The 975,175-nt window shown below is 37.9% G+C and overlaps 6 protein-coding genes, 1 long non-coding RNA gene and 1 other non-coding gene across 8 annotated transcripts in view; 4 read left to right on the top strand and 4 right to left on the bottom strand.

The window, feature by feature from the left end:
* Positions 1-242: 242 nt before the first annotated feature.
* On the top strand, positions 243-117,442 carry LOC150084690 (calmodulin-like; the record flags this gene model as incomplete). Its single annotated transcript, XM_090376323.1, has 6 exons — positions 243-330; positions 42,146-42,252; positions 48,662-48,692; positions 76,929-77,072; positions 87,958-88,200; positions 117,105-117,442. Coding segments are annotated over 6 exons (642 nt in total), but the record flags the coding sequence as incomplete, so codon positions are not given.
* A 20,100-nt stretch (positions 117,443-137,542) lies between these two features.
* LOC150084689 (inactive ribosomal protein S6 kinase delta-1-like) lies at positions 137,543-428,051 on the bottom strand. The gene is made up of 13 exons (XM_090376322.1): positions 428,003-428,051; positions 421,426-421,541; positions 411,784-411,905; positions 385,030-385,817; positions 371,172-371,296; positions 361,351-361,500; positions 346,963-347,970; positions 289,067-289,323; positions 268,953-268,990; positions 224,053-224,142; positions 197,356-197,438; positions 153,374-153,469; positions 137,543-137,943 (listed from the first exon to the last, which is right to left on the bottom strand). Exons 1-13 carry the CDS (start codon positions 428,049-428,051, stop codon positions 137,833-137,835), a joined length of 3,033 nt encoding a protein of 1,010 aa, XP_090232448.1. The 3' UTR covers positions 137,543-137,832.
* Positions 428,052-446,441: 18,390 nt separating this feature from the next.
* Positions 446,442-499,733, bottom strand: LOC150084688 (uncharacterized). Its single transcript, XR_016547090.1, has 3 exons — positions 499,647-499,733; positions 464,661-464,696; positions 446,442-446,554 (listed from the first exon to the last, which is right to left on the bottom strand). It is a non-coding gene; the product is annotated as an uncharacterized LOC150084688 (long non-coding RNA).
* Positions 499,734-561,031: 61,298 nt separating this feature from the next.
* Fancl (E3 ubiquitin-protein ligase Fancl) lies at positions 561,032-763,096 on the top strand. The gene is made up of 12 exons (XM_090375427.1): positions 561,032-561,140; positions 583,330-583,383; positions 595,055-595,158; positions 607,165-607,261; positions 627,526-627,588; positions 664,136-664,289; positions 682,247-682,330; positions 693,200-693,245; positions 709,748-709,829; positions 735,341-735,457; positions 747,087-747,158; positions 763,017-763,096. The coding sequence occupies exons 2-12, from the start codon at positions 583,354-583,356 to the stop codon at positions 763,038-763,040; spliced, it is 873 nt and encodes a 290-aa protein (XP_090231553.1). The 5' UTR covers positions 561,032-561,140; positions 583,330-583,353; the 3' UTR covers positions 763,041-763,096.
* LOC150084687 (protein GVQW3-like) lies at positions 759,395-760,360 on the bottom strand. The gene is made up of 3 exons (XM_090375297.1): positions 760,346-760,360; positions 760,005-760,152; positions 759,395-759,804 (listed from the first exon to the last, which is right to left on the bottom strand). Exons 1-3 carry the CDS (start codon positions 760,358-760,360, stop codon positions 759,395-759,397), a joined length of 573 nt encoding a protein of 190 aa, XP_090231423.1.
* Positions 763,097-820,142: 57,046 nt separating the features above from the next.
* bark (C-type lectin domain-containing protein bark beetle) lies at positions 820,143-946,903 on the top strand. The gene is made up of 13 exons (XM_090376554.1): positions 820,143-820,593; positions 898,785-898,957; positions 900,550-900,740; positions 904,276-904,614; positions 905,523-905,731; positions 908,971-909,235; positions 916,768-919,200; positions 919,954-922,443; positions 925,293-925,983; positions 934,906-935,066; positions 941,116-941,210; positions 944,968-945,175; positions 945,464-946,903. The coding sequence occupies exons 1-13, from the start codon at positions 820,336-820,338 to the stop codon at positions 946,168-946,170; spliced, it is 8,220 nt and encodes a 2,739-aa protein (XP_090232680.1). The 5' UTR covers positions 820,143-820,335; the 3' UTR covers positions 946,171-946,903.
* A 27,180-nt stretch (positions 946,904-974,083) lies between these two features.
* Positions 974,084-974,170, bottom strand: TRNASTOP-UCA (transfer RNA opal suppressor (anticodon UCA)). Its single transcript has one exon. It is a non-coding gene; the product is annotated as a tRNA-Sec (tRNA).
* Positions 974,171-974,625: 455 nt separating this feature from the next.
* Positions 974,626-975,175, top strand: part of LOC150084683 (uncharacterized) — a 169,296-nt gene continuing 168,746 nt past the window's right edge. Inside the window, exon 1 of the mRNA XM_090376321.1 lies at positions 974,626-975,175. This exon is cut by the window's right edge and continues 849 nt beyond it. Within this exon, the coding sequence (XP_090232447.1) occupies positions 974,626-975,175 (550 nt within the window).

Below are 975,175 nucleotides of genomic sequence, written 5' to 3'. Positions count from 1 at the left end.
TCTGTATGGAATCTTTGGAAGGTTACGCAGCAAAACCTAGACCACACATTTTGACTCATATAAATGGTGATTAGAAAATTAACTAATCATCTACACTTATTGTTTTGTAACATTGCTTTCATGTTTATTCAATAAGTAATTCATAAAATCTCTACTTCTTAATCTTTAGAGCTGTGTGTTTATGTGTGTGTATGTACATATTATTTGCAGCGAGGATTAATACACTACAGCACGTTGCATGATTGTCCGCGTTTAGTTCAGTTGCGTCCAAACCGTTGCGGGATCAACTATTTCTAAGTGATTGTCATAATTCTTATTCCATCCACTATGGTATGTAAAAATGAAATTTTCTTTTGTTGATTTATGCTCATACAAGAGAAAGTCTGAATTGTGTTTTATCTTATTTTGCGTTTGCAGCCAATTTACTTTTCAATAGTAATGAAAGTAAAATGTTGGTTGCAAGAAACGTTATTTGAGAACCTACGTATTGTCACGGAGTCGTTTTTCAAAATATTTGCCTAAATGAATCTGTTATCTTTTATCACTTAACTTAATGTCAAGAATAAGGGTATGAAAGTATACACGAGAACCACTGTTGACATCTCTGTGGGAAGTGAACTGACACGTTTAAGTAGCCTATTTACCCTTTCTAATAGGTTCAGAACTGATCTCTTACTTTAGTTATAACACCCAGTAAAACAATTTTATTTTGAAGTGCGTGTTGATAGAGTTGTTCCTTTAAATAATACCCGAAGTTTAAAATTGGGCATTTTTCAAATTAGGATTTGGAAAAATGTGCAGTCAAAAACTTTGCTTTTTTTTTTTTAACTCTAATATTTTTAGAGCATAAGTTTAACCTAGGTTAGGCTTGATTAACGTGTGGCCCACTCCCGACTGACAACGCCTTCATTAATTGATTACAAAAGAATTGCAGATCTTGTTAGAGAATTGTATTAACACCACTTGCTAGAAGTGCGTATTCACATGTATTCAGTTATTAACGAAACACTTTCTAACAGTTCAAATTACTTCCAGCTATACTCCAGTTTAATATTTAAAGGAACGTAAGAAACCTTCCTAAGCCGTTTTTCCTCATTTCTAAAAGCTTTAATATCAATCAGTGCGTACAGTTACAGGTGTGATAGTTTTAAAATGTTCAACTTAACAGGTTTAAAGTTGAAAGAGTAAATATATTTTATTGAGATGTAAGAACTGAAAGCCTGCATTATGCTCGTAATGAAATCAGGGATATTAGTTAACTTACAGTTATTAAAAAAATAAAATAATTATAGAGCAGCCGAAGCCATAAAAATACATCGTTATATTTTTTTGAAAAATGCTGTTTGTCAACTATTCTAAGTTTTTATATTCTTATAAAAAATGGAACTATTGAAGGCTTGTCTTAACCACTTGCATTATGAATGATGGTTTTATGATCAGGCCAATAAAATCTGTTGTTTTGTATCTTTTTAATTCCTAAAAAAATCAATTTTACATTTAAATGCAATTTTGCCTTTCACACTCAGAATAATTAAAGGTCTAAAATATTTGAAGCATTTTTTAAAATTGTTATAAATTGTTGGAGTTTTCTCTGAAAGTAGAAATTTTTTGTGTGTTTTCTGAGAATGAAGTATTAGCAAGCATTAAGTGGTAAGTATTAGTATTTTTATTTTATTTTTTGGCTGATGCTGCCTAAGCTTGCTTTCTTGCATCATATGCCTCTTTGATGCAAGATATGCATCTACTAATGCTAATTAGCATTAGTAGTGGCAAATGATGCAAGAAAGCATGCTTATACATCAACCAAAAAAAACCTTCCCATTTCATCTATTCATTCCCTCCATGTCTAGTTCTTCCTTGAATTTATTTAAGCTATCAACGTGCACAACAACAGATGGAAGTTTGTTCCTGCAATCAATCTCTTACTGGCTAAAAGCAAACTTCCTTACATCAGTTCTACAACTGTCCTTCCTTTTGAATTTGTGCCCCTTCATGTCATATAACATGGAAAAGTGGCACAACTTAAAAAATGCACTTTTTCAGAAAAGCAAAAACAAAGAAATCAGATAAGGTTTCATCTCAATTGGGAGCATTAATTATATATTAGAAAAAATTAGCAGCTTGATAAAGAAAGTGCAATAAACTTTCTAACAGATTTTTCAAATTTGTGTTACCATGACTACCACAGAGGCCATACCACGACTTTGAGTTGTCACTTATTTGTTTTTTCAGTTGTGACCCTTTTAATTTAGGAAAGGTACAGAAAAATTAACATTTTGAAATAGTTTTGGCAAAAATAGCACATTTTATTAATTAAAGAAAATATATTTTGAAATGAACAATGTAACAAACAAACAAAAAATTTAATTTTAATTAAAAAATACAATAATTCTCTTATTAATCAAAATAAGGTTTAAAGTTTGAACACAGAAACAAAATGGTTTGTAGCTTTTAGGAATATGATTTGTTTTAATCAGGTCCAGGATATCTGATTTTTTTTTTTTTTTTTTTTTTAAATCAAACTTGTATCTTCTTGGTGGTGTATGCCGATTTCATTTCGATAGTTTTACCCTGCAACGACTGACATCTGTTGTCAGTCACTTTTTTTTTTTTTTTTTTTTTTACAGTCCTCTTGGTCGTACAAAGTTTTTATGAAGAATGTGCTGGGACTACATTTTTCAACCTTCAGTATCGTGATTTCGCCTAACTTTACATTTTCATTATCTTCTGTCTTTGGTTGTTCCCATAATGCTGACAAATGTTTTTAAATTGAAATTGTCATGAGTCATTTTGGTTACTCTATATATATATATATATATGGGTTCCCTCATTTCTTCGCTACTGCCAAGGAATGTAAAATGGTCCCAATTTTAATGCTTTCTTTACAGATTTTTCTATCGCAGAATGCATGTTATCCCTTTCATTTTGGATATGTCCTGTAATTAATAACTTGTGACTGATGGACTTAATACCCAATGTATATACAGCATACATGTACATGGCAACAGTGAATTTATTTCTCTGTTGTCCATTGCAGTTGTCTGAGTAGAAGGTAATCTCAAGATCAGTACTGTTAGTGGGTCTGGCAGTCGGTCTTGTTTAAATACTTGTAAACACAAGTGTCTATTTCTATGGCCCCCTGGTTACCTTCACCCTTGTGCCAGAAGAAACACCATACTTTATCACTTTTAAGTTCTGAAATTGTCAAGTTATAGCAGTTTAACTTAGATTTGTAATAGAATAAGGAAATATCACCCAGTCAATTAAAAGGTGTCTTTTTACCAGTTCAACAAATACAATCTTATCTGTTATAAGCCTGATGTGTCACATTTCTACTGTGACCAGTGGCAATACCTGCTTAGTAGAAAAGCAACACAACTGCAATCTACTGGGTTAAAATTGGAGTTAGAAATATGTCATTTTTTTCTGGGATGTACAGATCAAGCTTGTGCATTCTCCTATTAACTCGAATTCAACAATTTTTGAGTTGTCACTTTTCCATACGATGTGTGTAGTCTGAGCTAGAGAAGAATCACACCAGCATTGAACTTGCTCAATCCATTCAAAGCTTTAACACTTCAATCAGAATACCTCTCAGGTGGTAGTAGTAAAGTGTAAAGTGTATTGATGTCTAACGGCACCAGGGGTTTCCCCCATCTCCACGTTGCTTTCATTGTAGGTGTACCAGTTCACTGGGAAGGCCAGAGATTTAAAAGTGTGTATTTTGTATGAGTGTAGTGTTGTGTATCGTTGTTCATCTGGCCGTTTAGCCGCTGGACCCCTACTGAGGCCCAACGTTGTCCACACTTGGCCTTGTGGAGCCAGACCAGGTACACAGAATGAAGTTTTACTCTGGCAGGCCCTGCCACCTAGTTTCCTGAGATTTCAGTGACTAGGGCCTAAAAAAAAAAAAAAGACTCTGTAGGGGTGAGCGCTGGAATTAGAAAAGCCAATTGAGGTGTATGCGGTTTAATTTGGACGAAGTTGAGTTTTTGCAGTTTGTGTGGGGTTATACGCTAGCGTATTAGGCAGAGTGGGGGGGAGACTGAAGGCTGGGGGAAAAGACAGAAGTATGGGGACGATAGAGAAGGCGACCAGTTTTCAGTGAGGCAGGCCCAAGCCCCACCAGGAGAAGAATTAGGGTTGGCAGGGGTGGAGAGGAGACAAGACTGTCTCCTCCTCCCCACCAGGGGAAAGGGAGTAAAGGTACCAGACAAGGGAGCCCGGTACAGATTGCCATCAGGCATTGACAGTTGTGAGCACGTGGGGGTCCAAGCGATAAACTGGATCTTCTTTGGTGTTCTGTTTCAATGTAGGAGTCAGATCCCAGTCGCAGGGTCATACATGAATCAAGTCCTGTGTCAGGTTGTCTCTGGTTCAGACGTAGGTCTTCCTGGTTGTCAGTTCCCTCGTGAACAAGGCTAAATGATGGTCATGTTCGTAGTTGTGGGTACAGTTTTCTTGTGTATTCTGGTTTTCTCTAGTCCTGGTTTTGGGATTTATCATCAGCTTCTGGGTGCTGTGCATGGTGGTTTGCTATAAGTGCTCGCCTTCTAGCAAAGAGTTTCTGTGCAAAAATGATAAGGGCTTTGTATGCTTGTTCCGAGTCGAGAAGATGCTGTTCCATGTTCTGCGGGAAGTAGGTGATAGCAGTGATGAGCCTGCATCGCAGGTCCTCATACTGGTCGCAGTCATACATGAGATGTTGCCATGTTTCCTCGTGGCCACAGAGGCAACGGGGATCCTCAATGATTCGGAAGCTACATAGTTTTGCATTAAATGTCCCGTGCCCTGTGAGCAGAAAGGTGACGTGGAGCCCTGGTTGGAACCAACTCGGTTTACGCTAGGGAGAAACTTCTTGGTGATTTCCCCTTTAGTGGATTCTGTCTACCGATCCTGCCATTGGAAGTGGTCGAGCAATCTGGTTTTTTCAAGCTTCCTGTTGTTGGTGAGATCCAACATGAAGTTTAGGATAGTGCACGGTATTTCTTTTGCCGTATTATGTCAGGGCGCATCTGATGATTTCCAAGTCCAGCGGGAGGACTCCGGCCAGAACCTGGAGTGCGTGTGTGCTGACTGTGGAGACAGCTCGTGTGATTGTCAGAATTATTGACCGCTGGATGCTGTCCAAGGTTCTTCTATTTACCACTCTGGTTACCTTTTTGTACCAAACTGGTGAAGCATACGTGATGACCGGGATGAAGGTAGATTTGTAGTAGAGGGACAGGGTCCGCTTGCTTAGCCCACAGTCACTCTTGCGACCAATGCAGAATATTTCTGTATCTTTTGTTTAATGTACTTTAGATGGGGCTGAAAAGACAGATTTTTGTCAATGATGATTCCGAGATATTTTATTTCTGTAGCAAGTTTTATTGTGGTGCCTTGGATTTTCACTTGTGGTGGTCTGGCAAGGTCGAGTCTGCCCTTCAGGAGTACCGAGCAGGTCTTACTTGGAGAAATCTGCAGGCAGTGGATTGTAGCCCAGTTTTGCAAAATTTGTATCGCGTGGTTGGCTTTTTCTTTGATCTGCGCTCGTGAGTCAGAAGCGACAGTTATTATCAAATCATCGGCGAAGGCCTGAGTGCCGACTTCGCCAATATCAAGGGGCAGGAATTCATCTAAAATCATATTCCATAACAGGGGTCCTAGGATAGAGCCCTGCGGGCACCCCCCTGTGGATTTGTCTAGTTAGCTTCCTATACGGTGCATGTACTTCGATCGTTCTCTGTGTTAGGTAACTCCTGATTGTGTTATACAGGTTTAGTGGCACATAATGCAACAAAGCAAGTGTATGAGCTTATGCAGCATCAGCCAAAATTTTTTTGGCTGATGCTGCATAAGCTCATACATGCTGCCATTCGAGAGACGATGTGAAACCAGAGGAACTTAGTGAGGGTGAACTTATTGACATAAATGAGGAAAGTGGTTGTGACAAAAAAGGATGATGTAGTAGTGGCATGTGATGCAAGAAAGCAAGTGTATGATCTTATGCAGCATCAGCCAAAAAAAAAAATCGCACCATTCCCTCCAAATGCCTGGCCAGTTCCTCCTTAAATTTATTCAACCTATCAACTTCCACAACGACAGATGGAAGTTTGTTCCAGCAATTAACCACCCAGTGGGTGGTTAATTGCTGGAACAAAGGCAAATTTCCGCACATCTATTCTATATCTGTCTTTTCTTAATTTGAATTTATGCCCCCTAAGGTTTGTAATATGAACAAGTGGAAGGATCCCATCAGAATTCAGCGTGCTCAAGGCCTTACACACCTCAATCAGATCACCGCGCAGGTGCCTAGTCTCCAGCCACTGCAATTTGCATAACTTAAGCTTCTCTTGGTAAGAGGATCCCAAAATTCCCCTCACCAATCTTGTTGCCCTTTTCTGTACACGCTCAAGTAAATCTACATCCTTTCTAAAATTAGGCCTCCAGACCTGTACGCAGTACTCAAGGCATGGCCTGACCATTGCCTTATACAGAGGGACAATTACCTCCTTCTCCCTGCTAGCAAAATTCCTATATATCATTGACAAAACTACATGACCTGCCCTGGCAGCCTGTCTGCATTGCTCAGAAAACTTCATATCTGACAATTACTCCCAGGTCTTTTTTCATTTTCTACCACCTTAAGTGTAGTACCACACAGTTGGTACGTTTCTCTGGGGTTACTTCTACCCATATGCAGTACTTTGCATTTGTCAAGGTTAAACTTCAGTTGCCACTTCTTAGCCCATCTGCCCAAATTATCTAGATCCTGTTGCAGTAGCACACTGCCATTACTGTCATTAACAACCCTGGCAACCTTTGTATCATCTGCAATCTTCAACATTAAGCCCGACATACCTTCATCAATATCATTGATAAATATACAAAACAACAGTGAACCTAACACCGAACCCTGTGGGAATCCACTAATAACATTAGTCCACGAAGAGCAGCACCTATTGATTACCACCCTCTGTCTTCTCCCACTTAACCATCCTTTTATCCATTGTACCAACTTATACTTAATACCATTCTTCTCCAATTTGTACAAGTCTTCCATGCGCAACAGTGTCAAAAGCTTTCCTGAAATCCGAATATATGATAACAAAATTATTTTTTGCATCCAGTTCCTTTGTAACCACATCATATCCTATCAAATTTGTCAGACAAGACTTTCCCTTAACAAACCCATGCTGTGTCTGAATTATTGCTGCAGTCTAGATGATCCTGCAATGCACCTTTAACCAGTGACTCCATTATTTTACCCGCAACAGAAGTTTAACTAACTGGTCTGTGATTACTCGTGTCACCCTTCGATCCCCCTTTGTGAATTGGGGATACATTTGCACATCTCCATCCGTGGGAACCTCCCCTGAGTCCCAAGGATGCTCTCATAATTATGGCTAAGGGTTTGCTTAGTTGCTTTGCCGCCTCCTTTAATATAACTGGATTGATCCCATCCACCCCAGGTGCTTTTCTTATGCTTAACTTCGACAATTTGTCCTCCACTTTGCTTTCAGGTATTACAAAATCATTAAGTAATCAATAGGTGTTCTTATTGAGGTGTCTTAGTCTCCAGATGCTGCAATTTGTAGAATTGAAGCTTTTCTTAGTAAGAGCATCTCATTGTTCTCCTCACTAATCTCGTTGCCCTTCTTATTACTATTTAGTAATAGAGCCATGTGATGCAAGAAAGCAAGTGTATAAGCTTATGTAGCATCAGCCAAAAAAAAAAATTCACAACCATTCCCTCTAAATGTTTGTCCAGTTCCTCCTTGAATTTATTTACGTTATCAACTTCCACAACAAGAGATGGAAGTTTGTTCCAGCAATTAACCACTTGCTGGCTAAAGGCAAATTTCCGAACATCTATTCTACAACTGTCTTTCCTCAATTAGAATTTTTGCCCCTTAGGTTTGTAATCTGAGCAAGTGGAAGAATCCCATCAGAATTCAGCATGCTCAACCCATTCAAGGCCTTATACACCTCAATCAGATCACCACGCAGGTGCCTAGTCTCCAGCCACTACAATTTGCAGAACTTGTCTCTCTTGGTAAAAGGATCCCTTCATTCTCCTCACCAATCTTGTTGCCCTTCTCTGTACACACTCAAGCAAATCTACATCCTTCCAAAAATGAGGCCTCCAGACCTGTACGCAGTACTCAAGGCGTGGCCTGACCATTGCCTTATACAAAGGAATAATCACCTCTTTTTCCCTGCTAGCAAAATTCTTGTATATCATTGACAAAACCCCATGATCTGCTCTTGCTGCCTGTCTGCATTGCCCAGAAAACTTCATATCTGACTGCAAAATATCCTCCCAGGTCTTTTTCATTTTCTACCACCCTAAGTGGGGTACCACACAGTTGGTATGTTCCTCTGGGGTTACTTCTACCCCATATACAGTACTTTCCAATTGCCAGGTGGGCAGGAGCAGCGGTGCGTAGCACATGCTTCTTGATTAGACCGGGATTCGAGCCCATGACCACAAAATACGGAGGATGCGGAAAGGTCAGGGATTGACCACTGCGTATCCCCGGAGCAATATGGCCTTATTTGCTAATGCTCCAAAAAATAAAAAAATAACTTCGCATTTGTCAATGTTAATTTTCATTTGCCACTTCTCAGCCCGTCTTACCAAATTTTCTAGATCCTGTTTTAGTAGCACACTGCCATTACTGTCATTAACAACCCTGCCAACCTTTGTATCATCTGCAAGCTTTGACACTAAGCCTGATATACCTTCATCAATATCATTGATAAATATACAAAACAACAGTTGGCCCAACACCGAACCCCGTCGAACTCCAATAATAACATTAGTCCATGAAGAGCAGCACCCATTGATTACCACCCTCTGTCTTCTCCCACTCAACCATCCTTTTATCCATTGTAGCAACTTACCCTTAATACCATTCTGCTCCAATTTTTTACAGTCATCTTCCGTGCGCAAAATTGTCAAAACGTTCCTGAAATCAAAGTATATGATATCAAAATTATTTTTGATATTATTTACTTGTTCCAGCAGCTCTACGTTCTTCTTAATATGAAGCCTCCAGATCTGTATGCAGTATTCAAAATGTGGCCTGACCATTGATATCATATGCCTTATACAATGGGATAATCACCTTCTTATACCTGTATGCAGGAGCATAAAATTTTTTGATGATATGCTACATTTGATTAGATGGAGTGAATCATTGGTTATTTTTTGGAGTCTATCATAGATAGGTGGCTGGTTTTTAAGTGAAGCTTGCTTGTTTGAATCCACACCACCTTCCCACTGGCCATCCCTGAGAATAATAAAACAATTATTTAGGACATGAAGTATTTTTACCAAGTACCATTGTTTTTTTTTTATCCCATTACCTTTATCCCATTTAGTGTATACAGTCTCTTTCCAGGAATTGGTCTTTCAAGGACAAGTCCTGTGCTTCTGTTTCCTTCCATTCATAGTTTTCCTTTTTTTTTTTTACCTGATATCCTATATATGCAGTTTTACTTCTTTTTAATGTGTTTATCAGTGTATATTTATTATTTAGAATGAGGGCGCTGACTCTCTTTAAAAATTACAGCTGTGAATTACAGGCTCCGAAAAAGCGATAATTGTTTGCCTTTTTATTTACCTAATTGTTATTTTATATTGTACTTTATACGTAGTCTTATAGTTATAATTACGCTGGTTATTTTTAATTTAGATAAAGAGTTTTTGTAGATTACTACTTAATATACGTAAAACCGTTATTTCGTTCGAATCTTGCAGCCATTGTTTTTTGTATAGGGTAGTAGGGAATTCAAATTTTTAATTGTGGTAACTCTAATGTATAATTATATAGCGTAATACGCATCGCTGCATTTAGGATTCTATTAGATAGCATAGTATTGACAATTAATTAATTAAATTTATTGATCTTACTAATTTAAAATATCATGCCCCAGACTAGAGCAGCAAAGCAACGGGCACAAAGTGGCAGAAGTGCTGTGATACTGGGGAGAACTGAGGGGCCGATTCTCCAATGCATCATAACCTAAAAAAATGTGCAACTTGTGAAATGTTTGCTGAACTCTCTGGAACAGAACATGATCTAGCCAAGGAGTATGTCTTTGTGTGTGCCAGGTGTAGAGTATAGAAATTAGGCACCTACTGGGCGTCTATGACAGCTTGAGGTGTAGGGTAGATGCCCTCGAAGAAATTAATGAGGGGCCCGTCAAGCTCTCAGCTACCCAACTCAACGCCAGAGCTCACTCCTGAGCATCAGGCAATCTCCAAGGCAGAATGCGTTGGTCCCAAAGGAACTAGTTATTGTTGGTAACTCTATTATCAGGGAGACGGGGAATATTTTGTGTAAAAAGGATAGATGGAACAGGACCAGGGTATGACTGCCAAGGACAAAAGTTGATGACGTAAAGCATATATCATCTTTTAAGGGCACAAAAGGTGATATTGTTGTACACATTCGTACCAATGACATTAAGAGTAGGAGATCTGTAGATTTACTTAACAAGTACAGGTCAATGTTGCAAAAAAGTCGTGAGTTAGGGTTAAATTTGAAAGTGCCTGCAATTCTGCCCAGACACAATAGGAGGGAGTACAAGATGAGAACCTTGTCAATCAATTCGGCCCTGGAGGTAATGTGCAAGGCTCAAGGGGTAGAATTTTTTTCAATGTGGTCTGTGCTTGTTAACAGGAGAGACTGCTTCTACAGGGATGGGATACACTTAAATAGAAAGGGTGCAAGAATATTTGCTGATGCTATCAAGGCAGTGTTAGGTGGGTCAGAAAACTGCTAGCTTGGGTGGGATTCACAGACTAAAAGGTTAAAAGTAGCCGCAGGCAGAGGTGAAGGTGATTCTTACACAACTTCTATTAGAATAAGTAGCGACCTGGAGTTGAGGGGTGCTGGGGTTTCATGGACTGTGGTAGTCATAGTGAAACAGGTGGATATATGGGATGTGTTAGGGTGAATAGGAATAGGTGCATGTATGCTTACATGTATACCAATGCTAGAAGCATAGTAAATAAATTTGATGAATTTGAAGTGTTGGTCAAGACATCAAAGGCAGATATTGTTGGGATATCAGAGAAGTGGTGTCACACTGATATTAGGAATTCAGAATTGGAATTTTGGGAGTACAATGTGTACAGAAAGGATAGACAGGATAGGAAGGGAGGAGGTGTTATGCTGTTAATAAAGAAAAACATAAAATCAAAAGAAGTGCATCCAGTTGATATAGATCAGGAGTGGCCAACGAGTCGATCGCAGATTTAATTTCGGTCGATCACGACGAATTTTAAATATACAGTCATCCCTCGATTTGTGCAATGTAATTTTTGAGATGGTAGATCGTGGCACATTTTGAAGGAAAAAAGTAGATCGTATCACAAATTAAGTAGGCCACTCCTGATATAGATGAACAGTGCACTTTTGAGTCAGTTTGGTGTGACATAAGCACTGCTGAAGCAAAAATAAGAGTAGGAGTGTGTTATAGGCCTAATGACTCGAATGAGTACAATGAACAATTGTACAGAGAAAGAGAGTGGGCTAGTAAATCAGAATGTCTTATAATGGGGCATTTTAACTTCCCAGATATTGACTGGAACTTGTGGGTTGGTCACTCACACACTAGTAAGACTTTTGTGGATTTATTGGATGATTGTTTTCTGCAGCAGCACATTAGAGAGGCAACCAGAGAGGGTAATACTCAATCTGGTTATCAGCAGTGATCATTTGTGTATTAAGAATTTGCAGATAAAGAAACCACTAGGTGGCCGTGATCACAGTGTACTGATGTTGGATTTACTTAAAGATATAATTACCATCAGGGATAAAGGAAAGGGTTTGTGCTTCCTTAAAGGTGAGTACGGTGGTCTCAGGCAGTTTTTAAATTCTGTACAGTGGGATCAACTGGCGATGTTACCAACAGTAAATTCTAAGTGGGAAGCATTCAAGGAATTAATCGTGGATGCTACTAAAAGTTTCATACCTATTAAGAAATATTGTTCAAGGTTTAGGCCTAAATGGTTATCATATGAACTAATGAGACTCGGCACCGAGAAGAAAAATGCATGGGATGCATATAAATTATCAAGCGACTCAGAAGCCTATGGCAGATAAGTTAGTCTGTAATCAGGCTACAAAGGAGGTTAGGCAGGCGAAGGCAAATTATGAGAAATCTTTGCAAAGGATGCTAAGAAAAACAGCAAGGATTTCTTTACTTATATAAACTCTAAAAGGTAGGGGATGAATCTGATTGGTCCACTTGATATCGATGGTTTGACTGTTGATGATCCTGCTCAGATAGCAAACAAACTGAATGAGTATTTTGCATCTACATTCACACATGAGTTATTAAGGTTTGAAAATGGCAGAAGGTTATCAAATTTTTGCAGGTGCTTAATGATTTTGTAATAACTGAGAGCAAAGTGGAGGAAAAATTGTTGAAGTTAAACCTAAGAAAGGCACCTGGGGTGGATGGGATCTATCCAGTTATATTGAAGGAGGTGGCAAAACTCTAGCCATAATTATGAGAGCATCCTTGGACTCAGGGGAGGTCCCCACGTATTGGAGATGTGCAAATGTATCCCCAATTCACAAAGGGGGATCGAAGGGTGACACAAGTAAGTACAGACCAGTTAGTTTAACTTCTGTTCCGGGTAAAATAATGGAGTCACTGGTTAAAGCTGTATTGCGGGATCTAGACGATGACTGCAGCAATAATTCAGACATCTAGACAAGACTGCAGCAATAATTCAGACGTTGTCTGAATTATTGTTAAGGGAAAGTCTTGTCTGACAAATTTGATAGGATATTATGATGTGGTTACAAAGGAACTGGATGCAAAAAATAATTTTGATATCATATATTTGGATTTCAGGAAAGTTTTTGATACTGTTGCGCATATAAGACTATTGTACAAATTGGAACAGGATGGTACTAAGGGTTAGTTGCTACAATGGATAAAAGGATGGTTGAGTGGGAGAAGACCGTGTGGTAATCAATGGGTGCTGCTCTTCGTGGACTAATGTTATTAGTAGTGTCCCACAGTACGGTGTTGGGTCCACTGTTGTTTTGTATATTTATCAATGATATTGATGAAGGTACATCAGGCTTAGTGTCGAAGTTTGCAGTGATACAAAGGTTGGCAGGGTTGTTAATGGCAGTGTGCTACTGCAACAGGATCTAGAAAATTTGGGCAGATGGGCTAAGAAGTGGAAACTGAAGTTAACCTTGACAAATTCAAAGTACTGCATATGAGTGGAAGTAATTCCAGAGAAACAGTACCAACTATGTGGTACTACACTTAAGATTGTAGAAAATGAAAAAGACCTGGGAGTAATTGTGCAGCAGATAGGAAGTTTTCTCAGCACTCCTGTCTGCATTGCTCAGAAAACTTCCTGTCTGCTTTGCTCAGATAGGAAGTTTTCTGAGCAATGCAGACAGGAGTGACAAGTCATAGTACATGGTTTACCAGTCTGATGTTTGTTCCTGGGCGTGGCAGATGGAGAAAGCTATCTGCTAGACTTCCTAACAAAGTTTTGTCAGAAGCAGCACAATTGTCTAGGTCTATTTTTCATGGTTTGGCCTGGGACCATTGGTTGTTTTGGTCAAAACAACGAATGCCAAGATCTATCTAGATGTCCTAGATCAGCATTACCAAAACTGGGGTCTGTGGGTCCATAGACCAATGTCAGAGGGTCTCCAAAACATTCAGAAGATATCAAGTAATATGTGTTTATTTTCTTAAAAATATACTGATAGAATCGCAACGAATTTCATTATAGAACATTACTTATTTTCGATAAGATTAGTACTGTATATATAATTGTATACATATTTCAAATTATTTGTTCTATGTATAGCAAATTAATGATAGTTATTATTATATATCTGTATAAAAATAAGAATAAATTTGACTTGTTTTCCACATAAAACTTTGAATTTTATTTTCTGAAAGCCGTGCACGGTTTTCAGAAAACCACACACACACACACGGGTCTGCAAACTTCTTTTGATTATTGAAGGGGATCTGCAAATCTCAGTAGTTTGTAATTTCTGTCCTAGATGATGATATGTTATGGCAGCACATTCAGGATAAAGGTTTGTTTCAGCAAACATTAGTTTTCCTGTAAGTAAAGGTTATGTAGATATTTAGGTGTCCATGGTAGGGCAGTGTATAATGCATGTGTTTCTGAAGTCTGTGCACCCTGACTGTATTGCATTTCGAGGAGAGGCATGAGTACAGTTTATTAGCCCTTTTGATAATTTTCCCGTGTTGTATATTAGATTAAAAATCTTTGTTAGACAATTTCTTTCATCTCTTTAATGGCTTTTATGAAATCCTCTTTTAGGACTTCAGGGCCTCATTTATTTTTGTTTGATAATTTCCTGTGCCATCACATAGTTCCTGTATATGTTCAAATTATCTACTGAATGAAAATATCTTTGCTTTCTGTTTAATATTTCAATACTTGTCTATTTAGCCATGCTAGTTTATATGTATAAGAGCCTGTTGTCTTCATGTCCATCCGTCGGTATGTAAGAGAGGGACTCCCATTGGATGGATTTCATGAAATTTTATATTTGGATATAAACTTCAGTTGTGTGTTTGGGCTACGATGAGCAGTTTGTAGCTTGCAGATGGTAATTGCGGGTTAAGGGAATTATTCTGCATTGTGCAAACATTTTGAATCAGAAGTTAAATATTCCGCATTATTAATCGACTTTTAAATCTGGAATGTCTTAACCATTTAACACTAATGATCGACATCCTGCAGGAGCTCTCTTACCTCTTAGAAGCTTTACAGATTCACTATGGTAAAAGCAGATAAATTAATTATTTGAACTATTAATGCTATTGCTAATTTGAAAAATTTGGTTTTTCAAATTAGTATTTGGTTAGTGGTGTCTATAACACATTTACAACCACATACTGTACTGAAAAGTCGCATTAGTCAACTGGTATCTTGTGTTCCTAGCTAGTAGAAAGGATTAAGGCATATTCCTGACACTCTCTGTGGTCGACCTGTGTTCTACTGTAAGCAACCTATTAGAGAATTAGCGAGAGTGATCAGGGTGTTAAAAAAATTAAATAAACATTGCAATTACAGAGCTCCCCACCTCTATGGTGAGGCATTAGGCTAGTGCTTCATGCCTGTTCATAAGTACGGCCCTGGTAACACACTGCACATTAACTTGCATACAACTGTCTTTTCTTTCATATACTTAAGCAGATTTGTTATGATTGTGCATAATAGGCCATATGTCAGTTTACCAAGAAATAATTTGTGAGATTTAAATCCTGAAATCAATTTCATGCCATATTACTTTATTACTATTATATTTATACACAAAGGGATTATCTTATTAGGTACATATACCCTTTTCATGAAATAGAGCACTGCTTCATAATAGCATCACACTTCTACCATATGATATAAAGCAGATTGGTAGGAATGCTGTATGTGTGCAATTCAGTGTGAGAATGTCCAAAGATTGAAAGATTTAAGCAATTTGGAATGTGGCATGGTAGCCAAAGCTGGTGATTATACTACTTTGCATTTTGAAGAAAATTCACTGACGTTTTCTCAGAAAAGGGTGTTTCAAATTCATTTTCTAATACTGATATCAAAAATGGCTTCATTTTCCATCACTTCAGGTTTCTTAAAAAAATTCTGAAATAAAATTTTTCACAAATGTTTATTAATTTTGACAGAATTTTTTTTTTTTATGTAAACTCCAAACACGAGAGGTATTAGAACCTATAGTACTTAGTACCCCCCCTCGACGTGGGCACCTGTACGTGGTGAGGGGACCTCCCGGTGATGCTGCTGGTTTTCCAGATTAGCATCACTGGGATCTAACACCCATACCTTGGTTCCAGGGTTACATCTGTGGAATCCGGCGTGTGCCACGACCCGCAGATTTCGGAAAGGGGGATCCTGGTGGTTGAGGGGCCCAGCCTTAATACACCACTTTGGCCCCTGCTTCGACAAGACGGGTGGTCCCGGCCCGACTGGGATCAATCGGCGGGTGGTTCTTACTGCTAGGGTCAACTGCGTTCCAATAAGTCTCCCTCCCTTTGGTCCTGGGACGGGATCAAGGCTTATTGGAAACGTGGGTATGGTGCCTCTAAGCTAACTTGGCGTCCCATTCGTGTACGCAGTACCTGCTAGTTCACGAGTGGGCATCCCCTCGTAGGGCTCCGTGGTGGGTGAGGTACTTAGGGCATTGGAAATTTTTACTTTACTCCTATGAGTGATTTAAATCCTATTTCTTCTGGGCCCCCAACTAGGCCCCTACCTAATCGACATCATGACGCAGAAAACACCTCTGCAAAAAGAGCCAGGACTGTGGAAACACAACCACCATCAGTGACACCGCTTTTCCTCATTCTCCATTCCACCAGAGAGCAGTCAATTGGAAAGATGTCACCCTTCTTTATCCAGAAAGGATTAGAGGGGTTGGCAGGTTCACCCAAATCTGTAAAAAGACTGCGTTCTGGCGACCTTTTGGTCGAAGCTACAAATGTTAAACAGGCGGAAAAAATCCTGAACGCCACATCAATAGGGGGAATACCTATCATCGTAACCCCCCACAAAACTTGGAACTCTTCAAGAGGTGTAATTTCAGAGAGGGACCTTCATGTTTCTGAAGAAGAGATCTGCTCTGAATTAAAAGACCAAAGAGTGACAGCTGTTAAGAGAATATCGATACGCAAGGATGGGAATCTCGTCCCTACCTGAGTTCTTATCCTCATGTTTAACACCCCACGGCCTCCAAGTTCCATCAAGGCAGGCTATCTAAACTGCCCAGTGAGGATTTATATCCCAAACCCACTGCAGTGTTTTAGATGCCAAAAATACGACCACTCACAAACATCTTGTCGTGGTAACCCTGCCTGTGCTCGATGTGATGTTAAAGACCACGAGAGCAAGGAATGTTCAGCTCCAAAACCGATCTGTGTCAATTGCCAAGGAGAGCACCCCGCCTACTCTAGAGCATTCCAGCAGTGGAAGGATGAAAGAGAAATACAAAAATTGAAAACAGAGCTGAATATCTCCTACCCAGAGGCCAGAAAACGTATCTAACCAATAAATAGCGGGAAACCTTCATATGCCCAGAAGGTTTCTGCAAAGTGTACTATCGGGACACAAACTGAGATGACTATACCACCAAGAGAGTCATTCACCCCGATTGCACACTATTTATTGAGTTCACAAAAGCCCACCAAAAAAACACAATCAGTTGCCACTCCTATATCCGTACCTCCTAGTGCTCCACCACTACCAAAACCAAGTGGTAAAGAAAAGCCAAAAACTTCAGAAGAGTCATCCGTGATACCAGAAACAATGGATGCAGAGAACAAGGAGGCACCGGATGAATCAGTCTTGGAACTCTTTGCAGAGGAAGAAATGAACACCGGACAGCGTCCTTTCTTCCCCAAAAAAGATAAATCCAAGACTGACAAAATAAAGCCCTCAGCACCTCGGAAGCCGCCTGATGGACCCACCAAGTCAAAATAATGGCTAAATTCCTACAATAGAATTGTTGTGGATTCCGGCGAAATACTGATGACATCAAGCCCTCCTGCAAAAGCACGAGCCAGTTTGCTTTTGTTTCCAGGAGACTTATCTAAAAGCAAATGATGATCCCACCATGCATAACATCACATTTTTTCGAAAGGATAGAATTGCGGATGGTCCTGCTCATGGAGGAGTGGCTATCCTTGTGGGCAACCAGACCCCAGTTCAACCCTTGCTAGTTACAACCAGCATAGAGGCTGTTGCAATTCGTGTTTCAGTGGGATTTTTATTAACTGTGTGCTCTATTTATTTGCCACCTGGGACTGACATCTCCCAGGAAGACCTTGATGATCTTGTAATACAGTTGCCTCCCCCTTTCTTACTACTTCTCGGGGATTTTAATGGACATAACACCCTGTGGGGTAGCGCTAACATCAATGGAAGGGGACAAGTCATAGAGCGTATGCTAAATGACAATGACCTTTCCCTTCTAAATATTGGAACAAACACCTTCTTCCACATGCTTACCTGTACTTTTTCTGCCATTGATCTCTCTATCTGCTCCCCTTCTCTACTCCCTTCACTCACTTGGGAAGTGGAGGAGAATCCATACGGAAGTGATCACTTCCCTGTGATAACTGCATTATACAGTGGGAGACCGTGTCTTCCTTCCAGGTTACCACGGTGGAAGATTGATCAGGCTGACTGGTCTGCCTTCCAACATCAGGCAAATTTTGATCTCAGCACCGTCAGTCAAGAGCCTATCAATGATGCAGTAACGTACATCACAGAAATTATCGTCCAAGCAGCTGCGAATGCTGTTCCAAAAATATCTGCCCAGTTACCACCATTTCCCAAACCTTGATGGAATTCACAATGCACAGCAGCAAAAAAGGCTCAAAACAAAGCGTGGGGGATATTCCGCTGATATCCTACCATGATCAACCTTATAGCCTTTAAATGTGCATGAGCCAAAGCACGCTACATTCGCCGTCAAAGTCAAAAGGAATCGTGGATCCGTTTTACTTCATCAATTACTCAGTCCACTAGTACTAAGTTGGTCTGGGATAAAATCTGGAAAATGAAGGGAAAATATTCATCCCACCCTTCTTCAATCCTAGATTATAATGGATGCACTATTGCAGATCCAACTGCAATAGCCAATTCTCTTGGGGAAACATTCTCTAACATCTTCGTATTCCCCAGAGTTCCTGGTCCTGAAACATAAACTCGAAAACAGGCACTTAATTTTAAGTCTAAGAGCGTCTATCCCTACAACGGAGGCGTTCACTATGCAGGAACTGAAAAGAGCCCTCACTCTTTCCAAAGCAAGTGCTGTTGGACCAGATGGCATCCATTATGAAATGATTAAACATCTTTCACCAAAACCTATGGATTATCTGCTCTTTCTATATAACAGAATCTTTATTGAAGGGCAGTTTCCAGATTTCTGGCGCAAGGCAATCGTTCTTGCCTTTGCTAAGCCAGGAAAGGATCCAAAAGTCACTACCAATTATCGTCCCATTGCTCTGACTAGCTGTTTGTGCAAAATCCTGGAGAGAATGGTTAATTCTCGTTTAATATGGTACTGGGAATCAAATGACCTTCTCTCCAACATCCATTGCGGCTCCCGAAGGAACCGGTCCACTTTGGACCATCTTATTAGACTGGAAACATCCATCCGGGATGCTTTCCTGAAACGCGAACACTTGGTGTCAGTGTTCTTTGACATGGAGAAAGTGTATGATACAACTTGGAGATTTGGCATCTTAAAAGATTTGCATAGCCTAGGCCTTAGAGGGCATCTCCCCTTTTTCATTCAAAACTTTTTAGCCAATCGATCTTTCCAAGTTTGTGTGGAATCCTCACTCTCTCGTGAGGTATCAGTATTAAGTGTCACGCTTTTCCCCATCAAAATAAATTCTACCACAGAACAACTTCCTCCAACTGTAAACAGTGCCCTCTATGTTGATGACTTTAAGCATATTTTGTCAGTCATGCAACATGAGGGTTATTGAAAGACAACTGCAAAAAGCCATTGATTGCCTCAACTCCTGGGCACTTGCTAATGGCTTCAGGTTCTTGCAAAAGACCGTTTGCATACACTTTTGTCGTAAGTGTAATCTTCATCCTGAACCTGAATTAAGACTCGGACAAAATGCTATTCCAGTAGCAGCGCACACAAAATTATTGCGACTCATATTCGATAAAAAAACTGACCTTTCTGGATCACATCTGTCAACTCCGCACAAAGTGCACACGAGGGCTTAATATTCTCCACTCGCTCTCCTCTTGGGGAGCAGACTGATGCACCCTTCTACGGCTTTACCATGCACTTGTGCGATTCAAATTAGATTATGGGTCACAGGTATATGCCTCAGCCAGAGACAGTGTCCTTTTATCGATGGCTGGACCCTGTTCATCATCAGGCCCTCCTTATCGCTACTGGAACATATCGCACATCTCCTGTCCAGAGCCTGTACGTCGAAGCAAACGAACCACCGTTATTGTTCGACGTAAGCAGTTGTCTTTAAAGTACGCTTTAAAACTGAAATCCCTGCCAGACCATCCTACTTGGCTATCCGTTTTTGAGCCACGATGGGAAAATTTGTACAACACCCGTAAGACTGCCAACCGACCTTTTGATATTCATCTCCAAGAGCTACTCAAAGAACTTAATATCAAGGTAGACAAGGTTGCCCAAACACCAAAGCAACCCCTTCCACCCTGGCATGCTCATGTCCTGTGGCACGTATTCTATTCCACGAATCCTCTCAATGGCAGGATTCGTGGAATAGACAGACTACGAATAAATTATATCAAATAAAGCCTATAACTGAACCGTGGCAGTCTAGTCTGCGCAGGAATCGTAAGGATGAAGTTGTTCTTGCCTGGACCCACATATGACATAGTCATTTGACTCATTCGTTTGTTGAGGGCTAATGACCCTCCTTTGTGTGAGTCCTGTGGCACAATTTTAACTATCAGACACATTTTAATTGATTGTCCAGATTTTAGCAATATCCGTTTTACCGCTTTTAATCATCTGACTGAGCCGTATACGCTCAGTCAGATTTTATCCGACAATGACAGTGTCTGCTGTTTTTAGCTTTTTAAAATCAATAAACATTTTTGCTTGTATAAAAAATTTACATTTTTCTTTTATACCTTTTTATACATTTGTTATACATTTTGACATAGTGACCTAACTAATTAGGTCACTGAAAGTTTAAAATTTTTTATATGTGACCTGGTCTTGGCGCATTATAGCCTTAGTAGCTAATGCGCCAATAAAATCAAAACCAAACCAAACTTAGAACCGTGCTTGGGTTGGAGGCTGAGATGGCGAAAGAAGATATTTGTTGACATTGGACTTGAACTTCTGTAGACTGTAATTTTTAGGAAGTACGCATGAAGGAAGGTTGTTCCAGAAAACGGCAGTTAAATGAATAAACGAGGAAGATGAAAATTTGTTCTGTGAGTTTGAAGTTGGACAGTAAATGGATGTTGGCTGGTGGCGACACATTTGAACTGTTTTGAAAGAGAGAGCGGGAATTATAGAAGCCAGTTCAGAAGAACAGTGCCCATGGAAGTATCTGTAGAAGAGGCATGCAGCAGAAACAGTACGTCTATGAGACAGCGAGTAGAGAGACTCTGTTAGAAATGAATCATTAATTAACCTAACTGCCCTCTTCTGAATGGAATCAAGAAGCCTGAGAGAGGTTTTGAGGGTACCACCTGAGATGTGGGAACAATATTCCATGGCAGGGCAGATTTGCAATTTATACAGAGTGAGCAGCTGTTTAGAAGAAAAGTAACGCCAAGAGCAAAAGAGAAAACCAAATTTTTTAGATGCAGAGGAAGCAATATTCATAATGTGCTTGTGCCACGAGAGATTAGAAGTAAGGGTAATCCCCAAAAGAGATATACCATTTTGCCTAGAAATCGGAGTGTCACTAAAGATAAGCCTAGGAGCAGAAGAATCCTTTTTGCGAGATATAAGACAAGACTGAGTTTTAGAAGGATTGAAATCAACTAAGTTGTCTTTGCCCCACTGGAGAATTACCTGATGATCGGCATTTAAGGAATTGGTAGCAGATTTTTGAGAAGTTGAAGCTGATTGAACAGGGCAAGGTTTCTCAAAATGGAAAGTGGAATGTAACGTGCTATCATCGGCAAAACTATGGATAGGATTTCCAGTCAATGGAAGAAGGTCATTAATATACAAGAGGAAAAGAGTGGGGAAAAGAACTGAACCTTGGGTAGCACTGGCATTAGTGGAGAAGTTAGAAGACAGAGTGCCATCTCATCTACCATCACCCTCAGTGAGCGATCTGAGAGAAAACTGGATAACCAGTTACTAAAAACAGTTGGCAAACCATAAGATGGAAGCTTGTATAGAAGACCTTTATGCCAAACACGATCGAAAGCCTTTGAGATGTCAAGAGCAACTACTTGTGTTTCACTGAATCTTTCCATTGAATTAGTCCATAAATGGGAACATAAGCCAGAATATCATCAGTGGATTAACACTGACGGAATCCATACTGGCGATCGCCGATCAGACGGAAAGTTTCTAGGTAGTTTAAGAGTTGGCGGTTAATTGATTTCTCCATTACCTTAGAAAGAGTAGAAGTAATTGCAATGGGATGATAATTGGATGGGAGGGATTTGTCACCCTTTTTCAGGAACTATCTGGATATGGGCAAATTTCCAAGCAGAAGGAAAAACACCTTTGGAATAAGAAAGTGAAAAAAGGCGGCAAAGAATAGGAGTGAGTTCAGGAGCACAGGTTTTGAGAACAAGTGGAGAAATACCATCGGGACCTGGAGCTTTCTTAGCATCAAGATTCGTCAAAATCCTTCTGGCATCCTTTTGACGGAAGACCAGAGGAGGCATTAAATGGAGTGTGTTGGGAATGGTGGGAGGTGTTTTACCAAGACTCATTAATATATGAGTTGGAAGAAAAATGGGATGCTAGCAGGTCAGCTTTATCCTTGGCTGAAATGACAACAGAACCATCTGGTTTGGACAGAGGTGGGAGCAGAGATGGGCAAATGTTGCGGCCAATAGCTTTGGCAAGGGACCAGAATGCTCGACTACCATTAGGGCAAGAAGCAAGTTTTCTACTCTTAGCCTGTTCAAACTCTAGTTTGGACTGATTAATAACTGATTTACAATTGTTGCGAGCTTTGGTGTAGGCAGAAAATGAAACGGAAGAATTATAAACTATTACGATATGCAACATTCTTCTCCTGAACAGTCTTAGCACATTTATTGGAAAACCAAGGTTTAGATAAAGGACGAGATTTTAAAGTGGAGTGTGGGATAAAGGATTCCATTCCTGCAAGAATAATTTCACTGACACAATCTGAGCAAACGTTGACATCAGAAGTTTTGAAACAGTAATCCGACCAAGGAAAAGAAGAAAAGAAATTTTGCAGGTCGTCCCATTTTGCATTCTTGTAATGCCAAACAACACGAAGTTGGGAATAGCCATGAGATAAAGACTCCTTTGGAGAAGGGACAATTACCAAGTTGTGATCTGAAGTGCCTAAAGGACCTTTCACTTCAACTGTGTACTTAGAAGGGTTGTTTGTGAGAAAAAGATCAAGCGTATTGGCTGTATGATTAGGATTGTCCGGTATTCTTGTAGGTAAATGAACAATCTGTGCTAGGTCATTAGTAATTGCAAAAGCCTCAGCATCTCGACCTGCTGGTTCGGTGTGACTAGAAAACGGAAGCCAGCTGGAGTTGTGAACATTAAAATCACCAAGGAAAATTACCTCACTGTTAGGAAAGTTGGACTGGAGAAAGTCAAGTTGCAAAGTGAGGAAGTCAAAGAGTTCCAAGTGATTAGTGGAGTTGGGAGAACGGTAGAGACAACAGATGAATTTTACACAATGAGGTAGAGAGATTTTAAGCCTGAGAAGATCAAAGAGAGTAGATTCCAAATTGCCAAGTCTCTGACAGGGAATATCAGAACAGACATATGCCCAAGTACCACCTTTGAGGCGAAAGGAATCATACAGTGAATAATTTTGGCATCTGAGATGAGCAGTAGTTGAATCAACCAATAACTGAGATTCTGTCAGAAAAAGTTCATGGGGTTTGGCAGACTGCAAGTGGAAATGCACATCGTTAAGATTATAATTGAGACCACGTATATTTGTGAAATGAATTAGGAATTGTACACTGAAATAAAAAAAAAAAAATTCTACTTTTTGTAAAACTTTTATATTTAAATAAATGTTGAAAATATTATTAAAAAGGACAGTGTGGCAAAAAATTAAGTGCTTGCCTCTCATTTTAAAAACTGATCTACAGTGGGTCAAATTTTTGTTTCTTTGATTTTCTTGCAGATCCTTGTACAGTACCTCTTGTGCATCCAGAATAGTCAGCCATCATGTTAACATGCCGACGGGCTAGCCGAGTGGGTAAGGTACCTGCCCGGCAACCCAAAGGTCGCGGGTTCGATTCCCGCCTCGGGCTTGGATCAAAGTACTGCAAAAACCTTGGGAAGTGCAATATGGCCACAGAAGCCGATGCGCCAACAATTACCAAATCAAAAAAAAAAAAAAAAAAATCATGTTAACATTCCACTTCCCCTGGTATCCATAATCTCCATGTCTTTAATATCCTTGTGAAACCTCTCACCTTGTTCTTCACTAACATTTCCTAGATTTTCTGGGAAGTAGTCGATGTGGGAATGTGAAAAATGTACCTTGACACTCATGTTGCAGCATAGTTTCTTGAAGTTTGCAAACATTTTCAGCTATATTCTTGGAGTCTGGATCCTTGTTTCTTAAGTTCTCAACAACAGACTTGAAGCTAAATATGCCTGTTTTTTTCTTTTATTCATAGTTCCCTCAAAATCCTGGTCCCTCATCAGTTTATGAATTTGAGGTCCAACAAAAATATCTTATTTTAGCTTCTCTTCGGTGATCCGGTGGAAATTTAGTACAGACGTTTGAAGTAGATACCTTCCTGAGGTAAAGCTTTCATAACTGATGATCAAACTCAATTTGATGTTCAATGGTGGAAGGAGGACAGTTTTGTGGTCTACCAGTGGTTTATGAATATGTTCTTTGATTCACAACAAACTGCCCGTCTTTGGCCAGACCTTAGCATTCCAATGCTTACTCCTTGCATTGCCAGATTGCTATCCAAGTAACATCTCTATATCACTTTAAAGTCAGCACAGACCAATCATCCTTCCCACCTCTGACAGAACATATTACAATTGTATACATCACTGACAGCACAATTTGCACAGTACACTATTACAATTGTACACATCACTGACAGCATAATACACTCCGGTGTGCACAGATGGATCAAAAAGTGAGTCATGTCAGTGCGGCTGCAAATTTTCTCAATATCACTGTAGCTAAGGAACTTTCAGTTGAATGTAGCAGCTTCACTGCAGAACTATGCAATTATTATAGCTTTAAATTTTGAATGGGCAACAACCATATTGTTTGCTATCATATACATGGATTCAGTCCTACAATTCAAGTTATACAGTGAAAGAAAAAGCACACCAATCCATCACTTACAAATCTGGATATTCTAATCAGATTAAATGGAAATAGTCAGAGCATCACCTTCTGTTGTAGATTTAGCTGCTAGAATGTCAATCAACACTCGATCCTTCCTTCAGTATACCATTCTCAGATTACAAGTCTATCATTAAGCTGTGATGTGCAAGAAATCTGGGAAAGCCAACAAGTTATTCCTTATAAAGAAAGACCAGAAAGCATGATAACCCAGTATCAGAGATAACAGGCAAAAAAGTAATACTCGTTAGACTATAGATAGGACACCCACCTTACACATTTGCATCTGCTTAATGCCACCAATCCTCCAGAAACTATACACAATAGTTCAACATCTCCTTGTAGATTGTCCCTTTAAAGAACAGAGGCAGACAGGCCTTTGGCCTGTGTTCTACCATAAGTACACCTCTTACATTAGTCTCACTGTTAGCAGATACACTATATGTAGTCAAAATTTTTACCTCTCTCAAATGCATTAGATATTATGTACTATAAATATTAAGGGGGGGGGGAAATGCTTTTCAGTAAACTGTATGTCATTTCTCACCTGAGATTAGGTGCATTATGGCCTAACTGCTGTTATGGTCCTTGAGGTTGTCACAGACATTCTCTCAGATATGCCAGACAAGCTGTACTTGCTACCTGGGAGTCTAAAACGCTGATGGAACTGATATTCGGGTGACATTCAAGTCAAGTGGACCCAATTTCGGCGAAGTCCAGATGGTCTGTGACATCCGAATTCTCTGCTTGCACCTTCACATGGTGGAACTGTTAGTAATCGTGGGTATAACCTCCATGCAAAAGCACACGGTGGGTGACCACCCAGGTGTGAACCACTGTAAGCGGAGGTCGAGGTGTGGCGCCCACACCACATGGAGGAATGCCGCCCCTCTGTGTTACCAGGCAATACTAGGTGGTAGATGACTCATCAATCGGTGCAATACCACCGCTTTCTTATTGGAGGCTTGCAGTGGTGGAACCCATGTTTAGTCTCCAGAGCTAAGTTTCGGTCAACCCTTCCCCATCTTTTCCATCATGCAGTATGACTTTTGAGGTTATGATGAACATCGTGGCAAGATCCAATCATCCTTACATTTTGAGGGTACAGCTCTAAAATGATGTATGCAGGCTGGCTGCTAGTTAGTACACCGGACTGAATCTATTGATAACTCTTTAGGAGGCTTCCGGATCAGCTACCTCTACTCTGCCAGACAGTGACTGGAGGTAGTCAGAGTAGTGTGTATTCAGGGAGCATTGTCGAGGCCACGTTATGTCAAGAATCTGGGTATATTCTTACCATGTGTATGCCATGTCCAAAAATTTGATTACTTCACACAGCATGTCCCCCCCCCCCGAACTCTTTCTTACTATTGAATACACCATGAATTGTCAAACTAATAGAGTAAGCTTATCTGCGAAAAGATCTAAACCTCCAACACTTCCTAGTTCATTTCACAAATATAGGTGGTCTCAATTCTAATCTCAACGATGTCCATTTCCACATACAGTCTGCCAAACCCCATGTACTTTTCCTGACAATATCTCAGTCATCAGTTGATTCGACTACTGCTCATCTCGGTTGCCCAAACTATTCACTGATTCACTGTATGATTCCTTTCACCTCAAAGGTTTTTTTTTTTTTTTTTTTTCAGGAGCATTAGCAGCTAAGGCCATATTGCTCCAGGATATGCGGTGGTTATTCCCTGACCTTTCCTCATCCTCCGTATTTGGTGGTGACTGGCTGGAACCCCGGTCTAATCAAGAAGCGTGTGCTATGCACTGCTGCTCCATCCCACCTGGCTACGGAGGCACCTCACCTCAAAGGTGGTACTTGTGCATATGCCCGTTCTGATATTCCCTGTCAGAGACTTGGTAATTTGGAATCTCCTCTTTTCGATGTTCTCTGGCTTAAAATCTCTCTACCTCATTTCATTGTGTCAAATTCATATGTTGTCTCTACCGTTCTTCAAACTCCACTAATCACTTGGAGCTCTTTGACTTCCTCTCTTTGCAACTTGACTTTCTCCAGTCCAACTTTCCTAAAAGTGAGGTAATCTTCCTTGGTGATTTTAACGTTCACAACTCCAGCTGGCTTCCGTTTTATAGTCACACCGACCCAGCTGGTTGAGTTGCTGAGTCTTTTGCAATTACTAATGACCTTGCACAGATTGTTCATTTACCTACAAGAATACTGGACAATCCTAATCATCAGCCAACACGCTTGATCTTTTTCTCACAAACAACCCTTCTAAGTACACAGTAGTAGTGAGTGGTCCTTTAGGCACCTCAGATCAGAACTTGGTGATTGTCTCTTCTCCAATGGAGCCTTTATCTCATTGCTATTCCCAACCTCGTATTGTTTGACATTACAAGAATACAAAATGGGATGACCTGCAAGATTTCTTTTCCTTGGTCTGATTACTTCTGATGTCAATGTTTGCTCATATAGTGTCAGTGAAATTATTCTTGTAGGAATGGAATCTTTTATCCTACACTCCACTTTAAAATCTCGTGCTTTATCTAAACCTTGGTTTTCCAATAAATGTGCTAAGGCTGTTCAAGAGAAGAACGTTGCATATTGTAATTGGCTTGTTTCCAATTCTTTTTTCATTTTCTGCCTACACCAAAGCTCGCAACAATTGTAAAGCAGTTATTAATTAGTCAAAACTAGATTTTGAACAGGCTAAGAGTAGAATATTGCTTCTTGCTCTAATGGCAGCCGAGCATTCTGGTATCTTGCCAAAGCTATTTGGCTGCAACTTTTGCCCATCTCTGCTTCCACCTCTGTCAAAACCAGATGGTTCTGTTGTCACTTCAGCCAAGGATAAAGCTGACCTGCTAGCATCCCATTTTTCTTCCAACTCATGTATTAATGGTCTTGGTAAAACACCTCCCACCATTCCCAACACTTTCCAATCAATGTCTCCTATGGTCTTCCGTCAAAAGGATGTCAGAAAGATTTTGATGAATCTTGATGCTAAGAAAGCTCCAGGTCCCGATGGTATTTCTCCACTTGTTCTGAAAACCTGTGCTCCTGAACTTACTCCTATTCTTTGCTGCCTTTTTTCACTTCCTTATTCCAAAGGTGTTTTTCCTTCTGCTTGGAAATTTGCTCATATCCAGCTAGTTCCTAAAAAGGGTGACAAATCCCTCCCATCCAATTATCATCCCATTGCAATTACTTCTACTCTTTCTAAAGTAATGGAAAAATCAATTAACGGCCAACTCTTAAACTACCTAGAAACCTTCCGTCTGATCAATGATCGCCACTATGAATTCCGTCAGTGTCGATCCACTGGTGATATTCTGGCTTATGTTTCCCATTTATGGACTAATTCAATGGAAAGGTTTGGTGAAACACAAGTAGTTACTCTTGACATCTCAAAGGCTTTCGATCGTGTTTGGCATAAAGATCTTTTAAACAAGCTTCCATCTTATGGTTTGCCAACTGTTTTTAGTAATTGGTTATCCAGTTTTCTCTCTGATAGCTCACTGAGGGTGATGGTAGATGGCTCTCTGTCTTCTAACTTCTCCACTAATGCCGGGGTCCCCCAAGGTTCAGTTCTTTCCCCCACTCTTCCTCTTGTATATTAATTACCTTCATTGACTGGAAATCCTATCCATAGTTTTATCGATGATAGCGCATTGCATTCTACTTTCCATTCTGAGAAACTTTGCCCTGCTTAATCAGCTTCAACTTCTCGAATATCCGCTACCAATTCCTTAAATGATGATCTTCAGGTAATTCTCCAGTGGGGCAAAGACAACTTAGTTGATTTCAATCCTAAAACTCAGTCTTGTCGTATATCTCGCAAAAAGGATTCTTCTGATTCTATGCTTATCTTTGGTAACACTCCGATTTCTAGGCAAGTTGATATATCTCTTTTGGGGATTACCCTGACTTCTAATCTCACAAGCACATTATGAATATTGCTTCCTCTGCATCTAAAAAACTTGATTTTCTCTTTCGCTCTTGGCGTTACTTTTCTTCCAAACAGCTGTTCACTCTGTACAAATTGCAAATCCTCCCTACCATGGAATATTGTTTCCACATCTGTGGTGGCGATACCTCTCTCGGGCTTCTAGATTCCATTCAGAAGGCAGTAAGGTTAATTAATAACTCCTCTCTAACAGAGTCACTCCACTCACTGTCTCATAGACGTACTGTTTCTGCTGCATGCCTCTTCTACAGATGCTTCCATGGGCACTGTTCTGATTTGGCTTCTATAATTCCCGCTCTCTCTTTCAAAACAGTCCGAACACGTTCAGCCAACAGCCAACATCCATTTACTGTCCAACTTCAAACTCACAGAACCAACTTTTCATCTTCGTCGTTTATTCATTTAACCTCCACTTTCTGGAACACTTCCTTCATATGTATTTCCTGAAAATTAAAGCCTACAGAAGTTCAAGTCTAATGTCAACAAATATCTTGTTTCATCTTCTAAACCTCCAACCCAAGCATAGTACTAAGTTCTATAGGTTCTAATACCTCTCGTGTTTGAGGTTTTCATAAAAAAAAACAACAAAGAAACAGTGGCAACCAACCATGTTATTCATACTTCCAAGAGATCTACTCCTTTCTGAAAATAACACTTACAGACCTATATGGAGTACTCAAGATGTTGTGTTATTGCTATTTTATCCAGTATGATAATCACCCTTTTCTTTCTGGCAGAGTTCCTGTATGTTGTTGACAGAACACTTAACTTTTCTAGCAGCTTGTCTGCATTGCTCAGAGAACTTGTCAATTTCCCCGAACACAACTGACTGTACAATTAGGCCTCTTTCATTCACCACAACCACCTGATTGGTATGTTTTTATGGGATTACTGCTGCCCGTACATAGTGCCTTCCATTTATCAATATTAAACATCAGTTACTACTTCTCAGCTGATCTGCCTAATTTATCTAGGACTTGCTGCAGTAATATGCCTTTATTTTTGTCATTAACCATCGTGCCAACTGTAGTATCACCAGCAAACTTTGACAGTAAGCTTGTTATGCTTTCTTCAGTGTTAATAAATACTGTAGACAGTATTCTGCCATTTTTTTGGAAGAATAGTCTTCATTTGCCATTGCTCTGTTAAACTTTCAACAACTGTAAACATTATGGGACTGAGCACTGAACCTTGAGGGACTTTGTCAGTAATGTTAGTCGAAAGCAGTGCCCATTTATAACCCCCCTCTGTCTTCTGCCACTGTACCATCCCTTTATGCAGCAACTTCTAATGCCACACTGCTCCAATTTATACAGCAGTTTTTCTTGTGGGATGTCAAAAGCTTTGCTGAAATCTAAATATGATTGTTAAAATTATTTGCAATCAATTATTGTATTGTAGTAGCAAATCAGGTTGCCTTTCCCCCCGGAATAACAAACCCTTGCTTTGATTTCATTATAATTCCATTCCTGTTAAGAAGATCCTTTCCGTAATTCTTTTTAACCACTGATTTCATTATTTTGCCTGGAACAGAAGTCAGGCTTACAGGTCTATATTTGCTCATGTTTATTCCCTTTGATTAGTTGACACATTGACATACCTCTAATAATTCTGGCTGAGGGTTTGCTTACCTGTTTTTTGCTGCTACTTTTAATATAACTGGATAGATCCCATCTGTTACAGGTGCCTTGTTTACTTTTAGTTTCAGCAATTCCTCTTCTACTTCTCAGTTATTTGTAAAATTATAAGAGAAGTGTACCTCAGTATAGTACGTAGAACACTTCCATATGATACTCTACGTATTATCTTGAGATAAAATTCTTATTATTTTACAAATATTGATATCAATGTAGAACGTATTGAGCGTTACAGCTCTGGTTCATGCTATCTACTTCTCAGTTATAAAAAAAAAATCATTTAGGTTCCAATTATAACGTGGTGTATTGTTTATCTCATCCACAAAAACTCCATATGTGAATGTGTAGATGCAAATACAGTCGGACCTCTCTTTAACAAACTTCTACATAGTGAAGTTTTTTGATTTCTCCTTGGTCATTACATTTAAAATAGCTTCCATATAACAAAGAAAATTTCCATATAGCAAACTAATTTTGAGAGACCTGGGTATGCATTGTTCGCACCTCTGGCCTTTAGGCAATAGAGCTGATTCTGTAAAAAGAACAAATTAAGCGCTTAAAGGATTAAGAATTAATCACTTGAGCTTTTAATGGCTAAAGGGTTTAATTCTTAAAAGCATTCCAAAATTTAGTGTTGTCCGTAAAGCATTTACTATACTGATAAGTCGCGCTGGGAAACTGCTATCTATGTGTCCACAGCCATTGGCAAAGATTAAGGCATATTCCTGACACGGACATTGGCTCTGGACATTGGCCCTGTTTTATTTTGCAATCACCCTATTAGAGAATTAGGAGAGAGAGAGTGATTTTCCTTTATCCCGGAAATTCATCTGTTGTTTTGCAGAAATGAGTTGTCTATACTTTCACTAAATTTCACCAGTCTCTGTATGGTAGGTACAAATGGTCCGTAAATCAGTTTTGTTTGCTGCTGTGCAAGTAACCTTACAATGCCTAAGAGGAAATCCTCGAGTGTAGTGGAAAAAGTGGAAGTGCTTAATAGTGTAGATTGGGGCGTTAAAAAAAAAGAAATCTCTTTAAAATTCGGTATCCCTACAAGTAGTGTGTCAACCATTCTGAAAAACTGTTTTGATTCTCAAACTGTTTGTAGGACCCATTCGGAGGCGTGCAAAATAATGCATGACGGAAGATGTGGATGAAGTAGTTTTTAAGTGGGTGAAGTTGATTTGAGACCAAAACATGCCAATATCAGGGCCATTAATAAAAGAAAAGGCTACGGAGTACGCATCTTTTCTGGGGCATAGAACGTTCCAAGCCAGTTCTGGTTGGCTGGACAAATTTAAAAAGTGCCATGGCTTACTCAAATTATTTCTGGTGAAAGTGAGGTTGTAATTGAAGAAGACTGTACCCATTGGAAAGAAAGTTTTGAAAAAAAAAAAAATATATATATGAAGGATTAAGAGCCCAAAGACACATTCACCGTTGATGAAACAGGTCTATTTTTTAAATGTCTGCTGAACAGGACACTGACTTTTAATGTCAGTGTAGGTGATAAAAATAGTAAAGAAAGAATTAATCTTGTTTGGTGCAAATATGGCTGGTAATGAAAAACTGAAGCTTATGGTAATAAGCAAAAGTAAACAACCTCGATGTTTCAAAGGAGTAAGGTCGTTAGAGTTAGAACTACAACAAAAAATCTGGGATAAAAAGTGGATTTTAAATTTCGATAGAAAGATGATGAAATAAAACAGAAAAATTGCGTTGATTGCCAACAGCTGCCCTGCCCACCTTCACTCGGTAATTTTGAAACTTACAAGTGCTTGTTTTCTTCCTTCCGAATACCTCATCTCAACTGCAGTCAATGGACCAAGGTATCAAGAATTTGAAAATGCACTACTGAAGGCACATACTGAGAATAGAAACCAACCAACCTATAGATTCTGTTATAGATTTGTGGATGTGTATATCAGAGTGGGCAAAAGTGTGGAGTCAAGTGGTTGTTCTCTGAGTCAGTCGTATGAAATGTACTGCTTGTTCGTTTGTAGAGCTGTCTGGAATGGGATGTGATGCCAAGGGTAATGGGTGCTTGAGGTAAAAAGTGTGAGGATATTAGGTGGCAATCCAGCATTGTTTTGGGCCTTTATGAGAGCTTGAAGAACAGGGTGAATGCTATTGAAGGATTTAAATTGGGGACCCATCAAGTTCTCAAATGCTCCCATCACTGCCAGAACTTGCATTTGATCATCCGGCAACAGTGGCGAATTCCAAAGCAGTATGCGCCGATCCCACAGTAAGTAGTTGTTGATGACTGTACTGTCAGAGAAATGCTGGTCAAGTCATCAAATGCGGACATCTTAGGGATATCAGAAATTTAGTGTCACTTCGATATAAGGAATGCAGAATTTGAATATGGGAAGTACAATGTGTACAAAGACAGATAGGATAGGAGGGGGTATTAGAGGTAGTGGGAGTGCTCTAAGAAGCATGTAAAATCTAAGGCAGTGTAGCCAGTTGACATGGGTGGCTAGTGCAGTGTTTGTTTCAGTTTGGGGTGACATAAGCATTGGGAATGCAAAATTGAGAGTAGGAGTGTTATAGGACTGACTGTGATGAGTTCTGTGCATACTCTGTAGGTCAGCTAAACCTTCAGTTGGTATAAAATTATCATTAATTCCAGGTATGAAGATAAGGAGTTGGGCTGTCATTTGCATCAGTATTGTCATCCAGTGCCACATCAAAATATTTCATTCGTTTTTATGATTTCCAAAAATAATTAAATTCATCTGCCGTGCATTGTGTATTCTGTCCTCCAGTCGATTAGCCTATTTTGCTGGATGAGAAACTTTAAAAAAGTTACGGGGGGGGAGACTTTGCTATCTACGCCTGAGTCCGACTAACTCAGCCACGTAGTGAAAGTCGAGCTCGTGCTTGCATCGTTGTACACGCAGTGGGGTGAATCTCTAAAAACACTGTTTTAGTTCTTTCTGCGTGGGCCATATAAAATTAATCGCGGCCCGTAGGTTGGACACCACTGCCCTAGGTAAAGGAATGGTTGAGTGGTAGAAGACAGAGTAGTAATCAGTGGACTCAGCTCTTTGTTGAACTAGTGTTATTAGTAAAGTCCCTCAGAGTGAAGCCCTCCCTCAGCATAAGACCAACTCTTTTGAAGTAAGGTAGGACTGAGTTTTAGGAGTGAAGTTTTCTTTACCCTATTGGAGAGGTACTTCGAGATTGACATTTAAAGAATTGGGTGGTGGATATTTGAGAAGTTGAAGCTGTTTGTGCATAGTAAACTTTCTTTTACGGATTGAAATCTTTTACAGATTGAATTTTTGATGTGTTTACGAAAATGTTTTATCTAATGTAATCGTTAGCATGAGAATGAATAGCAAAACAGCATTAAAACGTTTCCAACGCTGACTTGAGAAATTTTCCCACTCTCAGTAAATTTTCTCCTACGCTAATTTAATTGCAGTCCAGTGACTTATGTAGTTCAGAGATCAACATTTGAAAAAAATAATCAAGTTAAGGAATATGCAGTATCGCTTGTAAATCTGTCTTATTTGCATTTATCCAAAGTCTACTTATTATCAGTACAGTGTTTGACATTGTCCATAACTGACAGTTTACTCGAACGTTATATCATAATTAATTCAATGCATTTACAATTTTGAAGAGTTAATATTGGCAGATAAGAATGAAAAAGCAGCAACAACTGGATGTGTGGTATGAAGACTACAAAGGTAAGAAAAAAGATTGAGTTTGAAAATTAAATTAGATGTTTTGGAGCAAATCGATTCTGGTTAACAACAAGTGGATGTGTGCAATAATTTAGGACTGGTAGGTTCAACTTTAAGAACAATTTTTATGAAAGAAAAAGTGATTAGCCTATATGAAGATCTGAAGAAAGCTCACCTCAGAAAAAATTTGGAACCATTTAACATTAGTAAGGGCTGGTTTGGTAGATTTAAGAAGTGCTATAACCTACATATAGCAATCCAAGGAGAAGCCACAAGTGCAGATCAGGAAGGAACTAAAACTTTCAAAAAAGAACTTGTTAAAATTATTGAAGAGGGGTGTTATACTGCTCAATATGGTTTTAATATAGATGAAACAGGACTTTTTTGGAAATGAATGCCTAAAAGAAATTTCATTTCGAAAAAAGAAAAAAAAAACATGACAGGCTTCAAAGCGGCTAAGCATCGGTTACTTTATTGTTGGGTGGTAATGCTATGGGGGATTTCAAATTAAAACAAACCCCTTTTAGTTTACCATTTGGAAAATCCAAGGGCTTTTAAATGTTTCACTAAATCAAGCCAACCTGTAATTTGGAAGGCTAATAAAAAAGCTTGGATAACCAGGTCTCTTTTCATTGAGTGGTACAGTCAATTCTGCTATAACGTGGTACATGTGTTCCACGTTATAGCAGAACTGACGTTAAAAATCTCTGTGTTATGGTATTTTGTGCATTAAAAACAACAGGGCTTATGGGGAAAAATAGGGATGGGGCAGAGCACTCAAAAAAATTCAGTCTGGTAAGTAAAACAAAAGTTAGAAACCAAATAAAATAGCTAACATGGGTTTAAACATCTTAAATTTTTAATAAATAAATATTACAGTAAATATAGCACTTTACCTTGACAAGATATGAAGCTTGTTTGATTGAAATTTCTTTTCACTAACATTTTTCTTTTTTTTTTGTAAAATTTAAAACAGTAAAAAAGACTTTACTGTTTTAAATTAGTAACGATGAACACAGGATACACAAATTGCACAAGCAAGACAAGTTTACAAAGCTTAAAAAATAGGACTGAAGAGAATATATTGAAAATTTGTTTTTTATATGATTGAGGATTTCATGGAAGGAGAACCACATTTCACCCTAATAATGTAAAAACCCACAGAATTCCAGCTAACAGTTATCACAAATGCAGTAAGATTGAGTTTACTACTTGTTTATAATCTGATTACACTAACTGAAAAGCCCAATAAACTGGAAACTGCAAATTGTTTTTGTTGTTTTATGGTAGAAATGTACTCTGCTCACCCTATCAAACAGAAAAATGTGACTTCTGAAAACATGAGTCGGCCTACAATATCATGTGCTATCTTGTGAATTAAGTGAATGACAATGATGTGTCTCCAACCAATACAACTACAGTAAATGGGAAATATAACTGTCACACATTTGGCCATTGACATTTTTAAAGCTTTGTGAACTTGTATGTATTGCTGTGCAAGTTGCTACGTTCAGCTTGATGCCAAGTTTTGCGTTCATCCGGTGTTACTCGCAGACGAAATTAATTGTGTATGAGCCAAGACGAAAATTGCGTTATACTCACATTGTTCCCTAATATATCAATCATGTTGAAGCAAATTTGTTTCCAAATGTGTGTTATAGCACAACTGACTGTACTCTGAATTCTTCTGTCCTGCAGTGGAAAGATATTGTGCGAAAAATAACCTTGATTACAAAGCAGTTCTGATCATGGACAATATGCGAGGACATTCAAGCAGAGAAAGCTTAGAAGACTTGAACAATCATATAAAAATTTTTTTATATGCCTCCAAACACTACATCTCTGATCCAACCAATGGTCCAAGATGTTATTGACACATTTAAAGCATACTGCATAAGAACACCTTTTCCTAAGCTATTAAAGCCATCAACATTGGTGAAAATGTACTGAGCCTAAAGGAATTTTGGAAATCCTACAACATTAAAACTAACATCTAAAATATTTCAAGTGCTTGGGATGAAGTGACTCAGAAAACCATGAATGGAGTGTGGAGGAAAGTTTAGAAGGATTGCATAAAAGATTCTCAAGAACCTGATGATTCATTTGAGAACATTAAAGCATAAATTGTTGCGCTCAGAAAAGAAGGATTGGACAAAATTATGACATTGTACAAAAGATGATCGACAATGACAGGGATGGCCTCTCTAATGAAGAACTCGTGGAAATGACAAAAGAATAAGAGCATGCAATTGAGGGAGATGAAGATCAAAATAGCCCCGGGGCTCACATCTGGTGAGTATGGGCTTGGAAAACCCAGGGTCCTGATCCTTGTACCATATGGCTAATAATAATTTTAGCATTAAATCAGCTCACACCGACCATAAGAATAAGTATTTACTGTAACTAAAATATTTATTTACATATTAAAATAAAATAAATATTTACAAAAACTGCTATTATATTAAATTAAATTATATACATGCAAAAACATTAAAACTGTGATAAAATCCTTGAGATAAAATACACTAAAATAAACCGGATTAAAAGCGATAAAAACGATAAAAATCTCTGGAGCTTTCGGAAGCTTCTGCTCCCTTCCTCAGCAGTAACAAAACTTCCTGCAGCACATCCATATATGGCTAATAATAATAACTACATATGAAGAACCGATAAAGTCGCTGACTGCAAAAGGGCTTAGTGAAGCTTTCGAACACCGAAAAAATGTGTGATTACAAAGGGTACTAGGAAAGTTTTGCAATACAGCTTTGTTTATTTAATTTTTTCAAAGTAATTTCCTCTACATTCAATACACCTCTCCATCCTCCGAAACCAATCTTTAAACCAGTTCTGCCAAGTTTCACTAGGGAGTAAAGCACACTCGTTGTCCCAAGCCCGTAGAAGGTCCTCATCACTGGAAAACCGCCTCCCTTTTAGCTTCATTTTCACATGCGGGAACAGTGCAAAGTCGCAGGGAGCAAGGTTTGGACTGTAGGGAGGGTGCTCGAGAAGTTTCAGTCCTGTCGTGATCAAATATTTGGTGCAGGCTTTGGCGCAGTGAGCTGCAGCATTATCGTGATGGAGGTACCAGGTGTCCGTTCTTGACTTTGGCCGCAGGTTCTTCATAGATCCAATGACTTTAGGCAGGCATTGTTCAGTATACCACTTAGCTGTGACTGTCTTCTGCGTGTCCAAAACGACACGTTCCACAATTCCACTCGATTTGAAAAATACAGCTATCATTTTCTTCTTTACAGATCGGGATTTTCTGACAATTACGGGTGTGTTGTCATCATCAAAGACCCAAACTTTGTTTTGAGCCTTGGTCAGCAGATCGTAATAGTACAGCCAAGTCTCGTCACCTGTCACGATGTTGTTCACATACCGAGATTGTCCCTTATCAAACTTTTTTAACATCTCCCGGCACCAAGTCACACGTCGTGTCATCTGCTCTTCAGTCAGTTGATGCGGCACCCAGAGAGAACAAAGTTTCTTCACGTGCAAATGATCTTGCAGAATCTAACGAATTGCTGGTGCATTTAGGCCCAAAGTATCCTCTATCTGTTGGTAGGTCACCCGCCTGTTTTCGTCAAGCATTTTCCTCACAGCAGTAACGTTTTCCTCCGTAACTGACGTTCGTGGCCTTCCCGGCCTCTCAGAATCCTCGAGAGTGAAATTTCCCCTTTGGAATTCTCTATACCACCTGAATATCATTGTACGATGTGGACAATCATCATCTAGTGCAAGAGTCATTTCTTCTAAGCACTGGTCTATGGTTAAACCACGCACGAAATTATACCGCAAAACTGTCCTTATCTCATTTCGTGACCACGATGCAATCGCAATCACTTTACACTCTCACTACTAATGAATAACTGAGCCCATCGACTTGGCGCGGCGGCTACTATGCACGTATGAACATGTCTCAACATGCAGCAACAAGCAGCTTCCTGTGATTCATTGTTGCGTCATATTGCAAAACTTTCCTAGCACCCTTTGTATTTCTAGGAGAATGACCCTGACATGGAACGAAGTTCCAAGGTAATAAGAAATTTAAAGAAAGAAATGAATCCCTACATGATTTTGTGCAATGAGAGGAAGAGGGACATAGCACAACCCAAAATCGACACTTTTTTTTTTTCAGTCCAAAAAAACTGATTAATAAATTTATGATTTTAATTGGCATTTGAAGTTTAATTTTGATATATGATGTAGGTAGTTACCACATAATTATATACATATCTAATATAAAATATTTTATATGTAAAAATTTTTGAATATTAAAATATTTTGACCAACACTTGTGTGCCTTTTCACTACTGTTTATTGTTGATTAAGAAATATCATATGGCATAGACTGCAACTGACAAATATATATGTTACCTTATGAGAATACCATGCTTGCTTAGTGCTGATTCACTCAGCGCTTTCGGGAATGAATTATTAGCTTTAAGCTTTGTACTGTATTAAATTTTTATTTATCACACTTCGGCAATAAAAAGTCAATTAGAATATTAATATTTTGTGTATTCATAAAATAATTTACAAATTTGTAGAAAGGTGTTGTGTGGAAACAACTGTTGGCAGGGGCGATAAGAATTAAATCCCTCTCATTCTGCAAAATCAGAAAAAAAAATGCTGCCAAAACTAAAATCAGCATTCATAGTGATGGTTGGACTGTGTCCACCCTCATCTTCATCCTCAGTTTCCAGAGCAAACTTCATGCTCTAAATACACATTATTTTTTCTTAATTGTATATACTGTATTATTTTATATTTTTGCATACCTTGCTTCTTTATATCTTTTTGCTTGGCACATGGTGTAAGTTACCCATGTGACATTTAAATCATATCAAATCTTTATCCATATTTTTAGCCTTATTACCTCAAAGGAGTCTGGATATAAACAATGAAAAATGAAAATGCAGGCATATTTTGTTATGTATGGCCATAAGCTATTTAAAGTCTACAGTAATTTTGAATTTATTGTGATGAATGAAAACCTAAAAAAGTTAGCATGCATTTTTAGCAACTTTTAATGGTATTTTTCTTTATTTTTTGTGTTTATTCAGTTTATAATTCTGACAGTGGTACTATTATGCTATATAATAATAACAATAAAATAAGCAGTAATTTGGAAATTGAAAAAGGATGCCCCCCGCCACTTTTCATGTCTCTCAATTCCATATTGAGCAGCTAAAATAATAGTACTAATAGTACCTTTTTAGGTGCATGTATGCAGTTTATAAAGATAGCAGTAGTAGAGTAGTGTTGTGTGGAATTCAGTTTACAAGATAAAACTACAATGCATAAGTTAGAGGGAAAAAATAAAAAGTTACTTTATGGGTTAATATTTTAAATTTTGTATTATTTAAATGGAACTGCACCCAACCCTTAAAACTGCAACATTACTGAAGACCCAGTGCATGATGTGGGTACATGACCCAGATGCAGGACTAATATTAGCAACACCCCCTTGTGTAGGAATGTGCTGGTCTGTGAAGCTGGTGAAGGTTAAAAGTTAGGAACAGCCTCATGATATTATAGTTTGCATACATTGCAAACTATAAGAGTACAAGACATGCAAGTACCAGTATCTCAACAACATTCAACATGGTTAAGTGCTCCCATTCTGTGGTGTCATGAGTTTTCCATGACTGGCTCAGTAGGCCTGGAACAACCAGCCAAAGTCATACGTAGGACAGCCATATGTATTTGAGCATAGATATAGCAGTGTCCTAGCTAACCACCCAGTATAACAGGAATAGCGAGACCAATATCTGCTTGGTATTGGTCTTGCTATCCCATGCTCACTGTGAGACAAACTGCATCTTGCATGGTCATGTCAGCACCAACACTTGACCACTGACATGTGGAAATCTGTTGCCTGGTATGGTTAATCTTGTTTTCAACTCTATGCTGATGGGCATATCTGCATTTGGAGAAAGCAACGAGACTATGGCACCTGGATGACTGTTGCTGTGTGGCAGGCTGGAGGCAGCGTTATGGTTTGGGAACTTTATGGCATGCCCTGGATCTTCTGTTCATCTTTAATCAGTGGCTTGATGGAAATGCCTACCTTTCTATTGTAACTGATCAAGTACATCCTTTTGTAATGTCATTATATTGAGACAACTCTGGCATCTATCAAAAATAGAACACACTATGCCACGAGGCCCGGCAGGTTGCTGACTTTCCCAACTCACTCAGTCTCAACACAATTTTTGGGACATACTGAAAAAGGATGTTTTGATGTTACAACCATGTACTTGACAATGTATGGGCATTATCTGACACTGTGCAAATGCATGGGTAACACTACCACAGGACACCAGCAACACCTTCTGGAGTCCCTGCCGTATGAGCAAAAAAGGTGCCCCCTCCCTAAGTATTAGGTAAGTGTTGCTAATGCAAAGTCAACTGTGTGTATTTTTACATGACATGTGATGTAAGCAAAATTTGCACAACAGCAACCTAAAAAAAAAATCTACCTCTACAACATTTGGTGAAATTTTATTTGAACAGTTGATTACTCCAACAGTTGAATGCTAATTTTTATATATTTATTTTGCAACCATCCCTTTCTGAGTTACATTACACTGAGTGGACAGAAATCATGGGATACCTACCTAGTAATGGATAGGCCCACCTTTTGTCTGGATACGGGCAGTCACATGGCAAGGCATTGAGTCCAGTAGTTCACAAAAGCATTGCACAGGTATTTCCATCCGTGCTTGCTGTACTGCTGTCCATAATTCCGTCAATTAATGGGTGGAGACTTTCCACAGCATCCCAAAGATTCTCCACAGGGTTCATGTCCAGTGAATGAGGAGCCCATTCCATGGTTGTAAAATCTGTGGAATGCTCTTAGAACCATGTTCTAGTCACTGCGGCTCTGTGGGGAGGTGCATTGTCCTGCTGGAAGAGTCCATTGCTCTGTGGGTGCACCATGACCATGAAGGGATGCAGATGGTCTGCAAGGGTGGATACGTAACCTAGACCATTGTACAATTACTGTACAATGGTCTAGGTTAGTACAATAGGTTAGTATCAGGACCCTGGGTTTGCCAAGCCCATACTCACCAGATGTGAGCCCCGGGGCTATTTTGATCTTCATCTCCCTCAATTGCATGCTCTTATTCTTTTGTAATTTCCACGAGTTCTTCATTAGAGAGGCCATCCCTGTCATTGTCGATCATCTTTTGTGTAGGTTATCCTACAACTAGGATAGTACAATTTCTGTACCAGAGGTCCCAACGTGTGCCAGTTAAACGCACCCCAGACCATTGCCGACTGTCCACCAGCCCGAACAGTTCCTTGTTGACATTACGGTTGCAAAACTTTGTGCGGTTTCTGCTAGATACACACCCTTCCATCCGCTCGAAATAACTGGAAACGGTACTCATCATCCCAGGAGACCCGTCTCTAATCATCCAAGGTCCAGTGCCGATGTTCTTTCACCCAGTTGAGGCATGGTGTTAGCAGTGGAACTCTGGTGGGTTGGCAGCTCCCATAACCTATTGAAGCTAATGATCTCTGTGGTCTTGGTGGAGACGTTTCTGGTACCTCCCTCGTTGAAGTCAGTGGTGGGGGGGGTGACAATATCACGTTGCCCAGGAACCAGGTATCCCATGAATTCCGTCCTTTTGGTTTAGTGTCCCCCACTCCCCTGTGTGTTTCTTATGAGAAAAGGTAAATGTATTCAGTTTGCTTAACCCTTATAAAGTTTTATACACTTAAATTAGGTTACCATTTAGATGCTTTGTTTCTAGAGACTAGTATATGAACCTGCATTCTTTCTTAGGTAGAATATCTTTCTGTGCCTCTGAATCTTGTTTCTTCTCTGCACCCTTTCCACAGATCTACATCCTTCCTAAATTGAGGTTTCCAAACCGGTATTCAGTATTTCAGGTATGGCCTCACCATTGCTGTATATAATGGGATAATTACCTCTGTCTCTGCTGCCAAATTACTTGTGTATATATATATCATTGAAAGAACTGCATGGTCTGTTCTAGCAGATTGTTGCACTGCTTAGAGAATGTCGTGGGGTACACAGTACCTCCAGATTCTTGTTCATGCTCCATTACTTTGAATTTGGTACCATCCAGACAATATATTATTTGCAGAATACTGCTACCCAAATGTAGTCCTTTGCATTTATCATTGTTAAACTTCAATTGCCATTTTCTGAGTTTGTCTAGATCCTACTGAAGTAGCATACTTTACCATCATTTTCCAACACCCCCCCCCCCCCCCATTATCATCAGCAATTCTAGCCCAACTTGAAATACCTGCATAAATTTTCATTAGTAAATATTACACACATGGTCCCCAACATTGAGTGCAGAACCCTTATCAACGTTATATTAGCCAACCAGATTTGAGAGATGATTTCCCTTTAATATATCTGTGCTGTTATTGTCTAATGGTTCCACTTCTATCAATATGCTGCATTACTTTGTTAACTGTTGATTCCATTATTTTCCCTGGCAGACAGATTAAATTGAAGTTTGTATTTGCTCACTTTTCCTTTTGAACCACCCTTGTGAATAGGAGGTACATATGCATATCTCATTCTGCAGGTACATATCTTAAATCTGATGCTCTTATTGTGTGATGGCTAAAGGTTTTAAATGACCTCTGCTGCTGTTTTTAATATAATTAGATAGATTCCAACTGCACAAGGTGTTTTGTTTCCTTAACTGCAACAATTTCTCATTCACCTTTGTTATTATGAAATCATCCACCCCATTGAATATTTAGATAGACCTATGTAACCCATCTCTAAAACTATGAATAATGAAGTACATGTACTGATTATTTTCTCATCCTTTTCATTTACAATAGTCTAATTTTATAGTTTCTTCCACATGGATTGCAGTTGAGTAGTTGCAAGTATAGCGTAAATATGCTGCCTATTTGAATTAACGTGATATCACGAAATATGTTCTTATATTTTTAAAGGTGAGCTTTTCACTGATTCACTTAATCATCCCTACTATACCCATACAGAAATGTGGATATAGTAAATACCAGAAACATTCCAAGTGAAAATAATTCAAAATGCCTGCAGAGACAGTATCTTTATTTTTCCAGCCCAGAATATCAAAAACAGCAGTGACATGTGGTCTTGGGGTAATGTAATTGGACAGTTACATTCCCAAAAAAGAGCCCATACACTGTCAAAAAAAAAAATAAATAAAATAAAATATTGTTCACTGCTGTGCTAGTTAAGATAAAGTTAACTCCTCTGGTCCCTTGTCACTGTTGTTGAATATAAACAAGGTTTTGTATAATTCTAAGCTGGCAGTATAATTCTAAGCTGTATCTTATGGTATAATTCTAATTCTTTTGTATAATTCTAAGCTGTATCTTATGGTATAATTCTAATTCTTTTGTATAATTCTAAGCTGTATCTTATGGTATTTTCACCATGCTCTTCTTTCTATTTTGGTTCAGTAAAAAATATTTTTCAAAGAAAAATATATATTCTAGTCGTCTATATATTCTTGTAATATATTTATAAGTTCCCTAACTATATGTAGCCATCCCTGAATATAAATAAAAAACTTATTTTATGTCTTGAAAATTCAATATTTAACTGTTACACATGTATACTTTATTGATATTTATAGATATACATAAGTTATAATTGGTAGTTGCTTTTATGTGTGCTATAAAAAAATTAAGTTACAAAGTAATTTTGAGTTATCCATGCTGCCTCCCCCTGTATATCATTAGCCATAACTTGGAATTTATTTAAATTAAACTAATTACAGAAAATTAATTTATGAAAAAAAATCAAATGCAAAAAAACCAAAAATAAAATGCATTGTTCATATTACCTAACTTGTTTCTAAATTTCATGAACTTCAGTCAAAGTAACAGACAAAAATAGTCTATACTGTAACACATTTTCAGAGTAGATTCAAATTCAGCTTTTTAATATATATCAGGTGGGAAGGAGCAGCAGTGCGTAGCACACGCTTCTTGATTAGACCGGGGTTCGAGCCCGTCACCACCAAATACGGAGGATGCGGAAAGGTCAGGGAATGACCACTGCACCGGAGCAATATGGCCTTAGTTGCTAATGCTCCTAAAAACCAAAATAACAACAACAACAACATTTTAATATATATATATATATATATATATATATATAATCCAAAGTTTAACAAATTTGAATAAAAGAATAAGAAATAAAAATAAATGTAAAAATAGTAATGCAAACGTCAGAGGCAGCGAACATGCATATTGCATAAATTAAACTAAAATAAAATGTATGCCAGTAGTATGGCAAACCAGTAGAGCAAAATGATAAACTAAACCAATAAAATGATACAAAAAAGAAAGAAAAGGAAGGGGGAGGAAAAATGAAGAGGGTACTGTGGAAGGAACTCAACTAATATAATATAGAATTTGAAAGCTAATTGAAGGGAAATTTAATGGTGCCCCCCTTGATGGCACCAGTGTCCGAATTGTGATATTCGTACATGCATATACATGTATTATACACACACACACACACACACACCACTGTTTATTATATATATACAGGGTGTCTCAAAAATATTGCTACAAATGTTTAGGGGAGGTAGGTAACATCTAAAGGAATGTGAATCGCATAGGAACCCATATCCGGAAACGTCACCGTAAGTCGGTAGACGGCGCTGTTCATCAGTTCGCGAGAGGGAAAATTTTTCGTTTACTCATTCAAGCAGTAGTCGCCGCACGAAGAGCATGCATTGATATACGAACTGTGAGCTGGCAGACATGCACCTAGTGTATGGATTAGCAGAGGGCAATGGACGAGCCACTCAACGAATTTATGGAGAATGCTTCCCAGACAGACATGTACCAGACCACCATTTGTTTGCACGTGTGCATCAAAATTTGTGCGATTATGGGTCATTTAGAGGTAACAGGAGTAGTGCGGGCAGACCACCTTCGACGCGAACTCTCGCCATCGAAGAAAGTGTGTTGAATGCTGTCCAGAATAATCCTACTACCAGCACGCATGCCGTTGCCTCTGCCTTAGGAGTGTCTCGTTGCAGTGTACAGTGTGTCTGGCATGACGATTCCTTACACCTGTTTCATCTCCAAAGGGTTCAGTTACTGCTCCCCCAAGATCCTCCTGCACGTGTGGCTTTTGTGTAGTGGTTTCTCCAAGAAAGTGTTCAAGACTTGAATCTTCCAGCCTCTGTTTTGTTCACAGATGAGGCTTATTTCACTTGGGAAGGCTTATTCAATCAGCACAATGCTCATGTGTGGGCTCTCAACAATCCACACAGTGTGTGTCTCCATGCGGCACAACATCGCTTTGCACTAAATCTGTCGGCAGATATGGTCGGCGACTGCTTAGTCGGCCCATACCTGTTACCATCCCACATGAACTCCGCTAAATATCGGATCTTTCTTGAACAAGTTCTACCAGGGTTACTTGACAATGTTCCAGCAAATGTGAGATGCAACATTTGGTTTCAAACTTGACGGGGTGCCTGCCCATTATGAATGGTTTGTTCGTGACCATTTGAACAGGTGTTTTGGGCATCAATGGATTGGCTTGATGAACCCGTTGCCTGGCCCCCACGCTCAACTGATTTATTGAGTCTTGATTTCTTTCTGTGGGGGCCCTCAAATCCATCGTGTATGAATCGCCTGTGGAGACAGAAATGGATCTTGTGGCGAGACTCGTTTGTGCTGCTGCTACTGTCAAAGAAACTCCAGGTGTGTTCGACCGTGTCCGCCAATCCATGCTGCATCGGTGTCACGCATGCATCACGTCTCATGGTGGAAACTTCGAGCATCTGTTGTAACATCATGAAATGCATCCATCTCGTACTCTATTGTTAATATTATGTCAAATGAATGTTTGCCACTAATTACTGTTTTTTGTCATTTCTGCTTCTTGTGCCTCTGCTACTACTTTCCTGTGACGTTTCCGGTTATGGGTTCCTATGCGATTCACATTCGTTTAGATGTTACTTACCTCCCCTAAACGTTTGTACCAATATTTTTGAGACACCCTGTATAATAAACAGTGGTGAGCTGTGAATATTTTAACAATGGGCTCGCAGTTTTTCTGATTTTCTACTGAGTAAATTTGATCGGTCACGTGTGTGACGTCATCTGTGGCTTCCACCAGAGGCTCTTCCCATGCCTGCCCCTACTAGTAGTTTGATTAGAGCGCATGACGCATTTTTCGTGACTGGTATGAGTTCTTGAGTCCGGGGTGGATTCAGGTGGGGGAGGGGAGGGGTGGACATATACATCATAACAGAAACCTTGCTTATTGCTGTTTCCTTTGGTTTTGGCTGCCCACCCTTCATGACATAGTTAAAATCGTAGGGCCTACAGCATTAAGTACCATTTTATATAATTTCATTTAATTTTATTTAAAATTTTTATGTAAACTGCTTTTATTTTTTACAGGCACTTTTAATTATTTCAAATGTTACTACACCTGATAGGTCAGCACCCCCTACTCATACACTTATATCATTGCCTACACGCGCGCGCGCGCGCGCACACACACACACACACAGTGTCGTCCCAGAGGTAATAGGACAGTTATTTATATTGGTTTTGTTTTTCATTATTCCTTTTCTTTTTTTTTGTCTCTGTTGGGTTATCTGTGATGTATATATCTGCACTTTTTTTTTTTTTTTTTTTTTTTGTCTGCTATGTATACATCATAACAGAAACCTTGCTTATTGCTGTTTCCTTTGGTTTTTGGCTGCTGGCCCTTCATGGCATAGTTAAAATATTAGGGCCTACAGCATTAAGTACCATTTATATAAAAAAAATTTGATTTAATTTTATTTAAAAATTTTGTGTAATCTGCTTCTTTTAATTTTTTTCAATTGTTTCAATGTTCACCTGATAGGTCAGCACCCTTACCCATACACTTTTCTCATCTATTTGCCTACACACACAACTGTGTTGTCCCAGACGTAATAGGACAGTTATTTTAAAATTTACTTTTTTATTATTAGTTGTACTTTCTCATCCTATCCATTTACAATAATCTAATTTTATAGTCAACCAGCAGTTATTACAATTTTTATTTACAAAACTTGGACATAAAACAATTTATTGCAACAGTTCAAAGTGCTGTCCATTCACGTCAATACATTTTTAAACTCTCACAGAATAGCACACTTTCCAACACAAATCTTCACTAATCTCTGTGCAGATATCAGTTTGCTGTTTTAGTTGCTTGGATATTCCTGGGTTTCTGAGCATAAACTGCATTTTTTAGCATGCTCCAGAGGAAGAAATCTGGAGGAGTGAGATCTGGTGATTGGGCAGGTTAATCAATTGGTCCACACCTTTCAATCCACTGCTGAGGAAAATATTCATCTAATAAGTTGTGCACTGTGACACCGTAGCATTCCATCATGCTGCTACCACATTTTGGCAATATTTGGCCAGTTAGCTTTAGTTAGAAAAATTTATTTAGCACGGCTACAACTTTTACTTTTATCTGTCACTGTTCCGTCAAAAAGGAACATACCCATGAGACCTGCAGCACAAATCCCAATCCAAATGATGACACCCAGAATATTGACATCCTTTGTAATTTGATCATGCTGATTTCGCTTGACCAGTAAACACTATTGTGCAAATTGACATGGCCATTCCACTTAAGTTGCTTCATCACTCCAAAAGTTTTTCAAGATAGGTATTATTTTCTGCACATTTCTTCCTAAAAGTTTTGTAAAACTCCACATGTTGATCTGGATCATCCTCAGTCAGTGTGAAGTAAATGTGGGTGTTATGGTTTCAAGTTGAGCTTGTGAAATATCCTCTATATGGATTTTCTTGAAATGTGAAGTTCTTGTTGAACTCACATGACACTTTTTTTGGACTTTGAAGGAAAGAAACTTGAACAACCTACTTGTTTTCTTCTGTGCAGAGAGACCTTGGTCTTTCGGACCAAGTCATTTACCGAACCTGTGGCTTTAAAGTGCTTGATTAAGTTGGTCACTGTCTCATTTTATTGATTGATCAAACTACTCTAGAAAACAGTGGCACATCTCTGTTGTTTTCCATTTTATAAAATGTTTTCTTGACTTGGCGCATTATGGCTTCAGCTGCCAGTGTACCATTACACATCAAACCAACAACATAAAATGTCTTCACAATAAAAACATGTTTTGTATTCATGTACCATTGGTAGTTAACATGCCCCATACTTCTAAAATAAAAATAATTGTAAAATAACTTCCTAGTATTTCTGGGACACCCTAGATATATGTTGTGTATTGATTATCTTTAGCTTACAGATTAAAATGGATGCATTAAATCTTTTCAGGCAGACCAGTTGACTGAAGAACAGATTGCTGGTAAGTGACTTTTCATTTAGTCTTTATCATAGTCAAGCTCTAATGTTGTACATAAAATATTTGCAGTTATGAAGACTGGTACGAAATAATGCCTCTTAATTTTTTGCTTTCAAGTGTGGAGCCGTAGATCATTTCACATCACTGAGTGGTCACCAGAGGTCTCTAGTTTCATCATACTGACTGGTGCTGTGATTGGTCTTGTGAGTGTAGCACACAGATATTTCAAAATGGTGGATGTTACATATATACGTATCAAGCAAAGAGTGGTGATTGAATTTCTCACAAAGGAAGAAGTGATGCCTATCAAAATCCATACTCGTCTCAAAAATGTTTATGGTGACAGTACGGTAGATGTGATTACAGTTAGATGTTGGGTAAGACACTTTAAGTGTGTGTGAAGTGATGCCTATTGAAATCCATGCGGAAAGTGACATTGTCGACAATCCCCGAAGCGACACAACAATAGCTGGATTGACTTGCTGATCAAAGAGGACTGCCGCATCACAACATGCAAATTGTGTGATACAGTGGGTATAGGGAAACCTGCTGTGATAACCATCATAAAGGAACTAGGCTACAACAAGGTTTATGACTGGTGGACCCCCAAAATGCTGACACAGCACAAAGAATCCCTGAAAGTCATCTGTATGGAACTTCTCCAGTGCTACGAGTGTAGATGACATTTTTCTCTCATGCATAGTCACAGATGATGAAACCTGGGTCCACCATTATGACCCTGAAACGAGGAGACAGTCAGTGGAGTGGCACCATCAAAATTCACCGTGTAAGAAGTTCAAAAGACAGCCTTCTGTTGGTAAAGTCATGGTGACAGTGTTTTGGGACAAAGATGGGGTATTGCTTGTGGACTTCTTGGAGTGTGGCACCACAATCAACTCAGATCAGTATGTGTTGAAAAAGTTGAAAGCCAACATTGTGGAGTTTGACCAGACAAAAATCTTAATGAGGTTCTTCTCCATGACAATGCATACCAGTCTGCACACAATGGAGGCAATTGCAAAACTGGGGTGCACTGTTCTTCTTCACCCCTCTCAAAGCCCAGATCTTTCAACTGTCACATTTTCAGCCTGCTGAAGGATGCACTCCATGAAACCCATTTTGCAGATGGCGACCAGCCCAAGCACAGTGTTCATGAAGCCCTCCAGAGAAAGAGTAAGGACTTTTACATGATTTGAATAGTGTCTGACACGGAGATGGTGGAAGTGCATAGATAATGGGACTTGGTGGAAAAATAACAGTGTGTTTATTAATGATTGAGAATCAATTGATGTAAAAGGCATAGTTGTAGGAATTATTCTGAGGAAAAAAATAGGAGACATTACTTTTGTACTGCTCCTCATATATTAATAACTGTTCTTCTCAGAAACCTTTAATTTAGTTCTGAAGTTATTAACCAATCTGATTAATTTTGTGATAAATCCATTACTACAACTTTTAATAGTTGAGTAAAATAAAGTAAGGAAGCAAGCTGATAGTAGCAGCAAAAAAAAAAAAAACCTAACTGGTGTCACCTTCCCCCCCCCTCAATTTATCCCATCTTTCCCTAAATTCTAATATGGAGTCCATATTATAAGTTACATACAGATTTGTTTCATTTTATAATTGCACAGTATCACTTTCATTACCTTCAAGTTGGATGATCATTAGTTATCAAAAGGATGCCAGTGTGACACAAGCCACATGAGTGAAGGAATGTGTCAAACTTCTTTCAGAATCACACTGATTCCAAGTTAGTACTTTTTTTTTTTAGGTAAAATTTTTCTTGCACGTTTTAGTTGTAAATGAGAAGTAATGTTCCATAACCATTGGCAGAGGTGTAGCTAGATTTTTGGTGCCCTTGGCAAATTCGTGGCTACATGCCTTTTTACGACAATTAGTAAAATCATCGTAAAAAGGTACGTAAATAAAATTATCATAATAAATAATAAGTACAGTCTAAGCTTTGTTTAAACGAACTTCTTTATACCAGAGTTTTCTGTTTAACAATTTTTTTTAATTCCTCCATCCCAATTATATTTAAAATAGCGTTTGTAGAACAAAGAATTTTCTATATGAGATTACGTGGTTAATCTCTTTAGCTTAAAAGATTACCATCTGCAACTTAGTTGTACCTGTAAAATCTATCCAACATCCTGATGATGTGGTTACAAAGCAGCCGGATGCAAAAAATAATTTTGATGTGGTATACTTGGATTTCAAGAAAGCTTTTGATACTGTTGCACATGGAAGACTACTGTACAAATACAAATTGGAGCAGTATGGGATTAAGGGCAAGTTGCTACAATGGATAAAAGGGTGGTCTATTAGAGGTGGACTGGGCCATAAATTATTACTGGGGAAAACTTGTAGTGGCCTCATACTTAATAGCCGTATTGTTTATGGCCAAAACAACAGTGGCCTCCATCCGTCACTGGCCCACCCGGGTTTCCCCGGTAAGTCTTATGGCCAGTCAGCCCTAGTTGATCGGGAGACGACAGAGAGTGGTAATCACTGAACGTTGCTCTTTGTGGAATAATATTACAGCAGACTCGATTTACTGGGATCGGATTAACCGGAACACTTCAAGACTCCAAAAAAAAAAAAAAAAAAAAAAAAAAAACCAGAAATCGTAAAATTTAAGTAATAACGAGAATAGGGATAAACAGATATTTTGCAAGTCGTAAACAAGAACCGGCGTTATAAGTCGTCATTGGGAGATTAGTGTACCTATTATCTTGCAATCCCTGCTGTCTTCACACCCACTGCTAAAAAAAAAAAAAAAAAAGCCAACCAACCAAATGTTTAGTTGGATTTAGTGCGTTGCGTCGATTGTTGTGTTCCATCGCACTGCAAAAGGACATTTTGTTTCGTTATTTAAGTCAGAGATGTCGGAATTTTTTTTATATAGTAACTTTTTTTTTTTTTTTGTTTAGAAATCGCGAAAATGATGGGCAAATGCAAGAGTTGTGCTTTCAATTAAACAAAAACTTAATTATTGATTTCGAAAACTGTGCATCCATTAAATCTCTAAAGAACCATCATAATGTTGGCGACCAAACCATATGTGACGTTGTAAAAAATAAAGGGAAGCTATTCGATTTAAAATCGACATCGTAAAACATAAATGCGGTCCAGTACGCACTACTCGCGTATTGGACACGCGAGTAGTGCATGGTAAGTTTTTTTTTTTTTTTTCATTTTTTATCTATAGCCATACATTTTACATAGGTTGCTGAACATTTTTAAATACAGTAAATCCCCGACTTCTATAGATTCGGACTTATATGACTGAAAATTTCAGTGAAGGGGACACACATTTCACCATAATAACCTAAAAGCACACAGAATTCCAGCTATTGGTACTATAGAAAATGCAATAAGATCAAGTTTACTACCCGTTTATAATTGGTTTCACTACAGACACGCCCAATAACCCGGAAAGTGCAAATTGTTTTTGTTTTTTGGCAGTGATCTCAAGAAATGTGCATCCCCTTCAATTTTCACAGAAAATTAAAATAATAACCTTGTGAAGTTCTTTTCAGAAAATTTTATTTTGACCATTATCATGGTGCCGACTAAGAGAATAAGTGACAGCAGTACTAGTAAATTTATCAAGAAAAGGAAAGCAGTCGAGTCGGATCAGAAAATTAAAATAATAACGATGTATGAAAATGGCTAAACATTAACAAAATCGCGCGGAATTCAGATTTGTCAGTGGCAACGGTGAACACAAAGGAGAAAGAGAGAATAAGAGAAGCGGTGAAGCTACTGGCACCAATGAAGGTCAACTATAATAACCAAAACTACGAAATACATATCAGTTTTTACAGTACAATAATATGCGTTTTTTTTTCTTCCTTTTATGTTTTCTTTTCTTATGTGCCACTCTGGCTATTTCATTGCTGTCCCCAGATAGTTTTTAATTGAACTAATTAAAAATATAACTATTTTTCTTCATTCTTCTGAGGACATTGTGGTTTTTGTAATTTTGGCATATTAGGGATACAGCAGCAATATTTTATTAGTCATTCCAGAGTTACGTAAAGCTCGACTTACGTAAGGATTCGTGAAACGTATCTGTTAAGTATGTCGGGGACTTGCTGTATTTTTGGATTAACCGGGAAATCGATTACCCGGGAATTTCTTTATACCATCCATCCCGGAAAATCAAGAGTCTACTGTATTAGTGGAGTCCCCCGGGGTTTAGTATTGGGCCCACTGTTGTTTTGTATATTTATCAATGATATTGATGAAGGTATGTCAGGCTTAATGTCCAAGTATGCAGATAATACAAAGGTTGACAGGGTTGTTGATGACAGTAATGGCAGTGTGCTACTTGCAACAGGATCTAGAAAATTTGGGCAGATGGGCTCAGAAGTGGCAACTGAAGGTTAACATTGACAAATGCAAAGTACTGCATATGAGTAGAAGTAACCATCAGAGAAACTTACCAACTGTGTGGTATGACACTTAAATAAATAAATAAAGTGCAGCCATTATCAACCCACTGCAGGATGGAAGCCTCCTCAACAATTCATGCTGAGGGAAATGGACCATACTCTGCCACGCTGGTCCAGTGCGGGTTGGCAGATCGACCGTATTCAGCAGTCAGGGGCTTGAACCCCGGTCTACTCAAAGAGCGTGTGCTACAACACTCCCGCTCCTGCCCACTCAGCTGCGGTATGACACTTAGGGTGGTAGAAAATGAAAAGACCTGGGAGTAAGTGTGCAGTCAATTATGAAGTTTTCTGAAAAGTGCAGACAGACTGCCAGAGCAGGTCATGGGATCTTGTCAATGATAAACAAGAATTTTGCGAGTCGGGATAAGGAAGTGATTATCTAATTGAATAAGGCAATGGTCAGGCCACACCTTGAATACTATGTAGAGGTCTGGAGACACTGTTTTAGGAAGGATGTAGAGTTGTTGAAGCGAGCACAGAGAAGGGCAACAAAATTGGTGAGGGGAACGAAGGGGTTCACTCTCTCCTACCAAGAAAGGCTCAAGTTCTGCAAATTGCAGTTTCTGGAGACTAGGCACTTGCGAGGTGATCTGATTGAGGTATATAAGGCCTTGAATGGGTTGAGCAGGCTCAATGCTGATTGGATTCTTCCTCTTGCTCAGATTACGAACCTAGGGAGCATAAATTCATATGGAGGAAAGACAGTTATAAAATAAATGTGGGGATATTTGCCTTAGCCAGCGGGTAGTTGATTGCAGGAACAGGCTTTGATCTGTTGTTGTGGAAGTTGATAGCTTAAATAAATTCAAGAAGGAACTCTCAAACTCTTAGAGGGAATGGATGTGTGAAATGGGTTTTCTTTTTTTTTATTTTTGGCTGATGCTACATAAGCTTGCATCACATGCCTCTACTACTACTGTTACATACCGAGAAGTCGAACTGGTTAACTACTTTCTATGTATCCATAGCTAGTGTGGAGATCAAGGGTATTCCACGCTCGGACAATAGGCTCTGGTCAGGCTTCTACTGTAAGTACCCTATTAGAATTTTATTATGTTATGAGAGAGTAGTTTTGAGATAGTAGTTTTCCTGTATCCCCAACAAAGGGTGATCTGCTGTTTCACTAAAGTGAATAATGACACTTTGCAGCAAATTTCCCCATTTCTGTTTATATTGTCACAGTAATTGAATATCCAAGTGTCTCCGACATTTCGTACAGTTAAAAAAAAAAAAAATAATAATAATTATAATAATAATAAATTACAAATTTAAGCCAATTTTGTAAACAAGCGGAATGTTTTTTTTATTTTTTTTAAATTTATTTATTTCCTGTTTACGCAGTCCTACTCGGTCGTGCTTATTTTTTTGGTGGCATGTCTAAAATTGGTCTTTTGTTTTTTTTAGCATTAGCATTAGTAAAAGCATATGATGCAAGAAAGCAAGCTTATACAGCATCAGCTTAAAAAAAAACCCCTTTCCAATCGCTCCAAATATTTGTCTAGTTCTGCCTTGAATTTATTTATTCTACTTCTACAATGATGACTGATGGAAGTTTGTTCCAGCAATGAACCACCCGCTGGCTAAAGGCAAACTTCCGCATATCTATTCTACAACTGCCTTTCCTCAATTTGAATTTGTCCCCTTAGGCAATTAATCTGGTCAAGAGGAGGAATGCCACCAGCATTGAGCTTGCTCAAACCATTGAAGACATTATACACCTCAACGCGATCACCTCACAGATACCTAGTCTAAAGACCCTTTAATTTGGAAAACTCAAGCTTTTCTTCATAAGAGCAACCCCTTGTTCCATTCACCAATCTTGTTGCCCTTCTCTGTACTCATTCCAGCAGCTCTATATCCTTCCTAAAATGAGGCCTCCAGACCTGCATACAATACTCAAGGTGTGGCCTTGACCACCTTGAGTACTGTATACAGGGATCAGGAGTTGATTATCCCTATATACAAGGGATAATCAACTCCTGATAAAAGAGCAACTCTTTGTTCCATTCACCAATCTTGTTGCCCTTCTCTGTACTCATTCCAGCAGCTCTACGTCCTTCCTAAAATGAGGCCTCCAAACCTGCATACAATACTCAAGGTGTGGCCTTGACCACCTTAAGTACTGTATACAGGGATCAGGAGTTGATTATCCCTATATACAAGGGGATGTTCACCTCCTTATCCCCGCTAGAAAAATTCCTGTATATTACTGACAAGACACCATGAGCTACTCTTGCAGACTGTGCACTGCTCAGAAAACTTCATATCTGACTACATAATTACCCCAAGTCCTTTTCATTCTCTGCCACACTGAGTATAGTACCACAGTTGATACATTATTCTGGGATTGCTGCTACCCATATGCAGTACTTCACATTTGTCAATGTGAAACTTCAGTTGACACCTCTCAGCCCATCTGCTCAACTTTTCTAGATGCTATTGCAGTAGCATATTGTCATTAGTTCATTAACAACCCTGCCAACCTTCGTATTGTCTGCAAACTTAGCCATTAAGCCTGATATACCTTCATCAATATCATTAATAAATACAGAAAAAAACAATGGATCCAACACTGGACCCTGGGGAACTCCTCTAATAAAATTAGTCCACGAAGAGCATTGCCCATTGATTACCATTTTGTCTTCTCCCACTCAACCATCCTTTTATCCATTGTAGCAACTTGCCCTCAATGCCATACCTCTCCAATTTGTACAGTAGTCTTCCACGTGCAACAGTACCAAAAGCTTTCGTAAGATCCATATATATGATATCAAAATTATTTTTTGCGTCCAGTTCCTTTGTGGCCACATCATAGTATCCAGTCAGATTGGTCAGACAAGACCTCCTTAACAAACCCATGCTGTGTCTGAATTATAACCGAAGTCTTGTCTAGATGATCCTGTAGTGTTTCTTTAACCAGTGTCTTCATTAATTTCCCTGGAACAGAAGTTAAACTAACAGGTCTGTAATTACTTGTCACCCTTTGATCCTCTGTGAATTTGGGTCACATTTGCACATCTGCAGTCTATGGGTGCCTCCCTTGAGTTCAAGGAAGCTCTCATAATTATGGCTAAGGGTTTGCCTACTTGCTTTGCTGCCTCCTTCAATATAACTGGATAGATCCCATCCACCCCAGGTGTCTTTTTTATGTTTATCTTCAACAATTTCTGCTCCACTTTGCTCTCAGTTATTATGAAATCATTTAGCTCATTGCCAGAGTTTAATACACCTCTGGCATTCCCTTCCCTGAAAAATATAGGGATATACCAGGGAAGGGAATAACTTCTCATGTGTATATGTAGGTGCAAAATACTGATTCAGTTTGTTAGCTACCTGGGCAGGATCATCAACAGTTGAATCATCCACATCAAGTGGACCAATCTGATTCATACCCTTTCTTCTAGGATTTACTTAAGTAAAGAACTCTGTTTTTCTTTACATCCTTTGCCAAAGATTTCTTGTAATCTGCCTCTGCCTGTCTAACCTCCTTTTTGACTTGATTACAGACAAGCTATATCTACCATACGCTTCTGTATCATCTAAATTATAAATAACAATATTCTGTATCTCAGAATGTACACAGTGCTTGAATTGCGAACTGCTGTGCATTCGAGCATGTACTGATGAAGCGGTCACCTGATTGGTCCCTTAAAAGTTGTGTTCTGGACAGCAAATAGGTGTATGCTGCTATGCAGTATTTACTCAGATTTAAGGATGCATGCAGGTGGCCCTCTGATACTAGCACCCTTGGCACCTGCCCCAATGCAAAGGTGTTCCTATGCTACTAACCATTGGGTATAAATATGAAGATGAAAAATGTATATAAAGACACTTTTTACCACATGGATTGGAAAAAGACAAAATAGGTTTTAATGCTATGTCATTACTAGCACAATACTGACAATAAAACGTTGCCAGTTGATATTTCGGGTTTTATTCTGAATCCTGTCATTAGAGTTAAATTGGGCCATAAGTTAAAAGGGAAACAAAATTTACTGAAGAGTAAATTGCAATTAAAACTGATTAAAAAATATGCAGTCAAGCTTCTATAATTTTTTTTTTTTTTTTTTGATGAGACAATAGTCATAAAAAAAAAACATTTAGAGCATGGGATGGATAATTATTTATGCTGATTTTAAATTGATATGTTTCTTACACATTAAGCCAAGTTGTCCAGAGTGAGTGCATTAGCACATGCTCCTTGAATGGCGGAATTCAAGCTCACATGACTACTAAAATTGGTTAATAATGTATTTGTTGTCAAAATAATTCTGGATATTATAAACAAAAACATTTTTAATTATGAAGACTTATGCAGCTAATATTAGAGCAATTCACATTATGACTATTTATTTCAGAAAATTTTATGAAATTTTGTAGCATATATAAACCCATAGAGTACACAATACAGGTGATCCTAGACTCACATTCCAACTACTAACTTTTGAATTTGCGAAAACACTTTCAATTCCGAAATTTAAACCTTTAATAAAATTTTTAAAGTTATAACTTTTCTATATCACGAAACTGCTATCTAATATGACATCACCATTGTGACTATGAAAAGACACTGCGTGCTCATTCTGGGAAATCATGCTGTGTTTATATGTTTTGCATTCAGTCTGAATGAGGAGTGAATGAAAAAATGATTAATTAATTGCAAAAAAAATAGTAAGCATCAAATAGAAGGTGCGAAAATATTTTGATGATATCAAACTTAAAAATAAGGGGATGAAAAATAAGTTAAAATATTTGATGAATGCTGAAAAAGATTGCATAATGCAGGTAGTCCCCCCCAGTGAAATACCTGCATTGTGTTAGCAGTCTTTTTCAAAATGCACCAAAAATTTTAACTCTTATTTTTCTTCCCCTTATTTTTATTTCATCAAAATATTTTCCCACCTTCTATTTGATGCTTGCTATTTCTTTGCAATTAATTAATCATTTTTTCCTTTATAGCTTCTTTCCTTCTAATTGGCTTGTGCCGATTCAGGCATTAATTTCTTATTAGATTTTATCATCTGTTTTTAATATTTTTTTCCCTGTCGTCCACCTTCAATACCTTTCTTTCTCTCCTCTTTCCACTGGTTATGGCACCTTGTGTTCTTTACACTTCCATCTGTTAGCTCTTTTTCACTCATTTTATTACATCAGCCTTATATATTATATACAGTAGAGTATTGATAATCCAAACTGGTTGGGACTGGAGTAGTTCGGACTTCGATTTGTTCGGATTTTCGAAATTATCAAAAATGCTGTTCTAAAAACTTTACTAAAAAAAAAATAAAAGCACTGGCTTTAAAATCTGAGGGACTGCCTAATTTTTTATTAAAATTCAGTGCCTTTTCACACAACAAAGGTTCAGACCTGGGCTTCCCTAAACTCTCTTTGTGAACAACAAATAAATGGCATCTTTGAGGGATGGGTCATTAGCTGTTCTCATAGTTTTTCTCTCTCATTTTTTTTTTGCACCATCTGGATCACATTTCAATGTGAACTTTAAAATGTTTTCCTTGTTGTTTTTAATTTCTGTCATGGTTGACTTTCCAACCTCATAAAGAAACCCACTTTCAATCTGAAAGTCTGTTTAAAATCTCAATCTTCGATTCAATTCTTAAAAATTTCTGGTTCCTTTTAAAAGACAAAAACTACAGTATGGTAAAATTACCGTATTTCCCCATGTATAAGATGCACCCATGTATAAGACACACCTTAATTTTGGGGCCTGAAATTTGAAAAAAAATGTATTACATAAAGTTATTCAACTCAAGTTTTATTCATCATAAAATTCATACAACTCATCATTGTCAAAACTCCCATCAATTAGCTTGTCCTCATCTCTGTCTGATGACGAATCACTGTCTTCATATATTGCCTCGTCCTCAGTTCCATCTATGGCATTTGAAATGCCACACTTCTTAAATGACTTGACAAAGATCTCAATCTTGATATTATCCCAGGATCTTTTCACCCAGGTACAAACTTCTCCTATAGTTGGTTTCTTCACTCTTCCTGCTGGTGTCAAATTGTCCCCAGAAGACTTCATCCATTGGTTCCATTCGTCTCTCGTGGCAGTTTTGAAGTGTTTTTTAATGCTCACATCAAGTAGTTGGAGCTGGGATGTCAAGCCTCCATGTATGATGGCAAGTTTTGTTTTTTTCTCTGCAGCAATCTTCTTTGTGTTTTTTGTTATGTGTGCCCTGAACTGATCAAGCACCAATTGGGCAGGTTTATGTAAGAGCCCATCTGGTCTCCTGCTCCAAACTTTCTCAAACCAGATCTTCATCCCATCCTGATCCATCCAACCCTTATCACGAACGTGGACAATCACTGCTCGAGGAATGTCTTTTTTTGGCATTGTTTTGCGTGTGAAAATCAGCATAGGAACAAGCTTGGTTCCTTCGGCACAACAAGCTAGAACAACTGTATAATGACGCTTTTCATGTCCACTTGTCTTCACAGTTACAGTTTTCACCCTCTTCTTATCAACAGTTCTGTTACTTGGGGGCCGCCTCCGTAGCCAGGCGGGAAGGAGCAGCAGTGCATAGCACACGCTTCTTGATTAGACCGGGGTTCGATCCGTTACCACCAAATACGGAGGATGCGGAAAGGTCAGGGAATGACTACCGCATATCCCGGAGCAATATGGCCTTAGTTGCTAATGCTCCTAAAAACCAAATAACAACAACAAACTGTTACTTGGGGGGCAGGGCAATAATGTAAAATTTAAGCTATAAGGGAGGATAAAGACTGCCAGCATGTAATTTGGTCCATAATTAACTTCCTTTATCATACTCCTTCCATCAATCTTTACAATATAATATTTTATATATATGTACAGGGTGTCTCAAAAATATTGGTATAAATGTTTAGGGGAAGTAGGTAACGTCTAAAGGAATGTGAATCGCATAGGAACCCATAACCAGAAATGTCATGGGAAAGTAGTAGCAGAGGCACAAGAAGCAGAAATGACACAAGACAGTAATTAGTGCCAAACATTTATTTGACATAATATTAACAATGGAGTACGAGATGGATGCATTTCATGATGTTACAACAGATGCTCGAAGGTTCCACCATTGGCAGACAAGGTCGAACACACCTGGAGTTTCTTTGACAATAGCAGCAGCAGCGCAGACGAGTGTCGCCACGAGATCCATTTCTGTCTCCACAGGTGATTCATACACGATAGATTTGAGGCCCCCACAGAAAGAAATCAAGGCTCGATAAATCAGATGGACTTGGGGGGCCAGACAACAGGTCCACCAGGGCCAATCCATCGACGCCCAAAACGCCTGTTCAAATGGTCACGAACACACCTTCCATAATGGGCAGGTGCCCTGTCATGTTGAAACCAAATTTTGCGTCTCACATTTGCTGGAACATCGTCAAGTAACCCTGGTAGAACTTGTTCAAGAAAGATCTGATATTTAGCGGAGTTCATGCGGGATGGTAACAGGTATGGGCCAACCATACCTGCCCCCACATTTATTGTGAAGCGATGTTGTGCCGCATGGGGGTGCACACCGTGTGGGTTGTCGTGGGCCCACACATGAGCATTGTGCTGATTGAATAAGCCTTCCCGAGTGAAATAAGCCTCATCCATTAACAAAACATTGGCTGGAAAATTCAAGTCTTGAACACTTCCTTGGAGAAACCACTGTGCAAAAGCCACACGTGCAGGATGATCTTGGGGGAGCAGCAACTGAACCCTTTGGAGATGAAAGGGGGTGTAAGGAATCGTAGTGCCAGACACTGTACACTGCAACAAGACACTCCTAAGGCAGAGGTAACAGCACATGTGCTGGTAGTAGGATTATTCTGGATGGCATTCAACACACTTTCTCCCATGGCGGGAGTTCTCATCGACCGTGGTCTGCCCGCACTACTCCTGTTACCTCTAAATGACCCAAAATTGCACAAATTTTGATGCACACATGCAAACAAACGGTGGGCCGGTACGTGTCTGTCTGTCTGAGCTGCAGCACTTTCATAAATTCGTTGAGCGGCTTGTCCATTGCCCTCTGCTAATCCATACACTAGGTGCATGTCTGCCAGTTCACAGTTTGTATATCGATGCATGCTCTTCGCGCGGCGACTACTGCTTGAATGAGTAAACCAGAAATTTTCTCTCGCGAACTGATGAACAGCGCCGTCTACCGACTTATGGTGACGATTCCGGTTATGGGTTCCTATGTGATTCACATTCCTTTAGATGTTACCTACCTCCCCTAAACGTTTGTACCAATATTTTTGAGACACCCTGTATATATATACACACACACATACATACAAGATATTATTTTTTATTTCAAACGATATAGCTTAAGATACAGGTGAATAACCATAACCTACAAAGGACCCTAACAGTCTCTATATATAGCGAAGTCTTACCAAATCCAATAATTCAATATTTACAAAATATCAAATTAAAAGTACCATAATGTCATTACTGAATAAGGTTTACATCGAAAGGCACGTCTATTTACATCCAAATGCATGTCTTTGCATTTGGGAGTCTGTTCACGGATCTTTCAGGGGCAGGGTTGAGCTGCAGCACTTTCAAATTCATAGTATTGGTGGCATTTCCATCTCTATCCTAGCCATTGAGGGTGGGTGTGGGTTTGGAAGGCCTGTACATTCTGAGGCAGGGTTTACTTTGTACATGTGGACTGAGCGGCGGGTTTTAAGGACGGTGCTTTGCTGGTGTTGGGCGGGATCGGTGTATATATAGTGCATTCCACTTGGTGGGAGCTGCAGCGGTTGGATGTTGCAGAGGTGGGGCCTTGCATGTTGGTGGTGACAAGGAATTGAGTGGTGTGGATGGGGTTGGCAATTTTTCGGATTTGCTTGAGTTTTGGGATCGGCCTGTCATTGGTGTCAGGTTTTTTGTGGTTTGGCCTTGGGTGCTGGCTGGTTTGAGAGCTTTGCAGAAATTGTGCAGAGATTGTGGATTTGTCAATCCGTACGGTATATTTGGGTTTGGGCTGGGAGGTGTAGAAGTGGTTGCAAGGGTTTTGTGGGTTTTGAGTTTTTGAATGGAGTTTTGGACAGCATGGCCCTGGAGCAGATTTTGGACCACTTTAGCTGTGCATTGCTGTTGTCTGGTTCTGGCATGGGATCTTGATTCAGGTGTATTGGCCTGGAGGTCTGTGGTTGTAAGGTGGGGCAGTGGAGCATGATGTTGCAGAGAATGGAGTGTCTGTCTTGTGTTGATGTGTACCATGGGTGTATATTTGCAGGGGACCTGAGTGTTGTCGGACCGGTGGAGCTTGTTGTTGTCTTGTGGTTTTGAATTTGGGCCCTCTTTTGGGACTGGTGTTGGGCGGATTTGTGAACAAATTCATGTTGATCTGATGCGGTTTGGTCTGGGGTTGGCATATGGATGCAGGGTGTTGATTGGGCGGATTCATTGCGAGTTCAAGTGGTGTGGTGGCGACATGATTTTTTGGTTTGAGGTTGATTGAGCAGCGGTAGTCAGATTTGTGGTCTGGATTTGTCGCCACTGTTAGCAGGGCAGCCAGTGGCTGTGGTATTGTTTGTGAGGGGTTTTGCACTGCTACTTTAGCTGGGTAGCTTGCTGGAGATGTTGCATGCAGGAGGGAGGGTTCTGGCAGTGATGTTGCCAGCTGGGGGCTGGTTGCTGTGAACAGAGGGTTGGAACTTGTCTGCTATAGCACTGAGTTTCCATGCATGCATTGGGTCCCCAAATTTTATGGGTGCCCTGTCACATTTGGGTTTGTGACTTCTTGTGAAGACAGTTGGTGGAGTTGCCGCATAGGAGGCTGGAGTCTTTGTTGTGAGTCGTGTTGGATGGTGTGGGAGATTCTAGGATTATTTTGGGTAATGGAAAGGTAAGGTTTTGCATTGCCTGGGTGCAGGTGTGGCGGATATTGGGCGTATCGGTGCATATGACTTTGGAAATCTTTTTGCTGGTGTGTCATGATGGTTTGGAGATGGTATTGAATGAATGTTTTAATGCGTATAGTGGTGTTGTTTCTTGTGATGGGTGTTGCTGGGACAGTTTGGTGGACTTGTGTTTGTTTAATTGTTGGGTCGTCATTGGTGGTGCAGAGTATGGACAGTGTGTGGGTGTGTGTGGTTTGTGTGTTGTGGCAGATCTGTGTTTGCATCGCTGTGAGGGTGAGTTTGATAATAGCACTGTACTTTGTAGATATATTGATGACATTGCCGCTGTTAATGAGCCAAATTTTTTGAATGATATGGATATTTTTTATCCTGCGGATTTGGAGCTTGAATGTGCAGATAAAGGGTTTTTTGCGGCCACATTTCTGGATATTGATGTTGAAATTGCTGCTGAGAGGGTGGTTACTGAAGTGTGCAACAGCCAGACTGGAGGGAGTCTGAGTAGTGTGTATGTGGGAGGCATTTTAGAGGCCACGTTATGTCAAGGATCTGGATATATTCTTACCATGTGTACACCATATCTCAACACAGAACAGGCGTAAGCTCAGAAGCAGAAATTTTGAAAACAAGTAGAGAAATACCATCGGGTGATGGTATTTCTCCACCTTGATTCCACGCCACTCTTGCATCAAGGCTGTTCAAAATTCTTCTGATGTTCTTTTGACAGAAGACCACTGGAGGATAGAAATCTTGCAGATCATGCCATTTTGTATTCTTGTAATGCCAAACACCACAGGATTGAAAATTGCCACAAGAAAAAGCTCCATTGACCTTCACATTTGATAAAGATTGTCATGGTGCTTTGGGCCATGGAGAGAACTGGGCCTTTGTTACAGAGTCATAGCCATACACCCACATTTCTTCATTGGTAATGATAGAAGAAACCAAGTACACGTCATCAGCAGCTTGTTGAAAAATATCTGACATGCAAGAAATTGCACTCTGATCAGTTGAGGGTGAGGCACAAACTTGACTGATAACAGATATCAAATTTATACACTAGCAAATTGCAGATACAGTAGAGCATCAGTCATTAACATTAGTAGAGGCATATGATGCAAGAAAGCAAGCTAATGCAGCATCAGCCAAAAAAAAAAAAAAAAAAACACACTTCCATTTCACCCCTCCGTTCGTTCGAAATACCTGTCCAGCTCAACTTTAAATTTATTTAGTTTATCAACTTCCACAACAAGGAATGGAAGACTGTTCTACCAACCAGCTACCTGCTGGCTAAAAGCAAATTTTCACACATCTATCCTACATCTGTCTTTCCTCAATCTGAATTTATGCCCGCTCACGTGATTATTCTGAGAAAGAGGAAGAATCCCATCAGCATTGAGCATGCTCAAACCATTCAAGGCTTTATACACCTATCAGATCACCTCGTCGGTGCCTAGTCTACAAACACTATGATTTGTAAAACTTAAGCCTTTCTTCGTAAGAGCAACCCTTTGCTCCATTCACTAATCTTGTTGTCCTTCTCTGTACTCATTCCAGCAGCTCTACATCCTTCTTGAAATGAGGCCTCCAGACCTGTATACAGTACTCAAGGTGTGGCCTGACCATTGCCTTATACAAGGGAATAATCACCTCCTTATCCCTGCTAGAAAAATTCCTGTATATCATTGAGAAGACACCATGAGCTACTCTTGCACCCTGTCTGCACTGCTCAGAGAACTTCATATCTGCCTGCACAATTACCCCCAGGTCCTTTTCATTCTCTACCACTGTTAGTGTAGTACCACAGAGTCGATGTTGTTCTGGGGTTGCTGTTTCCCCATATGTAGTACTTTACATTTGTCAATGTTAAACTTCATTTGCCACCTCTCAGCCCATCTGCTCAACCTTTCCAGATCCTGTTGCAGCAGCAGCACAGCGTCAGTAGTGTCCTTAACAACCCTGCCAACCTTTGTATCGTCTGCAAACTTGGACATTAAGCTTGATATACCATCAATATCATTTATAAATACAGGAAACAATAATGGACCTAACACTGAACCCTGAGGGACTCCACTAATAACAGTCCACGATGAGCAGTGTTAATTGATTACCACTCTCTGTCTTCTCCCCCTCAACCATCCCTTTATCCATAGCAGCAATTTGCCTCCAGTGCCGCACTGCTCCAATTTGTGCAGCAGTCTTCCATGTGCAACAGTATCAAAAGCCTTTCTAAGATCCAAATATATAATATCAAAGTTATTCTCTGCATCCAGTTCTTTTGTGACTGCATCATAGTATCCAATCAAATTGGTCAGGCAAGACTTTCCCTTAACAAAATCATGCCGTGTCCAAGCTATAACTGAAGTCTTGTCTAGACGATCCTGCAGTGCTTCTTTAACCAGTGCCTCCATTAATTTTCCTGGAACATAATTTAAACTTACAGGTCTATAATTACTTGTGTCAGCCTTTGATCCTCCTTTGTGAATTGGGGTCACATTTGCACATCTCCAGTCAATGGGTACCTCCCCTGAGTCCAAGGAAGGTCTCATAATTATGGGTAAGGGTTTGCTTACTTCCTTTGCTGCCTCCTTTATTATAACTAGATAGATGGTGCCTTTCTTGTGTTTATCTTCAACAATTTCTTCTCCACTTTACTCTCAGTTATTACAAGATTATATAGCTTACTGCAAGAGTTGAATACACCTCTGGCATTCCCTCACTGAATAACTACTCATGTGTGAATGTTGATGCAAAATATTAATTTAGTTTGTTAGCTACCTGAGCAGGATCATCAACAGTTGGACCATCGATATCAATAGGACCAATCTGATTCATCCCCTTCCTTCTAGAGTTTACATAAGTAAAGAACTCTTCTGTTTTTCTTTGCATCCTGTGCCAAAGATTTCTCGTAATCTTCCTTTGCCTGCCTTACCTCCTTTGTAACTTGGTTACAGATCAGCTTACATCTATCATAGGCTTCTGTGTCACATGTTAATTTATATGTATCCCATGCATTTTTCTTCTCTACCATATGTCTCATTAGTTCATCTGACATCCATTTAGGCCTAAATCTTGAACAATATTTCTTAGTTGGTATGTAAAGCCCTAGTAGCTTCCAAGATTAATTCTTTGAATGCTTCCCATTTTGAATTTGCTGTTGGTAACATCATCAGTTGGTCCCACCATATAGAATTTAAATACTCTCAGACCACCCTAGTTGCTTTTATGAAAGCAAAAACCCTTCCCTTTACCCCTGATGGTAGTTACCTCTTTGAGTAAATCCCACTTCAGCACACTGTGATCACTGCCACCTAGTGGTTCCTTTATCTGCAGATTCTTAATGTATGAAGAATCACTACTGATAATCAGATCAAGAGTATTACTCCCTCTGGTTGCCTCCTGAACATGCTGATGTAGAAAACAATCATCCAATAAATCCACAAAAGCCTTGCTAGGGTGTAGTGAGTGACCAACCACAAATTCCAGTCAATATCTGAGAAATTAAAATTCCCCATTATAAGATTTACTGGCCCACTCTATTTCCCTGTACAATATCTTATTATGCTCATCAGAGTCATTAGGCCTATAGCACACTCCTAGTCTCAATTTTGATCTCCCGATGCTTATGTCACACCAAACTGACTCGACACTGTACTGTCCAGCGAGACAGTGCAGTGTCGAGTCAGTTTGGTGTGGATTTTGTGTGTTTCTTAACTAATAGCATAACCCCTCCTCCCTTCCTATCGTGCCCATCCTTTCTGTACACATTTTACTCCCCAAATTCCAGTTCTGCATTCCTTATATCTGTGTGACACCATGTCTCTGATATCCCAACAATATCTGCCTTTGATGTTTTGAGCAATACCTCAAATTCATCAAATTTATTTACCAAACTCCTAGCATTGGTGTACCCGCAAGTATACATGCACCTGTTACTATTCTTAGCTTTCCTAACACAACCCATGTGTTTACTTGTACCGCAATGACTACCAGCAGTCTCTGAAATATCCTGCATCTTGTTTTCCAGGCTGCTGCTCATTCCAATAGAAGCAGTGCAAGAATCGCTTTCACCTCTGCCAGTGGCTACTGTTAATCTATTTGTCCTTGTATCCCCCCCAAGCTTGCAGTTTTCCGACCTACCTAACACTGCCTCGATAGCATCAGCAAATATTCTTGCACCTTTTCTATTTTTAAGTGTATCCCATCCCTGTAGAAACAGTCTCTCCTGTTAACAAGTACAGACCAGGCTGAAAAAAATTCTACCTCTTGAGCCTTGCACAATCTTTCCTGGACCGAATTGATCAACAAGGCTCTCATCATATACTCCCTCCTATCGTGTCTGGGCAGAATTGCAGACACTTTCAAATTCAACCCTAATTCACGGCTTTTTTTCAACAGTGACCTGTACTTGTTAAGTAATTCTGCCAGTCTCCTACTCTTAATATCATCAACGTGTACAACTATATCACCTTTTGTGCCCTTAAAAGATGATATCCGCTTGACAATGTCATCAACCTTTGCCCCTGGCAGACATACCCTGGTTCTGTTCCACCTATCCTTTTTACAAAGCATGTTCCCCGTTTTCCTGACAATAGTCACCAACGCATTCTGCCTTATCCGGAATAATTGATGCCAGACCTCTTCTGGTTAGCCAAATTTTCCGGATAATCAAACTGGAAAATTTTTCTGGTAAGACTAAATAAATTTAATCTTACGTTATGATTAAATTAAATAAAAAAAATTATAAACCAATCTCAGAAAACAAATGTCCATCCAAGCATTTTTGCAATTTTTATACAAAACAGGAAAATTAGAAAGATTTTTAAATGCTTTTGGTATTTTCAACTTACCAATAACGAGCATGGACAATCTGTGTGTCCCAGTAGCATTTGCACACATACCAATTGTAACTCGCTCTTTTCTCATCTTAATACTTGGTGCAGGCATTTCTCCTTTAGTGGCTATGGTTTTTCTGTGCTGTGCTTCCATAATAAACCCATCTCATCAACATTATAAATGTTTTCTTTCTCATAATTTATTACAACTGAAGCAAGCACTTTTCAAAGGATGCTGCTGCCGATTCGTCTGCAGAAAGTTTCTTGCTTTGAATATCTAGTTCACCTATACGGTGTCTCAGTTCAAAGTTTTTCAGCCAACCTGTGCTTGCCTTAAAATCTTTATTACCTCTTAATTTTCTATTAAAATCCAATGGTTTTTCACACAACATTAGGCAAACACTGGTTCACCTAAACTTAGTTTTCTGAAGAAACTACAAATAAAGTGCACTCTCTGAAGTGCCATTTTCAGGTTTCGACATAATCTTTTTCTTCTAGATCCTCCTCGACTAATTTGTGTCAAGGATCATTGGGGCATTGTTAAGGATCTGGGTATATTCTTACCATGTGTACGCCTTATCCAAAAATTTCATTACTTCATACAGCATGTCTCCCCCTCCCCCCACTTTTTCTTACTATTGAATACACCATGAATTGTCAAACTAATAGAACAAACTTATCTGCAAAAAGATCTAAACCTCCCAAACATTTCCTAGTTCATTTCACAAATATGTGGTCTCAGTTCTAATCTCAATGATGTCCATTTCCACTTAGTCTGCCAAACCCCCCTGTACTTTTTCTGACAGAATCTCAGTTATCGGTTGATTCAACCACAGCACATCTCAATTGCCCAGATTATTCACTTGTTATGGTTCCTTTCGCCTCAAAGGTAGTATTTGTGCATATGTCTGTTCCAATGGTGCCTCTATAGCCAGGTGGGCAGGAGCAGCAGTGCGTAGCACACGCTTCTTGATTAGACTGGGGTTCAAGCCCATGACCACCAAATACGAAGGATGTGGAAAGGTCGAGAAATGATCACCGCATATCCTCGGAGCAATATGGCCTTAGTTGCTAATGCTCCTAAAAAACCAAGCAACAAACAAACAAACAAACGTCTGTTCCAATATCCCCTTTCAGAGAAGTGGTAATTTGGAATTTCCTCTTTTTTATCTTCCCTGGTTTAAAATCTCTCTGCCTCATTCTTTCAAATTCATCTGTTGTCTCTACCGTTCTCCCAACTCCACTAATCACTTGGAACCCTTTGACTTCCTCTGTTTGCAACTTGACTTTCTCCAGTCCAACTTTCCTAACAGTGATGTAATTTTCCTTTGATGATATTAATGTTCACAACTCCAGTTTGCTTCTGTTTTCTAGTCACACAGACCCAACTGGTCGAGATGCTGAGGCTTTTGCAATTGCTAATGACCTTGCACATTGTTCATTTACCTACCAGAATACCAGACAATCCTAACCAAACAGCTAGTATGCTTGATCTTTTTCTCACAAACAACCCTAAGTACACTGTCGAAGTGAGTGGTCTTTTAGGTACCTCAGCTCACAACTTGGTGATTCTCTTCTCCAATGGAGCCTTTATCTCACATCTGTTCCCAACCTCATGTTGTTGGGCATTACAAGAATGCAAAATTGGATGACTTGCACGATTTCTTTTATTTTTTTCCTTCGTTGGATTACTGTTTCAATACTTGTGATGTCAACATTTGCTCAGATCGTGTCAGTGAAATTATTCTTGTAGGAATGGAATCCTTTATTCCACACTCCACTTTAAAATATCGTCCTTTATCTAAACATTGGTTTTCCAATAAATGTGCTAAGACTATTCAAGAGAAGAATGTTGCATATCGTAACTGGCTTGTTTCAAATTCTTCAGTTTCATTTTCTCCCTACACTAAAGCTATAAACAATTGTAAAGCAGTTATTAATCAGTCCAAACTAGATTTTGAACAGGCCAAGAGTAGAAAACTTGCTTCTTTCCTAATAGTAGCCGAGCATTCTGGTCTGTTGCCAAAGCTACTGGCCGCAAGTTTTGCCTATCTCTGCTCCCACATCTGTCAAAACCAGATGGTTCTCTAGTCACTTCCTGAACTTACTCCTGTTCTTTGTCACCCTTTTTCACTTTCTTATTCCAATGGTGTTTTTACTTCCGCTTGGAAATTTGCTCATATCCAGCCAATTCCTAAAAAAGGGTGACAAATCCCTCCCATCCAATTATCGTTCCATTGCAATTACTTCTACTCTTTCTAAAGTAATGGAGAAATCAATTAACCGTCAACTCTTAAACTACCTAGAAATCTTCCATCTGATCAACGATTGCCATTATGGATTCTGTCAGTGTTGATCTACTGGTGATATTCTCACTTATGTTACCCATTTATGGGCAAATTCAGTGGAAAAGTTTGAAACACAAGCAGTTGCTCTTGACATCTCAAAGGTTTGATCATGTTTGGCATAAAGGTCTTCTAAACAAGCTTCCATCTTATGGTTTGCCAGGTTTTTTTGTAATTGATTATCCAGTTTTCTCTCTGACTGCTCATTGAAGTTGATCGTAGATGGCTCTGTCTTGTGACTTCTTCACTAATGCCGATGTACCCCAAGGTTCAGTTCTTTCCTCCTACTCTTTTCCTCTTGTATATTAATGACCTTCCACTGACTGGAAATCCTATCCATAGTTTTGCTGATGATAGCACATTGCATTCTACCTTCCAGTTTGAGAAACCTCGCCTTGCTCAATCAGCTTCAACTTCTCAAATATCTGCTCAAATATCTGCGGTGGAGCAGTGATAACTTAGTTGGTTTTAATCCTTCTAAAACTCGGTTCTGTCTTATATCTTGCAAAGCGGATTCTTCTGTTCCTACGCTTATCTTTGTTGACACTCCAATTTCTAGGCAAGATGATATATCTCTTGAGGATTACCCTGTCTTCTGGATGTCTCTTGGGACAAGCACATTACAAATATTGTTTCCTCTACATCTAAAAAACTTTGTTTTCTCTTTCGCTCTTGCCGATACCCTTCTCCCAAACAGCTATTCACTGTAAAAATTGCAAATCTGCCCTACCATGGAATATTGTTCTCACATCTGGGGTGGTGCCCCCTTATCCTCTTTGAGGCTTCTAGATTCCATTCAGAAGAGGGCAGTTAGGTTAATTAATGATTCATCTCTAACAGAGTCTCTCCACTCTGTATCATACATGTACTGTTTCTGCTGCATGGCTTTTCTACAGCTACCTCCATGGGTACTGTTCTTCTGAATTGGCTTCTATAATTCTCACTCTTTCAAAACAGTCCAAACACGTGCCGCCACCAGCCAACATCCATTTACTCTCCAATTTCAAACTCACAGAACCAACTTTTCATCTTCCTCGTTTATTCATTCAACTGCCGTTTTCTGGAACAACCTTCTTTCATACGTATTTCCTGAAAATTACAGTCTAACACTGCAGAAGTTCAAGTCTGAGGTCAACAGATATCTTCTTTTGTCTTTTCAACCCCCAACCCATTCATGGTGCTAAGTACTATAGGTTCTAATATCTCTCGTGTTTGGGGTTTTCATAAAAAAAAAAACACACACACCACGCAGATTGAACATTAAAACAATACTAGATACATACAAAAATTCACAACATTGTAATTCTAATATATATTTTAATTTTTCGAAGAATTAGCACTAACTCACCAATTTGGGGGCGGGGGTATTGACCTTAAACCACTACTCACTACTTCTTCCAATCCTCACTGCAGATTTGTAATTTTTATATGAAATTATTACTCCCCTTAAAAGATTACACTTGATGTTATTATTTTTGTAAATTTTGAAAGAACAGATTTGTAGTTATTTTTCATAGAGTTTTTCAAGTTCAGCAAATCCTTAACATAGTTTCTTTTATTTCGATGACATCTATATAATTTTTCTGTTAATTTTTGATATGGTACTCCTGTTTGGTCTTAAATCTGACTAGTCTTCCTGGTTACATTCATTGTACTTCTAACCCCATCTCTAAGACATTTGCCTTGATTTTACTTGATACACAAAAGAGTGAAACTGCTGTGTAATTTCATTCTACTTTCAGCTTTATTTCCTGTTTTATATGCCTTATTCCAATTTTTTGGAACTTGGCCTTTGGAAATTATCTCTGTAACCACCATAATACCATTTTACCCAAAGGTTTCAGATATAATTTCATATACACCTGCTACCCTTCATTACTAGATATTTCACTTGACCTGTTCAACCTCAGTATTAGAGACCATATGCAAAATTTCTTCATTTGTCTTTTCTTCAGTGATGTTTTCTGCTCCTTCATTTAGCAAGTCAAAGTATAATACTACAGTAGAAGCTCTTTATAGTGACCCTCTTTTTAACGTCCCAAGATATTATAATCCCTTATGTGGGTGGTCCTGGCAAATTTCTCATTAAACATAATGCTATTTTATATTCAGTATAACAACATTGAAAATAAAAGGATTTCTCCATAACAACCATAAATTTCTACCTCTTAATCTGAATTTTTACTTTTTTATTATAATATTCATGTTTAAAGTTTTAAAATGACAAAACACTTTGAATATATTGAAGAGTTTGCATCCTGACCGTGAGAAATCATTTTTTAAAGTTTCCCAGGGCCTTTTTTATTCTGCAGTGTGGTAATGAAATGAACATTGGCTAGAAGTTAATTTCATTAGTTAATGTTTATTGATATGGCTCCAAGAAAGTGGATAGCTTTGCTAATTGCAGATGAAATTAGGATTTTGCAAGCTGGGTAATGGTGTGTATTTTAAAACTGACATTGCCAAACAGTTCAGCATTCCTAAGAGTACTCTGTTCACTTTTCTGAAAAATCTGAAAAAGACTGAACGTTTAATTAAGAGGTCTGCTGCACTGGGTAGGATTCGAGCACGAAAGGTGAGGTAGTCAGATCTTGAAAGGGTACTCTCGGAATGGTTAATGATGATGCATGCAAAAAATGTTCCTGTAGATCTTTTAAAAGCTAAGGCTGAATCGTTTGAACATTGAATGGAATTGAAGAATTTAAAAGTTCAGATGGATGGTTCCAGAAATTTAAGACTCTTCATGGTCTGTCTTTCAAAAAAAGTTTATGGTGAAAGTGCAGCTGTGGACATTTATGCTACAAAAGAATGGAAGGAAAATCGTTTATATATCGCTGAAATATGACCAGAGTCCAGTTTCGTTAGCTTTGAAGCATTGACATCTTCAATGCCGATAAAACTGGACTCTTAAATTGCTACTGGATAAAACACTTACATTTAAAGGTGAGAAATGTAGTGGCGGAAGAAAGGCCAAACAGCAGATTACTGTTCTCTTGGCAGCAAACTGCTAGGAGAAGCTTGTGGCACAGAGAAACTTCTTCTTTTAATCATTGGAAAGCCCAGAAGCCTCTGTGCTTTAAAGGTTTGAAGACATTGTATCGAACAAACCAAAAAGCATTGGATGATATCACAAATCTATGAAGGATGGATCAGAGACTTAGATCATAGGATGAGTGAGAAGAATTTTGCTGTTTGTGGATAATAGCACCCTTCATTGTCAAGTAAACGGCTTACATGCAATCACTGTCGAGTACCTACCACCAAATATGATGTCAGTTCTTCAGCCACCTGATCAAGTTGCAATCCAGTGTTTTAAGAAAAACTACTGAAGAATGCTATTAAACATAATTGTGCTGTGTCTTGAAAGCAAATTTCAAATCGAAATCGACATCATGCAGGCAAATGTATTTGTGTTTCAGCATGGAATGAAGTTGATGAAAAAGTGATCGCCAACTGCTTCAAACATGCTGGATTTACTGCTTTGAATAATTGCAATTTGTGAAATTTCTCCTCTATTAATTTAGTCTGATAGTATGGAAGAAATATAGGAGCATGTGCATCATGATCTAAACTTACAGGAATACTCAAGCTTCAAAGATTACGCAGAAGTGGATGCAGATGAACGTTTCAGGATATGCACGAATGAAGAACTCATTGCAGATGTAATGGAATCTAAAATTTGTACTGATGAAGATTGGGAACTTACTGTGGTTGAACAGGAAGTTTCAGTGAAAGATGCTCATTAAGGATTAGAACTTGTACGTGTTTTTTTTTTTTTTTTTTTTTTTCAAGCATAGCCTAACTGCGAAAGCGAAATAACTGCTATCATGCACCTTAATAATTCTCTACCATTGAAACGGTGTTTTGACAAATTATTTTAAAGTACAAAATTTACAATTTAATTGTATCAGGTTACAATGCAAAATTTGCAATCATAATTTTCTTGTTTAGTAGTATATATTATAAATGAGATTATACTATATTGTATTAGTAGAATTACATTAAATGTTCAAGCTTTTATTTGTTTTGTTGCTGATTTTATGAATGATCAACATAACATCCTTCACTCCCCTGCGGGGGTCGTTATATAGACCTTCAACTGTACTATATCTTCCCAGTGTTTTCCTGTACCTCTTTTCACATTTTTTTTTTTTTTTTTTTTTTTTTTTATATTCCAGTAGGATTTACTAAATTTGATAATTTTTCTTTTCCTTAACTGTTACTAACCTCACCTCTTGGTTCATACCATGATGTTCTGAATTTGCTGTCTTTATAAGCCCTTTTCACAATTTAAATGTTTGCCATTCTTCTTCTATTGTCACGTTAGCGTCAAGAATGCCATTTTGTTTATGAGCTAAAAGGGTTTCTATATTTGAAATATCCCATTCCAAAACTTGTTTTATTCACCCCTTAATGAAAATTTAATTATCACTCTGGCCTTATTCAGTGTTTTGAGCAGTACTCAAATTTGAAATTTTAACAGACAAACTTGCTTATTCACTCAGTGTCCTCCATAGCTAACTTGGTTAGCACAATAAATTGCCACCTGCCACTCATTTTGAAGAGGTCTGGCCTCAGTTCCCATCTGTGACTGGAGGAATTTTTTGGGCCTCTTCAATAGGAGCCGGAGTTAATCTTAGTCGGTGTGAGTATGGGTCCCAGCATGAGCTTTCTGGGTTTTTCTGCTTACAGTTCATGCATATCAGCCTGTTAACACTTACACATTCTACAGAAAAAAGGATGCATGGCTCATATTAGGAAATAGTCACTCGATGTGTACTGGGGATGAGGCAAGACATGACTAAGAAAAGCAGAATTGCTTCCTTGCCTACAACTGCAGTTGAGGCAGTCACATACACAAGTGTATCATGTTATGTTACTGTAAACTTCTGTATTTGAAAGATCTCATTCCAAACTTTCCTTATCTAAAATTGTTTAAAAATTCACTAGATCCATCATTTTCCTTTTATCTTAAGTTCCATATGTCATATTAGCACCTTCCCATAATGCTCACGTTAACAGTGAATTTGTTGACATATGTGTTTTCTGGTTTTGGAAAAAAAAAAAGTTATACTGAATAGTGGAAGTGTCACAACTGAATTACATTTAGCTATAATAAGTGCATGATCCATTCTAGGATCATGTTAATTTGGGAAATTTTCTCTCTCTTTTTTAGCTCATTAAGATGGTGAAAATTGATTGATCTTTCATTTGCATATTTCTCTTTTTCCCATCTCTTCACTGATTAAGACCGAATAAGGTCCAAAATAGCCATATGAGCAGTGGCTGCAGGTTTTCCGTGTTTGGGGTCAGCATTTCATAATATGGTTATTTGGTATTCTTGTTAGCAGGTAGCTTCTGAGTACAACAAATATTAGTTGAATATAAAGTTAGATATAACAGTACACTGTGCATTATTAGATGCATATTAAATATATGAAATTGAAATGTTTATTTGCATTTCATGGATCTAACATTTATTTGTAGTGTTTGGTGGTTATTCATGCTTTATTTTCTTTTAAGTAAGTTGTTTGTTGCTTGTCTTCTGTGGTATACAGATTTTGCTTGTTTCATAAATTCACTTGTGATTTAAATGGACTTGCAGTTCACCTAGAGTTGGAAATGGTTGTGCACTGAGTATTTTTAAAGATGTAGAAGAATATTCATTTGGTTGTTACTGCTTTGCCTATTTCTTCACTGATGAGGACCTAATAATGTCCTAAATGGACATGTAAAGAAGTAGCAGCAGGCTTACTGTGCTGATACCGTTTGACAGGTCCACACTAATTTTCCTGAATCAATCTCTCAAAAAACTGAGTAGACTACTGTTTGCATGACAACAGGAGAACACAGTGCATTAACAATACACCAGAAGGCATTTCCTTAGAAACTCAAGGAAACCAAACTGTAATTTGATATTTCTTCCTTGCTGAAATGAAATATGTTTTCCTCATTTTCCTAGGCTGATATTTTACTCCTTCTGGCTCTGTAATGGACAAAGCCTCAGCATTAGCTTCCTTAAAATGTTCACTATTCTTACTCATCTTGCCTTTTGGTAAAGAACTAATTCCCTCTGTATAACCTCAGACCAATGCCTATGGAATTTGCATCCAAAGTACAAGCTGTCCTGCTCCCCACTAGTTAGACTAACCTCCATTTAACATTGGACCAATGCCTTCATCACACTTTTTTTTAACTACCAATATTAATGTCAATCCAGGCTCTCTGTTGGTTTAGGGCTAATCTGCCCTCTATTTTAACCCTGGACTGATTTTTTTTTTATAGGCAGTATTCTGAACATCTAGCAGCAGCTTGTTACCGAGGTATGTATTGTTTTTCCTCTTTTGTTATGCATTGTTGTGTTTTGAAGGAGCAAATCACACAACAGCCAGTCTTCTTGTGTGAGGAAAGTTTTTCCCTAAATTCATAAATTCATTATCTAATTAGTGTTCCCACCTTTTTACTTAGGTATATACTGTTTTCCTCTTATACATTTAACCCAATCTGGGTTAAATGTTTAAAAAATATGTTAGATGCATTATAGAAAGCCTTTTTAAAGTTGTACTGCATAGGAAAATTTTAATGATAGAGATATTTATCATTTATTTTAAATATCTTTGCCATAGAAATATACCCTTTTTGCAGTTTAGTAGAATTTAATAAAAAAATATCAGCATTTCGTTTTCTCAAGCTGACATTCTGTTCATTTAACTTTTGTGTTTTTTTTAACAGAATTTAAGGAGGCATTTTCATTGTTTGACAAAGATGGAGATGGCACAATAACAACAAAAGAATTAGGCACCGTTATGAGGTCTTTGGGTCAGAATCCAACTGAAGCTGAATTACAAGACATGATAAATGAAGTAGATGCAGATGGTAAGTTATGTTGTGATGTTATAGCCCTATTTGCTGATGTGCCATTAAAACCCAAAAAACCAACCAACCAACACATGATCACCATTAGATGGATATTTATTAATTTTTTAAACTTGTTAGGAAACTTAAAAGGGGTAACTTTGATCTGGTATTAGCATTTGTAGAGCTTACCTGGCACATAATCTCCTGTATCTCCGATTGTCCAGAATTGTGTAAGGCATTAAGGCCTATTCCTGCTCACATGTTTCCTAGCCTTAATTTGTCAGTCTTTGCATATTTACTCATTCATTCTCTCCCTATTTTCAGTCGTCACTGTAGTGTGAGAACAGCCTGATCTTGGCATGTCCTCAAACCCACTTGCACCATCACTGATGTAATTCACTTTCTAGCTTTAATCCACATTGACTGTCAAACATTCAAATGTCAGTGAATCTAAATAATCACTATAAAACAGTGTTCTCTTCATTCAGTAACTCGATAACATTCTGCTTCCTAAACAAGATTTTAATAAGAAACTGGCATTTAAAATGTGAGACTTGGTTAAATGACTTTGGAAATGATTAAGGAGATACAAACCATGAAGTTGGAAATAAATCAAATCAGTGCATATACTTACTAGAAGGGTTTCTAATACTTGACAATGGGAGATCACAGATTGTACCACCGAAGTCATCAAACTGCATCACTCCGAGGGGAAATCTGCTTGGATTAATTTCAATACTCTGGAACTTTAATAATATTGACGAGGGAACCTGCTGATGGGAATAAGAGGTAAGGATGATGTCACCGAAATACTCTGAGCTGTGTTGAGATATTTTGAATCCATGTGACTGAAATGCTCCTGACCACTGAAAAACAGAATAGAAATTAGTGGAACTAATATAGACTCCTTTGAAAACAGAATTGAACGTGTTGGGACTGCAAACCTATGACTATAGGTAGAGCTGAAATTAATAAAAACCATACATATTATGCCAAACCTAGGGAAGAATAAAAATCTATAATAAAATTGACATTTTAAAGTTACTAACCTGCTATGAAACACTAATACACTAAGAGAATAGAGTTGACTGGAATTGCAAAACCTGAGACTTTAGTCTGAGCTGAAGTTAAGTATAAACCATATAAAAAGAAACCTAGGGGATGGTAATACAGGTGACCCCTGCTTAGCGCTGATAATGCGTTCTGGAAAAACAGAGCGCTAAGTGAATCCGCACTAAGCGAGCGCCGCATTCCCATAAAGTAACATATGTATTTGTGAGTTGCGGTCGGTGCCATAGGATATTTCCTAATCAATAATAAACGGTAGTGAAAAGATGCACAAATGTCGGTCAAAATATTTAATATTCAAATATTTGTACATATAAAATATTCCGCATTACATACGTATATAATTATTTGGTAACTACTTACGTATCAAAATTAAACTTAAAAAATTCCAATTAAAATCATGAATTTAATTGATCTAATTTAATTGATGAATTTAATTATGAAAAATGTGTCGATTTTGGGTTGAACTTTGGCCCTCTTCCAAATAAACTAAAAGGGGTATTAATTTTAAATCCCCCCGCAATTTAATTACTACCCAACAATAAAGTCAACCGATCCTTCGCCGCTTTGAAACCTGGCATGTTTTTTTCATCTTTCAATATGAAACTTCTTTTAGGCATTCGTTTCCACAGAAGTCCTGCTTCGTCTATGTTATAAACTTGTTGAGAAGTATAACACACAATATCCCTCTTCGATAATTTTAACAAGTTATTTTTTGAAAGTTTCGGCTCTTTGATCTGCACTTGCGGCTTCTCCCTGGATTTTAAATCTATTCAACCAGCCCTTACTAGTTTTAAATGGTTCCAATTTTTTTTTAGGTGAGTTTTCTTCAGATCAGCATATAGGCTAATCTCTCTTTTTTTTATTATTTATAATATTTAACTTAACTGAATTCTGCATTGGATATTATCTTCAATAAAATTAGTTACTTTCCATTTCAATCCTAATAGCCGGCCCTAGCCCTAGTTGCTTGCAGTGGAACAGCTATCTTTCCCGCTGCTAAAATTAATTCTTTATTTATTTATTATTTTTGTTTATAATTGTTCTTACAGTTAAACTTGCAAGTCCTAAATTTTGGCACACATCCGCTTGTCTTTGACCGGATCGATTTGCTTCAAAACGTCTAATTTGATTTTCAAATTCAGTGTTTTTCTTACATTTATAGTCTTCGTATTGCGCTCAGATGTTGTTGCTTTTTCATTCTTATCGGCCATTATTAACTCTTCGAAAATGTAACTGCGTTGGTTGCATTAATTATGATACAATGTTCGAGTAAACTGTCCGTTTCGCACGATGTCTAATACGGTACTGAGTGATCACTAGACTTCGGATAAATGCATATAACGCAAATATTACAAGCAATATACGTGATCATTTATTAAAATGTTGATCTCCGAACTACGTAACAAGTCACTGTACTGCAATTAAATTAACGCGCAAGAGAATTTCACTGAGCGTGGGAATATTTCTCAGGTCGGCATGGGAAACGTTTTAACAGTATTTTTATATTCATTTTCAAGCTATCGACTCCATCAAATGAAACGATTTCGTTAAAATGCCAAAAATGCAATCTGTAAAAGAGCGTTATAGTGATCCATAACAGCGTTATAGTCAGATACGGGTTATAATATAAGAACAACGTTATAGCGAATCAGCGTAAAGCGAACCGCGTTATAACGGGGGCCTGCTGTAATGACTTAAGACTGAATTTGCATTTAAAAAAAAAAAAAAAAAACCATGAATTAAGGAAATAACATGTATATTAACCCGTAAAATAACATATATATTAACCCATTAATGCTTATGAAAAAACTACTTCTCAAAACTCATTTCGCTCAATATTATAGTGAGATTATAAGTAAAGGAAACAAACAATACCAAAATTTCAAAGAAAATATATTTTTTTAGAAAAACAGGTGTTCTCAAATGGTGACGTTAGGCAGATAAGTGATATTTTTCGAAGCAGCCTTTTTTCAATGCACATTGGTTTCTGACAGCTCTTACATGACCACCTAGCTTTCATATGACAAACACAACATTTTAATTATCCATCAGCTTTTTCTGGAAAGTGATGGCCTTCACTAATTTTCGTGGAACTTCCGTCTTTTCGCTTCTTATTGCTTCTTGTTGATGCAGCATCTTTCAAATAACTTCATATGCTGTTTCGATGAAAATCTAATTGATTAATTTTTATCTCTGCTGTCATTTGGTGCAACTTTCAAGCATTACTGATAGTCATATCTAACATGTGTGTAAACAGGATCCATCACCATATCTTGCCTCTTATCACTATCCTTTACAAAGATATACATTGGGTATCTACATCACCCACTATTGTAAGATGCAAATGATGCAGGTTGTTCTACATTGATCTTAGCTTTTGCAGTTTTTGACCAACGTTTTAAGTATTGTAATGGTTCAATAGAATCACATCGTTCCGTTTTTTACATAATATGCTGTTGATGACATCAAACCTATAGTCATAACTAGGGCTTACAATACTGGGATTCCGGTCATTTTTTTACGGTATTGAGGTACCGGTATTGATACAAAAAATACCGGTTTTTCGGTACTAATTTAAAAAAAAATAATTGTTTATAATTTAATCACATAAGGATTTTAAAATCACCTTTATGTGATTATGACATTATTATCTCTACTAGCAAATGTTCGATAATCATCGATAGAACACCATGCAACATTGCAACCTGTCCACAATTCTTGGACAATTTCATGTCTGACCGTATCGTAACTCCCAAGTCCCGTTCCTCCACTACTGACTTTAGTTCAACTCCACCAAGTGTATAAGTTATTTTGGGGTTGATGTTCCCCAGGTGTAAGACCTTGCATTTTGCTGAATTAAAGCATAGCTGCCACTTTTCTGACCATCCCGGAAATCTATCTAGGTCACTCTGAAGAAGCTATGCATGGCGGCGATCATTAACTACTCTACTGATCTTTACATCATCTGCAAGTTTAGACCTCACGCACTCCATCCCTTCATAGATGTCATTTAAGATAATTGTAAACAACAGTGGTCCCAATACTGATCCTTGGGGAACCCCACTACTTACATTAATCCAATCTGAGGAATAACCATTTATCTCAACTCTGCCTTGTGCCCTCAAGCCATAGTGCTATCCATCTAAGGATTTTCCCTATGATTCCAGCCTGCTCCAACTTTTAAAGTAACCACTCATGTGGGACTGAGTCAAATGCTTTGCTGAAATCCAAATAAACAATGTCGAAATTATTCCCTAAATCCAGCTCACGAGTGACCTGTCAAAATGGCTAACCAGATTTGTTGAACATGATTTTCCCTTTACAAAACCATGCTGTGTATCCTACAGAATTCCATTTTCATCTTAGTGATCCTGAATTCCACTTTTGGTCATTGCCTCCATGATTTTCCCTACTACTGAAGTTAGACTGGCCGGTCAGTACACTCCTAGAACCGCCTTTATGTTCCAATTTACACCAATCCAACGGAATCTCTCCTGTGTAATAGTTCAGTGTACTCACTTGTTGCCTCCTTTAAGATTATAGGGTATATGCCATCAATCACAGGAGCCTTACTCGCCTGTAGGCGCAAAAGTTCTCATTAAATAATCATTTGAAATTTCAACATCATTAATTACATTTTTTTTCAACTTCACTTCCATAATATCTCATTGACACAAAGGGTTTTTTAATGTAAATATCGATGCAAAGTAACTGTTGAGTTCATCTGCAACTTCAGCTATGTCATCTAATACTATCCCACGTCCATTACATAAGAGTCTAATCTGTATGTGAAGAATTCCTTAACTGCATTCTTTGCTCTCTTCTTTAATCTTTATCCCCACTCTTTGCTCTCTCCCAGACTCAGTAAAGATACTATAGTGAAAGTACGATTCGCTTAATAAAACGTCTTTCGCCTTCAGAAAGGAATGAACATAATTCAACCATGGAAGACCAACATGGAACAGAACATCAGTGTTCTGCAAATTCTTTCCAAAATAAGAAATTGCCTGATTGCAATGAGATGTTAAAAGATGAACTTGAGTCGGAAATTAATGAAATACTTTTAACTATTTTTGCTAAAAAAGTTCAAAGCCTAGAAAATATGGATTGAGATTGCCTACGATTATCTCAGTACAGTAGTACCAGAACAGAATCCGAAAGGGCGTTTTCTGCCGCTAATCAAATATGTACCAAAATTAGATCCATTTTAAACATTTATACTATTGATTGCTTATGTTTCTTAAGAGCTCACTTTATTCGGACAGTTTTTTTTTTTTTTTTTTTTTGTTAGTTTTTGGCGCATCGGCTTCTGTGGCCATAATGCAAAGTTTTCCCAAAGTTTTTTCCATTTTACTCTGATCCAAGCCTGAGGAGGGATTTGAACCCGCGCCCTTTGGGTTGCCAGACAGGTACTTTACCCACCTGGCTAGCCTGGTTGGCCATTCAGACAGGTAGTGTGAATGCAAAAAAATACATATTGTTACTGCAAAACTTTGCATTAACAATATGTATTTTTTTTGTTTTTAGAATAACTGTTGCAATAAAAGTTTATTTAAACATGAATTCAAGTAATTACAGTACTTGTTTTTTTCCTTACTTTATTGCACCTAATTGTCATCAAAATTTATTGAGAAAAATGTTTGTTTTTGGAATATCGGTAAAATAATTGTTGAAGAAAACTACGTGGTTTGATGGATCCGGTACATGTTCCAATAAATCAATAAATCTGGTGTACTCTTTCACAGTTTTGGTTACTTTAGTTGGTTTTCTGCAATAGACATCAAAAGTGTAGCAATACCCCCCAGAAGAACTATTTACCATCTAAATTTTGTAACCGAACCTCACTGGTTTGCCCTTGATAAATTGTTCAGGTGGATTATGTCCAAAATACTTCACCATTGACTCATCTATTGACAGATCCTTGTGAAAAAAAAAACCACTGGCAAAATTATTTTCTGAGCATGTTCGTTATTGGCCTAACTTTGTACATTCGATCTTGACAATTTCATCATTATTGACCAGATGTACAAATCTCTTTATTATTATTATTAGCCAAAAGGTGCAAGGAAGCCTGAGGCTTATACTGCACCAGCCAAAAAAAAAACATTTGATTTACCCTGTGACAGAGAGAGAGAGAGAGAGAGAGAGAGAGAGAGAGAGAGAGAGAGAGAGAGAGGAGAGAGAGAGAGAGAGGGAGGGAGAATCATCCAGAAAGAGAAGAATGATGATATCCAGCTCAGGACCCTGGGTGTGCCAAGCTCATATTTCTAGATATCGATCTCTTGACATGGCATTATAAATGCACAAGATACCCAAGTTCTTGTCCAGTGACCAATACATTCTTTCTTGAAGAAGGTTTGCGATATCCTGTCAAAAGTAATATTGCAATAAAATTTTGCATTTCTTTTCTTGGCGATTAGTAAATTCATAGCCGACCGGGCTAGCCGAGTGGGTAAAGTACCTGCCCGGCAACCCAAAGGTCGCGGGTTCGATTCCCGCCTCGGGCTTGGATCAAAGTACTGCAAAAACCTTGGGAGGTGCAATATGGCCACAGAAGCCGATGCGCCAACAACTACCAAATAAAAAAAAAAAAAAAAAAAAAAAAAAAGTAAATTCACGATTGTGTGTGTGTTTTTTTTTTTTTTTTTTAAGCATATAATATCATTTATTTGCAAGTATAGCCTATGATTTCATCACTAAAAAGTTTTTTGAATATTCTAGGTGGGGAAAAATCTTTTAAGTCATTTTTCACAGCATCCAACTCACTTGTAAAACAATGTTCATTTGATCCGAAAGGTGCATCTTCAGCCATTTTGCTTTTTCGAAATCAAGATATACCATTGAATCACTACCACTTTTATCTTCTGAACATCATCTTCTTCCAGGGGTAAAACATCTTCATTGGTATTTTCAAATAAAAATTTGATAATACCAATGAACCAGGTATTTCTTTTGGAAATGAGTTAAGGTGCTGTAAAAACATCTTCATAAATTCTTCACATTCTGTCAACCCATCCATATTTGGACGTAAATATGAAAATTTCAAAAACCTCTTCATCATTATAGATTCTTGATTTGTAAAGTCTGGTGTATTTCTTTTTGCCATAAGAAAATTTTTGATTCCATTATCACCCAGTTTATGATTCACTATAAACAAAAATAAAACTTGTGTACAGTAACGCCTAATGTCCCTGTTTGAGGACAGTAAGATAAACAAAAAAAAAAAAAAAAAAAACTAGAAAAATGTAATAAATAAAATATTGTTCATATTTACAGCATATACTGTGTCTCTAAATTTGCTTGTAAAACAGACAATTAAAAAAAAAAATTGATGATACATTTGGTAAGTCACTAGAAAAATAATTCGGGCTCTTGCAACAGTTACAAGATCGGTACTGAAGACATCTGCCGCTGACTGCGTTATATGAATCATTTCCTGATATTTATAGATAAACAATATAGAGAAATATTTCATGGAATTACAACAGTTTCAAAATAACATCTTGAATTCCCATATGTACTCGTATGGGAATTTGCATTCCCATACGAGTACGTCCAGCACTAATGGGTTAATGAATAGCAGGTTAGCTAGTTGAAGGAAGATTTCTGGATCTAGACTTCTCTAACCATGTGGTCTATATTTTAATATTATAGTGTTTAGGGTACTTGCCAATATTTCTCAGCTATAATTATGATTAGGCGCCTCCGTAGCCAGGTGGGAAGGAGCAGCAGTGCGTAGCACACGCTTCTTGATTAGACCGGGGTTCGAGCCTGTCACCACCAAATACGGAGGATGCGGGAAGGTCAGGGAATGGCTACCGCATATTCCCGGAGCAATATGGCCTTAGTTGCTAATGCTCCTAAAAACCAAAAAAAAAAAAAAAAATTGATAATGATTTCTCTTTCAAGAAAGCCATGGTACAGAATTGCTTCTAAGTCAGGACCTTGTTGCTTATGCAAGCTGTGCTTATACAGCAGTAAGGTCCTTTATTTGAAGTATGAGGGGGGGGCTATCAAAAAGTTAGTACCCTTACCTAGAAATAATAGCCCTAGAAAGGTGAAACTTCACAGGAACTTTAATCCTTTTCTATGTACACTCCATGTATAATAACATATTTCTCCTATCTATGGATCAGTCGTTTGATGCTTTGATCATAGAAATCCACACTTTTTGCCTGATACCACAATTACGCTTCATTGATGATTTCCTGAGATGAATCAAAGTGGCGTCCACACAATGGTTTCTTCATTTCTTGAAACAAGAAGTCTGACGGTGCTAGGTTCAGGGAATCGAGTGGATGCCGCGGTAATTTGAAACTGCACTGGGCAACAAAGTTGGTAATGGCCATGTGAGCCGGTGCATTGTCTGACAGAAGATGTCACCTTTGGTTAATGTTCGACACCTTTTCATCTTCAAAGCATTGCGTAACTTTTTCAAAAGATTTCTGTAGTATTCTCCACTAAGTGTAAAACCACGAGGTAGGTAATTTGTCAGGATAACCCCTTTTCTGTCTCAAAACACGGAGAACCTCATCTTCTTTGCAGATGGAGTGGTCTTTGCCTTTTTGGTAGGTGGGGAGGTGGTGTGCTTCCACTGCTTTGACATGTCTTTAGTCTCCGAATCATACTGGTGCACCCAGCATTCATCATTTGTCACCAATTGATCAAAAAAGTTCTCAACATCCGCATTATACAAATCCAACAGTTGGCAAGAACATTGCATTTGACATTGCTTCTGCAAAGGCATCAGCAGTGTTGGAACCCATTGTGTAGAGACCTTAGACAGTCATGTAAAATGCTGTAGGCAGAACCATAACTAATTCCCATTTGCGATGAAATGAATTGTCACATGTCTGTCACTTAGCACCAGCTGCTCAACCTTTGCAACTGTCTCACTGTCTGTGGATGTTGATGACCTTCCTTCTCCTGGCTCCTCAAAGACACTTGTACAATCGTATTGGAACTCCCATTTCCACTTTTTTTTTTTTATAGTGTCATAGGATGGACAATTCTGCCCATACACAGCTTTCATTTCTTCATCAATTTCCTGAGCTTTCCTGCCCTGCAAATGCAAGAACTTGATCACTTCTCAATACACTCTGCTTTGTCAACCATAGTGTCCTTCCTCAGATTCTGGGCTCCACCTCTGGTGTACGATCACCTACAAGAATGAAATTTCACATGTTATTTATTGAATATGTTGACAAGTTATATTAAAAGCGGCATCTTCCTATTGATGTTTTATCTGCATCAGGGTATGAACTTTTTGATACCCCATCGTATAATCACAGCAGTAGTAACTGAAGATTAACTTCTACTACTTACTATGTGTAGAGTGTCTATTTGAAATGAACTTCCTATGCATTTTGAGGTGAGATTGAGTTGCCAAGAAAGTGGGTTGATGCCCTGCAGCAGAATACAACCTTTTAATACAGGTAACCCTCGTATAACACGGTAATTTGGTTCCTAAAAAAATCTGGTGTAATGCAAAATCGTGTTATGCGGGACTAAAACCAGTACAAAGGGGATCCAGAAGTTCCAGAAGCTAACAAAAATACAGTTTTTTTTTTATAACTATCAGAAACTTAATTTTTATGGTAGTAATAATTTAATATTTTAACCTTATTTTTATAATAGTAATAACTGAGCAAACGTCTTACCTTACAAACTGTGATACTTATATATCAGATAATTTACGTTCATTTAATTTTCTTCCTCTTCATTGCTGCTAAGCACAATCTTTTCTGCAGCATCTAGATTTCGCATACTTTCTGCTCTCTTTAAAAGTCACGAACTGCACGCTTTGAAGTCGCAATTTTTTATGGTCTCAAACAAGCACAAGTTCAGTAGCATAGAACCTAACCCAGGGATCTCCCAACAAAATACAGTCGACCCCAGCTTTAAAGATATAAAGCACAAATTTAACTCTATTACCTTACCAATTAACAAAGTAAAATAATACTAGAAAATTGGAAGAATATTTTCTAGTTAGCAAAATAAAAATAAGTTTATGCTTGCATACATAGCTTAATTAATATGTACAGTAATATGTACATACTAACTAATTGATATTTCTGTTCACTGACTTAAATTTTCAACAAAAAAAAAAAAAAAAACAGTAGAAATTGATAAGCAATTAATAACAAAGAACACGATATGCACAAGTGAAATACAGAGTAACGAGTTTCTGAAAATTTATGTTTTTTATATGATTGAATATTTCATGGAAGGGGAAACCCACTTCACCATAATAATGTGAAAACCCACAGAATTCCAGCTATCGGTACTATAGCAAATGCAAGAAGAGAGTTTACTACCTGTTTATAATTGATTACACTAACAGAAAAGACCAATAAACTGGAAACTGCAAATTGTTTTTATTGTTTTATGGTAGTGGCCTCCAGAAATGTGCTTTAGAAAAATATCATGATAGCAAGTCAACAGCAGGATTCACAAAAAGGAATGGAAACATTGAAAATTTCATCTAACATAATAGCAGGGTTTTCCCCAGCACAAAAGCTCAAAAAATACTGTGTTATGCTAGATTTCCCGCAATTCTTAAACTGTGTTAGAGCAAAACCATGTTATATATAAGTACTGTGTTGTGCGAGGATTGCCACAATTTATCAATTGTGTTAGAGTGAAACAGTGTTGTAGAAGTGCTGTGTTATACGGGGGTTTTCACATCACTTGTCAATGATTGAAATGTTGATGGAAAGTTTGTGGTTTTATTATGTCACAGTATTTCAAGCTTATATAGCATGATAATCAAAATTAAATTAGACAAGTAAATAGATATAACACTAATTAACAATCATTTTGTCCATTTCAGGAAATGGTACTATCGATTTTCCCGAGTTCTTGACAATGATGGCGAGGAAAATGAAAGACACAGATAGTGAGGAAGAAATCAGAGAAGCCTTCAGGGTTTTTGATAAAGACGGTAATGGGTTTATCAGTGCAGCTGAATTACGTCATGTAATGACAAATCTTGGAGAAAAGTTGACAGATGAAGAGGTAGATGAAATGATTAGGGAAGCAGATATTGATGGTGATGGACAAGTCAACTATGAAGGTAACTTTTTTTTTAACTATAGTAATTTTAAATTTGAAATGCATTAGCTGTATTTCTGTATTTTAAAGCTACACCGGATATGAATTTTAGACCATTTTATTTTATTTTAGGATTTTATTTTTTTACACAAGTCACTGCTTCATTTTTGATTTGTTAGTTTTTGTGTGTATTTGGCAGTTGCTATTAACCAGGTAGTTATGGTGCTTCAATTTGTAGCAAAAATGGTGGTGGGGAACCTAACAGGTACATATTTCCTTTCAAATTTTTGGAAAATGTTTTATTTTCTAAATTCAGCTTGAACAATGCCACTATTTCATCTTAATGAACTCAACTGCTTATTATATGTAACTCTTTTAAAACAAGCTTGGTGCTTTATGCCTTTTATTTTCAAAAAATTTAAAAAAATTAATTTTACCAAAAATTACAAAAAACATTAGCTATTAAGCATCGGTCTCATCTCTTTCATTTTCAAATTTACAAGGGAAATTTGAAAAGTTTAGGCCTGAGTATGAAGGGCTTATTTGGGGAGTCTGGTAATGTTACTTTTCAGTGTTAGTTCCCTTTGGGGGTCAATACACTTTTACCACCAATGCTGTAATGTGATTCCAGCTGTGAAGAAAGTTTTCTCTTGCCCTCTAGGCATGAATCCACTGCATATTCACCAGATCTAGCACTATTGGACTTTTCACCTATTTCCTAATTTAAAAATAATACCTGGTTGGCGTCACCCTTAGTGGGGTAAATGGATGAAAGGAGGTGGTACTAAGTTATTGCAAAATATCATTGGTAAATGATATTTTACAATAAATTAGTAAAGGCTGCCATCCTTGTTACTTTCATTTTGGATGCCATGTTCATGAACTGTAAATATGCCACGTGTTATGTAAGGACTTCAAAACCATATGCAATTGAATTGCTTGAAAGGTGTCTAAACAGTGATACAGTAATCTTTTGCTGACTGTTGGTGGGGGGGGGTATATATTCCTGAAAAGTACCATGATCGGCAAAACTAAGGTACCTTAGAAAATAGGAGGTTAGGGGATAATACTAAATATACCAATAAAATATATAATAAACCAGAAATATAATTTTCCATTTATATGAAAAAATGATAAGGTTAACATTACAGTATGAAGAAAACAAGATAAGAACAAATGATGGAACAAGATATACATATTCACAAAATGTCAACTATCTTCTGAGGTTGTAGTTTCATTCAGTATAGTGAAACACACTTCACAATTTTAAAATTATTACAAAAAGTCCAAAGTGTGTTTGGGGAAAATGTAAATTTTACTCCAACATAAATCTACTGAGAGGCAGTGATATATCCACTTGCAACACAGTGTGTATGAAGTGTGTCATTGGGAGGGTGGACTGTAGTGGTTCCCAGATTGTATTCCAGTGCTTTGGTATGTTGAGACCCTCATCAAGCTTGGCGAAAAATGTGTAAAAACTCTGAACTCAGTGTCAGTCACTCTTTGTGTGCTGAAAATATAGTATCTTTTAATTTCAAGTGATAAAAGTTTGGTAACCATTGGGAAAGGGTATAAAGAAATCCTCCATCTGAACAACCCACTATATTTTCCTCCATGACTTATGGGAGGTGGAAATAATACTTATTGTATTATTTGGTTTAAGGAGACTGGATTGCATATATGGGGGGGGGAGAATGTGTATATGCTGTTTGTTATTTGTTTTTTTTTTTTTTTTTTTTATTAGGAGCATTAGCAACTAAGGCATATCATATTGCTCCGGGAATATGCGGTGGCAATTCCCTGACCTTTCCGCATCCTCTGTATTTGGTGGTGATGGGATCGAACTCTGGTCTAATCAAAAAACATGTGTTACACACTGCTGCTCCTTCCCACCTGGCTACGGAGGCACCCGAGTATATATGCAGTTGCGGACAGATTAATTACTGTAATAGTACTTGACTGGCAGGATTTAATCCTTTTGAAGAAACAATATGTTGGCAATAACTGCATTTACATTTAGGAATAATTTTGTTTTTATTGTAATATTATGTATTTATTTTTTTCACAAAAAACGTACTGTGGCTTCCATCAGATTTTTATTGAAAATCAGTGTCTAGTACTATGTGGACTAATTTTAAAACATTGTAATTATACTATATTTAATTATAATTTTACTTATATAATTAAATTATAACTATTTATAAATAATATAATTTTATCTGTAATTATACTATATATGAACATGCTGTACTTTACCTTCATGAGCCTTTATTTTATTTTCTCCTAGTCACCATTGTTATAATTGCTAATATAAATTATTTGTAATAATAAGTTATTTTTATTTTTTTAATTTATTTTTTAATAAAGAATCCCTTATATTGTTACTGGTTGATTTTTATATCCCCAATTTTAGGCATTTATGTTGTGGACATCACTAGTTTTATCGCTGAAATCTGGATTTTCAAATAAAATTGTCCCTATCCCCTCACATGCTTCTGTAAATTTGCTTTGGATTGGACTGTAAGATCTAAGTCTCACCTTATTAATTTAAATGCAGCCATCTTGCTTCAAGATTTTAGATCGAAATAAAAATGTTCCCTTAGCTGCCAACTTTCCAGGTTTTACTACAAAGAATCCATTTTTTTTTACTTTATCTTTTCCATCTATCTCTGTAATATAGTTGGGACCATGGAATTTGTTGTTTTGCAAAAAACAGTTTTTCTTAGTTTTTGCTTTTTGAAAAAAAAAAAAAAAAAAAATTGAAACTACATTAAAATCATAACTTTTACAAAAATTCTGTGAATTTCTTCATATTTTTGTTAATGAATATGACCATATTAAACACCTGAGCATAGTTTGCCACAATCAATTGTTCAAGTAGCCATAAAAGTAAAGTGGGGGGGGCACATGCACACACTTTTATCTGCAGGTTTTTTTTTTTTCCCATTTCCAATGCAATGGAAATGAATGTTCCATTCATTTGCATTGCATTGGAAATGCGCACACTTTTATCTGCAGTTTTTTTTTTTTCCCATTTCCAATGCAATGGAAATGAATGTTCCAGCCTAGAAACGATACCCTCTTCACAGCTGCCAGTTCTGTAGAATTATGACAGAGAATTTGCTCAGTTCAACAGACTACCACAGCAAGGTGTGCTGTGGTAGTCTGTTGCAAGCTAGAAAAATGAGATAATACCATTGTTCTCAATTATGTGCAATTATTTCATAATACTTGTGAAAGGTAATTAAGTGTATTTCAGTAAGATGTCCCAGAAATATGATTTAATTTCAGAAGATGTATATGCAAGTATTCTGTGTATTTTAAAATCATGCACACACTTTTATCTGCAGTTTTTTTTTTTTTTTTTCCCCATTTCCAATGCAATGGAAATGAATGTTCCAGCCTAGAAATGATACCCTCTTCACAGCTGCCAGTTCTGTAGAATTATGACAGAGAATTTGCTCAGTTTGAGTCTTTTAGTCATCTTGCAAAAGCTCAGTTCTGACTTTTTCACACAAAAAAAAAAAAAAAAAAAAAAAATTTAATAATAATAAACTTTGTTAAAATTTTGCAAATTTCTGCTTATTTTCTTTAATGACAGACTACCACAGCAAGGTGTGCTGTGGTAGTCTGTTGCAAGCTAGAAAAATGAGATAATACCATTGTTCTCAATTATGTGCAATTATTTCATAATACTTGTGAAAGGTAATTAAGTGTATTTCAGTAAGATGTCCCAGAAATATGATTTAATTTCAGAAGATGTATATGCAAGTACAGGCATACCTCGAATAACGAATAGGATGCGTTCCACGAAATTACTTCGTTAAGCGAAACTTCGTTTTCAGAGGTAAAAATACTATGGCCAGAATAGGGATACGTTCCTACGTAAAGAAAATGAAAAGCTTTTTTTTCGAACAAAGAAAAGTTTTATTAAATAAACATTCAACTTACATACAAAGTGAAATCACATTTTAAAATATGAGTCTAAAGTTGATTGCTTATGCTTTTTTTCTCTTTCATTTAACAATTGCCTATACGGAGTTATTGCATTTAACACTGATCGCTTAACAATAAAACTTCTTCCTAAATCAGGATCATTTTCACTAAAAAAATGTAAACGTTTTCAATGTCATTTAAGCAGCTTTTTAAATCTTTGTTTGTTAACACTTTTTCGGCAGGAACTTCTTTAACTTCGTCTTCATTATCTTTGTCTTCGTTGCTAACAAGGTTTTCTAAATCTTCCACTGAAAAACCATCATGTTCTGCATTCAATAAATTTCTAACATCCTCTTCATCGACATTTTCGAAACCTATTGATTGAGCCATCTGGATAACTTCATTTCTAATTTCTTGGATGCTATTTTCTTCTTCTAGTACAACTTCTGACCATATTTTGCGCCAAACTCCATTTAAGCATTTCTTAGTGACTTCTTTCCAAGAACTATCAATGTTTTCAATTGCCTTTTTAATGGTGTAGTTTTTCCAAAAAGTTTTAACTGTCATTTCCTCTTTATCCTCTAGTTCAGTTAAATTGCTTAATGTTCGACGCAGATAATAAGCTTTAAATGATGCTATCACTCCCTGATCCAATGGTTGAATCAGAGAAGTTGTGTTTGCTGGAAGAAACACAACTTTGACAGGAATGCATGTGTCCAACGTGTTAAGATCAGTAGGATGTCCCGGAGCATTGGCTAACAACAAAAGAGCTTTTTCTTCAAAGTTGTTTTTTTGACAATACCGTTTTACTTCAGGACAAAAGTGGTTAACAAACCAATCAGTAAATAACTCCTTGGTAACCCACGCTTTTCTATTTGCTTTCCATATTACAGGTAAATTCATTTTTATGTTACCTTTTAATGCCCTCGGATTTTCTGAATGGTAAACTAATAACAATTTTAATTTATAATCGCCAGAGGCATTTGATCGAAAGAGTAACATTAAACGGTCTTTAGCTGCTTTGAACCCAGCAGCTAGTTTTTCTTCAATAGAAATGAAACTTTTTGTTGGTAGCCGTTTCCAGAACAAACCGCTTTCGTCAACACTGAACACCAAATTTGGTGGAAAATTTTCACGTTCAATTATTTCCTTTAGTTTTTCTGAAAACTTATTTGCGGCTTCTCCTGTTAATTTTACACCATGAACCCTGGCCCTTTTTTTAAATTTCTCGAACCAACCACGAGAAGCCCAAAAGGTTTCCGTAATTTCGTCAGTTTGTTTAGATTTCAGGTGATTAAACTGGAATATTTTTTTTATGTTAAATGGGGCTTGAAATTGCGGACTTCGTTATATCGAAGCTTCGTTATCAGAGGTAACGTTAACCGAGGTATGCCTGTATTCTGTGTATTTTAAAATCTGAAAGGTAACACATTTGTCTTGTGTACTGCTTGCAGATGGGATTTTTCAATTTCAAGCAGTGGGAAATGCAATGTAATCAGACATTTGCAAGCAAATAAACATAAGTACAGTATACAGAAATATATGAAGTTTTCTGAGCAGTGCAGACACTGTCTGATGAGCTACTTTTTCTAGCAGAGATAAGGATGTAGAGCTGCTGGAACGAGTACAGAGAAGGGCAACAAGATTATAGAATGGAACAAAGGGTTGTTCTAACAAAGAAAGGCTTAAGTTTTGCAAATTACAGTGTCTGGAGATTAGGCACCTGTGAGGTGATCTGATTGAGGTGTATAAGACCTTGAATGGTTTGAGCAAGCAAGCTCAATGCTGATGGGATTCTTCCTCTTGCCCAGATTAATCGCCTGAGGGGACATAAATTCAAATCGAGAAAGACAGTTTTAGAATAGATGTGCAGAAGCTTGCCTTTAGCCAGTGGGTGGCTGATTATTGGAACAAACTTCCATCTGTCATTGTAGAAGTTGATAGCTTAAACAAATTCAAGGCACAACTAGACAAACATTTGCAGTGGGGGATGGGGTGAAATAGGAAGTTTTTTCCCTCCCCCTAATGCTGTATAAGCTTGCTTTCTTACATCATATGCTTCTGCTAATGCTAAATAAACACAAGAACAGCGTACAGTATATAGAAAGAAATACAAAAATAAATCTAGCATTTTGTAGTGGTGATGTCATACATGCTAAATGTTTATTTGCATCTTTTGTCATAGAATAATTTATCTCTTAGTTGTGCTGATCGTGCAGGCTCAGTGGCATTCAGAAATTTTTCCCTAATAGAAAATAAAAATAAACTAGTTGTGAAAGAATGAAAGCAATAAGCATTGTTTAGTGAAATTGCATGGATAGGAAAAGAAGAGGTAATTATGTTTCTGAAAAATGGGCCATTTTCAGTTACTACACATTGCAGTAATCTATGTGGCACATAGTGTTAAACTGGAGTAGCAAGGGTATTTGAATATTTGATAGATATTTACTGCTACACACACACACACACACACACACACACACACACACACACACACACACACACACACACACACACACACACACACACACACACACAAGAGGGGGGGTGCTAAACTGAAAGATTTAAATAGTTTCGACTGATGCATGCCACTGAAGTAGAAAAAAAATATATATATCAGAAGTATGTTTGTACATATACTTCTAAATTTTTTCTGTTTTGGCTGTCTTTGGTTATATGTGTAACTGATAACAAGTCTATTTAAAAAAATGAGGTTAGAAGTGACAAGAAAAGCCAGTGAGCATTTTTCAGAGTTGCCAAGTAGTTCACTAAAGAGTACCACTGACTCATTTACATCCGGCTCATGATCCAAAAGGAGGTTTGAAAGAAGGAAAATTAATGAACTCCTCAAGAACTGAATTGCAAACATCACATGCAATCCTAAGCATTCCTAAATGGACTAAGCAAGCTGATAACTCTAGGAATTTTGTTGTGAAAAAAAAAAAAAAAAAAACTTTCGTGACTACAGGGAGTAAGGCTCCTGTGATTGATGGCATATACCCTATAATCTTAAAGGAGGCAGCAAGTGAGTACATTGAACTATTAAGGCTAGTTATGAGAGCATCACCGGACAGTAGATTTCGTTGGATTGGTGTAAATTGGAACATAAAGGCGGTTCTAGGAGTGTACTGACCGAAAATTCTGATAATTTTCATAATAAATGTGCTACCGTTGACTGATTACAGTGAATCCTTTTAGCTATTTCAAGCGTAGATTCTCTCTCTCTCCATCCAATGCAGCAAAAAACTTTTCCTATGTGGTGTTAATTGTGAAAACTTAGCATTCCAATAGCACAGAATACTGGGCTCGTGGCATATGCTGCACGATACAATATTTTTCTTCTGCAGGAGTGTCCTACAAATGTAGAAAACAACAGTATTTTCTGAAAACTCCCTGTAGAACAGTGAGTAACCAACTGTTCTAAGGACTAAATATAGCCATAGGAGATCTCTATAATTAACTTAGGATCACCAGGCATTCTAAGCAGTCTTGGTACTTTAGTATGAAAGGAGACTACTTTATTATGAAAGACTATGAAAGGAGACTACTTTTATAGCCTTCTTTCTCTGATAATAGCCTTCCTTTTCTAATAGTATGAAGTAAAGGAACTGATGGGAATACGTTTCCATTGTGCAGCAAACCTGCTTTTAAACTTAATTTTGAGGCATCAGTAAATATATCCTCTATTAGGATTGTGTTGAATGCCCTGTTCATTCAGAAGAGTAATATCTTTACAGAAACAATAATATTAACAATATTTTGAGGGTTTAGTGTCAAACAATGTTAGCTACAAAATTGCATTTTCTTTTTGCAATTACTTTACTTTTATTTTATACAAATAACAGTGCATATCATGTCATAGAACTGCATCTCCCTAGTACTTTACAGGTTAGCTTAGGCTGTAAGTACATTCCTGGCAAACCATGAAAATGTCGAACGACTTTTTTTTTGGTTAATTACAAAAGCATCAACTACAAAATGATTTTGTAGTTGATAACGTTGTTTGACACTAAACCCTTGATATATGCTACACTTTTCATAAATTCTTAGGTAGGTGATTTTAATTTGAATTGGGTACCTTAATATACATGTAGTGATATTGCAACCCCTGAGAGCTCATCTTAATTGTAGCATTTTCTTGTTTATTATGAAAGTGTTTCTTTTTATAATAGTTTTGTAGACATACATTTGTCTAATGTGTCAGTGAAGTTTTTTCTAGTGCTGCATAGATTTTAAAAAAAAAAAATCTGCTCTCTCAGATTTTTTTTGCAAAGAACTGTGAAAAAGCAGTTCTTATGATTACCTGATCTTTTCAAGTCAATCTAACAGTTGTATTATTTCCATGTGAATACTCTGGGACACCATGAGTGCTTCATTCAGATTTGGTATGAATAGAGTATGAACACCAGTATTTAGTGGGTGCTTATGACACCAGAAGTCCAATATCCCCCCCCCTTTTCACACACACAAGTATGTACTATGAATTTGGCTGCACATAGCTTGTAAACAATTAAGTGGATGTTGGTGACATTTTGAGTGACCAGCATCTTGTTTCAAAATAGAAGATTGAAATTGAAAATGCAGAGCGTAAGTAGTGTGTATGTAGGGAGCACTGCCAAGGCCCTGTTTTGTTGAGAAGCTGGGTATATTCTTGCTGTGTATATGCCATATCTAAAAATTTCATGGATTCATTAAAGATGCTCATCACTTTCCTAAAGCCATTTATGCCAAGCTACCACACTTGTCATGATGAACCAAAGACGACAAATGAAGAGCAAGAAAAACACTGACAGGGAGAAAATTGAGTATACTGAGTTATGCAAAGCCATTAGAAAGAGACTCAGAGAGGACATAAGAAGATTTAACACAAGAAAAGTAGAACAAGCATTAAGGGAAAACAAAGGATTTAAATCAGCAGCCATGAGCAGTAATACAGAAAGACAAATGATACTGAAACTGAAGAATAGCGATGGTGTATTTATAAACAGCAGAGAAGGGATAATTCCAATAGCAGAAGACTACTATAGAGAATTATACAAGGAGCGAGGGAATGATACCAGCAGTGGGGAAGATGGATTGCAAAGTAGCAACACATACGACATACCCGATATTCTTCCTGATGAGGTAGAACATGCATTGAAGAAAATGAAGAATCGGAAAGCCCCAGGGGAAGATGAAGTTACTGTAGAGTTGTTAAAATTGGGAGGAAGAGACATAACACACAAACTGGCAAGGCTCTTCACAAAGTGCATTAGAAAAGGTGTGATGCCTAAGCAGTGGAATAATGCAATCATAATTTTGCTGCATAAGAAAGGAGATAAATCAGAAATTGGAAATTATAGACCAATTAGCTTGTTATCCCAAATCTACAAGTTATTCACAAGGGTCATTACTAACAGATTAGAAAGAATACTTGTTGAGAATCAACCGAAAGAGCAAGCTGGCTTTAGGACAGGATTCTCAACTATGGATCACCTTCACGTAATATCACAGCTAATGGAGAAAGCAAATGAATATAAAACACCATTATGCCTGGCATTTGTGGATTATGAAAAGGCATTTGACTCCATACAGCATAAGGCAATGTTTCGGGCACTGGAAAGACAAGATATAGATACTCCATATATTATGATTTTGAAGAAAATATATGAGAGTGCTACATCCTTTATTAGACTAGACAAAGACAGTAGCAAATTTAAAATCGAGAAAGGAGTTCGACAAGGAGACACAATATCTCCGAAGCTGTTTACTGCTGCCCTTGAGGAAGCTTTCAGAAGATTAGACTGGTTGCAGAAAGGAGTCAGTGTGAACGGAGAGTACCTAAACCATTTACGATTTGCAGATGACATTGTGGTCATAAGTCACGATCCCAAAGAATTAGAGGAAAATCTTAATCAGTTATGCACAGTTAGTAAGGATTTTGGACTAAAGATGAATATGGCTGAATCAAAAGTAATGATGAACAAGTATGCCACGGAAAGGGAAATAATGATTGAAGGAGCAGTAATTGAAAAGGTGGAGTCATATACTTATCTGGGACAAGTTATTAGCTGTAATAATGATAAATGGCTGGAACTCAAGAGAAGAATAAATTTTGGATGGATAGCATTCAGGAAATATAGTCACATACTGAAGAGCAATATCCCAGTTTGTCTGAAACGTAAAATAATGAATCAATGTATACTCCCCACCATGACTTATGGAAGTGAAACTTGGGCACTCACCAAAAGAATGGAAGAGAAGCTAAGAACCACACAGCGAAGAATGGAACGAATTATATTGGGAATCAGACTGTTAGATAAGAAGAGAAACACATGGATTAGGCAGCAAACTCAAGTAAAGGACATTCTTATCAAAACTAAAGAACTAAAATGGTCTTGGGCAGGACACATAGCTCGAAGACATGATGACAGATGGACTAAGAAAATAACAGAATGGTACCCAAGAGGAGCTAGAAGAAAACCTGGAAGACAAAGGCGGAGATGGATAGATGAAATTCATGAGTTTTTGAGTAGTAAATGGATGGCCAGTGCTCAAAACAGAAGGAACTGGAAAGTTGCTGGAGAGGCCTTCATCCTGCAGTGGATTGAAAATGGCTGATGATGATGATGATGACCACAAATAAAGAAACTTAGCTGTAAAATATTCATCTATAATAAGCCAAGTTGATTTACTTTTTTTTCCACAGAATAACCAGTTATTGGTTGCCCCAGCTGTTACTCATCTCATTTGTCCTAACACTGTTTCTTTTAACTTTAAATATGTGCATTTGTGTGGTCTGATATTTCTTTTCCAGAATCTTCTCCCATTTTAATTTTATCTGGATTAAAATCTCTTAATTGGTTCTTTCAGATTCATTTGTTGCTTTATCATTCTTGCAACTCTACAAGTTAGTCAAATTTATTACTTTTTTTTTTAACTGCTTTCTGCAGTCTAATTTTCCTAATAGTGAAATAATTTTTAAAACTCCAACTGACAGATGCTGAGACTTGCTGTTACTAATGGCCATAACTTGTTTGTATTTTTACATACTAGGATATCAGGCAATTCTAAACTCTTGATATTATTCACGTGCACACGTGCCTATTATCTTTCTTGTCTGTCTGCCTGCCCACATGTAACAGGGAACTGCAGTGGATGGATTTTCATGAAATTTTATATTTGGGACTCTTAAAAGTATTTGTCATCATTCCACATTTCGTTAAAACCAGACCAGTAGAAATCTGCAACTGATATTTCTTTTTTCCATATAAATTGTATAGGAATAAAGATTCATCAATTAAATGTAGTTTTAATGCAGTATTGTTGGCTTTAGATGGTCCATGCAACAGTACAAGCCCTACAAAAGTAAACATAAAATTGTGTGTGTACTGTTGTAGGGCTTGTGAATGTGGTATTTGTGAAGTGACACACACATAAGGAGGGAGAAAATAGACTTAAAAGGACATGGGAGAAGAACAGTAAATATTATACAGTTGTAGTTAAAATTGAATGGCTAAGTTTAGAGAACATAAAACTGTGAAGTTTGTGTTCTATAAAGTTATAACCTTAGTAATTAATTGATATGGAGATAACTATGTTTACTGCTCACTTTTATTAATCACAGAAAAATAAAATTCAGTTACTTTAGGGGGTGGTTGAATGCACTTGAAATGTAATGCACTGTATACATTGTTACTGTATTGTTATCACCATATTACTATTAGTAATAATATAAGGAAGCAAGCTTATATATAGCATCAGCCAAAAAAAAAAAAAAAAAAAAACAGTTTGCCATTCATTCTTTAATTTATCCAGTCCTTTAAATTCAAAAACACTGGCTGGAATCTTATTCCAGAAAATCTGACCTTGTGTATGCTGCTGAGAAAGAGTAATGTTTCTCCGTAGCATATAGTTTATTCAACCCATTTAAATCCATGGACACTTTAGTCAGGTCTCCATGCAGGCATCTAGTTTCCAAAATTCAAGTCCTTTGTAAGAGTATTCTTTTATGCTTCTGACTAATCTTGTTGCTCTTCCCTGCACCATTCCTACAGTGAGCTTTCTAAACTTGAATGCAGTATTCTAGGTGTTCCCTAACCACTGCTTTATAACTACAGGTAATCACCTCTTTCCCCATTGTCAAAGATCCTGAATATTATTCACAGAACCCAGTGGGCTGTCCTAGTAGCCTTTTGCACTGCTTAGAGAACCTACTGCCAGGATGTGCAACTACTTTACTGTAGTACCACTTAAGCCTGATGTTATTTCTACTTGAATGCAGTACCTTCTACCCTTGTATTTATTGATGCCAAACCTCAGTTACCATTTTTCACTTAGCTGTCTGATTTATCCAGGCCTTTTCAGAGTAGCATAACCTGATTATTACTGCCATTAGCCACCTTGACCATCTTTATATCACTGATAAATATTAATAAAAAGTTCAGAAAAATATTTCAAATCGGTAAAAAAAGCCAAATTATAATATGCATTTAGTGCAGATATATTAACCATCTGAAAGATTAAGAAGAGCAGTATTTGGGCTCAACAGAAACCAATCCAAGTTAATCCAGTTGAAAAAATACTGTTCTGTGAAATTTAAATTTCCATCCCATTTCTTTTGTTCCTATAATGCAGTTAACAGACTGGAAAATCCTGTAGAACTGTCTAGACTAGTGGTGTCCAACCTGCGGGCAAGATCTGCCCACGAATAATTTTTATACGGCCCACTCGGAAAGTCAACTAAAAGCATTTTCGAGTCGTGCCACTGCGTATACAGGCATGCAAGTGTCGAGCTGGACTGTATCAAATGTGTACATGTAGTCCAGTGCAGTCATATGTATGCTAAATAGTTATATATGTATCAATCTTTTTATATCGTGAAATTCTACTATTTTGATATAACTTGTTCATTGCATTGAACTGTTATTAATCTGTATTGAAATAAAAAATCATCCTTAATAATGTTCGGGAAGAGGAAAGTCAATTTGGAGTGTCGTGTTTTTAATCAAAGGTGGACTGAAGAAAACAACCAAACACACTGAAAATGTATCAGTCAAGAAGTTTATCTGCTGTTAAGTGCCAGTTATCAAGTTGCACATTTGATCACTTTTGAAAATAAACCGTTCAGTGATGACGAATTTGTTAAACGTTGTTTGTTAAAAGCTGTGGAATAAATTTGTCTGGAGAAACGAATAATGATACAAGACATTAGTTTGTCTCGACAAACAATTAAGCAAAGAGTAGAAGTTATTGGAAAGAATTTGTTTGAACAACTTTTGGAAAGCATAAAACAAATAAAAATTTTTATTATGGCACTGGATGACAGTATTGATGTAAATGAGATAGCCGAAAGAGGAAAGTCGGTTTGGAGTGTCGTGTTTTTAATAAACGAAATTTATCTGCTGTAAGTGCCAGTTATCAAGTTGCACATTTGATCGCTTTTGAAAATAAACCGTTCAATGATGATGAATTTGTTAAAAGCTGTGGAATAAATTTATCCGGAGAAACGAATAATGATACAAGACATCAGTTTGTCTCAACAGACAATTAAGCAAAGAGTAGAAGATATTGGAAAGAATTTGTTTGAACTTTTGGAAAGCATAAAACAAATTAAATTTTTTAATATGGCACTGGATGACAGTATTGATGTAAATGACATAGCCGAACTCCTTTATCTTCATACGTGGAATTAATAATAATTTTGTACCAGTTGAAGATTTAGCTGATCTGCAGAGTATGCATGGAAAAGCTACAGGTGAAAATCGTTTTGAAAATTTTTGCCACTCTATTGAAAGGTTAGGATTAAATATTAAAACCCTGGTAGGAGTCACAACTGAAGATGCAAAAGTATGATTGGTAAAAACATTGGGCGTATGGGTAGAATAACCAAGAAAATGATAGATATTGGAGCTGAAACTCAAGATTGAAATTCATTGCTTTGTGCACTGTACGGGAATATCCTCGTACGTTCCCATACAGTGCAAGAAGCTCTGAATGGGAATGTATGAGAGGTTTCCGAAAAGTAAGGTAACACATTTTTTCTCTCTTGATGTTTAATAATACGAAGCTGAAATTACACACCAAGAAATAAGTGGACATGCACTACTTCTCCACAAAGTCTCCAGTTTTATTGATGCACTTGTCCCAATGATGGATCAGTTTATCAATACCAGTTGAAGTCCATGCCCACACGTAGTAACCAACATCGCACCACCTGATGAACTTTCTCATCTGTGGTGAAATGCTTTCCTGAAAGGTGTTTTTTCAGAGGGCTGAACAAATGGAAGTCTGAAAGTGCTAAGTCTGGGCTGTGGGTGGGGGGGAAGGGAATGTGACAGTTTCCCAACGATTATGGTGCAACCACTCACCAGTGGTGTGGGCAATGTGTAGTGTTGCGTTGTCGTGCAACAAAATCATGCCGCCTGTCAGGAGTCCTGGTCATTTGTGTCAAATGTTGGCTTTCAGTTTTTCCAACATTGCATAGTAAAGCTTTGCATTGATTGTTCCTCCCTTCGGCAAGAAATCCACCAACAGAGAACGCCTTAGCTATCCCAGAACATGGTGGCCATGACTTGTTGGACACTGGGAAGTTTTTTGAATTTTTTGCACACAGGAGATTGTGGATGTTTCCAGGTCATGTCTTGTTTGCTCTGCAGGGTAAAGTGATGAACTCATGTTTCATCTGCTGTGACTATGCGAGCGAGAAAATCCTCTCCTTCGTCGCTGTATCGCAACAGGTTCTTCAGACATATCCCCATGCGTTTTGCTTTGTCCTCCTCTGAAAATTGTCAGGACACCCAGAAGCAGCACACCTTTCAAAAACCAAGGACATCTTGAACAATTTCGTGAACAGTCAACCTACTCATGTTCACTATTTGTGTAATTTCACAGTTTCACTTGCCTGTTTTCAAGAATGATGTCCTTAATGCGCAAAATGTCTTCTGTCTTTTTCGATGAAGGCCTGCCCGCCTGATGTCGATCTTCAATGTCAACACGGCCCACTTTAAATTCATTTCACCAAAAACACATCTGCTTATTTATCATCACCTTTTCGGCATACACAGCAACCAGTTCATAGTGAATGTCACTTGGTGAAGGCCCTTTTGCTTGCAAAAAGCGAATAACTTCACAAACACCTGTTTTGGACTACACTTGCATGGTAGCTGCCATTTTGCAACTGGAATCTGCTTGAGGCAACAGGTCCACAACACTGCACTGGCAGTATTTTTGTCTTCCACCACTTTTCATCTCATTCCCTTTCACCATTATTAAGAAAAAATATTACCTTTTCAGAAATCCCTCGTTAATCGCTTCTCCGCCTTTTGGCCAAGATCAAAGTGTATGGGAATGTATTGGATCTCCAATACGTTATGAAGGTGGTTATTTCAACTGTAAATTTTATAATATCACATGGCCTTAATCACTGTATGTTTCAACAGTTTCTTTAAGAAATTGAAGCTGAATACGAAGATGTAATTTTACCTAGCACTATAAGATGGCTTAGTCGTGGCAAAGTGTTATCGTTTTTTTTAAACTTCATCATGAAATTGATATTTTTATGACAGAAAAAAGGGAAACCAATTTTTCAACTATCAAATATAGAGTGGATGTTTGATCTTGCAATTCTTACAGACATTTCTTTCAAGTAATTTAAATGTTCTTAATTTAAAACTACAAGGGAAAGGAAAATTGGTCTCTGATTTGTATGGTGAAATCAGATCATTTCAGAATAAGTTATTATTTAAATCCCAAATTGAGCGAGATAATTCAGTTCACTTCGAAGGTTGTATCGAGCTAAAAGAGAAAGACATTTCACAAGAATTGTTGTCTCTCGTTATTTCAGTTACTTTTTGATGAGTTTGAAAGTCTATTTGCTGATACAAGATCTCATGGAAAACACAAACTTGTTTGAGACTTCATTTACTTCTATGGCTGAAAACTACAAACCCAGCATGCAACTTGAACTTATTGATCTTCAAGCCAAAGCATAGTTCAAAAATAAGTATATGGATTGCGAAAATAAACTACATGCTTGAATTCTACAAGGCTCTCCCATCATAAGATTTTCCACTAATGAAACAAAATGCCACGAAAATGGCTATTTTATTCGGATCAACGTATGATTGCGAGCAAATTGTTTCACTCATGAAATCAAATACTGTAAATATTTAAAAAGAAACAGAATAACAGATGAGCTTCTTTATTCCGTATTGAGGCATTACAAATTTTCAAAATTTTGAACAGTTATATAAAAATATTTAGCCTCAATCATCTCATTAAATGTTATTGTGTATTGTACTTAATAAAATTTTCTACTATTTTCAATTTTAAGGGCATCATTATATTTATTTATTCACCTTAATATTGAAAGGCTGTGATCCTTTTCAGTAAAATTTCTAAAGGGAGCATTTAAAAAAAAAAAAAAAAAGTAAAGTATTCTTTTAAAACACAAAAGTAAGTCACATTTTTATAATTATAATAATAAAATCTAAAAAATAAATCACTGACATAGATTTGTTGCATGTAAGTGTTGGGAATTTGCATTTTTTTATATATAGCCTGGAAAAAAAAAATGGTAACATGAAAATAGAAACTTTCCTTTTACATGTAACATGCTAATTTTTCTCGAATCACTCAGCCCGCAAAACAAATCTAGCTTTCAATATGGCCCTTGTACTGGAAAAGGTTGGACACCACTGGTCTAGACTATAATTACACTAAACAAATTTTGGGTCATATCTTGTTACAGGCATGAAAGTAAACTTTCATGCATTTAGATTTTGGAGTAGTAATCATGGAAATAGTGCTTAAAATGGCAGATTGGCTCTTGTTTTCGAAAAAAAGTAGTTTTTTTTTATATTTATACAAGGCATTTTTTATTTATATGGCAGTAAGATAGCAGTATTGAACATGGGACTTTTTTTGTCTTTCACTTGTATTCAGCTTCAGGAGTATCCCTTTTCACCATCCAACAATAATTGGCTAACATGGCTGCACTCCATTTGCTTTTGTTTTGTATCTTTGTTCCATCACTGCGATGTCTTGATGGAATTGCTCATCATGTTCGTCGCTGACGGCACCACAATTTGGTGGGAAGAAATTGAGGTGAGCGAAAGAAAAACATCTTTAATGACATATTGCCCGCCAGTTTTTTGTAAGAAGTTGAGATCTTCCACAAACTACCTGTAGTTGCCAGCTTTAAAATTTCTTAGAAAACCAGTCAACATTTTGACTGGTTATCGACGTTTCAAAAGGCTTTCCACGCCGGTTTCTCGCTATCAGTAAGGATACATTTGAACTGTTCGTCTTTGAAAAGTTGCATTATTTGTGGACAAACTAAGTCTTGGGAATTATTCTTGCAAGTAAGTGAATGGAGGATTGTTCACTTCCAAATATATTATAGTCTTTAATTTCGAGTACAAAATGTCACTTTCACAGAATGAACTAGAAGATTCCACTGTTGTTCCTCAAGGCCAAAAGCTCTGCCTTATTCTTCAGCAGGTAGAGGTCCTGATGAGGTCATTAAGCTCACTTTCTGTGATCTTATGTGGTTCAGAGGGATCAAGGTTTGAACAAAATGGTGGATCCCTTGATGTAGATGGCTGCTGTATATATATCAAGTATATTCATGTATATCAAGTTGATGTTCATCAGTATCTTCATCAGTGTACAGAAAAATGGTCAGGTGATTCAGGAATAGGTAGTACTTCACTGTGGGGCATGGGACGAATTGCAGATTGTATATTTGGATACGCCACTGTCCACTTTTTCTTCATTGTCATCCATTTTCTAATAGGAGGCACCATACAGAAATAAGTCTGTGATTTGTTGGCTCCCTCCATATCATGGACACAGTGAAAGGCATAAAACATTCCTTTTGATTCACACATGTATTGAGTTTTGATGAACAGGTAGTGCAGCCTATGTGTGGAGCCCAGTCCCTGTCCTGTTTGCTTACTTTACACCCAAAGTACAAGAAGATGCCTTTTTTATGGCTCGAGTTATGGGATGCTTTCTTGAAGCTAATGTGACTTCTCCACATACATAACAGAAGTAATACAGAATATTCACACAATTACGGGGCACATTAATCTTACACGAGACAGACACTGAAAAATTTAGGAATCCCACAGAGAACAACTGTTAACTAAGAACAAATCACCCAGTACCTAGCCGTATTCGAGAATTACTGCAACAGAACGAGGCAACAGTTGCTGATTACGTGATAAGAGCATGGTGTTACTGAAATTGCAGTGTTGCCATGAGCTTTGCTGAGAGCTATAGTTATAATGTAGAGTAACTCACTAATATGAGTTACTCTACATTATAATTGTAATCCCCCAATTGTAATCCGAAAACAAGAGCCATTAGTTTTTGTTTTCAGCAGCATAAAATTAGTCCAGTTTGGGTATTTTCGTAACATTTTACGTGTTGACCAGTGTTATTACTGCATCTTATAACTTAGTTATATACTTCTGTTAACCCTTTAGCAAGTGGGTTTCTGGTCTGTATGCATGTGAATTTTTTGCTGAATTAAAAATTGAAAAACTCTGTTCTCTGTTTGGTTAAATATTTAATTTTTTTTGCTAAATATTAATTTTTCCTCTTGATTTTATTCTTGAACATTAGAAAAAATTCAGAGAAAAAAAAAACCTATTTACTTTTTTCTTTGATTCAGTTTCATTAACTTCTTTATCCAATTCCAAAAGTTTCAATACTGTCATAAATATAAAAATGGCATTACTTTTAAACACAATGGCTATGCCTTCGTTACTACCTAACGGAACATTAGATAGTAACATGTCTCTGTAGAGTTTTGGAGATTCAGTTTGTATATATAGATGCAAATTTTTTTTGATGGTGCATTGGAAGAACCTTGAAATTATCCATGTGCATACTTGCAAAAAGAATAATGAAATAGTTACTTTTATTGAAGTAACTACAGGTAGTTCTCGACTTTACGAGAACTACCTGTAGTTACTTTACGAGTTAATTCGTTCCTAGCGCGCTCTCGTAAAGCGGGAATTTATTTCCCATAAACATAATGTTAAAAATAGGGGTTATGTTATCAACAATGAAATTAGTTAGCTGATTAGTTTGTTTAAACAATGATTAATTTATCCAAAGAAATTAAAACGTAGCCTGTAAAATCAAGCAAATTATAATAATAGAAATTCTTTGACTTACAAATATTAAAGAATGTTTATTCTTTATCGACTACATGCACACTCGACCACTCATTATTGGCTCGGCACTCGGTTTGTTGCACAAGGAGTCTTCTTCAGAAATGCTTCAAGAGGCGTTTATTTCAAAGATAATCTTTTCGTTTCTTTGTAAATTTCAATAGCATTCATAAGCATTTTTTAACGGAACGTACAAATTGCAACTAACACGATTTGCACAGAGTAACAAGTTTACGAAGCTTTAAAAAAAAGGAACGAAGAGAAGATTCCGAAAATTTGTTTTTTATACGATTGAAGATTTCAGTAAAGGGCAAACACATTTCACTATAATAACGTAAAAACCCACACAATTCCAGCTATTGGTATTTTCACAAATGCAATAACATCGAGTTTACTACCCGTTTATAATTGCCTGCAGTAACAGAAAAGTCCAATAAACCAGAAAGTGCTAATTGTTTTTGTTTTATGGTCATGACCTCCAGAAATGTGCTTTAGAAAAATATCACAAAGGCGTTTAAAATTGATTCTTATAACGGAACATATGATAATGATGAAAGTGTAGTGTTTAATGATTTGAATTGGTAACTAATACAATTTACACTATAAAAATGAACCTTTGGGGAGTTATATAGTGAAAATTTGAACTTTCGAGGTTGTGGAATGAATTACCAAAAAATGCGTTATTGGGTTCACATTACTATATTTTTGCGATACAACGGTAACGGATTAATGTTGTAAAGTGTGGTACACTGTATTGTATAGCTATGCGCGTGGTTTGAAATGCAGTATTTATGAACGTTTTAACATTAATTTTTTTTGCAATTAATGTTCGTATTTTCTATTTTGTTGATACTTAAAAAAAATAAACCTCGCAAAGCGAGAACTGCCTGTATTTCATTTCAGCTGTTCTGTTGAAGTTGTGAAATATTCAGTGGCGGTCAAAAAACTGCAACATCTTAAAAAAAAGTAACATTTGTAGTGAAATGTATAAGATATTGTTTGATTACAGTCATTTTTTTGTCACAAAGCAAAGGTAATGTGTTATATAACACTTCTGTTGCATTGGACGGTAATTGCAAGGTGTTGCATCAGCCGTTTCTACAAACACAGCATTGGAAGGGTATGCATGCTCATTAGTATCCTGTTTTGCGGAGGTGTAAGCATGGCTTACACCTCCATGTTTAGTTGACACCAACAAAAAAAAAAAAAAAAAAAAGTGTAGCTGTTACTCTGTCCCAAAAATTAAAGCGTGAAACCAGTGATGTGAAGAGAAGACCTGGATCAGGCCGTAAGAGAGTGACTACGCCTTCCCAAGATCGATATTTGAAATGACTATGCCTTTGTAATCACCATGCTAATGCTCCTGATCTAAAAGTGGACTTTGAGATGGCCTCTGGGGTGTTGAAACAAGTGCACTAACTATCCAAAGACAGCTTTCAGTATGTGGTCTGCATGCCTATTGCCCCAAGAAGAAACCTTTGTTGACCCAACAAATGAGGAAGAAGCGACTTCCTTGGACTAAAATGCATGTTTCGTGGACAAAAGAGCAATGGGACACAGTCATCTTTTCTGATGAATCAATTCAACCTGCATGGCTCGGATGGGATGTGGCATACCATCCTGACTAAAGTTCCCCGCCAGTCAGATGGACTGGGGATGCATAACAAGCAAAGGGGTGGGGCAAATTAAGTTTATTAATGGAACGGTGAATGCAGAAGCCCACACTGCTATTTTGGAGGAGTGTCCGAAACCCATTATTAGGGATTCCCACAAACTTTCCACAAAAATTTTCGTCCAAAACTGCATTTTTCAGCAGGACTCAGCACCTTGCCACACAGCAAAATTGGTAGGTTTTATGCTATTTAGATTTAATGATGAGTTTGATGAGTTTGTCTCACAAGGCTTACTTACACCAAAGTTTCCCTCGTTTTTCTCCCTTAAGGTGCAGTCATACCTCAAATGCTGGCATTAGTGTTGGACTGGCTCGGATTTGAACCTTATTGAAAATTTCTGATACATAATGTTGTCTATAATTGCTTGGAAGAAGCCAACAAGTAAGATTCAGCTGCAGGAGAGCATTATAAGGGTGTGGTATCATGAAATTGAGCAACCGTATATCCAGAAGTTGATTAATTCTATGCCAGATCAGTGCACGACTGTAAGGAGTAACAATAAAATGTTCAGGACTTATTTTGCTGCTTTACAGTACATAATACTATTACGTTAACTTGTCATTTCAGTTTGTACATGTGAAAACGCAATAAAATGTATGTTTGGTTGTCCTGATTGCCACTTGCATGGTTTCTCATATTTCCATTAATTATGCATTTTACCCTTTGGGAAGATATTTATGGCAATTAGGCATATCAGGTGGAGTCTTTATTGGATTTCATTCACAGAAATATATATCCCATCTAACAAATGCATTTTGAACATTTCTGCAACTCACAATGCAGTGCAAAACACATTATATGCAAAATTCACAAGTGATGCAGTTTTTTTTTTATTGTCTGTCACTGTATTTGCATTCACTGAGAAACCCACCTAAACTCTAGGTGGGTTTTTCTGTGAAGTTAGCATTTTCAACTGAAACATTGTAAATATGGTCAGTCCCATTTGTAAAGTAAGGGAAAAGTTTATTTTGGCAGGTGGAATAGATAATTGTCATAGCACAAAAAGCCTGAATGATGAGTTCTTAGTAGGAAAAAATCAACCAAGGATGAAATTGTAGTTGGCCTTTAATTTTAAAATAAGGCAAAGAATTTTGTCTGGCCAACTTGAATTTTATCAAATTTTAGACCTGCTTAGATTTATTAAGCGTTACAATGCAGTGTTCGTGTGTTTAATCCTCTGGACACTGACTCTAAGACATATATGATCAATTAACATTAACCCTTTGACCCATATGTGGCATCTGACATACTACTTTTTTCCTTCTTTTAATTTTGTGAATAATGAAATCCTCCTACATGCTTTAATAGTTAATGTCTCATAACTTGAGTTATGAGAGTAACTATTTGTTTGGCATCTTACAGGTGTTACACAACTTATTTTTAAATCTGCAGGAGTAGATAGACATCAATCTTGAAGAATGGCATGGAGTATGAATTAATATGTATGGGTGATATATCTAAACAAAATGCATATTATGCAAAAACTGATGATAGTCTTGCCAGATTATTAATTGAAGTCTACTGGTGTTATTTGGAAACAATTTTTAAGATGGCAGCACTCTTACAGTCATGCACCAAGGTTGAGAAGCAATTTGTGATCCTACTTTTGAATGTAGAAGAAATAAAACTGCATTGTGGAATGCTAGCTCAGTATGGTGAAGTATGCATGAGTCAGTGGGAAGTCTACAAGTAGGTGAATAAGTTTAAGAAGGGTATTGAAAGTGTTGAAGGGCTCTTCCTGACCAAGGCATGCACATTGTGTCTAGAAGTTATATCGGCAGTGAAAGAACTTGTACAAGGAAACCATTACATTACGATTTGTTGAAGAAATTGACATGGTATGCAAGATTAGTGTTGGTTCAGCTCATGCTGTCATTAGCAAGGTGTTGCCCTTTTGTAAAATGTGTGCTTGGTGCATTCTTTGGCCTTTAAAACCAGAACTGAAGGAATGATGACAGTGTATGCTTTGTGCTGGGATGGTATGAATCTGAAGGGAATGCCTTCTTAGAACACGTAAACAAATGTAAATTCAGAGTGATGCTGTACAGGCTCACATTGACTGAAGAATGTCCATACCTAAGCATCAACTGGTAAAGTGTTAATCACTGCATTCTGGATCATCAAGGGATGATTGCGGAATGTTATGGGGGGGGAAGAAACTGACTCGTGGAAAAACTGTAGTTCTGAACCAGTTTAAAGTCAGAAATTTTCCAGAAGACTGGTTTTCTTTCTGAAGTGTGTGCCTACAGCATGATAATGCCCATCTGTCACATTCTACAGTCGGCCATATACTGGTGATCAAGTGTGAGGTATTACCCTTTCTCACCATATTTAGCCCAATGTGATTATCACTTCAACCCCCCCCCCCCCACACACACACTAAAATACTCTATAAAAGGAGGCTACCTCTCATCAGGTGAATAGTTTAAAATGGTGCTATATGACTCGCTTTGATACCAGTCATAAATTCTTTGGTGGGTTGCAGTGTTTGGGGTGTCCAGTGTAGACTGAAGATTGACATGCATAACTTCATTGTTTGTGAAATACAGCTTTAACTTTTGTGGTTTTCATTTGTGAATGGCCTTTGTATAATTTGGCTTGTTTACCTGTCATATGTATATTTCTTAAAATTGCTCCCCCCTTCCCCCCCAGACATACAGACAAATTAGCAGATGAGAAGGTAGAAAGTGAAAGAAGGGATATAATAGAAGTTGAGTGAAAAAACTTATACAGGAACTCCCCGACTTATGTAATACTCAACTTACGGAAATTTGATTTTACATAAGTTTTTGCCGGCTGGTGCAAACTTAAAAATTTGTCGAAACGTATTCTGCAACCCATAGGAATAAATGGAGGTATCGTGAACCCAATAGCACTTTTGTTTTTTTTTTTTTTGTAATTCACCCCAAGTCCTTGCAAGTTAAAATTCGCTATATAACTAAGCTATTTATCCCTTTAAAAGGTCCTATTTATAATGGAAATTGCACTACCCTTTTATCATTATCACATGTTCCGTTATAAGAATCAATTTTGAAAGCCTTTGTGATATTTTTCTGGAGGTCATGACCAAAAAACAATTTGCACTTTCCAATTTATTGGGCTTTTCTGTTACTGCAAACAGTTTATAAACGGGTTAGTAAACTCAATCTTATTGCATTTGCAATAATACCGATAACTGCAATTGTGTGGGTTTTTACGCTATTATGGTGAATTGAGTTCCCCTTCACTGAAATCTTCAATCATATAAAAAACAAATTTTCAGAAACTTCTCTTCATTCCTATTTATGTATTACAATGATGAAGGGAAAGGAACCAACAGAAAATGCAAGTGATGGAGAACCAAAGAAAATTGATTTAGAAATGAAGATGAAAGTGAAGTATGAAACAGGACAAAGTTTGTCATTTATTGCAAGGGAATTAGGTCTCTCTGCTTTAACAGTGAATACTATTTTAAAGACAGTGTGCTATACGTGCACTGTCAGTGGATCAATGCACTTAAGATCAGCAGTGACCAAAAAACAGCATTCAGGTGCTATATCGAAGATGGAACAGCTGTTAATAATATGGATGGAAAATCAGATTCAGAAGCAAGTGCCCCTGAGTCCAATGGCCATTCAAGCAAAAGCAATAAGTATTTATAAAGATATTAAGGATAAGTACGGCCAACCCCAACCCACGTTCATGGCAAGTAATGGGTGGTTTAATAGGTTCAAGCATTGCGCTGGTTTCCACAATGTTAAAATATGCGGTGAAGTCGCCAGTGCCAATTCTGCAGCTGCAGAGAAATTTTGTGATGTGTTGGAAAAAATTATCGATGAAGGCGGCTATTGAACGCAACAAATTTTTAACAGTGAAGAGACTGCTCTGTATTGGAAAAAATGCCAGATCGAATATACATTGCCAAGGAGGAAAAGACAGAGCCAGTTTCCAAGGCTTCAAAAGATAGGACCACTCTCTTGCTTGGGGCTAATGTGGCGGGAGATTACAGATTAAAACCACTGTTTGTGTACCATTTTGGAAATCCTTGTAAATTTAAGGGCATCAATAAAGCCACCCTACCTGTGCATTTCCGATTGAACCAGAGAGCACGGATAACAGTATCCCTCTTTGAGGATTGGTTTAAATGCTGCTTCATTCCCGAGGTTGAAAAATATTGTAAAGACAACGTGTCTTTCACAATTTTGCTTCTATTAGATAATGTTCCTGGACATCCTTAGCATCTAGATATTTCAATTCAAATGTAAGAGTCATATTTCCACCGCCAGACACAACTTCACTCATCCAAACCTGTGGATTAGGGTGTTATTTCGAATTTAAAAGCATACTATTTACGCACATTTGCTCAGGCATTGTCTGCAGTAGACGATGAGAAAAATTTTACGTTCAGAGACTTGGAAATATACAATATTTACCCCACCATCTTAAACATTAATAAGGCCTGGATGGAAATTACTAAAAGTTGTTTAAATGGCGCACGGAAGAAAATATGCCCACACCACGTAAAAGGCTACGAAGGATTTGAAAAAGACAAATCATATGAAGAGGTTACAGATAAGATTGTAAAGGTTGCAGAGCTACTTCAATTAGAGGTTGATGCCAAAGACGTGAAGGAGTTAATAGAGGAAGAAGAGATGGAATTATCTAACGAATAACATATTGACTTGCAGGCAGCAATAGTGAAAGAAGAAAATGCTGACAAAACTCAAGATGAACCAAATGAGCAGCCGAGATGCTTCATTGCCAGAGAGATGCTAATGGCATTTCTTGAAATTGTATCCGCAATGGCGAGGTTTGAGAAGATGGATCCTGACAGCGAACAATTCTTAAAAGTTAACAGAGAGGTAAATGATATGCTTGCTTGCTACAAAGAAATCTATGATGAAAAGAAAAAAAGCCACTGTCTAGTCATCCATCTGAGCGGGTAGCACAGTGGTATCGTCACCGTCCTCTCTACACCGGGTGGAAAAGACCCGGGTTTGAATCCCGTCGATGAAGCTAGGAACTTTAATGGGCTTTTTTCATTCCGTGGCTGAGTTAATCGGTCTCAGGCGTAGATAGCAAGGTTTCCCCCCAGAAACTGGGGTTTTTTCGTCCAGCAAACAGGCAAATTGACCAGAAAACACATGCAATTTACAGACAAAATACATATATTGGTATATATTAGAAATAAGGGGTTGTCCTAATATAATAATTTGAATTTGTCCAGTCATCCATTAATATGTTCTATCGTAAGGTTGAGCGGCCGACCCCTTCTAAATCTCCACAGCCCTCTAACTTCCGCAGCTGTGTACTTATCAGCTGAAGACGTTGATTCTGGCAACGATGCTCGAGAGGTAAAATTTACTGTGTTATGCCCGTCTCCTCTTTTTTCGTAATTTTATAATTTTGAAATTGCATGCTTTTGTAATTTTTCCTGCACAGGAGATAAAAAATTTAATAAATACAATAAATAATTCTATTTACATGTTTGTCGAACATTTCTTTTTTGATTCAATCAATTCAGTGAGTACAGTTGAGTGCTGCACAAGCATGGGGGAAATTCCCCAACTTATGTAGGGTTCCGCGGAATGCAACTCTTATGTGAGTCGGAGAGTTCCTGTACAGTACAAAAAATTTCAAAGAATGGAAGTATGGGCCAATTATGTAAACCCTAATTAATGAAACACCATTTTTAAATTCAAAAAAGAAAGATAATTTATAAAAAAATAATACACAATAATAAAAAGAACACACCTCAACACGTGGTATTTACATATTTTTATGTGTAAATACCACGTGTATTCCTTTTAGGAGTGTGAATAATGGAATATTAGGTTATTTTGACTTAAAATAAAGATAAAAGATTTTGATTGACTGTATTATGTGTTTGAAATTCAAAATATGAAGTTTATCTAAATTGTTGCTGCTTTGAATTTAGATGTTCTCACATATTACAATTTGATAACTGATATTTATCTAAATTTATAATATAATGAGGATTCAAAATGTAGTTAGAACTTGGAGAAATATGTGATAATCCTGTCTGTCTTCTATAAGAGAACTTGATTTTACAAAATACCATGAATTGAGAGAGGATGGAAAGGTTGTTGCAAATCATGGGTTTCCAATCTGAAGTGTCAGAATTTTGTTTTTTATTACCCACAGTGAAGCCATTACAATATAACCTCTTGGAGTACCAGTAGTAAATGGTGTTGATGTCATTTTGAAATAATGGTGAAAGAGGGAAGTGCTTCCACAATATATGTACATACACCAGAATATCTAGCAAATGGAATATTACATAGTACCTATAGACAAGTGGAGTAGTTGGGTTATTTTAGTGTTATGCATTTAAGTACATTAAGACCATTTTGTGTTTGCAGGTTTAACTGACTGTATTTGCTTTAAAAAGTCACTGACTCTTTCCTAATGCATAAGGCATTAGGAAAGAGCCACTGACAACAAAGTATTACTGATTTTTACTGAGTATTACTGATTATTTTGGGGAAGGTAATCATGACGATTCCATCTGACTGTGGATCATTTTATTTACTTTAAGGAGACTGGGAATGTGTGTTGGTAGACATACCTGTCATTGCAAAAGTGAACTACTAATTCATGATACTCCATAAAGATTATTGCATATTGGTATTAGCTCTGTCCTCAGGGTACTCCACTGCCAAAAAAAAAAAAAATATATATATACAAAATTCATATTGTGCAGGAGTCATAATGACTGCTAAATAGATGTTTGGATTATTTTGTAAGTGCTTTTAGGAAAAGCAGAACATTCCATATATATATATATATATTTTTTTTTATTTTTTTTTTCTTCCAACATTTAAAACATGCTTTCATTCCATTGATACCATCAGTTGACATAAATTTGCAAGAATCCTTACCACCTGGTCTGTGTGGTGTGGCAGCCTTGGCATTGCTATTGTAGGACCTGTATAACAGCTTAGTAGGAGACCACATTGCAGCCTTTGGTGCACTGGCTCTCATATTATATATATATATATATATATCCATTATTTTAAATTAAACAAAACATAAGCCAGCAGTATATGTTATGTTTTGTTTAATTTAAAATAATGGATGTATTTCAGCTTCATATGGAGGAATTGCATGTCGCTGCCTCTAATGAATGCTTAATCATTTATTTATTTATTTATTATAATTTAATTTTATTTAATATAATTCAATGATAGTATATATATATATATATATATATATATATATATATACACGCCGACCGGGCTAGCCGAGTGGGTAAAAGTACCTGCCCGGCAACCCAAAGGTCGCGGGTTCGATTCCCGCCTCGGGCTTGGATCAAAGTACTACAAAAACCTTGGGAGGTGCAATATGGCCACAGAAGCCGATGCGCCAAACAACTACCAAATCAAATCAAGGCTCTCATATTGTGTCTCCAGGTTTATTTATAGCAGAGTGGAGCACCACCACCACACTTCAACCTTACTGTATACTCGTAGTAGATCACTTTCTTGTTTGGATGTGGATAAATCGAAAGGGATCATCACATTCCCCATACCTGTGTGCCACTTAATCTGTGGTGTACAATAACTGGTGAGACTCAAGTGTAACCATTGCCAAGGGTGATCAGTAAGGTAGACACCAATTTTGACCACTTACTATAGTGAATATACTGTTGTATAAACCCCATGAGGTGTTCCATATGCATATCAAAAACTCTGTCCTCTGGATACTCCACTGCCAAAAATCCAACCCATACAAAATGCACAATGTGCAGGAGTCATATAGTGGCTGCTAAAACATATCCTTATTTTGCTGTAAAAGTGAGTTTGCTGATATACAAGGTGGTGCCATGTGGCTTGCTATAGTTAAAAATGTTAGAGCTTCAGAATTTGCAATAACCTTTCTGTATTTCACTCTGTATTTTGTCAAATAATGCTTCTTCTACACACTATGCTACAGGCCACTTTGTTAAAGCAATTACTATAAGCAATTGTAATTTCTTTAATTGCTTTATTTAATCATTTTGTTCTATGTTAATGTTATCTGTTTATGAGAGATGTTATTCTTGATGCTGTGGTTAAATGTGTTATGTGAAATGTGTGTTTTTATTTATAAGAATACTTTTGTAAAGGAATATTTATTTTCTATAAGAGCTAATAGATTTCATTTTTTTCCAGAATTCGTTACTATGATGACTTCAAAGTGAAGTTCCCACATCTTCTGTAATTAAAAGTTCTTTCCAATTTCATGTTTTGGTGTTTAATATTAGCTTTACAATTGGTCTGTCACCCCTGTAAAGACTTTTGTACCATATTCCAAAAATACAAGCTTGCATGATTGTGAATTGTCCTCCATACTTTGTCAGTGTTGTCACAATAGGGGATTCCTATGCTTTTGTAAATTTTCATTCTTCATTAAACTTTAGTCTCAACTGTCTTGTTTCAAAGTGAAATATTAACAGCATTCAACTCGGTTCTTGTAGATGATAGTTTAGAATAAAGAGTATTTGTCTAAATTCTGAACATAATTTTAATAATTGCACTGCAAACTCATTTTATTTTTTCTCCACACATTAATTGACTGAACTTAATTTTACTTATGCAAGTAATGTATTTTAATATTAGCCAAATTTACATAAATAGTATGCATTTTTGTAATCAGTGTTACTTTATCTGAGATTATTACATTACTTTAAAAAGGTCTCTGGTGGCAGAAGTAACCACTATCTTACATCTTGTCTATTAGTTGTAACACAAGTACAAAGATTTGTTTCCTGAAAATTAAGTTCTTTTTCATTCCAGAACTGCTTACTAATAGTATATTTTATGCAAGTACCTATTGTAATTTTGGGATATATATATATATTTAAAAAAAAAAAAAAAAAAATTGTTTGGAATTAAAAAAATATATTTCACTGTATATTGTATGCTTCAGTAATTGGTTTCTCAAAATGTTTCCATTCTGAATTTTTCCTCTTCACTTCTTAAAATATTAGGTTTGATGAGAACAGTTATTAGCTTCTCATACAGTCAGCAGCAGTATAATTAAGTACCTTTTTCACTGACCTTATCAAAGCATGATGACTGAATTATGTGATGTGACTAGCCTATGAAAGGCAAAGTATAATAGAGAACTTTAATGAAAAGCTGCACAACTAGAAATATTTTGCAGGGACAGGTATTAATGCTTTCATTTTGCATTACGAGAGCATTATGAATGCTTTTATTCTTACACTTATTGTGATATAGCTGCCCTTCAGGTGATATGAGTGACACAAGTGATATGAGATAGTGTCAGTTATTCATATAAATCATAAGTAAAATGAAAACATATCTTCCTTGTCTATTTTTTTAATATCTAACTTAACTAATGGGGAAAAAAAAAAAAAAAAATTCAGGTATATTGCAATTAAATTATGTATGGTCTTAGATAATTAATATACAAAATTTCAGATCTTGTGATTATTCATACATCATATAAAAACAAATAATACTGAAATTATTGCACAGTTAGCTGACTTTACAGATTTTTCTCTTTGACATAAATTACACACAGTTTTCTTAATATAGCCTAAATATTATCATTTCTGTATTCAGTAACCTCTTTAGTTCATATCTGTTTGTAATATTGTACTTATGGATATGAATTTCCAACTGATGTCACAGATTTTCAATCAGATGAGTAGTGTCTCATTAGAGAGAGAGCTGTCTATAGTTTTAGGACAATTATAGAACTGTTCTCTCAGAATATAGCAGGCTTTTGGTGTCTCCAGTCAGAGGAAATTCAAACTGGACCGTCAAACAAATGAACATTGAACTATCTAAATGACAGTTCTTTGTTTCTATTGTTGCATAAAGCAGTTACCCTTGGGCTAGGGTTTTCATTCAGGGAAACTGATCATACAACACATTAAATTTAGACTATAATACACCTCATAGCATTAGTTGCCTTGATGCAAAAAAGTCTCAAGCCTGAAATTTGTGTACAAATGCTTATTTATAAACTGAAATGCCTATTCATTCTTTATTAATTAATAGCATTTTAAATATCCTTGATTAAATGCATTATTGCAGGTGACTTTACCTTATTTAAATACAGATGAATAGCACTTCCATTGATGTATGCATATCCACAAATAAAAGAATATTACTTGATTGTGTGAGCCATTATTTACTCCCTGCAGATATGAGTAGTTGACTCTAGACAAAAAAAATCCACTAATAAAACTCCCACTACAGCTCAGTCAGCTAAAAACCAGTTATTCACTCATTTTAGCATGAATGCTTAATGTGAAAGGATGTTGGCATATTGGTAATGTACAAATATTATTACACTTAAATTGATCTTCATGTAATGTTTCACACTTCGGTAATAAATTAAAGGAAATAACATACAACAGACAAGTATTAAAAGTTGAATTAATTATGTAAGAAAGCTCAGCTTGCTAAACAACACAATATCTAACCATGTTTACAATAGGGATGTATATCTGAGATTAAAAATCCACATAAATTAATCAGACATTCTTTTTATTCTAAGAGTACTGCTGTCAAAGATAACCATATTAAATTGTTTACCAACAAGTCCTTAAACAGGAATTCAGTTCAGATAATTTTGTTTAACCTGGAAGTAGTATTTCCCTGTTTCAGGACGAGTGATTATTGCATTGCCTAACAGGCCCCAGATTTTAAAAAAATATTTGGATTTTAAGAGTGCACTAATGCTTCTATCAGTGGATAGCAATATTTATTAATTTCTTTTCTTTTTTCCTTAAGTTTAAATTTTATAAATCTTGGTTTTTGGCACTAAAATGTTCATTAATTTTAATGGGAAAAAAAGTCAATTATATTTACATTTTGAGAAAAAAGTTGGTAACATAATATAGAAACAAGAGACACTGCCAAATTTCTGTTAGTATTAGTAGTGGCAAATGATGCAGGAAAGCAAGATTTATAAAGCACTGCTGGAAGAAGAGAGAAAAAAAAAAAAAAAAATTTCCCTCATTACTTGTTCATTCCTCTCCAATAGTTTATCTGGTTCTTTCTTGAATTTATTCAACGCACTCACATCCACAACAACAGATGGTAGTTTAAACAATCGGCCACTGAAGAAAAACTTGGATACATTTATCCTGCAACCATTCTTCCTCAATTTGAATTTACCCCTCGTGTGTAGTTTGAGGAAGAATCACATCATCATTGAGCTTGCTCATTCTACTGAAAGCATTAAACCCTCAATCAAATCGGTAATAAGTCTAGGCACCTTGCAGGTGCCTAGACTTGAGACACTACAATTTGCAAAACTGAAGTTGTTTGCTGGTAAGAGTACCATTTTGCTCCCCTCACTAATTTTGTTGCCCTTCCCTGCACCCATTTCAGCAGATCTATATCCTTCCTAAAAAGAGGTGTCCAGACCTGTATGCAGTACTCAAGATGTGGCCAGACAATTGCCTTGTGCAATGGGATAATCAGTTAATATGGGATTATTGCTATCCATATGCAGTACCTTGCATTTGACCGTTAAACTTCAACTGTCATTTCCCAACCTATCTGCCTGATTTTTTTCAAGGTAAGCTAGTAACAAGATTACTGTCATTAACCACCCTGCAATCCTTTGTATCATCTGCAGAGATGGACATTAAGATAACCACTGTCTTCTCCCACTCAACTATCCCTTTATCCATAGTTTTCCTTAATGCAATACTGCTCCAGTTTGTACAGCAGTCATTTTGTGTGACAGCATCAATTTGGTGTAGGCATTAATTATATGAAGCTTCGACATTACTCTTACACAGATTAAGCCTATATTTAAGGGGGAGGATTTTGAAATTAATGTATTTCAATGAAAAAATAAATTTCTGTTAATTCTGCTTGTATATGCAATGGATATTATAAACATGTCTTTATCAATAGGCTTTTTTCCAAGTATTTGACTTTCACTACACGAATATTCAGCATGACTGAAATACATTATCAGTACGTTGCTTCCCTGCCCATCTTTTATTGTGATAATTTTTATTTTTCATGTGAATAGCCTTCTTATATTACCTCCTGCATTGCACTGTTACTAAACAATGTCACTTACAAATTGATGACTGCTAAATAAATTCATTGGGAAGGATAGTTACCACGAACCAGTGTCCTGCTAGTGTTCTACAAAAACATAATGAAAAAAAAAAAAAAAACCATATAAATTCTGTGTAGACATGTTATATAGGCTTCAAATCTTGCTGTGCAAAAAATCAGCTTGCACAATCAATTTGGGTTAAAAAAAATTACTATTTCCAATATAAAAATTATATTTTAATTTTATAATGTATTGTTGATTAGTAAAAAAGTTAATGAGAAGTAAATCTTGCAATTTAAAAATGGTTATTTATATTATGAACAATTTTTTTCCCTTGTGATCTTAAATATTGAGACTGATAAAGTTTGTGAACATAAAATTGTTAACCAGGGATAGGGGAGAAAGGAAGATCTATATATACTGACATGGCTACTTTAAACTAAAATTGTGAAAATTATCCACTGTGACCACTTATATTCATGCTTACGTAACAGAACATAATTGTTACGTGAAAAAACTACCACAGTTATGGACATTTTTTACTTTAAAAAATATAGTTCTGTTAATAAATAAAATTGTATGTTGTCAATGAAATTTGGTTTCAAGTCCAAAGTCTAAGAAAATCAGCTGCTTTCTTCTGATAAAAATGCAAAATCTCCAGCCTTCCAAAATCAGTGGTTGGCAGTTTTGAGCATGTGGTTACTTGCAGAAATATTTTTCATTGTGAAGTTTAATCAATGTTTGAAAATTAGCCTCTTCTTGCTTTACCTGTGTATCCATGGTAGTACAAATGTAGAATGTAGTTTTTCAATTCATTATGAAGACTTAAGTTCTGTGCTAACTTTATGAACTAAAAGTGGGTAATTGTGAACTAATGTGGATGAGTCAGTTTATAACTTTTATGTGCCTGATATGTTTGGGATGTTTGTGCATATAATGAGAAATGACATTTAATTTTGAATATTGTGTGAATTTTAATTTAGTTGTGGTTTCATTTTGTTTTTTTTCTTGTGATTTAAATTATTTGCACAAATCCCCTAACTCACTGTGTAATTAGTATATTAATTGAAAGGAAGTTAGGGATATTCATGCATCTAGTTAGTAGTTTATGCTGAAAAATTCACTTATTAGCCAATTGCATTAAAGAATTGGAGTAAAACATCTTTTAACTTTATAGGCACCAATGACAGTAATGTTTCTGAGAAGCAGTATTTGTTTAAATATTTTTCATGCATTGGAAAAAAGACATCAGTACAGAATATAGCAATAAAGAAAAGGCAGCAATTCACTGTACTATAGAAAAGGTTATTTTGACTACACATTTACCAATCTCTAAGGGTTTTCTTCAGTGGACCTTAAATGAAATTAAAACTGACTGCCCACTTTATGTAAACCTATGAAATGGAGCACTCTTTCAGTAAGAGAATTTCATGTTATTACCACATAAATATAAAGCTGTTGTGTTCATGTTGTATGTGTATGTGTTATATCAGTACAAGACTGTCATTGTACTGATATAACTAAGATTGAGTGAACTTTGAAATGCACCATAGTACCCTGTGGCAGTTGTGCAGGTATGAGTATCTTGAACTAAGATCCTGCTGATTAAGGTTAGACTATGGATCACTAGTTTACAACTCTGCTAGACCTAGCATTTTGAGGTCATTGGACCCTATTCACCACAGTGGCCTACACATTGCTCTTGGAGCCTACCACACATCTCCTGTGCAGAGCCTGTACGCTGAAGCTCACGATCCCCCACTCTCTCTATGAAGACAAATTTTACTGCTAAATTATGCTGTCAAAATAAAAAGCCAACCCCTGCATCCATCGTGGATATTTACACCAGATTGGGAGAACTTGTATGCCATTTATCCAATAAATTTACCTGCTGCCATATGCCTTTGCTCACTACTTGATAATTGGCAGCTTGACCTTTCTAAAAAGCTACCACTAGTTTCACTTCTCTTCCATGGGCCTGCTACCTGTGATCTGTCCCTTCAAGAATGGGAGAAACTACTTTCTCCACAATATAAATTAGCTTCATAAATCTCTATTTGAGAAATATGAATCTTATACCAGGATACTTATCTTATACCAGGATCTTATACATAGGCGGCTCCAAAACTGACCATGTCGGTGCTGCTGCTGCTTCCATCATCCATAATCTCTAGTCAGTTACCTTTAGAATGCAGTATCTTTACTGCTGAACTATGTGCCATACAAATAAACCTAGAAACTTTAAAATTTGCCAGTTTAATCAATAGTATTATTTTTATCGACTCTCGCTTTACAGTAATCAAGAAAGCATCACAACTACCTAACATCATAGTTGACTGCCCTCTCTATAATGGAGTACGGCAAACCACCTTATCAAACCATGCAGCCCAAATCACCTACTTTGCAACATATACGAGACAACAGATCTGATATTGATGCAGTTTTCACTTTCCTAAAAAGGATAAAATGCTATGACAGAATATAATGCTTAAATCTCACTTTTAATAACGCCTGTTATTTCCTACCATTGTTTGGCACATAATGGCCTTTAGCTGCCGTTGCGCTGTAAAACCACCAACAACAAGATCCTGCTGGGGGTTTCACATATGACTGTTTTGAGTGCATTACAATTGGCCCATTAACCAAATAACATCCAGCCAATAGTGATCCTGTGGTTGGAAATGGCTTTAAGCAAGAGGCTGACAAGATGTGTGGAGCAACAGCAAGGTTCAGTCAAATAAGTCATTAGAACAGTGGTAATAGACATTTCAGAATGTCTCTCTCTCTCTCTGATGTCTGTGTGAACAAAGTACAACTTGTACCTTGTTCATACAATGGCATAGAATGAATATTGCAGCTGATAACCAAGCTGTGTCCCACTCCTGTTAGCAGAAAACAATCAGTAAGGTTATACTAGCCAGGTAAGGATTGGAAATACATTGTCTGATCTGATGATTTAATGCAAGTTCCTGCTGTTTCAAGCTAATAGAAGTACCAGAATTTGGCAAAAACAGTCTGTGGACTTCTCCTGTCAAGTATCAATAATGCAGGAGGCTGGTGTCAATGTAATGGAAGGGGGGTGTTGTTATGCATATTAGACTCCTTGATGCCAGCGGAGCAACATCCTAATGTTCCACTGTTATGGGGTGGGATCATGTGTGTAGCTCCCTCTAACATACAAAGGGTACTAGGAAAGTTTTGCAATATGACGCAACAATGAATCACAAGAAGCTGCTTGTTGCTGCATGTTGAGACATGTTCATACGTGCATAGTAGCCGCCGCGCCAAGTCGATGGGCTCAGTTATTCATTAGTAGTGAGAGTGTAAAGTGCTTGCGATGGCATCGTGGTCACGAAATGAGATAAGGACAGTTTTGCGGTATAATTTCGTGCGTGGTTTAACCATAGACCAGTGCTTAGAAGAAATGACTCTTGCACTAGATGATGATTGTCCACATCGTACAACGATATTCAGGTGGTATAGAGAATTCCAAAGGGGAAATTTCACTCTGGAGGATTCTGAGAGGCCGGGAAGGCCACGAACGTCAGTTACGGAGGAAAACGTTACTGCTGTGAGGAAAATGCTTGACGAAAACAGGCGAGTGACCTACCAACAGATAGAGGATACTTTGGGCCTAAATGCACCAGCAATTCGTTCGATTCTGCAAGATCATTTGCACGTGAAGAAACTTTGTTCTCTCTGGGTGCCGCATCAACTGACTGAAGAGCAGATGACACGACGTGTGACTTGGTGCCGGGAGATGTTAAAAAAGTTTGATAAGGGACAATCTCGGTATGTGAACAACATCGTGACAGGTGACGAGACTTGGCTGTACTATTACGATCTGCCGACCAAGGCTCAAAACAAAGTTTGGGTCTTTGATGATGACGACACACCCGTAATTGTCAGAAAATCCCGATCTGTAAAGAAGAAAATGATAGCTGTATTTTTCAAATCGAGTGGAATTGTGGAACGTGTCGTTTTGGACACGCAGAAGACAGTCACAGCTAAGTGGTATACTGAACAATGCCTGCCTAAAGTCATTGGATCTATGAAGAACCTGCGGCCAAAGTCAAGAATTGGACACCTGGTACCTCCATCACGATAATGCTCCAGCTCACCGCGCCAAAGCCTGCACCGAATATTTGACCACGACAGGACTGAAACTTCTCGAGCACCCTCCCTATAGTCCAGACCTTGCTCCCTGCGACTTTGCACTGTTCCCGCATGTGAAAATGAAGCTAAAAGGGAGGCGGTTTTCCAGTGATGAGGACCTTCTACGGGCTTGGGACAACGAATGTGCTTTACTCCCTAGTGAAACTTGGCAGAACTGGTTTAAAGATTGGTTTCGGAGGATGGAGAGGTGTATTGAATGTAGAGGAAATTACTTTGAAAAAATTAAATAAACAAAGCTGTATTGCAAAACTTTCCTAGTACCCTTTGTATCTGTGTGAAACACTTGCACCATTTGCAGGGTCCATAGCTGGGTTTGGTGATTGGATTAATGTTGGGATGACAGGTTATCCCAAAATTGTATCCAGTCATGTGCTTCCAACAATAGTTTTCATTGCAAATGTGTTTTTCCAACAGCATAATGTACTATAACACAAGGCCAAAGTTGGTTTCAGGAACTTGAATTAAGCTTACAGCAGTAGCCTATCTAGTCACCAGATTTTGATCTAGTTGAACACCTGTGGGTTGAGGTCAAAACAGCCTCTTTAGAGTAGATCTGAAAATTGAATTTCCTAAACTGTGGGAAGCAGTTGAGTCAGCAATGACCAGCATCCTTCTGTCTTACTTTCACCATCTTAAATTCATGCTGTGACAATCCAGGGTTCTTGAAGACTAAAGGGGTAACTAGTCACTATTAGATAGGCGAGAGTGGCCACTTTATTATTTAATAAATATTTTTCACATTTTAGTACAGGTAGTCCTCGCTTTGCACGAATTTCAGTTACCATAGTATATTAACTGAGTAACTGCATAAAGTACAGACTTCGTTGCTAGCTCTTCAGTTCACAAATCACTAAATAACAGATGTGCATCTGATCGGTGACCACGTCACTTCTTTCAAAATCTCGGTGATTGGTCACTGCACATCTGTTATTCAGTTCACACACAGATAGTGTGTAGTTGTGTTGACCCCTTGTCTCCACTGATTGATAAACCCAGGCCTGCATAAAGCTGTGGTATGAATATAAACAAAGTCAGATAACTTCAGCATCTTTTAGTTTAAATTGCACGTGGGGGGGGGATCCCAATCAGTTTGGCTAGCATTCAGGCCAAAGCACTGATGTTAGTTGCTGCATTGACAGAAAATGGTAATTACAAGGAGACTGAAGAACCTTTTACTGCCAGTAAAGGCTAGTTTTGTGATTTCAGACAGCATGAATTGATTTAGCTAGCTGATGTAGCTGCTAGTGCAGATTAGGATGCTACTGTGAAATCTGCACCCAAATGAAAAAGATTAGTTAAGGCGTGTGGTTATAGCCAAATATTTAATGTTGATGAGACAGGTCTTTTCTGGAGGCAACCCTGTCAATAACTTATTCAATGAAAGATGTAGGATCGCGAAGTGGCTATAAAGGAGTTAAAGATAGAACTCTCTTATTGGAGTAATGCAGAGGGTGACTTTAAATTAAAACCCATGCTTATCTATCGGCCTGAGAATCCCAGCACATTAAAAAATCATAAAGCATCTCTACCAGTCATTTGGCATGCAAATAAAAGGTCATGGATTACAATAACGTTTCAAGACTGGGTACAATTGTATTTTTGTTCAGCAGTAGATACTGTAGGCAAAATATAACTTTTAAATCATTACTACTGTTGGATAATGCTCCAGGTCACACTGATTCTCTTGTGGACTTGAATGAAATTTGTGAAAATTTGCTTTTTACCACCAAACACAACTTGATTAATCAAGCCACTGGACCAAGCAGTTATTTCAACTTTTAAAGCCTACTGATGCCTCCAACTGGAGCTCATGCAATTTCTTTAGCTGAGTTTTGGAAGAAATATGACATAAATCATGCAATTTAAAACATTCAAGCATCATGGCAGGAAGTAACGGTGAGTAATGTGCTTGCAGTGTGGCAGAAACTTTTACTGCACGGCAAATAACTTTGCAGGATTTGAATTGAACGTAAATGGAGTTAATAGAAGAAATATCTGATAACGGGAATGATGACACTGCTGCCGTTCGATAGACGATGTGAAACCAGAGGAACTTCGGGTGAACTTATCGACATAAATGAGGAAAGTGGTTGTGACAAAAAGGATGATGTAGTAGTGGCATGTGATGCAAGAAAGCAAGTGTATGAGCTTATGCAGCATCAGCCAAAAAAAAAAAAAAAAAAAAAATCACACCATTCCCTCCAAATGCCTGTCCAGTTCCTCCTTAAATTTATTCAACCTATCAACTTCCACAACGACAGATGGAAGTTTGTTCCAGCAATTAACCACCCGCTGGCTAAAGGCAAATTACTGCACATCTATTCTACATCTGTCCTTTCTTAATTTGAATTTATGGCCCCTTAGGTTCGAAATCTGAACAAGTGGAAGGATCCATCAGAATTCAGCGTGCTCAACCCATTCAAGGCCTTACACACCTCAATCAGATCACCGTGCAGGTGTCTAGTCTCCACCCACTGCAATTTGCAGAACTTAAGCCTCTCTTGGTAAGAGGATCCCTTCATTCCCCTCACCAATCTTGTTGCCCTTCTCTGTACACGCTCAAGTAAATCTACATACTTCCTAAAATGAGGCCTCCAGACCTGTATGCAGTACTCAAGGCTTGGCCTGACCATTGCCTTATACAGAGGGATAATCATCCTTTTCTCTGCTAGGAAAATTCCTATATATCATGACAAAACGCCATGACCTGCCCTGGCAGCCTGTCTGCATTGCTCAGAAAACTTCATATCTGCCTGCACAATTCCCCCCCAGGTCTTTTTCATTTTCTACCACCTTAAGTGTAGTACAACACGGTACGTTTTTCTGGGGTTATTTCTACCCATATGCAGTACTTTGCATTTGTCAAGGTTAAACTTTAGTTGCCACTACTTAGCCCATCTGCCCAAATTATCTAGATCCTGTTGCAGTAGCACACTGCCATTACTGTCATTAACAATCCTGCCAACCTTTGTATCATCTGCAAACTTTGATATTAAGCCTTCATCAGTATCATTGATAAATATACAAAACAACAGTGGACCCAACACCGAACCCTGTGGGACTCCACTAATAACATTAGTCCAAGAAGAACAGCACCCATTGATTACCACCCTCTGTCTTCTCCCACTTAACCATCCTTTTATCCATTGTAGCAACTTATCCTTAATACTATTCTGCTCCAATTTGTATAATAGTCTTTCATGCACAACAGTGTCAAAAGCTTTCCTGAAATCCAAATATATGATATCAAAATTATTTTTTGCATCCAGTTCCTTTGTAACCACATCATAATATCCTATCAAATTTGTCAGACAAGACTATCCCTTAACAAACCCATGCTGTGTCTAAATTATTGCTGCAGTCTTGTCTAGATGATCCTGCAATGCATTTTTAACCAGTGACTCCATTATTTTACCCGGAACAGAAGTTAAACTAACTCGTTTGTAAATACTTGTCACCCTTCGATCCCCCTTTGTGAATTGGTGATACATCTGCAGTCTGTGGTAACCTCCCCTGAGTCCAAGGATGCTCTCATAATTATGGCTAAGGGCTTAATTTTTGCTTAGTTGCTTTGCCGCTTCCTTTAATATAACTGGATAGATCCCATCCACCCCAGGTGCTTTTCTTATGTTTAACTTCAACAATTTCTCCTCCACTTTGCTCTCAGTTATTACAAAATCATTAAGTATCCTACTACAATTTTATAACCTGCCATTTTCACACCTTAATAATTCCTTATGTGTGATTGTAGATGCAAAATACTCATTCAGTTTGTTTGCTATCTGAGCAGGATCATCAAACCATCCATTGGTCCACTTGACATCGAACCATCGATGTCAAGTGGACCAATCATATTCATCTCCTTCCTTTTAGAGTTTATATAAGTAAAGAAATCCTTGCTGTTTTTCTTAGCATCTTTTGCCAAGGATTTCTCGTAATCTGCCTTCGCCTGCCTAACCTCCTTTGTGACCTGTTTACAGACTAGCTTATATCTGCCATAGGCTTCTGAGTCTCTTGATAATTTATATGCATCCCATGCATTTTTCTTCCTGTTATGTCTCATTAGTTCATTAGATAACCATTTAGGCCTAAACCTTGAACAATATTTCTTAATAGGTATGAAACTTTTAGTAGCATCCACGATTAATTCCTTGAATGCTTCCCACTTAGAATTTACTGTTGGTAACATCGTCAGTTGATCCCACTGTATAGAATTTAAAAACTTTCTGAGACCACTGTACTCACCTTTATGGAAGCAAAAACCCATTCCTTTACCCCTGATGGTAATTAAATCTTTAAGTAAATCCCACATCAGTACACTGATCACTGCCACCTAGTGGTTCCTTTATCTGCAAATTCTTAATACACGTATGATCACTGCTGATAACCAGATCAAGAGTATTACTCTCTCTGGTTGCCTCTCGAACATGCTGCTGCAGAAAACAATCATCCAATAAATCCACAAAAGTCTGACTAGTGTGTGAGTGACCAAACCACAAGTTCCAGTCAATATCTGGGAAGTTAAAATTCCCCATTATAAGACACTGATTTACTGGCCCACCCTATTTCTGTGTACAATTGTTCATTGGAGTCATTAGGCCTATAACACACTCCTACTCTTATTTCTGTTGAGTCAGTCACACCAAACTGACTCAACAGTGCACTGTTCATCTGTATCAACTGTGTGCACTTCTTTTGATTATGTTGTTCTTAATTAACAGCATAACACCTGCTCCCTTTCTGTATACACATTATACTCCCCAAATTCCAGTTCTGCGTTCCTTATATCTGTGTGACACCACGTCTCTGCTATCCCAACAATATCCGCCTTTGATGTCTTGACCAACACTTCAAATTCATCAAATTTATTTACTATGCTTCTAGCATTGGTATACATGTAAGCATACATGCACCTATTCCTATTCACCCTAACACATCCCATATATCCACCTGTTTCACTATAACTGCCATCCGTCCCTGAAACCCCCAGCACCCCTCGCTCCAGGTTGCTACTTATTCCTTCACCTCTGCCTACGTCTACTGTTAAACTATTAATTTTTGTATCCCCCCCAGGCTATCAGTTTTCCGACCCTCCCAACACTGCCTCGATAGCATCAGCAAATATTCTTGCACCCTCTCTCTATTTAAGTGTATCCCATCCCTGTAGAAGCAGTCTCTCCTGTTAACAAGTACAGACCAGGCTGAAAAAAATTCTACCTCTTGAGCCTTGCACAATCTTTCCAGGGCCGAATTGATCGACAAGGCTCTCATCATATACTCCCTCCTATCGTGTCTGGGCAGAATTGCACACTTTCAAATTCAACCCTAATTCTCGGCTTTTGTTCAACAGTGACATACTTGTTAAGTAATTCTGCTGGTCTCCTACTCTTAATATCATTAGTGCCAACGTGTATAACTATATCACCTTTTGTGCCCTTAAAAGATGATATCCGCTCTACAATGTCATGAACCTTTTCCCCTGGCAGACATACCCTGGTCCTGTTCCACCTATCCTTTTTACAAAGCATGTTCCCCGTTTCCGTGACAATAGAGTTACCAACAACTACTAGTTCCTGTGGGACCAGCACATTCTGCCTTTGGGGTTGCTGCTGTGTTGCGTGATGACCAAGTGAAAGCTGTGGCGTTGATGTGGGCAGCTGAGAGCTTGATGGGCCCCTCAATTTAGATCTTTCGAGGGTATCCACTCTGTCCTTCAAACTCTCATATAGGCCCATAACAACGCTGAGTTGTCGCCTGATTTCCTTACATCGCGCACACACAAAGACATCCCCCACGGCAATATCATGTTCCGTTCCAGAGAGTTCGGCAAACATTTCAGAAGTTGCACATTTTTTTAGGCTGTGATGCGTTGGAGAATCCCCCTCCCTCAGTTCTCCCCCAAGTCACAGCACTCCTGCCACTTTGTGCCCGTTGCTTTGCTTCTCTAGTTTGGGGCATGCTATTTTAAATTAATAAGAGGATGTCCCAGAAGAAGTGACACCAGCAAAAAACTTTACATTAAACGACATCGAAAGTGCAAAGGATAAAATATTGGAAGCTGATCCAAACTTAGAAAGGAGTATGACAATTTTGCCAAGGCATAGAAAAGATGCTCACTCCGTATTGTAAGTTTTACGAAGAGAAAGCAAGCACTGTTCAAATTACTCTTGATAAGGTTTTACAAAGTAATAAAAGACTAATTCTCGCTGTTTCTAGTGTTTTAAATTACAGTGTACTAAATAAATATTAGTTTTACAATTTTTTCATTTCCCTATACATTTATAACCAACAAGAAGAGAGTTTAATCTTTTAACAAAAATTTTTAAAGGTCGCAGAACAATCATAATTTTTCTCATTGATTATTAACATTACTTTGCATGGTCATTTTTATGGTCCCGCACTACCGTGCAAAGTGAGGACTGCCTGTATATCATTGTAAATAAATACAAATGACTTTTATGGATTTACTGGATGATTGTTACAATCAAGTCACAAAGGAGGTTAGGTAAGTTCAGTCCGAGCTGACAAAGACTTCTTTATTTACAATAGAATGAAGGGGATGAATCCCATTGATCCAGTGGATACGAATGGATTAACTGTTGGTGATTCTGCTTAGGTTGCAGACAAACTGAATGGGTATTTTGCATCTATATTCACACATTAGGAGGTTTGTAGGGATGGGGATTCCATAAGTTTATCCAATTCTAAATGATTTTGTGATAATCAAGAAATTGGAAGATAAATTGTTATAGCTTAAAAAAAAAAAAAAAAAAAAAACACAGCTGGTGGGATCTATCCAATTGTATTGAGGGACAGCAAAGTAAGCAAGAAAACCTTTGCCCATAATTACAAGTATGGTTTGAGGAGTCCCCACAGACTAGAAGTGTTAAATGTATCCCCAATTCAAAAAGGCAAGGGGAATCAAAGGATGATGTAATTACAGATGTTAACTTGACTTCTGTTCCAAAGAAAATAATGGAGTTGCTTGTTAAAAAAACAATGCAAGACAATATAGCCAGTAGTGTAGTTATAAAGTGGTCACAGCATAGATTTGTTAAAGGATTGTCTTGTATGATCACTTAGGAATTAGATGCAAAAAAAAAAAAAAAAAATTTGCTGTTATACTCATGGATTTCAGAAAAGCTTTTGATATTTGTTGCACATAAGGCTGCTGTACAAACTGGAGCAGTGTGGCATGAAGGGAAAGTTACTGCTATGGATAAAAGAATGGTTGAATGTGAGAAAACAGTAGCCACCAATTGGTGGCTACTCCTAGCATTAGCAAATGATGCAAGAAAGCTAGTTTACAATAAAGCATCAACAAAAAACATTCCCACATCACCTGTCAATTGCCTTCAATAATTTGTCTAGCTCTTCCTTGAATTTATTCAAATTCGCCACTTCCACAACAACAGGTGGTTGTTATTATTTGGTTTTTAGGAGCATTAGCAACTAAGGCCATATTGTTCCTGGAATATGCGGTGGTGATTACCTGACCTTTCCGCATCCTCCGTATTTGGTGGTGATGGGCTCGAACCCCGGTCTAATCAAGAAGTGTGTGCTACGCACTGCTGCTCCTTCCTACCTGGCTACAGAGGCACCCAACAGGTGGTAGTTTGTTCCCACAATTAACCAGCCAATGTCCAAAGGCCAACTTAGAACATATATTCTGCAATAATATTTCACAGTCATAATTCATGTGTTGTATGAACAATAGGATGAATGCATTCAGCATTGTGCTTACTCATTTCACTCATTTCATTCAAAGCAGTTCATTCAGCTCTACATGCAGGTGACTAGTCTCCAGATACTGCAATTATTTTGGTAAGAGCACCCGTTTCTTCCCTTCACCAATCTCATTGCCCTTCTCTTTACCCGTTCCAGTAGATCTACATCATTCCTAAAATGAGGCCTCTAGACCTGTATGCAGTACTCAAGATGTTGCCTTGTACAGTGAAATAATCATCTCCCTAACTGTTAGCAGAGGTGATGTATATCATGAGCGCCTCCGTAGCCAAGTGGGAAGGAGCAGCAGTGCGTAGCACACGCTTGTTGATTAGACCGGGGTTTGAGGCCGTCACCACCAAATACGAAGGATGCGGAAAGGTCAGGGAATGACCACCACATATCCCGGAGCAATATGGCCTTAGTTGCTAATGCTCCTAAAAACCAAACAACGTATATCACTGACGAAACTCCAGCTGTCCTGGAAGCCCATCTGCACTGCTCAAAAAATTGTCTGTCTGCAGTTATCTTTTCGGTATTTTTCATTTTTGTGAGTGTAGTACCACATATTTTGGTAAATCTGGGATTACTGCTATGCATTTGTTTAATGTTAAACTTCTGCTGCCATTTCTCGGCCCATCTTCCTATTTTTTCTAGGTCTTGTTGCAGTAGTATTCCCTGATTAGTATCATCTGCAGGCTTAGATATTAAGTTTGATATACCTTCATCATTAATAAATATAGAAAACAATTTAGCCCTGTACTGAAAGAAGGGGAACAGGAAAAGTGTTCCAATTATAGAGGCATCACACTGACATCATATGTGAGTGTGTTAGAGTGGAAGATAATTGGAATGATTGAAAATAGGATGGCTGGGGAACAATACGGATTTAGGCCTGGCAGATTGATGGTGGATCTAATTTTCTGCATCAGGAAACTGATGGAAAAAAGTATTATGAACCCAAAGAATTATGGATAGCATTTTTGGATATAAAAAGAGTGTTTAATGCCGTAAAGAGAGAGAAAGTGTGGAAGGTTTTGAGAAACTTGGGGATAGAGGAACATCTTGTGGAGAGAATTGAGAATATGTGCACCAATACAGAGCTGTTATGAATGATGTGCGATGTAGAGTGGTGTAACAACTTAGACAGGACCAGATAAAAGTCATGCTCTTCGCAGATGACCTCTGCATATGGGGAGAGAGCAGGGAACACATGCAACAGTAAGTTTATATATGGGCTAGTATGGCCAATGAATTTGGACTGGTTTTCAGTCAGGAGAAGAGTGAAGTAATGGTTCTAAAGAGGAGTGGCGAGCTTGACGGATACATTACAATGGAAGGGAAACAGTTAAAATGGGTAACAACTTCAATATCTAGGAAGCACCATTACAAAGACTGGAGTAACAGACGAAGAAATAAGTAGATGGATACAAGCGGGTTGGAATTTCTATTGGCAGACAAGAGATCTGATCTGGAATAGGAACATACCACTGAAGTAAGAAGGCTATATATCAGTATTACGTACCAATTCTGACATGCTTCTGAAATTTGGACTATGAGGAAAAAGGACAAAACAATTCAGGTGGCATAAATTAGATTTGTGAGGAGCATAGCCGGAAAGACAATATGCAACAAAATTGGGAATGATGTGATTAGGGAGAGAATTCAGGTTGAAAAACTCCAGAATAGGATTGAAAGGTCCCGTTTGAAATGGTTTGGACTGTCAAGAGAATGAAAGAGAGGCGTTTGCCAAGAAGAATGTTAATTTACAATTAAGGGACAAAAAACCAAGGGGTAGACCAAGAATGAGATGGTAGGACATGATAAAGACTCATTAAGAGAGGAGGAAATTGGAGTGAAATCAACAACGGACAGAAGTACATGGATAGGGCATGATGGGGAGGCTTCATATGTCGACCCATGGAATAGCAGAAGGATGATGACTTTTGTGTGGGGGATTCCATTTATAACCACTGTCCTCTCCTACTCAACCATCCGTTTATAGTAGTTACTTGTTCTTAATGCCACACTGCTCCAGTTTGTACAGCAGTTATGTGCAATAGTATCAAAATTATTTTGAAGTGAAACTTCTTTAGGCATGCTCCAGGCAGTTTCTAGGTGGGAGTAACTTGCATTCGTGGATTGACAAAAAAAACTCTAACGAAGATGCGACCTCTGTCATGAGTAAATGCATTACAGGCACGCTGAACAGCCAACTATCAGGTTAGTAGATGGGAGAGTGTCTGCCTGGGAATAATATCTTTTTGCCTTTTTTTTTTTTTTTTTTTTTGTTAACATGTGAAAAAATTCTTCTGATTTTCACTTAATTTTATTAATTGGTAAGGTAATAAAGTGTAAATCTATAAAAGTAAAGATAGCCTGTGGATAATATTCCTCCTATTATCGCTTATTAGAATCGTTTTTAATAGAATTAAAATTCCTTTCGTATAGTGAATGGTATTTTGTCATGAAATGTCTATTGTAAAGTGATTTGATTGTACAGTGAAACAATCTTAAAGCTGGGAGACTACTGTAGTGAGTGTTGTAAGGTGTAGAGAGCAATGCGTCCATGAATTGACAAAAATTGCCAAGAAAATGTGGCATGAAATGATTCACTCCCCCACCATTGTACCAGGCGTGAGCAATACATGACCCAATCAATACCCCTATTGATTGCGTCATGCTATTTCATTGTCATTCACCACCAAATTTAATAAAAAATCTTGACAGAAAATAATTTTTAATTCAAAATGCTAGACTAATAGTGAGCATTGTAAGGCGTATAGAGCACATGCAATATGACCACCAAAAGCACCTCCATTGAGTACAAAGAAGAAGGTCTAAGCTATTTCGACAGCAGAAGAAATTAGTGTGCGATAAAGTTGAACAAAGAAGCCGGAGAAGGTCCATCTACATCTTCAGAACTTTACATTTCCCCAGAAATGTTATAAGTGAATTTGGAAGGAGTCATGTAAGTTGATACTGCAAATGAAAATGATGGAGAGTACTTGAACCCTAGTCATAAACGAAAAGCGAAGAAACCAAAACCAACTGTCAGGAGTACTCCAAATCATTCAACATGTAGCAGGCATAATACACAGTGGGAGCAGCAACAGGGTTTAAAGAACACTGAAGCATCGATGCAGTTTAAACATACATTCCTGGATAAGGATTTTGGTTCTGCGTGTGATCGGCTTTAGTTCAAGAATGAGGTGAAGATTGTAGCATCATTGTCTTCTTCAAACAGCATTTCCAAATGAGGATGCAAGTTGAATTTCTGCCTGTAACAGCTGTTGTGACCCCTCTCAAGAACAAAGTGATTCTTCTATTGAAGTCAAATCAAATGTGATTCTGGCTATTGAAGTCAATCAAAATTCCCTTAAGAAATCCATGCTGTGACTGCAGTATAATTGCATTTCTGTCTAGATTGTACTGCATAATCAGTGATTAGGTAGTACCATAATGGATTATGGTAGTACATAAATACCTGATGCCGCAGCACTTGCTGAAACTAGATTTGATAATGGAATGGCTCATCTCAGAGGCTCCCATTCATGCAGGTTTGTAGCGGGCTGCCTTCATACGATCAATACAGGATCCTTGGTCAGGTGACAAATGTTCGCCTAAAGAAGTTTCACTTAACTTTTTAGGCATGCTCCAGGCAGTTTTCAGATGGGAGTAACTTGCATTCATGGATTGACAAAAAAGCAACGAAAATGCACCCGCACACAATATATTTTTTTGCATCTGTTACTGTGTCATAGTATCCAATCAAAATTCCCTTAAGAAATCCATGCTGTGACTGCAGTATAATTGCATTTCTGTCTAGATACCTAATCAGTGATTAGGTAGTACCATAATGGATTATGGTAGTACATAATCACGTTCCCAGGAACAGATGTTAATTGAGGTGTGTAATTAGTCTTGTCATCTTTTGATCTAGCTTAGTGAATTGGCTTTAGATTTGCACATCTCCAGTCCACAGGAATCCTCCCGAATCTAAAGATGCTCTCATAATTATGGTTAATATAATTGAATAGACCCTATCCACTCCAAGATTTTTTTTTTTCTAAAGTTTTACTTCCACTTCTAAATTATCACAAATTCATTTAGTTTTTTTCTTCTATTAGAGTTAGAAGAAAAATACTTGAGAAAAAATTGATGTGATATTTTTGGCTGTAACACTTTGCTTATCATGTGGGTGTTAACTTTGGCACCTGACTGCTGCAGCATGCTATTTAAGATTTTAAATAAGTTAATGCAAATTATTGAAACATGACAGTGAATTTCTCTAAGTTCACAGCATGAACTAATATTTGTAGTTTATGATTAAAGATATATTAAAAACAACAGCTCTGGTTAAAGCAAATGCAAGTTGACAAAATGTACGATTGTGTTTTTAAAGGCATACAGTAATCTTCAGCTATGCGTTTAATTTACAAGGGAGAATACAAGAAATTCTGGCTACAACTGTATTGATATACATAAATCACAGGATTAGCACTTATTAATCAGTGGTTCATTAACAAAGAAACATTTCTCAGAATTTTATGATATTAAATTACTTCATTTAATATATAAATACAATCAATCTTTGAATACACTAGTCTACTGGATTTAATGATACATACAGGAGGTAGGGGGAAAATATAATTTTTATACATCGAATAATCTTATGTGCATGTGGAGCAGTATTTCATACACACATCAATTTACATAATATAAATAGTCACTGATGGGTAAAGACATAAAATCCTAACTTATGGTCTTATTTCTGAGCATTGTTTCATATTTGAAAGGCAATTTTTTAGGACTTCAAACAATATTTTAACTCCTGGATAAACGTTTTGTTCTTATTACCAATATGAAATAAAGCTTCTTTCCTGAGTATATACATTTCTGTCAATTATAGTAAAAAATAAATGCCAATCTCCTGATTTACTGCACCATAGCATTCCAGTTTATGCCACTGAAAAAAGGGTGGGACTTAATATCTTCTACTCCATGTAGTCCGGATCCAAGTCTCTCAGAGGGACTGAAATGTAGCAGCTTAAAAAAACAAAACTCATATTATTATAATGGTACAGAAAATCAAGAGATAATGGGTGTAACTAATAAATTGCATCCCCATAAAAACACCATTAGGATTAGCATTAGTAGAGGCATTTGATGCAAGAAAGCAAGCTTATGCAGCATCAGCCAAAAAAAAAAAAAAAAAAACCCACTTCCACTTCACCCCTCTGTTCGTTCAAAATACCTGTCCAGCTGAGCCTTAAACTTATTTAGGCTATCAACCTCCACCACAAGGGATGGCAGTCTGTTCCACCAACCAACCACCCGCTGGCTAAAGGCAAATTTCCGCATGTCTATCCTACATCTGTCTTTCCTCAATTTGAATTTATGCCCTCTCAGGTGATTTTTCTGAGCTAGAGGAAGAATCCCATCAGCATTGAGCATGCTTAAACCATTCAAGGCTTTATACACCTCTATCAGATCACCTCGCTGGTGCCTAGTCTCCAGACACTGTCATTTGCAAAACTTAAGCCTTTCTTCGTAAGAGCACCCCTTTGTTCCATTCACTAATCTTGTTGCCCTTCTCTGTACTCGTTCCAGCAGCTCTACATCCTTCTTGAAATGAGGCCTCCAGACCTGTATACAGTACTCTAGGTGTGGCCTGACCATTGCCTTGTACAATGGAATAATCACCTCCTTATCCCTGCTGGAAAAATTCCTGTATATCATTGACAATACTCCATGAGCTACTCTTGCAGCCCGTCTGCACTGCTCAGAGAACTTCATATCTGCCTGCACAATCACCCCCAAGTCCCTTTCATTCTCTACCACTGTCAGTGTAGTACCACAGAGTTGATACGTTGCTCTGGGGTTGCTGTTTCCCATGTGTAGTACTTTACATTTGTCAATGTTAAACTTCATTTGCCACCTCTCAGCCCATCTGCTCAACCTTTCCAGATCCTGTTGCAGCAGTGTAGTGTCAGTAGTGTCCTTGACAACCCTGCCAACCTTTGTATCATCTGCAAACTTGGACATTAAGCTTGATATACCATCATCAATATCATTTTTAAATACAGAAAACAATAATGGACCCAACACTGAGCCCTGAGGGACTCCACTGATAACATTAGTCCACGATGAGCAGTGTCCATTGATTACCACTCTCTGTCTTCTCCCACTCAACCACCCCTTTATCCATAGCAGCAATTTGCCTCCAATGTCACACTGCTCCAATTTGTGTAGCAGTCTTCCATGTGCAACAGTATCAAAAGCCTTTCTAAGATCCAAGTATATAATATCAAAGTTATTCCCTGCATCCAGTTCTTTTGTGACTGCATCATAGTATCCAATCAAGTTGGTCAGGCAAGACTTCCCCTTAACAAAACCATGCTGTGTCTGAGCTATAACTGAAGTCTTGTCTAAATGATCCTGCAGTGCTTCTTTAACCAGTGCCACCATTAATTTTCCTGGAACAGAAGTTAAGCTCACAAGTCTATAGTTACTTGTGTCAGCCTTTGATCCTCCTTTGTGAATTGGGGTCACATTTGCACATTTCCAGTCTATGGGTACCTCCCCTGAGTCCAAGGAAGCTCTCATAATTATGGCTAAGGGTTTGCTTACTTCCTTTGCTGCCTCCTTTAATATAACTTGATAGATCCCATCCACCCCGGGTGCCTTTCTTGTGTGTATCTTCAACAGTTTCTCCCAGTTATTTCAAGATTCTGTACCTTACTGCTAGAGTTGAATACACCTCTGGCATTCCCCTTGCTGAATAACTCCTCATGTGTGAATGTCGATGCAAAATATTCATATAGTTAGTTAGCTACCTGAGCAGGATCATCAACAGTTGACCCATCAATATCAAGTGGACCAATCTGATTCTTCCCCTTCCTTCTGGAGTTTACATAAGTAAAGAACTCTTTGCTGTTTTTCTTTGCATCCCTTGCCAAGGATTTCTCGTAATCTGCCTTCGCCTGCCTAACCTCCTTTGTAACTTGGTTGCATATCAATTTGTATCTATCATAGGCTTCTGTGTCATGTGTTAATTTGTAAGTATCCCATGCATTTTTCTTCTCTGCCATATGCCTCATTAGTTCATCTGACATCCATTTTGGCCTAAACCTTGAACAATATTTCTTAGTTGGTATGTAAAGCCTAGTAGCTTCCAAGATACGTTCTTTGAATGCTTCCCATTTTGAATTTGCTGTTGGTAACATCATCAGTTGGTCCCACTGTATAGAATTTAAATACTGTCTCAGTCCATCGTAGTCGCCTTTACGGAAGCAATAACCCTTCCCTTTACCCCTAATGGTAGTTACCTCTTTCAGTAAATCCCACTTCAGCACACTGTGATCACTGCCTCCTAGTGGTTCATTTATCTGCAGATTCTTAATGCATGAAGAATCACTGCTGATAATCAAATCAAGAGTATTACTCCCTCTAGTTGCCTCCTGAACATGCTGATGTAGAAAACAATCATCCAATAAATCCACAAAAGCCCTGCTAGTGTGTGAGTAACCAGCCCCCAAATTCCAGTCAATATCTGGGAAATTAAAATCTCCCATTATAAGACTCTCTGATTTACTAGCCCACTCTATTTCCCTGTACAGTTCCTTATTATACTCATCAGAGTCATTAGGCCTATAGCACACTCCTACTCTCAATTTTGATCTCCCAATGCTTATGTCACACCAAACTGACTCAACACTGCACTGTCCAGCGATGTCGACTGGCTTCACTTCCTTGGTTTTTATGTGTTTCTTAACTAATAGCATAACCCCTCCCCCCTTCCTATCCTGTCTATCCTTTCTGTAGACGTTGTACTCCCCAAATTGCAGTTCTGCATCCCTTATATCTGTGTGACACCACGTCTCTGATATCCCAACAATATCTGCCTTTGATGTTTTGAGCAATTCATCAAATTTATTTACTAAACTCCTAGCATTGGTGTACACGCAAGTATACCTGCACCTGTTTCTATTCTTAGCTACCCTAACACAACCCATGTGTTTATTTGTACCGCAATGGCTCCCAGCAGTCTCTGAAATACCATGCATCTTGTTTTTCAGGCTTCTGCTCATTCTAATAGAAGTAGTGCAAGAATCTCTTTCACCTCTGCCAGTGGCTACTGTCAATCTATTGGTCTTTGTCTCCCCCCAAGCTAGCAGTTTTCCGACCCACCTAACACTGCCTCGTAGCATCAGCAAATATTCTTGCACCCTTTCTATTTAAGTGTATCCCATCCCTGTAGAAGCAATCTCTCCTGCCACCAATAGAGTAGATCGTAAATAAATATTTTTTTTATGTTGGTGGTGCCATAAAATAATTGCAGTAAGTGCCAGTTATTAATTAAATGGCAACAGTAATAAGCGAAAATCAGAGGAATATCCACAGGCTGTAAAAATGAAGATATAAAGCACAAATTTATACTTTTATTTTACGAGAGCGTCAAAAATTTAGGTTTAACACTGTAATCTGATAAAGTTTAACACTGGAATCTAAAACAAAAAAATAAGCCTCAATCAATACCAAAGAACACAGCACACCTGCAACTACCACGACAATGCAGGTGAGATACAGAGTAAATGTTTACGAAGTTTCTGAACACTGTTTTATTTTGCTGTACTTAAGTTACGGTCTTCTAAAAGATAGCAGAAAGAAATTAAGAACAAGGAAAAAATTTTAAAGTTTGCATTGAAACTTCATGCAGATGATGGTGCAAAAAAAAAAAAAAAACAGAGAACAGCTAATGACCATTCCTGCAAAGATGGGTTCCGGAAGTATCAGCAACTAAGCCCATTTTGCTCTGTGTAAATTGCGTGTTCTGTGGTTGACTTTCTATTTGCTGGACGAAAAACCATGTTATCCTTACCTGAGACCGACTAACTCAGCCACATTAGGAAAAAGCTCAGACTTATGGCAGCAGACTTAGGCGAGTTTGACAAAGGTCAAATTGTAATGGCCAGATGACTGGGTCAGAGCATATCTGAAATGGCACACTGGTGGGATGCTCATGGTCAGCTGTGTTTACTTACTTAAAGTGGTCCGAGGAGGGGAACCCACAAACCACCTGCTAGGTGTTAGACGACCATGGTTCACCAAGGTGAGTGAAGGCTCTCCCGGATGGTACTTGGCAACAGAAGAATAACTGTGGTGCAACTTGCCGGTAATTAGAATGTTGGTGGCAGGAGTAATGTGTCACACACACAGTAAATTGAACTTAAGAAAATGGGGCTGCATAGCCGCAGGCCACTCCAAGTGCCCATGCTAACCTTGGTTCACTGGCAACAGTGCCTACAATGGGCACGTGACCATCAAAACTGGACTTTGAGTGATTGGAAGAAGGTTGTCTGGTCTGATAACTCACGTTTCCTGTTGCACCATGTGGATGGCCGGGCATGTGTGCGTCGTTTACCTGGGGAAACCTGGATGCACTGTGGGATGAAAACAAGCCTGTGGTGGCATTGTTTTGGGCGATATTCTGCTGGGATACCCTGGGTCCAGTCATCAATGTGCCGGGCACGCTGAAGTCTACTACCTACCTAAACATCCTACTGAAGCAACACCCCACCAACTCGGAAATCCGGACCTACTCGATTATTCGAAATTATCCCAACATGGAGGGAAAAACCAAACCTCACTGCAGCATACCAACAAGGATGACATTACAGTTATCGAGCATGACGAGGGGCAGGTGGATCCCCGTGCCAGAGCCCCCTCTGCTAAAAGGAAAACCCCGCTCACAAACCGACATGAGAGAATCAAGAGATTTATGCCTCCCAACCGAAGAGGAACCACCACTGGATCCAACCTTGCCCAAGGGCACCGTCCCTGAACAGAAACTGATCCTGCGAACCACCCTTGAAAACCTATTCAAGAAGCAGAGCAGCAGTGACTATAGGCTAAGAGCTGAAATAGTTTCCCTGTGGACCAAACTATGAACAATTTTGGACCAAGCGCACTTGGAAAATGAAAAAATAATTGCCAGGCTTGATGCCCATCTTGAAAGTGGGGCGAACAAAGTGCAAAAGCCCCCACTTTTGCTGAAGACACAGCACCCCACCAACCAAACAGCAACTAAGGAACCTACCACTAAACGCAAGACCTCTCTTGCCAACCCCACACCTAGTTATCATAAAACCAACCTCCAAAGACGAAACCCACACCAGCAAAGAGGTAAAGAGCATAGTAGTAAATAACCTTACCGAAGACTTAACACCGACAAAAATCAAATCGGTTCGCAAAACCTAAAATGTGGGTGTTATCATTGAAACCCAAACAAAGGCGGATGCAACTCTGATACTAAACAATCAAAGAATCCAGACACTTGGATTAGAGGCCCTACCACCGAAAAGAAAGGGACCTAGTGTAATTATATATGACCTGGACAAGGACATAACCCCGACTGAGATCCAACCAGAGCTGTACATGAGAAACCTACAGCAAGACCATCCAGGGAAGGCACCATCAACCATATCATTACTCAGATTTCAGACTAAAGCTAGAGCAGGAAATGCCACCAACTGGGTGGTAGAGCTCTCATCAGCGGCCTGGAAGACTATATGCCAGCAAAACAGTCTTTATCAACTGGGGCAGCCACTGCTTCAGGGAAACATATCCGTCCCAAAATGCTTCCGGTGTTGTAAATTCGGGAATACTACCCACACCTGTGCTCAGACTCAGCCCACCTGCGGCCATTGTACAGAGCGGGGACACGAGTTTAAAAACTGTCCAAATAAGGACAAAGACCCTATCTGTGCTAATTGCAAGTTGGTAAAAATGGATTGCACTCGATAAGGGACCCCAACTATCCCTCATACATCAAAGCGAAGAGCATGCACCAAACTAGAACTTATTATGGCGACTACAACTAAGAAATTCAATTCACCACAGAGATGAAAATATTCCAGCATAATGCACAAAGGAAGTCGTAAATAGAAGGAAACAATTCCAAAGAGCCTGCAGGCTGAGGTGGAGGCCTTAAGACAACGCTATAGGGAGGCAAGAAATCTATACACAGACAAAATCCATTTTTGACAGCAAGCTCCCATTCCAACTGCATCTCAGGACCAAGATTAGGAACTACTCGGGCCTGATTGCGCATCTCACGCAGGGACTGGGGGCTGAGTAAACAAACCATGTTGCTGTACTGCAAGACTATTTTTCTCCCGGCGATCACATACGGTGCACCAATATGGTACCATAGAACCAGACTGACCACCAACAAAAGAATACTGGACTTGACACAACGAACAATGTTACTCAAAACCACCCTATCCTACAATACTGTGAGCACGGAGGCGCTCCAGGTTCTTACTGGATCCTTATCACTGGATCTCGAAGTGGTCAGATGCAGACTAGCATACTACGTATCAAAAGGAATCTCTGTGACCTACTCGGGCTTTACGATTGAACCCACAAACAATATAAAAATGGAAAAAGCTCGGCTCTTGACACACTTAAAACAGGAATGGCAAAACAGGTGGATAGACTCAACCAAAGGGGAGGTGACACGACGCTTCATACCTGATGTAGACAGGGTTTTCCCGAAACCACCTGTATGGTTCCACCCAGACCTATATGCCACCTACTTATTGACGGGTCACGGCCCCTTCAACAAGAAACTAACATCTCTGGGCCTCCTCCAAGACCCCAACTGTTCATGTGGCGAACCGGAAAGCTGGACCCACCTCATGCACGAATGTACAAACTATGAGGACCTACGTGGAAATCTAATAAGATTGACCTACATGCCGCGAGGCCAGGAGCATCATCTCTTGGACACAAGCAAAGAATATAAGAACCTCACTAGATTTGCACAGGAACTCTTTGCCAGAAGAACCTGTTCTGCGATCAGGAACAGTATGCCTTGTAGCAGACATTAAACTTCGAAAACACTGGACTATGAGCAAATACACCAGCACTGAAACCCAAATTGTCTGACCCAACCAACCTACTTGAATAGGACGCACACCACAGAAACGATGGGCTCAATGGATGGAAAAGGCACTGGACCACCCTCCCAGATGATGGAAACAGGATCAACGGACCAGACCCATCTGGGATGCAAAAGAGACATTCCACGAGACACTACCCTGGTCGGGTATATAACCCATAGCCCATGAATGACACGAGGCACTGGTTCCGACTGCTTCGTTGGACCCATATCTTTTCCCCACCTTGAACAGCAGATTTGCTGCCAGTGCGCCAATTGGTGACAGAGCTGGGCACTCTTGCCTGGCTTTCTTTCCACTCCACTTCCCTGGCAGGGGGGAGGTGCTATCCTCTTGTCTTCTCCCCTTCCTCGCCACCCCCATTTTTCCTTCTGGTGGTGCATAGACATGCCCCACTGACACCTATTGGGGTCGCCTTCCCTATTGACTCCATATTTGTCTCTTCTCCCAGTCTTTAGTTTCCCTCCCCTACTCTATCTGTACACAAGCGATTGCCCTACACGTCCAAATTTAATCATGTCCAAATTACTGTTTGCCAATAGTTTTGGCCTCTCAAATCCTAGCGTTCTTAACCCCCCCCCACACGCGAAAGATAAAAAAAAAAATTTTGAAGGTCCTAGCCACTGAAATCTCAGGAAATTAGGTGGCAGGACCTGCCAGAGTAAATAATTATAATGCTGGTATACCTAGCCTGCCTCCATGGGGCTGAGTGTGGACAACGTTGGGCCTCAGCAGGGGTTCAGCGGCTAAATGGCCAGAACAACAACGGTACATAACACTATACGCCTACAATATCCACACACTTTTAAATCTCTGACCTTTCCAGTGAACTGGCACACCTACAATGAACGCAACGCGGAGATGGGGGAAACTCCGGGTGCCACTTGACACTAAATACACTTTACACTCTACCTAAACATCATTGCCGACCAGGTACGCCCTTTCACGGCAATGGTCTTCCCCTCTGGAGGTGCCATCTTTAAGCAGGATAATGAGCCATGCAACACCACCCGGATTGTTCGAGACTGGTTCGTGGAACATGAGGAAGACTTCCAGGGATTGCCCTGGCCTCCAAATTCCATAGACATCAATCCCATTGAGCATCTGTGTTTTGTGCTGGAACAGAAACTACGATCTGCGGCATCTCAACAACAGACCTTACGGGAGTTAAAGGATCTGCTGGTTACGTGTTGGTACCAGATACCACAAGACACATTTAGAAATCTTGTAGCATTTATGCCTTGCCGGGTACAAGCTGTTTTGGCTCATCGGTGTTTGTTCCTTCACTCTCAACGGGCTTGACGAAGCTTTTCAACACATAGAAAAAGCAATTGAGATTGTCGAGTTAAAAAATTCAAGATCACTAGAAAAGCTGCTACTGATTTAAAAAAAAAATGTTTATGCATCATGAAGTTTATAAAGAAAAGACTGTCTTGAAAACAAACTCAGAGCATTTACGAAGAAGACCGGCTCCTTACGGTTCCAACAAACCAAGTGTTGAGCTAACAACATCGTGCATCGCATCTCATGGTGGAACCTTCGAGAATCTGTTGTAACATCATGAAATGCATCCATCTCATACTCCATTGTTAATATTATGTCAAATAAATGTTTGCCACTAATTACTGTCTTGTGTCATTTCTGCTTCTTGTGCCTCTGCTACTACTTTCCCATGACGTTTCCGGTTATGGGCTCCTATGCAATTCACATTCTTTAGATGTTACCAACCTCCCCTAAACGTTTGTACCAATATTTTTGGCCCACCCTGTATATTTTTTACCTTGGAGGTGGGAGGGGATTCCCAACAGTTTTGGTCTAATTCCTGCTGCTGTGTTCCTAACTGAATGCACATCTGTTGGTACTACGACAGCAGTGGCTATTATGGTCAAAACAGATCTCAATCAACCATCTGCTGGTGGATTGCAATCTGCCAATTATTGCAAAGAGCACTGTAACCTAGAAAGCAATAAACTTTCAGAATTAAATTAATATCATTTGAGGACTTGATAATTTAATATTATAGGTCAAACACAAATAATTTCCAGGCCAGTTAAAATGTAAAATTTATACAGATAATAAATGATTATTAAGTATACTTTTTTAACACAAAAATTATCAATCTTCATATCTGACTGCACAGTAACGTACCAACTGTGCGGTACTACGCTCGGGGTAGTGGAAAATGTTAAGCGCCTCCGTAGCCAGGTGGGAAGGAGCAGCAGTGTGTAGCACAAGCTTCTTGATTAGACCGGGGGTTCGAGCCCGTCACCACCAAATACGGAGCATGCGGAAAGGTCAGGGAATGACCACCGCACCGGAGCAATATGGCCTTAGTTGCTAATGCTCCTAAAAACCAAAAAAAAAAAAAAAAAAAAAGTGGAGAATGAAAAGTCAGAAATGAAGTTTTATGATCAGTGCTGACAGGCTGCAAGAGTAGCTCATGGGGTGTTGTCAATGATATTCAGGAACTTTGCTAGCAGGGATAGAGAGATTTTATTCCTTTGTATAAGACAATAGTCAGACCACACCTTGAGTACTGCATACAGGTCTGGAGGCCTCATTTTAGGAGGGATATAGAGCTGCTAGAATGAGTAGAGAAGAGCAATGAGATTGGCAAGTGGAACAAAGGGTTGCTCTTACCAAGAAAGGCTTAAATTCTGCAAACTACAGCATCTGGAGACTAGGCACTTGCAAGGCAATCTGATTGAGGTGTTTAAGGCCATGAAAGGTTCGAGTAAGCCCAATGCTGATCTCTTGCTCAGATTATGCACCCGAGGAGGCATAAATTCAAATCGTAGAATAGATGTGTGGAAATTTGCCTTTAGCTAGTGCTGGAAGAAGCTTCCGTGGTCCGAGAGTTAATGACCTCTCTCTCTTCCCTATCCACATCTTATTTGTTAACATGTGTGCAAAGCTATGCCTCTACAATATAAGGATTTGTTATCGTACATCTTGTTTAAGTTGACCAAGAGGCACATCAATCTTGAAAGCTCATTGATATATGTTTTATCACTTTTAGTTTCATGCATGTTGAGTATGGGCTTGGCACACCCAGGGTCCCGAGCTGGTTATCATCATTCTTCTCTTGGTGATTCCATTCTACTTTTGACTCACTCTCTCTCTCTCTCAGGGGAACTCGGGAATTTTTTTTTTTGGCTGGTGCAGCATAAGCCTCAGGCTTCCTTGCACCACATAGCTAATAATAATAATAATCAAAATGTTTACAATTTGTCCTCAACCTGAGCAATAAAGAATTAATTGTGGACCAGCAGAAGTTTTATTTTTGGGTTTGAATTTTGCCTTGCTATCATGGAGGCTGCTGATCATCATCAGGCTCCCCGTGGTGCCGTTTCAGGGCTATTTGGCCCTTCTTCAGTGGGTGGTAGGTACGTACCCGAGTGATGCAATGATGGCAAAACAGTTATGAAGTATAACTCCACAATATGAGAGATGCCTGATGGTGTATCATGTATTTAGACTCTAAAGCATTTAGGGCATAAGCCTCAAGCTATGGAGGAGTCTAGACTACGTATAAATATAGTGCAAGTGCATCAGAAGTACATAGCTATATCTGAATAAATCAGAATATTAGTAAAACGGCGTTTTAAGTTATATCTCGTATTGTGAATACCTTCACGAGTTGTCATGATATTGCACTACTTCGAATAAGTAACGCTTCACCTAAGGAGAAGACTAATGTTACTTATTCTCAGATATAACTTACTTGTTTTTTTAAAATTTACTTTACTTTTGTTTTTTATAAAAATACCTTACCGTTGTTTTTAAATGCTCACTTTAGAAAATTTACAACCTGAAAAGGATCACTGCTTTTAATATAAATAAATACAATTATAGATACACTTAATGTTTTGTATTGTTCATTTTTTTTTTTAACACTTTTCTTTTCGCAACACTCCTTTATATTGATCATAAGATTTGTGCTTGAAATCATGTCTTTTTAAATTATATTCTTTAAAAAGTGACACCGTCTCCTTACACATCAAACACACTGCTTTTTCATCATATTCAATGAATAAACAGTCTTCAGTTCACCCCTTTGATTAAAAACACTACATTCCAAATCAACTTTCCTCTTTTGGTACATTTTTAAGAATGATTTTTTTAATTCAATAGTAATTAATAATTTAATACAACGAACAAGTTATATCAAAATACAGTAAACTCTCGCTAATCCGGTTACAGTTAATCTGGATGTTGGATAATCCGGATTGAAATATGAAAAATTCTGTTCACAGTTGAGTACTTTCAAAGACAGAATTTAGGAAGGCAGATGAGTAACTCCGACTGCATGCTGATTAACTTTGCAGATATAGACAGAACATATATTACTTGTCTTGCGTGTTGTTCAGTATTGTTGACTCTGAGTCGGACATCTGTTTGACTCAGACATATATACATATGTCAAAATATTTTATATAATCATGGGTCCTAAAGAATTAAAAAGTGGAATAAAAAAGAAAACCCGCTACTTTAACTATCATTAAAAAACTTTAACACAAAAAAATTTTTTTGAAGAATTTGGTATTGGCCAACAGGCTGTGTCAGATATTAAAGAAACAAAAAGTATCTATAAAGACATTTGCTTTAAAATTCGATGTGGGGAGTGATAAAAGCAGTGTATCAAATAACCAGACATTAAAAAAGCCAAAAGAAGTGCTGATCAAGCGGCATTGGCGTCACACGCCAACACCACCTGATAAATGTAAAAAGACAATAAAATTTATCTATCGGTGGATAAATGTATTATCTTTTTATAGTTTTTAAATAAAGGCTCTATAGTGTGAGATTTTTTTATTTATTTTTATCAGCACTACCTATATCATTATATTTTCCATTTATTTGTGTTCTAAGTTTTTTTGTCTTTTAGGGTAATCTTTTGCTTCACTAATTCGGATTATCGCTTAATCTGGATAACCTCTCCTCCAATTAATCCATATTAGCGATGGTTTATTGTAGTACAATTTCATAATATGAAAATACTGTGAAATTGTACTACAATTTCACAATATTTTCTAGATAGTATGAACCAGAGCTGTAATGCTCAATACGTTCTACGTTGATATCAATATTTGTAAAATAATAAGAGAAGTTTACCTCAATATACTACTTAGAACACTTCCGTATGATATTGTCCAGAAATTAAAACGAAAATATCGAAAAACTTACATTAGAGTAACAAATAATTTTAAAAATAATTAAAAATCAATTTAACACAATTAAAAATAAATTCGTTAAATTGATTTTTAATTGTATTAAATTGAGCTTTAATTATTTTTTAAACTATTTGTTACTCTAATGTAAGTTTTTCGTTTTTTTTTTAATTTCTGGAGAGTATCATACGGAAGTGTTCTACGTACTATATTGAGGTAAACTTCCCTTATTATTTTACTAGTAAGTACACTGTATTTAGTGTGCATATGACGCACTGGACTACATGTACACATTATGCTTGCATGCCTGTACACACAGTGGTACAACTCTCTAAAACAGCGATTTTCAACTCACGGCACACTGAGCAAGGTTATAAAATTGTAAAGGCACATCATCAGTTTTTTAAGGAGATTTTATCATTAAAAAAATGCGTATTAAGATTGTGTTTAAAAGTCCAATAGCTAAAATTCTAATCATTGTGTTATTTTTTAAAATAATATTGATCTGGATCTCAAGATTTATTTTTAAAATTTATGTTCATATTTGTTATTATTCCAATTATTGAAATAAGACATCCTTGAAAAAGATGCTATTTATAAAAAAAAATGATTAAAATATCATTTATATAAAAGTATCAGTGGGAAACCTGTGCTTGGTGATGTCTCTTGTCCGAGGTCGGATGGTTGATAAGCATACCCTTAAGTCCTCCAACGTTTGAAGCCGCAACCTGTTCTTGCTCTTCATTGTGTTCATAGCAGAAAAGCCAGCCTCACCCAGATATGATGTAGAGAAAGGAAGGAGTGCTTCAATTGCCTTCTTTGTGATAATAGGGTACTCCTGTAGGAGAGTCAACCAGAATGAGGGCAAATCTGTTGATGAATCCTTTAGTTTCAGTCCTCTGTTGTTTCTTATTTCCGCCAGCTCATCATCGTTTGCAACAGTGAACTCTGCTGATTCCAACGCACTTAACAAAAAAGATCTGTTACCCAGTCCAAGGAAATACATCAAGTGACGGGAAATACTTTTCAATGTTTTTACTCAGAAGTGACAAACTTTGTAGAATTAAATCGACAAGATTTTTGTCCAATCTGCAACTTTTTGTCAGCTCAAACATTTCAACTTTGTTCTCTTTTTTGATTCTGGCTCCCCACAATGTTAATTTTTCCTTAAAAGAGTTAATTTTATCAGTAAAAGTAAGAATATTTCATTCTTTCCCTGCATACTCTTGTTAATTGTTCAAGGCTTGGGAAATGTCAGCTAGGAAAGCAACTTTATTGCACCAGGTCTCATCACTAAGCAAGTCAGCTCAGACTCTTCAGATAAAAAACAATAAACTCTTCCCTCAGTTCATAGAATCTTGAAAGTACCCGCCTTCAAGATAGCCACCTCACTTCTGTGTGAGCAGCTTCCATGGCAGGACACAGTGCCGAAAACAACCTCAATTTTAATGGTCTACTCTTGTAGTTAACCATTTTGATCGTCTCATCCAGTACTTTTTGGGGCTCAGGTACTACTGATTTTGAAATGAGGGCCTTTCTGTGCAGGAAACAGTGTGTAAAAACAATGCCAGGGTTCTTTTGCTTGGCCAGTGTGACGAATCCTTTCAGGCTTCCCAACATTGAGAGAGCACCATCGGTGCAGATGCTTGCATGATTTCCATGACAAATCGTGAGAAGTGAAATAACTGCGGACAACACAGTTGTCCGCAGTTATTTCACTTCTCACGAAGTTAGTCCACAGTAGTTTCTGGAAGTGGTTTGCAAAATAAAAATTGTTAAATTTTTATTTTGATGTCTCCAAAATAATGATGTCTCCATTACAAACAAACCTGATGAATGCTAGCAGTTGAGCTTTTCCAGTGATGTCAGTTGACTCGTCCAACTGGATGGCAAAAAAATCGGTTTCTTTAATGTTAGCTATCGTTAGCTTTAATGTTATTGGTATACTGCTCTTCTCCAGATGTGACTTAACGTCTTGAGACATGTCTTGTATACACTGACTAATAGTGTTATCAGACAAGGATTTTCAAAATCTCTTTTTCATATTCCTCGCCAAACATAATATTTATGCATGCTGGTAAAATTACTGACTCAGCAATTGTATGTGATTTCATCTTTTTTTCCACAATTTCAGCAACAGCATAGCTTGCTTCTTGAGCTTTGTCAGAAATAGTTGTGATTTTGGTCCATTGTTCAGCCTGGCATGTTTGATCAGCTATAAGCCTTTAAAAATATTCAATTGGTTTCTTGCATAAATGTGAGTGCTTTTTGTGAAGGTGTCTTTTCAGCTTACATGAAACCATAGCTTGGTTTGCCAGTTTCTCACCACAAACAACACACTTTGGACGTGGCTGCTCTTCTCCAGATGAAAAGAATCCGAAAAAGACAAATAGTCTTCATTATACTGGCACATGACAGTTTTAGAACTAATACTAACTGCACTATGTGTTATACTACCAGAACTAGTGCCAACTACACTTGATTCATTGTCATCATCTAACTTACGTTTTTTAATTAGAAATCTGTCCATATCTAATAAGCCATAAAAAAATAAAAATAAAAATCAACAATTCAGATATAACAAAATAATTAAAATGAAATAGAAACAAACAAAAATGCATTAGTGCAGACTCACACAGAATAACACACCCGATGTGAACAACAGCTGACTGAAGACTGACACCGGTGGGGTGGTAAAAGTATATTGCAGAGTTATTTTGGGACCTGTAGCAACAGGGACGGAAGTTCTTGGAATTTTACTATAATAACTTTTTTTTTAATATTAAACTGTTATTGTTTTCATCCTTATTGGCCTTTCATGAAGAATATACAGTACTTCTAAAATTTACCTCGACGAATTTTTTTCATTCCCCAATTTTTTTCTTGCTTCTTTTCTACCTTCCCCAAAATTCAGCAGCACATCTGTAGACCCTTCGCAGCACACCGGTTGAAAATTGCTGCTTAGTCTTCAAATGCTGCAATTTGCAGAATGAAGCCTTTCTTGGTAAGAGTACCCCTTACCCCTTAAAACAAAACATGGATTATAAAATTTTAGTATACAAATATAAAACAGCATTGCCTCAAATCCACAGCTGATTTGTTCTCTAAGGATTTTACTCTACAGTAAAATCCCTTGTAGAACAAATCTGGCAATAATAATAATATATACTGAAGATGAGCACAGTGAATTAAAAAAAAAAAAAAAAAAAATGAAGAAATTGCACTTTCACTTACTAAAAGGAATGAATTCTAAAATTACTTTGAAACAAAAAAAAAAAAAAATAAATATATATATATATATTTAAATATATAAACAATACTACAGCAGTAACAAAGAGTTACCTTTTTCAGCAAATCTACACTTTCAGCAGAGAGTTTATTTGGAATATTAAGAAGCGTGTGACTTGTTATTCCACTTGGATGGCAAGATTCTAATGACTGTTAGGATTAAATGATTAAGAATCAATTTTTAGAACTTAGTAAAAAAAAAACCACTTTGCCTTTTTAGTTCAAAAACATAATACAAATAATATATATTTAACAATTTAGATTACAGATATAATAAACACATAAAATAAAAACAGATATGATAAATAATAAAATTTTAAAGCAAACTTATAGTTAGCGTTAAAATTCATACTATGGACATGTAACTAGGTGTTGTTTTGTTATTTAATGGCACAAGGGCTGCTAAGACCATATTGTGCCTGTATCTAGGTGTGTAATAGTTTCAAGGCTTCTGCCACTTCTAAAATCAAAAAAACTAAAACTTTTATTCAAATTATAGCAATATATGGAATACATTTCAATTAATTTATTGCATTACAATATTCCATATATTGCTAATAACAAGTATGTTCAAGTGACTATGAATAACACCTTAAAATGAACATCTTGGGACACGAGTTCTTTTCCTTTTGCCCCAACTTGTGAAGTTAAGATAGCAACACAGGGATGTAAAAGCACTATCAAAACATTAAGGGCTCTAGTCACAGCCCTTAATATGTTAAAGTAATATGAGAATAAAAATATATGTTACAGCAGCAGAAGGATAAAAACATTATATTCAAGTAAAAATGATTGCATATGATAAAAAGTGAAACAAAAACAGCTGAAAGAAACAAAAATGATTAAAATTATAACATTTAAAATAAGAATTACAAGGAATCCTACTCTAAGTAATAAGGCTCAATTTAGGTAACTGATATAAAAGAAGGAAGTAGCTAAGCCATTAGCTCCATTTCCAACTGTAATATTCAGAGCAGGAGTTGCGATTTTTATTCTAAATGTATTAGCAAAAAATTTCTAAAAAAAAAAAAAAAACCATCCTTCAAATGCACTAATTATTCTCCCTATCCTCTTTCTTTTTTTCTTTTCTTTTCCAAGATTTTTAATTACTTAAGTGGGGTGAGGTGAAGGCTGCAGTATCATTCTAAAAGAATATAGATGATAAGAGTCAATTTCATCCCCTTTATCTTTGAGGATGAGATATTATTTTATTATTATTAGCCATAAGATGCAAGGAAGCCTGAGGCTTATGCTGCACCAGCCAAAAAAAAAATCCCGAGTTACCCTGAGAGAGAGAGAGTCAAAAGTAGAAAAGAATCACGAAGAAAGAGAATGATGATATCCAGCTCAGGATCCTGGGTTTGCCAAGCCCATACTTACCAGATGTGATCCCCTGGGGTGTCTTTAAATGAAAATGAGAATTATTTTTTTTACTAATAATTGGTACTTTATGATTGTTAGTAAAATACAAATTATTAGTAAAAAATTTATAATTTTTTTGTATTTTTGGATTTAAAAAAAAATAAATAAAAATAAATAAATAAACCTCCATCACATTTTAGGTACTTATCCCATCCACACACCAGAATTTTATACAGCCTGTTTATTCAAGTATTTTGGTTGCTATTGGCACCATTGTTTGACAACTTCCTTTATTTCATTGTTTGTACAGAACTGATATCCTACTGGATGATTTTTCAGTCTCCCAAAAATTTGAAAACTGCAAGGCAACAGATCACTCTGTATATATGTATTATTTTATAATCTGTTTCTTCAAAGCCTGGTTGTAATTATAAAATTCAGTATAACTGATTGGCATTAATCGGTGTCTCTTTTCATCCTTCCCAAAGTAATGGATTTCAAAGAACACAGTATATTTATTTATTTGTTCTTCGCTCTTTTAGATACACTGATGCTTGAACATGGTATAAAATTTATTCTTACATGTATTCAGTGTCTGCAATGATGAAGTACATTATAACTTTTATTAAAAAATTTTTCTTTATTTTTTTTTTAGCTTTGTTTTGAAAATATAAGAATTCCAATATGACTGATTTCCTTTTGAAGCAAAATTAATATACTTTTATCAATGGTACTTTAACATATCTAAGTTTGTGTTACTTGCTACTTTTGCATTATAATTCAAATACAATTTATTTTCTATGAACAGCTACAGGCTCCTCTTCCATTCTCAATACCCTATTTTGTTTATGTTTTGCATATTGCTGGCAAATATTGAGTGGTAAAAACTCATGTTAAAATTATAGTGCTAGTTGGATAGTAGCACTGTAACCTAACTCTTTGTACAGACAATTTGTAACAATATGAGGAAACTGTTTTACTAGTAATAAAAGGAATATGTGTACAGGCAAATCCCCCCCCATATAACACTGTACTTCTACAACATGGTTTCACTCTAACACAACACAGATGATAAATTGCGGCAATCCTCGCACAACAAGGTACTTATATAACATGGTTTCACTCTAACATGGTTAGAGAATTGCGGGAAACCTAGCATAACATGGTATTTTTGAGCTTTTGTGCTGGGAAAATCCTGCTATTATGTTAGATGTAATTTTTCAATGTTTCCATTTCTTTTAGTGAATCCCCGCTGTTGACTCACTAAGTTGTTATCGCTTTCATGATATTTTTCTAAAACACATTTCTGGAGGTCACTACCATAAAACAATAAAAACAATTTGCAGTTTCCAGTTTACTGGGCTCTTCTGTTAGTGCAATCAATTATAATCGGGTAGTAAACTCGATCTTCTTGCATTTGCTAAAGCTAAAGTTCCTATAGCTGGAATTCTGTGGGTTTTCATGTTATTATGGTGAAATGTGTTTCCTCTTTCATGAAATATTCAATCATATAAAAAACATAAATAAATTTTCAGAAACTCATTACTCCGTATCTCACTTGCGCATATCACGTTTGTTGCAACTTGTGCATGCTGTGTTCTTTTTTTATTTATTAAAGCAGAAAAATCTCGATTTCAAACTTGCTCTCAGTACTCAGAGTATTGGCATGGTCACACACATACACACACCACAAAGATGTTTGCAAAATGAGCTTTTAATTCAAATTTACACTAGGCCATTATGAATGCCTTTTGTCAAACCTGGGCATATTTTCTACTAATTTCCTCAATTCCACCCACAAAGCAGCAGCCAGAACTGGTTTTGAAGAAGGCTGTTTTAGCAATAGCCTGATCCAGCCATCCAACTTTTCAATATTACTGTTCAAAATTCTGGAACTTTTGCTATATGACATGGAGCATTGCCCTGTTGATACTGACAGGACATGTTTTTGTTGTACTACTGCATGTTACTGGCATTGTCCAAATTATTTGAGTATATAATGAGCTTCATAGTTTAGGCACTACTGCCAACAGCTGGAGTTTGAACCAGATTAAAATTCTCATATCATCAGACAGTCTCCACCAAACTCATGGTCGAGACAATGCACTCCAACAAGTAATATCTGGACAATCTGGATATTAATATGTCTGAGCTGATATGCATGTGTAGAAAATTTCTGGAACAGTGCAGAATATTCATGAAGGGGTGTCTAAATACTTTTAGTCATATAGCAGATGACTTTCATCAACTGGTGAAATACCACCACTTTGCTTATTGGAGGCTTGAAGTGGTGAAAGCCATGTTTAGTCTCTAGAGCAAAGTTTCCGGCATCCCCCTCCCCCCATACTTCTCCTTCAACCCATGCACGGTACTAAGTACTATAGGTTTTGATTCCTTTCGTGTTTGAGGTTTTCATAAAAAAAAAAAAAAAAAAAAATGCAGTCCACTATTTAAATATTCTCTGACTTTATGTGAGATTGTAATATTAAAAAAAAATCCACCCTGAAAAATAAAATATCTATGAAAGCATTGGCTGTTGTGCAGTGGGTTTGCAGTAGCCACTTTTTTTTCTCACTCACGAGAAAGGGCATTTCTACTCTAGTTTATATGCACAGCTTCCGTAGCAGTGGATTTCACATTTTTGCAGTTTTACCCTTGTAATCTGAAGATTCATCAATATTAAACAAGTTTAATGTTGAAGAAACACTTATTTCATAAAAGAAGGTGTGACCATAGGTACATAGGCTTTAAGGCAACAAAGGGTCACCTTAACTGCTCCTTGGTGATAATCTGCCAGGGATGTCAAGGGAAATCTCTTCTTATGTATAACACAGAAAAATTCAGGGGTAGCAAGAAACTGAAAGACGTGGGTTACAGCTGTCATATTCAAGGCATATTTTGGGCATCATTTTATCAGATGAAAGACCACTGCCAGCATCCTCCCCTTCAAAATCCTGGTAATCCTTGACAATGCCTCTGATCATCCTTCACAGTTGGATGAATTGAATCAAACATCAAAATTGTGTTTCTGCCACCAAACACAACTTCAGTGCTGCAACCAATGGATCAGAGGATTATTGCAACTTTCAAGGCACACAACTTTCAAGCTATCTCAAGGCTCAGATAGCTTGAGCATATGCTCAAGCTATCTGAGATACAGACAGATGGCATGAACTTGAAGAACTTCTGGACAGACTACAATATTCAAATACTGTGCACTACGATAATTTTTGTAATTTTAGTTTAATTTTTAAGGGAGAAATATTCATTGGTGCTTATTTTAATATTCTTATTATTCAAACCTTTACTTAAATATAATTATGGTTTCAAATGGAAAAAAGGTATGCATAACGTGTTACAGGATGGTATGACTGGAGAACTTTCACAATTATGAAATTCAGGCATGTAGGAGGCAAGCCCACCTTGCCTGCAGTTGATGGATGTGTTGGAGGAATGTTTAGCCATTTCCCAGGAAATGAGGCAGTTAGGTGGGTTGCTGAAACTGCTGTTTGATAACCCTCATATTGCATGAGTGTGTAAAAATACTGAAGTCATCAATAAAAGGGTTTATAGTTGGAAGTTGTTCAGTAAGAGAATTAACTTTTATAGCAAAAAGCATTCACTTAAAACTGATCCTTGGGGAACTCTCACCTCTATTAGAAAATTTTTAATAAAAATGCTTGATGACCCAAGATCCAGTTTGTGAATATCTTTTAAAATTCTGAATTCCCAAGCCATGGTATATGTTTTTTGTATATCAAAGAAAACAGACACCAGGTGCCTGCATTTAAGGAAATGTATCTTCAATAACATTACTGGTAAAATTAAATGGTTGTGTTGATCTGTTTCTTTAGCAGCCACACTATGTTCTGGAAAAGAGTTCACAGGCTTCTAAAAACCACATGACATGGACACTGATATTATCCTTTCTGGGATCTTACACAAGCAGCTGGTCAGAGCAATTATGCAATAATTTTTCAGAATTTCTGGATCCTTTCCTGGTTTGGGAAAGGCAACTACAATTGCCTTCCAGGATTCTGGGAACTGATCTTCAAGACATTCTGTTGCAGAGACAGAGCAGGAAATCTATAGATTCTTATTCTGATGAAAGATCTTTAATCATCTTATAATGGACATTGTCTGGCCCAATGGCACTTGGATGGATAGTTTTTTTTTGTTTAAACACAAACAGCAAATACATTTTATAAATATAAATCTATGAGGGTGATCATTTACTTCGGGGACTGGTGCAAGATTTTATGTTTACTGCGCGAACTTTCCATAACTGCCATTACAGGTGCTCTCCCTGACTACTACTGAGCAGACTGTTTGCGCATGCCAGTGGGAAGGATGTTGCCAGTTACCGAGGTGGGAAGGATGTTGCCAGTGTCGAGCTAGTGTTGCATGATGAGAGTTTTTTTTTAGCCGTGTGTCACTGACAATTGTTTTGAAACAAGTATCATGTTGGACATATAGATCAGACAGCAATATGCAATTTGTTATTGTGTCAGATGGGGCTTAAATGCATCGGAAGCAGTTAAAGAGATGAATGAAGCATATGGTAATGTGTGTCTTGTAGGACAGCCATATTCTGGTGTATGTATATATGTATTTAACTGTTGAAGGGTGGCACCCGGACATACATCCATCTCCACCAATTTAGAATATAATACCATGTTCTCATAATGGCCTGTTAGTGTAAGTGTGTGTACACGTGTGTGTAATGTCTTGTAAAGTGAAACAGGTTACTCTGCCACCAGGTCCATTGGGCAATTACCACCTGGTACCCATCCCTGGCACAAGGAGTTAAGCCTGGGTCTACTAACTCTGGCGGTACATATTGCACCTAGATCCCGCACCCACCAGTAAGTGTGCAAGACTGGTGGGTGCCAGCAGTCCCACTCCTGGGCTGCCCACACCCAAGAACCAGCAAAAAATAAAAAATACAACTAGGAGAATACTTCTTACTAGTGAGTGCAACAATCCCACCTCATGGTCATTCCACAAAGCCTGCAAAAAAAAAAAAAAAAAAAAAAAAAGGTTTTCTCCCGCCTCCAGGACAGAATGCCTATCCACCCAGAGAAGAAAAAAAAAAAAAAAAAAAAGGGTACGGGTCTTTAGTCAGTATTAGTAACCACAGGTATACTCCTTTTATTAAATGTAAACCTGCAAAACCATTGAAATTCTACAAAATTCCTTTCATTAGACAGCCAAATTAATTCAGAACCCCTAATAAAATTAGGTACCAAATTAAATAAGTCTAATCTAAATTCATCATACAAATTGCATTCATATAAGATATGATCCCATGTTTCCAACCTTCCACAAACACAGTAAGGATCTTCCACTAAACCAAATTGATGCAACTTACTTTTTAAGGAACCATGCCCCATAATTAAATATGAGCATTCCATACTGGGATAAAACCAGCATTTTGTTATTTTATATGCTTTCCCTTACATATAAAATAACAAAAAGCTCTATACACGACTGCTAAATCCAAAGGCAATACCCCTGCAATCACCTGTAGAGCATTAGTTGAAATGGTCTTACAAACACGCAAAATAGTTAACAACATTATTCTTTGTATTGATAATAGTTTTTGTTTCAATTTTACATTGACAGTACGAACGTAGCCGATTGATGTAGCATATGACACAATTGGAATAAAAATAGCTTTACAATATAGACACAAAATGCGTTTACCTAATCCCCAATCTTTCCTGGTAACCCTAACTATAGAAGCAGGGTAATTTTTTATTTTCCTACTTAAATAATTCAAATGTTGTGAAAACAAATAACTTATCATCTAAGATAACCCCTAAAGATTTTACCTGGGAAACGAGGAATTTGTTTACTGTTTACTAATAATCGAGGTGGTCTGTTGTAGTCTAATTTTCCTTTTAATAACATCATGACAGTTTTAGTAGATGAAATTTTTAATTTGTTTACTGTTTACTAATAATCGAGGTGGTCTGTTGTAGTCTAATTTTCCTTTTAATAACATCATGACAGTTTTAGTAGATGAAATTTTTAGTTTGTTTAATGTAGACCAATTAGTCAAATCCTGAACAATAACCTCTATTCTACTTTCTAAGACTGCTCTAGATCTCCCTGTCACGCACAAAACCAAATCATCAGCATAAGCCACCTTATAACAATTAGGGATTGTTCTACTTAACCACTGGTTTAAGCCCAGATTCCATAAAATAGGACCCAACACAGATGTTAGATGTTGGGATCTTATAATAATCTGCCTATCCATTAAATAACTTTTAATAATTTGGTATAACAAATCAGGACAATTTAATTCTCTTAATGAAAAAAGAACACTTTGATACCATACAGTATCAAATGCTCCTTCGAAATCTATGAATAATGCTAGTACATATTCCTCACCAGAATTTAAGCTAAAATTAATCAAATCGCATAGGGCATCAGCATCCTCTGTTGAGCTATTTCTCTTAAAACTATACTGATATTTAAAATGAAGATTTCCTTCATTGAAAATTTCTCTAGCCTTAACAACAACAACAACCCTTTCCAATATTTTGCCCAAATTTGCTAACAAAGAAATGGGTCTATAATCCCTAGGATCAGTCAACAATTTGCCAGGTTTTTGTAATAATTTTAACAGAGCAATTTTCCAAAATCCTGGAAAAACTCCTTTCAATAAACACTTATTACAGTAAACCCGCAAATAGTGGGGGTTTGCGAATGTCGCGAATACGTGAATACTGAGTTATGGCTCCCATAGTAATAAAGGGGTTCCATTCCAAAGTATGAAATATATAAGAAAAACTAGTCTAAAATTTTGTCTATTTATTGTATTATATGTACCTTCATAATATGACTATGTACATAGTGAAATGCAAGCATATGGCATCGAAATGAAAATAAGAAACAATTTAATATTAAATGTAATATTTATTAGAAATTTCAAACCAGCGCCTTTGCTAGCTAAAAAACTTATCCCACCAGTGTTATCACCAGTTTCGCTAAAGTGTTGATAAAGGAGTTTTGCATTTTCACGAATCATGAGTGAACTTAACAGAATTTTATTTTGAGTTCGGTCTTCTATCTACAGATTTAAAGCGTTTTCCATTTTTTCTAATTTAACATCACGAGTTATAGAGCAAATTTTTGAAGCAATTAGCGCGTTTTCACAGACACTATGGCGAATTTTTTCTTCCGATTTTTTGATCGATCATACCGTTGACTCATTGATTTTATAATGTTTTGTCACTGAGGAGACACTTTCACCATTAGAAATTTTGTCTTAATAACTCAATTTTATTCGCTAATGTCATCACCTTCTTTGATATTTTCACATTTCTCTTGTTATTCGTAGCCATATTTTTGTACGGGTTAGAAAGAACTCGTCCACAATAAAGTCACTTTCGTCCGTTAACACACTCGAAAAAGTCTGTTTTACACTGCAAAACAGTAGATTTATCACTTTTGTAAGCATATCAATTTATAAATTGATAAATTTATTCAATTTATAAGCATATAAATTAAAAGTAAACGACAAAAACTTCCATTACAAGCGCATAACACATGCTGAACAAGGATTAACGAAAAACATCCACGCTCGCGATTTTGTCACTCCTCTCCCCCCCACCCACTGAGCGCTGTTTTGACCGGGAAAGATAATTTTAGCCACGCCTATGTTTTTTTATGGCGGATAATATTCACGGCGCTTTAAAATTCACATTTTTTTTTAGGTTTCATTTTATATTAAATCAGCGATCGCGAATACGTGAAGCCGCGAATAGCGGGGGTTTATTGTATACGCATTAACCATTATTTCTGGACACAACTCAACAAACTTTTTAACACAATTATTTTCAATCAAGTCTAAACCTGGTGTTTTATTATCCCCAACCTTAGAACATACAAATTTCACTTCATCAATATTAAACAATTCCATCTCAGATGATCCAGTATATTGTTCATTCCCCTGTCTAATTTGTTGCTGCTGTACACTATCTTCCCCACAACTGTCATTCAGAAATAAAGTACTAGTAATAGTAGCAATTGTAGAGTACCAATGAATAGACTCAGTATCATTTGAATACACAGTATTAATTAAATTATTAACATTCAACTTGTTTCTGGTTAACTTAAACAACAATCCCCATGGCTCACTATTTCCAGTAGTACAAACCAATTCTTTCCATGCATTAAATTTGTGTTGAGAGATTGCCTTATGATATTCTCTCCTCTTAATTTTATACATTTCTTTATACCTTAATGCTTCATTATTACTTCTACCCCTAACCCTCTGAAAAAGCTTCCTCATTCTAAACACTTCCCTCCTTAATACTGATAACTCCAAAGACCACCAAGGTACTTTATAACCTTTGTTTCCTTCTCTTAGCAGCCAAATTTAAAGCATTAAAAATAGAAGATTGAACAAAAAATGCATATTCAGAAGCAGTTAATGAATTTAAATTGTCCCTAGTATAAACTGAAAAACTATGTAACGCAGCACCTTTAAATTTAATATTAATATTCTTATAATTAAATCTCAAAGTATCATCTGTTGACATATCTGTATTGCTAATTTCTGATAAATTTATAATTATTACAATAGCTCTGTGATCACTGTTAGTAATATTTGTAACAACAACCCAAGAACTGACTCTTATATTTAAATGATTATTTACCAAGGTGATATAAATATTGGAAACACCATGAATGTTATCAAAAGTATACGGTTTAAAAGGTTCATTCAAAACACTTAAATTATGACATAAAATGAATTCCTCTAATTGAACACCTCTATAATCAACCATATCACTATACCACAAATGTGATTTTGCATTAGCATCCATTGCTAAAATAAGATTACTAGAAGCTACAAAATTCATTACATTTTCTAAGTATTGCACTGAAATATCAATTTTAAATGAAGGTGGACAGTATAGAGATACTAAATAGAATGACATCATATTAATTGAAACATGAATCCAAGTAGCATGTTCAGAGCAAAGATTAGATATAACAGTGATATTAAAACTCTTATTAAAAACTACAATAGCAGTTTTAGGTTTAACTACAGTAGTGTGTATAACACGAGCAGATATTGGAAATCCAGTGACCTTAAAAGAGTTTGCAAATGTGCCTACATAAGGTTCTTGGAGAGACAGAATATCATAACCTCCTTCAATCATACCAACTTTAATTTCATCCATGACATTTCTTGATTTTTCCCCATTCAACTGAACAATTCTTAAATAATTTACTCTATGATCATACATACTAGTAATTTCCAATGCCCGGATATATTCAGGGCAGTTAACGTCTCTTATAGAATGATCATGAATCCTTCCCTTCCTTTTACAGTGTCAGACGGGGCTTAAATGCATCGGAAGCAGTTAAAGAGATGAATGAAGCATATGGTAATGAGTGTCTTGGTAGGGCAGCCATATTCCGGTGTGACCGAACTCTCCATCAAGACAATGCCAGGCCCCATACAGCTAATACTGTGCAGGCAGTGATCACTGCCACATCCCCCTTATTCACCAAACTTAGCAACGTGTGATTTATTCCTGTTTCCACATCTGAAGAAAGCTCTGAAAGGCAAGCACTTTGTGTCTGCAACAATGCTCACAGAGCCACAGTGGAAGCAATTCGCAGTCTTTCAAAAAATGACTTGCAAGAAGCATTTAATGCGTGGGTATAATGGTGGAGAAAGTGTGAAAAGTTCAATGGAGAGATATTTCGAGAAGGAGAAATTCACAGAAAATTAAGATCTTTGCACAAGTCTGCGAATTAAATGATCACCTCTCATATTTACACTTGATGTACAATTAAGATAAAATAAAGAGACTTAGGAGAGAAACATTTCCACTTCAGGAACTTAAGACAGTTTCTTAGCATTTCATCAGTCTCTTCTTAAGGGCACACATTGAAGGTAATGGTGAAGAGGTGACCAGCAATGTTCCATTAGCTGTTAAGATGATTGAAAATTTTAGGTCTGTGATGGAGCTTGATAGAATTCTGCTCTGCAAATTTTGCAGTAGGCTCCACTTGAGATATTGTGCTGATGGGTCAACAGGAGGCACATCGTCCCTGTTTCTTATGTATTTCAAGCAAAAGGTGTAAATGATGGCCTTCACAGCAATGAATAAGAAGTTGCACATTGTATATGTCTGCTCAGAGTGAAGCAAGTACTGGAAGTCCTCCCAAGTGTGGGTGTGGTTGTAGGCAAGCCTTGCAGCATCCAATGCATACCCGATCAGTTTGTTGTTCACAAAACTGGCCAGGTACATGTGTTCCACGGGTACCTGGAATGGTGCAGAAGAGGCAATAGTTTGAGGCATGTAATCCGAACCTCTGCAGCTTGACTGAGGTGGGAAGGATGTTGTAAGTCTCCACTGGATGTCGGCATATGATTTCGTACATTTGCCACCAGAGGGAGAAATACTCTTGATCTGATTATCAGCAGTGTTTATTCATGCATTAAGAATCTGCAGATAAAGGAACAACTAGGTGGCAGTGATCCGAGTGTACAGATTTAGGATTTACTTAAAGATGCAACTACCATCAGGGGTAAAGGGAAGGCTGTTTGCTTTCATAAAGGTGACTACAGTGGAATCAGCCAGTTTTTAAATTCTATACAGTGGGACCAACTGATGATGTTACCAACAGCAAATTCTAAATGGGAATATCTAAGGAATTACTTTTGGAAGCTACTAGGCTTTTCATACCAACTAAGATATGCTGTTCAAGGTTTAGGCCTAAATGGATGTCAGATGAACTAATGCGACTCGTGGCAGAGAAGAAAAATAAAATTCATGGGATGAATATAGATAGGCCTAATGACTCGAATGAGTACAACGAACAATTGTACAGAGAAATAGAGTGGGCTAGTAAATCAGAATGTCTTATAATGGGGGATTTTAACTTCCCAGATAATGACCGGAACTTGTGGGTTGGTCACTCGCACACTAGTAAGACGTTTGTGAATTTATTGGATGATTGTTTTCTGCAGAAGTATGTTCGAGAGGCAACAAGAGAGGGTAATACTCTTGATCTGGTTATCAGCAGAGATCATTCGTGTATTAAGAATTTGCAGATAAAGGAACCACTAGGTGGCAGGAATCACAGTGTAGTGATGTGGGATTTACTTAAGGATATAATTACCATCAGGGGTAAAGGAAAGGGTTTTTGCTTCCGTAAAGATGACTACAGTGGTCTCAGACAGTTTTTAAATTCTGTTCAGTGAGACCAACTGATGATGTTACCAACTGCGAATTCTAAGTGGGAAGCATTCGAGGAATTAATTGTGGAAGCTACTAAACGTTTCATACCTATTAAGAAATATTGTTCAAGATTTAGGCCTAAATGGTTGTCAAATGAATTAATCAGACTCGTGGCAGAGAAGAAAAATGCATGGGATGCATATAAATTATCAGGCGACACAGAAGCCAATGGCAGATATAAGCTAGTCTGTAATCAAGTCACAAAGGAGGTTAGGAAGCGAAGGCAGATTATGAGAAATCTTTGGCAAAGGACGCTAAGGAAAAAAGCAAGGATTTATTTACTTATAAAAACTCTAAAAGGAAGGGGATGAATCAGATTGGTCCACTTGCTATCAATGGTTCGACTGTTGATGATACTATTCGGGCAGCTGACAAACTGAATGGGTATTTTGCACCTACATTCATATCTCTGTCACTTGGTGGACAATGTACATTGGATGGGGAAATCTGTTCTGGCTTTCCAATTGCCAGATAGCAAACAAACTGAATGAGTATTTTGCATCTTCATTCACACATGAGGAATTATTAAGGTTTGAAAATGGCAGAAGGTTATCAAATTGTAGCAGGATACTTAATGATTTTGTAATAACTGAGAGCAAAGTGGAGGAGAAATTGTTGAAGTTAAACATAAGAAAAGCACCTGGGGTGGATGGGATCTATCCAGTTATATTAAAGGAGGTGGCAAAGCAACTAAGCAAACCCTTAGCCATAATTATGAGAGCATCCTTGGACTCAGGGGAGGTTTCCGCGGACTGGAGATGTGCAAATGTATCCCCAATTCACAAAGGGGGATTGAAGGGTGACACAAGTAATTACAGACCAGTTAGTTTAACTTCTGTTCCGGGTAAAATTATGGAGTCACTGGTTAAAGATGCATTGCAGGATCATCTAGACAAGACTGCAGCAATAATTCAGACACAGCATGGGTTTGTTAAGGGAAAGTCTTGTCTGACAAATTTGATTGGATATTATGATGTGGTTACAAAGGAACTGGATGCAAAAAATAATTTTGATATCACATACTTGGATTTTAGGAAAGCTTCTGACACTGTTGCACATGTAAGACTACTATACAAATTGGAGCAGAATGGTATTAAGGGTAAGTTGCTACAATGGATAAAAGGATGGTTGAGTGGGAGAAAACAGAGAGCGGTAATCAATGGGTGCTGCTCTTCGTGGACTAATGTTATTAGTGTAGTCCCACAGGGTTAGGCGTTGGATCCACTGTTGTTTTGTATATTTATCAATGATATTGATGAAGGTATGTCATTGATAAATATACAAATTTTGTATATTTATCAATGATATTGATGAAGGTTTGTGTCGAAGTTTGCAGATGATACAAAGGTTGGCAGGGTGCTACTGCAACAGGATCTAGAAAATTTGAGAAGTGGCAACTGATGTTTAACATTGAAAAATGAAAAGTACTGGGTAGAAGTAACCCCCAGAGAAACGTACCAACTGTGCGGTTCTACACTTAAGGTGGTAGAAAATGAAAAAGACCTGTGAGTAATTGTGCCGTCAGATATGAAGTTTTCTGAGCAATGCAGACAGGCTGCCAGGGCAGGTCATGAGGTTTTGTCAATGATATACAGGAATTTTGTTAGCAGGAAAAAGGAGGTGATTGTCCCTCTGTATAAGGCAGCGGTTTTCAAACTTTTTTTAATAACGGCACCCCTAAGTAATTTATTTTATTTTGCGGCACCCCTACTCAATTTTCTGCCTGTTAGATCCGATTCTCTTCCTGTGTGTGTGTGTGTGTGTGTGTGTGTAGATATATATATATATATACTTGTATATATCTAATATTAAAAAAATATATGTTATATGATAGTTATTACAATAATATAGTTAGAAAAATTACATTTCATAATACAAATTATATATATACAGTATATAATAATATTATTCTTTATATAGAGGTACTAAGTAAACATATAAATTTAAAAAAAAAAATAAGTTTAAGTAACTTAAACCCAATTTACATGGCACCCCTGGAATGCTGTTGCGGCACCCCGGTTGAAATCCACTGGTATAAGGCAATGGTCAGGCCACGCCTTGAGTACTATGTACAGGTATGGAGGCCTCATTTTAGGAAGGATGTAGATTTGCTTGAGCATGTATAGAGAAGGGCAACAAGATTGGTGAGGGGAATGAAGGGATCCTCTTACTAGGAGAGGCTTAAGTTCTGCAAATTGCAGCAGCTGGTGACTAGGCACCTGCAAGGTGATCTGATTGAGGTATATAAGGCCTCAAATCGGTTGAGCACACTGAATTCTGATGGGATTCTTCCACTTGTTCAGATTACGAACCAGGGAGCATAAATTCAAATTGAGGAAAGATGGCTGTAGAATAGATGTGCAGAAATTTGCCTTTAGCCAGTGGGTGGTTAATTGCTGGAACAAACTTCCATCTGTCATTGTGGAAGTTGATAGGTTAAATAAATTTAAGGAGTAGCTGGGCAAACATTGTGTGAATTTTTTTTTTTTTTGGCTGATGCTACATAAGCTCATATGCTTGCTTTCTTGCATCACATGCCACAATTACTATTACTGTCCAATGAAGAAGCCTATGGTAGATATAAGATAGTTTGGAATCAAGATAGTTTATACTCTTTACTTACATAAACTCTAGAAGGAAGGAGGATGGATCAAATTGGTTCACTTGATATCGATGGTGCGCCTTTTTTTTTTTTTTTTTTTTGTAGTTGTTGTTATTTGTTGGATTTATTGGTGCAAGGGCTACTAAGGCCATTATGCACCTATTTCAATCTTATTTGGTACATGATTGTTATATTAAATAAAAGGATTCAGATCAGGTGATATTTTTTTATCATTTTGAGGAAGGTAAAAACATCACTAATATATTGTCGGTCTCCGAGAATCTGTTGTAAGGTAAGTTTATTAGAAGAATATAGATGTGAAGAGAAAGCTGTTTTTCGTTCTCTCAGATATAACGGACATTCAATGATCAAGTGGTTTACTGTGAGTTGAGTTTGACAGTTGCTGCATAGTGGAGGGTCATCCTGAGTGAGTAAATAACTATGAGTTAGGTGAGTATGTCCTATTCGAATTCTAGCAAGTACTACTTCTTCCTTTCTATTGCCTCTTAGCCTTGATAGTCACTTCTTGTGATCGTTTTTAATCTGAAAAAGCTTATTGCTTTTTTCTCCCTGCCAAATGGATAGCCATTTTTTTCTAACCTTGCTATGTATGATGCGTTTTAAATCTGTGTAAGGTATCTGCATGTCTGATTTTATGTGACTGGCGTTCTTGGCTGCAAGATCCACTTGTTCGTTTCCTCTGATTCCAGAGTGCCCAGGTATCCAACAGAAAATTAATTTTTGCCTGTTTGCAAGAAGCTGCACTAACTTGGTTTGAATTTGTTGTAGAAACGGATGACTGGAAGGAAATTTACACTGAAGAGCAGATACAGCACTTAAGGAATCGGTGTAGATAATAGTTTGAGGATATAATGACTGTTTTCCATTGTCTACAGCCATCAGGATAGCATACAGTTCTGCGGTGTAAATACTGTACTCTAAAGGGAGCTGCTGGGATATTGTAATGTTTGGTAGAACTGCGGATGCTCCAACTTTACTATCTGTCTTGGAACCATCAGTGTAAATTTGGGTAAAACTAGAGAACTGAAAAGAGTGAGTTGCATGGATCTGCTGAATACTGAAATTTGGAAGTGCATTCTTTCCGCATTGTGGAAATGTTGGTCAACACTGGCCAAGGGTATTTGCCATGGTGGCATAGCCATGCTAATATCTAGAATTATGTCATTCATATTTAGTTCCCAGCACATAGTTATGCTTTGTAATCTAATGCCACATGGTTTATTCTGCAAAGGTTTATTTTGGTACAACTTATGCCATTTTGGGGTGAATAAATACTGCTTTATAGGATGATGTGGGGAAACTTCTGATTTTTGCTGCATAACTTAATAACAGAGCTTGCTGACGAAGAAATAGGGGTCGTTTGTGTGCTTCCGTATAGAGACTCTGAACTGGCGATGTACGAAAAGCTCCCAATGCAATTCGGAGAGCATTGTGATGTACTGGGACCTATGAGAAATCCTTGGCAAAGGATGCAAAGAAAAACAGAAAAGAGTTCTTTACCTATTTAAACTTAAGAAGGAAAGGGATGAATCAGATTGGTCCACTGGATGTTGATGGTTCAACAGTTGAGGATCCAACTCAGGTGGCTAACAATCTAAATGAGTATTTTGATCTACATTCACACATGAGGAGTTAATCAGGAAGGGGAATGTCGTAGGTTAAGTAAACATTGGCAGTGAGCTAGATGATTTTCTAATAACTGAGAGGAAAGTGGAGGAGAAATTGTTGAGGATAAACATAAAAAAGCACCCGGGGTGGATGGGATCTATCCAGTTATATTAAACGAGGCAGCAAAGGAAGTAAGCAAACCCCTAGCCATAATTATGAGAGCTTCTTTGGACTCAGGGGAGGTACCCATGGACTGGAGATGTGCAAATGTAACCCCAATTCACAAAGGAGGATCAAAGGCTGACACAAGTAATTATAGACCTGTTAGTTTAACTTCGGTTCCAGGAAAATTAATGGAGGCACTGGTTAAAGAAGCACTGCAGGATCATCTGGACAAGAATTCAGTTATAGCTCAGACACAGCATGGGTTTGTTAAGGGCAGGTCTTGTCTGACCAATTTAATTGGATACTATGATGTAGTCACAAAAGAACTGGATGCAGGGAATAACTTTGATATTATATATTTGGATCTTAGAAAGGCTTTTGATACTGTTGCGCATGGAAGACTGCTGCACAAATTGGAGCAGTGTGGCATTGGAGGCAAATTGCTGCTATGGATAAAGGGATGGTTGAGTGGCAGAAGGCAGAGAGTGGTAATCAATGGACACTGCTCAACGTGGACTAATGTTATTAGTGGAGTTCCTCAGGGTTCAGTGTTGGGTCCATTGTTGTTTTCTGTATTTATATTGAATTTGATATTGATGATGATGTTGATGATGATACATCATCATCAATATTGATATTGATGATGATGTATCAGGCTTAATGTCCAAGTTTGCAGACGATACAAAGGTTGGCAGGGTTGTCAAGGACACTACTGATACTATGCTGCTGCAACAGGATCTGGAAAGATTGAGCAGATGGGCTGAGAGGTGGCAAATGAAGTTTAACATTGACAAATGTAAAGTACTACATATGGGAAACAGTAACCCCAGATCAACGTATCAACTCTGTGGTACTACGCTGACAGTGGTAGAGAATGAAAAGGACCTGGGGGTAATTGTGCAGGCAGATATGAAGTTCTCTGAGCAGTGCAGACGAGCTGCAAGAGTAGCTCATGGTGTCTTGTCAATGATATACAGGAATTTTTCTAGCAGGGACAGGGATGTGATTATTCCCTTGTATAAGGCATTGGTCAGGCCACACCTTGAGTACTGTATACAGGTCTGGAGGCCTCATTTCAAGACGGATGTAGAGCTGCTGGAACGAGTACAGAGAAAGGCAACAAGATTAGTGAATGGAACAAAGGGTTGCTCTTACGAAGAAAGGCTTAAGTTTTGCAAATTACAGAGCCTGGAGACTAGGCATCGGCGAGGTGATCTGATAGAGGTGTATAAGGCTTTGAATGGCTTGAGCATGCTCAATGCCGATGGGATTCTTCCTCTTGCTCAGAATAATCACCTGAGAGGGCATAAATTCAAATTGAGGAAGGACGGATGTGGATGTCGGATAGATGTGCGGAAATTTGCCTTTAGCCAGCGGGCAGTTGGTTTGTGGAATAGACTTCCATCGCTTGTTGTTGAAGTTGATAGCCTAAACAAATTTAAGGCTCAGCTGGACAGGTATTTCGAACGAATGGAGGGGTGAAATGGGAGTAGTGGTGGTTTTTTTTTTTTTTTTTTTTTTTGGCTGATGCTGAATAAGCTTGCTTTCTTGCATCATATGCCTCTACTAATGCTAATGCTAACAGAGCTTGCCGATGAAGAAATAGGGGTGGTTTGTGTGCTTCCGTATAGAGACTCTGAACTGGCGATGTACGAAAAGCTCCCAGTGCAATTCGGAGAGCATTGTGATGTACTGGGTTGAGCCATTTTAATACACTTTCTCTAGCTGAGGCATATGCAGGTGACCCATAGTCTAGTTTGGATGTTATGAGCGACCGGTATAAGTGCAGCAGCATGTACCGATCTGCACCTCATGACATAGCGGAAATTGCCCTGAGGAGATTCAGCTTCTTTAGACAGGTTGTACGAATATGCTTAATATGCTCTAAGAAACTAAGTTTTTTATCCAGAATTAGTCCAAGAAAGCTAATACTCTGTTGAAAAGAAATTGGATGAGAATCAAGATGTAAATCAGGATCTGGATGTAAATTCCGTTTACGGCAAAAATGAATTGCTGTTGTTTTTTGTTTTGAAAGTCTGTATCCATTATTTTTGGCCCACTGAACAAACTTGTTAATTGTACCTTGAAGCTGCCTTTCAATGAAACGCATGTTTTGTGAGTGGCTTGAGATTGCCAGATCGTCGGCATACAGATAAGTTTCAACTGTGTCGGGAATACATTTGGTAATGGAATTAATCCTGAGAGAGAAGAGCGTGGCACTAAGCACAGAACCCTGAGGGACCCCCCTCTTCTTGCACAAATGTTTGCGAGAGAGCAGAGTGAAATCGTACCTGAAAGGTCCTATTGCTCAAAAAGTTCTGGATAAATTTTGGAAGATGACCACGAATACCGGATTCATAGAGATCATGAAGAATTCCATACCGCCAGGTTGTATCAAAAGCTTTTTCGATGTCAAGACATATCATCACTAGGTGTTCGTTCCTGAGAAATGCATTTCGGATGTTTCCTTCAGCTTTGACCATAAGGTCAAGTGTTGATCTAGTTCTTCGAAATCCATATTGATTTTGACTTAGAATGCATTCAGTCTCTAGGAACCATGTCAATCTGGCATTAATTATTTTTTCTAATGCTTTTCCTATGCAACTAGTTAACGCTATTGGTTGGTAATTTGCTGGATCTGAATGGTCCTTTCCTGGTTTTGGGAAAGCTAATACAATAGAATGACGCCAACTGGTAGGGTAGCAGTCTTCGCCAAAGATTCTATTATACAGTTTTAGCAGAGCAGAAAGGGATTCTTCACTCAAGTGATATATCATGGCATAGTACACTCCATCAGGGCCAGCAGCACTATTTTTGGATCTTGCAAGTGCGCTACATAACTCTGCCATGGTAAGGGGTACATTATATGGATGCTGTCGTGAAGTATTGAAATTGAGATTATATTTTTCTGCTTGTACTTTATGTGCCTGGAAACTTGGCTCAAATGCGGTTACAGTGGAGATTTTTTCAAAGGTTTCACCTAATGTATTAGAAATATCGAGAGGATTGCAGATTTCTTTGCCTTTTAGATATATTATCGGAGTGGTTATAGGTGGATATTTTCCATTAATTCTTCGAACTTTAGTCCAAACAGTTCTGATATTTGTGGTCCTGTTTATAGAGGAGGCCATGTCTCTTTTTGCTAATTCGTTGTATATGACGAGATTTAGCTCTAGCTTTCTTGAACTGTATGAGATTAGCTGTGGTTGGGTATTTACGAAATAAGTTCCAGTATCTATTCTTCTCTTTTTTGGCATTGCTACAGGCTTCATTCCACCATATTTTTGGGTGGGAGCGAGTTTTCATGGATGATCTGGATATACTGGTTTCTGCAGCTGCTATCATTTGCTGAGTTATGTAAGTTACGGCAGAGTCAATGGTGAGGGTCTCAATAGTCTGAATATCTAGATGTGCCAGCTCTTGATATTTCTTCCAGTTAGCTTTGTCGGATTTCCAAACAGTTTTTATCTCAGTTTGAGGAGGAGAGTTAGCCGATAGTGTGCATATTACTGGAAAGTGGTCACTATTTCGCAGGTTATCAGTGACCGTCCAATCAATAAGAGGAAGGAGGTTTGGCGAGCATATTGAAAGATCAATTGCAGAAGTTGACCTTGAGGAAAGATGCACGTACGTGTGAGTCCCATTGTTTAATAATGTTAAGTTGTGCCTTTCAAGAAATTTTTCAATTAACTGACCTCTCTTATCAAGGTGCGAGGAACCCCATAGGGGGTGATGCCCATTCCAGTCACCCAAGATACAGAAAGGTGGTGGCAGCTGGGTAACTAAATCATTCAAATCTGCTAGAGAGTATGAATAGTTTGGCGAAAGGTATATGGAAACAACTGTTACCGCTATCTTAACCATAACTCTAGCAGCAATTGCTTCTAAAATTGTTTGCAGTGGGACTGGTCTGAAAGGAGTTCTGGAGTTTACTAGCAATGCTACACCTTCATGTGCTGTATTAGAGTCGTTCCTATCCTTTCTAAGCATTATATGATGTTTTATGCTCACAGTTATTTTAGGGGTCAGGTTTGTTTCCTGTAGACAAAGAACAGCAGGCTTATATTCGGTAATTAAGTCATAAACATCGTCTAAGTTAGCTCGGAGTCCGCGACAATTCCATTGAATGATTCTATGCATTATTGAGGATTATCGGGTGTGTCTGCTTGCTTACAGGATGTGGTCTGTTTGTGCCTGTCTAGTCTTTTTTCCCTTTTTGGGAAATTTGGTCTAGTGACGTCCATGTCTTCCTCTTCTGCATGAAGTTCAAGAAGTGGATCATCTCGGTGTGAATTTCTATCTATGTCCATGGTATCAGTACTGGGTTTTTGATTATTTCTTTCAGAGCTTGTTTGATTAACTGGCTGTTGTACAGAATTTTTATCTGGCGGTATTGTCAATGGTGTGTTTACCGAATGAATTGATTGCTGTTGGGTAGGCTGTTCTTTTAGTGTAGAGAGGACTGACCTGGCCCAATCAGAAATTGAGATGCTTGGCGGAACTGAACAATCTGTTTGTACTGTTATGGATCGTTGCTTTTTTACAACTGAAGAATAAGATGGCAATTTATTTGAAATTAAACAAAGTCTTTTTGCTTCTTGGTATGGCACCTTGTGTTCTACTTTGTACTTTTGTATATTCTTTTCAGTCTGCCACTGGATGCACTCCTTTGAAAATGCTGAATGATTCCCCTTACAGTTCGGGCAGCTTTGTATTTCAGTGGGGCAGTCTGTGTGAACATGCTCTTTTGAACCACAGGAGGCACAGGTGGTTACACCCCTGCAGACTGTTTGTGAGTGTCCAAATTTTTGGCATTTAAAACACCGGACTGGGTTTGGAATATAAGGTCAAATTTTATACCTTAAATATCCAGCTTTAACAGTTGTTGGTAAAATTGGTGTTTTAAATGTAAGAATGACCGTTCGGGTAGGAGTAAGAACCCCATCTTTCTCAATGACTATCCTTTTGGCATTTATTACATTTTAGCATTAGCATTAGCATTAGTAGAGGCTTATGATGCAAGAAAGCAAGCTTATTCAGCATCAGCCAAAAAAAAAAAAAAAACCACTCCCATTTCACCCCTCCGTTCGTTCGAAATACCTGTCCAGTTGAGCTTTAAATTTGTTTAGGCTATCAACTTCAACAACAAGTGATGGAAGTCGGTTCCACCAACCAACCACCTGCTGGCCAAAGGCAAATTTCCGCACATCTATCCGACATCCGTCCTTCCTCAATTTGAATTTATGCCCTCTGAGGTGATTATTCTGAGCAAGATGAAGAATCTCATTAGCATTGAGCATGCTCAAACCATTCAAAGCCTTATACACCTCTATCAGATCACCTCGCCGGTGTCTAGTCTCCAGACTCTGTAATTTGCAAAACTTAAGCCTTTCTTCGTAAGAGCAACCCTTTGTTCCATTCACTAATCTTGTTGCCCTTCTCTGTACCCGTTCCAGCAGATCTACATCCTTCTTGAAATGAGGCCTCCAGACCTGTATACAGTACTCAAGATGTGGCCTAACCATTGCCTTATACAAGGGAATAATCACCTCCTTATCCCTGCTAGAAAAATTCCTGTATATCATTGACAAGACACCATGAGCTACTCTTGCAGCCCGTCTGCACTGCTCAGAGAACTTCATATCTGCCTGCACAATTACCCCCAGGTCCTTTTCATTCTCCACCACTGTCAGTGTAGTACCGCAGAGTTGATACGTTGCTCTGGGGTTACTGTTTCCCATATGTAGTACTTTACATTTGTCACCTCTCAGCCCATCTGTTCAACCTTTCCAGATCCTGTTGCAGCAGCATAGCGTCAGTAGTGTCCTTAACAACCCTGCCAACCTTTGTATCATCTGCAAACTTGGACATTAAACTTGATATCCCATCATCAATATCATTCGTAAACACTGAAAACAACAACGGACCCAACACTGAACCCTGAGGAACTCCACTAATAACATTAGTCCACGTTGAGCAGTGTCCATTGATTACCACTCTCTGTCTTCTGCCACTCAACCATCCCCTTATCCATAGCAGCAATTTGCCTCCAATGCCACACTTCTCCAATTTGTGCAGCAGTCTTCCATGTGCAACAGTATCAAAAGCCTTTCTAAGATCCAAATATATAATATCAAAGTTATTCCCTACATCCAGTTCTTTTGTGACTACATCATAGTATCCAATCAAATTGGTCAGGCAAGACCTGCCCATAACAAAACCATGCTGCGTCTGAGCTATAACTGAATTCTTGTCTAGATGATCCTGCAATGCTTCTTTAACCAGTGCCTCCATTAACTTACCTGGAACAGAAGTTAAACTAACAGGTCTATAATTACTTGTGTCAGCCTTTGATCCTCCTTTGTGAATTGGGGTTACATTTGCACATCTCCAGTCTATGGGTACCTCCCCTGAGTCCAAAGAAGCTCTCATAATTATGGCTAGGGGTTTGCTTACTTCCTTTGCTGCCTCCTTTAATATAACTGGATAGATCCCATCCACCCCAGGTGCCTTTTTTATGTTTATCCTCAACAATCTCTCCTCCACTTTCCTCTCAGTTATTACAAAATCATCCAGCTCACTGCCAATGTTTACTTTACCTACATCATTCTCCTTCCTGAATAACTCCTCATGCGTGAATGTAGATGCAAAATACTCGTTTAGATTGTTAGCCACCTGAGCAGGATCCTCAACTGTTGAACCATCAATATCCAGTGGACCAATCTGATTCATCCCTTTCCTTCTCGAGTATAAATATGTAAAGAACTCTTTTCTGTTTTTCCTTGCATCCTTTGCCAAGGATTTTTCGTAGTCTGCCTTTGCCTGCCTGATCTTCTTTGTGACTTGGTTACAGACCAACTTATATCTATCATAGGCTTCCATGTCACCCATTAATTTGTATGTATCCCATGCATTTTTCTTCTCTGCCACATGTCTCATTAGTTCATCTGACAACCACTTAGGCCTAAACCTTGAACAATATTTCTTAGTTGGTATGTAAAGCCTGGTAGCCTCCAAGATTAGTTCCTTGAATGCTTCCCATTTTGAGTTCGCTGTTGGTAACATCATCAGTTGGTCCCACTGTATAGAATTTAAATACTGTCTCAGACCATCATAGTCGCCTTTACGAAAACAAAAGCCCTTCCCTTTACCTCTGATGGTAGTTACCTCCTTGAGTAAATCCCACTTCAACACACTGTGATCACTGCCACCTAGTGGTTCATTTATCTGCAGATTCTTAATGCATGAAGAATCACTACTGATAATCAGATCAAGAGTATTGCTCCCTCTTGTTGCCTCACGAACAGGCTGATGTAGAAAACAATCATCCAATAAATCCAAAAAAGCCTTGCTAGTGTGTGAGTGACCAACCCACAAATTCCAGTCAATATCTGGGAAATTAAAATCCCCCATTATAAGACTCTCTGATTTACTGGCCCACTCTATTTCCCTGTACAATATCTTATTATACTCATCAGAGTCATTAGGCCTATAGCACACTCCTACTCTCAATTTTGATTTCCCTATGCTTATGTCACACCAAACTGACTCGACACTGCCCTGGCCATCGATGTCGACTGGCTTCACTTCCTTGGACTTTATGTGTTTCTTAATTAATAGCATAACCCCTCCTCCCCTCCTGTCCTGTCTATCCTTTCTATACACATTGTACTCCCCAAATTCCAGTTCTGCATTCCTTATATCTGTGTGACACCACGTCTCTGAAATCCCAACAATATCTGCCTTTGATGTTTTGAGCAATACCTCAAATTCATCAAATGTATTTACCAAACTCCTATCATTGGTGTACACGCAGGTATACATGCACCTGTTTCTATTCTTAGCTACCCTAACACAACCCATGTGTTTACTTGTACCGCAATGACTCCCAGCAGTCTCTGAAATATCCTGCATCTTGTTTTTCAGGCTTCTGCTCATTTCAATAGAAGCAGCGCAAGAATCACTTCCACCTCTGCCAGTGGCTACTGTTAATCTATTAGTCCTTGTATCCCCCCCAACTAGCAGTTTTCCGACCCACCTAACACTGCCTCGACAGCATCAGCAAAAATTCTTGCACCCTTTCTATTTAAGTGTATCCCATCCCTGTAGAAGCAATCTCTCCTGTTAACAAGTACAGTCCAGGCTGAAAAAAAATCTACCCCTTGAGCCTTGCACAATCCCTCCAGGGCCGAATTGATCGATAAGGCTCTCATCATATACTCCCTCCTATCGTGTCTGGGCAGAATTGCAGACACTTTCAAATTCAACCCTAATTCACGGCTTTTTTTCAACAGTGACCTGTACTTGCTAATTAATTCCGCCGGTCTCCTACTCTTAATATCATTAGTGCCAATGTGTACAACTATATCACCTTTTGTGCCCTTAAAAGATGATATCCGCTCTACAACGTCATCAACCTTTGCCCCTGGCAGACATACCCTGGTCCTATTCCACCTATCCTTTTTACAAAGCATGTTCCCCGTTTCCCTGACAATAGAGTCACCAACAACTACTAGTTCCTGTGGGACCAGAGCATTCTGCCTAGGGGGTTGCCTCTGTGTTGCCTGATGACGAAGTGCAAGCTCTGTCGTTGATGTGGGCAGCTGAGAGCTTGATGGGCCCCTCAATTTATTTCCTTCGAGGGCATCCACCCTGTCCTTCAAGCTCTCATAAAGGCCCATAACAACGCTGAGTTGTCGCCTGATTTCCTTGCACTCCTTACATCGTGCACACACAAAGACATCCCCCTTGGCAGTATCATGTCCCGTACCCGACTGCTCCGCAAACATCAAGAAAACAGTGCATTTTAAAAGACTGTGATTCAGAGGGCAACTGCCCCCCTCAGTTCTCCCCTGAACCACAGCACTCCCATTAGCTTGAGACTTTTGCTTTGCTGCTCTAGTCAGAGTCATGATTCCGATTTAATTCAATAAAATTTCAAAACAAAAATTAAATCCTTAAGTTATATCCCAAAACAGTTATGTTATATATATATTTTTTTTTCGGTATCTAGTGTTTTCTATGAGTTCCCTTTATACAACTTCCGTATCACATGTACCACTATAGTTATGTATTAATTATTTGTTATGATTAAGTCGTTATATATATATATAGAGTTAAAAATACAATTTAATTGACAATAAAGTTTATCAAGATTAATAGATTTACTGATTAATTAACAATATTATATTATGCACTATACTACACTAAGCTTATGCTATCGTGTAAAAATGGTGGGAATTCTCGAACGGTACTTCTACGGACTCGTAAGTATTGATTAGCTTCCAAATCTCGCTATCTCAATTTAGAATAAACTAAGGATCCTGACTAGGTCTATAATCTACTTATAGAAGATAATTTGATATAACAATTGGTTAATAAATCGACTAAATTTGGTTAAAAAAAAAAAAAAGACCTCTCGTTCAATTTGTGACACGTGGATTTGATACCGTTACCGATACTAAGTAATATCTACAAAATCTCTGTCTAAGTTAAACTTTAAACTAAGTATCCTATTTTGATCGCCTAATTCCTGAACGATTTCCTCCTCAGATGCATTAAGGAGATCCCACTCGGCTATTACCCCTTTAGAGGAGTTTAAGGTGGCATGTGGGGTAACCTTTGTGGGAATTCCACCAAAAGTCAATATTTTTAATAGTTTTTCCGAGTGTTTATTCTCGTTCATCTCCACTAGAAGGTCTCTGGATTTTAATCTTCGAACCATTTTTGGTGGGCCCGCCACATTCTCAAGACATTTCTGTATTAAGAATGGGGAGAGCTTACTCAAAGGATTGTCAGTCAAAGAATGCATTATCAAAAAAAGAGGAGCAGGGGTTTCTGTTCCTTCTTTTTTCTGCCGTTTTGCGTTACCTGCATTTAAGTCTTCTCTGTTCGAGAGATCTGGATCATGAGATCCATAAGTGGCATGTCTATTTATGTCCATCTTTGCTCCTTTTTGCCCCGGGAGAGTGTTTTTCTTCTCCCAGGTTACCAGCCCCGCCATGTGGAGGCAGGAGCGGTGCCACCAGTGACCAAGCGGTTTAGAGGTTTAGTTAGGTTAGTAAGGATTATATATATATATACACACAAGGAAAGAAAGGTGTATTTCCTTTCTGGATTCTACTTCAAAGCTTTTAAGTAAAGAACCACTTATGAAAAACAAGAAGAATAGTGACACTGGAAAATAAATATAACTAATCCGCTGAGAAAGAACGCTATGTATAGCACAAAATATCGCTTGGGAACCTATCGCTTGGCACTCGGGGCCTTTTTGGTAGTTGTTGGCACATCGGCTTCTGTGGCCATAATGCACCTCCCAAGGTTTTTGCAGTACTTTGATCCAAGCCCGAGACGGGATTCAAACTCGCGACCTTTGGGTTGCCAGGCAGTCACTTTACCACCCGGCTGGCCCAGTCAGCAATGGTTCAACTGTTGATGATACTATTCAGGTAGCTGACAAACTGAATGGGTATTTTGCACCTACGTTCATATCTCTGTCACTTGGTGGACAATGTACATTGGATGGGGAAGTCTGTTCTGGCTTTCCAACTGCCAGCCTATAGGCCACTGGTCTTACACTGGTTTAGTTTTGCACCTGATGCTTTGGTGTAGATATCATGAGCCTCAAATTCACTCTTGTCACATATAATGATTCTGACGTCATTTTTGTATGCTGAATGGGCTATTTTTAGTGCTGTTGCCAAAGCCTCACTCTGGTAGCAGCATTTAACAGGATTGTAGATGGCTGGCAATTTTTTTCAGGAATGGTTCTGTGGCTAGTGTGTAAAGTTGTCCAGAAAGTGGGCAGCCTTGTTTTATCTCTAGAGTATGGTAAGGTGCAGGTGAGCTGGTTATTCAGGTTCAAGCAGAATTTGGCTTCTTTGTATAGCAGAGGGACAATTTGGATAATGTAGGGTCCATATCTGAACACTTTCAGGATTTCAAAAAGGTGGCTGCTCTACTGTGTTAAAAGTCTTTTTCTGGTCAAGACTAACTAGTGTTAGGTATTCCTCTTGGCTATTTGTAGTGGAGAAGAGGTCATGGATCAGATGAAGCTTGTCGTGTATCGATTTTCCCGGTACTGAGTATGGTTGTTGGTGATCAATGATATTAGGCAAAGTGGATTTCAACTGATCGGTGATGGCTTTGAAAATTATTTTACAATCTATATTCATTAGGGATATTGTATGCCAGTTTTGGAGGTTTGTGCGATCTTCTTTCTTGAGAATTAGTTGTGCAATAGAGGTAGTGACTGAACCTGGTAGTCCATGTGATTGCTGTTCTTCTTCAAGCATTTCAATGTAGCACTCCTGATTCCAAAAAACTTGGAAGAATTCAGGTCAGTCCATCCAGACCCGGAGATTTGTTCCTGGGAAGGGATTTGCATGCTGCTTTCAATTCTTGTAGAGTGATTGGTTTTCCATACTGCATTTAATCGTAGGGGAGATTTTTTTAATTCCTAAAAGGATTTCCTAGGTTGCCTTTGTAGGAGTTTCTTTAGATCTTCAGTGATGTTTCCATATTGCAGCCAAATGGCAGTGATGGTGGTTGCTTTCTGATGTCTGCATTCTAGTAAGAAAAAGTATTTGGTCGGGGCATCAGATAGATTTATGTAGGTGTGTCTTGATCTCAGTAGGGTGCCTTTTGCAGTGTTCTAAGTGAGTTTGTATGGCCTATAATGTTGACTGATGAGTCTGACTATAAGGTGGGAGACACTTCAGTCTCTGCTCAAGTTGAGAGAGGTTAACACACTTTTGTTGACTCTTCTGATGACTGGAGATTTGTGAGTAGGATCTCAATTGACTTAAATCTAGGCCACCACATGTTCATGGGCTCCATTCTTTGTTTGGATTGGTTATTAGGTCGTGCAGAATATCCAATAAGTACTTCCACTTTTGAAGTGATTAGGCAAGGAAAGTTTGCAAATTGACAAAGGAGTAGTCTGAGATCTAAGATGGAACGCGTTTGATGCTTCTGACCAGGGGGATGATGTGTTTTGGGATGTAGTATCTGCCTAGTCAGGCTTGGTAAGAAGTATTCTGGATGTGGTATTTGTTGATCTCTAGGTGTAGGACTTTTTCTCTGGGTGATGGTGTCTAAATGCATCAACTAACTCATTGTTATCTACCATGGCCTGTTGATTAGCATGCAATGCTCAACACATCGTGTCCATTTCTGGGTCAAGGTGCAGTTGAATTGAAGCAGCTAGTATGATGTCTTCCTGATTTTTGTAAAGAGATGGCTGTGTATGAAATTTGTGATTTGAATGGCAAGTGTGTCCTGCTGTGGCAGGTAGATGTTAAAAATATGCAGTTTCCTTCTGGGGGTGTCTCTAAGAGAGCATACATTGTATAGCCAACTATCTCTGCTATCACATTGAGCTTAAAGGGAGACTTATGATTTAGGCTGATACTCCTGCTCCATGATATTGTTGGATTGGAGAATGATGGAATACATCATCACGGGGAATCTAAAGGCTTTTTAGATTCTCCGTGTTTTCCTAATCAAAACAGAGCACTTTGCCACTGCTTTGATGGCCATGGGAAAGTATTTTGTGACTATCAGAAAACTTTCAAGTGTCCTGAAATCAATGCAAAAAAAAAAAAAAAAAAAACACTTTAGAGAAGGAACATTATGACATGTTTTATTAGAGTCTAGGTAATAATCTTTTGGTATGTAATGCAGGTGTCAATTTATTTGGCAAACTTGAGATAGGCAACAAGCCAGGTAAATTTTTAAAGAAAATAAATGCAATGAATGACAACTGCAAATGAAATTGTATTTGTGTTGCCAATAGAGTTGAAATTCAAAAATATGAAACAAAACACTGCCCTCCCTATTAACAATTTAGTAAAGGCTACCTTCTGGGTCAACAATTATTAAAGACTGATGAGAGACAAATACATAGATACATCATGAATGTCACATAGGTTGATAGATGGTGAACTGATTGTATCACAATATTTTATGGCAATTACCAGAAGTTTTTTTACATATGAAGGCATGGTAGCGTTCATAAGTGATTTAAAAAATAAATACCATATTTCTTCGATTCTAAGACGCACTTTTCTCCCGTATAAATTCTAAAAACGGGGTGCGGCTTAGAATCGATGGTGTCTTACAATAATTATTGAATTTTCCCGCGTTTTGCACACAACAGCACACATTTTTTTTACGCAGAAACCCTGCCTCCAAGTTTGATCATTATCGCATTCTCCAATTCCATTGGAGAATAAAGTGGCATGGGTGATTTCACGTGCTTTCAAAATGTGAAGCCACTATTATTTCATTATAGTGGAGCTCACTCAGCGAAAACTAGGAAGTTTTGTTTGTTTCTTCGAAAGTACGTAAGATGTGGAGTTACTGTATTTCATTCATTTTAGTTCCCTTATTGCACATTAAAATGTCAAAAAGATTGCACTACGAAGCTGCATTGAAATGAAAAGTTATTGTGTATGCAAAAGAACATGGAAATAGAACTGCAGGTCGACATTTTGACATTAGTGAAATAAATGTTCGTTGTTGGAGAAATGATCGCAGTTGCATATTTTCATGCAAAGCAACCACCAAGTGCTTCACAGGGCCTAAGAAAGGAAGATTCCACAAGTCGATGAAGCTGTGATACGTTTTGTAACAGAGATACACGCAAAAAGATTACCTATCACTCAACAAGCCATGCAATTGAAAGCTGAAGAAATTGCAAAGTCCCTTGGAATAGATAAAATAATTTTTAAAGGCAGTCACGGCAGACTCATGCATCGTAGCAGATTATTGTTAAAGTGCAAACATCTATCTGTCAAAAAATTCCTGCAAACTTTCAACAGAAGCTGATTAACTTTCAGTGACAGGTGATGAAATTAAGGGAAAAAAAAACAAACTATGAGTTCAGTCAAATTGGAAATGCTGATGAAACCCCGATCTTCTCTGATATGCCTCGAAATTACACTGTCAACGATAAAGGTGCTAAAGAAATCAAGATTACAAGCACGGGCTACAAAAAGTAGCATATCACTGTGATGCTATGCATCACCGCTGATGGTCGAAAGTTGCCATCATATTTAATTTTAAATCGAAAAATCATACCGAAGAATGAAATTTTCCCCAAAGATGATGTTATCATGCGTGCCCAAAAATATGGACGGATGTTGGCGGAGCTTACGGATGACTGGCTAAATGTTGTGTGGAATAGACGTCCTGGAGGTCTTCATAACTTACCTAGCATGCTAGTACTTGATGCATTTTGTGGACATTTGTCCGAACAGGTAAAAAATAAAATCGTGCAAAAACGTGGTGACTTGGTTGTGATTCCTGGTGGCATGACTAGCCAACTGCAGCCACTCAACGTTTCCGTTTCGTTAACAAGCCTTTTAAGGTTTACTTGAGAAAGGAATATGAATCCTGGCTGTTGACTGACAACCTTCTGGGAAAAATTAAGAAAGCACTGGCATCAAAATTGGCAGAACAGGTATCAACAGCTTGGAAGCTGATCCCAGAAAGAATAGTCAAGCACTCATTTAAAAAATGTTGCATCATCAATGCTCTCGACGGCTCAGAAGAATCTGACCCCGAATGTCAAGTAGACTCTGATATTGATTCAGATGCAGATATTGACGGCTCAGAAGATTCAGGAGGAAGTGATGAATAAAAAAACTACTGATAAATACTATTGTTGTTAGTAAATTGAATTCCATTATAATAAAAATATTTGTTATATTTATTTTAGCGTTTTATTTTATTTATTTATTTTTTCTTAGAATCAAAGCTTTTTTTCTGTTGGTGGTACTGAAATTAAGGTGCAGCTTACAATCGATGGCATCTTAGAATCGAAGAAATATGGTAATAAGAAAAGTGCACGATTAGCCCAGTTGTTAGGATGCTGGACTGCGAATATCAGAAACCAGGGTTTGAATTCCACGTAGAAGGTGGAAAAAATCACAAAAGTTGCATCATTGGACTACCTTCCTCTAGATCAAAGTGACGGCTGAGGCAGAGAGTGGCACCATCTGGTGTCACACCCATAACTACCACCCACCACTGGATGTCAAAGCTAAGCAGGTCCATCTCCATGGCTGGATAAAGATTAGAAGTAGAAATATTGAACATACTGCATCAAGTGTGGTGCAGGATAAAGTCTCGTGCTCAGGCCTTAGGTTTGCTCCACTGTTGTTTATGGGTGACAGTCACCTGCAAACAACAGTGGAGCAAATGGTGCTGTCTCCCATATGACTACCACAACTGAAGGGCAAGACCACCCACAAAGGAAGAAGCCAAAGCATGAAGTAACAAAAATAGACACAGACATGACAATGTACAGAGTGAAACTACACACTGAGTAGTTGGAACAGTTCATGACTGTTCAGATCAGGGAATAGCAGGCCAGAGACAGACCATCATTAAAAAGAACCTGATAGCTCCTGCAATCTTGGAAAAAATCAAGCAGGATGTGAGCGACCAACTACAAGCAACAACAACAAATACAGGCACAATGGAACCAGAACTGGAAGAGGAGCAGCAAGTAGATGAACCACAGTCCGGAGCAGCCTAAGTGGAAACCGACAAGATTGCAATATCCAGAATAAAAGAAGAGTGGAAGAAAGCCCTGGCAGAATTCAAGGGAATGGATCCCACAAAGGCCCACACCATACTAAAACAGAGACCCAACCGAATCCTGTGGCAAGTCACAGACCACTTCAATAAGTGAATAATACTGGATTATCTCAACAACAAAGTAACACTAGATACCATCTGCACAGCCATTACCTGTGCTGCTGTAGCAGCCACCAGGATGAATGGAAGGGAAACCAGAGACAAACATAACACCAAGGAACCACCAGCCTGGGAAAGAAGGCTACAGCAGATGCAGAAGAGATGAGTGAATATAGGCCAACTGATCCAGTACCAACGAGTAACAGAAGTAAGAAGTTGATTAGAAAAGTGAAGGCCATCCTCAAGGAGGACAACATCCACAGCAAATCCAAGACCTATAATCAGAGGATCAAAGAATATCTTGACACCCTCAAGCAGAAACACGTGGAACTCAGCAAGAGAATTCACCATCACAAGAAGAGTGCCCAGAGGAAAACAGACAACAGGATATTTGATGAAAACCAGAGAGCCTACTACAGGAAAATCGGACAAGAGGAAAAGGAAGGCAATAGACCCCCCCAACCAGAAGGTACCCTAGGAGTTCAGAGGAAACCTGTGGAGCAGCAATGTTAGCCACAATGGTTGTGCCCACTGGATAGATGTAGAAAATAAGAAAACCGCAAACATACAAGGGATGACAGAATGGGGGATTCGGGAGGAAGATGCAACAGTCAATCTGGAAGACCCACAACTGGCAAACCCCAGGAATAGATAACATCCACTACTACTAGTATAAGAAGTTCAGCTGCACACGCAGGCATATAACAGAACAGTTCACCCAGAATATAATGCACCCTGACAAAATCCCAGAGTTTGACTCAAGGAAACACCCACTTGAAGGCTAAGGACAACACAAACTGAGCCAAGTACAGACCAATCATGTCTCCCAACAACGAATAAAATCCTGACCAACATCAGGGCCGAGCAACAGAAGTGATGCAAGGAGCAACTATCGATTGACACTGCAGTTATGGAGCAGAGCTTGTTTGTTATTTGTTATTTGGTTTTTAGGAGCATTAGCAACTATGGCCATATTGCTATGGGAATATGCGGTGGTCGTTCCCTTGACCTTTCCGCATCCTTCGCATTTGGTGGTGATGGGCTCAAACCCCGGTCTAATCAAGAAGCGTGTGCTATGCACTACTGCTCCTTCCCACCTGGCTACGGAGGTGCCATGGAGCAAAGCCGACAATAAGCACCAAAACCTGTAGACATCCTACATCGACTACCGCAACACCTTCAACTCCTTGCCCCATAACTGGCTGATAGAGATACTGAAGATCTACAAAGTCAATATGACACTAACACAGACTGATACCTATGACCAGACTGATACCTACCAAAAGAAGAAGAATCTTCCAGGGTGAAGCCCTCAGCCCACTATGGTTTTGTCTAACACTCAACCCACTGTCCATCATGCTCAATAACATCAAGCACAGATATACCCTAAAAGATGGGAGAAAGAACCTGTACATACACTCTCTCTCTCTCACCTGACGTATATGGATGATGTTAAACTTTATGCTGCAACCGAGAATCTCAATTCCAACAGCTACTCCGAATCACTGCAGATTTCATCAGCACTGACATCAGGATGCAATTTGGCCTAGACAAATGCAAGACCCATGGATTACATCAAGGCCATCCAGTCAGATGAACCTAACAGCTCAAAACAGGTAAAGAGATCAAAGTCATGACAGAGGGAGAGACTTACAAATATCTGGGGATGATGCAGGTCTACCAGTTAGAACACAGGATCAAGACCTTCTTGACTGAGAAATACTATCAGAGACTGAGAAGCCTACTAAAATCAAAACTGAATGGTGGGAACATGGTCACAACCATAAACACTTATGCAGTCCCAGTACTAATGTACCCCTTTGGGATCACAGATTGGACCAACACCGAAGTGGAGGAGATTATGAGATCGACCAGGATAATGATTATCATCAAGAGGTGCTAACATCACCTAAAGTTGGCCATTGAGAGGCTGACCATAGCCTATAAAGGAGGGAGGGGATTGAATCACTTCATCGATCAAGAGAAGAAGGCGATTAAGAACCTGCAGAATTACTTTCAGGAAAACAGCACCAATCTACCAAGCCAAAAGAAAGACTGACAAACGGCACATAACACTCAACTTTAACAAGGGGACTTCACTCTTATAGACAAAAGAAATAAAGAGAGAAAGATGGGCAAAGAAGACACTCGATGGCAGACACTACAATGATCTCCATCTAGACTACATAGATAAGACTGCTTCCAATGTTTGGCTCATGAATGGAAGACTCTTGCTCACCATCCAAGACCAGATAATCAACACTAGAAACTACAGGAAATACATTGTCAAGGACTTTGGACTAACAGACGATACATGTCGACAGTGCCACATGGCCTCAGAAACAATCCAGCACATCGCTGCAGGATGCAAGGTGATCACTTGGTCATGTCTGTGAGTACACACACGACCAGGTGGCCAGGATAAGACATCAGAAGCTAGTGCAAAAATACCAACTGATCAAAGAAAGTTTACTGTATTATAAATAAAAGCATCAAGCTGTACTACAGACCTCTACTCACAGGCTATACTGGGACCTTGCCATCATAGCAGACAAGATGATCCCACACAACAGACCAGACATAACCCTCAATGACAAGAAGGAAATGGCTACCTATCTGATCAACACAGAAGTGTCCAACACCAGCAACCTCCAGAAAACATACAAGGAAAAAATCAGGAAGTACTCAGACCTAGACAAGAAATTGAAGATATGTAGCATATGGAACAAGTAATGATCATCCCAACCATTGTGTAAACCACCAGAATGGCACCAGAGCCTCCATAAGAACCCAGAGAATGCTTATATGGAATTCCAGAAGGATAATAATAGAGTTCCTCAACTAACAGTAACAATAATAACAATAACAGAAACCAGACACAACCAACCACCCTATGCACTTGGTACTAGTACCTGTCATGGGGCAAAAAAATCCCATAAAAAGGAGGAAATGTTTTAATAATAATAATAAAATAAGAATAAAAATAATCATAAATAAATAAATGTAGTAAACTGTGGACTTTGTTTGGCAGACAGCTTTCTATTGTGAGTAAGACCATTTATTTACAGCAGTTAAACTGATAGTTACTAAATAAATGCACAAAACTACCAATACAGTTTTCAGTTCAATTATATTAAAGCAAAGATTTAACTTTAATATAATCAAATTTAGGTATACCAATTTGCCATTCCCTATTTGGAAAACAAGTTTTGATCAAACTGGAAATGCCTAGATTCATAGGGGGGGGCAAGTCTTAAAAATGTTTATATTTAATGTTATCTCCATTAATCTTGTTCTCATTCCTTGCCTTCAATTATATTATAGTAATTTAAAGTTATTTAAATTACTTTTTTTTTTTACATTTACACACGCGCGCGCATTACATCCATTAACATAGAAGAACTTCATAATTAAAGCGCAATCAGGCAGAGTGGGATGCACTGTTAACAGTAAACTTACAGAATACGCTTGCGATGTGCCTTTATAGCTCTCTGTTGCTGGGAAAATTAAATTAACTCAGATTTATGCAAATTTTCTGCTTTCTTAGGTGTCTTATTTTTTAGTTTGGATTTAAAACTTTAGTACAATTCAGTTTCTTTGTTTTTTTTTTTTTTTGCAAAAAGCAGAAATAAAAATTTATAATTTCATTAAGGTTTGTCTTATTTATTTGTTGGTATTTTGTCATGTCTTTCCTCGTACACTGCCATTTATTCCCTATCGGCAGATTTTGGAACAAATTTTTTTTTTCATGGGATCCTTCTCCCCATACCTTGAATAGTTTACTTACTAATTTTGGTGGCATTCCACTTATTACTTAGAGCTATAGAGTGCTTTGAATAGGGATACTTCACTTATGGCCACCCTTTATATATGCATTCCATGCATTTCTATTCTCTACCACATCTCATCAGTTCATCTGACATCCATTTAAGTGTAAGCCTTGAACAGATTATCTTTGTATAAAAAGCCTAGTAGCCTCTACAATTAAACCCTAAATTCTACAATTACATCCCTAAATGCTACCCATTTAGAATTTCCTGTTTGTAACTTTATCAGTTGATCCCACTACATAGAATTTAAAAACTGTCTGAGACCACTGAAGTTAGCTTTGGGAAAGCAAAAGCCCTTTCCCTTGCCTTCAACAGTTACAATTACTTCTTTAAATAAATCCCACATTGCTGTGATCAGTGCCACCTGGTGGGTCTTTTATCTGCAGATTCTTACTCATGAAGTTTTGCTGCTGATAATCAGATCAAGAATGTTGCTAACATGCTGGTGTAGAAAGCAATACGTAAATATGACATTTGCTTTGTTTATACAGTAATACTGAAGATACATTGACTGTAATTTAATAAAATATATTTTGAAAAATTTTTCAATCTTTTTAAGGGAAAAAAAGGTTGAAGGTGTCAAAAAAGCAAGCATAATACATTATTATGCAGGTTTTCAACTTAATATAAAGCACTACAAAAAAAGCTAAAAAAATTTGTGTTATCTACCAAAATATTGATAAAAAAAAAATGCTTCTGAAAGTTAAGGGAGTGGGGAGATTTCTGCTTACAAGACTGCTACTGCCCCTTTGAAAGTTCTGTAACAGGTGTGTGCGCGCGCACATAAAAATGAGAAAAATATTTTCAAGCCTATATTTATCATCTAAAATTTGGAAAAAAAACTGGCTATACAGCTAAAATAAGAATATTGACACTGAAATATAAGACATGTAATATGGAAATTTATGTGTATGACAGTATTTATAAGTTGCTAACTTTACATATTAATAAATACTGTCACTTTATCACATAACAGGTTTGCATACTGCATGTCATCTTACATTTCAGTGTTGATATTCTTATTTAGGCTATCATTCACATAAACCATACACTGTAGTAATAGCTGGTATTATTCTGATTTGTAGATGGTAAATATAGGATGGATAATGTTATATTTAATTCTATTACAATGGCATTATGCATCATAAATGTAGAATGCCTTCAAATCCCAGCAACAAAATTCTTGACTGCTGCATGATTGGAGTGACAATAGCATTACCACACACTGTCATGATGAAGTAACATCGTTGCTTTGACAGACCTTACTCATCTGAATCTTTATTATTATTATTATTATTTATTATTTATTTTTTTTGGGCTTATTATCTCAGTGAACCAGGCTGACTTTGCTGTGGTCCTTGTTTCCAAAAAAAATCAGCATGGATAACACTCAGGGCATCCCCAAAAACACTCAGCATCACTCTGCTGGCTGATGCTTGGACTTTCAATTTTTTCAGACATGGAGATGTTTTATGGTGAAATTCCTTGAACTACCTCTTGTTTTACAGATCATAATGGTGAACGTATGATTTTGTTTCTGATATAATAATGTTTAAAAATGCATCTTTTTGAATTCAAAGATGCTTCTACAAGTTGAGTATCCTTAATCCGACATGCTTGGGGCCAGAAATGTTTCAGATATTTTCGGATTTGGAATATATGGCATGGTGGAGTTGAAGTAAGGTGGAAAATAAAATTTAAATTTCATGCAAAAAATTCAATTTTATTTACCAAAAAAAAAAAATGATGGTCCCTGCTTCCAAAAGAATATAAATGCAACAAACAAAAAATAAAAACGTAACAAATACTAATTAAAAATTCATATTTCATGCGAAAAAAACCCTTTTGATTTACAATCCTAAGAAGGAACATCACAAGCAGTTGAGGGACCAGGACACTGGGTCCTTCAGGGATGAGGACCCAGTTCCTGGGTATTCCTCCCTGTTGTGCTGAATGGCCTTTTTAAATGTTTCTTCATTTACTTCATTGGCAAAGGCTTTTGTTGTAGAAGTGTCTCTCTTTTATTTTATAAACTGATATTATTTCTTGTTCTGTTATAAAAGCACACTGCTCTAGTCCTTCAATGAGTTCACACTTTTTCACCATGTCATCTATAGGCAATTTTTACTGCTGTGTTAACAATGGCATCTTCATCGTCACTTTTACCAGATCACCTTGATTTAAAACCATTTCAGCTATTTCACCATCAGTCAATGAATGAATAACTGGAGCCAGGGCCATGCAAATTAGGGGTGTAATGGATGCGCTGCACCAATCTAGGGGACCCCCAATCAAGGGAGCGGTCAAAGTCTCAACGTGAGGCTCCTGACTGGAGTCTCATTATCAATGTTAAAGACTTCTTCAATATCCACTTTTCTCCAGCTTACTGGCAGACTCCGAAGGCACTGTTTTCGCGTGTAGGATTTCAGTCATCCTGATCTCAAAATCATTAGTTTCTTCATCATTATCACTGAGCATAGTCACAGGCCAGAGGTTGTGCCAGGCATGCATAACTCTGTCTTTAGTCAATGGGGTCCAAGCGTTTGCAAAAGCATATAGGACATCCCTCAGGTTAAACTCCTTCTGGAAACCTCTCTCACCCACTCCTCTGTTCACTGCTGCCAGTATGCTGTTCAAGGTGTTTTCATATTTACACTTCACTGATCTAAGGATACCCTGGTCACATGGCTGAATTAATGAAGTCATGTTTGGAGGAAAGTACATGGCATAAACATTATTTTTGCTGAGCATATCAGCTGGAGGATAAGCAGAACAGTTGTCAAGAAATCACAAAATCTTGCAGTCATCATCCAGTCCAGCTTCCCTGCAGTGCACAAAAGCTGCTGGTACAAAATGTTTGTGAAACCAATCAGAAAATATTCCTGGTGATACATGCCTTTTTGTTACCATAACAATGGACTGGTAAGAAATTCACTCCTTTAAAATAGTGAGAATGCAAGCTTTGGCCTGTCACAGCAAGTTTACACTTATGCGTGCCTGCTGCATTAGTACATCCGAGCACAGTTAATCCGTCCTTCACATCCTTAATTCCTGTTGGGGCTGTCTCATCAGCTGTAGTTAGTGTCTTCCTGGGGCAATAACACCAAAACAATGAGGTTTCCTCAGCATTATAGGCTTGTTCTGCCGTCAGATTTTCATCAACGAGGACCTTGGCAAATTCGTCAATGAATTTCTCTGCTGCCTTGTGGTCAGCAGATGCTTTATCACCATAAATCTTTCAAAATTTAATGCCGTGTTTTTTCTTGAATTTCTGTAACCAGCCTGTTGAATACTCACAGTTCACTTCAATTTTCAGTTGTTTATGATAGATCTTTGCCTGTTCCATGTTTGTTTGTTTGTTGTTTGTTATTTGGTTTTTAGGAGCATTAGCAGCTAAGGCCATATCGCTCCGGGATATGCGGTGGTCATTCCCTGACCTTTCTGCATCCTCTGTATTTGGTGGTGATGGGCTCGAACCCTGGTCTAATCAAGAAGCGTGTGCTACGCACTGCTGCTCCTTCCCACCTGGCTACGGAGGTGCCTTCCTGTTCCATGATCACCAGGACCTGTAAGTGGCATGTGTTCACTGCGACGCTGACGGATCCACTCTTTCAAAACACAATTGACATTTTTAGTTTTATGCAGTGTTTTTCTATTTTTCTTTAACTTCTGTTCATCACTTTCAGCACTGAACTTGAACAGCTTACCCTATTCTTTCTTCAGGTCGTAAATGGTGGTTGTTACAACAACAAACTTTTCTGTAAGATGTCTCACACTTACACCACTGCCCAGTTTCTTCAACAAATTCACTTTCTGTTCTATAGATAAACTTAAATGCTTCCTCTTCTGCTTATCATTGTTACCTGGGGTATCAGGTTTTTTTGACATTTTCAACAATATCTTTGCACCACAGAGCAGAGAATAAACTAAACAAGTGGATGAGTAATGGACATAGATACCTTGCATTGATGATAATTGGTGCATTACTGACATCAATACACCGCGTCACAGCTCTTTCCAGCCAGGGCTCCCAGTTTCCAGAACTTTCGAGTATTTTTCAAAAGTTTCGATTTTTGGAATTTCGGATTGGGAACACTCAACCTGTATTTAATACGGTATCCATGTAAACAAACAGTCATGCATTAATGCTATTGTGCACACACTACCTAGAAACTATTGGCTACATGGTCTAGCACTGAAGTTATGAACTAAGAGCAGTGCTGTAGTGGAGGGTATACGCCGTATACCCTCTGGATTTTTTTTTAGGTGAATAGTGTATATATATGGGTATAGCCCGTATACCCTCTGGAATTTGATTAATCAGCACAGTATACTCTATGTAACATTAGCATTAGCAGAGGCATATGATGCAAGAAAGCAAGCTTATGCAGCATCAGCCAAAAAAAAAAAAAAAAAAAACCCTTCCACTTCACCCCTCCATTCGTTCGAAATACCTGTCCAGCTGAGCCGTAAATTTATTTAGGCTATCAACTTCCACAACAAGGGATGGAAGTCTATTCCACAAACCAACTACCCGCTGGCTAAAGGAAAATTTCTGCACATCTATCCTACATCTGTCTTTCCTCAATTTGAATTTATGCCCTCTCAAGTGATTATTCTGAGCAAGAGGCAGGTATCCCATCAGCATTTCAAACCATTCACGGCTTTGTACACCTCTATCAGATCACCTCGCTGGTGCCTAGTCTCCAGACACTGTAATTTGCAAAACTTAAGCCTTTCTTCGTAAGAGCAACCCTTCGTTCCGTTCACTAATCTTGTTGCCCTTCTCTGTACTTGTTCCAGCAGCTGTACATCCTTCTTGAAATGAGGCCTCCAGACCAGTATACAGTACTCAAGGTGCAGCCTGACCATTGCCTTATACAAGGGAATAATCACCTCCCTATCCCTGCTAGAAAAATTGCTGTATATCATTGATAAGACACCATGAGTTACTCTTGCAGCCTGTCTGCACTGCTCAGAGAATTTCATATCAGCCTGCACAATTCCCCCAGGTCCTTTTCATTCTCTACCACTGTCAGTGTAGTACCACAGAGTTGATACGTTGCTCTGGGGTTGCTGTTTCCCATATGTAGTACTTTACATTTGTCAATGTTAAACTTCATTTGCCACCTCTCGGCCCATCTGCTCAACCTTTCCAGATCCTGTTGCAGCAGCATAGCATCAGTAGCGTCCTTAACAACCCTACCAACCTTTGTATCGTCTGCAAACTTGGACATTAAGCTTGATATACCATCATCAATATTTTTATAAATACAGAAAACAACAATGGACCCAACACTGAACCCTGAGGGACTCCACTAATAACATTAGTCAACGATGAGCAGTGTCCATTAATTACCACTCTCTGTCTTCTGCCACTCAACCATCCCTTTATCCATAGCAACAATTTGCCACCAATGCCACACTGCTCCAATTTGTGCAGCAGTCTTCCATGTGCAACAGTATCAAAAGCCTTTCTAAGATCCAAATATATAATATCAATGTTATTCCCTGCATCCAATTCTTTTGTGACTACATCATAGTATCCAATCAAATTGGTCACGCAAGACCTTCCCTTAACAAAACCATACTGTGTCTGAGCTATAACTGAATTCTTGTCAAGATGATCCTGCAGTGCATCTTTAACCAGTGCTTCCATTAATTTTCCTGGAACAGAAGTTAAATTCACAGGTGTATAATTACTTGTGTCAGCCTTTGATCCTCCTTTGTGAATTGGGGTTACATTTGCACTTCTCCAGTCTGTGGGCACCTCCCCTGAGTCCAAGGAAGCTCTCATAATTATGGCTAACGGATTGCTTACTTCCTTTGCTGCCTCCTTTAATATAACTGGATAGATCCCATCCACCCCAGGTGCCTTTCTTGTATTTATCTTCAACAATTTCTCCACCACTTTACTCTCAATTATTACAAGATCATCTAGCTCACTGCCAGTGTTTACTTCATCTATGGCATTCCCCTTCCTGAATAACTCCTCGTGTGAATGTAGATGCAAAATATTGATTTAGTTTTGTTAGCTACCTGAGCAGGATCATGAACAGTTGAACCATCGATATCAAGTGGACCAATCTGATTCATCCCCTTCCTTCTAGAGTTTACATAAGTAAAGAATTCCTTGCTGTTTTTCTTTGCATCCTTTGCCAAAGATTTATTGTAATCTGCCTTCGCCTGCCTAACCTCCTTTGTAACTCGGTTACAGACCAGCTTATATCTATCATAGGTTTCTGTGTCACGTGTTAATTTATATGTATCCCATGCATTTTTCTTGTCTGCAACATATTTCGTTAGTTCATCTGACATCCATTTAGGCCTAAGCCTTGAACAATATTTCTTAGTTGGTATGTAAAGCCTAGTAGCTTCCAAGATAAGTTCTTTGAATGCTTCCCATTTTGAGTTTGCTGTTGGTAACATCATTAGTTGGTCCCACTGTATAGAATTTAAATACTGTCTCAGACCATCGTAGTCGCCTTTACGAACGCAATAACCCTTCCCTTTACTCCTGATGGTAGTTACCTCCTTGAGTAAATCCCACTTCAGCACACTGTGATCACTGCCACCTAGTGGTTCCTGTATCTGCAGATTCTTAATGCATGAAGAATCACTACTGATAATCAAATCAAGAGTATTGCTCCCTCTAGTTGCCTCCCGAACATGCTGATTAAGAAAACAATCATCCAATAAATCCAAAAAAGCCTTGCTAGTGTGTGAGTGACCAACCCACAAATTCCAGTCAATATCTGGGAAATTAAAATCCGCCATTATAAGACTCTCTGATTTACTGGCCCACTCTATTTCCCTGTACAGTTTCTTATTATTCTCATCATTAGGCTTATAGCACACTCCTACTCTCAATTTTGATCTCCGAATGCTTATGTCACACCAAACTGACTCGACACTGCACTGTCCAGCGATGTTGACTGGCTTCACTTCCTTCGATTTTATGTGTTTCTTAACTAATAGCATAACCCCCTCCTCCCTTCCTATCCTGTCTATCCTTTCTGTAGTTCTGCATTACTTGTATCTGTGTGACACCACGTCTCTGATATCCCAACAATATCTGCCTTTGATGCTTTGAGCAATACCTCAAATTCATCAAATTTATTTACCAAACTCCTAGCATTGGTGTACACGCAAGTATACTTGCACCTGTTCTTTTTCTTAGCTACCCTAACACAACCCATGTGATTACTTGTACCCCAATGACTCCCAGCAGTCTCGGAAACATCCTGCATCTCACTTTCACAGAGTATACCTTCTGCTAATTTTCGACTACAGCACTGACTAAGAGGCATTCTTTTCAGTACACCCTTGTAATTAAATAATAATCTTTGTAATAAGAAAGTTGAAATCCTTAAGCTTATTTTATTAAATAAAACTAAAAGTGAGAAATCAGCAATTTAAGAATAATAAAAGCTATTAATAATTATTGTGAAAGACACAACAGATACTTACTCTTCCTGTAAATAATTCATATAAAATTGCTCCAAGACTCCACCAATCACATGCACATGTTACTGGAAAAATGCTACCAACCTCTGAGGGATGAAAGAAAATGTATTATCAAGTGAAGTGACAATCTCTAACTGCACTATAATACCAAGAACCCTCTAACTATATTTTACCTGAAATTGAGGTGCACCCCTAACTACTACTGTTTGTTTATTATAAATTATAAAACAAGCAGTCATAATAAGGTCCTGATAATTATATTTAATTCCAGCAATACAAGTTATGAAGGTCAATATGTAGATTAAAGCAGTATTTTTATTTATTTTTTAAATTTATATTAAGAGTGCAATATCAGAATAATTATGATGACATGATCAAATGAACATAGGTAAAAAGGCCTAAGTGCTCTGGATTCATTTACTATTTTCATCGACCAATGCTGAGATGTAATGTTTGTCGATCGGTCCCACCATTACCGGCGGCGCACCTGGTTGGGGTCACTGCACATCACGTGCGCTAATACTTCTGTCAACAGAAACAGAGGATGTCATGTTCATCCTATTATTGAAGCAACCATTCTCATGACTGACAAACGGTGGCAATGTTACCATAGATCACAACCACAGACTTCAACTTCCAACATTTAGTCGTTGCATCACGAGGTTCACTGTGCATAACTGCAATCGCATGCTCAAGTTCTCCGTTCTCAAAACTTTCAATCCAACAGTTAACTGCTGAAGGTTCACATAAAGACCGAAAGCTTTTGTATTACTGGTTACTGTATCTATCTACATATTCTGTTTTTATTGCTTATCGTATGTATTTAACATTAAACATAGTTTAACTACAACTCGTTATTTTACTTTCCATTCCACTGTGTTACATAATGAAAATAGTATGATCAAACGAATTTTAAGTATACTGTATTATGTAAGTTATAAAAATAATACAGATAAGATATTTCAGTTATATAAACACTTTAAAAGCCACATCATCATCCAAATCTATTATACTCGGTAGACATACAGATAAATATGACAGTACAAATAATCCTTTCTGGTCCTTCTGCCCCACCTAAGTTGTTTATTTTTTTATTATTTACTTTAACCCCATAGTATCCAACATGGACGCTACCTGTCCAGCTGAGCCTTAAACTTATTTAGGCTATCAACTTCCACGACAAGGGATGGAAGTCTGTTCCACCAACCAACCGCCCGCTGGCTAAAGGCAAATTTCCGCATGTCTGTCCTACATCTGTCTTTTCTCAATTTGAATTTATGCCCTCTCAGGTGATTATTCTGAGCAATTGGAAGAATCCCATCAGCATCGAGCATGCTCAAACCATTCAAGGCTTTATACACCTTTATCAGATCACCTCGCTGGTGCCTAGTCTCCAGACACTGTAATTTGCAAAACTTAAGCCTTTCTTCGTAAGAGCACCCCTTTGTTCCATTCACTAATCTTGTTGCCCTTCTCTGTACTCGTTCCAGCAGCTCTACATCCTTCTTGAAATGAGGCCTCCAGGCCTGTATACAGTACTCTAGGTGTGGCCTGACCCTTGCCTTATACAAGGGAATAATCACCTCCTTATCCCTGCTAGAAAAATTCCGATATATCATTGACAATACACCATGAGCTACTCTTGCCGCCTATCTGCACTGCTCAGAGAACTTCATATCTGCCTGCACAACCACCCCCGGGTCCCTTTCATTCTCTACCACTGTCAGTGTTGTACCACAGAGTTGATACGTTGCTCTGGGACTGCTGTTTCCCATATGTAGTACTTTACATTTGTCAATGTTAAACTTCATTTTCCACCTCTCAGCCCATCTGCTCAACCTTTCCAGATCCTGTTGCAGCAGCATAGTTTCAGTAGTGTCCTTGAGAACCCTGCCAACCTTCGTATCATCTGCAAACTTGGACATTAAGCTTGATATACCATCATCAATATCATTTATAAATACAGAAAACAATAATGGACACAAAACCTGAGAGACTCCACTAATAACATTAGTCCAAGATGAGCAGTGTCCATTGATTACCACTCTCTGTCTTCTCCCCCTCAACCACTCCTTTATCCATAGCAGCAATTTGCCTCCAATGCCACACTGCTCCAATTTGTGCGGCAGTCTTCCATGTGCAACAGTATCAAAAGCCTTTCTAAGATCCAAGTATATAATATCAAAGTTATTCCCTGCATCCAGTTCTTTTGTGACTGCATCATAGTATCCAATCAAATTCGTCAGGCAAGACTTCCCCTTAACAAAACCATGCTGTGCCTGAGCTATAACTGAAGTCTTGTCTAGATGATCCTGCAGTGCTTCTTTAACCAGTGCCTCCATTAATTTTCCGGGAACAGAAGTTAAACTCACATGTCTATAATTACTTGTGTCAGCCTTTGATCCTCCTTTGTGAATTGGGGTCACATTTGCACATCTCCAGTCCATGGGTACCTTCCCGGAGTCCAAGGAAGCTCTCATAATTATTGCTGCCTCCTGTAATATAACTGGATAGATCCCATCCACCCCAGGTGCCTTTCTTGTGTTTACCTTCAACAATTTCACCTCCACTTTACTCTCAGTTATTACAAGATTCTCTAGCTTACTGCCAGAGTTGAATACACCTCTGGCATTCCCCTTGCTGAATAACTCCTCATGTGTGAATGTCGATGCAAAATATTCATTTAGTTTGTTAGCTACCTGAGCAGAATCATCAACAATTGACCCATCGATATCAAGTGGACCAATCTGATTCATTCCCTTCCTTCTAGAGTTTACATAAGTAAAGAACTCTTTGCTGTTTTTCTTTGCATCCCTTGCCAAAGATTTCTCGTAATCTGCCTTCGCCTGCCTAACCTCCTTTGTAACTTGGTTACAGATCGACTTGTATCTATCATAGGCTTCTGTGCCACGTGTTAATTTATATGTATCCCATGCATTTTTCTTCTCTGCCATATGTCTCATTAGTTCATCTGACATCCATTTAGGCCTAAACCTTGAACAATATTTCTTAGTTGGTATGTAAAGCCTAGTAGCTTCCAAGATAAGTTCTTTGAATGCTTCCCATTTTGAATTTGCTGTTGGTAACATCATCAATTGGTCCCACTGTATAGAATTTAAATACTGTCTCAGTCCGTCGTAGTCGCCTTTACGAAAGCAATAACCCTTCCCTTTATCCCTAATGGTAGTTACCTCTTTGAGTAAATCCCACTTCAGCACACTGTGATCACTGCCACCTAGTGGTTCATTTATCTGCAGATTCTTAATGCATGAAGAATCACTACTGATAATCAAACCAAGAGTATTACTCCCTCTAGTTGCCTCCCGAACATGTTGATGTAGAAAACAATCATCCAATAAATCCACAAAAGCCTAGCTAGTGTGCGAGTGACCAGCCCCCAAATTCCAGTCAATATCTGGAAAATTAAAATCCCCCATTATAAGACTCTCTGATTTACTGGCCCACTCTATTTCCCTGTACAGTTTCTTATTATACTCATCAGTCATTAGGCCTATAGCACACTTATACTCTCAATTTTGATCTCCCAATGCTTATGTCACACCAAACTGACTCGACACTGCACTGTCCAGCGATGTCGACTGGCTTCACTTCCTTGGATTTTGTGTTTTTTAACTAATAGCATAACCCCTCCTCCCTTCCTATCCTGTCTACCCTTTCTGTACACATTGTACTCCCCAAATTCCAGTTCTGCATTCCTTATATCTGTGTGACACCACGTCTCTGAAATCCCAACAATATCTGCCTTTGATGTTTTGAGCAATACCTCAAATTCATCAAATTTATTTACTAAACTCCTAGCATTGGTGTACATGCAAGTATACATGCACCTGTTCTTTTTCTTAGCTACCCTAACACAACCCATGTGTTTACTTGTACCCCAATGATTCCCAGCAGTCTCTGAAATATCCTGCATCTTATTTTCCAGGCTACTGCTCATTCCAATAGAAGCAGTGCAAGAATCACTTTCACCTCTGCCAGTGGCTACTGTTAATCTATTAGTCCTTGTATCCCCCCCCCAATCTAGCTGTTTTCCGACCCACCTTAACACTGCCTCGATAGCATCAGCAAACATTCTTGCACTCTTTCTATTTAAGTGTAGAAACATCCTGTAGAAGCAGTTTCTCCTGTTAACAAGTACAGACCGGCTACTTGCTACATATGGCAAAATGGCTATTGACCTGTGAAAAATTAGTGCTTTACTTCTTCCAGCCTTTTTTTTTTTTTAAATAAAATTTTTAATAAAATTACCAGTTCAAAAGTGTACTTTTCTGTGTGTGTGTTTTCACAATATAAAGTATTGACCCACTGTCTTGATTTAGCACATCTCTGCACTTAACAATTACAACTTTATTCTTGGATCCTATATGCAGATGCTACAAAATGCACTTGCACCTGGGTGAAATCTATACATGGCCATTGTTGTTGAACATCACACTGTGTTTATAGAAGAACCTTAGTCAGCATCAAGTGCATGTAATATACACTGAGTTATGAGCACCTATCTAATACTTCATAGTTCCTCCTTTTGCACTAAGTACAGCAGCTATCCAATGTGGCATTGATTCAGCAAAATATCAGAAGCATTTGGGAGGTATGGCCAACCAAGCTGTGTGTAATGCTGTCAGCAATGCAGGTATGGAAGTGATTGGTGTATCCAGATGCCTGATATGTCTTTCCATAGTGTCCCACAAGTGCTCTATGGGATTGATATCGGGGGGGTTTGGAGGCCAATAGATATGCTGTGTCCCTCAAACCATTCCTGCACGAGTGCCCAATGGCTCAGTGCATTGTCATCTTGGAAGACACCATCGCCATCCGGGAAAAAGTGTAACATAGCAGGTTGTACACAGTCAGCAAGCAGTTGACAATAGTGCAGACCACTGATACGTTGTTCCACGTGCACCAGGGGTCCAAGTTCCTGCCAGTGAAACATGCCCCACACCATACAACCACCTCCACCGGCCTGCACTTTTGATACCATGCATGATGGATCAAAAGCTTCATGTTCTTGACACCAAATCTGTACATAACCATCCATGGTGTGGAGTAAAAAACGTGACTCAACCAACCAGTACACCTTCTTCCAGTCTTCTAACATTCAACTTGCATGCAATTTGCGCCAGGCGAGTCTTTTACGTCGATGAATCTTGGTTAGGAGAGGATGCCATAGGGGTCGCCTGCTGGTCATGCCAGATATTGTTCCGGGTTGGCCCATGTTATATTGGGTAATCAACTCTTCATCAGTGCTGCACCTGTTTGCCTATACGAGTCGTCGGATCCGGCGCTCACCTCTAATATCAACCTTTCGCTGACCTTTCGCCAGTCCTGGTACACTTTAACTATGGTGGCTCTTGAACACCCCACCAGTTCAGCCATTTGGGAAATTGAGGAACCAGCACGTCGAGCACCCACAACCTGTCATTTATCAAAGTCCAATAAATCCTTCCTTTTACCCATCACGCTCGGAATTTTACTACCAACTGAAACACTGATACCTGGTCTATGCTACGTGGGTCGACTAACTCCGCACTTTCATACCTCATGTGGTAAACGAGTCGAATTCAGTTTTCATAGGGGTGGTCATAATTCAGTGATCACTCAGTGTATGTTTCCTGACAGTTTCCAAAAAGCTAACATAGTGAATATTGTATATTTTCACAAGAAAAAATTTGTACTGGTATTTGTATCTATGCTGGTGTTCAAAGAAAGTGCATCACCCTTAAAATTGCAATTGTTGTCCAAATAACAAAGTATATGGCAATATTTCTTACAGATTGCATCAGATAAGATTGACATGTGTAGGTGATGACGTAATATTGCATCAGCTGTTACTTTCAGCTATATAAGCACGCTCTGCAAGAGTTGTAGTCATTCCTTGCTTGTGTCAGGATGGCGAGTTACATGCAGTTGACCCAACAAAGAAAGAGTGCTATCGTTGCTTTACACGAGGAAGGATGTTCTTCCCGTCATATTGCTTATAGAGTGTCTTGTAATCAGTCGACAGTGAGAATATTTCTTTCCAAACTCGAGAATACTGGTTCTGCTGATAGGAAAAATGGAACCGGATGCAAATGGGTCTCTATGCCAAAACAGGACAGTAAAGCTTCTTCGTCTGAGTTGAAAAGAGAATGGGAAGAACAGGAGTGGTAGCAAGTGCAGTAACAGTCAGAAGATGCCTCTTCAAAAATGGACTTGTAGCCTGTCGTCCTAAGAAGAAGCCCATCCTCGCACAAAAAATGAAAAACACCTGATTAATTTGGTCTAAGGAGCATGTCAAATGGACCCTCAGATGAGAAGAAATTCAACCTGCATGGCTCTGATGAGAGACAAACGATTCGCCATAGACATGGTCAAGAATACCATCCAGACTGTATGGTGTCTACAGTGAAATTCCCTACCAGCCAAATGATATGGGGTGCATTTCGTATCACCTGCAGTTTATAAAAGGTTCCGTAATTGCCAATGGATACCTAGCTATATTGAAAGGCAAATTGCTGCCAACCATTAGAGACCATTTCAACCAGGCAAGTAATTGCATCTTTCAGGGTGGCTCTGCTCCTTGTCATCAGGCATAAAGTGTAAGTAGGCACTTCTGTAGTTACTTTAGCTTCATTTCTGCATTAGAGGTTTGACAGTAATGTGTGTTTACATTTGTTACAGGTGAAAAAATGGTTGGAAGAATGGTCCATTACGACTATTAGCTGGCCAGCAAAAACAGCCTGGAGCTCAATCCTATAGAGAACTATTGGCATCGTGTGGAATCTACAGGTGCCAGAAAAAGCCAAAGACCCTTTGTGAACTTCAGGAAGCCATAATTTGTATTTGGAACCAAGAACTATCAGTTGATTATCTTCAGAAATTGATCTTGTCAATGCCTCGACGGTGTGCTGCTGTCATCAGGGCCAGAGGTGGTTCAACTAAATATTAGTTTGCACCTGGTGAACTTTTTATTTTGTTTTCCATTTAAACTGATAAACTGAAGCAAACTGAGGGCTTCTAATAACATGTCAGCCATAATTGTCATGTTTACCAAAACTGTTGTATAAAGTTTGCAAATGCTCATTTTTGAATATTTTGAGAGCACCTGTCAAATATTACTTAACTTTGCCTTAACTATTAATAAATATCTTTTGTTTATATTTCTGTTTGTGATGCTAGTCATTAATGTAACATACCATTGGAAAAAAGGGTTAGAAATGTGAAATTCCTAGGTGATGCACTTTCTTTGAACACTAGTGTATTTGCGTGGTTATCCACATGTTGGACAAGATTTTGCAGATCCAGCAAACACCAATTTTTTATTTATATATAGCCATTTTATCGACTTAATTGTTATATTAAATTATTTTCTATAAGTAGCTTTATAGTCCTAGTCACGCTCCTTGGTTTATTTTGGATTTAGATAGCAATCTTTAAATTTAATACTTAGTGTCCGTAGATTTTACCGTTCATAACTTATTGCCATTGTTATAGTATATTAGATCAATATGGAATAGCATAATGTATATGCCGAACTTGATAGCATAAGGTTTAACGTAAAATTACATAGTGTAATACTTAGCACTGTATTAGAAATCTGTTAGCTTAGTATAGTATTATCAATAAATCAATAAAATTTATTAATCTTGTTAAATTTTATTGTTAATTAAATTGTACTTAAATGGAATCATGACCTAGACTAGAACAGCAATAAGCACCAAGTATCAGGAGTACTGTGGCTCGGGGGAGAGGGGATGATTCTCCAACGCATCAATCTATAAAAATGTGCAAAATGTGAAATGTTTTCAGACCCGTCTAAAACAGGACATGATCTAGCCAAGGAGGATGTCTTTTTGTGTGTGTGTGTGCGCGTGCGCACGCACATACAATAGGTCCAGAGACTGTAAAGAAATTAAGCACCAACTCAGCCTTCTGATGGACGTCTATGAGAGTTTGAGGGGTAGTGTAAATGCCCTTGAAGAAATTAATATGAGCTGCCCAACTCAATACCAGAGCTCACTCCTATGCATTAGGCAGCACAGTGGCAATCTCCAAGGCAGAATGCACTGGTTCCACAGGTGCTAGTTATTGTCTGTGATTCTACTGTCGGAGACAGGTAATATATTATGCAAAAAGGATAGGTGAAACAGGATCAGGGTAGATCTGGCAGGAGCAAAAGTTGATGATGTTGCAGAGCAGATATCTTTTAAGGGCATCAAAGGTGATATTGTTGTACACATTGGCACTTATGACATTAAGAGTAAGAGATCTGCAGATTTACTTAACAAGTACAGGTCAATGTTGAAAAAAAAAAAAAAAAAGTCGCGAGTTAGGGTTAAATTTGAAAGTGTCTGCAATTCTGCCCAGACACGATAAGAGGGAGTATATGATGAGAGCCTTGTCAATCAATTTGGCCCTGGAGAGATTGTGCAGGGTTGTGGGGTAGAATTTTTCTCAGCATGGTCTGTGCTTGCTAATAGGAGAGACTGCTTCTACAGGGATGGGATACATTTAAATAGAAAGGGTTGAAGAATATTTGCTGATGCTATTGGGGCAGTTAACTGTTAAGTGGGTCGAAAAACTGCTAGCTTGGGGGGGGGTGGATTCACAGACTAAAGGATTAACAGTTTCCACAGGCAGAGGCAAAAGTGATTCTTTTACTGCTTCTATTGTAATGGGCAACTGCGTAGAGAGCAAGTTGCTGGGGATTTCAAGAGCTGCTGGGAGTCACCATGGAACAAGTAAATACATGGGCTGTGTTAGGGTAACTAAGAGTAAGAACAGGTGAATGTATACTTGCATGTACACCAATGCTAGAAGTATAGTAAATAAATTTGATGAATTTGAAGTGCTGATCAAGACATCAAAGGCAGATATTGTTGGGATACCAGCAACATGGTGTCACACAGATATAAGCAGTGCTGAATTGGAATTTGGGGAGTATAATGTGTACAGAAAGGATAGACAGGGCAGGAAGAGAGGAGGGGTTATGCTGTTAGTTAAGAAACACATAAAATCTAATCAAGTGCATCCATTTGACATGGGTGGACATTGCAATGTTGAGTCAGTTTGGTGTGACATAAACACTGGGAAAGGGAAAATGAGAGTAGGAATGTGTTATAGGCCTAATGACTATGATGGGTACAACGAACAACTGTGCAGAGAAATACAGTAAATCAAAATGTCTTATAACGAGCGATTTTAACTTTCCAGATATTGACTAGAACTTGTGGATTGATCACTCATACACTAGCAAGACTTCTGTGGATTTATTGGAAGATTGTTTTCTACAGCAACATGTTTGAGGAGCAACCAGAGGGAGTAATACTCTTGATCTGATTATAGCAGTGATTATTCATGCATTAAGAATTTGCAGATAAAGGAACCACTAGGTGGCAGTGATTACAGTGTACTGATGAGGGATTTACTTAAAGATGTAACTACCATCAAGGATAAAGGGAAGTGTTTTTATTTTTGTAAAAGTGACTACAGTGGTCTCAGACAGCTTTTAAATTCAATATAGTGGGATCAACTGATGATGTTAAAAGCAGCGAATTCTAAATGGGAAGCCTTCAAGGAATTTAAAGGCTTTTCATACCAACTAAGAAATACTGTTCAAGATTTAGACCTAAATGGATGTCAGATGAACTAATGAGGCTCGTGGAAGAGAAGAAAAATGCATGGGATGCATATAAATTATCAAGTGACGCACATGCCTATGGCCGATATAAGCTAGTCTGTAATCAAGTCAGAAAGGAGGTTAGGCAAGTGAAGGCTAACGAAAACAACAAAGACTTCTTTACTTATGTAAACTCAAGAAGGAAGGGAATGAATCAGATTGGTCCAGATGATGTCGATGGTTCAACTGATGATGATCCTGCTCAGATAGCTGACAAATTGAATGAGTATTTTGCATCTATACATGATGAATTCTGTAAGGAAGGGGAAAACAGAAGTTTACTAAGTTCTAACAGGGAGCTAAATGATTTTGTAATAACGGAGAGCAAGGCAGAGGAGAAATTACTGAAGTTAAATAAAAAAAAAAGGCACCTGGGGAGGATGGAATCTATCCAGTTATATTGAAGGAGGCAATGAGGGAAGTAAGCAAGCCTTAAGCGATAATTATAAGAGCATCCCTAGATTCAGGGGATGCCTCCATGGATTGGAGATGTGGAAATGTATTCCCAATTCACAAAGGGGGTTCAAAGGTGAACACAAGTAACTATAGACCTGTTAGTTGAACTTCTGTTCCGGAGAAAATAATGGAGCCGCTGGTTAAAGACGGGTTGCACAGATCGCCTAGACAAGACTGCTGTAATAGTTCAGACACATAGTTTGTTAAGTCTTGCCTGACCAATTTGATTGGATACTACGATGTGGACACAAAGGAACTGAATGCCAAAAATAATTTTGATATATACTTGGATTTCAGGAAAGCTTTTGATACTGTTGCACATGGAAGACTGCTGTACAAATTGCAGTGGCATGGCATTAAGGGCAAGTTGCTGTAGTGGATAGAGGGATGGTTGAGTGGGATACGGCAGAGAGTGGTAATAAATGGACACTGCCCTATTTGGACTAATGTTATTAGTGGAGTCCCCCAGCGTTCGGTGCTGGGCCCATTGTTGTTTTGTGTATTTATTAATGATACTGATAAAGGTAGATCAGGCTTAATGTCCAAGTTTGCAGATGATACAAAGGTTTGCCGGGTTGTAAATGATAGTAAAGACAGTAAAAAAGGTAAAGTGCAGCCATTATCAACCCACTGCATGGAAGCCTCCTCAACAATTCATGCTGAGGGAAATGGACCATAATCTGCCATGCTGGTCTAGTGCGGGTTGGCAGATCGACCGTATTCAGCAGTCAGGGGCTTGAACCCCGGTCTACTACAGGAGCATGTGCTATTGCACTCCCGCTCCTGACCACTCGGCTACGGAGGCCATAAAGACAGTATGCTACTGCAACAGGATCTAGAAAAGTTAGGTAGATGAGCTGAGAAGTGGCAATTGAAGTTTAATATTGTCAAATGCAAAGTACTGCATATGAGAAAACCAAGAGAAACATACCAACTGTGTGGTACTACACTCAGGAAGGTGGAGAATGAAAAAAACCTGGGGGTAATTGTGCAGTCAGATATGAAGTTGTCTGTGCAGTGCAGACAGGCTGCCAGAGGATCTCATGGAGTTTTGTCAGTGATGTATAGGAATTTTGCTAGCAGAGGCAAGGAGACGATTATCCTCTTGTATAAGGCAATGGTCAGGCCACACTTTGAGTACTGCATACAGGTCTGGAGGCCTCATTTTAGGAAGGATGTAAAGTTGCTAGAATGAGTACAGAGGAGGAGGGCTCTTACCAAGAGAGGCCTAAGTTCTGCAAGTTGCAGCATGTGGAGACTAGGCACCTGTGAGTTGATCTGATTGCGGTATATAAGGCTTTGAATGGTTTCAGCAGGCTCAATGCTGATTGGATACTTCCGCTTGCTCAGATTAAGAACCTGAGGGGGCATAGATTCAAACTGAGGAAAGACAGTTGTAGAATAGATGGGTGGAAGTTTGCCTTTAGCCAGTGGGTAGTTGATTGGTGGAACAGACTTCCATCTGTTGTTGTGGAAGTTGATAGCTTAAATGAATTTAAAGCTGAACCAAACAAACATCTAGAGTGACTGGATAGGTGAAATGGGAAGGTTTTTTTTTTTTTTTTTTGGCTGATGCTGTATAAGCTGCTTTCTTGCATCATATGCCTCAACGAATGCTAATGCTAATTTATCATATTTATAATTATAATTACTTCTAATTTTTATGTACTTATTAATGAATTATTCATATTTTTTTGTTGTATTCACTCTTGAAACTTTGGTACATAAAAGATTTAATTTATCAAAATACTTTTTACTTATTTCAGACATGAACAAATTTTTGATTAAGAAGTTTTTTAAATTTGTGATCAAGCAGATTGGAAAAAAGTACAAATATTGCCTGATAAAGAAGAATACCTAAGAAAACCAGCACTTCACGAGAAAAAGACAGAATAGTAGTAGTGGCACGTGATGCAAGAAAGCAAGTGAATGAGCTTATGCAGCATCAGCCAAAAAAAAAAAAAAAAAGTCACACCATTCCCTCCAAATGCCTGTCCAGTTCCTCCTTAAATTTATTTAACCTATCAACTTCCACAACGAATGGAAGTTTGTTCCAGCAATTAACCAATCGCTGGCTAAAGGCAAATTTCCACACATCTATTCTACATCTGTCTTTTCTTAATTTGAATTTATGCCCCTTTAGGTTCAGAATCTGAACAAGTGGAAGGATCCCATCAAAATTCAGCGTGCTCAACCCATTCAAGGCCTTATACACCTCAATCAGATCACCGTGCAGGTGCCTAGTCTCCAGCCACTGCAATTTGCAGAACTTAAGCCTCTCTTGGTAAGAGGATCTCTTCATTCCCCTCACCAATCTTGTTGCCCTCTGTACATGCTCAAGCAAATCTACATCCTTCCTAAAATGAGGCCTCCAGACCTGTATGCAGTACTCAAGGCTTGGCCTGACAATTGCCTTATACAGAGGAACAATCACCTCCTTCTCCCTGCTAGCAAAATTCCTATATATCATTGACAAAACCCCATGGCAGCCTGTCTGCATTGTAAGAAAACTTCATATCTAACTGCACAATTACTCCCAGGTCTTTTTCATTTTCTACCACTTTAAGTGTAGTACCACACAGTTGGTACGTTTCTCTGGGGTTACTTCTACCCATATGCAGTACTTTGCATTTGTCAAGGTTAAACTTCAGTTGCCACTTCTTAGCCCATCTGCCCAAATTATCTAGATCCTGTTGCAGTAGCACACTGCCATTACTGTCATTAACAACCCTGCCAACCTTTGTATCATTTGCAAACTTCGACACTAAACCTGATATACTTTCATCAATATCATTGATAAATATACAAAACAACAGTGGAGCCAAAACCGAACCCTGTGGGACTCCAATAATAACATTAGTCCACGAACAGCAGCGCCCATTAATTACCACCCTCTGTCTTCTCCCACTCAACCATTCTTTTATCCATTGTAGCAAGTTACCCTTAATACCATTCTGCTCCAATTTGTACAATAGTCTTCCATGCGCAACATTGTCAAAAGCTTTCCTGAAATCCAAATATATGATATCAAAATTATTTTTTGCATCCAGTTCCTTTGTAACCACATCATAATATCCTATCAAATTTGTCAGACAAGACTATCCCTTAACAAACCCATGCTGTGTCTGAATTATTGCTGCAGTCTTGTCTAGATGATCCTGCAATGCATCTTTAACCAGTGACTCCATTATTTTACCCAGAACAGAAGTTAAACTAACTGGTCTGTAATTACTCGTGTCACCCTTCGATCCCCCTTTGTGAATTGGGGATACATTTGCACATCTCCAGTCCATGTGGACGTCCCCTGAGTCCAAGGATGCTCTCATAATTACACCTAAGGGTTTGCTTAGTTGCTTTGCCGCCTCCTTTAATATAACTGGATAGATCCCATCAGCCCCAGTTGCCTTTCTTATGTTTAACTTCAACAATTTCTCCTCCACTTTGCTCTCAGTTATTACAAAATCATTAAGCACCCTGCTACAATTTGATAACCTTCTACCATTTTCAAACCTTAATAACTCCTCATGTGTGAATGTAGATGCAAAATACTCATTCAGTTTGTTTGATATCTGAGCAGGATCATCAATAGCCGAACCATCGATATCCAGAGGACCAATCAGATTCATCCCCTTCCTTTTAGAGTTGATATAAGTAAATAAATCCTTGCTGTTTTTCTTAGCATCTTTTGCCAAAGATTTCTCATAATCTTCCTAACCTCCTTTGTGACCTGATTACAGACTAGCTTATATCTGCCATGCATCCCATGTATTTCTCTTCTCTTTCATGAGTCTCATTAGTTCATTTGATAACCATTTAGGCCTAAACCTTGAACAATATTTCGTATTAGGTATGAAACGTTTAGTAGCATCCACGATTAATTCTTTGAATGCTTCCCACTTAGAATTTACTGTTGGTAACATCGTCAATTGATCCCACTGTACAGAATTTAAAAACTGTCTGAGACCACTGTACTCACCTTTACGAAAGCAAAAACCCTTTCCTTTACCCCTGATGGTAATTATGTCTTTAAGTACATCCCACATAAGTACACTGTGATCAATGCCACCTAGTGGTTCCTTTATCTGAAAATTCTTAATACACGAATGATCACTGCTGATAACCAGATCAAAAGTATTACCCTCTCTGATTGCCTCTCGAACATGCTGCTGCAGAAAACAATCATCCAATAAATCCACAAAAGTCTTACTAGTGTGTGAGTGACCAACCCACAAGTTCCAGTCAATATCTGGGAAGTTAAAATCTACCAATATAAGACAATCTGATTTACTAGCCCACTCTATTTCTCTGTACAATTGTTCATTGTACTCATTCGAGTCATTAGTCCTATAACACACTCCTACTCTTATTTTTGCTTTTGCAGTGCTTAGGTCAAACCAAACTGACTCAACAGTGCACTGTTCATCTATATCAACTGGATGCACTTCTTTTGATTTTATGTTTTTCTTAATTAACAGCGTAACACCTCCTCCCTTCCTATCCTGTCCTGTCTATCCTTTCTCTACACATTGTACTCCCCAAATTCCAGTTCTGCATTCCTTATATCTGTGTGATACCACGTCTCTGCTATCCCAACAATATCCGCCTTTGATGTCTTGACCAACACTTCAAATTCATCAAATTTATTTACTATACTTCTAGCATTGGTATACATGCAAGTATACATGTTCCTATTCTTAATTATTAGTTACCCTAACACATCCCATATACCCACCTGTTTCACAATGATTGCCATCAGTCCCTGAAACTCCTAGCACCCCTTGCTCCAGGTCGCTACTTATTCTAATAGAAGTTGTGCAAGAATCACCTTCACCTCTGCCTGCGGCTACTTTTAACCTTTTAGTCTGTGAATCCCCCCAAATAGAAGATAATCAGGCACAAATTTCACACTGAATGGGAAATAGAATTTGCCATCATCAAAATTAACAAAAAACTGGAAAATGGATACTCTGTAAAAAAAAAAACACCATTTAACAAAAACAGAGTGAATAACATGAGAAAGCATTTTCAAAGTGCACACAGTAAGTTTAATAATAACATTTCTATAGGACATAAAAATCATGTTTGTAACTGCTCATCGGAAATTGAACTTTAATGAGCAGCAGAAATATAAAACAATTTATTTCATCTTCTGAATTGGTAACTTTGGCTAGGTACAGACCAGTATGAATTATAGCTCACAAAAAGGAAGTTATTTTCAGATGGTGAATTATTCATATAAATTATATGATTCACACTTTGCTAGAAAATTATGAAACAAATGACAAAAAAAGTAGCATAATGTAGCAAGTTCAAAATCTATAGCTAAGTAATTTACTGTTGCTCACTGATTGGAATATATAGTACAAAATATTAAAAACAAACCATATGTTCAATTAAAAATATGTATGTGTTTTGTCATTAATGTAAACTAACATTAATGACAGTGCACAGTAGGATTTTGGATTCATTTTATGTCAAAAGCCCTGACAATTTTTTCTGAAAATTCACAAAACCTGCTTGCAGCTAGAGGGATAAAAACAACAAATTCCATCAACATTCTTGAAGAATTCTATGTTGAGATGATGTCTGAATCAGATTTGAAGAAACTGGTTTCAATCATGACATGTATGCACTGCAATGACAGAGTATAAACCTGGCTTTATCAGTCTGTTAAAGCAGCATCTACAAAAGAATGACCTTGATGGTGGTTGGTTGCAGGGTTTTAGATGCATCAGCAACTTAAGCCATATAATTTAAGGGCACAAAAGGTGATATAGTTGTACACGTTGGCACTAATGACATTAAGAGTAGGAGACCGGCGGAATTACTTGACAAGTACAGGTCACTGATGAAAAAAAGCCGTGAATTAGGGTTGAAATTGAAAGTGTCTGCAATTCTGCCCAGACACGATAGGAGGGAGTATATGATGAGAGCCCTGTCAATCAATTCGGCCCTGGAAAGATTGTGCAGGGCTCAAGGGGTAGAATTTTTTTCAGCCTGGTCTGTACTTGTTAACAGGAGAGACTGCTTCTACAGGGATGGGATACACTTAAATAGAAAGGGTGCAAGAATGTTTGCTGATGCTATCGAGGCAATGTTAGGTGGGTCGGAAAACTGCTAGATTGGGGGGATACAAGGACTAATAGATTAACAGTAGCCACTGGCAGAGGTGAAAGTGATTCTTGCACTGCTTCTATTGGAATGAGCTGCAGCCTGGAAAATAAGATGCAGGATATTTCAGAGACTGCTGGGAATCATTGGGGTACAAGTAAACACATGGGTTGTGTTAGGGTAGCTAAGAAAAAGAACAGGTGCATGTATACTTGTGTGTACACCAATGCTAGGAGTTTAGTAAATAAATTTGATGAATTTGAGGTATTGCTCAAAACATCAAAGGCAGATATTGTGGGGATTTCAGAGACGTGGTGTCACACAGATATAAGAAATGCAGAACTGGAATTTGGGGAGTACAATGTCTACAGAAAGGATAGACAGGATAGGAAGGGAGGAGGGGTTATGCTATTAGTTAAAAAACACAAAATCCAAGGAAGTGAAGCCAGTCGACATCGCTGGACAGTGCAGTGTCGAGTCAGTTTGGTGTGACATAAGCATTGGGAGATCAAAATTGAGAGTAGGAGTGTGCTATAGGCCTAATGACTCTGATGAGTATAATAAGAAACTGTTCGGAGAAATAGAGTGGGCCAGTAAATCAGAGAGTCTTATAATGGGGGATTTTAATTTCCCAGATATTGACTGGAATTTGGGGGCTGGTCACTCACACAGTAGCAAGGCTTTTGTGGATTTATTGGATGATTGTTTTCTACATCAGCATGTTCGGGAGGCAACTAGAGGGAGTAATACTCTTGATTTGATTATCAGTAGTGATTCTTCATGCATTAAGAATCTGCAGATAAATGAACCACTTGGTGGCAGTGATCACAGTGTGCTGAAGTGGCAGTTACTCAAAGAGGTAACTACCATTAGGGGTAAAGGGAAGGGGTATTGCTTTCGTAAAGGCGACTACAATGGACTGAGACAGTATTTAAATTCTATACAGTGGGATCAACTGATGATACTGCCAACAGCAAATTCAAAATGGGAAGCATTCAAAGAACTTATCGTGGAAGCTACTAGGCTTTACATACCAACTAAGAAATATTGTTCAAGGTTTAGGCCTAAATGGTTGTCAGATGAACTAATGAGGCATATGGCAGAGAAGAAAAATGCATGGGATACATACAAATTAACACGTGACACGGACGCCTATGATAGATACAAGTTGATCTGTAACCAAGTTACAAAGGAGGTTAGGCAGGCGAAGGCAGATTACGAGAGATCCTTGGCAAGGGATGCGAAGAAAAACAGCAAAGAGTTCTTTACTTATGTAAACTCTAGAAGGAAGGGGATGAATCAGATTGGTCCACTTGAGATCGATGGGTCAACTGTTGATGACCCTGCTCGGGTAGCTAACAAACTAAATGAATATTTTGCATCGACATTCACACATGAGGAGTTATTCAGCGAGGGGAATGCCAGAGGTGTATTCAATTCTAGCAGTAAGCTAGAGAATCTTGTAATAACTGAGAGCAAAGTGGAGGAGAAATTGTTGAAGATAAACACAAGAAAGGCACCTGGGGTGGATGGGATCTATCCAGTTATATTAAAGGAGGCAGCAAAGGAGGTAAGCAAACCCTTAGCCATAATTATGAGAGCTTCCTTGGACTCAGGGGAGGTACCCATTGACTGGAGATGTGCAAATGTGACCCCAATTCACAAAGGGGGATCAAAGGCTGACACAAGTAATTATAGACCTGTGAGTTTAACTTCTGTTCCCGGAAAATTAATGGAGGCACTGGTGAAAGAAGCACTGCAGGATCATCTAGACAAGACTTCAGTTATAGCTAGGACACAGCATGGTTTTGTTAAGGGGAAGTCTTGCCTGACCAATTTGATTGGATACTACGATGCAGTCACAAAAGAACTGGATGCAGGGAATAACTTTGATATTATATACTTGGATCTTAGAAAGGCTTTTGATACTGTTGCACATGGAAGACTGCTGCACAAATTGGAGCAGTGTGGCATTGGAGGCAAGTTGCTGCTATGGATAAAGGGGTGGTTGAGGGGGAGAAGACAGAGAGTGGTAATCAATGGACACTGCTCATCGTGGACTAATGTTATTAGTGGAGTCCCTCAGGGTTCAGTATTGGGGCCTTTATTGTTTTCTGTATTTATAAATGATATTGATGATGGTATATCAGGCTTAATGTCCAAGTTTGCAGACGATACGAAGGTTGGCAGGGTTGTCAAGGACACTACTGACACTATGCTGCTGCAACAGGATTTGGAAAGGTTGAGCAGATGGGCTTCGAGGTGGCAAATGAAGTTTAACATTGACAAATGTAAAGTACTACATATGGGAAACAGCAACCTCAGAGCAGCGTATCAACTTTGTGGTACTACACTGACAGTGGTAGAGAATGAAAGGGACCTGGGGGTGGTGGTGCAGGCAGATATGAAGTTCTCTGAGCAGTGCAGACGAGCTGCAAGAGTAGCTCATGGTGTATTGTCAATGATATATAGGAATTTTTTTAGCAGGGATAAGGAGGTGATTATTCCCTTGTATAAGGCAATGGTCAGGCCACACCTAGAGTACTGTATACAGGCCTGGAGGCCTCATTTCAGGAAGGATGTAGAGCTGCTGGAACGAGTACAGAGAAGGGCAACTAGATTGGTGAATGGGACAAAGGGGTTCTCTTACGAAGAAAGGCTTAAGTTTTGCAAATTACAGTGTCTGGAAACTAGGCACCAGCGGGGTGATCTGATAGAGGTGTACAAAGCCTTGAATGGTTTGAGCATGCTCAATGCTGATGGGATTCTTCCTCTAGCTCAGAAAAATCACCTGAGAGGGCATAAATTCAAATTGAGGAAAGACAGATGTAGGATAGATGTGCGGAAATTTGCCTTTAGCCAGCGGGTGGTTGGTGGGTGGAACAGACTTCCATCCCTTGTCGTGGAAGTTGATAGCCTAAATAAGTTTAAGGCTCAGCTGGACAGGTATTTCGAACGAACAGAGGGGTGAAGTGGAAGTGGTTATTTTTATTTATTTATGTTACTTTTTTTTTTTTTTTTTTTTTTTGGCTGATGCTGCATAAGCTTGCTTTCTTGCATCAAATGCCTCTACTAATGCTAATGCTAATGCTAATATATCTGTAAATTATGTGTGGTCTGTGGTCGATTTGCTGTTTGCTAGACAAAAAAAAAACAACAAAAGTTTCCAATAGAAAATACCAAGCTACCCCTACCTGAGACCATCTAACTCAGCTACATTGTAAAAAAGACCCATAAAAATTTCTTGCATCATTAGCAAGATTCAGACTCAGGTCTTTTTCACAAAGTGTGGAAGGGCAATGATTATACCAACTGTGCTATCCACGAGGGCACTTTGATACTGATTATTTGGCATTATTCCATTGCATGTTGCACAAAAAATCTCTGTACCCAGATGGCAAAAAGAGACATTTTGAATATTTGATGGATACAGTTATGAAACTGTGAATTTTATTCCTGCTATTGCTCTGAACTGAAAATTTTTAGAGTTATTGAATGAAATAGAAGATGTTGGATTTCATGACATGGTGTATTGTGCAAATATAGGGAATTGCTAAGTCATGGAAAGGGCTTGCAATGTTTTACTGGCTTGCTAACCCCAATCTGAGACACTCTTGTTAAGAAAGAAATGATATCAATTTTTAAGGTACTTGAGAATGAATAGTGGCAAAATGACTTGCATTTTCTGATTGACATTGTTGCTCACATAAATGATCTGAACTAGAACAAAAAACTTCAGGGAAATGATAAACTTATTCATGATTATGTATAATAGGTAGAGGATTTATGATAAAAATGAAACTGTTTGTGGGACATATAACAGTTCAAGGTGTTATGCACTTTCTGAACGTGGAGCACTATAAAGAAAATACTGACTTTGATAAGCACCTCCATGTGGATTTATTGCAGACTTAGCTCCAAAAATCTGAACAGTTCATTTCCAATTTTAAAAAGTAGAGAACTGCTTTTGAATTCATGCAAAATTGATTTTCTCAGCTATCTCAGGAGCTTGTGAGGCTTCTTTCTTTGGACAGGCACCTTCTCAAAATGAACATGATTTTACTTCAAAGCACTCAACATTTCAAATTGGTTTAATTGTCATAATGTGGACTCTTATTTTAAATTGAAATGAGTTTGTGGTTCTAAATACAGTTATTCCAAAACTGTTTTCAATTTTTGGTTCAGTGTAGTTCTGCAAATCAATTTTTTCTGTGTGAAAATGGTGAAATCAAAATATAGGAGAAAGATATTAGAGATATTATTAAAAATTAGGAGGTAGAGTTCAGATGTAGTTTAACTTATTTTATAATTGTCTTCTCTGCCCCAATTAATGAAAAGATATGTCAGATTTCTCATTGATTCTAACAAAAATTAATTCAAAACATTGTGTATTTTTCTATCCTCTATATTCCATAAAAGCACGTTATTAAAATGGTCCCCACAATTTTGGCAAGTAGGAAAAACTTGGACATTGTTGCTTTAATCCTCTTACAAGTGAGTTTGATGAATTTTGGCAAGTGTGCAAAAACTGTTCGACACTGCTGCTTTAATCCTTGGTCCTTGAGGCTGTCGTGAACATTGTCTCACATATGAATAAGCTGGGCTTGCTACCTGGAAGTCTAAAATGCTGATGAAAATGATATTCAGGTGACACGTGTCAAGTGGACCTAATTTCGGTGAAGTCTGGTTGGTCTGTGACAACCAAATCCTCTGCTTGCACCTTCATGATGGTGGGACTTTAATAAGTAACCCTGGATATAACCCCTGTATGTAGTGCCTGAAAAACAGCACCTAGTATACTGGAGGCAACCACCCAGATGAATCAACATAAGAAGGCGTTGAGGTGTGGCAAATACGCCATATAGAGGAATGCCACTGTTCTGTCTTACCAGACAATACTAGATGGTAGATGACTCATATCCACCGTTGCAGTACTTCCACTTAACTTATTGGAGGCTTGAAGTGATGAAACCCATGTTTAGTCATCAGAGAAAAGGTCTGGCACCCCCCCATCTCTTCCATTAACCAGTATGACTGATGCCTTTTGAGGTTATGATGAACATCATGGTGAGATCCAATCTGTTCTCCAGAAAGCATCTGGATCTCACTGCCTCTACTGTACCATACAGTGACCAGAGGGTTTCCAGTAGAGTGTATGTGGAGGGACATTGTCAAGGCCACATTATGTCAAGGAGCTGGATATATTCTTGCCACATATACATCACATCCAAAAATTTCATTACTTCATAGAGCATATCCACTCCACTTTACTTACTACTGAATACATTAAGAATAGTCAAAGTAATAGAACTTATCCACAAAAAGATCTAAACCTCTCAAACACTTTCTCATTCATTTCACCAATATTAGTCTCAGTTCCAATCTCAATGATGTCTATTTCCATTTACAGTCTGCCAAGACGCAAATTATTTTTTTCAACAGTATTCCAATTAGTGGTTGATTCAACCACTGCTCATTTTATTTGTCCTAATTATTTGCTGAACAATTTGTTTTGCTTCAACGTTGGTAATTGTGCATATATCTGCTTTGATGATCCCTGTCAGAGACTTAGTAATTTTGAATCTCCTCTTTTCAATTTTCTCTGGCTGAAAATCTCTCTACCCAATTCTGCCAAATTCATTTGTTGCCTCTATTGTTCTCCCAACGCCACTAATCACTTATATTTAACTCTTTAATTCCTTTCTTCAAAACTTGACTTTCTCCAGTCCAACTTTAATAACTGAGGTAATTTTCCTTTGTAATATTAATATTCACAACTCTAGATGGATTAACAACTCTAGATGCAAGGCTTTTTGCAATTACTAATGACCTTGCTCAGATTGTTCATTTACCTACCAGAATACCAGACAATCCTAACCATACAGCCATAACTCTTGATATTTTTCTCATAAACAACCTTTCCAAGTACATGGTCAAGGTGAGTGGTCGTCTAGGCACCTCAAATCACAACTTTGTGATGGTGTTTTCTGCAATGCAACCTTTCTCTTGTGGCCATTTTCTACCTCGTGTTGTATGGCATTATAAGAATGCAATATGGGATGAACTGCAAGATTACTATTCTTATTTTCCTTGGCTGGATTACCATTTAAATCTTCTGATGCTTGTTCAGATCGTGTCAGTGAAATTATTTTTGTAGGGATGAAATCTTTTATTCGACACTCCACTTTAAATTCGCGCCCTTTATCTAAACTTTGGTTTTCCAATAAATAAGCTGTTTAAGATAAGAATGTTGCATATCACAACTGACTTGCATGCAAATCTCTAGCCACATTTTCTGCCTACACCAAATTTTGCAATGATTGTAAAGCAGGTCCAAACTAGATTTTTAAAAGGCTAAGAGTAGAAAACTTTCTTCTTGTCCAAATGCTAATCAAGCATTCTGGTCACTTCCCAAAGATATTGGCTGCATCTTCTGCCCATCTCTAAACCTGATTGTTCTACTGCCGCCTCAGCTAAAGATAAAGCCAAGTATTAAGCATTTCTCCACTGGTTTTCAAAACCTGTGCTCCTGAGTTTACTCCTGTTCTGTGTCACCTTTTTACACTCTTATTCCACTGGTGTTTTTCTGTCTGCTTGGAAATTTGCTCATATCCAGCTAGTTTCTTAAAAGAGTGACAAAGCCCTCCCATTCAATTATCATCCTACTGCACTTATTTCCACTCTTTCTAGAGTAATGGAGAACTCCATTAACTGCTAACTACTAAAATATCTAGAAACCTTCCATCTGATCAATGATCACCAGTATCCAGTCTGTCAGTATCGATCCACTGATATTCTGGATTATGTTACCCATCTATGGACAAATTCAATGGAAAAGTTTGGTGAAACTAAAACAGTTGCTCCTGACATTTCAAAGGCTTTTAATCCTATATGGCATAAAGGTCTTCTAAATAAGCACCCACCTTATGTTTGCTAAATGTTTTTTTGTAGTTGGGTATCCAGTTTTCTCTCTGACTGCTCACTGCATGTGATGGTTGATGGCTCTCTAACTTCTCCATTAATTCTGGTGTTTCCCAAGGTTCAGTTCTTTGTCCCACTCTTTTCTTCTTGTATATTACTGACCTTCCTCTGACTGGAAATCCTATTCATAGTTTTGCTGATGATAGCACATTGCATTACACCTTACAGTTTGAGAAGCCATGCACAAAAAACTTCAACTTCTTGAATATCAACTACCAATTCCTTAAATGCTGATATCCAGGTAATTCTCCAGTGGGTCAAAGATAACTTAGTTGATTTCAATCCTTCCAAACCTCAATCCTGTCTTATATCTCACAAAAACGATTCTTCTGCTCATCTTTGATGACACTCAAATTTCTAATTTCCCTTGGCATTAGCACATTACAAATATTGTTTCCTCTGCATCTAAAAAACTGGGTGTTCGCTTTTGCTGTTGGCTTTACTTTCTTCCAAAAAAAACTGTTTACTCGGTACAAATTGCAAATCCACTCTACCATGGAATATTGTTCCTACATCTGGGGCAGTACCCCCCTCCCAAACCCTCTCTAAGGCTTTTATATTTCATTCAAAAGAGGGCAGTTAGCTTAATTAATGACTGTTCTATAACTAGGGTTGGCCCAAGGTATACTGGCACCCTGGGCAGGGAGGCATTCCTCACTACCCTCTACCAGATAGAAAAAATTTAAGGTGTTTTTATTGAGTTAATATTTTTATTTTTTCTAGAGGAAAGTTAAAAAAACAAATGTAAACACAAAAAAAGACATCCAGAATAATAATTGTCATATTAAATCATTTTCCCCCTTTCACGAAGCATATGTGCCCTCTCAAAACTTCGACACCCCCAATGTCATGTGCCCCCCAAAGTGTCAGTGCCCCGGGCCATCGCCCAGCCCTGTCTCTAACAGAGTCTCTCCACTCTCTGTCTCATAGATGTTCTGTTCCTGCTGCATGCCTTTTCTATAGATACTTCTATGGGCACTTTTTCTGAATTGGCTTCTATAAATCCCACTCTCTCTTCCAAAGCAGTCAAAATTCTTTTACTGTGCAACTTCAAACTCACAGAATCAACTTTTCTTCTTCCTCATTTATTCATTCAACTTCCGTTTTCTGGAACAACCTTCCTTCATACATATTTTTCTGAACATTAAAAGTTCAAGTCTAATGTCATCAAGTATATTCTTTCATCTTCGCAACCTTCAGCCCATGCATGGTACTAAGTACTATAGATTCCAATATTTCTTGTGTTTGTGGTTTCTATAAAAAAAAAAAAAAAAGAGAGAGAGAGAGAGAGAGAGATGTTCAAGAATATGTTCCAATTCTTGGGTTGTTGTTGTTGTTGGGTTTAAAGACACAAGAGCAACTGAGGCCAAATTGTGTCTATTCATCGTTTAATTGCATGACCCTATCTTTATATTTGTTAAATTATATACTTTTGTATAGGCCAATACATTTTAAATATATTAAAAGTTCTTCAATATTTGCATCATTTCCTAGGATATGAGATAAATCATGTGATATGTTAAGCCTGGAAACTGATTGAAAAGTGTTTGACCAGATGGTTGAATGCAAGGGACAATCAAGCAGAAAATGGCGGACCGTAAGCCGACTGTTACAGGATGAGCACTGAGGTGGACTTTTTCCCAATAGCAAGTAGAGATGGGTATGATGCGTACGTCCAATTCTTAGCCTTGCCAACACCACTTCCTCATGTCTGTTTGGTCTGAAGCAAGAGGGCCACAGCTTTGGTTATTGTTTTATTTGGTAAAGTTTGCTGTTAGTATTCCTTTTCCATATCTGTGACCAGTTGTCATAACATGCTTTACGAACAACAGGCTTATAATCAGTGTATGGAACCTGAGGATGTTGTGAGAGAGTGGGTTGAGGATGTTTAGCGGCAAAGTCTGCACTTTCATTTCCCGGAATGCCAGAATGGCCAGGGATCCAGCAAAAGCTGATTGTCTGATTGGACACGCTACAGGAAAATAGTTGGGAATGAATTTCTTTCAATGTAGGATGAGAAGAGGAGAAATTCTTCCTTATGGCATAGATAGCACTGAGGGAATCCATGTAAATTATTGCAGGTGAAATGCAAAGTTCAATAATCTTACTAAGTGCTAACTTGATGGCATAAAGTTCAGTAGTGAAGACACTGCATGATAAAGGTAGTGTGGTTGAAATTGTACATGAAGGAAAAACAGTTGCAGCACCTACCATACTGTCAGTTTTCGATCCGTCGGTATATATTTTACAGGCATGGGAGTTAAGAGTAGCATGAGCTGAGTGCAACTGTCTCATGTTATTGGGAGGTATGACATTCTTCCCCCAATGGAGAAAATGTGTATCATGGGAGGCACAAACATGGGTTTCAGTCTTGACCCATAAAGGATAAAGAAGGAATTGGACTTTGTTTATCTAAGAGAAATGTTCTTCTAATTAACATATGCAAAACTGAAAAAAGAAATTTTCTTTAGGCCTCAAATAAAGAAACCCTTCGAAGATGGGATGTTTGAAACAAAGCTAAAGGATACATCAGAGATGCCTGATGGTGTGCAATGGTTTAGTCTAAAAGACATTTCTTGGCTAAAGCTTCAGAGTTTAGCAAAGAAATGTCTTTTAGACTAAAGCATTGTGCACTATCAGGCATCTCTTATAATGTGGAGTCATACTTCATAACTGGGTTGTCATTATTGCAACACCAGGGTACCTACCAAAGAGGGGCCAAAAAGCCTTGAAACGGTGCCGTCTGGGTGGTGATATATGCCGAGAATAAGCAATAATAGTCTTCTCCATAGATGAAGCATTACTTATTTGAGGTAACACAATACCATGGCAATTCGTTGTGAAGGTATTCACAATATGAGATATAATTAAAATGATGCATTAAAACTACCTTGTTAGTATATATGATGTGTGTGCATTAACCCATGCATAAGTAAACTTATTAATACCCTGAGGCTTTAGCCAAGAAAAGTCTTTTAGAATTTACAATAATTCGAATATGTTTTATTTTAAAAAAATTACAGGTATGCAAGTTAAAAATAAAATTGAATTATCTGGATTTTGATTACTCATGCTTCTTCCTGCTATTAATGCAGGTAGCTAGAGTTCATTGTACTATTAATTAGGAAAGCAAATGTTATTATAATGTGCTTGTATATATTATTATTATGTAGGTACCAAACTATGACTAAGGAAAACCACTCTCTCTGCATCCAAGGATCCTTGAATATAGAGGGTGTGTTTTCATTAATGATATTTCATTAATGAAATATCATTAATGAAATTAATTTCATAAATAAGTGCTACTTATTTATTCATTTGTCTCTGACTTCCACACACCATTATTACTAACTTTTTTTTCCCCCCTAAATGGTGATTTTTCTCTGTTTATATGTCTGTTGAGCAGGAATACAGATGACAAATAAGGAGAAATATTAAAGTGAATGCATAATATAATACAATTTTTAGTTTACCTGGAGCAGTATACATATACCTCCTAGAATTATTGTTAACAGTTTTATCGATACAATTCCACTGGCTTTGGTATGTTAAGAGAATATGACCTAAGAATAAAAAAAAAAAAATATATATATATATATATATATGTGTGTGTGTGTGTGTGTGTGTGTGTGTGTGTGTGTGTGTGTGTGTGTGTGTGTGTGTGTGCATATATATATATATATATTTGAATAATGTCATAGTTAGGAAAATTATGAATATAAAATAAAATAAATAAAAAAATAAATATAAAGCTATCATTAGAGGCAGCAAAATACACAATCCTCCACATGATGCCCAATGCATAACCAACATTAAGTATAAAATTAAAATTAAAACATATGCCAGTAGTATGGCAAAACTGTTGAGTGAAAATTTAAACATAATAGTCAAATTAACATAAAGGTTAAATCAACAGGGAGGGGAAAGCAAAAGTAACAAGAACTAAAATTGTTGCGAAAGTTTCCGAATAATTTAGAAATTCAATTAAAAACCAATTAAAAATAATTCCATTTAAATTTTTTTAAAAAATTAATTTTTTGAAAATTAAATTTTTTAATTTTAATTTTATACTTAATATTGGTTATATATATATATATATATACAAAGGGTACTAGGAAAGTTTTGCAATACAGCTTTGTTTATTTAATTTTTTCAAAGTAATTTCCTCTACATTCAATACACCTCTCCATCCTCCGAAACCAATCTTTAAACCAGTTCTGCCAAGTTTCACTAGGGAGTACAGCACACTCGTTGTCCCAAGCCCGTAGAAGGTCCTCATCACTGGAAAACCGCCTCCCTTTTAGCTTCATTTTCACATGCGGGAACAGTGCAAAGTCGCAGGGAGCAAGGTCTGGACTGTAGGAAGGGTGCTCGAGAAGTTTCAGTCCTGTCGTGGTCAAATATTCGGTGCAGGCTTTGGCGCGGTGAGCTGCAGCATTATCGTGATGGAGGTACCAGGTGTCCATTCTTGACTTTGGCCGCAGGTTCTTCATAGATCCGATGACTTTAGGCAGGCATTGTTTAGTATACCACTTAGCTGTGACTGTCTTCTGCGTGTCCAAAACGACACGTTCCACAATTCCACTCAATTTGAAAAATACAGCTATCATTTTCTTCTTTACAGATCGGGATTTTCTGACAATTACGGGTGTGTCGTCATCATCAAAGACCCAAACTTTGTTTTGAGCCTTGGTCGGCAGATCGTAATAGTACAGCCAAGTCTCGTCACCTGTCACGATGTTGTTCACATACCGAGATTGTCCATTATCAAACTTTTTTAACATCTCCCGGCACCAAGTCACACGTGTCATCTGCTCTTCAGTCAGTTAATGCGGCACCCGGAGAGAACAAAGTTTCTTCACGTGCAAATGATCTTGCAGAATCGAACAAATTGCTGGTGCATTTAGGCCCAAAGTATCCTCTATCTGTTGGTAGGTCACTCGCCTGTTTTCGTGAAGCATTTTCCTCACAGCAGTAACGTTTTCCTCCGTAACTGACGTTCGTGGCCTTCCCGGCCTCTCAGAATCCTCGAGAGTGAAATTTCCCCTTTGGAATTCTCTATACCACCTGAATATTGTTGTACGATGTGGACAATCATCATCTAGTGCAAGAGTCATTTCTTCTAAGCACTGGTCTATGGTTAAACCACACACGAAATTATACCGCAAAACTGTCCTTATCTCATTTCGTGACCACGATGCCATCGCAAGCACTTTACACTCTCACTACTAATGAATAACTGAGCCCGTCGACTTTGCGCGGCGGCTACTATGCATGTATGAACATTTCTCAACATGCAGCAACAAGCAGCTTCCTGTGATTCATTGTTGCGTCATATTGCAAAACTTTCCTAGTACCCTTTGTGTATATATATATATATATATATACAGACATTTAAATTAATTCATAGCAAAGTAATATTAATGAGCATTTAATTTTATTTATTGTCTTAACATTTTACGTAAGAATATACACAGGGCATCCCAAAGTAGCACACCAAACTACAGGTGAAATGAAATGACATGACTGTTAATGTGCTAGTTCAGTTCATGTTTATAAGTTAAATTACAGCTGATCTTCAAATACTCTACATTTACTTCTGAGCACTTTATGTTCCTAAAGATACTCGATGACTGAATCCCCAGTATAACGTGTCTTGGCTGGTCTTTGCAAATTTACATTTTTTTTTTTTTGGTAGTTGTTGGCACATTGGCTTCTGTGGCTATAATGCACCTCCCAAGGTTTTTTTTTGCAATACTTTGATCCAAGCCCAAGGTGGGAATCGAACCTGCGACCTTTGGGTTGCCAGGCAGGCACTTTACCCATACGGCTAGCCCAGTCGGCTGCAAATTCAGATATAATTTTCTATTATAGTTCTGTAAGATCCTTGGACATCCTCACAACACAACAGTTTCAAATGTTCCCAGAGGAAGAAATTGAATGGTGTCAGAGCCAGAAATTATGCAGCCATTCAACTGTCTCATCTCCCAATCTATTAATTAGGAAATTTAAGGAGCTGTTGGATGCCAGCTGCAAAGTGGACCACCTGAGATAAAATACTAAATGTATGTAGCATCTTATTGTTAAGTGGCTTATAAACACAAGTTTGACTTCACCATGTTATTTTGTGATGTCAGAGGGCTTGGTTTGGGTTTGGTTTTTAATGGCGCATTGGCAGCTAAGGCCATAATGCGCCAAGTCAAATTTAAAATGCTATTAAACATTTTGGTAGCCAAGGCTACCATCAGAGGGTACTGAAAGGGATAGGTATGTGCACATTTATATGGGAGCTGTTGAGTTATACTTGGCCACTTTGCTAACAGGAAGCAGTAATCAGCAGCAAGAGTTGCTCCCTAGTCCAAGTCATGAGGAGGGTGAGGGGCACAGCAAATGTGTACTGGCTGGTCTAAAGACAAGGCAAAAAAACAAAAACAGCCTTTCTTTTTTAGGGGAAGGGGCAACAGCCACTGAATGCCATTTTCAACATAAGCCCAGCAAACAGAGGTCAGTAAATGTCAAACCCCTGGAAGCCAGAAAATACAATGTCAGTCATCAGAAACTAACCAGCAAAACTATTTCTGCTCTGTAAGAGAGAGAGAGAAAAAAATGATAGGAGACAGGACGGAGCGAAAAGGGAACTGTGAAAAGAATAAATAGTTGTGACACAATATAATGAAGGGAAGGAGAAAAAAAAAGGTATTTTTGGGGGGGGGGGGTTCAGGTCAACTGAACTGAATATCTGGAGTCATACTGAAATGATGGGGTGGTTGCCATGGACTGCAGCTGTCCCTGATATGTTTAGCTACTGAAACTTTGGCTAGGTCTTTAAACTGAATGAATATGTCCTTGTATTCTATCAATTTACTTTTTTGTCCTGAACCACAATATGCCAGAGATAAATAAAAAGGACTGTCCTAAGTCATCATAGAGGCTGTGATGATAGAACATTTGCACTCAGTCCAAGTTTTCTCCACAAATACATTCCCCAGTATCGAGATGCTAACCAAGATCAAACAGCTTGACATTTAGGCCAGTCAGGAGGTATGAATGAATATATTAGGATGGAACAATTCTTCTGACAGTTTTGCTAGGGCAAAATAAACTTTTGGGAGATATGCTTTTAGTTATCATTCTCTTAGAATGAGAATGACCAGTTGCTCATGAGCTCATTCCATCATCTGGCTTTTCAGTTTTAGGGCCTGCACTGATGTTGATTGATATGTTTCTTGTGTTCCTATTTTCTTATATAATAGCATACACCTCTGAATATAAGGTTCAGACCAGGGGAAGAGAGCCAGAAAAACTTGTAAAACCAGAGTAGAAACTGTCCTGCAGGTTCTGGAAAACTAGGAAAGGACTAGGAACATAGGAGCATTCTTCACATATCCCTTTGGATTGTTTGCATCTTATTTCGGAACATAATGATGGTGGCCCCATGAAACCATGCCTCTGCATTATAGGTGATTACAGGTACGAGGAGAAGTATGAAAGTAATGCCTCCTATTTTTTATCTCAGAAAATTTAATTCCTACAACTATGCTTTTTACATCAATTAATCCTCAATCATTAATAACCACACTGTTATTTTTCCACAAAGTAACCATTATTTTCTATGCACTTCCGCCATCTCTGAGTCAGATGCTGTAATCCAGTTCCGTAAAAGTCTTTACTCTTGCTCCGCAGGACTTTGCAAACACTGTGCTTGAGCTAGTTGTCTTCTGCAAAATGGGTTCCCCAGAGTGCATCCTTCAGTTGGCCGAAGAGGTGATAGCCAGAAGGTGCAAGATTCGGGCTATGAGAATGGTGAGGAAGAACGGTGCACCTCAGTTTTCCAATGGCTTCCATTGTATGCAGGCTGGTATGGGGTTGTGTGTTGTCATGGAGAAGAACTTCATTAGGTTTTTGTCCGGTTGAACTCTATGGATACAGGCTTTCAACTTTTTCAACATTTCCACATATCGATCTGAGTTGATTGTGGTGCCATGCTCCAAGAAGTCCACAAGTAAGACCCTTATCTTTGTCCCAAAACACTGTCGTCATGACTTTACAGACAGAAGGCTGTCTTCTAAACTTCTTGAGTGGTGAATTTTGATGGTGCTACTCTGACTGTTTCTCTTTGTTTCAGGTTCATGATGGTGGACCCAGTTTTTGTCACCTGTGACTATGCATGAAAGAAAAATCTCTCCTTCACTCTCATAGTGCTGGAGAAATTCCATACATATGACTTTCTGGGCTTCTTTGTACTCATGTGTCAACATTTATAGGACCCACTAGGCACAAACCTTGTTGTAGCCTAGTTCCTTTATGATGGTTATCACAGCCTACTGCATTTGCATGTTGTGTTGCTTTTTTTTTTTTTTTTTTTTTTTTGGTAGTTGTTGGCGCATAGGCTTCTGTGGCCATAATGCTCCTCCCAAGGTTTTTGCAGTACTTTGATCCAAGCCTGAGGCGGGAATCGAACCCGCGACCTTTGGGTTGCCAGGCAGGCACTTTACCCACCCGGCTAGCCCAGTCGGCTGTTGCGTTGCAGCAGTCCTCTTTGATCAGCGTGTCGATCTGGCTGTTGTTGTCTGTTGTCACTGATGTTACTGGCCAGCTGCTTCGGGGCTTGTCAACAATATCACTTTCTCCACTCTTAAATTGGCTTACCCAATGTCTAACTGTACTCACATCTACAGCATTGTCACCATAAACATTTTTGAGATGCCAATGGATTTCGATAGGCATCACTTCTTTGGTAAGAAATTCATTCATCACTCTTTGCTTGATACATATATCTGTAACATCCACCATTTTGAACTATCCAAGTGATACGCAAAATGATCTACAACACCACATTTGAAAGCAAAAGATTAGGAGATATTACTTTCGTACCAGTCCTTGTATAAATTTGCCCTAGTATGTTTGAACATAATTGTTATATAGACCCCAATCTTGCTTGGAAATCCAAATAAGCTTACTTGTGAACAGTTTTATTTTGTTTGCAGCTTCTTTAGATATGGGAAGGTCAGCCTTTTTCTATGCTAATTCCTAGATGTTCACTTTCTGTGACCAGGGAAAGTAAAACTTCACTGATTTTAATAGTTGGGTCTATTAGGGCCAAGTTCGCCTCTGAATAAAACCATATTCATTGTGTGTGTGTGTGTGTGTGTGTGTGTGTGTGTGTGTGTGTGTGTGTGTGTGTGTGTGTGTGTGTGTGTGTGTGTGTGTTGTGTGTGTGTGTGTGTGTGTGTGTGTGAGAGAGAGAGAGAGAGAGAGAGATGGTGAGTTTATTTTTAGATAGTCATGAAGATTATTTCATCAATTTATTTCATCAACAGGAAGCTCACCATTCAGACAATACCAGCAGAGAGGGTCACACAAAAGGCTGACCTCCAAGATCATTTCTTGACCTGGTGACTTGGATCATTGTCCTTGACACACAGATTGAGAAATCATTTCTAGTCAATACTGCATTATCTTATGCTAACAACCAGAAACAGGTAAAGTCCTCTGAGAGCTGGAAGCATGGACTCACATACATAAACTAACAGCCTCAACCACAAAGATGGCAACACTAATGCTCAAAGAAAGGGCAAATGAAAACAGGTCACCAACCATCAGATATCAGAGTAAATCCATCAGATAAAAATATCTGAAGTACCTAGGTATGATACTTGATGATCATCTATCTTTTCTACCACAGGAAAGAGATGATCATCAAGATCATCAAATAAGGCCAAGAAAGATATCCAAATTATTTCCAGGGTCACTCACAACATTGAGGTCTCAAGGAAATTTTTATAAGGGACTATTCATAATGATTGACAGATATGGGGCTCCAGCTTGGTTCCACCAGGTAAACTTCATTATGCACAAAAAACACTTAGAGCAAATGCAGCAACTTATCCTACTGTAGACGTCTCGTGCCTGTAGAACCCCTTCTACTTAGACCATTAAAACTTTACTGGGCAAACTTCCTTTAGGTTTACATATTGCATATTGCGGCCTTTCCCATGCAATAAAGAAAATACCCCCACTGAAGTCTCTGGAGTGACTCGCCAAGTCATATTCGTCACAAGAGAAAAGAAAAGAATTTGGGGTGAAGTGGAATGCATCTGGCAAAACTGGTGGGAGGAAAGTGAAATGGGAAACATTACAATTACAAGAAAGTTCATTCCTCAAGTGAACTTTGTCTCAAAAATCTATGTGAATTGGTTCATCCCCTCATACAAAACATTTCTAATTACCTGTCATGGTACTCTTCATTTTCCTTGAGTTCTTACTGCCTACTTCCATTTCTTTTGCCAACAACTCCTCTAGTTCAATGTAGGATTTGATAGCATGCTCCACAACAATACAGGAACCACAAACAGACTTTCCTGCCTTCACGTATCTTCCTGTTGTCACCATCTGCTGCTAACACCAGTGTTTCCTAACATTCCAGTGTGGGATCTTGTGGACACAGAGTTCGCTTGATCCTTGCAAACTCTCCTGGAGGTTGGGATCTTGTGGTGGTCTGTACTTTTGATGACCTCATAAATACAGCAACAAAGCTGACCCTGTGCTTGCCCAGTGTGGGACCCTGGAGATGCTCCTCCTTCCATCTACAGCTTTTACTCTTTCCCTTTCATATTCTACTCTATCTCTGCTGCTCTGATTTTTTACTCTGTTCCCTTTCTCTCTCTTACTACATCTTCCTATATCCTTCCATTTTCTTTGCTGACCTTTGCTTGTCTACAGGAGCAGGAATACAGGGATGCCCTCTTGTTCCTATCCACATCCTTTATATCATTTCTTGTACCCTTATCTCCTAATTTCCTGTTTTCTCTGGAATGCTCTCCATTTCATATTTATATAGGAATGGAGACAGTCCTGTCAGAGATTCATACTGGTTCCTCATGGCAAGACTGGGAGCCAGGAAACCACCTTCCATCTGATCATAACTTCCTAGTTGTTAAGAGGTTAGTTGTATAACACAGCATGCACTTAAACACATTACAATTCATAACACACATGATTGGTTTAGCAGAGTATGTATTTCTTCTTCACAAAGATTACTGCAAAAATTGGGGGGGGGGGGGAGGAATCTTCAGATCCACCCAGAAAAAGGCCGTATAGTTTCACATGTTTCTGTAGCCATATATTGAGGACAAGGTTCTGGGAAGAATCTAATAGAACCTTGAAGACATCCTCTGGTCCTGGATCTGGTGATGGTTTTTGATGTTTAGATCTAACAGTGGAAAATCTATTAGAGATAACACATTAGATTTGTTTGATAAGATATTGGAGCAGCCTATGCACTGAAGCCTCATAAGGGTGCTTTCCCACCACAGAGAGTCAAAAATATCCTTTAAGTTCATGAAAACAGCTAGTACACGTAAGAGTCAATTGTCTTAACAAAGTCGAGAATGTCCTTGCTGGACTTGCCTAGTTTAAAACAATACTGTCTGTTGGACACAATTGTTTGAGTTTAGGAGATGCGTAATCCTATTTGTAATTAGATATTAGCATTAGTAGAGGCATATGATGCAAGAAAGCAAGCTTATGCAGCATCAGCCAAAAAAAAAAAATAAATAAATAAATAAAAAAAATAAATAATAAAAAATAAAAAAAACCACTCCCATTTCACCCCTCTGTTCGTTCGAAATACCTGTACAGCTGAGCCTTAAATTTATTGAGGCTATCAACTTCCACAACAAGGGATGGAAGTCGGTTCCACCAACAAACTACCTGCTGGCTAAAGGCAAATTTCCGCACATCTATCCTACATCTGTCTTTCCTCAATTTGAATTTATGCCCTCTCAGGTGATTATTCTGAGCAAGAGGAAGAATCCCACTGGCATTGAGCATGCTCAAACCATTCAAGGCTTTATACACCTCTATCAGATCACCTCGCTGGTGCCTAGTCTTCAGACACTGTAATTTGCAAAACTTTCTTTTGCCTTTCTTCATAAGATCAACCCTTTGTTCCATTCATTAATCTTGTTGCCCTTCTCTGTACTTGTTCCAGCAGCTCTACGTCCTTCTTGAAATGAGACCTTCAGACCTGTATACAGTACTCAAGGTGTGGGCTGACCATTGCCTTATACAAGGGAATAATCACCTCCTTATCCCTGCTAGAAAAATTCCTGTATATTATTGATAAGACACCATAAGCTACTCTTGCAGTCCGTCTGCACTGCTCAGAGAACTTCATATCTGCCTGCACAATTAACCCCAGGTCCTTTTCATTCTCTACCACTGTCAGTGCAGTACCACAGAGTTGATACGTTGCTCTGGGGTTACTTCAAATAGTTTGAAGTAAGTACGTTGCTCTGGGGTTATATTCAAATAGTTTGCCAAAGTTGGGTAGAAGGGTTATGGGATGTAAGCTTTGGTGTCTATGGGATTGAATACAATTTTGAGGAGAGCTGTTTTCAAGAAATCTCGGAAGATGCTGTTCATAAGGCACTTATTAAAATAGAAGGAGTAATATATTGAGTGTGATTTCAAAAAATTTCTTCATAAAGAAATTTTATAGCAGATCGGGATGTGGACATTTATTGGTTTATTTTATTTACAGCAGTTGACAGTTCTTCCAGTGTAAAAGGGAGTCCTTTCAGCACTGGAACATTGTTCATTTAATTTTCTTATACTGGAGTGCTCTAGAAGATCCAGAGTAAGATCAATCGTTTGGTAACAGTCTGTTTATAATGGATTTTACAGTATCAGGCCATGTAACCTTGTCAGAGTTGCTAGTGGTCAGAGCATTATATATTTCTGGAGGGTGTGTTTTATTTCTTATTAATTTATATGAAACTTCAGGAATTACTACTGCCAGTTGTTTTTACAAGATCTTGCCATGCTGTGATCTTTCTTGTTATTAATATTACATTTGTTTTTTGTTTTTTTTTGATGTTTCTGTACCTTTTGTCTAAGGAGGTACAGAAACATCTTTATGGGGCTGCCAGGTTCTTCTTTGGAAATTACACCTTGCTGATGCACCTTTTGTCTAGTGGCCATCAGCTCATGAGTCCATCAAGCATTATTTCTGGCAGTTATTTTCTTTTTTTGTTTGTTGATTTATATGTTGTCTTTATGAGCACATCCTGTATGAGTTTGGGAAGTGTCCAAGATTTCAGGGCAGAGTACTGATCAGAGGGAAATTTCATACAATTTATATGGTTTATACAATTTTAGATTAATTCGTATTACATTTCTGATAATCTAGTTAGCTCTTAAAGAGGAGAAATTGAGGCAGGAGAGGGGAAAAGGAGCCTTGAAAGACCAGGGCACAATGGTTTCTTGTGGTCCAGTCAGCTTGATATTCCAATCAATAATCTTAAAGATTAATGACAATGTTTTCTGTGCAGAAGGTGAATGGCTTTTTGGTAAGTTTAGACCGACCAGATTATGGGATAGGATGAAGTCTTTATAAACAAGCCTCTGTGCTCTTTTTGGGCACTATGCCAAAGTGGAGATTTGACATTGGTTTCCACAGCCATAACAATATTTCTGTTTCTTTCCCAGTATGTCAATCACTTTTTCCAAGCACAAGATAGCACCATTTAGATCTGCATCTGGGGGACAGTATAGTAAGATTAGGTAGTAAGAGAATGTAAAAAAAGTTAAAGGATGCAGATGGCATGAGGTTTGAGCCCAAAGAGGGCAGTGACGTTTAAGAATTATCACATGATTATTTTGGATGACAATGTATGTTTTAGGATCTGCATCTTTGGTAAATATCATTCAGGGGATTCCTGAGAAGCCAGTGCCCTTGGACCTTCTCCCAAATTTCCCTCTAGGGAAGTAAGACTCCTGTACGTAAAACAAAAAATGTTTACCTCATTCTCCTCAGTAGCTTTCCTTATTTTATCAGATACTATCTTGGTTTTGTATTCTGGTCGCACTGAATCTCAGAGTATTTGCATTCCTGTTTTCTCCTTTTACAGTTGACACAGATGGAGGTTTCTGACTTATGTAGGAAGTCTGAGAAGGCATTTCTACTCTTGGCACAGTGGCCAAAAGAGGGAGCTTCCAGACTGCAGTTCTCAGACATGTGACTGTAGTCTTGACATGCAATGCATTTAGTTACTATAGTAAAAGCTTAATCCTCTATCAGTCTGAGAGAATCAACGAGACTCAGATCAAATTTCAATGAATGTATGCTACCTACTCATCTGCTCTGTCCACATTACCAGGGGCGGCTCGTCCACAGGCACTGCAGTACCCCCAGCTATTTAAATCTAGATATACAGTGAAAGGAGTTATATGAAATTTTGTGAAGAACAATGCAATGCAATGCAATGAATATTTTTATTAACATGACCCACATACAGAATGCGCATCCTCTATTTCCAGTAATCATTTCAATAATAAACGAATAAAAACACCAAATTGTTTCCAACTTGAAGTTTAATTAACTATAGGCCTCCCTGTGCACCAGGCAGTGACACATTTTGCATTCCAGTGAATATATGGTAGTTGGTTGCCATTGGCAACCAGCATATTGGCAACTTGCCAATATATATTTTTTATAGGTGAAACGAATCAAAGTCACTGTAAAGCACGCAGTGCAGATTTTATTGTTGATCATGATGGGTGTGTAGCCATAATGTCTGTATCTTTTTGTTATTTGCCCGAATTTCCATTAAGTAACTAAATAATATCAGTGTTAAGTCAATACTCAACATTCAACAGTGTTGAATGTTGAGTATTACAGCTTACTGCAAATTGAGCTTGAAATTGGTAAGTTGAAGTTATATTATGAGGTGATGTGTAAGTAGAACATTATTTCCACGCCACACTATTTTGTGAAATTTGATTCGATCATGACCTCCATGCTTCCCTATGAAGTAAATTGCTTGAGAGTGAATAAACTTCAGCAAGTTAGTTTTTCACAATTATCTCTCCAAGAAAAAAATGCAATTAAAAATGAAGGCTGTCCCACACCAAAGATTCAAATTTCTCAGTGGGTAATAAGAAATATATTCGCAGTTTTAAAACTGAATGGTATCAAAGGAAATGTTGGCTTTGTGGTTGTGAAGTTAAAAATGCATTGTTTGGTTTTTTTCCTTGTTTACTGTTCGGAGGTGACTTAACATGGACAAAAATTGGCTTTACAAACATAAACAGAATGAAATAAAAAACTCTAAAACAAGAGAGTTCGAAGAAACATACTGATAATGTGATTTCATTATCGCTTTTAGGAAGCATAAATATTAAAGAACAGCTTAGTGAGGCCTACAGACTTTCAATCTGCAAACATAACAGAAAAGTTACCAAGAATCGTGAGGTATTATCTAAAATAATAGACTGCATTAAATTTTGTGGACAGTTTGAAATTCCTTTACTTGGACATGATGAAAAAGATGATTCTAAACATCCAGGAGTATTCAGAGGACTAATAAATTTCGCCTGTACATTAGATTCCAATTTAAAGAATCATTTGGAAAGTAATGCAGCATTTAATGGCATTTCAAAAACTATTCAGAATGATATTCTTGACTGTTTCCTGGCAAATATGCCGGGATGAAATAAAAAGAAAAATTAAAGCTTCTTTCATAGCTGTCATGGCTGATGACACAACAGATGTTTTCAGAGCATATACAATTGTTCTGAGATATGAACTGAACGGAGACATTTTTGAGCATTTTTGGGGTTTTTCCCCTCCGGAAAACCAAACAGCAGACGGAACGTCGAAGTGCATTCTAGATCAGTTAGACATAATCCTCGAAGGAAATACTCAAAAACTGGTTGCTCAGACATTTGATGGCACAAATGTGATGAAAGGCAAGAAAGGGGGAGTTCAGGCTAAAATAAACGAAGTGTACAAAAATGCATATTTTATTTACTGCTATGCACACCAACTGAATCTGATGATGAGAAATGCAGCAAGTAGTACCCGAGATTCAAGAATATTCTTTTCGAATCTCATGTCGATACCAATATTTTTCTCGAGATCACCACAGCATCTCTCTGTTCTCAGAAAGCATATGGACAGCCGTGTTGCCCGACCTTCCCCTCAAGATGGAACTTCAATATATGCACCGTGAACAGCGTTTATAAAAATTTTGAATACTAAAAAAAGTGCATGGAGGAACTACAAGTGACAGCAAACGCAGATAAGATGATTTTAGAAGCAACTGGAATTTTGCACATCTTGAGTAATGAAAAATTCGAGTTCTGGTTAGATCTTTTCCATCGGATGCCTCACATGGAAGTTATTTATAATCAATGCAATCTTGACAAATTGAAGCAGTTAAAATACATGAATATATAGGAAACTTTAAGAATGCCATTCTAAAAATCAGGAATTGAATGTACTGTGAAAATCCTTCAAAAACACTCGTGATTGAAGCGAAGGAAGTATGCAACTATATAAGTGTTGACATAGGTGAGAGATATTCTTTTACAAAGCAACTGATTGCTGCTAAATTGTTTAACAAGGAGAACTTTGTTATTTTTCATACGAAAATGCCCATGGAAGAGGTACGGAGATTACCGAGGCATATCCCGTGATTGAAAGAGAAAAACTTCTCATGGAATTACAAGTTTTCTATAGCAGACATAATCTACAATTATTGAAAATTAACTGACTTTCTGAAATTTATCTCAGAAAATAATCTAGCTGAAGTTCTTGGTGAACTTACAAAACTCAAAAGTTCTTTTGACCATTCCGATGACTACTTCAGAGCCCGAATGCTGCTGTTCGACATTAAAAAGAATAAAAACATTTTTAAGGAACACTATGAATCAGGAAAGGCTAAATGCTCAAGCAATGCTTTCAACAGAGAATAGCTTGGTCAACAGTGCACCAAACTTGAATGAAAAAGTTATTAATCTATTTTCAACAAATAAAAACCGAAGAATGGATTTTGGTTTTAAATAAAAGTTTGAGTCTGTTAATGGTAAATGTCTAGTTAATGTTTTGTAGTATTTTTAACTTGCTTATTATTATTACTGTGTATGTCTACATGTCTTATAACCAAGGCAATTTAATGTAACTTTAAGACGCAGCACCCCTAAACATAAGAGTCACGAGCCGCCACTGCACACTACTGAAGTTACTATCAGCTGTCAACAGAAGTTTTTTCTTTAAACACAAATGCAGGAAAAGACCAAACAAATGTGATAGCTCTTTAATTAGCAAGGGCATTGTCAATTGTTTTCCCTCAGGAATAATTAAAAAAGGGTATTTCATATATTACATACACAGCAAAAATTTAGGATCACATTATCTTTTGAATTTGAAACTGTTTCTATTATGACTCTTTTGTTTCTGATTGGCCTTATTGATTGTATCTCTTTCAGGTACTGTTTTATTCTCAATGTTACAATTCCTTTAGCCTCCTGAATGGCAAACTTTGCTCTGTGGCTTTAAGAATGATCACATTTTGCTTTCTCATGTTGTTTGTGGTTTCCTGTCTGGGTCATCTTTAGTGTAGCTTGACAGCTTTTTGCACAAGATTGCATAAGATTATGTCTCCTTGATTTTCTTCTTTTTCTTTAAGTTGTTTATTTTCAGTGTGCACCAAGTTTACCAGCAGGGGAAGGCTGCTCCAGTTTTAAGATCAGTTCCATTTCCTGTTTGCTGATATTTTAATTTTTATTTGTAACAAGGTCTTTATCTGTCCTCCAAGTATCACCATCATGCCAAAGGGAGAGGGGTTGAGAATAGTAGTTGAGTGGTCAGACCTAAGGACGCATAAGTGCATGAGGCGCTTCCGTAGCCAGGTGGGAAGGAGCAGCAGTGCATAGCACACGCTTCTTGATTAGACCGGGGTTCGAGCCCGTCACCACCAAATACGGAGGATGCGGAAAGGTCAGGGAATGACCACTGCATATCCCAGAGCAATATGGCCTTAGTTGCTAATGCTCCTAAAAAAAAAAAAAAAAAAAAGCATAAGTGCACATGCTTTATATGACCATGGTTCAAGCCCATGACTACTAAATACAGATATGCTTATTGTATTCTGTCTTTTGAACTTTTCTGACCTTATAAACGGAAAAATTATTTTTTATTAGTTTTATAGTCTGTAAAGTCTTAGGGATAGTTATGTGTTTTAGTTCTTGAATTCAAATTCTGATCCCATTTGTTTTTATCAGATTAGGAATTATATTCAGGCTAACTAACATATAGAATATGTTAGTTGGGGTTAGTGCTACAGATTATATTTCCATTTGCTTGTGTAACTTTAAGATTACTTTGTTGCCTCTACTCTTCCTTAAGTTTTTGCCCTTTTTGATCTTTTTATTTCCTTTTGTTAGGGTGATTATTCTGTTTTTTCCTTCCTGTCCTTTAATATCTTGTTTTAGCTTACCTTGGTTTACATTATTCTTGAATACTTTAGACTCTGGAGTTTTCTTCATCTGATTTGCTGTCAGAAGTTATACCATGTATCAGTGACTGGTTCCCTTCAGTGGCATAAGGGACAGTCTCAGGTACCCTTTGTTTAGTACCCTTTTTTGTTGAGAGATGCTAACCTTCTTTGTCTCTGACCTTCAGTTGGTGACAAGAACCATAAAAGAGCAATCAAGTGGCATGATACGCTTCGCTCTGAATCTATGCAAAGTAACAGAAACCAGAAGTATTAAAGTGGATTCTCAATCAAACTCCATGAAAGTACTACCAAACATTACTCTGTTAATTCTACTCTTCCTTAGTTTTTTCCCCTTTTTTTTGGACTTTTTATCTCCATTTGTCAGAGAATTATTGTGTTTTCTAACAAATGGAGATAAACTCCTGCCCTTTAAAAATTTTTTGGGGAAAAAAGTCTATCTAACTATGGAGAGACAGACTTTTTTTCCACAGAAAATTTTAAGTTTTGTATTGGGAAGATATGATTTTCCAAAATTTCTGAATTTTAAACTTTTCTCACTATGTGTTTTCAGTAGAGACATATACAATACAAATAAATTGGACCTGCAGTGTTTTTATATGAAACAGGGGTGGTATTGCTTTAAAGCATGGCTAAATGAGATTTGTTACAAAGTGGGACATTGCACTAACCTCCAGGAAGAATATTTTAAATAATGCAATATTGTCAAGGAAAGACATAGGATTCCTGTAACAAAGCCAGATATGTATGTCTTACCTATCATATTGTTGAAAAAGCAGATTCCCACTAGCTGCATACACTACTACTCATATATTGTGTGGAAAGTACATTGCTTCACAATCCACAATGGTTGTTCTATGGCTTGGTATCTAAATGTCTGTTAACATGACCATTAAGAAAAAACAAGGCCTCATTAATACTAAATAATACTGAACAGTGTTCTTGCAGAAACCATACTCAGAATGGTCCTACAGTTCATGTCATCGTCATGAAGATCTTGTATGAGGTGAATCTCATATGATGGAATTTGTTACTTGTCAGAATGCAATAGACATTAATGCGATAATAATTCCATATCGTTGTAACATCTTCCGTACAGACTTATTCTGACTTTTGAAATGTGGGATTTATAATATGTCCAAGTGCAGATATTGCATCTTCTTCATTAATAGCACTCTTTGGTCTACTACTGTGGGAGAGAGTCGTGGATATGTCCAGCTCTTTTGGAACAGTCAGCTAAACTCATGACAGTTGTACGATTGATGTGTCTCTGGGTTTGCCAATTAAGTTTATCTGCAAGAGATCATATGAGATGTTGGCCACTTTTCAAAACAAATATGTGTGGTCGTATTACAGTTCCCGAGTATGTGTGTTGTATTACAATTCCCCGAACACAGCAAAATTCGGATGCGAGAGTTACGACAACAAGCACATACTGGTTATGGGGTACTAAGATTTTCAAATAAAAAAGTTTTATGTTAGCTATAACAGCAGCTATTAATCATTTAAAAGAATTACAAAGCAAAAGTGGGACGTATTGGGTATTGATATTGTTTGTTTGGGGATTTTTTTTTTTAAATTTTAAAATCTTAATTTTAAAATTAAACTCAAATAACTAAATTAAAATAATTAAATTAGAATGACCAGAAAGAAATATGATCGAGTACTGTATCTAATGGCATTTTTAATAACTGTTTAATAACACACTTAACATTATATATATATATATATATATATATATATATATATACACAAGATATTTATTTTTATTTCAAACTATAAAAAAGGATTAACCCTAACCTACAAAGGGCCCTAACCATCTCAATAGTCGCCTCCGTAGCCAGGTGGGAAGGAGCAGCAGTGCGTAGCACACGCTTCTTGATTAGACCGGGGTTCGAGCCCGTCACCAAATACGGAGGATGTGGAAAGGTCAGGGAATGACCACCGCATATTCCCGGAGCAATATGGCCTTAGTTGCTAATGCTCCTAAAAAAAAAAATAACAAATAACCGTCTCAATATATAGTTAAGTCATACTAATTCCAATATTAACAAAATAAACAATCAATATTACCATAATGTCGTTACTGAATAAGGCTGACATCAAAAGGCATGTTATTTTCGATGTAAGTCTTATTCAGTATCGACATTATGGTAATATTGATTGTTTATTTTGTTAATATTGGAATTAGTATGACTTAACTATATATTGAGACGGTTAGGGCCCTTTGTAGGTTAGGGTTAAACCTTTTTCTTAAGCTTTATAGTTTGAAATAAAAATTAATATCTCGTATTTTCGCAGGCTTATGTAATGTTCAATCATTTCTGATGGCATTAATCTGTTTTGTCCTGAATATATAAGTTGTTTAAATGATCTAAAATTATCTAAATTATTTGGATATTAGTGTTAATTCTGCTTTTTTATATGTGTGTATATATATATATATATATATTACCGAAATTACGTCTAAAATTTAATATAAAATTACAATCACAATTAATAAATATAAAGATATCAATCAGAGGCAGCAAAAATGCACATCCTCCACATGATGCCCATTACATTACCGAAATTACGTATGAAATTTAATATAAAATTAAAATCCCAATTAAAACATATGCCAGTAGTATGGCAAAACTGTAGAGTGAAAATTTAACTTAAAAATTAAACATTAACAGGGAGGGAAAAGTAAAGGTAACAAGACAGAAACAGTAGCCAAAAGCATCCAAATAATTTAGAAATTCAATTTAAATCCAATTCAAAGTAAATCCATAATAAAATTTAAAATACATAGCCAATTATATAGAAATTTAGCGGCACCCCCCAAGTAAGGTACCAGTTCTGGGAAACGTGAAATATCACCAAGAGAGACTAAACAAACTACTAAAATAAAACAGAGTAACAAAATGATAACAGACTGATCATTATCCCCCATATCAACAGAGGACCATGAGGCCAATAATGGTCATGGAATCGCTACATTTCAATCGCTAGACAAATCGTTGCAAAGTCAAACAGATCAAAGGACCAAACCACCCTTCCATCCTCTGATCGAACCACAAATGCAGAGGATTTGCATAGCGGTGGTCCTTATGCAGCGAAAAATAAACTATAGAACAGACTAGCACTCCAGAGCAGAGTCACACCACTGACATAATGTAAGCTTAACCAGCTTATATAAACAGAAAAATGAAAAAATATATATAATGTGTATATACAGATCTTTGTAGAGCGATCTGATTATTACCCCCGGCCACCCTAATTCCCGGAGGATGGCATTGAATTCTAAGAAATTAGTTTTGTGTAAACAAAAGCAGTTTATGGTCGCTACAACATCAAGTTGTAGCGACCATAAACATCTGAAAAACATCTTTCTAAGGATCAGTTGTTAAATTAACAAAAGAATAAAAAGTTTTTCTAAGTTGTTTACATGCACTCCCTCGCTCTCCATGGGAATAAGGTCAGTTGCAATTGTTACCCCAGTTCAAAGTGACTTTTGCTATTATATACAGCAATCTATTTTTTGTGCCATTTTATCTGAGCCGATGTCTTTTTTGGAACTTGTGTCTTTAAATTAATTTAAAATTTGTTTCTATTAAATCTTATCTAGCAGTGTTATGGCGACAAAACATAGACAGACAGAATTAAGCCTGGAAATTAAACTAAAAATTATACAAGAGGCCGATAGGATGGAAAGAAGCAAAACGGACAGTGCAAAGGAATACCCTTTCCCTTTACCTACTTTATCTACAATACTGAAAAAAACTTGAAGAAGTGTGTAACACTGGAGCAGCGATGAAAAACAGGAAACGAATTCGTGGTGCAAAACACGAGGAGCTTGAATCAAACTTTTCAAGTGGTACCAACAAATGCATGCATTTAATTTGCCAGTATCAGGTCCAATTTTGCAAGAAAAGGCAAATTATCTAGCTCAGCAATATGGGATTAGTAACTTCAAATGCAGCAGTGGCTGGCTCCAAAGATTTAAAAACAGGAATAACTTGGTTTCGCAAAATGTTTGCGGTGAGTCTGGATTAGTCGACAAAGAAAAGGCTACAGACTGGCTGTGTTCTGTATGGTCCATCCTTTAAAAATATGAGGCAAAGGATATTTTCAATCTTGACGAGACAGGTTTATTTTATAATTTGCTGTCAAACAAAACATTTGCTGTTCGAGGAGAGTCTTGTCATGGTGGAAAATTAAGTATACAAAGACTCACTGTTCTGTTATGTTGCAATTCAGATGGCAGTACAAAACTACACCTACTTGTGATTGGTAAGTTTTCCAAGCCAAGATGTTTTAAAGCAGTTAACCAACTTCCCTGTGATTATGAGGCGAATAGAAGTGCTTGGCTTATGGTAAAAATTTTTCAGTCTTGGTCATCAAAATTGGACAGAAGAATGGCTTCAGAAAAAAGGAACATTTTGATGATTCTAGACCGTTGTACAGCACATTCTGCTGAGACACTTAAGTTGACAAATATATGGCTGTTGTTTTTAACCCCCAATACCACCAGCTTAATGCAACCACTGGATCAAGGCATCATTTATAACCTCAAGAGAGCATACAGAGCCCACCTGATAAAGTACTTTTTTTTTTTTTTTTTTTTTTAATGAAAACCCCAAACACGAAAGGTATCAAAACCTATAGTACTTAGTACCGTGCATGGGTTGAAGGAGAAGTATGGGGGGAGGGGGATGCCGGAAACTTTGTTCTAGAGACTAAACATGGGTTTCACCACTTCAAGCCTCCAATAAGCAAAGTGGAGGTATTTCACTGGTTGATGAAATTGATCTGCAACGTAGGAGCGAACATTATTGTTATTTGGTTTTTTTTAGGAGCATTAGCAACTAAGGCCATATTGCTCCGGTCCGGTGGTCATTCCCTGACCTTTCCGCATCTTCCGTATTTGGTGGTGACGGGCTCGAACCCCGGTCTAATCAAGAAGCGTGTGCTACGCACTGCTGCTCCTTCCCACCTGGCTACGGAGGCGCCTAGGAGCGAACAATTTGCAGCCAAATTGGAATGTCTTGGATGCTATCCATAATCATGTTATTGCTTGGGAAAGTATTACATCAAGTGTTATAATCAACTGCTTCAGAAAGAGTGGCTTTGGAGAGAATATCATCGAAAAACATGGTCCAGCAGACAAATGTGATAGCAACAGTGAGGAATGGAGGAATTTGAAGAAACATGTGAATTTTGTTGGCGAATTTGAAGAGTTGGATGATGAAGTTGCAACCACTGCAATGCCAACACCAGAAGAGCTGCTGGGTACCAAACAAAACGATGCTGTTTTTGTTACCAGCGACAACGAAAGTGAAGATGTGCGCACACTGCCATCTAAAAAAGATGCCCAAAATGCACTGAACATAATAGAGAATGTCTTGGCCTGCAGTAACATTGATAAAGAAACAACTATTGCATTTGATAACGTCTGTGCTGTAGTTAAAAATGCATATAGGACAAAAACCTGTGCAAACAACATTGGATTCTTTCTTTAAATTAGATTAATTTATTAAAAAGTTAATGGTTTGTATGTCTCCTTTTATAATTATTGTATTTATTTTTACTAAAAATAAATGTTGTATATAATGATACTAAAATGTTGTATATATAAAAATATATACTGCACAATATTTTCATTTCCATTAATATTGCTGTTGTCTTAATTTATCATACAAATAAAATAAAATCTTTAAAAAAATAAGGAAACTACCTGTGTGTGTATATATATATATACACAGTGGAATCTCGTTAATACAAAGTTCAAGGGACCTAAATTTTCACGTTTTGTAATAACGAGGTAGTAGTAATGAGGTCCCCCAAAAGTGTAAAAATTTTACCGTTATTTTATTTTATTAATTTATTTTTGATATTATAATTATTCTTAGATATACAGTATGTACCAAAAAAAAAATAATAATAATAAATAACGGTAAAATTTTTACACTTTTGGGGGACCTCGTTACTACAAACCTCATTATTACAAAACGTGAAAATTTAGGTCTCTTGAACTTTGTATTAACGAGATTCCACTGTATATACAGTGAAACTTCCCTTTAACGGACAGCCATGGGGAACGAAAATTTGTCCGTTAGAGAGAAGTGTCCGCTAACAAGAAGTCTGAGGGAGAAAAAAAAAAAAAGAAAGAAAGAAACATCGTTAAACGTTTAATGTAAAATTAAATTAAAATATATACAGATTTTGAACAATATTTTTGTAAATAATATACATACAATTGTGCTATGCATATTATGACTTTATCTTAAGAAAAATACATACAGTAATCACTTATTTTCTTCTACACCTTCTTCTGGCTGATAATTTTGTTTCAGCATTTGTTTGGAATGAAGAAACCATCGAAAGTCCTTCAGTATCTTGTTCAGCGGCGAAAAACATTTTTAAACGATTGATTTGTATGAGCGCTTCTTCTATTTTCATCGGTGGTTCGTCGTTAATATGTTCTTCGACAGAATGACCTCCTTCCATTTCTTCATCCTCATGAGGAACTTCTTGAAAAATATCAATGATAATGTCGTTGATATCTAAAGCACCATCTTCTGTAGTGAGGTTCGAGTCTATATCTTTGTAGCCAGGGTCACTTGTAGCTGAACTATCGTACGTTATCAATAGATATTGAAGTTTTTCTTTTTCTTTTCTTCTTGGTGCTCCACATTGCTGTTCACAACTTCAATTTTTGCATTTGAGAAGCCAGACTTTACAAAACAGTTCACGACAGTTTGTTTTCTAATTGCGTTTACTGAAGAGGAAATCTATTGAATCGCATCTAGGATGCTGATTTTCTTTGCAAGGTCACTCGCACATGTTACATCGTTCATGTTTGCAATGAGATGTCTTAAAACACGTTTTCTGTAGTGAAGTTTAAAATTTTTTATTATCCCTTGATCCAAGGGCTGACACTCTGCAGATGTGTTTGGTGGCAGAAAAACAATTTGAATATTGGACAATTCAATGTGCGGGTGAGATGCAGCATTATCCATGAAAAGAATAATTTTTCTGTTTTGACGAATCATGTTTTAGTTAAAGTGACTTATCCATTCGCTCATGATATCTCGTGTCATCCACGCTTTTTTATTAGACTTCCAGTCAACATTCAAAATATTCAACTTTATGCCCTTGAAACAATGAGGATTTTGTGGTTTTCTTATAACAAGAGGTTGTTCAAAGTCTCCCAGCATATTTGTACACAATAGTACAGTCAAGCATTCCTTAGAAATTTTTCCGCCCTGGCACTTTTCGTTTTTTAGACTCATTGTTTTTTCAGGAAGAGCTTTAAAAACAACCCTGTTTCATCACAGTTGCAAATATCCTTAGCTTCAAAATCACGACATAAATCTCTCAATTTGACGGTCCACTCTGTTATAACCCCAGTATCAACAGATCCACCTTCACCACTTACGGTTTTCCAAGAAATTTTATGCCGAGTTTTGAACTTGTCTAGCCATCCCACAGAACTCATTTACTCCCATAGATTTTGCAACCTCCAAAGCCTTTTCCCTAATAATAGGCCCATTAATGGGAATTTTTTTAGCACGTGCGCGACAAAACCACTCATACGTAACATTGTCAATTTGAAGTCCAACAGTTTTCGGGAATGATTTTTGAACCTGATCATTTACGTGTTGCCAAAATTGTTTGAGCAGTTCATTTTTTTCCCTTTAGGATGTCGCTTACCTGCTTCTTCCCGATTTTGAATTTTACAGCGAGATTGCGAACACTATTTTTTGCTGATCATACGCATTAATGAGTTCGACTTTATCTTTTAAAGTTAAATGTTTACGAGAAGACATTGTGCACTTCACACGACACTGAACAAAACTGAAAACTGAAACTCAAAAGACGAAAGGTCGACCAAATCCCCCCCCCCCCCCCCGCACACACCGAATTCATCAGAAGTTTTACACGTGCCTTAAAATTCTTGAAAAAGGGTTTAGAACCGCGACGTAAACCTTGATAAAATTCAGAGAATCGGAAATAGAAAATAAACACACGATTGAGGCAATACGTCGAAGAAAAGTTCCTAGGAAAAGGGCCGTGAGCTCGCCCGCTGTCCGTTATGGGGAGATCAAATTAAGTGCTAATCTAAACGAAACAGTGCAGATTGCCTGTCCACGTCCGTTACAGAGAATGTCCACTAGACAGAAGCTGAAAACGCGTTAAAACCAATAGAGGTGAGTTGGGGAATTTGAAAATGTCCGTTATAGAGAGTTGTCCGTTAACGAGAGGTGTCCATTAGGAGAAGTTTCACTGTGTGTATATATATATATATATATATATACACACACACACACACACAGGTAGTTTCCAACTTTACGAGTTAATTCGTTCCTAGCGTGCGCTTGTAAAGCGGGAATTTATTCCCACAGAAAACGTTAAAAACAGGGGTTACGTTCTCAACAATGAAATTAGTCAGCTAATTAGTTTATATGTAAACAATGATTGATTCATCCAAAGAAATGAAAATATAGCCTGTAAAATCAAGTAAATTATAATTTAAAGAAATTATTTATGACTTAACAAATGTTAAAGAATGTTTATCTTCATCATCGACTAAATGCACACTTGTTGATCACTCATTGTTGAGTCAGCACTCGTTATTGGTTTGTTGCACAAGCAGTTGTCTTCTTCAGAAATCCTTCAAGAGGCATTTGTTTCCAAGATAATCTCTTCTCTTTTCTTTATAAATTTCATGATAGCATGAATAAGCATTTTGGCATGCATGCACAAATTGCAACTAACTAACAAGATACGCACAAGTGAGACTGCAACTAACACAATTCGCGTGGAGTAGCAAGTTTACAAAGCTTAAAAAAAAATAAGGAATGAAGAGAAGATTCTGAAAATTTATTTATGCTTTTTATATAACTGAAGATTTGATAGTATGAATCAGAGCTGTAATACTCAATATGTTCTACGTTGATAATGATATTAGTAAACTCTCTTATTAATTATTAGTAAACTCCTCTTATTAATTTACTAATAACTGAAGATTGCAGTGAAGGTGAAACACATTTCACCATAATAACGCAATAACATCGCGTTTACTACCCATTTATAATTGCTTGCACTAACACAAAAGCACAATAAACCGAAAAGTGCAAATTGTTTTATTTTTTATGGTCGTGACAGAAATGTGCTTTAGAAAAATACACAAAGCCGTTCAAAATTGGTTCTTATAACAGAACATATGATAACGATGAAAGTGTAGTGCGTTTAATGATTTGAATTGGTAACTAATACATTTTACATTATAAAATGACCTTTTTGAAAGATAAATAAATAAAAAAAATTTCTGTTTATACTCTGACCAAACAAGATAGACACAATACAGGAAACAGCACCGTATTTAGCAGTCACACATGGGTCACCCCAGTCACTCAAGGCATGTGTACTTATGCACCCGCGCTTGACCACTCGGCTACGGCTGCCAATAGCTTAGTTACACAGTAAAAATTTCAACTTCCGAGGTCTTGGAACAAATAACTAAAGAACAATATGTTATTGGGTTCACATTATATTTACACGATATGATGGTCTCTATGGAATGGATTAATATTGTAAAGCGAGGTACACTGTATTGTATAGCTACGTGCGTGGTTTGAAATGTGGGATTTATGAATGTTAAACCTTCCTTTTTTTGCAATTAATCTTTATATTTTCAATTTTGTTGATACTTCGAAAAAAAAAAAACTCATAAACCTGGGAACTCAAAGTGGGACCTGCCTGTGTGTGTGTGTGTATGTATGTATGTATGTATGTATGTATATATACAAAGGGTACTAGAAAAGTTTTACAATACAGCTTTGTTTATTTAATTTTTTCAAAGTAATTTCCTCTACATTCAATACACCTCTCCATCCTCTGAAACCAATCTTTAAACCAGTTCTGCCAAGTTTCACTAGGGAGTAAAGCACACTCATTGTCCCAAGCCCGTAGAGGGTCCTCATCACTGGAAAACCGCCTCCCTTTTAGCTTCATTTTCACATGCGGGAACAGTGCAAAATCGCAGGGAGCAAGGTCTGGACTGTAGGGAGGGTGCTCGAGAAGTTTCAGTCCTGTCGTGGTCAAATATTCGGTGCACGCTTTGGCGCGGTGAGCTAGAGCATTATCGTGATGGAGGTACCAGGTGTCCATTCTTGACTTTGGCCGCAGGTTCTTCATAGATCCAATGACTTTAGGCAGGCATTGTTCAGTATACCACTTAGCTGTGACTGTCTTCTGCGTGTCCAAAACGACACGTTCCACAATTCCACTCGATTTGAAAAATACAGCTATCGTTTTCTTCTTTACAGATCGGGATTTTCTGACAATTACGGGTGTGTCGTCATCATCAAAGACTCAAACTTTGTTTTGAGCCTTGGTCGGCAGATCGTAATAGTACAGCCAAGTCTCGTCACCTGTCACGATGTTGTGCAAGAGTCATTTCTTCTAAGCACTGGTCTATGGTTAAACCACACACGAAATTATACCGCAAAACTGTCCTTATCTCATTTCATGACCACGATGCCATCGCAAGCACTTTACACTCTCACTACTAATGAATAACTGAGCCCATCGACTTTGCGCAGCGGCTACTATGCACGTATGAACATTTCTCAACATGCAGCAACAAGCAGCTTCCTGTGATTCATTGTTGCATCATATTGCAAAACTTTCCTAGTACCCTTTATATATATATATACAGGAATGAAATAATGTTAAATTGTAAAAATGTAGAAATGCAGAAGACGTCCTGTAGTTTAAAATACCCGAAGCAATCCAAGAAAACAAACCGGATTCTAGGCAACAATAGTTATACATAAATATTAAATTCAATAAAAAATATACATAATTAGCCAACCATGGGAAAAGATACTTTGCAAGGGACTATGTCGAGGGCTAAACCCCTACAAAATACATAACCCATGGCTGGCAGAGCCATCAGTTTCTGTTGTCATCTGCCTGTATAACTAGGACCGAAAGATGTCGAAAAGGACACAAGTTAGGTATTAAAATAAAATAGTATAATAAAATAGAAATTAAGTAGCTTATTAATAGTAATTTTGCAGAAGACAGGCTGGATGACATTTAGCCCGACTGATAGCTGTAACAAAATAGTAAATAAGCAATGCTGAGAACCAAATAATCTGCTAACCATAATAAGCTAAATTAGCTAACAAAAGGAGAATGGAGAGAAGGCTAGTTAAAGTAATAGTACCTCAATCCTCCTCGAATTGCTCTAATAGTTCATGAGGTATGAAAAATAAGAATAAGATAATTAAAAGTAAAAAGTGAAGGAAAAGTGTTTATACGATTGTACATAGGATGGTACCGGGAGCATAGCTTCCCGACCCTATAAGAAAGGGATCCTGGTATAGTAAGATAATATCAGCAAAGAAGAGCCGATAAAAAATGGTAATATATAATGGAAATATATCGAAAAGTGGAATACCGGAATGGCTAATTCCTAATATATATATTCCTAAATGCTAAATAGGCAATATTCATAGTGAAAATGTTAAGGTCATAGGGAGTAGGATATACCCATGGTGAAAACACTAAGGTAATAACGGCATTAAATATACGTTACCTTACCCTGTTGAAGTGTAGACAAGAAGGACCATAAGTCAAAGCACATGTCATATATTCACCTAGATGAAGACAGTGCCACCTCAGATGTGTCAAGCAGCTACAAAAATGAAATTACAAAATCCAGTTCTCAGTGGTAGAAGAGGAAAGAAATTAATTCCTACTGTAGCAACACATATAGGTACGACTTTTTCAATGAGTGTAAGCTATATATGCCGTGTTACTACAGCAGTATACATATATATATATATATATATATCGAAATGCAGTGATTCCCTGACTATTATTGGTCTCGTGGTCCTCTGTCGAGATGGAGCATAATGGTCGGTCTATTTTATTTCATTTCATTTTATTAATTACTATTTCCAATTTATTTGGTCACGTAATGTTGTTAGTCTACGTTTCCACCTTAGCGAGATTTCACATAATTCGGAAACAGGTGCTTTCGAGGGGACGCCGCTAAATTTTTTTTAATTGGCTCAATTTTCTATATTATTTTAGGAATGTTGCTTCAACACTACCCTCTTCTTCTTTATCCCCCCTATATATTTTTCTGTTATTTTATTTGGTTGAGTTCTTTTTCACTGTACTGGTTTGCCATGCTGCTGGCAAATCTATTCTAGCATATTATAAGCAAAATGTAGTGGATTGTGCTTTTCTGCTGCCACTGATGTTGGTTTTTCTACTATTTTTTCTTATTCATTTTAATATATATATTTTTTTCTTATTTTAATGTTTTGATTACTTTTTATTCTCTCTATTTAATTTTGGATTTTATATATATATATATTATAATTAATAATAATAAGTTGTAGTGAAAAATCAGAAAGGCTAAAACAGGTTGGGAAAAAAATAATAAAAAAATAAAATAATAATATAATGAGCTAATTTATGGATCTGGATCACTGCTAGTAATAGCAGAAATACCCAGCAACTATAATGAAATATAGACAAATAGATTAGATACTGTATGAGTAGGGGTGCTGACCTGTCGGGTATAGTTACAGAAAAAATTAAAAAGTGCCTGAAAAATAAAAGCAGTTTACATAAAATTAAATGAAAATATATAAATGGTACTTAATGCCATAAGATCCTAAGATTTTAACTATGTCATCAAGGGCCGGCAGACAAAACCAAAGGAAATACAGCAAGAAGTAAGACCTCTGTATCTATTATGATATATGCATACTAGCATATATCATAACAGTCGAATTTGAATTTATGCCCCCCTCAGGTGAGTAATCTGAGCAAGAGGAAGAATCCCATTAGCACTGAGCTTGCTCAATCCATTCAAGACCTTATACACTTCAATTAGATAACCTCGCAGATGCCTAGTCTCCAGAAGCTGCAATTTACAGAACATAAACCTTTCTTGGTGACATATATATATATTAATTGCAGTACAGTATGTGGGCTGTTGATACTGATGTCCAAGTCTAAGCAATTAGCTGAATAGTCATTGTTATTTGTTCTCTCCAGAGTAAATTCTGGAGGATAAATACCAGCAAAGTCCGGCAGAAATGTAGGGTAGCTGATTACTAACAAGTCATCAATATATCTGTAAATGTTTATGCCTGGGGGTAGGGAGGTCTCAGACCAGTATAGGTATAGTTTAGTTATGAGACAGCTAGCAGGACTACCCAATGGGGGTACCTTTGATTTGCAAGTATACAGTTTTGCCATCAGATATATAATGATTGGAAATGCAGAGATTTATGAGATTGTTCCAATACACAGAATTACAATTTATAATGTGTTTGTAGTTATTGTAAATTTCATTCATGACTGATTTTAAGTTGGTTAGGTCTATGATAGTAAATAGACTATTAAAGTCAAATGTTTGAACATGAGTGATATTGCCATTATTTAGGGCATTTAATGGGTATATTATTATTAATTATTCTGCTGTCAGGTAGGGTGTCCATAATAGTTTTATAGGGTGTCCATAAGTTTTTAACAGTTCTAAAGCTTTTCAGGGTTTATGAGCATAACTGTACTTATAAGAAGTGAGGATTTGAAACCTGTGCAGTTTTTGTGGAACTTAGGTATGAAGTAAACATATTGAAATTTGTAATTATTAATGCTAATTTTTAAATTTTTGCTGACTTGTAGGTGGCACTGGAAATTAATTCTGCATTTAATGTTTGGAAATAAAAGGCTTTGCAGATAATGGCATAGTTGCATGAGGCTTTATCCACAGGAGTGATGACAAAATGTTTGTGTAGATCTGCCAATTGTTGCCCATGGCATTGATGTTTTATAATTATGTACTATCTTAGCTAGTACTGAATTTATCCATAATTGGAAGCTTCAATGGGGATGTTATGATGGTAAGAAAGCTTACAACAAAAGTTGAGCAAATCTTGATATAACTGTTTTTTGAAAAGTGTAAAGCTGATTTTAAAATATAAGCTGTATTTGAAGCCATAAGACATGATGCTTCTTAGTTCCTGGTTGGGTATAATATTTAAATTGCCAGTTATGATATGACCAAAGTGTGTATCAACAAAAGGTTGGAAGTTAGTCTGATGGCAAAAACATCCATGGGAAACAGGCTCAAGATCAAATTTATCCATGTTAGTGACTAGAGGTTTATAATTACTGGCTATGAGTCCAAATGGTTTAGCATATGTGAATCTGGATATAATGTTCAAATTCTGGCAGCCAGCAGGAAGTAGGTTGGCCAATTTATTTATGCAGCTATTAATGTCGATGCTGTCCAAGCTTGCATTATATTTCAATATGATCTCCATGTCCGGAAAGTCACTGTGCACTTTTCTAATCATATTTTGTTTATATTTCAGATTTTGATCCCAATATGTTCGGAAGGTCACTGTGCACTTTTCTAATCATATTTTGTTTATATTTCAGATTTTGATCCCAATATGGTTTTAACAACTGAAGAACGTGTATGGTTCGTTGAACACGTATTCCGAGAAGGTGGTAGATATACAGATGTGGTGCGACAGCGATTTGCTGACAAATTCCCAGATACACCTGTTCCACATCACAATACAGTTCGTAACCTTGTCGATAAGTTTCGGGAAATAGGAGCAGTGGATGATGTCAAATGCTGTGGAAGGCCAGAAAAGCTATTGGAGGAGAAACTGTTGGATATTTCCAACAGTATGCTGCAGAGTCCATCAAAATCATTACGAAAGTTAGCTCAGCAGCATGATATTGGTCTTGGAACTGTTCATAAAGCCGTCAGAAAGAAATTAAAGCTCTTCCCATACAAAATAATGGCGGCACATGAACTGAAAGCAACTGATCATGAAAAACGAATACGCTATTGCAGATGGTTTAACTGATTTATCGAAGAGAATACAGCTAATGTGTTGGATGTGACTTTTTTCACCGACGAAGCATGGTTCCATCTCTTAGGTTATGTTAATTCGCAAAATTCAAGATTGTAGTCATCCGATAATCCTCACACTTTGCACGAAACACCCCTACATGATTTCAAGGATGGTGTCTGGGTTGCGATTTCCACACGTCGAATTGTTGGCCCTATTTTCTTAATGAACACAATAAACAGCGACCGCTATTGTTTGAAGATTCTTTACACCTTCATCGGTCAGATGATAAGTGATGAAATCAATTACTCATGGTTTCAACAGGATGGTGCTACTGCCCACACATCTCACAGATCTATGCAGTTATTAAAGGAATGTTTTGGAGACCACATTATTTCAACAGACGTGTGACCCCCACGCTCACCAGATCTAAATCCACCAGACTTTTATCTATGGGGAGCAGCAAAATCTGCAGTGTATCGAGCTTGACCATGCACGCTGGATGACTTGAAAGCAGCGATAACAGCATTCAGTCAGTTTATTTCAAGTGAGCAACTGATAGTGGTATTTAGCATTAGCAGAGGCATTTGATGCAAGAAAGCAAGCTTATGCAGCATCAGCCAAAAAAAAAAAAAAAAAAAAAAAAGTAACATAAATAAATAAAAAATAACCACTTCCACTTCACCCCTCTGTTCGTTCGAAATACCTGTCCAGCTGAGCCTTAAACTTATTTAGGCTATCAACTTCCACGACAAGGGATGGAAGTCTGTTCCACCTACCAACCACCCGCTGGCTAAAGGCAAATTTCCGCACATCTATCCTACATCTGTCTTTCCTCAATTTGAATTTATGCCCTCTCAGGTGATTATTCTGAGCAAGAGGAAGAATCCCATCAGCATTGAGCATGCTCAAACCATTCAAGGCTTTGTACACCTCTATCAGATCACCTTGCTGGTGCCTAGTTCCCAGACACTGTAATTCGCAAAACTTAAGCCTTTCTTCGTAAGAGCACCCCTTTGTCCCATTCACCAATCTTGTTGCCCTTCTCTGTACTCGTTCCAGCAGCTCTACATCCTTCTTGAAATGAGGCCTCCAGGCCTGTATACTGTACTCTAGGTGTGGCCTGACCATTGCCTTATACAAGGGAATAATCACCTCCTTATCCCTGCTAGAAAAATTCCTATATATCATTGACAATACACCATGAGCTACTCTTGCAGCCCGTCTGCACTGCTCAGAGAACTTCATATCTGCCTGCACAACCACCCCCAGGTCCCTTTCATTCTCTACCACTGTCAGTGTAGTACCACAGAGTTGATACGTTGCTCTGGGGTTGCTGTTTCCCATATGTAGTACTTTACATTTGTCAATGTTAAACTTCATTTGCCACCTCGAAGCCCATCTGCTCAACCTTTCCAAATCCTGTTGCAGCAGCATAGTGTCAGTAGTGTCCTTGACAACCCTGCCAACCTTCATATCGTCTGAAAACTTGGACATTAAGCCTGATATAACATCATCAATATCATTTATAAATACAGAAAACAATAAAGGACCCAATACTGAACCCTGAGGGACTCCACTAATAACATTAGTCCACAATGAGCAGTGTCCATTGATTACCACTCTCTGTCTTCTCCCCCTCAACCACCCCTTTATCCATAGCAGCAATTTGCCTCCAATGCCACACTGCTCCAATTTGTGCAGCAGTCTTCCATGTGCAACAGTATCAAAAGCCTTTCTAAGATCCAAGTATATAATATCAAAGTTATTCCCTGCATCCAGTTCTTTTGTGACTGCATCATAGTATCCAATCAAATTGGTCAAGCAAGACTTCCCCTTAACAAAACCATGCTGTGTCCTAGCTATAACTGAAGTCTTGTCTAGATGATCCTGCAGTGCTTCTTTAACCAGTGCCTCCATTAATTTTCTGGGAACAGAAGTTAAACTCACAGGTCTATAATTACTTGTGTCAGCCTTTGATCCTCCTTTGTGAATTGGGGTCACATTTGCACATCTCCAGTCCATGGGTACCTCCCCTGAGTCCAAGGAAGCTCTCATAATTATGGCTAAGGGTTTGCTTACTTCCTTTGCTGCCTCCTTTAATATAACTGGATAGATCCCATCCACCCCAGGTGCCTTTCTTGTGTTTATCTTCAACAATTTCTCCTCCACTTTGCTCTCAGTTATTACAAGATTCTCTAGCTTACTGCTAGAGTTGAATACACCTCTGGCATTCCCCTCGCTGAATAACTCCTCATGTGTGAATGTCGATGCAAAATATTCATTTAGTTTGTTAGCTACCTGAGCAGGGTCATCAACAGTTGACCCATCGATCTCAAGTGGACCAATCTGATTCATCCCCTTCCTTCTAGAGTTTACATAAGTAAAGAACTCTTTGCTGTTTTTTTTCGCATCCCTTGCCAAGGATCTCTCGTAATCTGCCTTCGCCTGCCTAACCTCCTTTGTAACTTGGTTACAGATCAACTTGTATCTATCATAGGCATCTGTGTCACGTGTTAATTTGTATGTATCCTATGCATTTTTCTTCTCTGCCATATGCCTCATTAGTTCACATCTGACATCCATTTAGGCCTAAACCTTGAACAATATTTCTTAGTTGGTATGTAAAGCCTAGTAGCTTCCAAGGTAAGTTCTTTGAATGCTTCCCATTTTGAATTTGCTGTTGGCAATATCATCAGTTGATCCCACTGTATAGAATTTAAATACTGTCTCAGTCCATTGTAGGCGCCTTTACGAAAGCAATACCCCTTCCCTTTATCCCTAATGGTAGTTACCTCTTTGAGTAACTCCCACTTCAGAACACTGTGATCACTGCCACCTAGTGGTTCATTTATCTGCAGATTCTTAATGCATGAAGAATCACTACTGATAATCAAATCAAGAGTATTACTCCCTCTAGTTGCCTCCCGAACATGCTGATGTAGAAAACAATCATCCAATAAATCCACAAAAGCCTTGCTACTGTGTGAGTGACCAGCCCCCAAATTCCAGTCAATATCTGGGAAATTAAAATCCTCCATTATAAGACTCTCTGATTTACTGGCCCACTCTATTTCTCCGAACAGTTTCTTATTATACTCATCAGAGTCATTACGGCTATAGCACACTCCTACTCTCAATTTTGACTCACCAAACTGACTCGACACTGCACTGTCCAGCGATGTCGACTGGCTTCACTTCCTTGGATTTTATGTGTTTTTTAACTAATAGCATAACCCCTCCTCCCTTCCTATCCTGTCTATCCTTTCTGTAGACATTGTACTCCCCAAATTCCAGTTCTGCATTCCTTATATCTGTGTGACACCACGTCTCTGAAATCCCCACAATATCGGCCTTTGATGTTTTGAGCAATACCTCAAATTCATCAAATTTATTTACTAAACTCCTAGCATTGGTGTACACGCAAGTATACATGCACCTGTTCTTTTTCTTAGCTACCCTAACACAACCCATGTGTTTACTTGTACCCCAATGATTCCCAGCAGTCTCTGAAATATCCTGCATCTTATTTTCTAGGCTGTGGCTCATTCCAATAGAAGCAGTGCAAGAATCACTTTCATCTCTGCCAGTGGCTACTATTAATCTATTAGTCCTTGTATCGCCCCCCAATCTAGCAGTTTTCTGACCCACCTAACACTGCCTCGATAGCATCAGCAAACATTCTTGCACCCTTTCTATTTAAGTGTATCCCATCCCTGTAGAAGCAGTCTCTCCTGTTAACAAGTACAGACCAGGCTGAAAAAAATTCTACCCCTTGAGCCCTGCACAATCTCTCCAGGGCCGAATTGATCGACAGGGCTCTCATCATATACTCCCTCCTATCGTGTCTGGGCAGAATTGCAGACACTTTCAAATTCAACCCTAATTCACGGCTTTTTTTCATCAGTGACCTGTACTTGTCAAGTAATTCCGCCGGTCTCCTACTCTTAATATCATTAGTGCCAACGTGTACAACTATATCACCTTTTGTGCCCTTAAAAGATGATAACCACTCTACAACGTCATCAACCTTTGTCCCTGGCACACATACCCTGGTCCTGTTCCACCTATCCTTTTTACAAAGCATGTTTCCCGTTTCCCTGACAATAGAGTCACCAACAACTACTAGTTCCTTTGGGACCAGCGCATTCTGTCTTGGGGGTTGCCGCTGTGTTGCGCGATGACCAAGTGCAAGCTCTGGCATTGGTGTGGGCAGCTGAGAGCTTGATGGGCCCCTCACTTGTAATCCTTCGAGGGCATCCACCCTGTCCTTCAAGCTCTCATATAGGCCCATAACAACGCTGAGTTGTCGCCTGATCTCCTTACACTCCTTGCATCACACACATACAAAGACATCCCCCATGGCAGTATCATGTCCCATACCTGACTGCTCCGCAAACATCAAGCAAATAGTGCATCTTAAAAGGCTGTGATTCAGAGGACAACTGCCCCCCCTCAGTTCTCCCCTGGGCCACAGCATTCCCATTAGCTTGAGCCTTTTGCTTTGCTTCTCTGGTTTGAGTCATGATTTAGATTTACTTTCAATAAAATTTCAATTTCAGTATAAAATTAAATCCTAAACTTGTATCCAAACCCAGTTATAACGCTATATTTATGTTTCAGTAACGAATTCTGCGGAATATTTATGTTTCAGTAACGAGTGTTATCTACGAAATCTATGAGTGTTCTCTACGAAATATTTACGTTTCAGTAACGAGTGTTATCTACGAAATATTTATGTTTCAGTAACCAGTGTTATCTACGAAATCCCTTTATATAACTTCCGTATCAAATTATGTATTAATTATTTATTTTTACTAATTATTTATGTTACGTAACCTAAGTGGTTATATGTATAGTTAAAAGTACAATTTAATTGCCAATGAAGTTCGACAATGAAGTTACTGATTAATTTTCCCATAACAATGGCGGATATTTACGAACGGTAAACACATGTATTTGATACCCTTTCCGATACTAAGTAATACCTACAAAATCTCTATCTAAGTTACTTTAAACTTAAGTACCGTAATAGGAATATAAAGCTACTCTAGAAAATAAGTTAATATGTCAATTTAAACTAATAAAGCAGAAAATAAATCAAAAAACTTCTCTGTTCCAAGAGCAGCAGAAAATAAGAAGGATCCAAGCCTGTATTGATGCTAAGGGGTGGGTCACTTTCAACATTGTTTATAATTGTCATTCATATTTACCTCCTGTATTCTATATTGAAACACATCTGTTAATAAATATATAAGTGCACAGTGACTTTCCGAACACCCTGTATTATCTTGGCTATTCTGATTGATGCTGGACTTTAAATTTACAAATGTCTGTTATAAGGTGAAGTAAGTGTTTAGATGTGAAATTAAAGTTGAGGATGAACCCTGTAAAGAGCCTTTAGGATACTATAATTAGTACAAAATAGTAGATCATGAACCTTCTGTACATTAAACTAACTGTTGTCCCATTCAGTGGTCTATTGAAAGTCACCTAGCTTGTATTTATGTGTAGAAATAATGTTACTATTAGGTTTGTGTTCCCTATAAGGTCTGGATTTACCAAAGGCTTTGATGACTTGAAATTTGTCATATATGCAAATTTCTGTAATATTATTTGTGATGATTTTGTGATTAAACTTATTGAGTCCATATGGATAAAGAATTTTTAACTTTAGCATAAATAATTCTTCCTGTCTGTTTCTGGCGCTACGGTCAGGTACTTGTGCTAGGATGGAAATATAAATTTTGGTAAAGCAGTGTGATGGAAATGAATGTATTCAATTTCTCTTGTTCAGAGTTGTTATGGTTATTGTGGTTATTTTTAATTCTTGATATCTGATCTATGTAGGTTAAGCCTGAAGTGAAGTTTATTACCTGTTTGTCCTAAGTATTTCATGTTACAGGTTAGGCAGGTAATAAGGTAAACCACGTTGCTGCATTTGCATAATATAGGTTCATCAGTACTGTTAGAAACATGCTGTGGATGCATATATGGGCATGTAAGACAGAGCTTTTGAACATGTGATAAATTTTAAATAGGAGTGGGGATGACCAGAATTGGAGGCTGTAACCCCAACACAATTCAGGCTAGATGCATTGGATGCTGGTTTGCAATGTGTGGTGTGTGTTTCATGTGAATGTTGTAAGCTTGAGGAATGTGTCAAGCAGCTATACAGAGCATAAGCCCCCAGGGTCAGATTTATGCTACTCTGCCCATGTAGTATGTTATTTGTAAGTTGACAATCCATAAAAAGCATGTAAACATAAAGACGTGAATAATAAAAATCAAAAATAGAAATACAATAAAAAATAAAAATGCAAAAAGAATTATAATAATAATATAATCAATAATATTCTAAAAACAATACCAAAGGCAAGGTGCCAAAAAATGGTGAGTATCGACCTAGGGTAGGAGATAAGGAAAAAACGTTGGTAAAAAATGTGAATAATTTTTATCCAGTCTCCAAAAGTTGAAAAGACAGCAAGGTGAAAACACTGAGTTAGATGAGAATATAAAGAAATTTAAGGAAGCGTGAGCAATGCCAAGACAATGCTTGTGAAATATATTTTATAATTAATAATAATAATAAGTTGTAGTGAAAAATCAGAATGGCTAAAAAAGAACGAAAAAAAAAATAATAAAAATAAATAAATAACAATAATAGTTCATGGCTCCGGATCACTATTAGTAATAGCAAAAATATCCAGAAACCATAATGAAATATAGACAAATAGATTAGATAAGTGTGTGAGTAGAGGTGCTGACCTGTCAGGTGTAGTTACAATGGAAAAAATTAAAAAGTGCCTGAAAAATAAAAGCAGATTACATAAAATTAAATGAAAATATATAAATGGTACTTAATGCTATAGATCCTAAGATTTTAATTACGTCATCAAGGGCTGGCAGCCAAAACCAAAGGAAATACAACAAGAAGCAAGACCTCTGTTTCTGTTATGATATATATATAGCAGACAGAAAAAAGTGAGCAGACGTATACATCATAATCCCTACTCATACACTTATCTACTCTATTTGTCTATATATATACAGTGCATCTCAAAAATACACGGCATAACTTCAGGAATGAGTTTCTCATATGTAGACAATAAAAATATTTTATATCAACATAGTTTGGGATATGCTTGGTTTCCAAGTTTTGAAGGTCTGTCTATGACAGTTAGTTAGTTAGTTAGTTATTTGGTTTTTAGGAGCATTAGCAACTAAGGCCATATTGCTCTGGGATATGCGGTGGTCATTCCCTGACCTTTCTGTATCCTCCGTATTTGGTGGTTATTGTTATTTTGTTATTTTGGTTTTTAGGAGCATTAGCAACTAAGGCCATATTGCTCCGGTGCAGTGGTCATTCCCTGACCTTTCCGCATCCTCCGTATTTGGTGGTGATGGGTTCGAACCCCGGTCTAATCAAGAAGCGTGTGCTACGTACTGCTGCTCCTTCCCACCTGGCTACGGAGGCACCCTGTCTATGACACTTAACTGTTCACATCACCTTATAGTAATTGTTCAAAATGTCCACCTTCTGCCTGAATACAGGCCTCACATTGACGTCTCATGGACTCGTGAAGATGATGCCAAATTCCTGGCATGTTTCGCATTGTCTCACAACCTGCCACAATTCGATTGCGGAGAGTTTCCACATCAGCTACCAGAGTAATGAAAGTTTTGGATTCCATCTCGTGTGAACTGTTCATCTGTGAATATCACTAAGGCAGGAAAGTGAGGAGTTGTACCGCACTGCTGCAAGAACCACTGGCAAAACATTACTCGCACAGGGTAATCTGCTGGTGACAAGGCCTGTACCCGTTGCAGATGGTAAGGATACAGTTGGTGTTCTCGCAACACTCTCCAAATAGTCGAACGTTGAACAGCCAGTTGCATTGCTATTCTGCGTGTGCTGATTCCAGGAGTGGCATGCACAACATCCAAAATCTCCTCCTATACTTCAGGAGTCGTAGATCTTGGTCATCCTCTGTCGGCAGCACGAGGTGTAAAGGTTCCATGTTCACAAAGGTGACGATGGATACCTTCAAACGTTTTCCTGTCTGGACATCTTCGTTCTGGGAACCTTTCGTGGTACAAACGATGAGCCTCTAGAGCATTGCTGTCTGCCAAACCGTACATAAAGTGCATATCCGCTTGCTCCTGATTTGAGTACATGGTCGGAATGGAAAACCACCAGATTCTGTCAGTACCTTGTGATGAAGGAAATCACCTGCAGAAGATAAGATAATCCAGGTAATAACTCGGAAACCAAGCATTTCCGGAACTATGTTGAGAATAAAATATTTTTATTCTCTAGATATGAGGAACTCATTCCTGAAGTTATGCCGTTTATTTTTGAGACACCCTGTATATATAAACAATCGAACTTCCCTATAATGAATTCGATAAATCCAGCAAAAAAATTCGTTATAGAGAAATTTCGTTATACAGAGAATATCTTTTTTATTAGAAATTTTTATCTAATTAGAAAATGAATCTACATTTATTTTTAATGTATTTTATTTCAAAAAGATAGTTATTTAAATTACGTTTAGACAATTTTCACCGGTAAGTATCACAAATTAAAAAAAAATTGGTAATTTTCGTTTGCACAGTACAATTAAAAAATGTCTGATTCTCAAAGAAAACCTCACATTTATTCAGAGCATTAAAAACATTATCAGGAACATTTTCACAAAACTGTAGACCCAGATGAACCATTTTAAAAGTGTGAATAATTTCTTCGTGAGTTGGCTTTTCTACAGGTTGTTCTGATTCGTCTTTAGCGTCATCATTAATTTTTTCGTGATCATGGTCGCATCTAACACTGCTCAGCAGTATTTCATCTTCATTTGGATGTTCTGTTGTAGTCAGATCTTGATCTACATAAACATAACTATCCAGTATTATTTCATTTTTGATGTTTCCGGACGATTCTAATAATGTGCAAAAGTTTTTCAGTTGTGAAAGGGGCAGTTCATCTTGTTTGTCCAGTTGTTGTTTGACTTCTGTATTCAATGCAAATCCCACTTTCGAAAAACAATTTTGAATAGTGTATTCAGTGACATCATTTGCCCAAACTTTTGCCAGTTCAGAGATGCAATCTCTAAGGTTAATTATAACCTCCAAGTTTCTATTTTCTGATAACGCATTGACAATCTTCATTATTATTCTCTTTTGATAATGAAATTTAAAATTTTTAATAATGTCTTGGTCCATTGGCTGGAATTTTGACGTTACGTTTGGTGGTAAAAACAACTTCACACTTTTAAGTTTGGCAGAAATACTGGCAGGATGTGCCGGACAGTAGTCAGTTACCAACATGATTTTCCTTTTTTCTTTTGTTATACGCTTGTCTAGTTTTAATATCCATTCTTCAAAAATATCACTTGTCATCCATGCTTTTTTATTAAAGGTGTAGTCAACTTCCAAAGATTTTGTGGCTCTAAAACATCTTGGGTTTTTTGATTTTCCAATGAAAAAGTCTTAATTTTTTCACTTTTTGCTCCAACTAGCATAGTGATTCTTTCTTTTCAGCCAAAATATTTATCATCCTTAAAAGCAAGTGTTCTATTCAGTAAACATTTAAAGAATAAACCCATTTCGTCAGCATTAAAAACATCCTTACACTCATATTCTTCCAAAACCTTCTTTAAGGTATTGTTCCTCCAACTGTTGCAATCTTCTTCGCTTAAATTAACACTTTCTCCACAAATAACCTTTTCCAAAATTCTGTGGTGCTTCTTAAATTTATCTAACCACCTAGTGCTCACATTAAATTCTGTATGTCCAAGGGACTGTGCAAATTTCAGAGCTTTTTGCTTAATTATTGGACCTGATATTGGTATATTCTTTTCACATATCATTTGCACCCATTTTAGAACAGCTTTATCAATATCTTCGTATATACACAACTTAATTCACTTCTTGTCTGCTCCTCCTTCAATTTACAATTGATTCTCGATTTTTTAAAATCGTAGATAAACTGCTTGCAGGTATGCCATATTTCTCCACAATATCTTTTTTCTTAAAACCCTGGTCAATATCATGAAGAATCTTTACTTTATCATTAATACTTAAACACTTTCTCTTCGACATTGTTTCTGCAACTGTAAAAATTACTCGACTGCAGTTCTTGCGATACATACACTGCAAACTTCGCTGTGCTGGCCATATAGTGAATTGTTAGTACCACCTACTCAATGATGTTCACTTGCCAATTCAACAGTATCACGTGACCTTTCCTATCAATCACTTTGAAGAAATATTCGACTTTGTGAATTTCTTTTTTTCTGCTTTCATTCATATATACATGAAAGAAAATTTATGGTTAATGTACACTGTATGTTACTTTTCAGAAAAAAAAAAAAAAATACAAGAGCATATAGCCTATGTGATTGATGACAAATTGTTCTAAAAGAACGAAATAATAATAAAAAAAAAAATCATGAAAACCATCTTCTGGGAGTCCAGTTAGATGAGAACGGACATATCATATAACGATTGATAGGAGGTTCACATGGTACGGTTGAGGTGAGAAGCGAATGTCACTCAGTAGGCGTTACCAAAAGCCGACTATGGAAGCATTCTATGTATTGCTGACGCAGCATGCTAAAGATTTACTGCAGCAAATTTCGCTTTCCCCTTAGCCAACATCAATTTACAAATCTACCCTATTTATTGTAAAGTCTATGACCACTTTTAAGAAAACCCATTTGGTTTTATAACTCTAAGAAAAATGAAACAAAGACCCTCCTATGGGTGTCAATGGTCACAAGTGTTCACTAAAAGGATGATTAATTCCAGATGCTAATGAGCAATTTTGGAGGGAAGGAGGCCGTATATTTGAGCAGCCGTTTAGCAGTAAATGCTTGAAAATCTTCAAAAATGCTTTTACTAATTTTTTTTTAAAAATTAGTTATAGAGAGACTAACACTTTGCTATATGGGGTTAATTTTACATGTAATTTCGTTTCAAGGTGCAATATTTTGCGAAAAAATTCGTAATATAGAGAAATTCATTAAATAGAAGTTCATAATAGAGAAGTTCCATTGTGCGTGCGTGTGTGTGTGTGTGTGCGCACACACACACACACACACACACGTCTTGTGCGAAACTGTCTTGCACAAAAGTGGACTGGTCTGCATTGCTGATAAAGGCTCAAAGTTATAAATGACTGACTGTATATCATATATGTAGTGATCAGTTTTTGGGTGTCTGTGAGGAAAAATAGGTCAACATCGAGATATTCCTAACCTTGAATGTGGAATGATTATGGGGATAAGACATGCAAGTGTCAGTATCTCAAAAACTGCCAACATGGTTATGTGTTCCTATTCTGTGGTGTCATGAGTCCACCATGACTGGCTCAACAGCAGATGAACAACCAGCCAAAGTTCACACATGGGACAGCCACATGTAGTTGATGTCCATGGTGAACATTGTGTGTCTTGTCTCATAACACATGGGCCATATTGCATTTGCATGTGCAAATGAAATATGACCAATGATATCAGTTGCTCTTGAGTTTCATAATCTCTTAAGCTAGCAGTTTCTCTGAACCCTTAATGCATCCTCAATGGCATTAGCAGAAACCCCATTAGCAGCACCTCCTCAGTTTAATTGAATACCATCTTTACAAAATTATTATTATTATATTTAGCCATATGGTGCAAGGAAGCCTGAAGCCTTTGCTGCACCAGCCAAAAAAAAAAAAAAAAAAATTCTGAGTTACCCTGAGAGAGAGAAAGAGAGAGTAAAAGTAGGAGGGAATCACCAGGAAAGATGATGATATACAGCTCAGGGTCCTGAGCTGGATATCATCAAGCCCATACTCATCACATGTGAGCGCCCCTACCAACTAATCCAGTCATCCTTAGAAAAATCCCCCCCCAAAGGAGCCTGCAGAGTCCAAATTAATCCACAAGGCTTTCATCATAAAATCTCTCTTATCATATGTGCACAGAATTGCAAACCAAAGAACATTTAGTACTATCTCATGACAGCTTTTTTCAACGAGACTTTATATTTCATAAGCAATTATTTGGTTTGTTTAAGCTTTAAATCATTAGTTCCCATATATATTACCATGCACCCACTAGGCCCATTACAAGCTGATAAACTGTTTATTACATCATTCATTTTTGTTCCCAGTAGACTTATTCTGGTTCTATGTCATCTACCTTTTCTTGCATAAAATATTTCCTGTCTTTCTTCCGAATGAGTTCTCAATTAGGATTATCTCCTGTGGAACCAAAGTATATTGTGCTAGTTGGTGCATTTCTGAGGTTGGATTCAAGAGCATGTGGTCCAACATGGCATCAGACATGAATCACGAATATGAGTCTTTGATGAGTCCCCAGAACAAATTTGTTCTGAGGCATCATCTCGGTTACTCAGAGACTCAATCATGCTTGATAGTATGTATAATACTATTGCCTATATAATGAAAACAGAATCTTTACTGTGGAGTTATTATTTTAACAGAATCTTTACTTGCAGTTATTATTTTAACAGAATCTTTACTTGCAGTTATTATTTTTTGTCAAACATTACGGTTCTATCAACCAATATGATTCATATATTCAAAGAGTGACAACAATAATTAAGCATCCTTTTAATATCTTCACATATGAAACATTTCAAAATGTTTCATATGTGAAGACAGAAAAACTTGAGAACACTGCAGAAAATACTAAGTATCATGATAAATATTTTAAGAAACATGGCACCCAAGATATGTTGGGCTTTACTGTATATATCATCAAAAATTGTACGGTTTCTAGAGAGTTTAAAAAGAAATGCAATGGAAGATTTTTAACCAAACCTTAGTAGAATGAATAACAAAGATACTTAAGTGAAATATAAATTTGAAAATTTTTTAAGAAATATCACATGCAATACATTTGAAAATGTACTGAGAAATTTATAGTATAGAATTATATTTTCATAAATTTCTTGTCATATACCTAGTAGAATATCACTAAAACTACATATGTGTAAAATAATCTAAAACTGCAACTAAGAAATACAAAGTAAGGCGATTCTTTAAAATTCATATTACCAAAACATACAAAATATAATACACCCTCACTTTAATAACTGTCAATTTAATGAACATCATCCACTAAACCAAGTTTTTTGTACATACTAGACCTGGTGGTATAACTACCTCAGTATGATGGCATTTATCATCAGTTAAAATATTTCAAAACAAAGAAGAGTACCAGACAGACAGGACTATCCCCATCACTTTCAATCAGCCTGCCACGCATGTCAAACACCAATAAAGAGAACCTTCAGAGAGGGTACATAAAGTATCCAGAGACTGAATTAACTTTAGTCAGAGTTATCACTGCCACTACATGACACAGCAAAAGTTCTTTAACTGTGTCATACAACAGAAGTATTATATTTAATGTTCTTTATTTCATAGTGCAGTACTATTTCCTAACATTCTAACAGTGTTAGTAAATATATACACACTCCCACCTAAAAGTTGGAATCACAGCATGTGTAAGGTTTAATAAAAAAAAAACACACTACAAAGTATTTTAAGATTTTTTATTAAGCACTGAAAAATTTATAGCATAAAAATATTGAAATGATTAATATTAACAACTATACTGATTTTTCATCAAAATATCCTTCACGAGATTTTATCACTGCCTTACACAGAAGTGGCATTCTGGCAATTAATTTTACAATAGTGTCTTTATTAATGTTATTCCAAGCGATCTGCAAGGTTCCCCTGAATTTTGTGAAGATGGGCAGACTTTATAGACTTGACAGTCTAGATGATCCCATAAAAACTCTATTGGGTTAAAGTCAGGTGATGGATGGCCACACGATAATTTGCAATAACCCCTCCTATTGTTTAGTTGTTAGAAAGTCCCTGCGTAGCTTAGAGCTATGCTTCACGTCATTGTCTTGTTGTTATATAAAATTTATTTTACAAAGTCAAAGTCTAGAGGATATTGCATTTACATTCAAGGATGTTTTTATAGCCTACTTTTCTTAAAATTCCTTCAATTCTGATAATGTCACCACTCCAGAAAAACAGAAGCAACAGCAAAATGTGATGGAACCACCAGCATGCTTGACTGTAGGCACTAAACAATGTGGCACCATTTTTTTCTTCAGTTGATTGTCTCACAAACTCTACAGCTGGATCCAAAAATTTCAAATTTGAATTCATCTGTCCACAGTATGCTTTTCCATTCTTCAGTTGCCCAGTTTTGATGGCTCTTAGCCCAAGACAACCATTTTTTTCTATTTTTCCAGTTTTAATAAGGGTTTTTGGACCACTACACAATTATGAAGTCCTGCTTGTTTAAGATGTAGTTTTACAGTGGACGCTGACACGGAAGTTTCTCTGTTCCTACTGAATCAGCTCAGATTTCAGGTGCAGTAAGTCACTGACTGCATTCAGAAATCAGTTATGGTCTTATCTCATGCTTCCATGTTAGGTGTCTTAGTTGTCCCGATCATGGTTTCTTTTAAACTACCATTCTCCTTGAATTGTTGAATGGTAGTTTGTACTCCTTTAAATGAAACATCTAGATTTTTCCAATACTTCTCATGGAATAACTTTCTTTGTACAGAGTTATAATAGCACTTCTTTTTTCAACACACTCTGTTCCTTATTTCTTACCATGTTTATCACAAAACATACAAACTTACACCAAACACTCTTTCTGAATGACAGGTATTCGATTTTATAATTTACAGCTCTTACTCAACAATATATATTATTACAAAGCACACTAGAATCATCTACAATCTTCTATAATATTGAAATTATACTCATACTTTCTAGAAGATTCTATAATCATCTACAACATTCAGGACTCTTCTACTTTTCCAGAAAATTCTAAAAATTTCTTAAATATTATTGAAGTTTTTTCGTGTTTATACATAATAGAAAATATTTTAATAAAAATTGGTAAACAAGTTGGCTCCATTTTAATAAAAACTTTGAAAATAAATAAAAATGGAACGTGATTCCAAACTGGAGTGTATATTTAATTTGAGTTTAAAAGACAATCAGATTTAGAGGACAGGACTTAATTCCATATAATTCATTCATTAAAGAGAGGTTTTATTGTAGTTGAAACCATTCCTACTATGAGTAGTTCAAAGCAAATTGTTATGCAATATAAAAATTCAAATATACCTTACCTTTTTCTCCCAATAAAATATTATCTGGACCAAGGTCTCTTAAAAAAAAAAAAAAAAATGTAATGAAACTAGCTGAATATTTTCTACATAAGCAATGCAATATATATATATGGTCAATGTAAATGCCTGCTCTTACAAAAAATAATATTTTCACAGCAGCTACTAATTACAACTAATACAGTTATGACTACCACTGATACATCATGAAAATATACACTCCATCATGTACATGCCAGTTCCATAATCTCATATATTATTCCAAAAATGTCTGTACTTTGGGAGGATAATAGTAACTGAAAGAAAATGTTAAGGGGCTGTCCATAAATTACATTACCAATTTGCAACTTCTCATACTGTCACAAAATGTCAACCCTTCCTCTACAAAATTACATTGTAAAATTAAAAATCTCTTCCAATTACCATCTCATGAAGGCTTCAAAACAAATCCAAACATGTTCTGTTTTTTTTTTTTTTTTATAAATCGCATAGGCACTGTGAGATAAGACAGCCCTATGCATATGGGCACTGTCCTACAGGAAAAAAGCATTTGGGATGGAGCATAGAAAGGGCAGAGCACTGGTCTTAGAATGGTTTCAACAGAATGCAACATTGCTGCCAATGTGTCATCATTTACAATAATAACTACTGTAAATGATATCAATCAACCAATACCATGATTCCAGCGGTTGGCCTAGTATTCTGCTTCCTGATACAGATGGATTACTTCTGTTTTTAGTATGTCTCCAGATATACATATATAGCTGCCACTAGATCTCAAACAAAAATGTGTTTCACCACTAAGGACACCATGATACAATTACACCTCCAAAAACTCCCACTTTGCACCACTGCAGATGATGACTACAATGGAATGGCATAAGAGGCAGATGTGTGCAGTCCCATTTCTCATTTACAGACAGCCATCTCTGTATTCGGAACAGTACAGGATGGCTGTCTGTTGGGGAAACATAATCTGCTATATTAAAATCTATGAAACTGGGCAGGCTGTGGCAGATTTGCATCTATTAGTGAGCAGATTCCTCAATCTTTCTTTCCATTCTGATTCCACCAGAACCCCAATGATGTTTCTGAATACCTTGCAATATCCACAGTTGTTGACTGCATCCATCTGCTCAGACATCACGACCCACAGAATGACAATTTGCTATGTTGACCCTCCAGCTTTTGACAACCCAAATATCTGACACAACTGTGGTGTCAGATCATTGGGTTGGATCCTCAATCAGCTGTACATAATGTTACTTCAAGTTTGTTAAAGGAATTGCATACTATTCAGTGTTAAAGGAATTGCATGTCAATGATTAATGACAAACTATTCATTGTTGTCAGAATTTGTGAATGCCTGCAGAATATTTTACACACTTACAAGTGACTGATTTAGCCAAGTGATCAAGAGAAAGAGTGCAGTAGCACATGCTCTTTGAGTGGACCGGGTTCAAGCCCATGACCGCTAATTATTATTAATGTTTGTATTGATGATTTATTGTAAACTCCACTGATCTGGTGGTTGTGCCGGAGTATAAACAAGAACTTTTTTCTTTTTTTTTTTAAACAGAGAAACCACTGGTTGGAATGAGAGAGTTGTTCATATTCTTGGAAAATTACACATGACCGCTAATTATTATTAATGTTTGTATTGATGATTTATTGTAAACTCCACTGATCTGGTGGTTGTGCCGGAGTATAAACAAGAACTTTTTTTCTTTTTTTTTTTAAACAGAGAAACCACTGGTTGGAATGAGAGAGTTGTTCATATTCTTGGAAAATTACTTCCACAGGATTATGAGAGAAATGAGAGACACTTGCAGAAAAATATAAGGCAAAAATATTAATCTTTGGTTGTTGAGGAAGAATTTTCAATTCTTGAATTTGAAGCAGCTACAAAGAACGAAATCAAATAAAGTTTCTGGAGGTTGATAAATAAACACCAGAGGCGGTTTAAATATTATAAGTACTTTAATATGAAAAACAACCCAAAACATTTTTGTCTTATACAGATCTAAATGTACTTTTTGAATCTGTATAATGTGTGCTTGAAAGGTGGGGGTCCTTGGAAGTATGGAAATTGCTATTAAAAATGATAATTAAAAATAAAGATAAACCCACATTTGACTCCTTCTTCTTACAGACCCATTACTTTACTTCTGGCACTGGGCATATTATATGAAAGGCTGTTGTTACAATCTTGTGCAAAGTGAACAGAGAGATTTTTAAAAAAAAAATAACATTTATTTCATAATTCAAGTACAAAAACCAAAGAAATACACTTTTTTAATATTCATTATGGCTTCCTTTGGCCTTTATACCCATCTTTACTCATTTTGGCATGGAAGCAATTAGTTTTCTTGCAAGTTTCATTTATTTTTGGATTGTGGAACCACATCTTTATTACAGCACAAATAATGTTCTCTTTCATTATACAGGCCTTTTTTTTCCTTTTTGGCTTTCATTACAGATAGCCAATAGATTTTTAATGGGATTGAGGTCATAGAGAAGTTTCCAAGCCATCCCAAGCACTTTATATTGTTTCCTCTAAAAAATTGCATGACTTTTTTTTTTGGATGAATGGTAAGGAGCCAAATCCTGCTGAAAAATAGCATTCCCAGTCTTCAAATAACATTGAATAGAATCCAACTTATTCAATTTTGACAGCACTTCAATTTTATTGCTAAAATTGGTATGCATTTCTTACTATTCACCATCCATCTATATGCATAATGGATCTTAATATGAAAAACAACCCCCAAACATTTTTTTTAATAGGATGATCAGGTTGTATATGCTTAGCCGATAAACTTTCTCCCTCTGATTTCCTTATATGTTTAGACCTCATTCCCTGCACCTCAAAATTGGATTTCATCACAGTAAAGAGAACTTTTCTCTGATCTTCTTCAGTCCACCTTTATGCCAGTTGGCCCAGTCTTTTTTCTTCATAGTTTGAGTCAACAGTTGCTTTTTGATTGGCTCATGAGCTCTCCAGCCAACCTCTAAAAGTCTATGACAGTCTGTTGAATCATGTACATTGGAAAACGTTTAACATGAAAAATCGGTTAACATGAAAAAATAATTCTGATCCCGACAAAATGCTATGTGATTTCATACATTTATTTTTTGTTTAACATGAAACAAAAAACGCTTAACATGAAAAGATTTCACATCTCAGAAGAACAAAAAAATATACCAGCCGCTGCCCCGTCACTAAATTTTTACTCTTTATGACTTTATGACTCGACTTTCTATGGACTAGGCCGACATCTGATAATAAACAATATGTAGATAGTACAAGGCTGCCGCATACCACCCTTTTCATTTTTAAACAAATGGGATTATCTGTTAGTGGGCAAAACATTTCATTTACAGTCTTGAAGTGAGTGACACGTACTGTACAAAGTAGTGAATTTCGTGTTTAGTAAAAAATCCGTAAATTTATCACACTCAACTGTACAATGAAAAATCAGAGCGTAAACAAAACGCTATTTTGCTTAAAGTTAAAATGGAATTGCTTAAATCAGTAGATGCAGAAGATTCTTCAAAAACAGATGTTTGTAAAAAGTTCAGATTTGTTAACTCTATGTTGTCGGCAATCATAAAGAATAGACAACAACTTACTGCAATCTTTGAGCGCAGTATGTTTGAGCCGGATAGGAAACGGATGAGAACAGCTTACAAAGATTTGGAGGCTGCATTGCTCGTTTGGTTCAAACAAGCTAGGTCTCTAAATGCTCAAATATCGGGACCTCTATTAATGGAAAAAGGGGATGTGTGTTTGCAATTCAAATGGGGACTGAATTCACTGCAAATCCAGGCTGGTTGGAACGTTTCAAGAAAATAAACAGCATTGTTTTTAAAAATGTTTGCGGTGAAGCAAATCAAGTTTTACCGAGTATGACATTGGATTGGCTGAAATCTACACTGCCCACAGTGCTTGAAGAAGATGTTAAAGAGATGTTAAAGCACTGTGGGAGATGTTAAAGACATCTCCCACAGTGCGTGAGAGACCTCTTCAACCATTGCCTGCTAAAGGGATGGTTCCCAACTGATTGGAAAACTGCATCCATTCGGCTCATACTCAAAAATCCAACTAAACCGCATGATCGCCCTGACTCGTACAGGCCTATTGCTCTCCTTTCTGTGCTGAGTAAGGTTTTTGAGCAGCTCCTTAGACGGAGACTGGAAAACCACTACAGTACTGCACAGCTACCAGCACGAAATCAATTTGGATTCAAACCGGGCATGTCTACGGTCGATGCGCTGGAGACCATTACAAATGCTGCCAGGAACTGCACCCAGAAGTACTTCCTTGTCATCTCGATCGACTTTGCTGGGGCATTCGACACCTTATGGTGGCCTAGCGTCCTCGGACGGCTGAGACGCGCTGAGCTCCCAGGAAATCTCTACAACTGCATTGCCAGCTATCTCAGTGACAGGAGCATTGTGGTTCAGGCTCCCTTCTCCAGTGTGAATCGTCGTGTCCACGGAGGTTGCCCTCAGGGCTCTGTCCTGGGCCCCCTTTTCTGGAACTCTGTACTCGACGAGCTTCTCAGTACTGACTTAGGCGATGTCCAGACCTTGGCATATGCTGATGATCTCTCCCTGATCCTGGCAGGGGACTCCAGGGATCAACTTGAAATATCTGCCAACAGAGCCCTTACCACCCTGCAATCGTGGGTCCGGAAAAACCATCTGACCATCTCATCCACAAAAACCCAATCCATTTTCCTGAAGGGCTATCTTGATCTGCGGAGGCCGCCTCAAATCAAGATACATGGCACAACCATCAAGCTTGTTACTCAGCTGAAACTCCTTGGAATTATCATCGACAGCAAACTAACATTTCTCCCACATCTCAACTATCTACAGAAGAAAATTAGAAATTACATTGCACTGATTGCCAGGGTGACCCGCCGAGATTGGGGGCTCAAAAAACGCACTCTAGCTTTACTGTATAAAGCCGTATTCATACCAGCTATCACCTACGGTTCTGGCATATGGTTCAACAAAGCCTCCACTGTGGTAGGACGAAGAAAGCTGAACATCATTGAACGGCCTATTCTCCTTACAATAACCAGAGCATGTTGCACCTCCAGCACGCACGCCCTACAGGTCCTCGCCGGTGTACTGCCCCTAGACCTTGAGGTGGCCCATGTGGGGATGCTGTATCAGCTCAGCAGAGGAAAGTCTACCACCTTTATTGATTTTACCACGGATCATGCTAACACCTATTCCAGCGAAAAAAGCAGACTCCTAACCTACTTACAACAGACCTGGCAAGCCAGATGGTCTGAATCCACCAAAGGGGCCATCACCCGCAAATTTATACCAGACATATGCAAAGTATATCCCAAATCACCATCCTGGTTCTCCCCAGGCCTTCTAACCACGTACCTCCTAACAGGGCATGGTGCCTTTCGCAGTAAACTGAATCTTCTTGGACTTTCCGACAGCCCCCTTTGCACCTGTGGTGCCCAGGAAACCTGGGATCACTTGATGCATGACTGCCTACTATATGATGACCTCAGATCTTCTCTCATCACACAAATTCATTTCATCCCTAGAGATCAGGAGCAACATCTCCTGGAAGACCACCATACCTACACAGCCTTTTCGAACTTTGCTCAGAGCCTCTTCACGAGGCGGAAAACCCTACCACAACCACAGAATCAGACCCAACCAGACAATGAAACGGCCTAATCAGCCATGTGTAAAGACCACTACTTGCTTCAGCATACTGCAATCCCCGTGAAGCCTTTCAACCTGCGCAATAATTGTGCCTTTACAATGCAGTCTCAACATCACCTTCATCTACCATGACTGCCGCTCCGGCTTCGCCTCCCACCAAGTTGACTCACCACTGAAATGACTCCACTATCTGGACGGGACTTCTTTGTCCCAGGATTGACACTACTCGGATTTGATCCTCTTTGATTGACTCTACCAAATATATCTTCATGCAGCTCACTACTGAAATGACTTCACCACCTGGACGGGACCTGTCTGTCCCAGGACTGCACTACTCGAATCTTACCTTCTCGGACTGGACTCTGCCAACTATGACCACGCAGCATTGCTGCCAATGCCACGTGGCGATCCTGAACCCGTGCTCCCTTGCACGGCCCTGTTTCTCCCCTGTCCTGGCCGGGAGGAGGTGAAGGTCCCCTTGTCTCCTCCCCGCCACCCCCTCTTTCCTTCTGGTGTGGCATGGGCCTGCCTCACTGATTTTGGGGTCATCTACTCTATCGACCCTATACTTCTGTCTCTCACCCCCCAGCCTTTAGTCTCCCCTCCCCCTCTAGCTTTCCAACTAGCGTTCATCCCATGTCAAAATTATCCTAGCCCTACACCCAAAATTCTAAATTCCACACTGTATAACTTAAAACTCCTTGGCCTGACCCAACCTCTAGCGCACCCCCCCACCTTTTTTTTTTTTTTTTTTTTTTTTTGGTCCTAGCCACTGAAATCCCAGGAAATTAGGTGGCAGGACCTGCCAGAGTACTTATTTAAAAATACTGGTGTACCTGGCTTGCCTCCACGGGGCTAAGTGTGGGCAACGTTGGGCCTCAGTAGGGGTCCAGCGGCTAAATAGCCAGATGAACAACGGTACACGACACTACATCCAACAATATCCATACACTTTTAAATCTCTGGCCTTTACAGTGTTCTGTAACACGTGACAATGTAGACTACACGGAGATGGGGGTAACCCCTGGTGCCGTTAGACCCTAGACACACTTTACTTTACACTTTACAGTGCGTGAGAGATGTCTTTAACGCCGACGAAACAGGGTTGTTCTATCGCTGTTTACCTGATAAAACTTTATCATTTAAAGGACAGTAGTGTTCTGGTGGCAAAAAGTCCAAAGAGAGGATAACAGTAATGGTGGCTTGCAATTCGGATGGATCTGAAAGCTGCCCTTATTCATTATTGGGAAGAGCACGAATCCGCACTGTCACAGTCATCCACAGGCGTGGATGACTGTGACAAAATTTACTGATTGGCTTTTGAATTTAGATAAGCGTTTTTTACACAAAAAGCGAAAAGTTGCCATGATTGTTGATAATTGTCCAGGTCACTCTGAAGTGAGATTAAAAGCTACAAGGCTTATATTTTTGGCATAATACATAAAACAGAATTTAAAATTTTATTACCGAAAACAATATCTAAGAAATATTTGGCCACAACTGAAGCAAAAGAAGATTTCTCAGTCAACTTATTGGATGCATTGCATATGTTGTGCACTGCTTGGAATCTTGTAACACTAAAGACTATCCAAAATTGTTTTCGTCATATGGGATTTTCGAAAATGATGGATTTAATACCTACTCAAGAGTCTCAAGACAATCAAGAAGCTGAACCGACATTCAGTGAAATGATTGGGCGTGCATGTTTCATCTCTTTTAAAAAGTTCAGTACCTTTGGAAAAATTTGTAGCAGTTAATGATACTAATTTGTGTACAGCGCCAATTTTAACAGATAGTGATATTTTGGACGTCGTACAGTCTACGAAAGTAGATCCCATGGGTGAAGATAGTGATGATAATGTAGACAATGACATCAATTTGTTAGTTCCTGTTCTATTACATCAGAAATGGGAAAATTGATAAAAAGTATGTGCAGATATTTAGATGTACATATGAGTGGTGAAATGAACCAAATGATGGACGATATTGAACAATTTGTAGATAATAAGATGATAAATAACACGGTGCAAAAAAAATAACAGATTTTTTTACAAAAAATAATTAAAATTTTTTTAAAAAATTTTTTACATATTGTATGTGTTTTTTTATCTGATGAAGTCAATGAACATGTTAAGCATTAATAAATTGTGTTTGTGAAATGCCCCTTGTGTAGTGTTATATAGTGCATAAAACGTTAACTTGTTTAAACTTTTTATCTTAACTCTTTTGATTATTACGACATCAAAAACATTGGTGAGTTTTTTTTTTTGTTTACTTCTTTTAACACAAAAAAATATTTCTGTCCCCATGGTTTCATGTTAAATGATTTCCACTGTATTTCCATACTAGTTCCACCCAAATCCTTTCTAAGTCAGAACTAGTCATATAAAGGCTATTTTGCTTCTTCTGATTACACAGGCATCAGTTTCTGGTGTTGTCTCTTCTGTCCACATTTGGCCTCTTCTTTGGGGCAAAAATGAACCTGTCTCATGTTTCAGCATGATTAATTTTGTTAATATCACCTAAACTAACTTACACTGTTTTGCTATTCTCTCTGAGTAAGGGAAGTATGTTCATGTAAGGTTTACATGAACTTATATCCATTTGTGCAACGAAAGATATACAAACACTAAAACTAAAGCACTTCTCAGGATTTCTATTTAAAAACAGTTCTTTGCACAACTCCCAAATTCATAAAGGAAGATCAAAGGGTGACACAAGTAATTACAGACCTGTTAGTTTAACTCAGTGATTTTCAGCCGGGGTGCCACGGCACACTAGAGTGCCGCAACAACATTCTTGGGGTGCCGTGTAATTTCGGTTCAAGTTACTTAAAGTTATTATTATTATTTTATTTTTTCTTGAAATTTATATATTTATTTCATTATAAAAAGGTGTACGGAATCCATTGTACCATATCTTTTTAATTTTGTGGTGTTCTATAATTGATCTTTATTTAGTACCTCTATATAAAGAATAAAATTATTATATAGGTATATATTAAAAGGTTGAAAACCACTGTGTTAGGTATTTCTTTTGACCTAGGGGTGCTGTGAAAAAATTACTGGGACACTAAGGGTGCCGTGAACCGAGAAAGTTTGGGAACTTCTGGTTTAACTTCTGTTCTGAGGAAATTAACAGAGGCACTGATGAAAGAAGCACTTCAGGATCATCTAGACAAGACTTCCATTATAGTTCAGACAGAGCATGGGTTTGTTAAGGGGAAGTCTTGTCTGACCAATTTGACTGGATACTATGATGTGGTCACAAAGGAACTGGATGCAAAGCATAATTTTGATATCATATACTTGGATCTTAGGAATGCTTTTGATTCTGCTGCACATGGAATACTGCTGCACAAATTGGAGCAGTGTGGCAATCGAGGCAAACTGCTGCTAAGGATAAAGGGATGGTTGAGTGGAGGAAGACAGAGAGTGGTAATTAATGGTCACTGCTCTTTGTGGACTAATGTTATTAGTGGAGTCTCCGAGGGTTCAGTGTTGGGTCCACTGTTGTTTTCTGTATGTATTAATGATATTGATGATGGTATATCAAGCTTAATGTCCAAGTTTTCAGACAATACAAAGGTTGTCAGGGTTGTTAATGACAATAATGACAGTATGCTGCAGCAACAGGATCTAGAAAAGTTGAGCAGATGAGTTGAGAAGTGGCAAATGAAGTTTAACATTGACATATGGGTAGCAGAAACCCCAGAGTAACATATCAACTGTGTGGTACTACAGTGAGGGAGGTAGAGGACTTGGGGGTAATTGTGCAGTCAGATATGAAGTTTTCTGAGCAATGCAGACAGTCTGCAAGAGTAGCTCATGGTCCTGCCAATGATATACCTTGAGTCAGGTCACACCTTGAGTACTGTATACAGGTCTGGAGGCCTCATTTTATGAAGGATGTAGAGCTGCTGGAATGAGTACAGAGAATGGCAACAAGATTAGTGAACGGAACAAAGGGTTGCTCTTATGAAGAAAGTCTTAAGTTTTGCAAATTACAGTGTCTGAGGACTAGGCATCTGCGAGGTGATCTGATTGAAGTGTATAAGGCCTCGAATGGTTTGAGCATGCTCAATGCTGATGAGATTCTTCCTCTTGCCCAGATTAATCATCTGAGTGGATATAAATTCAAACTGAGGAAAAGCAGTTGTAGAATAAATGTGCGGGAATTTGCCTTTAGCCAGCGGGTGGTTGATTGGTGGAACAAACTTCCATCTGTTGTTGTAAAAGTTGACAGCTTAAATAAATTCAAGGCAGAACCAGACAAACATTTAGAGAAAATGGATGGGTGAAATGGGAAGGTTTTTTTTTTTTTTTTTTTGGCTGATGCTGTATAAGTTTGCTTTCTTGCATCATAGGCCTCTAGTAATGCTAACTCATTTAATTTTTCGAAAAAACAAACCTGTAATAATGACAAACGATCCTGTAAAGAAACAAAGTAAAATAACTGTTAATAAATTGATAAAAGACTATCTCAAAATTCCCATTTTGTTCATATTAATTTGATTTGAACAAGGTGTAGATTGGTTTCCGTATTATTACATATCAACTAGAGTGATTTCTGATATACAATATGGATTTGAGAACAGGGGCCGTACTGAAACTGTAAACATTTTCAGTACTACCACTACATTCTAGAAATCTGTTGTGATTTCTAGGATGTATTTGATTATATATGGTGGCCTAGTGCATTGCAAAGAGCTAGATTAACTTTTTGAAACATACCAGGCTACTCATTTTGAAATTTACAGCATTTGCCTTGACTATTTTTCTAAACACACTGCTTCCTGGATGAATTTTTAAATCAGCAATTAGATGACAGTTCAGTTGGGATATAATGCAAATTTGGCTATGTTGATAAAGAGAAATTCCAGGAAGTGGTAAGTAAAGAAAGTGGCATGTGATGCAAGAAAGCCAAAAAAAAAAATCACACCATTCCCTCCAAATGCCTGTCTAGTTCCTCCTTAAATTTATTTAACCAATCAACTTCCACAATGACAGATGGAAGTTTGTTCCAGCAATTAACCACCTGCTGGCTAAAGGCATATTTCCGCACATCTATTCTACATCTGTCTTTTCTTAATTTGAATTTATGTCCCTCCCCTTAGGTTCATAATCTGAACAAGTGGAAGGATCCCATCAGAATACAGCGTACTCAATCCATTCAAGGCCTTATACACCTCAATCAGATCACCATGCAGGTGCCTAGTCTCCAGCCACTGCAATTTGCAGAATGTAAGGCTCTCTTGGTAAGAGGATCCCTTCATTCCCCTCACCAATCTTGTTGCCCTTCTCCATACATGCTCAAGCAAATCTACATCCTTCCTAAAATGAGGCAACAGACCTGTACGCAGTACTCAAGGCGTGGCCTGACCATTGCCTTATACAGAGGGACAATCACCTCCTTCTCCTTGCTAGCAAAATTCCTATATATCATTGACAAAACCCCATGACCTGCCCTGGCAGCCTGTCTGCATTGCTCAGAAAACTTCATATGTGACTGCACAATTATTCCCAGGTCTTTTTCATTTTCTACCACCTTAAGTGTAGTACCACACAGTTGGTACGTTTCTCTGGGGTTACTTCTACCCATATGCAGTACTTTGCATTTGTCAGGGTTAAACTTCAGTTGCCACTTCTTAGTCCATCTGCCCAAATTATCTAGATCCTGTTGCAGTAGCACACTGCCATTATTGTCATTAACAACCCTGCCAACCTTTGTATCATCTGCAAACTTCGACCCTAAGCCTGATATACCTTCATCAATATCACTGATAAATATACAAAACAACAGAGGACCCAAGACCGAACCCTGTGGGACTCCACTAATAACATTAGGCCACGAAGAGCAGCACCCATTAATTACCACCCTCTGTCTTCTTCCACTCAACCATCCTTTTATCCATTGTAGCAACTTACCCTTAATACCATTCTGCTCCAATTTCTACAATAGTCGTCCATGCGCAATAGTGTCAAAAGCTTTCCTGAAATCCAAATATATGATATCAAAATTATTTTTTGCATCCAGTTCCTTTGTAACCACATCATAATATCCTATAAAATTTGTCAGACAAGACTTTCCCTTAACAAACCCATGCTATGTCTGAATCATTGCTGCAGTCTTGTCTAGATGATCCTGCAATGCATCTTTAATCAGTGACTCCATTATTTTACCGGGAACAAAAGTTAAACTAACTGGTCTGTAATTACTTGTGTCACCCTTCGATCCCCCTTTGTGAATTGGAGATACATTTGCACATCTCCAGTCCGTGGGAACCTCCCCTGAGTCCAAGGATGCTCTCATAATTATGGCTAAGGGTTTGCTTAGTTGCTTTGCCACCTCCTTTAATATAAGTGGATAGATCCCATCCACCCCAGGTGCCTTTCTTATGTTTAACTTCAACAATTTCTCCTCCACTTTGCTCTCAGTTATTTCAAAATCATTAAGCACCCTGCTACAATTTGATAACCTTCTGCCATTATACCACATTAGGTAACTAATGTGGTATAAATGCTATCAGCTGGTATAAAATAAAATTATAGCAACTGACTGAAAAAAATCAACTATGATGTTAATGAAAGGAAGCTTAAACCATAACTGTCCAGTAATAAAATTATACAACTGATTGGATTTCCTATTTTAGTGAAGTAAAATATTTACTTGTAATTAGTATTAGTATTAGTAACGGCCGTATGGTGCAAGAAAGCCTATGGCTTATGCTGCACCAGCCAAAAAAAAAAAAAATCCGAACAAAACAATGATAAAAACAAAAATTAAATAAATAAATAAATAATAATAATTAATAAATAAATAAAAATAATAAAATGAAATTAAAAATTAAATAAAAAGGAAATTAATCCTATCATCCTATGTGCTTCCCTTACCCAAAAGTACTATCCAGATGACCTTTGAATTTCCCCAAACTGTCGGCCTCTACCACCCATGAAGGCAACTTATTCCAGTAATTTATAACTCGCTAGCTAAAATAAAACTTCCTGCAGTCCAATCTAAACATTTCCCCGCGTAACTTGAATTTATGTCCCCTAGTTCTAGCATCATTTATAATCTTGAAAATTTTGTCCTCATTCATTTTACTGATGACTCTCAGAGCCTTAAACACCTCAATCAAATCTCCCCTAAGGTGTCTAGTTTCCAAACTCTGCAACCCACATATTCGAAGTCTTTCTTCATACGGACGCCCTTTTGCCGATCTCACCAGGCGAGTTACCCTTCTTTGCACCCTTTCAAGAAGCTCGATGTCTTTCTTTAGGTGCGGTCTCCATACTTGAACACAGTATTCCAAGTGTGGTCTAACATAGGCCTTATATAATGGGATTATCACGTCCCTATCTCTACTTGCAAAAGTTCGATAGATCATCGATAGGACACCATGGGCCTTCCTTGCAACCTGTTTACAATGCTCAGAGAATTTCATGTCTGACCGTATCGTAACACCCAAGTCCCTTTCCTCCAGTACTGGGTTTAGTTGAACTCCACCAAGTGAATAAGTTATTTTGGGATTACTGTTTCCCAGGTGTAATACCTTACACTTTGTTGGATTAAAGCACAGCTGCCATTTTTCTGACCATTCTTGAAGTCTATCTAGGTCTCTCTGAAGAAGCTCAGCTTGACAGTGATCATTAACTACTCTACCAATTTTAACATCATCTGCAAATTTAGACATCACGCCCTCTATCCCTTCATCAATGTCGTTTATGAAAATTAAAAACAACAGTGGTCCTAATACTGATCCTTGGGGAACCCCACTTCTTACATCAACCCAATCTGAGGAATAGCCATTTATCACAACCCTCTGCCTCCTGCCCTGAAGCCATCCTTCTATCCATCTAAGGATTTTTCCAGTGATTCCAACCTGTTCCAGCTTATAAAGCAACCGCTCATGTGGGACTGAGTCAAAAGCTTTGCTGAAATCTAAATAAACAATGTCGAAATTATTCCCTAAATCCAGCTCGTGAGTGACCCTTTCGAAATAGCGAACCAGATTTGTTAAACATGATTTTCCCTTTACAAAACCATGCTGAGTATCCTTGAGAATTTCAATTCGATCCAAATGATCCTGAATTCCACCCTTGATCAATGCCTCCATGATTTTCCCTACTACTGAAGTCAGACTGACAGGTCGATAATTTCCCACTTCACTTTTAGAGCCACCCTTATGTATGGGAGATACATTTGCACTTTTCCAATCCAAGGGAATCTCCCCAGAGTCTAGTGATGCTCGCATAACCAGCCTCAGTGGTTCAATGCACTCGCTTGCCGCCTCTCTCAAGATTATAGGGTATATTCCATCAACTCCAGGAGCCTTACTAGTCTGTAGGCTTGAAAGTTTTTTCATTAAATAATCTTGCGAAATTTCAATATCATTAATTACATATTTTTTAACTTCGCTCCCACAATTTCCCATTGCCACAAAAGGCTTTTCATTTGTAAATATCGATGCAAAATAACTGTTGAGTTCATCTGCAACGGCAGCTGGTGTATTTATTACTATCTCCTTTCCCTTACGTAAAGGTCCGATCTGGTTTGTCTTGCTCTTCTTGGCATTTATATATGTGAAGAATTCTTTATCCCCCCTCTTTGCTCTGTTTGCTAGTGATTTCTCATAAACTGCCTTTGCCTGTCGAACCTTTTCTGTGGCTCTATTACACATCTCCTTGTAGCTGTTATAGGCTTCAGTACTTTTTATTGCTCTGTAACGTTTCCATGCCACCTTTTTCTGCTCAAGTAATGTGGCAACTTCACTATTCATCCAACTTGGAACCCTTCTCGTGGAGTATTTTTTTAATGGTATATACGCATTCAAGGCATCTGTGATTAATGTTTTAAAAGCGTACCACAGTTCAATTGTATTCATTCTCTGCGCGATATCTACCCAGTTAATAGAGGCCACGTAGTACCTTAAGGCATCGTAATTTCCTTTTCTGAAATTAAAACCCATTCCTTTGCCTTTTACTTCTGCTACTTCTCTCGTCATCATCCACCGTAGAACTCCGTGATCACTTCCTGCTACTGGTTCCTCTACTGTCAGCCCTGTTATGTCATCTGATTCATGTGTGATGATGAGGTCTAGGATATTCTTTTCTCTAGTACTTTCCCTGACATGCTGATACAAATAACAGTCATCTAGTTGTTTTAAAAATTTTGTTCCCCATGTCGAGTTTCCTTCCCATTTACTCCAATCAATTAGAGGCAAATTGAAATCACCCATAATAAGGCATTGACGCTTACTTGCCCATTCCATTTGCATGTAGAGGCTTTTGTCATAGTCTTCACAATCACCTGGTCTGTAGATTACGCCTACTCGCATTGTACCTTTGTTTCCAACTATCTCACACCATACAGACTCTATACTAGCATGTGAAATGTCTGAATCTGGGAAAGCTATCGTCGCACTCAGGCTGCTTCTGATAAGAAGCATTACCCCACCACCCCTTCTATCTACTCTATCCTTCCTAAATACATTATACAAGCCGTACTGAAACTCATCATCCCCAATTTCCGGGTGGCACCACGTCTCCGTAAGCCCTATTATGTCCGCGTTACTTGTTTTAACCAGCAGTTCGAATTCGCTCATTTTATTGACGACACTTCTAACGTTACTGTATAAACAATTAAGATTTACTGTTCTTGTATATTTAACAACCCTAACATAACCCTTGAAGTTTTTTAGGCTCTCTTCCCTGATATTAGCTACCTGCTCACGTGAAACGTCTTTGCCCCCAGAACATCTAGATAATACGTCCAGTTGGGGTAACAGATAAGAACTCTTAAGGTATGTGCAAGAGTTACATTGACCAATATTATCAGATAAACGCGTGTCAGTATTACCCACATCCCCCCCTAACTAGCAGTTTCCCTGAGCCTTTAAGGTATCCTCAATAATACTGGCAAAAACTTTTGCACCACCTTTGTTTAAGTGTATCCCGTCTCTACAAAACAAATTCCTTCTACCTACAAGTGTGGGCCATGCTGATAGAAATTTACCCCCTAAAGCCTTGCAGATTCCTTCAAGTCTTGAGTTAATCCACAAGGCTCTTAACATATAATCCCTCCTATCATGTCTGGGCAGAATTGCAGACACATAGACATTATGGCCTAGCTCGCGACATTTCCTCAGCATGGTCCTGTATTTTTCCAACAAATCGTCAGATCGTGTACGTTTAATATCGTTTGTCCCCACATGAATAATAATATTTTCTTTACCCCCTTTAAAATCTGACAGTCTGTTGGTGACATCATCAATAGTTGCTCCCGGCAGACATACCCTGGTTCTGCTCCACCTATCTTTATTACAAAAAATATTCCCCGTTTCCCTGACAATGGAGTCTCCTAATAAAACAATGTCCTTTCTAACCAGGGTAGTTTGCACTTGGTTTTTCTGTTTTGAGGCTTGAATCGGGTGTGCATCACTTGGTAGATTGCTGGAGTTTTGAGTCCCTGACGAGCTCCCAGAAGCATTATTTTCGAGGGCAAGCACTCGTTTTTTCAGGGACTCAAATTGTTCCATCAGTGCACCAAATTGTAATTTAAGATCGGTGCACTCCTTACATCGATCACAAAGAAAAGAATCCCCAGGTGAGGTAGGATTAGTCACCAGGTCGACCTTGGAAAACATTCCACAGGTTCCACAACGGATTAAATCATTACTCACCCGTAAATCGCCATCTGCTATTTCCATGTGACTCACGATACCCTGTGACGTGTTTAAGGCAGATCTCGTAACAACCATTATAAAATTAAATAAATATCAATGAAAGTAACTTTAAAAAATTATATCTATAATATTATTAAAATCAAACAGTTACAGGAAAACCTATAACAAAATAATCCAACAATATTTAAATAAATCAAATATTTAAAAGCACTATCCAAAAGTAAACCACTTAACTGAGGAGCCCTGTCTAAGCGCGTCCGCTCACCTCGAATGCCAACGTACTAATTTTTAATTAGAAACTGCTATTCATTGAACATGTTAAGTATTCCTTCCCTCCTTTAATTTTCTTTGAGTATTTTTATTTTCTATCTAAAAGGTGGGTTGCTAGCCTTTCACTTCACAGTAGATTACTCAGTCTCACCCTATCCTTTGATCTCTCTGGCCAGGATTCCCATACTAGGGTAGTTCATAGGTCATTGGGGTTCTCAAACTACCTCATCACAGTTAGCAGGGCCTAATTGAGGATATGCATGTCCTTAGCAAAAGTATTTTTGGGGCCCCTGTAAAAATGTTTATTATGAAATGATATTTAATGTTTTTTGATTAATAATAATAATAATTATAAATGGATAAGTTTTAGTGCCATTCTGTGAAGGCATGGCTCCAATGGTGTATTCACAAAGTCTTGTCAACAATTTTTGCTTGAAACTGCTTTTTAAATTACTGATATTATGCTATTCTGCTCTAAGATGAGGCAGCTGTCTGTTCAATACTAATTTGATACAATTTGATTTTTGTTTGGTGAAATGAATACATTTCACCAAACAAAAATTAACTTGGGGAATATCAAACACAGAAAGATGACTAATTAGGAGAATATATTAGTAATTTAGAGACGCAGTTATATTAACTCAGTTATAAGATGTTTATTCAATTATTTCCAATGATTTGAAACAACTAATACCCTACAAAACAAAATAAAAAGTAAGACATAAATAAAACATAAAAATTCACTACATAAAATGACAAAAATGAAAATATACCATCTATGTAAAACAGAGGTTCCCAACCCCATTGGGAGTCACGAAAGAAGTTTGAGGGGTCGCAAGGAAGTGAGAAATAAGACCTAAACATAATACTTTTATCATATTGCTTGACATTATAGTTACTAAAATTCGACAATGTAATTGGCAACACTTCTTAGAGACTGTTTGTTTGTTTGTTTGTTTGTTTGTATTGAGGTTTAGTGGTGCATGGACTACCCGGGTCATAATGCGCAAGTTCATATGGTGTCTTCTTAGAGACCACATTGTAGCTCCTACAATGGCATGCATTAGAATTTTGGCTGTATCTATTGCCATTTATTGGCCCCTCCCAAAGCATGGGCTCTGGGTATGTGTCTAGTTTGAAAAGATGTTGCATGTTACTGCATTGATGTTAAGTACGTAACATCATCGAAGAGCGACATGAGTAATTACAGACCAGTTAGTTTAACTTCTGCTCCGGGTAAAATAATGGAGTCGCTGGTTAAAGATGCATTGCAGGATCATCTAGACAAGACTGCAGCAATAATTCAGACACAGCATGGGTTTGTTAAGGGGAAGTCTTGTGTGACAAATTTGATTGGATATTATGATGCGGTTACAAGGGAACTGGATGCAAAAAATAATTTTGATATCATATACTTGGATTTCAGGAAAGCTTCTGACACTGTTGCACATGGAAGACTAGTATACAAATTTGATCAGAATGGTATTAAGGGTAAGTTGCTACAATGGATAAAAGGATGGTTGAGTGGAAGAAGACGGAGGGTGGTAATCGATGGGTGCTGCTCTTCGTGGACTAGTGTTATTAGTGGAGTCCCACAGGGTTTGGTGTTGGATCCACTGTTGTTTTGTATATTTATCAATGATATTGATGAAGGTATATCAGGCTTAGTGTCGAAGTTTGTTGTTATTTGGTTTTTAGGAGCATTAGCAACTAAGGCCATATTGCTCCGGGGATATTCGGTGGTCATTTTACTGACCTTTCCGCATCCTCCGTATTTGGTGGTTATGGGCTCGAACCCCGGTCAAATCAAGAAGCGTGTGCACGCACTGCTGCTCCTACCCACCTGGCTATGGAGGCGCCATCGAAGTTTGCAGATGATACAAAGGTTGGCAGGGTTGTTAATGGCAGTAATGGCAGTGTGCTACTGCAACAGGATCTAGAAAATTTGGGAAGATGGGCTGAGAAGTGGCAACTGAAGTTTAAACAATGACAAATGCAAAGTACTGCACATGGGTAGAAGTAACCCCAGAGGTACGTACAACTGTGTGGTACTACACTTAGGGTGGTAGAAAATGAAAAAGACCTGGGAGTAATTGTGCAGTGAGATATGAAGTTTTCTGAGCAATGCAGACAGGCTGCCAGAGCAGGTCATGGGGTTTTGTCAATGATATATAGGAATTTTGCTAGCAGGGAAAAGGAGGTGATTGTCCCTCTGTCTAAGGCAATGGTCAGCCTTGAGTACTGCATACAGGTCTGTTGCCTCATTTTAGGAAGGATGTAGATTTGCTTGAGCATGTACAGAGAAGGGCAACAAGATTGGTGAGGGGAATGAAGGGATCCACTTACCAAGAGAGGCTTAAGTTCTGCAAATTGCAGCGGCTGGAGAGTAGGCACCTGTGAGGTGATCTGATTGAGGTGTATAAGGCCTTGAATGGGTTGAGCAAGCTGAATTCTGATGGGATTCTTACTCTTGCTCAGATTAAGAACCTGAGGGGGCACAGATTAAAATTGAGGAAAGACAATTGTAGAATAAATGTGCGGAAATTTGCCTTTAGCCAGCAGGTGGTTAATTGCTGGAACAAACTTTCATCTGTCGTTGTGGAAGTTGATAGGTTAAATAAATTTAAGGAGGAAGTGGACAAACATTTAGAGGGAATGGGTGTGTGAATTTTTTTTTTTTTTTTGGCTGATTCTACATAAGCTCATACGCTTGCTTTCTTGCATCATAGGTAACTAATGAGAAATTACCCTTCAGGTAATTTCTCATTAGTTACCTATGCACTTAGTGGTGCAAAAGCCTTATATTGTTATGTAAAGAGGAATTTGCATATTTCAATCTTTGGTGTAACATCCTGTCTTCAGATTCATGTGTTTTATGTTACATGTCTGGCTAAGGAAGAAAAGACAAAAATTTGAATTAGAACAAATATGGCTACTGGTGGGCTTATTAGAAGGAACTATAAAATTTAAAAATATATTGTTGCAAACACAAAACTGGAAGAGCAGAAAAGATAAATGAAAGCTAAATTCAGTTCACTGATGAAATGCTATTTCATAAACTTTTCATAAATTTGTGTGGTAAATGAAAATTGAAAGAATTTAAAAAACATGTGATGATAATTAGAAGTTCACCTTATGTTCACTTATCAAAATAGTTGTACTTTTAAATTATTATTTTAAATAAACTAATCACCATGTAACATGCATAATCTATTTCAGCAAAATAATGGCTAGATCATAATTAGGAGCAACTAAGCCTTTGTATTCAGTTTACTCATGCTAAAATTCACTCTAGATTCACAAATGAATATTGATTATCTCAATTTTGATAAACAAATTAATGTTGAATACTTAATCAATGTGAAATATACACATACAAAGTAGTTAAAAAGATAAATAATAAAGCAGAAAACTATTTTTTGATCTGCTCTGGTAAACAAAGAAAAGTTTGCAAACTTACTGCCAAATAATTCCCATTATGTGGAGTTCGGAAAGTGCTAAAACTATTTCAGCAGCCCACACTTTAACACATGACTCAGGTAAAGAAACATGTGTTGCTGTAATCTGAGAGGCAACAAGGTCTAGCTGCTTAAATACTTCAGACAGGTTTCGTACTTTTGATGAGGATGCCATCTCTAGGCTGCCAGTTGAAGCTGACATGCATACCCGGCCATCAGGATGATAAATAGCCTTGGCGTTGTGTGAGCTTTGCTCATCCTATCATACAAAAATATACTAAACTTCAATATATTTTTGAACTAAATTTATTTTTTAAATAGTAAAATAAAGCAGAATAAAGTATAAATTCCCATTATTACACATGAGTTAAAAACAACAGTAGACATTAACTTCATCTCCAAGTATTGCAGCGTAAAGGTCAGTGAGACAAGGAATTATTTAACAAATCAGTAGGCATGCTTATTTTGGTAACACATATGAACATGTGGGGTTGATTCCAACCTTATATATTTATGCTTGTAGCATGGCCATGTATGAATAGTTGTCATAATTTTTTTTTCTCCAGATCAAAAAAAAATATATATATATAGCACTTGTATTATGGCGGTAAGCAAGTGACATACTCTACACACCTGTTTAAATTATTAGCATTAGCATTAGTAGAGGCATATGATGCAAGAAAGCAAACTTATGCAGCATCAGCCAAATAAAAAAATAAAAATAAATAAAACTTCCACTTCACCCCTCCGTTCGTTCGAAATACCTGTCCAGCTGAGCCTTAAATTTATTTAAGCTATCAACTTCCACAACAAGGGATGGAAGTTTGTTCCACCAACCAACTACCCGCTGGCTAAAGGCAAATTTCCGCACATCTATCCTACATCTGTCTTTCCTCAATTTGAATTTATGCCCTCTCAGGTGATTATTCTGAGCAAGAGGCAGAATCCCACCAGCATTGAGCATGCTCAAACCATTCAAGGCTTTATAGACCTCTATCAGATCACCTCGCCGGTGCCTAGTCTCCAGACACTGTAATTTGCAAAACTTAAGCTTTTCTTCGTAAGAGCAACCCTTTGTTCCATTCACTAACCTTGTTGCCCTTCTCTGCACTCGTTCCAGTAGCTCTACATCCTTCTTGAAATGAGGCCTCCAGACCTGTATACAGTACTCTAGGTGTGGCCTGACCATTGCATTATACAAGGGAATAATCACCTCCTTATCCCTGCTAGAAAAATTCCTGTATATCATTGATAAGACACCATGAGCTACTCTTGCAGCCCATCTACACTGCTCAGAGAACTTCATATCTGCCTGCACAATTACCCCCAGGTCCTTTTCATTCTCTACCCCTGTCAGTGTAATACCACAGAGTTGATACGTTCCTCTGGGGTTGCTGTTTCCCATATGTAGTACTTTACATTTGTCAGTGTTAAACTTCATTTGCCACCTCTCAGCCCATCTACTCAACCTTTCCAGATCCTGTTGCAGCAGCACAGCAGTAGTGTCCTTAACAACCTGCCAACCTTTGTATCGTCTGCAAACTTGGACATTAAGCTTGATATACCATCATCAATATTATTTATAAATACAGAAAACAATAATGGACCCAACACTGAACCCTGAGGGACTCCACTAATAGCATTAGTCCACGATGAGCAGTGTCCATTGATATTGACCCAGCAGTGGTTACACTACACCTCATGGGTGTTGCTCTGAAATATCAACTGCACACGAACTGATAATTTTCTCTCCTTAAATTCCCTGTAACTTTCTCTACCTTACTGGGATCATGGAGGTGTATAGTCGGTTGATTTTTGGCTGCTGAAAACAATAAGCAGTTTTGTTTTTTATACCGTATTCTTCATTAATTAACATATAACATTGTGACCTACAAAAATATTAAATAGGCTTGGTAGCATTTATTAGCTTATTTTTTTAAATTTAACTAATGATTTTTGATATTTATGACTCACCGCTCGTACCGATGTTGGTGCCATTATTGTTCAACTTGCCACCATTGTATAGATCGATACAAAATTGCGTAATATATATCTCTGATAGTGTAAGGCATAACGCAAAACTAGATTGCATAATACGTAGCATAGCACTGTATTAGGAATCTGTTAGCTTAGTATAGTATTATCAATTAATCAATAAAATTTATTAATCTTATTAAATTTCATTGTTAATTAAACTGTATTTAAATGGAAATCATGATCCAGACTAGAGCTGCGAAGCAAAAACACAGAGTAACAGAAGTGCGGTGACTTGGGGGGGGGCGATTCTCCAACGCATCAGTCTCAAAAAATGTGCGAAATGTGAAATGTTTTCAGATATTTGGGGAACAGGACATCATCTAGCCAAGTACAATACCTTTATTTGTGCTACGTTCCTAGAGTGCCAAGAAATTAGGCACCAACTCAGCATACTTATGATGGGCATCTATGAGAGTTTGAGGTGTAGGGAAGATGCGCTTGAAGAAATTAACATGAGGTGCCCATCAAGCTCTCAGCTGACCAACTCAACGCCAGAGCTCACTCCTCTGCAACAGCCAACACAGAGGCAATCTCCAAGGCAGGATGCCCTAGTCCCACAGGGACCTGACAATAGAGTTGCCTCCAAGTTATTGTTGGCAACTCTATTGTCAGGGAGATGGGAAATATATTATGCAAAAAGGAAAGGTGGAACAGGACCAGGGTATGTCCGCCAGGAGCAAAAGTTGAAGACATTGTAGAGCAGATATCTTTTAAGGGTACGAAAGGTGATATTATTGTACATGTTGGCACTAAAGAAATGAACTTAAGAATAAGAGATCTCCAGATTTAATTAGCAAGTACAGCTCAATGTTGTAAAAAAGTAACGAGCTAGGGTTGAATTTGAAAGGGTTTGCAATGGTGCCTAGACACGATAGGAGGGAGTATATGATGAGAACCTTGTCAATCAATTTGGCTCTGGAGAGATTGTGCAAGGCTCAAGTGGTAAAATTTTTTTCAGCATGGTCTGTGCTTGTTAAGAGGAGAGACTGCTTCTACAGGGATGGGGTACACTTAAAGAGAAAGGGTGCAAGAATATTTTCTGATGCTATTGAGGCAGTGTTAGGTGGGTCAGAAAACTGTAGCTGGGGGGGGTGATACACAGACTAAAAGTGGCCGCAGGCAGAGGTGAAAGTGATTATTTCATTGCTTCTATTGGAATGAGCAGCAGCCTGGAAAGCAAGTTGCTGGGGATTTCCAGAACTGCTGGGAGTCATAGTGAAACAAGTAAATACAAGAGATGTGTTAAGGTTACTAAGAGTAGGAACAGCTGCATGTATATTTGCATGTACACCAATGCCAGAAGTATAGTTAATAAATTTGATGAGTTTGAAGTGCTGGTCAAGACATCAAATGTGGATATTGTTGGGATATCAGAGCCGTGTCACACAGATATAAGCAGTGCAGAATTGGAATTTAGGGATATTGGCTGGGACTTGTCGGTTGGTCACTCACACACTAGCAAGACTCTTGTGGATTTATTGGATGAATGTTTGCGACAGCAACATGTTCGAGAGGCAACCAGAGGGAGTAATACTCTTGATCTGATTGTCAGCAGTGATTATTTATGCATTAAGAATTTGTAGATAAAGGAACCACTGGGTGACAGTGATCACAGTGTACTGATGCGGGATTTGCTTAAAGATGTAACTACCATCAAAGCTAAAGGGAAGGGCTTTTGCTTTCGTAAAGGTGACTACAGTGGTCTCAAACAGTTTTTAAATTCTGGGATCAACTGATGATGTTACCAATGTGAATTCTAAATAGGAAACCTTCAGGGACTTAATCTTGGAGGCTACTAGGCTTTTCATACCAACTAAGAAATACTGTTCAAGGTTTAGGCTTAATGTATGTCAGATGAATTAATGAGGCTCGTGGCAGAGAAGAAAGTTGCATGGGATGCATATAAATTATCAGGCAACACTGAAGCCTAATGCAGATATAAGCTAGTCTGTAATCAAGTCACAAAGGAGGTTAAAGCAGGCATGCGCAGATTACAAGAAATATTTGCAAAGGATGCAAAGAAAAACAGCAAAGAGTTCTAAACTTACGTAAACTCTAGAAGGAAAGGGATGAATCAGATCGGTCCACTTAACATAGATGGTTTGACTAGTGTTGATCATGCTCAGGTAGCTGATAAACTGAATGAGTATTTTTCATCTACATTCACACAGTTATTCAAGGAGGGGAATGCCAGCTTATCAAACTATAACAGGGAGCTAAGTGGTTTTGTATTAACTGAGAGCAAAGTAGAGGAGAAATTGTTGAAGTGAAATATAAGGAAGGCACCTGGCATGGATGGGAGCTATCCAGTTATATTAAAGGAGGCAGCAAAGGAACTAAGCAAACCCTTAGCCATAATTATGACAACTTCCGTAGACTCAGGGGAAGTCTCCATGGACTGGAGGTGTGTAAATGTATCCCCAATTGACAAAGGGGGATTCAAAAGGTGACAAAAGTAACTATAGACTTGTTAGTTTAACTTGTGTTCCCGGGAAAATAATGGAGTCACTGGTTAAAGAAGCATTGCAGGATCATCTACACAAGACTGTAGTAGTAGTTAAGACAGAGGTTGGATTTGTTAAAAGGAAGTCTTGTCTGACCAATTCGATCTGATACTATGATGTGTATCATAGTATCATAGTAGCAGGTCACACAGCCATGCCAATGATATACAGGAATTTTGCCAGCAGTAACAAGGAGGTGATTATCCCGTTATACAAGGCAATGGTCAGGCCACATCTTGAATACTGTGTACAGTTTAATGGTTTTTTTTACATCTTACAGGTGTCACTTTGTAAAAACTGCATTATTTTGAAATTTTTCCCATTTAAAAGTATGTGTGTGTGTGTGTGTGTGTGTGTGTGTGTGTGTGTGTGTGTGTACAGGGTGCTTCTAAATTACTGATAAAATAATAATGGTAGTTCTATGTATGAAAACATAAAAAAAAAAAAAGTTTATTTATATGTGTCCAATTCTGAACATTTACAGAGCTATGGCTGTTTGAATTTTAAAAAAGATGGTAATGGACTTTTGGCTGGTAAAAAAATTTGAAATTAACAAAATATCAATGAGAATAAAGGGATGTGTACTTAATAAAATGTTTATTCATACTAGGAATGAATTTCCTAGTATGAATAATAATTCTGAAAATTCTTTATTATTATTTTTATTTATTTATTTTTTTACTTTCAATATACAGTAGGCTCTAGATTTCCCGGTTAATCCAAAAATACAGTAAGTCCCCAGCATACATTCCAGCAATTCTTATGTAAGTCGAGTTTTATGTAACTCGGGAATGACTAATAAAAAATTGCTCCTATATCCGCGATATGCCAAAAAATTACAAAAAACCACATAATATCCTCAGAAGAATGAAGAAAAATAGTTATATATATATATATATATATATATAGAGAGAGAGAGAGAAAAATAGTTATATATTTTAACTGATATGTATTTTGTAGCCTTGGTTATCATAGTTGACTTCATTGGTACCAATCACTTCACCGCTTCTTGTATTCTGTCTTTCTCCTTTATTATTGTGTTCACTGTTGACACTGAAAAATCTAAATTCTGTGCGATACTTGTTCATGTTTGACCATTTTTAAACATCCTTATTTTAATTTTCTGATCCGAATTGATCGCATTCCCTTTTTTTTTTTTTTTTTTTTGATAGATTTACTAGTACTGCTGTCACTTATTCTCTTAGCTGGCACCATAATAACGGTCAAAACAAAATTTTCTAAAGAAGTTCACAGGGTTAAGGCGAAAACTCACTATTATCACCCCACGTGAGCTCACATTTTACTAAAGAATATTTCTGGAGGTCACTGCCATAAAACAAAAACAATTTGTACTTTCCGGGTTATTCGGCTTTTCTGTTAGTGCATATAATTATAAACAGGTAGTAAACTCAATCATACTGCATTTGTGATAATACCGATAGTTGGAATTCTGTGGGATTTTACATTATTATGGTGAAATGTGAGTCCCATTCACTGAAATCTTCAGTCATAAAAAACACCTTTAAGAATCTTCTCTTCATTCCTATTTTTAAGCTTGTTACTCTATATCCCGCTTGTGGAATTTGTGGGTGCCGTGATCGTCATTATTGATTGCTTAATATTATTATTATTATTCTGTTTTAAATTTTACAATCCTTATAAAGGAAAAAAAAAAATTGAATGAAAAAAATTAACGTAAGTTCAAAGTTACATAAGTCAGGGACTTACTACAGTATATCCAAAAATGTTAAGTAACCTATGTAAAAAATATGGCGATGGATAAAAAACTTACATTACTCACGTGTCCAATACAATGCTTTCCTTTATTTTTTTCGATGTTGATTTTAAATCTAATAGCTCCCCTTTATTTTTTACAATTTTGTGCATAGTTTGGTCACCAACATTATAATGGTTCTTTAGAGATTTAACGGATGCACTGTTTTCAAACTTTTGAATAATTTCAAGTTTTTGTTTAATTGAAAGTGCAACTCGTTTGCATTTACCCATCATTTTTGCAATTTCTAACAAAAAATTTTTTTATCTCTGATATAGATAACGAAACAAAATTTTTCTCTTTGCAGTGCAACAAAACACAACTGAAGCGACACACTAAAACAAACTAAAAATTTGTTCTCTCTCTCTTTTTTTTTATAGCATCGGTGTGAAGACAGGGGGGGTTGCAAGATAATAATCTCCCAATGACGACTTTATAATGCCCTGCTTGTCGCTTAATTATGAGTTGCTATTAGTTATTTTATTAGTTATTAGTTATAGAGTTATAGAGTTATTAGTTATTTTTTTTATTTGGAGTCTTGAAGTGTCTCGGTTAAACTGATCCCAGTAAATCGAGAGTCTGCTGTACTACCATTTATTTTCAAATTCAAGCAACCAAAACTTCATAACCATCCAGAATTTAACATGTCTGTACATTTTACTTGTTTTGGTATACAGGCAGTTCTCGTTTTACGAGTTCCCAGGGTTTACGAGTTTTTTTTTGTTTTTTTTTTTCAAGTACAGTCAGTCCTCGTATAACGTGTTTACACTACATGAATTCGATCATACACGATTTATAAATAAGGGAATGATATCGTATATAACATGAACCGAATTTGCTTATGCACGATTCGCCTTTGTGTTTACAAGAAATGGCAGTCAAACGCAGAATCATTCCAACTGAACACAACACGATAGCAATGAAGAGAAGATTCTGAAAATGTATCTATATTTTTATATCAGTGAAGTGGATACACATTTCACCATAATAACGTAAAAACCCACACAACTGCAGCTATCGGTATTATTGCAAATGCAATTAGATCGAGTTTACTACCAGTTTATAACAGATTCCTCTAGCAGAAACGCCACTGGAAATTGTTTTTATTGTAGTAACTCCCAGAAATATGCTTTACTAAAATGTGAGGTGGTTAACAGTGTGTCTGTGCCTTTAATGGCAGAGACAGACTATTGTGTTGTTTATTCAGTTGCTACATGCGCACAGCTTTGTTTATGTGTATCAAGCATGTCTCCTCATTTTGTAATTGTGCTTTATTCCCTAAAAATGAGTAAAATACTTCAAAGGTGTGAAAAGGAAGTGTCCTGGTGAAGGCACTACAGGTTCAGAGAGAAAAAGGAAAGCAATATCGATAGACACAGGCAGACTGGGTCAAAAATTCTTACCCGGGAAAATTTGTAGCAGCCTCATACTAGCGTTTATGGCCAAAATCACACTTCTGGCCCACCGAGTTTCCCCAGTAAGGCTTATGGCCAGTCCGCCTCTGTTAGAGAAAAAATATGAAATTGTGAAACACTTTGAGCAAAATGAAAGAACATATGATATTGCATGTGCTACAAGCCTAAATGATGCAACACCGAGAATTAGAAAGAATGCAGATAAAATAAAAACAACTTTCATAGCAGGAACAACTCAAAGTGTAATAAAATCCATTAGATCAAGACACAAGAACTGGAAGAGATGGAACGGCTGTCATCTGTTTGGTTAGAAAATCAAACAAAGAACAAGTTTGCTTACGATAGAAGCAAAAGCGTTAGCAATATTTTATTACGTAATAGTCGTAATAAAATACTTAAGTATTTTATTACGATTATTTATTGTGTTTGGTAATGATTTGGTTACAAATGTGTGCTCAAACTTGGGTGATTGGCACCTAACCCTATTTTTCCCATAGGGCCTGTTATTTATATTGCACAATTTTGCATTGCATGAGGGTTTCTAGGAACACAATTCTTGTGCTATACGAAGACTGACTGACTGTATCAAGTATCAACAAAATCGAAAATTTGAACATTTATTGCAAAAAATGAATGTTAAACATTCATAAATACTGCATTTCAAATCACGTGCATAGCTATACAATACAGTGTACCGCGCTTTACGATATTAATCCAATACCATCGTATCGCGAAAATATCGTAATGTGAATCCAATAGCACATTGTTTTTTTGGTAATTCATTCCATGACCTTGGAAGTCAAATTTTTGCTATATTATTATTATTAATATCAATATATTTCCAAAGAAATGTCCCTTTACAGCTATGCAGCTAGAGGACACGAGTTACATACAGAGATTAAATATAAATGATACACAAATGCATTGTGTACAGAGCCCAGATACAATACACAGCTTTGAACAGCCTCTGGTGAAGATACATAAACATAAAGATACAACATATAAAAGTACATACAGATACAACAGAGCGTGGATAGTGCGGCATCTCAGGGAGTCCACCTAAAGCACGATGAGGGCATACATGTCTGCAAGAACAGAAGATCTGTAGGTTCTGTCCTTGCAGAGCTTCTCAACGTCTATGGCTCATCTATTCAACATTTGGAAGGAGTTATGTGGAAACATGTTGTCCGGGGAGGACATGCTATGCAGCTTTGATCAATATGGGGATGTGTCGGTCTGGCATCTTCTCCTGTCTGACGATGATATCCCATATATCAGGTGAGTTCGGTTTTCTGGATAGAAGCTGAGAGAGAGTAAGAAGGTTCCTAGAGATGATGTGATACCTCCACTTCCTTGGAGGTATTAAGATTGGTGGCCAGAACAGATTTTGAGATTGTAGGTGTTAGCCCGGAAACCCTATTTAGCCATTTCAAAATCCAGTATTCCAGGGAAAGGAACCTGGCTTGGTATGATGAGGGTGCTGAGGACCATATGGTCGAGGCATATAAAGGAATTGCATCTTATCATCAATGTATTTGATGATAAAGTGTGGGTTATGGAAGTTAGAGATCTCCTGTTTTACTGCACATAAAGCCAAATATGTTTTCATTTGAGTGGCATTAAAGTGAGGCAAGGTGAGGTCCTTGTCCCAGGTGACCAAATCTTTATGTTGGGTGAATTTTTTAACTGGGGCGTTCACTATAATGATGTTCACATCATTGGTATTTTTCTTCTTGGTGATAGAGAGTTGTGAAGTTTTCTCTTTGTTAATGGAGAGCCCAATCGCATGAAGGTAATTTTTTAGTCCATGTAGCTGTCGGTTGGAGCTCACAGTAATAGACTGAAGAGACTGGGGGCATCTTGTGATGATGAAGAACTTAATATAGTCTGAGATAGTCTGAGGACGAGGGTTGCCGGTGTGGACGTGCCTTTCTGCCGCTCTTGGAACAGAGAAGTTTTTTCTGATTTATTTTCTGCTTTATTAGTTTAAATTGACATATTAACTTATTTTCTAGAGTAGCTTTATATTCCTAGTTACGGTACTTAAGTTTAAAGTAATTTAGATAGAGATTTTGTAGGTATTACTTAGTATCGGAAAGGGTATCAAATCCACGTGTTTACTGTTCGTAAAGAGCCGCCATTGTTACGGGAAAATTAATCAGTAAAATCTATTAATCTTGTCGAACTTCATTGGCAATTAAATTGTACTTTTAACTATACATATAACCATTTAGGTTACGTAACATAAATAATTAGTAAAAATAAATAATTAATACATAACTTGATACGGAAGTTATATAAAGGGATTTCGTAGATAACACTCATTACTGAAACAAATATTTCGTAGATAACACTCGTTACTGAAACATAAATATTTCGTAGATAACACTCGTTACTGAAACAAATATTTCGTAGATAACACTCGTTACTGAAACATAACTATTTCGTAGATAACACTCGTAGATTTCGTAGATAACACTCGTTACTGAAACATAAATATTTCGTAGATAACACTCGTTACTGAAACATAAATATTTCGTAGATAACACTCGTTACTGAAACATAAATATTTCGTAGATAACACTCGTAGATTTCGTAGATAACACTTGTTACTGAAACAAATATTTCGTAGATAACACTCGTTACTGAAACAAATATTTTGTAGATAACACTCGATACTGAAACATAAATATTTCGTAGATAACACTCGTTACTGAAACATAAATATAGCGTTATAACTGTGTTGAGATACAAGTTTAGGATTTAATTTTATACTGAAATTGAAATTTTATTGAAAGTAAATCGAAATCATGACTCAAACCAGAGCAGCAAAGCAAAAGGCTCAAGCTAATGGGAATACTGTGGCTGAGGGGAGAACTGAGGGGGGCAGTTGTCCTCTGAATCACAGCCTTTTAAGATGCACTATTTGCTTGATGTTTGCGGAGCAGTCAGGTATGGGACATGATACTGCCATGGGGGATGTCTTTGTATGTGCGCGATGCAAGGAGTGTAAGGAAATCAGGCGACAACTGAGCGTTGTTATGGGCCTATATGAGAGCTTGAAGGACAGGGTGCATGCCCTCGAAGGATTACAAGTGAGGGGCCCACAAGCTCTCAGCTGCCCACACCAATGCCAGAGCTTGCACTTGGTCATCGTGCAACACAGCGGCAACCCCCAAGGCAGAATGTGCTGGTCCCAAAGGAACTAGTAGTTGTTGGTGACTCTATTGTCAGGGAAACGGGAAACATGCTTTGTAAAAAGGATAGGTGGAACAGGACCAGGGTATGTCTGCCAGGGGCAAAGGTTGACATTGTAGAGTGGATATCATCTTTTAAGGGCACAAAAGTTGTACACGTTGGCACTAATGATATTAAGAGTAGGAGACCGGTGGAATTACTTAACAAGTACAGGTCACTGATGAAAAAAAGCCGTAAATTAGGGTTGAAAAGTGTCTGCAATTCTGCCCAGACACGATAGGAGGGAGTATATGATGAGAGCCCTATCGATCAATTCGGCCCTGGAAAGATTGTGCAGGGCTCAAGGGGTAGAATTTTTTTCAGCCTGGTCTATACTTGTTAACAGGAGAGACTGCTTCTACAGGGATGGGATACACTTAAATAGAAAGGGTGCAAGAATGTTTGCTGATGCTATCGAGGCAGTGTTAGGTGGGTCGGAAAACTGCTAGATTGGGGGGATACAAGGACTAATGCCGACCGGGCTAGCCGAGTGGGTAAAGTACCTGCCCGGCAACCCAAAGGTCGCGGGTTCGATTCCCGCCTCGGGCTTGGATCAAAGTACTGCAAAAACCTTGGGAGGTGCAATATGGCCACAGAAGCCGATGCGCCAACAACTACCAAATCAAAAAAAAAAAAAAAAAAAAAACAAAGGACTAATAGATTAACAGTAGCCACTGGCAGAGGTGAAAGTGATTCTTGCACTGCTTCTATTGGAATGAGCAGAAGCCTGGAAAATAAGATGCAGCATATTACAGAGACTGCTGGGAATCATGGGGGAACAAGTAAACACATGGGTTGTGTTAGGGTGGCTAAGAGGAAGAGCAGGTGCATGTATACTTGCGTGTACACCAATGCTAGGAGTTTAGTAAATAAATTTGATGAATTTGAGTTATTGCTCAAAACATCAAAGGCAGATATTGTTGGGATTTCAGAGACGTGGTGTCACACAGATATAAGGAATGCAGAACTGGAATTTTGGGAGTACAATGTCTACAGAAAGGATAGACAGGATAGGAAGGGAGGAGGGGTTATGCTACTAGTTAAGAAACACATAAAATCCAAGGAAGTGAAGCCAGTCGACATCGCTGGACACTGCAGTGTCGAGTCAGTTTGGTGTGACATACGCACTGGGAGATCAAAATTGAGAGTAGGAGTGTGCTATAGGCCTAATGACTCTGATGAGTATAATAAGAAACTGTACAGAGAAATAGAGTGGGCCAGTAAATCAGAGAGTCTTATAATGGGGGATTTTAATTTCCCAGATATTGACTGGAATTTGGGGGCTGGTCACTCACACACTAGCAAGGCTTTTGTGGATTTATTGGATGATTGTTTTCTACATCAGCATGTTCGGGAGGCAACTAGAGGGAGTAATACTCTTGATTTGATTATCAGTAGTGATTCTTCATGCATTAAGAATCTACAGATAAATGAACCACTAGGTGGCAGTGATCACAGTTTTCTGAAGTGGGAGTTACTCAAAGAAGTAACTACCATTAGGGGTAAAAGGAAGGGATATTGCTTTCATAAAGGTGACTACGATGGACTGAGACAGTGTTTAAATTCTATACAGTGGGATCAACTGATGATGTTACCAAAAGCAAATTCAAAACGGGAAGCATTCAAAGAACTTATCTTGCAAGCTACTAGGCTTTACATACCAACTAAGAAATATTGTTCAAGGTTTAGGTCTAAATGGATGTCAGATGAACTAATGAGGCATATGGCAGAGAAGAAAAATGCATGGGATACATACAAATTAACAAGTGACACAGAAGCCTATGATAGATACAAGTTGATCTGTAACCAAGTTACAAAGGAGGTTAGGCAGGCGAAGGCAGATTATGAGAGATCCTTGGCAAGGGATGCAAAGAAAAACAGCAAAGAGTTCTTTACTTATGTAAACTCTAGAAGGAAGGGGATGAATCAGATTGGTCCACTTGATATCGATGGGTCAACTGTTGATGACCCTGCTCGGGTAGCTAACAAACTAAATAAATATTTTGCATCGACATTCACACATGAGGAGTTATTCAGCGAGGGGAATGCCAGAGGTGTATTCAACTCTAGCAGTAAGCTAGAGAATCTTGTAATAACTGAGAGTAAAGTGGAGGAAAAATTGTTGAAGATGAACACAAGAAAGACACCTGGGGTGGATGGGATCTATCCAGTTATATTAAAGGAGGCAGCAAAGGAAGTAAGCAAACCCTTAGCCATAATTATGAGACTTGGACTCAGGGGAGACTGGAGATGTGAAATGTGACCCCAATTCACAAGGGAGGATCAAAGGCTGACACAAGTAATTATAGACCTGTGAGTTTAACTTCTGTTCCCGGAAAATTAATGGAGGCACTGGTTAAAGAAGCACTGCAGGATCATCTAGACAAGACTTCAGTTATAGCTCGGACACAGCATGGTTTTGTTAAGGGGAAGTCTTGCCTGACCAATTTGATTGGATACTATGATGCAGTGACAAAAGAACTGGATGCAGGCAATAATTTTGATATTATATACTTGGATCTTAGAAAGGCTTTTGATACTGTTGCACATGGAAGACTGCTGCACAAATTGGAGGCAAATTGCTGCTATGGATAAAGGGGTGGTTGAGGGGGAGAAGACAGAGAGTGGTAATCAATGGACACTGCTCATCTTGGACTAATGTTATTAGTGGTGTCCCTCAGGGTTCAGTATTGGGTCCTTTATTGTTCTCTGTATTTATAAATGATATTGGTGATGGTATACCAAGCTTAATGTCCAAGTTTGCAGACGATACGAAGGTTGGCAGGGTTGTCAAGGACACTACTGACACTATGCTGCTGCAACAGGATCTGGAAAGGTTGAGCAGATGGGCTGAGAGATGGCAAGTGAAGTTTAACATTGACAAATGTAAAGTACTACATATGGGAAACAGCAACCCCAGAGCAACGTATCAACTCTGTGGTACTACACTGACAGTGGTAGAGAATGAAAGGGACCTGGGGATGGTTGTGCAGGCAGATATGAAGTTCTCTGAGCAGTGCAGACGGGCTGCAAGAGTAACTCATGGTGTATTGCCAATGATATATAGGAATTTTTCTAGCAGGGATAAGGAGGTGATTATTCCCTTATATAAGGCAATGGTCAGGCCACACCTAGAGTACTGTATACAGGTCTGGAGGCCTCATTTCAAGAAGGATGTAGAGCTGCTGGAACGAGTACAGAGAAGAGCAACAAGATTAGTGAATGGAACAAAGGGGTGCTCTTACGAAGAAAGGCTTAAGTTTTGCAAATTACAGTGTCTGGAGACTAGGCACCAACGAGATCTGATAGAGGTGTACAAAGCCTTGAATGGTTTGAGCATGCTCAATGCTGATGGGATTCTTCCTCTTGCTCAGAATAATCACCTGAGAGGGCATAAGTTCAAATTGAGGAAAGACAGATGTAGGATAGATGTGCGGAAATTTGCCTTTAGCCAGCGGGTGGTTGGTAGGTGGAACAGACTTCCATCCCTTGCCATGGAAGTTGATAGTCTAAATAAGTTTAAGGCTCAGCTGGACATGTATTTCGAACGAACAGAGGAGTGAAGTGGAAGTGGTTATTTTTTCTTTACTTTATTTTTTTTGGCTGATGCTGCATAAGCTTGCTTTCTTGCATCGGGTTCGATTCCCGCCTCGGGCTTGGATCAAAGTACTGCAAAAACCTTGGGAGGTGCAATATGGCCACAGAAGCCGATGCGCCAACAACTACCAAATCAAAAAAAAAAAAAAAAAAAATCTGTGTAGGTGGTAAAATTAGTATGGTTTTGCTAGGAAGGGTTCTAAAGATGTGGCAAAGAGGGCAGCAGAAGAATGCCCCCTTGGGGGAGCCCTCTGGAGCAGAGAATGCAGTGATTATTTTTCTGATTTCTGATGTATACGGTCCTGGACTGAAGGAGTTTCCTAAGGAGAACTAGAATGTGGCCAGAGATTTTGAAGTAGTTGTACAGTATGACATATAATGCATGGGTGGACAGATTGTAAAAGGCTGCCTTAATGTCAAAGAACACAATATCCAGTTGCTTAAGGTACCATCAATTCTGAACAGTGTGTCCATGAGGTTGTGTCCATGTGTCCATCGTGGATTGGCCGAACATGTGATGGGTGAGAGCAGGGAGTATGGCTTTTTCCAAAATTTTGAAGAACGTGCATCCTACGGAAATTGGTCTGTAGTCCTAAAAGGTCGTTTTTATAGTGTAAATTGTATTAGTTACCAATTCAAATCAATAAACGCACTACACTTTCATCATTATCATATGTTATAAGAACCAATTTTGAACGGCTTTGTGATGTTTTTCTCAAGCACATTTCTGGAGGTCACACCCATAAAACAATAAAAACAATTTACACTTTCCGGTTTATTGAGCTTGTCTGTTACTGCGAGCAATTATAAATGAGTAATAAACTCGATGTTAATGCATTTGTGAAAATACTGATGCATGCTAATGAAATTTATAAAGAAAAGAGATCATCTTGGAAATAAACGACTCTTGAAGCATTTCTGAAGAAGACGACTCTTTGTGCAACAAACCAACGATTGCCAAGCCAATAATTAGTGTGCATTTAGTCGATGATGATGATGAAGAATAAATATTCTTTAACATTTGTAAGTCGTAAATAATTTCTATATTATTATAATTTGCTTGATTTTACAGGCTACGTTTTCATTTTTTTGTAATCAATAAATCAATCATTGTTTAAACATAAACTAATTAGCTAACTAATTTCATTGTTGATAACATAACCACTATTTTTAACATTGTCTATTGGAAATAAATTCCCACTTCACGAGTTTTCGCTTTACGAGTGCGCATTAGGAACGAATTAACTTAAAGTCGAGAACTACCTGTATAGAATTACCACTATAATCTTGTTGGTGTAATTTAGAAACATCCTTTGTGTGTGTGTATGTTTTAAATATTTATATACCTGACATATAAGCAGAAATATGAGAGCAGGTATAATTATGAAATTCTGCATGCCTTAAAAGAGTTTTAACTTCAAAAATATAAGTAAATAACAGAAACTAACAAAAAAAAAAAAAAATCCCACATTACCTGTCCATCCCTAATAACTGTCTAGTTCCATGAATTTATTCAAACTACCCACATCCACAACAACCGGTGGAAGTTTGTTCCAACATTCAACCACCCGCTGGCTGAAGGCAAACATCCATACATCTATTCTGCAACCATCCTTCCTCAATTTGAATTTATGTACCCTCAAGTGTGTAGTCTGAGCAAGAGGAAGAATGCCATCAGCACTGAGCTTGCTCAATCCATTCAAAGCCTTAAACATCTGAATAATATCACCTTAGCTAGTCTGCAGCCACTGCAATTTGCAGAACTGAAGCCTTTCTTGTTTAGATCACACTTCACGAACATCCTTTCTAAGATGAGGCTTTCAGTACTGAATGCAGTACTCAAATGGAGCCACTGTCTTATACAACTGGATAATCATCTTCTTATCCCTGCTGACAAAATTCCTGTATATCAATGACAAAACCCAATGAGCTGTCCTGGCAGCCTGTCTGCACTCAGAAAACTTCATATCTGATTGCATAATTACTCTCAGATCTTTTTCATTTTCAACTACCCGGAGCGTAGTTCCACATACTCGATACATTAATCTAGGATTACTGCTACTCATATGTAGTACCTTATATTTGTCAATGTTAAACTTCAACTCCTATTTCTCAGCCCAATTACTACAGAAGCTTACCCTGATTGATCATTAAGAACCCTGTTAACCTTAATATCACCACCAAACTTAGACACTAAGCTTGATATACCTTCATCAACATCATTAAGAATTATAGAAACAAACAATGAGCCCAACAGCAAACCCTCAACAGTCCCTTAATCCATAATAGAAACTTGTCCATAATGCCACACTACTCTAATTTGTACAGCAGTCTATTATACACTGAGTGATCATTGACTTATGACCACCTTTTTTTTTTTTTTTTATGAGAACCCCAAACACGAGAGGTATTAGAACCTATAGTACTTAGTACCGTGCTTGGGTTGGAGGTTGAGAAGACGAAAGAAGATATTTGTTGATATTGGACTTGAACTTCTGTAGATTGTAATTTTCAGGAAATACGTATGAAGGAAGGTTGTTCCAGAAAACGGCAGTTGAATGAATAAATGAGGAAGATGAAAAGTTGGTTCTGTGGGTTTGAAGTTGGACAGTAAATGGATGTTGGCTGGTGGCGGCACGTGTTCGGACTGTTTTCAAAGAGAGAGCGGGAATTATAGAAGCCAATTCAGAAGAACAGTGCCCATGGAAGTATCTGTAGAAGAGGCATGCAGCAGAAACAGTGTGTCTATGAGAAAGTGAGTGGAGAGACTCTGTTAGAGATGAATCATTAATTAACCTAACTGCCCTCTTCTGAATGGAATCAAGAAGCCTGAGAGAGGTTTTGGGGGCACCACCCCAGATGTGGGAACAATATTCCATGGCAGGGCGGATTTGCGATTTATACAGAGTGAGCAGCTGTTTGGAAGAAAAGTAACGCCGAGAGCGAAAGAGAAAACCAAGTTTTTTAGATGAAGAGGAAGCAATATTTGTAATGTGCTTGTGCCAAGAGAGATTAGAAGTCAGGGTAATCCCCAAAAGAGATATATCATTTTGCCTAGAAACCGGAGTGTCCCTAAAGATAAGCATAGGAGCAGAAGAATCCTTTTTGCGAGATATAAGACAAGACTGAGTTTTAGAAGGGTTGAAATCAACTAAGCTGTCTTTGCCCCACTGGAGAATTACCTGAAGATCGGCATTTAAGGAATTGGCAGCAGATTTTCGAGAACTTGAAGCTGATTGAGCAGGACAAGGTTTCTCAAAATGGAAAGTTGAATGCAATGTGCTATCATCGGCAAAACTATGGATAGGATTTCCAGTCAATGGAAGAAGGTCATTGATATACAAGAGAAAAAGAGTAGGGGAAAGAACTGAACCTTGGGGGACACAGGCATTAATGGAGAAGTTAGAAGACAGAGAGCCATCTACCATCACCCTCAGTGAGCAATCAGAGAGAAAACTGGATAACCAATTACTAAAAACAGTTGGCAAACCATAAGATGGAAGCTTGTTTAGAAGACCTTTATGCCAAACACGATCTAAAGCCTTTGAGATGTCAAGAGCAACTACTTGTGTTTCACCGAACCTTTCCATTGAATTAGTCCATAAATGGGTAGTTTAAGAGTTGGGTGGTTTCTAGGTAGTTTAAGAGTTGGCGGTTAATTGATTTCTCCATTACTTTAGAAAGAGTAGAAGTAATTGCAATGGGACGATAATTGGATGGGAGGGATTTGTCACCCTTTTTAGGAACTGGCTGGATATGAGCAAATTTCCAAGCAGAAGGAAAAACGCCTTTGGAATAAGAAAGTGAAAAAAGGCGGCAAAGAATAGGAGTAAGTTCAGGAGCACAGGTTTTGAGAACAAGTGGAGAAATACCATCAGGACCTGGAGCTTTCTTAGCATCAAGATTCATTAAAATCCTTCTGATATCCTTTTGACGGACGACCACAGGAGGCATTGAATGGAGCGTGTTAGGAATGGTGGGAGGTATTTTACCAAGATCATTAATACATGAGCTGGAAGAAAAATGGGATGCCAGCAGGTCAGCTTTATCCTTGGCTGAAGTGACAACAGAACCATCTGGTTTGGACAGAGGTGGGAAAATCTAGTTTGGACTGATTAATAACTGCTTTACAATTGTTGCGAGCTTTGGTGTAGGCAGAAAATGAAACTGAAGAATTAGAAACAAGCCAATTACGATATGCAACATTCTTCTCTTGGACAGCCTTAGCACATTTATCGGAAAACCAAGGTTTAGATAAAGGACGAGATTTTAAAGTGGAGTGTGGGATAAAGGATTCCATTCCTGCAAGAATAATTTCACTGACACGATCTGAGCAAACGTTGACATCAGATGTTTTGAAATAGTAATCAGACCAAGGAAAAGAAGAAAAGAAGTCGCGCAGGTCATCCCATTTTGCATTCTTGTAATGCCAAACAATACGAGGTTGGAAATAGCCATGAGATAAAGGTTCCATTGGAGAAGAGACAATCACCAAGTTGTGATCTGAAGTGCCTAAAGGACCTCTCACTTCGACCTTGTACTTAGAAGGGTTGTTTGTGAGAAAACGATCAAGCGTATTGGCTGTATGATTAGGATTGTCCAGTATTCTTGTAGGTAAATGAACAATCTATGCTAGGTCATTAGTAATTGCAAAAGCCTCAGCATCTTGACCTGCTGGGTCGGTGTGACTAGAAAACGGAAGCCAGCTGGAGTTGTGAACGTTAAAATCAACAAGGAAAATTACCTCACTGTTAGGAAAGTTGGATTGGAGAAAGTCAAGTTGCAAAGAGAGGAAGTCAAAGAGCTCCAAGTGATTAGTGGAGTTGGGCGAACGGTAGAGACAACAGATGAATTTGAAACAATGAGGTAGAGAGATTTTAAGCCAGAGAAGATCAAAGAGAGGAGATTCCAAATTGACAAGTCTCTGGCAGGGAATATCAGAACGGACATATGCACAAGTACCACCTTTGAGGCTAAAGGAATCATACAGCAAATAATTTGGACATCTGAGATGAGCAGTAGTTGAATCAACTGATAACTGAGATTCAGTCAGAAATAGTACCTGGGGTTTGGAAGACTGCAAGTGGAAATGGACATCGTTGAGATTGGAATTGAGACCACGTATATTTGTAAAATGAATTAGGAAGTCCTTGGGAGGTTTATATCTTTTCGCAGATAAGCTTGCTCTATTATTTTGACAATTCATAGTGTATTCAATAGTAAGAAAAAGTGGGTGGGACATGCTGTATGAAGTAATGAAATTTTTGGATATGGCGTACATGTGGTAAGAATATACCCAGATCCTTGACATAACGTGGCCTCGACAATGCTCCCCGCATACACACTACTCGGACTCCCTCCAGTCACCATCTGGAAGAGTAGAGGTAGCAAGATTATACACTAGCTGATCTGGAAGCTTCCTAGAGAGTTACCAATAGGTTTGGTCCGGTGTACTAACTAGCGGCCGGCCTGCGAACACCGTTTTAGAGCTGTACCCTCGAAATGTAAGGAATATTGGATCTCGCCACGACATTCATCATAACCTCAAAAATCATCAATCATACTGCATGATGGAAGAGATAGGGAGGGGTTGGCCGGAACTTAGCTCTAGAGACTAAACATAGGTTCCACCACTTCAAGCCTCCAATAAGCAAAGTGGTGGTATTTCATCGGTTGATGAGAGTCATCTACCACCTAGTACTGCCTGGTGACATAGAGGGGCGGCGTTCCTCCATGTGGTGTGGGCTCCACACCTCGACCCCTGCTTACGTTGGTTCACGCCTGGGTGGTCACCCACCATGTACTTGTGCATGGAGGTTATACCCACGATTACTAACAGTCCCACCATCGTGAAGGTGCAAGCAGAGGATTTGGCTGTCATAGACCATCCGGACTTCACCGAAATTGGGTCCACTTGACTTGAGTGTCACCCGAATATCAGTTCCATCAGCGTTTTAGACTCCCAGGTAGCAAGAACAGCTTGTCTGGCATATCTGAGAGAATGTCTGTAACAACCTCAAGGACCTACCTAATAATTCATAGGTCCTCCTTTTGCCCTGAGTACAGCAGCGGCTATCCGATGTGGCATTGATTCAACAAGATGTCAGAAGCGTTCAGGAGATATGGCTAATCAAGTTGTGTGTAATGCGGCTAGCAATGCTGGTATGGAGGTGATTGGTGTATCCAGATGCCTGATATGCCTTTCCATAGTGTCCCACAAATGCTCTATGGGATTGATATCGGAGAAGTTCGGAGGCCAATCGATATGCTGGAAGTCAGAACTGTGTTCTGACTTCCAGCATATCGATTGGCCGGAAGTCAGAACTGTGTTCCTCAAACCATTTCTGCACATCAAGTGCCCGATGGCTTGGCGCATTGTCATCTTGGAAGACACCATTGCCATTTGGGAAAAAGTGTAACATGGGGGGGGGGGGTACACAGTCATCAAGCATTTGATGATAGCGGAGACCAGTGATATGTTGTTCCACATGCACTAGGGGTCCAGGTTCCACCCAGTGAACATGCCCCATACAATACAACTGCCTCCACCGCCTGCACTTTTGATAATGGGTCAAGAGCCTCATGTTGTTGATGCCAAACCCATACAAGACTCATCCGACCAGCACACCTTCTTCCAGTCTTCTAACGTCCAACTTGCATGTTCTTTGCACCAGTCTTTAATGACAATAAACCTTGGTTAGGAGAGGATGCTGTAGAGGTCGTCTGCTGGTATAGCCCATACGTGCACGCGTGCAACGCATGGTCATGCCAGATATTGTTCCGGGTTGGTCCATGTTGTATTGGGTAGTCAAATCTTCAACAGTGCTGTGCCTGTTCGCCTGTACAAGTCGTCAGACCCAGCACTCACTCTAACATCAACCTTTTGCTGACCTTTGCAGTTTTACCGTTAGGTCATTGTTTGACCATTTTGACACCAGTCCTGGTACACTTTAACAACAGCAGCTCTCGAACATCCCCACCACTTCGGCTGTTTGGGAAATCATGGCACCAGCTCATCGAGCTCCCACAATTTGTCCTTTTTCAAAGTCTGATAAATCCTTCCTTTTACCCATCATGCTTGAAAATTTAGTACCTACCGAACCACTGACACCTTATCTATGCTACGTAGGCTGACTAACTGCGCACTCTCGTACCTCACATGATTAACGGGTCACCTTCAGTTTTCATAGAGGTCGTCATAATTCAGTGATCACTCAATGAATATCAAAAGCCTTCCTGAAATTCAAGCATCTGACATCAAAATTATTTTTTTCATTCAGTTTCTTGGTCACTGTATCATAATAACATATCAGGTTGGTTAGACAATATTGCCCCTTAACAAATCCATGCTGTGACTACAGTATATTTGCATTCCTGACCAGATGGTCCTGCATTACTTCTTTAACACTTCCACAGTCGTGGAAGTTGATAGCCTAAATAAGTTTAAGGCTCAGCTGGACAGGTATTTCGAACGAACAGAGGGGTGAAGTGGAAGTGGTTATTTTTATTTATTTATGTTACTTTTTTTTTTTTTTTTTTTTTTTTTTGGCTGATGCTGCATAAGCTTGCTTTCTTGCATCAAATGCCTCTACTAATGCTAATGCTAATGCTAACAAGTGACTTCATTATTTTCCTTGGAACAGACATTAAGCTAACAGGTCTGTCATTACTTGTCACCTTTTGATCTTCCTTTGTGAATTGGAGATACATTCACATATTTCCGATCTATAGGCACCTACCATGAATCGAAACATGCTCTCATAATTATGGCTAAAGGTTCGCTTTCCGTTAATATAACTGGATAGATCTCATCCACCCCAGGCACCTTATTTTATTTTAAGCCTCAACAATTTCTCTTTCACTTTCCTGTTAGTTGTCACAAAATCATTTAGCTCCCTGTTAGATTTTGATGAACTTAACTTTTGACATCCTCCTCCCTAAAGAACTCCTAATGCATGAATGTAGATACAAAATACCTATTCAGTTTGTCAACAACCTGTGCAGGATCATCAACAGTTAAACCATCAATATCAAGTGGACCAAAGTGATTCAACAACTTTCTTGTACTGTTAGTATAAGTAAAAAAGTCTTGGCTGCTTTTTGTTGCATTCTTTGCAAGAGACCTCCTGTAATTTGCCTTTGCTTGCCAACCTCCTTCTTCACTTGATTACAGACTAGTTTATATCTGCCATAGGCTTCTTTTCAGATGATAATTTATGTACATCCTATGCACTGTTCTGCTCTGCCACAAGTTTCATGAGTTCATTTGACATCCAATTTAGGTCTAGGCCTGGAATGATATTTCTTAGTTGGTAAGAAAAGCCTAACATCTTCTATGATTACTTCCCTGAATACTTCCAATTTAGAATTTGCTGCTAGTAACATCATGAGATGGTTCCCTGAAGAGAATTTAAAAACCATCTGAGACCATTGTCATCACCATACAAAAGCAAAAGTTCTTCCCTTTACCCTGGCAGTAGTTATGTGTTTAAGTAAATCCCACATCAGTACACTATGATCCCTGCCAACCAGTGGGTCTTTTTACCTGTTGATTCTTAATGTATGAAGAATCACTGCTGATAATCAGTTCAGGAGTATTACTTTCTCTTGTTGCCTCTCAAACATGTTGCTGTAGAAAAAAATCATTCAATAAATCCACAAAAGTCTTGCCAGCGTGTGAGTGACCAACCCACAAATTCCAGCCAATATCTGGAAATTTAATAGCCCATTATATGACATTCTCATTTTCTAGTCCATTCTACTTGCCTGTATAGGTGCCTCCGTAGCCAGGTGGGCAGGAGCAGCTTCTTGATTAGACCGAGGTTCGAGCCCGTGACCATCAAAATATGGAGGGTGCGGAAAGGTCAGGGAATGACTACCGCATATCCCCAGAGCAATATGGCCTTAGTTGCTAATGCTCCTAAAAACCAAATAACAACAACAACTTGTCTGTACAGTTATTCTATATAGTCATCAGGCCTATAACAACACACACTAATCCCAGGGCTCACATCTGCTGAGTATGGAATTGGCACACCCAGGGTCCTGAGCTGGATATCATCATTCTTCTCTTTCTTAGTGATTTCCTTCTACTTCTCTCTCTCTCTCTCTCTCTCTCTCTCTCTCTCTCTCTCTCTCTCTCTCTCTCTCTCTCTCAGGGTAATTTTTTTTTGGCTGGTGCAGCATAAGCCTCAGGCTTCCTTGCACCATATGACTAATAATAATAATAATAATTTTGCAGTGCTTAAGTTGCACCTAAATGAATGAATGAACTTTGCACTGGTGACCCATGTCAATTCGTGCACTGCCTTAGATTGAATATGCTTTTTAACTAAGAGCATAACCCCTCCCTGTACACATTGTACTTCCTATATTTAACTTCTGCATCTCTTATGTCTAAGTGACACTATCTGCAATATCCCCATAATGTCTTCATTTGATGACCCAATCCATCGTTTCCCAAACTGGGATCCATAGACCAGATCCAGGCGGTCTGAGAAACAGACCCCCTCTGGAACTGGTCAAATTATTTATTCTATGTATGCAAATTGATGGTAAATAAAGTTATTATTATATATTTATGTAAAAATAATAATAAAGTTGAGTTGTTTTAAACATAAAACAGAATTTTCTTTTCAGAAAACCTAGTGTTCAAACACACACACACACACACAGAAACATATATATATATATATATATATAGAATATCATTAGAAAAAGTAAATCAATCCAATAATAAGAATACCATCAAGGACTTATGAAAACGCAAAAAAAAAAAAAAAAAAAAAAAATTATTATTATTATTATCGCTTTTTACCGACAATCTAGATGACTACCTGAAACTGAAACTTTTTACCGACAATCTAGATGACTACCTGATGACTACTAGATGACTTACCTGAAATATCACTTCAGGAAAGCAATTAGCATAATTAATTTCAAAAATTTGTTTTCTGAACCTATCGTTTCAATATAATTTTCAATAAAATCGTTATATTTAGTGCCATGTATATATGTAAATAGGATACACTTTGCATTCTTGGTGTCTTACGGCGTAGAAAACTTGTACCCACCGGCTTGCAAATTACAGTGTATCATTTTTTTTTTTTTTTTTTTTTTAATACATATAGTTAAATTCATTTAATTTACTTAAATTCACGCTGAGATAACATGCAAATTCAGCTCAGGGTCCTACTATAGGAACGGGTTTGCGATCCCGGGCATACCCGAGCCACAACTTATATCTTGTAATGCCTTTAAGCTGTCCTACACTCTTTATTTTTATTTCTCCGAAATTATTAGGGCAATCCGAGGACGTAGGAGAAACTATTTCTTATCTATACCACTATTTTTCGCCTTTGTGGAGTTCAGGTTCTATTTTTCCTACTCCTTTAGTTTTTCTTCTTACTATCTGCATGTTTCTCTTTGCGTTAATTTAATTTAATTATTTATTTTTACCGTATCCATCACATAGGGGGCACCACATATTATTTTGACGACTATTACATTATGTCCTAGATACGGTCAAATGTAGTATGTATTATATATTTAATCTTGTTTTAATCCTTAAATTACGTTCTCTGTCGGGTCAACGATGATTAATATATGCTTACATTTTTATATTTTACTTATATTTCTTACCTTTGATTCTAATATTTCAAAAACTTTTCTTAATTAATTATCTTCATTCGATTTATTTATATTCGATTTATGTTCGGCCTATACTGGTTTATATTTGGTTTAGATTTAAATTACTTAGCATATATTGATCATCACAGAAACAGAGAACTTCTTATCGTTTTTTGCCTTCATTCTGGGTGGTTGGCCCCAGTTGAAGTCATCTAGATTGTCGGTAAAAAGCGATAATAATAATAATAATTTTTTTTTTTTTTTTTTTTTTTTTTGCGTTTTCATAAGTCCTTGATGGTATTCTTATTATTGGATTGATTTACTTTTTCTAATGATATTCTGTAGACATTGTGGGTGTATTGCATGATTGCTTGCAACTGCATTAACCCATAAATATTAGTTATTGTCTTTTAACTTTCTTGCTTTGCTTTATTTCTTGCTTTCCTTTTATCACTAATATAACTATTAATATATATATATATATATATATATATAGACAAATGTTTATATTCAGTGTATAGGGAAGGGATGTTGACCTGTCAATTGTAATTACCATCGAAAAATTGAGAAGGCCTGTAAGCTGAAGTAGATAACCTGAAATAAATTGATTAACATAAAAATATAAATAACAATGAAGATAACAATGTTACCAAAGTAGTGGGTCTGAAAGCTTTAACTACTTCATCATAGGGTCAGCAGCCAAAACCATAGGAGCCACAACAATAAGCAGGGTCTTTGTTTCTGTTATGATGTATACATGCGAAATGTATAAATCATAGCCGACCAAACAGAGACCAAAAAGAAAAGAGTAAAATTTTTAAAAAAAAAGTTTTGAAGTCAAAAGGATAGATACATTACAAAAATTACTTCAACTTACTGTGTGTTTGGAACGGAATCTGTGAAAGTTGCCTGTGGTGTTAACAAAGTAACATTGGAGAACCAAGGATAAAGCCGATATAGATTGCTGTCCAGAGTGTCTATATCAGTTGAAGCAACCACGTGTGAGGGAGAGGAAGTGGAGTCGTCAAAGTGAAATGTCCCATGTTACGGGGAAGTAGGCAAATAAACAAATGAGGTACAGTGCCAGCAGAGGGAGATTATTAATGACTGACAATGTAGTGTACAAAGACACAAAACTTTGTATCAGAGGAAAAAAGGAACGAAAGCAGAGTAATAGTATCTCGATATTGCTTTCGGCCAGCCTAATTGCGCACAAGAAATAAAATGTAGTTATTAAGGAAAGTAGAAAATAATTTGAAGAAGAGTAATATAGTTGTGCTCGAGTTGTCCGGGGTTGCTGAACCCGTACCATATTTGGTCCCTGGACAGATGTCTGAATAAATGCCTCATATGTTTAAGTCAGTATTGTTATTGTCATTGGTATTGTTATTATAAAAAAAAAAAGGACATAACAGAACACGATACCCCCATGTATTGCAAATCCATGGGCACAAACTTTCTACACTGTAAGACACGACAGAGGCTAGCGGTATATGACTATACATTATGTACGTATATGACAATACATTATGTACCCAGATCCATAACACAGTTTAATATTTTTGATTTAATACTTTGTTATTCGGTAACTTAATTATTTTTATCAATATTATATATTTTACAAGCTCTGTCTTGGCGTTGCTTACGCTGTCTTGAATATCTTGATATACACATCTTATGCAGCTTTTTTTTTTTTTTTTTTCCCATTGTTCTGACTTTCAATTTTTGATCACTATGGATAAATTTGAATATGGCCTTTTTGCATATTCCATAATCAGTTATTCCTCCTCCTTATCATTGGTGTGTATATATATATTTTTTATGACTTTTCGTCATTTTGTCTTCTTACCCTTTTGATGCTTTTTACCAACTTAATAAGAACATACTACGTGGGCAGAGTAGGTTAAATCTGACCCCGGGGGCTTATGCTCTGTACAGCTCCTCGAAACATTTCCAAACTTTCAACATTCATATTTAACACACACAACACAGAGCAAACCAGCATCTAATGCTTCTAGCCTTAATGGTAAGAGGAAGTGACCTCATTGAGGTCACTTCCTCTAAATGCAATCTAAAATTTAACAAATGCTCCAACAAACTTTGTCTTATATGCCCCTACATGCATCCACAACATATTTCTAACAATTTTGAAGATCCAATATTCTGCAAAAGCAGCAATACAGTTTATCTTTTAACATGCCAAACCTGTAATATCAAATATGTGGGACAAACTGGTAATAAACTCCACCTCAGACTTAACCTGCATAGGTCAGATATCAAGAATTACAATAACCGCAACAGCCATAATTCGGAACAAGAAATAGAATATAATCACTTCCAAACACATTGCTTTACCAACAATCTATAGTTCCATACTAGCACAAGTGTTCGAACCTAATGCCAGAAATCAACAGGAAGAATTATTCATGTTAAAATTAAAAACTCTCTATCCATATGGACTCAACAATAAATTCAATCATAAGATCATCACGAATAATATTACAGATATGTGAATATATGAGAAATTCCAAGTTACTAAAGGCCTAAATCCAGACCTTATAGGGAACACAAACCCAAAAGTACCAACATTACTAGGCATAAATACAAGTTAGGTGACTTTAAACAGACTATCTCTGACTGGGACAATGGTCAGTTCAGTGTACAGAAGATTCATGATTTACTCTTTTATACTAAACATAGCATCTTAAAGGCCCTTTACAGATTTATACTCACCTTCAATTTCACATCTAAACATTTACTTGACCTTATTACAGATATCTGTAAATTTAAATTAAAATCTTACAGCAAGCTGACCAGCCAAAATAATAATATCCCCATCATTTTTAATTATAATACTTGCCTGGACAATTTCAACATTAATGATTGCATCAATAAATCTACTGACCTACTTCCAGATGGCTGCCAAAACTTGAACATTATTTCCAGATTCAGATATGCTAAACCTTTTGGGCTCAAGGTTTTCAATTGCAAACACCTAGCAATTAACTTAGATAAATTTAACCTTGAACCTACTTCTAATGTAGTATTTGCCATCAAGCCAATTTCCAACCGTTTATTGATACACATTTTGGCCATATCTTAACAGGCAACCTACAGGTTATACCTAACAAGGACCTAAGAAGCATCATGTCCTATAGCTTCAAATATACGGCCATACTTTAAAATCAACTTAAAATTTTTCAGAAAATGATTATACCATGATTTACTTAACTTCTGTTTTAAGCTCTCTTACCATCATAATATCCCCATTGAAACCTTATAGATATGGATTAATTCAGTACTTGCTATGATGCTACAGCATTGTAAGCCATCATTGTCACAAGTACAACTCATCAACAGGTCTAAAATTTCATTTTTCCATATTAAAACAACAACTGGAGGACCTACATAAACATTTTATAATCATCCCTGTTGATAAAGTCTCTTGCATTTATGGCATTATCTGTAAAGCCTTTTATTTCCAAACATTAAATACAGAACTAAATTCCAGTGCCACCTATAAGTCCATCACTAACAACAGCAGTATCATCACAAAGATAATTGCTTTCAGAAAGAAACTAAAAATCAACTTCAATAACTACAACTTTCCTTACATTTATTTCATACCTAAGTTCCATAAAAACCCTACAGGATTTAGGTTTATTACATCCTGCAAATACAATTACGCCCATAAACCCAGAAAAACTTTAGAAAAGTTACTTAAACCTATAATGGACATCCTTCCTAATAGTAGAATATTTAATAACAACATTCCAGTTATTAATGCCCTGAGTACTGACAACATTTCTCATATGCAAACTTTTGATTTCAATAGTCTATTCACTAGCATAGACATAACTAACTTAAAATTGGTCCTGAATGAAATTTATAATAAATACAAACATATTATTGGTTGTAATTCAGTTTTCTGGAACAATCTCATTAATTTCTGTCTCCCCAATAACTACATTTTTGATGGCAAATCTGTATACTTGCAACCTAAAGGTACCCCCATGGGTAGCCCCCGCTAGTTGTATCTTAGCTAACCTATATCTATACTGGTCTGAGACCTCTCTACCCTCAGATCTTAAACTTTATAGATATATTGATGACTTATTGGTATTCAACTACCCTACATTTATAAATGACTTTGCTGGTATTTATCCTTCAGAACTACTTTGGGAAAAAACTAATAATAATGATTCTTCAGCCAATTACTCAGACTTAGATATTAATATTAACAGACCTCATACCACAATCAACATATACAATAAAAGAGATGTTTTTAATTTTAATGTAGTCAGTTTTACCCACTGGCACTCTAACATTTCTAAAAAAGTACATGCTAATATAATACTCTCCTAATGCATCAGAATTGCGACAATATGCAGTAGCAACAGTCTCTTTGCTGACAACATTAAACAACTCCATGATAAATTGCAGTGCAATAATTTGCCAACAGAATTCCTTTGTCATCATTTCAAAAAAGTGGTAAATATTATAAAATTCAAAAAACTTATAAACTACAACTTGGATATAAAAAACATATTTACTGTTTGATTACATATTACTTTCAGGCTTGTACATAATGTATAGTCATATACCCCCTAGCCTCTGTCGTGTCTCACGGTGTAGAAAGCTTGTGCCCACAGATTGACAATACATGGGGGTATCGTGTTCTGTTATTTCCTATTTTTTTTATTTTTATTTTTATTATATATTTTTTCATAATAACAATACCAATGGCAATAACAATACTGACTTAAACATATGAGGCATTTATTGAGACATCTGTCCAGGGACCAAATATGGTACGGGTTCAGCAACCCCGGACAACTCGAGCACAATTATATTACTCTTCTTTAAATTACTTCCTGCTTTCCTTAATAACTATATTTTATTTCTCATGCGCAATTAGGCTGGCCGAAAGCAATATCGAGATACTATTACTCTGCTATCGTTCCTTTTTAGCTCTGATACAAAGTTTTGTGTCTTTCTACACTACTTTGTCAGTCAGTAATAATCTCCCTTTGCTGGCACTGTGCCTCATTTGTTTATTTACCTACTTCCCCATAACACAGGACATTTCACTTTGACGACTCCACTTTCTCCCCCTCACATGTGGTTGCTTCAACTGATATAGTCACTCTAGACAGCGATCTATTAGCATTAGCATTAGTAGAGGCATTTGATGCAAGAAAGCAAGCTTATGTAGCATCAGCCAAAAAAAAAAAAAAAAAAAAAAAACACTTCCACTTCACCCCCCTGTTCGTTCAAAATACCTGTCCAGCTGAGCCTTAAACTTATTTAGGCTATCAACCTCCACCACAAGGGATGGAAGTCTGTTCCACCAACCAACCACCCGCTGGCTAAAGGCAAATTTCCGCACGTCTATCCTACATCTGTCTTTCCTCAATTTGAATTTATGCCCTCTCAGGTGATTTTTCTGAGCTAGAGGAAGAATCCCATCAGCATTGAGCATGCTTAAACCATTCAAGGCTTTATAGACCTCTATCAGATCACCTCGCTGGTGCCTAGTCTCCAGACACTGTAATTTGCAAAACTTAAGCCTTTCTTCGTAAGAGCACCCCTTTGTTCCATCCACTAATCTTGTTGCCCTTCTCTGTACTCGTTCCAGCAGCTCTACATCCTTCTTGAAATGAGGCCTCCAGACCTGTATACAGTACTCTAGGTGTGGCCTGACCATCGCTTTATACAATGGAATAATCACCTCCTTATCCCTGCTGGAAAAATTCCTGTATATCATTGACAATACTCCATGAGCTACTCTTGCAGCCCATCTGCACTGCTCAGAGAACTTCATATCTGCCTGCACAACCACCCCCAAGTCCCTTTCATTCTCTACCACTGTCAGTGTTGTACCACAGAGTTGATACGTTACTCTGGGGTTGCTGTTTCCCATGTGTAGTACTTTACATTTGTCAATGTTAAACTTCATTTGCCACCTCTCAGCCCATCTGCTCAACCTTTCCAGATCCTGTTGCAGCAGCATAGTGTCAGTAGTGTCCTTGACAACCCTGCCAACCTTTGTATCGTCTGCAAACCTGGACATTAAGCCCGATATACCATCATCAATATCATTTATAAATACAGAAAACAATAATGGACCCAACACTGAGCCCTGAGGGACTCCACTAATAACATCAGTCCACGATGAGCAGTGTCCATTGATTACCACTCTCTGTCTTCTCCCCCTCAACCACCCCTTTATCCCTAGCAGCAATTTGCCTCCAATGTCACACTGCTCCAATTTGTGTAGCAGTCTTCCATGTGCAACAGTATCAAAAGCCTTTCTAAGATCCAAGTATATAATATCAAAATTATTCCCTGCATCCAGTTCTTTTGTGACTGCATCATAGTATCCAATCAAGTTGGTCAGGCAAGACTTCCCCTTAACAAGCCATGCTGTGTCTGAGCTATAACTGAAGTCTTGTCTAAATGATCCTGCAGTGCTTCTTTAACCAGTGCCTCCATTAATTTTCCTGGAACAGAAGTTAAGCTCACAGGTCTATAATTACTTGTGTCAGCCTTTGATCCTCCTTTGTGAATTGGGGTCACATTTGCACATTTCCAGTCTATGGGTACCTCCCCTGAGTCCAATGAAGCTCTCATAATTATGGCTAAGGGTTTGCTTACTTCCTTTGCTGCCTCCTTTAATATAACTGGATAGATCCCATCCACCCCGGGTGCCTTTCTTGTGTTTATCTTCAACAGTTTCTCCTCCACTTTACTCCCAGTTATTTCAAGATTCTGTAGCTTACTGCTAGAGTTGAATACACCTCTGGCATTCCCCTCGCGGAATACCTCCTCATGTGTGAATGTCCATGCAAAATATTCATTTAGTTTGTTAGCTACCTGAGCAGGATCATCAACACTTGACCCATCAATATCAAGTGGTCCAATCTGATTCATCCCCTTCCTTCTAGAGTTTACATAAGTAAAGAACTCTTTGCTGTTTTTCTTTGCATCCCTTGCCAAGGATTTCTCGTAATCTGCCTTCGCCTGCCTAACCTCCTTTGTAACTTGGTTGCATATCAACTTGTATCTATCATAGGCTTCTGTGTAATGTGTTAATTTGTATGTATCCCATGCATTTTTCTTCTCTGCCATATGCCTCATTAGTTCATCTGACATCCATTTTGGCCTAAACCTTGAACAATATTTCTTAGTTGGTATGTAAAGCCTAGTAGCTTCCAAGATAAGTTCTTTGAATGCTTCCCATTTTGAATTTGCTGTTGGTAACATCATCAGTTGGTCCCACTGTATAGAATTTAAATACTGTCTCAGTCCATCGTAGTCGCCTTTACGGAAGCAATAACCCTTCCCTTTACCCCTAATGGTAGTTACCTCTTTGAGTAAATCCCACTTCAGCACACTGTGATCACTGCCACCTAGTGGTTCATTTATCTGCAGATTCTTAATGCATGAAGAATCACTGCTGATAATCAAATCAAGAGTATTACTCCCTCTAGTTGCCTCCCGAACATGCTGATGTAGAAAACAATCATCCAATAAATCCACAAAAGCCCTGCTAGTGTGTGAGTAACCAGCCCCCAAAATCCAGTCAATATCTGGGAAATTAAAATCTCCGATTATAAGACACTCTGATTTACTGGCCCACTCTATTTCCCTGTACAGTTCCTTATTATACTCATCAGAGTCATTAGGCCTATAGCACACTCCTACTCTCAACTTTGATCTCCCAATGTTTATGTCACACCAAACTGACTCCACACTGCACTGTCCAGCGATGTCGACTGGCTTCATTTCCTTGGTTTTTATGTGTTTCTTAACTAATAGCATAACACCTCCCCCCTTCCTATCCTGTCTATCCTTTCTGTAGACGTTGTACTCCCCAAATTGCAGTTCCGCATCCCTTATATCTGTGTGACACCACGTCTCTGATATCCCAACAATATCTGCCTTCGATGTTTTGAGCAATACCTCAAATTCATCAAATTTGTCAAATCACTCAAAATCACTCAAATCACACAAAATCACTCAAATTTGTATCAGAGCTATCGTTCCTTTTTAGCTCTGATACAAAGTTTTGTGTCTTTCTACACTACTTTGTCAGTCAGTAATAATCTCCCTTTGCTGGCACTGTGCCTCATTTGTTTATTTACCTACTTCCCCATAACACAGGACATTTCACTTTGACGACTCCACTTTCTCCCCCTCACATGTGGTTGCTTCAACTGATATAGTCACTCTAGACAGCGATCTATATCGGCTTTATCCTTGGTTCTCCAAAGTTACTTTGTAAACACCACAGGCAACTATTTCACAGATTCCGTTCCAAACACGCAGTAAGTTGAAGTAATTTTTGTAATGTATCTATCCTTTTGACTTCAAAATTCCCCCCCCCTTAAAGTTTTATTGGCATTTTTTTTTTTTTTTTTTTTTAAATTTTACTCTTTTCTTTTTGGTCTCTGTCAGGTCGGCTATGATTTATACATTTTGCATGTATACATCATAACAGAAACAGAGACCCTGCTTATTGTTGGCTCCTATGGTTTTGGCTGCCAACCCTATGATGAAGCTTTAGGACCCACTACTTTAGGTAACATTGTTATCTTCATTATTATTTCTATTTTTATGTTAATCAATTTATTTTAGGTTATCTCCTTCACCTTACAGGCCTTCTCAAATTTTTCCATGATAATTAGAATTGACAAGTCAACATCCCTTCCCTATACACTGAATATAAACATTTGTCTATATTTCATTATGGTTGCCAGGTTTCTCTACTGTAACTAGTAGTACCTGGATCCATAACACAGTTTAATATTTTTGATTTAATACTTTGTTTGCTTACTTTGTCATTCAGTAACTTAATTATTTTTATCAATATTATATATATATATAAAATAATATATATAATAAGTCCACAAACGTTTTTGATTTTTTAAGGGGTCCGCAAACTTTTTTGATTTTTGAAAGGGTCCATAGATCTCAGTAGTTTGGGAACCACGGACTAAATCAATGCCTTAAATTCACATTTATTTACTATGCCCCTAGTATTAGTGTACATGCGCGCCTGTTCTTACTCTTAGCTACCCTAGCACAGCCCATGTATTTACTGTTCTGTGACGATGCATACTAGGGTCATCATGGTTTTCAATAGAATCAGTGCAAGAATCACTTCCACCTCTGCTGCAGCTCTAGTTAATATATTAGTTTGTGTATCCCCTCAAGCTGTCAAATTTTCAAACCACTGGGGTTATTAATGGTTGAAAGTTGATATATGGAATTCCAATACACACAGAAATGAGAGTGCAAAAAGTCAGTCCCAAATCCTGGCATGAAATGAGAACTGGCACCACTGTGCATGCTAAAATGAAAATCTAAGCTCATTATGTGACTGCAGCTAAACACTTCTAAGATAATTTAAAAATGGGAATGGCTAGTGCAGTCAACAAATCTCAAATTGGTGCTCCAAAAGAAGGTTCATACCTTGATGCTAAAACTGTTTCACCAGAGCAGAGGGCATCCCCACTTGTGACTGCTGTCACCAATATGTAGCACAAAATCAGGATTTGCTCATTAGTCCTAGAGTTCACAGCCTCTGCAGCAGTATAATAGTTTCCTCCCCAACTTTTCACTCATATGGAGAAAACTAGGTTCTATATTTGTCTTATGACAGGAGGAATTTCTAAAGTACTCTGCAATTGAGGTCACATTTGTCCAATCTCAGGCATAGGGAGTCAAGTTTTTCCCCATGAGTTATTCCATAATTTTCAACTCACACAACATGCACATCAGTGCATGAGCACAATGGCATAATATGGTCTAAATCACTGATGCACCAAAAAATCTGAACAACAAAACAACAACTGGCATTTTGTTATGGGACACGATATCAAAGCATGAAATGTTAAGCTATCGTGACACTGCCAGTCATCCAAAAAAGTTCTTGATCTATCATTCATTGGTACTCCTACAAGATTGAGCAATATCAACATTACAACTTTGTTCTGTAGTTTCTGGCAAGGGTGGAGGTCAATGGCAATTGCTGGGGAACATAATATAGACTATCATCTCAAGTTAAGTGGCAGTGTGAATATCTATAATTTTAAAGCATCGAGACCATCACCTCCAGATATTGTCAATAAAGTGACTATTTTCTAAACCAAACATTACTGTTTGGTTTAGGTTCACACAGAATTTGAAAAATTTTCTTCAAGGAGATTTGAGCTTGTAGTCCACAGATATGTACTGTGACAGTTGAACGTTACTGGAAATAATATGCAGGATGGAATTCCTTTGCACATTGGTCAACCAGTAACTTACATTTGAATGACCACATCATTTCTAGTAACTTTGGAAACTTTCGGCTACCCTTTTCTCCGAACCTATCACTGTAACTTTTGTTATGGGACAGAATATATCAAGAACATATCTTAAGGACAGAATGCATCAAGATCCCATCCAATCCCTGGCTAAAATGTTTTAGGCAACAGTTGACTATGCCATACTGTGCTTCCAGCATATAGTGGACATAAATTACCAGTTTCACATAGTGCCAATTGTCTCCAATGACAGTTTTAGGAACAAATTTTTTTTTCAATTTTGATTTCTGCATTATTATGCTGGATTAGGTATTATGCTGGATAGTGCCCATTCCAAATTTCATCTTTTCACCATTTAATAGTTTTCCCCCTATAGCTTGAAGATATTATACACTGTAATTATAACTGCCTTGTAAATAAATAGAAATATGTGTGCATGCATAATTTAAATTGTGCACACTTAAGAGATTCATAAACTTTAAAATGGGAAGGACTAACAATTTCGTGTTCATATCTTATGTTTTTATTTTCTGCAGAATTAATAAAAGTTTTGTTTCACCAAAAAACTGCCTCTCTTTGGCCAGATCGTGACATTCTAGTGCTTACTCCTAGCCCATCTGTTCCACTCACACAAAAGCAAGGCATTTTTGTGTAGCCAGATTGCTTCGAAGTAACATGCCTATCACTTTAAAGCCAGTAGAGACAAAAAAACCATGTTCTTCATACTTAATATTTGTAAAAAATATCTTCAAGTTCTCACATGTTTCTTTCAAATGCACAGAGTGAGCTACTGGAATTGACCCATATTTATTTCCACTGAGGAGCAACATTCTTTTGAGACTCCTCTTTCATGAGTCAATAAAAAGTCTCCACAATGCAAGATTGTAACTAATTCCTAAATAGTTCATTAAGTCATTTATATTACTGCAAAAACCATAGAATTGTTATCAGAAAAGTTGGGGACCAGTTCTTGTTCTCTGTGTCTGTACCATGAGAAAAACATCCCATGTGCTAGAAGATTTTTTGACTTAGGTCTAGAACCAAGGAGTTCTGTAGATTCCTTTGGTAAATTTAAATCTCTTACCAGATCATTGAGTTCATGCTGCAAAAACAGTCGCAGGGTAGACTCAATATCTCCAGGCATGGAATTAGCAGGTTATCATGTGGCACTGGTCTAATGGTAGATGGAATATTAGGACACACAGCCCCCTTAAGCTTTGCATTGTATCCCTTAACATTAATTAAGCAAAATTAATAGTCACAGTGGTTTGTAGGCTCCCGCTAATTCAATGGAATTGCAAATGGCATAGCCTTCTTTTTATCATATTAACACAACCTTAATGCTTCAATACAGGTTCAGCAAACTTTATATGGAGTCCACTGTTTATCTTGGTCACCAAATTTTGCTCCAAAATAAGCACAACACATTTTTTACAAATTCTCTAATATCTTGTCATTGCTTGAGGACTACATAGCTTCCACAAATATGACAAATTAAGTTTGATTTGTTCAAACACTTGTGTGAAGACATTTCACTCACTTTTAAGCACAAGTTTGACATGGTTTGGTTTGCTTTGGTTTGGTTTTTAATGGCGCATTGGCAGCTGTGGCCATATGCGCCAAATCAAAAATAAAACTAACACAAAAATATTGGTCAGCCTTAGAACAGGCTACCGCGTCAAAAAGGTAAAAAATATAAACTTAAATCTTTGTGTATAAATTAATCGAGTGTAAAAAATTAAAAACGTCAGACATGTTGTCTCTGTCACCTAAAATCTGACCGAGTGTAAAGGGTTCAGCCAGATTACTAAAAGTTCTAGAAAAAGATTGTCTAAAAACAGGACATTCAATGAAAACGTGAGAAACAGTTAAAATAACGTTACAAGTCTCACACATAGGTGGGCCATCCGCCCTCAGCAAAAAGAAGTGTGTTAGATGGCTATGACCTATGCGGAGCCGAGCAAGAACAACTTCCTCTCTTCGGACCCTGCGTAGACCGGACTGCCATTGCATGATTACACGCTTAATATGCTGTAGTTTATTCGCGGTCTGTCCGTGCCAAGAGTCTTGCCATTGGGAGTATAATTTACATCGTATTATTTGCCTGTAGTCTGTATAGGGGACTGACAGGCAATGACTATCCAGGGAAATGGCTGATTTGGCAGCGGTATCAGCTAATTCGTTTCCCCGGATCCCAATGTGGCTTGGGATCCAGCAGAAGCGAATGTCAAATTCTGATTCAAAGGCAGAACAAAGCATCTGCCGGATCCGGGACAGGACCGGATGAGAGTTGTACCTCATCGATACTAGAGCCTGTAACACGCTCAATGAATCACAGTAAATCATGTATCTTTGGTAATAGCTATTTATAATGAACTCAAGGGCTATTTCAATTGCATGCAGCTCTGCAGTATAAATGCTAGCTTCTTGTGGGATCTTGAATGATAATGTCTTCTGAGGAAATACAACAGCAGATCCCACATAAGATTCTGACTTTGAGCCATCTGTATAGACTGGCAGAAAGTCAGAATACTGCTCTCTATGTGATGCGAAGAGTTGCAGATAGATGGCCGCCGGTGTATTAGCCTTCTCCATGATCTTGAGAGAGAAGTCACACATTGGCAAATGTGCATACCAGGGTGGAAGGAGCTGCCTTGGTGACTGGGCAACATTGTTTACTGTCATGTTTAGTTCATTTAATAGCCCTTGCATCCGAATACCAAAAGGTCTGTTGGCAGTCCGACGGGTGTTATAGAGATTTTCCCAACGTGGCTCAAAAACTGATGCCCATGTGGGATGATCAGGCAGGGCTTTCAATTTAAAGGTGCAATGTAAAGACAACTGCTTACGACGAAAAGATAGGGATGGTTCATTTGCTTCGACGTAAAGGCTTTGGACTGGAGATGTGCGAAATGCTCCTGTGGCTATCTGAATGGCCTGATGATGAACTGGATCTAACCACCGAAGTACACTATCTCTAGCAGATCCATATACCTGGGACCCATAATCGAGTTTAGAACGGACAAGGGCTCGATAGAGACGAAGAAGAGTAGAGCATCTGCGCCCCATGAAGTTGACAAAAGGGCATGAAGGATGTTAAGCCCTTTAACACACCTTGTCCTAAGCTGACGAATATGTTGAAGAAATGTCAACTTTTTTTCGAAGATAAGTCCAAGGAATTTGACTTCTGCTATGATTGGGATGTTGTTTTGCCCAAGCCTTAAATCCGGTTCAGGATGAAGATTACGTTTGCGACAGAAGTGTACACAAACGGTCTTCTGTGATGAAAATCTGAACCCATTAGCCAATGACCAAGATGTAAGGTGATCAATGGCTTTCTGCAGTTGCCTTTCAATGACCCTCATATTGCATGAGTGACAAAATATAGTAAAGTCGTCAACATAGAGGGCATTGTTTATTGTGGGCGGAAGTTGTTCCGTGATAGAGTTTATTTTGATTGCAAAAAGCGTGACACTTAGAACGGACCCTTGTGGGACTCCCTCTTCCTGACAGAACTCTCTCTCGAGAGTAGATCCTAAACGCACTTGAAAATGACGATTCGAAAGGAAGTTTTTGATAAAGAGAGGAAGGTTACCCCTAAGACCAAAGTTGTAGAGGTCTTTTAATATTCCAAATCGCCAGGCTGTGTCGTACGCTTTTTCAATATCAAAGAAAACTGCTACCAGATGCTCGGATTTAATAAAAGAGTCACGAATGTATGTTTCAAGTCGGATTAAATGATCCAAAGTGGTTCTGTCTCTTCGGAAGCTGCACTGAGTCCTGGAAAGCAGATCATTTGTTTCCAAATACCACACAAGGCGGGCATTAACCATTCTTTCCAGGACCTTGCACAAACAGCTTGTCAGAGCAATAGGACGATAGTTACTTGGATATCTAGGATCCTTTCCTGGTTTTGGGAAGGCAAGAACGATTGCTTTCCGCCAGGAATCCGGAAATTGTTTATCAAGAAAAATTCTGTTAAATAGAATTAATAAGTGATTTTTAGAATGTGGTGACAGATGTTTTATCATTTCGTAGTGGATGTCATCGGGCCCGACAGCACTTGCATGCGTATGAAAGAGTGCTGCATTTAACTCTTCTTGTGTAAAGGGCTTGTTATATGGTTCGAGCCCTTTTGAAGAGAAGTTTAATGGATGTTTCTCACGTTTTTCTTTCAAGGCCAAGAACTCTGGAGGGAATGATGTTGTTGCAGATATTTTCGCAAATGTTTCCCCTAGAGTATTTACAACTGCAGTTCGGTCTGCAATTAGACATCCATTGTGCTCGAGAATCACCGAAGGGCACGGTGGGTATTTGCCCTTCATTTTCCGGATCTTATCCCAGACTACTTTTGAGTTGGCAGTCTGGGTTATGGATGATGTAAAACGGATCCAAGATTTCCTTTGGCTCTGACATTGGATATAACGTGCTTTTGCACGTGCACATTTAAATGATATTAGATTATCGGTCGTGGGATATCGACGGAATATCCTCCAGGCTTTGTTTTGTGCCTTTTTTTGCTGTTGTGCATTCTGAATTCCACCAAGGTTTAGGAAATAGTGGAAACCGGCTGGATGTTTTTGGGATTGCAATTGCAGCTGATTGGACAATACTTTCTGTAACGTATGCGACTGCATCATTGATATGTTCCCGACTGACTGTAGCGATGTCAAGATTTGCCAGATGTTGAAAGGCATTCCAGTCAGCCTGATCAATCTTCCACCGCGGTAAACTAAATGGCTGACACGGTCTACCACTAGTTAAGGTGGTTATCACGGGGAAGTGATCACTTCCATATGGGTTTTCTTCCACCTCCCATATAGCTGAAGGAAGGAGGGAAGGGGAGCAGATAGAAAGATCAATGGCAGAAAAAGTACGGGTAGGCATGTGGAAGAGAGTGTGTGTTCCCACATTGAGAAGGGAGAGGTCATTGTCAGTGAGCATACGCTCTATGACTCGTCCCCTTCCGTTAATGTTAGTACTACCCCACAGAGTGTTATGTCCATTAAAGTCCCCAAGAAATAATAAAGGGGGAGGCAATTGCATGACGGGATCATCAAGGTCTTCCTGGAGGATGTCAATACCAGGTGGTAAATAAAGAGAGCAAACAGTTAATAAGAACCCCACTTTAAGGCGAATTGCTACAGCCTCTACGTTGGTTGTAAATTGCAAAGGCTGAAAGGGAATCTGGTTGCTCACGAGGATTGCAACTCCTCCATGAGCAGGACCGTCCCCAATTCTGTCTTTACAAATGATCGTAATGTTACATATGGTGGGGTCATCATTCGCCTTTAAATAGGTTTCCTGTACACAAAAGCACGATGGCTTGTACTTTTGCAGAAGTGCCTTGATGTCATTAATGTTTCGTCGGAATCCACGACAGTTCCGCTGTAGGATTTTAGCCATTATTTTGGCTTGGTGGGTCCATCAGGCGGCTTCCGAGGTGCTGAGGGCTTACTTTTATCAGTCTTGGATTTGTCTTTTTTGGGGAAGAAAGGGCGCTGTCCTGTGTCCATCTCTTCCTCCGTAAAGAGTTCCAAGACTGAATCGTCATGTACCTCCTTGGTTTCGACATCCATTTTTTCCTGTCCTGGCATGGGCTCTTGATTTTTTTGTGCTGCTACTTTAGTGCTCGCTTTTGATAGTGGTTGAGCACTGGGAGGTACCGATATTGCAGTGGCAGCTGACTGAGATTTCTGTGCTGGTTTTACTGAACTTAATAGATAGCGAGCGATGGGCGTGAATGACTCTTTTGGTGGCACAGTCATATCCATTTGGGTGCCAACCGAGCATTTATTGGATACCTTTTCGCCGTATGTTGCTTTGCCGCTAATTACTGGTTTAACTGCTTTTCTGGCCTCTTGGTATGAGATGTTAAGTTCTACCTTTAGTCGTTGTATTTCCTTTTCTTCCTTCCACCGCTGGCAAGCTCTTGAATATGCAGGGTGTTCTCCATTGCAGTTAATACATGCGGCTTTTGTAGCTGAACATCCATTTATTTCGTGGTCCTTTGCACCACATCGAGCACATGCAAGGGAACCACGGCAGGCCATTTGCAAGTGTCCATATTTCTGGCATTTGAAACACCGTAAAGGGTTTGGAACATATAGACGCACGGGGCAGTTTATGTATCCAGCCTTAATCTCATCAGGACATTTAGGTGAATTGAATGTCAGGATAATATTTCTGGTTTTAACCAGTTTCCCATCCCTACGTGTACTAATTCTTTTGACGGCAATAACTCCCTGGGACTTCAATTCCGAGCAGATTTCCTCCTTGGTAACGTCGAGAAGGTCCCACTCTGAAATTACACCTCTCGATGAATTTAGTGTTTGTGTGGTGTCACGGTTACAGGGATTCCTCCGATTGATGTTACTCAGAGTAGATGTTCCGATTGCCTGTCATTTTTAGTTTCAATCAAGAGATCCCCAGAACGGAGCCTCTTAACTGATTTGGGTGAGCCAGCTAACCCATCTAACCCTTTCTGTATAAAGAAAGGTGACATTTTACCAATCGGTTTTTCATTGGTGGAGTGCATGATTAAAAACCGTGGGATAGGCCCTGATGGTAGCTCAGTCCGCTGCCTCTTTGATGCAATAGTGCTGTCAGTGTCTATATTTTCAGATAGGGACCGGGTTGGGGCCCCTGAAGAAATAAGTTTATCAGGATTCATGGAGATTTTTAAATTGTTCAGTGCCCGGGCTTCCCATCCACCACGGAGCCCAAAGGGACGCCCACTACCCGGCATGCAATAAATGCGCTCGGGAGTGGGACGCCAGGGCTACCCAGACACTATACCCGCACCGCCGCCAGCCTGAATCCTGTCCCTCGGACCATGAGGGTAGGGGCATGGCATTGACACGGTTGACCCTCGCAGGCGAGCCTACTAGCCGATTGATCCTAGCCGGGCCTTCCAGGACCACCCGTCTTGTCGAAGCAGGGGCCAAAGTGGTGTATTGAAGCTGGGCCCCTCAACCACCAGGATCCCCCTTTCCAAATTTCCACGGGTCGCAGCGCACGGCAAACACGCCGGATTCCATTGATGTAAGCCTGGAACCTGGGCTGTGGGCGTTGGATCCCAGTGATGCTAGTCTGGAAGTCCAGCAGCGACAAGTTTGACATGATAACCTCAAAAATAAACTCAGCTCATACTGATAAACACTGCTACATGGAGTGCTCAAGGTCAAGAAACAAATGACTGAAAGCAGTGTTGTCAACATGTGAAGATTTAGTTTACAAATTTCTAGCATTTACTTCTAACTTAATACATTCAATAATACAACTTATGATATCAACCTAAGTGACTTGTGTTTTCTGAAAACAGCTATTAGTTTACAAACATTGAAAATCATGCAAAGTGGTGTAATCTATTAGTATTTAGTATTAATAAACATAGTTTGCATGTTGCTACATATAAAATGAGGTTATGCCCAACTTATACAAATAATGCTTAGGAAATGTTTAGAGTCTCAATGTTTGAAATTATAGAATGGTTTAATGAATATATATAATGTAGAGAAATAAAAGAAATATAGTAAATTACAAGATTAAATTTATTTACTGATATAATAATACCAGATAAGCTGTAGCTTATGACAAGAGTGAATATTTAATTTTTTTAAGTATCCAAGAAGTATAAAAATGCAGTATGTATTTTCCAAAAGCATTCCTAACATATCAAAAATAAAAATTCCTAATGAGAAAAAATTACTTTTTATTCAATTTATTATTAATAGAACTATAATACATTTAGTTGTTATACAGATGCACTACAGTTAATTAAAACATCACCATACATTTCAATATGAATGGCAATAACAAATCTCTTCAGTGGGAATAGAATAAACATTAAGATTGCAGAGATGGATTATTACTTTTCAAATCTCATGAAGTTGACAAAGAGCATAAACAACTATTGACCACTTTTGTAAGCAATGCACATGAGGCACATCATTTCTCACACACATTTTTACAAAGGCATTTTAAAAATTTCTGGCCTACTCACCATAAATTTCATTATTTGAAAATAATATAAACACAGTAATATTAAATTATAAACATTTATATGCATATAACTTTTCATTTTTTTTTAGGTATAAAAAAGTCATATCCACTGAAACTAATAATTTCATAAAAGAAGAGACATGCAGTAAGGAAATATATTTTTCTGAAAGGGCTTGGTAAGGATTTTTTTTTTTTTTTTTTTTTTTTTGATTTGGTAGTTGTTGGCGCATCGGCTTCTGTAGCCATATTGCACCTCCCAAGGTTTTTACAGTACTTTGATCCAAGCCCGAGGTGGGAATCGAACTCGCGACCTTTGTGTTGCCGGGCATGTACTTTACCCACTCGGCTAGCCCGGTCGGCGCTTGGTAAGGAAATCCATGAGGAAAAGATGGAGTCACCAATGATTATCTGTCATAGAGTACTATCAAAAACTGGATTCTAAAAGGGTTGCAGAGTCATCAAAGGCCCCAGGTTTCAATGACCTGTAACTGCATTAACCACAGAAATGTAGCATTAGCATTAGTAGAGGCATTTGATGCAAGAAAGCAAGCTTATGCAGCATCAGTCAAAAAAAAAAAAAAAACCACCTCCATTTTATCCCTCAAAATACCTGTCCAGCTGAGCCTTAAATTTATTTAGGACATCAACTTCCACAACAAGGGATAGAAGTCTGTTCCACCAACCAACTACCCACTGGCTAAAGGCAAATTTCTGCACATCTAACCTACATCTGTCTTTCCTCAACCTGAATTTATGCCCACTCAGGTGATTATTCTGAGCAAGAGGAAGAATCCCATTGGCATTGAGCATGCTCAAACCATTCAAGGCTTTATACACCTCTATCAGATCACCTCGCCAGTGCCTAGTCTCCAGACACTGTAATTTGCAAAACTTAAGCCTTTTTTATAAGAGCAACCCTTTGATCCATTCACTAATCTTGTTGCATTTTTCTGTACTCGTTCCAGCAGCTCTACATCCTTCTTGAAATGGGGCTTCCAGACCTGTATACAGTACTCAAGGTGTGGCCTGACCATTGCCTTCTACAAGGGAATAATCACCTCCTTATCCCTGCTAGAAAAATTCCTGTATATCATTGATAAGACACCATGAACTACTCTTGCAGCCCGTCTGCACTGTTCAAAGAACTTCATATCTGCCTGCACAATTATCCCCAAGTCCTTTTCATTCTCTAGCACTGTCAGTGTAGTACCACAGAGTTGATACATTGCTCAGGGGTTGCTGTTTCCCATGTGTAGTACTTTACATTTGTCAATGTTAAACTTCATTTGCCACCTCTCAGCCCATCTGCTCAACCTTTCCAGATCCTGTTGCAGCAGCATAGTGTCAGTAGTGTCCTTGACAACCCTGCCAACCTTTGTATCATCTGCAAACTTGGACATTAAGCTTGATATACCATCATCAATATCATTTATAAATACAGAAAACAACAATGGACCCAACACTGAGCCCTGAGGGACTCTACTAATAACATCAATCCACGATGAGCAGTGTCCATTGATTACCACTCTCTGTCTTCTCCCCCTCAACCACCCCTTTATCCATAGCAGCAATTTGCCTCCAATGCTACACTGTTCCAATTTGTGCAGCAGTCTTCCATGTGCAACAGTATCAAAAGCCTTTCTAAGATCCAAATATATAATAGTTATTCTCTGCATCCAGTACCTTTGTCACCACATCATAGTATCCAATCAAATTGGTCAGGCAAGACTTTCCCTTAATAAAACCATGTTGTGTCCGACCTATAACTGAAGTCTTGTCTAGATGATCCTGCAGTGCTTCTTTCATCAGTGCCTCCATTAATTTTACTGGAACAGAAGTTAAACTCACATGTCTATAATTACTTGTGTCAGCCTTTGATCCTCCTTTGTGAATTGGGGTCTGTTTGTTTGTTATTTAGGAGCATTAGCAACTAAGGCCATTTTGCTCCAGGATATGCGGTAGTCATTCCCTGACCTTTCCGCATCCTCCGTATTTGGTGGTGACGGGCTCGAACCCCGGTTTAATCAAGAAGCGTGTGCTATGCACTGCTGCTCCTTCCCACCTGGCTACGGAGGCGCCTATGTGAATTGGGGTCACATTTGCACATCTCCAGTCTATGGGTACCTCCACTGAGTCCAAAGAAGCTCTCATAATTGTGGCTAAGGGTTTGCTTACTTCCTTTTCTGCCTCCTTTAATATAACTGGATAGATCCCATCCACCCCAGGTGCCTTTTTTATGTTTATCCTCAACAATTTCTCCTCCACTTTCCTCTCAGTTATTACAAAATCTTCTAGCTCACTGCCAGAGTTTACTTCACCTCTGGCATTCCCCTTCCTGAATAACTCCTCATGTGTGAATGTAGATGCAAAATACTCGTTTAGTTTGTTAGCCACCTGAGCAGGATCCTCAACTGTTGAATCATCAATATCCAGTGGACCAATCTGATTCATCCATTTCCTTCTAGAGTTTACATAGGTAAAGAACTCTTTTCTGTTTTTCTTTGCATCCTTTGCCAAGAATTTCTCATAATCTGCCTTTGCCTGCCTAATCTCCTTTGTGACTTGGTTACAGACCAACTTATATCTATCATAGGCTTCCATGTCACCCATTAATTTGTATGTATCCCATGCATTTTTCTTCTCTGCCATGTCTCATTAGTTCATCTGACATCCATTTAGCCCTAAACCTTGAACAATATTTCTTAGTTGGTATGTAAAGCCTAGTAGCTTCCAAGATAAGTTCTTTGAATGCTTCCCATTTTGAATTTGCTGTTGGTAACATCATCAGTTGGTCCCACTGTATAGAATTTAAATACTGTCTCCGACCATCATAGTCGCCTTTACGAAAGCAAAAACCCTTCCCTTTACCCCTGATGGTAGTTACCTCTTTGAGTAAATCCCACTTCTGCACACTGTGATCACTGCCACCTAGTAGTTCCTTTATCTGCAGATTCTTAATGCATGAAGAATCACTACTGATAATCAGATGAAGAGTATTACTCCCTCTAGTTGCCTCCCGAACATGCTGATGTAGAAAACAATCATCCAATAAATCCACAAAAGCCTTGCTAGTGTGCGAGTGACCAACCCACAAATTCCAGTCAATATCTGGGAAATTAAAATCCCCCGATTATAAGACTCTCTGATTTACTGGCTCATTCTATTTCCATGTACAGTTTCTTATTATACTCAGTCATTAGGCCTATAGCACACTCCTACTCTCAATTTTGATCTCCCAATGCTTATGTCACACCAAACTGACTCGACACTGCACTGTCCATTGATGTCGACTGGCTTCACTTCCTTGGATTTTATGTGTTTCCTCCTATCCTGTCTATCCTTTCTGTACACATTATACTCCCCAAATTCCAGTTCTGCAATCCTTATATCTGTGTGACACCACGTCTCTGATATCCCAACAATATCTGCCTTTGGTGTTTTGAGCAATACCTCAAATTCATCAAATTTATTTACCAAACTCCTAGCATTGGTGTAAACACAAGTATACATGCACCTGTTCCTATTCTTAGCTACCCTAACACAACCCATGTGTTTACTTGTACTGCAATGACTCCTATCAGTCTCTGAAATATTCTGCATCTTGTTTTCCAGGCTGCTGCTGCTGCTGCTCATTACAATACAAGCAGTGCAAGAATCACTTTCACCTCTGCCAGTAGCTACTGTTAATCTATTTGTCCTTGTATCCCCCCCCCAAAACTAGCAGTTTTCCGACCCACCTAACACTGCCTTGATAGCATCAGCAAATATTCTTGCACCCTTTCTATTTAAGTGTATCTTATCCCTGTAGAAGCAGTCTCTCCTGTTAGCAAGCACAGACCAGGCTGAAAAAAATTCTACCCCTTGAGCCCTGCACAATCTTTCCAGGGCCGAATTGATCGACAGGGCTCTCATCATATACTCCCTCCTATCGTGTCTGGGCAGAATTGCAGACACTTTCAAATTCAACCCTAATTCACGGCTTTTTTTCAACAGTGACCTGTACTTGTTAAGTAATTCTGCCGGTCTGTTAGTGGCAACTATATCACCTTTTGTGCCCTTAAAAGATGATATCCGCTCTACAACGTCATCAAGCTTTGCCCCTGGCAGATATACTCTGGTCCTGTTCCACCTATCCTTTTTACAAAGCATGTTCCCCGTTTCTCTGACAATAGAGTCACCAAAAACTACTAGTTCCTGTGGGATCAGTGCATTCTGCCTTGGGGGTTGCCGCTGTGTTGCGTGATGACCAAGTGCAAGCTTTGGCATTGATGTGGGCAGCTGAGAGCTTGATGGGCCCCTCAATTTAGATCCTTTGAGGGCATCCACCCTGTCCTTCAAGTTCTCATATAGGCCCATAACAATGCTGAGTTGTTGCCTGATTTCCTTACACTCCTTACATCGCGCACACACACAAAGACATCCCCCATGGCAATATCATGTCCCATACCTGATTGCTCCACAAACATCATGCAAGCAGTGCATTTTATAAGACTGTGATTCAGAGGGCAACTGCCCCCTCAGTTCTCCCCTGAGCCACAGCACTCCCATTAGCTTGAGCCTTTTGCTTTGCTGCTCTTGTCTGAGTCATGATTTCGATTTAATTTCAATAAAATTTCAATTTCAGTACAAAATTATAACCCTAAACGTGTATCCTAACACAGTTATAACACTATATATATTTTTCAGTATCGAGTATTATCTACGAGTTCCGTATCAAGTTATGTATTAATCAATTATGTTACGTTTGTAATCTAAGTCGTTATATGTATTTACTCAAAAAGTACAATTTAATGGACAATGAAGTTTAACAAGATTAATAGATTTTACTGATTTATTGACAATATTATATTATATACTATAGTATACTAAGCTTACGCTATCTAGTTCAGGATATAACGTATCGTATAATGGCAGCAAGTTACGAACGGTAAATCTACGGACACTTAAGTATTAATTAACTTCCAAATCTCACTGTCTCAATTCAGAATAAACTAAGGATCCTGACGAGGTCTATAAGCTACTTATAGAAAATAATTTGATATAACAATTGGTCAATAAAGCGGCTAAATATGGCTAAAAAACTTCTCGTTCAGCGGAGCTGCAACTTGTTGTTTGTTATTTGGTTTTTAGGAGCATTAGCAACTAAGGCCATATTGCTCCGGGGATATGCATTGGTCATTCCCTGACCTTTCCGCATCCTCCGTATTTGATGGTCACGGGCTCGAACCCCGGTCTAATCAAGAAGCGTGTGCTACGCACTGCCACTCCTGCCCACCTGGCTACGGAGGCGCCTGCTGCAACTTGTAACACATGGATTTGATACCCTTACCAATACTAAGTAATACCTACAAAATCTCTATCTAAGTTAAACTTTAAACTAAGTATCGTAACTAGGAATATAAAGCTACTCTAGAAAATAAGTTAATATGCCAATTTAAGCTAATAAAACAGAAAAAACTTCTCTATTCCAGGAGCAGTAAAAAACTTCACCTGCACAAGGCTACCCTAGTTCTCAAGCAGACTTGTTCCTGTGAACAAATCCATCACTCTGTTTACAGAGAACTGAGCAAGAAAAACAATTCAACAAAGTGGGTACAAAATTATTTGAATGGAGATGGTGAACTGTGCCAATGATTCAATCAAGTTTGCCAGCCAATTTGTGACCATGTATTAAATTTGCATTTATTACTATGATCCAGAGATGAAAAAACAACAGTCAATGGTATGGCCTATTTGAAGAATCTATTTGCATACAAGAAATTTCAAAAGGTAACATCAGCTACCACGGTGATGACACCAATTTGCTGGGACTTATTGATTGAATACCACCAGGGGTGGTATTCAATCATTACCTTCCAAAGGGTAAATGAGTAAATATGCTTCTTTGCTACTGAAATTTCATCAACTGTAGACCAAATGTCATGGGAAACTTTCCATAACAATTCTCCCAGTCAGGACTCAGGTCACCATGAAGATAATCAAATATTTCAATTATGAATATTGTCACATCCAGGGCCAGCTTTAGCTGGCCCTGGATGTGACAGTTACACTTTAGGGTAAGGCCGAGTAGGCACTGGCACCAACGTTTAGGGGGCGGCAAAGCTGCCTCTCCTTCCAAAAACAAAGCCTTCAAGAAAAATTTCCAGAAGCCATCAGTCAATGTGGCCTAGGGGTGCCATATATCCTTGAGCCAATCCTGGTCACATCCATTCTACTCTCTAGATATTCTGCAAATAAATATCTTTGTGCAAGCAGATCAATTGTGTTCCACAAGATATTCTACCTTGTCACCCTTCTTTGATATTACAATTGCTGAAGAATATTCATTTATATAAAATGAATGAACAAAGGAACAAAAATACAACACTTTGGAAGATTAAATCTCATGAAGTTGACCTTTGGGCAGTGCTTTGTTAAGGAGGACAGTCTGATGTGGATAAAAGCAGAACTGGATTATTACATTTTAAATAAGGACCAAGGGATAAGTTATGATTGATTCAGGGTTTTATTATTATTATTATTATCTAAATACTTTGTTAAGAAGTTGGAATATGCTTTAAAATGGTTTTACTTTTTTACCTAAGCCACTGCATAACTTCTCAATAACATGAAGTGCACAATTGCTTAGTTTTGTACATGTCAACTTTGCGTTTTCTTCCTCTCATATCCTATGAATTAAAAAAAATTAATTTATGTTATTATGTATAGCAGCTTTTTACTGGCTGGTGCTTAATATCTATAATAATTCACTGATGTTAAATATAATTTGTATTTGTTTTTATTAATTTTTACTGACTTATCTGTGCTATGCATCTTTACTTTCCATTATAATCTCTCTCTCTCTCTCTCTCTGAGAGATAATAATGGAAAGTAAAGACAGTGAGAGAGAGAGAGATCTCTCACACACGCACATACACACTCACTCATTCACATACACTGGCTCACTCACAAGCTGAGGCGCCTCCGTAGCCAGGTGGGAAGGAGCAGCAGTGCGTAGCACACGCTTCTTGATTAGACCGGGGTTCGAGCCCGTCACCACCAAATACAGAGGATGCAGAAAGGTCAGGGAATGACCACCGCATATCCCGGAGCAATATGGCTTTAGTTGCTAATGCTCCTAAAAACCAAATAACAAACTAACAAACAAACACAAGCTGAAAAACCAACCATGTTGTCTAAAGAAAAATAAAACCATGCGGTCATGGCATCTCCGTAGCCAGGTGGGCAGGAGCAGCAGTGTGTAGCACACACTTCTTGATTAGACCGGGGTTCGAGCCCGTGACCACCAAATACAGAGGATGCGGAAAGGTCAGGAAATGACCACTGCATATCCCCGGAGCAATATGGCCTTAGTTGCTAATGCTCCTAAAAACCAAATAACAACAACAACATGCGGTCATAGTTTGAGACTGATTAACTTAGCCATAACATCAAAAATAACCAAAAACGTTCTTTCTGTTCTGTATAGTAGAATGCATAACAAGCCTTTTTTGGATAGTGTGTCAGCCCACACCATCTTTCCCTGTTCTCTGCAAATCTATCATCACACAATACACTGACAGAATATAGGAATTGAAGGGCAATCTTCTACATATAGATAACATGATTAAGTATAAAAGATAGAACAGGCAGTTCTACCTTTTATACAATCTGCCTATTATACTTACATAAGTATAACACAGATGACATCTTGGTTCTGATCAATCCAGGCCTACTTCCAGTTTTATGGAGAGTTTTACCTCCAAACCAAGAGTCTCAGCATATGTGGCCACTTTCACACTTGCTTGTAGAAGTCTTCATGGTGAACTTTGAATGAACCATCATTTCCACCTTCACATATTTCGCTTAAGCTATGGGCCAAGTTCATCCACAATGCACTCTTAACCTGGAACCATGGCAGAGATAATTTGGCCAAATCCCTATCCTACCTTAACAACATCCAGCTTGACCTGGATTACATAATTTTATGCATGGGATGCATATAAATTATCAAGCGACTAAGAAGCCTATGGCAGATATAAGCTAGTCTGTAATCAGGTCACAAAGGACGTTAGGCAGGCGAAGGCAGATTACAAGAAATCTTTGGCAAAAGATGCTAAGAAAAACAGCAAGGATTTCTTCACTTACATAAACTCTAAAAGGAAGGGGATGAATCTGATTGGTCAATTTGATATCGATGGTTCGACTGTTGATGATCCTGCACAGATAGCAAACAAACTGAATGAGTATTTTGCATCTACATTACACATGAGGAGTTATTAAGGTTTGAAAATGGCAGAAGGTTACCAAATTGTAGCAGGGTGCTTAATGATTTTGTAATAACTGAGTGCAAAGTGGAGGAGAAATTGTTGAAGTTAAACATAAGAAAGGCACCTGGGGTGGATGGGATTTATCCAGTTATATTAAAGGAGGCGGCAAAACAACTAAGCAAACCCTTAGCCATAATTATGAGAGCATCCTTGGACTCAGGGGAGGTAGGTCCCCACAGACTGGAGATGTGCAAATGTATCCCCAATTCACAAAGGGGGATCGAAGGGTGACACGAGTAATTACAGACCAGTTAGTTTAACTTCTGTTCCGGGTAAAATAATGGAGTCACTGGTTAAAGATGCATTGCAGGATCATCTAGACAAGACTGCAGCAATAATTCAGACACAGCATGGGTTTGTTAAGGGAAAGTCTTGTCTGACAAATTTGATAGGATATTATGATGTGGTTACAAAGGAACTGAATGAAAAAATTATTTTGATATCATATATATGGATTTCAGGAAAGCTTTTGACACTGTTGCGCATGGAAGACTATTGTACAAATTGAAGCAGAATGGTATTAAGGGTAAGTTGCTACAATGGATAAAAGGATGGTTCAGTGGGAGAAGACAGAGTGTGGTAATTAATAGGTGCTGCTCTTCGTGGACTAATGTTATTAGTGGAGTACCACAGGGTTTGGTCTTGGGTCCTCTGTTGTTTTGTATATTTATCAATGATATTGATGAAGGTATATCAGGCTTAGTGTCGAAGTTTGCAGATGATACAAAGGTTGGCAGGGTTGTTAATGACAGTAATGGCAGTGTGCTACTGCAACAGGATCTAGAGAATTTGGGCAAATGGGCTAAGAAGTGGCAACTGAAGTTTAACCTTGACAAATGCAAAGTACTGCATATGGGTAGAAGTAACCCCTAGAGAAACGTACCAACTGTGTGGTACTACACTTAAGGTGGTAGAAAATGAAAAAGAACTGGGAGTAACTGTGTAGTCAGATATGAAGTTTTCTGAGCAATGCAGACAAGCTGCCAGGGCAGGTCATGGGGTTTTGTCAATGATATATAGGAATTTTGCTGGCAGGGAGAAAGAGGTGATTGTCCCTCTGTATAAGGCAATGGTCAGGCCATGCCTTGAGTACTGCGTACAGGTCTGGAGGCCTCATTTTAGGAAGGATGTAGATTTGCTTGAGCATGTACAGAGAAGGGCAACAAGATTGGTAAGGGATAATGAAGGGATCCTCTTACCAAGAGAGGCTTAAGTTCTGCAAATTGCAGTGGCTGGAGACTAGGCCCCTGTGCTGTGATCTGATTGAGGTGTATAAGGCCTTGAATGGGTTGAGCATACTGAATTCTGATGGGATCCTTCCACTTGTTCAGATTACGAACCTAAGGGGACATAAATTCAAATTAAGAAAAGACAGATGTAGAACAGATGTGCGGAAATTTGCCTTTAGCCAGTGGGTGGTTAATTGCTGGAACAAACTTCCATCTGTTGTTGTGGAAGTTGATAGGTTAAATAAATTTAAGGAGGAACTGGACAGGCATTTGGAGGGAATGGTGTGATTTTTTTTTTTTTTTTTTGGCTGATGCTGCATAAACTCATACACTTGTTTACTTGCATCACATGCCGCCACTACTACTACTACAGATCAAGAATTACTGTGAAAAGTTGCCTGTACATAATTATTATTGTCTTGAAGCAATTCAAAGGACTGTTGGATAGATACCTATGGAAGGGGGACACCCAGATAGATTTTTTTTTTGCTGGTAAGGCAAAACATTTTTGGGATTATCTCAATTTTTGCATAATGTAATGATGTCCCACTGTCCCAAAAAAATGTTTTAGGGCTGCTGTTTTGCCCTGTTTTTTTCATGCAAAGCTATTTTTTTTTAACTAAATATATATATATATATAGATAAACTATTAATTAATTTTGTTAATTCAGCATGGCAATTAAGATTATCATAACAAATAGCAGCATTTATGTTTTATTTCTGACATTCTCAAATTTCAAGGAGACATTGTAAAAAAACATCGATAAAAACTATGTTCCTCTTGTTTGTGTACTACCTACTGACATAATGATGTGCTCTTTAAATAATCATGGCAAGCTTGTTTGTTGTTTGTTATTTGGTTTTTAGGAGCATTAGCAACTAAGGCCATATTGCTCTGGGATATGCGGTGGTCATTCCCTGACCTTTCCGCATCCTCCGTATTTGGTGGTGACGGGCTCGAACCCCAGTCTAATCATCATGGGAAGCAGAAGCATTTTTAATTAGTGATAAAAGAGAGCACCGAATATTTTATTTTCTTCCCATTGAGTAAAATACCTAAACATAAATGTATTCATAATGAACAAATTTAAGGAATGCATATATTTAACAAAAAAGACTGCATTAGTGACAAGGGTCAATGCATGGCAAGCATGACATTTTCAATTATTGGATGTGGTGGTGGTCACACAGATATAAAAGCTCACTTAAAATAAACAAAACATAAGTTAAGCAAAACTGCTGCTTCAGGCAGGACTGTGTAAAGTTTAAGTGCCAGTAATGCAAAATGTTACCACTCATCATGAAATAGAAAATATGATCAAGACAATACTCAGAAGCCTTGAAGCTGTGCAAACATTTTTTTTTTTTTTTTTAATTCTTTCATGACTGTAATAGTTCAAAATCAGTATATATATTTTTCTTTTTTTACATTTTCCAGGCTCTATTTCAATGTAGTAATAATATTTCCTTGGAACATAAATGGGTCATTCTAGAGCAAAATCTATTAGAAGCTGCTATACTGGAAACAATTCTGCAAGCAGCAAATGACTACAAATTGACTTTCCCCTTTTGTTTTATAACAAAGTTATAGAACTTTGTTATAAAAAAAAAATAATAATAATAAAATCATACAATAAAGGTCTAGTGAAAACGACTGAATTTTCAACCTCCACATTGTCAGAAATGGAATCCTGGGATCAGTCATAATTCCACTACTTTCAACTCAAAACTTACATCAGTGCACTGGAAGCATTCCGGTTCGCCCCAACAATGAAATTTAAAGCTGTAACATCAGTAGGGAAGATAATGATGACTGTTTGCTGGGACTCTCATGATGCTACTCTGTATTTTCAAGAGCCCAAAGATAGTGCCAATGCTGCATCATACTGCACATTTCTGAAAGACTTAGGGATTCAATCTTCAGAAAATAACTGGGCTACTGAGACATGGAATATTGCTACTGCATAAAATTACAAGGCCATAGAATGAGTGCAATCCAAAAGCTCATTTAGGATTTAGTGTGAGAACTTCTTGATCATCCTTCCCACAGCCCTGACCTTGCTCCTAGCATTTCCAATTGTTTGTTTGTTTGTTGCTTCTGCAATCATTACTGGTCACAATGGTGACAGATGTCATTTAACCAAGACAGGCATATCCCTTATGCTTGGTGAGACCCAGGCGGCATTTCATGATTTGTACTCTTTATCTACTCTATCCGCATATCTAAAACTGCTAACAGCTGTTTTTGAAAATGTTTTTTTTTTTTACTTCTCCACTGAAAATTCCATAAATCTCTGTTAATTACTATGGAAGCAGGGAAAATGTGGAAATCAAGTTACACATGATTAACACACATGCTGAGTAGCATCTTTCACATTCAATTATTGTTTATGGACAGTATGCTCCTTTACTAATAGCACATTTTCTTTTGCTCTTGCATTAATAATTCTAATGCTCTCTTCTCTATCTTTGTGACACTGAAGCATAATGATGCATGCTTTACATTTCATGCAGCAGCACGAAATGTAAAGCATGCATGAAATGTAAAGCATGCATCACATTTCACGCAGCAGCACTTTTGTGTTTTGCTCAACAACAGGCCTAAAGGGGGTTTTATTTCCGAAAATTAATTAAAAATATGTTTTTAATATAAAAAATGTATTTTTCGCAATTGTATTCATAGCAAATTGAAAATAAAGATGGGCACCAAAATTTGAATTATTTCTCATATTTTAAAACTGCAGGTGTGTAGGGTTGCTTAGATCTAGCATGTCTGATTACAGGTTAAGCAGAAGGTTCCTAGAATCAGATAAAGTGATGTGGCAAGTGTATAAAGGTTTTTGATGATTATGCTGAAAAATAAATGCTATGTTCCGATCAATTTCCTGCTTGTTTCTCCTCAACTCCCTCCGCCTTATTTTGTGACTTACTGACTTATTCGCTTTCATAAAATGTACATTCTATGAAGGAGAGTCATAAAATATAATTGCTTGGAATTGTACTCTTAAAGTTAATTGACTGATAATTTTACTCGAAGCAAACACAAAATTAAATATCTATTTGTGAAGCATTTTATGTATAACATTGCCATGGAACTAAATATTATATGGGTTGGTTTTTTAAAAGATTGGTCCCAGAAATGTTCTGCTTTGATATTAATAAGGTCAAATGACAAAGTAAGCAACTTTTTTCTGCATCTGCTAAAAAAAAAAAAAAATATATATATATAAGTTATTTGTATTAATAGTATATATATATATATATATATATATATATATCTGATAATTAAAATAAATATAATATTTAAAATAAAATGAAAAACATCAGCCAGTAGTACGGCAAAAATGCAGAGCGAAACGAAACGCAAAATAATATAAAATAAACAAACAGAGAAGGGAAAGTAGAGATAATAAGACAAAAAAGTAGTCGATAATCCCCTGTATAATTTAGTCATTAAACCCAATTAATAAAAACGATGTAAATTTAAAATAATGCCAATTATATATAATTTAGCGGTACCCCCCCCTTGAAGGTACCAGTTCCAAAAGACGTGAAATATCACCAAAAAGGGGTTAAAGAAACTACAAAAACTAAAATATCAAAATGATAGACTGACCATTATGCCCCATATCGACAGAGGACCCCTTTTTGGTGATATTTCACGTCTTTTGGAACTGGTACCTTCAAGGGGGGTACCGCTAAATTATATATAATTGGCATTATTTTAAATTTACATCGTTTTTATTAATTGGGTTTAATGACTAAATTATACAGGGGATTATCGACTACTTTTTTGTCTTATTATCTCTACTTTCCCTTCTCTGTTTGTTTATTTTATATTATTTTGCGTTTCGTTTCGCTCTGCATTTTTGCCATACTACTGGCTGATGTTTTTTAATTTATTTTAAATATTATATTTATTTTAATTATCAGATATAATTAGGCTTCATGTGGAGGATGTGCATTTGCTGCCTCTAATGATAGCTTCATATTCATATTTATTTATTTTTATTACTTTTGTCTAATTTTTACATCACATTATATATATATATATATACACACACATAAAATAAAATAGAATAGAATATTTATACTGTTCCTATTCCCACAAAAGTGGGAATGCCATAAATACAATAGAGTACTCATCTAATTAATTTACTAATTTAGCTAGACTCACTACCTCTGCAACATTTGGAGGCAACTTATTTCAGTGTTCAACAACCTACTGCCCACTAGTAAACTTCATTAGATCCAATCTTCCATTATTTCCTGAGATTTTATATTTGTGCCCTTTAGTTCTTGTCTCACCTATGAGGAAAAGCAGACCTTCCTAATACATTTTACTCAATTCCTTCAGTACTTTATATATCAGTGCTGAAATATTTTTGGTGATTATGCGGAAAAATAAATGCTATGTTCAGATCAGTTTCCTGCCTGTTTCCGACATGCATTTTATGAAAGAGAATCGTATAAAATGTTATAATTGTTTGGAATGGTGCTCTTACAGTCAACTGTCTGATAATTTTACATGAAGCAAAAACTGTCCACTTAGCTGTCTAACTGTCAAAATCTGCAGTCACACCTTCTAACCCATTCTTCATATGCACATCGCAACAATTCAGAATTGGACATATGAATTTAGTTATTTTTTTACTGTTTTCAAGTTCCAAATTGATCCTAAAAATATGGCCTACTTGTTAGGAAACACCCTATACATGCTTACATTAAAAAAAACTTTACAACCAAACAATTCCATGTTATAATTGCTACTGTAATTACACCACATTATTTTAATTTTTTTCACAATTTCTCTTTGACCTTTGGAAATTATATTGATTATAAAAACTTACCTTCAACTGGCAAATGCTAGGGACTACATAGTAATTGTTTCCTGGTAATTTTCCATGAGCGTCCTGGTAATTTTTACTTTCTTTTGAAGGTATCATTGCACTAGACAAAGAGTCCACCATATCAGACTGAAAAAATGATGCACTTTTTTCTTCAGTAGCTTGTAATGTCTGCTCCACATTTTTTAATAAAACTCTAGAATTGCATATTAAATCATCTACACAAGTATTTTCATATAACACTGTTTCCTGCTGAGTAGAATGTAAACAGGTTTCTGAACAAGATGTTTTACTTGGTAAATTTTCAGAATTAACATTTACTTGTGTTTTTGCTAATTGATTATCTTTATTTGAAAGACATGATTTATCAACATGATTTTCATCATGTAGTATAAGCTGCTGAGTAGAATCATAATTTAGATTTTCATGTTTATTATTTTTTTTATACAAGTTTTTATCAGTGCCACATATGGATGCCGCATTCTTTTGCTCGGACAATACATGCGGTGGAATATGATTGTCAAAAGTGAGTGTCCTGTTTGAATTGGTGGGTCGGATGTATTTTGCATATAAGGTTGAACAGTTTGTAGAATGCTTAGGCACAGTTCTAAACTCAAAATCCACAGGATTTTGACTAGAAAAACTTTCATGAGTTGCAGTTTCGTTTGAAGATTCAAGAAATGAAAAGGTACAATTATTTTTCTCCGATGTGTTGATAAGACTATTTAATAATTTTTTCCCACAGCACACTGTAGAAGAGGAAAACTGTTTTCCTTTATAAATTTCCTGATTATCAGATATCAGAAAAGAACAGTCTAAACATGGAGATCGAGGACTCCTTTGTATGTATGAACTCACATAATCCCAAAGTCTTCCACCACTTGCATGCTGGAGAACTAGAAAAATTGCATATTTGGTCTCATATACACGATGCAAGCGAACCATGTAAGGTACCTGAGGCACAATATTGGGCATACTGCTCACTTCTGGATTTGAAGTTTTATACAAAGTCTAAAAAGGGGAATTAAAAAACAGAAAAGCAGCAATATTAGTTCAGAAATCAACAATAACAATGACTACTAGTAACTTTTAACAATTAAATAATAATAACTTTTAAATAATTAAAACTTAATGACCAATTTCAATAAAACTCAGCAAGTAAATAAATCACAGCTGTCAACTATTGACTTTAAAAAAGCTGACAAACAGGTATTTGTAAGGAAGAGGTTCTTGGGCAAAAGCAGGTTTTTTGAAAGGGAAAAAAAAAAAAAAAAAAAACGGGTGTTTTCCAAAAAACAAGAGGAAAACAGGAGCTTTTTTGGAAAAAGCAGGAAATTTTTTAAAAGTTCACTGGCAAAATATGCATTTTATATTTTTCTGATTGTGGATTTCTGTTTCAATTTTAAATATTTGTTCTATGTCATGGTGTGCAGGTATACCAAGAATTGAAAATTGCTGAAAAATGAGCACTTAAACTTGCATGGAGTGTAATGTGCCTTTAATTTCTTAGAGAAGCATAGACTATCATCAGACATTTCATGGTACTTCATGTACCACTTCTTCAGTGAACTCTTGTAATGCTGTCTTTCTGACACCATCAGCCTCTTGTATCCTGAGGGTACGTAAGGCTGACAGTGATGGTGTTATAAAGGCAATATTGCAAGAGTGCACTTACAGGAAGTACCACGAAATGTCTGAGAATAATCTGTAATTTTTTTAAGAAATTAAAGGCAGGTTACACTCCACACAGATTTAAATGTTTCAATTTTCTGTTAGACATCAACTGATTCTAACTGTTTCAAGAGAGATACTCTTGCAGACTTTGTTCTCATCAGAAATGTTGAGTTACTTTAATCAGGTCTCCTAGGAAGTACATAGTTTCTAACTACTTTTAAATATAGACTTGAAAACATTTTGACATTTACATTAAAATATATATATCAATGATGTAACTGTTAATTGTATTCCAATGTCATTATGGACTGCCAACATAGACAGACAAGACAGACACACACGCATCCATATATGTATATAAGGGTTATTCCAAAACTAATGCCTTCAGATCTTTTTCTTCCTACAATATTCTTTGATAGACATTGCAGTATTCCATTTCCTGTAACATCTCCTGTAACAAACGTACAAGGCTTTGAAATTTGATATGATACCCTGGTCCATATCAAATTGGTCATATTTGGCAGCAGATATTTAACCTTTACATCTACAGTCATCCTAATCTCTGCAATGCTTGGTGAATGTCCTGGGCATTGTCCAACAACAGCAGCACCCTCCTTGGATAATTATTTTCTTCCCAGTAGCGATGTACCATTGGAGAAAAATTACCTGTACACAAGTTTCTGAAGACATCTTGTGTTAGTCAAGCCATTCTGTTTGAAATCCAAATCATTGGTAAATTTTCTTTTAATGAGCCCCTTCATCATTTAGATGAAGTGGCTCATTAAAAGCCTTCTTCACCCTCAGTGTTTCAGAGTGAAAGACGAGCAATAGCTTCAGTTCGTTTAAGGTGGTAGAAAATGAAAAAGACCTGGGAGTAATTGTGCAGTCAGATATGAAGTTTTCTGAGCAATGCAGGCAGGCTGCCAGGGCAGGTCATGGGGTTTTGTCAATAATATATAGGAATTTTGCTAGCAGGGAAAAGGAGGTGATTGTCCCTCTGTATAAGGTAATGGTCAGGCCACGCCTTGAGTACTGCGTACAGGTCTGGAGGCCTCATTTCAGGAAGGATGTAGATTTACTTGAGCGTGTGCAGAGAAGGGCAACAAGATTGGTGAGGGGAATGAGGGGATCCTCTTACCAAGAGAGGCTTAAGTTCTGCAAATTGCAGTGGCTGGAGACTAGGCACCTGCGCGGTGATCTGATTGAGGTGTATAAGGCCTTGAATAGGTTGAGCACGCTGAATTCTGATGGGATCGTTCCACTTGTTCAGATTACAAACCTAAGGGGGCATAAATTCAAATTGAGAAAAGACAGATGTAGAATAGATGTGCAGAAATTTGCCTTTAGCCAGCAGGTGGTTAATTGCTGGAACAAACTTCCATTTGTCGTTGTGGAAGTTGATAGGTTGAATAAATTTAAGGAGGAACTGGACAGGCATTTGGAGGGAATGGTAGGAATTTTTTTTTTTGGCTGATGCTGCATAAGCTCATACACTTGCTTTCTTGCATCACATGCCACTACTACTACTACTACTACTACTATTTCCACCAAGAGAATTAAACAGTCCTCAGCAGGTTTAAATCCAGGAGCATGTTTCTCTTCACAAGAGACGAAAGATCTTGAAAGCATCTTCTTCCAATAAAGGTAAGTCTTATCCACATTGAAAACCAGATCAGGTTGATATTCACCTTCCTATATGAGTTGCTTGAAGTTAGCATTAGCATTAGTAGAGGCATTTGATGCAAGAAAGCAAGCTTATGCAGCATCAGCCAAAAAACCTCCCACTTCACCCCTCTGTTCGTTCAAAATACCTGTCCAGCTGAGCCTTAAACTTATTTAGGCTATCAACCTCCACCACAAGGGATGGCAGTCTGTTCCACCAACCAACCACCCGCTGGCTAAAGGCAAATTTCCGCACGTCTATCCTACATCTGTCTTTCCTCAATTTGAATTTATGCCCTCTCAGGTGATTTTTCTGAGCTAGAGGAAGAATCCCATCAGCATTGAGCATGCTTAAACCATTCAAGGCTTTATACACCTCTATCAGATCACCTCGCTGGTGCCTAGTCTCCAGACACTGTAATTTGCAAAACTTAAGCCTTTCTTCGTAAGAGCACCCCTTTGTTCCATTCACTAATCTTGTTGCCCTTCTCTGTACTCGTTCCAGCAGCTCTACATCCTTCTTGAAATGAGGCCTCCAGACCTGTATACAGTACTCTAGGTGTGGCCTGACCATTGCCTTATACAATGGAATAATCACCTCCTTATCCCTGCTGGAAAAATTCCTGTATATCATTGACAATACTCCATGAGCTACTCTTGCAGCCCGTCTGCACTGCTCAGAGAACTTCATATCTGCCTGCACAATCACCCCCAAGTCCCTTTCATTCTCTACCACTGTCAGTGTAGTACCACAGAGTTGATACGTTGCTCTGGGGTTGCTGTTTCCCATGTGTAGTACTTTACATTTGTCAATGTTAAACTTCATTTGCCACCTCTCAGCCCATCTGCTCAACCTTTCCAGATCCTGTTGCAGCAGCATAGTGTCAGTAGTGTCCTTGACAACCCTGCCAACCTTTGTATCATCTGCAAACTTGGACATTAAGCTTGATATACCATCATCAATATCATTTATAAATACAGAAAACAATAATGGACCCAACACTGAGCCCTGAGGGACTCCACTAATTAGTCCACGATGAGCAGTGTCCATTGATTACCACTCTCTGTCTTCTCCCCCTCAACCACCCCTTTATCCATAGCAGCAATTTGCCTCCAATGTCACACTGCTCCAATTTGTGTAGCAGTCTTCCATGTGCAACAGTATCAAAAGCCTTTCTAAGATCCAAGTATATAATATCAAAGTTATTCCCTGCATCCAGTTCTTTTGTGACTGCATCATAGTATCCAATCAAGTTGGTCAGGCAAGACTTCCCCTTAACAAAACCATGCTGTGTCTGAGCTATAACTGAAGTCTTGTCTAAATGATCCTGCAGTGCTTCTTTAACCAGTGCCTCCATTAATTTTCCTGGAACAGAAGTTAAGCTCACAGGTCTATAATTACTTGTGTCAGCCTTTGATCCTCCTTTGTGAATTGGGGTCACATTTGCACATTTCCAGTCTATGGGTACTTCCCCTGAGTCCAAGGAAGCTCTCATAATTATGGCTAAGGGTTTGCTTACTTCCTTTGCTGCCTCCTTTAATATAACTGGATAGATCCCATCCACCCCGGGTGCCTTTCTTGTGTTTATCTTCAACAGTTTCTCCTCCACTTTACTCCCAGTTATTTCAAGATTCTGTAGCTTACTGCTAGAGTTGAATACACCTCTGGCATTCCCCTTGCTGAATAACTCCTCATGTGTGAATGTCGATGCAAAATATTCATTTAGTTTGTTAGCTACCTGAGCAGGATCGTCAACAGTTGACCCATCAATATCAAGTGGACCAATCTGATTCATCCCCTTCCTTCTAGAGTTTACATAAGTAAAGAACTCTTTGCTGTTTTTCTTTGCATCCCTTGCCAAGGATTTCTCGTAATCTGCCTTCGCCTGCCTAACCTCCTTTGTAACTTGGTTGCATATCAACTTGTATCTATCATAGGCTTCTGTGTCGTGTGTTAATTTGTAAGTATCCCATGCATTTTTCTTCTCTGCCATATGCCTCATTAGTTCATCTGACATCCATTTTGGCCTAAACCTTGAACAATATTTCTTAGTTGGTATGTAAAGCCTAGTAGCTTCCAAGATAAGTTCTTTGAGTGCTTCCCATTTTGAATTTGCTGTTGGTAACATCATCAGTTGGTCCCACTGTATAGAATTTAAATACTGTCTCAGTCCATCGTAGTCGCCTTTACGGAAGCAATAGCCCTTCCCTTTACCCCTAATGGTAGTTACCTCTTTCAGTAAATCCCACTTCAGCACACTGTGATCACTGCCACCTAGTGGTTCATTTATCTGCAGATTCTTAATGCATGAAGAATCACTGCTGATAATCAAATCAAGAGTATTACTCCCTCTAGTTGCCTCCCGAACATGCTGATGTAGAAAACAATCATCCAATAAATCCACAAAAGCCCTGCTAGTGTGTGAGTAACCAGCCCCCAAATTCCAGTCAATATCTGGGAAGTTAAAATCTCCCATTATAAGACTCTCTGATTTACTGGCCCACTCTATTTCCCTGTACAGTTCCTTATTATACTCATCAGAGTCATTAGGCCTATAGCACACTCCTACTCTCAATTTTGATCTCCCAATGCTTATGTCACACCAAACTGACTCAACACTGCACTGTCCAGCGATGTCGACTGGCTTCACTTCCTTGGTTTTTATGTGTTTCTTAACTAATAGCATAACCCCTCCTCCCTTCCTATACTGTCTATCCTTTCTGTAGACGTTGTACTCCCCAAATTGCAGTTCTGCATCCCTTATATCTGTGTGACACCACGTCTCTGATATCCCAACAATATCTGCCTTTGATGTTTTGAGCAATACCTCAAATTCATCAAATTTATTTACTAAACTCCTAGCATTGGTGTACATGCAAGTATACCTGCACCTGTTTCTATTCTTAGCTACCCTAACACAACCCATGTGTTTACTTGTACCGCAATGGCTCCCAGCAGTCTCAGAAATACCATGCATCTTGTTTTTCAGGCTTCTGCTCATTCTAATAGAAGCAGTGCAAGAATCTCTTTCACCTCTGCCAGTGGCTACTGTCAATCTATTGGTCTTTGTCTCCCCCCAAGCTAGCAGTTTTCCGACCCACCTAACACTGCCTCGATAGCATCAGCAAATATTCTTGCACCCTTTCTATTTAAGTGTATCCCATCCCTGTAGAAGCAATCTCTCCTGTTAACAAGTACAGTCCAGGCTGAAAAAAATTCTACCCCTTGAGCCTTGCACAATCTTTCCAGGGCCGAATTGATCGACAAGGCTCTCATCATATACTCCCTCCTATCGTGTCTGGGCAGAATTGCAGACACTTTCAAATTCAACCCTAATTCTTGGCTTTTGTTCAACAGTGACCTGTACTTGTTAACTAATTCTGCCGGTCTCCTACTCTTAATATTATTAGTGCCAACGTGTACAACTATATCACCTTTTGTGCCCTTAAAAGATGATATTCGCTCTACAACGTCATCAACCTTTGCCCCTGGCAGACATACCCTGGTCCTGTTCCACCTGGAAAGTTCCCAGGATATGCTTTTGCTGCTGCTTCATCAGCACTGGCAGCCACATCTGTTAATTTTATATTGTAAATTTGACTTCACTGCTTGAGATTAGCGAACCATACTTTGCTTGGTTCCATCACCACCTTCCTTTTCTTTTAATCTCATCAGACAAACCTTTTGCTTTATCGCAAATAACACTTTGTGTGAGAAGAATGTTTCTTTCATTTAACTCATCAACCCACAATGAGAGCAACTGTTTCATTTTTCCAATTGCAAGACCCCATGAGTATCTAAGAGTTGTTGCAGTTTCCATCATCTTTTTAATTTTATCGACATTTTTTATGATTGTTGTTACAATGGGAGTGACATTTAGATCCCTACAAACAGGGTGCCTCCATAGCCAGGTAGGCAGGAGCAGCAGTGCGTAGCACATGCTTCTTGATTAGACCGGAGTTCGAGCCCGTGACCACCAAATACGGAGGATGCGGAAAGGTCAGGGAATGACCACTGCATATCCCCGGAGCAATATGGCCTTAGTTGCTAATGCTCCTAAAAACCAAATAACAAACAATCTACAAACAGTAGGATGAGATTGCCTACCCTCCTTCTTCTAATACCTTGTGAGGTAAACTCCTCTTATTAATTTACTAATATTATTATCAACGTAGAACATATTGAGTATTTCAGCTCTGATTCATACTATCTAATACCTTCCATATTTTCTTCTACTGTTTTTATTTTAAATTTATAAAAAATTCTAAGGCACAATATTAAAGTACACAATAAACCCCAATAATGTAGCACAGATGATTTTAAACACAATATTCAGCTTTACAAACTGAGTTTTAAAGTAAATTCACTGTTAAGTAAAGGGCCAGTACCATACACAACATTGTATCAAGAATAAGTATATGAATGTATTTCTAAATGCAACATTGTCATTCATACACGACCAGTAGCACTGTGCAGTGACTCTTTTTGTTTTTTTAATTTATTGTGGTCAAGCCCGAATTTGGTTAAAGCATGGCAATAGCTATCAACTTTCTGTCTTGTAACTCTATGTTTTTAAATTTATTATTACAGTAGATCCCCGTTGTATATCCAAAGTAGAGCGTTGAATATCCAAACCTCAATAATTCGAAACATCAATAATCCGAATGAGCCAGCATTTATTTATTTTTTAATGCTGGTGCCATAAAATAATTATAGTAAATGCCAGTTACTGTGATTGCATTTGTGAATTGAATTTTGATTCAATTAAATTGCAGTTGTAATAAGCAAAAATCGGAAGAATATTATCCACAGGCTATAAAAATGAAGATATGAAGCACAAATTTATACTTTATTTTACCTTACCAATTAACAAAAATAATATGTGAAAATTGGAAGAATATTATCCACAGATTAGCAAAATAAAAGTAAATTTATGCTTATGTACATAGCTTAATTAATATACATACAATACTAACTAAACATAACACTTTGTGATCTGATATTTCTGTTCATTGATTTTTTTTTTGGTTTTAAAATCTGAAACAGTAAAAAAAGATAAGTGCCAATCAATAACAAAGACATGCAGAAATTGCAACCAACACGATACGTGCAAGTGAGCTACAGAGTAAAAAGTTTACAGAGTTCTGATATAGGAATTCTTCTACTTCTTCTTCTTTGTCATCTTTTAAAAGGAAGCAGAAATTTTTACCAATTAAATCGAAGATTGAGATTTTAAACAGACTTCCAAAGGGTGAAAGTGGGTCTTTGTAAGCAAGATTTTATGAGGTAGGAAAGTCATCCATAACAGAAATTAAAAACAAGGAAAAAATTTTATTACAGTTTGCATTGAAACTTGATTCCAATGATGATACAAAAAATAAATAAATAAAAGCTATGAGAACAGCTAATGACCCACCCCTCGAATATGCGGTTTGCTGTTGGATTCTGGGAGCATCAGTGACTAAGGCTATATTGCCTAGTAAATGCTGTCTGTAAATTGAGTGTTTTGTGGTCGATTTTCTGTTTGCACGACGAAAAACCTGGGTTTCCGGGAGAAAGACTGACTAACTCAGCCATGTTATGAAAGAAGCCCATAAAAATTCCAACTGTCATCGACAGGACAATGATTCTATCAACTGTGCTACCCATGAGGGCTAAGTACAAACAACAAACTAAATGCTATCCAATTCAACTATTCTTGCTGAAAAGAGTGAGCGATCTGGCAGCAAAGAAACAAAATTCAAAAAGGGTACAGCCAAAAAAAAAAAAAAATTTTTTTCGTTAAAGGCCTACAAATATGTGTTATTGTGGCTGAAAGTTCCATTTCTTTTGTTACCTAAGAATATACATAAGTATAACTTAGTGTTTTTATTTCTAAATTAACTAAACATTTTTTTTGTAGTCTCCAGAACAGTATTTATGATAGGCTTGAAAATCCAAACAAATTGGAAGTCTGAACTACCCCAGTCCCAATTAGTTCAGATTATCGATGCTCTACTGTATTATTGTTTATTTTATTTTATTTTTTAAGACCCTAAACACAAGAGGTATTAGAACCTATAGTACATAGTACTGTGCATGGGTTGAAGATTGAGAAGATGAAAGATCCTTGTTGACATTAGACTTGAATTTGTATATTGCAATTTTAAGGAAATATGTATTAAGGGTGGTTTGTTCCATAAAACGGAGGTTGAATGAATAAATGAGGATGAAGAAAGGCTGGTTCTGTGAGTTTGAAGTTGGACAGTAAAGGATGTTGACTGGTTGGCACGTGTTCGAACTGCTTTGGAAGAGAAGTGAGAATTATAGAAGGCAATCAGAAGAACAGTGCCCATGGAAGTATCTATAGAAAAGAATGTGCAGAAAATGAAAATCTCTGAGTGAGAGAGAGAAATGGGTCATTAATTAACCTGACTGCCCTCTTTTTAATGGAATCTAGAAGCATGAAAGAGGTTTTGGGTCACCACCCCAGATGTGAGAACAATATGCCATAGTAGGGCAAATTTGTTACTTGTACAGGAGTGAACAGCTCTTTGGAAGTAAAGCAATGTCGAGAGTAAAAGAGAAAACCCAGTTTTTTTATATGCAGAGGAAGCAATATTTTTGATGTGCTTATGCCAAGAGAGATATCAGAATTTAGGGTAATAGAGAAATGTGATCTTGTGTAGAAATCAGTGTCATCAAACATAAGCATAGCAACAGGAGAATCCTTTTTGTGAGACATAAAACAGGGCAAAGTTTTAGAAGAATTGAAATTAACTAAGTTACTTTTGATCCACTGGAGAATTACCTGGAGATCAACATTTAAGGAATTGGTAGTGGATATTCGAGAAGTTGAAGCAGTTTGTGCAGGGCAAGGTTCTTCAAACTGGAAGGTGGAATGCAATGTGCTACCATCAGCAAAACTATGGATAGGATTTCTGGTCAATGGAAGATCATTAATATACAAGAGGAAAAGAGTGGGAGAAAAAACTGAATGTTGGGAACACTTGCTTTAGTGGAGAAGAGCACAGGTTTTGGGAACAAGCGGAGAAATACTATCAGAACCTGGAGCTTTCTTAGTATCAAGATTGTTCAAAATCCTTTCGAGGGAAGACCACAGAAGGCATTGAACAGAGTGTACTGGAAGTGGTAGGAGGTGGTTTATCACAATCATCAATACACAAGTTAGAGTTTTGGTTGGTTTTTAGGAGCATTAGCAACTAAGGCCATATTGCTCCGGGAATATGCGGTGGGCATTCCCTGACCTTTCCGCATCCTCCGTATTTGGTGGTGACGGGCTCGAACCCCGGTCTAATCAAGAAGCGTGTGCTGCGCACTGCTGCTCCTTCCCACTTGGCTACGGAGGCGCCTGCACACAAGTTAGAGAAAAGCTAGGATGCTAACAAGTCAGCTTTGTCTTTGGGGTGACAGCAGAACCATCTTTTGAAATATAATGGGGATAGAGATGGGCAAACGTTGTGCCCAATAGCTTTGGCAAGAAACCAGAATTCTCAACTACCATTTGGACAAGAAGCAAGTTTTGTACTCTTAGCCTGTTTAAAATCTAGTTTGGACTGATTAATAACTGATTTACAATTATTGTGAGCTTTGGTGTAGGCAGAAAATGAAGCTGGAGATTTGGATACAAGGCAGTTGTGATATGCAATAGTAATCTGACCAAGGGAAAAAAAAAATAATAATTTGTGCAGATCATCCCATTTTGCATTCTTGTAATGCCAAATGACATGAGATTGAGAATGCCTACAAGAGAAAGGTTCCATTGCAGAAGAGACCATCACCTTGACTGTGTACTTAGAAGGATTGTTTGTGAGAAAAGTATTAAGCATATTGGCTGTGTGGTTAGGATTGTCTGGTATTCTGGTAGGGTAAATGAACAATCCGTGCTAGGAGATTAGTAATTGCATTTTAGCTTATCAGTTAAGCACTCTTCTGACCACACACACATAAAAAAATAAAAATAAATTTTAAAAAAAGGTAGCTGTGGGCTGCCAGTTGTTTACCCTTGAAGCAATACCTCAACTAAACAAAAATAAATCTGACTTTACAATCATTTTGAAAATTATTTATAAAATCTTTATAAAGTTTTCAAGATATTGTAAAGTTATCCTTGAACAAAAAGCATAAATATATTTTAAATAAATAAAATGTGGAAGTGGCTACAGTAGAGCATCGATAATCTGAACTAATTGGGACTGGAGGTAGTTCGGACTTCCGACTTGTTCAGATTTTCGAACTTATCAAAAATACTGTTCTGGAGACTAAAAAAAAGGTTTAGTAAGTTAGAAATAAAATCACTAAGTTTTACTTATGTATTTTTATTTGTAGGTAACAAAATAAATTCAGCTTTCAGCCACAATAACACATATGTACCGTATAGGCTTTAACGAAATTAATTACTTATTTTTTGCTGCACCATTTTCGCTCTTCGTTTCTTTGCTCTCTCTCTTTACAGCAAGAGTAGTTGAGTTGAACTGAAATCAGTTTGTTGCTCGTACCAACCAACGCAGTTTCTAGTGTGCTGAATTCCTCAGCATGGATGGGCGCAGTGTTGATGGCATTTTCTTTGTCGTTGTCTTCATCCATATCATTTTCAGGAGCTCCAGTTCCTTTTACTCACAATTTTGTTTTAATTTAAAACAGAAAACCCTGTACCATCAATATCATTTTCCATCAAAGCCCATGCATCACACCTTCATTGCAATCTTCAAACCCAGTGATTGACTGAAACAAATTGATCATCTCATTTGGTATTTGTCCCTCGTCTCCTTAAGTTCAATTCTGCTCATCTCCTACAGTTTCTTCTGCAATAGGCCAGTTTTTTCCCATGCATTTTTAAAATTCTGTGCAGTGAGTGATTCCCACACGTCAGCTATGTAGAAGCTGTCCTTGAGACCGAGCTTTTTCGAAAAGCTACAATGCTTTCTTTGTTGCTTTCTGCAAAAAAGAAAATGACGCAAGACTTGTTTTTTGAAGATTCTCTTCAACTTTTCAATAACTCCCTAGTCCATTGGTTGGAGGAGTGCGGTAACATTTGACAGAAGAAACAATACCTCAAATCCATCGTCTGTTTTGTTTAATGTTTCCACTGAAGGATGTGATGGCGAGTTGTCTAGGATAAGCAAGAAGACCTTGCCCATTTTGCCTTCTCGTTCACAATACTTCTTGACATTTGGAATAAAATTGTTGGTAAACCATATCAGATTACAAAGTGTTATGTTTAGTTAGTACTATATGTATATTAATTAAGCTGTGTACATAAGCGTAAATTTATTTTGCTAACCTCTGGATAATTCTTTCGATTTTCACATATCATTTAATTCTGTTAATTGGTAAGATAATAAGTGAAAGTTTGTGCTTTTTATCTTCATTTTTATGTCCTGTGGATAATATTCCTCTGATTTTTGCTTATTAGAATTTCCATTTAATTGAATCAAATTTAAATTCTCAAACATGATCACAATAACCAGCACTTATTGTAATTATTTTATGGAACCAGCATAAAAAAAAAAGAATAATAAATGCTGGCTCGTTCAAATTATTAAGGTTTCGAATTAATTTCACTCAGATTTTTGATGCTCTACAGTATTTGTCTTTTATAAAAAAAACAAACCATTTTCTGTATTTTGCATGCATTTATCATTAACAGTACTGATTCAAGGAAAGACCATTTTGAAAATGTCAAAAAGACACAATGTGGATGATTCTTTGAGAATCGCCCAAATTATGGGAGAATGGGGGCAGTATAATATTAAGCCAAGGTGGCCATGTGGATGATTATGATATTCGGTAAGTTGACTGTGGAATTAGTTCCAAAAACATACAAACTTTCTTCAAGACCTGTTTGAGAACAAATAAAGTTCTCTTTGCATGGAAGTTTCCTCATGCAAATATTAAAGTTATCTGCCTGTAACTATGAAGCATCATGGAGACTTTGTGATATGGAAACTTGCTTCAGAGCTTGCTGGATCTGCAGAGTGCACACCACCTACAAAAAGTCTCATAAAAAAGGATTTTAAGCATGATGATGGCTGTCCACATTCTTCTAGCCTCTGTGAACAAAAGAGCCCATATGAATTGATGACAACAGCATACTGACTGGACCTAAAAGCGATGGGCCATAGTGGCACTTCACTGTTGAGTTGTAATAGTCTGCAAAAAAGATTGTTGATGCACTTTCATTTGGAGGGAATGGTAAACTTCCAACCATTGCTAAGAGAGACATTTGGAGGTGATGATATAATGATGTGAATTTTCATGGCTTGAAGGTATCAAGATCAGATTGTCGATACTTGTGTTTGTCCTGTTACAGAAGAAAATGATCCGGTCTTTCTTTTAATGGATGATAAAGTGTCTTCACTTAACCCTTCTAGTGAAATAATACCTTGAAGGAGAGCACAGCTCATATGAAATGGCTAGTCAGATCCCCAGATTCCAAATACTAGCATGCCTGGGATACTCTAAGCTGGAAGTTAAGTAATGGGCCTCTTTTCAGAAACTGAGCTTGTATCAGTCAAGGCCTGAGAATGGGAATTGATAACTCTAGCATCGATTCTCTTATTTCCAGCATGAGGATTTGATATTGTCTGCATTGCTACTTATAGAAATCACATGCCTTATTAGATTATGTAAATTTCTTGGCCACTTATGAACTCACTTGCATAACTGTAATTTCAGATTAAAATTTATGAAGCCTGCGTGCATTATTAAAACATTAGTAGTGGCACTATTTTTTATATACAGTGATACCTTTCATCTATCACTGTAGTAGTATTATTCATTAATATATGTGATATATAAACTTTTATCTTGAAAAAAATACATACTTTTTTTTTTTTTTACTGAAATGTTGCTTAACTTTGTTTGATATTAGAAATTACAGTCTCCCTAAAAAAATAAGAGATCAGTCTGTCCATCTGTGTTGTTTTTTTAAAAACCTCATAAAATAAATTTTCGGTCATCTTTAGCAAAAACCAGTAAAGATGTTAACAGAACATTCTTTTATAACACAATTGAACAGTGAAGAACAGCAATTGGAAGATTAAAAACAATACCTTTATAACAAATGTTGCATTTGTATCAGTATCCAGCACAAGCATTACTTTACCTACAATCCCCAAAACCCGATATTTTGCCATTTCCTGCGGAGGGCCATACAATGAGAGTAGTCTGGTTTCGTCAGTTGGAGAGAGTCCATCATCTGCCTGTGAAATAAAATTTATAAAAAAATAAAAAATTATGTCATTCTAAATTAATAATGAAAATAGCAATAAGAGCTTAATTGACAGTACTCACCTCAATTGATCTGCTTAGTTACATGGTATTGAAGTGGAAATGAAGTTTAAAATAAGTTAAATTAAATAAATACAGAATTGTTAAAACCTGTAATTAAAATTTGCTCAAGGAAGAAGAAGTGCACTACCTCGTCCCTGGTTGTCATTTATAAAATATTAATATAAGAACAAGGTGAAGCCAATAGTCACAACGAGCGACTTTTGTGTAAAACGTCTTTTGTTGGCAATGATATGAGAAAAGGAATTATGTATTTAAAGAATTCCTATGTTCCCATAATGCATTTCGAGACATGTGGGCACCTTACATGCGTAAGGTTCCAGAACGATGAAAGGTTGGTTGGCAGTTTCATGTTTAGAACGTTAAATTTAGTGTTATGGCAACACCATTCTATGAAAAGCGCCTTGTGTCAGAAGATTTTGTAACTAGATCCTAATTTAATAATTGCAATGGCTGAATCAATTAGGGGATTGTGGTTGTGAGAGTGCATGTGTTGTGTAATTTTGGTGCTAGCTTGATTAGTTCTGAAGCTATTATGATGGTAATAAGCACGTGTATTAGAAGTTTTTGTGGTGCCGTATTTTGCAGTAGTGCTCCCAATGTAGCATGCGTTACAACCAGATTGACATTTAATTAAATATATAACGCTGTTGATGTCACTTATTGGATATTCGTATGTCTCTTTATATGTATTAAACATGGTCCCTAATTTATTGTATGAAGAAAATATTAACGTTATGTCTATATTGGCAAACACTTGACGAAGCTGTCTGGTGAGTCCGCTGTGGTAGGGGAGAATAATACGTGTGTTCTGTCTGGTCTGTTTGGTGCTATGATTGTGGATTATCGACATTATTTCTTGCAACAGAAATTGTGTTGGATCAGATGCGAAGAGTATTTTCTAGCTATGAATTTCTTTGTAAGATATTGTAGTTCGGGGGATAAATCATCTTGTGAAGAACTAAACTTAATGGCATTGTAGATTTGATTGTAGAGAACGGACTTTTTTGTACCGAGTGGGTGATGCAATTGAAAATGCGAATATTTTCCTGTGTGTGTGTGTGTGTGTGTGTGTGTGTGTGTGTGTGTGTGTGTGTGTGTGTGTGTGTGTGTGTGTGTCTTTTCTATAGATTTTGGTTCCTAGCCTGTGCCCATTTTATGTATTGTGAGGTTAAGGAAGTTGATTTTATTGTCAGTTTCTTTTTCAAGGGTATATTTTAATCCTTCATGTATTATATTGAATTTAATAAAAAGATTATCAATGGTGGCTCTGTTTCCTTTTAATAAGGCGCTTGTCATATGACATGTGCCTTATTAATAGACATGCTTGTCATATGACACATTTAACGTTCTAAACACAAAACTGACAACCAACCTTTCATCGGTCTGGAACCTTGTGCATGTAAGGTGTCCATGTCTCAAAATGCATTATGTGAACATAGGAATTCTTTAAATACATAATTCCTTTTCTCCTATCACTTGCCAACCGAAGACATTTTACACGAAAGTCGCTTGTTGTGACTATTGGCTTCACCTTGTTTTCGTATTAATATTTTATAAATGACAACGAGGGACGAGGTAGTGCACTCCTTCTTCCTTGAGCAAATTTTAATTACAGGTTTTAACAATTCCATATATATTTAATTTAATTTATTTTAAACTTCATTTCCACTTTAATACCATGTAACTAAGCAGATCAATCGAGGTGAGTATCGTCAATTAAGCTCTTATTGCTATTTTCATTATTAAGATGATTACATAATGGTACATTAAGAAGCTCTATAAATCATCTAAGTGCCATTCTAAATTGTAAATTTTATGTGTGATCATTGCAATCAATGAATAAAACAATAAAATTTGTGGCAATGGAGAGAGAGAGAGTGACATATTAACTACAATTAAGCAAATTGTAAAATTTATAAAATTACACAGTTCAGCAAGTATTTTTCATTTGGAGGGGGGACAGATATGTGGATTAACATTTTTTCAGTTTTCCTCCATGTCTGGTTTTTGTGAAAAAAAACCCCTTAAATTACATCCCCCCCCCCCTTTTTATATAAAAAATTGTTACTTTAATGCATAAATTTACATTCTCCTGCTAAAATGTCAACAAAAGTAATAGTTTTTTTACTTTAAAAATTCATCTGATTACACAAACATGATAAAGACTGATTATATCACTCACATTCCTATTCAGCCAACCTATATTAATATAATTATTATTTATACATTCATATTTATATAACTGTTTTAATATACCTATATCTTTGTTATTTCATAATTTAATTATTTGATTATAAATTGTTTCAGATAAGATCCAGTGAATTACTAAAATATAATCATAATCATGCCTCAAAAGTGTAAAAATCACGAACAAATTTTGCTGTGTGCAGCTCTTTCCTAAATAAATCACAACAGTATACATTCACAACAGAAATTCAATTCAAAAAATTTAACAGATTTACTTTGGCTGTCCTCTAGGAAAGCAGAAGTACACACAGATTGCATAAATTTTAATTATGCATTTTCTCTGTCATTTTTTCAAAAAATTATGCAGAAATAAATTATGCATTTTCTGCATAAATTTTAATAATAAATTTTCTCATGCACAGAGACTGCATAAATTTTAATCTGAAGTTACAGTTATTTGAATGGATTATATGACTGGTTGAACAAAACAAAAAAGAAAAATAGATGCCATCTATTTTTTTTCTACAATACAATAGTGACTGTTACTTTTGTAATGTGAATGTAACTGGATTCTCAGCAAAAAATAGGCATACGATTATTTATCCAAAGGAACCTGGATTTGGTAACTAGACGAATCCTTCACAATAACTGTATGCCAATTCTGACATCTGCATAGCATGGACTCTTTAGAAGATGAAACAGAATGCAATGACAGGCAATTGGCAGACATCTGTGAACTTCAGCTGATCCTGAGTATATACCCAACAAAGAGACATTGGCTGTTTACCATATGACTTGAATGATCAAGTTACCCAAGGTGAGCTGAATGACTTCATTAAAAATCTAACCTCTCCAAAACCAAACGTCTCGCCTCAAGTTTAAAGCAGAAACATGTGGTAAAAAAAAATGTCAAAGTGTCACTACTGAAAAAAAAAAAAAAAAAAAACAACCCTAAGTTTTGTGACATTCTTTACAATAAACAGTCTAATCTCCTACTGCTATGATGTCAATGGATATCTTTGTGTTTTAAGACCACAGGAGGCACTGATTGGAGTGGAGTGTGTTTTGGTATGGTAGGAGGTGATTTACCAAGGTCAGAGATGAAAGGGTTAGAAGACAATCAGGATGCTAATTAAACAGCTTAATCTTTAGCTTAGAATGCAATAGGACCATCAGGTTGCAACAGAAATGGAAATATAAACAGAGTTTGCAGCTAATATTTTGGCCAATAACCAGAAGGCTCAATCAATTACAATTGAACAAGAAGTACATTTTATACTCTTATCCTGTTCAAATTTGAGTTTGGATTGATAAATAGCTTTTACGATTGTTGCAATATAGGCAAAAAAATCAATCTGAATGTTTGAATTCAAACCAATTGCAATATGCTATATTGTTATCTTGAATATCCTGGACTGTCTATGATGCTATAAGACTTGTAGTTATGGCACAGAATTCTGTTTGTTTGTTTGTTTTTTTTTTTTTTGGAGCATTAGCAACTAAGGCCATATTGCTCCGGGATATGCGGTGGTCATTCCCTGACCCTTCCGCATCCTCCGTATTTGGTGGTCACAGGCTTGAACCCCGGTCTAATCAAGAAGTGTGTGCGCTATGCATTGCTGCTCCTGCCCACCTGGCTACGGAGGTGCCACTTGTCAGAATGTACCAATATGCCAGTCTAGTTAAAATATTTATCCAAAAACAGCCAACATGCACATACAGCAAAACAATTTTCACTTCAGTGGAATGCAATAATTGAAACTATTTTAATCTCTTCCTTTTTATATCTTTCCAGTATATGTTCATCAAACATTCACTCATTTTCAGAGGTAACATAAGCCGTTTTTTTTCAGCACACAAATTAATCAGATGGAAAGGATGACCTCAAACCACCGAGGAGTGCTCTACCTTCTCTTTTGATACCCTTGCCAATCCAGTTTTTAGATTTTTAATCTAGTCTTAGTCTTTTTAGTCAATTCTCTTTTAATACCCCTGCTATTCCATAACAGGAGCATTATAAGTGCCAGACAGTTTTCGTGTTAGTCAGATGATGTCCAGTATTGATTCTGGCTGAATCACTATCTAATGCTGGCAGTGAGAGAAAGCTAAATTTGATTGGATAATCTTTTTTTTTTGGCTGTTAGAAAAGGTCACCACAATGGGATATAGCTTGTAATTACTGTGATTACTGCCATCGTAGCAATGAAAATATCACATTTTTAAATCCATCACTCCTCTTTCTTTCTGTCTCTATCCAATTTCATTGACATTGCTAGTTTTTGTTCTTACACATCTATATTTTTTTTTTCCATTTTACAATCAGAAAACACTTCTAAACAATGTGTCTGAATAATCAGAATAACTCAAACAATGTATATACAATATCCAAAGGATGTTATCATATATAACAACCTCTGGATATCTTCTCTACTTTTAAATGCTACATCTATTTTTGCATTTCTCTCTGTACACTGCACATTGTTGTACTTATGCTTATTTCTTTACAAAATTATTTCATCCACATCCAAGGAGGAGATTCGGAATGTCTAGATCAGTGGTTTTCAACCGGGGTGCTGCAACAACATTCCAGGGGTGCCATGTAATTTGGGTTTGTTACTTAAACGTATTATTATTTTTTAATTTATATGTTTATTTCATTATAAAAAGGTGTACAGTATCTTTTTAATTTTGTGGTGATCTATAATTGATGTTTATTTAGTGCCTCTATATAAAGAATAAAATTATATACTGTACATATATAATTTGTATTATGAAATGTAATTTTTATAATTATATTATTATAATAAATATCATATAATATATATTTTTAAATATTATGTACACACACACACACACACACAAACACACACACACACACACACACACACACACACACACACACACACACACACACACACACACACACACACAGAATCAGATCTAACAGGCAGAAAATTGGGTAGGGGTGCCGCAAAATAAAGTAAATTAGGGGTGCCATTATTAAAAAAAGGTTGAAAACCACTGGTCTAGATGGTCATCTGTATATAAGGCATTTATGATACTTCTGAACTTAGACATTTTTTTTAGATTATATTAGGTGAGTTCATTGCATTCAAGAAGGGACTAGACAATCATCATTCCACTCCAAAATGGATAAAAACTCACCTGATAAAAAAAAAAAAAAAAAAAACTGGGTTAAAAAAAATTTTTATTCCCCCAGAAGTAGTTGTGATAGAATATTGATACAAACACCATGTATTACACTTTTTCACATAGGCAGCAGACAAAATGGCACATTTTCACCACCTCTCATTACATTCTACAGCCCAGTTTAGAAGTCCTTTGACTGGATTCCAAACCACTCAGTAGCAGAAATCATCTCATCATCAGCAGCAAAGTCTTTTCCACGAAGAAAGGACTTCAGGGCAGGAAAGAGATCTGAGGATGCAAGGTTGGGGAGAATAAGCAGGATGAGGCAATATTTCAAACCAACATTCATGGGCACACCTCACTGCAGCATGGGAGGAATGTGCAGGGGCACTACCATGGAGCAGCCACACATCTTTTGACAGCTTTTCCCGTATTTTTTTATTTTATAGCAACATGCAGCCTTATGATGAAGTTGGAATAACACTTCACTGTCACAGTACAGCCCTTTTGAAGGTAGCCTGTGAGTATTACACCATGCTGATCCCGAAAAACTAACAGTATCACCTTGCTAGCACTTGATTGCACCTTTGCCTTTTGTGTGTTGGTAATTTTGCATGATTCCATTATTTTGACATTTACTTATTGTCAGAATTATAATGATCCCAGTTTCACTCACTGAAACTTGGATTAGTTGTTAGAAAAACGCTTCTTACTTTTCCTAGACATAGACAACATTTTGTTTGCTAATTGTGCCCTTTCCTTCTTCTGGTAAAGGGTCAGAAGTCTAGGAACCTATCTAGCAGACACTTCACTCATAAGCAACTGTTTGTGGATGATGTGGTTTCCACAGACCCTATACAATAATTTTGATGCTGTATTAGAATCAAAGAACATCTAGTCCTTTGAAACTAATACGATGATCTCTTAATTCTGCCACACTCTCTCTCTCTCTCTCTCTCTCTCTCTCTCTCTCTCTCTCTCTCTCTCTCACACACACACACACACACACACACACACACACACACACACACACACACACACACACACACTATCTCTCTCTCTCTCTCTCTCTCTCTCTCTCTCTCTCTCTCTCTCACACACACACACACACACTATCTCTCTCTCTCTTTCTTCTGTCACAACAGTTACTGGGCATCTTGGGATTTCTTTATCATGCACTGAGGTTGTTCCAAATTTGAATTTTTTTATGCCAATATGCAACAACTCTGTTACCTATGCAATCTTCTCTATAAACAGAGATCATTTCTTCATGGATTGTTTGGTGTTTTTCCAAGCAGAAAGAGGAACCGAATAACTAATCTATATTCCACTTTATCCATTGTGACCCTTCACTTAATTCAGCACTGCAAAGAAAAAGACTGAACTGTCTGGATTGAAACCGAAATTTGTGTGGTTGCAATCGAAATTCAAAGGTATCAAACAAACAAAAAAAAAAAAAAAAATTTAATCTTTCATTTTGATAAGTCATCAACGTGTTAAGACTTGTTTCAACTCATTGGTGACTCATCTAGGCATCATAATGCTGAATTACCCACTTATCTGCAGTCCATATGTATGATTTAGCATGCACTGAACAGAAAGTGTTTATTGTGTTTCACCGCAATTTGAAAAGATGAGCAGCGAATTTGAATCATTTTGTTTCAAATTACTCATCATGCTAAATGAATCCCTCTTGTTTATTCAATTGGATGGAAAATGTTAATATTAAGATAATTTAATTCTGGTAGAAAGAAAAAAGTTAACTGTTTGTTAGGTGTGTTGAGTTTTAGGCACATCACCGACAGACTATATGGGCTGAACAAGTTCATTGGTTGAACATGTTGTGAAGGCTGAAAAATCCAGAATAGTAGTGGCATGTGATGCAAGAAAGCAAATGCATGAGCTTATGCAGCATCAGCCAAAAAAAAAAAAAAAAAAAAATCACACCGTTCCCTCCAAATGCCTGTCCAGTTCCTCCTTAAATTTATTCAACATATCAACTTCCACAACGTGGAAGTTGATAGGTTGATATTATTTATTCAACTTTATTCAAATATAGGTTGATAGGTTGATATTATTTATTCAACTTGAATAAATAAATGAATTAATTGCTGGAAGTTTGTTCCAGCAATTAACCACCCGCTGGCTAAAGGCAAATTTCCGCACATCTATTCTACATCTGTCTTTTCTTAATTTGAATTTATGCCCCCTTAGGTTCGTAATCTGAACAAGTGGAAGGATCTCATCAGAATTCAGTGTGCTCAACCCATTCAAGGCCTTATATACCTCAATCAGATCACCGCGCAGGTGCCTAGTCTCCAGCCACTGCAATTTGCAGAACTTAAGCCTCTGTTGGTAAGAGGATCCCTTCATTCCCCTCACCAATCTTGTTGCCCTTCTCTGCACACGCTCAAGTAAATCTACATCCTTCCTAAAATGAGGCCTCCAGACCTGTACGCAGTACTCAAGGCGTGGCCTGACCATTGCCTTATACAGAGGGATAATCACCTCCTTTTCCCTGCTAGCAAAATTCCTATATATCATTGACAAAACCCCATGACCTGCCCTGGCAGCCTGTCTGCATTGCTCAGAAAACTTTATATCTGCCTGCACAATTACTCCCAGGTCTTTTTCATTTTCTACCACCTTAAGTGTAGTACCACACAGTTGGTACGTTTCTCTAGGGGTTACTTCTACCCATATGCAGTACTTTGCATTTGTCAAGGTTAAACTTCAGTTGCCACTTCTTAGCCCATTTGCCCAAATTATCTAGATCCTGTTGCAGTAGCACACTGCCATTAACAACCCTGCCAACCTTTGTATCATCTACACACTTCGACATTAAGCTTGATATACCTTCATCAATATCATTGATAAATATACAAAACAACAGTGGACCTAACACCGAACCCTGTGGGACTCCACTAATAACATTAGTCCAAGAAGAGCAGCACCCATTGATTACCACTCTCTGTCTTCTAGCACTTAACCATCCTTTTATCCATTGTAGCAACTTACCCTTAATACCATTGTGCTCCAATTTGTACAATAGTCTTCCATGCGCAATAGTGTCAAAAGCTTTCCTGAAATCCAAATATATGATATCAAAATTATTTTTTGCATCCAGTTCCTTTGTAACCACATCATAATATCCTATAAAATTTGTCAGACAAGACTTTCCCTTAACAAACCCATGCTGTGTCTGAATTATGCTGCAGTCTTGTCTAGATGATCCTGCAATGCATCTTTAACCAGCGACTCCATTATTTTACCCGGAACAGAAGTTAAACTAACTGGTCTGTGATTACTTGTGTCACCCTTCGATCCCCCTTTGTGAATTGGCGATACATTTGCACATCTCCAGTCCGTGGGAACCTCCCCTGAGTCCAAGGATGCTCTCATAATTATGGCTAAGGGTTTGCTTAGTTGCTTTGCTGCCTCCTTTAATATAACTGGATAGATCCCATCCACCCCAGGTGCTTTTCTTACATTTAATTTCAACAATTTCTCTTCCACTTTGCTCTCAGTTATTACAAAATCATTAAGTATCTTGCTACAATTTGATAACCTTCTGCCATTTTCAAACCTTAATAATTCCTCACGTGTGAATGTAGATGCAAAATACTCAATCAGTTTGTTTGCTATCTGAGCAGGATCATCAACAGTCGAACCATCAACGTCAAGTGGACCAATCAGATTCATCCCCTTCCTTTTAGAGTTTATATAAGTAAAGAAATCCTTGCTGTTTTTCTTAGCATCTTTTGCCAAGGATTTCTCGTAATCTGCCTTCACCTGCCGAACCTCCTTTGTGACCTGATTACAGATTAACTTATATCTGCCATAGGCTTCTGAGTCGCTTGATAATTTATATACATCCCATGCATTTTTCTTCTCTGTTACGAGTCTCATTAGTTCATTTGACAACCATTTAGGCCTAAACCGTGAACAATATTTTTTATGGGGGAGAACTGTACTCCCCCCCTCCTTCCTGAGATCAGCTCATACAGCCTCAATTGTAAAAGCCTTCAGAAATTTTTCCATTCATCGACTGAATTCAATCCCAGATGTTTCCAAACAAGTGAAAAGTGATAAAAACCACTATATTGTCATGGAGAACTGTTTGTTAGAACTCTGACTTTATAACATTATATAAGATCATCATGGAATGTGTCCTGACTGAATAAATTTGAACTCATCATTATAAAATATTTAATGCAAATATATATGCAGAAATCACACTCACCGCCCATCTCCTCTTGTCATCTTGTACTTCACTGGCTAAGTGCTTTGAATAAATATCTTCTGCCCGGTTTAAATATAATGCTGTCTTTTTTTTAACAGCTTCCCGTTGTGCAGAATCCACATCATCTAAAAAAAAAAAAAATATTGCAAATTAATTTCAACAAAGGAATCAGAAAATCAGTTTCAATCTTTTTATGTTTTTGTAATGCAAGAGCTGTTATTTCCATGTTTATGTGAATTCTTTAATTCCCTTCGTGAATTTAATTCCCCTTCAGAATTGAAGGGGATTAAAGAATCTTCTCGTATTATACAGCTTCTGAAAAGTAATTTGGCTTTGCGAGAAATATGAAAGTTTTGTTAACCCAGCAGTTCTTGCACTCTACCTCTCAAATGTAGCACAAAAAGGATATCTACACAAAAATATTTGGTTCAAGGTAAAAAATTGAAGCTTTCTCTGACTTTCTATATATGTACACAGTTTTACTAAAACAATTTTGAAAATTCAACTTTATGGTTAAGGTTTGTTTGTTATTTGGAGCATTAGCAACTAAGGCCATATTGCACCGGGGATATGCGATGGTCATTCCATGACCTTTCCGCATCCTCTGTATTTGGTGGTCATGGGGCTCGAACCCTGGCCTAAACAAGAAGCGTGTGCTATGCACTGCTGCTCCTACCCACCTGGCTACGGAGGTGCCTCAGCTTTACGGTTTTTGCATAGTAATTGTATAAAAACACCAGTGAGGTACTGTGTGGACATTGTTAAAATTTTTCTGATTAGTCCTCATGCTACAATGCACAGGAGATATTGTTCCAAAACACACACACGCACACAGTACACCAATTCCATAAATGCTGGAGATCAGCATTTAGGGAATTGGTGGTAGATATTTGAGAAATTGAAGCTGTTTGCATAGGGAAATGTTTCTCAAATTAAAAGGAGAAAAGCGGTGTGCTACAATCAGTAAAACTGTGGATAGGATTTTAAGTGGAAGGTCTTTAATATACAAAAGGGAAAAGGAGTAGGAAAAAGGAACTGAACTTTGGAGGAAACTAGCATTAACAGAGAGGTTAGAAGATAGAGAGCTATTCTCCATCAACTTGGTGAGCAGTCAGAAAGAAAAGGTCCATAAGATGTAAGCTTGTTTAGAAGACCTTTACGTTATACATGATCAAAAGACTTAGAAATATCAAGAGTAATTTCTGTGGTGTCACCAAACTTTGCTATAAAATTTTTCCACAGATGAGTAACATAATCGAACATATTACCAGTTAATCAAACTGATGAAATCTATATTGCCAACCACTGATTAGCGGAAGGAATAAAGAAACATTTTGGGACAGCCACATGTCCCTTAAAATGATAGCTGCTCCCAGTTAATGAAGACTCTATCCTGATTGCTGCTCGTGTTCCAGGCAGTGGGTGCAATTTTTATTACCCAGCTGACATTACTTCCATTTCTGGATTTCATGTGGTACTTTGGGCTAACCAACTTGTTTGAGTCAGCGTTCAGGAAGTCTCTTTGGAGGTTGCGGCCATACAGTACTTCTCTAACTTGAGTTGGGCTAAGGTTTTTATCCACATCAAAAACAATGATGGATGGTACTTTCTTTTTCGGTGGCTCTGCTGTAAGCCCTAGATTGGGTATTGTTGGATCATTAATTATTTTGCCGGTTCTTGGTTGTTTCTATCACAATCCCAACATTTCGAGTCTTTTGGACAGACTTAATTCTGGTCTTTTGTAGATCTTTAGTGAGGTTAATAATAATGGTTTATTTGACTTGTTCACATTTCTGCAGGGCATATAAGGCAGTAGGTCTCAAGACGACCAGGTGAGGTTGTTTGATGAGAGCTTTCTTCTTAGGATGTGCTTGCAACTGCTTTTGGGATCCTCAGCATGTCAGCATAGGAAACACAGGAGCACTGTTGCATTTGTGTTTCCTGTTCTTCTTGGTAGGCCTCTAACTTGGCAAGGGCTTTTTCATTCTCGATATGGGTGTTCAATAGGATGAACTCCATCTTGGTCCAGCAAAATCTAACAACCGTGGTGATACAGTTGTTAGACTTTGCCATGAGGGTTTCAATCTCAAATCTGAGAGCCAGGACCTATCTATAACCGATCCCTCAAGCAGGGTGGACATGTCAAAAATAGTAGTTGGTGCATTTGTCTCGGTTGGTTGGTTGGTTTGCAAAATCTGGTAGTGGTGGAGGCTCTGCCAAGTTATTTGAGCTTAGAGGTTCACTGTCAGATCTGGGGATCTGCTTTTTATTTTTCTTGGTAACCGTAGGTCCAGGTCTAGTATTTTTGGGGTCTTCGTTCTTCTCAGATGTCCCTGGTTCACCTTGGTTTGCTACAGAGTGGAGGCAAGCTGCCTGTCCATATGATCTAGTTCTTTTTCGTCTGGCTTATTTAGTTGCAGACTGGATAATCGGTAAAGTTCAGATTAAAATCCAAACTTTACCGATTATCCTATAACACTGAAATTATTGGTGTTATAGAATGCTAGTTGCACAGATCATGTGGAGACGAGTGCCACGATGGAACACACTTGATGATAAGTATAATTTTTGCCGAAAATGTGTTGGGCAAAACTTTGGGCTACCTCAAAGGAGTGTGGTTGTTCAACGATAAAAATGCTTGTAGAAGATTGGTTCAAATGTCTTTTGCCTAATATTTTAATGCCGAAAACTGTGGTGAAATCAGTTTTTTTCACTCGGTCAATTTTAGAAGAGCTGCCATGGAACCAGTTCTTCAGTTGGCACATAGTTATCACTTTCTGGAAGTTTTCTTGCATGTAGGTACAACTATACACACAAAACTACACGACTATACTTGTCAGAAGAAGTCCGATGATAGGTCCCAATTCCAATTCAGCCTAGCAGATGCCAAGAAACGGGCAGGGCGGTTTTTTGGGCTCTTTAAGGCAGATTTTCCCAAACGTTTTTAGTCATGGAACCCTTGTCATCTCACAACATATTTACAGAACATTTACAAAACACAAGTTTAGTGGGAGCCAAAGTATGTTTGCTAAGATTTTTTATTACATATGACATACTGTGCATCAGGAGCATCTTTATTTCCAACACAAGTAAAGCCAAAATTCAAATAACTGTCATCATACTTTCATTTTGGTCTTTTATTAGTTGGTTCCTGTTTTTTCATTTCAGATTTTTTTGGGAACAAAAGGTTCATCCTCACTTTGATCATACTCACTCTTGTTCATCCTCACTTTGAAGTATTGGTGTTGGTGTTTTTGGGCACAAGGCAACTGGGGCCAAAATGTGCCTATTCCTATATAAAAATTTCGTCCAATATGTCATAAGAGTAAATCATATATTCGTATTTGCTTAAGAAAGGTAAATAGTTCATTTAAATTCGCATTGTTTCTAATAATATGGGCGAGTGATAGCGGTTCTTTCAGTCGTAACAGTGAAAGGAAAGTATTTCTTCTGAAATGGGAATAGTATGTTCAATCTAAGAGAATATGCTTGACAGTAAGTAAGTGGAAATGTACAATACGTGCATCGAGGTGGGTCATCCTCCTTGAGTAGATATATATGGGTTGGATGTGTATGCCCTATGCGTAATCTTGCTAGAACAACCTCTTCCTGTCTGTTTTTCCTGAAGGTAGATTTCCATAGTGCTGGTTCCTCTTTGAATTCAAGCAATTTGTTGTTCATTTGTGACTTCCAGATTTCAGACCACTGAAATATATAGATTTTTTTAATCCGCTTCAAATAATCTAGAGATGATACTTGGTAATGTGATGGTATTGTACTGTTTGGATGTTTGGCTGCCTGGTCTGCTCTCTCATTACCTGTAATACCAGCAAAATATCACTGCATGATTCTTACTTCATAGGTGGTTTAAGAAGGAAAAAGTTTGTTTTATGATGGGATGCGATATTGAAAATTTATTGTCTAATGCAGACACTGCACTCATGGAATCTGTGTATATTATACTGCTAGTATTGTGTAAAGTGTTTATATTCTCTAGGGCTAATTTTATTGCATATAATTCTGCAGTGTAACTGCTACATTCAACTGGTAGTGATACAGAAAGTGTAAAAGAGGAAAAGAGGAAAAGCAGCGCCAACGGCAGAGTCTGTTTTCGAACTATCGGTATATATTATACAGTGTAGAGCACTGTTGAGGGTATGGCCTTTATGTAGTTGTTTAATACTTTCATCTGCCAGGGATTTCTTTCCACATTGCTGAAAATAGGTATCACAGTGAGGGAGGTTTTCAGACCAGGGTGGATCAGGTACATCGTTCTCTTGACGCATATTGTCAAAATTTATGTTCCAGGCATGTATCAATTCTTTTAATTGAATACCAGTGGGTCTATTTTCAGAAGCTTTGCTGTTGTAGAACGTGGTCCATTCAGGATCGAGAAGCAATGGTCGAACAGGATGGGCTGGAAGGCTTTGAACTCTGGCTGCATAATTAAGGAGCAGCATTTTCCTTCTAAGGTGAAGTGGAGGTTCATATGCCTCTACATACAGACTCTGGACAGGGGATGTTTAAAAGGCTCCTAACCAAGTACGAAAGGCACTGTGTTAGATAGACAACAGCCCCATAATCTAAGTGAGATCTAATAAGAGCACGATACAAATGTAAAAGAGTATATCTATCAGCATCCCATGCCATAGCAGAAATTAACCGAAGAATATTTAGCTTCTTGAAACAAACAGTTCGAGGTATGTTATGTCAGAAACAAAGTTAAGTTTGGTGTCCAACATTAAACCTAGGAAATAAAGATTACTGGTGAGAGGTATTGGGTGGTTCTTTAGCCGAAGTTCCGGTTCTGGATGAAGCTTGCATTTTTTACAGAAGTGAATTGCAACTGTTTTTTGTTCTGAGATAAGATATCCATTCTGCAGTGTCCATATTTCTAGTTTATTTATGAAGAGTTGTAGCTGTCTTTCAATAGTATGAATATTTTTTGAACTGCAAGATATAGTTAGATCATTGGCATACATATATAATTCTACAATATTGGGAACTGTGGGTTATAGAGTTCAGCCTAAGTGAAAAAGATAGTAGTGCTAAGTATTGACCCTTGTGGGACACCTTCTTGGGTATAGATACGAGAAAGTACTGTTTGATAACCACTTTGAAGTGTGACAATATTGTGTTCATTTCCATCGAACACAGTTGCAATACTAGAAGTACTTGCTTCTCATTTTAAAGTTCCTTTTTTCAACCACAAATTCATGGTCATTTATTTTAATAATAATATTTCAAAATACCAATAATTATCAAAAAATTTATACAAGGAAGTGAGTTTGGTTATGATATTGGTTCACTTCCCCCTCTCCTTCAACCCGTATACTCCAGGCTAAATCACATATGAATGGCATATTAGATCACTGCCACTTTTTCGTATTTACATTGCTACTTTTTCATAGATGTCATTACCTCTTCAGATACTTCTCTATGCAAAAGCCAACCAAAATAGTGTTCTGCAGTCTATCTGATTATTAGTCTATGCCAATATATTAATAACAGAAAAAAAATAATGTTAAAAATTATAATAATACAAAAATGGCATATGCTACAAATATGCAAAATTTATTTATTTATTTTATTTTATTAATTACGATTTTTCACGGCCCACTTCACATCTCATGGAACACTAATTTTCAGCAAAACACAGTTTGAGAAACACTGAACTAAGGGAAGGGCACCAAACGGTAAAAATGGAGCTGGAGAGTTAGTTCAAACTTTTTTTAAAGTAATCAGTGACAGGGAAGATGATGCTTTATGCTATAAATTATTTTGGTTTTTAAACATTTGTAAGGATTTCATATCATTCACAGACCCCAGAACTCCACTGACCATATTTTGAGAAACCCTGCTGCAACCCATGTACCCATGACAGAATATTTTTCTACCACTTGTTTACACCTGGCATGTATGTGAAAGGCTTTGTATAGTCATGATAACTGTGTTTACCATTGTACATTAAAAAAATAATTTACTGTAATAAATTGTAATTGTAATAAAATAATAAATAATTTAAAAAAATATCTATTCGTTTATTTATTTATCTATTTACCTTCAACTTCAAGCACTTAGTAAAAAACACTTAGTTATTGAAAACACAAGTCATAGAATTTCTATGAATTAATCAGGTCCGCTGTAAGCACACAGTAACATATAAAATGTATCTGTTTCAGTGTATTAACTATAATGAATATTACGGAAGTATTTAATAATGTGCCCTTTACGATGAAATTTACCTTAGAGGAAGAATCTAATTGTACTAATCATATTAATTTTCTTAATCTACCACAGAGATTCTCAACGGGGGCAATATCACCCCTAAGGGGGCAAAAACTGGTTTTTGGGGGACAAAAAAATCATGGTATTACAATGGATTGTGGCCCTCCAAAGTTCAACCCTACCCAATGACATCTTATTCCTTAATATTTAATTTCTCTCATTGGATTTTCTTTTCCCCTGAGACAACTGATTTTTAACATATAGGTATATTGTATTAGGAGCGAGTGAGAAATTTTGATAAAAGGAAGATAGTGGGCATGATTTAATTCAACAACCTCTGCTTTTCATAGGCATTAAATACCTAAGTGCTTTCAGAGTTAATTCTCTGCAATCCTTGACATTTGTGCCTTTTTGACAGCTGCAACCTTGGCAACGGTGTGGTGGACGTTGTTTATTAATTTATTCTTTTGTTTCATTAGTGGGCAAATATGAGGCTTGAATGGGATGAGGAAATGTTTCAGTCTATTGTTTCTACTTTATAAGCAACAATTAGTATTGATTTATTGTTTTCTTGCGGGAGTTTATTTTTGATCCACAGTGCTTTTGTGAGTGACATGGGCTATGAGAGTTAGATAAGAATAGTTTATATTTTATTTTTTAATTCTTTGTAGTTATTCAATCATGTCAAGTGCTGAATATAAAAAGTGTCGACAGTATCTGGATGAATATGTAGTTTATGGTTTTATTGAAAGCCCATTCGACTCAAACAGCCTATGTGATGTATGTTTAATAGTTCTTTTTCAAATGAAACCACCAAGATTTTTAAATCACTTAAAAAGGAAACATCCTGATAAAGTTGGTAAACATATCGAATATTTTAAAATTTTAAAACAATTTTGAGCAATGTAACACTGTTACTTCCTTATCTTACATCTGCTGTTCCCCAGGTGTAAGACCTTGCATTTTGCTGAATTAAAGCATATATATAGCTGCCACTTTTCTGACCATCCCAGAAGTCTATCTAGGTCACTCTGAAGAAGCTCTGCTTGGCGGCGATCATTAACTACTCTACTGATCTTTACATCATCTGCAAGTTTAGACATCACACCCTATATCCCTTCATAGATGTCATTTAAGATAATCAAAAACAACAGTTGGAGATGCAGAGATGAACTGACATTCAGGTGCCGTCCTTCATAAGATACAATACAAAAAAATCAAAAACAACAGTGGTCCCAATACTGATCCTTGGGGAACCTCACTTCTTACATTAACCCAATCTGAGGAATAATCATTTATCACAATCCCCAGCCAGGGGTCCTCAAGCCATCGTGCTATCCATCTAAGGATTTTCCTTATGATTCCAGTCTGCTCCAACTTATAAAATAACCGCTCATGTGGGACTGAGTCAAATGCTTTGCTGATATCTAAATAAACAATGTCAAAATTATTCTTTAAATCCAGCTTACGAGTGACTTGTCAAAATGACTAACCAGATTTGTTAAACATTATTTTCCCTTTACAAAACCATGCTGTGTATCCTACAGAATTCCATTTCCATCTAAATGATCCTGAATTCCACCGAATTTCCTGTTACACTCCTAGAACTGCCTTTATGTTCCAATTTAGACCAATTTAATGGAATCTCTCCAGAGTCCAGTGATGCTCTCATAACTAGCCTTAATGGTTCAATGCATTCACTTGCCACCTCCTTTATGATTATAGGGTATATACCATCAACCACAGGAGCCTTACTCGCCTGTCGGTGTGAAAGTTTCTCATTAAATCAACATGTGAAATTTCAACATCATTAATTATATTTTTTTCGACTTCACTTCCATAATACCTCATTGACACAAAGGGTTTTTCTTCTGTAAATATGGATGCAAAGTAATTGTCGAGTTCATCTGCGACATCAGTTGGGGTATCTAATACTATCCCACACAATTACATATGCGCCCGATCTGATTTGTCCTTCTCTTCTTTGCATTTATATATGTGAAAATTCCTTAACTGCACCCTTTTGCTCTCTTTATTCCTTATCCCCACTCTTTGCTCTCTCCCAGACTCAGTAAAGTACTATAGTGAAAATTATACTTTGCAGAATAAAACGTCTTTCTCCTTCAGAAAATGATGAACATAATTCAACCATGGAAGACTAACATGGAACAGAACGTCAGTGTTCTGCAAATTGTTTCCAAAATAAGAAATTGCCTGACTACAATGAGATTTTAAAAGATGAACTTGAGTGGGAAATTAATGAAATACTTTTAACTATTTTTGCTAAAAAAGTTCAAAGCCTAAAAAATGTGGACTGAGATCGTCTACGATTATCTCAGTACAATAGTACCAGAATAGAATCCAAAAGGGCATTTTCTACCGCTAATCAAATATGTACCAAAATTAGATCCATTTTAAATGATCATACTATTGATTGCTTATGTTTCTTAAGAGCTCACTTTATTCAAACAGGTAGTGTGGATGCTTAAACATAACTAAACTTTGTAGTAACAATATGTATTTTTTTGTTTTTAGAATAACTGTATTTTTAATGATTTTTTTCAGAATATTTATTATTGCAATAAATGTTTATTTAAAACTTGAATTCAAGTAATTACAGTACTTGTTTTTCCCTTACTTTATTGCACCTAACTGTCATCAAAATTTATTGAGAAAACTTTTGTTTTTGGAATACTGGTATTAATACCGGTTTCATAAATTAAAAATACCGAAATACTGGTATTGCAAGCCCAAACTGTATGCCCGCATTGCTAATATTGTCAGTTGGTCTCCTGAACAGATTTCAAAAACTGTCTGAGACCATTTAGTCACCAAAATCAAAAGCCGTTCCCTTTGACCACGACAGTAGTTATATCTTGAAATTGCACTGCTTAATGGTTCCTTTATCTGGATATTCTAAATGCATGAGAAATCACTGCCGATTATCAGATCAAGAGTACTGCTTTCTCTTGCTGCCTTGTTAATATGCAGATCTAGAAGAAAATCATCCAATAAATTCAGAAAAAGTCTTGGTGCTGTATGAGTGACCAATCCACAAATTCAGGCCTACTTTCCAAATTAATCTTTCTGGTCTTTCCATAAGCTGCTGGTATAAATTTATTTTTTTTGTTCACAATAAGGATTTATTTACAATTTAAGGATTATCTTCTCAACCTCAAGTTTCACAAATCTTGCAGTTGAGACAGTCAACAGCACAGACAGCCTCTTAATCCGAACAAATGGAAAAAGAAAAAGCTGTCCTTTTTTTATTCACTGGGATCTTATCAATTGTAATGAGATAGAGAACAGCAGATGAAATTCTATGAGGGCTGTTCAATAAAGAAAGATCATATTTTTTTTTTTTTGCAACATACCTTTATTAATCATCCATATTTTGATGGTCCTTTTCAAAGTAGTCCCCATTTGATGAAATGCACTTACTCCAACATTTCTGCCATTGATAAAAACACTGTGGAAGCCATTTTTTGACATGAGTTTGAGAATTGCCTCCGATGTCTTTCCAACTTCTGACGACTGAAATGTTTTCCTCGCAGCTCTTCCTTTAACTTTAGAAATATTAAAAAATAATTGCAGGGTGCAAGGTCAGGGCTGTAGGGCAGATGAGGAGCACATTTGGCATCAAAACTGTCTAATTACTCAATGACAGTTTGAGAAATGTGACCTTGCATTATCATGATGCAGCATCCACCCACCTGTGTGCAGTTGTGGTTGTTTGCAACAAATATGATTCCGCAAAGTGTGCAGTGCAGTTCTGTAGTAAGGTCCCATAACAGTTGTATGACACGGCACAACATGCTGGTAAACCATTGAGTGTATGCCACAAAAACAGATTACCATACGTTTTCCTGCAGAAACCACAACTTTTGCTTTTTTTTTTTGGTGTTGATGATGTAGACTTCCATACAGACCTTTGTTGCTTACTCTCTGGATCAAAATGGTGATGCCACATCTCATCCACCATTATCACCTTGTACTAAACCTCACCATCTTCAGTAACCATCTGTTGCAGCTCCAGACAAATCTCCATGCAAACTTGACATTGCTCAGGTGTGAGTAGTGTTGAAACCAAGCATGCACAAACACTTGTCACATGCAAATGGTCATGGAGAATTCCATGCATGCTTCCTACTGATATTCTCAACATCTTTGCCAGTTGCCTTACTGTTATACAACAATCTTCTCTCGTGATTACACAAGCAGCATGGTTTCTGTGGTGACAGCAGTGGTTGAAGCTCCAGGACTGCCAACTTTTGCAATTGAATCACATCCTTCAAACATTCTAAACTGCCTATGAGCTGTGCTGTATGGAAGTGTAGATTAACCATAAGCCTCTTTTAGCATTTCTTTCAATTTGGCAAACGTTTTCTTGAGACAGAAACAAAATTTGGGAGTAACATACTGTTCGTCCATTGTTATAGGCAAAACTGAACAGACATATGAGGGTGGTTCAATAAAGAATCGCCCTGACCTAGATGCAGAGATGCTAGCCTGTTGATTCTTGACACAGGTTTTAGTCCTTCTCTACATAGCCACCTTGCAGATTTATACATTTTTCCCATTGATGGATGAGGCTACAGATACCGTTTTTGTAGAAGTGGTGAGGTTGGTCTTTGAACCATGACTCTATTGCAGAAATGAGTGTCTCGTCGTCAGGGAAGTGGGTCCCCAAAATAAATGATTTGAGGGAAGGAAACAAGAAGTCCGATGGTGCAAGATTGGATGAGTAGGCTGGATGGGGCAGTATTTCATATCCACAAGTTTAAGTGGATATGAAATTTCAGAATTTAAGACTAAATTAAATTCTGCAGCTCAGCTAGAAATAGCAAGCAGTATGGTTGTTCATGAAAAATTATGATCATTCTTTATAGAACAACCCTCATACTATTTTGCAGATTGTGTTAATTTACATTCAGTTGTTGTTATCTTCAGTGTTTAATTCCACAACACTCTTTTACACTTACTGTTTTCAAAGTAACTGGGAAAGGAATGAAAATCTCTCAGCAGTTCCACTGAATATGTCATTAGTCTGTTCATTTCCTACATATTGAATGTTCACAGATGTTAGCTCATAGAGACAGTTCCTGCAGGCAAATAGTAAATTTTCATTGGTGCTTTCTCAAATTCTTTGAAAATTGTAAAAATAACACTGAAGTGCAAAAACAAACAATAAATAAGTGCATTATGTCTACCCACAGAAAACTGCAAGTTTGGAAAATGCTGAGTACATTGTTGAGTTTGCAAAAGGTTGTCAATATATTGTCTGTAAACTGTGTATATTCTGTGATCAGTTTGTCTACTTTGCAGAATGAAATTTTTTATGATCCACACAATCATCACCTGAGTGATGCTATCCACTGCACTACATGCAAGAATTGTTATGCAAGAGTCCAATTCCCTCAGAGACTTCAATTAAATATACAAATAAATATAAGTAATATTAATGCTGATATAATTATTTTGAATTTTGCTACAGCTATTCAATAATATACTTTTCAACAAAGTATATTTACATTCGGTAACATACTTTTTTTTTATTTGGCATTAAGATGAAGAGAAAGTGTCGGCCTGGCTCACAAAAGAAAACGAAAGAAGAAATGCAAAAATTCTGTTATATAAATAGTATAGTGATCTTAACACTTGATTAGAGGTTTGTGTTCAAATCCCATTAGAAATTGGAAGAAATTTTTGAAGGTATAGTGAGCCAATCTCATATGAAGAGAGCAAGATTTTCCTCTACGAGTTATTTCAGCTTTTCTTCAGCCTGCATAATATTCAAATCTACCTGGTAACAAACACTCATACATGCATATTACATCACAAAACTGTAAAAACTTGACAACTTCAAAACTAGCACACTGTGGTCTTAGTAGCTCATTCAACAAAAATTCCAATCAGGAATTCTGTGGTACAACCTGGGTCTTTTTCATGGTAATGCATAACAAAAACTCTATGCAAATTTCTAGGTCCATCAGCAGTTACTGTCTTATTGTATTATAATTATTTGAAATAGAATGGGCATATACCTTCTATTAACATGAAATGTAATTTATGTATCACAGTTCTGAATAAACAGTTATGGTATCTATACAAGATACACAACTACTCTGATGTTAGCATTAAAACTTTTGCAAAAACCATACTGCCAAGAGTATTAAGAATTATGCTTGTAAAAACCATGATAATAACTATTTTATTCTACCACCGAATCAATCAATCAATCAATGGTGTTTCAAACTTCAGCCTTAAAATGACATGTTAAAATTTCAAATTCATTATTTATACTCATTATAAGTGCATTCCATTATTTACACATTGAGACAGCTTTGCATTAGGAATGGCTACCTAGTACATTACCAAGTTGTACCACTTTAGTGCAGAGCACAGCATGGATATGATGTGGCATAGCCTCTATGAGGCTAGAGGTGGTCTGCCCATAATGCTGATCATAATGCATTCCACAGTTGCTGAGTATTTAATGGTACTAGACCCAGGCACTCGTGTCCAACACGTATCCAAGATATATGGGACTGGATGAGTTTAGCAGCTGTGGGAGAGTGGAAAACTCACCACAATGCTCACTGAACAAGTCCAACACTGTTGCAGTTCTGTGACACAGAGCACTCTCTTTTTGAAAGGTGCCTTGGTAGGGAAGGCAGTCACCATAAGTAGGTGCATGCAGTTGGAAATTATGGATTTGTATGAGTCTCCAGTGAGATGTTCATTGATATCAGCAGGCTCCAAGGTCTTCTACCGAAACATGCTCAAATTATTAAACTGCCCTACTGGCCTGTATATTCCTCTTTGTGCATTGGAGTTCAAGGTTCTTCCATATGCTACACCCACACTTGTTCATCTGCAGGGTGCAGCTGGAAATGTTATTTATCAGATCAGGCAACATGTTTCTAATCATCTACTATTTGTGGCTTCACTCCTGTGGCCACTGTAGGTGCATTTACTTATGATGGTCTATCAGCAAGAATACCAGGCTGAACCATCAGCTACGACAGCCCAACTATGCTAGTGTACAATATACAGTCAGAATTAAAATAGGTTGTGGTTGTGCCACCTCCATGTTATACTGCATCGTCAGCTGCTCCATTATGGTACATCTGTTCCACTAAACAACCCACTGGATCCTCTTCTTGCCCCTTCATTCATCAATATGTGGCTGGCTGCACGTGGCCTCTGGCTGGTGGTTCTTCCGTTCTGAAGACACACAACACATAGCTACACAGGAAAAGACCCTGATAATCTGGACCCAACAATCATGCCCCTAAACAGTTGACGAAACTCAACTAAGTCAATGACCCATTCTCAACTCAACTAAGTCAATGGAACACCAGGCTGCTGAATTCTGTAGTGCCAGACTCTGCCCTTATATGTATACAAATCACTACGTGGTGGCAATAGTGGCAGACACCATACATGAAATCACAGTTGGAGGTGTTCCTAATGCAAAGCTATCTCAGTACATACATATATATATAACATATAAAGGCTATCACAAACACTTTATTTTAGTGAACTATTGTTGTTTGGTCCATAATCCAGACTAACTAATTGCTAATTATCTAACTATTCAACTAAAGAACCAAATAATATCACTTACCTTGCACACCTTGCAATAAAATATCTATAGCAGCCTTGTAATAATTAAATGCTAGCATAAATCTTCCTGCAACTTCACAGTTCTGAGCTTGACATATTAAATTAGCTGCTTCAACAAGGTAATTCTGTTTCTTTTGGTTCCACAGCACTTTATCATTAGTTACTAAGAAAGATACAGAAATATTTGATGTTTCAACCTTTGATGACTCTTTTATATCTAGAGAAGCATGCATTGTTTCTGACTGTTCACTACCGAACAGTGGATCAAACTGCCTTAAATCATCTAAGCTGCATAAATCTACTGAAGGAAGAACTTTAGTGGTGGTGCTGATTTCATTCATGTTTCTGTTTTTAACAAGTGACTTTTTATCACAGAGAATGTTAGTTATGAAAGGTATTTTATGGAAGGTTCCATTTTCATCCACATTAGGATATCCTTCCGTACGATCTAAAAATGACAAATTAGGAATATTTTCAGATAAATTTTCCTCATAAGTATGTAGGTTAACACAATGGTTCATGTCTTGTACACAATCAGTTAAGTTTCCATAAATCTGTGCTTCTGCAGTTGAGATTGGATACTTGGTAGACTTAATTCCACACAGTGGATCAAATACTGACATGTCAACAATGGATGATGTTTTGAATAACCTATTATCAGTAAAAGCTGTCCTTTCTTCATCCCCACTATCATCATCATCAGTAGCATGAAGACTAAGGCTCAGGTCACAAGCTGTCTGTCTATGTTTCCACACATTATCCAGAATTTGATCAGATTCTGTGAGGTTCCTGTTTATGAAAAATATAAGGTGAATTCTCAGAATCAACACACTTTTTTTGTAAATCTCAGTGATATATAAAATGAATTAATAAAATACAAGGTAACATAATAGAAAACATTTTAATGACTCAGAATCCTGACAACAAGAAAAACATCCCTCATTCAAAAAAAAAATACAGATAAATCATAATAATTATATTAAGTAAGATAAAAAATTATGAATAACAAATTATAATTGAAAACTTAAAAAGGAAAGGAGTGGAGAAACAATGAATCATTCAATTTTGATAGTGAGCAGTGTCCTCAACACACAATCTTAATACGTTATTCTAATATAGGTATTATTGAAATGTGGGTTTTTTTTTTTTTTGTTTTTTTTTTAAATATAAGCACTTAGTATAAGTAGTAGGTATTCAATTTAAGTTAGGTATTCAGTATATTCTGAGAGCCAACATACCATTTTTGAACCATGTTCCTAGAATTCAAGGTTTGTCACAAGTAAAACTATGATGTGGTTACATTTTCAGCAAATGAATGAAGGCTAAGGCCACACAGAAAAGAATAAGTGACAGAAGAGAACTATTATGCACTCCAGCATCAGATGAATGAGGATATGCATAATCACTTATATAGTGATATCTTGAACATAAAACAACTATCCAATTCCAAAAGGCAGAAGAAATGACATAAGATAGGATAAAGGATAGGATGAAGGACAGGATACAGCAATTTACACAGAAAATTTATTATTGTTATTATTATTGCAAGGAAGCCAGAGGTTTTTGCTGCACAGACACAAAAAAAATAAATAATAAATAAAAAAAGAATTGCCCCCTGAGAGAGAGAAAACAAGAGTCAGAAGTAGAAGGGAATCACCAAGAAAGAGAGCAATGATGATATCCAACTCATGGATGTGCTAAGCCCATACTCACCGGATGTGAGCCCCTGGGGTTAAATGCCAAACCTGATCAAATGCTTTTGAAATGCCAACTGCAATTATAAATACTTCACAAGGGGTAATAATATTGGAAGATCCAATATGGATATGAAAGCAATAGAATCAATATTTACAATTATTAATGTAATCCATTTCAATAATATCCATCCTCTCTTTGCAATTTGACTTTCTCAAGTTCAACTTTCCTAGCCTAGCAGTGAGGTAATTTTCCTTGGTGATTTTAATGTTCACAACTCCAGCTGGCTTCCGTTTTCTAGTCACACAGACCCAGCTAGTTGCAATGCTGAGATTTTTGCAATTACTAATGACTTCACACAGATTGTTCATTTACCTACCAGAATATTGGACAATCCCAACCATACAGCCAAACCCTTGATCTTTTTCTCACAAACAACCCTTCTAAGTACTCAGTTGAAGTGAGTGGTCCTTTAGGCACCTCAGATCACAACTTGGTGATTGTCTCTTCTCCAATGGAGCCTTTATCTCAAGGCTATTCCCAACCTTGTATTGTTTGGCATTACAAGAATGCAAAAATGGGATGACTTGTGAGATTTCTTTTCTTCTTTTCCTTGCTCAGATTACTGTTTCAAAACTTCTAATATCAATGTTTGCTCAGATCGTGTCAGTGAAATTATTCTTGTAGGAATGGAATCCTTTATTCCACACTCCACTTTAAACTCTCATCCTTTATCAACACCTTGGTTTTCCAATAAATGTTCTAAGGCTGTTCAAGAGAAGAATGTTGCATATTGTAACTGGCTTGTTTCCAATTCTTCAGTTTCATTTTCTACCTACACCAAAACTCATAACAATTGTAAAGCAGTTATTAATCAATCCAAAATCGATTTTGAACAGGCTAAAAGTAGAAAACTTGCTTCTTTCCCTAATGGTAGCCGAGCATTCTGGTCTCTTGCCAAAGCCATTGGCCGCAACTTTTGCCCATCTCTGCTCCCACCTCTGTCAAAACCAGATGGTTCTGTTGTCACTTCAGCCAAGGATAAAGTTGACCTGCCAGCATCCCATTTTTATTTCAACTCATGTATTAATGACCTTGGTAAAACACTTCCCACCATTCCCAACACGATCATTCAATACTTCCTGTGGTCTACCATCAAAAGGATGTCAGAAGGATTTTGATGAATCTTGATGCTAAGAAAGCTCCTGGCCCTGATAGTATTTCTCTACTTGTTCTCAAAACCTGTGCTCCTGAGTTTACTCCTGTTCTTTGCCACCTTTTTTCACTTTCTTATTCCAAAGGTGTTTTTCCTTCTGCTTGGAAATTTGCTCATATCCAACTAGTTCCTAAAAAGGATGACAAATCCCTCCCATCCAATTATCATCCCATTGCAATTACTTCTACTCTTTCTAAAATAATGGAGAAATCAATTAACCGCCAACTCTTAAACTACCTAGAAACCTTCTGTCTAATCAATGATCGCCATATGGATTCCATCAGTGTCAATCCACTGGTGATATTCTGGCTTATGTTACCCATTTATGCACTAATTCAATGGAAAAGTTCGGTAAAACACAAGCAGTTGATCTTGACATCTCAAAGGCTTTCGATCATGTTTAGCATAAAGGCCTTCTATACAAGCTTCCATCTTATGGTTTGCCAACTTTTTTTTTTTTTTTTGCAATTGGTTATCCAGTTTTCTCTGTGATCGCTCACTGAAGGTGGCTCTCTGTCTTCTAACTTCTACACTAATGCTGGTGTCTCCCAAGGTTCAGTTCTTTGCCCCACTCTTTTCCTCTTGTATATTAATGACCTTCTTCCATTAACTGGAAATCCTATCCATAGTTTTGCTGATGATAGCACATTGCATTCTACTTTCCTGTTTGAGTAACCTTGCCCTGCTTGATCAGCTTCAACTTCTCGAATATCCACTACCAATTCCTTAAGTGTCGATCTCCAGTGGGGCAAAGACAACTTACTTGATTTCAATTCTTCTAAAACTCAGTCCTGTCTTATATCTCATAAAAAGGATTCTTCTGCTCCTATGCTCATCTTTGGTGACATCCTGATTTCTAGACAAGATGATATATCTCTTTTGGGGATTACCCTGACTTCTAATCTCATTTGGCACAAGCAAATTACAAATATTGCTTCCTCTGCATCTAAAAACTTGGTTTTCTCTTTTGCTCTCAGCATTACTTTTCTTCCAAACAGCTGTTCACTCTGTACAAATTGCAAATCTGACCTACCATGGAATATTGTTCCCACATCTGGGGCAGTGTCCCCAAAACCTCTCCCAGGTTTCTAGATTCCATTCAGAAGAAGGCAGTTAGGTTAATTTATGAGTCATCTCTAATAGAGTCTCTCCACTCTCTGTCTCCTAGACGTACTGTTTCTGCTGCATGCCTTTTCTACAGATACTTCCATGGGTACTGTTCTTCTGAATCGGCTTCTATATTTCTTTCCCTCTCTCTCTCTCCCTCCCTCCCTCCCTCTCTCTCTCTCTCTCTCTCTTTCAAAACAGTCCTAACATGTGCCACCACCAGCCAACATCCATTTCATCTTCTAATGTCAACAAATACAGGAATACCTCGCATAATGCGGTTTCAAACAGTGCAGGTTTCGCTATAGCGCAGTTTACAAATTAAAAAAAAATTAACTGATTTACGCACCAATACATTTGATATGTATGTATTATAATGCCAGCACATAGGCCAATGCCTTATGGATTCAAAGCCACGCTGACTGTTATCACAACTCCCATTATATATGGACTCTGCTAGCTTTGATAGATTACTAAACACTCTAGATTCCGAGCGGTGAGGTCATTGATTGTACGTAAGCTCTACAAATATTTTTCGCTGTGTATTTTTATTAAAGATTATTTTTTAAAAACGTTACACCTTTATACACAAATATGAATGGAAAAAGAAATTTAATGGCACCGAGTGTTCTTCTAAATCCAAACATCAAACGATGTATGAAAGTAAGACAGGCATTGCAAAATGATATTCGATGTTATAAAGAGATGTATGCAGATAAAAAGAAGAAAAAACTGTGCAAACTAAGCTGATCAGTTATTTTTCAAAATAAAAATACAGTATATACTTCACTTATAATCTTTTGGTATGTACTTACTGCAATAAAAATCATTTGTACTGTATTTACTAGTATTTTTCATTTTTATCATTTTAGTTTCTTTTTTTTGAAGAATTTCGTGTGCATGAATTTATAGTAAACAAACGCCGATATATTTTTGCAACTCGACCCTTTTATAATCAAACTGTCGGAACACATTATATTGAAATATATACTAATGATACCTCGATCAGCGGGGTTTTGCATAGCACGGTATTTTTTTGGCACGAATTAATCGCACTATGCGAGCTATTCCTGTATCTTCTTTTGTCTTCTCAACCTCTAACCCATACACGATACTAAGTAGTATAGGTTCAATACCTCTTGTGTTTGGGGTTTTCATAAAAAAAAAAATAATAAGCTCACATTAGACCATAAACAGGCAATGCTGGTGTAAGTACTGTGAAGACTCATCTGCTGTGTGTAAGAAAGATTGAGTCAGAAGAGCCCGATTAACAGGCTTATTACTTATATAGGACTGGCATATAAAGAGGCATTGCTTATAATAGGTTTTATGTATGTCAAACTGGAAGAAAAGATAAGGGATTCTTACTGGTGATACCTTAGATGACCATTTGATGGAGCTGGTCTGCACACTCATTCCCCACTATTACAGAACGTTCCTGCAATAGTGGGGGAATATGTGAGCCAACAAAACATTAATACTTCTTATTTTCCTTGAGTTGGAGCTACTGACATCTTATTTGTTTCAGGATAAGATCAGTGAAGCCATCTATTCTCTAATGCAGTAATTGTGCTCAAAAGAGAATATGATAGATCAGGCGTAATACAGTTAATATTAGCATCATGTAATAGTGTATTAGCACTACTGCTAATACAGTTAGTAATAGAAATTATACAAGAAAGCTTATACAGCATCAGCCAAAAAAAAAAAAAAAAAACCCTCCCATTTCACCAATTTATTCAGGTTATTCACTTCCACAACATCAGACACAAGTTTGTTTCAGCAATCAACCATTCACTGGCTGAAGGCAAACTAGCACACATCTATCCTGCAATCATCCTTCCTCAATTCGAATTTATGCTTCCTCATGTGTAGTCTGAGAAAGAAGTAAAATTCCAACAGCATACAGCATGTTCAAACCATTAAACACCTCACTCAGATCACCTCGCAGGTGCTTAGTCTCAAGACGCTGCAATTTGCAGAACTGAAGCCTTTCTTCATAAGAGCTTGTTATTGTTATTTTTGGTGCAAGGGCTGCTCAGGCTATATTGTGCCCTTCATAAGAGTACCCTTTTGTTCCCCTCACCAATCTCGTTACCCATTCTGGCAGCTCTACATCTTTCTTAAAATGAGGTCTCCAGACATGATGCAGTACTCAAGATGTGGCCTGACCACTGCCTGTACAGTGGTCAGGCCACATTAACCATAGCAAAATTTCTGTACATCACTGACAAAGCCCCATAAACTATCCTGGCAGTCTGTCTGCTCAGAGAAATTCATATCAAACTGCACAATTACCACAGGCCTCCGCACCTTGCTAACCTTTGTATAATCTGCAAACTTAGACATTAAGCCTGATACACCCTCATTAATATCAATAATAAATACAGAAAACATTGGGGCCAGGACTAAATCCTGTGGGACTCCTCTAATAACGTTAGTCCATGTAGAGCAGTGTCCACTGATAACTACTTGCTATCTTATCCCCTTCAACCATCCCTTTTGCCACCGAAGTAACATTCCCTTAATGCCACACTGCTCTAATCTGTACAGCAGTCTTTTATAGGCAACAGTATCAAAAGCCTTCCTGAAATGATATCAAAATTATTTTTTTGCATCCTGCTACTTTGTGACTGCATTATAGTATCCAAACTGGTCAGACAAGATCTCGCCTTAACAAACCTATGCTGTGACTGAAGTATAACTGCATCCCTGTCTAGATGGACCTGCATTACTTCTTCAAGCAGTGGGAATACATTCACACATCTCCAGTCCACAGGGACCTGCCCTGAATCCAAAGATTCTCTCACAATTATGGCTAAGGGTTTGCTTACCTCCTTTGCTTGCTGCCTTGCTTAATTAATATAATTTAATAGATCCTGTTTGTCCCAGATGACTTTGTTTAACTTCAACAATTTCTCTTCCACTTTTCTCTCAGTTATCACAAAAATCATGCAGTCCCTGTTAGTTTGATAAACTTCTGGCATCCCCCCTCCCTAAAGAATACCTCATGTGTGAATGTAGATGCAAAATATCTATTCAGCCTGTCAGCAACCTAAGCAGGATCGTGAACATCCTTATATATACAGGGTGTCCCAAAAAGGTGTAACCAATTTTAAATGTTTGTAACAAATGTAATTTTAATGATAGAAACACAAAACCTGCGCTAAATGTGAGAAAAACAGTTCAAGTTTTTACTGACATTTAACATGTGCACCACTTGTCATACGAACAAAAAGGTATAACCAATTTTAAATGAGCAATACAAACAATAGGAAACTAATAATCCGTTCTTTTCTTTTGCAGATTGTGACGGTTGTCCTGAAGTTTAAGTAGAGGTAACAAATGGATTCAGTGACCAAAGCACAGGTAGTGGAGTGGTTTATTGAAACTCGGTCTGAAACGCAGGTTCAGCGTAATTTCAGGAGTAAATACGGGATAAAGCCACCAACCCATAACAGCATCAGAAAGTGGTATCAGCTATTCATGTAAACAGGTAGCATCCATCCTAAGAAAAGCCCTGGTTGACCAGCATTGATGCAGGAAAGAGTGGAAGTTGTGAGAGATGCATTCATTCGTAGTCCTCAAAAATCCATTAGAACAGCAGCACAGCAACTGGCCATCCCCCAAGACTTCAGTGCATAGTGTTGCAAAGAAAATTGAAAATGCACCCGTATAAACTGCAGATTCAGCACATAACCCAGGATGACCGAGTGAAACGTAAACAATTCGCAGAAGACATGTTGGAGAAAATGGAACAAGATGAACATGTAATGACACGGATTTATTTCACAGAAGAGTGCACATTTCATGTTTCGGAAAAGGTGAATAAGCAAAATGTCAGAATTTGGGGGACTGAAAACCCACACTGTGCGCAGGAGTATCAGCGAGATAACCCAAAGGTGAATGTGTGGCATCATGGTTGATCGTGTTATTGAACCCTTTTTCTTTCAAGACTGTGAGAGCGGATAATTACCAGGACATGCTTGAGCTTTATGTGTATCCTCAATTGGATGAACTGCCAAATGGTGTTATTTTCCAACAGGATGGAGCGCCGCTACATTGGGCTTTGAGTGTGAGGAGGTTTCTTGATGACAAGTTTCCTAGCCGTTGGGTTGGTTGGTTGGTTGGTTTAATGGAAGTTTATTGGCACAAGGGCAACTAAGGCCAAATTGTGCCTGTCACAGTAATTCGGCAAATGATATATATATTTGTTTATTATTATTTTTTTTTTCCAGTCATATGTCAGATAAGTTCATATAAATGAATTTGTTTTAAAAAATTAAATAAATCGGATAAATTTGCGTCATCATTGAGAATATGGTTCATCTCTAATGAATTGTTTTGAGTTAAAACCGATTTAAAATTTGTTAGTCGAGCAGCATGATTGTAGGGACACTCGAGGAGAATGTGTTTCACTGTAAGTAGGGCAGAACAATGACGACAGTGAGGAGGTTCATCCCCTGTCAACAAATGGAGGTGGGTCAGATGGGAATGGCCAATGCGTGTCCTTGCAAGGACAATGTCTTCTTGTCTGTTTAATCGCAAACCAGATTTCCAGTATTGTGGCTTTTGCTTTATTTGGAAAAGTTATGGGTCTGTTGCTGCCATTCTGATGTCCATTGGTCAATACATAACTGTTTTATGATGAGTTTACAGTCCATATAAGGAATCGAGGTAAGTGAAGACACTGGGTTGATCGGATTTTTTGCTGCTTGATCTGCTTTTTCATTTCCCTGGATTCCAGCATGCCCGGGAATCCAGCAGAATCTTACATCTGTGTTATGCTCTGTTAGATTAATTAACTCTGCTCTGATTTCTTTCAGGATAGGGTGAGAGTTCGGACATTTATGTTGTAAAGAGGTTACTGCACTCAAGGAATCAGTATAGATTATTATCTCTTCATTAGACCTGTTTTTGATGTGTTCGATAGCCATTTTTATTGCATGAAGTTCAGCGGTGTAAATACTGCAACTTGGGAAAAGTTTTTGAGAGATTGCACAAGTGGGAAGAACTACTGCAGCGCCCACATCTGTATCAGATTTGGATCCATCAGTATATATTTGCCGGCAGTGTTTGTTTGCTGATGCATGAGCTAAATGTAGCTGCTGTATATTTTCATTGTTCAGCGCCTGTTTTCCCCATTTTCGAAAAAGTCATCGCATAAAGTTTTAAAAGTGGACCATGGAGGCTCTATTTCTCCAGTATCTTGGTGGATATTGTCGAGTGGGACACTCCAATACTGAGCAACATACTTCAATCTGATTCCAGCAGGTTTATTTTCATTTGGTTTGTTCCTGTAGAGATTTATGAAAGACGGGTTAAAGAGGTAAGGACAGATAGGATGTGAGGGCATACTCCGAAGTTTTGCAGCGTACGTAAGCAGCAGCATCTGTCTCCTTAAGGATAATGGAGGTTCATGTGCGTCAATGTATAGACTATGCACGGGAGATGTTCGGAAGGCACCTAGAGCTATTCTAAGTGCATTATGTTGAATGGTATTTAGGGACTGTAATGCTGACTTTCTAGCTGAGTCATATACGGGTGCACCATAGTCTAGTCTGGATCGGATTATGGTTTTATATAAGTGAAGAAGGGAGTATCGGTCAGCTCCCCATGATATTGCAGAAAGAACTTTAAGGATATTCATTTTTTTTAAACAAATAGTTTGTACATGCTGTATGTGTTTCAGAAAGTTTAATTTCTTGTCCAATATTAAACCTAGGAATTTAATATTGTCATTGACTGGAATAGCATGATTTCCCAAGCGCAATTCAGGATCAGGGTGCAGTTTTCATTTCTTGCAGAAGTGTATAGCAAACGTTTTCTGAGGAGATAGTCGGTAGCCATTTTGTAACATCCATGATTGCGTTTTGTTTATTGACAGTTGGAGTTTCCTTTCAATGGAGAACATATTTTGCGAGTGACTGGATATAGTGAGATCGTCAGCATAAAGGTAAGTTTCTACTGAATTCGGGATGGCTGTTGTTAGAGTGTGTATTCTAACTGCGAAGAGTGTGGCACTGAGGACTGACCCTTGTGGGACTCCTTCCTCCTGTATGCAGATTTTCGAGAGTGAACTTTGAAAACGAACCTGAAAGGTTCGATATTGGAGAAAGCTCTGAATTAATGATGGTAAATGTCCCCTTAGTCCTAGGGCATGTAAGTCACGAAGGATGCCATGACGCCAGGTGGTTTCAAAAGCTTTCTCTATATCTAAGCTCACCATGACCAAATGTTCGTTCTTTATGAATGCATTTCGCACATTTGCCTCAGCCTTAATCATAAGATCTAGGGTAGACCTGTTTTTACGAAATCAAAACTGATCATTGTTCATAGTAGTTTGAGTTTCAAGATACCAGGTAAGGCGACTGTGTACCATTTTTTCCAGAGTCTTACCCAGGCAGCTAGTAAGTGAGATTGGTCTATAATTATGCGGGTCTGATTGGTCTTTTCCTGGTTTTGGAATGGGTAGAACAACAGAATGTCTCCAAGAAATTGGAAAATAATTTGCAACAAATATTCGGTTGAAAAGTTTTAGGAGAGAGTAACGAGTTCCCTCATTTAGATTCTTTAACATTAGGTAGTATATGCCGTCTGGACCAGGTGCACTATTGGCTGAATTTTTTAAGGATTCTTCTAATTCATACATGGTTAGTGGTTTATTATAAGAGAGGGCTGACTTCGTTCCGAAATTTATTTTATATTTTTCAGTTACTGTTTTGGCTTTTAGGAAAGTTGGATCATATGCGGTTGAGGCAGAATGGTGAGCAAAAGATTCCGCGAGGATGTTTGCAATATCCTCTGGAAGGGTTATCTCCTGTCCTTTATAGACGATGATTGGGGAAGGAATTGATGGAAACTTATTTTCCGCCAGATTAGTCCTGCACTTGTGTCTTTAGTGACAGATGAAGCAAAACGAATCCAAGATTCCTTTTTAGCTTTTCGCCGGGTGTAGTGGGCATGGGCTTTTAGTTTCTTGTATATAATGAGATTAGCAGTGGTTGGATTCTTTCGAAACTGATTCCACGCCTTGTTCTTCTCTCTCTTAGCAGTGTTACATGCTGAATTCCACCAATAGTTTTTGTGTTTCGATCCTTTATTTGAAGTTTGAGGAATGGTAGTAGTAGCAGCTGTCAACATTTGTTCTGTGATATGTTTAACGGCGTTATCTATGGAGTGATGTTGGATAATATCATCCTCTAGTGTAATACAAGATGCATATTTATTCCAGTCAGCTTTTGAGAATTTCCATTTAGATCGATTGCTTACTGGTAAGTTTGTCCTTGTGCAGAGCTTACAGATTATAGGAATTATGATCACTATTTAATGGGTTCTCTGAGACTCTCCAATCTAAGTCTAGAAATAATGTGGGTGAGCATATCGACAGGTCTATAGCAGAGGTTGAGCCTGTTGGGAAATGGACATAGGTGTGGGAGCCTGTGTTAAGCAGAGTGAGATTATTCTTTACAAGAAAAGCCTCTATTGTGCGTCCCCGATTGTCTGTCTGCAAAGATCCCCATAACTGGTGATGCGCATTAAAATCGCCCAACAGGCAGAATGGAGAGGGTAGTTGTAGGATAAGGTCATTTAGTTCAGTTATCGAGCAGTTCTGATTTGGTGAGATATATATTGATACAAGTGTAAGCGTTTTACCAAGAGCAAGGCGTACTGCAACAACTTCTAAAGTGGTTTGTAGGGGTATACGTCTGGAAGGGATTTTACTATCAATCAGTATAGCTACACCACCATGTGGAGAGATCCTGTCATGCCTGAATATTGTATAATTTTTAACTGAAAGTGTCACTTGCGGAGAAAGATTTGTTTCTTGTAGACAGATGCCTACTGGATGATGCTGATTTATCAAATCGTGAATATCGTCTATGTTGCTACGGAGGCCTCTACAATTCCATTGAATTAACTGATCCATTATTCAGTTTTTGAAGTAGGTGTTTCTGACTGTTTTTTGGATCCAATCTGTTTATGGCGTTCCAATTTTATTTTATCTTTTCTCGGAAAAGTGGGTCGTGCAGTATCCATGTCTTCTTCAGCATGTATTTCTAAAACTGTTTCATCGTTATGAATTTTGTCATCAATTTCCATATCTGCGGTTAGAATCTTTTGGGTTTAATATTTCTCCTACTCTCAGTATCTGAGTGTGATGGAGTAATAGTTGGTGGTACAGTGACTGGGGTATTATTTGCTTGGTCTTTTACATGTTCTTTAGGGGACTCCAGCAGACTCACTAGGATGGCTCGTGCCCAGTCGGAAATGGATGTAGATGGTGGTATGGACACTTCAGTTTGAGTTCCTTCCGATTTGTGTTTTTGTGTTGCGGCTGCATATGTGAGTTTGGGTAGTGAGAGTAAAACTTGTTTCCTTGCTTCTTGGTAAGTCACTTTAGCATTAGTAGAGGCATTTAATGAAAGAAAGTAAGCTTATGCAGCATCAGCCAAAAAAAAAAAAAAAAACCCACTTCCACTTCACCCCTCTGTTCGTTCAAAATACCTGTCCAGCTGAGCCTTAAACTTATTTAGGCTATCAACCTCCACCACAAGGGATGGAAGTCTGTTCCACCAACCAACCACCCGCTGGATAAAGGCAAATTTCCGCACGTCTATCCTACATCTGTCTTTCCTCAATTTGAATTTATGCCCTCTCAGGTGATTTTTCTGAGCTAGAGGAAGAATCCCATCAGCATTGAGCATGCTTAAACCATTCAAGGCTTTATACACCTCTATCAGATCACCTCGCTGGTGCCTAGTCTCCAGACACTGTAATTTGCAAAACTTAAGCCTTTCTTCGTAAGAGCACCCCTTTGTTCCATTCACTAATCTTGTTGCCCTTCTCTGTACTCGTTCCAGCAGCTCTACATCCTTCTTGAAATGAGGCATCCAGACCTGTATACTGTACTCTAGGTGTGGCCTGACCATTGCCTTATACAATGGAATAATCACCTCCTTATCCCTGCTGGAAAAATTCCTGTATATCATTGACAATACTCCATGAGCTACTCTTGCAGCCCGTCTGCACTGCTCAGAGAACTTCATATCTGCCTGCACAACCACCCCCAAGTCCCTTTCATTCTCTACCACTGTCAGTGTAGTACCACAGAGTTGATACGTTGCTCTGGGGTTGCTGTTTCCCATGTGTAGTACTTTACATTTGTCAATGTTAAACTTCACTTGCCACCTCTCAGCCCATCTGCTCAACCTTTCCAGATCCTGTTGCAGCAGCATAGTGTCAGTAGTGTCCTTGACAACCCTGCCAACCTTTGTATCGTCTGCAAACTTGGACATTAAGCTTGATATACCATCATCAATATCATTTATAAATACAGAAAACAATAATGGACCCAACACTGAGCCCTGAGGGACTCCACTAATAACATTAGTCCACGATGAGCAGTGTCCATCGATTACTTTGTTTTCTATTTTGTACTTTTGAATCTTCTTTCCAGTTTTCCAGGTTTCACAGATTTTCGAGTAAGTTGGATGGTTACCTTTACAGTTTGGACATACTGATGTTTGTGCTGGGCAGTCTGTTTGTGTGTGTTCCTTAGATCCACAATTGGGGCACACTGAAACCCCTCTACACACTGTTTGAGCATGGCCAAATTTTTGGCACTTGAAGCACCTGAGAGGATTGGGGATATAAGGTCGAATATGGCTGTTCAGATATCCAGCCTTAACTGCAGCTGGAAGGATTGGTGTAGAAAAGGTCAGTATAACACTGCGAGTGGGAACTAATTCACCATCTTTCTTGATTTTAATTTGCTTTACCTGTACAACGTTTTGGTCTTGTAGCTCTTGGACTAATTCCTTTTCTGTAACATTTATTAAGTCCCATTCAGACAGCACTCCTTTGGATGAATTTAAGGTGGAATGTGGAGTTACTGTGACAGGAATATTCGCGAATTTTGAAATTCTTTGCAGGGCTTCAGAGTGCCTGCTATTCATTGTCTCTATAAGTAGATCTCCAGAGCGGAGTCTTTTTACCATTTTAGGTGGCCCAGCAGCATTCTCGAGACATTTCTGGATAAGAAATGGAGAAAGTGCACCTACTTGTTGACTTGTTTGAGAATGTATAATAAGAAACAGCGGTGTTTCCTTTTTGGATCCTTCTGTTCTTTGTCTCTTGGGATGGGAACTGTCAAAGTCAGTTTGGTCTGTCCTTGAATAAGTTGAGGCATGAGGCTCAACAGATGGATTACGGACTTCGTGATCCACGTTTGCTCCTTTTAGCCCTTGGCAGAGAACCTTTTCTGCCAAGGTTACTGGCCCCGCCACGGGGAGGCAGGAGCAGTGCCGCTAGAGTGACCAAGTGGTATTTAGTTTGTTAGTTTTAAGGAAAAGAAAAGAAAGGTGGTTTTCCTTTCTTAAACTTACTTACAAATCGTAAGAATAAGTTAATGGTAAATTACCTTAAACGTAAGAAAAACTTTTGAAAATTAACAAGATCTGTCGCACTGAGAAGATGCTCTGTAAATCGCTCAAAGAATCGCTCGATCACAATAACGCTTGGCACCCGGGGCCCCTAGCCGTTGGATTGGGCGTGATGGTCCCATTGTGTGGCCACCACATTCACCAGATTTATCCCCTTGTGATTTCTTCTTATGGGGACTCATCAAAGACAGTCTACAAGACCCCTATTGCAGACATCGCAGACTTAAAGCGCAGGATTACAAATGCAATTACCATGATTAAGCATGACATCCTTGAAAAAACATGGGATGAACTTTATTACATTAGATATTGTTCGTGTGACAAGTGGTGCACATGTTGAATGTCAGTAAAAACTTCGACTGTTTTTCTCACACTTAGCACAGGTTTTGTGTTTCTATCATTAAAATTACATTTGTTACAAACATTTAAAATTGGTTACACCTTTTTGGGACACCCTGTATATAGGTTGTTGATAGGATAATATATTGACAATTTGTTGAATATATATATATATATATATATATATATATATATATAGAACAAATCAATTTTAACTCCTAGCAGACATATCCTGGTTCTAGTTCATCTACTCTTATCACAAAAAATGTTTCCTGTCTTCTGAATAAAACTATATTCTTTTGAGCCAGACCATTTTGCACTTTATCGTTCTCCCTTGAGGCCTGAATCAGGAGTTCATTACTTAGCAGTTCAGTGGATATGTGAAATCATGAAGAGTCCCCAGTTTTATCTGTCTCTGATTTAGTCAAATTCAAAATAGAGTTGCACTTAGTAATGAACCTCTTGAAACAACTTCCTCTTGATCTGAGGATGAGATAAGATATTTTTACATTGCACCTGAAATGACTTTTACTGGAGGAAGGTTTGGATTAACAGTGATAGCCTTGTAACCTTAAGAAATGTAGGTCACAGAGGATGCTATGTTATAACAGTATCAAATTCTTTTCTCTATCAGAGATTACCATAAAGATCTAACCAATCCTAACCAATGAAGATTTCCTTTTACAGAGAAGATTTGCTTTTTTATTATATTCTATGCTATGCTAGCATTACATAATGGAAAAACCTTATTGATTCCTTGATTACATGAATGAATTTACACAACAAAGAGAATGAGAATAAAAATCAGAATACCGGAAGAAATAATGATGTAATGTGGTGTAAGCCAATTGCAACTTTTGTGTTAAGCACTGACCCATTAGCCGAGAACTTAATGTTATTAACAAACATATATCATCAGATTATACACTGAAAATGCAGAATTCATGGGATACCTGGTTCCTGGGCAATGCAACTCCGTCACCCCCCTCTCGCTAGTGGACAAACCCACCACTTGGCGGGTATCAGGTAAACAGAATCACTGCATTCACGTAGACGGTAATTCGATGTCAGTATGGATAAACATTATGAGTTAACCGACTTTGATAGAGGGATGATAGTGGGTGCCCAATGCATGGGTCATTATCACGGAGCGGGTACAGAAATTGCACTATCCTCATTCAACAGTATCAAGAGTGTATCGGGAATAGACCATTTCCGGAACAACATCTTATCACGGACAGTGCTGTGGGTGGAGAAAGGTGGTGGATGAATGTGGCCATCGAAGTCTGTCTTGCATTGTTTCAGCCAAACAGAGAGCAGCAGTGGCACAAATCACCACCAAATTCAAAAAAAGAGATGCTAGAAATGTCTCCACCAAGACCATCAGGTGATCATTAGCCGCAATAGGCTATGGGAGCTGCCGACCCACCAGAGTCCCATTGCTAACACCACGACATAGGACTTTATGCCTCAACTGGGAAAAAGAACATTGGCACCAAACCTTGGATGACTGGAGATGGGTCTCCTGGTCCAATGAATCCCGCTTCCAGTTATTTCGAGAGGACAGGAGGGTGTGTATCTGGCGGAAACCGCACAAAGCTGTGCACCTGTTATGTCAACAAGGAACTTCAGGCAGGTGGACCATTGGTAATGGTCTGGGGCATGTTCAACTGGCACACGTTGGGAACTCTGGTACATCTAGGCGCATCTCTGAATGGTTCAGGTTACACGTCCATCCTTGCAGACCATCTGCATCCCTTCATGGTCATTGTGCACCCACAGAAGGCAATGGACTCTTCCAGCAGGACAATTTACCTCCCTACAGAGACATGGTAACTAGAACATGATTTGAAGAGCATTCCACAGATTTTACTACCATGGAATGGCCTCCCTGTTCACCAGACATGAATCCTGTGGAGCATCTTTGGGATGATGTGGAAAGCTCCAGTCAAGCATTGGATCCTCCACCTAGGATCCAATCCATCCACAGGTTTCCATCCATGCTTGCTACACTGCAGCAAGCATGGATGGAAATACCTGTGGAATGCTTTTGTGAACTAGTGGATTCAATGTCTCGCTGTGTGACTGCCCTTATCTGGGCAAAAGATGGGCCTACCTGTTACTAGGTAGGTATCCCATAATTTCTGTCCACTCAGTGTACATTTATGTTCGAATGGACCTATCCAAATATCTTTACGCCTCTCATTACTTCTATTAACAGTATAATTGTTAAATTTTCTATATATATATATATATATATAGTTAGTGGTAGTGAAGGGCAGTGTGCTAACGTTACGGTAGTAGTAACACTAGTTATGGAGGACAAAGGGCGAATAGAACTTAAATCGCTATCACAGTGAACAAAGAAGGGAGCTAAGATAAAGGAGAAGTAATAAGGAATAATAAGAATTAATAAGAATAACTTAGTGCTGTTTGTCATGTGATTTCAACACCTTTTTCAGGAGCCAGCCGCCGAAATCAGAGGAAACAGCAATAAGTCGGTATAGCCTCTGTTTCTGACATGAAATACACGCCCCACGTGGTACACATGAAAGTAGGTAAGGTTTGTTTAAGATAGGTAAAGTCAGTTAAAATAATTTGTTTAAATTTAATATTAATTTTGATAATGCAGCGTATATTTCATGGCTGACCCGACAGAGGCTGGAAGTAAAGATTAAAAGAATAACAAGAATACGAAGAATAACAAGTCAGAAATCACTGACACGATCTTAGCAAATGTTTACATCAGAAGTTTTGAAACAGTAGTCCAACCAAGGAAAAGAAGAAAAGAAATCTCGCAGGTCATCCCATTTTGCATTCTTGCAATGCAAACAACAGGAGGTTGGGAATAGCCATGAGATAAAGGCTCCACTGGAGAAGAGACAACACCAAGTTCTGATCTGAGGTGCCTAAAGGACCACTCACTTCTACCATGTACTTAGAAGGGTTGTTTGTGAGAAAGAGATCTAGTGTGTTGGCTGTATGGTTAGGATTATCCAGTATTCTTGTAGGTAAATGAACAATCTGTACAAGGTCATTAGTAATTGCAAAAAAACCTCAGCATCTCAACCAGCTGGGTCGGTGTGACTAGAAAACAAAAGAAAGCTGGAGCTGTGAACATTAAAATCACCTAAGAAAATTACCTCACTGTTAGGAAAGTTGAACTGGAGAAAGTCAAGTTGCAAAGAGAGGAAGTCGAAGGGCTCCAAGTGATTAGTGGAGTTGGGAGAACGGTAGAGACAACAGATGAATTTGACACAATGAGGTAGAGATATTTTAAGCCAGAGAAGATCGAAAAGAGGAGATTCCAAATTTTACCAAGTCTCTGACAGGGAATATTGGAACGGACATAGGCACAAGTACGACCTTTGAAGCGAAAAGAATCATACAGCGAATAATTTAGGCAACCGAGATGAGTGGTAGTTGAATCAACCGATAACTAAGATTCTGTCAGAGAAAGTACATGGGGTTTTGGCAGACTGAAAGTGGAAATGGATATCATTGAGATTAGAATTGAGATCACTTATATTTGTGAAATGAACTAGGAAGTGTTTGGGAGGTTTAGATCTTTTCGCAGATAAGCTTACTCTATTAGTTTGACAATTCGTGGTGTATTGAGAGGGGGGGGGTGCTGTATGAAATAATGAAATTTTTTGGATAAGGCGTATACATGGTAAGAATATACCCAGATTCTTGACATAACGTGGCCTCAACAATGTCCCCAGCATACACACTACTCGGACTCCCTCCAGTCACTGTCTGGCAGAGTAGAGGTAGCAAGATTATACACTAGCTGATCCGGAAGCCTCCTAAAGAGTTACCAATAGGTCCGGTATGGTGTACCAACTAGAGGCTGGCCTGTGAACACCTTTTCAGAGCTGTACCCTCGAAATGTAAGAAAGACTGGATCTCGCCATGATGTCCATCATAACCTCAAAGTCATCAGTCATACCGCATGATGGAAGATGGGGAAGGGTTGACCGGAACTTAGCTCTGGAGACTAAACATGGGTTCCACCACTTCAAGCCTCCAATAAGCAAAGTGGTGGTATTTCACCAGTTGAGGAGAGTCATCTACCACCTAGTATTACATGGTAACACAGAGGGGCGGCATTCCTCCATGTCATGGGGGCACCACACCTTGACCCCTGCTTACATTGGATTACACCTGGGTGGTCACCCACAGTGTGCTTGTGCATGGGGGTTATACCCAGGATTACTAACAGTCCCACCATCATGAAGGTGCAAGCAGAGGATTTGGCTGTCACAGACTGTCCGGACTTCGCTGAAATCAGGTCCACTTGACTTGAGTGTCACCCGAATATCAGTTCCATTAGCGTTTTAGACTCCCAGGTAGTACAGCTTGTCTGGCATATCTGAGAGAATGTCTGTGACAACCTCAAGGGATGAAGAGTGGCGACTGAAGTTTAACATTTACAATTGCAAAGTACTGCATATGGGTAGAAGTAATCTCAGAGGAACGTACCAACTGTGTGGTACTACACACACAGGTGGTAGAAAATGAAAAAGACCTGGGAGTAATTGTGTAGTCAGATATGAAGTTTTCTGAGCAATGCAGACAGACTGCAAGAGCAGGTCATAAGATTCTATCAATGATATACAGGAATTTTGCTAGCGGGGAAAAGGAGGTTTTTTTTTTTTTTTTTTTGATTTGGTAGTTGTTGGTGCATCGGCTTCTGTGGCCATATTGCACCTCCCAAGGTTTTTGCAGTACTTTGATCCAGCCCGAGGCGGGAATCGAACCCGCGACCTTGGGGTTGCCGGGCAGGTACTTTACCCACTCGGCTAGCCCGGTCGGCTGAAAAGGAGGTGATTATCCCTTTGTACAAATGTATAAGGCAATGGTCATGCCTTGACTACTGCATACAGGTCTGGAGGTCTCATTTTAGGAAAGAAGTAGATTTGCTTGAGTGTCTTCAGTGTATAGAGAAGGGTAACAAGATTGGTGAAGGCAACGAAGGGGTCCTCTTACCAAGAGAGGCTTAAATTCTGCAAACTGTAGCACAAACTGTAGCAAACTGTAGAATAGGCACCTGCGAGGTGACTGAGGTGTATAAGGCCTTGAATGGCTTGAGCACATTGAATTCTGATGGGATTCTTCTGCTTGCTCAGATTACGAACCAAAGGGGGCGTAAATTCAAATTGAGGAAAGACAGTTGTAGAATAGATGTGCGGAAGATTTCTTTTAGACAGCAAGTGGTTAATTGCGGGAACAAACTTCCATCTGTCATTGTGGAAGTTGATAGCTTAAATAAATTCAAGGAACAACTGGACAAACTTTTAGAGGGAATGGTTGTGTGAATTTTTTTTTTTGGCTGATGCTACATAAGCTCATATGCTTGCTCTCTTGCATCACATGCCTCTGTTACTATTATTATATAAAGAAAATCTGGGCTAACTGCACCCATAAAAAGTCACACCTAGGGTTCCAGGATCTTTTTTCAGTACCTCTGAGCGGTTACGGTATCCTCTATCAAAAACATGGAGAGGTGCAGCTGTCGATCATTATTCTGCCCCACTCGAGACACCGCCTGCACTGTAAGTGTCCCTTTCTCTGATGTTGGAGGGATGGTACTGCATTCCTTGTTGTCTCCAGATGAAAAAGATCTAGAATCAGCTTTTAGGCTAAAATGGGGCTCACCAGAGAACAGAACTGTGCCCCATTTTTCAGGGATCCAAATCACACTATTTTCTTGGCACCAGTTTGGACAAGCTCTGCGGTGATTTAGGGTTAATAGGATACCAAGTAGTGGCTTTCTTGCGTAGAGTCCAGCTTTCCTGCATCCTTCCACTATTCACAATACTGTACAGATAATTACAGGCTTACAGCATTAATTCTCGCTCCATTACAAGATATTGAAGTTTTCCACTTTATGTACCTGCTTCATTATAAGGCACTGAAGCCCTGAAGTTCATGTAATGTGAATTTGGAGTCTGTGCCACGAAAAGTAGATAGTGAGCAATTGCAATCAGAAAAGTAGATAGTGAGAAACTGCAATCAGAAAAGTAGATAGCAAGAAACTGCATACAATCTCAATGTAATGTCCAATCTGGGAAAAAAGTCTTTTTAATAAATGAAATATAATCCAGAAAGCTGAATTTCACACCATGGAAGTATTCTCGACAGTAAATTACAGTCAGACCATGGAAGTATTCTCAGCAGTAAATTGCAGTCAGAAGATGAACAAGGATCTGTTGCAAGTGCATCATCTTTATGATCGTTGAAATATGCTTAATTAGACGTTTCTGTTTCCAATGGCCTCATTGAGTACACAGAGTGTTTGTGTTGTTTGGTTTTTAAGAGCATTAGCAACTAAGGCCATATTGCTCCGGGATATGCGGTGGTCATTCCCTGACCTTTCCGCATCCTCCATATTTGGTGGTGATGGGCTCGAACCCCGGTCTAATCAAGAAGCGTGTGCTATGCAGTGCTGCTCCTTCCCACCTGGCTATGGAGTCGCTGAGTACACAGACTTAAAAGACCAATCAAGTGATGAAATGCACACCTTGAAGCATTTATCCTCGTTAAGTACTCAGACTTGAAAGATCACTCAGTGAAGCACCTGTCCTAAATGTATTGAACTAGTGTATAGTGTTAATTGGCTCCGGAGGTTCCCTCCAACTTTGCATCAAGAAATGTGATGAATACAAAACTCTGTAAAGGCCAGATTTATGTAGGTTAGTGGATGTTTGTGTAGTATTAGTTGTGTTATTCATCTGGCTTCAGCCTAAAGGCCTGTGCTTTCACACAAAAACCTCTAGTTTACCATCCAGTGCCACAAGGAGGCGGGCCAGGCAGTAGGGAGTGTAAAGCACTGGTGGGGCAAACCCAGTGGCAACCAAGGCTACAGTCAGGGAGAGCCCAGTTTAAAAAAAAAAAAAAAGAGAGAAAGTTTAAAGGGGTTAGCGGGGAGAGATAGGAAATGGGAGGGGGGGAGAGAGAGAGCAGTAGAAGGAGAGAGGGAGGGGGCAGTAGCAAAGGAGCCCACCTGAGTGAAAGGGGGACAGAAGGGAATGGGATATGATAGCTGGCAGTGGAGAACCCACCAGGTGAAGGGGATGGGGGAATGTGAGATCAACCAACTCCACTTCATACAGTTTCAGAATGTGATTGATTTCGTGAAATTGTGAGGACTACCTTGTCCTTTAATAGGTTCTAGTGGCCAGCAGATTTTAAACTACATAATTGATGCAATGGTCTCATCAATGGCTAACTGCAAAAAAAAAACCAGATTTGTTCACATTCCATATCATTTAATAATTATTTTAATCACAGATTAATACTTAATTTCTAATTGAATTTTAATTGTTAAATAACTAAATTTATAATTTTTTTTATTTAATTTTTTTTCCTGAAAATACAGGGAAGTTAATTGTATACCTTTATTTTCCATATTCTTTATGTTGAAGCCATATTGTCCCCGAATTTGATGAGTAAAAAATATCAACCTTAATTAAAATTAAGTTTCTTCTGTTTGTGTATCAACTGAGAAAGAGAAAAGATGCCCTCAGAATTTTGTAACAATGCCATATTCCTCAATTTCACACAACAATTGTACATGAGGAACAGTATCAAAAGTTTAACTGAAATTGAGGTATAAGATGTCCAAATCATCCTTTGCATCCAGTTGCTTAGTAATGACCTCATAGTAGCTAATCAGACTGATCATCCAGGCTGCAAAAACACACAAAAGGAGAAGATAGTCCTCTCAATTTCAGATAACAGGTTCTAAATACAGTATTTTTTAATTTTCTTTCAGAAACATCTACTAAATACATTATTATAAATTTAAATATGTGCAATTTTAAAAATTAATATAAACACACAAGTTTTTATTTTGAATTTGATTGCTCTTTTTTGAATAAATCTTCTATGGCCCAAAATGTATGGAAAAAAACATGGTTGCTCTTACCCATATGGACACTCTCCCCATTATAGACTCTCTGCTGAATTGTAGATCACTCAAAACAATCTGATTATAAGAAGCAGTCACAACAAAACAGGATGAACATGATTTTGATACTTAGATTTCAGTAAAGCTTTCGATACTGTTCCATATGAACAAATTTGTACGAACTGAAGTAATTATGCAGGTATATTTCAAATCTGGGGACAAAATGGTTTCACCATAAAGAATGTGGGAAATAAACATATAGCAATTTGTATTTCTGGGGCCACAATTAAAAAATGAAATTATGAATTTAATTAATAATCAAAAATGAATTTAGTTACATTATAATATTAACCCAATTGTAAATACACCTAATTCTGTTTTTACACGATAGATACGTTCCTGAAAAATACGTGTAAAAAAAATTCGTGTAAAAAAAGACATTGTATTTATGGAAGAAAAGAAGATTGGTTCCGGATCTAAAAAAATCAGTAAAAATAATTAAAAAAAACACATAAAAATATCCGTTTTAAGCTTATTATTTTATTTCAACAAAATACACATGTAATAATATGTAATTAAAATGTACTAAAATAAATTTGTATGCATATGAAATGAAAAAAAAATTCTTCATGAACAAAAAAAATCTGTTTTACACATAACAAGATTTTATTCATTTTCACTTTCTGATAATAAACGGCGCATACGTTTGCGTACGACTGGAATATCACTGCCATCACTAGAAATGTTGTGGACATCGTCTTCTTCCTCTATTAATGAAATTCTTTCTGTGATCTCTTCAGCAAAATCAGCACGAGTCTCCTCTGGTGCTGATGTTTCACCGGTTTTACGAACGAATTCAGTTATTAATCGTTGTGTTCGTGTTTTGGTTAGGCCGTTATATAATTCTCTGTAAGAGGCTGTCAACAACTTCAGTTCACGTTGAAACTTCCCAGCGTGTTCCTCATTAGGGTCATGTTTGACAAAATGATTACCTAATTTTCTGGCCAGTTCCAGACCTTCTTTTATTAAATCTGCATTTAGAACAGGATCATTTTCTTCATTATCACTACGTTCTGTGGGATAAGGAGTCCCAAGGACAACCTCTAATATTTCATCTTCGCTTAGGGCTTTGTCGGTTAACAATTCATCAATATCTTCAAACGATAGATCATCGAATCCTTCTCCACCAATTTTGTGTGCCATTGTAATGATGTTGGGAAATTCGGTCGTATTAGGGATGATGGGATCTTTGCTTTTTACACATTGTGGCCAAACCGCTTTCCAACACGCATTTAAAGTTGCTGGTTTTAATTCAGTTAACACTAATCCAACTTGATTGATACAATCCATAATTGAGAATTTCTTCCACACATCAATGACTGTTTGTGTTTCATCATTCAGTTTGTCCAAAACGTGTTGGAATGTTCGTTTTACGTGGTATGTTTTAATTGTCGCAATTATACCTTGGTCTAGCGGTTGTATCAAAGATGTAGTATTAGGTGGCAGAAATAAAATTTGTACGTTTGGGTGTTCCAAGACAGGATGGCCGGGTGCATTGTCAAGAATCAGAAGAACTTTAAATTCGAGACCTTTCAAATTCATATAACGTCTGACTTCTGGGATGAAACATTTGTTGAACCATTCTGTAAAAATAGTAGTGGTCACCCAGGCCTTCTTGTTTGCCATCCAGTGAACAGGCAGTTTATTGATATCTACACCTTTCATTGAACGTGGGTTTAGGGCTCGATTTACCAGCAGTGGTTTCAACATACGATCTCCTGAAGCGTTGGAGGAAAATAATAAGGTCACACGATCCTTAGCTACGTTAAAACCACCAGCAGTTTTCTGCGATTTGGCTACATACGTTCTGTTCGGCATTCGTTTCCAGAATAAACCAGTTTCATCGGCATTCCACACTTGATCAGGAGTGTATCCTCCATCTTCAATAATTTTTGCAAGTTCCTGCGGGAATACTTTAGCAGCCGATTCATCTGCAGATGCAGTTTCACCTTTAATTTTTATATTATGAAGAGCATTCCTTTTAAGAAACCCTGTCATCCAACCTTTTTTTTGTAAATTTTGTACTCGCAGAAAATTCATACTTTCTGTTTAACTGAGATGAAGTGCTTGGCTCCTTTTCTTTAATCTGTCTGTAAATTCTTAGTGCTGTTTGCTTGATGGCATTTCCATCTACTGGTACTCTTTTTTGTGACTGATCTTCTATCCATATTACCAGGGCCTTTTCCATTTTTTCCTTGACAGTATCTCTTGTATATGATGATGAATTAACACTTACTTTTGTTCCAGAACATACCGACTTCCTAATTGCAGCTTCATTTTTCTTAATAGTTCTTACGGTAGCTTCATGTACACCAAAATGCTTTCCTACAGACGTAGCCCCTTGTCCAGTTGCAAGACGATCTAAAATTTGAATTTTAAGTTCCAAAGAAATCGCTTTCCTTTTCATTTTGGTAATAGGCGAATTAATCGACATTATATAAGGGCTACCGAAAAATATCTCAGTTATAATTAATAAAAAAAGGTATGAAAATTTTGTAAACTTACAATTTATTGACTATCGGAAAAATTAATAAATTTATATGTGCACAAATTTCACTAAAGATTCTTTCACTTTGAAATAGAGCTTACTACTACATGTCTGCCGTAGATACAATGCACGAATACCGTAGATGTGCACCAAATTCAATAAAAACGTTGATGATTCATAGATACCTTGGTGATTATTGATAGATTGTTGATGATTCATAGATTCATAGTACACATTGTTAAGCAAAAGCACGCGTTTCAAAACGCATACACTAGCTGTTATCCAATCTATTGGTGCGTGTAATATAGAAATGATACTAATTTGCCACAAATAAAAAAAATTTTCTTAGAATTTAGGCAAAAAAAATTCATAGAAATCGTGTTAAATCAAAATGACTCGCGTAAAAAGAGAATGAAATATTTATTTTGAATTCGTGTTAAACCAAATTCGTGTAAAAAAAGTTCGTGCAAAAACAGAATTAGGTGTAAAATTATCAAATTATACAAATATCCTATACTGGAATGATTTTTTTTTTTTTTTTTTTTTTTTTGCAGTCAGAAGGATTTAAACTGCTTAGTTAATACAATGGTTGTAATGCACATGACAAAATAAATTTTGCAACCATATTCTGAAATTGAAGGTTTTGGAAAGCGATGATAAGTAACAAAATTTATTGACAAAACACTGGAACACTGGGAAACATGCTGTTTGGAGAGCTAATGACAGAAAAAAATCATTTATTTGTTAATATCCAATGAAATTTCCAATTTAAAAACGTTCCTCTTATGGACATTCTCTAAATTAAATTCTCTCTATTCAATTTATGAAAATAGAGCAAGCTAGTGAACAGTTATGTAATTATGAGAAAAAAAGACAGTTTTGTACACAACTTATGTAATGCCATGATAGCTAGCAAATATTTGCATTCAAAACAAAACCAAAACACCTAAACAAAATGTGCAGTGAAAGTGCAAAAATATTACAAGTTTTGAATGGCATGTCTACCTGTATTGTACATAGACAAGGGTTTTAATCAAAAATTGAGTGGTGCAATAGTATTTTCTTTCTTTCCCTAATTATTCTTTAATGATGACACTCCATGTTTATCCCCCTTCCAACTTATTAATACTAATAACTTCAAAAAAATTTTCATGATAAATGATACAGGTAATGAACAACCAATCAACAAATCAACCAACAGTCTGTTGACCTACTGTCCCACCAACCATTTGTCCAGGTCCTTATATATAAGATAATGCAAATGTATCTTTTCTATAAGCAGCCAAGCTGCTAAAAAGCAAAAACTCATTTTCAAAATATGGCATTCTTACTACACATCTCATATTGTGAAATCTTGCATGTTGAAGATGTCTACACTTGTATTATTTATAGTCTAATTACAGTGAACATTAAAGATGAATAGAGCATCTTTATTAAAGTTTTTTTAACAATAAAATGCTTGCCTAAATAACATATATATAAATATATACCTGAGATTGTTGGAATCACATGAATGGTTCTGAGAGGGTGGCTTTGGTAATTCCTTTAATGGATGCAGTGGTTCTAATAATATGCTTGTCTGATGACTTTCAAAATCAACCGATTGACCACCCTAAATAAATTAAGAATTTTAGGATAATAATGTAAAAACATTTTAATAGTACTGGATCATTCCTTTATAACGAACACCATTTATCATTGAAAATTTTCATTATAATAAAAATATTTGCAGAACTTATTAGTCTTCTGCAAGTTTTGTTTAAACAACACTTATGGGAGACTATTAAGTTTTGTAGAAGACTTCGGTACAGAAAATTATTCTTGGAGTCTAGCTGTGCATAAAATTGTTTCTAAAAAATTTAATTTCAAACCACTGTGATTAATACTAGAATAAATAAACATTAGTTTCATTTCGGTATTAGTAGTAACAAATGATGTAACAAAGCAAGCTTATACAGCATCAGCCAACAAAAAAAAAAAAAAAAAAAAAAAAAATACCCACCTCATCTGTCTATACCAGGTAATAATTTATTTAATCCTTAATTTACAGCCATTCCCTGACTTACGTAAGGGTTACGTTCCACGGAACTCTACGTAAGTCAGAATTTCTCTAAATTTGAGTGAAGCAAAAAAGAAATGTTCGATGAACATGTAAATAGAATTATTTATTCATTTTTTTTTATCTCATGCACAGGAAAAATTACAAAAGTGTACAAAATTACAAAAATTTCAAAATTATAAAAATTACAAAATTATAAAATCACAAAAAGAGAGGAGACAGGCATAACGTCAGCAAGTTTTACCTTTCGAGCATCATTGCCATAATTGACTCTCCCGCTGATAAGCACGCTGCTACAGAAGTTGAGGGCTGTGGAGATTTAGAAGAGGTTTTTTCCAACACATCACAAAATTTCTCTACAGCTGCAGAATCGGCACCAGCGACTTCACCGCATACTTTAATGTTTTGGAAACCAGCATAATGCTTGAACCTATTAAACCATCTGCACCTGTTGCTTGCCATGAACTTGGCTTGGGGTTCGCCATACTTATCCTTAATATCTTCATAAATACTTCTTGCTTTTGCTTGAATGGCCATTGGACTCAGGGGCACTTGCTTCTGAATCTGATTTTCCATCCATATTATTAATAGCTTTTCCATCTTTGACATAGCACCTGAACACTGTTTTGTGATCACTGTTGATCTTAAATGCATTGGTCCTTTAACATGTTCTTTTATACGTGCACTGTCCCTTAAAATAGTATTCACTGTTGAAGCAGCGAGACCTAATTCCGTGCAATAGATCAGAAACTTTGTCCTGCTTCGTACTTCTTAATTAATTATCTTCATTTCTAAATCAATCTGTTTCGTTTCCTAGCACTGCCAGCACTTGCACTTTCCGCTGATCCCTTTCCCTTCACCATTGTAATAAGTAAATAGGAATGAAGAGAAGATTCTGAAAATTTATTTATGTTTTTTTATATGATTGAAGATTTCAGTGAAGCAGAACTCATTTCACCGTAACAAAAAACCCATGGAATTCCAGTTATCGGTATTATCGCAAATGCAATAATATCAAGTTTACTATCTGTTTATAATAGATTGCACTAACAGAAAAGCCCAATAAACTGGAAAGCACAAATTGTTTTTATTGTTTTATGATAGTGAGCTCCAGCAATATGTTTTAGAAAAATATCACTAAGGTGTTCAAAATTGATTCTTATAACGGAACATATGACAACGATGAATCTGTAGTGCAATTTCCATTATAAAAATGACTTTTTAAAGAGATAAATAGCTTAGTTATGTAGTGAAAATTTCAAATTCCGAGGTCTTGGAACAAATTACCGAAAAAAAACAATGTGTTATTGGGGTTCACATTACAATATTTTCAAGATATATGCAAAATACGGGATGCAAAATACGTTTCCGCGATTTTTTTAAGTTTGCACCAGCCGGAAAAAAACTTACGTAAAGTCGAATTTCCATAAGTCGAGTGTTACGTAAGCCGGGGAGTGGCTGTATTTAGACTGCACACTTCCACACCAGATGGAAGTTTGTTCAAACAATTACTACTTTCTGGCTGAAAGCAAATTTTCGTACATCTATCCTGCAACTATCCATTTTCAATTTTGTTTATGACCCCCCTTATGTATAAGAATGAGAGAAAGAGCAAAGATGCTATCAACATTTAGATAGTTCTATCTATTTAAGCTTTTCAATTAGGCCTCATCACAGGTGCTCAGTTTCAAAGTGCTACAATTTACCAAAGTATTTTATGGTAAGAATATCCTTTTGTGTTCTTAACTAGTCTTGTTACTTTTCTTTATCTATTCCAACAGTTCCACATTCTTCTTAAAATGAGGCTTCAAGAGTCGTATGCAGTACCCAAGATCCAGCCTAACCATTACATTATACAACAAACCAGAATGGGATAATCACATCCTCGTTGGAAAAATTCTTGTATCTCATTGACAGAACCCAATGAACTGTCCCAGCAGCCTGTCTGCACTGCTCAGAGAACTTCACATCAGACTGTATGAAATTATCCCTAGGTCTCTTTCACTCTCCACCACCTTGAGTGTGGTACCACCCAGCTAGTAACGTACTAGTTGGGTGGTAGTTAGGATTACTGCTGCCCATATGCAGTACCTTCATTTATCAACATTACACCAGAATTGCCACTTCTCAGCCCAAATGTCTAATTTTTCTAGGTCTTGTTGCATTAGCTCTTGATTTCTACCATTAATAAACCTACCAACCTCTGTATTACCTGTAAACTTAGACAACAACCTTGAGATGCCCTCATCAATATTGTTAATAAATATGGAAAATAGTTAAGGGGTGCAGTATTGAACTCTAATAACATTAGTCCAAAAGCAGTGACTATTTATAACCATCTTCTGTCTTCTGCCACCCAACTATTCCTTTATCCATAGCAATAACTTGCCCTAATGTTTTATCTAAACCTCATTAAGTCAAACGTATTAAGTACTAGAAATATATATAACAAAGGAATAAAGAAATAACAATAACAATAATATCAGCTATAAAATATTTAAGGGCAAAGGCCTCATGCTACAAGGTAGAATGACTGATGTGTGGGTCAGTGCAAAAGCGTCATTTTAACATAGCCATCTACAGAAGTAGTTAAATTAATTAATTAAATTGGCATTGTTTTGGTTATATCTCATATTGTGAATGCCTTCACAACGAGTTGCGATGGTATTGCACCACCTTGAATAAATAACACTTCACCAATGGAGAAGACTACTGTTTATTTGTCTAAAAATATATATAAATTCATACACCGACCATTGAATAAAATTTAAAATTTAATATGACAACAATCTTTACACAAAAATATTTACAATAAACTATTGCGGAATGCTAAGAACTGTAATAAAAGATCATTTACAATAAAATTTGCTAAAATATAAAACATAAAAGCACTAAAAACCTGAAACTTTCGGGAGCGTCAGCTCCCTTCTTCAACAGTGAAATGACTTCCTGCAACATCTCCTTAAGTAGCAGGCTCACGGTACCTCCACACGTGGTATTTCTCCACGTGGTTCAATCGGCACATGGTCAGAACTGGAAGCGGAAATGTCTCGGGAACGGATGAACGATTTTCTTTGCCATGTTTCTCATGCTACGAGGTAGAATGACTGACATGTAGGTTAGTGCAAAAGCATCATTTTAACGTAGCCATCTATAGAAGTAATTAAATTAATTAATTAAATTGCATCGTTTTGGTTATTCAATGCACACCATCAGGCATCTCTCATATTGTGAAGTTATACTTCATAACTGGGTTGTCACTATTGCAACACCAGGGTACCTGCCCACCCACCGAAGAGAAGCCAACAAGCTTTGAAATGGTGTCGTCTGGGTGATGGTATCCACTGAGAATAAATAACAGTAGCCTTCTCCACTGGTGAAGTGTTATTTATTCGAGGTAGTGCAATACCATGACAACTCGTTGAAGCCATTCACAATATGAGATATAAACAAAACGATGCCAATTTAATTAATTAATTTAACTACTTTGGTAGATGGCTATGTTAAAATGATGCTTTTGCACTAACCTACATATCAATAACACCAGCTTAAAGAAAAGAATGGACACATTGAGATACACAGCAAAAGAATTCAGTGTCACACCTATATCTTTCACATTTTTGAATGATCATGCTCAAATCCAGATGGTTCACCTCCCCTAGTGGCACATCATATATATACACATCTTTTCATCAAAAAACATAAAAATAAAAATAAATATAATAATAAAAAGCTGAACATTTCCCCCTTCAGAAAAACAGAACTGCTCATATTTAAGAAAACATTAGTAAACCAAACACGTAGCCATAAAAATTGGGTCTTGCGTTTTCACTTAAGGGCCATTTCCACACATTAATTCATGAAAATTAACAATAAGTTGCCTCTTTTAAGAAATAAAATATATTTTTTTAAAATAATAAGCTGTTATTTACTTTTCTAATAAATGTTTTATCATTTTAAGAAAAATAAAGCAGAAATTACTACAGGCACTCCCTGAGTTATGTAAATTCGACTTTATGTAAGTTTTGCCAGCCAGTGCAAATTGAGAAAAAAAATATATATATATGGAAATGTATTTTGCATCCCATAGGAATAAATGGAGGTATTATGAAAATATCATAATGTGAACCCAATAACACATTATTATTATTTATTTATTTATTTATATATATATATATATTTTTTTGGTAACTCGTTCTATGACCTCGGACGTTGAAATTCCGTGTAGTTAGGCCGGCTATGTGGTCCTGCCGAAAAATGCACTACATTTCCATCCATATTATTAATATGATAACAGTTAAAGTGCACTACACTTTCACTGTTATCATATGTTCCATTATAAGAATCCATTTTGAATGCCTTTGTGATATTTTCTAAAGCATATTTCTGGAGATCATAACCATAAAACAACAAAAACAATTTGTGTTTTCCGGTTTATTGGGCTTTTCTGTTAGCACAATCTAATTATAAATGCTAGTAAACTCGATCTAATTGCATTTGTAATAAACCATTAACTGGTATTGTGTGGTCTTTTAAGTTATTATGGTGAAATGTGTTTCCCTTCACTGAAATCTTCAATCATATAAAAAACAAATTAAATTTTCAGAATCTTCTCTTCATTCCTATTTACTTAAGCAGGACAAAGTCTGTCATCTATTGCATGGGAATTAGGTCTCGCTGCTTCAACAGTGAATACTATTTTAAAGGGCAGTGTGTGTATAACAGATGTTAAAGGATCAACGTATTTAAGATCAACAGTGATCACAAAACAGCATTCAGGCAATATATCGAAGATGGAAAAGTTATTAATAATATGGATGGAAAATCAGATTCAGAAGTGAGTGCCTCTGAGTCCAATGGCCATTTAAGCAAAAACAAGAATTATTTATGAAGATATTAAGGATAAGTACAGCGAACTCCAAGGTTTGTGACAAGCAATGGATGGTTTAATAGGTTCAAGCATCGCACTGTTTTCCACAACATTAAAGTAAAATTTTTGTAATCGCACACTTTTGTGTGCAATTACAATTACATTAGAGTAGAACACAGTGATCATAAGACAAAGAATAGAGAAAATTAGAAACCAGTAAAGCAGTCAAAGACTTAGTAACACAGAAGGTGCAAACCTACCTCAAACAAGTCAAGGTGAAAAGCATGCAAAAAATAGTCATCACAGGAAATGCAATAGAGATCGTCACCAAACAGAATACCTAGGTCAAAAGGCTCTTCCAGAGGTGAACAAGTTAAGACTTAAAGCAGCTACCGCAAAGGCAGATGTTCATCAATAATTATCTCTGATGTTCAGAAATCAAAAAGCATGTACTCTGTGAGGAGTGAAATTTATGACAAAATTTTCCAAAGAGAGATTTCCAAGGAAGAAATGGCCAAGGAATTCACCTTGTGGTATGCAACCAAGACATGGAATCCTGATGGATGCAACTCCATTGCAAACTTGCTAGCCAGAGTTTGGCAGTTCCTAACAAGGCATGACCAAATATAAACTGGTAGTTCCCTCTACCAGTCACCGGTAGACAGAACACCTCCCCTTGCCTAAATGTTTTATGTGTCTAAGGTATGGCCACACTTCACAGTAGTGTCAGCAGAAGAACAGCATGCAAAAACAGGAGAACAGAGCCAAAGTGTGCTGCTTGTAAGGCAGCTGGACTTAATTACAACATTCTATATGTGATGACAGCAAATGTCCCACATATCAGAGATAAGTTAAGCAGTTAGATCTACGACATACTATGGGTTCCAACTATGATTTGACTAATGACAAGGCACTGAAGTTTGACTGGCTGAATGTCCATAGAGCCCATGCCTTTATGGATGAAACTACAATCAGAATGGTGGAGAAAGAAATAGACAAACTGTCCAGAGCCCTACACACATGGTGTTAGGCTGCTGGGTAACCCTGTCATTTTTTTTTTTTTTTTTTTGGTAGTTGTTGGTGCATCGGCTTCTGTGGCCATAATGCACCTCCCAAGGTTTTTTTGCAGTACTTTGATCCAAGCCCGAGGCGGGATTCGAACCCGCGACCTTTGGGTTGCTAGGCAGGCACTTTACCCACCTGGCTAGCCCGGTCGGCTTACCCTGTCATACAGTGTGGTGTAATATTTCACTAACACAACCTGGGCAGGGTCAAGATAAATTTGTTTAATTGTGGTCTCTAGGGTTCCTCCTCTATACCGCTGTAGCATCTGAAAAAGGCAAAAGGCCAAGGCTGGCAAGTGTGTATATGTTTTTTTTTTTTTCGTTAGTTGTTAGTGAAACAACTAGTAGTTAAAATCCACCAGTAGTTAAAATGGCGGTGGGCCATAGGATTCGTTAATGGAATAGAGTTTTTAGCCGCTGATAACAAGTGGGATGTGACATATTCCATTACTTCATCAATGGGCTTTAACCGTATAATTTCCTCATCCAGGGTGATAGCTAACTGAAATTTGACCCAGTTAGCATGAGAGAATTTCCATATCCGGTGGGGTTCGGCTAATGGTGGTTGTGCAGTGAGCATATTACAAATAATTGAGAAATGATCGCTGCCCATGGGATCATTCATAACAGACCATTCCATGACTGAAAACAGTACCGGGGAGCATATTGAGAGGTCAATTGCAGAAGTTTGTCCAGTTGGCAATTGTATGTGCATAGGTTCACCTGTATTAAGAATGGTAAGATTTTGCCTATCCAGAAAGGTTTCAATCAGTTGGCCATGTGTATCTAATTTAGAAGATCCCCATAAAGGATGGTGACCATTGAAATCCCCCAACAGACAGACAGGGGATGGTAACTGCAGTAGAAGGTTTTCCAGATCTTGATAAGAGAAGGTATGATTTGGTGGAAGATAGATTGAAACTAGTGTTATCGCAAATCTGAGTAATGAAACGTACAGCAACAGCTTCAATTTCTGTTTGAAGAACAATTTGCTTTGCTGGGATTTGCAAGTTGATCAAGATAGCCACACCACCACAGGCAGCATTTGATGTATTGTGATCTTGTCGATATATAGAGTAGTTCTTTACGGAAATTTGGGAGGTTAAATAGCAAGCAGAAATCCACTGGAGAGTAGCGATGAATAAGGTCATAGATATTGTCAATATTGCTGCGAAGTCCTCTAGAATTCCACTGTAAAATATAAGGCATTACTTGAGATGAGTACAAGGAGCTGCATCTGACTGCTTTTTCAGTGTGGCAGTTTTATGTCGGTCAGACTTCGGTTTGTCTTTTTTTGGAAATATAGGCCGACCAGTGTCCATTTCTTTTTCCACATATATTTCTAAAATCGGGTATTCCTAGTTGGATGAGTAATTAGTATCCATGGATATGTCTTGGATATTTTTTTTTTAATTGGAATTTTTACTATGTGATGCAGTAGCAATCACTAGTGGGGAAGGAGATGTCACTGGTATTGTTAAGAGGAGTGTTACATGCCTGTTCTGAGTGGTTAGGGTAGTGGACTGTTGCTGAGAGAGAGGACAGCTCGAGCCCAGTCAGAGATTGATGTTTGAGGGGATGATAACATCAGTTTGGGTGGACACTGTTTGTTGTTTTTGTGTAATACTGGCATAGGTACATTTGGGCATAGTAGGAGCAATTATTTTCCTGGCTTCTTGATAGCTTACCTTGTTCTCAACCTTATACTTAATGATTTTTTTTCTCAATTTTCCATCTGTCACACATTTTGGAATAGGCAGGATGGTTGCCTTTGCAGTTGGGACAAGTTTTCTCTGTCGCCAAACATTCAGATTGAGTATGATCAGAAGATCCACAGTTGGGACATACTGGGTTTCCTCTGCATGTCGTCTGAGAGTGGCCATACTTTTGGCACTTGTAACATCTCAAGGGATTGGGTACACAGGGACGAACACAGCAAAGTAGATAACCAGCTTTTACTGATGACGGTAGGTTTGGGGAATTAAACGTAAGGATAATATTCTTGGTAGGTGTAAGGTTATCGTCTTTTCTAATCATGATTCTTTTTGCTGTAATAACATTTTGATCGTGAAGCTCTTGAGTTATTTCTTCCTCCGTCATGTTCAACAGATCCCAGCTGGATATAACACCGTCAGATGTATTCAGGGTAGCATGGGGAGATACTTTAACTGGTATCCCAGCAAAATTTGAAATTAGTAAGTGTTTCTCAGAATGTCTACGGTTTGCTGTTTCTAATAGTAGGTCTCCAGATTGCAGCCTCTTCACAGTCTTAGGAGATCCTGCAATACTCTCCAGGTGTTTCTGGATGAGGAAAGTAGATAATTTACCGAGAGGTTGTTCTGAAAGTGAATGCAAAATTAGAAATGCAGGACACTGTTGTTGTAGAATTTGTTTTCAACCTCTTGGGTTGTGATATGTCATAATCAGTTTCAATTTATGGCTAAGAGCTTGTTGGCTCTAAAGGTAGAAACACATTTTGCTCCATTTATGCTCTTATTTTATTTGCTCCATATTTGTTCCTTTTAGCCCTAGGCAGTTCAACTTTTCTGCCAAGATTTCCGGCCCCGCCATGGGGTAGCAGGAGCAGTGCCTTGGTGTGACCAAGCAGAGGTTAGTAAGGATTAGTACTTAGGAAAGAAAAATATAAAAGAAAGGTGGATTTCCTTCCCGACTCTCTACAAAAACTTTTTGGTAGAAGAGCTTCTATGAAATAAACAGTTTTTTGAAAATGCTGGAACTTAAAAAGAACTATTAGTCGCTTTATGAAGATCACTTACTGAAAGGTCACACAGATAATCGCCTGATTGCAATTCGCTTGGCACCCAGGGCCTATTGTGCTTATCTGATTTTGGCTTACAATAGCCAAAATTCTCTGTAATTCAAATCCAAGGAGTTAATGAAATTTAAACAGTACTAACCAGTGTATTATGATTTTTTTTGATGATTTTCATAAAACTTCTAATACTGGGCAATCAAGTCAAAATAAAAAAAAATTAATATTTAAAAGCATTTAGATAAGTGTTCTCAAAATTTCATGAAGAAACTCGTTCCACAGAGCGTGAATGTGTTTATGTGTACACATCACAATTGTATGCGGTTACTTTTTATTTTCATATAAATGCAGTAGTGTTCTACATACCTCAAAAAATTTCAAGAAAAACTGACTAGTAAATAATGTAGGATCTTGTGCAGCAAACTCAAGGAGAATAAGTGCACTTTTCCTTCTTTCTTCAATTACATCATCATCAAATCTCCCTATAACAAAGGTAAATAATATCATTAGTTCAACATAATATTCCTAATATTATATTCAGTATTGGTTGACATACTACGTAAAAATAATCTGGTATACAGGAACATCTATTCCAAAAATATATATATTAAATAAAAAATAAATAAATAATATATACAGTCAAATCTCGTTAATACAAAGTGAAAGAGACCTAAATTTTTACATTTTGTAATAATGAGGTTTGTAGTAATGAGGTCCCCCAAAAGTGTCAAAATTTTACCTTTTTTCTTTTTTTTTTTGGCACATACTACATATCTAAGAATAATAATAAATAATATTAAAAATAAATGAAAATATAAATTCATTTAAATTAATAAAATAAAATAACAAAAACAAAAGCTTGTCTAACAATACAGTAACAGGAATAACACCTTTTTTAAAGATTTTATTTTATTTGTAAGATAAACTAAGAGAAAAGCAATTAACGGAAATGAAAATATTGTACAGTATATATATTTTACATATATACAATATTTTAGTATCACAGTAAAAAGAATTACAATCTTAATATAAAAGGAGACATAAAAACCATTAACTTTTTAATAAATTAATCTAATTTAAAAGCAAGGATCCAGTATTGTTTACAAAGTTTTGGTCCTATACACATTTTTTAACTACAGCACGCACATTATCAAATGCAATAGTTGTATCTTTATCAATGTTATTGCAGGCCAACACATTCTCTATTATGCTAAATGCATTTTGGGCATCTTTTTTTTAGATGGCAGTGCATGTGCTTCTCCACTTTTGCTGTTACTAGTAACAAAAACATCGTCATTTTGCTTGGTGCCCAACAGCTCTTCTGGTGTTGGCAATTGCTGTGGTAGTAACTTCATCGTCCACCTTCACAAACTCTGCAAATTTGTCAACAAAATCCATATGCTCTTTCAAATTCCTCCATTCCTCGATGTTGCTATCATATTCGTCTGCTGGACCAAGTTTTTCGATGATATTCTCTCCAAAGCTACTCTTTCTGAAGCAGTTGATTATTACACTTGATGCAATACTCTCTCAAGCAATAACAAGATTATGAATAGCATCCAAGATATTCCAATTTGGCTGCAAATTGTTCCCTTCTTCTATGTTGCGGATCAAGTACCTTATCAGGCGGACTTCTATATGCTCTCTTGAGGTTATAATGCCTTGATCCAGTGTCTTATGCATAAGACACTGGATCAAGTGTCTTATGCATAAAACTTGTGGTACTGGGAGGTAAAAACAGCCATATATTTGTAAACTTAAGTGTCTCAGCAGAATGCATTATAAAATAACCTAGAATCACCAAAAAATTTCTTTTTTCTGAGGCCATTCTTCTGTCCACTTTTGACAATCAAAACTGAAAAATTTTGACCATAAACCAAGCACTTCTATTGGCCTCATAATCACAAGGAAGTTGGTTAACTTCTTTAAAACACCTTGGCTTGGAAAACTTACCAATCACAAGTGGGCATAGTTTTGTACTGCCATCTGAATTGCAGCATAACAGAGCAGTCTTTGTTTACTTCTTAATTTTCCAGCAAATGTTTGGTTTGGCAGAAAATTATAAAATAAACCTGTTTCATCAAGATTTAAAAATATCCTTTGCCTCATATTTTTCAAGAATGGACCATACAGAACACAACCAGTCTGTAGCCTTTTTCTTTGTTGACTAATCCAGACTTGCCACAAACATTTTATGAAACCAAGTTATTCCTGCCCTTAAATCTTTGGAGCCAGTTGAAGTTTCTAATTCCATGCCTGTCCCAGAGCATAAATATAAATTTTATTTATAATGGATGGAGATCAGTTTCCAAAGGTGAGATGAGATGTGCTTATTGTATTTTGGCTAAAATTATAGTAAAAAATAAATAAATAATAATAAAATAACAATCAGTAATTGATTTCAATAATCACATTAAGTGAAAGTGTAGAATGGTAATGCATGATTTTTATCGTGCAATCATATAGTTCTGCCATAATTTATGAATAAATTGTTGCAGAATCTACACAATTTATAAAAAAATAGATTACATTTTCCAATCTAATTTGTCTAATTTTATTCATTTATAATTTTATCTATTGGAAATTGCTTCACAGTAATAAGTGAAGCCACCCACACACTTCTAATACCTTTTGTGTTTGGGGTTTCATAAAAAAAAAGTAACATTATTCATGTAGTCTATTGAAATACTGTACATAAATAATGTTACTCTAACGTTACTCATTCCTTCAGAAATGTCATTTATAAAGAAAAGAAAAAAAATGTGACAGTTTAAAAAAAAAAAGATTTGAGATAGTTTAAAAAAAAAAAATTTGGATTATTCATGCTTCCATGCCCAACATTACACTACATAATCAAGAGTTTCCTTTCACTGATACTGAGAAGTACTGTAAACTTTTGCCAAAAATTTTCAAATTTGAAAATGCTCAACTGCAAAGTGATGAAATTTGTACTTCCCCTTAACAGCAACTGCTTGAGTTTCACCAAAATTTTCCATCGAATTCTAATTATAATGAATGTCAAGACATCACCAGTGGCATGACACTGAAGGAATCCATATTGGAACCATTGATCAGATGGAAGGTTTCAAGAAAGAGTACAAGAGTTGGTAGTTGATGGATTTATCCATTACTTTGGAAAAGTTGAGGTAAGTGCAACAGGATGATAACTGAAAGGGAAAGATTTGTCACCTTTTATAGGAACTGCCTGGATATGAACAAATTTCCATACAGAAGGAAAAACACCAGGGGAGTAAGAGTGTAAATAGGTGTCATGAAACAGGAGAAAGCTCTGCAGCACAGATTTTGAGAACAAGCAGAGAAATGCTGTTAGGATCTGAAGGTTACTTGCCATCAAGATGGTTTAAGATTCTTCTTCTGTCATTCTGCAGGAAAACCATAGGAGGAACTGAGTGGAATGTGTTTGGTATGGTAGGAGATAATTTACTAAGATTATCAATGCAAGAGTAACAGGAAAAGTAGAGGTACTAATAAGTCAGCCTTATAGCTGCAGATGCAACAGAACCATCATGTAAAAGTAATGAAAGACTGGATGAACAGAAACTGCATCCAAAACATTTAGACAGTGACCAAAAGGCTTGACTACCATTTGGACAAGAAACAAGTTTCTTACATTTAGCTTGTTCAAAATGGAGTTGGAGGATTGATTAATAACTTTTATAACTGTTGCAAGCTTTAAGTGTAGACAGAAAATGGGGACAGAAACTGCATAGAAACCAATTACATGTTATATTCTTGTCTTAAACAGCCTTAGTAGTAGTAGTGGCATGTGATGCAAGAAAGCAAGTAAAAAAAAAAGCAAGTCAGCATCAGCCAAAAAAAAAAAAAAAAAAAAATCACACCATTCCCTCCAAATGCCTGTCCGGTTCCTCCTTAAATTTATTCAACCTATCAACTTCCACAACGACAGATGGAAGTTTGTTCCAGCATTTAACCACCCGCTGGCTAAAGGCAAATTTCCGCACATCTATTCTACCTCTGTCTTTTCTTAATTTGAATTTAGGCCCCATTAGGTTCGTAATCTGAACAAGTAGAAGAATCCCATCAGAATTCAGCGTGCTCAACCCATTCAAGGCCTTATACACCTCAATCATATCACCGCGCAGGTGCCTAGTCTCCAGCCACTGCAATTTGCAGAACTTAAGCCTCTCTTGGTAAGAGGATCCCTTCATTCCCCTCACCAATCTTGTTGCCCTTCTCTTTACACGCTCAAGTAAATCTACATCCTTCCTAAAATGAGGCCTCCAGATCTGTACGCAGTACCAAGGCGTGGCCTGACCATTGCCTTATACAGAGGGACAATCACCTCCTTCTCCCTGCTAGCAAAATTCCTATGTATCATTGACAAAACCCCATGACCTGCCATGGCAGCCTGCCTGCATTTCTCAGAAAACTTCATATCTGACTTCACAATTACTCCCAGGTCTTTTTCATTTTCTACCACCTTAAGTGTAGTACCACACAGTTGGTACGTTTCTCTGGGGGTTACTTCTACCCATATGCAGTACTTTGCATTTGTCAAGGTTAAACTTCAGTTGCCACTTCTTAGCCCATCTGCCCAAATTATCTAGATCCCGTTGCAGAAGCACACTGCCATTACTGTCATTAACAACCCTGCCAACCTTTGTATCATCTGCAAACTTCGACATTAAGCCTGATATACCTTCATCAATATCATTGATAAATATACAAAACAAGAGTGGACCGAACACCGAACCCTGTGGGACTCCACTAATAACATTAGTCCACGAAGAGCAGCACCCATTGATTACCACCCTCTTAACCATCCTTTTATCCATTGTAGCAACTTACCCTTAATACCATTCTGCTCCAATTTGTAAGCAAACCCTTAGCCATAATGAATCATTGGACTCAGGGGAGGTTTCCACGGACTGGAGATGTGCAAATGTATCCCCAATTCACAAAGGGGGATCGAAGGGTGACACGAGTAATTACAAACCAGTTAGTTTAACTTCTGTTCCGGTTAAAATAATGGAGTCACTGGTTAAAGATGCATTGCAGGTCTTCCATGCTCAACAGTGTCAAAAGCTTTCCTGAAATCCAAATATATGATATCAAAATTATTTTTTGCATTCAGTTCCTTTGTAACCACATCATAATATCCTATCAAATTTGTCAGACAAGACTTTCCCTTAACAAACCCATGCTGTGTCTGAATTATTGCTGCAGTCTTGTCTAGATGATCCTGCAATGCATCTTTAACCAGTGACTCCATTATTTTACCTGGAACAGAAGTTAAACTAACTGACCTGTAATTACTCGTGTCACCCTTCGATCCCCCTTTGTCAATTGGGGATACATTTGCACATCTCCAGTCCGTGGGAACCTCCCCTGAGTCCAATGATTCATTATGGCTAGGGGTTTCCTTAGTTGCTTTGCCGTCTCCTTTAATATAACTGGATAGATCCCATCCACCCCAGGTGCCTTTCTTATGTTTAACTTCAACAATTTCTCCTCCACTTTGCTCTCAGTTATTACAAAATCATTAAGTATTCTGCTACAATTTGATAACCTTCTGCCATTTCCAAACCTTACCTCATTCAGTTTAAATACTCAATCAGTTTGTTTGCTATCTGAGCAGGATCATCAGCAGTCGAACCATCGATGTCAAGTGGACCAATCAGATTCATCCCCTTCCTTTTAAAGTTTATATAAGTAAAGAAATCCTTGCTGTTTTTCTTAGCATCTTTTGCCAAGCATTTCTCGTAATCTGCCTTCGCCTGCCTAACCTCTTTTGTGACCTGATTACAGACTAGCTAATATCTGCCATAGGCTTCTGAGTCGCTTGATAATTTGTATGCATCCCATGCATTTTTCTTCTCTGTTACGAGTCTCATTAGTTCATTTGATAACCATTTAGGCCTAACATCGAACAATATTTCTTAATAGGTATGAAACTTTTAGTAGCATCCACGATTAATTCTTTGAATGCTTACCACTTAGAATTTACTGTTGGTAACATCGTCAGTTGATCCCACTGTACAGAATTTAAAAACTGTCAGAGACCACTGTACTCACCTTTACGGAAGCAAAAACCCTTTCCTTTACCCCTGATGGTAATTAAATCTTTAAGTAAATCCCACATCAGTACACTGTGATCACTGCCACCTAGTGGTTCCTTTATCTGCAAATTCTTAATACACGAATGATCACTGCTGATAACCAGATCATTAATACACGAATACGCGAATTCTTAATACACGAATGATCACTGCTGATAACCAGATCATTAATACACGAATACGCGAATTCTTAATACACGAATGATCACTGCTGATAACCAGATCAAGAGTATTACTTTCTCTGGTTACCTCTTGAACATGCTGCTGCAGAAAACAATCATCCAATAAATCCACAAATGTGTGACTATTGTGTGAGTGACCAACCCACAAGTTCCAGTCAATATCTGGGAAGTTAAAATCCCCCATTATAAGACATCCCGATTTACTAGCCCACTCTATTTCTCTGTATAATTGTTCATTGTACTCATTCAAGTCATTAGGCCTATAACACACTCCTACTCTTATTTTTGATTTCGCAGTGCTTATGTCACACCAAACTGATTCAACAGTGCCCTGTTCATCTATATCAACTTGTTGCACTTCTTTTGATTTTATGTTTTTCTTAATTAACAGCATAACACCTCCTCCCTTTCTATCTTGTCTATCCTTTCTGAACACATTGTACTCCCCAAATTCCAGTTCAGCATTCCTTATATCTGTGTGACACCACGTTTCTGCTATCCCAACAATATCTGCCTTTGATGTCTTGACCAACACTTCAAATTCACTTCATCAACAGTTGGGGGTTTCAGGGACGGATGACTGCCATCCGTCCCTGAAACCCCCAACACCCCTCGGCTCCAGGTCACTACTTATTCTAATAGAAGTTGTGCAAGAATCACCTTCACTATCTACCATGTCACTATTTACATAACTTTCTAATCCAAACATGCTCTCATGTTTACTGCTCTAAAAGTCAGTTCCCAGAAGAAAATTTGGAGATCGATGAAATTATTCAAGGTAGTGAGAGACCAGAAAATTTACTAATGCCACTGAAAAAACACCAATTCGTACTGCTTGTAGGAACGTGAAAACAGTGAGGGACAAATATTTCTCTTATAAAGAAGGCCAAGTTCTATGTCAAAAAAAAAATCAATAGGCATGGACTGAATCTAAAATGGGACTGACTTTTGGTTTTGTGGGCCTGTGTGATGTATTTAATTATATTTTGTTTGTATGTAAGTAGGTAATAAAGTTAAAAATAGAAACGTTTATTTACTATATCTTGGTCTTCATTCATTGATGATTGTCTCTTCACAGGCTTTTCTAGGTCTCTCAGAAAAACAAGCTCATTGAATATCCAAGATGATAGCACATAGATATCCTCCAACTCGGCACCACTTTGCTTGAAATCCTGAATTTTTTCAATTCTTTGCAGAAATTGCTTCTCAGGTGTTTATTTTCTTTATCACATCTTCCACAGTAGCTTGTTTGTTTGTTTGTTTATTTGGATTTTAGGAGCATTAGCAACTAAGGCCATATTGCTCCGTTCCCACAGTAGTGTTGGGCTTTATGACCTTAAACATTTCCAGCAGCTTCTTGTAATTAATATTACACTTATCCTTGTATGAATACTCCTTGCTGCAGATAACCCATAGTTCCAGTAACCTGTGATAAACAGAATGAAGTTTTTCAAATTTCCATGCTCATATCTTGAAAATTTTTGCACCATCTTGAAAATTTTTGAGAAGACCCTTTTCTCGGTTCTCACCCAACACTGCTTCGGGCATCGTCCTCTGCACCTACACTCCATCTTATCTGGAAAATCAACTGTCACAAATCTCCTTGAGACCCTTTTCTGGATGCAGAAAGCTCTCAACAATAAGGAACAGCTTGATATTATCTTCCTAGACATATCCACAGCTTTTGACAATATCTCGATAATGGCTCTGGAACAAATTTTATCTTTCTACTTCAAAATACAAGGCAATCTCCTGAAGATTTTATGTAGCATTCTGAAGGAAAGATGCCTCATAATCCATAATGACAATTTTATTGCCCATTACTCCATTTCGCAGGGAGTGCCACAGGAAGGCATTCTCTCCTCACTGTTATTTGCTGCAGCTCTGGAACCATTTTTTGCATCCCATAAAGACAACTTTATTACATATGCTGATGACCTGAAATTCTTCGTCAAATCTAAAGAAATACAACAAGTTAAGCAAACAAATCAACAAGCCAATAACACAATAAATGAACTGGAGCATTACCTTGACTGTATTGGACTATGTTTAAACCCAAGTAAATCTGCCCAGATGACAATTACAAAGAAAAAGAGCAGGAACAATATCTCTATGCTGGTAAGCGGATGTGAAATTCCAAAGGTTAAATCGCACGTAGACCTTGGCCTAAAATGGGATGAGGGACTAATATTCTCCGAGCACTTTGATTACATCAAAGCTAAAACAGGAGTTAACTGGCATTAGGAACCCAGATATTGTTAAAAAGTATATCTTGAAATGTATACTTCCCATTCCACTGTGTGCATTACAGATTTGGTCCTCTGCCCCACCGAGCAACCTGAAAGCTTTCCTTAGTATTGAATACTGGCTCTTGAGATGGCTGAACAGGATCTCAAATCACCCATTTACTATCTCTAGAGCCATCCTACTTTCCAATCTCAGCATTCCTCCCTGGAAACAGACAATCAACACAAGAAACATTTTCACATCAGCCCAACTGCTAACAGGAAGATTAGATGCTCCCAGTATTGACGGCTTGTTTCACTCTCGTCGAGAACCACCAGAATTTCTGAAACAAGACATCCTCTTCAAAGCAACTTAAAAAACCTGGACAGCCTAAGTCGCTTTTTTCCAGCAAACACAATAGAACTCTTCAATCAACAAAGAATTGAACCGGAAAAGCTCTGTAATGAAAAAGCCTACAGATTGCAAGTCTTTGCTGACTCCTATCGTCTCCTGTAACCGTAGTGCACAGCCACTTGGCTCAAAAACTGCATTTAATTTTGATCCCTTTTAACTATATATTCTGGGTATTCTAGATGCCAACTTAAGATGTGAAAATTTTAAATATTCTATAATGTTCAAAGATGGCAAAAATTTAAATATGCTATTATAAAATCATAATTACTCATGTATTCCAAAATTCTGTATTCAACCTTTCAGGGTGAACTTCCAATGGACTTTGTAACCTTTTGTTCATGGGTCTGCTTCACACCTTAGAATGTAACTCTCACCCTTCTAGTCAATGGCTGTCCCAGGGGTATCTCTTTAACAGAGAAATAAATTGATAATAACAATAATATTAATGAACACCTTCCATGAAAGAGATACTCACACAATACATATGTACCTCAAAAAGTCAGTGAGTGATGCCATCAGTATCCTCCACTACTCACAAATACTGATGCTCGATATCCAATTTTTTCATCAGTCTTCAGTATGAATTTTTCCTACTATCACTTCATCAGTATAAACCTCATGCAATCGATATTACTGTCAGTAGTTAAAATACAGCCAGTAATATTGATCGTGTGAGGCTTGCATAAAATTTAATCCCATTTGGCATTACAAGAGACAGGTCCCAATGGTGAAGAGAGATCATCATTAAATTATGATCTGCATGATTTCTGTTGAAGGGTTATTGGTGAGAAAAAGATCAAGAGTGTTGAGTGTGTGGTTAGGACTGACTGGTATGCTTGTAGGCAAATGAACAACCTGTGTGAGGTTACTAGTAACTGGAAAAATCTCAATCAGTTGGGTCTATGTAACTAGAAAACCGAAGTCAGCTGGAAGTTGTGAACACTAAAATCACCAAAGAAAATGACCTCACTGTTAGGAAAGTTAGACTGGAGATGTAGAGTTTCGAAGAAAGGAAGCTAAAGAATTCCATGTGATTAATGGAAATGGGGAAACAATAGAGACAAAATTAATTTGACAGAATAGAGTACATAAATTTTAAGCTAGAGGATATCAAAAAGAGGAAATTTCAATTTAGGAAGCCTCTGACAAAGAATATAACAAATGTATGCACAAGTAACAAAGCAAAAGGAATCATAGTGTGAATAATTATGGCAACTGAAAAAAAACCAATACTTGAGATTCTATCAGAAAGAGTAAGTGGGGGTAGGCAGATTTTAGGTAGAAATGGATTATTGAGAGTGTAGCTCAGACCACATATATCTGAAAAATAAATGAGTGAGGAAGCATTTGGGAGGTTTAAGTCTTTTCACAGATAAGTTCTATTAGTTTGATTATTCTTTATCCATTCAGTAGATTGAGTAGAGGCAGGGGGAGCATGACTGAATTAATGAAATTTTTGGATATATCATACAAATACATATAGCAAGAATGTACATACCTAGCTCCTTGACATAACATTGTCTCAACAATTCCTCAAGCATACACACATCTTAGACCCCCTCCAATCACTAGTTGGATAGCTAGAGGCAGTGTGAAATTATACACTAGCTGATCTGGATGCCTCCTAAAGTTTACCAATAGCTTCAGTCTGACAAGTTACCAAAATTTGTATGGTATATCCGTGTAGTATGCTCATTATAACAGTGAACGATTGTATGGGAATACACGCAAATTAAAATTAGTATGGCTTTTTGCTCATTACAGTCGTGATCTCGTTATTTCTGTGCTCGTTATAACCAAGTTCGACTGTATATAAGATGTGCTGGGTGATTCAAAAAGAAATAAACTCTTCAAATATTTGTTAAACATGAACTGTGCATAGCAGAGTCACTAATACTAAATTATAGAGAAACTTTGGAGTGTTAAACCATCTCCCCCATCCAAGGAAATGTAATTTCCATTAACATCACCTACCAGGGTGAAAATATTGTTAAAATGGTCCCCCCCACTTCAGAAAGTACTTTGTCATGCAGTTTACAAAGACAAATGCAGGTTAGTGTTGCAGTGATTTTTAAATACACTGCAAAAAGGACCAATCATACATTTATATTAGTGTGAGGTTATTCATTTTACAAATAACCTCAGTTATGGTCTCATTTCCAGTCTCGATGATATCCACGTCTACTTACAATCTGCCAAACCCTGCTTACGTTTTCTTATAAAATCTCATTTTAGTCCCCAAGTCTTGTCACAGACATTCTGCCAGGTGTGACAGGCTAGGACTTTACTACCTGGGAGGCTAAAACACTGATGGGACTGATATTTGGGTCACACTGTGATTCAAGTGAATTGAATTTCACTGGAGTGCTGTCACATTCAATGACAACCAAATCCTCTGCTTGCATTATCACGATGACGAGATTAGTAAAATTGGTTATATCCCCATGTACAAGGCCTGAAACACTGCACCTAGTATATATACTGGAAATGACCATCCAGGTGTGAACCAACCTGAGCAGGGGTAAAAATGTAGTGAAATGGCGAAATTTATGTTTAGTGTGTGGAGCAAAGTTCCAGCAATCCCTGTCTCTTCATTCATGCAGTAAGAGTCTTTTGAAGTTATATCTTTTAAAGTTATGATGAACATTATGGTGAGAGTTTTCTTTGTCTTCTTCAACAGTATCGACATAATGGAAGAATAAGCATGTTTACATATCAGCACTGGAAAGAACATAACCAAAAAGGGAAAAAAAACAATTTAGAAAGTGTGAAATTACAAACTTCGATGAAGCATTGCTTCAATAGTTCATTACACAAAGAAGTGCTGGATTTTCAATAGATGGTCCAATCTTGAAGGCTCAAGCAGAAAAACCTGCTAAACAATTTAGATGCAATGACTTTGTATGCAATATTCTTGGAATTTTGAGGATACATCTCTAATCTTGTCCTTTTGGGGATAGGGGCTATCCAAAAGTGCATTGGTGTTACGCTTGTAATTTCTAAGATCGCATTACAAATTGTCTTGTATTCGATGTGTTGTTGTTGTTATTTGGTTTTTAGGAGCATTAGCAACTAAGGCCATATTGCTCCGGGGATATGCGGTGGTCATTCCCTGACCTTTCCACATCCTCCGTATTTGGTGTTCACGGGCCCGAACCCCGGTCTGATCAAGAAACGTGTGCTACGCACTGCTGCTCCTGCCCACCTGGCTACAGAGGCGCCTTGTATTAGATGAACCATAAATTTATTTCGGGACTTCTAAGAATTTTGGAAATGATAATTGTTTGTATGCAGATCACTTTAACGTCATTTTAAAAAAAATCAGTTAGAAATGAACTCTTCCTTCGGAAACACGTCTACTAACAAAAGAATGTCTCTCTTGATTCGCGAAAAAGTCGAAATTATTCATGAGGTAGAACATGCTGCAAAAAACGTTGAAGTGTGTAAAATGTTTTCAACAGTATCGACATAGTGGAAGAATAAGCATGTTTACAAATCAGAACTGGAAAGAACATAACCAAAAAGAAAAAAAAACAATTTAGAAAGTGTGACATTACAAACGTCGAAGCATTGCTCCAATGGTTAATTAGTATTAGTAATGGCGGCATGGTGCAAGAAAGCCTATGACTTATGCTGCACCAGCAAAAAAAAAAAAAAAAAAAATCCGAACAAAACAATGATTAAAAACAAAAAAAAAAAAATAAATAAATAATAATAATTAATTTAAAAAAAAAGGAAATTAAACCTATCATCCTATGCACTTCCCTTACCCGAAAGTACTATCCAGATGACCTTTGAATTTCCCCAAACTGTCGGCCTCTACCACCCATGAAAGCAACTTATTCCAGTAATTTATAACTCGCTGGCTAAAATAAAACTTCCTACAATCCATCTAAACATTTCCCCCATAACTTGAATTTATGTTCCCTAGTTCTAGCTTCATTTATAATCCTGAAAATTTCATCCTCATTCATTTTACTGATGCCTCTCAGAGCCTTAAACACCTCAATCAAATCTCCTCTAAGGTGTCTAGTTTCCAAACTCTGCAACCCACATATTCGAAGTCTTTCTTCATAAGGACGCCCTTTTGCCGATCTCACCAGGCGAGTTACCCTTCTTTGCACCCTTTCAAGAAGCTCGATGTCTTTCTTTAGGTGTGGTCTCCATACTTGAACACAGTATTCCAAGTGTGGTCTAACATAAGCCTTATATAATGGGATTATCACGTCCCTATCTCTACTTGCAAAAGTTCGATAGATCATCGATAGGACACCATGGGCCTTCCTTGCAACCTGTTTCCAATGCTCAGAGAATTTCATGTCTGATCGTATCGTAACACCCAAGTCCCTTTCCTCCAGCACTGGGTTTAGTTGAACTCCACCAAGTGAATAAGTTATTTTGGGATTACTGTTTCCCAGGTGTAATATCTTACACTTTGTTGGATTAAAGCACAGCTGCCATTTTTCTGACCATTCCTGAAGTCTATCTAGCTCTCTCTGAAGAAGCTCAGCTTGACAGTGATCATTAACTACTCTACCAATTTTAACATCATCTGCAAATTTAGACATCATGCCCTCTATCCCTTCATCAATGTCGTTTATGAAAATTAAAAACAACAATGGTCCTAATACTGATCCTTGGGGAACCCCACTTCTTACATCAACCCAATCTGAGGAATAGCCATTTATCACACCCCTCTGCCTCCTGCCCTGAAGCCATCCTTCTATCCATCTAAGGATTTTCCCAGTGATTTCAACCTGTTCCAGCTTATAAAGCAACCGCTCATGTGGGACTGAGTCAAAAGCTTTGCTGAAATCTAAATAAACAAAGTCAAAATTATTCCCTAAATCCAGCTTGTGAGTGACCCTTTCGAAATAGCGAACCAGATTTGTTAAATATGATTTTCCCTTTACAAAACCATGCTGAGTATCCTTGAGAATTTCAATTCGATCCAAATGATCCTGAATTCCCTCCATGATCATTGCCTCCATGATTTTCCCTACTATTGAAGTCAGACTGACAGGTCAATAATTTCCAACTTCACTTTTAGAACCACCCTTATGTATGGGAGATACATTTGCACTTTTCCAATCCAAGGGAATCTCCCCAGGGTCTAGTGATGCTCGCATAATTAGCCTCAATGGTTCAATGCACTCGCTTGCCGCCTCCCTTAAGATTATAGGGTATATTCCATCAACTCCAAGAGCCTTACTGGTCTGTAGGCTCGAAAGTTTTTTCATTAAATAATCTTGCGAAATTTCAATATCATTAATTACATATTTTTTAACTTCGCTCCCACAATTTCCCATTGCCACAAAAGGTTTTTCATTTGTAAATATCGATGCAAAATAACTGTTGAGTTCATCTGCAATGGCAGCTGGTGTATTTAATACTATCCCCTTTCCCTTACGTAAAGGTCCAATCTGGTTTGTCCTGCTCTTCTTGGCATTTATATATGTGAAGAATTCTTTATCCTCCCTCTTTGCTCTGTTTGCTAGTGATTTCTCATAAACTGCCTTTGCCTGTCGAACCTTTTCTGTGGCTCTATTACACATCACCTTGTAGCTGTTATGGGCTTCAGTACTTTTTATTGCTCTGTAACCTTTCCATGCCACCTTTTTCTGCTCAAGTAATGTGGCAACGTCACTATTCATCCAACTTGGAATCCTCCTCGTGGAGTATTTTTATAATGGTATATACGCATTCAAGGCATCTGTGATTAATGTTTTAAAAACGTACCACAGTTCAAATGTATCATTTTCTGCACGATATCTACCCAGTTAATAGAGGCCATGTAGTACCTTAAGGCATCATAATTTCCTTTTCTGAAATTAAAACCTATTCCTTTGCCTTTTACTTCTGCTACCTCTCTCGTCATCATCCACCGTAGAACTCCGTGATCACTTCCTGCTACTGGTTCCTCTACTGTCAGCCCTGTTATGTCATCTGATTCATGTGTGATGATGAGGTCTAGGATATTCTTTTCTCTAGTACTTTCCCTGACATGTTGATACAAATAACAGTCATCTAGTTGATTTAAAAATTTTATTCCCCATGTCGAGTTTTCTTTCCACTTACTCCAATCAATTAGAGGCAAATTGAAATCATCCATAATAAGGCATTGACACTTACTTTCCCATTCCATTTGCATGTAGAGGCTTTTGTCATAATCTTCACATTACACAAAGAAGTGCTGGATTTACAACAGACGGTCCAATCTTGAAGGCTCAAGCAGAAAAACTTGCTAATCAATTTGGATGCAATGACTTTGTATGTAACAATGGTTGGCTGGATCGATTTAAAAACTGACATAACATCATTTATGCAAAAATTAGTGGAGAATCTCAATCTGCAGATCCAATAATGGCAAATGAATGGATTAACCATGCTTGGACAGAAATCTGAAAAGATTTCAATGACAAAGAGATCTATGCCGACGAAACAGGAAATTGTGTTTGTTATTATTTAGTATTGTTTTTAATTACAGAGAAATAAATTGTGATTAGTATTAAGTGTATGGTTCTAAAATTACAGATAAATTGTGCTTAATATTAAGTGTATTACAGTTTAAAAAAGCATATTAATACAAATAATATGTAAGTATATACTAACAAAAGGCTAACAAATATAAAGCAAAAGGCTCAAGCTAATGGGAGTGCTGTGGCTCAGGGGAGAACTGAGTGGGGGCAGTTGCCCTCTGAATCACAGCCTATTAAAATGCACTACTTGCTTGACGTTTGTGAGCAGTCAGGTACAGGACATGATACTGCCATGGGGGATGTCTTTGTGTGTGCGCAATGCAAGGAGTGTAAGGAAATCAGGCGAAAACTCAGCATTGTTATGGGCCTATATGAGAACTTGAAGGACAGGGTGGATGCCCTCGAAGGATTAAAAGTGAGGGGGGCCCATCAAGCTCTCAGCTGCCCACAACACCAATGCCAGAGCTTGCACTTGGTCATCACGCAACACAGTGGCAACCTCCAAGGCAGAATGCGCTGGTCCCAAAGGAACTAGTAGTTGTTGGTGACTCTATTGTCAGGGAAACGGGAAACATGCTTTATAAAAAGGATAGGTGGAACAGGACCAGGGTATGTCAACAGGGGGCAAAGGTTGATGACGTTGTGCGGATATCATCTTTTAAGGCCACAAAAAAGTGATATAGTTGTACACGTTGGCACTAATGATATTAAGAATAGGAGACCGGCGGAATTACTTAACAAGTACAAGTCACTGTTGAAAAAAAGCCGTGAATTAGGGTTGAATTTGAAAGTGTCTACAATTCTGCCCAGAAACGATAGGAGGGAGTATATGATGAGAGCCCTGTCGATCAATTCGGCCCTGGAAGGATTGTGCAAGGCACAAGGGGTGGGTAGAATTTTTTTCAGCCTGGTCTGTACTTGTTAACAGGAGAGACTGCTTCTACAGGGATGGGATACACTTAAATAGAAAGGGTGCAAGAATGTTTGCTGATGCTATCGAGGCAGTGTTAGGGGTCGGAAAACTGCTAGATTGGGGGGATACAAGGACTAATAGATTAACAGTAGCCACTGGCAGAGGCGAAAGTGATTCTTGCACTGCTTCTATTGGAATGAGCCGCAGCCTGGAAAATAAGATGCAGGATATTTCAGAGACTGCTGGGAATCATTGGGGTGCAAATAAACACATAGGTTGTGTTAGGGTAGCTAAGAAAAAGAACAGGTCCTTGTATACTTGCGTGTACACCAATGCTAGGAGTTTAGTAAATAAATTTGATGAATTTGAGGTATTGCTCAAAACATCAAAGGCAGATATTGTGGGAATTTCAGAGACGTGGTGTCACACAGATATAAGGAATGCAGAAAAGGAATTTGGGGAGTACAATGTCTACAGAAAGGATAGACAGGATAGGAAGGGAGGAGGGGTTATGCTATTAGTTAAGAAATACATAAAATCCAAGGAAGTGAAGCCAGTTGACATTGCTGGACAGTGCAGTGTCGAGTCAGTTTGGTGTGACATAAGCACTGGTAGATCAAAATTGAGAGTAGGAGTGTGCTATAGGCCTAATGACTCTGATGAGTATAATAAGAAACTGTACGGGGAAATAGAGTGGGCCAGTAAATCAGAGTCTCTTATAACGGGGGATTTTAATTTCCAGATATTGACTGGAATTTGGGGGCTGGTCACTCACACACTAGCAAGGCTTTTGTGGATTTATTGGATGATTGTTTTCTACATCAGCATATTCAGGAGGCAACTAGAGGGAGTAATACTCTTGATTTGATTATCAGTAGTGATTCTTCATGCATTAAGAATCTGCAGGTAAATGAACCACTAGGTGGCAGTGATCACAGTGTGCTGAAGTGGGATTTACTCAAAGAGGTAACTACCATTAGGGGTAAAGGGAAGGGTTATTGCTTTCATAAAGGCGACTACGATGGACTGAGAGAGTATTTAAATTCTATACAGTGGGACTAACTGATGATGTTACCAACAGCAAATTCAAAATGGGAAGCATTCAAAGAACTTATCTTGGAAGCCACTAGGCTTTACATACCAACTAAGAAATATTGTTCAAGGTTTACGACTAAGTGGATGTCAGATGAACTAATGAGACATATGGCAGAGAAGAAAATGCATGGGATACATACAAATTAACACGTGACACAGACGCCTATGATAGATACAAGTTGATCTGTAACCAAGTTACAAAGGAGGTAGTAGTAGCAGTAGTAGTAGCAGTAGTGGCATGTGATGCAAGAAAGCAAATGTATGAGCTTATGCAGCATCAGCCAAAAAAAAAAAATCCACACCATTCCCTCCAAATGCCTGTCCAGTTCCTCCTTAAATTTATTCAACCTATCAACTTCCACAACGACAGATGGAAGTTTGTTCCAGCATTTAACCACCCGCTGGCTAAAGGCAAATTTCCGCACATCTATTCTACATCTGTCCTTTCGTAATTTGAATTTATGCCCCCTTAGGTTCGTAATCTGAACAAGTGGACGTATCCCATCAGAATTCAGCCTGCTGAACCCATTCAAGGCCTTATACACCTCAATCAGATCACCGCGCAGGTGCCTAGTCTCCAGCCACTGCAATTTGCAGAACTTAAGCCTCTCTTGATAAAAGGATCCCTTCATTCCCCTCACCAATCTTGTTGCTCTTCTCTTTACACGCTCAAGTAAATCTACATCCTTCCTAAAATGAGGCCTCCAGACCTGTACGCAGTACTCAAGGCGTGGCCTGACCATTGCCTTATACAGAGGGATAATCACCTCCTTTTCCCTGCTAGCAAAATTCCTATATATCATTGACAAAACCCCTGACCTGCCCTGGCAGCCTGTCTGCATTGCTCAGAAAACTTCATATCTGACTGCACAATTACTCCCAGGTCTTTTTCATTTTCTACCACCTTAAGTGTAGTACCACACAGTTGGTACGTTTCTCTGGGGTTACTTCTACCCATATGCAGTAGTTTGCATTTACCAAGGTTAAACTTCAGTTGCCACTTCTCAGCCCATCTGCCCAAATTATCTAGATCCTGTTGCAGTAGCACACTGCCATTACTATCATTAACAACCCTGCCAACCTTTGTATCATCTGCAAACTTCGACATTAAGCCTGATATACCTTCATCAATATCATTGATAAATATACAAAACAACAGTGGACCTAACACCGAACCCTGTGGGACTCCACTAATAACATTAGTCCACAAAGAGCAGCACCCATTGATTGCCACACTCGGTCTCCAATTTGTACAATAGTCTTCCATGCGCAACAGTGTCAAAAGCTTTCCTGAAATCCAAATATATGATATCAAAATTATTTTTTTGCATCCAGTTCCTTTGTAACCACATCATAATATCCTATCAAATTTGTCAGACACGACTTTCCCTTAACAAACCCATGCTGTGTCTGAATTATTGCTGCAGTCTTGTCTAGATGATCCTTCGATCCCCCTTTGTGAATTGGGGATACATTTGCACATCTCCAGTCCGTGGGAACCTCCCCTGAGTCCAAGGATGATCTGATAATTATGGCTAAGGGTTTGCTTAGTTGCTTTGCTGCCTCCTTTAATATAAATGGATAGATCCCATCCACCCCAGGTGCTTTTCTTACGTTTAACTTCAACAATTTCTCTTCCACTTTGCTCTCAGTTATTACAAAATCATTAAGTATCTTGCTACAATTTGATAACCTTCTGCCATTTTGAAATCTTAATAATTCCTCACATGTGAATGTAGATGCAAAATACTCATTCAGTTTGTTTGCTATCTGAGCAGTTTCATCAACAGTCGAACCACCGATGTCAAGTGGACAAATCAGATTCATCCCCTTCCTTTTAGAGTTTATATAAGCAAAGAAATCCTTGCTGTTTTTCTTAGCATCTTTTGCCAAGGATTTCTCGTAATCTGCCTTCGCCTGCCTAACCTCCTTTGTGACCTGATTACAGATTAACTTATATCTGCCATAGGCTTCTAAGTCACTTGATAATTTATATGCATCCCATGCATTTTTCTTCTCTGTAACAAGTCTCATTAGTTCATTTGACAACCATTTAGGCCTAAACCTTGAACAATATTTCTTAATAGGTATGAAACTTTTAGTAGCCTTCTACGATTAATTCCTTGAATGCTTCCCACTTAGAATTTACTGTCGGTAACATCGTCAGTTGATCCCACAGTACATAATTTAAAAACTGTCGGAGACCACTGTACTCGCCTTTACGGAAGCAAAAACCCTTTCCTTTACCCCTGATGGTAATGAAATCTTTAAGTAAATCCCACGTCAGTACACTGTGTTCACTGCCACCTAGTGGTTCTTTTATCTGCAAATTCCTAATACAGTTTTTCTTTGGGCCACCGGTTAATCGGGGCAGCCGTTTATTTGGGACAAATCTTGAAAAACAAAAACTAATCGAGAAAACAGCCATAGTTTACTTCGCTTAATTGGGACAAAATGCTATTTAATCGGGGCAGGAAACCTCAGCATTGGAGATTACCCTACGGTTGTCTCCAACCGTACCACATAGTTCGGTCAGATTTCTGGAGGTCACAACCATAAAACAATAAAAACAATTAGCAGTCACCTGTTTATTGGGCTTTTCTGTTAGTGCAATCTATCATAAACAGACAGTAAACTCGATTTTATTGAATTTCCGGTAATACCGACAGCTGGAATTCTGTGGGTTATTATGGTAAAATGTGTTTACACTTCCATGAAATCGTCAATCAAATAAAAAAATAAATTTTCAGATCTTCTCTTCATTCCTATTTTTAAAGCTTCGTAATTTGTTACTCCGGTCTCACTTGCGCATGTTGTGTTACTTGCAATTTGTGTGTGCCGTGTTCTTTGTTATTGATTGCTTATCTTTTTACTGTTTTAAATTTTAACCCCCACCCACAAATGTCAGTGAACAGAAATGGCAACTAGTTTAGTTAGTATGTACACATTATTACAGTACGTATTAATTCTTCCTATTTTCACGTATCATTTAATTGGTAAGGTAATAAAGAGTACATTTGTGCTAAAAGGAGATAAAAGTATGGTTAATATATCTTTGCTTTTATAGCCTGTGGATAATATTCCTCCTATTTTCGCTAATTAGAATCGCTGTTTAATAGAATTAAAATTCAATTCACAAACATGATTACAATGACCGGAGCTTACTACACATTGTATAGTGGTGAGTTCGTCGTAACGTGATTTGATTGTACAGTGAACTAATTGTAAAGGGGGAGGGATAAATTGTATTTTTAACTATTTATGTGAAACTTCGGATAATTGGGGCAGCTGCTTAATCGGGCCAAAATGCACTAGTCCCGATGTGTCCCAAATAACCGGAATCGACTGTACATGAATGATCACTGCTTATTACCAGATCAAGAGTATTACTTTCTCTGGTTGCCTCTTGAACATGCTGCTGCAGAAAACAATCATCCAATAAATCCACAAAAGTCTGACTAGTGTGTGAGTGCCCAACCCACAAGTTCCAGTCAATATCTGGGAAGTTAAAATCCCCCATTATAAGACATTCCGATTAACTAGCCCACTCTATTTCTCTGTACAATTGTTCATTGTACTCATTCGAGTCATTAGGCCTATAAAACACTCCTATTTTTATTTTTACTTTCGCAGTGCTTATGTCACACCAAACTGACTCAACAGTGCACTGCTCATCTATATCAACTGGATGCACTTCTTTTGATTTTATGTTTTTCTTTATTAACAGCATAACACCTCCTCCCTTCCTATCCTGTCTATCCTTTCTGTACACATTGTACTCCCCAAATTCCAGTTCGGCATTCCTTATATCTGTATGACACCACATCTCTGATATCCCAACAATATCCGCCTTTGATGTATTGACCAACACTTCAAATTCATCAAATTTATTTACTATACTTCTAGCATTGGTATACATGCAAGTATACATGCACCTATTCTTATTCTTAGTTACTCTAACACATCCCATATACCCACCTGTTTCACGATGATTGCCATCCGTCCCTGAAACCCCCAACACCCCTCGCTCCAGGTCGCTACTTATTCTAATAGAAGTTGTGCAAGAATCACCTTCACCTCTGCCTACGGCTACTGTTAAACTATTAGTCCTTGTATCCCCCCAAGTTAGCATTAGCATTAGCATTAGTAGAGGCATTTGATGCAAGAAAGCAAGCTTATGCAGCATCGGCCAAAAAAAAAAAAAAAAAACCCACTTCCACTTCACCCCTCTGTTCGTTCAAAATACCTGTCCAGCTGAGCCTTAAACTTATTTAGGCTATCAACCTCCACCACAAGGGATGGAAGTCTGTTCCACCAACCAACCACCCGCTGGCTAAAGGCAAATTTCCGCACGTCTATCCTACATCTGTCTTTCCTCAATTTGAATTTATGCCCTCTCAGGTGGTTTTTCTGGGCTAGAGGAAGAATCCCATCAGCATTGAGCATGCTTAAACCATTCAAGGCTTTATACACCTCTATCAGATCACCTCGCTGGTGCCTAGTCTCCAGACACTGTAATTTGCAAAACTTAAGCCTTTCTTCGTAAGAGCACCCCTTTGTTCCATTCACTAATCTTGTTGCCCTTCTCTGTACTCGTGTTATCAGTTTTCCGACCCACCTAACACTGCCTCGATAGCATCAGCAAATATTCTTGCACCCTTTCTATTTAAGTGTATCCCATCCCTGTAGAAGCAGTCTCTCCTGTTAACAAGTACAGTCCAGGCTGAAAAAAATTCTATCCCTTGAACCTTGCACAATCTTTCCAGGGCCGAATTGATCGACAAGGCTCTCATCATATACTTCCTCCTATCATGTCTGGGCAGAATTGCAGACACTTTAAAATTCAACCCTAATTCACAGCTTTTTTTCATCAGTGACCTGTACTTGTTAAGTAATTCTGCCGGTCTCCAACTCTTAATATCATTAGTGCAACTATATCACCTTTTGTACAACTATAACGTGTACAACTATATCACCTTTTGTGCCCCTAAAAGATGATATCTGCTCTACAACGTCATCAACCTTTGCCCCTGGCAGACATACCCTGGTCCTGTTCCACCTATCCTTTTTACAAAGCATGTTTCCCGTTTCCCCGACAATAGGGTCACCAACAACTACTAGTTCCTGTGGGACCAGCACATTCTGCCTTGGGGGTTGCCGCTGTGTTGCGTGATGACCAAGTGCAAGCTCTGACGTTGATGTGGGCAGCTGAGAGCCTGATGGGCCCCTCAATTTAGATCTTTCGAAGGCATCCACCCTGTCCTTCAAACTCTCATATAGGCCCATAACAACGCTGAGTTGTCGCCTGATTTCCTTACACTCCTTACATCGCGCACACACAAAGATATCCCCCATGGCAATATCATGTTCCGTTCCAGATAGTTTGGCAAACATTTCACAAGTTGCACATTTTTTTAGGCTGTGATGCGTTGGAGAATCGGCCCCCTCAGTTCTCCCCTGAGTCACAGCGCTCCTGGCACTTTGTGCCCGTTGCTTTGCTGCTCTAGTTTGGGGCATGATATTTTAAATTAAGCAGGCGAAGGCAGATTACGAGAAATCTTTGGCAAGGGATGCAAAGAAAAACAGCAAAGTGTTCTTTACTTATGTAAACTCTAGAAGGAAGGGGATGAATCAGATTGGTCCACTTGATATCGATGGGTCAACCGTTGATGATCCTGCTCAGGTAGCTAACAAACTGAATGAATATTTTGCATCGACATTCATACATGAGGAGTTATTCAGCGAGGGGAATGCCAGAGGTGTATTCAACTCTAGCAGTAAGCTAGAGAATCTTGTAATAACTGAGAGCAAAGTGGAGGAGAAATTGTTGAAGATAAACACAAGAAAGGCACCTGGGGTGGATGGGATCTATCCAGTTATATTAAAAGGGCAGCAAAGGAAGTAAGCAAACCCTTAGCCATAATTATGAGAGCTTCCTTGGACTCAGGAGAAGTACCCATGGACTGGAGATGTGCAAATGTGACCCCAATTCACAAAGGAGGATCAAAGGGCGACACAAGTAATTATAGACCTGTTAGTTTAACTTCTGTTCCTGGAAAATTAATGGAGGCACTGGTTAAAGAAGCACTGCAGGATAATCTAGACAAGACTTCAGTTATAGCTCAGACACAGCATGGTTTTGTTAAGGGGAAGTCTTGCCTGACCAATTTGATTGGATACTATGATGCAGTCACAAAAGAACTGGATGCAGGGAATAACTTTGATATTATATACTTGGATCTTAGAAAGGCTTTTGATACTGTTGCACATGGAAGACTGCTGCACAAATTGGAGAGTGTGGCACTGGAGGCAAATTGCTGCTATGGATAAAGGGGTGGTTGAGGGGGAGAAGACAGAGAGTGGTAATGAATGGACACTGCTCATTGTGGACTAATGTTATTAGTGGAGTCCCTCAGGGTTCAGTATTGGGTCCATTATTGTTTTCTGTATTTATAAATGATATTGATGATGGTATATCAAGCTTAATGTCCAAGTTTGCAGACGATACGAAGGTTGGCAGGGTTGTCAAGGACACTACTGACACTATGCTACTGCAACAGGATCTGGAAAGGTTGAGCAGATGGGCTGAGAGGTGGCAAATGAAGTTTAACATTGACAAATGTAAAGTACTACATATGGGAAACAGCAACCCCAGAGCAACGTATCAACTCTGTGATACTACACTGACAATGGTAGAGAATGAAAGGGACCTGGGGGTGGTTGTGCAGGCAAATATGAAGTTCTCTGAGCAGTGCAGATGGGCTGCAAGAGTAGCTCATGGTGTATTGTCAATGATATATAGGAATTTTTCTAGCTGGGATAAGGAGGTGATTATTCCCTTGTATAAGGCAATGGTCAGGCCACACTTAGAGTACTGTATACAGGTCTGGAGGCCTCATTTCAAGAAGGCTGTAGAGATGCTGGAACGAGTACAGAGAAGGGCAACAAGATTAGTGAATGGAACAAAGGAGTGCTCTTACGAAGAAAGGCTTAAGTTTTGCAAATTACAGTGTCTGGAGACTAGGTACCGGTGAGGTGATCTGATAGAGGTGTATAAAGCATTGAATAGTTTGAGCATGCTCAATGCTGATGGGATTCTTCCTCTAGCTCAGAAAAATCACCTGAGAGGGCATAAATTCAAATTGAGGAAAGACAGATGTAGGATAGACGTGCAGAAATTTGCCTTTAGCCAGCGGGTGGTTGGTTGGTGAACAGACTTCCATCCCTTGTGGTGGAGGTTGATAGCCTAAATAAGTTTAAGGCTCAGCTGGACAGGTATTTTGAACGAACAGAGGGGTGAAGTGGAAGTGGGTTTTTTTTTTTTTTTTTTTTGGCTGATGCTGCATAAGCTTGCTTTCTTGCATCAAATGCCTCTACTAATGCTAATGCTAACACTATTTTTTCTCTCTCTAATATTTTTGTTTTTTGAATATATCTTTTTATCAAATTATTGAGAATTAAAAAAAATAAGAAGTAAATTTAACTCATCACTGATATAGTGAGTAATGGTTATAACGATGAAATTTTGTGTCCCTTGATGCTCGTTATAACCAAGTTCGACTGTAATTGCCTCATTAAATATGTAATTTAAAAAACAGTTGATCTGTTTGAAAAATAAATTTTTAAAGCAATAATAATAATAACAACTGTTATTTAACAATAACATTTAATAATAACAATAATACTATTAAACAACAGTAATAGCAATAACAATAATAATTTACTAAAGCAGCAGTTCTCAAACTTTTTTGGTCTCAGGATGCATTTCCACTCTTAAAAATTCTTAAACAATCAAACTATTATGAAAATAGTTTTGACCACGCAGACCCCTCTGAAAGGGTCTCGAGGACCTCCGGGGGGGGGGGGGGGCGCAGGCCACACTTTAAGAACCGTTATACTAAAGCAATAATAATTTTTTAAAAAATCAATTTAATTTAATTTAAGAGTCAAAAGAATTTTAGACATACCAAATAGATGTGCTTTGGCAAATGGTGGAAAAGTGCCTTTTAAGTGTAGGTTCTGATGTATTGCATGAAGAGCTTTATGAAGTTTCTTGAAGTCACTATACCTCTTCCATACAATGATCTGTTACAAAATTACCAAAAGCAATAATAAATTGATCAATAATCACTGCAATTATCAAAATTAATTACAGTTACCACAACCAAAAAAGAAAAAAAAAAAAAAGCAATCATAATACTATACAATGTGAAAGAATTGTATGATATTATTATTAAAACCTTATTGAATCACTGATAATTTAGGGTAAAGGATTCTTCTGCATTACAGACCACCATACTGTACAGTTGTCCCCTGCTATAGCACAGTTCACTCAATGCTCTATATATTTTGATACCCCCCCCAGAGTTGAACAGAGCACAACTCTGGAGGGGGGTTCCAGAGTTGTGCTCTGTCCCCCATAATAGCACAATTCACTCCAAATGCCTTGGGAGGAGTTATCCACTGTTTGAGTACCTGAAAGGACCTGTCAAAAAATAAATTTTACCATAATGCTCTTCACAATTCAATTTTCCAATCAACTGCAATTCACAATACTTGCCTTTAAAAGGTTGTTCTTTGATTTAAATTAACTTTCAATCAATACCATAATTGACGAGAAAAAGGTGAATTGAATTGCTGCAAAGCATTTCCAATTTATGAGAAGAAATTCTGAAAGCTGCTTACTACTCTTAAGTTATTTTTCCATGCTCGTGGGTAATTTGCATCTCTATGTTAATTTTCTGTAGTTGTTTGTACCTCCAAAAATTTTCTATGTCTGATATTATAAAATGCTATGGTCAATCAATTCTATAGGTGGAAAATATATTGAAGCAGTTGCTGAACAATTTCTTGCATATTACAAAAAAATATACATTTTATACATTGTCCTGCTCAGCAGTGTTACTGAAAAGGAGGCGTCCACTTGGGAATTAGTTGAAGTTTACTGAAGTGTTGTTTATAAAACTTCTCTTTAGGAACTATTATTTCCTGATAGGGGAGTTACTTCTAGTTGCACAGTGCATGCCATCACTCAGAAATGCCGTTGTTTATACAAAATGCACATATTATTTATGTGCATTTTGTATCTGAGCGATTGATTTAGCTTATTGTGTAGGTAGTTTAAACTTTTTTTTAATGAGATTGAAAGTTTAAACTAAAAAGTTTAAAAGTGACACTGGTCATGCCAAACAGCTAAAATGATTATATTATATTCTGTGGATAAATCTCCCCGCATAACATGCATTATGTGGGGAGATTTATCTTAACATAATGAAAACTATGATAAATCTTAACTGGAAATGATTAGCACTAACATAGATGAGAAATTTCCATTGCTTAATATTTAAAATGCTACAATATGCTTTACCATCACTCCACACAAGTAATTTCTTAAAATGTTTACAGTATATTTTAACACTGAATTAATGTTTAAGATGTTTACATTACTCTAAGTTTTTAAAAAGTGGGATGCATTGCACATTTTATTTTTTTTTTAAGACTTAACCTGGAATGAGAGAATAAAATTACACAATAAGCAAAGCGAAATAAAGTAAAATTACTATAAAAATTATACTAAATTATTTCTACCACAAATTACAGAAAAAAATTTTAAGCCCCATTTTCAATTTTATATATAAGCAACAATAATGCTCATGCTCTTTCAGGTGCTAGAAGAATTTTCAGCTCCAAAAAATGGATAAATTTTTAAAGACTTTTGCCATTTTATTGACCTAATTGTTATATTAAATTGTACTGTATAAGCAGTTTTATGGTCCTAGTCCCGAACTCATTTTATTTTTTTAATTTAGGTAGAGATTTTGTAGGTTACTATTTAATATACATAGAACTTTTGTATCTTTTGAACCTTGCCACCATTGTTATAGATATAAAGAGTGCTAGGGGAATTCAAATTTTTTAATTGTGGTAAATACTTTATGCTGTCATGTAGCTGGTCACTATACAAAAATAATTAATGTTTATAATCATTAATTATAATTATATGTGATTTTTACATGTGAATTGGAAAATAAAAAAATTTAATAATAAATAACTATGACTATTAGATTAAATAGATCTACAAATGTAAAATTAGCTTCATGGAAACCATTCTTGACAGTTTTATAAACTGCAAAGTGAAAAATAGGAAAATAATCAATATATATAAGTGATTTTGTAATAATTGAGAGCAAAGTGGAGGAGAAATTGTTGAAGTTAAAAAAGGCAACTGGGGTAGCCGGAATCTATCTAGTTCTTTTAAAGGAGGCAGCAAAATAAGTAAGCAAACCCTTAGCCATAATTATGAGAGTTTCCTTAGACTCAGGGGAGGTCCCTAAGAACTGGAGGTGTGCAAACGTATCACCAATTCACAAAGGGGGGGGGTTCAAAAGGTAATACAGTAACTATAGACCTGTTAGTTTAACTTGTGTTTCAGGGAAAATAATGGAATCACTTGTTCAAGAAGCATTGCAGGATCATCTAGACAAGACTGCGTTAATAGTTAAGACACAGCATGCGTTTGTTAAAGGGAGGTCTTGACTGACCAATTTGATTGGATTTTATTATGTGGTCACAAAGGAACTGAATGCCAAAAATAATTTTGATATCATATACTTGGATTTCAGGAAAGCTTTTGATACTGTTACACATGGAAGACTGCTGTACAAATTGGAGAGGTATGGCATTAAGGGTAAGTTGCAACAGTGAATAAAGGGATGGTTGAGTGGGAGAGACGACAGAGAGTGGTAATCACTTCATGGGCAAATGTTATTAGTGGATTTCCCCAGGGTTCGGTGTTGGGCCCATTGTTGTTTTGTATATTTATCAACGGTATTGATGAAGGTATGTCAGGCTTAATGTTCAAGTTTGCAGATGATACAAAGGTTGGCAAGGTTGTTAACAACAGTAAAGACAGTTATTTATTTGTTATTTGGTTTTTTATTAGGAGCATTAGCAACTAAGGCCATATTGCTCCGGGATATGCGGTGGTCATTCCCTGACCTTTCCACATCCTCCATATTTGGTGGTGACGGGCTCGAACCCCGGTCTAAGTAAAGACAGTATGCTACTCCAAATGGATCTAGATAATTTGGACAAATGGGCTGAGAAGTGGCAACTGAAGTTTAACATTGCCAAATGCAAAGTATTGCATATGGGTAGCAATAACCAAAGAGAAACATATTAACTGTGTGGTTAATATGTTAACTTCCTCAGGGAAGTGGAAAGCGAAAAAGACCTGGGGATAATTGTGCAGTGAAATATGAAGTTCGCTGATCAGTGCAGACAGGCTGCCAGGGCAGGTCATGGAGTCTTGTCAATGATATATAGAAATTTTGCTAGCAGGGACAGGAAGGTGATTATCCCATTATATAAGGCAATGGTCAGGCCACACCTAGAGTACTGTGTACAGGTCTTGAGGCCTCATTTTAGGAAGGATGTAGAATTGCTAGAACAAGTACAAAGAAAGGCAACAAGACTGGTGAGGGGAACAATGGGGTGCTGTTACCAAGAAAGGCTTAAGTTCTGCAAACTGCAGTGCCTGGAGAGAAGGTACCTGTGAGGTGATCTGAGTGAGGTGTATAAGGCCTTGAATAGGTTGAGCAAGCTGAATGCTGATGGGATTCTTCCTCTTGCTCACATTAAGAACCTGAGGTGGCACAGTTTCAAGTTGAAGAAAGACAGTTGTAGAATAGATGTGCAGGAATTTGCCTTTAGCCAGCGGATAGTTGATTGGTGGAACAGACTTCCATCCTTTGTTGTGGAAGTTGATAGCCTAAATAAATTAATGGCTGAGCTGGAGAGGCATTTGAAACGAATTGAGGGGTGAAATGGGATTTGGTTTTTTTTTTTGTTGATCCTGCATAAGCTTGGTTTCTTACATCATATGCCTCTACTAATGCTAATTACTCTGTCCAAAATAGTGTTGAATACATTTATTTCGAAGTTCTTTTTAGAGTCGCCAATAACATGGTCAGTACTTTTGTAGTTGAACAACTTCTTTTTGCGGACCACTCTTTTGTCTGTAAAAAGTTTAGTAGATGGGCTGAGAAGTCGCATCTGAAGTTTAACATTGATAAATGCAAAGTACTGCATATGGGTAGCAGTACTTTGCATTTACCAGAGAAATGTACCAACTGGGTGGTGTTACACTTAGAGTAGTGGAGAATGAAAGAGAACTGGGGGGGGGGTAATTGCAGTCAGATATGAAGTTTTCTGAGCAGTGAAGACAGGCTGCCATAGTAGGTTATGGGGTCTTCTCAATGATGAACAGGAATCTTGCAAGGAGGGATAAGGGGATGATTATCCCCTTGTATAAATAAGGCAACGGTCAGGCCACACCTTGAGTACTGAATACAGGTCTGGAAGCCTCATTTTAGAAAGGATGTAGAATTGCTAGAATGAGTACAGAGAAGGACAACAAGACTGATGAAGAGAATACAGTGGTGCTCCTATGAAGAAAAGCTTGAGTTCTGCAAATTGCAGCTTCTACAGACTAGGCACCTGTGAGGCGACCTGGTTGAGGTGTATAAGGCCTTGAATGGATTGAGCAGGCTCAATGCTGATGGGATTCTTTCTCAGATTACAAACCTGAGGGGATAGATTCAAACTAAGGAAAGACATTTGTAGAATAGATGTGTGGAAGTTTGCCTTTAGCCAGCGGGTAGTTGACTGCTGAAACAAACTTCTATCTGTTGTTGTGGAAGTTGCTTAAATAAATTCGAGGCAGAACTAGACAAACATTTGGAATGAATGGATCAGTGAAATAGGAAGGGTTTTTTTTTTTTTTTTTGGTTGATGCTGTATAAGCTTGCTTTCTTGCATCATGTGCTTCTACTAATGCTAATGCTAAAAACAGGTTCTATTCTCAGAAGTTCTGATAGCTTTTTTGCTTCAACTAATGCATTTGCAAATGCATTCAATTATATATTCGATGCTAGAGTTTAATAAATTAGCAACAGAATTTAATGAATTCACCATTTGAAATTTTCCTATAATACATTGCCTCGGAAAAACATCGGTTCTCAGAATCTCTAGGGTAAATAAAGCTATTTCTTATTGTTTGTTTGATTCAAATAAATCCGATGATATTAAATGATCCCAAGATACCGAAGTCAGAAGAAAATGCCACGTTGCAGAATCATCGTATTTGAAAATGGTAGTAAGGTTAACAGAATGGTCCTGTTTATCATCAGAAAATGATGCATTTGATACTGAATGAGCACAGTTTTCTAGGCTATCAATTTTAGGATTTTCATTTGTTACAATATTTAGTCTTGTTAAAATTGTTGGAGCAGAACACTCTTCGGGAGAATTTTCTGTTTTAGTTTGTTTGTTTTTTGGTTTTTAGGAGCATTAGCAACTAAGGCCATATTGCTCCGGGATATGCGGTGGTCATTCTCTGAACCTTTCCGCATCCTCCATATTTGGTGGTGACGGGCTCGAACCCCAGTCTAATCAAGAAGCGTGTGCTACGCACTGCTGCTCCTTCCCACCTGGCTACGGAGGCAACTTTCTGTTTTAGTATCACTATTTAAATCAGATTTCTTACTGGGAGATTTTCGTTCAGTTCTAGATAAATCAGATGAATTTTCTGATTTGGTGAATTTTGATGAATTTTTAATTGGCACAAACTAAGTAGAACATAATCATAGCGTAGCAGTCAACTTTTAGACAAACAAAGTTGTAACATAAACAAAGGCAATAACTAAGTATTTACCTACAGCTGCAGCACCACAATTATGAAAAGATACAAAATCACTTTGGCTGTTAAGAACAATCTTAGCAGCTGAACACATTCACACAGAAAGAGTCAATAGTTTAGTATAGTTTATTAGCAATTTAATTTATTATTCACTTCCTAAGAAGCAGGAGATCTCTCGACTCGCCAACATGACAATAATCTTTTTTTTTTTTTTTTTGAGTTGGTAATTGTTGGCGCATCGGCTTCTGTGGCCATATTGCACCTCCCAAGGTTTTTGCAGTACTTTGATCCAAGCCCGAGGCGGGAATCGAACCCGCGACCTTTGGGTTGCCGGGCAGGTACTTTACCCACTCGGCTAGCCCGGTCGGCTGACAATAATCTGTTTCCCCAAGACCAAGTGACAGGGCATAACACGATACATTCGAACTAATAATTGATCTGAAAATAAATGACTACTTGAAATAGATCAAAAAATATAATTGTCAGAAGCACTAGAAACTGGAAGAATTATGAAGAATACTTCTCTTTAGTGATCCTGCTAGTAGTGCACTAATATTAAGTTAACTCCAACAAGAATAAACTCCAACAACATCAGGAAGCAATTTAATTTGGTCTAGACCAGGGGTCCCCAACCTACAGCCCGCATCTGGCCCGCCAGACTATTTCATCCACCTCGTGAAATTTATTCTATAGAAATCTTTTTTGGTTGCTACATATCGTATATAAGGATATTTTTAATCAAAATATAATGTAAATGCGTTCAAATATAATTTTGTAACATTGTTGCAACTCTGTACACTTTCACTTGGCAGCAGTGTTTCTTGCGATGTCAGAAATCCCAACAGTGCGAGTGCCCAAGGCTATAAGTTTATAACCTCGAGTATTTCCGGCGAACACCAGTTGTCAAAAAGTGAAATAGTAAAGTTAAAATAAGCGACTGTTAAAACAATTGCTAAACACTAATCTAAATATTAATTAAGTAAGTATTAGTGAAAGAATTGTATGCAATGTGTTCTTTGTAGTTTGCAACGTAAAGACAAGTATGTGTATTAATCTTTCTCCTGGTCAGCTATTCTCATTCAGACCATAGTCGTCAGGCTGCTGCACCGATTATCATGTGCAACAATTTATTAGTGCTATTTGTATAAATGCATATTATTTTTAATTTTATTTAACTTTGAATTTTTAATTTTAATTTTAGCGAATCAAGATGTCAAGGAAAAGAAAAATTTATTCCGAATGTTGTGTCTTCAATGAACTTTGGTCGATTAATTATTTTTTTATAAGGGACAATAACCGATGTACCCGCCTTATATGTAAGGAAGCAGTTTCTGTGTTGAAAGAATATAATTTGAAACGGCATTATATGACAAAACACGCCTCAACTTATGATAAACTTAAAGGAGAGTTGCGAAACAAGAAATTACAAGAGCTGAGCTTGGATTTCAAGAAGCAACAACAACAGATGACATGTTTCACTAATCAGAATTTAAATTTAATTAGAGCTAGTTTGCAAGCATCTCAAATCATTGCTGAAGAAGGGAGGGCTTTTACTGATGGCGAGTTTGTGAAAGAGTGTGCCTATCAATTGCAGAAGAAATATGCCCTGATCAAGTTAAACACTTCGCTGCTATAAGTTTATCAGCGTCAACTTTAGCAAGAAGAATCGAAGACTTGTCTGCTAATGTTAAAGATCAGCTAAAACAAAAATTTACAGATTTTATAAATTTTTCGATTGCAATTGATGAAAGTGAAGATATTACCAACACAGCACAGTTACTCATTTACATATGCAGTATAAATCAAAATTTTGAAGTCACAGAAGAATTGGCTGCACTTGAAAGCTTGAAGAATAGAAACTTTGGTGAAAACATATTTTATAGCATATCAAAAGTGTTTGAAGACCTGCAGCTTGATTGGGAATTGTTTACAGCAATTACAACCGATGGTGCAAAGAATATGGTTGGAAAAAATATTGGTTTCATTGGCCAAGTTAATAAATATTTTGATCCCAAAAACATCGAAAGACCTATGCAATTTCATTGTGTTATTCACCAGCAATCGTTGTGTGGTAAATTTTTGTCTTCGAACTCAATCATGTCGACTATAATTAGCACTGTGAATTTTATATGCAAAAATGGCCTGAACCATCATCAGTTTAAAATTTTCTTGGAGGAAATCGAAAGCGAATATGGTGATTTGTTGTATCATACGGAGGTGCGATGGTTGAGATTTTTGTTAAAAAGATTTTTTCAACTCAGAACCGAAATAGACATATTCATGAACGAAAAATTAAAACCAGTCTCAGAATTAACAGACTCTAAATGGTTATGGGAACTTGTATTTTTAACAGATATTTGTGAACATTTGAATACATTGAATAAAAAACTTCAAAATCGCGATCTACTTGTAAATGCAGATCTTTAATTTTGTAGATCTACTTGTTCTACAATATCAAAGCATTTCAGACAAAATTAGATTTATTTAAAAATCAAATTGAACGAAATAATTTTTCCCAATTTTTGTGTTGTGAAAGTTTATATAATAATATACCCAATTGTGATTTTTCTACCGATAATTTTGTCCGAAATCTTGAATTATTGATGGAAGCATTTGTTGATCGATTTGTTGATTTCAAAAACAATAGAAAATTATTTACATAATTTCAGAATCCATTTGATGTAAATGTTTCACAAATAGATAAAGATCTACAATTAGAAATCATAGATCTTCAAAGTAACGATAACCTGAAAACATTATTGAAAAATGAAACATTAATTAACTTTTATAAAACTTTGACAGAAAATGAATTTCCAGAATTAAAAAAATTAGCAACAAGAATAATTTCTATTTTTGGTAGCACTTACTTATGTGAACAAACATATTCAAAAATGAAATATACAAAATTCAAACATCAATCAAGAATGACAGATGAACATTTGCAAGACTTTTTAAGATTGGGAACTTCTACTATTAAACCTAACATTTCAATTATTGCTAAATCAAAACAACTACAAACATCTCATTGATTTGCTATTTCTGTAATATCAAACGTGATTATAATAACAAAAATTGTGATTTTTAATATAACTATGTCTTTATTTACAATAAATATCCCTTGTTTATAATTTTTTATAGTTTTTCTATCTTGTACACCACATTTGACCTGGTGAAGTCGCTAAAATTGTGTTTTTGGTTTACAGTGTTTTTAGTCGTCAAAATTAATTGCAACGACTCCGGCCCGCCATTTGTTATGAATTTTCTACATGGCTCTCCGATGAAAAAAGGTTGGAGACCCCTGGTCTAGACAAATGCAAGGTCCATGGATTATATCAGGGGAATCCAATCAGCCATAACTACCAGCTGAAGAGCCGCAAAGAGATGAAGAGGGAAAGACCTACAAATAGTATTAGTATTAGCAATGGCCACATGGTGCAAATTGCTTAAAATAATAAGAATAAAAATAAAATAAAAATAAGAAAATTTTTTACTATGCTAAACATTTTTTAGCATAGGAAATAGTCAACCTATGCATTTCCCTCCTCCCGTTGGTAATTATCCAGCTGCCATTTGAATTTCCCCAAACTGTCAGCCTCTACCACCCATGTAGGTAACTTATTCCAGTATTTTATAACTCACTGGCTAAAATAAAACTTCCTGCAATCCAATCTAATAACACCAGGGGCTCATATCTGGTGAGTATGGGCTTGGCATACCCAGGGTCCTGAGTTGGATATCATCATTCTTCTCTTTCTTGGTGATTCCCTTCTACATTTCTCTCTCTCTCTCTCTCTCTCACTCTCTCTCAGGGTAACTCGGGAATTTTTTTTTGGCTGGTGCAGCATAAGCCTTAGGCTTCCTTGCACCATACAGCTAATAATAATAATAAACATCTCCCCCCATAACTTGAAATTATGGCCCCTTGTTCTAGAATCATTTCTAACCATGAAAATTTTGTCCTCATTCATTTTGTCTTTGGACCCTTTCAAGAAGCACAATGTCTTTTTTTAAGTGAGGTCTCCATACTTGAACACAGTATTCCAAGTGTGGTCTAACAATAGCCTTATATAATGTGATTATGATATCCTTATATCTACTAGCAATTGTTCAATAAATCATTGACAGGACACCATGGGCCTTGCAACCAGTCTTCAATGCTCAGAGAACTTCATATCTGACCATATCATAAAACCCAAGTCCTTTTCCTCCATTAACCGGCTTTAGTTAAACTCCACCAAGCGTATAATTTATTTTGGGGTTACTGTTCCTCATGTGCAATATAGGTAACCCTCGTATACAGGGTAGTTTGGTTCCAACAAAATCTCATGTAATGTGAAACCGTGTTAAACGGGACTAAGAACCAGAACAAAAAAGAGGGAGGTTATGTTCCAAAAGCTAACAAAAATACACCTTTTTTTTTTATAACAATCGAAAAATTAATTTTTATAATAGTAATAACTTAATATTTTAACTTTATTTTTAAAACAGTAGTAACTTAATTAGTAATAACTGAACAAACGTTTTACCTTACAAAAACTGTGATACTTATATGTCAGAAAATGTACGTTCATTTAATTAAAGAACACGACACACAGAAGTTGCAACAAACACTGGTGTTTGTTGCACAAGTGAGATACGGAGTAATGAGTTTCTGAGAATTTATTTACGTTATTTTATACGATTGAATATTTCATGGAAGGAGAAACACATTTCACCATAATAACATGAAAACCAACAGAACTCCAGCAATCGGTACTATAGCAAATGGAAGAAGATAGAGTTTACTGCCCGTTTATAATTGATTACACTAACAGAAAAGACCAATAAACCGGAAAGTGCAAATTGTTTTTATTGCTTTATGGTAGTGACCTCGAGAAATGTGCTTTAGAAAAATATCATGAAGGCGGTAACGACTAGCAAGTCAACAGCAGGGATTCACAAAAAGGAATGGAAATGTTGAAAATTACATCTAACATAATAGCAGGGTTTTTTCAGCACAAAAATTCAAAATTACCATGCTATATGAGATTTCCAGCAATTCTCAAACCATGTTAGAGCGAAACTTTGTTGTAGAAGAACCATATTGTGCAAGGATTGCCGCAATTTATCAACCATGTTATACAGGGATTGTCAGTACCTTACACTTCGCTGGATTAAAGCATAGCTGCTATTATTCAGACCATCCCTGAAGACTATCTAGGTCACTCTGATTGGCAGTGATCATTAGTTAGTTGAGGCATATGATGCAAGAAAGCAAGCTTAAACAGCATCAGCCAAAAAAAAACTTTCCCATTTCACCCGTCCAGTCACTCCAAATATTTCTCCAGTTCAGTATTAAATTTACTTAAGCTATCAATCTCCACAACAACAGATGGAAGTCTGTTCAAGCAATCAACTCTCCACTGGCTAAAGGCAAATTTCAGCACATCTATTCTACAATTCTCTTTCCTCAATTTGAATCTATGCCCCCTCCGGTTCTTAATTTTAACAAGTGGAAGTATCCTGTCAGCATTGAGCCTGTTCAAAGCATTCAAAGATTTATACACCTCAATCAGATCACCTCGCAAGTGCCTAGTCTCCAGATGATGCAACTTGCAGAACTTATGCCTTTCTTCGTAACCCCCTTTGTTCCTCTCACCAATCTTATTGCCCTTCTCTGTACTCGTCCTAGCAACTCTACATCCTTCCTAAACTGAGGCCTCCAGACCTGTATGCAATACTCAAGGTGTGGTCTGACCATTGCCTTATACAAAAGGATAATCATGTCCTTGTCTCTGCTAGCAAAATTCCTATATACCATTGACAAAACTCCATAACCTGCTCTGGCAGCCCGTCTGCACTGCACAGACAACTTCATATCTAACTGCACAATTACCTCCAGGTCTTTTTCATTCTCCACCTCCCTGAGTGTAGTACCACACTGTTGGTACGTTTCTCTTAGGTGACTGCTATTCATATGCAGTATTTTGCATTTGTCAATGTTAAACTTCAGTTGCCACTTCTCAGCCCATCTGCCAAACTTTTCTAGATCATGTTGCAGTGTCATTGCTGTGATTAACAACCCTGCCAACCTTTGTACCATCTGCAAACTGGGACATTAAGATCGATATACCTTCATCGATATCATTGATAAATACACAAAGCAACAATGGACCCAGCACCAAACCGTGGGGGACTCCACTAATAACATTAGTCCACATAGAGCAGTGTCCATTTATTACCACTCTCTGCTGTCGCCCTTTCAACCATCCCTTTATCCATTGTAGCGACCTGCCCTTAATGCCATACCGCTCCAATTTGTAGAGCAGTATTATATGTGCAACAGAATCAAAAGCCTTTCCTGAAATCCAAGTATACGATATCAAAATTATTTTTTGCATCCAGTTCCTTTGTGACCACATCATAGCATCCAATCAAACTGGTCAGACAAGACTTCCCTTTAAAAAACCCATGCTATGTCTGAACTATTATTGCAGTCATGTCTAGGTGATCCTGTATCAGCTCTTTAGCCAGTGACTCCATTATTTTCCACGGAACAGAAGTTAAACTAACAGGTCTATAAATATTTGTGTCACCCTTTGCACCCCCTTTTGTGAATTGGAGATACTTTAAAATGGCAGTTGAATGAATAAACGAGGAAGATGAAAAGTTGGTTCTGTGAGTTTGAAATTCGACAGTAAATGGATGTTGGCTGGTTGCAGCACAAGTTCAGACTTCTGAAAGAGAGAGTGGGAATTATAGAAGCCATTTCAGAAGAACAGTGCCCATGGAAGTATCTGTAGAAAAGGCATGAAGCAGAAATAGTATGTCTATGAGACAGCGAGTGGAGAGACTCTGTCAGAGATGAGTCTTAATTAACCTAACTGCCCTCTTCTGAATGGAATCTAGAAGCCTAAGAGAGATTTTGGGGGCACCGGCCCAGATGTGGGAACAATATCCCATGGTAGGGCAGATTTGCAATTTGTACAGAGTGAACAGCTGTTTGGAAGAAAAGTAACACCGAGAGTGAAAGAGAAAACCAAATTTTTAGATGCAGAGGAAGCAATATTTGCAATGTGCTTGTGCCAAGGGGGATTAGAAGTCAGGGTAATCCCCAACGAGATATATCATTTTGCCTAGAAAGTGGAGTGTCGCCAAAGATAAGCATAGGAACAGAAAAATCCTTTTTGCGAGATATAAGACAAGACTGAGTTTTAGATAGATTGAAATCAACTAAGTTGTCTTTGCCCCACTGGAGTATTACCTGGAGATCGGCATTTAAGGAATTGGTAGCAGATATTCGAGAAGTTGAAACTGACTGAGCAGGGCAAGGTTTCTCAAAATAGGAAAGTGGGATGCAATGTGCTATCATCGGCAAAACTATGGATAGGATTTCCAATCAATGGAAGAAGATCATTAATATACAAGAGGAAAAGAGTGAGGGAAAGAACTGAACCTTGGGGAACACCAGCAGTAGAAGACAGAGAGCCATCTACCATCACTCTCAGTGAGCAATCAGAGAGAAAATTGGATAACCAATTACAAAAAACAGTTGGCAAACAATAAGATGGAAGCTTGCTTAGAAGACCTTTATGCCAAACACAATTGAAAGCCTTTGAGATGTCAAGAGCAACTGCTTGTGTTTCACCGAACCTTTCCATATAATTTGTCCATAAATGGGTAACATAAGCCAGAATAGAGCCAGTGGATCGACACTGGCAATCACTGATCAGGACTGAAGGGTTTTAGGTAGTTTAAGAGTTGGCGGTTAATTGATTTCTCCATTACTTTAGAAACAGTAGAAGTAATTGAAATTGGACGATAATTGGATGGCAGGGATTTGTCACCCTTTCTAGGAACTGGTGTGATATGAGCAAATTTCCAAGCAGAAGGAAAAACAACTTTGGAATAAGAAAGTGAAAAAAGGCGGCAAAGAATAGGAGTAAGTTCAGGAGCACAGGTTTTGAGAACTAGTGGAGAAATACCATCAGGCACCTGGAGCTTTCTTAGCATCAAGATTCATCAAAATCCTTCTGATATCCTTTTGACAGAAGACCACAGTAGGCATTGAATGGGGCATATTAGGAATGGTGGGAGGTGTTTTTCCAAGATCATTAATACATGAGCTGGAAGAAAAATGGGATGCTAGCAGGTCAGCTTTATCCTTCGCTAAAGTGACAACAGAACCATCTGGTTTGGACAGAGGTGGGAGCAGAGATGGGCAAAAGTTGTGGCCAATGGCTTTGGCAAGAGACCAGAATGCTCGGCTACCATTAGGGCAAGAAGCGAGTTTTCTACTCTAGGACTGTTCAAAATCCATTTTGGACTGTCCAAAATTACAATTTACAATTGTTGCGGGCTTTGATTTTGACAGAAAATGAAACTGAACAATTGGAAACAAGCCAATTACGATATGGCATTCTTCTCTTGAACAGCCTTAGCACATTTATTGGAAAACCAAGGTTTAGAGAAAGGACGAGATTTTAAAGTGAGTGTGGAATACAGAATTCCATTTCCACAAGAATAATTTCACTGACATGATCTGAGCAAACGTTGACATCAGAAGTTTTGAAACAATAATCCAAACAAGGAAAAGAAAAAATAAATCTCGCAGATCATCCCATTTTGCATTCTTGTAATGCCAAACGACACGGTATTCTGGTAGGTAAATGAACAATCTGTGCGAGGTCATTAGTAATTGCAAAAGCCTCAACATCTCAACCAGTTGGTTTGGTGTGACTAGAAAACGGAAGCCAGCTGGAGTTGTGAACATTAAAATCACCAAGGAAAATAACCTCACTGTTAGGAAAGTTGAACTGAAGAAAGTCAAGTTGCAAAGAGAGGATGTCAAAGAGCTTCAAGCAATTAATGGAGTTTGGAGAACGGTAAAGGCAACAGACGAATTTGACAGAATGAGGTAGAGAGAAATTTTAAGCCAGAGAAGATCGAAAAGAGGAGATTCCAAATTACCAAGACTCTAACAGGGAATACTGGAACAGACATATGCATAAGTACCACCTTTGAGGCAAAAGGAATCATACAGCGAATAATTTGAGCAACAGAGATGGGCAGTAGTTGAATCAACCGATAACTGAGTTTCTATCCGAAAAAGTACATGGGGTTTGGCAAACTGCAAGTGGAAATGGACATCGCTGAGATTAGAACTGAGAATACATATATTTGTGAAATGAACTAGGAAGTGTTTGAGAGGTTTAGATCTTTTCGCTGATAAGCTTACTCTATTAGTTTGACAATTCATGGTGTATTCAATAGTGAGGAAAAGTGCGGAGAACCTGCTGTATGAAGTAATAAAATTTTTGGATATGGAATACACATGGTAAGAATAAAACCAGATCCTTGACATAACATGGTCTCGATAATGTCCCTGCATGCACATTACTCAGACTCCCTCCGTCACTATCTGACAGAGTAGAGGTATCAAGATTATATACTAGCTGATCCGGAAGCCTCCTAAAGAGTTACCAATAGGTTCGGTCTGGTGTACTAACTAGTGGCCGGCCTGCGAACACTGTTTTAGATCTTTACCTTTGAAATGTAAGGAAGATTGGATCTCGCCATGATGTTCATCATAAACTCAAAAGTCATCAGTCATAGTGCATGATGGAAGAGGTGGGGAAGGGTTGACTGGAACTTAGATCCGGAGACTAAACATGGGTTCCACTACTTCAAGCCTTCAATAAGCAAAGTGGTGGTATTTCACCAGTTGATGAGAGTCATCTACCAACTAGTATTGCCTGATAACACAAAGGAGCAGCATTCCTCCATGCTGCTCCTTTGTGTCATCCAACACAAGCAGGGATCAAGGTGTGGTGCCACACCTTGATCCCTGCTTGTGTTGGTTCACACCTGAGTGGTCACCCACAGTGTGCTTGCGCATGGGGATTATAACCAGGATTACTAACAGTCCCACCATCGTGAAGGTGCAAGCAGAGGATTTTGCTGTCACAGACTGTCCAGACTTCACCGAAATTGGGTCCACTTGACTTGAGTGTCACCCGAATATCAGTTCCATCAGCATTTTAGACTCCCAGGTAGCAAAGTACAGCTTGTCTGGCACATCTGAGAGAATGTCTGTGACAACCTCAAGGACTAAGGAGTGGCAACTAAGGATGCTCTCATAATTATGGCTAAGGGATTGCTTACTTCCCTTGCTGCCTCCTTTAATATAACTGGATAGATTCCATCTGCTACAGGTGTCTTTTTTATGTTTAACCTCAACAAATTCTCCCTTCTTTGCTCTCAGTTATTACAAAATCACTTAGCTCCCTGTTAGAAGTTGATAAACATTTTCCATTCCTCTCCTTGAATAACTCCTCATTAGTGAATGTATATGCAAAATACTCATTCAGTTTATCAGCTGCTTGAGCAGGATCATCAACAGTTGAACCATCTATGTTAAGCGGACCAATCTGATTCATACCCTTCCTTCTAGGGTTTACATAAGTAAAGAACTCTTCGCTGTTTTTCTTTACATCCTTTGCCAAAGGTTTCTTGTAATCTGCCTTCACCTGCCTAACCTCCTTTGTGACTTGGTTACAGCCTAGTTTATATCTGGCATAGGCTTTTGTGTCACCTGATAATTTATATGCATCCCATGCATTTTTCTTCTCTACCACAAGCCTCATTAATTCATCTGATATCCATTTAGGCCGGAACCGTGACAAGTATTTCTTAGTTGGCATGAAAAGCATTGTAGCCTCCACAATTAAGTCCCTGAAGGTTTCCCATTTAGAATTCACTGTTTGTAACATCATCAATTGATTCCACTGTATAGAATTTAAAAACTTTAAAAACTGTCTGAGACCACTGTAGTCACCTTTACAAAAACAAAACCCTTCCCTTTACCCTTTATGATAGTTACATTGTTAAGCAAATCCCACATCAGTATGCTGCGATCACTGTCACCTAGTGGTTCCTTTATCTGCAAATTCTTAATGCATGAATTATAATCAGATTAAGAGTATTACTCCCTCTGGTTGCCCCTTGAACATGTTGCTATAGAAAACAATCCTCCAATAAATCCATAAAAATATTGGTAGCGTGCAAGTGACCAACTCACAAGTTCCAGTCAATATCTGAAAAGTTAAAATCGCCCATTACAAGACGTTACCAACTAAGGCCACAATCCTACTCTCATTTTCCCTTTCCCAGTGTTTATGTTACACCAAACAGACTGAACATTGCACTGTCCACCCATGTGAATTGGATGCACTTCCTTATATTTTATGTGTTTCTAAACTAACAGCATAATCCCTCCTCCCTTCCTACCCTGTACTATCCCTTTTGTACACATTGTACTCCCCAAATTCCAATTCTGCACTGCTTATATCTGTGTGACACCATGTCTCTGATATCGCAACAATATCTGCCTTTGATGTCTTGATCAGCACTTACTTCAAATTCATCAAATTTATTTACTATACTTCTTGCATTGGTGTACATGCAAGTATACATGCTTTTTTTTTTTTTTTTTGCTTTCTTTTGGTTTTTTTTATGAGCATTAGCAACTAAGGCCATATTGCTCTGGGATATGCAGTGGTCATTCCCTGACCTTTCCGCATCCTCCGTATTTGGTGGTGACGGGCTCGAACCCCGGTCTAATCAAGAAGCGTGTGCTACGCACTGCTGCTCCTTCCCACCTGGCTACGGAGGAACCAAGTATACATGCATCTGTTCTTACTCTTAGTTATGCTAACAAAGCCAATGTATTTACTTGTTCCATGATGACTCCCAACAGCTCTTGAAATCCCAGAAACTAGCTCCCTAGGCAGCTGCTCATTACAATAGAAGCAGAGCAAGAATCACTTTTGCCTCTGCCTGTGGTTACTGTTAATCTTTTAGTCTGTGAATCCCCCCAGGCTAGCAATTTTAAGAAATAATAAAATCTTTCAAAAACAAGTTGTGTGCAACCATAGATGTTTATTTAACTTGTGGGAGTGGAAAGGGCAACTAATCTTGAATGTTAAACAAACATAGAATTTGAAACTTAATAACAATGTCAGTTTCCAAGTTATTTTTCATGCAAATGGAAAAATATTACACAAATGGTAGTGCAGCACCTAAGGTGCTCATATTTAATGGAAACTGCAACAAAAAATTCAGGAATTTTTGCAGTAAAAGTTTGACTATATTTAAGAAGCTAGCACTAATTTCATATTTTTAATCATTAATTAAAGAGTAGTCATCAGTAGGATAAAACTAACCTGTCACACGACAGTCTAATCCCAGCCCGTGCTCCCTATTAGTGGGTGAACAATCCAACAATTGGCGAATTCTGCTTTGCAATGATAGGAAGAGCCAACATCGAAAGATCAAAAAGCAACATTGCTATGAAAGCTTGTGCCTTTCAAAAATAATGCTGTGGGAACATTATTTTTGAAAGGTATCAATCATGTTTTTCAAAGGTGCCTGGCAGCAGTGGCATGTGCCATGTCACTACTGCAAGGTTAAGTACCTTCTTTGTAGTGCAACATAACAAATGAAACAGCTTACCTGGTTTGCAGCTTCAAGGGAATTCTTGGGTATTTCCTAATAAAAAGTGGAGGAGAAAACATGTAAACATAAGTTTTACAAATGAACATAAGATATTCTAAAACTTTTAAATTATACACTTATATGAAACTGACATAACTCCACATTACTCAGAATATTAAAGTTTACTTTAAATTATATCTATTTTATAAATATATACCAATAGTGGGAGACCTCACTATACAGGGTGGTCATATAGTCCTGCACCGGTTTTAAATTTTAATAACTAAAGTTATAAAAAGGACAGAACCATTTAGTAAAATTTATATGACCGTTCACATCTTAAGTTTTATTCTGAATGCAGTTTTTAATTATCACACTTCAATATAGTCACCATCACGACAAACCACTAAATTGTGGTTTGTCATTAACTGATCCAGTTTTTTAAAAATTTTTCATCCACCTACTTATTGACTTTTTATGGGATACAACTTTTTTATAATGAGTAGTGAACTTTCTTCTCACAGCTGTTATTGATTTAAACTCTGCAAGCCAAAGCATGCAGTTAACTTTTTCTTCAATTGTCGCCATTTGGGGTCATTCAATATCTGCAAATAAAAGAGAAATTTATAAAAGATAAAAACAACAAAAGAAAAATCAGATTTACATGGATGAAATTATTATATAAAAAACTTTAAGACTTGAACTTTCATATAATTTTTACTAAATGGTTCTATCATTGGTATAACTTTAGTTATTAAAATTTAAAACTGGTGCAGGACTTTATGACCACCCTGTATATCACAGTGGTATTCCTGGAAATCATTATGTAAGTTGACACAATATAACTATTGAACCAGATTTTCTGATAGACAATCTTATAAAAATTGGAATTGCATTCTCGGAGAAATGTATAACCAGAAAAACAGAGAAATGTATAAACAGAAAACTAAAAATCCCACTAAATAAAAAAAAATAATAATAAAAATAAGACAGTTATGTAAATATCAAAAACAAGATGGAGAACCTCTTCCAGTTCAGGCCTCTTAAAATCCTAAAAGTCAATCACAGGCAATATTTAATTAATTGCAAGCCATCTGACTTCAAATATGGGAATATGGTTCCCCCAAAACCTCTCTCAAGCTTCTAGACTCTATTCAAAAGAGGGTAGGCAGATTAATCAATCCCATCTCTTACAAGGCCTCTCTACTCAGTCTCATACACTTTCGATTTTGGTTCTGTGCCTTTTCTATTGATACTTCCATGGATGAGCATTGTTGATTTCAATTGACATCGGTAATCCCACTCTCCTGGGTGGATTTGTGCAGACCCAGTTGCTGTTTAGAAGAGAAGTACCACTGTGAGCAAAAAAAAGAAAATACAATTTTTTGTGATGCTGAGGAAGCAATGTTCATGATGTACTTATGACAAGAGAGAGATCAAGAGTCAGAATAACTGCTAACAGAGATGTGAGATCTTGTCTAGAAATCAGTGTCATCGAAGATCAACACAGGAACAATAGACTTTTTTTGAGAGCGAAATAAGACGACACTGTTTTAGAAAAACTGAAGTTAATATTGAAAGGTATGATGAATTTAATATTTGTGGAGAGTCAGTAGCTATTTTGAAGAAAAGTGATGCTGAAAGCTAAAAATAAAACCCAGTTTTTCTGATACAGATGAACACTGTTTGTGATTTGATGTCGACCATTTACTTGAGAGAAATGTCAAGAGTAAACTGCTTCAGTTTTGCCAAACTTTTCTATAAAATTTGTCTGAAGATGAATAACATAAGCCAATAAATCAACAGTGGATCAACACTGGCATATTCCATATTGGCAAGCATTGACCAGATGGAAGGTTTTGAGATAGTTTAAGAGTTGATAGTCAAAAGATTTCTCCATTACTCTGGAAAGGGTAGAGGTAACTGCAACAAAATGTGCACTTGCACTAGCTACTGAGTGGAAACCATTTTCAAAAGCTGCTAAATTCATTTCTATTACTTAAAAATTATATCAATTGACAAAGTGAAACTTTTTTTTTCATCAAATATGTAAACACACTCTTCTAAACCAGATTAGCATGGTGTTGATTTTAGCATTAGTGGAGGCATATGATGCAAGAAAGCAAGCTTATGCAGCATCTGCCAAAAAAAAAAAAAAACCTCCCATTTCATCCCTCCATTCGTTCCAAATTGCCTGTCCAGCTCAGCCTTAAATTTATTTAGGCTATTAGCTTCCACAACAAAAGATGAAAGCCTATTCCACCAATCAACTACCCGCTGGCTAAAAGGCAAATTTCCGCACATCTATTCTACAACTATCTTTCCTCAATTTGAAACTGTGCCCCCTCAGGTTCTTAGTCTGAGCAAGATGAAGAATCCCATCAGCATTCAGCTTGCTCAACCCATTCAAGACCTTATACACCTCAATCAGATCACCTCACTGGTGCCTACTCTCCAGGCATTGCAATTTGCAGAACTTAAGCCATTCTTGGTAAGAGCACCCCTTTGTTCCCCTCACCAATCTTGTTGCCCTTCTTTGTACTCGTTCTAGAAACTCTACATCCTTCCTAAAATGAGACCTCCAGACCTGTACACAGTACTCTAGGTGTGTTCAAATATGTTCTTTATTTTTTTTTAGCATGTGTAGTTTTCATAATACAACTGGTGATAAAATCAGCAGTCAATTAAGTTAGTTAATTAAGACAATTTCATTATAAAATGCATGAGACTGGTTGCAATTACATTTTTGTCACTTTTACTATTTTAACCCAATACACTTTATATACATAGTTAAAGCAATACACTACACTATTATATAGTATGAATCAGAGCTGTAATACTCAATATGCTATTATAAAAAAAAAAAAAAATGTTATGCAGATAATTTCCTTTTTTACATTTTGGGCTGAAAGGGGATTTTATTTAATTTTTTAATTATTTTTTGTTCGTTTTTCAAATTCCCGCATATACAGAGGAAGTTCAATCCTTTGTGTGACTGTTGACAGGTTAAACATATTCTGTTACATTACTATTCATAAAAAATGAAGAGTGCCCTTGGGTAAAAAAAAATTAACTAATTGTTTTATAGTAAGATATTTTATTTTCACAGCATTGAGAAGGTATGCCTGAAAAAAACATATTCCATAAAAGTCAGCAGGAGCTGGTGACCGCCAAGTTCAGCTCGGTGGGATGGGGGCAAAAGTACCTGGCCGAAACCTTAACCTTCTGTCACTTGCTCTCTTAATTTAACAAAGACACTCATGTGCCATCTGTATGTTACCCCTTTTGTTTTTACTACAGAAAATTAATTTTGAGCATTTGCACTGAATTTAAATGGTGATCTATTAATCATGATTTGCTAAACCTAATTAAAATATATTAGACAAAAATGAGAGAGAAACCAATAATATGGTCACTGATCCCCATGGAGGCTACTTGTAATCCAGATGATTGTGTAGTAGATGCAATGTGAACATTGCTAGCTTTGTCAGTGTTTGTGTTTAGACAGAGAAATAAAAGCTCTATGGCAAGATTTGACACCAGTCGCTGGTGTGTCACAGATACTACATGAAAAAAGAAAAAAAAAAAAAAAAAAAAATGTATAGAAAAAAGATAGACACTTTTGTTCACTTTGTGTCTGTTAAAAACAATAAATATTGTGTAACCGGTTAGAGAATATTGGTAAGCAAAGGTACATCGGAAGATTTGATTCCATTTGTAAATTTAAAAAAAAAACAGAAAAATTTTAAAAGTAGCATCTATCAGGCGCCATATTAGCAACAGAAAGTTAATATTACTTTTTTTTAAGTAATGAAATTCATTTTTAATAATTCCACAGATGTAAAATAACAATTATGTTTAATTTTATTTATTTTTTATCTGATTGATTTATTATATTAGAACTGGCATGTTGCTTTTTAACCTTCACAGCTACATGTCAAGACACACACAAACATAAAAACACAAGGGGGAAGGCCCATTGTGCACTTTGCGCTGGGGCCTGTGTTAGCTCTCAACACCCCTGACCAAATTGCAGGTTTGCACAACTACTTTTTTTTTAAACAAATAAAGCTGATAAATAATTATAAACTATATTAATTACTTCATCCTCTAATATAATCTGCTATAAAGCAACATTAGTTACTCCTAACACAAGTATAACACATCAACCAGCTATGCCAATAATCACATTATGGGCATAGCTGTTTGCAGTCAGCCAGTAAAATAAGGGTGGAGACCTACATTCAGTGGCATTTCTGTACACACACATCATCATCAAAACTATGCAGCTTGGTTGAGATGCAGAATGTTTACAACTCAGTAGTTCAATGTATGCTTTTAAACTATTGGGTTTTGTTGTGCTATCATATGAAATAAACAAGTGCAGAATTATAGCAGCTTTTGTTCCCTTGAATATAGTTTAGTTTTAAATTTAAAACATTGCAGTCAGCAATATTAACAATTGTCAGTAATGATTTTTAAGCTCTATCTAGATTCAGTATTAGCAATGATTCTTGAGGAGTAGTGGGAGGCCAGATTGGGGGACAATGTCATTCATTCATTATTATTTGCTGACAACCAAGTGGTAGCTACTCTGGATTGGTATGAAACTGACTTCACGATGAGGAAATTGGTTGATGTTTACAGTATCAGATGTCTTAAAATTAATTTTGCAACTTAGAGAAAGTATCTGGTGGTTGGCGGAGAAGACAGAGACTTAGACCTCTTAGTCAGCAAAGTCAAGGCAGTAGATTATTTCAGATATTTGGGATCTATTACTCATAAGATGGGAGATCTGTGAGAAAGATGTAGATTATCGCATTACCCAGCCAAGCATTGTTATTAAGCAAATGAATGGTGTTGTGGAGTTGAGACATTCAAAAGGAAACCAAGAAGATGATACTCCAAATGATAGTAGAGAGTGTTTTGACTATAGCAAAGAAGGACGGGCACTGAGTGCAAAACAGAAGAGGCATATAAGAGCTGTGGAGATGGATGGTTAACATCGGAGTTTGTGTGTCTCGCCTTCAAAGAGTTCAGAATAAGAATATTTGCTGATGCTATTGAGGCAGTGTTAGGTGGGTCGGAAAACTGCTAGCTTGGGGGGAGACAAAGACCAATAGATTGACAGTAGCCACTGGCAGAGGTGAAAGAGATTCTTGCACTGCTTCTATTAGAATGAGCAGAAGCCTGAAAAACAAGATGCATAGTATTTCAGAGACTGCTGGGAGCCATTGCGGTACAAGTAAACACATGGGTTGTGTTAGGGTAGCTAAGAATAGAAACAGGTGCAGGTATACTTGCGTGTACACCAATGCTAGGAGTTTAGTAAATAAATTTGATGAATTTGAGGTATTGCTCAAAACATCAAAGGCAGATATTGTTGGGATATCAGAGACGTGGTGTCACACAGATATAAGGGATGCAGAACTGCAATTTGGGGAGTACAACGTCTACAGAAAGGATAGACAGGATAGGAAGGGGGGAGGGGTTATGCTATTAGTTAAGAAACACATAAAAACCAAGGAAGTGAAGCCAGTCGACATCGCTGGACAGTGCAGTGTTGAGTCAGTTTGGTGTGACATAAGCATTGGGAGATCAAAATTGAGAGTAGGAGTGTGCTATAGGCCTAATGACTCTGATGAGTATAATAAGGAACTGTACAGGGAAATAGAGTGGGCCAGTAAATCAGAGAGTCTTATAATGGGAGATTTTAATTTCCCAGATATTGACTGGATTTTGGGGGCTGGTTACTCACACACTAGCAGGGCTTTTGTGGATTTATTGGATGATTGTTTTCTACATCAGCATGTTCGGGAGGCAACTAGAGGGAGTAATACTCTTGATTTGATTATCAGCAGTGATTCTTCATGCATTAAGAATCTGCAGATAAATGAACCACTAGGTGGCAGTGATCACAGTGTGCTGAAGTGGGATTTACTGAAAGAGGTAACTACCATTAGGGGTAAAGGGAAGGGTTATTGCTTCCGTAAAAGCGACTACGATGGACTGAGACAGTATTTAAATTCTATACAGTGGGACCAACTGATGATGTTACCAACAGCAAATTCAAAATGGGAAGCATTAAAAGAACTTATCTTGGAAGCTACTAGGCTTTACATACCAACTAAGAAATATTGTTCAAGGTTTAGGCCAAAATGGATGTCAGATGAACTAATGAGGCATATGGCAGAGAAGAAAAATGCATGGGATACTTACAAATTAACACATGACACAGAAGCCTATGATAGATACAAGTTGATATGCAACCAAGTTACAGAGGAGATTAGGCAGGCTAAGGCAGATTACGAGAAATCCTTGGCAAGGGATGCAAAGAAAAACAGCAAAGAGTTCTTTACTTATGTAAACTCTAGAAGGAAGGGGATGAATCAGATTGGTCCACTTGATATTGATGGGTCAACTGTTGATGATCCTGCTCAGGTAGCTAACAAACTAAATGAATATTTTGCATCGACATTCACACATGAGGAGTTATTCAGCAAAGGGAATGCCAGAGGTGTATTCAACTCTAGCAGTAAGCTACAGAATCTTGAAATAACTGGGAGTAAAGTGGAGGAGAAACTGTTGAAGATAAACACAAGAAAGGCACCCGGGGTGGATGGGATCTATCCAGTTATATTAAAGGAGGCAGCAAAGGAAGTAAGCAAACCCTTGGCCATAGTTATGAGAGCTTCCTTGGACTCAGGGGAGGTACCCATGGACTGGAAATGTGGAAATGTGACCCCAATTCACAAAGGAGGATCAAAGGCTGAAACAAGTAATTATAGACCTGTGAGCTTAACTTCTGTTCCAGGAAAATTAATGGAGGCACTGGTTAAAGAAGCACTGCAGGATCATTTAGACAAGACTTCAGTTATAGCTCAGACACAGCATGGTTTTGTTAAGGGGAAGTCTTGCCTGACCAACTTGATTGGATACTATGATGCAGTCACAAAAGAACTGGATGCAGGGAATAACTTTGATATTATATACTTGGATCTTAGAAAGGCTTTTGATACTGTTGCACATGGAAGACTGCTACACAAATTGGAGCAGTGTGACATTGGAGGCAAATTGCTGCTATGGATAAAGGGGTGGTTGAGGGGGAGAAGACAGAGAGTGGTAATCAATGGACACTGCTCATCGTGGACTGATGTTATTAGTGGAGTCCCTCAGGGCTCAGTGTTGGGTCCATTGTTGTTTTCTGTATTTATAAATGATATTGATGATGGTATATCAAGCTTAATGTCCAAGTTTGCAGATGATACAAAGGTTGGCAGGGTTGTCAAGGACACTACTGACACTATGCTGCTGCAACAGGATCTGGAAAGGTTGAGCAGATGGGCTGAGAGGTGGCAAATGAAGTTTAACATTGACAAATGTAAAGTACTACACATGGGAAACAGCAACCCCAGAGCAACGTATCAACTCTGTGGTACTACACTGACAGTGGTAGAGAATGAAAGGGACTTGGGGGTGATTGTGCAGGCAGATATGAAGTTCTCTGAGCAGTGCAGACGGGCAGCAAGAGTAGCTCATGGAGTATTGTCAATGTTATACAGGAATTGTTCCAGCAGGGATAAGGAGGTGATTATTCCATTGTATAAGGCAATGGTCAGGCCACACCTAGAGTACTGTATACAGGTCTGGAGGCCTCATTTCAAGAAGGATGTAGAGCTGCTGGAATGAGTACAGAGAAGGGCAACAAGATTAGTGAATGGAACAAAGGGGTGCTCTTACGAAGAAAGGCTTAAGTTTTGCAAATTACAGTGTCTGGAGACTAGGCACCAGCGAGGTGATCTGATAGAGGTGTATAAAGCTTTGAATGGTTTAAGCATGCTCAATGCTGATGGGATTCTTCCTCTAGCTCAGAAAAATCACCTGAGAGGGCATAAATTCAAATTGAGGAAAGACAGATGTAGGATAGACGTGCGGAAATTTGCCTTTAGCCAGCGGGTGGTTGGTTGGTGGAACAGACTGCCATCCCTTGTGGTGGAGGTTGATAGCCTAAATAAGTTTAAGGCTCAGCTGGACAGGTATTTTGAACGAACAGAGGGGTGAAGTGGAAGTGGGTTTTTTTTTTTTTTTGGCTGATGCTGCATAAGCTTGCTTTCTTGCATCAAATGCCTCTACTAATGCTAATGCTAATAAGAGCTGTGCATTTGCATTACGGTGTAAGTGTTGCTTTGATCTTTTATTCTTTTTTTATTTTAATTTAACTTTATATTTTAATATTCAGGTGTCTTGGTATACAGGTAGTAATATAGCATTTTGCTAAGAATTAACCCTAATTGTAGCATTTACTTGTTTCATGGTAAACAGTTTCTTTTTCATAATGGTCTGGAATTCTGGAATTATCAAAAGTGCCCACTTGGAATAAGCAAAATAAAATATTTAAAAAATAGAAAAACTATTTACACTAAGCAATTATAATTTTATTTTTACAGTTTTTAATAAAATAAAAAAATTAATGAGTAATTTCTATATCTGGCCAGGTTATAAGCTAATAAAAATGGGACACAGAGAAAAGTGGGCATTTTATGAAAGGCTTGTTCTCAGATTTTTTTTTTTCTTTAAAAAAAAAAAAAGAAAGAAAATCTGAGAACAAGCCTACAGTGATATATCAGTTAACAGTTGGTTTTTGCACTTCAGCCTTTATTTATGATTATTATAATTTATGTTTACAACATGTATAAAAAGTTCATTAATAAATATTCGTATACAGCCATTTTAGAAATTACTAAAGGCTGAAATGCAAAAACCAACTGTTAACTGATATATCACTGTAGGCAGTATTATTAATATTAGCAGTGACAAATGATGCAAGGAAGCAAACTTACACAGATTAGCCAAAAAAAAAAAAAAAACTTCCCACATCACCTGTCTATCCTCTTTAATAACTTGTCTAGTCTTGTTCCAACAATCAACTAACACCTGGATAAAAGCATATTTCCACATCTCTATCCAGCAACCATCCTTCCTCTGTGTGGTCTGGGCAAGAGTAAGGATGGCAGAGTAATGGAGTGAGTAAGCATTTAGCTTACTTATTCCATTTATATCCTAAAATACCTTGATCAGATCTCCACACAGGGTGCTAGTTTCAAAATTCTGCAATTTGCAGAACTTGGTAAGATTACCCCTTTTGATGCCCTCACTAATCTCTTTGCACTTCTCTGCATCTGTTCCAACAGATCCACATCCTTCCTAAAATGGAGCTCTGAGACACACATCACATGCAATACTCAAGATGTGGCTTAACCATCACACCTTATACAACAGGACAATCACCTCCAGCAAAATTACGGTATATTTCTGACAAAACCCCATAAGATGCCTTAGCAGCCTCTCTTTACTACTCAGAAAACTTCATAAGAGACTATGCAATTACCCCCACCCCACCACAAGGTCTTTTTTTTTTTCACTCTCTAACTTGAGTGTGGTACCACCAGCTGGTATGTTATTAGTATTAATATTAATAGTGGCAAATGATGAAAGGCAAACTTTTATAGCATTAGCCAAAAAAAAAAAAAAAAAAATTCCCTTTCCACCCATCCATCCCTTCCAATAGTTTGTCTAGTTCTTCCTGGAATTGATTGAAACTCCCGACTTCCAAAACAATGGATGGAAGCTAGTTCCAGCAATCAACCCATTAGCTGAAGGCAAACTTCTGCACAACTATTCTCAATTTGAATTTATGACTTCTCAATTGTATAATCTGAAAAAGAGGAAGAATCCAATGATACTGAGTTTGCTCAAGCCATTCAAAGCCTTAAACTTGGTCCTTGAGGTTGTCACAGATATTTTCTCAGATATGCCAGACAAGCTGTACTTGCTACATGGGAGTCTAAAAAACTGATGGAACTGATATTCGGGTGACATTCAAGTCAAGTGGACCCAATTTCGGTGAAGTCTGGATAGTCTGTGACAGCCAAATCCTCTGCTTGCACCTTGATGGTGGGACTGTTAGTAATACTGGGTATAATCTCCATGCACAAGCACATTGTGAGTGACCACCCAGGTGTGCAACATAAGCAGAGATCAAGGTGTGGCACCCACACCACATGAAGGAATGCCTCCCCTCTGTGTTACCAGGCAATACTAGGTGGTAGTTGACTCTGATCTACCGGCGCAATACCACCAACTTTGCTTATTGGAGGCTTGAAGCGGTGGAACCCATGTTTAGTATCCAGAGCTAAGTTCCGGTTAACCCTTCCCCACTTCTTCCATCATGCAGTATGACTGATGATTTTTGAGGTTATGATTAACATGGCGAAATCCAATCTTCCTTACATTTCGAGGGTACAGCTCTAAAACAGTGTTCGCAGGCTGGCCGCTAGTTGGACTGAGCCTACTGGTAACTCTTTAGGAGACTTCCGGATCAGCTAGTGTATAATCTTGCTACCTCTACTCTGCCAGATAGTGATTGGAGGGAGTCCAAGTAGTGTGTATGCGGGGGACATTGTCAAGGCCATGTTATGTCAAGGATCTGGGTATATTCTTACCATTTGTACACCATATCCAAAAATTTCATTATTTCCTACAACATGTCTCCCCCCCCGCTTTTTCTTACTATTGAATACACCATGAATTGTCAAACTAACAGAGTAAGATTACCGGCAGAAAGATCTAAAATTTCCAAACACTTCCTAGTTCATTTCACAAATATACGTGATCTCAATTCTAATCTCAATGACGTCCATTTGCACTTGCAGTCTGCCAAACCCATGTACTTTTTCTAACAGAATCTCAGTTATTGGTTGATTCAACTACAGCTTATCTCAGTTGTCCAAATTATTTACTGTATGATTTCTTTCACCTAAAAGGTGCTACTTGTGCATATGTCCTTTCTGATATTCCCTGTCAGAGACTTGGTAATTTGGAATCTCCTCTTTTCGATCTTCTCTGGCTTAAAATCTCTCTAACTCATTCTGTCAAATTCATCTGTTGTCTCTACCGTTCTCCCAACTCCACTAATCACTTGGAGCTATTTGACTTCCTCTCTTTGCAACTTGACTTTCTCCAGTCCAACTTTCCTAACAGTGAGGTAATTTTCCATGGTGATTTTAATGTTCACAACTCCAGCTGGCTTCCGTTTTCTAGTCACACCAAACCAGCTGGTCGAGATGCTGAGCCTTTTGCAATTACTAATGACGTTGCACAGATTGTTCATTTACCTACAAGGATACTAGACAATCCTAACCATACAGCCAACACACTTGATCTTTTTCTCACAAACAACCCTTCTAAGTTCACAGTCAAAGTGAGTGGTCCTTTAGGCACCTCAGATCACAACTTGGTGATTATCTCTTCTCCAATGGAGCCTTTATCTCATGGCTATTCCCAACCTTGTATTGTTTGGAATTACAAGAATGCAAAATGGGATGACCTGCAAGATTTCTTTTCTTCTTTTCCTTGGTCAGATTACTGTTTCAAAACTTCTGATGTCAACGTTTGCTCAGATCGTGTCAGTGAAATTCCATTCTTGTAGGAAAAAGTAAAGTGCAGCCATTATCAACCCACTGCAGGATGGAAGACTCCTCAACAATTCATGCTGAGGGAAATGGACCATAATCTGCCACGCTGGTCCAGTGCAGGTTGGCAGATCGACCATATTCAGCAGTCAAGGGCTTGAACCCCGGTCTACTCAAAGAGCGTGTGCTACTGCACTCCCGCTCCTGCCCACTCGGCTACGGAGGCCGTTTCTTGTAGGAATGAAATCCTTTATTCCACACTCCACTTTAAAATCTCATCCTTTATCTAAACCTTGGTTTTCCAATAAATGTGCTAAGGCTGTTCAAAAGAAGAACGTTGCATATCGTAATTGGCTTGTTAAGAATTCTTCAGTTTCATTTTCTGCCTACACAAAAGCTTGCAAAAATTGTAAAGCAGTTATTAAACAGTCCAAACTAGATTTTGAACAGATTAAGAGTAGAAAACCTGCTTCTTGCACTAATGGTAGACGAGCATTCTGGTCTCTTGCCAAAGCTATTGGCAACAAATTTTACCCATTTCTGCTCCCACCTCTGTCGAAATCAGATGGTTCTGTTGTCACTTCAGCCAAGGATAAAGCTGATCTGCTAGCATCCCATTTTTATTCCAACTCATGTATTAATGATCTCGGTAAAACAACTCCCACCGTTCCCAACACGCTCCATTTCAATGCCTCCTGTGGTCTTCCGTCAAAAAGATGTCAGAAGGATTTTGACAAATCTGGATGCAAAGAAAGCTGCAGGTCTTGATGGTATTTCCCCACTTGTTCTCAAAACCTGTGCTCCTGAACTTACTCCTATTCTTTGCCGCCTTTTCTCACTTTCTTATTCCAAATGTGTATTTCTTTCTGCTTGGAAATTTGCTCATATTCAGCCAGTTCCTAAAAAGGGTGAAAATCCCTCCCATTCAATTATCGTCCTATTGCAATTACTTCTACTCTTTCTAAACTAATGGAGAAATCAATTAACTGCCAACTCTTAAACTACCTAGAAACCTTCCGTCTGATCCACGATCGCCAGTATGGATTCCGTCAGTGTCGATCCACTGGTGATATTCTGGCTTATGTTACTCATTTATGGACAAATTCAATGGAAAAGTTTGGTGAAACACAAGCAGTTGCTCTTGACATCTCAAAGGCGTTCAATCGTGTTTGGCATAAAGGTCTTCTAAACATGCTTCCATCTTATGGTTTGCCAACTGTTTTTTGCAATTAGTTATCCAGTTTTCTCTCTGATTGCTCACTGAGGGTGATGGAAGATGGCTCTCTGTCTTCTAACTTCTCCACTAATGCTGGTGTCCCCCAGGGCTCAGTTCTTTCCCCCACTCTTTTCCTTTTGTATATTAATGACCTTCTTCCCTTGACTAGAAATCCTATCCATAGTTTTGCCAATGATAGCACACTGCATTCCACTTTCCATTTTGAGAAACCTTGCCCTGTTCAATCAGCTTCAACTTCTCGAATATCTGCTACCAATTCCTTAAATGCCGATCTCCAGGTAATTCTCCAGTGGTGCAAAGACAACTTAGTTGATTTCAATCCTTCTAAAACTCAGTCTTGTCGTATATCTCGCAAAAAGGATTCTTCTGCTCCTATGCTTATCTTTGGTGACACTCCGATTTCTAGGCAGAATGATATATCTCTTTTGGGATTAACCTGTCTTCTAATCTCTCTTGGCACAAGCACATTACAAATATTGCTTCCTCTGCATTTAAAAAACTTGGTTTTCTCTTTCATTCTCGGTGTTACTTTTCTTCCAAACAGCTGTTCACTCTGTACAAATCGTAAATCCGCCCTACCTTGGAATATTGTTCCCACATCTTGGGTGTAGAGCCCAAAACCTCTCTCAGACTTCAAGATTCCATTCCGAAGAGGGCGGTTAGGTAAATTAATGATTCCTCTCTAACAGAGTCTCTCCCCTCACTGTCTCGTATAAGTACTGTTTCTGCTGCATGCCTTTTCTACAGATACTTCTATGGGCACTGTTCTTCTGAATTGGCTTCTATAATTCCCGCTCTCTCTCTCTCTCTCTCTCTCTCTCTCTCTCTCTCTCTCTCTCTCTCTCTCTCTCTCTCTCAAAACAGTCCAAACTCATGCTGCCACCAGCCAACATCCATTTACTGTCCAACTTCAAACTCACAGAACCAAATTTTCATCTTCCTCATTTATTCATTCAACTGCCATTTTCTGGAACAACCTTCCTTCATACGTACTTCCTGAAGATTAGTCTACAGAAGTTCAAGTCTAATGTCAACAAATATCTTCTTTCATCTTGTCAACCTCCAACCCAAGCACGGTACTAAGTACTATAGGTTCTAATGCCTCTCGTGTTTGGGGTTTTCATATAAAAAAAAAAAAAAAAAAAAACACCTCAATCAGATCACACAAGTCAGATAACCTTATCCCTCTGGCAAAATTCCTATATATTTCGGAAAAAAACCCCATAAGATGCCTTAGCAGCCTCTCTGTACTACTCAGAGAACTTCATAAGAGACTATGCAATTATCCCCTCCCCACAAAGTCTTTTTTCTTACTCTCTAACTTGAGTGTGGTACCACCAGCTGGTACCGCACTCAGAATGTTATTAGTATTAGTATTAATAGTGACAAATGATGCAAGAAGGCAAGCTTTTATACCATTAGCAAAAAAAAAAAAAAATTCCATTTCACCCATCCAACCCTTTCAATAGTTTGTCTAGTTCTTCCTTGAATTTATTCAAACTCCCCTCACTTCCAAAACAATAGATGGAAGCTTGTTCCAGCAATCAACCACCCATTGGCTGAATGCAAACTTCTTCACAACTATTCTCAATTTGAATTTATGCCTCCTCATTGTATAAACTGAAAAAGAGGAAGAACCCCAACAGTATTGAGTTTGCTCAATACTGTTGGGATATAAAAAAAAAAATTGAGATATTACCTCTATCAGATCATATAGGTGCCTAGTGTCCAGATGCTGCAATTTGCAGAACTTTCTTGGTAAGAGCAACCATTTGTTCCCCTCAGCAATCTTGCTGCCTTTCTCTGTATTCATTCCGGCAGCTCTACATCTTTCTAAAATGAGGTCTCTGGACCTGTACCAGAACTCAAGGTACAGCATAACAACTGCCTTATACAAAGGGATACTCACCTCCCTATCCCTGCTAGCAAAATTCCTGTGTGTCATTGACAAGACTGCATTAGCTGCTCTGGTAAACTGTCTACACTGCACAATTACCCCCAGGTCTTTTTCATTCTCCACTATCCTGAGTGTAGTATCGCAGAGTTCGTTTGTTACTCTGAGGTTACTGCTACCTATATGAAGTACTTTGCATTTATCAATGTTAAACTTCAGTTGCCACCTCTCAGTCCATCTACCCAACGTTTCTAGATCCAGTTCCAACAACGTACCTTCATTACTGTCATTAACTACCATACCAACCTTTGTATCATCTGTAAACTTAGACATTAAGCCTGATACACCCTCATCATTAATAAATAAACAATGGGCCCAGCACAGAACACTGTAGGATGCCACTAATAACTTTAGTCCATGAAGAGCAGTGTCCGTTCATAACCATTCTCTGCCTTCTCCCACTCAACCATCCCTTTATCTACAGCAGCAATTTTCTCTTAATGGTACCCTGTTCAATATGTACAGCAGTCATTTATGTGCAACAGTATCAAAAGCTTTCCTGAAATCTAAGTATATGACATCAGAATTATTTTTTCCATCCAGTTCCTTTTTCACTGCATCATACTATCCAATCAAATTGGTCAGACAAGATCTCCTATTAAAAACCCATGCTGTGACTGAAATATAACTGCACTCTTGTCTAGATGGTCCTGCCTTACTTCTTTAACAAGTGACTCCATTATTTTCTCTGGAACAGAAGTTAAGCTAAGAGATCTGTAATTACTCATGTCACTCTTTGACCCACCTTTGTGAATTGGGGATACACTGACATTTCCAGTCCACTGGGACCTTCCCTGAATCCAAAGATACTCTCATAATTGTAGCTAATAATTGTTGCTGCCACTCATAATTCTCTTATTCTGAGATAACTGCTACCCGTATGCAGTACACTGCATTTATCAATGTTATCAATGTTTAACCTCATTTTTAACGTCACATCCCATCTCTCTAATTTTTCTAAATCTTGCATATCCTGATTACTGCCATTAACCACTCATCCAACATTTCTACCATCTACAAACTTAAACATTAAGCCTAATATTACTTCTTCAGTATTATTAATGATTACTGAAAACAACAATGGGTCCACCACTTGGAAGACTCCATGAATAACATCAGTCCAAGAATAGCAGTGCCCATTGATAAACACTCTTTTCTTCCACTCAACCACCCCTTAATCCATAGTAATAACTCATCCCTAATGCTACACTGCTTCAGTCCTGTGAAACATTATCAACCAGGATAAAAAAAAAAATAATGAAAAATATAATTTTTCATTATTCAACCCCAGAGGCTCACATCTGGTGAGTATGGGCTTGGCACACCCAGGTTCCTGAGCTGGATATCATCATTCTTCTCTTTCTTGGTGATTTCCTTTTACTTCTCTCTCTCTCTCTCTGGGTCACAAGTTAAATCAAATTTTTTTTTTTTTTTGCTGGTGCAGTATAAGCCTCAGGCTTCCTTGCACCTTATGGCTAATAATAATAACAACAATAATAATACTCATATGTTTGTTTGTTATTTGGTTTTTAGGAGCATTAGCAACTAAGGCCATATTGCTCTGGGGATATGCGGTGGTCATTCCCTGACCTTTCCGCATCCTCCGTATTTGGTGGTTACGAATACTCATATGTAACTGTATTATAAGCTTTAAACACTGAAGTACATCAAACATCCCAAGTGAACCTCTCAAGATATAAAAAGAGTCGGAAATTAATGAAGGATTAATAAAAGGATACACTTCCACAATGGAAAATGGTGGACAAAACTGCTAACAATACTATAAGAAGTCTAAGGACTTCTTATAGTACTGTTATGAGATTACAAACTATTGTTATGAGACTGCAAACTCAGTTCTATGAATTTGTGACCAACATCTTTCAACCTCTCATTATAATTCATTGAAGGTTATTTAAGGCAAAATATAATAATAATAAAAATCTTTATTCACAAAATTTTTTACAATACAATTCCCATTACAGGCATCCAGTCTCACACAATCCTCTGAAAGAGAATACAAAGAGTGCTCAATCCCAAGATCTTACTTCACTGAATATACAAATTCTGTGAGGACTGTTCAATAAAGAATGATCATAATTTTTCATGAACAACTGTACTGCTTGCTATTTCTAGCTGAGCTGCAGAATTTAAGACCAAACCAAGCTGCATCACATAGCAACTGCATAGCTGACTCGTGCAGATGGTGTGATGACCTTGGAATTCGATCAAGGTTACACCAATGGGCCTATATGAGAGCTTGAAGGACAGGGTGGATGCCCTCGAAGGATCTAAATTGAGGGGCCCATCAAGCTCTCAGCTGCCCACATCAACGCCATAGCTTGCACTTGGTCATCACGCAACACAGCAGCAACCCCCAAGGCAGAATGCACTGGTCCCACAGGAACTAGTAGTTGTTAGTGAGTCTATTGTCAGGGAAACGGGGAACATGCTTTGTAAAAAGGATAGGTGGAACAGGACCAGGGTGTATCTGCCAGGGGCAAAGCTTGATGACGTTGTAGAGCAGATATCATCTTTTAAAGGCACAAAAGGTGATATAGTTGAACACGTTGGCACTAATGATATTAAGAGTAGGAGATCGGCAGAATTACTTAACAAGTACAGGTCACAGTTGAAAAAAAGCGGTGAATTAGGGTTGAATTTGAAAGTGTCTGCAATTCTGCCCAGACACGATAGGAGGGAGTATATGATGAGAGCCTTGTCAATCAATATGGCCCTGGAAAGATTCTGCAAAGCTCAAGGGGTAGATTTTTTTCAGCCTGGTCTGTACTTGTTAACAGGAGAGACTGCTTCTAAAGGGATGGGATACACTTAAATAGAAAGGGTGCAAGAATATTTCCTGATGCTATCGTGGCAGTGTTAGGTGGGTCGGAAAACTGCTAGCTTGGGGGGATACAAGGACTAATAGATTAACAGTAGCCGCTGCAAGAGGTGAAAGTGATTCTTGCACTGCTTCTATTGGAATGAGCAGAAGCCTGGAAAACAAGATGCAGGATATTTCAGAGACTGCTAGGAGTCATTGCGGTACAAGTAAACACATGGGTTGTGTTAGGGTAGCTAATGTTTGTTTGTTATTTGGTTTTTAGGAGCATTAGCAACTAAGGCCATATTGCTCCGAGATATGCGGTGGTCATTCCCTGACCTTTCCGCATCCTCCGTATTTGGTGGTGACGGGCTCGAACTCCGGTCTAATCAAGAAGCGTGTGCTACGCACTGCTGCTCCTTTCCACCTGGCTACGGAGGCGCCTAGGGTAGCTAAGAATAGGAACAGCTACATGTATACTTGAGTGTACACCAATGCTAGGAGTTTAGTAAATAAATTTGATGAATTTGAGGTATTGCTCAAAGCATCAAAGGTGGATATTGTTGGGATATCAGAGATGTGGTGTCACACAGATATATCAGGAATGCAGAACTGGAATTTGGGGAGTACAACGTCTACAGAAAGGATAGACAGCATAGGAATGGAGGAGGGGTTATGCTATTAGTTAAGAAACACAAAATCCAAGGAAGTGAAGCCAGTCGACATCACTGGACAGTGCAGTGACGAGTCACTTTGGTGAGACATAAGCATTGGGAGATCAAAATTGAGATATGAGTGTGCTATAGGCCTAATGACTCTGATGAGTATAATAAGAAACTGTATAAGGAAATAGAGTGGGCCAGTAAATCGGAGAGTCTTATAAAGAGGGATTTTAATTTCCTGGATAGTGACTGGAATTTGTGGGTTGGTAACTCACACACTAGCAAGGCTTTTGGGGATTTATTGGATGATTGTTTTCTACATCAGCATGTTCGGGAGGCAACTAGAGGAGTAATACTCTTTATTTGATTATCAGTAGTGATTCTTCATGCATTATGAATCTGCAGATAAATGAACCACTAGGTGGCAGTGATCACAGTGTGCTGAAGGGGGATTTACTCAAAGAGGTAACTACCATCAGGGGTAAAGGCAAGGGTTATTGCTTTCGTAAAGGTGACTACGATGGTCTGAGACAGTTTTTAAATTCTATACAGTGGGACCAACTGATGATGTTACCAACAGCAAATTCAAAATGGGAAGCATTCAAAGAACTTTTCTTGGAAGCTACTAGGCTTTACATACCAACTAAGAAATATTGTTCAAGGTTTAGGCCTAAATGGATGTCAGATGAACTAATGAGATACATGGCAGAGAAGAAAAATGCATGGGATACATATAAATTAACACGTGACACAGAAGCCTATGATAGATATAAGCTGGTCTGTAACCAAGTCACAAAGGAGGTTAGGCAGGCAAAGGCAGATTATGAGAAATCTTTGGCAAAGGATGCAAAGAAAACCAGCAAAGAGTTCTTTACTTATGTAAACTCTAGAAGGAAGGGGCTGAATCAGATTGGTCCACATGATATCGACGGTTCAACTGTTGATGATCCTGCTCAGGTAGCTAACAAACTAAATGAATATTTTGCATCAACATTCACACATCAGGAGTTATTCAGCGAGGGGAATGCGAGAGGTGTATTCAACTCCGGCAGTAAGCTAGATAATCTTGTAATAACTGAGAGTAAAGTGGAGGAGAAATTGTTGAAGATACCTGGGGTGGATGGGATCTATCCAGTTAAAATTATATTAAAGGAGGCAGCAAAGGAAGTAAGTAAACCCTTAGCCATAATTATGAAAGCTTCCTTGGACTCAGGGGAGGTACCCATAGACTGGAGATTAGCATTAGCATTAGTAGAGGCATTTGATGCAAGAAAGCAAGCTTATGCAACATCAGCCAAAAAAAAATAAAGTAAAATAAATAAATAAAAAATAACCACTTCCACTTCACCCCTCTGTTCGTTGGAGATGTGCAAATGTGACCACAATACACAAAGGAGAATCAAAGGCTGACACAAGTAATTATAGACCTGTGAGCTTAACTTCTGTTCCAGGAAAATTAATGGAGGCACTGGTTAAGGAAGCACTGCAGGATCATTTAGACAAGACTTCAGTTATAGCTCAGACACAGCATGGTTTTGTTAAGGGGAAGTCTTGCCTGATCAATTTGACTGGATACTATGATGCAGTCACAAAGGAGCTGGATGCAGGGAATAACTTTGATATTATATACTTGGATCTTAAAAAGGCTTTTGATACTGTTGCACATGGAAGACTGCTGCACAAATTGGAGCAGTGTGGTATTGTAAGCAAATTTCTGCTATGGATAAAGGGGTGGTTGAGGGGGAGAAGACAGAGGGTGGTAATCAATGGACACTGCTCATCATGGACTAATGTTATTAGTGGAGTCCCTCAGGGTTCAGTGTTGGGTCCATTATTGTTTTCTGTATTTATAAATAATATTGATGATGGTATATCAAGCTTAATGTCCAAGTTTGCAGACGATACAAAGGTTGGCAGGGTTGTTAAGGACAATACTGACACTGTGCTGCTGCAACAGGATCTGGAAAGGTTGAGCAAATGGGCTGAGAGGTGGCAAATGAAGTTTAACATTGACAAATGTAAAGTACTACATATGGGAAACAGCAACCCCAGAGCAATGTATCAACTCTGTGGTACTACACTGACAGTGGTAGAGAATGAAAGGGACTTGGGGGTGATTGTGCAGGCAGATATGAAGTTCTCTGAGCAGTGCAGACGGGCAGCAAGAGTAGCTCATGGAGTATTGTCAATGTTATACAGGAATTGTTCCAGCAGGGATAAGGAGGTGATTATTCCATTGTATAAGGCAATGGTCAGGCCACACCTAGAGTACTGTATACAGGTCTGGAGGCCTCATTTCAAGAAGGATGTAGAGCTGCTGGAACAAGTACAGAGAAGGGCAACAAGATTAGTGAATGGAACAAAGGGTTGCTCTTACGAAGAAAGGCTTAAGTTTTGCAAATTACAGTGTCTGGAGACTAGGCACCGGCGAGGTGATCTGGTAGAGGTATATAAAGCCTTGAATGGTTTGAGCATGCTCAATGCTGATGGGATTCTTCCTCTTGTTCGGAATAATCACCTGAGAGGGCATAAATTCAAATTGAGGAAAGACAGATGTAGGATAGATGTGCAGAAATTTGCCTTTAGCCAGTGGGTAGTTGGTTGGTGGAACAGACTTCCATCCCTTGTTGTGGAAGTTGATAGCCTAAATAAATTTAAGGCTCAGCTGGACAGGTATTTCGAACGAACGGAGGGGTGAAGTGGAAGTTTTTTTTTTTTTTTTTGGCTGATGCTGCATAAGCTTGCTTTTTTGCATCATATGCGTCTACTAATGCTAATTCAGTTTTGTCTATGTAACAATGCAAGGAACATTGCATTGTTATTGTATTCTTTCAAGAACACATCAGCTGAAGCATATGAAATGTTAAAAGAGGCTTCTGGTGGGTCTATGCTTCCATATAGCACAACTCACAGGTGGTTTAGAATGTTTAAAGATGGATTCGATTCAATCACAAAAATCAGCCTTTGGAGCTCCAATCATTGCTGTCATCACAGAAACCTTAACAGTACTGTCACCAAAGAAACCATAAACACTGCTTCTGTAATCATGAGAAAAGATTGTTGTATAACAGTAAGGCAAATGGCAGTGATGTTGAAAATATCAGTTGGAAGCAATTATGGTATTCTCCATGACCATTTGCATAGGACACGTTTGTGCATAATGGGTTCCAGGACTACTCACACAGAAGCAACAGTAAGTTCATGTGGAGGTTTGTCAGGAACTGCAACAGATGGTTACTGAATATGGCAATGTTCTGCAGACGATAATGGTGGATGAGATATAACTTCTTCATTTCAACCCAGAGAGTAAACAACAAGCTCTGTTTGGAAGTCTATGTCATCGCCAACACCAAAAAAAGCAAAAATTGTGGCTTCTGCAAGAAAGATTATGGTCATCTTTTTTTTTGACATTCAAGGAATGATTTACCAGTAGGTTGTGCCACATCATACGATTGCTACAGGAACTTACTACAGAACTGTATTACACTCTTTGTGCGATCACATTCATTGTAAATGACCAAAACTGCATGCAGGTGGATGTATGCTACATCAAGACAATGCGAGACCTAACACTGCTCATACTGTCATCAAGTACTTGGCCAGCATTAATGTCATATGTATTCCTCATGTGCCTTAGAGCCCTGACCTTGCACTCTGCGAGTTTTTATTTTTATTTTCAAAGTTAAAGGAGGAGCTGCAAGGAAAATGTTTCCAGTCATCAGAAGAAGATTCTCAAAGGAAAGTCAAAAATGGCTTCCACCATTTTTTGAAGAATTGCAGGAACAGAGTAAGTGCATTTTATCAAATAGGGACTACTTTGAAGAGGACCATCAAAATATGGACGATTATTAAAGGTACGGTATGAAAAAAAAAAAAAAAAAATTATGATCACTCTTTACTTGAACAGTCCTCTTAATTATGACATGTTCCACACATTCTAAAGGGAACTGTGACAAGTTTCATCAAATATAGAATTTTTTCACCATAGCAAGTGTTTTAAACTAAAGCACATGATGTAATTTCCATGTACAGTATATGTTTTTGTAAACATGCCTCTCTTGCTTAGTTTCAATTGCAGCTGATGCAACTTGGCATATACTACTATTATTTTATTATTCAGTTACAGAAACAATTTATGATTGGTGCATATGGTTAAAATATGGGGAAAGCAAAAATCATTTTAACCAAATGTCCTTGTTTTTTCCCATTGTCTTTGTTTTCACTTTTCCAGGTCACCAATGACATTAGTTTTAGTCGTGGACACGTTTGTTGTCAGCCACTTACATCAGATATACCTGCTCCAAAAACAATTTTAGGAATTAAAAGCCATAAATAGCCACCTCATTTTCAGCAGCCTCAACTGTTTCCTGCTTTTTTTTTTTTTTTTGATTGGCATAAACACCCAGTAGGCATAGCCTAGCACAATGTTTCTTCTTCTTCTCTGTGTGTCATCTCCTAATGGAGGTTGGCAACCACTACAGCAAATGACTCTGTCTCTGGTAGATCTGAACAGCTGCTCGGAGTTCAGTCTTGTCCAATTCTTAATGTTATCAACCCACGATGTACATCTTCTCCCAGGCTTTCTTTTTCCTTCCATTCTCCCTTCAATAATTAGCCATAGAATTGCATTTTTGTTGTTCCTTATTAGGTGTCTAAGATACACCATTTTTCTTTTCTTTATGTTCTTCAGCAATTCCCAGGTTTTCCATTTCTCTGCAGGACATTCTTATTGGTCACTCTTGTTGTCCATGGTATCTTTAGCATTGTTCTGTACGTCCACATTGCAAATGCTTCTAGTTTTTCAAGGTACTAGTTTTCAGTGTCCATGTCTCGCACAATGTTTATACAAACTTTTTCTGCCATAAATCCCTTTTGGCTCCTAGATTTACTAATGGACCCGCAAAACAAAAAGTCATTTTATTTTATTGATCTCAATAATAAAAACATTGTGACCAACAAATAAAACTATTTCTAAACCTTTATTCAAAATTTGCCTTTCCACATTTCAAGATATCCAATTTACACAAAATTAAATTAAAAATCTATCTGCCTGTGTGTCTTGCATGGTTCACTTGAGACAATCACTTTTAGCTAATCATCCTGAAATACCAAAGTCTCTAATAACATGCCCCTCAGAATTGGTGTGAAGATAAGCGTGTATCTTTTTTTACTACACAACCTATTCATGATGCACATAATGAGCAGAGGGTACATATATTTGGATTTCAGGAAAGCTTTTAACACTATTGCAAATGGAAGACTATTGTACATATTGGGGCAGAATGGTATTAAGGGTAAGTTGCTACAATGGATAAAAGGATGGTTCAGTGGGAGAAGACAGAGGGTGGTAATCAATGAGTGCTGCTCTTCGTGGACTAATGTTATTAGTGGAATCCCACAGGGTTTGGTGTTGGGTCCTCTGTTGTTTTGTATATTTATCAATGATATTGATGAAGGTATATCAGGCTTAGTGTTGAAGTTTGAAGATGATACAAAGGTTGGCAGGGTTATTAATGACAGTAATGGCAGTGTGCTACTGCAACAGGATCTAGATAATTTGGGCAGATGGGCTAAGAAGTGGCAACTGAAGTTAACCTTGACAAATGCAAAGTACTGCATATGGGTAGAAGTAATCCCGAGAAATGTACCAACTGTGTGATACTACACTTAAGGTGGTAGAAAATGAAAAAGACCTGGGAGTAACTGTACAGTCAGATATGAAGTTTTCTGAGAAATGCAGATAGGCTGCCAGGGCAAGTCATGGGGTTTTGTCAATGATATATAGGAATTTTGCTAAAAGGGAAAAGGAGGTGATTGTCCCTCTGTATAAGGCAATGGTCAGGCCACACCTTGAGTACTGCATACAGGTCTGGAGGCCTCATTTTAGGAAGGATGTAGATTTGCTTGAGTGTGTACAGAGAAGAGCAACAAGATTGGTGAGGGGAATGAAGGAATCCGCTTACCAAGAGAGGCTTAAGTTCTGCAAATTGCAGTGGCTGGAGACAAGGCACCTGTGTGGTGATCTGATTGAGGTGTATAAGGCCTTGAATGCATTGAGCATGCTGAATTCTGATGGGATCCTTCCACTTGTTTAGATTACGAACCTAAGGGGACATAAATTCAAATTAAGAAAAGACAGATGTAGAATAGATGTACGGAAATTTCCCTTTAGCCAGCGGCTGGTTAATTTCTGGAACAAACTTCCATCTGTCGTTGTGGAAGTTGATAGGTTAAATAAATTTAAGGAGGAACTGGACAGGCATTTGGAGGGAATGGTGTGATTTTTTTTTTTTTTTGGCTGATGCTGCATAAGCTCATACACTTTCTCTCTTGCATCACATGCCACTACTACTACTACTACGTTGTAGAGCAGATATTTAAGGGCACAAAAGGTGATATTGTTGTACACGTTGGAACTAATGACATTAAGAGTAAGCGATCTGCAGATTTACTCAACAAATACAGGTCAATGTTGAAAAAAAGTCATGAGTTAGGGTTTAATGTGAAAGTGAGATGATGAGAGCCTTGTCTATCAATTCGGCACTGGAAAGATTGTGCAAGGCTCAAGGGGTAGAATTTCTTTTCAGCCTGATCTGTGCTTGTTAACAGGAGAGACTGCTTCTACAGGGATGGGGTACACTTAAACAGAAAGAGTGCAAGAATATTTGCTGATGCTATCGAGACAGTGTTAGGTTAGGTCAGAAAACTGCTTTTTTTTTTTTTTTATGAAAACCCCAAACATGAAAGGTATCAAAACCTATAGTACTTAGTAGGGGGATGCAGGAAACTTTTCCCTAGAGACTAAACATGTGTTTCACCACTTCAAGCCTCCAATAATAAGCAAAGTGGTGATATTTCACCGGTTGATGAAAGTCATCTACCACCTGAAAAATTGAGGGGATACACTGAATAAAAGGGTGAACAGTGGCCACAGGCAGAAGCAAAAGATTCTTGCTCTGATTCTATTGGAATGAGCAGCAGCATGGAAAGCAAAGCAATGGAGATTTCCAGCAGTCATAGTGGAACAAATAAATACACTATTTATTTGTACCACTATGACTGCTGGAAAAACATGCTTTGTAAAAAGGATAGGTGGAATAGGACCAGGGTATGTCTGCCAGGGGCAAAAGTTGATGACGTTGTAGAGCGGATATCATCTTTTAAGGGCACAAAAGGTGATATAGTTGTACACGTTGGCACTAATGACATTAAGAGTAGGAGACCGGCGGAATTACTTGACAAGTACAGGTCACTGATGAAAAAAAGCCGTGAATTAGGGTTGAAATTGAAAGTGTCTGCAATTCTGCCCAGACACGATAGGAGGGAGTATATGATGAGAGCCCTGTCAATCAATTCGGCCCTGGAAAGATTGTGCAGGGCTCAAGGGGTAGAATTTTTTTCAGCCTGGTCTGTACTTGTTAACAGGAGAGACTGCTTCTACAGGGATGGGATACACTTAAATAGAAAGGGTGCAAGAATGTTTGCTGATGCTATCGAGGCAATGTTAGGTGGGTCGGAAAACTGCTAGATTGGGGGGATACAAGGACTAATAGATTAACAGTAGCCACTGGCAGAGGTGAAAGTGATTCTTGCACTGCTTCTATTGGAATGAGCCGCAGCCTGGAAAATAAGATGCAGGATATTTCAGAGACTGCTGGGAATCATTGGGGTACAAGTAAACACATGGGTTGTGTTAGGGTAGCTAAGAAAAAGAACAGGTGCATGTATACTTGTGTGTACACCAATGCTAGGAGTTTAGTAAATAAATTTGATGAATTTGAGGTATTGCTCAAAACATCAAAGGCAGATATTGTGGGGATTTCAGAGACGTGGTGTCACACAGATATAAGAAATGCAGAACTGGAATTTGGGGAGTACAATGTCTACAGAAAGGATAGACAGGATAGGAAGGGAGGAGGGGTTATGCTATTAGTTAAAAAACACATAAAATCCAAGGAAGTGAAGCCAGTCGACATCGCTGGACAGTGCAGTGTCGAGTCAGTTTGGTGTGACATAAGCATTGGGAGATCAAAATTGAGAGTAGGAGTGTGCTATAGGCCTAATGACTCTGATGAGTATAATAAGAAACTGTTCGGAGAAATAGAGTGGGCCAGTAAATCAGAGAGTCTTATAATGGGGGATTTTAATTTCCCAGATATTGACTGGAATTTGGGGGCTGGTCACTCACACAGTAGCAAGGCTTTTGTGGATTTATTGGATGATTGTTTTCTACATCAGCATGTTCGGGAGGCAACTAGAGGGAGTAATACTCTTGATTTGATTATCAGTAGTGATTCTTCATGCATTAAGAATCTGCAGATAAATGAACCACTTGGTGGCAGTGATCACAGTGTGCTGAAGTGGGAGTTACTCAAAGAGGTAACTACCATTAGGGGTAAAGGGAAGGGGTATTGCTTTCGTAAAGGCGACTACAATGGACTGAGACAGTATTTAAATTCTATACAGTGGGATCAACTGATGATATTGCCAACAGCAAATTCAAAATGGGAAGCATTCAAAGAACTTATCGTGGAAGCTACTAGGCTTTACATACCAACTAAGAAATATTGTTCAAGGTTTAGGCCTAAATGGTTGTCAGATGAACTAATGAGGCATATGGCAGAGAAGAAAAATGCATGGGATACATACAAATTAACACGTGACACGGACGCCTATGATAGATACAAGTTGATCTGTAACCAAGTTACAAAGGAGGTTAGGCAGGCGAAGGCAGATTACGAGAGATCCTTGGCAAGGGATGCGAAGAAAAACAGCAAAGAGTTCTTTACTTATGTAAACTCTAGAAGGAAGGGGATGAATCAGATTGGTCCACTTGAGATCGATGGGTCAACTGTTGATGACCCTGCTCGGGTAGCTAACAAACTAAATGAATATTTTGCATCGACATTCACACATGAGGAGTTATTCAGCGAGGGGAATGCCAGAGGTGTATTCGACTCTAGCAGTAAGCTAGAGAATCTTGTAATAACTGAGAGCAAAGTGGAGGAGAAATTGTTGAAGATAAACACAAGAAAGGCACCTGGGGTGGATGGGATCTATCCAGTTATATTAAAGGAGGCAGCAAAGGAGGTAAGCAAACCCTTAGCCATAATTATGAGAGCTTCCTTGGACTCAGGGGAGGTACCCATTGACTGGAGATGTGCAAATGTGACCCCAATTCACAAAGGGGGATCAAAGGCTGACACAAGTAATTATAGACCTGTGAGTTTAACTTCTGTTCCCGGAAAATTAATGGAGGCACTGGTGAAAGAAGCACTGCAGGATCATCTAGACAAGACTTCAGTTATAGCTAGGACACAGCATGGTTTTGTTAAGGGGAAGTCTTGCCTGACCAATTTGATTGGATACTATGATGCAGTCACAAAAGAACTGGATGCAGGGAATAACTTTGATATTATATACTTGGATCTTAGAAAGGCTTTTGATACTGTTGCACATGGAAGACTGCTGCACAAATTGGAGCAGTGTGGCATTGGAGGCAAGTTGCTGCTATGGATAAAGGGGTGGTTGAGGGGGAGAAGACAGAGAGTGGTAATCAATGGACACTGCTCATCGTGGACTAATGTTATTAGTGGAGTCCCTCAGGGTTCAGTATTGGGGCCTTTATTGTTTTCTGTATTTATAAATGATATTGATGATGGTATATCAGGCTTAATGTCCAAGTTTGCAGACGATACGAAGGTTGGCAGGGTTGTCAAGGACACTACTGACACTATGCTGCTGCAACAGGATTTGGAAAGGTTGAGCAGATGGGCTTCGAGGTGGCAAATGAAGTTTAACATTGACAAATGTAAAGTACTACATATGGGAAACAGCAACCCCAGAGCAACGTATCAACTCTGTGGTACTACACTGACAGTGGTAGAGAATGAAAGGGACCTGGGGGTGGTGGTGCAGGCAGATATGAAGTTCTCTGAGCAGTGCAGACGAGCTGCAAGAGTAGCTCATGGTGTATTGTCAATGATATATAGGAATTTTTCTAGCAGGGATAAGGAGGTGATTATTCCCTTGTATAAGGCAATGGTCAGGCCACACCTAGAGTACTGTATACAGGCCTGGAGGCCTCATTTCAGGAAGGATGTAGAGCTGCTGGAACGAGTACAGAGAAGGGCAACTAGATTGGTGAATGGGACAAAGGGGTTCTCTTACGAAGAAAGGCTTAAGTTTTGCAAATTACAGTGTCTGGAAACTAGGCACCAGCGGGGTGATCTGATAGAGGTGTACAAAGCCTTGAATGGTTTGAGCATGCTCAATGCTGATGGGATTCTTCCTCTAGCTCAGAAAAATCACCTGAGAGGGCATAAATTCAAATTGAGGAAAGACAGATGTAGGATAGATGTGCGGAAATTTGCCTTTAGCCAGCGGGTGGTTGGTGGGTGGAACAGACTTCCATCCCTTGTCGTGGAAGTTGATAGCCTAAATAAGTTTAAGGCTCAGCTGGACAGGTATTTCGAACGAACAGAGGGGTGAAGTGGAAGTGGTTATTTTTATTTATTTATGTTACTTTTTTTTTTTTTTTTTTTTTTTTTTTTTTTTTGGCTGATGCTGCATAAGCTTGCTTTCTTGCATCAAATGCCTCTACTAATGCTAATGCTAATGCTAATGCTAATGCTAATAGTGGAACAAATAAATACATGGGCTGTGTTAGGGTAACTAAGAGTAGAAACAGGTGCATGTATACTAGCATGTACACCAATGCTAGGAGTATAGTTAATAAATTTCATGAGCTTGAAGTGCTAGTCAAGACATCAAAGACAGATATTGTTGGGACATCAGAGATGTGGTAAGCAGTGCAGAATTGGAATTTCGGAAGAACAATGTGTACAGAAAGAATAGACAGGACAGGAAGGGGGGAGAGGTTATGCTGTTAGTCAAGGAACACAAAATCTAAGGAAGTGCATCCAGTTGATGTTGCTGGACAATGTTCAGTCTGTTTGGTGTGACATAAGCACTGTGAGAGGAAAAATGAGAGTAGGTGTGTGTGCGCTATAGGCCTAATGAATCTGATGAGTATAATGAGCAACTGTGCAGAGAAACAGAGTGGGCCAGTAAATCAGAATGTCTCATAATGAGGGATTTTAACTTTCCAGATATTGACTGGAACTTGTGGGTTGATCATTCGCACTCTAGCAAGACTTTTGTGGATTTATTGGATGACTGTTATCTACAGCAACATGTTCGAGAAGCAACCAGAGGGAGTAATACTCTTGATCTGATTATCAGCAGTAATTATTCATGCATTAAGAATTTGCAGATAAAAGAACCACTGGGTGACAGTGATCACAAGGTACTGATGTGGGAATTACTTAAAGATGTAACTACCATCAAGGATAAATGAAACGACTTTTGCTTTCGTAAAGATGACTACAGGGGTCTCAGATAGTTTTTAAATTCTGTACAGTGGGATCAACTGATGATGTTACCAATGTTGAATTCTAAATGGGAAGCCTTCAAGACTTAATTTTGGAGGCTACTAGGCTTTTCATTCCAGCTAAGAAATACTGTTCAAGATCTAGGCCTAAATGGATGTTAGATGAAATGAGGCTCGTGGCAGAGAAGAAAAATGTATGGGATGCATATAAAGTATCAGGTGACACAGAAGCCTATGGCAGATATAAACTAGTCTGTAATCAAGTCACACAGGAGGTTAGGCAGGTGAAGGCAGATTACGAGAAATCCTTGGCAAAGGATGTAAAGAAAAATAGTCATGCTAAGGTAGCTAATAAACTGAATGAGTATTTTGCATCTACATTCACAAGAGGAGTTATTCAATGAAGGGAGTGCCAAAAGTTTATCAAACTCTAACAGGGAGCCAAGTGATTTTGTAATCACTGAGAGCAAAGTGGAGGAGAAATTGTTGAAGTTAAACATAAAAAAGGCACCTGGGGTGGATGGGGATCTATCCAGTTATATTAAAGGAGACAGCAAAGGAAGTAGGCAAACCCTTAGCCATAATTATGAGAGCTTCCTTGGACTCAGGGGAGGTCCCCATGTACTGGAGGTGTGCAAATGTGTCACCAATTCACAAAGGGGATTCAAAAGACTCGACGGGTAGAATTTTTTTTTTTAAATTCTTAATGTCCAAGTAACTATAGACCTGTTGGTTTAACTTGTGTTCCGGAAAAAATAATGGAATCACTGGTTAAAGTAGAATTGCAGGATCATCTGAACAAGGCTGCAGTAATGGTTAAGACACAGCATGGGTTTGTTAAAGGGAGGTCTTGTCTGACTAATTTGAATGGATACAATGTGGTCACAAAGAAGCTGAATGCCAAAAATAATTTTGATATCATATACTTGGATTTCAAGAAAGCTTTTGATACTGTTGCACATGGAAGACTGCTGTACAAATTGGAGAGGTATGGCATTAAGGGTAATTTGCTACAGTGGATAAAGGGATGGTTGAATGGGAGATGACAGAGAGTGTAATCAATCGACACTGCTCTTCATGGACAAATGTTATTAGTGAATTTCCCCAGGATTCGGTGTTGGGTCCATTGTTGTTTTGTATATTTATCAATAATATTTATGAACATATATCATGTTTAATGTCCAAGTTGGCAGATAATACAAAGGTTGGCAGGTTTGTTAATGACAGTAAAGACAGTATGCTACTCCAACTGGATCTAGATCAAATGGGCTAAGAAGTGGCAACTGAAGTTTAACACAGAAATACAAAGTACTGCATATAGGTAGCAATAACCAAAGAGAAATGTGCCAAGTATGTGGTACTATACTCACAGAAGTGAAAAGCAAAAAAGACCTGAGGTAATTATGCAGTGAAATATGAAGTTTGCTGATCAGTGCAGACAGGCTGCCAGGCCAGGTCATGGAGTCTTGTCAATGATATATAGGAATTTTTCTAGCAGGGACAGGGAGGTGATTATCCCGTTATACAAGGCAATGGTCAGGCCACACCTAGAGTACTGTGTACAGGTCTGGAGGTCTCATTTTAGGAAGGATGTAGAGTTTCTAGAACGAGTACAAAGAAGGGCAACGAGATTGGTGAGGGGAACAAAGGGGTGCTCTTACCAAGAAAGGCTAAAGTTCTGCAAATTGCAATGCCTGGAGAGCAGGCACCAGTGAGGTGATCTGATTGAGGTGTATAAGGTCTTGAATGGGTTGAGCAAGCTGAATGCTGATAGGATTCTTCCTCTTACTCAGATTAAGAACCTGAGGTGGCACAGTTTCAACTTGAGGTGTGGAAATTTGTCTTTAGCCAGCGGGTAGTTGATTGGTGGAACAGACTTCCATCCTTTGTTGTGGAAGTTGATAGCCTAAACTTAAAGCTGAGCTGGACAGGCATTTGGAATGAATGGAGGAGTGAAATGGGAGGTTTTTTTTTTTTTTTTTTTTTTTTTTTTTTGGCTGATGCTGCATAAGCTTGCTTTCTTGCCTCATATGCCTCTGCTAACTGCATATGGGTAGCAGTAATGCCAGAGTAACATACCAATTATGTGGTATTACATTCAGGGTAGTGGAAAATGAAAAAGACCTGTGGGCTGCAGTCAGATATGAAGTCCTCTGAGCAGTGCAGACAAAATGCCAGGACAGCTCACAGGATTTTGTCAGTGATATATAGGAATTTTGCTAGCAGGAATAAGGAGGTGATTATCCCTCTGCATAAGACAACTGTCAGGTCACACCTTGATTACTGCATACAGGTCTGTAGGCCTAATTTTAGGAAGGATCTGGAGTTGCAAGAATAAGTACAGAGAAGGGCAATGAGATTGGTGGGGGGAAGAAAGGAGTAGTCTTACCAAAAAAGGCTTCAGTTCTGTAAATTTCGGTATCTTGAGACTAGCCACCTGCAAGGCGATCTGATTAAGGTGTTTACAGCTTTCAATGGATTGAGCAAGGTCACTGCTGATTGGATTCTTCCTTACTCAGAACTGAAAATACCCCATTAGTTATTTCATCAGACTACACACGAGAGGGTATAAATTCAAATTGAGGAAGGATGGTTACACAATAGATATGCAGACGTTCGCTTTTAGCCAACATATTGTTGACTGCTGGAACAATATTCCATCTGATGTTTTGGAAGTGGGTAGCTTGAATAAATTCAAGGACTAAACAACTGTTGGATGGGATAGATAGATGAAATCGGGCGTTTTTTTTTTGGTTGATGCTGTATAAGCTTGTTTTCTTGAATTATATGCCACTGCTAATGCTAATTGTGCAATAGTTATTCTGGCAGTCTGTCTGCACTGTTCAACAGACTTCTCTGTTGAACAGTGCTGGCAGACTGCCAGAATAACTAATGGGGTATTGTCAATGACATGCTGCAGCAATATTCAATTAGCAGCCCTTGAACCACTTCCGGCCTGAGAAATGCTTTATATTGTCTAGTGACTGGCCAGAGATTTTAAGATGTCGAAAAAAAAAAAAAAAAAAAAAATTATTATAATTATATATTAATAAATTAAAAATTTCATCATTTTTATATAATGTAATTTCTGAAATAACTGATTTTTTTATTCTTCCACTGATGGTTTTTTTTTTTTTTTGCATGCCACCCTTGAAACTAGTGTACATGTACCCTGGTACACTCGTGCAAAGTCTAAGAGATCCCAGAGGTATTTGGAAAAGAAAAAAAATTATCAGAAGGAATTTTCAAAGCAATGGGTAAAATTTATTCTTCTTAAACAATTAATTCCTTTTGCCCAATCCTTGCAATAATTGGTCCAGTCCTCTTTTAAACTTAACTTTAATTGGTCATATGAGTTGGGAAATTTGGCATGACCACTTAAGGGACCTATGTAAATAAATACTATTTAATATTTCATGTTAAAAAAAAAAAAATAGTGTTGTGCAAGATCTTTGAACTTTTCCAAAGTGGTCTACTCAACATAGTAACAGAACAGTCCTGATATGCTGGAATTTACACAAGCAGGGATAAAGATATGATTATCTTACTCTGTAAAGCAACTGTTAGGCAACATCTTGAATGTTAGATAAGGTTTGGAAATCTCATTTTAGGAAGGACATGATTTGTTGGAGATGATGCAGAGAAGAAGGACACAAAAGGGATATTCTTACAAAAAAAAAAAAAAAGAAAAAAAAAAAAATAGAAGTCCTATAAATTGCAGCATCTGAAAACTAGGAATCAGTATGTGATCTAAGTGAAATGATTAAAGCTTTGAAATGGTTAAGGAGTAAGGATGCTGTTAGCATCCTTACTCCTTAGACACACATTAAAAGGAAAATTTAAATTTGAAAAAGGATGGTCACAGAACAGATATGCTGAAATTGATAATCATATAAAATTTGTATTTTACTGCATTTGATTGTAGAACATTTGAATCATTCTGCTCTCAATGAGCAAGTACTCGGTGCTGAGGCTTAGGCATATTATTATTGCTAGCCATATAGTGCAAGGAAGCCTGAGGTTTATGCTGCACCAGCTAAAAAAAAATTTCCAAGTTACCCTGAGAGAGAGAGAAGTAGATGGGAATCACCAAGAAAGAGAAGAATGATGATGTCCAGCTCAGCACCCTGGGTGTGCCAAGCCCATACTCACCAGATGTGAGCCCCTGGGGTTGGTGTATGTTCAACTTAGATATAAAACTTTTATCCGTGGTTCTACCTAGAGTTGCTGATTTAGGCATAAGCCTAATTCTTAACCTCACATACTTTGCATTATTCTTCCATGGAAGCAGAATGATCTGATCATCAAAAAACCATAAAACATACGAATTTTATTTGATTTCAACTTTTGAAATATCCCTCAACAATCCTATAATATTAATTTGCACTCAGCAGAGTACTACTCTTCAAATAAATACATTGAATAAGCTTGAAGGACTGGAAAAGTTAATAGGAATGAGTATACAAAGATTTATAAAGGGGTTTTTTTTTTTTTTTTTGATGATGATGCATTGTAAGCTTTATTTTCTTGCATCATTTTGCCAATACTAATACTACCCAGTCACGAAAAGCAATAAAACTCATAGTTGTGGGGATCTGTTATTCGGTTTTTTTTAGGAGCATTAGCAACTAAGGCCATATTGCTCCGGGAATATGCGGTGGTAATTCCCTGACCTTTCCGCATCCTCCGTATTTGGTGGTCACGGGCTCGAACCCCGGTCTAATCAAGAAGTGTGCTTGTGCTATGCACTGCTGCACCTGCCCATCTGTTGTGGGGATCTCTTGAAAAAATTTCAAATGCAATACACCTATGCAAGGTCTAGGAGACCCCAAATACTCTTTTTTTTTTTTTTTTTCAGGAGGAAACATTATTAGAAGGAATGCTCAAAACAGTGGGTAAAATTATTTTACCTTAAAAGAATAATTCTTTTTTTGACTATTCCTTCTAGTAGTTGGTCCAGTTCTCCTACTCGTTACATGTTTAGTATAAAATCTTGCATCCGCTAAAAGGGGAATGGGGGACCGAAGTAAAAAGCATCTCGGAAATTGAGTTACAGATGAGCGAAATATTCTACAATGGGAATGGAAAAAAATACAAACCTATATATATATAATGGGTTAAATCACTTCTGATATAATTACTAATTAATTGGGCAAACTGTGTGGGTTCAATGCAATTTTTCCATTGTCTTGCATATATGATATTCTTCCGACATTATCTCTGCATTTTCTGTAATGTTGGAATGCAGTTATTTCGTTAAAATTTAAGTGCGTTTAGTCGTTAACCTTTTATCTTTTATTGACATTTCAAGAAAGATGCACTCTTTACTGTGGAATATCACTGAAGTCATGGCCAGTTCATACTTCCAATCAACTACTGAATTACAATGCATAAATACTGAATTACATAACAAAAAAATAATGACAAATATACTGGTCATCTGTGTATATGGAAAAGGCTGATATACCTTCAACGTCACTCGATAAACAGTGTGACCTTTCAAGTGACGTGTTGGATGAGTAACTTCGAATGTTCTCGACAAGATATCATCCCATTTTTTGGCCATCAGAGATTAAAAATAATACGTTTACCAATTCAAAACTAATTATATCGCTGTAGTCATGTGGAAAATGACAAAAAAACAGCACGCAAAAAAACACACCACTTTCGACAGTCCCAGTACCCCAATTTTAAATACAGCGCCATCTGCAAGCTTAAAAGTTCATAAATTTAAAGTCACAAATTACCTAACGCTCAAATATGAAATGCATTTTTGAAAAGCCATAAAATTCTTCTCAAGCCACGGTTTTCTCCAAAGTACTTCCTGCTGTGCAGCTTCTTCCGTCCATATACTCGTTTTAAATTCAATATTAAAGCTAAATCAATCATGAATCAAATAAACATAAAACAAGCAAAAATGGAATAAACAGCATTCTCTACATATAAAACAACGTCTTATTTTGTTGGTAAATGACGTAACAATGCTTAATTTTTACTTAGATGATACCTGGGGATCAGCTTTATAATACGTCTCGAAACATTACAAACTGAATATTGACGGTTTGATATGTCATTATAACGACAATTTCCAATCATTCTTATAAAGAAATATCTTTATGAGAAGTACACTCGTTTTGATTTGATGATGCTATTGGGGAGTCGGGAAGCAGAGCGAATACAAAACGCCTGTTGTTCCCCACCTTCCAACAACAAGCCCTAAATGTAGCACCAAATGCAAAAATGGCGGTCTCTCCAATTCAGGAAAATCTTTGATGTTTTTATCCATTACCAGTATTAATTACTGAATCGAGATGCAGATCTGTAGGACCGGCATTGTCGTTATTCGAATTGTCCCTATTGATGAAGGACTTGGAATGAACCACAGTTTACTAGAAAGCTGTTACTGTCTGCCACAATTATCAATATTGTAATGTACATAATTAAATATTCAAATTAAGACATTTCTTTATGGATCTTTCCGTTCATTAAAATTTTCAATCTCTATCCATGCATTGATGACAATGCTGCTGTTGTTGTTGTTGTTGTTGTTGGGTCTTAGACGCATCGGCAACTTAGACCATGTTGCGCTGTCTATAACATGTAAATTGTGAGGATTCTGTGGTCGAATTGCAATTTTTGCTGATCAAAAACACCAAATTTAAGGAGAAAAAACCATCTGTCCTCGCTCGAAACCGAGGACTTAGCCAAGTGTAAAAAAGATATGTAAAAATTTTAGCATCATTCACAGGATCGAACCCATATTTTCCTCACGATTTGGAGATGATGGCGATTATTGCAGCAGAAAAGATAGACATACAATTAGTCCCGTCACGGCATGGTGGTGCCACGGGTTATTATAATTATTATTAGCCATATGTGCAAGGAAGCCTGAGTCTTATGCTGCACCAGGCAAAAAAAAAAAAAAAAAAAAATTCTGAATTACCCTGAGAGAGAGGGTCTCAGGCGTAGATAGCAAGGTTTTTTCCCTCAGAAACTGGGATTTTTTCGTCCAGCAAAACAGGATATTGACCAGAGAACACACGCAATTTACAGACACGAATACGGGTTAATGTAACCATTTACGGGTAACCTTAATATAGTAATAATTACCCTGAGAGAGAGAGAGAGAGAAGTAGAAGGGAATCACAAAGAAAGAGAAGAATGATGATACTCAGTTGAAGACCCTGGGTATGCCTAGCCCATACTTGCCAGAAATGAGCCCCTGGGTATACCCCTGTGCTACCCAGGAAGGCGATGACGCTGCATACCAGTTATCAAAATGACTATGGTTTACCACTCCATACTCAATGCAGAATAACGAGCGATAAACGTGCACACCAATTTAGAGATTTCTAAATCTCTGCGTTATCGAAGCCGTGGAATAAATAGGAATATAAAATGTTATAATTAGTTCTATTCAATAATGGTCAAATGCTTTGTCATCACTGATTAAATAAGCATTAGCATTAGCATTAGTAGAGGCATTTGATGCAAGAAAGAAAGCTTATGCAGCATCAGCCAAAAAAAAAATAAATAAATAACCACTTCCACTTCACCCCTCTGTTCGTTCGAAATACCTGTCCAGCTGAGCCTTAAACTTATTTAGGCTATCAACTTCCACTACAAGGGATGGAAGTCTATTCCACCAACCAACCACCCGCTGGCTAAAGGCAAATTTCCTCACGTCTATCCTACATCTGTCTTTCCTCAATTTGCCTTTATGCCCTCTCTGGTGATTATTCTGAGCAAGAGGAAGAATCCCATCAGCATTGAGCATGCTCAAACCATTCAAGGCTTTATACACCTCTATCAGATCACCTCACCGGTGCCTAGTCTCCAGACACTGTAATTTGCAAAACTTAAGCCTTTCTTCGTAAGGGCACCCCTTTGTTCCATTCACTAATCTTGTTGCCCTTCTCTGTACTCGTTCCAGCATCTCTACATCCTTCTTGAAATGAGGCCTCCAGACCTGTATATAGTACTCTAGGTGTGGTCTGACCATTGCCTTATACAAGGGATTAATCACCTCCTTATCCCTGCTAGAAAAATTCCTATATATCATCGACAATACACCATGAGCTACACTTGCAGCCCATCTGCACTGCTCAGAAAACTTCATATCTGCCTGCACAACCACCCCCAGGTCCCTTTCATTCTCTACCACTGTCAGTGTAGTACCACAGAGTTGATACGTTGCTCTGGGGTTGCTGTTTCCCATATGTAGTACTTAACATTTGTCAATGTTAAACTTCATTTGCCACCTCTCAGCCCAACGTTTCCATCTGCTCAACGTTTCCAGATCCTGTTGCAGTAGCATAGTGTCAATAGTGTCCTTGACAACCCTGCAAACTTCGTATCGTCTGCAAACTTGGACATAAAGCTTGATATACCATCATCAATTTCATTTATAAATACAGAAAACAATAATGGACCCAATACTGAATCCTGAGGGACTCCACTAATAATATTAGTCCACGATGAGCAGTGTCCATTGATTACCACCCTCTGTCTTCTCCCCTTCAACCACCCCTTTATCCATAGCAGCAATTTGCCTCCAATGCCAGAGTGCTCCAATTTGTGCATCAGTCTTCCATGTGCAACAGTATCAAAAGCCTTCATAAGATCCAAGTATATAATATCTAAGTTATTCCCTGCATCCAGTTCTTTTGTGACTGCATCATAGTATCCAATCAAATTGGTCAGGCAAGACGTCCCCTTAACAAAACCATGCTGTGATGCAGTCTTGTCTAGATGATCCTGCAGTGCTTCTTTAACCAGTGCCTCCATTAATTTTCCAGGAACAGAAGTTAAACTAACAGGTCTATAATTACTTGTGTCGCCCTTTGATCTTCCTTTCTGAATTGTGGTCACATTTGCACATTTCCAGTCCATGGGTACTTCCCCTGAGTCCAAGGAAGCTCTCATAATTATGGCTAAGGGTTTGCTTACTTCCTTTGCTGCCTCCTTTAATATAACTGGATAGATCCCATCAACCCAAGGTGCCTTTCTTATATTTATGTTCAACAATTTCTCCTCCACTTTACTCTCAGTTATTTCAAGATTCTCTAGCTTACTGCCAGAGTTGAATACACCTCTGACATTCCCCTCGCTGAATAACTCCTCATGTGTGAATGTCGATGCAAAATATTCATTCAGTTTGTTAGCTACCTGAGCAGGATCATCAACAGTTGACCCATCGATATCAAGTGGACCAATCTGATTCATCCCCTTCCTTCTAGAGTTTACATAAGTAAAGAACTCTTTGCTGTTTTTCTTTGCATCCCTTGCCAAAGATTTCTCGTAATTTGCCTTCGCCTGCCTAACCTCCTTTGTAACTTGGTTACAGATCAACTTGTATCTATCATAGGCTTCCGTGTCACGTGTTAATTTGTATGTATGCCATGCATTTTTCTTCTCTGCCATATGTCTCATTAGTTCATCTGACTTCTACTTAGGCCTAAACCTTGAACAATATTACTTAGTTGGTATGTAAAGCCTAGTAGCTTCCAAGATAAGTTCTTTGAATGCTTCCCATTTTGAATTTGCTGTTGGTAACATCATCAGTTGGTCCCACTGTATAGAATTTAAATACTGTCTCAGTCCATGGTAGTCGCCTTTACGAAAGCAATAACCCTTCCCTTTACCCCTAATGGTAGTTACCTTTTTGAGTGAATCCCACTTCAGCACACTGTGATCACTGCCACCTAGTGGTTCATTTACCTGCAGATTCTTAATGCATGAAGAATCACTACTGATAATCAAATGTCCGAACATGCTGATGTAGAAAACATCATCCAATAAATCCACAAAAGCCTTGCTGGTGTGTGAGTGACCAGCCCCCAAATTCCAGTCAATATCTGGGAAATTAAAATCCCCCATTATAAGACTCTCTGATTTACTGGCCCACTATTTCCCCGTTCAGTTTGTTATTATACTCGTCAGAGTCATTAGGCCTATAGCCCACTCCTACTCTCAATTTTGATATCCCAATGCTTATGTCACACCAAACTGACTCGACACTGCACTGTCCAGCAATGTCGACTGGCTTCACTTCCTTGGATTTTATGTATTTCTTAACTAATAGCATAACCCCTCCTCCCTTTCTACCCTGTCTATCCTTTCTGTAGACATTGTACTCCCCAAATTCCAGTTCTGCATTCCTTATATCTGTGTGACACCACGTCTCTGAAATCCCGACAATATCTGCCTTTGATGTTTTGAGCAATACCTCAAATTCATCAAATTTATTTTCTAAACTCCTAGCATTGGTGTACACGCAAGTATACATGCACCTGTTCTTTTTCTTAGCTACCTTAACACAACCTATGTGTTCATTTGTACCCCAGTGATCCCCAGCAGTCTCTGAAATATCTGGCATCTTATTTTCCAGGCTGCGGCTCATTCCAATAGAAGCAGTGCAAGAATCACTTTCACCTCTGCCAGTGGCTACTGTTAATCTTCTAGTCCTTGTATCCCTCCAATCTAGCAGTTTTCCGACCCACCTAACATTGCCTCGATAGTATCAGCAAACGTTCTTGTACCCTTTTTATTTAAGTGTAGAAGCAGTCTCTCCTGTTAACAAGTACAGACCAGGCTGAAAAAAATTCTACCCCTTGAGCCTTGCACAATCCTTCCAGGACCGAATTGATCGACCGGGCTCTCATCATACACTCCCTCCTATCGTGTCTGGACAGAATTGCAGACACTTTCAAATTGAACCAGTTCACTGGAAAACAGTGAAATTCTCAAGCAAAACACTAAATTCGTGCATCATTTAAGAACATAACAAATAAAATTCTTCCAAATCGCGAGTAGCTCGATTTGCAAGAACAGTTCAATCCACGTAAGTGCCTCAAAGGAAGGATAAAAAAACATGTAAAATTATTTGCTTTACTTGGCCTAGATTCATTACTTATTATCAAACAACGAAGATAGACATGTATTGTAGTTTATACAGAGCAACTCGTGAATGGTAGTTCAACCCCACAGTAGTATTCTGTGGTGATAGAACACTTCTTTTAACACAGGGGTTCACATCTGGTGAGGATGGGCTTGGCACACCCAGGGTGCTGAGCTGGATATCATAATTTATCTCTTTCATGGTGATTTCATTCTACCATTGATTCTCTCTCTCTTTCTCTCTCTCTCTCTCTCTCTCTCTCTCTGTCTCTCTCTCTCTCTCTCTCTCTCTCTCTCTCTCTCTGGCTGGTGCAGCATAAACCTCAGGTTTCCTTGCACCATACGGATAATAATAATAATAATAATAATAATAATAATAATAATAATAATAATAATAATAATAATAATATGTAAAAGGATGAGAGTAGTGATACGTTTCTTCAGTATGCTTCTGAGTTTTTTCTGGTCAATTTGTTACTAGGAAACAAAAACCACAGTGGATCTGATCACTGCATTATAGTACTCATCCATGCCACAAATAGGCGGACATATTAGTCATATTATTTAATTATAAATTCTCTTATTTTATATTTCTTGGCCATATTAAATAAGAACATAATCTTAACAAATCAACGAGTACAACGACTATTTTGTAAAGTTCCGCCTCCCTACAGGAACGCTGTTAGCCGAAACTAACATACAGTGGAAAATAGAACTGGAGGTAAGATATATCATTGGGGGGAAGCAGAAATTTGTTATCGTTTTCAAAAATAATGTGTGTGTGTGTGTGTGTGTGTGTGTGTGTGTGTGTGTGTGTGTGTGTGTGTGTGTGTGTGTGTGTGTGTGTGTGTGTGTGTGTGTGTGTGTGTGTGTGTGAAAATGATGCAGTTTGCAAACACAATATACCCAATATACCGACCTACACCTCATAACTATAGTTACTTTGGTGCTTAACGTGCACATGTGTAAACACTATTAATAACCACGGGTCCTTATATCCTAGCTCACTTAAATATGGGGCGTTCGGACGATAGGTATCCAAAATCAAGAATTTATATATCGGAACTCATTTATTATATGCTTACAATCAACCTGTTCAGACGGACATATAGAAAAAAAACTGAAAACTGTCACTATTTGAGGATACAATAAATCGTGCCACAAATCCTTTAAAGTTCTAAATGATTGTAGGCAACTGAATTCTTATATCGAGTGCAACATGCAGTCTATAACGATATTTAGATTTTGTTTTTAAAAAAATAAGCAAAATTCAAAGTAGTTATTACAGATATCATCTACGGATCCCCTGGGAACTGTTCGCGGATCTCTTGGAATCCAAGGAACATTGTTTGAGAACCACTGATTTAGGGGAATAGCGATAAAAATTTTTTATCACTATCCACTTACATAAAAAAGAAATCATCTAAATATTTTGATAACTCGTTAGTAGACAGACTAATGTCATTGAGAGTTCGCTTTTGTCTGGTGAAAAGAGTGAAAAATTATTTCAAGAACAGTCTATTCCAGAATAAAACCAATTTAATTCAATTGTTTTCTGAAAAAGACATTACCAAACTCAAAGACTTTGCAACCAGTGCAAAAAAATAGTGACAGATGTAGGACAGTAGGAATGTTCTTATCGCACTCGTATACACTAATAGTTTTACAAAGGAACTGAATGCAAAAAATAATTTTGATATCATATACACTAATAGTTTTACAAAGGAACTGAATGCAAAAAATAATTTTGATATCATATTCTTGGATTTCACTAAAGCTTTTGACACCGTTGCGCATGAAAGACTACTGTACAAATTGGAGTAGAATGGTATTAAGAGTAACTTGCTACAATGGATAAAAGAATGGTTCAGTGGCAGAAGACAGAGGGTGGTAATCAATGGGTGCTGCTCTTCGTGGACTAATGGTATTAGTGGAGTCTCACAGGGTTCGGTCCACTGTTGTAGATGAACAAAATCTTGCATATTTATCAATGATATTGACAAAGGTATATCAGGCTTAGTGTCGAAGTTTGCAGATGATACAAATGTTGGCAGGGCTGTTAATGACAGTAATGGCAGTGTGCTACTGCTACAGGATCTAGAAAATTTGGGCAGATGGGCTAAGAAGTGGCAACTGAAGTGTAACGTTGACAAATGCAAAGTACTGCATATGGGTAGAAGCAACCCCAGAGAAACGTACCAGCTGTGTGGCACTACACTCAAGGTGGTAGAAAATGAAAAAGACCTGGGAGTAATTGTTCAGTCAGATATGAAGTTTTCTGAGCAATGCAGACAGGCTGCCAAGGCAGGTTATGGGGTTTTGTCAATAATATACAGGAATTTGGCTAGCAGGGAAAAGGAGGTGATTGTCCCTCTGTGAAAGGCAATGGTCAGTCCACGCCTTGAGTACTGCATACAGGTCTGGAGGCCTCATTTTAGGAAGGATGTAAGGAGGAACTGCTTGAGCGTGTACAGAGAAGGGCAACAAGATTGATGAGGGTAATGAAGGGATCCTCTTACCAAGGCCTTGAATGGGTTGAAAACACTGAATTTTGATGGGATTCTTCCACTTGTTCATATTAAAAGCCTAAGGGGGCAAAAATTCAAATTGAGGTAAGACAGTTGTAGAATAGATGTGGGGAAATTTCCCTTTTAACCAGCGGGTGGTTAATTAGTGGTAGTAGTAGTGGCATGGGATGCAAGAAAGCAAGTGTATGAGCTTATGCAGGATCAGCCAAAAAAAAAAAAAAAAAAATCACACCATTCCCTCCAAATGCCTGTCCAGTTCCTCCTTAAATTTATTCCACCTCTCAACATCCACAACGACAGATGGAAGTTTGTTCCAGCAATTAACCACCCGCTGGCTAAAGGCAAATTTCCGTACATCTATTCTACATCTGTCTTTTCTTAATTTGAATTTATGCCCCCTTAGGTTCGTAATCTGAACAAGTGGAAGGATCCCATTAGAATTCAGCGTGCTCAACCATTCAAGGCCCTATACACTTCAATCAGATCACCGCGCAGGTGCCTAGTCTCCAGCCACTGCAATTTGCAGAACTTAAACCTCTCTTGGTAAGAGGATCCCTTCATTCCCCTCACCAATCTTGTTGCCCTTCTCTGTACACGCTCAAGTAAATCTACATCCTTCCTAAAATGACGCCTCCAGACCTGTATGCAGTACTCAAGGCGTGGCCTGCCCATTGCCTTATACAGAGGGATGATCACCTCCTTTTCCCTGCTAGCAAAATTCCTATATATCATTGACAAAACTCCATGACCTGCCCTGGCAGCCTGCCTGCATTGCTCAGAAAACTTCATATCTGACTGCACAATTACTCCCAGGTCTTTTTCATTTTCTACCACCTGAAGTGTAGTACCACAAGTTGGTACGTTTCTCTGGGGTTACTTCTACCCATATGCAGTATTTTGCATTTATCAAGGTTAAACTTCAATTGCCACTTCTTAGCCCATCTGCCCAAATTATCTAGATCCTGTTGCAGTAGCACACTGCCCTTACTGTCATTAACAACCCTGCCAACCTTTGTATCATCTTCAAACTTCGACATTAAGCCTGATATACCTTCATCAATATCATTGATAAATATACAAAACAACACTGGACCTAACACCGAACCCTGTGGGACTCCACTAATAACATTAGTCCAAGAAGAGCAGCAACCATTGATTACCATCCTCTGTCTTCTCCCACTCAACCATCCTTTTATCCATTGTAGCAACTTACCCTTAATACCATTCTGTCCCAATTTGTACAATAGTCTTCCATGCGAATTGCTGGAACAAACTGCCATCTGTCGTTGTGGAACTTGATAAATAAATTGAAGGAGAAACTGGACAAACATTTAGAGGGAATTGTTTGAAATTTTCTTTTTTTTTTTTTGGCTGATGCTGCATAAGCTAATACACTTGCTTTTTTCCATCACATGCTACTACTACTACTACTACTACTACACTAATTGTTTTACGAACTGGAAGAAAGGTAGAAATAGATAGTAGAAATCCAAAAAGTTATTAAATCACGCTGGGCTAGCTGGGTTTGTGAAGCCCAACCTTATAAGGGCTCTGGCTTTGTAAGCGTTAGTATAAAAGGGAGCTAATAGCAAATGCTTGTATTGCAAGGTAAAGGCAGGTGCAAAAATATGTTAGTCGAAACATGCCAAGAAACGAACCGAAAACGAAACCGAAAGTATAATAAGAAAGTGAAATGTACATGGAGTTTACGACTAATGCATAGCAGAAGTAAGCTGGCGGGAAAATAATACGAAGCTGAAAGAAAAAGGGGGAGAAATATAGTGCACATATTTAGTAAAGAAGATGAATGTATGTAGACGGTGGCAAATCAGGCACTGCAGCGGCTGCAGCAATGGGCATCAAAGAACCAGCTGAAAATATCGTCAGACAAGACCTCATCGATCCTGCTAAAGGGGACTCTGCAACTACGACGACCCCCGCAAATTAAAATTAACAATGTAACAATCAAATTTATGAGCCAACTGAAGTATCAGGGCGTTATCCTAGATAAAAACTTGACGTTCCAGCCGCATCTGAAATACATCAGAAGAAAAATCAGAGGATACTCTGGACTGGTAACCAGAATCACAAGGAAAGATTGGGGACTCAAGAAAAAAGCACTGATGCTTTACTATAAAACAACCTTCCTGCCTGCAATCACCTATGCTGCAGCGGTGTGGTATCCAAAAACGACACTGGTAGTCAACAAAAGAACACTAGAAATGACCCAAAGGACCATACTGCTATCAACAACGCGCGCCTGCAGCACGGTAAGTACCCCAGCTTTGCAGGTACTTGCTGGAGCGCTCCCTCTGGACCTGGAGGCAGTTCAGGCGGGGCTACTGTTTTTGCTGGCCAGGGGTGTGGCCGCTACCCACCAAGGATACACGACAGACCCGGCGGGCAACCTAAAACACGAAAAAAATAGGCTACAGACCCACCTCCTAGATCTTTGGCAGAGAAGATGGACAGAGACTACAAAAGGCGAAGTAACAAAAAGATTTCTACCAGACCTCCAGAAAATATACCCAAAGCAGCCACCGTGGTACTTCCCAGGGTACCATATGACAACACTATTAACCGGACACGGACCCTACAAGGAGAAGCTGTTTGGCTTCCGACTCGTTGAGGACCCCAACTGCATATGTGGAGAAAGTGAAAGCTGGAGACACATAGTCTATGATTGTCAACACTATGAAGACCTCAGAGGGCTACTAATAACAAGGTTAAGATACTTCCCAAAAGGACTGGAGCACCACTTCCTGGACACTGAGGATGAATATAGGGCACTCTCCCAGTATGCGCAAGACTTATTCACCAGGAGAAAAACACTAATAGCTATCTACAGCAACGTACACAGAGATTGACAAAAATCGGCGCCAAATGTGACAAAAAAACTGAAACCTTGCAGAGGACCAGTACTTGGACAAGAAGAGTGCTGATCACACGGAAGAGAAAAGCAAGGACGGGGGAATGCAGCACAGACAGTAGAGAACAGACTAAACGCAGCACAGTTGCAAACAGCTTGATGGCGATCTGAAGAGGACACCCTCGCCCTCTTCACCTATTATTCCCACTTCCTTGGGGGGGAGGGGACATTTTTTGTTCCTTCTCCTCCACCCCCAAACTTCTACTCTGGTGGGGCATGGGCATTGCCCCACTGAAAACTGGGGCTATCTACTCTATTGGCCCCATATTTCTGTCTTTTCCCCCCAATCTTCGGTCTCCCTCCCCTCTCTACCTTCATCATAGCGAAAGCCCCCACACGTCAAAAACTTAATATGATAAAATTACCTTACGCCCAAAACTCGGCCTAGCAAACCAAAGCGACATTACCCCAGCGCAGATTTTTTATTTACTTATATATATATATATTTTTTATTTTATTTTATTATTTTATTTTTTTTAAGGTCCTAGCCGCCGAAATCCCAGGAAATTAAGCGGCAGGACCTGCCAGAGTGAATCTACAGCTACTGGGTTCCTGGTCTGCCTCCACGGGGCGTAAGTGGGACAACGTTGGGCCTCAATAGGGGTCCAACGGCTAAATGACCAGATGAACAACGGTACAGAACACAACACATGAACAATTCCTACACACTTTTAAATCTCTGGCATTTCCCAGTGAACTGGTTCACCACAATGAAAGCAACGCGGAGATGGGGGAAACCCCTGGTGCCGTAAGACAACAACACACACTTACACTTACACTTACTTACCCCTTTGGGGGAATTTTTCCCAGTTTCTCTCTACTCTCGGCCGGGGGAGGATATTCTCCTGATTATTAGATACTTACAAAACATCTCTCTGGAATTCCCAAATGCGAAAATCGTCGTTGCCGCCGACGTAAACTGCAGGTCGCCAGTGTGGTTCAGTGAAACTCAAGATAGACGAGGCACAAACAACGGACAAAGACTGGAAGAATATCTCTCAAACAGTTCTTTCTCAATTCTGAACCAACCAAATAACCTACCGACCTTCTCTAGTACAATGTGGGAAGTCACAATTGATATCACCCTGGCCACAAGATCCATTGCACGACACTTTTCATCCTGGACAGTTAGAGAAAGTGGACCACTTCGGACCACCGTGTAATAACTTTCCACCTGCACCGATCAGTAAGCCGACAACCAATTATAAGGCAAACTCTACATAGATTTGCAATTGACAAGGCAAACTGGCAGGAATTTAAGGATTCACTGATCAGGGCTGCCCACTCTCAGCACAGTTGGACTGAACGCAGACCAGCACCAAAAGGCAATTGTAAGGTTAGTCACTGAAAGCTCAATTAACTCTATTAAAAGGAAGAAGCCTTCTCTTGGAGCCGTACCTTGGTGGTGCCCAGATTGTTATTTGGTTTTTAGGAGCATTAGCAACTAAAGCCATATTGCTCCGGGGATATACAGTGGTCATTCCCTAACCTTTACGCATCCTCCATATTTGGTGGTAACCGGCTCGAACCCCGGTCTAATCAAGAAGCGTGTGCTACGCACTGCTGCTCCTTCCCACCTGGCTACGGAGGCGCCAATTGGTGCCCAGAGCTCCAACAACTGCGACGGGAGGTTTACACCCGGTGGAAAAATTTTCAACTCGCAAGGCGGACATGGCCGGAAGCGGAAGTAGAGTATCTCAAGCAGCAGTGCCGAACGGCAAGAAATGAATACACAGCCCTGATTAAACAAAGGAAGAAGCGCTCCTGGGAGCACCTAGTCTCCACAGTTGGAAATTCTGCTCCCTGGGGAGTGGTCTACAGAGTAATCACAAACAAACTCCCCAGGGGAGAAGTCATCCCAGCCACCAAGACGCCACAAGGCACGTATACAAAGACATGGTCCGAATCTATAAATAACATCCTTGACACCATGTTCCATCAACACATGCCACCAAGCACCCAAGAGCAAATACTACTATGTGAGGAAAACAGCACATATACCACGGCCCCAGTGGAAGACAGCATCACTAAGGAAGAACTTGACGCCGCTGCAGCAAAAATAAAAAACAAGAAATCTCCAAGAGAAGATATGCTGGAGCCCGAGATCGTAAAGAAGGCTTTTGAAACCATCCCAAATGAGATCCTAAACCTCTTCAACCATTGCCTTGAAGCAGGCCATTTTCCAGCAGTATGGAGATCTGCAAAATTGAGGCTTATTCTCAAGAATCCGACAAAACCACAAGACCTTCCGGAGTCATACCGGCCCATCGCTCTTCTATCCATACTAAGCAAACTCCTAGACCATCTTCTAAGCAATAGAATACAAATTCATTACTCCAAGGCTGGCCTTCACTCTGACAACCAATACGGCTTTAGAAGGGGATGCTCCACGGTGGACACCTTAGAGAATATCGTCAAAGCAGCTACCACTACCAGCCATAAATACTTCCTTGTCATTTCAGTGGATTTTGCCGGGGCGTTTGACTCCCTCTGGTGGCCAAGCGTCCTCGGCAGACTCCGGAAAGCAAAACTACCAGCTAATTTGTACAATTGCATAAAAACCTATCTTGCAAACAGAACAGTAACTGTCAGTGCTCCGTACTGTTCAGTCACACGACCAATCTATACAGGATGCCCACAAGGCTCAGTACTTGGCACACTCCTCTGGAACGTGGTATTCGACAGCTTTCTAAACCTCGACCTTGGTAATGTGAGATCACAGGCCTATGCGGATGCCTGATCCTGATGCTGGCGGCAGACTCAAGAACTCAACTAGAGATCTCTGCAAACCGTGCTATAAATACCCTACAAGACTGGGCCACCCAAAATCACTTAAAGATATCCCCAACAAAAACCTGCTCCATCCTACTTAAAGGTTCTCTCAATATCAGAAGGCCTCCCCAGATAAAGATTCAGGAAACAACAATTAAGCTTTCCACCGAACTTAAATTTCTTGGTATTCTGCTAGATAAAAATCTATCATCTTACTTACCTCCGAAGCAAAATCAAAAAATACTCCGCACTAATAGCTAGAGTCACTCGTCGCTACTGGGGGCTTAAGAAGAGGACTAGGGTCCTCTTCTATAAGACAGTCTTCTTACCAGCAATAACATACGCATCAGGAGTCTGGTTCCACAAGGCGGTAACAGCAGTAAACAAAAGGAAGCTAGAGACATTTCAACGTTCAGTCCTACTGACAATATCGAGAGCCTGCTGTGCTGTAAGCACCCACGCCCTCCAGGTCCTCTTGGGCGCTCTCCCCCTGGACCCGGAGATTGTCCGCTGTGGATTGCTTTATCAACTATCCAAAGGCAAAGCAATCACCTGCCTAGACTACACAACTGATCCGGCAAACGATCTTAAACTCGAGAAAAAACGCCTTCTCACCCACCTACAGCAGGCCTTGCAAACCCGCCGAACGACTTCGACAAAAGGGGAACTCACCCGAAGATTCATACTGGATAATCAACTAGTGTTTCCCAAAAGCCCAAACTGGTTTTCACCGGGACTGCTGACATCTTACCTGCTCAGGGGACATGGCGCAATAAGAGCAAAACTCTCCAGTTTCGGATTGAGTGACACCCCTCTCTGCCACTGTGGACAGCCAAAGACGTGGGAGCATCTCATGCACCACTTCCAACTATACGAAGACCTCCGCTGCCTCTTAATAACTAGAATTTGTTTCTCGCCAATAAACCAAGAACAATATCTCCTGGAGAGCGAGGACAACTATAAAGCCTTAACGCAGTTTGCGCAGGATCTTTTTACTAGAAGAAGAACATACCCACAACCTTAGCAGGAATTTTCCCACAAACTAACCACTCGTCATCCATAATAAAGATCCTTAGATGTGTCAACCAAACAAAAACCTAACAGCTACAATCTGAAAAACTAATCATTAACTTAAACTGGATCTGACCACTGGCTTAAACTGGAGTCATTATCTGAACTTGACCACTCACACGGACGGGACAACATGTCCCAGGAACGGCATACAAAGACCTGACAAAGACATTGTGCAGTATGCTGCTGAAACATCATTAGGCGATCTGAACCGGGTACCCTCACTCGGTTCACTTTCTTTCCCTTCCCTTGGCAGGGAATGGTTACTCTGTAGCCCCCCCCTGCCATCTCCTATCTTCACCTGGTGAGGCATGGGCCTGCCCCGCCGACGTTTGGGGTTATCTTCACTATTGACCCCATATTTCTGTCTTTCACCCCCCAGTCTTCAGTCTCCCTTCCCTCTCTAGCTATCTTGCAACTAGCATTTGACTCTTGCCAAAACTGCACAGCCCCACACTTAAAAAAAAAAAAAAAAAGAACTCTAACCCGTATAACTTATATCTCGGCCTGACCCAATATCTAGCGTTTCTCCCCCCCCCCTCCATTTTTTTTTTTTTAGGTCCTAGCCACTGAAATCTCAGGAAATTAGGTGGCAGGACCTGCCAGAGTAAATAGTAAATTTCTAAAATACTGGTGTACCTGGACTGCCTCCACGAGGTATAGTGTGGGCAACGGTGGGCCTCATTTGAGACCCAACGGTTAAAAGACCAGATGAACAACGGTATAAAACATTACACGCCACAATATCCACACACTTTTAAACCTCTGGCCTCTACAGTGTTCTGTATAACACCATAATGTATATTACGCGGAGATGGGGGAAACCCCTGGTGCCGTTAGACCCTAAACACACTATACACTACACACCACATTAGTATGGCAACAAAGATGCCAAAAGCTACTATAACAACAACCTGGGATGACTCGACTACAATTTTTCGGGAACTGCCGAGCATGCTGACACCTAATCAACAGACCATCTGTCACGCAAACGATGCATATACTACGCAGAGGCAACAACAATTTACAATGGACGAACTTCAATCTGCAACTGCCCAAATGAGAAACAAAAAATGTCCTAGTCCAGATTTGCTGGAGCCAGAGATTATCAAGAAAGTGGTAGAAATAACCACAAACCTCCTGTTCCAACTACTCAACTGCGGCCTCATGGCAGGAAAATTGACAACTAGCTGGAAAACTGCAAACATTTTTTTTTTATTTTTTTATGTGAACCCTAAACGCGAGAGGTATTAGAACCTATAGTACTTAGTGTCGTACTTAAGGCTTATTATAAAAAATCCAACCAAGAAACCAGATATACTGGACTCCTATAGGCCAATTACTCTGCTCTCCAAGGTGAGGAAACTGTTCGAGACATTCTTACTCATGAAAATTGCTAGCCACTATAACTCAGCAAACCTCGCTGAGAACCTGCCTAGGAGACAATATGGTTTCAGCAAATGCACTCCAAAATCTTATCCAAGCAGCAAAACAGTGTTCCAAGAAATACTTCCTGGTGCTTTCAATTGACTTTGCCAGGGCATTCGAATCCCTTTGGTGGCCAAGCGTCCTCGGCAGACCTACCGATGAATCTATACAACACAATAAGATCATACCTACACGACAGAAAAGTAGAAGTTATAACACCGCATCAGAAAATAACTAGACCCTTACACTGAGGCTGCTTCCAGGGTTCAGTGCTCAGGCCGCTCGTGTGGAATGTAGTTCTAGGTGATTTCCTTTCTATGGATCTGAGAGAGGTAAACAGTCCAGTTTGAAGATGATTTTATCCTCACAGTGGAGGCAAACTCAAGGGCCGGTTTATAAATCCAGGTAACAGGGAGCTGGAAAAGCTACTGGAATGGACGAAGCTGCAGTCATTGACAATTTCGTAGACAAAGACGGGCTCGGTCCTATTAAAAGGGACATCAGACACTTGTCGGCCCACAAGATTAAATTGAGGGTGCAACCAACAAGCATAGCACGCAACTAAAGTATCTTGGAATCATTTTGGACTCAAACTTATCCTTCAAGCAACATCTCTTCTACCGGAAGGGGAAACTCAGAAAATCGACGGCCACGATTGCAAGAATCATTAGAAAAGCCTGGAGACTAAAACGAAGAACTCTGGCACTCTACTACGAAGCGATTTTTATCCCGGCAATAACCTATGGCTCGCATGTATGGTTTACCAAGGCAGGTACAGCCATTAACAAAAGAATTCATGACACCATCCAGAGAAATTGTCTATTAACTATAACTCGTTCCTGCTGTACGGTGAGCAACCATGCCATACAGAACATGGCGGGCGTACTTCCCCTTTATCTAGAGGTGGTGCGTTGTGGGCTAATGCACATGCTCTCTAGTCTAGAGGAATCCAAACGACGTTCGTAGGGTACACAACAGATCCGGCGAATAATCGGAAACAGGAAAAAAAACATCTCTATTGCATGCCTTCCGCAGGGGTAGCACCTGCGGCAGGCATGGCAATAGAGATGGCCCAACTCCTGTAAAGAGAAATCACAAGAAAATTCATACCTCAAGTCAACAGAGTCTACTCCAGAACCTTACATTGGCTCTTCCCAGGATTACACATTACATACCTACTGACAGGTTACGATGCCATAAATGCCTAGCTAAATAACATGAGAAATGTTGACCGCCCAAATTGTGTATGCAGCGTGTTAGAGACTTGGCACCACATAATGTATGAATGTCAATATTATGAGGATCTCCGAAGCATCCTGGTAACCAAGACTACATACCTTCCTCGTAACCGGGAACATCTTTTACTGGAAATGGAAGAAGAATAGAAAGCGATCAGTAACTTCGCGCAGTATCTTTTTGCAAGGAGGACGACATGGATTGCATTGCAAATCAACGCAAGAGATGAACAAAGCAGACCATAGACCTGCAACAAATGAGCAAGAAAAGAGCAGCAAGGAACCTAAGTAAGGGAATGGTGCCCCTATCAACAAATCCTTACTAACTGAACACTCAGAAATGACACCTAAACTTGACGCTACTAAATAGAGAAGACAATGAATAAAGAGTAGGATGCCTATGGCGACACTACACTGATGACGGATATGTTCCAAATCAACTTCACATCTGATGGACCATTGAACTGAATACCCACAATACGCTAAATAGTAGTAGTTGTACAAGATTTCCCACCAAAACCGAAACTATCAAATGAAATAACTGGAAATATAACTGAAATATGACAAATACCAACTAATGGAATGACCTTCTAGTCCCCCTTTCGGGGTGTTAGGAAGAACCACATCCAGAATCTGACCTTCTGCCATTTGGCGATCTAAACTGGGCGCTCTAACCTGGTTGCTTTAAATCCCCACCCACTGGCAGGGTGAGAAGGACTGCTCCCATCTCCTCCCCTCCCCTGCCCTCCCTCTTCTCTTGGTGGGCTGTCCGCACCGATCTTCATGGGAACGCCATCCATGTTGTACCCTTATCTCTATCTGTTCCCCTGAGCCTTCAGTCTCTCCCCCTACTACTCAAAATTAATTTACCGAGTATGCCCATACAGTAACTTAATTGAAGTAGTGCAAAATTTAACCCATCTCACTTAAACCTATACCCCCATTCGGCAATAAGTTCACCACAATGCTCCTCCCCCCTTTTTTTTCTATAGTCTTTGCCACTGAAATCTTCGGAAACTTAGTGACAGGGCCTGCCAGAGTACTTAAAAATCAACTGGGTGCCCGATCTGCCTCCTCGTGGCAAAGTTTTGGCAATCGTAGGTCCCATTAGGGGCCTAACCACTAAATGGTCAGAAGAACGACAGAACATAACACTACACGATATTGCGCTTCCCACACACTTCTAAATCTCTGACTTCCACAGAGTACTGGGATGCACAAACAGATTATACAACGTGGAGATGGGGGGAACCCCTGGTGCCTTCAGACCAGCTCACAAACATTACACTTTTGTTCCGAAGTCGTTTCTGTTATAGTGTAGGGCGCTTGGTGGACAATTTTTAATATGAACACAGATTTCTATACAAGCTTCAAACTCTAAAATAGGAATCCAGAAAGGCTGGGATTTATATATGAGCGTCTAGTGGTTTATTTAGGACTGAATCTTGTGTTCTTAAATTTACTCTGGGAAGTAAAGAGTAAACTGCAACATCAAGATATAAGGAGGTGATTATTCCATTGTATAAGGCAATGGTCAGGCCACACCTAGAGTACTGTATACAGGTCGGGAGGCCTCATTTCAAGAAGGATGTAGAGCTGCTGGAACGACTACAGAGAAGGGCAACAAGATTAGTGAAGGGAACAAAGGGGTGCTCTTACGAAGAAAGGCTTAAGTTTTGCAAATTACAGTGTCTGGAGACTAGGCATCAGCGAGGTGATCTGATAGAGGTGTATAAAGCCTTGAATGGTTTAAACATGCTCAATGCTGATGGGATTCTTCCTCTAGCTCAGAAAAATCACCTGAGAGGGCATAAATTCAAATTGAGGAAAGACAGATGTAGGATAGACGTGTGGAAATTTGCCTTTAGCCAGCGGGTGGTTGGTTGGTGGAACAGACTTCCATCCCTTGTGGTGGAGGTTGATAGCCTAAATAAGTTTAAGGCTCAGCTGGACAGGTATTTTGAACGAACAGAGGGGTGAAGTGGAAGTGGGTTTTTTTTTTTTGGCTGATGCTGCATAAGCTTGCTTTCTTGCATCAAATGCCTCTACTAATGCTAAAGATGCGCTGTGTTATCCACTCTGCCTCCCTTTCCATATGGCAGGGTTCTAGAGTGGCAGCAAGACAATGGTTCTTTAAATAACTTATTCAGCACTATGCGTTGCTTGTATTGAGAAAATAGTCAAGAGGCAAAAGGGGTAAACAAATAAAACTTGGTTTATTATATATGTACAAATTACACAATAGCTGTTTAACAACTTAATAATTATGTCTTATAAAGGTAACTGATTCAACTGCCATAGTTTTAAGTTTTACCAGGTAAAGAATAAAGGTATCATGAAGTATATATATATTTGCCCAAAACGTCTATGTTCTTCATTTGATCTTCTCTAAACAATTAGTTTTTCCTTGGTCTCATCATAGACAGGTTTCTATTGTAAATACAAATGTACAAGTAACTATGTAAGGCTGACATGTCACATAATTTTATAATGGCTGAAAATATAACTATCATTAGTCAGTACAATTGACAATATTTTCTAACAGTAATCCATTGTGAAGTGAACATTACTCAGTATATGTATCTGGGAGGAGGGATGTTAGTATGCTATATTAGGCAGGGGATATGGTAAATGTGGCTATTTCATAAGTCCAGGTAACCGGTCATTAAACTAGGGGGCGAACTTACTCAAAAAACTCCAGTGTGACTGGCAGGGCAATATGCTCTCTCTAACATTGGCCATTGAAGATGTCTTTATCTACCTTCTCTTTTTACCAGGTTTCTTCTCCACTCTTACACATACGTCTGTACCTACACAAGCTAACTTTTCCAAACAACCAACCTCTTTTTCCCTATTCCCGATATATATATGTCCCTCTCCCATTTTCGATGGCAATCTTTGGATTGGTTAGCAGCCTATTTTTGTAGGGAAAAGCAAATCTAGGATCGCTTGTCCTCGTAATTAGACACGTTTTATTTGAGAAATCTATCGAGAGAGAGAGAGAGGAGCAAATTACTAATCGATATGCGGTGGTGATTCCGGGTTGTACAAAGGCTTTCTCTACATTCAATGTCTATTCACCTCTATCCATCTCCTGACAAGAGTAAACTCGCGGTAATCAGCTCGAATTTCACCTAATTCCGATCTACTCACTGACACCCACAGATTTTGCCACCTGAGCTATACTTACGCGACGCTTAGTTGACCCTATCGAGTGTCACCTCCATGCAGTGAATTGACCGAAACTATGGGAGTGAGATGGAAACTCGATTACTGCTTTCCTATTGCGGAGATAAAATAGAATTAGACAAAAAAACTTTCAACACTGCCTTATTACTTCACACATATAGTGACTAGCAAAAGTAATGTGTGGCTATTTATGGGAATGTATTACGACGTAAAAATGTTCGCATTTTTATACTTTACACTTTACACAACATTAGTCACAAAGCTATCTCATGAACGAATTTATAGCAGCGTAACGGACCTAATAGAGAGTTGTGAAGAAATTGAAAAATATGGGAAATTTGTAAACTCCATTATCGTATATAGAACAAATAAATGAGTGGAGATACTTAAGATTAGCTTTCGAAAAAGAAATCCGGTTGGAGTAGTAAAATTTTACCATAATAAATTCATTTGATATACAAAACTAAACACATTACAGTTGATAGATAAATAAAAAGTATTGATGTGGTGATAAAAAGAATGCAAATCAAAATCCTGACCAAGGGTATGTCTGCCAAGGCAAAGGCTGATGACGTTCTAGAGCGGATATCATCTTTTAGGGGCACAAAAGGTGATAATATTGTACACGTTGGCACTAATGACATTAAGAGTAGAAGGGCGGAATTACTTAACAAGTACAGGTCATGGTTGTAAAAAAAAGCCGTGAGTTAGGGTTGAATTTGAAAGTGTCTGCATTTCTGCCCAGACACGATAGGAGGGAGAATACGAGAGACTTGTCGATCAATTCAGCCCTGAAGACATTGCTCATGGCTCAAGGGGAAGAATTTTTCTCAGCCTGGTCTATGCTTGTTAACAGGTGAGACTGATTCCAGAGGGATGGGATACACTTGAATAGAAAGGGTGCAACAATATTTGCTGATGATTGTTTTTTAGATAGACCTTAGCATTAGCATTAGCATTAGTAGAGGCATATGATGCAAGAAAGCAAGCTTATTCAGCATCAGCCAAAAAAAAAAAAAAAAAAAACCCTCTCCCATTTCACCCCTCCGTTCGTTCGAAATACCTGTCCAGTTGAGCTTTAAATTTGTTTAGGCTATCAACTTCAACAACAAGTGATGGAAGTCGGTTCCACCAACCAACCACCCGCTGGCCAAAGGCAAATTTCCGCACATCTATCCGACATCCGTCCTTCCTCAATTTGAATTTATGCCCTCTGAGGTGATTATTCTGAGAAAGATGAAGAATCCCATTGGCATTGAGCATGCTCAAACCATTCAAAGCCTTATACACCTCTATCAGATCACCTCGCCGGTGCCTAGTCTCCAGACTCTGTAATTCGCAAAACGTAAGCCTTTCTTCGTAAGAGCAACCCTTTGTTCCATTTACTAATCTTGTTGCCCTTCTCTGTACCCGTTCCAGCAGCTCTACATCCTTCTTGAAATGAGGCCTCCAGACCTGTATACAGTACTCAAGATGTGGCCTAACCATTGCCTTATACAAGGGAATAATCACCTCCTTATCCCTGCTAGAAAAATTCCTGTATATCATTGACAAGACACCATGAGCTACTCTTGCAGCTCGTCTGCACTGCTCAGAGAACTTCATATCTGCCTGCACAATTACCCCCAGGTCCTTTTCATTCTCCACCACTGTCAGTGTAGTACCGCAGAGTTGATACATTGCTCTGGGGTTACTGTTACCCATATGTAGTACTTTACATTTGTCAATGTTAAACTTCATTTGCCACCTCTCAGCCCATCTGTTCAACCTTTCCAGATCCTGTTGCAAAACCTAGGAACAATTATAGGAACCTAGGACCTAGGAACAATTATACACGCACATGTTTTATAGATAATTGTTTTAGTGACCAATGTTTTATTGATTATTATCTTTATTTGAATATTAGAAATGCATACGAATCACAAAAAATGACAATAATATATTATTTCCAAACATTTGGCAATAGAACACACGGAACAAACAAGTTTATGAAATACACATGTGTATATAAGAAAATTGTAAAACAAAAGAATAATAGAAGTACGTGCAGAAGAAGATTTACAGTGAAGCTTAAGCTTCAGTTTAAGGGTCCCCCTCACTTGCACAGGCCCCTTCAAGGCCCTGGTAGCAGTCGTATCAATATGTTCTCATGGTCATATGTTTTTGTAAGATTTGAAAAAGGAAGATATTTTAATCACCGCTGTTTCTTTCCATTCTGACTTCCCCTCCGTCACACTGTTGTGTTGGGTGGCATTGGAGTCATGTGCGCTGCCAGGATATTTTGCAAGGTGATGCATATGGAAATAAATTTTTGTTCACCAAATTTTGGAAAAAAAATGCATTATTTTCCTTAAGTTAAGTTTGAATGATTTACATGTACAGCTCACCCAAAGTTTCGTGATTGGCGGAGAAAGGACTTGTATAGTTTTAATGTTTCAATAAATTACTTCTATATATATATATATATATATACAAAGATGGTACAATTGCACCATCTTTGGATTTCGATTTCGAATGTCCATGGTGCAAGATGATGCACTTTGCACCACCTTGCACCATGCTGCCGGAGCCCATGATCGGGGTGACCATCAGCTTTAAAAAATATACAAAGAAATTTTCAAATCTTTTTCTTAAAGAGGGTCGACAAAACCTCCATTCCCTACACAGCTATGAAAAATACTGTGCTGCTTTTTTGCCATTGCTCGTTCTGTATCGAGAATTTTCTTGTAAGGCAATAATACTGATGATGAAAACTAAAGGTCTCTTCGGCTTTCTTGTGATTCGTTTGTAATTCGATGCCTTTCAATATCACTAAATTCGGCTATCAGCGTGCATTTACAATATTTACAAAACATTTTAAATAATCATCGTCAAATTTGCAGAGCTAGGTCTTAGATTTAACATCTTTCAGCCATTGAATAATTAGTCATTGATTAATATACAGTTATTTTTTGCTCTTTTTCAAAAAGGAGCAAAATGACACACTATAGTTTAGTATGAAAATTCATAAACGAAAAAAAAATAAATAAATAATTACCTACTCAAAGTAATTGAATCATCACAAACGAAAAAGGGCAAGGTTTCGTCAAGGCTGTTAAACCTATTCAGAACAGAGGTTTCAATGCAGAAACGAATTAAGTTACTGCATCTTTGTTCTGGGCAGTCTACTCCAGTAATTCGCAAAGTGAACCAGCATAAAGCGACCCTCCGTATTAGGAAAACTATACCATCGAATTTCAAAGAAAGGAAGTTGTAGAGTTCTGAGTGATGGTGGAAATTCCTATTATAATATTTTCTCCTGATCTGTAAATGATGCAGCCACTAATTTTCAGTAAAAAAAAAAATACTGACATCAGAGTAATAAAATTATAAACCATTCTCTCTAATTGTTTGGGACGTCATGGACCATTCATAATTTGTGAATGTAAACTTATGAAAACTGCAATTATAAATATGCTTACCTGAAGGCCATCGAAGTCGAGTGATAAAGCGCGAGGGTGCATAAGTACAGGTACCTTGAGTGACCGGGGTGCAAGCCTATGACCATGGGTGCCAGCAGCATGGTGCAAGTGCACCACCTTTGAATTTCGAAATAATACACAATTTTTAATATTTTAATTAATTTATTGAAACGATACAAACAATACCAAATCTTTCTTTCAAAATAAAATTCCTTTCTCCAACAAATCACGAAATGTTGGCTCAACTGTACACGTAAATTAGTCAAATTTTACAATTTAAATATTGCATGTATTCGAAATTTTGGTGAGAAAAAATTTATTACCACATGCACCACCTTTCAAATTATTCTACTGGCACCCATGCCTGTTAAACATGGAGTTGTTTCTTGTATTCTCTCTATCTTCTCAACTCCCTGACCGTGTTGTTTTCTGGAGCATACAGAATTAATTCATTCATATTTATTTATTTAATTTCTTTATTCATTAATAATTCATGGAATCACCAATGATTCCATGATGAGATCAGCTGATATGGGAGCGACTAACTCAGTTGTTTAGCCTTCCTTGGCCCTTTTCTTTTACCTCTTCTAACACTGGCCTTGAAAGAAAATCTGCGTTTGAATGTACTTTATCAGGACGATACACAATTTGGAAATCGTACTCTTGTAAAAGCATGCTCCATCTAGCTAAGCAGGGCGTTGGATTCTTTATGTTGAGCAAATTACTCAAGGGTTGGTGATCTGTTATCAGGGTGAAATGATTTGACACTAAAAAGGTCTGAACTTTGTTACTGCGAAAACAATAGCCAAAGCTTCTTTCTCCGTCGTACTATAGTTCAATTCCGATTTCTTCAACAGTCTAGAAGCATAGGCAACTGGCTGTCTTGAATCCTCATTTACCTGGACCTATAAGCACGCACGCCGTAACACAATACGATGATACATCAGATGAGAACACAAAATTTTTGGCAAAATCAGGGTAGACCAGCAAAGGTGGTGTGGTCAGAGCAGTTTTTAAGTGGTCGAAGGCCTGTTTAGTGGAGCAATCCCAGACAAATGGCATTTCTTTTTTGGTCAATTCAGTCAATGGACGAGCGACTTCAGCATAATTTGGAATAAATTTCCTATAAAATCCTACCATTCCAAGGAAGGATCGGACCTGTTTAACCATTCTCTAACTGCCGCGACGTTTTCAGGATTTGGGCGAATGCCATCCCTGCTCACCAGATGGCCGAGGTAACAAATTTGTTGTTTTAGAAATTCATAATTCTTAGGCTTAAGCTTCAGATCATATTCTCTTAGGCGCTGGAAGACTTTTCGCAACCTCAAGAGATGTAAATCAAGGTCGGTCGATGCAATAATTATATCCTCGAGATAAGCAAATATGGATTGATTTTCCAGGCCATAAAGCACCAAGGACATGGCTCGTACAAATGAAGACACCCCATTTTTTAATCCAAATGGCATTCGGGAAAATACGCTCAAGAATTCAACAGTGGTGAAGGCAGTTTTGTGATGATCGGCGGGGTGCACCTCAATTTTGTTGAATCCACTTTGCAAATCAAAGAAAGAAAAATAACGTGCTTGTCCGAGAAGTTGGAGAATTTCATTCAAATCTGGCATCGGGTATGAATCTGAAACAGTTTTAGAATTCAATCTCCGAAAATCCACACAAAGACATATGATTGGTTCTTTTTACGTACCAAAACAATTGGCGCTGAATATGGGGAGTTACTGTGTTAAATGATGTTTGCCTCCAAAAGTTCATTCACCTGCCTTCGAACTTCATCTTTCAACAAAAAAGGAACTCTATAAGCTGACTGTTTCACTGGTATAATGCTGTCAATTTAATTCTGTGTTTAAATACCTTTGAATTACCTAGCTGAGCTGGAGATTTAGCAAAAACATCTCTGTATTCATACAAGTCTGATAGTTTATGTTTCTGAATACCAGTCAAATGATCAAGATCAAAATCTTGTAGAGTCACAGGAGATGTCTTATTTTCCTCTACTTCCTTACCTGCAAAAGTAACTGGATTATTTTCAACACTTTGCAAACTAGCAATTCCCATTCCCTTTGGGAAGTGTAAAGTCTCCATCATCAAATTTGCCACCAAGACTGAGACTAATCCACTGGACCCTACTTTGTCCCCGAATATCTGACCAGTAAGTCTTCACGAACTAGGTTAAATTAGGCTCTGTCAAAACAAGTTGTTCTGTGGACACAGCAAGCTGATTATAATACGCTGTCACTACCCTCTCTAAAGATGCTGGTAGCACATGTTTACATGTGAACTTAGCTACCACGGGTTTAGAACTCATAATTTGTTCCTTAACATCTACTTCCCCTAAACAAATTTTCAATGGTAGCGATCATATGATTCTTTTGCCTAGGTCTATTATAAAAGAAAAACGTCGTAAAACATTTAATCCCAATATTATATCGTATTTCCCTTTGAAATTCCCATTAGCAACCAAAACATTATCCTGAAAACTTGCACTTGTCCATCTTAGGGTTTGCTGTAACTTCTGTATGTATAGGCGCAAATATCCTGAAACACCGGTTACAGTCAAATTGGGAACCCTTGGATTTAGAGATTAATCATGCTTAATTCTATTAAATAAGTCTGTGCTTATTAACGTTATGCTCGCGCCTGTATCTACCAGAAATTTAGCCTCAACATTTTGAACTGATCCCATGATCAACGGCAATTGAGAATCGTTATCTAAAATATAAACTCCATGTTGTACATTTTTGTGGTTGGCATAAGGTTTATTTCCTCTATAATAATTCTGACCTGGTAAAACAGTTCTATGACGCTGATAGTCCCTTCTATTTCCTTTAGACCCCCGTTTATGTCAGAAATGCCTATCTCTATCTTGTCTGTAACTTACATTGCCTACCTGGTCCATTGGCCTACCAAAAATCGCTTTAGGGTGAGTTTGTACCTGGTTAAACTCATTTCTAGGTATTTCTTTTCTTCCCCCTGTGTAACAGTTCATATAAGTCCTATTTCGATTATTATAATACATTTTATTTGCATTTCTAAACCCATTTCCATCAAAATTACAACTTTGTCTGTTAACATAGGGCGACTGATATTTCGGTAACGCAGTGTATTCACGCTCTTCGCGACTCGGGCATGGACGGTTAGGATAAATTGGCATCGGGTGGGAGCTGCTAGGGCGACCACCAGCCACATAGCCATCTTACTCCCTGCTCTGCTTTGTACATAGGATCACGACAGACATGCTCCCTAGCATAGCACGGAGCAAAATCGCGTCTCTCTGGACGATCAATTTCATTGACCTTGACGCCCGAGGGATAGCGTCTCTTCGTTCATCAGATTGCGAATACGTAAAACTGGGTGCTCTGTAACTGTAGGGGGGAAAAGATGGGAAGGCTGCCGCATTATGATTTTGACATCGTTCCATTTCGTTAACTGGCGTTTGTAAATTATTACAGGTAGCGTTATTTACAGATAATTCTTTAAATGATTGTTGTAAGTCTAGTATTTGATCTTTCAAAGGTTTAATAATTTTTTCGAAATAATTTTCCTGCTGGCTACCGATTTCTTCACTGTTAGATTGACAATACATGGCATTAACTGGTCTGTGTTTTGTTTCTGTAAGAAGTTCATTAATTTCTTCGCACTTCGCTATCATAATTGTCTGCTGAAAGTTTAAGAGATTCTGGGAAAGTACCATCCTTCTAATTTTATTTGAAACACCCCTGAGAAATTGGGCCAACATTACCTGAACTAATATCATATTTGCCTCATGAGATTCACTCTGTGTTTTGAACGCCTTCCTTGCCAGATTATTAATTCTGGTGCTAAGAGTGGCCACATTTTCAGTAGATTTTGCACAGTATTAGCGAATTCGCTTAAGCAAGTAACTATGGGTTCCGTTTTTTCAAACTGAGCTAAGAAAGAATTTTTGATCTCGTTATAATTTTTTTCCTTACGTAATTCAGTGGATTGTGCCAGAAATTCCGCTGCTATCGAGCGAAATTTTGCTTTACAAATAGATATAAGCTCCGAATCGCGCCAAAATGCTAGTTTCCCTATGCTTTCCAAAGTTTCAAAAAAATATTGGACTTCATCTGTACAAAAATATGTGGGCACAAGGCCAAGAAATCCTACGATGTTAGCCACGTGCGGCCTGCCCAATTCAGGAGGGGATTGTTTTTGTTGCATATCAACAATGTAGCCGAAAGGTCGGTTGAAGTTTGTGGGATTTGTTCTTCCATGTTGGATTTATTAGTGTCTATGTTAAATTAGGTGATTCTATTAATATTTGAGTAAAATTTGGGGTGGGAAGGGTCCCTCCAAAATAGTGTACTTACCTTTACTTAGCTGGAATAGAACTATACTGTTAGTACTGAACAATTCTAAAAGACTAAATGAGTTTCTAACATATAGCAACTAGAGTTTATTTTGTTTTTTTTTATATATATATAATAAACTAGTTCCAAATGCTTCTAGTTGCTAACTGCTATTAATATGTATGTATTTGAAGATATCTGTGTTATTTGTATTGCTGAAAGAGAAAAATAAGATTAATGAAAATGCCCTTAACCATTCCCTGTATACACACTAAATCACTAGTGTTGACATTTTCCCTTTCTTTCTATTACATCAGTAATCCCTTTATTTCATCTTCTATTTTCTGTATTCTCCTATTATCACTATGACTCACAAGCTTTCACCAAAAAACGGTTTTTCATCTCGCAACAACACATTTAATCCTAGTCATGATTAGCAAGAGGGTTCCACAGGGGGTTACCATCATATTATGTGCTTGCCTATCAAAGTACTCATGGATCACTCAGCTTCCAGCAAGACCGCACGACACCATGTGTATCCAGAAAAACCCGGGTTTCAATATGACCTTCTAGCAGTTAAATTAGGACAATAAATCTTGCACCCTCAAGCCCACTCAAACTTAAATAAGAGTGAGACCGCAGCATCAAGTTCGCGTTGTGATTAAACTCAATGGTTCTTTAAGTTGACCTTTGAGGCCCACAAATAATGGTTCCTTAAAAAAAATTGTTCGATGAATTGTGTTTAACTTGATGGAATAGTTAGGGCCCAAAATAGTAAACAAACAAAACAAGGTTTATTAAACATATAAGTATACAAATGAGTACAATAGAACTAGTACATAGTTTAGATTAATTGGTATGATTGTTAGGTAAATTAACTGAATCAAGCATTAGCTTGCTGTTAGCAATATTATAGTTTTGTGATGTTCTTCATGTGGCTTTTCCACTAATTCTCCAGCAAGTGCAAAATGATTTGTGTTTGTCATATCATACTACTGTTCAATGCTAGAACAGGAAATATATTTACTCTATTGCATAATTAGTATTTTGACAACTAGATTAATAAGTCACATTATCTGTTAAATCTGAGTACTAAGCAGATGGTACTACAATAGTCTGGGTATATATATATATATATGAGGAAAGATGTCTTATAAATGCAATAAAACGTGTGCAGATGGTAGGTTCGGCTTTGGGAAACTTTAGTACAGTTTGCTAATTAACAATAAGGGTTGACTTAGTGGAAAAAAATTCTGCACCGCCTCGGGGGGGGGGGGAACAGGAGAAGTTCTGTACCAAACATTCATTATAGCTCTCTTCTCATCTTTTTCTAGTAATTATTATTTTACTTCTTCTTCACACAATGACAAAAATCGGCCAAGACTTTCACTGCTCTCATGTTCCTATCATGTCTCACCCAAAGTTAATGTGTAAAATGTTTACCCCTTCCAAAATAAAAATATATATATATCTCTGCTTCCCCCTAAATGAAATTTCTGATGACCTGTTACTGATCTCACGCGTGAACAATGTGGGGGAAAGCACTACACTTGTGACTGCCAACTCGTGGGATTTGACAAATACAAATGATATGTTATATTAATGTGGTTATAGAGTTCTGATTACTTAAGACGTGCTGTGTCTTGTTCTCTAATTCTACTCCTATAACCATTGTCACCTTCCTGACTACACCACTCTTGGTACATCACGTGTTCGACACTCCCATTACACAGGAGAACAGCGTGACATCATTGACAGACTAATAGTGGTTGGTGTAATATTTCAGCGGTCGCATCGCCTGGAGCGCTTGAAAACGAAAGTTAAAGTAGAAGCTCCGTCGAAGTGACACTATTTCTTTGTTGTACAGACCGTGGAAAAAAGTTTCAGGCATTATGAGCAAAAATACTTCTTGAAAGCCAGCTAAAGGGCTAAAAAATGAAAATATTTTTCACATTTGTTTCATTCACTAAACTTGTTGTCCTTCTATGTACTCGTACCAGCACCTCTACATCCTTTTTAAAATGAGGCTTCCAGACCTCTATACTGTAGAGGTCTGGAGAGGTTTTACCTCTATACTGTAGAGGTCAAAGTGTGGTCTGACCATTTCCTTATAGAAGGCGATAATCACCTCCTTATCTCTGATAGAAAAATTCCTGTATATCAATGACAAGACACTATGAGCTACTCTTGCAGACCGTCTGCACTGCTCAGAAATTTTTCATATCTGACTGCAGAATTACCCCAGGTCCGTTTTGTTCTCTACCATTGTCAGTGTAGTACCACACTGTTGATACGTTACTCTGGGGTTATTGCGTCCCGCATGCAGTACTTTACATTTGGCAATGTTAAACTTCATTTTCCAGCTCTCAGCCCATCTGCTCAACTTTTCTAGATCCTCTTGTAGTAGCATACTGCCATTAGTATCATTAACAACCCTGCCAACTTTCGTATCGTCTGCAAACTTAGACATTAAGCCTAATATACCATCATCAATATCATTAATAAATACAGAAAACAATGGACCCAACACTGAGCCCTGGGGGGAAACCACTAGTAACATTAGTCCACGAAGAACAGTGTCCATTGATTACCACTCTCTGTCTTCTCCCACTTAACCATCCTGTTATCCAGAGCAGCAATTTTCCTCCAAAGCCACACTGCTCAAATTTCTGCAGCAGTTTTCCCTGTGCAACTGTATCAAAAGCCTTTCTAAGTTCGAAACGTATAATATGAAAATTATTGTTTGCATTGAGCTCCTTTGTGTCCATATTTATAGTATCCAATCAAATTGGTCAAAGAAGATTTCCCCTTAACAAACCAACGCTCTGTCTGAGTTATAACCAAAGTCTTGTCTAGATGATCCTGCAGTACTTTTTTAAAGTGCCTCCATTAATTTCCCTGGAACAGAAGTTAAATTAACAGGTCTGTAATTACTTTAGTCGCCCTTTGATCCTCTTTTGTGAATTCGGGTCACACTTGCACATCTGCACACCATTGATACCTCCCCATGGGTATTGACTTCTTCCTAAATCTTTTGTTTTATATATTTCCGTCTTTCATTATATTTTCGGCTCTTTTTTTCTGCGTTTTACAAAATCATTACATCGTAGGCATGTGGTATTAGTCTCTCTCTCTCTCTCTCTCTCTCTCTCTCTCTGCTAACTCTCTCTTAATCAGGGCCCTTTCTAAAAGGATGGATCTTTATAATCCAAGCCCGCCCCAGTATCCTTTAATATCTTTTTCTCAACTTTTAATCTTTCTACTTCTACTTTCCACTTCTCCTTTTTTCTAGTTCGTAAAGTGATTAGTGTAATACACTGGTGTGGAAAACATAGAAGTGGCCTGGATATAGGAATAGCATACCAAAGGAACCTCGTGAGGTACAGAAATGATGAAGGTAACAATACCGAAAAGAAAACGGTACAGAGGGACTTTATTCAAAAATGGAACATAGCACTGGCTGCCATGATACAGATGGATCTCTTCCAAAGATGTGACAAAGGGAAGAGGTCATCCTCAGTAGAAGATATGGCCACCCCTAACGTCTATGCAGGCTTTGCACCTCCTGTCCATACTTAGAACAATGTTGTCGATAAGTTCTTGCGGTAACGTCGTCTGTTTCTCTGTCAGCGCCATCTTCAGCTGGTGAACATTTTCTGGTGGGTGTGGACATGCCGCTATGCATCTCCCCAGAGCGTTCGATATGTACTCGTTAGGATTTAGATCGGTGGAACGGTCAGGCTAAGCCTTACGAACAATGTCCTCGCTTTCCAAAAGCATATCAACAGCTACCGTGCGATGGGTTTGGCGTTATCATCAATAAACACGATCTCGAGGCCAATGGCACCTCGGAACAGACGCACATGGGGAAGATTACCTCAGCAGAGTAGCGTGCAACGGTTAGAGTACCGCCTCCCAGTATCTTTAGTTGTGTACATTCATCCAAGATAACTCCTTCCCAGACGAGAACACCTCGACCGCATATCAATCCCTTTCAGTGATGTTTTCGGGGTGGTACCGTGTGCCAACCTCACGCTAGATTAGCTGACCTCCAGAATCGCTGCTGAGACTGAATCTACTCTGCTCAGTAAAAGTGCCTTATTCCATTGCGCTGCTGTCTAATCCTTGTGTTCGATACACCACTGGAAATGGTGTCTGCGATGGCATGTTTTAAAGGGATATATATACAGTAAACCAAGATATCCTCTGTCCTGTGCAGCTGGTTTGCAATGGATCCCGCTAACTGGTGTCAGTCCCTCTTGGCCTGTAGGAGTGTATACATTGTCATCATTGGCCATTGTTTTTCGTGGACGACCACCACTGGTCCTTCAAACAGCTGTACCTGTCATTCTGAAGGCCCACCATGCACGTGAGATGATGCAATGGGCGATACCAAACTTTGCAGCCACACTCCTCGCTCTTCGACCTTCCTGGCCCTTCTCAATTATTCGACCCCGGGTAAAGTCGTCCAGATGTTGTGTACTGGCACCTCAGACCACAGGGCCATCTCCTTCCATCTATCTAGACAACTTGATAGTACTCCTCCCACCTACCACGATATCATCAGATACTCCACCAAAACAGCTGACTGGAATGCCTTCAAGGACAATATAAAATCAAAGCTACAAATGGATACATCCCAACTAAACCATCTTGATCCACAGGAGCACCTCTCCCTCCTAACAAGCACACTCCAACAAGCATGTGAGAGAACTATGAAAAAACGTCAGAAGCACCTAAAGGCTGTCCCTTGGTGGTGCAGGGAACTAGAAAACCTAAGGCGGCAAGTCCACACTGCCCGAAAAGCCTTCCAGAGAGCGAGGCACTCCTGGCCTCCTGCTGAGGTCCAGGCTCTACGGGAAGCATATAGAAGATATCGTAACGACTACACAAGCCTCATTCGGCAGAAAAAGAAAGTGTCTTGGCAGAACCTTGTGACAACCACTGGTAACGCAGATCCTTGGGGGGTCGTTTATCGCATTGTTATGAACAAGCTGCCCAGGGGAGAGATGTTAAATGCAACCCTGACTCCTGATGGCAATCCAACACACACATGGGCTGAATCCATGAATAATATTCTGAATGCCCTACTTCAGACAGATGAGAGTCCCCTCAATGATGAACAAAAGCAAATTAAACAAGACAACCAGGCCTTCTCCAACAATAAAATAGAACCTCCTTTCACCTCTAAGGAAATGAACAAAGCACTTGACAGAACAAAAATGAATAAATGCCCTGGTCATGATAATATTGAGGTTGAGGTCATCAAGAAAGCAGCAACACATCTCCCAAACCACCTATTAGCACTATTCAACAAATGCCTTGCGAAAGGAATTTTCCCTGATTCTTGGAAACAGGCAGTGCTTCGACTCATCCTAAAAGGTCCAGATAAAGATCCTACTCTACCCAAATCTTACCGCCCCATTGCTCTTCTCCTGGTCTTGGGAAAGGTAATGGAGCGGCTGCTTTAATCCAGATTATCCACCTACTACCAGACAGCCAACTTAGACTCTCCAAAGCAGTATGGCTTTAAGCCAGGATGCTCCACTGAAGATGCTATGAACAATCTGCTCAACACAGCAAACTCAACCACAGAAAAATATCTACTGGCTATTTCCATTGACTTTGCTGGTGCCTTCGATTCCATCTGGTGGCCCAGCATTGTCAGGAGATTACGTCAAATCAATATTCCACTCAACCTCTACCACTGTCTCCAGAACTACCTCTTCAACCGCTCAGTCACTGTTCAAACAAATTTTCAGAAAACCTCCCGACCAGTTGTTAGAGGGTGTCCACAGGGCTCGGTTCTTGGGCCCTACTTCTGGAACTTGATACTAGATGAATTTCTTCTTATGGATTTGGGTCCTGTGGACTGCATGGCCTATGCAGATGACCTCATCCTCCTTATCAAAGCTGATTCTAGAACTCAGCTTGAGCAAATTGCCTCCCCTGCCATAACGATCCTCCAAAATTGGGCAAACAACCACAAGTTAGTCATCTCTGGGGAAAAAACGAAGACAATCCTCCTCAAAGGATCCTTGGACATAAGAAGACCACCCCAAATTAAAATCTCTGGGCAGACATTGCAACTCAAAACTGAACTAAAATATCTAGGAGTAACCTTTGACTCCCGATTAACATTCTTACCTCATCTTAATTACCTCTCCAATAAAATACGTCGTTATACTGCCATGATCGTAAGAATTAGCAGAGCAGACTGGGGTTTGAAGAGGAGGACTCTCATGCTACTTTATAAAACCATCTTCTTACCAGCTGTGTGCTATGGTGCAGCCATATGGTTCCCTCGTGCCATCATTGCACGTAATAAAGCAAAGCTACATACAATTCAACGCAATATCCTACTCACTGTGACTAGAGCATGCCGCACAGTCAGTAATCCTGCCCTGCAGGTCTTAGCAGGCACTCTTCCTCTGGACCTGGAGGTTATTCGTCGCGGCCTTGCATACCGCATAAAGAGAGGAATTGCCACCACCATTCTGGATATAACACTCGATCTAGCTAATGATCCAAAAAACGAAATGAAACAGATTTACTCTAAGCTCTTCCAGCATTGGCAAAGATCTTGGGAGCAAACAACCAAAGGTGAAACAACTAAAAGATTTCTTCCACAAGTTATGATAACTGCACCAAAACTTCCTCCGTGGTACTCACCAGGCCTTCACGTCTCGTTCTTCCTCACTGGTCATGGATCGTTTCGGGCCAAGCTGCATGCCCTGGGTCTCACCGATTCTCCTCTCTGCACATGCGGTGACAATGAAGACTGGATTCACCTCATGTATAATTGCCCTCTTTATGATTTACCCAGAAGTCTCCTAATTACCAAAACTGGAAATATACCCAGTGGGCAGGAACACCTCTACATAATTGACGAAACCAACTACAAAGCCTTCACTACTTTTGCCCAGACTGTATTTGAAATGCGTCAAATTCACCTACAGCAAACTGTTCAACGCACCCCCATCTTATAATGAACCCAAAACTCAATTCACAGAACATATCCTGAATGGAATCAAAGAAAACACAAACAGAATATTGATCTTTGTCATGACCTAACAGGAATCTCTCGACGTTCACAAAGGAAGCTATCTGACAAACCCACGAACCCAAAAAGGACTTTTCTACAATAGCCACAAGAACTCCAAGCAATCCTTGAGTTTCATGAATCCATGTGCCTCCTCTCATCCCCTAAGAGAAGATTATCCAAGTCCCAGTGTGGGACACTGCTCATTGCCTACAAGTCACCCTTGGATGAAGAGGATTAAATTGTTGACCCTGGGCCCCTTGCCCATTGTGGGACCCACTCACTTGCTGGCACCTCTTCTCTTCAAGGTGTATGACAATATCTGATTTTCCTACTTGTGCAGGAACTCATATAAATACTCCTCTGGGAGTGGGGCTGGCATTTGACTTTCAAATGCAGGATCATGCTATTAGGCAATCTGACTTTGTGCGTCACTTGACCTCACAACCTTTTCTCTTCTTCCCGAGGTAGGGTGGGCTCCCCCAGGGGGGGAGCCCACCCTACCTCACCCTCTCTCTTCTGCTTACCTTCTTTCTTCTCCTCAATCTCTCACCCCTTCTCCTATTTCAAAAAAAAAAAAAAAAAAAAAAAATTTTTTTTAATTTATTTTTTTATTTTTATTTATTTTATTTTATTTATTTTTTTTTTTATTTATTTTTTTATTATTATTATTTTTTTTTTATTAATTTTTTTTATTATTATTATTTTTTTTATATTATTTATTATTTTTATTTTTATTTTATTTTATTATTATTCTTTTTTATTTTATTTTATTATTATTTTTTTTTTTTCTCGGCCCTCCCTGGGAAGCTCAGGCTAACCCCAGGGTCGGCCAGCCAGAGTTCTCTTTCCACATACCTGGTCCGGCTCCCAGTGCCAGTGACGGTAACTAGCAGTCTGTGGTGTTCCACAGACCCTAGGCTAAGCGGCCAGATGAACAACATAACCCGCACTAAGCAAACATGAACATACACTAACATATGATATCTGGCCTTGACAGCACTGTACTGTCTTACTTCACAAGAGATTCAAATGCGGAGTTGTGCGAAAGCACCGGTGCCGCTTGTCAAAAAACACTATGTCACACTATGTCACTATGTTGTGACATAGTGTGACATAGTGTGACATAGTGTGACACACTATGTCACTATGTTGTGTACTGGCCATTTCGTTTGTCTTTAGTACTGTATGAAACCAATTGAACGTCTGCAACAATCGTGCTCACCATTCGGTAATTTTCACATAACTGCTGAACTGCCGCTTTTATCTGTTTATATGAACCTTCTCATCACGATTCAAATTTTTGCATATGCACCAGCTTTCTACTGAACGGCCTCAGCAATGTAAATCGGCACAGTTTGTTTCGTTTGATTTTGTGGTTGTAACATTTAGAAATAGCGTTGGTCCTTAAGTTTTGCACATCAGTGTACGAGGGCGATGCGATACGACTAACTGATTCCCTTAGTTCTTCAGATAATTTGCATAGCTTTCATTTTATTAATAATTTGGGTCCAGTGTTATTACAATCCAGGACTTGAAGAAGTCTCTATTAGAGTTGGAAAAAATAAGGACTTTTCTCGAATTGTATTCGATAATTTCTGAGACAAGAAAACTGATATAAGACCAGTCTGGTAGGTAGTTAGACCTATCTCCTGTTGATTAGTGACGGTATTTATACTCCTACAGATAGTAAGTTGTGAGCCTAAGCTTTTTTATACATGAGTAGTTATGGGCCTAAGCTTTTTTATACATGAGTAGTTATGGGCCAAGGCTTTTGTTATCTGAGTTTGGAATGAACAATTTACGCGTTTCTTCTTCTTAATTTTATCTTTTATATTAATGGAGTTAATAAAAAAATGAATTCCAGAATAAGAGTGCCGAGATTTCTGGCGTATGAGCAAACTCATAATCTTTCAAATGAAATCATGCTGGTTCATTGTGACATCGAAGATGAACCCTTTTTCTTATCTCCCAAGACTTCATGATGCTCCATACTCTCTTTCCCTCTTTACCGTTACCCTCTTTCAGCATGTAGCACAATCGTTATAACACTGCCATCCCCCGCATCAAGTGTAATTAGCCTGATTTCTAATCCCATCAACGACACGCGGAAATTTAATGGGCTTTTGTTCACTCTTTTTCCAAGTTAGACAGTCTCTCACGTTTACAGAAGAGAATACACACAATTTATGAATTTATTACATATGGGCCAATGAGTTGGTTTCCGGGTAGCCCTATTATGACACACAAATATCTTCCCTTCCTTTTCATTGCCTTATTGTTCCTAATGTGGAAATAGAAGTTTCATGTGTGGATCTCTATGTTTCCACATAAGAGAATAAGTGGAAACATAGAGGTGCTCATTCTCTTTTTTCATTCTGTTTCCCTCTCTTCGTCAACTATTTCTTTCTCTGTTTCTTGAAAGAATCTCAAACCTTCATTCTTTCTCTCCGCATACCTAGGCTGGTTTGAGGAAGTCCCGACAGTATCTAGTAACTCTGACCCAACTTCACGTGACTAGGATAGGTTGTTCTCATCGAGGGGATTCTAACCCAGGTCTTTTCCACCTGGTGTGGGAAGGACGACGATCCTACTAACTGTGCTACTCACGAGGACGACTTGCACTGTAGATGCAACCTTTTGAAGTCGCTCCCGATTCGTTAGGTAGCCACCCACAGAACATAAACAACAGGTTAAACCACTTATACACAATAATCACACAACATCCATACATGACTGGCTTTGCAAAGTACTGCCTAATCACCAAGTTATTTTAAACTGAAAGGACAGAATTCATGGGATACCTTTCCTGGGCAATGTGACGCTGTCATCCCTCTCGCTAGTGGCGCACCCACCGCTTGGCAGGTATATAGGTACACCGAATCACTACATTCACGTAGACGATAATTCGATGTCAGCACGGATAAACGTTGTGAGTTAACCGACTTTGAAACAGCGGTGATAGTGGGTGCCCGACGCATGGGTCACTCTATCGCGGAGGTGGTACAGAAATTGCACTATCCCCGTTCGACAGTATCAAGAGTGTATCGGGCATATACCATTTCCGGAATAATATCTCATTGTGAACAGCACTGTGGGTGGAGAAAGGTGGTGGATGAACGTGGCCATCGACCTCTGTCTCGCATTGTTTCAGCCAACCTGAGATCGACAATAGCACAAATCACAACCGACTTCATCGAGGGAAGTGCCAGAAACGTCTCCACCAAGGCTACCAGGTGGTCGTCAGCCCACCAGAGCTAACACCAGGACACAGAACTCTATGCCTCAACTGGGTGAAACAACATCCGCACTGGATTTTGGATGATTTGAGACGGGTCTCCTTGGACGATGAGTCCTACTTCCAGTTATTTCGAGTGGATGGGGGGATGCATATCTGGCGGAAACTGAACGAAGCTATGCATCCGACATGTCAACAAGGAACTGTTCAAGAAGGTGGACGGTCAGTAATGGTCTGGGGCGTGTTCAGCTGGCACACGTCGGGACCTCTGGTACGTCTAGACGAATCTCTGAACACTCCAGGTTATGTGTCCATCCTTGCAAACCATCTGCATCCCTTCCTGGTGATCGTGCACCCATTGGGCAATGGACTCTCCCAGCAGGAAAATGCGCCTCCTCACAGAGCTGTGGGGACTAGAACATGGTTTGAAATGCATTCCTCAAATTTTACCACCATGGAATGGCCTCCCCCGTTCACTGGACCTGAACCCTGTGGAGCCTCTTTGGGATGCTGTGGAACGGTCCGTTCGAGCTTTGGATCCTCCACTCAGGAATGCGATTGAATTACGTGAACTTGTGGACTCAGTGCCTCGCCTTGTGACTGCAATTATCCTGTCGACGGTGGACCTACCCGTTACTAGATAAGTATTCCCATGATTTCTATCCACTCAGTGTACAGATATGAAGGCAGCCTCTGTCTTCGCCAAACCATGACACATTCAGAAACGCTCACTCACGCATATTGAGACATAAACACATACACACAATATCCGATAGTCATGAATATCGCTTCTTCTGTTCGCATCATACGTGCATGGTTTTTTGGTTCTTAATTCTCCTGTTATTTTTTTTCACCTTTTGTTCCTTGTGTTGTTTTGTGTTCACTGCTTCACCAGCGTACGTTTGTTTTGAATTTACTCATAGATTCGCAGGGCCGTTTAGATATGCAAGAATAACCGCTCGTTTTTCAGATTAGTTATATCACAGAGTAGTAGAATAACAATATAATGTGATTATATAATATATAATCTGTGGCATCAATTATACTTTTCTAGCGCCCTCAAGCGTCAAAATGAAGTAACAGATTGCGCGCTTATTTGAGTTAGTTGTAAGATGCACGGTAAACATTAGTGCAAAGCAGATATGGCGTTACTCAATATATTCCGTTATTTTAGCAATTTGTAACAGTGAGTATAATACTCCAGCGCTTAGAACTAAAAATTAGAGTAAAAAATATAAAATTAATTATATTAATGTAATACAAAAATATTACGTTAGCTCTCTCACACACACACACACACACGGTAACTCTGAATTTTTTGGCTGGTGCAGCAAAAGCCTCAGGCTGCCTTGCCCCTTATGGCTAAATAATAATAATAATAAAATATCATATCTGAGAACATTTTCAATACTGCTCACAAATTAGACAAGCTTGATAGAAATCATAATTAAATTTAAGCCAACAGTAAAGACTACAACCCAGTGCATAATTAGAAACCGCCATGTAGTAGTAACGAAATAGGGCGACGATAGAAACAATAACTGTAATTAGCACTTGCAGCCATGAACAACGGCAAGAGGGTGAATTACCCCAGGTGCTCACATCTGGTGAGTATGAGTTTCGCGCATCCAGGGCCGCCGCAAGTAGGTAGGCGAGGTAAGCGTCGCTTACGGACGGCAGTTCAAGAAACGCCGCAATTTTTTTCGATATTGTTTTCTGATTGGTTAACGCTTATCAGTGTTTAACATTTAGGGGGTCAAATTTTATTTTGCTTACTGGCGGCATATTGGAACGCAGCGCTACTGGGTACACCTAGGATCCTCAGCTGGATTCTTCTCTTCTCTTTCTTCAAGATTCTTCTCTTTCTTGGTGATTCCCTTTATTTTTATTCTTATTCCATGCTCCCTCTCAGGGTAACATAGAATTTTTTTTTTTTTTTTTTTTTGGCTGGTGCAGAAAAAGTCTCAGGCTTTCTTGCACCATATTGGTTAAATATAATAATAATAATAACACTTATAAACATTAGACTAAATTTAAACAAACTGTTAAAATTTAACTTATTTGAATATTAAACGCAATTTTAAAGTAAAAGTTTCAGTTGATGAAAAATTAATAATCAGGTATGACAGATGCACCTAAAAGCTCAAAGCAGTATTCAAGGATGCAAAAGTATATATAAGTTTGTATGAATAGATATATTAGAAAAAATATATGCATAGGTGGAGGCGAAAATTACACATAAATATGTGCATACGCATATTGTGGCCTTAATATATATGTTTCGCTTTAATAAATATGTGTATACACATATTTATTAAGGCCAAAATATGCGTATACATATATATATATATATATGAAAATGAAGAAGTGGAAGAAAAAAAGAAACTGAAGTTTAACATTGACAAATGCAAAGTACTGCATAGGGGTAGCAATAACCAAAGAGAAACATATTAACTGTGTGGTACTACACTCAGGGAAATGGAAAGTGAAAAAGACCTGGAGTAATTGTGCAGTCAAATATGAAGTTCGCTGAGCAGTGCAGACAGGTGCAAAAGCAGGTCATGGAGTCTTGTCAATGATATGTGCATATGATTGGCCTGTTAATTCGGCATTAATTCAGATTTAATTCTACTTAATTTTTTATATAGGTTCTTAACATTCTTTTTCTCTTTTTTTCTTCAACTAGGCTCGGCATTTTGTGTTTAATAACTTCTCCATCTATATTTATTTTTATTTTATTTTATTTTACTTTCATTGGTGACACATATATATATATATATATATATATCACCTCGCGAGTTATACAATTTGCTGAACTCATCACCTCGTGGGTGCTGCAATTCGCAGAACTTAAGCCTTTCTTGGTAATAGCACCCCTTTGTTCCCTCACCAATCTTGTTGCCCTTCTTTGTACTTCTTCCAGCAACTCTACATCCTTCCTAAAATGAGGCCTCCAGACCTGTACACAGTACTCTAGGTGTGGCCTGACCATCGCCTTCTATAACGGGATAATCACCTCCCTGTCCCTGCTAGCAAAATTCCTACATATCATTGACAAGACTCCATGACCTGCTTTTGCACCTGTCTGCACTGCTCAGCGAACTTCATATTTGACTGCACAATTACTCCAGGTCTTTTTAACTTTCCACTTCCCTGAGTGTAGTACCACACAGTTAATATGTTTCTCTTTGGTTATTGCTACCCCTATGCAGTACTTTGCATTTGTCAATGTTAAACTTCAGTTGCCACTTCTCAGCCCATTTGCCCCAATTATCTAGATCCAGTTGGAGTAGCATACTGTCTTTACCAACCCTGCCAACCTTTGTATCATCTGCAAACTTAGATATTAAACCTGATATACCTTCATCAATATCATTGATAAATATACAAAACAACAATGGGCCCAACACCGAACCCTGGGGAACTCCACCAATAACATTTATCCACGAATAGCAGTGTCGATTGATTACCACTCTCTGTCGTCTCCCACTCAACCATCCCTTTATCCATTATCCATTGTAGCAACTTACCATTAATGCCATACCTCTCAAATTTGAACAGCAGTCTTCCATGTGCAACAGTATCAAAAGCTTTCCTGAAATCCAAGTATATGATATCAAAATTATTTTTCGCATTCAGTTCCTTTGTGACCACATCATAGTAGCCAATCAATTTGGTCAGACAAGGACCTCCCTTTAACAAACCCATGCCGTGTCTTAACTATTACTGTAGTCTTGTCTAAATGATCTGCAATGCTTCTTTAACCAGCGATTCAATTATTTTCCCCGGAACACAAGTTAAACTAACAGGTCTGTAGTTACTTGTGTCACCTTTTGAACCCCCTTTGTGAATTGGTGATAGATTTGCACACTTCCATTCCATGGAGACCTTCCCTGAGTCCAAGGACGCTCTCATAATTATGGCTAAGAGTTTGCTTACTTCCTTTGCTACCTCCTTTAATATAACTGGATAGATCCCATCCACCCCAGGTGCCTTCCTTATGTTTAACTTCAACAATTTCTCCTGCACTTTGCTCTCAATTATTACAAAATTACTTAGCTCCCTGTTAGCGTTTGATAAATTTCTGGCACTTCCCTCATTGAATGACTGCTCATGTGCAAATGTAGATGCAAAATAATCATTCAGTTTATTCGTTACCTGAGCATGATCATCAATAGTCAACTCATCTATGTTAGGTGGTCCAATCTGTTTCATCCCTTTCTTTCTAGAGTTTATATAAGTAAAGAACTTTTTGCTGTTTTTCTTTGCATCCTTTGCCAAAGATTTCTCGTAATCTGCCTTCATACCTGCCATAGGCTTCTGTGTCACCTAATATTTTATATGCATTCCATACATTTTTCTTCTCTGCCACGAGCCTCATTAGTTCATCTGACATCCGTTTTGGCCTAAATCTTGAACAGTATTTCTTAGCTGGAATGAAAAGCCTAGTAGCCTCCAAAATTAAGTCCCTGAAGGCTTCCCATTTAGAATTCAACGTTGTTAAAATCATCAGGCGATCGCACCGTACAGAATTTAAAAATTATCTGTGACCTCTGTGTTCACCTTTATGAAAGCAAAAGCCCTTCCCTTTAGCTTTGATGGTAGTTACATCTTTAAGTAATTCCCTGATCAGTACATTGTGATCACTGTCACCCAGTGGTTCCTTTATCTGCAAATTCTTAATGCATGAATAATCACTGCCGATAATCAGATCAAGAGTATTACTCCCTCTGGTTGCCTCTCGAACATGTTGCTATAGAAAACAGTCATCCAATAAATCCACAAGTCTTGCTAGTGTGCGAGGGACCAATCCACAAGTTCCAGTCAATATCTGGAAAGTTAAAATCTCGAATTATAAGATATTCTGATTTACTAGCCCACTCTATTTCTCTGCACAATTTATCATTATACTCATCAGATTCATTAGGCCTATAACAGACATCATCATCATCAGCCATTTTCAATCCACTACAGGATAAAGGCCTCTCCAGCAACTTTCCAGTTCCTTCTGTTTTGTGGAATGGCAATGGCAATCCACTTACTACTCACAAATTCATGAATTTCATCTGTCCATCTCCATCGTTGTCTTCCAGGTTTTCTTCTAGCTGCTCGTGGGTACCATTCTGTTATTTTGTTAGTCCATCTGTCATCATGTCTTTGAGCTATGTGTCCTGACCAAGACCATTTTAGTTCTTTAGTTTTGATAAGAATGTCCTTTACCTGAGTTTGTTGCCTAATCTATGTGTTTGTCTTCTTATCTAACAGTCTGGTTCCCAGTATAATTCATTACATTCTTTGCTGTGTTGTTCTCAGCTTCTCTTCCATTCTTTTGGTGAGTGCCCAAGGTTCACTTCCATAAGTCATGGTTGGGATTATACATTGGTTCATTAATTTACGTTTCAGACAAACTGGGATATTGCTCCTCAGTATGTGACTATATTTCCTGAATGTTATCCATTCAAAATTTATTGTTCTCTTGACTTCCAGCCATTTATCATTATTACAGCTAATAACTTGTCCCAGGTTGGTAAATGACTCCACCTTTTCAATTACTGCTCCTTCAATCATTATGTCCCTTTCTGTGGCATACTTGTTCATCATTACTTTTGTTTTAGCCATATTCAACTTTAGTCCAAAATCCTTACTAACTCTGCATAACTGATTAAGATTTTCCTCTAATTCTTTTGGATCATTGCTTATGACCACAATGTCATCAGCAAATCATAAATGGTTTAGGTACTCTCCATTCACATTGACTCCTTTCTGTGACCAGTCTAATCTTCTGAAAGCTTCCTAAAGGGCAGGTAAACAACTTCAGAGATAGTGTCTCCTTGTCGAACTCCTTTCTCAGTTTTATATTTTGCTGCTGTCTTTGTCTAGTCTAATAAAGGAGGTAGCGTTCTCATATATTTTCTTCAAAATCATAATATATGGTGTATCTATGCCTTGTCTTTCCAGTGCCCAAAACATTGCCTTATGCTTGTATGGACTCAAATGCCAGGCATAATGGTGTTTTATATTCATTTGCTTTCTCCATTAGCTGTGATATTACGTTGTTGTGATCTATTGTTGAGAATCCTGTCCTAAAGCCAGCTTGCTCTTTTGGTTGATTCTCATCAAGTATTCTTTCTAATCTGTTAGTAATGACCCTTGTGAACAACTTGTAGATGTGGGATAACAAGCTAATTTGTCTAGTTTCCAATTTATGATTTATCTCCTTTCTTATGCAGCAAAACTATGATTGCATTGTTCCACTCCTTAGGCGTCACACCTTTTCTAATGCATTTTGTGAAGAGCCTTGCCAGTTTTTGTGTCATATCTCTTCCTCCCAATTTTAACAACTCTTCAGTAACTTCATCTTCCCTCAGGGCTTTCCGATTCTTCATTTTCTTCAACGCATGTGCTACTTCATCAGGAAGAATATTGGGTATGTTGTATGTGTTACTAATTTGCAATCCATGTTCCCCACTGCTGGCATCTTTCCCTTGCTCCTTGAGTAATTCTCTCTAGTAGTCATCTGCTATTTGAATTATACCTTCTTTGCTATTTATAAGCACATCATTGCTATTCTTCAATTTCAGTATCATTAGGTTTTCTGTAATACTGCTCATGGCTGCTGATTTAAGTCCTTTGTTTTCCTTAATGCTTGTTCTACTTTTCTTGTGTTAAATCTTCTTATGTCCTCTCTGAGTCTCTTTCTAGTGGCTTTGCATAACTCAGTATACTCAATGTTCTCCTTGATAGTGTTTATCTTGCTCTTCATTTGTCATCTTTGGTTCATCATGAGAAGTGTTTATTGACTAATTTTTTCTTCTTTGGATTTCTTTTTACCTATAGGTTTCTTGGGCTTTATTACTTTCAGAAAGTTGAAATATTCCTCGTCGATATCTTGGTACTGAGCAGTCTGCAGAATCTCAAACTTGTTCTTAAGTTCCAGTAAATACTGCTTTTTCTCCTCTTCTGTTATCTCAAAGACTGTATTATTTACTTGAGTTAGTTTTTTTCCTTTCTTTTCTTACCTCTATATCAAGTGTGCATCTTACCATTCTGTGATCACTTCCAACATTTACCCTATTCAGAATGGTAACATCATTCACAATATATCTTCTGTTAGTGAGGATGAAGTCTATTTCATTAGTTGTTAATCCATTTGGACTCTTCCATGTCCACTTTCTGTTCAACCTTTTCTTGGAAAAAAGTGTTCATTACTGACAATCCTTGAGATTCTGCAAATTCCAGAAATCTTTCACCTCTTTCATTTCTTTCACCAAGTCCAATATTTCCTGTAGTTCCCCTTTCTGCAATGTTTTGTCTTTTTCTAACCTTAGCATTCAAGTCCCCCATAATTTATTTATTTATTTCGTATGATGTGATCAATACACGAAGGAACTAGTTTTTTCTTGCTTCCTTCGCATATCGTGGCTGGGACATCCACCCAACCGGTTGGTTCGGCACCATCATGATATCCAGCCCGAGGCGGGAATCGAACCCGCGACCTTTGGGTTGCCAGGCAGGCACTTTACCTACCTGGCTAGCCCGGTCGGCTCCCCCATAATGATAGTGTAGTGGGTTTTCTGCTCATCTAGAAGACTTAATTTCAGTGTACATTTCTTCAACCTCTTTATCATCATGGCTCGATGTTGGTGCATAAATCATTATAACCTTTAGCTTGTACCTCTTAGAAGTCCTGAGTATGTCTTGACACCCTTGGTGATGTACTTTTGAATTCCAAAATGCTGTTTTTTATATGTTTATGGACCAGAAAGCCAACTCCACCTTTGCTCCTTTCACTCTTTCCCTTGGTGTACAGCAGATTTTCCACTTGATAATCTTATAAGTGATTCATTTCTTCTTCTAGTTTTAGCCAAACCGATTATATTCCAATTCACATTTTCTAATTCCTTTTCCAGCTCTACTATCCTGTCTTCACCGATAACACACACCTGCTCTAATTTTTCCTTTCCCAGTGCTTATTTCGCACCAAACAGACTCAATACTGCATTGTCTACCAACATCAATTGAATGCACTTCCTTAGATTTTGTGTTTCTTAACTAACAGCATAACCCGTCCTCCCTTCCTGTCCTGTCTATCCTTCCTGTACACTTTGTACTCCCCAAATTCCAATTCTGCACTGTTTATATCTATGTGACACTACCTCTCTGATATCCCAACAATATCTGCCTTGGATGTCTTGGATGACTTGCACTTCAAGGTGACTTGCACTTGGATGACTAGCACTTCAAGCTCATCAGATTTATTAACTATACTCCTAGCATTGTTGTACATGCAAGTATACATGCACCTGTTCCCAGTGGTGAGCTGTGAATATTTTAACAATGGGCTCGCACTTTTGCCGACCTTTTGATGCGAAACTTCCTTTTGGAGGGGGGGGGAGGGGCACTTACTGAGTAAATCTGTTCGGTTACGAAAGTGACGTCAGTTCCGTGACCGATCAGATTTACTCGGTTGATATTCCCCCCCCTCCCCTCAAGGAACGCGTGCTATACACTCTCGCTCCTGACCACTCTACCACGGCTACGTCAGGCTTAAATATCGTTCTACTGGCACAATACAGAGAAACTATTGTTGATCACATGAATTGTAGAACTGTATTAATTTATCTTAAACTAGTTATTTTTAGCTTATTTTGTTATGAAAGCCTAATGCATTGTAAAAATGTTTATCATGCACTCTCTTTTATATTTTGACTAAAAATAAAATTTAGGGATAAAGCCTCAGACCATGTAATTTACCAGACATACAGGTTAGTGCAGTAAGTACATGAGTTCTCTTTGTAGTAAATCACCATAGTTGGTGAAATGGCACCGTTTTTCACAATGAGTTGCCTGTCATTGTACTACTTTGAATAACTAATGCTTTCCCATTAGAGAAGATTATTGCTAATAGTCTTAGTTACTCAGACTAACAACAGTCTTCTCTAATGGGGAAGCGGTACTTATTCGAAGTAGTACAATGACAGGCAACTTGTGTAGGTTTTCACAATATGAGATGTAATGAAAATGATGCCATTTCACAAACTTCAGTGATTTATTACGTACAGAACTGATGCATTGCAGTATAACTTGTATGTTATATCTTGAATTAAGCAACACAATAGACATATTGTTACTACATTCTCCTCTTGATACAATATGTGCATGACTTGAAGTAGTAATAAGAGAGACTATTTTGTTTTCTAATTTAAAGAAAGGTTTTAAAGGGCACTAAACTGAAGATTAATAGTTTTTGATCAGAATTGAGTAAAAAGGCAAGTTATGGGTAATGTTAGTTAAGGCTATGATACTGTTATAATGCTATTAATTTTATATAGAAACTAAAGGAATGGTAGGACAATTACCAGATATTTAAAATTAATTGTTAATGTTTATTGAGAGAAACAGAAATTATATCTTATGAGGATGAAGTAACCATTGCAGTTTCTCAAATAAACTAAAAACAGTTTGCTACAATAAATTTAACACAATTTGAGATGTGTCACAGGTAAGTTTAACACAAGTTAAACTTACCTGTGACAGAGCGGCTTAACATTCTACTCTTTACTTGTTTCGCAAGTGAACATAGCAAAATTTTATATTTGATGAAAATTTCTTGTTGTTATTTGTATTTTGGTTGTAAAAATATAGTTTTTATTTCTTAATTTGTGTTAGTCTTAGTTATTCCAATTTCAGGAGAGGCTTTGTTTTGACGAAGGAAGACTTCATAGGAGGCTGAACTTAGCATTACATATAGATGAAAGTCAATCCTGTAAAGAAATTTAAAAGCTTTTAATTTTTAGAAGTAAACTATCAGCGGATCATCTGAATGGTAGTGTTTCATATCATAGTGTTCTATTCAGTGTGAACTGATTGGAGAAGTTGGCACTATTTGAATTTAAAGCTAACAAGCAAGGTAAACATTGGTATTCTCATCTCTACTATCTCTACTTGATTAGAGTTTTCTGCTTAATGACTGTTCCAGAAGATGTTTTTTCTTTCTTTCTTTTCTTTTTTTTTGTGTTAATCCTGTGGTCTCCCACAGCTGGTGACTAACTTTTTTTTAGTAGTGACCAGTTCTGGAACAAATTTGTTGATGCTTATTCTAAAAAACAATGATAGAAAACGGGGAAATTGCTTATCATCAATAACCCATAAGAATACTGTCAAAAAGTTCTCAACCTTTTATGCTACAAATTAAAAAGTTTCTTTCATTCAGTGTATAGATATTTTTAATGAAATAGGTCCTGGAATTTTTTAATCCTGTATCATATATTAAGTATTCTTTTACTTTGCATTTTAATTTTTCTTGATGGTGATTACTTTCCTTTTATATGAGATGTATCTAAAATAGACTATCTTGAATGAATTTTTTTTTTCATAATTTTCTTGAAAATATTAATAATTTGTTTAATTTTTAAATTTCACTTTCTCAGATGTGCATTATAAAAGCAGAATTGAACAGTGAAAATAATGCATCAGATAAAAACACCCCAGATAAATAATGGATCTTCAGCTTATACAGAACTTTCCTGGAATAGTTGCACTAAATCATGAAAATACTGAATTCAATGGTTTTATTCATGTGTTGGTAAGTATTGTTTTCAGCTTACTGTATTTACCCATGCATATACACTGAGTGATCACTGAATTATGACCACCTACCTAATACTGTGTTGGGCTACTGTTCACAGCCGCTATTCACCTGGGCATTGATTCCACTAGATGTCTAAAGACATCCATAGGGATCCGAAGCCATGCTGCCTGCAAGGCTTTCCAGTGTCGGAATAGATGATGGTTGCATCCCACAGGTGTTCAATTGGATTGAGGTTAGGCGAATTTGGATATCAAGGTGGGTGATATCTTCATTGCGTTCCTCGAACCACTCGTGCACAGTGTGGCAGATGGCACTGTGCATTATCATTTTGGAAGATCCTGTTTCTGTCCTGGAAAAAATGCAACATGGCAGGGTGCACATGGTCTCTTAAGAGCCATTGGTAGACCTCACCAGTGAAATGTTAGTCCATACACACCAGGGATCCTAGTCCTTTTCAGCAAAACATGGCAATATTAAGCAACTGCCACCTGCCTGGATAGTGGGCACCACGGACTTGTGTTGGTTGCACTGCACACAATGGCATCCATCAGTGTGTTGCCAACCAGCGTGTCGTTGACAACACAGCATTAACCATCGATGACGATGATGGTTAGAAGTGAGGAGAGGATGTCTCTTGATTTGTCTGCTGTGGAACCCCATACAGCTGAGTGTGCAGTGCATTGTCGTTTTGGACATTATTCTTGCATTCACCATATTTTTTGCAATGTAAACTACCTGCCGTTGAGCCTGTACAGTGTGCTACATTCTTTACTTACTGCAAACATCCACCTTGCATAATCCTTTACAGTTCTGTTGGCAGGAGGTGGTTTAACCTGTTTGCCACCATTCTTTTTACACTTTAACCACAGTGGGTCTTGAGCAACCAGCACAGCATGCCTTTTCTGATATGGAACCACCCGACACATGATCTCCCACAATCATGCCCTTTAGAAACCCCATGATATCTTTACTACATCCCATAACTGCTACTTTGGCTTTGACTTGCACGACTAAATGCATATTACCACTACTCTAGTGTAGGAAGTTTGGTTTTTATAGTATGAGCTCTGCAGCATAGTCCATTATGTATGGGGTGGTCATAATTCAGTGTTCACTGAGTGTATATCTAAATGAGTGCTACATTAAATTTTTTTAATGCAATCTATTAAGACAGTATCTAAATGGAGTTTTTTTGTTGTTAGAGTCAAGTTCAAAGAGTAGTGGGTCACAGTGTGATGTTTTTTTTTTTTTGTTTTTTTTTATTATTATAAGCTGTGCTATTGTTGGACTTCATGGGATCCATTATTTTCATTGGAGAATTTCAAGTAATCAGATACTGTTACAATACAAAAATAAAACAAAAGTGAAACCTTTGGTTTCTTTTTGTTTTCATTCATTCAGTGTTATGTTGTTGTGTCATAATGATTTATAGTTTTTACAATACTTTTAGCAGAATGGAATTACAGCTTATATCTTGTGTTGTCTGTATCAGATTGTATATATACAGGGTGATCAAGAGGTTTCACGTCCCAAAAGTTAGGGGTGGCTGTATATTTTTGCATGAAAATGCTGCCTTTTTCTCAACAGTTGGTATCAGATGGACTTCGTTAAGCATAATAGTTGTTAGTGGTAGTGTTACCTGTACCATTAGTGCTTCATTTATGGTGGTAGCAAGGTGCTGTTCTGCTAGATGCAGTGCGTGTGTATGTGTGTGTTCATAATCTAACAGTATTTTGCAGATCATTTTCATAAAATTGGACTGTTCACGACAAGAAAGAACAGATCATTTGTTTTGATCAATGCAAAAGTTGATGAAATAATGAAAAAGTTGCAGTGGTCTTTAAAATGTTTTAGCAAACTTGCAGTGCAATCAGGATAGTCATGAAGAAGGGTACACAAGGCTTTGTAACAGTTGCACCTCCATGCATATCATTGTTGGTATATTAGGTGCAAGGAAGCCACAGGCTTTTGTTGCACTGGAGGAACTAGTTATTTGCTTTCCTCCTTACATAGTTAACTATCCAGTTGCCTTTAAATTTTTTCAAACTGTCAGTCTCAAGTACCTGCTTCATGAAGGTAACTTGTTCCAATAATCAACAACTCCCTGGCTAAAAGAAAACCTACAATCCACTTGAAACCCCTTCCCCCTTCGTATTTATAGTCCAGTCTGAAATCTTTTATAAGAGTGAAAATTTTGCCTTCATTCATTTTACTGTCTCCTCTCAAAGCCATCTCCAGGTCTCCACCGACTGGAAAAGTGCAAATGTATCCCCAATTCTCAATGGGGGGGGTAAAAAGGTGATACAAGTAATTACAAACCTGTTAGTTTAACTTCTGTTCCAGGGAAAGAATGGAGTCACTGGTTAACAAAGCAATGCAGGATCATCTAGACAAGACTGCAGCTATAGTTCAGACACACAACATGGGTTTGTTAAGTGGAAATCTTGCCTGACCAATTTGATTGGATACTACAATGTGGTCACAAAGGAATTGGTTGCAAGAAATAATTTTTATATCATATACTTGGATTTCAGGAAGGCTTTTGATACTGTTGCACATAGAAGGAATATTGTTGCACACATTAAGGGAAAGTTGCTGTTATGGGTGTGTGTGTGTGTGTGTGTGTGTGTGTGGTATGGTTGTTTATTGGCGCATTAGCTGCTATGGCTATAGTGTGCCTACACTGTTATGGACTAAAGGATAGTTGAGTGGGAGAAGACAGAGTTGTAATCTATGGACACTGCTCATCGTGGACTAATGTTATTAGTGGAGTCCCCCAGGGTTCAGAATTCTGATCACTGTTCTCTATATTTATCAATGATATTGATGAAGGTATAACAGGCTTAATGTCCAAGTTTGCAGATGATACAAAAGTTGGCAGTGTTGTTAATGACAGTAATGACGGTATGCAGCTGCAATAGGATGTAGAAAAGTTGGCAGATAGGCTGAGAGGTTGCAGCTGAAGTTTAACATTGATAAATGCAAAGCACTGCATATGGGTAGCAGTAACCCCAGAGTAATGTACCAACTGTGCGGTACTACACTCAAAGTAGTGGAGAATGAAAAAGACATAGGGCAATTGTACCATCAAATATGAAGTTTCCAGAGCATTGCAAACAGGCTGCCAGAGCTGCTTATTGGCCTCTTGTCAATGATATACAGGAACTTTGTTAGGGATGAGGAGGTGATTATCCCTTTGTATAAGGTAGTGGTCAAGCCACATCTTATGTACTGCATACAGATCTGGAGGACCCTCCTTTTAGGAAGAATGTAGAGCTGCTGGAATGGGTACAGAGAAGGGCAACGAGATTAGTGAGGGAAACAAAGGGGTGCTCTTATCAATTGAGGAAAGACGGTTGCAAAATAGATGTGCAGAAATTTGCCTTTAGGCAGTGAGTGTTTAGTTGCTGGAACAAGTGTCGCATCTGTCGTTGTGGAGTTGTTAGCTGAAATAAATTCAAGCAAGAATTGGACAAACTTTTTTAGCAGATGGATAATGGAATGGAAAGTGAATTTTTTTTTTTTTAATGCTGATTCTGTATAAGCATTGCTTTCTTGTATCATATGCTAATGCTAATATAAACCTTAATCTTCTCCCTTCTAAGTTGCCTGGATGGCAAGCTCTGCAGCCCACATAATCAAAGTCTTTCTTTATGGATCAACCCTTTGCAAATCTTGCCAAGCGGGTTGCCTGTCTTTAGACCCTTGTGAGAAGTCCAGCATCCTTTGTAGATGAGGTCTTCATACTTGGACGCAATTACATGTGTGGTCTTACAATTGCCTTATACAGTTGGATTATGATCTCCCTTTCTCTGCACGCACGCACACGCACGCACACACACACACACACTCACACACACACACACACACAATTGTTTTGTAAATCATCAGACAATGGTTCAGGAGTTGAAAAAGCCATATCAAGAAAAATTCCTACTTTACTATAGATGCAAATGGAAAACAGTTTTCCAACAAGGTGCTTCAAACATGGGAAAAAGAAAAAAAGAATATGTGCATGCAGTCATGAAAAAAGCAGCCATTTTTGACATTGTTGTACTCACATAGATGTTATTATGTTGCTAGTAAGAAACTTAATATACTGTCCTCTCACACCTGTTGGATGTTGTGGCCCAATTTTCATAGGCCCTGAAACCTTGTGTTTGCTTTTAATCTTTTACTGTTTTTTTTTTTTTTTATGACCTGGTTTTTGGGCATTATAACTGCTGCTGATTATGCACCAATAAAACTCAAACCACACTAGACCTATGACTGCCAGACCAGACAATTTATGTAATTTATATATCCCCACAAATCTATATTTCATGGCAAAAAACCAAATCATCATAATGAGATAAATTCATCAGTTATAGCAGAAATGTTGGAAAACATACAAAGAAAATTTTACAACACTACTTCCAATTAACTTTACCAACTCAAATAAATTATCATGCTCATTAAAAATGTATTGCTGAATTATCATTATGAAATTCTTCACAATAGTCAATTCTACGTTTATTTTTAACCTCTCTACTTCTCATGGGGTTTGTTAAGGGAAAGTCTTGTCTGACAAATTTGATAGTATATTATGATGTGGTTACAAAGGAACTGGATGCAAAAAATAATTTTGATATCATATATTTGGATTTCAGGAAAGCTTTTGACACTGTTGCGCATGGAAGACTATTGTACAAATTGGAGCAGAATGGTATTAAGGGTAAGTTGTTACAATAGATAAAAGGATGGTTGAGTGGGAGAAGACAGAGGGTGGTAATCAGTGGGTGCTGCTCTTCGTGGACTAATATATTAGTGGAGTCCCACAGGGTTCGGTGTTGGGTCCACTGTTGTTTTGTATATTTATCAATAATATTGATGAAGGTATATCAGGCTTATTGTCGAAGCTTGCAGATTATACAAAGGTTGGCAGGGTTGTTAATGACAGTAATGGCAGTGTGCTACTGCAATGGGATCTAGAAAATTTGGGCAGATGGGCTAAGAAGTGGCAACTGAAGTTTAACCTTGACAAATGCAAAGTACTGCATATGGGTAGAAGTAACCCCAGAGAAACGTACCAACTTTGTGGTACTACACTTAAGGTGGTAGAAAATGAAAAAGACCTAGGGGTAATTGTGCAGTCAGATATGAAATTTTCTGAGCAATGCAGACAGGCTGCCAAGGCAGGTCATGGGGTTTTGTCAATGATATATAGGAATTTTGCTAGCAGGGAAAAGGAGGTGATTGTCCCTCTGTATAAGGCAATGGTCAGGCCACGCCTTGAGTACTACGTACAGGTCTGTAGGCCTCAATTTAGGAAGGATGTAGATTTACTTGAGCGTGTAAAGAGAAGGGCAACAAGATTGGTGAGGGGAATGAAGGGATCCTCTTACCAAGAGAGGCTTAAGTTCTGCAAATTGCAGTGGCTGGAGACTAGGCACCTGCGCGGTGATCTGATTGAGGCGTATAAGGCCTTGAATGGGTTGAGCACACTGAATTCTGATGAGATCCTTCCACTTGTTCAGACTAAGAGGGCATAAATTCAAATTAAGAAAAGACAGATGCACGGAAATTTGCCTTTAGCCAGTAGGTTGTTAATTGCTGGAACAAACTTCCATCTGTTGTTGTGGAAGTTGATAGGTTAAATAAATTTAAGGAGGAATTGGACAGTCATTTGGAGGGATTGGTGTGATTTTTTTTTTTTTTTTTGGCTGATGCTGCATAAACTCATACACTTGCTTTCATGCATCACATGTCACTACTACTACATCACGAAAACATGCAGGTAGTATGGTTATTTAACTATGCACAATAGAAGTCTGCTTATCAATTATTTTGGTGCTTCTTTTTAACTGGCACCTGAAGAGAAAACTGGGTGCTGGTGGAAGTCAGATCATAAAATCACTAAGGCATAATAGTCTGAAAATTTAAAACTATTCCATATTCAGCCAGTTTAAAAATATCACAGAGAAATGCCCATTTAACCAATTACACTGGTCTTCCTAGATTTTTCCAAAATTCATAGTGTTTCTGGGTAATATGCTACTTTGTTATATGTACTTTTAGTGTTATTTCTGAAAACCGAAACTGGTTTTATCTATCACATATAGTTAATTTTTTTTAAATAATAACAATTGTTTTCTTAGAAATGGAACTAACAGTAGACTGCAGAGAAGTGTTTACACATATTGAAACCTGCAAGTCAGGTAGTTATATAAGCTGAAGTATTTCTTTCATATTCAGTTGTTTTTCTGGTGTAGTCATGTTAATTAGTGTTTGCTTCTAATGATTTTTATATTTTGTGTCTTTGGCAATGGCTACTCATGGTTTTATGAACAATCAAAATATATATATTTTTTTACATTTGCGGTAATTATGTTGTAGCAAAACCAAAGGCTTGATATAACATAATTTTTGAAAAAGGTATTTGATACATATTTTAAAATTTAATTAGTGGACCAACTTGGGCCTTCATAAAGTGCAGAAATATGATAAAAAGGAAGCCATCAAAAATGTTTCAGTAGCCCAGTGGCAGTTAGCTATAGAGTATGAAGACCTCGGTTCAAATTCCAGTGAAAAAAAAAAATAGTTTTGATGAATAGAATAGTTTATTATTGCATTTTAAGTATATTAGTTAATTGTAGTATCATTAATTATATTCAATTTAAATGAACACCCCCCAGACTAGAGCAGCAAAGCAACAGGCTCAGAGTAGGAGTGCTGTGGCTTGAGGATGGGGGACAAGGAACTGAAGGCGCAATTCTCCTACAAATCATGGCCTAACAAAATATGCCACTTTGTAATATTTGCAGACTATCTGGAACAGGACATGATACAGCCAAGGGGGGGGTTCTTTGTGTGTTTGTTGCAGAGTGTGAAAAAATTAGGTTCCAACTCAGCATTTTAATGGACGATTATGAGAACTTGAAGAGTAGGGTGGATGCCCTTGAAGAAATGAAAATGGGTGCTCATCAAGCGCTTAGTTGCCCAGATCAGTTCCATAGCTCACTCTTGTGCATCAGGCAACACAGCAATAATAGTCAAGGCAGACTGCGTTGGCCACGCAGGTGGTAGTTATTGTTGATGACTCTAATGTCAGGGAAACAAATTATATTGTGCAAGAAGGATAGGTGGAATAGGACCAGGGAATGTCTGTCATAACACCCCGTGGTGTCGTAGAGTACATGCTCACTGAGAATAACCTCTCCTTTGTAAAGGTGGGAACTAACACCTTTGGGGGGCGCCTCCATAGCCAGGTGGGAAGGAGCAGCAGTGTGTAGCACACCCTTCTTGATTAGACCGGGGTTTGAGCCCGTCACCACCAAATACGGAGGATGCGGAAAGGTCAGGAATGACCACCGCATATTCCCGGAGCAATATGGCCTTAGTTGCTAATGCTCCTAAAAAAAAAAAACCAAACAAACCAACTAACACCTTTGAAATGCCTTCTCATACATTTTCTGCCATTGATCTCTTTATTTGCTCCCCTTCTCTCTGCTTTTTACTTAAAGGAAAAATGGAGGAGAATCCTTATGGAAGTGAACACTTCCCTATATAACCACACTAATTAGTGGGAGACCACATCCTCCTTTTTATCATTGATGCAATGACGTACATATGAACAAAATATTGTTCATGCAGCTGCATCTGCTATACTGAAAACATCTACCCATTTCCACCTTTCCAAAGCATGGTAGAATGAAGAATGCACAGCAGCAAAAAAAAGGCTCAAAACAAAGCCAGGGGGATATTCTGATGATATCCTGCCATAATCAATCTAATAGCCTTTAAACATAAATGAGCAAAAGCATGTTACATCTTCCATCAGAGTCAAAATGAATCGTGGATCTATTTCACCTCATCAATTATCCAGTTCACTAGTACTAAGGTGAGTCTGGGATAAAATCCAGAAAAGGAATGGAAAATATATATCTCACCCTTGATCGATCCTAGAATATATTGGATGAACTATTGCAGAGCCAACTGCAATAGCCAATGCACTTGGAGGAACATTTTCTGACATCTCTGCGATATCATCCTATTCCCAAAAGTTCCTGGTCCTGAAACTTAAAAGTGAAAAACAGGCACTTAATTTCACATCAAGGGGCCTTTATTCCTACAACGGGCTGTTCACAATACATGAATTAAAAAGCACTCTCACTCTTTCTAAGGAAAGTGCTGTTGGACCAGATGGTACCCATTATGAAATGATTAAGCACTTTGACTAAAATCTGTGGATCATTTGCTCCTTCTATATAATAGAATCTTTATTGAAGAGTGATTTCCAGATGCTTGGCTTGCCTTTGTGAAGCCATAAAGAATCCTAAAATTCCTACTAATTATCGCCTATTGCTCTGACTAGCTGTTTGTGCAGAATTTTAGAGAGAATGGTCAATACTCATCTTGTCTGGTATTTTGAATCAAATGTCCCAAATAATGTGACTTCCAAAGAAACTGGTCTACTCTATACTAATTAATTAGACTGGAAACATCCATCTGGGATGCTTTTCTAAAATAAGAACATCTGGTGTCAGTATTCTTTGACATGGAGAAAGTGTATAAGACAACCTGGACATTTTAAAAGACCTGCGTAGGCTTGGTCTGTCTTAGAGGGCATCTCCCCCCCTTTTTTTAAGAACTTTTTAGCCAATTGGTCTTTTCATGTTCATGTATGGTCCTCACTCTCTCATCCCTTTTGCCAAGAGGAGGGAGTACCACAGGGATTGGTATTAAGTGTTATGTGTTTTTGCCATCAAAGTAAATTCCATCACAGAACAACTTCCTCCAACTGTAAACATTGTCCTCTATGATGATGACTTTAGCATATTTTCTCAGTCATGCAGCATGAGTGTTATTGAAAGACAGCTGCAACAAGCCATTGGTTGCCTTAACTCCTGGGCATTGGCTAATGGTTCAGGTTCTCACCGCAAAAGACCATTTATGTACATTTTTGTCATAAGTGTAATCTTCATCCCTCAATCTGAATTGAGGCTTGGAAAAAATGCTATTCTAGACACAAAATGTTTGGGACTCGTATTTGATAAACAGACTGTGAACAGATGCAGCTCTTTCCAATGAAGTTTGGACTTTGTCTGAAATTTAATTATATGTATATTTATTTTTTATATAGTTTGATTATTTTCAATTTGTTCATATCAATCTTTTTTTGGTCATGGCAGGTTTTTTCCTTCCCTGTACTTGGGCAAACAGGAGAGGGAGTATATAAGAGTATTGCTAAATTATGTGTAACTGACAGCTGGGTTCCTATTGGTTGGCTGGGACCGCTTTAAGTAATATTTTTTAAAAAAATAATAAAAAAATGATCTGTCCCTACACAAGTTCTGGGTTTCTTTGAAAGAAGGGTATCCTGCCATTCATAGGAAAGCAGTGAACATTTTTCTGCAATTTTTAACTTCTTACATGTGTAAGCAAGCATTTTTTTGTTTAACAAGCATCAAGAACAAGGACAGAAATCATCTCATTTTAGTTGAAGATGAAATCCGCATGTGTTTTATCTCAATTTTGACCCAGAATTGCATATTTGTGCAGAAAAAAATGAGCACAGGTTTCAAAATAAAGAGATAAATTTTATTCTTTAGTTTCAAAAATAACACTTTTTATGTATATATAGGCCTATAAAAGAGATCAAGAAACAACACATGTTGGTTTCTTGATCCCTTTCCTCTTTCCATAAATAATTTTGTAACTGCTCAGCCTATATTTGTCACTTAGTAAGAAAATATTTTTTCAAAGTTATGTATAAAATTGTGTCTTAGGCTATATTTTTATGCATATTGCTTTGGCTTATGGTTTTAGTAGGCTTACTGTTCAACAGTGTCAATAAATTTTTGTGTTGTAAATAACAATTAAAATAAATTTACAATCTTTATTTAAATTAAATCTACGCAGCCTACCTTTAGAAAAATTAAATCCCATTTTGGCTTAAGCCAGTTATTTAACAGAAATTTGTTTGTCTTATGAGTTTTTAAAATTTAAGAAAAGGAAAGAAAGAGGAGATAGGTAAGCTAAGCTTAACTACCTGTTTGGTTTTTTTTTTTTCAAGAAAGGTTGGCTAAAAAGTCATTTTTAGTTTTAAATAGGGAAAAAAAGAAAGGTAAGCTGTGCTTGCACATACCATACCTCATTAGCATCTGCCGACCGGGCTAGCCGAGTGGGTAAAGTACCTGCCCGGCAACCCAAAGGTCGCGGGTTCGATTCCCGCCTCGGGCTTGGATCAAAGTACTGCAAAAACCCTTGGGAGGTGCAATATGGCCACAGAAGCCGATGCGCCAACAACTACCAAATCAAAAAAAAAAAAAAAAAAAAATCATTAGCATCTTGTATAGTAGAAATTTGTGCTAAGACTTTTAGGCCTACTTGGATAAGGTAAAAAAATTAAGTAGGAAATTTAAAAAAAAAAGGAAAAACTGAAGTTTCCTCTGCCTATACTAGTGACTTGCATTATCCACTCAAAAGAGCATTGACAGTTATTGGATTATTATATCTACAACTTATTGATCACACTAACATACCGTGAACTATAGATATAATAATTTTTATGCAGGAGTTCCCTGAGACCTGGAAATTATTTCAATGGTTCCTCTAGGGTTGGTTGAGAAAGGCTGCTTTAAAGCATCGAGGCTTCTGGGCTTTCCCGATGATTAAATGAGAAATCTTCTATGTGCCAGTAATGTTTGCTGCTAGGAGCAAATCTGTTGTCTGTTGTTTGGCCTTTTTTTTTCTACCACTACATTTCTCGCCTTTAAATGTAAGTGTTTTATCTAGTAGAAATTTAAATAAGAGTTCAGTTTCATCAGCATTAAAGATGTCATATGTCAGCAAAACATTTTTAAATGATTTTCTTTCCATTCCTTTTTGAAAGACAGACCATGATGAATCTTAAATTTTTGGAACCATCCATCTGAACTTTTAAATTCTTCAATATCCAATCGATGTGCAAACGATTCAGCCTTAGCTTTTAAAGATTGATCTACGGGAACGTTTTTTGTATGCATCATCATTAGCCATTCCAAAATTACCCTTGTAAGATCCAGATATTTCACCTTTTGTGCTTGAATTCTACCCAGTTCAGCAGCAGATTTCTCTAAACTTTCAATCTTTTTCTAATCTTTCAGAATAGTGAACAGGGTACTCTTAGGAATGCCAAACTGTTTGGCAATGTCAGTCTTGCACACCATTATCTACAGCTTGCAAAATCCTAATTTTCTTCACTTGGCAAAGCTATTTGCTTCCTTGGAGCCATACCAATAAACATACAGTGTAACTGACTTTTAAATTCAGTAACTAAATTCTAGCTAATATTCATTTCCCACTCTTTTCTCACACTGCGAGAAAAGAGTGGGAAATCACAAAATGATTTCTCACTATCAGGCTGCAATTGCTCGATATATTTGAAGTGTTCTGTAATTTTTAAATGCAAATATTGTAATAAGATCGTGAAAATTCAGATTAAGGGGTAGAAATGTATGGTTGTTATAGAGAAATCTTTTTATTTTCAAGGTCGTTATACTGAATGTAAAATAGCATTATGTTAATGAGAAATTGGCTGGGACCAGCCACATCGGAAGTTATAATGTGTTGGGACCTTAAAAAGAGGGTCGCTATAAAGAGTTTTTATAGCAACCCTCTTTTTAACATTTTAAATGCATATAAGCATTTTTTAGATTGCTACAAAATTGTTTTTCCTTTTTACTGTCTTATTTTAATTTTAATTACATTATTTATATGCATATATATGTCCAAACAGGAAGTGAACCTTACTTCATTCAGTGATTAGGACTTGAATTGAGGACTTTTCTCTGCATACTGTGGTGGTCATAATACTATCTGTAGACATTGCAACCTTTATATGGAGTTTCTAAATATTTTGTACAGCGATATACTAATTAATGGTATGTATATGTGCCTCTCTTTTGTCAACATGTATGGAATTCTGCTGTTGTAGCTTAGTGATGTCTTTGTTTTGCATATTTTTCCAAAAGTTCAAGATTATTCTAATGATGCTTTCCCATGTGTATGTTTTTCTGCAGTTTTTCAAAATATCCTAAATTTTTTATGTGCATTAAATTTTCCTTTTCCATGAATTTGAGTAGGTTACAAGTTATAAATTATTGTTTATTAGGGTGAAGAATTCTTTGTTCATATTATTTTGGAAAAAAGAAATTATTTTAGGAATGTGAAGCTTAAAGGAGAATGGAAATTAAAGAAAATTTTGAGGTCAGCTCAGGAAGCCTTAGAACAAGTAAGAGTAACATTGATATTGGAGTTTAAATTTAACAAGTTTTAAATGGTTTAAAAGTTTTAAATGCCAATAGTCAAATGTCCAGTTGAATCTTAGGCAAGGTGGTAAACTTGAGCCACAATCGTATCTGTTGCTCTTCATTGTATTCGATCTTGGATAATTTACGCACAGCGCTTTTAGTGAGCCCATTTCATTAAATAAACATGTTTATTTAATGAAATGAGCAATAGTGTCAATAACATCCACATTGGTAGTGACGATATATGGCTTTCTAATGACCACCAGGAGCTTCTAAGGTAATCTGACAGTGTCAATAGCCAACATTTTTTAGTTTCTGGCAAACATATGTTTCTTGCTCTGCATTCGTGCAATCCACGAAGATGTCTTATGCGACTAATTCTACTATCTCCTCTGCGGCACTGAAGATTGTGTGGTTGTACTTGTTGACAAAATTATTTCCAAGTAGAGTTGTATACCTTTTGGGCAAATGCGATCAGCTTCCTCCCAAGCAAAGAAAAGTGACTCAGTGAGTTACTGCTCATTTGGATCTAATTTAGTGCCATTACTGATTTTGGTTAACACGAGATTACAATGTTCGACTGGCACATAACTTGATTGAGCTCGTAGTATTTGAGGATGCAACCGAGAGTGGAGCCTGTGATATGCTGCTTTATCTGTTTATAGACTGGGGTTATGCGAACCGGAGGCAGCTGATGTAAGTCCCCGGTTAGGAACATGTCTTGCCCACCAAAGCTTGTTTCGACATTTCCAGTTATCTGTTTTAGCCTCGCATCCATTTGCGATAACAGCTCGGCACAGATCATACTGACTGCGTTGAATATTAGCGCCCTGACATACTTAAACAGTGATCTATGTTGTTGCGGGACTTTTAAGATGTCTCAAAGTGGATAGCTTGAGAGCAGTGTGCATAGTTCTGTCTATTGCAACGGCAGCCTTACCAGTTGAAGTGCATGTAATGTAGGCCTTTAAACACCTGTGTGCATTGCTGAAGTGGTTGTATGTTTCCATGTAGAGGCAAATCACAAACTTTTTGTCACAACCAGCTGGGCCGGTCAAGAATATCTTTATTGGTTCGCGATAACAGGCTCCAAATGACATGCACGAGTAGAATCTTCTTGTCATTGGCCATTCTCATTAGGTTATAGGAGTCCTCGTTAGTTGTTAATTTTTCATTGTTTTGCAAATGTCCACATCCGATTCATACAATTTATGCTGTTCTAGTATGAGTTCTTCATTGTTGTCATAGATCTTGACATATTCCTGTTTCCTCATTGCGAAATGGGATGTGCAGCATTACCATCTCGTTCTTGTATTTGAGATACTGAACCATGTCACAGTTTTGATAGCGCAGTGTGTGGATACTGTCATTTTTTTGCAGATCCTGTTAGCTCTGCATGTGTAATTTGTGACAAAAGATGACAGTTACACGATCCAAGTGGTGTGGTCTCTTCTTGTATTTGTCAAACCATTTTCCTTTCCATGGCACACGAATCCTCCACAAGGTTGTTGGATTTTCTAACTCTGTTGCTCGATTGACCAAAAAGCGGGAATGTAAATATTTTCCAATGTAAACTACCACTGCGGAGCTCTCCGACATGGGCTGACATAGCAAGATGGCCTCTTGACTTGTGATCTTGACGTTGTTGAGTATGTTGATGGATAGTTTTCCTGTGATTTCTACAATGTTGAACTTTGGTTGCTCTTCATGATCGTGATCTTTCGCTGTAAATTTCTGATCCCTTGGTTCGTCTTGTTCACATACTCAATGACATACCTGGCACAAGAGTAATCCACCATAGTGAATTGGATGTCGGTGGTTGATTTCAATATGTTACAGAAGAATGGGTTAAATGCATTGTGCCACTTCTCACTTGATTGATGTTTGAGAAATACCTTGGGCTGGTTTATGCCATCTCTGAGCACATCCAGTAGTCAGGAGTTTACATCGTTCACCCTGAAGAAGGCATCAATGTCGGCATAATCGTTATGGGTTGAGCACGCTGAATTCTGATGGGATCCTCCCACTTGTTCAGAATACGAACCTAAGGGGACATAAGTTCAAATTAAGAAAGGATAGATGTAGAATAGATGTGCGGAAATTTGCCTTTAGCCAGCGGGTGGTTAATTGCTGGAACAAACTTCCATCTGTCGTTGTGGAAGTTGATAGGTTAAATAAATTTAAGGAGGAACTGGACAGGCAATTGGAGGGTATGGTGTGATTTTTTTTTTTTTGGCTGATGCTGCATAAGCTCCTACACTTGCTTTCTTGCATCAAGTGCCACTACTACTACTACTACTACTACTACTCTAGATTTTGCCACATCTTGTAGTGAGCAGTGTATTTTACTTTACATCTGTCGTAGGCACGGGCACTAATATAGTGGTTGAGTGACAAGGCATGAATGGTGCTTCAAATAGACACATCTGTCGTTTATCCGGCATTATTTTCTTGTAACACATGAATGTATGTTTGTGAGTTTGAAGCACAAGGGGGGAATGGGCAGGCCAAGTAATACAGATTCATAAACCATGTACTCATGCCTGCACAGAGTCGGACAGATGTTCTAACCTAAGCAGGCCAACATTCACACACAAAGCTCTCATACTGCTGCACTTGTCCCATAATTAGCCACATCAGGGGTGGCAGTCATGGCAGGGACACATTCACTTCCCTGCAAGTGGAGAAGAACTCTCATGCACAGTCTGTTCTGTCTAGTTGTAACATTAGCATTAGTAGGGCTTATGATGCAAGAAAGCAAGTTTCTATAGCATCAGCCTTGTTGCAACTATCAACCACCCGTTAGCTAAAGACGAATTTCTGCATATGTATTCTACAATTGTCTTTCTTCAATTTGAATTTATACATGCCCCCTCATGTGAGTAATCTGAGCAAAAGGAAGAATCCCATTAGCATTGAGTTTGCTCAATCCATTCAAAGCCTTATACACCTTGCAGGTGCTTAGTCTCCAGAGACTGCAATTTGCAGAACTTAAGCATTTCTTGGTAACACCAACCCTTTGTTCCACTCACCAATCTCGTTGCTTGCCCTTCACTGTACTCGTTCCAGCAGCTCTCAATCTTTCCTAAAATGAGGCCTCCAGACCTGTATATAGTATTCAAGGTGTAGCCTGACCATTGCTTTATACAAGGGAACAATCACCCCCTTATCTCTGCTAGCAAAAGTCCTATATATCATTGACAAGACATCATGATCTACTCTTGCAGATTTTTTGCACTGCTCAGAAACTTATATCTGACTGCACAATTACTCCAGGTCTTTTTCATTCTCCACTACCCTGAGTGTAGTACCACCCAGTTGATATGTTACTTTGGGGTTACTGCTACCCATATGCAGTGCTTTATATTTGTCAATGTTAAAACTTCAGTTCCCACCTCTCAGCCCATCTGCTCAACTTTTCCAGATCTTGTTGCAATAGTTTACTGTCATCACTGTCATTAATAAAACTGCTAACCTTCGTATTGTCTGCAAACTTAGATATTAACCCTGATATACCTTCACCAATATCATTGATAAATGCCGAAAACAACAATGGGCCCAACACCAAACCTGGGAGACTCCACTAATAACATTAGTCCATGAAGAGTAGTGTCTATTGATAACCACTCTCTGTCTTCTCCCACTCAACCATCCTTTTATCCATTGTAGCAACTTGCCTTAATGCCATACTGCTCCAATTTGTATAGTAGTCTTGCTTGTGCCACAGTATCAAAAGCTTTCCTAAAATACAAGTATATGATATCAAAATTATTCTTTACATCCATATTCCTTTGTGACCACATAATAGTATCCAATCAGATTTGTCAGACAAGACTTCCCCTTAACAAACCCATGCTGTGTCTGAACAATAACTGTAGTCTTGTCTAGATGATCTGCAACACTTCCTTAACCAGTTATTCCATTATTTTCCCTGGAACGGAAGTTAGACTAACAAGTCTGTAATTACCCGTGTCACCCTTTGATCTCCCTTTGTGAATTGGGGACACATTTGCACATCTCCAGGCCAAGGAAGCTTTCATATTTACTTCCTTTGCTGCCTCCTTTAATATAACTGGATAGATCCCATCCACCCCCAAGTGCTTTCCTTATGTTTAACTTCAGCAATTTTTCCTCCACCTTGCTCTCAGTTATTACAGCATCATTTAGCTCCCTGTTAAGAGTTTGATTAACTTCTGGCATTCCCCTCCTTAAATAACTCCTCATGTGTGAACGTAGATAGAAAATACTCATTCATTTTATCAGCTACCTGGCCATGATCATCAATAGTCAAACCATCAATGAACTCTTTGCTGTTTTTCTTTGCATCCTTTGCCAAAGATTTCTCGTATTCTGCATTTGCCTCCCTAACCTCCTTTGTGAATTGATTACAGACTTGCTTATATCTGCCATAGGCCTCTGTGTCTCCTGATAATTTATATGCATCTCATGCATTTTTCTTCTCTGCCACGACCTGCATTAATTCATGTGATATAAACATGTGGTTTACAGTTGGAGACAATCTTAGAGAAGCCACTTATGCACATTCTCATTCAACACTGCTAACATTCTCATATTCACTCAATATAGCAGACACTGCCTCATTCACACATTATTTCCCACAGGCAAGCTGCTGCAGAAGCAGACATCACTCATATGCCAATTGTTAAGAAGAGAGAAGTCATAATATGGTGTAGAACTGACCAGCTTGGTGTGTGTTATCTGAGTGTCTGCCTTCTAATTTCGAAGACACTCTTGGGCAAATTTAGTAAAAGCTGTGTAGTATTCCTGTAATGTTATGTAAAAGGTTTCTGAGGCAGGCAGGCTGATTTTTGATATTGATAGGTTTTGGGGATTGCCTTAGATTGGACACTCATGATAAGTGCTGTCAATTGTCAGGAGCACTGCAGGTGCAGAGTGGGTCATCACTTAGGTCAAGCTGATGCAGCTTTGCCTTAATGGATCCATGCCAAATCAGGAAAAAGGTGATGAACATCCTGGAAAAAACGGGTGGGAATTTCAGAGAGACCACGACCACACTCTACACCTCGCCTTGGTGGACTGTTCCCAGTTTGTCTGCCACTGCTGAGTTAGCTCAGTGGCAATCATCTTCTTTTCTCTGTTTATATCACTGGTAAGGTCTATGTTATACCTAGATGTTGTGTGGGTATTGCCTTTCTGAGCCTGCAGTAGAGGCCTTGGCATACTATTTCCAGGTCTGGGGGGGGGTACCTGCCAGGACCTGCTAGGCAGGGGTACTCACTGTACAGCAAGCTGTACAGTGGTCAGTGGAATAACTCTTTGTACTATTTCTAATTTCTTTTAATTTCTGTCTATTGCAGTCTTATGGAACCAGATGCCAGTCCCATATGTCATGATGGGAATAAAGACAGCTTTGCATATGAGACATAAGGTTTTCTTTTTAAAACCTTAGGCAGCACTGTTGATGCTGGTGATCATGGTTGCATAATTTCTAATTTTTTTTTGCCTATATGGTTTATGTGAGAAGAAAATGGCATCTTGTTGTCAAAAATTATACCAAGATATTTTAATTCTTGGACCATGCTGATAGAAATGCCATTTATTTTTATAAGTGGTGCTCTTGTAAGAGCTTTTTAGGAGGATAATTTTTGGTTTTATCTGGTGAGTTTTTCAATTTATGGACTTGTGCTCAATTCTGCTGTTAGCTAGGTTTTTCAGTTCTCTATGATTGCATGCCCAGAAAAGACATCCGTGTTTAATAATTCATCTAAAACTATTGTCCAGAAATGGACCCAGGACTGGACCCTGTGGGCAGCCTTTTTCCACAGGTATGGATATTTTGTGAAATCTTGTTCTGGCTATTACTTGCCTATTGTTGAGGTAGTTGCAGATGATGTTATAGAGGTTTCTTGGTAAGCCTTGTATTGCCTTCTGGAGAATGCTGGGCCCACTGCAGAGTGTTGAAGGCACCAGCAAAATCAACAGAGATGGCTAGCATATATTTTTCCTCAGTACTTTTTACTGCATATGCTGCATTGCATCCTTGGTGGAGTGGCCAGGTTTAAAGCCATATTGTTTGTCTAAACACAGCTGCTTGCTGATAGCGATCAAGTAACAGGCACAGTATAAGTGCCTGCTACTTCATCGTAATTGACCAGCACAGGTAGCAGAGCTATGGGCCAATAAGACCTGGGCTCAGTGGCAGCTCTTCAGGGTTTTTCAGTATTAGCTGCAAAATTGCTGTTTCAGGGAGGCAGTGGTTGTACAGTTACAGTAGGTGGTCAGGGAAGGCAGTGAAAAATATTTTTTACAACCTCCATTTCTGATAAATCAAGTCCTGGGAATTTGTTGTTTTGTATATGGTCCAGTGCAGCCGTTACTTCATCATGGGAGAATAGAGGTTCAGTTTTTGTAGTTAGGTAGGTCTGTTTGTCCTTGCAGATTTCTTACTGTGTAGGGGACAAGGCTTGGTGTTCAGCAGGAAATAGCACATTTAGTATATTAGGGTGTCCACCCAGGTGTGGGTTTGGAGAACCATCTGTGGTTGTAATTGTGTTAACCACTTTGCCTGGAGAAAGCTTGTTGGTGACAATCCGGTATATGACTCCCCAGGGGTCGGTCGTCCCATCCAACTGTTTCCAGGATTCCCTTTTTCTGCACTTGATGAGCAGTGTAATTATTTCTGAGGGTCCTGTAGGCTTCCCTCCAAGCATTCACCCCATTTTCAGGCCAGGTCGCCCTTTGGAAGTTTTTTCTTCCCATGTGGATCCTGTGCTGAAGGTTCTCCAGCTCTGGGGAACCACCAGGGGATTGCATTTATTTTAGGATTCTGAGATGTTTGCTGATTAAACAGAGTCAAATACCATTTACTTCAGTTGTAAGGGTTTGCTGGAAGGTATCTGTCTGATTTTTTGATGTTGTACCTTGCTGTGTTAAAGTATAGAGGGGAGGCCTCCTGTTGATGAACAAAGTTGAAGGTAATGGCTCTATGATCAGAAGTGATTCAGGCTTCCTAGACATGCCAGTTGGTTATTTTATGAGCTATGGAGGCAGTGGCTAAAGTTACATTAATATTTGTTTCCCACATGGTTGAACTAAAGTTAGACAGATTGTGTGGGCAGTTAAGGACCATAAGAGATGTGCTAGCAACGAATTCCTCCATAGATCATTGTGAGTATCAGTACAGGCTGCAGTCAGACTGTGTCAGAGTCTGGATTGGCAATTGGCATGCAGTGCAACAGAAATCTCTGACCTGGGATTGTCAGAGCAGTTTGAAGGTAGTGAGGATAAGGGTGGGGGTAATGTCTTCCCATAATCTGCAGTAAACCAAGATAAACCATAATTCTTAATCTTTTTAGCTCTTAATTTATGCTTTCTACAGTGTCAGCTCTATTGTCTACAGGCCAGAGGTGTGAACAATGTGTACCCAGGTCTCTCAAAATCAGTTTGTTATATGGAAATTTTCTTGATTATACGGAATATATTTTCAATGTAATGACCAGGGGAATATAAAAAAAAAATTACTAAATATAAAAATTCGCTATATGGAAGTTCGTTAAAGAGAGATCCAACTATATTTTAAGAAAATGTTATAAAAAAAAAAGTGAAGTGCAGCCGTTATCAACCCACTGCAGGATGGAAGCCTCCTCAACAATTCATGTTGAGGAAAATGGACCATAATCTGCCACGCTGGTCCAGTGCAGGTTGACAGATCGACCGTATTCAGCAGTCAGGGGCTTGAACCCCGGTCTAACTCAAAGAGCGTATGCTACTGCACTCCCGCTCCTGCCCACTTGGCTACGGAGGCCTTAGAAAATGTTATATGCAGTATTAAATATTGAACAATGGGTCTGTTAAGTTTAATCTATTTACAAAATGCTTATCTGATAACAAAACATTTATTTTGTCATTTTTTGCCTTTTATATTTCTCATATATTTCTTTTATATTTTTCTTGTCTCCTATACGAGATTCCAACAGTAGTCTGTCAACATATTTGGACTCCATCCCCTGTATCTTTTTTCCATTTGAGAAATATCTTGGTGAAACCTTTCACCATGTTCATCAGAGACTGCTCCCACATTTTCAGGAAAAAAAAGTCTAAATGGGAATGCAGGAAATGAAGCTTTAACAACATGTTGCATCCCAACTCGCTGTATGCAAAAATTAGTTCATCCACAATTTCACTGTAATTTTGTGATTTCTCATTGCCTAAAAATGTTCTGGCAGACATTTTTGAATGCCTTCCAGGCTCCTATTTCTGTAGCATTTAATATTTTAGTCAATTCCTCATCTTGGAATAGCAGTTTTGAGGACCTACAAAAATTCTCTCTTTTATTTTGGCCTCACTGATTTGAGGAAATGTTTGCCTCAAACTAGAAAATCCTTCTCATTTTCTGTCCATTGCTTTTACAAATATTTTTATCAAACCTAGCTTGATGTGCAATGGAGGTAAATAAATTTTTGACTTATCCACCAAAGGAGAATGTGCTACTTTTTTTTGGCTTGGTGTAGTTTTTGAATGGCCTGGCCATTTTTTTATCCTATAGTGGCAATCCTTCACTCGGCTGTCCCACTCGCATAAAAACCAGCAGTATTTAGTGTATCCACCTTGCACCCCAGTCAGAAAAGCTACCACTTTTAGGTTGGCACTGATATTCCATTTATATTCTTGGTAGCATATTTTTTGCAAAAGAACCTCTAGGTTGTATGTTTCCTTCATGTGAACTGCATGGACCGATGGTATAGATGGATACTTATTTCCATTATGGAGTAAAACTGCTTTCAGACTGACCTTGGATGAATCAATGAAAAAGCCTCCACGGCTTGGGGTTTAGCACCAGCATTGTATCACCATGATGAACTGGCTTTAGAGCAGAAGGTATGTTGGAATACTCTACTTTATGCTTGAATTTCCCAGAAAAACCAGAAATATTGGTCATGCAAAAGTAAAAATTGTTTGTGGTCTTGTAGTTCCTGCCATATCACCAAAACAGCAAAAGGCATTGATTTATGACTACCTCTAAGCCAGCCTGTTAATATTATCCTTGAACACGAGTTACAGGAAATCTTTGGGGCCCATAGCTTATCTTGATCTCCAAACTTACATCCAAAATAGAGTTCATAGGCTTTTTTCATAAGTTGTTTTAATATCCCTTCACTGCAAATGTAGCAAAAGCTATAGGCTTATTTCAGCAAGAACACAATATCTTTCATGTATGGTTGAGGTCCCTGCACATAAGAACACCATTAAGATTGTAGATTTTTATTTAGAATTTTAATTGTAGATTGTAGATTTCAATTTAATACAGTTCACGATTTAAATTTAAATACAGTTCACAATTTAAATACAGTTCACAATTTAAATACAGTTCACAATTTAAATTAATGCACACAAACCTTGTTTACAAACCCAGATTCACTAAAACATTTGTTCATTTTGTTCACCACTCACTCTCTGAAACACTTTTCGAAATATGAAAATGCTTACATTTTCAGCATATTTGATAAAAGCTTTTAAGGTATCACTGTTTTGTATTCAGGCAGAACCTTGATCAGGAATAAGAGCCCCAATTGTGAAAGGGAAACTCTTAAAATCATTATATAAGAGACAGTCAAACAATAAATGATTCCAATTTTCTGTGCTGTCACAAATACTTAAATTTGTACTTGAGAGACTAAATTTAAAAAGTTTCTCATTAAAAGAGTCGTGTCCTCTTAAAAAGAAAGATGTATATTCATAACAAACCATTTTTGATTGGATTTATAAAGAAAGAAAGTTACTTCCGGAAAGTATACTCTTGTAACTGATCCAAGTTTTATAGTATCACATCTAGTCTGCCATATATTTATTAATTCATTATAACATCTTAATTTTCTCTTTTAACATCTTGCTGAACTTCTAGGCTTATCCCTAAGATCTCAATTGGGATCTGCTTTTGAGTATGTTAATCCTTGAAAAAATCAAATGAAAATTCAAAGGAAGTGCTGCCGCCAAAACCTGCAATTCTGGAGTCGAAACAATACAACAAGGTTTTAAAATAACCAACCATAGATTTTTGTGTAGAAGCTAATTTGTTATGAAATCAGACTATAATCACTCTATGGTACCATGCCCCAGCAGCATAGGCCACCATAGGGAAGAAAACCTCTTTATAGCAAATTTGAATTGTTCTTCAGGACAATCCCCATTCAGTTCTTGAAACCCTTACTATGGCTTACATAAAATTCTTAATTTTTGTGTGTGTATAATTCAAAGTGCAGCAAAAAATTTAATTTGCTGTTCATGAAAATTCCTAAGTACTATACTTCTTTTTCCTAAGTACCGTACAACTTCCTGTACAACAGGAAGTTGTGCACCATTTATCTTTATCTGAGGAGGTCAATCACTATCCAGTTTTGAACCAAAATGTACCATTTTGGTATTAGTGGTACTAATAGTGAGTTTGTTAGCAAATGCCTAGGATGACAAATCTGCCACAACAACATTAGGAATAAATTATAGATTTCATTGTGACTGTCTGTCAATAAAAAGGTTTTTTATTTATTTATTTATTAAAGTAGGCAGTCCCAGCCACCTATTTACAGTACTGTATGGTTTTCAGATATATCTGCATACCCAAACACAAGTCACACTCTATGCTCATATGAGCATATAGAATACTCACAGAACCTGTCCATCCAGCTGCTGTTCAGATGTAAGTCAAAGATCAACATTCCAATGCACCACAAGGAGATGCAACAAGGAACATGGAGATAGTGGTAATTCATCCCTTAGAGTATCCTGATCATGAGAGAAGACAGATATGATATCCCAGTAGGAGTGAGAAGATCGTGTAGGGAAATTTGGGTAATACGCACCACTAGGAGATGCATAGCTATAATGGCCATTCTACTCTCAGTAGCTTTAACCTACATCAGGCAGGCACAGAGCTCCTACATATGAGTCACACAACTAGCTGACATTGACAAGGGCATACAAGAGAAGAAGACATGAAGTCATAGCACATGCCATCTATTAAAAATCCGGACAGAGAATGCTTGAAAGGCCTCGAAAGTGTCCTTAATGGCTATAAGCTGTTCTTCACATCTAGGTTCCAAGGCTGGCAAAGTTGAAACTGTTTCCACAAAGTCCTTCTTGAGGTCCTCATATTCTTGACACATATAGTTATGTTCCCAGATTTCCATACTCCCACAAATGCAGTGCATACGTTCACAGATACATTCACCAAGTGCTCGAGGATTGCACCCACACTTTCAGCCCATGTTATAATGATGTAGCCATTCTTTTTGATTGAGTATGTCACATTTCCAGTGGGGATTTTCAGTTTATTAGTGCAAAGCTTATATACCAGCCCCCAAGGGTCTATTTCCACTCATTCAAACAAGTTCTTTCCATGATTTAAATTTTTCCTTTGCCACTGTTCTTTTCGACCACTGATATTCCAATCTGAGTTACTGCTGATGGTCACTTCTCCAATCTCTTGATACTTTCTTGCTCAATTTTGATCTCACCATAATTTTGTTAATTCATTTGTCCACCATTTAACAGTTGCACACTTATTCTGACATCACCTTATTGATGCTTGAGATGCCTGATACATCCAAGTTTTCATCTGTTTCACAGCTTCCACTCCAACTAGCTCACTGAAGATGTCATTGCTGGAATCTGAGCTAATGCGGCGGAGTCATTGTTGAATTTATTCCAATCCGTTGAGTGCAATGAAAAAACATTGCAGTTGTCGAGGTATGAGGTCCCTGCTACTTTGGTTAAGTTCATGTTTATAAGAAATTTGATCACCGTGATTGCTCAACACCCAATCTGGCTCCACAGGCCATTCCTGAAGCCAACTGAAACATTGAAATGTATCGAGTGTGGTGCCAACATTGGACTCTCGATTAACTGTCCAAAAGATAGTATCTGGTGATGGTCTTATGGAGAAATCCCAGTGATTCATCAGCTCTTTTAGCATACATCCTCTGTTTTCAGTTGACTGATTCGCCAAAGCTTATTCTTAGAATTGCTATCCATGCAAAAGATAACCTTTTCCCCCTTAAGATATTCCAATAAGCTATCTATTGAGATGGGGAATAATGTCATCGTTATGTCTGTAGTATACACATATTAAGTAAAATTTCTTTTTCATTTTCCACACAGACATAGACCCCACAGACCATACAAAAGAAGTCCAGCACTGTTACTGTCAGATCAATGAAAAGGACCTGGGGGTAATTGTGCAGGCAGATATGAAGTTTTCTGAGCAGTGCAGATGGGCTGCAAGAGTAGCTCATGGTGTCTTGTCAATGATATATAAGAATTTTTCTAGCAGGAATAAGGAGGTGATTATTCCCTTGTATAAGGCAATGGTCAGGCCACACCTTGAGTACTGTATACAGGTCTGGAGGCCTCATTTTAAAGGCTTCAGTTTTGCAAATTACAGTGTCTGGAGACTAGGCACCTGCAAGGCTATCTGATTGAGGTGTATAAGGCCTTGTATGGTTTTAGCATGCTCAGTGCTGATGAGATTCTTCCTCTTGCTCAGAATAATCGCCTGAGAGGGCATAAATTCAAATTGAGGAAAGACACTTGTAGGATAATGTGCAATAGTTTGCCTTTAGCCAACGGGTGGTTTATTGCTGGAACAAACTTCCATCTGTCATTGAAGTTGACAGCTTAAACAGATTCAAGGCAGAACTAGCAAACATTTGGAGTGGGTGGATGAGTGAAATGAGAAGGGGATGTATGTATGTATTTGTTTGTTTTTTGGCTGATGCTATATAAGCTTGCTTTCTTGCATCATGTGCCTTTGCTAATGCTACCTTAAAAACATTAATCACAGAAGCCTTGAATGCATATATACCAAAAAATAAATACTCCACGAGGGGGATTCCAAGTTGGATGAATAATGAAGTTGCCAGATTACACGAGCAGAAAAAGACGGCATGGAAAAGTTACAGAGCAGTAAAAAGTACAGAAGCGTATAACAGCTACATATTGATCTGTAATAGTGCCACAGAAAAGGTTAGGCTGGCAAAGAGAGCAAAGAGGGGGGATAAGGATTTCTTCACATATATAAATGCAAAAAAGAGAAGAACAAACCAGATTGGACCCTTATGTAATGGACATGGGACAGTATTAAATACCCCAGCTGAAGTTGCAGATGAACTCAACAGTTACTTTGCATAGATATTTATAGAAGAAAAACCCCTTTACATCAATGAGAAATTATGGGAGTGAAGTTGAAAAAAATGTAATTAACGATGTTGAAAATAATGTAATTAACGATGTTGAAATTTCACATGTTTATTTAATAAAAAAACTTTTGAGCCTGCGGGCTACTGCGGCTCCTGGGGTTGATGACATATACCCTATAATCTTAAGGAGGTGGCAAGTGAGTGCATTATTATTATTAACCAGTGAGGCTAATTATGCAAGCATCATTGGATTGGAAAAGTGCCAATGTGTCTCCAATATATAAGGGCCGTTCTAAGAGTGAAGCGGGAAATTACCAGCCGGTTAGTCTAACTTCAGTAGTAGGGAAAATCATGGAGACAGTGATCAAATTTGGAATTCAGGATTCATTTAGAAAGAAATGGAATTGTGAAGGATACTCAGCTGGTTTTGTAAAGGAAAAATCATGTTTAACTAATCTGGTTAGCTATTTTGACAGAATCACTCAAGAGCTGGACTATGGCAATAATTTCGACATTGTTTATTTGGATTTTAGGCGAAGCATTTGACTCAGTCCCACATGAGCAGTTACTTTATAAGCTGGAACAGGTTGGAATCACAAGGAAAATCCTTAGATGGATAGCTGGATGGCTTCCAGGGCAGGAGGCAGAGGGTTGTGATAAATGGTTATTCCTCAGATTGGGTTGATGTAAGAAGTGGGGTTCTCCAAGGATCAGTATTAGGACCACTGTTGTTTTGATTTTCATAAATGACATTGATGACGGGATAGAGGACGTGATGTCTACATTTGCAGATGATGTAAAGATTGGTAGCATAGTTAATGATTGCCGCCATGCAGAACTTCTTACACTGAGCATGCTAAAACCATACAAGGCCTTATACACCTCAATCAGATCGCCTTCAGGGATGGTTAGAAAAATGGCAGCTATGCTTTAATCCATCAAAGTGTAAGGTATTGCACCTGGGGAACAGTAACCCCAAAATAACTTATACAATTGGAGGAGTTGAACTAAAGCCGGTAGTGAAGGAAAGGGACTTGGGTGTTACGATACCGTCAGACTTTAAGTTCTCTGAGCATTGTAGACAGGTTGCAAGGAGAAGTCCCATGGTGTCCCGTCGATGATGTATCGAACAATTGCTAGTAGAGATAAGGACGTCATGATCCCATTGTATAAGGCTATTGTTAGACCGCACTTTGGAATACTGTGTTCAGGTATGGAGACCGCACCTAAAGAAAAACATTGTGCTTCTTAAAGGGTCCAGAGACTGGTAACTCACCTGGTGAGGTTGGCAAAAGCTCATCCATATGAGGAAAGACTTCGAATATGTGGATTACAGAGCTTGGAAACTAGACACCTTAGAGGAGACTTGATTGAGGTGTTTAAGACTCTGAGAGGCATAAGCAAAATGAATGAGGATGAAATTTTCACGGTTATAAATGATTCTAGAACAAGGGGGCCATAATTTCCAAGTTACAGGGGGGAGATGTTTAGACTGGATTGCAGGAAATTTTATTTTAACCAGCGAGTTATAAATTTATGGAATAAGTTGCCTACACAGGTGGTAGAGGCTGACAGTTGGGGAAAATTCAAAGGTCAGCTGGAGTAGGGAAACGTTTCGGTTATCCATTTCCTTTTCTCTTATTTATTAATTATTATTATTTTTTTTTTTCTTCTTATTATTTTATTTTATTTATTTTTTTTTTTTGTTATTATTATTATTATTTTTTTTTTGGCTGTTGCAGCATAAGCTTCCTTGCACCATGTGGCCATTAATAATACTAATACTATTTTATTATATATTTTCTTAATTGAGCTGTATTGATTGTAGTACCAATCAACCTCTGCAGTAGGTCAATGTCTGTGTCTCTGATAATTTATCCTTGTGTACCTGCCTCTTAAGGTTGGAAAGTTTGGAAGACCACCATGAACATGTTCTAGATGAAACTGTTTTCTTTATAGTGGATTTATAAGTAGCCTTAATCATAGAAATTTAAATCTTTTCAGCTAGTTCAGAAGCAGTACAGTTGAAAACCTAATCTCACTATTAGGGAAATTCATTGAAATGGATACCTAAAAGAAATCCCAGCTAATATTATTTATAGAAAACCTTACAAATTCTGCAGATACACACAAATCAGAAGGTACTAACACATTCTTAATAACTGAAAAAGTAATTACTCAATGGTCACTGGTAGTCCAATCTGAAATCATTTTCCAATCCACAGGATGAGTACCAAAGTTAGAGTTGGATAAGGTAATATCTATATTAATTTACCATGATTCTCTATTACATCTTCACAGAAAAACATTACTTTTGATGTATGCTGCAAAAATCGGCAGTCTTCCCTCTCACCCTTGTTGGAGATGTCTGTACAATACTGAATGCGAGTCATTTTATAACAATAAACCTAATGAAAACCGACCCACTCCACTTAGATTTAAGGAACTGACTCAATCATGGAATATAGAAATCGGTAATATATTTCAGGACACGACACCACCAGATCCACCCTGGACAAATATCTGTGCAATATATGATGACTACTTTCAACAGTGGGGAAAGAACACCCTGTCTCCTACCAATATCGCACAGTTAAATGCAACTTACACTCTTTCTAATTCAAACGCACGTGAAATCTATACAAACGGATCAAAAACTGAGACCCAAGTAGGTGCTGCAGCAATCATCCTGTCATTCAGCACTTCTGTCTCATTGCCAGTAGAATGGAGTATCTTCACTGCTGAGCTCTATGCTATAAACTTAGCTCTGGATCACATGCTTTAATATACACTGACTCACTCAGTGCTGTCTCTGCCATAAATATTAATACCAACTCCTCTCACCCTGTAATAAAACAAATCGATTTTAAATTACTTGTGTGTAATGACTCAAACCAAACTGTGACATTCTGCTGGATCCCAGGGCATTCTGGGATTACAGGAAATGAAAAAGCAGATCTTGCAGCCAAACAACTAGATACTGCATTCTACTGGCAATGAGACAGAAGTGCTGAATGACAGGATGATTGCTGCAGTACCTACTTGGCACATAATTTCAAGTTACGGGGGAGATGTTTAGACTGGATTGCAGGAGATTTTATTGTAACCAGCGAGTTATAAATTTATGGAATAAGTTGCCTACACAGGTGGTAGAGGCTGACAGTTTGGGGAAATTCAAAGGTCAGCTGGAGGAGGGAAACATTTCGGTTATCCATTTCCTTTTCTCTTATTTATTAATTATTATTTTTTTTTCCTTATTATTATTTTTTTTCTTATTATTATTATTTTATTTATTTTTTCTTTTTTGTTATTATTATTATTATTTTTTTTTTGGCTGTTGCAGCATAAGCTTCCTTGCACCATGTGGCCATTACTAATACTATTTTATTATATATTTTCTTAATTGAGCTGTATTGATTGTAATACCAATCAACCTCTGCAGTAGGTCAATGTCTGTGTCTCTGATAATTTATCCTTGTGTACCTGCCTCTTAAGGTTGGAAAGTTTGGAAGACCACCATGAACATGTTCTAGATGAAACTGTTTTCTTTTTAGTGGATTTATAAGTAGCCTTAATCATAGAAATTTAAATCTTTTCAGCTAGTTCAGAAGCAGTACAGTTGAAAACCTAATCTCACTATTAGGGAAATTCATTGAAATGGATACCTAAAAGAAATCCCAGCTAATATTATTTATAGAAAACCTTACAAATTCTGCAGATACACACAAATCAGAAGGTACTAACATATTCTTAATAACTGAAAACATAATTACTCAATGGTCACTGGTAGTCCAATCTGAAATCATTTTCCAATCCACAGGATGAGTACCAAAGTTAGATTTGGATAAGGTAATATCAATATTAATTTACCCAGAATTGACTAGAGGGTGAAGTCAAAAAACTTGGTCTATTAATAACCAGCAGATTGTGGCTCATTGTAAACTCCTCTAATAATTGACCATGAATATCCAATGAAGCATTGTACCATAAAGGCGATTTTGCATTAGCACCCATTGTAATTATCACATTCTAAATAACTGAGTATTGAATTAAGATGATCTGAAGGAGGGCAGTAAACTGAGAACAAATAAAATGACAAAGTTGAAAATGTTATCTGGACACACACAAGTATTACAAAGACCATTTGCTACTGTTACATCCAGGTTATTTTTCATTATAACTGTGCACATCTTTGGATTTATTGTAACTGGCTGGATGTATCTGATAGTTGAACCATAATGAGCAACTTGTGATTTGTGATTTGAGTGCACCTTTGCGATGGATCGATAGTCTTCTTCTGGAATGATATAATAGTCTTCTAGATTGATATATCTGTTGCATTTTCCTGCTGAAACCCTAATGTCGTCAGCTACCGTTCTTGATCTTTGACCAATTATTTGCATCATACTTTGTTTTCATGCAATAGTAATTGGTTATAGTGCTCATTATTATCTGCAATCAAAGTGATGTTTTCATCATTGGCAACCTCTTTCGTGCCTGTTCCTAATCTCTTTTGTATTTAGGATGTACAGAGTGTTGATATTCTCTTTTCATTCTCCTGCAGTTTATACAGCAAGCCAGTTCCTCCCTGTGTAGACACTCCACAAAGATGTGCCCACTGTGAGCACACTGTCCACGTGAAAGTGGACTCATGACTGCAATGTGTTGTTTGTCCACATCCAAGGCATAAATAACATTTAGTAAGAATGTGAACTCTTTCTGAACTTTGAGAACTAAATGATATTAACAGTCTATTCATTGAGGAAATACATCTATACAGCTTAGGTAAGAAATATTGATGGTGTGGTCATAGATGTTGTGGGCATACCGTGGGAGAGACAGAAGTGAAGTCCTCTACGGATAACCTTCAGATCCAGGGGAAGAACTCCAGCAAGGATTTGGACGGCTGGAGTAATCACTGTGCTGCAGCAGACCCTAGTGATTGTCAAAAGGATACACCTTTGGATACTTTCTAGTTTTTTATGGTTTCTGAGAATGGTAGTCTTGGGAAACCAAACTCCTGCTCCATACATTGACTGGAAGAAAAATTGACTTGTAGGGGAGCAAAAGGGTACAACAATTTAGGCCTCAGTATCTCCTGCAAATGTGAGATATTATAGACATGCAATTTCTTACTTTAGTATGTAGGTAGGCTAGATGGGGATGGAAATTCAGTTTCGAGTCCAAGACAATGCCAAGATGCTTAATTTCTGTGACTAGTTTGGTAGTTTTTCCTGCTAATTTGATTTAGGGAATCTTGTGGTCTTTAGAGTGCCTTTTAAAAGTATAGATTCTGACTTTGTTGGGGAAATTGAGAGCATATGAAAGTCCACCCAGTCCTGAAGGTGTAAGGCACAGTTTGCTGAGACTTCGAGAGATGCTCTGGAGTCAGCAGCAAGGATTAGGATAAGGTCATCGGCATAGGCTTGTGCTGTGACCAGGCCTAGATCCATGTTGAGTAGCTCATTAAGCACAATGTTCCACAGGAAGGACCAGAAGAGAGCTCTGGGGGCACACCCCCTGACCCAACAAGTGACACTGCTGTAGGTAGTGATGACTTGAATTCTTCTGTTGGTTAGGTAATTGCTGAGGCATTTGTAGAGGTTTGATGGGAAGCCAGCCTGCCGAAGGCACCTAAGGATGCTGGGCCACCAGAGCTTATTAAAAGCCCCAACAAAATCCACTGAGATGATGAGGAGGTATTTATTTGTAGAGTTGGTGGCAGCTATTATTATGCGGTGGAGGGCATCTTCAGCTCATCTACCTGGATGGAACCCGTATTGGCTTTCAGCTTTAAGACCTGCATTCATGTAGTGTTGATCTACTCCGATGAGGAGGAGTCTTTCAAGAAGTTGGCTGACAGTAGAGAGCAAAGCAATCAGACTGTAGGAGTGGGTTCTTCTGGAGGTTTCTTTGGGTTTTTAATAAGACATTAGTGATTTTCCATTCATCTGGAAAGACACCATTCCTCTGGTGTCTTGACATTTATTGAACATATCAAGGAAAATATTTGGATTTACTTCCGTGGCTTTTTTCAGAATTTCAAGTTCAATGTGGTCGGGGCCAGGACATTTGTTATCTTTGATTATGGCTAGGGACTGCTGCAGTTCTTCGATAGTGAAGGGCTGCTCATCTTGGGCTATGTCAAGGTATCATTGTGATGGCAGATCTCCAATTGGTCAGGTGATCTGATGTTCCCCAATGGTGGGAACAGGGCATCCAGAATGTTACTTATTGACTCGTGCCAAGTGGTTGTCATTGTACCCTGTGGGGTTAGGGTGGAGTTAACCACCTCCCCTCTAGGGAGTTTATTAGTAGTGATTTTATACACCACTCCCCAGGGGTCAGTATTTCCTGTGACAAGATTCTTCCACGAGGTCCACTTCCAAGAATGAATGAAGGCTGTATACTGATTCCTAATATTTCTGTAATTATTTCTAAGCAGCAGCTCTACTTCAGTCATCGGCCAGGAGGTATGGACCTGCTGGATGGCCTTTCTAGTATTATGGTGCAGGCAGGTCAGCTCCAGGCACCACCAAGGCACAGCTCCAGTGCAAGGATTCTTTTACTTAATTGCAGCTTTTGATGCTTGGATGACGGCTTTTGTGATTTTCTTTTGTTGTTGATTTGGTTCAATTGTTGTTAGATCCTGGACAAAGGCAGGATTTTGAAAGGAGTTCTATAGTGGGGTGTTAAATAGATTCCAGTTGGCTTTTTGAATGGTGTACCGGTTGTCTTGCTGTCGAGTTTGGGGAGAAATGTGTGCAGATCTAGAAATATGAAAGGTTATCACTCTATGGTCTGAGGTTACCCAAGCCTTTTTAACCCTCCAGTCACTGATTTTACTGGAGATTGAACATGTTGCTATGGTGATATCTGTGTTCACCTCGCAGAGGATACTTAAGAAGGTTGAGAGATTGTTGGGTCTGTTTAGAATATGGAAAGTAGAGGATGTAAGGTAATCATACAGCTGCCTGCCATTATGGGTACCTGAGCAGTCTTCCATGGAGCCATGCCATTTGGTGGACTGACAGTTGATATCAGTACCAACAATGATTTTTTCCTGTTGGGTAGGGAGTCAACTACCATCCAGAAGTGTGTGTGCATAGTGTTAGGATCGGGTGCCACCAGTGGTTTCCCACATCTGTGCTGTATGTATGCTGTGAAGAAATACAGTACTATTATTAATGCCAGAAAAGTGTTCTGTGTTGAGTTGGGTTCTGTTTTATTCTGGCATTTGGCTGCAGGGCACCTGGTGGAACCCCATTTGCCACACATGCCACTAGGAGGGGAGGTAGCCAGGCAACCCATTATTCTCTGGCTTGTCTCCGCCGGGGTTGCCTGAGCTTCCTGGATGGAGACAAAAAAAAATAATAAGTAAAAAAAAATGAAATAAAAAAATAATAAAAATAAAGTAGTAAAAAAAGTTGGAACATCACTTCCCTCTCTCAGTACTTTTTTTTTTTTTTTCCCTTTTGGCTGATGCTACATAAATTTGCTTTCTTGGATCATTTGCCATTACTACTACTACTACATCTCTACTACTCACTGTAATAAAAAGATAATGGACCTTGCAACTGAAAGATAATGCACCCATCCCCTTTTTCCTATGTGGAACTAAGGAGGAGTAAGGACCATAGGTAACCTCCTGACACCACGCCTGAACGGAAAGGCTCAGAAGATTTAACCTGCCTTGTATTTATAGTTAAATTGCTGTGATAGGCACAATTTGGCCCTAGTTGCCCTTGTGCCAATAAACTTCCATTTAAACCAACCAACCAACCATTTATAGTTAAAACTGTAAATGCAAGGCAGCAATACAAACTTCTAAAATTAGCAATTGCAATAGTGCTTCCAGACATCACAACAGCAAAAGGGATTGAAAATGTCACCTGATCCTCACCTGTACCAACCTTTTCATATCACCAGAAGCTATGGTACCTCTGTTGCCTACATGCTCCAAAAAGTATATCAGCTAATTATGCTGCACAGTGCAGTCACGATTTTTCTCTTGTCCATTTGCAAAGCTCTCCCTGCATCTTTCTCTACGTTTGAGCCACCATTTAACTTTCAATGGAACCTTCCATGCAAGATGAAATGTTCCAAATCAAATACAGACATCCATTGCAGACTGTGGCACAACATCTGTCCCACTCCAGTTGTTGTGTTACACTAGTTCAGGATTATGTGCCTCAAATTACTGTCTCTTCTGCACCACCCCAGGGACTCTGGAACACATATACCTGACCTGTCTTGTGAACAAAAAAATAATTGGGTAGGCATTGGATGCTGCAAGGCTTGCTTGCAGCATCCAATGTCCACACTTGGAAGGACTGCTGGTACCTGCTTCTCTCTGAACAGACAACACATGCCATGTCTAACTTCTTATTCATTGCTGCTAAGGCCATCATTTACAACTTCTACTTGAAATACACAAGAAGCAGGGACAATGTGCATCCTGTTGACACATCAGCATAAGAGATCACACGGAGCCTATGGAGGAAGTTTCAGAGCAGAATTCTGTTAGAATTCTACCATCACAGACTTGGTTTAAATTATTCTCAACAGAAAATGGAACAGTGCAAGTTACCTCTTCACCATTATCAAAGAGGTCATCACATTCAACATGTGATCTTAAGAAAAGGCTGATCCAAATGCCAAGAAACTGTCTTAATAATTTCCTGAATTGGAAATGTTCTCTTCAGAGTTACTTTATTTTATCTTGATTGTTCATAAAATGTAAATGGATTATTATATTTGAAAAATGTATTTACTATTCATATTTAACCATCTTTTTAAAATTAAATTTAATTTAAAAATATGCATAAATTAAAAAATATATATGTCTGTCTACCTGAGCTTGCTTCCCATAGATCATTTGCTACCATTAAAACTAATACCTAAAGTTCTAATTGTAAATGATAAGTAGTTTTATTTGCATTCTAAACATTTTGAAGTCATTTGGAAATTTTTGACTGGATATTTTAAATATTTCTAGTGTGAAACCTGCACATCACTATGTATGCTTCTTTTTGAACTGCAGAATATTGTGGTAAGTAATAGCAGTAATTTATTTTTATATAATATGCTACTCAGGATGATTTGGTGATATGATATATATTATATATCGCTTCTTGTGGTTTAGAGAAATTGTTATTATAAAGAATGCACATAAATCGAGAAATCCTATAACAGTGTACAAATTAGCTCTGCAGCAGCAAATGTCTCTCATGTATGACTCTTAGGAATAAAACATGCCTCTTTTACTTGGCACTTTATGATTCTTCATGTCATCACACGACCCATAGGAAATGTACTCAACAACATTGTTGCTGAACTGATGACAAAGGTATGTTCTTTTCACAAGTGCAACCGGGTTCTTGATGAGTTCTTTGTGCAGAATCACACCTGTCTTTCCATGTGCCATGATTGTTAGCAAAAAATTCCTAGGGCATAAACTGGTTGACAACATGCAGAATGATAACATTAAGCACGTGGACTGGATGTTTTTTTTTTTTCTCATGATCTTTAATATGTGGGTTGCACTTGAGACACAAGGTGGCATTGATAAGTTGTCTACTTGACTGAAAATAATTTCATAGAATGTTGAATTTTTATTTTATTAAGACATCTTTATATTTTATATGTAATATACAGTAGATACCCCAGTACCTTTGAGAAATTTTGGATGCTTAAAAATCAAGTAATATGAAGTTGTCTCATATGGGTCATGTCAGGTTTCTACAAATGGAGAAGCGTTTATGTTAATAATTTGTTAATGTTACTGGGAAAAATTAATCTTGTTTTTTATATAGTGAGTATAATGCATAGATTGTTTTGTATATAATTGCTACTAATTTTTGTTGTGCGGTGTTTTGTAGAACAAATCCAGGTAAACTGTTTTGCATTTTTCAACTTTTATAGTCTCACAGTAGTTGAAAATTGATATTATGTGCCTTTGTTTTTAATAGAGCTGCAATTATGTTCTGGAATCACATAAATCCAGTTTATTAATACAATCATTTTCATACAATAGTTACTTAATCATTAAATATTAAGATAACTGATAACAGTATCTTTAATTTTATGAAATACATTAATATAAATATTCATTCATTTTTTGACAAAAACAGATTTTCCATACTTCACCATTTCATTATGCCAAAATATACAAAATTGGGCAGCATTGGCTATGCCCTCAAAGCACATTTTGTAATATTAACTTAGAAATTGGTCATTACATTTACTGACTTCCCAACTGGATTGAAGTTGATTTTTACTTGAGTATATACATATATATTTGTAAAAGAATAAGAGAAGTTTACCTCAATATGATACGTAGAACACTTCTGTAAGATACTCTCTAGAAATTAAAACGAAAACAATTTAAAAAATCGAAAAACTTACATTACAGTCAAAAATAATTAAAAATCAATTTGAACACAATTAAAAATCAATTTAAATGAAATTAAAAATTAACGAAAAAATTGCAAAACGATTTTCCTTCCTGAAGCTGACATTGCTTTTCAACTGTATGTCGTGATCACAGGAATGAAAATTACTGAATAACATAAAAGAAACGCAACTTCCTAAATTGAATACTCATGAAAGTTCAGCTTTATGTGAACTTCGGGAAAATAAAGACATTATTATTCAGAGGGCAGATAAAGGGGATACAGTGGTAATACTCAATAAATCTGATTACGTTAATAAGTTAGATTCAGTTGTATAAGATACCTCCACATATCTTGAAGTAGACCTGGCACTATTTACCAATTTGATCAATCAGTACAATAAAACGTTAACCATGTATCGAAAAAATGACTACATTACTATGGCTCAGTTAAAGGAATTGAAGGTCAGAACATACAATATTCCTGCACTCTTCGGTCAGGTAAAATTACATAAGACTGGATTGCCTATGTGGCCTATTGTTTCCTACAGAAACTTGGCATTTTCATCCTTGGCCACACATGTATATAGTATTATAAAACCCTTTAGACAGACGATACAATTTGGAATTAAGAACTACGATACATTATTTAATAACCTTAAGGACTGTAGACAGCGCTAATCATAATTTATTCTCACTAAAAGGAAGATGTATGCTTACATGTATAACATGTATACCAATACTAGAAGTACAGTAAATAAATTTGATGAATTTGAAGTGTTGGTCAAGACATCAAAGGCGGATATCATTGGGATAGCAGAGACGTAGTTGCCACACAGATATAAGGAATGCAGAACTGGAATTTGGGGAGTACAATGTGTACAGAAAGGATAGACAGGATAGAAAGGGAGGAGGTGTTATGCTGTTAATTAAGAAAAACATAAAATCAAAAGAAATGCACCCAGTTGATATAGATGAACAGTGCACTGTTGAGTCAGTTTGGTGTGACATAAGCATTGCGAAAGTAAAAATAAAAATAGGAGTGTTTTATAGGCCTAATGACTCGAATGAGTACAATGAACAGTTGTACAGAGAAATAGAGTGGGCTAGTAAATCAGAATGTCTTATAATGGGAGATTTTAACTTCCCAGATATTGACTGGAACTTGTGAGTTGGTCACTCACACACTAGTCAGACTTTTGTGGATTTATTGGATGATTGTTTTCTGCAGCAGCATGTTCGAGCGGCAACCAGAGAGAGTAATACTCTTGATCTGGTTATCAGCAGTGATCATTTGTGTGTTAAGAATTTGCAGATAAAGGAACCACTAGGTAGCAGTGATCACAGTGTACTGATGTGGAATTTACTTAAAGATTTAATTACCATCAGGGATAAAGGAAAGGGTTTTTGCTTCCGTAAGGGTGAGTACAGTGGTCTCAGAAAGTTTTTAAATTCTGTACAGTGGGATCAACTGATGATGTTACCAACAGTAAATTCTAAGTGGGAAGCATTCAAGGAATTAATCATGGATGCTACTAAAAGTTTCATGCCTATTAAGAAATATTGTTCAAGGTTTAGGCCTAAATGGTTATCTAATGAACTAATGAGACTCGTAACAGAGAAGAAAAATGCATGGGATGCATATAAATTATCAAGCGACTCAGAAGCCTATGGCAGATATAAGCTAGTCTGTAATCAGGTCACAAAGGAGGTTAGGCAGGCGAAGGCAGATTACGAGAAATCCTTGGCAAAAGATGCTAAGAAAAACAGCAAGGATTTCTTTACTTATATAAACTCTAAAAGGAAGGGGATGAATCTGATTGGTCCACTTGACATCGATGGTTCGATGATCCTGCTCAGATAGCAAACAAACTGAATGAATGAGTATTTTGCATCTACATTCACACATGAGGAATTATTAAGGTTTGAAAATGGCAGAAGGTTATCAAATTGTAGCAGGATACTTAATGATTTTGTAATAACTGAGAGCAAAGTGGAGGAGAAATTGTCGAAGTTAAACATAAGAAAAGCACCCGGGGTGGATGGGATCTATCCAGTTATATTAAAGGAGGCGGCAAAGCAACTAAGCAAACCCTTAGCCATAATTATGAGAGCATCCTTGGACTCAGGGGAGGTTCCCACAGACTGGAGATGTGCAAATGTATCCCCAATTCACAAAGGGGGATCGAAGGGTGACACGAGTAATTACAGACCAGTTAGTTTAACTTCTGTTCCGGGTAAAATTATGGAGTCACTGGTTAAAGATGCATTGCAGGATCATCTAGACAAGACTGCAGCAATAATTCAGACACAGCATGGGTTTGTTAAGGGAAAGTCTTGTCTGACAAATTTGATAGGATATTATGATGTGGTTACAAAGGAATTGGATGCAAAAAATAATTTTTATATCATATATTTGGATTTCAGGAAAGCTTTTGACACTGTTGCGCATGGAAGACTATTGTACAAATTGGAGCAGAATGGTATTAAGGGTAAGTTGCTACAATGGATTAAAGGATGGTTAAGTGGGAGAAGACAAAGGGTGGTAATCAATGGGTGCTGCTCTTATTGGACTAATGTTATTAGTGGAGTTCCACAGGGTTCGGTGTTGGGTCCACTGTTGTTTTGTATATTTATCAATGATATTGATGAAGGTATATCAGGCTTAATGTCGAAGTGTGTAGATGATACAAAGGTTGGCAGGGTTGTTAATGGCAGTGTGCTACTGCAACAGGATCTAGATAATTTGGGCAGATGGGCTAAGAAGTGGCAATTGAAGTTTAACCTTGATAAATGCAAAGTACTGCATATGGGTAGAAGTAACCCCAGAGAAACGTACCAACTGTGTGGTACTACACTTAAGGTGGTAGAAAATGAAAAAGACCTGGGAGTAAATGTGCAGTCAGATATGAAGTTTTCTGAGCAATGCAGACAGGCTGCCAGGGCAGGTCATGGGGTTTTGTCAATGATATATAGGAATTTTGCTAGCAAGGAAAAGAAGGTGATTGTCCCTTTGTATAAGGCAATGGTCAGGCCGCTCCTAATTTTACTGCCACTTCCCTTTGAGACATATTGCCTCAGTTTATCGTACATTTCTATAATTTGTGATTTATCTTTTACGCTCAAATTCACTCTCTTTCTGTTCCCAGACATTTTTTTTTTTTTTTTCGGTAGTAAAATTTAAAACACAGTAAAAAAGATAAGCGTTACTCAGTAACAAAGCACACAACACACACAAATTAGAACTAACATGACACACATCAAGTGAGACGAAGTTTAAATATAGAAATGAAGAGCAGCTTTCAGTGAAGGGGAAACACATTTCACCATAATAACATGCAAACACAGAATTCCCGCTATCGGTATTATTGCAAATGCAGTAAGATCGAGTTTACTACCCATTTATTGCACTAACAGAAATGCATTAACAGAAAAGCCCAATCAACCGGAAACTGCAAATTGTTTTATGGTTGTGACCTCCAGAAATGTGCTTTAGAAAAGTATCACAGAGGCATTTGCAATTGATTCTTATAATCAAAGATGTGATTCTAATAAACAATGCAAGTGTAGTGCATTTTATTGATTTGAATCTTCTTCGAAATTTGATTCTATAAAGCAGCTGATTCTAATAACCAGTGATCACTATAACTGGTGCTTACTGCATAATAAAAAAAAAATCTGAAATGTAGGTAGCTACAGGAAATAATTTGCTGAAACACTTGCTACACTGTATTGTATTTGCATAATTTAACTAGTTTAATAAATTTTGCAATTATATTAAAAAACCACGTTTCGGGGACGGTGGGTTATTCCAGACTGCCTAATGAAAGGTCTCTGATGGAATTTAGTCACATTGCTGGTTGTCATCCTTTGGCTTTCATCCAAAATTGTGGCACAATTTTGGATGAAGACCAAAGACTAATGACTTCTAGGGCATCAGTTGAAATTGATATACTGCTTTTCCGAAATGTACTTGTCTAGACCAGAGCTTAACAAATACAGTTGCCGTAATGACTATGGGGTTGAACTGTCAGTTCTTTGTTTTATGATCACTGTGGTCTATATCTTGCAAAGATTAATAATTTTCAACAAAAATGCAGTATGATGACCGCTTGGTGTGGAAGCTAAACTATCAGTAGCATTACTTTATGGAGCAAACCTTATTAATTGAAGGAAAATGACAAAGAATGATATCCAGTCAACCGCGTCTGGCTTTTGTTAGGGTAGTGAAAAAAAATTTACCTGAAGGACATTTTCATAGATTTTTCTTATTCAACATTGATACAACAGATTTGTATGTTTTTTAATTGAGCAGGGAAAAATTAATATTAAAAAGTTTTTCATTCCATATATTTTATCGAGCTTCGTTTTGCTTGCATGATTGTTTGCAAGTCAGATGTTAATAATATGGGGAGTGACTCGCATCAAAAAAATGGATGTTTAACAACTTGCGATTTTTTGATTTGTTTTTGCAATATGTTAGTAATAGGTTAATATATCATTTATATTTAATTTATAATTAATTAAATATTTAGATAAAAGTTATTCATGTAATGAAATTTAAAGCTTTTAATTCTCACAGATTTTTGATCTCAAAATGTCCAACATTTTGAGATCAGAACTCCCCTCTCCCCAAATTTAGAATTATTATTGGAATAATTCTAAATTTAGAATTTAGAATTATTACAAATTTCCCTCTTTAATTTTACATGCCTCCTAACTGCAAATGCGTTTTCCTTCTTAATTTTTGAAACTGTGAGGTATAGCTAGATTGGAGAATGAAAAGAGTTCAGAGAAACCTAAGGTGGCACTCTGAAAATTTTGTTCATGCTGCAGCTTGATAGCAAGGAGGTGGGTGTGTCTATAGCTGCCATATTGGATATTTGTTTGCTTTAACTTTGAATTAGTTTCAAATTCATCTTTAATAGAGTTTTTTATTGGTTATAATTTAATTAATAGCAGCTTAACCAGAGTTTTTCACCCCAGGTGAGTTATGATTTACTATTACTTTACTTAATATTTAAAATTGAATAAAAAAATAAAAAAAGAGTTTGAGTTCTTACAAGTTATTTTTGAGAAAATAAATAATCACCTTAGTGAATCTCATCATGGTGAAACTAATCAATTGTGGACTCTGCAAAAATAATATAAAGGAAAATGGTAACTATTTAATTTGCAGTATCTGTAAACAATCAATCTGCCTTAGATGTAGTGGAATTAAATCATATCACAAAATCTCATATGCCAGTCGAGCTTCCTATAAATATAGTCTACATAAAGTGGATTCAGTGAATAAACAATCAATATGTAAGGTAGTTCGTAGACTTGTCAAGCTTGATGAATACTTCAAGAGACTCCATTAACTCCACTGATACTGGATTTCCTGAAGATCATGTATGGCATAACTTAATAGCTGGTTCTCAACCCACAGATTATGATTTTAATTCTAGAGTGTTCTCTCTCTCTCTCTCTCTCTCTCTCTCTCTCTCTCTCTCTCTCTCTCTCTCTCTCTCTCTCTCTCTCTCTCTCTCTCAGAAACTATTTTGCTGGAATTGCAGGATTACAGATCTACTCAATATGATAAAGATGTTGAGTTGAATAGGAAACTGTCATTGTTAACTGATAAAACTGAAGAAGTGTTTAAGTATAGATCAAAACTAGACGATTCCTTGCAATTAATGGTAAGATTAGTGTAAAACATAAATGAAAATTTTGAAACATTATTAAAACAAAATTCGACATTAATTTCAATACTGGCTAACCTAGTAATGACAACCAATTTAAATGGTTCTAATAATAATGTAAATTTTAAAAAAAAGTAACATAGAAATAAAACAAAAAGATATTACAGGCAACGCAGATCTTGGTGAAATAGAAACTGAATCATATTCAAAGTTACCCTTTAAATATGATGCACATACACTAAAGAAAGATATTATATATAATGATTTAGCAAAGGTAGGTATTCCTTCTAGAGGTTTAAAATCTGTCAAATTTGTGGAGAATCTGAATTTGGAAAATAATCATGTTAATATAGGTACACAAACTGGAACATCACAGGGTGAAGATCACACAGAAAAAGATAAAGAGAAAATAGGAATACAAAATACTAAATTTCAAACAAGTAATGATATTACAGATCAAATTATTTGTGCATTATTAGGGATAATGCATGATAATAGTAATGTAAATAATAAAGGGAAAGATATACATAATAATATTTATGAAAATAATAAAGGGAAAGATATACATAATAATATTTATGAAAATAAGGAAATGATATCAGACAAAATTTCAATAGATGAAAAAACTATCAATAAAGATACAGTAATAACCAATCAGGTAATTGAACTTGATAACATAGAAAATTATAAAGAAATTGGCTTAACACAGGTATTGAATAAAAATACAAGAAAAATTGAAAAGGTGCCTAAACTTTCTAATAAATTAACTATTGAAAAAGATGAGAATTTTAATGCTCATAATATTAGTTTCACAGGAAAGGGTGAAAAGGGTAACATAACCACCATACCCAAAAAGAATCTCTTTTTTTTCATGTTTCAAGATTATCTCCAGCTACTAATGAAACTGACCTGGTGAATTACTTTAAAATAAAAATTAAGGCAAAAGTGCAAGTGGAGAAAATAATATCTAAATACCCAGAGGATTACTCTTCATTCAAAATAACATTTGATTATAACTTACTAGAGCTATTATTATCTGAAAATAGCTTTCCCGAAGGAGCTGTGATTAATTCATTTAAATTCAAAAAGAATAAGATAAAAAGAAATTTTAATAAAAATCAAGTATTTTATAACAAAAATCATAAAACTAATGTTAAAGATGAGGACATTTGCCTCACTTAAAAAAGAGAAATAATGAGTCTGGAATCGCACATTTTAATATATATTTATAAAATGCTAGAAGTATTACAAGTTCAATTAATATGTTACCTAACATAAACAGTCAAGAAGAATTTGACACATGGGCTATTACAGAAACTTGGTTATTTCCTGACATCAATAATCAAGAATTATGTCCTGATAATTTTCAACTTATCAGGAGGGATAGAAATATAAAGAAAGGTGGGGAAGTAGCATTATTTATAAACAAAAACTTTATATATTGGCACAATCGAATTTGGAGGATTTTGAGAGAATAAAGGTAAAATTGAATGCAGGTAAAAATACTTTACTGTTGATTTTATTATATTTACCTCCACCTGTATTAGTTTCTACATTAAACTAGAGGCATCATTGGAATCAATTATTAATTCTGTTAATATAGATATTAAAACAATAGTGATGGGAGATTTTAATGTACCTTTTCACTTGGACCTTAATAAAGGTAAATTGGTTATGGAAAAATGTTGTCAATCTAATCATCTATTAAATATGTTTTTAAGACTTAATCTAATTCAAAGAAATACTCTTGCAACTAGAGGGAAAAACATACTAGATGTAATACTTTTAAATTTTGATAATTAATGTGAATTATGCAGAACATGATTATTTTAATTCTGATCATTGTGCACTACATTTGGACTTAACATTGGAAATCGAGTCATATAAATCTAAAAATATAAAAGAATATTTTGACCTTAAAAATACTAACTGGAATATGGCTAGAAAGGCTATCTATCATTTAGCTTGGAACAAATTTTATGACATAAAAGATACTGATAAACTATTGGATATCTTAACACATAATTTAACAAATATCATAGAACAAACTGTTCCTATTAAGAGACAAAAACGTTAAGAAACTCAAATACCCTATCTGGTTTACTCATGATATAATCAAACTTTTGAGAATAAAGAAAAATTGGTTTAATAAATTCAAAGTAAGTAACAGTCTAATAGATTACTGTAGATTTTCTTTTTTTAGGGAAGGAGTGAAGTATAAAATAAAAATAGCTTATAAAAAATATTTATTCTCAATTGAATCTTCAGCTATTAAGAAAAATAATCTCAATATATTTTGGAATCATTGGAACAGATATAAAAAGCAATCAGATATAGAAAAGAATTCATGGATTTCTTTGAAAAACTATATTCATCAAATAACGATATAAGTAACAATAAGCCTACTTTTCAGAATAATATGGGAAATGATCATATCAGTAATTTTGAAATTAGCCCAGATTTGTTAGTTGCAACAATTAGTAAATTTTCTATGAACTATAACACTAAATTGGATAGTATACTAATGGGCTTTTGGAAAAATTGTTATATCGTGTTAAGTAAACAACTGTTACATTTTATAAACACTATTTTCAAAACAGGGCATTTACCCAATAATCTCAAGGTCACTACTATTAGTCCCTTATATAAGAAAGGCGATAAGAATAATCCTGCCTCTTTTAGACCAATCCACAAATCTAGCTCATTGACTAAAGTTGTACTATATATAGTTTATAGACAAATAACTGCCTTTTTCCATAATAAATTACATCACTCTCATCATGGTTTTATTGAAGGAAGGTTGACGGTTACAAATTTAATTACAATGGAACACAACATTAGGAAAGCACTTGACAACAAAGATGGCTGGACATCATTTATTTAGATCTTCAAAAAGCTTTCGATTCAGTTTCCCATAAAATATTATGTAATAAGCTTGCTGAACTGGATGTAATAGGACTAGCTCTAACGTGGTAACAGGACTATTTTCATAATAGAAAAAGTATAATTTGTTATAATGATGTTTATTCGGAATACATTAATATACAGAGGGGTGTTCCACAGGGTTCTTCTCTTGGCCCTTTACTATTTAGTATATTTCTTAATGATATATATATATATTCATGTCTACAGAAACCTAAGTTTAGTATTCTTACTTATGCTGATGACATGAAATTGTACAATGAAATTAACCAGTCTATGGATTGTGAGGAGCTACAAAAAGGTATTCAATTGATTACAACTGGATTAAAGGACATGAACTAAATGTGAATATTGATAAATGTCATGCCATTACCGTTACTGATCCCCATAAACAGTTAGTCATCTGTTATAATTACACTTTAGATTCAGTGCATATTAAAAGAATACATGAAATTCAGGATTTAGGGATTTTAAGAACAAGTAATGGCTCTTGTACATCTCATATTATTAAAATAACTGCCAGAGCATCTAAAATACTTGGTTTAATCAAAAGAGCTTGTTTTGATTTTGTTGGCCCTGATATTCCAGAACTGGCTTATACATCTGTTTGTCCAATTCTGGAATATGCAACACAGGTGTGGACCCCTTTTGGAAAAAACAATATTAATATGTTAGAAAGGGTACAAAAATCTCTCATCAGGTTTTTAATTTACAAATCAGATTTAGACTTTTATGTGCATAAATATAGAGATTGGTGTAAAATTTTTAACATTCCCACATTAAAAGAGAGAAGGAATATGTTTGTGTATCCTACTACATTTGATACGTCAAGGCAAAATAGAAGCTCCATTGCTACTTTCATGTATCAACTTTAATTGCCCACCTAGGCCTTTGAGGGAACATAAATTATATCATATTACTAAATTTAGGACAAAACATCTTAAATTTGAATTTTTCAACAGAACAGCAGCATTTTTAAATGAAAATAAAATTGATATTTTTATTAGGAAAAACAGTGTTAAAAATGAATATTATCTGATTTTATAGTTCATTATTAAGCTTTATTCATCTACTAGGATTTATGTATTATTTTAACGATTAAAAAATTACATTTTTCATATTGATAATGAAGTAAAATTACTTTGTTTTTAAAGTTTTTCTTGTTATTCAATGTTTTATATCATTCTTTTTAATTTATTAATACTACCTTATTATTTATGATATCTGTGTTTAATATTTTCCTAATCAACTAAAAATTATAATAAGTATCGCCTTTTATTTTTAAATATTTTTAAATATGTTATTTATTGAAATTTGTATTTGTTCTATAAATATTTGTTTATTTATTCTATAAATATTTAATTTTACTGAAGTTTATATGTTTTACTTTTATATATATATGTAATATTTGTATAGCAAACTATAAATCAAAAATGTAAGGCTTAATGCTATTATTGTGATTAATAAAAGAATTCTATATTATTCTGTCAGAACCAGTGTACGAAATGGTGCATTATGACCTGCTTAGTTCATGTGCCAGAAACTTCAGTGCAACCAATCTATTAGCATCCTCCCAGTTTTTCTTTAGGTTAATTGGGCAGGGGGAGAAACATGGGTCATTCAATTTTACTGGGTAAATAACTTAGAAATCAAACAGTTAAATATCCGTTTTATTTTAGAATATACTGTAATGTTTATTGATTAAAATTCAATTTATATATTAGGAACAGCAACTTAAATTACAGAAGAATCCAAGTAATCCTCTTCCGCCATCACCAGAATATTATAAAACTCTTCTGGCCCAATTAGATAATTGTGGATGGAATAAGTACGTGAGACTTGATTCTTGTCAATATTTAATATTATGGTTAATATTTAATGGGTATAGAATATTTAGTGGCCTTTTAATAAACTGACTTTTGTGTTGTTAGAAAATATAAATGTATTGCAGTAGTTTCTTATAACATGGTGTCCTTAATTTTGTATGTCCCAATGACAGATTACTTAAAAGGGCATATCTGAGATTAAAATGCCTAATCAACAACAAACTTCTTTAGATTAATTAGTGGGGGGGGAACCATGGTCATCCAGCTTCGCTGAGTAAATAACTTAGAAATCAAACAGTTAAATATCCTTTTATTTTAGAATATACTGTAATGTTTATTGATTAAAATTCAATTTATATATTAGGAACTATGGAAGAATCCAAGTAATTCTTTTCCGGCATCATCAGGCATTGTTTTTACTGCTATGTTATATGTGTGGCAGAATTTGTGTGATAGTTGTAATATGTGTGATCCATAAAGTAAATATTGATTGAAACTGGAGTTTGTCTGGAATTCAACTAATTTTCCTGTCCATCATAATATCTAATTTTTATTTGGATATAATAATTTTGGTTTAGCTATAGTAGTGTGGTGCCACATAATGGAAAAAATGAATTTTTTGCTATTATGTTGTATTACAATGCGTATCATTTATAATTGTCCATTTGCTAACACTTCATATAGCAATTAAAGCTAACTAGTTATTACAAATCCAACTCCCTAAAATCCACTCGTGCACACCTTCTCGATGGTAAGCCCTGTTATGTCACTTAGGTGGCAACGAATGTGTAGAGTGGTTCTCTTCAAGATGCCTGGTCAGTGTAAAGAGGAAAAGACCAAACCCTCCAGCACGTGACAGTAAGACGTAAAAAAAATGGCCCTCAGTCCCCAGAAGCTTTCACTCCCCCTCTTATGGCAGCGAGAGGATCAGAGTGGAAACAGAGGGTGCTAAGAATCTCTGGGTACGACCAGGCTGCATGCACGGAAACTGAACTTGGCCTGTTACAACGTAAGATCGCTCATCGGTGAAGACAGGATATTAGAGCTGGAAAAGGAATTAGAAAATGAGAATTGGAATATCATCGGTTTGGCTGAAAGAAGAAGAAATGAATCACTTATAAGTTTATCAAGTGGAAATCTGCTGTACACCAATGGAAACAGTTTTTGTTTTTTTTTGTTTGGTTTTTAGGAGCATTAGCAACTAAGGCCATATTGCTCCGGGATATGCGGTGGTCATTCCCTGACCTTTCCGCATCCTCCATATTTGGTGGTGACGGGCTCGAACCCCGGTCTAATCAAGAAGCGTGTGCTATGCACTGCTGCTCCTTCCCACCTGGCTACGGAGGCGCCACCCAATGGAAACAGTGAAAGGAGTGAAGTTGGAGTTGGCTTTCTAGTCCATAAAGATATAAAAAAACAACATTTTGGAATTCAAAAGTACCTCACCAAGGGTGTCAAGACTGCTACTCAGGATTTCTAAGAGGTATAAGCTAAAGGTTATAATGATTTATGCACCAACATCGAGCCATGATGATGAAGAGGTTGAAGAAATGTACACTGAAATTGAGAGTCTTCTAGATGAACAGAAAACTCACTACACTATCATTATGGGGGACTTCAATGTAAGGTTGGAAAGAGACAAAACAGCGCAGAAAGGGAAAGAGACAAAACAGCGCAGAAACTATAGGAAATTTTGGAATTAGTGAAAGAAATTAAAGCGGGAAAGACTTGCGGAATTTGCAGAATCTCGAGGAATGTCAGTAATGAAAACCTTTTTCAAGAAAAGGGTGAACAGAAAGTGGACATGGAAAAGTCCAAATGGATTAACAACTAATGAAATAGACTTCATCCTCATTAACAGAAGATATATCGTGAATGATGTTACCGTCCTGAACAAGGTAAATGTTGAAAGTGATCACAGAATTGTAAGATGCACACTTGATATAGATGTAAGAAAAGAAAGGAAAAAACTGACTCGAGTAAATAAAACAAAGGTCTTTGAGATAACAGAAGAGGAGAAAAAGCAGTATGTACTGGAACTTAAGAACAAGTTTGAGCTTCTGCAGACTACTCAGGACCAAGATATGGATGAGGAATATTACAACTTTCTTAAAGTAATAAAGCACAAGAAACCTAATGGTAAAAAGATTTCCAAAGAAGAAAAAAATTAGTCAAGAAACACTTGTCATGATGAACCGAAGATGACAAATAAAGAGCAAGAAAAAAACTGACAAGGAGAAAATTGAGTATACTGAGTTATGCAAAGCCATTAGAAAGGGACTCAGAGAGGACATAAGAAAATTTAATGCAAGAAAAGTAAAACAAGCATTAAGGGAAAACAAAGGATTTAAATCAGCAGCCATAAGCAGTAATACAGAAAGACAAATGATACTGAAACTGAAGAATAGCGATAGCATACTTATAAATAGCAGAGAAGGCATCATTCAAATAGCAGAACACTACTATAGAGAATTATACAAGGAGCGAGGGAATGATGCCAGCAGTGGGGAAGATGGATTGCAAATTAGTAACTAGTATGATACCCGATATCCTCCTGATAAGGTAGAACATGCTTTGAAGAAAATGAAGAATTAGAAAGCCCCAGGGGAAGATAAAGTTACTGTAGAGTTCTTAAAATTGGGAGGAAGAGACATGACACAAAAACTGGCAAGACTCTTCACAAAATGCATTAGAAAAGGTGTGACGCCTAAGCAGTGGAATAATGCAATCATAGTTTTGCTGCATAAGAAAGGAGATAAATCAGAAATTGGAAATTATAGACCAATTAGCTTGTTATCCCACATCTACAAGTTGTTCACAAGGGTCATTACTAACAGATTAGAAAGAATACTTGATGAGAATTAACCAAAAGAGCAAGCTGGCTTTAGGACAGGATTCTCAAATATGGATCACCTTCACGTACTATCACAGCTAATAGAGAAAACACATGAATATAAAACACCATTATGCCTGGTATTTGTGGATTATGAAAAGGCATTTGACTCTATACAGCTTAAGGCAATTTTTCGGGCACTGGAAAGACAAGGCATAGATACCCCATATATTATGATTTTGAAGAAAATATATGAGAATGCTACCTCCTTTATTAGACTAGACAAAGACAGTAGTAAATTTAAAATTGAGAAAGGAGTTCGACAAGGAGACACAATATCCCCGAAATTGTTTACTGCTGCCCTTGAGGAAGCTTTCAGAAGATTAGACTGGTCGCAGAAAGGAGTCAATGAACGGAGAGTACCTAAACCATTTACTATTTGCAGATGACATTGTGGTCATAAGCTATGATCCCAAAGAATTAGAGGAAAATCTTAATCAGTTATGCAGAGTTAGTAAGGATTTTGGACTAAAGATGAATATGGCTAAAACAAAAGTAATGATGAACAAGTATGCCACAGAAAAGGATATAATCATTGAAGGAGCAGTAATCGAAAAGCTGGAGTCATATACTTATCTGGAACAAGTCATTAGCTGTAATAATGATAAATGGCTGGAAGTCAAGATAAGAATAAATTTTGGATGGATAGCATTCAAGAAATATAGTCACATACTGAGGAGCAATATCCGAATTTGTCTGAAACGTTAAATAATGAACCAATGTATACTCCCAACCATGATTTATGGAAGTGAAACTTGGGCACTCACCAAAAGAATGGAAGAGATACTGAGAACGACACAGCGAAGAATGTAATGAATTATACTGGGAACCAGACTGTTAGATAAGAAGAGAAACACATAGATTAGGCAACAAACTCAGGTAAAGGACATTCTTGTCAAAACTAAAGAACTGAAATGGTCTTGGGCGGGACACATAGCTCGAAGACATGATGACAGATGGACTGAGAAAATAACAGAATGGTACCCAAGAAGAGCTAGAAGAAAACCTGGAAGACAACAATGGAGATGGACAGATGAAATTCATGAGTTTGTGGATTGTAAATGTATGGCCATTGCACAAAACAGAAGGAACTGGAAAGTTGCTGGAGAGACCTTCATCCTGCAGTGGATTGAAAATGGCTGATGATGATGATGAGTTATTACAAAAATTAGATTGCGAAGAGTGAACGTGAGTGTGTTATATAAGATATACATATACCAAGATGTGTATCTAATCATTAATCATTACACTAGCAATCTCAGCCCTTTTTTTTTTTTTTTTTTCCCCTGTTATTATACACAACTGACTATTCTTACATGTATGACATGCTGCAATTTGCTTAACATTAAAAAAAAGAGAAAAAAAGGTTAATGGACACAATGGACATGTTAGCAAAAACTGCTGTAATAATTCATGACTTATAACAAAAAAAAAAAAAAGAAAGAAAGAGCAAAAGCAATGAGCGTAGCCTGACTTTTAATCTAAAACCAATAACATTTCTTTTCTGTGCATTTGCCACATTGCCCATTCATTCCTACAACCAGAATATGATACAAACATAATATGCAGTGCTTCATTTACAATATATGGTATATGGATAGCTTACATGATATTTATGAAAAAATAAATAATTGCTGGTTTTATATTAGTCTGATTTTAATGAAATTTGGGAAAGTCCAACAAATTGCTCTAATGGAGCAAAATTAAAATTTCTTGAAAATCCATTCACTTGGAGTTCAGTTATTATGTGTGGTTGGATGGACAGTGAATAACTGCCAGATTTTTGTTGGTTGATTTAATAAAATTTTGCGAGGCTTCACAAATCATCCTAAAAGAGCAAAATATAAAATTTCATGAAAATCCACCCATAGGGAGTTGAGTTATTACATGTAGACAGAGACAGACAGAAATAATTGTTGGGCTTTTTTGTTCTGATTATAATAAAATTTGTGGTGGCTTATCAGAACTCTCTAAAAGGCTGAAAGTCCATCCATCTGTGGGAACTGAGTCATTACTTGTGGATCGATATGGCAAAGGCAACAATAGAGCATTTTGCATATATGCTAACGTGCTTGAAAAAAAAGTGTAGTGTTACCTCTGAACTTATTACAAATTTTGGGTGATATCTCCCAGTTCTTTGCAGTACACAGGTGTGTTAGTATTAATAGTGGCAAATGGTGCAAGAAAGAAGCTTATACACCAGCAGCAAAAAAAAAAAAAAAAACCAACTTCCCACATCACCTCCCTAATAAGACAAACCTAATAAGGCAAAAGTCTTGTTCCTCCTTGAATTTATTTAGATGGCAGCCTGTTCCACTATTCAGCTACTTGCTGACCGAAGGAAAATTGCACATCCTGTAGCCATCTTCCTCAATTTGAATTAAACCCTATCACAAGCGTAGCCTGACCAATAGGAAGGATGCCATCAGCATCGAGTTTACTCAATCCATTTAAAGCATTAAACACTTCAATCAGATCTTCTTGTAGGTGCCTAGTTTCCAGATGCTGCAATTTGCAGAACTGAAACTCCTTCTCGGTAAGAGTACTCTTTTGTTCCTCTCACTACTTATTCCCCTTCTCTGCACGGCATCCACCAAATCCACATTATTCCCAAAACTAGGTTTTCAAACCTTTAGGCAGTACTCAAGATGTGCCCTAACCATATCCTCATATAATGGGAACGCCTTATCCTTAATGGCAAAATTCCTGTATATCATTAACAAAAACTCCACGTGCTGTCCTAGCAGCTTGGCTGCACTGCTCAGAGAACTTTGTCTGACTGCACAGTTATCTGCAGGTCTTTTTTATTCTCCACGACTATAAGGGCAGTACTACACAGTATGTAGTACTGCATACATACTGTGTAGGTATGCAGTACTACAGTTGTTATTATGGATTACTGTTACTCATGTCTAGGATTACTGTTACTCATGTTAACATTGACAAATGCAGTACTTTGCATTTGTCAATGTTAAACTTCCATTGCCACTTCTCTTCCAACTTGTCTAATTTTTCTAGAGCTTGCAGTAGCATACCCTTATTACTGTCATTAAAAACCCTCCAATCTTCATAATTATAATCGGCAAACTTAGATATTAAGTTCGATATACCTTCATCAATATCATTTGTAAATATAGAAAACAACACTGTGCTTAGCACCGACCTCTTGGGAACTCCACTAATAATAGCAGTCCAAAAAGAGCAATGCACATTGATAAACATTCTTTTGTCTTCTCCCAGTCAAACATCTCTTTATCCAAAGCAGCAGCTTGCTCCCATTGCTATACTGTTCAAATTTGTACAGCAGTCTTTTTTGTGCAAAGTGTCAAAAGTTTTTCTGAAATCAAGGTATATGATGCCAAAATTATTTTTTGTATCTAATTCCTTTGTTACTGCATCATTCTAGCAAATCAGATTGGTCAGACAAGATTGCCCCTTAAAATCTATGTGTGATGCAATATAACTGCATTCCTGTCTAGATGGTCCTGCATTACTTCTTTAATCAATAACTCCATTAGTTTTTCCTGGAACAGACATCTAGCAAATAGGTCCGCAATTACTCCTGTCACCCTTTCATTCCCCACTTTCTGAATTGGAGATAAATTTGCACATCTCGGTCCATAGGGATCTTTCCTGAATCCAAGGATGCTCTCATAATTATGACTTGAAGTTTGATTACCTCCTTTTCTGCCTTTCTCTTTATAATTGAATTGATCCCTTCCACTCCAGGTGCCTTCTTTACATTTAGTTTCATCAATTTCTCTTCCACTTTCCTCTCAGTTATCACAAAATCATTCAACCCTTGGTTAGAATTTGACACATTCCATCATCTCCATTGCTAATATATTCCTCATGTCTGGATGTAGGTACAAAATACCTATTCAATTTGTCAACAACCTAAGCAGGATTTGTCAAGTCAAACCATTAATATCTAATGGACCAATGAGATTAATCCTTTTCCTTCTAGTATTTACATAAGTAAAGAAGTCTTTGCTGCTTTTCTTTGCATTCTTTCCCAGAGAATTCTTTTAATGTGCCTTAGCTTGCCTAACCTGCTTTGTGACCTGATTGCAGACTAGTTTACATGCACTGTAGGCTTTAATATCACCTGATAATTTATATGCATCCGTGTAATTTTATTCTCTGCCACAAGTCTCATCAGTTTATCTAACATCCATTTAGGTCTAAGCCTTGAACAGTATTTCATAGTTGATATAAAAAGCTTGGTATAGTAACATCTAATTTCTACCCTGAATGATTCTCTTTTAGAATTCATAGTTGGTAATCATCAGTTGGTCATATGCTTTTACATACAAAGATTTACATATACTTTTATGTCTTAAAACTATACCTTTAAATGTTTTCCACATCAATATATTACAATCACCATATAGTGGTTCCCTTTAACCACCAATCTCAACCAGTGTGTAGCATTACCAATGATAGAGGCATATGATGCAAGAAAGCAAGATTTTACAGCATTAGTAAAAAAAAAAAAAAAAAGAAAAGTTTTCATTTCATCCATTCATTTGCTCCAAAAGTACAGTTCTTCCTTGAATTTGTTTAAGCTATCAACTTCCATAACAACAGATAGAAGTTTGTTCTAGCAATCAACTACTTGCTGACTAAAGGCAAATTTCTGCACATCCATTCTACAACTCTTTCCTCAATTTAAGTTTATACTCACTCAGCTTTGTATTCTGAGCAAGAGGAAGAGTCCCATCAACATTGAGCCTGCTCAAATCATTCAAGGCTTTAATATCTCATTCAGATCAGCTTGCAGGTGCCTAGTCTCCAGATGCTGTAATTTGCAGAACTTAAGCCTTTCTTGTTAAGCACAATCCTTTAATCCCCTCACCAATTTTGTTGCCCTTCTCTGCATTCATTCTAGAAACTCTACAGCTTTCCTAAAACGAGGCCTCCAGGCCTATACACAGTACCCATGATTTGGCCTGACCATTGCCTTATACAGGGATAATCACTTTCTCACCTTGAAATACTGGTCAAGACATCCAATGCAAATATTGTTTGGATATCAGAGACATGGTGTCACTCAAATATAAGGGACGTGGAATCACTCAGATATAAGAATTGGAATTTGAGAAGTACAATGTGTACAGAAAGGATAGACAGGATAGGAGGTGAGGAGGGGTTATGCTCTTAGTTAAGAAACACACAAAATATAAGGAAGTGCATCCAGTTGACATAGATGGACAGTTCAATGCCGAGTCAGTTTTGTGTGACATAAGCACTGAGAAAGCAAAAATGAGGATAGGAGTTTGTTATAGGCCTAATGACTCTGATGAGCACAATGAACATATATACAGAGAAATAGAGTGGGCCAGTAAATCAGTGTTATAATGGGGGATTTTAACTTCCCAGATATAGACTGGAACTTTTGGGTTGGTCTATTGCACTTTTGGGTTGGTCTATCGCACATTAGCAAGCCTTTTGTGGATTTATTGGATGATTGTTTTCTACAGCAGCAGCAGCAGCATGTTAGAGAGGCAATAAGAGGGAGTAACACTCTTGATCTGATCATCAACACTGATTATTCATGCATTAAGAATGTACAAATAAAGGTACCACTAGGTGACAGTGATCACAGTATACTGAAGTGGGATTTACTTAAAGATGTAACTACCATAAGAGGTAAAAGGAAGGGTTTCTGCTTTCATAAAGGTGATTACAGTCGTCTCAGAGATTTTTTAAGTTCTATACAGTGGGATTAAATGATGATGTTATCAATTGCAAATACTAAATGGGAAGCATTCAAGGAAGTAATTTTGGAATCTTCAAAGCTAATCAAAGCTATTTGAAGCTAATCTTCAAATATATGGGATGCACATAAATTGTCAGGCGACACAGAAGCCTATGGTAGATACAAGCTAGTCTGTAAACAAGTCACAAAGGACGTTAGGCTAGCGAAGGCAGATTATGAGAACTCTTTGGCAAAGGATGCAAACAAAAACAGCAAAGACTTCTTTAATTATATAAACTCTAAAAGGAAGGGGATGAATCAGATTGGTCCTCTTGATATCAATGGTTTGGCTGTAGATGATCATTCTCAGCTGCCAAAATAAATGAGTATTTTGCATGTACATTCACACACGAGCAGTTATTCAAGGAGGAGAGGGCCAGATGTTTATCAAAGTGTAAGCAAACCCTTAGCCATAATTATGAGAGCATCCTTGGACTCAGGGGAAATCACCACGGACTGGAGATGTGCAAATGTATCTTCAATTCACAAAGGTAGATCAAAGGGTGACGAGTAATTACCGACCTGTTAGTTTGACTTCTGTTCCAGAGAAAATAATGGAGTCACTGGTTAAAGAAACATTGCAGGATCATCTAGACAAGACATCAGTAATAATTCAGACACAGCATAGGGTTGTTAAGGGGAAGTCTAGTCTGACCAATTTGATTGGCTACTATGATGTGGTCACAAAGGAACCGGATGATAAAAATAATTTTGATATCATATACTTGGATTTCAGGAAAGCTTTTAATACTGTTGCACATGGAAGACTACTGTACAAATTGGAGAAGTAAAGCATTAAGGGCATGTCGGTGCAATGGATAAAAGGATAGTTGAATGGGAGAAGACAGAGTGGTAATCAATGGATACTGCTCTACATGGACTAATGTTATTAGTGGTGTTCCTCAAGGTTCAGTGTTGGGCCCATTATTGTTTTGTATATTTATCAATTAAATAATGAAGGTATATCAAGCTTAATGTCTAAGTTTGCAGAAGATATAAAGGTTGGCAGGGTTGTTAATAACAATAATGACAGTCTGCTGCAACAGGATCTGTAAAAGTTGGGCAGATGGGCTGAGCAGTGGACTGAAGTTTAACATTGATAAATGCAAATTACTGCATATGGGTAGCAGTAACCAGAGAGAAATGTACCAACTGGGTGGTGTTACACTCAGGGTAGTGGAGAATGAAAGAAACCTAAGGGTAATTGTTCAGTCATGAAGTTTCTGAGCAGTGCAGACAGGCAGCCAGAGTAAGTCATGGGGTCTTGTCAGTGTTATACAGTAATTTTCTGAGCAGAGATAGGGAGGTGATTATCCCCTTGTATAAGGCAATGGTTAGGCCATATATATTTTTTTTTTTACTTGTTAGAACAAGTAAAAAAAAAAAGGCAACAAGATTGGTGAGGAAGACAAAGGGGTGCTCTTACGAAGAAAGGCTTAAGTTCTACAAATTGCAGCTTTTGGAGACTAGGCACCTGTGAGGGGATCTGATTGAGGTGTATAAGGCCTTGAGCGGATTGAGCAGGCTCAATGCTGAACAGATTCTTCCTTTTGCTCAGATTACAAACCTGAGGCAGCATAGATTCAAACTGGGGAAAGTCAATTGTAGAATAGATGTGCAGAAATTGCCTTTAGCCAGCGGGTAGTTGATTGCTGGAACAAACGTCCATCTGTTGTTGTGGAAGTTGATAGCTTAAATAAATTCAAGGCAAAACTAGACAAATATTTGGAACGAATGTTCAGTGAAATTGGATGTTTTTTTTTTTTTTTTTGTTTTTTGGCTGATGCTGTATAAGCTTGCTTTCTTACCAAACCAAAACAAATCTTGCAGATGCCAAGTCTCAAATTTCAATTTGCCAAACCGAAGCCTTTCTTGTTAAGAGCACCCCTTTGTTTCTCCCTACCAATCTCATTGCCCTTCTGTATACCCATTCCAGAAGATTACATCCTTCCTAAAATGAAGCCTCAAGACCTGATGTAGGCCCGACCATTGTCTTATACAATGAGATAATCACCTTCTTATTCCTACTAGCAAAATTTCTGTATATCATTGACAAAACCCTATGATCTGTCCTGACAGCCTGTCTGCACTGTCAGTAAACTTCTTATCTGACTGCATAATTACCCCCTTATCTTTTTCATTCTCCACTGCCAGGAGTGTAGTATCTCACAGTTGATACATTTCTTTGGGGTTACTGCTACCCATAGGCAGTATTTTGCATTTGTCAGTGTTAAACTTCATTTGCCATTTCTAAGCCAATCAGCTTAATTTTTCTAGATCTTGTTGCAGTAGCATACCCTCATTAACTATTCTGCCAACCTTTGTGTCATCTGCAAACTTAGACATTAATCCTAATATACCTTCATCAATATCATTAATAAATACAGAAAACAACAATTGCCCCAGCATGGAGCCCTGGGGAGACTCCACTAATAACATTAGTCCACAAAGGGCAGTGTCCATTGATCACCACTCTGTCTTCTCCTGTTCAACCATCCCTTTATCCATTGCAGTAACACTGCTCTAATTTGTACAGCTGTCTTTTATATGCAACAGTATCAAAAGCTTTCCTGAAATCCAAGTATGTGACATAAAAATTATTTTTTTTCATCCAATTCCTTTGTGACTGCATCATACTATTTCAAAAAATTCCCAGTAGTAATGCTGAATTTGAGAGGATATTTAGGTCAAATGTAACCAAAAATGCATTTTGTATTTTTCTGGTGAAATTTTGGAATTTCCCTTTACAACCAAGTACAGACCGCAAGGCCATTGTTATAAACTAATTTTCATCTACATTTCTGAAAAGTGAAGTCTGCTGTGATATCTTTGTTGAAACAATTATAATCAGTTGTTGGTGTCTAACACACAATCTAAAACAAAATCCACAGTCAAAAAAATCCTGTCTAAGCTGTTTGAAATCAGTGCACTAGTCAACAGTCCTGTGTCTGTTGACTAGTGCCTTAATATATAATGAGCATATAGTCAGTTAAATTTAAATCTTAACTTTGAAGTTTAAAAATCTCTTGCTTCTCTCTTGCTTACATTTACAATATTTTCAGATTTTTGAAAGTCAGATTGTTGTAACTGTGATTGAATATGCTACTATTCTTCATTTAATCTTAAAATTTTTACATTCTTCAAAAGCCTCAGACAATAAAAGAGACAAAATTCCATTACCAAGCATATTTTGTTTTTTCATTGCATATTTTTTTCATAATATGGAATGCAGTATTTGAGTATATTATAAAAGCTGATAACATAGGTGGCAATATTATTGCCACCTATGGTTCTTTATGTACACCTAGCATTATCAGTTTACTTCATGTCATATTTGTTTATTGTTTTCTATAGTTTGCACAGTTTGGATACTGATATGGGAAAACTGCAAATGAAAGCAGTCGATAGGTTTGGTAGAGAGCATCTGCTAAATATCACATTTCCATTAGAGGTAATTACTTTTCATATTAAAATTTTGAAATTTTAATCATTTCCACATATTTATCATTTTTAATATTTTATCGTATTTTTACTTACTACTGTGTATGAATTAACCTGTAGTACATTCACCTTGTACGTATATAAGAGGGAAAGTTTACTTATATACACAAGCAGACTCTCCCTTTTACAGATGAGTATGAAGAAGTTGAGTAGAAATCAGGAAAGTCACATCTGGATCATGATGTATTCTTGTATTGTACATGGCCAGCCTGAACACCTTGATTATAATTACCAGTCAGTATTCTTATAATCATTGCAATGACATGTTGAAGTACAAAGTGTGACAATAAAGTTCCTGGACTGGTGCTCTTGTGGTCATGTTTGAAGAGTTTGAAAATAAACAGAAGTGGTACATTGTAGTTCAAACGTCCAACAGATGGTGGCATAGAGCTTGTCCGATAGGTTGCAAGTAACAACCAGTTTCTTTAGTAGCGTTAATGTTCCATGTCATGATTTTGCAGTGGAGCAATGAACAAATATTAAATTTTCTTTAAACAGGAAAAACATGCAACAGAAACATCTGAAATGTTAAAAACTGTTTATGGTGATGAAACGTTAAGTCGTACTACTGTATTTGAATGGTATAAGCAGTTCAAAGGTGAATGGGAGGATATTCGTGATGATCCAAGTAGTGGACATCCATCAGCCTCTCGAAATGGAGACAAAGTTGCAAACGTTTGGGAAATTGTGTTAAGAGATTGTCGTTTGATCCTCAGAATGATGGCTGATGAGTTGGATATGAACAAGAAGATGATTGTCAAATTTTTGCATCAATATTTATTATTATTATTAGCCATATGGTGCAAGGAAGCCTGAGGCTTATGCTGCACCAGCCAAAAAAAAATTTGAGTTACCCTGAGAAAGAGAGAGCAAGAGTCAGAAGTAGAAGGGAATCACCAAGAAAGAGAAGAATGATGATATCCAGCTCAGGACCCTGGGTGTGCCAAGCCCATACTCACTAGATGTGAGCCCCTGGGGTTAATGGAAAAGGAAGGTCTGTTAAAAATCTGTGCCACGCAGCTTCACACATAAGCCAAAGCTATGAGACTTATCCAGACAATCCTAATTTCCTTGACTGTAATTTCACTGTAGATGAGCATTGGGTGTTTCAATATAACCCAGAGACAAAGCATCAGAGCATGCAGTGGACACAAAAACCCATAAAGTTTTGTAGTATAGAGGTTCAGGATCAAAACAATGCTCGCTGATCGTGTTTTTCTTCAAACAGTGTGATTCACAAGGAATTTATACCTGAAAGGGAAATTCGCATTCCTCTCACCTGAGGAAAGCACATTTCCCCTGGTGAGGCTGCAGTTTTGAGAGAAAGGCAGCTGATTGATTGTTGTTGCACGACAATGCCCCTATCCATTCTGCACTAGTGAAGACAATTCTGAAAAATATGACATTGTATATATCAACCAACCACCCTACTTACCTGATCTAGCACATGCAGGCTTCTTCCTCTTTCCCAAGGTAAAAACTGGCCAGAAAGGAAAGAAATTTCAGGATGTTCAGGACAAAGAAAAACATAACTGCCAAACTGAAAATCATCTCTTTGGATGTGTTCACTGACTCTTTTGAGAAACTTTTAGAATAATATTATAAGTGCATTCAAATCCAAATTATTTTTAGGTGCATTATCATATATTGCATAAGTGCCTGTTGTCGCCACTTCCATTTCATCTCTCTGCCATCTGTCCATCCATCTACCCACTCACATATAACAACTTGACTTTCAGTGAATGGATTTTCATGAAATTTTATGTTTGGTTCATAATTTGTCAAGCCATCCCAAATTTCATTAAAATCAGACAGATGGAAATCAAGCAATTATTATTATTTTTTTATACAAATTGTGTCTAACAAAATAGAAATTCATAGATTAAATAAAGTTTTGATGCAGCATTGTTAGATATAGACAGTCCATGCATGCTGTGCATGTATTGTTTTGAAATACTTGTGAATGTGGTATTGCTTGTGAAGAGAGAAAAGAGACTTAAAAAATGTACATGGGAGAAGAGATGAATATTATACAGTGGTAATAAAACTAAACGGCTAAGTTTCAAGAATATAAAACTGGATTTGTATTAAATGTTCTGTAAAGTTATAATCTTAGTAATTAATTGATAAGAAGAAAACTATATTTACTTTTTACTTCAGTTAAAGAAAAAAAAAAGTTCAATTAATTTTAAGGAAAAAATAGAATGAACCTCGAATGAATGTAAAGTATTGCGTATATTACATTACTTGTAATAGAAGTATGTTATCAGATGTTTAGACATTACTTAATAAGAAAATTTTGATCGATATCACATTTTCAGCATGTTTCATTGGTCATTGGATAGCTTTTATGATCAATTGTAGACATGCCTTTCCTGACCACAGCAATTTATTCATATAAATGAAAGTATATTTTGCACATTATTCTAGAATGAATAGTCAGATTAAGGTTAGATTTTCAACCTATGTCCTGTTGGTCCTTGGGAAATTTCAGGTCCAGTTATGGTTTTACAGCCCTTGTTTCTCCCCCCCCCTAACACACGCACAAAAATCAACATAAAGTATATTGATTAATGCAAAAGTATGTTTTTCACTGAATTTAGGAATCTGTTAGTTTAGTGCAGTGTTATCAATTAAATTGAATTTAAACGGAAATCATGCCCCAGGCCAGAGGAGTAAAGCAATAGGCACAAAATATCGGGAGTGCTGTGGCTCAAGAGAACTGAAGGAGGCAATTCTCCAACACGTCACAGTCTTAAAAAAATGTGCATCTTTTGAAATGTATGCAGACCTTTCTGATACAGGACATGATCTAGCCAAGGAGAATGCTTTGTGCGTGTGTTAGGTGCAGACAGGGTGAAGAAATTTGGTGGCAACTCAGTGTTCAATGAGCGTCTATGACAGTTTCAGGAGTACAGTAGATACCCTTGAAGGAATTAAAAAGGGGACCCATCAAGCTCTCAGCTGCCCAACTTAGTGACAGAGCTTACTATTGTGCATCAGGCAACATAGTGACAATCTTCAAGGCACAATGTGCTGGTCCCACAGGAGCTAGTTATTGTCAGGGAAACAGGAAATATATTGTGCAAAAAGGATAGGTGGATTAGGACCAGGGTATGTCTGCCAGAGGCAAAAGTTCACGGCGTTGCAGACCAGATATCTTTTAAGGACTAAAGGTGATATTGTTGTACAATGTTGGCACTAATAATATTAAGAGTACGAGATCTGCAGACTTACTTAACAAGTAAAGATCATTGTAGAAAAAAGGTTACGAGTAAGGGTTAAAATTGAAAGTGTCTACAATTCTGCCCAGATACGATAGGAGGGAGTATATGATGAGAGCCTTGTCAATCAATTCAATCCAGAGAGATTGTGCATGACTTATGGGGTAGAATTTTTTTCAGAATTTTATTTGCTTGATAACAGGAGAGACTGCTTCTACAGGGATGGGATACACTTAAACATAAAGAGTGCAAGAATATTGGGAAACTGCTAGCTTGGGGGGGAATTCACAGACTAATTCACAATGGGGATTCAAAGGGTAACACATAATTATAGACCCGTTAGTTTAACTTCTGTTCCAGGGAAAATAATGGAGTCACAAAATAATGAAGTTTAAAGAGGTAATACAGGATCACCTAGACAAGACAGCAGTAATAGTTCAGACACAGCATGGGTTTGTAAAGGGGAAGTCTTGTCTGACCAATTTGATTGGATACTACGACGTGGTCACAAAGGAACTGGATGCAAAAAAAATTTTTGATATGATATCATATACTTGGATTTCAGAAAAGCTTTTGATACTGTTGCACGTGGAAGACTGCTATACAAATTAGAGCAGTATGGCATTAAGGGCAAGTTACTGCAATGGATAAAGGGATGGTTGAGTTGGAGACGGCAGAGTGGTAATAAATGGACACTGCTCTAGGACTAACGTTATTAGCGGAGTCCACCAGGGTTCAGTGCTGGGCCCATTGTTGTTTTGTGTTTTTATCACTGATATCGATGAAGGTATATCAGGCTTAATGTCCAAGTTTGCAGATGATATAAAGGTTGGCAGGGTTCTTAATGACAGTAAAGACAGTATGCTACTGAAACAGGATCTGGAAAAGTGAGGCAGATGGGCTGAGAAGTGGCAGCTGAAGTTTAACATTGACAAATTCAAAGTACTCCATATGGGTAGCAGTAACCCTAGAGAATGTACCAACTGTGTGGTACTACACTCTGGGAGGTGGAGAATGAAAAAGACCTGCAGGTAATTTTGCAGTCAGATATGAAGTTCTCTGAGCAGTGCAGACGGGCTGCCAGAGCAGGTTATGGAGTTCTGTCAATGATATATAGGAATTTTTCTAGCAGAGAGAAGGAGGTGATTATCCCTTTGTATAAGACAATGGTCAAGCCAAACCTTAAGTACTGTATACAGGTCTGGAGGCCTCATTTTAGGAAGAATGTAGAGTTACTAGAACGAGTAATGAGAAGGGCAACAAGATTGGTGAGAGGAACAAAGTAGTGCACTTACAAAGAAAGGCTTAATTTTTGCAGGTTGCACATCTGGGGACTAGATACCTGCGAGGTGATCTGATAAAGGTGTATAAGGCCTTGAATGGTTTGAGCAGGCTCAGTGCTGATGGGATACTTCCGATTGCTCTGATTAAGAACTTGAGGGGGCATAGATTCAAATTGAGGAAAGACAGTTGTAGAATAGATGTGTGGAAGTTTGCCTTTAGCCAGAGGGCAGTTGATTACTAGAACAGACTTCCATCTGTTGTTGTAGAAGTTGATAGCTTAAATAAATTTAAGGCTGAACTAGACAAACATTTGTAGTGACCAGATGGGTGAAATGGGAAGGTTTTTTTTTTTTTCTTTTGGCTGATGCCGTATAAGCTTGCTTTCTTGCATCATATGCCTCAACTAATGCTATGCTAATAGATTAACAGTAGCTGCAGGCAGAGGTGGAAGTGATTCTTGCACTGCTTCTATTAGAATGAGCAGCAGCCTATAAAGCAAGTTGCTAGGGATTTCAAGAAATGCTGGGAGTCATCATAAAACAAGTAAATACAGACTGCATTAGGGTAACTAAGAGTAAGAACAAGTGCATGTATATCTGTATATATACTTGTCTGTACACCAATGCTAGGAGTATAGTAAATAAATTTGATGAATTTGAAGTGCTGGTATAAGAAATGCAGAATTGGAATTTGGGGATAGTATGATGTATATAGAAATGGTAGAAAGGGAGGAGGGGTTATGCTGTTAATTAAGAAATGCAAAAATCTAATGCAGTGCATTCAGTTGATATTGGTAAACACTACAATGTTGAGTCAGTTTATCATGACATAAGCACTGGGAAAGCAAAAATGAGGGTAGGAGTGTATTATAAGCTTAATGACTCTGATGAATACAATGAACAACTATACAGAGAAATAGGGTGGCCCGGAAAATCAGAATGTCTTATAATGGGAGATTTTAACTTTCCAGATATTGACTGGAATTTGTGGGTTGGTCACTCGCACACTAGTAAGACTGACTGATTTACAGGATGGCTGTTTTCTACAGCAGCATGGTTGAGAGGCAACCAAAGGGAATAATACTCTTGATCTGATTATCAGCAGTGATTATTCGTGCATTAAGAATCTGCATATAAACGAACCGCTTGTTGGCAGGGAACACGGTGTACTAATGTAGGATTTACTTAAAGATATAACTACTATCAGGGGTAAAGGGAACTTTTTTTTTTTTTTTTTTTGAAAAAGTGACTACAGTGGTCTCAGACAGTTTTTAAATTCTATACAGTGGGACCAACTGATGATGTTACCAAAAGCAAATTCTGAATGAGAAGCAGTCAAGGAATTAATGTTTGAAGCTACTAGGATTTTCGTACCAACTAAGAAATACTGTTCAAGTAAATGAATGTCAGATGAACTAATGAGACTCATGGCAGAGAAGAAATATGCATGGGATGTAAAATGCAACACAGAACAAAGCCTATGATAGATATAAACTAGTCTGCAATCAGGACACAAAGGAGGTTAGGTAAGCAAAGGCAGATTATGAGAAATCCTTGGTAAAGGATGCAAAGAAAAACAGCAAGGACTTCTTTATTTATATAAAGTCTAGAAGGAAGGGGATGAATCATATTGGTTAAGTTCGGCAAAGGTCCTCAGACCTGTATGCAGTACTCAAGATGTGTCCTGACCATTGCCTTATACAAAGAGATAATCACCTCCTTTTCCCTGCTAGCAAAATTCCTGTATATCATTGACAATACCCCATGACCTGTTCTGGCAGCCTGTCTGCATTGCTCAGAAAACTTCATATCTGACTGCACAATTACTCCCAGATCTTTTTCATTTTCTACCACCTTAAGTGTAGTACCACACAGTTGGTATGTTTTTCTGGGGTGTTTCTAGATTCTGCTTGATGATCTCCTCTGATCATCAAGTTTACTTGATGATCTGATGAGAGATTTAATCCAAGAATCTGCTAACTGAAAGAAGTCTTTTCATAGTATCGATATCGTGAAAAAGAATTAATTCCCTTTTTTTTTTCAAAGAAAGCTCAATGATAGATTGCAGTAACATTCCTACAGTTGTTGACTTTTTTCTGGAATTTTTTACCAACGAACACAGTAGAGGCTGTTTATTGGGTCATCAAAGCAGAACCTTAGAGCAGTTCACATAACAGAAAACTACAAAGTATTGTTTGTAATTTAGTCAGTCTTCAGTGTTTCCCCTATATGCCATTGTAGCATCTGTAAGGCAAAAGCCAATGCCAGCAAATGTGTGTTTAATGTTGAAATGTTTGTATATGTGATGTTGTGTTGTATGTCGAGTGCCAGCACCTGGCGACTACAAAAACGACAAAATGAGAAAATACAAGGATCGTGATTGGCTAGTGTGTGGAAATTTTAAAGTTATTGGTCTGTTACTCGGCCAACAGGGCCTCCGTAGCCAGGTGGGAAGGAGCAGCAGCAGCAGCAGTGCGTAGCACACGCTTCTTGATTAGACCGGGGCTCGAGCCTGTCACCACCAAATACGGAGGATGCCGAAAGGTCAGGGAATGACCACCACATATCCCGGAGCAATATGGCCTTAGTTGCTAATGCTCCTAAAAACCAAATAACAAACAAACATAACAAAGTTGGCCAACAACTTGGTTGCACAAAAATGCCTTGCTTTCTGTTCAAGAGGGATAATTGAACAAGAAGTGAATATTAGGAAAGGAAAGTGTGGCCACCCAAACAATTTTTAATACCAGATTCAAAGAACATTAAAGAAGAGCCAGCATCTGTAACTACTATTCCACATGAACAATTGTTATTTGAATTGGAGAAATATGGCATCGGAAAGTTATTACTATGAATAAAGGGATGGTTAAGTGGTGGGGGAGAGGGAGAGAGAGCGGTTATAAATGGCATCTGCCACTCATAGACTAATGTGCTTTCTGCAGAGTTTGGTGTTGGGCCCTCTTACTGTTTTTAATATTTATTAACGATATTGAAGTAGGTATTTCTTGTTTGACATGAGGATTTGATTCTGAAACTTTACTTTTTGCATTTGCATTCTGTAAAAGTGATAAAAATGTAATTTACCCTTATGTGTTTTGTAATGAAATCTTAATTAACTTGTATTGATATCAGCAGTTGTATTATATGTTACCAGAACTTCAAATGCTAGGAAAAACTCAAGAACATATTTGAAATCAGCATGCAAAACTGTTTTAGAATGTGTTTACAGCTTTGATGAAAAAAAGTTTAATTTTGTTGACCAGAATTATTTGGCACATTTAGAAAAATAAACTATTGTTTTTGTTAATTAAACAAATAACCTTTCAGAACTCAGACGTTCTTATTAGAAAATGAATATGTGAGGGAACCCAAAAGGATTAGATTAATATGCTGCATAGAATTTTGCTTTATGTACACACCAGAAAAATTCCAGAATTTTCAAATTTAGCCCTATCTCATGGCTTTTCCTCAACATCACCTCATGTTAAATAAAGCTTCAGATTGCCTTTGCTAAATATATCAGTGTCAATATGTACAATAATGTTAATTTTTGTTCTCTTAACCCGTCCTTGAATATTCATGCATAAGTACATTTTTTTCGTGTAAGGGATGAAAGGAGTATGAACACATACCATACATTTTAAAGATTCTTTCAATACATTATCAGATTGTCAGTACGCAGGACTAAATCAGACACACTCTAGCATTGAATCTAGCATTTAAGTACTTTGTGAATTCCGTGATTTAATTGCTTTGAGGGTATGATATTTTTTTAAGCACTCAAATTCGTCCATTTATATGGTAAATTTCGATTTAAAATCTATTACATAACAGATATAGCCAATAAAGTATGTTGCAAGACTAGATGGTGGCTTTTGCTAGGAGCTTGCATTTTCTCTACTGTCATCATCCTGCATTATAATCATCCCAGTAATGGAAAGAGTCCTCTGACATGAGTACTGCTTCTTCTGACCAGAGAACAACGTTGAATAGATAAAGTAATAATTGTCCTCAAAATTTTGCATTGGACAGTATTATCCATTAATGGAAATCCATCACTAAATACAAGCTATCTGTATTCATTAATAGATTTTCTTTTTCAATAAAGTGTGGACTATGTAACATATCATTTCACCATCTATTGTAAGCTTCCCTGTGGATTTTCTGTCTACAGATCAACATGGTATTAACAATATTTTCTCTCTGCAGGATTGAAGGCCTTCTACATTTTTCCTTGCCATTGACTGAACCTGTAATTTCAGACTTCACATGACAATTCTTAATAGTGTTGGGGCTGCATTGTGTCTGTCATCTCCTTTTTGCTTTCAGTTGTGGGTTTCCATGAGAGGCTAAACACTTTGTATGTTATTGCAATTTGTTAATGCTTGGATATTTAAATTGCCATCCATTCTTTACCTGAAAAACATAGTGGCGATTTAGAAGCTTTATATCAGTGGCAAAGTTATATATCTTTTTTGCCTCAAATTAGAGTGAAATAAAACTAGAGTCACTTATATGATGCCCTGTAGTGGGGCGGTTTTTAGGTGTGTTAGCATATATGTGAAATGTGCTAATGTAATTTTGCACAGTAATCCTGGGTATAACCTCCATGCACAAGTACATGGTGGGTGACGACCCGGTGTGAACCAACGTAAGCAGGGGTCGAGGTGTGGCACCCACACCACATGGAGGAACGCCGCCCCTCTATATTACCAGGCAGTACTAGGTGGTAGATCAACCGGTGAAATACCACCACTTTGCTTATTGGAGGCTTGAAGTGGTGGAACCCATGTTTAGTCTCTAGAACTAAGGTCCGGCCAACCCTTCCCTATCTCTTCCATCATGCAGTATGATTGATGACTTTTGAGGTTATGATGAATGTCGTGGCGAGATCTAATATTCCTTACATTTCGAGGGTACAGCTCTAAAACGGTGTTTGCACGCCGGCCGCTAGTTAGTACACCGGACCAAACCTATTGGTAACTCTCTAGGAGGCTTCCAGATCAGCTAGTGTATAATCTTGCTACCTCTACTCTGCCAGATAGTGACTGGAGGGAGTCCGAGTAGTGTGTATGCGGGGAGCATTGTCGAAGCCACGTTATGTCAAGGATCTGGGTATATTCTTACTACATGTACGCCATATCCAAAAATTTCATTACTTCATACAGCATGTCCCACCCACTTTTTCTTACTATTGAATACACCATGAATTGTCAAACTAATAGAGCAAGCTTATCTGCGAAAAGATCTAAACCTCCCAAGCACTTCCTAATTCATTTCACAAATATACGTGGTCTCAATTCTAATCTCGACGATGTCCATTTCCATTTGCAGTCTTCCAAACCCCATGTACTTTTTCTGACAGAATCTCAGTTATCGGTCGATTCAACTATTGCTCATCTCAGATGTCCAAATTATTCGCTGTATGATTCCTTTCGCCTCAAAGGTGGTACTTGTGCATATGTCCGTTCTGATATTCCCTGTCAGAGACTTGGCAATTTGGAATCTCCTCTCTTTGATTTTCTCTGGCTTAAAATCTCTCTACCTCATTGTGTCAAATTCATCTGTTGTCTCTACCGTTCTCCCAACTCCACTAATCACTTGGAGCTCTTTGACTTCCTCTCTTTGCAACTTGACTTTCTCCAGTCCAACTTTCCTAAGAGTGAGGTAATTTTCCTTGGTGATTGTAATGTTCACAACTCCAGCTGGCTTCCGTTTTCTAGTCACACCGACCCAGCAGGTCGAGATGCTGAGGATTTTGCAATTACTGATGACCTAGCACAGATTGTTCATTTACCTACAAGAATACAGGACAATCCTAATCATACAGCCAATACGCTTGATCTTTTTCTCACAAACAACCCTTCTAAGTACAAGGTCGAAGTGAGAGGTCCTTTAGGCACTTCAGATCGCAACTTGGTGATTGTCTCTTCTCCAATGGAACCTTTATCTCATGGCTATTCCCAACCTCGTGTTGTTTGGCATTACAAGAATGCAAAATGGGATGACCTGCGAGACTTCTTTTCTTCTTTTCCTTGGTCGGATTACTGTTTCAAAACTTCTGATGTCAACGTTTGCTCAGATCGTGTCAGTGAAATTATTCTTGCAGAAATGGAATCTTTTATCCCACACTCCACTTTAAAATCTCGTCCTTTATCTAAACCTTGGTTTTCCAATAAATGTGCTAAGGATGTCCAAGAGAAGAATGTTGCATATTGTAATTGGCTTGTTTCTAATTCTTCAGTTTCATTTTCTGCCTACACCAAAGCTCACAAAAATTGTAAAGCAGTTATTAATAAGTCCAAATTAGAGTCTGAACAGGCTAAGAGTAGAAAACTTGCTTCTTGCCCTAATGGTAGCCGAGCATTCTGGTCTCTTGCCAAAGCTATTGGCCTCAACTTTTGCCCATCTCTGCTCCCACCTCTGTCCAAACCAGATGGTTCTGTTGTCACTTTAGCGAAGGATAAAGCTGAGCTGCTAGCATCCCATTTTTCTTCCAGCTCATGTATTAATGATCTTGGAAAAACACCTCCCACCATTCCTAATATGCCCCATTCAATGCCTACTGTGGTCTTCTGTCAAAAGGATATCAGAAGGATTTTGATGAATCTTGATGCTAAGAAAGCTCCAGGTGCCTGATGGTATTTCTCCACTAGTTCTCAAAACCTGTGCTCCTGAACTTACGCCTATTCTTTGCCGCCTTTTTTCACTTTCTTATTCAAAAGGTGTTTTTCCTTCTGCTTGGAAATTTGCTCATATCCAGCCAGTTCCTAAAAAGGGTGACAAATTCCTCCCATCCAATTATCGTCCCATTGCAATTACTTCTACTCTTTCGGGGGCTCACATCTGGTGAGTATGGGCTTGGCACACCCAGGGTCCTGAGCTGGATATCATCATTCTTCTCTTTCTTGGTGATTCCCTTCTACTTTTCTCTTCTCTCTCTCTCTCTCTCTCTGCACTTCCGTAGCCAGGTGGGAAGGAGCAGCAGTGCGTAGCACACGCTTCTTGATTAGACCGGGGTTCGAACCTGTCACCACCAAATACGGAGGATGCGGAAAGGTTAGAAAATGACCACCGCATATTCCGGAGCAATATGGCCTTAGTTGCTAATGCTCCTAAAAACCAAATAACAACTCTCTCTCTCTCTCTCTCTCTCTCTCTCTCTCTCTCTCTCTCTCTCTCTCTCTCTCTCTCTCAGGGTAACTTAGGAATTTTTTTTTTTTTTTTTTTTGGCTGGTGCTGCATAAGCCTCAGGCTTCCTTGCACCATATAGCTAATAATAATAATAATAATAAAGTAATGGAGAAATCAATTAACCACCAACTCTTAAACTACCTAGAAACCTTCCGTCTGATCAACGATCGCCAATATGGATTCCGTCAGTGTTGATCAACTGGTGATATTCTGGCTTATGTTACCCATTTATGGACTAATTCAATGGAAAGGTTCGGTGAAACACAAGTAGTTGCTCTTGACATCTCAAAGGCTTTTGATCGTGTTTGGCATAAAGGTCTTCTAAACAAGCTTCCATCTTATGGTTTGCCAACTGTTTTTAGTAATTGGTTATCCAGTTTTCTCTCTGATCGCTCACCGAGGGTGATGGTAGATGGCTCTCTGTTTTCTAACTTCTCCACTAATGCCGGTGTCCCCCAAGGTTCAGTTCTTTCCCCCACTCTTTTCCTCTTGTATATCAATGACCTTCTTCCACGGGCTAGCCGAGTGGGTAAAGTACCTGCCCGGCAACCCAAAGGTCACGGGTTCGATTCCCGCCTCGGGCTTGGATCAAAGTACTGCAAAAACCTTGGGAGGTGCAATATGGCCACAGAAGCCGATGCGCCAACAACTACCAAATCAATCAATCAATCAATCGACCTTCTTCCATTGACTGGAAATCCTATCCATAGTTTTGCCAATGATAGCACATTGCATTCAACTTTCCATTTTGAGAAACCTTGTCCTGCTCAATCAGCTTCAACTTCTTGAAAATCTGCTGCCAATTCCTTAAATGCTGATCTTCAGGTAATTCTCCAGTGGGGCAAAGACAACTTAGTTGATTTCAACCCCCCTTCTAAAACTCAGTCTTGTCTTATATCTCGCAAAAAGGACTCTTCTACTCCTATGCTTATCTTTAGTGACACTGCGATTTCTAGGCAAAATGATATATCTCTTTTGGGGATTACTCTGACTTCTAATCTCTCTTGGCACAAGCACATTACAAATATTACTTCCTTTGCATCTAAAAAACTTGGTTTTCTCTTTCGCTATAGGCGTTACTTTTCTTCCAAACAGCTGCTCACTCTGTATAAATCGCAAATCCGCCCTGCAATGGAATATTGTTCCCACATCTGGGGTGGTGCCCCCAAAACCTCTCTTAGGCTTCTTGATTCCATTCAGAAGAGGGCAGTTAGGTTAATTAACGATTCATCTCTAACAGAGTCTCTCCACTTGCTTTCTCATAGACGCACTGTTTCTGCTGCATGCCTCTTCTACAGATACTTCCATGGGCACTGTTCTTCTGAATTGGCTTCTATAATTCCCGCTCTCTCTTTCAAAACAATCCAAACACGTGCCGCCACAATCCAACAACCATTTACTGTCCAACTTCAAACCCACAGAACCAACTTTTCATCTTCCTCATTTATTCATTCAACTGCCGTTTTCTGGAACAACCTTCCTTCATACGTATTTCCTGAAAATTACAATCTACAGAAGTTCAAGTCGAATGTCAACAAATATCTTCTTTCGTCTTCTCAACCTCCAACCCAAGCATGGTACTAAGTACTATAGGTTCTAATACCTCTTGTGTTTTGGGGTTCACATAAAAAAAAAAAAAAAAAAATATTTGGGCCATTTAAGGAGATATGTTAAGCTATCCCAAATTTCATTAAAATCAGACAATCAAAATCCAGTAATTATTATTTCTTTGTCCATGCATGTTATAACTTGACTCTAAGTGGATGGATTTTCATGAAATTTTATATTTTGCTCTGTTAGAACAATTTGTCAAGTCTTCCCAAATTTCATTAAAACTGGACTGGGAGAAATTCTGACATTATTATTCACTTTTTCATATATATCACATAGGCTATCCAAATACTGTATATTGTAGCTGAAACACTGGATATTATGTTTGTTGCCATGTGCTCATTGGAGCAATGTAGTGGTTATGCAGAAAAGAAATTTTTTTGGTTCATGCATAAACGTTGTTGCTTTTTTTATTTTTATATATATATATATAAATCTGAATTTTTACAATTTGCTAATGTGCTTCAAATATAATGCACTACATACATTAAATTACTTTTTTTTTTTCTTTCAATTGTTTTATTAAAATGCAGTGATTTTCTATTTTTCGTGCCGATAAAATTCAAGCAATTTTTAATAAAACCTCCCAGTTATAAAATTTTTACTGCCTAATTTTATGTTTAGTTTATAGAAGTAATTACATTGACAATGGCTTCCAATTGGAGTTAGCATTAGCAGAGGCATACGATGCAAGAAAGCAAGCTTGTGCAGCATCAGCCAAAAAAAAAAAAAAAAAAAACCCCTTCCCATTTCACTCATCTATTCACTGCAAATGCCTGTCCAGCTCAGCCTTAAATTTATTTAAGCTATCAACTTCCATAACAAGAGATGGAGTCTGTTCCAGCAATCAACTATCCGCTGGCTAAAAGCAAATTTCTGCCATCTATTCTACAACTGTCTTTCCTCAGTTTAAATCTATGCCCCTTCAGGTCTTTAATCTGAGCAAGAGGAAGAATCCCATCAGCATTGAGCTTTCTCAACTCATTCAAGGCCTTATATACCTCAATATGATCACCTTTCACATGTGCCTATTCTCCAGGCGCTGCTTAAGGTCTTAAGTATATAAGTAAGGTCTTAAGGTCTTAGCTAGGCTTAAGTTCTGCAAATTGCAGAACTTAGACTATCTTGGTAAGAGCACCCCTTTGTTCCCTTTACCAATCTTGTTGCCCCTTTTTTGTACTCGTTCTAGCAACTCTACATCCTTCCTAAAATGACGTCTCCAGGCCTGTACACAGTATTCAAGGTGTGGCCTGACCATTGCCTTGTACAACGAGATAATCATCTCCTTGTCCCTGCTAGCAAAATTCCTATATATCATTGACAAAACTCCATGACTGGCAGCCCATCTGCACTGCTCAGCAAACTTCATATCTGACTGCACAATTACCCCCAGGTCTTTTTCACTCTCCACCTCCCTGATGTAGTACCACACAGTTGGTACATTTCTCTTGGGTTACTGCTACCTATATACAGTACTTAGGATTTGTGAATGTTAAACTTCAGTTAACACTTCTTAGCCCATTTGCCAAACTTATTTAAATCCAGTTGCAGTAGCATACTGTCTTTACTGTCATTAATTACCCTGCCAGCCTTTGTATCATCTGCAAACTTGGACATTTAGCCTGATATACCCTCAATATCATTGATGAATACATAAAACGACAATAGGCCCAGCACTGAACCCTGGGGAACTCCACTAATAACATTAGTCCATAAAGAGCGGTGTCCATTGATTACCACTCTCTGTCGTCTCCCACTCAACCATCCCTTTATCCTTTATAGCAACTTTCCCTTAATGCCATACCACTCCAATTTGTACAGCAGTCTTCCGTGTGCAACAGTATCAAAAGCTTTCCTTGAAATACAAGTATATAAACTTTTGAAAACTTAAATTGTTCTCAGAATTTACTTAGTACATTCATGAGATATGTCTGAGAATGGCTCAAAATATGTAAATATTGCATATGTCAGTTATTCTGAGTCACATGCAAGGACTTTTCAGGGGAAAAAATTACTGTATTTTGAGAGCTTTCAATAAGAACCATATTTGAAGTGTCTAAAAGATATGTACATGCTCTGACATGCCCACTGCTTCTTCTGGCCAGAAAACATTTTGAACAGTTATTCTTTATTTCTTCTTACCTGAAAGGCTGTAGCAATTCAGGCTACATTTCTTAAAGTTTTAATGAAACTAAATAAGTTAATGTTTCTTTGTCTACATAAAAAGTTTACATTAGACTAATTCTTATGTTATTAATTCTTTAAAAAACTTAGCTTAATTATGAATCAAGAATTAAATTCATCAGATTTGTAATTTCTTTTCCTGAATTGGAGGGACATCATTTTTTTCCTAATTTTGCTCGTGTAATTGTTTGGAGTGAATCATTTTAATCATGATCATTTAAACTGACAACTGCATCAGAGATGTATGCTCTTCAGTAATCTTAGCATACTAACTGTTTGGACCTCGGACCCTTTTCTTTCCACCCTGGTACTTTCACCACTACTTTATACAGACTTCTGATAAGAGTTCAAATTCAAGTCTTAAATATGATTCCAAACATAAAGCAATAAGTATCGCTTTGTTTGTATTTAAGAATAGATTTCGTAATTTATTGGTATTCATATTTATTTGCCATTCTATTTTATCTCTCCATTTCTTTAACTCTATCTTGAGTTACTAATTCTCTGCATCTGTATAAATTGTCTTCAACTTAATTGCAGTGCTACCCCTTGAATGGATGGATAATTAATTGTATCTGTTACAGTGAACTCCAAAAGCAAAACTTGCTGTTATATTATGCTGCAAAGATAAAATCAATACCTGACCATCTGATATGGACAATCCTAGATGAATCAAGTTTGAAAAATACAGGGTTGTTAAAATTAAAGTATCCCTATGTAGAGGGCTCTGTAGTGAGTTTGAAGGCTCGTACTGAAGAGAAATTTGGACAACAGGTACAATAAAGAATGCGCTCACAATTTATTGGAAAAAAAAATGAGTTACAAAGTTTGTCACTATATGGTACTGTGGCAATACAAATCACTTGAACAGCATTACAGTTATTCAGTGTGCCCTCCATTTTGGTCAACAACAGTTTCCATTCGAAGAACAGCATTTTCTACAGCACAAGTAACATGTCAACTGGAATAACCAACACATGACGTCTAATGCTGTCCTTCATATCTGCCAGAGTTTGCCATCCTTTCCAATACACCTGGTTCTTCAAAAACTCCCCACAACCAGAAGTCGTATCTGGTGAAGTCTGGTGATCGGGGTGGCCAAGATGTCTGGAAACAGTGGCTGATGACCCGTTCGTCTGTAAAGTGTTGCCTTAGCAATCTTTGGACACAATGGTGGATGTGGGGTGGTGCACCATCTTGCATGAATATGGTATCTTGAAGGCACCCATGTTGTTGCAGCTCCGGTATTGTGAAATTTGCCAACATTTCATAATATCGCTGTCCAGTGATGGAACAGATGCGGGGTCCAGTCAGTGTTACCTGTTCAAAAAAATATGGCCTAATTGTGAATGTGGCCATAAATCCACACCACACTGTCACTTTTGGAAAATGCAACAGGACCTCTTGGATAACTTGAGAGTTTTCTGCCCAAATGTGACAGTTGTGTGTATTCACTTGTTCATTTAAGCAGAAGTGGGCTTCATCACTCCAAAGGATGTTCCATGGCCAAGTGATATCCACTGTCATTCGCGCCAGAAACTGAAGTGTGTATGTGAAACGAATATCTGCATCACCATGCTTTAGCTGCTGTAGCATGTGCATCTTGTAAGGATAGTAACACAACACCTGACGCATTACTAGACTTACAGTGGAATACGGCACGTCCACTTCGCGAGAAACAGCTGGCACACATGGAGATTGACTTGATAAATCCACAACAGCCATCTTCAACACAAGAGGAGTCCACTCGTTTTCGACCTCTACCTGGTTGAACACCAAGATGTCCTGTTGCTTCAAATTTTGCAATCATTTTGCGGACAGCACAAACAGTCCATGCCTTATGCGCTTCTGATGTCAGAATTCTCTGATAGCCGCAGCTGCATTGTTGCTGTTCTGATAGAACAGCTTACTAATAGCACCTTTTCCTGCAATGTCGTTGGCATTGCTGCTGTAGTGCAGGCAAACATCTACTGTATGATTTTGAAGAGACTGCTTTGCTTTTATACAGTACAGTAGAGCTGAGTAGTGGCATTGTGGCAATAACTTACGTTATTTGCATAATCGTAACTAAGATAGTTACGTGCCATACAGAGACAAATTCTGTAACTAATTTTTTTTTTCCAATGAATGGCAAGCGCATTCTTTATTGTACCTGTTGTCCAAATTTCTCTTCAGTACAGGCCTTAGAACTTGCTCCAGAGCCCTTTACATAGGGATACTTTAATTTTAACAACCCTGTATATATAGAGCACATCCAAATACCAATAAACCTGCAGGCATATATATAAAAGACCTAATCCAGCAACGTAATTTAAATCTCAATCAGATAGCAGTTTCTCCTAAAGTTTCATATCCACCTTGGAATACCAACCAAACAATATGCAATCTCCATATGTATAATTGGAACAAGGATTCTTTACGTAATCAAAATTTCCAGCAACTTCATGCAGCCTACAAAGCTCATGCAATGCAATTTTACCCTGATATACACACAGAGGGTTCCAAAACAGAAACCAAAATAGGAATAGCAGCCAAGTTCCCTAATGCCATCATCTCCCAACTGAGTGCAGCATTTATACAGCAGAACTGGAGGCTATACAACTAGCCATGAACCAACATCTTTATTTAGCATTAGCATTAATTTAAGCATATGATGCAAGAGAGCAAGCTTATATAGCATCAGCCAAAAAAAAAAAAAAAAAAACATCCTTCCCATTTCACTCATCCGGTCACTTCAAATGTTTGTCTAGTTCAGCCTTAAATTTATTTAAGCTATCAACTTCCACTACAACAGATAGAAGTCTGTTCCAGCAATTAGCTACCCACTGACTAATGGCAAACTTCTGGACATCTATTCTACACCTGTCTTTCCTCGATTTGAATCTGTGCCCCCTCAGGTTCTTAATCTGAGCAAGCAGAAGTATCCCATCAGCATTGAGCCTGCTCAAACTATTCAAGACCTTATACACCTCAATCAGATCATCTTGCAGGTGCCTAGTCTCCAGATGCTGCAACTTGTAGAACTTAAGTCTCTCTTGGTAAGAGCACCCCTTTGTTCCTCTCACCAATCTTGTTGCCCTTCTCTGTACTCAACATTATAATTTTCAAAGATCCTGCAAGCCTTAAAGAATAATACCAGAAATGCCCATCTAACTGTATAGCAAATCCAAATGTATTTTAGCAAAACAAAATCAAAACAGTTTCTGCTGGATTCCAGGACATGTTGGAATAGATGGTAATGAACAGTAAGACCAAGCAGCAAAACAAGTGAAAAGCCAGATCAGTAAAATCATAAAATACCATATCTAGACTATAAAATTACAAGAAATAGCGGCAAAAAACAGGGGCAGGAGCAAGCCAGTAACAAATTGTTACAGATAAAACCATTGTTACAACAATAGAAAACCAGTAAGAGACCTAACAGACAAGAAGAAGTTATACTGAGCAGATTAAGAATAGGACACACTAATGTTACCCACTCTTACTTGCTCCAAGCTGAATCTCCACTCCAACCCTCTGACTGTCAAACAATGGGGGTGGTTGTGCAGGCAGATATGAAGTTTTCTGAGCAGTGCAGACGGGCTGCAAGAGTAGCTCATGGTGTATTGTCAATGATATATAGGAATTTTTCTAGCAGGGATAAGGAGGTGATTATTGCCTTGTATAAGGAAATGGTCAGACCACACCTAGAGTACTGTATACAGGGCTGGAGGCCTCATTTCAAGAAGGATGTAGAGATACTGGAACGAGTACAGAGAAGGGCAACAAGATTAGTGAATGGAACAAAGGGGTGTGCTTACGAAGAAAGGCTTAAGTTTTGCAAATTACGGTGTCTGGGGACTAGGCACCAGCGAGTTGATCTGATAGAGGTGTATAAAGCCTTGAATGGTTTGAGCATGCTCAATGCTGATGGGATTCTTCCTCTTGCTCAGAATAATCACCTGAGAGGGCATAAATTCAAATTGAGAAAAGACAGATGTAGGATAGATGAGGAAATTTGCCTTTAGCCAGAGGGTGGTTGGTGGAATAGACTTCCATCCCTTGTCATGGAAGTTGATAGCCTTAAATAAGTTTAAGGCTCAGCTGGACAGGTATTTCGAACGAACAGAGGGGTGAAGTGGAAGTGGTTATTTTTATTTATTTATTTATTTTTTTTTTTTTTTTGGCTGATGCTGCATAAGCTTGCTTTCTTGCATCAAATGCCTCTACTAATGCTAATGCTAAAGTCCAACCTATCCTACTTTACTGCCCTAACTTTATACGAGAACATGAAATTACATTTTAATCCTTAAAAGCATCAAACACCACTTCATTACGAACTGTATTAGCAAACCTAATATATCCAAAGTTTTCCAGTTTATTTTATGAAACTTATAAATTACTATCATTTAATATAAAAATCGTAACAAAAGACACCAGTGAATAATCCATAAAACTTACATTTTAGTGCACTATAACTATAGAAGCTGATGCACCAGAAAAATACCAAAAATAACCAGCCAACCATCTGTTACAATGATGCTTATAATATTAAAATGGATTATGAATTTTATTATAACCCTCCTTCAGAATAATTATTATTTTCTAGGAACTTATCTTATTTGAAGAAAAAATGGCTTAATTATTTTTAAGTAATTATTTTCTAATAATTTGTAAGCTTTTATTCGCCTAATCTGATTGAATTTTTTTTTTTTTTTGATTTTTTGTTTTTTTGAAAGTATCCTTCCAAGGCACCAGTATGTTCTGCAGATATACCTTACATGTCTTCAAGTTCATGCAAGGTAAGTTAATTCTTTTACACACACGCACGCACGCGTGCGCACACACAGTATGGAGGAAAAAAAGGCGGAAAATGAGGACAGAAGTAGAAATGGAAGAAAAGTGGAAGGATATGTATCTATAAATTTTAAAAAATATTAAATAAAGGGAAAATAAAGCCAAAATTTTAAGCCAATAAATTTAGATGGCACCACCTGACCATGCCGAGGCCAAAAAAAACATGTGAAATATTACCAAAATGATACAATAAATCAACCACAAAATAAAACAAGGAATGAACAAAAACAGATGACCATTGTATGCAATCTTGTCAGAGGGCTGTTGGATACAACAGTGTGAACATTACTCTATTTTGAATGTAATGGAAATTACCGAAATGGCAGTTTGCCAAAGCAATAAAATCACATCTCGGAGGCCCTAATAGGTTCATTTTCTTTATTTGTTTCTTCGCTCGTTTTCTGCTTTTTTTTTTTTTTTTTTTTTTAACCGTGTTGCTTTTATATATTATGCGACATGCTGCTGCATATTGCTTATGCAGCCTCTTACATTTTCTGCATCGATCTCTTTCTTTCTGTCTTTATTATTATTTTTTTTATTAAACATTTTATTTTCATTATTAAACATTATTTATCAGTTTTACACACACACACACACACACACACACACACACACACACACACACACACACACACACATATATATATAAGAAATTAAATAAGGTATATTGAAGAATTGTAAAATGGTTTCTGGACAAAGGACACTGAGTTTTTTGCAGTAAGAACCCAGATAGACCGTAACGAATATATAAAGGTTAAATGAGGGGAGTGGAGATGAGCATAGAATATAAACTTGGAACTATCACTGTTTGTAGTTTATATACAAACAGTGATGTTGGAAATATCATTGGAACTATCACTGAAAGTATACTTATTGTTGTATAACTCATAATTTCAATGTCGTCTTCAGGCATCAACCATTGAAATCACAAAAAAGAGCAATAAGTGAACCTCTGTTTCTAACATGAAATATACAGTGGTGTGGAGGTATGGAAATTTGAAATTGGCAGTTAAAACGATTATGCCTAAACGTACAGATAATGCACGGGAATGGTGATCATATATGACTGACCCAATAGAGGCAGAAAGCAATAAGGAAAAGTTAAATATCAAATGCAAAGAGATAGATATTGAAATATAGAGCATAGCAAAGATAACTCACTGAATCTGACAAAATATGCAGCCATAAGAAACTTTCTGAATCCGACAAAGTATGAAACCAGAAGAACCCTGAAGCCACGTGAATGCATATATAGGCAATTAAATATATGAAGAAGCATTTCCAGGATAAAAAAGAAAATTAATTGGCGTTCAAAGTAGCAATTACTGGGCACTAAACTTTGTGGAGGCAAAAAAAGTTTGGTAAAGGAGGAAAATAGCATCTCAATATTGTGTTTGGTAAACTAATGCCAAAAAAAAAAAAAAAAAAAATAAGGTAGTAGGAAAGTATAGAGTATATGGAATATGAGGGAAATTGGTGGCTCAGGTATATCTTATGTTCTATTCTCATCCCCAATCCTCTCATTTAACCTTTATATACAGGGTGTCTCAAAAATATTGGTACAAATGTTTAGGGGTGGTAGGCAACATCTAAAGGAATGTGAATCGAATAGGAACCTATAATCGGAAACGTTTATGGGTTCCTATTCGATAAACACCTTCCATAATGGGCAGGTGCACCGTCACATTGAAACCAAATATTGTGTCTCACATTTGCTGGAACATCATCAAGTAACCCTGGTAGAACTTGTTCAAGAAAGATCCGATATTTAGCGGAGTTCATGCAGGATGGTAACAGGTATGGGCCGACTAAGCAGTCGCCGACCATACCTGCCCCCACATTTATTGCGAAGCGATGTTGTCCTGCATGGGGGCGCACACCGTGTGGGTTGTCATGAGCCCACACATGAGCATTATGCTGATTGAATAAGCCTCATCCGTGAACAAAACATAGGCTGGAAAATTCAAGTCTTGAACACTTTCTTGGAGAAACCACTGCGCAAAAGCCACACGTGAGGATGATCTTGGGGAGCAGTAACTGAACCCTTTGGAGATGAAAGGGGTGTAAGGAATCGTCGTGCCAGACACGCTGTACACTGCAACAAGACACTCCTAAGGCAGAGGCAACGGCACGTGTGCTGGTAGTAGGATTATTCTGGACGGCATTCAACACACTTTCTTCCATGGCGGGAGTTCGCGTCGAATGTGGTCTGCCTGCACTACTCCTGTTACCTCTAAATGACCCATAATCGCACAAATTTTGATGCACATGCACAAACAAACGGTGGTCTGATACATGTCTGTCTGGGAAGCCTTCTCCGTAAATTTATTGAGCTGCTCGTCCATTGCCCTCCGCTAATCCATACACTAGGTGCATGTCTGCCAGCTCACAGTTCGTATATTGATGCATGCTCTTCATGTGTCGACTACTGCTTGAATGAGTAAACCAGAAATTTTTCCTCTCATGAACTGATGATGCCGTGTAGCAACTTACGGTGACGTTTCGGGTTATGGGTTCCTATGCGATTCACATTCCTTTAGATGTTACCCACCTACCCTAAATATTTGTACCAATATTTTTGAGACACCATGTGTGTGTATATATATATATATATATATATTATTCTTTTGTATTATCATTCTATTGTGGTTTAATCCGTCTTTTGTGCATCGTTAATGCCATTGTTTTTTGCCATGTTGGCCAATTGAACATTATACGTGCCAGTGTATATTCGTTTCCAATAGTTCGATTTTCTTAAATACCGGTGTTTTTTACATATAGGTATTATTGTTAATACGATACTGGTCTTTAAGCTAGCCTTATCTCGGTTATCTTAATTTCCCATGGCCTATACATTTAGGATTTAGAAGCTTATTGCGTATTGCTAAAGAAATTTTCATGATAATTATTGATGAAAAATTTTTTTTTATATATCTGTAGCAATAGGCAATTATCAATACTATTTTATAACTATATAATATTATTTATACATTTTTATACATTTTTGTATTACATCACGTGGACGTCAATCCCCTACTTCATCGGGGGCTTTGAGTGGATTGACGGCCCATTTGATGTAATGCATTTTTTTTTTTTTTTTTTTTTTACTTACTCGTTTCTGTTTGTATCTAACAGGCATAAAACAAATGTAAAAATAATGTAAATAAATGGAATTTAATCCACTAGTTAACACAAACCACAGAAAGTTAACATAAATTCATCGAACCAACAACAAACCACCATAATAGGCATTCGCTTGAAAATCGGGGACTTTGGCCAATGCGCCATCAGCACACAGTGAAATGTTAATACGACTGCGCCATAAAAATAGCCATCCATAAAAACAAATTAAAGGCGGTAAATTCCCTTTTCGACTCTACGACCTCCACTGGAACACATCAAGTAAGTAGTGGTATTGCAATATAAAATACTAACCCGTTGGGTTTTGTGTATTCTATCACAGTTGCTGTAGAGATTATAAAAAATTAATTTAATTCATAATTAATACTAATTTAACTAACAACAATTAAGAAGAATAATATAAACATAAGTCCAAAAAATTTTTAAAAAGAACCTCAGAATCTAGAATTAAATAAAATAGCAAAGCTGTGATAGATACAAACAGAAACAAGTAAGTAAAAAATGCATTACATCCAATGGGCCGTCAATCCACTCAAAGCCCCCGATGAAGTAGGGGATTGACGTCCACGTGATGTAATACAAAAATGTATAAAAATGTATAAATAATATTATATAGTTATAAAATAGTATTGATAATTGCCTATTGCTACAGATATTTAAAAAAAAAAATTTTTCATCAATAATTATCATGAAAATTTCTTTAGCAATACGCAATAAGCTTCTAAATCCTAAATGTATAGGCCATGGGAAATTAAGATAACCGAGATAAGGCTAGCTTAAAGACCAGTATTGTATTAACAATAATACCTATATGTAAAAAACACCAGTATTTAAGAAAATCGAACTATTGGAAACGAGTATACACACACATACACACACACACACACACACACACACACACACACACACACACACACACACACACACACACACACACACACACACACACACACACACACACACACATATGCAGACCCAGGGTTTGATAAAAAGTTCAATGTTCAAAGTTCATTTAAAATAATTCAGATCTTGTAACATTTGAATGCAAAAGCATTAGCTAAAAGATTGTTAGTGGGGCTAAGAACAATATCTATCTTTTGAGTATGTGTACATCAAGTTTTAACTTGTTGTTATGTGCAGGTCTAGTGGAAAGTTGCTTTGAGTGAATACTTGTTTTTTAGGTGCATTCACACACACACATATATATGCACTTATTGTCTCAAACATGTCCATCCATCTGCATTTAACAGAGGGACTCCCAGTGGATGGATTATTATGAAATTGTATATTTCATTCATGTAGAAAGATTTGTCAAGCCATCTCAAATATCATTAAAATCAGGCGAAAAGAAATCTGGCAGCAGTTATTATTCCTTTTTTTCCATACAAATCATAGGGAAAAAAGAAATTTGCAAATTAAATTTTTAATTAAATTAATTTGTAGTTTACAAAATTAACTTAATTAATTAAATTAATAGGATCACTTGTGAACATATATATATATTAAAAGTATATGGGAAAGAGAAATAAATATTATACAGTTGTAATAAAAAATTTATGTTCTGCTACACTTTTTTTTTTTTTTTTGTTATAACAACAAAAAAATTTGTGAAAGGAACTAATAAATTTTTATAGACTTTCTTATTAGTTGAAATGCTTTGTCAATAAATTTTCTTCATAGTCCATATTAGAAAAAATTTAACTCATTGTGTCTGGATCCATTTTGGACATAAAAGTAATAAAATATCCAGTATAGATTTATAATGACACTTATTTCCTGTTATTAATTATTACAGAATACTTTCTTATTATTAGAGAATGTGAAGAAAGGTTTATTTGGAATAGCAAAACTAAAATATCAGACATCTCTAGAGGAATGTTTTGTAGGAAAACAAAGGTAGAGAAAAAAATTGAAATAATTACTTTATATACAAACTATTGACTGATGTTCAGATTACAGTAGAAGCCCTCTTATCCAATGTGATTGGAACCATTAGTTGATCAGTTAATCAAAAAACTGGGTTAAAGTGGAGAATCATGCAAAAGTATATATACATACTTTCACAATATTATTTTCACTTAAAACATATACATGTACATTTATTTACATACAATCACTAATTTTCATTCATTTAGATGATGAAATGTGAATTTTACAGCATTAGTCCCTACAATTTGTTGCAATTTGCAAAATGGAATCCTTTTTCGGTAAGGCATGCCTGCTGTTTTTTTGCTCACCAATCTTGTGGAATTTCTCTATTCTCGTTCCAGCAGCTCACATCCTTCCTGAAATGAGGCCTCCAGACCTGTTGCAGCACTCCAGATGTGGACTCCCCATTGCCTTATACAGTGAGATAATCACGTCCTTATCCTTGCTAACAAAAATTCCCGTTTATCATTAACAAAACCCCACGAGCTGTCCTGTCCTGTCCTGGCCTGTCTGCATTGCTCAGAGAACTTCATATCTGACTGCATAGTTACCCCCAGATCTTCATTTTCCACTACCCATAGTACCAAACAGTTGGTATGTTACTCTACAGTTACTACCACCCATATGCAGTACTTTGCATTTATCAATGTTAAATTTCAATTGCCATTTCTCAGCCCATCTGCCTAACTTTTCTAGATCCTGTTGCAGTAGCATACTGCTATTAACCACCCTGTAAACTTTTATATCAACTATAAACCTTGGCATTAAGCCTGATTTGCCTTCATCAATATCATTGATAAACATAGAAAACAACAATGGGCCCAACACCAAATGCTGGGAGACTCCATTAATAACATTAGTCCATGAAGAGCTCCATTGATTACCATGCACTGTTTTCTCCTGCCAGTGGCATATCCAGGTATCATCATAAGGGTGGAGGGGACAGGCGGCCAGGTGTTTGAATTTTTTTTTTTTTTTTTTAGATAGACCCAGGAACATTTATACACACACGTTTTATTGATTATTGTTTTATTGATTGATCAATGTTTTAGTGATTATTATCTTTATTTGAATATTAGGAAAGCATGTGAATAATAATATGAATCACAAAAAATGACAATAATATATTATTTCCAAACATTTGGCAATAGAACACAAACTATGAACAAACAAGCTTATGAAATGCACATGTGCATATAAGAAAATTATAAAAGGAAAGAATAATAGAAGTACGTGCAGAGACAGATTTACAGTGCAGTTTCAGTTTAAGGGTGTCCCTCACTTGCACGGGCCCCTTCAAAGCCCTGGTAGGGGCCCTATCAATATGTTCTCATGGCCATATGGTTTTGTAAGATGTGAAAAAGTAAGATATTTTAACCACCACTGTCTCTTTCCATTCCGACTTCCCCTCCATCACACTGTTGTTTTGGGTGGCGTTGGATTCATGGGCACTGGCAGGATATTTTGCAAGGTGGTGCATGTGCAAATAAATTTTTGTTCACCAAATTTTGGGAAAAAAATGCATTATTTTAATTAAGTTTGACTGATTTACATGTACAGCTGAGCTAATGTTTTGTGATTGGCAGGAGAAAGGACTTGTATTGTTTTAATGTTTCATTAAATTACTTAGATATCCAAAGGTGGCACACTTATTATTATTATTGCCAGCCATATAGTGCAAGGAAGCCTGGTGCTTACACAGCACCAGCCAAAAAAAAATTCCAAGTTACCCTGAGAGAGGGAGAGAGAAGTAGAAGGAAATCACCAAGAAAGAGAAGAATGATGATATCCAGCTCAGGACCCTGGGGTGAGCCAAGCCCATACTCACCAGATGTGAGCTCCTGCACTTGCACCACCTTTGGACTTCGAATGTCCATGGTGCAAGATGGTGCACTTTGCACCACCTTGCACTATGCTGCTGGCACTCATGGTCTGAGCGACCATCAGCTTTAAAAAATATACAAAGAAATTTTGCAATCTTTTTCTTAAAGAGGGCCCACAAAACCTCCATTCCTCTTGCACAGCTATGAAAAATGCTGTGCTGCTTTTTACCGTTGCATGTTCTGTATCGCCAATTTTCTTGAAAGGCAGTACTCTGATGCTGAAAACTTAAGGTCTCTTCGGCTTTCTTGTGATTCGTTTGTATTACGATGCCTTTCAATATCACTTAATTCGGCTGTCAGCATGCATATACAAAAACATTTTAAATAATCATCATCTAATTTGCAGAGCCATTTTTTAGATTTAACAATGTTGAGCCATTGATTAATATATAGTCAACACTTTTGTGTTGAGTATATTTTTTGCTCATTTTCAAAAAGTGGCAAAATTACACTGTTCTGAATAGGTTTAACAGTGTTGACGAAAACAAACTTGCCCTTTTTCGTTTGTGATGATTCAATTACTTTGGGTAGGTAACTAATTTTTTTTTTTTCATTTATGAATTTTCATATTAAACTGTAGTGTGTATGTATATGAAAATTCATAAATGAAAAAAAAAAAAATTAGTTACCTACCCAAAGTAATTGAATCATCACAAACGAAAAAGGGCAAGTTTGTTTTCGTCAACACTGTTAAACCTATTCAGAACAGTGGTTTGCATGCAGAAATAGTTTAAGTTACTGCATCTTTGTTCTGGGCAGTCTACTCCAGTAATTCAAAAAGTGAACCAGCATAAAGTGACCATCTGTGTTAGGAAAATTAGACCATCGCATTTCAAAGAAAGGAAGTTGAAAAGTTCTGAGTGATGGTGGAAATTCCTATTATAATATTTTTCCCTGATCTGTAAATGATGCAGCCATGAATTTTCAATAAAAAAAAAAAAAAAAAAAAAAATATACTGACATCAGAGTAATAAAATTAGAAACCGTTCTCTCTAATTGTTTGGGACGTCATGGACCATTCATAATTTGTGATGTAAACTTATGAAAACTGGAATTATAAATATGCTTACCTGAAGGCCATCGAAGTCGAGTGATCAAGTTCGAGGGTGCATCTTGAGTGACCTGGGTTCAAGCCATCAGATCGCCTTGCAGGTGCCTAGTCTCCAGAAGCTTTCTTCGTAAGAGCACCCATTTGTTCCCCTCCACAGTCTTGATGCCCTTCTCTGTACTCATTCTATCAACTCTACATCCTTCCTAAAATGAGGCTTTCAGATCTGATGTATGCAGTACTCAAGATGTGGCCTGACCATTTCCTTATACAAGGGGATAATCACCTCCCTATCCCTGTTCAGAAAATTCCTTTATATCATTGACAAGACCCCATGACCTACTCTGGCTGATTGTCTGCAGTGCTTAGAAAAATTTCATATCTGACTACACAGTTACCCCTAGATCTCTTTCATTCTCCACTACTCTGAATGAAACACCCCCCCCCCCCAGTTGGTACATTTCTGTGGGGTTACTGCTACCCATATACAGTACTTTAACTGCTATACGTGGACTAATGTTATTAGTGGTGTCCCTCAGGTTTCAGTTTGGACCCATTGTTGTTTTGTATCGATTGATTACCAATCTCTGTCTTCTCCCACTCAACCCTCATTTTGTCCATTGCAGCAACTTACCCTTAATGCCATACTGCTCTAATCTGTACAGTACTTTAACATGTGCAACAGTATCAAAAGCTTTCCTGAAATCCAGGTATATGATATTAAAATTGTTTTTTTTTTTTTTTTTTTTTTGCATCCAGTTCCTTTGTGACCACATCATAGTATCCAATCAAATTGGTCAGACAAGAACTTCCTCCTTAACAAACCTATGTCATGTCTGAATTATTACTGCTGTCCTGTCTAGATAATCCTGCAATGCTTCTTTAACCAGTGACTCCATTATTTTCCTGGAACAGAAGTCAAACTAACAGGTGCGTAAATACTTGTTTCACCTTTTGATCCCCTTTGTGAATTGGAGATACATTTACACATCTCCAGTCTGTGAGGACTTCCCCTGAGTCCAAGATGCTCTCGTAATTATGGCTAAGGGTTTGCTTACTTCCTTTGCCACCTCCTTTAATATAATTGGATAGATTCCCATCTACCCCAGGTGCCTTTCTTGTGTTTAACTTCAACAATTCTCCTCCACTTTTCTCTTAGTGATTATAAAATAATTTATCGCCCTGTTAGAGTTTGGTAAACATCTGGCCCTCTCCTCCTTGAATAACCCTCCATGTGTGAATGTAGATGCAAAATACTCATTTAGTTTGGCAGCTATCTGTGAATGATCATCTTCAGTCCAGCCATTGATATCAAGGGGACCAATCTGATTCATCCCCTTCCTTTTAGAGTTTATATAATTAAAGAAGTCTTTTGCTGTTTTTGTTTGCATCCTTTGCCAAAGAGTTCTCATAATCTGCCTTCGCTAGCCTAACGTCCTTTGTGACTTGTTTACAGACTATCTTGTATCTACCATAGGCTTCTGTGTCGCCTGACAATTTATGTGCATCCCATGTATTTTTATTCTCTGCCACGGGTCTCATTAGTTCATCTAACATCCATTTGGGGCTAATCCTAAAACAGTATTTCTTAGTTGGAACAGAAAGCTTAGTAGCTTCCAAAATTACTTCCTTGAATGCTTCCCATTTAGTATTTGCAATTGATAACATCATCATTTAATCCCACTGTATAGAACTTAAAAAATCTCTGAGACCACTGTAGTCACCTCTACGAAAGCAAAACCGTTTTTTTTATTCCTGATAGTAGTTACACCTTTAAGTAAATCCTGCATCGGTACACTCTGATCACTGCCTGCTAGTGGATCCTTTATCTGTAAATTCTTAATGCATGAATAATCACTGCTGATAATCAGATCAAGAGTGTTACTCCCTCTTGTTGCCACTCTAACATGCTGCTGTAGAAAACAATCATCCAATAAATCCACAAAAGCCTTGCTAGTGTGCGACTGACCAACTCACAAGTTCCAGTCTATATCTGGGAAGTTAAAATCTCCCATTATAAAACACTCTGATTTACTGGCCCACTATTTCTCTGCATAATTATTCATTGTACTCATCAGAGTCATTAGGCCTATAACAAGCTCCTACCCTCATTTTTGCTTTCTCAGTGCTTATGTTACAGCAAACTGACTCAGCATTGCACTGTCCATCCATGCCAAATGGGTGCACTTCCTTAGATTTTATATGTTTGTTAACTAACAGCATAACCCCTCCTCCCTTCCTTTACACATTGTATTCCCAAAATTCCTATTCTACACTGCTTATATCCGTGTGGCACCATGTCTCTGATATCCCTACAATATCCGTTTTTGAAGTCTTGACCAGCACTTCAAATTCATCAAATTTATTAACTATACCCCTAGCATTGATGTACATGCAAGTATAACACGCACCTGTTCTTAGTCACTCTAGCACAGCCCATGTATTTATTTGTTTCATGACCCCCAGCAGTTCCTGAAATCCCCAGCAGTGTTATTTCAGAGCTGCTGCTCATGCCAATAGAAGTTGTGCAAGAATCATTTCCACCTCTTTCTGTGGCTGCTGTTAATCTTTTAGCCTATGAATCCCTCCAAGCTATCAGTTTTCTGACCCACCTAACATTGCCTTGATAGCATCAGCAAATATTCTTGCACCCATTCTATTTACGTGTATCCCATCCCTGGTGAAGCAATCTCTCTCCAAAACAACAACAAACAACAACCTGGATAAGGGAGTCACGTGCCGAGGCATTGAGTCCACTAGTTCATGAAAGCACAAAGCACACTGAGAAAAATTCTACCTCATCAACCCTGCACAATCTCTCCAGTGTCGATTCAAGTGACAAGGCTCTTGTCATATAATCCCTCCTATTGTGTCTGGGCAGGATTGCAGACAGTTTCAAATCTAACCCTAACTCACAACTTTTTTGCACCTGTCGTGCATCTGTCATGTCAATAAGGAACTCTTCAGGTAGGTGGGCCGTTGGTAATGGTCTGGGGCATGTTCAGCTGGCACATATTGGGACCTCTGGTACATCTTGGCACATCTCTGAATGATTCAGGTTACATTTCTCTCCTTAAAGGCCATCTGCATGGTCCTCACGCACCCATAGGGCAATGGACTCTTCCAGCAGGACACTGTGCCTCGCCGCAGTGACTAGAACATGAGCATTCCACAGATTTTACCACTGGAATGGACTCCCCCATTCACCAGACATGAACCTTGTGGAGCATCTTGGGATGCTGTGAAAAGGTCCATTCAAGCTTTGGATCCCCCTTCCCCCAAGGAATGCGACAGAATTAGGGATAGCTGTGCAGCAAGCATGGATGGAAATATCTGTGGAACGCTTTCATGAACTAGTGGACTCAATGCCTCGGCACGTGACTCCCTTATCCAGGTTGTTGTTTGTTGTTGTTTTGGTTTTTAGGAGCATTAGCAACTAAGGCCATATTGCTCCGGGAATATGCGGTGGTCATTCCCTGACCTCTCCGCATCCTCCGTATTTGGTGGTGACGGGCTCGAACCCTGATCTAATCAAGAAGCGTGTGCTACGCACTGTTGCTCCTTCCCACCTGGCTATGGAGGCGCCAACTTATCCAGGCAAAGGGTTCTCCTACCCATTACTAGTTACGTATCCATGATACTGTCTACTCAGTATATATAGTTTGAACTCCTATAGTCATGTAGGTGTTAGATTATTTTTGTATTTAGATAAGTATTTGGAATGGCTTAATATTCAGCTAGCTTTTGCTATCGGTATTTTGGTGGGAACCTTGTAACTTTCGTTGGGTAGCTTTAATATAATTTCACTAGTGGTTAAACGTTTTGTAAGCAATATGATTTCTACAAATTATTTGGAGAGATACAGCTTAATGTTCAGAAAGCCTTTGGTATCAATATATATTTGCGAGAATTTCATAATTTTCCTTCGGTAGCTTAAATTTAAGTTTTGTCATTTGATTAATTTCTGTAATATTTTGTTAACATAAATTCTGTTATGTATTGTAGACTTAAATTTTGTAACCTCTCTAAAGTTTAAATTTTGCTTAAATTATGGTTGCTATGATGTGTACTAACAATACAAAGTCCAGGAGATTGGGATTCGAACGGATATGCCTGCATCCATTTATGGTGTGAGTTGCTACTTCATTTGTATAGCCTATGGCATGTATTGTGAGGCTGATCTAGTAGACAGACCTAGCTCGTCTAGCGATTCATTCCTTTGCAACTGATGTAAGGAGCATACTGATCTCAAATTACAACTTGGTACGTTACAAGAAAAAATTGTCACTAAAGAAAGAAGTTCCCTAGAAACCCTTCTAGTGCACTTCTTTCTATTGACCTGCCAAGTGAAGCACCCCAATTCAGGTCCTAAAAAAAGAATAGTCAAGTGTAGACTGCTCTGGTTGAAGGTGATCTGTTTTTATTGGGAGACTGTTGCCATCTGTTGATGGCATATACCCTATAGTTTTGAAGGAGACATGAGGAAGTATATTGAATCATTGAGGTTAATTATGAGGGCGTCTTTGGACTGAGGGGAGATTCCTTCGGATTGGAGAAGAGCCAATATATTTTGCCAGTACATAAAGCAGTTCCAAGAGTGCAGTTGATAACTACAGACTGGTCAGTTTCACTTCAGTGGTAAGAAAAATCTTAGAGGCAATGCTTAAGAGAGCAATCCAAAGACATTTAGGTAGATATGGCATTCTGAAGGACACACAATATGACTTTGTTAACAGAAAATGATGCTTAATTAACTTAGTAGGCTATTTTGACACATGAGCTGGATTTATGGAACAGTTTCAACATAGGTTATTTGGATTTTAGCATAGCATTTGACTTGGTCCCTAATGAGAAGATACTGTATAAGATTGAACAGGTTAGGATTACCAGTAAGATTCTAAGATGGATTGCTGGGTGGCTAAAGGGCAGACGGTTGTGATTAATGGATATTCTTTAGAATGGTGTAACGTCAGGAGTAGGGTCCCTCAAGGATTGGTTCTTGGCTCTCATTTTCATAAGTGACATCAATGAAGAGATAGAATGCATGACGTCAAAATTTGCAGATGACTTAAAGATTGGCAGAGTCATTAATGATCAGTGCTGAGCAGTGCCCATTCAGAATGACTTGAACAGACTTCAAAGATGGTCAGAGAAGTGGCAGCTTATTTTAATGCTGCTAAATGCACACTTGGGGAATAGTAACCCACGAATCAATTATACACTTGGCGAGGTTGAATTAAAAGTAGTGGAGGAAAGTTATCTGAGAGTTACAATATGGGCAGATATGAAGTTTTCTGAACAGTGTAAACAGGCGGCTAGGAAAGCCCATGGTGTCCTTTCGATGATTGATAAAATGTTATCCTGTAGTGATAGGAATGTCATAATCCCACTGTATAAGGCAATTGTAAGACGATGATTAGAATACTGTTTTCAAGTATGGAGACCTAGTCTAAAAAAAGATATTGAGCTTCTTGAAAGAGTTCAGAGATGAGAAACTTGAATAGTGAGATTGGCAGGAGGACGACCATATGAGGTAAGATTCCCATTATGTGGGCTACAGCGCTTGGAAACCATGCGCTTCAGAGTTGAGCTGATTGAGGTTTATAAGGCTCTGAGAGGAATCAGTAAATGAATGAAGGTGGACTTCTCACTGTTATAAAGAATTTCAGAACTAATGGTCAAAAATTCAAATTTCAGGGGTTCAACATATTTAACCATTAATTCAATCTGATCAACACGAATCCCTCTGAAGGTTTGCCATTAATTGATTTCAATCTTTCTAAAACTCAGTCCTGTCTTATATCTCGCAAAACGGATTCTGCTACTCCTATGCTTATCTTTGGTGACACTCCAATTTCTTTGCAAGATGATATATCTCTTTTGGGGATTACCCTGACTTCTAATCTCTCTTGGCACAAACACATTTACAAATATTGCTTCCTCTGCATCTAAAAACTTGGTTTTTCTCTTTCACTCTAAGTATTACTTTTCTTCCTAACAGCTGTTCACTTTGTGCAAATCACAAATCTGCCGTACCATGGAATATTGTTCCCACATCTGGAACAATGCTCCCAAAACCTCTCTCAGGCTGCTAGATTAGATTCAGAGGAGGGCAGTTAGGTTAATTAATGACTCATCTCTAATAGTCTCTCCACTCGCTGTCTCATAGACTTGCTGTTTCTGCTGCATGCCTTTTCTACCTATACTTCCATGGGCACTGTTCTTCTGAATGGGCTTCTATAATTCATGCTCTCTCTTTCAAAACAGTTCGAACACGTGTCACCACCAGCCAACATCCATTTACTGTCCATCTTCAAACTCACATAACCAACTTTTCATCTTCCTCATTTATTCATTCAACTGCTGTTTTCCTGGAACAACCTTCCTTCATACGTATTTCCTAAAAATTAGTCTACAGTCATTCAAGTCTAATGTCAACAAATATCTTCTTTCATCTTCTCAACCTCCAACCCATGCATGGTACTAAGTACTATAGGCTCTAATACCTCTCGTGTTTGGGGGTTTCATAAAAAAAAAAAAAAAAAAAAAAGTAGTCAATCTTTCAGTAGCATAGTTATGGTTGTCGATGCCTGGTGGGCAACATATCCTCCTGGCATCTCAGAATGTGATGGATAATTCCTTCAGTTTGTGCCCCTGAAGCTCAGTGCCTGGGGTAAATGTCTCCCCTCTGTTATTGTTATTATTTGGTTTTTAGGAGCATTAGCAACTAAGGCCATATTGCTCCGGGGATATGCGGTGGTTATTCCCCAACCTTTCTGCATCCTCCGTATTTGGTGGTCACGGACTCGAACCCCGATTTAATCAAGATGCGTGTGCTACGCACTGCTGCTCCTGCCCACTTGGCTATGGAGGGCCTTGCCCCCCTCTGCCTCCACCCACTACGCCTCTGCAATCTTTATGAATTTATAAATATTACTGTTGCAACAGTCTACGATTTGCATATATTTATTAATAAAATAATTTAAATAATATAATGAATATAACAAAACAAAAATATCAAAGAAAAAGGAACTTATAAATATTTATTTATATCTACAGAGAATTTATTTCTATATAAACTACAAAGAAAGTACATATAACCACAAAGAAATTAAAAACCAGATAGTATATAGTATTCACTATTTCAAATCTAGTGCTTAAGCCATTCATAAGAACATCCAAAACATATTTAATTTTAATACAAAATTTTTGTTCAGGCAGATAAATTTAAATCGTCTTAAGATTTGTAAAGTGTCATTCGTTTTCTTTCTTCTTCTTTCATTTGGAAATGTAGCTGGTATATCCATTTTTTCTGCTGTGATAGCAGCATATCCGAAAATATCTTGAAATTCACTTTCCCATATTTCTTGGAGATTTTTTATAAATCCGATTATTAATTATTAAGCGTTACGTATGCAAAGCTTTGTAGCTTGCATTGCTTTATTTACACAGTCAGTATTATGAAGAATTTTATTCCGTATAGCCAATCTGCATAAAAATGGATAGGTTATTTGTAAAAAAAAAAAAGGCGCCTCCGTAGCCAGGTGGGAAGGAGCAGCAGTGCGTGTGCTACGCACTGCTGCTCGGATATGCTGCTATCACTTGATTAAACCGGGGTTCGAGCCCGTCACCACCAAATACGGAGGATGCGGAAAGGTCAGGGAATGACCACCGCATATTCCCGGAGCAATATGGCCTTAGTTGCTAATGCTCCTAAAAAAAAAAAACAACAACAACAACAGTTATTTGTAAAAGCAGACTTTGAGCAATATTAAGTTTCTGCATTTGCAGATATATCTTCAATATTAATTAAGACTTCATGAACTTTTGTTGTTTTTAAGAACAAAGATTTTATAGCTCGTTCTTTGGACAACCATCTTGTGTTTGTATGTCCTATAAGTGAAATATTCAAAGTATTCATTAAAATTTTTCGCCAACTAGAAACTTTCTTTCTGTTTTTTTTTTGTTTTTATATTATTGCCGGTGCATCATTATATTTTCCCACCATATTGGTGGGAAAATATATCCTTGCCCCCTTACATTTTTAATGTCAAGTCCATTTGGTCCTTGAGGTTGTCACAGACATTCTCTCAGATATGCCAGACAAGCTGTACTTGCTACCTGGGAGTCTAAAACGCTGATGGAACTGATATTCGGGTGACACTCAAGTCAAGTGGACCCAATTTCGGCGAAGTCCAGACGGTCTGTGACAGCCAAATCCTCTGCTTGCATCTTCACAATGGTAGGACTGTTAGTAATCCTGGGTATAACCTCCATGCACAAGTACATGGTGGGTGAACCACCCAGGTGTGAACCAACGTAAGCAGGGGTCGAGGTGTGGCACCCACACCACATGGAAGAGCGCCGCCCCCTCTATGTTACCAGGCAGTACTAGGTGGTAGGTGACTATTATCAACCGGTGAAATACCACCACTTTGCTTATTGGAGGCTTGAAGTGGTGGAACCCATATTTAGTCTCTAGAGCTAAGTTCCGGGCAACCCTTCCCTATCTCTTCCTTCATGCAGTATGATTGATGACTTTTGAGGTTATGATGAATGTCGTGGCGAGATCCAATATTCCTTACATTTCAAGGGTACAGCTCTAAAACGGTGTTTGCAGGCCGGCCGCTAGTTAGTACACCGGACCGAACCTATTGGTAACTCTCTAGGAAGCTTCCGGATCAGCTAGCGTATAATCTTGCTACCTTTACTCTGCCAGATAGTGACTGAAGGGAGTCCGAGTATTGTGTATTCGGGGAGCATTGTCGAGGCTACATTATGTCAAGGATCTGGGTATATTCTTACCACGTGTACGCGCTATCCAAAAATTTCATTACTTCATACATCATGTCCCACCCACTTTTTCTTACTATTGAATACACCATGAATTGTCAAACTAATAGAGCAAGCTTATCTGCGAAAATATCTAAACCTCCCAAGCACTTCCTAATTCATTTCACAAATATACGTGGTCTCAATTCTAATCTCAATGATGTCCATTTCCACTTGCAGTCTACCAAACCCCATGTACTTTTTCTGACAGAATCTCAGTTATCGGTAGATTCAACTACTGCTCATCTCAGATGCCCAAATTATTCGCTGTATGATTCCTTTCGCCTCAAAGGTGGTACTTGTGCATATGTCTGTTCTGATATTCCCTCTCAGAGACTTGGCAATTTGGAATCTCCTCTCTTTGATCTTCTCCTGCTTAAAATCTCTCTTCCTCATTGTGTCAAATTCATCTGTTGTTTCTACCGTTCTCCCAACTCCACTAATCACTTGGAGCTCTTTGACTTCCTCTCTTTGCAACTTGACTTTTTCCAGTCCAACTTTCCTAACAGTGAGGTAATTTTCTTTGGTGATTTTAATGTTCACAACTCCAGCTGGCTTCCGTTTTCTAGTCACACCGACCCAGCAGGTCGAAATTCTGAGGCTTTTGCAGTTACTAATGACCTAGCACTGATTGTTCATTTACCTACAAGAATACTGGACAGTCCTAATCATACAGCCAATACACTTGATCTTTTTCTCACAAACAATTCTTCTAAGTACAGTCAGTCCTCGTATAGCTTGATAGTTGTGTTCCTAGAAACCCTCGTGCAATGCAAAATCGTGCAATATAAACAGCAGGCCCTATGGGAAAAATAGGGGTAGGTGCCGACCACCTAAGATTGAACACACATTTGTAACCGAAACATTACCAAACACAATAAATAATGGTAATAAAATACTTACGTATTTTATTATGACTATTACGTAATAAAATATTGCTAATGCTTTTGCTTCTATCATAAGCAAACTTGTTTTTTGTTTGATTTTCTATCCAAACAGATGACAGTCGTTCCATCTCTTCCAATTCTTTGTGTCTTGATCTAATGGATTCTAATTACACTTTGAGTTGTTCCTGCTACGAAAGTTTTTTTTTCTCTGCATTCTTTGTAATTCTCGGCGTTGCCTCATTTAGGCCTGTAGCACGTGCAATATCACATGGTCTTTCATTTCGCTCAAAGCGTTTCACAATTTCATATTTTTTCTCTATCGACAGAGGTGGACTGGCCATAAAGCCTTACTGGGGAAACCCCAGTGGGCCGGAGGCCGGTGTGATTTTGCCCATAAACCATATGAGACCACTACAACTTTTCCCGGGTAAGAATTTTTGACCCAGTCCGCCTCTCTTTATCGATATTGCTTTTCTTTTTCTCTCTGAATCTGCAGTGTCTTCACCAGTATGCTTCCTTTTCACACCTTTTAAGTATTTTACTCATTTTTAGGGAACAAAGCACAATTACAAAATGAGGAGGCACGCTTGATACACATAAACAAAGCTGCGCGTGTGTAGCAACTGAATTAACAACACCATAAAGGCAGATATACACTATTAACACCTCACATTTTACTAAAGCACATTTCTAGGGCTTACTACCATAAAACAATAAAAACAATTTCCAGTTGCGTTTCTGCTAGTGGAATCTGTTATAAACTGGTAGTAAACTCTATCTAATTGCATTTGCGATTATACCGATAGCTGGAATTGTGTTGCTTTTTACGTTATTATGGTGAAATGTGTTTCCCCTTCACTGATATAAAAAACATAAATACATTTTCAGAATCTTCTCTTCATTCCTATCGAGTTACGTTCAGTTGGGGTGATTCTGCATTGGACTGCTATTTCTTGTAAACACAAAGGCGAATCGTGCATAAGCAAATTCGGTTCGTGTTATATAAGATATCGTTCCCGTATTTATAAATCGTGTATGATCGAATTCGTGTAGTGTAAACATCTGTTATACGAGGACTGACTGTAAACGGTCGAAGTGAGAGGTCCTTTAGGCACTTCAGATCACAACTTGGTGATTGTCTCTTCTCCAATAGAACCTTTATCTCATGGCTATTCCCAACCTCATGTTGTTTGGCATTACAAGAATGCAAAATGGGATGACCTGTGAGACTTCTTTTCTTCTTTTCCTTGGTCGGATTACTGTTTCAAAACTTCTGATGTCAACGTTTGCTCAGATCGTGTCAGTGAAATTATTCTTGCAGGAATGGAATCCTTTATCCCACACTCCACTTTAAAATCTCGTCCTTTATCTAAACCTTGGTTTTCCAATAAATGTGCTAAGGCTGTTCAAGAGAAGAATGTTGCATATCGTAATTGGCTTGTTTCTAATTCTTCAGTTTCATTTTCTGCCTACACCAATGCTCGCAACAATTGTAAGGCAGTTATTAATCAGTCCAAAGTAGAGTTTGAACAGGCTAAGAGTAGAAAACTTGCTTCTTGCCCTAATGGTAGCCGAGCATTCTGGTCTCTTGCCAAAGCTATTGGCTGCAACAGCTTTGGCAAGAGAACAGAATGCCAAAGCTATTGGCCGCAACGTTTGCCCATCTCTGCTTCCCCCTCTGTCCATACCAGATGGTTCTGTTGTCACTTCAGCCAAGGATAAAGCTGACCTGCTAGCATTCCATTTTTCTTCCAGCTCATGTATTAATGATCTTGGTAAAACACCTCCCACAATTCCCAACATGCTCCATTCAATGCCTCCTGTGGTCTTCCGTCAAAAGGATATCAGAAGGATTTGGATGAATCTTGATGCTAAGAAAGCTCCAGGTCCCGATGGTATTTCTCCACTTGTTCTCAAAACCTGTGCTCCCGAACTTACTCCTATTCTTTGCCGCCTTTTTTCACTTTCTTATTTCAAAGGTGTTTTTCCTTCTGCTTGGAAATTTGCTCATATCCAGCCAGTTCCTAAAAATGGTGACAAATTCGTCCCATTTCAATTACTTCTACTCTTTCTAAAGTAATGGAGAAATCAATTAACCGCCAACTCTTAAACTACCTAGAAACCTTCCGTCTGATCAACGATCGCCAATATGGATTCTGTCAGTGTTGATCCACTGGTGATATTCTGGCTTATGTTACCCATTTATGGACTAATTCAATGGAAAGGTTCGGTGAAACACAAGTAGTTGCTCTTGACATCTCAAAGGCTTTTGATCGTGTTTGGCATAAAGGTCTTCTAAACAAGCTTCCATCTTATGGTTTGCCAACTGTTTTTAGTAATTGGTTATCCAGTTTTCTCTCTGATCGCTCACTGAGGGTGATGGTAGATGGTTCTCTGTCTTCTAACTTCTCCACTAATGCCGGTGTCCCCCAAGGTTCAATTCTTTCCCCCACTCTTTTCCTTAATTACCTTCTTCCATTGACTGGAAATCCTATCCATGGTTTTGCCAATCATAGCACATTGCATTCCACTTTCCATTTTGAGTAACCTTGTCCTGCTCAATCAGCTTCCACTTCTCGAAAATCTGCTACCAATTCCTTAAATGCCAATGTTCAGGTAATTCTCCAGTGGGGCAAAGACAACTTAATTGATTTCAACCCTTCTAAAACTCAGTCTTGTCTTATATCTCGCAAAAAGGATTCTTTAGTGACACTCTGATTTCTAGGCAAAATGATATACAGTCTGTCCTCGTATAGCACGATAGTTGCGTTCCTAGAAACCCTCGTGCAATGCGAAATCATGCAATATAAACAACAGGCCCTATGGGAAAAGTAAGGTTAGGTGCCGACCACCCAAGATTGAACACACATTTGGAACCAAAACATTACCAAACAATAAATAATCGGGTAATTTTAATCGTTATAAAATACGTTAAGTATTTTATAACGATTAAAATACGTAATAAAATATTATAATAAAGTATTTTTAGTATTTTTTAATACTAAAAAAGTATTTTTTACGAATAAGATACGTATTTTATTCGTAAAAAATTTATTATATTAAATAAAATAGTCGTAATAAAATACTTACGTATTTTATAATACGTAAGTATAAATTATAATACGTAAGTCGTAATAAAATATTGCTAATGCTTTTGCTTCTATCGTAAGCAAACTTGCTTTTTGTTTGATTTTCTATCCTAAGAGATGACAGCCGTTCCATCTCTTCCAATTCTTGTGTCTTAATCTAATGGATTTTAATTACACTGAGTTGTTCCTGCTATGAAAGTTGTTTTTATTTTCTCTGCATTCTTTGTAATTCTCGGCGTTGCCTCATTTAGGTCTGTAGCACGTGCAATATCACATGGCCTTTCATTTCGCTCAAAGCGTTTCACAATTTCATATTTTTTCTCTATCGACAGAGGCGGACAGAAGCCTTACGGGGGAAACCACGGTGGGCCGGAGGCTGCTGTGATTCTGGCCATAAACGCTAGTATGAGGCCACTATAAATTTTCACGGTTAAGAATTTTTGATCTAGTCCGCCTCTTTATCTATATTGCTTTTTTTTTTTTCTGAATCTGCAGTGTCTTAGCCAGAACGCTTCCTTTTCACACCTTTTACTATTTTACTCATTTTTAGGGAATAAAGCACAATTACAAAACGAGGAGGCACGCTTGATACACATAAACAAAGCTGCGCGCGGGTAGCAACTGAATAAACAACACCGTAAAGGCCAAGATACACTATTAATTAACACCTCACATTTTACTAAAGCACATTTCTGGGGGTTACTACCATAAAACAATAAAAACAATTTCCAGTTGCGTTTCTGCTAGTGAAATCTGTTATAAACTGGTAGTAAACTCCATCTAATTGCATTTGCTATTATATCGATAACTGGAATTGTGGGTTTTTACGTTATTATGGTGAAATGTGTTTCCCCTTCACTGATATAAAACACATAAATACATTTTCAGAATCTTCTTCGTTCCTATCGTGTTGCGTTCGGTTGGGGTGATTCCGCGTTCGACTGCCATTTCTTGTAAACACAAAGGCGAATCGTGCATAAGCGAATTCGGTTCGTGTTATATAAGATAACGTTCCCCTATTTATAAATCCGTATATGATCGAATTCGTGTAATGTAAACACATGTTATACGAGGACTGACTGTATCTCTTTTGGGGATTACCCTAACTTCTAATCTCTCTTGGCACAAGCACATTACAAATATTGCTTCCTCTGCATATATAAAAACTTGGTTTTCTCTTTCACTCTGGGCGTTACTTTTCTTCCAAACAGCTGCTCACTCTGTATAAATCGCAAATCCGCCCTGCCATGGAATATTGTTCCCACATCTGGGGTGGTGCCCCCAAAACCTCCCTCAGGCTTCTTGATTCCATTCAGAAGAGGGCAGTCAGGTTAATTAATGATTCATCTCTAACAGAGTCTCTCCACTCGCTGTCTCATAGACGCGTACTGTTTCTGCTACATGCCTCTTCTACAGATACTTCCACGGGCACTGTTCTTCTGAATTGGCTTCTATAATTCCCGCTCTCTCTTTCAAAACAGTCCACACACGTGCCGCCACCAGCCAACATCCGTTTACTGTCCAACTTCAAACCCACAGAACCAACTTTTCATCTTACTCATTTATTCATTCAACTGTCGTTTTCTGGAACAACCTTCCTTCATATGTATTTCCTGAAAATTACAATCTACAGAAGTTCAAGTCCAATGTCAACAAATATCTTCTTTCGTCTTCTCAACCTCCAACCCAAGCATGGTACTAAGTACTATAGGTTCTAATACCTCTCGTGTTTGGGGTTCACATAAAAAAAAAAAAAAAAAAAAAAACTTGCTAATTTCGTAAGTATTTCTCTATCAGTGAAAATCTCTTCTATTGATATTTTTCTGTCTATATAATTTGCACATATTTAATTATATGGGTCATTTGTTCATGATTGATAAATCTGGTATACAATCAATTAACAAGGAGAAGTGCAGTACTTAACTTTTTTAATTTTTGAAATAAAACTGGCTCGAATTTCATTTCTAGTTAAGCATATAAATTTGTCTTGAATTTTATGCGATAAATAATTCACAGTTCCTTTTCGATGATGTAAAATTTGTTCTGCTAGTTCTTTATTATAATGACTTATAAGTTCACAAATGGGAACTGGGAATCCCAAAGCTTCAATATTATTATTCCAGCTTTGGGATTCCCAACCTCTTAATGCAAGACTGTTTTTTTCACAAAATGATAGTGTCCATAATAATTTTTTAAATTCTTCTCTATTTTTCTTTCTCTGTTAAAATTGTTTTTTGTAGAGCATCATCAATAAGTCCAGAATTTTTTAGACTCTTTTCCATTGATTTCCATTTTAGGAAGTGTTCATGGTGTTCCAACAAATTTTCGTGATTTGGAATACATCGATATATAAGTGTTTCCAAGAGTAAAGCCTTTCTTTGAATTGACAAGTGAAGGCACATTGCCAGTATTCTTATTAGTTCCAAATAAAATGCATGGAAAACAATACAAAGATGTAATTTATTTGGAGTAAATCAGCCAATTTCTGTCTAAAATTCACCATTAGCAAGTTTTTTTTTCAAACCACTCAATAGAAAATCTATGTCCGTCCTTGAATAAAGAATAACGAAATCCTCATCTCTGCCTTGATCCTTTCCATTTTCTATTAAAAAGCATCTTATTTTTTCAGAAATATTCGATGGCCAAGGTGTGGGATTATTTAAGTTCAGCCTTGATGTGATTATTATTTTCATTTTTTACAGTCTGAGGGGACTCATACTCTGACTCAGTTTTCTGGTCATTTTCAGAATTATTATAATGTTATAACCTCTGTTTCGCTACAATTTACTTCAGCTTCAAGAATGACTCACTTGCGGCTAACAGGGTTTTCTTTATTGTGGTCAGCGATCTCCACTGCCACAAACCAATTTTGAAAGTGATTTGACAATTTCTTTGCTTCTTCCTCCCTCAACTTCTTCTTTTGAAATTTTGCTCCACTTGCCATTTGGACATTTTATTCTTGCTTATAATTTATAAATTTTTAAAGATTTTTTATTTTAATGAAATTTGAAATTATTGCACAGCCAAATAAATGACAATGTTTATTGTAGACATGTAGAGTAGAATGAAACAATTTTTAAAAATTGTTTCATTCTAGCTACTTGTCTACCTTAACAGCATTTTAACAATTTTTAAAGAACAGCATTTTAAAAAATTGTTTCATTCAGGCATTTGCACAAATAGAAATAAAAAAAAGAGACAAACTCGATAATACATTTTTTTAAATTGGAGTTTGCTGGTTTGCTCACAATCTACATTTTTGTAGTATAACAAAGTATTTTAGCAAGGAAAATGTTCTGGTCAAAAAATTAACAAGGGGGAACTCTTTACTCAAAAAATTTAATAAGGAGAACTACGCCCTCCCAATTTGACTACTGTCTAAAACTCATTTTGAAAATGAGACAAAAATTGAATTCTTAAACATATATTTTAAATAACTAATAATTACATATAATGTTATAACCTATAAAAATAAATTATATGGTTACAGTACAACTAAAGGAAATTAAAATACATAAAAGAAAGGTTTGTTGATAACAATTTATTAAAACTTGCTTTTTTTTAATGTGGAGACGAAACAACTGAATAACAAAATTTTAATTACTCTTTTATTTCTTTTAACCTGCAACTACTCACACTTGAGCATTTGTGCAGTTCAAGCAAAATACAACTGCTAACTGGTTAGCACTGGAGGACAAACCAAAAAGCTCAGAGGTGTGATGTCACAAAATGGGCGATACGTTTTAGAAATTTGTAATTCGAGTTTCTCTGTTATTTTTGCTTCAGTCATTTGAATGTACTTTTATGAAAATAGGGAAACAGACTTAATGTCGATGAATGTGATTATCTAAGACTCAAACTCACAAATTTTTAGCTTAATATTCATTCCCTTGTTAATCCTCATCAGGCCCACCCTTTGCATTAAGGATGTGAAATTCTTCAATAAAAGTTTGTATTATTTTAGTTGTATTTTATTTATTTTCTCAATTTAAAATTTCAGAAGTTTTTTGCATTTTGTTGGAATGCATATAACATATCCATTATTCATAAAATTTTAATGTAAATATAATAGAAATAAGAAAGAAATAAAGTATATATATATATATATATATATATAATGTGATTCTTAATTACTGTCCACTCGTTTGGGGGTCATTGACAGCTCAGTAAGTTCTAGGAGTCAATGCACTCATAAGTTTGAGAACCCCTGGTTTTTATATCATTAGGAAACAAAAGTATACACCTGCCTAGAGCAGACTCTAGACAGGTGTATACTTTTGTAAGAAGCATACCACACCTTGCCTCGCATTTTGGACTGTCCCCAACTCATAATAAAAGCAAAGAGTAGTTTGACAAATACAGGATGCACCTAAAAAATTCATCTTGGTGTCCAGATTTAGTTTGGTCTTGTGACTGTAGCAGGGCGAATGCCAAATTCTTTATTTTATAATCATGGTGGTTTGTATCTTGCAAGAGATTGATAAAATTTGTAGAAAGGGACTGTACAATACAGTTATTTTGGATACGAAACCATCACAGGTTTCTGTATGTCACAGATAATTTTTTTGAAGGAGTTGTTTTGCTTGACAATGAATAATAACTGAACCAATTATAGCTGGCCTTTATTATGGTAGTGCATAAAGCAGGGGTGGAGCACCTCTGCCTTATGTGTAACACAAAAAGCCGCATACCTTTACGTGGTCTTTTGTATGAAAATGAATTTTTGCACATCAAACCTACAGTCATCCTTTACAATTTAAATTTCCATTCCCTTGTATGTATCATCCAAGAAAGAGTAAGGATGCTATCAGCATTTGGTTTACTTGAGCAGTTTAATTAGGTATACTCACAGATGTCTAGTTGCCAGATGCTGCAATTTACACAGATCAAGTCTTTTTTGGTATGAATACCTCTTGTGTGGCCCCCATGACTTATCTTGTTGCATCTCTTTCAACAGCGTTGTATCTTTCCTAAAATGAGGCTTCCAAACTTGTATCCAGTACTCAAGATATGGCCGAGTCATTCCCTTATACAGTAGGATAACAACATCCATGTTCCTGTATGTCTAACAGCCTGTCTGCACTTTTCAGAGAACTTCTCTTCAGACTCCTAGGTTTTTTTCATTCTCCACTGCCTTGAGTTTGGTATTATCCAAATGGAATGTTATTCTGGCATTATTTCTACCCAAATGTTGACTTTGCATTCATCAGTGTTCAGCCCCAGCTACCATTCCTCATCTCACTGACTAATTTATACAGGTCTTGCTGATGTAGCATACCCTGATTACTATCTTTAACCATCCTACTGACCTTTGTACCATCAACAAACTTAGGCATTAAACTTGATATGCCTACATCAACATTGTTAATAAATATTAAAACCAATAAAAGCCCCACATTGAACTCTGATAGATTCCACTCATAATGTTAGTCCATGAAGAACAGTGGACATCTGTCTCTACTCCTCAACTATAATAGCGTAACTTGTCCCTAATGCCACACTGCTGAAATAGTATCAAAAGCTTTACTGAAATCTAAATATATGGTGTCAAAGTTATTTTTGAATCAAGCTGCTTTATTATTGCATTTTAGTAGTTAATTAGATTATTTAAAGAACTTCTCTTACAAAAAAAAAATCCATGCTGTGATTTCTATACAACAACTGCATTGTTTCTTTAATCACTGACACCATTATTTTCCTTGGCACAAAAGGCAAATCAAATTTAAAATGGAAAAGGGTAATTGCTGATAAATGTTTGGAAGTTTGCTTTCAGGTAGAGAGAATAGTTGATTGTTGGAATAAACTTCCAAGTGTTTGGAAGTGGGTAGTTTAAACATATTTAAAGAAAGATTCGACAAAGTGATGAGCAGGCAAAGTGGCAAAGTGTTTTTTTTTTTTTTTTTGATAATGGCTGAGTTGATGCTTTGTAAGCTTGATTCCTCACATCATTTTGTCATTACAAATTATACCAGTTTTAAAGCATTTTCAATCAGATATTTGAGAAAATTTTCAGAATTTAAAAAAATGACAGTTGGTGCAATAAATTTCTTTGCTACTGCATCTTCATGGGTAATCTATATCATTCATTTTATTGATTTCTTTAGGCCCTTCACTTCCTTTGCTAATGGCACCAACAAACAGAAATCCATTTTATTAGATGCTCACAGTGGAGAAATGCGAGTATAATGAATTTATAAGCATTGTAGAATCTAATTGTTTAGTAGCATAACCATCAGTGTACTGCCTGTGTGTGTGTGTGCATTTCTAAGCATTGTAGAATCTAATTATTTAAAAAAAGACAACAGTCAAGTGCTATGAATTTTGTTGTTCATTAGCACAATGATCAATTTACTTCCGCCCACGCCATGTGACAAATTTTCAAAAAGATTCTGTTGGACACTTTTGATGCTGCTTTTTTCACTGGTTTCGACATGGGATTGAAAACCACAGGATTAATTAATTTGGATTGGAAAGGGTAGAAACATTTTTGGGCTTTTTCTCACAATGATTGCATTAATCAGCCTCCAGTGGAGGCAGCTTAACAAAAATATCTGGTTTTCCTTCTGTCAAATTGGAAGAAAAAAATTCTAAAAGTAGAGTGGTTTTCCCTCTAATGGATTAAAATCCAAAGCTGTACATTTGTGTTCAGGAAGCAGTGCACATGTTAACTCCATTTCTTTGCAATTTTTCATGAATTTGGATGTTTATATTCTGAATATAACCCTAATTTTTGTATACGATTAATGGTTTGTCTAGAAACAAAAGAAAAGTGAATATACAGTAATACCATATCAGATTTAATGACGGAGCCGAACTTTTGTACACAACAGAATAGTAATCTTTGCTACAAGTAAACAAGCTAAAAAAAATCACAAAGTCAAACCCTTCTCTGCTTAATCAAGATAAATTTACTTAAAAATGTACCTTTTAACATCTTTCATTTTTGTGGTCAGTGTATATCAGAAAAGACAAAGATTATGAAATGTAAATTTTTAAGGAAAAATTTTTTTTAATAGTCCTTTTAACATCTTTCATTTTTGTGGTCAGTGTATATCAGAAAAGACAAAGATTATGAAATGTAAATTTTTAAGGAAAACTTTTTTTTAATAGTGTGATTATCCTGAACCAAAAACCAAATATTGTTACCCACCATAGCTTAATCCCACATTTTTTGATGCCCTCTCACCAATGACTTTATGTCCTCCTGTGAAATCTCTCCCGTTGCCTGGATTTGGTTGAAGAAATCAAGATGGGAGTGCAGATAATGGAGCTTGATTGACATTCTTCATTCCATTTTTGACAAAGGAAACTGTTCACCACAATGTAAAAGAACTGCCAGGCATTTTGCTTGGCATCAGAAATTGTCTTCTACTTCTTGTGAAGCCAACAATCTACTTAACCTGTAGAACAATAAATATGTTACCTTTCGCTTTTTCATCAGAAAATTTTAGAAACATAGGTGATATGTGCTGTAAAGTGTCCTTGAGAACCCAATGCTTTAACAAATTGTTTGACCAGTCCCAGCTTGATATGGAGTTGTGGAAGCAAGGCTGGTTCTTGAAACCAAGGGATTATTGTGTGAAATACTTTGTGTGAATCAGGCATCAATTCAATTCTGGCAGATCATCTCTTCTCCTTTAGGGCTGATCTGCACTTTTAGTGAAAATCACCTTGCAATCCCAGAAGGAACCCCAGCCACTCCAAGTCCCCACAGACATCCCACTTATACTGCTCATACTTTATCATCTTCTGTAACACTTGCTTTGCATTTATGTAGTCTTCTTCATTATGAATAGTGTGCATAGCAGGAATTAATTGATGTATATTCCCCATTTTGAATGAACATAGTTTTCAAAGTTTTACTTGAACTCTTTGTGAGTAGATGTTTAGATCTTTTGGATTGTGACTAGTACCAATTTTTTCATAAAAACTGGCCAGGTCAAAACAATAGCACAGAGATTATCTAATAGTCTTAAAAAACACTGCCAATGTGTGACATGTCTTTCTCTGTATGTGGAGATCTTGCATCTAGGCTCCAGTAGGTTTCATTCATTTAAATGAGATGTCAGGAGCTCTGCATTGGATTTTCCCTTGCCATTGAGACTCAAGTTCCTCATTCAAGAAATTTTGTTGTTTCATTTGAGCAGACTTCTGAGATGTAACCTGTTACTCATTCACTGAGCTCATCCAGTTCTGAAGACTTCTCTGGAAGGTGAATTGAGAATTGGCAAGTCTTCATTGCATGCCACTGGAACATACAGGATGATGTGTTGGAATGCACTAGAACTTTTTAATCTTCAGAATTTTTAAACTTTGGTATATCCACCATGCAAAAGTATTAGTCAAGATAGCCTGTAGGCTCTCCATATTTGAGGTGTAGTAAAAGGCATACAATTACAATTAGCCTGAAACAAGCCCTCTAATATTTACTTGAAACTGCCACAATAGAAATGGTGCTCACATCTTCTTCACCTGTAGTAATTTACTACTGTAAATCAATAACTCAGTTATAGTAAATCAGTAAATTAATACTAGAACTGTTTGTATGAGCAGCGGTACGAAAGTAATGCCTCCTATTTTTTTTTTCACAGAAAATTTCATTCCTATAACTATGCCTTTTACATCAATTAATCCTCTGTCATTAATAAACACACTGTTATTTTTCTACAAAGTCACCATCATTTTCTATGCATTTCCGCCATATCTGAGTCATGCTGTATTCCAATCCTGTAAAAGTTCTTACTCTTGCTTTGGAGGGCTTTGCAAACACTGCTTGAGCTGGTCATCTGCAAAATGGGTTCCATGGAGTGCATCCTTCAGTGGGCCAAAGAGGTGATAGTCGGAAGGTACAAGATCCAAGCTATGAGAGAGGTGAGGAAGAACAGTGCACCCCGGTTTGCAGTGACGTCCATCGTGCGCAGACTGGTGTGGGGTCGTGCGTTGTAATGGAGAAGAAGAAGAACCTCATTAAGGTTTTTGTCTGGCCAAACTCTATGGATGCAAGCTTTTTGAACATTTCCACATATTGATCTGAGTTGATTGTGGTGCCATGCTCAAGAAGTTCACAAGCAAGACCCCCATCTTTGGCCCAAAACACTGTCACCATGACTTTACCAAGAAAAGGCTGTCTTTTGAACTTATTGCATGGTGAATTTTGATAGTGCCACTCCATCGACTGTCTCTCCGTTTCTGGGCCTTAATGGTGGACCCAGGTTTCATCACCTGTGACTATGTGTGAAAGAAAAACCTCTCCTTCACTCTCATAGCACTGGAGAAGTTCCATCAGATGATTTTCCTGGCTTCTTTGTGCTCATGTCAGCATTTTTGATACCCACCGGGTGCAAACCATGTTTTATCCTAGTTCCTTTATGATGACTATCACAGGATGTTTCCCTATACCTACTGCATTGCACAATTCACATGTTGTGAGGTGGTAGTCCTCTTTCATCAGCGCATCAATCCAGCTCTTGTTGTCATTAATGTTACTGGCCGGCTGCTATGGGCTTGTCAGCAAAGTTGTTTTCCCCACTTTTAAAATGTCTTCCTGGTCTGCTTCCACGGGGCGAAAGTGGGGCAACGTCGGTCCTCAGCAGGGGCCTGGTGGCTAAATGGCCAGAAGAACAACGGTACATGACACCACACATTTCAAGATCCATACACTTTTAAATCTCTGGCCTTTACAGTGAACTGTATCACCAGACAAAGTAAACTACGTGGAGATGGGGGAAACCCCTGGTGCCGTTTGACCCTAGATACACTTTACACTTTACTTTTAAAATGTCTTACACATCTAATTATTCTAACATCTACAGTATTGTCACCATAAACATTTTTGAGATGTCTATGGATTTCAATAGGTGTCACTTCACACACACTTAGTGTCTTACCCAACATCTAACTATTCTCACATCTACAGTATTGTCACCATAAACATATTTGAGATGTGTATTAATTCATTGAAAAGGCCTCTGGAGTCAGGAACTTTGTAATTCATCTGTAATGCTACTAAATAATACTGACTCAAATCTGTAAAACGTCTTTATTATGATAAAATAAAATAAAATATATGCGTACTGATTGTATAACTACATGTTAAAATATTAAAGCAAAATAAAATAAATGTATAACAAGCATAAAATTCAATAAAATATATAAAATTAAAAGCGATAAAAGTTGTTTAAAACCACTAGTACAGGAGCTTTCGGCAGCAGTGGCTGCCTTCATCAGCTATAGTCATTGCAGGATGACCGACTATATGTTCCACACAGCTCAGCAGGTCTGCGACATGAACTATGGAGTCTGCGCACGGTTCACTTCTCGTGCATTGGAACCGGAAAATGGACAGGCCACTCTAAACTGTATGTCTCTTCATAGGATAAGGGCTTCAGAGAGTGGATGAATGCAACAGCCCTTATCCCTATTAAGATTGTAGCGCTCGGACGAACATATCCTTGAACTCTCCAGCCATTTCCAGTTCCAAAAGCCACGTGCCTTATCCACGATCACGGCTTCTTTAGCAGTAATGCCATGCCCAGTTTCCCAGGCATGTTCCGTTACAGCTGAACCTCCATAATTTGCAGTCTTAAGGGCTCTATTGTGTCCCCCAGACGATTCGAGACATGCGTTTCGTTTCCCTCCATAATCAGGACACTCGATTTCATATATGACCCCACTAGTGTCATTACCAGCAATAGGATCTTTAGTTGCAGACACTACTGTGTGCAGCTTCTGACCTGGCAGCTGCACACAGCGTATCTTACACGAATGCAAGATATGGGAAATGGGTTCCAAAATTCCCAGATAGTAGGGGATGTATTCGGTGAAAACAGGCGTAAAAGCATTCCTGTGACTGTTGTTCATCACCCTTAAACACCTCTCAATAATGCTCTGGGGTAACCGCATAACCTGTTTCCACCGCATTCATACCCTACTATCTGAGCATTTTGGCCAGATAAAGCAAGAACCAAATCTGTGGCACTCGGGTTTTCGATGAAACAGATGAGAGGAAGTAGTACTGGCAAGACTCAGAATTGGACACTCATCATACCCATCTGTTCCTGCTACTGGGAGAAGATCCACCCCAGTGTTCATCCTGTGACAGTCAACGTACTGTTAGGCATTTTCTGTTTGATTGCCCCATTTATTCAACCATGCATTCAAATACTTTTCAGTCGCTCTCTAGGCTGAACGTCTCACATGACTTAACTCATATCCTTGGAAATTATGCAAACTTAGAAGAACTTATAATTTTTTTAAAATATATTGGCCTTAACAGGAGTATTTAATTTAACATCTACACCGGTATATTTTGACTGAATAAACTATGAGCCAACACAATTTAGCCTCAGTAGCCCTTGTGTTGTTAAGCCAAATAGCAACAACAACCAGGCATTTCGGAACCCATTTCCCGTATCTTGCATTCGTGTAAGATATGCTGTGTGCAGCTGCCAGGTCAGAGGCTGCACGGCACCTCCGTAGCCAGATGGGAAGGAGCAGCAGTGCGTAGCACACGCTTCTTGATTAGACCGGGGTTCGAGCCCGTCACCACCAAATACGGAGGATGCGGAAAGGTCAGGGAATGACCACCGCATATCCCGGAGCAATATGGCCTTAGTTGCTAATGCTCCTAAAAAAAAAAAAAAAAAAAAAAAAAAAACCAAATAACAAATAACTGCAAATTACAGAGATTCAGCTGTAGTGGAACATGCCTGGGAACTGCGCATGGCATTACTGCTAAAGAAGCTGTGATTGTGGATAAGGCACATGGCTTTTGGAACCGAAAATGGCTGGAGAGTTTAAGAATATGTTCTTCCGAGCACTACAATCTTAATAGGGATAAAGACTGTCGCATTTATCTACTCTTCGAAGCCCTTATCCTATGAAGAGATGAACGGTTTAGAGTGGCCCGTCCATTTTCCGGTTCCAATGCATGAGAAGTGAACCGTGCACAGACTCCATAGCTCATGTCGCAGACCTGCTGAGATGTATGGTACATATAGATTGTCGGTCATCCTGCAACCACTATAGCTGATGAAGGTGGCCGCTGCTGCTGAAAGCTCCTGTACTAGTGGTTTTAAACAACTTTTATTGCTTTTAATTTTATATATTTTATTGAATTTTATGCTTGTTATACAACATTTATTTTATTTTGTTTTAATATTTTAACATATAGTTATACAATCAGTATGCATATATTTTATTTTATTTTATCATTTTACAGATTTGAGTCAGTGTTATTTAGTAGCATTACAGATGAATTACAGAGTTCCTAACTCCAGAGGCCTTTTCAATGAATTATATTTTGGTTTATGGCCAACCTGTATTGCGGGAGATCCAACAATTTCAGAAGTTATGTATTACTCAAGCAAAGCAGAGGCAACATGTGATGTTTGCGCATTGGTGCAAAAGTGATGGTTTAGTTCTGTATGGCTTTAGAGTAAGTTACCATTTCAAGACAGTCGGCTAAAACGAGCTACTAGATAACGAGCTACCAGAGGAAAGTGGTGGGTATCTGTATCGGTAAGTTACATAAAGATTTGATGTATATCAGGAAGTGTAAAGAAACGAGTTCCAGGTGTTTAAGTGAATGTTTGGAATTAGTGCATTGGACACAGGTATCCAGAACAGTGGTGGCCAAAGCTACACGGATCTCGGATGAATATAGACAAAGGCAAGTGAACCAATATAATAGATTAAGAGAAGAAGCCAGAGGGGAAAGTAATGTAATCACTCGAGGCGAGTTCATTCATAACCTGAGTGATAAGGAATTAACAAACGAACAGATACAATTATTAAATTTAGGCCCCAATTTCAGTTTAATCCCTAGTAGGCTCCCCATAGCAGATATTGCAATGGGTATAGAGAGAGCTGTGGCCAATTTGCCTGATGTCACAGCTAATGAGATCTGGATTAGGACATTGTGCGCATTAGGTTCAGCACTCAAAGCCTCTTCCGATTTAACAGTTACACAAAGAAAAGCATTAAGAGAATTAAAACAAGATGATAATATTGTAATACTACGTGCGGACAAGGGTAGATCTACGGTAGTGCTGGACAAAGACGACTATCAGGAAACAGCCCTTAGTTTTCAGAATGATAGATCTACGTATAAGATCATTCATAGGAATCCCCTGAGTGGACTAGAACAACAAGTTAATAAGTTGGTCCAGAGTTGGCTTAAGGTGGGAAAAATATCTGAGGAAGTTTCCCTGGAGGTTGCATGCTTCAGGCTGCCACTTACCTAGATTTTATGGTCTGCCTAAAGTGCACAAGGCTGGGGTACCCCTCAGACCTATTGTGTCGTTTATTGGCAGTCTGACACATGCGGCGCCTCCGTAGCCAGGTGGGAAGGAGCAGCAGTGCGTAGCACACGCTTCTTGATTAGACCGGGGTTCGAGCCCGTCACCACCAAATACGGAGGATGCGGAAAGGTCAGGGAATGACCACCGCATATTCCCGGAGCAATATGGCCTTAGTTGCTAATGCTCCTAAAAACCAAAAAAAAAATAACTAACTAACTGACACATGCGCTATCCAGATTTCTGGCGGAACTTGTATCCCCCATAGTAGGGCACTCGAATCATACTATTAAAAATAGCAGGGAATTTTTACAGTTCATCCATGCTCAAGAGATAGAAGAGCGGGAGATTATGGCCTCCTTTGATGTCATTTCTTTGTTCACATGTATACCTGTTGAACACGGTTTGCATTGTGTACGGAATGCTTTGAGTAGAGATGGTATGTTGAAAGATAGGACAGCCCTAAGTGGTGAAGATATTTGTGAAGTTGTTGGCTTATGTATCAGCAGGTTTACGGAGTGGCCATAGGTTCACCTATTAGTGCAATTATAGTCAACTTAGCAATGGAAGAATTTGAAGATAGGATGTTGGGGAGCTCTAGTCCTCCCCCATTACATGCATGGAAGAGATATGTTGATGACACGTTCACGGTGATACAAGGAGGACATGAAATAGAAATACTCGAGTGGTTGAATAGCGGTCCGCCTTATATTTGGTTTACTTTGGAGGTTGAGTGGGGGGGGACCCTTACGTTCCTAGATGTGTGTGTATACAGAGAAGGCCGACACTTGAAAACTAAGGTTTACAGAAAACCTATGTGTTGGGGCCAATACACAGACTTCAAAACAGCTCAGGCCAGTTGCCACAAAAGTAGTGTGGTTAAGGCCTTATTGGAAAGGATGGGGTCCCACTGCTCCTCGTCTGAAGAGAGAGGCAAAGAGATTAAATGTGTTATAGTGGACCTAGTAACATGCAGTTACCCCCAGAGCATTATTGAGACGTGTTTAAGAGGTATGAATAACAGTCACAGGGATTCTTTTACACCTGTTTCCACCACATACATCCCCTACTATCCGGGCATTTTGGACCCATTTCCTGTATCTTGTGTTCATATAAGATACGCTGTGTGCAGCTGCCAGGTCGGAGGCTGCACACAGTAGTGTCCGCAACTAAAGATCCTATTGCAGATAATGACACTAGTGGGGTCATATATGAAATCAAGTGTCCTGATTGTGTGGGGTGTTATGTGGGGGAAACGAAACGCAGGCTGCGGGATCGCCTGGGGGGAACACAGTAGAGCCCTTAAGACTGCAAATTACGAAGGTTCAGCTGTAGCGACACATGGCTTTTGGAACCGGAAATGGCTGGAGAGTTTTAAGAATATGTTCATCCGAGCAATACAATCTTAATACGGATAAAGGCTGTCGCATTCATCCATTCTTTGAAGCCCTTATCCTATGAAGAGATGAACGGTTTAGAGTGACCCATCCATTTTCCGGTTCCAATGCACTAGAAGTGAACCGTGTACAGACTCCATAGTTCATGTCGCAGACCTACTGAGATGTGTGGTACATATGAATTGTCAGTCATCCTGCAGCACCACTATAGCTGAAGAAGGTGGCCGCTGCTGCCGAAAGCTCCTGTACTAGATTTCCAGATAATATTAGGTATTCAAAATATATTATTAAAAAATTTCCTTCAAGTACTGTTTAAAAGTCAGATATTACTTATACTACATATACTTAACATCTGACTACCAAGTAAATTATGATTAGTTTCTAAAAGTCCATGAATTAGCTGGTTATAAAATATTAATAATATTTCATTTGAAGTTCTTGCAGTCACTGATGAAGGGGGTGACAGATTGTACCATGAAATATCTCATAATTCTCATAATTCAGATAGAGTAATGTTTGGGCAGAAATAAAGCTGATATTTGTATATAGGATGAGATGCTCTCTGAAATATTCGTACTAATCTTCATTACTGCACCCTGTGCCACTAAAGAATATCTCAAATCAGAATGTTTTTGTGATATATGACATTTCACTTAATTTCTACATTTAATGTAATGCTTAATATGAAATGCTATTATTTATTAGTCTTTGTGATGTCATCTAGAAGTTATCTTTAGAAACATAATTTTATATTTCTACTTTAAAGATAATGCCTTCTTTGCATCTGATTGTAATATTTGTGCATAGAACTTATATAGATATTGTCATAAAACCTTCAAATAACTACATTAATATGCAGTTGACAAATTATTAATATTAATAGGCATTACAGAAAAATTAGAAAAGAGAAAATGGTATATTAATGAATTATGCTTATGTTTGAAAACTGTTTTGTAGAATTAATTATCATTTTATATATTTTTTATAGAACACTACAATTTCAGATATGTTTAATCAGTTTTCTGCTGAGCTGGAATATTTCCAGTCTTTTTGGAATTATATGGAGGAGTTTGATAACCAAGCTTGGGTTTTAGAGCCAGAAAAGCCATCCAGAAAGGAATGCAAAAGAAGAATTGCACTGAGTAAGTGAATAAATCACTCTCACGCACACCCACCCACCCACCATAAAGAATTTTAACCAAATAGCTGGGCCTATTTCCCCCCCCCCCTTTTAGTAATAATAAGAACCAGTCATACTAGTAAGATAAAACTTATTAAATGTAGGTTATTGTAATTTTCATTATTGGTATTGAGTAAGGTTCATCTAAATGAATTTATTCTTCACTATTGTCTGTTTATTGGTATTAGTTATCAAAATTTCCCAGTTTCTTAGTAGTGGATAAAAAAATTGCAAACCTAACAGATATTTAAAAAATATGTCAGTTACAGTTAATATAATATTTTATATGAAAACAGTAATGTATTTTGAAGGAAGGTTATTCTACAAAACAGAAGTAGAAGGGATAATTAGGAAGGGGAAAAGTTGATTATGTGAGTCAGCCTGGCTCACCTCCCAGTGGTGGTGGCATCAGTTAACGTGGAGTCCCACTAGAGGGGCCATGCAGCCAAGTAGCCAGAACATAACAACAGAACCCAACTCAACACTTTTCCTAGCTTTTACAGAGGTTCTGTATACATCATAAGAGCGCTATGGTGCAGATGTGGGAACCACACTTGTAGGTAGAAGGAATCTGTTTTGTAGAGACGGGATACATTTAAACAAAGGTGGTGCAAGAGTTTTTTCTAGTATTATTGAGGATACCTTAAAGGTTCAGGGAAACTGTTTGGGGGAACTAGGGTAATATACATACGCGTTTATCTGATAATATTAGTTAAAGTAATACTTGCACATATCTGAAGAGTTCTTGTTTGTTACTGCAACAGAACATATTAGCAAGATGTTCTGAGGGCAGAAACGTTTCAAATGAGTGGGCAGTTAATGCCAGGGAAGCGAGTTTAAATAACTTTAAGGGGTGTGTCAAGGTAGTTAACTATACAAGAACACTAAGTCTTAATTGTTTATGCAGTAATGTCAGAAGTGTCGTCAATAAAATGAATGAATGAATTCGAACTGCTGGTTAGGACAAGTAATGCTGACATAATAGGGCTTACAGAAACGTGGTGCCACCTGAAGATAGAGGATGATGAGTTTCAGTACGGTACGTATAATGTATTTAGGAAAGATTGGGAAGATAGAAGGGGTGGTGAGGTCATGCTTCTTATCAAAAGCAGCCTGAGTGCGACGAAAGCTTTCCTGGTTTCAGACGTTTCGCATGATACTGTAGAATCTGTATGGTGTGAGATTGTTGGGAGCAAAGGTATAATGAGAGTGGGAGTAATCTACAGGCCAGGTGATTGTGAAGATTATGATGAGAGCCTCTACATGCAAATGGAATGGGCAAGTAAGCATCAATGTCTTATTATGGGTGATTTTAATTTGCCTCTAATTGACTGGAGCAAATTGGAAGGAAAATCCACATGGGAGACAAAATTTTTAGATCAACTAGTAGATTGCTATTTGTATCAACATGTCAGGGAAAGTACTAGGGAAAAGAATACTCTAGACCTCATCATCACCCATGAACCAGATGACATAATAGGGCTGACAGTACAGGAACCAGTAGTAGGAAGTGATCACAAAGTGCTGCAGCGGAGGATGAAGAGAGAGAGAGAGAGAGAGAGAGAGAGAGAGAGAGAGAGAGAGAGAGAGAGAGAGAGAGAGAGTAGCATTAGTTAAAGGCAAAGGAATGGGTTATAATTTCAGGAAAGGAAATTACGATGGCTTAAGGTGCTGCATGGCCTCTATTAACTGGGTAGATATCGCACAGAGAGCAAATACAATTGAATTATGTATACCTTAAAAAAATACTCAACGAGAATGATTATAATTTGGATAAATAATGAAGTTGCCAGATTACTTGAGCAGAAAAAGATGGCATTGAAAAGTTAACAGAGAAATAAAAAGTAATGAAGCCTATAACAGCTGCAAATTGATCTGTAATAGTGCCAGAAAAGGTTAGGCTGGTAAAGGAAGATTATGAGAAATTGCTGGCAAAGAGAGAAAAGAAGGGGGATAAGGAATTCTTCGCATATATAAATGTAAAGAAGAGGACAAACCAGATTGAATCCTTATGTAATAGACGTGGGGTAATATTACATACCCCAACTGAAGTTGCAGATGAACTCAACAGTTACTTTGCATCGATATTTATAGAAATAAAACACTTTACATCAATGAGAAATTATGGGACTGAAGTTGAAAAAAATTTAATTAATGATGTTGAAATTTCACATGTTTATTTAATTTAAAAATCGTAGAGCCTATAGGCCAGTAAGGCTCCTGGGGTTGATGGCCTATACCCTATAATCTTTAGGGAGGCAGCAAGTGAGTGCATTGAACCATTGAGGCTAATTATGAGAGCATCACTGAACTTGGGAGTGATTCTGTTGGATTGGAAAAGTGCCAATGTATCTCCCATACATAAGGGTGAAGTAGGAAATTACCGGCCGGTTAGTTTAACTTCAGTAGTAGTTAAAATCATGGACACAATGATCAAGGGTAGAATTCAGGATCATTTAGATAGAAATGGAATTTTGAAGGATAATCAGCATGATTTTGTGAAGGGAAAAGCATGTTTAACTAATCTAGTTAGCTATTTTGACCGGGTCACTCAAGAGCTGGACTTAGGGAATAATTTCAACATTGTTTATTTGTATTTCGGCAAAGCATTTGACTCAGTCTCACATGAGCAGTTACTTTATAAGTTGGAACAGGTTGGAATCACAGGGAAAATCCTTAAATGGATAGCTGGATGGCTTCAGAGCAGGAGGTAGAGGGTTGTGATAAATGGTTATTCCTCAGATTGGGTTGAAGTAAGAAGTCGGTTTTCTCAAGGATCAGTATTAGGACCACTGTCATTTTTGATTTTCATAAATGACATCGATGAAGGAAGAGAGGGTGTGATGTCTAAATTTGCAGATGATGTAATGATTGGTAGAGTAGTTAATGATCACCGCCAAGCAGAACATCTTCAGAGTGATCTAGATAGACTTCAGGAATGGTCAGAAAAATGGCAGCTATGCTTTAATCCAGCAAAGTGCAAAGTATTGCACCTGGGGAACAGTAACCTCAAAATAACTTATACACTTGGCGGAGTTGAACTAAAGCCAGTAATGGAGGAAAGGGACTTAGGTATTACGATACGGTCAGACATGGTTTTCCAAGCATTGTAGACTGGTTGCAAGAAAGGCCCATGGTGTCCTGTCAATGATTGATTGAACAATTTCTAGTAGATATAAGGACATCATAATCACATTATATAAGGCTCTTGTTAAGTAACACTTGGAATACTGTGTTCAAGTATGGAAACTGCACCTCAAGAAAGACATTGTGCTTCTTGAAAGGATCCAAAGACAGGTAACTTGCCTGGTGAGATCGGCAAAAGGGCGTCCATATGAGAAAAGACTTTGAATATGTGAGTTGCAGAGCTTGGGAACTAGGCACCTTAGAGGAGACTTGATTGAGGTATTTAAGGCTCTGAGAGGCATAAGCAAAATGAATGAGGACGAAATTTTCACAGTTATAAATGATTCTAGAACAAGGGGCCATAATTTCAAGTTACGGGGGTGAGATGTTTAATTTGGATTGCAGGAGGTTTTATTTTAGCCAGTGAGTTATAAATTACCAGAATAAGTTACCTACAGGGGTTGGTAGAGGCTGATAGTTTGGGGAAATTCAAAGGTCAGCTGGATAATTACCTACGGGAGGAGGGAAACGCATAGGTTGTCTATTTCCTTTTCTCTTATTATTTTTTTATATTATTATTATTTTATTTTTATTTTTTTTTATTATTTTTATTTTATTTTATTTTATTGATTTTTGTTATTTTATTTATTTTATTTTTTTTTAAATTTAATTTTATTATTTTTTTTGACTGGTGCAGCATAAGCCGTAGGCTTCCTTGCATCATGTGACCATTGCTAATACTAATACTGCTGCTGGCACTTTACCCAAACACTATGCCACTATAGTGCCTTTAGCTACTGCAACATCTTTCTTCATCTTCCAACTGACTATTGCGTGATCACTTCTTGACAATAGTTTCTGTACTTTAAGCCTTATGATGCCATCTGATTCATTAGTAATGTTGAATGCTGAGGTCAAGAATATTCTCACCCCTAGTACTTTCTCTAACGTACTTTTACAAATAATAATCATTTAGTTTATTTAAAAAAGATATTTCCATGGTGCGCTTCCCCTGCCATTTATTTCAATCGATCTGGGGCAGATTAAAGTCAACCATAATAAACATCATATTCTTCGCAATACCATTATTCCTTTGCTTCCAACTAACTCACACCACACAGATTCTATGCTGGCAGACATAACTTCAGACTCAGCAAAAGCAAAAAAAAAAAAAAAAAGTAGAGAGAGAGAGAGTATGAGTGAATGAGGAGATACTAAAAAGGATGAAATCAAAGTTGGAACAAGGATGAGGAAAGAAAGCATCCTCTGGCAGAATGAAGAGGTGGGAAGGGAGAAGTGGGAATCACCCCTGGCATTGGAATCCCACCCATTGTCAGGGAAAGGAAGACAGTTTGCAGAACAAAGGAGGTCTGCAAAGGAGCGCACCATGTTGGCATCCCATATCTGGAAAGCCAGATGTCAGTGGCACCTAACAACCCAAAGGTATTCAGGTGCAAAGAGCTAGTGTCATCATAGTGTGCATAGTATTAGGGTCAGGCACCACCTGTGGTTTCCCATATCTGTGCCATTATGTACGCTGTAAAGAAATACAGTACTACTGTAAATGCCAGAAAAGTGTTGTGTGTTGTATATGACATATTGCATTAGGTTTTGTTGAGTGTCCTGGAATTGGGCCGCAGGGCCCCTGGTGGGACTCCACTTTGTCCACACTCACTAGGAGGTAGCCAGGCTGCCCATTATTCTCTGGCTTGTCTCCGCCAGAGCTTCCTGAACGGAGACAAAAAAAAAAAAGGTAAGAGTCAGGGAAGTACACAGTGTACGCAAGAAAGGAGGGTATAGCTAGAAATATGGAGGATGATCAGGTGAAAGGGGAACCGGGGCTAGTGGCATCATCATCATATTTACACTCATTGCAGCGTTCCCCGAGCAAAAGCTCAACAATGCAATTTAACTATTTACATCGACCTATTTGGCCTTCCAAGCCGCAAGGACTCACCTTACTGCCAGGAAGTTTACCATCCCTAGCCCCGTGGAGGCAGGTTGCTACTACCCTTATTTGCACCATTTTAACAACACTCTAAGTGAGTAGAATTCTGATTGCTTTGATCAAAACCACAATCAAAATCTATATAATATAATTTAAATCAAAAGTTTATATTTCAATTTTGAGATCAAAAGTACCATGTACATAATATACAATTCAGCAACGACAAGCAGTTGTAATATAAAACTAACATCCGCAAACATGCAGGAATATTTGAACCTAATAGTTCAAGTAGTGCCCTGAGCACTATGTATGATATTTACATTTTTAAGATACATTATAAAAACTTTATATATACTTTCATTTTCAAAGAGCTTCTGCATCACATGAGGAGTGGATACACCTAACTGGCCAAGCAGCCTCTGCCTTGGCACGTCATATAATTGACATTGAAAAATTACATGCTGGCTATCCTCAATCTGCCCGCAACGACAGCGATCACTGTCCGCAAGGCCCAGTTGATGAAGCCGCAACCGAAGTCCGTGTCCAGTAACAACCATAGCCTGGAAAACTCCAAGTTTAGGCCACTTGCATATCTGTTCTAAGCGTAAGATGTCAGGCATCATCTCATACGTCACTCTGCCCTTAGAGGATGTCGTCCAACGCTCCTGCCATAGGCAGTGAACCTCTAGCAAAATTCTTTCTTTCAACCTTCAAGTCGAGTCTGCCGTATATTCTTCCCACATTGGGGCAACAACAGACACCCATCAACTCCAAAGGCAAGTTGTTCTTGGTTCGATATCGTAGGAGTTTCTCCAGAATCAGCAAGTCGACTGGCTCTGCACTTGCAAGAATCTGTAGGGCGCTAGTGTCATCAGTTGGATTGTCCTGAAACTGGTAATGTGTACCTCAGGTGGGTAGAATGCCTTTTCTGGAATACATCCTGAGTGATCTCAATGAGAGCTGTGTAGAAGTTTTCTTCTGCATAGCTCTCGCTGAAACAAGAATTCTTGTTTGTTGCCATAACAGCCGATTTTGGTGAGACCTTCTGAGAGTAGCAATGTTTAAAATGATGGGGAAGATAAAGCTAGGGAAACAAACCTAAATAACTTCAAGGGGTTTGTTAAGGTATTAAACTGTAGAAGATTACTTAGTCTCAACTGGGTCTACAATAATGTCAGGAGTGTTGTCAATAAAAATTGCTGAATTTGAACTCCTTGCTAGGACAACTAATGCTGACATAGTAGGGCAAACAGAAACGTGATTCCAACCAGAAATTGGGGTTGAAGAGTTCCACTACGGTATATATAATGTATATAGGAAAGATAAAATGGGTGGTGGGTCATGCTTCTACTCAAAAGCAGCCTGAGTGCTTAAAGAGCTTTTGCTGAATCTGAAGTTACATCTGCCAGCATAGAATCCATGTGGTGTGGATTACTTGGAAGCAAAGGTGTAATGAGAATGGGAGTAATCTACAGACTGGAAGATTGTGAAGAGTATGACTAGAGTCTCCACATGCAAATGGAATGGGTAAGCAAGTGCAATTGTCTTATTATGGGTGACTTTAATCTGCCTCAGATTGATTGAAATAAGTGGGAAAAATTTTTTTTAAAATGAACTAGATGATTATTATTTGTACCAGCATGTTAGGGAAAGTACCAGGGATGGGAATATTCTTGACCATATTATTACTACTACTAAGGTGCCTCCATAGCCAGGTGGGCAGGAGCAGCAGTGCATAGCACACGCTTCTTGATCAGACCAGGGTTCGAGCCTGTGACCACCAAATAAGGAGGTTGCGGAAAGGTCAGGAAATTGACCACCGCATATCCCCCGGAGCAATATGGCCTTAGATGCTAATGCTCCTAAAAAAAATCAAATAACAATAATATTATTACTAAAGAATCAGATGACATCACAGAGCTTAACAGTACAGTTATCATTGTCAGGAAGCAATCACACAATCATTAGTTAGAAGATGTAGAAAGATGGAGCAGTAGTTAAAGGCATATGTTTTAACTTCAGGAGAGCAGACTTGGACTGTTTAAGGCACCGTATGGCATCTATTAATTGGGAAGATTGCCAAGTGAGGGCAAATATTTGAATTATGGAATTCTTTTAAAGCGAAATTCACAAAAGTCACAAACACATATATATCATTAAGAAAATATCGCTGGAGGAATATGCTGAAATAGATAACTGCAGAGATGGCTGGTCAAATAGAACAGAAAAAGATAGCATGAGATAGTTATAGAACGATGAAAAGAACTGAAGGCTACATCAGGTACAAGTTGATCTGTAATAGTACTACAAATAAGTTTAGGGAGGCCAAGCTGCATATGAGAACGCATTGACTAAGAGAGAAAAGAATGAGGAATGAATTTTTCATGTATGTGAATACAATGAAGAAGAAAGCTAATCATATCAGACCCTTGTGCACTGAGTATAAGAAAGTCTTGGATAATTGAGCTGACATTGCTGATGAATTGAATAGGTATTTTGCATTAGTTTTTACTGACAAAAGACCCATTATGCTGAAGAGAGGCTGAGTGAGTGAGGCTGACTTACGTGAAATTAGTGATTTCAAAATAACTGATGACTGTTTATTAGAAAAACTTTTGAGCATAAAGGCAAGTAAGGTGCCTGGAGTTGATGGCATATACCCAGTAATTTTGAGGGAGGCTGCCATAGAGTGTATTGAACCATTGAAATTAATTATTAGGGTGACTTTGAACTGGAGAAGTGCCAACATATCTCGAATACATAATAGTGGCTCTAAGAGCAAAGTCAATAACTGCATACTGGTTAGTCTAGCTTAAGTGGTAGAGAAAATCTTAGAGGCAGTTATTAAAAGTGCAATCCACTAACATTTAGATAGATATGGCATTCTGAAGGAAACACATCATGGTTTTGTTAAGGGAAAATTGCATTTAACTAACTTAATAGGCTATTTTGATAAAGTTACTTATTAGTTGGATGTAGGGAACAATTCCAACATAGTTTATTTGGATTTTAGCAAAGCATTCGACTTGGTTGCTTGTCAAAATTATTGTATAAGCTGGAACAGATATGAATGAAGAGGGAATTACTGAAAGATTCTAATATGAATTGCTGGCTGGCTGCAGGGCAGAAGGCAGAGGGTTGTGATTATTGGATATTCTTCAGATTGTAGAATTGTAATTCTACAATTGTAATGTCATTCAGATTGTAATGTCATAAGTGGGATCCCCTAAGGATCAGTTCTTGGACCACTGTTGTTTCTTATTTTCATGAATAAGGGTTAGAAGCGTGATGTCAAAATTTGCTGACAATGTAAAGATTGGCAGTGTCGTTAATGATCAGTGCCAAGAAGCGCTCCTTCAGGATGACTTGAACAAACTTCAAAGATGGTCAGAGAAGGCAGCTGTGTTTTAATGCAGCAAAATGCAAGGTCTCAGTTGGGGAATAGAAACCTCAAAATAAATTATACACTTGAAGTTAAAATAAAAACAGTGGGAGAAGAAAGGGATCTGGGGATTACGATACTAGGAGATATGAAGTTTTCTGAGCAGTGCAGCCAGGAAAACCCATGGTGTCATATCGATGATTTATCAATATGACAACAACAACGTTATCCTGTAGAGATAGGGAGGTAGGTCATAATCCCACTGTATAAAGCAATTGTAAGACCACATTCAGAATACTGTGTTCAAGTATGAAGACCTCATCTGAAAAAAAAGACATTGAGATTCTTGAAAGGGTCCAAAGATGGGCAATTCAAATGGTGAGATCAGTAAAAGGACGACTGTATGAGGAAAGACCGATTATGTTGGGCTACAGAGCTTGGCAACCAGGCATCTCAGAGGTGACCTTATTGAGGTTTATAAGGCTCTGAAAGGGGTTAGTAAAATGAATGAAGGGGGAAATTTCACTGTTATAAAGAATTCCAGACCTAGGGGCCATAAATTTAAATTACAGGGTTGAGGTTTAGATTAGATTGTAGGAAGTTTTCTTTTAGCTAGCGAATCATTGATTGTTTGGCCAATTTATCTCATGGGTAGTTGGGGCCGACAGTTTCAATAAATTCAAAGGTCAACTGGATAATTATCTATATGAGGAGGGAAGCATATAATTTGTATTTTCTTATCTTCTTGGGTTTTTTTTTTTTTACCCAGTGCAGCAAAAGCCCATGGCTTCCTTTCACTATATGGCTAATACTAAAACTGGATACTCAATTGCAGAACACTGTTGGCAGTCCACATGATGCAAGCTTCTTTTGAAAACCCTTATGACAAATGGAATAAAAAGCTTTAGAAATGTCAAGAGCAGCTGCTGGAGTTTCATCAAACTATTCCATCGAATTTGCCCAAAGTAACAAAATATATGACCAGTAGATTGTCACTTTCAAAATCCATACTGGTGATTACTGATCAGATGAAAAGTTTCAAAAGAGTTTAAGAGTTTGTTTAAATGGTTTTAAGTTAGTTTAGGATAGTTTAAGAGATAGCTATTGATAGATTTCTCTACCATTACCTTGGAAAGAGAAGAGGTAAATTCAATAGGGTGATAATTGGATTGTAGAGATTTGTCACCATTTTTTAGGGAGCGACTGGATATGAGAAAATTACCTATAAGAAGGTAAAACAAAGACACCAATAGAATAAGAAAGTGCAAAAAGGTTACACAAAACAGGAGCACAAATTTTGTGAACAAGTGGAGAAATGCTCAGGACCTGAAGTGTTCTTTTTCATCAAGATTGCTTAGAAGTCTTCTAACATTCTTCTTTCAAAAGACCACAGGAGGCATTGAGGGGACTTCCTGCATATGGTAGGAGGAGATTTATCAAGATCATCAGTACAAGATTTAGAAGAAAAGTAGAATACTTGTAAGTTAGCTTTATCTTTAGCTGAGGATGCAATAGAACCATCAGATTTTAACAGAGGTAGGAGTATAGATGGAGCGAAATTGCTACCAATGGCTTTGGCAAGAGACCAGATTGCCCCCCTACCATTTACACAAGAATCATGTTTTCTACTCAAAGCTTATTCAAAATCAAGTTTGGATTGACCAATGACTGTTTTACAATTGTTTAGAGCTTTACTGTATGCAGAAAATGAAGAATAATTTCACTGGTGCAATATGAGCAAACATTAGGATCAGAGGATTCAAAACAGCAATCCAACTATGGAAAATCAGAATAGAAATTTTGCAGATCATCCCATTTTGCATTCATGTAAGGCCAAACAACATAAGGCTGAGAATGGCTACAAGAGATATACAGAGAGGGCCCCATTGAAGAAGAGACCATCACCTAGTTGTGATCTGGGGTACCTAGGAGAACACTAACATTTACCATGTACTTTGATGGATTGTTTGTGAGAAAAAGATCAAGAGTAAAATGATCTAGTATTCTGGTAGTTAAATGAAAATCTGGGTACAGTTAGTAGTAATCACAAAAGCCTCAGGATCTTGACTAGAAAACAAAAACCAACTGGAGTTGTGAATGTTAAAATTACCTCATTGTTGGCAAAGTAAGATTGGAGAAAGTAGAGTTTCGAAGAAAGGAAGTCAAAGAGTTCTGAATGATTGATGGAGTTGGAAGAACGATAGAGGCAACAGATAAATTTGACAGAATAGGATTTCTCCCAGAACTTGTGTTTTTCATTCAACGAACAGAAAATTGACCTCAGAACATGCAATTTACAGAAAATATACACAGAGCAATATAGCCTAGTCATTGATGCTCCTTTTAGCCTAATACAACAACAGAAAAGGACAGAGATATTTTAAGCCAGAGGAGATTCCAAGTTAGGAAGTCTCTGGCTAGGAACATCACAGTGGAGACATATGCTCAAGCACCACATTTAAAGTGAATTGAATAATTTGAGGAAACTGTGACGAATAGTGGTTAAATCAACTATAATTGAGTTTCTGTCAGAAAATAGATGGGATTTTTCAGAATGTAGTTGGAAATAGACATTGAGATTGAAACTATGACCACATACTGGCCATAGTCAAAACATTATGGCCACCTACCCAATAGTGGGTGTGTCTTCCACTTGCTGCTAGTACTGCTGCTGAACAGCAAAGCATGGATTAAATCCTCTAAATGTTGTAGGAGGTGTATTATACCATTTTCAAGACTTGCATCACACAGTGATAGTTTGTGGTAGAGTATCCAAATGCTAGATCTGTCGATCCATGTAATCCCAAAGATATATGGGATTTGTGTTTGGAGCTCATGGTAGGAACCTGGAAATCACTTTCATGTTTGGCCAACCACCCTTGAACAATACCGGCAATGTGGCAAGGTGCATTATCCTGCTGGAACACACTGTCTTTTCAGTAGGACAGTTGAATTTTTTAAAAAATATTTATATACTTCACAAGCAGAAGTATGATGCATCTATAGGTTTGAAATTTTGCTTGCTTAACAGTTTTTAAAACAGGGAAGTGAAGATGCTAATAGTTTCATGTTTTATATTTTGTGCAATATTTAAAAAAAAATAATTTTAATTAATAAAAATAGTTTTTTGGAAAATTTGTTTGACAGTTTGCTTTTTTGGAAGTATAGAAAGAACAGCATTTTTTTTAAATATTTACATTTTTTAGTGAATATTAAAAAAAAAACTTTTCCTGGAAATTAAAAAAAAAAAAAAAAAAACGATAAAACACTAAGAATTAAAAGGCTGTGCAAAGGAAGCAATTTTTGGAGCTGAAATGAGAGCAATAAAAGGTAGAGATAACTCAATGATTGGAAAGACTACTGACAGAGTCTGCTGACGAGGCTACTAGAGACGGTCGTGTTCAAAGCCGCTAAGTGGATTTTTTTTCTTATTTATTGATTTGAAATTATTGTTTTTCTAAAACTTTTGATTTAAATTTAGTAGTATAACATTATTTTGTGATTTTCTGATTAATTTGGTGTATTTATTCTTTTCTCGGCCTTGTAATTGCATAAAAGTATCGGTAAGGGTTTCCACGTGTTTCAACTCCGCTACCGTTCGTAAATTTCCCGCCATTGTGATACGATAGTTATATACCGTACTAGATAGCATTAGTTGAACTTCGTTAGCAGTTAAATTGTACGTTTAAATAAATACATATAACGACTTAGATTACAAACGTAATATAATTAATTATATTTAACATAATTAATAACATAACATAATTAATTATAATTAATTAATTAATTAATAGAATCATGACTCAGACCAGAGCAGCAAAGCAAAAGGCTCAAGCTAATGGAAGTGCTGTGGCTCAGAGCAGAACTGAGGGGGGCAGTTGTCCTCTGACTCACAGCCTTATAAAATGCATTGTTTGCTTGATGTTTGCAGAGCAATCGGGTACGGGACATGATACTGCCATGGGCGATGTCTTTGTGTGTGCGCGATGCAAGGAGTGTATCGATATCAGGCAACAACTCGGCATGCTTGTGGGCCTATGTGAGAGCTTGAAGGACAGGGTGGATGCCCTCGAAGAAACTAAATTGAGGGGCCCATCAAGCTCTCAGCTGCCCACATCAACGCCAGAGCTTGCACTTGGGCATCGCGTGACACAGAGGCAACCCCCAAGGCAGAATGCACTGGTCCCGAAGGAACTAGTAGTTGTTGGTGACTCTATTGTCAGGGAAATGGGGAACATGCTTTGTAAAAAAGATAGGTGGAACAGGACCAGGGTATGTCTGCCAGGGTCAAAGGTTGATGACGTTGTAGAGCGAATATCATCTTTTAAGGGCACAAAAGGTGATATAGTTGTACACGTTGGCACTAATAATATTAAGAGTAGGAGACCGGCAGAATTACTTAACAAGTACAGGTCACTGCTGAACAAAAGCCGTGAATTAGGGTTGAATTTGAAAGTGTCTGCAATTCTGCCCAGACACGATAGGAGGGAGTATATGATGAGAGCCTTGTCGATCAGTTCGGCCCTGGAAAGATTGTGCAAGGCTCAAGGGGTAGAATTTTTTTCAGCCTGGACTGTACTTGTTAACAGGAGAGATTGCTTCTACAGGCATGGGATACACTTAAATAGAAAGGGTACAAGAATATTTGCTGATGCTATCGAGGCAGTGTTAGGTGGGTCTGAAAACTGCTAGCTTGGGGGGAGACAAAGACCAATAGATTGACAGTAGCCACTGGCAGAGGAGAAAGAGATTCTTGCACTGCTTCTATTAGAATGAGCAGAAGCCTGAAAAACAAGATGCATGGTATTTCAGAGACTGCTGGGAGCCATTGCGGTACAAGTAAACACATGGGTTGTGTTAGGGTAGCTAAGAATAGAAACAGGTGCAGGCAAGTATTATTATTATTATTATAATAAAATAATAATAATAATACTTGCGTGTACACCAATGCTAGGAGTTTAGTAAATAAATTTGATGAATTTGAGGTATTGCTCAAAACATCAAAGGCAGATATTGTTGGGATATCAGAGACGTGGCGTCACACAGATATAAGGGATGCAGAACTGCAATTTGGGGAGTACAACGTCTACAGAAAGGATAACCAGGATAGGAAGGGGGGAGGGGTTATGCTATTAGTTAAGAAACACATAAAAACCAAGGAAGTGAAGCCAGTCGGCATCGCTGGACAGTGCATGTTGAGTCAGTTTGGTGTGACATAAGCATTGGGAGATCAAAATTGAGAGTAGGAGTGTGTGCTATAGGCCTAATGACTCTGATGAGTATAATAAGGAACTGTACAGGGAAATAGAGTGGGCCAGTAAATCAGAGAGTCTTATAATGGGAGATTTTAATTTCCCAGATATTGACTGGAATTTGGGGGCTGGTTACTCACGCACTAGCAGGGCTTTTGTGGATTTATTGGATGATTGTTTTCTACATCAGCATGTTCGGGAGGCAACTAGAGGGAGTAATACTCTTGATTTGATTATCAGCAGTGATTCTTCATGCATTAAGAATCTGCAGATAAATGAACCACTAGGTGGCAGTGATCACAGTGTGCTGAAGTGGGATTTACTGAAAGAGGTAACTACCATTAGGGGTAAAGGGAAGGGTTATTGCTTCCGTAAAGGCGACTACGATGGACTGAGACAGTATTTAAATTCTATACAGTGGGACCAACTGATGATGTTACCAACAGCAAATTCAAAATGGGAACCATTCAAAGAACTTATCTTGGAAGCTACTAGGCTTTACATACCAACTAAGAAATATTGTTCAAGGTTTAGGCCAAAATGGATGTCAGATGAACTAATGAGGCATATGGCAGAAGGAAGAAGGCAGATTACGAGAAATCCTTGGCAAGGGATGCAAAGAAAAACAGCAAAGAGTTCTTTACTTATGTAAACTCTAGAAGGAAGGGGATGAATCAGATTGGTCCACTTGATATTGATGGGTCAACTGTTGATGATCCTGCTCAGGTAGCTAACAAACTAAATGAATATTTTGCATCGACATTCACACATGAGGAGTTATTCAGCAAGGGGAATGCCAGAGGTGTATTCAACTCTAGCAGTAAGCTACAGAATCTTGAAATAACTGGGAGTAAAGTGGAGGAGAAACTGTTGAAGATAAACACAAGAAAGGCACCCAGGGTGGATGGGATCTATCCAGTTATATTAAAGGAGGCAGCAAAGGAAGTAAGCAAACCCTTAGCCATAATTATGAGAGCTTCCTTGGACTCAGGGGAGGTACCCATAGACTGGAAATGTGCAAATGTGACCCCAATTCACAAAGGAGGATCAAAGGCTGACACAAGTAATTATAGACCTGTGATCTTAACTTCTGTTCCAGGAAATTTAATGGAGGCACTGGTTAAGGAAGCACTGCAGGATCATTTAGACAAGACTTCAGTTATAGCTCAGACACAGCATGGTTTTGTTAAGGGGAAGTCTTGCCTGACCAACTTGATTGGATACTATGATGCAGTCACAAAAGAACTGGATGCAGGGAATAACTTTGATATTATATACTTGGATCTTAGAAAGGCTTTTGATACTGTTGCACATGGAAGACTGCTACACAAATTGGAGCAGTGTGACTTTGGAGGCAAATTGCTGCTATGGATAAAGGGGTGGTTGAGGGGGAGAAGACAGAGAGTGGTAATAAATGGACACTGCTCATCGTGGACTCAAGTTATTAGTGGAGTCCCTCAGGGCTCAGTGTTGGGTCCATTATTGTTTTCTGTATTTATAAATGATATTGATGATGGTATATCAAGCTTAATGTCCAAGTTTGCAGACGATACAAAGGTTGGCAGGGTTGTCAAGGACACTACTGACACTATGCTGCTGCAACAGGATCTGGAAAGGTTGAGCAGATGGGCTGAGAGGTGGCAAATGAAGTTTAACATTGACAAATGTAAAGTACTACACATGGGAAACAGCAACCCCAGAGCAACGTATCAACTCTGTGGTACTACACTGACAGTGGTAGAGAATGAAAGGGACTTGGGGGTGGTTGTGCAGGCAGATATGAAGTTCTCTGAGCAGTGCAGACGGGCTGCAAGAGTAGCTCATAGAGTATTGTCAATGATATACAGGAATTTTTCCAGCAGGGATAAGGAGGTGATTATTCCATTGTATAAGGCAATGGTCAGGCCACACCTAGAGTACTGTATACAGGTCTGGAGGCCTCATTTCAAGAAGGATGTAGAGCTGCTGGAACGAGTACAGAGAAGGGCAACAAGATTAGTGAATGGAACAAAGGGGTGCTCTTACGAAGAAAGGCTTAAGTTTTGCAAATTACAGTGTCTGGAGACTAGGCACCAGCGAGGTGATCTGATAGAGGTGTATAAAGCCTTGAATGGTTTAAGCATGCTCAATGCTGATGGGATTCTTCCTCTATCTCAGAAAAATCACCTGAGAGGGCATAAATTCAAATTGAGGAAAGACAGATGTAGGATAGACGTGCGGAAATTTGCCTTTAGCCAGCGGGTGGTTGGTTGGTGGAACAGACTTCCATCCCTTGTGGTGGAGGTTGATAGCCTAAATAAGTTTAAGGCTCAGCTAGACAGGTATTTTGAATGAACAGAGGGGTGAAGTGGAAGTGGGTTTTTTTTTTGGCTGATGCTGTATGCATAAGCTTGCTTTCTTGCATCAAATGCCTCTACTAATGCTAATGCTAATGCTAAAACTCCTCATAACTTGAATTCAGCACTGTACGAAAATCTTTTCTGAGCCATTTCTTGGCAGAATGTGGCAAAACGTAACCTAATATACCGGTAACAAGTGCGAAACAATGAGCGCAAAGACAACAAGCGCAACAATGCGGGAAATGCAAGTAAAAAAATCTACAACCACTGTATAAGACGCACCCAGTTTTTTGACCCCAAATTTTTCGAAAAAGATGCGTTTTATACATGGGGAAATACGGTACTTCCGGGGTCTTGGAACGAATTACCAAAACAATGTACTATTGGGTTCACATTACGATATTTTTGCAATACCTCCATTTATTCCTACAGGATGCAAAATATGTTTCCACTATTTTTTTAAGTTTGTACCGGCTGGAAAAAACGTACGTAAAGTCTAATTTCCATAAGTCAAATATTACGTAAGCTGGGGAGAGCTTGTAAACCTTGACTTCTGTTCTAGGAAAAATGTGGTCAGTGGTTAAAGAAGTAATGCAGGATCATCTTGACAGTTATGTGACAAGTGCAGCATGGATTTACAAGGAAAGACATTGTCTGACCAATGTGATTATGATGCAGTAACAAAGGAATGATGCAAAAAATTAATATAATCTAAATATAATTAGATTTCAGTAAAGCCTTTGATGCTTTTCCACATGTAAGAATGCTTTACTAATTTTAGAGTAAGGTGACATTAGGAGCAAGTCTCTTCTTGGATTAATTTTATTACTGGAGACAGTCAAGATTCAGTGCTGATCTCCTGTGCTGTCTTCACTATTTATTAATAATATTGTCTTAGGGATATCAAGTTTAATGTCTATTTGAAGATGATGCAAAGGGTTGGTAGGGTGGTTAGTGAGAGGAATCAAGCCAGACTATTCCAAGAACAGAAAGAAAAATTTGCAAATGCCCAGAGTGGCATTTCTAAGGTGTAACATGTTTGTGGGCAGGGGTTTACACAGATAAGGCTAGGTTCCAAAACTGCTGTGTAATGCTTTAAATTTCGGAAAATGTACCAAGAAAATAAGGTTTTTAAAGGATATTCTGTTGAAATTGGTGAACCTTGTAAATGTAGCATGCTGTAAGTATGCTCCACTCACCTAATTTGATGTAGAACAGCATTTTCTTTTACAAAATATGATTTCTATATAGAATTTCAGTTTAGAAATTTCTTGTTATTATGTGTAACAAATGATAACACTTATCTGCTTTTGTTCATTAAAAATTAACAGTACTTTTTTGCATCATTCCTTTGGCTCATTGTAACAAAATTCATTGTTACACAATGACATTTTCATATCTTAATTATTGGTTTGAAATAATGCCAGAAGTGTGTTTTAGAATTTTATAGCCTACTTTTTGAATTTCTTTTAATTATAAAATGAAGATCTAATCTACTCTTATATTTTAACTTATATTTTATTTTATTATTTTATTTTTTTCAGTCATAATAGTAAATTTCATTCATCAGTTATGATTGTTTCTTTTATTTTGGAGCTATTTAATATGGTTTAAATCCTTCCATACTTGATATTTCCTCTGTAAACTGTTTCAGATAAACTGAAGTTTCTAACTTCAGCTAGAGTGCTGCACCCATTGGTAGATCAATGATAAATAGTACTGCTTTATTTAAATTTACTTTAATAATTTTTATTGCTGTTTTTTATTTTATATACACTATATGATATATATTATTGAATATTTATTTGAAGATCAGATATAGTTAAGATTTGCTTAATAATTATATAATGCAAAAACTTTTATTACTTGTAGCAAATAATTCATCCATGCAGATTGTTTTCAATCCAGATTCTCCAACTGTATTTCCAGTTTGCCATTTTTTGGGCCCAGAGCATGGTAAAGTGCCTCTTTATTGCAGAAATTTCTATAAAAAATTTATTATTATTAGAACTAATAAATACAAAGATGCAAAGAATCCAGTCTTATTTAGAATTTTTTTTATTACTTATTACTTACATAGCTGTCATCCCTCTGGATTTACAATAGAGACTCCATTTAAAACTACATTATCATCCTAAAGTTCTTCCTTCTTTTTCATAAAAAAAAAAAAAAAAAAGAAAAAAAAAGTAGAACTACGGCTTCACTGTTAAATTCAGAATTTTTAAAACATTATTTGATTTGCACTGAAAATTTATTAATTAGATACCACAAAAACAAACCAGACATCAAATTTTGTGTGTGTACATGCGTGCGTGAATATAAACTATGATGGACATAATCAAATGATTGATAATTGATTATTTCAATAATCAAAGCAATCAGTTATATGCAGCTTAGTTAATCGATTATGCATTTGCATAATCAATTACAGTAGAGTGTCAAAATTCAAAACATCAATAATCCAAATGAGCCAGCATTTATTTTTTTTTGTTATGCTGGTCCCATAAAATAATTACAGTTATAAGCTCTGGTTATTGTGATCACATTTGCGAATTGAATTTTGATTCTATTAAATGGCAATTCTAATAAGCAAAAATCAGAGGAATATTATCCAGTTTCAAAATGAATGCACAAATTTATACCTTTTCTTTTTTTTTCTTACCAATTTAACAAAATTAAATGATCCATGAAAATCAGAAGAATATTATCCACAGGTTAGCAAAATAAATAAAAATTTATGCTTATGTACACAGCGTAATTTTAATATACATACAGTACTAACTAACATAACACTTTGTTATTCAACACACTTTGTAATCTGATATTTCTGTTCACTGGTGAGTTTTTTTTTTTTTTTTTTTTTAGGAATGTAAAATTTAAAATAGTAAAAAAAGATAGTGTCAATCAATAACAAAACACAACACACAGAAATTAGCTAACACAATATGCACAAGTGAGATACGGAGTAAAAGATTCTTAACAGAGTTTTTACAGAATATTATTTTACTGTATGGCAGTAGTTTTCTTAATCTTTTAAAAGGAAGCAGAAACTTTTAACAATTGAATTCAAGATTGAGATGTTAAACAGACTTTTAAAGGGAGTAAACAGACCTTCTTAGCAAAATTTTACAACGTTGGAAAGTCATCCATAACAGAAATTAAAAACAACAAGGAAAATATTTTAAAGTTTGCATCAAAACTTGATTCAGATGGTACAAAAAAAAAAACTATGAGAACAGCTAATGATCCATCCCTCGAAGATGCTGTTTATTTATGGTTCACACAGAGATTAAAGAGTTTAGGAAAGATTATATCTTGATCTTTGTTTGTGAAAAGGTGCTGGATTTTGACAAAAAATTGATTTTAAATAATTTTTGATAAGTTCAGAAATCCAAACAAATCGGAAGTCTGAATTACCTCCAGTCTGAATTAGTTGATTATCAACAGTCTACTGTTTATGCAAATTAGCTGAATATAAAATTGACAATAATAACAATCGTGTGTATGTTATTAATTTCATAATCATCTAATTTGCATATAATCAATTATGAAAAATCAATTATATTTTTGAATTGGGGATACTTTTAAACATCTTAAATCTATAGGGACCCCTCCTGACTCCAAAGGTTCAGTTATGATGAAGGGTTTGCTAAATTCTTTTGCTGCCTCCTTAACATAACTGAATAGGTCCCATCCACACCAGGTAACAATTTATACAACTTTTTTTTATACAGATTTTCAGCAATTTCTCTTACACATTCCTCTTCATTACACAAAATCACATATCTTCCTGTTAGATTTAAATTCACTTCTGGAATTCCCCCTTCCTAAAGAGTTCCTCACTTGTAAATGTAGATGCGAATTACTTATTCAGTTTATCAGCAACCTGAGCAGGATAATCATCAAGTGGACCGACTCAATCAAACCCTTTCTAATATTAATAAGTAAAGAAGCCTTTGCTACTAGCATTCTTTGCCAGAGACTTCTCATAATCTGACTTAGCTTGAGTATCCTCCTTTTTGATTTGATTACAAAGTAGTTTATGCCTAGTACAGGCTTCTATATCACCTGATAATTTATATACATCTCTTGCATTTTAGTTCTCTGCCACAAGTCTCATCACTTCATCTGACATCCCCTTAGGTCAAAGCTTGGAATGATAATTCATAGTTGGTATTAAAAGCCTAGTAATTTCTATGATTACTTCCCTGAATGCTTCCCATTTAGCATTTACCATTGTAATAATCATCAGACAGCTCCACTGTATAGAATTTAAAAACTGTCTGAAACAAATGTAGTCACCTTTACTGAAGCAAAAGCCCTTTTTGTTTACTACTTGATAGTGGTTAAGTAATCTAAGTATGTAACACCTCAGCACATCATGATCAGTGTCACACAGGGTCTTTTACTAGCAGGTTGTTAATCATGAAGATTTGCTGTTGATAGTCAGATAAAGTGTACTGCCTCCTCTAGTTCCTCTCTAACATGCTGCTGTAGAAAAACATTCATCCAATAAATCCACAAAAGTCTTGCTGTTATGTAGATGACCAGCCACAGGTTCCAGTCGATATCTGGAAAGATAAAATCATCCATTATAAGATATTCTGATTTCCTGGCCCAATCTATTTGTTCTATTCTCTGTATACCTGTTTGTTATATTCATCACTGTCATTATGCCAATAACACACCCCTACTCTTATTTTTGTTTTCCCAGTGCTTAGGTTACACCACACTGACTCAACATAGCACTGGACACTTGTGTCGACTGGATTCATTGCCTTACATTTAACATGCTTCTTTAATTAGAGCATAACACCACTCCCACCCTCCTGACCTGTCTATTCTTGTATACATTGTACCTCCCATATTTGCATTCTACATCCATTCTGTCTGATTGACACTATGTCTCTGATATCCAAACATTATCTGCATTTGACGACTTAATCACTACTTCAACTTTGTCAAATTTATTTATTATTCTCCTAGCTGAGTGTACATGAAAGAATACATGGAATACATGCACATGTTCTCATTTTTAGTTTAATACAACCCATGTATCTGAACGTTTCATGATGACCCACAGCAGGACTTGATATCCCTAACACCTTGCTTTCCAGTCAGCTACATGTTCCAATAGAAGCAATGCAAAAATCACTTTCACATCTGACTGTATTCTAGTTAATCAATTCGTATTAGTATTACTATTAAGAGTGACAAATGATGCAAGAAGGCAAACCTACTATACAACATAAACCAAAAAAAAACGTCCTGGTGGAAGCACTCTCCTTGTTCATCACTGACATCTGCTAAGTTTTCAGGAAAGAAATATAGATGGGAATGAAGGAAATACATCTACAATGACATTCGGCACCCCATGTTCTTGTAACATTTCAGCAAGTTTGTCACCAGTTGCTTATGGTTCTCTTCTTTTCTCTTTCCGAGGAATCTGTGTACCACAGCCTTGAAAGATCTCCATATAGCCAGTTCAACCTCATTCAGGTTTCTTTGAAATTCTTCATCTTTTAGGAGCTTTCTTATTTGAGGACCTATGAAAAGCTTTGGATGAAATAAATTTGGAAACATTTTCAGTAAATATGCAAATACTCTGCGTTATTTATCCGGTGCCTTAGTGAAATTCTTAATCAGTCCTAGCTTGATGTGTAAAGTGAGAAGAAAAACCTTTTGTGGATCAAACAATGGAACATACTTTACATTGCTTTTGCTGGGAATATATTCATCTCTCTCTCTCTCTCTTGTCCCAGTGTTGTAGAACATAATGTTTGGCTGTTGCACGACTATCCCACAAACACAGGAAACAACAGTATTTAGTGAAACCACCTTGCATCCCAACAAGCAGTCCAATCACTTTGAGATCACCACAAATATTCCAACCATAGTCATTGTAACATATAGCAGCAAGAATCTGGAACATACTATCGTAAGTTTCTTTCAGGCCAACAGCATGTACAAGAGGAATTGATGGTCAAGTATTTCCATTATGAAGCCGTACTGCTTTCAAACTTAGCTTTGACACATCAGTGAACAAATGCCATTCAGAGGTATTGTGATCAATGTTCAGTTTGTACATAAGACCAACGTCTTTGCAGACACACATGTTGTTTTCCATTACAAAATATCTTGAAAACTCTTAATTTCGCTTATGGTATATTGTAATGTTTATACCTTTGGCAAGTAAGTTCCACTGTTATAGTCTTGATCCAAGTAATTCAGCCTTCTCTTTGGTTAAGCCCAAGTCTCTGATCACGTCGCTTAATTCTTGTTCAGTATAGTGTGGGGGCCTTTTCTTTTTCTGGCTTGTAGTCCAAATCATGTGAAGTACATGGTTCTGTGTCATCTGGTAAAACAATTTCTTCTGTACCTTCTTCAATACTTCCAATACCCCAAGATTTTGGTGGCACAGGTACTGGCAGTTCTTTACCATGTGGCACTGGCCTAATTGCTGATGGAATATTTGATGCAGTGCTTGCTCATTTTGGAAATACCTTTTATTTTTGTCATGCAGAAATAGCAGTCATTGAAATGATTCTTGGGCTTGGCAACACCATAGGGACGGCAAAAGGTAATGCTCTCAGCTTGCATATAACCACAGCCTTAAGTTCGTTGTACAAGTAATACAACAGATATGTGGAGCCCAATTTTTTTCTTGGTCACCGATCTTGCAGCCAAAGTACAGTGAATGTGCAACTTTTGTGACATTGTATATTTTCTTCCTCTGAGTTTTTGGAGTTAAGTGTCCACAAACATAGCAGAAGTTGTCTGGGTGATTGACGCAAGTTCTGTGCTTTGTCTTCTCCATTTTAACAATGCATTAACCTAAAAACAGTGAAAGCAATTGGAAAATTTGAACAGAAGGTGAATTCTTGTAGTGTAGTTTATCATACACTATACATTGAACAGTTGAATGGTGCAATAAAATTAATAAAAATACAGACTTGTCTGGAAAAGTGCATCAAAATTAAAATATATTATATTGCAAGAACAGTAATGATATACTTGCTTAACTTTTAGCCCAATAAACAAAACCAACCAAAAGTTAATATGTTTAAAAATTGTATTTCAAACAGTAATGATATCTTTGTAAAGAATCCAGTTATCCATCTATATCTTAAAACTGAGACGTGTTAGGAAATATATACCAAACTCTGTATACCCATATATACTGAACTCTGCAGCCACACTCCTTGCATTTCAACCTTCCTCGAACTTCCCAATTATTTGACCCCAGGTAAAGTCATCGAGATGTTGTCTACTGGTCATTTTGTTGTCTGTAGCACTGTATGAAACCAATCGAACATCTGTAACAATCGTGCCCACCATTCGGTAATTTTCACATAACTGCCGAACTGCTGCTTTTATCTGTTTATGTGAGCCCTCTCATCACGATTCAAATTTCTGCATGTGCCCCAGCTTTCTACTGAATGGCCACAGTTATGCAAATCGCCACAGGCTGTTTCGTTTGATTTTGTGGTTGTAACCTTTAGAAATATTAATATCTTTATTGCAGACAGTGAATGGTTACAGGATTGTCTGATGCAATAATACTCATAACAGCGACAATGCTAGGGGTTTAACATAAAATAACTAATACAGGAAAAATTACATAAAACATATATTAGGCGCCTCCATAGCCAGGTGGGAAGGAGCAGCAGTGCGTAACACACGCTTCTTGATTAGACCGGGGTTCGAGCCCGTCACCACCAAATACGGAGGATGCGGAAAGGTTAGGGAATGACCACTGCATATTCCCAGAGCAATATGGCCTTAGTTGCTAATGCTCCTAAAAACCAAATAACAAACAAACAAACATATATTAAAGCGTACAACTTATATTTACATATTTTACATATAAAATTAATATTAACATGGGAAATGAAAGAATTCGTCTTCTGTAGGATTTGTCCTCTACATTCTTTTTTGTAGTCCATATCCATCTCCTGGACGTTGTGGAGCATCTCCATTGGCAAGAATCTATTGCCTATCCTGAGCCTCCACGCCACAGACTGCAGAGAGGGGGAGGGCTCTTAAAGGTTTTGGAAGGGGATCCTCCAATTGCACATCTGCCAAAAAGTTGGCGTATTGACTTCACCCACTATCGTTTTATTTGACACGAGCAAGCGGAGGGTGAATATCCGTTTGGAAACTTTTCTGTAATTTAGAAGTTGGGTGATATCTAAAGTATGTGTTGAGTGGTGGTAGTTTATGCTTGAAGAGGACCCACCGAAGAAGCCAGTACTCATCAGATGCAATGGTTTTCATTGCCGATGCCCAGATTTCTGAACCATAGGTGATGACTGGCTGCAGAAACCAGTATATGTATTGGAGTGTGTACTCAGGCTGTGTGACACAAAGGAGGTGTTATTTGGTAAGCCATCTGGATCTGCAGACCTTGTTGTGAATATCTGCAACATGGTGTTTGAAACTGAGTTTGGGATCGAAGATAACGCCGAGGTCTCTGTGCTTGGTTACTGGGGTGATGGGGGTTCCATGAATATCCAGATTTAGTTGCATTGGGTTTGATTTGAGTGAGAATACCATTTGTGCAGATTTGTTTGGATTTATCTTAAGAGAAAACTGTGCCAACTGTGTAATCAGATTCTTAAGGCTGTTAATAAAATAGTGTTGGTCCTTAAGTTTTGCACACTAGTGTAGTAGTACTAATGGTAATAGTAGTACTGCTATAATTAACGTGACGTACATTGTCATTTAAGAGAACATGCTACTACAGCTAAGTTCAAGCAATGTCGATATCCACCAGCCAACGATAAATGTCATTCCAATTTTTAATATTGTATATTAATATGCCATGATTCACATACAAATTGCATACCTACTTACGTTTCTTTGTAGCATAAAATCATTGGCTTATCAGAACGTATAATATGAATGCCTGATCTTTTGAATAGGCTTAGCCAAGCTGATGATCATAGTTATCATCATCCACAAAAGTTCTATCAGCCACAAAAGTTCTATAGAAAGGCTATGAACTGTTGAAATAATGTGTAATATTGGTTACAGTTAATACTTTGGCTCCTGGGCCCCCTTTTGGATCCTGGGTCCAGGTACGATGTACTCCCCCCCCCCATCATAAGCCCTGCTCTTAACATAGTCACTGGTTAGTAGAATCAGCCACTTTATAGAATCAAATTCAGATCATTAAAATGCCTACACTTTCATCGTTATCATATGTTTGGTTATAAGAATCAATTTTGAATGCCTTTTTGATATTTATGTAGGCCACAACCATAAAACAATAAAAATAATTTGCGGTTTCCTATTTATTGGACTTTTCTGTTAGTGCAATCTATTATAAACGGACAGTAAACTGAATCTTATTGCATTTACAATAGTACTGATAGCTGGAATTTTGTGGGTTTTACATTATTATTGTGAAATGTGTTTTCCCTTCCATGGAATCTTCAATCGTATAAAAAACATAAATAAATTTTCAGAACCTTCTCTTCATTCCTGTTTTTTAATTTTTGTAAACTTGTTACTCCTATCTCAATTGTGTGTATCATATTAGTTGCCATTTTATGCATGTGCCATGTTCTTTGTTATTGATTGCTTATCTTTTTTACTGTTCTATCAGCCACAAAAGTTCTATAGAAAGGCTATGAACTGTTGAAATAATGTGTAATATTGGTTATAGTTAATACTTTGAATTTTACAACAAAAAAAAAAAAAAAAAAAAGTCAGCAAACAGAAATATCACTTAGTTAGCATGTACATATTACAGTAGTAATTAAGCTATGTACGTAAGCATAAATTTATTTTTATTTTGTTAATCTGTGGAAAATATTCTTTAGATTTTATGTATCATTTAATTTTATTAATTGGCAAGGTAATAAAGCTTAAATTTTATATCTTTATATCTTAAATTTTATAATGCTTTATATCTTTACTTTGTATACCTGTGGATATTATTCCTCCTATCTTTGCTTATCAGAATTGCAATTTAATAGAATTAAAATTCAATGTGCAAACGTGATCACAATGACCGGCACTTACAACATATTGTACAGTGAACGGAGAGTTTATTGTAAAGTGATTTGATCATACAGTGAATTAATCGTAAAGTGGGGGTCCACTTTAGTTCGCTCCAGAGAGTATATTTTGGATGAAAGATTTGGGGTAGCTGTTGTTTACGAACTTTGTGGTCCGATAAAGATGACACTGCTGAATTTGTTAAATATAGTAGAAGGTGCATATGTCTGTTGTACGTATCGATAGGTACATTTTAAGTAATTAGAATTAATGTGTAATTGCTGTTTTTATCAGACACACAATGAGTATGCATTGATTATCTTAAAATTTCTATACATTATTTTATTTTTTTTTTATAAGTTCAATTTTCAAGTCTGGAACTATAGGGAACTGTTACAAAATATGTGGACCATTTATATAGACACAAAAAAGCAAATTTTGCCAGTTATTATGTTTGGCATTATGTTTGGCTGCGGAAGTTGAGGTCTGTGCAGATTTAGAAGGGGTTTTTTCCAACACATCACAAAATTTCTCTTCAGCTGTAGAATTGGCACTGGCAACTTCACTACATACTTTAATGTTTTGGAAACCAGCGCAATGCTTGAGGCGCCTCCATAGCCAGGTGGGCAGCAGCAGTGCCTAGCACACACTCCTTGATTAGACCAGGGTTCGAGACCATGACCACCAAATACGGAGGATGCAGAAAGGTCAAGGAATGACCACCGCATATCCCCGGAGAAATATGGCCTTAGTTGCTAATGCTCCTAAAAAAAAAAAAAAAAAAAAAAAAAGCAATGCTTGAACCTATTGAACCACCCATTGCTTGCCACAAACTTAGCTTGGGGTTCGCCATACTTATCCTTAATATCTTCATATATACTTCTTGCTTTTGCTTGAATGGCCATTAGATTCAGGGTTGCTTGCTTTTGAATCCGATTTTCCACCCATATTATTAATAGCTTTTCCATCTTCGATATAGCACCTGAATGCTGTTTTGTGATCACTGTTGATCTTAAATGTGTTGATCCTTTAACATGTTCTTTTATACTATCCCTTAAAATAGTATTCACTGTTGAAGCAGTGAGACCTAATTCCGTGCAATAGATTACAAACTTTGTCCTGCTTTGTACTTTTTAGTTAATCATCTTCATTTCTGAATCAATTTTGTTTCATTTCCTAGTACTGCCAGCACCTTGCACTTTCTGTTGGCCCCTTTCCCTTCACCACTGTAATAAGTAAATAGGAATGAAGAGAATATTCTGAAAATTTATTTGTTTTTTTATATGATTGAAGATTTCAGTGAAGGGGAACTCATTTCACCATAATACCGTAATGTAAAAACCCCACAGAATTCCAGTTATCAGTATTATCGCAAATGCAATAAGATTGAGTTTACTACCCGTTTATAATAGATTGGGCTAACAGAAAAGCCCAATAAACTGGAAACTGCAAATTGTTTTTATTGTTTTATGGTAGTGACCTCCAGAAATGTGTTAAAATATCACAAAGGCGTTTAAAATTGATTCTTATAATGGAACATATGATAACAATGAAAGTGTAGTGCAGTTTCCATTATAAAAATGACCTTTTAGAGAAATAAATAGCTTAGTTATATAGCGAAAATTTCAACTTACTTCCGAGGTCTTGGAACGAATTACCAAAAAAAAACAAAACAATGTACTATTGGGTTCACATTACAATATTTTCATGATACCTATGTTTATTCCTACAGGATCTAAAATACATTTCCACGATTTTTTTAAGTTTGCACCGGCTGGTAAAAACTTACATAAAGTTGAATTTCCATAAGTCAAGCATTACATAAGCCGGGGAGTTGTTGTAATCCATTTTGGACTTTTGAACAAGTAATGTGTGTTTTTCCAGTTAACTTACCTAACATAAAAATTAGCCTCACCACTGAAAAGCATGGTTATTCTGAAATCAGGATTTTCTTTCAAAGCAACAGCCCTCCTTGTGTTCAGTAGGATTATCCTCATTCTTGAAGAATTTGCAGTCACACCTGAGCATTGAGTGATCATTGCTTTATCAGAAACTCCATGAAGGTCTGCTGGCTGCAATCTTTATTGAATACTGACCCTATTTCCTTGAATTTGCCAACTGACTAACTGTTTACACACAGTTAGTTAATTGGGGACTGTTCTGAATGATGCATATTGAATGAATTTGTAACTTTCACTGACAGTGATCTCCATTCAGCAGAATTACTTCACACTCTCATCTTTATTCAGGGTCATAAATCACAGCTGCAACAAAAATAGATTAAAAACTGAAAACAAGCCATATAGCCTACAGTTCCAGACTTATGTGATACCCTGCATATAGCATATATATGGGTACTTCATTTTTATTTAATTTTAAAAGCTATTGGATGGAAAGTTGGAGATTTAAAATTTTCTGCTCTGCTTGTTGTGTTTTTCTATTGTTGAAATTTTTTAGTATATCTGTTATTTTGTGGGAGTGGTCCTAACTCTTAAAATCTAGTTTAGTACTGTCCTCAGGGTCAGTCCTTTCACTATGTGTACCTCAATGCTAGTTTGATGCTATAGGTTAGATTAGAAATTAATGTATTGGAATGTTTAGTGTTAAATAATGCACTGGTGATTGTAAAGTGCAATACTATCTGTTCTTTCTAGGCTGTTCATTTTTGTGAACAATAAATTTGTATAATTTTTAACCTTCATTATCTGAGAAACATTTGTATTTTAAGAGCAAACCAGTTGCATTTTTTCTTGAATGTTTGGTATATATATATATATATATATATATATATATTTTTTTTTTTTTTTTTTTTCCCCCCAGTTGTAGGTCCTTTAAGAGAGAAGTTGAGTGAAAATATTTCTTCATGGTAAGTCTTCAGACTTCTATATAAAATTTCTATTTTTTCTTATGTCATCCATTATGAAACTGTTATTGTATTGACAGTAACCTTAATATCACTGATCAGTACTTGTTTCTATATTCAAATTATATTTATTTAAAGTTATGTTAACTGTCCACTTTTAACTTTTACAGGATTGAGTTTTCTGATATGGTTATGATCCTGTAGAGTGAGTTTTTTTGTGTAATCTGGAATTTTTCTAAAAAAACAAAAAGTGCTACATAAATGCTTTTAAATGTTAATTTGTTCTTATTATGGCTTGATACTCCACCATTAGTTAAAATTCCACTGTAATGATGCACTGGTTTGGAGTTTTATTATCATAATAAAATGCTTTTGCATAATCTATAAAACACAAAACGATTGGAACATTGAATTCTTTGCATTTTTCAATGATCAGTTGTAGGCTTAAGATCTGATCTCTGGTTCCTCTGCCACTTCTGAAACCTGCTTGCTCTTCTGGCATTGGAGTTTTATTATCATAATCACTGGATTGGAGTTTTATTATCATAATAAAAATATGACTGAATTAATCTGAAGTATGAATAACACTAATTAAACCATATGAATTATTTTAAAGTGAATTTTATTGTGTACAAAGGGTTAGAATCATCTGTTGTTGAATTTCTTAGGATATCTGTTATTCCGTGGGAGTGGTCCTAACTCCTGGAAGCTGCCGTTTAGTATTGTCCTCAGGTCAGTCACTTTGTGCCTCAAAGTTTGATTACTGGAATAGTAGTTTGGGACTGTTGTATGTATATGTATGAGGTTACAGTAAACTTCTATTTTTGCTTTGTTTACCAACACATGAAGGAAAGGCAGGGTGTTTTTTTTCAATTTCAGGGTGAAAAGCTAATGTAGTAGTGGAAATCTGAAATCTCATTGTTTTGATTCCATGTGAAGAAATATCAACGAATTGGAGGCACAACTTAAGTGAAGAGGGCCTCAAAATCAATGTCTAAAAAAGGCCTCTGATATATATATAAAGGATCTCCATCCTTTTCTCCCTTCTTCTGAAGAGAAAATTTTCTGAAGTGAGTAACTGTTTAGAGTAATGCTAAGAACAAAAGAGTCCCGTAATGCATACCTGGTTTTTAGATGCAGAAGAAGCAATATTTATTATGTGCTTATACCAAGAGAGATTAGAAGTCAGGGTAAGTAACCATAATAGAGAATCTTGTCTAGACATCTAAAGGTTTATCAAAGATAAACACAGGAGCTGTAGACTCCTTTTTTGCAAGATAAAAGACAGGATGAAATTTTAGAGTTTTCGAAGGATTAAAATTATCTAAGTTATCTTTGCCCCATTGGAGAATTACCTGAAGATCAGAATTTATAGTAATAGTAGTAGTGGCATGTGATGCAAGAAAGCAAGTGTATGAGCTTATGCAGCATCAGTCCAAAAAAAAAAAAATCATACCATTCCCTCCAAATGCCTGTTCGGTTCCTCCTTAAATTTATTTAACCTATCAACTTCCACAATGACAGATGGAAGTTTGTTCCAGCAATTAACCACCCGCTGGCTAAAGGCAAATTTCCGCACATCTATTCTACATGTCTTTTCTTAATTTGAATTTATGCCCCCTTAGGTTCGTAATCTGAACAAGTGGAAAAATCCCATCAGAATTCAGCGTGCTCAACCCATTCAAGGCCTTATACACCTCAATCAGATCACTGCACAGGTGCCTAGTCTCCAGCCACTGCAATTTGCAGAACTTAAGCCTCTCTTGGTAAGAGGATCCCTTCATTCCCCTCACCAATCTTGTTGCCCTTCTCTGTACACGCTCAAGTAAATCTACATCCTTCCTAAAATGAGGCCTCCAGACCTGTACGCAGTACTCAAGGCGTGGCCTGACCATTGCTTTATACAGAGGGACAATCACCTCCTTTTCCCTGCTAGCAAAATTCCTATATATCATTGACAAAACCCCATGACCTGCCCTGGCAGCCTGTCTGCATTGCTCAGAAAATTTCATATCTGACTGCACAATTACTCCCAGGTCTTTTTCATTTTCTACCACCTTAAGTGTAGTACCACACAGTTGGTACGTTTCTCTTGGGTTACTTCTACCCATATGCAGTACTTTGCATTTGTCAAGGTTAAATTTCAGTTACCACTTCTTAGCCTATCTGCCCAAATTATCTAGATCCTGTTGCAGTAGCACACTGCCATTACTGTCATTAACAACCCTGCCAACCTTTGTATCATCTGCAAACTTCGACACTAAGCCTGATATACCTTCATCAATATAATTGATAAATATACAAAACAACAGAGGACCTAACACCGAACCCTGTGGGACTCCACTAATAACATTAGTCCACGAAGAGCAGCACCCATTAATTACCACCCTCTGTCTTCTCCCACTCAACCATTCTTTTATCCATTGTAGCAACTTACCCTTAATACCATTCTGCTCCAATTTGTACAATAGTCTTCCATGCGCAACAGTGTCAAAAGCTTTCCTGAAATCCAAATATATGATATCAAAATTATTTTTTGCATCCAGTTCCTTTGTAACCACATCATAATATCCTCTCAAATTTGTCAGACAAGACTTTCCCTTAACAAACCCATGCTGTGTCTGAATTATTGCTGCAGTCTTGTCTAGATGGTCCTGCAATGCATCTTTAACCAGTGACTCAATTATTTTACCCAGAACAGAAGTTAAACTAACTGGTCTGTAATTACTCGTGTCACCCTTCGATCCCCCTTTGTGAATTGGGGATACATTTGCACATCTCCATTCTGTGGGGACCTCCCCTGAGTCCAAGGATGCTCTCATAATTATGGCTAAGGGTTTGCTTAGTTGCTTTGCCGCCTCCTTTAATATAATTGGATAGATCCTATCCACCCCAGGTGCCTTTCTTATGTTTAACTTCAACAATTTCTCCTCCACTTTGCTCTCAGTTATTACAAAATCATTAAGCACCCTGCTACAATTTGATTACCTTCTGCCATTTTCAAACCTTAATAACTCCTCATGTGTGAACGTAGATGCAAAATACTCATTCAGTTTGTTTGCTATCTGAACAGGATCATCAACAGTCAAACCATGGAGTTGGTGGGTGATATTTAAGAACCTAAGCTGTTTGTGCAGGGCAAGGTTTCTCAAACTAGAAAGTGGAATGCAATGTGTTGTCATCTGGAACACTATGGATAGGATGTCCAGTCAGTGGAAGAAAGTCACTGATATACAAGAGGAAATGAGAGGAAAAATGAACCAAACCTTGAGGGATACCAGCAATTGTGAAGAAGTTAGAAGACAGAGAAAAACCTTGATACCCAATTGCAAAAAACAGTTAGAATCCACAAGGTGAAAGCTTGTTAAGAGGACCGTTTTGCCGAATATGATCAAATGCTTAGAAATATCAAGAGCAACTGCTTTAATTTCACCAGATTTTTCCAATGATTTGTCCATAGATGGGTAACATAAGCCAAAATATCACCAGTGAATTGACACTGATGGAATTTGTTTTGGTGATCACTGAAATCCGTTTGCATAATGAATTTCTCCATTACTTTAGAAAGTGTAGAAATAAGTGCAATGGGACAAAAATTTGTATGGGAGGGATTTGTCATCCTGTTTAGTAACAGGCTGGATGCAAACAAATTTCCAAGCAGAAGGAAAAACAGCAGTGGAATAAGAAAGTGTAAAGATGGAGAAATACCATCAGGACCTGGAGTTTTCTTGGCATCAAGATTGTTAAAATTTCTTTTGACATCCTTTAGACAGAAGATCACAGGAGATATTGAGTGGAATATACTGGGATTGGAAAGAGATAGTTTACCAAGATTGTCAATACAGGAGTTAGAGGAAAAGTAGGATGCTTGTAAATCAGCTTAACTTTTAGCTGAGGAGGTAATAGAACCAACAGGTTTTAACAGAGGTGGAGTATAGATGGCAAAAGTTGCAGCCATCTGGTCTGCAAATTTTGCCATCTTTCTGGTCTCTTTAGCATGAGACCAGAAAGCTTGACTTCTGTTTGGACAAGAAGGAAGTTTTCTGCTCTTATTTAGCCTGTTCAAAATGATTTAAATTTTCAGAAATTTTAATTCACAACGTATTCATTTTTATAGTATAATATAAAAAATAAATCAGAAAGAGCATATATAAAGGTAAAACAAATTGTAAATGATAAAAGAAACTGTTTTAGATTTCTATTCTTAAGTTAAAATAGTGTAGATTTGGAGAGACCTATATATTTGTTTATGTAGTTTATGTCCTTTGTCCTCTTTATTATTATTATTATTATTAGTAGTAGTAGTAGTAGTAAACAGTACAAAAAAGCAAGCTTATGCATCAGCCAAAAAAAACGCATATCATCTGTCCATCCCCTCTAATAATTTGTCTAGTTTTTGATTAAATTTATTAAAAATATTACTTCTACAAAAACAGTTGGAAGTTTTTCTGAACATTCAACTGCTCACTGGATGAAAACAAATTTCCACATGTCTGTCCCATAACCATCCTTCCTCAGTTTGAATTTATGCCCACTTGTGTGTATATGCGTGTGTGTAGTGTGAGCAAGAGAAAAGATCTCATTAACATTGACTTTACCGAATCCATTCAAAGCCTTAACTGTCTCAATCAGATCTTCTTGCAGGTGCCTAGTCTTTAAATGCTGCAATCTGCAAAACTGGAGCCTTTCCTAGTAAGAGCACCCTTTTTTTTTTCTCCCCTCACTAATCTCTAGCTCTTCTCTGCATCTGTTCCAACTATTAAAATAAAGCCTCCAGACCGATATGCAGTACTCAAGATGTGACCATATACATTGCCTTATACAACAGAATAATCACCTCCTTTTCCCTGTTGGAAAAATATCTGTATATCATTAACAAAACCCAATGAGCTATCCTGGCAGCCTGTCTGCAGTTCTCAGAGAACTTCATGTATAACTGCACAGTTACCACCAGGTCTCTTTCATTCTCCACTACCCTCAGTATAGTATCACCCAGTTGGTGGTGCCTCCTTAGCCAGGTGGGCAGGAGCAGCAGTGTATGTAGCACATGCTTCTTGATTAGAATGGGGTTTGAGCCCGTGACCACCAAATACAGAGGATGTGGAAAGATCAGGGAATGACCACCACATATCCCCGGAGCAATATGGCCTTAGTTGCTAATGCTCCTAAAAACCAAATAACAACAACAACAACAACAACAACCCAGTTGAGAATTCTGAGATTACTGCTATTAATCAGTTGTTTCTTCTCAGCTCATCTGCTAAATTTTGTAAACCTTTTTGTAGTAGCATACCCTGATTATTGTCAGTAACCATCCCATCAAGTTTCATATTATCTACATACTTAAATGTTAAGCAGGGTATCCTTCATCAATATCATTAATAAATATAGAAAACAGCAATAGGCCCAGCACTAAACCCTGTGGGGCTCTACAAATAACAATTGTCCAAGAAGAGCAATGCCTGTTTATAGCCACTCTGTAACTTCTCTCACTCAACCTTACCTTTATCCATTGCAGCAACTTAACCTTAATGCCATGCTGTTCCAATTTGTATAGCAGTCTTTTATGTGCAACAGTATCAAAAGATTTTATGAAATCTAAGTATATGATGTCAAAATTACTTTTTTGCATCCAGTTTCTGTGTCATAGTGGAATCAGATGGGTCAGAGGAATCATCCCTTAACAAATCCATGCTGTCACTACAGTATAACTGCATTTCTATCTAGATGGGCCTGCATTACTTCTTTAACTGGGACTCTATTTTCTGAGGAACAGAAGTCACACTATCAGGTCTGTAATTATTCATGCCACTCTGATCCTCCTTATAGGTATTGGTAAATATTTTCACATCTTCAGTCTACAGGGACATGACTGAATCCATAATGCTGTCATAATTATTGCTAAAGGTTTACTTTTCTCCTTTGCTGCTTCTCTTAATATAATTGGATAGACCCTATCCACCCCAGGTGCCTGGTTTTTATTTTCAGCTTCAACAATTTCTCCTCCACTTTCCTCTCAGTTATCACAAAGTAATTCAGCTCCCTTTTAGAATTTGATACAATTCTGGCATCCCCATCCTTAAATTCCTCATGGAATATAGAGGATAAATCACCAGATTCATCTCCTTCTTTCTAGTGTTTAGATAAGTAAAGATGTGTTAGCTGCTTTTCTTTGCATTGTTTGCAAGAAACCGCGTAATATTTTTTATGTTCCTAACCCCTTTGTGATTTTATTGCAGGCTAGTTTATATCTTCTGTAGGATTCTGTATCACCTGATAATTTATATGCATCATGTGCATTTTTCTTCTCTGCCACTAGTCTTACCAGTTCATCTAATATCCATTTAGGTCTAGGCCTTGAACAGTATTTTTAGTTAGTACAAAGAACCTAGTAGCTCCTACAATTACTTCCCCAAATGCATCCCGTTTAGAATTTGCTTTTGTAACATAAGTTGGACCTGCTACATAGAATTTAAAATTTGTATGAGACCATTTTAGTAACCTTTATGAAAGCAAATGCCTTTCCCTTTACCCTTGAGGATAGCTACATCTTTAAATAGGTCCAACATCAATACACTATGAACACTGCCCACCTAGTGGTTTCTTTATCCAGAGATTCATAATTCAAAGAGTTGCCGCTAAATATTAGATCAAGAGTATTGCTTTCTCTTGTTGCCTCTCTAATACGCTGCTGTAAAAAACAATCATCCAGTAAATCCACAAAAGCCTTGCTAGTGTGCGAATGGCCAATCCACAAGTTTCAATATCTGGAAAGTTAAATCCCTTTATAAGAAGTTCTGATTTATTGCCCCACTCTTTGTCTGTACATCTGCACTGCTCATCGCAATCATTAGGCCTATAATACGCTCCTAGTTTCATACATGTTTTCCAATTACATGTCACACCAAATTGACTGAGCATTGCACCTGATCACCCATGTCAACTGGACTGGACATACTGCTTTAGATAGATGTGTTTGCTTCTTAGTTAAGAAGCACATAAAATCTCCTCCTTCCTCTGTCCAGAGGCCAATCACTTGACATAAACAATACAACCTAACGCTATACTGCATGGACATATTTGCCATTGCATTTATGAGCTTTGCTGGGTAGAGTATCTTTGCACACAGCAAGGTTGTGATAGTCTCATCCTCTCTCACCTTCACACACACACACACAAAAACACAGAAAGAAAAGTCCTTTCTGTACATTTTGCTAACATGGGACATTTCTGGTGTGGGATGTTGTTTCCATAATCATCTCTTTTGAATAATGTGGGATTTTTGTTGATATAATAGGGGAAACACACTCCCTTTCTGTCTCCTTTTACTTCTTTGCTGTTCTACTTCTCATTGGGGGGGTGGGGGTCTCTGTAGTGTCATAACTATTCCTAGCCAGCTGTGTCTCTCTCTCACTCGCTTCCCCCCCACATTATAAATATAAATCATAGAAATGAGAGCATCATTGGATTCAAGGGAGGTCCTTGGACTGGAGTTGTGAGAATGTATTCCCAATTCTCAAATGGAGATCAGAAGGTGACATGAGTAATTTCAGCACTCTTAGCTTAATGTCCGTTCTGGAAAAATAATAGATTCACTGGTTAAAGAAGTAATTCAGAATCATGTAGGCAGTAATGCAGTTATAATCCAGTCACAGCATAGATTTCTAAAGGGGTGGTCTTGTCTGACCAATCTGATTGGATACTGATCACAGTATCCAACTTAATTACCAAGTGACCAAGGAACTGGATGCAAAAAAATTATTTTGATATCATATACTTGGATTTCAGAAAAGCTTTCGATACTGTTGCACATTAAAGACTGCTTTACAAACTGGAGCAATGCAGCATTAAGAGCAAGTTGCTGCTATGGATAAAGGGATGGTAGAGTGGGAGAAGACAGAGTAGTAATCAATGGACATTGCTCTTCACGGACTAATGTTATTAGTGGAGTTTCCCCCTCAGAGGGTCAGTGCTGGTCCCATTGTTGTTTTCCATATTTGTTAATGATATTGATGAAGGTATATATCAGACTTAATGTCTAAGTTTGCAGATGATACAAAGGTTGGCAGGGAGGTTAATGACTGTAATCAGGGTGAGTTACTGCAATAAGAGCTAGGAAAATTAGGTTGATAGGCTGAGAAATGGCATTTGAAGTTTAACATTGACAAATACAAGGTACTGCATATGGGTAGCAGTAATCCCAGATTAACATAACCATTGTGTGGTACCACACTGAAGAAGTGTAAAATGAAAAAGAGCTGGGATAATGTGCAGTCATATATGAAATTCTCTGAGTAGTGCAGACATGCTTACAGGGCAGTTTATGGAGTTTTGTCAATGATATACAGAAACTTTGCTAGCAGGTATCAAGAGGTAATTATCCCCTTGTACAAGACCATGGTTAGGCCATATCTTGAGTACTGTACACAGGTCTGCAGGCCTCAGAGGAAGGATGTAGATCTACTGGAATGGGTGCAGAGAAGGGCAACCAGATTGGTGAAGGGAACAAAAGGGTGCTCTTAGCAAGAAAGGCTTTAGTTTTGCAATTTGCAGCATCTGGAGACTAGGCATCTGCAGGGAGATCTGATTGATGTGTTTAAAGCCTTGAATGGATTGAGTAAGCTAAATGTTGATGGCATTCTTCCTCCTGAAACTACACACGAGGGACATAAATTCATGTTGAGGAAGGATAGTTGCGGGATAGATGTGCAGAAGTTTGACTTCAGTCAGCAGGTGGTTGATTGTTGGAACGAACTTCCATCTGGTGTTGTGGAAGTGGGTGGTTTTAATAAATTCAAGGAAGAACTAGACAAATTCTTAGATCATATGGATGGATGAAGTGTGTGGTTATTTTATTTTTTTGCTGATGCTTTATGAGCCTGCTTTCTTGCATCATTTGCCACTACACACCAATTCTAATATATATTTTCTGGGCATGTTTCCTTTCCCCATCAGGGGTTGAGCTTTCCCCACCGGAGTTTATAAAGTGACAAATGGCCAGCCTCCTCGTAGCAAAGGACAGGTACCAGGAAGCTCTTTCGTGATGTTACCTTCTTGCCAGCTAAGAAGCTAGTCATATACAACGCTAACTCACATTACTCATACTAAACACACAAGACTGGCTTTGCTAAGTTAAGCATCAACACAAGAGACAGACTGTGGAATTGGGAGGGGGAACCTCCAGAGCAACAAAGACAGCGACATTCCTTTCTGTACACACTGTGCTTCCCATATTCAAATTTTGTATTCCTATAGTTCAGTGACACCATGTCTCCAATATCCCCATAATTTCTGCATTTGACAACTTGACCACTACTTCCAGTTCATCAAATTTATTTACTATGTTCTAGCATTAGTGTACACACATGTATACATGCACTTCTTTTAACTCTTACTGATGTCTAAGAATTTGTCTAGTTCTTCCTTGAATTTATTGAAACCACCCACTTCCACAACACCAGATGGAAGTTCGTTCCAACAATCAACCACCTGCTGACTGAAGTCAAACTTCTGCACATCTATCCCGCAACTATCCTTCCTCAACATGAATTTATGTCCCTCGTGTGTAGAGGAGGAAGAATGCCATCACTTGTATTTTCTTGTTCCATGAGGATCGTCAGCAGACCATGAAATCGTCAACACCTTGCTTTCCAGGCTGCTGTATATTCCAACAGACGTAAAGAATCACTTGCACCTCTACCTGCAGGTGCTGTTCATCTATTAGCATGCGTATACCCACCTCCTAGCACACATAGCACCGTGATAGCATCCGCAGATATTCTTGCATCTCTTCCATTTAACTGTATTCCATCCATGTAAAAACAGTCCTTAACAAGCACAGACCATGCTGAGAAAAACCCTACCTAGTGAGCCTTGCTGTCTCTCAGGGTCAAATTGATTAATAAGTCTCATCTTCTTCCTCCTATCATGTCTGGACAGAATTGCAGATACTTTTCAATTTTAGTCCCCACTTTTTCAAACTCAACTTTTTCTCAACCTTGCACTTGTTAATTAAATCCTCAGATCTCCTACTCTTGATATCAACCAAAGTGGAGAACGGTATCATCTTTAGTGCCTTTAAAAAATGATGCTCTATGTCAAGTACCCAACAGACATAACCTTGGCCCATTCCCTCTGTCCTTTTTGCACAGCATATTTTCTATTTTCCTGACAACTGTTGCTTCCTGTGGGAGTATGGATCTGCACTGTGGAGGATGTCATTGTGTTGTCTAATGCTGGAGCGTGGGGCTCTAGCATTGTGCTGGGCAACTGAATGCTTGATGACGCCCTCTCTTTTAATCCTTTAAAACCTCAAATAAGCACATTAGAATGCTGGAATTGTGCTTAACCTCCTCCTCCTCCTCCTGCCCTCAAACACACAAAAAGACATCCCTTATGGCTCTATCTCATCCTACTAAAGGTAGATTCACACAAAGGGGGCAAGTAATGCACATAATATAATCCTGATTCATAGTAGAACACTCTTTGACAGTTCACCCCAAAATCAAAACATTCTCACTACTTTGAGCTCCTTGCCATGATTTTAATATATATTATTTAAAAACAATACATGAAACTAGAAATATGAAAATAATAATGCTATACTAACTTGCTTATTTAGACAGCAGTACACACTGTACATATTTTAAGTTATGTACCATGTAATACAGTTATGTTATAAAATCATGTTTGTTTTTGCTATAAATTTATAGTTTATGGACTTAATAAAATACTCTGTTGATTACAGAACTACATAGTAAAACTACCAAGTATAGCCTATATCAGGGGTGGCCAACTTAATTTGTGATGCAATCTACTTTTTTCCTTAAAATGTGCCGTGATCTACCATCTCAAAAATTTCATTGCACATAGTTAAAAAAGTTAATCAACACATATTGAAAAATGTTGTTTATAAATTTTAAAATTCAATACAATTCAGAATTCTTGTTTTAAATTCATACGTATTTAAAATTTTAATTTATGCAAAGTTTGTGTTTTCATGTCATCTGCCAAGCTTTCAAAATTGAGAATATACTGTGATAAAGCTAACCGTAAAGAATCTTCTGTATGCAAGTCTGTAAGAGCACAGCGATTCCTCGTCTTTGTTTGTTTCAAATACGAAAAGGCTGATTCACATAGATATGTGGAACCAAAACAGGAATTTAAAATTTCACCGCATTTTTTTACATTTGGGTACTTTTCTCGGTAAAAATATTTCCAAAACTCTTTTTCTGATGATCTGGCTTTTAGGAAAATATTGTTTTGCAATGTAATAATTTTATTTTCAAGTAATATTTTCTCCATGTGAAAAATCAAAGCGATTTTTTTTCTGCAATTTGTATCATATCTAAGTCGACATTAAATGGATAAGAAATATATTGAATAATGTCTTCAATTGTTTTAAAATCACTGAATCTGGTTTCAAAATCGTCCATAACAGTCTAAATTTCAGAAACATATTTCTCACTATTAATTTCAAAAACTGGATATTTTTGCAAATGATTTTGCATATTTGCAAAATGGTCGAATTTTTTTTCTTTAAGATCCTTAGCCATTGCCAAAAATTGATATTTATATGCAGAAATACTACTAATCATGTCACCCACATTTTTATTTTTTCCTTGTAATTCCAAATTCAGATCACTTAATTTACTGGTAAAATCTGCCAAAAAAGCCAGATCACACAATCACTCCGTATCTTGTAGCTGCTGATAATCATCTCCACTTTGATCAACAAATTTTTTAATTCCTATTCAAAAAGAAATTTTGAATAGGAAAGAATAAAAGTAAATATAAGAGAGATGTTTGTGAGTGTAGTATGTTGTTTATGTCAGGTCACTTTGCCATCAGAAAGCAGCTGAACTCTTCAACTGCAATCTGATGCCCGTCCCTGGCACGTGGAGCCGGACCTGGTTCTGTCTTTAAAAGCTGAAGCGCCAAAGCGCAATTAAACACTCAACAGAGAGAGTGCTAGACTGTTGAGTGCCAGCTGTCCAGCCTTGGGCCGCCCAAACCCAAGAACTGAACAACAGCCGAACAAAAAAAAAAAAAAAAAAAAAACCACTTAAGTGGTCCATGCCCAGGAGCCCCAGACCCGACCAAAAGCTTCAACAAATTTCAAAAATCTCTGTGGTCCATGCCCAGGAGCCCCAGATCCGACCAAAAGCTTCCAGGTTTGAAGCTCCCAAGCCCTGATGCAATCAATGAAGATTCTGGTTGTAGACGGCCAATTCAATGTCCGTGAGGTTTCGTATGATAGATCTTTTAGGGAACACAGCATTTGCATACTCTTGTAAGGCCTGAAAGTTGTTAACTCCTTGCACCAATCCATGTACATTATCTTCATTAAAATTAGCTATCTGTTTTCCCAAAAGACACCATTCAGCATTATAATAAGGACAAGAGAACAAAATATGCTGCCAAGTCTCTGCCGCTCCATAAGAACACCATGGATCCAGCTCCAACCCTCGAGAATACAGTTTATCTCTGATCGACCCATGACCTGTTAGCAAAAAACTGGTATACATAGATGGACAGAACCACGACGACACCGGTTTAGTAATGGCAAAATCTGCCACAGGAATGATCTTCCTGGTTATCTCTCCCACCTCTGAAGAACTCCACCGTGCTCTCCATATTCCGACCAACCCAGTCCAAATTCGAAGTTTCTCCTCCTTAACTGTAGCTGTAAGGTTCATTGACATCCCTAGATATTGTGCAGGAATACCTTTCCGCATCGCATACATCATTCCTCTATAGACCACATGTAAATCCAGAGGTAACAATCCAGCAATCACCTGAAGTGCCACCGTAGACACAGTCCGTGGTGCATACAAATAAGTCAGTATCATAGAACGTTGCAACGACATTAACTTACGTTGGATTCTGGCCTTGAACACATCCGCAATCCATACACCGGCAGCATAAGCAATAATTGGTAAAAAGATCGTCTTGTAATATAAACTCATAGTTTTTTTACTAAGACCCCATTCTCTTCTTGAAATTCGTACAACTGAGTAAATAAACTTCTTTATTTTGTCATTCAAATGTGCAACATGTAAATGGAACCTCATCCTATCATCCAGTATCACCCCCAAGTACTTAATGTTGGACACAAAAGGAATTTGCCTTCCGTTTAACACTACTCTAGGTGGGCGGTTATAATTAAAATGATTTTTAAATACCATGAATTTAGTGTTTGTGGATGAAATTTTCAACTTGTTCAAGGCAGCCCAATCAGCAAGGTCCACCAAAACTTCCTGTATTCTATGCTCCAACACAATTCTAGATCCACCCGGGACCCCCACAATCAAATCATCCGCGTACGCCACACGGAAACAACTTATAGCTAGAGACTTCTGCAACCACTGATCCAGTACAGCATTCCAAAAAATTGGACCCAGCACTGATCCCTGTGGACATCCTCGGCCTACATAATAGCTATACATTAGGTGCTTCGCACATACCTTTACCAATCTATCTCTAAAATATGAACGTATTACTCCATATAAATACTGGTCACAACCAGACCTCCTCAAAACACTCAGAACACTCTCCCACCACATGGAGTCAAAAGCACCTTCAAAATCTACAAACACAACCAAAACATATTTCTCGGAAGAGGACTTCACACGATTAATTAATGTCAATATTGCCTCCTCGGTCGAATGACCCTTCTTGAAGCCAAACTGAAAATTCGATATAGAATTACCAACAGTCAGGACGTCAACTATTCTAGGAAGCAATAACCTCTCGAACAGCTTACCGAGGTTTGATAAAAGCGAAATTGATCTATAAGCTCGAGGATCGTCACGAGGCTTACTGGGCTTGTGTAGAATCTTGAGAAGAGCCACTTTCCACGATCTCGGGAACACTCGCTCCAACAAACATTTATTATACATTTTGAGCAATACATCTGGGCAGACCTCAAAAAACTTCAACACAATTTTATTGTCCAGTTATTAATTCAGCAAAAGCAATGCTTACCGATTAAAACACTTTGCATTGCGTGAACTGGAAAATATTCTGTCTGAACAGCTAACATAGGATTCCCGAATGAGGAAGTTGTTTCCAAAATAACCGGACAAACACACCACCTTTTATTGCTCTGTTTGGTTATATCCTTATAAGAATCAGTTTTGAATGCCTTTGTGATATTTCTCTAATGCTATTTCTGGAGGTTACGACCATAAAACAAAAACAATTTGAACTTTCCAGTATATTGGGCTTTTCTGTTAGTGCAAGCTAATTATAAACTGGTAGTAAACTCAATCTTATTGCATTTGCAATAATACCGACAGCTGGAATTCTGTGGTATTTTACGTTATTATGGTGAAATGTGTTTCTCCTTCAATGAAATCTTCAATCATGCAAAGAAAAACAAAAATAAATTTTCAAAATTTGCTCTTCATTCCTATTTTTGAAGCTTCGTAAAAAAAAAAAAATAAATAAATAAAATAACGTGCTGGTAGCGAAACCCGCTGCGCAATATAAAATTTTGGTAGTAAACCTGACCCCGCAAATTGAGGGATGACTGTACGGTAATACCCCGACTTACGCGAACTCGGAGTTACGCAGTTCTTGATTTCTTCGTTTGGTGTATATCTAAAATTAGCTTACCAGTGATTTGGAAGTCAAATCTTAAAGCTTGGGTAACAGCTTCCGTTTTTGACGACTGGTTTGGTCACCACTTCATACCCGAAGTCGAACGTTATTGCAAGTCTAAACAGATTCCATTTAAAGTGATGCTTCTTATTGACAATGCACCCGGTCACCCTCCTGCCACCCTAATTAATTTCGACCCACTTGTGAAAGTTGTGTTTTTGCCTCCAAACACAACCAGCTTGCTTCAACCGATGGACCAGGGAGTCGTCAAAACATTCAAGGCTTACTACACGAGGCGTTCGTTTGTACATCTGAATGAAGCTATGAGACAAAATAGTGAGATATCTGTTAAAGACTTGGAAACAATTCAATCTTTTAGATGCCATAAGAATCATTGAAGAATCTTGGGATGAAAATCACAAAAAAACATTGAATGGTGTCTTGAAGTAACTCTGTTCATTTTTTTTAAAAACCGAGATGAAAACAACACCAGAAACTGATTGTGTCACTCATGTGATAGAAGAAGTTGTTAATCTTGCCAGGCAATTAGATTTGGAAGTCAATGGTGATGATGTCAATGAGCTGTTGGATTCACATAGTCAGGAGCTGACAATGAATGAGCTCAGAGATGCGTGTGCAAAACGTCACTGAAGTATCCGACACTTCAGACCCAGTTCCACCAGAAAAGCACATGACAGTTGCAAGCGTGACAGAAGGTCTCAGCTCAATTGAAAAGGACTTAAAAATTTTAGAAAACATAGACTCCAACGAAGAACGTGTTATAGCTACAAAGTAAGAAATAAAAAAATTATTAGCTTGCTACGAAGAAATTTTGCGTGAAAAAAAAGAAGGCGCTGTGTCATCAGACGAATTTGTTAAATTTTACGAAGCCATCGACATCGAAATAACTTTTTTACGTAACTCATTTATTTTCTTAATACATATTTTGTATTGATATGTATAAAGAACTGCAATTTTATTAAATATTTTTCTTCTAAACTAGTGTTTTTGTTAGTCCTTGGTCCCAATTAAACAAAATTTATATGTATTTATATGCAAAGTTGTACCCCGACTTACGCGAATTTGACTTAAGCAATTTACGTCGGACCCACCTATCGCGTAACTTCGGGGTATTAAAATATAATACCCTGATATTTAAAATTCATCGTGATCGACCGAAATTAAAGCTGCGATCGACTCGTTGGCCACCCCTGGCCGATATCATTCCTATAACAATACAACAATGATGGCAGAAGTCAGCTTTGGTTTTTTTAAGAAAGTTCAAAGGCAAAGTAGAGAACAAATATATACACTTCATCAGATAAATACAAATAATAACTACAGTGGTAATTTTAAATAAAAGTTAACAAAAAAAAATTTTTTTTTTTTTTTTTTTTTTTTTAAACAATACAGAATGTTTCACTTAACTGCTTCCAAAAAGCAATCCAATATGAAGAACTTTTTCTAATGCAAATGATATTGCTCTAAATCAGAGTTAACTTTTCTGGAATGGAGTGCTGTCCACATTAGGTTGAAATTCACTTTATGTGGGCACTTTCCTTCTCCATACAAGATGAAATTGCTATTTATAGTGAATTTTTTTCCCTTTGAAGTATATAAAAAATAGTAATGCTTCCACATCTTTTTCTAGTTGATTAGTTGAAAATCTAAAATTGTGGACATGTCAGATTGCAGTGCATGCTTTTGTGGTGTGAGTATTTGAGTGGTCGTTTTGAGAAATGGTTAGAAATCCTGACACCAAGATCTGTTATTTCAGCTAAATACACTCCTCATTGGGAACCTTGTTTCAGTATTATGCTATTTCACTATAATTTACTCTTTTTTTTTTTTTTTTTTTTTTTCTGCCTTTTTGTAATAATTTATTGTATTTGGCATTTTAGGGATGAAGCAGTTTCACCATTTCAAAATCTACAAAACATTTTGTGTATAGAATTTCCATCTCAATCAAATGCTACTGCTGAGGTAAGCCTAACTTCTGTTTTGTTTTGGATGCACATCCTACCCTCTATATTTGCAAACTCACCATTCACGAACTTGCTTATATGTGAATCACAAATTTCCTTGGAATAGTTTTCAGAATGGACTACTCTTTGATACAGAAATTTGACTTCTTTTCAGGCATTGTAAGCCTGAAAAGAAGTCATTTAATTGAGATATAACTATCTCACACTGCATCATCACTCAAATGCTAATATCTCACAATGTATAAATTTTATTTTTGGATATTTAACACAATTGAAGATTAACTCTACATGGATCTTTAGAATTATAAAATAGATAATGCCGTATGGCCTCACTGAATTTACAAGAGATGAAGATGACTGTCTTCTAATTTCATGTTTTTATGTCCAGCAGGATTTGAACTGCCTAACTAATGCAGTGGTGTTATCAGAGGAGAACAAGTTTGCTTTCTGAACAAGTTTCCTTGATATTCCACTTTCAACAAATGGCTTTGCTGTTTAAAACCTATTTCAGGATTTATTCATCCTTCATCAGATATTAGTGGTCTCTTAAATAAATGAAGGTTAATATATGACGATGCCATTTGTTTGAATATAGTGAAATACTAAGACAACTCATGAAAGAAAAATTTTTCCCGTTAGCAACAAGGCCATTGCGTTATCTAGGCAGTTTAAATACTACTAGTAGCAGACACACATGAAAGGACAAGAAAATCCTAATTGGATATATATGTATGAAAGTTTCTGCATCAGTGTTGTTTACTAGCACAGCAATCTATTGTGAAAGCCATGAAAGTTTTTTATGTTCAACCTCGTGTTAGTATAATTAGGAATGGGATGGAGCAAGAAACTCTTTTAAGTTCCCTATTGCTAATTATCATTAGTGGTGGCAAATAATGCAAGAAAGCAAGCTCATACAGCATCAGCAAAAAATATAAAAAAACTAAACTTCCAATTTCACCTATTCATTTGCTCCAATAGTTTATCTAGCACTTTCTTGAATTTATTTCAGCTATCAGCTTCTACAACTGTCTCAATTTCAATTTGTGTTCCCTCAATGTCTGGTCTGAGCAAGAGGAAGGTTAACATGAGCATTGAGCTTTCTTAATCCATTCAAAGCTTTAAACACCTGAATAAAATCATTTATTGGAATGAGCAGCAGCCTGGAAAACAAGGTGCAGGGGATTTCAGGACTGCTGGGAGTCATTGTGGAGCAAGTAAATACATGGGCTGTGTTAGGGTAACTAAGAATAGGAACAGGTGCATGCTACTTGCCTGTACACCAATACTAGGAGTTTGGTAAATAAATTTGATGAATTTGAGGTGTTCGTCACAACATCAAAAGCAGATATTGTTGGGATATCAGAGATGTAGTGTCACACAGATATAAGGAATGCAGAAATGGAATTTGGGATAGCAATGTGCACAGAAAGGATAGACAGGATAGGAAGGGAGGAGGGGTTATGCTATTAGTAAAGAAACACAAAATCCAAGGAGGTACAGCCAGTTGACATAGGTGGACAGAGCAGTGTCAAGTCAGTTTGGTGTGACATAAGCATTGGGAAAGCAAAATTGGAGAGTAGGAGTGTGTTATAGGCCCACTCTATTTCTCTGTACAATTGTACAGAGAAATAGAGTGGGCCAATAAAGTAGATTATCTTATAATGGAGGATTTTAATTAATTTCCTAGATATTGACTGGAATTTATGGGTTGGTCACTCACACACTAGCAAGGCTTTTATGGATTTGTTGAATGATTATTTTCTACAGCAGCATGTTCGAGAGGCAACTAGAGAGAGTAATACTCTTGATCTGATTATCCGTAGCGATTCTTCATCAGAGATAAAGGGAATGGTTTTTGCTTTCGTAAAGGTGACTATGGTGGGACCAACTGACGATGTTGCCAACAGCAAATTCAAAATGGGACGGATTCAAAGAATTAATCTTGGAAGCTACTAGGCTTTTCATACCAACTAAGAAATATTGTTCAAGTTTTTGGCCTAAATGGATGTCAGATGAACTAAATGGCAGAGAAGAAAATTGCATGGGATACATATAAATTAACAGGTGACATGGAAGCCTCTGATAGATATAAGCTGGTCTGTAACCAAGTCACAAAGGAGGTTAGGCAGGTAAAGGCAGATTACGAGAACTCTTTGGCAAAGGATGCAAAGAAAAACAGCAAAGAGTTCTTTACTTATGTAAACTCTAAATTGAAGGGAAAGAATCAGATTGATCCATTTCATATCAATGGTTCTACTGTTGATGATCCTGCTCAGGTAGCTAACAAACTAAATGAATAATTTGCATCTACATTCACACATAAGGAGTTATTCAGGGAGGGGAATGCCAAAGGCATATTAAACTCTGGCAGTGAGCTAGATTGATTTTGAAATAAATGAGAGCAAAGTGGAGCAGAAATTGTTGAAGATAAACATAAGAAAGGCACCTGGGGTGGATGGGATCTATCCAGTTATATTAAAGGATTCAGCAAAGGAAGTAAGCAAACCATTAGCCATAATTATGAGAGCTTCCCTGGGCACAGGGAGGTAACCATTGACTGGAGATGTACAAATGTGACCTCAATTCACAAAGGGGAATCAAAGGGTGACACGAGTATTACAGACCTGTTAGTTTGACTTCTGTTCCAGGGAAATTAATGGAGGCACTGGCTAAAGAAATACTGCAGTATCAACTAGACAAAACTTCAATTATAGCTCAGACACAGCATGGGTTTGTTAAGGGGAAGTCTTGTCTGACCAAATTGATTGGATACTGTGATGTGGTCACAAAGGAACTGGAGGCAAAAAATAATTTTGATATCATATATTTGGAACTTAAAAAGGCTTCTGATACTGTTGCACATATAAGACTTCTGCACAAATTGGAGAACTGCATCATTATGGGCAAATTGCTGATATGGATAAAGGGATGGTTGAGTGGGAGAAGACAGAGAGAGTGGTAATCAGTGGACACTGCTCTTCCTGGACTAATGTTATTAGTGGAGTCCCCCAGGGTTCAGTATTGGCACCTCCGTAGCCAGGTGGGAAGGAGCAGCAGTGCGTAGCACACCCTTCTTGATTAAACCGGGGTTCGAGCCCGTGACCACCAAATACGGAGGATGCGGAAAGGTCAGGGAATGACCACCGCATATCACTGGGCCAATATGGCCTTAGTTGCTAATGCTCCTTAAAAAACCAAACAGCAAACCAAACCAGGGTTCAGTATTAGTCCATTGTTGTTTTCTGTATTTATTAATAATATTGATGATGGTGTATCAGGCCTAATGACTAAGTTTGCAGACGATACAAAGGTTTGCAGGTTGTTGTTAATGACACTAATGGCAGTATGCTACTGCAACAGGATCTAGAAAAGTTGAGCAGATGGGCTGAGAGATGGCATCTGAAGTTTAACATTGACAAATGTAAAGTACTGCATATGGGAAGCAGTAACCCCAGAGTAACATATTAACCGTGTGGTACTACACTGACAAGGTATGTTTGTGGCAAGCGGCACCTGGGATTTCTCCCAACTCAACGTGTGTTTCACTGTATCGAGGACAGTACACTGTCAAGCGAGAGACTTGAAAGTGTGTGGACCGTGTCTGTGCAGTGTGATATGTTGTGCCCATTGTTTGACCGGCTTATTGGCCGCTAGGCCCCTAGTGGGGCCTGACGTTGCCCATACCCTGCCACGTGGAGGCCAGCCGGGTGTATCCCGTATCACAACAAATTGCTCTGGCAGGTCCTGCCACCTAGTTTCCTGGGATTTCAGTGGCTAGGACCTTAAAAAAAAAAAATTACGCATTTGACATTAGTTCTTAATGGAATTGCTGTTAGGAAATTGCTGGTTGGGTTGAACGCTATAGAGATGTGTTAAAGGCCTAATAGGTCAGGCAAAATTTTGATGTTATTAAATTTAGACGTGAGGCTATGCGCTAGATAAAAGCTAATAGTGTTGTTGTCTTAGAGATTTAGATGAAACCGGTGGAATTTAGATGTTGATTAGAATTTGGCAGCATTGTTAAGGGTGTACCTTGGTCGATTTAGTGAGAGGGGGAAACTGAAGACAGGGGGGCAGATAGAAGAATAGGGATGATAGAGTAGGCATCCCCAAAGATGTCAGTGGAGACGAGCCCCACCAGGCGAAGTATGGGGGATAGACAGGGAGGAGAGGAGACAGAGATCTGTCTCCCCCCGCCTGGGGATGGGGTTTTAAAGGGAACCAGGTTAGAGTACCAAGTTCAGATCGCCAATGGCAGCAAAGCCGCAGAATGTCTTCATCATTGTCATATCCAAGCAGTGTCGAATCTGGGATGAAGGCCAAGCTGCCCATCCCACTCCGGGGGGGTGGGTGGGTTGTTGTTGTTGTTATTTGGTTTTTAGGAGCATTAGCAACTAAGGCCATATTGCTCCGGGAATATGCGGTGGTCATTCCCTGACCTTTCCGCATCCTCCGTATTTGGTGGTGACGGGCTCGAACCCCGGTCTAATCAAGAAGCGTGTGCTACGCACTGCTGCTCCTTCCCACCTGGCTACGGAGGCGCCCTACAGAGGGTGGGATGTGTTAGCTGGCAGTGGGGAACCCACCAGGTGAGAGACACATTTATTCCATTCATAATCTGCATTCTCACTCTACTTGCATTCTTTTTATTTTTTTATTTTTTTTTTATTATTATTATGGTAGATGACTTTCATCAACCGGTGAAATACCACCACTTTGCTTGGAGGCTTGAAGTGGTGAAACCCATGTTTAGTCTCTAGAGCAAAGTTTCCGGCATCCCCCCCCCATACTTCTCCTTCAACCCATGCACGGTATTAAGTACTATAGGTTTTGATACCTTTCGTGTTTGGGGTTTTCATAAAAAAAAAATATATATATATATATATATATATATATATATATATATACAGTGAAACTTCTAATGGACATCTCTCTATAACGGACATTTTCAAATTCGCCAACTCTTCTCTATTGGTTTTAACGTGTTTTCAGCTTCTGTCTAGCAGACATTCTCTGTAACGGACGCGGACAGGCAATGTGCACTGTTTCGTTTAGATTACCACTTAATTTGATCTCCACATAAAGGACAACGGGCGAGCTCATGGCCCTTTTTCTGGGAACTTTTCTTCCACGTATTGCCTCAATCGTGTTTATTTTCTATTTCCGATTCTCTGAATTTTATCAAGGTTTACGTCACAGTTCTAAACCCTTTTTCAAGAATTTTAAGGCACGTGTAAAACTTCTGATAAATTCGGTGTGTGCAGGGGGGGAGAATTTGATCGGTCTTTCGTCTTTTGAGTTTTAGTTTTCAGTTTTGTTCAGTGCCGTGTGAAGTGCACAATGCCTTCTCGTAAACATTTAACTTTAAAAGATAAAGTCGAACTCATTAATGCGTATGAACGGCAAAAAAATAGTGTTCGCAATCTCGCTGCAAAATTCAATATCGGGAAGATGCAGGTAAGCGACATCCTAAAGAAAAAAAATTAACTGCTCAAACAATTTTGGCAACACAGAAATGATCAGGTTCAAAAATCATTCCCAAAAACTGTTGGACTTCAAATTGACAATGTTACGTATGAGTGGTTTTGTTGCGCACATGATAAAAAAATTCCCATTAATGGGCCTATTATTAGAGAAAAGGTTTTGGAGGTTGCGAAATCTATGGGTGTAAATGAGTTCAAGGCTTCTGTGGGATGGCTAGACAAGTTCAAAACTCGGCATAAAATTTCTTGGAAAACCGTAAGTGGTGAAGGTGGATCTGTTGATACTGGGGTTGTAACAGAGTGGACCGTCAAATTGGAAGATTTATGTCGTGATTTTGAAGCTAAGGATATTTACAACTGTGATGAAACAGGGTTGTTTTTTAAAGCTCTTCCTGAAAAAACAATGAGTCTAAAAAACGAAAAGTGCCAGGGCGGAAAAATTTCTAAGGAACGCTTGACTGCACTATTGTGTACAAATATGCTGGGAGACTTTGAACAACCTCTTGTTATAGGAAAACCACAAAATCCTCATTGTTTCAAGGGCATAAAGTTGAATCTTTTGAATTTTGACTGGAAGTCTAATAAAAAAGCGTGGATGACACGAGATATCATGAGCAAATGGATAAGTCACTTTAACTAAAACATGATTCGTCAAAACAGAAAAATTATTCTTTTCATGGATAATGCTGGATCTCACCCGCACATTGAATTGTCCAACATTCAAATCATTTTTCTGCCACCAAACACATCCGCAGAATGTCAGCCCTTGGATCAAGGGATAATAAAAAATTTTAAACTTCACTACAGAAAACATGTTTTAAGACATCTCATTGCAAATATGAACGATGTAACATGTGCGAGTGACATTGCAAAGAAAATCAGCATCCTAGATGCGGTTCATTCCTCTTCAGTAAACGCAATTAGAAAACAAACTGTCGTGAACTGTTTTGTAAAGTCTGGCTTCTCAAACGCAAAAATTGAAGTTGTGAACAGCAATGTGGAGCACCAAGAAGAACAAGAACTTCAACATCTGTTGATAATGTACGATACTTCAGCTACAAGTGACCCTGGCTACAAAGATATAGACTCGAACCTCACTGCAGAAGATGGTGCTCTAGGTATCAACGACATTATCATGCAACTGTATCACCAATTCACAAAGGAGGTTCAAAAGGTGACACAACAATAGACCTGTTAGTTTAATTTGATGTGTTCTGGAGAAAATAATGGAATCACTGGTTAAAGAAGCATTGCGGGATCATCTAGACAAGACTGCAGTAATAGTTAAGACACAGCATGAGTTTTTTAAAGGGAGGTCTTGTCTGATCAATTTGATTTGATACTATGATCTGGTGACAAAGGAACTGAATGCCAAAAATAATTTTGGTATCATATACTTGTATTTCAGATAGCTTTTGATACTGTTGCACATGGAAGACTGCTATACAAATTGGAGAGGTATGGCATTAAGGGTAAGTTGCTACAATGGATAAAGAGATGGCTGAGTGGGAGACGACAGAGAGTGGTAATCAGTGGACACTGCTCTTTGTGGAAAAATGTTATTTGTTGAGTTCCCCAGGGTTTGGTGTTGGCCCGTTGTTGTTTTATATATTTATCAATGATATTGATGAAGGTATATCAGGTTTAATGTCTAAGTTTGCAGATGATACAAAGGTTGGCAGGGTTGTTAACAACAGTAAAGACATTATGCTACTCCAACTGGATCTAGATAAGTTGGGCAAATGGTCTGAGAAGTGACAACTGAAGTTTAACCTTGACAAATGCAAGTATTGCATATGGGTAGAAGTAACCCCAGAGAAACGTACCAACTGTGTGGTACTACACTTAAGGTGGTAGAAAATGAAAAAGACCTAGGAGTAATTGTGAAGTCAGATATGAAGTTTTCTGAGCAATGCAGACAGGCTGCCAGGGCAGGTCATGGGGTTTTGTCAATGATATATAGGAATTTTGCTAGCAGGGAAAAGGAGGTGATTGTCCCTCTGTATAAGGCAATGGTCAGGCCACGCCTTGAGTACTGCATACAGGTCTGGAGGCCTCATTTTAGGTAGGATGTAGATTTACTTGAGTGTGTACAGAGAAGGGCAACAAGATTAGTGAGGGGAATGAAGGGATCCTCTTACTAAGAGAGGCTTAAGTTCTGCAAATTGCAGTGGCTGGAGACTAGGTACCTGCGCAGTGATCTGATTGAGCTGAATTCTAATGGGATCCTTCCACTTGTTCAGTTTACGAACCTAAGGGGGCATAAATTCAAATTAAGAAAAGACAGATGTAGAATAGATGTGCAGAAATTTTCCTTTAGCAAGCGGGTGGTTAATTGCTGGAACAAACTTCCATCTGTAATTGTGGAAGTTGATAGGTTAAATTCATTTAAGGAGGAACTGGACAGGCATTTGGAGGGAATGGTGTGATTTTTTTTTTTTTTTTTGCCTGATGCTGCATAAGCTCATACACTTGCTTTCTTGCATCACATGCCACAACTACTACTGACAAATGCAAAGTACCGCATATGGGTAGCAATAACCGAAGAGAAACATACCAACTGTGTGGTACTACACTCATAGAAGTGGAAAGTGAAAAAACCTGGGGTAATTGTGCAGTCAAATATGAAATTCGCTGAACAGTGCAGATGGACTGCCAGGGCAGGTCATGGTGTCTTGTCAATGATATATAGGAATTTTGCTAGCAGGGACAGGGAGATGATTATCCTGTTATACAACGCAATGGTCAGGCCACACCTAGAGTACTGTGTACAAGTCTGGAGGCGTCATTTTAGGAAGGATGTAGAGTTGCTAGAACGAGTACAAAGAAGGGCAACAAGATTGTTGAGGGGAACAAAGGGGTGCTCTTACCAAGAAAGGCTTAAATTCTGCAAATTGCAGCACCTGGAGAGTAGGTACCTGTGAGGTGATCTGATTGAGGTGTATAAAGCCTTGAATGGGTTGAGCAAGCTGCATGCTGATGGGATTTTTCCTCTTGCTCAGATTAAGAACCTGAGGGGGGGGCATAGTTTCAAATTGAGGAAAGACAGATGTAGGATAGATGTGGGGAAATTTGCCTTTAGCCAGCGGGTAGTTGATTGGTGGAAAAGACTTCCATCTTTTGTTGTGGAAGTTGATAGCTTAAATAAATTTAAGGCTGAGCTAGACAGGCATTTGGTACAAATGGAGGGGTGAAATGGGAGGGTTTTTTTTTTTTTTTTTGGCTGATGCTGCGTAAGCTTGCTTTCTTGCATCGTATGCCTTTGCTAATGCTAAGACGTAACATATTAACAGTGGAATTCCATCTGGTTTTGCAGTCTAGTATTGGTTTCCTACACTTTTCTCTTTTAATGTGTTTAAGCATAGAAGGGGTTTGCAGCTTTTTCACCACTGCTTGTGCTTTTGCCAAGGGAAGTTTCAATTCATCACGTTTCAGAACACCTTTAACAGCCAACTGCAGAGAATGTGCAGCAACGATCAGATACCATAATACCCTGAACACGTAGGTCATGGAAATTTTCTTTACATATATTTGTATCATTAGAGTATATAGTCTCAGATTCTTCGATATCTTCAGTATCATTATCTTCCCTATCGAGTTTTCCAGAGTGTACCCGAGGAGAAAGTAATTTGAATAGTAATAGTAATAGAGGCATGTGATGCAAGAAAGAAAGCTCAGTAGCATCAGCCAAAAAAAAAAAAAAAAAAAAATCACACAACCATTCCCTCTAAAAATTTGTTCAGTGCCTCCTTGAATTTATTTAAGCTATCAACTTCTTCTACAGCTATCTTTCCTCAATTTGAATTTATGCCACCTTAGGTTCGTAATCTGAGCAAGCACAAGAATCCCATCAGAATTCAGCATGCTCAACCCATTCAAGGCCTTATACACCTCAATCAGATCACCTTGCGGGTGCCAAGTCTCCAGCTGCTGCAATTTGCAGAACTTAATCTTCTCTTGGTAAGAGGACCCCGTAAACTGTTACAAAAATTATATTTAAGAGACATATGTTAACAAGTTCTTGTAACAACTCAATAATGCCAAATGTTCCAAAAAACTACCGAAGTATGTACATAAAATGAACAAAAACATTATTGTTCTTCTACACCGTTTCTTTTCCTCTTCCATTTCTACTATTACTTTCCCTCTACCTTTTTGCTTTTCTACGTCTAATAGGGATAAGTGGATAGCAGACTTATCCTTTATTTCTTAAATATTACATAACACTTAACAGTAAATAAGAGTGCATAATCTTTTGATTAGCAGCAGGGCTACGTTATTGATTTTTTCTAAGCTTATCTGCCACAAAAAAGTGATAAATGCATAGCTTCACACCTATTTTTCTCTAAAACTGAAAATTGAATAATAATAAATAAATAAAAATCAAATAATCAATTTTAAAAAATTGAATAATGCACAATTTTGTGCAAATGCAGCATATTAGTACGCAGCAATTGTGAAAAAAAAAAGCTAAAGATAGCATCCTTTTAGTTATATCTCATATTGTGAATACCTTCACAACGAGTTTCCATGAAATTGTACTACTTTGAATAAGTAATGTTTCTCTAGTAGAGAAGACTACTGTTACTTATTCTCAGTGGGCACTACCACCCAGACGGCACTGTTTCAAGCCTTGTTTGTGTATGTGTGGGATAATAACTCTATTATCCACTTATCCGTATTAGACGTAGAAAAGCAAAAAGGTAGAGGGAAAGTAATAGTAGGAATGGAAGAGGAAAAGAAACGGTGTAGAAGAATGAAAGGGACGATAACTCCAACCACTTAAAAAAACTCAAACTCCTCGAATAGGCAACCCTTCCCCAGTAGAGAAGACTGTTGTTACCTATTCTTGGAACCTCCAGGCAGCATCAGGCTTCCCTGGTGACCGTTTCTGGGTTATTTGGCCCTCCTTCCGTGGGTAGGTACCCTGGTGATGCAATGATGACAAAACCACTATGAAGTATAATGCCATATGAGAGATGCCTGATGGTGTTATAAAGTGAATTAGACAGAAGCACTTTTAGGGTTTAAGCCTAAGGTTGCAAAAGAATTTGAAAACGTACAAGTTTGTGCAAAAGCAGCATATCAGTACACAGAAATCTCTAAAAATATAGTTAAAAATGGCATCGTTTTAATTATATCTCATATTGTGAATATGAGAAAATGAGAAAAAATTGAATATTAAATAAAATATTAAAAATAATAATAAATAAAAATACTGCAGGGAAGTTTTCCATTTATGCACTTAGTTATTAGAACTATATTAATATTAAGCATGCTTAGATATACTGAAGATTCTCTGTAATTCAGTGTACGAGTTTCTCATCATTACAAAATAAAAATTCATCCGATACAAATGAGAATTTCCAAGAGTTATTATAATTTAATTAATAAGTAAGGGTTACAATAAAATAATACATACACACTTACTGAAAACGCTTCTTTTGGGAATCCTTCCTCCACACATAACCTAATATTGCAGCCGAAGTGCACTATGCCAGAGCGGAAACAGGAATGATGAACCCTCAGAAACTAAACATGCTAATCTTTTCAAAGAAAAATGCTAATGAGTAATTCTCCTACACCCTTTCACTTCCTTATCACTGATTTGATTGGTGTTCTGCTGCATTGAAAACATCCCTTCCCGTGTGCCCCACTGCAGAGTTTCTATTCAAATAGCTCAGCAGGGACCCTGTGGCCCACACGGTCCCTCTGCGACGCATTTCTTGGTCAAAGCAATAAAACTCTTTCCCTGCCCCTGAGATGGGCTGCTGATCTGATGCAGTGCTTTTCACGTCTTCTTTGTAACCATTCTAGAAGCCTAGCCATGAATAATGGAAAAAGAAAGAGGAAGGAGTATATGTTTCCTGCTCACTGGATTTCCCTATGAAATATTTTCCAAATTTTCATTTACCTGTAGGCTGTAGTCAATATTTTAACCAAAAACCAAACCACTTTTCCAAAAAATTTTGGTTTGTTTCGTGATTCAGAAAAAAAAAAATTTCCTCAGTGGTTTCAGCTCGGTTCATGGTTCAGAAAAATGGGTTCAGTTTGCAGTTTGGTTTGGTTTGGTTCAGTTTGCAACTCTGCCAGTATGTAATGTAGCTTCTGAAGAAACAAGTTTACTGTGGACCATTTGATTAGGCTGAAAACATCTATCCAAGATGCTTTCCTAAAATGATAACATTCCTGGTGTCCATCTTTTTCAATATGGAAAAGTGTATGACACAGCTTGGAGATTTGGTATTTTAAAAGACCTCTATAGTCTTAGTCTAAGAGTTCACCTACCCATTTTTTATTAAAACCTTTTTATTCCCTCAGGCTTTCCAGATTTGTGTTGGATCCAGTCTCCTTGGCCCTTTTGTCAAGAGTAGGGAGTACCTCAAGGATCAGTTTTAAGTGTTGCACTATTTGCCATTAAAGTGAATTCCATTACTGAAAAACTTCCAACTGTAAACAGTGTCCTCTATGTTGATGAATTTAGCATATTTTCCCAGTCATTCAACGTGAGGTTAAAAAGAATTCAAAGAAAATCAACAAAGACTTTGTTTACTTATGTAAACGCTAGAGGGAAGGTATGAATCATATTAGGCATGTAAATATGAATGGTTTTACTATTGATGAATCTGCTCACGTTTTTGACAAACTGAATAGGTATTTTGAATCTACATTCACATATGAGGAATTTTTTAAGGATGAGGATGCCAGAAGCATATCAGATTTTAACAAGGAACCGAATGATTTTTTGATAACCGAGAGGAAAGTGGAAGAGAAATTGCGGAAGCTAAATGTAAAGGCACCTGGGATGGATGAGATCTATCCAGTTATAACAGAAAGGCATCAAAAGAGATAAGCAAACCTTTAGCCATAATTGTGAGGGCGCATCCTTGAATTCAGGTAAGGATCGTTTGGACTGGAGATGTGCGAATGTATCTCTGATTCATAAAGAGGGTTACATGAGTAATTATAGGTCTGTTGTTGTTGCTGTTTGGTTTTTAGGAGCATTAGCAACTAAGGCCATATTCCTCTGGGATATGCAGTGGTCATTCCCTGACCTTTCCGCATCCTCCGTATTTGGTGGTGACGGGCTCGAACCCCGGTCTAATCAAGAAGCGTGTACTACCACTGCTGCTCCTTCCCACCTGGCTACGGAGGCGCCATATAGATCTGTTATCTTGACTTCTGTTCCAGGGAAATTAATGAGGTCACTGGTTAAAGAAGTAATACTGCACTCTAAATGCATTCCTGTCTACCATCTAGACACATATATAGTCTTGTTTAATCAATTTGATTGGATACTATGATAAAAGAATTGGATGCAAAATATAATTTTGACGTCATATACTTAAATTTCAGAAACGTTTTTCATACTGTTGTTGCTCATAAACGACTGCTATAAAAATTGGAGCCGTGTGGCATTAAGGGCAAATTACTACTATTAATAAAGGGATAGTTGAGTGGGAGAAGCTAGTTTTTATTAATGGGCACTGTTCTTCTTGGACAAGTGTTATTAGTTGAGTCCCTTGGAGTTCAGTGCTGACCCCATTGTTGTTTTTAATATTTATTAATTTTGATGAAGACATTAGGTAATGGCTCATGTCGCATTGTAGGTAATGTGAAGGTTGGCAAGGTAGTTAATGACAATGTTCAGTGCATATCAGGCCAAATGTCTTAGTTTGCAAATAATGCAAGGGTTGGCAGGGTGGTTAATGACAATAATCAGGGTATGCTTCTGCATTAAGATCTAGATAAATTAAGCAGATGGACTAAGAAGTAGCAATTGAAGTTTAGCATTCACAAAAGTGAGGTACTTCATATGGGTAGCAGTAACCCCAGATTAATGTCCCAATTGTTTGGTACCATGCTCAGGGTAGCAGGGGATGAAATAGATCTGAGGGCAATTGTGCAGTCAGATGTGAAGCTCTCTCTCACACAAGAAGTAATTATTCCACCGTTTAATGCAATCATTAGGCTACATTTTGAGTACTACTTACAGGTGTGCTTATAGTCCATAGCCAAGTGGTCAGGAGTGGGAGTGCAGTAGCACACGCTCTTTGAATAGACCGGGGTTCAAGCCCCTGACTACTGAATACGGTCGATCTGCCAACCCACACTGGACCAGCGTGGCAGATTATGGTCCATTTCCCTCAACATGAATTGTTGAGGAGGCTTCCATCCTGCAGTGGGTTGATAATGGCTGCACTTTACTTTACTTTTTACAGGTGTGGAAGCATACCTGTAAAAGCATACCATCTCATTTGCAGGAGATGTAGTTCTATTGGAGTAGGTGCATAGAAGAGCAACAAGATCGGTGAGGAGAAATAAACTTATGCTTACTGGAAAATGCTTTACTTCTATAAATTGCAGCATCTGTAAACTAGACTCCTTCCAGAAGATCTCATTTGTTTAAGACTGTGAATGGATTGAGTATGCTCTCTGCCAATAGAATCCTTCCTTTTGCTCAAACTACACAGCGGAGAATGGGGCATAAATTCCAATTGAGGATGGATGGTTGGAAAAAATTTCTCTAGTCAGTGAGCAGTTGAGTATTGGAACAAATTTTCATATCATATTGTGGAATTTTGTAGTTTGAATAAATTCAAGGAAGAACTAGAACTAGTCAAACTGTTAAAGGAGATGGAAGGTGATTCAATTCCATTTGAAATGCCATGAACCAACCATTACCTGCGCAGTAGCACATCCGTGGCTTGGATCTTTATTTAATGGCAACTGAGTTTAAATTTTGTTAGTAATATAACATAAATTAACAAAATGAAACTAAACACATAGCCACTTAGCCCATTCTAAGAAATAATATTTTTTGAAATTAATCTACTTATCTTAATGAGTATGGTTCCATCCCTGCCTCTTGGAGGAGGGCTTCTACAATTTAGTATTCTTAAAAATATATGGAAAACTGCATCAACATAGTTGTTTAAATAAGTAAACAGTCTTTTATTAGAAAACAGGACAAAAAGGCGATCCCTCTCCTTAACTGCACCAACATCTTTCTGAATTATTCCTTAAATCAGCATATTGCACACAATATAACATTACATGCTCTGAAGTTTCCACACTACCATAGGATCAAAGGTCAGAATCTCTCAGTCTTAATTGAAACAATTTATAAGCCAAGCCAATTGGTCCTCATCACTCTCCGGAGCTTGGCATTCAGAAGTCTAACTTTGTTTTTGAGATATTTGATATGTTCCACGAAGAACAATCTTTCTTCAATTTGAAACCCCAGTAACGTAGTCACTTTAGCATGTCGGATGGTCTCCCCAGACAGCCGTACAGTGGGAAGTCGATTCATGCTTAGTCTGCCTTTTAATAACATCTGCGCTGTCTTACCCATAGATATTTGCAACATATTAAATTCGCTCAAGGCATGTTCTGCCCTGGCCTCAAGCTATGAACAGGAACTTCCCTGTATCAATATAACTAGATCATTGGCATAGGCTATGTACTCTATACCACTTAACTGTTTCTCAAGGAATTCGTTCATGACATTATTCCAGACAAATGGGCCTATCACCATTTGTCTGGAATCCTCCATATACTTCCTTTGTCACTTCACAATATTTTGTTCTTGCTTTAACAATTCTTCCTGAAAAATATTCTCTAAACACTAAATACAAGTTGTTAGGACAATCAACTTTCCTTATCCTAGACAAGATACTCTCCCACCAGAGCCAGTCAAATGCACCTTTAAAGTCTACAAATATTACCATGTGCTAGAAGGACATATCTAGCACAGCCCACTTCCACAGTCTGAACTAATCTGTGTGTGGTATCTTCTGTACTTCTCCCTTTCTTGAAGCCATACTGGCTCAGGGAACACACAGATTTATTTTCATATCTAATCATTAGGCGGTTAATAACTAACATTTCATAAACTTTTCCCAGAACTGAAAGAAGAGTGGGTCAATATGCCCGTCTCATTTCATAATTTGTCAGTTCCTTTGATAATTAATCTTATATGTGTCTCCTTCCAGCTCCTAGGGAAAGCACCCTACCTTAAACATTTATTATATAAAACTATAAATATTTGTGGGTTAATGAATATGACCTGATGATGTTACCAACAGTAAATTCTAAGTGGGAAGCATTCAAGGAATTGATCGTGGAAGCTACTAAAAGTTTCATACCTATTAAGAAATATTGTTCAAGGTTTAGGCCTAAATGGTTACCAGTGAACTAATGAGACTCGTGACAGAGAAGAAAAATGCATGGGATGCATATAAATTATCAAGACACTCAGAAGTCTGTAATCAGGTCACAAAGGAGATTAGGTAGGCGAAGGCAGATTACGAGAAATCTTTGGCAAAGAATGCTAAGAAAAACAGCAAGGATTTCTTTACTTATATAAACTCTAAAAGGAAGGGGATGAATCTGATTGGTCCACTTGATATCGATGGTTCGACTGTTAATGATCCTGCTCAGATAGCAAACAAACTGAATGAGTATTTTGCATCTCTACATTCACACATGAGGAGTTATTAAGGTTTGAAAATAGCAGAAGGTTATTAAATTGTAGCAGGGTGCTTAATGATTTTGTAATAACTGAGAGCAAAGTGGAGGAGAATTTGAAGTTAAACATGAGAAAGGCACCTGGGGTGGATGGGATTTATCCAGTTATATTAAAGGAGGCAGCAAAGCAACTAAGCAAACCCTTAGCCATAATTATGAGAGCATCCTTGGACTGAGGGGAGGTCCCCACATTCTGGAGATGTCCAAATATATCCCAAATTTACAAAGGGGGATCGAAGGGTGACACGAGTAATTACAGACCAGTTAGTTTATCTTCTGTTCTGGGTAAAATAATGGAGTCACTGGTTAAAGATGCATTGCAGGATCATCTAGACAAGACTGCAGCAATAATTCAGACACAGCATGGGTTTGTTAAGGGAAAGTCTTGTCTGACAAATTTGAGAGGATATTATGATGTGGTTACAAAGGAACTGGATGCAAAAAATAATTTTAATATCATATATTTGGATTTCAGGAAAGCTTTTGACACTGTTGCACATGGAAGACTATTGTACAAATTGGAGCAGAATGGTATTAAGGGTAAGTTGCTACAATGGATAAAAAGGATGATTGAGTGGGAGAACACAGAGGGTGATGATCAATGGGTGCTGCTCTTCGTGGACTAATGTTATTAGTGGAGTCCCACAGGGTTCAGTGTTGGGTCCACTGTTGTTTTGTATATTTTTCAGTGATATTGATGAAGGTATATCAGGCTTAGTGTCGAAGTTTGCAGATGATACAAAGGTTGGCAGGGTTGTTAATGACATTAATGGCAGTATGCTACTGCAACAGGATCTAGAAAATTTGGGAAGATGGGCTGAGAAGTGGCAACTGAAGTTTAACATCGACAAATGCAAAGTACTGCATATGGGTAGAAGTAACCCCAGAGGAACATACCAACTGTGTGGTGCTACACTTAAGGTGGTAAAAAATGAAAAAGACCTGGGAGTAATTGTGCAGTCAGATATGAAGGTTTCTGAGCAATGCAGACAGGGTTCCAGGGCAGGTCATGGGGTTTTGTCAATGATATATAGGAATTTTGCTAGCAGGGAAAAGGTGGTGATTGTCCCTCTGTATAAAGGCAATGGTCAGGCCATGCCTCGAGTACTGCATACAGGTCTGGAGGCCTCAATTTAGGAAGGATGTAGATTTGTGTGAGCGTGTACAGTGAATGGCAACAAGATTGGTGAGGGGAATGAAGGGATCCTCTTACCAAAGAGGCTTAAGTTCTGCAAATTTCAGCGGCTGGAGACTGACACCTGCAAGGTGATCTGGTTGAGGTGTATAAGGCCTTGAATGGGTTGAGCACCCTGAATTCTGATGGAATTTTTCCACTTGTTCGATTACGAACCTAAGGGGGCATAAATTCAAATTAAGAAAAGATATGTAGAATAGATGTGCGGAAATTTGCCTTTAGCCAGCGGGTGGTTAATTGCTGGAACAAACTTCCAGCTGTCGTTGTGGAAGTTGGTAGGTTCCATAAATTTAAGGAGGAACTGGACAGGCATTTGGAGGGAACGGTTGTGTGAATTTTTTTTTTTTTTTGGCTGATGCTGCATAAGCTCGCACTTGCTTTCTTGCATCACATGCCACTATTACTACTGCCACTACTACTTTTTTTTCAACATTGAACTGTACTTGTTAAGTAAATCTGCAGATCTCCAAATCTTAAGTACCACGTATTACGCTATATAATTTTACTGTTTACCTTAAGCTATCAAATTCAAGATATACGAGATATCTAAATCAGGTGATCCCCCGCTTAATGCTGATAATTCGTTCCGTAAAAACAGAGCGCTAAATGAATCTGCGCTAAGCGAGCACCGAATTTCCATAAGGTAACATATGTATTTGTGAGTTGCAGTCGGTGCCATGGGATATTTCCTAATCAACAATAAACGGTAGTGAAAAGATGCACAAATGTGGGTCAAAATATTTGATATTCAAATATTTGTACATATAAAATATTCTGCATTACATACGTATATAATTATGTGGTAACTACTTACATATCAAATTTAATCTTAAAATTCCAATTAAAATCATGAATTTAATTGATTTAATTTTTAATCATGAAAAATGTGTCGATTTTGGGTTGAACTTTGGCCCTCCTCCAAATAAACTAAAAGGGGTATTAATTTTAAATCCCCCGCAGCGTTACCACCCAACAATAAAGTCATCCGATCCTTCGCCGCTTTGAAACCTGGCATGTTTTTTTTTGTTCTTTCAATATGAAACTTCTTTTAGGCATTTGTTTCCACAAAAGTCCTGCTTCATCTATGTTATAAACTTGTTGAGAAGTATAACACACAATACCCATCTTCAATAATTTTAACAAGTTCTTTTTTGAAAGTTTCGGCTCCTTAATCTGCACTTGCGGCTTCTCCCTGGATTTTAAATATATTCAACCAGCCCTTACTAGTTTTAAATGGTTCCACTTTTTTTTTTTTTCTTTTTTTTAGGTGAGTTTTCTTCAGATCATCATATTGGCTAATCTCTCTCTCTCTCTCTCTCTCTTTTTTTTTTTTTTTTTTAATAATATTTAACTTAACTGAATTCTGCATTGGATATTATCTTCAATAAAATTAGTTAAGTCTTTCCAACCTAGCCCTAGTTGCTTGCAGTGGAACAGTTATCTTTCCCGCTGCTAAAATTAATTCTTTATTTTTTTTTTTTTTATAATTGTTCTTACAGTTAAACTTGCAAGTCTAAATTATGGCACACATCCGCTTGTCTTTGACCGGAATCGATTTGCTTCAAAACGTCTAATTTGATTTTCAAATTCAGTCTTTTTCTTACATTTATAGTCTTTGTACTGCACCCAGACGTTGTTGCTTTTTCATTCTTAACGGCCATTATTAACTCTCCGAAAATGTAACTGCGTTGGTTGCATTAATTATGATACAATGTTGAAGTAAACTGTCCGTTTCGCATGATGTCTGAAACTGTACTGAGTGATGACTAGACTTCGGATAAATGCATATTTTAAAATGTTGATCTCAGAACTACGTAACAAGTCACTGTACTGCAATTAAATTAGCGTGCGATAAAATTTCACTGAGCGTGGGAAAATTTCTCAAGTTGGCTTGGGAAACGTTTTAATGCTGTTTTGGTATTCATTTTCAAGCTGTCGACTCCATCAAATTAAACGATTTCGATAAATATGACAAAAATGCAATCTGTAAAAGAGCGTTATAGTGATCTGTGACAGCGTTATAGTCAGATACAGGTTATAATATAAGAACAGCGTTATAGCGAATCAGCGTAAAGCGAACTACGTTATAACGGGGGCCTGCTGTACAGTGTTTCTCAACCTGTGTGCCACGGAAAATGCAAATAAAAAAATTAATAAATCCAAATTTTATAATAAAAATTAATTCAGATAAAAAATTTGTTTATTTTCGCTGCACTGATCCCAATCCCTTCTAGCGGTCAATGTGACGTCAAGTTTTGATTCCTAGTACTAGATCTGTTCACCTATATTCAGCCATTCTTATTATTTTAGAAACACTCCCAGGCACCCTGCAGTTGTAAGTGCAACTTGTAAGCAGAGTAGTAAGAAATTTCCTTGTATTTTTAAATGTACTTTGTGTTTTTATATCTCTAAAACGTCATGTTCAGTTTATTCGTATAGAACAGGTATTTTCAATTAACTGTATTAGTACATTCTAGAAGTAACTTTATTTTTTTTTATTAGAAATTATTAGCGATGGATAAATTTTTGGTGAAAGGAAATTAGAAGAGGCAAATTGATAACAACAGGCTTGGAGAAAATGACAAAAACAAAATCGAACAGCCATCAATATCAAAAAAGAAGAAAACATGTTGTCGTAAATATGATGATTATTTGGCGATGGGATTTTCGTATACTGGTACCTAAGATTGTCCTCTACCTTAATGTGTGGTATGTGGTTTAAAATTGTCAAATGAATCAATGGTGCCGAGTAAATTGCAGTGTCATTTTTCTATGAAACATGGGAATTTTTCGTCCAAAACTATGGAATATTTTAAAAGACTTCAGGCCTCTACTATGAAACCTTTGAAGAGCACAATTAGTAGGTGTATAAAAGAAATGTTCAATGATATTAAAGGACATTTTGTACAAAATATTAATAATTTCGAACAACTGGCTGCATTGCAAATAGCAAATTCTAAAGCCCAATTAATAGCATTTGCCAGGTTTATCGAAAACAACACAATTATTTTATTTTATTTTATTTATTTATTATTATTATTTTTTTATTTATTTATTATTTATTTTTTGTTGTAAAGAATCGAAAGAACAAGTGTCCAAGATATTTTCTAAGTAATGAACAATTATTTGCAAAAGTGTGGTATATTATGGAAGTCATGTGTCGGCATTTGTATCAACGGTGCTCCCGCGATGACAGGAGCACTAAAAGGCTGAGACTATAACGCTGTCACAGATCACTATAACGCTCTTTTACAGATTGCATTTTTGGCATACTTAACGAAATCGTTTCATTTGATGGAGTCAATAGCTTGAAAATTAATACCAAAACAGCATTAAAACGTTTCCCACGCCGACTTGAGAAATTTTCTCGCATGCTAATTTAATTGCAGTACAGTGACTTGTTACGTAGTTCCGAGAGCAATATTTTAAAAAAATTATCAAGTATATTGCTTGTAATATTTGCGTTATATTCATTTATCCGAAGTCTAGTCATCACTCAGTACCGTATTAGACATTGTGCGAAACGGACAGTTTACTTGAACGTTGTATCATAATTAATGCACCCAACGCAGTTACATTTTCGAAGAGTTAATAATGGCCGATAAGAATGAAAAAGCAACGTCGGAGTGCAGTACGAAGACTATAAATGTAAGAAAAAGACTGAATTTGAAAATTAAATTAGACGGTTTGAAGTGAATTGATTCCAGTCAAAGACAAGCGGATGTGTGCCATAATTTAGGACTTGCAAATTTAACTGTAAGAACAATTATAAAAAAAAATAAATTAATTTTAGCAGTGGGAAAGATAGCTGTTCCACTGCAAGCAACTAGGGCTAGGCCTGCTATTAGGATTAAAATGGAAAAGACTAACTAATTTTATTGAAGATAATATCCAATGCAGAATTCAGTTAAGTTAAATATTATTAAAAAGAGAGAGAGAGATTAGCCAATATGATGATCTGAAGAAAACTCACCTAAAAAAAAATGTGGAACCATTTAAAACTAGTAAGGGCTTTTTAAATAGATTTAAAATCCAGGGAGAAGCCACAAGTGCAGATTACAGAGCCGAAACTTTCAAAAAAGAACTTGCTAAAATTATTGAAGAGGGGTATTATGTGTTATACTTCTCAACAATTTTATAACATAGATGAAGCAGGACTTTTGTGGAAACGAATGCCTAAAAGAAGGTTCATATTGAAAGAACAAAAAAAACATGCCAGGTTTCAAAGCGGCAAAGGATCGGTTGACTTTATTGTTGGGCGGTAACGCTGCGGAGGATTTAAAATTAATACCCCTTTTAGTTTATTTGGAAGAGTGCCAAAGTTCAACCCAAAATCGACACATTTTTCTTGATTAAATTCATCAATTAAATTAAATCAATTTAGATCAATTAAATTCATGATTTTAATTGGAATTTTAAGTTTAAATTTGATACTTAAGTAGTTACCACATAATTATATATGTATGTAATGCAGAATATTTTATATGTACAAATATTTGAATATTAAATATTTTGACCGACATTTGTGCATCTTTTCACTACCGTTTATTATTGATTAGGAAATATCCTGTGGCACCGACCGCAACTCACAAATACATATGTTACCTTATGGGAATGTGGCGCTCGCTTAGCGCTGATTCACTTAGTGCTCTGTTTTTGCGGAACGAATTATCAGCGTTAAGCGGGGGTCACCTGTATAGATATTTATAATATATATGAGTATAATAGTGATTGTAGACATGGTTATTATCATTGAGGGCCCCACCCGCGCCACCATAGAAACCCAGGCTACGGTTGTTCTCGCTGCTCTGTCCGTATGGGCCACGGAAAATAAACTCTCAGTCTCCACTGAGAAGAGCAAAACCCTCCTATTAAAAGGCAAACTGGACTTCTCCAGACCTCCTACCATACGTTTTAATGGCCGCCCACTGAAAAACTACCGATCGGTGAAGTACCTGGGAGTAATTTTGGACGACAGGAGAACTTTCATTCCTCATATCCAAGCTATCAAAGAAAAGATAAAAAATTACATCACTATGTTAGCACGCTTTATCCGCAAGGACTGGGGTCTTAAAGGACCAACTCAACGCCTTTTATACTCAGCAGTATTTATACCAATTGTCACATATGGAGCTGCAGTATGGTACCACCGAATGACCTTAGTGCATGTTCAACATAAAATTCAGCAAATTCAACGACTTATGCTACTACAAATGACCTGCGCATGTAGAACGACATCAACTGCCGCCCTACAGCTACTAACAGGCCGCCTCCCTTTGGACCTCCACGTCGCTTTTATTGGACTTTCTCATGCCATCAAGAAGAATACGGAAGCTGAATTCCTCACTATTCAAACCCGTACCGATACCGACATCAAAAAGGAACATAAACGTGTGTGGCTACAATTCATAAACTTATGGCAAACCCGCTGGAATAACTCCACAACTGGTGCAACTACTAAACTTTTCCTTCCTGAGGTAACCTACATCAACAAGCAACGTTCCACTTGGTTCTTCCCTAACGTCTATGCTTCCTTCCTATTAACTGGCCACGGGTCCTTCAAGAGACGCCTTCTAGAGTTCGGCCTAGTCGAGGATGCCCTCTGTACCTGCGGAGAACCTGAAGACTGGGATCACGTGATGCACTCATGCAACGTATACTTAGATCTAAGAAACCAACTACTCCTAGACCTCCACACTACATCACTTCGGCCAGAAACCAAGTTATTGGAATCTAATGATGCCTTCCGTGCACTGACCAGTTATGCCAACGAGGTCTTTCGTCGTCGCTGGCATCACTTGCAACTCCCGAACACTACTCCTGGATAACCTCCTCTAGACAGCAACTGATACCCAGCACCGGAAACTTCCAGACATGAAACTGCAAATGGCGGACAGCCCTGTCGACGCCGCTCCGTGATTCTCCATTGTGACGATCCTGGACTCTTTAATTTGAACTTTCCCTATTCTCTTCTTCCTACCCACAGTCTTTCTTCAGGACTCCCACAACTGCACCTAGCACTCTTCCTGCTCCGTTTCGCCTGGGAGGATGCCTACGCTCTGTCATCCTCGCTATCTTGTCTGTCTTCCACTTTCCTGTCTCTTCTCCGCTCTTTCCTTGGCCCTCCCCACTCTCGCTCCTGCAAGAGTGTGGACGGCCCGTCAGATGTCTTTTACTCCCTGGTCCGGCTCCTCGTGCCAGTGGACGGATGCTGGGAGGCTCCTTCCTGGTGATCGCGCCTCCCAGTAACGAAGAGGCCAGTCAAACAACACAAACAACACAGTACTCACATATAACTCACACTGACTGGCTTTGCTATGTTAACAGAGTATTTAACGCGGATTTGTGGGAAACCACGGGAACCGCATAACAAAAAACACTATGTCCACTATGTAGACTCAGAAACTCACAGCTATGGGGATTGAAAGAGACCCGCGGTGCCATTGTGGAGAAGAAGAGTCCTGGGGGCATCTCATGTATGAGTGCCCTGCCTATGACAACAGTAGAATCAAGTTTGCTACCGCAATTCAAAGGAATCCACGTAACCAAGAGTCTTCGCTGCTGCTCGATGAAAACAAGTACAGGGCACTAACTGTGTATGCGCAGGAAATCTTCGCACTGAGGCGAGCCAAGATTGCTGAAATGAGAACAACATTGGATCATGCTGCCCAAGGCCCGAATCAGACTGACATGGGTTAACTCCTTCTCCGCTAGAGGACACTGTCTTGACAACTTGCTAATCCCTTAAGGGTAGGAACACTGCTGGTACCATTCTGGTGCGGGACTGCTGCAAACCCCTTATAGGGTTGGATCAGCCGGCACCGTTCTGGTGCGGGATTGGTGGCACTCTGGAGAACTGAGTGCGGGATACAGAGTCCATTGGCCTCTGGTGATCATGCAGGGGCACCTGTCCCCTGCTACTTTAACTCCCACTCCCAGACCCCTATTTTCACCTCACAAAGAGCGGACTGCTCCTTAACTTCAGTCCGTCCTCCTTTTCCCTCTTTCTGTTCCTTCTAACACGTACTCCTGCTCTGTTTTCTCCCCCCCCCCCCACTTTTTTTTTTTTTTTTTTTCACTTGACCTTTATCAGGAAGCTCAGGCAACCCTGGCAAAGGCCAGCCAGAGTATAATGGGCAGCCTGGCTCACCTCCCAGTGGTGGTGGCGGGCAACGTGGAGTCCCACTAGGGGCTCTGCGGCCAAGAAGCCAGAGACACAACAAAAAAACATAACACTACTCTGACAGAAACCAGACATTACACTTTTACAGAGATTCTGTACTTCTTCACAAAGTACCATGGTGCAGATGTGGGAAACCACAGGTGGCACCTTTCACAAAACACTATGCCACTATGTAGAGGTGCCACAAAAATTGTAGCATCTGTCCAAGTGTGGCACCTCCATAGCCAGGTGGGCAGGAGCAGCAGTGCATAGCACATGCTTCTTGATTAGACGGGGTTCGAGCCCGTGACCACCAAATACGGAGGATGCGGAAAGGTCAGGGAATGACCACCGCATATAACCGGAGCAATATGGCCTTAGTTGCTAATGCTCTTAAAATCCAAATAACAACAACTGTCCAAGTGTACTGCAACAGTGAAAAGGTTGAGAAACATTGATCTAATATGTTACAACAATGGAGGCAAGTTTCGAATGGTATAAGTTTTACCAATACTAAGTAATAACCTACAAAATCTCTATCTAAATTCAAAATAAATTAAGTATCGTAACTAGAAATATAAAGCTACTTCTAGAACATAAATTCATATGCCAATTAAGTCAATAAAACAGCAAAAAATTTAAGAAAAACTTCTCTATTAGCTGGAGCCGTTAAAACTTTGTTCACACGGAGCTACTCTTGTTCCTGCTCCAAATATTTAGCATGTGCTAACACAGAAGCAGCCTTCATTTCAACATTTTACACAGGTAAATTGCAGGCCATTGAAAAGCTACATAAATATGTAGAGTAGAAGAAAGATTCCCAATCCTTAACTTCTATTCTATTCTTGTGGGGGGGGGCTCTTTAAGATGATTTTAATTCTTTCCCAACTATGTATTTTCAATGAATTTCTTTACATTACACTACATTTCAAGGAACAGTACTGATTTCCTAATGCAGAATTAGCATTGCATCATGTTAATTTTGTTTCATTTATCTATTTCATAATCATGTTCATAAACTTGTTGTGGCATGTATTTGTGCCTAATCAATCTGAAAGTTTGTTTAAAATTAAAATCTAACACAACATTGGTGCAGTTCCTATATTTTGCAGTTCCTATACAGTTCCTATATTTTTCAGAATTTCAGCATGGAATGTGGTATATGTTATTCTTATCAACTAGCAGGTGCCATTCCTGACAAGGCTTGTGAAGATACAAGATGCAGTCAACTATATCATATTATATGCCTCTATGAGGTAATTTATTAACAATAATTCTTCAAGTTTAAAAAATAAAGCATTAACTGTACATTTTTTTGGTTAAAGAATCTAGAAAAAACTTCCTGATTAGTGAAGAAGTTTATTACAGGCATACCTCGGTTAACGTTACCTCTGATAACGAAGCCTCGATATAACGAAGTCCGCAATTTCAAGCCCCATTTAACATAAAAAAATATTCCAATTTAAGGCCAACGCCCGACAATCATCCGATTGGTGACTGACGGCGACTCGTTACGTATTCCCGAGTGCTCCCGAGCTGCGGGCATGTCTGTTATAACAGTTTTGCCCGTCAATCGCGTAATTTAGTTGTTGTTTACATGATTGACGTTGTTTCAGTGTGGCGCATTGCAATAATCGACGTAGGTTCTTTATAGCATTACATAACGTAGATTTTGTAAATTTTAATAGAAATATTTTTGTTTTAGTTAATTAAAATGTCAGAATCAAAGAAAAGAAAAGCAATTTCTTTGGAAACTAAACTAAATATCGTACGACGTGTTAAAAGCGGCGAAAGAAAATCCGATGTGGCACATTCTTTAGGATTAGCGCAATCAACTTTAACAACCATACTAAGTCAATCAGAAAAAATAAAACAGTCTGCTCAGAATTGTACAGATGTTACAGCGGCAAAATTAACTCGCTTAAGGAATCCAATTTTAGAAAAAATGGAGAAAATGTTAAGTTTGTGGATAGATGATATGTCACAACGTCATATGCCTTTAAGTCAAATGGTGATTCAAAAAAAAGCATTATTTTTGTTTAATCACCTGAAATCTAAACAAACTGAAGAAATTACGGAAACCTTTGGGGCTTCTCGTGGTTGGTTCGAGAAATTTAAAAAACGGGCCAGGATTCATAGTGTAAAATTAACAGGAGAAGCTGCAAGTGCAGATGTTGAAGCTGCAAATAAGTTTCCAGAAAAACTAAAGGAAATAATTGAACGTGAAAATTTTCCACCAAATTTGGTGTTCAATGTTGACGAAAGCGGTTTGTTCTGGAAACGGCTACCAACAAAAAGCTTCATTTCTATTGAAGAAAAATCAGCTGCTGGGTTTAAAGCAGCCAAAGACCGTTTAACGTTACTCTTTGGATCAAATGCCTCTGGTGATTATAAATTAAAATTGCTATTAGTTTACCATTCAGAAAATCCGAGGGTGTTAAAAGGTAACATAAAAATGAATTTACCTGTAATATGGAAAGCAAATAGAAAAGCGTGGGTTACCAAGGAGTTATTTACTGATTGGTTTGTTAACCACTTTTGTCCTGGAGTAAAACGGTATTGTCAAAAAAACAACTTTGAAGAAAAAGCTCTTTTGTTGTTAGACAATGCTCCGGGACATCCTACTGATCTTAACACGTTGGACACATGCATTCCTGTCAAAGTTGTGTTTCTTCCAGCAAACACAACTTCCCTGATTCAACCATTGGATCAGGGAGTAATAGCATCATTTAAAGCTTATTATCTGCGTCGAACTTTAAGCAATTTAACTGAACTAGAGGATAAAGTGGAAATGACAGTTAAAACTTTTTGGAAAAACTACACCATTAAAAACGCAATTGAAAACATTGATAGTTCTTGGAAAGAAGTCACTAAGAAATGCTTAAATGGAGTTTGGCACAAAATATGGCCAGAAGTTGTACTAGAAGAAGAAAATAACATCCAAGAAATTAGAAATGAAGTTATCCAGATGGCTCAATCAATAGGTTTCGAAAATGTCGATGAAGAGGATGTTAGAAATTTATTGAATGCAGAAGATGATGGTTTTTCAGTGGAAGATTTAGAAAACCTTGTTAGCAACGAAGACAAAGATAATGAAGGCGAAGTTAAAGAAGTTCCTGCCGAAAAAGTGTTAACAACCAAAGATTTAAAAAGGTGCTTAAATGACATTGAAAACGTTTTAAATTTTTTTAGTGAAAATGATCCCGATTTAGGAAGAAGTGTTATAGTTAAGAGATCAGTGTTAAATGCAATAACTCCGTATAGGCAATTGTTAAATGAAAGAGAAAAAAAGCATAAACAATCAACTTTAACCTCATATTTTAAAATGTGATTTCACTTTGTATGTAAGTTGACTGTTTATTTAATAAAACTTTTCTTTGTTCGAAAAAAAGCTTTTCATTTTCTTTACGTAGGAACGTATCCCTATTCTGGCCATAGTATTTTTACCTCTGAAAACGAAGTTTCGCTTAACGAAGTAATTTCGTGGAACGCATCCTATTCGTTAATCGAGGTATGCCTGTAATTTTTTTAATTATGCACTATATATACATACATATGAGTGTACTCTTTACATTATGCTTCTTAAGCTTATGTATATACCTGAAACTCAAATACTGTTTACAAACCTCTTACAAGTCAAAAAGCCAGGTAGGTAAAGTGCCTGCCTAGCAACCCAAAGGTTGCGGGTTCGAATCCTGCCTCGGGCTTGGATCAAAGTACTGCAAAAAAAACCTTGGGAGGTGCATTATGGCCACAGAAGCCGATGCGCCAACAACTGCCAAAAAAAAAAAAAAAAAAAAAAAAACAAGTCAAAAAGAAAGGAAATAAAGTTTTTTTTTTTTTTTTTTTTTTTTTTTTCCAGTTTCCTTTCTTATTTTTCCACTTCCCAGCCAGTGTGGAGATGGGTCCTATTGTGGGTTATATACACATTATATGTTATACTAAAACTTATATGCATAAAAACCTTCTTTAGCTATTTACACAGTATATCACATCCATATTTCCAGTTCCAGTTGATCCTCTATTAATGCTTTTTCTGAAAAGGAAATAAAACTTTAAAAGTAACTGATGTTTTCAAACAGAACATATAAATTACTCTCATTTAAGGAAACAATCTCCGGTTCAAATCCTCTTCTGAAATAAAAGTACATGTTGCAGAATAGTATAATGTGAACTCTTGTTTCCAGAAAAGCACAAAGGCAGTCATGATTATCTCCAAGGTTAACAGATAATTCCTTTAAATTTACTCTTAAGCCCATGATCAATCACTAAAAATGTAGACCATAGATTAAAATTAAGCCATAGTTTTGTGTTATGCATAGCATTTCCAAGTGATGGCAAGAACTTGCATGAATCTCTATCCTTATCTGCACCCAAAGATCCTGCTATCCTATTATGCATATTTTATAAAATCTTTTGATTTCTGTCTTAACTGAACTGCCATCATGGAGCTTGGCTCATTCAAGAAAACATCTTAAATAGTGCAATTCAGTTGACATGTTATATTTTTGTAAAATAGCTCTAAAATATGTCAATCCTCTAGTCAAAGCCAAGGACTGACCCTGCTAGAACCCAGAGGACAACATCTGAGGTTGTCCTGTATGCCCTAGTTATGCACAACAGAGTTAGGTCTGATGTAGTTGAGTGGTCTGGAGCATAGGTGCAGTAACACGCGCTCTTTGAGTGGACCAGGGTTCAAACCTGTGACTACTAAATACGATTAACGTTTGTAGTGATGATTTATTGTAAACTCCATTGACCTGGTGGTCGTGCTGGAGTATAAACAAGAACTTTTTTTTTTTAATGAAATAAGATATCTTATAATGATGCTGCATGCCATACTCTGCGACACGAGGATCCAACAGCACAGGTGATCATGGTGATAAATTCAAAGATTTTCCTTTAATACCCCATTTAACTTGATCCTTTTTTAATTTACAGAATACCCATTTAATTTTAGCTTCAAAAAACTTAACATGTTTCAGGAAAGAATATTTCTTAGGTTCCAGTTGTCAGCCTCATAAGAGAGAGGCCAATGCCGGAAAACCTCACAGAGGCTATGTTTTGCATTACTTAATTTTTCTTAAATGTGAAGTTGGCATTGTCCAAGGACAGTTTTATCTGTTTATGCAAGTTATTCAAATCTTGCATAAACATGCTCCTAGTTCAGTACCCTGTAACTCTTTCAAATATTTGAAATAGTTAACTTTTTCAATTTCAAATCTTTTGGGAGTTTCTGTATATGAAGCCGAATGAAAATTTCTTCTTTGAGTTTTGCACCTATTAAATTGAGAAGTACTTCCCAATTTAATCCAGAACCTTAGCAAAATTTTCATTAATCCAAACGATGTGCAAATTTAAAGAACCACTAATGGTAGAAAAAATGTTTTGGCTTAAGTAGTGAAACATATTTCATATTACTTCTCCACAGTAAAAAATTTGTCCCCTTTTTACACTGCTGCACAATATTATGTTTTTCTATTGCATGACTGTCCCACAAACATAGAAAACAACAGTATTTTGTGAAACCTACCTGTAGACCATTCAGTAATACAGTTACTTTAAGAACACCACAAATATTCAAGAAAAGTCATGGTATTTTATTATACTCAGGATCTTGGGCTTACTTTCATGTTTCTTTAAAGCTAACTGCATGAAATAGAGGAACTGATGGGAATGTATTTCCATTGTGCAGCAAAAATTGCCTTTAAACTTAATTTTGAGGCATGAATAAATATTTGTCATTAATTGGATTGTGTTCAATGCCCAGTTCATTGCGGTCACTAACGGGGCTGCATTAACACTACAGCCAAACCAGCCATGGCCGGGGGACTCACCTGAAGAGAGGCCTCATTTTCAATGTAAATATTTTCTAAAGCAGCTAAAAATTTCTAATAATAATAATAGTTTTTATATATATATATATATTAAAGGGGCGTCAAATTTAAATATGGCCGGTGGCTTATTTCATCCTTAATCCAGCCCTGGTCACTAATATATTTACAGAAACACGTCCATCTTCTATAATGAAATACAGGCAGTTCTGGCTTTATGAGTTTTCACTTTACGAGTTCCCTGGTTTATGAGTTTTTTCCCCAAGTATCAACAAAATTGAAAATATGAACATTAATTGCAAAAAAATGAATGTTAAACATTCATAAATATCGCATTCCAAACCACATGCATAGCTATACAATACAGTGTACCCCGCTTTACAATATTAATCAATTATAAACGGGTAGTAAACCCGATCTTCTTGCATTTGCAAAAATACCAATAGCTGGGATTGTGTGGTTTTTTACGTTATTATGGTGAAATGTGTTTCCTGTTTACTGAAACCTTCAATTGTATAAAAAACGTAAATAAATTTTCAGAATCTTCTCTTCATTCCTTTTTTTTACGCTTCGCAAACTTGTTACTCCATGCGAATCGTGTTTGTTGCAGTTTGTGTGTGCCGTTAAAAAATGCTTATGCATGCTATTGAAATTTATAATTAAAAGAGAAGATTATCTTGGAAACAAATGCTTCTTGAAACATTTCTGACGAAGACTACTCCTTGTGCAACAAACCAACGAGTGCCGAGCCAATAATGAGTGATCAACGAGTGTGCATTTAATCGATGATGATGAAGAATAAACATTCTTTAACATTTGTAAGTTGTAAATAATTTCTCTATTATAATAATTTGCTTGATTTTACAGGCTATGTTTTCATTTTTTGGATAAATCAATCATTGTTTAAACGAACTAATTAGCTAACTAATTTCATTGTTGAGAACATAACCCTATTTTTAACTTATGTCTATGGGAAATATATTCCCACTTGACGAGCACGTGCTAGAAACGAATTAACTTGTAAAGTCAAGAACTACCTATATTTTGAAAACAATGTGTGTGTGACATTTTTGATATATATTATATTTGTTCCTGCTTCAAGTGGCTTCCACCGTTGTAACCTAGAACCAAGGAGTTCTGTTTGCTCTTTATATAAGTTTAAATCATGAACTAAGTCATTCAATTTTTCTTGTTTAATTAAGTGCAGCCTGTTATAATTTTCTAATTGGTAGTCTGAATCTGTTGAAGTGGATGTACCGTACCAGCAAAGTCTGCAACATAAGAATCCTTGCTATATTCATCACTGCTTCCTTTATCCAGTGATTTTGGAGGATGTAGTATTGGCATATCTTCATTATGCAGAACATGTCTTATTGCAGATGATGTTATCTGTTGCTTTGCTTTCTTTTTCTTAACATCCCTGATATTTCTGTCATGTAGAAATAACAACTGTCAATGTGATTTTGCACTTATCACCACACTATAGAAACAACAGAAGGCATACTTTTAATTTTCCTCGTTAGCATCATCCTCAGATTTGTGGTGCAGATAATAAAGCACATGTGTGGAGACCAAGCTTTTTCCTGATTACCAATTTTGCAATCAAATTACAAAGAAAATGCTTCTTTAATAATGCTGTAGATTTTCTTTCTTTGTATTTTGTTGTGAACTGTCAATTTACATAGCAGAAATTGTCAGGGTGATTCAGACACTTCTTTTGCTTATTCTTAAACATTTTAATAATATAATGGCAAGCAGAACATGGAAGAAACAAACAGTATGCAACAGATATGCAGATAAACTGTGCATGTTTTTACACTGCAACTGTCTTTCTATTACTGAAAGGTGGGAGGTAGACAGACAAGGTTGAACATTTTAACCCTCTCCAATATTACTGCCATTTGTCAGCACATGCAAACATTATTTACAGGTAATACAACAGATCAGTGTCGTATCTGTTTCCGTAAATTGCAATAAGGTATACTTATTATAGGTAACTTATATATATATATACTAATGATAGGTACTTATTATAGGTAAACACAAAACCCTGTGTATGTAGAAGTTTTCACATGAAGTGAAATTTTTAAGAATTAATTTTGAAATCAACACATAAAAATTGACTGCAAACAGCTGATATATTAGTGAAGGTCAAATTCATGTTGGCCAGTGTTATTATTTAATTGATCCCTACCAAGTACAAAATTTTGTATGTAAATTTTTCATCAAGATTCAAAACATATTTATTGTGTTGATTGTTTTTCAGAGAATGTGAATAAATGTGGGGGGGGGGCTCCTATTATGCCTAAGTTTTTCAACTTTCCATACTCGGTACCATACCGATTGATGTACAGTTTCTAACTTCCAGTTACCTTCTATCTGATCTAAAGTGATAATGAATACTTATGTTCCCATTTCTCCAAACCAAAATATAAAATATAACATGCTGGAACAGACTTTTACATGCTTACATTTGCAGGGAAACCTTGTGCAAATATAAGCTTGTAACCCACTATTATATAAACATTTATCCATTCTACCTACTGTCTTAAAAATCTTTTTTCTTTTTTTTTTTTTTTTTTTTCCTTTTTTTTAATTATTCCAGTGCTTTAGCAAACATTCAGTTACATTACACTTAATTTAGGAACAGTGAAATATCAGTAATTTGGTCTAATAAAACTAAGGGGTAGTCTGAATTTTAGAAGAAAATTATATGCAAATATTTTCAAATGGTAGTTTGTAAAAATAAGCAAATTTATTCTAAATCCAACAGCTTATATTAATTTAGACAATATACACAAATATGACAAAAAAAAATTCAAAACAAAATTGAATACAAATATTTCAATGCAAATACAATAAACTCTTAAGATCCAGAGCCATGTGGATTGGGAGGTGCCACATTTCAAAATTTTTCTGCATTTTAGATAGATATACATTGGTGTTTAAAGAACCCCTTAAAATTGTAATTGTCGTCCGAATAATATAAGTATATGGCAATATTTCTTACAGATTGCATTAAATAAGATTGGCACGCGTAGGTGATGACGTAATATTGCATCAGCTGTTACTTTCAGCTATATAAGCATGCTCTGCAAGAGTTGCAGTCATTCCTTGCTTGTGTCAGGGTGACGAGTTACATGCAGTTGACACCACAAAGAAAGAGTGCTATTGTTGCTTTACGTGAGGAAGGATGTTCTTCTCATCATATTGCTTATAGAGTGTCTTGTAATCAATCGACAGTGAGTAGATTTCTTTCCAAACTCAAGAATACTGGTTCTGCTGATAGGAAAAAAGGAAGCGGATGCAAATTAGTCTCTATGCTAAAACAGGACGCATTTTGAAATGCTTATGCCTTAAAAACCGTAAAGCTTCTTCTTGTGAGCTGAAAGGAGAATGGGAAGAACATAAAGGAGTGGTAGCAAGTGCAGTAACAGTGAGAAGACGCCTCTTCAAAAATGGACTTGTAGCCCATCGTCCTAAGAAGCAGCTCCTCCTCACACAAAAAACGAAAAAGGCCCGATTAATTTGGTGTAAGGAGCATGTCATATGGACCCCCGAGCAGTGGAAGTCAGTTATTTTCTTGGATGAGAAGAAATTAAACTTGCATGGCTCTGATGGGAGACAAACAATTTGCTGTAGACGTGGTAAAAAATACCATCCAGACTGTATGGCGTCTACAGTGAAATTCCCTACCAGCCAAATGATATGGGGGTGCATTTTGTATTGCAGAATAGGTCACCTGCAGTTTATAAAAGGATTCATAAATGCCAATGGATACCTGGCTATATTGGAAGGCAAATTGCTGCCGACCATTACAGACCATTTCAACCTGACAAGTAACTGCATCTTTCAGGATGACTCTGCTCCTTGTCATCTGGCGAAAAGTGTAAGTAGGCACTTCTGTAGCTACTTTAGCTTCATTTCTGCATTAGAGGCTCGACAGTAATGTGTTTACATTTGTTTGAGGTGAAGAAATGGTTGGAAGAATGGTCCATTACAACTGTTAGCTGGCCAGGAAACAGCCCGGACCTGAATCCCATAGAGAACTGTTGGCATCGTGTGGAATCTGCAGTTGCTAGAAAGAAACCAAAGACCCTTTGTGAACTTCAGGAAGCCATAATTCGTGTTTGGAACCACGAACTATCAGTTGATTATCTTCAGAAATTGAACTTGTCAATGCCTTGACGGTGAGCTGCTGTCATCAGGGCCAGTTCAATTAAATATTAGTTTGCACTTACTGAACTTTTCATTTTTTGTTTTCCATTTAAAATGATAAACTGAAGCAAACTCTGGTGGCTTCTGATAACATTTCAGCCATAATTTAGAGGCAGTTCAACTAAATATTAGTTTGCACCTGATGAACTTTTCATTTTGTTTTCCAATTAAATGATAAACTGAAGCAAATTGAGGGCTTCTGATAACTTTTCAGCCATAATTTATACAACAGTTTACCAAAACTGTTGTACCAAAACTGTTGTATGAAGGTTGCAAATGCACATTTTGGAATATTTTGAAAGCACCTGTCAAATATTACTTAGCTTAGCCTTAACTATTAATAAATATCTTTTGTTTATATTTCTGTTTGTGATGCTAGTCATTAATGTAACATACCATCACGAAAAAAGGGTTAGAAATGTGAAATTCCTAGGTGATGCACTTGAAAGATGTCAAATGCATCACCAAATGACATTAAAGCCACAGAAAATGTTATGCACTGCATCGTTCAATTTTAAATGCATGCCTAGTGAGGTATCAGAGAAAATGTCAACAATTGTGCATTAGAGGAAAGATACTTTTGCATTGGTGGTGGGGGGATAACTTTTCATTTTAAGATATAATTATAATGAGTTATGAACAGTCTTCATCAATTTGTGGCACATAATAACAAGTATTGCTGTTTCATTTTTGCTGACTCAAGGTCACTCATCACATTCTCTTCTATAGTTTCTAGACAGAGTAGGGAAGCCAAGTGAGTGATCTTAAGTTGGCTGCACCTATTTTCTTTGCTCTCAGCTGTTGTAAAGGCTTGTCAAACTGGTTACCAGCATGTGTGTGCGCACACACACACACACACACATTGTATGAGGAGTATATGCAGTCTTTATGACTGGCCAAATAGCTGTAATTTGCAAGAGCATTTCATGCTAAGTCATGAAGTTTACTGAAAGAGATGGAACTAAAAGGGAGAAAGTTCTAATATTGCTAAAATTATATAGGAGCCTCAGAGAAATTATAAGATGTTTTTGGGAGTGTTTTAACCTTTTCATCTGTTTTTTTTCTTTTTGTTTTACAGCTAGATAATGCAACTGCAAAAATAATGCAATGGTTTTAATTCTTACAATGGAAAAAACTTTTCTTTGTGAATGTTTTCCTCATATTGCTATACTTTCAAAGAGATGACCTTAAAAGATTAATTTGGGATTTGTTTAAAAGATGAGACACTGCTATGACAATCTGTTTTACAACTAACTGGTGCTTCATATATAGCAGGTGGCCTCTGTTGGCAAGGCTCAAGCAAGCAAAACAGATAGCTTTAGCTATATTATAATTTTGAATCTCTGATTTCATGTTGCATTGAACAACTTCTTTACAACTATTTTCTCTGAGTGTTCCATTAATGCTATCTAATGAGGGGACCAATTAGTTCTGAAATAGTCTATTGTGGCAGTCTCATCTTTTAAAGAAATGACCAATTACTCTTTTAGCAAAGTCATTTGAAAGTAATGCAGCACCATTATGACCATTGTATTATCTATGCAGTTTAAATCTCACTGTTTGAAAAAATGGATGAAAGGATAAGATAATCCTGCAATCATCTTATAAAGAAAGAAATACACTTTTTTTTTTTTTTTTGCATTCCATCTTAAGTGACATGCAATGGTTGTCATATGATATGAGGTCAAACTTTTTTTTTTAAATGTGCTGGATTTTAAACAATTCCAGATTGTAAAGTGTGCTGGATTTTACAAAATTTATTGTAATACAATATTTTAAACAATAATCCTTAATTTTTAAGGTTTATTGTTTAACTATAAATTTAATCAGATGTACCAGATATCCCCATCCAATCGTATTGTCTTTAAATAACATACACGTATAAGTTATAAATCCAGTTTAATGTAAAAATACAAATATATACTAACAGGCAGTAGCTTTCGAGACTGGCGTGTCTCTTCATCAACTGAAATTCAAATACAAAATACAACGGATAATTGCAATGAGTTGAGTGAGGCACGTTAATCATGTGCCATTGTTGTTGCACGGACGTGCACTGCTTTTACTCCACTGATCATCTAGCATTAAAACGGTTGTCTCTAGGATGGGGTGTAGATGTATGCCGTTGTGGCGGTTTATTGCCGTTACTATTCGTTACCATATTGTCTTTTTTTGAAGACATTAGAAATTTTCTGTTGTGTAAATGCTGTGTTGTTTTGCTGTTTCATAATGTCATTCATTCCTCTTAGAGCCTAAAGGTATTTTTTGAATTTTATCAGAGTGAGTATACCTAATAAGATTATTGAGGCAGAAGCTGCCTCAATAATCTTATTAGGTATACTCACTCTGATGTAATGCTGTTGTTATTTCTAATGTAATGCTGTTATTATTCCTTCTTCTGTCGCAAATGATATCCAGCCTCATTTTCACTTTCCTCCTAGTCACTGTTATACATTATAGCACATTCTAACAGTTTCACCTTTCATTCAGACTAAATCAGTAAGAGCATTGTGATAATTTAATTGCTTTTCCCATGCATCTGTACTCTGCTTTACTTCATTCTAACTTGTTATACTTTTAATTATTTCCTTAAATGCACACATTTACGAGCATGACTTTTGATCTTCTTGTATAGGCTGTATGAGGACTGGTATTGCCATCATCACTTAATAAAATATCAATAAAGGATGTGCATTTTATTGTCTAACAATAATAATGTCACAGTTTTGACTCACATGTAATTTTTCCTTTTGAGTTGTTTTATATTTTATTTATATATATATATATATATATATATTGAGAGAGCATATAGATGTTTTCCTCCTTTTTATAGTGGTTAAGAATGGTACCATCTACAAGGCATGCATTTAATACATTGTTTGGAGAATGCCCCTATTGTTCAAAGGTATTTCACACTTTTAATTAGCTATTTTTGTTTTCAATAAAATATATCAAAAATATATAAAATACCTCTCAGTAAATAGGCTAGTCTTTCTCTCCTCTCTTCCTTCTTTTTCTTCCAGACTGCATGTGGGTCTGAATAATAGTTTTGTTATAATAATAGCTATAACTGGAATATTGAAGTTAAGTTCTTGCAGGCCATACCCATGGCTTTTTGGGGCTTACAGGTGATGGCATGCTAATGTGCACACAGCATACCAGTGTGTGTAACATTACCAAAAGAAATACGTTAAACATTTTCATGTATATTTCTCCTTCCAAAAAATACACTCTCGTGACCAATGGCATTTATGGAAGTTTATTTATGAATTATTTAAAATTTATATCTCTCTGTCTCCTTTAAATGTCACCACATACTATTGTTCTTCACATAGGTTTTAAACTGCTAATCTCTAAAAGCAATATAGAATACTTATCTTCACATTTTCCCATATACTTATGTATGCTAGAACAGTTTGTATGCTTATGTATGCTTGCCATAATCACTTAATAAAATATCAATAAAGATGTGCACTTTATTGTCTAACAATAATAATGTCAGAGTTTTCATTCATATGTAATTTATATATATATATATATATATATATATATATATATATATATATATATATATATATATTATTCTTTGTATTATAATTCTTTTGTATTATCATTCTATTGTTTCTTAATCTGTCTTTTGTGCATCGTTAATGCCATTGTTATTGCCATGTTGGCCAATTGAACATTATACGTGCCAGTGTATATACGTTTACAATAGTTCGATTTTCTTAAGTACTGGTGTTTTATACATATAGGTATTGGCGTTAATACAATACTGGTCTTTAAGTTAGCCTTGTCTCGGTTATCTTAAATTCAAGTTATCTTAAATTGAATTTAAGATAACCGAGACAAGGCTAACTTAAAGACCAGTATTGTATTAACGCCAATACCTATATGTATAAAACACCAGTACTTAAGAAAATCGAACTATTGTAAACATATATATATATATATATATATATATATATATATATATATTTTTTTTTTTTTTTTTTTTTTTTCATATGTAATTTATATATATATATATATATACACACACATATATTTCATTCGTATGTAATTTATATATATATAAATACACACACATATATTTCATTCATATGTAATTTATATATATATATATATATATATATATATATACACATAAATATACCAGCACCCCGCCATCTTGTTCTTTTGGTCAGTTTTACAAAGTAACGGTAAGTCCCTTTCTTCCAGGCTATACTGATATTCCTTACTATAGTTTATCCAGTTTTTTCAATTCTTTTCACTTGCTTCTGTAAGGTCATCCATGTTCTGTATGCACTACGTATTATAACCACTTTTATTCGCACGTCCCCTATAAACTTAATAATGCAAAATTCATATCAAAATTTGCCTTCGCAGCACGTGGCAACTACACACGTGCACCATAGCATACAGATCATGTCGGAAACAGAAGCAGGAACATTGCTGTCTTTTTCATAATTTTGGTGGATGACCTCTGATGATGACACTGAAATTGTGAAGGACACCGCAGTGTTATTTCATTTTGGTCGCTTTTTCACTTATCTTTATTTTAATTTCCAGTCCATTTTTTCCTCTTTTTCATTCCATATATTGCTCCCAGTGTATACCGTATTTTCATTAGACTTAAACCAATAAAATCTCCTTCACACATTCTACTTACAATATTATATATATATATTATATAGTTATATACCAGTTTGACATGCCTGAGCTACAGTATCAATAAAAATCTGATTGAAGTATATAGACCTAGAGAAGAAAGGGTTAGATGTATTGCTCAATATTTATATATATAGATATATAGGGTGTCTCAAAAATATTGGTACAAACGTTTAGGGGAGGTAAGTAACATCTAAAGGAATGTGAATCGCATAGGAACCCATAATCGGAAACATCACCATAAGTCAGTACATGGCGCTGTTCATCAGTTCGCGAGAGGGAAAATTTCTGGTTTACTCATTCAAGCAGTAGTCGCCGCACGAAGAGCATACATCGATATACGAACTGTGAGCTGGCAGACATGCACCTAGTGTAGGGATTAGCAGAGAGTCCGCATGGTGTGTGCCCCCATGCAGCACAACATTGCTTCGCAATAAATGTGTGGGCAGGTATGGTTGGTGACTGCTTAGTCGGCCCATACCTGTTACCAGTCCGCATGAACTCCGCTAAATATTGGATCTTTCTTGAACAAGTTCTACCAGGGTTACTTGACGATGTTCCAGCAAATGTGAGACACAACATATGGTTTCAACATGACGGGGTGCCTGCCCATTATGGAAGGTGTGTTCATGGCCATTTAAACAGGCGTTTTGGGCGTCGATGGATTGGCCGTGGTGGACCCGTTGCCTGGCCCTCACACTCACCTGATTTATCAAGCCTTGATTTCTTTCTGTGGGGGGCCCTCAAATCTATCGTGTATGAATCGTCTGTGGAGATGGAAATGGATCTCATGACGAGACTTGTCTGCGCTGCTGCTACTGTCAAAGAAACTCCAGGTGTATTTGACCGTGTCCGCCAATCCATGCTGCGTCGGTGTCACGCATGCATCGCGTCTCATGGTGGAACCTTCGAGCATCTGTTGTAACATCATGAAATGCATCCATCTCATACTCCATTGTTAATATTATGTCAAATAAATGTTTGCCACTAATTACTGTCTTGTGTCATTTCTGCTTCTTGTGCCTCTGCTACTACTTTCCCGTGATGTTTCCGGTTATGGGTTCCTATGCGATTCACATTCCTTTAGATGTTACTTACCTCCCCTAAACGTTTGTACCAATATTTTTGAGACACCCTGTATATATAAATATTGAGATATATATATCTCTCAATATTTTACCTTGCTTGCGTTTGCATAGGTTTTGCCCATTATTACATATCACTTAATCATTTATCCATTCTACCTTCTACAGTACATATCCTGTATTATCACAATGCTTTAGCAACCTTGATGGCCATTACAACAAATGTTTGAGGGCCTTTAGTGGATTTAAAATTGCTGACACATCGTCAGCCATTTTAAATCCACTGCAGGATGAAGGCCTCTTCCAGCAATTTTCCAGTTCCTTCTGTTTTGTGCAACGGCCATCCATTTACTACTTGGCCAATGGGAGTTACCAGTTTGACATGCCTGAGCTATAGTATCAATAAAAAAACTGATTGAAGTATATAGACCTAGAGAAGAAAGGATTAGATGTATTGCTAATAAAATGAAAGTGTAAAATATCAAAGTAAAATAGTACAACCAAAAAAGTTGTTTTAAAAGAGATAAATGGAGGATTTGATGTAGAGGATATATGTTGAACAGCCGAGCACAGTGAATAGAAATCAGAAAGACTGAATGTTAAACAGGACATTCACAGTATGAGGAGAAGAAATGCATAATGAAGAAATTGTTGTAAAGTTTAGAAGAAGAAATGAGTGTCTTAGATCTACAGAAGAAATGATAAATGGGTAAAAAAGAAACAGAAGATATTAAAAAAAAAAAGTAGGTATTAAAAATGTATACGATGGCTGCCAATAATCAAGGTGGTGAATGGTTTTATGACATCTCAAGAAAATTTTATGGAAAGAAGAGAAGAAATTTATGGAATAGTTAACAAATGAAATTAAGGTAACTATGAAATAGGTAAAATATTTTAAAAAAATAGCTATGCTGAAGGTATAAATAAGAATGAAAATAATAAGACAGACCAATAACATTCTTATTATTTCTGTAACCATCTCCATAAAACTGGAGGTAAGCTGGATCTGTAAGGTATACTGCAGACACATTTTTCATGTCATAATAGCTAAAAGATGTACATAGACATATCTACTTATGTATTATGGCTGACATATTTGAAGAGTAGCACAATACTCCTGAATTTTGACACAGTTATAACAGTCTGGTAGTCCAGGTGTTCAAAGTGGATACAGTAATCAATCGAAATGTGAACACTTACTGGTAGAACACACGAAGATCACAAATGACTGAAGACTCCTGCTGATATCATGAGTGTAACTTTGGGCAATATTTGTACTGCAGCATATAACCACCTAAACGTGAATCATGACTGCACATGTTGAGATCTGTTTGGAAATGAAGAAACTGTTTCTATTATTGTCGATGGTAGTGATAATTTCTCGACAAAGATTACAACTGCAGCTAAGACCGTGAGAATGATGTTATCTTTCCACACACAATTTCAATTATCTTTCCATTTTCAGTTAAAATGCATCAGCAGATGATATGCTTAGAATGTCACAAATATTGTTATACTCAGGATTTCTTGATGCACTTTTTCCAGCATTTTCATCAGTTCGACTTAATGGTAAATGACTTGTGCACTCAAAATCCTCAACTGAAGTTTGAGTGTCTTGGAAATGCAAAACCATTGAAAACTTTCTGTTCTACCCATAGCATCACCACCAAAAGCTTGTTTAACCATTTTGTAAGTCTTCGAAATTCTTTCCCAAAATTTATGACAAAATTTGATACAAATTTTCTGTTCCTTAGTCTTTTAGACCAAACATAGGATCATTATTGAAGCAAATGGGTTATTAGTTTAGTGCATAACATTTCACTGCATGTGGTAATTTGGTGAGTGTACCCCCCCCACACAATAAATGAAATTTGGAAACATGAGTAATGAGTAATATATCAAAGAAGAAACAAAACTAATTGGGGTAAGATCTTTTTGTTTGTTTGTTTTGTTATTTGGTTTTTAGGAGCATTGGCAACTAAGGCCATATTGCTCCCGGGATATGCGGTGGTCATTCCCTAACCTTTCCGCATCCTCCGTATTTGGTGGTCACGGGCTCAAACCCCGGTCTAATCAAGAAGCGTGTGCTACGCACTGCTGCTCCTGGCTACGAAGGCACCGGGTAAGATCTTATTGCTATGTGTAATCAGCATGTCTTTATAGGGGCTGTACTTAAACCAATGAAGTAGATGCTTTGCTTTTATTAGAATTCTGTTCTATCCATGTTAGAGCAATAGTCTCAGTTTTTTACATAGCTATGAGCAAACTAGGATTGCCAAATTCATAGTTTTTGTATTGTAAAGCACTTAACCATGAGTTGTCCTGGTGAAGTATACTTCTCAATTGGAGAAATGCTTTTTTTCATTTAAAATGCATAGCAATTCTGGGGCAACTCATAGTGAAAAAATAATGTATATAATTTAAAATTACATAATTAAAAAATGTGGCTGAAGTTGAATGGCAGGATCTGAATGTTTTTGTCTCTGAAAAACTTTAGTTTTTCATCCAGAAAACTGACTACGAAATATCTGCATTTACAGATATACTGATGTCTTATACCCTTGGTTTCTTTATAACTTAACACATACTAACCTAACCATATAAGTTTAGAATTTTATTTAAATTTTATGTTAGTGTGTCTCCTTTAAATAGTACTATTTAGTGCCCCAAAATTTACTTGCTTTGAAATTTGTATAGGGTGAACATAATTGAAGTTCACTTATACCAGGGGTGTCCAACTCAGAAATGCTTGGACCAGTAGACTGCAATAGTGTGCAAAAAACACAGTTGCATTACTGAGAGAAGTATATTAAATACTATTGTGTATTTCCCCTTGCAAAAAAATATATAATTTCATTACTATCAGCATTTATGAAGCATTTATCAGCATTTTACGGAACATGTACTGTTAACTCAGTACATGTTCTGTAAAATGTAACTGAGTTAATTGGTCTCAGGTGAGGATTGAATGTTCCCACAAACTCCAGTTTTTCATCCAGAAAACAGCAAACCGACTGAAGAATACGTGAATCTATAAACAATATACTAGAGTCTTGGTTGCTTCAGTGCTTAATACACACCTAACTTAACTGCATAAGTTAACAATTTTATCTAAATTTTATATTAGTGTATCTCCTTTAAATATCACCATTTACTATTCTTTTCATATAAGTTTAACACTGATAACTTGTGAAACTTGGCAATAATGGATAACTATTTTAAATAGTGGAATGTAACATCCGATACAATGTTATTCACGTGTTGGTTTTCAATTGCCAATAAATGACTGTTTATGCCGTATATTATAACCTTTAGATATCCTCACAGTCAAATCGTCACAAGGGAAAGTGCTGATGACCTAATGCCAAGTTCAGTAAAATTCTGGTTTATCATGCTTTCATTGCATTTGAAACTGTGACACAAGTTCTGAGAAACGATTCCTCAGAATTCGTCACAGGTTTGGGGGAGATCTGATTGGCATGTTTAAAGCCTTGAATGGATTGAGTAAGCTGAATGTTAATGGCATTCTTCCACTTGCCAAGATTACACACGCCGTCAGCCCTTTTAAATCCACTGCAGGATGAAGGGCTCTCCAGCAGTTTTCCAGTTCCTTCTGTTTTGTGCAATGGCCATCCATTTACTACCCACAAACTCATGAATTTCATCTATCCATCTATGTCGTTGTCTTCCAGGTTTTCTTCTAGCTCCTCTTGGGTACCATTCTGTTATTTTCTTAGTCCATCTGTCATCATGTCTTCGAGCTATGTGTCCTGCCCAAGACCATTTTAGTTCTTTAGTTTTGATAAGAATATCCTTTACTTGAGTTTGCTGCCTAATCCATGTGTTTCTCTTCTTATCTAACAGTCTGGTTCCCAGTATAATTCATTACATTCTTCGCTGTGTTGTGCTCAGCTTCTCTTCCATTCTTTTGGTGAGTGCCCAAGTTTCACTTCCATAAGTCATGGTTGGGAGTATACATTGGTTCATTATTTAACGTTTCAGACAAATTAGGATATTGCTCCTCAGTATGTGACTATATTTTCTGAATGCTATCCATCTAAAATTTATTCTTCTCTTGACTTCCAGCCATTTATCATTATTACAGCCAATGACCCCAGATAAGTATATGATTCCACCTTTTCAATTACTGCTCCTTCAATCATTATATCCCTTTCTGTGGCATACTTGTTCATCATTACTTTGGTTTTAGCCATATTCATCTTTAGTCCAAAATCCTTACTAACTCTGCATAAATGACTAAGATTTTCCTCTAATTCTTTGGGATCGTGGCTTATGACCTCAATGTCATCTGCAAATCGTAAATGGTTTAGGTACTCTCCATTCACATTGACTCCTTTCTGCGATGGCGCCTCCGTAGCTAGGTGGGAAGGAGCAGCAGTGCATAGCACACAATTCTTGATTAGACCGGGGTTCGAGCCTGTCATCACCAAATACGGAGGATGCGGAAAGGTTAGGGAATGACCACTGCATATCCCGGAGCAATATGGCCTTAGTTGCTAATGCTCCTAAAAACCAAATAACAAACTAACAAATAATCTTTCTGCGACCAGTCTAATCTTCTGAAAGCTTTCTCAAGGGCAGCTATAAACAACTTCAGAGATATCGTGTCTCCTTGTTGAACTCCTTTCTCAATTTTAAATTTCCCGCTATCTTTGTCTAGTCTGATAAAGGAGGTAGTGTTCTTATGCAGAGGGTTGATTCAGCCTTTTGATAACGATTTTTACAGTCCTTTAAAACTACGAAATTCCATACCACCACCACCACCGGTTGTGTTATATTTGTTTTCCCTGCTCGTGGACTATCACACGGCATCACAATTTCTATTGAAGTAAAGCCCACTGCAAAACTGCCAAGTCGATCGTGTCCCATTCCTGCTGGCAAACTTTCCACAAACCTTCAACAGTTCTGGAGTGGCGATTTCCAAGAGCTCTTTTCAAAAGTCTGAATGCTCAAAAAAGCATCAGGTGATTTAACAGGTATATCTTCAAACAGGATCGAACAAATACCTGTCATCACTTCCATTCTCCACAAAAAAAGCACGGGTGGAACGTGACTTTGGCTGGATGCTTTATCCTGGTGCACCCAGACCTCTTCAGCATCAGAACCTTACAATGTGGGTATTTCACGTTCAAACAATGGCTGTAGAACTTCAGTCTGGTAATACACTGAATTGATAAGTGTCATCATAAGATGATAACACAGGTAAGTGTCAACATAAGATGATAACACTTACCTGAAATTAAATGGAATAAAAATATAATGCAAAAGTTGGTTAACCCAAAGTTTTTCTGCGCCTCCATAGACAGGTGGGCAAGAGCAGCAGTGCATAGCACATGCTTCTTGATTAGACTGGGGTTTGAGCCCGTGACCACCAAATACGGAGGATGCGGAAAGGTCAGGGAATGACCACCGCATATCCCCGGAGCAATATGGCCTTAGTTGCTAATGCTCCTAAAAACCAAATAACAAATCAAAGCATTTTCTTACTTTTTTAGTTTAAAAGTGTTTGAAAATGATACAGTTGAACCTCCTCTGAAATTTGGTCATTCATTTGCTGATACCACCCATTTTCCAGCTGTTTGAAAAAATTGAATTAAATGAATCATGAAAAATCATCCAGGATCAACAAATTTTGTCATCAGAATTTGATGAAGGTTTACATTTATGAAACCAAGCAAAGAATGTTATTAAAATTACTGTAAAGCTATTGTGGAGAACATTAAATATATGCTACTGATATTTAACAAATCAAAATTTAAGGTTAAAAGATATTAGTAAATCTTATGCATAATATATAAAAGAACTTGATAACATGCTTTGGAGTGAGTTTTAAATGCTGTTTAAAGTTAAGCAAATTATTGTTATTTGGATGTCACTCTAAACCTTTTACTATGAACTAATAAACTTACACTTAAATAATTTATATGTTTTCTAGTTTTCCTATTTAATTAAATCAGTAATAACAATGATAAACTAAAACCAGGCCCATCCTTTACAAATAAAATGTTAAACCAATGACTGAATTTAAATACAGCCTCAAATATTTATGAAACAAACAGTCATAAGATTCCAATTGTACTGGAATTACAAGTAAAATCATAAAATTATTCTTTGAAGGTAATATAAAAACATTGACACAAAACTAATCTCTTTAGATATCCTCAATCCATTAGATTAATGAATTAACATAGTTATGTCTGTGGCAAAAGCCTCAAGCTGTAAAAGCTATATGAAGTGATTGTACATGTCAGGCTTAGCCTCTTTCACTACATAACCATGAGCAAACTGGGCTTGCCACTTAGTGCATCACTCTCTTTTTATTTAAAGCTGTATGTACTGCTCTTTATCTAAAGTGGCATACACTTTAAATAAAAAGCAGTATGCTTCTCCATTGGAGCAGCCCCTTTTATTTAGAGTAGTGCAATACCAAGGACCTCTTGGCAAAGTGCCTCCATGATATGAGATCTACAAGTTGTGGCTATTAAATGGCAAAACTGCATGCCCAACCTCTACACAACAAGTACTGCCTGTGAAACAAAGGTGCAGCAGTTGTCCTTGAACCGTTCCCTAGTTTTCTGCCAAATCACATTTCAACACACTCATTTGTTTTGCCATGAGACTTGTGTCAAAACATAAGGTTTTCATTACCTTTATGTTTTGACAGTTTGCCAGAATAAATGACAGACAAAAGAAACAAACTCAAAATTTTAACAAAACTAAAGAAAACACCAACTGAAAGTTATGAGTTGTTACATCAAGTTTATGAGGAAGATACCATATCAAGGGCTTGTGTGTTTGAATTACATAAGAGATTTTTTGAAGGAAGAGAGAGAGAGAGAGAGATATAATGAATGACCAGGCTGTCCAATATCAATGTAAACTAATGAAAATATGGACATTGATTACAAGTGATCATCATTTAAACATTAGAATAGTTGCTTCAGAACTCAATATATACAAAGAAACAGACAAATCTTATCTGAAAATTTAGGCATGAGAGAGTGTGCACCAAGAGGTGCCAAAAATTTTGAACAAAGATCAAAGCATGAAAAGACTTCAAGTTTGTGAAAATATTTTGAAGAAAAAGATCTAAACTTTCTGACTACTGTAATTACTGCAGTGCAAGTTGGCTGTTTCAGTACAACCCAGAAACTAAAAGGCAGTCAATGCAGTAGAAGACGAAACAGTCCCCAGACCAAAAAAAAGCAAGAATGGCAATATCAAAAATGAAAACTGAGCTTCTTGTTTTCTTTGATATTAGAGGAATTATTATGACTGAATACATCCCACAAAATCTGACTGTCGACGCCTCTGTAGCCAGGTGGGCAGGAGCAGCAGCAGTGCGTAGCACATGCTTCTTGATTAGACCACAGTTCGAGCCCATGACCACCAAATACGGAGGATGCGGAAAGGTCAGGGAATGACCACCGCATATCCCCGGAGCAATATGGCCTTAGTTGCTAATGCTCCTAAAAACCAAATAACAAACAAACAAATACGACTGTCAATCAAACATACTACATTGAAGTTCTGAGACAAGACTGCTTGAAAAAATTTGAAGGAAGAAACATGAATTATAGAAGAATGGTTGGAGAATGCTCCACCACACAACACACTCTGTTTGCCAGTTTCTGGACAAAAAAAAAATCCCAGTGTGTGATCATGCACCCTACTCAACAGACCCTTTGACTTTTTTCTATTTCCTAAACTGAAAAGTGTACTAAGGGAACCCATTGAAGACATTCAGAAAAAATGACCAAAGTGTTAAAAGGGCTTCCAGAAATGTTTATGCTTGGAAAAAACATGGAACAGTGTGTACCAGCGTTTATGCTTGGAAAAAACATGGAACAGTGTGTACCAGCCCAAGGCAATTATTTTGAAGGTGATAACTTGTAAGGTATAAAATATTTCATTATATTTGTTTTATTGCAACAGTCATTATTTAATAGCCACACATTGTATGTACTAAGCACCATGCGCCCAGCATATACAACAACATTAATGAATTAACTTATGCTTCAAATTAGAAAAGATTAAGAACAAGATCCTATAAAGTTTCATAATTAATTATTACTTCTAAATTGCAGTAAATCCTTTAATCCAGAACATAAACCAATATCTTCATTACATAATTTCTGCTCTGTATCTCTAAATTTCTGTTCAAGATAGGTTGTGAATGACATGAAAGGAAATTCAAACTGATTGTATCTGTAACAAGCCATATACAGGGTGCACATATCATACAATGCCTTAATCCTATGCTGTCACTTCACAAGTGACAGCATAGCATACTGTGTAAACAGTGTCTGCAGCTGGAAGTACATATATATTAATTTTACAGAAGGCCTTTCAGATAACAGATGGAGATGTCTCCACAAAAGACCTGGGGTTCAAAATAGCAGTGATCCAAACCAAGGTTCTTGATTTTGTACTGCCATTTCCAAAAGGAATGGAAGTGAGTGAGCAATAATCAGTGAATAACCTGCAGACTGTCAGTGTGTACTTTACCTTGTCCAGAGATACCAACATCTGAAATTAAATCATCTGGGTAAAGCAAAATACATGTATTCAACTAAACTTCCATGATAAAAAAGTGAGTGTGGTGTGGTAAAGCTTAAGTTAAGCAATACTTAATACCTAACTTGGTTTTAAAGAGGAAAGGCTGAATGGACTACAAACATGTGCCACTACCATGGCAAAATGATTAGGAACATTACTAAAAGATGTCACAACACACACACACATCTGCAAGAACATTAATCTTGGAGTAACCTTTATGTGTGGTGCAAATTTATATATCAGCTAATGTGAGATGCAAAACCAGTTCTGTAATAATGTATTTTTTCTAAGTCCTTTTTCTTGGAAAAAACTGAAGAAATTGAGCAAACATTAAGCATATTTGCTTAATTTCTCAGTCAAAGTTTGAAGATGATGCAAAAAATTCCATCTTCAATCACTTTCTTCAGTGCAGGAATGGTTCTTGGATCCTTCTGAAAGTCTTTGAGATAACCTCAGAAATAAAATGCACATGGGTTTAAATCAGGAGCCATTCCTTTGCTATACACACTCAGGGTAGCATTTAGAAACTATCACCATTCTCAAAAATTTCAGTGTAGGGGTGCTGACAGATCTGGGTGATGCGATGTTTTGCCAAAAAAGCTGCTAGTCACCACTTGTCCACAGTTGTGGCCGTTTTTTTCTTGCTGCATCCTTCAGCCAATGAAGGACTTCGATGTAGTACTCCTTTGTTATTGTCTGGCCTGGAGGAGCGTATTCTTGGTGGACAACACTTTCATGATCAAAAAAACCCATTAACGTGGTCTTGATGTTGCTACGACTTTGCCACGCCTTCTTCGGATGTGGAGAATTAGGCAACTTCCATTGGGCAGACTGGGCTTTTTGTTTCAAGGTCATAGCCATAGACCCATGATTCATCTCCTGTTATGACTTTTTTGAGGAAATCTGAGTCATTGCTAGCGATTTCAAGCAAGTGTTGTGCAACTTCAGCACAAATTCCTTGTGACAGGAGCCACAGAACAAATTTTGCAGCCACATGCTTCATGCCAAGATCCTCCTTCAAAATCTCTGAAACAATAGTACGTAGAATCCCCACATCTTCTAATTCTCTCACTGTCAATTGCTGATTTTCATTGATTGCAGCCTGCACGCGTTCAACATTTTCGGGTGTTCTGCTTGTTGAAGGCCTTCCAGAACGTGGATCACTTTCAACGGATTCCCAACCGTCTTTGAAGCGTCGGTACCACATTTTTATCTGGGCTTCACTCATTGAAGGCGCCTCCGTAGCCAGGTGGGCAGGAGCAGCAGTGCATAGTACACGCTTCTTGATTAGACTGGGGTTCAAGCCCGTGACCACCAAATACGGAGGATGCGGAAAGGTCAGGAAATGACCACCGCATATCCCCGGAGCAATATGGCCTTAGTTGCTAATGCTCCTAAAAACCAAATAACAACAACACTCATTGAATCATCCCCGAAAGCCTTCTTAATCATTCGAATAGTTTCCAAGGACGAATGTCCAAGTTTGAAGTAGAACTTGATGCAGATTCGCTGATCTGCTCGCTCGGTAATTGTGAATGCGATGGTCACACCGTACACAAGCTCACTCTACGACGTCTCACTGCCGACTGACTAGCCCCGTGGGAGAGTGACTATTCACACATGTGCAGTAGGGTCTCCTCTGACTAGCTGCCAAGTTACATCAAGGCCATGCGATCGGTTCTCAAGATATTCAAAATGGCTGGATACTTTCCAAACAGACCTCGTATATAGACAAGTCACTTTGATAAATCATCCTTACTGTGCTATAAGGCATCCTCATTTGTTGCGAAAGTTTATGATCATTGTGAATGCGATGGTCACACCATACACAAGCTCACTCTAGACGTCTCACTGCCGACTGACTAGCCCCGTGGGAGAGTGACTATTCACACATGTGCAGTAGGGTCTCCTCTGACTAGCTGCCAAGTTACATCAAGGCCATGCGATCGGTTCTCAAGATATTCAAAATGGCTGGATACTTTCCAGACAGACCTCGTATATAGACAAGTCACTTTGATAAATCATGCTTACTGTGCTATAAGGCATCCTCATTTGTTGCAAAAGTTTATGCAGATTCTTATTTGGGTTTCACATCAAAATTTCCCGAGTGTCAACCCTCAGCCTATGTGACCTTTCCTTTCATCTAAAACACTGCTTATTCTCTCAAATTGATTCACTAACCTCAAGCTTGTGAAATTGCAAGGAAAAGAAAATAGTATGATGAATAAAAGTTCCCCTGTACATTTTTATATATATATATATGCACATCACCCATCAAAAAGTATCTGGATACCCCTTGTTTTCATAGTCCATTGGACCTTCAAACAGATAAACAAATGACCCAGATTCATGTGTAAGAAGGGCATATGAGCCATGTGAGCCCCACAAGTTAGTTGTTCTCATTTCGACTCATAGAGCCAAGCTGAATGATTTCAAGAGGACATAAGAAGTGCTTCAGACATGAGAACTAAGAGTTAAGTATATCAATGTTTTTGGTGCTTCAAGACAAGATGTAGTGCTACTTTGTAACTTCAGCTTTTGCATGAAAAATCTTCATCTCTACAGGAGCAGAAGTCCTATGCAAACCAGTCAGAGAGTAAACTGATGCTGGTTCATAGTAGATGACCATACCACAAGCAAGAATCTTCATGGAGATATGCACTTTTATCATATTAGATTATTTGAATGGCAGAACAATTCAAAAAAAAAAAAAAAAAGGGGGAAAAAAAGCTTATGTAGCAGCTATCAAAATAAATAAATAATAATAAATTTTAATAATCTCTCTCTCTAGTTTTTATATTATAATTCCAAATATTTATCTAATCCCACTTTAAATCTACACAAATCTCTGACTTTATATGGATATTTTGTTGCTGTTTATCCTTTGACTGATGACAAAAAGTTTTTGCATCCAGTCTTCAGTTTTCTTTCCTTAATTTGGATCTGTATTTCCTTGTTTGCATAGCCTGGCAAAAAAGAAATCATGCCTCCATCATTTACTTCCCCAACCCTTTTTTAATGCCTTATACATAACAGTCAGATCCCTATGCAAGTGCCTAGTTTCCAGGCATTGCAACTTACAACTTGTACCTCTTCCTGTAATAATCTCTCTTTTTTTGTATCCACAATAAATCTTGTACTCCTTTATACATGTTCTTGCAAATCAATATCATTCCTGAAATGAAGCTTCCATACAATATTCAAGATGTGGACTATCCTTAGATTTTTTACAGTGCTATATAAATCATACCAGTCAGGGAGCTTTCCTCTCCTCCTCCTCATTACCTCTATTTGCAAAATGCCTGTTTATCAGTGGCAGTACTCCATATACTTTCATAACAGCCTTCTACATTCTCAAGGAAACTTCTTGTCAGTCTGTATTATAACCCCAAAATTATTTTCAGCTTTCATAGCATTCATTATGCTACTTCTTGATGTAAGACGAGATGTAAGATATTGCATTATTTTCCTTAAAGCATAATTGGCATTTTAGACCAATTGTACAATTTAATTATGACATATAGCAGCACAACCTGATTCTTGTTATTAACAACCTGACGCACCTTAATATTGTCAGAAAATGTTTACATGAAAATTATAAATAGCTTGAATGAAAATTAGAAATAAGGGTCTTGTGAAATCCTGTGGGAATCCACTCATATCGCTGGGCCATTTGGAGTCCATTTATAACAACTCATCTTTTACCAGTTAACTAATCGTTTATCTACTGTAGCAACCCTTTCAAAGCTGCATTTCTCCAACTTATGGAAAATACATTTTCAGAACTGTGTCAAAAATTTTTATAAAATCTAAATAAATTTATATCAGTTATTCCTTACAACCAGTTCTTTTGTGACTACCCATCAAAGACTACTCATAATACCCATCAAATTGGTCAGGCAAGTTCTTCCCATAACAAAACCATATCGTGACTCATTGCCATGAAAATGCCTCAATCCTTTAGTAATTTCTTGTCAATGAGTATCTGGGAAAAGTGCACACTTTCTGTTCTTAACAACCTGATACCATAATATTATCAGAAAATCAGCTGCCATGCTTGCCAAACCCTGCCACTAACAGTTTCTTCCTTTTCCCAAGGTTGAAAAAAGATAAGAGGCCTGTACAACTGCTTTCAGCAGTGTTGCCCAATAGCAGAACTATGCAGTAATGGAATGGGTATACTTTGAAAGAAGTATGGGGTAAAATGCTGCATCATTTAAAGTAAAGTTTTTGACTACTCCATATGTAAAAATTACTGAATTGCATGAAATGCTGGTCTTTTATGGTTTTATACTTTGACATTAAAGTTAAAAATGTGGAAAATTATTTATTTATTTTTTTTAAACAGCAAAAATATTCCTTTCTCTTTGCATGAAAAGTGCTTTATATGTTATAAAGTACTAAAAAAAAAAAATTTTTTTTTTTTCCAGCCCATCACATGCACCATACCATAGAGTTTACTTCATTTTCATTTTGCAACCAGCAGTCATTTTGGCATTTGTGATCTTCCTGGATACATTCACAATATTGTAATTTTCTCAGTTTGACTATTACTTCAACAGCTTATAATACTAAGTAACATAAAATAACATTTAATACCATGGTGCTAATATGATGTTTTTCTTAATGGAAGAAGAGCTATGGAAGTCATGGGGTTGTAGCAAAGATTTGCAAAATAAAGCAAATAGAGTTGAAGAAAAGCATTCCTTAGGTGATTCCACAACTTCAACTAGTTAATCAACTACTTAAATGTAAAAAGTGAATATTTTTATTCAGTTTTAGCATTGAGATATTTCAGCACTGAGCAAATGCGAAGAATTGTATCCCTCTAAATAACTGTCACCAGAAGTTTGTTTTTGTTTATTTATAACTTTGTTGCTTATAGAATATTACCTTTATAACAAAATAGGCAATGAAACATATTGCACTTTAAAACCATGTAAAGAAATTTTGAAATTTGCAGTTACGAAATATTTGTAGTAGTTTCGGGCTCTTTTTCAGTACCAAAAAAAATTTCTGTTTACATAAAAAATTGTTCAGAAATATGAAGGAAAACAAACTGCTCACTGGATGATAACACCATGTCACTAGCAGACATGCCAGTGTATAAAGTGCACCACTTAATAATAGTTTTGAATTATTAAATTATTAGACAATAATTAAAAATTGTTCACATAATAATGCCAGCCTTTATAATGGATGCAACTATGTTCATAGTTGTAAATGAACTATGAACATAGTTATTCATAGTTCATTTTTTGTAACTTAAATTATGTTTTAAAACATAATTTAAGTTGAAAATATATATTTTTAAATAAAAAATAAAACTTAAAATTTTTAAGATGGAAGCATATGCTGACACACTTTGTATAGAGCATTCTCATGTAATTCTTTGCATAGACTATTCCCATGAGCAGGCATGCATTTTGTGCAGCATTCATTATTTTTGATATAAGCCAAGAAATCATGAAGAAAATTGTCCACATTGAATATCGTTCTTTATTTTAGCCCATTGGCAGGTACCCCAATGTAATAATTTATGCCATTTTATAACAATTGACATTGTTTTCACTCAGGTTATTTTTTTTAATTTAAAGGACTGTGGCTTATTTTATACAAGGACTAGTATAAAATACTTGGACAAAACTAGATTTACTGAAGCACATTTTCACCATTGCTCTGGGGCCTTGTGGTTTCTTATGGGTGGTTCCAGACCAACAAAATTGTTGAACCAGAGGCCCAAGCTACCTAAATCTGTAATTAAGCTTGGACAACTTTGAATATTTCTCACTGAACTCCCCCTCCCCCACATCAGTGCATTAAATTGTAAAAATAGCGCAGTAAAGGTTAGACTGCAAAGGCAAATTATGAGAAATCACTAGTTAAGAGAGCAAAGAATGGAGACATGGAGTTTTTCTCATATGTGAATACTAAGGAGAAAAGAGTGAATCAGATCAAATCCCTTACATAATGGATGTGGGAAAAATTATAGATAATATTACCAATGATGAAGATGACTTGAACAAGTATTTTGCATCGATATTTAAAGAAGAAAGACCCTTCACAGGAAGGGCACTGTGAGTTAAGTGGGAAAGCATAAAATTAATGTTATTGAAATTTCGGATGATTGTTTATTTAAAAAAAAAATTGAGGCTAATGTTCATGGAGTAGTAGTGGTGGTGGTGGTAATAGTATTGATAGTGGCAAATGATGCAAGAAAGCATGCTCATGTAGCATTAGCCAAAAAAAAAAAAAAAAAACTACACACTCTCCAAGAATTTCTCTAGTTCTTCCTTGAATTCATTCAAACCAGCCACGTCACAACAACAGATGGAAACCTGTTCCAACAATCACCCACCCACTAGCTGAAGGGGCACATCCTCACATCTATCCTGCAATCATCCTTCCTCAACTTTTGCATTCTGCTTACTCAAATCCATTCAAGGCCTTAAACACATCAATCAGATCACCCCACAGTGCCTAGTCTCTAGAAGCTGCAGTTTGAAGAACTGAAGCCTTTCTTGTTAAGAGCACTCTTTTCTTCCCTTCACCAATCTTGTTGACCTTCTCTGCACCTGTAACAGCAGATCTACATCCTTCCTAAGATGAGGCCTCCATACCTGTGTACAGTACTCAAGATATGGTCTAAACATGGCCTTGTACAAGGGATCACCCCTTATCTATGTGAGCAAAGTTTCTGTATATCATTTGCAAAATCCCATGAGCTCTCTGAGAGCCAATCTGCACTGCTCAGAGATTTCTTCATTTTCCACTACTCGAGGTAGTGGAAAATGAAGAAAACTTGAGATTACTCCTACCCATATGCAGTACCTTGCATTTATCTATGTTAAATTTCAATTGTCATATCTCAGCCCTTCAACCTAATTTTCCTAGATCTTGTTGCAGTAGCTCACCCAGATTACTGTCATTTATCAACCTGCCAACCTGTGTGTATCATCTGCAAACTTAAAATAAATACTGAAAACAACGAGTCTAGTACTGAACCCTAGGGAACTCTGTTAATAATATTAGGAGCAGTGCCCATTGATATAGACTAATTTATATGCACCTTAGGCTTCTGTATCACTTGATAATTTATATGCATCCTGAGCATTTTTCTTCTCTGCCTTTGTGTGTCAATAATTCATCTAACATCCATTTAGGTCTAAGCCTTGAATGGTATTTCTTTGTCGGTATGAAAAGCTTAGTGGCTTCTATGATTTACTTCCCTGAATTCTTCCCATTTAGAATTTGCTGTTCGTAACATCGTCAGTTGGTCCCACTGCATAGAATTTAAAAATTTCCTGAGTCCACTGTAGTCACCCTTGCAAAAGCCTTTACCCTTGACAGTAGATTGTCTTTAATCATTGTTTTTAATTAAATTTCAGATTAGTACACTGTGATCAGTGCCACCCAGTGGATCCTTTACCTGTACATTCTTAATGCATGAAGAATCACTACTGATCAAGAGTATTGCTTCCTCTTTTGCCTCTCTGACATGCTGCTATAGAAAACAGTCATTCAGGAAATCTATAAAAGTCTAGCTAGTGTGAGAGTGACCAACCCACAAATTTCAGTCAACATCTGGAAAGTTAAAATCCCCCATTATAAGACATTCTGATTTACTGGCTCACTCTATTTCTCTATATAGAAGTTTGGTATACTCATTACAGCATTAGGCCTATAACACACTCCTATTCTCAATTTTGCTTTCCCAGTACTAATATCACACCAAACTGTCTCAACGTTGCACCTGTTACCCATGGATGACTGGATGCACCACCTAAGATTAATATCCTTCGTAATTACGAGCATAACCCCTCCTGTCCTGTCTGACTTTCCTATATACATTCTACTCCCCATATTCAGATTCAACATTGCTAATGTCTGAGTGACACCATGTCTCTGCTATCCCTACAATGTCTAAATTTGATGATTTAATCAGTACTTCAAATTCATCAAACTTATTTACACTGCTCCTATAATTAGTGTAATGCAAGTATACAGGAGGATTGTAGTTTTTACTTTTAGTAACCCTAATGCAGCCCGTATATTTACTTGTTGCTTGATGACCCATATCAGGGCTTGAAATCCCCGACACCTTGCTTTCCAGACTTCTGCTGTTCCAATAAAAGGAATGCAGTGCTCCAATAGGAGCAATCACTTCCATCGCTGCCTACAGCTCTAGTTAAACTATTAGGCTATGTATCTCCCCCAAACTAGCAGTTTTTCTGATCCACCTTTCATTGCCTCAATAGCATCAACAAATGAGTTGATGGTATATACGAAGTAATTTTGAGAGAGAGGTAACAAGAGAATGCATTCTACCATTGACATAATGATGCGATCATCACTAGACTAGGAGTTATTCACTTGGATTGGAAATGTGTCGCAATACATAAAGATGCTCTAAGAGTAAAGTGGCTGACTAAACTGCCTTCATGATTTTACCTGCCACTAAAGTCAGCCACTTTAGTGGCAGGTAAAATCATGAAGGCAGTTGTGAGGAGTGCTAATAGAATCATTTAGACAGAAATGAATTCTGAAAGAAATACAGCATGGTTTTGTAAAGAGAAAATCATGTTTAGCCAAGTTGGTTAGCTATTTTGACAGAGTTACTCATTAGCTGGACATAGGAAATACTTTTGATATTGTTTTTTATTATTATTAGTAGTAGTAGTCATGAAAAATGGTGCAAGAAAGCATGCTTCAACACCATCAGCAAAAAATTTTTAAAAAATAAGAGAGAGATAAGCCAACACTTTGCATTACATGGGAAGTGTTGGCTTATCATCTGTCCATTTTTCCATCCCTGTAATAGTTTATCTAGGTCTTAAATTTATTCAAACTACCCACCTCTACACCGGCGCCTCTGTAGCCAGGTGGGCAGGAGCAGCAGTGCGTAGCACACGCTTCTTGATTAGACTGGGGTTCGAGCCTGTGACCACCAAATACGGAGGATGTGGAAAGGTCAGGGAATGACCACTGCATACCCTCGGAGAATGTATAGTACCATCGGCTGCAAAGAGAAGGGTTTTTGCTTTCATCAAGTACAGTGGTCTCAGAGATTTTTTAAATTCTAGACACATCAACCAGCTGGTGATGTTACCAACAGCAAATTCTAAATGCAAAGCATTCAAGAAATTAATCTTGGAAGATACTAGATTTTTCATACTAACTAAGAAATACTGTTCAAGGTTTAGGCCTAAATGGATGTCAGATGAACTAATGAGACTCATGGTAGAGAAGAAAAATGTCTGGGACCATGGGTGCCGGCAGCATGGTGCAAGGTGGTACAAATGCACCACCTTTGGATGTCGAAGTAAGAAACAATTTTTAATATTCTCATTAATTTATTGAAACATTAAAACAATACAAATTCCAAAAAAAAGGTAAAATATTAATTCAAATAATTTATCAAAACAAGAGCAAAATTAAAATAACTGTGGAAAAACAGAATTAGACCCCATTAATTTTCGTCATTATCTTTAAATAAAAATTGCAATCTACCCATCTTCTCTGCGAATATAGTTTGATATAGATGCGCTCATAAAATCTTCACTGCCAATGATGAAATTTTGCGCTTTCTCCCCCCTCTGCCCGAATGCACTCACAGTCTGTGCACCACCGATCATGAAACATTGGCTCAGCTGTACATGTAAATCAGTCAAACTTGACTGAATTAAGATATCGCATGTATTCGAAAATTTTTTGAACAAAATATTTATTCCCACATGCACCACCTTCACTGCACAGTGGTATCGTCACCGTCCTCCCCACACCGAGTAGAAAAGGCCCAGGTTCGAATCCTGTCAATGGCACAAGAAACGTTTATGGGCTTTTTGCACTCTGTGGCTAAGTTGGTCAGCCTTGGGTGGGAGTAGATAGCAAGTCTTTTTCCCCCAAAAAGAGTTTTTACGTCCAGTAAAATGGGCAAATTGAGTAGAGAACACATGCAGTTTACAGACACAGTATGCATGGGTAGATGTACAGTAAACCCCCGCTATTCGCAGTATCTGTATTTGCGGTTTCGCGTATTCTCGATCGCCGATTTAATATAAAATGAAACCTGAAAAAATGTGAATTTTAAAGCGCCATGAATATTTTCCGCCATAAAAAAACATGGGCGTGGCTAAAATTATTTTTCCTGGTCAAAACAGCGCTCAGTGGGTGGGAAGAGAGGGGTGATAAAATCGCGAGCGTGGATGTTTCTCGCTAATCCTTGTTCAGTATGTGTTATGCGCTTGTCATGGAAGGTTTCGTCGTTTGCTTTTAATTTATATGCTTATAAATTGAATAAATTTATCAATTTATAAATTGATATGCTTACAAAAGTGATAAATCTACCGTTTTGCAGTGTAAAACAGACTTTTTCGAGTGTGTTAACAGAAGAAAATGACTTTATTGTGGACAAGTTCTTTCTAACCCCTACAAAAATATGGCTACGAATAACAAGAGAAATGTGAAAATATCAAAGAAGGTGATGACATTAGCGAATAAAATTGAGTTATTAGATAAAATTTCTAATGGTGAAAGTGTCTCCTCAGTGGCAAAACATTATAAAATCAATGAGTCAACGGTATGATCAGTCAAAAAATCGGAAGAAAAAATCCGCCATAGTGTCTGTGAAAATGCGCTAATTGCTTCAAAAATTTGCTCTGTAACTTGTGAAGTTAAATTAGAAAAAATGGAAAAGGCTTTAAATCTGTGGATAGAAGACCGAACTCAAAATAAAATTCCGTTAAGTTCACTCATCATTCGTGAAAAGGCAAAACTCCTTTATCAACACTTTAGCGAAACTGGTGATAGCACCGCCGGGATAAGTTTTTTTCCTAGCAAAGGCATATTACATTTAATATTAAATTTTCTTATTTTCATTTCGATGCCATATGCTTGCATTTCACTATGTACTGTCTATGTACATAGTCATATTATGAAGGTACATATAATACATACATAGACAAAATTTTAGACTAGTTTTTCTTATATATTTCATACTTTGGAACGGAACCCCTTTATTACTATGGGGGCCATAACTCAGTATTTGCGTTTTCGGTATTCATGGCATTTCTCAAGAACGTTTATTACAGTAAACCCCCGCGAATAGCGGGGGTTTACTGTAATAACTTACTGGGTGATCCTTATGTAGTACAGTAGAACGTCAATTATCTGAACTAATCGGTTCGGTTAATAAAATAGTTCGGATCGATTAATCAGCTTCTCTGTGAAATTGAATTATTGCTACTGTATTTTGAAATATGAAGTATTGTAAAAAATAATTGATATAGGAAATGGTTTGTAAATAATAACCAAAACATTTTGAAGGAATAACGTATATTATATATTACATTTATTTTGAACTTACCTAATTGTTTTACATGATTTCAGCTATAAATTACACTTTTTTTTTACATAAACAGAAATAAACAAACACAAGTAATTGCACACAAATAACAGTAGTATAATGAATCTTGGGAAGGTTTATTTTGTTAAAATATGTAATCTTGAATTTTTCTTTGAACCATGCAAGATTGTCTTTTTTTTCGCCACAAGGTCTCTCATCCTCTTTAATAGCAACATTTTCGTTGAACTACATTCAGACAGTTGCTCACACTGTGCCATTACAGTTTCTAGCCAGTGAAGACATTTGCCTGAGTGGGCTCACTTTTTCTTCGTCATCAGAATCACTTTGGTTAAAGTCAGCACGTTCTTCATCCTGGACTAATGCAACATTTTCTTCTGCAGTTAAAATATGGATAACCAGGATCCTTGGCATTTTGTTTAATCATGCTTCTACATCATCTTGCCCACACTCAGAAAACCCAGGAATCCCTTGAAATAAAGGTACAATCTCACTTAAGCGTTTCATTCAAATCTTGCACATGTGTGACTGTCTCTTCGGCAGCACCCCAAAGTTTATGCCATGCCTTTTTCAGATTTCTATCTGCCAACTTGTTCCAGGTATCTGCTAACATGTAGCAACAATCCTTAACATTGAGCTTCTTTGAAAACTCAACCACGCTCTCTTCATCTCCCTCTGGTAGCAGCAAGTGATGCAAGACTTGTTTTTTGTACATCTTTCTTAATTTTTCTATAACACCTTGATCCATTGGCTGCAGTAGGGCTGTAACATATGATGGTAAAAACCTGACAATGAAGATCTTATCAATTGAATTCATTTTTCAAACAGGAGGTTTATTGATAATAAACGAGTTTGAGAGCGAGAGTAGCCTGTGCGGACGTAGCTTTTTGCCGCTCCTGGAACAGAGAAGTTTTTTCTGATTTATTTTCTGTTTTATTAGCTTAAATTGGCATATTAACTTACTTATTTTCTAGAATAGCTTTATATTCCTATTTACGATACTTAGTTTAAAGTAACTTAGATAGAGATTTTGTACGTATTACTTAGTATCGGAATCAAATCCACGTGTTTACCATTCGTAAATTGCTGCCATTGTTACGCGATACAAAATATCTCGAACTAGATAGCATAAGCTTAATATATTATAGAATAGTACATAATATTGTCAATTAATCAGTAAAATCTATTAATCTTGTTGAACTTCATTGTAAATTAAATTGTACTTTTAACTATACATATAACGACTTAGGTTACGTAACATAAATAATTAGTGAAAATAAATAATTAATACTTAACTTGATGCAGAAGTTATATAAAGGGATTTCGTAGATAACACTCGATACGGAAACATAAATATAGCGCTATAACTGTGTTGGGATACAAGTTTAGGGTTTTAATTTTGTACTGAAATTGAAATTTTATTGAAATTAAATCGAAATCATGACTCAGACCAGAGCAGCAAAGCAAAAGCCTTAAGCTAATGGGAGTGCTGTGGCTCAGGGGAGAACTGAGGGGGGCAGTTGCTCTCTGAATCACAGCCTTTTAAAATGCACTACTTGCTTGATGTTTGTGGATCAGTCGGATACGGGACATGATACTGCCATGGGGGATGTCTTTTTGTGAGCACGATGCAAGGAGTGTAAGGAAATCAGGCGAAAACTCAGCGTTGTTATGGGCCTATATGAGAGCTTGACGGACAGGGTGGATGCCCTCGAAGGATTAAAAGTGAGGGGCCCATCAAGCTCTCAGCTGCCCACACCAATGCGAGCTTGCACTTGGTCATTACGCAACACAGCAGCAGCCCCCAAGGCAGAATGCGCTGGTCCCAAGGGACCAGGGTATGTCTGCCAGGGGCAAAGGTTGATGACGTGTAGAGTGTATATCATCTTTTAAGGGCACAAAAGGTGATATAGTTGTACACGTTGGCACTAATGATATTAAAAGTAGGAGACCGGCGGAATTACTTAACAAGTACAGGTCACCGCTGAAAAAAAGTCGTGAATTAGGGTTGAATTTGAAAGTGTCTGCAATTCTGTCCAGACACGATAGGAGGGAGTATATGATGAGAGCTCTGTCGATCAATTCAGCCCTGGAAAGATTGTGCAAGGCTCAAGGGGTAGAATTTTTTTCAGCCTAGTCTGTACTTGTTAACAGGAGAGACTGCTTCTACAGGGATGGGATACACTTAAATAGAAAGGGTGCAAGAATGTTTACTGATGCTATCGAGGCAGTATTAGGTGGGTCGGAAAACTGCTAGATTGGGGGGGATACAAGGACTAATAGATTAACAGTAGCCACTGGCAGAGGTGAAAGTGATTCTTGCACTGCTTCTATTGGAATGAGCAGCAGCCTGGAAAATAAGATGCAGGATATTTCAGAGACTGCTGGGAGTCATCGGGGTACAAGTAAACACATGGGTTGTGTTAGGGTAGCTAAGAAAAAGAACAGGTGCATGTATTCTTGCATGTACACCAATGCTGGGATTTTAGTAAATAAATTTGATGAATTTGAGGTATTGCTCAAAACATCAAAGGCAGATATTGTTGGGATTTCAGAGACATGGTGTCACACAGATATAAGGAATGCAGAACTGGAATTTGGGGAGTACAATGCCTACAGAAAGGATAGACAGGGTAGGAAGGGAGGAGGGGTTATGCTATTAGTTAAGAAATACATAAAATCCAAGGAATTGAAACCAGTCGACATCGCTGGACAGTGCAGTGTCGAGTCAGTTTGGTGTGACATAAGCATTGGAAGATCAAAATTGAGAGTAGGAGTGTGCTATAGGCCTAATGACTCTGATGAGTATAATAAGAAACTGTACAGGGAAATAGAGTGGGCCAGTAAATCAGAGAGTCTTATAATGGGGGATTTTAATTTCCCAGATATTGACTGGAATTTGGGGCTGGTCACTCACACACTAGCAAGGCTTTTGTGGATTTATTGGATGATTGTTTTCTACATCAGCATGTTCAGGAGGCAACTAGAGGGAGCAATACTCTTGATTTGACTATCAGTAGTGATTCTTCATGCATTAAGAATCTGCAGGTAAATGAACCACTAGGTGGCAGTGATCACAGTGTGCTGAAGTGGGATTTACTCAAAGAGGTAACTACCATTAGGGGTAAAGGGAAGGGTTATTGCTTTCGTAAAGGTGACTACGATGGACTGAGACAGTATTTAAATTCTATGCAGTGGGACAAACTGATGATGTTACCAACGGCAAATTCAAAATGGGAAGCATTCAAAGAACTTATCTTGGAAGCTACTAGGCTTTACATACCAACTAAGAAATATTGTTCAAGGTTTAGGCCTAAATAGATGTCAGATAAACTAATGAGACATATGGCAGAGAAGAAAAATGCATGGGATACATACAAATTAACACGTGACACAGAAGCCTATGATAGATACAAGTTGATCTGTAACCAAGTTGCAAAGGAGGTTAGGCAGGCGAAGGCAGATTACGAGAAATCTTTGGCAAGGGATGCAAAGAAAAACAGCAAAGAGTTCTTTACTTATGTAAATTCTAGAAGGAAGGGAATGAATCAGATTGGTCCACTTGATATCGATGGGTCAACTGTTGATGATCCTGCTCAGGTAGCTAACAAACTAAATGAATATTTTACACTGCAGTGTGAAATAACCTCACACTGCAGTGGCTCACAGCAGACTGAGTGAAAACTAACCGTCCCCTCCATACTTCCACACTGACAACAGAACAACACAATGATGCAACAAGGTCATGTAAGAGTGTCCTGTGTCTACACAGTAGTTAAAGCAAATTGATTTTTAACTCCAGTAATGATAAATTAAGACTATTTCTATGCTTTATTGCATACATCTTCAAATAAATAATCGGAAACGAATGCATCAAGTAGGCGGGGTAATATTTCATCATAACAACCAGTCCACTAAAGGTAGATACTGTAACTTTTGCGGGGTAGGGTTCAGATAATCAACTTTCTGCTGTAGTTTTTTTTTTTTTTCCCACACTACCCTTCAAAATATCCTGCTGACACCCATGCATGGGACGCATATAAATTATCAAGAGACACAGGTGCCTGTGGTAGATATAAGATAGTCTGTAATAAAGTCACAAAGGACGTTAGGCAATGAAAGGCAGATTACAAAAAATTTTTGGCAAAGGATGCAAAGAAAAACAGTAAAAACTTTACTTATGTAAACTCTAGAAGAAAGAGGATGAATCAGATCAGTCCACTTTGACATTGATGGTTTGATTGTTGATGAATCTGAGGTACCTGACAAACTGAATTAGTATTTTGCATCTACATTCACACATGAGGAAGTCTGTAGGGAAGTGAAGGCCAGAAGCTTATCAAACTCTGGCAGGGAGCTAAATGGTTTTGTAATAATTGAGAGCAAAGTGGAGGAGAAATTGTTGAAATTGAACATAAGCAAGGCACCTGGGATGGATGGGATCTGTTCGGTTATATTAAAAGAAGCAGCAAAGGCAGCAAGCAAAGCCATAATTATGAAAGCTTCCATGGACTCGGGGGATGTCGCCATGGACTGGAGATGTGCAAATGTGTCCCCAATTCACAAAGGGGATAAAATAGTGATACAAGTAATTCCAGACCTTTTAATTTAACTTCTGTTCCAGGGAAAATAATGGAGTAACTGGTTAAAGAAGCAATTCAGGATCATCTAGACAAGACTGCAGTTATAGTTCAGACACAGCATGGGTTTGTTAAGGGGAAGTCTTGTCTGACAAATTTGAATTGGTTACTATGATGTGGTCACAAAGGAACTGAATGAAAAAAAAAAAAATTTATATTATATACTTGGATTTTAGGAAAACTTTTGATACTGTTGCACATGGAAGACTACCATACAAATTGGAGCAGTATGGCATTAAGGGCAAGTTTCTACAATGGATAAAGGGATGGTTGAGTGGGAGAAGACAGAGAGTGGTAATTAATGGACACTGCTCTTCGTGAACATTTATTACTGGAATCTCCCAGGGTTCAGTGTTGGGCCCATTGTTGTTTATTGTATTTATCAATGATATTGATGAAGGTGTATCAGGGTTAATTCCTAAGTTTACAGAAGATACAAAGTTTGGCAGGGTTGTTAATGATAGTACACTACTGCAACAGGATTGGAAAAGTTGAGCAAATGTGCTAAGAGGTGGCAACTAAAGTTTAACATTGACAAATGTAAAGTACTGCATATGGATAGCAGTAACCCCAGAGTAATGTACCAACTGGGTGGTACTACACAGGGTTGTGGAGAATGAAAAGGAGCTTAGGGTAATTGTGCAGTCAGATATGAAGTTTTTTGAGCATTACAGACAGATTGCATGAGTAGCTCATGGTGACTTGTCAATGATATACAGGTATTTTGCTAGTAGGGAAAAGGAGGTGATTGTCCTCTTGTATAAAGCATTGGTCAGACCATACCTAAGAAGGATGTAGAGCTGCTGGAACGAGTGCAGAGAAGAGCAACAAGATTGAGTGGAACAAAGGGTTGCTGTTACCAAGAAAAGCTTAAGTTCTGAAAATTGCGGCGTCTGGAGACTAGTCACCTGCGAGGTGATCTAATTGATTTGTATAAGGCCTTGAATGGTTTGAGCAAGATCATTGCTGATGGGATTCTTCCGCTTGCTCAAGACATAAATTCAAATTGAGGAAAGACAATTGTAGAATAGATGTGCGGAAATTCGCCTTTAGCCAGTGTGTGGTTGATAGTTGGTTTGTTTGTTATTTGTTATTTGGTTTTTAGGAGCATTAGCATCTAAGGCCATATTGCTCCGGGAATATACGGTGGTCATTCCCTGACCTTTCCGCATCCTCCGTATTTGGTGGTGACGGGCTTGAACCCCGGTCTAATCAAGAAGCGTGTGCTATGCACTGCTGCTCCTTCCCACCTGGCTACGGAGGTGCCATTGATAGTTGGAACAAACTTTCATGTGTTGTGTGAATGTATGGATGAAATGGGAAAGGGTTTTTTTTTGGCTGATGCTATATAAGCTTGCTTTCTTGCATCAAATGCCTCTATTAATGCTAATATGCAACAATATCAAAAGCTTTTCTGATATCTAAGTTTATGATATCAAAATAATTTTTTTTCATCTTGTTCCTCAGTTTTGCAGTGTAACTGCACTCCTGTCTATACTTTAACTCCCTGATAGAATTTGATATTGGGAAAAGAAAAAAGAACTTTGCTATCATGGATACATTGCACATCTCTGATATCATTAGTATTGAGGAAATTCTTAGTGACAATAAATTATATCTATTTTGGTCTAAAATACCGTTACAACCTATAACTTAAATACTAGCACCTAAAATTAATTAAATATATAGTGCACCTAGTGTGATTATTAGGCAGTTCCTGTTGTTTCCCAAAACTTGTGTTAATTACTCTCTGATGCTAACATCTTTGCAAATTCAGTCAGTGTGGATTATGTGAGTAGTGTTGTTTGACTGGTCATTTAGTTACCCGAGAAGCATGATCACCAGGAAGTACCCTCTCAAGCATTTATCCATGGCACAGGGAACCAGATGATGCATGGAAGATAGAAACACTTGATTGATAATACTCTGAGAGGCCACCAATGCTCTGGCCAGGGCAAAAGTGAAAGTGGCATAATGAGGGAAAAGGAATTTGTGTATAGCTTAAGGGTAGGTTAACAGGGGAACACAGAGTAAGACATTAAAGCAGCCATTCATCCCTTAGCAAAATTTAGCAAGGAAATCTAAAGGACAGGATGCTAACCAGTGAGCAAGAGTAAGGTAAGGAGAAGAAGGTAAATGTGCATTGAAGTACACACCACTTGATAGCCATGGAAAGATAAATCAATGCCAAGATGTCCTCGGTGTCAGCAAGTATCCAACTCCCAGGAGGATCTGAGAGTTAGCAATGGGAATGGTTATTTGCCTAGAGAGAGAGAGAGAGAGAGAGAGATGCATTACAGGAGTAAAACTACAGCAGCTGAAGCCATCCTACTATGGATAGATAGTAGATCCCACAATTCGTGTAGTGGTCCCATATTGAACAAAGGCCTCCCAACATGCAGGAGGCAGATCCCATAGCCGAGTGAAATTAGTAACTACTGTTTGCAGTGAATCCCACCTGGGGAGTCCCTTGAGTCAGCAGATGGCACACCAAGAAGTGAAAATCCTACGGCAGAGTCAAGATGATCCATTGTAGGATTCCAGGAAGTGTGCAGTGAGATACCTGGAGTAAAAACCCCACTCAGATCCAAAGTAAGCTGGTTCAGCATTGTTCCAGAGGGCAAGAATCCCCATTTGGGAAGAATTCAAGATCATCAGGGAGAAGCTTCACATGAAGGAGGGCCATCCAGGAAAGAGTATATAGGGCATGTATGGGGGGATGATTCTCCCTTCGAGGTTGATGTAGAGTTGTTAGACCTGGGTGGTCAAAGCAGAAGGAGCACTGAGTGTGGCACTATGGTGAGTTGCAACAGTATTCTTGTCTTGGACAATGGTGACTGGAAAAGGTGGTGCAGGGGCAGTCAGAGAAAGCTGGTAGAGACTTTTGAACACTGTAGGTTGCAAAGGTGTAGTGTATTTTGTCATGCAGTCCCAGAGGGTTACTCAACTCACACTTGTAACTTTGTGTAGGACACCGGACTGTGTAAAGGCCAGATTGTATGAGTGATGTGGAGTTTGTGTGGGTTATGTTCATCTAGCTACTCAGCCAAGAACTCCATGGAGTACTGACCTCTACTTACTGGCCACAACTTGGACTCTAGATAAAATAGCAGGGATACTGACAGCTTAGGCAGGACATGGAGCCTCCCACCAAAAAAAATGGAGGAAAGGAGCAGGAAGATAACTAGAGATTTGGCAGGGGACAGAAAGGATACAAATGGAAGATGAATGGGGAGGCACCCTCCAAGTTGAAATGGGAAGTTTGAGGCCGTGGGTCCCTGTGGGGGGAATCTACCTAGCCACATGGCAGGGGAAAAAGGTATAAAGTTATAGAAGCAGAGTGTTCTACATAGGTAAGGTCGCCATTAGGCAAACTGAGGTTACCCCATACCAGGCAAGGTATTTGATGGAAGCATTGACAAGTGGTCTGAGGCGCCTCCGTAGCCAGGTGGGAAGGAGCAGCAGTGCGTAGCACACGCTTCTTGATTGACCGGGGTTCGAGCCCGTCACCACCAAATACGCAGGATGCGGAAAGGTCAGGGAATGACCACCGCATATACCGGAGCAATATGGCCTTAGTTGCTAATGCTCCTAAAAACCAGATAACAAACAAACAAGTGGTCTGCAACATCCTGAGGTGGGAGTCTGGGGTTAGTAATAGTTGCCAAGACATTAAAAAAAACTCATATTACGGTCACCTAAGAATTACCTCATATATCTGTGTATTGCCACACAGGTAGATGAGGTAAATTGAGTGCTTTTGTAGTCAGTTTTGCTGGACGAAAAACCAGATTAACACACCAAGGGGTGAAAACAGCTCATAAAAGTTCCTCATGTCATTGACCAGGTTCGATCCTGACCATTTGCGGTGTGATGTAGGGAGAACGGTGATTATAACCATTGTGCTACCACGAAGAAGTTTTGAAGGTTTAAATGAATTGTTTGTCTTCACACAGATCATCATAGTGCAGAACTATAGGTTCATAATAGTACCAACTTTACAATAACTGAATCAAATCCATCAAAATTGAGAGGGGCAGTGTTATGACAGCACCACGAATATTCTGAGTATTTACAGAGTAGCCCGTGTGGTCACTTGAAGTATCTCCATGCAAATTATGGACATTATGAAAGTCCTAACTTAAAATTAGTAACTAGTGATTCAATAAAGCCTTCCTGAATTAGTGCTTTCAGTATTGTGACATTCTGCATAGGTGTAACCAGCATGGGGGGGGGGAACCAACATATCTTCTGCCAGTACTTTGCCTATCACTAGAAACTAATGGACCAAAAAATGGCAATTAAAGCTTAACATTGACAAATGCAAGGTATTGCATATGGGTAGCAGTAGTACTACACTCAAGGTAGTGGAAAATGAAAAAGAATTGGGGATAATTGTGCAGTCAGATATGAAGTTCTCTGAGCAGTGCATACAGGTTGCCAAAAGACAGTTCATGGGGTTTTGTCAATGATATACAAAAACTTTACTAGCAATGATAAGGAGATGATTATCCCATTGTATAAGACAAGGAAGAATTAGACAAAATATTTGAGGAAATAAATAGGTGAAATGGTGGGGGGTTTTCTGGCTGATGTGTATAAGCTTGCTTGCTTACTTTACTAGGCTAATTTTAAAGTTATTGTATTCCGCCCAACAGTAAACATGATCAGTCGTCAATCGGAAAGCTGTTTTGAAGGATTTAAAACCATAGTAGGACTTTATAATTTAAGCATGAGCGATAATCATTTTTTTGAAACAAGAGAATCACTGGCAAATGACTAGAAAAGATTGTCTCATCTTTAGCAGATCAACACTACTTAAAAAAATTGCATGAGGGATGAAGTCAAATTGCAGAAGGTACAGAACTTACCAAGCTTTTGATGATTGACAGTTATATGGTATTGTCTACATTTCTTGATGTTTGTACAGTTGTCTTCTTGTTTTTGACTGTACCAGTCAGCTGACCGCTAGAGCCAAAATGTGAACTTATTAACATTTGTATGAGAATTTAGTTTGTACAGATACTTGCTTGCAGTGATAAATTAAGCATTTTTTTATAACAGAATTCTTCCACGACATGGCATAGAATTAGAGAAGTTGGAAAATAAAAATAAAAAAGTGGGCCTTTCTTACTCACTTTAACCAAAGGAGAGGAAACTTAGAGCTTGCTGATGATCATGCAGGTTTACCAGTCATTCAGGATTCACGAACAGAAGTTATCAGCAGATTAATTTATTTAGAGCTGGTACACACACACACACACACACACACTGCATAGGCCAGTATGCTCATTTTACCACTTGCACACAGTTCATCACTGTCAACTTCCTGCGCTTGGAACTGGCTCAGTGTGTTTACTGGAGGTTAGGTATATTTGAATTATTTTTTGTACACATTTTTTTCTTAACTTTTTATCATCGCAGAAAAGTTTTACAGTTTGTTTCACATTGCTCATGAACTCGGTAATGCTGACTTTGTTACATTCTCAGTAAAGCACTGATATTGGCTAATTTAATACAAAGTAGCCTGGGTGTAGAGTGACCATTCCTTCTGGATTGCGGAAGGGATTTCTTTAAAGTCAGTCCAGCTGATGTGCTTCTTTAACCAGTGCTTCCATTAACTTACCTGGAACAGAAGTTAAACTAACAGGTCTATAATTACTTGTGTCAGCCTTTGATCCTCCTTTGTGAAGTGGGGTTACTTTTGCACATCTCTAGAAAGCAATTTGCCAAATGTGATGTGCACACAGTGCCGGCCTTAGCAAATGCGAGGCCTGATTGGAGCATGCCGGTGGGGCCACTTGAAAAATTCAATATTAATCCATCAATATTTTGAAATAATGAAAAAATTAAAAACTAAAACTATTAATAATTGTTTATTATTTTTATATTATTACAATTTGTTAACAATTGACCAGAAATGTTATAATGTAAACAAAACTAATCAGAAGGATATTTTTCTTGCCCATTTATCAGCAAAATCTTTGAAGACTTTCTCAAAATTTAAATTTCTTGCTGCTGCTTCTCTTTCAGTGGATACAATAGCAAGGCTGGTGAGTCTCTCTTGAAGCGTTGTCGAATTTAAATATGTTTTAATTAAATAATTTGTATAATTTACGATTTAAATATTTATTATTTAATTAATTATGTTTTAATAAATTTTAATCTGGAAAAGCTTCTTTCACCAGATGCTACATACTGGAATCGTTAAAAATATTCTTAGCGATATCAGTAAATTCGAAAATCCAATGGCTCTTTCATTCATTGCGAGAAATTGTAAAATATTTAAAGGATTTTCGAAGCACGTTTCTGGAAGAATTTATTTCAGTGCTTCCATTTCCTCCACTAGCATATGGCCATCAATATCTGCCATCTTCACAGACTTGACCAATTCGTCGCCCTCGATGATTTTAACATCTGAAAGTACGATTTCTAAATCTGCAGCGTGTTTTCTTAACTCGTCTTTTGGAATTCTTAGAAATTTACCCAAGAAACCAAAAATATTATTATGTTTTATTAACTGCTAGAAACATGACTCTAGAGACTGCAAAGGCTTGTCTGTGATTTTATTAAAGCAGTTTACCTTGCAAGCTTCCTTAGGATTTGTTATAGGTTCAGCAGGCTGGTAATTGAAATGCCGCTTTCTTTTTTGTAATCTTCTGGAGATACTTCCAATTCTGTGGCACCAACTAATGTGCGTGGGTAGCACAGTGGTATCGTCACCATCCTCCCCACACTGGTTGGAAAAGGCTCGAGTTCGAATCCCGCCGAAGATGCAAGGAACTTTAATGGGCGTTTTTCACTCCGTGGCTGAGTCAGTCAGTCTCAGGCGTAGATAGCAAGGTTTCCCCTCCACTTGATATCGATGGGTCAACTGTTGATGATCCTGCTCAGGTAGCTAACAAACTAAATGAATATTTTACATCGACATTCACACATGAGGAGTTATTCAGCGAGGGGAATGCAAGAGGTGTATTCAACTCTGGCAGTAAGTTAGAGAATCTTGTAATAACTGAGAGTAAAGTGGAGGAGAAATTGTTGAAGATAAACACAAGAAAGGCACCTGGGGTGGATGGGATCTAGCATTAGCATTAGTAGAGGCATATGATGCAAGAAAGCAAGATTATTCAGCATCAGCCAAAAAAAAAAAAAAAAAAACCCACTCCCATTTCACCCCTCCGTTCGTTCGAAATACCTGTCCAGTTGAGCCTTAAATTTGTTTAGGCTATCAACTTCAACAACAAGTGATGGAAGTCGGTTCCACCAACCAACCACCCGCTGGCCAAAGGCAAATTTCCGCACATCTATCCAACATCCGTCCTTCCTCAATTTGAATTTATGCCCTCTGAGGTGATTATTCTGAGAAAGATGAAGAATCCCATTGGCATTGAGCATGCTCAAACCATTCAAGGCTTTATACACCTCTATCAGATCACCTCGCCGGTGCCTAGTCTCCAGACTCTGTAATTTGCAAAACTTAAGCCTTCCTTCGTAAGAGCAACCCTTTGTTCCATTCACTAATCTTGTTGCCCTTCTCTGTACCCGTTCCAGCAGCTCTACATCCTTCTTGAAATGAGGCCTCCAGACCTGTATACAGTACTCAAGATGTGGCCTAACCATTGCCTTATACAAGGGAATAATCACCTCCTTATCCCTGCTAGAAAAATTCCTGTATATCATTGACAAGACACCATGAGCTACTCTAGCAGCTCGTCTGCACTGCTCAGAGAACTTCATATCTGCCTACACAATTACCCCAGGTCCTTTTCATTCTCCACCACTGTCAGTGTAGTACCGCAGAGGTTGATACGTTGCTCTGGGGTTACTGTTTCCCATATGTGGTACTTTACATTTGTCAATGTTAAACTTCATTTGCCACCTCTCAGCCCATCTGTTCAACCTTTCCAGATCCTGTTGCAGCAGCATAGCGTCAGTAGTGTCCTTAACAACCGTGCCAACCTTTGTATCATCTGCAAACGTGGACATTAAACTTGATATCCCATCATCAATATCATTCATAAACACCGAAAACAACAACGGACCCAACACTGAACTCTGAGGAACTCCACTAATAACATTAGTCCACGTTGAGCAGTGTCCATTGATTGCCACTCAACCATCCCCTTATTCATAGCAGCAATTTGCCTCCAATGCCACACTGCTCCAATTTGTGCAGCAGTCTTCCATGTGCAACAGTATCAAAAGCCTTTCTAAGATCCAAATATATAATATCAAAGTTATTCCCTGCATCCAGTTCTTTTGTGACTACATCATAGTATCCAATCAAATTGGTCAGGCAAGACCTGCCCTTAACAAAACCATGCTGTGTCTGAGCTATAACTGAATTCTTGTCTAGATGATCCTACAGTGCTTCTTTAACCAGTGCTTCCATTAACTTACCTGGAACAGAAGTTAAACTAACAGGTCTATAATTACTTGTGTCAGCCTTTGATCCTCCTTTGTGAAGTGGGGTTACTTTTGCACATCTCCAGTCTATGGGTACCTCCCCTGAGTCCAAAGAAGCTCTCATAATTATGGCTAGGGGTTTGCTTACTTCCTTTGCTGCCTCCTTTAATATAACTGGATAGATCCCATCCACCCCAGGTGCCTTTTTTATGTTTATCCTCAACAATCTCTCCTCCACTTTCCTCTCAGTTATTACAAAATCATCCAGCTCACTGCCAATGTTTACTTTACCTACATCATTCTCCTTCCTGAATAACTCCTCATGCGTGAATGTAGATGCAAAATACTCGTTTAGATTGTTAGCCACCTGAGCAGGATCCTCAACTGTTGAACCATCAATATCCAGTGGACCAATCTGATTCATCCCTTTCCTTCTCGAGTTTAAATATGTAAAGAACTCTTTTCTGTTTTTCTTTGCATCCTTTGCCATGGATTTTTCGTAGTCTGCCTTTGCCTGCCTAATCTCCTTTGTGACTTGGTTACAGACCAACTTATATCTACCATAGGCTTCCATGTCACCCATTAATTTGTATGTATCCCATGCATTTTTCTTCTCTGCCACATGCCTCATTAGTTCATCTGACAACCATTTAGGCCTAAACCTTGAACAATATTTCTTAGTTGGTATGTAAAGCCTGGTAGCCTCCAAGATTAGTTCCTTGAATGCTTCCCATTTTGAGTTTGCTGTTGGTAACATCATCAGTTGGTCCCACTGTATAGAATTTAAATACTGTCTCAGACCATCATAGTCGCCTTTACGAAAACAAAAACCCTTCCCTTTACTTCTGATGGTAGTTACCTCCTTGAGTAAATCCCACTTCAACACACTGTGATCACTGCCACCTAGTGGTTCATTTATCTGCAGATTCTTAATGCATGAAGAATCACTACTGATAATCAGATCAAGAGTATTGCTCCCTCTTGTTGCCTCAAGAACATGCTGATGTAGAAAACAATCATCCAATAAATCCACAAAAGCCTTGCTAGTGTGTGTGACCAACCCATAAATTCCAGTCAATATCTGGGAAATTAAAATCCCCCATTATAAGACTCTCTGATTTACTGGCCCACTCTATTTCCCTGTACAATATCTTATTATACTCATCAGAGTCATTAGGCCTATAGCACACTCTTACTCTCAATTTTGATTTCCCTATGCTTATGTCACACCAAACTGACTCGACACTGCCCTGTCCATCGATGTCGACTGGCTTCACTTCCTTGGACCTTATGTGTTTCTTAATTAATAGCATAACCCCTCCTCCCCTCCTGTCCTGTCTATCCTTTCTATACACATTGTATTCCCCAAATTCCAGTTCCGCATTACTTATATCTGTGTGACACCACGTCTCTGATATCCCAACAATATCTGCCTTTGATGTTTTGAGCAATACCTCAAATTCATCAAATTTATTTACCAAACTCCTAGCATTGGTGTACACGCAGGTATACATGCACCTGTTTCTATTCTTAGCTACCCTAACACAACCCATGTGTTTACTTGTACCGCAATGACTCCCAGCAGTCTCTGAAATATCCTGCATCTTGTTTTTCAGGCTTCTGCTCATTTCAATAGAAGCAGTGCAAGAATCACTTCCACCTCTGCCAGTGGCTACTGTTAATCTATTAGTCCTTGTATTCCCCCCCCCCAACTAGCAGTTTTCTGACCCACCTAACACTGCCTCAACAGCATCAGCAAAAATTCTTGCACCCTTTCTATTTAAGTGTATCCCATCCCTGTAGAAGCAATCTCTCCTGTTAACAAGTAACAATCTATCCAGTTATATTAAAGGAGGCAGCAAAGGAAGTAAGTAAACCCTTAGCCTTAATTATGGAGAGTTTCCTTGTACTCGGGGAGGTATCCACAGACTGGAGATGTGCAAATGTGACCCCAATTCACAAAGGAGGATCAAAGGCTGACACAAGTAATTGTAGACCTGTGAGTTTAACTTCTGTTCCAGGAAAATTAATGGAGGCACTGGTTAAAGCAGCACTGCAGGATCATCTAGACAAGACTTCAATTATATCTCGGACACAGCATGGTTTTGTTAAGGGGAAGTCTTGCCTGACCAATTTGATTGGATACTATGATGCAGTCGCAAAAGAACTGGATGCAGGGAATAACTTTGATATTATATACTTGGATCTTAGAAAGGCTTTTGATACTGTTGCACATGGAAGACTGCTGCACAAATTGAAGCAGTGTGGCATTGGAGGCAAATTGCTGCTATGGATAAAGGGGTGGTTGAGGGGGAGAAGACAGTGGTAATCAATGGACACTGCTCATCGTGGACTAATGTTATTAGTGGAGTCCCTCAGGGTTCAGTATTGGGTCCATTATTGTTTTCTATATTTATAAATGATATAAATGTCCAAGTTTGCAGACGATACGAAGGTTGGGCAGGGTTGTCAAGGACACTACTGACACTATGCTGCTGCAACAGGATCTGGAAAGGTTGAGCAGATGGGCTGAGAGGTGGAAAATGAAGTTTAACATTGACAAATGTAAAGCACTACATATGGGAAACAGCAACCCCAGAGCAACGTATCAACTCTGTGGGTACTACACTGACAGTGGTAGAGAATGAAAGGGACCTGGGGGTGGTTGTGCAGGCAGATATGAAGTTCTCTGAGCAGTGCAGATGGGCTGCAAGAGTAGCTCATGGTGTATTGTCAATGATATATAGGAATTTTTCTAGTAGGGATAAAGAGGTGATTAATCCCTTGTATAAGGCAGTTCAGACGGGCTGCAAGAGTAGCTCATGGTGTATTGTCAATGATATATAGGAATTTTTCTAGCAGGGATAAGGAGGTGATTATTCCCTTGTATAAGGCAGTGCAGACAGGCTGCAAGAGTAGCTCATGGTGTATTGTCAATGATATATAGGAATTTTTCTAGCAGGGATAAGGAGGTGATTATTCCCTTGTATAAGGCAATGGTCAGGCCACACCTAGAGTACTATATACAGGTCTGAAGGCCTCATTTCAAGAAGGATGTAGAGCTGCTGGAACGAGTATAGAGAAGGGCAACAAGATTAGTGAATGGAACAAAGGGGTGCTCTTACGAAGAAAGGCTTAAGTTTTGCAAATTACAGTGTCTGGAGACTAGGCACCAGCGAGGGATCTGATAGAGAATGGTTTGAGCATGATCAATGCTGATGGGATTCTTCCTCTTGCTCAGAATAATCACCTGAGAGGGCATAAATTCAAATTGAGGAAAGACAGATGTAGGATAGACGTGCGGATATTTGCCTTTAGCCAGCGGGTGGTTGGTTGGGAACAGACTTCCATCCCTTGTCGTGGAAGTTGATAGCCTAAATATGTTTAAGGCTCGGCTGGACAGGTATTTCAAACCAACAGAGGGGTGAAGTGGAAGTGGTTTTTTTTTTTTTTTTTTTTTGGCTGATGCTGCATAAGCTTGCTTTCTTGCATCAAATGCCTCTACTAATGCTAATTCTAGTAACTGGAGTTTTTTCGTCCAGCAAAACAGATAAATCGACCAGAGAACACGCACAATTTACAGACACAATACGGGTTAATGCAATCAATTACAGGTAATAATAATAATAATTTTTTGTGGCACCAACTAAGATTTGTTTAAAGCCGGTCTCTCTATACTTTGACATCCAATGCAGAAGGTTTTTAAATGAAGAAGAAAGAGCTGTAGCAAGATCTGTAGAATCACTTTGAAGTTCTTTACTTACGTGAAAAAAAAAAAAAAATTTCATGCCAGAATACTAAAGAAACAAGAAACTTGTATTCCTTGATCTGGTTAGCTAGTGATTCAGCTTCACTTCTTGCTTGGGCATCTTCTGATGCTATTTCCAAAAGCACATTATCAAAATCACCAACTTGATCCTTACACTGCATTCGACACACCCACCTTGTTTCACAGAGGCTTTACAGAAAGACCCTTCATATGTTTTTGGAAAAATTACCATTTCTTTGTTGATGCTGAAAAGAGCAAGTACAGACTTTGAATTGTCCCAAAAAAAGGTCACTGCATCAGGAGAGGTTTTGGCCATAACCCTTAGAACTAGATTGTAACTGTGACAAGCACATGTTGTAAAAAATGTTCTTGAATTTTCCTGTAAAAGTCCTGCCCGAACACCTGAAACTTTTCCTTTCATATTAGCTCCATTGTCATAACGTTGCCCGTGGATATTATTATTTTTATTATTATTAGCTATATGGTGCAAGGAAGCCTGTGACTTATGCTGCACCAGCCAAAAAAAAAAAAATTTCCCCGAGTTATCCTGAGAGAGAGAGAAGGGAATCACCAAGAAAGAGAAGAATGGCGATATCCAGCTCAGGACCATGGGTGTGTGAAGCCCATACTCACCAGATGTGTGTACCCAGGGTTTAGTTTATGTCTAATCCTAATATTTCGAATTCCTGTTTCAGCATGTGCAAATTTTCTCCAGCACTGCTCTTTACATTGATAAATTTTATGAACTGTTCATACACACCAACTGGCGTATTGGGGAGTAGTGTAGAGTCTGTTTAGTGTCAAACGGCACCATGTGTTCCCCGATCTCCACGTAGTATGCATTGTGGTGTGAAACAACACTCAATGCCAGAGGTTTAAAGGTATATGGATTTTGTATATGTATAGTGTACTACTGTTCCTCTAGTCATTTAGCCGCTGGGCCCCTAATGGGACCCAAAACGTTCCCGTTGGAGACATATCTAATTGTCCAGGATGTTTATTCCTTATCAGTGCTGGATTAAGGTACAAGCTAACAGGGCAGTGCCTGGGGCGTCATTCTTACAGGGGCTCCAGAAAAAAATTTTTTATTAAGGTCTCCCGTAATTGTTTACATTCTACCTGTGTGTGTTTTTGTGTCTGTAAATTGCGTGTATTCTCTGGTCGATTTATCTGTTGTTACTGGACGAAAAACCCCAGTTTCTTGGGAAAATACCTTGCAATCTACGCCTGAGACCGACTAACTCAGCCATGAAGTGAAAAAACCCCATAAGTTCCTTGCATCATCGACGGGATTCGAACCTCCGCCTTTTCCAAACTGTGTGAACAAGACAGTAATGATACCACTGTGCTACCCACGCAGACACACTGGGGCTCCAGAAGCTGATTATAGTTCGGAGTGGGTACCTTTACCCAGTTTTCTAGGATATGCAGAGAGCGCCGAAATAATCTTTCTGCCCGGGGCGCAGGAATACCTTAATCTGTCCGTTCCTGATGGCCGATATTGGGTGTATAATCAAGAATAACAGCAAAATACTTAGCAGATTTTATTGTGCTAGAAAAATTCTTTTTCTAGTGCTTCTGTGGACTCTCTTTCCTCTTCCTTTAGTGTGGCTGCTTTGTGTGCTTTTATTCTTTTTTTACATTCTAAAAAGAAATTACATATAAGGCAACAGACAATTAGAAAAAATTTTCTTGCATGTTTTGTTTCAACTTATCTGTTGTAGAATAACAAAATTTATAAAATAACTGCACTTTGTGCTTTATCAGCGATCAAATGTGGAACTCCATCATTCATTAAACTATAAAGCTTATATTTAGCCTGTTTAACAGGTGGACGTGAGAACAATAAGAAAATCTGTTTCGTGGTAGACACTCATCGACACCGCTATTTGGAGTGAATGATATACACACTCTTGATAAGAAGCAGAAAGGGAATCTGTCTTTAATTTCTTATACGTACATCATTGTTAATTTAAACCATTATGAATGCATTTTCAGTCCAAGTACAATAAGTTGGTGCAACTTATTGTAAAGATTCATATATTTCTTCTGCAGTGCATTCATTGAGTTCAATTATGTCAAAAAAATGTTACCACAAATTGATTCTTGAAATTCGAATAGTACCATATTACAATTGCCAACATTTTTATAACACTAATATCATTACTTTCATCGATAATTAAACTGAAGTTTCTATTTCCTAAATCAGATTTTAAATTATCCACGAAATGTGGTGCTATAGCATTGCATATTATTGAAGTACATTTTGTTCTTTGCAGTTTGTAATCCTTACTTACCCTACTGTCTGAAAAATGAAATTCACAAATGTCAATCAAATGATCAACTACCCAATGCACAGTGCACAGCTGTGATCAACTATGATCAATTATCCAATGCATAGCTATGAAAAATGCTATGCTGCTTTCTGCCTTTGCACCTTCTATATCGCCAATTTTCTTGAATGGCAATACTCTCTGATGCTGAAAACTAAAGGGCTCTTCATCTTTCTTGTGATTAATTTGTAATTACGATGCCTTTCAATGTCACTTAATTTGGCTGTCAGTTGCAAGTACAATATTTACAAAAAAACTTACAAAAAATTAGAGAATGACCCCCACGCCCCCACTCCATATCCTAAATTATTAGACCCCTAAATTTAACTCAAAATTCCTGCCACAGCACCAAAAAGAAAAAATTCGATCCTTAATTATTAGCCAGTTTAGACCTCCAAAATCTAACTTTATGACAATGTCTTACAAAATTGATATCACCTTCCCCATGAATTATTAGCGAGTTGGACAAGGAGAGTTGGAAAAGAAGCTTCCTATATCAAATATAAAGGTAAGCCCTGTTGATTCATAATTACAAAAAAACATATTAAAGTAACTACTATTTTTTTTTTTACTAATAATTGTGTCTTCTGATGATCTGATCTGCATTGCAATATAAAAGGATGTTTCAATGTGAATTCTTTCTCCTTATCTGTATCTTAGCATAAACAAAGATGTTCAAATCAAATGTGCTTTCTTTTCTCTGATCCTTTTTTATTTTATTTTATTTATATTTATCATGGAGGGAGTATGGGAGCATAAGGCCTCAAATGCAGAAAATGAACAGAGTGCTCCGTTCCACCCTTCTCTCATCTTCCATACCCCTTTTTGGCCTTACAGGCTACAGCTCATGGCATAAAACCATAGTGGATAAAAACAGGTTGACTAATGGAGAAGGGAAGGGGGCCCGAAAGAAACTTTGTACCCCCTGATAAAATTCCTCTCAGAGGCCCTGCAGTCAGCACATTATATTTGTCTGTAACTTAGACATAAGCTAAGCTTAATTGATCTTTAGAGGAAATAGAAAGTTCCCCGTAATCGATAGCATTACCGCGTTCCTCATAACTCAGTAATGTGCTTTAAACTTGTCTGAGCGTAGTTTGCAAATTGAAACCAGGTTAAATGTTTATTCTTGTACCTTGTTGATGACCATGATACTTTGCTGAACATGAAAATGTAACAGTTTAAATTGTAACCTCAGCATAGATGCGTTGAATCAATAAATCCTGATCTACTATATGTCCAGTTGTGATGACACCAATATGTGGCATGACTATGTGACCCAGCAGGTTTCACAAGGGCACAGAGTGCAAGCCCAAAGAAGGGATCTCCATGGCAAAACCACACTCTCATAAAGGATCAAAATATAAATTCATCATTCTTCAACACAATTAGAAAATTTTTACTCGGTAATAAAAGTATTTTTTTCTCAGCAACGTAAAAATACGACCGAATTATAAGGTAAAACTCACGATTTCTTGTTTTTATGCAAATCGATATACGACTTCTATACTTAACTGCAGAACTCGTCCTTTTTAGCTGATATAAGGGGCGTCGAGTCATCTTGTGACAACTGATATTCTCATGTATTCTTATCGATATTTTCATCTTAAGAATTACACGACCTCATTTGCATGACTTTTCTAACGTGGATTGCAAGCCATGGGGACTGTTTCTAAAGGGGAAAAAAGAAAATGTGTTCACCCAGGGTCGGCCTTAGGCCGATTGGTTCCCGCACTTGGCAGAAAAATTAAAATTAAACGAAAAAAGGATGAAAAAAAAATTTTTTTTTTAAATTAAAGAGCTCCTGTGAAACCCGAAACAATGACTTTTTAAATTATATTTTTTAGAAAATATGATTAGCATTTTATTATTATTAGTTATTATTATTATTATTTTTTAATTCATAATATGTGAACAGCAAAGTCTGTATAATTTATAAAGGTGTGGAAATCTTGGCCATTGTTTAGGTAATTATCTCAAACCCAGTTTTTAGACATCTCTTAAAATATCAAAACTAATTAATTTTCGCACATGTATATTCCACTTTAGGTATGAGCCAAACATAAGGTGGGGTGTACATGTATGAAAATTAATTATTTTCGTCTGGCTCCCGCTGTATGTCAGCATCAGTGGATTTCCTCTTCAGTAAACGCAATTAGAAAACAAACTGTCGTGAACTGTTTTGTAAAGTCTGGTTCTCAAACGCAAAAATTGAAGTTGTGAACAGCAATGTGGAGCACCAAGAAGAACAAGAACTTCAACATCTATTGATAATGTACGATATTTCCGCTACAAGTGACCCAGGCTACAAAGATATAGACTCGAACCTCACTACAGAAGATGGTGCTCTAGATATCAACGACATTATCAACGATATTTTTCAAGAAGTTCCTCATTATGATTAAGAAATGGAAGGAGGTCATTCTGTCGAAGAACATATTAACGACGAACCACCGATGAAAATAGAAGAAGCGCTCATACAAATCAATCGTTTAAAAATGTTTTTCGCCGCTGAAGAAGATACTGAAGGACTTTCGATGGTTTCTTCACTCCAAACAAATGTTGAAAACAAAATTATCAGCCGGAAGAAGGTGCAGAAGAAAATAAGTGATTACTGTATTCTTAAGATAGTCATAATATGCATAGCACAATTGTATGTATATTATTTACAAAAATATTGTTCAAAATCTGTATATATTTTAATTTAATTTTACATTAAACGTTTAACGATTTTTCTTTCTTTCTTTTTTTTCTCCCTCAGACTTCTTGTTAGCGGACACTTCTCTCTAACGGACAGATTTTCGTTCCCCATGGCTGCCGTTTCACTGCAATACCCATAACAGCGACAATGCTAAGGGTTTAACATAAAATAACTAATACAGGAAAAATTACATAAAACATATATTAAAACGTACAACGTATAAATTACATATAAAATTAATAGTAACATAGGAAATGAATTAACATGAAAAGACGATGGAAGTCACTTGACTGAAGACGAAAGCTGTTCCCTGATGATGCGTCTTCTGTATAATTTGTCCTCTATGTACTTTTTGTAGTCCATATCCATGTCCTGGACGTTATGGAGCATCTTCATGGGCAGGAATCTATCGCCTGTCTTGAGCCTCCACGGCACAGACTGCAGAGAGTGGGGAGGGCTCTTAAAGGTTTCTGGGGTATCCTCCAATTGCACATCTGCCAAATCTTGGCGTATTGACTTCACCTGCTATAATTTTATTTCACACGAGCAAGTCGAGGGTGATTTTTTTTTTTATATGTGAACCCCAAACAAGAGAGGTATTAGAACCTATAGTACTTAATACCGTGCTTGGGTTGGAGGTTGAGAAGACGAAAGAAGATATTTGTTGACATTGCACTTGAACTTCCGTAGATTTTAATTTTCAGGAAATACGTATGAATGAAGGTTGTTCCAGAAAACGGCAGTTGAATGAATAAATGAGGAAGATGAAAAGTTCGGTGGGTTTGAAGTTGGACAGTAAATGGATGTTGGCGGCACGTGTTCGGATTGTTTTGAAAGAGAGAGCGGGAATTATAGAAGCCAATTCAGAAGAACAGTGCCCATGGAAGTATCTGTAGAAGAGGCATGCAGCAGAAACAGTACGTTTATGAGAAAGCGAGTGGAGAGACTTAGAGATGAATCATTAATTAACCTAACTGCCCTCTTCTGAATGGAATCAAGAAGCCTGATGTGAGGGAGGTTTTGGGAGCACCACACCAGATGTGGGAACAATATTCCATGGCAGAGCGGTTTTGCAATTTATACAGAGTGAGAAGCTGTTTGAAAGAAAAGTAACGCCCAGAGCGAAAGAGAAAACAAAGTTTTTATATGCAGAGGAAGCAATATTTGTAATGTGCTTGTGCCAAGAGAGATTAGAAGTCAGGGTAATCCCCAAAAGAGACATATCATTTTGCCTAGAAATCGGAGTGTCACTAAAGATAAGCATAGGAGCAGAAGAATCCTTTTTGCGAGATTTAAGACAAGACTGAGTTTTAGAAGGGTTGAAATCAACTAAGTTGTCTTTGCCCCACTAGAGCATTACCTGAAGATCGGCATTTAAGGAATTGGTACTAGATTTTCGAAAAGTTGAAGCTGATTGAACAGGTCAAGGTTTCTCAAAATGGAAAGTGGAATGCAATGTGCTATCATCGGCAAAACTATGGATAGGATTTCCAGTCTGGAAGGTCATTAATATACAAGAGGAAAAGAGTGGGGGAATGAACTGAACCTTGAGGGACACCGTCATTAGTGGAGAAGTTAGAAGACAGCCATCTACCGTCACCCTCAGTGAGCGATCAGAGAGAAAACTGGATAACCAATTACTGAAAACAGTTGGCAAACCATAAGATGGAAGCTCGTTTAGAATACCTTTATGCCAAACACGATCGAAAGCCTTTGAGATGTCAAGAGTAACTACTTGTGTTTCACCGAACCTTTCCACTGAATTAGTCCATAAATCGGTAACATAATCCAGAATATCTTTCTAAAGTAATGGATCGAAATTGACGGAATCCATACTGGCGATCGTTGATCAGACGGAAGGTTTATAGCTAGTTAAGAGTTGGCTGTTAATTGATTTCTCCATTACTTTAGAAAGAGTAGAAGTAATTGCAATGGGACGATAATTGGATGGGAGGGATTTGTCACCCTTTTTAGGAACTGTCCAGATATGAGCAAATTTCCAAGCAGAAGGAAAAACACCTTTGGAATAAGAAAGTGAAAAAAGGCTGTAAAGAATAGGAGTAAGTTCAGGAGCACAGGTTTTGAGAACAAGTGGAGAAATACCATCAGGACCTGGAGCTTTCTTAGCATCAAGACTCATCAAAATCCTTCTGATATTCTTTTGACAGAAGACCACAGGAGGTAATGAATGGAGCCTGTTGGGAATGGTGGGAGGTGTTTTACCAAGATCATTAATACATGAGCTGGAAGAAAAATGGGATGCTAGCAGGTCAGCTTTATCCTTGGCTGAAGTGACAACAGAACCATCTGGTTTGGGCAGAGGTGGGAGCAGAGATGGGCAAAAGTTGCGGCCAATAGCTTTGGCAAGAGACCAGAATGCTCGGCCACCATTAGAGCAAGAAGCAAGTTTTCTATTCTTAGAATATCCGTTTGGAAACTTTTCTGTAATTTCACTCACTCCTCAAAACCATCTGGTGCACTGAACAAATTCCGTTAACATGGAGGAAAGCCATTATCGTACCGATCCACAAGAAAGGTGATAACCGGGACTGCAAGAACTACCGTGGCATCAGCCTCCTTTCCATCATCGGAAAGGTCTTTATGAAGATCATCCAGTCAAGACTGCAAAAACATCGCGAGCAAACCAGTCGAGAAGAACAGGCAGGATTTAGACCCGGGCGAGGATGCTGTGATCAAATCTTTGCCATTCGTCAGCTGATGGAGGAGAGGATCCGGTGTGGACAGCGAACCGTCATTGTTTTCATTGACTTTAAGTCTGCTTTCGACTGTGTCCACCGGCCTGCCTTATGGAAACTACTAGAGGTTGAACATGTACCTCGAAAAGTCATCACACTCCTCCAAACTGCATACAACGGTTTAACCAGCCAGGTGCGCATCCAGAACGATTTATCTGAGGAATTTACCATCCAAACTGGAGTCTGCCAAGGGGATGTAGCCTCCCCATTGCTTTTCAACATCGTGGTCGACGCCATTATGAGGCAAGCATTCAGAAACAGACAGGGCATACAATATGACAAGGATCACTATGTGACTGACCTGATGTTTGCTGATGATAGTGCTATCCTTGCCGGTAACGACGCTGAAGCCACGGAAATCCTCTACGACATTGCCCGGCCATACGGTTTGAAGATCAATGCTGGTAAGACAAAGGCCCTGACAACAGATGGGTCGCAAACCACCATCTATCTCGAAGGCGTCCAGATCGAGCAAGTGCAGGACTTTAAATACCTTGGGTCGCTGGTCCAGGAGAAGAAAGTTGCATCCACCATGGAAATCCACAGCAGAATTGGACAGGCGGCCACTGCGTTCGCCTCGCTCAAATGGTGTCTATGGAAGAGGACCAACATTTCCACAAAGACTAAAATCCGACTCTTCCGGACTTTGATCCTGCCCATTCTTCTTTACGGATCGGAAACATGGATTTGTCTCAAGTTAGATTTGAACAAACTTGAGGTATTCCAAATGCGATGCCTGCGGCAGATCTTGGGCATCTCTCTTCGCGACCGCATCACTAATGATACCATCCGCGCCAGATGCCAACAGCAACCAACCATTGCCGACCAAATCCAGAAGCGAAGGCTCAGATGGTTTGGCCACGTATGTAGAATGGGCACGAACAGAATACCATCCACACTCCTTTGGAGACAACGACCCACCCAATGGAGCATCCAACGGACCGCGCCTAGGAAAACGTGGGCCAAGCAAGTGGAAGATGACTTGAAGAGCCGACGTCTTGACCTTAACCAGGCCAGGACTGAAGCCATGGATCGTAAGGTATGGAAGAACATCACAGAGCAAGTCCGAAACCCTGCGGCACCTACAGCAGCATACTGGTTGCGTGGCCAACCGCCTCCCCCAGCTGCCAGCTAAGGACCAAAGAAGAAGAAGAAAAAGAAGTTGGCTGATATCTGAAGTATGTGTAAGTGGTGGCAGTTTATGCTTGAAGAGGACCCACCGAAGAAGCCAGTACTCATCAGATGCAAGTGGTTTTCGTTGCCGATGCCCAGATTTCTGAACCGTAGGTGATGACTGGCTGCAGAAACCGGCATATGTATTGGAGTGTGTATTCAAGCCATCTGAATCTGCAGACCTTGTTGTGAATATCTGCAACATGGTGTTTGAAACTGAGTTTGGGGTCGAAGATAACGCCGAGATCTCTGTGCTTGGTTACTGGGGTGATGTGAGTTCCATGGATTTCCAGGTTTATTTGCGTTGGGTTTGATTTGAGTTAGAATACCATTTGTGCAGATTTTTTTGGATATATCTTAAGAGAAAACTAACAAGTATGTAATCAGATTCTTAAGGCTGTTAATAAAATAGTGTTGGGTCCAACATCCATCAGCCAACAATAAATGTCATTCCGATTTTTAATATTGGATATTAATATACACTATACCTTTTCATGATTCACGTACAAATTGCATACCTACTTAAGTTTCTTTGTAGCATAAAATCATTGGCTTATCAGAATGTATAATATGTGATGCCCGATATTTTGAATAGGCTTAGCCATGCTGGTGATCATAGTTATCATCATTAGGCCACAAAAATTCTGTAGATATCTATGAACTGTGAAATAACCTGTAATATTGTTTACAGTGAATACTTTGGCTTCTGGGTCCCCTTTTGGACCCCGGGCACAATGTACTACCTGCACCCCACTATCATAGGCCCTGGTTGTATGCAGTCAAAGAGAGGAGATGTATTTGACATTTGTTCCAGCAGATTAACTAAAGGGGATTAAGATCACGTGTCCAGTAGAAAACGTTTTGTTTAAGTTTACTTTTTTGTCATTTTTAAATCTTGTTTCAGTAATTTTGTGAAATCAATTCCTAAAGACGATGGGTGTTTGAAAAGTTCGTGGCCTGAGTATGAAAGCGTGATACAATGTTAAAAATTTCTGTTAAAAATACAATGTAAAGTTAAACAGAGGAGATGTATTTGATATTTGTTCCAGCATATCCTTGAGATCCTTGGTCCTTGAGGTTGTCACAGACATTCTCTCAGATATGCCAAACAAGCTGTACTTGCTATCTAGGAGTCTAAAACGCTGATGGAACTGATATTCGGGTGACACTCAAGTCAAGTGGACCCAATTTCGGAGAAGTCTGGACGGTCTGTGACAGCCAAATCCTCTGCTTGCACCATCACGAGGGTGGGACTGTTAGTATTCCTGAGTATAACCTCCATGCACAAGTATGTGGTGGGTGACCACACAGGTGTGAACCAACGTAAGCAGGGGACGAGGTAAGGCGCCCACACCACATGGAGGAACGCCGCCCCTCTATGTTAGCAGGCAGTACTAGGTGGTAGATGACTCATCAACCGGTGAAATACCACCACTTTGCTTATTGGAGACTTGAAGTGGTGGAAGCCATGTTTAGTCTCTAGTGCTAAGTTCGGTCAACCCTTCCCTATCTCTTCTATCATGCAGTATCATTGATGCCTTTATGGTTATGATGAACACCGTGTGGTTATGATGAATATTGGCGAGATCCAATATTCCTTACATTTCGAGGGTACGGCTCTAAAACGGTGTTGGCAGGCCGGCCGCTAGTTGGTACACCGGACCGAACCTATTGGTAACTCTCTAGGAGGCTTCCGGATCATCTAGTGTATAATCTTGCTACCTCTACTCTGCCAGATAGTGACTGGAGGGAGTCCGGGACGCATTGTCCAGGACACGTTATGTCAAGGATCTGGGTATATTCTTACCATGTGTACGGTATATCCAAAAATTTCATTACTTCATACAGCATGTCCCACTCACTTTTTCTTACTATTGAATACACCATGAATTGTCAAACTAATAGAGCAAGCTTATCTGCGAAAAGATGTAAACCTCCCAAGTACTTCCTAATTCATTTCACAAATATACGTGGTCTCAATTCTAATCTCAACGATGTCCGTTTCCACTTGCAGTCTGCCAAACCCCATGTACTTTTTCTGACAGAATCACAATTATCTGTTGATTCAATTACTGCTCATCAAATGCCCAAATTATTCGCCGTATGATCCTTTCGCCTCAAAGGTGGTACTTGTGCATGTCCGTTCTGTTATTCCCTGTCAGAGTCTTGTCAATTTGGAATCTCCTCTCTTTGATCTTCTCTGGCTTAAAATCTCTCTACCTCATTGTGTCAAATTCATCTGTTGTCTCTACCGTTCTCCCAACTCCACTAATCACTTGGAGCTCTTCGACTTCCTCTCTTTTCAACTTGACTTTCTCCAGTCCAACTTTCCTAACAGTGAGGTAATTTTCGTTGGTGATTTTAATGTTCACAACTCCAGCTGGCTTCCGTTTTCTAGTCACACCGACCCAGCTGGTCGAGATGCTGAGGCTTTTGCAATTACTTATGACCTTGCACAGATTGTTCATTTACCTACAAGAATACCGAACAATCCTAATCATACAGCCAATACGCTTGATCTTTTTCTCACAAACCGTTCTAAGTACACGGTTGAAGTTAGATTTCCTTTAGGCACTTCAGATCACAACTTGGTGATTGTCTCTTCTCCAATGCAACCTTGATCTCATGGCTATTCCCAACCTCGTGTTGTTTGGCATTACAAGAATGCAAAATGGGATGACCCGCGAGACTTCTTTTCTTCGGTCGGATTACCGTTTCAAAACTTCTTATGTCAACGTTTGCTCAGATCGTGTCAGTGAAATTATTCTTGCAAGAATGGAGTCCTTTATCCCACACTCCACTTTAAAATCTCGTCCTTTATCTAAACCTTGGTTTTCCAATAATTGTGCTAAGGCTGTTCAAGAGAAGAATGTTACATATCGTAATTGGCTTATTTCTAATTCTTCAGTTTCATTTTCTGCCTACACCAAAGCTCGCAACAATTGTAAAGCAGTTATTAATCAGTCCAAACTAGAGTTTGAACAGGCTAAGAATAGAAAACTTGCTTCTTGCCCTAATGGTAGCCGTGCATTCTGGTCTCTTGCCAAAGCTATTGGCCGGAACTTTAGCTCATCTCAGCCCCCACCTCTGTCAAAACCAAATGGTTCTGTTGTCACTTAAGCCAAGGATAAAGCTGACCTGCTAGCATCCCATTTTTCTTCCAGCTCATGTATTAATGATCTTGGTAAAACACCTCCCACCATTCCCAACACTTTCCATTCAATGTCTCCTATGGTCTTCCGTCAAAAGGATGTCAGAAAGATTTTGACGTATCTTGATGCTAAGAAAGCTCCAGGTCCCGATGGTATTTCTCCACTTGTTCTCAAAACCTGTGCTTCTGAACTTACTCCTATTCTTTGCCGCCTTTTTTCGCTTTCTTATTCCAAAGGTGTTTTTCCTTCTGCTTGGAAATTTGCTCATATCCAGCCAGTTCCTAAAAAGGGTGACAAATTCCTCCCATCCAATTATCGTCCCATTGCAATTACTTCTACTCTTTCTAAAGTAATGGAGAAATCAATTAACCGCCAACTCTTAAATTACATAGAAACCTTCTCTGATCAAAGATCGCCAGTATGGATTCCGTCAATGTCGATGCACTGGTGATATTCTGGCTTATGTTATCGATTTATGGACTAATTCAGTGGAAAGGTTCATGAAACACAAGTAGTTGCTCTTGACATCTCAAAGGCTTTCGATCGTGTTTGGCATAAAGGTCTTCTAAACAAGCTTCCATCTTATGGTTTGTCAACTGTTTTCAGTAATTGGTTATCCAGTTTTCTCTCTGATCGCTCACTGAGGGTGATGGTAGATGGTTCTCTGTCTTCTAACTTCTCCACTAATGCTGGTATCCCCCAAGGTTCAGTTCTTTTCTCCACTCTTTTCCTCTTGTATATTAATGACCTTCTTCCATTGACTGGAAATCCTATCCATAGTTATGCCGATGATAGCACATTGCATTCCACTTTCCATTTTGAGGAACCTTGTCCTGCTCAATCAGCTTCAACTTCTTGAAAATCTGCCACCAATTCCTTAAATACCGATATTCAGGTAATTCTCCAGTGGGGCAAAGATAACTTAGTTGATTTTAACCCTTCTAAAGCTCAGTCTTGTCTTATATCTCGCAAAAAGATTCTTCTGCTCCTATACTTATCTTTAGCGACACTCCGATTTCTAGGCAAAATGATATGTCTCTTTTGGGGATTACCCTGACTTCTAATCTCTCTTGGCACAACCACATTACAAATATTGCTTCCTCTACATATAAAAACTTGGTTTTCTCTTTCGCTCTGGGCGTTACTTTTCTTCCAAACATCTGCTCACTCTGTATAAATCGCAAATCCTCCCTGCCATGGAATATTGTTCCCACATCTGGGGTAGTGCCCCCAAAACCTCCCCCACCTTAGGCTTCTTGATTCCATTCAGAAGAGGGCAGTTAGGTTAATTAATGATTCATCTCTAACAGTCTCTCCACTCGCTGTCTCATAGACACGTACTGTTTCTGCTGCATGCCTCTTCTACAGATACTTCCATGGGCACTGTTCTTCTGAATTGGCTTCTATAATTCCAGCTCTCTCTCTTTTAAAACAATCCGAACACGTGCCGCCACCAGCCAACATCCATTTACTGTCCAACTTCAAACCCACAGAACTAACGTTTCATCTTCCTCGTTTTATTCATTCAACTGCCGTTTTCTGGAACAACCTTCTTTCATACGTATTCCCTGAAAATTACAGTCTACAGAAGTTCAAGTCCAATGTCAACACTTGGCCACCTCCGTAGCCAGGTGAGCAGGAGCAGCAGTGCATTGCACACGCTTCTTGATTAGCCCGGGGTTCGATCCCGTGACTACCAAATTCGGAGGATGCGGAAAGGTCAGGGAATGACCACCGCATATCCTCGGAGCAATATGGCCTTAGTTGCTAATGCTCCTAAAACCAAATAAACAACCAATGTCAACAAATATCTTCTTTCGTCTTCTCAACCGCCAACCCAAGCACGGTACTGAGTACTATAGGTTCTAATACCTCTCGTGTTTGTGGTTTACATAAAAAAAAAAAAATAAAAAATAATCCTTTCATAAAGTAACCCACTAAGTGCTATATAGTGTCAGTAAGGTCGTTTTATAATTATGTGCCCAAAGTCAACAAAGTTGTGTTAATGCTGAAAGATGGACAAAAATCAGTGACCGTGCTGTCACCCAATATTTAGTAAAGAGGGGAGTAACACTAAAGGCAAACCATGAGAATATAGTTACAGCATTAGGGGAGGATGTCCCTTCCTATTCCATGATTAAGAATTGGGCAGCAGAACTTAAACGAGGGAGGAAGCACGTGGAAGATTACCTTTGCTGTGGAAGACCTACAACGTCCATCACTCCAAACGTTATTGACAGTGTGCATGATCTGGCGTGAAACTACTAATAAGTTATATATAATAAGTTCTTGCTATGAAAAAGGTGTCAGCACGATGGGTCCCAAGGTTATTGATAGATCCAAAATCTACAAGAATTTTCAAGTCAAGTGAACATTTCCATCGTTTTCAAGCAGATGGCAAATTTACATGCAAGGTTTGTATCATGGATGAGATGTTGGTCCACAACTTTCAGCCAGAGGCAAAGAAGCAGTCCAAACAGTGAAAACAGTTCTTCTCCCCCTCCCCTCCAAAGAAAACCAAATTGAGTCTTTCTGCCAGAAAGGTGATGGCATCACATTTTTGGAATGCTGCTGGGGTGTTGCTGTTGGTCGATTACTTCCAGACAGCCATAGGTGCATATTATGCAGACCTTTAGAGGCGTTTGAGTGAAAACATCAAAGACATGTCGAGAAAACTAATCAAAGAAGTCTTTTTCCACCAAGTCAACGTGCCTACTCACAAGTCTGTTATTGTCGTGAATGCACTGCATGAGTGCTGTTTTGAAATCACGGATCATCCCGCATATTCACCAGGTCGGACTTTCACCTGTTTCCTAATTTGAAAATATGCTTGGCTGGTATCCATTTTCCCACCGACAGTGGCTTCATTGCTGCAGCCGGTGCATTCTTGGAGCCCACGAGAAAACTTTGCAGCTGGAATCAGCGCATTGCGCCTACAGTGGCAAAAGTGTATTGACTCCATACAGGATTATGTTGAAAAGTAAGAAGTCACTGGACTCCTCAAATAAAACTCTTCATACGCTGGCCACAAACATTTCGGACATCCCTTTTATTTGTAAATTTAATTCTTAATATTTTCCTAAGTATTTCTGATAAGGCACATCCGTTTCGGTAGCTTCATTTTAATTTCACTAGTGAAAAATAATTTTGAAAACAGTTTGTTTCTGTAATACTTTGTTAATTTAAATTCTGTAATATATTGTAAATTTGAATTTTGTAATATTTATTAAGTTCAAATTTGAACTAAATAATGATTTTTACAATATCCGCTTTCAGTACATTGTCCAAAGATATGACTCAGATGGAAATGTTTATTGGCATTTCCGATGTGAGTTTATGTTCGTTTAATTAATGATAATTAAAAGAACATGACATCATGATTTGTTGGATAAATATAGTCCGAAAAAATGCCGCGGGTTATGTCAGAATTGGTATGGCTGCAAATCTGCTGAGATACGATATGAGGGATTATACTGAAAACCTTGTGGATCAATTCAGGATTTTAGGGATTCTGTAAGGCTTTGGGAGAAAAAAGTGTTTTCAGCGGGATCTACTTTTAGGTGGAAGGAATCTATTTTGTAGAGACGATATTCATTTGAACAAAGCCTTACAAAACCCCTTGTATCACCTCGAAAGGTGGTACAAAGGGCTTTGATAGTGGACCTGAAGATATCCTACGGGATCGGAGAAACTGCTAGTTGGGGGGGGGGGAGAAGGATAATATAGACATGCGTTTATCTGATGATATGGATCAAAGTAATGCACTCACCTCGAATTCCTGTTTATTGCTGCAACAGCCGATTTTGGCAAGATGTTCTGAGTGTGAAAACGTTTCAAATGAGTGAGAAGATAAAGCTAAGGAAACAAGAACTTATACAAGAATACTTAAGAGTTAACTGTGTGTACAGTGATGTTAGGAGTGTTGTCAATAAAATTAATGAATTCGAACTCCTGGTTAGGACAACTAACTCTGACATAATAGGGTTTTTGCATGTAATGGAAACATGGTATCACCCGGAAATTGGGAATGATGAGTCACTATGGTATCTACAATGCGTTTAGGGAGGACAGTGAAGATAGAAGGGGGTGGTCGGATCATTTTGATCAAAAGCGGCCTGAGTGTAAAAAGCCTTTTCTGGGTCAGAAGTTATGCCTGCCGGCTGTGAGTTAGATGGAAACAAATGTATAATAATAGCGTTTGAATCATTTGCATTGAAGGTTTTTCGAAGAAGACATATATTACAGTTGGAGCAGAATTTGCTTTGAAGGTTTTTCGAAGAAGACATATATTACAGTTGGAGCAGAATTTGCTTTGAAGGTTTTTCGAAGAAGACATATATTACAGTTGGAGCAGATCCAAGGCTTGAGAAAAATGACTGACGTCGCTCCGAATACGTTAAGAACTACGTTGGAGGTCAATTGCAGAATGTGTAAGTTGGCTTCAAGCTATCGAAACGGAAGTCAATTGATTAGGGTAGGCATAGGATATGCGGTACCGTTCTGATTAACGGTGGGTTGCTTACCCTTAAATAACATTATTCCTGACCTCCTGAAGAATGAGGAAAGTTATTATTTTATATGCATCTTGTGTCTGCGCGGGTAGCACAGTGGTATCGTCACCGTCCTCGCCCACACCGGGTGGAAAAGGCCTGGGTTCGAATCCCGTCGATGACGCGAAGAACTTTAATGGGCTTTTTTCACTCCATGGCTGAGTTAGTCGGTCTCAGGCGTAGATAGCAAGGTTTTTCTCCCCAGTAACTGGGGTTTTTTCGTCCAGCAATTTACAGGCAAATCGACCATAGAACATACGCAATTTACAGACACAAATACGGGTTAATGTATGTATTTAATTGCGGGCAACCCTAAAATAATAATTTATATGCATCTTGTGGTGCTGGATTGTTATTGTCTGAACTGGGCAGCTCCTTGTGCTCTTCGTCTCAACATTTTCTTGCGGTGCTGATTACAGTTCTTGCCAGGACTACAGCTCCTTGTGCTGTTCAGTAATGGATTGCCAAAATGTGCAGGTGGACTACAGTTATCTTTGTGAGAGTGATTTGGATGAACTTCGGACATTGTTCCATACCTTCGAATCGTAGTCTCGCTACGATTCGAATTTCCAACTAACAACTGATGCAAGCCATTAACACTCTCCCTCTCACAGCAACCACCGGTGACGATGGCATTCCCCAGTTCATCATCAAATGCTTAAGCTTCTTCTTCATCGATCCATTCCTCAACCTATATAACAGATGCATCGAAGTTCATTACTTTCCACCACAATGGAACAGGTACTCCGTTAGGCCCCTTCCTAAGCACCAACAATCAACTGTCCCAAGCCAACATTGGCCCATTGCTTGCGCCTCTGTATTGCTAAAAATTCTGGAGAAAGCGCTACTACCGTCTATCACCCATTAAATTCTCTGTGACAGTCCTCACCAAATACACTATGGCAGGGGTGGCCAACGAGTCGATCGCGAATTTAATTTCGGTCGATCACGATGAATTTTAAATATACAGTCATCCCTCGATTTGTGCACCTTGTGCAATGTAATTTTTGAGATGGTAGATCGCGGCATATTTTGAAGGAAAAAAGTAGATCGCATCACAGATTAAGTAGGCCACTCCTGCACTATGGAATATCAGGAAGGTCAACTGTAACTAACCTTGTAACGACCACACTGCACATCTTAGAACAAAGACAGAAATTGTCAGTTTTATATCTTGACATCCATTCTGCATTTGATGCCATCTATAACCCAATCTCCTACATATCTTAGAAAACTACTTCAATTTTCGCGGCAATGTTCTCTGGTTCCTAGAATCTCTCCTATCCAAGAGGACCCTTGTGCTAAAGATCGGAACAAAGACCTTCATGCGTCACATAACTGCTGGTGCGCCTCAAGGGGGGGGGGGGGTTCCTGTCTGGCGTTCTCTTCACGGCAATCATGGTGCCGTTTGTGGCCAACAAATGCAATTGGATCACATATGCTGACGATGTCAAGCTCCTTACTAGGATATCGGCAGCCGAAACCACTCAGCAAATCAATAGCAAACTACATGACATGGCTGACTACCTTAACGCATTCAACCTCCAAATTAACCCCTAAAGAGGAAGGGCAGCCCAACATCGTTGGGCTGCCCTTCCTCTTCCCTTTGTTCCATCTTTGACAGTGATGCATCTGTATCACGGCAGCTAGTGCTATGTTGCCATTTTTGAATAAAGTCGCTCTGTACGGTTTTGTTTCCGTTGTTGTTTCCTTCATCATTTCTGTACCTCATGATTTGGTATGCTTTTCCATATCCAGGCCACTCCTATGAGAAGCTACAGGTGAAAACCTGACTGGTCCTTAAATTTTGCACACCAGTGTACTACCACAATGCTTAACTGACATCGCAGAGAAAAAACTTTGCCATAGTCTGATATGACAAAGCTGTTTCTCTTTTTTTTTTTTTTTTATTTAAATACAAAGATCTAAAACCCTTCCCTTTTTCTTTTCCCCAAAAGCATAAGGAATACAATACGAGTCTAACTCTTTAACAGAAATTTTTCATTTGCCTTTCTCTTGAGGGAGGGGGAATTCCCATTGTTCATTGCTGTGCGCAATAATTGTAGTATACAGGGTGTTTCAGTTAAACGTTTCAGAACTTCTAAGAGGGGTAGGGTACATCCTGACAACTCGAAATCATATAGCAATGTGGGGTCGGAAATGCTTTCCTGAAGCGGTGTTGTACACAGAAGCACCATAAAGAAAAGAGACCGTAAGTGAGAAATCGTTTTAATAATACATGAAAAGAAGCAAAAGGTACATGAATTAAAGTAAGCGTTCGAAGTTTCTTCCACGGGCTACAAAGCACGCCTAACATCTCCGACGCATGGACATCCGAACATTCTGGAATACTCCAGGCGAATTTCGAATTTCTTCGGCAGCTACTGCGATTCTTGCAACCAGCTCCTCAGCATTGTCAACAGGGGTGTCATAAACTAGCGATTTCATATGACCCCAGAAATAAAAATCAAGACATGATAGGTCGGGTGACCGAGCAGGCCAACGCACGGGACCACCACGTCTGATCCACTGTTGACCAAATGTGACATCCAGGTAGTTACGAACATCTCCGCTATAATGGGCAGGGGCTTCATCGTGTTGGAACCACATTGTGTGTTGCATCGATGCAGAAATCTGTTCATCTCTCAAAAGTTGTGTCAATACTTGCTGCAGAAAGATCAAGTAGATAGGTCCGGTTAGACGACACGGTAACAGGTAAGGTCCGATGAGGTGATCTCCCATAATACCGGCCCATACATTGACCGAAAATCGAATCTGTGCTGCACGACGTCGTATTGCATGCGGGTTCTCGACCGCCCAGATATGGCCGTTATGCGTGTTGAAAATTCCTCCCCTTGTGAAGGATGCCTCATCGGAAAACAACACTTCAGCAAGAAAAAGGGGATTTGTAGCACATTTTCCAAGGTACCACTGTGCGAAAGCAATACGAGGTGCATAATCCTCCGGTTGCTGTGTCTGGACACGCTGCCTGGAGTATTCCAGAATGTTCGGATGTCCATGCGTCGGAGATGTGAGGCGTGCATTGTAGCCCGTGGAAGAAACTTCGAACACTTACTTTAATCCATGTACCTTTTGCTTCTTTTCATGTATTATTAAAACGATTTCTCACTTACGGTCTCTTTTCTTTATGGTGCTTCTGTGTGCAACACCGCTTCAAGAAAGCATTTCCGACCCCACATTGCTATATGATTTCGAGTTGTCAGGATGTACCCTACCCCTCTTAGAAGTTCTGAAACGTTTAACTGAAACACCCTGTATAAATACAATATTTTTGTGGCTTTTTTTGACTATAATATGATCACCCGAAATCCCGAAGATACGAGGATCAAGTCCCGAGGATGCCGGATTCGGGAGTTCGATTATATTATGCTTTTTTATACAACCACCACAACCAAACCAATATTAATATAAATAGCCCAAATAACTTAAAGAATGAAGTGCGAAATACTAATTTACCGTTCTCGAAACCAATACCACCGTTCCTAACAACAGTTCTACCTCTGTCATTTCTGCAAACAGCAGTTGTGTTACGCTAACGTTAATCGATTTAGTCGAATCCTGCCATTTTTTTTATACTCAAACTAGTTTATACAGTGTTTTAATACAATTCATAGTATATGGATAGCTTATATGATACGTATAATTAAAAAAATAAATAAATAAAATGATCCTAACAACTGTGCTACCCTTGTGGATAGCGCAGTTGTTAGGATCGCCGTCCTCCCCACACCAGGGGCAAAAGACCTGAGTTCGAGTCCCGTAGATGACGGCATGAATTTTTATTCCTCCCGTACTTAAAAAGGCCCATAGTTAGTCGGTCTCAGGCGATGTTGTTGTGTTTTAGGAGCATCGGCAAATAAGGCCATGTTGCTCCGTGTTATTGTCTGTGAATTGCATGTGTTCTCAGACCGATTTTCTGTTTGCTGGACGAAAAACCCAGGGTCGCAGGCAGGGGTAGCGTGGTTTTTTTTCTCCTGGAAACTCGTGTTTTTCGTCCAGAAAACAAAAACAAAAATGTACCTCAGAACACACGCAATTTACAGATATATTATATACACTGAAAGGACAGAATTCATGGGATATCTGATTTCTGGGCTTGCTAGTGGACGAACCCACCGCTTGGAAGGTATATAGGTACACTGCATCACTGCAGTGTACCTATATAAACCGAGGGGGAAGAGGTGGAAGGATGGGATCAGTGCGAACTGAAGGATGGGAACACTTTGCGATGCTGCTCGTATAGCACACAATCGATGCAGTTGGAGGAATTTGTTGGTGGCCACAACAGCTCTTCAGGGAGCTATCTGACTGGAAGAAGAAGAAGAAGCATCACTGGATTCACGTAGACGGTAATTCGATGTCAGTTGTTGTTATTTGGTTTTTAGGAGCATTAGCAACTAAGGCCATATTGCTTCGGGATATGCGGTGGTCATTCCCTGACCTTTCCGCATCCTCCGTATTTGGTGGTGACAGGCTCGAACCCCGGTCTGATCAAGAAGCGTGTGCTACGCACTGCTGCTCCTTCCCACCTGGCTACGGAGGTGCCTCGATGTCAGTAAAGAAAAACGTCGAGAGTTAACCGAAAGAGGGATAATAGTGGGTACCCAACGCATGGGCCGCTCTATCGCGGAGGTGGTACAAAAATTGAACTGTCCCCGTTCGATAGTATCAAGAGTGTATCGGGGATATGTCATTTCCGGAATAACATCTCATCGTGGACAGCTCTGTGGGCAGAGAAAGGTGGTTGTGAATGAACGTGACCGTCGACGTCTGTTTCAGCCAACCGGAGATCGACAGTGGTACAAATCACCACCGACTTCAACGAGGGAGGTGCCAGAAATGTCTCCACCAAGACCATCAGGCGATCGTTGACCGCAATAGGTTATGGGTGCCGCCAAACCACCAGAGTCCCATTGCTAACACCACGACGCAGGACTCTATGCCTCAACTGGGCAAAAGAACATCGGCACTAGATCTTCGATGATTGGAGACGGGTCTCCTGGTCTAGTGAGTCGCTTTTCCAGTTAATTCGAGCAGACTGGAGGGTGCGTATCTGGCGGAAACCGCACGAAACTATGCATCTGTCATGTCACCAAGGAACTGTTTAGGCAGGTGGACGGTCAGTAATGATCTGGGGCGTGTTCAACTGGCACACGTTGGGATCTCTGGTACGTCTAGACGCATCTCTGAACGGTCCAGATTACGTGTCCATCCTTGCAGACCATGTGCAACCCTTCATGGTCATCGTGCGCCCACAGGGCAGTGGACTGTTCCAGCAAGACATTGCGCCATGGTGACTAGAATGGTTCGAAGAGCATTCTGCAGATTTTACCACCGTGGAATGGGCCTCCCCGTTCAACGGAGATTAACCCTGTGGAACATCTTTGGGATGCTGTGGAAAGGTCCGTTCGAGCTTTGGATCCTCCACCCAGGAATGCGACGGAATTATTTACAGCAGCGCAACAAACATGGATAGAAATACCTGTGGAACGCTTTTGTGAACTAGTGGACTCAGTGCCTCGCCGTGTGACTGCCTTTATCCTGGCGTAAGATGGGCCTACCCGTTACTAGATAGGTATCCCATGATTATACCTGTATATACCTGTCCACTCAGTGTATATACGGCGCAATGTGGCCCAAGTTGCTAATGGGCGTAAAAATAAACTTATTGCCGGATTTCCATTGGTCTGATTTTAATTAAATTTGGGACAGCCCGATACATCTTTCTAAAATGGGCCAAATGTGAAATTTCGTGAGAATCTAGCCGCTGAGAATCGAATTACAGTATTACATGCTGATGGATAAACAGACGGACACATATAGATATGGTGAAGAAATAGGATCTTTACACATATATGCCTCCTTTCCTAAACTAGTGGAAATAATCGATTCTGGCAGTGCTTCTCAGACTATGTGGTGAAGGACCAGTGTCTTTTATTTCCAATCCGTCGCGAATCGTCGTGGTCCTACTGCGCATCACTTATACGCAGCTCGCGCCACATGCGACTCACCACGCGAGATCGACAACACCCGAACTGGTTTATACCCTGTATAACGAGACGAGTCCACTGATCACGCGCTTGGATGACGCGGCAATCTCAGATTGCTATAAAAGTTTTTAAACGCTTACTTTCAATTTCTGTACTTATTTATTCGCGGATTGGTAACAAGCAGTTCGCGGACCACTGAGTAGACAGAGAACTTAAGGCTCGAGTTTTCATACTTAAGATCCACTTTCATTCGTTAAATTTTTGAACAGCATTGGAAACTCAACATATTCGCAGTTTTAATACTAATCATAAAAAGTAATTATGTAAGTATAGTTTTACTTTTTTGTCAGATAATAGGTAGGTTTTTTAACACAAAGTTTTAAAAATCTGCAATTTTTCCCGACGAAAGCGGAAATTCTTTCAGTTATGTATATACAAGACGGCCGTAGCCTAGTGGTCAGGCGCGCGGGTGCATAAGTACACGTGCCTTGAGTGACCGGGATTCCAGCCCGTGACTGCTGAATACGGTGCTGTTTCTTGTATTCTGTCTATCTTGTGAACCCCTCTGATCATTTGGCCGTCCCGGAGTATAAACAGAAAATTTATTTATTTATTATTTATAAGCGACTTGTAAGTAAATCTTTTAGGTTCCATTTCGAAAAATCACAAATAAAGATTAAATTTTTTACCTTTCTGAATAATAACACATTTTATTTAAAGATACGTAATGAAATTCCATGAACAGCATCAAAACGGAATAATTCCATTTGAGAAAGCATTATTTACTGAATTAATTAGAGCTTTGACAGACTGACACTCCATAATTTTTACAAATGTGATAATTTAGCCGTGAAGGGTGTTGTGTACGGCGGTGTGCCTTGTGTACAGTGCTGTAATTGTAAAATTAGCAGAAGGTATACTCTGCTTATTATTCGAATTCCGGCATATACCCGTGTGTGTGTGTGTGTGTGTGTGTGTGTGTGTGTATATATATATATATATATATATAAAATTAGTGTTAAAAATGTAGGAAAATAGAGAATTAGAAAAAGTGTCAGATCAGATTAATGCCATCAAGGTATCGATTATCGATCTGTCTGTAAAACTTATATTACAGTATTTAATGAACAGTATATCATGGGAATCAAATGACAAATGAAATATAATTAGAATATGGAATATAGGTATTCAGAGTAAAGATATACCTATAGCGCCATAAGGCCAAAGTATTTACCATTCAATGTATCCTTTTATCAGTAATTAGCTTCATTATCATCTTATTTTATTATTATTTTATATTATTTTATTATATATTATGTGTTTAATTATAGGGTATAACAATGAAGTCCAACTTAGGTTAACTAAATACGTTGGCTTTATGGCGCTAAAGGTATACTTTTACTCTGAATACTTGTATTCCATATTCTAGTTATATTTCATGTCATTTGATTCCCATGAATATACTGTTCATTAAATACTGTAATATATATATATATATATATATATATTATTATTATTATTATTATTATTATCTGTTTATTGCTCTGCTCTAGAGCCACCCCCCTGGACAGCAGTAAGCTGGGGGGGGGGTTATTACATTCAAGGTTAAGACAGGAATATGTGTCCGGGGTTACATGGAGCCACATATGTGCTTAACCTGAAAGGTACAGTATTTACAGAATTCTTTAATTACATACTTAAAAATTGCGGAATACCATAGTATCCCAAACTAAGCAAGACAATATATGATAAAATGCTGGACAAATCGTGAAATATATTTACAAAAAAGGTATTTCCTTCATTGAGGCAGTCTATATTTTATTTCTGGTGGTGTTCCTGTGAGTCATAACGGTAGATTTGTGTATGTGTCCATCAGCTTCTGGCGTCTGTAGGTGTGCTGCTGACAGAATTTATCCAGGTCGATGGTTACAGTGTTTATCAAATCAACCGTGTTCCTGGCCCTGGGAACATGCGTGTCAGGCTTTTAAGGTTGCTGAAACTGATATTCAGCTGGAGCCTTGTGTTCACTTGACTTCTTCCGGCAATACGGGGAGTTTTTATTAGATCACTGATATCAGGGGCGTCAAGCCTGTGATTAGTCTGACCAATGCAAGAAGGTTAGCTGCCACAATTCGTTGTTTCATAGTATGACTTCGAGATTGATGTAGATTTGGGCCCTCGAAATAGTGTACTGGTTGCCAGTCCGCCAGTTGAGCTATTTCAGGAGCCAGTATTCCAGGCTGAGGAACTTGTTGAAGTGTTGTAGAGGCCGATGACCAAATAGTTGCTGTATAAAGAGGAATGGGGTACATACATCAAAGGACGTATTTCTTGGCCAGTTCAGCATGATGTATCCCCGTTAGTACCTGGAGGATTGCCCACATAGCAGAATACATTTTTTTTTTCGTGTTCAGGAGGTGTGCCGCTAAAGTCAAACCATCATCCCATACTAACCCCAGATCCTTGTGCGTTTTAACTTTTTTAATGGGTAATCCATTGATGGTAACGTTGATATTATTGTGTGACTTCTTTTAGGTGAATGACATTTGTGCTGTCTTTGCTTGGTTAATCTGTAAACCAATCGAGGCCATAAATTGTTCAGGTTGATGGATTTTTTAATTTTCCCGCAGAGTAGTGGTAAGAACCTGCTTTTTATTAGAAGAGGTAATGTAAAATTTCAGGTCATCAGCGTATGACTGGAAATTAGTTTAGGATGCCAGAAAGGGCTTTAGCTATATACTGTGTATGAAATGCAATATATAATCATCAGTTTAAATACATAGTGTCAGTTGATAGATAAAAATATAAATAAGTAAGATATGACAGTTGCACCAAAACGCGCAAAGCGGCAGTAAAGGATACAAAAGTTTATATAAGTAGGAATTGTTAGGTCTGATAAAGTTTGATAAAGGTGCAAAGATGGAAGTGAAAAATAAACAAAGCAGAAATAAGAAGTATTGTAGGTTTGTAAAAAGAAAGAAAGAATGTGAATATCCTATATGTTATGATGAATTGAGGGAACTGTAAAGTAAAATGATTACACAAATAAAATGAAAGATGAGATAGCTCTCATCAGAAATGGGAGAGCAATTTTAGCTATAAGTCGAAAAAAAGGAATAGCAAAAATGCAGAAATCTGATGTTGGCTAAAGTAAATTTTGATACATGGTCAGGTAATTCATCAGGGGACTACACCTGACCACATATCAGGAACTATGTTTCTATACTTGTCCATAACAGTGGAAGAGAAGCGAAATAAAGCAAAAAAGAATAAAATTACAAGGGATAAAGCAGCACCACTCTCACAAGGTATGGACAAGGTAGTCCCTACGCAGTGTAAATTAAATAAAAATTAAAGTAAATCAAAGCTGAAATGAAATTGCAATATAAGTGTTTTCAGTATAAAAAAAAATTATATAATGTAAATTAGAATTGGAATTTAGTGGAAAAGTGACTAAATTTGATAAAATTTGGAGCAAGCAAATAGTATATGGCTAGTGATTAAGTTGGGAATAGGGAAGGGATAATGGTGTAATCGAATAGATAGAGACGAAGATAGCGAGAGATTAAGGATAAAATATCCTTAATTTCCTTCCCTATCCTTAAATTAATTCCTAGCCGTATACCATTTGCTTGCTCTAAATTTTATTCACTTTTCCACTAAATTCTAATTCTAATTTACATTATATGTTTTTTTTTTTTTGCACTGAAAACACTTATTTTATTGCAATTTTATTCTATTTTATGCAATTTTATGCTTTATTTCGCTTCTCTTCCATTGTTATGGACAAGCATAGAAACGCAGTTCCTGATACATGGTCAGGTGTGGCTCCCTCTGATGAATTACCTGACCATATATCAATATTTACTTTAGCTAACATCAGATTTCTGCATTTTTGCTGTTCCCTTTTTTCGACTTACAGCAAAAAATTTGCCTTCCCATTTTTGATGATAGCTACACCTCAAGCTTACATAATACTATAACTTAGCGATGGCGAACGAATGCCATGAGTGGAATGCATAGGAAAATATACTGGCACGCGCCCACCCATGGACAGCTTACACCATAAGAAAGCATCTTTTTCTTTTTCTTTATCTTTTTTTTTTTTTTTTTTTTCATTTGAAGACAAATTTGTTTTGTGAGCCATATGACTAATAGCGTACATATAGATTGCAATTGGGTTTCACATTTGTAAAAAATACAAATGTTAAACCCAATAGTAATCTATATGTACGCTATTAGTTACCTGCTATTACCAACTTCCTTTGTCATTAGCATTAGCATCAATAGAGGCATTTGATGCAAGAAAGCAAGCTTATGCAGCATCAACCAAAAAAAAAAAAAAAAAAACCACTTCCACTTCACCCCTCTGTTCGAAATACCTGTCCAGCTGTCTTAAACTTATTCAGGCTATCAACCTCCACGACAAAGGATGGAAGTCTGTTCCACCAACCAACCACCCACCCGCTGGCTAAAGGCAAATTTCCTCACGTCTATCCTACGTCTGTCTTTCCTCAATTTGAATTTATGCCCTCTCAGGTGATTATTCTGAGCAAGAGGAAGAATCCCATCAGCATTGAGCATACTCAAACCATTCAAGGCTTTATACACCTCTATCAGATCACCTCGCTGGTGCCTAGTCTCCAGATACTGCAATTTGCAAAACTTAAGCCTTTATTCGTAAGAGCACCGCTTTGTTCCTTTCACCAATCTTGTTGCCCTTCTCTGTACTCGTTCCAGCATCTCTACATCCTTCTTGAACTGAGGCCTTCAGACCTGTATACAGTACTCTAGGTGTGGCCTCACCATTGCCTTATACAAGGGAATAATCACCTCCTTATCCCTGCTAGAAAAATTCCTATATATCATCGACAATACACCATGAACTACTCTTGGAGCCCGTCTGCACTGCTCTGAAAACTTCATATCTTCCTGCACAACCACCCCCAGGTCCCTTTCATTCTTTACCACTGTCAGTGTAGTACAACAGAGTTGATACGTTGCTCCGGGGTTGCTGTTTCCCATATGTAGTACTTTACATTTGTCAATGTTAAACTTCATTTGCCACCTCTCAGCCCATCTGCTCAACCTTTCCAGATCCTGTTGCAGTAGCATAGTGTCAGTAGTGTCCTTGACAACCCTGCAAACTTGGACATTAAGCTTGATATACCATCATCAATATCATTTATAAATACAGAAAACAATAATGGACCCAATACTGAACCCTGAGGGACTCGACTAATAATATTAGTCCACGAGGAGCAGTGTACATTGATTACCACTCTCTGTCTTCTCCCCCTCAACCACCCCTTTATCCATTGCAGCAATTTGCCTCCAATGCCACACTGCTCCAATTTGTGCAACAGTATCAAAAGCCTTTCTAAGATCCAAGTATATAATATCAAAGTTATTCCCTGCATCCAGTTCTTTTGTGACTGCATCATAGTATCCAATCAAATTGGTCAGGCAAGACTTCCCCTTAACAAAACATGCTGTGTCTGAGCTATAACTGAAGTCTTGTCTAGATCATCCTGCAGTGCTTCTTTAACCAGTGCCTCCATTAATTTTCCGGGAACAGAAGTTAAACTAACAGGTCTATAATTACTTGTGTCGCCCTTTGATCCTCCTTTGTGAATTGGGGTCACATTTGCACATCTCCAGTCCATGGGTACTTCCCCTGAGTCCAAGGAAGCTCTCATAATTATGGCTAAGGGTTTGCTTACTTCCTTTGCTGCCTCCTTTAATATAACTGGATAGATCCCATCCACCCCAGGTGCCTTTCTTGTGTTTATCTTCAACAATTTCTCCTCCACTTTACTTTCAGTTATTACAAGATTCTCTAGCTTACTGCCAGAGTTGAATACACCTCTGGCATTCCCCTCGCTGAATAACTCCTCATGTGTGAATGTCGATGCAAAATATTCATTTAGTTTGGTAGCTACCTGAGCAGGATCATCAACAGTTGACCCATCGATATCAAGTGGACCAATCTGATTCATCCCCTTCCTTCTAGAGTTTACATAAGTAAAGAACTCTTTGCTGTTTTTCTTTACATCCCTTGCCAAAGATTTCTCGTAATCTGCCTTCGCCTGCCTAACCTCCTTTGTAACTTGGTTATAGATCAATTTGTATCTATCATAGGCTTCTGTGTCACGTGTTAATTTGTATGTATCCCATGCATTTTTCTTCTCTGCCATATGTCTCATTTGTTCATCTGACATCCACTTAGGCCTAAACCTTGAACAATATTTCTTAGTTGGTATGTAAAGCCTAGTGGCTTCCAAGATAAGTTCTTTGAATGCTTCCCGTTTTGAATTTGCTGTTGGTAACATCATCAGTTGGTCCCACTGTATAGAATTTAAATACTATCTCAGTCCATCGTAGTCGCCTTTACGAAAGCATAGCACTTCCCTTTACCCCTAATGGTAGTTACCTCTTTGAGTCATGAAAACGATGTTCAAAGTTGTTCCGAAACATCGACTACCTGTATTCAGGCTTTATTGGTTTAACCTAGTGCTTTGCCTAGGTACAATTTATTTCACTTTAAGGTTCAATAAACTTAATTAATCAACCAAAAACTACCACAGTTAATGTACTTCGTGTATTTATTTCGAAATTGTAATTGGGCGCAAGAGTATGGAGATCTAATTTTTAGCCAGTTTGCCTTCCTCTCCCATTTGACATGCGGGCCTGAAGAAAGGTTTGCCATCACTACCCCTGTCAGTCTCACACGGAAATTTATACCCTACGTAGACAAGACCTATCCAAAAGCCCCCAAATGGTTCTACCCAGGACTGAACACCACCTTCCTCCTGACGGGCCATGGGCCCTTTAACGCAAAACTGAATTCATTCGGACTGACCGAGGACCCAACTTGCACCTGTGGCAATATGGAGACGTGGCAACATATCATGCACAAATGTGAATGCTATGAGGAACAAAGATCAGTACTCATCACCAGTATAAAATTTGTACCAAAAGACAATGAGCATCACCTCCTGGATTCGGAAGACGAGTACACCGCGTTCAGCCGCTACGCCCAGGACATCTTTAACAGAAGGAGAACAGAAATCGCTATCCGCAACAATATGGAAACATCTGATTAGAAGAACTCCATTGAAACTAACCAAGGAGGAGACTACAGCATGAACATACCGCATGACTACAACCGATCAGAAGAAATTACCAACAAAGATAACTCTCCATTCATGACCTGGTGCAAATAGCCAGGACTGATGCTCTCAACGAATATGACTACCTGAATTGACATCAAAGCAGTACTACAAACTGACCAGAGTCATCACTCCTCCTGATCTCATAAGATGAACACGAGACAAGTGAGACTGAACCAAGACTGTGACCTACCTGAAGCGACACTGAACTGAACATCCAAAAACCATGACTGTGACTGCAGCTACGCTGTTGCCTCGCCTTTTGGCGATCTGGGTTGGACACCTAGTCTGTCCCACTTTCTCTCCATATCCTGGCGGTGGGAGGGGCCGGGACCGTCCCCTCCCCCGTCTCCCCCGTTTACTTCTCCTGGTGCGGCATGGGCATGCCACACTGATATCTGGGGTCGTCTACCCTATTGGCCTCATACTTCTGTCTTTCCCCTCCAGTCTTCAGTCTTTCCCCCCACTCTCTCTCTCTATACATCACAGTGTACGCCCCACACGACAAAAACTTAAACTTCCAAATTATAACAGCGAAATCGTGCATCAATTCCGAAACTTAACCTCATTAGCGAACCACCCCTTAAAATCGCGTTATTATTATTATTTTTATTTATTTTATTTTATTTATTATTACTATTTTTTTTTTTTTTTTTAGGCCCTAGCCACTGAAATTTCAGGAAATTAGGTGGCAGGGCCTGCCAGAGTAAATAATTATGCTGGGTGTACCTGGTCTGCCTCCACGGGGCTGAGTGTGGGCAACGTTGGGCCCCAACAGGGGTCTAGCGGCTAAATAGCTAGAGGAACAACGATACACAACACAATACTTCCAAATCCCATACACTTTTAAATCTCTGGCCTTAACAGTGATCTGTTACACCCACAAAGAAAACCACGCGGAGATGGGGGAAACCCCTGGTGCCGTTTGACACGAACACACTTTACACTTCACTTTACTTTTACCCCTGTCAGTCTGGGTACTTTGCACCCGGACCGTAGACAGTAGGAAGCGAGTCAAGAACCAAAATTTAAAATGGTTAAAGTAAAAAAAAAAAAAAAATTTAAAGGTGAAATTTCATGTGCTTTGTTAAGCCCGGCCTTATTTATTAAATAAATAAAAATTTTATCATGTCAAGTTTTATATGCGATGGCTGTCAGTAATTGCTGTTGGGCAGCAGTTGCCATTCGTGATAAGTAGAAAGTAGTGAGAGTTGAACATCATGAACTGAGGTTTTCAACCTATCGCCGTATCATATGGAAGTCACCGTGATGTTTTCTCTAGCGTTAAATGGCTCTTTTAGCCGAATTTTGTTTGAAAAATTATCTAGAGGCTTTGTGATCATGAGGAATGAGCAAAGATCCTTGAGAATTCGGCATGGGCGCACATTATCCCACGCTCTAGCAGAGTCCTACATGCAACAGTTTTATAGTATTTCTACAGAAATTAAATTAAACGCTTATTAACAAAACTACTTATTATATTGGGCACTATTATTAAATCTTTCATTGTCTTACAATTTAATGTGCATTGTTCATTTTGCATCTGCCTGTTCTCCACAATCATTTGTATTTGACGCTCTTCCTGAGTATGCCCTTTCACCCCAACCCACCCACCCTCCCTTAACTTGGAAATGTCTGTAAGGCTGATCTAGAGTGGAAAGGGAGAGTTTGAGGCCTAGTGTTGAACATGTAATATCTGCCTAGTATGGGATTAAAGTTTCTGAAAACGATTTTCCACTTGGGACGAGAAGGAGGTGGGGAACAGTCACCTCTCCTTTGTTTCTATTAAAGTTGTGGCTTAGATCTCACTGTGTGGACCCGATTTTTATAAAGTGCCTTCTGCTTTAGTAAAAGATGAGTAGATATGGTTGTAGAATATGGTGACAATTAAAAAAAAAAAAGTCAGGTGCAACGGGAAAATCTTTATAGCAACTTTGGTTGTCATATAGAGGGCAGTGCAGTAAGCTGCAGAAGGAAGAGGCTATCGTTTATGAACGATACATAACGAAAACAAACTTAGCGAAATCAGGACATCTGATGGGATGCTATGGGACAGAACAGGACAGGACTTACAATAACGGATTTCATAGCTTCAGTATTCAGATGACCTCTTCCCAAAATCATATGCAGGTAGAAGGTCTCTGTCCTTGCCGAAATTAACCATCGACTAGGTGAAATCGTACATTTTGACTACTAAGGACCTCCAAACAATTGGTAATGCTGATTGAGAAAGCGACATTCATAGTTTCCAAATACTACCCGAGAGATCCAGAAATGTGCAAGGCATTGTGCATACTTGTACGTAAAGCATTTGAGGCAGCTAAAGCTATGAGGCGTATATGTGTTTTGCGGGATGAAATACTCGAATATTGGGCAAGGGAATCATACAGTATTCTCCACAGACTGACTGGACCACGGTTGAAAAAGCCTATGTAAGATCACCCCGTTTTGATGGTATTCGAATCCAGCCTTTTATATATGGTGTGAAAAAAAAAAAAAAAAAAGCAGCAGCTACGCTGCCACTAAAGTGTAATCTATTTACAATGTAATTTGTATTATTTCTTAGTGTCCTTGTACTTTTGGTAATATAGTGTATATCTGAACTGTATGGCCACTTGGAAGCGGCCATACAGTTCAAAACTCCTGAGAAATTAAATAGGACTCGAAATGGAAAATTTCAAGAAACGGAACGCTTGTTAATAAAATATATTATTATTTTTAGTAATGAAGGTGCGTACATGACAGTACGATGCATATGGCGAACTGGAACAATAAACTGTTTCTGTGCGCTTCTGCCCATTCCGAACCCTGTAATTAATAAACTGAAACTGCTGTTTTTGGCAGGCTTAAGTCACTACACGTATCCTGCTATGTGTTTGGTTTCTCTTTTTCTTCTCTTCCTGCAGATTCACCTACGAAATAGCATTGGAGATAATTTGTTGTTGTTGTTGTTGTTGTTATTAATTATAAACCTTTGTTTAAAACACGTCTTAAAAACTATCGAATTTTGGGACGGTAAGCGTCCCAAAAAAAGCGTAGTCCTGCTTATGTTAAATGTCCTATAGCTTGTGAAAACCAAACCCACATATTGTATGTGTTAAGAAGGTAGCCTAATTCGAACATTTTTTTTTCTTTTTTTTTTTTTTTTTTTTTATCTAAATTGAAACGTTAATTTCTTATCTTTCGGAATATCCCACTCTTAATACCTAATGAAGCGAACCGCTCCTCTCCTAAATAGCTGTACGCATAATTAGACAGAGAATCGTTCAGAGAACCGCTCCCGTCAAAGTAGCGAAAGCTGCTGCACCGATGTTATAACTGTCTCGTGTGGCGGTCGCCTGTGCAACGTAACATACGGAGCCTCCGACACTTTAAATGAAATAGGAGGTAGTCACTGATTGGCCCAAGGTTCAGGTGTAGCGAGGACATACCTGTTGGTAGCGTCACTGTCGTCATGTGACCGCAGTTTCAACGATTATCAGCGAGTACTGCCGTCCAACAGTCCATTATTTTATCGGCTACTCAAAGAGTTAACGTTCGTTAACCTCACAACATGGACAGAGCGCTGTCCGTCCTCAATTTTAGGCCACAGTGTTTTACACGAGCACAAGCGTGGAACGAAATACCTTTGGTGGCGGCGCAGTGAGCATTCCCCGCCTAGGGTAGGAGCTAAGCCTCTTCTTTTCGCTCGCTCAGGTGAGAGCTTTCGAACACAACGGTCATCATGGCGAGTAGGCTGCTGGGAAATTGGTGGACTCTGTTTGTGGGTGTGTTTTTGTATTGTGGTGTCGCTGCCGGGCTGGCCGTAAAATTAGACGGCAGGATTGACGGAGCGCGTGTATTATACTTCTCCGACAGCCCCTTTGAAATCCATAACGACGTCACTATTGGAGAAAAAGGAGTACTGACCATTCAAGAAGGTGTCCTGCTAAAGTTTGCACCCGGAACTGGACTGACAGTGCGAGGAGCTCTTATCGCTCAGGTAAGGGGAGACACTCCCGCCTCTTTTCGTTTTTCCGTCTGTGTCATCTGCTTGGTAAGGAAGTAATTTGTTCGACTATTGTAACATGACCCAACCATTACGTATAAACTCGAAGAACTACTACTGGGAAGGCGCATATAGCAGATAAAAATAAATAATCAATTTATTATTATTATTTCAATGGAGTTTCTACAGCGGTGGTTCTTAATCAGTAGGATGCGACCCTTCAACGAGCCTCGAAAAATATCTTCGCAACATACTTAGTAAATCAAAAACAAAAAATCATGCTACCGAACTGGTACAACAATGAAAGCAACGCAGAGATTGGGGGGGGGGGGATACTGGTGTCGCTAGACATCAATACACTACACTTTTTTACTTCTTATATGTGAAATATTCTACTTAAATTTTTTTTAATAAAAATATCCAAGAACGAGAGGTATTAGAGCCTATAGTAACTTAATACCCTGCAAGTGAGACTCAACTTATGATTGCAAATAATTCGACTTGTGAAATAAACAAGGATCTGGAAGAAAATGGGGGAGGGGGTATTAATTTTGACGTATAAAAATACTACATTACTGTCTGTGCAGGCCTCAGTACCTCTACTTATGTGGCGGAACTACCCGGGAGATGGAGACGAGGGTTAGCAAAAGGGACAATTTGCCCTGACCTTACCACAAAAGAGAGGTTCTCTTTTTGTGTGTTGGAAGGGGCCCACAATAGGTTTACGAGTAGCAGTATAAAAGCCCCAGGTGGCAATTGAATTTTGCCTCCAGGAACCTGGGAGGCCTTGCTCTTTATGGTTTGGTGCTGGTAGTTCACAGAAAGGTGGAAGCGGGCAATCACTCAGCTAATGAACGTTATTTAAGCAAACTAGAAATTTTCTATAAATGGTAAATATGCACGCATGCTGAAGTGAAGCTGTTAAAATGTATCACATCGTGATAACTGATATGTACGATTTAAAATATTACCTCTTTCTTGCCGATATCTAACACTTTTGAACTTCAAAATCTGTAAATATTACAGCTGGTTCAGTTATCACGATAGTGCTAAGACAACTCAGGTTATCAGAAGGCAGTATATCGTATAGATCTGTAAATTTCTTGTGCTCCAGTGGCCAATTTGTTTGTTTATGAGATAAAAAAAAAACTGGGGGAAGCCTCCTCTACTCAAAATTATTGAAGGTAGTTTTTTTTTTTTTTTTAACTTGTGTGTGTGTGTTGTAGTTCGCAGTCTAGAAAAGCGTTTCTCATCGCCTTATAAACTATAATTATGTAGTCGCCCTTGGAATAGGTATTAAAAATATTTTTTAAACATAATCGTTCCCCGCCTGTTATACCTTCAAAGTCCACACGTTGAAAAACACCGATATTAGAATGTACAGTCAGTAAAGTGGACCCATGATGATGATGATGAGGAGGAATTCTTCCCTATATAAAAAAACTTAAGTTCTCCACTCACTTAGATGAAATAAAAGCTAAACTAATAAGTTGCACACTGTACAGTTTAGTTTAGAATACTGCGTAATTGAAAGTAACCAGTAAATAAAACGTTTATTTGTAAAGAAATAAGTAATATGTGTACATTTTAATCCTAAGAGAGAATACGTGTATAATCCGTGTGATCCTAACAAAGAATTGCTTATTAAGACAAAAATAATAGAACTTAACCGGTGTGTCGCGAAAATTTCCTAATTTTGAGAAAATAAATTGATATCATTGGGGAAAGGGTGGTTTCAATTTTTAAATTTAAGCAGTTAAGCAATACACATCCGTCCATGTGGTTGCTATTGTCACCATGTATATTATGAAACGTTGTGCAACGGCCAGGGCATGTACCACTAATAACTGTGATTGCTCAATTCATGATTGTCTTTTCCCTGTTAGTGTGTAAAGAACAAAAGATTCTGCATAAGAACTGGGATCACACCGAATGCCACAGATATACAAGATATGCAAGAAGCTCTTGTTGATTCGAAGTCTCAGGAAGTAGGGTGAGAACTGTACAAACATATTGTGTATATACTCGAATGCATGCAAGTGTGGCACTTACAATCTATATGGTCTCTAGGTACTTCAGAACTTTCATTATCTCCCGTTGTGTTATCTGTTCTCAAACAAAGATTGAAAAGCTGTTTGAAGAACTTGGAGCCCTTACACTTATATCATTGTGTGTGCATTGACAGGTAAGCTAGGTGTGGCGCTCTTGTGAGTGAGTGGATCGTAAGTGCGGGGGATAAAAAAAAAAAAAAGAAAAAAAGCTATTGAATCTAAAGAAGAAGTTTCTTAAACGCAGCGTCGGAGTATTTGACATTGACACTAGCGCGATGCGACACTCAGGCGCATCAGCAACTTAGACCATATTGTGCCGTTGTGTGTTGTGTCTGTAGAAGAGTTTCTTCACAGGCCGATTTTCATATTGTGCTAGCCGAAAAATTATGTCTAACTCATAAGGAAAAATCCTACTCCCTCCGCTTGCGATCGGCTAGCCGCATTCTCGGTTGAAGAGCATTTTAGAAATTTTCCTACCCCTCGACGGGATTCCAACACAGCCTTGAGCGTTACAATTACGCTAGTTGAACAAAAGTTGAATCCTTAGGCTATATTTCCAACTAAGAATAATAGACACATAGCATTTGGAAGATTTTGTTTAAGATTTTCATACACGACTTGCTTAACACGTGTTCATAATACATTAGGCATTAAAGTGTAAGCATTTGTAGAAGAAAAATGACAAAAATATAGCGTCTCATTACTTATCATCCACCTTGTGCATTATTCGATGTGCACGATTTTCCCTGTTCATGCTGATAAGTTGATGTGCTATTTTGACCTTATTTAGTAGAGGTCGTTTTTATTCTCCGTAGTGCATTGAGTTATAAGTTACACACCACCTCCTCCTCCTCCTCTTCCAGTGGTGTTTCGAAGTCGATTCTGTGGATCAGGTATAACAGTTAAAGCCAGCACGGATTCCCGAACAGACAGTCTCACTGAGCCTTCCTTTCTCCATGCGATTCGTTCTTTCTATAACTTACGCTGATGGTCCAGGTGCAGGGAAGCTGATCATCCCTCACCCCTTCTTCAGGTTGTTCTATAAAGCTGCTTTTTAGGTTGATATGTGGGCGGTTTAGTACCTTATTGACGCACTTCGTGATTCAGTATTCTCCTGTTTTGGTATATATAACGTTGTAATGGTTTATTTCTTAGTCTCTGTTCTCTTTTTCACTGGCTACAAATTATTTTGTAATTTATTTTTTCAAAAATGCAAGCCCATTCAGACCAAAAAAAAAAAAAAACTTAACATATGTTCACCTTTTTTTTTTTATCTTTAATTTTGTTAATTTTCCTTATGAAGCGGAGAACTATTGCATATCAGCTTCCCAGTTTTATTTTATACTCACAAAGGGAACTTGTGTGCCGTAGTGAGATCTCATTTTTTTACTTCAAAGCTGTACACAGTTATCGTGGAATTTCTTTGTAGCGACCTCACGTCATTCATTTCCTGTCAACAGTGGTGTTTGCGTTACTTATTAGACAAGTGCTGAGGTGGCAGTAGAACTTGCAGTAGGTCCGTGAGACTGAAACCATACAATAATATTACAGGAAGCGAGAGAGATGCAACTGCTGATAATGGAGGGTCATTAGTTCTGAATATAACGAAGTTTTTGACTTTAGAAACCGGCACGGCGGATTGGCCCATTCTTTCCTCTTTAGAAAACAAATAGCTCGTGCTGTTAATCAAAGCGTAAAAGCAGGCTTAGATAATGGAACATTTTGCAGGTCATTTTATGCGTTTGAATTCTTCTCACTCATTTCTGTCTTTTTCAGCGATTAAAAAAAAAATAATATATGAAATGATAAAACTTGGTTATAACTTTGTATTTTAAGTGCTAAACTTCTTTAGCAACCAGAGAGAGAGAGATCAGTACAGGTTGGTGTGTATTACGTTTGAGAAGCGTGGGAAAGGACAAAAAAACTTGAACATCTGAAAGCAGAGAAAGCCCTCATCCTATGAGCGGCAAACTACATAACTATAGTTCTCTCATAAGAAATAATAATTCAGTACATCCAGTATGAGCAATAACTAAGTATTTAATAAATTGTTAACGGAAGCTTTCGAGATAACGAATATCTTCCCCAGTCTTAGGAGTACATACATACGATACGGTGTAAGCTAAAATCAAGTAGAGAAATATTTTTTGTGTAGAAAACGTGTTCTTTGCTTGATGGTACTATACAGTTGTTAAATCTGCGCACCAGTTGTTTTATGGCGCTTCGTGATGCCATGCTAAGCTTTACGAATCCAAAAAGTGTGCTCCTCAGTTCATTTTTTCAAAGTTTCAATTTGGGGAAACGATAAATATTTATTGTTTGTTTATTTGTACAGCTGTTTTTTGTTCTGCTGTCATTCATCCCCCATCACTGGACCATCTTTCATCATTGAACCATATTGTATAATTCGAAAATAGCGATCATTAAATTATGAATCGTTGTTGTAACTAAAATCTGTCTATCCCACTAACACAGTTAGCCTTTCCTGTTCTAAACGAAGAGGGAAATGTATTTATAAAAACGGCAGAAAACTAGTTCAGGGTCTGGGATGAAGTGACATACAAGAAAGTGAGGTGGTTTCTTTATTAGGAAGCTTAACTTCAGCAAAGGCGGCGTTTTTTTTTTGTTTTTTTTTTTAAGCGGGATAGTGTCATGTACCGCCTGGGGGATGAATCACATATCTCATACTGGTTTTCTATAACAAACGCCATAATTCTGAATAAAGGAGACGGGATAAGGGCAGAAAGAAAACTTCTGTTATTACGCTAGTTACAGGAGACCGATGAATTATAAAGAAAAAAAGTCCAAGAATAAAAGAAAAAATTTCGTGACCCAGGGAAGAAGTGGGTTTTTCTTGAGTGAAGGGGGGATAAAAAAAAACAGGAATATAAAGAATTACGGTGGAATCGTTCATTATCATTGTTATCCTTATTAAAGTGCAAATTAAAATTAATAAGTAATTCTTCGTGAGTTCACATATGAATTAACATAAGATACAAATCATCGTGATAACATTTATACTTATTTACAGATGATGTGTTATATATATTCAGGTTACAAAAACGCATGAAAACGTATATTTATTTACAGTTTTACACAATGTCTATTCTTTAACACATATAATTTCTTCTGAAGGCACAATCATCTTGTCATCACCTTGTCTATAACTGAATTATACTAAAAATTTAGTATATTTGCTAGAAATATACTAAATTTTTATGACAACTGGTTATCAGTTACTTCACTCCTATCCGAACTGCGATTTATATATCAATGAATTGGTAAGTATTCTTGAGTGTGTGATTCTTGCAGTCATTGAAAAATTTGTGGGGGTCTATGGCGAGAAATTTATAAAGATAAATTGTGTTAGATGGGAACATGTTTTTGAGACATACTAAATTATTGTCCAGAGTTCTCTCGGGTTCTTCGATTTGTGCACACGCCTCACATTATAGTTTTCCCATATCTTTTGCATGTTCCATATCCCTTCCATATTCAAAAGTTACAGTTTATTTGGATAATGACTGCACTGAATAATGTTGCCTAAGCCCATTCTTGGAATTTTTTTTTTTTTTTAATTCATTTCAAAGCTCCGATACTGTTCTTGTAAATTCTCTTCGAGTATTGTAATTTCTCATGGAGCATGTGTTGCATTGTTTTTCTGTTACTCTTTAGGAAATTAACTCTCTTGTATATCACGTCCCTCTAGTCGAAAGGTTCGCTTCCATCTCCAATATGCCTTTTGCTTTTTGTGAAAGTCCCCTTTCACACAAGGGAACTTGAGAATCGGACTACCTTAACTGGCTCCATCGAAATCCCCTAGCCACATGCCTTACTTTTTCTGCAAGGAAATGTAAGCTTTTGTCAATCGATTTCGTTTGACAAAATAATTAGCTGTCTGAGAATGATGGCTGATTTTGTGAATTTATTCGAAAAAATTAGTCTGATTGCCTTTTCTTCATTTTGAGAATAGTCTGCCGTCCTAACATTGGTGACCGAGTGGAAAAAAACCTGCAATAGGAGAATGATCCGATTAAAGCTTTCTAACAGCAGGCCTTAATTTTATCTCTTTAGGTTGTGGAAGGCAAGTTCAGGTGACTGTCCACTATGGCAGACTGCGTTCCAGGCTGACGTATGTCATATGTGTGAAGGGCTTTGGCTAGAGTAAACTGGCGCACTATGGCCGTAGTTGCCGATGCGCCCAATAAATCCCGAAACAAACAAACAAACAGCTAGAGTTAACTAAACAAATTGTATGACATGGTACGCCTTTACAAACGTAACACAAATCACTTCTTATTTGTGAGATTCAGTAAGTTTAATGCTCTTCATATAGAAAATTCCTACACCTTCCCTTTAATTGCCCTTTCTTTATCTGCTTACGAACTTGTATGAGGTCGGGAATAGGGAAAAATCGAATGCCCGTCCTTTGAGAGCCACGTTTCTGTTAGGCACATAAAATCGCAATCCTTTGCTAAGAACATAGTTTGAAAGAGGTGTAGTTTTTTAAAATGTCCAACACTGTGGACATTTTTAAAGAAAAAAGGTGAAAGAAAATTCCTGTGGATCTGTTTCCTTTCGATTGTTATTCTTATTATAGAATTTCGTGGCATTTGTTACAGACCAGCTATGAATGGCTTCACCAAAAGTCCAGGAGGCCAAAGTTTAACATAAAAAAAACATGATGCCTTTTGTCGGAGGGGGGTGAGAGATGGTGAGTAACGATGTGTGAAGGATATCTGTTTTTAACCCCTTGAATATCAACCTTAAACTCATGCTCATAAAAGGGCAATTTGTTTTCCTTTTGTGTTGCGGCTGAGCTTTGAAACTAAAATATTTGGACATACTTGATTTTCCTCAGTACGGTACTATTGTATACCTTACTGAGTCGTTGCGTCCAAAGAGGGAGGAAGAGAGATATCTCCCATCCGTAACTTTATCAGCAGGAGGATAGTCGGCTTTGTCTCAACCAGGACGTGGCATTCATTTGTTGCTTCTGTTTTTTTTTTTTTTTTTTTCCCCATAACATACGAGGAAAACTCCTTATCCCCCTTTACTTTTCTTATATGATTTTTAGTATTGTTACACATCTGCTTATAGTTTTCATATGTGGCAGTTTCATGTGAAAATCTGTAACTATCTCATGTTTCTTTAGTTATATATGATCTGTCGATTCTCAACATCCATTTTGGCATTCAACTTTTGCGATACTTTAGCACCGGAACAAATATGTTTGTGGCTTCCAGGATAATTTGTTTAAGCAGTTCTCACAGAGCATTCGTATCCAGCGGCCTGAAATTACCACCCCAATTGACAGAGCCAAAGAAGTTCCTCACCCCATTATAATCTCCTTTCTTAAAATCGAAGCCTTTCTCCTTTACCTTTGACCAACAACCGAAATTTCATTGAATACTATCCGTTTCATAACATTGTGCTCACTACCTGCTAGTGCTTCCTGCACTGACATATCTTTGATAATACTTGGATCCTTAATGAGGATAAAGTTAAGGATATTTGTGCTGTTCATACTTTAGGTAATATTCGATAGGTAACAGTCGTCCTGGTGCTCCGAAAACACTGAACTTTAAACCAATTTTTCATTGGCACCAGGCAGCTCACACCATCCAACATCCACTGGTTCAAATCCTCGTGGACAGCACAGTTGATAGAATCGCCATCCTCCCCACAATGGGCGGAAAAGTCGACGGGACTCGACCTGCGTTCGAGTCCTGTCGATGATGTGAGGAATTTTTATGGATCTTTTCACAACGCGGCTGAGTTAGTCAGCCTCCGGAGAGGGTAGTATGGTTTTTCTCCCGAAAACTCGTGATTTTCGACCAGAAAACATAAAATCGATCACAGAATACACGCAATATACTAATATGGCTTTAGTCGCTGATGCTCTTAAAACCCAATAATAACAACTCGTAATATGTATGTAGAATCAACCCCGCTGCAGTTCTGCCAAAGAAACTATTCACTTTCTGTATACTACAAACATCAAAATTTATTCAGCATCTTTTTTTCATGTTTGCTAATTTACTCATATAACTATCTTCCCTTAGCCATTATCGGTGCAGAACCTCATTGGATGTGACGACCCACCGGAAAATCACGCTGTGTTCAACCAGAAACCTGTTTAAGCATCTCATATGTAGAGGTTTTTGCGCCACCCATCCTTTCTTTTTCCATTAAATTATCGGTCTTGCTGATCACCGCTTGTTAACTGCCGGCAATCTAAAGAGGTTATGAGTAGGGAGAGTCCTAACAAAAATTTCCCAGTCGCAGTGGTAGCTGATCAGTGAAATCTCGAATTCGAAAATATTAAATAGCCAGATAGAATGGATATTTCATTAATTTAGAAAAACACAGTTAATCTTGATACAGTATTTCAAAGTCTTTTGCTCGAATCTGGCCGGTTAATGTTAGGTATAACGTTAACTTGTAACCTTTTTTGGCATAATACAACTTCTTTAGCATCTACGACAGAACCTTAGATCTGACACCATATCCTTGAATATTTACTTTGGCACTGGACAGAGCTTGTGAAAATGGGGAAACACGGGGATTAATCATCCTAATAATCACATTGAGTATGTTCGCTTAACATCTGTTGCACTTCTACTTTTCTTTTAACAATTAAAATTAAGTTATATGAATTCCAAATCCAATTTTAGTACTTTGGAATGCTATCCTCACAACTGGGATAAACGCTCTTAAAATCTTTTCAATTTCTGACTTCAGAAAATAACCGGTTTACCCCCTGAACAGCTGTTAAGGGTAGCGAATGTTTACTTAAAATAAAAATAAATGGCAGTATTTCTTGAAAAGACATTCCATTTAATTCATCTGCATCAAGCATATGCCAAAACATTTTTCATAAGAAGTTGATTTTCCACCTCCCACCATGATTTTTGATTACTGGTATTTTTTAATATAGAGGGTGACGCTCTGTATTAAAAGTGAGGGTGAACGTTACTGAGCTCTGAATTTCTGTGCGCTACTCTGTCTTTATATACTACGTATCTTTCAACGTATATTGGGACACCTCACTCTTGGCCAATAATGATTAATTCTAGAGGTTACAAGAGACTTAGATGGAATAGAATGAAACGAGAAAAAGGCCTAGGTTATTTCACAGAGATGTGACAGTCGACCCATCTACGACCATTTACGACAGGGAGGGAGACATCCAAATTCAATTCTCGGAAACATCTTCCGCCAATCGAAGACACAACGCGACCATTCATCCCAAGCCAGGTAGACCACTGTTAATGATCTTCAGAGTATGTTCTGTTTTATACTTCAACACGGCCGCATGTCAGAGGAGTTTACAATGAATCATTTTGACAAGAATACAATAATTATCGTATTTAGCAGTCGCGTGTGTTATTGCATTCCGGCGTTTGACCACTCGGCTACGTCAGATCTGTATCAGCAGTTGAAACCGATAGTGGGAGGAAGTCTCGTGGCACCGTTAATGCTGACTCGAGAAACGGTTGACAGAACTCGGATAAGAACAGGCCCAACAACTATTAGGATTCATAAAATTTGTTACTGTGGTCGCGCAGCTGTTCGTAAGCTGACGCTATTTCCCTGCAGTACACCTTCCGTTCCCTGCACCAGCTATCTTGGTGCAGAGTACGGAAGCATTGGACATTGCAGCAGTGGCAAAAGGTGATGAATCACGCTGTACAGTCGGGCATCAGATGGATGCACCTTGGCGTGGTGTACGCCCAAAGAACAGTTTCACCCAGACTGTCTTGCACCAACAATGAAGTTCGGTAATGGTATTATGATGATATATTTTACGTGATTGGTGAAACCATGAATACTTCTGTGAAATTCTGAACAATTCTCCTTACCTTATTTACGTATCAACATGATAACTCTCTGTGTTACAAAGTGTAGTCAGCTTTGTAACAAAGCATGGTTACACCAGCAGTTTGAAGAGAATAATATGGTGAACCTGCCGTTTTCCCTCCGGAACCCGGATCCAAATCCAATTGACACCTTTAGGTTGTTTTGAAACAACATTTGAGAGCCAGAGCAAGACTGCTTAGTTCAAGTAGTTGGCTTAGTGCAGCCTTACGGGAGGAGTGGAGCACAATTTGTCTCCACAAACCAAAACGTATAGAAAGTGTTTCCCCAAAGAGTTATTGATATAATTAAAGCTCATGATGATCATGAAATTTGTTTTTCAATATTAAAAATTTATTTTTTCATTTAGCCTCCCGGTACATGTTGGAGGATAATGTATATATGTTTATCAAACGCATAATATCTCAAATTAGACAATATATGCAATATATTGTCTAATTTGTATACATTCGTACGAATAACCGAGTAAACTTGTTATCCAGAATCCTGTCAAATTAAAACGTAAACCGTTCATATTTTGCCCACCATCATACCATATATATGTTGTAGAATACTTTGCTATACATTGTTGAATTATTATGTACCACACGTGTGCCACCCATCATAGTTTGCAGTCATTACAGTCGGGTGGCATCAATTTTCATTTAATCACGCTTCACGGGCTTTTTGATTATAAAAAATTAAATATAAAGCCACCTTACATTGAAATGACTCTTTAGAGCTTGCTTCAGTGTTAAAGGATCGGCGTGCGTGTGTGAAGGAGGGGATATAGCTGGATTATATAATTAACGTAAATAATAACTTTGTTTAAAAACTTCACTTTCCTGAGAGTGAAAAATACTGTATGACTTTTGAGGCAAAGGTCAATCGTTGCTATCATAAAGCACCTAGTTGTAGGAGTCAGTTAGCAAATCATCGAACTGTTCTCGGGCAAAACAGGTTCACCATTCTGGACAGGCGGCAGAATTCCCAGACAGTAAACTGCCTCTACAGATGCACGATGGTCGACTTACTACTGCAAAGGATCAAGTCATGGCGGGAACAAAAGCTGACCGGCATCACAAAATGATCTCTCTCTCTCTCTCTCTCTCTCTCTCTCTCTCTCTCTCTCTCTCTCTCTCTCTCTCTCTCTCTCTCTCTCACACACACACACACACACACACACACACACACACACACACACACACACACACACACACACACACACACACACACAATTCCCGTATAAAAGTAGGGTGAATGACTCGAAGTATGATGCAGCCATTTAATCTCCACGCACCAAAACTTATAGAAAGTGTTTCCCCTAACTCCCTCGACATACTCATACCTTATTTACTACTAATAAATGAATCATCTTTATTTCAAATATAAGATACGATACAACTAGCCAACCACGGGAATTTGTCAGGGTTTCACATCTAAATAAAAATGAGCAAATAAGCATTAACACTCAGTGTGTATGAGATTATAAAATTATATGCGAATGTTTGTACTAATCGTAGTATATATTTTTTGCTCTTTCTATTTGATTTAATCTCTGACTCATTAATCAACTACACCTATTACCAGAATTGCGGGAGACGCCCATAACTAATTGTACCATAGTAGTCAACACCAGCATGCACTGTCTCATATTTAACACACCCGTGGACTGTGCAGAAGTAGTAAGTTAAATCATTCTTGGCTTTTCTGTTGCACGTGACTTATCCGCGTATGTCCGTTTTACATTCTATATTAAACAATCTATCGAAGCCATTCCATCCAGTTTTACTAAAATTGTTTTATTGAAATTATGTGTGCTAGGTTACCATTCGTCTCATAAAACAACTGTCTGGTCATCTAAATACTTTTCCCACAAAACCACGGCCAAACTGTGGCTTCTTGATAAGGTAGTATGTGCTGTGGTTTAAGATATATTTTTATTCGAATTTTTAATTAAACCTCATTTTTTAATGCTGTGTTATTGCACTTTTATTTTATTATATTATTCCATACGAATAACCGATATATATATATATATATATATACACTGCCTTACCATTAATATCCTGACAACCCTACATGGATGGGGAAACAGGTCCTATGCATGAAACAATTCACAGAACCTGCTATAAATATGCACACTGGGCTTCGAACAGACAATTGCAAAAGTGGGCATGCAAGATCACACGTTCAACAGAATTAACAGACTTCCAACGTGGAATGATAGTAGGATGCCACATAAGCAAGCGCACGAGGCATCGCAGTCATTCTGGGGATTCCTAGGTCAACGGTTAGTGACGTCATATGCAAATGAAAGCTGAATGGTATTGAATCTGCCAAAAAACGGTCTAACAAACCCTGAAAACTAACAGAACGGGACAAGAGAATTCTGCGAAGAACCGTGCGCCAAATCGTAATTTGCCGTTGTCTCAAGTCATACAAACCCTCTCTGAGCGTATTGGGACTAATGTCAGCACTAGTACAATACGGACACTCCATGATATGGATTACAATGGTCATGCTGCTGTTCACAAGCCATTGATCACCTCAACAAATGCTAGACGCCGATTAACATGGTGTAAGGAGCGCGAATCCTGGACTGTAAAGCAGTGGAAAACAGTCCTATGGACAGAAGAGTCGAGGTTCGCACTCTACCAGTCTGATGGCCGTTCCTGGGTGTGGCGAATGCCAGGAGAACAGTTCCTTCCTGATTGTATCCTCCCAACAATGAAGGTTGGTGGAGGCAGTGTCATGATATGGGACTCCTTTCATGGTTTGGCTTGGGCCTAACCATGAAAGGAGCCCCATATGGTTTTAACGACAAAACCGTGTATGTTGTGCAGTGCCAGGACAGCCTGGACAATTATACACTTCAAACATTATGACAATACTTCGGGGAAGGCCCATACCTGTTTTAGCAAGACAACGCACCATGCCATACTGCTCAGGTGGTAACACAGTGGTTTGAGGACATGGGTGTGGAAAAGTTGGATTGGCCAACCCAGAGTGTTGATCGGAACCCTATCGAGCATCTTAGGGATATATTGAATCGTCGGGTACGTGCACGTCGAGATCGCCCAAAGAACAAGGCCAAACTGGTGGCTGTGTTAAAGGCCGAGTGGAAGAATATATCACCTGACATTTATGAAAAGCAGGCTGAGAGTATGCCGCGAAGGTTGAAGGCCGTCATAAAAGCAAAAGGTTTCAGCACAAAATATTAAATGACACAATAAAAGCTCTTTTTTTGTCTAAAGGCAGGTGTCCGAATATTAATGGTAGGGCATTGTATGTCAATAAACTGACATTCACACACATACAAAAAATAAGAAAAAAAGAAACATAAAAAAAAAATATATTGTTCTATAACAAACATAAAGTAAACAATGGGTAGCGCTTCTTGAGGATGTCTTGAATAGACTTCAGTGATTTAACGTAGCTAAATGCAGTGTCTAACGCTTAGGGAATAGTAATCCCAAAATAACTTATGCACTTTACGGGGTTGAATTTAAAACAAAACAAAAAAAAAAAAAGAAAAAAGAAAAAAAATGAAGAAATGGATTTTATGGTTGCTACTCACCGTTGTGGTAAACCAGCAGTACTCTACTGGTTAGAATTCCAGCCTAGCCCTGAAGGTGGTTTCCAGTAATATTGAAATGAAACTCCAGTATGCACAGGAGAGCATTTACTGAGAGGTTATCATATACAGTCTTTATGTCAAGGAAGATTTTATTTTATTTTATTTTTTTTTTTATTTACTATCAGTTTATTAACACAAGATTCACCCCCTGTATAGCAAGTGGGCTAGAAGGGTATAACATCCAGGTGGCATTTATTATGCAATGCCTTTTGTATTTCAAAGATGTGTAGGCGTTGTGTTTTTGCTATATATATATATATATTTGGTTCACCTACTGTTATTTATTTAGGTTACCTTTATGTTACCTTGGGCCACTGACTGCGTATAGGTGTCCAGAGATCTTAAGTTAATTAGAGTAAAGTGAAGCAATTGACATAGACAAATATAATTTCAACATGTTTAATATAAAAATTTCAAGCATGAGATTATACCATATTGTTACAGATAATAAGTCCGGTGTTCTTTTAACTTCACAAGCATTTATGACATATAAACCCCCTTCTCTTTTTCTTTGTATACACAATAGCTACACTTTTACAATAAATTCAATTCTCAGCAAGGGTTCCTTGCTACTTGAGCACGCTGAATTCTGATGGGATCCTTCCACTTGTTCAGATTACGAACCTAAGGGGGCATAAATTCAAATTAAGAAAAGACAGATGTAGAATAGATGTGCGGAAATTTGCCTTTAGCCAGCGAGTGGTTAATTGCTGGAACAAACTTCCATCTGTCGTTGTGGAAGTTGATAGGTTAAATAAATTTAAGAAGGAACTGGACAAATATTTAGAGGGGATTGTTTTGTAATTTTTTTTTTTTTTTTTGGCTGATGCTGCATAAGCTCATACACTTGCTTTCTTGCATCACATGCCACTACTACTACTACTACTTCATTAAACATTTTTCTTCTAGAAATCAGATAAAATTCCCCTTTTTATTACACTTGTCAGTTGAGTCTTTTTTTAGCAGGAACACAGAGTGCCTTTTCCTTTAGTTCTTAAATTTAGGTTCAATTCCTCTTCTCAGGACAAAAACTACACATAGTATGAATAAAGTGTACTTACAGTACTTTTTCCGATCGCCAGGTTGGGCCAGTTCCGTTATCAAAGGACGATTTTTCCATTCTGGTGCTTGCAATTCGGGGGATCTCTTTCTTATTTATTTTTTTTTTTTCCTTTCTCCTCCCTTTTAGGACTATCAGACCGGACTCAGGTGCTAGTGGACCATCTGGTTTTCATAACCTTTCGCATATACTTAACTACGGCTAGTCGAAAATCACTCAAAACCCTTTTAGCCTACTCTGCCCATACTCAGCTAATTTTCACTGATCCAAAACCCTTTTCGGCATACTCCCAGGTACACAACTACTACACAGCCTCTAGACACCATCAAAGCTTTACCCGAAAGACCCACCAGTTTTCCTGCCACTCAATAGCATATATACCAAATATTCTCCCATTTCTCCTCCCTCTTTCTTGTTTAATCCTCTTTAATCTGGTCAGCCCATGGCCATCTTACGAGCTTTACTAATTTTTGCTTCCTACAATAGAAGTACGTGTTTGCCCCTTCCATTTCCTTTATCCATTTGAAGTACTGCTGAGTGCAGTACTTCTTACTTTGCTTACTAATTTCCATAGAGAGAGAGAGAGAGAGAGAGAGAGAGAGAGAGAGAGAGAGAGAGAGAGAGAGAGAGAGAGAGAGAGAGAGCTAATACAGCTCTACTTCTCAGAATTTTCTCCCTTTCGCATTTCTGTTGAAGTAGGTTCCATGTATAACTTCACACCATGCTGCCATAGTAAGCGAAAGCTTACAGATATTGAATAAAGGTTTCTAATTTTTTGGCCAATGATTATAATCGAAATCCAATCTAGTTAATAAAGAATATTGCATTCAGTAAAATTCTTAAGTATAATTTAGGGCATAGGCCTGTTGTCTTCCACAAAATGAATTATACATAGAGCTTTTCATGCTCTTCCTAAAGAGAGGTGGATAAAACCTTAAGACAAATTACTTATTAGTAGTGGGCTAAGAAGATTTTTAGGAGTACTGTTTTTCAAAGTTGTGGGAAAAAGTTCCTCTCTAAGGCAAGTGTTGAATAGGTGGATTAGAATGCCTCGATTCAGGTTGTTCCAAAGCCCGAGAATGGCTTTCTCTGAAAATTAAGTCGTGGACATTCGCCAGGTTTGTTTTATTTATTCCTATTATAGACCTGATTATATCATACAGTACTTAGTTTCTCCTCTGTGATAACATAAGTTTGAGTTGTCTTTACCTGGTGGTCTATGCAGCTGTATTTCATGTACAAAAGATGTATAAAACGTTACAAAAATTTTATTTCCGAAATATGAAAAAGGATGCCACGAAATTTACTCACTGTCAGATGTAAAAAGTTCGAAGCTTTGGGGATTTTTGACTTTCCTTTCTTCTCTACGATTTTCCTGTGCTTGATCTGCAATGAATGTAATCGTCCCGCGTTCCGGTTTGTTTATAACATGGGGTCATTGCCTGAACGCGTGACAACAGCAGTGCATGATAACTCACGCACTCACTCATATATTGATTTGATAGTTAGCCATTTGCTTAGTATTTCGCCGACCACTGTCTCGTTACCACACTCTCTGTCGACCAGTCTAAAATTTTTGATAATGCACCAGGAAAAGAGGTTGAGAGAGAGAGGATATTCTGATTGTACCTCTGTCAGACTTTTGATGAAAACTGACTCGCCTTGGGAGCTGTAACTAAAGCTAAAGATAGTGTGGAAAAATACTACTGCACTATACATGCGAGTACTTCCGTTCTTTGTTCTGTAAATGGAAAATGTGACCACGAGATAGTATGTGCGGGCTTGCCTGAAAAACAAATCACCGTATTAAAGCAAGGAAACGTAACAGGGGTAAATGCCATTTAAGAGCCGATTGAAAATAGTAAAAAGTACAGGCATCATTCTCATACACAAAATGCTGCGTAATTTACTTTAAAATACTGTATTTATTTCAGTCAGTTTTCATTGACTGTTTTGAACATCTTGCTGTAATTGTCCAGAGAGGATGGGATGGGTTGGCCTGGATTACTTAGAATAAGTGCTGAATCAGCAGGAGCCACGAGGTATCAATGTGCCAACCTTTGTTGTTGTCGGTTGCCTACTGGCAGGATGAAAATCTCGAGACCGACTAAATCGATGTCCGTGGGAAAGAATCCAATCCAGCTATTTTTTAAAAAGACGGAAGATGAGCAGTCGTAGCTGCTAGCTAGATTCGAGGACTGCTTGAAGGGGGGTGAACAGCGGGGAGCGTTTTATGGCAACAGGAAAGAGGGTAACAGTGAAGGTAAAAAAAGTTTCATGATTAATATGACAATTTGAAATGCATTAGATACAAACAATGTGAAAACAGACTGCTGGATTCCAGGTGTGAAACTGAGGTGGCAATTCCTGATAATGGGAAGTTTTATAGACATCTAGTATCTCGATTTCTGTACCCTTTGTTACTGCAGCCATTCAAAGGCGATATTTTTTAAGTCAACATAAAGGTAGGGGACGCACTATCAATGCGATTAATGTTGTGTAATTTGGGGTGGCGTAGCTAAACCCTTTGTTGACACTCCTCTGATATGTCCATTATCCATTTGGCTGGAAAGCAGTTTAGCCAGTGTTCCTGGGTTTAAAGATGCTGGATTGTGGAATTGTGGAAGTCACCAACAGCGTAATAGATCATGAATTTGAACCTAATGCCATTCATTAGCTATATGAAGTAATGAAGAAAAATTGGAGACGGTTTACAACAGTTTCGGTTTCCAAAAAAATTCATCTATCATTTCCTGAGTCATTTGATCATTTAGAGCAAGGGTGGCCAAAACTCTTGCTCTAAATGAGCTATTCGATCACTTTATGTATTTATTCGAAAATATTTCCATAAAAGTGAAAGCCCAGTAAATACCACGAAACCTTGATAATACGAAACCCGATATTTTTAAATTCGTCGTTAATTCGAAAACCTCGATAATTTGTAATTCGAAATTTTTTTAGCTTCATTCTCAAACGATCAAACGCTTTTGCTCTATATCATTCAGAAAAAAAATAAAATCATAAAAGTGACCAAAATTTTTTTTCCGAAAAGAAGGGAACCAAATGCTTTGAATTTCCGTGGTAGTCGGACGTAATCTGCACTAGACTATGGTGGAAATCTTCTCCTGACACGTTTGTCTTAGTCCGCAACCATGACGTTTGCTTTGTTTAATTGTGCTTAATTCTGTTTATTAAATCTAAATACCAGACATGTTTGATCAGTAATCTTCTGGAGGACTATCTCATTTAGCTGTGATAATTATGAACCTATTTATTTAAAAATAACTGGCGATTTGCATCGTTCAACTTCCTACTAATTTTTTAATAAATATGTAATTGAAAATTTTTCTTCTAAAGAAGAAAATTACTTTTCTCTCAGTCTTTAATTGGAAAGTACATTTATTTTATTAATTATAAATTTTTAAGAAAAAAAAAATAAAACGTAAATCCAAAGCTTTTTGCTTGCCCTGATTTTGAGTGTAATGTAGATATCTTTAAAATTCCACAAAAAAAAAAAAAAAAAAAAAGATGAAAAGATTTTCTCGTTTTGATATGCCTTTTGATATGCCACTTTTATTATCGTCAGTATTTAATAGCCGGAAAGATACTAAATTGAAAAAAATACATTTAGTTTTTTTTTCAATTAGAATTTTTTTTAATTTAGTGGCTAAAACAAAAACATACAAACAACGGTGATTCCGAAAGATCTGACCAAAGCTTGGGTCAGATCTTTCGGAATCACCGAAAGATCTGACAAATAAAAATCGATTGAACAGCTACTCCTGGTGCTGTTCAATTGATTTTTATTTCCTCTTATTACAGATTCCCGTGGACATGAATCATTATTCGAATGCCGAAATGGCGGATATGCACTTAATGTATGGTCATGCAAATGGTAGTGTCAACGAAGTTAGACATCTCTATCAGGAGTCATCTCCAGAACGAGGATATCCCGAGAGGAAAACGGTTGGACCATTGATCCGTCGTCTGAGAGAAAATGGATCATTTGCGCTTCTGAACGCCGATTGGAGGACAGCGAGAGAGGTACCCGTGAACTTTAGTTTAGATGAACTGAACTTTATTGGGGAGATTCCTGGAACCAGCACAAGAAGCTTAGCGGCAGGGGTCAGTGCTTTACAGACATTGAGGGCCTTCACAGGATCTAGAGGACTCTTTACAAGCAGCATCTACAGAGTGCAGGTCTTCTTGATCAAACGATTTTTCCGACTGCGTTGCCCTTTTCCTAGTGGTTATGCAGCAGTGTGTTGGCCTAAATATCCTGTATCTTTACGGACATTTGGGTTAACACAGCAGAATGGAAAATGGATTGCTATCGTCAATTTTCGTAATTAACACCTGGCAGAGGAAATCCTCATGTGATTGTTTCATCTCGGTATCGGCAATAGTTCGCCATAACCTCTTGACCAGAATCATTGAGGACTGTTTAACTGGACCTTGTGATTTGGCATGTAAACTTGATAGTAGCATTTACGGAGATTTATTTGGAAAACGATCTGCGTTGCATGAAGATGTATCATAACGCACTAGAGCACGCATATGGTTTATGCGTGATGGGACTCCCCCCACATTTCAACATTACTGCCCGCGAATTGTTCGGTATGGATCTTTGAGGAGAATCCCAGATATAAAAATCGTGAATTTTTACGTGCAGGGTCCCTTCAAAGCTCTAGTCTATTTAATTTCGATTAGCAGCAGTGAAGAAATTCTTCGCGAGCGCATTGCGGCTTGCCGTCACACAACCCAGAATACTCCTGGTAATTTTAGAGAGAGAGAGAGAGAAAATCTTTATTGCAACTAAATGAATACAATGTACATAGATTTAAGTGAAGTTGCAGTTGTTCCGTCACGGCCAACGGCTCACATTGGAATAGATAATTAGTTAATAGATAATAGATAATACTCACATCAGAATAGATAATGCACACTGTAAAATTAAAAATGTAAAAATGATATTACACTTTCTCACATTACGCAGTATTAACTATATTTATAAGTTACATCATACGGTTATATTTACAATAAAATTTCCAATAAAAATGTCTTATTTACAATTTTATTATATAAAAATTTTATTTACAATAAAAATATCTAATATACATGAATGGCACTTCTCTGTCAAACTTTGTCGTGGCACAGGAGAGCTTGGCAAATGGTGTGGAGGGCGCACGAACTTGTTCTGAGCGTGTTCGACAGTCAATGCGAAGACTTGATGGGTTGCACTTCTCGAGGAGGCCATTATGAACACTTAATGTGACATGGAAGTCACTGAATGCCTTCGGTACCTTTGCAATTTTCCGGATCACGAGCAAGAGTGGCTATAACTCGGCATCGATGCATTTCTGGACCTATGTTCATATTGATCTCCTTTCGTCATTTTGGTGAAAAAAAGTTCATTATGTGAATAGGTCTCATCAGGCCATCAACATTAATCACACAGTTCGTGTGTCTTTAATCTAGAAATTCGTCGAATTTTTCTCATAAACGGTTTATCACTAAAAATGACGAAATATAAATGAGATAAAACGGGGGGGGGGGGGGGGGGGAATGGAAGAAGGAATGTTGAGGAAGTTCTTGTTTATAGTGGGCAGAGAAAACCCGAGCAGGCATCCGCTTCTTCAAATATGTTAAATAATCGGCTATAAGCCTCAGCCTTTAGGAAAATGCTTGAAGGAAAATGTATCAAAATGGGAGATTTCGTAATACGAACAATAACATTGCCTTTCTATCAGTTCACTGCACCCTGTAACAGAACAACGGCATTTCTGCAACGCTTGGCCGCTCGTAAAGCAACTAGCGGAGACTACTTGATAATTTTTCTTAATACATACTGTATTTGAAACTGATATCCATGTCAACAGTCTCAGCCACCTTAATTAATGTGACGTGGAAGCCACTGAATGCCTTCGGTGCCTTTGCAATTTGGCTATAACTCGGCATCGATGCATTTTTGGACAATTGGGAAAATAAATGGATCTGGGAAAGAATAGTATTATTTAATATCTCGAAACAGAAAAATTTGTAGGGGAACGAGGATGGAGGGGAGGAGTTGTTTTTAGAACCGAAAACACCTTGATGAGTTACTCTAGTACACATACGTGGAAACGACGAAATGAATAGTGCTGACTGATGCCCTTTCAATACCAAACGTGCAAAGCTTGCAAACGTACAGAACACATACAGAGCACTATGGGCTGTCGGTCAAGTTTTATGGTAGCGGGCCCGCAAAATTGAACTGCTCAGCAAACAGAACTCGAACGAACTGTTAAGGTTTCCTTAAGCTTGCAGAATAAATAAAATTGTTTGATAACTCAGTATCCGCGGTGTCCATTGTAATTTTGGTTCATGCGGTAAATGAGTTTTTTTTTTTTTTTTTTCTCATTATTGGATTTTTATTGAATTTTTCAAAATTACTAAGAAATTTTAACAACAAAAACCCGGAAATTTCGTTTGCTGCCTCTAATTCAACTCAATGTTATTCTTCTCATCAAGGAGAATGTAATGAGGATTTTTTTTTTTGTCGATTTAAGCAAAAATAAATACACCGTTACACCTTATCGCTTTAATCGTGTAATTTTATATAAAAATTGAATTTTCTGTATATGTTCTAGAACGATCACATAAGCTTCGTTATATCACGTGGATTTGAACGCGCGATGTGCGTACTTTTTACTTTGGTCACTGTGGTTGAGCGTCCGGCCAGAAAAATGGTAAGAAATGTTTAAAAAAAAAAAAAAAAAAAAACTTTATCGACGCTCAAACTGCTCCTTGTAGATGATAGTGCTTCAACAGGCGTTTTCTCTGTTTTAATTCCATCTATAACGAAACTTTGCAATAGTCTGGCAATGATCTCATGAATAGATGACAAATACCGATATCTCGGCAGGACACTACGGTTTACATTCTGAGTATTTAACCCTGGCTGTTGAACTTTGCACCGAATGTGAAATACGTTTCATGAAAACGGAACTCCAAGATAACAGTGTTGTCAATAACGAACTACAATGGGAAGGTCAATATTGGAAGTGTGTACGTCAATTGTACTGCTGAGTGCAGTCGATTCAACTAATACAAAGAAAGCTGGGGTCGCCTGAAGCACGTGACCTAGTAGATAAATGAGATGGATATTGTACTTCAGATAAGAGTTACTTAGCTATCAGGTGAATCCAGGTGCTGAATAGAATTGTCATTATAGAAGCATTCGTACACTCATCTACGATGAGAATTATTACGATATGCTTTAGCATTACAGGAGTATGATTTTGTCACACCTTTATCTATAAATAATTTTTACTTCGTAACTCCGGAACTAAGATATACCACAGGAAATTTGATTGTGACACATATAGAACAAGATCATGATTTTCAGCAACGTTCTGTCCTCCAATCTATCATTAAATACCGTGTTTACCGGTAGAGCTTTTCCGATCTTATTTTTAAGACAAAGATTCTTTAACGAATGAGCGTTTGAAATACAGCACACTGGTTCAGTTTTCGAATTGAGTTCAGTTTATTTATAATTGACCTTCACCCTCCCCAGATAATAAACATGTCACATCCTGCAGAATTTTCACGGCCACGATCAGCTTTTCTAGCTCTCATTTTGTGTAATGGTAAATGGCTCCCTATCCTCTAATTCTCAAGAAATGTAGAGTTCCCAAAATTTCTGCACTTTCTTTACCTCCTCTATATTAACGAATTTCCAATCAATGGAAACTGATTGGAAATCCTATCTATAATTTCCTAATGATATTAACTCACGTTCCACTTTCTAGTTCCACAAACTCCTGCTCTGCAAAAACGTCTACAACTTCTCGAATATCCACCACCCATTCCTTATGAACTTTTTAATATCTATTGACATCGATTTTATTGTAAAAAAAGTAAATATTTTGATATTATTATTAAAGTCTCTTGATTGAACTAATAAATATGGTATGAACCCCTTACATTACCATTCAGACAGGAGGATGATCCATCTTACAATGAATTATTTACATTATATGCAATCATTATTTACCTTATATAAAATAAAATAAAAAAAATTTCTGTTTATACTCCGGGACGACCAAACGGTTAAAGGAGTTTACAAGATACACAGAATACAAGAAACAGCACCGTATTCAGCAGTCACGGGCTTGAACCCCGGTCACTCAAAGCAAGTGTACTTATGAACCCGCGCGCCTGACCACTAGGCTACGGCGGCCCTTTGTATACCTCGTATAATATCTCCTGAAATATGCTAAAATCAGTTTTTTACCAGTAGTAATTATATACTCATAACGTGGTTAGTAAATTACCTTCATAATTTTTCCACCTCCATGTTTGTAAGATAACTTTACAAGCAAATATAGCATACTATTGTATATAATTATATGCAAATGACATTACGTAATAACTGATAACTGATGACGTAAACAAAACAAAAGGAAATATTTTTTATTTCCTCTGAAGAGGAGGAATAGGCGATTCCAGTAAATCGGAATGTGTTGAATTTAAATCTGAGCTTAAATATTTTTTATTATACGCCATGTAAATGAGAAAATAAATTCTAGGATAAAAGTCTAAAGCCATGAGAGAGAGAACAGAAGCAAGCATTTGGTATACTTCCCAGACATTATCCGCAACATTAAATATCTGATTCTATCTATCTAGAACATATCACGGATATATGTTGACAGTAATTTCATTGTAGCAATGTACGAAGGAAGATTGAAAAGTTCCTAGCCCCTAATAGAAAGACTTCTGGAAAGTCGTGAAAACCTATTTATTTTTGAAGATGTTATTGTTGTTATTTGGTTTTTAGGAGCATTAGCAACTAAGGCCATATTGCTCCTTGAATATGCGGTGGTCGTTCCCTGACCTTTCCGCATCCTCCGTATTTGGTGGTGACGGGCTCGAACCCCGGTCTAATGAAGAAGCGTGTGCTACGCACTGCTGCTCCTTCCCACCTGGCTACGGAGGCGCCATTTTTGAAGATAGCCCCTTCCTTAAATCAGCACACTTTCTGGTACAACTCAGTAGCTTTCATAACCCGCTTAAGTAAAATTCAGAAGATTTTGACTGAAACCAGTAGATGACTGCATCATAGCATTGTCATTGACGAATTTCTGCTCTTTCAAGTCCTTTTTGAGATTTGGAAATAGTAAATAGTCCGACGTAGCCAAATCCGGTGAGTTGAACAGATTCTCTAATAGCTCGAACTCACGGTCATGCAGTGTTACCTGAGTCACAAACTCTGTGCGCCGGTGCATTGTCTTTATGCAAGATGACTCCTTTGACCAATTTCCCGCGCCTCTTGAACTTCAGTTCCTCGCGGAAACATCTCAGTAGATCAGAATATTACCCGGCATTGATAGTGGCTCCTCGTTCCAGGAAATCAACCATGATCACTCCTTCTGCATCCCACAAGACGAATGCCATGACTTTTCCGGCCGAGATCAGCACTCAAAACCTTTTAGGAGGGGTGGGGGTGAAGAGGGACGCTTCCACTGTTTCGATTATTATTTTGCTTCAGGATCGAAGTGGTGCACCCATTAAGGATCCACCTCGAAGAATCCTTGTTCATTCCTAAAACATTCACCACAGTATCGTGAGCCCGCTCATGGGAGATGTTGAATGTTGTCTCAATGTGCTTCAATGTTATTGTTCGGTCTTATATGATCAGGTCATTAATGGCATTCACATTTGCACGTGTCGACACGGTAACAGGCGTCTCACTGCGGGGTGCATCCTCAACACTGTCTCATCCCTGTTTAAATTCTGCAACTCAGTTTTTAACGATGGCCTATAAAGGACAAGATTCTACTAATGTTTGCTGTATCTCTTCATGAATTTCTTTCGACGGCATTCTCTTTAAATGAAGTACTCAATGACTGCGCTGTGATTGATTCCCTCAACAGTCACCATCTTCATTTCACCTTCGACACTTCAACGCCCTTTGTAAAGGAGAAGAATATAGTTACAAACCTGTCATTTTCTCTGACCATACAAGAAGAGTCACGGCACAGATTGGCAATATTGTCTTTCACGAAAACCTTTGCGATCTGTATTGGGCTAAAAACTTTTCAACCCCCCGGTACACAGAATGGCTAAACAAAGCTCAAACATTCAATAAACAGTAATAAGCTCTAAGATAGCCGGTCGGATATGACAGGGAGGTTTTTCAACAAATCAGTTCACGACACGATCTCATGGTTGAGTCACGTTTTCGGTTATGCTATTTATACTTTTTCACAAACATAGGTTAGAAGAGTTTACAACTAATCATTTTGATCACAGTGTTATCATTAATCGTATTTAGCTACCAAATGAGCTACCAATAGTTGCACACTTGACACTCTCTAAGCTGAATCTTTGTGACATCACATTTTCATTTTTTTCCTAAGAAATTTCAAATGCATTTTTTCAAAGAAAAAGTTGGCGTTGGAACATTTTCGTAATCAGAGTATTAAAATACACTAAAATCACCCAATTTTGCAAAGAGAAAATAGCTGTTCCATAGTGTATTATTTCTGATCTAATTATTTTTTGTGTTTGCTTCTTAGGGATACTTTACCGTATTACTGATAGCTGCTTTGCAATTAGCCTCTTATCGCAGAAAACTGAGAAAACAGTTTATTCTCTCCTCCCACCCCCACCCCCATACACTCAAAACACAAGTCCATATGCATTGAATATACAAATACGAATAGGCTAGGAGCAATCTGCAGTTTCTTTGATTGGGCATTGTTAAGGAGGATTTTCCGAGGCCCAGTAGCTTCAAGGCCCCAAGACGGCAGAAGCAACTGGATCAGTACAATAACTTGTAGTTGAACTGATCCAGGGTCAGTAATCAAAGGTCTCGGACTACCTAAATTCTGTATTGGGAATTGTTCTGGCGACTGAATTCAGTCGAGAGTACATTTTGTAAATATAATGAAACGTACTAAGGCAATATTCAATCTTTTCACAACCAGGAACACAAGTGCTTCGTCCAGCTGACAGGCAATTCGACCGAAGAAGAAATTGGTGCACTTATTTTATATTGATATGTCATGGCCTTACTTGTCTTGGCACTTTACACATGCTCTCATATTCATCCCATGAAATCAGAAGGACAGTTGTGGTCCCTGTATGGTTTGTTAGAAATGTTTCTCCGCTTAAACTATTCGTGATGATTGTGAAACCACATCCAACACTGACCACAATGCTTCATCATGTCACTAGAGGATTGAGGTAACTGCGAAGTCGGGAATGTCAGTTGCAAGTATTCGAAGTTAAGAGAGAACGGTCTCTGAAGACTGCATCTGCTGAGCGTCGTCTTGTTCATCTTTTAGGATGTGTTGAAGTGGTCTCAGTTTCTTAAATAAAGATAAAACGCTGGCAAGTAGTACACAGCTTTAAGAATCAAATCCAGCACTGTGCTCTCAATTATATTTGGCTGTTAAAACATGCGTTAATAAATATTTGTATAATGAGTTGGAGGGTACTACGTGAAATGCAGGAGAGAGGATTGGGAGCGCGCAGTATTTTCCTAAACAAAAGCAATTGTTAATGGTTAGAGACGGTTGAACTTGTGACCCTGAGTTCAACCGTCTCTTCTGGAAGTACGGTACGTTGCCATGGTAGTGACAGGTGTATCACTTTCACTGCCTGTTCGTTGGACAGGTTTCCACTGGCCAGCTTGCGCACCAAGATATAATCAGCGCAACAAGCGTTGCGCATGATGCGGAATATACACATACACACAAAAAAAGCAAAACTTCGCCTTTTTGGAACCGGGAAGGAAGGGGGGGGAACAGAAACCCATGAGTCATCCTCCTACTTCAGGTACACTTCAATGTCCAGATAATGGTCTGTCAATTCCGGATTTCTGCTCGAGACCTCAAGCTTAGCAATGTTTTTTCATTGCTCTCTCTCTCTCTCTCTCTCAAATTTTCATTTTATACTCTTTATTAAGAATAGTATTAGTCAATAGCTAATTTTGCGCAATAAAACAGGAAGGAAAGGAGGAAGTTTTACTTGTCATTTGCATTATAAATTGTAACATCTTTTTGCCCCTCCCCCTTATTATTAGTTATGTACATATTATGGGTTACAGTATGCGTACAACCAATTCCTAAAAAGGGCGACAGATCCTTCCATTCTAAATATCGTTCCGTTGACTTAGCTCAACTGTTTCCAAACTATTGGAGAGAACTATGCGCTTAAATTCTCCTGACACCTTCCATCTGTTTAACTGTCACCCATATGAATTTCGTCAATGTCGATTCACTGATTATATCTTATTTCTCATCTTTGAACAAATTCCATGAAAGTTTGGAGAAAGCAGTTTCTCTCGACATTTGGGATTTTTGATCGCATTTGGCTTAAAAGTGTCAGCTTTCTGACCTTTCAATGAGAAAGAAGATCAAAAAGTGAAACCGAAGAATGCGATTACAGACACAATATACTTTGTGTATTTTATTTTATTTTTTTTTTTTGTGTGTATTTTATTTATACTTAAATCTTAGAGAGAAACTTAAAGACCAGATGAGAGAAACAAGTTGTTATACAAGTTTACAATAAAAGTTTATAATAAAATATAAACTGGCAAACTAAAACATATACAGGGTAATAATGCGTGCGATAAAGGGACTGTCAGAAGTTTCCGGAACATGATGTTAATAAAATGTAATAATCGCAGTGTAATAGCGTGGTAATCAGTAGTTATCTCTTAATAAAACATAAAACAGTAATCAATTAAAATGTAATAATATAAAAAAGAGGTACAGTAGGATTAATATTTAAAATCTTTTTCAAGATCTTTGTTAAAATTATTGTATTTGACAAAAAAACTCCAATTCCAATTTATCAGGTAACCTCATTACGTTGAAGAAAAACTGATGAAATAAATACTGATGCCTCAGAGCCCAGATTGCTCTGGTGCTTAACACACACACACACACACACACACACACACACACACGCACGCTCAAGTGATTATATTATAGCATAGCATAGCATAGCATATTGGTGCATCTCTGAGAAACTGAAGGCAGGGAGATTTGTTGTGCTCTGTTAAGTGTACTCTGGTCTCACTGACCTGCTTTGTTGTTTCGCTTTCCACAGCTTCTTTAGTTTCACGATGTGGGACACTTCCTGCAGTTGAACGCACTTATTTATGCTGCGCACAATACAGTGCATTGTGTAAGGGCTCCCAGAACACGACTCCCGAGTAACTCAATCCTTCTTTGACAGACTGAAAAGATATAGCATAATAGGATCATCAGATTGGTTCGACCCACCCTCACTCCCGATGAAGGCGACTTCTTGACCGTCGCGATACGGTATCCACAGTGACGGGCTTTGTGAGTGCGTTCACTGATCTAACGAATACAAAGGCATGTCAGTTAGCGCCGTAATAATTCTAGTGAAAGAGCCAATCACTCGCGATAATCACGACACTTTTAATGCGCGCACACAACACTTTTTGTCTGAGTGGGATTTGAGAAACAAAGCGTGTCTTGTTATAACAGCTTGTTGCATGCAAATGAATGAGCTGTAATTTAATAATTTCAAGAAAGAAAATTATACGAATTCTCAAAGGACCTTGCATGCAGTTGCCAGTGCGAAATATGAGGAAAATGATATTTAAAAAAAAACAAAATAACAACAAAAAAAACCAGTGTAGTCGATTTTGTGGTCGTTTCCATAAACAGCTCTCAATTACACTGAATAAAATTAGGATTATTACGAGTATGTTATGGTTATCAGTGCTGGTAAAAGTTAGCACAAGGGTCAGAATTCAACTACATTCAATCGTGAGGCAATCTCCAGCTCTACTTCTGGTAAATGACTTGAAAATAACGAACGAAGAACAGTTCTGTTCGATTACTTCTTCAGACTTGTGGATTTATGCGTGGCGCATGAGGCACTGCTTGGGAACTCTGCATCAAAAGGGATGCAATAAAATATTCTCATATTCCCCCTCCACTCAGGGAGATGTATGCAGGAGGGCCCACCCATTGACTTTGCGTCTCATGTCCCACAGAATTGCCAGCAAGATGCCTATCAGTAAGGGATAGAAATTGTGAACTCTTCAAAGAGAAGGTATTCCTTCTCTATATCCTACGTTCCTTCTCTACATGGCATTTTAAATGGAAATAGTCTTGCGCTTTCTGGAGAATTTGAGCAGGCAGGAATATTTCAGATATGGAGGCTTCCCAGCTCAGCCTGAGATGGCGAATAGGAATCTTCCAATGGTACATTTATATGTTCAGAAAACTGATATGGCCTTTTCGTCGTAGTGCACCCTCTCTTTATATTATAAATTTTAGTGTGGCGTCTAGTGTACTGTGTACTGAAGATTACATAGAAACTTCGCTTTCTGATGGGAGGGGGGTAAGAGTGGTGCTTGAAGTTCAGCAAATTTGGAACTACTCTTCAAAAAATGGAGAGTAGTTCAAAAAATGGGTCTAATGTAGAAGCATAGGAGGCCCGGATTTCTGACGTATACGATACTACCAAATGGATAATCCACTGAATGGAAGTTTAGTGGCACATGAGCATCTAAGGCTATCGTGCGCCACTGAATGGCAACTTGCTGTTGAGCAGTGGCAGATTAAGGTCGGTTGAGGCCCCGAGCGCAGAAGAAAATATTGGGCCCCTTAAAAAAAAGAGAGAGACAGGGAAAATAAAAATACATGTTAATACATGTATTTTTAATTACATGTATTAACATGTACGGTTATAAATTTGTCCAATGCTCGTTTCTGTTGGTTGGCAACTTGCTCGCGTCTTTTTTTAATTTGTCTTTTGTCAGCCCCCCTGATAGATGTCGTTTAATTTTTCTAGCTACCATTGGTAGCCTACCAATGAAAAGAATGTTTTTTCAATAATATAAAATATAAGAGTCTGAATGATTAGAATACTAGAGAAGAGATTTTTCGTTATAGTGTAATAAATTAATGATTAATTAAAATTCAAAAATTATTCATAAACTACGAAAATCCAGGCGCTGATGTAACAACAGGAATTAACGATAATCGCAAATACGCGTATATCGTAAGTCTGCACAGCAGGAGAACCTTTGCACAAAGTAGCAAATACGATTCTATTGCTCCAATGAGCGGTAGCGCAGCCGCGCGGGGCCTATGCAGCGTAGTATGTGTATAAGTATGCAGCGTAGTAATGAAATAATGAAAATAAGCGATAAACATACTATCGGGTTTTACCGCCGATTGTAAACTTGTACGTAATTAAAATTGCACATATGAAACCAAACTTGTCATTAGAAAAAAGTGTAAAGTTGGAGTTTTGCGGGGCCCTTCGGAAGTCGGGGCCCAGGGCGCGCGCGCCCGCCGTTAAATCCGCCTCTGCTCTTGAGTGTAAGATTTATTTCATATTAATCGTTCGTTTATGAATGTAATAATATCTGATTGTCTGTAATTGCTTGGCAATTGTTTTTCCTTGTTAATCCCCACTGAATTACCATACCTCGGAGACCTATGTACTTTTTTGGGGTGTAATAAAATGATATAATACATGATATGAATAATATGTACACACTGCCCTCCAAACAGTATCCACCAACTCTGTTTTCAGGATCCATTGGACTTTTTCAGATAAACAAGTGACTCAAACCCGTATAAAAGGAACGCATGTGAGCCACACAAGTTAGTTATTACGTGGCACATAGAGTCAATCTGGCTGATTCTCAGAGGGATATTATTGATAAATTTCACATTGATGACTTGTTGATTTTGGGATTGCTTACATCCAAAGTCTACCATCGGTGATGTTATCATAAAATAAAAGCACGATGGTACCACCACTGTCTAGCAGAGCACAGGAAGACCACCGAAGCTCACTTTATGAGTAGAAAATCCTCCTAATGGTTGACAGTCTCATCAGACATCCCTGAAAATCGAGGAATTTAAGACGCCAAAAGCAGTTGAAGTCTGTACAAACACATTATGTCTGTACGAAGTTCCACAGTCTCAGTTTCATGGAAGAGTAGCGCGGCACATAACCAGGCATCAGCAACCGCAATCAATTGTCTTGCTTTGCATGGTGCAATTGATGCCATAGTGACGAATATCGCTACATCCTATTCCGATCAGATGTATGATTCTGGATGCAGAGAAGATGCCTGGAGAACGCGTGTTGTCGTGGTGCATTGTGTCAACAATGAAGTTCGAAGGAAGTGGGGTTATGGGGTGCAGCCGTTTCTTGTAGTATGGCTTGTGACCTTAGATGGTTATGCGGGGAGTGGGGAATACTGATGACCACCTTACCGTTTCAGACAGTTCAATGCTCCCTACGATATGACAGTGCTTTGATACAGATCATGCTTGTTTCAGCAGTAATGGTTCACGGACATGAAGGTACAAATGTTGGAATGGCAGTTCAGAGTACTGATTTGAACCTTGTGGAACGCCTATGGATGGACTGAAAAGAGAACCAGCCAGATTCACACGTCACATATCGGTAGTTCAGCTGGTTACTGTCTGCAGAAGTAATGGCGGATTGTATCGCTGCAGTCTATCGTTAGCTGGTAGAAAGCCTATCCAGGGGGTGGAATGTGTCGTAGTGGCCAAAGGGGGAAAGAGATGCTATTGAAATGAGTAGCAGTGACGTCAATGTGAAACTGATGTTTGCCCGCATACCCTTTAGAGTAATATTATAACCCTAATTAGTCAAGATCTGAATTGAACTTTCTTTTGTCCAAATCAGATGAATGACACTGCTCAAATGGCGAAACTACCATGCCGCAAGGTCCACCAGGAGTGCCCAAAGGATCAGAGCGGCCTGGCGGTTGATAAGATAAGGTTTTCGATTATGCGGGAGCCGTTCGGACTTCTCGCAGGGAGGGCAGAATTTATAGTTTCATGACTGCAGCGCACTGGATGATAGCTATATCTGTGAAGGATATATCCTCTGGGGGGGGGGGGATGACTGGCGACATTGTGAGAAATGATGGTTAGTGAGAATTATGTCAAGTAATCAGCAAAGTTTTTTGTGTACGCGATATTTATATTGGCGTTTATTTACAAGCTGATAATCCACCTGAAGGACTGGTAGGAGTCAGCATATTATTATCATCCGAGTAGTGTATTACTCCCGTAGACTCAGTAAACTGACTATGTAATGCAATAAGTATGTGGACTCACGTAATGGACTATAAACACAAAATTTATTTTTTATGTAAGTAGAGGCGCAGAGAGAACTCATCCGTTCGTGGCTCCAGCAGTGACACTTTTTTTAGAAAAAAAATATAATTTTCTCTCTAATAGAATGTACAAAAGTTGAAATGGCCGGCCGAAATTACCAATTTGAACTATATGGAACACCCATGAGATGAATGGAAATGTCGGGTGAAGGTCAGCCCAGCATGGGCCACATCAATAGTTCAGTTGATCACTGTTCTGCAAGAGGAATGGAAGACTATACCCGCTGCTGTCTATCGTTTGTTTGTGGAAAGACTACCCAATGAGAACGAAGTATATCGTAGCGGCCAAAGGGTGGGAGAGGGGAGAGAGCGACACTTTAATATTTATAATAATTGATAAAATTAACTTCTAGATTTATCTTCTTCGCAAACGTATAATTTTTCATAATTTAAAAACTGATTTCTCACTTCGCACTTTACCACTTTTTAATTTTAACTTTTTGTTTTACTTTTAAGCCCGCGGTTAATACAGTGATCACAATTGTTGACCATTCACTCCGTATGGAAAAAGGTTCGAATCCCAATTGATGAGGGGAACTTTTATCGGTTTTTTTTTTTTTTTTTTTTAACAAAGTGGCCCATTTTTACAAGTTGGCCACGTGGGGGAAAAAAAAAAATTGCATGATTTTTTTCCCCTTCTGCTGCAAACTCTGATTCTTCATCCTGCAAATAGGCAAACCAACCGGAAAAAAAAAAAAAAGCGCGCCATTACAGACACAGTGTACTAACGCCTCGCGGCCTTAGTTTCCTTGGCGTTTAGCATTCATCTGTACCGTTTCATTTTTATTTCCTCATTTGCAAAAGTCCACTCACCTTGTTCCCCAGTATCCATTTTCCTTTTTAATCATAACTTTACGCACATATCTGGCCATTTTTCGGACTTCTGCATCATCAATGCAACAAGGCGAAGTTGAGCTAACGTTCTGGAGCCGCTGTACGCAGGGCTGGTTCTGATAGGTGTGCATGCACGCAGGCGGCCAAATCCCTAGGGCGACCGATAGTGAACTTTAAAGAAAAAATTTAAATGTAATTTAATATTATTTTAATATTGTGGTCGGCGATGAAATAGCGAACGTGGCATTGTTAATGAATAATATTGTGTTCTCTAACGACCCATTCACAATGAAATTAAACATAAAAATAACGTAACAAACGTTACCGTAAAATTAGGAAGTCATACTGGGAATTATAATTCATAATGGGAACATAAACATGACCGTAAACATATTTGGTAACCATAGAAACACAAAAACATGCTCTTCTTTCATACTTCAAAAAAAATTATGTTTGCATGATGACGGATGATATAGTTGTGCAGTTTATTATTATTATTATTAGCCATATGGTGCAAGGAAGCCTAAGGCTTATGCTGCACTGGCCAAAAAAATTGAGTAACCCTGACAGAGAGAGAGAGAGAAGTAGAAAGGAATCACCAAGAAAGAGAAGAATGATTATATCCAGCTCAGGACCCTGAGCTGGATATTTATAACCATTTAACCCCAGGGGCTCACCAGATGTGAGCCCCTGGGGTTAAATGGTTATAAATAACGCCGAATCATACGTGTTAGGTGTTTTGCATCAGAAAACTTAGAAGTGCAAGCACAGGCAATGGTGGGTTCATCCGATGAACCAGAGAAGGATTCAACAATGGGACCCATAACCTCTACGATTGTGTCTTGTTTTAAACCACGTAAACAAAAGCATAAAAGCTTGGAGTTTGCAAACTTTTATGTTAACGTCTTATGATAAAGTTTAAGTATAACCTTAAACTTAATCATAAGACTTAAGGTTACACTCAGTCCCGGATTGAGATCCGTGACTGAGCGGGCCACTGCAGCAAAGAAAAGTCATTGTCCTGTTCCTGGAACCATTCCATAGCAATTAGGGCTTTGTGCACACCGGCGCATTATCCTGCTGGAATTACTTCCAGCAGGATAATGCGCCGTAACCATCTGACTGAGGATAAACTGTCAACATGAACGGATGCACTTGGTTAGCAACGATGTGGCATTCAGACGTGAATCTGTGGGTATCAATGGACCCAACGTGTACCAAGAAAACATTCCCTACACCATAACGCTGCCCCCACCACCTTGCACAGTAGTCATCAGACATGACGGGTCCATGGATTCATGTTGTTTTCGCCAAAATTCTGAGCCTTCCATTAAAATGATGCACCAGAAACTTCGACTCGTCAGACCAAGCAACTCTTTTCCAATACTCGATAGTCCAGTGCTGGTGTTGCTGTGCCCACAGGAGACGTGCTCTCTTGTTCTTCATTGATAACAAAGGTACACGATATGGCCGTCAGCTGTTGTAGCCCATTCGGGACAAAGTGCGACTAGTGGTCCGTTGCGATATTTTATTCTGCGCACCAAGGTTGTATTCTGACGTGATGTGCGGCATTGTGGCCCGTCTGTTTGCTTGCACAATTCTAGCCATCCTCCTCTGACCTCTCTCTCAACAAGCGATTTTCTTCCACAGGAGTGCCGTTGAGAGTATGTTTTCTGTTCGTTGCACCATTCTCGATACACCCATGAAACTGTGGTGCGTGAAAAGTTCAGGAGAACTGCTGTTTAAGAGATGCTTTGTCCAGCACGTCTTGCATCTACTACCATGCCACGTTCGAAGTTCGTTCGATCACTCCTTTTCCCCATTCTTGCTACGGTTTGTACGCTTACCTTATATCAGAAAGGTCGCTCTGCTGCATTTATATCCACAACTGTGGTCATGTGACTTGCAACTTTGTGGGACAAAGCAATTGTGTGCACAGCAGGGGTGTACTTATAAAGTGGCAGTACAGTGTATATAGAACTGTCATAAAAACATACTAGTAGGCTCCTATGGGTTTGGTTTGGTTATAAATCTACTCGCGATCCGCATTGATAGGGCGGCCAAATATCTCTAGCACGCAGGCGGCTAACAGCCCAAAACCGACCCTGGCTGTACGTGATACTATGTATGTCTAAACTTGGTCTGTTTATTTGAAGCAATGCAATACTGGGGCACCTTGTTGCGAATGTTCCTTGCCAATACCCTCTCCCCCACACACAAAAGTTAAAGTTAATTAAAGAAATGCACTCTCTTTTACTACGTGTGAGGTTGAACGAATTGTTTGTTGAAATGTTATCGTTACCATATACTGTATACTTAACACAACATATTTGAGCAACGTTTCACGCGTCTACTAAAACCCGTCTTCAGGCCTAATGATATGCTTGCTCCTTTGTTCCTAGATTCATTCTTATGGCACAACCCTTATTAAACAGTATAATTAACTACCAAACTTTTTGAGTTTAGAAAAATACTGGGAAATTGAGTCTGGTCCCTAAATAGATCTAATTGATTAAGAGTTTTAACTGATAATGACGAAACTACCAATAATGTTTAAATAAGGTTGACGATTGTGAATATAGGGAACGTTTGAGAGAAACTTCCAGGAATTTGTAAGAGGAAAACGATTGAAGAACCTCGCGTTCAACCTTTAAAGTTTGATCAGGAAGGACTGGCATTTATGCAGAATGCTGAGGCAGCAATGAAGGGCATTTCCTCTGTAAGAAAAGCCGTTACACTCTGTAGCACCTTCATTTCCAAAAACTATTCGGGAAGCTTCATTTGAGATGCGTGAACTGGAACTAAAAAAAACTAAAAAATTAAAGGAACATCTAAAAAATTTTCTCTCGCATACCATATATGGCTGGTTTGACTTTTACTTATTGTTTGAAGCTTTTAGCAGCAGATCAGCCTTAGCCACGGTAGAAGTAATCTTCTTTTGGTGACGCAAGCCAGTTAAAATGTACCCACTTCTGAAGAATCTGCTCATAATAAATTGTGTGGGTCAACATTCCCAATGTATTACTACTTGATTTCGAAGTCTCAGCTCGCATTATGGGCATAACAGAGTCACCTCTACGGTTCGATACCAAAATTGCAGTTGTTGATTTTATTTTAATTAGTAGAGGAAGTTTCTGAAGCCCTTTTGTAAAATTTTAGTCTCCACAAGAATCTGTGTGTGCACCCAAATACATTTAGAGAACAGCACTGAAATTTTCCTTCCTTCTGTATGGTCGGAATCTCGAATTAAAATAATACTCAAGTTGAAGTAGCAAGGATGTAAATAGATTTTGAACCATGGATTTTTCCACCTGACAGGCCCGTCGTTGCCGACTAAGTCACGGAAGCCTAATTTCAAAACAAACGTGAAACCATTATTCCTCAACGATGCAACAAAGCCCATCGTGCAAAATGAAGCAGAGATGCGAGGATCGATGTGACCAAGCAGTTGACTGACCATTGACTCAACCGAAACAAATGTATTTCCTAATACGACGTTGTCCTTCACCTGTCGCCCGTCCGAAAATGGGTATAAATAAAGCGTGACCCAAGTACACAAACTTGAGGAGTCATACTTTTCGCCTGGTGTACATTCCGAGTCATAACCCCTCCACAACTGTCATCCTTCCCGGAGCACACAGTGCATCGCCGCATTCTGCACAGTGTCCGTGCGGCTTAACGTGCTTACCCCTCGTAAATCCGCTTCCGCTCTGCAAGGTTGGCAGTCGCTGAAGCGTGTCTCGATTAAAGCGTAGATTCGCGAAACTGCTGTCATGCTCCAAAACACTCGGAGGAAGAGATCGGAGTTACTGATCGGTATTTTTTAAAACTGTCGGGGTCACTTGTGGTGACTGATCGATAACCTTTGTTTGGTTTCCTGTGGCGTCAGGTTATTATTGCTTTGTCGACAGTGTGTACACATTTCCGAGTTATGTGTGGATAATCCGCTGTTACCCCTGCGTGTCCGGAATTGTAGGAATATTAATTAGGAATATATATATATATATATATATATATATATATATATATATATATATATATATATTGTGCGTATCTGAGGCTGTACCATCCGAATGTGCATTAGATGTTGCTACATCTAATGCACACAAGTACAAAACAAATCCTTTTTTTTTTTTCCGGCAAACATTAAGAATAACGTACCGGTAAAGTTGTTTCAGTACGATATTTTTAAACAACTTCTTCCATTTTATATATATCGATTCGCCAGTTTGCATGGCAAACTTTGAAGGTTATCAGTTTTAATGGTTGGAGTTTACAAATTCATTTACATCATGTAGCCGTTGATTCAGTAATATATAAAAAGCTGTTAGATTTCGCAAATTCTGAACAGTATATAAGATCATAACTGCAAAACACTAAAAATAATATTTATTTATTTCAGTTTATTTGCACAGTTACAGAATCATAACGGATTGATGTATAAAAATTCATGTAATGATTTAAAATTAAATTAATAATTTAGACTAAATGCGACCTGATATTTAAATTACTATATCTAGCTTGTTACTCTTATCGTTTTATGTGAGAGAAAAAAAAAATAGTAAATTAAAAACATTTTGTTTTCACATATAAAACGATAAGAGTATCAAGCTAGATATAGTAATTTAAATATCAAGTCGCATTTAGTTTAAATTATTATCACAACATTATAAAAATATAAATTAAGAAAATCAAAATGCACGCAGTTGAAGATAATTAGAAATGAAAGAGCTAAATGGTAGTACTGCAAATAACTCAGTCAGTATCTGTTTCCTGTATGCTTTCTCATTATCAAAATACTACTGGATCAATTCCCCTTCTGTTGCATAAATCAAGAAACATTGTTTTGTGCTGACAGTTCTTTTATTTATTCCAAACGTAACAGTTATATACCGATATCAAATTAAAATTTGGTCCATTACTAGATGAATTTGTGTCACAGAAGAAACCTTAGAGACAAATAAAACTGGGGACTGAAGTATACTGCCCTACCCTTGCGTTTGACCCCTCGACTCTGGTGGCTGGGAAGGATAGGCAAGGTAGAAGGGGGGGGGGGGGGTCAAGATTTTCTATCAAAAGCAGCCTCAACGCGACAAAAAAGATTTTCCAGATTCAGAACTTACACGTGACGACACAGAATCTGTGCTGGGTGAGACATTTGAAAGCGAAGGCAAAATGAGAGTGAGGGTTTGCTGCAGACCAGAAGACTGCATGCAAGTAATGATCTTGAAATTGATGGCATACTGTATACCGAGAAATTTTTAGAAAGTCAACCAGAGAGTGCATTGAACTATTAAAATGAATTATAAGGGCATCGTTCGACTCGGGAGAGATTTCTTTGGATTGGCGGAGTCCCAATGTATCGCCAATACATAAAAACAGTTCCAAGAGTGAAGTGGGCAGCTACAGACTAATCACTCTGACTCGGTGGTAAGGAACATCAGGAGCCATTGATAAAGATACATTACAGGAAAATTTATATAGAAATGGGATTCTGAAAGATACACAACAGTTTTGTAAGAGAAAATAATGTTTAACTGATCAGGTTAGCTATTTTGACACAGTCATTCATTAGCTGGATGTAGGAAGTAATTTCGATGTTGTTCAACTGTATTTTAGCAAGGCATTTGACTCTGTTACTCATAAGCTTGAACGTGTTGGGATCACCGGCAAGATTCTAAGGTGGATCGTAGCGTGGCAGGAAGCAGAAGGTTGTTGTTGTTTGTTTGTTATTTGGTTTTTAGGAGCATTAGCAACTAAGGCCATATTGCTCCGGGATATGCGGTGGTAATTCCCTGACCTTTCCGCATCCTCCGTATTTGGTGGTGACGGGCTCGAACCCCGGTCTAATCAAGAAGCGTGTGCTACGCACTGCTGCTCCTGCCCACCTGGCTACGGAGGCGCCAGCAAAGGGTTGTGATTAATGGTTGCCATTCAGATTAGGCTGGCGTTGTAAGTGTGGTGTCCGAGGAATCGGTTCTGAGCTACTGTTGTTTCTGATTTTCTAAAGTAACATCGACGAAGGGATAGAAGGACTTAATGTCAAAATGTGCAGATGACTAGGAGAGTGGTTAATGACTAGTGTCAATCTGAGTTCCTTCGGGACAACTCGGTTCAAATTTCGTTTCATCTATTACACATACCTCTGCAGCATTCATTCAAATTTTATATTAGTTTTCTGAAGTTTCAAAAACAGTCAAAGATTTCAGGACTTTCCAAGGCGACTTTCTATTCGTTTTCAAGTGTGTCATATGGAAACTATTTGCGTATATAGATTTCGATCCGTTGTATTTTTCGAACATCTACATAATGATGACATAACGGGATCTCAGAAATTATCTATAATTAGCTTCCTTTGCTAGTTATAGAAGGCCACATCGGACCCTGGAACACTACAGTGCGAACTCCATCAATTCTAGAAATCGTTTCCCCAAACTTTTAATTTAACACATTTAGAATACCAGCTATGCCTTTCTCAAGTAATCACTGCGATACATTTTATACTTTTAACTGACCTTGACTGGCAGCAACGTTTTATCGTTCTATTTAAAAGCTTTCGGCACCGCCGCATTACTTAAACAAAATTTAAATTATTTACATTAATAGTAAGACGTGCCTTACAGATCCATTTTATCTACTAATCAACAGATACCAGAAGCTAAATGACTATACCTTGTAAATGAACAAGAGCATGGAAACAGTTTCCGTAATAGGGTTCACGTTAATAATGAACCTTCTAATTAGAGAGATGACATTTATACCAAACAATTGGCATCATTTCGTTGAGTGTTATGGACAGTACAGGGCGTATCATAAACATATGCGGACTGCTGCTGCTATTGCTGTAGTTGCGCAAAGCACGTTCTGCTCCTCACCTCGAAGTGAATATCGTTTCGAGTCTGCAAACTAATATCGCTGGGAGGACTCATAAGAGAAACTGTGGCCAACGAGGCGATATGCCCAATTCCATTTAGTAAAAGGACCTGCTCTAGTTAACAAGAGAAATAGCTATCCAAACTGCACTTATTCTACTGCATTGTCTTAAATTGCTAAACACACTGTTCATTCTTTCGAAACAGCATTTCAAAAAACTGCCACTTCTGTGTTCTTGAACCTTAAAGATCTTGTGCTAATGATCATTGGCAATGTAATTTCCGCTTGATATATTTAAAATTGGTTTTATTTATTTATTTATTATTTATTTTTTTTTTACAATTTTAAGTACGCTTTTGTAGTTTCCGATAGTCAAGGACTGCGGAAAGGTGCATTGATGACTCACCGCTGTTATTCTGCAACTAGAGCGACATTTGTTATCGATTTATTATCTCCGTTATGGAATCTAATTTAGGATTTAGATTCCATAACTATGAAATCCATAACTAATGAATTCCATAATTAAACTATGATTTAGATTCCATAAAAAAAGTAAAATTCTCGATTGAAATTATAATTTTTAATGAATAATTTTGGGTCTGTAATGCATGCATCTTACTTTTATGTAAATAATTTTAATTTTGATTAAATAATACGGTGTTGCTGAAAGATTTTAAATGGGGAATTATACGTTGCTGCCAGTTAAAGTCAGTTAAAAGTAGAGATATACCATAGGTGATTTATTTGAAAAACTCATAGTGTACATCATCTTGTTGCTCTTCTCTGTACCCGTTCCAAGAGATCCACATCCTTCTTAAAATTAGGCTTCCAGACCTGTATACAGTACTTAAGATGATGTGGTGAAATGTGGTGAATTTTTTATTTGTTAGTTGGGCAGTAAGCACTGCCGTATCCGTTTCAGTGTCATTTGTGTCAACGCAGCCTAATTATACACTTTACAATCATTATTTTATTATATTATTATTTTATTTATTTATTATTATTTAAAAAAAATTTTTTTTTTTTAGATTTACGAATTAGATAAGAAAATTTAGCATTCTTATTATACGGTTCTAATCATATTGTTAAATACTGAAGAAAATATTTAAGAAAGCAGTATAGAAAATTCGAATACTGTATTACCAAAAATGAACATTTTTAAAAGTTATTATGAAGCTATAATTTGTGGACAGGCTAGTTTTAAACTGCCGGGGACGCAGGACATCTAGGCTGCACAATGTGAAGGAATGGACTATACGAGGACCGGGACACCCTGACCAAATTATAACCCAGGAAAAGCAGTATCGTATCTATTGTAGATCGCAAAATTCGGTCATGCAGGAAGAGGGGGGGGGAGATGTGTACTCAAACATTAAAACTTACGATGCTGGAGAGAGCCCTTTTAGCTATTTTCGATGGGTTACAAACTTGAGTTCTGCCATTCAGGCAAATTTTAAAATCCTTTCTTTGTATTCGTACTTTGAAGCACACGCGCTACATGCAGATTTGTCAGTACTTATAATAGATTTTCCCCTGAAAAGGGCGGATTTTTCTGTACTTTATTTACTCATTTCCTCTTTTAACTTTGTTATATCGCGGCTGTGCATCCGCCTGTGTAATTCAACGATAATTCTTTGAAGCAACTGTTCGAATAGATAAAAATTTATTTGAAGGGCAGACTGCTGCTCAGTGGTAGAAACGTTTTCATTTTGTGCTCAAAGTAAATTGCCATGCCCAGAAAGTTCTCTTTCATCTGTTTTCACCGTAACGGCTACGCTTTATGTAACCAAGATTAGCCGAATGTCTTTTTAGAAAATTTTTATTGTATTGTATTGTATACAGGAAAATCCACACATACAAATTCCTTTCACGACAGACTGAGGTCACGGGATTCTCATATATTTTTGGTTTCAAGATTGCTGATAAAAAGAATCCTCGATATCAAGATTCTAAGCATATTAGATTCCAAAGAGAAGTTTATAGTAACGCGACAATGCGCACGTTATTCTGAAATGCAAAGTATTAGCGTGAAACTATAACGGTTTGGTTGGAGATTACACAAAGGTTTCGAAACTTTAGTATTGGGATTAACTCTTAAAAGTTATTGTACAACGAAAGAAAAGCAAAATCAGAAAGCGCAATAGCGCTACTAAACAAGCGACACTATAGAGGTGATTACGTCACCACTATCGGCCACAAGAGCTAAATTCCCATTTATCAGACAATATTGGCGAATCTACTCTACCAATATAGGGCACCCACCGTGAAAGAGACCCTGAAATGCTTGGCATTGTCCAAAAATCTGCACGTGATGTGAATAAGCTCCTGAATGGCGTTGCGTGAAAATAGCATTGTAAAATTATAATCTGCTCTACTTTATAACGGTCGTGAGAGTCAGTGTAGTATCCAGGTTTTTCCTTGCGGGAGAGCAAAGGTGATAAAATAGGCGCTTTTACTGTCTGTTTGTAATATGGTCTGTTTCCCTGTCAAGAAATTGTGTACCCTTCCATAGGCGCCATTTAAGGCAAAAATGTTGCAGGGGAGCAAATGCACCCCCCCCCCCCCCATAGGTACGCTACTGGTGCAAAGTGTGTGTGTGTGTGTGTGTGTGTGTCATTTCAGAAAGCGATAGTATTAAGACAGGTTTATTTTATGTAACTTTATTCGTAAAAAGCTATCAAGTCCAAAGGCGGTGTTGTTTTGTGTAATTTTTATGCCTTTTATTGAATAAGTAATTATGATCTAAAAATAACTATTAAATTACGGAATTATGGAAAATACAAAAGAATAAACTGGAAAAACTTCAGATAATTTGATTTTGATAGTATGAACCAGAGCTGTAATGCTCAGCTTAATTAGTTTTTTTCAATAAGGAAGGAAAATCGTTTTGTAATTTTTTCGTTAAATTTCTTTTAATTAATTAATTTAATTTTTAATTGCGTTAGATTGATTTTTAATTGTGTTCAATTGATTTTTAATTATTTTTTACTGTAATGTAAGATTTTCGGTTTTTTCGTTTTAATTGCTGGAGAGTATCATACGGAAGTGTTCTACGTATAATATTGAGATAAACTTCTCTTATTATTTTACAAATTTTGATTATATTTCTATAATCACATGCAAAGCTTCGCTTTTCAAAGTTAGTCTTGAGTTATGGTTCTGATAACATTAGTTTTATTATTATTATTACTATTATTTTATTTTTTATTTTTTTGTTTGTGTTTATATGTCAATTTTCGTCGATCGCTAATACATTTCCACTGTACTGTACTGTACTGTACCTCTGATTTGTATTTCTAGAGACTTTGTACTGTATTTCTATTTCTCAGCTCCAGTACATAGCTTAGGTAGTACTTGCGATTGCTCGCGTACTTTTAAATACAGGAAAACCAGAGCGAAGTTTATCGCCTACTTTTTTTAATGTTTTAATTAGTTTTTGTCGACTACGCTTTCTAATTTATTGGCTTTTATCGAAATACTCACCGGCTGCTGGTCACACCCTCAAAATCAGTGTATTCTAGGTTTAGCCAAATTAATTCGTAATGTTTGCACAGAATTATTAGTATAGATTAGTATTAATAGTAGCAAATGATGCAAGAAAGCAAGCTTATATAGCATCGGCGAAAAAAAACAAAAAAACTTCCCATTTCACCTATCCATCATTCCAATAGTTTGTTTAATTCTTCCTCGAATTTATTAAACCTATTCCCTTCCGCAACAATGGACGGAAGCTTGTTCCAGCAATCCACCACTCGTTGGCTGGAGACAAACTTCCACACATCTATTCTGCAACCATCCTTCCTCAATTTGAATTTATGCCCCCTCAGGTACGTAATCTGAGCAAGAGGAAGAATCTCATCAGCATTGAGCTTGCTCAAACCATTCAAGGCCTTATACACGTCAATCAGATCACCTCGCAAGTGCCTAGTTTACAGACGTTGCAATTTTCAGAACTTAAGCCTTTCCTAGTGAGAGCACCCCTTTATTCCCCTAACCAATCTCGTTGCTCTTCTCTGTACCAATTCCAGCAGCTCTACATCCTTCTTAAAATGAGGCCTATAGATCTGTATGCAGTTTTCATGATATGGCCTAACTCATTGCCTTATACAATACGATAATCACCTCCTTATCCCTGCTCGCAAATTTTTGTATATCATTGATAAGACCTCATGAGCTGCTCTGGAGACTGTCTGCACTGCTCAGAGAACTTCATATCAGACTGCACAATTACCCCACGTCCTTTTCATTTTCCACTATTCCGAGCGTAGTACCACACAGTTGATACGTTACTCTAGGATTACTGGTACCCATATGCAGTACATTGCATTTGTCAACGTTAAACTTCGATTTCCATTTCTCAGCCGACCTTCCTGTTTTATTTTATTTTATTATTATTTTTTTTATCTTGTTGCAGCACGCCCACCTTACTGTCATTAACCACCCTGGCAACTTTTGTATCATTTGCAAACTTAGACATTAAGTCTTATATACATCAGTATCATTAATATACATCAGTATCATCTTCATCAGTATCATTAATAAATATAGAAAACAATGAGCCCAATCTGGGGGACTCTGCTAATAAATTAAGAACAGCAATTCCCATTGATCAATAACCACTCTCTGTCTCTCCCTCTCAAACATCCTTTATCCATCGCAGCAATTTGCCCTTAAAAATTACACAGTAATATTTAAGAGAGGCATCCAAAATGTCTGAAAACCTCAGTTCAGAAAGATCTGAGGAAAGAACGGAAGCACAACTAAACCAAAGTTGCAATTTCAGCAAAGAGAGCATGATATGTGATTTCCCGTAATGAATAGTTTGAAATTTTTGTCGGATTACAATACAATACTTGTTGGGTGTATTGGACTTCGTGTAAACTGTTTTGCATGAGTTGTAACACTTAAGGGCATTTCGAAGATAAATGATCCTGTTTTATGAGGACTTGCGAAAAATATGTCTTGCTGCTCATCGAAAATATACTCAAATCAGATATCTAATGAATTTTAGTGCATTAGATATCTGATTTATTTATTTCTTCTAATGAGATGACCACTTTATTATTGATAAGTATTATTATTGCCAGATACATAGATTTGATTTCTATATACAGTATTATTATATAGATATTGAGATGAAAAAAAAAAAAAAAAAACTAATGAAGGCAGCACTGTAGCACACAGTGCCAGAGTGCATTTGTTGCTATTTTTTGACAGATGAAAATAACGCAGACAGTACCATAAGACACCGAACCACACTATTGATCTTGACTTAGCGTAAACGTAGTTAAACAGTTTAGATTGGATTTAGCCAACAGCCTGCTGGCTTTTATTGTCCTGGCATTCTCTTCGTCCTGAACAATAGAATTGCTTGCGAATATCACAGTTGACTGAACCTTAAAAACAGGAACAGACCTCCTGCCTACCACCCAGTTGACTGCAGAGCGTATTGGATACAGCATTCTAGTACTTTCCTGTGGGAATCTTTTCATTGCTATCCTGCAGCATCTGCGTGTGGTCGAACCTCAGCAAAGGGTAATGAGAAGATACTCGCTGTAGAGTACTCGCTGTAGAATACTCACCATTTAAGGTGGCTGCAAAGAAGCGTGGCTGATAAATGTGTCACCTGTTACCCCAGTAACATTGTACAATGATTTTCACTTTGTGGCATTTCGGAATGAGGAAGGGTTTTGGTTACGTAATCGGGGATTTTGAGACACCTGATGCTGTGCTTTCACTTGTTGGCTCATTATAAAATGTACAGTCAATTATCATTGGAATATGCTATTGGAAACTGGAATATAATTTTAAGCTCTGGAATATGAAAATCAGATGAACTATAAAAGTGCGACCTAAGTGCAGAGTGTTTAAGCGCACTTTTAAACAGTTAGCACTAACTGCTTAGCTTTTAAAGATTCCGTATGGTAGATGGCTAATGGTAGGACAGTTGTTCGCTGTCCTGCCATCAGTTGGTCAGGGTTACAATCATTTCAAGGTTATGGCAACGACATCAGGGAACATGCCTCGAAGGTAAGTTCATAATAGGCATAACAGCAAGATTAAACAGGAAAATGACACCAAGAAATCTTTCTCTCTCGATCTCTCATTCAGTAGAGAGAGGGGCTTTCTCTTGAAACTGAAAAGATAACAGTTTTAAGGGAGAACAGTATACTGAGAGCTTCATAGAAGTGAACTCTACCCGAGAGAACCCATGGTTCTGCTCGCCCCTCCCTTTCGCAGGAGAGTCTTAGTGAAAAAAGTCAGTGCGTCTTGGTTAAAGCAAATAAAAGAATCCCCGGAGCATTAGCAACCTCTCAAAATTCAGTCTTGAAATGAACTGATTTAAAATATATGCCATTTCCCAAGAAAACAACACACTTTTTTTAAATAATATTATAGCCAAAACCATTTTTGCATGCATGGGTCCCACATCTCTTATAGAGGGGGGCCAAAAATAGATAGTCACTAGCAGTTTTGTAGGCATATATATATATATATAGTATATAAGTTTTAATGCCATTATTATTACTTCACTGGAAATTTTAAAAAATCATACTCGTCAATACAAACACAATAGAGAACTCTTTACAAATGAAGTTACAAATTAGGAAACAGAAAAAATCCTATAAGGAGAGTAAACGAAAGTTATTAAAATGTTACTGTATTCCTTGAACATCTTTGACTTATTGTTTGCCGACCGGGCTAACCGGGTGGGTAAATTGCCTGCCTGGCAACCCAAAGGTCGCGAGTTCGAATCCCGCCTCGGGCTTGTATCAGAGTACTGCAAAAACCTTGGAAGATGTATTGTGGCCACAGAAGCCGCTACACCAATAACCAACAAAAAAAAAAAAAAACTTGTTTAAAAGTAATTTTTCAGATAAGATGTGTTTCGTTTCATAAGTTTGTAAATCATTGCCAAAAAAAATTGTTATTCCCTTTCTCCCCTACCCCCAATGATGTATGGTCTTATCAAAGACCTGACTTTTGACGGGTAGCGTAACTAAGATTTCTGGGTGCTTAAGGCCAAATATCAGAAATGCCTCTTTTACTTTTCATTAATTAGCTTGTTTTTTAACTGGGCTAAATCCACTAAAAAATAAAAATAGACACATCTGCTATTCGCATGTACTTCGGACGGATAAAGTGGCATCAGATCATATGACAGCAAAACTTAGTTGTCCTTCAGTTCACGTTGGCTTCGCTCTAATTCCAGGAAGAATTACAAGGAAGCGCATTCTCTGGGTTGATGAAGATTAAATCAACAATAAAATTATATCATCTGACTATTTCAAATTACTGTGCGATTCATGTGCGCATTTAATATGATATTATTTATCTGTGGAAAAGAGTATGCGATACTGCGGGATATGCCATACACCAAGAGAACTGTTACCAATCCTTACAGCAACCACACCGGTGCTCAGTTACACACCGAATATTTTGGTGTCTTCTTTTGAACACGCACGGCTACTACACGGCTGCGTAAAGAACATTAGTTTAACACTTCAGTTGACCTCATGAGTTTTCACAATCGAGAAATCGCTTTCGTTCCCCATTAAAATTTCAGTGGGCTATCTGCTAGTTTTGAGATATATTATGAATTATAAACTAAAAATGTGCTTTATTGGAATCGGGAGTAAGGTATACGTGCCGACACGCCAACCAAACAGGAAATGAATCTGGAAAAGTCAACCATGACGGTATGTCTCTCTATAACGACTTAAAGTTTGACACAAATAATACTAATCTTAAGAAAAGGAAGTAAAGTTGACTGGGGGAAAAAAAGGAAACCCCAAAATGACAGTGAGACAATATGTCTCCTTTCAAGTTTAAAGTTATCGTAAATGAAGTACTTAGAATAGAATGGCTGGAACAATTTCAGAAGTGGAAACTCCAGATGTACATAAGACGGTGTCTGTTTTACTAGCATGTTTTCTCTGGTATTTAAATAAATACATACTCTTTATTGTACAACAAGAAAAGTGAACACTACTGTTGTACAAGCCCTGCACAGCCAGAAGGCCAGGGGATAACAATGTAAGGTATGTAAATAATAAGCAAATATAACCCAAACATACAAATAAAATAAAAGTTAAGAATTATACAATACAAAATGAAAGGTGAAAATTTGAAAGGTGAAGGTGAAAATGAAAATTTATATAAAACAAAAATGAAAAATTTAAATTATGCAATACCTGGATGGAAGTAGAAGACGACATGAAAATCGTTTCACGATACTTTTTATCGGTGACAGATCTCTTACTTTTGTTTGGGTAAACAAAAGTAAGGTATGCAAAATTCATGGTGAGTAAACCATTGTTCTACTACCATTTTTTATGAAAAAGAAAATTTTATTTATTTATTTTTTATTTTTTTATTTATTATTCTTTTTTTTAATTTATTTATTATTATTATTATTATTTATTTTCATTATTATTTTCTTTTTTGTTGATGCAAAAGAATCAATATTTGTGATGAGAGAGATACGGTTTGAACTGGCTGTAATAGAAAAGCTGTGTTCAAAATATGAAGGATGAAATTACGCGCCGATTAATTAATGTAGGAACTCTTATCAATAAGTGTATTAACTTTTCATGTCGAGAACTTGATTATATCACCAGTCCAGAATAGGGAAGGTGGCCAAATTCCCTTATCTACTCAGCCCGTTCAGCAGGGGCTTTTTCAGAGGACTGCCTAAACAATTTTTTCAAGCTGGTGACTAAGCTCCATTACACTTCTAATCGACTTGTTGAAAGAATAGCAACAAATCCTTGGTTATATCAATAGAAAAACCCCGAAGTGTTCATTTAACACAAAATTGGTCATTCTGAAAATGAACCGTAAATTCTGCAGAAATCAGCTATTGTGGTTTAAAATGCAAGTGTGCCCTGCCCCCTGGATGACAAAGTATTTCTGCTATTCTGTGATGCACGTGCAGTGATAAGAGTTTGCTGAGAAGATGTGAAGGTAACAAGTTTGTAATTTGGCAGACGGAGGGGAATGCAAATATGTGCATCGAAGGGTGTTGCCTTCGGTCCAGAACGTGAGTAGACGCTACCTGCAGGTGGACCGACGTGGCTACTTCAACAACTAGATAATACCTCTAGTAATTACAGCGTGGGCTGAATACGCTGTTATCTGTGGTTGAGGGAAGTCGGCGCTCACGTGCTCGGGCGTCTACGTACGGTGTCAACAGCCGTACGAGCGAGGTTTGTGCAGCTGGTTGCTGGAGACTTCTGCTCTGCGTGTCTGAGGGAAGATGTTCGTGTCACAGAGAACCACGTGGAATCTAGAGGTCGTTCGGTTGCTAAACAGCGTGTTACTGTGCTCACCTAATGGAAAATTGTCAACGCACCAAGAGATGATTCCATAATGTCGATTTTAAACATGACTATAAACTCCTGTGTAGTTGACCATGATTTTTTTTTTTTTTTTTTTTTTTTCATTCATAAAAATGATTGGAACTGGTTTAGAATTAAATAAAGTTTTCGGTTTCTCGAATTTTTAGTGCCTTTTTTTTTTCTTTCTTTCTTCTCCTTTTCCTTTTGGATAATCAGATAGCGCGAGTCAGTAGCCAGACAGCAAATTGGCCTATGTAAAAAGTTTTTCGCCAAAATACTGCGGTGTATAAATATCTTTAATTTTATAAGTGGTCAACAAAAAGAAAAAAAAAAAATTGACATCTCGTCTAGAGCTGTCAGTATAAGAGGAAAGAGATATTTGGTTCAAACAAATATCTCTAAAAATAAATTCTCGGTATTCTGCTTTATGGATTTTAGCAAATGAGGGAGGGGATTTGATTCTGGAAACAACGATTGAAGTAATGCAGCGTGCAGGAAAATGTTCTTAAAGGTACTAACTTCAGCATTCCAAATATAACAATTTAGTGGATTCGCCATTTTTCATTCGTTTGGAGAGGTCAAGGTTCATATTCCTCGGAGAATGGGGGAATTCTTAAAGGAATTTTCCATTTTTGCGGTAATTAGCCGATCTGATGCGGAGGAAAGAGGGTTTAATTGGCCAGCACAACATGCAAATCAGCTAGGAACGCTCACACAGTTGTACGCACATAATACACGATAAAGACTGTAGTAACTTTCGTACTATAACCTAAGTAGTCAATGAACCAGAAACCACCAAAAAAGTGAATTCAGCAGAAGGCAGACCAGGTTGCAGAAACCACAAATAAGGGAAGTTATTTAAAGGGCTTTTGAAGAGAGATGATCATGTATTCCGAGAAGACAAATGCAAAAGACAATCGCAAGCAGGATACTGGAAAGTGGTTATTCTATGGGAAGAAAAATCTTGAAGTAACGTAAGTTTACTTGCGCTAAGGTCTTAGCCCTTGTAGATGTTGCGCTCTCAAATTTCGATATTATTTCTTCGAGTCTTGCGCTTCAAAAAAGCTGCACTTAATCGAAAGAGAAATATGTTATTTATATAGGCTACCTCCCCATCAAAGATTGGCATCTCACTGGTGGGTGATCAGGCGCCTCATTAGTGCAACTATAAACAACCCAATGACAAGTGCTGTAACAGTCGAACCGGAAAATCCTGCAATACGCACAACTGCTCAAATGGATCCAAAAAATATAAATTAAAAATTCTTTCCGAGAATAGGAAGTGGTATTTTTCGTTTTTTTCCGCCGAATAAGTCCAAAAAGCCTGTTTACAAAAAGTTGTTTTTACAATATACTGCTTTTGTGTATAGGATGAGAGATGATGATGCCACATTGTGTAAGAGTTACTGTATATGCAGTAGGTTAAGAAACTATCAGAGACTCCGAAAAGTATGTAATCCTGTGTATTAATTTATGCTATAGAATGAAGTGCAGTATTTCACCGTTTTATTTCATCGTTGAAAGAAGGATTATTAGTGATTCTTTTACTCAGCAGTTTCTTACCCCAAGAGACCGAAACCACATTAGTACATGCCTTTTTTTCAAATACCATGCTGTTCACTTTTAAGCAATTTAAACTGTCCTTTTGAAGTGAAACTTCTTTAGATGCGCCCCAAGCAGTTTTCACATGAGAGTAACTTATGTCCGTGGATTGACAAAAGAAGCCACGAAAATGCGACACGAAATGAAATACGTAGCAGCGACGCATGACGCAGTCAATACCCTTACAGCGCGGCCACGGTGTAATTCGCACGCGTGTCGCGTTTACGTTTTAAATCGCTATATCTCAGCTTCTATCAGTCCGATTTTAAAATTTAAAAAAATATATATTTCTTTCGTCATTCTCTACCGCATTTCATAAAATATTTCGACGGAAAAAAATTTATAATTCAACATGCGAAGAATAATAATGAGAGTTGTAAGGCGTATAGAGCACGTATAAGTGCAATGCGACCTCCGAAACCACTTCCATTGAGTACAAAGCAGAGATCTGTAAAAACTTTGTAATAAACTTGAAAAAAATTGTAAAATATTAAACCACTGTGGCACTGAAATGTTTCAAAAGATTCTAAAGAAGTTTCACTTAACTTCCACTATGCGTGCTCGCCACACAATTTTTTTTATACAGTGTAACTGTTCCAGTTTGTAATAACTGTTTACCTTAATTTTACGAAAAAAGTATGTTCAATACTAATTTTTAGAACCATTTCAGAATAAATTCCTGTTAATGAAAGATAAACGCAAGAAGCAATATCGCTTACTTTAACCAAGTACCTAACTATATACCGTATTTCATCGATTCTAAGACGCCATCGATTGTAAAACGCACGCTTATTTTCAGTACCACTTACAAGGAAAAAAAATGAAACGCTAAAATAAATAGCAAAAAAAAAAAATTATTTCAACAAAATAAAGTTTACCGACATTTTCTTGTATATTATACTTCACCTGCTTCTGTAGTATCAGAGTCTAAAACTTCTTCACATTCAGAGCCTGATTCTTCTGAATCACTTTTCGACTCAGACTCCACGTTTTCCACAATATCCAGTTTTCTTTTGTGTTTTCTGTGCCATCTAAAGCGTTGGAGATGCAGCATTTCTTAAAAAGAGTGCTCTACTATTGGCTCAGGGATTTTCGACCAAACCGCTGACACCCATCTGCAAGTTTTGATGCCGGCGCTTTCTTTATCTTACCAGAAGTTATCAACGGAAGTTTTCAAGCAATAACCGAGGCTCGTATTCCTTCCTCAAATATTCCTTAAATAGTTTGTTGACTGAAACGTTGATGGGTTGTAGTTGGTTAGTCATGCCACCAGGAATAGCAACAAAGTCACTACACTTTTTGGCCAGCTTATTCTTTAACTGTTCAGATAAATATCCACGAAACGCATCAAAACCTAACATAGTAGTTGGGTTACGTAGAGAACCTGGACGTCGATTCCAGACGACTTAACCAATCCATCAGCTCAGCCGTTACCCAATTTATTTTTATTATTTTTTATTTTTTTTATCTGCGCACAATACCTTTGGGGAAAATCTCATTCTTTGGTATCGTTTTGCGGATTAAAATTATATATGGCGGCAACCTTTGGCCATCGACAGTTATGCATAGCATCACAGTGATATGCTACTTTTCGTAACCCGCACTAATCTTGATTTCTTTAGCATCGACAGTATAATTTCCAGGCATATCGAAGAATACCGGAGTTTCGTCAACATTTCCTATATAATTAAAATCATAGTTTCGCCTTCTCCTCAATTGGTCCTTGAGGTTGTCACAGACATTCTCTCAGATATGTTAGACAAGCTGTACTTGCTACCTGGGAGCCTAAAACGCTGATGGAACTGATATTCGGGTGACACCCAAGTCAAGTGGACCCAATTTCGGCGACTTCCGGGCGGTCTGTGAAAGCCAAATCCTCTGCTTGCACCTTCACGATGGTGGGACTATTAGTAATCCTGGGTATCACCGCCATGCACAAGTACATGGTGGGTGACCACCCAAGTGTGAACCAACGTAAGCAGGGGTCGAGGTGTGGCGCCCACATCACATGGAGGAATGTTGCCCCTATATGTTACCAGGCATTACTAGGTGGAAGACGACTCTCATCAACCGGTGCAATACCACCACTTTCCTTATTGGAGGCTTGAAGTGGTGGACCCCATGTATAGTGACTAGAGCTAAGTTCCGGTCAACCCTTCCCTATCTCTTCCATCATGCAGTATGATTGATGACGTTTGAGGTTATGATGAACATCGTGGCGAGATCCAATATTCCTTACATTTCGAGGGTACAGCTCTAAAACGGTGTTCGCAGGCTGGCCGCTAGTTAGTACACCGGACCGAACCTATTGGTAACTCTCTAGAAGGCTACCGGATCAGCTAGTGCATAATCTTGCTACCTGTATCTGCCAGATAGTGACTGGAGGAAGTCCGAGCAGTGTGTATGCGGGGAGCATTGTCGAGGCCACGTTATGTCAAGCATCTGGGTATATTCTTACCATGAATTGTCAAACAAATAGAGTAAGTTATCTGCGAAAAGATCTAAACCGCCCAAGCACTTCTTAATTCATTTCACAAATATACGTGGTCTCAATTCTAATCTCAACGATGTCCATTTACACTTGCAGTCTGCCAAACCCTATGTACTTTTTCTCACAGAATCTCAGTTATCGGTAGATTCAACTACTGCCCATCTCAGATGCCCAAATTATTCGCTGTATGATTCCTTTCGCCTCGAAGGTGGTATTTGTGCATATGTCCGTTCTGATATTCCCTTGTCAGAGACTTGGATATTTGGAATCCCCTCTCTTTGATCTTCTCTGGATTAAAATCTCTCTACCTCATTGTGTCAAATTCATCTGTTGTTTCTACCGTTCTCCCAACTCCACTAATCACTTGGAGCTTTTTGACTTCCTCTCTTTGCAACTCGACTTTCTCCAGTCCAACTTTCCTAACAGTGAAGTAATTTTCATTGGTGATTTTAATGTTCGCAACTCCAGCTGGCTTCCATTTTCTAGTCACACTGACCCAGCTGGTCGAGATGCTGAGGCTTTTGCAATTACTAATGACCTTGCACAGGTTGTTCATTTACCTACAAGAATACCGGACAATCCTAATCATACAGCCAACACGCTTGATCTTTTTCTCACAAACAACCCTTCTAAGTACACGGTTGAAGTTAGATTTCCTTTAGGCACTTCAGATCACAACTTGGTGATTGTCTCTTCTCCAATGCAACCTTTATCTCATGGCTATTCCCAACCTCGTGTTGTTTGCCATTACAAGAATGCAAAATGGGATGGCCTGCGAGACTTCCTTTCTTCTTTTCCTTGGTCGGATTACTGTTTCAAAACTTCTGATATCAACGTTTGCTCAGATCGTGTCAGTGAAATTATTCTTGCAGGAATGGAATCCTTTATCCCACAATCCACTTTAAAATCTCGTCCTTTATCTAAACCATGGTTTTCCAATAAATGTGCTAAGACTGTTCAAGAAAATAATGTTGCATATCGTAATTGGCTTGTTTCTAATTCTTCAGTGTCATTTTCTGCCTACACCAAAGCTTGCAACAATTGTAAAGCAGTTATTAATCAGTCCAAACTAGAGTTCGAATAGGCTAAGAGTAGAAATCTTGCTTCGTGCCCTAATGGTAGCCAAGCATTCTGGTCTCTTGCCAAAGCTATTGGCCGGAACTTTTGCCCATCTCTGCTCCCACCTCTGTCCAAACCAGGTGGTTTTGTTGTCACTTCAGCCAAGGATAAAGCTGACCTGCTAGCATCCAATTTTTCTTCAACTCATGTATTAATGATCTTGGTAAAACACCTCCCACCATTCTCAACACGCTCCATTCAATGCCTCCTGTGGTCTGCTGTCAAAGGGATGTCAGAAGGAATTTGACGAATCTTGATGCTAAGAAAGCTCCAGGTGCCGATGGTATTTCTCCACTTGTTCTCAAAACCTGTGCTCCTGAACTTACTCCTATTCTTTGCCGCCTTTTTTCACTTTCTTATTCCAAAGGTGTTTTTCCTTCTGTTTGGAAATTTGCCCATATCCAGCCAGTTCCTAAAAATTCCTCCCATCCAATTATCGTCCCATTGCAATTACTTCTACTCTTTCTAAAGTAATGGAGAATTCAATTAACCGCCAACTCTTAAACTACCTAGAAACCTTCCGTCTGATCAACGATCGCCAGTATGGATTCCGTCAATGTCGATCCACTGGTGATATTCTGGCTTATGTTACCCATTTATGGACTAACTCAATGGAAAGGTTCGGTGAAACACAATTAGTTGCTCTTGACATCTCAAAGGCTTTCGATCGTGTTTGGTCTTCTAAACAAGCTTCCATCTTATGCCAACTGTTTTCAGTTATTGTTTAATCAGTTTTCTCTCTGATCGCTCACTGAGGGTGATGGTAGATGGTTCTCTGTCTTCTAACTTCTCCACTAATGCCAGTGTCCTCCAAGGTTCAGTTCTTTCCCTCACTCTTTTCCTCTTGTATATTAATGACCTTCTTCCATTGACTAGAAATCCTATCCATAGTTTTGCCGATGATAGCACATTGCATTCCACTTTCCATTTTGAGAAACTTTGCCTGCTCAATCAGCTTCAAGTTCTCGAAAATCTGCTACCAATTCCTTAAATGCGGATCTTCAGGTAATTCTCCACTGGGGCAAAGACAAGTTAGTTGATTTCAACCGTTCTAAAACTAAGTCTTATATTATATCTCACAAAAAGGATTCTTCTGCTCCTATGCTTATCTTTAGTGACAGTGATTTCTAGACAAAATGATATATCTCTTTTGGGGATTACCCTGACTTCTAATCTCTCTTGGCACAAGCACATTACAAATATTGCTTCCTCTTCATCTAAAAAACTTGGTTTTCTCTTTCGCTCTGGGCGTTACTTTTCTTCCAAACATCTGCTCACTCTGTATAAATCGCAAATCCGCCCTGCCGTAGAATATTGTTCCCACATCTGGGATGGTGCCCCTAAAACCTCTCTCAGGCTTCTTGATTCCATTCAGAAGAGGACAGTTAGGTTAATTAATGATTCATCTCTAACAGAGTCTCTTCGCTCGCTTTCTCATAGACGTACTGTTTCTGCTGCATGCCTTTTCTACAGATACTTCCGCGGGCACTGTTCTTCTGAATTGGCTTTTATAATTCCCGCTCTTTCTCTTTCAAAACAGTCCGAACACGTGCCGTCACCAGGCAACATCCATTTGCCGTCCATCTTCAAACTCACAGAACCAACTTTTCACCTTCCTCGTTTATTCATTCAACTGCCGTTTTCTGGAACAACCTTCCTTCATACGTATTTCCTGAAAATTACAGTCTACAGAAGTTCAAGTCCAATGTCAACAACTATCTTCTTTCGTCTTCTGAACCTCCAGCCCAAGCACGGTACTAGTACTATAGGTTCTAATACCTCTCGTGTTTGGGGTTTACATTAAAAAAAAAAAAATTACGTGTAGCTGGAAGTTAAGCAGCTTCTGTTGAAAGTCAGCAGAACGTTTTTAAACAAATCGATGTTCAACGCCTTAACGATAGTCCTATACTAAGCATGAATCAGTCAAACCATCCTCCGTTTCTTTGAAAATTTTTTCATCTCTTCCGAGGGATTTGGCAATTTCTCCTACCTTCAGTTGCATGCTTGGCGTGTAATAGGCAGTCCTTTTGCACGTATCTCGGTAACAAAATGTAATACAGCTTCATCTATTTGTGGGTATCATTCTTTCTTAGGTCCCTAAAAGCACTTGGTTGTTGTTTTGCAAGAAAGTATGGAATTGCGGTAATTTCTCCAACGACGAATATTTGCTTCAATATGAAATTCACGCTCTGCTGCTCTGTTCCCGTGCTTTTCTGGGTACACAAAAAGTTTTCGTTTCAATGCGACATCATAGTGAAACCTTTTTGAAGACATTTTAAATTGCTGTTAGGGGCCCAAATTCTAGTTACACGTGTTCTAGCATCAGTATAACTGAACTGAAGTGACAACAGGATGAACAGATATGCATCTGCTTGTGCAAGCACTCCATCCGACGACTACCCCCTCCCGCAACTTTCTTTTGACAGCGATTGTAAGACGCACCCCAATTTAACCTTTTCATTAGCTCTGAATTTAGTTGTCTGTTTTGTCATTAGCTCTGAATTTAGATCTCTTCATGCTAACTATTCCACGTACAGTATACGTGGAATCTCTGTTCTCCTATTAATGGTACTAAACTTATTCCAGTACTTTTAATTTTTTTTTTTTTTTTTTTTTTTTCACAAGTGATATCATTCGTGTGTTGTTAAATACGGTTCCAGGAACACCCAGTTTCCAGTGACCTCATTTTAATAGCCAGCATTCATCTCATATCGTTACCTAATTGAACAGGGTATTGCTACACGTTCTCAAATAACGGATGCATAATGAATGGCTTGGGTGGTGACGCACCTAACTGTTATTAGTAGTGAATCAATAATTACGTGCTAACTGTTGCAGCATTCTTCACACTACTTTTATAATTTCGTTGTGTATATATTTCAAAAACTTTCTGAATGATAATTTAGGACCAAACAGAATAAGCAAGTCATTATTGTAGGTATTTTTGAAAACTTCTTTCCTGTATAAATTGCAGAAGCGTAAGATAAAAACTACGCGCTCTGCTTATTATTTATAATAAACCTGAAGGTTTAGTTGAGGAATTTCTCTAACAAAATTGGAAAAGTAAAAAATATATAAAACAGCACTCACTTAAAAATGCCTTCAAAAATGGATTTCCTGTTTTTAATCTCTCAGAAACATTAAGGGAGTCAGTGTGTCAGTGACAGCTGAATAAAAATATAGTAATACAGTTTGTACGTTCTTTTCTACCAGAACCTCTGGTTCATCGTCCAGAAGAACATGCAAGCTGACCATACAATAATACACTTAGTTTTCCTATAGTTGCTTTGACGCAAAAAGCATTAGCAAATATTTTCTCTTTCTTGAGAATTTTGTGTGCATCGATTAACCAGGTTGTAGCAATCAAGTTAATACGGTTCTAAGTATCTTATGTGCATGCAAAGTGTGTGTTCGCGAGTAGTACTTTAATTCAGCTTACCGCCGGGTAAGATGATTTTATTTAGTAGTAAATGTTTTTGAACGTATTCAAAGATATTTGAGAATGCGTGTTATGAATGTTACTACGAATACAAATTTAGTATAGTTCTACAATACATATGAAATGCAAGCGTTTTACTTTTTTATCCCATGATATGCGGATTCTGTGATCGACTTATCTATAATATTTGTGATCCAAGTGGATCCAGAATGCTGCGGTGGTTGGTTAGAAAGGTAAAAAATAAGTTTCCTGTTTAACAGTCATTGGTTGCTTCAATCAGTAAATTCCCTTCTCGATGACTTTTTTTTTTTTATTATTATATTTTTTATCTATCATTTATATCACTTCGTTCAGGAATAGTTAGGATAAGAGGGGGGGGAAAAAGAATACCTACATCTGGATTAGATCGCGTATTCCCAAGAAATAAAAACAGACAAGAAACTCTCTCAACACTACTTGTTCGACTGCTGTCGTTGTCCTGATATACTGATTTGCAAAAACAGTTAATCATTTACCAAATGCACGAATTATTTAAATTAAATTCCCATTAAATTCTGCTTAATGCCCTAAACTCGATTCTAGTTCAGTCATTTCGAATGATATAACAAACACACTGATCTGAGCCTATGTGGCTGTTTCCGAATGTGAACAGAAAGTTTATTAGGGATGGCTATATGTAAAAGTCCTGTGGGCATCGAGCTCATACGCTGTCGCACAGAATTCATAGGTAAATGTCAGCTGTCTCGCTGATATATTGACTGGAGGAAATTTCATTCTTTAAAAAAAAAAAAGAAAAAGTAAAATGGGCTTTAGAATATTTATTATACCAAAAACTGCCAAATATAACCTTTTTAATCAGTGTCACTTCATCTTTTCGTGAATTGATAGAAATATTAGAAAAATAGTATTTCAGAAATCAATCATTCAAAACGTCATGGAAAATTGTACAAACTTTCAGGCTAATTGTTGAGGATTTCTTCTTATCCAGACATGAGAAAGCTTTCAACGTAACGGAAATCGAAGGCGAAGAGGGTAGATAAGAGATAAAGATGAATAGAAAACCTGTAGTGAAGATTCAGAGGGCAGTAGCTCCATCTACAACCACCTGAGGAGATTTTGAAATAGGACAGAGAAATGCAACAATGTGTTTTTGTTATGGATGATGAGAGCAAGAATAAATAAATTAATAATCTTTATTTCTAAATTGAAGTAATTCACATAATCCCTGTGCACAAGAATGGTGATAATTATAGGTCAATTACAATCTTAATCCCTCTTTCTCTAAGGTGTTAAAAATTGCCTGCTTCGAACTTCTCGTTCCCTTCTACCTTCCCTTGGCCGAGGAGCAACATGGATTCACCAACAAAGGGTCAACAGTTACAAATGTAGTTGTGCTCGGGAGCAAGTTGCAACGGCATTAAACAGATTCCACTTTGTGCTTGTCATTTACACAATTCTATCAAAGGCATTTTACTCTGCTAACCAGTCTATTTATTATTAATAAAACTCTCTACAGCAGGCATGTCAAGCTGGTGATCCGGGAGCTTCGTGCATCCCTCAAGCATTTGTAGTGCTGCCTCCCAATTGCTGTCAACTTGCCTAGCACATTTTGCTGCATATAAGTAGAGAAAATGATAAATGGTAACGTTTAAAGGAGATACACTAATATAAAATTTAAATAAAATTCATAAGTTACGCAAGCCTTCATAAATACTGGGGTTATGAGATAACATATTTTTGCACAAGGAGAAAATATTTAATATATTTTTCTGAATAATACCGCTCATAAGCTATTTACTCGCTAGTTCTCAATGGCTCGAAGGCCACCTTAGAACCATTTGTGTGGCCCTCTAGCTCCCAGAAAATCGTCTGCGCCCTCTCAGCACTTCTGAGTTTGACATTCCTTCTCTACGAATTCAGTTGTATTTAGACCTATCTTGTTGGAAGGCAGAATATAATTAACAAAGGGTCACTGTTCCTGTCCATTGATATGTGATACCGGGCCCCTCAAAAACCTCAAGGTTCGTTGCTTAAGCCATGCCGAGCTGCAATAATGCAGATTAAAAATATAAAAGTAAACCGTTAAAACAGCAGTAGCATCAGTCGTGGATATTGACTAATATAGGATCTATCTGCCAATTTACTTTTAATTAATTAATATATATATATATATATGTGTCTTTTTCTTGAAAAAGTATGATGTTATTGTTTGTTATTTGGTTTTTAGGAGCATTAGCAACTAAGGCCATATTGCTCCGGGGATATGCGGTGGTCATTTCCCGACCTTTCCGCATCCTCCGTATTTGGTGGGCACGGGCTCTGAAAAAGTATGCAATCTTCATTCACACGCATTATTCCTAAACAGAACTCTTATTAATAACCAGTGGGAGTTGCTTCTTTTTCCGCTGATTGGATAGGAATTCAAGTGACATTTGCACTTTGAAATAAAATCCTCTGCTTTTATTCCAATCTGGTGTTTTTAGCAGACTTACCACAAGTAATTCTTCATTAGAATTACTTGTGGTAATTCTATGTCGTATGTCGGAGATTCCTTGGGGACTTCCGGCAGACTAGCGTAGCCCCACAGAGTGTGTTGCTCAGCCTGGAATACTGGCTCCTGAAATGGCGCAACTGGCGGACTGGCAACCAATACACCATTTCTAGGGCTCAGTTCTACATAAATCTGGAAGTCACCCCATGAAAACAACACCCCATAAACAACAGATTGTGGCAACAAACCTATACACTTGCCAGACTAATCACAAGACGACTCGACGCCCCTGACATTACTGATCTAATAAAAACTCCCCGCATTGCCGGAAGGAATCAAATGGACCCAAGGTTCCCACTCACAATCAGTTTGAAAACCTGAAAGGATTGAGACGCATGTTCCCAGGAAACGCGGTAGATTTGATGAACAATCTAGCCATCGACCTGGATAGATTCTGCCAGCAGCATACATACAGACGGCAGAAGCTAAAGGACATATATGCAAACGTACACTTATGAGACGCCACGAAGGAAAATTGCCACGACAATGCATCCCGTTAAAGATAGGTGAAAAGGAAAATAAAGTGAAGCCATCACTGGTCCTTAGAATCTACTACTCCGAAGATGCCTAGCACTTGGACAGTCAAGATTGAAGAGATACTACGTGCAACAAGCGGTGAAGGACTGCCTCATTTCTCTATATTTTGTACATTTCTCTCATGGTTTTGTAATTTATAGCACTTTTGAGAAAATAATATACTTTAATTCGAGACACTTCGGTATTGCACAACTTTTAATTATGTAAAATAATAAACACTGTAAGTTCTGTACCTTTCGGGTTAAGCATACATGCGCTCCATGTAATCGCCGGACACATGTTCCTGTCATAGCCTCTGTATGTAAATATTACCCCCTCCGCTAGCTTCCTGCTGTCCAGGGGGTGGCTCTTCGGCAGAGCAATAAACAGATTTAATAAATAAAATAAGCTTCCGCAGCATCAGCCAAAAAAATATATATATAAGGCATCAGTGGTCTTTTTTTATTTCTTTTTTTCACCCTACACTGTGGCTGAGTTAGTCGGCCTGTGGTGGGAGTTGCAATAGACACTATAAATATATTGGTGCAATTAGAAATGTTAATATAAACGTAGTTTATATCAGCACCTCGAATAGTATTTATAGTACGCTTTATTCATTTCCTTTTATTTGACAAGTGGAAACAGCTGTTAGCTTCTCACTATAACCGCAATATTTTCTGCGCATCCATAGACGAACTCGTAGATTGCCCTTTAAAATGAAATTCCAGAAATGATATGATAATTCCGATTATGTGACCATGTCTGTAAGTTTCTACTTATATAGCGCGTTAGCATCTAAAGCTATGTGTATTAAGTCTGTATATATAATTCGGCTGTGTGTATTCTCTAAAAGTTCAAGGGTCGATTTGCATGTTTGTGACTGAAAAACTCGGAATAACTGATCGAGAAAGCCCTACTTCCTTCTTCTGATTTCTGGAAGAAGTTTGGTGTACTCGTTGGCTATTGCTTAGGTATCTTGAAAAGGCAATCTTGCAAAGAAAGATCCGTGGAAGATAGTATTTATAGTGATTATCATGCTGATGATATTTGCACGGGTTTTGCTCCACTGTATTGAAGTCAATGTTATTTTGTATTTCCACTAAAACTGAGTATAAATGAGCATTTAGAGTGAATGTTTCTGTAATCACACCTTATAATCGATTATTATCGTCGATTAATGCCTTGTGGGTCTGTTACTAACCTAGGTATGTAGCAAGTTGTTGTCTGAAAATTTTTGTCTCTGAAGGTATTATGGAAAAAAGAAATTAGAATTTCTAACCAAAATAGGTAGAATCTATTGTTAAACCAATATCTTTGACTAATCTCCTTCTGGAGAAACTGTTTTGATTAACTTGAGCGAATTTATTGAAAAAATAGAGTTAATAATTTATGCCTAATTAGGAACCGCAGCTTTAAAAAAAAATTGGGGTGGGTTGTGTACGGGGACACAACCGCAATCGTTTAAGGCGTGAATCCGTCTTTGTGTTATTAGAGGAAGGGTAAAATGTAACTGAATAAAGTCTTGGTGGTTATAAGTGAAGTATAATTTTATTTATCAAAGGCCGATGATAGGAGAAGTAAGATACATATGGCGTAGTATTTACATCGATTTTCTTATAAAGGTTAAAGCTATAGAAGTGTTGCCCAAAGTAGTGGGCGATGTAAAAATGTACTTCAAGTTGAACTTTTGAATTTTTCTTTCAAATAATATACGTTTCTTACATTTCTGTTCATATTTCCTTTGCAATTTTTTCGACATTATGAAAATTTTCACTCAGCACAATTATCGGCTTATAACTTTACAAATTTTATCTTATCGGTTATTATTGCTAAATAATATTGTAGATCCTGTTATTCTCTACAAATCGACACCAATTTCAACATCCTATCTCTTCGCAATCCAAAGTTACACTGCCCAAACGCCGCGCGGCGTCGCCATTTTCAGTATACACGCGCAAGCGCTACCCTCACCGCTGCACACCCCCACTACCCACCATTTTAGATACGGACATAAACCCTCTATCCAACAAAATTTAAATCATTAGATTATCATTTATAGTTTACGAGATATAAGCGCGACAAATCTTGCCATTTTTTTGGTCGCTAGAATTTTCGTAGGGACCCCCCCCCCCCATACCGGACCGAATTCACGTATTCAAAACGAAAGACGTATTCACGTCAAAAAGTCTTGTGTTGTACTCAAGCTGTCTGGGAACTGCAGTCTCATTTCGCTAAAAGTGCAGTCAAGAGGCGTTGAATGGCGACATCCGTAATGGCTGTGGGTCGTTGTTTTTAGTTTTCACGTCGTATCCTTCCACTCCACTTGTTTCGGCTATGGTTGACCTGCCTGCTTTAATTATTCTCGAGTTTTTCTAAGTTATGCACTCGCAAATGCATTTCTACGAGCGAACAGTCCACTTCTTCCCCGTAAGTTACTCCGTCATTTCTGGCAGATGCAACCGCTTCTAGAACCCCACTAATACTGCGATGATAGATTATGCAGAAATATTTCTTATTTTGTGAGCAGATAAGAAGTTCACTGCCTCGGTGCTTATAAACTACGAATATAAAGGGACCTTTTGAATGATTTGAGAAGTTGTAGCTTATTGATATTACATAATAGTGCATTCGGCATTATGAACTGATGGAACTAAACTCTTCTCCTGACTTAATATTCAAACGGTTCCAGACTGTTTCAATTATATGACGATGCAGACACAGAACAGTACTTTAATCTTCGAATTAGTTTAATGATAGGTGACGAAACGGGAGGTTAATTCATTTGAAAATCACAGTATATATAGCTCTTCTTAATTGCAGGCTTTTAATGGGTTTGTTCTTTACCATTTTTTCTAGCTCCCCCCCCCCCCCCTTGCTGAAAAATAACTTGCTAAGCGATATGTCAGGAACCGTGCGGTGGTTATCGTCTGGATTCGTGGTTGAGATGAAATTGAAAGGAATTCTTTAGACCTCTTCACTCGGGATTGCCTTGCCTGCCTACATGGTAGCTATGCCACAGCTATGTCACGATTTTGCAATGGGAGCAACGAACGAACATCAAATTTTGCTTTAAACTGGGAAAATCAACAACAGAAACGTTGTCGTGTTAAAAAGTGTTTAACGGTGATTAAACGTTAAATCGTACCAGTGTGTTTGAATGGTATAAGCGGTTCAAAGACGGACTGACGTGAGAATGTTCGCGATGACCCAAGAAGTGGGCTTCTATCAACATCTCCAAATGAGGACAGAGTTACAAAAATTCGAGAAATTGTGGGAAGAGATCGTCGTTTGACCCTAGAATGATAGCTAATGAGTTGGATATGAATAAGGAGAAAATTATTCGTCTAATCCTGCATGAAGATTTAGGGAAAAGAAAGGTCTGTTGAAGGAGTGTGCCTCACGGATGAGCAGAAGCAACGAAGAGTGTTATCATGCCGAGAGTTCATCCAGACTTGTAGAGACTCCTAATTTTCTCGACTGTATTGTCACTGGAAATAAGTGTTGGGTGTTTCTGTACGACCCAGAGACGAAACATCAGATTATGTAGTCGACTTCAAAATCGTCACCAAGGCCCAAAAAAGTTTCGTTTACAGAAGTCCAGGATCAGGACGATGCCGATCATGTTTTTCGACAGGATATGATTCACAAGGAATATGGGGAGAGAGTCAATGCTGCGTTCTACGCACAGGTACTTCAAAGCCTATTAAAGCGCATTTCCCCGGGTGAAGCCACGATTTCGAGAGAAAGGTAGTTAGTTCTTGTTGCACCCATCTATTCCTCACTTTATGTGGACATGACGAAACATGGCATTGTAGAGATCAACCATCCACCATATTCTCCGATCTAGCATAGTATTAGGGTCAGGCGCCACCTGTGGTTTCCCACATCTGCGCCATATGAAAGTAAGCAGTCCATTCATCATTGAGGTCTTGCTACACATATTTAGAGAAACCCTACACACTGGAAATATCCCTGAAACATGGAAACATTATATTGTAAAACCCGTGCCTAACGTCAAACATCTGAAAGACAAGAAGAACTTTCATCCCTTCTCTATAAGCTGCAATTTATTAAAATTGTTCGAGAAGACTCTGCTGCCAATTCTTGTTATGCATTTTTTCCATAAAAGACCACCATATTTACACACTGTGATTCCAAAGAGATCAACTGTGACGAATTTATTGGACACCCTATTTCGGATCCAAACGACTCTGAACGCCAAAGAACAGATTGATGTAGTATTTTTAGACATTAAAGCTGCTTTCGATAATGTCTCAATCAATTCCTTGATGACAATACTTGAAAGGCATTTCAGAATACAGGGAGGCCTATTAAAAGTCATCGTTTCCATTCTCAAACAAAGGCATCTGAGAGTAGAACATAGAACCTTCCAATCGAACCACGTCGTCTACAGAGAGTCCCCCAAGGTGGCGTCCTTTCTGCACTATTTTTTTGCTGCCGCTTTGGACCCCTTCCTCTCTACGCATCCTGACTGCAACTCTTACGCAGATGATATAAAACTTTTCATCTCGTCAAAACACGGTGACAAATCTGATGCAATCAACGCCCATGCCACTGCCCTAATAGAAGAACTTGACCATTATCTTGAGAACATTGGCCTATCCATAAATCCGACCAAGTCAGCACAAATGTCTTTCACCAACTTGAAGAAGAAGATGAACATAGACATCAACATCAATGGTATTATGGTCCAAAAGGTCTCTCATCACACTGATCTAGAGCTCACCTGGGATGAAAGCCTGACCTTCCAACAACACTTCGCCAACACTAAAGCAAAAACTCTGTCAGCAATGTGGCCGATAAGACAGGAACTTACTGGAGTAAACAACCAAGAACTTGCCACTCACTACATATAAACATGTCTTGTTCCGATTCCCATGTATGCCTCGACGATCTGGTCCTCTGCTTCCCTCACTAACATCAAAAAATTCATGGGTATCGAGTATTGGATTTTAAGGTGGTTGAACCGTGTTAATGGCTATCCCTTCACCATCTCGAGATCAATCATGTATGCTACCCTTGGTTGCACTTCTTGGAACAGTTGCTCATTACAGGAAATCTGCGTAATCTCTGTCAACTCCTCACCGATCGCTTTGACGCTCCAAATATCCATAATCTTGTTGTAGTTCCTAGGCTTTCCCGCGTTCTTTGCAGTAGTGCATGGATTCCCCTAAGAAGCTTATTACAGAATTTAGCTATGCTTAGAAGATGTTTTCCGTCTAACATCCTCCAAACGTACACACCCTGAAGATTGATCCCCACAAGTTCTGTGATGAGAAAGCATACAGATCTGAGAAGATACAGGAGATATACCAATACATACAACTGTAGAAGTTTCCTGGTTATCTCCTTCAGGATGGAATCTCCCATTAACTCTACTTTGCTGAAGAATTAATTTGTTTTAAATCATTATGTGTTTTGTATGTACACTGTATATGTATTAGCTGTATATGCATATATTAGGACGCGTATGTGTTTATATGTCTCTACCTTTTGCTTGTGTCACTGTATATATTTGTATGTGCTTTATTTGCACACATTAGATGTTATTTGTTGGAATATAGAAACTAATGTTTATACAGTATATGCGTAATTTATGTACAATTTCTATGTTTGCTCTCTAAGTTATAATTTACAAATGTATATAGGCACCCTCCTAGCTGAAGGCTGTTCAGGGGTGAAGCATATGTAATAAATTGAATAATAAAAAATATGTTCGCTGTGAAGGAATACAGTACTACTGTAAATGCCAGAAAAGTTTTGTGTGTCGCAAATGACGTATTGCGTTAGGTTCGGTTGTGTGTCCTGGAATTTGGCCGCAGTGCCCCTGGTGGGACTCCACGTTGCCCGCACACACCACTAGGAGGTAGCAAGGCTGCCCATTATTCTCTGGCTTGTCACCGCCACGGTCGCCAGAGCTTCCTAGACGGAGACAAAAAAAAAAAAGGTAGAGTCGGGGAAGTACAGAGTGTACGCAAAAAAGGAGAGTATAGCTAGAAATATGGAGGATGTAGGCAAAAGCATCCTCCAGGTTATCAATGGAGCAATAAGCGCCATCAGGCGAAAGGGGAACCCGGGAAGGGCGATAAATAAGACACAGCAAGAGAGCTGCGTGTAAGTTGCCACTGAGGAATCAGGTGGCCCGTATGCCAGTTGATCCTATCCAGGTTAAGATCGGTTGGCCAGTTAGGTAAGGATCAGATGTTTGGGTTGTTCCTATTTTGCGTTGGCAATAGGGTGCTCCGTCTTGTGAAGAAGGCTTGTGCAAACTTGGTAAACTCATAGTAGTAGTTTTCTTCTGTGATGAATAAGTGTTCATTTCCTTGAGGGTTATCTTGTATACGAGTAAAAAGGATGCTGCGGAGGTCCTCATAGTGTTGACAGGTACAAGGTGAAACCTGCCCTGAAATGAAAGAGATTTAAGGATGTTGAGGACATAAAAAAAAAACGTATCCGCCAAACTAAACATCATCTCTTTGGACGCTTTGGCTCTCTTTTCAGAAACTTTTAGAATGGTATAATAAATGCATTTAATCAGGCGGTGATTATTTTGAATAAAAATAAAACACAAAGGACGCAAAATAAAGGAGTTCGTTTTTGAACTCCTTTTACTTTGTGTCCTTTTCAAACTTTATTGACACAATTCTTATATGATTTTTTATTATTATTGTTTGCAGTCTGTACTTATTCAAGATGAAGCTGCTGTGAATAATTCCATGTTGCAGCTTGTGCATGTATGTGTTCGGTGCCTGAGGATTATATTTTTGTAGTCCAATAAATTAATACAATCGCAAAACTTTCAAATGAGTGCCCCCTCGACATTACGAATAAATAGAATGTACAGGTGCCACAGAAAGATTATAACAAATATGCTGGCATCTCTGAGAAATGGTTGGGTAGAAGTGATATTCCGCAGTTAGATTTATTAGTTGTGGCTGTAGAGTTCAGCAAGACGGTTGTCAGCTGATTCTTTTAATATACATGAAACTATTTCCATTTTTTTTTTTTTTTTTTTTTTCCCTTATTCAACCCCATCCCCTTTCTGAAATATTGTACTGTGCTAGGCGTGGGCAATGAAGTAGTTCATTAACTCTTTCCTCTGTTTACTGCAGGTGCAGCACGTGAGAAAAGGTCAGAACGGTTGCGTTACAAATAAGTCTTACACGACCAGGATAAATTTTCTCTTGTTTACGGGATGCATACGGACTTTACTCGCTCCGCTTTTCCCGCCCATGTCTAGTCCATCGTGACTCATCGTACTGTCCCTTCTTTTGTATCCATTATGAGAGGCGATAACAGGAAATGCAGATGGCTAAAAAAAAAAAAAAAAAAGGAAAGAAAGTTGCCTATAAAGTCTTGCAGAAGGAACTTTGCTTCGGTCTCTGTAATGTCTCGAATGTATGTTCTAAGATGCTGGTGAGCTGTAATCATTGTCAACTCTATGGATGGCTGGAACAGAACGAATATTTTGGGGAAGGATGGGAGGGGGGGGTAAGGGACCTACCTGTTCATACCATTTTATTATAGGTATGTATGTGACATCAAGCATAATTTTTGCTTCATTTGGAAAAATTATCAGCCTTACTTCACATTGAGATGTGAAGAATTAGGTTGTCAAGAACAAATTGATTAAATCCAAGTCCATAATATTGTTATTAGTTTATTTAAGTATAAGGTTTTTGCCCCTACACAGCCTGAAGGCAAGGAGAACATATACAAATTAAAATGCATCCATCTCTCTGAGATTCGCATATGGATTTAGTTTTAAAATAACATAGAAAATCAGTCATAACCTCAATATCATAGCTCCTTTATTTGAGGAGGCTGCGTTTTGATTTCCTTCTCCTACATGAAGACCACATTAAGGTAAATTAAAGTAATTTAAGAGAAAGTGAATTAATCGGTGAGAAGGAGAAGGTGCAGTTTCCTACGTTTTTCCTGGCATATGTCTTCTGTAAACAGATCTGGTACGGGTATAGAGTACCGCTACGATACGTAAGATGCCTTCAAAGGACTTTGGTTCAGACTAACAAGATGACATAATGAAAGCTGATATGAGAAATCTGTTGGATCCACTGTGTATTTATAAATCGTCAATGTACCCAAACGATAACTAGAGCACTCCAATTAATCAAAAGAAGTAGAAAATTGTATTGAAAATTTTAAGTCATATCAGTATTGTTATAACATCAGACTTATCAGTATTGCTATATAATAGAAATATCAACACCTGAAATATCAATATCTGGATGTCTCAATATTATATATTGAGACATCCAGAATAGCAAAACTCATAAAATCTGAAATAAAACGAAACATGAAAATTATGGGACTATGAGGCATCTTAAAACCGAACAAACTGTTAAAACATTGGCACAATCACGGGAGTAGGACTTAGGAGGCTAAAGCCCGCCCCTAAGGATATTTTGTTTTATGCTATATAATTATACTGTCATGTATTTACACTTGTAAAAGCTGGCCCACCCCGAAACAAACTTTGCTCAGGGCGTTACTGGTTGAACACATTAAATTTAAAAAAGCAACTGCAGAAATAAGTTGCACTGTTAATGCCTAAAATTATCCCCGTGCTAGTTAGTCAACTAGCTATCGAACTTTAAGAACAGCATTATTTGGCGTGGATAATTTTAGATAATTTTAGTATCTTTTAACGTATCAGTGATTCCGTTGAGACGTCTCTTTTTGTAATTTCGGTCTGTCGTTATTCTGATATTGTCGCAAGATAAGCGGTAGTAGAGGCATGTGACGCAAGAAAGCAAGCTTATGTAGCATCGGCTAAAAAAAAAAAAATAAATAAATAAATAAAATAATAATAATAATAATAAATAAATAAAAACATTTCGCACCTCCATTCCCTCTAAAAGTTTGTCCAGTTCCTCCTTGAATTTATTTAAGCTATCAACTTCCACAACGAAAGATGGAAGTAAGTTCCAGAAACCAACTACCCGCTGGCTAAAGGCAAATTTCCGCACATCTATTCTACAACTGTCTTTCCTCAATTTGAATTTATGCCCCCTCAGGTTCGTAATCTGAGCAAGAGAAAGAATCTCATCAGAATTGAGCCTGCTCAACCCATTCAAGGCCTTATACTCCTCAATCGGATCACCTCACAGGTGCCTAGTCTCCAGACGCTGCAATTTGCAAAACTTGCCTTTCTTGGTAAGAGAACCTCTTCGTTCCCCAAACTAATCTTGTTGCCCTTCTCTGTACAAGCAACATACACGCTCAAGCAACTCTACAACCTTCTCAGTAGCGTAGCTACCCTTTTTCGGGCCCGGAGGCAAAGAACATGTTCGGGCCCCTACTTAATTAATGAAAATTGCAAAAAGAGGAGACAGCCAAAGATGCCGGGCCCCTAAAGTGCCCGGGTCAGGAGACTATTGCCTTGCCTGCCTACTTGGTAGCTACGCCACTGATCCTTCCTAAAATGAGGCCTCCACACCTGTACGCAGTACTTAAGGCATGGCCCTACCATTGCCTTGTACAAAGGGATAATCACCTTCTTTTCTCTACTAACAAAATTCTGGTGTCAGCATTCATAAATTTCAAAATATTAATGCGATTCTTCCGCTCCCTCGCTGCTCGTATAGTAATAGTATTAGTATTATAAAGGTTAAATCAGTGCTTTTCAACCTTTTTTTCATAACGGCACCCCTAAGTAATTTATTTTATTTTGCGGCACCCCTACTGAATTTTCTGCTTGTTAGATCTGATTCTGTGTGTGTGTGTGTATATATATATATATATAATATTAAAAAAATTATATGTTATATGATAGTTATTACAGCAATATAATTATAAAAATTACTTTTCATACTACAAATTATATATATACAGTATATAATAATTTTATTCTTTATATAGAGGTACTAACTAAACATCAATTATAGATCACCACAAAATTAAAACGATACTGTACACCTTTTTATAATGAAATAAACATATAAATTAAAAAAATAATAATAAGTTTAAGTAACTTAAACCGAAATTACTTGGCACCCCGGTTGAAAACCACGGGTTAAATGATGCAAGGAAGCGGACTTTTTCAGTATCTGTTAAAAAATGGAATAAAATGTATCACGATCATTTTTCCACATATTTCCCATCTAAGGAACTTAAAAGTACTAATTAATATCGTAATTTCAATCGTTAACTAGTCAGTTCATTTGGTTCATGCGCTATTCGCCTTTTACCCATTTGACTTCCACTGGTGAAAACCCTAGTCCCTTCTGGCTGATGAATAGAACGAAAGTGTGTTTACATGTAGCTTACATCCTACGAGTATGTCCTGTGGCTTCTACCCCTCGTGGTACTCTGTCTGTGGACGATATTACGCTAGCTAATGTCATGTCTCGGGGCCCCGAATTGTCTTAATTCGCCTCTGACAAGAGTTAATGAATGGTGGTAGAGGATTTCAAATATTTTTGTCTTCCTCTGGTTTTTCATCGCATAAATATTTTCGTCAGACATTCCACCACATGTAATAAAATAAATTTACAGACAGTGTGTTCTGATCCTTCACTGCCTTAACTGCCTCTGTCCCTTGTAAAAAACGAACAAAATTTATTCCTTTTGATGAACTAATGATATATACTCCAGATATCATTATTTTATATTCGCCATTTCTGTAAAGAAATCTTTACTAAGACTAAAGACAGTAACAAGGAACAAACAAAAACCTACACTCTCTGCCTGAGATCGGCGTCGAATAAAGAGGACTATAAAAATTTATTTAAGAAATCAGTTCAATAAGCTGAATTGATAAGAAATAAATGCGCCTTTGTTCATTGCCTAATTTAGGGAGGAAGTCATTTCAACCACCCAGACACCACAAGGTGATTATACCACCACGTCGCAACAATCTATAAGCAATATATTGGATGCCATCTTCCCGGAACCAATAGAGCCAACACTGCCAGAGCCAATAGAGCCAACACTGCCAACACCATCTAACTTATTTCAACTTATCATCTGTCAAGATAATGAAGCTTACTCAACAGACACTCAGGAGCCACCCTTCACACAGGATGAACTACAACAAATGGCAACCCAGATAAGAAACAATAAATGTCCAGGCCTGGACTACTTAGAACCCGAAATTATTAAGAAGACTGTGGAGATCATTCCAGACTTCCTTTTACACCTCTATAACAGCTGCTTGGCTAAGGGCATCTTCCCCAAAAAATGGAAGACAGCAAAGGTAAAATTAATCCCCAAAAATTCGAACAAACCACCCCACTTGCCAAACTCTTATCGGCCAATGGCCCTACTGCCGGTTGCAAGCAAACTGCTAGAAAGACTACTCTACACAAGGATAAATCAGCATTACCAGGCAGCGAAACTCACAGATACATCGCAATACGGATTCAAGCAGGGTTCTTCTACTGTGGAGGCCTTGCGTAGCCTATTGGAATCATGGAATCAACAACAAACTGTAATAATAAATATCTTCTAGTCATCTCCGTTGACTTTGCCGGGGCGTTCGACTCCATTTGGTGGCCGAGCGTCCTGGCAAGATTAAGGCAGGCACACGTGCCGATCAACTTATACTCCATAATTAGATCATATCTCTCTGAGAGACGCATAATCGTTTAAGCACCTTATGGTAGAGTGAATCGTGGTGTACGCAGGGGCTGCCCCCAGGGTTATGTTCTGGGGCCACTCCTGTGGAACATGGTTCTGGACGGGTTCTTGGCTTTGGACCTCGGCGATGTGCGCTCCCAGGCCTTTGCCGATGATTTAGTCCTCACCATTGCTGCGGATAGCAGGGCCCAGCTAGAGGAAAAGGCCAACCAAGCAATGCTGATATTGCAAAACTGGACCAGAACCCACTGCCTGACGATATCATCAACAAAGACGTCCTCCATCCTGCTAAAAGGCAAGCTTGATATACAAAAAAATTTGTACATAGGCCGCCACAAATAAAGGTGAGACCTACCGCAATAAAACTAGTGACCCAGTTAAAATATTTGGGAGTTATACTGGATCGTAATGTTTCCTTTAAACACCATCTAACTTATATCAGAGCCTAGATTAAAAGATACTCTGGATTGGTGGCTAGGATAGCCAGGCGAGACTGGGGGTTAAACCAACGCACCCTGTCATTGTTTTATAAAACAACCTTTCTACCGATCATCACTTACGCCTCAGCGATATGGTTTCCCAAAACAGCAACTGTAGTAAACTGACGCATCCTTGATGCAACGCAAAGAACCATCCTACTGACAGTTACACGTGCTTGTAGAACAACCAGTACCCACGCACTGCAGGTCTTGGCCGGGGCTCTCCCCCTTGACTTAGAGATCACGCGCAGGGGAATGAACAACCCCACACAGAAAGAGGAATACCCTGTACCACTGAAAAACCTTGCACCACCAAAAATGAAAAAATCAGAGTGCAAAAACACCTGATGCAAGTTTGGCAGGAGCGCTGGGCCAACTAAAATAAGGGAAATATCACCAGGAAATTCATTCCGAACATCGACAGGATGTACCTCAGTCCCCCAACTTGGTTTCAACCTGGCTTATATACTACCTATTTACTGACTGAGCACGGGTCCTTTAAAGCCAAGTTGACAGCGCTGGGAATTGAGGAGGATCCGAACTGCGCCTGTGGGGAGCCTGAGTGCTGGGAGCACATTATGTACGATTGCCCCCATTATGAGGACCTCAGGTGCAGACTGATCACCGCAATACACTACCTCCCCAAGAACCTGGAATCACATCTAAGGGAATATGCCCAAAAACCATTTGCTAGGCGTAAAACACTGATAGCCATCAACAGAAGAAACAGGTAATAAAAAAAAAAAAAAAAGAGAGACACAGAGCACGCGTGGAGAGAACTCAAGGAGAACCTCTCTCAGGAACCTGCTCACTACTAATAATCTAATACCTAGCGAATGGAAGAAGAACCCCATGGAGATGCGAATCTTCCCATGATGAACAGAACCGCAGCCATTGATAACGGACCTGACCAGTTTTCTTAGCCGAGGAGAACAAACCGGGATACTAAAACTGATGACAGAGAAGAACTCCAAGTTTGCCGCCTTGACGGAGCCATATTGGCTCAAGGCTCTGCACTCTCTTGTGCGGTGCAACCCTTTTATTCTCCTACACCCGGCAAGGGGGGGGGTGACAGGCTCGCTGTCTCCTCTCGCCCTTGCCACACCATTCCTTCCCTCTGGTGGGGCATGGGTATGCCTCACTGAATAATTGGGGATCACCTACCCTATCGACCCTCTTCATCTTATTTCACCCCCAGCCTTCAATCTCCCCTCTTAGCACTTTCTCTTGCACAGCGTATAGCCGTACATGTCCAAATTTAAAATACACCAAAATATTTTCGCCCGACCTTTTAGGCACTTCAGAAACAGGCCTTCAGCGTCAAACCCCATATTAGCGCTTTAATGTAACTGAACTTTAATGTATTAAAGTCCAGTTACATTAATAAAATTAATGTAACTGGACTTTAATGTAACTAAAATCAACCGCGCTTGTTCCAATTTTATTTTAGGTCCTAGCCACTAAAATCCCAGGTAAGTAAGTGGCAGGACCTGCCAGAGTACAATTGACTCAATGGTAACACCCGGCTAGCCTCCACGTGGCGAGGTATGGGCAACGTCGGGTCCCATTAGGGGCCTGGCGGCCAATAAGCCGGATAAACAATGAGCACAACATATAACACTACTCATGACCCACACACTTCTAAATCTCTGGCTTTGACAGGGTACTGTCACCGATACATAGAACATTCGCGGAGATGGGAGAAATCTCAGGAGCCGCTAAACCCTCAATATGCCTCATACCTGATTTGTTTTTATTAGTTCTTAGTTATATGAGTTACATTTTTCCCGGTCAGCTGGTAGCTGTTTTCTTTAAAAATTTCAGTTATTAGGTGTGTGTTAAGCCCTAAGCAACTAGGACGTCAGTATTGTGATTATATTATGTCTGTAAATGCGTTTATTCTTCGGTCAGTTTTACTTTTTGCTGGACGGAAAACCCGGGTTTCTGGGAGAAAAAGCCATGTGACTCTAGCCTGAGACAGATTAACTCGGCCTCGTTGTGAAAAACGCCTTGAAAAATTCCTCGCGTCATTGACGGGATACGAGCTCTTCTCCTCTCAGTTTTATTAATTTTATCTATACATGCACTTTTCCTATTATTTCTTTAATCGCGTCTTCATTCATGTTATTTTCTTTATAGCTAAATCTCTTTATTATTTCGTCATATTCATTTAATTCTTTTCTTTGTTTTGGGTTGTTATATAGATTACTGTGAACTAGTCAGATGTCCAAAAACACGGTTAACTAGTAAGATGTCCAAAATATGAAATACCCAAACTAGCTCTGGAAAAGTAACTAAACGGTAGAAGACCCAGAGAGAGAGAGAGAGAGAGAGAGAGAGAGAGAGAGAGAAATAAAAATAAAATAATAAAAATAAACATTTTATATTTATACTCCGGGACAACCCCACTGTTAGAGGAATTCACAAGATAACGAGAATACAAGAAACAGCACCGTATTGAACAGTCACGGGCTTGACCTCAGTCACTCAAAACACGTGCATAAGAACCCTCATGCTGACCACTCGGCTAGGCTGCCGCGAGAGAGAAAAAGAAGAAGAAGAAGAACTGGACGGAAGATATGAGAAGAGAGTTTTGAAACCTGCCTATTCCTTTTTAACTTCCCTCTGCTTCAGCACAGAGAAGTCATTCACCAAGGCAGCGATAGAGAATAATGGTGGTCGTTGGCCGCTAACCTCCAAACTGAGACAGGACATGATGATATGTTTACAAAATACTTTCGAATAGCAGCGCCATTTCTTGTCAAGAGATGGCGCTGCTATTCGCTTACGTATTATTCCTTTCTTTTCTGTAGTTGTTCTCATCAATTTTATATTTCACAACAGAAACGTACCTAAATCAATTTATACAACGTCCTGCTTCTTACACTGATAAACATTAAGTGTCCCTGCATTATTATTTTTCTTCTGCTGATGATAAGGAAGTAACCAACGTGGAGCCTTAAGCCAACAGCCATCTCTCTTATCCGCTCGATCATCTGTGTGAAACGAGATTCATCGCTTTTAGCGTTAGCATTTAGTAGAGGCACATGATTCAAGAACAAAATGAGGTATTGTCTCATTAGTGAAAAATACCGAGATATAGTTGCTGCTTGGCGTCTAAGTACACCATTCTCGTTGATTTATTATTATGCATTTACCGATTTATTTATTGATTTATATTTTTCTAGACGAATGAGATTTTATGATGTCTGCTGATAAGTGAAATATTTTTCGGTCGATGCTCAACTCCCGATCTCATTTCGGGAGTTGATTTAATCTCATAGTATCATAGAACTGGCAATAAAAGAACCCTTAGGGTTGTGCTTTCTAAACTTTTTTTGACATCGACACACTATGCATGTATCAAAAATAATGCCCCCTCCTCTTTTTTGTTCCTTATTTTTAAGTGCCCTCATGGGTAGCATAGTTGGTAGGATCGTCGTCCTCTCCCCACACCGGGTGACAAAGACCCCAGTCCCGTTGAGAGGAGGAATTTTTTATGGGCCTTTTTCACAACACCGCTGAGTTAATCGATCTCACCCAAGGGTTGCATGGTTTTTTCTCCCGGAAATTCTGGTTTTTCGTCCAGCAAACAGAAAATCGACCTCAGAACCCATGCAATTTACAGACAATATACTGAGCAATATGACCTTAGTCGCTGATGCTCCTAAAACTCTACTACAATAACAATTGCCTTAAGTAGTATTACTTGTGGCAAATAATACAAAAAGCTAGCTGATACAGCATCAGCTAAAAAAAAATAAAAAACACTCTTCATATAACCTATCCATCCCTCTAACAGTTTATCTGGTTCTTCCTTGAATTTGTTCAGGTTATCCACTTCCACAACATCAGATGGAAGTTTGTTTCACAACTACCCGCTAGCTAAAGACAAATTTCCGCATATCTATCCTGCAACATCCTTCCTCAACTTGAATTTATGCCCCCCCTCATGTGCGTAGTCTGAGCAAAAGGAAGGATTCCATCGGCTTACTCAATCCATTCGAGCTTTAAACACCTCAATGAGGTATCTAGTCTACAGAATTGATGCCTTTCTTGGTCAGAGCGGCTTTTTGTTCCCCTAACTAATCTTGTTGCTGTCGTCTCCACGTCTTTCCGCAGCTGAGGCTTCCAGACCTGTATGCAGTACTCAACGTGGGGCTTAACTATTGCCTTATACAACGAGATAATTTCCCCCTCCTTATCTCTACTGAAAACAATTCCTGTATATCATTGACAAAACCCTACGGGCTGTACTAGCTGCCTGTTTGCACTGCTCAGAGAACTTCATATCTGAATTCCACCCCCAAGTCTTTTTCATCCTCTACTATCCTGAATGTGGTACTACCACAGAGTTGGTATGTTTATCTGTGATTAATGCGACCCATATGAAGTTCCTTGCTTTCTTCAATGTTAAACTTCAATTGCCGTCAGTCCACCTACCTAATTTATATAGATCTTGCTGCCATAGTATACCATGTTTATTGTCATTAACTACCCTGTAAACCTTCGCAACATCTGCAAACTTAGACCATGCGCCTGACATGCCTTCATCAGTGTCATTAATAAACATTAAAAACGACGAGCCTAGCACTGAACCCTGGGTGCAGGGCCAGACTAAGGATGAAATAGGCCCTACGGCCATATTTAAAAATGTTTACCCCCTTTATAATCGATCCACCCTTCTAAACAACAACAGAGTTCTGCAGTCGGCCTGCATTTTCGCCATATGAAAACTATATCATGAAGCTTATGCACAAAAACAACCGACCAAAAATCATAAGAATTATGGACCAATTTCTATTAGATGTCATCTGTTAGAAGTTTTTGAAAATTCAACCTTCAGTCATCTGCTATCGTTTCTGCACGTTGCGACTTAAGAATTGGGATTATTAATGTAGCTAGTTTTACGCACAATAGATGCTCGCCCAACAGCATCAGACGATCTGACATCCTTACACCTGTTTTAGAAGAGTAATGATCTCTTGCTTCGCTGCACACTCTGGCTTACTGTGGATGATTTGTAATACCAAATAATAGAGGTCACGCTGCTCGCATCGCTTATTCAGTGAGATATCGAAGACCGGGCGTCTGTATCCGTAGTTTATGGAAACACGACCGAATTGTTTTCGTGCTTTGCGATAGTTTTTAAGAAGAGTCCAATTAGGCATTTGGGTGGGAGAATTAGAGTGTCAAATATCATGACGTACTGAACAAAGAATTTTATTTTATTTTTTCCCTATCAGAGGTGTAGTAATGCTCTGTTAATCTTGCGATGTGCTTCACACTTAAAAGGAGTCGTTATGTGTCTGGAAATTAAAGAGACTGAATTTTTTTATATATAAGTGGCAACTTTGTGTCGCGGTGGAAATTCTGGTTATCGGGCAATGCAGCTATTCGAACAAATTGAAATAATGTTGGTTATAATGTATTGTAATTTACAAATATTGGGATGTCGTTCGTCTCTTTGACCTTTCTCTTCTTTTATCTTACAGGGCAATGACACCCATAAAATAGAATTTACAAGTTTAAAGTCTCCTTCTGAGTATGAAGAGTTATCATTGGACTGGCCAAAGGTTCGCCTTGTGGATGGTTCCTCCATATTGGAGGGCCGGCTGCAAATATATTATCGAGGCAAGTGGAGGTCTGTTTGTACGAACTCCAAAAAGTGAGTAGTGTACGATCTTAAAATTTCTATTTTAATTTGAAACACCAGACATGAGAAAAGAAAGAAGAAATTTTACACAATATGCATCAGTGAAATCCCTTCGAAAACTAAGTTAAGAATTATTTCTGCATTTAGGAAACCATTAATGAAAAAGTATTATACTGAGCTTGTTTGTTATCTTCTATGTTTCCTTTCGCGCTATGTTTTGTCTTCTAACAATAATGTTTATACAGGGTGTTCCGCGACTTATTGGCCAGTATTTAGAGCGTATTAAAGAAGTGATTTTCTGCAAAAAAATGCCCTATAAAGCAAAGGGATTAAGGGCAAGTGTAATGTAGCAGTAAATACAGAATCTATTTTCATGTCATCTTTATTATAACCACTTTAAATGTTTAAAAGTGTATCATATACAATACGTTCAATCAACGTTCAGTTTATCATTATCAGGCCTCGACAAATTTGTTCAGTATCTGATCGTCTCTACCGAAAGGAAATCACCATAGTGTGTGGGGAATAATAATAATAATGAGAAGAAGAAACAAAGCAGGAAGACTGCAATTTTAAATGTGTGTTGGCATAACTATTTACAGAAAAGTATGCTGTCACACAGCAGGAAGTTAAAAATCAATTACACTAACTCTGACGCAATGAAAACAATATACACTTATTTTGATGAAGTTTACATGTACGCTTCATTTTAAAGGTCAGAATTCTCAAAGTGCTAACTGATTCGTTATTAACCCTTAGTCTGATTTTTACTTTATTTTGTACTGCAGTCCTTGCATCTTAGTTTTATTCCTAGTTACTTTTCAAATTTTTACACTTCACTAATTTTACATTCTTTATAAGAACTTTGCATTCGTGGGTTTTTAGCATGTTTATGAAGAGTTAGGTTACAAAATTGCGCAATCTTGCTTACATTCGTAATCAAACGAATAAAGTATTCACTACTCGTTTAAATGTATTTTTAATTTTACTATTAACTTTACACAATCAGCACCGCATTTGCATTTGTGATAATCCTCGTATATCTACTTCTGGTGAAATGCGTTGGTGCAATGAAGGAATGTCTCTTTACTTGCTCTTCTTGACGAGATGCTGATCATAAAAATCAAATCATGGTGCGGTGGAAATATCCAGAGAAGGTGAAAGCTTTCCTTTTGAGATTTCAGAAGCCCAGCCACTTATTCCTGCAACTTCTGGCAGGCGTCTGTAATGAGTGGGCTTGTGGTTTTAATTCAACTTTCTGTATACGTTTTTCGAAATTATGCATTTAGCCTAGGATGGATGAGTATGTCCGGTTTAATCGTATATAAAATCGTATATAAATTAATTGTACGTATATTTATCTTGGGAGTGTACATAAAATTTGCGTGTTTATAAATAAATGAATGAATGAAAAAATGTCCGGTTCAATTAATGTTAATATATCCGAATGTATATATATGTATATATAATTGGTTTATGATGAACAGTAATTAATTCAGGCCAAAGAGCTGGAAGTAAATGAGCGTGGCATACAGAAATGAATGTAACGCACTCTGCTCTGGATGAAAAACAACACAGTACATCATAACATTTTTTTTTTTCAGTTGGACAGATAGTGATCTCCTTATCGCATGTCGCCAGCTGGGATTCAGCGGAGGCGTATTGTATCGATGGTTCGACCACTTCAATGATTCCAACCAACTGCTGTACGAAAATCCCAATTGTACAGGCGAAGAAGACGACTTGTCGGAGTGCTCCAATTGGGACAAGAGGCAGCTCGGCAGCGGCGTCTGCGGTAAGCGATTTACTTTTGTATAAATGATGTTTTCGCCAGTTCATGTTAATAATATAATAAAATTTACTCGTGTAAATAATTTCTTGCGGAAATTCATTCATCCCTTTCTTACTTTCTCAATATATCTAGTAAATGCGAACTAATTCAAGGTTCCACCTTTAATAGTGACAAAATTTTCAAAAAAAAATTATTATTATTATTATTATTATTAACCATATGGTGCAAGGAAGCCTGAGGCTTATGCTGCACCAGCCAAAAAAAAAAAATTCCGCATTACCCTGAGAGAGAGAGAGAGAGAGAGAGAGAGAGAGAGAGAGAGAGAGAGAGAGAGAGAGAGAAAAGTAGAAGGGAATCACCAAGAAAGCAAGAAAGAGGAGAATGATGATATCCAGCTCAGGACCCTGGGTTTGCCAAGCCCATACTCACCAGATGTGAGCCCCTGGGGTTAATGTTGGGTTACACGCATTTGTGTAGTTTAGGAGGGGATAAAAATGAAACAGCTGTAATTTCCCTGCTAAAGAGAGGATCTGAGGACAATTAACATTCGTGAACAAAAGGCTGAGATAATTTTAGGTTAAATTAAAAGCGTTTATCGGCGACAGTTTTCATCGAAAGAGGTAAACGATCTCTTTCGATGAAATTTTGGTATTGTACGGTTCTCCTGTGTCAACGACTAGCAGTTGTTGATACAGATAAATGTTGATACGATAAATGAAGTTTTTCTTCCAAAGAAATTACACGGTGAAATTTAAAAGTAGTTTTACAGTTTTATCATTGAGACGCAGCACATCTGATTTTTGAAAATTCGGTATGTGTGCTGATTATTAACTGCTCAATATTATTTTATTAGCTAATAAAACGATGGTCACCATCGTTAAGCCAAAATGTTAATCCGTATTGTCTGTGGGTAACGTAACGTACTTGCCATTTAAATTAAGGTCGCGGGTTCGAATGATGCCTGCGATATGGGTGTTGTTATTGCGCAATATTATTTTTAATGCGTGGTATATAAACTGCGATATGATTTCAGCAAGCGAATCCCTTTAAACACTAAACACATACTACTACACTATTAAGTACTCTACTGTGAACTAGTATTGAATGATTTTATACGTTGCAATGACATAAAACCTTAGAAATATGTAAAACAAAAAGAAATGGAACATAATGCATAAATCCGGCACCTTTGGTGCGTCTTTTATTTTAAGCCTAGCTAGCCTATTTTCCCCCTCCCCCAAGGCGCCTCCGTAGCCAGGTGGGAAGGAGCAGCAGTGCGTAGCACACGCTGCTTGATTAGACCGAGGTTCGAGCCCGTCACCACCAAATACGGAGGATGCGGAAAGGTCAGGGAATGACCACCGCGTATTCCCGGAGCAATATGGCCTTAGTTGCTAATGCTCCTAAAAACCAAATAACAAACAAACAAGCCTATCCCCCCCCCTCTATTCATGTACATTCGGCTAATTTCGGAGAAAAGTGTCGGTTTTTTTGAATGCCGGGTTTGAGGATCAGTTTACTAATGAAAGATCCATCAAATACAGTCCTCTACCGTACATTAATATGCAGTTTGTAAGAACTGCTACAAACTGCATATTAATTCTAAAGAGGTGCCAACTGTGACTGCATACAAGCACAAAAAAAATTAAAACTGCGTAATTAAAAATAAAATAAAAATACCAAAGCTAACAAGCAAGGGCCTCAACTTAACCAGGAAAGCACAACAGCGCAGAACCCTGCAATAGTGTGCCTCAAACGCTGTCTGAAATCATGCGAAGATCTGCACCAACTTATTGGGCGAACACTCACTGAGAAAGAAAATAGTGAAAAAAAAGAAAGTTTAGAGGAATCATTTCATCACGGACGCATCGGCCTTTTGGAAATTCCTAAATGCTTCCATTTCTGTTGTGGTCTGTTGAATCCGCAGAATGACCACTGATTCCCTGACGCCAGCGATAAGGACTCAAACTCGCTGAAAAGACGAAATGTAAATATCCGTGTTGACCGGAATCAATTGATTCAAATATGCAACGTAAAATTTAAATTTCGTCTCTTCAGTTTATTAAATATCGTATCGAGGTAAGTGCACTTATTAATTTTTCAAAACCTACCACCGTTAACTTCGGTTTAAAAACGGAGTGAACTTCACTGCACTTAGCCTCTGTCAGTTTTAACTTTGTTTTACTTGCATTTCTAAGTTTGTTAAGGAATATTACAAACACCGAAGGTATGTAATGGCCATTTGCTATCATTCATTAAGGTTAAATACTCCGAAGCAGTGAAATATCTTCAACAAATTTTGGTAATGCAGGTCGAACTTTGCTTCTGCAGGGTGTCCGAAAAGTCTGGAACCAATGGGATTTACACTACATATGTGTTCAACGTCGAACCACTAAGGAATACTCCATCCTTTCATCCAGTGTTAATGCCATTTTTCACCTGTAAAGAAAATCATATTTTTACCATTGGCTCCAGACTTTTCGGCCATGCTGTAGTTTAGATTACAGTATATTGTTGCCAGAGCCGGACCAAGGTATTTCGGCGCCCCTTGGAAGAAAGGTTTTTCGACGCCCTTTTACTAAGGATATATATATATATTGCTTGCCTCATTGTTCTTCTGTTTTTGACGCCCCTTAAAGAATGGCGCCCCGGGTAAGGGCCCTACTAGCCCGTGCCTTAATCCGGCACTGATTGTTGCTCACCAGAGATACAAACCATAACGGTGTAATTCACCTGCGTTTCCTTATTTACAAACGTTAATGATCTTGCTTGGTTGTGTGAGCATATCTTCCGTTATTTCTGTTTAGTGGCGTAAGTAAATTTGTCTACTCAGTTTTACTACATAGGTGGTTTCGATTTCACTTTTGATATTAAATTTTAATAACTTGAAGAATGCTCATTAGTCCAGCTCCATAAAACTTTTTGTCTCAACAATTCATACCGTTTTCAGAACGTGTAACCTTCAGCTACTATCAGAACAGCTCACCGTTGGCTGACCACAGTTTTAACTATCGTTCCTCGCAAAACAAAGATAATACGGCACGGGATCAACTCAAAGACACCTGAAACCAGGACCAGAAATTCGGAATAACTGATTAATGAATCGCTGCTGTTTAACTGGAGCTTCTATTTCCTGAGATAAGAAACACGGGGAGTATCGATGCAAAATGTTCGCAGATCGATTCTAAGGTGAAATCATCAATCCGGGTAATTAAATTAAATTTCCAGGGTCGATTACATGTTCATTTCATTAATTAAATGAACGATTTAGAGAGAGAGAGAGAGAGAGAGAGAGAGAGAGAGAGAGAGAGAGAGAGAGGAAAAAAAAAAAAAAAAAAACCTGAATGCTATAAAAATACGGCCTCCGTAGCCATGTGATCAAACGCGAGGGTACAATAGTGGTATTTGAATTGACTTTGGTTCAAGATCACTCGACTGCTGAATACGGTAATGCTCTTGTATTTTCTCTATCTTGTAAACTTCTCTGGCCCCATGATTTGAAAAGTATAAAAAGAAATTTTATTTTATTTTATTTTAGATTACCACCAGTACATTGGAATACAGTGCAATAATGTCCTCAGCACCGGCAGCTCGATCCATTGGCGAGGCATAAAATTCGAAGATGCCCACTACCTTGGGAGCATGACTTTGGATAACACCGTGTATCGTAAGCAGTCGAAATCCATCTTGGAGAACGTAAATATTCGTTACGCAGGCCGCGAAGCATCAGGAAGAGTGACTTCAGCCTTGGAAAGCGTGGGAGTTCCACCAAACATGAACGGCCTTGACATTCGATGGTCTGCGTACAATGGGCTGAACGTAACGAGACCCGAAGATCGCTTCGAAATAAAAAACAGCGTTTTCTCCAACAATAGAGGTAAGACGCTCTCTGTATACAACTACCTACTTAGCATATATCTAGGTGTGATTCCATTGTTCAATGAACTCATAATAAGAACTTAGTTCATTTTTAGTTTGCCTTTTGATCTCCACGGATACTTTAGAACCCACAAACTCTTATGACTTTGCGCCAACTGTAATTAAAAATAGCTAGATAAAATTCCTCTACCTGTTTCCAAGCTGAGATAGAAAGGCTCAGTGCTTACCTCTAGGAGTCTAGACATTTACGAAACTACAAATTCTGAACTCCCTGCGAGATTTGTGAACGGGGTCCCGCTTTTGCGCTCGTTAAAAATGGCATGGCAGTATGGTAGTTTCGCCACTGCCTCTAAGGCCCTGGTGGCTAGCAGTGTCTACCACTGTAGACGTCATTTTACTCGAACTGAGAATAATCGTAGGAAATTATCTCACAACTTTAAAATTTGAGATGATTTTACAATTGTGCCCGTCTTGAGTTCTCTGTCCACTTTGTCTAGCTCATATTGAGTGTGTTTACTGAAAGTTTACGTCAACTCATGTCAGGGATAAATGCAGTTTGCTTCATACTTTGTAATGGTTATCAGCCGAGGTTATCTGGTTGGCGGTATACTTTAAGCTTCCAATTGTTATGAGATCTTTCCCCCCACCATTTCCAAGAAAGCATCAGTAAATGCTGAAATATATTGTGGTGGAATACCTAAGCAAGACAAAATCTTCCCTTCTTTTGTAAAGGAATAACCCAGCTACTCGCGATCTTATACGAGATATGCTTTAAAATTTAATCTCGCTTCTTTCCGAACATAGCACCCTTTTTTTTTTAATATAATTTTTAATATTTTGTTGTTGGGTAGTTTCTTATTTAACTATTGTTGTGCGGTGAAATTATGCCACTTGTTTCTGTTTCAGGGTACGGTGTATACATAAACAGCAGTTCTGGAATGGTCTCATTCGAGGGAGTGATTGTGCAGAATAATGGTGGCGATGGGATAAAATATGTCTTCCATGATATCTTAGTCTTCAGCAAAGAAACATTCTGCAGGAGAGCAAGCATGGGCAAAACCCAAATATATCCGGTCTACATCACCTACAACGAACGTGGGCCAGGCTGTCAACAGGTAAATATAAAGAGGGCTTGCACAATTGTTTTGATTATGTTTACTTCTGTCCTTCCTCTGCATGTTTCATAAACTTCATACCAATGACGCAAAGAGGAAGAGATTGGAATTGTTAAACAAACTATTGATGCAGACATAAAAAAAAAAAAAAAAACGCACGCACGCACACACGCAAAATCTCGGTTTTTTTCAACTAGAAATGAAGTTACCCTGTTATTCTAGCCAGCAGATATATAATGAGAGAGAGAGAGAGAGTTCGCAATTTGGGTTAGTTGCTAGGGCCATGAATCGTCGGATATATTTGTAAATTATGTTTATTTGGTGATCGGTTTGTTAAATTAAAAAACATTCAACTGTCGCCGAACCAAACTGACCTTGCCTCGGTGTTAAAAGCCCATAAAAATTCCTCCCGTGTTCGATGGGATTCACCCTGTACCAAGTTTCTTCCACACGATGTGGAAGGACATCGGTTGTCCTCGGAATATCCACTGTGTTAGCCCCGAGGGCAAAGTTCTAGAGAAAACTCAATCTCATCTCTTGCCCCAAAATCTGTTCATCTCATTACAAGTACATTTATAATTGAAATCTCACAATATCCTTAACCGAGGTTTATTTTTAAACTTCTGTTATTATTAGTTCCTTATTAACATATTAGTTCTTGGCGTTTAATTTGTAAGAATTTTCAGGCTAAACTCCTGTGAAGTACTGAGACTGAAATATTCCAATGAATTAGAATGAATTATAATGAATGAATTATGAACTCATCTGCCTAATTTATGGAACTTATGACGAGAAAAAGGTTATAAGAATGCATTTTTTTTTTTCGCTTACAAAACATCAATAATCTTTTGAAAATCACGCCAAACTCCATGAAAAAATCTTCTAAGCCCAAATTGCATTACTAGATAAAATCGTGAATAAAATCTTAAAGCAATGATTTAGAAAAATGTTACCACACTTTGACACTCCTACAAAAAGGAAAAATTTAGCATCACACCATTAGGACTTTTTGAATTTGTAAACTCATATGAAGGAGTTAAAAATGATCACCATCAGCGCCCACGCATGATCTGCAGTGTTGGACAATCAAACGTTTTGTTATTAAGTTTTAATGGCGCAAGGGCCCTATATTGCGCCTGTTTTTAACAGTAGAACGACACGAATAGGCGAATACATGTACTGAAATGGTACATCAGCAATCTGCTGCACAACTGAGTTCCTCAAATGTGAGTTTTATGGTGGCACCCTCTCTTTCACCTCATAGAAAGAAGGTCACAGGTCTAGAGCAGCGTTTTCCAAGGTTTGCTCCGCATCCCGGTACCGTCCTTTCCCCCTTCCACCCCCCCCCCCCAAAAAAAAAGATAGCAGTCCTTAGAAAATAAAACAAATAAGCTCATGATTCTACTACATTATCGTGCGATATTCATGAACGCGGAAATTCTCATGTTTGGTTTTCTTCAAAATAGAAATACAAATTTGAGATTCGAACCAGATTTAAGGGTAAAATTGTCTTCTTTTGCTTCTAACATAAATTTTCCGGGTTTTCTTCTTAGTTATTTAAAAGCTACAGAAGCACACGTAAATGACGTATTGTAATAAGATTAAATAAAGAGTGAAAAAGTTTTAAGAAACCTGGTGTAGAAAATTCCCACCAATGATGGGAATGTCACCAATATGCAGTGTCCAAACTCAGACAGGATATAAATGTGCCCGTATATCACAATAATAGTGCGACATTTTGATGAAAGAAAAAAAAAAAAAAAATAGGAGGAAAAATAAAACCGTATTTTGCTTTTCTAACTTGATGTGTGATCAAAGGCACATGGTCCAGTAAAATCTGATGGCAACTAATTAGAATTAATCCTGAACGAAAAATTATCTGAGCTTCTCTATTCATTCACTAAATTGTTTATTATTCATTCATTCGTAGGTATAATCATCGTCCTCCTCCACACCTGGTGGAAAAGACCTGAGTTTGAATTCTGTCAATGACGCGATGAATTTTTATGGGTCTTTTTCACAACGTGACTGAGTTAATAGGTCTCAGGCGAGGGTGGCATGGTGTTTTCTCCAGGAAACATGGAATTTTTGGTCCAGCAAACAGTATATCTACCACCCGCAGAACATAAGCAATTTATTGACATAATATATATATATATAAAGAAATGTAGTCCATGTTTTGTCGTGAGCAGGTAAGCAGGTATGCTTCGAATCCTTTCTCATTTCTTGCATCTGAGGAAACATAAATTTTCTTTGGTTTCACCATCTTTCCGATTATTCAAAATGTGCATGTTGCGCCTTTTATATTTTCCCATTTTAATACACTAGGAAGGAATATCTTCAATTTGAGACCATAACACAATTTTCGCAATTGCTTGCAGAGTTTTTCTCCAGCTGTCTTATTATTATTTTTTCGGAACAAAGGACACGATTGTGCGAACGTGCAAATTGTTAATTAGTTAAATAGTTAAAGTGCAAATTGTTAATCAGAAAAAAATGCCTTATCAACTTAGACAACTGTTTGTTTAACATTTAACATGTTCCTGCAGCTCCGTCTATGAAGTGAATGTTAAATTGTTCTCGTTTGTAGTACAAAACTGGCCGATCCATAAAATAAAACTATTCAGAATTTTTAAATTTTTCCTAGGAAGATGTGTCTTCAATTTGAGACCACTTTCAGCCCGATCGGTTAGGCCTATCGTTCACAGTGACCGTCTCAAGAAAACGGCTTCCGTATTAATATATAGAGATATAATATGGTCTAAGTTGCTGATGCACCTAAAACCCTTCAGCAACCAACCATTCTTGATCACAATTGCAATGTGTCCACTGAAATGCTAACACAACTCGACCTTGACTTCTTCACCTTCCTTTAATAAAACCTAATTTATGAAATAAAAATTAAAAAAAAGGACTATGTGATGGCTTTTATCTAATCAAAACTATCTGTAGTCAAAGTTTCATGACGTCATTAGCTCTTTTGCTTCCATTCTGCATACGATTCAGCACAAAGGAGGTCTTTCCTTCCATATTTTGGAAGGCATTCTTTCTTATATATTTCTCTTTAGGATGTAACAGATAGCATGATTTTATGCTTGTTTTGCAGTGAAAGAATACTCGCATTTATTTCTTTTCTACTTTAAAGTCGCGAGTGTGAGTGCGTATTGTTTTTCTGGTAATTTTTAGTTAAGTTTTTAAGTGAATTTGATTAATGTTTTTTTTCCTTTGTTTATTTTTAGCTTTTTGAAGTAAAAAATGCGCCTGAGCAGACCCTCACTGTCCATTTCCGAACCATGATAAGTGAAGAGGACGACCCTTCCAAGGCGGGCATCATCCAAGTTTTCGATGGGCGTTCGTCTAACAACCATATCTTGGCAGCTTTCCCAGTGCTCAATGACACCCGGCCACAAAGTGTTAGCATTACCCGCGATTCGGTCCTCATCAAGTTCCTCCCAGCTGTTCACAAGAATGTTGTGTTTACAATAGAAGTGACGGCCAGTATTGGTAAGTACGGCCATAATTTCTCTGTTGTCGTTCCTGCCGAATATTCATAAGTTAATAAATACTGCCTTGACTATACACTGTGCACAATATCCGATTTTAAGATTGTCTTCTTCTTCTTCTTGCTTTAACTAACAAAGCCTGATGTGCTGGGAGAGGAGACAGCTGGCCAAAATTGTTAGAAAAACTTATTACTCGCACCTTAACCCGAAGTTGCCACTTGGGCCATAAAATGTTTTTAAGGTCTGTACATTTTTCTTATCGCTTAAATTTTTTATTTATATTATATAAATTTGTATTTTTCTTATCACTTAAATTCTTCCGACATCATTGGTAAACACAATGCTGTTAGACCTCGCCCTCCTTGTTACTGGAATGTTCATTTGAAGTTTACAAATACGGATAGCGTGAGTTAAATACAGAGGGTGGGCAAAATAAGGGAAACACCTGCGAATAGAGTTACAGGTATGCACTAATATGGTTTCGGGCCACCATTTGCTTTTAAAACAGCTTGCATTTTACGAGGAATAGATTAAATTAATCTTGCAGTGTCTTAACAGGAATATTGGACTATTCAGTGGAAGAACATTTCAAGCTCCTTGAGTTGGAATAAATCTGCTTTTCACTCTCCTCTCCTCTCCAAATATGCTTGCAATAGCTAAATAACATTTTTAAGTCTGGTGATTGTGCAGGCTATGGGAGATGCTTAGCTTCAGTGTCATTCTCCTCAAACCAAGATTGGGCACATTCATCTGGCTGCGTATATTATGTTGTGTATAGTGGAGCATTATCATCTTGAAAGGTGCCATTGTTTGTGGGAAATAATTTTTGTAGCATGGGTTGAACCTGGTCACTCGAAAAATCAATGGTAGTAATTCGCCAATTCAGGGTGGATGATAGGACCCAAAGAATACCAAGATATTGCTGCCCAAACCACTGTTAATCCTCCTCCTCCATGCTTGACTCCAGACAGTCAGGATTATGTGCTTCCTTTGGCATTTACCAAACGTAACCTCTCCCTGATGTTGTAAAAGTGTGAATGATGATTCGTCTGAAAATATGACATGCTTCCAGTGTCATGACATGTCATCAAGTGATCAGTTTTTGTGCTCATTACATCATTGCATCTTCTTTCTGGCAAAGTGACTTGGCAGTAGGGGCTCTGGCATAAATTTCACCTTTGTGAAGTTATTGCCTAACTATTTTGGTAGAAACTGGATTGCTGAGACTTTAAATTCTGAAGTTATTTTTTAGGCATTAGTTTTATATTTTTCGGGCTACAGTCCTTTTCAGTGTCCGGTAATCGCTTTCAGTCAGCTTCGACTTTCTGCCACAATTCGTCCTATTAGATTTTGTTTTTTCATGCTTGGTGAATGCAGACATCGCTTTCGATACAGTTGTTTCGGATGCATTAAACAAATCAGCAGTTTTAGTGCGAAATGTGACCAACAATTTGACCTCTTTGGAATTTAGACAGGTCTGTCATTTTCTTCATGAACCTTTTTATATCACCTCTAAATAATCATCAGCTTTTATCGTCTTTCCTTCACAGTGCTACTTGCAACAACAACAACAACAACGAAAAACATCACTGCATGTTCATAAACACGTAATACAGTCATTACAAAAACTACTACATTCACATCATCAGGTGTTCCATTATTTTTTTCCTCCCCTGTATGTACATTGCATTAAGAAAGAAATTCCGAATTATGATTCCAAGAATAACAAATTTATTTACTTTTCTAGTGCTAGTAAGTATTCAAAAATGTTTAGGAGTAGGGAGTATATAGTATGTGGAAATTGCAGCCAATTAGGAATGAGGATTAGCCGAAAATAAAATTCTTCATATCACTACTAGTAGCCATCTTTACACTCCGACTACCATTAAATTTTATCGTTTCGTGAGAACGAAAAACTACGTCAGAAACGGCAAAAAGAACGCTGAGAATTTACAAATAATGAATGGTGACAAATGGGCCTGGAGTACTGGGGTCCATAGTTTCAAATACATATATATATACACAGTTATACAGTCAATAGCACTGCCCGCACCCTATTCTCCAGGGCCTGGAGCCATTCCAGCACCGACACAATTAGACGTAACGAGATCTCCCGTGTGAAGGCGGACCTAAAACCAGATGCGGTTATCCATCCCATGTACTTAACAGATGCTTGTTACAGGCAGAAGAACTTACTTCCAACCCAAGACCTCCGAAGCAAGTCGGCATATCGTCTGCCTACATTCCGTACTATCCAGGAGTGTCAGGACGTATCTCGAAGATCCTGAGAAGTTACAACATCAAATGTGTGCAATTACCCGGTAAGAGCCTACGTTCACTTGTCTCCAGTGTGAAGACCCCTGTCACACCTGTCTTACGCAGCAATGTAGTGTACCGTATCACCTGTAGGGCCTGTAACAGTTGCTACGTAGGTGAGACATCGAGACGTCTCCAGGATCGCCTTACGGAACACGACAGAGCAATCCGGCTTGCCGAAACTGACCAGTCCGTGCTCGCAGAACATTTTTCGGCTACCAACCACGATCTTGACCCCAAGCGCGACTTTGAGATAGTGGACCACGCGCGACACTTTCGCCACCGCCTATGGCTAGAGTCACTAAACAACCCTAAGGCATTAAATCGCCAGAAAGGCATGCGTATACATCCCATCCTAGAGACAACCGTTTTATTGATGGATGATCACTGGCGTAAGGCAGCACACGTCCGTGCCAGTGTTGCCAACTCTTAATAATATTTCCCGCTAGCCGCATACTCAAAATCCGCTATTTTTAGCACTTGACCCGCCAAATTTTTTAAATTTTCATTTGTTTGTACTTTGTAGTGAATAAAAACAAACAAATAGTACATATAAATAGTTATTTATTTTTCTGTTTTTAATATAAAATCAATATCTAAAAATCTAAATTTCGAAATTCAATACCGCCTCATCACATGCTTCTTGTGTACCTATTTTGCGAAGCACTTCTTCAGGTAAAACATAATTTTTACAACACTTTTCAACTCTTTTGAGCCCGTATCGTACTGATAAGATTGCATTAACCGTGCCAACACTCATTCTGTTGCGTGTTTTGTTTTTTACTAGATTTAAGTTGCTGAATATTCTTTCCACATCTGCATTGGATAATGGCAAAATTAAAATACCCAATGCAAATTCGCTAATTTCTTTAAATGGATTTTTACCGCTTGCATCTCGATATTTCGAAACTTCTGAGTAAAACTTCATTGTATTGTTGATGTTTTCCCATTTAACGAGAGTAATGTTTATATAAAAAAAGTAAAAGTAAAGTGCAGCCATTATCAACCCACTGCAGGATGGCAGCCTCCTCAACAATTCATGCTGAGTATACTGTTGCTCAATTTTTTCAGTTTCTACTTCAGACAATTTTAAATTTTGTAATAAATTTATCAGTGGTTCTTTTTGTTGCTTTAATATATTGTTAATTGAGATTAATGACATTTTTTCTAATTCTTTTATGTTGTCCGGAAGGCGTTGTTTTAATTGTTAACACAAATCAATCAAGAAATTACGGCATCTCTCTCTCTCTCTTATTGCCATTTCATCTGTTGTTGTTGTGATAAGTTTATTCATTATTAATTCATTTATTTTTCTTTCAAATTGGTAACCTAAATATGGCTTAGGGTCTAAATAATTATTAATGTCCTCTTCTATCCTTTCAATATATGTATTTGGTAAAACCATTTTATTGGCAATCATCGACAATAGCATGTTTAAATCATGTAGTAATAATGTAGGATCGGCAGTATTTGATTCAAAAGATTTGTTTACTCTTTGTACTTCAGATAAGATAGGTTTTAAAATAAAAGATATGCTAAATTACTTTCATCTTTGAACATTGAATAAAGAAGTTCTGCAGTATAACATTTGTCAGTCAAACGAGTTATTTCAAAATGGGCTTTTAATTCAATATACTGTTCTAAAATTCTTGTTATAGCAACTTCAATGGATAACCACCTTGTTTGACACGAATGCACTATCTTTTTCAGATCTGCACCATCGTTTATGGCCCTGTATAAATATTTGAATTGATTTTGTCGGCTGGTGGATTTACTAAACGCACGATTTTGCATTGCACGAGGGTTTCTAGGAATACAACTATCGTGCTATACGAGGACTGACTATACTAAGATATTATTACACTGTGGTTATTAGAAATAATTATTACTTATTACTCTTATTACTTATTGCTCTGTGGTTATTAGAAACGTTGAAAGAGATGTCGGTAATTCGGATCGCATTTCTTGGAAGCCAAACAAATACGACGAAGAAAAATTATCGAATGCCATTCCTTCGCTGTTTCAAAAAAAGGCGTCATTAGAATTTTTTCCACATTTTTAGATTTGATTCAACAATTTAAAGCCATGACCCAATGATCAGGTCGTTTGACCGCGAGCGTAACTACGTAAAATTGTTGGGGGTTCTCCTCAGGGAAATCCAGAATAATATAAAACCGATTCTTCGCTTTATAAAAAAAAAAACTATGAAATATGATATCCCTACTATTTCAATTATGAATTATTTTTATTGTTAATTAAATAATTAATTAAACAATTAATTTAATATTTCTTAATATAAATGTTACATTGCCAAAATACATAAAATGCTAAACATTTATACTCTTCCCGCTAAAAAATCCGCTATCCGCTATTTCATATTTTTATCCGCTAAACCTGAAGCAATTCCGCTAAATCTAGCGGGAAAACCGCTAAAATGGCAACACTGGTCCGTGCTACAACAATGACGCATGAGTAACGTGCCACACTTTGCTTGTAATGTATTCAAATTTGTCAGTTGATAAAGGGACACGTGTTCCGAAAGCTACTGAATTTTGTACTTATATTTTATTTTATTTGTACTTTAATAAATTAACTGGGCATAACTGTGTATATATATATGTATTTGAAATAATGAATGCTTTTAGTTCCACCAGTGAGGTGGGACTCAGCGAGAGCCATTATTTTAGAAATAGATTTTAGAAATACATAAAGCTAAAAATCTCAATGAATTATGAGAGCGATGCGATCATCGCTCAGAATTCGTTATCAGAACGTCAGAGTTCCTAAACATATCTAGAGCAATGTCGAGCAATGATCCATCTTGCATAAAAATGCATTCATAATTATACCTTTAGAGCAGATTCAAGGCAACATAATCCCCAGCTGTGCAGGCACCAGATATGAATCCTCAGTAGCTGGACTTCGCCCTTCCAAGCAAAATGGACAAACAGTAAAGTTGGTCAGAAACTTCATTAAATTGTGTTTCCTTTTGTGTTAGATTGACACCCTTGCTCGTTCTGATCACACCACTTGGGTAAAGTGTGCCTCCTCAGACCATGTGATGTTTTGTAGTTGTAGGCTTCAACTAGAATTTCAGAGTGAGTTACAATACTGCATGTAGTAGCCATATTGCATGATTATCACGATGCAATTCTTAAATTCAAATTTGTAAATGATACTTTGTGACCTGTTGTAGCCTCAGTACAGTTGGTATAGATTGGGTTTACTGTTTGACAACAATCATGACAACAATTCATGAAATATGTAATATGGCAAAGTATGCACTACGAAATGAAGTTCAAACGCTGAGGATTATATTAACCTATAATTATCGACTAGCCTTTCAGTGATTTTAATTTTTTTTTTAGATATATTTACATCTCTCTTTGTGTAATACTGATTATTACAGTTTTCAGTTCTTGATCTCTTCCTGGGAATATATAATATATATTCCGTTGGAGGCTAACCAGTTATATATAAAGACTTAGGATTTCAGTTCAGGCATTCAAAGTTCCATCTTTCCCGTTTTTAGATATAATTAACAAAAATTCTTATCTTATTTTCAACGGGTTCTGTTTTTCTTTCTTTTTGTTATATTTCTATCATTTTGTTATATCGGTGGTGGCCTACTTTGCCATTAGTATTCTTTTTTCTTCCTTTTTTTTACCCATTTCTTTAACTTTGGTTGAGCTTATTTTAGTTTGCATCTGGCTGTCCTCCAGATATACAAGGGATGAATCACTATCACAGATTGAAAGTTGCAATAAGTTTTGCACGAGAGAAATTTAAATGTATTTTAAACTGACGTTTATACCTACGTTATGAAATTTGAAATCTAGCGATGCTATTTGTTTAAAGGCAGTGCCCAGTATATCAGACATAAGGGAAATTTGTTCTATTTTGTGTAATTAAGATTATGGCGTTCAAATTCTACTCATGGCCATTCAAATTCTGCTGGACGCAAAATACATAAACGACGAGATACATCTCACTATTACTAATTTAATCCCGATTGTAATAATGTTTTAGTTTGATACCTTTCTAATGCTGAATCTCAACGTTTTCGTACGTCCACGCACCTGTACCTGTCGACAAGGAGGCCATTTCAAATTATTTCATCTTTCTTTAATGCTCGTGGAATTTTCTCCTGGACCATTTGGGCAAGAGCCAGCAGTTTCAGTTCTCTGATGAGTAACAGTTGTTGCTTCGTGATCATGATTTGAACTTATTGAATAATCCTCTTTCCTGTCAGCTGTACTGACCACATTCCGAATATCTATATGACAGTTAAATCCTTCTATATAATCCACGCTCTCCCACTGCACGCCTCCCAAGAATTGGGAAAGTAAACAAAAATACAGGGTGAGTACTTAACAACTCTTAAATCAATTTTCTGGCAAGACATGTTTCACCTTTGACTATAATCAAAAGACGGAAGCAGTGGCACATTAGCTATCAAATAGTGATAGACATCGGAGATTTGCTGAACTTGCGTCCTCAGATGTTCAAAAATGTTCCATAGCAATTTAGCTATGTTCTTTGTCAAGATGATTTGCCATTCTTACGGCTCGATGCCAAATCGAACCTGATGGGGTTGTTTGTTTTTTGCTCAAAAGCAACTAAAGGCACAAGATGTTAGTGCATTCTGTGGCCAGTTTGGCCATTTTGCTGACCTGATAGAGCATCATTGTGTTAAAGGCAATCATAATTTTTAACAGTCATCATTTAATTTAATAAGTCGAAAGGAACCACCTAATCACGAGAAACAGCCTTAAACAATTTCTATCGATTTTTATTAGATTAAGAACATTGCTGCAGCGTTTGCGCAGACCACGGGTAAAAACAACGTCAACTGCATTGAAAAATACGCAGGTATAATGCGTGTTTCTTTATAGTGTATATGTACATAGCCCCGGTTCCATTCATAATAAACAATGGCTTGGGGAAGCTCCTGAAAGTCACTTGATTATGTCGTTTTTACTGAATTGCGGCTGCGCAGGTCTCACTTGTAATGTGTAAACTTTTGTTCTTTCTTTTTGCGCTTATTTCCAACTTTCGTTTTCCTGGCTCCCATGTGATAACAGCTTTGGCCTGCCTATTCTATTTCTTAATGTGCATCAGAAAATACTTGTATATCGTACGTTGTTTCTTTGACTAGTCTTTATAGTTTTCAGCATATTTGAAGTGTTCCTAACCAATGGCTTGTTCTGTTTTCAGGTAAAGCATACGATATCGTTCTTACTGACTGCGTCATTACTGAGAATAATGGAAGAGGCCTGGCGCTTGAAAACCAACGGGCTGGAGTTTCCATCAGCAACACCACAATTTCTTATAGTAGCCACGTAGCAGGGGTGCACGTGCTTGGCGGGAGTGGGGATGTGATTGTTAATAACAGCATAATTAGCGATAACTCTGGAGATGGCCTAAATGTGTCTTTCGCCGGTGGCTTCACGTCCTGTCAACACTCGTACTTCTTGAATAACAGTGGTAGAGGCATAGCCACGTGGTTCAACGAAACTTCACTTAAGACTGGCTTTAACTTCACTACACATATAGCCAATTCCACTTTCAGCCACAATGGTCTTCAGGGAATTTTCATCGGGAATAACTGTCGCCACGATTCCTTTTGGAATATCAGCATGAACAGTTTCTATAGCAACGGAGAAGACGCGGTGATTTTTTCTTCATGCTGGAAACAACAAGCGGGAGCCGCGACTTTGCTCCTCACCCACAATACTTTTAAAGACAGTCGAAGACTAGCACTTCGTCTTTCTCCTGCGTTTCACATTCGAGCGAAGATTGAACACAACACGTTTACTTTATACTCTCAGGGAGTTTTATACATTTCCAGCCCTAACCTCCCAGAATTCCACGTCATTCCAGCAAACGTGTACGTGAGACATAACACATTTCAGAAAAACTCGGGGCCATTTGTGGTGAACGTCGGGCTAGTTCAAGGAACGAGGAATCAATATCTTTTATTCTCAAAGAACTGGCTATTCGAAAATCGAGTAACCGAACTGTTTCCTTCTCTTCTTCCTAGATCCCGTGTAGCTGCGGTAGTTGTGTTATCTACTGATAATGCTCACGTGTACAGAAACTTTTTCAATAACTCTGAATCTAGTTATGAGTTGGGAACCCATCTGCAGGAACAACACAGGATTATCAATGCTTCCATGAATTACTGGGCACAAACAAATGCAACTAAAGTGTACGAGCGTATCTTTGATAGAAAGGATCGTTACAATCTCGCTCAGGTAGAATTTCTTAGGTTTATTCTTCATCCTTCAAACTTGGATACTGATCGAGCTGTTTCGGACAACAACGAAAGAGATAAAATGCTGCCTTTCTTCATCCGAGAAGGCGAAATAGGAGGAGAAGTTGCCGGACCTGTTTCCCTTGAGAAGGCTGATTATGTCGTTCGTCGAGATATTTATGTTAGGCCTGGAGGAAGACTTATAATCCATCCCGGAGTGACGCTGAAGTTTGAAAAATCTATTGGAATGATGGTTCAAGGATATTTGCTTAGTGAAGGAGAACAGTTTTCGAAAGTTAAGTTTTCCATGTTGAGAAGAGAGGCAAACATCAGATCCTCTACTGTTAAACTGTCGAATGGGACCGAAGGGAAATTAGAAGTGAGAATTGGAAACAAATGGGGTACAGTTTGCGATTATGGATGGGATATGATGGATGCTGCTGTAGTGTGTCATCAACTTGGTCTTGCACTTCATCCTGAAGACTGGATCCTCGAAAAATCTCAATTTATGCGCAGTGAGACAACCGAGAAAGTAATCCTTTCGAATGTTCAGTGCACCGAGTGGGATTCCGACATTACAGAGTGCACAGCGGAAAGAAGTGGCGATTTTGAGAACTCGTGCAATATGGAGGTTGGAATTAGGTGTTATCGGCCGTCATGGGCCGGCATACGCCTGGGAATGGGAGCAGAAGATAGCGTGATGAGGTTTACAGACGTGGAAGGTGGTGGACTGCTAGATTACAGCACGCACAGTTTCAAATCCGCGGTGCAGGTCGACTTCAATCGTCACATCATAGAAAATTTGCTAGTCAAAGAAAGTGCGGATTCTGGCCTTGGAGTAATGTGGAGTGACTTTTTTGTTCAGAACCCGAAGATTACTTTAAGCAGGTTCGTAAACAATAAAGTTCATGGTATAGTGACCCGTTCTCAAGGCTTGGACATTATAAATTGCTACCTTGAGGGCAATGCAGGCAGTGGCATTCACTACAATCCCCTCTTCTCGCGAGAAGAACAAGAAGAACTGGTTAGCTGGATTAACAAGAAAGACGCACAAAATTTTATTACCATTCCATCTGGTCAAAATATCCATCTGAAAGCACGCGACCGAAAATATATGACATTCGATATCTATGCAAGGCAGGGAGAGCAGAGATTTAACATCACCACAGAAGCAGGCTGGAGAATCGGAATGATGGTACTCAATCCTTTTAGTGCAAAGTCCACCGAGAATATGCTGGTGTCGTTACCACCTCTTGATGACACGGAATATCTGGACTTACGCAAGAATTTATCCTCCTTTCCTCTGCGGAGTTTAGGATCCAGAATGACAGTGAAGTACACAACCGGTAGTTTCCCCGATGGAGAAGCCATTTTCTATTTGATCTCAGTGGCAGGTAAGGCCCAATAGTATATTGTTAACAGCTCCTGATTATGTGTAATTTACAGATGCTCTTTTTCTTTCTTTCTTTCTTTTTTTTTATATTAACAAACGCGTAATTTTGATTATTACCAGCATTAAGTCTGCATCATTCGTATTAATTTCAGTATATCAAAATTAACAATCAATTTCTCTCTCTCTCTCTCTCTCTCTCTCTCAATTGCAATAACTGTGCATTAATAAATTTTGGAATTAAAAAACTGTAATGTCCTAGCACTTTACAACAACAAAAAAAAATTATCAGGATGTTTTTCATTCTGTTTCGTATAATTTAAGAAAACAAATTTAGATGATAATGTAATGGGCTCATAACTTTTTCAGCAAAGTACAAAAAAAAAAAATAATCATTCTCGTTTTTTTATTTATTTTAAGTATTAAAATTTGGAAACTATTAAACATTACAAAGACGGCTCTGATTGTAACCTACTGCGAAATACGTCATCTTGATATCTTTCCTTACCTAATATCCTCAAGAATTCAACGTTATTAGATTCCCCTTATTGTAATTAAATTTAAATTTTAAATTAATTTTTTTTTTGCTATTTTTCCCCTCCGTCCATGCTTTTAAATCTCAATTAAATTCAAATCAATGACCTACTAACGTAAATTAATAATCACTTGAATAATATAAAGACTTGTGATGAAACTTAAATTTTATATTTACTTTTGCATAATAATTACTCTCCCATATATTTTATTTTATTTTCAGAAAACAGAAAGGATCAGAAGGCGAATTTCCCTACATTAAGGATCGAGTTGAATAGAGTTAATTCTTGCGGTAAAGGCATTTCTGTTCGTCACTACAATTCTGCCAATGCTAGTCATGAATTCTACCACAGATATGCGAATGAAACTATTTCTATCAAGAACAACTACATCACCAATAATAAAGAAGAAGCTCTTTATGTCTGGACACCTTTCTGGGATCATAAAAACTCCAGTCTGGCAGAAATCGGCTACACTCTTTCCAACAATCTTATCGAAAGAAATGGATTAGGAATTGTGCAATACAGTAGAGACATTAGGAACTCTAATAATCTCTTCCATTGGACCCTTGTTAATGGGACTTTTAACAGTAACCATCGGGGAGGGTTAAATATTCGCCTTCCCTATGTCTGGCATTATAACGAGAATTATACTCATACTGTTGTGGTTCAGGATACGATATTTGACATGAATGAACATTTTGAGTTTTCTTTGGATGGCCATTTTGCCAGGATAAATATAACCCGTAACAAATTTACCAACAACCAATGCAGTCTTGGACTAATTAGGATCGCCGGCATGGAAAAGGAGATGTTAATCGAAGATAATATAATGGAATTGAACTTTGGACATTTCGTAGTGGAGTTCGAGCTTCAGAGTCATGCTGATAAGTTTGGAGTTGTGGACGCCAACTTTCGGAAAAACGTTGTAAAGAACAACAGAGCGGGAAACCACAGTGATGAGCAGAACTACGAGCCGGATACGTACACTATCTCACTGAGAGGCATTCAACAGGTGAACATCACTCGGAACATTCTTTCTAATCCAAATATGCAGTTTGAATTACTTGCTGGAGTGCTAACTGGAGCGCTAGAAAATACGATTAATGTTACCGAAAACTGGTGGAATACGGACGAAGTTTCTGAAATTAAAGAGCGAATATTTGATTTTGATGACTGGAATAGTTTTGCAGTAGCTCAGTTCATTCCATATCTTCAATCAGAAAGTATAGATGCTGCGAGTTCAGGACATGTAGATGAATGGTCTCCTGATTCAGAAAATCATCTGGGCGGAAGGCTACATAAATCCCGTACATTGAAAGCTCAAAATGAACCATATATCATAAAAACAGACGTCACCGTTCTACCGAATACTGTTCTAACTCTAGAACCGGGTGTTGTGTTGGAATTCTTCCCCAGCGTTGGCATTTTAGTTCTGGGAGATCTCATTGCTCTGGGAGACACAAATAAGCCTATCACCATGAGGCCAATGAAAATAGAGGAATCCACGTTTCGCTTCCGTAGAGACTCTTCCAATCCATCTGTCCGCCTGTGTGTTACTGAGGCGTGTGAAGAAGAAAGAAAAGATGGGTTTCTTGAAATATTAAATTCCACTACCTCGCAGTGGATTCCTGTTTGTGATTCCCGATTTACAGAGAGAAATGCTCAAGTGGTGTGCAGAGAGTTGAAATATGGCGTGTTGAACACGGATGTGCAACGAGGACCAAGACTGGACATCGGCATCAATCAGATTAATCGAATCAGATCATGGCCACATCCTGTAGAATGCTCGGGAAGAGAAGCCAGTTTGAGCAACTGCGACTACCGGTTGAACGGTTACTTAGAACACGATTTCTCATGTTCGCATACAGACGACTTCGTTTACATCAATTGCGGGGAAGAGGTTTTAAATAAAGAAGAGGAACATTGGGGAGGAATTCGGTTTTCCATTGCTAACTTTGAAATTAGGAGGGAAGCAATTCAAGGACCCACTCTGGGATACTCGGACACTCCACTGTCCGTTTTGAGACACGTCAACGTAATAGGAGCAGGAGTCTTACACGGCGAGAAAAGTGCCGCAATCCAATCCGTTTTTCGAAATGTCCGTTTAGAGGAGGTGAGCGTGTACCAAAGTGCCTCTCACGGGATCCAGATAGTCTCTCCAACGGGAAACTTGTATTTCAGCCATCTCTCTGTAAAACAGAACATGGATGTGGGAATCAGTATAATGGTGCTGAATGGAGAATCTTCAAACAACGCCGACCTATCTTTCGTTCCCCTGACCCGAGTGGAGCTACCGTACAACGTATTTGGAATGGTGGATATATGCAACACCAACAAAGAACTGGTGGTGGCAGAGCGACTATTGGTTTATTACAAGTATGACAATCGACCAGTTGACTGCGTCAAAATTTTTAGCAGTCGCCACCATGTAAAGCAGGTTGGATTTCGACTTCTGCAGTTTCACTTGTTTAACAGTACGGGTCTCACCGCCCAGCCAGATGCCATCCGCATTTATGACGGCGATATTTTTAATAACACCGCACCTCTTCTAGCAGTTCTAAGCACTAATTACGAAACTAAAAGTTCTCCAAAGACGAGGTTCCATACGTCTACCTACAGCACACTGAGTGTCCAGCTGCACACATCTGGAGGGAGCGGAATCTATGGTTTCATTGCTGAAGTGGTAACCGTTCCAATTTCCTTCTATATAAGTAAGTTTTATTATTTGTGTATGCATATGGACAAAAATACATGTTATATATTTCCACATTGACTCAAATTTCTTAGCTGAAAAGGACAGTGAAAGTGCTAAATTCTAATAAAAATATTAACTTGAAACTCAAAACTCAATATAATCATTATATTTAAAAATATATATACTGATAGTATTGTGAGTATTTGTGTAGTTCCCTTTTTTTTTGTCCAAAAAAAAAAAGCTGGTCCATTGCGATAAAAAAGGCTAATGTCTTGCAATGAAATAACGCATAAAACAAGCGATTAATGTAAGATTAGCTAAAAATGATCCTCGCCCAGGGCAACCTCACGCAGTTATATCATCAGAGCATCTCAGTGTACGACGTTATATCATCAGAGCATCTCAGTGTACAACTAGGCAGCTGGAACTAGTCTGCCTACTATTATGCATGCAGAGTGCAGCACAAATTCGAATTACATTGTATTAACCCGAGCTTGCTACTCATATCCATATCGTGTATTTAGTGTTTACGGACCGATTTGTATGGGCTGCAAAACCCAGTATAACTCAAACAGAAAAACCCCACTCCTTCCCCCTGAGATAGCATACTTTGATTTTAGAAATTCCCTCAGTCGTCCATGAGAATCGAACCCAGACCTCTTTAAGCGAGTGGCAGACAACGATGTATGCCGACCAAGCGGCAACGCCGAGGAAGATCTTACGTGCGTGCAGTAGGTTTCCAAGTGTCTCAACGATGAACAGAAAGGTTTGTGAATGGAATTATGCTTTCGCACCTAACGCGATTTGAAGAGGGGAAAAAATGTCTTCTTGAACTGCGTAGTAACTGCAGAACACATTGTGCAGCCATTTTTAATTAGATAACGTGGGGGGGGGGAAGCGGATATTAACATCATCGCCACCGATGAAATTCGGGGCTTTGAAACATTGGGACGTTGTGCCCATGATATATTTTGTCTCACAAGAACTGCTGTTTTGCAATTTCATGTGGAGAAGTGGTACAGCCAACTGGGCTGCACCACTTCGCAGTATGGCGCACGAATCGTCAAATTGAGCTTCTGTGTCAACTGAGGGGAGAAAAAAAAAAGGGGGTGATCATTAGGGTTACGCCGAGAACAACTACAGATGGGATCAGTGCCCTAAACTGAGATGGTGATTTTATTTTGAAAAATAGAGTGCCATTATTAAAAAAAAACCTAATTTTCATTTGATTAATTTAAACTTCTTAATTAGTTTCAATAATTTTTATGTTCGAGGTGATGTGCTTTATAACATCTAACTTTATACACCAATTAATGACAACCCATGCTTATTGTCAATCATTGACAAATAAATAAAGTCATTGATAAATAAATCCAAGTCATTAAAAAAAGTAATGTGAATTAAGTCTCTGCAGACCTAAATTCACTTTGTTCGATGGGGAATTGAGTAGCTTAATTAATGCCCAACACATTTTGACATTAGGTTAAAATCCTTAAATGTAATGTTTCGTAAAAACAACAAAAAAAAAAAGCTAATTTTATTATTCTTTCCCTTTCGCCTAAAAAATAAATGAAAAAAAATAGCAAAATTTTAAAAATCAAAAATATAGCCATACAACATCTGGCTATATTTTTGTGACATTTTCGGCCACTCTTGACTACACCCTGGACATTTTCATTTTATACAAGTTTCAACAAGAAATTCACTTTCTCTCAGTATATCGCAGCTAATAACTAATAGATTTAATTAAGAATATATTAATTATTATTTAATTATTATATATTTAATTAAGAAATTATTAAGAATAACAGAACGACACTGCCTTTTTAATATTTCTGGCCTTTTGCCAGCCGAAAAAGTCTTTTCACCTGGGCTTAGTTCTGTCACACAAAGTTGTCTGTATAGTAAGTTTCTCGGTCTCACTACTTTCAAATAAACAGATCTCAAAAGAGAATTATCTGCTATTTATTTAAAAGGTGTTCACCGTTTTATAGCTGTTTCAGCATAAGTGCTCCATCACGCTCGCAGATGACAATTGGTAGCATGATGAAAAATGCAGTTTTTATGACGTGGCTAGTTATCGTGATGCCACTTGCAGCTGGTTTGGAGAAAGGAATGCATCAACTGACCTTTCACTCTAATATGCTATTAATAAGAGAAAGAAACGTCACAGATTCGCACCTGTGACATTTAGTTCCTTGTATGAATGAAGCGCTAGTACATGGGAAGTATAAATTAAGTTGCCTTCATTCTTTCGATTACTGTATTGGCATAAAACACTAAATTTTATGCACCAACATTCGCACCTTAATTAGATAAACTTGATGTTGAGCGTGCAGAAGGAAGTTTCAAGCGATTCTGCTGCAATATCTCTCTCTCTCTCTCTCTCTCTCTCTCTCTCTCTCTCAACGAAATTTCAAAATATGCAGCATTCTTTTTCCCTTTTACTTTCTTTAATCTAAATTTCATTTGCAGGATGATCTGTGTTCGATTCGTAAAAAAAAAAAAATACTTTATTTATTTATGGAATTTCATGCATTCACCCGCTAGGACAGAAATGGATAGCTTTTTCAGACAACTAATTTAGTAAATTTTTATATCCAGACAAAAACCACAAGAACACCGTCGCAAAATAAGACCATAAATTTGGTCATATTCTTTTATTTTTTTATATTCTTTTATTTTTAATTATTTCTGTACTATTGAATTTGTCACGAAATCAAACCCTTTCTTTTTTGTCATTTCAGAAAACGAAGTAATAGCTTATAGTGTATTCTAGCTTTACTCTAAATTTGTGTATACATGTATTGTACAGCGTATTCACTGAATCCTTTTCCCTTTTTTTTTTTTTTTTTTTCTCTTTAGATCGAGATCGGGAACATAACATTTCTTTATCTGATGTCTCTGAGAACCAGCGGGCGGGTGTTGTCTATCGCAGCGCTGGAGAGATAACGCCTAGGATTGCTTTCAGCTACAACAGAATCGAAGGAAATGGCCGACAACTATTTGGTAACTTCACCACTACAAATAACGGGATACTGCTGGACATCCAGAACGCACCGTATTTATATTTCTATAACAATCTCCTATTACGCAACCAGGGTGGCCTTCATATCTACGTCGATTCACCAACATCGCTTGCTCACCTGACTGGAATTATAACAAATAACTTGTTTGCAGAAAATTACAATCATGAAGCGCTGCTAATCCACCGTTCAACCTCAGGGACTTATCAGTTCATCAAAATATTCCGCAATTACTTCACCAGGAACGTGGCTCCTTGGCGGAACACCATTGTTTTTGCACGAGTTGTTTCAAATTTCACCTTAAACCTCGCCTATAACAACACCGGTGAACATCTGTTGAAGGTTCAAGGATTTGAACGGGTGCCAGTGTCGTATCAAGTGTGTAGCTATAATTGGTTCAGTCAAAACATGGCAACTCATTCTGACGACCGAAGTACCATTCTTGCCAACAGTCCTGGACAGCAGTACAATGAGAACTATCTCGTGAATCCAGAGAATGATTTCGAACTTGCAGCCACCAACAGGACCACGTATGTATACATGTTTCATTGCAATTATCTTTAATTGTGTGGGTGGTTTGATACTAAAGTAGCCGATTATAATAAACAATCAGACCAATAGCAAATCTTCCACTGCAATACTTCACTGGTTTCATATGCGTGATTTTATTTGTTACATAATTTCTAGGCAAATAAGATTGACCTATAATAAATTAAAGAGTTGATTTTTTTTATTTATTTAATTTTTTTTTTTTTTTTTTAGTTTTTTTGAATTCTATTGTTCTATTATACTACTTTTTATCGACGTTTTAATTAACCAGTTTCAAGTTTGTTTTTTTTTTTTTTTTTAATAAAATCAAACAGTAATCACAGATTGGAATTCGCTATTCCATTAATTTGAAATTTCGTTGTTCCTAATTTGCTGAAATGATTAAACAAGAGATTTAAAAACTGCAGTGATTTTAAATAAAACCAAAAGGTTTTCCGGGCTTGCTGAAAGATGACACTACCGCATTTAGTATAAAATTCATCTGCTAAGTGGCGATAGAATGCAATCTGCTGAATCATTTCTTTTCTTTCAATACTGCTCGATATGTCACTCCGAAGTTACACGTTGTTAAGTGTAATTGAAGTGTTCTGTCACTATGAAGTTCTCTGTCCTTTTTTTGGATATATGATATTGGGTGGAGATGGACGTTTGCCCGGGTGCCACCATATATACATTAACATATGATGATATGATGAAGTTCTCTGTCCAGCTCTGTAAAATCTGCAGAAACTTGTGACATATTAACACCTGCTTTTAAAGAGGGGGGAAAAATAAGGAAAATCAACATATTTGATTGGTACAGAAATGAAATGATTGTTGACGAAGATATATGTATCCATTCTTCAGCAGCATACATTGGCTTATATTTAGCACTTTCGTAACTCTAAGCAGGATTACTTTTTGGGAGCCCATTTAATGTAAAAATAGTTTTTTTTTTTTTTTTTTTTAATGAAAACCCCAAGCAAGAGAGGTATTAGAACCTGTAGTACGTAGTATGCATGGGTTGAAGGTTGAGTTGAGAAGATGAAAGAAATTACTTGTTGATATTACATTTGAATTTCTGTAGATTGTAATTTTCAGGAAATACTATGAAGAAAGATTGTCCCAGTAAGCGAAAGTTGAAGGGATAATTGAGGAAGAAGAAAAGTTGGTTCTGTGTGCGTAGTAACTGCAGAACACATTGTGCAGCCGTTTTGAATTAGAGAACGGGGGGGGGGGGGGAGAGGAGTGGATATTAACATCATTTGAACAGTAAAAGGATGCTGACTGGTTTGGAAGAGAGAACAGGAATTATAGAAGCCAATTCAGAAGAACAGTGTCCATGGAAGTATCTTTATAAAAGGCATACAGCAGAAACAGAACGTCTATGAGACAGAGCGTGCAGAGACTTTGTTAGGGATGGGTCATTAATTAATCTAACTGACTAGATTAATTAATGACCTATTTTGAATGGAGTCTAGAAGCCTAAGAGAGGCCTTGGGGACACCACCCCAGATATGGAACAATTCCATGGTAGGATGGACTTGCGATTTGTACGGAGTGAACAGCTGTTTGAAAAAAAAGTAACGCCTAGAGCAAAGATATAAGCCAAGAGCAAAAGAGATAAGCCAGTTTTTCGCAGCAGAGGAAGCAATATTTGTGATGTGCTCATGCCAAGAGAGGTTAGAAATCAGGGTAATACCTAATAGAGATTAGTGATCTTGTCTAGAAATCTGAGTATTATTGAAGATAAGCAGGAGAATCCATTTTTGCGGTAAATAAGCCAGGACTGAGTTTTAGCAGGATTAATGAACTAAGTTATCTTTGCCCTACTGGAGAATTACCTGGAGATCAGCATTTAAGGAATTGGTAGTGGATATTCGAGAAGTTGAAGCTGTTTGTGCAGGGCAAAGTTTCTCAAACTGAAAGGTGGAATGCAATGTGCTATCATCAGAAAACTATGGATAGGATTTCTGGTCAAGGGAAGAAAGTGATTAATATACAAGAGGAAAAGAATGGGAGAAAGAATTGAACCTCAGGAAACACCAGCATTAGTGGAGAAGTTAGAAGACAGAGAACCATCTACCATCACCCGTAGTGAGCAGTCAGAGAAACTCAATTATTACTAGCAAAGGAATGTCGTCCGTGTTTGATCGTGAGCAGGTATGCGTCGAATCCTTTCTCATTTCTTATTTATCTTTTAAGGTAGGCAGCGCTAGTAGAGAAAATTGACCCGTTCTGTAAAATAAAACAATGATTTTTTATTATTTGGAATTTTTATATTTTTCCATGTTTCTGCACACCTAGGAAGAAATATCTTCAATTTGAGACCAAATCAATTAGGCCTGTCGTACGCAATGGCTATAGCTAGCTGTACCCGTTACGGAAATATTGTAACTGGTAGCATAGTTTTATTATTATTATTTTATTTATTTATTATTATTATTATTTTATTTATTTATTTTTTTTTTTCAGAACAAAGCACACGATTGTGCGAACGTGCAAATTGTTAATCAGAAAATAATGTCTTATCAACTTAAGACAACTGTTTGTTTAACAGTTAACATCTCCTGTGACTCCATCTATGAAGTGAATGTTGAACTATTCTCGTTTGTAGTACAAAACTGGCCATTTCCCGTAAAATAAAACTATTCGGAATTTTTAAATTTTAACAACTTTGTGCACACCTAGGAAGAAATATCTTCAATTTGAGACCACTTCCTGCCTGATCGGTTCACATTCACTGTCGAAAGAAAACGGCTCCGGGTTATATAGATGGATTGTATTCACTGTCAACAAAAAAAAAAAAAAAAAAAATTCAAAGTGGTACTTAATTCATCGCTTAAACTGATTTGCATTTTATACCGACTTTTACAGAACATAATTGAAGCTACTAAGTGAAAGGCATTAATTACGTGGAATGAATACTTGAATATATTGTTTAAAATGTGATACTGTACTTGACTCCAGTTTTTATATGCAATTTTAAATGGTCAATGTGCTAAATAATATTGCAATGTTATCGACGTTTCGAATCCAACGTTAGGTATCCGTTATTAAGACAGAGTTGAGCAGGTAACAGGCCTCCTCTACATAGCAACTCGAATCCCAGCGGATGAATTTTCATGAAATTCTATATTTAGTTCTTTTAGATCTAATTGTCAAGTTATTCGCAGTTTCGGTAAAATCTGACAAATGGAAATTCGGCTGAAAAAAAAAAAAGAAAAAAGAAATTCGTTGATTATAATGCAATATCGTTAACTTTGAACAGTCGTACACGCTTTGCGTGTATTGTTAAGTAAAAGGTATATGAGAGACTTAAAACTATTGAATTTTTTAAGTGTTCTATAAAGTTATAATCTTAATAATTAATTTATATGAAAATACCTGTTTACTTTTCACTTGTATTTACGTTACCTAATTTGTTAATTTTATTGTTTAGCATTAGCATTAGTAATGGCAAATGATGATGCAAGAAAGCAAGCTTACACAGCATCACCAAAAGAAAAAAAAAAAAAGCCACTTACCATTTCACCTATTCATTCCCTCCAATAATTTGTCTAGGTCTTCGTTGAATTTATTCAAGCTAGCAACTTTCACCACGATAGATGGAAGTTTCTGTTAGTATATGAAGAGACATAGTAGTATGGTCGTCTCTTGTTCCTTATATGAATTCTAACAAACTTGTTGTATAATATAGGATACTTTGACGTGTTGACAATTTCATTCTGCTTTACCTTAACATAAATAACGGTATTAGGTACGAATCGTGTTACCCCTATTTTGGTTTGCCGACTGTTCCTTCCCTAGATCCGTCAATTGAAACTTACTCTTCTTCAGCACAAACTTTCTCTTCTCTTCTCTTTTTGCTATTTAATCTAAAATAACGTTTCTTTCCTTACACTTCAAATACTAATTCTATTAGGTCATACCAAGAAAATCTTATCATATGATCTATGCAGTTTGAATAACCAAGTTGTTTCTAGCGTATTTTAACATCCGATATTGAAATCAAAGTTTAACATCCTCATAAAGCAATACTGATAAGGAGAGTCCATCTCACTGTTTTCTTGGTTTTCACAAAACAGGTGGAATTTCTATTATCTAGAACTAGTTTAAATATTAATATTTTTGGTTCTCTGCAAATCATCTATTATTTAACCTATTAGATCAGTGGTTTTCAACCGGGGTGCCGCAACAGAATTCCAGGGGTGCCACGTAATTTGGTTTTAAGTTACATAAACGTTATTTTTTAAAATTTGTATGTTTATTTCATTATAAAAAGGTGTACAGTATCTTTTTAATTTTGTGGTGATCTATAATTGATGTTTACTACCTCTTTTTTAATTAGTACCTCTGTTTTATTAAAGGATAAAATTATTATATACTGTATATATATATAATTTGTATTATGAAATTTAATTTTTATAATTATATTATTGTAATATAACTATCATATAACATACATATTTTTTAATATTAGATATATGAGTGTATATACACACAGAGGGAGAGAATCGGATCTAGCAAGCAGAAAATTGAGTAGGGGTGCCGCAAAATAAAATAAATTACTTAGGGGTGCCGTTTTTAAAAAAAAGTTGAAAACCACTGTATTAGATCACAGTGTAGTTTTTGCCCTTGGAACTGCTGTTCTCTTTTCAGTGTTTCATTCGCTCATTCTTCTTTTCATTTCCCTTTATTTTGCTTTCATTTTGACCATAGTTTCATGGGGAATGCAAGCAATGTAAGTATTGCATATCGTTTCTCCATCAGTTTTTTGAACCTAGCAATTTGACATTTTTCTACAAAGGTTCTTCCCATTCCCACTTGCCATGTAAAAATGAGCACTCAGACCTTCTTAGTGGGAGTCGTGTTTTTTTTTACCAGCATAATTTGTTTGGGAACCAGCATTTGAACATTTTGAGGAGTACTGATGCATACTTTACAATAGGTTAAAATATTGATAGCGTCAATACGCTGGGGTGACTAAAACGTTGACTGTTTCATACTCTGTTGAAAATATTAACTAGTCAAAACACAGCTTATTCATATATAGTACCGAATTTTAACCTCGCTGGTAGAGCAATGGTTGCAATCACTGTCTTTCTGTACCATGGAAAGAGACCTAGATTGGGATCCCATGACGACGGGAGGAATTTTTGTTCCTTTTTACCCAACATGGCGGAGTTAATAGGTATGAAACAACGGCCGAATGTTTTTGCTTTCAGAAACTCTGGTTTTTCATCCATTGAAGCAGGCAAAAATGATACAATAATATGACACTGACACCTCAAAACCTGATTTGCTTTGGCAGAAACAAAAAAACAACATTACTAACCGATTGTATTCTCATTGCGTAAATTGTATGTATTATTAACAATTCAGTAAAAATATTTCTAATGGGAATTATTTTAGGAGTTGTGCAAGTTTTCTCAGGGTGCTTTTCATGACAAAAACTTGGATGAATCAGCAACTGATATTATCTTTTTATATTTTATATACATAAATTATTATTATTTATATCTATTACTTTATGTACAAAGTACACTTGGTTTACTTATGTATAGTGGTGTGCAAAACTTAAGGACCCGTCAGGTTTACACCTTTAGCTTCTCATAGGAGTGGCCTGGATATGGGAAAAGCATACCAAAGGAACCTCGTAAGGTACAAAAATGATGAAAGAAACAACAACGGAAACAAAACAGAGGAACTTGATTCAAAAATGGCAACATAGCACTGGCTTCCACGATACAGATGCATCACTGCCAAAGATGGAACAAAGCGAAGAGGTGGTCCTCAGTAGGAGATATGGCCACCCCTAATGTCGATGCAGACTTTGCACCACCTGTCCATACTTAGAACAATGTTGTTGATAAGTTCTTGCGGTAACATCGTCCATTCCTCTGTCAGTGCCATCTCCAGCTGGTGAACATTTTCTGGTGGGTGTGGACATGCCGCTAGGCATCTCCCCAGAGCGTCCCATATGTGTTCGATGGGATTTAGATCAGCCTGAACGGGCAGGACAATCCATACGAACAATGTCCTCACTTTCCAAAAGCATATCAACAGCTGCAGTGCGATGTGGTGTGTCGTTATCAATCATAAATACGAACCCGGGGCCAATGGCACCTCGGAACAGACGCACATGCAGAAGGATTACCTCAGTACAGAAGCGTGCACCGGTTACAGTACCCCTTCCAGTATCTGGAGTTGTGTACGTCCATCCAAGATAACGCCTCCCCAGACGAACTGTAAACTGTGACTCCGATGGGCAGGTGTTAAAGGGACACAGCGTACTGACCGTCGGGCAAACAGTCCACCTTTGTGGAGTCGCCTGGCCACAGTAAACTGCGATATCCTGCGTCCTGTGCAGCTGGTTTGCAGTGGATCCCGCTGTCTGGTGTTGGTCCCTCTTGGCCTGTAGGAATATATAGCGGTCATCACTGGGCGTTGTTTTTCGTGGACGACCACCACTGGTCCTTCGAACAGCTGTACCTGTCATTCTGAAGGCCGACCACGCACGTGAGACGATGCTATGGGCGATACCGTACTCTGCGGCCACACTCCTCGCAATTCGAGCTTCCCAATTATTCGACCCCGAGTAAAGTCATCCAGATGTTGTCTACTGGCCATTTCGTTGTCTTAGCACTGTACGATACCAATTGAACGTCTGTAACAATCGTGCTCCCCATTCAGTAATTTGCACATAACTGCTGAACTGCTGCTTTTATCTTTTCATGTGAACCCTCTCATTACGATTCAAATTTTTGCGTGTGCACTAGCTTTTACTGAATGGCCACAGTTATGCAAATCACCACAGGCTGTTTCGTTTGATTTTGTGGTTGTAACCTTTAGAAATAGCACTGGTCCTTAAGTTTTGCACACCAATGTATATTATTTTGGAAATAAAATAGTTTATTTATTTTTTATATAATTGTAAATGATTTTCAGTGATATAGAAAATGATTTTCTATTCTATATCATTGACTTCATTTTTTAGACAGGTTCATCTAAATTAGATATTCAGAAACGTTGACGTTGGCCATGCATTGTCAAAGAGCCAAGATATTCCTGGTCATCCTTCTTTTCTCCCCATTCTACTCATTCCTAATCACTCTGTAGATCCATTGGCTCTCATGCTCTCCCAACAACATACAACATTACTAGTTACTAGGGGTTTTAAGACAACTGTAATGCTCTGGTGAGATATTGTAGTTTTACTGCAGGGAAGACAACTCCCATACAACTAATAGGAGAATTCAAGTATGGCTTGCCATTGCTCTAAGATTTGCTCTAGATTTAGCCATATTGAGGCCCTAATCCAAAGCGCTTAAAGAGATGCCAAACTTTGTAATTACAAATTTTTATCCTCGAAAAAGTAAACGGCAAGTGTCCGGGTGATAACAAAGCTCCGAACCATGACTTATTTGATTTATGCCAAAATCCGGCACTACTGTACCCATTATCTGTCGAAAGACAGATAATGGGTACAGTAGCCAAATTCTTAATGATATGTAAAAAATAAATTTTCTTCAGGATAAATTAAAAGTTCACTCTCACAATGAAATTTTGCGTTTTTCATAGTAATTGTTAATGTCACCACCCTCTGTAAATATTGACTAACCCAAATGCTAATACTGTAGAACATTTAATAAAACGTAACAAAATTTCTCATGTGTGATACCATCGATATGGGAAGCAAAATTGAAAGTTCTTGCTCAAATAAATCTTCAAATGAATTCTACATATTTTAGGATATGATCATTCACAAGTAAAAATATTATAGGTATAGCGTACCTTTAATAGAAACATGACTAAGTGACAATAGTCTTAGTCACGTCAACAAAAACAAAGTATTTTTGTTGTACTGTCTAAGTATTTTCGTCGATACTGGTTAAATTCTTCCTTTACCACCCTCAATAATGTACACGTCGTATGGACCTTCATGACTATAACGGATTTACCTTATCACTTGTTTGAAGAGAAAGGCCTGGGTTCCAATCCCGCCAATGACTAGAGGATTTCTTTTTGACCTCCATCGGAGCTCTATTTATAGGAAGTAGATTTTTCTTTATGAATAGCTCCAGGTTATCATGAACAGCCCGCACAACATGTAAATCACCCCCCTTGAACGCATCCGTTTAAAAACAAAATACATGTTATCCGTATTTGGTCTACTCACCCTATCGGGTGAGGAGTCACGCAATTGGATGACTAACTTTTTTTTTTTTGCGCGACTACTCACCCAGTAGGGTGAGTAGTTAAAAAAAAGGCTGAGTTGCCCATTACTCTGAGAGAGAGGGAGTTAAATGTAAATGGAATCACCAAGAAGGAGAAGAATGATGATATCGAGCTCAGGACCCTGGGTGTGCTAAGCCCTTACCAGATTTGAGCCCCCTAGGTGATGACTATAGAAAGGAAACAAAAATTGTATTCGTATTCATAACCATGGCTGTGATAATATGGACAGGTGAATTTGTCCATATTTCATGTATGAATTTTAAGTTAACAAACAAAAAAAAATTGCAAATGAACTTGAATTTAGGTAAACTGACTACATATATCAATGCACTAAATAAAAAAAAAATTAATGACTACTTGGCTGCGGTCATGCGATTACAGAACATTCTGTAAAGAAATCAATCTTTGATCATATACTAACTGGGTATGTTTTGCATTAAATTCTCTGATAGCAAAATCGGGCTGTGCATAATTTCATTAAACTGGGAGTTATATATAATAAAAGACATTGATGAATCTTTTGTACGTGTGTACAATAGCAGTTCACTAAAGTAGTATTTTGTGTTAATAAAGGAATGTGAAATATTTATTTTTTAAAGAGAAATGAATAATAAGTGTTGTATTAGGTAAACTAGATTCCTTTATAATGAATACTTATATTTCATGATTCATTTTCTCCTTAGATTAGACATCAGAGAAAGCCCTATCAATGCGTCTCATAATTGGTGGGGATTCAATGAAAGCAGCGCTATTTATGGCAGAATCAAAGATAGTAATGACTATCCAGAGCTCCTGACTGTCCTTTTTACGCCATATCATGAGGATAATAGTAGTGTTTTAAGCGGTAAGTGACCAAGTGCATTATTATTATTATTAACCTAATTATGGACAGAAGGCCTTAATTTTTAAATTAGCTAAATGCATTTCTTTAGAAAACGAATGCAATGAAAGCAGCGATCAAACCCTAAACATACGACTCTGCTTCAAAATGAGTGGCTTAGCTACTTGTTTTTCCCAAGAAAGAAGCTTTTCACCATACTTGAGATTATCCTTAGACATATTGTAGTTCTATCTGGAGAATCGTCAGTAAGTGGGGCTAAGATTGCCCTGATCCATGAAATATTTCACTATTTTATCGATGGGGGACAAGTAAGCTGCTGTAGCCATGCGGTCAAACGTGAGGGTACATTTAAGCACGCATTTCAGTTGGCACTGGTTCATGTTCACGCGAATGGTAAATACAGTGATGTTCTTGTATTACCTCTATCCTGTGAATTCCATTAACTTTATGTGGTCGTCCCAAAGTATAAATAAAACTTTTATTTTTATACTTGTGTGCTGGAGAGATGGATAGGAAGATCTCAAAGTTACCACAGGCCAGAAAGCCTCTTGAGAAAAAATTTAAACATGTTTGAAATTTTGAAATATGTTTTTGAATTCTTAAAACCCATACAACATATTTCGATTGGTCTGAAATAAGATAAAACCCAGCTTTGTTTATATAAATGAATAAAACATTAAACTGAAATAATGTGACATTGTCAGTGCTCGGACTAGTGATGGCTAGTGAGGGAATGACTAGATTCAATAACTCGAGCCATTGAGCAGGACCGTAGTCACCTAACTGTAAATTTCGCAGATATCAACAGCCAATATATCAGTGCTCCAGTCTTTGACCAGATTTAATTTACAGGACTTCAAATAGACTAACAAATCTAACTCGAATTTGCAAGCATTTGATTCTACTGTAGCACATCTTGTTCCAATAAAAAATCATACAGCATTGTCAAAGTAGAGCCGTGTTTAAATATCATGCCCATTTGTCAAAACACGGTAAGCGGGGCTAAGATCGCCCTTTAAAAAGAAAGTCCATTAAATTATTTCTACATGCAAAATCATTTATCTTCAGGCGTTTAGAATTAGTCCAAAGTAGATTTTGCATATTTGCAATTTCAGTTCCAAGAGAGAAAATTTTCTCGAATAGATACAGACAATCATTGAAAAAGTACTAGGTTGCACAGACAAATTCATGAATGTGAAGTTGAATGATTAACCCCTTCCCAATACAGCTGAGATCTGACTATTATTTGTTCAGAAACCTCAGATCTCATCTTTGTGGAACCCATTTTAAAGATGATGAAGAGCTAAAAGCAGCTGTGAAAGCATGGTTTGATATCCTACCGAAAGGGGTGGTTTTTTTGGATTTTTTTTGAAAGATTAAACTCTTTGCAGATTAAATACAATCGATGAATTTGGGTGAATTCATTTAAAAATAAGATAAAAAAAAAAACAAAACAGAAGTTTGTACCTATATCTTTTATACTCCTTTCTCAGAATTTTTGATTATCCTTTACCATTCCGTTCAGTCTCTAAATAGAGCTAAAGCATGTTAACGTCCGGCTGATGAGATTATATGTTATTATTTGGTTTTTAGGAGCATTAGCAACTAAGGCCATATTGCTCCGGGGATATGCAGTGGTCATTCTTTGACCTTTCCGCATCCTCCGTATTTGGTGGTGACGGGCTCGAACCCGGTCTAATCAAGAAGCGTGTGCTATGCAGTGCTGCTCCTGTCCCACCTGGCTACGGAGGCGCCCGGCTGATGAGATGAACTTAAGTGAGGCTGAAGTCTTCTGTGAGAACCGGGATTTCTTACTATTTATTTTATTTATTTATCTGGTTAAGTGTCGTTATACCCCTTGCTTTGGAACCCAATTTTGGAACACAACTGGCTCCTCACTCCTTCAAACCTCACAAGCTACCTGACTTTTTCTTTCTGTCACAGAAGATTCTGGGCAACTGAGGATATTTATTCCCCTTGTATAGGTTTGGACTTAGTGCAAAATTTTTTTGAGGGCAGTATGTCTCTTAGAATAATGAAGCACTTATTTAAATTTCGAAACATAACAAAGGTTTATTTCCATATCAAAATTTACACAGTATTATCTCATTTAATATTAAGAAATATTATCTCCACCTACTTTCTGAAATTGTACAACCTACTCTTAATTAAGGTTAACTTCAGGATCAATAGGTTAACTTCAGGATCAATAAAACTCCTTCTACCTCCTTTTTACATTTTTTTTACACATATCTTTAATTATACCATTTAGTTAAAGGTTATAATCACCCTTTTCCTTCTGCAAATTGTACGACACTACTTTTAATTAAAGTTAACTACAGGAACAATAAAAACTTTCCTTCTACCTCCTTTATACATATTCATCATGCATTTTTTTCCAATCAATCCAAAATTTTCTTTCAAATCTTTTTGTACACACAACACCTTTCCTCTAGCAGTCTCAGACTATACAACTCTTTGAAAACATCCTTTTCAGGAGAATCCTTTTACCCTTACAAAATACTGCTCCTCTAGCCAATTATCATTCAAATATCTACCCCTTTGTTTTTTTTTCACAAACATATACAACTTACGGATACATATAATCTCGCTAGAGCACTTAAGCAACATAATCCTGAGGATATAACATATACTCTACACAATGCCATTATATCAGAGATAGATAGTATTTTCTCTCTCTCTCTCTCTCTCTCTCTCTCTCTCTCTCTCTCTCTCTCTCCACCTAACCCACTTTCTTGCTATTTATTAGTATTCTAGGCCTACTTCAAGCTATCCATTGTTAAAGTTAACAATTATCAGTCCTGAATGGATTCTAACAATTAACCTTTATAATTGGGGACTTACTTTTCCTTGCCCTTTCTTTATTTTGCAGCCACCAATAGATTGATTTTACCCATTGTAAGGATAAAAGGATTGAAAACAATCCTTTATCCTTACAAAATACTGCTCCTTTAGCTAATTATCAATCAAATATCTACCCCTTTGTTTTTTTTTTCACTAACATATATAACTTACGGATACATATAATCTCCCTAGAGCACTTAAGCAACATAATCCTGAGCATATAACATATATTCTACACAATGCCACTAAATCAGAGATAGATAGTATTTTCTCTCTCTCTCTCCACCTAACCCAGTTTCTTGCTATTTATTAGTATTCTAGGCCTACCTCAAGCTATTCATTGACAAAGTTAACAATTATCAGTCCTGAGCGGATTCTAACAATTAAGCTTTATAATTGGGGACTTACTTTTCCTTGCCCTTTCTTTATTTTGCAGCCACCAATAGATTGATCCTCCACTTTTGGTTTTTCTCTTTGGCCGTCTTCCTTGTGCTTAGCTTACAAGTTCTACAGGCATTCCTTTCCTGGGTCCTCCTGTAGAGGAATCGATGGCGACAGTCTGCATCCATTTACTTTCTTATTATGACGAGGCTCGGGCTCCTTGAGCAGTCAGCAGGCCATTCATCAGACACACTTCTCATTTTAGTGACTATCTTCACCCTCCAACATTTACATCAAACACAGGCACTTCTGCTTGACCATTCTTTCTGACACGATGTTACAACACTATTTTTCGGACATTCACAAACCAAAATTTTTCTACTACGACACTCCTTTCTCGTCTTCTTGCTTTTTGTTTCCATTCTCCCACCTTCTTCTTAACCAATACAATCACCTTCTCTTCCAGCATCTTTACTCTAATTCGTCCTTCATCTCAAATCTTTGTTTTAGCCGTGCTGTATGGCTGGGCATCCTTCACCCAAAGTATAATGGTTGCGGAGCTACTTCCTTCTGGAACTTTCCCTTAATCCGGTTTGTTCTGCTTATAGTCAGAAACAGACTCCCTTCTGTTTCCCAAATGCATTCTAGGGTCAGTTTCATTGTATATACCTGAAACTTAAGTTGTCTTCCATTACTAGGTTCACAGTCCATTACTCAAGCACATACCACGATTAATGGATAATTTGGGACGGTGACTTTATTGCTTTCCCAACATATCTTTCCTGCCATTGCCTGCATTCTGAACCATTATTTTTAGAAATCAAACTTGCCATCCATTGTCACTTTCCAGTTGTTCTGTACTTACTCACATTGGCATAACTAATTAGCAATCTACTTCAAATGAATATCTGTGAAGATTTAGATGAAAAAGCACTTAGCTTACCCTCTCTGTTTAAAAATAATAATTTCAAAAGATAGAAATTTATTATTTTTCTTGAGTTGTAAGATTGGGATCTTACACTTCCTTGTGTGGAAGCCAGCATTCAAGCCACTCACCTTTGAAAAACGAAGCATTTAACGAGATGATGTTATTGTTTCATCACTGCATTTATCTTTTAAGAAATTGCATGTAACTGTTTTAAAATTGAGGAATTCTATCCTGTTTAATTTAATATTCTTTGTCATATAAGAAAATTGTTGTAAATGTGATTATTTAGAGTTTACTTGGAGGCAGCTAAGACCATGAGGTATCGATATAGCTGAAACACAATCCCAACTTTCTGAGAAAGGAAAAAAACATTCAACTCTCACCCAAGATTTAAAAATATGCGTTTAGATTAGTGAATCTCAAATTTCAATGGCTTCAGGCACCAATCTAAAAAAAAAAAAGTATTCTGCCAGTTATTTTCATTTTTGTAATTAAAAATAATAGATTAACAAAAAACATTTCGAAATGGAAAGTTTTAAGAAACAGAATGCATTAATAAAATATGTTTTTTTAATAATCATTTACATGACATTGCCAATGCGAAACGGCATATCAGTACACTCCAATCTGTACCGAGCCCTAGGTTATTATTATTATCATTAGCCATATGGTGCAAGGAAGCCGAGGCTTTTGCTGCACTAGCCAAAAAAAAAAAAAAAAAAAAGTCTGAGTTACCGATATTCATCATTTCACTAATAATCCCCCGTGTGGGTGTGATAAGCACCTGAGACCAACTTACACAACCATGTTGATAAAAAAGCTGATAAAAGACGGATTTGAACTCGGGCATTTTCGACCCATTGTGGGGAGGACGGTGATTATATCCACTGTACTACATGCGAGGCCCCATTTAGGTTTAAATATTGAACACTTTCTTAATTACTATAAAAAAAGCTTTGTAGCTTTTATGAAGTAATCTAAAAGCTACTTTCAAATTTAGAATTTGAAATTGTTAATATCATCAGTTGGTCCACTTAAAATAATTTAAAAACTGTGTGACCATTGTAGCCACCTTCATGAGAGCAAAATCCCTTCACCCCTGACATCAGTTATAACTTTAAGAAAATACGCATCAGTACACTGCGATCACTGCCACCTAGTGGCAATTCTTAAAACATCCAATAATCAGATCTAGAGTATTGCTTTTTTTTTTTGCCTTTCTAACATGCTGCTGTAGAAAATCCAATAAATCCAGAAAAGTGTTGCTACTGTGCTAGTGACCAATTGACCAGTTCCAGTTAATATCTGGAAACATAAAATCCCCAATTTGAAAGCATTCCCGTTTACTGCCCATCACACTTGTTTAAAAATTAGGTTAGGTTTTTTAATAAGGAAATATTACTTTTCTGTGCATAAAAAATATAATACAGTATATATCATAATTTATGTAACTAAGAGAGAAAAAGAAAAACAATATCAAGATGAAGCTTAAAAGTTGTCATTAATACTAGAAATCATAAAGAATAGATATGTGGCATCTGAAATTTACAGTATCAAATTTTAAAGCTTACCCTAATATTGAACGTTGATTAGTTGCATATTAAATAACATTACAAAACTTTGGGTAGCTGCCATAGTCGTCAATGCTTATCGAACAAACTCCATTTCATTCTAATGCTTATGCTTATATTCATTATGATTAAGGATGGTAAATACATCACATAATACAGAATTGTGATATCAGTACAATTAAAGACTGGCATTTCAGATTTTCGAAATTGAAGTGGCTCAAGTAACTTACTATCATAATACGCGTTGTAGAATATTTGTGTAACTTGTTCAAGCAGGCATTCTGATTGAAATGTGTATTCGTTTCAGGGAAATGTGCTGGTGGTTGGCAGAAAGTGGGAGATACTTGCTTCCTCTACGTGGGAGGTATTATGACATATTATGAAGCGAAAGCTTTCTGCGAGGTAAGTGGCTAATCCCTTTTGATAGATATGATTAACTAATAATATTATTATTATTATTATTATTATTATTATTATTAGCCATATGGTGCAAGGAAGCCTGAGGCTTATGCTGCACCAGGAAAAAAATAAATAAATTCCCGAGTTACCCTGAGAGAGAGTGTGTGAGAGAGAGAGAGAGTCAAAAGTAGAAGGGAATCACCAAGAAAGAGAAAAATGATGATACCCAGCTCAGGACCCTGGGTGTGCCAAGCCCATACTCACCAGATGTGAGCCCCCGGAGTTAATTTTTTAATTTTTATTAAACTTTTTTAAACGACTGGCTAAAATAAATAAAATAATTAGATTGAAAAAGTACAGCAGTTCAAAAATAATAACTGCAGTTAAGGAACATTTTAAAATGAAGTCCTCCGTTCACTCTAGCCGAGTGGTCAAGTATACGGGCATGAAAATACACGCACTTTGAGTGACCCTGGTTCAGACTTACCTGGCTGTGAAATATGGTGTGATGTTCATCTGTTCTCCCTTTTGTGAATTCCACTATTTTCTCTAAGAAAACTTTCCGAATCCCAGAATGTAATATATTAAAGCGATTCGAGGGTAACCTATTAGATGTTTTGGGGGAAAATGTATTGGACTCTCGTTGTAGTGCTGTGAGGGAAAAAAAAAATCTTTCCCAGGCTTTCATATCATTGATCGATTCTGCGACACGCAAACGTATGCTGTTTTGTTTTTCATACTGTTCATCTTTCACAGGATTCTTTAGTAATCCTGATTGACAGTCGCTGTCAGTCCAGGTGTGTCGTAAACATCGCTGTAGTATAAACTGAACAGTTTACTATTATTGTTTACAAATTATAATTTTGCTTAAACTTAATGCAGTGGCTTGGTCATAATAAGTTCAGTACTAGGAAAGTTCGGCATCTTATATATATATATGCTGCTTCCGCCAATCGTTGAAGTAAGTGTAGCACATGCACAGGCTTTGTTTTTGGAACTAATATACAGGCAGTTCTCGGGTTTGCGAGTTTTTTTTTTTTTTTTTCAAGTATCAACAAAATTGAAAATATGAACATTAATTGCAAAAAATGAATGTTAAACATACATAAATACCTCATTTCAAACCACGCGTGTAGCTATGCCTTTAGCCAGCGGGTAGTTGATTGGTGAAACAGATTTCCATCTTTTGTTGTGGAAGTTGATAGCTAAATAAATTTATGGCTGAGCTCTGGACAGGTATTTGGAACGAATGGAGGAGTGAAAGCGGAGCTTTTGTTTTTTTTTTTTTTTTGCCTGATGCTGCATAAGCTTGCTTTCTTGCATCGTGTGCCTCTACTAATGCTATACAATACAGTGTACCCCGCTTTACAATATTAATCCGTTACCATCGTATCGCGAAAATATCGTAACGTGAACCCAATAACACATTGTTTTTTGGTAATTCATACCACAACCACGGAAGTTCAAATTTTCGCTATATAACTCCCTAAAAGGTCGTTTTTATAGTGTAAATTGTATTAGTTACCAATTCAAATCATTAAATGCACTACACTTTCATCGTTATTTTAAGATTTCATCATTATAAGAACCAATTTTGAACGACTTTGTGATATTTTTCTAAAGCACATTTCTTGAAGTCACAACCATAAAACAATTTGCACTTTCCGGTTTATTGGGCTTTTCTGTTACTGCAAGCAATTATAAATTCGATGTTAGTGCATTTTCAAAATACCGATATCTGGAATTGTGTGATTTTTTACGTTATCCCGTAGCCTAGTGGTTAGGCGCGCGGGTGCATAAGTACACGTGCCTTGAGTGACCGGGGTTCAAGCCCGTGACTACTGAATACGGTGCTGTTTCTTGTATTATGTCTATCTTGTGAACTCCTCTGACCGTTTGGTCGTCCCGGAGTATAAACAGAAAATTTATTTATTTATTTATTATGGCGAAATGTGTTTCCCCTTTACTGGAATCTTCAATTGTACAAAACACATAAATGTTCAAAATCTTCTCTTCATTCTTTTTTTTTTTTTTTTTTATTGTTAAGCTTCGTAAACTTGTTACTCCGCGCAACTCGTGTTAGTTGCAATATGTGCATTCCGCTAAAAAATGCTTCTGCATGCGATTATAATTTATAAAGAAAACAGATTATCTTGGAAATAAACGCCTCGAAGCATTTCTGAAGAAGACGACTCCTTGTGCAACAAACCAACGAGTGCCAAGCCAATAATGAGTGATCAACAAGTGTGCATTTAGTCAATGATGATGATGAAGAATAAACATTCTTTAACATTTGTAAGTCATAAATAATTTCTGTATTATTTGCTTGATTTTACAGGCTACGTTTTCATTCCTTTGGATAAATCAATCATTGTTAAACAAACTAATTAACTAACTAATTTCATTGTTCAGAACATAACCACTATTTTTAACAATATGTTGTCTATGGGAAATAAATTCCCGCTTTACGAGCACGAGCTAAGAACGAATTAACTCGTAAAGTTTAGAACTACCTGTATATATACAAATCTCCCTTTTTTTTTTTCTTTTTTTTTTTGGCTCCAGGTAGCAAATTTTAATATACCTAAAGAGTACAGCGAGTGGCAAAACTACCATAATGTCAAGACCCTGCTTCTTCGAAAATTTACAGGGGATCTGGAATTTGTAAATTTCGTTACATGAGATAACTCACATATGGGGATAACATTAAAATTATTATTGGTCTCTGTTTCCGAGTGAAGGAGATGTACATCATGGAGAACTGAAATATTGTATATAATTATTTCAAATGATAATCAAGTCTTGTGATTTTAAAGAACAGTCACGGACAAAGGTGAAGCTAGAAATTTTTAGGATTAGCCTCAGCAGTGGAGAATGATGCAAGAAAACAAGCTTTTCTATGGGAAGCAAAGATTTTTCGAGTAAACACTACGTTATGAAAGCCAGTGTCCGTTTGGCAGTCCATTAAAATGTATGAAGTAATGTAAAAAATATATATACCTGTATATAGTTGGGGAAGGAACTTACATGGTGATTTTCCATAGAATTATACTTTTAATAATGACCACATGAATATTACGATAGCTTAAAAAGTAAAAAGGACGGCCTCGATTCAGTTAATAACTAAATTCCTATATGTTAAGGTGACGTTTTGGGAACCTTGCAGGCACCCATCATCATACCATATATTGTAAAAACAAATTGATATATATATATATATATTTGTGGGCTAAATTACAAAACTTCATATATAACTATTACTTATTATACTTTATATTACGCATTATTATTAATTTATAATACAGGTAAGAATTATCTATACAAATTGGAAATAAAAGCACCAGGTTAAATTTTTTTCAGTTAAAGTTACAGTTAAACATATAATTAAGGTTAAACAGAATTATGACATGTAAATACACGTTATTATTCTGTTTAACCTTAATTACCTTTTCCAAGTAACAGAAAAGGTTGAAAAAGCATCATTTTATGCCATTTTTCTCAGAAACTAAATATCTCGCTATAGTACAAGAGCATTTATATTTTTCTACTTACGGTGAGAATATAATTTGTGATTTAACTTTAATGTTATTTATTTTTTATTTCAATAAAAAAGCATTGAATCGTTTGCAACCTAATGTTTTTGGGCTCTTTCTTAATGCAATTTTGCGGACATCTGGGTACATTTCGTAATGCACGTACTGCACAGTTTTGTTCTTTTTATAATCTTGTCTCTGTTAATTGAAAGTTATTTCTTTCTCAGTACGATAATGCTTCGATACCATATGTGAAGAACAATCACGGAGCTCTAATGGAATTTGTAGGGAACCAACAGAATTACTTCAACTGGAATTATGATATGGTTTGGGTGCAGTCTGTTGATATACCACTACGGGAATGTGCAGTTCTCTACAGAGGACACGTACAGCGCCATCGATGTGAAGATAATTTGCCTTTCCTTTGTGAAAGAGGTAAGTAAAGTCAGTGATTTTAACACATTCTGATTGCACAAATTATATTTCTGAAGTTATTTTAAAGAACTGTCACGGACAAAGATGAATTATTAAAACAAAACTAAGTACTTATAAATGCGTTGTCACTCCATAATAGCCCTGTGATATTTTTGAAGGTGCAAATCATCAAATACGCATATTTTTCTTCCTATGCCAGATTTTATGATTGTAATGTAAGTTTTGAATGTCACTGCCCTTGTAAAGTTATTCAGTAATTTTTTAAGGTTTTTTTTTTTTTTATTACAGACCCCGAGATCACTGTGACTGCACGTCAATGGTACCAGGAGCCACTTGCTATTGTTGCTTTGGTGGTAGTCTTTCTTTCCATCATCTGTGTGATCGTGTGCCTCAGCTGTTGGTTCTGCAAATCCCGACAAAGGTATCAGGAGAAGTTAGAGCGGCGAAATTCAATCAGAAATTCTAGACGTTCTTTAACGAGCTTTAGTGAGCTTGGTTACAAAAGGCGCATAGAGAAAGGGCTGAAGCCTGTAGCTCCTAGAATTACCGACTCCAAAATGAATGGTAGTTTGGATTCAATTGAAAAAAATCCTTCCCGCTTCTCCTGTTTTACTGATGAAACGCGTAGTTATGGTGAAACCACGGACTCCCGAAGTCCAAATGTAGTATATACTGACTTCACGAACCACTTCGCTCAGGAGAAAGAGGTGCGAGGCTCTAGTGTGGAGGCACTTCCGCATCCAACATTTGACCTTACTTACGAAAACCATGGCTATATGGAACGTTCTCTCTCAAGAAACTCGCACGAGGGATCACGTGACTGGAGTTCGGCCACTGATTCAACGTTAGACATGAAGAGGTCTTTAGAAAGGGAAAGCAAGGATGGCACATTTGAAATTACTCCATCTCCAAGACTTTCTTCACGGGTATCGTACAACAATGGGGGTGGCAGCAGTAGCAGCAGCACAAGAAGGCCTTTAGAAACAGAAATGTGAACTCTTGCAGCGAGAATTTAGACTGCATCGATTTGTATTATAATAGCAATGAAGAAGATGTCGTTGAAACTCATAGAAGAGAAGGTTAACGTGACCACAGAAGTAGTCGAGCACTGCAGTCGCCTCAGCCCAGGTGTGGATTTAAAAGTTGGAAGGTAAAAAATGGCACTTCTCTTCTATGTGTGTGACAGCTGTAGCCTAAAGTCATTTGAGAGAGCAAGTGGCTTGTGTGCGGGTTAGGCTATGCAAACACTTGCATCAAGAGAGCAACTTGCCTTCTTGTGATGATCTGGCTCATTATCCAAAGTTCCTGTCGTGACCAAATATTTCTCTTTAAGTCCCATTGGACCCAACCGTAGTATAACGAAAGGACCGTAATGTGTACAGCATATCCTGTGTGCAAGGACACAAATGGCTTCATGAAGTAATCCATAGATCGCACTGCCGTCCGTTCCCGGCATTGTTCCAGTTGGAACAGGTTGTGATAATAATGCCTTTCGCAAATATCTCCTTCCACACGCTCATTCCTGTGCCAACGTTCCATTCATGGCATTGTGCAGTAGAGGAGTCAAAGTATTTTTGAAAATTTCTAAAATTCTTCAGATTGAATGAATGTTATTTATAAGAAATCTGCATTTTGTCTATTGTCCCACAAACAAAGGAAGATATTAGACTAGTTTGTGCTGACCGTCCAGAGACCTAACAGGTGTTGCATATTTTGGAACCATCATACAGCAGATTTTTTTTTTCTGAACAGAAAACTATGCAACATTAATTTTAGACAAATTTTTATAATTATATATGTATTAATATCTACCGTCTTCTTTCTGACCTGATAATTCTCTATTTTTGCAGTTCGTCACTATTGTACAAAATAAATACAACGGTCACAAAAAGGTAACAACCTCAGCTGTGAATTATTTAAAAAATCGACATGTTCAGTGTGCTCTTATTTCCTCCCCCCCCCCAAAAAAAAATGTTTATCTCATTCTTTATGGTACCATGAAGGATTAATGTAATTGGTTTATAGTGTATTGTTTAATTACCACCCAGATTCTGAACTCCAATACTGATAGATACTTTAAGATCCCGTTCACACAAATATGTGGTTTTCTAAAATCATTTCATATCAGTTTCAGGGTGTGCCATCTGAGTTTTTAATGTGTGTACTTAAGTTTTAAAAATATTGATTTTTTTTTTAAATTTTGGTAATTAGAGACCAGATCAAGCAGTTCCACAAAGGCATAAGATATAAAGCGAGCCAAATAACAAAAATCATGCAGTAATAATTACATTATAGATTACCTTGCCATTTAATAAAAATAAGTTTAAAATATATACATTATATTAGGAAATACGTTAGATTACGAGTAACAAATTTGAATTATTCCATTACATAGAAGAGCAAATAAAAAAAAAAATCTATATATGTGTGTGTGTCGTCTATATTCCGTAGAGATCTACTGGAAATAAGAAAATTAACTTTTGCCAGTAATTCCATCGCTTCTATACACCATTCAATTTCCTTATTTGAGGCCATAAGCAACTCTTCTGAGGTTCTTTGAAAGAATACCAAATTACTTTCCACCAATGAAAATAAAATTTAGTTGTTGTTATTTGGTTTTTAGGAGCATTAGCAACTAAGGCCATGTTGCTCCGGTGGTCATTCCGTGACCTTTCCGCATTTGGTGGTCACGGGCTCGAACCCCAGTCTAATCAAGAAGCGTGTGCTACGCACTGCTGCTCCTGGCTACGGAGGTGCCTAAAATAAAATTTAGAATATTAATCAAATAAAAACTTTGGCATTGGAAAGATCCTATGAAATAGATTCAAATTCTAACAATCCATTGATTTTAATAACCTTAACATCTTTGTCACTTGCATAAAACAACGAATAAAATCTTAGGATACATCTTGCCTAAAATCAGTTAATAAAATATTAGACGAGGGCCAAGTGACGATTCCTATAGGACTCCCACACTATAAAGTGTAAAGTCTGGAATGTGCAAAGTGTAAATTTTAAAAACCTTATTTAAAACTTTAAAAGACTGTTATTTATCGTAAGATTTCTATGCTAAAATTTTTAACTAATTTAAAATAGAAATTTTAATTCAACAATTAAATCACTAGTTTGAAGAAGGGAATAAGCGACAACATTTCGAAAATCGAGTTTTTGTCAGAAATGGTATTTTCAGACGTCGACTCATGCGTATTTTTAGAGAGAAATGAAAACCTTGTGAAATTACACGCTCGAGTGGTACTCACCATTTTGGAGAAGGGAATGACTCCCGGACTTATTCCCTTCGTCAAACTTTTTTTGTTGTTCACCAGTAGATCGCAGTACGTGTAGTTCGCCATTTTCTTGTCAAGTGAACCATTTTCTGCTGAAGAGTTACAACAGCAGTATTGTTTACGTATTAATAAGACTATTTAATGTTTTCCATTTTCTGAGACATGTCTAGCAGCAGTAGTGATGAAGGTAAATATCAGAGTGAAATGGAACGCAAGTAGAAAAGGGGAGTTCGAAACGTCCACATATACAAACATGAGTTCCAAAAAATTGTCGTATTTGGGGAAAAGAGTATGTGAATACTATCACAGGACTCACTGTGGCGGCTAAATCAAACAGAGTGTTTGAGTAAACAGAAGTGCACACAGAACTTTGCTTTGGAAGAAAAGTCTTCCTTACAAATTTTATACAGTGGGCAACCAAAAAACTAGCAAGGTACATTTCTTATGGGATTGATACAGCGCTCAAATATAGCTTGAAAACTTTCTAAGAAAGAAACACCGAAAAGGCGGTACAGTACTTTCACTTACTTTGTACGAAGGGATACAGAGAGAGAGAGAGACTAAAAATGTGTAAAGAAGCAACTTCTCTGATTTCTGCAGGAAAGTCGCCTATAGACTTGCGTAATATGCATCAGAACCGTGCAAAAGCCCTACCAAACGAAGTAGTTAATACTATTGATGAGCATATTCGAGGATTTCCTCTTATGGAATCGTACTATAGCAATAAAGTGGTAAAATCTTGCACCGGCATGGTGCAAGAAATGCTTTATTTGAGAAAACTTTAGCTGTACGTCATTTGTGTACATGACATGAAAACGAATTCTGCCGTGTACTACATGAAGAAGAGGCAAAACGGGAACTAGTGGAGGTTGCAGTTTTCTGGATGAGCATTCAGAAGATGGATCCAGCTATAAAATAATTGCATGTTTTCAGCGATGTGTTGTTTCTGTTCTGCCCTGGAGGGCAGAACAGAAACAACACATTATTCAGGGTGGCTAAAATCAGGAGGGACAGAATTTACACTCCAGATTTGTACATCGAGATGATAATTACTGCCAAAAAAAAAAAGGTTTTCTGTAACAAGAATAGCATGGAAAGACGTACTTGATTTCAAAAACTGCTGGCCTAACTCCTTCAAAAAACCACAATCTATAGATACAGTTGCAAATTTTCTCATTTCAAAGTATAGACATCTAGAATATAGATGTCTATACTTTGAGGCTGCGGCTGTTAGATATAACATCGATGTAGTCTGAGGCTGTTAGATATCTAAAGGTAACAGCCTCAGACTACATTGGTGGATTGGTAAAGCACAGTTTCCTGCTTTTGAATTCTGGGATAAATCCTGAATTACCTACAACAGAAACATACAACCAAATGCATATATTCCAGATGACAAGAAAGCATTTTGTGAAAATATTCTTACTTGACCAACTACAGCAATTGAAAGAGAAGAAGACTGAAAAGATCTTGGTGAAGATATTTTTTTTTAATTTGATTGTTTTCCTTTTTTTTTTTTTTTTTTTTTTTTTTTTGCAAGTACTGTATTTCCTGTTCATTTGTAAGGTTTTTTGTTCATTAGTGCATTAAAATAAAGTTTTATATTCCTCTGTTGTTTTGGTCGTTCATTAATAGAAGTTCAATAGTTTGAAGAAGGGAATAAATCCACTAACGCGTAACCATGGTAACTGATTAAATAATACACAAGGAATTTCTAATAGCTGCATGTTATTGAAAATGAAGAGTTCTAAATTTTACATCTTAAGCAAAAATCAAAACTGAAAATAAACAAAAGTTGAAAAGGTTTTTTTTTTTTTTTTTTTCAAATATCAGCATATTGTAATTGTTCCCTTCTTCAAACTGGTGGTTCAATTAGCATTTCAAATTACACTGGCAAAAACTTTTCATATCTAAACAATTGGTGCCGATTTGTAAACCGTCATCCAAAGCTTCTCGTAATTTCGTATGAAATTATAATAAATTGGTAATGATCGAACTATTAACAAGAAACTCATGATGCACATTGCCGAAGTTTACCTTCATGATTCTAAGAAAGGTGTCAAAATACTTCTCTCATAATTTTTGTTGAGAAGTTTATTTAGCCAATAGGACAAAATATAGCCAGTTTACTGGGTTTGTTTCGGTTTTTTTTTTTTTTTTTACTTTTACGCATTGTCGTGGGTTTCAGGATGGGAAAAATAGCCTTTCGCCCCTCGGGCGGAGCAGTGCATTTATCAGTCCATACGATGAGCTTGTGGATTTTTGACCATTCTGCCAAAGCAGAAAGCGCAATTCTGGCCTGGCATTCCAGTGTCGACAGTGTAGGTTCCTTCGGGAGGATAACCAGATCATCAGCAGGCAATATTTGGATCGTACCTTGGAAGTTTTTTGATGGCCACTTGTCCAGAACCATGTTCCTACCGCAGAGCTAAGGATGGAACCCTCGGGGCAACCTCTGGTAAGAGGGCAAATAATGCTATGGAATTTAGTCTTTATGGTCTTTTGCCGGTTCAGGAATTAGCTGGTAAACATGCGACACCTATAAATTTCCCAGGAGCTGTCAATAAGTCTAATCCTACACAGGACACTCAGCCACCATACAGATGTTGGAATTGGGTTTTAGGAGCAGCGGCAACTAATGACATATTGCTTCGTGTATATTGTAAATTTCATGTTCTGAGGTCGATTTTCAGTTTTCTGGATAAAAAACCCGATTTTCCGGGAGAAAAAAACCATGCTAACCTTGCTTGAGATCGACTAACTCAGTCACGTTATGAAAAAGGCCCATAAAAATCCTCACGACGTCAACGGGACTCGAACTCAGGTTTTTTTCCACCCGGTGTTGGGAGGACGGGGATCCTACCACCTGTACTACCCACGAGGACAACAGCCATCATACAGTGTCGAATGTCCCTTTAAAATCAACAAAGATGGCGATAACATATTTGGCTTCAGAGCTGTCTGCCACTTGAAAAATTGTGTAAAGAGCATCTGTTGTAGACCAGCCAGGCTTGAATCTACACTGCCATACCATTAATATCCGTACATCCTTCCGTGGATGGGGAAACAGGTCCTATGCATGCAGCACGTCACAGAACCTGCTATAAATATGCACAATGGGCTTCGAACAGACAATTGCAAAAGTGGGCATGCAAGATGACACATTCAACAGAGTCACTTCAACAAATGCTAAACATCGATTAACATGGTGTAAGGAACGCGAATTCTGGACTGTAGAGCAGTGGAAAACAGTCCTATAGACAGAGGCGTCGAAGTTCGCACTCTGTCAGTCTGATGGCCTTTCCTGGGTGTGGCGAATGCCAGGGGAACAATTCCTTCCTGAATGTATCCTCCCAACAATGAAGTTTGGTGGCAGCAGTGTCATGGTTTATCTTGGCCCGTTAGTCGTTATCGACAAAACCATGTGTGCTGTGCAGTACCAGGACAGCCTGGACAATTATACACTTCCAACATTATGGCAATACTTCTGTGAAGGCCCATACCTGTATTAGCAAGACAACGCACCATGCCATACTGCTCGGGTCGTAACAGAGTGGTTTCAGGACATGGGTGTGGAAATGTTTGATTGGCCAGCCCATAGTGCTGATCTGAACCCTATCAAGCATCTTTGGGATATATTGGATCGTCGGGTACGTGCACGTCGAGATCGCCCAAAGAACAAAGCCGAACCGAGTGGAGAAACATATCACCTGACACATAAAAAGCTGGCTGAGAGCATGCCGCGAAGATTGAAGGCCATCATAAAAGCAAAAGGTTTCAGCACAAAATATTAAATGACACGATAAAAGCACTTTTTTTTTTTTTTTTTTTTTGTCCAAAGGCAGATGTCCTGATTTTAATGGTACTGTTGTGTACACTGTCTACATGTATAATTGTAATTACTACAATGATGAACGTGCATGTCGAGTTCAAATTAAGTGGAATGTGAGATATCATTGTACGAAGAAGTTATTAAGTTTGTGTATCAAACTCAGCAGTGTTTACTTACGAAAATGCGGTGAATGAAGTGTGGTCTCCTTAAACGGCTATACAAGTGCCCAGTGATAGCGTGTCGAAAAAATGGAGAATGTCATCTTAGTGAGTACTAGTCTCTTTGTATTTGAGTGTATGCGTTGTGCAGCAGTGGTAGGAGACAGAGGCGGAGATCAACGAACGTCCCATCATGTTCCAAGTGTGTTCGATGGGCAATAGGAGTGGTGAAAGTGCAAGCCATGGAAGCATGTCCGTCTTCGCACAGCAGAATGCCCAAACAATCTTTACTGGCTGCTCAGAAACTACTCACAATGCACAATAATAGTTAAGTCAAAATACCACCAAGTCCATAAACCCATCCATCGGGGGTGTCCCCATGGTTCTGTCCTGGGTCCCTTAGTGTGGAATATGGTAGTCCCTCAGTAACAGTTTTGAAAAAACGAAAATCGTAGCATTCGCCGACAACCTCGCCATCGTGGTCGCTGGTCATTCCAGAGCAGCCCTCGAAATAGCACAGTGAGTACAAATCTATCTCTCTACCTGGACTGTACTGAACAAATTGCAAATTAACCCTGCCAAAACTAAGGTGATGGTGCTTAAAAACAAACTCGACTTACGTAGCCCCCCCCCCAAGTCAAAATCAATGGAACCCAGCTAACCTTCGTAGAACAGACAAAAGTCATGGAGTAGTAATAGACAACTGCCTGTCTTTCTTTCCCCATTTACAGCATCTGAGTTCCAAGACCAAAAAATTTTCTGCTGAAATTATAAGGTCTCAAGAAGTGAGTAAGGACTGGCGACCCATCGAATCTGCCGTACAGTTCTACAGCAGTTCTCCAAGTTAAAGCAGGCACCCTCTCTCCCGACCTTTATGCAATCTACAAGGGGCTCTGCTATTGAATTAAAAAAGGTATTCCCGCAGCGATCCTGGATATAGAACTCACTAACAATGGATGTAAAGCGAGAGAAATCTCGTCTCAATAAACTCTTCAATGTATAGCAGACCAGATGGGATACTTCTACCATAGGGGTGGTAACTCAGTTTTCTTCTGGACTAACCTTTGCAACCACTAAAAAGAATGCCCGATGGTTCTCCCTCAGCCTCGAATCTTCCTTTCTTATTACCAGACACGGTTCTCTAAATGAGAAACTGCATACACCGGGACTCATTGACACCCCCTACTACTATTGTGGACAAAGTGAAAGTTGGAAACACTTGCTTCTGGAGTGTGTACATTACCACGACATCAGAAACCATCTCCAGAACAAGATCCAGGACTTCCCAGCAGATCTACATCAACTGATATGTACCCAGAACAACCTCGAAGCCTTCCAGACTTTCGCAGCTGAGGTATTTTCCTGGAGGAGGACACTTATCGCCAATCACCGACATGGAAATCTCGATCATTGACAATGCCACGGCCAACTGAAAGTCACTACGTCTACTTCTACTGACTGTTACTTCACTGCAAATTTTTTTCCCCCTCGACCCAGGTTCTGTACTGGTTCTTGGGCCTGCCCTGGAACTGAGAGCAGTCTTGGCTCACTTTTTCTTCTTTTTAACTCCGTCCCGTGCGGGATAGCAAACCACTGTCTCATTTTTTTTTATTCTCCTTCCTCTCTCTCTTTCTCTGCTGGCATCCCGACTTATCTCTTCCTCTTCACTGTAGCCAAGGTGCAGGATTAAATTTATTTATTATTATTATTTTCTTTAGTATTTAATTTATTTTAATTTTATTTAATTTATATATTTATTTATTATTTTTACTCGCGCTCTGTTCCGGCACCTGGGACTTGGGCTGTCACTGGTGCCGGACAGCTCTCCTTTTTTTTTTTTTTTTTTTTTTTTCGGTTGGGAAGAACCACCGGTTGGGACCCAGCTGTTAGTTCCATCATTATCAGCACTGATGGTGATGATAGAATAGAATGGTGTCAGAGGTTGACAAGGTAACAGACGGCGAGAACGCAGCTGCATTTCTTGCAGTCGTCTGCTAATCCTGCTCTCAATAGAGGCGTAGATAGGATGGCGTTACAATATTGGAAATCTGATGGATTATGACATTTGTTTCCTGTTGCTATTTGAAAAATCCGTCGATTCTCCCATCCATCTGATGTCACCAGAGCCCTGGTAACGTGTCCGAGTACTTTCTTGTATTCGATTTTGCCAACAGCGTCCAATCGTTCTAGCATCGCGAAGCACATAAACGGCGATTTGCCATATTGACCATTTAGCTTCTGAAAACAATAATCCGACTCCCTTTCAAAGTCTGTCAGATGTAGATAACGTCGCCTTACGCGTGTTCAGTTCTCGTTGAAAGCACAGTGATTATAACTGTCCAAATCCGGGCCTTGTTTACATGTGTAGAAAAGCCCGGATTTGGATCCCATCAATGACGCGAGGACCTTTTATGGACCGTTTTTTTTTTTTTTTTTTTCCTCCGTGGCTGAGTTTAGGCAAGGATAGCAAGGTTTTTTACTCCCTGTAAATAAATAACGTATCATTATAACTTCCCAAAAATTAAATATAGAATTATGCAACCGATTTTAAAAGTCTTTCTCCTTATTTTTGATCCCATTAAATTCAGTAAGAATTCAAATTCGACTGCCGACATTCTAGTAAAATTGTTAAAATAGCAGACAGTTATTTAATTGTGCTTCATTTAACAGTCATTTTCATCACGTCGCTTTAAAAAGTCAATCATCCATCGAAAACTTTTCGTTTTCTTTTGCGGCTTCAAGCAATTAACATAAACGCAGCACACGCACTCCAACAGATATTTCCATTGATGATATTTTTTGACTAAATTGTATAGACTTGTAGACCGCGTAATCTCATGAGCTCACCAGTTCATATCATATAATGGCCCTGCTTCACGTGCCAAGAACGAGTGCCAGGAAGTTGACTTCCAAATGATTATTGCTTCCTGGTAGCCAGGACCCCAATCACACAACACACATTATACAAATTATACGGAGTACACACGATTAGCCGTGCAAAGTTGTGCATCAACACAAGCAAACTGCCGGACAGGGCCGGTCTGAGCTACGGGTTTATCGGGCGATCGCCCGGGGCGCAGACGATTTGGGGAACATGACATTGGGGGTGTAGAAGGTTTGAGAAGGCGCACATGGTTCGTGGAAGGGGGGAAAACGAAAAATATGGGGAAAGATCGGTAAAATTTGGATTTTACTGATGTCATTAATAAAATTCCTCTTATAAAATCAAGGAAAGGAATTTCGTTTCGCACTCGACAAAAATATGATATTTGGTGTTAATAACAAAAAATTCTTAAATTTTTGTTTTGTATTTTTAAATAGCTTTGATGTAACTTGTTCTAATGTAATGTAAAATCTATATTTATTCTGTAAGCATCTACTATAAAGTATTATCAAGTGTCAGTGTGTCTCCAAATCCATCCACTTCCAGATGGGATAGGAATTTGAAATTTCGTATAGATATAGGTGATTGGCTACAATCCTATGTGCATCCCATTTCTTTCACACGAGCGGCTGAAATTTAATTATAGAAGCTATTATTATTAAATATTCTAGTTGTCTGTTTTTTTTTTTTTTTGTGTCTTTTTAACTTTTCTCTAGCAAAAATAAAAATAATAAATGAAAACACCTTAAATTTTTTCCATCTGGAAGGGGGCGCAGAAATGTCTCAGGAGGTATATTGGCAAGGTGCCAATATACCTCCGTTCGGCGCTGCTGCCGAGTGTAGGGGAATCTCAAGAACCATAAAAATGACACAACACACAGTGTACACCGTGTTAACATGAGGTGGCATCAGTGGCACATTATACCTTCATAGGGTCCAAGGCAAAATGGAATATGGGAACCCCATCTAAAAAAAAAAAAAACTAATAAAGAACATTTTCAATTTCATTTTATTGTGACAACAAAACAAACAAATTATATGATTTAAGAACTAAATATAAAATTTCATCAAAATCGATAAAACCAATTTTTAAAAAAACATAATTTTCAAATTAATCTTTAAGTTCATTGACCTTGGCAAGTAGAAAGTTCAGTTTCCGATAAAAATCACTTAAAAATATTAGTAAAAAGCAGCAATGAGGTTTTGAAACTGATTTTGGGGCCCTAGGCAAATGTCTTTTTTGCCTATAGGATAACGCGTCACTGGGTGGCATGCGTCTTGTTTCAAGCAAAACATAACGGTCCTCTGTGAGAGTATGGTGTTTTCGCCACTTGTCACTCGTTTGGAGAGAACTGGGTTTGATTCCCGTCTATGATTGGAGGAATTTCTAAATACCCCTTCAAATCTTTTCGTTAACCGATTTCAGGCGGAGAGAGCGGAGTTTTTCAGCCCTCACAACCAGTGTTGCCAATTTAGCGGTTTTCCCGCTAGATTTAGCGGAATTGCTTCAGGCGGATTAAAATATGTGATAGCGGTTTTTTAGCGGAATGAGTTTAAATGTAAAAATTTTAAATATGTTTAGCATTTTATATATTTTGACAATGTAACATTTAAATTAAGAAATATTTATTTAACAATATAAATATTTCATAATTGAAATGTTTTATTTCTATACATCGTAAACATAGTAGGGATATCTTATTTAATAGTTTTCTTTTTTTATAAAGCGAAGAATCGGTTTTATATTATTCAGGGATCCCATGAGGAGAACCACAACAATTTCAATACTAAATTCAAAAAATAGCGAGGGCTTAATTTTCAGTACTCACCTTGATCGATCTGCAATTGTTATAGTTTGAATGGCAAGAGGTGGCGATTTCAATACGTAGTTTCACTCGCGGTCAAACGATATGACCATTGGTTCATAGCTTTAAATTGTTGAATCAAATCTAAAAATGTGGAAAAAATTCTAATGAATTAGCCCCACCTTTTTTTGAAACCGCGAAGGAATGCCATTGGATTATTTTTATTCGTCGTAATTGAATCATCTGGAGAAACAAAATTATAGCGATGAATAACCTCATCATGGGTATAATTAATGTCTCGGTAAAGATCTGTATATACAGGTCATCCATCACTGATGATTCTTGTACCTGACAATATTCTCTTTCTTATAATTGATAATAGAGTTGTTTTATCTCTATTTTCTACCGGAACTAAAAAAACATCGTTTGGTAATTCATTCGAATGCACCAAAAACCCATTGTGTCCCTATTAGTCATCCTCTATTATTTTATTATTAGCTATACGGTGCAAGGAAGCCTGAGGCTTATGCTGCACCAGCCGAAAAAAAAAAATTCTGAATTATTGAGAGAGAGAGAGAGAGAGAGAGAGAGAGAGAGAGAGAGAGAAGTAGAAGGGTGAGTATGGGCTTGGGACCCTGGGGGTCCCAAGCCCATACTCACCAGATGTGAGTCCCTGGGGTTATTATATATTTTCTTTTGAAAAATGCTGGCTCATCAATTTCAACTTCGATAGGTATTCCATTTTCTGAAATCCTCCTAGTTAACTATCTTAATCAATTATTGATATCATGCAGATCTCCCTCAGATCTTTGCATTTTCCAATAACAGTGTTTTTTTTTTTTTTTTTTTATTGATATTTAAATGAAGAGCAATGCGACCTTGAGACGAATCTTAGGACCAGAAATATAGAAATAATAAATTTTGAGATAACGCTAATGTACTATCATCAAAAAATGATTTCTGTCTAATACTCTTTGTTTTACGGCAAGGTTTCTTACAATCCCATCTAAACATATCAGTTTTACATTTACTTTTTGTTAGCCGCATTTCAAATTTGCAAACTTCACCAAAAGCTGTACTTTGCAAAATGTGATTTTTTGCCAACCAAGAAATCAAGTGATTAATTAATATTGCCACTGCATAAATTCATCAACTCCGTTAAACGGTAGTTGTTATTTTTGACTTCTTCCTCAGAATAAACTGCATTTGATATGCAATTTGGAGGTTTTTGTCTGGACATGATGTAGGGTCTTAAATTTTTTTATGACGCCCAATAGGATTTAACCCAAATGAAAATTTAAAAAGTTGGCGGGTTAAGAGTTGGCAACACTGCTGACAACATGCATATCGGCTCGTGAACGCACAACCCTACAGACGTAATGATGCAATAGGGCCTAAGTTGCTGTGCGCCTAAAACCCCAACAACAACATCGAAATAGCAATAAAGGTAGCCCCGTGAAAATGCACCTTTTCGACAGAAATTAAAGAGCTCGAAAACGAGCAGGTGCTGCCACCTATGATTACAAAAAGTAAACATACAAAACAAAAATTTGTTGCTGCAGACGTAAAGCTTCGTCTGCATTTTCTTTTTCTTTCTCATTAGTATTATTAAAGCGCTAATAATTACAGCTTACTGGGTAACTAGAAAACATATTAGTCGTTGATGTGCGGAGTATATCTTCTCATCAGAGTCATCACACAAACAATCCGACAACCCAGAATCGATTTTCTCTTTCCAACAGTTTTTCTTTCACTATACAATCGGACATTTCGAATTTCCCCCAAAATCAGATGTAATTGATCTTTAATAATTTCGTTTTTATAACTTCGCAATGTCACTTTTATATATTATATAAAATGTTTTTTAAGTGTTTTAAATATATAATTGTTACTTGAAAGATTAAGAGAATTTGTTTTAATAAATTTTATTTACTTACCTTAATGTTATGGCTAATCTCTCCCAAGTGGGACAGAAGTCTCCAGTTAGTGTCTTTGAATGTGTTTGATTTAAGAATATGTAGTAATAATTCATCAAAGCTGGTAATGCTCATTTTGGAGTACGAATAGAACTCATTTTACATTGTTTTGAAATCTCCTTTAATGAGCCTCTCGCTGTAAAGTGAATGAACCCAGCATTTTATTTTTCTTTCTCATTAGTATTATTAAAGCGCTAATAATTACAGCTTCCTGGGTACTGTACTTAGAAAACATATTAGTCGTTGGTGTGCGGAGGTACAGAAAGCAACAAAATGTTTTGTTGTACTGCAGCCTTTGGCAACACGTTTGTTTTTTTGTTATTTGGTTTTTAGGAGTATTAGCAACTAAGGCCATACTGTTCCGAGGATATGTGGTGGTCATGGGCTAGAACCCCAGTCTAATCAAGAAGCGTGTGTTGGCAACATAATGAGACGACAGAAAGTCGTGTGTGTGTGTGTGTGTGTGTGTGTGTGTGTGTGTGTGTGTGTGTGTGTGTGTGTGTGTGTGTGTGTGTGTGTGTGTGTGTGTGTTAGAGGAGGCTTAGAGGTTTGTCGGTTTCCTCTGACATAGAGACTTTTTTGAAGTCAGGAAAATCTGTAGGGACTACCTGCTGTTATGTTGTAACAACTCAGTTAATGTATGTAATGTATGCAGCGCATTGCATTTCAGGAGTATCGATTTTTTTCCCCTTAAGTTTATTGAATTTTTCGCTTAGTTATCTCTTTGTCCATTAATTATTAAGATTATAACTTTATATAACACTTAATCCAACTACGGTTGTCAGTTCTCTAAACTTAGCCGCCTAATTTAATTACAACTGTACAGTTTCGCAACTGGGTTGTCACCATTGCAACACCAGGGTACCTGTCCATCCACCGATGATGAGCCAATAAGCTGTGAAACGGTGCCGTCTGGGGGGAGAGTCTTGATGAGGCGCTCATTACCGCGAATGGGTAACAACAGTCTTCTCTAGTGTGGAATCGTTGCCTATTCGAGGGATTTATAAGTGGTTTAGTTCACTGAGTGAATGAGTGTGAGGAGTAACTGTCCCTTTCCTCTTTCGACGGTATTTCTTTTTCTTCTTCCTCTCCTACTATCATTTTCCTACACCTTTTTGCTTTTCTAAGTCTAATGGGGACAGTATGTGGATAACACAGTGTTTTATCTCATACCATTTTTCAAACTGTGGTGGTGGTGGTGGTGGTATGACTGGTATCCACCGAGAATAAGTAACAGTAGTCTTCTCCGTTGGTAAAGTGTTACTTATTTGAGGTAGTGCAATAACATGATAACTCGTCGTGAAGGTATTCACAATATGAGATATACTTAAATGATGCCATTTTTTAACTAAATAGTTGGCTACATGATGCCATTGCACAAACTGCATAATATTTGTTTCTCTTCATTCTTTTTTTTTTTTTTTTTCAATATGTCTGATTTTAATGAAATTTGGGATGGTTTCGAGAACTCTTAATATATGAACCAGTATAAAATTTCATGAAATTCCGTCCATTGAGAGCCGAGTTGTCACATGCGGACAGACAGACATGGTGAAGATAATAGCCCCATATGCATACATATACATGAGAAAGCGCCTAAAAATGAAAGCTTGTAGGCAGTAACGGATTAGGTAAAAGCTATGGCTTGAGGCCTTTGGCCTTTGTCAAAAGCTATAGCTTGGGGTCTTTGCTATCCGATGGGTCCAAGCCTTTTCCTTTTGAAGATAAGAATCTATAAATACATATCTTGGGAGCCCTTCGCATACTGCGGCTTAGGGCCTCATCGTGTCTAAGCCCAACACTCACAACTGGTGGTTTTGAAATACATTTAAATTACTACACTTTAATTTTTTTTAAATTTATGAATACAATCTCGTCTATCAGTGTTCAGTACAATACGCGTGATTATCGAAATTTTTTCGTTAATTTTCGTTTCGCTAATCACATGTTCGTGATTCGAAGCTATTTGGCTTCTTATCAGTGAGATGGTAGGTGCCCAGAAGTTTAAAGGATGACAACTCAGTTGTGACTTATTTACACAATATGAGAGACACTGAAAGTTGTGCTGCTTCTTAGACAAACAATATTTTAGGGCAGAAAGCCTCAAGCTATGACATTAGTACATTTGCATCATTACTACATAGTTCAATTTTGTTAGGCAAACCAAGTTTGTATATTAGCATCATTATATCGTCTGCTTGGAAATATATCACCATCGTTATATTGTCATCCCCCAGATGAGGAGGCTGGATCCGCCCCTGCTTTCAAATCGATAAGAAATTGACGGATTTCAAATTCAGCCAATATCGAACAACACATATGATGTTCGATATTGTGATCTACATAAAGTTTATTTCGCTTATTCTTTCAGTATAAGTATATTTTCCCTTTACTTTAAAACGCATCAAAATATCGAAATGTAGCTGTAATCTAATCGACCTTTTGTATTTCTTCAATTTTATTTCTTAAGAAAACTTTTCTGACATCATCGGAAATATTTAAATTCTTACAAATGAAAAGTTATTTCATAAATAAATGTCTAAAAGCATTGTTTACACTCTTATTTCGATTGTTTACACGCCTACAACTTTGCCTACAAAAGGGGCAGCTTTGCATTATTTCGTTCAATTCTACTTCTCTCGTAAAGGTATTTTTTTTTTTTTTTTTTTGTGCCCTGAGTAGTCTTGTTGCTTTTCTTTGCACCCGTTCCAATACTCAACCTTCTTAAAATGAGACTTCCAAACCTTGAGTACTGTATAGTACTGGATACTATACAGTACTCAAGATGTTGGTAACCGTTTCCTGATGACCTGATTGCCGGTTCACAGAGGACCTTCTACTGCATTATGATAATTTTATAACTGAATCTCGTGAACGAACGGATAGATCTCTCTGTGAATCGCCATATTATCGTACACCCCAATTGTATTTTTTCAAATAATTTAACTAAATATTAACTAACAGTGATATTAACTAAAGTAACGCAAACAAAAATTAAAACAATAACTACAGAGAACTCAAACTTTCTGTCCCTATAATGATTTCTTTTGTATTATGGCGACCTCAAATATTAAAGATAATGGAACATATAGTTCTCCAGTACGTGTATAGGCTGAGAAAACAGAAGACACTCTTTTACACTACCTTCTCAGTATTTCGAAACAAATTTACGAAACGAAATTTATCTCAGAATTTAGGAAACAAACAATATTTAGAGATTGTTTTGTTTCATAAATAACGAATAGTTCTGATTTTATTTGTATTTAGAAATGTATTTGCGTGTGCTCCTTAGGCTTTTGAGCACAAAACATGATGGCATGGACCAAAATCATAATTGCGCCCGCCCGCTGAGTACTTGTGTTCTCCCTGTTATTGTCTTTTTCGCAGAAACATTGAAAGAGGTTCAAAAACCACCAGCATATGTTTAAGCAAAAACTACCAGCATATGTTTTTGCATCAGGGTTACAAAGATCCAAAATATATAAAATTTGAAATAAATTAAACGAATTTGAACTGTTGATTAGGTCGACCAATGCTGATATAATAGAAACATGGTGCCATCCAATTTTATTATGATAAGTATATTGCGTCCAGGAGAGACAAGGAAAGTTCTGAAAGGGAAGGCGGTTCATTTTTCTTATTAAAAAAGCGACCAGACTACCCAGAGTCAGATCAAGTTCAGGTAGAAGATAGAAGGAAGATGACAGTTGTAATGTATTGCAGACCAAAGGATTCTGCGATTCTTTGAAGTATGACAAAAATCTTTATAGGAAACTTCAATGGGTAGCTAAGTGTGACTGCACCATTATAGGCAAAGGGCTATAATGGTGCCTCGAATTATAGGAAAGGGCTGTTCCCCTTCAACCTTTCCAGTTCATCCCAAAGTTGTTCAATACGATTGAGATCCGTGACTTAGCAGGCCACTGCAGCAAAGAAAAGTCATTGTCATGTTCCTGGAACCATTCCATAATGATTCGAGCTTTGTGCACCGGCGCATTATTCTGCTGGAAGTAACCATCTGACTGAGGATAAACTGACAACATGAACGGATGCACTTAGCAACGATGTGGAATTCAGACGTGAATCTATGGGTATCAATGGACCCAACGTGTGCCAAGAAAACATTCCCCACACCATAGCACTGCCCCCACCACCTTGCACAGTAGCGTCAGACATGACGGGTCCATGGATTCATGTTGTTTTCGCCAAATTCTGAGACTTCCATCAACATGATGCAGCAGGAACTTCGACTCGTCAGACCAAGCAACTCTTTTCCAAACCTTGATAGTCCAGTGCTGGTGTTGCTGTGCCCACAGGAGGCATGCTCTCTTGTTCTTCATTGATAACAAAGGTACACGATATGGCCGTCAGCTGTTGTAGCCCATTCGCGACAAAGTGCGACTAGTGGTCCGTTGCGATATTTTATTCTGCGCACCAAGGTTGTATTCTGACGTGATGTGCAACATTGTGGCCCTTCTGTTTGCTTGCACAATTCTAGTCATCCTCCTCTGACCTCTCTCATCAACCAGCGATTTTCTTCCACAGGAGTGCCGTTGAGAGGATGTTTTCTGTTCGTTGCACCATTCTCGATACACCCTTTAAACTGTGGTGCGTGAAAAGTTCAGAAGAACTGCCGTTTCAGAGCTCAGGTTTTTCAACCAGAAAATCTACCCCAGAACACATGCATTTTACAGACAATATATGGAGCAACATGACCTTAGTCACTGATGCTCCTAAAACCCTACTTCAACAACAATTGTGTCATGAGGATCTCGGTAAGTCTTGTACTAGCCACACCTTTTTCACTGTGCTGTGTCTTTTTTTTTTTTTTTTATGTAAACCCCAAACACGAGAGGTATTCGAACCTATAGTACTAAGTACCGTGCTTGGGTTGGAGGTTGAGAAGACAAAAGAAGATATTTATTGACATTAGACTTGAACTTCTGTACACTGTAATTTTCAGGAAATACGTAAGAAGGAAGGTTGTTCCAGAAAACGGCAGTTGAACGAATAAACGAGGAAGATGAAAAGTTGGTTCTGTGAGTTTGAAGTTGGACAGTAAATGGATGTTGGCTGGTGGCGGCACGTGATCGGACTGTTTTGAAAAAGAGAGCGGGGATTATAGAAGCCAATTCAGAAGAACAGTGCCCGTGGAAGTACCTGTAGAAAAGTCATGCAGCAGAAACTTTTCCTGTAGAAAAGTCATGCAGCAGGTTCATCCCACAGCGCCAGTTCAGCTTACCAAAAGTGGCCCATTGGGCACTCACATCCTTTCGTCCGGGCTTCGAGTCAAGCAAGCCGGACTTCTCACCCATTTAAAGTTTGAGAATAGGTTGAGGTCGTTTCGGCCCCAAGGCCTCTAATCATTCGCTTTACCGGATGAGACTGATTCCATCCGGTACGTCCATGAGACAGCGAGTGGAGAGACTCTGTTAGAGATGAATCATTAATTAACCTAACTGTCCTCTTCTGAATGGAATCAAGAAGCCTGAGAGAGGTTTTGGGGGCACCACTGTCTGCGCGGGTAGCACAGTGGTATCGTCACCGTCCTCCCTACACCGGGTAGAAAAAGCCTGGATTCGAATCCCGTCGATGACGCGAGGAACTTTAATGGGCTTTTTTCACTCCGTGGCTGAGTTAGTCGGTCTCAGGCGTAGATAGCAAGGTTTTTCTCCCCAGTAACTGGGGTTTTTTCGTCCAGCAAAACAGGCAAATCGACCATAGAACATACGCAATTTACAGACACAAATACGGGTTAATGTATTTAATTACGGGCAACCCTAAAATAATAATAATAATTTGAAATTTTTTGGGGGCACCACTCCAGATGTGTGAACAATATTCCATGGCAGGGCGGATTTGCGATTTATACAGAGTGAGCAGCTATTTGGAAGAAACGTAATACCGAGAGCAAACGAGAAAACCAAGTTTTTTAGATGCAGAGGAAGCAATATTTGTAATGTGCTTGTGCCAAGAGAGATTAGAAGTCAGGGTAATCCCCAAAAGAGATATATCATTTTGCTTAGAAATCGGAGTGTCACTGAAGATAAGCATAGGAGCAGAAGAATCCTTATTGCGAGATATAAGACAAGACTGAGTTTTAGAAGGGTTTAAATCAACTAAGTTCTCTTTGCCCCACTGGAGAATTACCTGAAGATCGGCATTTAAGAAATTGGTAGCAGATTTTCGAGAAGTTGAAGCTGATTCAGCAGGGCAAGGTTTCTTAAAATGGAAAGTGGAATGCAATGTGCTATCATTGGAAAAACTATGGATAGGATTTCCAGTCAATGGAAGAAGGTCATTAATATACAAGAGGAAAAGAGTGGGAGAAAGAACTGAACCTTGGGGGACCCCAGCATTAGTGGAGACGTTAGGAGACAGAGAGAGCCATCTACCATCACTCTCAGTGAGCGATTAGAGAGAAAACTGGATAACCAATTACTAAAAACAGTTGGCAAACCATAAGATAGAAGCTTGTTTAGAAGACCTTTATGCCAAACACGATCAAAAGCCTTTGAGATATCAAGAGCAACTACTTGTGTTTCACCGAACCTTTCTATTGAGTTAGTCCATAAATGGGTAACATAAGCCAGAATATCACCAGTGGATCGACATTGACGGAATATATACTGGCGATCGTTGATCAGACAGAAGGTTTCTAGGTAGTTTAAGATTTGTCGGTTAATTGATTTCTCCCTTACTTTAGAAAGAGTAGAAGTAATTGCAATGGGACGATAATTGAATGGGAGGGATTTGTCAGCCTTTTTAGGAACTGGCTGGATATGGGCAAATTTCCAAGCAGAAGGAAAAACACCTTTGGAATAAGAACGTGAAAAAAGGCGGCAAAGAATAGGAGTAAGTTCAGGAGCACAGGTTTTGAGAACAAGTGGACAAATACCATCGGGACCTGGAGCTCTCTTAGCATCAAGATTCTTCCAAATCCTTCTGACTTCCTTTTGAGGGAAGATCACAGGAGGCATTGAATGGAGCGTGTCGGGAATGGTGGGAGGTGTTTTACCAAGATCATTAATGCATGAGTTGGAAATAAAATGGGATGCTATCAGGTCAGCTTTATCCTTGGCTGAAGTGACAACAGAACCATCTGGTTTGGATAGAGTTGGGAGCCGAGATGGGCAAAAGTTTGGCAACAGAAGTACTCCTGGAATCAATTTTGTCGCTGATTGAAGCTATCATTAATCTGTTAGTCTATGTAACCGCTCCACAAGCTAGCAATATTGATTGATTCTCGATAGCATCAGCAAATATTCTTTCACTCTGACTGTTCACGTGTATCACATCTCTTTAAAAGCAGTCTGACCTGTTATCAAGAAAATACCATTGAAAGAAAAATTCTACGACCCTAGAGCCTTGCATAATATCTCCATGGCCAAACTGATTGACAGAGTTATCATTATTCAGTCCATGTAACTGTGTTTTGGCAGAATTCCAGATACTTTCCAATTTAATGTGGCGCAAGTCACAATTTTTCCTCAACATTGCTCTATATCTGCAAAGTGAATTTTCAGAATTGCCCATTCTTATGGTCATTAGTATCAACATGTAGAACAGTATACACATTGTGTATTGGGCATATACGCCGATGAATAAAAATATTATGACCAGCGAGTCGTTATGCAAATCGAAGCAACTGCAAGTGAACTACGGCGAGTGTGCGGGTTGGGACACGATGTAAAAAACACCTGGTACTGAGCTTCTTAATCAGTGTTACTCTTGTTCTTCAGATGGGAAAGGCAGCAGACTTAACTGAGTTTGACAAATGCCAAATTGTAATGGCCAGACGAATGGTCAGAGCGTATCGAAACTAAAAAAATAAACTATTATTTTTAGGCCACCCGAATAATTAAATTCATCCGCCGTGCTGTGTGTCTTATGTCTGTTAATTGCTTGTGTTCCCTGGTCGATTTGTCTGTTTCGCTGGACGGAAAACCCCAGATTCTGGGAAAAATACCTTGCTATCTACGCCTGAGACCGACTAACTCAGCCACGGAGGGTCAGCGCATATCCGAAACGGCTCGGCTTATGAGATGCTCACGGTCAGCCGTGGTTAGTACCTACCGAAGAGGGGGAACCCACGAAACACCGGCGAGGTGTTGGACGACAACGGCTCATCGATGCTCGAGGTAAGCGAAGGCTCTCCCGGTTCGTAGCAACAGGAGGGCGACTGTGGCGCAACTCGGTGGTAATTGGAATGCTGGCGACTAGAGTAATGTGTCACAACACACATTACCTCGAACTCTGCTGAAAACGGGGCTGCGTAGCCGCAGGCCGCTCCAAGTGCCCATGCTAACCACGGTTCACTGGCGACAGCGGCTACAATGGGCACGCGAGCATCGAAACTGGACTTTGATTAGAAGAAGGTCGTCTTGTCCGACGAATCACGGTTCCTCTTGCACCATGTGGACAGCTGGGTACGTGTGTGTCGTTTACCTGGGAAATTGATGGCGCCTGAATGCATTGTGGGACGAAAACAAGCCGGTGGCAGTGGTGTCTTGCTTTGCACGATGTTCTGTTGGGATATTCTGGGTCCAGTCATCCATGTGTCAGGTACTCTGACGTCTACTCAATGCGACTATACTCCTCACGGGCCATGGTGCATTGAATGCCAAACTCACCTACTGTGATCACCCAGGACCCTCTATGTATCTGTGGAGGAGTGGAGAGTTGGCATCATCTGATGTTTGACTGCGAACTCTACGAAGACATCAGATGCATTCTCATCACAAAAATAACATACCTGCCACGAAACATGGAAATGCACCTACTGGATATTGCGGATGAATATAAAGTCTTTACGACGTTTGCGCAAGCACTATTTGCGCGAAGAAAACTCTCATAGTGACGAACTCGTAACTCCCAAAAACGACTGCCCGGTTTACTTGATTGACAAAAGAGATCTCAACACTGGATCTCAACACATTACACTACTTGGACTCTGAACGTTACACTGCTACCCCAATGTAGGGGTAGCACAATGTCCTAGATGACTCAGGAATACCACAAGAATGGACTTCATGATCGGGACAATGTTCCCATGTATGACCAAAAACCAACCTGACAACTCTTGGATGGGACTGCACAGTCTCAAGAACTGCAACCGGATTTGATCTCCTTGATTTGACTATGAGATCTGCAGTTTTGCTGACAGCGCCATTCTGGAGATCCGTAACGGCTGCCCCCTTTTTCCTCTGGAGGGGAATGTCCCCACTGATCTGTCTGGGGTCGCCGTCTCTATAGTCCCCATACATCTGTCGGATTCCCCCCAGTGTTCAGTCTCTCCACCCACTCTAACTAAAACGACAGCGTACGCTCTCTAAATTAACACAGCCAAATTACTAGCGTTAAAATTCAAACCTCACTCTTATTAAACCATTTCGGCCTAGTCTTTATCCCTTTTTTTTTTTTTTTTTTTTTTTTTCACAATAGGCCCATGCAACTGAAATCTTCGGAAACTAGGTGGCAGGGTCTGCCAGAGTATGAAATATAATCTACTGGGTACCTGACCTGCCTCATCGTGGCAAAGTGTGGGCAACGGTGGGTCCCATTAAGCGCCCAACAGCTAAATGGTCAGAAGATACAACGCACCACGACATTACACTACAGAACAATACCCATATACTTTTTTAAATCACTAACCACAGAATACTATGTTTCACAAACAATGCATAGAACGCGGAGATGGGGGAAACCCCTGGTGCCGTTAAACCCTAAATACTTTACACTTTACCTAAACATCATTGCTGACCAGGTACACCCTTGCATAGTAAAGGTCTTTGGCGGTGCCGTCTTTCAGCAGGATAATGAGCCATGCCGCGCCGCCCGGATTGTTCGAGACTGGATCGCGGAACATGAGGAAGACTTCCCGGTATCGCCCTGGTCTCCAAATTCCCCAGACATCAATCGAATCGAGTATCTGTGATTTGTGTTGGAACCACAACTCCGATCTGCGGCGTCTCTACCACGGATCTTACAGGAGTAAAAGGATCTGGTGGTTACGTGTTGGTACCAGATACAACAAGACACATTTAGAAATCTTGTAGTGTCCATGCCTCGCCGGATACGAGCTGTTTTGGCTGCACGTGGAGGACAAACATCATATTAGATAAGTGGTCATAATGTTTTGGCTCATCGGTGTATTACACAATGTTTATATTGTACGCCCAATTTTTATGTGTATTTTATGTGGATATTGTATTGTTGCATGGCCTTAAAAGATGATAACTGTTCTACAACGTCATTTCCTTTGTCCCCGAAGAGATATAGCATGATCCAATTTCACCCATCTTTTTTGTACAATATATATCCGTTTTCCTGACATTAGTTGCCCCTGGAACAAGCGGGAAGCATATAAAACGACAGGTCGTTTAGTTATATATTCCCACCCATGTTATAATAATGCAAAGCAGGAAAGCATGAACAAAAATTTAAAAATTGGCAAAGATATCACGATCAAGCAGAATGAGTCGCAATTAAGCTTAAGAAGGTTGAAGGGCTTAATCATCGTAGTATTTCAGCAATTTGCCACCGCATATGCCATCCTCACGCTTGAACCTTGTTAAATCAGAAATACCCGGAAAAAAGTGCCAGAGAACTTGATGCCACATTCAAATGCATTTACTTTTTTTACTAAAAATTAATTAAGAAATTAACGGTTACTCATTGTCATTGTTGTCATTTTCAGTTGCTTAGGGCATATTGCGCCGATGTAATGTCTGCATATTGCATGTGTTCTTTGTCGATTTGCTGTTTGTTGGACAAACCTTCGACTTTCTGTGAGAAAAAAAACGCTACCCTCGCCTGAGACCGATACCAACTCAGCTATATTGTGAAGAAACCCAAAAAAAAATCCTTTGTGTCATTGATGGGATTCGACTTTAGGTCTTCTCCAACCCGTGTGGGGAGGTCGATGATTCTACCAACTGTGCTACTCACGAGGACGATTCTCATTGTCAATCAAGTAAATAAAAATTTTCTGTACCAAGTACACGAAAGAAACCATGTTAAAAGTGATGTAACTATAAAACTGCACCAGCCACTGCACTTCCGACAAACAGGTTGAGAGGTGGCACGAGCCTTGGAAAAATAGTATCATTGGGCTTGCCTTCCCTCTACAATTTCTATTACTTATACCAGTGATTCAACTTCCCCTGCTCGATGTCCGGGCCTGAAGTAGCGACTCTCCTGCTTCCCTCACCGCTCTCAATGCCCTGCTTACAAAGAGCTTGCCCTCTCTAAAAAATATGTCGGAAGTGTGCATTTTTTAAAATTAAGATAAAACTGTTAATTCGTTTTACTGGTAAGAGACAAGGATATCGACAGCGAACGCCGGCCCTGGAATAAATAACCTCGTCAGGTTAGCCATAGTGACTTAAACTGCTATCCTGTGGTCCCTTCCACCATGTCCAGAGCAGCTGACATCCCTCTCACCATTTCTCCTGTAAGTGGGATTATTATTATTGCTGCTCTTATATTATTTCTTCCTGATTGGGGGTTCCACCCAGTGACGGGTATTTCTACCAATGGTCAGTACACAGGGTGGCTGTTGTTATGAATGATGTTACTGTTGGTCGAGGAACTCTCTGACAATCCTACAGGTGTTCAGGATTGGGACATTCTGGAGTTCCTTGTAGGTGTTCTCTGGGAGACCTATTGCTGCTAGGCTGTTACGTAGGGTCTTTGGCACCATACATGTGGTTGAAATGATGATCGGGATGGTCGTTATTTGTTGCATATGCCAGATCTCTTTGATCTCCTGTCTTAGGTTCGTGTACTTTCTGATTTTTTCCCCATGGGTTTTCTGTAGGTTGCCAGTGTTCGGTACCACTATGTCAATCAGATAGGTAGCCTTTTCCTTCTTGTCCACAAGGGTTATGTCCGGTCTGTTGTGCGGGAGTGTACTATCCGTTATTATGGCACAGTCCCAGTACAGCTTGTGGGTTGGGGTCTCTAGTACTGCCTGGGGTTCAAACTTGTAGTACGGTACACTTTGTTCGACCAACTGGTATTTCCTTGCTAGCTTCTGATATTATTATTATTATTATTATTATTATTAGCCTGATGATGCAAGGAAGCCTGACGCTTATGCTGCGCGAGGCCAAAAAAGAAAAAAAAATCTGAATTACCCTGAGAGAGAGAGAGACAGAAAGAGAAGAATGATGATATCAAGCTCAGAACCCATACTCACCAGATGTGAGCCTCTGGTGTAATATACATGTGTACTTTAGCATTAGCATTAGTAGAGGCATATGATGCAAGAAAGCAAGCTTACGCAGCATCAGCCAAAAAAAAAAAAAAAAAAAAAAAAACACTTCCATTTCACACCTCCATTCATTCGAAATACCTATCCAGCTGAGCCTTAAATTTATTTAGGCTATCGACTTCTATAACAAAGGATGGACCTCTATCAGATCATCTCACCGGTGCCTAGTCTCCAGACATTATAATTTACAAAACTTAAACCTTCCTTCGTAAGAGCAACCCTTTGTTCCATTCACTAATCTTGTTGCCCTTCTCTGTACTCGTTCCAGCAGCTGTACATCGTCCTTGAAATGAAGCTTCCTGTATACAGTACTCAAGGTGTGGCCTAACCATTGCCTTATTCAAGGGAATAATCACCTCCTTATCCCTGGTAGAAAAATTCCTGTATATCATTGACAAGACACCGTGAGCTACTCTTGCAGCCCATCTGCACTGCTCAGAGAACTTTATATCTGCCTGCACAATTACCCCCACGTCCTTTTCATTCTCTACCGCTGTCACTGTAGTACCACAGAGTTGATATGTTGCTCTGGGGTTGCTGTTTCTCATATGTTGTACTTTACATTTGTCAATGTTAAACTTAATTTGCCACCTCTCAGCCCATCTGCTCAACCTTTCCAGATCCTGTTGCAGCAGCAGCAGCAGCATAGCGTCAGTAGTAACAACCCTGCCAACCTTTGTATCGTCTGCAATCTTGGACATTAAGCTTGAAATACCATCAGCAATATCATTTATAAATACAGAAAACAATAATGGACCCAACACTGAACCCTGAGGGACTCCACTAATATCATTAGTCCACGATGAGCAGTGTCCATTGATTACCACTCTCTGTCTTCTCCCCCTCAACCATCCCTTTATCCATAGCAGCAATTTGCCTCCAATGCACACTGCTCCAATTTTTGCAGCAGTCTTCCATGTGCAACAGTATCAAAAGCCTTTCTAAGATCCAAATATATAATATCAAATTTATTCCCTGCATCCAGTTCTTTTGTGACTGCATCATAGTATCCAATAAAATCGATCAGACAAGACTTTCCCTTAACAAAACCATGCTGTGTCCTAGCTATAACTGAAGTCTTGTCTAGATGATCTTCTTTAACCAGTGCCTCCATTAATTTTCCTGGAACAGAAGTTAAACTCACAAGTCTATAATTACTTGTGTCAGCCTTTGATCCCCCTTTGTGAATTGGGGTCACATTTGCACATCTCCAGGCTATGGGTACCTCCCCTGAGTCCGAAGAAGCTCTCATAATTATGGCTAAGGGTTTACTTACTTCCTTTTCTGCCTCCTTTAATACAACTGGATAGATTCCATCCACCCCAGGTGCCTTTCTTGTGTTTAGCTTCAACAATTTCTCGTCCCCTTTCCTCTCAGTTATTACAAAATTATCTAACTCACTGCCAGAGTTTACTTCACCTCTGGCATTCCCATTTTCCTGAATAACTCCTCGTGTGAATGTAGATGCAAAATACTTGTTTAGTTTTTTAGCCACCTGAGCAGGATCCTCAACTGTTGGACCATCAATATCCCGTGGACCAATTTGATTCATCTCTTTCCTTCTAGAGTTTACATAGGGAAAGAACTCTTTTCTGTTTTTCTTTGCATCCTTTGCCAAGGATTTCTCATAATCTGCCTTTTGCCTGCCTAATCTCCTTTGTGACTTGGTTAAAGACCAGCTTATATCTATCATAGGCTTCCATGTCACCCATGAATTTATATGTATCCCATGCATTTTTGTTCTGTACCGTATGTCTCATTAGTTCATCTAACATCCATTTAGGCTTAAACCTTGAACAATATTTCTTAGTTGGTATGTAAAGCCTAGTAGCTTCCAAGATAAGTTCTTTGAATGCTTCCCATTTTGAATTTGCTGTTGGTAACATCATCAGTTGGTCCCACTGTATATAATTTAAATACTGTCCCAGACCATCGTAGTCGCCTTTACGAAAGCAAAAACCCTTCCCTTTACTCCTGATGGTAGTTACCTCTTTGAGTAAATCCCAATTCAGCACAGTGTGATCACTGCCACCTAGTGGTTCCTTGATCTGCAGATTCTTAATGCATGAAGATTCACTACTTTACACCAGGTCTCGCGATTTTCCAGGCCAGCTGTCCTATCAAGAAAGCAAACCGGGGTATTTCGTGAAAGAGAATTACCCCAGTTTGTTTTCTTGAAGCCTCGTGAATGAAACACTGAGATTAATGAAAGCCCACGCAGCTGTCATCCTTTTTTAAGTAATAATTACAATAAGGAACAAGACACATTCCGAATATTAACGTTTACTTCATGCCTAAGAAGGGGGGCGGTTAGAGGAGATAGAGTCTGAAATTCTAGAGCAGTTAACGAACAATCGAAGCAAAAAAAAAAAAAAAAAAAACAAACAAAAAAAAACATCAACTGTTTCTCAGTACTATGGATTTATTTACATTGTTATGTTATGCTCATCCGTAACCTAAGATGCACTTATTTTCTAAAAGCAAACTGTATCAATCAATTTACTTTTGGAAAAAAAGGAATTGATTGTATTTTTTAAATTTGTAAGTAGCATTTAAAAAAAAATATATTTCAGAAATACATATTTATACATTAATAGGCTTATTTATTGTTGAAGTTTCGACTCCAGTATTACAATTTATAAAGAAAAAAAGCGTTAAAAGCTTGATAAAGAAAAAATTGATCGCACCTCGCCCAGAGGGTGGAATCGAACCACTCCGACGTTAATCAGCTACGGGTTTGAAGCCCGCACCCCGGACCACCGAGGTTCATCTGGGCATCAAGCTATTCTTCCCAAATGGTATTTAAGGTTTTAGAAGTCGCATACGCAACTGAAAATGGTATGCTTTTAATTTTGTAAATAATTTCAAAATTAAAGAAAAGCTTATTCTTAAATTTAAAAGTTTCAAGTATCATAATAATTGCAAAATAATTTATAATGCAAGATTAACGTTAACTATTCATTAATTATAAAAACTGTATTTAAAAATATTCATCAATGGAGAGCCGTCTAAGTAGAACCATAGTGCGAGAGTATTTTCTAACCTAATGGTAGTAACGTGTGACGTTTCAATGGCTGTGTTACTTTGCCAGTAAATTCGATATTGTTTTTAGTAATATTAGTTTATTATTAAATCTAAGTTTTTTATTATTTCACTTAGAGCTTAAAAGCGAAAAATTGTGGCCAACTATAAAAATATATGTTAACGTAGGACCAACGTTCGCTGTTCAAAATGGCGGAGCCTGAACCACAACATATCCTCATGGTAAATGGGAACGTCAATTTGAATGGCGATATTAGTGATCTGGGAGTTTCAACAGAATCTGATGAAGTGGTCTGCACGTCACATGTCAACGCAACTGATATTCTTCAGCAGGCTCTTCAAGAAGCGTCACAAGAATTTGGACAGGTTCCAGTATCCTACGAAAGTGTTGAAAATGCTGTTGCTGTTGTACATGGGGAGCTACAATCAAATAACCATCATGCGTTCATTCAGCATGTGAGTGAAATAATTGACTCTGGGGGTTCGGAGATTGTTAATCTTCAAGATGGTTCAGAGATTGTTAATCTTCAAGATGGTTCAGAGATTGTTAATCTCCAAGATAGTTCAGAGATTGTTAATCTTCAGGGTACATCGGAGCAGGTAACATTAGTAAATAGTGAAGTGTATGCGGTAGGGAGTATTGCTTCTGACATCACTCAGACACAGAGTAATGTGTTGTCAAATGGGAGTTCGCCATCTCAGACAAACACTGTGCAAACAGTAACGCTAAAATATGTTA

Source organism: Mastigoproctus giganteus, chromosome 6 (genome assembly GCF_048544385.1).
Source record: "Mastigoproctus giganteus isolate SK-2022 chromosome 6, ASM4854438v1, whole genome shotgun sequence".
In the NCBI taxonomy this organism is placed as follows: domain Eukaryota; kingdom Metazoa; phylum Arthropoda; class Arachnida; order Uropygi; family Thelyphonidae; genus Mastigoproctus; species Mastigoproctus giganteus.
The sequence above is the reverse complement of the archived record's forward strand: the minus strand, read 5'-3'. Positions and strand labels throughout refer to the sequence as shown.

What these genes read in the sequence shown, in the direction of transcription:
- LOC150084689 (XM_090376322.1), bottom strand. Translation starts at nt 428,051, where the DNA reads ATGTTTGGATTAGAAAGTTATGTAAATAGTGACATGGTAGATAGTGAA. An exon ending in TTTTCTTGAAATTTTTTGAG is followed by an intron (nt 411,906 to 421,425) that starts GTATGTAGAACA and finishes TAATTTATTTAG; the next exon opens with GGTGGTCAATCGGTTGATTT. An exon ending in TTTATTGCAAGGTGTGCAAG is followed by an intron (nt 371,297 to 385,029) that starts GTAAGTGATATT and finishes TTTTTTTTTTAG; the next exon opens with ATGATGTGGATTCTGCACAA.
- Fancl (XM_090375427.1), top strand. Translation starts at nt 583,354, where the DNA reads ATGCTTCTTTTTGAACTGCAGAATATTGTG. An exon ending in TTGAACTGCAGAATATTGTG is followed by an intron (nt 583,384 to 595,054) that starts GTAAGTAATAGC and finishes TTTATATATTAG; the next exon opens with GAACAGCAACTTAAATTACA. An exon ending in AGTGAAAATATTTCTTCATG is followed by an intron (nt 693,246 to 709,747) that starts GTAAGTCTTCAG and finishes TTGGCATTTTAG; the next exon opens with GGATGAAGCAGTTTCACCAT.
- LOC150084687 (XM_090375297.1), bottom strand. An exon ending in TTTCGGGGATGATTCAATGA is followed by an intron (nt 759,805 to 760,004) that starts GTGTTGTTGTTA and finishes CAATGAGTGAAG; the next exon opens with CCCAGATAAAAATGTGGTAC.
- bark (XM_090376554.1), top strand. Translation starts at nt 820,336, where the DNA reads ATGGCGAGTAGGCTGCTGGGAAATTGGTGGACTCTGTTTGTGGGTGTG. An exon ending in CTATTTGATCTCAGTGGCAG is followed by an intron (nt 919,201 to 919,953) that starts GTAAGGCCCAAT and finishes TTTTATTTTCAG; the next exon opens with AAAACAGAAAGGATCAGAAG. An exon ending in TCCAATTTCCTTCTATATAA is followed by an intron (nt 922,444 to 925,292) that starts GTAAGTTTTATT and finishes TTTTCTCTTTAG; the next exon opens with ATCGAGATCGGGAACATAAC.